Here is a 1,153,433-nt window from a genome sequence, read left to right on the forward strand (position 1 = left end):
GAGGCTGGGGGTGCTCGGCACCTGGCGGGGGAGAGCCATCGACACTTCTTACTCCCATTGACCTGCCAAGTGGTCCGTTCACCTCCTGGGTGGAGGGTGGTGCCGGGATGTCGGGCCTGGCCAGGCCCAGGGTTGGGGTCGGGCTGAGGCCGCGCGGCCGCGTGGTGCCGTGTCCAAGATGGCGGCTGGGCCGGGCAATGGTGCTGACGGTGGCCCGGGCCCTGTCCTGCGGGGAGGGAGCGAGCCCTTCATGAGGGCTGTAAAGTGGACTTTCATAAAGTTGTGTTTGCCCTGCCTGAAGTCCTAAAACAAGGTAATTATTTTGCTCTCCCACTTCTGCCATGCAGTAATTAGCATTTAAATAGGTGTGACTGAGTTGAGAACTTGCTCCCAGGAGCAAACAATAGGCTGACCTGACTGGGCGAAGATGACCCATCTGAACCTGACCGAATATGCAGGGTATGGTTTTGAGGATCCTTTTTTAAATTAAATAGCCAAATCCAGCTTGAATGTTGCATCCTGCTTGACAGGTCTGAGGACACCTCGGGCACAATTCAAAGAGGTCTTCCCTATCATAGGTGAATGTTAACTGGCACCTGGTCATTGGTCTTCTTTTGTTCCTCCAGCCAGAGAGGCTCCAATCACAGTAGGTCTTTTTCTTTACATTGCAGTGTCAAAGCCTGTTTGACAAGTTTGGTGGGTTTACAAATAACATTTAGGGTGCACTTCAAAGAAGGGAAACAGAGTGCCAAAGCAATTTGTGTTTATCACTGTCTGGTTGATGAAAATCCAGCTTTGTTCTACCAGGCTTCTATCTCTGAGGTTGGTCAAGGTACAGAACCTGCATCAAACTATATTTTATTGGTTAATGTGGGAGAACACTGGAATTGCTACAGTACATTCCCCACACACACCCCCAGCCCTCAGAGCCCAAGTTTATTGTGGACAAAGACTTCCGCTATCTGGAAGCTTGTACCCCATTGGTTAGGGCATCACCAAGGGTCTTTCCCACTTACTGGCTCATGACAGGCATTAATGTGACATCTCCGGGTACTCACTTCAGAACACTCCTTGACATGTGAAAGATCAGAAGAGGACTGAACCCGCAGTCTGAAACCTGAGTAGAGTCCAGAAGACTTGAACTGCTGCCCCTCTTGCACCCAGGACAAGAAAAGGTCTCCAAGCAGTGCCTAATTTGAGCTAATGGTTACCTGTGGGGTCCCTGGCACTCATTTCTGAGAGCTGCGCTTATTTTTCCTCATCAGATATTTACCAAGAGCAACGGAAGGAAAACACACAAAGGGGAAAGGAGGAAGAAAAGAAATATAGAAAAACTGTAACAAAGAGTGAAAACAGGTGAAAGAGGTGTCTGGTAGTTGATTAAAGAGGCATGAGGTGGATTGATGTCTACGCAGCCTTATTTTGTGGAACCCTGGCAATTAAATAGTGCAGGCCATGGGCTTCTGAGCAGAGCTTGGGCACTGAAACTCATTCTTTTACAAATTAAGTACTGACTCCAAGAATCATAAGGCTGACCTACTGTTAAAGTTACAGGGATACAACAAGCTCCAATAGGCCTTTCTTGCAATGGTGCACCTGATCAGTGAACTGGACTCTACTTGACACCCTGTGAGTCTCTGTGTGTTTCCCTTGAGGTCATGGGGGCTTTACTGGTGTGGTGGTTTGGACTTAAATAACTAAAGTCAGAAGGTAAAATCTTTTGTCCGGGATGAACCTGGTTGGAGTATCTGACTCATGCTCCATCATAGTGAGTCTGAAATTGGTAGTAGGTCCCGGTCTGCCATGACTATTGACCATTATTGGCACTTTTTAATTAAATTTTACTCTATTGTTCTAATTTATTTTGGACTGTGTATTGCTCTGTGTTTTGACTTTATTTCTATTTTAGTACTGCATAAATACTTTACACTTTGCCTCTAAGTTAAGCCTGTCTACTCTGTGGGATAACTCCCGGGGGTTTCAACTAAGGTTAGATTGGTGACTTTAAGGCTTCACCCTGACAAGGATTGTTGTTATTGCCTAAGGTACTTACCTCCCTCAACTAATAACCCACTTTGCTATGATTTCTACCTTATGTTTTAGTTGGGGTCTTTTTGGTTTTACTCCTCTTTATGATCTTGTGGAGTTGCATTGTATCCCTGGTGAATAGCTAATAATGCTGCATTGGTTTTAACGTTACCGAGAACATACTCAGCTACTGTGCTTATATTACCTATAAGCCTTATTCCAAAATTTACCACACGTATGACTACATACTCTTCTTATATTTATTTTTAAACATCTGGCAACACCACTATTATTGGTATGTGATGTGCAGTTGGGTACAGTGTAGCAAATATGTTTCCTCATGACCCAAATTGTTGTTGAATTTGTACCATCCTCATCGGTAGTCATGTATTTAAAATCCGGTGTTTATCCTAGTCAGTAAAATGAGGAAATACCGCTTGTAATTGATAGGTTGTCAGAGAACATATTTTATATCTGCTTGAAATAACACATGGGAAATCATCTTTATTCCTGCTTAAAGTGCTACCAACCAAAGGCTTTTCATTACTGCACATTAACAAGCTCATTAATCGTATAGTTATTCTTTATTTCATTGTTGTGCATTGCATATTTAGCCTGACTGCTCAAGTAAGTGTAGCCTTGTTCTGAATTTGGCATAGACAAGCAAGAACTAGAGATTTTCTGGAGTCAGCTTTCTACTATACCCCACAATACATTCCCCTCGAAGCCAATTCACATTCTTCCAACGGAAACAGCTAAGCACCTGCTCGTTAGTGTCTATCATTAGTCGTGGTTTTATCACATGTTCCTTCCTCCACTATCTGCATTGAAGACAATGTATAAAAGGGGAAACATCACTTACAACGCAACTTTTACCACGCGATGCTTTTACATCGCAACTTTTACAATGCAAACCATTACAACGCATTGCGCTGGGGGGCGCTCTAGGAAAGGGAATATATTTAATTTACTATCCAACACCTTCCCTACTATCCACGGGGACTGGAGTGGGAATAGTAAATTAAATAATTCACTATCCAGCGCCCCAAAGCACTATGCGTTGTAATGGTATGCGTTGTAAAACTTGCGATGTAAAAGCATGCGTGGTAAAAGCATGCGTTGTAATGTCGTACATCCGTATAAAAGCAGTGCGAAAATGTACAGAACTTCACACTCTAATCTAGTGGTCGAGGCAGAGAAGCGCTGGTCCTCTGACATTGTGAATTGCACTTGAAATATTTTTGCTGATTCCTATATTTTTGGCACATGTGTTAGATTTCTCTGAGCGTTCCCATGTGTTTTCTTTCACACTTCCTAAATAAGCAAAATGGTGACTAATTTCATTTACTTGGTCAACTCCCATGCCTGCATTTATATTTTGTGGATTGTTGGTGGTGGTCTGTGTGTGTGCAGGTGTTTTGTTCCTCCTGATACTTCAGTGCCTCAGTGTTGCAGTGTACTCTCCCTTTTTCTCTGTAGTGTATGACTTCTGCATACATTCTTCATGCATTTATAGTTTGTGGTTTGTTGTTGGTAGTTTGTGTCTGTGCTGGTGTTTGTGTTCCTCCTGCTGCTTCAGCGCCCCTGTGTTGCAGTGCACACTCTCAGTTGTCCCTGTAGTGTATGACTTCTGCATACATTCTTCATGCATTTATAGTTTGTGGATTATTGGTGGTAGTCTGTGTCTGTGCTGGTGTTTGTGTTCCTCCTGCTGCTTCAGTGCCCCTGTGTTGCAGTGTACAGTCTCAGTTGTCCCTGTAGTGTATGACTTCTGATACATTCTTCATGCATTTATAATTTGTGGATTGTTGGTGGCAGTCTGTGTCTGTGCAGGTGCTTGTGTTCCTCCTGATACTTCAGTACCCCCGTGTTGTGATGTACACTTTCAGTTGTCTCTGTAGTGTATGCATACAGTCTTCGTGCATTTATAGTTTGTGGATTGTTGGTGGTAGTCCATGTCTGTGCAGGTGCTTGCGTTCCTTCTGATACTTCTGTGCCTCGTTGTTCTGGTGTACACTCTCAGTTGTCCCTGTAGTGTATGATTTCTGCATACATTCTTCATGCATTTATAGTTTGTGGATTGTTGGTGGTAGTCTGTGTCTGTGCAGGTGTTTGCATTCCTCCTGATGCTTCAGTGCCTCGGTGTCCTGGTGTACACTCTCAGTTGTCTCTGTAGTGTGTGACTTCTGCATACATTCTCCATGCATTTATAGTTTGTGGATTGCTGGTGGTAGTCTGTGTCTGTGCAGGTGCTTGTGTTCCTCCTGATACTTCAGTGCCTCGGTGTTCTGGTGTACACTCTCATTTGTCCCTGTAGTGTATGACTTCTGCATACATTCTTCATGCATTTACAGTTTGTGGATTGTTGGTGGCAGTGTGTGTCTGTGCAGGTGCTTGTGTTCCTCCTGCTGCTTCAGCGCCCCTGTGTTGCTGCTTCAGTGCACATGTGTTGCAGTGTACACTCTCAGTTGTCACTGTAGTGTATGACTTCTGCATACATTCTTCATTCATTTATAGTTTGTGGATTGTTGGTTGTAGTCTGTGTCTGAGCAGTGCTTGTGTTCCTCCTGCTGCTTCAGTACCCCTGTGTTTCAGTTTACACTCTCAGTTGTCTCTGCAGTGTATGACTTCTGAATACATTCTTCATGCATTTGAAGTTTGTGGATTGTTGTTGGTAGTCTGTGTCTGTGCAGGTGTTTGCATTCCTCCTGATACTTCAGTGCTTGTGTTTTGCAGTATACACTGTCTCTGTTCTGTGTGACTTCTGCTAGCATCCCACTAGTCTCCGCTAAGGGAAGCCAATCCTGGCCAGGATGTGGTGAATATGTACCTAATGCTAAATTCTTGCCTGGTTTATATGTGACATGTATATATTACCAGGAGAGTCCTTCCACACACAACAGGATGGGAATACACCCTGCATGGCATAGAGGTGTGTTCCCTGCCCTGCTGTGTGCCAGACTGGTTATTAGAGAGCATCATGTGGCTAGGGGCATGGGGCAATTAACATAAGGCACCACAAAAAAACAGCTGACTTACTGCCAGTGGACTGGCAGTAAACAAAACTAAAGTTAGGATTTTGACTCAGTTAAACTTAAGTTTTGGTCTTAAGTTTAATCAAACTTAAGTTTAACTAAAGTTTAACTAAGATAAAATCCTATCTTTAGGACTTTCGGTTTTCACAAAGGGCATTTAGGAGTAGTGAAGTTAGGATTCCTAACTTTACTACTCCTAAATGCCCTCTGTTAATACTGAAAGTCGTAAAGTTAGGATTTTGTCTCACATTACTTTTGTGAATCGGGCCCACAGTTCCTAACACAGTAGCCTTCACAGAGGCACTCTTCCTGGCACTAAGTCTTCCCAGGCACCACCTGTTCCTAACATAACAGCTTTCCCAGCAGCACTGTTCCTAGTACCTCAGCCTTCCCAGAGACACTGTTCCTAGTACCACAGCCTTCCCAAGGGCACTGTTCCTAGCACCACAGCCTTCCCAGGGGCACTGTTCCTAGCACCACAGCCTTCCTAGGGGCACTGTTCCTAGCACTGCAGCCTTCCCAGGGGCACTGTTACTAGCACTGCAGCCTTCCCAGGGGCACTGTTCCTAGCACCACAGCCTTCCCAAGGGCACTGTTCCTAGCACCACAGCCTTCCCAAGGGCACTGTTCCTAGCACCACAGCCTTCCCAAGGGCACTGTTCCTAGCACTGCAGCCTTCCCAGGGGAACTGTTCCTAGTACCACAGCCTTCCTAAGGGAACTGTTCCTAGCACAACAGCCTTCCTAGGGGAACTGTTCGTAGTACCGCAGCTTTCCCAGGGGCACTGTTCCTAGCACCGCAGCCTTCTCAGGGACACTATTCCTAGCACCGCAGCCTTCCCAGGGGTACTGTTTCTAGCACCTCAGCCTTCCTAGGGGCACTGTGCCTAATACCGCAGCCTTTCCAGCGTCATGGTTCCTAGCATTGTAGCCTTCCCAGGGGCACTGTTCATAGCATTGCAGACTTCCCAGGGGGACTGTTCCTAGCACCAACACCTTCCTAGGGGTATTGTGCCTAGCACTGCAGCCCTTCCAGGGGCATAGTTCCTAGCATTGTTGACTTCCCAGGGGCACTATTCCTAGCACCGCAGACTTCCTATGGGCATTGTTCCTAGCACCAGAGTCGTCCCATGGACACTGTTTCTGGCACCCCAGCCTTCTGATTGGCACTGTTCCTATCATGGCAACCTTCCCAAGGGCACTGTTCCTAGCACTGTAGCCTCCCCAGGGACACTGTTTCTGGCATTACAGCCTTCCCAGAGGCACTGTTCCTAGCACCACAGCCTTACCAGGGCCATGGTTCCTAGCATTGTAGCCTTCCCAGGGGCACTGTTCCTAGCACCACAGTCTTCCCAGGGACACTGTTTCTGGCACCGCAGCCTTCCGAGGGGCAGATGAAGGTGCCTTGTCCCACATTTTGAGAGGAGGTGAAGGGAAGGAGAAGGCTCGCCCTCTTGTGGTGTAATGGTAATCAGTTATGGATACCGTGCTCATCCCAACAGAGCTCAGCCAAGTGGAAGTACGTATAGTAAGCCACCCCTCCAGTGGTGTGCTGGACATGATTGTGGGGAGTCACAAACAATACCAAGGTTCTAACCTCACCCTGCAGAGATATCTTCGAAATACAGACTTGTACTGTATCTTCCATCCAACTTTAAATAATACAATTTAAAATATTTCAAAAATCAATGGAACACTCAACACTGTTAGTAGTATTCATTTATTAATTCATCATAATATAAAATTAATTGCAGTACAAATTGATGAAAGTAGTGTTTCGTTATAAAGTGTGCAATCTAACATATACAGCAGCACTTGTCCAAGTGCAAGTTCAGCTTCATCCCGCCCAGAGAACCCTGCACCTCTGAAAAATTGAAAAAGTCCCATTCTGTGTTGGGACTTACAAAATCTTCAGCAAGAAATCTCCAAACCTCCAACGTACAAGTGGGAATAACCAGGTTTAGGTATCTGGCCTTCGGTTCCATGATGGCAGGTGCAATTACTGTGGCCTAAAACTAGGGGAACATTTTTCTGTCAGAAAGTGACAAAGTTCCTTTCTGAAGTGGGACTCTAAATCTTTTTTAAATGGAGTTCTAGACTTTCACCAGGGGCAAACCATTTGGTGTATCCGACCTGGTCTCTATCGCAGTCACCCTGAAACCGCGCCTCGGTCCCAGTCTACTGCTCCCATAGACTATCATGGGTGCGTAGCGCTTTTTGCCACTATTTTTACTTAAAGCTTTAAAAATGCAAATCTCTGGTTCCCCTTATTGGATGTTTGTTGTTTTGGTGTTAGAGGGTGAGCTCAGTTTAATTTAGTGACTTTGGTGTTGACCCTAAGAAGTAAGGCTGAGATTTACAAAAAAAGTCATTGAACGCAGCGCAGCAGCCAAAAATGCTGCTCTGCGTTGCGCATGACACAGAGGAAGCAGGAAAGTGCCATATTCATAGGTAGATGGCTCTCTCCTGTCTTCTTCCTAGCGCCAGTGCTGATTTTAGCTGCAATGAGCCAGCGACACACCTTAGCACCATAGTGCGAGGGTGCGTGCCTGAATCTACCATAGTTTTTGTACTGGAAGGTTACACTTCCCTTAGAAAATACGATACATAGACACACTTTAAAACTTTTCCTACTTTGCATGTGAGCTGCCCAGTGCAGCGCGCATGCAAAGGCAGAAACGAAAGGAGCAATAAAAACATTTCTTCTCTAGGTAGCTCTACCTTTTACATGGTGTTAGCTTTTGGTGCTAAACCCTATCTACTATTGTTTATAGATAGGGTTTTGCATCAAAAGGCATGGTGGTAACATGAGAACGTCCATATACCTCCCATGTAACGCCCCTTGGCGCTAAGTAACACAAAGCAGTGCTTTGCACTGCTTGTGTTACTTTCAGGCTACTTTCTTGCACCAAACAAGTTTTGCACTGGGAAGTAAATTAGGAAAAAAAACTTTTGTGCTCGTTAGCGTTAAGTTTTGTGGTGGTAAAACAGTGCAAAATGTTAGTAAATCTACCCTTAATTGTCCTTGAGGTGGGCAACTGCCCACTCAAATAATTATCCACATTTTTTACAGGATGACAAGGAGGATCCAGAACCCTTGAAATAAGGAGAACGTAATATTTTTCTAAGATCTGAGTTTTGTACAAAATATCCAGTAGTGACAAAAAATTCTGTTGTTACGTAGATTTTGTAGAATGCTTGTATATCAATAAGTGTTTCAAGGCACTAGCTGAATTGGTAAAATAGTAACCAATTTCTAGTATGAATACAAATTTTAGAACAGCTGACTCTTTAGCTAGAGGCCTTTGCAATACTTTTGAAAACGAGGGGAATTACACATCACTGCACCAAGGCAGCAATGTTATGTTATGTTAAAATGAATTTGTAAAGAGCACGTACACCGGGGTGATTTCATGGCGCTACTTTTATTGATACCCAAGTCCTGGAAAGTTATTAAAAAAACATGCCGGAATAGCCAAGTCTTAAGGAGGCTCCTAAAAGCAAGGAGATTGGCGCAGAAGCAAATTTCAGAGGGAAGGGAGTTCCAAAACATGGGGGTCAAAATAGCAAACCTGGCACCACCAGTGCGCTTCAATTTAAAAGAGGGGATAGGCAGAAGATTGCGTGTGGGGCTACTTGTCAATCAAATTGTTCACAAATTTAGGGCTTCTTCCTTTGAGTGATTTAAAGGTAATACACCCAACCTTGAAGGCACAGTGTTGAACAACCGGAAGCCAATGTCATTTCCTTAGAAGAGGAGTGACATGGTAGTGCCTAGGTTGATGAAGAACCAGATGTGCGGCCTGATTTTGTACCATCTGCAGACGTTTGGATAGGTAAAGGGCGGTGCCAAAGTATAGCGAATTGGCATAGTCGACATGGGACATGACCATGGCGATAATCAACAGAATCCGAGCTTCATGGGTAAAAAATCCTCAGATCTTTTTTATTTTTCTGAGTTGGAAAAACAGGTGGAGATCACAGGGGAAACACCCGTTACAGTGGAAGCACTGCATCGCGTTGCTATCGCAACGCGACTATTACATCGCAGATGGCTGCACACCGCATGCTACCGCGCCGCATGCTAAGACGTCGCAATGACTTCTAAAGCGCTAGCCACTACATCGCATTACAGTGCAAAAGCCATTACATCGCTGTTTCACCACACGGCAAAATGCACGCACGATATAATAGGAACAAAGCGGAAAGTAAACTAAAAAGCATCAAATGGAACTGAAAAGCATAAACTAACGGAAATTAAACGCATGCACGATATAATAGGAACAAAACGGAAAGTAAACTAAAATGCATCTAAGTGAAATGAAAAGCATAAACTAACGGCAATTACACAAAAATTGAGCCTTACAGTGCACGTCAGAATACGAAAAATGCAAGTGCTGTTTCACACAAAAGTGCTGTTTCACCCGATGTGCTGAAAGCATAAACTAACGGAAATAAAACACAAATTGAGCATTACAGTGCACTAAAACGCATCTCAGAAACATATTCAACACAACGAAAAGTAAAGTAACGGAAATTAAACAAAAAATGATCTCAGACACGATGTTAAATACATGGGCGAGGACCCCAAATACTAGAAATGATTTACGCACACATAACGGAATACGATGTGGTCTGAGGGCAATGCTGCCAACTTTGGTGCTGGGAACTAATGTTCGAACCTCCTGTCACGTCTCCAATAAAAAAAAAAAAAACACCATGTACATTTTGTTTTGGTGGGAAACATTCCAAAAATATATTAATTTTGATACACTGCGTGCAAGAATCCAAAATATACCCTTACTAAATTCTAAGTGTTTTTGTAACACTGTGGGTGAGTGGGTGGATGGAAAAAAAACCACACTATATATATTTTGTTTTTGTGGGGAACAATCGTAAAATATATTAATGGATGGATGGGTGGGTGGGTGGATGGATGCGTGGATGGGTGGGTGGGTGGATGGATGCGTGGATGGGTGGGTGGGTGGATGCGTGGATGGGTTTGTGGATGCGTGGATGGGCGGGTGGATGGGTGGTTGGGTGGGTGGGTGGATGGATGGGTGGGTGGGTGGATGGGTGGATGGGTGGGTGGATGGATGGGTGGGTGGATGGATGGGTGGGTGGTTGGGTGGATGGATGGTGGATGCATGGGTGGGTGGATGGATGCGTGGATGGGTGGGTGGGTGGATGCGTGGATGGGTGGGTGGATGGATGCGTGGAAGCATGGGTGGGTGGATGCGTGGATGGGTGGGTCGGGGGATGCGTGGATGGGTGGGTGGATGGGTGTTTTGTGGATGGATGCGTGGATGGGTGGGTGGGTGGGTGGGTGGATGCGTGGATTGGTGGGTGGATGGATGCGTGGATGGGTGGATGGAAGGGTGGGTGGGTGAATGGATGGAGGGGTGACTGGATGGTGGACTGTGTGAGTGGTGGGTGAGCAGTATCAGACTGCCTGCACAATTTCAGGGTGACTGTGCGCAGTAAATGGTGGGTGAGTGTGCAGGGTGAGCGGTGTTTGAGAATAGGTGAAAGGTATGCAAGTGTTATGCAGCAGAATACATTTTCATAATACGGAACGATGACCTCTTTCAAGAAAATCTAATCAAAACAATGCACCATTTTCCCTCCAACTCACCCTATCGAATTTCCAAGCTTATAAAATTGTGAAACATGCACTTTATTAAAAGCAAAAAACTGGGAGGATTCTTTGCTTCTGTTTGGTGAATATTGAACCAGCTGCGAGACTTTCTCCTTTGTTGTTGTAGAACATCAATTATTTTCATTAATTTTGATATTTCAGGAAATCTTTTCTTTTGGGAAACAATGAACACTCTGCATAAATGACTTCTGGCTGTATGCGAAATGTTCTCTAACTTTTTTTTTTTAATTTCAAAAGATTTTATTGTTATAAACAAGCAAATGAAGATACAGAGTATAAATAAAGTGATACATTTGAGAGCAAATAAAAAGACCATTAGAGGATGAAATCCAAAAATGATTCATATGAAATGCATCCATAAATAATAAATAATAGTATTGTGCCAGAAATAGAAATATGCATTCATGAAGGCCAAGCAGTTAGCTTATGCGTAATCCAACCACAAAAGTATCACTATCAGCTGGTAGAGTCAGAGGAAGAGAGAAGAAGAAAAAGAAGGAAGAAAAAAGAGTATAAGAGGATACAGAGAAGAAAGAGGGGAGAAAGGAAAGAAGGATTTTCCAATGAATAAACCCGAAAAACAATGAATAACCCCGAACAAACAAGACACCATTCAACCAGACACACGAAAGGGATATTGGTCAACCAACCCCTGTGATGACAGATCCATGTAGTTGTCTAGAGCGGTCCAAACCCCACTAGCAATCGACGGAGAGAGATGAGCATGATCGACCGAGGTATGAGCACTGCGTAAGAAGGAAACCCAAGCCCACCAAGTATGATACGAAACAGAGGAGAAGGATTTCCAGTCCATAAGAATTACTTTCACAGCAACGGTCAATAGAAGATCTAATAATTGTAACTCCATGGGATTCAGGGGGAGAGGAGTTGGAGCAGCGAGAGGACCTAATAGAATTATTGGGAGAGAAAGTTGGAATTGAATATCAAAAATGAGCATAATATGTTTATGAATGAGGTCCCAAAAGGGTTGGAGTAGAGAGCAGTCAAAAAACATATGTGAGAAATCCCCTGGCGATAAGCCACAACTCCAGCATAGATTATCTTCTTTGAGATTGAGCGAATGTAAGCGAACAGGCGTCCAATGAAGAAGATTGATAGAGAAAAATTTAGATTGCATTAACGATGGGGCGATTTTATTACGAAGAGAAAGTTTACCAATCATCTGCCAGGTATCTGAAGAAATATGCTCGATGACACTATGCTCAAAATGACGTAACCATTTTTGTTGAGCAACCGTATGAGGGGAAGGTGAAGTCGTAGATAGAAATTTATAAATTTTCGAGGCTACATGACCAGATTTAGTCCAAATTTGAAAAAGAGTAATCGTAGAAGAATTAGGATGAAGACGTACTTTAGCAAGTGCCACTTTAATTTTGAGAAAAGTATAAAAATCTAAATTAGTTAAGGAGAATTGCTGTGCTAAAGAGGAAAAGGGTAAAGGTTCATCATTAGGACCATAAAGATGTTTAACCAACGATATCCCCTTAGCAGCCCAGTAGGAAATCAGGGAAGGATCAATATTAATTTTAATTTTAGAGTTCCGCCAAATAGACGACCATCTAGATTTATGAAGTGGAAGCGCCACCAACTTGTCCACCTTCCGAACCGCAGTCAGAGTGTCTAGTATAATAGAGTGGGAGAATGGGATAGATAGGGTAGACGCAGTGCAAAAAGATGCAGTCGGTAATGGAGAAGCCAATTCCTGCTCTATTAACAGCCAGGAAGAAACATGACTAACGGGATAAGAAAACCAGAGAGCACCTTGGGAAGCCAAAAAGGCAGTTTGGTATTTGTCCCAGTCAGGCAAATTAACCCCTCCCATTACATAAGGCTTTCGCAAAAATGTATAAGCAATTCTCGCTCGTTTATCATTCCATAAAAATTTAGACGTCAAAACATCAACTTCATGAAAAAAAGAATCTGAAAGTTTCACCGGAAGCGTAGAGGATACGAAGTTAATAATAGGTGTAATCATCATTTTGAGAGTCTGAAGACGACCCCACCATGAAATGTGTTTCGGAGACCAAGTGTCCAAAAGGCGGCGAATTTTAAGAATAGTCTGGGCTTCATTATAGGCAATTGTATCATATAAAGTAGAACAGAAATAAATACCCAAATATTTTAAGTGTTTAGACTGCCATTTGAAACCAGCAGAACCCATATGTGTGGAGAAACAATAGGCATTCAAGGGAAACAACTCCGTCTTATCCTTATTTAAGGTGTATCCTGAAACCTTTGAAAAAAGGGCAATCGTATCCGAGATAGCAGGTATAGCCAAGGCGATATCATCTGAAAAAATAAGGACATCATCCGCGTACGCCGCAGTTTTAATGCGGTGAGGACCAAAAGAAAACCCTTTAATGTCCGGATTTAGCTCAATCAATCTAAGGAGAGGGTCAATGGATACCAAGAATAAGAGAGGGGATAAGGGACAACCCTGTCTGGTACCCTGGCGAAGATTAAAAAAGGATGACGTAGCACCATTAACTCGTATGTTAGCTCTGGGCTGGGCGTATAAGGACATGACCATGTTAATAAAGGAGTCACCCAAATTATGTGCATATAAGACAGCCCGCAGAAATGGCCAAGAAACCTTATCAAAGGCCTTTTCAGCATCAAGCGCCAAGGCGGCAGCTGGGAGATGAGAACGTTTAGCAGCTCCAAGAATGTGACAAAACGTGCGAATATTGTCACGCGCAAGACGGCCTTTTACAAAACCGGTTTGAGAGGAATGTACCAATGTAGGAATGAAGGATTCTAATCTCTTGGCCAAAATGTTAGCAAAGATCTTAGCCTCCATGTTCAAAAGGGAAATGGGGCAAACATTTTTGGGATCTGAATGATCCTTTCCCTCTTTAGGGATCACTACAATTGTAGCATCCGCCGCCGTACCAGAAACAGATCCATTCTGAATAAAAGCATCAAACACAGACTGAAGCTTGGGAACAATCACAGGAAGAAAGGTTTTATAAAATAGAATAGGGTAACCATCAGGCCCTGGAGCTTTCCCCGAACGAGTAGCCTTAATTGCGGCGGCAATTTCGTCAGTAGTAATAGGGCCACCTAAAAAAGTATTATCTTCCAGAGAAACCGATTTCACTGGTACAGATTTTAAGAACTCTTGACATTGTTCAAAAGAGGCCTGATCAGAAGGTGAGTACAGGTTATTGTAAAAATCACGAAAAAATTCAAGAATTTCCCCCGTCTGAAATTTTTTAACACCAAGATGATCAGTAATAGAAGAAATTTGGGAAGACTTAAAGGAAGAATCTTGGGATTTCAACGTAGCTGCGAGCATCTTCCCAGCTCGATTTTTTAACAATAGCCTTTTGGATTTCTGAGCTTGAACCCCAATATAGGCTCTCTTGGTAACTATAGTGTTGTATTTGTATTTTAGGTGCTTGATTGACTGTAGGCAAGATTTATCTTTAGAGTGTCAAAAGGAAGATTCCAGATTTTTAATGTTATTAGCGAGATCCGCAAGTTCTTTTTTAATATCAGCATTCCTTTTAGACATACATTTAATAGCCTGGCCCCGGAAAGTACATTTAAACGAGTCCCAGAGGACAATCGGGGAGGAAACTGATCCTTCATTCTCCAGAAAAAAAGTGTCAATCGCACTAGAAAACTCATCAACTTGAGCAGTGTCATATAAAAGTTCTGTGTTTAATCTCCAGGATCTAGATTTTGATTTGGGAGCAAAGGACAACAGAGTGAAAGTATCATGATCAGAAATCAAAATAGGATGAATAATCGGAGAGGAGGAAGCAGGAACAAGGGAAGAATGAACCAATAAGTAATCAATACGAGAAAAGGTAGAGTGAGGTGAAGAAAAGAAGGAAAAATCACTACCAGTAGGGTTATGAAGGCGCCATATGTCTTGCAGATGAGAAAGGGAACACATATTAAGCATTTGTTTATGGGATTTTGGAGTACGAAATTGAAAAGCTGAATTCCTATCAAGAATGGGATCCATCAACAAATTAAAATCCCCACCAACAACAAGATTACCAGAATGAGGCGTATCATTCAAGTTTTTGGCAATTGATTTCCAAAAGGACGGGTCATCCTTATTAGGGGCGTAGATGTTCATAACATAAAGATCAGAAGAACCATCAGACACTTTAGTTAATAACCACCGACCTTCAGTATCGTGATCAGAAGAAACTATGGACAGCCCTGAATTCTTGGAAACTAAAGTAACAACCCCATTTCTTTTGCCACACGCATCAGAGCAAACAACATCTGAAACCCATTCTTTTTTCAAGAATAATGCCTCTTTGGTAGAGACTTTTGTTTCCTGAAATAGGACTAAATCTGAAGAGAGAGATTTGAAATAATCTAAGATCTTGGATCGTTTCACAGGATGATTTAAGCCCTTAACATTAAGGGACAACACATTCAAACCCGGCATAGACTAGTATAGAAAACAATAACATAAGCTCTAAATAATAGACAGCAAGCAACCAACATGAAGCCAAACATCCAAACAATCAACAACAATGTCCAAAAAGGAAAATCAATTGGGGAAATCGAGAGGAAAAAAGAGAAAAGGAAAAAGAAGAAAGAAGAAAGAGAAGAACCAGCAGAGGGGTCTGAAAAAGACCAAATTCATACTAGGGGGAACGTGGGACGACAAACAAGGGAGCCGTCATAAGGAGCAAATATAATAAAAATCAACAATCTACAACCCCAATGTATAGCAGGACTAAGTATAATTAAATAGGGAAGAGAGACAACTGAACTATGGAATAGAGTTAAGTAGAGTATTAGAAAATAAATTGACATGAAAATCTATGAGAACAACCTGCGTGCAACATGCGTGTATCAATGTAATGGACAGGTAGAAAGACATGTTAAGAGTAAATAAAGCACATCCAGAAGAAACAATATAATTATCAGGGAAGAATAAATAGAAGGAGTTATATCATATAAGCAACATGCAAAAAGCGAGAGAAAAGCAATTAATCAATCGATTGACGTAAAATATGTAGAGCTGGTTGTGTGTAAGTTAGGAACTCATGTAAGAGCATGGCAAATATATCTGAAAATACAGTAAAAGACTAGGGAACTATAAACTGCACTATTGACATAATCATGAAATCTAGTAGAGTGATACAGTAAGGAAAGAAATAAGCACTCAATCAATGAACAAGCATGAAATAAATAAGTGAATTAAACAAGTAGTAGAAGCTTAACTCTAGATACATAACTGGAAATAATAGGTATCAATGAAGCAATTACTATATCAATCCATAAGACAGTACCTGATATGAAATAAATGATGGAAGAGTCGAAATACAGAACAGCAGGATACACCCAAACATATAACAATCAAAGTCAAATTAAATGGAGTGAAGGGAAAGAAAGGTCAAATACGGAAGTGAAGACAAAGACATATCATGGAGACTACAGAGAATGAATGAACCGAGGTATAAATGAAGATAAGAAAGAAAAATAAAGCTGAATTAGACCAGTGGTAACCAAAGAGAAAGAAAAACATGTAAACACTAACAGGACAGACAGATTGAAATGCATCCTAGAAAAACATGCAGTACCACAAAAGAATCGGAAAGGCATAAAGAAGGTACACCAGACACATTGACAGCCTACACCATAAAGGGGACAGGGGAACAGATAAGAAAAACGAAGAAAAAGAAGAAGAAACACACCACCGTATTAAGTTACAACGTCGTACAGAAACTAAGTGACAAAAAATAAAGAACAATAATCATGTACGCTAATACCACCACGCCGATGAAAGAGACAAACCAAACAGATCGTAAAAAGAGCAAACACATTACGTGGATATGCACTGTCTCAGGTACAAAGGCGCCAGGAGTAAACGAAGCCTCCAGGTGCAGAACCGTCCGCAGCAAGAAAAAAGACAGGCATAGAACTAACAAACAAAATAGAAGCAAGATAGAAAAACAAGCAACCCACAAAAGAGCAGAGAGAATATTGAGAGAATATCTCAAACGTGGTGGCGAATGAAACATAAGAAAGGGAAGAGGATCAGAGAGAATGAAGGAAGAGAACATATCACACAGTTAAATGGCAACGTCAAACAGAAAACATCAGAAAACATAAAAACAGTAAGAACGGTGGACCATCATGCCACCACCCAGACCTAAAAAAGATAAACTTAAGAGATCTGAGAGAGAACAAACACATTACAGGCATGTAAATCCATCTCAAGTTCCGGAAGTACTGGGATTACGCGACGCTTTCATTTGAAGATCTATGTGTAGCTCCATCTGATTGTCCAAAAATGAGGCCAGGTCAGCAGGCTCATCGAAGATTCTAGAACGGCCTTTGAAGGTAATTCGAAATTTTGAAGGACCAGAGAAGGAAAAGGGGATATTCATCTCAGATAAACGCTTCCGTAGGTTTAGAAAACCTTTCCTTCTTATCACCGTGTCTCTGGCAAAGTCTTGGGAAATGGAAATACGATGGCCATTCCAGGAAACATTCTTAACCTTCCTCATGTGCGCCAAAATTTGCTCCGTATGTTGATGACGCAGTGGCTTAAAAATTATAGCCCTAGGTTGTGTGGCCGATTTGGAGCGGAAGGTGGGGACACGATGTGCCCGTTCTATCTCAAAATCTCTTTGGAAAGAAATTTGCAACGTAGCAGGAAGCCAATTAGATAAAAAATCAATCATAGAGAGAGCCTCCTTCTCAACTTCCTCAGGAAGGCCAAAAATGCGTAGATTGGATCTGCGATTGCGATCCTCTTGCTCAGTGAGGTCTCTCCTCAATGCCGCCATTGAACGTTCTAGTTGGCCCAGAGATCTAGATTGTTTCTGCACAACATCTTCTGCACCACTAATACGTGTCTCTGTGGCGGTGACACGAAGGGAGAGAGCCTTAAAATCATTTCTGATGGCAGACACCTCGACTTGCAACATATCCGTGTTCGTTTTGGTAGACTGAGCAATGTCGTGAACATCATTTAACCGCATCAGAATAGTCTCTAGCGTTGACGCAGTGTCCTTCTGAGAAGACTCAGGCATGGGAGATGGTTGTTTTAATCTCTTTAAAGAGGCTTTAGCATCTTTTGTATTTGAGGGCAAGCCCATATTCTCAGCCATATAGGTAACGTCCCAAAAGCGACAAAGCAACAAGCACTGCAGGTATTTAAGAGCAGCAAAAGATTAAGGAGAGTGGGAGGGAGCCCACGACATGCGAATAAATTATCAGTCAAAAACAATAGCAAAGTGCCTCCACAACCAACAGGGCAGAGCAAAATATATTGCCAAACTCATGCGAGGAAAAAAAGATAGAACATAACTCCTCAAAGATAAGCCACTGCGTATTAAAATAAAGCGCTGTCACAATGCAGCAGTTAAAAGGTAAAAAATCATTGAACAGATGAGAAACATTGTAAAAACAATGAAAAGAGTCATGAATAACCAACCAGTATCTGTTCAGACGTATCTCTGGCAAGTTCGTGACAAGCGCGCTGTCAGCTGAGGAGAAATTCCGATCTCCGTCACAGGAATGCAAGATGGCGGCCGCTCGTAAGAAATACCGAGCAGTGCTAACAGCCGGAAAAAAACATCGCTCCACCAGCTGTCTAGGACAGAGAAAGTCCGTAAGCTGCACACGACGTGTTCATGCAGGCAGAGAAGTCTCTCTTGGAAGATGGGGCTCCTGAAATCCGCATAAAAAGCTCCGACGGACCCTGTTCGTCGCGGAGCTCAAGCGCAACCCGCCATGTCAACGCGGCGCGCAAGCCACGCCCCCCGAAATGTTCTCTAACTTTGAAAAATGTATAGATTTTCTAGTTCACCCATGGATTTCACCACAAACTGCAAGTAGTTTGAAACTGCAAAATAGGACTACCAGTTAGAACAATGCCAAAAAACTTTGTTACAAAATGGTTTTCTTTTAGGGAAAGAAAGATAATTTCTTGCACAACGCTCTTTGACCATTTTTTCTACAAAAATCGAAAATTAACATTTTGCTATATTTTGTCTATTTTTCGGATTCCCTCCAGGAGACTCCACAAGCATTCGTACCTTTAAAATTCCCGGGTGTGGCAAAAACAGAACGCACATTTGGCCTTTGATACCTTTTGTGGAAGACAATTAGGTAGGCCTAAAAGGGACGTGTCTCAAACATCAACAAAAGAGCTCAGCACTGGTTATGGTATAGAAAAGCCTCAGTAGATAGGGTGTTAAGAAGACAATTTCCATACAAATTCCACAAAGAAATTATTAATGTAACAACGCTGTATGTGTACTAGTGGCTGAGTAAAGTGTGCATAGCTTTACGTGTACAAAGCTAAAGAAGGAACACTGGGAAAAATCCCATTTTAGGCTGAGAGCATTCCAAGGTTCTTATATATATACAGTCTATATCTCTAACCAAGCTGAAGCATCTGAGAAGATGTTCTCGATCATTCTACGGGTAGCACGAAGGCAATAATTGTGAAGTGTACAAATATTTCTCAAAACCGAATATATGTAACAGGCCCCTGTACGGTAACTCGTACCCTGAGACTTAAAGCATAATCATCATATAACAGGCAAAGTGCTAGCTGCTGGGATGAGGAATGAACATACCGCTGAACTAGGTTAAAAGAATCATTTACTCCGTGCCACACTCACGTTAGAATAGTAGCCTGACTTCTGCTTACGTGCAGTATTTAGTGGAAAAAAAATGTGGGGAAATAGAAATACAAGATTTAGCGCCTTGGGGCGAAGGGAGGGGGCAATGGGGGCCAAGGGTTTGGGGCGGGTACATGTATTAGAACATGGAGAATGCAAAGCACGCGTTGTGGTGACGTGCGATATTGCAGACTTGGTAATAGGAATGCACGCATTCACGTTGTAAAGGTGTGCGATATAACAGAGGGCGAAGTGTTGCTCTGTGCCAGAGGGCGAAGTGTTGCTCTGTGCGATGTCTTAGCCGCGTTGTTAAATCCCGCGATGTGTTGGTGCGTGATGTAGGATCATACATCCATATCACAGACCCAATCTGAGGCTTCATAGTGAGGTCCTGACTAATTATTACCCCATGTGTCCAAATTTGTTGTGCCTGCAACAAAAAAACCTTATGATGCCACGGATGCACCGTTGTTACAATACAGGGCCACATGGTGCAAGGTCCCAAGGATGCATCAGAAATTCTGACTCATCTGTGGGTAGGATGCCGCAAGGCATCCAGCCCAAAAGTGGTGCCATGCTGTAGTGGGTCATAAGACTGACACAACTTCAGCAATACATCAGGAATCAGAGGCGATTGGTCGGTTATGACTGACGCAAGTAGCCTCATGTGTGGGAACCAATGTTTCAGAGTGTGAAAAGGTGAAAAACTCACCTTGTACATTGGTCCTGGATGCCACGCATACAAGTGGGCATACTTATGTGTACCACTATGCCTATGTATGTGTGACATATTATGTACAATGTGAGTGCATACAAATTCTGTGATGGTGTGTGATGTGATATTTGCTGTGTTACCTACCTTATGTGTGCACTTACCTTGGATGAGACTTGATTGCAGATTAATCTGTTTCAAGTCACTTCAGCTGGTCAGATACCTATGCCACAGTCAATGTGTCATTCCTATGCCTGGGTTTTAGAGGCATAGGCATTTTGACGCATCTCAACCTCAGCGTCCCACTTCCCATAGATGTGTCACTTTTGCAAAATGTCATAAATACCACTGCATCAGTTTTAATGGTGGTTTTAGGTGGGAACACCTAACTCGCATATATTAAAACTAACACAACGCAGCCCCCTGATACAGCCAATTCCGATGCATTGAAAAACAGATGCAGGCCAATGAAAAGTGATGCATCTGCCTAGATGCATCTCCTTGTAAATATTGAGCAAAGAAAGCACTCCCACTGCATTAAAAGAAATTACACAGTGGCGGTGCAAGCTCCCTGTAAATATGCCCCGAGGAATCTTTAGCAAGACTTGATCACGGAAACAGATTCTGCATTCACAGAGAGATTCTTCTGCCACAAGGTGTGGACGTTGCTACAGATGGCATAATGGACATAGCTTAAAGCACATCCCAGCTGCTATCGGTGACCGGTTCAGAGAGTATAACAGGGAGATGATCATGTGAAATCTGTGCACTCTAGGTAATATTTGCGATGGCACATTTTGATGAACCTAAGTCCCCCAACTAACCACTTTGATAATGAGCCAGATTAGCTAAGGGTTTTCACTGGCACTTGTATGACTTAAAGTGCTGAGAAGCTTTTCCAAGCACTGCAAACAGTAGTAATGGATCAATTCAGGTGCAAAACCTATTTAGTGCTAAAAGGTGACTAATACACTGTGCCTAACCCACTTTGTCCCATCGTCCTGCTAATGTATGCATGATGTTCTGTCTGAGGCATTCCAGTGCAAAAACCATGGGGCAGATTTACAAGGAAGTGCCACAGCGGGGCAACGCAAGCCCTTTGACTGTGCCAAACTGCAGCACAGGAATGCAACAAATTTACAGTAATATGTTGCATTCCTGTGCTCTCCCTCGTGCTGGCGCTCAAACTGCTGCCATGCACCCGCACAGGCAGGGATGTGCGGGCAGGTATGCCTGCATCATGAGGAGATCATTTTTGTGCAGGATGGGGCACCTTCCTGCACAAAAACAATCACTACAGGCATTTTCCTCTTTCAATACGTGCTGTAGAATGCAGCACGCATTGAAAGAGACAAAAACAAGGAGAAATGAAAAACATTCTCCTCGTTGCGCCTCCCTACACCTTCCCAGGGGAGGTGTAGAATTCACACGCATTTCTAGATTTACAAATCCTCATAAATCTGGAAATGTTTCTGGTTCCATGGGTGTTGCGTGGGAACACCAACAGCAACACCCATGGAATGCCCCTTCCACGCAAAGTGCTGCATGTAAAAGGGCCGTATTTACAAAGACAGGAAAAGCCATGCAGGGTGTCTTTTCCTTTCCTTGTAAATATGGAGCAGTGAAATGCGCCACCAGTACGTCACAAAAAGTGACGTATTGGTGGCGCAGGGCGCTTAGAAAATCTGCCCCTTTTGAGTTTTATTATATAGACAGCTTTCCAAAAATACCCTGATAAGGTTTTGCTGTAAACCCTAATCCCAAACAGTAGCAGACACAACCCAGGTGTGCAGAGGTCTGTAGCCTCTAATACCTACATGTAATATGTGTGGGTCTATAAATCGCACATCCTTTGTGCTGAAATCTGCACCTACAAGGCTGTACTGTAAGGTGTAATTCCAGTTAAAGTCTACAGTAGGCAGTATTAACACTTTTTCAGCCATTGAGGGAGGCTATGTGTGACGTATAACATCTACATGTAGCACGCGCCCTGCCGATGATATCAAATGCAGGTGACTTTAACTAAACCTGGTGCTGCCCTCTTTTCTGCCCATTGCAATTTACAATTTTTCATGGAGCACTCCCTTGCATGAAGGGTAGTATATCTGTGCCTTAGTTGCAATCAGACCCCTTTTTCTGGAGCCCTCTCTCTCTGGAGTTTCCGCAAGCTTTTATAAACATGGCTTTTCACTAATTCTCAGCTCTGTTCTCTATGTTTCTTTAGCTCTTACATGGCTTTAAATTGGCCCCAGGCGTAATGGCACCGAAGAATTTAAAAATAACTTTAAGCTGATGAAAACACTCTGAAATTGTGAAATATGATGGCCCACGACTTGGTATACTTACAAAAACTTTTTTCAAGTTTCTAAAATAAACAGCCAGCTTTGTGGTCCCTCGTGGTAGGAGGGAAGAGTTCCCACTCAGAGCAGCTGCTTGGCAGGTGTGTTCACCCACTACCCGTTGCCTGAAGTCCCACCCTACAGGAATTGCAGCACATCATTGCCGAAAGGCAGATGTGTTTACTTGCTCCAGCTCAGTTCTAAAGGAAAACCAGTGAGAAGCAAAACAAGGGGTGAGAAAATTTAGGGTACAAGAGTCTCCATGAAAAATGCCCTGACGACTGAACCCTTCTACGTTCATAACTATTACATAATGTTCAATAGAATCCTAGTAATTGACCCTAATGTACAATGATCTTTTGCGTTATTGAATATGGTCCTTACGGATAGGGTTCTTTGGATTGGATGATATCTGTATATATTTTGTTATTTTGAAATATTATAATTGAGAGACTTTTTATACTAAGTAAACACAAAGAGATGATGGACGGAGCTCTGAAACTTTTCAGACACTCATCCCCAGTCACAGATCTGGGTTGAATCCATCAGCTCCCTTCGCCACCCCAGTTCAGACTCAGCTATATGCAAATCAGTCTTGACCCTGTGCCTCATGGGAACAGTAACTTCAAAGCCAGGTCTTCCCTGAACCGGAAACAAGCATATTGGGACCGGTTTCGGTATACCACCCCTCATCAGCCAGGCTAGCTTGAATCCAGTGGCAAAATGAGCAAAGGACCCACGTCTGGGCATACCCTGCCAACTTAGTGCGAACAAAGCAAACACAAGGAGATGATGAACGGAGCACTGAAACTTTTCAGACACTCACCCCCAGTCACAGATCTGGGTTGAATCCATTATCCTTCTCTAGCTTACTTCGCCACCCCAGTTCAGACCCAGCTATATGCAAATCGACTGGGGGTGAGTGTCTGAAACGTTTCAGCACTCCCTCCATCAACTCTTAGTGTTTGCTGTGGACTTTTTATACTGCCATCTGTGAGGGGCCAAAAGTGTTGATTTTTACAATACTGAAGCAATTGTATTTGACTTTGTACCTTAGGGTCCATTACTAAGATTCTATATAAAGAGGAGGTGCTCAGGTCACTAGGACGGTACAGCTGCCCTACTAAGAAGTGCTGGCACTGACTGATTAAATTCAGTGCAACCCTTTTGATAAGTGTTCATACTGTCCCATTAAAGGTAAACAGACCCTAATGAGAGCAGCTAATGCAGCCCTTTAATCCTATTGCGGGCCTGCAGGCAGCGCTAAAGCTGTCCCATTACAAGTGGTAGCCCACCTCCAATAAAAGAGTTGCACCCTGGGGAGAAGTGGGTGTACTGTCCCTTTATTAATCCATGACTCCTGGTGGGAAAAGGGCCGGTGGTATAAGCTTATATGCGTCTCTGGGTAGGGGTAGCAGTCCTGACAGACATGTTCATGCACTTTCCTTAAAGATGTGGCGGGCTTGCTCAAACGTGCTAATGCTCGACCTTTAAAAGTGCAGCAGCCCTGCTGGACCGTGCTGACGCTGTCCAAATAACCAGTTCTGTTTGCAGATGCCAAAGGTAGGGCCTCGCTGGAAAGATGCGAAAGTATTGTATCACCAAAGCTCAGTCCTTGTAGTGCCGCCCTCCAAAAGCGCTATATTCCTGGTGAGAAGAGCCGGACTCACTAAATGTATATCAGCCCTGGTAAGAAGGGCCAGCACTCTCTTACTATCAGTTTAGGAGCCGAGCTGAGAAATGCTACTTATGCCCAACAAACGTGTAAAGAGTTCGTGAAAAAAGCAGGTGCTGTTTCACTAAAAGTGTGGCAGGCCTCCTGGGAAGCGCTCTTTCCCTCCTTCAAGGCATAAAGGCGCGTGAACGCTCGGGCACCTGTCCTGGTGCACCTGTATCCATGGGATGTACCTGGGCAGCGTGGCTGTGCGTGAGCTGCTAGGGTGCGTGCGTCTTCTGCTGCCGGCCCCTGTCCATGGTGCTGAAACTGCTCTGAGGTTTGCAGCGCTGCGCCGCCAGGGGTGGGTGTCTGGGCTCTACCCCACGGGTCCATGGAGAGAGAGAGAGAGAGGCCGGGGTGGAGGACGGACACAGCCCATGCCACACCCCCTGGCTGCCACCCCTTCACCAACCACACGCAGGACACCTGTGCCTCCTGCCGCTCTGTCACACCAGGAGCCCCGGGAGGAGCGGAGTCACGGCGATGAAGTTTGCAGAACACTTGGCGGTTCACCTCACCCCTGAGTGGAGGAAGCAGTACATCTGTTATGAGGTAACCTGAGGGGGGCACGGCTGGTGAGGGGGAGGGCGTGCGCAGGTGTGAAAATGGAAATGCACAATCTGTATAAAGTGCGCTGTGCCGTTCCGAGGCAGAAGTCAGGTTGCGCACTGGCCGAGATACTGGGGGGGAAACGGATTTGCCCAGGATCACACAGTCATGGCTGAGCGGGAAAGTAGGTATTTGAGCATTTGCAGGAAACATTGATTTTCCCTTTTGCCCCAGGACGGCAAATATAAATGCGCACAATTTATGATGTTGCAACACGTGGTTTATGTTTAAATTTCATTCTGAGATTGAAAGAATGTTCACGCTACTTTTCTGCTTAGCAAACAAACGAACACATTTCCAGATAACTTTTGCGGGTAGGGGAGACTGGAGGGGTACTTTTGAAAGCTGGGATCAACAAGTTAAAACGTATTATTTCATTAGCTGTGTGTTAAATCGACTGTCGATAGAAACTGCATTTCATATTGACAGAAATATGTCTCGCCAGTGGATTACTGGCTGGACTCTCCTCCCAGAGAAGCACTGGGAAGATTGGAAGCATCTGAGTGAGCCAGCCCGAAAAGAAACTGACTCTGGCCTGCCCAACCGTGCTGCTAACTCCATTTCGTGTCTTAGCGTAAAACTGCTCCCTCGACTGCCACTTTTGTGGACTCACATCGACATTTATATTCTCATTATTTTGATGATTGTTTTACATTTTCTTTTCAAAATTATATTTTCTGACTCCATTATCCAGTTGTTTTGTTTTTCTAGTCTTTTTTTTACAATTGCATTTCTCTTCTCTTTTTTTACTTTTTATTTTATTTTTTTACAAAATTTGTTTGGGAATCCTATTGTTTTGCTTCCTTGTATGATGTTTTGGTGCTGCTCAAATTATTAACTCACATTTGTTTGTAGGAATGACTGTTTCTGAGTGTCATTGCTCCCGTAGGCTAAGCCCAATTTTTTATATTGAAACTGTGTTTTACCTAACAAGGCACTGGGGAGCATATGTACAAGCCTCTATCGCCACAGGAAAGTCACTTTTTGTGACATTCCCGCGATAGGAGTCTTGCCTTATTTACAAGGCAGCGTTAAGCCACTTAACGTGGCTTATCGCTGCCTTGTACATAAGGCACCCTTTCACGCTATGTTTAGCGTGAAAGGGGCATGCAGTGGGGCGTGCATTGGGTGTTGTGGTGGGCGTTCCACCGCAACACCCATTGTATTTACCGCTGCACCCTATATACAAGGGTGGCGTACATAGGAGGCAGCGCCAAATTTAAGACCAGGAAAACCCTGGTCTTAAGGTGGCGAAACAAGGAGAAATGCATTATTTCTCCTCGTTTTTGCTTTTTCCATGTGTGCTGCTGAGAGAGCGCAAACTGATATAAATGTATGAGTACATCACACTTACCTATAGTAAGCACCAGTCATGAAGAGAAATGCCATGAGTGCTAATAGTATCTGAAATTATATTCTAAATGTATAGCTAATATAGAGATTTAAGTAGAAGTGGAACTAATACAGAAATGTGTGACATTATATGATTTATTAGACGTGATTATTTTGAATCTATGTCGTGTAGCTGTTAACATATAAGATGGTCTGTGGTAAAACGCAGAACGTGGTAGGTCTCAGGGCCAGAGCTGGAGCTAAAAGGGAAGGTGTTTCTTTTCACGACACAGATTGTTTAACGTTTTGGTCATTGCATTAATGGGCCATGATTTAGAGTAATGTTTTCCAAATAATAGAATAAGAGTTTTAACATGCTTTAATTAAATGAAGAAATAGAATGCTATAATCATAATGTGAAATATTGTAGGCCTGAAATGTTTTAGCATTGATTTACACGTACATGTCTGGGCTGAGAAATGTTGCAGGCCTTTTTAGAAGTCTATGAGAGTTGGGTTCTTGGCGGCAGATATCTGTCTGCAACAGGAAAGGGGGGATCCAATTATAAGTGAATGAATAGAGGTCTGTTCAGTAGACGGCCCAGACATGGAGGAGGGTTCTGGAATGTTTAAGGGGTATCAGCGGGCCGGAGAAGAGACTGAGAAGCAAGGTCAACTCTAACGTCTGAGGCCCAATACAAAGCATCATGGAAAAAGCCTGAAGTTGCACCACGTGAGAGGCGTTTCGCAAGGGGCGTCTCAAATGTTGTTGACTGTTTTGTATTAGGGACAGCACCCCTGGGTGGAGTTAGAGCAGAGACCTGAGGACCCTTTAGAGAGCGGATGGGTAGGCAGTGAGGGGTCATGACTGGAGAACTTTAGGTTTTCACCAAGAGACTTAGAGTGGGTGACTTCCCTTGGGGGTCATTCATTGCTGACACCTTTGTTAGGTTGGGATTTGGTTAAGTAGGGATACCATCTAGAACAGGGTAGGGACGCCTAACCTGTGTTTGTTTTCCTCCAACCTAAATGAAGGAGAGATATGCGTCTATGCTGATAGCTTTGCTATTTTTAGAACTTGTGTTAGTGATTTCTGTTGCTCGTCTGAGGGCTTTTCGAGAGCACATGTATGTAATTGGACCTGTGTATCTCGTGAATCTCATTCTGAGATGCTTGTATTTGCAGCTCATTATATCTTTACAATAAACTTTTGAAACCTAGAAGTTGTCCGTGATCTTTGAGAGTAGAGTCCTTTCTTGGGTGAACTAATTTGCAGATAGGTGTACTGTTTCCTTCCAAGACAGGCAATAAAGGTTCAGTCGACCAGATCGAGGTTTGGATCAATAGATATAAGGTATCGATCAAAATCTCGCCCTTTCAGTTGGTAGCTATAGAGGATGGTTGCCTTCTTGAGGACGGTGACCTAGGCCAGGTTAGCTTACCCCAAGGCCCCTAGAAATCGATGATCGGAAGAACAGCCCGCAGATGAAGATCCGGATGACGTGAGACAGAAAAAGCAGCAGTATCAGAGAGAGTGAGTATAAAGGGTTATGCGTGTTAGATTGCGGTGTTTTTGTATTGTATCTATGTTGTAATGTCTGGCGGAGTTGAATGTCTGTAGAGTGACTGTGGAACAGGTTGTGAGCGCGCGCAACCGGTGGAAATCTTAAGTTCAAGGAGAGCTTAAGTGGTTCGGGTGTATCGGACACCCAGAGTAATTGTCAACTAGTGTGAAGGGGGTCATGAGGTACCATTGATCACCCGAGAGACCGAGATAGGGGGAACGTAAGAGTGAGTGCGTGAGTAACGGACGCTGGTCGGAAGTTACTGTGTGTGTAAGTAACCTATCAGAGAGACGATAGACATCTCGTCAGTTGTGTTGACAATTACAGATAGACTGTGGACGTACAGTCGAGAGAAGTGACCGCTTGGTCGGAAGTAGTCATTTTTCAGTGTATGAATGGGACGCATGCATAACCGGGAGACGAGTTGAGAAAGGAGGGGTGCTGCTGCGAAGCGGAGAAAAGAGACGTCAGGTGGTGTCGCGCAGTGATTGGCTGACCGGAGAAAGACCGCGCTGTGATAGGCCAGCTAGCGAACACGTCATACAGGGTCGCGACGTGATTGGCCAACAGGAGAAAGACCGCGCTGTGATAGGCCAAGCTAGCAAAGCCGCGACAGGATTGGTGGATTGTCATCAGGAAGTAAACAGAGTAGCGAGGCTGAATTTTGTGCGCATAATTATGAAGTGTTTTAAATGGTTGAAAGCGCTGTTTAAGAAAGAGAGGCGAGGATCGTATGAAGGGGAAGAAGCCCCGCCGGAGGGTACGCCAGCTCGTTATATGGCAGTAAATGTTGGGTTGCATACGATCCTTTGGATATCAGAGTGGAGTAAGATTACTGAAGGAAACGAGGAACTGACGTTCCCGAAGTACGGGACGTTCAGATTAGAGGTGTTACATCGATTGAAATCAGTCATGACCTCAAAGAGACCCTTGCCTAGACCAACCCAGTTTGAAGCCCTTGAAGCATGGCTTAGGGCAGCGCATGAAAGGAATATGAACAGACGGCAAGAAAGGGTGAAACGCTCGGTAAGGGCAGTACAGGATGCCAGGTGGGATGCGGATGCTAAAAGATGGAGAGTGCATAATTTGGAAATAAATAAACTGTACCCAGTGTTAGAGGCGCCAGTAAATAAAAGCCCCCTAGAAGAAGATGACGAGAGTGAAACAGAGGACAGCCTGATAAACAGATTACTGACAGACAGGCCACCCCCGTATAATAGAGCAGGGGGAGAGGTCGAGAATACTGAAGGAGAAAAGGGGGGCAATGCAGGAGAGCATAGACCGCTTCCCAGTTCAGAGTGGGATCCTGAGCCAAAGAAAGAGTTGCTCCAGCCTAGTCAGGTGCAACAGGTGGTCGGTAGGTTTGTGGTACAAAGAGCGCCGGAAACGGAAAGCGCCACATCCTACCCATTACCAGATGCACTACAGGTACCTGTTACCATAGGTCCTATAATATCGATATATGACCAAGAGAGAGCAAGAGGGGAAGAACGGAAACGGAAAGACAGAGAAAGAGCAGAGCAGGCAAGGAGGAACGATACCACTAATTCCCCAAGTCAGATGCCGATACCCAGAGAGTGGAGCACCCCGATGCACACAGCAGGGGACCCAGGAGGAGATCCTGGGGGCCCTAGATGGCCAATGGATCTGAGGGGATCTGGACGAAAATCCTTTCAAGAGCTAAATGAGTACATGAAGCAGTGGGATGAGGCAGTGAAGGCTCAAAAGTGCATCAATGCTGCAGAAGCAGAAAGGGAAAGTCAGGACAGCAGAGCACGAACTCACTGCGGGACTGGGGAGAGTAGCCCGGAGTGGGACTGTAGAGGGAGTAGGGGAGTCACCCATTGGGCCCGGAATGGAGGTAGAACAGACCTGGAAAACGGGGGCCCCGGGAGTGAAGGGGTGGCGTGCCCAATACTCAGTGAAGGGGAGAGGAGAGCGCAAGAGTACAGGAACAGCTTTAAGTGTCCACACTGTGTGCCTGGCACCAGAGAACAGAATGGGAGTTGTGAGAGGTCGCACCATAGTCCCTGTGATGACAGAAATGAGCGCAGCCCAGGGAATATGGGGAACCAGGAAGGATCGTATCGGATACTGAGCGATACGAGGCAAAGGGAGTGTAGCGACCAGAGGGAAAATAACAGAGAGATGTGCGGTGAGAGGAGAGAAGAAGACGAGAGTGGGCAGAGAGAGAGTAGGGATAAAAGGCCCGTGTTCCATCACCTTCCAAGATTGGATGGCCGAGCATGGGACCTGGAGAGATGGGAGCAAGGGAGGCCACCCATTAATTCTCCTGAGCCCAAACGCAGAGCTCGAAGTTGGGATGGTAGGGAGACCAGTGAGCCCCCTTCAAAAGACATATTGCGAGCTGAGATAAAAGCCAAGAGACTTGATGTCTCCAGCTTAAGGTCAGATCTGGATGACATGGTAGATGGTACCCTGCCTTTAGAAAGAATGGAAATGTATGAACAGGATGAAATACTGTATATGGCAAAGGACATCACACGAAAGGCGAGAGCAGTTCATGAGAAGTTAGTCGAACTAGCAGGCAAATATATGGTGGACTTGTCAAGAACCAAAGCATTACAGGGTAACCACAGGCTACATTACTCAGATCGAGATCTAGATGAGAGGAGAACGATTGGGCTGAAAACACACATAAGGGAACTGATTACTGGAATAAGGACATGGAGGGCACTAGATAAATGGGAAGAGAGGTGGTCCAAGAAAGGGACCGGCAGAAGAAGCATGATTGGTATAACACCAGGACAGCAGGGAATAGAAGCTTACCCTTTGCGTGAAGTTGCCAATGGGAGCTATGTACATGTCCCTTGGAGTAGGGGAGATTTAGCTGCTTTTACCACATCTTTCCCCAAGTTACGAGAGAGCCCCGTGGAGTGGTACAAGCAAGTCGAGAGGTTTGTAAAGATCTCAAAAGTCCTATGGATAGATCTGAACACGCTGTTTGACATTGTAGTACCAGGAGATCTGTGGACAGCATGCAAGGTTAGCGCTGAGTGGCCCACAACGGAGCCAGAGAGAGATGCTAGGACTAATGGCCCGTCCGAGATCGTGATGGCAAAATTCGAGAGAGTGATGACTTGGCTGAAAGAAAAAGTGCCAATGCAAGACATAGATTGGGTCAGAATAGACAGAACGAGACAGGAACCCAAAGAGACAGTCCATGAATATTACGAGAGATTGCTGAAGGCGTTTAAACAGTATAGCGGCTTGGATGTAATGGATCCAAAGGACATAGGGCAATTCGTGTCCAAGTTCGTCCTGGGACTGAGACCGGATATTAGTTTAATGATTCAGCAACACTCGATTTGTTGGCAAAGTAGACCCCTAGATGAAATACTGAGATATGCCAGGTACTGCTGTGATGAGGTAGACTCCAAGGCTAAGAAACTAAAAGAGAAGCTGATGGTGGTACAATTGCAGGCAGCAGGAAAGGGGGGACCGCAACAACAGCAGCAAGGGACAGGTACAGGAGGTAAGAAGCAGTACAGTCAGAACAAGGGTAATGAGGAGAGTACTACCTTCAGACCCAGAGTAGACATAGCTACCTTGAAGAAAACGACAAGGTGCCACCAGTGCAACGAGTTGGGGCATTGGAAACGCGAGTGCCCTTACAATGTAGAGATCGGAGAGCAAGAGATAGAGGAGGAAGAGGTCCAGAGCGCACCTATGAGAGGGGCGACGCCATACCAAGGAAAGGTGCTCAAAGGGGGGGGGGCTCCTCCCCGAGCCCAGTTCCCGCAACCTCCTCGAGTAGGGAGTATGGGTAAGACCTATAGACAAATGCCCCTGTTTGTGGAAGGAGAAGAGTGCTATTATGTGGACCCATTAACCGGACAGAGAGTGGAAAGAGAAGACTGCACCCTTGGGGCAGCCTTAGAGGTAGATCAGAGGGGACCCTATGTTGAAGCAGAAGTAGCAGGGTGCCCTACGACATTTCTGGTGGACACAGGAGCCACTAGATCCACGATCAGATCAGCTGCAGTTCCAGACCTGCCCATGTCTGGAGAGACCATACAGGTGGTAGGGGTCGCAAACAGGAGAATAACCAGCCAATTGACAGAACCGGTACAGGTGAAAATAGGGAAGTACAGCGATGAGCACCAATTTGTGGTTTGCGATTCAAGCCCTGTGTGTCTGCTAGGAAGAGACCTGTTGTGCAAATTGAATTGTACTATATATTGTACACCTCAGGGAGTGGAGGTATTGACTAATGATGATGATGCAGATTTCAAAGTTGCAAACTCAAGAATATGTGTGGAGCTGTACCCTACTTTGACAGTGGACGAGCTTCCCTGGGATTTGAGAGAGACAGTGGCATCAGAGGTATGGGATTTCACGGGGGAAGAGATTGGATTGGTCAAAGGGGTGGACCCAGTGAAAATTGTAGTGAAACCGCATGCTGAGTTCCCAAGAACACCCCAGTATAAATTGACTCCAGAAACGATTGCAGGCATAAAACCCGTGATCGAGTCCATGATTAAACAGGGAATACTGAAAGAAATCGTGGGTAGTCCATGTAACTCCCCGATTATGGGTCTGCAGAAACCAAATGGGAAATTTCGGATAGTGCAGGACCTTCGAAAGATTAATAACATAGTCGTTTCATGTTGTCCAGTGGTACCGAATCCATCAGTGATACTGTTTCAGATTCCATTCCAAGCTGAGTGGTTCACTGTGATAGATCTTTGTCAGGCTTTCTTTTCGATCCCTTTGGACGAAGATAGCCATTTTCTTTTCGCATTTAAGCTGGAAAATCGCGTCCTAACATGGTGTCGTATCCCTCAGGGGTATACAGAGAGTCCATCGATCTTTAACCAGCTTCTGAAGAAAAATCTTGAAAGTCTAGTGCTGCCCCAGAAGTCAGTTCTGGTCCAGTACATAGACGACCTCCTTGTGGCGTCAGAAACAGAAGAAGCTTGCAGGGAAGATTCCATTGCTTTGTTAAATCACCTAGCTGCCAATGGGCATAAGGTGTCCCCGGGAAAATTGCAGTACTGCCTGACAGAAGTACAGTACTTGGGACACAGAATTGAGAAAGGCAAACGAAAGGTGTCACCAGACAGGATAGAGGCGATCATGAAAATGAATGCGCCTCAGACACAGAGAGAGGTCAGGATGTTCCTAGGGATGGTGGGTTATTGCCGACAGTGGATCGTGAACTTTTCACTGAAAGCAAAGCCCTTGCAAAAACTGACGCACAAAGAGGTGAGTGATCCGGTACCATGGGACAAAGACTGTTTGATGGCATTCTTACAGCTGAGAGAGGACCTGTGTCGTGCTCCGGCATTGGGAATGCCTGATTACAATAAACAATTCTTTCTTTACTGTTGTGAGAGAGAAGGTTGTGCGTTGTCTGTGTTGGTCCAAATCCATGGGAATGCCCGTAGACCAGTTGCTTATTTCTCAGCTACTTTAGACCCAGTAGCCGCAGCGTTGCCCGGATGTCTCAAATCCGTTGCTGCAACGGGTGTCAGCATTGAGAGATGTGAAAATATCGTCATGGGGCACCCGTTAGAGGTGTGCGTGCCACATTCTGTTGAACTGTTGATGACCAGGACCAAAACACAGCATCTGACCAATAGCAGGCTCACGCGCTATGAGCAAGTTATTCTTGCTGCAGAGAACGTGACCCTCAAGAGATGCTCTGTTTTGAACCCTGCTACCTTAATGCCACTTCCAAATGATATTGATGATGATGATGAATATACAGACCATGACTGTCTCGATGTGACTGAACTATGCACCAAACCCAGACCCGACATCGTAGATGAGCCACTGACCGACCCAGACGAAGTTTTCTTTGTCGATGGCTCATGTGTAAGAGACGAAGTTGGGCAGTTGAGAGCAGCTTATGCTGTTTGTACAATTGAAGGAGTTGTGGAAGCAGGGTGCCTGGAAGGAGTAAACTCCGCTCAGGTAGCCGAGATTATTGCCCTAACACGTGCTTGCTTAGCAGGCAATCAAATTCGAGTCACCATCTACACCGACAGCCAATACGGGTTTGGGGTAGTTCATGATTACGGGCAGTTATGGTCTCAAAGAGGGTTCATGACTTCTTCAGGCTCTCCCATTCGCAATGGAGAGTTTGTGCGCTTGTTGTTAGAAGCATTGCAATGTCCAGCAAGTATCGCAGTTGTAAAGTGCATCGCACATACCAAAAATGAGGACTTTGTTTCGAAAGGCAATAGATATGCTGATGAAGTTGCGCGGTATTGCGCAGAACAAGGTTACTCTTTCACAGAGGTGGATGTGGGTGGAATAAATGTAAGAACTGAATTAGCCATGATACTGGAAACTGTTGATACTTGGGATGAATTGTCAACCATGCAAGAAAATGCTCCTGATTCAGAAAAGGAAACATGGGTAAAGGCAGGATGTGTAATGGGTGAGACTCATTTTTGGGTCTCAGCAGACGGCAGAGCAGTGTTGCCCAATGAGAGGGTGAGTCCAATGGCTAGACTCATACATGGTCCCGTACACTTAGGGAGAGATGCTATGCTGAGAGTGTTTAGACAGACTTGGTACAATCCTAAGTTTAGAATAGCAGCAGAAGCAGTGTGCCAGCGTTGTGTGACCTGCCAGCAGCTGAACGTAGGAAAAAGAACACCAGTTGCACTAAGTCACATAGGAAGGTCTGGAGGTCCATTCAATAGAATGCAGATAGATTTCATTGAAATGCCAAGATGCAACCGCCTCCGCTATGTCCTGGTGGTTGTTTGTGTGTTCTCCAGATGGGTTGAGGCATACCCTACACGTAGGTGCGACACCCTCACAGTGGCTAAGTTACTGCTTAGAGAACTTATCCCTCGGTTCGGGGTGCCGGCCTTTTTGGAATCAGACAGGGGAACACATTTTAACAGCGAGCTTGTGAAGATGATCTGTGTTGCACTGAATATAGACCAAAAACTCCATTGCAGTTACCGACCAGAAGCCTCAGGAATTGTGGAACAAATTAATGGCACGATCAAGTCCAGAATAGCGAAAGTTTGCTCCTCAACGACCCTGAGTTGGCCTGATGCCCTACCATTGGTACTCATGAGCCTTCGTAGTACCCCAGACAGAAGAACAGGGTTGTCACCACATGAGGTGTTAATGGGGAGAGCAATGAGACTGCCATCTATTCCAGCTACTGCACTGTTAAATATCACAGATGATATGATCCTGGACTATTGTAAGGGGCTGTCTGACGCCATGCGTTCTGTGTCCCTTCAGGTGCAGGCTGCAGAGGTTCCAGCGTGCCAGGGCCCTTGCCATGACCTGTATCCTGGGGACTGGGTCCTGGTGAAGAAACATGTGAGAAGAAGCTGCTTGGATATTCGTTGGCGTGGGCCCTACCAGGTCATCCTGATCACAAGTACAGCTGTAAAGGTGGGAGGCCTGCCCAACTGGATACACGCGTCGCATACGAAAAGGGTTCCAGCACCTCTGGAAACAGCTCCTCTCTCGGATGGACGTCCAGCTGGGGACCAAGAAGCCATAGAGGGGGCTAGCCAAGCTGTAGAGGTGCCAGTGGAAGCAGGGAACGAGTCTGACCAAGCTGAGGACGGTCAGTACAACAGCGAAACAGAAGACGCTACAGAAGGAGAAGACAGCTGGGAGTACGAGTCTGACCCTGACAGGTCTGAAAGAGAGCGAGAACAGACCAGAAGGAGAAGGAGTAGAAGGGCACGTGGAGAAGCAAATTGGCCGCAAAGAAGAAGTTCTAGCCTGAGGTCAACTCCAGAAGCAACCCTTCCTCCGATATCAGAAGACTCAGACCCAGAAGAAGGTGCTCAGGGCGCTGAAGCACCCGACCGAAGAAGGTCAAGAAGAGTGCGTGTGCCTAACAGAAGATACTCCACACCTGAGTGGACATATCTGGCGACAAATGTCTGTGAAACCGGAGACAGGGAGGATCCGAGCGGTGGTGGTGTCCAGTTCTGAGCCCATTATCACCGTGGAAATACAACTGTTGGTACCCGGTGTCGAACAAGAAGGGTCACTAACATTCGTGCTCCCCAGACCTCCCCGCCTCAGCAAGTTAAAACACATGTTTCTTACAGAATTGAAATTCCCCGACTTTGGTACCACGATAACAGCACATGAAGAGCATACTCTTCGCATGGAAATATTGAACTATGCTATTGAAGCTGCAACCACAAATCTAATAGTCGATTGTTAAAGGACTTTGTAAATAAAGCAAGCAGAAGAAAAGAAGATTACCTAGCGCCCAGGAAGCAGAGAATTTTAGGGAACCCCTTGAGTGGATGGAGAAGGGCTAGGGTTGTCTTTTTGAACTGTGAAAGGACTTTTGCGAAAAAGGCTGTCAGCCTCCAGCTGTGTGGATTCTAAAGACAAAAAAAGGATTGAAAGAGACTGTAAAGGAACGAGAGGAAAAGAACTTTTTTTGCAAAGAGAAAGGGAAAAGCTAGATTGTCTGACGAAATGGAGGCCGGCACCCCGAACCGCAGAGCTAAATGTATAATAGGTACACTAATAGTAGGAGTGATAATATTAATAGCTTTAGTGGTAACAATTTCTTATGTAAAGGGACATGAGGAAGAGGTAAAGGTAACTGATGCGAATTCTGTAGTAACACTTACACCCACTGTTGCAGGTGAGAAAAGGGAAAACACTCAAGAGAAAGCGTTATTGGCTGCAGAAGCCCGCAGGTTACATGTGGACGAGTCCCAAGGAGACTTTAGGTCAAATGCTTATGCTAAACTTTTGTATGAATACGTGGATGCCATGGAGGTTAAGGATTGCTACGTCTGCATGCAGTTGCCTGCGTCTGTAGATGAAGGAATTCGATATCATCACCTCCCTCTGACATATGGCATTACATGTAGCTTATTGCTTAGTATATTTTATGAGAGAGATAGTTTTGAATACTATTTCTCCAATTATGATTCTGTGTTGCCAGAAGTCCCGAATTATAAGCAGATGAATAAATGGGATTACTGGAAGAGTGAAGACAGATTGGCCAAGTTCTTCATTCCTTGGATTACCTTAGATACTTCACATGCCCGTAGAAATAATCTGACATGCAAGGTGTCAGAAGTCGAGAAAAAGTTCATAGGGCAGGTGGATGATCGTTACAGGAGACAAAAGATTTTGAAAAAATCAGGACAAGGGAAATTAGATTGGACCGAGGAAGAGAAGTCACACAAGAGAAAGGGTAGTAGTGGTCCAATAGCTTTAGATAAAGCGCAGAGAGGAAAGTTATGTCTTCACCGAGCCAAAACGTATTATGAAAATGTATACGTGGGTGAAGTTGATTGTGAACATGCTTTTAATTTAGAGTACTACACTAAGGATTTCCTGAAGGGAATGCAAGTGATTCCAAATGTGTATTTTGTATGTGGAAGAAATGCTTACGTGAGACTACCTGACAACTGGTATGGATCATGTTACTTGGCAATTGTCTTCCCCAAAATATATCATGCACAAGACTTATTGATCATTGAGGGCCAGACATCATCGAGGGGAAGGAGAGATTTAGGCGATGCAGAAATGGTTGGAGATGTCTTTGGAGCTATGTTCCCTCTTTTGGGAATAATCCTTAATGATGTTAAAATTAGACGACTGGCAACAGTTGTCGACAGGTTGTCTGCCAGCACTGCTCAGTCCTTAATGCTGGTAGAAGGAGAGATGCAATCGATAAGGGCTATGGTTCTTCAAAATCGGCTTGCATTAGATGTCTTATTAGCAAAAGAGGGCGGAGTCTGTAAGGCTTTGAAGGTTCAGGAATGTTGCACTTACATTCCAGACCTTTCAAAGCCCCTTGAGAAAGTTATTAAGAACATAACTAATATACACAAAGAGATCGAAGACTTGAGTAGAGAAAATGTCTGGGAAAAGGTGGGCCACGGAATGAGTACAGTTGGAGGGTGGTTTTCCACCTTAGGCAAAAGCTTTATTTGGTATATCCTAAAGCCTATCATCATAATATTGATCTGTGGGATAATATTGTGGGGATTGGTGAGGGTATTCAAATGGTACAGAGCAAAAAGGTTAGAAAGGGCCCAAAGAGAACAGTTGCAGAGATTGGCTGCCATACAAGATAATCAGTACAGGAGCCTGAGAGCTCTGGAAGCGCAGAGAATGCCAGCAATAACTGCAGTTTAAATGTTAGTGATGACCCCGAGAGGTCATCAAAGGGGGGAACTGAGAGAGCGCAAACTGATATAAATGTATGAGTACATCACACTTACCTATAGTAAGCACCAGTCATGAAGAGAAATGCCATGAGTGCTAATAGTATCTGAAATTATATTCTAAATGTATAGCTAATATAGAGATTTAAGTAGAAGTGGAACTAATACAGAAATGTGTGACATTATATGATTTATTAGACGTGATTATTTTGAATCTATGTCGTGTAGCTGTTAACATATAAGATGGTCTGTGGTAAAACGCAGAACGTGGTAGGTCTCAGGGCCAGAGCTGGAGCTAAAAGGGAAGGTGTTTCTTTTCACGACACAGATTGTTTAACGTTTTGGTCATTGCATTAATGGGCCATGATTTAGAGTAATGTTTTCCAAATAATAGAATAAGAGTTTTAACATGCTTTAATTAAATGAAGAAATAGAATGCTATAATCATAATGTGAAATATTGTAGGCCTGAAATGTTTTAGCATTGATTTACACGTACATGTCTGGGCTGAGAAATGTTGCAGGCCTTTTTAGAAGTCTATGAGAGTTGGGTTCTTGGCGGCAGATATCTGTCTGCAACAGGAAAGGGGGGATCCAATTATAAGTGAATGAATAGAGGTCTGTTCAGTAGACGGCCCAGACATGGAGGAGGGTTCTGGAATGTTTAAGGGGTATCAGCGGGCCGGAGAAGAGACTGAGAAGCAAGGTCAACTCTAACGTCTGAGGCCCAATACAAAGCATCATGGAAAAAGCCTGAAGTTGCACCACGTGAGAGGCGTTTCGCAAGGGGCGTCTCAAATGTTGTTGACTGTTTTGTATTAGGGACAGCACCCCTGGGTGGAGTTAGAGCAGAGACCTGAGGACCCTTTAGAGAGCGGATGGGTAGGCAGTGAGGGGTCATGACTGGAGAACTTTAGGTTTTCACCAAGAGACTTAGAGTGGGTGACTTCCCTTGGGGGTCATTCATTGCTGACACCTTTGTTAGGTTGGGATTTGGTTAAGTAGGGATACCATCTAGAACAGGGTAGGGACGCCTAACCTGTGTTTGTTTTCCTCCAACCTAAATGAAGGAGAGATATGCGTCTATGCTGATAGCTTTGCTATTTTTAGAACTTGTGTTAGTGATTTCTGTTGCTCGTCTGAGGGCTTTTCGAGAGCACATGTATGTAATTGGACCTGTGTATCTCGTGAATCTCATTCTGAGATGCTTGTATTTGCAGCTCATTATATCTTTACAATAAACTTTTGAAACCTAGAAGTTGTCCGTGATCTTTGAGAGTAGAGTCCTTTCTTGGGTGAACTAATTTGCAGATAGGTGTACTGTTTCCTTCCAAGACAGGCAATAAAGGTTCAGTCGACCAGATCGAGGTTTGGATCAATAGATATAAGGTATCGATCAAAATCTCGCCCTTTCACTGCCTTGTGCAGCACACATGGAAAAAGCAAAATGCCATGGTTTGTTTATGTACAGGAAGTGTCCCTTCCTGCACATTAACACACCTTTTTAAAAATGCCAATTTGCAACTTTCATGTGTGCTGCATGAAGCAGCACACATGACAGTTACAAAATGGCATTTTAGGATTGTTTACGTGAAGGAAGGGACACTTTCCTACACATAACCAATCCTCCCCTGCAGTTGTGAAACTTAGCGCCATCACAGGGGGAAACGCAATGCTGCACCATATCCTTGTAAATATGGTGCCGCCTTACGTTTCCGAAGTGGCGGAGCATGTCGTTACTCCCAGGAGGCTAACGACACGCTCTGCCACTTCTTCGTACATATGGCCCTTGGTTCCTAGTTTGGTGGTAGCCTTTACCCAACTAAGGGCCATATTAGTTACAAAATGTCATTTTAAAAAGGTTTGTTTATGTACAGGAAGGGACACTTCCTGTACATAAACAAACCATGGCATTTTGCTTTTCCCATGTGTGCTGCACAAGGCAGTACACATGGAAAAAGCAAAAACGAGGAGAAATAATGCATTTCTCCTCATTTTGTCACCTTAAGACCAGGGTTTTCCTGGTCTTAAATTTGGCGCTGCCTCCTATTTACGCCACACTTGTACATAGGTGCAGCATCAAATACAATGGGTATTGCAGTGGAAAGCCCACCACAACACCCACTGCATGCCCCATTCATGCTAAACATAGCGTGAAATGGTGCCTTATGTACAAGGCAGCGTTGAGCCACGTTAAGTGGCTTAACACTGCCTTGTACATAAGGCAAGGCCCCTATCGCCACAGGAACGTCACAAAAAAAGCGGTTCCTGTGGCGATAGGGGCTTGTACATATGCCCCTAATAGTCTAGGAAATAGCAGTGTGTAAAAAATCTAGACACGGGCAAATTTAAATACAGCTGACAAAATGACTGAATTCCCAATATTTCTATTATGCCAAATTCAGAACATTTCTCACAATGACACAATACTAGATTTTATTAAACTCTTTTTAAAAAAGTATATATTTTTATTGAACAATCAAAGAAGTGGTCATTGCATACAAATAACAGTACGAATATCTGTGTTACATTATCATCGTCAGACAGAAGTGTAATACATTATGATTTTGAACAACCCTGGGGTAACCTCAGTCTACTCACATATATAAATCATGGTGTTGGTGGTTCGTCAAGGGAGGGGACAAGTGGGGGTTCGCACACATTCCCTCGATACTCATTCCATTTGGTCCAGAGCGCTATCCATTTCCGGGGACAGCCTGGAGCTACATACATTGTTTTCTCATGTGTCATACACTAATCCATGTCATCTCTCCATGCGCTGAGTGTTGGTGGCATTGCCGCTCACCAGAGGCGAGCGAGGTTTCTCTTGGCTAACATTTGTCCCAACGTTAACCAGGTTTTGCCCTTCGCATTAAGTCCATGGGTTCCCAAATATTCAGGAGACATTTTTTTATCTCAAGTCGAAGTTCCACCCCGCATACCGTGCTCATACATCCATGGACTTTTTTCCAGTAATGTTGGATTAGTGGACACTCCCAGTGTATGTGCAAGAAAGTCCCCTCAAGTCCACATTGCCTCCTACACATCCCATCTGTGCTCCTGCCTATCAACACCAGTCTGCGCCCAGAAAGATACACCCGATGTAGGATCTTTAACAGGATCAGCATTAGCTTCTCGGAGATGGCTACTTCCTTAGGGGAAGAGAGTGCTTCCTGCCACACCTCATCGTCTATTTCTAGACTGTCCCTCCCCCATTTTTCCCTCAGAGTCATAAGGGGATCAGGAGTGTGATGTATGAGCTTTTTATATTTAAGCACTAAAAACAATTATCCTTTTGGGCTCTGTTTTTATACATACATCGAATTAGTAATAGGATGGGTGCACAGCTTATTAATGAAGATTAATCCAGTTGGGTTCACCTAGGGTGGCGTAGATACCCCTAAAAACGCCAATAGTAAGTACATAGAGTGTGATTCCAGAAAGACACTGGGACCATCCCCTTGGGAACACCTTATTTTCCTCTTGTCAACAGAGGATTCCACAATGTTAAATGTTTCAAGTTTCTTTTTATTCATCAAAGTTCATCAAATATTGGTTCAAAGCATATTCGTTAATCAATGTTTTCACTCATTGGTAAGCATGAGTGACATGTTGATTCATGAGACATCATTATAGTTCAGAGTGTCCAATGCATTTCGGGCTATAGAATGAGCCCTTCATCAGGGAATAATGCTGTAACAAGAAAACCATAATATATCACCACTTTCCATGTAACCTTACATGATTCATTCAAATAAGCATCTTATATTTTCAAAAAAATATGTCTGTCCTGTTGTACAACAAACATTAATTGAAATGTAAATCAAAATACAGATGAAACTATAGATCAGTAACTCACATGTCTGTTGAGTATTTTTGGTGACTGTTCGACCAATGTAGTAACGCTGTTGCAAAAAAGAGAAACGCGGGTTGTGTTAAAATGCTTAAACGCGGTATGTGAAATGCAGCGTAACGGCTTCGTTTTAGTGGATCCACTAACCTGATGCTCGGTGAAACCGGTGTAATCAGAGGTGAGAGTGCCCGCTCTTCAGAGGGTCAGTGCTCACGACAAGTTTGAGATTTATCACTGCAACATTGTTGCTGTTAGGTTCGTTACTTGAAACGCGATCCCGATCACGTGGTTACTGGGGTTGAAGAAAAGACTATCGGGCTGTGGTGAACGGGGGTAGTTACACATGCTGTTGTTTATACGTAACAGAAACGAGTACAGGCTTAAAATAAACGTCAGAAAATGTAGATGAAAGCGGTTGAAATTAAATGTGTGACAAAACGAAAAAAATAAAAATGAGACGGAAAAGTAAATGATGGTGGTTTCGAACCGGTATGCATGGAGAAGTTGTCTCCAAAGGCGTGCTCCAGTGTGTTGTGCTGTTAAAGAGCTGAGTTGAAATGAACGCTATCATGGGTGTGGTAAGTGCTAAACAGGAGAACCAAACTTGAAAACACAAGGGCAAATTTACAGTTTACATAAAGATTCATAAGTAACATGAGAATTCACTTCTTTCATTCAAACCAAATGGCTTATGCGTGCACAATTTAAAAATCCAATAGTTCTCTCTTTGAAGAATGTATTTTGCATTGTCTCTTCCTTCTATTTTGTTGATGGTCTCTAGGATCATAAACTTAAGTTGGGCAATGCTGTGTTTGGCTTCCATGAAATGCATTGCAACAGTTGATTTTACGTTCTTTAACCGTACATTAGATTTGTGCTCTGTGAGTCTTATTTTCATCTTGCGTTCGGTCTTCCCGATATATAACTTACCGCACGGGCACTTGAGGGCATATATGATGTTAGACGAGTCACAAGTAGCATTGACTCTTAGCTTGATTTCTTGTCCTTTCATTGGATGATTGATTCTGTTTCCTTTTATTGCATTATTGCAGTGTCCGCAATTGTAGCATGGTCTAGTTCCATGATAGATTTCAGAGATAGAGGTTCTGGGTTGAATCATTTCCCCTAGATTTCTTGATCTCGTGAACGCAAATAGAGGAGGTTCTTTAAAGCTCTGGTTGAAATCAGGTTCTAGCGTGAGCATTTGCCAGTGTTTGAGAATGGTCTTTTTGTATTTATAACTCGTTGTTGAAAATTTGGAGATGGCAACTATTCTTGTTTGCTCATTCTTTTGACTAGGTTGTAGAAGTGTGCTTCTGTCTTTTAGATCAATTTTACGTTTTGATTCCTCCAAGATGTGTTGTGGATATCCTCTTTGCTTGAATTTGTCTTCCATCTCTTTTAATCTTTTTTGTAACGTGTTGGGTTCTGACGTTATCCTTTTGATTCTAGCCATCTGAGAGAAAGGTAAGAATTTCTTTAAATTGTGCTCATGGAAACTGCTATAATGGAGCATGTTGTTGCGATCTGTGCTCTTGGTATGTAGATCAGTTTCAAGGCCCTTGTCTGTACGAATGATTTTCACGTCTAGGAATGAAATGGTAGTATCTGACATTTCCCAGGTTAATTGTATTCTCTCATCTATTTGATTGAATTGTGTGAGAGCCTCATGTAATTCATCTTTCATACTAGACCATAGAATGAAAATGTCGTCTATGTATCGGATAAAGGTTTTTAAGTTCCTGATCCATTGTTCATTACGCAGTATATGCTTTTCTTCGTAAAACTTCATGAAGAGATTTGCATAGACCGGCGCGGCCGAATTGCCCATTGCTGTCCCAACCAGTTGTAAATACCATTGGTCATTGTGTTTAAAGTAACTTTGATAAAGAGAGAAAAGCATCAGTTCCATCAGAAATGTTTGAAAATTCACATCAAGATCTGTGTTCGTTAGTGCGTTCTCTATGGCTTCTATGCCCATTGAATGTGGTATGCTGGTGTATAGTGACTTTACATCCGCTGTGCATAAGATTATGTTTTCTTCAGGATCCAATCTGATGGTCTCAAGTTTTGTTATGAACTCTGTGGTATCCTTTACATATGTTGCCATGGTTTTTACTACAGGCTGTAGATATTTGTCCAGTAATTGACCCACTGGTTCATGCATGCTGTTGCGGGTGGACACACTTGGTCTTAGTGGAGGATCTAGTAGGTTTTTATGAATTTTAGGGACCATGTTTAAAGTAGGACTTTTAGGGTTCTCTTTCAGCAGAAATTTTTTTGTTCTGTCATTTATTGTTCCCATTTCATGTGCTCTTTCCACGATTTCTTTCAAGTTTTGTGAAAATTCCATGGTTGGATTTTGTTCAAGTCTCATGTAAGTATTTGTGTCATTTACATGTTCCATAACTTTTGATTCATGTTGTTCCCGATCCATTATCACGATTGCACCGCCTTTGTCTGCTTTAGTGCAAATTATTTTGTCATTGTGTGATAACTTTTTCAGGGTATCCAGATCCTTTTGAGTGATGTTCCTGTTTGTATGTCGTTGGTATTTCAATTTATTGAGGTCCTGTTTCACCATTTTCTCAAACATATCAATCGTTTTGTGACTGATGGGAGCTTGAAAAGAACTGCTTGGTCTTAGTCCTAGTAGCTGATCCTTCTCTTGCATAGTCGGTTTGGGCAAAACGTTATCAAAAAAATGGCGTAGCCGAAGTTTACGCATGAGCTTGTAGAAGCTCACCTCTACTTCCAACTGATCCGTTGTGTAGGTAGGTAACCTACCACCAACCCACCATCATTTACTTTTCCGTCTCATTTTTATTTTTTTCGTTTTGTCACACATTTAATTTCAACCGCCTTCATCTACATTTTCTGACGTTTATTTTAAGCCTGTACTCGTTTCTGTTACGTATAAACAACAGCATGTGTAACTACCCCCGTTCACCACAGCCCGATAGTCTTTTCTTCAACCCCAGTAACCACGTGATCGGGATCGCGTTTCAAGTAACGAACCTAACAGCAACAATGTTGCAGTGATAAATCTCAAACTTGTCGTGAGCACTGACCCTCTGAAGAGCGGGCACTCTCACCTCTGATTACACCGGTTTCACCGAGCATCAGGTTAGTGGATCCACTAAAACGAAGCCGTTACGCTGCATTTCACATACCGCGTTTAAGCATTTTAACACAACCCGCGTTTCTCTTTTTTGCAACAGCGTTACTACATTGGTCGAACAGTCACCAAAAATACTCAACAGACATGTGAGTTACTGATCTATAGTTTCATCTGTATTTTGATTTACATTTCAATTAATGTTTGTTGTACAACAGGACAGACATATTTTTTTGAAAATATAAGATGCTTATTTGAATGAATCATGTAAGGTTACATGGAAAGTGGTGATATATTATGGTTTTCTTGTTACAGCATTATTCCCTGATGAAGGGCTCATTCTATAGCCCGAAATGCATTGGACACTCTGAACTATAATGATGTCTCATGAATCAACATGTCACTCATGCTTACCAATGAGTGAAATCATTGATTAACGAATATGCTTTGAACCAATATTTGATGAACTTTGATGAATAAAAAGAAACTTGAAACATTTAACATTGTGGAATCCTCTGTTGACAAGAGGAAAATAAGGTGTTCCCAAGGGGATGGTCCCAGTGTCTTTCTGGAATCACACTCTATGTACTTACTATTGGCGTTTTTAGGGGTATCTACGCCACCCTAGGTGAACCCAACTGGATTAATCTTCATTAATAAGCTGTGCACCCATCCTATTACTAATTTCTGTTTACAAAATTTCAAACCTCACTTGGAAGGATAGCACGCACAAAACAATCAACTAACGTCACACTCAAAGCACCATGAGCAATTATGAGGAAATTTCTCGGAGCACGGAGGCCAGGGCCTCTACTTTTGCTTTCAAACCAGAGGAGGCAGACAGAATATATGGTCTCATTAGGGAGGAATTATCACAGGAGTCCAACATACGCACTAAGGAGCAAAACATAAGACAATTAATATATCTATTCAAACGCAAGATAAATCAACAAATGCATGCAAGCACATTGGTAAAATACCATAAGAATCAACGTATACCCCGCGGTCTCAGGATTGCCCTCAAACCGTCTCTCTGTAAGAACTCCAAAAAATTCCAAAACAGATGGTATGAAATATTAAACAAATGTTCGCTCGATCTTATCCTGTTGATTATTGAGGAATTATCAGAAATTTTGGATGAATTGACCAAAGAAATAGTTGAAACTCAAAATGAACTATCTACACTATTAACTGAAGAAGAACTGACTACAATATTGGATGACATACACATTCAAATGGAGAAACACACTAAAGATCTGAATGAAAGAAAAATTCGAAAGTATAAAAGGGATACATTGGACTATCGCCTAGGGGAAGTGTACACCTGGGCCGAAATCTATTCAAGGAAAAGAGCCAACAAACCCTATACATCACAAACCGAAACATCTTCTTCGGACAGCGATTCAACCCAGAGAGCGAGACAACAACGAACAACAACTAAAACATTCGAACCACCAACCACTGGTGATGTACAACAAGCTACCGACTCTGAACCTAATATACAACCGGCCACCCGTGTTCAAACACAACAGAGTCATTTTTTAGACCAGGGCCAATCTCAAAAAGGAGACCCAGGAGAGGCCAGAACAAAAGAGCCAGAAAGAGAGAAAGAGAAAGAAGTACCAGCAACAAGGAGCACCACGGGCACCAAGAAAGAACCGAAGAAAACTCTAAAGACCAATTAGTGATCAACATCAGCCAGCATCAGTTAAACCAGTATGAAATGCGATTGCTACAGAAAGGCACATCCTTTGTACCTACCTACACAACGGATCAGTTGGAAGTAGAGGTGAGCTTCTACAAGCTCATGCGTAAACTTCGGCTACGCCATTTTTTTGATAACGTTTTGCCCAAACCGACTATGCAAGAGAAGGATCAGCTACTAGAACTAAGACCAAGCAGTTCTTTTCAAGCTCCCATCAGTCACAAAACGATTGATATGTTTGAGAAAATGGTGAAACAGGACCTCAATAAATTGAAATACCAACGACATACAAACAGGAACATCACTCAAAAGGATCTGGATACCCTGAAAAAGTTATCACACAATGACAAAATAATTTGCACTAAAGCAGACAAAGGCGGTGCAATCGTGATAATGGATCGGGAACAACATGAATCAAAAGTTATAGAACATGTAAATGACACAAATACTTACATGAGACTTGAACAAAATCCAACCATGGAATTTTCACAAAACTTGAAAGAAATCGTGGAAAGAGCACATGAAATGGGAACAATAAATGACAGAACAAAAAAATTTCTGCTGAAAGAGAACCCTAAAAGTCCTACTTTAAACATGGTCGCTAAAATTCATAAAAACCTACTAGATCCTCCACTAAGACCAATTGTGTCCACCCGCAACAGCATGCATGAACCAGTGGGTCAATTACTGGACAAATATCTACAGCCTGTAGTAAAAACCATGGCAACATATGTAAAGGATACCACAGAGTTCATAACAAAACTTGAGACCATCAGATTGGATCCTGAAGAAAACATAATCTTATGCACAGCGGATGTAAAGTCACTATACACCAGCATACCACATTCAATGGGCATAGAAGCCATAGAGAACGCACTAACGAACACAGATCTTGATGTGAATTTTCAAACATTTCTGATGGAACTGATGCTTTTCTCTCTTTATCAAAGTTACTTTAAACACAATGACCAATGGTATTTACAACTGGTTGGGACAGCAATGGGCAATTCGGCCGCGCCGGTCTATGCAAATCTCTTCATGAAGTTTTACGAAGAAAAGCATATACTGCGTAATGAACAATGGATCAGGAACTTAAAAACCTTTATCCGATACATGGACGACATTTTCATTCTATGGTCTAGTACGAAAGATGAATTACATGAGGCTCTCCCACAATTCAATCAAATAGATGAGAGAATACAATTAACCTGGGAAATGTCAGATACTACCATTTCATTCCTAGACGTGAAAATCATTCGTACAGACAAGGGCCTTGAAACTGATCTACATACCAAGAGCACAGATCGCAACAACATGCTCCATTATAGCAGTTTCCATGAGCACAATTTAAAGAAATTCTTACCTTTCTCTCAGATGGCTAGAATCAAAAGGATAACGTCAGAACCCAACACGTTACAAAAAAGATTAAAAGAGATGGAAGACAAATTCAAGCAAAGAGGATATCCACAACACATCTTGGAGGAATCAAAACGTAAAATTGATCTAAAAGACAGAAGCACACTTCTACAACCTAGTCAAAAGAATGAGCAAACAAGAATAGTTGCCATCTCCAAATTTTCAACAACGAGTTATAAATACAAAAAGACCATTCTCAAACACTGGCAAATGCTCACGCTAGAACCTGATTTCAACCAGAGCTTTAAAGAACCTCCTCTATTTGCGTTCACGAGATCAAGAAATCTAGGGGAAATGATTCAACCCAGAACCTCTATCTCTGAAATCTATCATGGAACTAGACCATGCTACAATTGCGGACACTGCAATAATGTAATAAAAGGAAACAGAATCAATCATCCAATGAAAGGACAAGAAATCAAGCTAAGAGTCAATGCTACTTGTGACTCGTCTAACATCATATATGCCCTCAAGTGCCCGTGCGGTAAGTTATATATCGGGAAGACCGAACGCAAGATGAAAATAAGACTCACAGAGCACAAATCTAATGTACGGTTAAAGAACGTAAAATCAACTGTTGCAATGCATTTCATGGAAGCCAAACACAGCATTGCCCAACTTAAGTTTATGATCCTAGAGACCATCAACAAAATAGAAGGAAGAGACAATGCAAAATACATTCTTCAAAGAGAGAACTATTGGATTTTTAAATTGTGCACGCATAAGCCATTTGGTTTGAATGAAAGAAGTGAATTCTCATGTTACTTATGAATCTTTATGTAAACTGTAAATTTGCCCTTGTGTTTTCAAGTTTGGTTCTCCTGTTTAGCACTTACCACACCCATGATAGCGTTCATTTCAACTCAGCTCTTTAACAGCACAACACACTGGAGCACGCCTTTGGAGACAACTTCTCCATGCATACCGGTTCGAAACCACCATCATTTACTTTTCCGTCTCATTTTTATTTTTTTCGTTTTGTCACACATTTAATTTCAACCGCCTTCATCTACATTTTCTGACGTTTATTTTAAGCCTGTACTCGTTTCTGTTACGTATAAACAACAGCATGTGTAACTACCCCCGTTCACCACAGCCCGATAGTCTTTTCTTCAACCCCAGTAACCACGTGATCGGGATCGCGTTTCAAGTAACGAACCTAACAGCAACAATGTTGCAGTGATAAATCTCAAACTTGTCGTGAGCACTGACCCTCTGAAGAGCGGGCACTCTCACCTCTGATTACACCGGTTTCACCGAGCATCAGGTTAGTGGATCCACTAAAACGAAGCCGTTACGCTGCATTTCACATACCGCGTTTAAGCATTTTAACACAACCCGCGTTTCTCTTTTTTGCAACAGCGTTACTACATTGGTCGAACAGTCACCAAAAATACTCAACAGACATGTGAGTTACTGATCTATAGCTTCATCTGTATTTTGATTTACATTTCAATTAATGTTTGTTGTACAACAGGACAGACATATTTTTTTGAAAATATAAGATGCTTATTTGAATGAATCATGTAAGGTTACATGGAAAGTGGTGATATATTATGGTTTTCTTGTTACAGCATTATTCCCTGATGAAGGGCTCATTCTATAGCCCGAAATGCATTGGACACTCTGAACTATAATGATGTCTCATGAATCAACATGTCACTCATGCTTACCAATGAGTGAAAACATTGATTAACGAATATGCTTTGAACCAATATTTGATGAACTTTGATGAATAAAAAGAAACTTGAAACATTTAACATTGTGGAATCCTCTGTTGACAAGAGGAAAATAAGGTGTTCCCAAGGGGATGGTCCCAGTGTCTTTCTGGAATCACACTCTATGTACTTTATACATACATCGCACACATACTCCTTCCAATCCGAACTCACTCTAATAGCACCAATTAGAACCCAAGAACATAATATAGAAAAATCATGAATCTATTATTATTCACTGTATTGTTTTATTTAAAAAATCATTGTTGTTTTTTAAAAGCTTGTCTCATAGGAGATCTTATAGCAAAACATAAAAAACTTTTTAAATTTTATTTATATTTAAAAAAATAAACAACATCCATTGCCGCCACGGAAAGGCATGCGGTCTTCACTTCGTGGCCCCCCTGCGGACCCCCGAAGTGAAGGCGAGGTGGGGGGTGCACATGGGGGGTACCTGTGGTACCCCCCAGCATTTGCATACACAATGCGGCAGGCACCGCGCGGTGCCTGCCGCTTTGTGTATGCAAATGCATACATGCATTTTTTGCATTGTGGCGGGCGGTGCTGAGAGCACCACCCGCCACAATGTTAAAAATGCAGGATGCGCCCGCCACTGTGGCGGGCGCATCCTAATACCCCCACGGGACCCCCGCCCTTATGGCGGGTGGTCCTGAATTCCTAGAGGATGGCGAGCGGACTAAGTCCGCCCGTCATCCTAATGACCCCCAAGGTATGAATCTCTGCATCGGCTCAACATCCTGCGATTTTGGGCAAATCATTTAACCTGTCCGTGCCTATAAAAATGAATTTGGTGCTCATTTAAAGCGCACCAATACCTTTGGGTCGAGTATGTGCTTTGTAATTAGTGCAGAAAATTGCACAGCGAGAGAAACACAAAGCTTTAACATGTAGTGGCTGATTTGTACAAAGTGAAATCAGAAAACGTATATGAAATTGCTGCTTCCCAGCTTAAATTGTGTGATATTAAGGAAATATCACCAGAACTCCTTTTGCTGCATTATTGCTTTTGAAATCACTTTCAAATATGTCAGTTCAGAATACTAGTTGTACAAAAACTTATTGTGTCGGATTTAACAGATTGTAATGTTGGACTGGACTGTGCCAGGATGTGATGTGGATGCTGGGACCGCCTGTCCTCCGGGGTTCAAAATGCGTCATAAGCCCAGATCGAGTGGAGGGGGGGGCGGGGGGGGAGGGGGGTAATTTTCAGAGACACCATTGACCTGAATGTCATTAGTATGGAAGAGTGTAATGGCTGCGAATTATTCGCTTTCTCTATCAAGAACGCACAGAGGCCTGTCTTAACGTGTATCATCTGCTATAGACCTCCGGGGGCCTTTACGTATGCCCAGCAGCAGGAATTACTGGAATTATTTTCCAATATGGCAGTTATGCATAGCCACCTGATGATCCTTGGGGACTTTAACTTGTGGATGAACGGCACTTTGAATACAGGCTTCCTTAACATGATTTACTCGTGTGAGGCTCTTGGTCTTTCCCAGCGAATTTCTCAGGCTACTCACACAGGAGGTCACCGGCTGGATCTGATCTTTTCCGAGCCTAATCTTCTTACGGTTGGAGATCTGCTTCCCATGGCATGAACGGATCACTCGTTAATTAAACCTTTTGTAAAGACAGGCCTACCCGCAGTAGAGACATCTGGGCCAGTAAGGGAGTATGTTAGCAGGGACTGGAAGTCCCTGGCCCGGAAAAAAGGTGCGTCACCTACATTCATGGTTGAGCAATGTTTCACCTCGGCCTCAGACACGGAGGTGAATTACGCTGCCCTCTGCTCGAAGATTATCTCGGTGCTGGACACTTCTGCTCCTCTTAAACACCATATGAGTAGGGGGAGGCCCTCCGCACCCTGGTTCTCAGACAGCCTCAAAAATCTGAGACTGGAATGTAAACAAACAGAAAGAAGGTGGAGGCATGCATATCTGGACAGGGACAAGCTAGCTTGAAAAGCCAAGAGAGGGGCCTATAAGAAGGAGATTCACACAGCGAAGGTAGAACACTTCGCACGGGTGATTCTCAACGCACCAAGCAGTTCTCGTAGTATATTTAACATCTTGAACAGTCTCACTAGCCCAGAGTGTGTCAAGAACGACTTCCCCCCCCCTCTCAGCAAATCTGTGACAACCTAGCAAGGTTTTTCCAGGAGAAAATCAGGTTGATTATTGATGACCTGGGGGTGGAGCAGCAACAATCTTTGGAAAAAATTGATTGTGATAGCCTGCCGACTCCCGGCGCTGCCTATGTACTGGAAGGAGTTGAACCTCTCACAGTCTTTCCTCAGTTGTCTGTAGAGGAGTTCAGGGAAGCAGCCTCTGGCATTACATCCGGGTCCCCGCTTGACCCGCTACCTTTAAAAATCTGGAAGGAGTATGAGTCTGAGCTCTTCCCTGCGCTGCGGCAGGTGTGCAACCAGGCGCTTGCTACGGGTGCGGTTCCACATCAGTGGAAACAAGCGGTGGTTACCCCCCCTATTAAAAAAGCCCTCCCTTGATCCGGATTGCCTAAAGAATTTTAGGCCAATCTCGCTCCTACCATATCCTGCAAAAATTGTAGAGCGGGTGGTGGCAGGTACCCTTTCTAGGCATCTTGAACATCATAAGCTCTTGGAGGACGTTCAATTTGGCTTCCATCCAGCTCACGGCACCGAGACGGCCCTTGTGACCGTGTTGGATGAACTACGCTGGCAGGCAGACAGGGGACAGGCGGGGGTTCTGATCCTGCTTGACATGTCTGCCGCCTTTGATACGGTGAACCACAACATTTTGCTGGACAGGCTGAGAGAGGTGGGAGTTGCAGGGAAAGCCCTTGGATGGTTTGAGTCCTTCCTCCAGGGTAGGGAACAGGCTGTGTCTCTCCCTCCCTTTCAATCCGCCTTCTCTACCATCTCGCATGGAGTCCCTCAAGGATCGTCTGTCAGTCCAATTCTCTTTAATGTTTATATAAAGCCCCTAATAGCGATCATCAAGCAGTTCACAATCAAAACTGTTAACTATGGGGACGACACGCAGTTGATCCTGTCATGGGAGGGGAATGACTCCACCTCCTGGGAGGAATTCCATAACTGTATGAGAGCCACTGCGGAATGGCTGAAAGCCAATTCCCTGCAATTTAATACAGGGAAGACTGAAGTGCTTTATTGCCCTAGGCCTAGGATACATTCTCCTCTACCTAGTACTTTCTGGCCGAAGGATTTCTCACCCCAGATCCAGCCTGTGAAGGTAGTCCGGAATCTGGGTGTGATGTTCAACAGTGACCTTTTCTTGGAGGCTCAGGTTTCTAAGGTGGTAGCCAGTTGTATGGCTATCCTCCGCCTCTTGAAAAAAATCTTACCCCTGCTACAGTCCCTGGCAAGGATAGAGGTGGTGCGTTGCACTGCGCTCAGTAGGATAGACTACTGTAACGCCCTGCTGCTGGAGTCCCCCAGCTATCTCCTGGACAGACTCCAGAGACTCCAATCGGCAGCTGCCAAACTCGCCTTAGATTGGCCAACCAGATCCTCCTCTTCGGGGGCCCTGGCTCAGTTGCACTGGCTCCCTCTGAGACAACGCGTGATGTTTGGGTCGCTTTGTTTGACCTTTAAATCCCTACATGGGTTAGGCCCGGCTTGCCTTCAAAGGAAATTCTCATGGCATGTGCCGGTCCGCAAGCTATGCTCCGCGTCGGCTAGGATGGTGACTGTTCCGAGATTTAGAAGATCCAGAGCAGGTGGCAGGTCGTTTAGCGTGGCTGTGGCCAAGCTCTGGAACTCGCTGCCTATTGATTTGAGGAAGACCAACTGCCTTCTCACCTTCAGAAGACAGTTAAAAACCTTGCTCTTTCCCACCAGGGCTTAATCTGTAGTCTGCAACTAATCACACCTTTCCCTTGGGTTCTCCAGCGCCAGGATGCCTCTCGAGGTGGTAGTGTGCTTTATAAGTATAATAAACAAATAAATAATAAATAAATAAATGTTGCTCCATTTCTGGGCCACCTACAGGGTTGATATGACAACTGTCTTGCCTCTTAGTTCATCAATGGTTCAATCAATCAATCAGGGATTTGTGAACTGCACTACTCACCCGTGAGGGTCTCAAGGTGCTAGGTGGTGGGGGGCTTCGAGCCTCCCCATCTCATCCGAAGAGCCAGGTCTCGAGGCTCTTCCTGATGCTTGCAGTCTGGGGGCTTGTCTGATGCTGAGGGGGAGTTCTTTCCAGGTCTTGGCTGCGATGTAGAAGAAGGTTCTTCCTCCCGTTCTGGTTCTGCAGATGTGAGGGATTTTGGCAAGGGCAAGGTCAGCAGAGCAGAGGTTTCTCTTGGGGGTGTAGAAAGAGATTCTTTCATTAATGAGTCCTTCCGGTGTTGTGGAGGGATTTGTAGGCATGTGTGAGCAGCTTGGAAGTCACTCTCTCTTCGACGGGGAGCCAGTGGAGGTCTCATAGGTGCTAGGTGATGTGGTCTTGTCAAGGGATGCAGAGGATGTGTCTGGCTGCAGCGTCCTGGATGCTCTGGAGTTTGAGGAGTACAGTTTTGTTGATTCCCGCATAGAGGACTTTCCCATAGTCCAGTCTGCTGGTTCTGAGTGCCTGGGTGACATTCTTTTTGGATTCGAGGGGATCCATTTGAAGGTCCTGTGGAGAATGCAGGGGGGTTGAAGCATGTGGAAGATACGGCCTTGATCTGACAGTTCATGGTGAGGGAGGAGTCGAGTATGATACCGAGGTTGCGGGTGGGGTCTGTGGGTGTGGGAGGGTTACCGAGGGGGGTGGGCCACCAGGTGTTGTCCCACGTAGAGGGGATGGATCCAAGGACAAGGACTTCCGTTTTCTCCAAGTTGATCTTCAGGAAGCTGCCTGCTCATCCAGGATGCGATGTTCATCATTCCTTCCTGGAAACTATGTCTGGTGATGTCGGGTTCCTTGGTGAGGGAGAGGATGAACTGGGTGTCATCAGCGTAGCATACGATGTGTTTTCTGACAATGGTAGCGAGCGGGGCCATGTAGATGTTGAAGAGAGTGGGGCTGAGTGAGGAGCCTTGGGCCAATCTGCAACTGATCTCTGTGTGTTTGGAGAAGAAGGGCGGGAGTTTGAGTCTTTGAGTTCGGGCGGTGAGGAAGGAGCGAATCCAGTCCAGGGCAGTTCCCTGTATGCGGGCATCGTGGAGTCTGGCAGCTAGTGTGCAGTGGGAGACGGTGTCAAAGGCTGCTGAGAGGTCTAGTAGAATGAGGGCTGCTATGTGGCCTTGTTCGAGAAGGGTGCAGATGTCGTCCGTGGTGGCTAGGAGGATGGTCTGGGTGCTGTGGTTGCTGAGTATTCCGGATTGGGAAGTGTTGAGGACCGAGTTGGATACTATGAAGTTCATGAACTGGTTGTTGATGACCTTCTTCGTGACTTTGGTGGTGAAAGGGAGGAGAGAGTTGGGTCTGTAGTTTTTGAGCTCCGTTTGGCCTGAGGAGGGCTTCTTGAGGAGGGGTTTGACTTCTGTGAGTTTCCAGATGATGAACAGATAGCTTTTTTGGTGCATTGTCTGTCGGAGTTCTGGAGGGGGCAAGCGTGTTTGTGCAGTCGTGATCCATCTGTGGAGTTTGTTGGTTGCAGAGTTGGCGTTGGTCATGGTGGGTGGAGGAGTGCGGTTGAGGGCAAAGTTGAGGTGCTCTTGCTCAAATTTGTGCGCAGGGGACGAGGTGTGGGCTTGTGTGCAGTGGGTTTTGAGAAGGAGAAGTGGATGTAGTGGTGGTCCGTCCAGAAAGGTTGCGTGGTGTGGCTGAAGCGAATGTTGTTTTTTTCTGCAACGATGGGGTCACTCATGTGTCTTGCCTTGTGTGTGGGGGTGGTGGCAAGCTGCTTCAGTCCGAGGTTGATAAGGTTGAGGAGAAGTGTGGCTCAATGGTTAGAGCGGCAGACCCTGATGCAGAGGTCTAGCCCGGGACCAGGGTTCAATTCCCCGTCTCGGCTGGTTTTGGGCTCAAAATTCCACGGACCTGATAATTCTCGCTTCGGTGCCTATTCCAATCATGGAGTCCCACTCTGCAACTCTGGGCAATAGCTTGCTTAATCTCCACAACAGCCCCCACAATGCTAAGGATGCCTGGCCTCCACCTTGGGGGTGCCCAGTAGTGGACACCTCGCAGGGAAAGCCAGGATGGGTTCCATAGCGGTATTCATACAAGCGCCTTCAGACCCTTGCGGGTGAGTAGTGCGCTATACAAGTATCAATTTACATTTTCCAATTTTGTCCAGGACGGCAGTGGAGTAGGAGTCGCTGAGGTTGGAGTGGTGGAAATTGAGGTCTCCGAGCAGTGTGTTGTCCGTGGAGGCGAGGGTGTTGGGAACAATGAGGTCTGCAATGGTAGTGGTGAATGGGGTGCGCGGTCCGGGAGGACTTTAGGTGAGGTTTCTGCATAGAGTCGTTCTGGGGATGATCTGGAAGTGGAGGTGTTCCATGGGGAGCGAGGAGTCTTTCGAGCTGGCTGCTGTCAGTCGGAGGGAGTTTTTGTGTACGATGGCGAGTTCACCTCCAGAGTGGTTGGGGCGGTCTTGCCTCTGGATCTTGTACCCGTCGAGGATGTCAGTTGCGATGTCAGGCGTGGAGCTGGCGTTGGTCCAGGTCTCCATGAGAAAGGCGTCATCATGTGAGAGGGTGGTTAGGAGGTCCCAGATTTTGACTGTGTGTCTGTGCATGGAGTGTACGTTGAGGAGGATGCACCTCAGGGGTTTGGATGCACTGGTGTCCGGTGGGGTCGCGGTGGTTGTCGGGGTCCAGAGGTGTGTGAAGATGTGGCGGAAGTGTTGGCAAGAGAACAGGTCTTGGGTGATGCTCGGCATCGAGGGCTGCTAGTTGTTGATGCGTCCAGGGTTGAGTGCGTGGATGGTAGCTGGTTCATAGTGGCGGGGGTCAGAGAACCAGGATCCCTAGCGTTGGTCGCGGTCGGGTTGCGGCAGGCACAGACAGGCTTGCCTTTTGCGTGCCAGTGACCACCATTAAGAAGGGGGAGGGGAGCCGCTGGGAAGCAGGAGCAGGAACACGCAGGAGGGACGGGCCATGGGGGCAGCATCGGTGGGAAAAGGGAGCGAAAGCCAAAACGGGGAAAAAAGAAAAATGAGATGAAAATATAAACAGTGAAAGCAGCAAACAAAAATAATGGCAGAGGCTCGTGAATTGGATTTGGACGACTATAAGATCACCGTTCCGCCGTTTGGATAGAGGCGTCCAGAATATGGAATAAACTGACGTTGGATGTATACCAACTGGGATGCTTGGAGAATGTGGTGGTTTTATTTAACCCCTCACTGAACATTGGATTACTCGCCAATGAAGACAGAATGTCAAGAACCTCTGAATAAATACCGAATATTGGACGACAGATTACTCGCACACAGGATCGTGGAATTAGGTACTCAACCTTTAGCCTGGATGAAGCCCCTGTGGGTGAAACGCGTTGGTTGTGTGGTTCCAGAAATAAGAATAAAGAAGATTTTCTACAAATTTAAGTCTCCCAAAAAATATTGTCGTCATATGTGTGCATACCACATGCTGTTTAATGTGTGCCTCCCTTAGCCAGTATAGCAGAAAAAAAAGCAGCAGACAGACAAAGGCACAAATAGACAAAAAGCAGAGACAAACAGAAAACAAACAGAAAGGCTGGCAGAGCAGACCAGCAGAATAGCAAAGCTCTCCCACTGGACCACCAGGGATGAGGCGCAGGGGAGGAGGACCTGGAACACCTACCTGGAACCAGAGAGGTGCAGGGGGCGGAGATGCAATGACAGAGTTGCGCAAGGGGAGAGCAGGTTCCCTGACCAGGAGGTCAGAGGTCTTGGATCATGTTTAAAAATGATCACCTTTAATAAGTACTTCACAGTGCAGTGTTATAAGGTGCTATTGTAATGTCCAAGCTTCCACTTGTTAAAGAAATACAGTCTATCTTATTTTTACATGATGTTTGTTGTATGATTTACATAGCAAACATTTTCATGGCTTGGCTCGTGCAAGGGCTCTAAGGGCCAAGCCCGACGTTTGACTCGGCTCCGAATCAGCTCTTCCTGTTAATATGTTGGCTTGTCCACCTCTCCTTAACCTTATTGTTATTTTTTCTTTATGGAGCTCTCATAATGCTGGCTTTTGTAGGTAATCAGTCTCTATGTTGGCAGGTAATGCATCCGAGCACAGGTAACATACCTTGATGAAGGTCACACAATATTGTCAAGTTAGGAAGCATAGACATGGACCCTGATGTCAAGGTTTATCCACCATACGGCAATCTCCTTCCCATCGCCATCAACTCTTGATCCTCTTTGGGGAGTGAGGGGGGACACATGGTGCAGTATTGCTGCATGGTAAATGAAATAAATCAATACAGTTCAATTAGCATTAAATTGTGTCTAAAACTGAAAGAACCTTCATTAAACAATATCAGGTTATCAGAGATCCCATTATGATACCTTAAGTGGATGGCAGAATGAGTACAGCAATGATGACAAAGTGCATCAGCTCTCAAAGTACTTCTGAGCTGACCCTTTCTTCCTGGCCGGTACCTTGTTCAGCTAATTAAAGGACCTCTGTGCTCTGAAGGCCAATGTGTGCTTCCAGCGGTGTCCAGTGTTTGTCCAGAGACTAAGGGCCAGATGTAGGTAATTCCTATTTACCGACTCTTAAATACCGACTCATACCGAATCGGTATTTAAGAGTCGGTAAATAGGAAGGAGGCAGATGCAGGTAAAAAATTACCGATTCTGTAAGAGTCGGTATTTACCGAATCTGTAAATACCGATTCGGTATTTCACATTGATTCCTATGGGCCTTGAAGCCCATAGGAATCAATGTGAAATACCGAATCGGTATTTACAGATTCGGTAAATACCGAATCCTGCAAGGGTGCAGGGGGTGTCACTTTGACACCCTCTAGCACCCCAAGTACAGGCATGTGTGCCATGTGGCAAACATACATGCCCTAAGGGCATATCTGTGTGTCACATGGCACAGGTGTGCATGCACATATGTGCATGCACACCTGAATTTGGTATTTTACCACCCAATAGGATTGGGTGGTAAAATACCGAATCTTAAGGGCCTGTGGCACTCTTAGGAGTGTCACCTACATATGGATTTACAGAATCGGTATATTTACCGATTTGGTAAAATACCGAAGTGGTAAATTTACCGAATCGGTAAATATACCGATTTTGTAAATTCAGACCCACCTACATCTCAAAAGCCAAATACCGGTCAGTAACGGCCGAAATCGGCCGTTACCAACCAGTATTTGGCGACCTACATCTGGCCCTAAATCATGACAGATTTTCAGAATAGCCACATAGGATACATTTGCCTACAGTAAATCTATAAAGGAGTCATTTACATAGTCACTAGGTACTCCGAATAGCTGGCATGGATCTGGCCCTCACAAACCAGTGTTCCATTTTAGATGTGGTGATACACCCATTCAAAGGTTAACATCATCTACAACACACATCACAAAGTGTACAATGGGAGCTCTGGATCTGGGTTGTACTTTGTGCAAACTAATTTTCAGCTCAGAAGCTGCATCGTACTAAGGGGCTTATTTATTAGCCCTTGCATCACTTTTGCGCCACCGGTGCGTCACTTTTTGTGACTCACCAGTGGCGTAAAAAATTAGCTTTATTGCACCATATATACAAAGTGACGCATCTAGGTAGATGCATCACTTGCTAAACCCCTGTGCCACATTATACCTGTGCCAGGTATAATGCAATCATGGGGGGCGTTCCAACGCAAGACATGGTCATAGAAGTGGCGCAGTGAAATCTATAAGATTTCACTGTGCCACTTCTAGGACACAAATGCGTCAATATCTTACGCCTGCCTCATGGCAGGCACAAGACTGGCGCAGGCCCTTTCACATGGGACTTGCCCAAGTGTAATGACCCATTGCTGAAGTTACATCACTTTTGTGACACACTCCAGCAAGGCGTCATTTTTGCGCCTACAGATACGTCAGAAATACTGACGTATCTGTAACTCCTTGCAACATGATGCATCATACCTTAAATATGACGCATCATTGGTGTCGCAAGGAGGGTGCAGTGAAATGTGAGCATCGCCGTTTTCACGCAGAAATGTGTCACTTTTCATAAATGAGGCCCTTAGTTTTTTCTCATAGTTATTTTTCAGTGGGGCTACTTAGGTTAATTTTTATGTTGAATTGCTCTTGAAATGTTTTACATTTGCTTGGAGTTGATTTCAGTACTCTTGTGTTTCTGTTATATTAGCGAATGTTTAGTGTGCACATAGAAGAAGTAATGAGGGTGGGTCTCACTGAACCTCTCTTAACTGGCCGAGATTGGAGGTCAGGCTCAGGGAGATAAAGGGGTCTGGGCTGCCTCACACTCATGGGAAGCTGACGGCAGGATTTATTTAGCCAACAATGTCGACAACACACCACAACTTCTTCTGCAATCACTCTGAGTGAGATCAGCTTATGTCAAAGTCTGTACTTTTACTGCTCAAGTTAGTGGAGATAAACAATATTCTTGAAACAGTTCTAACACTGAATAAAGTACATATGAGCAGGGCCACTAGCGCGTGCGATGATGCGGTCTTGGAATTTTCTACAAAATATTGCCTTGCCACATTTGCCACTGTTCCACAAACGGCTGCATTGCTTGCAGATTTCAGCAACAAACTCATTTGTTTTTAGCTCAAACTGAAGTTGCTAGAGCAGCCATGCCACGTATGGTGCAGACACTTTGCATAGGTTAATTGATCACCTTTCAGTTGCTGATTGCTGAATACAGGCGTTACTGATGAGATGAAACTGCTGCCAGGAGGTATTGTTTCCCAAATTGCTGGACGAGGGAATTGTTTTTTTAATCATTATATATTTCAATGTCATTTGAACAGGGGCGAAATAATTATTTCTTCTTTGTCATGGAAATGTTTGCTTTACCATTGGTGCATCTGGTGAATGTGCGTATTTTACTTTCTTACGGTAACTCTGTATGTTGTGTAGCATTGGGCATCCTTTTTGTATTAATGTGTGTTAAAAGGACAGAATAGCGAGAGAGTAAAATTTCTTGTCACAAAATGTTGTCAACCATGCTGCAAATTTTAGTTTTTCAATGACATATATTTCCGGTGATCCTGTAACTTTGAAAACGTCGAAAGAATAATACTAACAAAATAGAAAAAGTTCAAAAACACACAAGAGGCATAGCTCCAAGCCTCCACCATTTCCCTGAATAACCACTAGCATCAGCACGTGTGCAAGAGCCTGCTGTGTGCCCTCCTCTCCTGCTTCTCTCATTGTTAATATTTGCACTACGGAGTATTGTTTCATAAATGAAATGCTGCCAAACTGTACTGTTGTCTTTCTCCTACCACCTGCCCCCAATTCCATCCTGCGCATTCATTCCTTATTCATTCTGTGGGGGGATACGTCAAACACAGGAAGAGGTAGTCGAAAAAGCAATAATGAACCTGCTGAAGATGGAATTATTGAAGAGTCTACAAGTGAATTGCCTCTCCCATCGAAATAACTACCAAAACACATGGCACTATCCGCTTCTGGATAGACTTCCGGAAACGTAATAAATCTCCAAAATTATCCTTTGTCCAGAGCCTTTGTTGAAGATTTGAATATATGGTCTGATGATGCTTTCTATACGCACCTCTGAGACATACAAAAGGGTATTAGTAATTTGCCATGAGAGAAAGTTGGCTATTGCTTGCCCCGAAGATGTGCTCCAGTTTAAAGTATTGCCTTCAGACATACACATAACCTAGGCTAGCTTTCAGAAACTTTACAAACAATGTGCAGGAATTTATCTGGATGGTGTGGCAATGGAGGACCACAAGAAACACTTGCAGGTGGTGTGCTTATTCTTACAACTTGGAGGATGCACAGCCAATATTAAGAAATTTTACTCTTCCAGAAAATCCTGCAAATATAAGGCACAGTTATGTCAAGTCCCAACAAATGAAGGTGGTGTGTGGATGTAGCAGAATCCTGCCAACAATCCAAGGTCCGAGCATTTCAGTACTCCAATGCCTAAAAGTTAGGGAGTGAAAGAATTCCCCCAGAATTTTCCAATCAAGCTTCTTCTCTCCCTATTCACCTCCAAAAGAAAGGATGAGTCGCTGATGTGTATGTATCTTTCATGCTCTGGACTTTGAAAGCCTCTTTATTCTCAGGATGAGCTCCACTTACTCAGGATTTGCGGCTTTAATATCTGAATCCTTTAAAGGGATGGTTCTTTCCTATGCAGCACTTCCTGCAGCTCTTTAGTGTGCACTTTCTGTGTTCATTCATTCATTGTGCTGCAATTCTTGCAAACATTCTCCTTGATTCTCTTCCTGTGCCCCTTAACTGTGCTGAACTTCCTGTGGCTCGCTCTTGTGCTTCACTTCCTGTGTCGTTTCACTGAGTTGCACTTCTTGTAAGCTTTCTTATTGAGTCTCTTCCCGTGACCCTTAACCTTGCTGCACCTCCTGTGGCTCTTCAGTGTGCTATACTCCCTATTGTCCCTCCCTGTGCTGCACTGACAGGTACTCCTTCACTGTGCTGCCCTTCTTGTAACTCTTCTCACTCCTTCCCTTCCAGTGACCCTTCACTCTGCTGACCTTCCTGTGGCTCTTCAGTGTGCTTTCTGCCTCCTCAATGTGCTCCACTTCCTTCTGTTCTTTAGTGTGCTGCACGTCTTATGTTCTTTCACTGCACTGCTTAAAACCCTTCCCTGGGATTCTCTTCCTGTATTACTTTTACGTGATTTCATTCCTGCGACCTTCACTCGTAGCACTTTCTGTGGCACTTTACTGTGTTGTACTTACCGTGTGCTGTGCTTTCTCTCACTTCGCTGTGCTGCACTACCTGTCTCTCTTTCCTGTGCTACACTACCTGTCACTCTTTACTGTGCTGTATTTCTTGTATTCTTTACTGCATTGCACTTCTTGTAACCCTTCCTTGTAATTTCCTTCCTGCTTTCCTTCACTCGCTGCTCTTTCTGTGGCTCTTCACTGTGCTGTACTGCCTGTGTGCTGCTTTTTCTCTTGCTTTGCTGTGCCCCACTTCCTGTCTCCCTTTCCTGTGCTACACTACATCACTGTTTACTGTACAACCCTTCACTGTGTTGCACGCCATGTGGCTCTTCGATGTACTGCACTTCCTGTCACTCTTTCCGGTGCTGCCTTTCCAGCACTTCTTTACAGTGTTGCACTTCTTGTTACCAGTCTCTGTAATTCCCTTCATGTGGCCCTTCACTGAGTTGCACTCACCGTGGCTCTTCAGTGCACTGCACTTCCTGTCACCCTTCTTGCTATGCACTTCCAGTGCTCCTTCACTGTGATGCACTTCTTGATACTGTGAGAAAGTCATCCTTTTGGACCTGATCGACACCACTTTCGGATTGACTCTGATTTTCCCTGGGCTCTGCTTACCAGATCTGCTTTAAAGGTATATGGTTGTTAGATATAATAACAATGGGCCATGACAGACCCCTGTAAGTCCCTAGTAGATAATAAGGCAAGGGGTGATTCAAACTACCTATAAGTCCCTAGTATATAACATGGCAGGGAGGTTTAGAGGTATAAGAAATAGAGGGTAACCCTTGAACCAAAAGGCAACTGGGTAAGTCACAACATAAAAACAAAAGTGTTCCCTTGGTGATTTTTCATTTATCTGTTCTCACAGTATTTTATTCAGTCTATTCATTTACACTTCATGGACCAGTCTCTTCTAATTGGATCTCATCCTCACCATGTTACAACATTTACTCGCCACATAGATATAAGTAGAACCACAAAGAGGTACTTAAATCAATAGAAATATTCAACCTCGCAAATTCAAATGTACATTCTATTTCAATTTATTAAAACAAATTAAAACATCATATTTTCAGTTTATCAGAAAGTGAGTTTTGTAAGAAATCTTCCACTGTCTGCAAATGTTTAACACATATACTGGCATACTATATTTTACAATGTATGGTGCCAATATTCAACATGACAATAAAAACATATACATAAACAATATTCATAAAACCACAGAGGTTTGTTGTCGACGCGTTTCGGTGGATTCTGCTATGCGATCCAATTAGAAGAGACTGGTCCGTGAAGTGTAAATTATTAGACTGAATAAAATACTGTGAGAACAGATAAATGAAAAATCAACAAGGGAACACTTTTATTTTTATGTAGGGAGGTTTAGAGGCACAGTAGATTTCCTGCACTGGAGTGTGCACTGCTGGTGCAACAGAATGTCAGGGGCTAAAAATATTCAAAGAACAAGGCTGTATATTCTTGATTCCACGCCATGCCTCTTTCATTCACCACCAGACACTCCCTGCCTCCTTACCTCACTCCTGCATATTCCTTTCTTTCCCGCTTTGTTTCTTTGTCACTGTGTTCTGTATTTCTCTTCCTCTTTCTTTACCCTTTTCCTATTTATCACTCTCTTGCTTTTGGTGGAAATCTGATGAGGACAAATACTTGCGGTCCCCAAAAATGAATGCTAATAGGCCCTACTTGCATACACTGGCTCAAATTAAGCACTGCTACCCTCACATACACACCAGTTTGATTTTGCCTCTTTCAGCTCTGGGATCGATATGGCCGTCAACAGCTTGATAATTTAATTAAAACCCACATTAATGCCTGCTGTGTACCGGCACACTAGACGCATTTATAATATTACATCTATTTAGGTGTACACTGTCTGGGGGCGGGATCGCCTGTCAGACAGAGTTGGCGAGTTCAATATCGAGTAAAAAATATTTTATTGCGTCTCATATTTACCTATTGATACGTTAGTGCTTTTGAGCCCACAGTGCTCCTTCTTGCATGGCAGTGGAAAATGTGTGAACATAATGTGACTTTTTATTATATACTTCCACATAGATTTTCTGTAGTGTACAGCAGTTCCAGATGACTAAATAGGCAAAGAAGGAACCAGCCTATAGAGCCGCTCCTTTTAGGGACCCTGCAACAACAGATCAAAATAATATTGATTTGATCTTGAAAAGAAAATTACAATCAAGTTTTCTTAAATATTGTTTCCAAAAGATAGGAAAAAATGAATCAACTCAAAGAAATAAAAAGTTTACGTTAAAACTCTCTAGAGAAAATACTGTATTAATGTAATGTACCCATTATCAGCTTAAAGTACATAAACCAGAGACATCAGATTCACTATACAGTTTGTCTCTTAAAAGCTAATCTTCTGGCAGCTGTCAGTCTGAAAACAATCCGGTGCATTGGGTATTAGGAGATAATTTGTGAGTGGGTCCCGAAATTTCGGGTGCCTAGTGGCCTCCACACTCCACAGGGCTTAATCTGGCACTGGTGTACTGTGGCGTCACACAAAATGATGTCCCCCCCCCCCCCGCCTGCAGAATGTGATGAGAAGTCCCTGTATCTCCAATATCTCACAAATATTCATTGGCCTTGGACTAAAGGGGGACCCCTGAATGCTCGGGCACCCTCTGAAGGGATGGGGCTCCACTGCGCTTCAGGGGCACGCGTGCCACGTCCCAGGTACTTGGATTTGTTCTAATTGATTCATTTAGATGCTACCAGGTGGTTTAGGTGGCCCGTGCATGATGGTAAGTGTAAGGGTTTTCATAGTAACTTGTGACTGATGAGCGAAGGGACACAGCAATAGAAGAAGAAAGACAGAAGCAGCAGAACTGAAACTACGTTAATTAAATAAAACACTGCGCTATTTCTTCGTTCACCTCTGTTGGTGTATAAAAAAGTGAGATATGACTTGTACTCTTTATATAGTTGTTTTAGGCGACAGAACTACTCAGCAAATATTTTCTGTATGGCAAATCGTTAAGCAAATTATTGAAATGGTAAAAAAATGCTGGCAACAGGCATATTTTAAACAAAAATCCAAATCGATTTACAACATGCACTGGCAAAGCCAATAGTCCTGACATTTTGTTAGAAGTGTGTGATAATTGCTCAGGGACTTTGAATGTGGTCCTCCCATATGTCCTAGAAAGAAAATACCACAGTGAAGCAAAATACTGGGTAAGAAAAATATGGAACCAGTGAATAGGCCCTCTTTATTGAAAATACTACATTAGCCCAAGTTATGCTATAATACGTAAGAAGAGTCATATGAAAAGGAGTCCGAAGATGAAGTTTGCAGTGTAAGATGTGAACATAAAAGGCATACAACGGGATGTACTGCATTGTAGATACGTTTTTAAAATCTTGTGTTGTTCCTAGGAGTCCAGAAAAATACCAATATATCCTTTGGTTGGCAAATACTGAGAGAACTCTTACTCATTCACTTGCCTTAATCACACAATACAATCATGGGGGAAAGAGTACCAATTGAAAAAGCAGTGTGCCAGTACACAAGAACAATACAAGAAACGTTATGCTTCAACTTTTTAAAAGCATATAAAACAATTGTAGCAAATTAAAAAACAGTTAATCATACATAGTATATTTATGTTCAAAATCAAAAAACATCACACTATAAATAAACAAATGAACAGACTCAATAACAAAGACAATTAGATGAGTGTATTAAAAAGACACTACACTTTGCCATAAAGGGACCATATCTGTTTGAGGTAACGTTGGGGCTGGACCCTGATGTATAAAAAACAATCAATATCTAGTGTGGCAGTCCACTGTGCTGATTATGGTTCTATTGCGTTGACGTGTTTCGATGGTATTATCTTGATTTAAACCATCTTTTTCAAGACTAAAGATATTACTCTGTGGTGGTGACATCTTAAATAGTAGCTTGACCAAAGTGCATAAGTCACTTCTATCCTGAAACTCCTTGATGGGGAATACAAAATATTCTTTTTTAAAAACCTTGTATAAGGATCAATACGAAATGTAGATTTGAACAACAGCTAGCCTCACTGTCCTTTCGTCGTGGAATGTCCAGCACCATTAGGGAATAACCTCCAATGTTGGTATAATACTGCCTACTTAGGCTGAAAGATATATCACAAGGCTCCTATATGCCCTTCATCTGATAAAGTCTTAAATCCTTTAGTATGGTAGCGCCATTCTGCACCCGTCCGCTGTTGTTTCTCAATAATTTTATTTTATTTGACTTTATTGAGAAACAACATTTTCTTTAGAAGAGAGAGCTTTAACAATGGCGTCTTTGTTTTTATGACAATGTGTTCCTTGAGGGTGAGGTTGGTGACCAGGGTGAATGCAAGTGACTTGGCATTTGGTGAAAGTTAGCGTTTAAAGCCATCAAGGGTCATGTCATTCAGTCAGGTTTGTACTGTATTTTGTTTGTTGTTCTTGACTAATAACAGGAATTCTGTCTTGGTTTGGTTGAGCTTCAGGACAGTCTTGATGATGTGCAGGTAGTGTTTGAGAAGTTGGATGTCTAAAGGAGAAGAGACTTACAAGTAGAGATGTGTATCATTGGCATATTTGCAAATCTTGATGCTGTAAATTGTGAGTAGAGTACCAATGAAATGTGAGGTAGTTACTCAAGAATGAAAATAAATCACAAACACTCTGACTGTCCATTATACTAATGAAAGCAATTATTTTCTCAACAGGCTCTCAAAGACATGCTGTATTCAGCTCATGGCACAACCCCTGCAGCAGAAGGTAAGATAGCTTCCATGTGAGTGTCTAAGATTAACCGTTTTAATTGTACCCATACTAGATAGAGAGTTGTACCGAAGTGTCCCAGGTCTAAAAACCTGCCAGTTGCCTGCAGAGGCACTCAGATGATGTCTACACGTGTGCCATAGTGTGGTGAACTCTTACAGAGACGACGACTTCTGGTACCTTGTATGATCCTGAGTGTAACTATTCTCTGGATGTCTGAGGTAGTGTCTGGAGTGCTGAGAGTGAATGAAGTAATATAATGTTAGTGTGGAGTGGAACCTAGGAGAAAGGGACAGGTGAAGGGAGGATGGAGCACTGAAGGTATCTACCTACTGTTGCTTTAACCTAAGGGCCTATCATGACATTAATAACTTACCTCCAACCAGAGTGGCTCCAGACTCTTGTATGAAGACCCAACACCCTACCTTCAACATACCTCTTCGAGGATGGGCCACCTGCAAGGGTCACAAGGGCAGACGTCTATGAGCCAAGCATGAGGGATACTGAAGGCAATGCTCTGGGCTTCTACACTCATTCCAACACCTGCTTATTATCAGGTGTCAGTAGCGCCTATTGTAAGAGGGGCAAGTGGGGTATAAAGGAGTTGTCTACGTTCCAGATCGATGAACCTTTAGTTATACCACCTAACATTTGACCGGCATTGCTCCGTACATCCCATTCCTTAGTCAAATGTCTCAACAGTAGCAATACAAACTGTACTGTTAGATTGTTCTCTGCAATGATCTTCCCAAAATATTGCCATTGAAACTGCATCCATATGAACTAACCTGTGGAACCTCAAGTAAATAAGGTTACTGTATGATTCCTTGTGATCCGGGAGACCACATCAGTCCAATTTTTCCATCTATGAGCCTTTGTAATCTAGATCCTTAGTTTAACCATGAGTGAGTGGAAAAAAGACTAGAACTCCCAAAATGTATGGCTGCTAAATAAATACTCAGAATTCAAACATGGTGTCATCTGATTACTAGCACCAGAAAAATAAGCTTCACCCTACTGAGTATTATAACAATTTCACCAGCTCCTAATTAGTGATAGGATTACATTTAGGATACTTACTTTGCTCAAGAACAAAATGTGTGGTGGACCCTACAACCCAGAATACACCCTTAGAGCTTGGGAATTTGACTTTCTCATTGTCTAAAGAGCAACCAGAGAAATAAGCTGTTCCCTGCAATGCTCTCATTGGGAACTCCTGCCAGCTGATCTAGGATGGTCCTTAAGTCTCCATGTTTTCAGAGAACCACTGAATACCAGGGTTTCTCAGCTATGTTTTCAAGCCTAGGAGCTTCAAACTTTACCTCTGCTTCCCTTTGCGCAACAGTTTAAACCAACTTACTGTTTTCAACATTGCTGACCAGTCTTTCAATGCTACACCGCATCATCAACCACTTCACAAAGCTAAGAGTTCTCAACATTTAGATTACTCATGTAGGTCCTGGCGGCTGCCAAGAAGATGGGGACTAGAAGCTCTGCTACTGCCGGTCCTGCTACCACTCCTGCTTTATAGTCCCTGCCAAACGGAACACTTTCAACAAAACTGAAATGCCGGCAGCATTGCCTGAAATTGCCACCTGGTTGCCATTTTCAAAAACAAACCCTCTAAAGGAGATTTTATTTCTGTAAAAACAAAAACAATGTAATTGAAGGATGCGGGACATTGTTGCTTTTTGCATGCCTGTTTGTGGTTAGGCATAAATAGCATCAGAAGGCCAACCTTATATAGAGTTGAGTTTTTGATGCTTTTAAGCTAGTGGTTATGTAGTAGCTAGCCTGCTGACTCCACAACCTGAAGGTAAGGGGCTATTGCACCAATAAAAGAATAAACTAGGTGCCTTATTATGACTACTGCAGTCCATGGGACTGTTGTAGTTGTGGTGGTGGTCTAAACACAGTCACACTGCGTGATCGCCCACAGTATTATAAGTGTGGCGTCGGACAGCCACTGATCCAATGCTACCCCCATGGATCTAGATCCTGCGGCGGTCTGGCAGTCTGGCGGTCTGGCAGCAGTTTGAGGCCAAAATATGATGGCAGTGCTGCAGCTGCATTGCCAAGCATATTTGGTTGCCTCACCATCACCCTTTTGAGGGCAGTTGCTCCGCCATGAAAAGGTTGGAGGTGAGGCAACAAAGGGGGCCCTACAGAGCCCCCTTGTCCCTCTGTACTCAGGGTACATGCAGGGGAGCACATGTTGTGCCCCCTATAGTTTTGCACCCCCAGTTCCTACATGGTAAGGAATGCACGACATGGCGCATTCCTTCCTGTGCAGAAACGTTCACTGGGAGTCCTGCGATGATGTTGTTTACGGTTCACAATGAGACTTTAAATAGCTCTACCGTGGACCGCCTCGCCGCCTGCTTGCCAGACCACATAATTACTAATAATTTAGCAGGCAGGTGGTGGTGAATTTTGGCAGTCCAGGAGAGGAGTGGTGGCCTGCAGTCCGCTCCAGGCCTGTCGAAATTCATAAGGCCTTAATAGTAGGAAGGTTGAAACATCACATAGATTTTCTGTACCTATGCTGTTACCTTGTAAATAAGGCCTTTTATCTGTGTCCAAATTTGGTCCTCCAACTTGGTCCTACTGGAGGAGGACCAAAACTGATTTGCCTATGGCTGATTTCTACCTGGAGTTACACAGTCAGTGAAAATGGTTAACTGAAAGGCAGCTACAAGTACGTCAGTGGCTGAGATTAATTGCAGTTCTTTAATCAGCTAGGAGCTTATTTACAGGAAACTGTTGCATCGGCATAGAGGTGACAGTCTCCCTGCACCTGTGTGCGAAACCCTTGCGCCACCATGGATGTGCTGTATTTACAATACGGCGCACCATTTCGCAAGAAAATCTGATGCATCTGTCTTGCATTGCTGGAGTCGTTTCGCAAGCACGACTCAACTCCAGTCAATGCATAGAAAGACCTATTCTTAATACACTGAGTCACTCTTTACTCCTGCTCCAAGGCATAGGGTTTTGACACAGTGGCGTCCTAGAAGTGGCACAATGAAATCTTGTATATTTCATTGCGTCACTTCTACAAGGCTTTCCCCCGTAGGAACAACCACCCTACATACATTATACCTGATGCAGGTGACGCATCACATTGTAAACAAGCCGCTAATCATTTGTGCTGTTTCTAAACTGAAATAGACATATATATTTTGGGGGGGGACAGGGATACAAACATATCAGAGATCAAGACCAATTCTGCTAATGCATCTTTCCTGTTGTTAGTGATGTTAATGGGTAACCAGATCACTGCTTTTCCGGCTAAGGGCAGGTTCTATAAAATTCTTGCTGGGATTTCCCCTGGGCTATCAGCATACAAAAGATTACAAGCCATGCCCATGTGATGGTATTAGTAAACAGAATGATTTGCACTTTCTATTCTTCTGTAAATTTTATCTATAATATATCAATTGGTTTTTAACTCCGTATTTTAGGCAACACAGACCCCTTTAGTTAGGGGAATCTTATGCAATGTTATTGTCCCTGGACACAGATGAACTAATTTTCCGCACTAGCACTTTTTTGAGAATTATAACATGTGCACGCAAAACGATGGAAAGCCCTTGAAAATTGTCTTATGAGAAATGCTTCGATTTTTTAACAATTTATGAATTTTTATTGTGGTACTTTTATGAATTTTATGAAATTCGAATAAAGGTCTTTTGAACTTGAACTTGGGTAACTAGCAGAATGTTGAGGCATGGTTCGTGCTGCTGAGTTATTGGGTAAAGATTTTGAATTGCCCATGTACTAGCTGCAGATTAGATAACGTTTTACTGTGATCAGGGTTCAACGTGCAGTAAATGGATTCATCTGACTATTGTAATCAAGCACTCCATGGCCCCTCATAATTAGTGCCCTCCCTGTTCTGCAGCAGTGATCACTGACTCCCTGTGGTAGCACCAGAGTGATGTTAGTTCTCGTTGGTGAATAAGTGCCAGAGGCAGGGAATATCAGAGGACACAGGCTCAGCACTGGGCTAGTGGCTCTCTGCCGACCTCCTGTGGGGCAGAATTTTAACACAGATGACAGACTGTCACCTATTAAAATTACTGATCAGCATTTTGTGATTAGTGACGTTTTCTAGTGCAATTTTATTTTGTGATTGAGCTTGAAAATGTGCACAAATATTTCCTATATTAAATTGAACCAAAGAAAAGAGGGAAATAGCCTCAGGGGCTGTATTACACAGGTGTCCTGGGGTGCAACGGGTGTGTGTGTGTACTTTCTGCACCCTAGGTGGTGTTGTGTCCTGTGTATATGCGTAGGAGACCTACAGTGGTCCAGAGCAGACTCCTTACTCCTCACGCAGTGTGTTCAGTTAATGGTTGCATGCCGAAGAATAAAGACGTGTAATCCAGCCATCCGTGTGAAGCGTGGCATGTTATGTACTCCAATGGTGAGGATGATGCTACAGGTGGTACTTTGGTATTACAGAAGGGCCACAAATGCTTGTGAGGTCCTTTCTTAAAACAGATTATGCCAGTGCACATATAGTGTACGCCTCATAGGGCATTCGATCATTTGCATGGGGGGTAGCCGAGGCAACATTTTGCCTTTGCACCTGTGCCATATTATGGACACTGATGCAGAGGCAAAAAGGCCACTAGAAGGTGCACTAACTATGAGCCACAAAGAAAGTCAGTTCTTCCCACCCCCATGGTGACCCATACAAGAGGGGAAAGGTGGTGCCCTGTATTCCCCAGATATCCCTCTACAGGCGGGTGCAGTCACTCACTCTACAGGGGGATTTTTTTTTACTTTGTAAAGCCAAGAGATACAACCTGCACTCTAAAGGATGGAGCAACTGCTTGAACCAGATGCTGTGCATTTCACTAATGTGCTTTTCTCATGGCAGACGCGCATTTGCACCTGTCCTGGTGGGAGTGCAGATCTGTCATAGAGCACATTATCTCAGCTTGTGCCTGGCACACTTAGTTAAAAGTGAGGCATGGCACAAACAGGGACCGTAATCCCTTTACATAATACAGCCCCATAAGTGCTAACAAAAGAACCACCAGGGTCACATCCAGTTTGCACAGAAGGCATGTTTTAGAGGTAGCAAAAACATTTGAAAATAAGGGACTTGGGAGCCTTGTTGCTTCAGCCTGTGTCAATGTTGACAAAGGTTGAAGCAACAGCCAAAACACGTTCCTAGTTTATACAAGTGCTGCCTCTGAAAATATGGATTACCTCAGATATTTGAGTGCAGGCCTTTCTTGACAGAGAGAAGAATTCTTTGAATTTTAAAGGGCAAGTTGTGGCATCGCCTCAAAAACCGGCACCACTGGCGTTTTGGCAGCTATTCAGAATACCACAAAACCCTTATTGTATATATATATATATAAGCTCTGTGTGATCTGCAGAGAGGTCAAGGATTGGATAAGCATGTAATCCGAATACCTTTATGACATATTAGAACATTGGAATGTTGGGAGCTCCATTGCAGACAATGGAGTGCTCCCTGCTTCTACGGGCCGGTACAGGCCAGCAGAGCAATATTCTATTATTTTTTAAAGGCTTCTCGAAGCTCGAGGGGATTTATATCCCCTCGAGCTTCGAGAACCCTTTGTTTAATTTGTTAGAACATTCTGCCCTCCAGTGGCAGAATGTTCTAATAGCCTTATAGCCCTTCGTAGCAGGGCTAAACCGGCAATTAAAGTCCCGCTGTCTCGTTAAAGTCCCTCGCCTTCGGCTCGGGCCTTTAACGCTTCAGCGGGCCTTTACTAGCCGGTATAGCCCGCTACGGCGGGCTATAAGGCTATATTAATAGGCACTGGGAAAAAACTTGTACTGCCTTCAGCCTCTTCACCAAAGCTCTCACTCATGGCTTTTTATAAACTCACAACTGCAACAAGAAGTCACACAACACGCAGAGGACATTTCACAGCATGTACTATAGGAGAGTAATCTATTGCATTAAAAAATTACAAAAACACAACGTTGTGGAAAAAACAAACATTTTTATGGAATGCAAGATTAGGTAAAGCATTAAATGTAACCAGAAGCTACATAGCCGACATGGATTATCTTAACAGTCTTTACAGTCATTGTTTAGAAATTGATCAAAGTTTTTGTCTGTTAAGAGCATGAATATACGTCCTCATATCGACCTGTTTTAATGTCAGTTTTTAATTACGGTTGGGTCGGAGATCTGGAGGGACCCGCCCCACTTAAAGCCATGAAACCACTCACATGTAGTTTCTGGTAAATGAATTGCCAGCACCTCCATAAAGCACAGTAAGGCAACAGCCTTAAGGAACCATCCATTGGTAATGCCAAATTACAAGACAAAGCCCCCAAATCGCTTTTTGTGATCAATTTATGGGGCGCACACAAGCAGCGCAATTGCTATTTGCAAGGACACTCTTTTGCCTGGAGCACTGAAAATCCTTGCAAAGTTCCTGGGCAGGTGAGCAAGTTGTCGGCCCATGAAGCTATAATCACATCTAGCTTTCAAATATGTATTGCTTATCTAAGTTAACATTTATTTTAAATTGTTTTTTAATGTTTAATGAAGGATATTGCTTGGGCATGAAATGAAAAGTGGTTGTGAGCCAGGGTAAAATTGCTGACTCTGGTTATCAGATGTTCAAATTGTGTGCTTTTATAAATGGTAGAGTCAGTAAAATGTAATATAATTGTTTATGGATATGCTTTAGAGGAGTAATGTTGCACTTAAGAACATGTTTGTCAGTTTATTTTCAATAATTCGTTTTTAAAGTTCAGAACATAGACATTTTAGAAATATTAATCTTTTGTTAAGAGCATTTACAAATAATTGCTTTTTTGTGCAATATTTCATGATTTTATTTTTATTTAGAATAGCACATAATGTACTTCTCACCTATTTTCTAAAACAGGATAACGTGATGTCTAAATACTCGGCACTGCAACATTCACAATATTGAGGGGGAGCCAGTCACATATTTGACTTTGCTATATTTCACAAAAATGTAATGACCATGTAAAGAAAAGGGGGTGCCTTTGAACTTGTTGGCAAAACATTGCTACAACCCAAAAGTTTAGGCTAATTAAATTATTTCTTCATGGGATATTACATTTCAATATGTATATTCTGAAGGACTGAATGGAGAAAAGAAAAGCGGCAGCACAACTACAAATGAAATCAAGAACCGCACACCGAACAATGTCTCAACAGTCAAATGAAATTTATAGGAACCAACCTGTACTGAAAATAAGGATAAATATGTTTAATATTACAGCCTACAAAGGTTTCAGGAAACACTGCATCATTTGTCTGTTGTAGAATATTAGATTCTAAAAATGTTGTATAAATCAAACAAAAACTGTAACACACAATTAAAACTAATGCAATTTGAGTTAGCAATCAGATATTTTGAGTTGTGGAGTGTGGTACCCATTGGACCTTTTCCTAAGGCACAGTTGGATATTGTTTCTGCCACTTCATTTTTCTAACTTCACACTGGATTCTGGGAAGATTTTGTTTGAAGATAAGCTGAATTTTGGGAGCTAGGATAGGAGAGGTGGGGTTGAACTCATGAGTAGGTGTTATTGAAAGGGAAAGATGAAAGGCAAAAAAAGATGGAATACTTTGAAGAAAGCCGCGGTGTAAAAACATTGACAGAGGAAATGCCAGAGTCCAATGTTTTGCTCACAAGGCCACAGCTGGAACGTCAGGATGCTAAATACAAAGGCTTCACACTCTTGGTTCCACCTCCTGCCCTTGTAATCCCCACCAGACACTCCGTGCCCATTTATTCTACTCTTTCAGGTTCTTTTTCATCACTGCTTTCTTTTTTCACTGTTTTCTATCTTGCTCTTCCTCCTTCTTTCCCTATGCGTGTTTTTCTCTCTCCTGCTCTGTGTCAAACTCTGATGAGAAAAATAAGTGCTGGTCCACAACAAATAGTGCAGGTGGGTCCACTGGCATCTCTGGAAAGGGCCAGATGTGGCCCTTGCCCAAGCTCACATGTTTTGGTCGAAGCCTAGCGTGATCTGCGCACATGCGCAGTCTCGCTTGTTTCTCTTGCCACTGTATTGACCTCACCAGCAACCCACCACTGGCTCAAATGAAGTTCCGCAGGAAATGGAATGAAAATACAATAGTCTGTGTGCAGCAATGAAGGCATGGCAAAGTACTCAAATGAGGAAGGAGTGAGGAAGGAGTGAGGAAGGCTGGTAGGGGATGTATGCTGGAATCCGGCATGCATTTCCCATACATTCCTTTACATCGCAGTCAGTACACCAACTGCAATGTTACCACGGGTTCTTTTACCACTCAAGTCATTACCGTGGCTTGCCTTGGGGGAGCACTGGACTTTGGAAAAGTATAAATTACTACTCCAGGTCTAGTCAGTGTATCAGTAGTGAAGGTGTTGGACTGAAAATCCAACACAAGTCCAACAACGGGACCTCTAAAGCAAGTGATTATAACGAATTGCGTGGTAAAGGAACGCGCTGCAATGTGGCAGCCGGGGTAGTGACTGCTGTGTAAAGGCTCATTGTGGTATTAACTGTGGTGTAAAGGATTTTCCCCTGGTAGATCTTATGGCACCAGTATGGATGGATAAAAGACGGAATCAGGTGAAATTGGCAGGAATTAATCCATTGAGATTTTGGATCCCATCCTTGCCACCACTGTAGAAAGTTGAAAGTGGAAGACATAGAAGGTTTAAGAGATTAGGGGCCCGATGTAGGTAGCCAAATACCGGTCGGTAACGGACAATTTCGGCCGTTACCGACCGGTATTTGAAGATGGAGATGTAGGGGCATGTTAAAATACAGAATCGGTAATTTGACCGATTCTGTAAAATTCCGAATCGGTGAAATTACCGATTCTGTATTTTGACATGTAGGTAGCACTTAAATCAGTGCTACAGGGGTTTAAGAAGTCGTTATTTACCACCAACTAGAAGTTGGTGGTAAATAATGAAAACCCTTTCAAAAGCATTTTTTTTGCTTTTAAAACGGTGCCATGTTGCAGACATACATGCCCTAAGGGCATGTATGTCTGCAACATGTGCACCCATGCACAATTGAGGGGTGCAACAGGGTGTCAAAGTGACACCCTGCCACCCTTCAATGTTTCCCCCATTAACCGAATCGGTATTGACATTCATTCCTATGGGCCTGGGGCCCATAGGAATGAATGGCAATTACCGAATCGGTAAATACCGATTCGGTAATTACCGAATCTTACCGATTCTGTAATGAATTCGGTAAAATTACCTAAAACCCGATAGCCAGTTCTTAAATACCGAATCGGTATGATTCGGTATTTAAGAATCGGTAATCTGGGATTACCTACATCGGGCCCTTTATCACTTGTGTAATTTATACAGAGCCTCTTCCAGCAGATGCAGAAGGTGAAACCACGTACAGGCCAATAATATAATTTAGCCATACACATTCTAACAGAGAACATTGCGGCAATTTGCTCTCTCTATCATCTTGGCAATAACAACATAAAGTCCTTCCCTGTTCTTATTTCATTGAACTAGAACATCTGTAGTGAGGAGCTCTTGGGTAAGACTAAAGACAGGTGCCCCATCTGTTCTCTGCTTTGTTTCCTGCCTAATTTATAGTGCTGGAGAATATGAGCCTCTAAGTGCCACCATCAGCTCTGCCACCGAGAACGCTACTGTAGCAAACCCAACAGCAGTGGACATGGTGCTAGATGAGTCACCCACTTAAGTGTGGCTGCTCTAATGCCATTTGAACTGCAATCCTCTCTGTATGAAACCACCAAGTAAAACACAGCAGCAGCCCCGGGCAGGAAAAATGTCCATCACTTGTTCAGAGAAGATTCCCCGCGTTTGGGGGTCTTAGTTATGTCATCGCCACGGATAGTTGTCTGGTAAGGGAGATGTTTGGAGAAAATCCAGGAGATGTCAATGATTTGTTGGCATGCATTGGTGCCAAGGTGTTGGAATGGAGAAAGTTTAAAAATCAAACAGTTCATGGAAAAAAGTGAAAGGCTGTCTATACTGAATTGCTGAGTAAAGAGGGCCAAAGGCAGCAGCATGTACAGGCACTTATCTAGATCCATAAGAAGGAAGCAGTGCCTCTCTTAATCCCAAAATCTTCATCAATGTGCTTCCCACTTAGAACAGAAGAGAATGGGAGTGGGTCTTTCCTTGAAGCAATGTGGAATTCTCCAAATGACATGGGTTTCAGGATAGGTGGTCATCTTTGAGACACGTAATACCCAATCAGAGACAATGACTAGGGGGCTCCTACCTTTTCTGTCCTGTGGTATACTTCTACAGACAAGGCCTAGATTAGGGGCCAGATATACGTCCATAGGATTTAGCGCCTCTCAATTTAAGACAAATTGCGAGGCGCTAAATCCAATGTACAAGAGTGTCTCAGACAATGTTTGCGATACCCAATGGGGTCGCAAATTGCGAGGCTCATGAATATTAATGAGCCACTCGCAATTTGCGAGCCCACTGGGAATGGCTGGCCCTCCCAGGGATGATGGCCTGGTGAACTTAGCAGGCCACCATGTTTGGGAATGCTTTTCAACAAAGCAGGTTGTTTTTTTAAATGCAAAACAGGATGCATTTAAAAAAAAAAGAATGAAACGTTTTTGTTTAATTTTTTAAGGACAGGTGGTGGTCCCTGGGACCACTGGCTGCCCTTAAAAATATTTTTAGAGCTAGTCACAAAGGACAAGGGGTCCCCTGGGGATCTCTTCGAATTTGCGACTGCATTACCACCCTCTTGAATAGCGAGTCGCAATACACTATTTTGCGAGTCGCAAACTATTTGCGAGTTGCAAAAAGGTGTAAGTACATGGCCCAGACTAAAATTGCCTGCGCAAACGGGTCGCAAACCCGTTTGCGCATGCAATTTTAAGTCGTCCATCTGGCCCTAGGTGTTTTAGAGAGTTTGGTGTCAAGATGCCGGTGGAACTGGACTGTTTGTATTTGGACTTTGGTTGACATTTTGTCTATAATTCCATTCGAAGTCGGCTGCCCATGTCACATGCATTACTATTTTTAATTACAAAATGAAATTTCAGTTTCACGATTTTCTTTTTGTAAATAAAAAAGAATACTGTTTGATACAAGGCTGTGTGCTGTGCAGCCCTGTAGCAAAGAGTAAAATGCATTGACAGGAGTTGGTTGTTCCTGCCAATGCTTTTATAAATAACCGCCTTTTTGGTGGTCATTATAAATTTGGTGAGTGGTCCCGCCATCATGGGTATGGAGCGTCAGGTCGAGCCTAGACAGCACTTGGGCTGTCTCTTCGAGACATGCTGTACCCAGTTTTGGGGGATTATAGCTTGCCCACTGCTTCTCATTGGTTGATTCAGTGCCCTTTAAAAATCCTTGCTTTCAACTGGGTATTTGCTCGCAGTTGTCCCACCTTTTCCTTGTATGTTCTCTCCCATGGAGTATTCTCCCCAGGACTTGTAGCCTTCCACTTGTGTGCATTTAGGGTGCTGCTGCCTGCTACTTTGTTTTCCTTTTGTTTCTGCAAGCTGTATGGGAATGTCTCTCTGGTCACACATCTGCTCTCCCTGTGTGATTGAAAACAGGTTTTTCATGTTCCCTTATCCTGTTGGGAGCTCTGCTTCAATCTGAACACAGTTTTTTTTATCATACCATCCCGCTTTTATCATTGGCTGCGCACTGGGAAGGGCGAGGGCAACGGATCACATTGGCAGCTGAGAAGCAACACCAAAATAAAACAGGGAGTGCCTTATCCGCTTCCCCCAGAACCCTGGTCTCTCTTCGCTCATCATGTTCGGGGCAAGCCCTGGGATCTTAGGAAGGATTCCAGGAAGTAGCTTTACGTTAAGGCCGATGTGGCCGTTAGCTTCCCGTTGTTAATTACCCCTGTTGTTGGTGTTGGCTTTAGCCCCTCCCTCCTGTATTTTACGCCTCGTCCTTTCATACCGCTCAGTTGTTGTAAATGCCTGCTGTGTAGAACCAACAGTTGTGTGAATCAGACAAGCTCCACTGTGCAAGCAGCAAGCGTGCTTGAAGATGCGATGGTGAATGACGTAATGTGTAATGGCCATATGGGCTAGGATCACTGCCCCACCACTGGATGGGTTACATTGGGTGAGGTTTTCTGTCATTCCGGTTGAGGCGCACCCGATAATGCCCCGAAAGTGTTAATAATGTCCAGGACCAGATGCCTGCACTGACGATACCAGCCCCAAAGATCATTATTTTAAGCACTTGTGTGTGTTTTAAAACTGCGCCCTTGCTTTTATGCGCTGGGGCAATGCAGGGGGACGGGCGTGTGGCCACAAGTTGAACGTGGCACTTTACCCACCCTGGTACAACATTCTGTTTCTGATTTCAAGGGGAATTAAGTTACGGGACGTGTTCTGGTTGTGGCTCCACACAAGTGTTATTATTCAAGACTTCAGACGTGCAGAGTTAGTGGGAAATGGGTCCGGAGCGCAACAGCGATAATCTGCAGTCTTTTTCAAGGAATGTCTGACAGAATATCGACAGAGAGAAAATCGACCTACAAAAATATCGACACAGAAATATCGACATCAAAAATATCGAAGTCCTATCTACATAATGGTAAGTACAACATTTTCGAGAAAAAACATATTGTTGCCAAAAATATCGATGTAAAAAATATCGTTTTCTAAAATGTTTTAATAATAATGTAAAAAAAGTAAAAAATACATATAATTAAAAAATGTAAAGATATAAACATTAAAAAATATTTAAAAAAAAATAACGAATACATATAATTTTAAAATTAATTAAACATCTACATATGAATTAATATATATATATATATGTATTTATTCCACATATTGCGACAGAAGGGAAAGCGTTGGATAGCGTAGGGGTAAAAATTACTATTCCCACTCCAGTGAGTCCAACCGTAGGGAAAGCGTTGGATAGCGTAGGGGTAAAAATTACCATTCCAACTCCAGAGAGTGCAACAGTAGGGAAAGCGCTGGATAGCGTAGGGGTAAAAATTACTATTCCCACTCCAGAGAGTGCAACAGTAGGGAAAGCGCCGGATAGCGTAGGGGTAAAAATTACTATTCCCACTCCAGTGAATGCAACAGTAGGGAAAGCGTTAGATAGCGTAGGGGTAAAAATCACTATTCCCACTCCAGAAAGTGCAACAGTAGGGAAAGCGCTGGTTAGCGTAGGGGTAAGAATTACTATTCCCACTTCAGTGAGTGCAACAGTAGGGAAAGCGCAGGATAGGGTAGGGGTTAAATTAACATACTTATCAATTACATAATTTTTTATTTAAAAAAAACATATTAATAATTAATTTACAAAAAAACTATTAATAAATACCAATAAATAAAAATTTATAGTTACTCAATTAACAATAAATTACATCCAACACTATTCTCCCTTTAACACACAACACAGTACACAAATAAAAAACACAATTAATGTAACTATGAATTAATCAATTAATAACAATTAATAATAAATTAATAAAATTCTAAAATAACTAATTAATAAATATGAATTACCAATTAATAATTAATCACCAATTAATAATTAATTAACAATACATTAATTAACAATAACAATAAAGAAAACTATTAGTACATTATTTATCATTAATATAGTTAACTAATTAATACAAATTATTGACCAATTAACAATTAATCAATAATAAATAAAAACAATATCATTAATTAATTTAATATAATTATGTCCCACCCTATTCCCCTATAAACCCACAACCCACTACACATAAAAAAATCCCATAATTAATTTAATTATCAATTAATTAATTAATACAAATTAAACACCAATTAATTATTAGTTAACAATACATTAATTAACAATAACAAAAATAAAAGTGAATACATTAATTCTAATTAATATAATTAACTAAATAATAACAATTAATTGCCAATTAATAATTAATTAACAATTAATTAATAATCAATACCAATTAATTAAAACATATTGATTAATTATTTATAATTAAATTACTTCTCACCCTATTCCCCCATAAACCCACAGCCCGTTTTGATACTAAAACGCATAATTTACTTTACCAAAATTACTAATTTCTAAACATTTATTTTAAAATTTCATAAAAATACATTAAAAAAATGTTTAACATACATATAAAATACATGATAAAATACATAACACAAAAAAAATTAGATATCATTAACAACGATATTTTTGCTTATGATATTACTTACTTCGATATTACTAACTTCTATATTTAAAAAAACGATATTACTTACGCTGGGGTCGATATTCTGGTCAAAGATATTCTTGACTTCGATATTCTGTCCCTACGATATTAAAAACTCGATATTAATGTAGGTCGATATTTAAAATTGGATATTTTGACTTCCCACCTTTTTCAAGTGGTAAAGATGTTAACACAGGCTTTGAATACGGGCTGAATTTTGGAGATTTCTCGGGGGAGGGGGTAGATTAATAAGCACAATAATTCCTCACAAAGACAACATATTTAGCAAGAGGTGCTCTGGCTAAGGTGCAAGATGGCGACTCCTTCTCTGATGCGCAGACCTTCTTCGTAGTACAGGTACATTCTCTCTCACACAGGTGCAGACTGTCTCTGGGGTGCAGGGCACATGCCCTCTCTTTGCGATGCAGGCTTCTGGCAGCGCTTGTTACCACGTTAAGTATAAAGCGCCGAAAAACTTAGATGGTTGTGGGACTGCCGAAGTCTGCCTCATTAACAGCATTCAAATTCATTAAGTAGACCCTGCACAACAAGGCCCGAGTCTGCCTTTTTTTATTTTTAAATCGTGTCTCATGAATATGGCTACCAGTGTTTAGTCTGGCACCTTTACTTCATTTTGAAAATGCACTTGGAGGAGAGCAGTTTGTTTGGAAGACTATTGGGGATATTCACAAGGCAGTGGCGGAGAGAGGCGTCAGCCTGCTTGGCTTAACGCCTCTCTCCGCCACTTCGGAGAAGCAAGGCTGCATAATATTCACAAGGACATGGTGCAGCCTTGCTTTTCTCCCTACAATGGGCTATGTTTCATGACTTAGCGCTAACGCAGGCAGCCTTGCACCAGAGTGCAAGGGTGTCTGCATGCAGGGAGGTTTGTTTATATACAGGAAGGTGTCCCTTCCTGCACATAAACAAAGCTAAACTGCCAGTTTGTAACTTACATGTGTGCTGCTTCATGCAGCACACATGTAAGTTACAAAACATCATTTTTAAAACAAGCATTTGCAATGCAATAGGTCTCGCATTACTGAAAGTTTGAGCTATTGACGTTGCATTATAAGCTGCAACGCCAGTAGCTCAAAAGTTCACTACTGCGAGACCTATTGCATTGCAAATGCTTGTTTGAGTTTGGAAGCCAGATATTTCGGTTTGTTGGTGTGTATTCTTCATGTTTGCAAACAAGCTCTCTCTCTTACATATGAAAGAGCTACGCACCAACGTTTTAAGGGGGTTTAGGGAAAAGTGATGGTGGGACCATATATTATATGAGATAAAGTACCCCCAGTGGTACATGATAAGGATATTGAAGGCACCTCAGAATTCCATAACCTTACAAAGGAACTGGTCCTTCAGCCTCGTTACTCTATATGGTTATGGTACCCCTCTGTGAGTTGCAATATTCCTAAAATGTAAAGCCGGGGGTACTTTATCCCTTATATTATAACATTTATTATTTTTGCTAACTCTCTAAAAGGCAGAATTTGTCAGCTAAAAGTACCTAGGCTGTCATTTATGAGCTGTCTGTAATAATGCTGTATTAGTATTGCTTCGAAGCACTGTGCCTCTCGGAACTCTATAGGGTGAGCTTGTACCAGTGCCACTGGAATTGTGCGAATCTGCGACAGGGGCGGTTTTCGCCTAATTATGTATTTGCTGCATTTACCACATATTCCATCATCTCTGTCATATAATCAGCAGATTTTAACAAAATGTTGTTTCTAGCTGAAACGGTTCAAAAGTTACACACAAAAGAATTTGGTGGAAACTCGGGTTCCTGAGCACTGGAAGGATTTTTACAAAGGTTGGCTGTATTTGGGTGCTAAATTGGCACTAATAAGGTGAACTATTTTCCTAGATACCAGGTGTAAAAATGACAAAACAATGAAGTAACACTATCACAGAATGTGCTGCATTGTGCTGCAGAATTCCAGTGGCCCTGCTGGTAACTCAACCGCTTACCGAGAGCGACAGACTGGGCGGTGGGTTTGGTGAACACTCCCAGGCTTTCACGTAAACAGAGCGCGGTTGCTATGGATTTCAAAGGTACTACTCTAATGGGAACTAATTGCTTGCAAAGCGGAACCTTCAGCTGTGGCTCCTGTTTCCGGGCAGACCGGAAGTGCACTCATCTTTTGCGCGCGCAGTATTCTAGGGACAGTGCAGTCTCCCGGTCTCCGTCTGTGGAAGAAAAGGCGACCCGTTAAATGGGAGAGAGGGGTATTGTTAGGTATGTATTGCAAACAACCGGAGAGCAGCCAGCATTGAGCAGTGGGGGGCGGTGAGACGAAGCGGGGGCACCTCGGAGTCAAATAAATGTAGCACGTCGCGCCTTTGCACCTTAATTTGTATGGAAGCAAAGTACTTTTACTGTTTACAATGTACCTAGATGACAATAAACGTAAGCCATGAAATGCATCTTGTAAATTAAGGGCAAATTAAAAACAAGGGAGGCAGCCGGGTTGGCGCGCAGTGCACGCGCGTGAGCATGGCTGCGTGATTTCACTATAAACTGCGTTTAAAGTGAAAGCATGCTGTGTTTAGAATGAAAGCAGGCAAGATGGCGGCGGACTGTCCACTGTCCTTACATGCACGCGCATGCTGTTAGGTTTGGACAAATGGCGAGAGCAGCCATCTTTGTCCATCCCTACATGTGCATGTAAGGCTTTGAGAGAATCGATTGCAAAAGGTCCTTTCCATGGCGAGGGCAGCGCATGCGCTGCTTTCGCCAGGCGAGACCCAAAAAGGTTTGTTTATGTACTGGAAGGGACACATTGCTGTACATAAACAAACCATGGCATTGTGCATTTTCCATGTGTAATACACAAGGCAGCCCACATGGAAAATGCAAAAATGAGGAGAAATAAAGCAGTTCTCCTCGTATCGCCAACTTAAGACCAAGGTTTTCCTGATCATAAGTTTAGCGTTAGCTCCTATTTACGCTGCCCTTGTAAATAGGGTGCAGCGTAAATATCAATGGGTGTTGCGGTGGAATGCCCATCAAAACACCCACTGCACGCCCCTTTCACACTAAACACAGTGTGAAAAGGGGCCTATTCACAAGGCAGCGTTATGCCACTTAACGTTGCTTAATGCTGCCTTGTGAATAAGGCGAGGCCCCTATCACCACGACAACGTCACTAAAAGTGACGTTGTGGTGGCGATAGGGGCTTGTGAATATGCCCCTATGTGTGTGTTAGGCTCACAGTCTTGCATTTCAACATTCACTGGAGGCCCTTCTTCTCCCACATAGGTTTGAAGTCCTAAACCTATATAGTAAGACACACACTGCTCGAACTTGCAAAATTCACCTGGGGCCCTTCACTTGGAATCCTGTTTGAAGTACTCCCACAGTGTGAGGAACAGAGCTCAACTGTTCAATAGTCTCAAGTGCATGCCTACCCTTCCTCAGCCCGGGTTGAACTTGCTAGTCATTGCTTTGTGAGTTCACACCTCAACATGTCAACATTCTCTGATGATGGACTTATTTTCCATGGTTAATGTCCCTAGCTCATTATGGTGCTCTAGTCTCAGAGCTCAACATTTCAACATTCTCTGATGATGGATTTCCTTTCCATGGTTCATGTCCCCAAATCCGTCCTTCATGAGTCTCACAGCTCAACATTTCAACTTTCACCAAGCAGGCCCTCTCTTCCCACCCTTTCATAAAGCGCCTGCTGACTGTGCACAAGCCAGCAGCCGTGCTATTTCATAGCAATGTAAATAACAAGTGCTACTCTTACCCTTTTTAATGATACTCTGAATGTTACCCATGAAGGGATAAAAGGCTCGCACTGCAGAGTTACACTCAATAAGTGCTTAACTCACTGTTTTATTTGGATGGCGAGTTGTTCCTTATTTTCCAGATTTAGCGCTTCAAATAATAAATGTTTTAATTGCCCATAAGCAAAATATGGCTGTGCATGTCACCATGGCACATACAATACTTTCCGTGAAATAGCCCAGAAACTGCCATCTGAGACCTTTGTGTGTTTAACTTGGCAAGGCCTATCTGACCTGCTTTGCCAATAAAATATCACCAGGTTGTCATTGGCATTCCTCTCTGTGCACAAGAACATTCTTATTGTCCTGTTACCAATGGGTCCATTTGTGGCACGTGGTCTTTACAGCATTTACTTATGAGCTGTCAGACAGCTGAGGGCGGGACATTCAAATCTTAGTGGTTGCAATCAATAGACACTATTGGTTAGCAGATAATGACAATAAATAGCACCAGAAACTAGGCCTAAGATGGCTATGTATTTCCCACCGTGGTAGTCGACCACTATTAGTTCTTGTATGTGACCTCACTTTCGCACTTTGACGTCCTTAGAAGAATGAAACTTGAACTAGGAATGATACAGTGATCGGGCTGGAATAGAGGGCAGGTAAATTAGTTTTATGGGAAATATAAAGCACTTTCTTGATCAGCTGCTATGTTCTGATTTTTGTATAGCTCCAGAGGGGCGGGGAAGATGTTGCAACCATACACCTGACTGGCTGCTGTACATGCGAACTATAGGTTGTAAGATAGTACCTTATGGCATGCTACAGACGAAAGTACATTAGTTTCGCAAATCGCATTATGTGCCACATGTGAGGCACATACCTTACACATTGTGACTGAAAAAATGTGGGCAAAAGTTAGAGAACTGAAACAAACCCAACATCATTTATTAGCTCAGACGAGTGTACCAACACCTCAACTTTCCAGCACCTTACTGGTGCAACAAGTACGGCTCTGTCACAGTGCACGTGTGGGATTTGTGACATGTGGAAAGCTGTACTGCTGATTTCACCTGTCTGTAAGTGATATAAAACTGGTTTTACTTTTGAAAAGTAGTGGTCACGGGGCCACGCGGAGAGCGTGCAAATTCTGGACATACAATTCAGTTGAATGGTCTACTCCCAGGATTTAGCAATATTATTCACACTTATGAAGTGCAGACTATGGTTATTTTGGATGAATGGATGGAGGCTATTCGTTTCTAGGGGGAGACCCAAAGTGAGTGGTCACCAGGGATGGCGTGCTTGCCAAACTACTCTATCTACAGTTCATTCACCACTTCACACACAAACTACCTATCCCTCTCAATCTTACTTTCTAACTATGTTTTACAGCTCTCACCCCAATCTATTCACCACACCACATAATTCCACTGCACAAATACACTACATGCCACACAATTTCACCCACACAATTCCGCATCAAACAATTCCTATTCAAACCACATTGTTCCACAACACGCAAAATACATCCACTCCAGTACAACCAGTAGAACCAAAAACAACATAAGTAAAAAACAATATAATCTACAATGCATATAGCTCCAACTTTCACAAATGCAAGATTGATTGCATTGCAAATGCTTGTTTTACCTGTCCCCATGGAAGAACGGCAGGCCGTCCACCTAAATATAAATCGGCCCCTTAGTTTGAAACTAAAAGAGATAAACAATTAGTTTGGCAGCATTACCTAAAACTCCAATTTAAATTTAAAGTAACCTGATTTTTCAACCAAATGAGACTTTTTTAGGTCAAGCCTAGCAGCAGCGCATAAGCGCTGCTCGCTCTGTGAGACTGCAGTAGTAGATAGAGTATGGGAGAGAAGCTGCACCCACTCTCCTCCCATATTTTTGATTTGCTTGAATCTTTGTCTTTCGTAATTGCTGCCTTCGGATTTAATAATAGGCTTGTTAGTCCCCTCAGTACGGCCTTGTCTTCATTTGTACCCTCCCATGGCTACTGGCCCCTTTACTTCGGTTGTTACACAGGACCTGTTATTTAGTAAGGGTGGGTGGAAAACTCCACTCCGCCCACGGAATGTGCAGAGTTTTGCCTGTTTCACGTTCTGCGAAGTAGGTGGAGCAGGCAAACCTCCGGACACTTTTTTCTAAAGTTGCTGAAAATTGTTAATAGCGTGGGTGGGACGCGGGTGGGACGCGGGTGGGACACGGGTGGGACGCGGGTGGGACGCGGGTGGGACGCGGGTGGGACGCGGATGGGAGGTGGGTGTCACGTAGCTGAGCTACACGGAGTGTGCAGAGATTGTTTTCATCTCCATGGTACTCTGCGTAGCCCCGCTACGCCCACTACACCCAGGCCTAATTTTTAGTCTGTAAGCACTATTTACTCTATTGAGTTTCTCTGCAGGCCGGACATGTGCTGCTTCAGCTGAAACCGCTTGTGTTTTTTTAAGCAGTATGGCCACCTCCATAACACGGGCGCCCACTTTCAATCACTTTAACCCAGCATTATCTCTTTTCTGTTTCAATTCCAGGTAGCACATAATCAACTTTAATTGTGTGCTAATGGGCTGAAGCTAACAAGAGCACATCTGTGTTACATGTCATCTGTACTAAAGCCATCTGATGGGTTGTTTTCAAAAACCTGTTTTATTAACAACATCACCACCACCAATACCACCACCACCAATACCACAACCATCAATACCACCACCTCCACAAATACCACCTCCACAAATACCACCACCACCAATACCACCACCAATACCACTACCACCACCAACACCACCAATACCGCTACCAATCCCACCACCACCACCAATCCCACCACCACGAATACCCCCACCACCAACACCAACACCACCACAACCACCAATACAACCACCACCACCAGTACTACCAACAGCACCAGAAATACCACCACCAACAATACCATCACCAATACCACCACCAATACCACCGCCAACATCAACACCACCAATACCACTAGCACCACCACCACCAATCACACCATCACCAATACCACCATCACCAAAACCACCACCACCAATACGACCACCAATACCACCACCACCAATACCTCCACCACCATCAATATCACCACCACCACCACCAATATCACCACCACCATCAATACCACCACCTCCTCCACCACCAATATGACCACCAATACCACCACCACCAATACCACCACCACCACCACCAAAGCCATCACCTCCACCAATACCACTATCACCACCGTTACCAATACGACCACCACCAACACAACCAACACCACCAATACCACCACCATCAATACCACCAGTTCCATCAATATCACCACCTCCATCAATACCACCACCTCCACCAATACCACCAATACCATCACCACCAATACCACCACCACCTCCAACACTACCACCATCAACACCACCAATCCCACCACCAAATCACTATCACCACCACCAACACCAATACAATCACCACCACCACCACCAATACCACCACCAACACCACCACCATCAACACCACTAACATCACCACCAATACCACCACTAATACCACCACCAATGCCACCAATCCCACCACTACCAATATCCCCACCACTAATACCACCACCAATGCCACCAATCCCACCACCACCAATATCACCACCACGAATACCACCACCTCCACACCACCAATACCACCACCACCACCAATACCACCACCACCATCAACACCACCAATACCAACACCATCAATACCACCAACTCAACACAACCAATACTATCCCCAATAGCACCAACACCACCATCAATACCACCACCAACATCAACACCACCAAACCACCACCAATACCACCACCACAAATATCACCACCAGCAACACCAACACCATGACCAATACCACCGCCACACCAATACCACCACCACCAATACCACTACCACCAATTCAACCACCAATACCACCACCAATACCACCAACACCACCACCAATACCACCATGACCATGAACACCACCAATCCTACCACCAATACCACTACCACCAGCACCAATACCACCACCAACAATACCACCACCACCACCACCAATACCACCACACCAATACCACCACCACCAATACCATTACCACTAATACCACCACCACCAATACACCCACCAATACCACCATAAATACCACCACCACCATCAATACCACCACCTCCACCACCACGAATAACACCACCAATACCACAAACAATACAACAACATTACCACCACCAACAATATTACCAATACCACCCCCAGCACCGATAATACCACCACCAATACCACCAATACCGCTACCACCAATACCACCACCACTAATGCTACCAATACCACCACTAATACTACCAACACCAATATCACCACCACCAATACCACCACCGCCAATATCACCACCACCAATACCACCACCTCCACACCACCAATACCACCACCTCCACATCACCAATACCACCACCAAAACCACCACCACCAATACCACTACCACCACCACCAATATCACCACCACCAATACCACCACCTCCACCACCAGGAATACCACCACCAATACCACCAACAATACAACAACATTACCACCACCACCAATATCACCAATACCACCACCAGCACCGCTAATACCACCACCAACACCAATACCACCACCACCAATGCCACCACCTCTAATGCTACCAATACCACCACCAATCCCACCAATCCCACCACCACCAATATCACCACCACCAATGTCACCAATATCACCAAGACCACCACCTCCACACTACCAATACCACTACCAAAACCCCCACCACCAACATCACCACCCCCAATACCACAACCAATACCACAACAAATACAACCACCAATATCACCACCACCAATACCACCAATATCACCACCAAGACCTCCACCTCCACACCACCAATACCACCACTACCAGTACTACCATCAACACCACCACCAATACCACTACCACCACCACCACACCAATACCAATATTATTACCATCACCACCAATACCACTATCACCAATACCACCACTAATACCACCACCACCAATACCACAGCCACCACCAATACCACCAATACCACAGCCACCACCAATACCACCACCACCACACCAAAACCAATATTATTACCACCACCACCAATACCACTACTACCAATACCACCACCACTACCACCACCACCACCAATACCACCACCACCACACCAATACCAATATTATTACCACCACCACCAATACCACTACCACCAATACCACCACCCCTACCACCACCACCAATACCACCACCAACACTACCACCATCAATATCACCACCTCCACACCACCAATATCAACACCAATATCACCACCACTACCAATACCACACCACCATCAACACCACCGATCGTACCACCAATACCACTACCACCAGCACCAATACCACCACCAACAATACCACCCCCACCAATACCACCACCACCACACCAATACCACCACCACCAATACCATTACCACTAATATCACCACCACCAATACCACTACCACCAATACCACCACCACCATCAATATCACCACCTCCACCACCACGAATACCACCACCAATACCACCAACAATACAACAACATTACCAACACCACCAATATCACCAATACCACCACCAGCACCGCTAATACCACCACCAATACCACCGCCACCAATGCCACCACCTCTAATGCTACCAATTCCACCACTAATACCACCACCAATCCCACCACCACCACCAGTACCATCACCACCACAGCAATACCACCACCACCAATACCATTACCACTAATATGACCACCACCAATACCACTACCACCAATATCACCACCAATGCCACCACCTCCATCAATACCACCACCTCCACCACCAGGAATACCACCGCCAATACCACCAACAATACAACAACATTACCACCACCACCAATATCACCAATACCACGACCAGCACCGCTAATACCACCACCAACACCAATACCACCAATATCACCACCACCAATGTCACCAATATCACCACCACCTCCACACTACCAATACCACCACCAAAACCACCACCACCAACATCACCACCACCAATACCACAACCAATACCACAACCATTACCACCACCAATATCACCACCACCAATACCACCAATATCACCACCGAGACCACCACCTCCACACCACCAATACCACCACTACCAATACCACCATGAACACCACCACCAATACCACTACCACCACCACCAATACTACCACCACCACACCAATACCAATATTATTACCACCACCACCAATACAACTACCACCAATACCACCACCACCAATACCACAGCCACCACCAATACCACCACCACCATCAATACCACCTCCTCCACCACCACCACCACCACCAATACCACCACCAATACACCACCATTACCACCAATATCATCAATACCAGCACCACAACTCCTAATACCAACACCACCAATATCACCACCACCTATACTACCACCACCAATACCACCACCACAACCACCATAAATACCACCAGTAATACCACTGCCACCACTACCAATACCATTACCAATACCACCACCAATACCACCATCAATACCACCACCACGAATACCATAACAATACCACCACCACCAATACCAACACCGCCAATACCACCTCCAATGCCAGCAGCAATACTACTACCACCATCAATACCACCACCAATACTACCACCCTCACCAATACCACCACCACCAATACTACCACCATCAATACCACCACCACCACCAATACCACCACCAATACTAACACAACCAATACCACCATCACCAGTACCACCGCCAATACTACCACCAATACCACCATCATCACCAATACCAGCAATACCACCACCACCAATCCAATACCACCACCAATACCACCACCACCAATAACATCATCACCATTACTACCACCAATACCACTAATATCATCACCACCACCAATACCACCACCATCAATAGCACCACCATCAATACCACCACCAATACCACCACCACCAATACCACCATCACCAACAATCCCACCACCAATACCACCACCACCAATACCACCATAACCACCACTACCAATACCACCACCACCAATACTACCACAACCACCACTACCATCACCAATACCACCACCACCAAAGCTACTACCACCAATACAACCAATACCACCACCACCTCTACAACCACACCACGAATACCACCACTAGCAATACCACCACCATCACCAATACCACCACCAATGCCACCACCACCAATACCAGTACCTCCACCACCAATACGAATACCTCCACCACACCAATACCACCAATACCAACACCACCACCACCACCAATACTAATACTGCCAACACCAATACCAACACCACCAATACAAGCACCACCAATACCACTATTACCAATACTACCACCACCACCAATAACACCACCTTAGCGCCTCTCGCTCACTAGTAATATCAGGGGCACTGCACGAGTCCAGAGCTGCAGCCAAGACCATCCCTCCCTCCATGCCTCCCATAAAGCAGAGCCCGCCCTGCACCAGGAGGTGAAGCCAGGGCCCTACTACAGATAGACTGTTTTTTATTAGGCCAAAGATACCAATGACATTATGCAATGCCAAACTGCACACTCAAATCACGGGGAGGGCAGGAAATAGCTCCCCCTCCCACTCTTCCACCTGAGCTGCGACAGTGTAATCAAGGAGCGAAAGGTGTTGGAGCGCTTTGTTAGTCTTTGAAGCTCGGATCATATGTAACTCTCACTTCACATTTTGTGTCTGTATAATTTACAACACTTACACATATTCTTCACTGCACTATTTATCGCTACTTTGAAGACATCACAGGCCGGTCTCTTACTCTGATATTTACAATCTATCAAGTGTTCGAGAAGGCCCTTTATTGCAATGCAATAGGTCTCGCATTTGCAAGACTTTAAGCTATTAGTATTGTAAACGGCAAATGCCTATTATTTATGTTTTAAGCCCCAAATCATTTACAATGCCAATAGCTCAAACTCTTGTGAATGTGAGACCTATTGCATTGCAGATGCTTGTTTTGTATTTCGTAGAGAGTATAGCTAGGTAACTTGCCGAGGCTTCTTTATACTGCATCTCCGCAATTCTAGCAGGCAATAAACATGGCTGACTCTCTATGTTTCTATGTTTAGAAATAAAGTCAATATATGGGTCTGCCAACTCTAACTGAAACATTCTGTAAGCGATTTGACAACCCCAGTTGGAAATTCTCTCTGCCCTGATGCTGTGCTCGAGCCCGCCCGCACACCTGTGTCACATGCCTGGGGAGCAGGGAAATCCCTTACCATTATGGCCGTCAACATATAGGTTACGCTTGCATTCATGCTGGTTGCTCTGCTCTTTGGGGCCCTCTAGGGAGGAGAGTGAAGAAGAATCAAGAGCAGAGACTTCTCCCCCCCAAGCTTTTTGCAGCATGTATCATTGCTGAGTGGGAGCGGCCGCATGGGGCTGCAGGGGAGCACTCAGTCCTATCCGCTCGCCCATCAGCGCAGCCAATACCCTGCTTTCACTGCCAGTAGCGTCAAAGCCGTCACTGCGCCTGGCCCTGTCGCAGAGGTGGTTGGGTTCAGGTGTACGGCAGGGTGGAAAGGTGCTTATCACCAGGTGCTTTGTTTGGGTGGGTTGGACCTGTGTAACCCGGGTTGCATCAGATGCCAGGGATGTTCTATAAGACGGAAACTGGAGGGGAAATCGACCTGGTAAAGATTCTTGGACCCAGTCCAGAGCACAGACATTGTCTAGAGGTGGTTTGCTTTCGGGTATCCAAGATTGGTGGGGTGGAGGCAGCAGCAGGTCCTCGTGACCAGGGGTGGAGGTAAGTGTTCTGGTAATTATTTTCATCCCTGCAAAATCTATTTTCGTCTTATTTTGATCCCTTTTTGACTCCTTTTTGGGCCGACACTGTCAGAGTGACTTTTTCGTCTTCTAAACTTTACTTTACCTTAACTCGCACAAGGCATGGTCAAACACAAGTTGCCAAATGGGAGGGATATTGCTATAATCAGCCACAAAATGGGCACCACCTTGTACTCGTTTGTGGCGCGGGCTATCAGCTTGGTGTCCAAGGAGATTGAGCCCGATGAGAGACGGCTATCCCTTGGGCAGGGGTTGGGCCAATCCCTGCTGTCGTACGGCTGAGTTCTTCACTACCTGCCAAATCTCCCCGCCGAGACAGATCCTGGAAGTAAATTGCCCCCCATGGCGCATGGGTCAGGGTGAGCCGGTAAGAGAATCAGTATCAATCCTATCCATCCCGTCTAGTCCAATGATAGCTACATCTGATTCCGGGGCTGGCCATAACCCCAGCCTTAGCGATAGCCCATGTGAAAAGGAAAATTAAACCAGGTCTACACCCAGCCGGCAGCCTGAAGCCAAGCCCCAAAACCAAAACTGCTTGGCAAATCCCGCAAAAACCTAAAACCCCCCAAAACCCGGATCAGCCGCCCCATCCAATTTCTCCTGCAGTTGTGATACAACATTGGCCGCTGGTCAGAATCGTTTGGGTTAAAGTTAGTAAATAACATTAAGGGGCACCTGATTTCTGTCATTGCACCATTACTGGAAAGAATAAATGCCCTGGAAGGTATGATTAAAGACTTAGGAGATTATTAGGATGGCGGACGCACTGGAGTCGGTCCGCCATCCGGGTGCAAACCGGGACTGTCCGCCACACATGTGGCGGTCCCGCACCACGAACCAGGATGCGACCGCCACCATGGTGGTCACATCCTGCATCTTTAACATTGTGGCGGGTGCTGCTGACAGCACCACCCGTCGCAATGTCAAAAATGCATGTTCTGCATTTGAGTGCACTATGTGGCAGGCACCATAGGGTGCCTGCCACTTGATGCACTGAAATGTTGGGGGGTACCATGGGTACCCCCACTACACATACATGCCCCCCAACACTCTGGTAGCCCGCACGAACCCCCAAAAAGAACCTCCGCCAGCCTTTTCATGACGGAATTGCCGTCATGGAAAGGCTGGCTCAAGGGCTGCATCATAATATGGTGGACGGTGCCTGCTAGGCACCACCACCATTGATGACTCAATGGCCGTCCGTCGGGCAATCGCACTGATTGCCTGTGGTGGTTCAGTGGCGGACGGTCTTTGCGTCCGCCACTGTCCCTGTCTGGATTCCACCACCATCGTAATGTGGAGGGGGCAAAATCCACTTTGGATGACGGACGGGTCGCCACCACGCGGCTTGTGGTGGCAGTCCTCCCGCAATCCTAATATCCCCCCAAGTCCCCAAGACTACTTCAGCCTCCTACGCACTCCCATGACTCAATAAACCTTTCCGGTGGGTGCAATGAGCACCTTTGGGGGAGACTGGAAACTAGCCTCAGAACTTATCCAATGAAAGGACCCCACCACCTCTCCTGAAATCACTGCTTCTGCTACAGTAAAGCGGTGGCATGACATAGCACGGAAGGACCGCCAGGTTCATGCTGATTCCAGAGGAGAAGGGCCCAACAAAGGTCCACCAGCCATTACTGACCGTTCCTACCAGCATTGCCATCTACACCCACACCAGGTCTTACATTTGTCACCAGACTGCTGCCCCTTTGTGGCAGTTCTGGGGGGGTGCCCCCTGCTCTATTGCACACAGATGAAAATTACACGCCCCTAAAAAAAAAAGTTTTCCACTGGCTTGTGAGAAATTCTGCCCTGACTAACTGGGAGTTTGTTGATATACTCATGGTTAGGAGACTCGGGTGGATTGGGCCTTCACCAAAAGCACTGGAGGGAGACTGCATAGTGGTCAGCTGTAGATTTCCAGAGCCTGATCGAATCTGGCAGCAGGAGCGGGGCTGAGGGCCTTCCTGATTTGCTGTCTATTGTCCCACTGGGGTATTTCTATTGCTTCTTCACACCAGATGGCCAGAGGAAAAGGGTCATTTCTATGCCCTTCCTCATGCAAAATCCTGGAGAGTTTATGGGATCCCGACTCTCCGAGCTGGATCTAAATGAAGGACTTGATTTACGGGCTATTCATTTTAAGGGGCAATACTCACAGAGAGAGGGTTTGGTTAGATTTGAGCCAAACACAGTGCTCGCCCCTATAAGGTCCACTGGCCACCCAAATGAAGGCAGGACTTGGTTCCAAGAGGATGGTTTGCCAGGTCTTAGTAATACAAAATAGCCACTGGTACCCATGATTAGCCCATGTGACCTCTCCCTGAACACTTTGAATCAAAACCAGAAGGAATCTGTTCCAATTAAAGATACCGCTCCCACACAGTGCACAAAGGGTCAACGTTCCTTTCATGGAATGTGGCAGGGATTCGACAAAATATCTCTGACAATGAATGGCTTAGTTTTATTGAGGCTTTTGACGTCATATACTGTCAGGAGACATAAGCCTATGACCACATTTCAATAAATGGACGTAGGCCCTTTTGTTCACCTGCAATCCCCTCACCTGCTGAAAGGAGGAGGGGTGGGCTTTTAGTCCTTGTGTCATTCGCGGTTAGGAACATCCAAGTCAAGGACCTCTTTTCTAAAGCTCATTTCAAAATAGTGAAGATATTCTGCCCTAAAGAGTTTAATATAATTGTAATATATTTTTACTATAATTATTTTGTACTTTGTACTTCAAATGATGAGGATTGTTGAGGATCTCGAGCTCATACTTTTGCCCCAAATAGATAAGAAACCAAATGGGGTGTCCCTCCTATGGGCGGGTGATTTCGACATGGGCAAATGCACCTTTAGTGGGAGCTCCATCTGTGCAATTAACAAGGGGCTGGGTGAACCTGCTGGACACTTCACACACTTCGTAAATGGAGAAGCACGATTAATATTTTAATTTTCTTTTGCAATGGATGTAATGGCTGAACATCCTGTTGATATGCCAAACATCGTGGGGAGAGGCAAAGGAAGTATCATCAACCAAATCCTAGTGTCAGATGGCCTGGTTCTGTTGTTGAGAACCTGCAAGGTCTGCCCCTCCCCTTTTAGTGGTCATCAGTCTATGACTGTCACTCTTGCTCGCGCACTCCTAGTGCTCCCTATGCCTGCTAAATCCCAGCCCAGGACTAACTCTAAAATCAAGGAGGTCTGCAGAAAATGGCAATTTGTTGGTCCCCAGTAAAAAGTTTGCAGAAGTGGTGAGCACCAATTATATGGCAATCCAAGCCTGTTTGGGAGACAATTGTGTACCAGCAAGGATACGCCAAACGTTTCTACGATTTGTGAATCCATTTTTGGCCTTTTGTTGATTAAGAAGCACCAGTTGGTACGCCCAGTCTGCTCATGCTTTAACCCAGAATGCACAAACCCTTAGAAAGTCTTAAAAAAGTGTAACCCATCAGCAGCCTGCAGGGCACAGAGGGAGGCTCTGTTACTAGCGGAGGGCCGGAGGCTAACGTTTTGGCCCTGGAGCTTCACAGTAGAGGTGATAGGGGGATCGGGACCGGCTGATGCAACAGAACTGCCGCTCTTCTGTTGGATGAGGCCCGCTTAGCCTGGCTGGCAATGCGCAGTAGGGTGTATCAGTGGGGAGATAAGTCTAGTGAGATGCTTCATCGGTTGTGTCAGGGGATGTTTCACTCCCTGGCCCTTCCCCGCAATGCAGGCCCAAATGGAGTGCCCCTTATCGACTCCTCAGACATTGCAGAAAGCTTCTCTACATACTTCATGGAGCTATATGCCCCCAAGGAATGTCTCCACGAAGACCTCCCACCTCGAGCACTGTCAGATGAGGCGAGCGTGGAACTGGCCTTACCTCTCACGGTGGAGGAAGTGGGGGCAGCGATGGGGGATCTTAATTCTGGTAAGGCCCCGGGGCTGAACGACTCAACATAATATTCGACGGGCACAAGTTGCTGTAACGACCATTTGGGGGCTAGGTGACAGGGCGGTGCTACTGCTGGCTGATATGGACAGGGCATTTGACTCCCTTAGATGGGTGTACCTATTTTCGCTTCTTGTACTACCAGGCCCTACTGTATACTGATCTTACAGCATCTGTATGGGATGCCGACTCTACCTCCTCCACCTTTTCCATTGGTCGGGGCAAACGACAGGGTTGCCCTCTGTCTCCCTATTTTTATGCACTGGCTGTTGAACCCCTGGCCACCTGGGTGTGTCTGGATGCGCAGGTAACTGGCTTTGAAAGGGCATCCGGATTATCGGATCGTATTGCATTGTACGCTGACGACGTTTTATTCTTTCGTACGGATGTGGATAGGACGGGCCGAGGCTGCTCCGTATTATGCAGATCTTTGGGGAATCGTCCGGTCTTTACCTGAATCCTTGCAAGTCTACCCTATGTGTTCTTGGGGATGTGTCATCTCTGGGCTTTGTCGGTTCGAGTAGTTACTGGTGGGATGTAGTATCTGAGGGGTTTTCTGTTGGACTTCCCTGCAGCGTCATGGGAAAGGAATCTGGTCCCGGTTTGGGAACGTGTGCGGGAGGATCTGGACAGGGCATTTGACTCCCTTAGATGGGTGTACCTATTTGCGCTTCTTGTACTACCAGGCCCTACTATATACTGATCTTACAGCATCTGTATGGGATGCCGGCTCTACCTCCTCCACCTTTTCCATTGGTCGGGGCAAACGACAGGGTTGCCCTCTGTCTCCCTATTTTTATGCACTGGCTGTTGAACCCCTGGCCGCCTGGGTGTGTCTGGATGCGCAGGTAACTGGCTTTGAAAGGGCATCCGGATTATCGGATCGTATTGCATTGTACGCTGACGACGTTTTATTCTTTCATACGGATGTGGATAGGACGGGCCGAGGCTGCTCCGTATTATGCAGATCTTTGGGGAATCGTCCGGTCTTTACCTGAATCCTTGCAAGTCTACCCTATGTGTTCTTGGGGATGTGTCATCTCTGGGCTTTGTCGGTTCGAGTAGTTACTGGCGGGATGTAGTATCTGAGGGGTTTTCTGTTGGACTTCCCTGCAGCGTCATGGGAAAGGAATCTGGTCCCGGTTTGGGAACGTGTGCGGGAGGATCTCAAGACTTGGTCTCACATGCCACTGTCCATATACGGTAAATCGGCCATCTTTAAGATGGTCTTGCTCCCCTGCTTATTGTACCAATTGCAGAATCACCCCTATCCAATTTCTCCAGATGGTTCAGGCAGGTTAATGCTGCCTTGTGTCAATTTCCATTGGCCGGGGGAGCAGCAAGGGTTGCCTTATGGACGTGCTTCCTCTCTACGCTTTGTGGTGGGCTGGCGACTTCCAACATATTATCATACTATATGGCCTCACACCTGCTTGTTTTGAATGAATGGTGGTATGGGGACAGAGATGAAGGTCTCTAGTGGAGAAGTGTGGCTCAATGGTTAGAGCGGCAGACCCTGATACAGAGGTCTAGCCTGGGACCAGGGTTCAATTCCCGCCTCGGCGGGTCTTGGGCTCAATTTCCTCGGACCTGATAATTCTCGCCTCGGTGCCTATTCTAATCATGGGTCCCACTCTGCAACCCTGGGCAATAGCTTGCTTAATTTTCACAACGGCCCCAACAACGCTAGGATGCCTGGCTTCACCTTGGGGGTGCCCAGAAGTGGGCACTTCACAGGGAAAAGCCAGCAAGGGTTCCACAGCGGTATTCGAACAAGCGCCGAGTTACCCCAGCTAGGGTCGATTCGTGCGCTATACAAGTACACTACATTTACATTTACAAGGTAGTTTTCCAATTTTGGCGGCAGACCTTGCGCAGGATGGGGTGGTGGAACACACTGATGAGGGAGGCCCTATTATGGAATAATGGGTGTCTGCCACAATTAGCTACTCTGTCAGGGTTTCGAGGATGGGATAGCATTGTGTCTCTACCCTGGGGAACGAAATGTGTGGGCCGGTCCTGAAGTCCTTTCAGGATTTACAAAAAGACTTCCACATGCCGAGAACCCAATTCTCAAAATATCTCCAGTTCCGGCATGCCCTCTCCCCTAGTCTCGAGGGCTTGGAGTCACCGGCAGAGTTCAGTCTGATAGAAGCAAAGGTGTTCATGGGGGACCTTCAGGACCATAAGATCTCTAAGATTTACCAATCTCTGGTTAATCACTGCTCTCCCACACTGCAGAGGCTTAGGGGGGCCTGGGAGGGATTATAGGGGTCCACTTGATGAATAGGACTGGACGGAGGCCCTGGCCTCCCCGCGTGGGGTGGCTATAGCAGTGGTATGCAGACAAAATATCGATATTTAAATATCGATATACAATTATATCGAAGTTTAAATATCGAAGGGACATAATATAGAAGGTAAGTAATATCGATAGATTTAATATCGATATTAGTAATATCGAATTTTGAAATATCGATGTCAGTAATATCGATGTTAATAATTTGATGTTACTAATATCGATTTTTTAATTATTTTTGTGTATATTATTATGTATTTATTATGTTTTTAATTTATTTTTATGTAATTTAATTAAATTTGGTATTTTAGTACTGTAGCGGGTTGTGGGTTTATAGGGGAATAGGGTGGGAAGTAATTTAATTATGTTAAATTAATTATTAATTAGTAGGAATTATAAATTAATTTTAATTAATTGGTAATTATTTTTAATTAATTGGTAATTAATTTTAATTAATTGATTAATTGATAATTATGTTCTGTAGCGGGTTGTGGGTTTATAGGGAAATAGGGTGGGAAGTAATTTAAATGTAATTAAGTAATAATGTTCTTTAATTAATTGTTTTGTTAATTATATAATTGTTAATTAATTATTAATTGGTGATTAAATATTATTATCTGTTATTTTTTATAAATTATTTTGGTTAAAAATAATTTGCTAATCATGTTTTTAATAATTATGTATTGGTATTTGTAAATGGTTTATATTTATTTAATAGTTAATATTTTTATTATTTAAATAAATACATTTATTTATAAGTTTGTTATTTTTACCCCTACGCTATCCAACACTTTCCCTACTGTTGCACTCTCTGGAGTTGGAATAGTAATTGTTACCCCTATGCTATCCAACACTTTCCCTACTGTTGCACTCTCTGGAGTTTGAATAGTAATTGTAACCCCTACGCTATCCAATACTTTCCCTACTGTTGCACTCTCTGGAGTGGGAATAGTAATTTTTACCCCTACGCTATCCAACACATTCCCTACTGTTGCACTCTCTGGAGTGGGAATAGTAAATTTTACCCCTACGCTATCCAACACTTTCCCTACTGTTGCACTCTCTGGAGTTGGAATAGTAATTGTTACCCCTACGCTATCCAACACTTTCCTTACTGTTGCACTCTCTGGAGTGGGAATAGTAATTTTTACCCCTACGCTATCCAACACTTTCCCTACTGTTGCACTCTCTGGAGTTGGAATAGTAATTTTTACCCCTACGCTATCCAACACTTTCCCTACTGTTGCACTCTCTGGAGTGGGAATATTAATTGTTACCCCTACGCTATCCAACACTTTCCCTACTGTTGCACTCTCTGGAGTGGGAATAGTAATTTTTACCCCTACGCTATCCAACACTTTCCCTACTGTTGCACTTTCTGGAGTGGGAATAGTAATTGTTACCCCTACGCTATCCAACACTTTCCCTACTGTTGCACTCTCTGGAGTGGGAATAGTAATTTTTACCCGTACGCTATCCAAAATGTATTGAATTTTTTAAATTAGTTTTACATTGTTATTAATTGTTATTTATATTATTATTTTATGCATATAAATGTTTTTGTAATTTATTATATTTTCATGTATTTATAAGTTATTAAAATAATTATTTTAGAGTTATTATTAATTAAGTATATACTATGTAATATATCTTTATTAATATTAGTTTTTATTACATTATTTATTAAGTTTAAATATTATAATATATTTTTAACTATGTTTATTACATTTATAACTATTATTTTGTTAATATTACATTGTTTTTTAATTAAAATAAAACAACATTTTCTAAAAAACTATATTTTTGACATCAATATATTTTTTTCGATATTTTTGTACTTACCTTGTTAGAGATAGGATCTCGATATTATTGTCATCTATATTTTTGCTGCGATATTTTGGTAGGTAGATATTTTTGTAGTCGATATTTTCTCATAGATTCATAGCAGTACGGTTGAACCTCGTCCAGTTCAAATATCTGCATTCAATGGGTTTCGATAAGTGGGATATGATCAGCATTTCTACACTTGGTGACATGATTCATAAGGGTAAACTCTTGACGTTCACTGAGCTTCAGAAGAAGTATGCTCTAGCCCAATCTGAGGCCTTCTGCTATCTCCAAATCAGGCATGCTATACTCACTAGTGTCCCTGATCTCTCCTCTCTCCCACAATCCTCATCCCTTGAAGACAGACTACTTTCAGAACCCCTCCCGACCAAAGCGCTATCCCTCACTTACCCCAAGCTAACCAACAATATGCCTAACTCCTTTTAGGTTCTGAGGGACAGGTGGCAAGGTAACATTGGGCCCTTAGATGATGAAGAATGGCAGATGGCACTGATGTCCCCGCGTGAATCAGCGATCAATCACAGGTTCAGAATAATACAATTGAAAATACTGCATAGAACATACATGTCTGCTTCCCTCTTAGTAAAAATTGGTAGGCGCACGTCTGAGCTCTGTCTCCGTAACCGTGGGCTTATAGGTGCTTTCTACCATGGTATTTGGGACTGCCCAGTGATACAAGACCTATGGGTGCTTGCGACCCAGAAGATGACCGATGCCCTGGGGAAGTCTGTCCCTCTATCTCCGAAAACTGGACTCCTGAATATGTGGGACCCCACGGATCTCACTGGCCCAGAGCAACAATGGGTGGCTTTAGGTTTTCTCTTATTAAAACATGAGATAGCAATGCACTGGGGCTCACCACAACGATCGCTTTTGGTGAGATGTGTTGCTGCGATGGATACATGTATGTTGTCGGAGAAAACTATATATAAGGTATGGGGTTGCCCAAAGAAATGGGATAAGTAATGGGGTCATTGGAATGTTTATAGAGGCGAGCTCTGTAGCTCCCCTACAGCTGATATGGCAATGGCCAGGACTGGTCCTTCCCACAATCAAATCTAACAATGTGCTGATGTAATGTATGACCTCAATGTCGATTTTGTATTTTAATGATGGCTATTGTTCAATTACTCTGCTCTTGTTCAATAAAAAAAATGTATAAAAAAAATATATCTGCATCAAGTCTACTTTACACAGGCTTGTTTGTGGAGGGCGGGGCTGGTGGCCTCCCCTGTGTGTCTCAGGTGTGAACGGGAGGAGGGGACACTGATGCACACAGTTTGGCACTGTCTTTCCCTGACTCAGTTCTGGAAAGGGGTTGTGACCTGCCTCTCTGAGGTGTTGGGCTGAGACCTACCCTGCTCGCCGAAGCTGGTGCTCCTGCATGTCATGGAGGGGATAGGGGGCAATATCTTCCTCTCATGTTGCTTAGGTTTACCCTGGTGAAGAGAGACATTGCTAGGGCATGGAAAGCACCGGCACCACCCTCGGTGTCGGCATGGAAGAGAGGTCTGGACTTCTGCATCGGTTTGGATCTCCCCATCTTTACTGCAAGAGGGTGTCCTCATAAACATTTCAAGGTTTGGAAGCATTGGGAGGACTACCGAGGCCTGCAACTGGAGCCGGTCCATGCAGCGGGGTCCCTCAATCCAGCTTAATTCTACCCTACTGATGCAAACTGTGGATTATTGTTTATTTGTACACTGCAGTGATGTGCTGTAGTGCTTATTCGATTGCTGTGCTGCTCCCGAGAGGCTGTTAGTGCGACAGGGGGGAAGGGGGGATGTTGGGTTGGAATTTTCAGTTGGTTTTATTCATCTATATTGCTTTTCCTTTTTTGCTTGATTTTCTCACGAAAATGTCAAAGTCATGATGATATACATTTATTGTGCAGAAGTCTCTAGGCTACAGAGCCCTGCTTTATATGTGCCTTTTGACGAATGAAATTTGTTTTTAAAAAATATTGTATAACCCATAATTTCACCTGGGATGCAATGGCAGTAAGAACAGCTAGAAGGAACTATTTTTTTGCCATAGAAAAAGGGAAGGCCGAAATAGAAATGAAGGCTTGGGATGATTTGGAACAAGCAGCGGCTATGAAAGACAACAGAGCCTTTTGGGAAATTTTAAACAGGTCCTTCTTCACCTACAAATCGCAGTCGGGTCTAGACTGCCACATAATGGAGCGTGAATGGGTTTCTCATTTTGGAAATATATTTAACCCTGAATTGCCTGATAATATCATAAGCTCCTCTGCTGCTCCTGCTATAACCTCTGTGGCCCTAGCTGAATTTAGTAAGACCATCTCAGTCGTGGCAGTACACAACACAAGTTGTATGAGCGGGTGCTGCACTCTAGATAATCAAACTCAAATTTATATTAACCGATGTATGTGCTGTGTTTGGATTAGTGCCTGCACACTGTGACTATAAACTGTATGTGGCCTGGTGCCAAAAGGCCACCAGGACTCCAACACGCACAAAAAAGTTAAGTACTCCTTTTGTCGAAATACAATACACTTTATCTGGTATGCATCATCAAAAAAGTTCATATCATCTCAATCATCATATGCTATTGAACGATAAATCATAGATATTCATCAAAATTTGCATTTACATCGCAAAGATTTGCAAAAAGTTATACAAAATCATACAATAACACCCGATGCATTTCGGGGCCAAGCCCCTTCGTCAGGGGTCTATTAGAGAAAGGAGAAAAGAGAAAAAGAAAAAAGGAAACCTTATTACTCTTAATGTCCAGGAGAATAAGTCTTTATATGCCATGTCTCTTAATAGCGCGTGGCTTACCTAGTTATTATGGTTTGTTACTAAATGATATAGTACATCTGTCTGGTATTCTCTTCTGTATTCTACGTCTGTAAATAATGATGGAGATTACTCACTTTGAAATTATCGAATGATTTCAGTGAATCACGATAACCTGAATTGATATATGAGGCTCACCTGTGTTTGTAGCCTTAATCCATCCGATCTAGAAATGCGTAAATAAGCTGGCTTTAGTAACTCATGTTAAAGGTTTGCAAAAAAACGGTGTTTGTATCTATATAAAAAAAAAAAAATAAAAAAAAGGGAGAGCTATTATTTTCCTGTAGGGTATATCATTATTACTTGACCCCACTCTCTCGCTCCTTGTACTGCGCTGCCTGTAAAACATTGGAATCAAGAGTGTGGACTTTAGTTGATTCGCAGGAAGAAACTGCCTGCATTACTAACTAGGTAAAGCGCATCCGCTTACCTGCGGGATCAAAAGTTGAATCAGTCCCGCTTGGCGTTTCCAATAATGATGGCTCTGCGTGAAAAAGAGCGAGTATTAAACACGCTATCTGGACGGACGAGAGACCTCGTCATTGAGTGTTAAAAAACGGAGTTTAGGTCTCTTACCGATTACAGGCTCTGTTGCTCGAGAAGAGAAGCTCACGCGTCCGCGTTTCATTCGAGCTCTGTTGTTGACATAGTCCCTTTTCACTGTTCTCTTGTTTGCTTAACAAGAAAAAAGGACTGAAGGAAAGTGTGTCGGCAATTTATGAGTGGTGTTTTTTTGCGTTAAGAAGAGGTAGAAGTGCTATACCTATTAAAACGAAACGTTTTAAATGTCAATGATGTTTTGAAAAAATATATTTAAGAAAAAGGTTCAAAGAAGGAGAGAAGAAAATGAAAATAAATATGGGAGTTGTATTTAACGATAGATACAAAACATTGTCTGCCTATTTACAAACTAAACATTGTTATCTTCAAGGTTACTCCTGTGAATACCGCTGTGATAGCGAACTGAAGGTATATCTAACATATTAGTATGTGTGTGTAACACGGTGTGAGAGTGTCCCATGGGTTATCATGTTTCAAGGACTTATTGTCTGTATGTTTTATCATATTACAGAAAACATGCCATGTCCATTTTATCATTTAACCTAGTGGGGGTCAAAGACTGTAATTTTCGAATCCAGAAAGCCTCTCTTTGAAGTAGGATTTTGGAGTTATCCAAACCTAGTCGTTGTGGAAGTAATTCAATCACCTGAAATCTCAACTGTGCGATGGTGTGGCCAGCTTCCCACCAATGTTTTGCAAGTGGTAATGTTAAGTTCTTGTTCCGAATGCGGCTTTTGTGCTCCGACAGTCGCAGTTTCAACTTCCGTTCTGTCTTTCCGACATATATCATGCCACATGGGCATTTGATTGAATACACCACATATTCAGAATTGCAGGTTGTATTGTGTCTCAACTGAATTTTTTCCCCTGTCCGTGGGTGCAGTAGAATGTTTCCTGGTATTACGTTGTTGCAATTTTTGCAGTTATAGCAGCGTGTAGTGCCTTTGTATTCTTCAGGTTGTTGATTGGTGCCAATATTCCGTCTGGGTTTATTCAATAGTTCTTTTAAGTTTTGGGCTCTTCTGTATGCGAACATAGGTTTCTCACTGAATAGGGTACCGAAGTCTTTCTCTATTTGTATGATCTCCCACCTCTTTAGAATGATGCGTTTTATGTCTCTAGATGCAGTGGAATATTTCGACACAAATACCATCCTTTTGTTTTCAGTCTTTATTCTTTTCTTCAAAAGATCTGCCCTTGGCATTGCCTTAATCTTGTCCACATGTGCTTCCAGTAATTTACGTGGATATCCTCTATCCAAGTAACGCTGTTTTTGTGCTTCAATGTGCTTGTCGCAACTTGCCTTATCAGAAGATATTCTTTTGATCCTCATGAATTGTGAAACCGGTAGGTTATTAATGAGATTCGAAGGGTGAAAACTTCCATACAGAAGTGCAGTATTCCTGTCAGTGGGCTTTTTATAAAGAGTTGTGTTGATAGAGTTCCCTTCTAGTTCAACCCAAACGTCCAAAAAAGGTAGAGCCTCTTTGCTGATGTTGTGTGTAAATTGAATTCTTGGGTTAGCAAGATTCAGACTTTTAATATTTTGAATTAAATCAGCAATTGGCCGTTTCCATATCAGGAAGACATCGTCTATGTATCTCGTGTAGTACACTAGACCATTTTGCCAAGTGTAATCTTCCAAAATGTAATCCAGTTCGAACTTGGCCATAAAAATTTTCGCATACACGCAGGCCCCCGGAAAACCCATGGCTGTCCCCGTGAGCTGCATGTAATATTCATTCTCCCATGTGAAATAGCTGTTTTCTAAACAGAATTCCAGCAACTGTAATATTAGACACTTTAATTCGTCTGGTTTGTCGTCTCGAAGTAAGGCCCACTCAATTGCTACTAGACCTTGTCTGTGAGGGATAGATGTGTACAATGCTGTCACATCAATTGTACATAAAGTCCAATCCGTTGCTTCTGTGGTATCAATGGTTGATAGACTTCGTAAGAAGTCGGAAGTGTCTTCCAAATAGGTTGGCCAGTTTCGGATAAAAGATTGCATGTGGGCGTCGATAAAGATGCCCAAGTTCTCGAAAATGGATGAACAACCCGACACTATCGGCCTGAACGGGGGATTTTTGAGATCCTTGCGCACTTTTGGCAAGAAATATATCCTGGGTCTTCTCGGGTAAATTTGCCTCAAATAACGCTTAGTTGTGGTATTTAGCCAACCCAGTTCCTCTGCCTTGTCCAGAATCGCATCGAGATCTTTGGTAATAGCATTCGTTGGGTCTCCGTCCAATTTGGCATATGTGTTTGCATCCTGAACGTGTTCAAATCCTTTCCTTACATAAAAGACCGAGTCCATTATAACAAGGCCTCCTCCTTTATCGGCTTTTTGCATTGTGATCTCTTTGTTGTTGATCAGTGCATGGAGGGTACTATACTCTGCTCTTGTTAAGTTGTTGATTCTTCTCTTGTATCGAATTTTACTCAAGTCAGTTTTGACAAGCACCTCAAACGTATCCAGACTTTTGTGGGAGATTGGAGCCATGAAGGTACTTTTAGGCTTGAATTTAACGGAAGTGCTGTCTTCATTCTCGATGGGGTTGAGAACCGTAAAAAAATGTCTCAGTCTTAGAACCCTCATGAACTTAAAAAGAGCTATTTCTGTCTCAAGTTGATTAGTATGGTAGGTACGAACAAAAGTTGTTCCTTTATTGAGCAATTGTTCCTCCGATTTAGTCAGTCGATAGTTAGAGATATTAATCACAAGGTTTTGGTCTGACTCCTTAGACCCGATTTTTTCTTCTCCACTTCCTTTTCCTTTTCCCTTTCCTTGTCCTCGTCGCGTTTTTTGTCGCTCACTGAAGGTAGTTTGTCTGGAGGTTTGTGTTGAGCATGGTCCTTCTCTAAAAAAAAGTCAGATGTTGAAGCTGATGTATCTGCAACCACTGCAGTCGAATCTTGTTGTTTAGATTTAGGCGAGTGTTGCTTATTCATGGGCTGTCTGGTGGCACTGGTGTCACTATCCGACACTCCACTCTCTTCCGATGATGCTGTTTGCTGTTTCTTGCTCGTATATTGCCTTTTCGCATATATTTCAGCCCAAGTATACGCTTCATTCAACTTGTAGTCTATTGTGTCACGCTTGAATTTGCGTAGTTTGGTCTCTTGCAGTTCCTTCCCATATTTATCAAGTTTAATTTCAAGTTCTTCCAGAAATTTGCTCCATGGTTCCATGGTTCTTCCTCAATTCTCTTTGAACTTGAAATTAAACAGTTGAGATTTCAGGTGATTGAATTACTTCCACAACGACTAGGTTTGGATAACTCCAAAATCCTACTTCAAAGAGAGGCTTTCTGGATTCGAAAATTACAGTCTTTGACCCCCACTGGGTTAAATGATAAAATGGACATGGCATGTTTTCTGTAATATGATAAAACATACAGACAATAAGTCCTTGAAACATGATAACCCATGGGACACTCTCACACCGTGTTACACACACATACTAATATGTTAGATATACCTTCAGTTCGCTATCACAGTGGTATTCACAGGAGTAACCTTGAAGATAACAATGTTTAGTTTGTAAATAGGCAGACAATGTTTTGTATCTATTGTTAAATACAACTCCCATATTTATTTTCATTTTCTTCTCTCCTTCTTTGAACCTTTTTCTTAAATATATTTTTTCAAAACATCATTGACATTTAAAACGTTTCGTTTTAATAGGTATAGCACTTCTACCTCTTCTTAACGCAAAAAAACACCACTCATAAATGGCCGACACACTTTCCTTCAGTCCTTTTTTCTTGTTAAGCAAACAAGAGAACAGTGATAAGGGACTATGTCAACAACAGAGCTCGAATGAAACGCGGACGCGTGAGCTTCTCTTCTCGAGCAACAGAGCCTGTAATCGGTAAGAGACCTAAACTCCGTTTTTTAACACTCAATGACGAGGTCTCTCGTCCGTCCAGATAGCGTGTTTAATACTCGCTTTTTTTCACGCAGAGCCATCATTATTGGAAACGCCAAGCGGGACTGATTCAACTTTTGATCCCGCAGGTAAGCGGATGCGCTTTACCTAGTTAGTAATGCAGGCAGTTTCTTCCTGCGAATCAACTAAAGTCCACACTCTTGATTCCAATGTTTTACAGGCAGCGCAGTACAAGGAGCGAGAGAGTGGGGTCAAGTAATAATGATATACCCTACAGGTAAATAATAGCTCTCCCTTTTTTTTATTTTTTTTTTATATAGATACAAACACCGTTTTTTTGCAAACCTTTAACATGAGTTACTAAAGCCAGCTTATTTACGCATTTCTAGATCGGATGGATTAAGGCTACAAACACAGGTGAGCCTCATATATCAATTCAGGTTATCGTGATTCACTGAAATCATTCGATAATTTCAAAGTGAGTAATCTCCATCATTATTTACAGACGTAGAATACAGAAGAGAATACCAGACAGATGTACTATATCATTTAGTAACAAACCATAATAACTAGGTAAGCCACGCGCTATTAAGAGACATGGCATATAAAGACTTATTCTCCTGGATATTAAGAGTAATAAGGTTTCCTTTTTTCTTTTTCTCTTTTCTCCTTTCTCTAATAGACCCCTGACGAAGGGGCTTGGCCCCGAAATGCATTGGGTGTTATTGTATGATTTTGTATAACTTTTTGCAAATTTCATATGTTTTGTCTTTGCGATGTAAATGCAAATTTTGATGAATATCTATGATTTATCGTTCAATAGCATATGATGATTGAGATGATATGAACTTTTTTGATGATGCATACCAGATAAAGTGTATTGTATTTCGACAAAAGGAGTACTTAAATTTTTTGTGCGTGTTGGAGTCCTGGTGGCCTTTTGGCACCAGGCCACATACAGTTTATAGTACACAACACAAGGCCATACTCCATTAAGCAATGGGGAAACTTAGATTTCTGGGCATTGCTGCTTACAAATGTTTTTACATCCATAATAAGTGGGGTGACAATCGAGTCGTTGAGGCAGTCAGTCACAGTCCCCATTTACAAAAATGGAGCTAAGAATGTCCCCAAAAACTATCAGCCGATTGCACTGCTTGACTCCTCTGGGAAAATCTTTAGTAGTGTTATCTTGAGGAAGCTGGAAGCATGGGTGAATGAAAAGTCCTTTTTCACAAAAGTGCTATATGGGTTCCGCCCCATAGCGGGCACTACTGAGCAAGCTCTGAATCTTTCCCTATTTTCGGGTAAATACAACAGGGCCAGGAGAGTAGCCATGCATATGGCTTTCATGGACCTCTCCTGTGCCTTTGACCTAGTGAACAGAAATAAACTTGGGACCTCATGAGACATTCGGGAGGGGATTTACCTTTATTGAGTGTTTTAAAAAGTCTCCACCAAGACACGAACATGACAGTTCGTTACTCCCAGGTGGGAGAACAAACTTCCTCTCTCCAAGTCAAACGCGGGGTGAGACAAGGCTGCATTTTGGCCCCTTCTTTATTTCCTTTCTTATATTAATGCCCTCTATTTTAACTAATTGCACTCCTTACGTCTTGAAAATTGGTTAACGTTTAGAACCTATGCTACTGTACTTGGGCAATGCTGTCCTTTTGGTTCGCACTGCAAAAGGCCAGCAGGCACTTTTAGATGGGTTTTATGCAGGGGCTGAATTCTAAGGTTAACAGCTAGAAATCTTACATCTTAACATGTGGACCAAAGACAACCCGCCCAAAGAATTTGTTTTGTGGAAATACACCCATTTCGAAAACAATGAATTTTAGTGCCTGGTTATTTTATTTAGAGCCGACCTGAGATGTAACCGTCTAATTCTCTGGTAAAAATCTCTGGTAAAAAATTTGGGAGTATGGTTGGACTCTGCGCTGTGTTACCAGATGCATACCAAAAAAGTAGCAGCTACATGCACTGGGCTGCTGAGAAGCCTCAACCCCATTCTAGGCTTCTTTGACCCCAAAACACGGCAGCTCATTGTCCAATCCACCATCCTTGCCCGATTGGACTATGCGAGCGTCCTACTATTAGGCGCTAATAAAGCCGAGACAATAAGGTTGCAGCGCATCCAGAACTCAGCGGCCAGGGCAATTGTAGGTCTTCCCAGAAGATGCTCGGCTAGAGCCACCATACAGAGACTCCACTGGCTGCCTATGGAAGCTCGTATTCAGTTCAAGGCCCTTACCACTGCTTTCAAAATCTTAAAAACTGATGGCCCCGAACTACTTCGACCGCTGCTAACACCATACACCCCCCAACGCAATCTTCGCTCCATGGGGCAACAACTGGTAGTGGTCCCGCGCACGAAGCTCTGCCGTATTGGGGGTCGCTCCTTCAGACTATTGGGAGCAAAATTATGGAACTCTCTGCCCCTTCACATCCGCTGCCTCGACAACCTGTCCGCTTTCCGAAAGGCAATTAAAACTCACCTCTTTCCACCTCTGTAGCCTCTACTCTCTCTACCCCTCTCCCCAGTAGGTTGTGCTAGGGTTCTTAGCGCCGGGACGCCCCGTTGCTGGGGCAGCTGTCGCGCTCAACAAAACACATAACATAACATAACATAATTACCCAAAAATCCCCCTCAATGGAGGTAGTATGTGAATCTCTAATTAGATTTTCAAAAAACTTGGCACATAAAACCTCCCAATGAACTGACCATGCTTTATAAAAGCAATTTTTGTCTTTGGGCACATACAGTGCTGGAGTGTGGGGGCACATTCCTGCAAAGTCCCTTCGGGCAGTAAAAAATATACGTTTTTAACTAGGGTTTTAGGAGTATCCAGATCTAGATTGATCTTTATAACTCATAACGAAATAGGTCTAGATTTTTTAGAAGAGAGGGTGGGCTTGGCATCGATCTTGCTATGGATTCAAATTTGGTCCACTCCAGAGCTCGGTATTACTTGTGAAATTGTGGAGGATTTTCTGAAGCAGTCTAGCAAGCTAGCTAGCCCACGGATTAAGGGGCAGATGTATCAAGCGTTTTTTTGTCGCAAACGCTGCGAATCGCAAAATAGCAGCGTTTGCGACAAAAAAAACAGGAAATGTTATGTATCATGCAAAAAACCTCGCAATATTAAGGAATCGCAAATTTTGCGATTCCTTAATATTGCGTAAGCACTTAAGAAATCGCAAATTGCGATTTCTTAAATGCTATGTATTAGGCATTTCAGTTCTGCGAATTTAGGCTAAGAAATCGCAAATTACCACTAACTTGTAGTTGGTGGTAATTTGCGAATTCTTTTACAAATGCACTTTTTGCAATTTGTAAAGGTGCCATGTGATGCTGATACATGCCCTTGGGGCATGTATGTGCGCCATATGTGCACACATGTCAATTTCAGGGGTGCAGCAGGGTGTCCTTGAGACACCCTTGAAAATATTCTCAATTTGCGATTTGCAAATTGCGAATCGCAAATTGAGAATTTTTTCACATTCATTCCTATGGCCCTCCTGGCCCATAGAAATGAATGGGAAATTATTCCTTAATTGCGATTAGCAATTTGCTAATCGCAATTAAGGAATTTTACGAAATCGCTAAAAAACTGCGAATTTCTACTTTACATACCATTTTGCAATTCTCAAATAGCGATTCCTTAAAAATCGCTAATTGAGAATCGCAAAAGGGTATCTTGATACATCTGCCCCGTATTAATTTTAAAAAAATCTCTTCAATACCTAGGATTATCCAGTCTCTTTGAGAATACCAACGATATAACCACACTCATGAAGACCTTGGTAAAGGACACATATTGCATCCACAGAGATAAGATGAGACATGAGTTTTAGATATGGTCACTATTTACTTGTACACCCCATTGTCAAACTGCAAAGGCATGGAACCCTATCTATTTTGGATAAAGGCCTGAGTCCACAAACACTATCTAACTCATCTTCGAGTAAACACGATCCACTTCTTAGTGGCCTTTCCCCTTACTGGGACTTGGTTTGATTATTTACCCTGTGGTCCATGCGATGGTGGGCTAAGCCCTTTATGCTATTCTGCACCTTATACTCTGAGTTTAGAGCTTTTTGTTTACATCCTATTTTATCGGGAAAAGTTCTCGCAAAACACCAAGAAAGTCTAATGATTCTACGTCTCGAGAATCCAACAACCTGCTTCTGCAGCGCTAAATTGTATTACTCAGGCAATAAGTCTAAGGAAAAATATGCAGCATGATTTTAGTTTTACTTATATGGAAGGCCAATGATGAGATATATTTGTATTTTAAACTGTGATATTGATTTATATGACATTTGTGTTGGTTTTTAATATGTGCGTTTATGGTCATATTGCTGACTAAATAAAGATCATTTGAACTTGAATTTCATACTGCAGTAAAGGTTTTTGTTTGACTAGATTCAGGGGAGCTCCCAAGTCCTAGTCTGTCTTATTCTACCTTCTTATTGCCTCTATATACCAGTGTCACAGCTCAGTAGTTACATCCCATGATTTGTTTTCTTGTGTTATCTTTAACTGACTCTGACATGTTACAAAGAACTGACAAACTCATCTCAATTGCATACAGTACTTCAGATCACTCCCTCCAACCAGAACGTATTTATTTTATTTATGGAGCATGTATATAGAATGCACAAGGCTCAAGAGCAAAGGAGCCTTGAGTTTGGTTACAGAAAATATATACCTTGCAAAATACTTGAAAACAAAACCAATATAGAACAGAATTAATAAAATAAAATGCCTTACAAATAGGGGACAGCAGTGAGCCATAAAACTGTATAAGAGTACAGATTTGTCCCAGTTGGCATTCACATTTATGGTAATTGAGGTTTTTATTGTGTCTATAAACTGCAGATCTACCAGCAGGCGTTGATCAAAAGCAGTGGTCGAAGTGCATTACAAAACAATGGGAACTGTGATCCAATGTGGGCAGGGGCAGTGAGCATGGGGGTAGGAACAAAGGCGTGGCTAAAAAGAACAAAATATTCTGTAACTATTTTGTTGGTCTTTCACCTTAAAGAATCTGCATATACAATAACACACACCTTAAATAAAATATAATTCCAACTTTTTTTGTTGTGAAACCTATATTGGTTAATGTGGTCACTGCAGATATCTGTGGGTGTAGCCAGAGGGTCACAGCATTGAATTCTGGTTGGTACTTTGGGGAATAGTGACTTGATAGTTTTTAGTGTTACTGTGTCTCAGCCTGTGACTAAAAGCACTATGAAAATGTACAGCATTACACACAGTATAAGACAGGCTGCCACAAAGTGCTCGAACAGATTTAGGTTTCACATAAGAAAAATATAGATCTCACTAGTTTGCAGACTGTATTTAGTGCAAAAAATATTCGAACTGTCCCCTAAAAGCACCCTCCCCACAGCTCATCAGGTCACCTTACAATACCTTTGAAAAAGAATACTCTTCAAGTGAATCCATCAATTAAAGCCAACACCATCTCCCAAGCAGCCTTTGCATTTGCATATTAACCAAATGTTCACATTAACATTTCTTTCAGGCAGCAGACACCCTGGCAAGAAGGCTTATTTCTTGTTTAGCTCTCTGCTTCACTGCACAGGAGACTCTCTCCCTTCCACTTCAGTTGAGGCATTTCAAATGTTGGCATTCACCATCTCGGTAGGGTTGCCTTTTAATATAAGGGATGGGAACTGTCTTTTGACGAATTAAAAAAATATGGGCCCCTCAGATCCCACCCACTTCGACCTCTGATCAAAAGTCTGCCTGCACTTTTCTTGCTCCCTTTGAGACGTATTCTTCAGTCTGGACTACAGCCTGGTGGGTTCAGCAGTCGGTAGACTTCTGTGTCCTTGCACTGCTTAAAGTGGATTAAAAGAGGGAAAGGTAGAAGTTGGGAGGTGCAGAGTAAATAAGTAAACCCTCTCTCTCCCAGGTGCTGTTTACTCAGAAGTATATAAAATAATAAACATTTCCATTATAGGTTTTTGCTCCAGAGTCAAAGTTGCCATCTGCATCGTAGAGACTGGCTGTGGGTCAGTAAATGTATTGAAGCCCTGGCAAAGTATAAGGGCCCGCAAGATGCCTTAATTAGAAAGTGATATTGTCTCTTTAAGTGATTGAGGGTAAAATAGGAACTTAATTAATACATCTCTCTCTCCGCTCCATGAAACATACACCCATTAATCCATCCATCCATCCATCCACCCACACATGCATCCATCCACCCACACATGCATCCATCCACCCACACATGCATCCATCCACCCACACATGCATCCATCCACCCACACATGCATACATCCACCCACACATGTATCCATCCACCCATACATGCATACATCCACCCACACATGCATACATCCACCCACACATGCATCCATCCACCCATACATGCATACATCCACCCACACATGCATACATCCACCCACACATGTATCCATCCACCCATACATGCATACATCCACCCACACATGCATACATCCACCCACACATGCATCCATCCACCCACACATGCATTCATCCACCCACACCTGCATCCATCCACCCACACATGTATACTTCCACCCACACATGCATCCATCCACCCACACATGCATCCATCCACCCACACATGCATGCATCCATCCATCCATCTCTTTAAAGAGTCTACTTTGTGATCCTGATTCACTATGTAAAGAGTTCTCCAGAGTATCCACAGTGCTTGAGACAACTAATGAACTAAAGAAGTAGCAATGAAGAGATATAATCCTCGTGCAATATGAATGGAAAATCTTCTACAAGCAGTTGTTAAGAATAGTAAAAAAGAAATCACATTTCCAAACAATTAAACTCGGATGAATCCTAGAAAGAGAAGAATCACTGATCAGCAGGACAACCTAGTCTGGCGCGTGCGTCTGTTAAAAAACAATTTGGAATTCTTTTCCACCTCTCCAATTCATGAAAGGGAGTCTGATGTGTCCTGCACTTAATAGGAGCTTACTACCAGGCCACTAGAATTACGCAGCAATGGTGGACTAAATCATGCAGGGCAATCTGTGATGGCATTATTTCGTTATTTTGGAAATGTTCATCTATTAATACCATCTGTGCAAAATTGCACCTCGTTAGTAGCGGCTTGACACCTAAATACAATAATCAGGAGCTGGAAGGTCATCAGTTATCCTTTACAAAGTGTCTGCCATTGCGTGGAGCACCGCTGGCACTCTATTCTGTAACTTTTGATCCGTTTGTGTGAGAATATCCACCAGATGGTGGATTATGTGGGAAACACAGCATTTCTTGGAGCAATTCAAGGTACGGAGCTCTACCCTTGAAACTGCTAACTTTCCAAATTTCAGGGTTTGAACATGACAATCAGTTAAAGAGGATTTTCAGTACATTTTTAAAGTACATGTGTTTTATCAAAAAAACGGACGAAGAGCAGATTGAGGGCAATTCATATCGTCTGAGAGCAAAATAAAATGTGCCATTTTCAGTCAGAAGCTACCAATGGCACATTGTGTTTGCACATTTTATAAGCCAGCAGGTATTTGCAAGAATCGTTTACTATAGTTAAGAAAATGATCATGTTTGCCCATACGTGGACATTTTTGCCTTCATCGCAGGCCCTTGATTGTCATTTGGGGGCCCGGTGGACCATAAGGGAGGCATTTCTTATAATCTCAAAGCAATGGTTTGGCTAGGCTAGCTAACATCTACACATGGCTCACTGAGTCTGGTAAATTGTAAATAACTGCATTCACTAAAGTGATGGAAAGGACAAAAGGCCTATGTTTTAGTCTGAAAAAGATTGCAACCTCTGGCTGAATAGAAAATAACAGAATCCCTACTACTAAAGAAGTACATTTTTTACTAAGATTCACTGATCTATCACCTGCCTCACCTAAGGAAACCCTGTTCGTTTTTAATCTAACTCAGAGCATCACCTCGGTCCTCGTCGTCACCACATCACAACTTGAAGAGTATAGTGCTATATACGCAGGGCTCCTCGCCGAAAGCATCGGCCTAAGATCGCTACACTGGCTACTCATTAAAATGAGATTCCAATTTTAAATCCTAAGGAGTTCTCCTTCCTGCACAAAAACAATCCTGCATGCAACACAGGCACATGGGGCACGGGTGCCTGCATTGGCGCTAGGCTGGCAAAAGGGCACCAGAGCTGTGGAAAGGACAGGAATGTGCCGTATTGACCTAAATATGGCGTATTCCTGCCTTTTACCTGTCATGAAGTGAGCGCAGCAGGAGAAATGCTTCACCACTTGCTCATAAATGAGCTCCTTTATATTTTGGGACTCGTTCTTGCGCTTTGTAAGTAGCAAGCATGCACTCAAGGAAACCAGCTAGCAAAGTGCTGCTGACCAAAAATCCAGAATTTGTTGAAGGTGTCACAATTGATAAGGAACCAGTTGGCAGGTTGGTCCAATCCTGCTACTGGAACATCAACCAGGTGGCAAGAAGAGTGCCACCAACTTCAATGCAGGCAAAGAACATGGGCCCCCTGCATCCCCGTTGTCTTGGGCAGCTGCCAGCTGTGACTGAAGCAGTTGCTGTAGCTGGCCCCTCAGGTAGGAGGGGCAGCTGTGCCACTGCACCTGCTCCACCAATGATATTGTCACCCATGAATCTCTCTTAATGTTGTCCTATAGCTCCATGTTGCCAAGAGACAATGGTCCCAATTTTGTTCCAATGTGGGAAATCTGTGCCTAAAGACTTCTGCTCAAGCAGGGGGACAGAGTTCCAGTTCTTTGGAAAATGCAAAATATTTACAGATTTTCAGGTGTGCTTCTGGAAGTCTGGATTTCATCACTTTTGCAAGCGAAAATATAAACATGTACATTTTATTTTTTATCTTTACCATGTTTGACATTGGAAAAACTGCTTTCTTTAACTCCCCACATTTAGGGAAGATGATGGGAGAGTTGGTGGAGGTTGCCAAACCAGAAAGAGATTTTAAGCTTCCTCCTAAAGATCTGCCTTTTTACAAAGTGGGATGGATTTTAAGACAAGTTTGTAAATACAAATGTGTGAGTTTGCAGGTATTCACCCGCTACATGTACATTGCTGGCCTGCCCTGGCCGACACATTTCATCACATGAAAATTTCTGTCTGAGTAAATAACTGTATTGCCGACCTCTAATACTAGCAAAGGCTGTTTAGCACTCCTAAAAAGTCTGTTCGCAAGTGTAAGTCATGTGCAAATAGTGTTGGGAATCGAGTCCAATATTTCCAGTTCTGATTTCTTTTGTTAAGTGTGTTAAATGTGTCATTCCAGTTGATTCAATGGAAACACGTCAACACAAGATTACCCAGAACACCAGTAGACACTTTCACTTTCATAAGTCTTTATTTCGATTTAGAAATCATGAAAGACAGCAAAAAAGACTATACATTTACATATTTAAAAGGTAAATCAGTAACATATCAGGCAGCAGTTTATCATAATACCATATATCGTTAGGAAATTAAGTCAAATTATAAGCCGTCCGACCAGTAAATAGAACAATAAGTTAAGTACATTAAATAAATGATGTCATATATTATAGCAGGCAATGACTAAATGTCCCTTGATAACCATAAAGTTATATGTACATACTTGGACAACAACAAACTATAAGCACCCAAAAAGACAGTAATTAAATCAAATCCATATTCATTGTGTCAGCTAACACCAAAGTAATAACCACGTATTCAAAAGACAAGTTTGGTAAAAACAAGAGTTATCTTGACATTTATTTGTAGAAATACAGAATTAAAAACAATTTATTCTTAAAAGAGCAAAAACAATTTTTTAACAATTAAAATACAATTCGTTACAGAAAACAGAAGTCGACGCAGCGTTTCGGTGAAATTTGATTGATAGATCACCTTCCTCAGGACAGTTTTCTAGACAGTAAGAAATACATGTGTTATTATTTCATCTAACGTGTAGCTGACACATCTCATCACAGTTAAAAACAAATCGTCAAATTTAATGCAGTCGTGTATCAAATACATTTCAACATACACAGGAACAGAAACATAGGGTGCTGATCTTTACTTAATAGGCCTTGAAGGAAATTTAAACCTATCACTCAAATGGACTTACATAACAATGTTTCACAAATTTATTCCCCAACTCTCTGTCATTGAGCGGTAACACGGATAGACAGAGATATTACCAATGAAAAAAGTAAAGTGTCCATCCTCATTTGTACAATTTATTATATTTTTTGGTCATTTTGACACAAGTAAATCAATCATACCTCGCTGTGTTATCAAAATCTATAAGCAGCGTATCTGTGTGGAACTCCTTTTAAAAAGTAACAGGGTTACTCACACTAGGTATCTGTGGGCGATAAAGAGTTCTTGCATATTAATTCTTAAGTGTTGATTAATGTAACATCTCATGTCTCCTTACATGATGTTAAGGATACGTACCAGTTATATTTATCTTTCTGGCTGGGGACTTTGGATGTAGCCACCGTCACGTAAAGTAATTATTTATTTTAAGTAGTAATCTGAAAGAACCAACCCGGGCACAAATTAGGGATATTGGTGTCAATTTTAAAAAAGAAAGCATTTGTTCGACCAGACGTCTGAGGGAAACTACTTGCCTCAAAGCACGGTCGGTGTTCCAAGAGCCTGATGGGGTCTAATGGACAGTCGCGGTCAGATGCCTCCAACAATCGAGACGACACACCGGGTTTGATTAGACTCGACCTAGTTAGCAAGAATAAAATAGTGGATTCTCTAGTTTGGATTCGGAGTTCTATATGAATTTGCTTAGTAATCCTGTACCATGATTAATGTATTGATACCTGTTTGAAGTCTCTTAATCGTTATCTTCAGTTGGTCTTGCTATGTTTTTCTTCTTCTCGCTTTTTTAGTTGGTCATTTCAGCAGTGCCTGTCAATATATTAGTATATGTACTTAAGCAATCATATGAGAGCAATACTTATTGTACTGGTATGCCCCTCTCCTTAGTTATTTAGTACTTATTAGAAAAACAGAGCCTTCCTTCTTTATATATTTATATCCTCCTCGTGATAACCGCAAAACTACTCTTGGCTCCTAGCTTACTCTGGTAGCCTGCGCACCCCCGTTAGTAAAGCCTTAACATCTTTGCTTTCACTTGGGTATTCTCTCTTAAAGTATTATCCCCTTCCGATAGCTGGCGTAACTTCTATCGTTTCCTGTCATGAAACCCCACTGGACGGCTTACCTTCTATTCAGCTTGCGGCCTCCCTGCATCCATCCAGAGTCCCGATTTCGTCTGTTGGCGGCATGTTTTTGACAGCCGGAATTTATATCCGGGGTCAATTGTGAGGGGCGTTCCTGATTGATTTAATTTTGCCGCGTTTATTATATATATCTTTATTTCAAGTTTTAAATGCGGTGTCTGTTCAGGAATTATACAGCTAACATATATTATATAAAACTATGTTGAACTGAAGGAATGTAAGTCTACCTTTCTTGTAGGCGAGTAGGAAATGAGATATTTGCAAAAGGCAAAGGTGCGAATATGCGGCGGCCATTTTAGACTAGTCACTTTGTCTAGCCTATTGCATAGTCCGGGATTTATTCGTCTATTCAGTTTTGCGTATAAATCAAAATAGAATATTAAAAGTTAAAACCACAAGTGTACCCTTCTTGTGGACGAATAGAAAATGACCTATAATATAAAAAACAAAGGTCCGGATATTTGGCGGCCATCTTAAGCTAGTCACTATGTCTAATTTAGTGCATAGTTGCTCATACTATGATCCACCACCTATTGTTATATATTTGGCCGATCGACGGTGTATTGTACCGTGTCCTTTGTGTGTCGATATAGTTATCTTGAACTCCTATCTAAGATTAATTCAACCGTATGCGGGTGCTTCAGCCTCACATATAGTGCATATTTGTTAATTCATTTTATCACTATCTTTCGATCTATATTTTTACTCCCATTATTTGTAAAATTCAAGTTGTAGCTCATAGGGGGTTATGTCGTATATCTACTAGATAAGTTTAACAATAATGAATGCTCCTTTGCCATTTTACAGTTTAGGGCATACAAAGTGCCTGCATTAAATGAGTTTCTCCCAGTCTTCTCTGCTATTTAATCCTATTTTCACAGTGTTAAATAGGCACATGTAATACTGTTCGCGTTTTTTTCTTTTTATGAAGTCATTACCACCTCTCATGTTAGTTATCATGACTTCAATCCCGCACCATTTTAAATCTTCAATAGTGTGTTTCTGTTGTATCCAATGATCCACTAATGGAGCATTTTTCTTTTTGGTTCTTATGACCGATTTGTGTTCTGTTATCCTGATTTTGATTTCTCTAGCTGTTTCACCTATATAGCCCAACAGGCATGGGCATGTAATTAAGTACACCAGATTTTTTGTGTGGCAGTTAATAAAGTTCCTCACGTTATGTGTTACCTTGTTGATCTCAATTTGGGGTCCAAGGACACCAGCACTAAATAGATCAGGGTTGAAAACCAAAATCTCACTGGACTCCAGCTATCACGCAAGTTAACAAAGACATTGAAGCTTTTGAGCGATGTGTCAGTAAAAGTATAGAAGATCTCCTGAACAAAAAAATATGGCAAGATAAAAACCTGACAAAAAATGAACATCAGGCTCTTAAATCTCTAGAACAGGATATGTCCCTTACCATTAAACCAGCTGATAAGGGTGGGAGCATTGTCATTATGGACACATCAGACTATAACAAGAGAATGCATGAAATGCTAAAAGATGAAAATCACTATTGCCCCTCAAGCAGGTCTGAATGGACAACACTGACAAATAAGATTAAAGAAGTGTTGCTGTATGCTAGAGAGGATTAAGTCATCTGCAATGACGAATTCAATTATTTGCTCAATGAACACCCGGTGATCCCTGCACTATATGGACTCCCCAAAGTACACAAGGGCATAAAAAATCCACCAATGCGATCCATAGTATCCAGCATTAATTCTCTGACAGAGCCACTAAGCCAATATGTGGATCATTTTCTACAAGACTTGGTGAAGCTACAAAAATCATATATCAAAGATACAACCGCTATTATTAACAAAATAGAGAATCTAGCATTTTGCCCAGATACTCAATGCCTAGTTACACTTGATATCGAGGCATTGTATACTAACATCCCACAGAACAACACAATTGAAATGATAAGAACACTATTCTCACATGAAGGTCAAGATTTGTCTGCACATGCAGCATTCATTGTTGAGTGTGTTAGCCTGGTGCTAAAAAATAACATCTTCATATTCAATAATGAGTTCTTCAAGCAAATCAAAGGGACCAGCATGGGGGCTACCTGTGCCCCTAGCCTGGCATGTTTATACGTGGCAGAATTTGAGAAAACGCATATATATAACGAGGTGGCACCATTCTATGAAAACATCTCTGAATGGTCTCGTTATATAGATGACGTTTTTTTCATATGGACAGGAACACACGATTTGTTAATGGAGTTTATTGAATGGCTGAATATGAGGGATGTAAATCTTAAGTTCACCTCTAACTTTAGCCACAAAGAGTGCGAATTCCTGGACATCCGTATTAAGAATGTGGATGGACTCCTAAATGTTGAATTATTTACAAAGAGCACCGACAGAAATACAATGCTCCATTATGGGAGCAATCATCCAGCAAGCCAGAGGGACAACATCCCTTATGGCCAATTTCTGAGACTAAAACGTAACTGTACGAGTATGAATGATTACAACAAACATGCAGATCTTTTGACCCAAAAATTCTTAGATCATGGGTACCCTAAAAGATTAGTAAAAAGAGCATATAAAAGAGCAAAATACTTCAACAGAGACAGTTTCTTTGAAGAAAAAATTAAAAAAACAGAAGAGAACAAACCTATTATATTTGTTACAAATTTCAACAGTATAAGCAACAAGATCAAGAACATTATCAATAGGAACTGGCATCTGGTAACAACCAAAGAGCGAAGGGCTCTCCCAAAACCAATGATTGCGTTCAGAAGGAACCGCACGATACGAAATTGCCTTGTAAAGACGTATAGAGAGGCAAAAGTGGACAACCAGGCCTTGATACCTAATTGTAGTTTACCAACAGGTACCTTTGCATGCTGTAACTGTAAAAATTGCTCCAATATCCTGAAGGGACCCCAAATTGAGATCAACAAGGTAACACATAACGTGAGGAACTTTATTAACTGCCACACCAAAAATCTGGTGTACTTAATTACATGCCCATGCCTGTTGGGCTATATAGGTGAAACAGCTAGAGAAATCAAAATCAGGATAACAGAACACAAATCGGCCATAAGAACCAAAAAGAAAAATGCTCCATTAGTGGATCATTGGATACAACAGAAACACACTATTGAAGATTTAAAATGGTGCGGGATTGAAGTCATGATAACTAACATGAGAGGTGGTAATGACTCCATGAAAAGAAAAAAACGCGAACAGTATTACATGTGCCTATTTAACACTGTGAAAATAGGATTAAATAGCAGAGAAGACTGGGAGAAACTCATTTAATGCAGGCACTTTGTATGCCCTAAACTGTAAAATGGCAAAGGAGCATTCATTATTGTTAAACTTATCTAGTAGATATACGACATAACCCCCTATGATCTACAACTTGAATTTTACAAATAATGGGAGTAAAAATATAGATCGAAAGATAGTGATAAAATGAATTAACAAATATGCACTATATGTGAGGCTGAAGCACCCGCATACGGTTGAATTAATCTCAGATAGGAGTTCAAGATAACTATATCGACACACAAAGGACACGGTACAATACACCGTCGATCGGCCAAATATATAACAATAGGTGGTGGATCATAGTATGAGCAACTATGCACTAAATTAGACATAGTGACTAGCTTAAGATGGCCGCCAAATATCCAGACCTTTGTTTTTTATATTATAGGTCATTTCCTATTCGTCCACAAGAAGGGTACACTTGTGGTTTTAACTTTTAATAATCTATTTTGATTTATACGCAAAACTGAATAGACGAATAAATCCTGGACTATGCAATAGGCTAGACAAAGTGACTAGTCTAAAATGGCCGCCGCATATTCGCACCTTTGCCTTTTGCAAATATCTCATTTCCTACTCGCCTACAAGAAAGGTAGACTTACATTCCTTCAGTTCAACATAGTTTTATATAATATATGTTAGCTGTATAATTCCTGAACAGACACCGCATTTAAAACTTGAAATAAAGATATATATAATAAACGCGGCAAAATTAAATCAATCAGGAACGCCCCTCACAATTGACCCCGGATATAAATTCCGGCTGTCAAAAACATGCCGCCAACAGACGAAATCGGGACTCTGGATGGATGCAGGGAGGCCGCAAGCTGAATAGAAGGTAAGCCGTCCAGTGGGGTTTCATGACAGGAAACGATAGAAGTTACGCCAGCTATCGGAAGGGGATAATACTTTAAGAGAGAATACCCAAGTGAAAGCAAAGATGTTAAGGCTTTACTAACGGGGGTGCGCAGGCTACCAGAGTAAGCTAGGAGCCAAGAGTAGTTTTGCGGTTATCACGAGGAGGATATAAATATATAAAGAAGGAAGGCTCTGTTTTTCTAATAAGTACTAAATAACTAAGGAGAGGGGCATACCAGTACAATAAGTATTGCTCTCATATGATTGCTTAAGTACATATACTAATATATTGACAGGCACTGCTGAAATGACCAACTAAAAAAGCGAGAAGAAGAAAAACATAGCAAGACCAACTGAAGCTAACGATTAAGAGACTTCAAACAGGTATCAATACATTAATCATGGTACAGGATTACTAAGCAAATTCATATAGAACTCCGAATCCAAACGAGAGAATCCACTATTTTATTCTTGCTAACTAGGTCGAGTCTAATCAAACCCGGTGTGTCGTCTCGATTGTTGGAGGCATCTGACCGCGACTGTCCATTAGACCCCATCAGGCTCTTGGAACACCGACCGTGCTTTGAGGCAAGTAGTTTCCCTCAGACGTCTGGTCGAACAAATGCTTTCTTTTTTAAAATTGACACCAATATCCCTAATTTGCGCCCGGTTGGTTCTTTCAGATTACTACTTAAAATAAATAATTACTTTACTTGACGGTGGCTACATCCAAAGTCCCCAGCCAGAAAGATAAATATAACTGGTACGTATCCTTAACATCATGTAAGGAGACATGAGATGTTACATTAATCAACACTTAAGAATTAATATGCAAGAACTCTTTATCGCCCACAGATACCTAGTGTGAGTAACCCTGTTACTTTGAAAAGGAGTTCCACACAGATACGCTGCTTATAGATTTTGATAACACAGCGAGGTATGATTGATTTACTTGTGTCAAAATGACCAAAAAATATAATAAATTGTACAAATAAGGATGGACACTTTACTTTTTTCATTGGTAATATCTCTGTCTATCCGTGTTACCGCTCAATGACAGAGAGTTGGGGAATACATTTGTGAAACATTGTTATGTAAGTCCATTTGAGTGATAGGTTTAAATTTCCTTCAAGGCCTATTAAGTAAAGATCAGCACCCTTTGTTTCTGTTCCTGTGTATGTTGAAATGTATTTGATACACGACTGTATTAAATTTGACGATTTGTTTTTAACTGTGATGAGAGGTGTCAGCTACACGTTAGATGAAATAATAACACATGTATTTCTTACTGTCTAGAAAACTGTCCTGAGGAAGGTGATCTATCAATCAAATTTCACCGAAACGCTGCGTCGACTTCTGTTTTCTGTAACGAATTGTATTTTAATTGTTAAAAAATTGTTTTTGCTCTTTTAAGAATAAATTGTTTTTAATTCTGTATTTCTACAAATAAATGTCAAGATAACTCTTGTTTTTACCAAACTTGTCTTTTGAATACGTGGTTATTACTTTGGTGTTAGCTGACACAATGAATATGGATTTGATTTAATTACTGTCTTTTTGGGTGCTTATAGTTTGTTGTTGTCCAAGTATGTACATATAACTTTATGGTTATCAAGGGACATTTAGTCATTGCCTGTTTCTAACCCGGTCCCTATTGGAATTAGTAGGGTTTCTCCCCCCTTTTTTTAAATATATTATAGCATCCATTTAAAACACATACAATTGATTATACAAATTTTAAAAGTTTAAAAAAATAGAAGATACAATTTCAAAAGATTACACTTACAACATATAGTAGTCAAATAAAAGTCAAGGACTGGAAAAACTTGACAATATGGAGCTAAGAGATAGCTTTTTCATACAGACACAGACCTGAACAAGCACCCCCTTTGTTAGGGTATGTAATGTCTTGTAAGTATGAATAGCGAGGCCCTTCTGGTCACTGATGGACTCCGTAGGGGAATGACGTAATTGTTTGGGTGTGTCTGGGTGTGGTTAATAAAGTTGATGATGAGGAGCGAGTTAGTTAACAGTTGCACTCTGAAGAATAAAGACGTGCACTACAGAGCTCTTCGTGCGGCGTGGTCATTTGCATGCCCCCGGGCTGGGGAGAACACTGCCGGGTACATGAGAGGGGTTAGAAAATGACCCGGAGGTATCTTTTTAGGGAGTAATGTTTCTTAATGACATTGGCATTTGGAGCATGTAGGAGGATTCAGTTGTGCCAATGTCTGCGCCTTCTAAAAACCTGGGACTCCACTGGCTAATGAAGTGGTGCAGTCACGTTTGCTAGTGCCTGCTCTGCAGTGTAATTAATAGACTCAAGATTAAACATGAAATCCTTTCCAGCCATTAATAATTGAGCTGCAGCGCCAGCATCATTAACGTCCCACTTCGTATTCTCCTCAAGTCTGCTGGAAGAAACACTCTGGGAAGAATTAGGTGCTTTTTATCAATCTCCCTTTAAAGTGAAAGCTGGCCAACACTAACTAAATATCATCCAAAGAAGATTATTAAGCAAACTGCTTCATTGTCACCGACTTCTCCTCCTCCATCTCCCCACCAATGTTTTTTCAGGACACTTGTCCCTGCTCTAGCTATGAAATAGATATATTGGACCATAGGCTAGAGCTTCAGTGAGGTGGTTAGGTCTGATGAGCACTCACCAACATGCGAGGCTTATATCTGACATATGACCAACCATGCCCAGGCAAACAGGCTTCAACTATAAAGCCTTTTTGAGAAGTCTTATGAAGTTCCTCTTGACCATTCTGTCTCCAAGGCCATATGCCCAGTGGTAAAATGGTTTGGTACCAGAATATCGTAGCATAAATATCGGCAGACAGAAATGTTTTGTCCGGAATACTGGCACAGTCTACCAGGCCATGAATTACTTTAAGTGCAAACCCAACAACGCTTTGAGATTCAGCTCTGGTTAGAAATGTGCTGTACCCAAATCCCACATAACTTGAATGCAGTCAGCATTGCCAGATGATGGAGCAATGTTAGACTTGGTATCTTTGGCGTGATTTCCCCTGACTTTTTGCCTCTACTTCCAGTATTTTTGATGTTGTGCTGGATTTAGTTTTTAAGCTAGTTTTTGCTGGCTTAGATGCTTTGGGCACTTTGCCACTGCGGATCCCTGTCAAAGTGCAAGTGGTCCCTGTGTAAATTGTTATTACAATTGCTTCTCCATAATTGGCATATTTGATTTATTAGTAAATCCCTAGTAAAGTGCACTGAGTATGCCAGGGCCTGTAAATCAAATACTACTAGTGGGCCTGGAGCACTGATTGTGCCATCCACATGAGTAGCCCTGAAAAAGTTATCTCAGACCTGCCACTGCAGTGTCTGTGTGTAGTTTTAAACTGCCATGTTGACCTGGCAAGTGCACCCACTTGCCAGGCCCTAACCTTCCTTTTTCTTACATGTAAGACACCCCTTAGGTAGGCCCGAGGTACCCCCATGGGCAGGGTGCAGTGTTTGTGAAAGGTAGGACATGTACTGGAGAGTGTGACATGTCCTGATTGTGAAATACTGCCAATGTCGTTTTTCACTATTGGAAGACTATCTGTCCCATAAGATAGCATGGGAGATACTTACAAGTATAGTTGCACAGTGGAACAAGATAGAGGAATAACGTTTTTTTTTTTTTTTTGTAAAACAATTTTTATTGCAGAGTTACACACGTCATAAATCAGACCACTTACAACCAGTTTGTCCAGAGACTTTTCAGGTTCGTTCCCAACTATAGTATTGTACACAGCCAATGAGCCCACATCCCGGAGGTCGGGCGGCGGTACTTGTGGTCATGTTTTTGCTTCTAGGTGTTCCGGCTCGTGTGGGGAGTGATCGGTACTTCCGCCCTCTGCTTTACATCATTTTCTCCCCCCCCACCCCAAATATCGAACATCTAGCGATATTAATGCTCCTGCTGTTCTACTGTCCCCCCCCTCCCCCCCATGTGTCTACGCCTATTCTTGGTGCTGGAACGTGTTGGACTAAGGAGTATTATGTACTTCTGTGTGTGTGTGTGTCCGGTGCTAGTGCTGGGACAACAGTGGGTGTCATTGGGGTTAGTGAGTCCTCATTCTCCTCTCCCTCTAGTTCCTCCAGTGCGCTGTCCCTCAGGGCCTGGACCAATATTTCCCACGCCATAGCAGCGTCCTGCGCTTTCTCATCCGCACTTCGGCGAGCTAGTTGGTATCTAATCGTGCTCTCAGCCTTTGCCCACTTCAAAAATTCGTTCAGCCATCTCTTGTGCGTGGGCCCCGATTTCGATTTCCACCCCTTGGTCAGTTCCCGTTTGGCTATGAGCAGGCCCATATCTATGAATCGGCTTGTAAGCTTGTTTTTGCATGTGTGTGGGAACCAGTGTAGAATCGTGACCGCACTGTCGTACTGTAGGTCCCTGTCCGCCACTGTATTCAACGTGTCTCCTATCTCCCTCCAATATTCCTGTAAGTGGGGGCAATCCCTCAGCATATGGAGTAGGTCCGCCTCTATTAAGTTGCATCTGGGGCATGCTGCATCTGTCACTCCGAAATATGATGTTATTTTGCTCGGGTGAGGTAGGCTCTGTGGAGGATGTACAGGTGGATGAGCTGGAATCGCGCACTCCTGGTGCACTTCCTAGGTCGTCGCACCAATTGGGACCACACTGTGTCAGGGATTTCCTTCTGCAGGTCCGCTTCCCACTTCGACTTAAGTGATGTGAGGGGTGGTATGTTTTCGGACGACATTCTGGAGTAGAGGCACGTGACCGCTTTGAACGTCCCCGCCGCCATCATCGTATATTGGCAAGCCAGAGACGTCCGTGGTTCGACCAGCCCCTCCCCCCAGTGCGCTTGTATGGCTCTCACCACTGCCGCATGTAGTAAGTAACCGCCCCTTGGGAGGCCGTAGCATTCCTGAAGGGTCTGGTACGGTACTAGCACTCCGTCCTCGTAGAGGTCTCCTACCATTTGCAGTCCTGCTTCCTCCCAACTCTGTAGCCCCGACCAGTCCCCACCATGTGGTAGAGCCGTCACCATACCCAATGGGATTTCAGGCGCATACGGGTGCGTGGGCCCAGCTCGCTTTTGTGCTCGGTTCCAGCACAATCTAAGCGTCCTTTCTTCCAGTGTTAGCCCTCTGAGTACCAGTTTTTGCTGCAGAGTAATGTATGCCAGGACATGGCGAGGAATGCCACTCTCCCTCTCCTGGTCCGGGCCTCGGTAGGCTCTCGCAACCTCCTGCGTGAAGTACTGTAGCTGGGCAGCCAAGTAGTACAATTCAAAGTCCGGAACCGCTAGTCCCCCCTCGTCTTTCGAGCGGGTTAGCGTCGCCAATGCAATTCTACGCCTGCCCGTTCCCCACAAGAAGGACACCACTAGTGACTTCAGCCGTTTAAAGATTGTTACGGGTATCCATACCGGGAGGGTCCGGAAGAAGTACAACAGCCGTGGTAGGGCTATCATTTTCAGCAGCGATACTCGGCCCGTCATGGACAGGGGCAGGGTCGCCCAGAAGGTCATACTGCCCTGCAAGGCGCGGATGCAGCGTCCGACGTTGCCGTCTAGCAGGTCAGCAGGCTCGTGGTATATGTGTACTCCCAGGTAACTTAGGCAGTCAGGTTCCCATCTCATCGTCGAGCGGGTTGGGGGGCGCGCCTCATTCCTCCGCAGAGGGAAGAGGCAGGTCTTGGTCCAGTTCACCCGTAAGCCAGAGATGTCGCCAAAGCGTGCCAGCAGTCTCTCAGCTCCTTCTACTGCCTCCTCAGCATTCTCCAGGAAGAGGAGTAGGTCGTCTGCGTACAAGGAGATAAAGTGGCGGGTGCCTCCGGAATCCAGTCCGCTGCAGTGTTCACCCTGCTTAGCCTTTGCAGCTAGGGGTTCCACCGTGAGTGCAAATAGTAGGGGAGAAAGTGCACATCCCTGTCTGGTTCCCCGGGCCACATCATATCGGTCTGACACTAAGGGTCCGACCCGCACTCTGGCCGTCGCTGACGCGTACAGCACCTTTGTCCATCCGATATACCCCTCTCCTAAACCAAAAGTCCTCATTACTCTATAGAGATAATCCCATTCCAGGCTATCGAGTGCCTCAGGCGGAGGGTCGTCTATCAGTCTGAGTAGCCTGCGGATGTTGTGCGTTGTGTTTCTAGTGGGGATAAATCCTGATTGGTCTTTATGGACCAAGCCTGTCATGTGGGTCAACAATCTGGTGGCTAGTATTGTACTCAGGATCTTATAATCCGTTGTCAACATAGACAGCGGCCGGTAGGACGCTGGGTCTGTGCTTTCTCTTCGTGGTTTTAAGAGGGGAATCATTATGGCTTCGGCATTGAGCAGGGAAGTCTGCCCGTTTCCTGAGCCTCGTTATATATTAGTCGAAGTCGTGGGGCCAGCTGATCAAGGTATTTTATATAGAATTCGATGGGCAGTCCATCCATTCCCGGCGTTTTATTATGCGCCATGCGTTTTATCGCTCCCTTTATTTCAGACAGTTCTATCGGGCTGCCCAGCGAATCCGCGTCTTCCTGTTCCAGTTGGGGCAAATTTAGGTCAGCTAAAAAGGCCTCCGTCGCCGCGCCCCGATCCACTAGCCCGCTCTGATATAGTTTCCCATAATAGGACCTGAAACAGTCCAGTATATCCGGCTGTGTCTGATACATGGCGCCTCCACTGCCCTTGAGGGACATAATCGGCTGACTGTTTCGGCTGGGATTCGCCAGCCAGGCCAGTAGTGTGCCGGTCTTGTCCCCCTCCGCCAGGGTTCTTGCTAGGTATGTTTTATAATCAAAGCTGCGGAGGCGCTCCACTTCCACTGCCATCGCCTCTCGTGCCTCGCAGACCTTGCCCTGAAGCTCTGGGTGGTTGGGGCGCTCTCGCTCCGCTTCTCTTAGACGCTGCTCGGCTTTATCTAAATCATCTAGTAGCGTCTTACGCGCCCCCGCAAATTTTCCTGTACAGTGTCCCCTCACCACTACCTTAAACGTATCCCACTCCACAGCTCTAGATGAGGCAGTACCCTCGTTTTCGCCAAAGTACTGTGTGATCCTCTCTCCCAATGCCTCGCGAAATGGTGGGTCGTCTAACGTATCCGGCCTTGTCGGGATACGTGCGATTTCGTTCATCCAGTCTAGCGTTAGGAGTAGGGGGTTGTGATCAGAGATCGTTCGCGCTAGGTATTCTGTCCGGGCTATCATCGGGAGTACCGTCTGAGAGCATAGGAAGGCGTCGAGGCGGACATGGAGGTCATGGATGCCGGAGTAGAACGAGTAGTCCCGCTCCCTTGGATGTTGTATCCTCCAGACATCCGACAAGTCCCATTTCGCCTGCCAGTCCGCTCTGTGCCTTGCTAGCCTATGCACTGGGGATGCTTGCAGTGGTGGGTGTGATCTGTCTAGGACTGTGTCTACGATTGAGTTGAAATCCCCCCCGATCAGCACGGGACTAGTGAAGTAACTGGCGAGTGTTCTAGAGAGTTTCGCAAAATACGCTGCCTGGTCTACATTCGGCGCATAAATACTGGTGAGCGCTATGTGTCGGCCTCTCAGCAGGCCCTCAACCGCTACATATCTCCCCTCTGGGTCTACAGTGTGCCGCGTGACCTGGAAAGGGATGCCCGCTCTTATCCAGATCAGTACCCCCCTAGCGAAGGCAGAGTATGTGGTGTAATATAGGTGGCCCCTCCACCTACGCTGCAGCGCCACCCCCTCCTTCCGTGTTAAGTGAGTTTCCTGAAGGAATGCTATGTGCACTCCCCTGCGGACGAAATAGGAGTGAATTTTGTGTCTCCTAGTCATCGTATTTAGCCCCGCACATTCCAGGACACACATTTCAATGATCCCACATTAGCCATTGTCCCATTGCGTGCGATCCAGTCCAAACATGAGGAGCATCCAAACAGTAGGTTCGACAACATTCCCACCCCCCCCCAACATTCCCTCCATTCCCCCCCCCTGAACAGTGCCCTGGGTTCCCCCAACTACGCCAGGCTCCCACCCCCCCCAGAACAGGACCTAGCTGCGGTAGAGTTGTTCCCATCCAAACAAGTGAGCAACCGTGTTCTAACCGTCTACGTAATCCGTGGCTAGTACCACGGAAGCCTTATGGGCTCTGGGAAGCGTGAGCAAGCTACTGGTGCTTTCCAATGCCGTCCCCCTAGTCCCATCCCGCCAAATACAGTGCAACTTACAACATTTCAGTCTGTTAGTGTTCTGCTCAGGTGTTCATAGAGGCCGTCCGGCGAGCCGTCGCCAGCATCAAGGGGCTGCGTCCAAGATTTTTAACTTCCAATTATCACGCCCGATGTCTGCGGCGTGATTCTCGGGCCTCCTGCTTTCCCCATTTCCGACAATTCAGTCTCCGATCCAGACCCCCGCTCCTCCGAACCCGAGTCTTTCTCCGATCGGAGCAGTGCTGACCCCGAGACCTCCTTCACTGCTTGCAGTGCTGCTTTCCGCTCGCCATCCGTTTGAGATTGCGTTGGTTTCGCGGTTCTCCGTCTTCGGAGCCTTCTCGATTTCCTCACCGGTTGGTTCTGGCGCTCCTCCTCGGCCCTATATCGCGCACTATCCGTGCCTGCCTTGTAGGTGTCCCACCAGGTCCATGCCTCCGCCGCCGTCGTGAAGAATTGAGCTTTTTCATCCACTACTATGCGGAGCCTGGCCGGGAACAGCAGAGAGTATTGTATGCCCTCCGCGCGTAGTTCTTTTTTGATGGAGAGGAAAGAGGCGCGCATTTTTTGTGTTTTAAACGTATAGTCCGGAAACAGGGTCACAGTGCTGTTGTCCACTTGGAAGGGACCCGCATCCCTGGCCCGCTGCAACAACCAGTCTCTGTCTTTGTAGTGCAGCAGCTTAATAACCACCGGGTGAGGCGGGAGTCCCGGTTTCGGGGGTCTGGATGGGACCCGGTGCGCTCTCTCCAGCGTGAAGAAGGGGGAAAGGCCCTCAGGGGCTACTACAGTCCTCAGCCAGTTATCCAGGTAATTCACCATGTCCGTACCTTCTTTTTTCTCCGGAAGGCCTACGAGGCGTACGTTGTTCCTGCGGCTGCGGTTTTCAGCGTCCTCCGCCCGCCTTTCCAAGGCCTGTATGCGGTCCAGTGCGTCCGTGAGTCGACCCTCCATCGATTTCTGCGCCGGCACCATGATCGTTATGGCATCCTCCGTCTCCTTGACTCTATCCGTTAGTTTTGCGTGATCTGCTCGGAGGAGTCCCAGTCCCATTGACACTTGCGCAATGTCGTGGTGCAAGGCATCTTTCGTGGCTGCAATCGCTTGAAGGATCTTATCCTGCATTTGCAGTAGATCTGTTGCTGGTGGAAGGGCATCCTCCGGTGTGTCTGTAGTGGGGCTGGCATCTCCTCGTACTCCTTTTGTTTTCCCCATTGCAGTGACTTCGGTGGATCGAGGTATCGGTGAAGGAACGAGGCTGCCCCGCAGGGAACACCTCCTACAGGACGTTTGCGTGCACGAGGTCCAGCATGGGCCACCAGGCCTCCGATCGGGTGTTCCAAGCCACCCCTCAGGGCCCCCAGCAGATGTTGGCCCCAGCGAGGTCGGAGCGTCGGACCCCCAGGCGCAGCCCTCTTAAGTACGTAGGGCCGGAGTCCATCCGCACCCTCTCGGGCTTCGGGGCGCCGGATCTAAGGCCTCTCCCCGTCGCCTTGTCTCTTCGGCCCTGCGAGGATGTTCTTCGGGCCCTGCCCACCACTTGGCCGCAGTGGGGGGTTTCAGTGCAGTTGGGGCCCCAAGTCCCGTCCCCTAGGTAGGGTAGAGCTGCCCCGGAACGCAGGGCTCGTCGCACAACTCACAGTGGCACTCCCCCGGGTTAGATCTGGGCCGGGCGGTCTCTCCCTGGGCCACTCACCGGCAAGCGTCGTCACTGCGTGGCCGCAGCGGGTGGAGCGCCGCAGTCCGGCTCCAGGGACGGGGCCGCGGCCGGTCGCCTCAACGGGCAGTAGGGGCACCACCAGCACGTCTCTCCTATTGCTGGGCGTCCGCCCCACAGCGTTGTTCAGCGGGCGCCGTTCTCCCCGTGGATCTGGGGGCCAAGTCCTGCAGCAGGCACACATCCACCGGTCCGATCGCTCCGGAGGCACCCGGTGTAGGATACCAGGCTCGGATGGGCATCCTGGGCCCGCTCTCCCTCACCCTCCGGAGGCAGTAGGCCCCACCGAAGCCGGGGCCTCGATTTTCGCTTCCCGGGAGGGAGGAGTCACACCGGAGCTGGTGGGGCGCCGAGCGCGGCCCTCCCGCGCGACCACAGGAAGTCCGGGGGGTCTCAGGGTTCCGCCGCCGGGGCCGCCACTCCACAGGGCTCTCGGGCAGCGCACTGGCCGTTACAGGCGGGTCTCGGGGTCCGCGCCGCGGGGACTAGAGGAATAACGTTTATGCTCTCTGAACTCAGAATTTAATAACAGATCTTTTAATAAAGATGTTTTTTTAATTGTTTGTTTGAAAATGCCACTTTTAGAAAGTATGTATTGTCTTGTGTAACCATTCTGTGTGCCTCTGCCTGGTTGTGGATTGACTGTCTGGTTCAGGAGTGACAGGGGCTGGGGGTGTGCATTCACTGTACACAGCCACTGGGGGGGTTGAGGTGTGCCTGGTCCTTCCTAGATGACTCAGATCTTAGCTGAATAGAACTTGGCTGCATTTAGAGTAGTGGGAAGAGCTTTCCATGCACCCGAATAGGGATTGTCTACCTTGCTCGATGCTGTATGCATCCCCTGTGGTCATACTGCACCAGTGAGGACAGAACTGGTTTGGACTGGACTCAAAGACCTTTGTACAAAGAAGAATGAAGACAACATGGGGTAGAAGTAGTGGAACTTAAACCCCAGAACTTTGGATCATTTCTTGACTCAAGGGGAACCTTTGCCAAGGAGAAGAACTGGAGAGCTGTGAGGAGGAGTGATGCCCCTTTGCTGTGTGCTGTGTAGGGTTGTCATGCAGTTGCTGCTTCTGCCAAGGAAAGGACAAAGACTGGAACTTTGCTGAGAAACCTGCTTGAAGAAGAATCTCCAAGGGATTGTGTGTGCTGGCATCCTGTTCTGAAGTCTCAGGGACACAGTAACTTCACTCCCAGATCCCCTGAATTTTACTGCTGAGAGTTCTGACCTACTAGGAGGTGTCTCTTCCAGTTTTGGGCCTCTGGAGGTTGTTCCTACTGTTGGGTGCTGGAAGAAACCTAAGAGTAGAAAAGCAATACCCAAGGCTGTCAGCGAAGCCGCCGTGACGCCGCAGTGATGCCGCAACCTGCACCGAGGCCTGGGGCACCGCTCTTGAAGTTCATGACGCACTGCCCAACCTGTGCTGCAGCTCCGACGCCCTTTGATGTCTGCTGATGCCTGCAGTTATTGTAATTTCCGACGCCAGCGCTCACACTGACTGCATCATTGCCAGCTCCTGCATCCTATTATCGTGGTGCGGATAAATGCAGGGGGTGACTCCACGATGTTGCCGACGTTGCATTGCATCGCCTCAACAAAACCAACACCTCACCACAGATGCAACCGACTTCCCCTGTCCTGGATTCGACATGTTAGCTCCATGTGGACATGGTGCCTCGCATCCCCCGTGGCACCCAGGTAGCAGGCGTCGACCTCAGCACCAACTCCTCACCTCCACGACACTGTGCAGTTCTAACAAGCAAGCTTTATAAAATGCCATGTGGCTGCTGGGCAAATAGGTGGGCCCCTGGCAGGCATAGATAGGAAAAGCTGGATCGAACGCAGAGACAAATGGTACATGTGTAAGCACTATACATTGGTCAAAACATGGTTGAGCCTAGTAGCTAAATTATAGAGGTGTGCATTTTACCCGTATTAGTCTCATGATATAAACATACCACTTAAATTGGGAGTCCAAGTTCTTGCAGAGACTTTTCTGAGAATGGATTGGAAATGGAATCAAACTACATGAAAAGTTCTGCATCTTTTGAAGGAAATATGTGCCTCGTGTTTGGGTTGTTATTAGTGGTTCATCGTGGAATCTCTTAAAAACTTTTTTAACAAAGGGTTGTATACAAAAACAATTTGTCATGGTATAGTGACCACAACATGAACATGACATGCAAAGTAAATCTATTTTAAGCACAGTACATAAACCATGATTTCTGCAGCTTTACTTCAACATAGTTTACTAAAGGAATAATGCATGTTGCGACCACACCATTACCTGAACAATGCTTCCCAAAGCCTCTCTACTATAAAGTACCCATCAGAAGCACTGCTGGCCTACCATTCCCTTATGAATACTACAGCATAATTTGAACAATCTGGAGTAATACTGTGTCTTTTTGCCAGTGCATCCAAGGACTTCTAGGTTCACCTTTCATACTGCGTGCAGGGCATTAAAAAGGGTAGTGTGCAAAGTGGTATTCACTAAAAACAAAGGTGTCACATTTGCAATATAAATGGAGGAAAAGATGTTGTAACCGATTTGAATTAGGTCACTTCTGCACCACACACATAAATGTCTCATATAGGTGTTGTCTACTAAGAAAAATCAAGAGAATAAAATGGGGGAAATGTAATTTCCCCTTTACTTGCATTTAAGTTAAGGAAGTTTAAACAGGGAGAAAATTAAAACCTTATCTTTTTAAGTAAAAAGAATCTCAAGACTCCGCGCCTAAATTGGGAGTGTTGTCATATGTGAGCCATATCAAAGCAAGAGCGAAAAAAAGCAATACAAATAGGGACATGTAATCAGATTATGAAAATCCTAGATACTTGCATGCCCCCTCCCCAAAATAATAATCTAAATGTATACACCCAACTAATTGATTTTGGAAAAGGGGGGTGGTGATGGACAGAGTTTCTGAATGATGCAGAATACTCTTACCAAGTCAAGAGATCATGGTTTTAATCCATCACCGTTTTTTAGCTCACTGCACCATCCCAGCTCAGAACCTGGCTATATGCAAATTAGTCTGTTCCTGTCCCAGTGCATGATGGGAACAGGGCAAACCAAACTACCAAGCCAATTCTTATACTGGGAAGGAAACAAGCTTCACAGATGCTCTCACTGAAATATTCATGTATTAAATACTGAAATAGCAAACACAAAAAGATGATGGACGGAGTGTTGAAACTTTTCAACCATTCACCCTGAGTTAAGAGATCTAGGTTTAATCCATCATTCTTTTGCTCACTATGCTGCCCCAGTTTGGACCCAGCTGTATGCAAATCAGTCTTGACCTTGCTCCTCATGGGAAAATTCCAGCCTGAACTGCCATGCCAGGTCCTCCCTGGACCGGAAACAAGCATCCTTGGACCGGTTTCAGGGTATCAGCCCTCATCAGCCAGGCTAGCTTATATCCTGTGGCACAGCCAGCAAGTGACCCACATCTGCACGTACCCATGGCCACTTAAGGCGAACATAGCAAACACTATAAGATGATGAACAGAGTGCTGAAACTTTTCAAACACTCACCCCCAGTCAAGAGATAGATCTGGGTTTAATCCACCATTCTTTTGCACGCTATGCCACCCTAGATTGGACCCAGCCATATGCAACTCAGTCTTTACCCTGCTCCTCATGGGAAAACTTCAGACTGAACTGTCAGGCCAGGTCCTGCCTGGACCTGAAATAAGCGTCCTGGGACTGGTTTTGGGTACCACCCCTCATCAGCTGGACCTAGCCAGGCAGTTCGCGCTGGACTGTTTCCATGAGGAGCAGGGTAAAGCCTAATTTGAATATGGCTGGATCCAAAGTGGAGTGGCATATGAGCAAAAGAATGATGTATTTAACCCAGATCTGTGACTGGGGGTGAGTGTTTAAAAGGTTTCATCACTCCATGCATAATCGTGTTGTGCTGCAAAGTGCTGAAATGATATAAGGAATAAAGTTCACACACATTTTAAGAAAATCAGAAACAAATGTCAGTGGAGCAGCTGTGGAGCTTTCCAGCCCACCGGTTTTTGACAATGCTTTTTGGAAAGTGGAAAAGTGAAAGTGAACAAGCCAGGGTTCTGCAGAGCTCGATTCAGTGATATATTTGTTCTTTTATGATACATTTCTCTGACAGGGTAATTTTATATGTTTTGATCTCTTCACTTCTTAGTCTAGAAATTAATCACAGACTAGCAAAGGCATGGGTGGAGGAAAGTAACCCATTTGCCCCCCACTATAATATCTCTGCTTTTACATTACAAGTAAGTCTTTAAACCCTACTTTTCTATCAGCCCTTGCAGAGGGTTCATGGTTCCTTGACTATGTCTTAGTTACCTCCAGATAGCTCTAGAAAACCATAATCTCAACCTCAGAGGCCTTTGGGTATGTCACAGGCACACCCGAATGATCTTGCAAAATCACATGGCCCGCAACCTCAAAACCCCTTGGTGTGTCTTCTGATTCCCCAGAACGCTTTTAGAGATTGCTCAGCCATATCCCATAGACCCTTCATACAGATTTAGATGCCCAAAGCCAACTCACAGACAGTTCTTGCCTATCCTCAGACATTACATACCAGCATTGTGAGCTCCTTGCATTGCCCTCAGTGACGGTATTGCTCAGTCGGCCTTCAGACAATTCCGTCTGGTCAATAGGTGGCTCAGCCAGTCCTAAATCCACTTTCAAACACTCCCAGATACTCTTTAGACACCACCTGATGTCTCTCAAAAACTCAGCTTACCTTCAAACACAATGGCAGGCCCTCAAAGAACCTACAGCCGGCCCTACCACCCATATTCTCCTTTCTTTTCATCTTCAATGCACTCTCGACATCATCAGCAGGTCCTTAGAGAATGTCTCCTGGCATTCTGACAACCCAGTTGATTCATAAATACCCCAGTCGGCTGTGCCAACACGTGCAACCACTCTTCAACCTTGTGATTTATTTATAGCGACTGTACTCATGGCATGTATCTACCATAATGCATTTGGTTGATCTAGTGTTTGTTTTGCCGAGCAGTGTGCTCTCCTTCCCCATTGACTATAACTCCAGCGGAACCACCGCCTGACTTTGAGTACCCTAAGCTAGTCCTAAGTACTGCTCAGAGACTGCTGACCAACATTCAGACCAGAGGCATTATGCAAAATGATGGGGCCACCCTACAGCATGTAACGAAGGGCCCCGAAGCCTCCCATATCTCACAGATATTAATTAGTCTTGGACTGAATGGGGTACCCCTGGAGGGTAGCCCCCATGCCAAAGGGGCAGTGGAGACCTGTCCTTTGCCCTGCTTCAGACATTCCCAGCAGACACTTTTAGATGCTCTTTTGGATCGTTGAGACTCTGCCTGATTGTAAGTACCCTCGCCTTGCCCTTCAACAGCTCTTTTCAGCCATCAAAGACCTTCAGTATGTCGTGTGATAAAAATTACTATGCACTCAATCTATTTAAAAAATATCTCTTGCCTCCCCTCAGATTACCATGGTGTGCTTCCAGAGCCCTCCGTCATGCTCCCAGAAAATCCCAAAATGTCCTCAGAAGTCCTTAACTAGCCATTAGTCACCACCAGCTGGTCCTTCCTCTCCTTCTACCTGGCCACTGGCCGCCAAGAACATGCTCTCAACAACCTTCACAATGTCTCAGAAACCCTCAGATTGCCTTCAGACACCCCTGGCGAGTGTCAGAGACCATCTGCTTATCTTCAGACACAACTAGCTAGTCATTAGACATCCTCATTCTGCCATCAGAGAAGTTTTAGAAACCCTCCAAACATTACCGGGTCACCTGCCAATAGCACTCTTAGACAGTCATCCTATTTTTAGTAGACTACAGTTTTCTATCCAGCTGCCCACACCACCACCATATGGTGCCTACAGACACTTGCCCCACCATCAAACAGGTCATCAAAACATCCAGCCTGCATTGAGACACCGCAGTCTACTTTTAAACACCTCTAGTATTGCTCCAAACTCCCTAGACTCGCCCTCAGAGAATCTCAGCATACCCTCAGAGACCTTACAGCTCAGCCGGCCATTAAACACCTCTCTTTGGTCCTTATTTACCTCTGCCAGTCCATATTCTGACACCTGCACTGGGCATTAGATCCCACTGATGTCCAACACAGACCCTAAACCTTTAGCCAGACATCTTCAACAGAACCTCAGAGAGATTTGGTCAGCTCCTAAACACCATCACTTTCTTTTCAGATATCTCAGGCCCACACTTAGAAACCCCAATGAGACCTTAGAGACCCCGGCAAGCACCACTCAGCCTGCCTCTTAGACACCTCAAATTGACTCTAGGACAAACTCAGCCTCTCGCAGCTTCGACAAGACAGATACTTGGAGTGTCTCCAGCTGCTCCGGCATGCCCTCAGAATCCATGAGCATGCTTTCGAAGACACTCAGACTGCTGTCACCCTCTGCTGGTCCTCACACACTCCTGATGGACCCTCAGATGCCTTTGGTGTGCCATCAAGCATGTCCAGCATACCCCAAGAGACCCTCAGCCTGTCCTCCAAACCCCCCAGCAGGCCCTCAAAAGGTCATCTTTGCAGTGTCACAGATCCTCACCTGCCTTCCCCTGCCTCTTCAGGGTCTCTATAGACCCAATGGAGGTGGCAGAAAGGAGATGATACTGTGCCTGCACCAGCCACCTTCTCCCCTGTCAGCACGGTCTCTTCTGAAGATGTTTGCTGACAGGAGGAACCATCCTACGTTTACAAGCAGCTCTCACAGAATGCAAGAGCAGAGAGAGCTGCTTTAGGCTGAGAGTGGGTGGGATACCCAATGCTATATGTGTGCCAGTGGTTTCAGATGGGGCCCACCAGCCTCATTCTTGGGGACTGACACTTTTTTACCCATCAGACTTAGACCCAGAGCAGGAAAGTGGGAAAGGTCTGCGTTTCATCTACCAATTGACTGTGGAACTCGTGGCCAATAGAGCTTTATTGCCTGCTGAGAAGTGTAGAGGGGAAAAACAAATCATTAAACAGGATTGCAATTTACAAGGACTGTGACTCTGAAGAACCACAGACTCTGGAATCCAATTTAGTGGGTATATTACAAAGCCAAAAACAACTGAATGTACAAGCACCTCATTACGGGATTGTGGAAATACATGGGAACTAATACAAATCCAAACCTACGGGCTAACCTTATGCGGTGGATCATAAACAGAATGACAATCTCCAGAAGCAGAACACAGGCAATGATTGCCTCCACATCCAGTTCGGTCTTCACCTGGCAGGAATGAATAAAAAGCATTAGTCTGTCCCTACACTACCACTATCGTGACATCCCTACTTAGCAGTTCCCCGGCATGATCAGGAAAAAGGTGCCAGTGCGTGAAGACTTCCTAAGAAATACACTCACGTTGTATGGGTCAAGCAGACAAAGCTACGGAGCTCATTCTAAGATGCTCCTTCTGTCTCCTTCGATCTCCTCACCCCTTCTCCCTGTCTCCACTCCGGGACACTATCCCTTATACAAAACATGAAAAGACAAAACACGCCCACAAATCACCTCATCTCACTGGACACTTCCCATAGGTGATTTCCATATGTTGTCGATGCTCCCAGCTCCTGGCTCGATGACCTTGATTCTCAAGCCTCCCTCAATGAGAAAGAACACTGGCTTCTGATTATCAGCTCTCCTCAGCAGAATGTATAACATCCTCCTGAGCCTAACTCTCCTAAACAAAAGGCGTTATTCTAACTAACAAAGATGACTTTCTCCACCTGCAACAGAAACATGAGAACAGAACAACTCCAACATGTACATGAATTTTACCAACTGCACAAAGAGCCTTCCAGGGAAAATACATTTCAGGCCTACAAAACTCGGCTAACATAAGAATGAAATACATATGCCTTTTAAATACACACGTAAGTGAACATTTCATTTAGGCCTTTCTACCCCATTACATTTCAAAGCACATCAATGCATGTTATTGCGAGCAGTATACAAAATCTACACGTTGTATGCAATTAATCACGTCCATGTGCAACTTTAATATGGTGCATGTTTAAATCATACACATCACATTACATGTAAGCAAATTTGTTAAACAGATGACATTGACTACAATGAATTACAATGTTATAACATGAAGAATATGTTGTCTTTCTACATAACACAACACTTTTCCTAACATTTGCACTTTCACATGTTATTACTGTACACTTTCTAATGCTCAAATGTTATCACAACAAAGGAATAAATACGGGTGCAGACTATGATGGTTATGATGCACATCTACAATATTCAGAACCCCATCGCGCTCCATCAGTTCCTCCCTTCTGATGACAAGTTTCATCACAACAATCACAATTCCCTGGAGAAGGAACCGACCTAAACAGAAGTTGTTGCCTGTCTTCCTTGTCGGAACTTCTCTAAGCTTTTGAGATTCTCATAGTGACTGTCCTACAGTCTCTCCATTCTCCTCTCTCGTACCCTAAGAGATCTCTCAGCTTGTCCTGCCTTATGCCATTTTTATGTTTTCACAGCTCCCAATACTAGGATCACACAAACCACAACTAAAATAATGAGCTTCAAGATATAACCAAGTATTCCCTTGCCAAGTTTAGCAAACCAATTTCCAACTTTCTGAAAACCTTTTCCAACTTTATCCCAAACATCTTCAGTAGCCAAATCATGTATCTCACTATGAATCTCAGTGATGTTACTTATATACTTCTTCAGATCTTTGCTGTTATCAGGTATATAAGTACCGCACTGTTGAACCCTCAACATTTTACAGACTCCACCTTCTTTTGCTAGTAAAACATCTAAAGCAAGGCGAATCTGCATCACCATAGCCCTTATCGACACCATCTCTCCATCTACAAGCAACAACGACTGAGCTGTATTCGCTGACAACTTATCCACAATCATTGACAACCTCCTAATTTTAACATCATTGAGAACCACTCCTAAGCTAGGTATCATTGCTCCAAACACATCTCCAACTATCTATCCTGCACTAGTACCTCTTTTCTCCCAATGATGCACTCCACCTCCTAAGGGTTTTAGATCCTCAACATGATAGATCTTGGGGAATACCACAGCAACATAACATGTACCATACTAATTCAATGGCATTCGCACATAAGCATTTTTCCCACACACGAAATACACATTCGGCACCAATTGCATCGTATCCTGCAAGAACTTCTTCGCAGTTGCTTCACTCGTGAAGATATGATCACATACACTCTGTCCCACGTAGATATTGTCATAGTTTGTCTGTATCTGTCAAAACATAACTTCCCTCTCTGTTCAAAATCTAAAGCTATTGGACCAGAACTCCCTCTCGCCTTGTGAGCCAATTCCTCCTTGGTCGATGCAGTTTTCCCCTCTCTAGGGTTAGTCCTTGTAGACGACTGTCTATGTCTATCTTCTACTTGATCTACAAATTTCTTCTCTATGTCAGTTAACATACAAGTCAAATTGTGACGATGTGCATAAGCTGTATCTAAGGTGGCGGTAGGTATGAAATACTTTCCCACTCTATCTTCCGGCTTGTAATAATCATACTTATTCAGGTGCTTATAAGCTGGAACTTCTGAAAGCACTAATGAGTAGTTAGAAAAGTAATACTCATAGTGACCCTACCGTAAAACATACTACGCAACAGACTACATGTAATCCCATCTGTCAAAGGAAGATGGTCATAATGAATACCTTCCTCCACAGACGCAGGTGACTGCATACACACATAGCATTCTCTCACATCCATAGTATTCACATACTCATATAGCAGCTTTGTATAAGCATTAAGTGTGCAATCACCTTTAGACAAATCTATGTGTAACATACGACTAGTCTGATCTAGCATAGCCTTTTCAGCTCCTACGATACCCTCTTTTTTGCTAGAAGTAACAGGTATGGTTGTTCCCTTCACGTCCACCCCTTCAACTTCAGCATCATGTGAATTTTTTCCAGAAACAATACCTACTGCTATTACTATTATCACCCCTTCTATGACACACTTAGACCTACGATTCGAATTTCCAGACTCCATTTTCAATTGTTGGCTTAGCACAACAAGAAGATTTGCACAAAGTCTCTTTCTCCGCTTCTTATTTCCGCTATTCAGTTCAATGCAATTCTTTAACGTCCTGGATATGAATTCACAGTTTGTTCCTTCTTTTACCCACACAATTCAAAAGACTTCCCTAGCCCTCTTTCTTCTTCTACGGAAAGATCCCAAATTTGTTCTTCTTCCCCTCTGGCCTAGATTATCTTCATTAAAGCAAAGTATTTATAGTTTGCAGTTCATTCAACAGTCTCTTATAAGCACAGAACCAATTTCATTTATGAGGCGTTGCAAAATTTCCTGACAAACAGCTGCAATTTCTTGAGCTGATGACTAAAATCCAAAAGTTGGAAAGGACAAATCTTGTAGAATCAAAACTCGTACTTTGCTCAAAATCAGAGGTTGTGGTAATGTCACTGTCAACACCCCTCTATTTTCAGTCCAGGAACTATCAGTTCAACATCAATTTTCAGTTTTGCGGTCCTGTTGACCACTCGTGAAGACCTCAGCCTCCCGGTCCCCACTACCCCTGGCATCGGCAGCTACATAAGTCCATCTGGAGCGGTCCATCTCTGATAAGGCACCCTCGCCCTTCTCGACCTTCTCAGATTCCCCTGTGTTTCTTCTGCATTGCTTAGCTCCGACTCAGATACACAGGAGCAAGATCTCTTTCAGATACCGATCTCACATGTATCCTTCCTTGTCTCTAAGGCCACATTTCCTAGGCAAGTTCTGCCCTTCTTCTTTGCATCCGACCACCTTGTGCACCAGTTCTTTTGGCTGAGTCTGACTCTATATCGCTTACAACGTTAACATATCCCTCAGAGTCAATACCTGGGCCTTGTGCTATACAAGGCCCAGGTATTGACTCTGAGGTATATGTTAAAGCTTGCTCCAGTGGGCAACCAACTTCGTCAGCAATGCTCACAGCTTTGCCTGTCCTCCCCTGTGGCCTCACAACCACAGTTGGATTTTCTTCCTGGAGAGGAGCTGTTTCTTCCGAGGGTTCTGACACTCTGCGGGTTTGGGAGGCGTGTATCAGATTCAGAAAGCCTTCGCAATTCACGTATTTGTCACCAAAATCACTTGATATGAACCTCTCCAATGTGCGTTGAGACAAGTCTTCCTCACATGCTTGCGAACGAGCACCCAGTCACCCGGACACAGATTGTGGCACAGGTCCTTCGAGGTTGGGGCAGTCACAGCTTTAACCAGTTGAGACACAGACAGACTACGTCAACCGGTCCTTTGCAATAATCAAGTATCAAATCGTAGGTGATATTTATCAAAGCTGTGGACGGCACCACTGGCAAGAGCATCACCCTCCCCATCAGGATCTCATGGGGCGAGAGACCTGTCCTCCTGTCGGGGATACTACGGATATTCATCAGCACCAAGGGCAACGCATCAGGTCATTTTTAAAGATATGTATGAACACACTTTTGCCATTCTCATCTTGCGAGTTCCATTGATTTTGTCCACAATTCCAGATGCCTCGAGCCTGTAGCTACAATGCAGTCTCTGATCAACTTGTAAGGCAGCGCAAAGCATCCTCATAATCTCACCATGGAAGTGAGTTCCTCTATCCAACTCCAATGAGGTTGGAAATCCGAACGTGTTATGAGCTCCCTAAGCAATACCTTTACTACCGTCAGACTATCACACCTCCTCGTCGGATAAGTTTCCACCCACTGTGAGAAAACACACACCACAACCAAGATGTACCTCAATCCATTGCACCTAGGCATCTCTATGAAGTCAAGTTGGATCCTATTAAAGGGTCCCCCTGACCTCCCAATATGACTCAATGCAACCACAGTCTTCTTTCTAGCATTCATCTATTGACAAGTTACACATCAATAACACACTGCTTCAGCAAATTCACAAAACCGTGGATTGAACCACGTCTGACTGAACACTCACACCATGGCATCCCTTCCAATGTGAACTGCTCCGTGAATCTGTCTTGCCATAGGGCTCAATAAATCATCGGATAACACTGCACGACCATCAGCTGAAACCCAAATGCCATCATCTCTTTTCCCACATCCTGCTTTAATCCATCCAGCTTCTTCCTGTCCTGATACTTCTCCCTGCAGGCGCCTGAGCTCATCCCAAGTGTCTGCGATGGCTAACATCATGTTGAGCTCAGTTCCTTCTGGGCTCTCTCCAGTTTATTCTCCTGTGAAAATGCACCCTTGTTCAGCACAGAAACTGGCAACTTCGTCAACATACCTATTTCCAAGTGTAACAAAGTCTGCCCACCTCCCGTGGGCGGCACATTTGACCACAGCAATTTCCTTGGGACGTTGTAAAGCCTCAAACAACTGCCTCGCATATTTCCCATTCCTGATTGGAGATCCTGATGATGTTAAAAATCCCCTCTGTGACCATAGCTGTCCGAAGTCATGAACCACACTGAAACCGTACTGGCTATCAGGGTAGATTGTGACTCGGATTTGCTCGGCAACCAAGCAAGCACAAGTTGAGGCAATGATCTCAGCCACTTGTGCGGAGTAGACTCGCTGTAAACAAGGCGTTTCCATAACTTCAGAAATGGCGCACACAGCAAACGCTGCACTTAAATGGCCCACATTGTCTCTTAAGCATAAACCGTCCACAAAGAAGATTTCATCAGATTGAAGTAGGGGTTCATTGACAATGTCGGGTCGCTGTTTGGTGCACAGTTCAGTCACATCGAGACTGTCATGGTCCTCACAATCTTCATCATCCACATTGGGCAAAGGCATCAAAGTAGCAGGATTTAACAGAACATCGTTTCAGTTCACGTTTTCAGAAGCAAGTATGACCTGCTCATAGGCGTGTGAGTATATTATTCGTAAGGTACTGAGTTTTGGTTCTCGTCATCAGGAATGCAACTGAGTGTAGAACGTACACAGTTAAAGAAAGACCCATGATTATGTTTTCATACCTTTCAATGCTGACACCCTTTGCAGCATCCCATTGTGCATCCTGAAACACCCTTAGTGACTTTTCATTCTTTCCTGACTTTGGTCCCTTTACCTCAAATGTGCTTCCCTTATCCATGCATCTAAAGCTTCAATCTGTGTTGATCTGGGTGGAGGTCGCAATGAAGCCATCACTGCCCTCAACTGGTACAATATATCCAATCTAAATGAGCCATAATGTGGAAAAGCCAACTCTCTCTCTTTTTCAGTAACTTTCTGTCAATTTTGAAGCCAAACTATGGTATGAAGTCCTACATTTGTGGCCATGTAATGTGCTGGTGTGTCCTCAGGTGGTGCTTCTTCACCCACTCGAGTTACTACTCCTCTATCTTCCCTAAAAAGATCACGTAACACCCTAAAACATTTCATGATTGGATCAACTCTTATCCCCACAAGATGTTGTCATTTTTACTTCCTGAAGGCAATCCACCAATCCCAGCGCGACTTTACACCAACCGACCTATCACAGCGAGACACATTCCAACGTCACTTCTCCTTCCTCAGCTCAGTTCAGGAATTCACCCCTTTACAACTTCTTCCTTGCACATTCATGCACTTCATTCATAGAATCAAGTAACTGTCTGTCCACCAAACAACCGGACAGTCACTTAACCGACTGTCTGTCCACTAAATGACCGTACAGTCTCACAAGTAATTGTCTGCCTCACCTCTGGCAACTGTCTGTCCGCAAAACCACCGAACAGTCACCTCAACCGTCTGCCCACGAAAGGCCAGTCATATAACTAGTTGATAGGATCCATTCGCTCAGGTTCATTCACACACACAGTGACCCACGACCTGCGCTGGTCACTCAAATCACTGTGATCCGCCCTGAACGCTAGCTTCCCACACGACTCTCTCAAGCTCTCTCTCATACATTCCCTATCACTCAGTGGGTTTTGTCGATGATGTCTCACGACTCCCACAATCACTCATCAGACAACTACAGCTCTGGTGTCTTCTACACCAGTGTTTCCCAAACTGTGGTCCGCGGACCCCCAGGGGTCCGTGACACATTCCCAGGGGGTCCATAGGCAGCAGTTTTAAAAGCACAGAAAAGTTTCTTGTGTAATTAGCAGCTTTCCAGGAACAATAAAAGTGTCAAGATAATGCCAGTGATTAATGTACCTGCTGGAGAGTGAGGCGAGTTTTGTTCAGTGGCAGCTTTGACTTAACAAATGTAGCACAGAGGGTTAATGTATCTACTGCAAAGAACGTGTAACATGCATTTTAGAAAAGCAGTATTTTATGTGCATAGGTTTGTGGTTACTGCTTTTGTCACAGAGATTAATTTGTTACTGTGCACTTCATAAGTGGCAATCGTAATCTAGCAGAGGGACCTATAAACTGCCATCATAGAGCTGCTTGCAAACTGCATGGTACCAGTTAGTAACTTATGTTTTTTCCAATTATTTATTATCCTGATGCTGCTTGGTCGGAAATCCATTTTTAATGTTACTAGCCACTGTGTTATGTTCTGAATCCTGAGTTTGTGCTTTTCCAGACCAAGCACTCTTTGAAAATGTCTACCAGTATGAATGACATGTGAACCTTGTAGTCACCTTTACCTTATGTAACTTACATGTATGATTCAATGTCTCTATATGTGTGTGATTTAAAGTGCTCTGACATCCTACAATGGTATGAGAGATGCTATAAAACAAATGAAATACATGTGACAGAGGGGCTGTTCCTTCAATATAAAATACTACGGGCCAGATGTGCGATTCGTTTTTATATGCGCGAATGGGTTCGTGAACCCATTTGCGCATGCAAAAACCTATTGGGCCATGTACATAGCCTATTTCGCGAGTCACAATTTGATTGCGACTCGCTAAATAGGTTTTGCAACTTGCTATTTGGATGGAGCATTCCCTTCCAAATAGCGAGTCTCAACCATGTACAAATGTTTTTCGGTCGCAAAACACTTGCAAGGCGCTAAATGAAATGGTCGTACATCTGGCCCCAAAATCCTTAGTACTTTGAGTATTTGTTTTGTGTGAACACGTGTGTGTTTTTTTTTATTACTGTTTTAATATTTGAAATTGTATTCATACAAATTGCTTGGGGGTCCCTGGCTTCCAGTGGTGACTCAATGGGGGTCCTCAGGAGTCAAAAGTTTGGGAACCACTGTTCTACACCACAAATCTATCCCGGGATCTTAGGCTACTCATCGAGCCTGACATCAAAAAGCAAAACAAATAACATGGATTGCGTGCTTTCGGCCCAAAACCACAATCACTCCCCTCTCAACCCAACTCCGCAAGACATCACACAATCAAATCATCACCGCAATCTAACACACACATCCCTACTCATACTCACTCCACCGTGAACTGCTGCACCGTCACTCTCTGTCAGTTTCCGCCAAAGTCCGTCGTCCTCCGCCTTCAATCCTCTGACCTCTCATTCTCTGTGCTTTTTGGGACTCTATGACTTACTTTCCCTAGCTTCTCCCCTCACTGGAGAGGCAACCGTCCTCTTGCTACAAACTGAAAAGGTCCAAATTCCTCTACCGATTCACTGTGCAACTCACAGCCAATGGGCCTTTATTGCCTGCTGAGAAGTGTAGAGGGGAGAAACAAATCATTAAACAGGATTGCAATTTACAAGGACTGTGACTCTGAAGAACCACATACTCTGGATTCCAATTTAGTGGGTTTATTACAAAGCCAAAAACAACTGAATGTATAAGCACCACATTAAGAGGTTGTAGAAATACATGGGAACTAATACAAATCCAAACCTACTGGCTAACTTTATGCGGTGGAATATAAAAGGACTGACAATCTCCAGAAGCAGAACACAGGTAATGATTACCCCCACATCAAGTTTGTTCATCATCTGGCGGGAATGAATAAAAAGCATTAGTCTGTCCCTACTCTACTACTAGCATGACATCCCTACTTAGCATTTCCAAGGCAAGATCAGGAAAAAGATGTCAGTATGGGTCAAGTAGCCAAAGCTATGGAGCTCGTTCTAAGATGCTCCTTCCGTCTCCTTCGATCTCCTCACCCCTTCTCCCTGTCTCCACCCCGGGACACTATCCCTAATACAAAACATGAAAAGGCAAAACACGCCTACAAATCACCTCATCTCACTGGACACTTTCCATAGGTGATTTTCCACGCGGTGTCGATGTTCCCAACTCCTTGCTCGATAACCTTGATTCCCAAGCCTCCCTCAATGAGAAGAACACCGGCTCCTGATTATCAGCTCTCCTTAGCAGAATGTATCACATCCTCCTGAGTCTCTCTCTCCTAAACAAAAGACGTTATTCTAACTAATAAAGACGACGTTCTCCACCTGTAACAGAAGCGTGAGAACAGAACAAATCCAACATGTACATGAATTTTACCAACTGCACAAAGAGCCCTCCAAGAAAAATACATTTCAGGCCTACAAAACTCGGCTAACATATGAACTAAATACATAGGCCTTCAAATACACACGTAAGTGAACATTTCATTTAGACCTTTCTACCCCATTACATTACAAAGCACATCAATGCTTTATTGCGAGCAGTATACAAAATCTACACGTTATATGCAATTAGTCACATCTATGCACAATTTTAAAATAGCGCATGTTCAAATCATACACATCACATTACTTGTAAGCAAATTCGTTAAACAGATGACATTGAATACTATGAATTACAATGTTTTAACATGAAGAATACATTGTCTCTGTACATAACACAACCCTTTTCCTAACATTTGCACTTTCACGTAATATTACTGAACACTTTCTACTGCTCAAATGTTATCACAACAAAGGAATATATGTGGGTGTGGACTATCCATGGTTATGATGCAGCCCTACAATTTTCAGAACCCCTTTATGCTCCATCAAAAGCGACAAAACCAAATGGGGGCGAGAAAGTAAAAGATGGAAAACTTTTACAAAGGTAGAGAGCAGGGATGAAAAGGAGCATGCAAGAAGGAGATAATTTGTGTGAAATGTCTGGTGGATAAAAGAGGCATCAGGTGGAATTAAGACTAACCACCCTTGGTATTCAGCTGACATTTGATAGGCTGACTGAAATCTGAGCAAAACTTTGGGTCCCAGCCCTCATTAATTTACCAATTAAGCACTATACCCCTGAGGGGGATGAGGGTGCGTGGCAGGGGGCCAGAGGTTTTTTCTTTCAATTTGGGAAAGGCCGGTATATATCATGGGTGGTAACGGTGGATGGCTGGAATCCAGGTATGTTTATTTAATCTTATATTTGGGCTGGGTTTGAGGAATTTTCAAAGAGTGGTGAGGGTGGGTGGCAGGACGTACTGTGGTTATTTTTCACTTTGGTAGTGAGGGAGGGCATATGTTAATAGTAGTGCGGGAGGATGGTAGGAGGCAGTGCTTCATTTGTAAAAGATAAGTGCCAGGGCCCTCGTCAGGTGCCACCTCAGCTTGCACCACCCACTGCCACTCCCAGCGGCTGGCAATGACTGTACCAGCACAAGTACTAACCATCACACTCCTACAAGTGTGACAGTTCAGTCTAGTCCAGGCTCCCAAAGCTATAAGAATGGCTTGGGAGGAAGGTATTCGATGTTATCAATGTATATTGAATAAATACACAACTGTTGTTCTGTTCATCTCTAAATTACACAAACAGGGCCACCATGTGGCAGCTCTCATATGTGCCAGTGTTAACAATGAATTGCCAGTGCCGAGTACCAGACACCACTGGCTCAAATTAAGCACTGGTAGGAGGCAAAGTTTATCTGAAAGCATTTTGATGGCAGGCAGTGTTATATGTGTATCTTTCATTTCTTATATTCATCTACGCCGAAAACAGTCCGACCTATGGCGTAAACTTGCCCAATGCCAGACTTAAGGTACACGATTTATCTGTAGTTATCTCGATTTTCGCTGTGAAATGCAGACTTTGCAGCTATGAAATATAAAGCAAAGCATACATCAATCACATACCTACAGGCGCAGTTGCTTTAAATGTATCTGAAAGATATTCAGTAATTACAGACATCTTTTGGCTTGTTCACAGACATAATTTGGTCTGTTCAGAACTTGTTATTTGATGTGGTTGGCACGCGTTGACAATAATGAACCTCAAAGTACGTAGGCATACCCTTAAGACAAACCCACACATTTGTATGGCATAGAAAGATTAGCAATAAAAAAAATCCAGGCTTTTTTAAGACCATTGTAGAATTAAAGGTCCAACTATCGTCCAACGTTGACCCAAGAGGGCCTCAGCCCTGCCAAGTATCACGCATCAGGCGTGATACTAACGCATTTTTGTGCAGTGATCCGCATCACCGCACGAAAATGTAAAGTCACGCATTTGTATTGCCTCCTTGACACCACCGGCGGTGCAAAGGAAATCGTTATCCTGGCCAAACAGTGCACTCCCGATGAGCACGCGTATACTGCTCTGGCAGAGTGTGTGATTGTAGTAGTGTGAAAGTCTGCTCAGGTCAGGAGCATCGCGCCGAACTGGTGGCTCATTGCTGTTCTGTCTGCAGCAATGAGCCTTCATAATTAGCCCAGCTGCTGCCGCCGGCCGGGGTTACCACGGCAATCACGTGACATGGTGAGGTCACGTGATTGCAACAGACACTGTATTCGTAACTCTCGGAGAGCGCGGCAGGGTGAGTGTAGTAGTTTTTTCTTTCATTATTTTGTCAATGGTGCCCCCTCAATCATGCACACCGGCGTTCACTGGAAAGATCACTCATGACAAGAGGCAGGAGCAGATTATTATTATAAAGATCATCCTGAGCAGCTGAGGAGAGGAGCACGCCAGCGCTCGCACCACCACCAGCCTGCCTCAGCCTCTCTGAAGCTCACCGACCCTCCTACGTTGCCTGCTGCTGACCCGCTGTTGTGAGCCTGCTGCCGCCCTTAATCACTGCAGAGAATATTGTTCACCAGTGCATTTTCGGCCTGCTGCTCAGTGCGCAATGCGTAGTGTGGTATATATTCATGATCCTGCCGTATTAGGGGTCAGTGACTCGGGCCGAGCTGCTGCCTGCAACTGTGAGATCATGTACCAGCCTGCCTCAAATCCAAGTAAGCAAGTGCAACATTAAACATTACTTATAAAATGTTAACTCGTAAAACGACCAGTTCAGTGCTCTTAATAAAATGTAACGTTTGTCAGAGCTGAAGAAATTAAGAGGAACACCTGCTCAAAATTTCGGTAGTGGAGTCTGCGCCTCGGATACATTCAGTACCCCAGCGACCGATGATGTATGATTTCAAGTGATGAGACCCAATCTGGAAAACAGTCTTCATCGCCTTCTTTTCTCCCCCTTATAGCAGTAATTGTGTTATTCTGCACATGAGGTGAGCAAGTGGCACATTGCGCCGGTTTTGCAACACATAATCTGACCCTACTACAATAACTCCTGTTGCTAAAATTTAGAGAAACCTTCTTTTGTTTGCAGTGGTGCGGCGCGCACTGCCAATGAGTGGTGCATATCTGAGTCCTCGTTTTGTTTAACAGTATGGTCAGATTAGAAGGGCACTTGGTGCTTCAGTTTCTGATTATTTCGAACAGTTTAAACATCTTCTTAGAGAGTGTTGTTGCTCAAATGGGTGCAATTGCTGTTATTTATATGTTTTCCTAGTCTTCCTTGCTTGATTTTGTTTGCGATAAAGTGTCACACATAGTCATTGAAATGTCACTCATAATTTCACTGGAATTATGAAAATGTCACACATAGCAATCTGAAACCTTGGCAGCTATGGGTGCTCTATGCATAGTGTTATAATTATGGTCCCGTGGCCTAGGGGTTAACCGACCCGGGCCGGGCTGCTGCCTGTAGCTGTGACAGTGTGTAGCAGCCTGGGGGGAAGGCGCCTGTTGCTGCCGGACCGTCTCCACTCGTCACCTGCCTCAAGAAGTAAGTGTAAAATAAAACATAACACCGTTAGACAATCGGTACTCTTAATAAAAGTGATGTCGCTTTGCTTTTTAGATTTACAGCAGCCTAGTATCAAGAAAGGTAATGCTTTTTTTAGGTTTGTCAGAGCGGAAGAAATTAAAGCTTAACACCTGCTCAAAATTTCTGTAGTGGCAAGCACACTTCGCCGGTTTCTCATCAGATAAACTGACCTTACAACAATAACTGACTTTGCTGAAATCCACAGAAGCATTCTTTTGTTCACAGTGGCGTGGTGTACACTCTCAATGAGAGTGGTGCAGATCACAGTGAGTCCTCGTTTTGTTTAATAATCAGCTTAGCAGGGCACTCGGTGCTTCAGTTTCTGGTGTTCTCCAGCAGTTGTAACATCTTCTTAGAGCGTCTCGTTGCTCAAATGGATACAATTCTTGATATTTATATGTTTTTCTGGTCTTCATTGCTTGATTTTGCGTGCGAGAAAGTGTCACTCATAGTCGTTGAAATGTCACTCATAATGACACTGAAATTATGAAAATGTCACACTTTGCAATCTGAAACCTTGGCAGCTATGGGGCCTGGATCATTAAATAGTTTCTTCATAACCACTATGCAAGCGATTTTTATTTAGATTCACTGCATCCATTTTTTTTATCACGAAAATCTAGATATGACCCTTCTGCGCCTGGGGTGGACACTTCAATCCCCTGCATCTCTGTATCCCCACAGAACATGATACAGGGAACGTTTAAAACGCGCTTTCACAGCTTCCTGCGCTGAAGGAGCAGCAGTCTTTGATGCAGAGTTGAAAGGCGCACCTGTAGCAAAACCCAGGTTTTGCATAAGCCCTAATGTTCCACTAAAACTGTCTCTGGCTATGTTCTGTGTGTCTGCAAAAGCTCTTTCATCTGTTCTCACTTTCAGTGAGAAAACAAACTCACATTCTCTTCAGAGTTGACAATGCGGAGCCGTTTGACACAAAACAATAGGGCGGTCATGAATAATAGTGAAAAAAAGCGGTTGTTTGTTTACAACAAAAAGATGCTAATTAATATGTAAAAATAGGTCTTGCAAATTGAAGATTACCGATTGGACATGGGGAAACTGCTTTTATGTTTAATTTCCCGAGCTCATCCGCCGCTGCGCAAATCAAAGGCGACGGAATAAAAAAAAATGTGTGCATACGTGAGTTTATTAATGCAGGAGAGAGGCCGTCGCGGTTTCCTTAGAGCACAGAGTGTTCAGAAATGGATGCGCGCGGCGCGCGCGCGGGTGACAGCGAGAACAGCGCGCGATGATCTACGGCCGCGCCGCCTCGCGGTGCCTCGTTTCATAAAGCATATTGAATAAAACACCAGGGTGGCATGTCTGAAAGTGCCAGGGAAATTTCACCTGCTGCAGTTTTATTGCCCAAAAACGGAGCCCTGAAGAAATAGAGAGGCGGGCTTCTGTAAAACTGACAGGAAAATGCCTATGGCGGCGATATGCGCAGCTTAAAGGCCTCTTTTATGCACCATAAACGTAATGTATTCCTGCGCCGGCTGCAGCTCCGGCGTGGCTGTGAACTGCGCTCCGCCGTTTTATGTCGCCTTACGCGACTGCGGCGAGGCATTAAACAAGAAATGCATTTTGCTCTCTTTTCATTTAAAATCAAGGGCCATTTGTTACTCCCAAATGAAGCTGTTACCCTCGTCTGCTAGAAAGTAGTCTCCTGGCTGATGGAGGGTTTAAATGTGCCCACAGGAAACTGCATAATGGCGCCTCCACAAAAAATGCTCTTTACAGCCCAGCGTCCCGGAAGCGCCTGCCAGAAACAATAAACAGCGCATTGATATTTTTAGGTCGAGCATTCGAGACCTCTTGTATATACTTTAGTATATACTTATATGTGTATGAACTTTGTGGGCTCTGGAGATCAGCCCTAAGACTTGTCTGCTTCCGCTTAAAGACTTTTTTTCTGTTCAACAGCCTCTATTTAACTGTCTTGATGGAAAACGACCAGGAGAGGTCAGTAAAATACCAGAATTGCGTTCTGCATGTTCAGCGGCCTTTATTTAACTTTCTTGATAGAAAACGAACAACAGAGGTCAGTAAAATAACAGAATCACTTTAGCATTCTCTAGATTCCAGGCCATAGAAATTGTCTTCCGCATGCACCTGTAGACAATAATATTTTTTCAAATCTTGTATTTTCAGTGATATGACCACCGAAGGCCCTTACTTTATTTTAAAAACAGAGCTTTGGACTATACCATTTCCAGCTGAAAGGTAATATTTCTTTCCCTGTGTTCCCAAACCTGGCTTGTCACGCAGTTTGGTGCTTACTTTCCCTCCATGTTAAAGAGCAGTAGATGTGTCACCACCCAGGCGAATGTGCTGCATAGCTAAATACATATAAGGACCCAAAGGCGAGACCAATTGCATTGCAAATGCTTGTTTTAAATGTAAACCTGCACGGTGAGGCCGCTTTAAGTTCCCCTGAGTTCATTGGAGACGTGTGAGCTGATGCACATTTATGAATGTGGACAACCTTCTCCAATAAGGCGACTCTTTCAGCACCCGCACCCAGTGCCACGTCATGAGTAAGGAATAAGGCAGGGTAGTACACAGCCGCCCCCACTCTCACCTCTGCCCACCTGTTCAAGGAATGTGAACGCAATCATGCGTTTCTAAGCACTGTAAATAACAGATGTCATTATCACTCAATGTATGGCACTCAGTTTACTTGCTCAGATGGATGAAAGGCTGAGCCTGCGTTGCCAGGTTTCAACCTCATGACTTTATGTTATCTTCTCCAAATATTATTTTTCAGATATTTGATCAAACTCCTGTAAGACCCGCAGCATTTGGCATAATGTTTCTGTAAGAAAGTCCATAATGATTTGGGGTGAACAGGTGCCCACTTCAAAGAATATTAACACTAACTTGTCAGGGTGATCCCCAAAGTCACTTAAGTACCAGAGCTCAATCCCTAGGTAGCTATGGCACAGAGCAGAAATGCTTAACGAAGGGCAATGGGTAAAAAACGTATACAGTACCTAAACAGTTGTAAAGTAAAGCGTGATGCAATAAAAATCCAAATAGTGCCAAAAAGCACTAAGCGACAATGATAGTCTGTGGAAGAGTAGATTTGCACCTTGGTTGGATTTCAAGCTGACCGGCAGGGAGTAGGCGTTACATGCACCAAGCATCTTTGTCTCAGTCAAAGATTTTATCTTCTGACTTAGTCTCTTTTATGGAGCTCAAAACCTCCAGTGGCTCAAGCCTGAAGCTGTATCCAAGGGAGGTGCATCAAAATCAGACACATTTTCCGCTAAGTCCCCTTATGGCTCCTTAAGTTTTGGAAATCAGAAAAGTCCCAATATTCTAGGGTTTTGGAGCCGCACCTCTTGGTCTTTTCTAAGGCTTACCGAACTTAGGCTCAACACTTAGGGGTCAGGACCTGCTCCATCAGAGGGGACTAGAAAGGTCCAGTCTAGGTCCATTTGGTATTCATCAACTGATCACTTTAGAAGAAAAGGCCTCTTGCAACTTGTTATGTCTTGTAGCCGCACGGGAGGTCAGCCAACTGACCCTTGGGATCCTCTTCTTTGTCATGGGTACAAGAGAGAGCAGGCCTAGTTCTTCAGTGTTTCTCAGGTCAGAGACACCATGTTAAGTTCTCTTCTGATTTTCTGCAGGTCCATTAGTGCTCTGAGGAGTCTGCCTTAGGATGTCAAATTCCTAACCAAGGGGGTAGAAGTTCTACAGGGCAAAGCCACCCACTTTTTCAGCTGCTCCTGTTTGCCCTACTGCAAACAATCTGACAGTGCCTACACACCTAAAATCCTTGATGGGAAAACCCTTCCTCCCTTGTGCAGAGTTCTTGTGTCCACACAAAGGTGTGGCCAGGGACATAAGCAGACCCCTCGCCTGTGTCCACTCCAAACCAATTCTGGTCGTAGCTTCCATTTCACTGGGTTCGGGCCAACCTGGCTTTAAGAGGCCTTAGAACAAAGGCTTTTCCTTCTTCAGGTCTCCTGTTCACTAAAATATGAATGTCATATTAATTAATTTCCGAGGTCCACTCCAACTTTCCTTCCTGGGCTGACAAGGACCAAAGCTCCTAAACCTTTTCCATCCTGCCACTAGATCTAAGCCATTGTTCTGCTCTGGGAGCAGTTTTTGCACCTCATTAAGGTCAAGCACGGACTGGGCTGCTGCTAGCAGACTAATGCAAAATAGCCTCGAGGAGTTTCGGGCAATGAAAAGATAACTCTCACCTACTTACTTTTCCTAAATTTTTATCAGAAATCCAAATGCACAAATGAATTGGACTTTTATTAAACATGAAAAATAGTCTTTGAATTACTATTTTAGTCATAAAGGAAGGAAGATGGCGGGTTGACCCCTCCACAGAGAGCACCTTCCATGGCCTTCCTCGCCTCAGTGGCTCTCTCCCCCCATCTCCGCAGCATTTATGAAATGGACTATAGCACAACTAAAGCAGTGAAGGCTAAAGGAATTCTGCTGTCTTACTGATCTTCTTCAAGCACGGATGTGCTGGCATTGCTCCATCGCAGCCCGTGGCCATCTTCAGCTGAGCAGGAAAGCGTGGTGGTTCGCTGCTGCATCTTGCATTCTGTCAGGCTCTGACTCTGGCATCAGTAGGGTCTCGGCAGGCCTCTGCATGGCTCCACAGCGACTTGCCATTCAGAGGGGACGTGGCCACACTAACGAGCCACTAATACTGAGTCAGAGAATACCGGCTGTTGCGGGTGCTGCTGCAGAATCGGCAAGGGAGCCAGCACCTCCCCTACAGACCGGTTGGGCGTCTGACGTTGAGGCTGCCTCCGGCTCTCTGCTAGGTAAGCCGATACTCCAGCTGTTGCGCTCTGGGAGGTCAGCTGGCTTGTTTCAATCTTATGGTTCAGAAAACTCCATTCCGGCCTTGGAGATGGCTGATGTCTTGCTGGCAGCAGTGCAGGAGGGCTCGGTGAATAATCCTGTACCCCAGTCCCCCGTCATTACTGGAGGAGGTGATTTGACTATTGATCATCAGGGGGTTGACGGGGGAGCTAGTCTTAGCGATACTAACACTACTCTACAGAATGTGGGTCACCCTGAGTCCAAGATGGTGACCGTCACAAACTCTATTAATGGTGGCTATAGCACCCCTTCTCCTTTACTTTTACATCAGCAAGTGGGTTGTGGAAAGAGGGGTGCAACGCTACACCCCAATGCGGACACTAACCTTCAAGATGTCTCCTTAGTTGTGTCAGAGTTACAGAGCTCAGGAGGGGTTGAAGCTACCCCGGAAAAAGGATCAACAAGTCAAGTCAAGTCAAGTCAAAGAATTTATATAGCGCACTACATACCCAGAGGGTCTCAAGGCGCTTAGGGAGGGGAGGGGGATTACTTGTCAAATATCCACGTTTTAAGTTGCTTTCTGAATGCTAGGTGGTTCTGGGTAAGGCGAAGGTAAGTGGGGAGTGAGTTCCATGTTTTAGCTGCCAGGTATGAGAAGGATCTGCCTCCCATGGTGGTCTTGTTGATGCGAGGTACAGTGGCGAGGGCTTGGCTGGAAGAACGTAGTTGGCGGGAGGGGGTGTAGAAGGACAGTCGTGAGTTGAGGCATTCTGGTCCGATGTTGTAGAGTGATTTGTGTGCGTGTGTTAGCAGTCGGAAAGTGATCCTCTTATTGACGGGTAGCCAATGGAGGTCTTTCAGGTGACCAGAGATGTGTTTGTTACGCGGGATGTCTAATATGATCCTGGCTGAGGCGTTTTGGATTCGTTGGAGTTTCTTCTGGAGTTTAGCGGTAGTGCCTGCGTAGAGGGTGTTTCCGTAGTCCAGTCGACTCGTTACCAGAGCATGGGTGACTGTTTTTCTGGTTTCGGTGGGGATCCAGCGAAATGTTTTTTTGAGCATGCGAAGAATGTTGAAGCAGGATGAGGATACGGCGCTGACTTGTCTGTTCATTGAAAGTGAGGAATCCAGGATAACGCCTAGGTTCCGTGCGTGGTCTGTCGGGATGGGTGCTTTTCCAAGGGCTTCCGGCCACCAAGAGTCGTCCCATGCAGAGGGGGATGTACCTAAGATGAGGACTTCTGTTTTGTCTGAGTTCAGTTTCAGACGGCTGTGTTTCATCCATTCGGCAACTTCTTTCATTCCTTCGTGTAGGTTAGTTTTGGCGGTGCTGGGGTCATTGGTGAGAGAGAGGATCAGTTGAGTGTCATCCGCGTAAGAGATGATGTTGAGGTTGTGTTGGCGGGCGATGGCCACGAGGGGGCTCATGTATACGTTGAAGAGGGTGGGACTGAGTGATGATCCTTGTGGTACGCCACAGATGACTTCAGTGGCCTCGGACTTGAATGGTGGAAGGCGGACTCTCTGGGTTCTTCCGGTGAGGAACGAGGTGATCCATTCAAGTGCTTTTCCTTGTATTCCGATGTTTCTGAGGCGTTGTAAAAGGGTGCTGTGGCAGACTGTGTCGAAGGCTGCAGAGAGGTCGAGGAGGATGAGGGCGACTGTGTCTCCATTGTCCAGTAGAGTTCGAATGTCGTCTGTTGCTGCGATGAGGGCGGTCTCAGTGCTGTGTTTGGCTCGGAATCCGGACTGTGAGGAGTCGAGGGATTTGTTGGCTTCGAGGAAAGCGGCGAGCTGGTTGTTGACAGCTTTCTCGATGACTTTGGCCGGGAAGGGAAGGAGAGATATGGGGCGGTAATTTTTGAGTTCGGTGGGGTCCGCTGTGGGTTTTTTCAGAAGGGCGGTGAGTTCAGCGTGTTTCCAGCTTTCCGGGAAGGTGGCGGAGTTGAAGGAGCAGTTGATGACGTCTCGGAGGTGCGGTGCTATGATGGAGTCTGCTTTGTTGAAGATGTGGTGAGGGCATGGGTCTGTGGGGGATCCTGAGTGGATGGAGTTCATCAGGCGGATAGTGTCCTCAGTGGAGATTGGGTTCCAGTCGTTAAGGGTGTTCAAGGGGGGAGAATGTTCAGCATATGGTTGGGTGGGTTGGTCTCCGGGTTGGTTGTCGAAGCTGTTGTGGATGTCTGCAATTTTGTTGTGGAAGAATAAAGCCAGGGAGTCGCAGAGGGCTTGAGAGGGGGTGATGTCATTGGAGTTGGCCGAGGGGTTGGTAAATTCCTTGACGATGTTGAAAAGTTCCTTGCTGTTGTGGGCGTTGTTGTCTAGTCGATCCTTGAATGCTGTTTTCTTGGCCTTTCGGATTAGTTGGTGGTGTATGCGGGTGGCGTTTTTGAAGGCGTCCTTGGTGCTAGTGGTTGGGTCTTTTTTTCAGGCCTTTTCAAGGGAGCGGCAGAGTTTCTTGGACTTCTTAAGATCATCGTTGAACCATGAGGCCTTCTTGCTGCCAGGTTTGCTTTGACGTTTTTTCAGTGGTGCTAGGATGTCGGCGGTGTTGGATAACCATAGGGTGAAGTTGGCGGCGGCTTGGTCTGGGTTAGAAGATTGGGCTGGGGTGTTTAGAAGGAGCGATGAGGAGATCTGGTCGAAGGCGGTTTTGTTCCAGTTTCTTTGCAGAGTTGGTTGGGGGTGGTTGATGGGTTTCGGCTTGTTGTAGGTGAAGTGAACGCAGCTGTGGTCAGTCCAGAGGAGATCCGTAGTGTGGCTGAAGGAGACATGATTGCTGGAGGTGAAGATGGGGTCGAGTGTGTGACCTGCGATGTGGGTGGGGGAAGTGACCAGTTGTTTAAGTCCGAGGTTGGCGAGGTTGTCCAAGAGGGTGGTGGTGTTGCGGTCGTTGTTCTTTTCAAGGTGAAAGTTGAGGTCTCCCAGAAGGATGTAATCTTTGGAGGGGAGCGCGTGTGGAGAGATGAAGTCCGTGATGTCTTCACTGAATTTTGCGCGGGGTCCTGGTGGTCTGTAGAGGAGGGTGCCTCTGAGTGTGGTCTTGGGGTCGATGTGGATTTGGAAGTGAAGGTGTTCAGAGTTGGCGAGGTTGACGTCAGAGCTGGTTGAGATGTGGATTGATTTTTTATGGACGATAGCGATTCCTCCTCCTGTGTGGGCGGTACGGTCCTTGCGTGTGATCTTATAATCTTCAGGGATGGCAATGGTGATGTCTGGGGCAGAGGAAGCGTTCATCCATGTTTCTGTTAGGAAGGCGACGTCTGGAGAGATGGTGTCTAGTAGATTCCATAGGTCGATGGCGTGTCTGTGGACCGATCGGGTGTTGAGAAGGATGCATTGTAGGTGGTTGGGGTCGGGAATCTGTGGTGAGGTCGTAGCGGAGATGTTGTCGGTGCCGATGAATTTGCAGGAGTAGCAAGAGAAAGGTCCATGGGTGTGTCCAGGAGACGCTTGTACGCAGTTGGGGGCGCGACCGGGGTTAAGGGCTAGGAGAGTGGCGGTATCGTAGGTAATGCGGGAGGGCTGGGCAGCGCGAGGGGCAGGGGGTCTGGTGCTGGGCGCAGTCCAGGCGTGGACGGGCGTAGACGGGCTTACCTTTGGCGCACCTTCGGCGCGGCCGCAGCGCGTGAACGCTGCGCGTTGGAGCATCTGGCATTTGAAGTATAGTGGAGGGGGCGGAGCGTGGGAGGGGGAGCAGGGAGGCGTGGGCGTAGGGGGAGGGACGGGCTGCAGGCACAACAAAATGGTGTCCAAACAACAACAAGGAAGGACAGCACTACGCTATGGGCGCAATCAGGCAATCATGGGGCAGTGCGGGAAGAGCGGGCTAGCAGTGGAATGAAGGAACAATCATAAAATGAACTTTGAACAATAATAAAACTTTAAATAAGCACACAAAGCGTTGCGGAGCACTACGCCACCGATCGGGAGAGGAGAGGAGCAGCGCGACGCACACAGCCACGATCTAGACGGAATATGCAGAGCAAGCAGGGCGGAGCACTACGTTAAGCCTCGAAAGCTAGAGCAATTCAAATGATCAATAATGCTGTGAGAAGCAGCGTAACGACACCACAGCAGCGCTATGATGTCGGGAGGAAGGCTGGAGCGACCGCTTTCAATGGAGTCAAGCAAGTCACAGGGAATCCTCAGCTTGGCTGTTCCTAGTGATTCGTGGGTGGGAGGGGGAGCAGGGAGGCGTGGGCGTAGGGGGAGGGACGGGCTGCAGGCACAACAAAATGGTGTCCAAACAACAACAAGGAAGGACAGCACTACGCTATGGGCGCAATCAGGCAATCAGGGGGCAGTGCGGGAAGAGCGGGCTAGCAGTGGAATGAAGGAACAATCATAAAATGAACTTTGAACAATAATAAAACTTTAAATAAGCACACAAAGCGTTGCGGAGCACTACGCCACCGATCGGGAGAGGAGAGGAGCAGCGCGACGCACACAGCCACGATCTAGACGGAATATGCAGAGCAAGCAGGGCGGAGCGCTACGTTAAGCCTCGAAAGCTAGAGCAATTCAAATGATCAATAATGCTGTGAGAAGCAGCGTAACGATACCACAGCAGCGCTATGATGTCGGGAGGAAGGCTGGAGCGACCGCTTTCAATGGAGTCAAGCAAGTCACTCAGGGTGAGCAAGGGCTCACCCTGCACCTCTGGCAGCTCCTTGTTCTATACCAGGGGTTTCCAACCTTTTCTGCAGTGAGAGCTACTTCTGATTAGTGAAAATCATCGTGAGCTACTAAGGGCCAAGCAACTCGCACATTTTTCTGAGAAACTCCCTCACGCGCAGCTTCATTGACTTTAAGGCAAGCCTAATTGCTTCATACTGTGGTTTGAACAAAATACTTGAGTTCCCTAGAAACACTGACTTCATCTGAACTAATCAGCGCATTGGTTGGCCTCGCCGTGCTCCTCAACATGACGTCCTTCCCATTATCCATGTTGGTGAACCCTTTAATTAGTTGTAATGGAATCAAATTTAAACAGATGGTAACCATGGGTGGAGGGGAGGAAATTAACCCTTAATCTTCATGCTGATGATCTCTGACCTTCACCCGTAGGCCACACATGACTCCCTTACTGCTTCCCATAAGACCACTTCCCATCAAGGCGAGCTGCCTTCCTCTCCTGCCCTGACTGCAAATATGTCCCCCGGTGGAAGTGTTATAAGCCAGGCCAAAAGCAGAAATAGGAACATCCTATGGATTTTTGGGGCCTGGGGCCAAAGGTATCTTGGAGGCCCCTGTTTGGAACAGCTTTCAATTTATGTTCCATTCTCAGCTCTTCCATGCCCTCTTTGGCCAGGTCACTGACAGTGCACAGGTACACTTGTCCAAATTCTAAAGCTGTTACATTTGATATATTCAGGGATAGTGAGGTGTGTTTTAGATGTCGTAATGCAGCAGCGCACTAATATTACTGCAAATAATCCATGTGACACCCTCCTATTTCTCATATAGGAGGTCTTGTTTTGATCTAATAAGAACTTTATTTATGGATGTTGCATGAAACATAAACACAACATCTCTCTGCAAAAAAAGTCTGTAATAGACTTTCACAGACATTAAAAAGAAATTAAAGGGAAACAATAAAACAATATGTTGAAGAATTATTCACGGTTATAAGGGCAAGACTCTGTGAAGACCAGAGCTTGCTCTATCAGGGCCCCCTGGAAGGCTGAGGCCTTGGGCCAGAGTCCACTTTGCCCACTCATAAAACATCTCTGAGGAGAGGTATTTATTTTATTTATTTATAAAGTTTTATATGCGCAAACAAGATCCCGAAGGATATCAGAGCGCTTTAAAAAGGAAGGAAGGAAGGAAATGAATCCAATTTCGCCAACAGGAAAATATTACACAACAGGAATACATGCATAAGTACAGACAAATAATCGCAAAAATCCCAAACAAATGAATCAATAACTTCCAAGCTGGCATCCATTCACACCCACTATACTTGAATGCATAAATCAGGGGATCTGTAGTGCAAGATCCCCCTGCAAATCATTTTGTTTTTAGATATTTCATATACTAAGCCAGCAATCTATATCATGATGAAAATGCAGTTTGCTGTGAAACCTCTACTGTCTTGCTAATTCTTTTTGCTGCATGCCACGGATGTTGTTTGCAGAACTTGTTTAGATTTAAGTCCTTGCCATGCTTACTCACTCCAAAAGTTTGCCATTCAGTTAGGCATGGTGGCACGCGATGCATATTCTTGACCTCTAAGTGTAATTTTCACCAAACACCAAGGGTCAATTTTCAGCTTTTTAAAGGCTTAAAACAACAGGAAATGGCAACTGTAGTTTTATTTTCCATTAGGGGATGCTATCTCTGGGAATCAACATGTTGCAGAAAATATTGTAATTTCACAATTTCATTTTAAATTAGTGAATTTTGCTACGATCACTTTAGGTTTGTTTCACTGCCATTAATATGAAGTACATTTTTACATCCTTATTTCAATGGTTAGCATCACAGATCTCTTCTCCCCCTCCCCCTCCTCATTCTCTTCACGCCCTCCATACTCTTCACTGACTGTGGTTCTGGGCAAGAATATTTTTGATGCCTGGGGCTGAGAAAGTCTAATGCTAGGGTACGGGCGCACAATTATGCTGCAACTAATTCTGGCAAGAGATTTTGTAGGCTGCAAACGCACAACACTGAACGTGCACAGTGCCATGATGAAACAAAAAGCGGGCTGATCAAAATCTACGAATGAATTATAGGAAACGCCCTGTTGCATAGACAGCTTACAACTATGCAGCAACAACAACTAATTCAGGCCAGGGCTTACCAATCAATCTGCTGCTTCACACGCAGATCAAAAAAGCGGTGCCAGCCTGGAAAATGCAAGTGGCACGTGTACTGGTAGGGTAGCAGTTCAATACTGCCTCTGCCACACCACTTGCACACTAACAAGCTCTCCAGCCCATGCTGGTGGTACCAGGCTGCGAAAGTCAGGTGGCGCGGATATGACACTGATGACGATCAAAGTCGTCCTCTTCAGCCTGCCCCACCAGCCCCAGCTAAGCTTAATTGAGCTTATCAGAGCAGCAGGTTTTGAGGGCGTGCAAAGGCTACGGAAAAAAGGCTGAAAAACAATAAGGACAATAAAGGTCTACAAAATAAAAATGCTGGCGCGAGCTACTCACAGGGTCATAGCGAGCTACCGGTAGCTTGCGATCAACCGGTTGGAGACCAAGTATTCCAGCTAGTGTGAAAGTAGGGGGTACTGATCAGAGTATGGAGTCAACAGAATCGGTGGAAGTTTTATGGCTCATTGAAATAAGGGGAAGTACCCCGCCTGGGGTTAAGCCATCAAGAGTTAGAGGAGCTAATGAACTAGAGGAACCAAAGGAGGAAAGTACGAGAAAGCCCCAAGCCCCCCTTTGCTGACTTAGTTGACCCAATTAAAAACCCTGTCTCAACCTGCTCAAAGGTTGGATGCACGAAGTCACGCTCGGCGCAAGTGTCGGAACTAGAAAGGGTACATAGTCGCACCGGGGCCCCTAGGATCTGGAGACAGATAAAGGCAGCCAGAGCACAGCTTGCGGGCCTAGATCTAGATCGCACAGAATATGCAGCCTTATGCTTACGACATACATATTATGTGGGAGGCGATAAAACCGGGCGCCTGTTGGAGAGCAAGCTCAGGACCCAGGTACATAGGTCTAAGATTTCCGCTATTCAAGGCCAGGGAGGGCAAACACTTCATGAGGATGAGAAAATAGCAGAAGCATTTCGGGCAATCTATGCCGCGCTCTACACTGCGGATCCATCTCTAGACTCAAAGGGGGGGACGCTTACCTCAACGAGGCAGCGGTCACAGCACTTAATATGGCAGGAGTGACTTCCTTAGACGCCCCGATATTAACGGAGGAGGTGGTCTCCGCGATAGCGTGCCTCAAGCCTCTGAAAGCACCGGGGCTCGACGGTTTCTTTGCCGGCTTTTCAAGGCCTTCTGCCCACTGTTGGCGCCTCTCCTCATCAGGCTATTTCACTCCTTTCAGGGGCCAGGCTCAAACCCTCCCGACATGCTTGCTGCAGATATCATAGTATTGCCCAAACCTGGCAAGGACGCCACACAATGCCCTGCCTACAGACCCATTTTCTTGCTCAATTTAGATCTTAAACTCTTCACAGGGATTCTGGTGGCCAGGCTAGGGCCATGCTTACCAGGCATCATAGAGCCCGACCAATCGGGTTTCATTCCCAATAGGCAGTGCAGTGACAATACCAAGCGTCTTTTACATGTCATCGATAACGCTCACTTTAACTACTCTGACACTGCTCTCCTCTCTGTTGACGCTGAGAAAGCATTTGACAGGGTGGACTGGGACTTCTTGGACAAGACTCTGGCGGGCTTCAGTATCGGGGAGCGCTTCCGAGCTTGGGTCACCAGTTGCTACGACACACCCCAGGCAACGATCTGTAGTGTAGTTCCTATCTTCCCAATAGGCTCTGCGCATTGGAATAATACCTACAGCAGTAAAGGCCTAGGCCAGACGTTAACTAGGTCTACTACTGTCGATACTAGACTTAAGTTTTGGGTTTGCCAGCGTAGCTCAGAGTTCGCTAGAAACTTTCTCGAATGTTCAGGAAAGAATTATCTCCCCTGATTAGACAAGAAGGGATTTAGTTTCTGACAACCATAGAACATGACAACTTTGCTCTCCCCTAATCAAGAGTGTATCTCCAGAGTCGTGTGAGCACAAGGCAATTATTTTACTCAGTCAGTACGTGCATTCTTAGTCTCATCAGATTGTAGAGAAAAGGAAGAGACGGGCGTGTTCAATAAAAAGGTGTTATTTATTGATCAGTCTCTTTTCTCGTACAAGAGAAATGGATCGATATTATTGCAATACTTATAGTTAAGTAAAGTGCATACATTAAAAGCAATAGTATAAAATAATACTGTAAAAACATTGATATGGTTTCTGAGCCATATGATGTTTAAAATGATTAAAATATATTTACATACACATATACATTTGACTAAACGTACTCAACTGGTGTTTCTAAATACGCCTACCCCGTGTACCTGACCTAAGTCTAATGCGTGGGCGGGAATAGAAAGTTACAGTTTAAGTTAAGTTTGTTTTTGCCAAGTGAATAACTAAAGAATTCTCTGTGAGGGGTTATTCAGTTCTGTACCTGGAAGTTAGGATGAATGAGGAATGGTATCTCTTTCTCTGCTCTCGATATTCCAGGCTGCCTGCGAGGGCTGCCCGAAAGTGCCGGTGCTGGGTCTCTCGGTAGGAGATAGCAGCGCGTCTCTCAGCGCGTCAGGAAGGCGGGGCTGCTGCCAGCGGGGTCTGCTCTGCTTCTGGGCTTCGGCAAGTATGGCTGCTCCGTCTCGTCACCACGCGTGTGTTTGCATAGGGCAAGATCGGCAATATTTATACCTTAAAGGTGCCGAGATTGACGTAAGGATGGACATAGATACGTCAATAAAGATGTCATACGACTTGCTCGTTAGCACATTCTTTTACTGAAGTTCTCTGTGAAATCAAAACAATGGCCGCACGGATTTTCCAGGTTGTCATAGGTTTGATTTGTTATGAGAACGTCGTATGCCTTATCAGGGGCTGGAGGAATGTCGCTTGTCTAATTAGATCTCAAGCATTATGACCTAATCAGATAACACGTTCCTGTGCCGTAGTGTGACTGCGTCAGATAACGGTATCTGCATCATGGGGGCTTTTCTTGCCTCATGGGCTGACTGTTAGTTAACTTGATAGTTAGTTTAACCAGAATAGGGTCAGGAATAGGGGGATCGATTCAGAACCTATAGGAATACATGACACCCACTCCACGCTAACTATGGTCATATTTACTAATCTATGCATAGTATAACATAGTACAACATACTATAGAGTATAGTGTATACCTCACCACCCCAAAATACATAAATGCATTTTGAAATTTTCAAATATACTGAAAAATTGCAGTCATATATATTGTATGCACTTAAGCTATGAATTAAACGCTAAAGTAAACACGCATTTGTAGACATTATTGCTTATTTGGTATATGAGAAATACACATGAAATGGCTCTTAATATGGCTATACAGAAAGAAAGTTCGAGACCATTTCATCACATAATAAAATATTTGTGAACATACCAGCGGGCAACTAAAGTTTATAAAGTATCTAAAAATAGAAATCTTAGTTCTCTAGGAATAGTTTCTTACTTTAAGCAGAAGATAAGTGTCCCGAAAATTTCGTAAAAAATAATTTGGGGCTGCTAAAAAATTGTTGTCCGTGAACTGGTGGGAAAAATTGTTCATGTGACTTTATTTTTAAAGTTGAAGGCCGAATTCAGGGAACGCCGTGTGCGAGCTTGCTCAAAAGTCTCTATTTCTGTTCTGGAGAGAACATCATATCATTAAGGCTTTCGAAAAAACTGTCAACAGCTTCATGGGAAAGTTCCACTAAGTCGGAAATAGGTGTAACCATGCATTCGTGCGCACGATTGCCTCCATTGACATTCTGATTCGCATTGCTGACAGAAGGTCGTACCTGATCGATGCTGCTTTCATCTTGAACTTCACTACTCTTCAATCGTAGTGGTGAAGATTCCACGAATGCCGTCATCAGGATTGGCAGCCTTTGAGGGCAGCACAAAGCGTGAACCTTGGTAGGAACCAACAATGTATCTGCATCCACTGGCGCATCCGATTGTAGCGTCAGACAGGTGTCTAACACGCATTCTTCTCCGCATAGCAGACACCTCAATACAGGTAAAACACATCTTTGCCACATTGGTCGAAATGATAGAAACCAAGTCATGTTCAGGTCTCTAAGCCGGGAGAGTCCCAGGATTTTTGATATCCGGTCCCGGTATCCAATGGCTAGGATTGTATCTTCCATTGTCGCGAGAGTTTGATCTGTGACATGGGTTGCCATAACGAAAAATAAGGACTAAGAATAGGATTCCTGCAATTAGTCCCAGGATCAGGGGAAGTCCGCCAAAAATCGAATGGACGAAATCTGGAAAAATACCCAGTATGGCTTTGAATGGTGTTAATGCCATCGAAAATACTGTCTTAAATACCTTTGAGACCCCTGTGGTATCAGAAATATTTAAGATTTCGTTCAGGATTTCCGCGAAATGTACGGGGGAATTAGTCGATAATAATGTATGTATCTCTGCAGTCGTCCTTGCGACTTGTAGATCATACGTTTCTTTTGATGACGTGAGCCTTGTAGGCGTCTGAAGAAGCACTGTTTTCATTCTGCTTAAAGTATCTATTCGAATAGAAGTAATTTTCAAACTGGGCCATGCCCTTGCCTCCCTGTCTGGAAAGGAGCTGGGGAACAAAGAACGTCCACAGCACTTGACCTTCGCAGTCGTAGTGACTAGATAAGGAGTCCCGGGCATAAGACTACAACATTTGCGGTCTACAATAAGAATGTAACTCCCATTATAGAGTCTTTGAAAGAATGGTTCTATTTCAGTTGCAGGTGCGCCTTGCTGGTGACATGAAAGGTTGTATGAATTCCCTTCACAGGCTCCATGCAAACTAATTCCGTTACACAGAAGCGTGCCGCTTAGTGACATGGCACAATTGTTGCCACTAAGAAACACTTTCTGTCCTTTATTACTGACACATGCATGTGAATAGGGCAGGTTCCAAGTTGTTTTAAGGTACCCCTTCCCCAATTTCTCGTACATGCCAGCCTGTATATATTTTTGGCAGTATTGAAACCTGAAGGTTGAGATTGGAATATTTATGATTCCGTGGATTATCCATTCACTGACAGGTCGTTCTGACATTGTCATTGGTAATCTTTCTAGTTTTTCAATGCTCAAGATTGTATAATCAGCACCCTTTTGCGCCATACCGATTTGTCTATCAGTAAGGTTAAAGATTTGGAATAGTGACGTTGTGTTGATTAAACGCCAAGGCACATAGCCTGAACGCAGATTTTGTAACGTCCAGCCAAGCTGTACAATAGAACGCAATTGTGACTGACCATGTTGTAATAACAGTAAGTCTTGCGATAATATATCGATTGCTGAAGACACAATGCTGTCCAATGAAAAAATTCTGGAGGACAGAGTCATTAACCCATTGTCCACTACAGAAAGTGATTTTTCCAAATTAATACGGTCAATTTCCCGTATTCTCTCTGCTGTTTCAATTTGATTAACCTTCCAGGCCTCATTGTATGCTGCATATACAGAGGCTGCTATGAAACGCTTTTGACGCTGTTTGCGTGGTCCCATTATGAAATCACGCAAGTCAGCACCATCAGTAAGTAAAGTGAGGTGTTGCTTAATTTCAGGCAGTGTGGAAGTTTGTAGCCACTGAAGGCATAATTTGCCCACACTGTAGGTTGTTATTATCCCTGGGTGATGTCTTTGGGGATATCTAGGGTCTGGCCTGGTCATTTTGAACCCCTGTGTTTTATTCAGGAATCTGTCTTGACAGTTATTTGTATCTGTGGGCCAGATCAACCATTGTTTCCAATCAGGATGTGTTCTGTTTTGGTTTAATATATGGTTTACGTCTATCTCTTCATCCGTATCAGAGCTATTGCTAAACATTGTTGGCTTTGGAATAGACGGTTTATTTAAATCTTTGATTTTGGCTAGGCCAAGACAGGTGGTTTGTTGAACAGTGTCATTTAAAAATATCATTTGTTCTGGGATCATGCAAGCTCTAAACAAAGCTTCTAAACCCTGTACTTGCCATTCTTTTGTACCCCAAACACTTTTCAAATCAACATTTTTGTCCCAATAATCAAATCCAAAAGTATTCATTTCTTCGAAGAATGAATCTGAATATATCAACTTTGTGTTGGTTATCATGGTTTTCATCCCTGTCTTGTTTGACAATTTAAAATAAAATGTTTCAGCATTACTTGTGTTAAAACCTGAAAAATATGAATATTTGTCGTAAACGGTTCTTGAGCTCCCTTTTGGAGGTGTTGCACAATGTTCCCATTGATTATAATTTAAAACATTTCTAGGTTGTGCAGATTTATGTAAAAAGTGATTACCATAGTGGTTATAGCAATACATACTGTCATAATTTGTAGAACCTTGCAAATAATCATGTTTTGTAAATTTAGCAGACATTACTAAATCAGACATCATGTTATTAATGCTTTCGAAGTCCCAATCATCAGCAAATGAGTTTGGTTTTGCAAAGTCACTCAAGGAGATCTTGATTTGGTGTGGATATTTCAGGATCTCGACCGGACCATAAATTTCATAGTCAGTGTTGTCCCAGGCTATCCCACCAGGTATAGGATTGGCTGTGAAGTTGGCTGAAGAAAGTTCTCTTTTCTCGACGTGTGAAGATGTGTGTGGTCTGAGGACCAAGTTGATGTTCTGACTTGCTGTGTCCATTTTAGCATATTTTCCCTCAATGAAGCGTCCCAAAGTTAATATCATGATGAGCCAAAGTATGAGGATAAATGCACCAAAACCCACCCAAAATTCAATCCATGGAGAAATCAGATATGTTTCTTTCAGTTGGTTCAAAAGTTCCTTAGCTTTGTCTTTAAAGGATTTTGATGATGGCTGTGTCTTTGATTCACTGAGGCTTTCAGAGGAATCATCGAAGTTGATGAAGTAGCCGGATGCAGTTCTGTCAATTGTTCCAATTGCTTCGGGATTTTTGTTGCTTGCATTTTCACTTGGTACTTCATTATAGATTGGTGTGTCTCTGCTAAATGTTTTTATTTGGGTTTTCAGAGGTCTGAGTTCTATTGCATTGTTGCATAATCCTTGTTGTTCTTCTATAGGCGTTTCGAATGTGATGAGCCTCTTTGTTAGGACCTCTGTACTGGTAGCAAACCTTGGTGTTCTGCTACTTATTGGGAGTCCACTTGGCCTACTGTTTGTTATCGGCCACATGTTGTGGTTTTACCAGGTCGATGGATACAACTCGGTTCTCCTTTTTACCAGCAAGTGGCGGTAGTACAACTGATCTTGTCCCGTTGACAGACAAGACAGGAACTGCTTTTCTGTAAGAAGGCCCAAATTCCTTCTTTACCGCGATCTTCTCCCTGACTAGATCCCCGACTTTTGGAATCCAGACAGGTCTTGCTGGGACAGGTGGTGATTCTTCAGTGGTTGTTGGCTGTTGTTTCAACTGTATGTTGCTCAGGTATTTTCTTGTTTTGTTTAAGTCCTGCAAAATAGCCAAACGGTCTTTGACATCAAAGCTTTTTTCTTTAACCACTGAAGTCTGACTGTCGAGGTCAGAGATAATCATTCTAGTTCCAAATAATAATTCGTACGGACTGAATCCCTTCAGAGAATTTCTTGGCAAGTTATTTAGACTACGTTGGACACTTATTAGATGTTTGACCCACCCAGCTCCCGAGCCTAATACCTTTGCCGTTATAGATTGCTTTATGTCACGGTTTTTTCTTTCAACAATTCCGTTCCCCTCAGGGTGAAATGGACAAGAGTACCGCAATTGCACGCCCATACTGACCATGACCTCCTTATAAGCCCGAGAGCTAAAAGCAGGACCATTGTCCGAATGCAGCATGCCAATTGCGTATGTGCCGATAAAGACTCGCAAATCTTTTATAACAGTTCTGGCGTCAGCCGAGTGCTGGTGATCTACATTATAAGTGGAAACTAGCCTGTATATGTTAATCGCAAGCCCTGCTTTTTATTGGTCATATTATCTGCCTTGATACGACGAGGTATTAAACTGTTTCTCTCCCTACTGCGATCTCTGTTGCAGTTTGGGCAGTTTTTTACAAACATGGTGTGATGCAGGCTCATGCCTGGCCACCAGTACCGTGATTGTAATTCTTCCAGAGAATCTTTTATTTTAAGGTGTCTGAGACCCTCGCCCATGTGTGCGTCTGCGATTAACAAGCTTCTCCTGTCCATGTTTGGAATCACTCTATCCCCCACTCCAGGGATTCGAGCAAAAGGGACGGAGTTTGCATCGATTATGTATGTATAATTGAGTGGATAGTTGATCGGTAACGCTGAGCAGTCGCCTTTTGATGACGTTTTCACTGCCAGCACTGTTTCACCGTCAATGTATTTTAATGTACGCTTTTTTCGATCTACGGGAGCCGGTTTAGTGGCTGCCGCTGTGGCTGTCTCAGCCAATGAATTCCCTACAACGTGAACGCCATCACGCTGATGACTCAGTGAGTGAGTCACGTGAGTCTTTGGTAGTTCTTTTTGTAAAAGAGCTATTTGTTCCCAGAGCAGTTTCTGCTTTATTGTTTCATCTGTGTCATCTTTGTAATCGTTCTGAATCCATGTCTGCAAATCCTTGTTATATGATTTGACGCAGTAATATGAATCTGACACTATAAGTGTCGGGAATTTGCGATCCGCATTATCTAGCGCCATTTTTAAAGCTAAAATTTCAGTTTGTTGTTCTGAATTACTTTCTACTGAGTGTGTCTTTGTTAATAGAGTTTTTAGTTTACCTCCGCACCACACTTCTTTTGTAATCTCACATGTGGGGTTGTATGCTTGTTCTCCCCAAACGGAGGGTTGAGCATGTCCGTCTGTATAGATTACACAGGCGTAATGTCGTAGAGGCAGAATGTCGATTGGCAGAGGATACGTCTTTTCATATTTTAGATTTTTTAATTCTTCTAGTTCTGGATCAAAGTAGTAGTATACTTTGTCCGTTGTGATTGAATTCACCCATTGTATCCATTCCGGATTCAATGTTGTTGTTGGTAAATTACACGGTGTTGTCAGTGCCTCAAAGGCTGATTCTGCTGTTCTGACTGTGATATGTCTACCGTCAGCTATGTCTTTTTCTCTAGCTATTGCGGTTTGAACTGCACGAATGATTTTTTCTGTATTACTGAATTTCTGTTCAGCTTCTGTGTACAAGTGTGATTTGAATGCAATTGGTACCTTTTCTCCCTCATTAGAGGTTAGGTATGTGAATCCGCATCTCCCTGGGATGACTCGAATCACAAGATTGCGTGTGTTATCACGTGTTTCTAATTTTGTTTTATTTAGCATGTCTGTTTGTAAGGATCTCAAAATCTCTGTGTGTGTTTGAGTCCAATTGGATCTTTTAAAGTCTGGTTTAATTAGATCATAAAGGGGTTTGACCCTTTCTGCGTAATTTGTAATGTATGTTCTTCCGAAATTTAGGAAGCCTAGAATTGACTGTAGGTTTTTTAGTGTTTTAGGAGCTTGGATTACGGCACATTTCTCTAGGAAATTGTCTGCCAGGCTTTTACCTTCACTTGATAACTCATATCCTAAGAACAGGACTGTCAGATGGGCAATTCTGGACTTTTTAAAGTTGAATTTGTAACCCTCTGCTGCGAACCCAAGTATTATGGTGTTCACTCTTTTCAAGTGAGTATCCAAGTCATCGTCTGTTAAGTAAATGTCATCGACATAAGATAATGCTTCATCATCATATAGATGTAGTAATTCTGTTACTCTCGCTGAGAATACCCCCGGGCTGTTCTTGTACCCCTGGGCTAACCGACAGAATTGCTTTTGAGTGCCATTTACTGAGAATGCAGTTAAATATCTGCTCTCTGGTGCTATGTTTTGACAAAAGAATCCATTGGAGATGTCCAAGGTTGTTTTGTATTTTTTGCGCACTATGTTATTCATTAGTGCAGCACTGTGTGAGTTTTGCACTGCAAAGGTTTTGCAACATGTGTTAAGGTGTCGGTAATCCAAAACTAGACGATATGAATTGTCTGGTTTGGAGACCGGAAACAAAGGATTGTTCATTTGTGAGGTGCAAGTTTCAATCACCCCCTGGTATTCTAGCTGATCTAGTATTTCATTTACCTGTTTTTTAGCTTCTTGCTTAATTGGGTACTGCCTTTGTGCAGTAGGTTGTGATTTTAACTGGATTTTGTGAGGAGGAGAATCCTCATCCCATCCTACATGATTTTTATATAAAGCAGGTGCTAAGGCCACTGCCCACTTTCTAGCAAGTGTGTATTTTTTATGAATCGGGATTTGATTTGAGAAGGCAGGCATAATTACTTCTTCGCCATGAGGGCACTCCCTGACAAACTCTGGTGGCCAGTCTTTTTCAGCTAGAAGGATGTCATAACCCTTGGAGAGGTTATCCCAAAATAGTCCCCTTATTTTCCTAGTCTTATCTCCCTCTATACGTAATGTTATCTCGTATATCTTGTGGGGTTTGCTAACTCTGGTGTCTGCAGTTTCCACTTGAAGATATTCATTCGTGTCCACTGTCTCCAGATGATTCATAAGGACTTTGCGAGCTATGCTCACTTCTGCTGCGCTGTCTAGCATTGTCTGAGCCCACTCTCCGTTTTTCAGTTGTGTCCTCAGTATTCTCGGCATTGTTAACTACCTTGATACTGGCTACCTTCTTTTTTGGAAATTGTAATTTCTTTTTTTGTTGAGCAGGTTCCTTGTCTTTGGACTTGGCGTGCTCTTCTCTTTGTTCTGATCGTCCTCTTCTTTCCGATTTCTGCGAGGAAGTCTGAAAAGATTGAGAGGGACGTGTATCAATGTCTTGATATCTATCAGGTTTTTTAATATTATCCCTATTTCTAAGGTTATATCTTTTCCCAGAGGGGTCACTCTGGGGTGACCTGTGTCTCTGGTTCGGAGATTTCTCCCTTCGCCTAGGAGACCTTCCTCGGGACTGGAATTTCTTTTCTTTTGGATTGGATTGTTTGTTTCCATCCCAGTTCTTTTTTGGTGAATTATTATTAAAAAATATTTTTTCTGGACTTTCAGTCAGTTGCGGTTTTACTGGTATTCCACCTAAACTATCTCTACCTAGTTCTTCATAGGATTTTTCTATGATTCTGGCAATTTCAGCTGGTTGGTCTGCTATATCTGTCTCTTTTAACCTCTGGCGGATCGCCACGTTTGCTGCTTCACCTTTTATATTGGCTAATAATATAGCCGAGACCTGCTTGAAGTCTTTCAGTAATTTCATACCAAGAGTTAAAGCTGGTTCTGGACCGTATTCATCTTGAATTTGTTTTAGCACATCTGGTATTACCGAAATGGATGGAACACCGTGCGTTTTTGTGTAGATTGAAGCAAAGACTGTACCCCAAGTGTCACAGTCCTCTATGTGTGGTGCGATTCCCATTGGGAGACATATAGTCAGAATCCTGTGTTTTTCTAGCGGGGTGGTGTCAGGAAACACCGCCTCTATTTGGGTGATTTTCTGTGCCAACCAGAATGGTATTTGTTCTCGTTTAGCCGGAACTTTACCTAGGCAGGATTGGATGTTCTGTGGTGTGATTTTATTTGTGTTCCCCTGGTGAGGGGTCAGCTGTGGAAGTTTAATCGCTGGCTGAATTGTTGAAGTCCGCATTACATACTGGACTAATTGTCTATGAATTTTTAGTAATTGTTTTAGCTGTATTAACAGCTCTCCAGTAGACATTCCTTCGATGTCTGGGTGTGGTGTGTATCCGGCTAAGACCGGCCACGTTGCTCCTGGTCTACCTAAAGGACCGAGCCTGGTGATGTGATTATTATGTATTAGGGCGCCATCAAATAAGAGCAAATGCTCTTGGAATTTGAGTGGTACTTCCACCTCCTCGAAAGGAGTGTAAATGTCGGGTGGAACCTCTATTTTGTAATAGTGGAAGTACTTTGTTACAGCATTTGCTGCTGGAAAATGTATCCATGTATAGTATACCTCTGTCTGCCGATATTCGTGTGCCTCAATTACGAATATGACTGTGCCACCTCTAGGTGTCAGTCCATTTTCTATAAGTTTTAAGGTTATAGATTTCCTTTTGGCGACCGGGATGAGTATTATATCCCCGTCCGCATCTAGTGCTGCAGTATCAGCTGCTACTATTTCAGCTGCTAATCTAACTGCCTCTCTTTCTTCATCACTGTCTCCCATTTTACCGACAGGATGGTATTATGTTTGTTTGCAGATCAGGTTTCTTATGGAACAAAGATTAGATGCACAATATTTTGGAACAGTTTATCCTTCAACGTTGACTATACCAAGAACCTTACATAGGAGTTCCCTCCTGCGAGGTTTTGGAGGATATTACCTTTCACCCACTCCAGACGTCTTTGGAGTATTTGGGAAAAGGGGTCTGAGTGAGAAAGCACGACTGAGTTACTCTAAATGTCTTACGTTAGTTTTATCGCCCTTTCCAAACGCGTTGGGCGCCATGTAGTGTAGTTCCTATCTTCCCAATAGGCTCTGCGCATTGGAATAATACCTACAGCAGTAAAGGCCTAGGCCAGACGTTAACTAGGTCTACTACTGTCGATACTAGACTTAAGTTTTGGGTTTGCCAGCGTAGCTCAGAGTTCGCTAGAAACTTTCTCGAATGTTCAGGAAAGAATTATCTCCCCTGATTAGACAAGAAGGGATTTAGTTTCTGACAACCATAGAACATGACAACTTTGCTCTCCCCTAATCAAGAGTGTATCTCCAGAGTTGTGTGAGCACAAGGCAATTATTTTACTCAGTCAGTACGTGCATTCTTAGTCTCATCAGATTGTAGAGAAAAGGAAGAGACGGGCGTGTTCAATAAAAAGGTGTTATTTATTGATCAGTCTCTTTTCTCGTACAAGAGAAATGGATCGATATTATTGCAATACTTATAGTTAAGTAAAGTGCATACATTAAAAGCAATAGTATAAAATAATACTGTAAAAACATTGATATGGTTTCTGAGCCATATGATGTTTAAAATGATTAAAATATATTTACATACACATATACATTTGACTAAACGTACTCAACTGGTGTTTCTAAATACGCCTACCCCGTGTACCTGACCTAAGTCTAATGCGTGGGCGGGAATAGAAAGTTACAGTTTAAGTTAAGTTTGTTTTTGCCAAGTGAATAACTAAAGAATTCTCTGTGAGGGGTTATTCAGTTCTGTACCTGGAAGTTAGGATGAATGAGGAATGGTATCTCTTTCTCTGCTCTTGATATTCCAGGCTGCCTGCGAGGGCTGCCCGAAAGCGCCGGTGCTGGGTCTCTCGGTAGGAGATAGCAGCGCGTCTCTCAGCGCGTCAGGAAGGCGGGGCTGCTGCCAGCGGGGTCTGCTCTGCTTCTGGGCTTCGGCAAGTATGGCTGCTCCGTCTCGTCACCACGCGTGTGTTTGCATAGGGCAAGATCGGCAATATCTATACCTTAAAGGTGCCGAGATTGACGTAAGGATGGACATAGATACGTCAATAAAGATGTCATACGACTTGCTCGTTAGCACATTCTTTTACTGAAGTTCTCTGTGAAATCAAAACAATGGCCGCACGGATTTTCCAGGTTGTCATAGGTTTGATTTGTTATGAGAACGTCGTATGCCTTATCAGGGGCTGGAGGAATGTCGCTTGTCTAATTAGATCTCAAGCGTTATGACCTAATCAGATAACACGTTCCTGTGCCGTAGTGTGACTGCGTCAGATAACGGTATCTGCATCATGGGGGCTTTTCTTGCCTCATGGGCTGACTGTTAGTTAACTTGATAGTTAGTTTAACCAGAATAGGGTCAGGAATAGGGGGATCGATTCAGAACCTATAGGAATACATGACAGATCCACGTTAATAATGGCAGTGGCTCACAACCCTTTGATATCCGGCGGGGCACCAGGCAAGGGTGCCCGCTTTCGCCCTTACTTTTTGCGCTCTACATAGAGCCGTTCGCGCAAAGAATTTAGGGACCACCCGGATATAACCGGTATCACCTTCCGCGGTGAGCCACATACCATCAGCCTATACACCGATTACATTTTGGTGGCAGTAGACAACCCCACACGGTCCGTGCCAGCTTTCCTGACTGATATGGAAGCCTTCGGGAAGATCTCAGGGTTCAAAAAGAATATAGGGAAATCCATGATCCTCCCACTGGGCCGTAACGCCCGTAAGTCCGCTGGCGGCCTTAGGGCATTCGGGGGACTGTCCTCGCACACGTCTCTGACATATTTGGGTATCACCATGACACCAAGCACAACGCAGACGGTCGATCAGAATTACGCGGCCTTGTTTGCCCAAATTCATGGGGACCTGAAGAGATAGCGGTAACAACCACTCTCCTGGTTGGGGCAGGTGGCGGTGGCCAAAATGTCCCTGCTACCCAAAGTCCTGTATGTGTCCCAAACCATCCCAGTGACTCCACTGTTAGGAATGCTACAGAAACTACAAGATGCGATACAGCAGTTTGTATGGGCTGGGAAGCGCCTGCGGATCCGTAGAGACCTGGCTCGACGTGCTCCATTGGAGGGGGGTTTGGGTATCCCCGACCTTCTGAGATACTTCCAAGCAACGCAGCTCCGCTACCTCCTGGAATGGAACCGGCCAGAGTCAGAAAAGAGGTGGTTTTTCCAGGACAGAGCGATGGCCCAAATGTCGCTATGGAAGGTCCCCTTTTTGAAGCGTTCAGATAGACCGGCATACCTCAAGAAGTCGCCCATCACCCGTACGATACTCCAAGTGTGGTACGTGGTGGCAGTCAGCAGGGGCCTCACCACTTTCCCCTCGCCTATTACGCTGCTGTTCGACAACCCTCCCTTTCCCCCGGGGATGGAGCCACAGGCATTTAGCCAGTGGAGAAACTCAGAATGCAGGTCCGGGGACAAATGTTTGACTTCGGCAGCTTTATCCAGCTGGACGCCCTAATGGAGATATATACTTTAACAGCATCGCGGCGGTTCCAATATTTCCAGACTAGCCATTGGCAGACACAACAGAATATGCAGCCTTTAGTGGGCCGACGTCTCACGACCTTTAAGAAATGGCTCATCACGAAAAAGACGGACAGACAAGCGATTACGGACCTCTATAAAATGCTCAGCCCATCCTCACCCCTTTCGTGCTCTGCTGGTCAGAAACGCTGGGAATCTGATCTCGGGAGAACCTTTTCATACAAAGAGTGGCATGATATATATCATAGGGCCCACCATACAGCCAGGAATGTGGCAAGTAGAGAGTCTACAGTTAAGATTGCGTATTACTGGTACTTGACGCCGGCTCGGCTGCATAAGAGTAATCCGAACCGCAGCCCCACATGCTGGAGGAGGTGCGGCAAGATAGGGACCTTGACCCACCTGCTGTGGGAATGCGAGCAGGTGACGGACTATTGGAAGGTAGTGCTAGATGACGTCAACACACAATTCGATATGGAGATTCCCCGCTTCCCTGCCTACACACTACTAGGCCTCCCAAATGCACTCACTTTTCCACTAAAATCGTTTAGGGGGAAACAACTGGGGTTAGCAGTGGGTGCGGAAGCGCAACATATCCTCTCACTTTGAGGCACCACGAGAAGACCTACTCACACAGGCTGGCTACATAGACTCTGGTATATATTGGTTATGGAGCGGATTCAGGTGAGTCTCACGAGGGCCACTGACTCATTTAACACCATCTGGCAATCCTTCCTTACTCTGCTAGCTGGGGAATTTAACGAGCTTACTTGCCCGAGATGCCTTAGATTGCTATGGGTCACTGACGCATCATCCAGAGGGGCCACTTCCACCTGATAGGGACAAAGCTGGCGAGCCATCTGTGTGACTCCACGGAACGTAAAAGCGACACACCTGAGGGGGGAGGTGGGATGAGGTGGGGGGAGTTGGGCGTCATAGGAGACGGGGGGTTTGTTCAGTTAAGTGGTGCTTAGATGCGCAGAATGTTGAAGACTACCCACAACTTGCTCTCATGGACACACTATGCCCTCCTTCAACCTGCGCTGATATACATTTGTTGTTCAGGGGAGGTAAAGCGCTTGAGCGTGGGAGTTCGCTCAGGGACTGTGTTTGCTGTATTGTCATATGCCTGATGCACCTAAAAATTAATAAAACAAAGTTAAACAAAAGGTTGGATGCAATGCTAGTCCCTTACGTAGATGTGTGACATCAAAGGGGGAGGTCAAAGCCATTATCTCTAGACTGTCTAACTCCAGAAAAGCATAACCTTCAGAACATTCTCTTGGGGGGCTGCAAACTCTGTGTATCTTGCTCAGGACACTTTAGCTTAAAGCCCAGATCAAATGGGCAATTTAGAAGGAATATTGGACTCGTCGGGCCACCCACCTTCATCGCTAGATTTATCTGGCCCTTCGGGAGGGGTACCAGCTCGAAGTTGGATCTCTACTGACTTCATGGAGCCCTCTCGTTCCACAATTCTCACAGTGCTGACCACTCAAAGAACAGAGGTCCAAGAGTACTATGTACAAGCTAAGGCTGATAGCCTGGAGATCAAACAGGCACTAGCGGATGTTACCACGAACGTTGCCTCACTCTCCTTGGATGTTTCCGAACTGCAATAGCGGGTCGTGGCAGTAGAAGAAGTTAGCACTTTGGCCACGAGATCCATTAAAGTGCAAGACACACAGATAATGCAGCTGCAGGCGAAAATTGAGGGCCTTGAAAATTGACAAGGCTGCAATAACTTGAGGGTCTTTGGTATTCCTGAAAGAAGGGAAGGCTCGGATCCTAGGGTTTACATGGTCAGCTTATTGCAGCAGGCGTTTCCGGAGCTTTCCAATTGGGACATGGACTCACAGGTTTAGCGGGCACATCGACTACAAATATTTATAGCACAAGGGAACCAAGGTAAGCCATCCCATCCTCGTCCAATACTTGTGTTTATCGGCAATTTCCTGCTTCGACAAGGCATTAATGCCAAAGCCCATCCAACAACTCTTGTAAAAGTGGACTTGATCTCTATATTTGTAAGGCCAGATCTGTGCAAAGCTACAATGGACAGAAGGTGGAAGCTCCACCAGCTAATTGACCCTCTTAAAGCAGTCTGCTTCCAAGTCTTCGTGCAGGAGCCTGCTCGGCTGAAGATATCCAAAGATTGTCGCCCGCAATTTTTCTATACAGAGACTGATGCTAAACAAGCCCTCGCTAGATCGCAGTCTGACACCACTTAAAAAAAAAAGGGGGGATAATTTATAAGGAGAGTAAAGTGGAGTTTCTGGTCTTTTTTTAAATTCTTTGCGTACACATTGTCAAAGGTGGGGCGGTGCTGCTGGAGCCAGGGGGGGCACCGGGTGGGTGCTCTCTGAAGGCTGTCAGTCAGCGACAGCAGGGTAAGGGGATGATTCCTTTTTCTAGGCAAGGGGGTGGGCAGTGCAGGGTTGAGCTGGGGTCTGGTGTAATTGGAGGGCAGTTCTCCATTAATCTATTGGCAAACTGGGGTTGGGAATCGGTGGGGTAAAGGGGGTTAAGTAGTCAGTTAATTTATGGATGATTTACAAACAAAAGGGTCTAGGATGTGACACCGCACTTATTTATATAATGGGACATTTTGTAACTATGTGGTGCGTTGACAAAAGGTAACCGGACCCTTTTAGTTTCCTATGTCGTGAAAACTTTCACAATAGATAATTACATGAAATGTTTTGATCCGCACACACTACAACAAATAAGTCAGTTCCACCAGGTAAGATAGTTCACAAAAATCTTTATTCTTTGACTCTTTCTTTTCTTTCCTTTTCTTCACAGTAGCCAATGCATTTCATCCTATTAAAGGACTTCTTCAGGGCCACAAGACATAGACAATATACAAAAAGTTATTTTAAATTATTTTAAAAACGTATTTATAAAAACATTTACTTATACATAGCTCCTCTATTTACATTTACATTATTGTTCAATGAACTAAACAGTTTACTAAATATGAGGCCATGATCTGTCTACAAGTACAACTGTAGAGTTCATTTATACATTATCTAGCGGTGTTGTAACAATTAATTTATGTTCGTTCTAGACATTTCACACATAATTAGTGCCAACCAGACAGTATGGGAAACTTATTATCTAGGTACTGTCTTTTGCTTCTGACATAATCTGTCTATAAACTCAATTTTGAAATTCAATATTCATTATGAGAGGAAATTCAGCAATTCTTACTTACAATATTAAGTCATACCACATGAAATTCCTAGCAAGAAGACAGGTAGGGATACTTATTATATAAGTCCTGTCTTACAATGGCGATATAAAGGTATACCTTCTTCCTATAAGCACATATACATATATACTTAATGGTAAATGTCTAATAGAATCAGAAAGGTTCTTACACTACTGATCATAATAACAAAAAACCTTAATGTGATTATGAAAAATAATGATGGAAAAAAGGCGTGTCGCTACAGGCCTCTGTAACTATCTAATTAAGTGCAGCCATATATACCAGCTTGGTTTAAATCACAAGCTAACTTCAATACCCAGGATGGCATACCTTAATAAAGTTAAAGTTATATCAACTTAGTCATGGCATTATGTAATTACCTCATCAATAAACAGTCATGTTCCAATGAGTGTTCCCTCTTCTCAGGTTGAGCAGACCATACGGTCCTTCTTCTAGCAAACAATAGAATATTATAATCACTGGGCTGACACTATATTGGTCGCTATTCCCAAACTTCCAGGTATCATATGTTATGTGGCCATACCAGTATCACTACAATATTGTGATCTTCCGGTTAAGGACGCACTGATCTTTTGGCTCCTATGAGATTCCGTTCCTAATAGGGCAGATATAACACTGCATGGAAAAGCATTTGCTTCAGTCGCTGCGGCTAGAGAACAAAAAATACTAGCACATGGATAGGCATGAAAAGCTAGACATATTCAGTTTGCCATGATCATACTCGATTCCAAATATTTATACATATCGTCCATGTCTTGAATATTACAAGACAAACAACCAGCTCCTTTATGGACATGCTATTGTGTTTAGATTTCACTATTATCAATCTGTTACACTATAGAGTTCCATGTGTTACATGGAAGAGTTCAAAATACCACTATGTGCCATCTTATGATTTTCTATACTAATTTCTGCAGTACCTCAGGGGCAATGGAATTTGGTATACTGGAATAATGCTCAGGCAATGGCAGTCTATGCCAGGCTTTCCTAGAGACAGCAGAGTCCCAGTGTTTGCCCCTCAGCACCTCGGATAAGGGCTTCTCCCTTAAACCCCCATGTACTTTAACAAGCCCAAGGTTTGATAAAAGGAAAGGATCTGCAACCCGCAGTCCCCTATTTCTCCTTCCCTCCACGCAAAGCCTGAGCTCTGCAGGTAAACCTATAATATATTGAGAGCAATCTGCAGGTCTGAAGGTAAATGTGTCATCTATTGAGAGAAATATTTACCATTACATTGCATGCATTTACAACACATGCGATTACAATGCGGTTGTTACAACGACCGTGTTGTTACATCACAGTACATTACAACGCAAGGCATTACAATGACTTGCTCTAGGTGGCGCGCTGGACTTAGGAATAGTATAATTCACTATTCCAACTCCAGTGTGTGCAACAGTAGGGAAGGTGTTGGAATAGTAAATTATACTATTCCTTAGTTTAGAGCGCCATCTAGAGCAAATCCACCCCAGGATCGCCCATGAGTCAACCCACTATATTATTGCCTAATTCATGGTGAAAAATAAACCTGCAACACCTGCCTATTCACTTATTGGGTCTGGTTTGTTATGATATGCATGTGTGGTTGAGGGCTAATGTATATCGGCACTATGAAGGTAAAGTAGCGTCTAATGAGAGCAGCTCTGAAGGTAAACAGATCATCTGTTGAGGGCAAGCTGCTGGCCTGAAGATAAACGTATCATCTGTTGAGGGCAAGCTGCAGCTCTGAAGGTAAACGTGTCATCTGTTGAGGGTAAGTTGCAGCTCTGAAGGTAAACATAATCATCTGTTGATGGCCAGCTGCAGCTCTGAAGGTAAACGTATCATCTAATGAGGGCAAGCTGCAACTCTGAAGGTTAACATATCATCTGTTGAGGGCAAGCTGCAGCTCTGAAGGTACACGCATCATCGGTTAAGGGTAAACTGCAGCTCTGAAGGTAAACATATCATCATCTGTTGAGGGCAAGCTGCAGCTCTGAAGGTAAACATATCATCTTTTGAGGGTAATTTGCAGCTCTGAAGCTAAAGGTATCATCTGTTGAGGGCAAGCTGCAGCTCTGAAGGTACACGTAACATATCATCTGTTGAGGGTAATCTACTGCTTTGAAGGTAAACATATCATCTGTCGTGGGCAAGCTGCAGCTCTGAAGGTACACGCATCATCTGTTGAGGGCAAGCTGCTGCTCTGAAGGTAAACGTATCATCGGTTGAGTGCAAGCTCCAGCTCTGAAGGTAAACGTATCATCTGTTGTGGGCCAGTTGCAAGGATCTGGCATTGGTCTTGCCAGGCAGAGTTCTTAGAACACACCAGCACCAAGACATGGCATGTGGTGACAGTGACACTAAGTCACCCACTGGGGCAGAGACGCAGTGGTGCCCACCTCTGGCCGGCAAGTCAAGCCCAGTGATTGCATCTGTTGAGGGCAAGCTGTAGCTCTGAAGGTAAATGCATCATCTGTTGCGGGCAAGCTTCCGCTCTGAAGATAAACGTATCATTGTTGAGGGCAAGCTGCAACTCTGAAGGTAAAAGTGTCATCTGTTGAAGGCAAGCTGCAGCTCTGAAGGTTAACATATCATCTGTTCAATCAATCAGGGGTTTGGTAAAGCGCGACTACTCACCCGTAAGGGTCTAAAGGCGCTAGGGGTGGGGGGTTGCAGGTTCCATTCCATCAAGGAGGGGGTCTGTCGAAGAGCCAGGTTTTGAGGTTTCTTGCGAAGATGGGGAGCGATGTTGTCTGTCTGAGGTGGAGCAGAAGGGCGTTCCATGCTTTGGCCGAGAGGAAGGAGAAGGAGCGGCCTCCCGATCTGGTCTTTCTGGTGCGGGGGACCACGGCGTAGGAGAGCTGGGCTGATCGTAGGGTCCTTTGGGGTGCGTGGAATTTGAGTCGGCTGTTCAGGTATGCTGGTCCGGTGCCGTGCAGGGCCTTGTGTGCGTGGGTGAGCATCTTAAAGGTGATTCTCGCCTCGAAGGGGAGCCAGTGGAGTGTGCACAGGTGCTGGGAGATGTGGCAGTGTTTTGGCAGGTTGAGGACCAGTCTTGCGGCGGCATTCTGGATGTTCTGTAGCTTGCGGATGAGGTTTTTGTTTATTCCGGCGTAGAGTGCGTTGCCGTAGTTGAGTCTGCTGGTGACCAGGGCGTGAGTGACTGTCTTTTGGTGTTCGAGGGGGATCCATTTGAAGGTCTTACGAAGGAGGCAGAGGGTGTGGAAGCAGGAAGATGAGACAGAGTTGATCTGGCGGTCCATTTTGAGCTCGGAGTCCAGGATAATTCCCAGGTTGTGTGCGTGGTCTGTGGGGGTTGGCGGGTTTCCGAGGGCGGTAGGCCACCAGGTGTCGCTCCAGGCGTCGGGGTTTGGGCCCATGATGAGTACTTCTGTTTTGTAGGTGTTTAGTTGTAGGCAGCTGTTTTTCATCCATTTGGCGACGGCTTCCATGCCTTCTCGAAAGTTGCGTCTAGCGGTGTTGGCCTCGTTGGATAGGGAGAGGATGAGCTGGGTGTCGTCTGCGTATGACACGATGTTGAGTCCGTAGGTTCTGACGATGGGGGCAAGTGGAGCCATGTAGACATTGAAGAGCGTCGGGCTGAGGGAGGAGCCCTGGGGGACTCCGCAGGTGGTAGGTGTGGGGTCCGAGAGAAAAGGGGGGAGTCTGACCCGCTGCGTCCTGCCGGAGAGGAAGGAGCAGATCCAGTCGAGGGCCTTGTCCTGGATTCCTGCGTCGTAGAGTCTGCGTATTAGGGTGCGGTGGGAGACTGTGTCGAACGCCGCTGATAGGTCGAGGAGGATGAGGGCTACTGTTCCTCCTTTGTCCAGTAGGGTGCGGATGTCGTCTGTTGCGGCGAGGAGGGCGGTTTCCGTACTGTGGTTTTTTCTGAAGCCGGATTGGGAGGAGTCGAGGATGTTGTGTTCTTCAATGAATGTGGCGAGTTGGCTGTTGATGGCTTTCTCGATGACTTTCGCTGGGAACGGGAGCAGGGAGATGGGTCTGTAGTTTTTGAGGTCGGTGGGGTCCGCTGAGGGTTTCTTTAGGGCAAGCTGCAGCTCTGAAGGTAAACTTATCATCTTTTGAGGGCAAGCTGCCGCTCTGAAGGTAAACGTGTCATCAAATGAGGGCAAGCGGCAGCTCTGAAGGTTAACATATCATCTGTTCTGGGCAAGCTGCAGCTCTGAAGGTAAACGTATCATCTTTTGAGGGCAAGATGCAACTCTGAAGGTAAACGTGTCATTGTTGAGGGCAAGATGCAGCTCTGAAGGTAAATGTGTCATCTGTTGAGGGCAAGCTCCAACTCTGAAGGTAAACGTATCATTGTTGAGGCCAAGCTGCAACTCTGAAGGTAAACGTATCATTTTTGAGGGCAAGCTGCAACTCTGAAGGTAAACGTATCATTGTTGAGGGCAAGCTGCAGCTCTGAAGGTAAATGTGTCATCTGTTGAGGGCAAGCTGCAACTCTGAAGGTAAACGTATCATTGTTGAGGCCAAGCTGCAACTCTGAAGGTAAACGTATCATTGTTGAGGGCAAGCTGCAGCTCTGAAGGTAAACGTATCATCTTTTGAGGCCAAGCTGCAACTCTGAAGGTAAACGTATCATTGTTGAGGGCAAGCTGCAACTCTGAAGGTAAACATATCATCTGTTGAGGGAAAGCTGCTGCTCTAAAGGTAAACGTAACATATCATCTGTTGAGGGCAAGCTGCAGCTCTGAAGGTTAACGTATCATCTGTTGGGGCAAGCTGCAACTCTGAAGGTAAACGTATCATCTGTTGAGTGCAAGCTGGAACTCTGAAGGTAAACGTATCATCTGTTGAGTGCAAGCTGCAACTCTGAAGGTAAATGCATTATCGGTTGAGGGCAAGCTTCAGCTCTGAAGGTACACGCATCATCTGATGAGGGCAAGCTGCAACTCTGAAGGTAAACGTATCATTGTTGAGGGCAAGCTGCAACTCTGAAGGTAAACGTATCATCTGTTGAGTGCAAGCTGCAACTCTGAAGGTAAATGCATTATCGGTTGAGGGCAAGCTTCAGCTCTGAAGGTACACGCATCATCTGATGAGGGCAAGCTGCAACTCTGAAGGTAAACGTATCATTGTTGAGGGCAAGCTGCTGCTCTGAAGGTAAACGTATCATTGTTGAGGGCAAGCTGCAGCTCTGAAGGTAAATGTGTCATCTGTTGAGGGCAAGCTGCAACTCTGAAGGTAAACGTATCATTGTTGAGGGCAAGCTGCTGCTCTGAAGGTAAGCGTAACGTATCATCAGTTGAGGGCAAGCTGCGTGGATCTGGCCTTGTTCTTGTCAGGCAGAGTTCTTAGAACACAGCACCAAGACATGGCATGCGGTGACAGTGACACCACGCCACCCACTGGGGCAGAGACGCAGTGGCGCCCAAATCTGGCCTGCAAGTCAAGCCCACTGACTGCACTCACAACAAAGTTCAAGGGTACAAGACCCGAAGCAGACACAGTCCCAGTCTGGGTACTGAAACACCCAACTTGAAACTTATGCAAGCAACCCCTTCATGCCCCTTGTCCTGTGACCATCCCCTTCCAGAGGTGGATGCAGTGACACGTTAACAACATTACTTCATTATTTCATATTACTGTCCTACGACAGATTCTTATAAATATGTGAGTTTATTTAATCTGTGGGATTAGCAAGGCAAGCATAATCAACAAACAATGCAATCAGAGTCAAAGAAGAATGCGTTTCCATGTAAGCATCACATCAGGGCTGTATTTTAGCCCAGGGGCCATTGCAGGAAGCCCTCCTGCCTCCCTGCTCCAGAGCTCTCCTTGTTCACAGGCTCTGTTTATGAACTGCCTGTGATACCTCGTGTGCACTTCCAGTATCAGGAGGCCCAGGCGCAGAGACTGCCAAGTGCATTAAATTTAATATCTCTTCCTCGTAATGCTCCCATGCGCTATAATGTCTAGTATGCCTTAAAAATTAATTGCATCACCTCCTGAAGCTGCTTTAACTGCTCGTGGGATTAAACCACGCTAATAATCATAACTTCAGAGTGAACTGCTTGTTAGACAACAGTGTTCGGCCACATTTCATTTCGTGGGGCATCATTTTGCCAAGGCTTAAACAAATCTTGTAGTATACATTCCAGTCCTTCACATAGGTGTCCAACAACATACAGCTATATATGTTAAACTGAAGAACAGGTAAATACAACAGGATGTCCTTTCGAGCTTTCAGCCTGATTCATCATTCTCCCGTTTTGCGAGCCCCTAATAGCGATTCAGAAGGAATCGCTATTAAGGACTTGCAAAACGGGATTCATGTAGAAATTGCATGAAGAAATGCGATTCCTACACATTCCTTATTTGCGATTAGCAAATTGCTAATCGCAAATAAGGAATAACTCCCCAATCATTCCTATGGGCCAAAAGGCCCATAGGAATGAATGGGGAGTATTCCTTATTTGCGATTAGCAATTAGTTAATCGCAAATAAGATAGCGATTTAAAGGGTGCCAGGGGTGTCCAAAGGACACCCTGTAGCACCCCTTAAATGCAAATTGAAACAGGTGTTGCGCACACACATGTCCAAAGGATATGTGTGTGCAACATGCAACTTAGAAAAATGATTTTAAAATCATTTTTTTAAGTTTTCGCTATTTACCACGAGGTTTGACCTCGCGGTAATTAGCGGGCCGAAATTGCAAATTCGCAATTTTTAAATGGATGATAAATTGCATTTAAGGAATCTCAAATAGAGATTCCTTAAATGTAATTCCTCGCAAAATAGCGAAATCGCTATTACCGATTTTTGCATTTGGGATGATGAATCCCAAATGCAAAAATAGCGCTCGCAAAGGGCCAGATTCTCAGAATCTGGCCCTTTGCAAGCCGATTTCGGCTTGATGAATCAGGCTGTTAGTGCTTATGATGGGGTCATATGTTTAACATTGTTTGAAAATAAATATCTGCTTGTGTGTTATTATGGTTAACCTATTTATTTGATGGTTAAAGTTTTTCAATGGCCAATTCTATTCAGAAAGGTTCTCGTCAGTGGTGAGCACAGAAATGCACATTCAAAAGATGCGAGCAAACCAGTGGCGGCTGGCATATATTTAGGGTGGTGAGGCGGGCAACATACGGGTGGCATTAAGATGATTTTTTTAAAAAGGCACTTACATTTCAGACTTCTCACGCGACGTCTTCCTCGCTCGAGTCTCTTCATTCCTGGACGCTCCAGAGCAGTAAACTGCACTTTCAGCATGAAATACACATCAGGATTGGAGGAAGAGGCCTCTTGCAGCGGTCCTAAGAGCACTGGAGGCCTGCGCTTTCTCTAACCTAGCTGCCTAAGATATCTACATTACAGAAGTTTAAAATGCGCATGTCTGGCTGTCCGTCGCAATATGGCTAGTCAAAGAGACATGCGCACTTTAAACATTAGTGCACAGCTCCCTGCTGGCACAGCAGGTCTGGCCCTGCCCCATCCCGACACACGGTTGAGGATGGGTTGCTTCAAAATAAAATGGTAATAAATAAACTTTATTACCATTTTATTTTTTAGCTGCCCAGGGGCATTTTTTAGGGGCGGGCGATGCTCCTACGCTCTGAAGGAGGAGCCACTCCTTGAGAGAAGTGAAAAACGATGATACATACGTGACACACAACATTATTGTATAGAAGGCATTCATCCATTCTTACAGCCCTATGGCTCTTTAACCAGTCTGATGACTTTCTGCATTGTTCCAGGATACCCTCTACAGGGGGTAGTCAGATGCACTACGAGAATCTCTTCTGGTTGAATTCTTGATTAGATGCGTATGCCTTATTAATTTACCCAAGGGTGTTTGATTTTGGTGTGTAAGGGTTAACACCTGCTGGAATGAACAGAGATTTGCAGTGGTGGGCCGTCTGCCATTGAATGCCCCGGGGAACACCCTTTTGTAAAATGATGACCCTGCCGCACTTTCTATATATTTTTTCAAATTTTCCACTCCCGATCCCTAGGAAATGGTTCCAGGAGCTAGATTCAAGGGTTGCCGCCTTTCTTTGGGTGGGCGGCCTCCCACGTGTGACCTTTGTTAATGGTCTACACTCCCCATATAATGAAGGACTGGGTATGGCGAACCGTTATGGCTACTACTTAGATGCCTTAAATCAAAGAGGGGGGCGGAAGAGCAAACCTTTAGAGAGGTCCTACTCCTGAGCTCCTCCAGGGACTAACATCAGGATTATCAAGTGTGAGGGGTAGTTCCTCTGCCAGCCAGACGCACATATTGGTGCTATTTGGCAGGAGTATGTGTCGCTCGGAGATCTGTAATTCCCTCACTCACCTGTTGGGGTGTCATGCTTCATCATTGCAAAAAACACAGTTGATGGACAGAATGTAGAACAATGTCATACATTCACCCCAGTACAAGGATCTGGGCCTAAATCCATCGTTTTTTTGCACTCCACACCACCCTGGGTTAGACAATGGCTATGTGCAAATCAGCTCTGACCCTGTGCCTCATGGGAACAGTCCAGTCCGAACTACCAAGCCATGTCTTACCCAGACCGGAATCAAGCATCCAAGGACCGGTTTCTGGCTATCAGCCTTCATCAGCCTGGATAGCTTGACTCCAGTGGTGTGGAGAGCCTGGGACTCACGTCTGAGCATACCCAGCCCATTCGGGGTAAAAATTGCAAAAAACACAGTTGATGGACAGAATGTAGAACAATGTCATACATTCACCCCAGTACAAGGATCTGGGCCTAAATCCATCGTTTTTTTGCACTCCACACCACCCTGGGTTAGACAATGGCTATGTGCAAATCAGCTCTGACCCTGTGCCTCATGGGAACAGTCCAGTCCGAACTACCAAGCCATGTCTTACCCAGACCGGAATCAAGCATCCAAGGACCGGTTTCTGGCTATCAGCCTTCATCAGCCTGGATAGCTTGACTCCAGTGGTGTGGAGAGCCTGGGACTCACGTCTGAGCATACCCAGCCCATTCGGGGTAAAAATTGCAAAAAACACAGTTGATGGACAGAATGTAGAACAATGTCATACATTCACCCCAGTACAAGGATCTGGGCCTAAATCCATCGTTTTTTTGCACTCCACACCACCCTGGGTTAGACAATGGCTATGTGCAAATCAGCTCTGACCCTGTGCCTCATGGGAACAGTCCAGTCCGAACTACCAAGCCATGTCTTACCCAGACCTGAATCAAGCATCCAAGGACCGGTTTCTGGCTATCAGCCTTCATCAGCCTGGATAGCTTGACTCCAGTGGTGTGGAGAGCCTGGGACTCACGTCTGAGCATACCCAGCCCATTCGGGGTAAAAATTGCAAAAAACACAGTTGATGGACAGAATGTAGAACAATGTCATACATTCACCCCAGTACAAGGATCTGGGCCTAAATCCATCGTTTTTTTGCACTCCACACCACCCTGGGTTAGACAAAGGCTATGTGCAAATCAGCTCTGACCCTGTGCCTCATGGGAACAGTCCAGTCCGAACTACCAAGCCATGTCTTACCCAGACCGGAATCAAGCATCCAAGGACCGGTTTCTGGCTATCAGCCTTCATCAGCCTGGATAGCTTGACTCCAGTGGTGTGGAGAGCCTGGGACTCACGTCTGAGCATACCCAGCCCATTCGGGGTAAAAATTGCAAAAAACACAGTTGATGGACAGAATGTAGAACAATGTCATACATTCACCCCAGTACAAGGATCTGGGCCTAAATCCATCGTTTTTTTGCACTCCACACCACCCTGGGTTAGACAATGGCTATGTGCAAATCAGCTCTGACCCTGTGCCTCATGGGAACAGTCCAGTCCGAACTACCAAGCCATGTCTTACCCAGACCGGAATCAAGCATCCAAGGACCGGTTTCTGGCTATCAGCCTTCATCAGCCTGGATAGCTTGACTCCAGTGGTGTGGAGAGCCTGGGACTCACGTCTGAGCATACCCAGCCCATTCGGGGTAAAAATTGCAAAAAACACAGTTGATGGACAGAATGTAGAACAATGTCATACATTCACCCCAGTACAAGGATCTGGGCCTAAATCCATCGTTTTTTTGCACTCCACACCACCCTGGGTTAGACAATGGCTATGTGCAAATCAGCTCTGACCCTGTGCCTCATGGGAACAGTCCAGTCCGAACTACCAAGCCATGTCTTACCCAGACCGGAATCAAGCATCCAAGGACCGGTTTCTGGCTATCAGCCTTCATCAGCCTGGATAGCTTGACTCCAGTGGTGTGGAGAGCCTGGGACTCACGTCTGAGCATACCCAGCCCATTCGGGGTAAAAATTGCAAAAAACACAGTTGATGGACAGAATGTAGAACAATGTCATACATTCACCCCAGTACAAGGATCTGGGCCTAAATCCATCGTTTTTTTGCACTCCACACCACCCTGGGTTAGACAATGGCTATGTGCAAATCAGCTCTGACCCTGTGCCTCATGGGAACAGTCCAGTCCGAACTACCAAGCCATGTCTTACCCAGACCGGAATCAAGCATCCAAGGACCGGTTTCTGGCTATCAGCCTTCATCAGCCTGGATAGCTTGACTCCGTTCTGGGAAGGACATGGCTTTTGTAGTTCGGACTGGACTGTTCCCATGGGGCACAGGGTCAGCGCTGATTTGCATATCGCCATTGTCTAACCCAGGGTGGTGTGGAGTGGAAAAACGATGGATTTGGGCCCAGATCTTTGACTGGGGTGAATGTGTGACATTGATCCACATTCTGTCCATCATTGTTGTTTTTGCAGTAACCGCTCTAAGTGTACTGGGGATGCTCAGACGTGAGTCCCAGGCACTCCACACCACTGGAAGCAAGCTAGCCGGGCTGATGAGAGGTGTTACCTCGAAACCGGGCCGGTCCTCGGATGCTTGTTTCCGTTCTGGGAAGGACATGGCTTTTGTAGTTCGGACTGGACTGTTCCCATGGGGCACAGGGTCAGCGCTGATTTGCATATCGCCATTGTCTAACCCAGGGTGGTGTGGAGTGGAAAAACAATGGATTTGGGCCCAGATCTTTTGACTGGGGTGAATGTGTGACATTGATCCACATTCTGTCCATCATTGTTGTTTTTGCAGTAACCGCTCTAAGTGTACTGGGGATGCTCAGACATGAGTCCCAGGCACTCCACACCACTGGAAGCAAGCTAGCCGGGCTGATGAGAGGTGTTACCTCGAAACCGGGCCGGTCCTCGGATGCTTGTTTCCGTTCTGGGAAGGACATGGCTTTTGTAGTTCGGACTGGACTGTTCCCATGGGGCACAGGGTCAGCGCTGATTTGCATATCGCCATTGTCTAACCCAGGGTGGTGTGGAGTGGAAAAACGATGGATTTGGGCCCAGATCTTTTGACTGGGGTGAATGTGTGACATTGATCCACATTCTGTTCATCATTGTTGTTTTTGCAGTAACCGCTCTAAGTGTACTGGGGATGCTCAGACGTGAGTCCCAGGCACTCCACACCACTGGAAGCAAGCTAGCCGGGCTGATGAGAGGTGTTACCTCGAAACCGGGCCGGTCCTCGGATGCTTGTTTCCGTTCTGGGAAGGACATGGCTTTTGTAGTTCGGACTGGACTGTTCCCATGGGGCACAGGGTCAGCGCTGATTTGCATATCGCCATTGTCTAACCCAGGGTGGTGTGGAGTGGAAAAACGATGGATTTGGGCCCAGATCTTTTGACTGGGGTGAATGTTTGACATTGATCCACATTCTGTCCATCATTGTTGTTTTTGCAGTAACCGCTCTAAGTGTACTGGGGATGCTCAGACGTGAGTCCCAGGCACTCCACACCACTGGAAGCAAGCTAGCCGGGCTGATGAGAGGTGTTACCTCGAAACCGGGCCGGTCCTCGGATGCTTGTTTCCGTTCTGGGAAGGACATGGCTTTTGTAGTTCGGACTGGACTGTTCCCATGGAGCACAGGGTCAGCGCTGATTTACATATCGCCATTGTCTAACCCAGGGTGGTGTGGAGTGGAAAAATGATGGATTTGGGCCCAGATCTTTTGACTGGGGTGAATGTGTGACATTGATCCACATTCTGTCCATCATTGTTGTTTTTGCAGTAACCGCTCTAAGTGTACTGGGGATGCTCAGACGTGAGTCCCAGGCACTCCACACCACTGGAAGCAAGCTAGCCGGGCTGATGAGAGGTGTTACCTCGAAACCGGGCCGGTCCTCGGATGCTTGTTTCCATTCTGGGAAGGACATGGCTTTTGTAGTTCGGACTGGACTGTTCCCATGGGGCACAGGGTCAGCGCTGATTTGCATATCGCCATTGTCTAACCCAGGGTGGTGTGGAGTGGAAAAACGATGGATTTGGGCCCAGATCTTTTGACTGGGGTGAATGTGTGACATTGATCCACATTCTGTCCATCATTGTTGTTTTTGCAGTAAATGCTTCATCATTGTGCGCTACTTGTCAGGTTGGCACTGCTCTAACTGAGTTCTTTTGATCTGAGGACACCATATATGATGAGTGCAAGTGGGCAGTATGAGCGGTCAATCAGGTGTAAAAAGGTGATTTAAAATAGGCACAGGAGCCCATAGACAAACTATTTAATCAGATATGGGCTCCAGGACTAGGTAAAATCAGTGGTGCTATCTGTTGGTCGTTAGGTCCCAGGATAGGGTTAATAGCCGGTGGTCAACCTGTTTAATGCCTCTATGCCCGACGGTGGGGCTGCACTTCTTCAGGACCTTGGTGATCAGTGATGCTCCCTATTGGGGCTAGAGGTCTACCCGTTACATGGGGATGACCTGCTTATGTGTGCCGGTGGCCTATATTTGGGAGCTGATGTGGTTTTCCACGTAAGAAAATCGGCGAAAAATGGTGGAAAAACAAACAAACACGCAACATGAGGACTCGGTATTTCACAGTGAGCGCAAGCAGCAATAAAATGTGTGTGGTAGACAGTATAAGTTTGTAAGGTTCAGGGGAGCTGCAGGACGATCTGACTCATCCTGCTCCTGTCTTAAAACGCCCTTGGCATAAGTTAGACTCGGGTTGTTTTTCTGCATGGCTGTCTAGCCATAGGGCCCAGCTGCCGACGGATATGGAGGCGGCAAACTCCTGCTTTAACGAGTGGGTAACGCTAGGCCTGGATAGGTGTATCCCGGCCAGGCTGGGAGGCAAATCCCGCAGGCCATCCAACCCTTGGTTTAGTGACTCATTAGTCACAGCCAAAAAATGCTGCAAGCAGCTGGAACGTGCGTGGAGACGCTCCTATGACAGGGTGGCTAAAAGTGAATATCGAGCCACCATTAAACAGTACCATAAGCTTATTCAGCGAGCTCGAGCGGAGTTTGTGGCCAATAAAATTCTGACCAGTACCAACCCCGCCAAGACGATCTTCTCCGTGCTGAAGGGCATGAAGAGTGGTGGCACTACGGGGACCTCATTGATCTCCTCTGATCAGCAGTGTAATGAGTTGGCTCAGTACCTTGTGAACAAGGTTGATAAGATTTACCTTGATTTACCCACCCCGACCTTGCCTCCGGAGGTGGGGGATTTGCGGCCACGTGTTCCATAGGGGAAAATATCCTGTCTTCCTGTCCTTCATTGTCACAGATGGAGTTTGAGGCCCTCTGTTTGAAGATCAAATCGGGTTTGCCAGCCGATCCGTTGACTCCTGCTCACTTCCGCAAGTTCCAAACTTTCCTCTCCCTGCTGGATATTGACTTGGTCAATCTTTCATTGCCATCAGCTTCCGTGCCGAGGGCCTGGAAACATGCTAAGGTCATTCCAATGCTCAAGAAACCTTCCTTGGACCCCGCGGAGTCAGCCAATTATCGCCCTATTTCCCAATTGCCGTTTTTGGCGAAGGTGGCAGAATTGCATGTAAATTCCATTCTTTCCAAGTTTTCTGAGCAGAATGCCATCCTTGACCCATCTCAGCATGGTTTCTGTGCCCGCCATACTACTGAGTCTGCTTTGCTGGTAGTTACGGAGGCATTCGGACGAACTTGGATGACAGAGATTCAGCGGCTTTGGTCCTTCTGGACCTAAGTGCCGCTTCTGATACCGTCTCCCATGCTATCCTCTTAAGATGCCTGCAGGAAATAGGCATTAGGGATGCGGCCCTGAATTGGCTTCAGTCTTTTTTGGGGGGGAGGTCCTTTTAAGTTCAGGTGCCTCCTTTGCACTCCCAAAAGTTTGCTTTGCATTAGGGGGTGCCGCAGGGCTCAGTGTTAAGCCCCCTACTGTTCAACATCTACGTCCGGCCTCTGGCCATGTTGGCGAAGGGAAGGGGCTTGTCACTGGTATCGTACGCTGACGACACCCAGTTGGTGATCGAGTTTTCCTGAAAAAGGTGCACCAACCTGACCAAGTTCAAAGAGGATCTCTTAGCTATTGCGGACTGGATGGTGTTGCACTGTTTGCAGCTCAACACCAGTAAGTCTGAGATCCTACTGTTTGGGAAGGATCGGGGGTTGTGGTCCGAGCAATGTTGGCCGGACCGCCTGAAACCTGACCCCCTGCCCAAGGAGACAGTGAAAAACCTAGGCATTTGGTTTGATAGTGGCCTGACGTTTGACGCCCAATCTAAGGCAGTGACTGGGGCTTGTTTTGGGCTTCTGCGTGGCCTGAAGCCACTGCTGGGTTTTTTTCCTCCAAAAGTACGCCAAACCATTATTCAGGCTACAATTCTATCTAGATTGGATCATGGTACCTGCCTATACTTGGGCGCGAACAAGGCTAGTGTTAAGCATCTCCAGAGAGCACAGAATGCAGCTGCTCGCATTCTGATGGCCCTTCCTAAATCATGCTCTCTTTCTCACGTACTTCGTAAACTCCATTGGTTGCCTGTGGAGAAGCGCATTCAATTTAAGGCTCTCTATTTGGCGCATAAGATCTTGTCCCTTCAGGCACCCTTGGGGTTGGCTGGTCTGCTAGAGTTCTATGTGCCACGGTGTCCTTTGAGATCCGCCAACTCAGCACTGGTTTCCACCCCGCGTGTTTTGAAAGGCAGAGCGGGTGGTCGTTCCTTTCGCAGTCTGGCCGCGCAACTCTGGAACTCGCTTCCTGTTTCCATCACAGTTATCCAGAATCATCTTGCATTCCGGAAGGCCATAAAGACCTGACTCTTCCCTGGATAATCCACCTGCTCTCCGGTTCTTGTCTTGGAGTCTGTGGTTTGTGCTGGGACGCCCCGTCGCTGGGGCAGCTATGCGCATTACAAATTCGACAAATAAAAGAAAATGAAATTGTTTGTTAGGTCACAGGATAGGGTTAATAGCCGGTGGTCAACATGTTTCATGCCATCTATGCCCGACGGTGGGGCGGCACTTCTTCAGGACCTTGGTGATCAGTGATGCTCCCTATTGGGGCTAGTGGTCTACCCGTTACATGGGGATGACCTGCTTATGTGTGCCGGTGTCCTATATTTGGGAGCCGATGTGGTTTTCCACCTAAGAAAATCAGAGAAAAAGGGTGGAAAAACAAACAAACACGCAACATGAGGACTCCGTATTTCACAGTGAGCGCAAGCAGCAATAACATGTGTGTGGTAGACAGGATAGATTTGTAAGGTTCAGGGGAGCTGCCAGCCAAAGCGGATAAAACAAACCCCTTTACCCCACGGATACTATCAATGTCACAAATGTGATATAAATTACTTGACAAAGGGCTGAGTAACAGTCAAGGTGGGATTAAAAAATTAACTCATTAAGAATTAATAAAAGATAAAGCTAGCGTGCATCTAATATTCATGGTACTGATTGAATCAATGTAGGACAAGTGTATACCTTGTCCTGTTGGTAATGCCGGGGCGGAGTCCCCTAGCCCTTGTGGGGCTTACTTCAAGTTGAGGAGTCTAGTTCTTCATAGAAGGAGTGTCCCGAACACGCTGGGGGACAACTTCAAGGAAACATAACAAGGGTGGGGCCAAATGGCTTGGTCCCTTAGTGCACGGCAACCGGGTACATACTGGTTAAAGGACACAGGCTATAAACCCAATAACATGCTAGGAAGATGCTTACCAATCGGCGAGCACCCTGTATGGTTTTAAGAGTACCTGTGTGGTAAACAGACCCCGTCATGCAAGAACTCTACTGCGCGAGTGCAAGTGCGTTACCAGGTTGAGTCTCGTGTCTTATTTAGCCAAGCTATACCGTGAGCTGTAGGCGTCACTGGGTGCTTGGATCCAGGCGTCATTACTGCTTGAATGTGAGTGATTGCGGTCTAAAAAAGCGCATTCAGTGTGATATGATCAAAGTGCCCATTCACACTGGTATCTTGATTGTTTGTGCTGCCGGTCGTCTGCTGGAAAGCGTGTGATCATGATCTAGAGGGCCTATACATAGGCCCCTGCCAGATGCTTGAGTTGTGAGCCGAAAGCCGGTAAAATACAACTGAATGTTGGACAGTGGCTGTTTAATAAACAATAGTGGGTCCCTAATGTGTCTTGTCTAAGCGGCTTGTGTGGCGGGGCCCATAATTAGAGACATAAACAGGTTGTCCCTCAATATGTCTGTTTCACTTACTTGGTATGTAGATCGGACACTGCTGTCTCACCTACCCCACTCCATCCAGCCTGAATGTTACCGGTAAAGCGGCCATAGTTGAGACTAATTAGTCTGGGTCACAGTCCATCATTTCCTTGTTTTTGGTTTGTTCGCACTAAGTTGGCAGGGTATGCCCAGACGTGGGTCCCTTGCTCACTTTGCCACTGGATTCAAGCTAGCCTGGCTGATCAGGAGTGTTACCCTGAAACCGGTCCCAGGATGCTTGTTTCCAGTCCAGTGAAGACCTGGCTTGGCAGTTCGGGCTGGACTGTTCCCATGAAGCACAGAGTCAAGAGCGATTTGCACATTACTGGGTCTGAACCGGACTGGCAAAGAGAGCTAAAGACGATGATGGATTCAACCCAGATCTGTGGCTTGGGCTCAGTATCTGAAAAGTTTCAGCGCTCCTTCCATGATCACCATGTGTTTGATTTGTTTCCCTGAGTTGGCAGGGTATTCCCAGATGTGGGTTCCTTGCTCACTCTGCTACTGAATTTAAGCAAGCCTGGCTGATGAGGGGTCTTACCTCGAAAACAGTCCCAGGATGCTTGTTTAGGGTCCAGTGAAGACCTGGCTTAGCAGTTTGGGCTGGACTGTTGAGGTGCATGGTCTAGGCTGATTTGCATATGGCTGGGTCTTAACTGGGGTGGCGAAGTGAGCTAAAGAATGATGATGGATTAAACCCAGATATGTGACTGGGGGTGAGTGTCTGAAAATTTCAGAGCACCGTCCATCATCTCCTTGTGTTTTCTGTGTTTGCCCTAAGTTGGCAGGGTATGCGCAGACATGGGTCCCTTGTTTTCTTTGCCACTTGATTCAAGCTAGCATGGCTGATGAGGGGTGTTGCCCCGAAACTGGTGCCAGGATGTTTGTTTCTGGTCCAGCGAAGACCTGGCTTGGCAGTTCGGGCTGGTCTGTTCACCATGAGGCACAGGGTCAAGATTGGTTTGCATATGTCTGGGCCTGACCTGGTGTGGCCCAGTAAGCCAAAGAACGATGATGGATTCAACCCAGATTTGTGACTGGGGTGAGTGTCTGAAAAGTTTCTGCGCTCCGTCCATCATCTCCTTGTGTTTGTTGTGCTGGAGGGCAGCATTCCGATTTATCAGCTGGGAGTGCAAACTCAACGGGCTGACCCCTCTGTGGCAGGGGGTCATGGATGGTTACATCACACCCCCGGGCTGCAGGGATTTGTGAGGTAGGACAGGATAGGTATCACACTTCTTGGGGATGGATGGCACGGTGATGGTGTAAAGACATTCCAGGAAATGCAGGAGCAATACCAGCTCTCCCATTACCTGCAGTTGTGTCATGCCTTGTTAGCTAATAATACCCCTGGTACAAATGTCCCAGATTTCAACCCCATTAAGGCCAATATCTTCATGGGGGACTGGGCAAGGGAATCCTCTGGATTTATTGACCTCTCATTTTAATGCTCCAGACTTCTTCCCTGGGTTGTGTGAGCGGTGGGAGGCCTGAGTGGGCGAGCTCGAGGATGACGAATGGAGTGAGCCACATTGGCCCCAGAAAAATGTCTGTCTCTGCGTGCCGCCAAATGGTCCATCTTAACTATTTGCACCTTGTGTACTATGACTCCCCAGTGGCTCTACCGATCTGGCAGGGCCTCCCAAACCCAGTGCGCCTGCTGTTCCTTAGCAGAAGCAGACTTCTTCGGCTTGGTCTGGGCATTTCCACAACTGATCCCCTTCTGGGAGGAAATTGAAGGGGAGCTCTCTGCGATTCTTGGCCGCCAGATTGACCTCACTCGCTCTGTTGGGGCTCTTGGACAAGGTGGGGTAGATATGTGTGCCCAGTAGGAAAGGGCCTATTTATGAAGCGAGTGGTTGCCTCCGCAAGCATGGGACGATCTCAGGCAGGTTGTGGGATTATCATGGACTGGGTGTGGAAATGTAATGATTGCACTTCTGCACTGTACTTACTGTGTCGACATATGAACAAGGATCATATTGTTCATTGTTGTTGTGGCTAAAATCAATAAAAATTGGTTATAAAAAAGGATTAACACCAGAGAGCTTTGCCATTTGGCTATGCATTTTGGTGGATAGAGATGGCCATTGCACCAAGGATGGAGATGTGTTCATATGCTGCTCAGTAATGGAAGGTGAGGTTCTGTGAGAATCATTACGACGTTTTGGGCATGCTCGGATATGGACGAGTTTGGTATCTATGAACCGTAAATGATGAGATTAGTAGGTGTACGCGTTTTCGCTACACTACCCAGAAGGGTTCGTCTCATTTACGAGTTTTTCCATCTGAACCCTCGGGTTCCATTTTAGATACGGCATCCATTTTGTTTCTTGCCCTCACGTAGCCAGCGAAGGGACAATGTCCGCTTCGTGACCCTGGGATTCCCAAGCTCTGGCGGAAGATGAATATTCTTTGGGGTCGTCTTTACGACCGGGGGAATGACACGGCAAAGGCAGATGGCTCAGCTTGAGGCTTATTCTGCCGTGTTGGTCTATTGTTTCAGCTTTACATATGTTAGGTTTGAGTCCTTTGATCCTGTGATCACGCTTCCGATATTGCCCCCACACTCTTCTGTTACGGTTGTCTGTCTTTCTTGCACCTGTTCTTGTCTCTTTCTTTCGCCTATTTTACAACTAGAGTGGAATGTGCCTTATGGCGAGATGATGTGCTTCTACAGTTGGGAACCGGCAAATGTTACTGTAATCATGTTCCGGGCTTCTGTGAACATGAATGCAATCCTTTTGAAGTTTACTGTGGGAACTGAGTTGTAACCTTTTGTTCGTTATGTCGAGCAATGACGAAAATGTGTATAAAAGGAGCGATTCCACATATGCAATTTGAAGCAGACTCTCAGAACCTACACTATGTTGTACTTCTTGCAATTTCTGTATCCCTGCAGTAATAAACGCTGATCTTTGACGCCGAAGGAAGTGTCCCGTGTCTCTGTCACTTGTACGCCAGAGCAGGTAACCCACGAAGGTTTTAGGTGTTGTTCCCTGGCACCGCTGGGCCTTAAAGAACCCAGTCCTTCAGTTGGCGCCCAACGTGGGGCGACATCAGCGGTACCGGTCCAAAACCTGACGATCGTAAGGAACTTCGTGTGAAATCTCCGAGGAAAGGTGCACCCCGCTTCATCGATCCTGTTGTCGAAATAAGTGGTCCGAAGACTTTTCCTGAGAAGCTCCCCGCCTCCTGACGGTTGCGACGGACCGATGCTCTGACTGTCGACCTGTTTTGGCGCCTGGCGTAGTCCATTGTACGGCGAGACGATAGACGGGCCTTCCTGGTGACGCCATTGAGCTCTCAGTTAAGTATTTGTGGGTCGCTCCCAGTATCCTTGGTTGTTGTTGGTGCTTAGTCGTTCTGCATGGTTCCATTGCATTTGTGGTTCTTAGTTGTTGGTTCTTAGTTGTTATTTGACAGTTGCAATTGCCAAAAACCGAGGGTTTTGTATTTCACGAAGATTTTGTACTTCGATAACCCTTGAAGTTTGATACTAGGTTAGCGTGCAAGATGCCTGGCCATAGTGGTTTCCTTGGTTTCTTTAAATGTTACAGTATGGATTCCCGGTTGGAGGACTCGTGTCCGATACCTCCAGTTGGAACTCCGATATATGAGCTCTATAGTCGACATGGTGTGGGCCCTATTATATATAATGAATATTGGATTTGTTATACGAAAAATGACGGTGACCTTAGTTGGCCACCACATGGAAGTTTCGACACTAAAATTTTAGATAATCTCGAAGCGAAACTGTTTAAAAGAAAATCTAGGCCGGCTATGTTCGATTCCTTTCGGTTATGGCGCAAAGAGGCCAGGCAGAAAGAAATCAAACAGCTTAAGAAAGATAAGAAAGAAAGTAGTATCATTACGATAATGCAAGATGCAGAACGTCACCATCAAGATAAAGCAGATAAAGAAACGGAAGTTTCAGTTAGACTGCATCACATGTGGGCGGATAAATGTTATCCGGTGTTATCGTCAAATCTTGATAAAAAGGAAGAAGACTCGAAAGAGGATTCTTTGTTAGCATATTTAATGAAATCACCACCTCCTTATGCACAGGGTGCTACAGCTCCTGTAGTTCCTCCTGTTCCCCCTCCTGTTGTTTTGGCGGCTGCTGGACAGCCTGTTGTTGGTCCTCTACCTGCTCCTCTTCCTACTGTTTCTTTGCCTGTACCTTCTCAGTCTATTGTTCCTGCTACCCCCACTGATCCTACAACCACTTCTAATGCTGTTGCTCCTGTTCTTTTTTCCTCTTCTCCTTCCATTCGTAATCGTATCCCTAACTCTGTTGCTACCCTCTACTCCCCACTTTCCGGATCGTTACTTCGATCCGATGTCTCTGAAACTCCCCAGAGACGAAGTCAAATCCCTGGTGGAAGGGAGAGAGCGACGTTAGAAACTATGGCGCGTAGATGGATTAGACACCCTGCTAAATACACTCCACGCATAGTTTTCGATACATTTTCTCAGTTCAATGAGCCGACACAGAGATTCGTGTTTGAAGAAATGTGCAACTCCTTGAGAGAAGAGTGGGATAATGATAACTTAGATGATGTACCGCCCGAGATGACCGAACTTCAGAGTCGTTTTTTAAATGGTATGATCGTAGGTGAAGATGTACGACGTGCATTAGAGCGATTATTAGCCTTTAGGTCCACAGTGCCTTCTCGAGTGTCGTTTTATGACGATTCCGATACTCCAAAAGCGAACTCCGGTCAATATCCCATGAGAGAGGTTCCGCCAGTTTGGATGCCAGGGGATGCAAACGCTAATCCTGTGGTTCTGCCGTATTTCCAAAGGGTTTGGATACACCTCCCATGGAAGCGATCAGAAGTCTTACAGGTGAAGCAATCCTTGCCTGATCCACGTAAAAATCCGGCAGGTTATTATAAGGAGTTATCCCAACTGGTGGATGCTTCTATTATGAACCTTGCTGACATCGACATGTTGTTTGGTAATATTGTACCGCAACCGATTTGGGCAAAAATCCGCCAAGAGAATCATTTAGCTGAGTTGGGTGGTGATTGGGCTACGCTATTAGCGGCTGATGGTCGACAAATTGGTGGGGCTAAGCCCGAGCAGTTAATTACGGATTTGCCCCAAAGAATCATTACGCTCATGAAAACGCTTATGCCAGCGATGAGGGTGAATTGGGACAAATTGTCGGCTTGTAGGCAAAAGAAAGACGAGAGTGTCTCCGATTTCTTTACTAGATTTGAGGAAGCATTCATTGATCATAGTGGTCAGGACATGAGTACGGAGGGAGGACAGCGGTTATTTGTTGATAAGTTTGTGTTAAATTTGTTGCCTGAACTATGTAACAAATTGAAAAATTCAGAAAGTGCATGGGCCGTTTCAACCACTGCTCAAATACTAGCGACGGCTCAATACTACGAAAATAGGGAAAAAGAAGAAAGTGATCGTTCAGATAAGAAAACGAAGGAGCTTAAAACGAAGGTTTTGTTGCAACAAGCGTATCCTCCGCGTTCGAATCAAAATGATTCGCAACAACAGTATCGGCCACAGGCACAGTCTTCCAGGATGCAGTCACGCTCTGACTCCTCTGACTTTAGATCTATGCTCTGATATAATCAGTGTGCATATTGTAGAGGAGAGGGACATATCAAATGTAATTGTCCCGCTTTGCGTGATCGCTATAATCATGTTTTGGCTCGAGGGGGACGTGGTCCCCAACAGGCATTTCGAGGTAGAGGTCGTGGTAACTCTAAAAGTCAGAATGAGCGCTCTCCTACTTCGTTGGATGCGAATAATTGTTTTGATCAGCGGAATGTGAGGTCCGATAGATCGGCACAGTACCATGTGGACGATTATTACGTTGGACATGAGATTGAAGCAGGTGATCGTTACTAGGACAGCCACCGACAAAGAGAGGGAGTAGTGTCAGTTCCGGTTGATCAGAGAGTGCCTTACGTCGCAGTTGCTACATCTGGCGTAGTTGAGCCTTTTCTGTTGGACACTGGTGCAGCAAAAAGTTCCATCATGCATTCAAAACTCCCTGGCGCACCTTTGTCTGGCTTAACGAATGTTTCCATTGGATTCTCTGGCGCCCCTGTTAGCAATCCTGTCTCCAGCCTTTTGTCCCTTACAATTGGTCCTCGTGAGCTGGAGGCTCCATTGATTCTATCCACTGGTTGTGGCGAGAATCTTTTGGGTTTGGATTTATTAAAACGGTTATATGCGACTTTGTACTGCTCTCCTGCGGGAGTGGAGCTTACATTAGGTCAGAGAATAATCTCTCCTATGTACTTATCGATCGATAAGTTCCCACCGGAACTGAGTTCCCTTCCTGCGTCACTATGGGCCACGGGCCCCAATGATGTGGGTCTGTTGGACATTCCACCTTATGTGGTCCAGTTGAAATCAAATGTGTGATTACCGCGTATACCTCAGTATCGTATTTCTCTTGATGGTGAGCGAGCGCTATTAGCGATCGTTTATGACCTGATCGAAAAGGATGTCATTGAAGAAACTTGGGGAAATGTGTGTAATAGTCCTGTGTTACCCATCCTGAAACGAACTGATCCATCTAAACCTCCTGTGTACCGTTTTGTAATTGATTTAAGGGAGGTGAATAAGATCGTGGTCCCACAATTTCCTGTGGTGCCAGATATCACGGCCTTGTTGACCTTAATTCCAGCTTCTGCCTCCTGGTTCACGGTGATTGACCTAAAGAATGCTTTCTTTAGTATTCCGATCGTTGAGAAAAGCAGAGATCTATTCGGATTCTCATTAGGTGGTCGCAGTTTTAGATTTAAACGCGCACCACAGGGCTATTGTGAGAGTCCATCGATCTACAGTCAAGCCCTTAAAAGTCAACTGGATGCATTTGTATTACCGACGGGTGCAGCTTTGATTCAGTACGTTGATGACTTATTAGTGGCTGCTGATACCGAGGTTATTTGCAGAACTACCACAGTAACGTTGTTGCAGCATTTATGTGACTTACATCACAAGGTGTCACCTTCTAAGCTGCAATATTGTTGTCAAGAAGTAACCTATTTGGGTCACTTATTGTCAAAAGAAGGGAGAAGGTTGACCCCAGAAAGAATTGCAGCGATTGCGCGAATGACTGTGCCAAAAACTCAGAGAGATGTCCGTGCCTTTCTAGGTATTACGTCATACTGCAGACAATGGATTCCAAATTTTTCATTATTAGCGAAGCCATTGTTAGCTCTCACGTGCAAGGATGTTTCGACTCCTTTGCCTTGGACTGAAGAATGTCAGCAAAGTTTTTCGGAATTACGTGATGCGTTGTGTTCGGCTCCTGTGTTAGGTACTCCCGATTACAGTAAGCCGTTCACACTGTACGTTCACGAGAGGGATGGTTGTGCGTTGAGCGTCCTGACGCAACAATTTGGCGACAAACAACACCCATGTGCGTATTTTTCCACAACCTTAGACCCAGTAGCTAGAGCATTACCGAGTTGTTTGAAAGCAACAGCGGCAGCTGCGGTGTCCATTCGACAGTCCGCAGGTTTGGTCATGGATAATATGCTTACGGTTATGGTTCCGCATGCAGTTGACACTCTTCTGAACCGAACAAAAACTCAACACCTGACAAGCGCAAGGTTGTCTGGTTATGAGCTGACACTGTTGGCAAGTCATATACGGATAAAGCGTTGTAATGTGTTGAACCCAGCAACATTGTTGCCGATCAACATGGAATCAGATGATGTAGCACCACATGATTGTTACTTAAGAACTGAAGAAGAGACGAAGGGTCGCATTGACCTGAAAAACACTCCATTGGTAGATCCCGATGGTACTTTGTATGTTGATGGCTCGTGCTTCAAGTTGCCGAATGGTGATACGACGACTGCGTATGCTGTAGTGACGTTAAGTACGGTTGTGGAAACTGCGAGATTGAGTCAGAATTCGGCCCAAGCAGCTGAATTGATCGCGTTGACGAGAGCGTGTGTGTTGTCTAGAGGAAAGCGGGTGAATGTGTTAACGATAGTCAGTATGCATTTGGCGTAGCGCACAGTTTTGGTCGATTGTGGAGAGAACGTGGGTTCTTTACGTCGCATGGCACGAAGATACAGCATGGACAGCTTGTGAATGACCTTTTGGATGCCCTTACATTGCCTAAACAGGTGGCAATAATCAAATGCAGTGCGCATCGGAAAGTGACAGATGATGTTGGCCGCGGTAATGCGTTTGCGGATGAGATTGCTAAGGAGACAGCTAGAGATCTGACAAATCGAATGTACGTTACGAGTTCAGTAAGATGGCCAGCGGAGACTGGTATGTGTGAAGACACAGTTGAAAGTGTGAAAGAGATACAGAATGAGGCTACCAAGATGGAAAAGACTCAGTGGAAAGAAAGCACGGGGAAGTTAGATGAGAATGGATGTTGGGTTGATTTGTCAGAAAGGCAGAGATGTATGTTACCGGATGCATATGTGCTTGCCGTTGTTACCATGGCTCATGGCACGTCACATATTAGCGCAAAAGGCATATGTAAGTTGTTGTCCCCAGTATGGAAGAATGAGGGAATTACTAAGTGTGCGGAGAGAGTGGTTAAGAATTGCATGATATGTTTGATGTACAATCCTGGCAAGGGCACTCCTACTCCACCTGGTCATTTTGCCCCTCCTACATGTCCCTTTGAAATTATTCAGTTGGATTTCATCCACATGGAGAGATGCAACAACCTGAAGTATGTCTTGGTTGTAGTTTGTGCATTCTCTAGATGGATTGAGGCTTACCCCCTTAAAGATAATACAGCCCTATCTACAGCAAAAGTGTTGCTCAAAGAGTATTTCCCTAGGTATGGCATGCCACGGATTGTATGGTCGGATAACGGAAGTGAGTTTGTGGGAAGTGTGATGAAAAGTGTATGCAGTGGCCTTGGTATTCATCAAAAATACCATAGTGCTAATCATCCTCAGTCGGCGGGTTTGGTGGAAGGATACAATGGTACCCTGAAACTGAAACTTGCCAAAATCCAGACCACGACTGGTTTATCATGGCCAGATGCTTTGCCTCTATCCCTCTTATCGACCAGGGCGACTGTGCACTCTTGAGTAGGGCTTAGCCCATATGAGATTGTGTTCGGCCGTCCTGCGAACATTTGGGGAGTTCCAAGGCCTAAGGAATTTAACAGACTTGAATATTCAATGTTAATTGACTATCTTCATGATCTGACTGCTAAATTGAGTTTGATTCACCAACAGGTTTACGAGGCTCTACCGGCACAAACAGAAGGTCCTGGTCATCGGCTCCAACCTGGCGATTGGGTCGTTACCCGAAATTTTGGACGAAAACGCAATCTTGAGCCAAGATTCGTGGGACCCCACCAGGTGTTATTGGCGACGAGGACTGCAGTTCGACTGGAAGGAAGAAAGCACTGGGTGCATGCCACCCACACCAAGAAGGTTCCGCTCCCTTTGCCAGTAGATACATGGATAAAGAAAGGAGTCGCCTCGACTGAAACAAAGAACCCCTTGCGCTATGTCCCATTTAGTGATGCCCAGCCTGTAGGGAACGATTTAGTTCAGTCAGACATCCCTGTTGAATCATCGAAAGCGATACCGTTGTCATCTGCATTGAAGAGTTCAAGTTCTGAACTGTTACCTGAACAATCGAACACTGTTTTGCCATTGGAACCGTTATTTGAAGAGCAAACTCGACCTGGAAGATATCGTTACTTTCTTCGAGCACGAAATAAAGACTAATGCATTTTTTTTTTTAAATTCACGTTACCCCTTACAGTTGCCATGAATGTTATGATTTTGCATATTGTGTGTGTACTTTTTTTCCCTTGCAGCTAGGAGACTTATGTTAATTAAAAGATAAATTGATTGGACCTACCATCTGGGTTGGCCGTAGGGCCGTGCGGGTACCTCCTTCTGTTTAGCAGGTTTCTGACACTAGGTCGATTGCCTTTTGTCAATTTCTGGGAACTCCTGGGAATTGATAATCGCTACTCAGAACGAAGTGCGTCAAGAACGTCACGGACGGTTTTAGAGGATGGAGAAAATTGCGGTGCAAAGATCCAAATTGCATAAGATGTTTCGAACAAAACGTTTTCTGTTTCAGGTTTTTATGTTGTTCCTGACTGTTTCTATGCTACTAGTGGGTGGAGTGTACTTTGGGATTAAATTATTATTGCCTTCCATTTCACCCATTTCCTTTCCACTTGATCTAAATTCGGTTTCCACTATTTCACCACATTCCTTTCATCTTCTGCCTCAACATGAACAGGCCAGACGTGCGGAATTTATGAACAATTCCTTTGTCCAACTCCTGCATCAGCATCAGTTGGTGATGAATACCACCAATTGTTGGGTGTGTGGGTTAATGCCACATACCATGGATAAGGGTATTCCGTATTTGGTTCTTCCTTACAGCTCCCAGGGGTCAGCTCGAGCATTCCAAACTATGTTCCGTAGTGCACTAGATTCCTACCCTTGTCGAGAGCCTCGCTCCACAGACCTTAGTCCCGGCCCGTACCACAAGCCTTTGGCGATAGCGATTGCTGATTTAGATAAATATATTTTTGATGCAACAATTATCCCAGAGGAGGAGGTGCGAGCTTACAAAGATCTGAGTGAGGTTGAGTATAGTATGTCAGTAAGTGATAGACAGCTTAAAAGCTCATCTCCGATTTGGATCGTACCTCATCTCGGCCATTTCTGTCTGCAAGGCCTCGGTCGAAATCCAAGAGCTCAGCTTGGGAAGAGTGCTTGTACTGAGACGTATGTTTTACCGATGCTCTCTTCCCCTGTCTTCCTGTCTGCCAAGGGTACTTATTTTGTGTGTTACGATCGTGCTTATACATGGTTGCCTCGTGACTTTTCAGGCACCTGCTATATCGCGAATCTTTTATCACCGACCTTTACGGTTGCCTCAAACTATCACAAGACCAGAGTTGTGAGAGGCGTCGTTAGTAAAGAGGACACTACTAGTCAAGAGGCAGGAGACTTCTTTAAGGGTTTCCTACCGTTTTGGGGTCCTATGGTTAATAGTAGAAACTTGAGACAGTTGACTCGTGTGGTGGAATTGACTGCTAATATCACTGCAAGTGCCCTTGGTAACCTGACAGCAGAGCTTCAAGCGGATAGACTTATGACGCTACAGAACCGTATGGTTCTAGACGTTGTACTTGCAGATAGGGGTAGTGTGTGCCAGGTAATCCATTCGAGCTGCTGCATTTTCATCCCTGATAACGCTCCAACTGTTTATCAAGCCATCTCAAAGTTGCATAAAATCTCGGAGTCCATACACGTGGACGAGGGAGATTGGACGCTTCTAGGATGGTTTTGGGGTCTGATGTCGACTTGGGGTTGGAAACTTCTGATGATCATAGGGGTCGTTATAACGTTTCTGTTCACGTGTTGTCTTTGTGTGCAGTGTGGTCCTGCCTTATGTGGCCTTTGTGCTACAACGTGTATAAGAAGGCCATCTGTTACCAAAGAGACATTGATGGATAGGATGATGTTCCAACAACACCTGAATGATCTGATGAATATCGAAATTGATTCTGATTTCGACTAGTGCTTGCCTACCTGAGGGCAAAAGGAGCGTCTGAGGTTCTGTGAGAATCATTACGACGTTTTGGGCCTGCTCGGATATGGACGAGTTTGGTATCTATGAACCGTAAATGATGAGATTAGTAGGTGTACGCGTTTTCGCTACACTACCCAGAAGGGTTCGTCTCATTTACGGGTTTTTCCATCTGAACCCTCGGGTTCCATTTTAGATACGGCATCCATTTTGTTTCTTGCCCTCACCTAGCCAGCGAAGGGACAATGTCCGCTTCGTGACCCTGGGATTCCCAAGCTCTGGCGGAAGATGAATATTCTTTGGGGTCGTCTTTACGACCGGGGGAATGACACGGCAAAGGCAGATGGCTCAGCTTGAGGCTTATTCTGCCGTGTTGGTCTATTGTTTCAGCTTTACATATGTTAGGTTTGAGTCCTTTGATCCTGTGATCACGCTTCCAATATTGCCCCCACACTCTTCTGTTACGGTTGTCTGTCTTTCTTGCACCTGTTCTTGTCTCTTTCTTTCGCCTATTTTACAACTAGAGTGGAATGTGCCTTATGGCGAGATGATGTGCTTTTACAGTTGGGAACCGGCAAATGTTACTGTAATCATGTTCCGGGCTTCTGTGAACATGAATGCAATCCTTTTGAAGTTTACTGTGGGAACTGAGTTGTAACCTTTTGTTCGTTATGTCGAGCAATGACGAAAATGTGTATAAAAGGAGCGATTCCACATATGCAATTTGAAGCAGACTCTCAGAACCTACACTATGTTGTACTTCTTGCGATTTCTGTATCCCTGCAGTAATAAACGCTGATCTTTGACGCCGAAGGAAGTGTCCCGTGTCTCTGTCACTTGTACGCCAGACCAGGTAACCCACGAAGGTTTTAGGTGTTGTTCCCTGGCACCGCTGGGCCTTAAAGAACCCAGTCCTTCAAAGGGCTGTTGGGTACCACTGATAGCAAGCATGGCGTAGGACGCACCAGTTGTTTACTAGGAATGGTATTGAAGGTGTTCTGCCAGATGCCAGTTTGTGTCCTCCTGTCGTGGAAGATGGTGTTGTGTGCATGGTGATTGACAACTATTGGCATATGTTTCTCTACTTCTTTGGATGCATGCAATATATTCTGTCTAATGTTTATTATGGGTTGTTTGTGATGATTCTCAGTGGTTACTGTTGTTTGTGAGTCATATCACAGCTATATGCATGGCATAATTCTATGCCATTTGTGTGGATGACGTGATATTTAATAAAGGGCTGTTTTTGAAGCATCACAGGAAATGTATCAGATGTCCCTCCCTGGGACTGCCAAGCCAGCTATGCCAAGCATGGTGGCTGTGTTAATGGAAATATACCAGTTCCTGTGACATGAAGAAAAAAAAAACGAAATGCTTGTCAAGGCCATTAATTTTGTGTCTTCAAGAAATAAACTTAGAAATGGAAAGCCTTTGCCAACTGGGGGCAACAAACATGGCACCCACTCAGCAAAAACAGGACTTTCAATGGAGCTGCTGGTGCTCCATTCCATTTACAGAGATCCTTGATTGCCTTCTCAGGATGTCTAAACTTGATGGGAGTCCTCTTCCAAGGAGCAAGGACCAAATTCTCTGCTGACCACTGTGCTAGCATTCGAAAAGTACAATATTCCCAGAAAAAATCTGAACATGCCAGTTTGAAGTTTCTGAAAACTAATTGAGAGAGTAAGCAAAGAAATCATGATAGATATTACAATGGTGAGTAATATCTTGCCAACTGCAGATGGGCTAGGGAGGACTTAGCCATATTGTACTAACAATGTGAGGGGCATATTACCAACAAGTAACGATATTTATCGCTAAATAGGCTTAGCGACGATTCTTTTATCGCTGAGCATCGCCGGAATTTATCGCTGAGATAACGTGCTATTAGCAACGTTTATCTCCAAAGCGATACATTTTCCGGCGATAGCGGCGAAATGCGTGAATATCGCTGAGAATACAGCGATATTCACGCATTAGCGACAAAATGCTCTTAGCCATGTTATCCACCTCCCATTGGATAACATGGCTAAGAACTGGTCTGGGCAGGTGTTAGTAGTTGGAGATATTCGCGCTTAGCGCAAATATTTCCATCGCTACGCCTGCCTTGCTAATAGGCGATAGCGATGTTAGCGTCGTTTTCAGTCGCTAACAGTTTGGGTACGCCCACTTTGCATGTCATTAGCGATAAATATCGCTAACATGCAAAGCGGGCCCCAAACCGCTCGCTATCACCTAAAAGCTGTCGCTAACTGCTGTTAGCGACAGCTTGCTAATAGGGCGATAGAATTATCGCTGCTTAGCGGCCAAAAACGGCTGCTAAAGCGGCAAAAATTCCCTATCGCCACCCTTGATAATATGCCCCTTTGTGTGGAAAAAACTGTGAATAAACCATTGGGCTTCATGGCTCCACCTACTAAACAATGGCTGCTGTTTTTTCTGGGGCAATTCCACCATTGTGACTGTGCTCAATTGTTTTCCCCTCTACGTAAGATGGGAGCGCGCTATCATTGATAGAACAACCGTATGATAGCACTTCTGGATGTGGAGGCCAAACAATATGCTAGCCTACTCCTAAATTATATAAAACCATGGCTTGAGGAAAAAGGTGGGATCAAGTGGAGTCAAACAGATTTCAGAGATAATTAAGGGATCATAAGAGAACATCATGACACTGTCCATACTTGTACAAAAGCATTTAGCACCTTCGACCGCAGACCTCTTGCCTGCTTCATTGATCAGAGCATGGCATTCAACATTGTCAAGGACTGCACAAGGACAAAAGTTCCATGTTCGGGTTCTGGTCAGTCCGATGTAAGGATGATTCATCTTGAAGCTATATATATATATATATATATATATATATATATATAAACGCACGTTTCTGTGTCCAATCTTATGGGTTGCAGAAATAAGAAGGCAGGCACACTGGTATCCGGTTTCAAAATTTAATAGCACCAACCCCCCTCACCCCTTACAGACGCGTTTCGCCTTCGCAGGCTTCGTCAGTGTAACACAGTGTATGGTTAAAGTCACCATTTATAAAGCCAATTGTCCTATTCACATTAATAAACATAAAAGAAGGACAACAACTCTGCAAAATTACAGTGGCCATCTTGTAACGTGCAAATTGCATTCACATTGTCGGCTTGAAAGTGGCGAGTGCAGTGAAAAGTGCATAGTGCGTGATTAAAAACATATGGATTAACCATTCTATGTACAAGAATTCATTTTGTTGATATACACAGCGAGAATAACTTTTTGCTATATTGAGTTTAGTCGCACTAAGAGGATATATTTCTTTCATTTTCGATTTTTTCCTCATTCATTAAAGTGCAGCAGTGTCTTTGTCACGCCCTGAATGGGCAATTCAATAAGCAATACAGACAGTTCTAGTAAGGACAAATTCGCTTCTGTTTGAAAACACTTTTTCTCTATATACAGATTGGCAAAGCGAGTAGATGTTTTTCACTGATACCTGAAGTACCGGACTTACAAGTGGACCCAAAGTTCTTCATTGTTATTTAGCCCCCAAGGAGTCATGGTTTTAAGACTGATAATATACTTTGACTCTAGTACTCGAAGGGATTTTTCCCTGTCCCCTCCTCGTTCTAATTTGGGTACCTGGTCCATGCAATAAAAACTAAGTTTTTCCCATTTACTTTGATGGTGCTCAGCAAAGTGGCGGGCAACGGGGTAAGACTTATCTTTATTTGTAATAGCCCGCATATGCTCAAGAATTCTTAGTTTTGCTGGTTTTATTGTGCTGCCGATGTATCGCAGCTTGCAGGGACAGGTTAGGCAATATACAGTATACTCAGAGTTACAATTGAGCAACTGTTTGATTTTGATGTTGGGTCTTTTCTCCCCTGTTCTATTGGGATACTCCTGTGCTTTGCTACTGAATTTGCAAGCCTTACATTTAAGACACGGAAAGAAACCAACTATGTTTGTCACCTTGATGGGTTGGACCGATGATTTAAAGTGGCTGTGGACCAGGTGGTCTGCCAACGAAGGACACCTCCTGTAAGTTATCAGGGGTCTCTTTGGCAGACTGTTTTTCAGCGTTTTGTCAGCAGATAGTATGTGCCAGTGTTTTTGGAAGATGTTAACCACATCTGACGATTTGGTGCTGAATTCTGTAATCATTCGCACCTCGTCGGGTGCCTTCTCTTTCACCTTCGGAGTTAGGAGATCCCTCCTATTGACCCCAGAGGCTTTAGTTTTTGCTTGTTTGAGGAGTTCCTTGTTGTACCCTCTATCCTCAAACCTCTCTTGTGCTTCCCTTATGGCGAGGCTATAATCACGGTCCAGAGAACAATTTCTCTTTAGACGTAGGAACTCGCCATAAGGTACGTTTCTCACTAGACTTTTGGGGTGATAAGAGTTGGCGTGTAGGACAGCATTCCCCGCCGTAGGTTTTCTATACAGGCGGGTCTGCAGGATGTTATTATGTACAAACACCTCCAAATCCAGATAGTTAATACTGGTGGCGCTGATGGTACTGGTAAACCTTAAATTGAGGGTGTTCGTATTTAAGATTGTGATGTACTCTTCTGCTGACTGACGATCACCCTGCCATATTATGAACAGGTCATCTATGTACCTAGTCCACATCAAGATTTTTTCGGTCCATTTTTGATTAGAGTCCCTCCAAGCCTCGTGCCTCTCCCACCAGCCTACGAATAAATTCGCGTAGCTGGGGGAGAAACACGAACCCATGGAGGTACCTCTCTTCTGATTGTACATTATCCCATCAAATAAAAAATTATTGTTGAACAGACAGAATCTAATCATAGACAATATCATGGAACTATGGTTCATAAATTGTTCAGGTTTGAGATCCAAGAACCATTTGATGGCAACCAGACCCTGTTCGTGGTCGATACATGTGTAAAGGTTGACCACATCAAGTGTGATCAACAACATTCCAGGGTCCCAGGTGATACTGTCCATGACACTCAAAAAATCTTGAGTATCTTTGAGGTAAGATGAAAGGTCTTTAACAAAGGGTGCCAGGTATGAGTCTATAAACCTGGACGTATTTTCAAGAAGACTGCCAATGCTGGACACTATTGGGCGTCCGGGAGGTCTTTTCGCATGTTTATGTACCTTTGGCAGGTGATAGAATGTTGGTACAATTGGCACTTCACATCTCAGGAATAAGTACTCACCCATTGTGAGCATACCTTCTTTCTGCCAGTTTTCTAACATAGTATGGAAAGACACGATGCTTTTATTATACTCCGCTCTTTGTATGGGGGCGTAGCAAACCCTGTCTTTCAGTTGTCTATGTGCTTCCATTAGGTAATGCTCACGATCAAAAATAACCACATTGCCTCCTTTGTCCGAAGGTTTAATTTCGATTGTTGTATCTTCCTTCAAGGACCTAATGGCTTGCCATTCTTTTTTTGAAATGTTCGATGTTCTTTGACTTATTTTATTTCTTGTCTCCGATGAAATCTTGTCAAGATCTTCCAGAACTGCTTCATTGAAGAGATCAATAGCATCGTAGTTCGTAATGGGCAGCTTTTTTGATTTGTTTTTCATGGCGCTGGGGTTACGTTTCTGTGTGATGATGGTCTGTGATGGTATCTCGGCATTGGGCATACTACCAAGTGGTTCTTGAGTAGGTGTTAAGAGTAGTTCTGCCAGTACTTCGCATGTTTGAGTTTCAGTTTGACTTGCGCTAGAAACATCAGAGTTCACTGAAATGATATTATTTTTCCCAGATTGAAGGAAAATTTTCTTGAACTTGAGTTTCCTAATGTACTTGAATAAGTCGATTCGCACTTTCACAGGGTCAAAGTCACTGGCTGGACAAAAGCTTAGGCCTTTTTTCAAAATAGACATTTCTTCCTCAGTTAGTATTCTCTGAGAAAGATTAATGATGTTATTTTCTTGTTTGTCTATTGTCTCTTGCGGTTCAATCCGCTCCTGTTGACTCTCGGGGAGCTCATTGCTTGTTGTCCCGCACCTCTTGCTCCTCTTGCCCCTCCGCGTCCTCCTCTTTGATTTTGCTGTGGCGCCGGAGGGTGATTCCTCTGTTGGGGGCGTAGACGAGTCTCCTTGATAACCTCGAACTCGTCGAAAAAAGGGACCTCAGCTGCCTTTGTTTTTTCTTTTGTGCCTTCGGCTTGCTCACCTTCAGAAACTTCAGATTCCTCGGTGTCCTGTTCCACAGATGTTACATTTATTTGGGCCATGCGTTTTCTTGTGGCCTCAAATTTTCTGGCGAATGTTAATATTCTCCCTGTGAGGTAATCTTGCTCGTCTCTGAGGAATTTTGATTGTTTTCTCTTCCTGATTGTCAGTTCGTAATCTTTAATTCTTCTGTTCATGGTATCTCTTAGGTCATCCCTGTCTTTGGAGTCTTTTTCTTTGGCTATTTGTTCTTCCAGGTCCGTTATTTCTTTCAGACTCTTATCTCTATCGCTCCATGCATACTTTATTAGCATGCGCACCATTCCTTTCGCTGACTCTGCCGTATATTCAGCCCAGTCTTTCAGTAATTCCGGATCTGGGTTCTCATAAGAAGGTACTGTGTAAATGCGTAGACCTCTTGGTATTCTGCCACACTCAATGTATCTTTCTAATGAGGTGGCCTCCCACCATTTCCGTACTTCGCGTTCTTGTGCCTTTTCAAGTTTGGTAAATAGTACCTTCAAAGTGCTTGCAGGGGCATTGCGAGTTGCTGATTTGGTAGGTTGCGTTGCTCTCGTTGCGGAGCTTTTAAACATAAAATTAGCCGCCGACTCTCTCTCTCCCGTGATACCATCTGGGTTGGCCATTACTGTGTCTGAACTGTTCATTTAGCTGTGTACATCAATTTACTAACAAGGGTGGTGACGTAGTCACTAAGGTTGGGGGTCAGGTGCTTGAGTTACGGAACCTTCGGGGATGAGGCTAAGCGTTTTTGTAAAGTTTTACATTCAGCGTTCACTATATCTATATATATTATATGTGAAAGACAGGTGTCCGCAGCTAGGGTTGCACACTGGAGGAGAAGCCAATGGCACAAAACCTCAAGGAAGTTGGGAAGGGAAGCTATAGGAGATACGCATCCTTGAAGTTAGCAAAGAGAAATGTAGCCGGGTGACCAGACTGAGAGGGTTATATGCTAACTTAGCAATGTCGATAATGACCCCAGGCGGCACATAACAAGAGTTAAGTCAATTCTTCAAGGAAAAAATAGGAACAAGGAAATAGGACTTTAAGGAGATAGAACCAGCTGAAAAGCTCTACAGCTTCATTGCGATGCATTGAAAAGGAAGCAAGACTGTCCTTAAATGGTGCATAGATAGGAAATGATGCAACACATCACATGAGCCCAGCTATAGCAGAGTGGGAAAAAGGGAAAATGAAAGCAGTACACCTCTGTAAGAAATTGGGTTGAGGGGGGTGAAATCCCCCTCAAGCAGCATCACAACTCTTGTCAGGGGGAAGTCCCGAGCAAACCCTAAACTAACCTGTACTAAACATTTGGAAGCTTGGAACAGAGCAGTCAGGCTTAACTCAGAGGTAATGTGTAAAGCATTTGTGCAACCTTCAAACAGTAATAAACTGAAAACACACCACAAAAAGGATTCCCACACCAGATTAGAAAAATAAAGTCATTTTTAATAATTAAAACAAGACAAACATGACAAAAGTCCATCCAGTAAAGCAGAGATATGCAATTTTTAATATTTTATTGGCAATAGCGACAAAAAGTGCAAAGGCTATCTGTGGTTATCTGGTCACCCTGGACTTGGACAAAGTCACAAGTTATGGCTGACTGCGATGGAACGTGGGTCGGCTACACGGGCCAAGTGAGGCCCACTGAACAAAGTACCTTAAATCCTGGTGCATGGTATTCGTCAGTTCCTGTGAGCAGTGGGGCAAAGCAGGGTGGGGCTTTACATCATTTCGCATCAGTTTCGATGGAGCTGGCAGCTGTGCGGTGAGGTTTTGGGGGACTTGGCGTGGCTCTTAATCGATTCTGATGAGGCTGGCAGCTGTGCACCGAGGCTTTGTTGGGCTTCACATCGCTTTGCATCTGGTCCGATGGGGACTACAGGTGGGCTGGCAGAGCACCTTCAGGCCCACTTCCATGGGTCCAGGTTGGGTGGCACAACTTGGGAGGGCAGGGCTTATAGATGGCATAGTCCAGGTGCTGGGGGTACAAGGTGGAAGGAAGCCTGTTATGTCACTAAGGTTTCTGAACAGGAGGCCAGCCACCTAGCCCATCCAGGCACACCTAAGCTTCTGTGTGGTTATCTGGGAGGAATACACAAAGCCCAACTGTCAACTACACCCAGTCATGTGACCCAGAGATAGGCCGCAAGCTCTACGTGGCTATGGCAGGAAAATGACAACTTTCTAAAAATGGCATTTTCAAAATTGTAGCTTAAAAGCTAACTTTACTATAAGGTAGGATTTTTCATTACATTTCCCACGACACTAAACATGCCTTGGTTACCTGTACCCATTTGGAAGTTATCACTTATTAAATTGAATAAGGTATTAATTTATAGAAGAGGCAGGCCTTGCAGTAGTAAAAAATGAATTTAAGAGTTTTTCACTATTAGAACATGTAAAACGTAAAAGACATATCCTACTATTTAAATACATTGTACGTTTCCCTGGGGCTGTTTGAGACCATATGTATTAAAAGGAAGGTTTGGGCCTGGCAAAAGGTTTATTTTGCCAGGTTGAAATGGGCGTTTAAAACCGCACATACAGGCTGCAATGGCAGGCATGATACATGTTTAAAGGGCTACTGAAGTGGGTGGAATAATCAGTGCTGCAGCCCTACTAGTAAAAAGAACAAATGCAAATAAAACAAATGATGGATGGAATGCTGAACAATGCAAATATTCACCCCAGTCACTAGTAGTATTTAATTTACAGGCCCTGGGTATCCAAGTACCACTACTCTAGGGACTTTTAAGTAAATTAAATATTTCAATTAGGAATAATCCATGTTTTCATGTGTTTAACGAGTGATCACAGGCCCTTTAATACTGGTTAGCAGTGGTAAAGCACAGAGTCCTAAGTGTAGCATAAAAAAGATCAGCAAAAATAGTGGAGGGAGGCAAAAGGTTTGAGGAAGGGCCACCCTAAGGCTGACAGGTCTAACAACCTCCATCTTGAAGTTAGAAGGCAGAACATAAAAACCTGGACTGGATTTAAGTCTTTAAAAGGCTTCTATGGTCCTCCTCCACCATGATGGCCATGAAAATGCTGGTGAATATCTGCCTACATTTCTCCACCTTCCAGAGAAGCTAAGTTCCAAGAGGGAATTTACTGAAGGAACTCCCAAAGAAGTGGAGCAGTATCTGGCTCCCTTGGGCTGCAGGTAAGTGTTTACCCCAAATGCTGTCAAATCCTGTGGGAGCAGTCTTGCCAAAGAGATGCCACCTGTGAGTGGCCAAGAGCGTGTGTTGAGTTATAAAAGGTTATTGCCTGTATTGATTTCAGTTTTGAGTATGTTTTGAATCTGTTTTTTTAATAAGGCAGCCACCTATTCTAATAGAGGTAAACTTTAGGCCATCAGTCACATAACATCTCTTTGCTCTTTGGTAGGGTAACTTTCATTGTGCTGCATTTCCTTTTGAAGTATTTAGCTCATGGTTGGAGTTTAAAGCTTTGGATTCCAACACAGTAAATTGTCATACAATTCTGGCTTATTATCAACAGTTCCAAGACTTAGAAGTCCGTTCAAATATCAAGAACATCTAGCATGGTTTGGTGGTCAACTATCTCAAGTAGTTTAGAATGTTAGACAAGGTCCAGTGATCAATGAAGGGGCTACTTGGCCACTCCTGGCTGGGTATACACTATATTCTAAAACAGTGAACTTGGCAACTGCAGAGGTAAGACATTTACTGAAACAGATGGCGGCCATCTATGAGTGAGCTTGACAGTATGTTCTACTATCGACTGGTACAGGAGTATTTGTCCCAGCTGCACATCAGGCACATCCTGGTATTCTGGCCTCAAAACAGCACTTTCTGTCATTCAAGTATACTACTTTTAAACATTCCTAAAAATACTTGGGGAATTTACATCTTTCCCCAAAATATTCCAGGACTTGAGTTGGAAAACTTAATAAGCCTCCTAGAATTTTTGGGGGAAAGTTGTTCACCATATATTCTAGGACTCGAGTTTTAATAGTAATTTTGACCTTCCAATGTCCGCCACGCCCACTGCTGCCCTGAGGGTGCAGGTAAGGGCAAACAACACAAACAATTACACATCCTATGGTGCAGGCAATTAGTCCACAGACTGTTAATGCCATTATGGCACGATTCCTTTTTAGAGTGCTCTAAAACAGCCCAGCCAGTAGTGGTCTATCCTCACACAACACTCCAGGATGGAAATAAGATGTTATCTATGTGTGTTCCATTTGGAATAGTATCACCTGTAGAAGAGTGTACTTCTTGGGGAAGAATATTTGATTTAAGGAAAGTTGGTCATTACAAACTTTGAAATTGAATAAAGTGCCATGGCAACTGAAAGCTGAGCCCACTGTTTAGTCTCTAGAATTTGACTTTGAAACAAGTAACTACAGTGGCGTCACTGGGGTTGGTGTCACCCGGTGCGGTAACTCATGGTGTCACCCCCTCACGACTTACCACATGGTCGGAAATGTACGGCGATAGGAACTGTCTTACTCCCTCTAGCTCCCTCTCTCTGTCTAGCTCCCTCTAGCTCCCTCTCTCTGTCTTACTCCCTCTCTTACTCCCTCTAGCTCCCTCTGGTTCCCTCTCTCTCTGTCTTACTCCCTCTAGCTCCCTCTGCCTCTGTCTCTGTCTTACTCCCTCTAGCTCCCTCTCCCTCTGTCTTACTCCCTCTAGCTCCCTCTCTCTGTCTAGCTCTCTCTAGCTCCCTCTCTTACTCCTTCTAGCTCCCTCTCTCTCTGTCTTACTCCCTCTAGCTCCCTCTCTCTCTGTCTTACTCCCTCTAGCTCCCTGTCTTACTCCCTCTAGCTCCCGCTCTCTCTCTTACTCCCTCTAGCTCCCTCTCTCTCTCTTACTCCCTCTAGCTCCCTCTCTCTCTGTCTTGCTCCCTCTAGCTCCCTCTCTCTGTTTTACTCCCTCTAGCTCCCTCTCTCTATCTGTCTTGCTCCCTCTAGCTCCCTCTCTCTGTCTTACTCCCTCTAGCTTCCTCTCTCTCTGTCTTACTCCCTCTAGCTCCCTCTCTCTCTGTCTTACTCCCTCTAGCTCCCTCTCTCTCTGTCTTACTCCCTCTAGCTCCCTCTCTCTTTCTCCCTCTAGCTCCCTCTCTGTCTTGCTCCCGCTAGCTCCTTCTCTCTCTGTCTTGCTCCGTCTAGCTCCCTCTCTCTCTGTCTTACTCCCTCTAGCTCCCTCTCTCTCTGTCTTAGTCCCTCTAGCTCCCTCCATCTGTCTTGCTCCCTCTAGCTACCTCTCTCTCTTACTCCCTCTAGCACCCTCTCTCTCTGTCTTGCTCGCACTAGCTCACTCTCTCTCTATCTTACTCCCTCTATCTCCCTCTCTCTCTGTCTTGCTCGCTCTAGCTCCCTCTCTCTCTATCTTACTCCCTCTAGCTCCCTCTCTCTGTCTAGCTCCCTCTCTCTCTCTTACTCCCTCTAGCTCCCTCTCTCTCTGTCTTGCTCGCTCTAGCTCCCTCTCTCTCTATCTTACTCCCTCTAGCTCCCTCTAGCTCTCTCGCTCTTTGTCTTACTCTTACTAGCTCCCTCTCTCTCTGTCTTACTCCCTCTAGCTCCCTCTCTCTGTCTAGCTCCCTCTCTCTTGCTCCCTCTAGCTCCCTCTGTCTCCCTCTCTCTCTGTCTTACTCCCTCTAGCTCCCTCTCTCTCTGTCTTACTCCCTCTAGCTCCCTCTCTCTCTGTCTTACTCCCTCTAGCTCCCTCTCTCTCTGTCTTACTCCCTCTAGCTCCCTCTCTCTTTCTCCCTCTAGCTCCCTCTCTGTCTTGGTCCCTCTAGCTCCTTCTCTCTCTGTCTTGCTCCGTCTAGCTCCCCCTCTCTCTGTCTTACTCCCTCTAGCTCCCTCTCTCTCTGTCTTAGTCCCTCTAGCTCCCTCCATCTGTCTTGCTCCCTCTAGCTACCTCTCTCTCTTACTCCCTCTAGCACCCTCTCTCTCTGTCTTGCTCGCTCTAGCTCCCTCTCTCTATCTTACTCCCTCTATCTCCCTCTCTCTCTGTCTTGCTCGCTCTAGCTCCCTCTCTCTCTACCTTACTCCCTCTAGCTCCCTCTCTCTGTCTAGCTCCCTCTCTCTCTCTTACTCCCTCTAGCTCCCTCTCTCTCTGTCTTGCTCGCTCTAGCTCCCTCTCTCTCTATCTTACTCCCTCTAGCTCCCTCTAGCTCTCTCGCTCTCTGTCTTACTCTCTCTAGCTCCCTCTCTCTCTGTCTTACTCCCTCTAGCTCCCTCTCTCTGTCTAGCTCCCTCTAGCTCCCTCTCTCTTGCTCCCTCTAGCTCCCTCTGTCTCCCTCTCTCTCTGTCTTACTCCCTCTAGCTCCCTCTAGCTCCCTCTCTCTTACTCCCTCTAACTCCCTCTCACTCTGTCTTCCTCCCTCTAGCTCCTTCTCTCGCTCTTACTCCCTCTAGCTCCCTCTCTCTGTCTAGCGACCTCTAGCTCACTCTCTCTCTGTCTTACTCCCTCTAGCTCCCTCTCTCTGTCTAGCTCCCTCTCTCTATGTCTTGCTCCCTCTAGCTCCCTCTGTCTCCCTCTCTCTGTCTTACTCCCTCTAGCACCCTCTCTCTCTGTCTTACTCCCTCTAGCTCCCTCTCTCTCTGTCTTACTCCCTCTAGCTCCCTCTGTCTGTCTCTGTCTAGCTCCCTCTAGCTCCCTCTGTCTCTCTCTTACTCCCTCTAGCTCCCTCTCCCTCTGTCTTGCTCCCTCTAGCTCCCTCTCTCTCTATCCTAATCCCTCTAGCTCCCTCTCTCTGTCTAGCTCCCTCTCTCCCTGTCTTACTCCCTCTAGCTCCCTCTGTCTCCTTCTCTGTCTTACTCCCTCTATCTCCCTCTCTCTCTTACTCCCTCTAGCTCCCTCTCTCTGTCTTACTCCCTCTAGCTCCCTCTCTCTCTGTCTTACTCCCTCTAGCTCCCTCTCTCTCTGTCTTACTCCCTCTAGCTCCCTCTAGCTCCCTCTCTCTTTCTCCCTCTAGCTCCCTCTCTGTCTTGCTCCCGCTAGCTCCTTCTCTCTCTGTCTTGCTCCGTCTAGCTCCCTCTCTCTCTGTCTTACTCCCTCTAGCTCCCTCTCTCTCTGTCTTAGTCCCTCTAGCTCCCTCCATCTGTCTTGCTCCCTCTAGCTACCTCTCTCTCTTACTCCCTCTAGCACCCTCTCTCTCTGTCTTGCTCGCTCTAGCTCCCTCTCTCTCTATCTTACTCCCTCTATCTCCCTCTCTCTCTGTCTTGCTCGCTCTAGCTCCCTCTCTCTCTATCTTACTCCCTCTAGCTCCCTCTCTCTGTCTAGCTCCCTCTCTCTCTCTTACACCCTCTAGCTCCCTCTCTCTCTGTCTTGCTCGCTCTAGCTCCCTCTCTCTCTATCTTACTCCCTCTAGCTCCCTCTAGCTCTCTTGCTCTCTGTCTTACTCTCTCTAGCTCCCTCTCTCTCTGTCTTACTCCCTCTAGCTCCCTCTCTCTGTCTAGCTCCCTCTAGCTCCCTCTCTCTTGCTCCCTCTAGCTCCCTCTCTCTCTGTCTTACTCCCTCTAGCTCCCTCTCTCTCTGTCTTACTCCCTCTAGCTCCCTCTCTCTCTGTCTTACTCCCTCTAGCTCCCTCTCTCTTTCTCCCTCTAGCTCCCTCTCTGTCTTGCTCCCTCTAGCTCCTTCTCTCTCTGTCTTAGTCCCTCTAGCTCCCGCCATCTGTCTTGCTCCCTCTAGCTACCTCTCTCACTTACTCCCTCTAGCACCCTCTCTCTCTGTCTTGCTCGCTCTAGCTCCCTCTCTCTATCTTACTCCCTCTATCTCCCTCTCTCTCTGTCTTCCTCGCTCTAGCTCCATCTCTCTCTACCTTACTCCCTCTAGCTCCCTCTCTCTGTCTAGCTCCCTCCCTCTCTCTTACTCCCTCTAGCTCCCTCTCTCTCTGTCTTGCTCGCTCTAGCTCCCTCTCTCTCTATCTTACTCCCTCTAGCTCCCGCTAGCTCTCTCGCTCTCTGTCTTACTCTCTTTAGCTCCCTCTCTCTCTGTCCTACTCCCTCTAGCTCCCTCTCTCTGTCTAGCTCCCTCTAGCTCCCTCTCTCTTGCTCCCTCTAGCTCCCTCTGTCTCCCTCTCTCTCTGTCTTACTCCCTCTAGCTCCCTCTCTCTCTGTCTTACTCCCTCTAGCTTCCTCTCTCTGTGTCATACTCCCTCTAGCTCCCTCTCTCTCTGTCTTCCTCCCTCTAGCTCCCTCTCTCTCTTACTCCCTCTAGCTCCCTCTCTCTCTGTCTTCCTCCCTCTAGCTCCCTCTCTCTCTGTCGTCCTCCCTCTAGCTCCCTCTCTCCGTCTAGCTCACTCTCTCTCTGTCTTGCTCCCTCTAGCTCCCTCTGTCTCCCTCTCTCTCTGTCTTACTCCCTCTAGCTCCCTCTCACTGTCTAGCTCCCTCTAGCTCCCTCTCTCTCTGGCTTGCTCTCTCTAGCTCCCTCTCTCTGTCTTACTCCCTCTAGCTCCCTCTCTCTCTCTGTCTTGCTCCCTCTAGCTCCTTCTCTCTTATTTCCTCTAGCTCCCTCTCTCTCTGTGTTGCTCCCTCTAGCTCCCTCTCTCTCTATCTTACTCCCTCTAGCTCCCTCCCTCTCTCTCTGTCTTTCTCACTCTAGCTCCCTCTCTCTCTGTCTTTCTCACTCCAGCTCTCTCTCTCTCTGTCGTACTCCCTCTAGCTCCCTCTCTCTCTCTGTCTTACTCCCTTTATCTCCCTGTCTCTCTGTCTTACTCCCTCTAGCTCCCTCTCTCTCTGTCTTACTCCCTCTAGCTCCCTCTCTCTTTCTCCCTCTAGCTCCCTCTCTGTCTTGCTCCCTCTAGCTCCTTCTCTCTCTGTCTTGCTCCGTCTAGCTCCCCCTCTCTCTGTCTTACTCCCTCTAGCTCCCTCTCTCTCTGTCTTAGTCCCTCTAGCTCCCTCCATCTGTCTTGCTCCCTCTAGCTACCTCTCTCTCTTACTCCCTCTAGCACCCTCTCTCTCTGTCTTGCTCGCTCTAGCTCCCTCTCTCTATCTTACTCCCTCTATCTCCCTCTCTCTCTGTCTTGCTCGCTCTAGCTCCCTCTCTCTCTACCTTACTCCCTCTAGCTCCCTCTCTCTGTCTAGCTCCCTCTCTCTCTCTTACTCCCTCTAGCTCCCTCTCTCTCTGTCTTGCTCGCTCTAGCTCCCTCTCTCTCTATCTTACTCCCTCTAGCTCCCTCTAGCTCTCTCGCTCTCTGTCTTACTCTCTCTAGCTCCCTCTCTCTCTGTCTTACTCCCTCTAGCTCCCTCTCTCTGTCTAGCTCCCTCTAGCTCCCTCTCTCTTGCTCCCTCTAGCTCCCTCTGTCTCCCTCTCTCTCTGTCTTACTCCCTCTAGCTCCCTCTAGCTCCCTCTCTCTTACTCCCTCTAACTCCCTCTCACTCTGTCTTCCTCCCTCTAGCTCCTTCTCTCGCTCTTACTCCCTCTAGCTCCCTCTCTCTGTCTAGCGACCTCTAGCCCACTCTCTCTCTGTCTTACTCCCTCTAGCTCCCTCTCTCTGTCTAGCTCCCTCTCTCTATGTCTTGCTCCCTCTAGCTCCCTCTGTCTCCCTCTCTCTGTCTTACTCCCTCTAGCACCCTCTCTCTCTGTCTTACTCCCTCTAGCTCCCTCTCTCTCTGTCTTACTCCCTCTAGCTCCCTCTGTCTGTCTCTGTCTAGCTCCCTCTAGCTCCCTCTGTCTCTCTCTTACTCCCTCTAGCTCCCTCTCCCTCTGTCTTGCTCCCTCTAGCTCCCTCTCTCTCTATCCTAATCCCTCTAGCTCCCTCTCTCTGTCTAGCTCCCTCTCTCCCTGTCTTACTCCCTCTAGCTCCCTCTGTCTCCTTCTCTGTCTTACTCCCTCTATCTCCCTCTCTCTCTTACTCCCTCTAGCTCCCTCTCTCTGTCTTACTCCCTCTAGCTCCCTCTCTCTCTGTCTTACTCCCTCTAGCTCCCTCTCTCTCTGTCTTACTCCCTCTAGCTCCCTCTAGCTCCCTCTCTCTTTCTCCCTCTAGCTCCCTCTCTGTCTTGCTCCCGCTAGCTCCTTCTCTCTCTGTCTTGCTCCGTCTAGCTCCCTCTCTCTCTGTCTTACTCCCTCTAGCTCCCTCTCTCTCTGTCTTAGTCCCTCTAGCTCCCTCCATCTGTCTTGCTCCCTCTAGCTACCTCTCTCTCTTACTCCCTCTAGCACCCTCTCTCTCTGTCTTGCTCGCTCTAGCTCCCTCTCTCTCTATCTTACTCCCTCTATCTCCCTCTCTCTCTGTCTTGCTCGCTCTAGCTCCCTCTCTCTCTATCTTACTCCCTCTAGCTCCCTCTCTCTGTCTAGCTCCCTCTCTCTCTCTTACTCCCTCTAGCTCCCTCTCTCTCTGTCTTGCTCGCTCTAGCTCCCTCTCTCTCTATCTTACTCCCTCTAGCTCCCTCTAGCTCTCTTGCTCTCTGTCTTACTCTCTCTAGCTCCCTCTCTCTCTGTCTTACTCCCTCTAGCTCCCTCTCTCTGTCTAGCTCCCTCTAGCTCCCTCTCTCTTGCTCCCTCTAGCTCCCTCTCTCTCTGTCTTACTCCCTCTAGCTCCCTCTCTCTCTGTCTTACTCCCTCTAGCTCCCTCTCTTTCTGTCTTACTCCCTCTAGCTCCCTCTCTCTTTCTCCCTCTAGCTCCCTCTCTGTCTTGCTCCCTCTAGCTCCTTCTCTCTCTGTCTTAGTCCCTCTAGCTCCCGCCATCTGTCTTGCTCCCTCTAGCTACCTCTCTCTCTTACTCCCTCTAGCACCCTCTCTCTCTGTCTTGCTCGCTCTAGCTCCCTCTCTCTATCTTACTCCCTCTATCTCCCTCTCTCTCTGTCTTGCTCGCTCTAGCTCCATCTCTCTCTACCTTACTCCCTCTAGCTCCCTCTCTCTGTCTAGCTCCCTCCCTCTCTCTTACTCCCTCTAGCTCCCTCTCTCTCTGTCTTGCTCGCTCTAGCTCCCTCTCTCTCTATCTTACTCCCTCTAGCTCCCTCTAGCTCTCTCGCTCTCTGTCTTACTCTCTTTAGCTCCCTCTCTCTCTGTCTTACTCCCTCTAGCTCCCTCTCTCTGTCTAGCTCCCTCTAGCTCCCTCTCTCTTGCTCCCTCTAGCTCCCTCTGTCTCCCTCTCTCTCTGTCTTACTCCCTCTAGCTCCCTCTCTCTCTGTCTTACTCCCTCTAGCTTCCTCTCTCTGTGTCATACTCCCTCTAGCTCCCTCTCTCTCTGTCTTCCTCCCTCTAGCTCCCTCTCTCTCTTACTCCCTCTAGCTCCCTCTCTCTCTGTCTTCCTCCCTCTAGCTCCCTCTCTCTCTGTCGTCCTCCCTCTAGCTCCCTCTCTCCGTCTAGCTCACTCTCTCTCTGTCTTGCTCCCTCTAGCTCCCTCTGTCTCCCTCTCTCTCTGTCTTACTCCCTCTAGCTCCCTCTCACTGTCTAGCTCCCTCTAGCTCCCTCTCTCTCTGGCTTGCTCTCTCTAGCTCCCTCTCTCTGTCTTACTCCCTCTAGCTCCCTCTCTCTCTCTGTCTTGCTCCCTCTAGCTCCTTCTCTCTTATTTCCTCTAGCTCCCTCTCTCTCTGTGTTGCTCCCTCTAGCTCCCTCTCTCTCTATCTTACTCCCTCTAGCTCCCTCCCTCTCTCTCTGTCTTTCTCACTCTAGCTCCCTCTCTCTCTGTCTTTCTCACTCCAGCTCTCTCTCTCTCTGTCGTACTCCCTCTAGCTCCCTCTCTCTCTCTGTCTTACTCCCTTTATCTCCCTGTCTCTCTGTCTTACTCTCTCTAGCTCCCTCTCTCCCTTTGTTATTCCCTCTTGCTCTCTCTCTCTCTGTCTTGCTCTCTCTAGCTCCCTTTCTCTGTATTACTCCCTCTAGCTCCCTCTGTCTCCCTCTCTCTCTTACTCCATCTGTCTTCCCTGGATTTGTATAAACAAGAGTGCGAGCAACAGGTGGCACTGTAGTGAAGAGCAAGCTGAAATTTGAAACTGGTTCACTGGAAAACTGAAGACTGCAAGATACTGAAAAATAGGAAACCATGCACCCTCAGGTGAGCTAGGCTGCTATGGAGTTGCTTTGTGATCAAAGAAAATAGCAGTCAAGCATTGCAGATCTCCTGTGAGACGCTGGCGAGTATGAACAGCATGAGGAACAAGCTTGCACAGGGAGCGACAGTAAAGGTGAGAGCAGATGTGAGGCTGCAGTTCAGATTGGTGTCACCCCATGTGTTGGTGTCACCCGGTGCGGGCCGCACCCCCCGCACCCCCCTAGTGACGCCACTGAGTAACTATCACTGAAAAAGAAGCATAATGGAATTTTAACAATAAAGCAGATAGAGAGCATCATGCTCCCACATCTTATGTGGCTCTTGTCTGGGCTAATATCCATGCTAATTACAACCTTTCGTTTTTATAATTGTCAGAAACATTAATTCTCAGGTTGGTATGAAAAACATACACAATCCTTTTTTTAGCAAGGACATTCCATTTTGAGTTCAATTGTTAGTCAAAAGACAATCCTGCATTGTTTAGCACATTTGCATGTTATGTTAAATGTTATGTTAAAAAATGTTATACCGCGCTCGGTCACCAAAACGGTTTCATGGCGCTCATAACAAATGCGGGGGGGCAGAGGCGAGAGTTACTCAAAGGCTGACTGGAAAAGATAAGTTTTTAACATCCTACGAAAACAATCGTAGGTGGGACAGTGTCGGAGAGCGGACGGGAGGGAATTCCAGGTATTAGGGGCCAAGAAAGAAAAACAGGAGCCGCCGTGTTTTTTCCGTTTAATTTTAGGGGTAACCAGCAGGTTGTGGCCGGAGGAACGGAGGTCTCTGGGAGGAACATAGCGCTTCAGTTTAGAAGAAATAAAGGCCGGGGCAAGATCAGACAGAGCTTTAAAGATCGTACAGCCCAGTTTGAAAGTACAGCGCTTAGCCACTGGGAGCCAATGAAGGCTCCGCAGTCACGGCGAGACGTGCTGGCGCTTAAGTTGATGGTAAACCAGGCGTGCTGCCTGATTTTGCACCAGTTGCAACCTGTGGAGAAGGTATGCAGGAATACCTGCATACAGAGTGTTGGCGTAGTCAAATCTCGACGTGACCAGGGCCATGATGACAAGGATAAGTGCGTCTCTGGTAAGAAATCTACAGATTTTGCGTATCCTGCGTAGATGGAGAAAGCAGGATGACGTAACCGCACTGATCTGGGGCCTCATAGATAAGTCACTGGAGATGACAAAGCCAAGACTCTTCACAGAGTTGACGGGGCGGGGAGGGAGCCCTAGTGAGGGAGGCCAAACGCTGTCGTTCCATGGATTGGCTATTCCACCCACCAGAACAAGCTCAGTCTTGGTAGGGTTCAATTTAAGCTGGCTATGGTACATCCATTCCGAGATCTCAAGCATGGTAGACTGAAAACTGGTGCGAGAGGAAAGGGAAGTGTCAATGGGAAAAATTAATTGTAAATCATCCGTGTAATTAAAGATAGTAGCTGCGGATTTGCGGAGGGAAGCAATCAAAGGTTGCATGTACAAATTAAATAATAAAGGAGATAGAGCGGAGCCCTGAAGGACACCGCAGGATAGGGGAGAGTAGAAGCAGAGAAGGTGGACAGGTGCACTGCCTGGAAGCGTCTGTCCAAAAAGGATCTGACCCACTCGAGAGCTATGCCCTGAATACCGGCGTTTTTGACACGGTCGATCAGAATTGCATGATCGACCGTGTCAAAAGCCGCCGATAAGTCCAACAAGACAAGAGCTTGGGAGATGTTAATATCGGCGCCCTTTCTTAGGGTGTCCATAACAGCCACGATGACCGACTCGGTGGAATGGAGAGGGTGGAAACCAGCTTGTTGGGCCTCCAAGAAGGACGAAGTCTCAATGAAAGCGCTCAGGCAGCGAGTGACATAAGTCTCCAAAATTTTCCCCAAATAGGGGAGAAGGGAGATGGGCCTATAATTGCTCAAGACCGTAGGGTCGGCATTGGTCTTTTTTAGGATCGGTATCACCACTGCCTGTTTGAAGGAATCCGAGACCACCCCCGTCGCCAACGAGTTGTTGAGTAGGGCCAGGGGAGGGTCGGGGCAGGCCAAAAAGATTTCCCTAAGGACCTGGGGAGGGCAGCAATCATTGGGGGAGCCAGAGCTCACTTTATGCAACAGTGAACAGAACTCCGAGAGGGAGATCGGGGGAAAAACATCCAAGCAGCAAAAATTTCTGGGAGGTAAAGAAGGGGGGGAGGGGGATCAGGGCAAAGGAATATTGTTCTTAATAGTGGTAATTTCGTCCATAAAAAAGCATTAAGTGAATCACACAAGGACTGTGAAGGTTGGGGTTGAGGGGTAACTCGGTCTGGCAAGGAGAGCTCATTCACAATGGAGAAGATATCCTTTGCCTTAGAGGCGGACTCCATGATTTTTTGGGAGAAATACGTTGTTTTAGCCAATAAGATGGATTTTTTGTAGGCTCTCAAACGGTCCACAAATTCAATTTTCAACTGGTGGTCATAGTGCATTTGCATGAACTAACTCACTAGGACACTAACTCCTCAGTGATTTTATCCCTTTGCACATGGTTTGTAACTCTTTGAAAACCGGCCTTCTGATTTCATAACAGGAAATTAATCATCGTTTGTTATATGGAGTGAACCTGAACAGGACAGATTATTTTCCTGATCACAGTCTTGGTGGACAGGGTATCTCTGTCACAATTTTTTTTTCAATTTTTTTATTGAAGCCGGACATTTTTACCAAAAAACATAGAAACATTTGCATCCTTACACCAAGTTCATAATTCGCAAATAATACAATCATAGTACACAGCACAAGGATAAAAATAAATGTATTTGTACAATAAGAAACACATAAAATTTCAATAGACAACACCCATTTTATAAATAAATCATAAAAAGACAGTTACCCCCTTCTGCCATTTAATCAAAATAGCTGCCCCATATCTTATTAAATTTCTTAATACTTCCCCTTCGAAGTGCAAAAGTGCGTTCACTTTTCTTTACTAGTGTCATCTTGTGGCCCCACTCCAAAACCGAGGGAATCAAGTCAGTTGGCCATTTTTGCAGTAAGAGCGACCTAGCTACTACAATTGCTATATATAAGAATTTTATCATCGGGTCCACAAAAGACAGATCAGGATCGAATCCGAAAAGAACTAATTTATCATTCACAGCCAATTGGATGTTACATTCATATCCCAAATAACTAAATAAATCTGCCCAATACTTATGAATTTAGGAATAGCTCAACATGATATGAGACCAATTGGCAAATGAATGATTTGTGCAGCGAAAACATTGAGAGGACTGGTTAGGATATATTTTAGATAAAAAATGGGGAGTGCGATATAATAACCATTTACTAAAAAACAACATCCTACGCCAATTTGCCCCCCTCGATGTACTGAAATTAAGTTTATTAATAGTTGACCATATATGGGATGACATCTAAACGTTTTCGTGATCCGACCATTTTTTAATGGCTTTTAGCTCAAGAACAGCTCCCTTAATTGAAGCTAAATATTTGTTCCAGGCACCCGGGGGCAGATTTATGAAGGCCTTGCGCCGCCGGTGCGTCACTTTATTTGACGCAACGGCGGCGCAAATAATGCGCCCTATTTACAACGTGACGCATCTAGGAGATGCGTCACATTGTAAAGCCCTGCGCCATAAGGAGGCGTTCCTGCGCAGGGGGGGGCGTTCCTGCGCAGGAACGCCTCCTAAAAGTGGCTGAGTGAAATCTATGAGATTTCACTCAGTCACTTTCAGGACAATGCTGCGTCAAAATCCTGCGCCTGCTTGAAGCAGGCGTAGGTCTTGACGCAGCATTGTGGAGCTGGGGCACCCCCGAGCCTTGCTGGAGCTGCGTCGCGCTTGCGACGCAGCTCCAGCAATGCGCCACCTTTACGGCACAGATGCGTCACGCATCTGTACCGTTTTTGCCCCATGGTGCGCCGCATTGTAAATGCGGCGCACCATGGGTGGCGGAGCAGCGGCGCAGGATGACTGGTGCATCCCTGGGGATGCGCCAGTCATCATAAATCTGCCCCCCGGTTTCTTATCCGATGCCCTCACTAGTAATTCATCTAACAACTTACTTTGTTCAATTAAAAGAGAAGCATCAATTTCCATAAGATATTTATACAAAGTGCCATAAGCGTTAGCTAAAATAAAATCATTCGGGACTAATTGTACCATCTCAGCTACCGTGACCCATTTACCATTTTGCAAGAAGTCCAACACTCTAATAAATCCGGCCGCCCCCCATTTTGAGGCCAGATGAAGAGAATCTCTTACCCCCACCAGAGGAAGGATTTCTTCTAGCAGTGTGGCTGAATTGATTGCTGGGAGAGAGTACTTTTTGAACAAAGCCTGTTGTTTTTAAAAAAAACAGAGAAGGCACTTATAACAAACTAGTTTCGGGGATCTAAAAATGAGCAAGGGGGAATGGATTTGACTGTCTTTACAAAATAAGTACATGAAATCATTACAAAAAAGTTTGGGATGTGGCGAAGCCTTAAATCTAGATAAATACTGTACAAAATATGCATAATAGTACTCCCTAAGGTTGGGTAGAGCTAACCCTCCCTGATCCACATCTTCATATAAAGTGCTCAGTGCTATGCGTGGAGTTTTTTTTGCCCAGAGAACGGCTGTAAACATGGACTCTACCTGAGAAAAAAAAGAACCAGATAAAGTGCATGGTATAGTAGAAAAAAGAAAATTAAATAAAGGAAGGAAGAACAGACATTTTGATTAAGGCCACTCGCCCGAGGATGGAGAGGGGTAGCATTCTCCATCGAGTAAACAAGCCCTGAACCTTCTTGAGGAGAGGGGCATAATTCAAATGATAAAGATCATTAACCGATTGTGAAAAAAATACCCCTAGATATCTCTTTGGATTTGTATTGACAGAGGCAAGGATATCGGAATGCAAATCTAACGATACCCTCCCATACTGCAAAACTTCGGTCTTCCCTTTGTTAATACGATAGCCGCCTAAGGCCTCAAAGTCTTCAAACAGCTCGAAGACTTTGGCTTGAACCTCAATTCTAGGTGTTATTATGAGCATGATGTCATCTGTATACAATTTTAATTTTGGCATTGACGGAATTGGTGGGCAAATCTCAGCACAGTTCCGAATGGCTATCGCTAAGGGCTCAATAAAAAAAGCAAACAGAACTGGCGATAGAGGGCACCCTTGCCTTGTGCCTTGCTTTATTACCAACGACCCTGCCACAGCTGTGTTAATAACTACATTGGCAACTGCATTGGCATACAGATTATGGATCAAACATATAATCTGGGATGGAATGCCAAAATGCTGTAAGATTGTGAACAGTGTCTCCCAAACCACAAGGTCAAAAGCCTTTTCGGCATCTAATAGTAGAACCAGGGCTGGAATCCTCTGTGTGTCAAAATAATCCAGAGCCTCTGTCAAAAAGTGAGTGTTAGTAGCGAGTTGTCTGCCCGCAATAAAACCATTTTGATCTGAATGGATCAAGTTTGCCACGTACTTATTAAACCTCAGTGACAGAAGTCTTGTGACGATCTTATAGTCCGAGTTAAGCAGTGTTATTTGGTGATAAGAATTGGGATCACAGCTGTTCTTACCCTTCTTTACAAAGCTGACTATATTCCCCTGTCTGAAAGATTCTGGGACTACCCCCCCTTCTAACATAGCATTAATTAATTGAAGAAAAAAATCAGAACCTCCCCCCCAAAAACTTTATACAATTCAGAGGGGAGACCATCTGGGCCACAGGCCTTACCACTAGGTAGGCTTTGGACAACTTCCTCCAACTCTTTCAGAGAAAAAGAATTGATCATAGATAATTTCTCTGTTTCCGGGAGTATTGGTGGCGGATTATCCTGGAGAAACTTTTCCAATAAATGATCATCCACCGTCTGAAGCCTGCCATAAATAGAAGAGTAATGATTAAACATTATATCCCCGATCCTCACCGGGTCCTCTGTACACAAGGCAGTGTGGGGGCAAATTAATTCTTTAATATGATTTGCTGCCGCCTGCTCTCTGGCCTGCCACGCCAGGAGCCTGCCCGTGAAATTACTCTCCTCATACGTCTTCTGACAATACTGTTGATGGATGGTCTCACTTTGGGTATAGTAAATGGAACTAAGTTCCTGTTTGGCCTGATCAAGCTGGGTTTTAATTAGGGGAGAGGGATTATGCAAAAATGCCTCGTGGAGTACCTGGATCTTATCTTCCAATTTCTCCGGAACACCACGCCTCCGAGTAGCCACAGGTGCTCCTAGCCCCGCCCCAAGCAATGGCGAGTTGTTCCTAGGCCTTCGTGGCATGCAGGGCTCTTTCTCTCTCCTGCGTACTGTAGAAAACATCGTGGCATTTTTTGGATCCATTTCTCTGCTAAACGGCTCGAGGTTGTGAAGCAGAGCAGTCTACGGCTTCGGGGCAGTCCCTGCGGTGTTTTTCTCCCTCCCTGCTCGGATACTTGAGAGTTGCCTTCTGCGGCACCTGCATGTTCTATGCAGGCTCCTGAGCCAGTCACAGTGGCAGTGGCAGGTGAGAGGGGAGAAGCGGAAAAAGAGAGGCTGGTGCTGCGACTACTGCAAATTTTTGTTCTGGAGTGAGACCAGCGGGAGGCAAGGCTGAGAGAGAGAGACACAGCCACAGACAGCAGTATTTTGGTGGCCAGCTGAGCAGTTAAAGGGCAAGAAATCGATCACTATTATTTTCTGCTCAGAGACTGTTGCAATAGAAGAGACATAACCCCTTAATCGCCGTTTGGGCGTTTGTTCGTCGCATTTAAAAGGCTCCCCCATAGGGTCGAATTGCATTCTGGGAGATTGAGTCCAAGGTGCAGTAGCTCGAAATGGGGAAAATACTTAATACCGGCCGCCCACAGTTAAAACCCGGCGACTTCTAGCTAAAGAAGTGAAGGAGGCAAAAGAGGCTGCCCGCCTAGCTGGTATGGGAAATTCTCCCCCCTTACATGGCCTGGATTCCACTTTTGAGAGCACAGAGGGGGAGGATGGGAACTCCTCGGTTGCAGGGGCAGTCGCAGAGCAATCGGCCCAGGCAGAGGGAGTGACCGGGAAGGATGGAGTCGCCATGAGTCCTCTACTGAGGCTGCAAGAAGAAGGTGTACCTGCTTTGAAAAAAGTGCTAGCGCCTCAAAAGAGATCGAACAATTTTCATTGTTTATTAAAAAACCTATACTTCCAACATCCTCACCGGGTTGTAGTTTGAACATAACAGGCACTAAGGAACCATCCTGCTATTATATGACCAACAGGATCAATAGTTGGGATTGATGCACCGGAATTGGGGGGCGAAGTTGTCAATCCGGATAATGTACAAGGATCATTAAATACTGTCCCTGCTACCATTGACCCCACTACTGGTATGGAGCACTGGTCGGCTGCAATTCTCCAGCATAAGGAAGAAACTGCTCTGTCAACTATCCAGAGTGGGAATTCTGTAGAAAAATTGGCAACTCCAGGTAATAAGCTAGCTGGCGATCAGGCGGAAGATCTCGCTAAGCGTCGACACAGTACTTCATCACCCTTGGTCACAACTTTGGCTCTGCCCACTGACTCGCAACAGGAGGAGTCGGTGAAAGGAACTTTATTTTCGGTTGTAAATTTTGTTAGCCCCAATCCTAACCTCAACTCTACTCTTAACCCCCACCAAATTCCTAATTCGGGAGGGGACTTCCAAATGAGTATCAAAGATATACTTAATCTGATTCTAGAGGAGGTTCGAGACCTGAAGAAAACCCAGAAAGCGGAACTGGCCTCTCTTAATTCACATCTACGGAAAATCGAAATTACAATGGGGAGCTTCCCAGTTAAGCTTCAGGAGGCTGAGGAGAGGATATCAGACCTGGAAGACCAGTTATCATCGGTCGTGCAGGAGGTTAAAGCAGTAGTCAAAAGCAAGCACGGTTTGGAAAACAAGGTAGAAGAATTGGAGAATCACTCCCGAAGATCGAATCTCCGCATAGTAGGTGTTCCAGAGCGACTGGAAGGGTCCCAAATGGTGCAATGGGTGAACACTTTTCTGAAACAAAAAGTCATCCCAGAATTCCAAAGTGATGTCACAATCACAAGGGCTCATCGTGTTCCGGCTCACCCATTCCCCAACTCTACACTGCCACATACTATATTGGTAAACTTTGCTGACTTTCGCATAACAGAAACTATCCTAACAAAAGCTATTCAACAGCGGCAATTTGCAGTGAACGAGACAGCTAAGTGTCGAATTTTTTCAGACATGTCAGCCGCAGCAGCCCGTTGCAGGAAGGAGTTTGTGAAAATTCTTCACTTGTTTAAGGCAAATGGGGCGCTGGCTTCTATTGCCCAGCAATCAAAGCTGAGAGTATTGGTGAAGGGCACATTTTTCATGTTCACCGATGTAGATGAAGCCCAGGAATTTTTAAAAGAGATTTCCAATTCTCCAAAGGGTTGAGGAAAAGTTATATATATTCTGTTTGATTATTGTTGTCAGGGCATCGATTATGATTGTTTAGACGGCCAAATAGGGGGCCAAACAGAATGCTAGTATGAAGCTTGGAACGCTCACTAAAGGTCACATTGCTGGGTGGGGGGGTTTGGGAGCATCAGGGTGTAATTACATGACACCCGAGTATAATAGGGGGAGGGGAAAGTGGGGAGTGTGCTGGAGGGAGGAAGGCCCACTTTACGGGGGGTGGGGGCACGGTATGAAAAATGGAAAAGTGAAGCTGGTTAGTTTTCAGGTCTGTGTCGATTACTTGCATCTACTACCAAATGACTCTCGGCATGATGGTGGGGCTGTAGAAATTTTAGTTTGGTTTTTGATATGGCTAATAGGTTAATGTTAAAAGTCGTTTTGTTTAATGTCAATGGTTTGAATAATAGTAGGAAAATGCGGGCAATTGAAATGTGGCTAAAAACTGAAAATCCGGGGGATATTCTACTACAAGAAACCCATATTCCAATTATGAAACTTCCAGAATTTTCAATGTTTAGATCTTGTGCAGCTTATAGGGGGTTTTCCTCGTCCACAGCCTCTCATAGAGGGACTGCCATATTTTTGAGTAAAAATCTACATGCTGAGTATGTTAATACTGGTAAGGACCAACAGGGACTTTGGTGTTGGGTGACCTGTTCATTTAGAGAAAGACTCAGACCTTTGACGTATATGAGGAGTTGTGTCAATCACTGTTACAGGTTCCAGGGGGACAAAAAAGTAGGGGGGATTTCAATATGTTAATGATCCCCCACTTAGATTCCTCAGTGCCGGGGAAAAAACAAACCAAATCTAAGTCTTTTTAGGTCTTGCAGAATTATGCTACAATGTTAGATCTAGGAGATCCTTGGCGAGAAGCATTCCCTTCTAAAACTAAATACACTTGTTGGTCAGGGCGGTTCTGTTCCTCATCTCGGATTGATTTTTTTCTGATTTCACATTGTTTAGACTTTTTCCAGCAAAAATGTTTTCATAACGGTTTTTCTGATCACGCAATGCTGGCGCTGGAAATCAATTTCGGCACAAGGGCAAAACTCCCTAAGCGCTGGACTTTAAATAAACAATACCTCAATGATGAGGATTGGGTGAAGTCAATTGGGTCCGAGATTAAAGAGTTTTTAGTCCAAAATATTCAGTCAGCCGCCATAAATATATTCTGGGACTCACTCAAGGCTTATGTACGGGGTTTAATAATTGGAAGGGATGCAATATTCTAATGTTATCTCTGTCACAAACATGATGGATATCTCGTCAGCCAAATTACAATTAAATTATGTCCTTTGGAAATTTAAATACAGCAGACGGAATATCCGGGAGTATCCTATTCACCAAGATCAGAATAAGGCCCTTAGTCTTTTTTTGATCCTTTTTTAAATGGACTTTTCTATTTGTCCAGGTTTTGTAATAGCTCAGAAAATACGATATAATAGCCTATTTTATTCATTTATCGTTGCACATAGATATACAATATATATGTATGTATATATTACCTACTGGCGGTCGCCAGTAGGTATATATAGTTAGGATTTTTTCTCTATGGGATTTTTGAAAATTCTATGTCTAATAACTTTGGCGTTTGTGGACGGAATTGGCTGAAATTTTCAGGAAAATGGCACATTCTGTTTCTGAGCAGCCCTTAAAAATTTGGGGGGGGTCGTCAAGGGGGGGCCGAGAAAAAAGGGGGGTCCCAAAACGTGTTTTTAACATTGAGTTTTCCATAGGGCGGTTGGCCTCACTTTTAGCCCGAACGGCTGAATGGATTTGCACGAAACTTGGCAAAATTGTAGGGACTGGTAGCCCGATGTGCCTTTTGTAGGTCTCAATATATGTGCTCCAGTGGATTTTGAGAAATTAACGTTCAAAAAAAGATATATATCTGTAACAGCGGACCGGGCAGCGCTCCGGTTCGCGGACTTTTCGCGTTACGGAGCTTTGTGAAGCGAAGCTGATTGGTTCTCCGGCGTCTGTAAACATTCCAAACAGTCCGTAGCGGCCGCCATCTTGTCTCTCGGTAGGATCGAGAGACAAGAGGAGGCCAAAGCGAAGGGGCAAATGACCATAAGGGGGCATAGTAGATCCTCCCTGACCCCCTAGGTTTGATGTGGAGGTTTTAAAAGGGCCCCGCGGGGCAAAAAAAAATAAAAATAATAATAATCGAACGGCTGAATGGATTTGCACGAAACTTGGGGAAATTGTAGGTACTGGTAGCCCGATGTGCCTTTGCTAGGTCTCAATATATGTGCTCCAGTGGATTTTGAGAAATTAACGTTCAAAAAAAGATATATATCTGTAACAGCGCTCCGGTTCGCGGACTTTTCGCGTTACGGAGCTTTGTGAAGCGAAGCTGATTGGTTCTCCGGCGTCTGTAAACATTCCAAACAGTCCGTAGCGGCCGCCATCTTGTCTCTCGGTAGGATCGAGAGACCAGAGGAGGCCAAAGCGAAGGGGCAAATGACCATAAGGGGGCATAGTAGATCCTCCCTGACCCCCTAGGTTTGATGTGGAGGCTTTAAAAGGGCCTCGCAGGGCAACAAAAAAAAATATTGTTTTTTTAGTTCTTTTGCGTGGGGAGCGCCCGGTTCGCGAACCGGGAAGCGTTCTGGGGAGCGTACTTTCTTGAAAATTAGTGAAAAAAGTTAGAGTAAAATAATAATTGTGAGTGATCAGATGTAGGGTAGCTCTGAGAAGAGCTTTTGGGTTTATGGTACATTTAGGTACTTATAAGTAGGTACCAATGCACAGTCTTAAATTCAGAATGAAAATTCTGTTGCCCTCATCTGAGAAGTGAACTCCATCTCTGTAGATATCTTGCATGTAGTAACGCAAGTTATTGTTGTACAGGGAGCCCATTCCATGGTCTCTCATGTAAGCTGAAACAGATTTGTTTACATGCTTCCTCGACTTCTCAATTTGTGGACAAAATTGGTTCGACCACCTCCATTTCTGTCTTTGGCATATATTTGAATATACCAAGGCAGTCTGAGGAAAAAGTGCCATCAATTGCTCAAAGGTGTCCTTTAAAAGCATTTCCAGACCTACCCCAGTCAAAGTGCCCAAGTCATTACCTCCACAGTGCACAATTAACAGGTCAGGTTTTGGCAAATGCATAAAGGTTTTCACCAATGGTATCAATTGGTGACATTTTAATCCTCTTTGGCCAAACCACTTAATTTCCACATCTTGTAAATTGAGGTTAGGTAAATTCCTGTTTTCAGCGTACCTCTGAGCCCAATAGATGTAACTATGTCCAACAATCCAGACAGAAATCATGGCGAGAGAAGGTTCTGCTGCAGTCAGATGAAGTGTGGCAATGAAATGGCAGTTGAAAAAATAAGAGTTTAAAGTGAAAAAAACTGTGGAGTTTCTGTGTTAATGAAGCAGTAACAGTGATTGGTGGATTTTGATTGCTGAAAACAGAAAGTTAGGGTGCATGGATGAGTTCGTTGAAAGATGTATTTTGAGTGGCGAAGAAAAAATCATTAAATGGAAGAATGCACTGGATATGCAGGTGCACTGAGAGTTCAGAGTTCAATTGCAACATTGTTGTGTGAACTTGCAAACACTAGAGGTCTTGCAAGAGGTGGTTGCTATGCAAAAAAGCAGAGAGGGCAGAGGGGGGAAGGGTTTTGATTTGAAAAAAAGTGAGGGAAGAGTTTTGATTGGGTGACATGAGAGATATGTGTGAAGAATTACAGCATTTCTGTGCTTTTGATAGCTGCAGACTCTGGAGTGCATACCTTTTGCTCTGCTGAAGACAAATTGGTGTGTTTCTGAGACTGTTTTGAAACTCAAAGTATTTGCTAAGGTGAGAAAATATTTCTTTAATTTAGATAGAAAATAGTGTGCTTTAAGGAGAAAATTATGAAGAAAGTTGTGTTTTTCAAATGTTGCTTTGTCTCAAGTGTTTTACAAATAGATTTTGTTTCTTTGAGAAATTGTAATTGGAGAAAATGTGAAGTATTAGTACTGACAGGGTTTTTATGTGCATAGGAGCTGTGGAGTGTTTTCAAATTATGATTTGTAAATCGTTTTTGAGGAAAAGGAATGGTTTTAATACTTATGACAAGGACATAATGGTGTATGCTTCTTTATAAGGCAATTGAGTGTCTCTGATGTTATTTTTCCCATTTTAATGTAAGACGTTTCCCTGTGGAGCAAATTGCTTGTAAATATGCTCCCACCTGTGCATGGCAAATTTAGATTTTGAATGTTTGCGTTACATAGGCATGTTAAAGGTGACCGAAACATGCTGCAAAGGCAATCAAAAAACGCTTTCATGTGTCTTAAGGACATTTTAAGTCATTTCCCCATGTGGAGTGTTTTCAAATTATGAGTTGAAAATCGTTTTTGAGGTAAAGGAATGTTTTCAAAATTTATGTGCGCCATATGCCCCCAAATTTCTTTTTCAGGGGTGCAGCAGGGTGTTCTTGAGACACCCCTGCACCCTCGGAAAAATTCGTAATTTGCGATGAGGTAATTGCTAATCGCAAATTGCACCTTCATTCGTATGGGCCTCCTGCTCCATGGAAATGAATGGGTAATTTGTAATTAGCAAATAGCTCATCGCAAACTAGGAATGGTAAAGAATCGCTATTTATTCCTTAAAGTTCGCTATTTAGGAAATGCAAAAAACTTTGATGATACATATGGCGGTTCATCTCTAACAAGATAAGAAGCATAGGGATAGATTTATGATGACTGGCGCATCACCAGGGATGTGTTAGTCATCCTGTGCCGCTGTTCCGCCACCTATGGTGTGCTGCATTTACAATGCGGCGCATCATGGGGCAAAAACAACACAGATGCGTGACGTATCTGTGCCGTAAAGGTGGCGCATTGCTGGAGTTGTATCGCAAGTGTGATGAAGCTCCAGCAAGGCTCAGGGGTGCCCCTGTCGCAGGGTTTCTGTTCTCACACAGAACTGTGCACAGAGGATTGGAACCTCGGCGAATTAGGGTGTTCCAAAACTCACCTTAGTAATCAAAAACCCCTTAGCAAGCTAGGTACAGTGTCACATTGGATATAACAAACTCTCAATGTTTAGACAATCCAGAATATGAACTTATAGTACCTCAGGATACGTGGAACTCATGAACACTCGGTCGTTATATATTTCTTAGAAACCAGAACATGGAGTTAAGAAGAACACATGTGTATTTGAAATGTTTATTTACTAATGCCGTCTTCTCAGGCGTAGTATCTTAGATAATACAAGTACACATATTATCAGTAGCAAAATTACCAGCATAGTTACTAGTACATAAAAAGCGAATGGTGACAGTATGTTAACATGCTGTAAATGAATAAGAGTTAGCAACACTTATAAGCAGCCGCGGGCCGTGGAGGGAGTTACGGTGGGGCAGGGAGGCGGGGAGGGGGAGGGGCAGGGTGGAGAGGGCTCCACCCTGCCCCTCCCCCTCCCCGCCTCCCTGCCCCACCGTAACTCCCTCCACGGCCCGCGGCTGCTTATATCTCACCCTCCCTAATACACATATTATATTATTTGCTAAGAAGGTCTCTTTGTGTTGCTTTAGGGCGTGCCCATACTTTAGTGTCTTAGATTTGAAGGAATCACATCAGCATACACCAGCTCTCTCTTCATGTGAACCGCATCAAGTGTTGTGTATGTGTGTTCGGCAAAGCAATATAAAACCCGCCTCATGCCCAGAATTGGCAGAAGCTGCACTTATGTTATGAGTATGAAGTCGTGGAGATCAGAACTCATAACAATTCTGTATCGTGTTGTTCTTGAATCTTCAGCACTCGCTGTACAGATATAGTTTAACAAGCAAAGCAGATAGTAGAGCAATAACATATTGTTCTCATGTAAACCACGATGAACTACTAGGTTGAAAGCTAAAGCAACAACTAAGTGTCGTGTGCAGAAGTTGCAAAAAAGGAAAAATGGCGTTTAAACCGGTAATGAGCCCATGCTAACTTAACACGGTGTAAAGATATCCAGGATCTAGATGACACCTCCCCATGATCCGGAAACGAACTGAATAAGATAATAGAAGTGCCATCTCATGAGAGCAGATTGCAACTTTATATGTGGACGGTCCGCAAGGTAAAACATTAAAAACTAGGAAAATTTAATGCTAAAGAAAAATAAAACAGCCAACTACTTTATCGAGGCTTAAGCCAATAGGCAAGCTAAATAATAAAAACTTGACAAATAAGTCAATGAATTGTCAATGAAATGCTAGTACTCAGCATATCAAACATGAAAAATGTCTATGACATAACTGTGTATGCAAAATAAGCTGCAACAGCCTCCAATAGGAAGTCACCGTCTTCATCCGAAAAGAGTTCAGCCATCCAATTTAAAAGCGGAAAAGAACATACGTGCTCTCCCAGCACCGGATCCTCTATCACCATCAGAGGACAGCTCGGTGGGTTTTCAAGAAAGCTCTGTTCCAAGAAAGACTGTGTTGCCGCCAGTAAATTCCAGGGACCAATTAGTCCATGCATCAATGCCACAGCCATAATCCTTTCGCCAGGACAAACCAACTCGTGAGTAATGATAGGACTCATCAGCTGATTAAAGTCGACGTCAGGAGAAACCGGTCCGCAGAGACACAAATCAATGGCCCAATCGAAATCACAGGTCAGGCAGTGAAATACAGGCTGGACACAGGTGAAGTAGGAGAATCGAAAAGATAATCCATATGCCGTGCTTAATATCGCCAACGGCATTGTGCCATAATATTCAAGCATGCGATTGCGGAACAGCGTCAGCAGCTGCAGGGCGGGAGCTTGCACAGGAGGGACATCCATATTTAAAAATGTAAAAAAGCACAAGAGCGTCCGCTGCTAATGCAAGTAAAAATGGGAATCCACCAAGCACAGTGGAAAAAATAGAATGAAAGAAAGCAGGGATGACTCCAAAGATTTTCTCAAATGAAGTCACGAGACCACTGGTAACAACTTTAAAAAAGTGCGCAAGGCCCTTTGTGGAGGACGCGTTAAAGATAGTCCGAACCATCTCGCTGAAATGCAAAGGCGAATCAGTATTTAAAAGGGTCTGCACCTCTGTACGGGTGTTCGCTATGTGAAGCACGAAAGTTTCACGGGCCGAACTCAAGGCCACCTCTCTCTGAGACAAAAGAGCTCTTATTCTTGCCATGCCGTTGAAATCTGCTCCCAAGGTTGGTATTTGTGGCCAGATTGAAAACTCCCTATGTTCATGTGTGGGAGGAAATAGAACATTTCTGCAGCAAATAACCCGTTCACTTACTGTTACGATAAAAGGAATACTTTTAATTAACCCAGAACAATCTTCATTATTGAACATCAAATAACTACCATTTTCCAACAACTTGAACGTGGGGATGATAGCAGGAACTGGCGTGCCTTGCAACACGCAAGCCATATTTGGTCGGTCTTTGTTGCATGAACCGTGTAACTGTATGTGCCTACACATTAGTGAATGATCTGGCGTCTCAGTGCATTCCTCTCCATTCAGATAAACTTCTTGATCATCTTTGAAACATCTGTATGTGTATGGAAGCGACCAGACCTCATGAAGAAAACCACTACCTAAAGGTTCATAACGACCTATTGGTATATATTTCATACAATTTGAAAACTTATATAAAGCAAAAGGCAGCGTTATTAAACCGTGGATAAGGCACGTTGCCAAAGCAGCCAACCTTTTGGATTTATACTGGAAATGTTAAAGGAAGAATTACGGAGTAGGGCCTGTAAATCTTTAATGGACAACTGAGTAAAATTACTCCAACCATCATATTCCTCTAACTCCGGGATAGTAGGGGTGTTTAATTTTTTAGAAGTAGCCAATCCAAAGCATTTGGTCTGGGAAATTGTTTCATTCACAAACAACATATGATTTGGGATGAGACATGCACGGTGCAAAGCCTCAGTGCCTTGTACCTGCCAGGTTCGTGAACCCCAAACTGATGTAGATCCTGGATATCTTTACACTGTGTTAAGTTAGCATGGCTCATTACTGGTTTAAACGCCATTTTTCCTTTTTTGCAACTTCTGCACACGACACTTAGTTGTTGCTTTAGCTTTCAGCCTACCTGCGTCAAGATCTATGCCTGCTTCAAGCAGGTGCAGGGTTTTGATGCAGCTTTGTCCTATCTGATTGTAAATGCGGCACACCGTGGGTGGCAGAGCAGCGGTGCACGTTAACTGGTACATCCCTGGGGATGTGCTAGTTAATATAAATCTGCCCCTTTACATTTAATTATGTGCAGGGGACACAGAGTCGGTGAGGTTTATCCAAGGTTAAGAAGAGATGAGTCCTGTTCAGTGAAAAATTGGAGATAGGCTTCACCTCCTCACAGCCGCGGGCCGTGGAGGGAGTTACGGTGGGGCAGGGAGGCGGGGAGGGGGAGGGGCAGGGTGGAGGGACCTAAAAACTGGCATATGGATAATTGCAGGTAAGTACATAATTTAATTATTTAAACGAAATTCGTAGCGCGCACAGCATCGCATTTTGCGAGGATGAAGAAGAACGTGATGAGGATGCAGATTTGTCAGAATTGTATGACATAGGATGGGAAGCTGAGGTGCTTGAGCCTATGGAACTATAAACATTTATTTTATAAATTTATAATAAATAAAAAGTAAATATTTAAACCGTTTAATTTAAAAATAAAGACACCTTAAAAAACAGGTTATGTGTAGTGTCTTCAATAAAATATTAAAATATGGTCATAAAATTAGATCAGATTCATATATAAAACAGCACAGGTAAAATGAATATAAATTCCATTTCTTTTCTGCTATTTCTGTATTCTAAATTTGCCATGTACAAAAAAATGTTCTATGTAAAAATGTTAAGTAATGTGTTAAGTTTTTGATGACTGTTATTAATTTACTGTTGGGTAATAGTGGTTAATAACATTTTTTATTATATTTTACCACAGATTCAACTGCAGATCATTTCAAGATTTCAGCATGCCAACCAAAGAAAGAGTGAGAAAGGCTGCAAAACGTCAAAGACAGCAGGTGAATGAAAAAAAGCAGCAGTCCTCTAACAAAAAGATTTGTCAAGTCACCAAGAAAGCACCGGGTAAGAGTACAAAAACATTCATAAGAAATATCTGTAGTAAAAAAAATATTACTACAGAAAATGTTTCAGTCCAGAAAAGGAGAAGCAATTCAAACGGTAAGGAAAGGCCAATGAAAAATGTTACTGCTAGAGTAAGAGATAACTCTATGCATGAAAGTAGAAGGAAACAACAGTTTAGGGACATTCGTAAACGAATGTTCCGCAACAGGATAATTGGCAATTTGTTAAAAAATATTAAGAAAGGTCAACAGAAAGTGGTTTTTTATAAGAGAAAAAAAATAGTTGAGAAAGTTATTGATCAGGCATTTGAAATTAAACGTAAGTTATTTATTTTGACAATCAATAGAATTAGGAAGCTAAACAAGGCAATTTATGATTTCAAAAGAAATAGTAGATGGAAGAGAATAGTTAATCGTAGTAATTTTTGTGAAGTTTTTTCTGGAGAATGGATGCATAGTTCAAGCTCTGAGGCATTTTTTAATGAGGAGAGTTATTTCCAGGATAATGATTTGGTGCATGCAGTTGACACCAGTGGTCGAGCTTATGAAGTGAAAGATGGTTTTCCAGTTGAAAAAGAAAAACTTGTGACAACAGAGATAGAAGAGGTGTTAGGTAATGAGGTTTTAGGGAGACGTCCTAAGGGTCCTGTGTACACCTGGAAGTGTAGTAGTATTTGCAGTGTACGACAGGATTCCATCAATTTGCTTTGTGATTTTATACGGTCATTTAATAAGAAAAGTTTGAAGCAGAAAATGAAGTTGTTGCAAGAATTAGATCCTTGCAGAGTGAGAGAAGTGATAGGTTTGCATGGTCATTCAGTGGCTTGTCTTTCCAGGAGAGTATGTCAGAGTGTTTTTCATCATTTCAGGATGCTAGCAGTGCATCATAATAAAGTGAGGAAATTAGTTAGAATGTTGTATTATGCTAAGAGTCCAGCAATTATGCTTAAACAATTATGCGCTGCTCTTTTGTATGGTTCTGAAATAGATGTGAAGAATATATGTGAAGATATTGAGTTTTGTTACTTTGGAAGTAAAGAGGAGAATGTTGAAATTGACCAAGAAGAAGAGAGTAATGTGGAAGATAGTGTACAGGTTTCCAGTACAGATAATTTCCAGAGGGAAATTGCGACGTTTGAGGTGAAATCAAGTGAGAGGCCAAATTTCACTTGTGTGTGTTGTCGACGCACTTATTATAAGAATCAGACTAAGTTAGTGGATTTATATGGAAAAAGTGAAAGGGAAAATAATAGTGAATGGAAGGATTTTACAACATACTTGATGGTAGAAAATTGTTTTGATTTGGGATTGGATCAACGTGTGTGTACTTATTGTTGTAACAAATTAATGGATTTATATGGAAAAAGTGAAAGGGAAAATAATAGTGAATGGAAGGATTTTACAACATACTTGATGGTAGAAAATTGTTTTGATTTGGGATTGGATCAACGTGTGTGTACTTATTGTTGTAACAAATTAAATCAAAACCAGATGCCTGCTAGAGCAGTTCATAATAATCTGGAATTGGTTGAGATTCCTTCTGAATTGAAGGATTTAAATACTTATGAATCTATTTTGATTCAAAGTATCCATCCCTTTCAGGCTATTGTAAGAATGGAGCCAAAGACAGGGAAATTGCCTCCATCAGATTTACAGAGAGGATTAAAGGGAAGAGTTGTTTATTTGCCTCTAGATTTGAAGAAAAACATTAACACAATTGGAGTAGAAAAAGTGGAAGAGGAACCTCTTGTTATCTTAGTTAATGGGGTTCCGACAAAGAATAAGAAAATATGGCAAGATTTAGTAGATGTTAGGAAAGTCAAAAGGGCAACATTGTATTTGAAAAAATATAATAAATACTATAAAAATGTATATGTTGCAGAAGAGGAAGTAAGTGAGGAAGAGGATAGCGATTTGTGTGCTGGTCAAATTGAGAAAGTAGAACCCTGTACTAGTGAAGAAATATATGAACATTATAGTGTTCATCCTTTGCATTCCAAGGAAGTCATGGGGAATGCTATTGAGTTGTTTCAAATGAAACAAGCGAAAGGGAGTCCCATTAGTGTTTGGGAGGAAAGTTTGGAAGCTCGGTGTTTCCCACAGCTTTTTCCAACAGGTCAGGGAGGAAGATATGATGAGCGACCTCATCAAATTCCTGCTTCTGAATACCGGACTTTGCGATTGTATGCAGGAGATCCTAGGTTTCGACAATGCATTCCTTATTTGTTTCATCTCCTGTTTGAAAGCGATCTGTCTGGACTGTCATATGCAGTGAACCACATCTTGAAAAGTGGTATACACATGCAAAACATCTCGGCAAGTGACTTTATGGATAAAGTCAATGTCCAAGACAGTATTTTGGATTCTCACCTGATTAATCTCATGGCGTGTCAGCGTGGTACTAATGAGTACTGGTACCGTCGTCATGGTGATTTAAAATGTATGCTGAGAAACTTAGGAACTCCCACATGGTTCCTCACTTTGAGCTGTGCTGAGTATGGCTGGGAAGACTTACTTGAATTTCTACGAGAGGCAAATGCTAACGTAAAAAACATCGAATTCAAGACACCCGGAGAACTGTGCTCTTTGGATCCAGTCAATGTATGTAGGTACTTCAATCATAGATTTGAAGGTATGATGTCTTTCATCATGAATAAGAAGAATCCACCTCTTGGAGAGGTGTTGGATTTCTTCTGGAGGAAGGAGTACCAAGCAAGAGGTGCTCCTCATATACATATGTTGCTGTGGATCAAGGATGCACCTAAATTTGGAACTCAGTGATGAGTTTCAAAGAACAGTATTCTACGTGTGCTGTTCCAAACGCAAAGGAGAAAAAAAGCCTAAGAGAAAAAGTTCTACGTTTCCAAAGCCATCGATGTGGAAAGTACTGTCGTCGTAAATTCCGGAACAAAGACAAGTTCTACACCAAATGTCGTTTCGGCTTTCCACGACCGGTGATTTCTAAAGGAAGAGTGAACAGTTTGATGTCTTCGCTGCGACATAATGTGATGAAGAAATCACCTAAAAACACATACAATTTGAAGAGGAACGAAGAGTCTAAGTACATCAACGACTACAACCCGGTGATTTTGTCCATGTGGAATGCTAACATGGATATACAGTTTGTGGCTGATAACTGTATGGCTGTGGCTCGGTATGTGACATCTTACATCACCAAAAAAGAGAAGACAGAATTGAAGGATATGTGGGAGGACATTTCCCATGAAAAGAGCCTCAGCAAGAAGTTGTACAGTTTCAGTCTGAAGATGTTGTCGCATCGAGAAATCGGAGCTTACGAATGTTCTGACCGGTTGTCTTCAGCAAGTCTCTATGCCAAGTCCAGGAGTATCGTTTGGGCGAGTGTTGGTCTTGCTGCAACGCGTAATCGAGTTCTCAAACCTGTGCGGGAAATGGAGTATTTGGCGGAAAAGGAGCCAAACAGTACCGACATTTTGAAGACCAACATGTTGGATACATATTATCCAAATCGAAGCAGTCACCTCGAGAATGTTTGTCTGTATGAGGTTCTGCAAAATTACATATTCAAGAGGAACATCAAAGAAGATACTGAGAAAGGAGTGTATGCTGTAATAGGAAGTGAGGGATGTCTGGTCAAGCAAAGAAAATGCCACTTGATAAACCATCGAAAATTGAGTGGCGAATCTCCTGAAAAAAAGGAGTTTTTCTATTTAGCACTTTTGCAACTTTTTAAGCCTTGGCGTGCAGAAGAGGAACTGCTTGGAGATTTCCTTTGTTACGAAGACTCTTTCAATGCTGCCAAGGAGACCATAGAATGTCCTGCTTTTCCCAAATATGTAGAAATGTTGAATGTGGAAATTGAGCAGGAAGCAACGATTGCAGCCGAGATTGCCAGAGACAGTTCTCAGGAGAGTCAGAGTTCTGCTTCATTGAGTCAGGATCCACTAGGAGGACCTCTTATCGAAAATGAAGCTGCCACTGCTATGAATGAAGTGGAAAGAGCCATGGCACATGCTCAGGAGGATGCGGTTAACTTAGAAGAGTTGGAAAGACAACTCAACGTTGAGCAGAGGAAAATATATGACGAACTTACCATGCAAATTGATCATGGATTAAGTCATGACAAGAAAGAGTGCTCATGTATGTCGTTGAAGCCTGTCCGACTGTACGTGAGTGGAGAAGCGGGAACTGGAAAAAGTTTCCTTATTAAAGCAATTTCATGTTATTTGCAGGAAAGGACAGAGTCATCGCTGTCTTGTGTTGTCACCGCTCCAACTGGACTGGCAGCACATAACATTAAAGGGATTACTTTACATCGTTTACTGATGCTGCCAGTGGAGCATGACAACAAATTAGAATATCACAAGCTATCTGGAGATGCTTGTTTTGAAGTTTCAAGAGTCTTGAGGAAAATGAAACTTCTTATCATTGACGAAGTAAGCATGGTTTCCAATGTCATGCTTGCCTTTGTGCATTTGAGAATGCAAGAAGTTCTCAAAACAGAGTATGATGTGTTATTTGGTGGCAAACACATCATTGTTTTCGGAGATCTTCTGCAGCTGACACCAGTGAAAGGGCAACCTGTGTTCAAAATGCTCACGCATGAAGATACCAGGAAGTGCTTAGGGAGCATTGGCAACGTCAATATATGGTTAAACTTCAATTATGCTGAACTGCATGAAAATATGCGTCAGGCAAAGGATGAAGTTTACAAGACTATTCTACAAGATGTTAGAATTGGAAAAGTGACCGAGCATGGGAAAGAAGCTTTACATGCACGATTACTGACAAATTTATATCCAGACGAAGATGTTGTGCCTGAGAATATTTTTCAGAAAATTACTGAGAAAAAATCTGGAATATGTTTGATGCCAACTCTTGCAGAATGTGCCAAATTCAACAACAAAATGTTGCATTTAGAAAAGCAAGAGATTGTGAAACTGGAAGCTATTGACAGAGTAGAGCATATGGGATCAACAATTATTTTGTCTGAGAATCTGAAAACAAAATTGGATTCATTAGAGAAGAGTATATCTAAAACTGCAGGTTTTGAAAAGACTCTGAATGTGTGCTTGAACTGCCGTATAATTTTAAGAAGGAATTTACATGTTGAAAGAGGTCTGGTAAATGGATCAATGGGTATTGTTGTTGATTTTGTGAAATACAGAAATAGAGATGGAATTGAATTTTTAAAAATTAAATTTGATGGCATTGAGGAAGTACAGCTAATTGGTCGTTGTTCTGCTAGATTTTTGCTTGTAAAAGACTTATATGTTCGTCGTAAGCAGTTTCCTGTTTGCTTGGCATATGCGGTGACAATCCATAAATCGCAAGGTTTAAGTGTAGACTGTGCATTGGTGAATATTGGCAGTTCTGTGTTCAAGGAGGGTATGGCATATGTGGCATTGTCACGAGTTAGAACTTTATCGGGATTGTACTTGATTGAGTGTGATGTCACAAACATTTGTGCGGATCTAGATTGTGTTAAGGAATACAATAGGTTAAGAAGAGAGTATGCGCCACATTTGCCTCAGTATCCTTTGTTTGAGAAACGTGTGGTAGGCCGGAAACGAAGAAATGTGACCAATACTGGGGAGGTTGTAGCAAAAAGACGAAAAGTCGATGAACCTGAAATTATAAGCAGAAACAAAAAGGATTCTGTTGAAGATGTTGTTGGTTTTCAATTTGAAAACAGTTCTGGTGTCAACTGCTATGCTAATGTAGTGGTTAATGTTTTGTTTTCTCTAGAAAATGTAAAAGAAGAGATTGTGGTCAATTCTGATCAAAGATTTTGCAGTTTGTTAAATTCTGTGTTAGAGAAATGTAGCACTGATAGAACAAACATAGAAAGTGTGTCTGAAATTCGAAATCTGTTAGACAGATGTTCAGGCCAAACACAATTCTCTCAAAATAGTCAGCAAGATTGTCAGGAGTTTTTAATGTATATGCTTGATGTATTGCATGATGAAGGTGTAGATGTAGATCACCTGTTTGGGCTTTCTTATCAATGGCAGCATGACTGCGAGAACTGTAGGGTATCAAGTACTACTAGTGTAGACTCAGAAAGATTTATATATTTAACTTTGCCAGACAGTAAATCAGTCTCTTTTAATAAGCTAGTAAAAGCAGCTGATCACAACATGGAGTGTAGCCAATGTAAATCTGAAATGATGTCCACATTATTTATACGAACATATGGCCAGTATGTCATTTTAATGTTCCAACGATGTAGGCCTGATGGAACAAAATTGACAACTTTAATTAAAAATTTTGTGGCTTCACAGTTGTCAATATCAGGAAGGACTTTTGTAACTGTAGCAATTATATATCATGATGGTCCTTCAATAACATCAGGACATTACACAGCTTATTTAAAGTGTAGAAATGGCTGGTCATTCTGCAATGATTCTGTTTTAATTTTCAAAAAAAAATTGCCGTATGACCTTAAAAACTCTTACCTGGTGTTCTTAAAACCAAAATTTTAGGGAAAGAATCTCGGGATGTGCTCTGAGGAATTTCAAGAAGTTCTAATGGCTCCTACACGATTTGGCCTTGAGGATAAGTGTAGTACAGAGACATAACTTCTTACCATAACACTGGACGTCATGGAGAAATACGTGCACTTTGAATGAGTTCAGAAAAACTGTTTCTTTTTATAAGCTAATTGAAGCAGCCAATCAAAACATGGAGTAGAGGGAATGTAAGTCTGCAATGCTGTCTACTGTCTTACATTGCTTTGTGATTAAAAGTGATGTAGAGAATTAAATAATTGTACTAGTCATAAAGGTAGTGTAAGTCTGCTTCATAGTAAGCAGTATCAGTGTGATAGGAAATGTAGAACATGATTGAGCAAGAAGGGGAAGATATTACTAGTCCAGGATTGTGAAAATGATCTTCAACATTTTAATTGTGAAAGTTGCGGAAATACAACATGACGGGATTGGCTTAAAAGAATTCTAAGAGTTATAAATGGCTCAGACACGATTTGGCCTTGTGGCAACGTGTGAGAAGTCATTTATTGTATGTAACATGTTTTTGAAAACGATGGAGGTTTTCTTTCAGAAAGTGGGGGTTGAAAGTAATAACAGCACAACAGAGTGTAAGCTGTTTATAGGACATCCTTGGCCGTCATGGAAAGTAAGTTAACTTTAAGGAGTTCTGAATTCTGATTTGTTATGTTGTATGGGTTTTTTAAACACAATCATTTTGATTGTGTTTTTTTTCCCCGCTGTTATATGATGAATACCTTCAAGTCACTGTTTTAGTGAAATTTGATACATTCTGAGAACAGCAAAAATAAACCATTTAACATGTATAATTAATTCTGTTCTGTTTGCATTTATGATGTACATGTAGAACTGTGTAGGAGGCATGGAGAAGGTGAGGCTTCTGTAAGTGTCAAAGTTGTTGCATACAGTGCTTATATTCTACGTAGTCTTTTATATTTCATTACTTTCACTGTTTCTGACTGATCTAAAAAATTTTTTTTTAAAAAGAACAGTTAGTATAAGGGAAGGAAACAGACAGTTATGTTAAAAGAAAGACAGCTATAGGGAATAAACTAGGGATACTGTTACCCGCAATCCTCTGCTGATGATTTCACTGAGCATGTCATGAATGATGTAATATGTGACATCATCAGCAGTGGATTACGGGTAATAGTATCTCTAGTTTACTCCCCTATAGCTGTCTTTCTTTTAACATAACTGTCTGTTTCCTTCCCTTATACTTACTGTTCTATTTAAAAAAAAAAAATTTTTGGTTCGCTTCCGGTTCGCGTACCGGCGAGCGAACTGGGAAGCGAACTAAGAGAAATAGAGGTTGGCACAGTTCCAAATATTGTACCAATTTTTTAATAACGGGGAGGTAGTTCTGAAAAGAACTTTTTTTTTATTGTTTTTGTTGTTTTATATTTTTTTTATTATTTTTCTGAACATTTTTTTACTTTTTTTGAATTTTTCTGAACAGTTTTATATTTTTTTGGGGTTTTTTTCGGAGGGGGCAACGAAAACGATTCATTGTAAAGGGCTCAACAGGAGCAACAAAAAAAAAAAAGAATTTATTATTTGGGGCGTTTCGTACAAACTTGCATATGATAGTCAATAGCTCTGTTGATCAGAGTGATGCTACTTTCTCTGTAGCAAATGAATCCACTGCAATGTACGCAGACTTGTTTTACTTCACCAAATCTCATTTGTATATTTGGCACCATCTCCCTGCCCTCTGGTCCCGTTACTTCCGGTACAACAGATCTTCTGGCCATAATAGGGAGATTATCTAGGTCGTTACGAAACTGTGCAGCACTGTAGTTGTTAGGATGCCACCTAGTCATATGGCGATGCATTGTGTAGTTTCCGAAACTGTATTTTTTGTCGGTCCCTCTGGACAGTCTATCTTGACATATAAGGCAAGTTACGTATCTTGCATTTACTTTTTTCTGACCTTTGGGAATTTTAAAAAATTGCCAAATGAAGTTTTCTTTCCGGTGAGACGTCCTGGGCTCCTCAGGCAAAAACTGCCTCTCTTCGTGCTCTTCCTCCTGTTCCTCTTCTTCCTCTTCTTGCTGAATTATAACTTCAGCAGGTGGTCCAGTCTTCCTTGGATGTGGTGGAGGTGGTGGGGAAGCACCAGCTGAAGCTACTAAAGAAGCCATTGCTCACTGGTAACAAAGGGTCTTTCTCTCACAATGATGAAAGTCAGAGTGAGGAAAGAAGGAGGGATTTTCATCATTTGGGAAAAACAATAGTTCTCATCCAATGAAAAGTGTTCATTTTAGATTATATGACCTAGTCTTACATCATTAGGAAACCAAAAGTGAAATGAACCAATGAAAAGTGTTATTACCAAGTCACATGACCTGCTGTGTTTACGTTACGCGCTTTGCACCGCCTCCCGGTTTGCTTCCAGAAACCTGCGCTTTGCGCCTCGGTAAGCGTACCAGTTTGCTAACGTAGCACGTCATATGACGTATCACGCGACAACGCGAAACGTCATGCGGACGGGAGGCGTCACGATGTTGTTTTCTAACGCGGCAGTTGCGGTAAAGGAACGTTTACCCGCTCGCGGTCTATTTTGCGGCATCAAGGTCAGCTAACGGGAAGCTTCCCGATTCGCGAAGCGGGAACGAAGAAAAAAAAATATTTAAATTTTTTTTTATTAATAAACATATAAAATATATTTTGGATTTAAAGAAGAATACATTTTACAGCTACAGATATTAGCTGTTAAAAAACCAATGAAATTCACTGAAAAAACCATAGGTTATAGACCATATATAGTTAGGAATTAGCATTTACAAAACCTTGAAAATTCACTGAAAAAACCATAGGTTATAGACCATATATAGTTAGGAATTAGCATTTAAAAAACCTTATTTTACTCACACAAAACCATTGAAATTCCATATATAGTTAGTTGCACTAACTATATATCGCGCACCCGCAATCCACTGCTGATGATGTCACATATTACATCATTCATGACATGGTCAGTGACATCACTGATGACATCACTGATGACATCTCAAATGACATCACTGATGACATCACTGATGACATCTCAAATGACATCACTGATGACATCATGACACACCAATACCAGTTACTACATACGCACTCACTGATTCCTACGTCTACACACACATTCACTCATTCACCCATACAATCACTCATACATACAGTCACTCATTATTACAACACTATCATATGCACTCATACACCTATGCAGACAGTCACACACTGCCACTCATCCATGGAGTTACTCACACACCAAGTCAGTCCTGTAAAGAATCAATCACACTTCCATTTCCTCATCTATACAGTTAAACACAGAACACCATACTTCAGTGACATCACTGATGACATCACTGATGACATCTCAAATGACATCACTGATGACATCTCAAATGACATCACTGATGACATCTCAAATGACATCACTGATGACATCATGACACACCAATACCAGTTACTACATACGCACTCACTGATTCCTACGTCTACACACACATTCACTCATTCACCCATACAATCACTCATACATACAGTCACTCATTATTACAACACTATCATATGCACTCATACACCTAGTCAGTCCTGTGAAGAATCAATCACACTTCGATTTCCTCATCTATAGTTAAACACAGAACACCATACTTTTCACACATATACTAACACATACTTACTCTCTTATACAATCACTGATACAAGTACACATTGATATGCACAGAGTCACACACCTCCAAGCCAGCCACACACACACTCAGTCTTCCATACATCCACTCATTCTTCAATATGTAAAACGTATTTAAACTTTACAAAAACACACAGACACTAGATGATGTCATCAGTGATGTCACTGACCATGTCATGAATGATGTAATATGTGACATCATCAGCAGTGGATTGCGGGTGCGCGATATATAGTTAGTGCAACTAACTATATATGGAATTTCAATGGTTTTGTGTGAGTAAAATAAGGTTTTTTAAATGCTAATTCCTAACTATATATGGTCTATAACCTATGGTTTTTTCAGTGAATATATATATATATATATATATATATATATTTATTTATATACACACACACACATAATATACTCACACATGTAAATATATATATCTTCAAAATTGTATAAGCATTTGTGAACCCAAACATATAGTAATTTGGCCCAGTCTGCTTTAATGTTGTGGTTTTGATTACAGGTTGTGACTAATGCTAATAAACGTTTTAGGTTTGGGACTAATCTTGTCTTAGATGTTGCTGAGGGATCAGCATCAGGGTAGTAATCTTTCAAATAGCAATATTTGTTTTGCATCTGGCTCTTTTGTATTTGTGTGCTTTGGAAATGGTTTTATTAAGTGGAATACTAACATACTTTGTGGAAGTGCATGTTGAGGCTGGCTGATTTTAAAATGGATTTACAGATTAGTCCTAATTATCAGTGCTGTGTCGAAGAAGGTTTCATGTTGCTTTGCCTTGAAGTTTGGCAGAAGCAAGTTACCATCAAAGATAGAGTTGGGTAGAGCTGCTTGTTTTTGATAGTCAACATTCATTATCTGAATTGGAGATGTTTTGTTTATGTGCTGTTCATGCTGAGTCACTTTGATCCCCTTCCTGGCCCTGCTTAACCGGGATGGCTCCAGACAGTTTGTTAGTTTTTCTTCCTTTGGATTTGAAAAGGTCGATAACCTGTGACACACCCGTTAATGCAACATCCCCCCGGATTCAAGGTACACGCAAGATCCGTGTGTACTGAAAGGTCCACAAGGGTCGTGCTACAGATTTCAATATTCATTGTATTACTGCATTTTTTAAATACTTGTGCCTACTACCCTGTCAATCTAAATAAGCATATTTTTTCATGAAATATATTTCCTTCTTTGAATTTTATTAATTGGTTGTGACTTTCCCCCTCTGAGCTCTTATTCACTTTCATACAGGCCTTTTATTTCTTAAGCCATCTTTCCTCTCCATTTCTTAAGCCCTCTCTATTTGCTCTGCCCATCACCTTTTCCATGTCCACAGCTCTTCCTTGTTCTTCTCTTTTCTCCTTTGTTGCTTTCTCTCCTATTTAGGTCTTGCCTACTAAGAGCTTTTAGCTGTGTGCTGTTTGCTCTCAAAGACCTATTGTGTACAATACACATTGTTACAGTGTACTTTCGGTCAGTCCATTACTTATAGTTGGTTGGCTTCCTTCTCAGTCTAATGTTAGTGCTTCTAATCCAATAGCTTTCTTTTCTCTTCTACTGTTTGTCTCTTCCCTGGAGGATAGCTTCCTATACCTTCAGTGCACATGTTGGTTATTCTCCCCTCCTTCTTGACTGGGAGCTGTCCTCCACTTCACATCCCTGACTCCACACTCTCAATTTCGCTCAACCACCCCACCCCCACCAGCTGATCTGTTGCTTACCACACCTCTTTGCTTATTACCAGCTCTATTTCTCCCTCACCTCTCCCTGCTCGCCATTATGTTGACTTTATTCCACACACCTCTGCTCCTCCATTGCTCCCTGCCCCGTTTCTCTGCATCAGTTTCATTTGAATTAAATAAGTTGTTTTCTCTCTTTTTGAGGGCTTGGCAGCCGCAGTTCACCCCTTGGCTGCTCCTTTATCAAAATGCACTTCTACGCACTTTTTTATTTTTTGTTTTACTTCTCCAAGATCGGCACCTAACATCTGGGAACATGACATATGTGCAACCATGTGTGATAATGCACATCCATTATCACACAGAGGCAGCAGTAGCATCATGCTGTGTATGTGCACACGTGTGGTAATGCATTTGCTTATGTACATCATTGCTGCTTTTTTCTGTTTTGCTGATACTTTACATTATCAGCAAAACTTTTTTTTTTTTGTCTATGATGAACAGTATCAGCAGAAAGCATTAGCAAAACCAAAAGGTGGGGGCTGGTATCTTTGCCAATGCTTGTTTTGCTGTGTATCCACTTTTTCCCTGATCTTGTAAACCCCATTGCATTGACTGAACTCCCTTGCACCCAATTTGTTCCTTTAAGGCTCTTTGTTTCTCTTTTATCCATTCTGCCTGTCTTTTTAATCACCCTAGTGTTGTTCACTCTTTCACTCTTCCTTTTCTGTGTGCTCCCTCTTTCACAACACCCCATGTACTCTCTTTCCCTTTCTTTTCACCCTGACATTCAGTGCTCCAAGCCCCCTTCAGCAGTTCGCATCCTTCATTAATCCATTGAGGCCTCTGAGGCTCTTTACTATGCTCCCTTGTCTAGATATCTTCTCCCTTTGTTCTCTTTACTCATGTCTTACATTTACTGACTCAAAGTATCTTTGCATGTTCTTCTTTTTTCCTGTTACTTAATATGTTGTCCTTTGTTGCTGGAAAAATGTGGTTGCAACTCTTATTTTGTAAAACAAAAAAAAATAAGTGCTGTGACCCACAGTTGTTAATAGGAGCCCGTTACCAGCAATGTCAAATGCAGGGGTGCCCAAACACAAAGCTGTATACCCTTAATTCCATCTCGAGTCTCCTGCCAACTCTTTATCTTACTCATACGGGTCCTCTTTCATTCCTGTTTTCCTCTCTTTTACAGTGTGCCAATGAGCACCACTGGTACCCATTGACACCAATTAAGACCTGGAGAGCTGCCATCTTTTTTGGATTGCCCTCCCAGTGCATATTTTCCCTGCTTGGGCCCACCAGCAGAAGATCTCTAAACAAGGCCCCCTGGAGGCTAGATGGGTGGGGGGTCGGTTTTGTAGCAGTACAGTAGTTTTAAAAGCACTGCAAAGTTCCTTGTATATAGACCAGTTTTCCAGCAACAATAATAGTGTCAAGTTAACCTCTGGTGATTAATGTACCTGCTGGAGAGAGATGGGAGTTTTGGCTGGTGGCAGTTTTGAGTCACCAAAGGTAGCACAGAGGGTATTATGCCTGCTTCAAAGAACGTATACCATGCATATAAAGAAGAATATTTCATGTGCATAGTTAAGTGGGTTACTGTATTTGTCACAGAGATTATTTTGTTACTGTGCAGTTCATAAGTTACAATTGTAATCTAGCACAGTGAGCTATGGACTGCCATCAAAAAGCTGCATGCAACCTGCATGGTAAAGGTTAGAAAGTTAGGTTTTTTTCCCAGCCTTTCATTTTCCTTATGTTGCTAATAAGGTTTGTTTGGGTAGAAATACATTTTTATTATTAAAGTCGACCCTAACCACTGTGTTATGTTCTGAATCCTGAGTGTGGGCTTCTTCAGACCAAGCACTCTTGAAAAGTGCCTACCAGCATGGATCACATGTGAATCCTACACCTTGTAGTACCCTTTGCCTCAAGTAATATTTTCTATAAGCTGATTTACACATCTATGATTGGTTATGTCTATATGTGTGTGTGATGTAATGTGCTCCGACACCCTACACTGATATGAGAGGTGCTATAAAACAAATAAAATACATGTGAGGCAGGGCCTATGGAGGGATGAGAGGCACTGTTGGAGGGTGATAGTGAGGGAATCATTGAAGAGCGGCAACAAAGATTGTCGCATTCCGGTGCGCTGTAAGGTCGTCATTTACTATGCTTTAAAAGCTAATAAAATTAAATATATAATGACAAATGTGTTGTAGAATGCACCATTTTCTTCCAAATTTTCTTGAGAGGAGAAAACCCCCAAATTCCCCTTTGCAGTGGTCAAGCTCGCACCCTGCACTCACTATGCACCGTACGGGGGCTGGTCTGACAAAATTTGCCTGGGCTGCTTTGGGTTCCCAGTATGGCTCGGTCTCTAAGTATAGTGGGCAGTGTTCCACCAGAGGTAGGGTCTAGGTACTCTGCTAATGTGGGGGATCCTCTGATACAGTCCTGTGATGCTTTGACAATCTATGGGAATTTAGGAAGGATCTAGGGGCCCGATGTAGGTCGGTCGGTAACGGCCGAAAATCGGTATTTTCGGCCGTTACCGACCGGTATTTACAAATCGGTATGTAGGGCCACATATTTTACAGATTCTGTAAATTTACCGATCGGTAAATTTACCGAATCTGTAAAATACAGAATCGGTATTCATACCTATTCGGTATTTTTGCTATGTAGGTGGGACTCTTCTGAGTCCCACAACCCTTACCGATTCGGTATTTTACCATCAAATATATTTGATGGTAAAATACCGATTCCGGTGTGCATGCACATGTGTGCATGCACACCTGTGCCATATGACAGGCAGACCTGCCCTTAGGGCAGGTATGCCTGCCACATGGCCCCCGAATCTTTTTTGGGGGTGCTAGAGGGTGTCAAAGTGACACCCCCTGCACCCTTGTCAAAATCTGTATTTACCGATTCGGTAAATACCGACCGGTAATGCCCCATTCATTCCTATGGGCTTCAAAGCCCATAGGAATGAATGGGGCATTACCGGTCGGTATTTACCGAATCGGTAAATACAGATTTTTACCGATTCGGTAAAAGGAACATCTGGATGTTCCTACATCTCCACCCCTTAGATTTACCGATTTTTAATTACCGAATCGGTATGATTCGGTAATTAAAAATCGGTAAATCTATTTTACCTACATCAGGCCCTAGGTACCTTCTGCTCGTCTATGGGATGTCTCTTTGAAAGCACAGAGGGGCAGATTTACAAGCCCCTTGCGCCTCATTTGCACCGCCGCTGCGTCAGTTCTGTGATGCAGCGGCGGCGTAAAACATGCACCACGTTGCGCCCTATTTATAACGTGATGCATCTAGGGAGAAGCTTCACGTTGTAAAGCCCTGTGCCACATGAAACCTGCGTCAGGTTTCATGTGGGCATGCCAGCGCAGGGATGGGGGGGGGGGCGTTCCATCGCAGGAACGCCTCTAAAAAGTGCCTAAGTGAAATCTACAAGATTTCACTCAGTCACTTTTCCGATGCCACTGCGTCAAAACTTTCCGCCTGCTTGAAGCAGGCGTAAGGCTTGACGCACCATGTTGGACATAGGCAGGGTTGGAACAGTGCTGGAGTTGCGTCGCACCCGCGATACTACTCCAGCACTGCGCCAAACTTACTCTAGCAGATGCAACATGCATCTGTTTACCCTTGCGTCATGATGCGCCACATTGTAAATGCGCTGCATCTGTGGTGGCGCAAGGGTAAACTTGCGTGACGCATCTTTCCTGGCGCATCCCTGCTGATTTGCAGGGAGGCGCCAGGAAACATAAATCTGCCCCATAGTTGTTGCTTGCCCTAGTTGTACGGTGGGTGTCACATAGAAAGGTGGCCAATCAGTTCAGGGCTCTCATCTTCAGTTATCAAAGGGTTTAAGCATCCCACGAGGATCCTTGCATTGCTTTGGCATAGGAAGCCAGATTTATTTCAGAATAAATGAAGCCTTGGACTTGGCTGGCACTTACCTCTGGGACAAAAACACAAGAAGCAGCTATTTTATGAGGACAAACTGATTAAATGCAAGAGGGATCTGGGACACGCTGTGCACTGCAGCAGCTCGATGCGGATAGGACACACCAGGACGCTGCATGGGAGGAAAAGCGACCGCCTCAGCTGGAAATGTCTTGTCCCAGTGGGTACCGCTGCTTGGATTCATCCACAAACGCTCAACTAATCAGACAAAAGAGAACACGCACGGAGCCGAGAGAACAGCACTGTGCACAATGTACGATTAGTCTATAAAAAGAAAGAGTTTTGATGTAAATTTGTTCTGCCTGCCTAAGAAGATCAGATTCCCTGTTCCCTGCCCTTCTCAATCTGTTACTTAGCAGACCTCGGTTTGCTGTCTTCAGACACATCAGTTGTCTTGTTACAAATGAGGCACAGTGATGTGGACCAAACAGATGTATGTGCAGCTGGCTTTGTCAGGCTTGCCAAATGTTGAAACAAGCATTGTGCAGTGCTTAATTTGTAAAATAAAAAAGCCAGGGCACTTCTCAGGAGGCTACTGCAGCCTGCACCACCCATTGCCCCTGCCAACGCTGCCAATGCCAGTACAAGCACAACTAATAGCCGTCGCACTCCCACAAGTGTGACAATTCAGATTAATTGCTAATCTCAAGATTAGATTGATAGCTCCACCCTGTGATGGACTGTCACTAGAGCCAGTGCTGACAATTAAGGGGCAGATTTACAAGCCCCTTGCGCCTCTTTTACGCCGCCGTTGCATCACTTTTGTGATGCAGCGGCGGCGCAAAAGATGCGCCATGCTGCGGGATATTTACAATGTGACGCATCTGAGAGATGCGTCACGTTGTAAAGCCCTGCGCCAGAAGTAGGCATTCCTGCACAGAGGGGGGGGGGGGCGTTCTGGCGCAGGAACGCCTCCTAAAAGTGGCTGAGTGAAATCTACAAGATTTCCCTTAGTCACTTTTGGGCCCATGCTGCATCAAAACCCTGCGCCTGCTTCAAGCAGGCGTAAGGATTGATGCAGCATTGGAAGAATAAGCCCCCCAGAGAGCATTGCTGGAGCTGTGTCGCGGTTGTGACGCAACTCCAGCAATGCGCCGCCTTTATGGCACAGATGCGTCACGCATCTGTGCCGTTTTTGACCCATGGTGCGCCGCATTGTAAATGTGGTGCATCCATAGTGGCAGAGGCATGGTGCACAATAACTGGCACATCCCTGCTGATATGCAGGGATGCGCCAGTTATTGTAAATCTGCCCCTAAGTTCTGCGGCCGAGAACCAGAATCCACCAGCTCAAATTAAGACTGCCTTTGTGACCTATTGGCTGTTTCAATTGTGTTCAGCTGCACAGCCTCTCTGTGGCTGTGCAGTGTGGCTAAAGTTTAAAAAAAAGTCTTAGATGTGGCTGTCCGTATTATTTTGTGGGTTTACATACAACACCTGCAAAATGACGTTGGCTTTTTTCCCCCTTTTAAGTTACAAATCTGAGTTTGAACGGGTAGAGAGGGAGGGAAGCGTAAGCAACATGGTGGCAGGAAGGAGGGAGGCGAAGCAACAGTGGGGTCGGAAAAGCAACACAAAGGGAGCAACGAACAACAGGGAGAAAGAATGGGGCGAGGAGTGGGAAAGCAACACAGAGGGCATGGGAGGAGGCAATGAGAAGACGCACATGGGTGAGTGCAATATGTAGCCAGATGGGGAGAAGCACTCGGGTGGCAGAGAACTACACAAGCGCTGGGGTGAGATGTTGCATTCAACTTGAAAGCACATTCACTCTGATGAAGTGCTTATCACAAAAGAAAACAGCAGAAGCTGAAATGGCATTTAATCAAAGAGACGGTAAACAGCCAATGCTCCATAGGGGGGACAAACAGAAGATTGACACTCTGGCACACGAATAACATGCCGTTAAATGAGGAAAGCTAACCAATGGTAAGCACAGATCTGAATTCAGGTCCCTCTACGTTCTTGGTAAGCCACATTGCAATAGACAGCTCGACCTAAAAATCTCACAGTGAAAGATGGGGAAGGGTGGAGTGGGCGGAGTCTGGTGAGGGGGGTATAGGCTTGAGCCCATTGCTCTCACCATCCGTGAGGGTACTTTGGAGGGGGGGGGGCAGACTCAAGAGTCATTCCACCCTCCCTCGCCTCTGCAACATAGCTTCCAAGGCTGCCACTGATGCCCTGGGGAGGTTGCTGTCCCCATGTACACAAGCTCTGCACAGCCTCCACAAAATAGCTGGAAACCCACTCTGAGCAGGGGTTTCCAGCTCAAATTGACTCCCATTGTGTGGAAGATCATGTGAACAGAGCTGATATTGTGATTGGTTGATTGAGCTTGTTTGTAAAGCGCAAAGAGTACCTCAGAAAGAAGTGTCTGAGCGCTTGTGAGGTAAGAACCCAAACTAGGTCACCCTACTTACAAGGAGAGGGGAAGCGAAAACAAAGAGGGGAGACTAGCCACAGTTTGAATTGTATGTAAACTGGAAAGTATTGAGATTCATTCTAAAAGTGAAAGATTGTTTGGGAGCGGGGATGGAGCAGCCTTGGCTATTACCACCACTAATGAAGGGCTTCCCAATCTGGACTTTCTGAAACTTTTGAATCAACGATATGTACTTAGACCCTGGATTCCATGAGGGTTTGTGCCAGGAAAAAAAGACACTGGAATCAAGCTACCCTGGCTGAAGAGGGGTGAAACCCCGAAACCGGTCCTAGGATGCTTGTTTCTGGTCCAAGGAGGGCCTGGCTTGGCAGTTCGGGCTGAACTGTTCCAAGGAGGCACAGGATCAAGACTGATTTGCATATGGCCAGGTCTAAACTGGGGTGGCAAAGTGAGCAAAAGAATGATGGATTTAACCCAGATCTCTTGACTGGGGGTGAATGTTTTCAGTTGTTCTGCATTCCGTCCATCAATTGTGTGTCTTTAGGAAAAAAAGAGATGCCATGTGAATTCCTGGCAAGCCTTGTTACCCCAATGGCAGAGGCTCAGGGCCTTAAAATAGCATCTCTTGTTCAGTGGCAGCCAATGAAGCTTTTGTGGATGGTGGGAGAGGGTCGCAAATCTTTTTAGTCCCAGAATCAATCTCACAGCCACCTATTGAAGAAGCTATAGTTTTTGAATAAGATGTTTAGGAAGGTCAACTAATAGGACCTTACAATAGTCCACTCTAGACAGGATGAGCGCCTACGGTCACACCATGCCAGGGTTGTGGCATTCCACACGCATTCCTAGGACCCTGGGGTCCAGGTGTTGCTGCCCTGGTTGAACCATGCCTAGGTCAGTGCTGGAAATAGCCAAATGAGTCCACGGGTGAAGGCTGTGCTTGCTTTAAGTTGTGACAACAGGATTGCAGAAAGTACTGACTGTAGATGTGGGAGGGTTGGTGGGCTGGTGAGGGTCAGAGCTTTTGCATGGAATCTGTATGTTTAAATGCCCAATGGTTGGTCCCCAACCTTGTATTCAGAAAAGAGGCCAACCGCGCCCTCCACTCCACTCTTTGATTAGACTGATTATACTCTGTAGGGGTGAATAGCATTGGCCCAGGAGCGCCAGATTCCGGTAAGATTTTCTGAAAAACGACTGACTACTTAGCTGATTTACATGTTGGTTCATTGTATTTAATTAGGAGATGTCAATATCGTGACAATCTGTCACAAGACCACCTTCCTAAACCTACATCGTCTTCCCTTAGCACGAGGTTGCATTTCACAGTCAGCAGTAGGGGGGCATGCCTATGATGGTCAATGCCAAGGGACATTAATACTTGCAGCACTCATTTTCCAAAATGTGTTCACAAGCTGGGGCCTTATTACATATAGAGCGCACTTTCTCTGTTTGCGCCACGGCGCACCTTCAGACAGGTGCACCGTGCGCAAGCAGAGAAAATTAGCCCTATTAGGTTGAACGCGCTACCTTCAGGGCAGCTGCGAACTTTCGCTGAACTGGGGGCGGTGCATTCAAGTGAAATACAGAGCGGTTGCTGAAAAGCCACTCCTTGTTATACAGTGCAGGCGGCACCCGCCTGCCCTTTAAAGAAGGGTAGAGAGATCCCCTTGTAAGCGGGTGCAGTGAGTGAGTGCACCCACCTGTGAGGGAATGTTTGGGTGGTCCATAGGGCCCCCTTGACCCTCTCCAGAGGGCTGCCTTTAGGGGGCACTGAAAGTGCATCACATTTTTGTGGCGCCCTCTTAGGGCGCCTCCTGACAGCTTCTTTACCTCTGCGCCAGCATCCATAATACAGGACAGGCACAGAGGTAAAGACATTCCCTCATTTGCATGGGGCCACGCCACATGCAAACGAGGGAATGCCCTCTTGAGATAGCGCCAGCGCAACATATACGCTATCTGTATTACAAAAGGGGCTGCACAAGAATCTGAGGCCCATTCTAGTATACCAAAGTATACAACAGACACGCCAGACTCTATGTCTCTTTAATCCCTCACGTTACATGACTGCGTGCGGAGAGAGGCCGCCACACACAACTCTTATTGCCATGATTCCCCTCAGTCATGTGAACGCATGGGTGGGCACGCCTTTACCTACCACGTGACAAAGTGCACACTAATGCTTTTATGGCTCTCCTTTTTAGGTCTCGCGTCAGCGAAAGACCTATTGCTGCCCACCTAGCTCGGAAGGGACCACAGACCGGGGCACGAGCGCCGATTGCACCTCGTGGACGCGCATGCCCCGCCTCCCGAGCCGTGCACATCTCAGAGTCAGCCATGCCTCTCAGTCGCGCGCGCACACACACACACATGCACGCACACACAACCACACGCGCACACACACACACGTCCCAAGCCCCACTTACCGTATCAGTGGCCTCAGCCGCCACTCCTTCTGCTGCCACCGGTCCTCTGCCATCCACTCCGTGGGCGCGGGTTCTCCGAAAGACAAAAGTCCCGCCCCACGACAGCCGTGAGCGTGCACATCTCGAAACCGGAAGTTCGGGAATGTTCCCGAAACCGGAAGTTCGGGTGCGTGCACGCTCACGACTTGTTCTTCATATCCGGTACCACACGCAGCATTCAGAGGCTTAAACTTAGATCTGCTTCCCATATTCCATCACTCCTGATATGGTGAATGAACATTGGGTCGCTCATTGGAGAGCGGAAGGAGCTTACCTTGGGCTGAGTCTGGGCGCTTTAAAGGGTGTCTTGGACTAACGGGACGTACACTGAACTCGGGAGTACAGCGTCAGAGTTCTTTCGGCTTGTTTTTCTCAGTGGTGAGTTTCTTGGAGCTGATTTACAGTGTTTAGAGAGAGGAACTCCATCGGTGCCCTCGCTGGCGAGTAACAGAAAAATGCACTTCACATTCCTATGCATTTATGGGACATTTTTTGCGCATGGAAAGTTTAACACTTCACAGAGGTAGGCTTTTTGCATTTATCTTCTGGTGGTAATGTTTGAGCGTTGTTGATTTGTTTGTGCTCTTAATTGCTCCCTGCTGCTCCGAATTGTCTTTAATGGATAATATAGGATGTAGCCAAGGCACAGAGTAAACATTATTGTTGACATAGCTAATGTAGTCCACCCAAGCTCACAGTCTGCCAAGCATATTGTCTCAATTCTTTTTTTTTTTTAATTTTTTTTTTTTATAATCAGAAACTGAAAATGCTTGTCCGGTTGCGTAAGGGGTTTTTATTTTCCGTGGAAAATTTGCGTTGTACGGAAACAATTCTTTTCCAGCAGCAAACAATGCGCAAACTTATTTGAAAGGTTTAAATGAGAAAGAACTGTTGCCAGGCACCATGCAGTGCTTAGAAAGATTGAAATCCAGTAACCGTGTTCTTTACCGCAAGTAAGCAAGCGTGAATCGACTCTTAAGAAACAAATATAGTCTTGCAAATTTGATATTCGGGAGAACTGGAGTTTAGAAATTATACGGTGGCAGTGCAATGTTCATATCTAAACTAGGTCCGGGTGAAATTTCATTCACATTGGTGTCATTTTGCATAATTTCCAGCAGTTTGCATTAGGACTGTTACGCAAAATGCCGGAGTTCATGTCGAGTAAATGAGATCTCGTTCGGGTAAAAATCCTTTTGTGGAAGCATGAGAAGAACATAACGAATCTACCCTTTTAAGTACGAAGTGTCCTCGCGACAAACATTTACGCGAGGACCCTTTTTTAAAAACATAGTGCAAAATGCTAAAGCCAGCATTTCATGTGATGACGTCATTTCATATAATTTGAGAACTATTTTTTTTAATTTCTGCAAAGGAAATCTGGCCCTAAACTAAACATCTCTCAAAAAAATAAGTGAGGTGGGATCATCTAGGTCATGGTATGCATCAAAAATATATCACAAGCATTGGCATTGCCAATAGGTCTCGCTTGTGGGACCTTATAAGTATTTAGTTTTGCAGCACAATATGATGAGTGGCGTTGCGTGTGTGAGTGGCGTTGCGTGTGTGAGTGGCGTTGCGTGTGTGAGTGGCGTTGCGTGTGTGAGTGGCATTGCGTGTGTGAGTGGCGTTGCGTGTGTGAGTGGCGTTGCGTGGATGAGTGGGGTTGCGTGGATGAGTTGCGTGTGAGTGGCGTTGCGTGTGAGTGGCGTTGCGTGTGTGAGTGGCGTTGCGTGTGTGAGTGGCGTTGCGTGTGTGAGTGGTGTTGCGTGTGTGAGTGGCATTGCATGTGTGAGTGGCGTTGCGTGGATGAGTGGCGTTGCGTGGATGAGTGGGGTTGCGTGGATGAGTTGCGTTGCGTGGATGAGTGGGGTTGCGTGGATGAGTTGCGTATGTGAGTGGCGTTGCGTGTGAGTGGCATGTGTGAGTGGCGTTGCGTGTGTGAGTGGTGTTGCGTGTGTGAGTGGCGTTGCGTGTGTGAGTGGCGTTGTGTGTGTGAGTGGCGTTGCGTGTGTGAGTGGCGTTGCGTGGATGAGTGGGGTTGCGTGAGTGGCGTTGCATGTGTGAGTGGCGTTGCGTGGATGAGTGGGGTTGCGTGAGTGGCGTTGCGTGTGTGAGTGCATGTGTGAGTGGCGTTGCGTGGATGAGTGGGGTTGCGTGGATGAGTGGGGTTGCGTGAGTGGCGTTGCATGTGTGAGTGGCATTGCGTGGATGAGTGGGGTTGCGTGAGTGGCGTTGCGTGTGTGAGTGGCGTTGCGTGTGTGAGTGGCGTTGCGTGTGTGAGTGGCGTTGCGTGTGTGAGTGGCGTTGCGTGGATGAGTGGGGTTGCGTGGATGAGTTGCGTTGCGTGTGTGAGTGGTGTTGTTTGGGTGAGTGGCGTTGCGTGGGTGAGTGTGGTGTTGCGTGGATGATAGCGGGCTTGCGTGGGTGTGAGTGGCGTTGCGTGTCTGTAAGTGTTGCTGTGTGGGTGAAAGTGGCACAGAGCCTTTGATGTGGCCACTTACTGATTAGCATTATTAAAATCTGCATGAAAATGTATTTTATTATTACTATTTATTCTTTGCCAAGCACTCATCACTGTTCTGGACATAAGTTGTTGGCATAAGGCTTCAGTTTCATGGTTGACTGCGAAATGCATTTCCTTAAAAAAAACAATTGAATATTTGAATTGACAGACTTGAGATGCGTGTTGCGCCTTTAAGTACAAAACATTTTACAGTGTAGAGCAAATAGCGCTTTGAACAAGGATTAAAACAGTTAATAAACATGCCATCAGCTCACAAAGCCAACAAGAGCGGCCGGGAAGCGGCCGGGAAACACAAGTACGGCCGGCCACATAATTAGGGGAGGAGAAGCCGCACAGCACACACTGGGAGAAGCCCTTTGATGTGCTGTGCGGCCGCGATGCGCGCTCTGTGCTGGGGGAGGGCCATTAGCCTGAACTCGCGGCAAGATCAAACGAAGGGTGGGAGGGACATTGAGGAACAGATGGCCATGAAAGTGTATGGGCCAAAAGTGCGTGCCCGTGGCCACGTGCACTTGAAGAAAACGCCACAAAAAAAAGCGGTGGTTTCACGATCAGTTCGAGCACTTGAATTCTCGCCATTTCCCATTCCTTCGGAATGGTAAAGGCGAGACCTAAAAAACCAGGTTTCAGAAATATCCCAAACACTCTGGGCCTGATTATGACCCTGGCGGTACGAGAACCGACGCCGCTTTCTGGCGGTCCGACTGACTGCATACCTGGCATCTGAGTGCCGGATTATCACGTGGGCGGGGAGACCGCATCCAGGCCTACGCCAAGATCTGAGCTCCCGAAGCAGCGGGGGAGGGCAACGGTGGTCAATGGTGGTGGCACAGGCATGTGTATTAAGACCTGCCTGTCCGCTAGCCTTTTAATGGGGGAACATCTCCATGAGAAAGTTGGTGAAAAGACAGGTAAAGGCCCACAGAAAAAGGTGCAGGGCAAATAAGCCCATGTAGTTTGTGGCCGGGCCCATGTTGTGCCCCCCTATGCTACCCATATCAGTGCGCTTCCTGTTTCCTATGCATGACATGGCGCATGGCAACAGTGCGCCCAACTTGCTGGAGGCGAAGCGGTGTGGCCGGCATTGGCTCCAGGCTCTCTCCTAGAGCCAAAGCATGCTGCCGCCTTGGCTGCGCCAAAACCAATAAAGGACACTGTTCCAGAGGCAGGGTCCATATAGTCACCCATACACTTTCAAAATAAAAGAAGAGATGAAAAGGAGTATTAAAGGGGAACGGGGTCCACCTATCAGGGGGAAAGAACATGTCTTGCCCCCTGTTGCCATCACACACCCAGAGGGGTGTCATGCTTCATCATCGGGGCATATGCTCCTTGTTGGGCCGGCGCTGCAATTCCCAACAGGTCCCCAGAAGGGTCACTTTTTCGGAGATCTTTTAAGGCATGCTGGATGGTGCATGAGGGTGTGTGGGGGTCCTATCTGAGGGGAACAAGTGCGTGCATAGTGATAAAAACTGACACAGGGTGACCTTAAAAAGGTTATCAATGTAACAGCACTCCTGATAGAATACCAACTCATAAATTGAGTCTAATCCCAAAAGGCACATAATGCCTTGATATTATAAAATGGTCAACATGTTTCTCGCCTCTGTTGCCGCAAGGGTCTTTGGCGCTTCTTCAGGACCAGGATTCAGAAATAGTGAAGTGCACGTGAATAAAGTACAAAAAGTAAATACCCTTCATATATATGAAGAAAAACACAATTGTGTATTAAACTAGCTTAATGGAACGTAGTGTGCTATGTTGCATTAAGCTAGTCTAATGCACATTCTTTGTATTTTTCTTTTCCTTTCTGTCCTAGGTTTTGATCAGGAGCAGTACAACCGCTCGTACTGACATATATGAAGGGTATTTACTTTTTATACTTTATTCACGTGCACTTCACTATTTCTGAATCCTGGTCCTGAAGAAGTGCCAAAGACCCTTGCGGCAACAGAGGCACGAAACATGTTGACCGTTTTTTAATATCCAGGCATTATGTGCCTTTTGGGATTAGACTCAATTTATGAGTTTTTATTCTGTCAGGGGTGCTGTTACATTGAGAACCTTTTTAAGGTCAGCCTGTGTCAGTTTTTAGGTCGAGCTGGTAAACTGCATCCAAAGGATGCAGGTGTCCAGCTGGAGACCTAATGTTGTCTGTCTCGGGGGGAGGAAGGACAAGAGGGTGTTACGAGCTTGAAAGCGGCCGGATTTGGGTGCGCGAACGCGCACGTCGCCTCCGTCCACGCGGGCGCACACATCCAGCCACCACACAGACTGAAACACACGCGCGCTGTTTACTTTCACTTTACATCCCCCCACCAGTCATCGGATCTTTTTACACACGCACGCATGCATGCATACATACACACACACACACAGACATACGCGCACACACAGGCACACACGCAGACACAGGCACACACGCAGACACAGACACACTCGCGCAGGCAGACACACACACACACACACACACGCAGGCACACAGACATACAGACATACAGGCAAACACCACCCCCCCCTTACCAGGCTCGCACCACTGTGGCCAGCGTGTCCAGGTCTTCCAGCCGGCCGACCGCCGCCGCCGCCGCGCACCACTGATAATAATAATGAACTCCTAAACACCACTGTGAGCCGCGGCAGAAGTTGAAGGCGATAGCCTTGAGGGCAGGAGCTGCGCATTACGTTGTTATGGGATGACAAGGTCGTGAGGATGGCCCTTTTACCCCCCGACCCCCACCCCATCCTGTTAGGTCGCACACTAACGGTCCCCTAAGGGGCTCTCCGTGTATTTCCCTTCGGCTCCGGCCACTACATGATAGCCACGCTCCGACACTTCCGGCGCTTTGTCCCTCCTTCCGGACGTGGCTCTGACACACTCTATCCAATCAGCCTGCCCGCGGGGAGCGAGGAAGCCAGCTGAGGACTGTTGGAGGGGGAAGATGCAGCATGGCGGGCTGCAGCAGGGCAGCTCCCGCCACGGCCATGCAGCCACCAACATCCTGCTGTTGGGCGCCCTCAGCTCCTGCACCGACTCCGCCAAACAGGGGCACAGCAGCAAGGTCAGAGCGCAGGGTACGTCCGTGTGCTCGTGTTTTCCAGTCCATTTGCTAATTCAGTCCTCTTACACCTCCTTGTCTGCTTCCCCCTCTCACCTTACACCCCTTCGTGTCCTCCTTTCTCCTCCGTCTCTTCCACCCCTTCCAGCACATTTCCCCTCTCGTCCGTTATCATCTTTATTGGCCTTTTAACCCCCCCCCGCCTCCTAAGCAATATAAAGGGACTAGCTGTTATTTTTCTAGCATTAACAAAACCAACACATGCACACGCGTCCTCCCCTGCCTCCTCTCCCCACCCATGCACTTGTTTATTTTAATGTTTAAATCCCCCGCTGCTGCCACACACCGCCTGCGCTCCACCTGCCCCACCACTGAACATCAGATTTCAGTGTCTTAAGGTATCTAGTCCCAAAGATGAGGCAGTGCATCAGGTGCGGATGAATGTGACAAATGAGCGAGCAAATGCCATGGGGGCATGAGGATCTTGCATGTCCTAGAAAGAACATTTGGACTTGCCCTTCTTACATTACCCAAAATAAAGCAGCCCTACCAAGTAAAACACACAGCGTCTCATCTGCACACCCCCAAACCCTCACACCCCCTCACCCTCACACCCCCTCACCCTCACACCCCCTCACCCTCTGTGCAACCATTCAACAACTGGTTCAAATATGTTCTGTCAATGTTTCAAGCTTTATTACAAATGTAACAAAAAGATGTTAAATTTTCACTTCTGTTCTTGGATTTTCGTCACAATAAAATACTCTGAACATAATCTTCACAAAAGTTTTTTACAAAAGTTTAAGCTATTGCCATTATAAATTACAATAACTTATTTAAGTATTAATTATTTGTAAAAATTAACAGCCATTGTTATTTGTAATATCAATACATCTAAGTCGCGTAAATACAACACATATTGCATTAGAAATGCTATAGGTGTCGCATTTGCGAAAGGTATAACTATTAGCATTGTAAATGACATAGCTATTAATTTAGCTATTTTCAAAAACAAAACATAAATAAAAAATGTGTCATTTACAATACCAATAGCTCAAACTTTCCTAATGCGAGACCTATTGCATTGTAAATGCTTGTTCTACTGGCGTCTCCCTTCCCATCATATCGTTGGAAGGAGATGGACGGTGAAGTAGATACGAAAGCAGGGTGTAATTTTGACATGTCGAATGGAGTATTACTTATCATGGGCTTTCCACCATTTTCTGTAAAATGCACAATTTATAGTGCTTTTTAAATGGTTTCAATATTTAAGTGTTAGACTACAAAGCCACCCTTATCGATCTCCATGAGGCCTTCTGCTAGTTTAGTTTAGAGTACATGAAGAAACCTTTGTTGAGATATTGTCTGCAGGTCTGTTTGGGCTTACCACCCACACAAATTGTTCACTGACCTGCACTGTACCATGAAGTGTTCACTGACGTTCTCTCATAGATGTCCTTTTCACAAATTTGCTTTGAACTACAACAAAAAATACCACAATGTGCAGCATGATTCTTTACCGTCAACTGAAATCCAGACGTTTTTTGGGGCCACTGCCTCCTTATGACATTTCTTTTGTTTATTGATTAAAAATTGCCTTTAGTCTTTTTGTTTATTTGTAATCATGGGATCTCCCAAAGACCCACTGATGAAGCGTTCCCTTCCATTTAGCTGGAAAAAAGGAAAGATATACCAAATGTAATTGTGTGAGAGTATACCTGTTGTTTGTGTAAAGTGGTGAATACTAGTAGCCTAGGGATGGAGTGATCCTCGGTCCTGAAGAAAGCCATTGACCCTTATGGGGCCAAAGGCTGAAACATGTTGACCCACAGATGCAGAATTAATTATGACTCAGAGACATTGATGTGGCTTTTCACCATTGTTTTCCTACAGAACAGAATACAGGAATTTCCTGACTGAAGGCGCCAAAATCTTATAATCCTGGATCCCTACCCCCATCCTTCATCCATAAGTGCTCCCTATAGTCCCATAGGTGAGCCAGGCCCGGCACTAGACAAATGTCTTGGCGAGCAAGTATGGCCGATGATGAAGCATACAAAAGGGGGTGGTGATGGACAGAGCATCTGAACCAATCAAACACTCACACCCAGTCGAGAGATCTGGGTTTACTCCATCACCGTTCTTTAGCCCACTCTGCCACCCCAGTTCTGACATGGCCATATGCAAATCAGTCTGACCCTGTGCCTCATGGGAGCAGTCCAGCCCGAACTGCCAAGCCATGCCTTCCCTGGACCGGAAACAAGCTTCCGAGGACCGGTTTCTGCCATTACAGCCGTCTTCAGCCAGGCTTGCTTGAATCCAGTGGCAAAGTGAACCGATGATGAAGCATGGCACCCAAATGATGTGTGAGGCCATACCTTTAAAAACATTTTATGAATTCTCAGAGCACAATGTGAAGATCAATATGTTTAGGGTCCTATATTGACAAAAATAAGAAAAACTACTGCTTGGTTTTCATAAAAAAGGAAAAAATCCTGGTATTGACCTCACTGTGTCTCATTTGCCCTACAGTGTTTGTCTAATTCGTTCAGCCCCTGTGCATCCAAAGTGCTGAGCACAGGGTTCAATGAAAGTAAAGCTCACAAGGGAAATGGCGCTTGATTGTTGGCTCAAGCCTGCACGTGCGGTTGGTCTCCTGCTTGGTTTGGACTGCTGTCTGTTTACGGCTGAAGCTGCTGCTGCCTGGACACCGTCCCTACAGCGGTTTACCTGAGGTCCTGCCTTTTCAAGAGCCTCTGTTTGCAGAAGATAAACTAATCTAAGATCAACCTGCTATGCACAAGCAGGAGGCCGGCACCTATCTCTGAGCTCGAGACTCCTGTTCAGCGAATTGTTTTCAGTAATTTGCTTTACGGCTCATCAGCGACGCGTCATAAATCCGATCAGGGTGATGGGAGGAAGAACAGCACTGTGGAAGCCATCCCAAGAGGTCAGCCATACTGATAACATTTTAAATAGGTAATGCCTGCCTCCTGGACCAGGCAGCTCCTGATAGTTTCTATGATGAATGTTTGCTTTTAAACAAGTAGAGGTTGATTATTAATGCATTAAATACCAGTTACAGGAAATAATAAAAACCAGGTTTTCATTTTGATCTCCAGCATGAAATCTGATGTATGGTTTAATGGGGAAATGCACACACCTGCTGCAGGTATGCTGATTCAATTACCAATCTGTCACGCTTGGCTGGTTATGTAGAAGAGTGTGCCATCTCTGCAAAATATGCGGGTGCAGGAGCATTGTAGCACAACTCAAGAAAGCCATGAGGACTGCAAGAGCAGAAGATGCATTGTAATAGTTGTATGACAACACATCCAGGTCAACGTGCAGGGCGTTATACCGGGGCGGGGATGTCAGGCGGGGGAGGGTCAGGGTAGGGGGGTTGTAAAATGCGGGATATGGACCATTACAGGTAAGTACCGTAAAAACTAAATAAAATAAATTTCGTTACCTGTGCTGCATCGCCAAATGTGATGCAGCGCGGGCAAAAAGTTATTATTATTATTTTTTTCGGTACTTACCTGTAATGGTCCATATCCCGCATTTTACAACCCCCCGCCCTGACCCTCCCCCGCCTAACGTCACCGCCCCGGTATAACGCCCGGCACAGGCCGTGCCTGATGTATTGGTCTACAATAATATTGCATCCAGTACAACGCCTTCTTCTCCATTGCCAAGCACAGGGTCTAATTAAAAGTGGCCTGTTCAATTGCACTCCTTGTGCAGATGATCGATGGGCCTCATGGTCGATGGAAAAGACCTGGGAACAATCGCACTCGCCAGACTATAGATCTATTTGGATAGACCATTCATTTATTAATTTTGTAAGGGGCCAATCAACCAGTCCTGGATGGTCCTGGTATCCAGTACCCTCCAGGATACATGGAGAGTAGGATGAAAGCTTTAAAAAAGTGGGGGACTTAATTAGCATCAGGGTCGGACTGAGAACCCAAGGCAGTCCTTGCAAATGTTGTCAGCCCTGTACAGTGCGTAGCGAGTGCAGGGAGTGACCCTGAACACTAGAAAAGGGGTTTTGGGGGGAATCCCCTGCCAAGAAAAACTAAACAAATTGGGGGAAAATGGTGCATTCTACAACACATTTGTCATTATGTTTTCAATTCTATTAGCTTTTAAAGCACAGTAAATGATGACCCTACTGTGTACCAGGGTTCAACAATCTTTGTTGGAGCTCTTCAATGATTCCCTCACTATCACCCTCCATAGCCGCTCTGTCACTTGTATTTAATTTGTTTCATAGCACCTCTCATATCAGTGTAGGGTGTCAGTGCACTTTCCATCACACACACATACAGAGGCAGTGAATCATACGTGTGTAAAGCAATGTATATAAAATGTTACATAAGGCAAAGGGGACTACAAGGTGTAGGATTCATGTCATCCATACTGGTAGGCACTTTTCAAGAGTGCTTGGTCTAGAGAAGCACAAACTCAAGATTCAGAACATAACACAGTGGTTGATTTTAATAATAATAATGTTTTTCTCCTCAAGTAAACCTTTTTTGGCGACAACTGGATAATAAAAGACTTGGGTAAAAAACATAACTTTCTGACTTGTACATACAGTTTGATGGCAGTTCATAGCTCACTCTGCTAGATTACTATTGTAACTTATGAACTGCCCAGTAAGAAAAGAATGTGTACCAAACGCAGTAACACACTGCCCTACGGACATAAAATATTGTTCTTTGACATGCATGGTACACATTCTATGCAGCAGGCATATTAACCCTCTGTGCTACCCTAGATGAGTCAAAACTGCCACAAGACAAAACTCCCATCTCTCTCCAGCAGCTACATTAATCATCATAATTATGTTGGCACTTTTATCTTTGCCTGAAAACTGCTGGATATACAAGTAACTTTGCAGTGCTTTTAAAACTGCTGTACTGCTACAGCGTCCCCCCCCTCCACTCCCCCCTCCCTCCTCCCCCCTTCCCTCCAGCTTCCCGGGGAAATGCCTGGTGTCCGGTACGACCAGCCGCGGCCCATGCATGATAAGAGTGGTGGTGTGGTAGGGCCGTTTGAGGGGGGATTCCGAGAGACGACCACGAGAGAAAATTAAATAAATAACTAATTTTCTCTCGTGGTCATCTCTTGAAATACCCCCACCCGCCCCACCGGTCTTTCCTGCACAGGCCACGGCTGAGTACGACGTTGATTAGCATATACAGGGATGTGGCCTAATCATCGGAAGTAAGGGCTGTCACAGACTTATCAAGGCCTTCTTAGCAGTCAAAGAGGAGGTACAAACTTTGCTCTGTATATTATCAAATGCACGTAAATATACGACATACAGTGTGTGCTCTTATATATAAACTGCACATTCAAATCTGTCTGTATGCCACAGCAAAGTAGTGAATGTACTGCGGCCTATATATGGGCATACATTAAAATGCAATAAAAAACAAACTGTGGAATGTACATTTTGCTTTATGGAGCCATGCACTGTTCCTATCTTTTAGATTTAGCTGTCATCAGCTTAATACCAGTGATGACGCATTATGTCAAATACACTTATTTCTGATAGATTACAGAAAGTGTGCCATGAGACTTGAGTGCAGTTTTACTTGTGGGCATCAGAGAGATTATTAATCATTTTATGTTTTTATTAGTACACCCACGCACGGCTGCCGAGAAACCTGTCCCAATGCGAAGGAGTATTTTCCAACTTCCCCAGCCGGTGCACTTAAGCTCCTACCAGCACTAACTTTTATTTCACTATAAAGTGCTAAAAATTCTCCATAAAAATTATTGTGGTGGGAAATGACCACACACCAATGTTTTACTCATGTCCTACTGTTTAATAATACTCTCACTGTAGATCTGATTGACGCTGCTGACAGCACATGAAAGGTGTGCTGATCACCGCCGAATAGGAGGAACAAACACGTGGTGTGCCAATCACCTTTGGCACAGATCACAAATATGCCTGGAAAAACATGGCAGACAATGTGGATAAATGTATTGCAATAGTCCTAAAATGGTGCTATGATTGCTGCCACTGTCAAAAAGAAAAGCCCACACTGATGGCTATTGCTGAATAATTCGAGCTGCCCCAACTAAAATGGCTGCCGGATTGGAGAAATTCACCTTGCAGGTACAGGGCTGCCTCCACCCAAGATGGCCACTGTAAATGAATGCCAAAAACGGGATGTGAGGTGCAGACTCCTGGGGCCTCATTTATGAAAAGTGGCGCATCGCTGCGTGAAAACAGCGATGCGTCACTTTTCACTGCGCTCTCCCTGCGACATGATTGATGCGTCAGATTTATAATATGACGCATCATGTCGCAAGGAGTTACAGATACGTCAGTATTTCTGACGTATCTGTAGGCGCAAAAGTGACCCATTGCTGGAGTGTGTCACAAAAGTGACGCAACTCCAGCAATGCGCCCTTTCACATGAGGAAAGCCCCATGTGAAAGGGCTTGCATCAGTCTTACGCCTGCTGTGAGGCAGGCGCAAGATTTTGACGCAACAGCATCCTAAAAGTGACGCAGTGAAATCTCATAGATTTCACTGCGTCACTATTACGAGGCTTTTTGCGGGTGAACGCCCCCTCTGCATACATTATACCTGACGCAGGTATAATGTAGCGCAGGGGTTTACAAAGTGACGCATCTGCTTAGATGCGTCACTTTGTAAATAGTGCGCATTAGGATGCATGTTTTACGCCGCCGATGCGTCACAAAAAGTGACGCATCGGAAGCGCAAAACTCACACAAGGCCTCATAAATGAGGCAGCAGGTTTCCTGTTGATACGCACATGCTGAGGAAAGAACACGCACCCAAGGAGGAATGCGCACCAGGTGCTCGCCTTGAAGATCGCGTTGTACAGGAACGTGCGCACAGGAGCTCACAGCAAAGTTTGTGTACTGGAACAGTGGCCCAAAATCCTCAGAAATGAAGAAACAGCCAGTCCACCTCAGGGCCCACAGCATTCCCCACGACAGAGGTGAAGAAAACAGTACCTGGGAACAATAAATTGCTGCCCCTAATCAGTACTTATGATTAACCCTGGGCACCGAACTACGCTCCGTTGGCGGAGTTTGCGGAATTTTGCGCGAAGTTCCTGCAAAACTTTTTACTCCACAAAGGGGCAGAGTCCAGCCCTAGACCCTCCCACCTCCCACCCCCCCGCAATAAATATTTTTTGTAATAAATTGTACAATTAAAGTAAAATAAAAGCGCACTTACCTTATCGTGGCGTCCCGGGCTGTCCTTGCCGTAATCCCCTACGTCAGACATACATCAAGGTAGGACTGCGCATGCGCGCACAGTCCTACAATGACCTCGGGGATTATGGAGAGGAGAAGGAGGGCAGCCCGGGACGCTGCAAAATCTTTACTGCGGGGGTGGGAGGCAGAGCTCCACTGAGTTTTTGGCCAACTCCGTAGAGCTCCGCGTAGAGCAACTCCGCCTTCTCTGCCCAGGCCTGCTTGTGATGCAGCACCAAAACCTGGAATGCTGTGTACGAACTGGATCATCACCACTGAAAAGAAGATGCAGCAATGGTATATGCCAATAAGTTTATTACACCATCAGCACGGAGAGTGTGCCAGCAATTGTCAGTCTCGGAATCCCACATTACATTCTCCCCTTAAGAGCTTTTCCAATCCTGGAGACAAGAGGATTGGAATGAAAACCCCCAACACCTTCTCTAGCTGCATAATTTACTCAACTCCGATGCATACATTGGAACTCTCCTGCAGCATAATTCTAGAGGCCCTGACTAAGACCGTGAGTGGCATGGGGTTGGCTGCCAGGCTACTGCGGCCAACCCCTGCAAGAAGCCAAACTCCACACCACGCTTTGACTTAGCACAGCCCCTTCCCCTAGCCACTTCGGTCCCCAGGTATTCCATCCCGAGGCCTCTTTTTAAGGGGCGGGGGAGCGAGGCATTCCTCCCTGGACTACAAAAGGCCCTGGGGACCCCAATCTCTGGAGCATATAAGGGTTAAGGGCCCATTAGTGGACCTAGAGACCACATACTCTGGGACTGTTAACAACTATAAGGGAGGGGCGCACAACTCCCCTTATCGAGCCTTAATAGGCTCTGGGGACATCATCCACTGGGACCCATTGCCATAAGGTCCCCCACTGCTCGCGTAGCACTGTAACAAAAATGACAATAACAGAAGTTATTTCTGTTATTATCCTTAATTTGTTTCGACCAGGTTGGGCGGGGCTGAGATTCCTGTGACATCCGGGAGGAGGAGGAGTTGCTGTACTCCAAAGTGGGCATGACTGGTTGGCCGGCCCTCTTGGGCACGCCAACCAGTCATGCGTACGTTGCATGTTCCCCAAGAGGCTGCATTACACAGCCTGGTGGGGAACATGCCCAGCCTCCCATTCCCTGTCTGGGAGCCGAGCTACAACGCTTACACCAATCACAAAGCTGCATTACAGCTTTGTGATTGGGTTAGGGGAGGGAGCTTGTGTGTTTCCTGGTTCTGGCGGAGACACGATAAGGGATGACGGAAGAGGTACGGCTTAGGACTCAAGAGGCGGCAAGGAGGTAAGTGTTTTCTTTTTATTTTGTAGTCCCCCGTGACCCCCACCTGCCCCTCTTTTGTTCCATGCCAGCTGCTACTGGGGGGGGGGGCTGCGTGTCTGCAGTCGCGGCTGCTCCCACGAAGCAGTAGTGAGTGGGGACAGGAGGAAGGAGGGTAGGGTAGGGTAAAAAATAAATTGAAAAAATTACTTACCTGCTGTAATGAGGTCTGGGTGGAGAACATGCTTAGTGTGCATGAATATTTGGCAGGCCAAACATTCAGGCACACTTAGGATGTCATCAGTGATGTCATCAGTGATGTCATTTGAGATGTCATCAGTGATGTCATCAGTGATGTCACTGACCATGTCATGAATGATGTAATATGTGACATCATCAGCAGTGGATTGCGGGCGCGCGAGTTATAGTGAGTCCAACTAACTATAACGTGGGAATTTCAATGGTTTTGAATGAGAAAAATGTTCAGCTATCTATAACTGGTGTGAAACCTATGGTTTTTTCAGTGAATTTCAAAGGTTTTTTAAATGCTAATTCCTAACTATGACGAGTGTGAAACCTATGGTTTTTTCAGTGAATTTCAAAGGTTTTTTAAATGCTAATTCCTAACTATAACGATTGTGAAACCAATGTTTTTTTTTAGTGAATATATATATATATATATCAGTGAGCAAGGACGTGAAGTCCGAAACGTGTCTGATGGCTTGCACCGAAATAAATATTTAAAACTACAACGGAAGACTGACTTTGGCTTATTTTTGTAGTCTGAGTACCTGCTGGTGCGGAGAAGCACAATTGCGGCAAGTCGGAGTTTCATATATATATATATATATATATAGACGAGCAAACGCACAAGTGCTTTCAGAGAGGCTCACCATCGGCACTCCTACCATCCGGCTTTGCTTGGCCCCCATGCAGCTTCACAAGCATGAAGCTGCATGGGGGCCAAGCAAAGCCGGATGGTAGGAGTGCCGATGGTGAGCCTCTCTGAAAGCACTTGTGCGTTTGCTCGTCTATAAAATACACGGCTTGCTAAGACCGTGGGAGGGAGCTCCGCTTCTGCACGGAGTAACCTGGCTGTCAGCATGCTCTTCGTGGGAGAAGACTGTGGCGAGACTACCCTTTCTTGCCTACACAGCGCGACACTCCATGTGAAAGAGCGGCTTCTAAACCTGCTTTCATCGCCTACTCAAGGTGTTTAATGTACATTGACAAACGGTGACATGAGGCATGTTACCTACTCAAGGTTTTAATGCTCACTCGCTCTCTTGGACTACAACTACCAGCAATCCTGGCAGTGCAAACATAATGAAGCCACACCCATTTAGGGCGGACCAGTTCAAAAGGAAATAAAATGTTTTGAACAATGAAAGCGAGCCTTACCTGCCTCTATGTCAGTCCATGAGGAAGGGGCGCTTTGGCCCCGAAACGCGTCGGACTTTGTTTTAAGAAATCAGATGGGAGGTTGTGAAGCTGCATGGGGGCTAAGCAAAGCCGGATGGTAGGAGTGCCGATGGTGAGCCTCTCTGAAAGCACTTGTGCGTTTGCTCGTCTATAAAATACACGGCTTGCTAAGACCGTGGGAGGGAGCTCCGCTTCTGCACGGAGTAACCTGGCTGTCAGCATGCTCTTCGTGGGAGAAGACTGTGGCGAGACTACCCTTTCTTGCCTACACAGCGCGACACTCCATGTGAAAGAGCGGCTTCTAAACCTGCTTTCATCGCCTACTCAAGGTGTTTAATGTACATTGACAAACGGTGACATGAGGCATGTTACCTACTCAAGGTTTTAATGCTCACTCGCTCTCTTGGACTACAACTACCAGCAATCCTGGCAGTGCAAACATAATGAAGCCACACCCATTTAGGGCGGACCAGTTCAAAAGGAAATAAAATGTTTTGAACAATGAAAGCGAGCCTTACCTGCCTCTATGTCAGTCCATGAGGAAGGGGCGCTTTGGCCCCGAAACGCGTCGGACTTTGTTTTAAGAAATCAGATGGGAGGTTGTGAAGCTGCATGGGGGCCAAGCAAAGCCGGATGGTAGGAGTGCCGATGGTGAGCCTCTCTGAAAGCACTTGTGCGTTTGCTCGTCTATAAAATACACGGCTTGCTAAGACCGTGGGAGGGAGCTCCGCTTCTGCACGGAGTAACCTGGCTGTCAGCATGCTCTTCGTGGGAGAAGACTGTGGCGAGACTACCCTTTCTTGCCTACACAGCGCGACACTCCATGTGAAAGAGCGGCTTCTAAACCTGCTTTCATCGCCTACTCAAGGTGTTTAATGTACATTGACAAACGGTGACATGAGGCATGTTACCTACTCAAGGTTTTAATGCTCACTCGCTCTCTTGGACTACAACTACCAGCAATCCTGGCAGTGCAAACATAATGAAGCCACACCCATTTAGGGCGGACCAGTTCAAAAGGAAATAAAATGTTTTGAACAATGAAAGCGAGCCTTACCTGCCTCTATGTCAGTCCATGAGGAAGGGGCGCTTTGGCCACGAAACGCGTCGGACTTTGTTTTAAGAAATCAGATGGGAGGTTGTGAAGCTGCATGGGGGCCAAGCAAAGCCGGATGGTAGGAGTGCCGATGGTGAGCCTCTCTGAAAGCACTTGTGCGTTTGCTCGTCTATAAAATACACGGCTTGCTAAGACCGTGGGAGGGAGCTCCGCTTCTGCACGGAGTAACCTGGCTGTCAGCATGCTCTTCGTGGGAGAAGACTGTGGCGAGACTACCCTTTCTTGCCTACACAGCGCGACACTCCATGTGAAAGAGCGGCTTCTAAACCTGCTTTCATCGCCTACTCAAGGTGTTTAATGTACATTGACAAACGGTGACATGAGGCATGTTACCTACTCAAGGTTTTAATGCTCACTCGCTCTCTTGGACTACAACTACCAGCAATCCTGGCAGTGCAAACATAATGAAGCCACACCCATTTAGGGCGGACCAGTTCAAAAGGAAATAAAATGTTTTGAACAATGAAAGCGAGCCTTACCTGCCTCTATGTCAGTCCATGAGGAAGGGGCGCTTTGGCCCCGAAACGCGTCGGACTTTGTTTTAAGAAATCAGATGGGAGGTTGTGAAGCTGCATGGGGGCCAAGCAAAGCCGGATGGTAGGAGTGCCGATGGTGAGCCTCTCTGAAAGCACTTGTGCGTTTGCTCGTCTATATATATATATATATATATATTCATGCAATGGTGGTAAGAACTGGAGCGCTCAACAGCGGGTGCATGCGAAGGATCAACCACAGATCCAGTAATCTTTTTTCCACAAAAATAAGTCGCAGCACTCAGGAATCATAAATGACTGATTTATTTAGCAAACTCCCACAACCAGTCTGTGACACCGACGCGTTTCGGGCACACGCCCTTTCTCACGGTGGGTGGCACTACTTTTGCCTCTGTTTTTAAAGGGCTATGCATACTCAGATACTGTCCCATAGAAATCTGGGATAAGTAGTTCCAATACATGTGTATCTACACAGTGACACCTTACGTGACAGAAAACATAATTATTGTTAAGCATAATTCAGACACTTATTGCAAACGTACTGCATTTTATATCTATTGTGTTTAAATGCCAAATTATAGGTATAGTACCAATTTTGAAAAAAATTATGACATCCGAAACATTAATGCAGAGAATTGCAAACATATTGCCTTCGTCACTTCTTATGACACTTAAAAAATAACAATTGTTAATAATATTCGCTCTTAGGTATAGTACCGGTTGTCAAATCATATTTATAACATATGTGTGTCTTTGATCATGTTCAAACCTGTAGCCCAACAGTACTTTGTGTATGTGTTACTGGTCATATTTGTGACTCAAGACACAGCGAAAAACAGAGTGTTTCTATTTCGGTTCTCAGTTTATAAATGTACAAAAAGTTCTTCATCCAGGTTCATCCCTTTCGGGGTCTTCGTTTTCATACGGATAATGTACTTTGACTCTAGTTGACGTAGTTTTAGTTTTCGATCGCCCAGTCTTTCATTGGCTTCCATATTGTCTATTCCAAAAAAGCACATCTTTTTCCAATCTCCTCCTTGACAATCAAGCATGTGCTTAGCTGTGGCGTATGTCAGATCTCTGTTTTTCACCGCTCTTATGTGCTCAAGCATCCTTTTCTTTAGGGCACAAATTGTGCTCCCTATGTACATATGTCCGCAGTCACATTGAATTACATATACTACATATTGGGTAGTACAAGTTATTTTTGTCTTTATCTCCACCAATCGTCCTTCCGGGTCTCTGAAGGATTTGACATTTTTACCAATTTTGCAAGCTTTACACCGTCCGCATTTATTAAAACCATTTTGTTGTTTCCCAAGCCAATTGTTGGATTTATTGCTTGGGCTTTCAAAATGGCTTCTCACGAGCATGTCTTTCAAAGAGGGTACTCTTCTGAATGATAATTTTGGTTCATTTCCTAGTACTTTCTTTAGATCTGCATCCTGATGTAGTAGCGGCCAGTATTTTTGTATGCAACCTCGTATTTTGTGTGCCTCTTTGCTGTAGTTCAAGATCAGCCTTGGTGTTTCAACTTTGTTTATGTTTATAGCTTGAGGTCTCTGTATTAGGATTTCTGACCTTGTTTTCTGCTTGATTTATTCCATATTCTTTTGCAGAACTTCTTTTCTGTACCCCCTAGCCTCCAATCTGGATGCACATTTGGTAATCTGAGAGTTGGCTTCTTCTGCCTTGGAGCAGTTTCTCTTCATCCTTATAAATTCTCCAAAGGGAATATTGTTTATTACAGATTTTGGATGAAAACTTCCGGCATGTAGGATGCTGTTTGTTGCCGTGCTTTTTCTAAAAAGTGTTGTGTTGATCTGGTTGTTTTCAATGTAAACTGTAATATCCAAGTAGTCAATCCTGCTTCTACTCGTGTTGCAAGTGAAAGATAATCCTACATCATTATTGTTCAATTTGTGGAAGAATTTCTTGAAATCTGCTTTTGTTCCATTCCATATCAGGAAGAGGTCGTCGATGTATCTCGCCCAAAGCATTATTTTTTCCAGCTCTTCTTGGTTATCAGGTCCCCATGCTATCTCCTTCTCCCACCAACCCATGGTAAGGTTTGCATAGTTTGGGGAGAAGGAGACGCCCATTGCACATCCACATAGTTGTTGATAAATGTTGTGATTGAAGAAGAAGATGTTATTGTTCAGACATGTGTTGATCAAGGTTAATAACATGGCTGAATGTTCTAGTTGTGAGATGTTCCTCTGTTTCAGGAAGTAGGCACAGGCATTTAGTCCTATTGTGTGTTGAATCGATGTGTATAATGACACCACATCTATTGTCACTAATAAGAAGTCTGGGTTCCAAGTAATGTCTGAAAATATACGCAAAAAATCCCCAGTATCCTGGACATATGAGGGTAGATTTCTTACCATTGGAGCTAAATACTGATCCACATAATGAGAGACATTTTCATAGATTGAGTCACATGAGGATACTATCGGCCTACCCGGCGGGTCAATTAGAGTCTTGTGCACCTTTGGCAAGAAGTATATTGTCGGCATAGTTGGATTTTCTTTCCAAAGATATTTTCTTTCCTCTTTATCCAACAACTTCTGATCATGCCATTCGTCCAACATATTTCTCAGTTCTTTCCGCATAGTATTCATTGGATTGGACGTCAACTTTTTATATTTAGTCTCGTCTTCAAGCTGACGGTGCGCCTCCTTTATATAATCTTGGGTATTTTGAATAACGATGTTTCCACCCTTATCCGCCGGTTTGATTATTATTCCCGGATTTTTGGCAAGTGCTTGTATGGCTTCATGCTCCTTTTTTGTGACATTTTCTGTTTTTTTGTTGTTATTGCGTTGTTTTTCTAGGTTCTCAAGTTCTGTCATCACAGCTTCTGAAAACAGATCAATTTTATTGCCTGGATATAGTTGTGGGCAATATGTTGATTTAGATCGAAGGATGTTGGCTTGATGTCTTTGGGTGTCCAGTCCCATTTCTTGTAACATCGTCATTTCTGATATCTGATCATTTTCATATTCATTAGCAAGATCCTATAATACTTTCAAATGTGGTATGAGCTCAATAGTTAATTCTGATTCCACTCCATTTGTTTCATTAGTTGGTTCCCCATCGTCCTCAGTTTGTCGTGAACTCATCTCTTCTTTATTTGCATAGATTTTTGCCAGTTTTATTTTGCGGACAAACTTGTATATGTCAATTTTGGTGTCCGTGTAATTGAAATGCTTTTGTGGACAGAAACTCAATCCCTCGTTTAAGATCTGTCTTTCCACCTATGTGAGTATGTGGTCTGATAGGTTTATTATTGGATTTTCTTCTGCTATTCGTTTTGTTTTCTGTTTCTCAGAGGGTATTGTCTCTTTGCAACTGCTGCCGTTGTTTTTTGACCTCCTGGTTCTTCGGCGGCTTTTGAAGACTTTGTAATACCTCTTCCAAATCCGCTGCCTCTGCCTCTTCCCCTCGCTTGGCTCTGTGTTTGTGACAGATTTTGGTCGAGGTTCACTAGGCTCATTTCCTCTAAAAAAGACACATTTGTTTGTTGTTTGAACCCTTTAGTTGTGGTGCTCTCACTGATACTGACATCGGATTCGCTGCCTGATCCACTTATAGATAATTGCGTTTTCTTTGTAACATTTAATTTCAGGGTATCATAACGCTTTGCAAAAGTCAGAATGCGTCCATATTTATAATCCGCCTCGTCTCTTTGAAACTTTCTATGTTTCCTTTGTTTAATTTCGTCCTCATATTTTTTGAGGCGGTCCTCCATCTCCTTTCACATTTTTTCTGATTCTTTTTTGTCTTTCCCAGAGATTTTGTGCTCCAGTTCTTTTATTATATCGTGTATTTCCTCCAAGTCTTTGTCAGCGAATGTGATCAGAATACGCATCATATTTTTACTGCACTGCATATTGTTTTCACCCCATTCTAAGAACATTTCAGTTTTTGTATCCGGATAAGTGGGCATTGTAAAAATACGAAGTCCACGTGGGACCCTATCTGCTTCCAAGTATTTTTGAAGAGTGATTGATTCCCAGCTTTTATTAATTTCACGTCTGTATTGTTTTTCCAATTGGAAAAATAGTTGTTTCAAGGGTGTTTCCGGATTTGATGTTTCAGCATTTTCATTAGCGGTTCTGGCGAAGACACGATAAGGGATGACGGAAGAGGTACGGCTTAGGACTCGAGAGGCGGCAAGGAGGTAAGTGTTTTCTTTTTATTTTGTAGTCCCCCGTGACCCCCACCTGCCCCTCTTTTGTTCAATGCAAGCCGCTACTGGGGGGGGGGGGGCTGCGTGTCTGCAGTCGCGGCTGCTCCCACGAAGCTGTAGTGAGTGGGGACAGGAGGAAGGAGGGTAGGGTAAAAAATAAATTGAAAAAATTACTTACCTGCTGTAATGAGGCCTGGGTGGAGAACATGCTTAGTGTGCATGAATATTTGGCAGGCCAAACATTCAGGCACACTTAGGATGTCATCAGTGATGTCATCAGTGATGTCATTTGAGATGTCATCAGTGATGTCATCAGTGATGTCACTGACCATGTCATGAATGATGTAATATGTGACATCATCAGCAGTGGATTGCGGGCGAGCGAGTTATAGTGAGTCCAACTAACTATAACGTGGGAATTTCAATGGTTTTGAATGAGAAAAATGTTCAGCTAACTATAACTGGTGTGAAACCTATGTTTTTTTTAGTGAATTTCAAAGGTTTTTTAAATACTAATTCCTAACTATGACGAGTGTGAAACCTATGGTTTTTTCAGTGAATTTCAAAGGTTTTTTAAATGCTATTTCCTAACTATAACGTTTGTGAAACCTATGGTTTATTCAGTGAATTTCATAGTTTTTTAAAAAGCTAATTCCTTTGTATATCGACTTTGTAACCTATGATTTTAAAAAAAAAATTTAGTAGCTGTTTTTTATAACTATTAATTATATATATATTTTAAAAAAAAATTATTTGTTCAATGTATATATATTTTTTTATAATTTTTTCCTGGTGCGCTCAAGGTGCGTGCACTGGTAAGCTCACCCGTATCATTTTGTCTTGGAGCACTCAGGGTGCGTGCACCGGTAAGCTCTCCCGAGAGTAGCGAGAGCGCTAATTCTGTGTTCGTAAAAAAAAATATGTATGAAAACTAAATACTAATGCAAGACATTCAGTACCATACTTATAAAAGCAGTATTTTTGATTTTCCGAATGGAAATGATTTTGCATTTCCGTAAAGCTACCAAAACGTCACTCAGGCGCGCCGCATAAGCGCCCCCGGAAGCGCCTACGTTTGCGCCGCGTAAGAGCCCCCGGAAGCTCTCCGGTGCGCGCAGCATAAGCGTGTCAAGTCATGTGACCTTAAAATAACACTTTTCATTGGTTGCTAACAGTTTTTTTTACAAAGAATGAAATCCCCACCCATTTCCTTCACTTCTTCTTTCACTTTTGTGACTGCAAGACCTGTCTTTTTCCTGCTTAATCTTTTTTGGATTATCATGGCTGCTAGACCCACCAGTAGCAGTGGAAGTTTTTTTCCATTCCAGATGATAAAAAAAAGTAAATGCTCCAAAGGTGGAGTGCCGAATTTGTCACACTGTCCTGTCACGGGGTGACCCTACCAGAAAATATTCATTTGGAAATTCGACCATGATTCAGCACGTCCAGAGGAGGCACCCTCAGAATTATGCCCGGGAGAGTGTCAGGGCTCTGGCACGAGAGGCTCCAGGGGATGGTGCTTCTACTTCAACTGGAGGAGCAACTGCCTCGGTGAGGGGGCGACCAGAACAGCTGATCCCAAATATTCAGCCTGTTTTTAATGAGGCCACAATCAAATGCAAACATTGTGATGCACTACTTTGTTACGGGGAACAAAGTATTATGTTATTGTTCGAGCAATAGAGAACCACCGCTGCCGTCCCCAGCCCTAATTTTGATTATTTTTTTTTGCTCCTGTTGAGCAGTTTCCCATTTCCTGTTTTTGTTTTTGTTGAGAAAAAAACGAAAAAAGAAGAAAAAAAAGTTCTTTTTAGAACTACCTCCAATTCTCAAAAAAGAGCTGTATTCTTAAAAAAATTAAAAAGAGTAACTGAAGTGGAGTGCAGTGAGAGAGGAGAGGAAAATGAGTGAGAAAGCAAAGAAAGGGACGAGAGGGGAAGGGAAGTGAAGTAGGGGGACTGAAAGAAGGTGAGTGTGGGGAAGGAGAGTGAGGAGAAGGAGAGTGAACATGGGGAATGAGGATAAGTGAAGAAAATGTAGTAAAGGAACGGGGGTGTGGAAGGGTAAGAAAAGAGCAGTGATGTTTAGGAAAGAGTGGAGATACAGACTGGATAAAGGCAAGTGAGTGTGAGACAAGGTGAGTAAGGGAGTGAAGAGACAGAGAAAGTGAAAGAAAAAGTGAGAGTAGAAGACTGAGGGCCTCGTTTATGAGGCCATGCGTCACTTTTACGCCGCCGGTGCGTCACTTTTTGTGACGCACCAGTGGTGTAAAAAATGCACCTTGTTGAGTCATATTTACAAAGTGACGCATCTAGGTAGATGTGTCACTTTGTAAACCCCTGCGCCACATTATACCTGCGCCAGGTATAATGTATGCAAAGGGAGTGTATTGACGCAAGGAAGGGTCGTAGAAGTGACGCAGTGAAATCTATGAGATTTCACTGCGTCACTTTTAGGACACGGTTGCGTCAAAATCTTGCACCTGCTTCACAGCAGGCGTAAGACTGACACAGGCCCTTTCACATGGGGCTTGCCCCATGTGAAAGGATGTATTGCTGGAGCTGCATCACTTTTGTGACACACTCCAGCAATGCGTCACTTTTGCGCTTACAGATACGTCAGAAATACTGACGTATCTGTAATTCCTTGCGATATGATGCGTCATACATTAAATATAACGCATCAGGAATGTCGCAAGGAGAGCGCACTGAGAAGGGACGCATCGCTGCTTTCACGCAGCGATGCGTCATTTCTCATAAATGAGGCCCTGAGTGAGGGAGGAAAGAAACATAAGTGAGGAAGTGTGGCTGTGTTATAGGGAGTGACCGTGATAGAAGAGGAGTGACAGACTAAGGGGTCAGAGAGAATGAGGCTAACAGAGAGAGAAAGAGGGAAGGGGAGTGTAGAACTAAGAGGACAGAGGGAGTAAGAGAAGGAATTAGTGAAGTGGAGTAAGGAGAGTAAGGGAAGAGAAAAGAGTGAAGGAGCAAAAGAAGGAAAGAGACAGGAAATAAAGTAAAGGTTAAGGTCTGAAAGAAGGTGAGTGTGGGAGTATGGCTGAGTTATAGGGAGTGAGCATGACAGAAGAGGAGTGAGAGACTAAAGGTACAGAGACAATGAGGCTAACAGAGAGAGAATGAGGGAAGGGGAGTGTAGAAGTAAGAGGACAGACGGAGTAAGATAAGGAATTAGTGAAGTGGAGTAAGGAGAGTAAGGGAAGGGAAAACAGTGAAGGTGTAAAGAAAGAGAAGTGAGAGGAAGGAAAGTGAAGGAGAAGGTTTCAAAGAAGGTGAGTGTGGGAGTATAACTGAGTTATAGGGAGTGAGCGTGACAGAAGAGGAGTGAGAGACTAAAGGGACGGAGAGAATGAGGCTAACAGAGAGAGAATGAGGTAAGGGGAGTGTAGAAGTAAGAGGACAGACGGAGTAGAGAAGGAGTCAATGAAGTGGAGTAAGGAGAGTAAGGGAAGGGAAAACAGTGAAGGAGTGAAGGAAGGGAAGAGAGAGGAAAGAAAGTAAAGGAGAAGGTCTGAAAGAAGAAGTGAGTGTGGGAGTATGGCTCAGTTATAGGGAGTGAGTGTGATAGAAGAGGAGTGAGAGACTAAGAGGACGGAGAGAATGGGGGTAACAGAGAGAGAGTGAGAGAAGGGGAGTGAGTAAGTTAGAGGACAGAGGTATTGAGAGAAGGAGTTACTGAAATGGAGTAAGGGGAGTAAGGGAAGGGAAAAGAGTGAAGGAGCGAAGGATGGGAAGACAGAGGAAGGAAAGTAAAGGAAAAGGTCTGAAAGAAGGTGAGTGTAGGAGTATGGCTGAGTTATAGGGAGTGAGCGTGATAGAAAAGGAGTGAGAGACTAAGGGGACGGAGAGAATGAGGCTAACAGAGAGAGCATGAAGGAAGGGGAGTGTAGAAATAAGAGGACAGAAGGAGTAAGAGAAGGAGTTAATGAAGTGGAGTAAGAAACTGCACATTTTAATTGGTTGTACTTTTGAAAGTCACATAACATTCACCCATCCCCCCAGTGCGCATTCCCCTGTTACCATGGTAACTCCCTCCTCACCCAGCACACAGTTCAGAAGTTCATCATACTATGTTGCAAAAAAAAGGAGCAAGGGTGTTTGACCACTCAGTGTACCAGCTAATCATGTGCAATGTTTCTTGAAATGACTTTTCCTCAACCATTGAAATGACTTCTTTAAAAAAACAAAAGCATGCACCCTAGTTTTCAGTGGAGAATGTTAAGAAAGCACCAATCATTTTTTGTTTTTCAAGTGCACTGAATCTCAACCACATTTTTACATAACTCCTACTTTCAAACTGCCATTTCATTTCCACAACTCATCTGAATACAAGCACATCTACCTTCAAGATGCCAAATGTCTGGTTTGTGGGTCATAGCTTTGTCCACTGGAGTCAAAAATACGCAGCTAACAGAGGTATTTACAACCTTGATTTACCAAATGTGGACATTGTATGAATTGGACAGAGAGGATTGAGAAGTCACCAATTGATACCATTGGTAAAATCCTTTATGCATCTACCACACCCTGACCTCATAATTGTGCACTGTGGTGGCAATGACCTGGGCACTTTGACTGGGGTAGGTCTGGAAATGCTTTTAAAGGACATCTTTGGGCAATTGATGTCACTTTTTCCAAAAACTGCCTTGGTATTTTCTAATATATGCCAAAGGCAAAAATGGAACTGGTCCAACCAATTTTGTCCACAGATTGAGAAAGCAAGGACACATGTGAATAAATCTATTTCTGCTTTCCTCAGAGACTATGGTATGGGTTCCATTTACCACAACAACTTGCGTTACAACATGCAAGACATCTATAGGAGAGATGGTGTGCATTTTACAGATGAGAAGAATAGAGTTTTCCTCTTGAATATAAGACTCTGCATTGGTACCTACTTGTAGGTACAAAAAACACCCACATAACACAACAGCTTTTTTCAGAGCTACCCTACTTCTAAGCACTCTAAATTTTTTTTTTTACTATAATTTTTTACACTGTTTTTCCCTGTGGTGCGCTCAGGGTGCGCGTACCAGAGCGCGCACCCTGGGAACGCACCCAGCGCTTACCCCGTGAAAATTAAAAAATAAATAATAATTTTTTGCCCTTCAGGGTCCTTCTAGGCCCCCCTCAGAAAACCTAGGGGGTCAGGGGGTGTCTACTCTGCCCCCTTTTATTTATTTCCCCCTTTCTTTTTCACCTCTTGTGTCTCGATTCTACCGAGACACAAGATGGCGGACTCTCCGGACTGTTTAGAATGTTGACAGACACCCGACAGCCAATCAGGTTTCCACTCGCGCACTCCCGTAGCGCGCCAGGTGCGCTCCCCGGTACGCGTACCAGTGAGCGCTCGGAGCGCGCCTATAGATATATATGTGTTTTTGAAGTTAATTTTTAAAAAAACCACTGGAGCGATTTTCATCAAATATAGCAAAGGCACATCTGCGTACCAGTCCCTACAATTTTGCCAAGTTTGGCGTAATTCCGTTCAGCGGTTCGGGCTGTAGACTTGTCAGACCGTCCTATGGAAATTAACATGGGGAAAACTCGTTTTGGGACCCCCCTTTTTTCTCAGCCCCCACCTAACGAATCCCCCCGAAACTTCCAGGGAAGGAGCGGAGCGGAGCTGGCCGAAATTTTGGAAAATTACACACAAATTCCTCAACCGGCGCCAGAGTTATTCCCAATAGAATGTTGCGGATTTCCTATGGTAGCCAATCCTAACTATAACCACCTACTGGCGACTGCCAGTAGGTAATATATATATATATATATATATATATATATATATATATATATATATATATATATATATATATATATATATATTTCAGCTTCCGAACACCCAGCCGGTACACTCGCAGACGAGTGCTGTAATCGCAAGGGTGGACCGCGAAAGATCTCAGCTTCCTGTTTTCCAAAGGGTTACTATACCCATAATGAAAAAGCACTCTCGGGGTCAATTCCAACAATTTATGCAACCGTAATCAGGCACAAACAGACGCGTTTTGGCTACTGCCTTGCTTATATATGTAACGACAATACCCTTCGCCACATAAATTATGAGTAGTTCCCAACTTTAAGTGGAGCCCAGCTCCTTTAAATGGAGCACCCTACAACACTGCAGGCACTCTGAATAGCAGAATTTTTAAGCATAGGGTTAGCACAGTGCCATCCACGCCAAGCTAAAAAGTGCCAAAGCCTTTTGCCATTTTTACATCAAAATCCCCATGCCAAGTTGAAGAATGACAAAAGTATTTTACCACTGTGGGCACAGTAGGAGAGCTTTGGATTGGTAAAATACCATCCAAGCCAACCTGAAATAAATAAGCAATCAGGGTCAGGCCTGGTGGCCAAACCCCCAACTCCCCAGCCCCACAAACCCCCCGCGTGGCTGTGCGCATCGTGGGGTGGATTCCTGCAGGGGTTGAATGCAGGGCCTGGCTAGCATGACAGCTTTGAGAGGGGTAATGAATTATTGTGGGGCTCCTGCTAATGTTACTTTACCAAAGTCAATCAAGACAAATACTGAATGAACTGCTGTATTTTGCAAGATTGGGGGGATGGAGATTGTTATTTTTTTTCAAGGAGTAGGGATGGGTGTTGACTATCAAGTTGTTGATTTGGGGATTAGTGTGAGGTTCGAGTCCAAGATGAAGCCAGGGAATTTGACTGCAGGTGTTATGGGAGGCTCTTAAATCCAGAGATTCATGGAGAGTGGTATTGAGTTTGCAGGGTGGGGGTAGTAAACTCTGGCATACAGCAGAGCGGAGTTAAGTAAATAAATAAGTAAATAAATAAAACAAATAACATTGCTCGCGTTGCATTGCTTAACTTAAAGGCAATGTTTAAAGTATTTATGCAGCATTTAAAACAGTAATAAAGTGAAAACATCACGCATGAAAAATCCTACACCAGTTTAAAAAAATGGAGTAAAATAAAGTAATATATTATTTGAGACCAAAACGAAAGAAATCCAATCAATAAAACCGCAAATATGCAATTTTAAAGATCTACGTGAAAACAATGTCTAGAAGCACAAAGTGCCGGCTGTGATTATCTGGTAGTGCTGCAACGGAACAAAGCCACAAGTTTAGGTCGACTGCCATGGAGTGCGGGCCGGATACAAGGACCAAGTTAGGCCCACTGAATAAAGTGCCTTGAATTTTGCTTGCGAAGCGTTGCAGTAACCTGCTTTGAAGAAACGTCATGCAGAGGTGGATCTGAGGAGCTGCAAAGCTGTGATGCAGAGTCCTCCATCATTTTGCGAATGCCGGGAACGATGGGCTTGTGATGTGAATTCCTGAAATGAAGATGCATTGCGCACAGCGGTTCTGGAGAAGCTGCAGGGCTGTGATTTGAAGTCCTGCAACTTCGGCAAGAATGCCATTGATAATGAGCTTGCGATGCCAAGGCCTGTATCGAGGATGCAGCATGCAGCAGTGGTTCCAATGAGACTGCATTCTGTGATGCGAGGTTCGGCATCAGGGATGCGGTATGCTGCGGCAGTTCCGAAGCAGCTGCGAGAAGATGAGTTGCGCTGCATTGGTTCTGCACACAGGACCACAGCTGTGCTGGCAGAGCACCTTCAGACCCACTCGGGGGCTCGACTTATAGCACGTGGAGTCCAGCTGTTAGGTTTAGAATGGTTGGAACCTTTTTTGCCCTGGAGGCCAGCCAACTGGCCCTTGGAGTCACTCTGGAGGTCTATGGTTCAAGATGCAGCTCCAGTCCTTTCACTCAGTCAGCAAGGCAACAGAGTAGCTGTCCTTCTTGCGCAGCAGCACAGTAGTCTTTCAGAGTCTTCCACAGGTCCACAAGTGTGCTGAAGAGTTTGGTATGAGTGTTCATTATTTATAACTGGAGCCAGCTTTGAAGTAGAAGAAGGTGTTAGTGATATCAATCCCCAGAGGTGTTTTGGATTTCCTGCCTCCCTGCCCTGGCCCCAACTTGACTGGGGGCACAAAAGACTAGTGTCAAACCCTTTCTGAGTGTGACCAAACACAGCCTTTGTGGTGTGCTAGCGTGGTCGGTGATGGCCTTTCTTGCTAACACCTATTGCCCTTTGTCTCTCTGTCTGGAAGCAATACACAATGACCAAGAACCAACAACACAGAGTCATGTGACCCAGGAAACAGGCTGCATACACCAAATATTTGGGACAAGAAAATGTCAACTTTCTAAAAGTTTTACAACCAAATAATGTTGATACCACCAAAAAACTACACACACAGTTATAATGAGCACTCTGTTTAATAATAGTGATTATCAAAGTTTTACATTGTTTTTTGTCATTTCTAATGTCTGTCATGTACAAAAGATTATTTCCACCAAGGAATATGTCAAAACATTACATACACCCAACCACCTACTTCATCCTTGCTGATTTGTTCAACTTTCTAAAAGTGAAATTTTCAGAATTGTGACTTAAATCCACCTTTACCATTAAAGAATACTTTAAATTACAATTCTTTAGACACCAAACTCGAAATTCCTACCTGCACCCAATTTAAAGGTATCACTTATCAAATGTAATAAGGTAACCCAGTGTTATCCTATGAGAGAGGTAGACCTTGCAGTAGTGAAAAACGTATTTAAGAGTTTAAAAGTACATGTCTAACTTTTTAAACCCTGTGCTTCCTGTCCTGTGGACTGTCCAGGGCGTACCCAAGGGATCATCTATCTGTATTAAAAAAGATGGTTTTGGCCTGCCAAAAGATTAATTTTGCCAGATCGAAGTGGCAGTTTATAACTGCACACACAGGCTGCAATGGCAGGCCTGACACATGTTTAAAGGGCTACTTAAGTGGATGGCACAATTAATGCTGCAGGCCCAATAGTGCAAAAACAACAAATGATGGACAGAATGCTGACATATGCAAACATTCACCCCCAGTCACAAAGATTTGGGTTTAATCCATTGTTTTTTGCTCATCACGCCACCCCAATTTGGATACAGCCGTATGCAAATCAGTCTTAACCCTGCTCTTCATGGAAGCAGTCCAGCCTGAACTGCAAAGTCAGGTGCTCCCTGGACCGGCAATAAGTATCCTGGGACTGGTTTTAGAGTGCCTCTCCTCATCAGCCAGGCTAGCTTGAATCCAGTGGCTTAGTGAGCACTGGACCCACGTCTGGGCATACCGTTCCCACTTAGGGCAACAAAAGCAAAAAGAACACAGGATGGACAGAATGCTGAACAATGCAAACATTCATTCCCAGTCACAAAGATCTGTGTTTAACCTGTTTTTTTGCTCACCATGCCACCTCAGTTTGAACTCTGCCAAACACAAATCAGCCTGGACCTCATGGGAGCAGTCCAGCCAAAACTGCCAAGCCAGGTCCTCCCTGGACCGGAAACAAGCATCCTGGGACCAGCTTCGGGGTATCCCCCCTGCAATGGCAGGTCTGACACATATTTAAAGGGCTACTTAAGTGGGTGGCACAATTAGTGCTGCAGGGCCACTAGTCGCATTTAATCTACAGCCCCTGGGTACCTGTAGTACAACTTTAATGGGGACTTATAAGTAAATTATATGTACCAATTGGGTGTAAGCCAGTTCTTTCATGTTTTAAAGAGAGAGCAGAAGCACTAGAGCACTGGTTAGCATTGGTAAAGTGTGCAGTGTCATACAAGCCCCCCCAAAAAACGGATCCAGGAAACAGGATTGTGAGGGTAAAATGTTTGGGGTTGACCCTGCTGAAAGAGCCAAGTCCAACAGCTGGCTACTGTTTTTTATAAGGCTTTCCCAAGCCGCGGTATATTTTATTGCACACTGTAACCTAATACTTGGATATGGTCTAGTTTAGGCTGCATGCAGACAATTTTAGCTGAGGATATGGCAAGTTTGTTATTCTTTTCTTACTTTACTTGGCTTAGTTAGTGACTGGGCCTGTTTAAAATATGTCCATTCATTTCATGCTTTCCCAACACTTGCTTCATACTTTGGCTAGGAATTCCAAAAAAGAAATTTGCTCTATTGCAAGAAATTATGAGTTTTTCATAGCAATATCATTGGCAGCAGCTATTATGATTTTCACATATTCACACGTAGAGACTTTGATGCTCCTGTTATGGTTAAAATGTTCAAGTGTAGGAGAGAGAGAGACTCTTGAAGGGCAGCATGGGTAATCTTTCTCAGCGGGCAGGCGAGTCTTTTGGATTTTCCAGGCTTGCCTGAGTTATGATGGAGTTCATGTAAGTTTGAAAAAAAATAGGGCGGTTGTCAGATCAGATAACATCAAAAGGGAAAAAGGAGCAGACAGTATCAGAGTCAATAACTATGAAGTATAGTACTTTGCCTTAATAGTGGGTTGTATCACCAATTGCCTCAAGTTGTGTAATGAATTTAGGCCACATGGATCAAGCTTTTTTGGGTCGCAAATGGTTTGCAAACAGAAAAAAAGCATTTTGGGATGCATCAGACCCAAACTGCGAATCGGTAGCATGCTACCAAATTGCAATTTTTTGGTTTGCGACCAAATATCAATTTAGTATTCAGAAGGGGTGTTCCTTCCAAATATCGAATCGGAATGGTATGTATCAATGTATTGTGACTACCATAGTGTAGTGGTAATGCATTTGTGAATTGTTCCCTCAGGACCCCTTTCCATTTGTGAATGAAAAAAGTTTGTTTACTAAAAGGCAGTGGTGCACAGGACCACTGAGTCTTCTTAAACAAACAAAAAATGACAAAAAAAATACACTTTTATTTTTAAACACATCCCATTTTCCTTTAAGGAAAATGGGTTGCATTTAAAAAAAGACTGCTTTATTTAAAAGACATGGTGGTCTGCTGACCTGTGATGGCACTGAATCCTAACGGGTCGCAATATTCATGAGGTAGGTCAATTTGCGACTCAGTAGAATTTGCTAAATTAAACTTTATGAGTTTTTCATACATTAGGAATAGTGATTTCCTAATTGCTATATGCAGAAAATCACAGTTAGGTAAATATTGATACATCTGGCCAAACAATTTTTCAGTGTTACAAAATGTTTGTTGTTCACATCAATGTTGAGATCGCCTAGAAATATGATATTTGACGAGAGCATGCCATGTAGCTTTTCTGTTATAAAATCACATGAATTTTCAATGAATTTGCAGTTGTTTTTTTGGTGGATGGTAGATTCTATGTGTACATCATTTAACAATGCATTCCTTCACAGATGCTGAGCCAGCTGTATCCCAGCGGCAGTATGCTTCCTTTGAAGAAAAGTTCTTCCAGACGTGTGAAAAAGAACTTACAAAAGTCAATAATTTTTATGCAGGTTAGTGCATTTGTTACCTATTTCTTGTAAAATATTCTGGTCTGGATTGGACATAAAATTGGCAAATGTGATCACAAGGGGGCCTATTCATGAAGCTAAACTTGCACATGAGTAAATCTGCATGTGTAATGTTACTGTACACTTTTTGTAACTTTACTACTTTTGGCTATTCATCATTTACAAGTGTAAATGTACTCCAAAGTATAGACTTACATGATCTGGAGCTAAATTTATGAGTGTAAAGTTACAACCAAGAAGGAGCAGTAGTAGGTTCAGGGCCACACATACCAATCCACTGATACACCTTCTCATAGCGAATAATAGAGGCAGAGACTTAAAATAGAAACCCATAGGAAATAATGAATTCACTGCTTTACACACACACATGCGCACACACACACACATGCACACGCACACACACAAACACACACATCTGTATATATATAAATTGTATTTAATGTTAAACATGTTATATATAATTTAAAAATAAATATTGTTTTATGATAAAATATGTTAGTAACCTTTTTCATTCGAAATTAAATGTACATTTAATATATAAAAAACAAATTAAATTAATTTTATGTATAACATTGTGTAATCTTTAGAACATGATATATGAATGTAATTTTTTTACTTTAAATTAGATTTTTAAATAATTGTTTAAAATGTCAATTTAATAGTTACATTAATTCAAAATAATAGAAAAATTAATTCAGAGTTAAGTTAATAGTTCAGTTTTTTTATTTTGCTCTTCATTCAAAAGAAATACATAACATCAATTTACATTAACATTTAACATAAATACTAATTTTTTTCAAGTTTAAAAAACGTTTTCAATTTTCCCAACACATTACCGTAGCGATATCGGTGCTCCATTGGCAGACGTACATCAACTTTGACATGATAAAAGAAAATGTTTAAAAAATGCATGAACTCTACCTCAAATAATTAATTTTTCTCAAAAGAAAATGCATTTCTGTGCCCACCATCAGAGAAGCAGTAAATACAAGCTGTTAATAAACCATCTCTTCACTCTACACATTCACATTTAATTCATAGATCTTGCAAGTTTCATGCTAGTGAAATCAGTCTTAAAGATAAACAAAATAATTACAAGACTGATATCTTATTGTAACGCTTATTTCTCGAAAACTTCTAAATGAATTTATATTGATGATAGCAGACAAAACGTTCATATGAAATGGCAGGCAAAATAGGGAAATATTTGGGTTTCATGTGTGGTGTTCCTGATTTCACAGTAATTCACAATTCATGGGGAAACCCTCATCCATATATGTGTGCGTGTGTGTCCACCATTGCTTTGACTAATCCAGATTAATTCATCAACTAATTCTTATCCAACTATCAATCAATCCATCCATCCTCTATCCATTGAGACACCCACTCATTTACCCCTTCAGACTTACCCCCAACTGAATCCACAAAGATATTCACACTAAAACAATCCATCCTTCCAGACACATCACATCCATCCATTCAGCCATCTGTGAATAATCTTGAAATGTATTCTTCCATTTAAGAGCTTGTGTACCTCTCACCATTGTCGTTTCATTTACTTACATCTTTTAGTAGAGGTTGATGGACAAGTACTCCATCAAAATCATGGCAGATGTCTGGTTCCTCATATCACAAGTACTTTATAGTCAATGGCACACTATGCCTGATGGGATATTCATCAAATTGTGGACAGGTCCCCTGTGCACCAAACTCTAAAGAAGTCCTAAGTGTGTTGCTGCTGCAAGCAAGGCCCTGAAGCGTTAGTACCTCACCACTGAAGCCATGCTGATGCAATAAGATGCTGATGAGGATAGTGTTGAGTGGTGCAACCTTTGTGAGGGTGGGCATGCTGTGAGGAGGGTGCAGGGGGTTCAGCTCTATTGCTGAGGGAGAGAATAAGGATTTCAAGATCTCACTCAATCACTGGTTTGTGTATTTTCTTCACATGTAAAGAAAAGCTGGCGGAAGCTCAGCGGCGGCTGACAACTCTTGAGACAGAGCTGGAACTGGTCTCTGAAGCACCCCATGAAGATGCCAGCGGCCTCGGCAAGCAGAAGAGACTACTGCGCAGACGCTCCAGCCATCGAGCCCAACACAAAACCATGTGCGACCTCAAGCTGGCCTTCAGTGAGCTATACCTCAGTCTGGTGCTGCTGCAGAACTACCAGGTGAAGAGGGGTGTGAGTCCTGAGAGGACTGACAGACCAAAGGCTGTACAGGGTATGCCGAGCTAGTCCTCCTCCACCTCTACCTGCTTCTCCTCCATGCAGACCATGGTCTGTTCACTCGATAACTCAAACAATGTTCCTATATTAACTCCCTGAAAAACGTACATTTCTCTATTCCAAGATTTTTCTGTGGAAACAGGGGAAGGAGAAGTGTGTACTGTTGTCAGTATGCCCAAGAACTCCTACTGAAGCTCCTTAGCTCTAACAATTCATCAGGCACATGCATCAAGCCAGGATTTTGCAAGTCCTTAATTGCGATTATTAAGGAATCACAATTAATGACTCGCCAAAGCCTATGCATGTAGGAATCGCTATAAAAATAGCGATTCCTACACACTCCTTATTTGCGAGTCGCAAATTGCAATTCGCAAATAAGGAATGGCTTCCTATTCATAAATGGGAAATTGCATGCGCAATTTGCAAGTTCCTATTGGTACTCGCAAATTGCGCATGCAATTTCAAAGGTGTCAAAAGGACACCCTGTTGCACCCCTGAAATTGATCTGTGCACAAATGTTGCGCACACACATGTCCCAAGGACATGTGTGTGTGTAACCTACAACTTTGGTGCATTTTTCAAAGTTTTTGCAAATTACCATGAAGTTCAACTTCATGGTAATTTGCGACCCCTAGTAGCGAAATCGCTACTTCAAAGTGGTACTAGCATTGCATTTAAAGATTCGCAAAATGCGATTCCTCTAAATGCAATCGCAATTTGAGAACTCACATTTTATTGCGATTTCTCAAATTGTGATGGCCTTGACCCTTGATGCATCGCAAAAGCTAATTTTGCGATGGCAAACGGCCGATTTTTGCGAATTGCACCGTTTGCGAAATCAAAAAGCTTTGATGCATATGCCTGCATATTTCTTCACACCCGCTTCCAACAGAAGGTACCTGTTGTATAAATCTTTATAATTCTTGGCCAGTTTTTGAAGAAGGTAAAGTTGAGGGTCAGGAATCCTGCTCAGATAGTATTCATCGGTTTTTCCTATCATCTCTAAGAAATGTGCTGCCCTTCTTCAAGGGAGAACTGCACAGATCCACTTTGTACCGTGACACCCAGGTGGGAGGATTTGGTGAAACAGTGGTCAGTGAGGGGAAGAAAGAAAATGTGGTAATAGTAGTGTAGTGTAAGCATGCTGATAAGCATGCAACATTTTAAAAACTACTACTAAACAGATTAGAAGGCAAAAGCCATTTTTAATTCACAACACTGTGTGCTAATAAAAGCACAAAAAATCATAGCACATTATTGGGACAGTACTCACAACATCGAAATCAATGTGTCAATTGCAGTGTAAAAAGAATCAGTAGCTGAGCGCCTTCTTTCCTCCTGCACCAATACCCCAATGGTGCATCAAACAGTGTTCATAGTATCCTGAGGGATGTTGTTCTGAAATTATTAGTCCTACTAAATTACTCTTCCATTCCAACCAGATTCTTTATTTGTTTAAATTAAATTCTTCCACTACTTCGTTACAATCCCACAAAATTACTATATGTACAGCCAATATGTGCTTCGAGGATTCTCCTCTTTATTAAGGCTGTAGTTAGACCTAAAAGATGAGAGAAACTCTTATACGTGTTTTGTAATCACCTATCATCTAAATAAACGTAAGATAAACAAGAAGACAACGAGAGCAACACTTTTCACGATTATCTAATTCTCTGAGTCTATTTCGTGGTCCTAAAACCTTTGAAAATGCACCAAACCACTAGGTAGGGACTCTACGTACAAGAAAAATGTGGACTCTGTCATTGATTTATAATTTAATTTAATCTAATGATATTATATGCAATTTGGGATACTCATATGAATTAAAAACAATGCAACGGTTTCGCCTTTGCAAAAGTTAGAGCTATTGGCATTTTAAATGACAATATTTTTATTTATGTGTTGGTTTTAAAAACAGATAAATAAATGGCATTGTCATTTACAATGCCAATACCTTAATCTCTTGCAAATGCCACCCACACCCACAGAGAGCCCCCCACACAGAGCCCCCCACACACACACACACAGAGCCCCCCCACACACACACACACCCACACAGAGCCCCCCCACACAGAGCCCCCCACACACCCACACAGAGCCCCCCCACACACCCACACAGAGCCCCCAACACACTGTGAGCCCCCCACACACCCACACAGAGCCCCCCACACACACTGCGAGCCCCCCCCCACACCAGATGTGCTGGCTGAGTACTACCTATGCAGACATTTAAGCTACGTGCATTTCTTGTAAATAGTTTAACGTGCTTATAAAGACTATTGGAACTGAAAGATAAGCATACAGATATAAAATGTTATTTTGTATACGTAAGCAAGATAGAAAAGCTAAACAAAAGTGTTTTCCCGGGCATAAGTAATGCATTCTGATGGCTTGCACTATGATGTCAGGTCAGTTGAGAAGCCCCTTTTTAACAAGGGATGAGTAACATCTCTTCTCCGAAGACGGTCAGTAGTAGTCGGGTTCCTTTTCTCTTTGATCTCCATAATTTCGTGATCTTCGAGTGAAGAATGTCTAGGGAGGGTGAGGACTTCAGCCAGTAGTAGAAGGGTTGACAACTGCATCATCCTTTATGCTTAAGGAGAGTGTGTGTCAGTGGTCACATCGGGGCAACAACAATAGTTCCTCGATGTGGGGAGGTATCGGTAACCTTTCATCCAATAGTTTTCTGTGGACTCCCCCCTCCAGGAGTGTCACCCTCTCTTTGTACTGCTAATGGTCGACCATCCTCTTGGAGGTGTATGCAGCCCGCTTCCTTTCTGTAAAGGTGGTCTCTGTTACCTCGTCCCAATTTATGAGATAATATCTTCTTAGGATATAGTTTCTTCGCTCCTAGTAAGAGGAGCTAGTCACCCTCCTTCTCCCTTGAGTTAAGGAAATATCGATAACCCTCTCTGCGGGGTGCGAGTAACCTCTGGTTCCTCCTAGTTGTCATTAGCTTCTTCCCCTCTGTTTGGGCTGGTCACGTCAGAGAACTACCCGCCCTCTGAGGTGTCAGTTAGAAGTAGAGGAGTGTCACCAGTAGCATTATCCTCTTTCCGGGAAAGTAGAGAGCCAACTACCCAATGATTACTTAAAGATGCATCTACATTTCTATCACATCAGCACCCGTCCACCCTGCCGCCCCCAACCACACTCACAGGCAGCACGCTCATCCGGATAGGAGTCTCCAGGAGACACGCCATCTTGGTGCTCCCCCTCCCCGCCCGCATAGTCCGCCATGGAAACAAAAAAAGGACTGCAACAGTGGGGTTCGCTACAGTGGGACATGGAACAGTCCGGCTGCCATCTTGTAAGGGAAGGTTTGAGTTTTCCCTCTGCATGAGCCAGCCCTATAACACCATACACTACGTGATGTTTAAATCTTTGTATTTTTACTATTATTCACAACACATTGTTTCAAAAACCATCCAAACACGTTTGTGGGGAACAAATAGCTTTCAGGTATATTGTATAGTTAATGACATATAGTTGGGATATGCTGACATGAGTTAAGAATGCTGCGAGGTCATGCCTGGGATCTTATGTGATCTCTAAGATCGCATGTATTTACTGACGACGTTTTAAAATGACCGTCCGTTAACACACACATGGAGTCAGCACACAGGTTGGCACATGGGCAGTCTTTTTCTATGTCTATGACACCCAGCTGGAAGCGTGAATCATCGCACCGTGCCCCTGTACGCCTCTCACGCTGGAAGCGTGAACCATCGCACCGTGCCCCTGTACGCCTCTCACGCTGGAAGCGTGAACAATTGAACTGTGCCCTGTACGCTGCGAACGTACGCCTGAAGCGTACGCCGGCGCCCGCAAGACATAGACAGGGGAAGAAAGACACGAACAGCGGGAGGGAGGGCGGACAGCAGAATACAACAACGCCGGACGGGGACGAAGTTGGAAATGACGAAAAACATCCGTGAAAATAAATAAATAAATAAACGCCCACCGCCGCATGACGATCGCAAAGGGGCGGAACGCCCACGAATCTGCTCCAGCAATGACGGACAGATCTCTCTTCCAATGGCTAGCCTCCATTTATGGAGCTAGCCAATGGAAGAGAAGGCGGGACAAAGCCCCATACTGTTAAAGACATAAGATTTCGCCTGTGCGGACGCTGCTGCTCAGCGGACGCCAGGCGAAACCTAAAAAACAGGTAACTAATGGATTTTGCAATTCTGGAACTACACACCTGTGAGTCCACATGTTTCTTGTAAGAATTCATACTTTATATTTTGATATATTTTTCATTTCATGGGTTATCAAACTCGCGATATTAATTGTTTTAATCAAATGAAATTCGATATATTTTGACATTTTGGGAACCAGATATAAGTGCATCTTGAAAATTAGGAATTGTATCATTGTGATACTATGTATTTCTGACCCTCACATGATTCCATACCACTTACTCTAACCCACAATTAAAATCTGATGTGTAGGCAGGGAATATTGAATCCAAAATATCGACAGGTCTGAGTATCGTGACCACAATATCAAGGGACAAACTATCGAAAGGCAAGTTTCCATACATGTTCTATACCTAACTGTACATATACACACCTGGGTGACATAAATATATCTTCAAGGTACGTAAATATGAAGTTAGGATTAGTAAATCATTACCTCCCACTGTGCACTTATCATTTCGATGTTTTGTCCTTCGATATTGTGGTCATCATATTGTGACCCATCGATATTTGTAATTCGATATTCCCCACTAAAATCAAATCTGAGGTTCTGCTCTATCCTGTTCCTTCTGAATTCAAAATTGTTTCAGTTGACAAGAGGTGAAAGAGACGAGAATACATTTAGGCACAGGAAAGATGGCCTGAGATATTACCATAAAGCTTTTGACTTAAAACAAAAATTTAAATTAGCAAATAATTTGCAGAAAATGAGAACAAAAAACAAAGGAAACGAGAAGGAGATCCTGGAGTAATGCGGGTGGTGACAATGATTTGACTGAAGCTCATTAAAATTATTTAGCAGCAAGGATATGCAAAAAAAAGAAGCTAAGGGAATTTATGTTTTTTTGCCAACTTTAAAATAAAAAACAATGACTTTCCAAGACAGTAATCCAACACTGCAATAATATGAAATATATCTAGATATTTTACCAAGATATGTAATGTAACGTAGTTGAAAAACACATCTCGTTGTAGCTAGGTTTACTGCATAGGATGCACATATCGTCAGACGAGTGAAATAACTGGTAGGAGGGCACTTATCCAGAATAGAGGCCTCAGCAGTTCAAAGCATAAATTGCAAAAGTTGTTTTTGTGGCTGAAGGTCATCAGCCTGAATCTTGGCAGAACTTTTATCATTCTGAGGTGAGTAAAGTGAGTAGGATTGAAGTCGAAAGTAGCCATGTGTGCTACAAAACTAGTGATTTCTGGTACATTAAAAGAAGTAATAATAATATTATTAATAATAATATTACTACTACTAATAAGAATACTTTTCAAGTTGACAAGTCTATGAAACTATAGGGTACAAAAGATAGGAGTTCTGCAGATGTAAAGGTGCTTGGACATTAGATGTGTACATTGTACCTAAGAACTCTCTGATTGGGATGAACACAGAAATATTGAAATGATTCCCTCCTTATATTGTGAGCATTGAGATCTCTAAGTCTGTCATGATATAAATCCTGATTTGTCTGTTGTATGCATAATGACAATTGTCATTGTAAATATCAGTTTACATAAATATAGTCTTCCCTTATTATGGGTTACAAAGATATCATCGTATTGGGTGTAGATATTCTATTATTATCTCTAACGGGGTGACTTTTTTTTATAAACAATATTTAGGGCAGAGTATTTCCAGCTGAAGATGTTCTGGTGCCATACCTTTTAGGTGTAGGTTTGTCTATAGTCCCCTATTTAGTTTGGTTTATCGCTAGTTGTAAAGCCAAGTTAGACTGCATTGATTTGTTTTATACCTATACATACTTGGTTTCCTAAAACACATAAATTATGCATTCTCTTAGAATCTGAACTCCATGGGATTTCACAAAATAACTAAGAAGCACGACAAGCTGTTTGGGACGTACCGTGGATCTGAGTGGACAATGGTGCATGTGGACACCTCACCTTTCCATACAAGCAAGAAGAATGACCAGCTCATCCGCGACGTGGAGGTGAGGCAGCCTGGATGCAGCTATAGGGGCAGAATGCGGGGGATTCATGCCTAGGACACCTAAATGATAATGGACTATTAAAAAAAGTTGGGCACTTTTCCATCACTATATAATTTGCAATCAGAAATGCGCAATAAACATAAGGGTCTCAAACCAGCTGTCAAAAGATGTTTGAGTCAACATGTTAATGTGTTTTAGTCTAGACCAGTTGTTGACTCACTTGATCTTGCTGGTTAAATTCCATTTAAATGACATTGTCCACATTTACAAACCTTAGTATTTATGCAGAAAATGTATTTGTTTCAGGAAGACTATTGATAAGTTCCAATAGTTCCCTGGGTCAAAGCATCTTGAAGTGATACATAAAGTATTTGAAAAGAATGAAATGGAAAACATACGGATTAACCATGAAATAATGGCATTGAATTATTAATTCTACCATGGCATTATCCAGTTAGTGAGATAATGCACTTAATCTTGGAAAATACCTTGGAGACTTCTAATTCCAAAACAGGGTGTAGTAATGTAGTAAATAGTTCCAGGTCACTTCAACTAACTAGAAAACTCCTATTGGGAAGGAACAAGGGGAGAAACCACTACCAGAGGGGGGAAACATCCTTTACGACGCAACTTTTACCACGCAGTGCCTTTACAACGCAGGTTTTTCAACGCAAGTCATTACAACGAATTGCGCTGGGGGGCGCTCTAGGATAGGTAATAGTTTAATTTACTATCCAACACCTTCCCTACTATTCACGGGGACTGGAGTTGGAATAGTAAATTAAACTATTCACTATCCAGCACCCCCAACGCAAGTTGTTGTAACGACTTGCGTTGAAAAACCTGCGTTGTAAAGGCATGCGTAGTAAAAGCATGCGTTGTAACAACGTACATCCCCAGAGGGAGATGAGTTTTAACAAACATGAGTTGTTTAAGGATTTTCAATGGTATTGGCAAAATAGGATTTTTGACCCCTTAAGGGAGGCTGAGTCACCTGCGCACCAGTGTGGTGGGGGCCATGACATTCTCTGGGGAATGAGAGTCCACCATCATTTCCGATTCCTGTGTGGATTTCACTGCCTGCAGCGCTTCAGCCGGTGAGGGGATTATTTGGCAGCAAAGCAGTATGCTGAGCAGGTGCCATGTTTTTTGGCCATGCACAACATACTCTCTTACTACACTCAAACAAATTTCAAATCAAGAGATGCCTTTAGTAAAGCAAAAAATGGAATGGCCCTGATGCACAGGAAGGCTTTCCTGCCTGGGCCCACCATACCTCTCAAGTTTGACCCAGACAGGAATAATCAGTGATTAGTGACAGTCACATGACCCTCTATAAGTCTGGCTGACCGACACTGTGGCCTTGCAACACAGTGGCAGATGCTCTATCATATCAAGATTTGCCACTTCCGGAGCCACTTGGCACTCCACCAATAGAAACTCTGTTGTTCCATCACCTGTAAATTGGGTGGGTGAACCACTAGGTTGGTGGACTGATCATCAGCCATTTTTGGCAGATGCCCCACATCCACAAACCTGTAAAAGATGCTCTAGAGGTGAAAGGTCTGCCAGCCCCTCCTTCATTGGTCGCTACCTTCTTCCAGGTCAAGCGAGTTCTCGGATACCTCCGTGCACCACGCACCCAGGTCTGTCCATGGACACCACTGGCTTTCCATGAAGTCTTGAAATCCTTTTGGTGCTGAATAGGGATTAAGGCCAAATCGCCATACTGGCATATATTCCTTGCTGCACACTTCCTTCTTTCACATTCATTGATCTCCAGAATGGCCTTGTTGCCACCCAGGAGCAGGTGGTCAAGCAGACCTGCTGCAAAACCATCCTCAGTCAATCTCAGCAGATGGGAGCTGACTTTAATCACCGCAGTTCTAAATCCTTCAGGGTGTTTCTAAAGTTTTTCTTCTTCAGCCAGCACCTCTCTCTCTCACAATCGCCACACAACTGTCATTGTCTCGCTAATACCTTTCCATGTCCATTTTGCCTGCTGTATTCTTATTTTCCCTCTCTCCGACTGTCTCCGAGCATTCTTCATCTTTAACTTAAGTTTCTATATCTCTATAGGCCAGAGACGGGAACCAGTGGTTTCAGGTGATTTTAATTCTGGAATGTTATGGGATCCTTCCCTTTGGCAGCAGAACATCATTAAGAGTCATGAAATGTGGGACCTCTAGTTAGTTTTATGTTCTGCTTGCGTGACCTGTTCTCAGGACACCCCCGTGCCGCACGGCCACCAGCTGCGTGTGTACCCCTTGCCCCTCGCTGCTGCTCGCAGCCTCGTTGAACTGTCTGCCTTGCCGCCCTAGCTGCCTACCTCGCTGTTCCCTGCCCTGCAGTGCCGCCGTTTTTGTGTAGTACATTGTTGTCTATGTTGTATTTGTATTTCCTTTTAGCATAATCTCTGTAGCTGTCCCCCTGTGCCTGTTCTGCCGTTTTTGCACAGTATATTGTTGTTTCTGCTGTATTTGTATTTGTATTTCCTGTAGCATAATCTTTGTTGTCCCCCTGTGCCTTGCCCGCCCGCTCCCCGCTTCCCGCCGCCGTCCACGCCCCCTTTTTGTTCTGTGCCCTCCCCGCTCCCGCCTCCCAGCTGCTCCTCCCTCCCACTTAGCCTTAAATGGCGACCGAGCGGACGCGCCGATTGTGCGCCGAAGGCGCGCCAAAGGCAAGCCCGTCTGCGCCCGTCCGCGCCTGGAACACGCCCAACGCCAAGACCCCTGGCCCCCACCGCTACGAGACCACCCGACAGACCTACAATGCCGCCGCCCTCAACGCACTCAATGCCGGCCGGAATCCCACCTGCTGCCGGGCCGCCCCGAAACGCATTCACGGACCCTTCACCTGCAGAACCTGCAAGTTCACCTGCCTCCGAACCCGCACCGCGCCCACCAAGCCAAACACCAGCAGCAACCTCAAGTGCATTCTACTCAACACCCGCTCCGTCCACAGAAACGCCGGTGAACTCTGGAACCTCCTCGACACCACTTCACCAGACATCGCCTTCCTCACGGAAACCTGGATGAACGCCTCCTCAGCCCCCGACATCGCCATCGCCATCCCGGACGGGTACAAGATCATCAGGAGGGACCGCGGCAACCAGACCGGAGGAGGCATCGCCATCGTCCACAAAAACACCATCCGCATCACGACCGACTTCAACGCCGCCGAGCTCCTCCACTTCCAGATTCACACCGACCCGAAGACGACCCTCAGAGGCACCCTCGTCTACAGACCCCCGGGACCACGCACACAATTCAGCGAAGACATCACGGACTTCATCAGCCCACACGCCCTCCCCTCTGCCGACTACATCCTCCTGGGGGACCTCAACTTCCACCTGGAGAACATCAAGGACCGCAACACCGTCGCCCTGCTGGACAACCTCGCCAACCTTGGACTCAAGCAACTGGTCAACACCCCCACCCACTACGCCGGCCACACACTTGATCCCGTCTTCTCATCCAGCAAGCACATCACCTTCAGCCACTCCACCGGACTCCACTGGACCGACCACAGCTGCGTCCACTTCAGCTTCAGAAAAACCACAACCCACCACCACCCGCAACAGGTCCCTCACAGAAGCTGGAGCAAGATCACCACCGACCAGCTCACCACCTCCCTCAGCCAGAGCCCACCCGCCAGCACAACGGACCCCAACGAAGCAGCCCGCAACTTCACGCAGTGGCTGACCGCCTGCGCCAACGACCTCGCACCACTGAAGAACCCTCCCAGCAGGCCCAGGAGCAAGAAGGCCCCCTGGTTCACCGACGAACTCAAAGACTCCAAGAAGAACTGCCGCACCCTCGAAAAAGCCTGGCTCCTCAACCAGACCGCTGACAACATGACCCCCCTCAAACACGCCACCCGCAAGCACCACCAGCTCATCCGCACCACCAAGAAGAAATCACTGAAGGAACGACTGGACTTCAACGCCCACGACAGCAAGGAACTCTTCAGCATCGTCAAGGAGTTCTCCAACCCCAGCACCGGCAACAACAACATCACTCCCTCACAGGAGCTCTGCGACTCCCTCGCCTCGTTCTTCCACCGCAAGATTGCCGACATCCACAACAGTTTCGGCGCACCATCCACGCACCCAACCGTCGAACCAACGCACCCCACCGCCACCCTCAGCACCTGGACCACGGTGACCACCGAAGACACAGCCCGCACGTAGAACACCATCCACTCCGGATCTCCAACCGACCCCTGCCCCCACCACATCTTCAACAAGGCCGACTCCACCATCGCACCCCAACTCCGGAACGTCATCAACACCTCCTTCAACACCGCCACCTTCCCGGAGAGCTGGAAGCATGCCGAGCTCAGAGCCCTACTGAAGAAACCAACAGCAGACCCCACCGACCTCAAAAACTTCCGCCCCATCTCGCTTCTTCCTTTTCCTGCCAAAGTCATCGAGAAGATAGTCAACAGACAGCTTGCCGCCTTCCTCGAGACGAATGTATTCCTCGACCCCTCGCAGTCCGGTTTCAGAGCCAACCACAGCACCGAGACCGCCCTCATCGCCGCCACCGACGACATCCGAGCCCTGCTCGACAACGGGGAAACAGCGGCACTCATCCTCCTGGACCTCTCCGCAGCGTTCGACACTGTCTGCCACCGCACCCTAGTCCAACGCCTCAGCAACATCGGCATCCAAGAGAAGGCACTGGAATGGATCATCTCGTTCCTCGCCGGAAGAACACCGAGAGTCCGCCTCCCCCCGTTTCGTTCCGAGGCCACCGAAGTCATCTGCGGCGTCCCGCAAAGATCATCACTCAGCCCCACCCTCTTCAACATCTACATGAGACCCCTTGCTACCATCGCACGCCAACACAACCTCAAAATCATCTCCTACGCCGATGACACCCAGCTGATCCTCTCCCTCACCAGAGACCCCGACACCGCCAGAACCAGCCTACACGAAAAGATGAAAGACGTCGCCGAGTGGATGAAGAACAGCCGCCTGAAACTGAACTCAGACAAGACGGAAGTCCTCATCCTGGGACTATCACCCTCCGCATGGGACGACTCCTGGTGGCCCCCAGCCCTGGGCACCGCCCCCAAGCCAACAGACCACGCACGCAACCTGGGCTTCATCCTGGACTCCTCCCTCTCGATGCCCAGACAAGTCAACGCCGTCTCCTCATCATGCTTTCACACCCTCCGCATGCTTCGCAAGATCTTCCGATGGATCCCGACAGAAACCAGGAAGACGGTCACCCAGGCCCTCGTCACCAGCCGACTGGACTACGGAAACACCCTCTACGCCGGAACCACAGCCAAGCTACAGAAAAGACTCCAACACATCCAGAACGCCTCCGCCCGACTCATCCTGGACATCCCCCGACGCAGCCACATCTCCAGCCACCTGAGGGACCTGCACTGGCTCCCCGTCAACAAGAGGATCACGTTCAGGCTCCTCACCCACGCACACAAGTCTCTCCACGACCTGGGCCCCAAGTACCTCAACGACCGCCTGACCTTCTACACGCCCACCCGCCAGCTACGGTCTACCAGCCTCGCCCTCGCCGCCGTACCACGCATCCGAAGAGCCACCGCCGGAGGCAGATCCTTCTCCTACCTGGCGGCCAAGACATGGAACTCCCTGCCCATCCACCTTCGGCTGACCCAGGACCACCTCGACTTCAGGAGACAACTCAAGACCTGGTTGTTCGAGCAGTAGCGTACCCCTTCCCCCAGGAGCCTTGAGACCCTTCCGGGTGAGTAGTGCGCTATACAAGTGGTTTGATTGATTGATTGATTGGATGTTCTCTTATGATTCTTTGTAAAGAGCCATGTCTTCAGTTTGTTGCAGAACTCAAAGACTGAGAAGGCAGTTCTGATGTGCAGGGGGATGTCGTTCCAGGCTTTGGGGGCGAGTTAAGCGAAAGCACGATTGCCGACTCAGGCTCTGCGGATGAGTGTGATCAGGAGGCCAAACAAGTGGCTTTCTTATGTATGACAAACTGTTATGTTATCTTCAGTGATTGAAATGGAAAAATAGAAGTGCATGTATTTTGTACCAGAGTACCTGCTTGTTTCTGGGAAATGCAGGTACTTTCCAATTAAAAGTATTACGTCCCTCTTGAGAAGTGTTGGTACTCTCCCTCTCAAAATAAAAAAGTGCTGGTACTCCATACCAGACAGGACCGGTCCATTTAAAGCACTGGTTATAGTGATTAGCATTGCTCTCTAATCACCCGAGAGGGTATCGAGGCACTTCGGCAAGTGTGTAGGTTTGTGGTCCCCAAGGTGCTTGTACAAAGAGCCAGGTCTTCAGCTTCTTGGGGAAATCAAATAGTGAGGAAAAGGCGCTGATACGTTTTGGTAGGTCGTTCCATGTCTTGGGTGCGATGTAGGAGAATGAGCGGCCTCCAGTTTTCTTTTTGTGGAATCGTGACGTGTGCGAGTGACAGTGAGGCAGAGCGTAGATGTCTGGTGGGTTGGTGAAAGTGCATGCGGCTGTTCATGTATTCTGCTCCTGTGTTGTGTAGGGCGTTGTATGTTTGTGAGAAGTTTGAACTGGCTGTGCTTGTGAATGGTTGAGCCAGTGAAGCCTCCTGAAGTGCCGTGTGATGCGGGTGCGGCGTGCGAGGTTGAGTGTGAGTCTTACAGCGGTGGTCTGGTGAAAAGAATTGCCGTTCTGTAGTATCTGGAGCTGATACCGTTGTACCATGTAAAGGGAACGTGGAGGGGAAGTCTAGGTGAAAGCTCCCAGTTGTCAGGCAGGTCAGCCTCTCTGTTGGATTAAAGAGGGATACCTGCACCAGTTTTTACCCGTTGTTAGAAATGTTAGTTTGTTCACCATGGAAAAAGTGACCACTTAGCAGCAGACGTTCTTTGTGACGTTGTTGGTTATTGGGGATTCTAAAAATGCAGGGCCTCATTTATGAAAAGTGACGCATCACTGCGAGAAAACAGCGTTGCGTCACTTTTCATTGCGCCCTCCTTGCGACACCAATGACGCGTCATATTTACAGTATGACGCATCATGTCGCAAGGAGTTACAGATAGGTCAGTATTTCTGACGTATCTGTAGGCGCAAAATGACGCATTGCTGGCGTGTGTCACAAAAGTGACGCAACTCTAGCAATGGGTCATTACATGTGGGCAAGTCCCATGTGAAATGTGCCTGCGTCAGTCTTACGACTGCCATGAGGCAGGCGTAAGATATTGACGCATTTGTGTCCTAAAAGGGGTGCAGTGAAATCTTATAGATTTCACTGCGTCACTTCTACGGCCCTTTCTTGCGTAGGAACGCCCCCCTTGCATACATTATACCTGGCGCAGGTATAATGTGGCGCAGTGGTTTACAAAGTGACGCATCTAGGTAGATGCGTCACTTTGTAAATATGGGGCAACAAAGCTCATTTTTTACGCCACTAGTGCGATACAAAAAGTGACGCACCGGCGGTGCAAAAGTGGCGCAAGGGTCCATAAATAAGCCCCGCAATGCGGGGCTGTCAGGAAATGTAAATCCGACAGCAATATACTTCCACAACTAGATCAACAAATGTTGCATGCGCGCGCTCCAGTCCAGGGTGCGCCTCATACCCTACAGAAACTTAACTCAGAGAAGAACATTCAGGGAAGTTTGCTCAGGGTGGCACTAGTCTGGCTGCCAATGGATGGCACGGGCGGCATGCACCAGAGGCGGCCCATAGCTCATGTTCCTACCGAAACCCATCCGAGGTCGTTTGTCATTAAGAGACGCCGCTCTTTTTTCGGGACGGGACAAAACACATTTGGCCTCGTTCGGTTCCTTTCGCCGCTGCGGATCATGTCTGCTCGGTAATTGATGCAGCCTCTAATCAAATTGATTTCCATTGCAATGCATCCTCCCCTCCCTCCCCCCGCCGCAGTGATGTCAGTGTCAGCCCGGGCCGAGCCGCGCGCAGACGTGTAATCAAAGGACGAGATGCAGATCGCTCTGTGTTACTTTTCGCTGAATCAAATTGAAGCTGAATTGCAGACGCTTTAAAGGTACATCCCGCCCTTATTTCGTTCCCTCTCCAGCGGGCGGTGTGAGCCCAGGCAAGGCGATCGCATCGCCCCCAGAATTAATCTGCCTTTTAGCAAACAGCACGACTCTAGATTCTGTGCGCTCCTATGCGTCAGCTGCTCTGATTTCAATTTCCAGTCTGAAGCAAAAAAACACATTTTTGTTCGGAATGTGAATGCTGTAGCAGTCTGCCAGGGCCTGCCTTACTGCGGCTATTAGCATGTATCCAGGTCAGTTTAGACTCTTTCTTCTCCGGAATTTACACATCAAAAGTGTTCTCCTTGGGCAGGGAAGGAAGTTTCACCGCAGAGTATTGTGTGAATTAACTGTGGAGAATTAGCACTCTCTTGTGTTAAAAATAGAAGAGCAGAAGTGGTGTGTCTGTTGCAGTGAAACCTTGCCACTCCCATAGACAACCATCGGTGGGATATGAGGGGGTGGGGGGCAGAAGGGGGGCTAAAGTTAAATCAGATCATTTGATAACTCTGAAGCAAGGAATCCTCCAATGTGTGTGTGCAACGAATTAAAATGCGCCTTCGTATCTATTAATACTAATATTCGCCTTAAACATTGTTCAAATGATTATGTGAGGAATATTTAGCATCTAGCTAAGAAAACTGGAGAGAATGTTAGAAAACAAATTATTGTGTAGTAAATGTGTGTAGGTACTGAGAAGTCACAAAGCACTATAGGGCCTCACAGCACACTCTTGGTGTAATCAGAGGAACACCAACTTGACATAAGTACATCATGTGCCAGATTTTTTTAAAATGAATGTAACGCAACGCAGCACCCAAAGAGTCTGCGTTGCATGACAGGGAGAGAGCAGGAAAATGCCATATCTACAGAACTATGGTTCTCTCCACCCCTCTCCCTAGCGCCGGTGCTGATTTCAGCTGACGAACGCCATGCACATACCCTGGCGCCATAGCGCTAGGGTATGTGTGCGAGTCTAGTATAGGCTTTGTATAGGATGGGCACCCTTCCTGTACAAAATAGGGTGGTACCCTTGGACAGAGAGCATTTTGGGATCAGCACGCAGAACGATCAAAAGACTTTGGTTTGTGAAAATATAGGGTTTGGTGCCTCTCTGTTGCTTTGTAGGTCCACTGTCCAAAGCGTAAGTGTATCAACATACCTAGACAAGTTTAAAAGCTTTTTCCCACAGTCAGAAAAGAAACAAAAAAGTAAAAAAAATGCTCCTGTTAGCGCCTTCTTTGAAGTGGTGTTAACTTTTGGCGCTAAACCCTGTCTACAATTCTTTGTAGACAGGATTATGTGTCAAAAAATGTGGGTGGTTTCATGGAAACACCCATGTACCAACCTTGTAACGCCCCCTTGGTGATAAATATCTCAAAGCAGTGCTTTTGCACTACTTTTAGGGTACTTACCAGTGAAAAAAAAGTTTTGCACTGGAAAGTAAATTCCCCCCAAAAACATTTTATCCAGAGCAAAATGTTTGAAAATCTACCCTCTAGTAAATTAACTAATGTAAGGCTCCATTATGCATAGGTTTATAAGTGTGGATGGCATAAATTCGGAATCCGAGCACCCCTGTCGAATCCTAGGATGTCACATCATTCCTCTACCCCTGTCCCAACCCTCCTGCGCAGCATCCTGGAACAATCCAAAATATCGCTGTCAAGTTGTCTCGGAGCAGAACGTCTCTTAGGACCTCAGCTCTACCCCTAGCTGAAATCATTCCCATGGCCCTTCCCACCCAAACTTCAACAGGGAGCCCCCTAAACTTCTGGTTCAACATGTTGGGCTTCCTCCTTTGTTCAGTGAGCCTGGTCTGACCCACCCAGGTGCAGTGGGACAGCAGATTATCAGATGCAGATTCTCCTCTCCACCTCTTCCTTCTCAGGAACTAGACCAATCACTAATAATTGCCCTTTCCTGTGGGGAGGCCTGTGTTACCTCTGCTGGGCAGCCCTATTAATTAAGTTGTCCCAGCAGATGAGACAAAGGCCTGGAATCTGATTCTAGATTGAGTTAGAGAAATATGACAATTCTTGATGATTCATAAGATATATGTACGTGGTGCTGGAACTTGAAAAATTAAGCTCAGCATACATTGTTTACTCCAGTTTGACATGCTTCTGGACTGTGTAGGCCTAAGTCGAGTGAAACTGCACTTTAAGGCAGATTTCACCTATATGCATAATACAGTGAAGGCACTACAGATTTTGCAGTAATCCCTGCTGACAACTTGTGAGAAAGTCATACTTTTTGCCCTGATCACCCCCATTTTCTTGACTGATACTGGTGGTAACTGACTCTGATTGTGCATTGGGCTCTGCGAACCAGACCCCGGGCCAGTGCTCTGTGTAAAAGGTATATGGTAATTTGGTGTAATTACAATTGGTATGACAACCTACCTGTAAGCCCCTGGTACATAGTAGGGCATGTAGGTTTAAAGGCCTGCTGTGTTGCCTGCTGTCATTTTAAAGGCAGCTCTGCTTTGCAGGCTGATTTTAAAATTAAATTACATGCAAATTTGACTTGGGAATTAAAGGTACTTTATAAGTCCTAAACTAGCTTATTTTTACATTTAACCACTTGGCTGCTAAGGCACCTGATGAGCTTCCATTGACTTTCCATTGAAATCAATGGAAAGTCCATGACGAGTTACCCTTGTCATTAGCGCTGAAGTGGTTAAGTACACCCTAATGTCTCCCCTAGGTGCCCCATGGGTAGGGTGCCTTGCAAATATTTGCAGGGACATTTTAAAAAATGTTTCATGGGGCGTGGCCAAGAATGCGACCTGAGCGGCAGCCAGATCTTGAGGCTCCCCGCTCCGGGTCCCCTATCCCGGCTTTTTCTTCACACCAATACCCCCGTTTTGTGAGGTTCAGGGCCGGTAGCAACGGAGAGACGAGGTGTTCAGCTGAGGCACAGCCTGGGGCACAGAGAGACATTGTGCAGCCGGCGTTACGGTCTGAGGTCTGCTGCCGCGACATGGCGGCTGCAGGAGTCGCACGCTGTGAAATGGGCACCCAAGCCCCACAAGAGCCCTCTGACCTGGTATTAGCTCACCGTCACCTGCCGACTGCCGTCCTGGAGGAGCCAGAGGTGAGCGGCCGGAGCGAAAGCGAGAGCAGTGGCTGGTGACGGGAGCGGCTGGCTGCTGCTGCGGGACTCCCCTTGCGGGTGTCGAGAAATTCGAGAAACGGGCCCCTGGGCCTGCCGAGCTGGGGTAGGCCGCCGATTCCATTGTGTGCGCCCGGACAAAGGCAAGCATCCACCGCCACTGAACACACTTGGGAGCGGAGGTGAGGCGCAGCCCCTCGAGGCGGGAAAGGGAGTGGCGACAAGCGGAGAGGAGCCGGTGGTTGTCCCCCATATCCCTGGCGAGACGGGGGGCCTGGGCTACACCCCTGGTGGATGACAATGTACCAGCACCAGCCCGGATTCACAAGGAGGGCCGAGGAAATACCGGGGGCTGCTCCCCCTCGCCATCTCCACCTGCAGTGCCTCAGACCCCGGTCAGTGAACAGGTCCTCCCCTGGCACAAGAGCTTCTGAGGGCCCCAGCATTTTTGAAAGGGTACACTACGGGTGATCGACGGAGAAAATGGCCACCGCAGGGAGAGGAGGTGGGCGCACGCTTACCGACATGCTCATCAAGGGCCCTCCCAAGGGTGACAAGAATCCCCCCACTCCACCAGCTAAGCAATCCGCAGACCAGGGGGACGGGGTAGTACCCATAACCAAATCCTTTCTCGAAACTCTATTCAACTCCTTGCGTGAGGACTTTCAAACATTGAAGCAGGAAATGGCCGGTGAGCATCGAGAACTTCACCGAGACGTTGATGGCTTAGGCGAGCGGGTGGCGGCTGTCGAAGAGGCGGAATAGTCTATGGACGAAGAAGTGAAACAACTCCAACAGGAACTCATCCGCCTCCGTGATCAACAATTATACCTGCAGGCTCATGCAGAGGACCTCGAAAACAGATCCAGACAGAACAACATCAGGGTTCGCGGTGTAAATGTAAATGTAAATGTGGGTTTACTTGTAAAGCGCACTGTCACCCTACTCAGGGTATTCTGGCGCTGTATACCGCTGTGGAACCCTTCCTGGTTTTCCCTGTGAAATGCCCCCTACTGGGCACCCCCAAGGTGGAACCAGGCATCCCAGCGCCACTGGGGCGGTTGTGGAGATTAAGCAAGCTATTGCCCAGAGTTGCAGAGTGGGACCCATGATTAGAGTAGGCGCCAATGCGAGAATTGTCGAGTCTGCGGACATTGAGCCCGGTACCTTGCCGCATCGGGAATTGAACCCTGGTCCCGGGCCAGACCTCTGCATCAGGGTCTGCCGCCTCTAACCAGTGAGCCACACTTCTCTACTTCTCTGGGTGTGCCATCTAAAGCAGAGGGGGCAAGTGTTGTGGGCTTCTTACAGGACATGTTTCGGGAGATTCTGGGGGAGGCAAAGGACTTTGACATTCGTATAGACAGAGCCCACAGAGTCGGCCTGGCGTGCCGTGTACCTGCCCCCCCACCTGACATACTGGCCTTCCTGCCTGACTTTCATTTAAAGAAGAGAATCCTTCGGGAGGCGCAACAGAAACAACATCTCAAGTACCAGGGGCAGCCAGTGGCACTTTATCAGGATCTCTCAGCCATCACTCTACACAAACGGAAAGTATTTAAAGTAGTCACAACGTTCGTGCGCGATAAGGGAGTCCCCTACTCATGGGGTCATCCCTTCAGACTGATCTTTAAGTGGAATGGGACCCTGCATCAGATGAGATCCCTACAAGACACCTGCGCCCTGCTAGGTATTGAGCTCAACGAGGAAATCCCCTCTCAAGATGCCTCGCAACGACCGTCACAAAAACTATCACAGAGCCCATCACAGAGTGGGTGGCAGAGGGTTGGTCACAGACACTCACCTAGAGCTTCCATGAAACCGGATCCCGACACCGTGGCCCAGGAACAGGCCTTGGCCATCCAAGAGGTGTCCAGAGACACATTGGCATTGGACTGACCTTGCTGGGCGAGGGGTCTCTTTCGCATCATATCCATGCAGGTCGGGGAGTGAGGTGGACGGGGGGCCAGATAGGTCGCCAATGCCACACGTTCCCTCACATAACTTCACCACTGGCCTGTGTTGTAAGTTAACTGGCCTGGGACTATGACACGACATTGGGGTTTCTATGTTGGGGTTAGGGTGGGGGGTGTTGGGGTTAGGGTAGGGGAGGAGGGACAACACCCAACAGGCCGAGGAACATTCATCAGTTGGCTTGTTGGGGAGGGGGAGGCGGGACGGCACGTGGTCAGGTTGGGGTGCGAGAGTTGGGGGAGTTGCGCAGCAGGGAGGGGTCGGAGGGAACCAGTGTACCGACAGGGGTTGAGGCCCGTACGCAGGGTACAAGGCAAAAGGCGGACAGTAGGCTGTGCAAGAATTACATCCTTGTAATGAGATGTCTGAAGCCACATTGAAAGTCCTTACATTGAACGTGAAGGGGCTCAACAACCCCATTAAGCGGCGTGCCGTCCTGTCATACTTAGAAAATTCAGGCGCCGAGATCTGCTTACTCCAAGAAACCCACTTACTCTCTAAAGATTGGCATAGGATAAGATCCCGTGCATTCCCTCAACAGTTCTTCTCCTCAACTCTCGACAAAAAGGTGGGGATCGCGCTTTTGGTTGCCAAACACTTTCATGGTCAGGTTGGAGATAAAGTTGGGGAGATCAAGGTCAGACTCCTTGCTCACGGCTTCACGGTGGGAGGCATGACGTTGACGGTAGGCTCCCTTTATGCCCCTGATACGAGTCAGGAACCCTTTATCAAAAATGCTCTGGCTAAGGCCCTACGTTCCCCAGACTCTATCCTACTTATGGGGGGAGACCTCAACTTTGTGATGGACAAGGAAACGGAAAGATCTGGCCACCGTTTTGGCAATGCAGGTGCCATATCGGAGGCCGGGAAAGAGTGGCTGACACAGAGATAGGTTGAGGGACCTGTGGCGCATTAAACACCCCTAGACCTCGCACTACACTTTTTATTCTCATGTGCACCACACATACGCCAGACTATACCATTTCATAGGCTCTGAATTGGAGAATAGGGTGGTGGATGTGGATATCATCCCAGCTGCCATTTCCGATCATGAGGCCGTAGAGATAACGTTTAGAGTTCCATGCATCAAGCGACCACCCGCTCGATGGAGGTTGAGTGAGCCTCTCCTACAACGTAAGGAGTTGGTCCAACAACTCCGCAAATGCATTACTGACTATATCGAACTTAATGACCGGCCGGACACACCTGTGGCGGCGGTGTGGGGTCGTTGAAAGTGGTGGTGAGGGGCGAACTAATAGCCATATAGGCAGCGGAGGTCAAAGACCGCAAAACAAAACGGGAATCCCTAGCGGCCAAAGTGGTCGAACTGGAAAGGGTGCATAGTCAAACGAGGGCTCCAAGAATTTGGAAGAAGCTAAAAATCACCAGAGCTCAATTGGCTAGTTTGGATACAGACCGGGCCAAATACGCTGCTCTTAGACTGCGACACACATACTACGTGGGAGGGAACAAAACGGGACGCCTCGTAGCGAGCGCACTTCGGGCTAAGGTCTAGCGCTCAAAAATTTTAACTTTACACAACAAGAAAGGGGAGGAGATCCATGACGAGGCACAAATAGCGGGGGCATTCAGGGAATATTATGCATCTCTGTATAAGGCGGACCCCACACCAGTAGAGAGTGCCGACACTTACCTACAGGGCGCAACCACCACTGCGCTGAATGCAACTAATGTGGGGTCCTTGGACGCACCTATCAGAATTGAGGAGGTGATTAGTGCCATCTCCCGCCTCAAACCCCTGAAATCGCCAGGCCCTGATGGCTTCTCCTCCGGTTTTTACAAAACGTTCTCTCCGATACTCGCTCCGATTCTTACTAAACTTTTTAATTCATTCCAGGGCCCCGGTTCCATTCCAACTGACATGCTAGAGGCCCACATTATAGTGCTGCATAAGCTGGGCAAGGATACCACCCAGTGCTCTGCTTACCGGCCAATTTCCTTACTTAACCTGAATCTCAAACTTTTCACGGGGGTACTAGCCTTGATGCTGGGACCTTGTTTACCGGGGATCATAGACCCGGACCAGTCAGGCTTCGTCCCCGGTCAACAATGCAGCGACAACACCAAACGTATCCTCCACTTGATTGACAAAGCCCATTTCCAACAATTAGATTCCATGCTCCTGGTCATAGACGTTGAGAAAGCGCTCAATCGCGTCGATTGGGGTTTTCTCGAGAATGTTCTTATACACTTTGATGTTGGGGAACGCTTTCGAGGGTGGGTTGCAAGTACCATCACCCACAGGCGAGGATCCGTATCAAAGGACTGAGCTCATGCCCCTTCGAAATCCAACAAGGCACCAGGCAGGGGTACCCACTCTCACCCCTCCTATTTGCACTCTATATCGAACCGCTAGCACCGAGGGTGTGCAATAACCCTAAAATCCACGGCATAACCTTTGGCGGAGAGCCACAACCAATTGGCCTTTACGCAGATGACATATTGGCAGTGCTTGACAATCCTATGCGATCGGTACCGGCCTTTCTAGAAGAGGTGGAGGCCTTCGGCGCGGTGTCGGGCCTCAAGATGAATAGAGAGAAGTTGTTGCTCTTGCCACTGGGTAACAACGCCCACATACAGCACGGAGCACCCGCAAATGGAGGGGGACTACTAGTTCAGGGGCAACTTTCTTACCTAGGTATTGTCCTCACGCCGTCCACGGAACAAACGGTGGCCCTAAACTACGCCACACTAATATCACGGCTATGTAGCGACCTTAGACGATGGCAGAAACTACCATTGTCCTTGCTGGGGAGGAACGCGGCTGTACAAATGTCGGCACTTCCCAAGATACTTTATATCTTTCAGACTATTCCAGTGCTACCTCCAGACGGGACTATCAAGACACTGCAAGAGGCAATTCAGCACTTCATCTGGGTGGGGAAAAGGCCGAGAATACATAGACAATTAGCTTTCCGGGGATGGATGAGGGGGGCCTGGGGATTCCAAATTTGCAACAATACTTTCAAGCGGCACAGTTAAGATATTTGGAAGAGTGGTACAGGCCTGAATCAGAGAAGAGGTGGCTCTTCCAGGATAGGGCAATGGCCCAGACATCCTTATAGAAAATACCATTCCTACGTCGCGCACACAGACCGCGCTATCTCCAGAAATCGCCCATAACACGTACAATATTGGGGGGGGTGGGACTTGGTGGCTACCAAGCCGGCACTCACATCATTCCCGTCCCCACTAACTCCTATATTGGATAACCCAGACTTCCCTCCAGGTACCGATGGCCACATCTTTCCTCAATGGCGAGGCTCCAACTGCAGATTGGTGGGACATCTTTTTGACTTAAAGGGCTCCCTACCACTCTCCACACTGTCACAGTTCTATGATGTCAAATCACCACAGCTCTTTCAATAGTTCCAACTCAGGCATTGGCTCACACAGCCCGAGATCAGCCCCTTAGTTAGTAGGCAAATGACAAGTTTTGAAAAATGGCTAGTTACAAAAGAATCGGACCCTGGCTTGATTACGGATCTTTATAAGATGCTTTTTCCTTCCTCCGTGACACACCGATTGGCCGGTCAGAAGCGCTGGGAACAGGAACTAGGGAGAATGATCCCGACCCGGGAGTGGCAGTTCATCTACTACAGGGCCAACCATACAGCTAGGAACACAGCGGGTAGGGAATCGGACATGAAACTGGCCACATATTGGTACCTAACCCCAGCTAGGTTACATAGGGGCAACCCGTCTCGCAGTTCATACTGTTGGAGGGGGTGTGGGTAACAGGGCACTCCGACGCACCTTCTGTGGGACTGCAAAGAGGTCAAAGCATGCTGGACATCTGTCCTCAAAGACATGGACACATCCCTTGACACTGAAATCCCTCGGTGTCCAACCTACACCATTCTAGGCCTTCCGAACGTGCTCACTTTTCCGCTGAAATCAATTAGAGGACGACAAATGGGTCTGGCATTGCAGGCAGCCTCCCTACACATCCTGTTCCTTTGGGGGCGAACACGTGACCCACTCACACAGGTTGGCTGCACAAACTTTGGTACACACTGGGGATGGAGCGCATTCGGCCACTTTCCACACAATCTGGCAACCACTGTTAGCACTTTTATCACAGGAATACAATGAAATAACGTGCCCGAGATACCTTCGCCTACTACGCCTAACAGATGCAAATAATACCACTGCGGAACCCGAAAAGGAAGCGCAGTGAGCGCTCCACACATACACCCTATCACAATCACACACATTGGCACACTGGTTGGGGTGGGGGTGGGGGGTTGGGGGTGAGGGTTTTTTTTTTGGCTTGGTTACTCTTTGTCTGGGTTCATAGGAGATCATTGTCTAGATCTGAACGTCATTACGGTGACTCCACCCGAGGACAATGGTGGGGCCTGACAGCCCCTGTAGGTTTCGTACATCTTTATGCAAGGTGGCTGCTTCAGTCTGTTATCTGCATTATCTCGTGGACTCAACATCGCAAGGCACTGTATTTGTGTTTTTCTGAAACCAATAAAACAAATTTAAACCAAAAAAAGGTTTTATATTCCCTGGTGAGGGAAAACCTGACAAGTTAATTTTTCCCCATTGTAGCACATTGGCTCCATAGTCTAACATGGGAATGAAGTATAATTATTGACAGGAGTGAGCTAAACGTATTAAAATAATAGAATAAATCCAACAAGTTGCCAAAGTTAGATTTATTTTAACTATCATATAAAATAAGTTAAAGAACTTGCTTTTCTGATGAACCAAAATCCAACCTTTCAGCAGTCTCTCCTGATCTTCCAGCCTATGACAGACTGAGCCAAACTGCTCTGATCAGGTGTTCAGTGGCCTGCATAGAGACAAAGGAAATCTGGGGGGAGGAGATCTGCAGCTGCAGAGCAATAGGTAGGATGGGGCTGGGGTAGACAAAGTGGTCCTCAAAGAGGGAATGACAGTTATGACAGGACACATGCTCAACCCCACATACTGCACCACCAGCTAGGAAGGAGTCCCAATAATCTAATTAGCAGAGGGTCTGGAAGGAAAATGTTAGAGAAACTTAGCCATGCCAGTGGGTTGTCTTAGCCAGATCTTAACCTCCAGGAGAGAGTTTCTCCAGCTTGGATTTTAAAAGAACTGTACTTTCTGGGACAAGAATATGCCACACTTTAGAGGACGTTGTCATACTTCTGGGTGGCACCCTGCACCCCATTGGTCAGGGGTGCCCTCCTCCTTGTCACACAAGAATATTGGATAAATATTGGCGAGCTGCCAGCAACTCAGATCCCTGCCTAAAACTGCAAGAAGAAGGAATGCCCTGCTGGAATCCTGACTTGCAACAAAAAGACTGCACTCTGAACTAATGCACTTTGGAACTACAGCCCTAAGGACTTTGCCTTGTTTTGAAAAGTGAATGAGTGGACTCCCTAAAAGCAACAGGTTAAAAGAGTTCCACCAGCATCCTCTCCAGCAAGAAGAAACCAGCTGACCACCTCCAGCTACACTTCAAAGGATTTGGACAGGTGCATTGTGGAAGACATAGTCCCAACATCTCAAGGAGCAACTCAGAGCTTCTGGAACCTTGGATTGGTGTTGTGAACCCTTTGGAACCCCAAAATGACCTTCTGGAAGAAGATACAGAAGTTTGAGAAGATTGGAAAAAGTTTCTCAAAAAGCTCCATAAGCTGACGACTCGTCGTTGAGAGTCACGCCAGCGACACTGACCCCTGACTCGGCCTTAAATTCAGATTTCCCACCTGATGCTCCGGAGCTTTTCATCTTTAATGAGACTCCCCGGAGTTGACAAGGTATTGCGAAGAGCCAAACTACAGTCGGTGAACCCAAAGACGGCCTGATGAGGAGTCTCGCTCAACATCGAGAGAAAAAGCTCCAAAAGAGTAACGAATTCAGAAGGTAAAAACTTCACTGAGCCCTGCCACTAAGTGTATCCTACACACGCTCCATCGAGGTCGGACTGAATCTTTGACTTTGTCCCAGTCAAGCGTAACCAGATGTCCCAAAGGGGCGCTTTGGTCATTTAGGCAATACAAAGTGTTTATTCTTCAAAAAATCATATCTCCGGTTTTCTAAATTGGATTTTTGTCCTTTTATGTGTCATATTAATCATAAAAATATTTCCTATTTTTCATAAATTGGTGTTGGATTTTTATTGTGTGTTGTGTCTTACTTATTTAATATACTGGTGTTTTTAATGCTTTACACACCTGTCTCCTAAGTTAAGCCTGCCTGCTCGCGGCCAGCTACCAAGGGAATAATTTAGCGAGACCTTGACTGGGCCTCATATTGTGACTAGGGCCTTATTACAAGTGGTAGGTACCTACTTATCCCTAATAATAAACCACATTTCACCACATATATATGAATGCCGACAAATATTATAAGGCCCACCCCGAGTCAGCACCTACCCTTGCAGAGTCCCTCCTGCACCAGGCTACTTCTGTACAAATACAGAGAAGTTCATGACCGCAGTTTGACCCATGCTACCCACACATGTGTGCACACATGAGCACACGTTTTCATGTGTAACCAAACCAGGGACCCTTTCCCTAGCTGCACAGCAGCAGCCTTATCTTAAAAGACAGAAACTAGCAGTAAACACGCCCAATTACTGTGAAATTAATACGAGTGAAACGCAAGTAGTGAGATTCACCCACAGAAAAAGTCCAAAAACTGGGTGAGCAAAAAGCAAAAAATCCTGGTGAACTAAGTTGGTGGAACTCATTTGCAACAGATGCCATTGCCTCGGTTGCAAATGACCACCATAGACCACCATGTCTGTGATTGGTTCTTAAATACATATATGTTTTAAATGAAGTTCATTATCATACCAATGGCAGGCAACGTCTGTGCAAATGCCACTGACACCTACACCTACACTTTTGTAATTGTGTGTGCGGTATTGTCGGTAAAGTGTTGTGAGCTTCATGGGGCTACAAACTAACTGCTGCAATATGCAAGATATGAAAATGTAAAATGAAAATGTGTTATATCTGTTTTAGACAAGGTTATGACTATCTAGTCAAGGCTGGAATAAAATGTTGAATGGGTAACTGAGATGCACTTTGGAGTGGTTACTTTGGATCTCAGTGGAAACTGATTTATGGTGCTTGGCCTAAGGGTTGCACGGGTCCATGTTACTGATTAAAGAAGACTGGAAAGAAAACTGGCTCCATTGTCCATATCGCTACAATAATTGGCAACAATTTGCCCATCAGTGCAACAAGGCTGCATGTTCGCAGAAAGGCAACCTCATGCATACATCGCTTTGTAGGTATTATCTTTTTAATTCGCACTTGAACCACTGAACATGGTATCAGACATGGTCACCGCTTAAAATGACATCTGCTACCCTGCCGCATACATTTTCATGTACTTATGGGCGATTTATTCAATTTCATTTTCAAGTAGCCAGCCAGATGCGAGTAGCAAAGCGCAGCCAGGCTCAAGTAGACAGCGCACTTCCAATCGTTCATGCACAGCACTTTATTTGAGGCTCTGCTTGCCGCTGGGGATCACTGGCACTCTTTTTGGGTACCTGCACTCATTTTTCCTCATCAGACATTTCCCAAGAGCAAGAGAGGGAAAATGCACAAAGTGGAAAGAAGGAGAAAGAGGAAGAAGAAAATAGCCGCAAGGTGGATTACAGCCTACACACCTTTGGGATTTGGCCCACCAGCCTCGGACTTCCGAACAGATCTTTGGGCACCGCCACTTATTCGTCTACAAATTAAACACTGTCCATGCAATTTCTTTGCTGTAGGAAATAAAACTTAGCAATATAGTGAGAAATGTACCTACTGCAAAGGTAATGGTCAGTTTAATTATCAAATATTTTTGGTAAACTGCGTTTTGCTTTCCCATTTATAAGGGCTGTTGACATGTCACTCATTTTATCAACGCTGGAAGAATGAAAGTTGTACACTTTACCTGCAAAGTCAGAAAAGATCACATAGGAGAGACATAGGTGACCAAGGGGCATATTATCAAGAAACTGCGTTAAAATTATCGCAGCTTTCGCTGCAGGAAACCACCGCTAAAGCGGTGATAATGGGCTTGATAATATTCCCTTGTAAATTCCCATAGAAGCCCATGTTCTGGTGTGAACATGGGCTTCTATTGGAAATCGCAAGGGCATATTATCTATCCCATTATCGCAGCTTTACCGGCAGTTTCCTGCAGCTAAAGCAGAGATAATTTTAACGCCCTTCTTGATAATATGCCCCTAAGAACCTTAGTTGGAGTCTGGGTGGAGAAGGAGCACTGCTGTAAATCAGTGGTGCTCGCGTCTCACCAAGCGCCCAGATCTCCTGCTCTGTTTAGAGACAGGGACATGCTGTGTTCTCACCATCATAGGCTCTGCTCAATGTGCTGGCTCCACCAGTGATGGCCCATCCACAAGGGGCCATAAAATCACCGTGACGGTCATCTCATCTTATTGAGGATGAGCTAAAATAGCTCCTTTTCCCTCCAGTGTATCTGCTATGTGAGGAAAAATGTATAATAGAGCTCAGGTTCAGGGTGGTGACTCATTCTACATAGTGTGACATTTGTATTTTGTTTGTGGAAAAGAAAGTCATATTTTGTGAGTTTTTCCTGCCAACAATAATGTTTTTTGAGCACTGCTTTAAACATGGTGCCTGGTCTGCAAACCTTAATCGATGTGCAGGAAGCTGCCATAGAAACAGTCTTAACGATCGCAATGGTCTAAATAACCCTCATTGTTGCCATACTTTTTTGTACTTCATCTGAGGAGAGATGTAATCCACTCCACCACAGTGCTATTTGGTGCATGGCTGTGGCAATGCACCACATGTTTGCATGCAGTCAGATGTTGCACCATGGAAGAGGGAGAACCTACGACAGGGAATTTAATGGGGAGTTTCCACATACGCGTGCCATCCAGGAGACATTCTGGCAGCTGAACAGCTCCTGTTTATGTGATGTCCCTCAGGGCTGCCATTAGATCTGAGCAGAAGTGGGTAAACAGCCATTACTCGCTTGGCAGCTAGGCACTGTTGAATCCTAAGCTGTGAGACTTCTGGCGGTAGAGAATTACAGTGCACAGCTGACAAATGGGGGGGGGGATTTCTCTGTGTCTGCTCATTTCCTTGAGTGGTAGCTTAGACGGTTTCCGGCTTCTGCCGTTTGCAGTTTAACCCCTTGGACGCTGGTGACGGAACCACTCCGTCACCACCCACCGGTGGGCTGTGCTAATGACGGAGTGGTTCCATCTCGGCCCCGCCGCCGCGCCTGCGCGGCATTAATCCCGCGCCTGCGCTGAGCGTTCCATTGAGCGGGCGGGGCCGTGATGGAACCACTCCGTCACAAGCACAGCGCTCCCGTGACTGGTGACGGAGTGGTTCCGTCACCAGCATGGCGGCACCCTGCGGCTCCCCCTCCCCCCCAGCGCCGCAGCAGAATTACCGCCGCGGCCAAGGGGTTAAGCTACAGTCTTTGTCTCCCGTTTCCTTTTTTAACTTCACCAGCCTATTGGTTTGCAAAGCTGGTGAATTTTGAAATAAAAATGCTAAGTTACAAGAAGCAACCCTTTTTTATCTTTCTACACCCATACAAGAACCAGAGTACTCTGGTTTGGACCACCTCATAGTCACAGTCACTGTGTATATTTATGTCCATAATTAGTCTCTCTATAGTGCCAACTTAGCCAAAAGGCAGCAAAGTGCTGTACATGGTCAAAGACAAGCATAAAGTCAACGAGTGATAGGAGAGGAAGCCAGGCTGCGGACAGTTAATGCATTCAAAGGTCTGTCCTTTGAGTCCTCTTCCACTACTATCCAGAGTCTAAGCCCTCCTGCTCTGCATTGGGCTGTGGTATTCAGTCGACAGATGTTCTCCGGGCATCTGATGCACATGACAATATTCGGTTTGAGCAAAGCTGGGAGATTTCAACAGCCTTCAAGAAGGACAAAGTTTTCGGACTTCGGATTAAACCCTCACACAACCCTTCTCATCACACCAGGGACAGGCTGCCCAGTATTAGACCAATGCCATAAATTAGGTACATACACCATACACAGCGATGAATGCCATATAACGGTATATTACGGGACTCAAAACAACATGCTTCCCTAATAAGTCGTGTGCATAACATCCCATATTACAATTCGGACACAACACTGCACACTCATCCAGTACTGCAGAGACATTCCATACTTTTCAGTGCCACAATGCTGGCGCTCATAATGCTCTATTGTCAACAGTATTTCTACCACTAATATATGTGAAAACAATGTAGTTACTTAGAATGGGTTTTGTGTCAACCCATGCCGAGGCTGTGGTGTGTTGATGGCAAATGATTTGAACAGGAGCCAAACTCCAGTGTTGCTGCAAAGGACAATATTCCTGGACTTCCAGTTCAAAACACCTCAGCATGGTTGATTTGCCAAATTATTTCCAGAAGCAAGGATGGTGAAACTGGAAGAACATGTTCCATGCATTCTCAAAAACAAGACTGCCCCCACATTCTACACACTAACATACAACTGAAGACCAGTGCCAGCTTTGGAACAGTGCAACCATTGGCTTCAATCAGGGAAAAAAATTAAGGGGCACCCTCTGCATGACAGGCAGAACTGAGATAAGAGTAGTCTGCAGAGATCTTTGTGTGCACATCATTTTTCAGGGGCTATTACAAAGGTATGGTAACTCTGGTGGTTAATGCACTTGGGGTAAAGATCTGCACTTTGTCTACTCACCGCTTTGACACTTATCCACATAAAGGGTAAATGTTCCTGCTGAAAAGCTCAATGTGTGACATTCAGATCACACATCAGTATTTTATGTTGAGATTTTAGTGGATTCCTGCTTTTGTCAATTCTGTGAGTTAATAAGTAAAAATCGTTGGAAATATAGCACATTGAGCTAAGAATTGACATCAGATTGCTGCCTGAAAATTGAAATGCATAGGTTTAAAACTAGGCATGGATGGAACTCGACGAGGTTTGCTCCGCGGAATTCCACTGAGTTCTTAAAAACTCTGCCAACAAGTGGAATGAAGCTCAGCTGCCCGTTTTTGTGTCAGTAGCGTGTTCCATGCTGAATATCAGAGTGAACGGCACCACACGGTCTGCATGGGTGCGGCCATTTTGTTTTACCTGCTTCTTGTTCTGTGCATGGTGCTGGGCCTGATTTTTCTATCCATCTGAAATCTTTTCAATACTCCCCCTGTCCCACGCATCCACCCCTCATTTACCTTTATTTTATCAGTGTGCATCTTTGTATTCGGGTATTTTATGGGGGGTTTTTCCTTGACTTTTTTTTACTTTTTGTTTTTTCCTTTTCTTCCTTCCTACTTTTCTTATTTCTTTTTTTCCCCACCCAGCACCATGGTAGAGAAGGGTGAGATAGGAAGCGGCAGCGCCAGTGCGGCTGCTAGCCGCACACGTTGCAGGTGCCAGCACCGCTTAGGGGTGCAGTCCCACCCCATTTATTCGGAGGTGGCAGCACTGATTAGCACCAACTCCCTTCCATGCTGGCAGCAGCCAGCAGGTCTGGGAGTGGGAGTGCCCTATTAAGGCATCTGCTGCTGCAGGGGAGGTTTTGCCAGTGCGTGCTCAGAAGCAGTGGGGTCCAGCACACTCAGCAGCAGTTGACACAATGCTGGGCTGACATACATGACCAGGAGCAGGACCTGCTCGACCTGCTGGGTGTCCAGGTTGTGGGGCTCGGTGAGTATTTATTTATTTGTTGTGTTCAACAATACTGATACCTGTTTTTCAAATAACATACTGCTCACACTCAAAGGTGAGTCAAGTTTATATTATGAATATTATGTGATCCAGTATGAGCTAGCCAGGTGCTCAGTGCTACCTAATCATACTGGTGCTACATATTGGTGCTAGCGTGGGCTGATTATTTAACCCCTTCAGTGCTGCGCAAATTTCGCTGCAGTGCTGAAGGGTCATAAATCACATTGACTCATGACGGAAATGTTCCGTCATCAGCACCGGAGCACCGACGCTGATGACGGAACCGTTCCGTCATGAGCATGGAAGGGGTTAAGAAGTCATTCAGACTCCTATGTCCTGTCACTAAGATAGTGGTAATAGTAATATCAGTGAGTTAGCATTCTCTGTGCCTTTCTTTATGTAGCTTGTGCAGTCCTAAGTAATCTTCCAGTCATGTGAGCATGCACCTATGCATTGAAATGGAAGCCTGAGTTGGCCCATCAAAGGGGGTTGAGATGAGAAACAAAAATCATTCTTTGCAATGCATTAGTTGCTTCAAATGTAGTTTACGAGCGTTGTATTTGGGCTATGGTTTAAGAAATTAGGACTAGATCAACTCGAGTCAATACTTGTAATATAGGTGATCTGATTTAGAAAAGTGCAATGTTATTTCATTTGCCTTTGCCTTTGCCTGCCAAAATATTTTTAGGGAGATTAACTGTACCACTGATCTATTGGAGGTGGGTCAGGGAGCTGGGGTTACCGCCACCAGTGCAGCAGTGGGTGGAAGAGTGCTACCACCACCACCAGCAGTGTGGCTGATAGATCTGCTGGCCCCAATAAGTCCTCCTGTTAATATTGTATTATGTTTTTAATATTGTGACTGTCTCCTTTTTTTCAACTCCTCTTCATTCTATCTAATGTTTCTTACATTCTTGTTATCCATGTATCATCCTTTTTTCTATATTTCGTGTTTCTGTGGCTTACTTCCTCAGTACCAGTCTGTAGCTTTCTTCTGCTTTGCTAGTAAGCTTTCCCTCAGGTTACCAGGAGTGTTATGGAGCTTTCGTCTTTTATGCAGGAGAAGAGTAAGGTATGCTGATTGTAAAACAGAAATTATATTTTAGATTCAAGGAGAAGGACAGAAGGTAAGCTTCATGAGGAGGTACTAAGAGGCAGAGCAAGAGAATATGCTGCTGCAATCATTCAATTTATGACTCATGAGCAATTAATTAACTGAGAAGTGAGAGCAATTTTACAACCAATCATGGGCACTTAGTTGCATATACCAGACTGATCAATCTCACAACTGTCATCATACCTTTTAGCTGAGTGTGTGCATCATGTTATGATGATGCGACATTACATGTCTGTCTCTTGTTACAACAACAGCCCCCCAACCATAACCACATAATGGAGAAGTTTCAAATTTGAGCCAGCACACACATTCAGCAGCATTTGCCAAATCAATGCACCGCTCTCTCCAGTCCACAGAGCTGAGTATGCCTCTTAGAGTTATCATCATGTTGGTTTACCTAAAGTCGATAACTTCCTTCTTCTGGCTGTTGTTGAGCTAGTCCCACCCCAAGTCCTTTCATCATCCTGACTTCGAGTAATAACTCAATCTGACTCCATCCCAACCCAAATGCGAGGGATCGTGCTTTAGTGCACTCACGATGATGAACAGGAAGAGAAAGATTTCTTGAGTAATGTATTTTTGTCTATATTTGTGTTTGTTAAAACTAAACTGACTGGTCTGGTCTCTAAAGATTGAGAACCAGAAAAAAGGAGTGGACCCTACAACTAAATCTCACTAAGTGTGAAAGGGCCAATCACCTTCAGGAGAAATTATCACCCATCAGGCCCTAAACAATGCAAATCATCAAAATCAAGTTTACAATTTAGTTGAACACCCTCCCTCGCTGTCTGCCACCACATGAATCATCAATCATCACTCACAATCACTCGATAATATTGTACTCATTGGTGCAAAAGTTACCTGTTCTAATCCAAGGATGGTGCTACACAATTGTATCTCCTCTTTGAGGCAAGCAACACACATTGGGTAGTGTTGCAAATCAAATGATCTGGGGTAGCCCTGTTGGGGAAGGAAAATAGGATAGGCATGGGACAGAGACATGCATTGTCTCCAATGTCTTCATAGGGTACGCGGAGGCTTCTTTACTGCACACTGGTCCAACTTCAATCCAGCCAGACATGTGCCTAAAAATAATGGGGCTGCATAAGTCAGTCAGACACAAATAAAATATATAAAACTCCTCTAGCTATATATATATTTTATTTTGGCAAAGCAGTTTGAAAACAATAAAAATGTTCTATGGTAGCCTACTCTCGGTCAAAGAAGTAGTGTTTGTCCTCCAACTCAGGTTGGTCACCCAGAAGTTGGTCAGCTAACACACTTGAGTCTGACCAATCACCCTTATCCTCCTGATGTATTTCAGGAACAGTGCAATTGTGTGGTATGAAGTGTTAGATTATTTTGATCATAGCCAATCTCTCAATGTTTTGAGGTGAGAACTGGTCCTTTTCACTGTGCCAACTGCACCAGCTGCACTGAACACACACTTAGCAGACCCACTGGCTACTGGACAAGCCAGATAATTTATTGCCAGCCTGCTGAGCTCTGGCCAGTGGCGCATCTTCCCATACCAATACCCCAATGGGTTGTGCTCCACATAGACCACTCTTGGGTCTCCCATATAGTCCTGGAACATCCTCTGAATGTTCATCAGTGCTGCCACTTGCTCAACCTCTTTTGCTTTCACCACTGCACTGGACTTAAGACCTGTCACTTGAAATGTAGCTAATGCAGAGGTTGGGGTCAATTCTTCTGTTCCTATTGTTGTTGTTGCCACCGGTGTTCTTATTGCTGGTGTTGGCTGCTGTGAGACAACAGGACTGCCCTCTCTGGAAGTTAAAGCTGGCACCACAGAACTTCTGCCTGGGAGTGGGACTCTGATGTCCAGCCATTCTTCTTCCAGGTCTCTGGTTCGCTCAACAATTCACATCTTGTATTGTGAAACATCACCTTCTGAAAAAGGATTGAAAGGGACCAGTATTTTTTTGTACCGTGGATCAAGTATTTTTGGTTCAGATATACTCTTTGGACAACACAATTTCCCCTTACAGCCTTGTATTATCACCAAAGTGAAGGATTAAGCTTTGAAACAAGTTGTGTACATCTTCATTTTTGTTCACACCTGCAAGCCTTTCATACACCTTTTTTAACTGGTCCTGTAGCAGATACAACTGTACTGTCCTCATTGCTGACTTCCCGTGTGAAAACCTAAAAATGAAGTAGAATCTCTGTCATGCATTTGAGTAGCCTCCATTTGTCCATTCCAATGGTCATGCTTTTCCCAATGGTATCCCCTCCTCTTTGAATGACATACTCATTGATCAGTTTGTACTGCTTAAACAGATGTGGCAACATGTAAAAGGTTGAGTTCAAACTTATTGGTACCTCCTATATGAGGGCTTTAACTGGTACTCTATTACCATGCTGAATATCCTCAACTGCTTCCGTGCTTTAAAAGAATGACTGAAATGAGTGCAGATTCTTCTGCAGATGGTCAAAAAGTTGCTTAATAGATCTTTTGTTAGAAAGTCCGGCAATCTTGATGCAAAGCGCCACACACAGGACTTTGAAATAGCCACCATCTGCCATGGCCTTAACTATACTACTGCCATTGTCTGTGGCAACAAATCCGATTCTGAGACCTCAGAGTCACAATCATTCAAACACCTTGATGTTAAAGTCTTCCAAGATGTATGCAGCTGTACGGAATTTCTCCATTGCGAAAATGGCTACTGTTGCATGCTGCCGAACACCCTTAAAAGTTCCTTAAGTACCGAGACCTGCAGATAGCTGTTGCCTAACCCCCACAGAAGAGATCCATTGTGCAGTGAAACACATGTAATTAGTGGCTTGACAACTGGTCCGGTCCATATGTCTGTAGTCAGGTGGATAGGGTGAACAGCACTCTGCTGCAAAGCTTGTCCAACGAATTGCAGCACATCGTAAAGAAGTGCCGGAACAGCAACTCAGGCAATATGTCCAGCTGGGAACCTTTTTTCAGACAGATGGCTGCCACAAATTCTAAGAAACCCACTGCTTCCACAAAAGAATAAGGGAGGAGGTCCAGCGCTAACATTTTAGCTAGCTTCTCATTGTATAAACATGCTGTTGGGTGGCTGCATTTGTACACCCCCTCCTGACTCAACATGTCCGTAATAGTAGCCTAGATTCTTTCTTCTCTGGTGCCACTGACGCAGGCGACATTTGGAGAGAAGAAGAACCAGCATGTGGTAAACTCAATGTGCGTCTTGTTGGGGCAGTCAGTGTATGCTGCTGTGTTGTCTGCATCTGACTTTTGTGACATTGTGAGGTTGCTGAAACAGGAGATACAGGCCCACTGCTTTCAGTTAAGATTACACCCTCTACTACCTTATCACCTTCGAATTCCCCTCTCTAATAATTTGTACCACCACCACCTGTAGCAATTTGTTTAAGGTAAGCCTTCCAGTGGATTGCGTGATGGTTTTTCATATGGTTCGTTTGGCCTCCAGTGCAATAGTGTGAACCAGACTTAAATCGAAGAACAGTCGTGTGGCAAATGGAGCATATTGCAATGTTATCCTCCTGCTTGCTATTCGTAAAGAAGTCCCAAACTGGGAAGGTGCACTTTTTCAGAGGGCCACTGTTGCCACTGCCAATGCACAAAGGACTGGAAGTAGGTGGGCGTGTCGACAAGTGCCTATCTGCAGCATGTACTTCTACTGAGGTAATGACGGATGCAGGTCTGAGCCGGGGCCTTACAAACATGGGAGCTGGCACTGGCCGTGGTGGTGGTATCAGTGCCACATCCCTCAGAGCAGATATAATAGGAGGGGTAATATCGGTCTCCTCTCGGCCTGCTTCTATGACAAGGACTGGCTCATCATCCTCATCCTGTTCCATATTTGTAAGGCTTTCTGGAACTTTCCTTTTCCCTTGCCTTTCCTGGCGTGTCTAAGACTCAGCCGGAGTCTAATCCATGCCCAGGTTATCAAAGGGGAACTTGTAAAAGATGGTGGAATACTTTTCCTCTTTCTTGCTGAATTCTGGTAGCCAAGGGTTCTAAAAGAGGAGGTTTTGGCTCAGCAGAAAGCTCAACCTCCTCTTCTGCTCCTACTTCAGAAAGATTTACTATTGCTGGCTGTGGCTGTTGTCCACTCTGCTCAGTTCCCTGTAACGATTGGGTACTACTTTGCAAAAGAGACATATTCAATTGAATGTCACTGTTCATCGGCATAGCCATGATTGCAGTTTACTCCCGGCTGTCCTCCCTCAAAGTCACTCCCTTCTCCTACAATATACATAAAAGCCTATCCAAACACCGATTTTTCTGTTGAAGATTTTGAGCAAAAATCAAAATGTTGTCCTGAAAAAAAAAAGCATTGTCACTCTTAAACGCTATGACCATTGGGGACAGCCATTCCGAGCTTTCAATGGGCTTGATTACATCTAAACTGCAAAGCTTATCTAGTTCCTTGTGCAGATTGCTTCTTAACAACAACGGTACCTTGCTCACAGTGTGATCTACAGGGACAGAACCCGTTCTCAATGTTATTTTGTGCTTGAATCCAGACAATTTACCCAATTGCTTGATAAATACTTTGGAAAACTTTTTAACCCAAACGTTGACAGAAAACGCACTCATACAAATCAGCATCAAATTGGACTTTGACCTCACATAATTAGGATAATTGGGGTCCAGAATGATGTCTGATTCTCCTTGATCATGCCATCACAATAGATATGAACCCTCCTTTGCCACAAACAATACCATGCGAGCTGTTGTTTCTTCAAATTCTAACAGGCTATCAAATTGGCCCTCAAATTCAATCCTTTTCCCACCATAAGAACACATTTGCACCTTGGATGGTTACAATTCTTATGGCTTCAACTTAGAGAAGACATAAGGGACAGTTAACGTAAAAGGTGACCCTGAATCTGCATTTAGGCATACATTGACACAATTTATCCTCACATTCCAAAATGGCTGTTTCCTGTATGCAAGTTTCAACTCTCCTCATCAGCTTCAACCAATTCATTACCAGCAACACATACCTCCTTATTACATGCTGTGAATGTGGTTTCATCCACATGAGATACCAATGTTTTGCTTGTGTTTCTGCAAACTCCCACAAAATCCCCTTATGATTGCATTTAAAACATGTGACAGATAATGGCGGGCAGTTGTTTGCCAAATGCAACACAAAAAAGATGATAGACGGAATGTTAAGCATTGTCAAACATTCACCCCCGTCATAGATCTGGTTTTAATCCATTGTTATTTTGCTTGCCACGTCATTCCAGTTTGGACCCAGCCATATACAAATCACCCTGCTCCCCAAGGAAACAGTCAAGCCCGGACTGCCAGGCCAGGTCCTCCCTGGACTGGAAACAAGCATCTTAGGACCAGTTTCGGGGCATCACCCCACATCAGCCAGGCTAGCTTAAAACCAGTGGCGTAGTGAGCATGGGACCCACATCCGGGCATACCCTTCCCACTGATGTTCAGGTGCAGTGGCAGCTGACACAATTAAGAGGTGGCAGGGTGGGGGGAGGGGGAGCGCATGCTGGGGGTAATAATTAAAACAGAGAAAGAACAAACACACTTACCTTACCTGCTGGCTGCCTCCAGCCTTGAGTCACACCTTAGTGAACTTCTATGTCCCAGCAGGTACTGGGGCATCATCACAGACTCCCATCCAATCCCCCACGCTGCAGTGCAGTATTGGCTCAGAAGACGCTCTGCTCATGTTAGGGTGTCTGTGGGGGTTCTCCAGTCGGATTGGAGAAACCTAAGTGGCTATGTGTATTTGGCCACTATGGTGCAAGGGTGCCTGCTTGGCGCTATGCAGCTAAATCTAGCACCAGGGGGGGCGTGGCTAGCAGCCAACGATGGCGGCCGCAGTTTAGGAGAGCTCCCACAGTAAGGCGGCATCCCGCATTAATCCGTCAACATTATCCGCTAAATTTGTCAATCTGCCGGGGCGGACTGGCTTGGGCGACCGAGCGGCATTCACCGCAGCAGTTTCGGGACAGCGGCGGCCCGGCAACCGGAGTACTCGGAAAGTGAGAGGAGGGGCCTTCTGTCCTCGTCGGAGCAGCGGAGTGGCCGGCGGACTATACCCGGGCGGAAGTGAAGCACCGGCGGGCGTTGACAACCGGAAGTACCGGACCTCCGTCCGCATCGCTTACAAGGACCGGAACCGCCGCCGCAGACTGCGGAAAGATCAGCAGAGGACTATCGAAGACGGTGCGGCCACGAGCAACGAGTACAAGGAGCTGCGGGCGGCGCCGCGGCTGGAGGGACGGAGCCGCCATCTTGGGCCACGGCTCGGTCCTGAGAGCGACAGGCTCAAGTGTCAGGCACAGGATGGCAGTGCAGGTACGACTGTGGCGATGGGGAGGAGGACATCGGGGGTGTGGGGGCCAACAGTGATCCCAGCAGGCCCTTTGGGAATACCTTCAGCGGGGCGTGAGGAACTCCGGACCATGCACCGCAAGGGGCTACAAACCCCCCCCCCCCCCCCCCCCCTCCCCATCCCATCGCTGAAGGAGTGACTAATCCTGGCAACTTGTGAAGCACAAAGTGGACTTGAGAGGCAGGCTCTGGAACAGTGGTACGCATACACGCCGGGCAGCTCCGGCAGCAGACACCAGGTACCCTATTTACACTAACCATTAATTTGTGTGTCATCGCATGGTCCGGGGGAGTACACGCTGCGACGAGGCCCAGGAGTGGCGGCGAAGAGTGCATAGCACTACACTTACTGTCTGGAAGAGGGCGGGGGAGAAACCCCAGTCGCCAACGGACTACACAAAAGCCTGATCGAACCGGTGCAGCTCCTGGCTGATGCAAAGGGTAGCCTATATCACGCGCAGCGTAGTACGACACAGTTCCCGCATAAGAATCGCGAGTGATACTCCTTCATTGGCCGGGTGGCACGCCCCCGGTGATAACACAGCATGAACGCGGGGGATACATCATGTCGAATAGAGGCATCAGACACGGCTCAACACAGGCTAAGTTGGACAAATTCGCCTTTGAAAAACAAACTCCCCCCCAAGAACAGCGCAAGCCTACGGGTAAGATGGCGGATACTGAAGGATCGAGAGGGCTACCCTGGACGATGTTCTAGCAGCATTGGCTCGGGTGCAGGAAACAGTAGGGACGACGGCAACTGAAGTCACTCTGATACGTGCGGACCTCCAGAAGATGAATGAGAGGGTGAAGCAAGTTGAAGTGGTGACCAAGTCCTTGGTCGAGGACGTATCGGAGCTACAAATCGCAATGGGTAAATTACAAACGGATAATAAACTACTTAGAGAAAAGCTGGACAACCAGGAAGGACGCTCCCGGAGGAACAACGTCCGAATTGGGGTGCCGGAGTCAGACACTACAGGGGCGATGGACCTCTATGTGGAGGATCTGATCAAGAACCATCTTCAGCCAAAAGGACTTTCGCATTTCTTTTCTGTGGAAAGGGCTCACAGGGTGCCAGGGGGAAAGCCAAGGACTGGAGGCCCACCGAGACCGATACTAGCAAGACTTTTCAACTTCAGAGACCGGGACGCCATTTTACAGGCGGCCAGAGTTGCTCCAGCCATCCAGATTCAGAATTCCAGAGTGTCCTTCTTCCCAGACTACACGGCGGAGGTCTAGCGGAGAAGGAGAACCTTTCTTGAGGTGAAAAAAACGCTAAGAGAAAAAGAACTGCCTTATTCAATGCTCTTCCCCGCCCGGCTCCGAGTAGTGGCTGATAAAAAGGTATGGTTCTTCGATTCCCCGGATGCGGCAAGAGACTGGCTTGAGGGCTGGCACACTACAGACCGGCCTCGAAAAACTCACAGATTGAATCACGGATGCCGAGAAGACAGTCAGACGGGGTCGCAAACATCTGACAGAGGAGGAGCAGGAGGCTCGCCGACCCTAGGACTCACGGAGACGGGTGGAGCACAATGACCGGGAATAGACTGGGCGAGTGTGGTCGCTGTCTCTTATCAATGGACCTAATGTTCTACTGCTGCAGTTGGACGCTGGCCTGATCAGCCCCGGTGACGAGCAGGGATGCCGCCTGCTCGGGGAGACGCTCTCCCCCCTACGCGCAAGTACTCTGGTTTTGGGATGGGATAAGCACTCTGCTCAGTTGGGGAGGCGGGCAGTTGGAAGTGCGTTAAGCAGGGAGGCAGGGAGGGGGGATATGGGGGGGGATTGTTTTGAAGTTGTTTGGAACACACAGGTTTGGTCGAGGAAAATTGTGATACACGTGGGCGGTTTAACAACGATTGGATATTCACGAAGAAGGTCTAGCTCCTCTATGAGGATCCTATGCAATTTACTGTATGGCTGTATAGATAGCTTTTGTGCTCTGTCTCAGGTTGGTTACACCAGCACTCTCATACCCACGAATGGCAGAAGACACACCACCCAATACAGGAGGGGCTGACCCGGGCCCGCGAGACCTGTCCCTAAAAATACTGACATGGAATGTGCGAGGGTTGGGTGATAAGGTGAAAAGGGGACTATTGCTTACCGCGCTGAAAAGGCAAAAACCCACGATAGCATTACTACAAGAGACGCACTTAACAGGGGGGCTTCCAAGGCAATGGATAGGAAAGGGTATAAAATGGTAATACACTCCGAATTTACATCCGGTTCTAGGGGAACGGGTATCCTAATCCAAAAGTCCTCCAAGTTCATTCCATTGCAAACTAAGACTGATGACCTGGGATGCTTCACTGCACTGCAGGGACAGTGGAAGGGTAGGCTCCTTAATTTGGTTTCTGTATACATTCCCCCCGCACTCCACTCAGTGCAACTACCGAAACTAGCAGATTTTTTATTGACCCTTCCTGAGGGGGATGTTATTCTTGGGGGAGACTTTAATGCCATCATAGATACTCAATTAGATAGGTTCCCGGCGACGCCTCCTGCAGGGGGGCCCTCCCGCTTCCAGCGCTTTCTGACGGCTATGGGCCTAATCGATATATGGAGACACACCCACCCTCAGGCTAAGCAGTACACCTTTCACTCTGCGGTGCACGGCAGCATGTCGAGAATTGACCACCTCCTGGCCCTAGGAAATGGTGTCCAACATATAGACACCATAGAAATTCACCCCAGGGGCATCTCGGACCACTCCCCGATCACACTGACAATATCCACACAAGAGAAGGCACGTACACGGGTGTACCCCATACAAGCTTCATACCTCAAGATTCCCCAAGTCCGTAAGGCACTCAAAAAGATGACGGCACTGTATTTCACTGAAAACACGGGTTCGGTACGCTCCTCAGAAACCATATGGGAGGCATACAAGACAGTGTTAAGGGGCCAAGCCATGAACTCAATTACAGGCTACAAACGGGAACAAGCTCAAGAACTGACCAAATTGGAATTAACACTACGGGAATTGACAACAGCACATGAATTGCACCCCACCCCGACCTCGTCTCACACACTTAACCTCCAACAGCAGCTTTACACAGACCATTTGCGGACCCAGGTTAAGGGGCATATAGCTGACACCCAGAATAGGATTTACGAGGTTGGGGACAAGGCGGGCAAGATACTGGCGTGGCTCGATAACAGAGGAGGCAGCTCTAGAGGAATCCAACAAGTGAGGGATAGCCGGGGAGTGTTACACACGAACCCAGAACAAATAGTGGAAACGCTCGCGACCCACTTCGAAGGGGTCTACACCCCTGAGCAAGTAATAACACCTGAGACGGCCAGAGCAGCGTTAGAGCGAATTGAGGTCCAGACACTATCCCCGGAGGTGGCAACAGAATTAGAGGCATTGAACCCGGGCAAGGCGCTCGGACCGAACGGCATACCTATAGAATGGTATCAATCGGCACCGGAGAGCCTAAGTACACATCTACTAGCAATGTACAAGGAATGTTTAGAGAAGGGGATACTTCCACCAGATCAGAGATTGGCCACGATCGTAGCTATCCCCAAGCCGGGGAAACCACCAGAGGAATGCTCCTCATACCGGCCCATCTCGTTGCTTAATGCAGAAACCAAAATCCTCGCCAAACTCTTGGTGACCAGAATGCTGCCGCATCTGCCTGACCTCATACATCCGGACCAATCCGGCTTTATGCCACACGGACCAATCCGGCTTTATGCCACACAGAAATACAGCGCTGAATCTGCGCAGACAACATGGGGCACTGGCTAGGGCGGACTCGTTATCAACACAAGCGGTAATCTTGAACCTGGACGCCAGAATGGCCTTTGACCTCGTACAGTGGAATTACTTGTTTGAGGTCCTGTCTCGTTTGGGGTTCGGCCCCAAGTTCATTGCTTGGATTAAGTTGTTATATGCAGACCCGGCAGCGCAGGTGGTGGCGAATGGCCATATCTCACGATCGTTCCCTCTGGGGAGAGGCACTCGACAGGGCTGCCCCCTCTCGCCGTTGCTCTTTGCAATTTCCCTGGAACCACTAGCCACCTTAATAAGGACCTCCCCGCTACTGACGGGGATACGTTGGGAGGAGGGCTGGGAGGACCGGCTTTCCCTCTATGCAGATGACATGCTAGTATACTTAACGGACCTGGAACAGGGGATACCGGCGCTCCTACATCTCTGTGACAGCCATGGTACAGTGTCGGCGTATACGCTAAACTGGAGCAAGTCAGAGATGTATGTCCTGAAGGGTCCGGCTCCAACGCTACCGTTGGAATGCCCCCTAAGGGCTGCTGGATCCTCATTTAAATACTTAGGTATCCATGTTACGAAGGACCCAGCGGAATTTATGGATAAAAATCTGGGACCTCCTATGACGCGACTTAAACAAGATGTTCAGTTTTGGGCGGGACTGCCCCTAACGCTACTGGGGAGGGCGGCATTATACAAAATGATGTCCCTGCCCCGGTTTTTGTATATACTTGAGAATACTCCCTACCCGGTGACTCCGAGATTCTTTCAGAAAGTCGCAGCATTGGTTTCGACCCTGCTATTGGGGAACCTCCCGGCACGCATCGCGCAAGCCAAGCTGCATAGGGGCTGGTATGATGGTGGAATCGCGTTGCCTAATTTGAAACTGTATTATTGGGCGGCGCAACTGAAACCCATTAACCATTGGTTGCATACCCCGCAAAATGAACCGGCGTTTCGAGCTGACAGGGCACAACTGGGTACAGTTAGTCTACTGGCTCCATTGTACGACCAAAGCAAACTACGCAAATTGGTGGGGCCCACTAGACTAACTGCGACGCTGTGGCATACGGCGACAGAGGCACTAGGATGGAAGGGGAGACTGACCAAACTTACTCCACTGTGGGACTCTCGAGCCCTGGGTAAGAGCCCTGGTTAACATGAGAAACAGCAGGGGTTTCTCACACTGGGACTCCATAGGGATATCCACGGTGGGGGACCTCTGGGAAAGGGGAGGTGTGATACCTTTTGATAGGTTGAGGGAGTTATACGACATGGGAGAGAGGGAATTGTACAGGTACATACAGATACAACATGCATTGCTCGCAGTCCTGCCCCCGACACTGAGTTGCCAGAATCCTCCCCGCTCGAAGACCGCCTTCTCACTGAGTTTAAGACCGAACGTGCGACATCACTTACATACCGTAAACTACTTAACAACCTACCGGACCCAATGACCTTACTGAAGGAGAAATGGGAGGGTGACACCTGTGAGATGGACGAACAGGAATGGAACGAGGCGATGGCATCGCCCAAGGAAGTAGGCATCTCCGCAAGATTGAGGCTAGTGCAATTAAAAGTTTTACATAGGATATATTACACTAGGACAATGTTACACCGCATTAATAGAGCACAACACCCTTACTGCCTTCGTGGGTGCGGGGAGGAGGGCACATTTTACCACACTATATGGGACTGCCCTCTTATCCAGGAGTTCTGGAGGCAAATAATGCGTACGCTGTCACAAGCACTGGAGATCTCATTGCTACCCGAACCACGAAGGTGCCTATTAAACATTTGGGAACCTACTGACTTGTCCAGGCACGGTCGAATTTGGGTCACAGTGGGCTTGATTATAGCGAAACGAGAAATAGCACAGAAATGGGGGGCGGCAGACGTACCAACAAAGACACAATGGTACCTTAACATGGACAGAGTAATGGTGACAGAGAGAGCGGTATACTCTGGCAGAGCGTGTCCGGGGAAGTGGGATAAAATCTGGACCAAGTGGAACAAATATAGGGGGGAGATTTGTGATCCCCTACCAGTAGATGATCAGGACTTGTCGGATGAGGAAGAGGGGGAGGAGGTGTAGCACACAACTCGGATACAAAAGGGCAGGGGGACCACGGAAATTAGCTACACCAGATACTATAGGATAGGTTTGAGGGTTGGTAAGTAGGGAACCAGGAGAACTGCGTCCGATGGAACCTGACTATTCCCATGAGCACGCTCCACTGGGGGGGTGGTGGGACCAGGTGGTAGGGACTCTGGGGAGCGACCTCTGCACTTAGTTGATGCGACCGATTTGACAAAATGCTTGACCATAATGTGATTCCTCGAGTTTTTTTGTTTGTGTTTTTGTTGTTTACTAATAGAAAACCAAGAACATGTGCTTATAGGCAGAATATTGACTGTACTGTACCTTATAATTGATGCTGTTAAGTGGCGGTGCATGAAATATCTTGCAGATCCCAGTCTGATTTCACCGCATGTTGACGGCAAGAATGTGATGGCGTACAACCTGTGGGTTGTAGGCCTACAGCTGTGTGAACTTGAAGTTGCAATAAAAGTCTTTGGACAAAAAAAAAAAAAAAAATCTAGCGCTAGGGAAAATGCAGGGGTGTGCCATATTATGGTAAATGTGTTGCATCCCTGCGTTTTCAGTATGTAAGAACGCGGCGTTACCAATTGTGATGTAACACCGTGCTCCGCCATTCTGTTGTAAATATGCCCCAAAATGTTCTCCTAGTGCTTTCACCGATTTTGTATTTGTTAACATTGACATTGTGCATCTTTTATCAAGGTTTGTGAATTAAAGGGGCTAAAAAGCTATTTGTTTTCGGTGGGCTTAGTGTACAGATCACAAACCCAAACAGGTTACAGCCATGAACGTCAATGTAAATCTGTTGACACAAACGTGTTGTGGCCCCTCAGGACACAGGTGCATCATCCATGAAATTCGACTTTAAGGCACTCATCTATGCTAGTTTATATCAGAAACAAGCATTGACAAAGCCAATAGCTCTAACTTTTCAGCCACTGAGCTATCGGCTTTGCCACTGCGTGTTGCCATATTTCATTATAAATTGCCATATCCGCGATAGCCCATGCTTTGGTTCGAATATGTCAGCCATCTTAGACAGGAAACTAATGATAAAAGATTGGAAAATAGTTCAGATATTACCTTCCTTTGGTGAGCATGCGCAAGTGGCCGCCTAAGAATATTTTTGTCAACTTTAATATTTTTTTTACCATTCAAAGATGATTTACAGATTTCAAACCAATGCACAGGCCAGCGTGTAATGTAGAGAATGAAATCAAAAATTCAAATATAACGCTAATGCAGGGTCACCACAAGATGCGGGTTCCGTTTAACAGTAGTAAGCATCCTGCTAGCAGCTTATGGGGAGCTGATGATCCCTTAGAAAATACAAAAAATTAAATTAAAACTTATAATGTGAACAATCTATTTTTTTCACAGGACCATTGGACTTTTAGACATATCACTATAGGGGATGACCTTTATGGCAGGTATGCAAATTCTGCACAAGAAAAATACAATCAGTCACAGTGAGGGGAGCCATTGGTCAAAGCGGGCTGGCCCATTGCCAAATGCTGCATGCTGTGGTGGGCGAAAACAAGCTATTAGTGGCAATGTAATTGATCACTGGAATAAGACTCTTCAATCAATCAATCAGTCAGGGGGGTTAAGCGCGCTACTCACATGTGAGGGTCTCAAGGCACTGGGGGAGGGGGTACAGCTCCGGTCAGCCAAGCACCAGGTCTTGAGGCTCTTCCTAAAGGTGTGCAGAGTAGGGGAGAGTCTGATGTTGACTGGAGCTCATTCCAGGTTTTGGCTACAGAGTAGGAGAAGGCTCTTCCCCCAGTTCTGGTTCTGTGGATGCGAAGAGTTTCTGCCAGGTAGAGGTCGGCGGAGCGGAAGTTCCTTTTGGGTGCGTGGAATGAGACTCTATCGTTGAGGTATGTGGGTCCGGTGTTTTGGAGGGATTTGTCGGTGTGGGTGAGTAGTTTGAAGGTTACTCTCTTCTCGACGGGGAGCCAGTGGAGGTCTGCAGGTGATGGGTGATGTGCTCATGTCATGGGATACCGAGGACGAGTCTGGCCGCCGTGTTCTGGATGGTCGGGAGTTTGTGTAGCAGGGATTTGTTGATTCCAGTATAGAGGGTGTTTCCGTAGTCCAGTCTGCTTGTTATGAGTGCGTGGATGACGGTCTTTCTGGCTTCGGGGGGTTGCACTTGAAGGTCTTGCGGAGGATGCGGAAGGTTTGAAGCAGGTGGAGGCGACGGCATTGATCTGCCAGGTCCTAGTGAGAGATGAGTTGAGTATAATGCCGAGGTTCTGGGTGTGGTCCATGGGGGTGGGAGGGGTGCCGAGGGTAGAGGGACACCAGGAGTTATCCTACACAGAGGGAGAGGGTCCGAGGACTAGGACTTCTGTCTTCTCTGAGTTGAGTTTCAGACAGCTGCTGCTCATCCAAGATGCAGCATCTTTCATTCCATCTTAGAAGCTGAGTCTGGTGGTTTCGGGGTCCTTATTGAGGGAGAGGATGAGCTGGGTGTCCTTGGCATAGGATACAATGCTGAGTCCATGCTGTCTGACGATGGCGGCGAGAGGGGCAATGTAGATGTTGAAGAGCATGGGACTGATTGATGATCCTTGTGATACTCCGCAGTTGATTTCTGTGGGTTTGGAGAGAAAAGACGAGAGTCTGATCCTTTTTGTTCTGCCGGCGAGGAAGTAGTGGAGTCAGTCGAGGGCGGTTTCCTGGATTCCAGCGTCATGGAGTCTGGCTGCAAGGGTGAGGTGGGAGACGGTGTTGAAGGCCGCAGAAAGGTCGAGCAGGATGAGGGCTGCGGTGTGGCCTTGGTCGAGAAGCGTGCAGATGTCATCTGTGGCGGTGAGGAGGGCGGTCTCGGTGCTGTAGTTGCTGCGGAATCCGGATTGGAAGGGGTTGAGGATGGCATTCTCTTCAAAGAAGTTTGTCAACTGGGCGTTGACGATCTTCTCAACGACTTTGGCTGCGAAGGGAAAGAGAGAGATGGGTTGGTAGTTCTTCAGGTCTGTCGGGTCTGCAGAGGGTTTTTTGAGGAGGGGCTTGATTTCTCTGCATTTCCAGTCAACAGGGAAGGTGCCAAACTCGAAGGTAGCGTTGTTGGTGCGACATAGCGATGGCGGCGGCAGCTCTGTGGAAGATGTGCGGATGGCAGGGGTTCATGGGGGGTCTTGAGTGGGTGCCCTTCATGATCATGGTGGTGTCTTTGGTGGTGGCCGGTGTCCAGCCTGTGATGGTTGGCCAGCTGTCGTACCTGGATGGAAGGGTGGTTTCTGGAGTATGCTCACTGAAGTTGTCCTGGCTTAAAGTTTGCCCACATATAAATACTTTATAATAGTTTTTTTTTTTTATAAAACAATAGTCTGATGTGTCAGAAAGGGCAGATTTAAACATTGTGTTAAATGTGTGGTAAGTGGATTGCTAAGCATTGACATTTTTGTAATTAGAGAAAAAGCGAAATGTTCACATCAGGAAATTCTGCAACATCACTTCATTGCATGGAATAGCCATTTTAAGGCGGCACCTGTAAATAAAGAAAAGGAACCAAAAACAACACCAGCCTTTCATTAGTCCCCATTTAAAACTACGTTTTCGTATAATGCACAATTATTCGTTGCAGTAACACAGTCGCAAAATTATGGCATTTCCGCAAATGGCCCAACCTTTTCTCAGTGAGGGCCTAAATTACTCCGTTTGCTATTGGATATAGCCACATTCACCACATATTCAGGTATGCATACTTTCACCAGTGTAGTACGGGTGGGAAAAACACGCAGTACACAGGGAGTACTCGAAGTCTGTCAAACGTTTTAAAAGAGATGCGAGAAAAAAGAGATTTCCATAGTCACTGAGCAAGATTATGCACGAGGCTGAGTATGGATGCAGTATGCATGAAGCAGATTTGCTGCACAACTGAACCTGATGGAAGTAATCAAAACAGCTAGATTGGAATCTCTGCATTAAAAATATCTGATTCAGCATTCATCGAAGCATTGAGAAGGCAGGAGCTGAAAGACATCCCTGGGCTTGGATTGAAATGTGTAACTGCCGTGGTGGTGATTCGGGGAGTGATCTGGACAACTCACTGAGCTATCTGGGGGAACATCCTTTACAACGCAACTTTTACCACGCACTACCATTACGACGCAACTTTTACAACGCAAGTTATTACAACGCATTGCGCCGGGGGGCGCTCTAGGATAGGGAATAGTTTAATTTACTATCCCACACCTTCCCTACTATCCACGGGGACTGGAGTTGGAATAGTAAATTACTGTGAAACTATTCACTATCCAGCGCCCCCCAACGCAAGTCGTTCTAACGACTTGCGTTGTAAAACCTGTGTTGTAAAGGCATGCGTGGTAAAAGCATGCGTTGTAACGTCATACATCCGCTATCTGATGTTTAAACAATCATGCAGGAAATATTTGCAACTTCAGAAGCAGTCATGGTTTTAGGCTGTTAAATCTGTTAATCTGTTAATCTGAGAGATAGCTCTGCTGACAAGGTCAATGCCTGTAGTTTGGCTTTGTAGTTTAGCCTAAAGTTTGTGTAACCTTAGGGACAGCTCAATCCTGAAAGGCCTCACGAAGGAGATAGATGGAGACCAAGGATGACATGAGGGGGTGATTATGACCCACTTACCATATTTAGAAGGGAGGGGACGATGCTTTTATAACGCCACTCAGCTAGACCCAACTCAGTGCAACACAAATATGCCACATAATTGTGGGCCACTACGCACACAACAGCACAGAAAAAATGTCACTTCACACAGTAATGTACAACATAACACATTAGAAAGAAATATTAACATCCCTTCAATATAGTAATAACTTGGTCCCAAAAGCTCATAACTACAGGACACACAAGCATCCAACGGTACTTCCAAGACTCAACTTTTTACCACTCACCCAACAGAGCCCAGAGCCGTGCAGAGCCAGTTCAGAGGGCCACGTGCAGTGGGGACTGACTGCCCAATGGGTGTGGAGTTGGGGCCTAGGCACAGGTCAGGCCTACGACAATCCTAAATTGTGAGCAGGGGAGGGGGGCATCCACCTTCTGGTGTGAGCACAGAGCCTAAACAACAAGCCAAGCCCTACTGCCATCCCCTGACGTAAACAGAACAGGGCAAGACAGTTGGATGGGTGAAAGTTCCTGGCCACAAGCCAGCCGTGACCTGTGGCCAACCCCTGTTGCCCTTGGCTGGAGCGCATGCGCAATGGAGGGGTGGCAGCACTGTAAGTTGGGAGCATGGTCTGGATGCAGTTCAGGCCCTGCATCCACAGCTACTACTTTTGGCCAAAAGCCACTGCGATGAGGATTGGCAAAAGTGGTTTCAGTGTAGGGCCTCTTTTTCACTTATTCCATGGCTACCTGTGTGCGGGGGGGCATTCCTTGTCACGAGCACAAAGTGCCTCCCAAACAAGTGATTACAGAAACTTTTCCACTGATGGGCAATCCTGACCTGACCTTTTTACCCTGTTGCACTTTTCTTTCTTCATACGCTGTTAGATGGTATTGCCATGGCAACCTATTGTAGCAACTCGATAAACAGCATCTACATATATATATCACACAATCTTAAACATAAACGAACCCATCATTTCCATCTAATTCTCAACCCAGGCTGCATTTTAGGGCTAAAATCAGAAGTTTGTGGAAACAACCAACCGCATACAGTGTGTTTTGCAGATATAAGTTGTGCTAACAATTCTTGATTCTTGGGCTTTAAAGACAAAAACAACAGATTATCCTTTCAGTGTGTGCTGTTATAGATTTATCAAATGTAGATACTGTCTTACCCAACACTTTAAATGTCTTTGTTATAAAATGAGTGCAAACCATTAACACTCTGTTTCTCTCTGTGTGAAGTCTCTAGTCACCACCCAGCTGGAAGGAGGAGACAGACAGAAAGCTATGAAAAGACTCAGGGTCCCACCGCTTGGAGCAGCCCAGGTAGTTTCCTTTAAGATGAACTGAGAAGATTGGCCTCCAATGGTTGTTTTTCATGTTTAGTCCCACGGTAGTCACGGAATTGCCGCCGCCATATTGGGGAAGGCAGGAGAGCGGTCCAGCTCTTGGACGATTCCCACCCTCCTCGCCATGTATAAAAACAAACGGACCTCCCGTCCGCGCAGCGGGCGGGCGCAGCGGGCGCGCCGATGGCGCGCCGAAGGCGCGCCTAAGGCAAGCCCGTCTGCGCCCGTCCGCGCCTGGCCCGGGCCCAGGGCCTGTCCCCCTGCCCATTTGATTAATACCGGCCGAATAAGTTGGACCAGAGAACAGCTTTTACAACTGAGATCTGGTTCCTGTGTTTTATCTGTTCGCTGTCCACCTAGTAATTTAGACGGCCGCTCCTTCCGTTGTACGCATTGCAGCATGATTATCCCACCCTGGAATGAAGGTATCTGTCCTTCTGACACTACCTCTCGTACCCCATTATACATTAAGGCCGGATTGGTAAACTGCCGATCACTCCCTCGTCATGTTAGCGAAATCTGGACCACGCTTGTCTCACATGAATGTGACATACTGTTCCTCACCGAATCTTGGGTGAAAGACACTTCAAACCCGGACATCCATTTAGCCACCCCTCCTGATTACCGCTTTGTGGGTATTAACCGCGAAGGAAAAACGGGGGGCGGCCTTGCTATCATTTTTAAAACCCACCTCCAACTGACCATTAAAAAACTCACAAATATTGGGCTGATTGAAGCCATGCACTTTTCTATCTCAGACGCTGCAGCAGTCTTTCTGACTGGCATTCTGGTTTATAACCCGCCTAGGGCATCTGCCTCATCACTAACGCAGCTGACCCATCTGATTGCGGACCTATCTCTTAAGCACCCACACTTCATTGTATTGGGTGATTTTAACCTTCATGTGGGAGCTACTTCATGTACTCAGGCTAACCGATTTGTGGACACCCTACAGAGTCTAGGTTTGCCGCAACTGATCCAGGGCCCGACGCATTCTGCGGGCCACACCTTGGATCTAATTTTTTCTAATCTCTCAGACATTACTACTCACTTTCCTCTACCCCTTACCTGGTCCGATCACTATCTCCTCATGTTTGATATTCGGTTGACATCTTCACCGAACCTGGTGGAACTAAAAAAGGACCACAGGAGAAAATGGCATAAAGTCACTTGTTCAGCCATTGAGCCTGTCTTTCGATGCCCCTGGGACCCCCATATAGGAGATATTGACACTTGCGTCAAAACGTTTAATACTGCCTTAGTGTCGGCCATCGATATCACTGCACCGTCGTTACCTGTTTCATCTGCAAGATCCCGCCCCTCAGCCCCGTGGTTCTCGGCAGCCCTGCGTGAGGAAAAAAGCCGATGCAAAAAACTTGAGCGTAGCTGGCGACTATCTTATGATCTAGAAGCTAAAAGCACTTACAGAATGGCTTTAAAGAAATTTATCAAACTAAAAAAATCGGCAATGAAAGAATTTTTTGCCCTACAAATCAAAAACTCAGACAACTCGGCAAAAACCCTATTTAACATAGTCAAAGATTTTGTTAAGCCTCCCGCTATGACCTCTAATAATATCTCCAGTCAGACCCTATGCAACGGCCTATCAGAGTATTTTCAAGAAAAAATTGAAAAAATTTCTTCCTCCTTTCCAGTGGTCCCTTTACCAGCACAACCCCTCTTTCTCTGTTAAAAATAAGAATGATAAAGGACCTGCTTTGATAGCCTTTAAGGAACTTGCTGCGGACTCAGCACTTAAATTGTTTATTCAATGCAAATCGGGCTCTCCTTTAGACCCAGCTCCCCCTAAGGTTATGAGTGACCTAGCTACCCTCCTGATAGAGCCTCTTGTCTCTATCTGGAATGCCTCATTACAGCTAGGCCAATTCCCTTCTGTCTGGAAAGAAGCCATGCTAGTCCCCATCTTGAAAAAGACAAATGCTGACCCCTTGCAATTCTGCAACTATCGCCCCATTTCCCTCCTCCCTAAACCAGCTAAGGTTTTAGAAAAGGCCGTTCAACTTCAGCTTGCGGAATATCTGGAGAATAATGTCATACTTCATGATTCCCAGTCAGGATTCCGCACTGGCTTTAGTACTGAAACGGCACTCCTGGAAGTCTCAGAGACCATTCGAGAGTGTGTGGATAGGGGAGAGGAGGCCATGTTGGTCCTCCTCGACCTATCCGCCGCTTTCAATACGTTATCCCATAAGATACTTCTAGATCGACTGGAGCAGATTGGACTGGGTGGTTCGGCTCTATCGTGGATCAGCTCCTTTCTTCAAGGTCGAACGCAGAGGGTCCTTCTTAGACCTTTCCAATCGGAATGTAAACCCCTTGTCTGTGGAGTGCCGCAGGGCTCTGCCCTGAGCCCATTGTTTTTCAATGTGTATCTGGCCCCCTGGCGAAGGTGGTCGAGTCACTTGGGGTCAGAGTGATCTCTTATGCTGATGACACACAGCTTATGTTTTCTTTTAGAGATCACTCTGACTCCAGTCTCGCCAGTTTTCGCCACTGTCTGAGTGAAGTATGTTCCTGGATGGCATCCAACCATCTACGACTTAACACTGACAAGACGGAGGTCTTGTTTTTTAAGCAAAAAATTACCATTTCCTCTACCTTGTGGTGGCCGACTGTGCTGAATCCTCCCCCCATTCCTGTTCACACTGCTCGCAATCTGGGTTTTCAGTTCGATGATACTCTGTCGTGCAATCCCCAAATTAATAAGGTCACTGCTGCCTGTTTTGGGAAACTGCGGATGATGCGAAAGATCTTTCCTTTTTTGCCATTAGACGCTCGCAGAACGGTCACGCAGGCCTTAATAACATCACATCTGGATTACGCCAACAGCCTCTATGCCGGGGCCCCCCAATATCAAATTGAACGCCTACAGATTGTTCAGAACGCGGCAGCGAGGCTGATTGGCAACATCCCTGTACGACACTCAGTTGCAGCCTACCGTAAAGAACTCCACTGGCTTCCAATCGCGAGTCGTATTAAGTTCAAAATGCTAACTCTTGCTTTTCGGGCCCTCAATGGAACGGGACCGGACTATTTACGCAAGAGACTAACACTATCTCAGTCAGTGCGATCTTTGCGATCTAACAATCTGCGCCTCATTGTTGTCCCTCGATTTCGCCGCTCCAGAACGGGCGGCAGAGCCTTTGCAGTTATGACGGCTAAACTATGGAATAGTCTCCCCTTAGATCTTTGATTTGTTTCCTCTGAAACACTCTTCCGTAGCCGTCTTAAAACCTGGCTATTCTCATTGTTATAGGCTCTACTCTCTTTTAGCTCACAGTCTAAGCGCCGGGACACCCCCGTTGGGGGTAGCCGCGCGCTCTACAAGCTTCAAAATAATAAAATAATAATAATAAAAGGAATTCTGCATGGTGTTGCTCATCACTGATTACCAATGAATAAGGGGCTTAAAGAGAATGCCAAATCGCAATTGTCCACCATAGGACACCAGGAGCTGGGCGCATGCCAGCACTGCCCAGTCCTGTGGACCAAGGTTGGACAACGCTTCAAATTAGCATCTTTGTATGTAATGGGTACCAGAATTTGTAACAAGCATCAGAGGTCTACAGATCCCAGTGGATTCATCATTCATTCAGCGTAGTCATCATTCATGGACTGCCCGCTGTACTGACTAAAGGCATGTTTGGACAACAGAACAAGGGGCTGAGGGCCTGCATGAATATGGGTGATTTTAAAGCATCATTGTTTTTTGCAGAATCACCTGTAGAGAAGCTAAAGACAATGGGAATTCTAAATGGCTTTGCTATTAAAATGCTTGATGAAATGCAATTTTTGCTTACTGAGGAGTGGAAAATACATATTCTGGTAACTCTGGCATACCTTTCAAAATGGCCAATACCAGCAATTTGAAAGTCAATATGTTGAGGCGAATGCACAGCTGTTTTACAAATAGTATCCTCGATGTTTTTGAATGGCTACGGGTGCTCCATAGGTGACTTCCAGCGTCCCAGGAAGTCCAATATTGATGAACACTTGTGTTTCTAGTGAACCACTTGACCCATCCCTATGGGCACACCATCTTCCCTCAGTTTAAAAAAATGAGGGTTCCAACACAAATTTTCGTAATTCAATCCTTTGTTGATTTTATTCTTTACACTTTCGGTAATCTGTTTTTCATTTCATTTCATCAGAATTTCTTGATCATTGTACATTTAACATGTGACATTGTTATAATCAATCCAATGCATTTCGGGCATTCATCTCAGCCCTTCATCAGGAAATAACAATGCCGTTTCCTATCATAATCTCATCTGCCTCGGAGTACGTAAGCTTGTCAGTAGACTCATCAGGTCTGCTCAATGTCTCCGCTGCACAACAGTTCTATCCAAACGCCGGTAGCGTCTAAAATACCAGCAATTTAACAGGTTAAAGCTAATTTAATATAAAACCATAATCAGTATTACTTGAGGTATTTGTCTCTTAGGGCCCGATTTTATACATTGGCGGAAAGTGTACTCCATCTTGACGAAGTAGCCTTTTGCCAACATAATGTTCTGCCTGCCCGATTTAAATGCGGGCAGACCTTTGGTGTAATCATGGTGGAGATTACACCATTTCCACCATGGTTAAACATCTCCAACTGCCCGATGGAGTATGGGCGGTCGGAGGCTGACCTTAATGTTCATCCACCTAATTTAGATTAGCAGACATAGAGGTCAGTTTTTACTGACTCTCTCCACCATGAAAACCCCAGCGGTAAGGGGCAGTGAAAAATGCAAAATGCCCCTCTCACCATGGGAGATAACTCCCATGGTGAAGGGCATTGTTTGTTTTTATTTTCAAAAACAACATCCCACTCTGGGGTTTGGTTCTTGAAAATAAAAAACAAACTTGAAAGTCTGATGAATGGCTCCATCATGTTGAAGGGGTTGTCTTTCCGTACAAATGCTAGATATGTCTATTGGCTCGACGTACATATCTAAATATGGCAGGCAGATTACCCTCGGCATGGCAGTCATAAACTACTCTGGAATGCTGACGGATAATACTCCATCCACCAAAAATATAATTCGGGTCTTTAGTGTCTTAGGGCCTGTTTCAAAGAACTAACTTAAGACAAAATTCTAAACTTACTACCATTTTGGTATTCACACAAGGCACTTACTCATTTTGGTATTCACAGAAGGCACTTACTTACTCATTTTGTGTAACTTACTCATTTTATGTAACTTACACATTTTGTGTAACTTACTCATTTTGCGTAACATTCATTTTGTGTAACTTACACATTTACCAAAATGGTAGTGAGTTTAGGATTTTGTCTTAAATTAGTTCTGTGAATCGGGCCCTGAAGGTAGAAGCAAATCCTCCTTGTCCAAGAACCAGGCTTCTCCCAGGGGTATACAGCTGGAATATCGACGTGAAAATATCGACTAACAGAAATATCGAGGTAAGAATATCGACTTTGTTAAATATCGTCAAAATAAATATCGATGTAGTAAATATCGAATTTTTAGAATAGCAGAAATATCGACATTTAGAAATATCGTTGTATAGAATATAGATGAGAAATATCGATGTATATAATATCGATATAATACTTTGTTGTGTTATATTTGTTTATTAAAATGTAAATAATATGTAAAATTTATTGTAACATAATGTTTTTTGTTATTATTTTTTGAATAAATTAAATATATTTAATTAAAATTTAGTACATTTTTTAGGAGCGGGTTATTGGTTTTATAGGGGATAAGGGTGGGTAGTATTTTAAAAATTTTGTGTACAAATTTGTGTTTATATGAAAAATCTAAGGAAAGAAAATAATTAATTTAGAAAATAGAAAATGAAAAGTGAAAATAATTAAGATATTTAAACAAATATATTTAAAATAATTATGTGAAAGATTTAGTAGCGGGTTGTTGGTTATATAGGGGATAAGGGTGGGTAGTAATTTTAAAATATTTTGTTTAATTATTAATAATAAAAAAAAAAAATCGAATTTCGAAATTTGAAATTTGAAATTTAAAAATGTTAAAATTGATTTAGTAGTGGGTTGTTGGTTATATAGGGGATAAGGGTGAGTAGTAATTTTAAAATATTTGGTTTATTTATTAATATTTTAAAACATTTAAAAATTCAAAATTAGAAATTTGAATTTTGAAATTTGAATTTTTAAATTTTTATAATTGATTTAGTAGTGGGTTGTTAGTTATGTAGGGGATAGGGGTGGGTAGTAATTTTAAAAATGTTTGTTTTTGTAATATTAAATAACAAATTAAAAAAAATTGAAATTTGAAATTTGAAATTTGATATATATAAATTTTATAATTCAAATTAATTTAAGAGTTTGATTTTTTTATTAGTGGGTTGTAGGTTAAATAGGTGCTAAGGTTGGGTAATAAATTAAAATACTGAGTGTAAATATTTTTACAAAATTTATATTGACATTAAAACAAAATATGAATCTACATTTTAATTTTTAGTTTCCAAATACTTTTAGAAATGTCCATTTTATTTTAAAATTAAGTGTGTGAATGTTTTAATAGTGGGTAATTTGGATTATAATGGATAAGGGTGGGTAGTAATAGTACAAATGTGTGTAAATTTATTATTTTAATAAATATTTTAGGGGAAATAAATCTAAATTTTAAAAACAAATTTAAATTTGAAAATAATTAATATTTAGATTATTTTAATGTAAATATTTTTGTAGGAGTTTTACATTGAGTTTATAGGGGTAAGGGTGAGTAAGATTAATACATTATTGTGATTTACTGTCCTGCACTTTCCTACAGTTATGTTGGATTTGGAGTTAGAATAGTAAATTATTCTGGTTTACTGTCCACCACTTTCCCTGAGTTATGTTGGATTTGGAGTTAGAATAGTAAATTATTATGGTTTACTGTCCAGCACTTTCCCTGAGTTATGTTGGATTTGGAGTTAGAATAGTAAATTATTATGGTTTACTGTCCAGCACTTTCCCTGATTTATGTTGGATTTGGAGTTAGAATAGTAAATTATTATGGTTTACTGTCCAGCACTTTCCCTGACTTATGTTGGATTGGAGTTAGAATAGATTATTATTATGGTTTATTTAACAGCACTTTCCCTGAGTTATGTTGGATTTGGAGTTAGAATAGTAAATTATTATGGTTTATTGTCCAGCACATTCCCTGAGTTATGTTGGATTGGAGTTGGAATAGTAAATTATTATGGTTTACTGTCCAGCACTTTCCCAGAGTTATGTTGGATTTGGAGTTAGAATAGTAAATTATTATGGTTTAGTGTCCAGCACTTTCCCTGAGTTATGTTGGATTTGGAGTTAGACTAGTAAATTATTATGCTTTATTGTCAAGCATTTTCCCTGAGTTATGTTGGATTTGGAGTTACAATAATAAATTGTTAATAGTTTTAAAAAAAATTATGAAATTAAAAAAAATTCTTTGTTAATAATATTTGTAATTATTATTACAGTTATATATTTAATAAAAATTTTATTTAAAAAAATGATATCTTGTTTGTAACATTTCAACATTTATATCACAAGTTTATACAATTATAAATTAAAGTAGTAATATAGTCTTGTGAAAAAAACAGTTTTTATTGTTACATTTGTTTGTAGATGGAAACATTTAAATATTTCGAAAACAATTTCTTTAACATTTTTTCAAATTTTAGATTGCAGTATTTGTAACATATACATAGTAAATTTTTATTAATTAGCATATTAAATTTTATTATTTTACAATAAAATTTAATATGTTAATTAATTCACATATAATTTGCATTTTCAAAAGTATATACATAAAATTGTTCACATTTGTATATTATAAATAAAAACATTATGTTATTAATAAATATATTTTTAATATACAATAATTTTTATATATATTTTTATATTAAAAAATTGTTGTATATTTTACATTTTCATATGTTTAGTGTAAACATTTAGAAAATTATAACAATTTATGAAAAATAATTAGCAATTTTTTAAACATTTTTCCATTCATTAATATGGAGATTAAGTCCTATTTTAGTTTTTATTATGCTGCCATTTTGTTTTGAGTTGTTCACTTTTTAGTCTATCTACATCGTTGTTTGGGTCATTTCTGAAGACGGAACCTCGTGGTTGGGAGCTGCTTCATGTTTGTTAAAGTAAGTTTAAGTTTCATTAATTATTAGTTAATTTAAAGAATTTATTTAGCTAGTTTTAGTGTGTATGTGTTGCTATGTGTCTTATTTAACTGTTTATGTGAAAAGTACGTGTTATTGAAGAACGTTAGTTATAGCGTATTTAGTTTGCTATTTAATATGGATGGAATGTTAATGTTTTGTATTAAAGTATTATTTTATGTATTTTATTACCTTTTATATGTTATTTCTTGGCTTTGTGGGTTTAGTATTTATTGCGGGTGGGTTTTGTTTGTGCTTTATTTATTGGTGTTCGTTTTGGTGACCAGATGGATTTGATCTCGTTTTTTTTTTACATACAGGGAAATGTTTATATACATTTCCTTATTTTTCGGGATTTACGAGCGTTTTTTATCGTGATTTATTTTCGGGTTTGTTATGGTTCCTTTATCCAGAGGATTGCTACGTTGGAATCTTTTTTGCATTTTGTGGGGATTATTTTGACGATGTGGATTGCTTTTGCTTGGATTCGTTTTGAAACCATCTATTTTTAACACATTCTACAGCTGCAGAACCGTAAGTTATTAAGTATTTATTTTTTGGGGTGGATTATGTTTATTGGTGAATTTGTTTTTTAATTAGTTATATTATGTCTTGTGATAATTATTTTCATGTAATTTTACTTGACATAATTTAACTAATGTAAAAAAAAAATTGTATATGTTTCTTATTGTTTGATGGTTTGCCATTTGTATTTTGGTAAAGGATAGATTTTGCAATTAGGTCTAAGTATTCTAGACCTTGGATACTTGGGTACATTCTTGTTTTTTGTTGTAGGTATTCGTACATATTTAATGTTTGTTTACTTAGTTTTGGACCTATTTTTGATAGAGATTGCTCGATTCTTAGTTCTAGGTAGCTTTGCTCTTTTTTGATGCTTTGGATTAGTTTATGAAGTGTTGGTTGTGTTCTTCCTATTGTGGCTTGGAAGGCATTATGCCATCCTTCTACTGCGTTGTTGGTTTTGGCTTTCTGTGCTATAGTGCTAGCGTACACATTCCACCATGGAATTTGGAACTTAGGTTGTCTGCGGTGACCAGAACGATGTAATCTTCCTACCCAGGTGTCTTCAAAGTAGTCTAAGAAGGGAGTTAATTTTGTCTCATTACTGCGGTAGAAAGGGCTGTCAATTGATAAATTGTAATAATTAGCCACTTCTGTTGTTGGGACATATGCCAGTGCTATTATTTTTTTAATTTGGTAAGCAAAGTTACTGTTTGTAGAATAATCTATGCTTAAAGTGGATTTTTGTAAGTGTCTCCATATACTTTGGTTGTAGTGATAATAACACCCTTGTATTGCAGTGTGTGGATATATTTTAAGTATAGCTTGAATCATAGCTATTTCAAAGTCTATTATGATTCTTTGTGGGTAGTAATTATCTGTAAAATCTTTGATTGTTGTTAAGATTTCTATGTAGGTTGTATTTGTTTTATTTGGCAGCAGTGTATAAATTAAGGGTATATTAGTTTCCTGGTATTCACCGTGGATGGTGTAAAGTTGATAGAAAGGTTTGGGACACACTTTAAAAGTTCCGTCCATCATCCATGTTTCACACGATTTTAGTTTTTGTAAATTGCTATTTGTTGCAAAAAGTAAAATTCTTTTATCATGACTTTGGTTATCATACATTAAGAATTTATCTTCATTATGAGTAATAGTATATTCTGGGTATATTTTAATCTCTTCAAAAGTGTTAGGTGCTGGTGGAGTTGGATCAGAAGCTCTCTTAGTTTTAGCTATTAATCTTTTCAAGTTGGGGATTGAAGGTAACTGTCCAGTTACGTGTTCTGGGACTTTGGACAAAACATTTTTCAAAATAGTGGTGCTTGTTTCTTGGGAGCCTGTACTAGCTTCTCTAAGTGTCTCTAATGCTTCTCTTACTTCGACTTCTGTTACATTGGGTGGGTGGTTATGCTCACGTACATTTACAACATTGTTATCGACAGTAGTTGCTCTACCATAGCATGCGGTTGAATAATATTTACTACATTTCCAATGGGTTTTATTCTCTTTGACTTTTTCTTGGGTGTAGGTATAACCCATGTAGCTGAGCATTATTTTCCCTTTTTGAGATGTAATAAAAGTAGTTCCTTCTGCCATTTCTAAGGGTGATCTGTGAAGACATATATATGTGTTTTTAGTGAAAGTGTTAAACATTTATTTTAATGTGTTGGTTAAAATATGACATTAAAATGTACTTACAATGTTGTTTTTTAAGCTATTCTGATGTTTTCTGTTCTTATATTCTGAGTTTCACTGTTGAATGTCCTGTAGTTGTGGTAGAGAACAGTAGTCATTAATAATATAGTTTGATAATTGTTTGTTTCTCTTTTCTGATTATTAATTGCCACAGTGGGTATACTTACTTAATTTAGTTGAAGCTGTTGTTTGTGTAGATGCAGATTGGTAGATGAAGTTTGTCAAATCTGAAAAAATAAGTGTTACTATTAGTAATTTATTATAATTGGATATATTTATAGCTCATACCATATCAAGTCATTTCTAAATTCTGTTTGCTATATTTTTATTTATTTACAAAATTTCTATGTAGGCATTGATAAGGCTTTTCATATATTAGTTTATTTATTTATTGTGGCTGTTGTTGATAGGGTTTTTTAGTTCAATTTAAAAAAAAAGAGAGAGCATTTCCTTAGTAAAGGGAGTTTAGCTAAGTTTCTTGACGTTTTTATAGTACATAAAATGGGAGTTCACTTACTTGAGTTGTAGTAGACTGTGTTGTAGTAGTTGTTGTAGGTGTGTATTCTCTTCTCTTCAGTAAAGTAACCGTTTTTCTCAAAGTTTTGGCCCAAAAAGGTAATTTAAGTTAAGTATGTAATTGTTTTTATAGTACTGAGTTAAGTAATTCTTCATTTTGATTGGTTTAATTATATGTAATTTAAATTCATTGGATGAGAACCTTAGTTTGAATTTGAAAACCGTTATTTTTAAATGAGGCAGTTTTATTAGTAATTTAGTTGTAGTATATATGTAAATATGTTTTGTATGTGTTTCATATTTATAGTATTTAATTTAAAAAATGTATAAATATGTGAAGTCTTAATAATACCATTTGAAAATGAGTATAATAGAATTATTAAGTAAGTTTATAATAATTAGTGTATTTAAATTATTTATATATATATTTATGAAATATATAGTATATATTTATATGTATTTAAAGCATTATTTTCAGTTGATAATTTTAATATATTAAATTTGTTGAGGGTATTGTGTATTTAAGGTTATAGAAAAAAAGTAGATATTTTTAGTATATTGTATTAAGTAGTAAGTAAGTCGATATTTGTGTTATCGATATTTGTGTAGATGGTAATGTTATTTCAAGGATAGTCGATAATGTAGTAGTCGATATTTATGTATTCGATATAATTGTTAACGATATTAAAATAGTCGATAAAAAAATATCGATATTAGTGTAAAATCTTGTTTAAGTATACAGTGACGATATTTTAGTAGACGATGTTTTTGCGACGATATTTATGTAGGTCGGTGTTTTTGTAAACGATATTTCATCATGGAACCCTCCCAGGCATATCAAAATATTACTACCCTGTCTGGTAAAATCGATAGAGAGAGAAAGGTTTGCGATCACCATGTTTTTTTGTAGGAGAATGAGCTACTCTGCCAATTGTTTGGTAGTAAAAACAGTAGGCATCATCCAAAAGATGTGAATAATACTTAAATTGCAAAAATAGTAAATAATTTATGAAGCATCTAGGCAGTATGAGGCTACTTGCAATGAGAAGGAAAAGACAACTTACATGGGTGTTTCTGAATTTGTAATTTTTTGGGAATGTGTGCTGACAATGTGTGCACTTTAAGTTCTCCATGTGATACGGGCTGAAGGCACATCTCCCGACCTAAAACTACAGCTGCCCGGTCAGACAAACTGATACATCTAGAAACCTATCAGAGGAAGTTTTAAGCAACAGAGAGGTTCAAATAGTAAAATGTGCATACATTTCATGATATACTATGAGAGAGAGAGAGAGAGAGAGAGAGAGGAGAGAGAGAGAGAGAGAGAGAGAGAGAGAGAGAGAGAGAGAGAGAGAGAAGAGCGAGGGAGCAAGAGAGAGAGAGTGAGCGAGAGAGACTCAGGACTGACAGGGTGTCCAAATAAACATACACGCTGTTGCAGAGAAAATTGGATAATAATGAATGCTTCACAATGCATCAACCAGCCCAACTGTCAGGGTGATTACAGTGAAAGGTATGGGTGAGGCAGAGATTCTGATGCTCTTCGACCAATCCTCCACTCTCTGAAACCAAACCACCCAGACGGCAAACTTCCATCAATCACTCAATCAATATGGATTTGTAAAGCGGGTCTTATTACCCGTGAGGGTGTCCAGGCACTGAAAGCATTGCTGAAGAGAGGCTCAGTTGAGTATCCAGATCTCAATTCATTTTCTGAATTCCAGTAGAGATGATGAGGTCTGGAGGTGAAGTGGGTGGTTGTTCCCGGACTTCAGGGTGATTTACGAAAAGGAGCGTCCTCCACTGTTGCTGTGGTGGATGCAGGTGTGTGGGCGACGCAGAGGGAGGCAGTGCGCAGGTGTCTGGAGGGAAGGTGGAAGTTCAGTCAGAGGTTGATGTATGTTGGTCCCTGGTTGTGAAGGGCTTTGAAGGTGTGCGTCAACATCTTGAACTGACATCTCTTCTGGATGGGGAGCCAGTGGAGTCTCCTGAGGTGGCGGGGGGGTCTGCTTGGGGAGGTCCAGGATGAGTTTAGCCTCTGAGTTCTGCATGGTTTGTAGTCTCTTGAGGAGGTGCAAGGTGATTCCTATGTAGAGTGTATTGCTGTAGTCCAGTCTGCTGGTGGCAAGGGCTTGGGTAAGTCTGGTGTCAAAGGGGAGCCACTTGAAGACCTTGTGGTGCATGCAAAGGGCGAGGAAGCAGGCAGATGAGACAATGCTGATTTGTGTTGTCATGGTGAGCTTGCTGTCCAGAAGGAGGCCCAGGTTGCGAGCATGCTTGGTCAGCGTGGGTGAGTGTCCTTATTAAGGGGGGCCACCAGGTGTCATTTATGGGGAGGTGTTGTTCCCAAAGATCAGCACTTCTACCTAGTTTGATGCAGTTGTCTCTCATCCAGTCGATGATGCCCGTCATGAACCTGCAGAAGTTTATCAGTGTAGCAGAGGGGTCTTCTGATAGCGAGAGGATAAGCTGGCTATCGTCGGTATAGGAAATGTTGCTCACTCCATGTGATCTGACGATGTTGGCCAAGGGAGTCATGTAGGTGTGGAACAGAGTGGGGCTGAGGGATGAACCTTGCGATACGCCATTGATGGTGTACATGGGTTTGAAAGTAAAAGGAGGAAGGTTGATTCTCTGGGTTTTTCCAGTGAGGAAGGAGGTGATCCATTTGCGGGCATCTCCCTGGATTTCAATGTGGTGAAGCCTTTTGATCAGAGTTTGGTGTGACACGGTGTCGAACGTTGCTGAGAGGTCACGGAGGATCGGGCCACCACTTTTCCTTAGTCCAGGAGTGATCTGATGTCGTCTGAGGCTGCAATCAGGGTGGGTTCGGTGCTGTGGTTGGTGTGGAATCCAGATTGGGAGGTGTCTGTCAGATTGTTTTTCTCCAGATTTTCTGTGAATTGCCAATTGATCGCTTTCTCGAGGACTTTGGCGTGAAATGGTACCACCAAGATAGAGCGGTAGTCCATAATAAGGGTTGTGATATTCCCAGAAAAAAATGAAGTGAGGAGAAACACAGAAAGACACACAGCACAAGAAAGTGCTGTCTTCTAACAGTATGGGATGATCAGATTAGGTTTATGGTAGAGCACAGTGTAGGAAATCCAGGTATTTTCTGCGTGGTCACCCTGGATTTTTCACCTTTGGCTGGACTATATAGTTTTGCTGGCTTTAAAATGTAACCCTGCTAACCAGTAGTAAAGTGCCTGTGCTCCCGAGAGGCATGATGTAAAATTATGGGGATGTCCCACAGAATATGAAAAGGGGCCCTGAGTCTCCCATATCTCATAGATGTACATTGGCCTTGTACAGCCACCCTGAAGGTTTGGGGCCCATTGAAGGGTTGGGGCCCCACTGCCCCGCAGGGGATGCATAGCCCTATTATTACACCCCTGCTGCTCCCCCTTTTAACATGGTAGACACGGAAGCACCCAAGTCTGGGTTTTTGAACAGACATCTGAAAGAGGGCATTTTTAAAGTTCTGCATAAAGTCCAGAAGAACACTTTGGGGGAGAACCAGAGTTTGCATGCTGATTTAGGAATCCAACAACAGACATTTCTCTTAGAGAATCTTTACTTTAATGGCAGTGTCACAGACTAAGAGAGAGAGTTAATTCCTTCCACTTCTTTCTTTTTGACTCCAGTCAGTGCCGGTCTGGACTACCTTCCGCGTTGGTGTATACTGTGGTATGATCGCCGCTTTCATGGTACTGATTGTCTTCACAGGTAAGTGCCCCAGAAGCACAAGGCATGTTACTAGGAGAGCTTTCTTTGATTCTTTCTGTGTTTTCTTCACTGATTTTTGTTAATGGACCATAGGTTGTTAATTTTGTTTGTATACATTGAAAAGTGCCAGGAAGACAATTTTACAACCCTAAAAGCTCCCTGTCTGCCTTGACACCTAGATGAGCTCTGATATAAAAACTGCTAAATGCCCGCAAACTACCCCCAAAGCATAGCTTGTGGTAGAACACTTCTGGTGCAGAACAGTCTTTTGTGTTCCATTTCCTTACAGACCTCGCCGCAGGGAATGCCTTGAAAGGAGGGCTACAAGGTACATGAACTGTTAGAAAGTAGCTTGGCTCTGACCATCCCATCTTTGAGGGTAAATGGATCAAAAATATTTTTACTGCTGTGGAAAATGTTTTTAACACAAAACAGAAAAAGATTATTTTTAGCAAGCCATGAAAATGAGAGAGCAAAACTGGTTTATTTGAAGAAAGCTTGAATATGTGTATGGGAGCCCGAGGCAGAAGCTGTTTGGGATGGCCCCAGTGATGAAGCATGTCACCTAGGGGCAACCCTGGGTGAGTGAGGGGACTCAAGAAAAGAATGTTCTTTTCTTTGGATAGGGGTTTTGTTTTTTCGTGCATTCAGCGGAATCCCTGTTTCGTGAGTTAAGCCCCAAGCAGCAGCTGTTTGGGATGGCCCCAAGGATGACGCATGTCACCTAGGGGCAACCCTGGGTGAGTGAGGGGACTCAAGAAAAGAATTTTCTATTCTTTGGGGTCTTGATTTTTTGCACATTCAGCGGAATCCCCATTCCATGGGTTAGGTTTTTTTTAATCTGATATTTACAGATTTTCTGTGAACTATGGGAGGTTATCTGCAGAGTTGTAGCTTTGTACTTTATTGTTTTTTTGATTACATGACTAGAGCATAATGAGTCCCATGTGCTCAGAGCATTAGTCCTTGTCAGGATTTGGGGGGAACATAATCTGTATTAATCTATGGGAAAATAAAGAACCAAGAAACCCATTACCAATCAATCCATTACCTTTACCCCACTAGCAATTCCCACAATTAGTTTTTATCATTTTCATTGCCCTAGCTCCTTATATTTGGGGGTAATTTCTCCTGAAGCCACCACTCAGCCTCCCACCTTCCTGTGAAGGTCACCTCCTGTCCACCACCCCCAAAAATGTTGTTTGGGTTTTCTTGCTAATTTTATTTTGGTGATGGGTTTCTTGATTATGTGTTTTGGGTTCTTCCATAATCCTGATCTGTGTGGCCTCTTGCATTCATCTGTGCTCTTCAAGTCCACTCACACGGGTTTCTCCTCCTGCTTACAGTCTTCCACCAGTCCAAGGATCACATCGCCTGGCCACTGCTCAGGTTGTACAGAGGCGGGTTCCTGATCATTGAGTCGCTCTTCTTGCTTGGGATCAACAACTATGGATGGAGGAAAGCGGGAGTCAATCATATACTGATCTTCGAACTTGATCCCCGGAACCATCTGTCATTCCAGCACCTGTTTGAAGTACATTTATTATTACTAACCAAAATATCTTTAATGTAATCTACACTAGACATTTGCAATATACATAACATACAAAAAGTAAAAAGGTTCATATAAGAAAAATATATCTTACCATTCCCAATTCATTACCTGCTCCTATAAAAAATACATTTCATTGTCTTGCTCCATTAATGTATTTATCAAGATTATCCACAGCATAGTGATGTCACTATATAATTTATAAAAAGAAACTTTGCAGACAACGTGCCAGAGAAGGCAAGGGAAAATGAAAATGTTTATGAACCCATATAGTGCGGCAAACAGCTTGGTATAGACTCACATTTATTCTCTTTAGATTCTGATATGAAATATCTTACTGTGCACATAATTATGCCAATTCACAAACTGCATTTTGTAGTACGTTTAGTACTGCTACTATAGCACTACTAAACGTACAACAAAATGTGATTCACAAACCTACAAATGCAAGTCTCCTCTTCCACCTCTCCTATCTTTTCTATGTGGGGATCATGCACATGTAATTCTACTACTTAAATAGTAAATATGTAAGGGACCAAGGGAGTGGCTGGAAAAAGAGGTATACTTTCTTCTAAATGAGAGGGGTTAAGCAGGAATAGAGAGGTGTTTATGGAAGGTTGGAAGGTGTTAGGGAGGGGCATGCACCCACCCATAGAAGAGTAAGCCTATTGCTACTCACAAACTGCACTTCTGAAGTTACTAAAGCCTAAAAGGAACCAAAGCAGTAGTAAATTATTCCACCTCAGAGTTGGAGTATGTCTAGTCCCATATATGGCACTGCAATACATTCCCACTGAATATAATGGAGGTAGGGACTTAAAATAAACACCCATAGGAAATTAAGTTAAAATAAATATTCACTATAAATACGAATAAATATAATGTAATGATTGCAAAAAAAGACATTTAAAACGTATTTATTATTTCATTATAAAATATTGTAAGAAAGGTTTTGAGTGTAGAAATTGATGTAATATGAATTATATGAAAATATAATGTATAATCAAAATATAACTTAACTACTTTCAACTAATTGTACACATTGCTTTTGATAAATATTATTGCACAATAAAAATATATAACATGCAAATTTTACTTTAGTTTGGAATTTCTTTTTTAATTTAAACTTCAGAATATTAAGGTTTATTTGATTTGATATATTTAAGTTAATTAAAGCTTTATTTCAAAATTAAGTAACTAGTGCTGCAGCAATAAATATATAAACTTAGTGTACATTGATATTTAACATTAACATGTTTTTACAAGTTGTTTTGGAACCTAACAAACTTTTTTACATTTCCCCAAACTTTTACCAGAGGGGGAGACAACATTCAGGGTGGAGATCTCTCTATGGTAAATCAAAGGGAACATTAAAAACATTATTGAACTTCATAATAAATTAGCAAAAATACTTTTTATAAATATTATTGGAAATTAATGTTATATATTTATTTTAAATGTAGAATGAAAGAAAAAGGCTACAGCACTCGTAACTTAATTATGGTTTAAATCTTTCATTCATTTAAATTTCTGATGTTTAAATAAAAAAATAAGTGGCTAAACAAGGTACAAAAATGTAATATTTTATTATGCATTCATAATTACTAACAGTGATGTACAGAACTAATTGACTGTAGTTTAATTAGATGGCATTAAAAATTAATGTTGCGTCAGTTTATAAATATACCAAAGTTGTTTAATATTTTATAATTATATAATCAATATGTTTATTTTTATATTTTTTAGCATTAAAATATATTCATTTATATTTTGAATAGTTTAGTTTAATTGAACAGTATTTCCTATGGGGTTTTATATTACATCTCCATTACTTTTCTTAACCAAATGCTCTCTCAAGGAACTTTTCCAACATTGTGGAAACAGGCTTGTATACTGCCATTACTAAAAAAGGCCAACCTTGATGTAACGATCCGGCCAATTATAGGCCGATCGCAAGACTACCGCTGCCCGCAAAAATATTTGAGAAAATCGTCAATATGGAACTTTCTACACACATTCTAGACAATAATGTCTAAGACCATAGCCAATTTGGCTTCCGTTCATGCCATAGTACTGGGACAGCGTTAATTATGACCACAGAGGAGATCCGCACTGCACTAGATGGCGGCGGATCAGCAGCTCTGATCTTCCTTGATCTGTCCGCGGCATTTGATACTGTGGACCACAACCTACTGACAGATCGGCTGAAAACCATTGGACTAGGAGGAAAGACCTTGTCGCGTTTAACATCTTTTTTAACAGATAGGTCGCAGACAGTGCAATTGGGAAATTTTCAATCTTCACCTTTTACATTGCCTTGCGGGGTGCGCAGTGCTCTTCCATGAGCCCTACGCTTTTAATATATACGTGTCCGAATTAGCACCCTTGATCAGAAGTTTTAATCTTAACCTGACCCCGTATGCTGACGATACTCAACTGGTCATCTCGACCATAGACCAGGAGTTCGATCACTCTAATAAATTGTATGAGTGCATGCTCTCCGTGAGTACTTGGATGGGCAAGCATTCCTTAAAGCTTAACTCGAGCAAACCCGAGGTGGTGCTTTTTGGTAAGCTGGCCCCCCCTTTGGTCACCAGCTTGGTGGCCAAGCACTTTGGGCCCCCTTCCTACCCGATAGTGAAAGTTAAACAACTGGGTGTCATAATAGATGAGAAGCTTTTAAAGCACAGGTTTCTAAGGTGGTGTCCTCTGCATTGTGAGAGGGGACAGAACAGTGTGTAAAATTCTACCATTTATTCTGAGAAACACAAGAAAGACTGTTCTAACTTCCCTAGTTTTATCCAAATTGGACTACTGCAATACTCTATATATGAACTTACATTCCAAACAACTTAGAAGACTGCAGTCGGCACAGAAGGCCGATGCCAGATTGGTGCTAGATGTCCCTAAACATCAGTCCATTAGGGCCGGGATACAAAAGCTGCACTGGTTGCCAGTCGCTCAACGCGTGGAATTTAAGGCACTGTGTATAGCACACAAGGCACTGCACAGAGTAGGTCCACGATTTCTTTGGCATACTTTTAATTGGTACTCCCCTAGTAGACAACTGCGATCGTCAAATGCCTTCTTATTGCCCACTTTTAGAGTCAGGACAGCAAATTGGGGGGAGAGGAGTTTCAGTCATAGCAGCATTAGGCTGTGGAACTCCCTTCCACTTGATCTCAGGAAGATACCCTCTCTGATTGAGTCCAGGAAATACCTTAATACCTGGCTTTTCAAAAACTTTGGCATAGATTCATCAAGCGAAATTGCGATCGCAATAGCTGCGAAACAGCAATTGCAATTGCAATTTCCGCTTCCGCAATTCATCAACAACAAAAGCATTAAATAGCGAATTCGCAAAACAAAAAAATCGCAAAACCCATGTGGAACCCCCATTGCGAATCCTTAACAGTGATTATCCACATTTTCTGCGAATTCAAATGCGAATTCGCAAATATATTGCGAATTCGCAAATAAATCACAAATCCAATTCATCATAAATCGCAAATAGCGAAAAACACCAAAATCGCAAAAAAAGAGTCGCAATTTAAGGAGAAGCTAAACCAGGTGGTAACCATGAAGTCCAATTGTGAAAAAAAATTGCAAACAAGAAACAGGTGTAGGGTAAAGCAAACACACTTAAGGAGACTCTGTAGAAGCATGAGGAAAGTCACGATGCCAAGTCTCTACATCGTGGCAAGGCGCAGCCCAGAACCGACGCAGGATCCAGAAGCGCATCTTCCGGCTGCGGATTACACTCCTGGGACAGACTGAAGAGGAGATCTACTCAAAATACAGGCTCAATGGGGCAATGATAACTAAGATCATCAGAGACCTTGACCCCCTGATGCAGCACCCAACACAGAGGACCAATGCCGTGCCCACCCATGTCCAGGTCCTGTGCTGCCTGCACCTCCGGGCCTCCAGAAGCTTCCATGGGATAGTTGCATATGCAGGGGGTATATCACAGAGTACCCTGTCATGCTGCCTACGGAGTTTCCTGGACGACATGCTGAGCCATATCCATCACTACATAACCTTCCCATCAACCCAACAGGACTTAACGCAAACTAAACTGGACTTCTATCACACCGCCCATTTCCCCCATGTAATTGGCTGCATTGACTGCACCCACATTCACATCTGTCCACCCACTGAAGCCAAATACATGTACCGGAACCGCAAGTCATACCACTCCCTCAACATCCAGATGGTCTTCAATGCGAAAACCATCCTCACAGACATTGTGGCACAATACCCGGGGAGCACGCATGATTCGTTCATCTTCCGGCACAGCGGCATACACACACGCTTGGCCAGGGGTGACTTTGGCGAAGGACTTCTCCTAGGTAAGTACACATGCCCACATACAGTATGTAAAGACCATGTAGCTGCGCATAACAGGCACTGACCCTCTGCTCCTGTCCTTCAGGTGACAGCGCCTACGGCCTCTGTGAATACCTTCTCACCCCATACCTCAACCCTGCTACACCACAGGAACGGCGTTACAATGCTGCGCACATACACACAAGAAATGTCATTGAGCGGACATTTGGGATGTTAAAGAGTCGATTTTGCATCCTCCACAAGACTGGAGGGGCCCTCAAATACCAGACTGAGGTCTGCTGCCGCATCGTGGCCATGTGTGCCATACCCCACAATATTGCCACCAAGCGGAGGTTACCTGTGGAGGTGTCTGGTAGTGAGTCGGAGGGGGATGACCTGCCACCTGCACATGTGCATCATGCACGCGGGGAGAATCCTGCTGAAGGACACAGGCGCCGTAACAACATTACACTGAACTACTTCTAGTGCACCCATACCACTCACACAACACTGCGCTCATGCATGCCACATTAATTAATGACATGAGGAAGTTTTGTGTTCAAAATAAAATCTTATTTTTATGTTCAACAAGCTCTAGATGTGCTTAAATTTCAAATAAATATTAAAACTGTATTGCGTCATACAGGCTCTTGTACCCAGAGCAGGCGTGCGTGGTTACATCACCATGGCATTGCCAGTAATGTTCAGTCAGTCACTGGCGCCTCCTGCCGGACGCACCCTGTCACCTCTCCGACTCCACGTTGGAAGTGTCCTGCCGTGATGCAGCACTGGGCCTGGAACTGCGGCGCCTTTCTGGTAGCACCTGCACAGACAGGCTGCTCAGGCTCGATGTGCCCTCACTGGCATCATCACCCCCCCTTGCATGGCCATGGCCACACACCTGTTGATTCTCAACGGCTGTGGTAACCTGCTCCAGGGCCCTTGCTACATCTTGGCAGCACTGTACCATCTGTAGCTGCATGGCCAGTGACCTGCACGACAGTTGTGATGTTGCGTTCCCAATCAGGTGGTTCGACCGGGTATAGGCAGATAGCCGGGTCAGCAGCTGGAGGTGGCGTCGGCGGGTAATGTCCTGCTGCGCCACCATCAGTTGGTTGCTTTTTTTCACTGCAGCCGTTAGCTCCTGCACACTTTCTGTCAGCTGGTTTATATTGTGTGCAGTTTTGTACAGCTGCAGCTGCATGGCTGCAATGTGCTGTGCCTGCTTGCAGTGCACAGCTAGCATCCGGGCTTCAAATCCTAGCCCTAGATTTTGGGCCTGTTGCTCCCTGTGTGGTCGTGTGGCCACGGTACGCTGCTGCCTCAACCAGCCGCTTGCCTGGGACCGCACAGTGGCTGTGCAGCGTGTCTGCCTCCTGGGTGGTGGTGGGGTCTGATCCATTGCCATGCGTGACGCCTGGGATGGTTGAACTCCTCCTGTGGCTGCAGGGGTGGCCCTGTGCATTTAGGAAGGTGCTGGTACTGGTGCAGGTGCAGGTGCATGTGACGGTCCGGGTGCTGGGGCTGTATGGCTCTCTCCCTCCGTCTCATCTGGAGTCTCCACGATATGGAGTGCCTCGCTATCTGAGGTCTCAGCATCTGCAGCACCTGTGATGTGAATGAGTGCATGATTAATGATATGATTCTGACACCTGGGATGTAGCTAAATGCATGCAGGCTTGCATTCCCTGACTGGCTTTAGGGGTATGTTTCACTTGACTGTTCTGGCTGTGTGTGGCTATCAGGGCACATTGTCACACTACAGGTACTACAATGCAATTGGGCGTTTCTGATGGGCAGGGACTGCATTACTGGGTTTACCAAACGGCTAGCTATGGGGGCATAGGCATTGTTAGGGGACGGGGTCGCAGTTGCATCGCTCTTACTTTGTGATTGGTGCATGGCTCGGGAGGTATCCAGCTGAGTGAACCCCACGCAGGCTGCAGGGTTGATGGTGTCCTCAACCAAGTCCTCCAGTGGTGTGTTAGCGGGAACTGTGGAGTCTCCTCCTCCCGTGGCCAGTCTCTCCCCCAGCCTCTCCGCAATGCGTTCTTTGGCACAGCCTCTGAGGTTATACCACCTCTTCTTGAGGTCATCGATTGACCGCTGCGCCACTCCTACGGCGTTGACCTTCGCCCTGATGCACAGCCAGATGCGCCTTTTGTCAGCCTCGGGCACCTTCCTGAAAGCTTTCCAAAAAGCTTGTCATGGTCCCTGCTGACTCCCTCGATCAAGTACTCCAGCTCTTGTTCAGGGGAACTTGATTTTCCTCTTCCTGCCAGTTTCACTGGATCCTGCTGCATTCTGGGACATTGTGGTTCAAATGAGTGTCCTGTCTTGGGACTGCAGGGTGTGTCTCCTGGAGCTCAGTGCTGTGCCTCCTCCTCTATCCAGCTCTGTGTTCCAAATGAGTCATGGAGCTGCCTACTTCCTGGTTGTGATGTCATCATTCTGCTCAATATGCGACTTCCCGTTTTTGCGATCTCGCAATATGCGAGAACGCTATTTGCGATTTCGGTATTTGCCAAATCGCAATTTGGGGTTGGGAAACAGCTGATTCTGTGATTTAATAGAGATTTTGGGAAATTCGCATACCGCGATTGCGGGCGATTGCGATTCGCACTTGATTAGTGATTTTGATGATGCATCCCATTCTGCGAATTCTAGTTAGCGATTCGGTATTTTTCGCTATTTAGAATTCGCAGAGTGGGTGCTTGATGCATCTGGGGGTATGCTCCCTGTACAGTTTGCTGTCCGTACGCGCTTAGACACCTAAGGGTAGTAGCGCGCTATAGAAGTTGTGATAACATAACATAATATAACTTTCTCTTGGAGGGTATTGCAGTATAAGTGGTTAGCCATGGGTGGTGCTGGACTTACTACAGTTTCTTTTTGCAGTAGTAACACCAGTAAATTTAGCTCCATCCCATTTTTCATGGCTTCTAGATGGATATTTCTACAGTCCTGAGTAACTATACACACACATTTTGTAAACAGCCAAAAATAGTAAAGTTACTCAAAAGAGTAAGAGTAAATTACATGTGTAATTTACTTACAGGTGTGAACTAACTTTGTGTATATCCACAAATATTTTGGGGAAACAGCCTGCTAATTTTCAAAATAATTTGCCATTGTATATACTGAAAAGGTGTGTAGGAAATTGCAAAGACGTTTGCTCCCAAAGTGCTGGTAATTCTGGGCAATACAATGATTCCATGATTATTATATGTAGTTTACAAAGTTTTTGATTGTGCATTTCTCATAATATTATTAGGGTGTTGGTGCACCTTTCAAATTGAGGAATCAAAGAAGGCCACCTTTCACACATTTTTAAAGGTGAAGAAAGTGGCTTTAAATTTAACTTGTAAAATAACTCCAGGTCTGTTTTCAGCGCTAGCAAACAGATGCAAGAAAGTATTGCCAGTTTGCAGGAAAACAATACCATGATGTACGAAACTATGTGGAAAATATGTAGGCTGAAAATCGGACTATGTGCAAGACTCTGCTCACAAAAAAAAATCTCACACACCTAAAACCCAATTCACAAAGGTAAACTTAGACCTGGAGTCTAAGGGGCATATTTACAAGAAACCTGCACCGACGCTGCGTCACTTTTTATGACGGGGCGCAGAGTGCAGACCACACAATGCACTTTACATGGCTTTTCATGGCCTCATAGAAATGGAGTAAGGCGAAGCAGCGCAAGTCACTGCGTTGCTTACTCTGCATCAAAGAGGCATTCCACGGGCATTGCAGTGGGTGTGCCCACGCATCACCCATGGATTTAGATGTATTCCCAGAACTACAAGGACTTGTAAACCTGGGAATGCGTCAAAAGCCTATTCCTCCCTGGGGAGGCATAACGAGGAGAAATATTTTATTTTTCCTTGCTTTTTCCTCTTTCTGTGTGTTCAACATTCTGCGGCACACAAAGAAGGAGGAAAACACTACCGCTGATGGTTTTTGTGCAGGAAGGTGTCTTTTCCTGCACAAAAACAATCATTCCTACATCGTAGACACCCTTGCACCATGGGGCAAAGGGGCTTGCATTGGCGCTAGGCAACTATTTGTGCACCAGTGCAGTGTAAGAGGGCAGGAATGTGCTGTATCTCATAGATACGATGCATTTCTGCTCTTTTCTTTTGATGCAAGACAGCGCAGCAAGAAGCCTTGTGGCACTTCCCTGTAAGGCCCACAGGTTAGACTTGAACTCTACGGGGCAGATTTACAAGCCCCTTGCGCCACTTTTGCGTCACTTTTTACATGGGAAAAGTGATGCAAAAGTGGTGCAAGGGGCTTGTAAATCTGCCCCTAAGTTTAGACCTCAAAACTAAGGGCCCAACTCACAAAGCTAACCTTAGAACTGAAGTCTAAGCTTACCTTTGTGAATCGGGCCCTTAGATTTCAGGTGTACACTTAGACTTCAGGTCTAACTTTACCTTTGTGAATCGGGTCCTTAGACTTCAGGTCTAAGTTTACTTTTGGGAATCAGGCCCTTAGACTTCAGGGCTAAGTTTTCCTTCGTGGATTGGGCCATTAAACTTTAGGTCTAAACTTAGACTTCAGGTCTAAGTTTACCTTTGTGAATCTGGCCTTTAGACTTCAGGTCTAAACTTAGACTTAATATTAAAATGTACTTTTGGGAATATGGCCCATATCATTGAACTTTACTTGTGCCAGGGGGACTAACCAATTCTCATTCAAAATCATGTAGAAAGCCCTAATTTCCAAAGCTGTTGAGCACAATCAATGAAAAATATTTCTTATCCATGATGTGTATGATATTAGACAGAGTTGTAAAGGATTCATATGTTTTGGGGTATGGCCAAGGTTTGATCATGGTTTATTTCAATTCTCTTTTTCAATAAAATATTAAGCTTGCATAATACACAGCCCTCTCAATGCAATTTGCCAATACATTCAACTCCTTTAAACAATAGTACATGGCACACATACTATCCAAATATTAAAACCCTTGCGGGTCCTCCTTTAGATTCAGACAAGTCATAAACAATTACAACTGTTTCAAGATCCGGTAACACAAGGTTAACTTTTAGTGGACAACATATCACTATATTATGCACATTACGCAACTGATTAGTTTTAGATTTCATGCTGTTGATAAAATAATCCAACGGCTGCCAGTTGAACTGTTAAGTAAAATAACAACAATATATGTCTATAATTTACGACTACATTTTACAACTTAGGGCCTCATTACGATGTAGGAAAGCCTCCACCCAACAGTCGGAACCCTTCCAACCGACTAGGTTGGTTTACAATCTGCCCGACCGATTCCGATGTTCGCGTCGGATTGTAAACCTTGCGGTCCTTCTGAATCGGTTTCGACTGGCTCTCGGAGAAGTCATGTCAGCCGGAACGGCATCGTACAGCTCTACAGACAGCGTTTCCGACCAACCGATTATGATATGTCTATTTTCAACAGCCTTTCCGAGTCCGATACGAAAAAGCTGTAGGAAAGTGACTTTGGGGCCACCTAGCAGGGCCCCCTTCATCTTACGGCATCCGGTTGGGAGCTGAGGGGGTCCCTAAGGGACCCCCTGTAAAAACTTGCACTGTGTGGTTGGCACATGGGGAGTCTGCCACAGGGTGAAGAGTTTTACACATACACCCCATTTCCCCATTGGAGCCTGTGTTGGAGTCAGCCTGTTCCCGAAGCCGCTAAGGTCTCGGCCGGAAACTTTCCACTCGACATCGTAATCGTCCCTTTAGACTTTTCACAAAAGCATTTCTAAATTATAAGGATAGCTGAAACTACAATTACAATTTTGAAATGTCATAGTTTTACAAAATGTCTATGCTGCCTTAGCACCACAACTTACAAACTTTGCAAAAAATGTTTGATTAACATTCATTTGTAGTGCGAGTACTGTTGATGACATCATAGATGGGTAGCTCTTGCTGAAGCTAGTTCTGCACTATTTTGTCCTTTGCGCAGTGCCCAGGTACAGTTTTTCCCAATGCACCCCATTGAGTGGAGGATAGGAAATCTGGGCCATGATAATTTATCACCAAGATTGTTTACAGCTGTCAACTACTTCAAAAGTATCTTGGTTCTGTTAAACTATACTGTTTTGCTTAGTGCACTGCAGTATGGATGGATGGATTTGTCCAAATATTGAACTAGGGCAAATGTGTAGTTAAGAAGTTAAGAAGCGGAAGAGGGCGAGATAGAATGTGAGAGAGCATAAGGGACAGAAAGAAAATTAGGGCGATGATGAAAAGTAAGTAAGAAAGAAAAAACAAAAGAAAGAAAGAGAGAGAGAAATGAAGAATGGAAGGGAGAAAGAAAGAAAGAAAAAAGAAACCGAGAAAGAAAGAAAGAAAGGAAGGAAGAAAGAAAGAAAGAAAGAAAAAAGAAGAAAGGAAGAAAGAAAGAAAGGAGGAAAGAAAGAACGAAAAGTACAGAGGTGAGAGAAGATAAAGCAAATGAAAACAATAAGTATCAATTTATTTTAAAAGTATCAGTCTAAATTTTTAGACACTTGCGGAGCAAGGGGACCGATGCTTCATCCTAGGTTTAGGTGAGACGAATTCTCAAAAATGCCAAATTGGGATGTCTAAATGTACTTGCCGTACCTGTCTCCTTACATCCCTGCAGCTGGCTGGAGTCCTTGGCGTAGCCTGGTGTGTGAGCGTCTTAAGCTGCCTCAACCGGGATTGGCTGCCCATACCCCTACAGCTGAACCCACTTGCCTTTTACCTGTTTATGGTTTTCCTGCTCATCAACCCAACAAAGACCTTCTATTACAAGTCCAGGATGTGGCTGATAAACCTGATGGTGAGTGACTACTGAAATGCAGGGCAATCAAAACATCTTTCCACAGAAGATTACATTATTAGAATGATAAGCGTTTTCAACTTCTGAACTGATAAGGATTTATTTCTATTATCATGGGTCTCCCTCAATAAATAAGGCCACCTCCTCTACACACACAAACACCATTAGGGACGCTCAGATGGGAGTGACCCTGCACAGAGGTAACACAAGAGCTCTAAAGTAGTACCAACCAGAGGATAATAGTTGGGCCACCAGCTCATCTATATTATTATGTCATTAATATAAATTATTGCACATGCCCCTCACACACACAGGTCCTGATGGTTATGTTAGTTGGAAAGTCTCCAACCGCTGGTCGGAGGCTTTCCGACCGACATCAACAGTTTCAATTCCGACCGCCTAATTTCAATGTAGGTTGGCGGAATTGAAACCGGACGGTCATTCCGGATGGCTTCCGATGGATTCAAGGAGCCCTTTGACAGTCAGAACTGGCATGTAATCCCAATACAATTACGATGCTCGGTTTCCAACAGGCTTTCCTTGTCTGGCTTTCCGACATGGAAAGCCTGTCGGAAAGTGACTTTGGGGGCCCCTAGCAGGGCCCGATTCTCCCTGTGGCCTCCGGTCGGGGGCAAAGGGGTTACCTATGGTGCGCCCGCAAATCCCTGCACTGTGTGGCAAGCACCTTGAGGTGCAGGAAATAACAGAAAACTTAGGGCCAGATGTAGGTAATTTTATTTTACCACCTCTTAAATACCGAATCATACCGATTCGGTATTTAAGAAGTGGTAAAATAGAAGTACCGAGATGTAGGTAAATACAGATGTGCATTTACCGAATCGGTAAAATTCGGTATTTACCGATTCGGTAAATACCGACCGGTAATGCCCATTCATTCCTATGGGCTTTAAAGCCCATAGGAATGAATGGGCATTACCGATTCGGTAATTACCGAATCGGTAAATACCGAATTTCACAAGGGTGCAGGGGGTGTCACTTTGACACCCTCTAGCACCCCCAAAATGGGTTCGGGTGCCATGTGGCAGGCATACCTGCCCTAAGGGCAGGTCTGCCTGTCATATGGCACAGGTGTGCATGCACACATGTGCATGCACACCGGAATCGGTATTTTACCATCAAATAGGATTTGATGGTAAAATACCGATTTTTTAATGCTTGTGGGACTCAGAAGAGTCCCACCTACATATCAATTTTACCGAATCGGTAAAAATACCGACTCGGTATTTTACAGAATCGGTAAATTTACCGATCGGTAAATTTACCGATTCTGTAAAATACAGGGCCCTACATCTCAAATTGCATTTACCGGTCGGTAACGGCCGAATTCGGCCGTTACCGACCGGTAAATGCCTACCTATATCTGGCCCTATGTGTGGTAAATACCTCCTCTTCCATGTTTACAACTGAATAATAAAGTAGAACATGCATAATTGTTTTTAACACATTGAATCCCGCATGGTTTACCTTTTTTCCAGACCCTTTCCACTGAGAAATATTGGCAAGTTCGTCCTGGCTGAATTTATCAGGGGAAAACTGTAAGGGTGTGATAATTATCACACAACTCGTAATTCTGGTCCCTGTTTAATGGAAATTAGCCCTTAAGTCATAGTGAGGGCTTAGGTAACAGTGAGCATCTGAATCAATGGGAGAACATAACAAAATCACATTGGAATTGAATTGTCCTATGGCCTTGGAAGGGGGAATCTGGGCGGATGGGCAAGATGGCGGTCTGTTCTTAGACCGAGCAGCAGCATAGTGTGTGAGCTCCGCTCCACTCCGCTTTAGAAAACCGGCGCACGGAAGGGATTACGGAGGGTTTGATGCTTCGCACCTACGGACCTACGCCTGATTACCCAGTCTAGCGCTGATCGCTTTTCAGTCAGAAGCTCTATTAGCTTTCGGCGTCTATGCTTACTTTTGAGAATTACGGAGATTTTGAGCGGCTTTCTTCTCCCTTAGTGCCGGAAGCTTCACTCGGCATCACTGCAACGCCGCGATCCTTCTTTCTGGTTCTCCCTCCCACAGCTGCCGTTTGTTCCTCGAGCGCGGAGCTGCAGGGCGGGGGTTTTACTCAGGGATCGAGTCTAACTAAAGAGCAGCAACAATGTCTCAGCGTGTGCGGTAACACTGTATCGAGCCCTGCTACATACAGCGAGAGTAGAACAGCGAAAGCTAACCCTGGTGGGCTTTCCACAGTGCAATTCGTCAAAGTACAGAGGGTGAAGGAAATCGACCTGCGGTCATTAACAGAAATGCCAGCAAAATCATCGGCGTCAGCTGCAGCAACCAGAGCAAGGGTAGCCAAAGCCGCTAGAATTTTACGCAAAGAGGCTGAGCGACAACAACATGAGCAACATGAACAGCCAGAGGAACCTGACAGAAGAACACGCTTACTGTCTAACATGGATAAAACTAAGACAAGAAGCCAACAGGCAATATCGGATTCTACAGCAAGACAGGAGCTCCACGCTGCCCGCAGGAAACTAAACTCAACTGGGGATACAGTTCTCGATTTATTTCTCAAAAAGGGACTCCTCAGTGGCTCTAACAAACTAGCTCCAATGAATGAGACCTTCCCTCTATCTCCTACTACTATCAACAACATTGATGTGGAGTCAGGACAGCCAATTACAGAGACATGTACTACACCTGAGCTACAACATCTTGCTGTAAACATCGAAACTGTAAGTAACATTAATGAACCTGCTCAGACCTCTGTTCTACATGTTTCTGAGGTCCCGACTAGCGCAAGCCACGCCTCAGCGCCTGCACGACAAACTATGTCTTTTTCTGGAATAGGGGGAAACATTTTGGGGGTGCAAATAGATTCAGCCTCTCCTTTACTTGGCACAGCTCAATCTAGCCAGGTGACCCCTAGTGAACTCTTAACTACTCTAACTGAGTTCTCAAAAACAGCTACTCCCCCATACAACAAACAGGTGCCTCTAAGGACTCAGATTTGGTAGAAGAGAGTCATATGTTGACTCAAACACTGACTCAAACAACGGCAGGGAAAGGCCTATCAAAGAATCAGGCTTCTGTGGAGAAGGAGAAGGAATCTAGCGAATTTTATTCATTCTCTGATGAAAATGGTCCAAATGTATTGGCGGAGTGGTCGGACGATACTGACTCGTTGGAGGGTTTTGAGGTTTCTGAACTACAACTTAGTTCATATGACGAAAGTTCAGAAGAGCAAGATACTAATGTTAATACTATTAGAGCCAAATCTAAAATTACTACCAGAATACATGAAAAGGGCGCCAAGGATATACAGACAGCTCCTGATTTATCTCCTGATTTATCTCCGCTGCCAGCTACTACATCCAATCTCCCAGTAAGCTCAGAGATTTCTCATTCAGCTGTAGAGACAATCTTACAAGCTATAGCGGCTCATAGAGAAAAGGCTGCACAAGACAGTAAAAAATCAAGAGCTGCACTTCGAAAAATGCAAGGAGTAGTCAGAAAACTATCTCAATCCTGCAACCTAATAGGTGAAAGAGTCACCGAGATGGAAGCTAGGGTTATATCCAATGAAAAAGAAATCACGTTGAATGCTGAACGCGCTAAGCTTCAAGATGCTGAATTAACTGATATTAAATGGAAGCTTGAGGAATTTGAAAACCGGCAACGTCGGAACAATCTCCGCATTTTAGGTGTTCCAGAGAAACTTGAAGAGGGTGTGTGGGCTTGTGGGCAGGGCGGACCGGAATAACAGGCGTGGAGGACGAATATAGTGAGCTATGTTCGTGAAGTTTATTGGTAGGTACAGTACAAGGTCCGTATCAACAGCGGGGAATGAGGGAGTCCAGGCGGGATGTGCAGGGCTGAGGTGGTTCGTAGGTAGGGAAGGCTCCGGGGTTGTAGTCCTCTGCTGGGCTGAAGTCGTCACGGTGAGAGCCGGACACTGGTACTCCTCGGAGGTATACAAGGGAGAGAGAAGACAGGGGTTAGTCCAGTTCAGCTCCGGACTGTTGAGTGCTTCCACCAGCACCGGGGAGTGAGGGAGTCGGAAAACGAGCGTGGGGAAGGCGGTATGGGTAAGAGGGGAAAGGACTTAGCAGGATCAGGAAAGGGAAAAGAGTGCTGGTTGTGGCAGGGTCAGTGCGCGGGTGTATATACAGTGCCAGTGACTTCTATACTCTATTGCTAGTGAGGGGGGTGCTCGTGGTCCTTACACACTCTATACAGTAATCTACAAAGGTACACGGAGAAAAAGGATAGTGGTCACTCACGTGCCCCGCCGTAACTCTCATCCGAGTTACGGCCGCTCTCCAGCCACCTCCGGAGGTCGCCACCAGTCCTCCGACCACACGTCGTCTTCCTCTTCCTCCTCTCCTCGCTCCGTCTCCGCTCCGCTCTCCGTCAGGGGTTCCACGCCTACCGCTGTCTCCTGCCACGAGTCCGCCGGTGGGAACCTCTCTCCTCCTTTCCAGTCGGCTTTTCTCTGTTCCGGTCTGTTTTCGCTGGCAGTGCTTCCGGGGTCAGTATTGGTGGTTTCCGGGTCATCGACCGATGCCTGACTTCCGGTTGCGGGCACTTCCGGTCCGATGGTCGGGGTGAGGGTTGCCGAGTCCTGGGGGCAGAGAGAGAGAGAGGAAGTCCGAGGGGTAAGTGAGGCAGCGTACCGCGTTGTGGGGAGGGACCCGTGTCGGGAATTCCGCCCCGACGGGGTAGGTACGATGGCCTCTCCACATCCCCTTTCCCTAGCTGTCCTACTAGTAGGGTCTGAATGAGGTGGATAACGAGAGAGGTAATCCGCATTGCCCTGTTCTAACCCCTTCCGGTGTAGTGTTTTGAACCGAAAGGGCTGTAGAGAGAGAAACCACCGAAGGACTCGGTCATTGTGGCCCCGATTGCGAGCCATCCATTCAAGGGGGGCGTGATCCGTATACAAGAGGAACTCACGTCCCTCTAAGTAGTACCGTAGACTGTCCACGGCCCATTTAATCGCCAGGGCCTCCTTCTCGACAACGGCGTAGTTCATTTCACGTGGGAAGAGCTTCCGGCTGAGGTACAGGATCGGTTTCTCGACCCCTGCCGGATCTTTCTGTGACAGGACTGCCCCCAAACCCTGATCGGAGGCATCTGTCTGCAGGATGAAGGGTTGTGTATAATCAGGGCTGATCAGGACTGGTTCGGACAGCAGGGACTGTTTGAGTAGGTCGAAGGCTTTTAACATCACGGGAGTGGGATGCATAAACTTTTCCTCGGTTCTAGTGGTCTTTTTCAGCAGATCGGTCAAGGGGGCTGCGGTTTGGGAAAAGTTGGGGATAAATCTCCGGTAGTATCCCAGTAAACCTAGGAAGGCACGAAGTTCCTTCTTGGTGTGGGGGAAGGGTATGGCTTGGATGGCCTTGATCTTGTTGTCTTGGGGACGGATGACCCCTTCCCCCAACAGATACCCCAAGTATTTCACGCTTTGGGCCGCCAAAGTGGTCTTGGTGGGGTTGATGGTGAAACCGTGTGTCCCCAGCGAGTGTACCACCGAGTGCAAATGCTGCAGATGTTGTTTCCAACTGTCGCTGTAGATGACTATATCGTCAAGATATGCCCCGGCATACTGGGAATGGGGTCGCAATACCAGGTTCATAGCCCTTTGGAATGTTGCCCGGGCTCCATGGAGCCCGAAGGGCATAACCTTAAATTGGAACAACCCCTCAGGGGTTGAAAACGCAGTTTTTGGCTTGTCTTCGGGCTTTAAGGGGATCTGCCAATAGCCCTTGCACAAGTCCAGGGTACTAATATACTGTGCTTTCCCTATGCGCTCCACCATCTCGTCTACGCAAGGTAAAGGATAGGAATCGAAAGCCGAGATCTTGTTCACCTCTCGGAAGTCGATCAGAAACGGGTGGAACCATCGGGTTTGGGGACTAGAACTATGGGAGAATTCCAGCTTCTGCTGGAGGATTCTATGATACCCATCTTCAACATCTGGTTTGTTTCTTCTTTTATCACCGCTCGTCGCGCTTCTGGGATACGATACGGTCTCTGTCTCACGGTTTTTCCTGGGTCTGTGTGGATTGCATGTTCCACTATGGTTGTGTGGCCCGGCAGGGACGAAAACACGGACTGTACCGAGGACAAAACATGTCTGAGGTCCTTTTTGTTGCTGTCAGGGAGATCTGGGTCCAGGCACTTCTCAAAAGGAAGTGAGGAGCTATTTATCAGGACAGGGCGGGGGCCTTCCCATTTCTTCAGAAGATTTATATGGTAGATCTGTGTGATCCCTCGGGCGGAGTCCGTTTCAACGTCGTAGGTGACGGGAGTCACCTGTTTTAGGATGGTGAACGGGCCCTGCCACTGCCCTAACAGCTTGTGATCCGAAGAGGGGAGGAGTAACAACACCAGGTCCCCAGGGTTAAAGGAGCGGGCTTTGGTCCCTTTGTCATATTGTTGTTTCTGGGTGCCTTGGGACGCTACCATGTTCTGTCGTACGATCTCCCTGATTTGTCCTAAATGGGTTCGGAGGTTGTCGACATACTCAGGGAGGGGACGGGTTCGGTCAGGTTCGGCTTCCCAGGCCTCGCGAGCCATATCCAATAGGGTCCTGGGGGCTCGTCCATATAACAGTTCATAAGGGGAGTACCCGGTACTGCTTTGTACCTTACAGCGGATGGCGAAAAGGGCCAGGGGAAGCATCTCTTCCCACCTTTTGCTTTCGAGGCCCAGGAGTTTCTTAAGGGTGGATTTCAGGGTGGCATTATATCGCTCCACCAACCCGTCTGTCTGGGGGTGGTAGGCGGACGTTCTGATCTGCTTGATACCCAGATGGGCGCATACTTGGCGCATGAGGGCAGACACAAAAGGCGTCCCTTGATCGGTTAGGATCTCACGAGGGAACCCTACCCTGCTGAAGATGGAGATGAGGGCTTTAGCTATGTTTTGGGTTGTGGGTTGTTTCAAGGGGACTGCTTTGGGGAACCGGGTGGCATAGTCCACTAACACCAGTGCGTATCTGCACCCGCTCCTAGAGGGTAGTAAGGGACCTATCAGGTCCATCCCCACTCTGGAAAAGGGGACATCGATGAGAGGGAGGGGTTGGAGAGGAACCCTGGGGGGACGATACCGACTGGTTCTCTGACAAACCGGGCACTCCCTGCAATACCGTTTTATTTGTCCGTGTACACCCGGCCAATAGAACTTCTCGAGGACGGTTTGTCCGTTTTTTTCGTCACTGAATTGTCCTCCCAGTAGGTGGCTGTGGGCTAGAAACAGTACCTTGTCCCTAAACAACCCAGGGATAACTAGCTGGGGTGGAAGCTGCGGCCCCCCTTTTCTGTACAGGAGTCCATTCTTTCTGAAAAAGTAAGGACCTACTTTCAGGGGGTCCTCGTTGTCCAGGGCACTGTTCCAGGCTTCGTGTAATACTGGATCTTCTTGCTGGGTTGCGCGAAATTCCCTATCGGCTTCCCACGGATGGTTCTCTACTTGAGCCGGGTATGCACTGGTAAAGTCCCTCTTTTCTCTTTTCTTTTGCTTCTTGGTCTTTCCGGGTTTTGACGAGGAGTCCACAGAAGGAAGCACATGAGGAAAAGGGGCTTCTGCCCACCATTTCTTTAGGGAGTCGGTAGTGTCCTGGAGGAGGTGGGGAAGACCACTGTAGTCACTACCCAGAATAGCTTGTTCAGGGAGAGTGGGTATCAATCCGACGGTTAGCATACTTCCTTCATCTGAGGGGTGTTGTACCCGAACTCTGGTTGTCGGATAACTCTTGGTGTCGCCGTGGACACATTTGATAGCGACAGTTCCGGTCACTGCACCGACCGGTTGGGGTAGTTCCTGGGGTCGTATGACGCTCTGTCTACAACCCGTATCAGCCAGTGCCAACATGCGGTGACCTTCGATCCGTACCGGACAGTGGAAAGGCGGTGGGGTGGCATCAGCATTGAGACAGACGTAGTTTCGGGCCATTCCTATGTCCATAGGCTTTTCCTTTTGAGGACACATACGTGCTATGTGTCCGTACCCACCACAGTGATAACACTGAGGTCCAGGAGGGTTGGGCCGAGGCATAACCGGGTAGGGGAACAAAGGGACCGGGTCCGTTCTTCTGGTAGCGATAGGCGGTCTTTGGGGTCGGGAATGACTGCCGTGTGGAGCACGCGGATGCGGTTCCTCCTTGATTCGTTGTGATTCCTGGGCTCGGCTGTAGGCACTGGCAATCTCCACAGCGCTATCAAGAGCTAGGCGGGCGTGTTGTCGAACCCATTTTTGGGTGGTTGGATGTAGGGACGCTAAGTACTGCTCGAGGTATATCTTGGACATGATGTCCTCCTTGGGAGCTGTGGCCGGTTTTAGCCACCGATTAGCCAGGTCCTGTATACGGAATGAGAGAGCTCGAGGCGTTTCCTGGGGTCCTTCCTTAGCCTGACGTAGACGCACCCTGTAGTTCTCATCGTCAATCCCCAGACGCTCCAGAATGCATGTTTTGATGTCGTTGTAGGGGGTCTGTCCCTGTATATTGGCCTGTTGGTAGGCCGCCTGGAGCTCACCAGTTAACAGGGGACCCAGGTAGTGGCCCCAGCGGTCAACAGGCCAGGCGGCCGCCTGGGCAAGGCGCTCGAAATTAGTAAAAAAATAGTCAGGGTCTTCCCCAGGTACATATTTTTGTAGGACCACTGAGGGCAAGGATGTTACAGGTCTTTGTTGCCCCATGACAGTGGTCAGTTTCTCTAGTGCTTGATCCTGTGAAATCCCCTGTCCTTTCAGGACATCATGGAGTTGTCCTCTGTCGTCCTCTGCGGTTTTGAGGAACCGTTCCATCATTTTACCGAGTTCCTCCTGGGTCTCCGCGAGCTTCTTTACTGCGGCCTCCATGCCTCCGGTTGATCCCACTTCTGACACCACCTGTGGGCTTGTGGGCAGGGCGGACCGGAATAACAGGCGTGGAGGACGAATATAGTGAGCTATGTTCGTGAAGTTTATTGGTAGGTACAGTACAAGGTCCGTATCAACAGCGGGGAATGAGGGAGTCCAGGCGGGATGTGCAGGGCTGAGGGGGTTCGTAGGTAGGGAAGGCTCCGGGGTTGTAGTCCTCTGCTGGGCTGAGGTCGTCACGGTGAGAGCCGGACACTGGTACTCCTCGGAGGTATACAAGGGAGAGAGAAGACAGGGGTTAGTCCAGTTCAGCTCCGGACTGTTGAGTGCTTCCACCAGCACCGGGGAGTGAGGGAGTCGGAAAACGAGCGTGGGGAAGGCGGTAGGGGTAAGAGGGGAAAGGACTTAGCAGGATCAGGAAAGGGAAAAGAGTGCTGGTTGTGGCAGGGTCAGTGCGCGGGTGTATATACAGTGCCAGTGACTTCTATACTCTATTGCTAGTGAGGGGGGTGCTCGTGGTCTTTACACACTATATACAGTAATCTACAAAGGTACACGGAGAAAAAGGATAGTGGTCACTCACGTGCCCCGCCGTAACTCTCATCCGAGTTACGGCCGCTCTCCAGCCACCTCCTGAGGTCGCCACCAGTCCTCCGACCACACGTCGTCTTCCTCTTCCTCCTCTCCTCGCTCCGTCTCCGCTCCGCTCTCCGTCAGGGGTTCCACGCCTACCGCTGTCTCCTGCCACGAGTCCGCCGGTGGGAACCTCTCTCCTCCTTTCCAGTCGGCTTTTCTCTGTTCCGGTCTGTTTTCGCTGGCAGTGCTTCCGGGGTCAGTATTGGTGGTTTCCGGGTCATCGACCGATGCCTGACTTCCGGTTGCGGGCACTTCTGGTCCGATGGTCGGGGTGAGGGTTGCCGAGTCCTGGGGGCAGAGAGAGAGAGAGAGGAAGTCCGAGGGGTAAGTGAGGCAGCGTACCGCGTTGTGGGGAGGGACCCTTGTCGGGAATGCCGCCCCGACGGGGTAGGGACGATGGCCTCTCCACAGGGTGATACTAGAGCATTCGTGGTTAAGCTACTAGAAGACTCTATCCCTGCACTCAAAGACTGGAACCTGAATGTAGAGGTTCAACGAGCTCACCGGATGCCATTTAATATTCCAAAAAAACCTAGCATATACCCTAGAGACATTTTGGTTTATTTTGGTAATTTCTTAGTGAGACAGATTGTAGCTGAGAAGGCTAGGCCTGACCACAAGGTTCAATATAACGATTTTGCATACTTTTCAAGACCAGATTTCTGTCATGTAACGGTGGAAAGACGTTGGCAATTAAGATCTCTGATCAAACCATTTCAGGACAAGGGTGCACAGGCATATCTTAATAACCCTGCAAAGTTAAAAATTGTACATGGTGGTCTTACTAAATTTTTCGTGTCAGAGATCAAAGCAAAAGCTTATCTAGATCAGATGTCGTAATATGCTGATTAGATTGTGAATGAAACTGGAAAACTGTTTTGCTTAATTAATGGCTTTATGCTCCCATATATATTTAAGTGATACGTCATATTTGGCATTATTTGTACTATCATTATTATGGGAGTATTTCAAGCTCTATATACTATATTGCACTGATATTGACTAGAGGTTTTTTCTATTCTTGACTTTTCCTTTATCAATCCTGTTTGTTTCACTCATTAGTTCTTTTCTTTTATTCTCTTTTTATTCCTTCTTATCCTTCCTATCTAATGTTTATTTTCTTGAAGCGGTTGCTCATACACATTGCTGCAATCACATCAATCAGACTCTGGTTGAGTCTGGCTGCCCACTGAATTGGGGGGGGCTCAAGGGGGAGGGGGGCTGGGCGGACGGGGTGGGTAAGGGTAAGGGTAAGGGTGGGTCACCTAGGGGGGTGAAAACTAAAAAGGAAAAAAATGAACCAGCTTTTTTTGCAGAGGAAATACGTAAAAAGAGATTAAACAGTATATTAACTGAATTAACTGAATTAGAATATTATTTGCTTGAGGCACTGCGACAATCATTTTCTATTAACAATGGGTAGGTTAAAGGTCCAGACTTGGAATGTCGGAGGTTTATTAACTGGAGATAAACGAAGACGAATGACTGAATTGCTTAAATTAGCTCCAGTAGACATACTCTGTCTTCAAGAAACGCATCTGCCACTCTGTCTTCAAGAAACGCATCTGCCATGGGACAAAAAATCATGGTTGAATATTAATGGGTATAATTTATTGGCAGTCTCCACACAGACTTCAAATGTAAGGGGGGGGTCGCAATACTTGGGAAAAAAAATCTAAGTTTAAGTGTACGACATTTATCAGATCCCCATGGCAGATGGGCTATTGCTAAACTCGCCTGTGGTATAAATATCTGTACAGTTTATGGCTCAAATCTAGACGATTCCACAATTTTTGAAGAACTAGAGATTGAGTTGCCTATATGGCAGGGCCCGCTAATCCTATGTGGAGATTTTAACATCTCATTAATACCAACGTTGTCCAATGTTCCCTCAAAAACAAAATACAAAGGACGCAAACCTAAAGTTTTTAAAACCCTCAACAGATTTATCAGCAATCTTGGATTAACAGATTTGTGGCTACATAACAATCCACGTGATCAAGGTTCAACTTATTTCTCTCATCCCCATCAAAAGCACGTTCGCATTGATTATATTTTTGTAACCGCAGACCTTATTCCACTCTCAACCATAAAAAAATTCCCAGAATAATCTAAGATCATAATGCATTAATATGTGCAATTACATTTAATCCTTTTACTACTCAATTTAGGTCTTGGTCATTTGACCGGAAGTTACTATCCAATACTGAATTTATTTTGCATATTAAAAAATGGTCTGAGGAGTTTTTTAACATTAATCGCTTTAGCGCTTCTAGAAATATAGTCTGGGATTCATATAAATCTGCTTTAAGAGGTGAGATCTCTAGTTTTCAACATGCAGCATGAATCAAAGTTAGAAAACTTTACGAAATAAAGTTAAATGATTTAACGAAAGCTGAAATAGAACATACTTGTTTAATAGAACAGAATAAAGGATCCCATGATCAATGGCTTCGGGTGGCGCTCTTGAAAGCTGAGCTTAATACTGAATTAAGCCAAAAAGCTGCCCAAACTTATAGAGCTTATAGGAAGAAGGTTTACGAGACGGGTGAAAAAATAGGCAAACAACTGGCCCTGCGCACACGTCAAAAAAATGTGCATAATAATATTACTTCTATTGTAGATGGTGGTCGTACTTACGTTCAAACTAAAGATATTATTACCCAATTTCAACGGTATTATCAAAAACTATATTCTGAAGAAGGGATATTGATATGTTTTTGGCTGGTTTCCTTAACAATACGGCAGCTACTAACTTGCTGGATGATGAGATGAGAGAAACACTTGAAGCTGAGATTACTATTGCTGAAGTTGTAGAAGCTTTATCACTTTTATCTTCGGGCAAAGCAGCAGGCCCGGATAAATTGCCAATTGAGATTTATAAGATCTTTAGCCCCCTATTAAGCCCTCTATTACTGGACTTATTTCTCGGCGTACAGTATAATGGCATTCCCCCACCTTCTTGGGATGAGGCTAGCATTATAGTATTTCCCAAGAAGGGAAAATCGCCCGAACAGTTGACATCGTATCGACCCATTTCACTGATAAATTCGGACTCCAAATTATATGCCAAAGTGATGGCTCTCAGACTCAGCAGGGTCATCGGGCATCTGGTTTCTCCGTGGCAGCATGGCTTCGTTCCGGGTAACGGGACAACGGATCATATTCGCCGTGCTATCGCTCTATTCGATGCCATGTCGGTCACGGGGGATCAGATGTCTATGATCCTGCTTGACGCTGAGAAAGCCTTTGACCGTGTCTCATGGAGTTTTTTGTGGGTTGCCATGACACGTCTTAATTTCGGCCCCAAATTTCTTAAATGTATAAAATCTATGTACCACCAACCTAAAGCAAAAGTCTCAATTTCAGGATTGGAATCAAATTTTATCAATATAACAAGAGGCACAAGACAAGGTTGTCCCTGCTCTCCTTTACTTTTCGCCCTTTATATTAATCCCCTTATCTTAAAACTATTAGAAAATAATAACATAAAGCCAATTGTATATAACCAATATGAAACTAAAGTTCTAGCCTATGCTGATGACATCGCGGTATTAACATCTCACCCGATCGAAGCCTTACATGAAATCGAACTACTCTCTCTCCAATATGGTAAATATTCGGGTTATTCTCTGAATAGGGGAAAGACCATTGTACTGTGCACAGACAACACTATATGCTCAGACTCAAGAAGAGCAAAAACTGCGACATATCTGGGTGTGATTTTATCCGCCGATATAAAAATACTAGTTTAAAATAATTTTGACCCACTAATAGATAAAATTAAGATCGATTTGGATAGGGTAAATGGTCTGCATCTTTCCATTATAGGCAGAGTGAATTATTTAAAGATGAATATACTACCGAAATGTCTGTATCTCTTTCGTTCTATCCCTTTATTTATTGATTCTAAGATAATTAATTTAATGAATAAACTTACCTCCAAATTTGTTTGGCAAAATGGGAAGATCAGACGATCTCTACTTTATCTATCCACTCCGCTCAATAGAGGTGGGCTTACTGCTCCGAATATTATTCTATACCATTGGGCAGCCTTTTTAAAACACCTAAAACCAATGATTCTAGAAACACCCTTAGCCTTGGACACTATCAACCTCACTATTCCCAAAATCTATGAACTAACGCTAGGGCATGAAGCGAATGGTATGTTATTAAGAAAAACTGAAAAAGCCCATTATAAGCAAATTAAGGGTGAAATCATTAAAAGTGTCTGGCTGATCTGGAATCAGATACTTAAACATACACAGATTGGCAAACTCAACCGATATACGCCCTTATACCATTCGACCTTTACTTCTGATCTTGATTTTGAATATACAGCTAAGAAATGGTATAGCCTAGGCATAAAAACAATAAACGAAGTTTGGATAAATGGCCCACAAACTACATTTCAAGATGTTAAAATAAAATTTGGTCTCCCAGAAGGGGATTTTCTTAAATTTGCACAACTGCATGCAAAATTAAAAGCTAAAAAAGATTTATTTAATCTTCAGAAGAATGATTTAATAGAAGCTTGCTATCTAGCAAAAACTAGGATAGGAACGCTATATAATATTCTACTAACTAATGTTAACGATGATATCGAGAAAACAGAAACTAAATGGACGGTAAAATTAAACAATCCCGATATCGATATAGATAAAACACTCGAAATGAGCAATAATTTATTTATGGCTAGCAATTTAAAGGCACAACTTTATAAAACCATTTATGATTTATATTTTACCCCTGCCAAACTTTTTGCATGGGGGAAAAGGGAAAACGACCTATGCCCACGTTGCTCACAAGGCCCAGCGACGTTAATTCACCTGTTTAGCAGTTGCCCTGAGCTACGTATATTAAAAAATATGATTGCCACATTTTGGGAGAATGTTTTTCATCACAAACTTCCACAGTCCGATACTTTGTATGTGTTGGGATATGACAGCTCGTTAAAATTAAGTAAATCTGAACAAAAACTTTTATTTATTGGTACAGCTGTATTGAGATTAATCTTGTCTGCGCGCTGGAAGGATAGTCTTCCTCCTACCTTCCAAATGTGGCTAGCTCGCTTTCTTGCAATTTTTTATTTTGAATCTGCAATATATGCGACCAGGGGAATCAAAACAAAACTACGTGGTAAAGAACTGTGGCACCCTATATCAATATGGAAAAAAGGGCTCTGTCCTAGTGGAATTGGTTAAAGCAATTGTGAAGTTTTATTTGCACTTTTTGCTAATTGTTCTTTTCTTCCGAATTTAAATGTAAATAATGAATGTATTTCATTGAATGTGTATTATCCTCTGCTAATCACTGGTTCTAATAAAAAAAAAAAATAGAATTGTCCTTTGTTACACTCATCTTACTCCTTCCACAAGTCCATTAGCCCCTCCCACATGGCAAGTCCTACAGTGTTTGGTTACCTAACAGGCATCCCTTATTCAGATTAGGTTGGGAAGCTGACACAACATTGACCATCTCTGGCTTGCCCTCCTGCAGGTGATTTGTTTATAGTGCTCACCTTGTATCTCATTGACAATATTTACCTCCACTGCTTCTTTTCGTACAGTGCAAAGTCTTCACCGCACCTTTCCACAAGGTGGGTTTTGCAGATTTCTGGCTGGCCGATCAGCTGAACAGCCTCACCGCTGTCTTCGTAGACACCTGGATGTTGTCCTGCTTTTATTTCCATGACGTTAACTGGCGAAATCCGAAAGGACTCTTCCAGTCACCTGCAGGTAATCTCAGGTGAATTTACAGAAGGCTATCCATTTTTTTAGTTCAATTGTGCAAGGAATTTCACCTGGCTGCAAATCACTGATAATTTTTTTTACAGCTTCTTTCATAGGAACAGGCTTCTAATGTCATGAGCAACTCGCGTCCTGTAGTAACAAACAGGTAGCCATATAGTAGCTCAGTCAACAGAAATATAAAGAAAGGAGTATTTTTACGTTTTTGTGCTATTCGCATTCCCGGAAGTGTGCCTGGAAAACGAACTTGGACAAAGTGTCCAGGTACCTCTGGAAACAACATGAGACTGTTCACAAGGCTCCTACTCCCACTGAGTGGCGTTCTCCATATCAAAGCACTCAATGTAGGGGGAATTGAGCCTCCTTTTACAATTGCATGCTTTTTACTCTGTATGGAAGAACATGTTCAGATAGAGAAAAGTTTCCCCCACACACATCTTGCAAATCTGAGTGTGATCTGTTTTCCTTCCCATCCTGGAATGGCAGTTACGTCAGTCCTCAGCTGGAGTAAATCTAAGTCAATTTCTAGAGTGACAGGGGTCAGAAAGGAGTTTGGAAACAAACATAAACATATTTCCCCGCCATGCATGGGATTCACTACTGCTGTGATTACTTACTGGTAATCTTCATTACTCTTGGTCCTACTCGTCCTCGACCCAGTCATAACTATTGAGGTATATTCCACTGACAGGAAACAAAACTGGAAACACTTTTAGGCTCCACCCACCCTCCTGCCAGGGGCTATCATTACATAGCCAGCAGAAAGCACTTCCTGACATACCAAGCACAAACGGCCTGAAACAGGGAGGATGGGTGGGAAGTATGACTGGGTCGAGGACTAATAAGACTAAGAGTAATGATGATTACCAGTAAGCAATCAGAGCATTACCTCTACATCCCTCGTCCTCGACCCATTCATAACTAATGAGGCATACCAAAGCAACAAACACATGAAGGCCTTTGGCACTCCAGCAAAAAGCAGACTGCACACAGGTGTGAAGTGCACCAAAGGGAAATGTTTAATAGCATAATAGAATCAAGTGGGAGCAACAGGCCCCACAGCACGTAAAACACCACAACCAAAATTCACACGGTCATCCACGGCACAGTTCAAACAGTAATGCTTCACAATAGTAGAGTCAGAAGCCCAAGTCCCAGCACAAAAGATCTCATCCAGAGGCACCCCATGAAAGGCTGCCCACAAAGCTGAGACACCCCTCATAGACCGGGCCTGTACCCCAGAAGGACAAGGCAAATCAGAGCCCTGATAATGCAAAGAAAAGACAGACTTGATCCAATGACCCAGTGTAAGGCAGGAAGAGAAGCCTTCTCACGACCAGCCTGCCCAAACGTCACAAACAGGGAGTCAGAAGAGCGAAAAACTACCAATCGGTCCACATACACGGTCAAAGTGTGCTTAACATCAAGAGTGTGCAACAACTGATCAGCAGAAGAAGGAGAAGGGTAGAAAGAAGGCAGGATCAACTCCTGAGAAGAATAAAACTTAGAACGTATTTTAGTCAGAAAACCAGGATCTATACAGATGATCAAAGAGTCGTCCACAGAAGAACGAACAGCAGGAGAGGAGAGAGAGAAACTCTGGAACAACTGAGACACCAACAACCTATCCGAAGAGGGCAGGGAAACTGGATCCTGGAAAGCCCGAATAGTAGCCCACTAGCCCTTCAGCGTAGACAAAGCATAATGTTTTTAGAACCCGTCCAAAAACAATTGCAGAATATTAGCGTCAGGGCAAGTGGTAGAAGAGAAACCAAGCGCAGATCACCAAGAGGTGAAAGAAGCCCAAACGCTTAGAATAAGAAGATTAAGTTAACCTCCTACGGGAGGTCCTGCATCACAGTAATAATGTGGTCAGGCAAACCCCAGCTCCCTAGAGACAGCCATTCAACCTCCAGACCGCCAAGGTGAGAGGGACCAGGAGAGAAAGAGTGGCAAACGTCAGGGGAGATGAGCAGCGAGGCAAGATCCAAGGAGGAACCACCGCCAGACTCAGTAACAACAGGAACCAAGACCTCCAGGGCCAGTGAGGTAATACAGCCACCACCTGTGCCCCCACCCTCTGAACTTTCAGTAGAAATGCAGGGATGAGAGGAAAAGGAGGAAAGGCATACAGTAACCAAGGGGGCCACTGGAGAGACAAGGTCTCCACCCCCCAAACTTCCCTGTTCTGGAGTCCAGGAACAAAAGCGGGGAAGCATAGAATTGGCCGTGGAAGCAAATAAATCCATCACAGGAGTCCCAAACCTCCAGCAGATTAACCGGACTATCCTGGGAGACAGGCACAAAGTCAGGGATGATGGAAATCTGTGCCACAACATTGTCCAAACCCCGGATGTGCTGAGCAGAAATGGTTAGAAGATGAAGCTCCACCCAACTCACAATCGCACAGCCCACCAGATTTAAGGAAGGACTGTGAGTACTGCCCTGATGATTGATGTAAGCCACAGTCACAGTGTTGTCGGACCCCACCAGAACATTGCAATCCAGTGGATGACCCTGAAAGAACAAGAGAGCTCGCTCCACAGCAGACAGTTCCTTCCAGTTGGAGGACCGGCGGGACTCCGAGCCCTGCCAATAAGACTGAACAGTCTGGAGAGACTGGCAGAATGCATCCACCACTGTAGAGCAGTAACATTCTCCAGACACACAGAAACAGGCACGGAGAAGTACTGTACGGGGAAATGCCAGTGGTGAAGATGCCACAGCAACGGACGAAGATGCAATCTGGCCCATGGAACTGTAAACACTGTTGCAGCCATGTGACCCTGAACTTCCAGCCATTGAAGCAGGGGCGCTGAAGACCAAGACAAAAGCTTCCTCAACAGCGACTGCTGACGCAGAATCCAGAATGGAGGAAGGATCACCTTGCCCAGAACAGAATCGAAGTACACTCCAATGAAGGATCTCCAGGTGGCAGAAAGAAGATGGCACTTCGCAAAGTTCAGGAGAAACCCATTGCTTTCTAGCATACGAATGGTAATAGTCAGATGTTGAGACATTACCAAGGACAAAGGGGCCTGCAGAAGTCAATCATCCAGGTAGGGAAACACAGACACTCCCAGGAGGTGAATATGGGCCAATTGAGGGGCTACCACTTTGGATAAGACTTTGGGAGAGGACCGCAGGCCAAACAGTAGGACACAGAATGGCCAATGCTGACCTTTCAGGCAAAACCTCAGAAACTGCTGACACTCCTGAGACACCGGCACATGAAGGTATGCATTGTGACGATCCAGGGTAGACATTACCCAACCAGCATGAATCAATGTAATCACACGCTGCAGGGTCTCTATCTTGAATGGATCTTCTGGACAAACTTGTTTAAAGGCCGGAGATTTCTCAAAATCCGAAAGCCCCCCATTACCTTCAGAACAAGAAAGATGACAGAATAAGTCCCCTGACCCCATTCTGACTGGAGAACAGGCACAATCGCCTTCTTCAGAAACAGAGACTGAACTCCATCCAACAGAGCCTGGCGTGTAGGGGACCACAATTCGATCCGGTAACCCCGCTTCAGAACATGAAGGATTCACTGGTTGGACATTGAGAGCCGCCAATCTGCCCGGAAAAGGCTCAACCTCCTACCAACCTCTGGCAGTACTCCAGATGAAATGATCTGGGAGTCAGCATAGTCAGGAAAGCTGATTATCAGGTCCCGCCTCAGGAGGGGGTTTCTACTGACACCATCATTGGAACCCCTTCCCAGCGCTCTTTTAGTTCCGGAGCATAGACTTTTGCAGACGGAAAAGGCTGACAGAAAGATTTAGCATTTGCATAGAACGATTCCTTACAATGCGGCTGATGCTGGAAGGACAAGGAATTAATCTGTTCTTTGAAAACCTTGTGCTGTTTCTCTTCAAGGACTTTCCCAAAAAGCAGAGGACCAGTGAACGGTAAAAGCAAAGCAATGGATCAGTGTTCCATCCCTTAGCAATTAGTTCCACTTGGCAGCAATGGACGCACCACATGACATGGCTGAAGCACACACAGAGTCAAAGGCAATGTCTGACAGGAACTCAGCCTGACGTTCCATGGATTCTAACAAGTCAGGACAACTGCTACCTTCCTGCATGGTGGCAAATAAGGTCTCAAAGTTGGACAACAAAGAGTGAACGACATAAGCCCCATACAACCCCAGACCGGATGGCGAGATGTGATGCAGCGTAGGCCTTCTTCAAAGAAGAGTTAATCTTCTTATCCACACCATCTCTGAGGACATTATCATCAGCCATGGAAGGATGTCTCACCAAACTGGCCACAATTGAATCAACCTTCTCAGAAATGGTATCCTCCATGTCCTGCAAGGGGTAGAGTTTTGACAGGAAGCGAGGCATCCTAATGTGATCAAGATCCTTCCACTCCTTCAAGAGGACTTCCATCACAAAAGGATGAGTAGGTAGAATCTTAGTTGCCTGCTCTGACACAGTGGCAACACTGCATCTCTGGAAGTGCTGGCAACCTCCTCATCTGGGAAACCCAAATTTTCACTGACATGGGACAGAATGTCGGGCAACATACCCTTGGAAATATATTTCCCCTTAAGGTCCATTACACCCATAAGGAACCATCAGAAGACACAGATATGTAAATATCAGAGTAGAGGTCATGACCCCCATCAGAACGTACACCATCAGACTTCTTGGAGGACTTGAAATCAGACATAGTCTCCAAAATCAGCCTTTTCAAACAAGCGTCATCATCCAGCCAGGCCTGCTTCACAGGAGGGGCGGAATCCACACTGTCCCCTGAAGAGGATGGAGAAGACACAGGAGAAACATGCCTGCGAATCGGATGACGTTTCCCATAATGCCAAACAGCAACCGAGTCAGTAGCAACAATATTTAAAGTTTTCCCACCTTATATGCAAATGAATGTGTAGATGCAGTCTACACCAGTTCCAGCAAGCGTAATGACAGGCCCTGAACTGTATCACAGAAGGAACACGGATCTCACTGCCGTAAAGAGCAGCGGGAGCCAAAACCACCCATCACACAGTAGCAGCGGGTCTCAATCCCCACCACTCCCAGCCACAGCAGAGTGTAAGGGGAACATGCATGAAATCACTCCCTTTTCTGAAAAACAGCGGGAGGAATATAAAACCGTACCACGTCACTAATGCGGTCAGTTATACAGACTTCCCAGAGTGTCAGCAGGGATCTGTGGACAAACAACCACCAAGAAATGAAATGAGAAGAAGCCGAATACAAACGGGGCCTGATAAGCCCAGCAAGTCAGGTGACCGGTATCACATACGGAGTCCAGTAGGCCATGCTTCCTGACTCCAGCTGCTCTCTCCAAGGCCCAAAAGCACCCCAGAGCCCAGCAAAGGAAGAAACTAAAGGGCGTCCAGCAATAAGGTAAGTGCCCAGCAAATACCACAGCGCCCCCGTCAAGTCCACCGACAGGAAACAAAACAGGATGTGCCTTCTGCTGGCTATGTAATTATAACCCCTGGCGGGAGGGTGGGTGGAGCCTGAAAGCGTTTCCGTTCAATGGAATATACCTCATTAGTTATGACTCGGTCGAGGACGAGAGACGTAGAGGTAATGCGGATCTCTCGCACTTAATGCAGAGAAACCCTGTCTAGTAAATATAGTTATGCCTGCCAGGAATCCCTTTTTGAATTCCTGGAAGACATAAACATTTTTAATCCTGTAGCAAACTAATATTTACAACTACTTTGCCTGAATCGTATGTCCCATTGCCTTTCCATCCTCCTTTTTTTAGGAATGTACACGTGTGTGTGTGTGTGTGTGTGTAATGTAAGGTAATGACATCATTCTGGTGCAGCAAGATTTTTACTTTTTATAGCCATTTATTTAACAGTTTTGGTGGTTTTTATTTTGTATCTTTACTTGATGCTCTCTTCGAAGCTGATTGTTTCTCTTGTGCTCTTGGTGAGCACCTTATTTACAGTGTTGACCAGCCAGCTCAGCATCTTCCTGTACCCCACCTCCCTCACACCTGAAGGTTTTACTGCCTTCCTTTAACAGTTCAGACTCTATTGTCACAAAAGTCAATGGATACACCGTCGCGAAAAGTGTCTTAATCATCTGTATCCCACTAATGTGATATATAAACTTGTAGGTACCCCATCTAGCAGCCTCCACCCTAGAGAAAGCGTGTGCCCGATTCACAGAACTAACTTAAGACAAAATCCTAAACGTACTACTATTTTGGTATTCAGGGAAGGCACTTACTCATTTCGGTATTCACAGAATCACTTGCTCATTGATAAGTAAGTGCCTTCTGTGAATACCAAAATGAGTAAGTGCCTTCTGTGATAGCAAAATGAGTAAGTGCTTTCTGTGAATACCAAAATGAGTAAGTGCCTTCTGTGATAGCAAAATGAGTAAATGGTAGTAAGTTTAGGATTGTTTCTTAAGTTAGTTCTGTGAATCGGGCCCCCAATGTATGTAATTACTACATGTGCTGGTGTTTCATACTGCCACCATTATGAGTGGCCCTTTATCTCCCCCTTTAAAAAACTGGGACCTCTGGTGACGGTAATTTTGATGGGTGGAAAGTCCTGGGATTATAAAGGACATCTCGTAAAGAGGGTAGTAGTGAGCTGTAGTAAGCTGCCCCATGTTGCTACCACAAGAGACCACAAAATGGCTTTAGATTGCCACAAATAAGTGTTTTTTTTTCTTACTAGAGAAGGGGAAACACCCAAATAGCAAAATGTAATTTTGCTGGACCTCCTACCATTCTCGCACTGAAGCAGCTACCTACCTACCTTCAAATCTGGGTCTTCAGTAGCCTTCCTGAGCTCTTAATTTGTGCCCGGGTTTGCAGGTCGGTGGGGAACAGCCGTCACGTTTGTATATTGTGGCTCAGTCTTTGCCATCAGGCGTGACCACAACAACAGAGAGAAAGGCAGAAAAGGAAGCATTTAAAAGTTGGAAAACAGTGGAAAAGCATGAAAGCAGTGATTAAAACAAACCTGCAATAGTGAGAAAAAGTCACAGGAAGTACGGTGGTGTAAGAAAGAGGCAAGACGTGGAATTAAAACAAGACAAGCTTGGTGTTCAGCAGACCAGGCATGTGGTAGCACCAGCGGTGGGCTCCCAAGAACAATTTTGGGCAACTGAAATTACTATTACTATTATTATTTAAGCACTTGTGCTGCATGACACCTAAGATAGGCCTCCATATTGTTGACGTAATAAAGGCCATTAATCTTTTTTGTTGTTCGCACTGGTACTGACAAGGAGTGTATTGAATTGTGTTCACATCACCACAACAAGCTGCTCCATTTCAGCAGGTGGCCTTCCTGTGCCTCTCAGCTTCAAACCTAAATCCCCTCTCTATCCGTTTTCTTCATTCGACAACATTGAAAAGGGACACAATAATCAGACAAAGCACCAGGGGAAGCGATTCCTGCAAACATAAAGTCGCAAAGAAAGAAGATATTGATACCCACTGCCCCCAGGTGCGGTAGCATTGATCAGAGGGAAAAAAACCAGAAATGTAGTGCAGGATGACAACATATTTTCCAGGGACTAAATGCATAGCTTAAAATTTAGAGACTATCAGAATTTCATCGCAGGAGTCTTTCTTTTGCGTGATTGAAGATACATTTATTTTTCTGAGTATCTCCATTAAGCATGAGCACAAAATCCGTTCCGCTTGTGATTTTGCGGATTTTCGGTAAATTCGCAATCCGCGAACTCCCGCGAATTTACAGAAAATCCGCAAATCCGCGAGCGGCGGATCTGGGGGGCAAAAGTTCAAGCCTTCAAGCTTGAAGTTGTTGTAACTATTTTAGGATGGCGCCGGCAAGCTGCCAGCGCCATCCTAAAATAGTTACTAAGTTAGCTTCAACAGGAAGCACTAATAGATAAAATAAAGCAGGTGTTTATTTGATCTATTTGTGATTCCTGTTGAAGCTAATTTAGTAACTATTTTAGGATGGCGCTGGCAGCTTGCCGGCGCCATCCTAAAATAGTTACAGGATGATGGACAGCTCACTCAAGGGACCCCTGTGCACATCGGTGCGATTGCATAGTAACACACACATGGTTGCTGGAACTAGTTGAAGCTCAAATTCAGTGACTCATTCATCAGACCAAAAACAATCGTGAGCGTCGTCGAGGCTGGGCAGGTGTGCCTTCTTCCCAAATCTACCGTCGAAAATCAGCTGTGATGCTGGATAGAGGCCTTTGTATCCTTGACTTTCACGAGCGCAATCCTCGTGCTGAAACACAAGAGGCACTTGAACTCGCACAGAACCCCCCCCCCCCGAGTGGGGCAGAGGGCTGAAGACCACAAAAACGAGTTGGGCAGAGGGCAGAAACGAGTGGGGCAGAGGGCAGAAGACCACAAAAACGAGTTGGACAGAGGGCAGAAGAGCACAAAAACGAGTGGGACAGAGGGCAGAAACGAGTGGGGCAGAGGGCAGAAGAGCACAAAAACGAGTGGGACAGAGGGCAGAAACGAGTGGGGCAGAGGGCAGAAGACCACAAAAACGAGTTGGGCAGAGGGCAGAAGAGCACAAAAACGAGTGGGACAGAGGGCAGAAACGAGTGGGGCAGAGGGCAGAAGACCACAAAAACGAGTTGGGCAGAGGGCAGAAGACCACAAAAACGAGTGGGGCAGAGGGCAAAAGGGCACAAACACGAGTGGGGCAGAGGGCAGAAAGGCACAAAAACGAGTGGTACAGAGGGCAGAAGGGCATAAAAAACGAGAGGGTGGCAGTGATGAACCAGAGGGCGCATCATGGTCTCGCCCAAAAAAAAAAAACGCGAACACGCAAAGCGCCCCGCGAACATGCCAAAACGCCCCGCGAACACGCAAAGCGCCCCGCGAACGCGCAAAAATATAAAAATCCACAAATTTGCACAAATTCGCGAATTTTGCAGATCGCGAATTCGCAAATCCGCAAATTCGCGAATTCGCAAAATTCGCCCATGCTTAATCTCCATCTAAATCAAAGGTGTAATATGAGGCAGGATCCGTGCCAGATAAATCTATGGCTTATATTCCATGTGCAGAGGCTGAAAATGGATCTCTGGACCGGCCTTTGTCGAACCATCAGTGGACACCCCTGATCCGAAGCTGAATGTGTCATGAAGGCCATAAGGTTGTGGGCATCAAAGAATAGTTTTAGACACTTTTGATAAACCCTTTCACATGTGCTTGCCTAATTCTCTGGCGTCTTAAATGGTCTGACAAGCTCTTCATAAATCACAAACAAATAAAATACATAAACAAAAAAATAACAAGTACCTATGAAAGAAACAAATTAATAACCTATATCAAGGGTTGCTGCTGATGCTGACAAAGTTAGTAGGTATGTAACATGCTAGCACCAAGACACCTCTAGGTAATCGCTGTGCTTTAAAAAATAAATTAACATAATATAACATCTCCACGCAGCACAATGTGCAATGCATAGCGGATGGGTGGACATTTGGACGGCATCGATGTTTTAAAGATGGGTAAAGAAGGCAGTTGCCCAGGGCCCCCACATTTCAAGTGGACCCTGATAAAATGATCAGGAAAGAGAGGAAAACAAGAGTCACCCTCGTTAGCAGCTGCACACAAAGGGGTTTTCCTCTGTCCCATTGACATTCTGTAACATCAATTGAAACAATTTCCTTTGTCTTTTAGTGGAAATTGGACGATCATATGAACTATGCAAGAGCAGTGAATGACAGATTTGATTTCTTGCGGGCATAGGTGTTCCAAACAAGCCAAACACAGTGACCAAACAAAGTAACGGAGCAAGAGAATGCAGGAGAAATAATGTAAGTTAGACGGTAAAACCGGAGTGGGAGGAGCAAATGAAGAGAAAGTGTGAGAGAAAGAAAAAGAGAAGAGATGAAACGAAAGAAGAAGAGAAAACAAAAGGAAACGTAAAGAAAGAGGAAAAATCTGCAAAGAGATAGAAACAAAAAAGAACTGAGGAAAGATGGGTGTGAGAAAGATGGAAGAAGGAAAGGCCGTACTAAGGAAAGAAGCTAAGAAATAAGTAAAGGGAACAAAATGGAAATATGGAAGGAATCCTATGAAGAAAATGGAAACAAAGAACAAAATAAAGAAACAGAGAATGAAATGTATAAATAAAAATTGTAGCACAGATTGGTTGAAAGTTAGAAAGGTGAACAAATAAAGGAGTAAAGCAAGGGGACGAGTAGGAAATACAATGTGACAGAAAGAAGCAAGGCAGAAGCAAAGAATGACTACTAAGGCCTGTAGTGATCACGTCTCTGTCATTTTGCCCTGTCACTCAGTAGCATTCAGGATATGGGTCAAGAAGGGGTGGCGGATTTTATTTATATGGCTTCTACCTGTTCAGGCCTTTCAACGTAATAACAGTGTGCATAAAAAACAGGCCCTTATTGTAATCTAGCCAACTGTTTCACAGCACCAGGATGATGACTGGGATGGTGGACCTGCATGTACACTTCTAGTGTGGTTTGCATACGTAGGTACCCAGTCTAACAGCAAGTGACATTTAGCAGAAGGCTTGCAGCAGAACTCTAGTGGTTCAGTGTCAGCCTGTGGTGCCTCCTGCAGGCACGGCCCGTGCAGGGTGTTATATCGGGGCGGTGACGTCAGGCGGGGGAGGGTCATGGTGGGGGGTTGTAAAATGCGGGATATGGACCATTACAGGTAAGTACCGGGAAAAAAAAAAACTCATTTTGTTGCCCGCGCTGCATCACATTTGGCAATGCAGTGCAGGCAACGAAATGCGTTTTTTTTTTTTGGTACTTACCTGTAATGGTCCATAGCCCGCATTATACAACCACCCCACCATGACCCTCCCCCGCCTGACATCACCGCCCCGGTATAACGCCCTGCACGGGCCGTGCCTGGCCTCCTGTATTTGGTAGTGTGTGCGTTGCACGTGGTTCCTCTTGCAGTGTTTCGGGTCTGCTCATGTTGCCTCATACAGTGTGTGTGTGTGGTGCCCTGTGCAGTGTTTTCTGTCTGCACGTGGTGACTCATGCAGTGTTTCAGTGTCTGCTCCTGGTGCTTCTTGCTGTGTTTCAGTGTCGGCGTGCGGTGCCTCATGCAGTGTTTCAGTGTTTGCGTGTGGTGCCATGTGCATTGTTACACCGCCACATGGCAGGTTATGGTTAGGCGCGGGCGGAGAACTCCGCTCCGCTAGCGGGGTGTGCAGAGATTTCCCTACTCCGCACTCCGCTGGAAATGCGGAGAAGGGAGAAAACTCTGACTCCGCAGCGGAGCGGAGTTAGCCAGCCCCCCACCTCTAAATTGGCTTCCCGCCTCCACCCCCTTAATAAAATATTAGTTACAACATAATTTAAAGGAATACAAAATCACTTACCTGTATTGCGGCGTCCCCGGGCTGCCTTCCTCCTTTTCGCCGTACATCTTGCATGAACTGCGTATGCACGCTCATGCGCATTTCTTTGTGAGAAATGTGCATGCACACGCGTGCATGCGCAGTTCATGCCAGATGTACGGCGAAAAGGAGGAGGGCAGCCCGGGGACGCCACAATACAGGTAAGTAATTTTTTATTCCTTTAAATTATGTTGTAAATTATATTTTATTAAGGAGGGTGGAGGCGGGTGGCGGAGCAGAGTTCCACGGAGTGTTTCCCCAACTCCGTGGACCTCCACATAGTTGCACTCCGCCAGCTCCGCCCAGGGTTAGTTATGGTCTGTCAGTTCTGATGCAAAGAGAACATGCCATTAAACTTCCTATCAGGGTGGATTTCTGCTGAAAATAGATGGTTAAAAGTTTCAGTAAGAGCAGGAGATATTCTTCTGTCGATCCACTGACTATACATATAGGTAGTCATAGATAGGTATCCATAGGAAAAGTAATTTTTGACTTGGCTATAGCTTTGGTGTTGTTTGACCAATCTTCATGAAATTCCCTGAAAAAAGTGTCCAGGTAGGTTCTGTGTGTCATGGAAAGTTTGGGGGTGATCTGTGTAGTGGGAACCAAGATATTGGGGCGCAAAATAGGGTGCATTTGTAATGTTAATTCCCATAGGAAGCTACTGCTACAGCCCTAACTGCTGAACGGACTTACACCGAATTTGGCAAGGAGGTAGATGTTGTTTCAAGGAAGTGCCTTTTGCTTATTTGGTGTATATCCGTTCATCAGTTGTTGAGAAATGTAAGTTGAAAATTACAGTGATATTTCTGGTTGCGAAGCCTTCGCGAATAAAGACGAGTTTGTGCAGGGAAATGCACTGCTCTGATTGGCAGCCAACACTTCAACCAGGAAGTGCTGGCAGCCATCTTGGGACTGGGCTTCACTGAATCCCCCAACAAATAAGTGAAAATAAAGAAAAGAGGCCAGGGTAGGAATACTCTGATTCCCAAGTCATGGTCTTGGGGCCCTCCTGTGACCCCGCCATGGCATAAAAGCATTTTTTTAATAAAAAAAAGCAATTGCTGTGAAATCGCAATATTTGCGAATTAGCGGCAAAAAATAAAAAAGCAAGCATGGGCTCCCATGCTTGCTTTTAAATAACCCCCGGGTGGGCAACGTCCAGAGGCATGTAATAAATATAGGCGGAGGAGGGCAGGGCTTATCAAAGCCCAGGGGACCGCCACCTCCCTGGGGCACTTTTCATTATTCGATGCGGGCGGGTCCACGTGATCTGCCCACATCCCTGGGGACCGCCACTTCCCAGGTGCTATTTCCAATTATGTTGGGGAGCCTCGAAGCCCCCACTACTCCAGGGACCACCACCTTCAACAGGGCTATTTAAAACAATATGGAGGGCCTCGCGGACCCGCTTGGCCCTGGGTACCACCACCTCCCCGGGGCTATAATAAAAACCAATGCGTGGGGGCTCCTGTCCCCCCTTGCAGCCCCAGGGCTTACCACCTTCATGGGGAAATTTAAATAGGGGGAGTGGGGCTACCTGGCCCCCCTCCAGGAGCCCTACATGGCCCTGGGGGGTGGAGTTCCCCAGGGTTGGCTCCAGCAATGTCCTGGGGTGCCCACCCCCGGGACATTGCAGTTTGCTATGGCATGGCGGCACTGCTAATGCCATAGCAAACAGTGTGCTCAGCTTTGAGCAAGTAAGAGCATTTTGCTCTCGCTTGCTTAAAAAGAAGCACACTTTGCTTTTACACACAGGGAGCTGCATGTTAGCATCTCCCTGGGTGTAAAAGCAATGCTGGTTCTTGCAGGAGGTGGGGAGTCGGCCGGAACCACAAGGGCCTTCAGGTTCCCCCGCGGTCCCCAATGAAGAGGTCTAGCCCTGGGTGCTTGTGTCCCCAGGGCCAAAATCAGCCTCGGTAGGGGATCACGCGGTTCCTTTCCTATTACATTTTTAAAAAAAGTTTAATAAAAGGGGCAAGCTGCGGGAGATGGGGTCCCCAGGGCCAAGAAAGGCCCTGGAGGGGGGCCACTTGGCCCCCTCCCTTTGACTATTAAAAGTAAATAATAAATGCCATGCCCCAGGGGATGGGATCCCTGGGGCTGAAATAAGCCCGGGAGATGTGCCGAGCGCCCCCCCTCCGGTTTTATTTTATTAAGAAAATAAAAAATGGGTCAGGCCCCAGGAGATGGGGTCCCAAAATGGTCCAGAGAAGGGGGGGCCACATGGCCCCCTTCATAAAAAAAAAGTAAGAAAGCTGCACCGCCAACCTGCCAGAGGCCCCGCCCTCTTTCTCCACTACCCTGCAAACGCACCGCCTGGCATGCTCCAGGTTGGGGGATGAAGTCCCCTTGGCTGATGAGGGTCCTTAGTGGCCAAGAAGACCTCCTGTTAACTTCAGTATGCCCCACACAGTAGAATTGCTGAGAGGTGGTCGGAGGCCACGCACCCTTTCTCCACCACCTAGCAAACGTGCCTCCTGGAGCACTGCTTGTGGAAGGGTGAGGACGGTGAGTGAATGGATGTGTCAGTGGTATATGGGTGAGTAACTGCATATGTGAAAGGTAGTATAGGTGAGTGTAGGTGAGGGTTGGGAATATATGAGTGACTGTATGTGTGACTGAGTGTGGCCGTATGGGTGAGTGAGTATGTGTTACTAACTGTATGAATAAGTGAGTAGGTGTGTGTATAACTGTATAGGTGAATAAGTGGCTGTGTAATTGACTTTATGGGTGAGTGAGTAGGTTTGTGAGTAGCTCTATGGGTGACGCACATTGTGTAATAATTAGTGAACTATAAGTGTGTATGTTCCTAATTAGTAATTCGAACACGTAGTCTTATCGCCCCATTGGCGTTTTAGTGAAGACTTTCTATGTTAGGTGACATTGCCTCATGAGCTTTTGCGCTTTGTTGGGGGTTTCATCATGCTGAGTTCAGCAATGATTTTACAGGAGACGATCTGCCCTCTTCGCCTAAGCGCTGCACTAATTTTTGTATAATACACTTTAATATAAAAAAAATTCTTGTGAGTAAGGTGGGATAAACTTGTGCAAATCCCGTCCTGAAGAAGGAGTTCTGTACTCCGAAACATGACTCATGTCGACGCACTTTAGAGGTTATTGTACATAATACTACAACATTAACCTCACACTGCACCCCTTTTAACAATACCAGCCGGGGCCTAATTAAAAGTTTTTTTCTCCCCACGAGCCAGGTATTTTTTAACTATCACCATCACCACTCCACCACTCACATATAATACCCCACACACTTTAACACATAGTTCATAGGAAGGGCTCCCACGTAGCCGTAGGTCGCAGCACGCCGCATCCCGTAGAGGGGTGCGAAGACCCCAATGATGAAGCATGACACCAAGGGGCCTGTTGGTGTGTGAGGGGTATTTAAACAACACGGTGTGCTCTCCACCACAGTAGGGACCGCCACTAACCCCCAAGAGGATTCCAATTTGTTTATTTGTAAACGCCCAGGGAGACTGAATCCACTGTTGCTCTCCCTCCCTCCTTTGTTATATAGTCATCACGGGTGTTCCACATGTTCTCTCTCCTGGCTCGTCTCCCAACCCATGGCTTAGCTTCCGTCCCGTGCAAGAAACTGAGATAATCACATTGATCTCCTCCTCCAAACCCTCAGCACATGTCCTAGACCCCATTCCTCCTCTACTGATCAAAAAAAGGAAGTATGCCTTTGCACCGCTCTGGAGCAAAATCATAAATAGCTCCCTAAAAGACAGAGTGGTTCCTGATTGCCTTAAAATTGGGCAAGTCACCCCCCTGCTGAAAAAACCTGGCCTAGATCAGATAGATCCAAACAATTTTAGACCTGTGTCAAACCTCCCCTTGCTCTCAAAAACACTAGAAAGATGCGTACTTCATCAACTAACTCAGCACCTGGATAACATCAACCTATTGGACTCCCACCAGTCTGGCTTTAGAAAAGGCTGCAGCACAGAAACTGCGATTCTGAACATTATAGACGATATACATGGATCACTAGACTCTGACAAATGCTGCCTCCTCATTCTCCTTGACCTCTCTGCAGCATTTGATACGGTGGACCACAAACTCCTCATAAGGGCTCTCCAAGAAAGAGCTGGTCTTGGCGAGGTAGTTCTTAAATGGTTCTCCTCCTTTATACACAACCGCACGCAAAAAATCAAAATCAAAAACTTCACCTCTGAAACCCAACAAGTCAACAAGGGCGTTTCCCAAGGATCGGTGCTCTCTCCACAACTCTTTAACATCTACATGGAACCTCTTTCCAAACCACTCAGAAAAGCCAACATCCGCTTCCACCTTTATGCGGATGATACGCAGATCTATCTGGAAACTACCTCTCTCAAAGACATTCAAAGACTAAATGATGTCCTGAAAGATGTTCAAGACTGGCTGACAAGCAACCACTTGAAACTAAATCCAGACAAGACCGAGACACTCCTCATCTCGAACAAGGAGGATAACCCCCAAATCACCGAATGGTTAAAGGCTATCGATGCGCTCAAAGGGAATCTCACTCTAGCAGATTCTGTCAAATCTCTAGGCTTCACCTTAGACCCAAAACTGAACATGATGAGACACATTAAGAACTCGGCCAAAAGTGTGTTCCTTAACCTCCGACTTCTGAACAAAATCAAACCCTACATTCCAACCAAGGACCTTAAACTGGCCACCCAATCGCTGGTACTATCAAGACTGGACTATGGGAACGCAGTCCTAACAGGAATCCCTAAATCGTACTTGGCACCCATCAAAACAACATTACATGCGGCAGCTAGAATGATCACCGGCATTAAAAAATCTGATCATATCTCTCCTGCACTCAAAGAACTCAAATGGCTTCCAGTTGAAATGCGAAGTAGCTTCAGAACAGGCTGCCTAACACATAAAGCCCTCCACACTGGCAAACCCGAGTACCTGGCGAAAAAACTCAGGAAAGCAGGACAATCCAGGAATCTGAGAAGTTCCAACTCCCTCCTTCTCATCCCACCTAAAACCAGAAGGAAAAGAACAGCTGAATGCTCTTTCACTGGAAGCGCCCCCAAAATTTGGAATTCCATCCCCCCACACATCAGAACCATGACTTCCTTTGTGGAATTCAAAAGACAACTCAAATCCTTGTTCCTTAACCACTCCCTAGGAAGTGGATAATCTGGGACAGACAGCAATCATCGAGAGATGCTCCAACCCTAAGACATGAAGAATCTTGAAGTCATAAAGGCTTTACATTACAATATGCTACTCTTTACTCAGACACTCGTTTGTTGTTATATCGCTCTTATGTCATGTATCTGATGATTATTTGCTATGCTTCCACTGTAAAGCGCTCCGATACCGGTGGGTCTGGACAGCGCTATAGAAAACTTCTTAAATAAAAAAAAAAATAAATAAAAACCACTCAAATGTGTGATCACAACGAAATAGACAACAGGGAAGGGTTCAGGAAGGTTATTTTTCAATCCTGGTGGCACCAGAATATCTGTTTGCTATGCTCCACATTCGAGTCAATGAGCAGTCTTCTTGCAGTTTTTGCGATCTAGTGTGCCCAATGTCCATGACCGTGGTACACTGCTCAGCAAGTCTTATGCTGGAGGATAACCCCAAGTGATTTATCTTGCTTACAGGTACAGGAAGAGTGGGCTCTCATTCTTCAGGGATGATCGGCTTGATCCAGTGCATTCCACCCTGGCTGCGCTTTGCCCAGTGCATGAGAAGATACCATGACAGTGGGAGTCGATTCCCGCATCTGGCCAATGCTGCGAAATACGCCACAGTTTTCATCATGGTCGCTCTGGCCATCCTGTGCTCCGGTGACCAAGGTAAACCTGGGTGGACTGAAGGGATAGTATACCGACCTAGTCATACTGGCGCTTGACAGGTATCCATCAATCAATCAGTATTTGTACAGCTCAGCTGACACCCCTAAGGTTATCTGGGTGCTGAGGGTGCCCTGTCTCCGTCGAATAACCAGGTCTTGAGTTTCCATCTGAAGTCCATCAGGGAGGGGGCCGTTTGGAGGTGGGTGGGCAGCAATGTAGGAGAAGGAGTGGCCCTGCAGTGGCTGCAATGGATGTGGGGTGTGTGTGTGCGGGGGGGGAGCGAGGCTGAGTGCTGGCGTATTGCGGGTAGGTGGAAACTTAGTTGATGGTCGATGTAGGATGGTCCTTAGTTGTCAGAGGTATTGCTTGCAGATGTCTACTACCAGAAGAATGTTGTCCTATTTTTATGTTTGTAGATCCATCTTTCCTATAGACATGTTTGGGTGTGTATCTGAGAGATAGAGGACAGAAGCAGACGCATTGCTAGTAAGGTAAGACTTATGTTTGTAGGCCTTGACAGCTGTAATGAATCCCTTCCAAGGCAGATGATGTTAGAGCTGATGAGGTAATGAGTTCTTGAATGTCTGAGGACCAAGGTGTCATCTGATTGGCTGGCTATTTGTGCATGGGACTCTACCACATAATGGAACCTTCAAGTAGAAGTGGGGACCTGGGAAATTCTACAGAGGTGGGGTTTAACAATCTGCCTCAAATATGACTGCAAAACACACTCATTTACGCAGGTGTGCCGGCTCACGCAGACACCACGCTGTCAAAAGTTCACTGTCACCGTTCTTACTCCATTTCATCACCCATCCCAATTTGCCTGGTGGGTGGTGGCAGTGATTCCTTTTCTAGAGATTCTTTGACTCCCATCTCAGGTCCTTCCTGGTGGCATCACGGGCAGGAGATGGTGCTTCAGGTGCATGTGATAGGAGGAGGGAGCTGCAGCAATGCCAGAGCTGCAGGCTTCAGTTCCCCAGCCACGCGGTACTGTCATTCCCCAGGGTTTGTGCAAGAGGGGCCTGCCTCATAAGCCCTGAAAAGACCAAGCATCAACACTACATTAGACCAAGTGTCGGGTAGAACTTGAGGCTCAGAGGGCAGGTCGGGCATGAGGAAGACATAGATACAAGGATGCATGCACCCAAAATTACTGCTCTATTTACCTGCCAGATCCCACCTCCTCCACTCAATGGCTATCTGAAATGTCAGACAAAGAGAAGAAGAAGTGGGTACCTGGAAGGCTGCCTCAGCGCACGTTAGGCCTTCCAGGAGCCCTGGAAATAGTTCTGGCTTTGAGAGCTCGTTTGCCTTATCGCTGCGTCTCAGATGCCTACTGCTCATGCGAATTTCAGGTGGAATCGGAGCTGCCCCTTTGCATGCTTAGCCTGTTGCTGACTGTTGATTGCTCTGCTGCCTTTCTACTGCCAAGACTTGGAGGACCAGCCAGACAGCCTTCTGGTGCCACCAACGGGCAGATTCCCTGAAGATCTGATTGTCCAGGAGCCCATCTTTATTAAGCACAAGAAGGAGCAGAGCAGAGAGTGGAGTCACAGAAGCTGAACACACAGTTCCTTCTGTAGAGAGTGAGTGGTTGACTTGCAAGGGGTGACTGACCACTGAAGTCTACTAATCCCCTGGGTAAGTTATTGGGCACTGGCAGGGCAGGAAAGTGAGATTCCTAAGAGGGTTTCTTTCTTCGTCGAGTCATTGCTACATGTCCTGTGTTTCTCGGTTGAGAAGCATAGGGAAAACACAATATTTTGTTGTACCTCAGTGGAACATACGTGGGATTAACCTGACACCTGTTAGCACAATTAGTTGCTGACTCACTATTTTTGCAATACCACTCAGAGTAGATTTATAAAACGTCTGGGAACGATACTCAAATCAGGAATGAATGGGGTGACCCCCTCTGGAAGGGAGCTTCAAGTGGAGGGGTTACCTTACTGATATGGTTGTGAACCACTAGTGTGAACCACTAGAATGGAGATAACAAAGGACAGGATGAGTATGGATTTGTACCCTGAATATGTGCTGTACTCAACATTCTGGGGGTCCATAGCTGCCCTCCTCACATTTTAACCCGCTGAGTAAGAGACCTTGTAAGTAGGCTTTAGGGGGCATGGCACCCTGCCACCTTGTGAGTGTAATTCTTTTGAACTAATGCATGGCAGAGACCTGCAAGCAGAATGGAAGCCCCTGGATCTTACCTGAACCTATCACACTGGCTATGAAGTGCCCTTGCTGATATACAGGTCAGCACCCGCTGGACACACACGCAGTGTGGAGTGCCACCTGAAGGGGTATGGAATGCATTGGCTGGGAAACAGAAGCAACATGTTCATGGATGACTGACTGAATTATTTTTAAGCGCTCTTATGCCGAGGCGTCTTGGCGCTGTAGAAAGGAAGGGAGTGTAGAGGTGGTTAGGAGATAGTGAAAAGCCAGGTTTTTAGCGCCCTCCTGAAGCCGGCTCTATTTCTTTGGATGAGCCACTTTTATCTACAACTCACCAATAGTGAATTGTAACTGATCATGGTTTGACCATGTGGTTAAACAAGCAAGTCCAGTTGCTCAGGAAGAAATTGTTCACTGGAGACACGGAATAAGAAGAAGAACTTATGCAGCAGAGTGGAGTAGAATTTATAGGGAATTATTGTCTATGAAAAATACTATTAGACTCCCAGGATGAGTTTCTCAGTGATATCTGAGGTGGCCTGAAGAACACGGTTAACCCTAGTATTACCTTCCATGGTGTGTAAAAAGGCTCCTTATGTCATCTCATGAGCCTCCCATGTAAGAAAACCTGAGGCATCATCCTTATCTTCAAGGATGCAGAAGTGACAGAAGCATCTTCTCCTGCCCAGGACTCAGGAAGTTACATGAGATTTCTCCCAATTTTCCCCCGACCTGGAAAAAGTATTATTGTTTTTATTGAGATGAGCCGAGCCTCTGGTCTAGAGCTTCTCAACAGCTGCTGGTGACAGATGTGTGGGGACCAGAGGTTGGAAGGCAGATATCTCCATGTCATTGGTGATACCGAACTCCAGTCCAGGAATTCCTTCCAGCAACCACTGGAATCAGCAAAGTTATTCCATTTGGATTCAATGATGTCAATCAAGACTACAATTCCCAGGATAGACTAGGCTACGTAAATGAAAACTTAGTTCTAGAGCACTATCCCCGAGATATTTAACCTTTGTATAACACTAAACTACAGGAAAAGATAAGAGAGTATTGGACCTGTGTCTGTACCCCCTAACCTCTCACCCATCCACCCCTTGGCAGTATGAAATCCTATGACACAATCGCCATCCCTCCTGTCACTGATTATTTTAGCATAGCATGTCACCTCTGCATCACCCAGCTGGCAGTGCATGAACGTCCCACAAGCCGTAGAACGGCTAATGGATCTGGTTTCTGCTGGGCTGAACTTGTCAATTCTCCAATAGCTACATTGATGATACATGACAAAACAAATCCTATCTCCCTAGAATACCCAGACATTATCTTCCTAGTGGACCAGGGTATCACCAATCATATTGACGACGAATACCGTTCACTGTGCAACATATAAACATTACTTCATGGTGGTATTAGCGCATCATTAGTGATATTGTCAAATCAGACCTGTCACAGTACAAATTTAGATATTATATCCTGAGGAGACCTAGGCATTTGTTTAGTGTTATTGTCCAGTAAAACCCACCCCTGTGCACTACCTTGACAGACACTCTTTTGTGGTACCCAGGCAGCAGCCGTGATATTGTCTTTCTTTTTTGTTTTATTAATTTTTATTACATTTTTCTCAAAAGTCAGAGCGAGCAATACATGAATTCTTGACGGATATTTATAGAACATCATCATATATGTACACACTAAAAGAATAAAAGGAAAAAGGTATAGGAAAAACGAAGAATAAGAAGCAAGAAATGTTTATAGAAGAGAACAAAAAGAAACAAAAATCGAAAAAAAGAGATTAAGAAGGATAGATTCAAAAGCTAGGCTAAGTCAGTTAAATTCTCATTCCGAAATAAAGGTTCAATACAGCTGTCAATATCCAGTACAAATGAGACCAAATCTTTTCCACCTTTGTGATTGATCGGCGTCCCCTGGCCTTGGAAACTGCAGTTTCACATTCATAAGTTTAAGGAAGCATAGCCCAGAATTCAGTTATTCTGGGCGGTGTGGAATCAATCCATACCCTGGCAATACATAAGCGTGCACTATCTAATATAATTGAAATTAGAGAATTGAGACTGGGATCCCCACTAGGCTTATAGCCTATCAGTATTTCCTTGCTATTCAAGCAGAATTCAAGCCCCAGTTGTACTGATATCAGTTGAAATAGGTTATCACAGAATTCTTTGCGCCCAGGACGCTCAGCAAACATATGGACTATGTTTGCCGCATGAGGACTATGTTTGCCGCATGAAGGCGACACTTGCGACAGAATGACCCCACAGGGGTTCTAGATGATATGCCCACTTTGAAATGCGCTCAGGTCTATGATAGAGAAATATACCAGCATTTATAAAGTGCACAGCTTCCTCCGGAGAGGTGTCCCGGGGCTGGGGGCCATTGGGAAGATTAAGCGAGCTATTGCCCAGAGTCACATGGTGCTGAGCTGAGCTGCCGCTGGTGCCGGGGAATGAACCATGAACCCCGTGGTCCAGAGCCAGGCACCCTGGCCGTTGCACCACACCTCTTCCACTAGAGCATACAAACTGTCCTAACTTGCTGCAGCTTAAGGTTGACAGAGACTGATGACTGATCTAGCAGTTTGAAGGCATCCTGTATTTTGGTAACTGTCACTACAGTCGCAAGGGGCCAACTCCACCTTAATGCCAATTGCACACTATTGTCCTGGGCATAAGACATAAACTCCTGGTACATTATGTTTATATTGAATTGGCCTGACTCCCTTAGAGGTTGATACAGATATGCAAGAATTTCAGTCGTTTCTTGATCAATATTGTATTCTCACCTGTGTAAGAGATAATCCCTCACCTGCAGATACTTGAAAAAATTATGTTGCGGAAGCCCATATGTCTCCTATATATAGCTCGCCCAAATTATGTAAGGCCAGATTCCCCCATGCTTGCCCTATGCTGTCATGAAATATGTCAGAGAATGATAGATTGCCCCACAATGAAGTAAAAAAGTGGACTGCTGGTATGGAAATATTTGTACGAATTTCAAGCTAGATCCGAACCACATGTCTTATCACCTTAAATCTAACCCTCTTAAAATAGTTAGGCTCTACTAACGTGTGCAGCATGTACCTAATGTCGAAATCCAGTGCCAGTTGGTACCCAAGTGCAATCATCCCAGGTTTATTCTCAATCAATAAACTTTGGATCCGACCAATAAGTGAAGCCCAAAAGTATAGCTTAAAATCCGGTAGCTTGAATCCTCCCTGTATATAAGCCAGTTTCATAAACCGGGTAGCCATAAGAAACTAATGACTACACCTTCAAGACGTTTGAAAAAGAGATCAGGAACCCACAATGGTATAGATAGAAATAAGTAAAGACATTTTGGAAAAATATTCATTGTAATGATATAACAGCGCCCATGATACTTAGGGGGAGCCAATGCCATTGCCACAATTTAGCAATCACTGTTTTTAGGAGGGGCTCGGAATTAAGAGCAATAATATTTTATACATGGCTGCCCAGCCGAATGCCAAGATAGATGGCTGTATCAGTAGCTCCTATTAGTGGGGTAGGTGTTTTAAAATTAAGGATTATCTTTGTTGAGTTTCTAACCAGAAAATGCATCCAATTGTTTTGCCTCCTTAGATATAAGATCGATGGCTACACTCAGGTTAGTAACAAAGAATGCGTTATCATCTGCATACACAGTTATTTTCAGCTCATTACTGTTTAATCTTACTGGCTGTATGCCCCTGTTCCGTGGTAGATGTCTTAAATAACATTCTATATTGAGAAGGAACAACAAGGGGGAGAGTGGACAACGCTGGTGCGTACCCCTATATATTGAAAATAAGGTAAAGTACTTACCACTCGTCAGGTCTTTAGCCCCCGAATTCTTACATAGCGTCTGCACAGGTGCTATAAATCTATCACCTAGCCCAAATGCACCTGTGGTCATCGACAATCATTCCCCGGTGACCCGGTCAAAAGCCTTCTCAACATCCAGCATTATCATGCCGATCCGATCTTCAGTTTTATAGGCAACATCAAATGCTGCAGTAGTGGTATTAATATGATCCGGAGTATCCCTACCCGGCACAAAACCTCGCTGTTGTTCTGAAACCAAATCGTGCATGAAAGGGGCGAGGCGTGTAGCTAGGATTTTGAAGTAAACCTCAGCATCTGCATTTATCAAGGACATTGGGCGATAAGAGCCCCTGTTCTCTGACAGCTTATTCTTTTTAAGAAAAACACTATATTAGTCAACCCCATGAGACTAGGGCTTCTCCTCCACTGCAGATATAAGTTATCAATTCTATGAATTCTGGGGCGAGAATATCCATAAACCCTTTAAAAACTTCAAGAGGTATTGTGTCCTCTCCGGCAGTTTTCCCAGATGGTAATGCACAAATAGCTGCCTCAACCTCCCCTAACCCGATATCCCCTTGTAGCACAGAGTTCTGCCGAGAATCAAGCCAGCGGATCCTACCATCCCAGAGGTTGTTTGCGAGGTTCTGCGGATCTGTGCTATCTGGCTTAGTATTCACCCTTTAATAAAAGGAGGCAAATTGCTTGACTATTAATTGAGGACGAGTATAATCACCCCCATCATCCCCCACAATACGATTTATAGCACAGCTAGCCTTTTTTATCAGATATCTGATGTGTGAGAAGGTGTCCCTCTTTTTCACCATATTCATACTGGAATGTCTCATCTTCTGATAGCTAGCAGCCATCCTCTCAGTTACCCACCGGTTAAGCATTTGCCATCTCTCATTCAGCTTAAAATTTATGGACCGCTCCCTAGGGTTGCTGTAGAGAATTGCCTAAGCATGTTGCAACTCTAAATCCAGAGAGCCCTGCCGTCATTGAACCAGTTCAAGTTGCCTGCGTTTATTTTGATTTCTTATGAACTAGAGTGTTAGCCCCCTAATGTATACCTTTTTGCAATCCCATACAGTTGCAACTGATGAGGTTCCTTTATTAATATGTATAAATTCTACCATTAATCTTTTAAAATACTGGTGATACTCCACATTGGTGAAGAGATGGCGAGGAAATTAGAATGGCCATCGGCTTTCCATCCCTTCTTGCGGAATCTGCATAGTTAGTCTGATAGCAATATGATCAGAAGTAATCTTAGGACATATCTCAATATTCGCTCCTTATAACATCTGCCCTTTTGCCAATTTCATATCAATTCACGAATATTGCCTGTGGGGAGAGGAATACTAGGTGTAACCTGGCTATAGAGGGAACAGAGTTCCCCATGCATCCTCTAGCCTGTGCAACCTCTTCAGTTCCAAGATTACAGCCCGAGTTCTAGATATCCTAATATTTGCTTGATGGTTAGAAGAGTCAATATTTTACTCCACAACACAGAGAAAATCACCCATTACATCCAAATCTCCAGACCAATCCAGCAATTCTATAGTTAAAAAATCAAATACATCTGGGTCATTCAGATTGGGGAAATAAACAACACAAATAGTATGTTTATGGCCATTAATTGCTAGTTGAACTAAAACCCACCTTCTCCTGCTATCTGCGGAGGTTCTGATAATTCTAACTGCCAAGCACTTAGACTTCATTATAGCCACACCATGCATGGTCACTATTTGAGATGAACAAATTATACTGTCATACTCCAATTGATTTAAAACGTGCTGGTCTTTGTACATCAAGTGGGCTTCAGTTATGCCCAATATGTGTCGTTTATAAACTGTAAGTTCCTCCCGCACTAACTGCAACTTGCGAGCTTGGTTAAACACAGTGACGCTCCAACACGTACAAGATACTTCCCTATTTTGGGTATCAAATTATCTCCCTGGCACCAAATTTATATTATATTCTACATGCCGTTGCCACTTATTCTGACTCTTAAAAGCACCCCAAACCTACCCTCCCCTTGATGTTTAATAGTGTTAACACTAAAGACTCCCATACCTCCTGTAACCCCCAGACCCTCGCCCCCTAATAATAATAATAGTAATCCACATTTGTAAAGCGCACAATCACCCGTAAGGGTCTCTAGGCGCTGGGGGCCATCGGGAAGATTAAGCAAGCTATTGCCCAGAGTCACATGGTGCTGGGCTAATCTGCCGCCAGTGTCGGGGATCGAACCGTGATCCCCAGATTCCGGAGTCAGTCGCCCTAGCCGTGGCGCCACACCTCTTCCTCAAGGACCGCCCCACCCTCCCGAGCCTGGAAAAGGAATCAGCCATCCTTTTCACTGTTAGCTGGATTTACAACCATCTGGGAGAACACCTCCGCAACCCCCCCCAGCCCCACACGCACCTCAGTAGAGATATTAAATAGTCCCACTAGTTCTACCATATAGGACCTTAAAAGTTAATGTTCTAAATATTTTCTCATTAAATGACAAACAAAAAAAAGTTATATTAATAGTTTGAAGTCCTATCCAAGGAGCAAATAACCCTAACACCACTGACTCAGAGCTTTAGAATCTTCCGACTCCAAATGGAATACTTGTAGGCGTCCATCTTTAATACCCTTAAGACATGCTGGTTCTGTAGAAACACGTGTGCCCCAACAGCCCTTAGCAGATCTATTAGCTGATGCATCTTCCAGCGTTGATCCATTTTAGCTTTGCATAAGTCTGATCGAACAAAAATGGAGATTGAATCAACTGTTAGAGGTGCCGCAGGGCAGGCTTTAAAATAGATAGTTTGTCTCAACAGAAAGTTTCCAACGAAGATAAGGATAGGACGGGGGTGCGAGAATTGTTACTGAGCCGCTTGCTTCATAAGTAAAGGTAATCTATGAGCCCACTGACTCTGAGAGTCCATATTCTAGTCTGAAAGCTTTGGAAATGCCTTCTGAAGTAATTTGATAACAAAAGCTCTGGGATGGCTGCCTTCTTTCCCCTCAGGTATGCCAAAAAGCCATACTTTTTTTGCCTTTGTCTATTTTCTAAATCTTCAATTTTGCTCTGAACAGACGCCATTTGACTCTCCTGCTCCTTGATTGTTTTGACAGTTACTGATCCGACTTCTTCTGCCCCCGCCACCCATTACTGAAGCCCTGCTGGTGACTTCCGAGAGAGCCTGATGCATAGCTACATTGTCCGCCTTAACCTGTGCGTAGTGGTCCAGTGCCGCTGTCCTTTGGATCTGGAGAAATTGAAGAATTGTTAATAGACAGAGTTTTTTTGCACCTTACTCAGCATAGTTAGTGTGAACAAAAGTGTTTGCACCAGATGCGGCCGCACAATCGAAAGCGTTAGCACCAGATGTGGCCGCACAGGATCTGTGAAATTGTATAACAAAAATAATCACTATAAAGTACCCAGGCATCTTCAGCGACATTGTCAAACAAAACCCATCCCTGTGCACTTTGCAGACATTCTCTCCCATGTGGTTGCCAGGCATCATCAGCGATATTGTCAGACAAAACCCATCACTCTGTGCTCTGCAGATATCCTCTACCTTGTGGTGTCCAGTCATAATTAGCAATATTGTCAAACACAACCCTTTACTGTGAAGTAGCCAAACACCGTCTCCCTTGTGGTGACCAGACATCATCAGTAATATTGTCAAAAATATCACTGTGAAATACCTACAAATCCACTCCCTTGTGGGAATTTGACATTATTGGTGATATTGGCTAACAAAAACACATCACTGTGATGGTCCAAACATTCTCTCCCTTCTGGTGCCCAAGCATCATCAGTGATATTGTCAATAAAAACTCATCACTGTATTACACCTATATATTCTGTCCCTAGTAGGAATTTGGCATGATTGGTGATATTATCCGTCAAACCATTACTTTGAAGTACCCAGACATCCTCTCCTTTGTGGTACACCGGCATCATCCGTCACATGGTCAAACAAAACTCATCCTCGTTTGGTTCTAAACACCATCTCCCTGTAAACCCGGGCATTGTCAGTGATGTTGTCGAAACAGCCTATCACTTTTCAAAACTCTCACAACATCTTCCTTAATGAGGCCAGGACATTATTAGCATACAGTTCTCAAACAAAGCCCTTCACTCTTTCAATACTCAGGCAATCTCTACCTTTGGCAGACCTGGCCATCACCAGGGATTTTGTCAAACTTTCGCACACTGGAGCTTTGATGCCAATATGAGCCGCCAGATCAGGAAAGGGGACTTTTCTAGTTTGCATTGCTCATTTTTGTGTATGATGTACAGCGCCATACATCACCTTATCGCTCCATTGCCTCTTGGCTCTGCTGCCTATTAGAAAATGTTTGTTGTAAATGCTGTTCATAAATAAGAAAAGCCGGGGAGAGCTCCAGGAGCAGAGGCCGGGACGCTTCCTTGACGGTTGATTTATGGCACCTCTCAATATTCCTTCCTGAAGCGCACCCCATTTGTTATTCCTGACCTGTTGCCAATACAGAGCTCAGAGAGACGCCAGCGGGAACTTGCGTCGCTTGTTGATGATGTCATCTCTTGCAGATGATGCCTCCGACGGGGCCACAGTGTGTTTCTACCTGTGGGTCGCGGCTGCGTGCGCGAGCACGGTACTCACGACCACCTGGGACCTGAGGATGGACTGGGGACTGCTGGACCGGAGCTGCCACGAGAACCGCTTCCTCAGGGAAGAGACAGTTTACCCCAAGAAAGTAAGTCACCTTGATAATATCAAAGAGACACTTGTGTAAGCTGTGAGATGTTTGTTGATGTACAATTACATTTAGTGTGCTGCTATATTAAGGAAAAAGTCCATCTATCTTCGTTCGTTCTATCCCAAAATTATGTTCAGTTGGCAAATCACAGAGCCAAAGCTGCATCGAATGCCCAAGATCAGACAGCGAGTCACTTTAACTTTTTAACACCCATTATTTCAGACATGCATTATAACTCGTTTCTACTAATGATGTATGTACGAACTACACTATATACACCTTGTAAACAACTCCACAGTTGTATGGGATATGCAAATTCATATTTCAGCCAACAGGATTAGGAGTTTGTGTAAGTAGCCAAGAGTTTATATTATTAATGTCCAAAATGTTTATGCAGTCTGTGGTCATTATTCCACATAATGATTTTTGCAAATTGTCATCTGTTCCTGAAATTATGTAACTATGCAAATACAGCATAAATGCCGCATTTGAATCTAACTGACCATGGACTGATCAGTATCAAAAATATATTTTCCCTCACATTGCAATAAAGAAGAGTGGAGTGAAGTTTTTTATACCTCTCCCAAGCATAAAAAGTGCATCAAACTCAGACACCCGTGGAGTTGTGTTACTGTTAAGTGTTTTTTATGTGAATGTTTCACACTGCAGCCTCCCAAGGATGTCAAATGAGGCATTATCTGGCCCATTGATAACTGTTCTCTCCCACCTTCTGCTGTGTGGGGGAGGCCTGTGAGTGACCATGGGAGGCTCTAGAGTAGCAGGAGAAAATGTTCTGAGCAAATCAGAGACTGAGGATTGAATCAGACATCAAGATGTCTGTTGTGATGGATGCAGCTTCCTCTTTGGAAATCAATAGAAAATTATTTAAAGGTTCAGGGAAATGGGGCGTCTTATAAAAACCAGCAAATATCCCACCGGACAACCATGTGCTGCAGGTCATTGGGTTCCATACATGCAACCGCAGTGCAACTCACGGCTGCTGCATGGCGGCCTTGGACAGGGAAAGCGCAGTGGCCCTGACTCACTTTGAGAAAAACCCCTCTGCATCAGGACTATCTGCTTGTCCAAACAAACTCCTCCACCAGCATTCACTGGAGGCACAGAGGTCCTCACCAGTCAAGTGGATATCCCATTTTATTTTATATTATTTATTTATTTAAAGTTTTATAGAGCACAAACCAGACCCGTGAGGGTATCAGAGCGCTTTACAAGATAGATAGTAGGTAGACAAGGGACTTTATGGGGGGAGGATACCGTTGGGATAAAACCAGGGAGATACATTGTACAAAGAGGCAGGCAGTTTCAATCCCAGGATACCTGTGGGACAAAAGACAGGAGGAAACATTTAAAACAAGAGTCTCGGTGTGGGTGAGTATCATCCAAAAAGACCATGGATACTGCCGCGATAGGGGGTGGAACCGGGACTCTGAGGTGCAAGTAATGCAGAGTTAGGGGAGGAATTTGCCCATGAGGAAAGTTTTGGCCTCTTTTTTGAAGCGAGCCAGAGAGGGAAGTTTTCTGATGGCGGGCGGGAGAGAGTTCCAGATTCTGGGAGCGGCCCCGGAGAAAGCCCGATTGTAAGTTTTTTTCCCCGCAGGCGTGCCAGTTGGAGCAAAAGGTCTCTAGACAGGGGGTCTTTGCTATGGGGGTGGGAGTCAGGGCCTCCGCTCAACTGGAGGGCCACCCACCAGGGTCCAAATTAACAAATTGTGGAAGTTAAGCTTGCTATGTCACTGGGACTCCAGGTGGAAAAGGTGGCTGAGCGATGGTTTTGGCTTGTTTTAAAGATGCTTCCATTGCACGAGCCCAGTGCCTTCCTTTCACAGCAGAGTGCAACACTGGAAGGTCGTGGCTACTTAAGCAGCCTGTGCCAAGACTCCTAAAGAGGCTTCAAAGGAAAACTAAAGAGCTGGCTTTTGAATCCCTAATGTGTAGAGACATTTTCTGTGTCTGCTGGCCCTTTTCCACCTTACATTATTTATTAGGCATGGAGCTTAAACAAGCTGACATCAACCACCCACGATAAGGGCCTTGAGACACTTTTTTCAATACTGCACACAACATAAATTAGTCCCTCACTCACTCAAAATGACAGCCCAGTGGGCATGCAGGGTGCATGATTATCTAAGTGGCATTTGAGCCCTTTATAAATTGACATGCAGCAATTAAGCACAGCAGAGCACAATGAAACCAAACCTCCACCCGAATTGCATTGCACTGAATAGTAAAGATTGCAGTTTGATTTTATGGGTGAGCGTGTCTTAGTCTTTAGCGTTTTTTTCTTGGGCTCAACAGTGGTGTGTGGAGATATACTTATGTGATTGTTCAGAAACAACTGTGATGGGCATTTTTGGCGCTTCAGTCTCAGCAGGGACTGCATATTTCTAAACAGGCCAAACCACTACAGTAAGAGTGAAGAACACATGCTGCCGCCTACCTCTAAAACATCGCCTGTGACATACTTTCCCATGAGCCCCTGCTGCATACTTTTTCTAGTTTAATACAGTGTACCAATCTAACATCACCTTAACCACATGCGTGCAGCGGTTATTTTTGCGCTGTGCGGCTTTTTTCAAAAACCGCGTTACATCACGAGCTGAGCTCGTCATGAGCATGCGAGCGGCGCAACTCACGACCAGCTCAGCTCGTCATGAGCACGGAAGTGGTTAAATCCGTAACATATACAAGGAAAATACTTTGGGCCTGATTCCCAAAGATAAACTTAGACCTGAAATTAAAATTTTGACCTGAAGCCTAATTTTAGACTTCAGGTCTAAACTTCGGGCCTGATGGTAACTTTGGCACTGTAGCCGCGGGCCACCACTCCAGCGCCTCGCTGCCACACCGCCAAAGTCATACTGACACTGCCAGCCAGAAAACCCGCCTGACAGAAAACTCCTGGTTTGGCAGGCAGTGCTTCGGTGGCCAACTGTGGCGAGCTTTAGAAAGGCATCGCAATAGGAACGCGATGGCCAGTTCTTGCATGGCATGGCTGTTAAGTCCATGCTGTGCAGGAATTGGGCATGCACGCAGATAGGGGGCATGTCATATGCCCCCTGCATGCATCCCCATGGCCCAGAATCATCGGGGGCCCTGCAAGGCCAACTTAGTTTCATCACCTCCACAGTTTTCATTGCGGGTTCACTGCCATGAAAACTGTTGCAGTGAGGAAACTGGTAATATGCCTGGCGGTGCTACAGTGGCACCACCAGCATATTGCTTTGCTCCAACCACTGCAAGGCCACCAGGGATCGTGGATCCCTGGCAGTAACAGCACTCCTATAGCGGTCCGACTGCCCAACTCCTAATAGGGCGGTTGGACCGGCGGTGCCCGCACGGCCGGCCGCACCACCTGCACCGCCTGCCTTGTCATAATCAGGCCCTTAGACTTCAGGTACAAAGTTAAACTTCTTGTCAAAATTTAGACCTCGGGTCTAAAGTTAGACTTCATGTCTAAACTTAAACTTCAGGGCTAAACTTAAACTTCAGTGCTAAACTTAAACTTCAGGGGTAAACTTAGGGCCCAAATCACAACAGTAAGCCTAGACCTGAAGTCTAAGTTTAGGCCTGAAGTCAAACTTTAGACCTGAAGTCTAAACTTAGACAGGTCTACGTTTACCTTTGTGAATTGGGCCCTGAAAAACTAAATTTAGAAGGTAGAGGTAATGTGTGCAGAAAAGGCCAGTGGTGAAATTAAATTAGTTTTAACTGGTAGCTTTGAATCAGTTATGATAGGAGGAATATATTCCGCCTCAGGCAATCAGAGCTGCATTCTAAAAGGCATATTGATTTTTGTATGTGCTCCCACCCCAATTGCACGTTTGTGAACCTCTGCTAAATGCTCCTTCAAGATGACTGGTCACACAATGCTCAGGATGGCATTGGGGACCGCTGGAGTCTGCCATGTGAAACATCTGAGTTTTTAAAATTTCCAAATACCCTTTTTCTTTCAGAGAATGGAACAGGTGACCTATTGGATACAGGAGGAAAATTCCTTTAGGTCTAATGGAATGTCAAGGGTGGAGGTGGGAGGCAAGAGAGGACTCCCCAGCTGAGACAGGACTTCATCATTTAAGATTGTTGATCGATGTAACTGTGTGATACTTTTGTTGCCACAAAGCACACAAGCAGGTCATGAACTGCATCACATCACTGCAAAACTGCCAGTGTGGAGCCACAAAAAAACCAAAAAAAAACCAAAAGCTGCCTTCTATTCGAATACGATCAAAAGCAGTCCCAACCCATCTAAAACCATCTTCTCAATAATTAAAGACATGACTAAAGTAACAGCGGGTTCAAATAGTACTATTACCTCAAACTCTCAATGTGAAGATTTGGCCTGCTTCTTTATCAATAAAGTTGAGAGGATCTATAATCTACAGAACACTAGTAGACCCTCCCTGTCACCCGACCTACTCTCCGGCCCTGATCAGCCGGACACCTGTCACTCCCTTTCAACTTTCCCACCCCTGACTAAGAAAGATCTCGAGTTCCTGGCCGTAAAAGTAAAATCTGGGTCTCCTGATGACCCTGTCAAACCCGAAACTTTCAGGGAATTCCAGGACCCCATCCTGCACGAGGGCTGGGAACTGATTAACAGATCCCTATCGTCCTCCACAGTCCCCAGAACATGGAAACATGCTAAAGTCATCCCCCTGTTGAAAAAACCCACTCTGGACCCCCCCTCCCTGAAAACTTCAGACCCATCTCCCTTCTTCCGTACCTGGCCAAGGTTATGGAGGCTCATGTGAACTCCACCCTGATCAGCCACCTGGAGGCACATGGGATCCTGGATGAGTCACAGAACGGCTTCCGGGCAAACCATAGCACGGAGTCCACACTCCTAGCGGTCACGGAGCAACTCAGAATATTACAGGACCTTGGACATACCTCAGTGATCCTGCTCGACCTGAGCGTGGCGTTCGACACGGTCTCCCTCGAGATATTACTCAGACGTCTCGGGGAGATCGGGGTCAGGGACAAGGCTCTGGCCTGGTTTACACCATTCCTGTCTGAACGCTCCTTTCAGATACATGCCCCACCCTATTCATCCAGCAAGTTCCCTTTGAAATGTGGCGTCCCCCAGGGTTCTGCTCTCAGCCCTACGCTGTTTAACGTGTATGTGCGCCTGGCCTGGCCATGCTAGCTAAAGAACGTAGGATGAAACTGATCTCGTACGCGGACGATACGCAGCTTATCTTCACCTTCTCCAACAATACCACATCGGACCAGGCAAAATTTCAGGAAGATATTACTGCCATCTCGAGCTGGATGACGGAGAACTGCCTCCAACTCAATGCCTCAAAAACGAAGGTACTCCTAATTGGCCGGGACTCTCAGAAACGGGGCGACCAGTGGTGGCCTTCGACGTTGGGCTCTCCCCCGACGCCTAAGAAGGGAGTTAAGAATCTAGGAGTCTTAATGGATAACTCTCTTTCCTTCGAGTCGCATACAAAAAAGGTGGCTGGTACCTGCTTCGGACGCCTATGCACCCTTAAGCCCATTCTTGGCCTCTTTGATCCGTCCACCAGACAAGTAATAGTCCAGTCTTTGGTACTATCCCACCTGGACTATTGCAACAGTCTGTGTCATGGTGCCAACCTAACAACCATAAATAGACTCCAAAGGGCTTAAAACGCTGCGGCCCTCACTCTCCTTGCCCTTCCCAGACGCTGTCACACTTCCCACATCCTTCGTCACCTTCACTGGCTGCCGGTGAAACAGAGAATTCAGTTCAAAACACTCTGTCTAACTCATAGGATACTACACGGCCAAGCCCCCCAAATTCTTCAGTGTCTCTGCTCTTTCCAAGTCCCCCCACGTGCTCTTCGCTCCGCCGACCTACACCTCGCCCGCACCATTAGGATGCGCAAGAGTAGAGCAGGCGGATGATCCTTCCAATTCCTGGCCTCGGCCCTCTGGAATTCCATCCCCCATGAGGCACGCGCCACGCAAGACCACTGTCTCTTTCGGAAAAAAATAAAAACCTGGCTGTTCACCTCCATTTAGCACCAATTACCTAGCTGAGCCTGCTAATCTGGCACTCTTCACAGTATCCTCCACAGCTCTCTGTTGGTTGACCCGTCTGCAAGCGCTGGGACGCCCTATTGCTGGGGCAGCCATGCGCTATACAAACACAACTAACATAACATAACATCATTTTAGTGAGATTAGCTCGACCTCGTCACTAATGGCTTACTGATTTACTTATAAAAATACCCTGTTTGACTCTCTCCAAAGAAAGAATCTGCCTGGACCTCAAGAGAAAAGATGCCCCTGCTGGGAAACTGTCGAACACCACCGCGGTCTTAATCACACGTGTTCCGACCACGCATGCTCGACCACGCTTGCCTTAACCACGCACATGTATGGTTAAGGCAGTGCGCGGTCTAGCTTCTGGCTGTTGAAGGCTGCAGGGATGGAAGCAGGAAGACCTCACCATGAAGAGAGCCGCGGTGAGGTAAATGGGGCTGGGCTGGGTAGTTTTCTGGGCTGAGGGTAGTTTCCTGGGCTGGTGGGTCGGAGGTAGCTTTCTGGGCTGGGGTGTCGGGGTAGTTTTTTTGAGCTGGGGGTGTCTTGGGTAGTTTTCCAGGCTAGGGTTCGTGGATAGTTTTCTGGGCTGCGGGGGTCGGGAATTTTTCTGGGCTGGGGGTCAGGGTAGTTTTCTGGGGTTGGGGTAGTTTTCTGGGATGAGGGTCGGGGTCGTTTTTTGGACTTGGGGTTCGAGGGTAGTTTTCTGGGCAATGGAGTTTGGGGGTAGTTTTCTGGGCTGGGATATTCAGGGGTAGTTTTCTGGGCTAGTGGGGTTCGGGGTAGTTTTCTGGGCTGGGAGATTCGGGGGTAGTTTACTGGGCTGGTGGGTTGATGGTAGATTTCTGGGCTGGAGGAGTTCAGGGCTAATTTTCAGGGCTGGGAGGTTTGGAGATAGTTTTCAGGGCTGGGGGGTAGTAGGTAGTTTTCAGGGCTGGGGGGTAGTAGGTCGTTTTCAGGGCTGGGGGTCGGGGGTCGTTTTCAGGGCTGGGGGGTCGGGGGTAGTTTCCAGGTTGGGGTATTGTTCAGGGCTGGGGGAGGGTCGATCATTTTTTTTAATTAGAGGTTAGGGTATTAGGCCTAAATGCAGTTGAAGGGGTTGTGGTAGTTTTAGGGTCAGTGCGGGGGGAGGGAGGGGGGAGGGAGGGGGGAGGGATATTGGTTGTTAAGGGACAGGGTTTTAGGCCTCAGGGCAGGGGGAGGAGAATGGGGAGTCGGGTAGTTTTTAGGTCTATGGGGAGGGCGGGCTAGTTTTTAGGGCTCGGGGAGTCGGTCAGGGTAGTTTTTTAAAATAGGGGTTTAGGTTTTAGGCCTAGGGGAAGTGGAAGGGGTTGGGGTAGTTTTAGGGACAGTGCAAGGGGGTGGTAGGGGGTCGAGGTAGTGTTTGTTAGGGTTAGGGACAGTGTGGGGTTGGGGTATTTGGACCTCAGGGTGGACAGGGGTGTAGGAGGAGTTTGTAGCTTAGGGCAGGGGGAGGGCGGGGTCGTAACCATAGCCACGCATATCCCTTTACCATTCATGCCTTTTCCACAAAATGACATGGTAAAGGCATGCGTGGTAAAGGAATGCGTGGTAATGGAATTCCTTGTTAAGACGCATTCGTGATTTAGGCGTTTAGGCTGAGTTGTAGAGGCATGCGCGGTATAGCCACGCGTGCCTCTATCATACAACCACCGCTGCCCGCTGGCTTGAATAATTCCTGCCTGCCTCTTTGAGTATCTGAGAGAGCTCTCTCCAGCTGTCTCTAACCATAGCGTTTATATCTGTAGAGTACAATATTCACTCCCAAGGTGTTCTCTTGGTGCTGGTCATCGATATTAGATGTTTATTGGTACCCAAAATAACGGTACTCATATTATCAACCTAGGAAGAATGAAAGACTGAATGAACCTGGCACTATGTGAATCTGTGAACATAGGGTCAAACACAAACCCCAGGAGTGGATGCATTAGTCCATTGAGTCACCAGCCCTTGAAATTCTGCTCCACTATTTTGCTCCAGGCTATGGTTTTTCTTGTTTCTTGCTGGCCTACCACAGTAAAGGGACTCGAGGGCCTGTTAGTGAAACCTACTTATCCTAAAGAAGTTCCGTCTTGATGGCAAATAGTGCAAAAAAATAATTTTACACATTCAAATGATGTAAAAGGGCTGTATTAAAATACACAGAACGTCCATTTCAATCTTGTGCCATTGATTTTGAGCACTAGGCATGGCCTTCTCTTTATTAAGACAATACTAGGCAGTTGCCTAGCGTGTCAAGAAAAGGGCACTTTGTGGTGACCCAGTTTTTAATCCACCCTGCTTAGTTTGGTGAAATTAGGGCATTTTATACTTCATGAAAGAGAGTGAAGGATTCAAGTCTATATGACATAGCTTATTTAAAAAACATGCCCTGTCCCTGCAGCCCGATGTCCCTGCACAAGTGATCGAGAGATAATGGCTGCAGGGATTGTCTTCAGCGGTGGTTCCTCCTTTATGGCGGAGGAGCGTCCCCCCACTGCTTCAGCAGCATAAAACCTGTAAAATATAATAATAATAAAGCAGTTTAAAATATCATCATCATCATCATAGTTTTATTGTATGATTATTTAAAATCTTTACAATCTTTGCAGGCAATAAAAAATACAATAAGTTTACAAGTTAAAAAGTATATCATTAAGTCTGAAGGTTAAGTATCAATTGTCTTTACGGTTATCATGATCCTCATACACAGCATGTTAGGTCCATTTGTTTCACTTTAGTTATTATGTGGTCATAAAGTTTGTTCCTTTTCTAGTATCTGCTTTAATGCCATGTTCATGAATTTTATTCCCCGACATGAAAGTATGGGGGAGACACCACTTAGCCACCGTATGACTGCCTGTCTGCATGTGCGGATTTTCAGTGTGTTGAAAATTGCCCGGAGATAATTTCTTCTTAAGGCTAGAAGCGCTGGACATGCACAAAGTATGTGCGCCACTGTTTCATTCTTGAATCCGCATAGTCTGCAGTTTGCACTTTCTGTTTTTCGTTTCCAGGAAGGCATTAGGTCTTTTGTAGAATGCATGCCAAGACGATACGCTATTAGAGTTTTTTTTAGATGTTGACAGTAGTGTTGGGCTAAATAGGTTTGCGGTTTTTGGGTGGAGTATGTGTTGACTACTGTCCAAGCGTGTCTCCGTTTGCTTAGGATTTTTTTATCTGTGAGCAAGGAGATCTTTTTTGCCGATCCGTTTGCTATTTTGCAGAACTGCTTGTGGTCAATGTTTTTGTTCCACACTTCGTGGAGTCCAAGGGTTGTCAAACTCTGGTTAAGGAATTCTCCCCAATGGGTGGTATTTGGCTTATTTGTTAAGAAGTTTATTTCCTCCCAGCACATGTTGTCCCAAGAATCACTGGATGCAAGTCGGAGCTTGTGGCAAAATTTCACGAATGTGGAGTTTGACCTAGTGTCTTGATTTTGTAAACCAAATTCTAGTCGAACTTGGGCTGCCGATGCTGATTTTGGCAACTCAAACACCACTTTATATATTTTGTTTTGTAGGCTGTTTAAAATTTTTGATTCGCTTCCGAGCCATCCGATTAGTCCATAAGACAGGGTAGGAATAATTTGGGCAGCCATGACTTTTAGTAAGTGGGTGTAGTTTGGACCACCCACTATCTTGTACAGTTGTCTATATGCATATATTAGTGATTGCGCTTTCCCTCGTAGTACCTGGATATGCTTCTTTTTTGTGTTTCCGCGCTCGATGGTCATCCCCAGGTATTTGTACGAGTCCTGTTCTTCGAGGAGAGATTTGTTGATTGTCCATGTGTATTTCAGTTTCTTTCACTCCGTGATTCGAAGCACTTTAGTTTTATTTTTATTCAGCTCCAGGTTTTCCTCTGTTAGGTACGAAACCAGCGTGTTCACTAGGCGTTGCAGCCCGACTGGTGTTTTACTAAGTAAAACTATGTCGTCGGCGTACTGCATTATGGGTACGGGAGTGTTGCCTAATTTCGGTGCGTGGCTTTCTATTGCGTCTATTTTTTTTCCAATGTCAGCAAGGTATAAATTAAACAGGCTGGGAGCGAGGACGCAGCCTTGTTTAAGTCCGTCCTGTGTTTCGATTTTGTTGGTCAGGCTGCTACCATTTCCTTGTTTGACCCTGGCCCATGTCTCGCTGTATAGTTTTGATATTGCATTTGTTAGATATTCCGGCGTCCTCCACACTCTTAACTTGCTCCACAGCCTAGGCCTGCTTACATGGTCGAAAGCCGATTTTATATCGACGAAACAGGCGTATAGATTGTGTTTTCTTTTTTTGGCATTGTCTGTTAGTAAGCACAGGGTGGCCAGGTTGGTAGTTGTCCCCATCCCCGTTCTGAATCCGGTTTGAAACCTAGGGATTATTTTTCGTGTGGTTTCCCAATCCTGCAGCTCTTTCAAAAGGCACGAGGCATACAACTTGGCTTCTACATCTATTAAGGAAATTAAGCGGTAATTTCCGGGCTCTTTCCGGTCCCCTTTCTTATAAATTGGGTGGATGATGTTTAAAATATCATTTTACTTTCCATGACCTAAGCCGAGCCGGAGTTGAGCCAAGTCTTCGGGGCGGGGCCAAGGCAAGAATGGAGGGCACTTGCAGTGGTGGGCATTGCTAGTGCGCATGACGGTTTGGCCGGCTGTTTTAGGACGGCCAAACCATCATGCGCACTTGGATGTCTCCAACAATAGCACTTAGATGTCTCCGGGCTATTACTGGAGGACCGCAGGCACAGGCTCCCAGTCCCTCTGGGACCATAAAATCAGCCCGCTCCACCCAATCCCAGTGCTGCTCTCATAGTCGGCAACAGTATTAGCAGCATGAGAGCAGCATCTGGTTTGGATCAGGAGAGTTTGGAGCCTGAGATCTGGAGAAGAGCACCAAGGCGGCAGGCAGTAAAGCAGCCGGTAAGTTTGAATTTCAATTTGTTTTCCCCCTGTGTTGTCCCACCACTTTTCCCTCCTGGCAGCTGCCACTGTTTGTATTTCGTGCTGTAATATGAGGGGCAGTGGGGAATCATAATGGCAGCTGCTAGATCTCGTTAACCTCTGGTTCAGATCTATGAAACTCCACCCTGGGACTTCTGTGATTGGGGAATGAAGAAGGAGCACTGAATAGCACACAGGCGCCACAAAGCTTGTACAACCCACATTTGCAAATAACCCTATGCAGACCTGAAGACTTCAACATTTGGAAAGATCTGCACAGGATGGGCAAAGTCATCTTTGCACTTGCAAGCTACTGCACAGTTCTTTGTGATTTTGGTTTAGCATCTGAATATGTAACATTGTAGAGAAGAAATATACAAATCCTTTCTATTGGGAAGTAAGTGATACCTACCACAGAAATACTATTCTGACCAATGGCGCTGTGATCATTATTAGAGTTTAGTACTTGGCAAAGAATACCTGTCCTGATTTCCTATGTTTAATCCAGGTTTGGAATAGAAGAAATGGCAAATCTGTCTCTTAAAATATGGTCAGGTCTACTGCCTGGAAAAAAATATTCGAATTTATTTGTATTTTGTAATTTTGTATGAGTATTATCAATGCAGTCGACATTGTAACCTGACTGATTAAACTCTTGTTTACTAGTCACAATTTACCGGAATTGATTTACATGGACTATGTCTACACTCCCTCAAAGGAGGCAGTGGCTCCTCCCATAAAAAAATTTGCAAAGGGAAAGTTGCTCATAGTACCTTTTCACATTTTGGTGGAGTTTTCCACCACTGGGGTGGAAATATCCCCATGGTAAAATATAGGGAATATTAGTAAATGCTATTTTTCTTTAACGTATTTTAATGTATAATATAAATGTAAATCAATTTAAACTATTTATCATTAGCCTAGCACGAATAACATTAATTTAACAGCACATTAATGCATCAACGTAAATGTGTATTACATAATTAATTTAAATACATTCATGTACTACATAATAATAACTTTGAAAAATAATTTTAAAAAATCCGACCCTTATTAAAATAAATTAATTTCATTTTTAGTAAATTTTATTAAAAGTGATGTATTGTAATAATTTAAATTACATTTAACTTTTTAAATAATCTGTTTTAACAAAAATTGTGCTTTTAGAAATCCTGCCCACCTACTTGCACTATAAACTGTGCCCTCACCGCGGTTTCAGCGGGTCCTCTCCAGCGCGTTTTCGCGCTCTCCTCGAACATCGACGCCATCTTGGGGGTAGGTAGGGGACGCTGTTAGGACGACAGCCCAGCTAGCGCTCTAGCAGTCAGGCAGACTCGCTAGAGCCCTTTAAAGGCTCAACATGCAAGCGCGCAGCGTGTGCGCGCGGCGTGTGGGCCGCAGTACCGCCGGAGTCACGCCAGAGTCCAGCCCGTCTGCGCCCGTCCGCGCTAAGGACGGGCTGGATGGCTGGGAGACAGGTTGTACCAACGGTGAGTCGGTAGGGTTTACATACTCTCTGCAGGACCTAAACAGTCTTAGGCCCTCTAAGCTGTTATGTCATCATAGCCATCCCCCGGAGCTTTTTCTGCTCTCTACTGGCTACCATTGCTCCTGCTTCAACTCCACAGGGCCGCCTCCGGTCTCGATGACTACACTCGTGGGTCCTAACGCTAAAACAGTTACCCCTAGGCCGAGTGATAAGGGGTTCCTTTTGAATGCAAGATCTTTGGTTAAGAACAATCTTGCTTTCAAGGACTTTGTTTTGGCCAGAAACCCAGCCTGGGTCTTCATCACGGAGACGTGGGCCAAGGACTCCTCGGGCCCAGACCTGGTTGAAGCGGTACCCGAAGGCTATACGCTGGTGAGGGAGGATAGAGTGGGACGTATTGGAGGAGGGCTTGGTATCCTCCATAAGGACGGCCTCTCCTGCCGCATTACGCCTCTTTCCGATTTCCCAGACGCCTTCCAGGCCCTGCAGTTCTCAATAAACGGAGCATACTCAGCACCGTTTAAGGGCTTTCTTATCTACAGGCCCCCTGGAAATAGAACAGATTTTGGCCTTCATATGCTCAACATGTTGGAGCCACATTTTGGCTGCGAGCACCTCACTGTCCTGGGGGATCTGAATTTCCACTTAGAAAATCGGGATTCTAAGGAAACCCTATCACTACTAGATATTTTCTCTGGCTGTGGCATGCAACAGCTAGTTAAAGGTCCCACCCATCAGGCAGGCCATACGCTGGACGGGGTCTTTTCAAATGACCCTAGGTTGACCACTGAGCCTCCCATACCTCTTTCCTGGTCGGATCACTATGCCATCCCCATTGAGTTAATTACCACTACTGGTAACAGCAAGGAAAGTGATCCTAGTAAAAGGGAACTGAGGCGTAAGCTCAGAAGTGTTACCAACAAGAGGCTTGCTCCCAGACTGCCAAGCGGGGCGATCTCCTCAGAGGAGGACGTCAGCTCTGCGGTCGAGAGGTTCGACACCGCCATTAAAATAGCCATTGAAGACCTTGCCCCTGCCTCACTGTGTTATTCCGCGAGGAAAAGTCCACCGGCACCGTGGTTTTGTGAATCATTAAGACTTCTCAGGCAGGGTGTACGAAGACAGGAGCGCCTCTGGAGGGCGTGCGGGGATTTGAGAGAAAGGGAGAGACATAAAATCCTCCTAAAGAAATATAAGATGGAAGTGATTAGTATCAAACAGGAGTATTTTGCCTCTCTAACCACCTCACTCTCCTCGCCGAAAGAGCTGTTTAAGATAGTAGACACGCTCACATCACTGAAGGTTCCAGACCCCGTGGTGAGTTCACAGCAGCTCTGTAATGACATAGCACAATTCTTTGAATCCAAAATTGTGGATATATACACGGCCTTAGAGTTTCAGAGGATGGCCCTGTCGCCTATACCGTGTTTATCTGTCCCCTCTATAACCTCTTCCAATGAGCTGCTGCAGGGATGCCTGTCCAGCTTTCCACCCCTCTCCCTTCAGGAACTTGATATACTTCTGTTAAAAACCAGGTCGGGCTCCCCCCTAGACCCGTGCCCCTTGAAGGTTCTCAAGCAATGCAAGGAGTCTCTCCTGCCCACCTATTTAGAATTCATGAATCAGGCAATGAAGGACGGTATTTTCCCCCAACAATGGAAAAGAGCGGTGGTGAAACCTCTACTAAAAAAGCCCACTTTAGATCCGGGTGTTCTTAAAAATTTTCGCCCCATTTCGCTGCTTCCAGCCCCCGCAAAGATGCTGGAAACTCATCTAAACCAGCATCTCTCAACTTTCTTGGAAACCTCTGGCCTCCTAGATCACTCGCAGCATGGTTTTCGGAGAGAGCATAGTACTGAGTCGGCCCTCACCATCGTGCTTGACAACATCCGCACAAATGTGGATAAGGGCCTGACGTCCCTCCTCATCCTGCTAGATCTCACGGCTGCGTTTGATACCCTGTCTCCCTCAGTGCTAACATCCCGTCTGAGGGAGTCAGGGGTCGTGGGGTCAGCCCTTAGTTTGCTGACCTCGTTCCTTGGCCAGAGAGAACAGAGAGTCATGTTGGGGGAGTTCCTATCTCCATCCCACCCTGTGCAGTGTGGGGTCCCCCAGGGGTCGGCTTTAAGCCCGACCCTCTTTAACATCTATGTGACCCCACTTGCCAGGCTGATCAGATCTTTTGGGATGGAGGTAGTATCCTACGCTGATGACACGCAGATCCTGATGTCTCTCGCCCAACCCTCCATCTCGGCTGCCTCCAACTTCAGACATTGCATGGAGGCAGTGGCGCAATGGATGATTTGCAATTCATTGAAGCTCAATGGCGAGAAAACAGAGATTCTGGTGTTCGGAGGCAAGAAGGACATCTGGTCGGCGGAATGGTGGCCACCATCTTTGGGCCAGTGCCCTACACCCACCGCCCTGGCCAGGAATCTAGGAGTCATGATCGATCCTACCCTGGGGATGAGTCATCAAGTAAATAGGACCATCTCTACCTGCTGGGGCATAATAAACATCCTGCGGAAGATAAAATTCTATCTTTCCCCTCAAGCCAGGAAGCAAGTGGTAGTTGCCCTAATAGGATCGAGACTAGACTATTGCAATGCCCTACTTCTGGGTATCAACAAGGGCCTCATAAGGAGACTCCAAATGGTACAGAATGCTGCAGCAAAATTTGTACTAGATCTACCCAAGCGAGCTTCGGCTACGGCTGCAAGGAAAAGTTTGCACTGGCTCCCGATAGAGTCCAGGATTGCCTTTAAGTCCCTCTGCTTGATCTATGGGGCTTTGGCCTCAAAGGGGGCTAGAGGCCTGAGGGAACTGTTGGTTCCCTATTCCCCTGCCAGAACTCTGCGTTCAGCTAACAAGTCCCTGCTGGCTTGTCCCCGTGTCCGCAGAGCCAAATGGGGTGGTAGAGCCTTCTCAACTTTGGCCCCTAAGTTGTGGAATGCGCTGCCTACTGAGATTAAATCCCTCCCCACTAAGCAAGCCTTCAGGAAGATGCTCAAAACGTGGCTATTTGCCAAAGCCTACCCCTAGCTCTGGATTTGCCTTTTTTGATTTTCTTTGGTTAGGCGCCTTGACGCCTCCGGGCTAAGTTTGCGCGTTTATAAATCGCATTTCATTCATTCATTCATTCAAAAGACTTTTAATTAAATGTATTATTACATTTTAAAATAATGTGATTATTTAATTGTATAGGATTGTTTAACACACATATATCATATTCACACCCACTCAAAGTTATATATATATATATAAATATATATTCCAAGCAACACGATGGGTCCTTCCGGGATCCTTACTCCCTAGTCAGGTGACGCATAGATTCAGCGGACCTCTCCAAGCCGAATAATGTTCAATAATCCACAGTTTGCTTCAAAGCATGATGCGCACTCAGGAAGTTACAGCAAAAAAGATGTTATTCTTAGTTACACGCTACGCGTTTCGACACTCCTTGTGTCTTGATCACACGTGAACCACTCTGTCTAGGAGGGCATGTTATATACAACAGTAAACATAAATGAGGTAGTAGGTGAAGTCATGTGACTTCGCAAGAAAACAAAAACGCCATCTTTGAACGTGGTAAGTATTATAAGCAAATTATAGTTTTCAACATTTTTACATTTCAAACATTATACTTATAACTTTAAACTTATCAATGCCCACTTACTGTGTTGTACATTCTTAGGAAAACAACTGCCCCAGTTTTACATGACACCTAGGTTGTACATTGGGTGTCTGTTGTAGGTAAACAGAAATGAAAACGAAAACGAGGTAGACAGTGAAGACATGTGACTTCATCTGTACAATGGTTCCGCCATCTTTAAACGGAATCATTATTGCCAATGTGTAATAAGTTCAATTTATTCCAATCCCCTTTCCCCTCTTTCCTTATAACTCATAAGTTGCTGGGAATCTGGCTGTGCCATTAGTTAGCATTCTGCATATAATGTCTTAGTAAAAGGTCTAGTGCCCGTTATATGTCAGAACTATTTTAATCCTCATGGCCTTCATGGGTGTATACCGGCAAGTGCACAGACTACTCCCTGGGTATAATTCTCGGTCTAGTGCCCCAAAAGTACCCAGAATAGGACGATTTCTCCTTTCCCACTGATTCTAACTAGATCTCGTTTTCTACAGACAGGATTTCCACAGTTTAACATGGCAGTATTTGAACCCCGATACCTAAAAAAAAAACAATACTAAGGCAATCGACATGCCCCCCATGATCAGATAGAAGTGCAAAATTACCAAGTGAAGATCTACTTTTCATATAAGTGAAAGTGTCTTTCATCCAAGTGACAGGAATTTAATAGGGAAACCATGAAGTAACCGTGACAGAAGTGACTTCTCCCTTCCATTTCTCCTACAAAAGACATATAAACATACATTAAAAAAATTGTTTCAATTACATGAACTTAAAAAGACTTAAAACACTTATCGGGGGGGGGGGTGTTCTCTATACACAGATCGCACGGTACATGAAACTTCTTACTCATTATCGACCACATTATTTGCATTATTTACATAGGACTTCTTTCTAAGCAGGGGTCCCTTAGTTTGCATGTAAATGTGTTGCGAGTTCCCCATCTAAATTGTGCCCCCCAGGGAACATCGTTTCGAGCTCCATTATCCACCTTGATTCTCTCTTTCTGAAGGCCAATTCTCTATTTCCACCTCTTCTACCTATGTTAACTTGTTCTACTGCAAAGTATTTGAGAAGGGAATTATTGGATTGGTGATGCTCGTGGAAATGTCTTGCAATCGGATATCGGCTATCCACATGTGTGATTGCTCTCAGGTGTTCTTGTATACGTTTTTTAACCATACATGTGGTACTGCCTACGTACCTCTGTTTACAGGGACATTCTAACACGTAGATGACATAATTAGTGTTACATGTAAGAAATTGCTTGATGATTTTGCGTTCTTCTCTTCCAGGGATTTCTACTTCTTTCACCATAACACTGGCTTTACAGGCCTTACAATGGCCACAGGGGTAAAAGCCTTTAAGGCCTTGTATATGTTGTTTTTTATTTTCAGTGATGTCTCCCTTTATCAACATATCTCTTAAGTTCCTACCCCTTCTGTAGGTGATTTGAGGTATTTCCTTTAATAGTGGGCCCACTATGTTATCAGCTTTGAGAATTTTCCAATTGTTGGCAAGGATCTTTTGAACCTTCCTTGATTTTTGGTTAAAGGTAGTGATGATACGTGTCACATTATTGTCACCCAGAGTTGTGGATCTGGGTGTAAGGGTGTCTGTTCGTCTTACAGCTGCAACCTTGTTTACTGCTTTCCTGAGAACCCCCTCGGGGTACCCCCTTTCACTGAATCTACACAGCATGATCTCCTGTTCAGCAGCAAATCCTTCATCACTGCTGCAGTTTCTCCTTGCCCTCAGTAGATCTCCATATGGAATACTCCACTTCAGTGGGTCGGGATGAGCACTAAGGGCATGGAGTAAACTGTTGCCAGCCGTGTCCTTCCTGTGTAATTTTGAGACAAGCTTACCATTGACTACTTCAATTTCTGTATCTAGAAATTCTACACAGTTGGTACTGATGTTATAAGTTAAGTGTATATTGTAATCATTAGTATTCAGTTTCTCAATGAATCTTATCGCTTCCTCTTCAGTACCATGCCATACTAGGAAAAGATCATCTATGTATCTCATCCAAGCTGTAACCTTATTAAGATCTTCTGTGAGATTGACATCATTCCTGATCTCTTCTTCCCACTTCCCTAGAAACAGGTTAGCAAAGCTTGGAGCAAATGCTGAACCCATAGCCGCTCCACGCACCTGTGTATACATGTGTATACATGGCACCATCGAACATAAAGATATTATTCCTCAAGCATATCTTCATCATTTCGATGATCATGCGTGTGTGGTCCTGAAAGCAAATATCCCTATTTCTAAGGAATGATAGCTCGCCTCCATGCCCTGGACATGATCTATGATCGTGTACAGGGCACTAACGTCAATTGGAAAATTTTCAAAGCTGATAATATAGTGGGCCCACTATTAAAGGAAAGACCTCAAATCACCTACAAAAGGGGTAGGAAGTTAAAAGATATGCTGATAAAGGAAGACATCACTGAAAATAAAAAAATAACATATACAAGGCCTTAAAGGCTTTTACCCCTGTGGCCATTGTAAGGCCTGTAAAGCCAGTGTTATGGTGAAAGAAGTAGAAATCCCTGGAAGAGAAGAACGCAAAATCATCAAGCAATTTCTGACATGTAACACTAATTATGTCATCTACGTGTTAGAATGTCCCTGTAAACAGAGGTACGTAGGCAGTACCACATGTATGGTTAAAAAACGTATACAAGAACACCTGAGAGCAATCACACATGTGGATAGCCGATATCCGATTGCGAGACATTTCCACGAGCATCACCAATCCAATAATTCCTTTCTCAAATACTTTGCAGTAGAACAAGTTAACATAGGGAGAAGAGGTGGAAATAGAGAATTGGCCCTCAGAAAGAGAAAATCAAGGTGGATAATGGAGCTGGAATCGAAGTTCCCTGGGGGTCACAATTTAGATGAGGAACTCGCAACACATGTACATGCAAACTAAGGGACCCCTGCTTAGAAAGACGTCCTATGTAATTAATGCAAATAATGTGGTCGATATTGAGTAAGAAGTTTCCTGTACCGTGCGATCTGTGTATAGAGAAACCCCCCCCCCAATAAGTGTTTTAAGTCTTTTTAAGTTCACAAATTAATTGAAACAATTTTATAAATGTATGTTTATATGTCTTTTGTAGGAGAAATGGAAGGGAGAAGTCACTTCTGTCACGGTTACTTCATGGTTTCCCTATCAAATTCCTGTCACTTGGATGAAAGACATTTTCACTTATATGAAAAGTAGATCTTCACTTGGTAATTTTGCACTTGTATCTGATCATGGGGGGCATGTCGATTGCCTTAGTATTGTTTTTTTTTGAGGTATCGGGGTTCAAATACTGCCATGCTAAACTGTGGAAATCCTGTCTGTAGAAAACGGGGTCTAGTTAGAATCAGTGGGAAAGGAGAAATCGTCCTATTCTGGGTACTTTTGGGGCACTAGACCGAGAATTATACCCAGGGAGTAGTCTGTGCACTTGCCGGCATACACCCATGAAGGCCATGAGGATTAAAATAGTTCTGACATATAACGGGCACTAGACCTTTTACTAAGACATTATATGCAGAATGCTAACTAATGGCACCACCAGATTCCCAGCAACTTATGAGTTATAAGGAAAGAGGGGAAAGGGGATTGGAATAAGTTGAACTTATTACACATTGGCAATAATGATTCCGTTTAAAGATGGCGAAACCATTGTACAGATGAAGTCACATGTCTTCACTGTCTACCTCGTTTTTGTTTTCATTCCTGTTTACCTACAACAGACACCCAATGTACAACCTAGGTGTCATGTAAAACTGGGGCAGTTGTTTTCCTAAGAATGTACAACACAGCAAGTGGGCATTGATAAGTTTAAAGTTAACGTTTGAAATGTAAAAATTTTGAAAACTACCATTTGCTTATAATACTTACCACGTTCAAAGATGGCGTTTTTGTTTTCTTGCAAAGTCACATGACTTCACCCACTACCTCATTTATGTTTACTGTTGTATATAACATGCCCTTCTAGACAGAGTGGTTCACGTGTGATCAAGACACAAATGTCAAATGTCAAAGGCTTTTATATAGGGCAACAAATCACCACAGGAGGTCTCAGGGCGCTAGGCAAACAAGAGGCTACAACCCTGAGGGAATAAAGACCGTGACAGAATCATTAATTAGGGAAGAGCCAGGTCTTCAAACTCCTACGGAAAGCTTGGTGATTGGGAAGAGACCAGAGATGCGCAGGTAACTTATTCCACAATTGCGGAGCTAAGTACGAAAAAGCCCTGCAACCATTTCTGGAAGTGCGAGCTTTAGGCTGGAAAAGTAGAGACTTCGAGCTGGAGCACAAGGTTCTGGCGGGTCTGTACCAGACTAGTTTTTTAGCAAGGTACAAAGGGCCTGTGCCATGAAGAAGTTTATGAGTGAGGCTCAAGATCTTAAATTGGCATCTCTGGCTCACAGGAAGCCAGTGCAATTTTTTGAGCGATGGAATAGATGCAGAGCGTGGAGGTAGACCCAATACCAGTCTTGCAGCCGTGTTCTGAACAATTTGTAATTTGGTCAATAGGCCCTCATTAATCGAAACGACCATAGCGTTTCCCATTGTCTAAACGACTAATGATAAACCCCTGAACCAGAGGCTTTCTTGCCTCTAAAGGAAGCCATTTAAAGATTTTGCGTAACTGTCTAAGAATTCCATAACAGATTCCAGAGACTTGATTGACATGAGCTTTCATGGAGAGAGCACTGTCAAGCATTATGCCCAAGTCGCGTACCACTTCTTTAGGTTCTGGGATCGGGCCCAGTTCATGAGGCCACCATTCTTGAGATCAGATAGTTTGGGCCTCACCAAATAGCAGAATTTCGGTCTTGCTGTAATTGAGTTGGAGCTTATTATCACTCATCCAATTGCTAATGTGAATCATGCATTGCTTGAATCTTTCACAGGTGTCAAGAAACTGAGAACTGCAGGTGATTAGCACCTGCGTATCATCAGCGTATGACACTGTGGAAAAGCCATAAGATTTTATAATGTTGGCTAAAGGGGTCAGATACAGGTTGAACAGCAGGGGACTGAGGATCGACCCCTGAGGCACCCCCACGGTAAGAGGGATGTTTTTGGATGCAAGGGTGTTCATCTTGAGATAGGTGTAGCGTCCAGTGAGATAATCCCTGAACCAGGCTAGGGCGTTACCCCTGACACCAATCTCCCACAGCCGATGTATCAGGATGCTGTGGGAGATGGTGTCAAAGGCCTCCGATAGATCCAACAGGACCAAAATGGCAGACTCCCCTCTATCCAGGGAGAGTCGGATGTTAACAACTACCTCAATTACTGCGGTCTACGTTCCATTGGCGGCCCGAAACCCCGACTGTGAAGAATCAAACAGTGCATGTGTTTCAACATAGGTGGAGACTCGTTTGCTTACTAGATGTTCAAGTACTTTCCCAAAATAGGGTAAAAGAGATATGGGTCTGTAATTGGATGGGATAGATGGATCACTGTTGGGCTTTTTAAGGATAGGTTTAACCTGGCCCAGCATCCAGCTACTAGGAATGGAAGCACTCTCAAAAGAATAGTTAAAGATGTTAGTCAGTGTGTCCACCAATAGCGGGAGTATCACACTACATCTACGAGGGGACAGTGAATCGGTGGGGGAACCTGATTTAATTTTCTTAAGGAGTGTCAAAACGCGTAGCGTGTAACTAAGAATAAAATCTTTTTTGCTGTAACTTCCTGAGTGCGCATCATGCTTTGAAGCAAACTGTGGATTATATAAATATATATATTTTTTATATATATATATATATATCTATATATATATATCGCCACAAAAAAGGTTGCCCCAAATGAAGACACTGCCACGGGGAGTTAAACCACCTTTTAATTGAGGACCTTACAGAGCAACAAAGTAGCAGTCTCTTCTTCCAGCAATAAAAAGCCCTACGTGTTTCAAACATCCTGTGTTCTTGTTCACGGGCTATGCACAAAGGAAGTAGCGGTCAGTCTTTTAGAAACACCTGAAGATTTCAAGAACCGCCTCAGTGGGCGTATGCAGCTAGGCATGCTGGTACTTGCGGTTTCTTGACGTCTTCCCCAGTGGGTGCTGCTATGTCCCTTATATTGATGCCAAGTACTACCCCAGTGGGTGAGACGGTAGCTGCCAACTCCGTCAGGCTGTTGTTTACGAAATGTCTCTCAACGTGCCTCCCCGCTCCACTGCAAGTGGTGATACCACTCGCTGGATGTGCATGCTTTGCAGCGGGCGTCTTCACGGCTGAGCAAGCCGCTAAAGCCCAGAAAAAAGGTTGCCCCAAATGAAGACGCCACCACAGGGAGTTAAACCACCTTTTAATTGAGGACCTCACAGAGCAACAAATTAGCAGTCTCTTCTTCCAGCAATAAAAAGCCCTACGCGTTTTAAACATCCAGTGTTCTTGTTCACAGGCTATGCACAAAGGAAGTAGCGGTCAGTCTTTAAGAAACACCTGATAATTTCAAGACCCGCCTCAGTGGGCGTATGCAGCTAGGCATGCTGGTACTTGCGGTTTCTAGACATCTTCCCCAGTGGGCGCCGCTACGTCCCTTATATTTATAATGAAGACGCCGCCACGGGGAGTTAAACCACCTTTTAATTGAGGACCTCACAGAGCAACAAATTAGCAGTCTCTTCTTCCAGCAATACAAATTCCTATGCTTTTCAAATATCCAGTGTTCTTGTTCACGGGCTATGCACAAAGGAAGTAACGGTCAGTCTTTAAGAAACACCTGATCAAAACCTAAACCTAAAATCACCACTTGCATTGGAGCAGGGAGGCACATTGAGAGACCAGCATGCCTAGCTGCATATGCCCACTGAGGCTTTTCTTGAAATTATAAGGTGTTTCCTAAAGACTGACCACTACTTCCTATTTTCTTTGTGTGTCTGTGTGTGTTGCAGTACCTGTGAGTGGCCATGTGTGGTGCTTTATTTACACAGAGCCTGGATTGAGTACATTTACAACCGTTTTAATACGTCTGAGACAGTTTTAACTCTGGAAGTGTAGTTTGTGAATTACAATGGTAATACTCTTTTGGCGGCATGTGTTTCCATTCGGTTGCCCCTCCCTAAACCCCTCCTTAATTTTCCATATACTCCTCCCATGTAGAAACAGATAACCCCCATTTTTCCATCACTCTCCCGGTCCCTCACTTAATTACTACTGGTACACTTACATGTGCAGAGATCTCTGCCAGCTTGGCAAAGAGCTGAGTGCAGAAAAGATAGGAGATGTGGAATTGGATGCCTCCAGCTGTAGGTTTTTAAATACCATTTTATTATGTGTGAGTAGTACTGCTCTAATACTACTTGACGTACTACAAAATGCAGTTTGTGAATACTCCCCTTCATTTGTTTAAAATGTTTTCTTTATCCAATTTTCTTTTTTACATTCTGGTAAATTAAAATTCATGTGAAGAATAAGAGTTGTTTAACTTACAGCACAATTTTGCACTCTCCAAAAATGCAAGTATCTGCTTGCGGCAGTACACATTGCCAGTCTTTACAGCATATTCATTAAGCCATATCCAATAATGCAAGATATCCTTCAAAATCACTATAGAGTCTTTCAACCTGATTGTGAGATGAAGGATGATAAATGTACTGCAGTATTATTGTTTGCTGCACCTCGCCCCAATGCCTACAAAGAATGCTGGTTTTAGCATTTCTATGTGTTAATGTACACTTTACCACTCCAGAACTGATCGCAGCAAAAAAGACAGTAATTAACCTGTGCACTCTTTTCCTACTGCGTTATTCATTTCACTTTGTATGTGGCTGCATTTCAAGCCCTGACTAAGGGCCAGATGTAGGTGGCCCAATACCGGTCGGTAACGGCCGAATTCGGCCGTTACCGACCGGTATGTGGAGATCGGCATGTAGGTGACAGAAAATAGGTCGAATCGGTAAATTTCCCGAATCGGTAAAATTACCGATCGGTAAAATACAGATTTGTGAAAGTTACCGATCGGTAAAGTTACCGATCGGTAAAGTTACCTATCGGTAAAGTTACCGATCGGTAAAGTTACCGATCGGTAAAGTTACCGATTGGTAAAGTTACCGATCGGTAAAGTTACCGATCGGCAAAATACCGATTCGGTAATTAAGAATAGGTAATAATGAAGTTTGAGATGTAGGGAGGCTCAGAAATACCGATTTTGGGCCAAAATCGGTATTTAAGAGTCGGTATTTACCATTGATTCAAATCAGGTGTAAACCAGGTACAGCCTATAAAAATGGACCCAAAATGCAATTCTGTTTGCAAAATGGCGTCATTCTATGTAATTGCAAGACGGCTACGGCTACAGGAGGAAGGAGAGAGGGAATGGCTGCGACAGGAGCAGATCTACAGGCAGAGGGTGACCCTGTTCATGCTCACAGAGGAAGAGATTTTGCAAAGGTACAGGTTGGCTCCAGACACCATCATGGAGCTCATCAGGGACCTCAAACCTCTGTTGGAGCACCCCACCCCAAGGGCACATGCAATACCAGCACATGTACAGGTGCTGTGCAGCATCCACCTGCTGGCGTCAGGGAGCTACCAGAGCGTGGTTGCTGCGGTGGGAGGGGTGACCCAGAGCAGCCTCTCAAGGTTTTTTCACAAATTCCTTGACGCCATGTTGCACAGGATGGACCATTACATTTCTTTTCCATCCACCCATGCAGAACTGGTACAAACCAAATCGGACTTCTACCAGATGGCAGGATTTCCCCATATCATCGGATGCATTGATGGCACACACATCCCCATTTGTCCCCCTGCTGCCACAGAATACATTTACCGCAATAGGAAATCAACCCACACCATCAACGTGCAGGTGATCTGCAATGCTAAGCACTACATCACAGACCTTGTAGCAAAATTCCCGGGAAGTACCCATGATTCATATATATTTCAGAACAGTGGCATCTATGAACGGCTGACTGCAGGGGAATTTGGTGAAGGCTACCTCCTAGGTAAGACACAGTGTGCAACACCTATTAGACCTATTGCAATTAGCAGTACATGTATCCATGTGAGTAAATTATTCCCTTTTCTTTCCAGGAGACAGTGCATATGCCCTTCGCTCATTCATACTAACCCCCTACTTCAACCCCTCAACACCCAGCCAAAGGAGATACAACCGGGCACACAAGCGCACACGCAATGTTGTTGAGAGAACATTTGGAATTTGGAAGAGCAGGTTTAGATGCCTGCACAAGAGTGGAGGTGCAAGGCAGTATACCCCCATCACATGCTGTAAGATCATTGCTGCCTGTGCCATGTTGCACAATCTGGCTGTTAAGAAGGGGACTGAGGTGGAGTTAACTGACTATGAGGATCACGACGACGACAATGCTGTGCCTGAAAGACATCCTGCAGGAGTGTCAACACCAAGTGATGGCAGATATAGACGTGAGGAGATTACACGCAACTATTTCTGAGTAAGTGAAGACACTGAGCTATAGTCAAAGCACAAGCTTCTGTTTATTTAGAGTTCATGAACAGATGGTAAAGAAAAAAAGAGCAACAGTAAGCATTTGACATCAATGCTCACAGTGAGCAAACACACTCAGACAGGTCTTGAATCCACCCACCGTAGTTGCATTTTGTCACTAGGCTTGTTTAAATGGCACAAATGTGCAAATGTAACTTTAACAAATAAAGAAACTAATGTCCACAGGCAGTAGGCCATAGTAAAAACTCTTCATTTTCGGCCACGCTTTGCACTGCCAGGTGTTTGTGGCTCAGCCTGTTCACTGGGCGTTTGGCCTGTAGCCTCACCCTGTCGCCTGCTGCTCCTCCTTGGCTCAACACCATGTGGGCTAGCTGTGCTGCTCCTACTGGTGCTAGGTTCACTGTCCGGCACGTCAAGAGCAGAATTTCGTGCACTTTGTGCATTGAGTAGGGCCTCCAGCGCACCAGTCATTCCAGCTATGCCCCTTGTCAACTGGTTGGTATTATTAGTCAGGACTTCCTGACTAATGATGCTACGCCTGCATAGCAGGGATGTGGCTGTTGCCAGGCGGTGTAAGGATTTCTCTGCTCTCTGTGCGCGCTGCTTGTCCCTGCGCCTTGCAGCAATTTCTGAGTCAAGTTTAGTGCACAGTTGCTGTATGCCTATTGCCATGCACTTGTTCACTTCCACAAGCTCTTGTATGCCCTTGCCAATGTCCTGAATGTTATTGTTCATGTTTCTCATTTGTCTCTGACAGGCCATGATGCCCTTGCCCTGCATCCTCTGTATCCTGACCATCGATCCCTCCAGGCCTTGGAAGACACTGGACCCCTCCCCACGTGCACCTACACCCCTTCCTTGGACTGTGCGCCTTCTAGTGGTAGGTGGTACAGGCTCTGTGCCGGGCTGCAGTGTGGCAGTGATGTCAGCCTCAGACAAGTCATGTGACTCTACACCCACCATTTCCTCAGCACCTATCTCCATTTGCAGCAGTGGGGAAACAACATGCCTCCTGCTAGGGTGTGCAACAGGTGTTATCAATTCAAGGGATGCAGGCATTTCTGGAGATGAGACCAATAGTGGTGATTGTGAGGGAATTGGGGATCCATGCATTTCCTCACTGATGTCTGTTTGTTGGGAGGGTGGCTGCCCACTCGGAACCCCTGTGTCCTGGGATGCACTGGGCCCTGGATCCTGACTGTCATCCCTCTGGGGTGCCGTGCCTTCTGCCTCCTCGGACTGCCTTCTGGATGTGTGACCTGTGGACATATGGGCACATATCAGCTAGGTGCAAATGTGTCACAGCCACTACAATTAAACATATCAATTTGCACTTTGAACATGCTGCCTGCCCTTCATTTTGTTTGCAAAGATTTAAATTTATTGTTGGTTACATATGTCACATGTTCTTTCAAACACTGACTACATGTACCATGATGCATTGCTACAGTTTTGCACACACACCATGGGACTGGGGTAACTGAGCTGCAAGAGGTGAGGGATGGATGGGGGTGGGAGGGGGATTGCTGTGCATGCATCTTACCTTTTGTTTTTGCAGATTTAGCCGAGCTGTCCACTTCTCCCAGTCCATGGACACTTTCAGACTCCAGGGTTGTGGCTACCAGCTCCTCAAGCTCGGTGAGTGGGGGTGCAGTGTTCTTTCCTCCACCTGTTTTCTGTGACTGCTTGTGGCGATCAGCCAATTTTTTCTTTGTGAGGCTCCTTAGGTCATAGAACCTCTTCTTTAAGTCTTCAGTCACTCTGGTGGTCACTCCCACAGTAATAACTTTAGCAAGGATGTCCAGCCATAATTTCCTTTTTGTTGATTCTGCCACAGTGAGGGACAGTTTTCCAAAAAGTCTGTGGTGTACCTTGACCACCTCCTCAACAAGCACCTGTAATTCAGTACTACTGAACTTAAGTTTCCTTTTTCTTTCTGCCTGCTCACTTTCCCTGCTGCTTTCCATTTTAAAGTGTTCTCAATTCACAAGCTCTGCCTGCTGCTGCTGCTGCTCCCAGTCTCTCTGCTCCAACTGCCTTTCCAGAACCTTCTAATTAGTTGCAGCTGCCTGTGTGCACACTTCCCGCAGGAAGGGGGAGGGTGGTTGCACCTGATTGGCTGTTGTGTTGAGTTTCACTTTTGTTTGCTGGCCGTCGCGGGAAATACCGATCGTTAATTACCGGTCGGTAATTACCGATCGGTAACTACCGATCGGTAACTACTGATCGGTATTTCCAATGCTTTCCTATGGGACTTTTGCCCCATAGGAATGCATTGGCCATACCGATCGGTAATTACCGATCGGTAGTTACCGATTCAATATTTACCGATTCTTATTTACCGATTCTTACCGAATCGGTAATTGGAACATCTGGATGTTCCTACATACCCCCCCTTCTTATTTACCGATTCTTATTTACCGATTCGGTAAAATTCGGTAATTAAGGAACGGTAAATATTTTTTACCTACATCTGGCCCTTAACTATTAAATAAAGCCTGCTACAGAGATCAAAAGCAACAATGTAGAGGAATTTATATAGCGCAAATCACCGAGAGGTTTCTAAGCGCTTGCTTAGGGAACCTGTCCTGGTATTCCCCTGTGAGATAATCCCAGCAGGGTATCCGCAAGGTGAAAGCCAGGCATCCCGCCACGAGGGGCCGTTGTGGAGATTAAGCAAGCTATTGCCCAGAGTCGCAGAGTGTGAACCTGTGAATCGAGTAGGCACCGGAGCGAGAATTGTCGAGTCCATGGACATTTTAGGACTCAAGACCCCGCCGAGCTGGGAATTGAACCCTGGTCCCGGGCTGACTTCTGCTTCCAGGTCTGCCTCCTCTAACCAGTGAGCCACACTTCTCCACGTATAGTTGTTTTTTGTATAAAATCTGTATATTAGATAAAGAGCTTCATGAGTAATTTTTCAGAGTACTTTTGCGATGTAAGATTATCCCTCCTGCATTGCAATGGAAGCTCAACTTAGGTGGCGAAATTATACACCATACAGCAAGCAGTATATGGTGAGAATAAAATGCCTCTCTGAGCCATGCCAACTCTTATTTTGCTGCACATTAACTCATTAAATTACATTTGAATTCAATATATAAATATTTTAAATGTATTAATACATTTACAAATATTAATTTTAAATAATAGTTTTAAAAACACTACTCACCCCACTCCCATTTTCATTTTTATTTCATATTTATTTAAAGTTAAATATTTAATTCATGTAAAAACTGTTCTACTTTTTAGAGGATGTGGCAAAATGGCTAGAGCTGCTGGCTTTGGAACTGGAGAACCAGTTTCACGTTCCCACGTTTGTTTAACATCCTGAAATTCTGGGCAAATCACTAAATATATATATATATATATATATATATATATATATATATATATATATATATATATATATATATATATATATATTCACTCCCAAATTGCCCAAAAGCTCGGAGGAGCACACAGCAGCGCCTCCACCATCCGGTGCTAGTCGTTCAACCACCAACAGGAGACCTTGTCTTTGTGTTTGCCTGATGCGTTTCAGGGTAATAAACCCCTTCCTCAGAAGCTGCTGTGTTAAAATCATGGCGTGACAACGTTCATGTGTTTCGTGATCCTTTATTTATTAAGTACTAGAACCCCGTCCCGACGTTGTCCGGGTATGAAAAGCTGCCGGCCAGTAGTATATTGTTTCGTAGGATTTCGTTTTGATAGCATTTCTTATCTGTGACAGGCCTGTGAAACGCTCCGATTCACAGTGCACTGCTGATGCACTTAAGAGTGCGCGTTCAGTAGTGTGTGAACTTGAGTTTCCATACTTTATTTTTCCTTGCAATATTATATAGTGCGAACTCGACAACATGGCATGAGCACAATTTACATCACAGAAGAACACATTCATTTGTGGTAGGCACGGGGAGACAAAGCGATTTGCCTGGAATCACAGGATGTTGAGCTGATGCCGAGATTCAAACGTAGCTCCCCAGCTCTAAAGTTCGCAATTCTAGAACTTGTGGCGGGAGGTGTGTCTAAAAGTGTATGTCAGTGATGGCCATCAATGAAAGAGACCTGTTCATTTTTCAAATCGGTGGTGAAAAAATATGAGTATGTTGCTGGAGATGTGGGCCGCCGTGCCACCAATGTACTTACCGGGGGAGGGTAAACACCCATTATTCCGCAACTTTCTTTCCGCATACCATCACTCCGCATACTTTCATTACGAAAGTACCATGACTCCGCAGTGCCATTATAACGCATGGCATTACATTTTATATGCTTTACCACGCATACATTTACAACGAAATTCGTATTTTTTTATGTTTGGATAAGGTAAGTATGGGTATAGGGGTATATGTTTTGGGGTACTGAGGTATATGTTTTGGGGTGTTTGGGTATTTTAAGGGTTCAGATATAGTTTTGGGTTGTGGGGTACAGGGGTAGTTTTAGGGTTCAGGGATAGGTATGGGTTTTGGGGTACAGGAGTATTTTTAGGGTTCAGGGCTAGGTTTGGGTTTTGGGGTATAGGGGTATGTTTAGGGTTCAAGGGTAGGTTTGGGTTTTGGGGTACAGGGGTATTTTAAGGGTTCAGGGCTAGGTTTGGGTTTTGGGGTACAGGGGTATTTTGGGGTTCAGGGCTAGGTTAGGGGTTTTGGGGTACAGGGGTATTTTAGGGTTCAGGGGTAGGTTTGGGTTTTAGGGTACAGGGCTATTTTTATGGTTCAGGGCTAGGTTTGGGGTACAGGGGTATTTTTAGGGTTCAGGGGTAGGTTTGGGTTTTGGGGTACAGGGGTATTTTAAGGGTTCAGGGCTAGGTTTGTGTTTTGGGGTACAGGGGTATTTTAGGGTTCAGGGGTAGGTTTGGGTTTTGGAGTACAGGGGTATTTTTAGGGTTCAGGGCTAGGTTTGGGTTTTGGGGTACAGGGGTATTTTTAGGGTTCAGGGGTAGGTTTGGGTTTTGTGGTACAGGGGTATTTATAGGGTTCAGGGCTAGGTTTGGGTTTTGGGGTACAGGGGTATTTTTAGGGTTCAGGGGTAGGTTTGGGTTTTGGGTACAGGGTATATTTATAGGGTTAAAATGGGTTAGTGTTTAAGGGTGTTGGGGTATTTTAAGGAGTAAGGGTGGGTTATGATTATGGGGTGAAGTGGTATTTAAAGGGAGCAGGGTGGATACCCGGAGCTGGAATGTACAGAACCTGGGAAGAAAAAACAATGAAATATTGGGCACAAAGCTCGCTTTTTTTCCGTAATCCCGAGCCACGCCCACGCCCCAGCACACGCCCACAGCACACGATATGAGACATGGCATGAAGGGCAGAACGTACCACACGCCCCCAGCGTTTGTCACGCCCCAACACACGCCCACAGCACAACGCAGACACGCCCACAAGGGACTACTTTGCTGGCATGATTCTTTTACCTTTTAAATGTATATGGTGGGCGTCTGCATAGCCTATGTCCTTCTGCTGCAACTGCCCTTTCCAACGCTGTATTGGGTGTTGTGATTAGTGCTGTGGTTCCTGAGATTACCCGCCTCAAAGGTTTGGGCTCTCTCTTTATTATATTAGTATAGATTGGCCCCACGTGACTTTAGGAGGCCCTGCTGAGTGCAGTTACATGCCCGGTGCATTGTGGGGCATGCAGTTTATCTGAAACACCGCGCCATGATCTGCTGTCTTAACATCGTTACATGTCTCTTGTAGATTGCAGAAACCTGAAGGTGAGTGGACTCGATGATTTGCTATGCTTTTCAGTATCGGAAAAGTTCCATCCTTTAGCCTCTCTATGTGGTTATTCAGAGATGGTGCTTCCTCCCACGGCAGGACGACCGTGTTTAAAATTCACTCCCAAATTGCCCAAAAGCTCAGAGGAGCACACAGCAGCGCCTCTACCATCCGGTGCTAGTCGTTCAACCACCAACAGGAGACCTTTTCTTTGTGTTTGCCTGACGCGTTTCAGGGTAATAAACCCCTTCCTCAGAGGCTGCTGTGTTAAAATCATGGCGTGACAACGTTCATGTGTTTCGTGATCCTTTATTTATTAAGTATTGGCCCCACGTGACTTTAGGAGGCCCTGCTGAGTGCAGTTACATGCCCGGTGCATTGTGGGTCATGCAGTTTATCCGAAACACCGCGCCATGATCTGCTGTCTTAACATCGTTACATGTCTCTAGTAGATTGCAGAAACCTGAAGGTGAGTGGACTCGATGATTTGCTGTGCTTTTCAGTATCTGAAAAGTTCCTTCCTTTAGCCTCTCTATGTGGTTATTCAGAGATGGTGCTTCCTCCCACGGCAGGACGGCCGTGTTTAAAATTCACTCCCAAATTGCCCAAAAGCTCGGAGGAGCACACAGCAGCGCCTCCACCATCCGGTGCTAGTCGTTCAACCACCAACAGGAGACCTTTTCTTTGTGTTTGCCTGACGCGTTTTAGGGTAATAAACCCCTTCCTCAGAGGCTGCTGTGTTAAAATCATGGCGTGACAACGTTCATGTGTTTCGTGATCCTTTATTTATTAAGTATAACTCTTTTTGCACAGAGAGAACTGGCAGCGAGCGCGGGTGTAGCCGGGAAGAAATGGAGCCTGTATAGATTGTGCCAGCAGTGGACATTGTTTCATTTGCTAGTTGCAAATAATGTTCCATGACAATACGGAAACGACACCAGCTACACCCCAAATAAGAAATCAAATAAAAGGCATAGCTCGGCTCACATGCTCACGCGGACGGCGTGAACACAGTATGAGGATATCTTCACTGTCACTTTCATTGACAGCACCTTTCCAGTGCAACCTGGGAAATTAATTTTTGTATAACAATGGCAGAACGTAGGAATCAGAGAGCAAGTGAATCACTGAATGATGAGAATATAGTGTCATCCCACAATCCAGAGAAGCGGGTTGAGGACAAAAATGGAAATGCAAATACAATTATAAAAGAACTGAAGAGAGCCCGGATAATTGAATTAAACAAGTGGTGGGAAATGACATCTCTGAGGAAATATATTAAAATATACATATAAAAGGATTCCAAGAAGATTAAAAATGTTGATCCTGCCCACTCTCAATGTTCTAGATGATGATCTTATCAAAACATGGCAGGAAGACACAAATGAATGTTCATTTAAACTTATGCGGACACTAATCATTCATGCGGAGAGGAAAGTGAAAGTACTAATAGAGAAAATTAAAGAATTGGAGAATGAGCTAGACAAATATCCCATCAATGAAGACATCACAAAGTCATTGGAACAAATAGAAAGGAGAATAGAAAAACATGAAGCTGATATAGAGAAGAGGGGAGAAAGTTAAATCGGGACCGAATAGACTACCAATTTGGCCATATCTACACATTTGCTCGCAAGTATGATGGCATACAGAATAGAGCATTGATGGGTAAAGCAACAGTCTCGAAAGAAGCTTCCGATCTGACAGCTGACAGCTCGGACTTGAGCTCAACAGATGAGGAGTCAAAGCAAGGAAAGCTGGATTTTTCCAGGGAGCTACGACTGGTTCAAATGAAGATGCGACAGAGAGGAAGAGGGGGAGGGAAGACATCAACAGAAAAACAAAAGCCAAAATCAAAAAAGCATTGATTCAAGAAAACCTGGTAGTTAATCTGTCAAAAAAAGAACTGACAGCAGATCAAATAAAAATCCTCAATGAGGGTCTTTCCTTCTGCCCGGACACGGAATTTGACATCACAAACTTAAGAATTGATTTATATAAATTTTTGAGGAAACTAAAATTAAAGAAATACTTCGAGACAATTCCCCCCCAATGAGACCCCCATCAATCCTAGGGGAGGTTGTTCCTCTCTAACATGTAAGGATATTCCTTGCCGCAGAGCAATAATGGACCTGGAATTGGATTTAAATGAGGAAACAATAAAAGTTCAAACAGCTGAATTGATGGTTACACCGGTCTACAAAGAGCAAAATTTAGATACTGGAGAAACAGGAGCTAGTGGATTAAAATTAAGGTCTAGATTTTGTCCTCCACTACCACCAGCAAAACAAAATCGACCCATTTCAAGAACTGGTAATTGAATAAAATGACAAAAACCAAAAAAGCAAAAAGGAGCAGAAGCAATATCCACACTCCGGAGAGATTAGCTCTTAAAAAACTCAGAGATGACACTGAAATCATTATTAAGCCTTCAGATAAGGGCGGCAACATTGTGGACCGGGAGGAATATCAAATGGAAGCTGACAGACAATTAGGGAATAGACAACATTCTACATAGATAAAAACTGAACCTTCATAGAAAATCAGTACAGAATATCATTAAAAAAATGAAATCATGGAATCAGCAACAGTTAATTGATGATGATGAATATAAATACCTTAAAACTCTATATCCGATCATACCCACAATTTATTTTCTCCCGGAGATCCACAAGAGCCTAATCAGTCCACCAGGTTGCCCAATAGTTAGTTATGTGAACTTTTTTATTAGAAAATACTTTGCGATATATCAACCTCTTTCTAGCACCTTATGTGAGAGCACTGCCCTCGTACCTCAGAGCCTCCATGGATTTCCTGAACAAAATTCAACACATACCATGGAAGAGGGCTATGATAGATGTCGTATCTTTGTACACATCCATCAGACACGAGGATGGGATAAAAGCTGTCAAACACTTCCCACGTGTCAGACCAATTAGTTATCTTGAACATTTCAATAAAATTATAGAAATGTTGGAATTCTGCCTGACTCCTAACATCTTCATGTTCAATGGATGTTATTATTGGCAACAACAGGGACCAACGATGGGTACATCTTTTGCCTCAACTTACGCAAATCTTTTGATGGGGTTTTGGGAGACTGAGATTGTTTGGACAGAAAGTAACATGGAGAAATTTGAGAAAGTAGTCCTAGGGTCACGATTCATCGGCGACCTCTTTGTCATTTGGGAGGGTAAAGGCAGAGAACTGGAAGAGTTCATACCAAATCTCAACAATAACAATTTGAACTTGACCTTTACACACACAACAAGTACAGACTGCATTACCTTCCTGGACAAAGAAGTGTCAATAAGAAACATGAATATTTGCACTAAATGGCACAGAAAAGAGACTACGTGAAATAGCATCTTGGATGGGAACAGTGGTCACCTGGAGAAACTACGATGGAGTATCCCCTATGGGAACTGTTGAGAGCTCATAGAATCTGTTCTGAGGAAAGTGACTTCAGAAATGAAATCATGGATATGAAAAATCAATTCCTCGTGAGGTGATATCCACTGGCAGTGATTGAAGAAGCCATAAACCAGGTATCGACTAAACCTAGAAGTGAATTGTTAGTTCTTAAGGAGGCATTCGTGAACAGTGATGAAGGGAACATTCAACTAATCATTGATTATAATCAACAACATAAGAAATCAGAAAGGTAATACAAAAGCACTGGAATATCCTGAAATTAGATCGAGCTTTGAATGTAACTCTACAGGACCAACCCAGTATAACATATAGAAAAACTGCCTCCTTAGCAGATGTTTTGACCAGAAGTCATTTCGCCCCTAAGAAAAGTATCAAGACAAGCTGGGTCAACCAAACCGGTTTTAGTAAATGTGCCAAGTGCAAGGCCTGTGAACATGGGGTGAACAAAAAGGACTATAGATTACAAAATGGGAGATCAGAAAAGATAAAAGAACATATCACCTGTAATACTGATTTTGTAATCTATGTCCTACAATGCCCATGCAAAAAACAATATGTTGGCAGTACTGTCAATAAGGTAAAATTAAGAATATTACACAACCTGAGAGCAATGGCTCGACCCTGGGGTATCAGAGCGCTTTACATGAGTAAATAACATTATAGGAAAAAGAACGGTTGAACAATAGCAAAAAACATTAAGAACGGGAAGATTAAAACAAATTAATTAACAAAAGGGCACATGACAAATATACATGAGAAGGATCTACCTTCAACGGGTAGCCAATTAAGGACTTTAAGAGCTGGGGAGATGTGGTCAAAACATTTACAGTCAGTGGTTAGCCTGGCCGCTAGGTTGAGCACAGATCTGGGGGGGTAGGTATACTTTAGGGGTTCCTGTGAGGATGGAATTACCATAGTCAATTTTTGAGAGGACTAGTGATTGAACAACCCATTAGAGGTCATCAGCTGGAATGAAGGGATTAATTTTCTTGAGGTGACGGAGAGTGAAGAGAGCTCTTTTAGCTGAGTTCTTTATGTGGTTTTCAAGAGTTAGGTTTTTATCAATGGTGATACCAAGAGATTTCACTGAATTAGATAAGGAGAGAGAACAATTGAGGGCATTGAGGTCAGAGATCTAAGGTTCGATGGGGAGCCGGTTGAAAAATACAAAATACCTTCAGTACTTAGAGATCAAGCAAATCAACAGGAACGAGCGAGGAGGTGAAAGGTAATTACAGTTGAGAAGAATGGAATCAAGACTTATCCAGCCAATAGGGACTGAAATAGCAATGGGACACAATTTGGATGCAGAATTACAAGTACACCTATGAACTCCAGTGATTTGTCCCTTTCACCCCTCCCCTCCTGCCCAGGTGACTCGAAAGCTCTGCAATCAGATTATTTCCAAATGCGTATAGCAGACACATTTTTCCACCTCTCAAATCATGTAAAATGTACTAAGTGTACAGGAATTAGTCTTAATTGGTTAATTAATAATGCATTAGCACTTTAGATAAATGTCCTAACCTCACCTTTTGCACTCCAGCACTTTATAGACTACTTAATATTGGATGTTTTAACTAATAGATGAGCCTTCCCAGTATTATATATTCATACATTAGCACTTTAAATGGACTAGCACTTTTAGATACATTTTAACGAGCCCGCCCACACAGCCACGGGGACCACCACCTCCCCGGGGCTTTAGTATTGTTGGAGGGGTGCCACGCAGCCCCCCTCATGGAGCCGTAAATGGCCCTGGGGACAGCCACCCCCCCACCCCCGGCTCCAGCAATGTGCTGGGGGGTCTTGAGGCTCCCCCCGCATTTCCCAAGGACGTGGCCATGACACGTGGGCCGAAAATGGCCCAGGTAGGGGGGCCGCAAAGACCCCCCTACCCATTTATTTATTTTAAATTAAAGGATGTGGCCATGCCCCGGGTGATGGGGTCCCCGGGCCATATCGGCCCCAGGAGGGGGGGGGGGGGGGGCAGTGCGGCCCTTTCTCCAAAAATGAAAATAAAGTGATGTCATCAGTGTTGTTACTGACCATGTCATGATTGATGTAAAATTTGAGGTCATAAGCACTGCATTGCAGGGGCGTGAGGTATAGTTAGCTCAGCTATAACGGCTGAATTTCTCTGGTTTTGTACGAGGGAAATGTCAGCCTAACTATAACGTCCCTGTAACCTTTCTTTTTGTGTGTGTATATATATATATATCTTTAAATATATATAGATATATATATATATATATATATAATTTCATATGTTGAACTCATTTATTTGATGTAACATTAATTCCTGTGGAGTGTTATTTTAATTCTCTTCCTTCAACTTTTTTGTGGTGGTGCTGCAATACCTGTGGCATGCTATGTGCGGTGATTGGCTTATGACATTCAAGCCTTTTGTGACACATTAGTACTATAGTAAGTTTAGAATTGTATTTTTAGAATTGTATGTATGTTTTTATTTATGTATGTATGAATGTAGGTATATGGTATTTCTATAGTGCAGACCTAGCCAAAAGGCAGTGGAGCAATGTACATGGTCATAGACAAGAACAGATTCAGTGCGTCAGAGGAGAGGAAGCTGAGTTGTGGACGGTTAATCATTGTGATGTGTTGTTTTTAAAGACATGAGTCTTCAACTCTTTCCTAAACTGGAGGAATGTTGGATTGGTCCTGATGGATATTGCATGTTGTTCCAGATCCAGGGTGCATAGATGAGAAAGGTCTTCTGCCTAGTTTTTTCATTTTTACACTTTTTTATCTGTAGTCTGATGGTGCCCTGGCTGTGAGTGTGCCAAGATCCACCAGAGATGGTGTGCTTGTCTGCAAGATAAGCAGCGGTGCTGGTCGTGATAGCCTTGTAAATGATGCAGCTGGTTTTGAAGATGGTGTGGGTCAGCAAGAGGAGCCAATGGAGTTCCATCATAATGGTGCCAGATTAGAGTCTGAGAGGTCATGGAGTAGAGCATTACCCCCATCTAGATGCAAGAGTACAAGGCCTTGAACAGTAATTCTGAAGTCACTTTGTTGAAGAAACTTCGAAGAGAGAGCTGGTACCAGGCCATCTTTGTGTTTTTTAACAGTGTGTTCCTTGAGTGAGGATGGTGTCCAGGGTGAATCCAAGTGACTTGGCAGTTTGTGAAAGTTGGGGTTCGAATCTGTGAAGGGTTCTATCACTCAGCCAGGTTTGTACTGGTTCTTGTTTATAGTTTTTGGCAAATACCATAAATTCTGTCTTGGTTGGTCTGGATGATGTGCAAACAGTGTTTGAGGCATTGGATGTCTGAAACAGAGGAGGCTTTCAAGAAGAGTTTTGCACTTGTCTTACTTGTGTGTGAGTGGGTTTTTGTCCCTCCCAATTCCATTTTTAAATATCCCAAGCCTCTCACATTTTCGAGGGGTCATTTCCTATTTTCCCACAATGCCCTGTCCCTCCCGCATATACTACTAATTCATATACCTGACATTGTGGCCGCGATCTCGGCACTTGAAAGATAGTAGAAGCAGAGGTCTTAGGTTTATGAATTGTATTTTGTGGTATGTAAATAGTACTATTGTAGTACTACTCTATGTACTACAAAATGCAGTTTGTTCAACCTCTGACATCTCTATATGGGCACCTGCTTAACCACCCATGGAGTGGGGAATACAGTTTAGAGTATTTTTCGCATATGCTGAAGTTCTGTTGGGTGAGGAGTGTTCTGCACAAAAGAAACTGTCCCTTTTTACAGCACTCTTTAGGGGAAGAAGGGATCAGGTACCTTAAGCACCTTCCAATATCAGTAGCATCAGGAGAGCTAGCAGTTTTTTCATATGCATGCTCAAGCCAGTGGTTTGCTTTATGGTAAAAAAAATTGAATTCTGTAAATATCAAAATTTTATTTGTGCCAACAAAGTAATGAGAAAGAACAGTTTACCATGCTGCCACTTTGAGGTCACTTGCTGTGATATGTGGCTTTGAGAGCATTTGTAATGAGCAAGTATTAAGGTTCAAGAAAGGCTGTAGGTAGATGTGCATCTTATGATGAGGGATACTACAAATATAGCAAAGGGAGTTGATCAGTCTGGACAGAGTTTACAACATATAACGTGCTAGCTGCATTAATAGCATTAATAGCTACAAATGTAAGACAAGCGGTGATTATGGGAGCGAAGAAAGGAGGCACATTAGTTTTGCTATGCCCTATAGGAATCGATGTTGTTATCCCGCATTCTTTTTCCCCGCAGGGAATCACAACGCGGTCGTTACGACTGCGTTGTGATTCCGCATACCATTACTCCGCAAGTCAGAACAACACCTTGTGGAGGGGGGGAGTGGGGGGCGCTGGTTGTTGTAATAGTATAATTTACTATTCCAACTCCAGTCTGTGCGGACACTAGGGAAGGTGTTGGATTTTAAATCCAACACCTCCATCCCTTCCACAAGTCGCTGTTCCGACTTGCAGAGTAATGGTATGCGGAATCACAACGCGGTCATTGTAACAACCATGTTGTGATTCCCTGCGGGGAAAAAGTTTTGTGGTAAACGGTGTTTACCACCCTATAGGTGTGGCAGTAAAAACACGCCTGCCGTATTTTAAAGTGGACTACTAGCGCTAGAAAAGGGAACAGTTTAACAGACGTTTTAGGATTTCTGTTAGAGGAAAAGTAAATCTAAACAATGCGGAATGTGAAGATAATGCCTTCGGGCTCAATCCTATTGTAGTTTTAAGTATAGGTGCAGGAGAAGGAAAACATAGAGGCCTTCCAAGAGGCAGCATAAAGGTAAAAGGAAGTAGAGGTGATGGTAAATTCATGCTTATGGCTTACTATTCTGAGAAAAGCTTTAGTAAACACATTTTGTGCCAATATTAACCCATTTACCGCGGCGCAAATTCCGCCACGGTGCTGGCGTTCTATTAGGTGGGCGTGGCTGCGTCGGTCAACGGTCGTGCGTAGCACCAGGAAGGTAGTGCTCGCGCCGGCCAAGGGCACGGAACGGGTTAATTTATACTAAAGTATACCAAAAGTAATGGCTGGAATGCTTGAATTAATCTCAGCCTTTGACCATCACTTGGGCTGCATCCCAGTCCTTCCTTGTTTGTTTGCACACCATGTCATCTGAGTTTGGACCCAGCTATATGCATGTCAGTCATTAAGATTGAGAGGATGAATGTGAAGTGGGGTACACTATGGAGGATGTGGTGTATAAAAAAAGAAAGATATTCCCATTCTGTTAAGACTGAGGAAGTATGGGATCAGGGAATGGGTGTAGATACTGCCCTTCCTTCTTGGTTCGGATGGGTTACCACTGGTTGGTAGGTGAAAATAAACTGTGTTCTATAAAGCGGAAAACATTCCGGCAAGAGCAGACAAAAATACAGCTGCTGTTATTTGAAAGAGTCAAAATTGTGAACCAGTGCCAGAAACCAAAAGAGGCTCTATGAACTATTTGGGGGAGTTGAAAAGATGCCTTCACCTCATGAGGTACAAGTGTTCAGAAATAAGACCTCTGCATGGACCCGGACCCAGCTTCTGGGCCTCCTTCAGGCCAGGATTCAAAACAATGCTTAGGTCCCTGTCCAGCCCGAATCCATGTGTCCAGCAGTATCATAAAAGGCAAGCACCTGAATCCAACTTACCCAGAGACCCCTACCCAAAAACAAATTAAGTGAACCACCTGGGCAATCAACCAGTCCCTTAGCGCTAGAAATAAACTGTAATCTTCTAAACTGTACAAAGGCCACAAAAATATAAAGGAAAGTTGATGTTTTGCCCCCCGAAGACTCGCCTGAACACATACCTTTTGGGCAGCTGCTTTTTTGTGTGTGTATGTGTGTAGGGGGTGCGGGGGTATCTGTCCGAAAACAAACCGTTTCCGCATACGGCCCGATGCACAAGTATCAATGAAAAACATCACCACATGACCACTTAGAGGAGTAGTGCACTCAGGGGCCTATTTATGAAATTGTAATGCAATGCTGTTCAGCAAGTCCCCTTGCTGCGCTGCATTACAGGGAAAGGACTGGAATGCAATGTATTAATTACAGTATGGTGCATTCCTGTCCTTTGCCAAGCGCTGGCATGCAATGGACTCCCTAGCACCATTGCAGGCACCCTGATGCAAGGGTGCCTGCAATGCATGCAGTATTGATTTTGTTTACGTAGGGGCACCACCCGGCGCAAAAACAAACCAGAGGGGCACAGTCCTCTACGTTTGTTGCAGAATGCAGTTCACATAGAAAGAGGAAGTAACAAGGAGAATAAAGATATTTCTCCTCGTTATGTCTCCCCTGAGAAGGTATAATTGCTGTGATGGTAAATCTGGCAATGCATCAAAATCCATGGGAGATGCATGGGAACACATATGCAATGCCCATGGAATGCCTTCCAGGGCAGATTTTCACTGTGTTGCGTTACTCCAGATTTATGAGGCCAATCTCACTCAAGGTGGCCTTGCGTGGCTTCATAAATTGCACGTTATGGTTGCACCACGTTACATGATGTAATAGCGATGCTACTCCCCTTGTAAATATGTCCCACATTGCTTTGCTTTTTTTTCTATATAATTTTTATTATTTTTTCCCAGCTCATAGTATAAAACAAATAAATATAAGTAATTCATACAGAATGAACATTGAATACAAGAAACAGCCAAAGTAAAAAAACTAATTACAAATAATTATTAATTAATCGATTAGCCAAGATTATATTATACTAAAAGTGAATTACACACACATATTTCCCCCTTTTTTCCCCAAAACACTTTTCCCCAATATAAATTAATCATGATCAGCATTGATGAAATCCCAACAATTTTTTTTCCTAATCTTAGTAAACTTTAGCAGCAAGGACATGCCCTTTGCTTTGGCCAAAGTAAGTTCCAATTCATATATCTGATTGATAAGGGAACACCATTCCGTATCTCTACGGTTGCTCCCTTAGACCCATGCCCTAGCAATGCAAAGTCAGGAAGATGCCGGCATAATCATATTAATGTGTTAACTAGAACTAACGGTCTAGACACAATGGGCCCGAATCACAGAACAAACTTAAGACAAAATCCTAAACTTACTACCATTTTGGTATTCACAGAAGGCACTTACTCGTTTCGGTATTCACAGAAGTTAGGAGTCCTAACTTTAGGACTCCTAAATGTCTTCTGTGAATACCGAAAGTCTTAAAGTTAGGAATATTCTCAGTTTAGGAGTCCTAACTTTACTACTCCTAAACTGAGAAAAATCCTAACTTTGAGACTTTCGGTATTCACAGAAGGCATTTAGGAGTCCTAAAGTTAGGAGTCCTAACTTTACTACTCCTACACTGAGAAAAATCCTAACTTAGAGAATTTTGGTATTCACAGAAGGCATTTAGGAGTCCTTCAGTTAGGACTCCTAACTTCTGTGAATACCGAAATGAGTACGTGGCTTCTGTGAATACCAAAATGGTAGTAAGTTTAGGATTTTGTCTTAAGTTTGTTTTGTGATTCGGGCCCATTGTGTCTAGACCGTTGGTTCTAGTTAACACATTAATTTATATGCTTGGGGTCAGGGTGGTACCCCTTCCCAGAGTGCACGCGAAGACTTAAAAAACTTAAAAAATATATTTTTTACTCTATTCAAGAAAAGAGTCAGATTTGAGTGCAATAGAACCTACTAAGTCTCCATGTAACTTAGTCAAGTCATTAAGAGAAGCCCTAGATCTAAACTTGCGAGGAGCAGCACAGCGATTAGTGGAATCAATACTGTACTCCATTGCACAGTTAAAATTGCCCATTATAATCAGTTCTCCTGCCCAGTCCAATAACTCCAATGATAGTGTGTTAAATATTTCGGGATCGTTACTGTTTGGTCCGTAGACAACACACAGCTCAAACTTAAATAAATATCAATTCAGTTGTACTAATACCCACCTCCTCCTAGAATCAGCTGCAGTTTTTAACACCTGGCCCTGTAATTTTCTAGAGGAGACCATCGCCACCCGACAAACTGACATAGTTTGAGTTGTACAGGCAACTATATTATAGCCCAGCTGCTTAAGGAGAGACCTATCTTTATATGCCAAGTGAGTCTCGGCTAGAGCCACCAAATGAGGTTTATAGTGCTCAATCTACTCCCGAACGATTTGTCGCTTAGACCGAGCATTAATCCCTGACACATTCCAACACTTACATTGAATCTTAGCCATCTATACAATATGAAAAAAAAACTAAACTCCCATACTTTGACATTCCAATATAAACTTAGCATACGCATTAGGACACTTAGGGGCCCATTCTGATCACGCTCTGAAGTGCACCGAACGCGATCCGGATGGAAAAAGTACGAGCCGTACACGTTTTCCGCCCGACCTGTACAGCTGTACGTGCGAGCAAGTACGATGCAAGCAATATGGAATTCACCGACCAAGTCGTTTCCGGGTCCGAACCGCTCCATACGTCTCGTCCGTAAGTAAACCGTGTCGTGCAATGGATGCAATTTACAACCGAGCCAGTACAATGCGCGCATCGGGCAACCGGTGTGAGCTGAAGTTTCCGGCTTGCAAAAGGTCTGGGAAGTTACCTTTGGGGGTGCGCATCGGACCCCCTGTCACCCGCAGCCTTATGACTCGGACACAGGGGGAGACCCACGGGTCTCCCCAACACAGGCATGTACTGTGCGGATGGCACCGACGCGTACCAACTGTAGAGGGCGCCCTTGTGCGAGACGTACCAATTCAGTCAATGGGAGCCCATGTACGTGCCGTACGACCGGCTCCAATTGACTTCTATGGGAGTCCGACCGAACCGAGTCCGGCAGCATGCGGCTGCATCGTACTCGCTCGGTCGGTCTGCAGGACTCCGGCTCGGTCGGAAAACACTCCGGATCAGGCTCGGTCGGAGAGCTTTCCGACCCAGATCGGCATCGGCCCCAAAATGTCTGTGACCTGTTTTCCCCCCACCCTCTATGTGTGGGCCAGGTTGCATGCAGAAGGCCGACAGCAAATTCCGTCTTTGTGCCAATGCCCACACCTCTCACCAGCACCCACAACCCTACCTTGTTCTGAAAAAGGAATCACCCCACCCTGAAACCGTTGCTGGAAATATGCCAAGAGAGCCCCGAACCTATCCACCCTTCATCCCTAAGCACCGACCATCGACCAAACTTACAGAAGAAAAAAAGAAAGAAAAAAGATAAAGCCTAGACCGAGTCAGAGTAAAAGAAAAGGCACACTATTTCAGCTTATCATTTAACCCCTTTCCGATCCAGCAGAATAAAAGCATATCATTATTTTGTTTCCTATGCTATTAGGTGTTATTATTCACCCCTCCCTTAGTCGAGCCACAGCCTGCACAGCATCTTGCCCAGAAAAGCACATCTGAGACAGCCCATCCTTAATAATTTGAGACGAGCAGGTTCCTGTCGGAAAGCTTGTGCCCCGGCGGTATTCAACAGGTCGATAAATTGACGTAGCTTCCATCTCCAGTCCATTGTGGATCTACATAGACAACCGACAGTTTGTAAATTAAGACCCAGGATGTTGGTTGGGTTGTAAGAGAGACAGCCTGTCTCAGAAGAAAGTTCCCAATATATATCAGTATATATATCAGCATATGCCGAGGTTGTTTCAAATTGGTGATGGAGGCATTGCGATCGAGGGGAAGCCGATGATCATATGTATTCGTGAGTCCCAATTCCAGTCACTCAAATCTGGAAAAGTTCTCCTAAGCAGTTGCACCATATACTGTTGGGGTCTGCCATTGCCTGAGTGTAGTAGACCTGTGCCTCGGCTTGTTGGGCATGTAGAGCCAGGAAAATTGTTCTTAATGATGGTTCTTGTGTAATCCCCTCTATCTCCTCATATGCTCCTCCTTGGCCATGAGTGGGGGCACTCAGGTGCACATGTCTACCTCTCCCACCAGCAATTGACATTTTCCTTTTTCTAATTCACCATAAACATAACTATACACCTCAGGCATGAAATTTCAAGAAGCAATTACTTAACAGTTTCCACCTAACTACAATCTTTCCACACCAGTGACTCTCCCTGGTCACTTCACTCTCCAATAAGCAGCTGCACTGGCTCCTGCCTGCCCAATAAGTTGTCATTTGTTGTTTCAAGCAAACCACTCTGCTGCCCAGCAGCCCCTGCTCAGTCATTCACTAGGTGCCATCCTGCTCCAGATATTGACTAGTTTATCTCACCTCCAGAAACACTACCTGGGAGAGTCAGGATTATAGGATCCGCATGCATAGAAATTCTGAACATCCATCGCAAAAGCCACAAGAGGGTTCTTCATTCTGTAGATCCACCCCCTTGCTCATGCTCCCTCCTAACCAAAATTTTGTAAATAATGTCTGTTTGCAACCACATTCCAAACATTGATGCTACAATAACTTCCACTAACTTTTAATCACATTTTCTTGTGTCTGGTCTGTGTGGGTAATGAATATTTACAACAGTGCAGAGGTAATGTGATTAATTAATGGCCTTGATTAATGAAGAATGTCGAGCAGCTCTCTGCTTTAATGCCTGGGTGCTCTGGGGAGCAGCCAGGTCTGCCAATGAATTTTGGTAACCCATTTGCAGTGTGCTGTATAACATCATGATCCGCCTTTTATCATTCTCCCAGTGCACCTTTGTTCGTGTGTTCGTGTGTGTGTGTGTGTGTCTGTCTGTGTCTGTCTTTCTCTCTCTCTCTCTCTGTATATATATATATATATCTCCTCACCAAATCGCCCTTTGCATTGGAGAAGCTCACACGATGTTCTGCCATCCAGCCTGTGTTTCATGCAGCCAGCCTTTTGAAATGCGTGTTCTTTTGCATGCTGCCTAGGCGTTTCAGGGCCTCAAGCCCCTTCTTCCTGGGCAAAAAACGACACACCTGAAACCTGCACAATACATTTCCGGTATTTATTAGACATGCCCGCCTCCCAAGGGCGTGTTGTTGTTGCACTTTCCGCAGATGCATTGTGGGGCATGCAGTCCTATGTGCAGGTAAATTAATCTGCTTTAAGTAAGTTCAAGTGTTCGTTTGCGATTATTTTTCATTATTAACTCTAAGTGAGCCACAAATTCCAAGAGCCAGCTCTATTTGCATCTCTGAGCATCGTGCCGATTAAAATCCTGATAAGTTCAAAATTTACGGCTTCAAGCAGCTGGGAAAGGCATTTTGTCCCGACCGATGACGGAGCCTCCTCCCACGGCCGGGCATCCGCGTATGTAATCTCCTCACCAAATCGCCCTTTGCATTGTTTTTTGCCCAGGAAGAAGTTTTTCAGTTCTGAGGGGTCTGCTGTGGGTTTCTTCAGAAGGGTGCTGAGTTCGGCGTGTTTCCAGCTTTCTGGAAAGGTGGCAGAGTTGAAAGCGCAGTTGATGACATCACGGAGTTGGGGTGCGATGATGGAGTCAGCTTTGTTGAAGATGTGGTGGGGACAGGGGTCAGAAGGCGAGCCAGAGTGGATTGAATTCATGAAGTGAGTGGTGTCTTCAGTGTTGATTGAGTTCCAGGCGCTGAGGTAGTTAGTTGGAGGAATAGGATCTGAGGGGGGTGGGGCGGGTTGATCGCTGGGAGAATTCTCGAAGCTGTTGTGGATGTCGGCGACTTTGTTGTAAAAAAAGGAGGATAGCGCATCGCAGAGGTCTTGGGAGGGAGTGATGTCGTTAGAAGCTGCGGTGGGATTGGTGAATTCTTTGACGATATTGAAGAGTTCCTTGCTGTTATGAGTGTTATTGTCGAGACGATCCTTAAATGCTGATATCTTGGCGGAACGAATCAGTTGGTGGTGTTTGCGGGTGACTGTCTTGAGGGAGGCCATGTTGTCTGAGGTTGGGTTTTTTCTCCAATTCTTCTCCATGGTGCGGCATAGCTTCTTGGATTTTTTAAGTTCATAATTGAACCAGGGAGCCTTTTTGATGGTTGATTTCATCTGGTGCTTTTTCAGGGGTTCTAATTCGTCCGCACTGTGGGTAATCCATTGCCTGAGGTTGGTGGCTGCTTGGTCTTGGTCCAATGAGAGGGTGGGAGGGTTTTGGTTGAGTGATGTGAAGAGTTGGTCGGTTGTGATTTTGTTCCAGTTTCTCCGAGGAATAGGTAGTGGACGGTTGTGGGTCAGGGTGGTTTTGTAGCTGAAGTGAACACAACTGTGATCCGTCCAGTGGAGAGCTGTAGTGCGATCGAAGGAGATGTGCTTGCTGGAGGTGAAGATAGGGTCGAGCGTGTGTCCGGCTGTGTGAGTGGGGGTGTCAACAAGTTGTTTGAGTCCGAGATTGGCCAGGTTATCCAGAAGGGTGGTGGTGTTGCTGTCGTGTTTGTTATCAAGGTGGTAGGTGGTCTCCTAGAAGAATGTAGTTCTCGGAGGCGAGGGCGTGTGGGCTGACGAAGTCCGTGATGTCATCGCTGAATTGAGTGCGGGTACCTGGGGGCCTGTAGATGAGGGTGCCTCTGAGTGTGGTCCTGGGGTCGGTGTGGATCTGGAAGTGGAGATGTTTGGCGGTTTTAAGATTGTCGTCGGAGCTGGTTGTGATTTTGATGGTGTTTCTGTGGACGATGGCGATGCCTCCTCCTTTTTGATTGGTGCGGTCTTTACGGATAATCTTGTAAGCGTCCGGTATGGCTATGGCGATGTCGGGGGCTGATGATGTGTTCATCCATGTTTCAGTAAGGAAGGCGATGTCAGGTGACGTAGTGTCGATTATGTCCCAGAGTTCTGTTGCGTGTCTGTGGATCGAGCGGGTGTTGAACAGGATGCAATTTAGGTGGCTAGAGTTGGAGTTGTGTTTGGAGGACGTGGATTTGGTGAGTGTTCTGAAGCAGTTGAACTTGCAAGGGAGGCAGGCGAATGGGCCGTGGGTGCGTCCTGGAGTAGCTTCGCAGCATAGTGGTGTACGTCCGGGGTTGAGGGCGAGGAGAGTAGCGGCATCATATGTGACTCTAGTGGGCTGGGTATGGCGGGGACCAGGGGGTCTGGCGCTGGATGCGGTCCAGGCGCGGACAGGCGCAGACGGGATTACCTTTGGCGCACCTTCGGCGCGCATGGGGCGCAACCGCTGCGCGTGAACGCTGCACGGAAGTGCATCAGTCATAAACAGATAGTGGGGGGAGTGGTGAGGGCGGAGCAGCTGGGAGGCGGGGTGGATATCCGGGGAGGGGAGGCTAAACAACAACAAGGTAGTATACAAGATGGCAGTCGGGGCACAGACTTACAATCACACGCTAAGAAACTACTATTTGGGCACAGAGAGATACAATGGTGAAAGCAAGGCAGCACAGACAGAGCTCAGCGTTACAGCGCGCTATGCTAGTATGCTAATTAGTCCGATATGGACTAGCGCTACTCTGCTAAAATAAGCTGCTCAGACGAACTGCACAACAGCTAATTTGAAGGAGCGCTATGTAATGAAAGAAGTAATCAAATTGGGCGCAGCACAAAGCAGCAAAGCAGCTGAATGAACGATACCGCAGTGAGGTCGGGGAGGCAGCGTGAGGAGGAGCGACCGCTTCTGACGAGTCAGGACGGTCACAGAGGTCTCGTGGACAGACCGAGCCTGATGAACTGTGGGAGGGCGGAGCAGCTGGGAGGCGGGGTGGATATCCGGGGAGGGGAGGCTAAACAACAACAAGGTAGTATACAAGATGGCAGTCGGGGCACAGACTTACAATCACACGCTAAGAAACTACTATTTGGGCACAGGGAGATACAATGGTGAAAGCAAGGCAGCACACACAGAGCTCAGCGTTACAGCGCGCTATGCTAGTATGCTAATTAGTCCGATATGGACTAGCGCTACTCTGCTAAAATAAGCTGCTCAGACGAACTGCACAACAGCTAATTTGAAGGAGCGCTATGTAATGAAATAAGTAATCAAATTGGGCGCAGCACAAAGCAGCAAAGCAGCTGAATGAACGATACCGCAGTGAGGTCGGGGAGGCAGCGTGAGGAGGAGCGACCGCTTCTGACGAGTCAGGACGGTCACAGAGGTCTCGTGGACAGACCGAGCCTGATGAACTGTGGGAGGGCGGAGCAGCTGGGAGGCGGGGTGGATATCCGGGAAGGGGAGGCTAAACAACAACAAGGTAGTATACAAGATGGCAGTCGGGGCACAGACTTACAATCACACGCTAAGAAACTACTATTTGGGCACAGGGAGATACAATGGTGAAAGCAAGGCAGCACACACAGAGCTCAGCGTTACAGCGCGCTATGCTAGTATGCTAATTAGTCCGATATGGACTAGCGCTACTCTGCTAAAATAAGCTGCTCAGACGAACTGCACAACAGCTAATTTGAAGGAGCGCTATGTAATGAAAGAAGTAATCACATTGGGCGCAGCACAAAGCAGCAAAGCAGCTGAATGAACGATACCGCAGTGAGGTCGGGGAGGCAGCGTGAGGAGGAGCGACCGCTTCTGACGAGTCAGGACGGTCGTGTGAGCTTCTCCAATGCAAAGGGCGATTTGGTGAGGAGAATATATATATATATATGACAAAAATGCGTAAACATGAACTTAGGAACCACCGCTTGATAGTCGAAACACGTCATGTTAAGGATTTATGATGGAATATATCTGGTGTATTGAACATCCCTGTCTGTCATTCCTGAGAGCACATTTACGCATTTTTGTCATTTGGATTATTACTGGCTGCTCCGCCGACCCATGGGCTTACTTTGGAGATATATATATATATATGTATATATATATATATATGTATCAATACCCGGCAAATTCAAAAACAAAAAGCAACAGTATCTTGGAATGTGTAGAAACATGCAGAAAGATTCTAGATTTCTCTAAGGAGTGCAATAAAATAAATATTTTCTCTCTGCAAGTCATTGTAAGCCATTAAAATAGAGCTGAAGAAAGAAAAGCAACATTATGTTTGTTGCTGTAAACAGCTGCTTCAATTATGCTAGGTGACCTAACCTGCTTTTCACCTCAACTGCTGGCTCTGGCAGCAGGCATTGTGACATCAGAACTCAACTGTAATAACTCTATAACAATTCACTGATTAAAAAGAAATGTGTGACTGCCATTTATACAGGAATTACAGAAGTATATATATGTACACATATATATATATATATATATATATATATATATATATATATATATATATATATATATATATATATATATATATATATATATATATATATATATATATATATATACATATATATATATATATATATATTCCCAAGGCTTCCTCCTCAGCTGAAGAAGAACGAGGTGGCACAGCGGGGCTCGTGAAGCACCATGATTTATTTAAAACATTGGGCATGACGCGTTTCGGAGGGTTCCTTTTTCAAATGCCCTTCTGTTAAAATTTGCCTCTGTTGCTCATAGTCCCCATTAGTAGTCTTTTATCAGTGTCAGTTCCTAAACACTAAAGTAGTGTAGGCTACCTGGAATATGCGGCACGGAGTCATCTCTGCTTCCACAGGTGGACTGCAATTCCCAGCATGCAGTGTTTCTCACTTGCTGGCGATGGTTCCGTTTGTCAGCGTTTTCTTCTCTCCTCATTGAGCGGCTGACATGCAACATTTCCAGGTGAAGACTGCAGCAATTGTTCTGGGCTTCAGATGGTGTTTGTATTCTTCACGTCCCACACTCCCTGCCTCGCATATCGGCTTGTCCCAGAGTCAGGAACACTCATGAAATAGGAGCATATCCCCATGCAGGTATGGACTGCAGTTTGCAGCTTGAGCTCCGTAACAGGCTTCATGCGGGGCGGTCGGGGAGTCTACTTCCATGCTGGCGACTCCCATGACGCTTGCGGGAGGGCCATCCTCGCGTGCTGGCCAGACACGCAAATATTCCCAAGGCTTCCTCCTCAGCTGAAGAAGAACGAGGCGGCACAGCGGGGCTCGTGAAGCACCATGATTTATTTAAAACATTGGGCATGACGCGTTTCGGAGGGTTCCTTTTTCAAATGCCCTTCTGTTAAAATTTGCCTCTGTTGCTCATAGTCCCCATTAGTAGTCTTTTATCAGTGTCAGTTCCTAAACACTAAAGTAGTGTAGGCTACCTGGAATATGCGGCACGGAGTCATCTCTGCTTCCACAGGTGGACTGCAATTCCCAGCATGCAGTGTTTCTCACTTGCTGGCGATGGTTCCGTTTGTCAGCGTTTTCTTCTCTCCTCATTGAGCGGCTGACATGCAACATTTCCAGGTGAAGACTGCAGCAATTGTTCTGGGCTTCAGATGGTGTTTGTATTCTTCACGTCCCACACTCCCTGCCTCGCATATCGGCTTGTCCCAGAGTCAGGAACACTCATGAAATAGGAGCATATCCCCATGCAGGTATGGACTGCAGTTTGCAGCTTGAGCTCCGTAACAGGCTTCATGCGGGGCGGTCGGGGAGTCTACTTCCATGCTGGCGACTCCCATGACGCTTGCGGGAGGGCCATCCTCGCGTGCTGGCCAGACACGCAAATATTCCCAAGGCTTCCTCCTCAGCTGAAGAAGAACGAGGCGGCACAGCGGGGCTCGTGAAGCACCATGATTTATTTAAAACATTGGGCATGACGCGTTTCGGAGGGTTCCTTTTTCAAATGCCCTTCTGTTAAAATTTGCCTCTGTTGCTCATAGTCCCCATTAGTAGTCTTTTATCAGTGTCAGTTCCTAAACACTAAAGTAGTGTAGGCTACCTGGAATATGCGGCACAGAGTCATCTCTGCTTCCACAGGTGGACTGCATTTCCCAGCATGCAGTGTTTCTCACTTGCTGGCGATGGTTCCGTTTGTCAGCGTTTTCTTCTCTCCTCATTGAGCGGCTGACATGCAACATTTCCAGGTGAAGACTGCAGCAATTGTTCTGGGCTTCAGATGGTGTTTGTATTCTTCACGTCCCACACTCCCTGCCTCGGGATATATATATTTTTTTTTTCACGAAAATCCTTGGAAAAGGAGGACGACTCCATGTGCAATTAAACTTGACTTATTTGTCGAGTCGCCATCGGACGTGTTCCGTCTGATCGCAGCCTATATAATTTAGGTTCTGTAATCCCTGTATAAATGGCATTCACTCATTTCTTTGTAATACGTCACTTGCTATATACATTTGATGGATAGACGGATAGACAGATAGATAGACGGACAGACAGACGGAGAGACGGACGGAGAGACGGACAGACCGACCTCTCTTCAGGTGCCTTACTTCTTGATTCTGACTATCAATACTCCTGCAGTTCTAGATGAGTGAACCACACACAACTCTGCCAATGCATCTTATCATCAATGTGCAGAGACCCTTGCAGTTCTAGCACTGGGGGCACCTGGCTCTCCCAATGCACCTCCCCATGACCTGCAGAACCACTTGTTATTCTAGTACTGAACTAGGCAGACAATTCACTCAATGCTCGTCAAACCTGCACTGGAGGAACCCTGTATCTACAGTCCTGCATGTCAAACACAGATAGGTCAATGTACCGTAAAATGTATTTCTGTCACCCTGCTAACACACTGCACACCTCTCTGCCAATGCGCCATAGTTCCTCAGTTCCATACAAGGCACATTCTGCAATCCCAGTACTTGGATCCAGGCAGTTTTTTCAGTGCAGCTTCAGTCTACTCTGCAGAGCTTGTTGGTATCCTAGTAATGGGACAGACGCACAGATCTGCACATATTTCATCCCTGAACTGCAGCACCCCCTGCTGTTCCATTGAAGCATAGCAGTATCCTACCCCATTCCAGTAATGAACACTTATATGACAACTGCATCCATGCAGCTCTATCAGGCAAAGTACTCTTGTATTGCAATATTTTGATACAGCGTTTCAATGCACCTCACTTTGGTGCTGCAGAGTCTTTCCTAATTTGTGTGTGTGCTGCACAATGTAGCAAATAGCAAAGCGAGAAAAACGAGGAGAAACGAAAACATTTCTTTTTAATACCCCTGCCTTGGAGAGGCACAGGGTTTTGACGCAAATCCCTGTCTTCAGTTCTTTGTAGATAAGAATTTGCATCAAAACCCATGAGTGGTTTTATAAGAATGCCCATGCAACCACCATGAAATGCCCCCTTGAGGCAAAGTAACGCAAGGCAGCAAATTGTGCAACTTTGTGTTACTTTAGGTTACAATCCACCAGACAAATTGCGATTTACGTTGGATTGTAAATCGCACCTGAACACTTTGTGTTGGGTTTGCTTTAGAAAAGTAAAGCAAAGCATTTGTGAATCTGGGCCTGGGTGTGCTCGCCTTGAGCGTTAACTAGGTTTTGAGGATTGCACTGCTCGCTATGAGCTTGTGAGAATTAGTAGTTGAAAGGTTGTTAATATTTCCAAGACACACCAGGAACTGAAAATCTTGAAGTTTGCACACTTGGTACACTCAGATCTGCAATACTGGCAGGATGTTCCACGTCTCGCCAGAGCTGAAAATGCTAGGATCCTGCAAAGAATGCGACTGATTTGTAAGGCTTGGTAGGATGTTCATTTTTTGTTGGGTGCTTGTGATCCTGTACCGAGGTTGTTAGGCACATGCTATGGGTCACACTGCTTGGCAGAGACTCGCACCAGGAAACATGTAGGTTTGACATGGTGACTGCTCCTGCTTAAGGGAGTATTCTTTGTTGAAAACCCGTCCATAATGGAGTGTGAACCCAACCCTACAGCCCCTAGAGAGAGAGAGGGGCTCTTGCATATTAACATCATTCGTGAAACGTTGCCGTCGAAATCTTAGTGCGGGTCACACTTGCTCAGTTCAGTTCCAGCGAGACTTGACCATAAAATGCCTTTCAGGTCTGTGCCCAGACTTCTTACAGACAAAATAGAACCTTGTGCATTCATCCGTTCATGCACTCAGGTTCCTCCAAGTCATATTAGCCTTGAAAAGGAAGACACGTGTCATAGCAGTCATCCTACAGATGTGGACCTTACTTCCACTAATGCTACAAACATCTGCACTTGAGGGGGCCGTTCAGAGCCAGCTAGATCTAACGTCCCTCTTCCTATGTCACTAGGTCTGGGAGAGACTGCACCAGGGGCCGGATTATACAAAGTGCATCAGTGCAAGGAGAGAGCAGTACAGCGCCACATCTTTGTAGCTATGGCGCTGTTCTGCTGCCTCTCTTTTGCGCAACGCAGCAACTTTACTTGTTGCCCTGCATGGCATGACTGCTATTGAAAATTGGGCCTAAGTCCTACATAAGCATTGCCTGCGCCTCGTGTGCTCTGAAGCTTTCAGCAAGCCTGTGTAATCGAATAGCAATCCTTTTAAGCTCCTCGTCAACCTCCCTAGCTCATAGCACTCTACCAAGCCTTACATGTTCAGGTTTAGCCTTGTCACATCTTGCCAGCTTTGCAACCTCTACTAAACATTGCAGGCTCCTAGTAAATTCTGCAAGACCCTAGCATGCCATGTGGACCAAGCCTTTAAACCAATAGCTATCATTTCAACCCTTTAGAAAGCATTGCTACCTCCAACTAGCCTTGCAAGGTCCAAGAAAGGCTTGCACCTGCAAATCGAACATTTTGAGCTCTTAGAAAGCATGCCAATTTCTAACAGAGGGCTGCAGATACCATCAAACATTGCTAGCATATAGCTCAAACCACACACTATATACCCCTATAAATGTTGAGACTTCAAGGGCTTCACAAGCAATTTTGGTACATGTCCTGGTACCTGCAGACACAGCACAAGGCAGCATCCTACTTGAAACAGATGTCGATATGTTCAGCACACAGCAGTAAATATTCTAAAGAACGTCTAAACTGTGATAATAATGCAGCAGGGCCAGGTGCATTGATGGTATGTTCCTGCTCCCTCTCAATCACTCTTTCTTCTCACAGGTCTATTACTACTTTGCTATATTGGGTGATGTCTTACTGCGCATCTCCTGGGTCATCAATATTTTTTTGTCACAAGACCGACACTCCGCGGCTGTGGAATGGACAACCTGCATGTTTACAGCTTTGGAAGTCTTCAGGTAAGATTTGCTATCCAAAAGAATATTTCTAAATATGCATGAACTTCATGATGTAGTTGGGTATTTAAGTAATGACATTAATTGTCTTCCTCCAAGAGCAATCCCCCTACGTGGGGCAACAACCTGAACGCAAGCTGGCAGCTTACACGCTTACAAGTGGCATAACAAGGGACATCCTTAGTGACCTCACAAGAGATATCCATGACTGTTTCTGTTTTGCCCACTTTTGGCAATGACTCCAATCTGGGTGTAAAAGAATCCGAATTAAAATAAAGCTTATTGGCAGTGCCTCCATCCAAGGTACAGTGACGAACCAGAATTTATTATGGAAAAGAAACATATTCTATAGTCTATGATCAATTGTGTCCTCATACAACAAAGGGCTTTCTTACTAGGAGTTCCAAGAAAGAACCACTCTTTGGACATCCCTACACAGGTACAATTGAGGGTAGGCCTCGGTCACTTCAAGACTTCCATCCACCCAAAACAGAAAACCCGGAAGAGCCTCAATCAGCTCATTAAGAATCATGTTACAATGTATCCAGCAACACAATAGGAAACATACGCAACACCTGTAGCCCCCTTCTTGCTGGTCGATTTACTATGGGCCCGATTCACAGAACTAACTTAAGACAAAATCCTAAACTTACTACCATTTTGATATTAATAGAAGGCACTTACTCATTTTGGTATTCACATAAGTCACTTTCTCTTTGATCAGTAAGTGCCTTGTGAATACCAAAATGAGTAACTTACTCATGTTGAGTAACTTACTCATTTTGAGTAACTTACTCATTTTGGTATTCACAGAAGCACTTACTCAAATGAAGGCATGTGGGAGCCTTGGGTGGGCACGGCACCAGGGAACTTACGACCCACTTTGGACTCAAAATGCCAGTCCCCTCTGGGATCTGGTATTGGTGCTGTCTGAGGAGCTGGCTGGGGTTGCAGAGCTCTCCCCGTTGCCCAATACAATTTTGGTGATGTGGGTGCCCTGGGTGTACACGGGGGCACCCACTTTGAAAACCAAAACCAAATTCACATTTCACATCACTCAAGACATGTTCTATGACATCATTGATAACATCACTACAACTTCTGAAATGGCATCATTGAGAAAGTTACTCAAAATGAGTAAATTACTAATTTTGGTATTCACAGAAAGCACTTACTCATCAAAGAGTAAGTGCCTTCTGTGAATACCAAAAGGAGTAGGGGCCTTCTGTGAATACCAAAATGAGTAAGTGCCTTCTGTGAATACCAAAATGGTAGTAAGTTTAGGATTTTGTCTTAGGTTAGTTCTGGGAATCTCCGTCTGGGGTCAGTCACCTCCTACAACGTATCTATCCCCAGTAGTGGTGTCGTGCCTCCGTAATGATATTCTGCACATGTTGTTTGCTCCATCCCAGTTGATTAATCCAGTTAAATTACAGAAGTATGCTCAGGTCAGGCAACAGCACACAAAATGAAAAGGGCAACACTTATGGGGTCAGAAAGACTGTGATGAGCAGGACTGACCATATGGTTAGAGCAGCCTCTACCAGATCAGAAGTATCCAGGTGCCCTTTTCTAAATTTGCCCTCAGCGTTGGAGTTTTTTGGTCACTAAAGTACCTTCTGTACCCACTGCAGTAACTGCTTCTGAGACAAAAAAACTAAGAGGATCAATTCCCTACACATGGTGGGGGAATAAGATGGCATAGGAAGAGTTGCCATAAACAGGACAACCCTTCACTCACTATGTACACTGGCCATTGTCCCACTAAATATTTTTTCACCTCTATATGACGCGGAGGATGTAAGAGGTGCTTGAGCACGTTAGCCACCAACATTTGGATGACTTACTTTACCACGCACTTCTAAATTAAGCCCTTCCTCTACAAGCTAAGTAACCCGAAAGTGCAACTTACAGGACATTTCCTTATTTTCTGACCCAACCTGGGCTCTCTCTGGTGAGAGAATGCGAACGAGGTGCAAGTAACGCTTAAGACTGTGTCACTCGAACTCTCCTTCCTTTTATACTCTTCTATCATGGCATCTGGTGGAACTATTCAAAAGCTTTTTTTGTTAAAAAAGTTTAGTAATGAGATATTGAAGTTTCTACAAATTAAGGCATCTACCTCGGCCACGATTCTGCACTAAGGTCTGCTCTCCTGCTCCTCTGCTGTTAAGATTATTCCATGTAACCTGTGATGCTGAACACTGAAATCGTAATGTGACATTTTTGCTCCAGTATTCCTATTTTTAAAGGTGCCTGGTATGTTTTAGCATCAAACACTCCAACTGTGAACATCACCAAATAGCTGTACATAGCAGTTACATTGTTATAGCTTTAGAAATAACCACACTAGAAAGCTTCAAGGCTTGATACCGTTTCGTATGCAGTCATCCAAGATATAATTATGTGGAAGGCTCTCTCATTGAGGTATGTCTAAAAAATTAGGACAGTTATATCAACCTACACAAATTGTGTGACCTAACTATTGAATACCAAGGTATCATGAATGCAAGTATATATAGGTAAATATTTATTTACTTTAATTCCACAAACATATAATCTGAAGATAAATGTTTTGTCAAGGTACACCATATGTGGAGTTAGGTATATAGTAAACCCATATATATATATATATATGCATATATATATATATATATATATATATATATATCTCCAAACAGCACCTTCGTGAAAAAAGCGCAGAAGCCTCAGTTGGGGACATCAAGGGGGTCATTTATTTTCACGGAATTCGGCGAATGCATTTCGGCATAACAATGCCTTCCTCAGCGCCACAAGAATTCAGGAGGTATTTCATCGAGGCGCTACCAGTTCCTGCTGCCTATATTGGCCCTGTGACCCAGGCTCCGCCCACAATGTAATCAGCCCACCTGTTGCACTTCTTGGCGTAGTCCTTGACTGCAACTCCCAGGATGCAACATCGAGCTCCCAGGTGGGTGCTGGCGTGGAATATCAACCCAGTGGTCGGGCGGGTGGCAGGAGTAGCCCAAGATGAATTCTGTATCCCCTGCTTGAAGTAAAAACAATATATATATATATATATATATGTATGTGTGTGTGTGTGTGTGTGTGTGTGTGTGTGTGTGTTTGTATATTCACAGATTTGGGTTTTTTTTCAACTTAGAAATTCAGTGACAAAATCAAAGGTTAACGGCATGTTATAGTTAGGTGATGAAAGTGTCAGTTAAAACATATAGTTTTCAATTAACAAAACCAGAGAATGTTATCTCAAGTAACTATAACTCATGCCCGAAAGTAACTATAACGTGCACCCCAACAATGCACAGTGTTGTCATCAATGATGCCATTTAAGAAGTTGTAGTGATGTTCTCAATGATGTCATACAACATGTTTTGAGTGATGTGATATGTGAATTAGATTTTGGTTTTCAAAGTGGCTGCCCCATTGCACACCCGGGGCACCCACATCACCAAAATTGTGTTGGGCAGCGGGGAGAGCTCTGCAGGCCCAGCCAGCTCCTCAGACAGCACCAATACCAGATGCCAGTAGGAACTGGCATTTTAGGAAAGGATAGGATAAGATGTTATAAAGCGCTCGATTGCCGTGGCGTCTTGGCGCTGATGTGTGTAAGCAGAAACCAAAACTACAACTTCAGCTGTTTAATTGACAAAAAGAAACGTCTTAAGATTCTTCCTAAAAAACTTCCTATCAGCTTGGAATCTCATAGCCAAAGGTAGTCTATTCCACAGATGCACTGCCCCGTTGGAAAGTGTCCTACCTCTCCATCTGGCCCGCTTAAGTAGACCGGGGTTAGTGGATCTTAGAAGGCGTGTGGGGTATAGGGCGTGAATAATTTGGAGACCGCGTCGGCGCCACCTCCGTAAAGCGCCTTATGAACCAGACACAAGGCCTTGAAATCAACACGCTGCTCCACTGGAAGCCAATGCAATGATTTAATGCCCGCTGAGGTTGAGCAACCCCTGGGAATGTTCAGAAGCAACCTTGCTGCTGCATTCTGAAGGGACTGGAGCTTTCCCATCTGCGTTTTATCTATACCCATAAAAAGGGCGTTACAGTAATCTAATTTGGATAGAAAGAGACTCAACATTACTGTCTTCTGAAGCTCATGTGAAATAAATGGGAAAATCTTTCTCAGTGTTTTTAGGAGAAAAAGACAGGAGGATATCAGACTATTGACCTGGGCGGAAAAATTTAACTTGTCATCAAAGATGACCCCCAGGTTCCTAACCTTAGAGACGGGAGACGGGCTCTTCCCAGCCTCTACTGGCCACCATGAGTCATTCCATACGGGGGATCCCCCTTCAAATTCTATCACCTCTGTTTTATCTGTGTTGATCTTCAAAAAATTGTGGTTCATCCAGGTGATGATTTCGGATAGGCATGCATGAAATTTAGCGGCTGCGACCGCAGGCTGAAACGTGAAGCCATAACTTCTGATGAGCCTAGCCAACGGGGTGACGTAGATATTAAACAGTGTGGGGGATAGTGCTGATCCCTGCGGAACTCCGCATGGAAGATAGAAGCTCTTAGATTCCAGTCCATCCCAAACCAGATTTTGTTCCCTATCCTCCAGAAAGGAGGAGAGCAGGGCATGGGCAGTATCCTCAACCCCTAGATCCTTTAGCCGCTGCACTAACAGCGTGTGATTCACGGTGTCAAATGCTGCTGATAGGTCTAGGAGAAGAAGGACCGCCCAGCCCCCATCATCAACAACCCTCCGTATTTCCTCAGTTGCAACAATCAAGGCCGATTCGGTAGAGTGGCAGGCACGAAAGCCATGTTGTGTTGGGTCTAGAAAGTTGTGAGAATTTAAATAATCACTCAACACTTTATTTAACGATTTCTCAATGTCCTTCGCCACCATGGGTAGTCCCGCAATCGGACTGTAGTTCTTTAATACTTGAGGATCCAGGCTGGGTTTTTTAAGCAAGGGTCTAATGGCCACTTGTTTCCACAAAGCAGGATATAAACCAGTCTCCAACACTTGATTAATGAGGGGCGTCAGCCTCTCACAAATCTTCTTGGAGGCCAGATGCATAATGGCAGGGGGGCATGGGTCCCTAGGAGAACCTGATTTTATAGAAAGGAGCAGCTTTTGCACCTCCTCATTTTCCATTACTGGAAAGCAAGACAGCCTGCACTGCGTTAGCGACCGATCCTCTTATGGGTATGCATTAGCATCACAGGATCCCTGCATGTTTAAAAGGTCCTCATGTATTACTTGGACCTTATTTTGAAAGAAAAGTGCCAGATTGTTGCAGATCTCCTGACCTACCTTAAAAGCATTTTCCTGTAGTGGTTTTGCCAGTAGATTAACCACTCTAAAAAGTTCCTTATTAGAGTTAGCCGCATCTCTAATTTTACTAGTAAAATAGTGCCCTTTGGCCACTGTTATCTCGTTCTTGTATCTCTGCAATGCGTGATTATAAATTGCTTTCCTACTCTCACTGTAGTCTCGTCTCCATAGGTTCTCTGCTCTCCTGCATTCAACCTTTAGAGCTTTGAGCTGAGGGGTGTACCAAGGGGAGGATATCCTTGGCCTCCTTACAATTGGCAATTTCTCAGGGGCTACCTGCCTGCCTGCCCCCTCAATCCATTCATTAAACAGGAATTCAGCAGCATTATTGTCCGATGAAAGCAATTTAGGACCAGCATCCAGCGCCTCCTCAAAGTCCCTACCCTGAACCTTATTCCAGCCCCGGACCTTTACTTTACCAGGTTTTGAGTCCAAAGTGGGTGGTAAGTGCCCTGGTGCCGTGCCCACCCAAGGGTCCCACATGCCTTCATTTGATTGGGGGTGTGGGGGGTGTGTCTAGGCTCCAGTGGGCCATGCCAGCTTACCTGGGGGGAGCACGCAACCTTTTTACAACCACATGCCACCTATTTTTGGGGACTGTACGGGAATTTCCAAGGCACTGTGGACCATGCCGGCCCCCTAGCCAGCACCAGAAGTGGTTCGGCGGGAGCCAGCTCACTAACTTTGCTCCCACCCAGGAGGGAGCACCATTTGTACCTGTTCCCACCAAGGTGAGAGCAAAGTTGTGTTCCCTCCCTGGAAGAGACCTGGACACCCTCCCGTTAATATTAATGTACTGGGAGATGGGGTGCCCTGGCCTCATAAAGATTCGGGTAAAGGGATCCCATTCCCCCTCTCCAAAAACAGGTATGTGCTGCTCTAGGTCCAGGCCCAGCCCAGGGGGTATATAGAAAATAGGCAGGAGACAGATGTGGAACCTCTGTGGCGTGATATATGCATACATTTCAGACCCTAATTTCTTAAAACCCACTGAACATATTTATACCAAATCACAATATGCACACTCTCTGGATCAAGAAAAATGAATGGTGTAAACCTTTTTTGGGAGTCCCCTTTTTCTCAGACCCCTTACAGATCACTGCAAAACTTTCTAGGAAGTAGCTGAGGCAGATGCCCCTACCTACTCCCGACTAGGCTGTCAACATCATTCTCATGGGGACTCTTTCCCCTTTGTCAATCAGTTATCACCCCGATTGAGGATAGATTACCTACTAATGGTTTATGATCGCAATTGCAGTTGTAAACCAATGATTCATTCCTTTCCAAATCAGAAATAGAACCAGGACTCCCATTCACAACCCTTCCTATTTGCAATTCTGAAAGGATTGCTAAAGTCTTTTTAATATTTGGAAAGACTTTTCTATCATGTAAAAGGGATTTTGTACATAAAGAAATGCCCCTTTGTGGTTAAAAAACATGTACATTTGGGAATCACAGGGTTTGTGATTGAAAAAGGGCTTTGAACATGAAGCCCAGATGCTGTTTCCATTATAGATGCATATCACTATTTACATTGTAGATGTTAACTAAAAGCATTCCTTACACAGAATAGTATTTTGCTGTCTGTCTACGTTATGGGTGTAGGAAACCCGGAGTATTAGTTGAAGGGGTGAGAATCCCCTTCAAATGATAATCACAATCCTTGTCCAGGTCAACAACTAAAGTCAATAAATATATCTGTCCTTTACCCTCTGGTGGTTTGGCACAAAGCAGTCAGGCTTCACTTAGAGACAATATGTAAAATATGTATGCAGCACTCAAACAGTAGCAAAGTGAAAATGCAATACAAGAGAAGTCCCATACCAATGTAGCAAAATAGAGAATACTATAATAAGTAAAATCATCAAAAACAACTAAAACCCAAACTAAAACCCAATAAGTAGAAACGGAGATATGAGTGTTTAAAGTTTGAATTAAAAATAGTACAAAAGGCACAAGTTGCCAACCACTAGAATCAGCACGCGCTAGACCGGTTCAAACCAAGAGCTAAAGCAGGCCATAATGGATTGGTGATCGGATACAGGGACCAAGTTTGTCTAATAGATAGTTTACCTTCTGACTTAGAAACTTTTATGAAGAAAAAGTCGTCATTGGTGAGTCGTTAATGGGCAAGCTACAAGCTTGATCTGCAGTGGGGCTCGATGACAGCGGGTTGCTGAAGAGCAGTCACTGATGTGGGTGGGAAAGCTCCAAGCAGGGGATGTCTGTGCCTGTGAAGACCGTGACATCGATCGGACGCTGCTCAGCATCAGTCCTGGTGAAGTCCTCTATGTTCGGACTTATAGAATGTTTTCTGAAAGTCAAATCTCTTGCAACAGGGAATCCTCTAAGTTGAAGCCGCCCAGCAGTTCAATATCGACAGCTGCGGCTTCAACGGCAACCTCAGTCTCTGTCAGTTTTCCAGTTAGAAATTGGGCAAAAAATTAGAAATCACTATTCTTGCAGTTTGGGGCCCAGAGGAGTACACCTTAATTCCGGCCAGACCTGGTGGCACCACTAGAGGGTTAGGGCACACTCCAACAGAGCCCAGCAGCAGGGTCAAGGGCAGGTCCATTTAGAATTGTTCAGCTGGTTAAGTACAGGGAGCGAGACATTTCTTACCTGTTGCTCAAACCAGAGGTCTGTCAAATGACCCTTTGAGGCACTTCTAGGGTCTTGGGTTCAAGGCAAGGAGCTCCAGTCTTTCTTTGAGTTTTTCAAACAGCAGTGCATGCCTTCTTTTGATTTTAAACAGGTCCATGAGTGTTCTGAGGAAAGTTCTATGGGGTCCACATTCATGCCCAGTGCTAGCCTGTGGGTGGGGGGCAATCCTTTGTCTGGCCCCAAAACCAGTTCTGGTCTGCCCCCCCACACCCCGTCAATGGGTTTGGAGCCAGCCTGGATAAAGAGACAAAAGGGAGGAAGGCACAGGTTTAGGCTTCATCTGCCAGAAACAGGGCAGGCAACATTTGAAGCTCAGAAGAGGCTGGACACAAGCCTCAGGCTATCCTACCCAGGTCCCTTTCTCCACAGTATGCGAGCAATACACATCTCACCGCAGCAGAGCCATCAAGGGTCAGCTGACAGCTAGACACTAGCATGAAAGCCTTTAGGTTTTAGGCAGGAAAACAACAACTTTCTAGAAGTGTCACTTCTAAACTATTAATTTAAATCTAACCTATTGATTATGTGGTGGGATTTTAAATTACTAATAAAATGAGCCCTTTACATATATTTTAGCTATGCCCACACTGAATTTAGCAGGTATAAACTGTAATGCTGTTAACCAGTGTTAACCCATGGAAGAGCTAGCTTTGCTACAGTGAAAAACAACTTTGGAGGTTTTTCACTGCTAGGACATGTAAAACTTTAAATATACATACCCTACATTTAAATAACATACATCCTGCCTATCTGCTTTTAAGACCTACCTTAGGGGTGACTTATCATTATTAAAAAGAAAGCCTATCAAAAGTTGTTTTTTTGCCAGGTCGAGACGGCAGTTTAGAACTGTACACTCAGGCTGCAGTAACAAGCCTGTAGACAGATTTTAAAGGGCCCTGGGAACAGGTAGTACCATATACTAAGGACTTATCAGTAAACAAAATTTGCCAATAAGCTGTCTGTCAAACAAAGCAGGGTTAAATTGCACAGAGGTCTATGTCCAACCAAAAAACAGGTGCATAAACAGAAGGCAAACATTTGGGGGAATACTGTGCAAAAGATTATCATTTCCAATAATGGGTTTGTTTAGCATCACTCCTGGATGGACATTCGAATAAATGTAACTAACACTGATGTATACATAATGGTCAGTGTTATGAGGTGCTTCCTGCCTCTCGGAAATGTACTCGTCTGATCTAATATTGGTTATTACTCTGCTGCTCCAGGTGAACTCGATATTGTATTCTCTGGTGGCTTGACAGTGCCTTCAAAGGCGGTCCTTTGGCACTCTTGGATGAACTACAGATAGTGCTTGCTCACGAGTTGCTAAACAGTAGCATCAGTGCCATGGCTTTTGTTGCTCCTTGTGGTCTTCATTTATTATTCTCCAATTGCCTAATAGTGCCTCCAGGGGCTTGGCCTATGTCACTTTGGGGGAGACTCTGTATAGTAGTTTGTGGTCCATAATAGTGCCACCTGGGACTGGGAGTATGTTGCTCCTGAGTAAACCCCTTATAGTATTCTCTGGTCACTTAATAACGCCTGCAGGATTCATGCTTATCTCACTTTTGAGTCGTGCATTATAGCATGTTACTGTGGGCCGTCTGATTACATAAATGGCATCCTGAATGAATGAACCCACAATTGCCTGGATGGCACTTGGTAACTGGTTCCAACCCTTTGAGGCTTGAACTGAAAAAGGCTTTCCTCCTAGCCGGGCTTTTTTGAAATGAAGAACAATTATCCTAGCACAACCAAGAGCTTATTTGGTAATTTAGGCCTTGAAAGCTAGGGCACCAGTACCATTTTTTGCTTGATTGGCCACACATAGCGCTTTGAAACATCCCCTTTACTCAACTGGAAGCCAGTCCAGTTTTACACCAGGCATCAGCAATATTCTCAATTAGCATATTCACAGAGCTAGCCTCATGGTGCAATCTGTATCAGTATCAGTTGAACACAAAATGTAGGCAAGCTCAGATAGCAGGCACTCACATAGTTTATCCTGGAAAAGATGAATGCCCAAACTCAGATAGGAAGACCCTGAGACTTTTCCAGATGAATTGTATTTGGAGAAGGGAGAAACTACAATGTTAATTTGTGTCAAGGTCAGGTCTTTCTCAATTTTCAGGCCTCCATTTTTTACCACACTATTCCGATTAGAAAGAGACCCTGGGCCTTATTTATGAAGGCCTTGTGCCGCCGGTGCGTCACTTTTAAAATGGCAAAAAGTGACGCACCGGTAGCGCAAGGCCTTCATAAATAAGGCCCCCTGAGTTTACAGTCCAGAAATTGTCATAGCATAAGGAACAAGGAACATGTGTTAAAGTTTCTATTTTGTCCACATTAATTTTTAACAAGATTTAGCTCATCCGGGCGTGGATAAAAGTGCAGGGCTTAGGAAACTGTTAAATCACTTCATTAGAACAGTCAAAGCAAAACAGCTAAGTATCATCAGCATATGACATGCAGTACAGGCCAAAGGAATCAATGAGAAGAATCAAAGGTCAAACATAAGGGTTAAACAATGAGAAGCCTTGGGCATAAAGTTAATTTTACCTGATTTACTTTGGACCACAAAGTATTCATTGTTAATGAATAACTCACTTGTCAAAAATGAAGAGAACCAATCATGGACAGACCCTGAAAGACTTGTCTCTGCTAAACGGTCAATCATGAAAGGATGATTGACCGTGTCAAATGCTGCTAATAGTCTAAAAGCATTAGACCTGTCAAAAATCCACTTTCCAGAGTCCACTATAATTCATACCAGATGGACACCAGAGCAGTTTCGGTCCCCACCATAAGGTGAAACCCAGTTTGAGCTACAATCAGTTGATTATGTGTCTTGAAAGCAAGATACGTTTAGTTTATTTTTTGGATCAAATGGAGGAATGATGTACACCACTGTGTGTCAATACAGTCCACCCAAACATTATAAGTATCCATATATGTGACTTCATTTATTCTTGCACTCTCCACAATGCTTCATGCTTAATTGCAGCAAAGCCACCATATCATATTTAGAGGACATCTCCAAACCTCCTATACTTCACCCAACATCCAATTCAGAGGCCAAACTATGAGCAACACCCTTTTAAACAATGCATGTGAAAGCTTGCCCAGGAACCAAATGCAAATCTGACTACTTCACAGCTTCATCAGGGGTATAAATAACTATACATTTGCTGCAATACAGAAGAAAAGTAGATAGTGCATGGTGTTGTGCAAGTGGATGCTTGCCAACCTAAAGGACTAAATGACCGAATTGAATACAGCTGTTTTCTCTAAATATGATACTTATCACTGGACACACTCAAAACCATATGATGGATAAATTAGCATATATATTTTTTTGGGTTTTTGCACTTCATTGGTTGATATGCACTTATTGATTGTTTATCATACCTGGTTATACTTTATAGACCTATTGGTTCCTTTATATCACATGTTTTTACATAGTCTTATTAACGCCCAGTCTACATTTTTGTAAACCATTTTTCCTTGTTGAGTTGACATCACTTCAAATACACCTTCAATTTTACGTACATAACACATGAACCAACATTTGTAGGCAATTGCTCATAGAATGGTTCGAAATACTTTTTGTTATACAATATTGGCACCTTGTTTACATTACAAGATGGCCCCCGCATTTTACTCGTGGGTTTGAATAGGTTCACACATATAACACTTCTGTAAGATGGCCGCTACATGGAGTGGTCCATCCTCGAGCTTTAACACAGCTTCATATACATGGGATAACTGATGAAAAACGTTACTGTTTCAAGATGGCCGCCACGAATAAGTCCATCTTGAAGCTTCATTACAGTGCATATACACATGGTTGAACCGACCAAGCTCACTCGATTTGTATTTGATCTTCTCGTTGATGGTAACACACGCGGGAGAGCACATTGACACGCCGTCATGCCGACCTATGCGGTAAGATTTGTAACACTTTATTTACTCGCATTCCCTGAACGGCACCGCCCTGTTTAAAGCCCTTCGACTCGAGCTAACCAGTGCTGGCCGGATTAATATCACTTGACCGTTACACATTGTATTCGACAAGGATCCACTTGGGCACTTGTAATGTTTTCCTGTTTTTTTCGGCAGCAATAGAACGTTTCACGGCATCATATTGTTCACTGCTTTCAGGCACAAGAGCACGCGTCTGTTTGGGTTTGCTTAATGCTTCACGCCCCGTGAGTTTCATATTTTAATGTTTCTTTTGGCACCATCTGAGCGTCTCATTACAAGTATAGTTTACCTTGAGAGTATCCGTCACTCTGTTATTTTCATCCATTCGTCCACCAACAGCCACAGTGTGTTTTTAGTTTATTCCCCAGCATGCTCACTTTACACTAGGGCTCTTTTGTAGGAAGAGTTACCACTCCTGTAAAGTACACTAAAACTGAACCTCTTTAATTTCAAATTGTATACTAATCCCCTGATGAAGGGCATGGGTCCCGAAATGCATAGGGATACATACATCGCAATTTGAGTTGGAATCAAATGAAGGAGCGATTTTTATATGTTTATTGAAAATTGATTTGCTATGCGACAGATTTGAACGCTACAAGGAAATGATTCAAAAAAGGTTGAAATAAACTTATTATTGCTTTGATCAACAACGAGTGGTCACAGATTACTTTATTCATAGAAACGGATTACACCGCAATCAATCACAGAGACTACGTCTCACAAGGAGTGCCCGTGGGCACAGTGCCATTTGGTTGGTGCTGCACTTTCTGTGTGTTTACAAATCATTTCCCTGACACAGCCACTTCCTTTTTAGTGATGCTCAATGTTCCTGGCTTGATTTAAAGAGGATATAGAACAGTGTTGGTGATAGAGTCTTTATAAATAGGTTTGATGGTCCATACTTAACCCTACCTTAGATGCTAAACTGGTATTATTAGAGTTAACTAAAGACAGAGCAGTAACATCAAGATCCCTTGTTCAAATATACAGTAGGAATTTTAGAAGGAATCCACGGAGAGCTCTCTGTAAGTTAACAATATTTTAACTTTTTCTGTGTATCATGTTTAGTAAATGGTTCCTTCTTCTCTTTTGTTCACAAGTAGACGATTCATCTGGAACTTCTTCCGACTGGAGAATGAGCATCTAAACAACTGTGGGCAGTTTAGAGCGGTGAGGGATATCTCCATCGCCCCGCTCCACATCGACAACCAGACTGCACTGGAGCAGATTATGGACCAGGAGGATGAAGTGAGAAATCACGGGAAAGTACAGGGCAGCAGGAGGAGAAATAAGTTCTCAATGAAGCGATCTAGGTGATCCCAGTTGGATATCATCCCGCACAGTTTCATAACCACCTCCGGAACATTCAGGTGTATATTGTGATGACTTTGTTGTTAAATCTACATGAATAACTGCCTATTTGGCTCACTCATCGTTGTGTGTAAGAACAAAAAGCTACATCCTTATGGTGCAGGTAACTCCACTGATGGATTTCCCCCTGATTTCAGCATTCCTGCAGAATTTGGAGGATTTTCTATTACCACCGAAATCAACATCAGGATGTAATATGGATTCAGAAGCAGATTAATTTAAACACGGTCAGCAATGTGTTACTTAAACTACCAACTACCCACTGACCCTTATCAGACATTGAGGCACCATAAACCTCAGAAATGTATGGGAAAACATTCAGAAAATTCAGATTCATCAGAAAATATCCATATGCCTCATTTTCTTTTGCAAAAAATATAAATCTCTGTAGACCAACAGATTTGTCAAATGTTTGTCAGTGATGTGGGTTCTGAGTAAATTTGAAACTATTCATGATTAGAAAGTCCAAGCATGAAATGATTGTTTATCAAAAAATGTAATCTGAATTCATTTATAACTGTTTTTCTGAAATCCTACAAGATGTAGCTTTTCAACAAGACAGAATATGGCTAAAATTTACTCTACTCAAAACCAAATCTCATTCCTGTCAGTTCTGAAGAGTAATATATAAGTAATTCAATGTTTGTGATTTACTTGGGCTGCTTTTTTGTGGTTAGCATAACCCATAACACTACAGAGGCAGGGCCTTGAAAATTCCCAGACACCTGGAAAAGCTGCACTGAACACTGTGGCCACCACTAGACCTTTTCAGGTTCAGAAAGGAACTGAAAGCCCTTCTCTTAGTTCAAATATTTAAGACCATCTAAATGCGACATGGCCGAGCGTTTTAAGAAATGATGGGTGTCATTTAAATTGGTCATGGCCAAGTCTAAAGTTGGATTTGTCTGCTTCTTTTGTGGACATGTTTCAACCCAGATGACTCCCAAATACATTACAGGAGCCTTTGTTGGGAGAGTTGAGGCGGAGTTTACCAGTGGCAGCAGATACAAGGTGCTAAAATAGCAGACCTATCATCAAATATTATTTCTCAAGACTACCCCCAAAGCAGGGCTCCTTTCTTAATAAAGATGTGTTAGTATTGACCCTCTCGCATTGGTTGTTACCTCCCAGTTAGTGAATAAGTCTTGCCATTTCTCTCTCTCACCGCCATGGTTTTATGATAAAATCAACATTTGCGTGAATGGAGATATCGCAGCACCTCCAATGCAATTCCCAACAGCATCTGATATGCTCAAAGTGTTTTCCAGATGAATACACTGACGGTGATTTCACCATTTGGAAACTCCACTGAGGCAGGTGAACCCGAGAACAGGCCATACTGGCTAATTGACAATTTTCTCTGTACCTGCTACACTCACTACTTACCTATATGATGCAGTTAGTGAACCCCATCAGTGAATAAATAAAGACTTAAATGCATTTCTTTGCAAAGGGTTACAATAATAAGTCCAATAAAATAGGAAATCAAAGAAATCTCTAAAGAGATTATCTAAATTTTTAGGCGATCATCTACACGGATCTATGACAGAATATCAACAGACAAAATATCGACCTACAGAAACATCGACACTGGAATATCGAAGGCAAGTATATCGACATCCTATCTACAACATGGTAAGTACAAAAATATCGAAACAAAAATATCGATGTTAAAAATATCGTAATTAAATATATCGTTTTATATCTGTTAAAATGTAATGTGTAAAATAAAGTAAATAATACTTATAAATAAAATAAACATTGTTAAAAATATTTAGTAATGTTTAAAATTAATAAAAAATAGATATATAATAATATAACATTAATTAAACACATATGTAAAATATATATTATATATTTACTTAATAATAAATTTGAATAATTACTTTAATTACTTATAAATTATTAAAAAATATTATAAATTACAAATAGATCTCCACACATAAAATAATTACATAAAAAAATTAAATAATTATTTTTAATAAATTAAAAAAATTAAATATACTTTCAATATTTTAAAATTAATAACATAATACATTATCTAAATTCATTATAAATAATAAATAAAACTACTATTTAAAGTCCAAAAAACTACAGTATTAAAAACATTGGATAGCGTAAAACGTAAAATTAGTATTCCCACTCCAGAAAATGCAAAATAGGGAAACATTGTATAGCATAGAGATAAAAATTACTATTACCACTCCAGAGAGTGAAACAGTAAAGAAAACATCGGATAGCGTAGGGGTACAAATTACTATTCCAACACCAGTTAGTGCAACAGTAGGGAAAGCGCTGGATAGCGTAGGGGTAAAAATTACTATTCCAACTCAACAGAGTGAAACAGTAGGGAAAGCGCTGGATAGCGTAGGGGTAAAAATTACTATTCCAACTCCAGAGAGTGCAACTGTAGGGAAACCGTTGGATAGCGGGTGGGTAAAAAATACTATTCCCACTCCAGAGAGTGCAACAGTAGGCAAAGCGTTGGATAGCGTAGGGGTAAAAATTACTATTCCACTCCAGAGAGTGCAACAGTAGGGAAAGCGTTGGATAGCGGGTGGGTAAAAATTACTATTCCCACTCCAGAGAGTGCAACAGTAGGGAAAGCGTTGGATACCATAAAAATTAAATATAACATACTTAGAAATAATTTTTATATTTAAATGTATTAATATTTTGATTATTAAATAACTAAACATCATTTCAAAATACCCACTAATATAAAAAAGATTTGAATAAATAATTAACAATAAATTAACAATAAATATCAATTAATAAATAATAGTTACCAAATAATAAATATTAAGCAATAAAATACTGTAAAAACAACAAAAAATATTATTAATAATTGATTACCAATTAAAAAACACTAAACAATAAAATTATTTGTATACCAAAAAATACTTTTTATAACACATTATTTATCAATTATTTACAAATAATTTCCAAGACATTTTTTTTAATTACCAATTAAATAAATGAATTACCAATTACAAAAATTAATTACAAATTAAATACATTAATTACCAATTACAAACATTAACTACCAATTACAAACATTACTTACCAATTACAAACATTAATTACCAATTAAATAAATTAATTACAAATATTAATTACCAATTAAACAATTAATTAACAATTTTAATTAATTGCCAATTAATAATTAATTAAAAATACATAAATTATCGATACCAATAAATAAAAATAAATCATTACTTAATTACAATTAAAATACTTCCCACCCAATTTCCCTATAAACCCGCTACAGAACTTAATTGCAAAAATTAATTAAAATTAATTTATAATTCCTAAAAAGTAATAATTAATTTAATATAATTAAATTACTTCCCACCCTATTCCCCTATAAACCCACAACCCGCTCAAGTACTAAAACATAAAATTGACTTAAAAATAACATTATAAATATATGAAAGTAGTTCACATATAACTTAAAACAAGTAAAATACTTAACAAAAAACATATAACACATACATATTAAATACATACTAAAATACATAACAATAGTACTAATATCGATATTAGTAATATCGAAATTACTAACATCGATATATTTGATATCGATATTACTGACTTCGATATTACTTACATCGATATAAAGAAAATCGATATTACTTACCTTAGTGTCGATATTCTGTCCAACGATATTCTTGACATCGATATTCTTTACCTTCGATATTTCTAACTCGATATTTGTGTAGGTCGATATTTACAACTCGATATTTTGACTGTGTACCCATCTCCACCAATGGATCTCAAAACCTTTGTGATGCACCTCCAAATTTACAAGAAAAAAATGTCATAATGAGTCTCAATGTTTATGCATACATTTCCCTGTTTTGTTGTGTTTTTTGTTGCTAGTTGATAACTTTTTTGATTTTGTGGGCTTTTTGCTATTGCTGTATTTATGGTTTTACATTCGCTTGAGGTGCCTTTCTTGTATATGTATCAGTGATAATCATGTTCTCTGGTGGATAACGAGCAGGTGTAAAGGAACCCCAAACCAAAGGAATAGTTTAGTTTTATTCAGTAGTAGCAGCAAATTGACAGATGTTTATATCATGTACAAAGAGTATGATGCTGTGCTCTGTCTATGTGTCCTGTCATGATGTCTGTCCATTGTCCAGAGAGTATTTTCTTGGGTCTACCTGCCTCAACTCTGGTAGGAGCCCATGGATGTCTAGTGTGGGAGTGTTCCAGTAGTGTCAGGGGTGGGACTCTCTGTGACCAGAGGGCTTAGTTGTGAAGAAAGGTAAACTTAAACTGGATGCCACATGCACACTGGCCATGCCTAATGTCTGTAACCAGGCCCTGAGAGCACTTTGAGTAAAACGTAAGCTAACATCACCCATCAGTGTGTAGACTCATTTACTAGTGTGCACCCTACAAATGTCACACTGGAGATGACATAAACTGGACTTAAAGAGAGGCAGTGGGGTAGCACTCCAGCACCCCACCTGCATGCACGCAAGACTGCTCTCCAAACCTTCCAGCTGAAGACATTAAAACAAATGATGCTGACAGACTGTGACCTGTGCATTTGAGGCACACTGTGTGCATGAAAGTGAAAGGCGTTAGGATGTCCTACAGTGGTGTAAGCCACCCATGGCTTGCACATCTGGGAGGAGCATAGTTCATTTGCACTTCCACTGCACAGGCACACACAATGCACTGCTCCAGTGTGTGTCACTGAGGTTTGTGCCTGAAGGAAGTCCATCTTTCTGCGATTACTCATCTGTGTTGCTTTCTTTTGTACTCTGGATAGCTAGTGTTTTTTTATTTTAAAATTCTGTTAAAGAGGTCCGAATCTGTGCATGCCAGTGGTGGAGTTAATAGGACGGCGAGAGGTCCCACTGGCCCACTGGCTTGCTCTCATGTTCCTGAAGGAACCCCAGTCGAGCACCTGATACGATCAGGGCATTGCTTACAATTTGCAATTCAAATGTAAGCAGTTTGCTTGCTTAAGCAACATACAAAATGCTTATTTTTTAATGAGTTGTTTGCATTTCAGAAGTAAAATGCACCACATAAGCTGCCTGACTTGACAGCTGAGACCAAGGTCTGGATTAATATTTGAGACACATCAAAACGAACCACTCTTATGGCAATTGTGGATTACTAGAGCATTCCGGAAATAGAAACAAGTTTGCGGCCCAGCCTGGAGGAAAAAAGGGCCTCGGAAGTTCAGCTTCAACTTATAAATCACAGTCCTTGCTGTGGTGTGCGCAGACCAGACACTTCTTTTACATTGTGTAAACTGTTAGTGCAACTAATTAAGATGCTGGGCACTATTAATGCAGTTTCATTATTTTTAAAGGGCATGTCCGCATCCTTTGCATGCACTTTCATGGTTAAAATGGGGAGTTCATTCTAGGAGGGAGCTAAATTCAATCTGTGCCATGTCAAGTGCAAGGGCTTCTGTAAGTCCTTGCGTCACAACACACTCGCTGATTTGCTTTCTGTGACTTGTACTCCTGCATTTCCAATGGGAAATGATGGACTGCAAGAATGAACATGAACAGCAATATGAGCATAACAAAACCTTCCTCACTAAAACACCCACAAAACTCAGCTCCCTGATGCACTATTATTTCACCGTCCTTATTGTACTAATAGAGGGCCTCATTACAATGTCGGTCAGAAAAAAGTCTTCAAGCGGCAGTCAGAATCTCCTAAACCATGTCGGACCCTATGTTTCTGACTGTCTTGGAAACATTTCCAAGTGACCGATTCCGATGGAAAGGTAACTGTATGGTCATTCCGAATCAGTTCCGACCGGCATTCGGAGACTTTGAGTTGGTCGGAGCCGAATCGTACAGCTCTATGGACAGCCTTTCTGAATGGGTCTGTCCAACACGGAACGGCTGTCGAAACTGACTTTGGGGGCTGGTAGGAGGCCCCCGTTCACCCTGCGGCCTCTGGTTTGGGCCTATGGGGGTACCCATGGGACCCCCTGTAAAACCATGCACCGTGGGGAAGGCACCATGGGGTGACTGCAACAGGGTGCAAGGTTTGCCGCAACCACCCCTTTTTTCAATGGGAGCCTGTGTTGTTGGTCGGAACAGATTGAAGTAAATGAGAGACCTTCAGAACAGTGTTAGGAACCATTGTAATCGGTCGGAATCGATTTTGACAAGGAGTCGGCCGGATTGCTTTCCGACCAACATCGTAATGAGGCCCAAAGTGTTTTATGTCCAGGAAATCGGAACACTGGTAGGTTATTACCCAACCCACTGGTGCTCTCAGTATCTGCATTAAAGACTGTCTTTAAAGTATCACTTCCTTGTACTGTGCCCTGTATTGTGCAATCACATTAGTATCACGTGAACCTCAACAGCACCAGGTAAAGTAAAGGGTTATTTCAAAATGACCTGCTTATAGTTGGGCCTCCTCTGAATTTGGTTGTGATGTGCCAGGGTCATGGACTGTGCATGAGGCCATAAGAGGTCCCAAAGCCAAGTATAGGTAGAGAGCTTAACAAATACAATTCATAGGAAGCAGCTGCATTTACAAGCAAGTGTCCTGAAATGTACATAAACACTGCACCATTCTCATCTGCTCTCTATACTGTGCAGTGATACCAACTGGGGTGCATGCACACAGGGAGGCACAACATGGGCCCCATTGCATGCACCACATGGATCTGATTCAACAGGGGTCCAGTAAGGCCCCGTTTGTTTCCTCCCCCGCCACAGTTTTTATGGCGGGTTAATGCCCATTAAAACCGTGGTAGAGAGAAAGCTTGTAATATGCTTGGCAATGCCGCAGCAGCACTGCCAAGCCTATTGTGGCCTCAAGACCGCTGCAAAACCATTGCGGCGGTTCCATGGTTCCAGCCGACCGGACAATGGTGGCCGGACCACCTCCGCTGCGCCACCGTGAGCTTGCCGGACCGCATACCGCCAAACTCATAATTAGGCCCTATGTGACAATGCCTGAATAACAGCACTAATTCGCTTGCCTTGACCTTAACCCCCACTCACGTTCCCTCCCAGCCACTGTTTGCTCACATATGCATTAACGGCAACCAAGTGCATATCATGGCAAATGACAGGCAGTTACTATATCACAGACAGCAACTGAATGAATATTGACACTTACATGATGTATGTTATGACTTTTATTGACTAACCACTCTTGCAGTTACTGACTGCCTCTCAGAATATTTGACTAATGTTTGCTGTGTACCACAGCCATTTACTACACTTTGGAGGTAATGACATACTCAGTCATCAACTGATTCTCAGACACATCAGTTTGTCCTCATTTATTCTCACAGCCACCTATTAACCACCTCTGATGAGAGTTAATTCACAAAAGTAGTAGCAACTACTGAAAGACTGTCAGAGACGTTGACTGGCTGTGCCAGACTCCAGCCACCATAGAAGCCACTCACTGCCTCACACAGAATGACTTGGACACTGACTACTATTGACCAGTTTATTCTAATACAGTACATGATTGCCACTCACAGCTGTCAACAGCCACTCGCAGCATCAGATAAAGTATCTGACATAGGTTTCATGTCTCATGTGCTAACACATTCTCAGTGCCTCTGGCAAGCACCGATTGTCTGATAAATTACACATTCTCATAGACACAAACTTCCCTTGATTGCATGACTGACTATCACTAACAAAAATATCGCAATACAGTATATCGACAAAATAATATCAAGGTCACAAATATCAACTTTACATACTTGTATGTGAACAATAAAAATATAAACTACAAAAATATGGAAGAGCAAAACAATGTCATAAAATAGGTTAGGAAAATGAATTTTAAATACTATACATTATATCACCTTTAAAAAATATAGGGGCTCATTATGATGGTGGAAGGCCCGCCCCTGCCAGCTGCGCGGTGGCGGGCCTTCCGCCATCGGGCCTCGATTTTCCCCCACCATATTACTATGGCGGGGGGATCCAGACTGCAACTGTGGCTGACGCAAAGACCGTTCGCCATGGAACCACCACAGGCAACCGTTCTGATTGCCTGGCAGTCGTTCCAGATAGGCTAAAATGGTGGCAGTGCCTAGCAGGCACCGTCGGCCAAATTAGGATACTGGCTACAGCCAGCATTTCCATGGCAGCGAAACCGCCATGGAAAGGCTGGCGGGGATTTGTTTCGGGGCCCTTTGCGGGTCCCTCTTATGTGTAGGGGAGGTGTGGGTGCACTTGCTCCCTACAATTCACAGTACTAAGTGGCAGGCACCATATGGTGCCTGCCACGTAGTGCAGTGAAATGCACAACCTGCTTTTTTGGAACCGCGGCAGTTGCTGGAGTCTGCAGCACCCGCCGTAATGTTTAATGGCACTACAAATTAGGATGCGACCACCATAGTGACGGTCGCATCCTAATTTGTAGTGTGGGACTGCCGCATGCATGCCAGGCGGTTCGGATCCCCACCACGATGGCGTGCGCCATCGTAATGACCCCCATAGTCTTTAAAAATTATAACATTAAAAAAATTATATATATAATATACAAATATTTTTGTATATAACTTACAAACTTATAAAATAAAAACTAATACATTAAAAAATGCTAAATAATACACATAATATTTAACCCCTTCACTGGTGAGGCGTTTATTATTATTTTATTTTATTTTATAGCACTTATAAGGCGCACAGCTACCCACAAAGGGTTTCCCGGCGCCGAACCAGCAACACACAAAACACGTCTGGAGAGAGAGCAGTCAAGCACTTATTTGTCGAACAACCAGGTTTTTACGCTTTTTCTGAATTTCAAATAGCTTTCCTCCTTGCGTATATGAATGGGCAGTGTGTTCCACAAGGTTGGGCCCAGATAGGAGAAAGATCTCCCGCCCATTCTGGCCCGTTTAACCCTTGGAACCGTAAAATTCGCAGCTGTACATGAACGAAGGCTGCGACTGGGGAGGTAGGGCTTAGCAAGGTCCTGTAGGTATTTGGGGGCAGTGCGAGCTTTGATTTTAAATAGATAGTTCAGGGTTTTAAAACGAATCCGGTTTTCAACCCTGAGCCAATGCAGGTCCCTAAGGTGTTTAGTGATCCTAGCGGATCTCGGGATTCTGCAAAGCAGTCTGGCAGCAGCATTTTGCACCAGTTGCAGACGTTTTATTACTGCTTTGTTTGAGCCCAGGTACAAGATGTTACCGTAATCAAGCCGAGATGTCACTAAGGCATTGACTACGGTCTTCTGGGTAGATGATGGTAACATCCAGACGATTTTGCGTAGCCATTTAAGAATGGCAAAACATATGCCTGCCACCTTATTGGCTTGCTGAGTCATAGATAAACGGTCATCTATGATGACCCCAAGGTTTCTAACCTGAGAGGCTGGAGGTGGAAGTTTACCTAGTGATGATGGCCAGTGGGGATCACTCCAGAGGTCTTTGCTGTTCCCTAAAAGAAGGACCTCTGTTTTCTCCCATTTAATTTAAGTTGATTGGCTGACATCCAACTAAATATTTCCTGAAGGCCTATTTTTAATGCAGATGGAGCAGATGACGCAGATTTGGTGAGTGAAAACAGAATCTGCGAATCATCTGCGTAGGTCATCAAAATAAGACCAACATTTTCTGCCAGATTTGCCAACGGTCGCAGGTACAAATTAAAAAACAAAGGGCTCAGGATCGATCCCTGTGGCACACCATGAGGAGAAAAGAATACCTCAGAGCATGCCGGAGCAGGCGTTTCAACCTTAGTGTTGATCCCTCTTTGGCTATTTAGGGTACTTCACGCTTAAGCCACCATAATGTTTTCACATAAGGTATTGGCGCCAAATTTGTATCCATTTTCCCAACATGATGGGGATTCTAAAGCTACCCAGGAGTTTCGGGTTCCACTGTAAGGAACTGAGAAATTTGCCAAAATATAGCTACATTTTGTGTTTTTTAGGCAAAGAGACAAGACAGTGCTGCAAAAGAAAGACTCAATGAAAGATTTCCTGTGCTACAATTGCCATTTTCTCTGCTTTCCAGGACAAAGCGAGCTGAATGAAAAAACATTATTTTATAACAGTTTGGGCATTTTTCTAAGGAGTGGCCAATTTTTCGGAATTTTTGTGCAATTAACCTACTTCCAGTTTGTGGTGGAAACAGTTCTGAAACCCACGGATGATCCCGAAAGGTTATACATTTCTAAAACAAAGAAAAAATACAGATTTCAACAAGGAGTCATTGGTGTAGGTCCTTCAAAATTTTCCCAAACAAACTAAGGTGCTGAATACGATGGCGGTCAGACGAGCGTCCGACCGCCATCATTGCGGGAACAGGAACTGCCGACAGATAGTCAGCGGTCCCGCCCACCAAATTACGATGCATCTTGCCATTTTTGCTTTTGCTGCGGCCTTGAAAAGGCGGTCAGACCCTCATGGAAGCGCTGTAGGAAAGTGACATTGTAAACTCTACGGTGGAGCAGGCACTGCCCCTCTTGTAGAGACTACGTTCCAACTGACGGTCCCGTCGGAAGCCCTGGTCAGTCCTTCCGACCAATGCTGTCGGACCGGCTGGATCATAATGCAGCAGTCTGACTACTCTGGTGGATGTCGGTGAGACCGCCACCAACGGCCTGTCAGTGGTGGCCCACCAACATCGTAATCAGCCCATAACTGTTGAAATAAAAACAATATTGAAATAAGTAGGAAATCTATAACTTCTTGTCACAATGGCTAATTTACAAAGGCAGTACAAGGATATGCCTGACAGATCTTCCTGTTTGCTGCAATATATTGTGTTCGTGGGTTTTCAAAGAACACACGATACCCAGAGCCAATAAATGAGCTGCACCTTATGGTGATTTTTCATGGTGTTCAGACTATTCAGCAATTCACATGGCAAAATATAAAGAATTCATGGGAACAAAGTATTTCTGAAATGTACACTAGATACTGAGTTTAGGAACAATGGTCATTTGCACACCTCTGAGTATGGGTTTACCCACATAACCATGATATTCAGATGACATTTTGCAAACTATCTTCTTTCTTTCACACTGACTCAAACAGGGAAGCCATAAATGAAGAGAAATAACATAGGTAATAACTAATATTATACTGTTCTGTGTTCCTACACATCTCCTACTAAAAACTGCACCCACACTTGTGTGGCTGGGCCTAGTGCCCACAGCATAAAATATTCCAGAACCCAAACTGGAATTACCTGGTTCAGCCGGCACCCTGGTGAACCCACCAAACCCTCACATTTCTCAAAACCTTATACCTGGGGGAGTCCAGAGTGGCATGACTTGTGTGGCTCTTGCCAGGTTTTCTTATGCAGAAACCCTTGCAAACATCAAACGGTGGCTAAAAACACACAATATACTCATGTTTCTGTGAAGGGAATCTTCTGGAATCTGTGGGGAGCCACAGACTTCCTACCACTCACTATTCTCCCATGTCTCCGGATAAAAATGGTACCTCACTTGTGTGGGTGGGCCTAGAGCCTGCACCCTGAAAGGGCCCAAATACAACCCAGACACATCAATTTTTCAACACATTAGTTTATTTCATTTTTGGTAGCTGTGGATTTTGGGCCCTAGCTCAGACAGCACTTTTGGAAACCTACTAAACCTAGATATATCTGAAAACTAGACACCTGTGGAGTTCAAGATGGTGTGCCTCACATGGATTCTATGCTGTTTTCTTACCAACAGTGCCCTGCAAACCTCAGACCTTGGCCAAAAACACACATTTTCCTCGCATTTCTATGCAGGAAAATTACAGAATGCAATGGTAGCCCACTTGTGTGGGCGGGCCATGAGATCACGATAAGAATGGCCCTAAAACCGCTACATGGTTTCTTATCCACAATGTCATGCAAATCTCAAACTTTTCCTAAAATCGCCATTTTCCTTGCATTTCTGAGGCATAAGCTTTCCAGAACCTGCAGGGATCCAAAGAAACCCTACCACCCAGCCTGCTTCCACTGGTCTCGATAAAAATGCTATCCCATTGGAGTGGCTGGGCCTAGTGCCCACAATATCAATGGATCAAACCACGGTCAATAGGTGTCCCTCTGCTGGGACGCTCGGTGATAGTAATGTTTTAGATGACTGCATATGCCGGAAGTTCACATCACAAAAATGCAAGGAAAATTCATGATTTTGTACGTTTAGAGTTTCCAGGGGACTTTTTTGTTCCTCTCAGGGTACGGCTATGGCCAATGCCAACGTGGAACACCTGCACCCCTTTCTTTCCCCCAAAAAACAACATCCCTGGTGAACATTGGGCTTTCTGCCACCCGGTGGGCCAGATTGTAAGCAAACCCCCAATCTGCTACCCCAGGGGGGCAAAAAGACTGTCCTGACTTCTTTTGGGGTGGGGTAATGGTCCAGTGTTTTTTTAAACTATTAATCCTTGGTGTCTAGTGGGCTTCCTGCCCGCCCCCCAGTGAAGGCATATTGGAGCAAACCTCTCATATACCTCCATGGGGGGCAGAAAGACACCCATTTGCCTATGGGGCATGTCCATGGTGGACAGACCCACCCCTTAGTTTTAATTTTTTGCACTCTTTGGAATCTAGTGGGCTTTCTGGGGCAAGACTGGGCCAAATCTTTTCATCTGTTTAGGGGAGGTAGAAAGAATATGTTACCTTTTTTGAGGTGTAGGTTGTGGTGTACATGGATAGCAGCCTCCACACTTTTGTTTTATTGTTTTCTGTTCATCCATGGTGTCTATTGGGCTTTCTGCCCACATGGGGGAGGCAGGTTAGGGCGAACTTCCAATATCCACGGGTAGAGGAGAAAGACTGTTGCAGCCTCATGTTGGGCAGCCTCAACCCCTTAGTTTTAGTTATTTTCTGACTCATTGGTGTCTAAATGACTTTATGCCATCCAGGGACACACCTTGGGCAAATCCCCTAATCTGCCACCTCAGGGATGGCAGAAAGACTGTACTGCCTTTTAATGAGGTGGAGGCATGGCCATGTCCATTGTGGGCACCCCTATCCCTTAATTGTTTTTGACACCCTGTTATCAAGTGCCCTTTCTGTACTCCCAGGGGCTAGACTGGGGCAAATACCCGAATATGTCACCTCAAAAGGGCAGAAAGCCTGTACCAATGTTTTATGTGGTGGGGGCATAACCTTTCAATGGAGGACAGCCGCTTCCCCTTTGTTTTACTTTTTTCTCTTTATCCGTGGTGTCCATTGATAACCTCCAATCTGCCCCCTCCTCCGGGGGTCAAAAAGACTGTTTCACCCATCCTTTCTCTATTGAATATATTATCCCTGATGTCTAGTGGGTTTTTTGCCCCTCTCGGGGGCATATTGGGACTAATCACCCCCACCTTCCTCCTGGGGTACTAGCTTTGGGGGAAGCACAAGCCTTTGCCTCTATGACTGTTCCGCTTTCCAAAAATCCCTGGTATCTGGTGGTTGGGTCACTACCTGGGGATTAATTGACTGCAGGAATCCCCAATCAGGGATCCACTGGGCAGTGGAGAGTCTCTCCTTTCCAATGATAACTCCCTCAACTCAATAAGTGCGCAGGGGGATGAGAAAGACGTGATTACCCAAAGGAAACAAAAAATAGCCTGGGCTGCTCAGGAAGCTGTTCCAGAGCAGCCAAAGCTGAAATAAAGAAGAAGAAAAAAGAATCCCTCTGTTTCAAGTACCAGACGGTCCTTTAAAGCATCCCCAGCTTCCGTCAATGGCCGACAGACACACTGGTGAGGTTATGTGCACTGATGCGGTGAATAAATAAAGTAATTAAATAAACATAAGTGATCAGATAAAAAAAAAATTATAATTAAAATAATTACAAACATTAGATATTAAACATTATAAACACCTATATAAGAAAAGTAAACAGATTAAAAAATAATAAAAATAACAAATTAAAATAGCGTCATCATTTATGTATAAATATGTAGATATTTAAAATATATATTCAAAAAATGTAAAAAAACACAATACACATAAATAAATTAGACTTTGAGGGGTCAAATTAACTTACCCCACTGCAATCTGACCAACAGTAGGGTGTTGGACTTTGGGGAGGCAGACGTACTAGTCCCACTTCAACATAAGCAACTGTCCAGGATGTGTTTTACTTGGTGTTTAGACAAAATATTGTTTTAAAAATATTTGGAGACAGAAATATCAGGAAATTACATGGCACACAAATATCATAATGCAGAAATGTCATTGACAAGAATATAATTTTTTGAGTTAAGTTTTATCGCTGTAAATAATATTGATGTTTTTAATATAATTTTTACTAATATAGTGGTTACAAATATTGTTTTTTTAATGATTTTGATGTGTTTAGTTGAAAAATGTATTTCTTGTGTTACTATTGTCTATATAAATGTTATCCATGGTTTTTAAAATATAGTTATAATTTTATGTGATTTAGAAGGTTGTATTAGTTCTTAATAGTCATTTATAGTGTCATTGAGGGTTGTTGGGTTTGTAAGGGGATAGGATGGGAAGTTAATTACGTAATACATAAATAAGAATTATTTAATCAATTTTATTAAATTATATAATTAATATTTATTATGCAATTAATGGAATACTGATTAATTTTCATTATATGTTATTTGCGGGCTATTAGGTTTGCAGGGGTATAGGATGGAAAGATAATTAAGTATTAATTAATAAACAATTCATTATTAATTGTTCATTATTATTTAAATGATGTTTAATTATGTAAAATATGGAATACTGATTTATTGTATTTATACTTTAGTTGCGGGACGCTAGGTGTGTAGTGTTATAGGTTGAGAAGTTAATGAATAATTAATGAACTATTAATTAATTGTAAATTAATTTTTTATTGAATTTTAAATATGTAAATTGTGGAATGCTTATTTAATTTGATTTCATTCTGGTTGTGGGATGCTAGGTTTGTAGGGGTCTAGGGAGGGAAGTTACGTAATAACTAATTAACAATGAATTATTAGTTGTTAATTAATTATTTAATTTATTTTAAATATGTAAGTTATGAAATAGTTATTTTTTATTGTATTTTAGGTGCATTTTAGGTGCGTATTACCAGATGTATAGGGATACAAGTTTGGAAGTTAATTAGTTAACTGAATACCAATTATTTATTAATTGATAATTATATTTTTATTGGATAGTAAACATTTAATTTATTAATGGTTTTTAGTTTTTTAAATACATATATGTTTATGTTAACCAATACTTTTTTTTTTAGTTTAATGTTTTTTTCTACATTCATGAGGTTACACATGTAATGTGTTTGAAGTGAAGTATTTTCTCTACTCTTGCTTAGACTGCAGTAGGAATAGTAAAATTTACATCTCCACATTTCTACATTATCCCTACTTTTGCACTGTTTGGAGTGGTAATAGTACATTCACACCTTGAAATCTAAAGCTTTCCCTACTGTGGCACATACTGGAGTAGGAGCAGTAAATGTTACCACTCCAAAGTCAAATACTTTCCTTACTGTTGCGCTTGCTGAACGGGGTGGGAATAAAAAATGTCACCCCCTCCAAAATCCCTTGCTTTCCCTAATGTTGCACAGACTGGAGTGGGAATAGCAAATGTTACCCCTCCAAAATCTGACATTTCCCATACTGTTGCACTGTTTGGAGTGGTAATAGTACATGTTCCCCCATTAGAAATGCAATGCTTTCCCTACTTTTGCCATATTTGGAATGAGAATATTACATTTTACTCCTCTGAAATTTGTTGCACATATTGAAGTGATAATAAGAAATGTTACCCCTCAAAAATCTAGCACTTTTCCTACTGTTGCATTGTTTGGAGTGGGAATAGTACATTTAACCCCTCCAAAGTCCAACACTTTCCCCTACTGTTGTGTAGACTGGAGTGGGGATAGTAAATGTCACCCCTCCAAAGTCCAACACATTCCCTACAGTAGGAATAATAAAAAGAGTGAACGAGTGTCCTAGAGTGCCTCCGTCTCACAGCAGGATAGGAACCATGGCAGTGGGACAAACCTGTAAAATGGAGAAGGGTGGGTCACTCTGGTTACAGTCCGTAGCGAAGTTGGGGAGCGCAAACAGAGCCATGAAGATTGCAAGCGGGGATAGGCGCACCTGTTCAGCTCCATGCTGAAGATGACACTGGCCACAAGGCCATTTATTAAACTCTAAATGCCTATTAGACTCAACTTGCAGGGTCCAGGGAGAATGGGTTATGCTACACTTACAGCAGAGTACATGGACCGACAGAAGACAGCACGACTCCAAAGCCTTACCACTTTATAATTGCCTTTGTCAAGTGCTCCAGGATGAAAAAAACTGCCTTTACCTACCAGCCACCAAGTGCAACAGAAAGTACAGTGCTTAGGACATTTAGCATTCCGAAATCACCGACAAGTGAAGTGTCGGTAATACTGGGTGTGGAATTACAACACTGGTGTTGCTGCATCACTTCAGACAGAGGCCTAAGTATTCCATTCCCAATGGTTATGGTGATGTGCTTTTGATGGTCCAGCAGCAAATCTATCAATTGGGTTGTCAACCGTGTGGCGGGTGCCCAGGCCTGGTGGGAAACGCAAATTTTCCCCACCCAGGTAGGCCACTGTGAGGAGTTATCTTATCAGTCCATGAGGAAGCAGCGTCTATGACCTTCACCATAGCCTGCATGTGAGCCCCACAGACTTCAACCATCACCTGCCAGCAGATTGCCGGGACACATGGCAGTGCAGACCAATTACCCAGGGCCACTGGAATTATGTGATTCTGCCACTGCTCCTTTTTTTCGCATAATTATGGATCTGCCGCTTTTGGCACACACATCATCATCTGCTGCACAGTCTGCAGATTTTAACAACAACAAAATTACTTCTATCTCAGAAGATCAAGAGGTATTAAAAACGTGCCCACATGTGTTTGCTTGAAGTGGAAGGCCCTTAGAAAAGATTAACTGGCCATCTTTCAGTTGCTTATTTATGTTTTCAATTAATCAATCAATATTTTGTTGTTTTTTTGTCCTCATTAGCCTCAGATTTGCCATCCACAACACCTCCATCTGAAACCGCCCTTTCCACGTGCCGGGACAGAGGCTTCTGATACTGCCTTACTTATCCAAATGCACTTTAGAAGCCATTTTTTCCTTGCTTTCGACTCTCCCAACAGTGTGCGACTCCTAAAGGGATATCAACAAGAAGAGATACAACATTTTTGGGAATGGCATGTGCTTGATACTGAGGTCTGGTTCGGCATAATCATTGGACAGTCCCTTCCTATCTATATCCCTTTCCTACTTCTCCAGCCATTCCATAACCCAAAGCCTAAAGGCATACCTTCTCCTTTCCAGGGAGATTACATCCAAACTAAAAGTATATTGCATGGATGAATTCCACTCTATGTACATAGGAGGACTAGGACTAATCCACCTTGTACACAGTTCTCTTCGTGCCAACAGCAAAGCATAGAAAATAAATGTTTGCGTATCTCCTTCTTGTTCGTTAGCTCCATTATCTACACCAAAGAAAACAAGCAGAGGGCTTACCTGAATCTGTGTTTTCAAAATATCAGCCAAAGCCTTGCTTACTTCTCCCCAAAATACCTGAATATTTCGGCACCTCAGAAACATATGGAGGTCCTCTGCCCTCTTCAAACCGCATTTAGGATACACCACCTCTCGTCTGTTCCCAACTTTCGACAGCTTATATGAAGTCCAATACACTCTGTGGATAAAGAAAAGGTGGTTTCTCCTTAAATAGGCGGGATTAATCACTTTGTAAAGTGTAGAAAAGGATACTTGCCACAATGTATCCACCGTTGCTCCTGGTAAGTCAGTCCCCCACAGCTCCTGTGGCAAAGTGAGCTCTCCCTCCACCTCTTCCGTCATCCACCAGTACCAATAGGATGTTTCTTTCTTCTTTGGACCATTTGAATACAAAGATTCTTCTAACTCATTGAAATCACATATCTTATTTTCTAAGGACTGAAACCAAATCTGGATTTGAAGGTATTTAAACTTGGAGACTTGATTGTTTGTTTTAGTTCGAAGTCCTTCCCATGAAATCAGCAGTTTTCCCCCTAAAAGATCCTCCCATCTTTATATTCCATCCGTCCTTAGTGGTCCTGCTCATTTAACCTTCGTCCAATTCAGTGATCCAGGTGAGTCCCAAATAGGGGCCATGTTGCTATAATACGGCCATTTCAGACTCCTTCTAATCTTGTACCAAGTTTCTGCCACACCTCTAGGGATCTTCAATCTAACCTTTTAAAAAATCTTGGATCTGCATATTTCGTCATGAAACCCAAAGCCCCTCCTTCTACTCCTTTTAGCAATCCAGTAAACAGCTTCCCAATTTCTGAATCTGAAGTTTTGTCCAGAAGCATCCTGCTATTTTTAAGCTGGATAGCCCATGAATATAGTTGCAGGTCTGGAATGAAACAGTAGTGTATAGCGCAGCTTATCATCCCGGGAGTCTCCAGGCGATAGGGTTCTGTGAGCCTTGGTCAAAAATCAATGTCTTGAGCTTCTTCCTGAAGTCTTCCAGCGAGGGGGCTGTTCGTAGGTGGAGGGGGAGGTGGTTGGTCCAAGACTTGGTGGCGAGGTAGAAGAAGGAATGGCATCTGTTGTTGAACTGGTAGTAGTGATGCAAAATCTTAGCCCTAACAGTATTACCATGTGTAAACTTTGCAAAATAATTAAGTAATAATATGAAAAATGTGCCTCAGTTTCTGGCATAATGTGCGTTTTCTTGACACATAATTTAGTCAACCCTGCAACATAATTTTGTATTCTCCCGCTGCATAATTCCAATGGCCCTGCATATACCCTACTCAGCAATACATAAATAAAAGAGAAGTAGGATACAGACAACCTAAGCCACAGACCAGAGAGAGAATGAGAGGGTAACAGTACTGCTTCGAGTGCTTTGCAGACTCTTGGATCAGAGCTTAACTTGTGAAAAAATAATAATAAATGCAGGGGCCTAAAGTATGTTTTAGGAGCTGGTCGAATATGGGTGTTCTGCATTCCACAGTTGCCTAGTCGTCATTCCACCTCATGCCGCTTTGTTCCTCCACTTTACACTTCCTGTCTCTTTATCTCATGCTTGTAGGTTCTTTCTCATACCTACTTTCTCCTGTTGTCTCTGTTTTCTCTTCCCCTCGCTTTCGTTCTTTCTTCATTTATCTTGTTTGGTCTGAGTCAAAGTCTGATGGTTAAAAATATGTCCTGGTACTGCAGAACTGCATAGCAGTGCCCTCCACCGGCAACCACCGGCACAAATGAATCACTTCCCTTGAGTATTGTATGACACCAGAAATAAGAGCCAGAAAGGAAGTAATCACTTCCCAAAAAATTACGCATGAACTTATGCTAAACACTCTTGGTGCATTAAAGATTTGCTTCGTTTGAACAGAGAAAAATACACAAGAACCTGGGTAAATGCACAACAAGCCACCAAAGAACTACTTCTAACCAGAAAGAAAACATTCCAAAATCCATTTGCTCAAAAAGTGACTACCTTGTTAAATGGACCCTCAAATGCCTCATTAAAAGAGAGTATTCTTTCTTATTTCAATGTTTTCATGTAGAATGCATCTGAGTTGCACCTTACAAGCTGCTGGAACTTTACTATGGCCATGACATGCCTCCCCCAGCCTTTGGAAATGCTGATGTGTGTTCTGTGCTAGCTTCTTTCATGGAGCCACCTCACCGTGTGGGGCAGGTGGGGCGGGGAGGTGTTTACGGGATGTAGGTCTTTGGGCGTGGATATTACCCCACAATCATTTTCTTGATCTGGCTAGTATCCACCTATTAAAACCCCTTTTAAACATCTTTTAAAGATCCTTAATCAAAGGTTTTCGCAACGTTGTTTGTGTCTATCTGTGATAGGTGAAATATTTTGAGAACGTGTGTGGCATTTGTCCAATTGCAGTTACTGTGTTATCGGAGGCAACACTTGGCGGTGTAATGGATGAGGAAGTACATAGCTAGATGCACATTTTGTAGCTTGTGATCTGCTGACATCTCTGATTGACGAGTTCAGCAGTTCCCTTTAATCTGTTGATATTTGGTCGACCAATCATGTGGATCGGGGGGAGGGGGGCGAGGTGGGTTCAACAGATGTGGAGCAAGAGTGAGGGGGAATCAGACACCGGCCAGGAGATTGCATTACAGTGCTCCTTTATATGGCTGCCATTATGAGACGTCAAGTAATGAGATTTGTCAAGGTTCGCTGTGTAATATTCATAATTTTGACCATTGAGATTATAGGATGTCGGTGCTAAGAGAATGTGGCTATTTGGACCCTGGACTATGTAAGAATCATCTAGTGACCAGCCGTATGTGGCCATCCTCTCCTTTCTTCGCGGTCCTGTCTGGCTTGTATTTCAAGGTTAGTTGAGAGGCTGGTGTAGTCTGTTCTTTGCCGTCCAGTTGCTACCACCGTTCCAGAGGTCCTCTCACACAGATGTCCTGTAGCAGGGTTTCCGTTCTCCCACAGAACTGTGCATAGAGATATGGAACCTCGGCGAATTAGGGTGACCCAAAACTCACCTCAGTACCCAAAATCCCCTTACCAGGCTAGCTACAGTGTCTCCTTGGTCATAACAAACTCCCAATGTTTAGACAAACCAGAACTTGAACTTACGATACCTCAGGTCACATGGAACACATGAACACTCTTTCGTTATACAATCATTTCAAACCAGAACGTGGAGTAAATGAGGACACGTGCACATTTGAAATATTTATTTACTAATGCCGTTTTCTCAAACGCAGTATCTTAGATAATACAAGGAAACATATTATCAGAAGCAAAGTTATCAGCATAGTTACTAGTCCATAAAAAGCAAATGGTGACAGCATACTAAGATGCTGTAATGAATAAGGGTTAACACCACCTAATTCTCACCCTCCCTACTAGCATATTATATTAATATCTAAGAAGGTCTCTTTGGGTTTTAGCAGGGCGGGCCCATACCTCAAGATCCTAGTATGAAGAGATCACATCAGCTTCCACCAGCTCTCTCTGCATGCGAACCACATCAAGTGTGTGTCTGTGTTCTAAGCAAAGCAATATAAAACCCGCCTAAAGCCTAAATTTGGCAGAAGCTGCACTTATGTTATGTCTATGAAGGTGCGGAGATCAGACCTCATAACAATTCTGTATTGTGTTAACCTTGAAGCTTCAGCACTCTCTGTACAGACATAGTTTATTAAGCAAAGCTGATATCAGAGCAATAACATATTATTCTCATGTAAATCATAACGGACTTCTAGGTTGAAAGCTAAATCAACAATTAAGTGTCGTGTGCAGAAGCAGCAAAAGGAAAAATGGCGTTTAAACATTTAATAAGCCTATGCTAACTTAACACATTATAAAGATAAACAGTAGCTATATGACACCCCCCCATGATCCGAGCACGGACAAGATAAGATAAGATAAGATAAGGGCATCTTCATGAAAGCAGAGTTCAAGAATGATGAGCAATGTTATAAATTTAATAATTGATGGAGAAAAAAAAATTCCACGAACCAATTAAAAAAAATAAAAATGTCAATACTGTGTTCATCAGCACTCAAGTCAATAGGTCTGGGAGGTGAAAAAATGCAAAGAAAAAGGTGGCATGATCAGAAACCAAGAAATTGTTCAGGGCAAGACCGAATATGCAAAATATGCAGCAACAGCCTCCAACATGAAATCACCGTCTTCATCCGAAAACAGTTCAGCCATCCAATTCAAAAGTGGGAAAGAACATCCGTGCTCTTCTAGGACCGGAGCCTCTATCACCATCAGAGGACAACTTGGTGAGTTTTCAAGAAAGCCCTGTGCCAAGAAATCTTGCGCTGCTGCGAGTATGTTCCAAGGACCCATTAGTCCATGCATCAATGCCAAGGCCATAATCCTATCGCCAGAACAAATCAACTCGTGAGCCACGACGGGACACATCAGCTGATTAAAATCGACGTCAGGAGAAACCGTCTTGCAGAGACACAAATCAATGGCCCAGTCAAAATCACAGCTCAGGCAATGAAATACAGGCTGGACACAGGTGAAATAGGAAAATCGAAACGATAATCCAAACGCCGTGCTTAAAGTCGCAAGCGGCAGTGTGCCATAATATTCAAGCATCCTGTTGCGAAACAGTGCCAGGAGGGGCTGCGCGGCTTCTTGCACATGAAGGGCATCCATATTTAATGAAACAAAAAATCCCCAGAACGCCTGCCGCTAGTGCCAGTAAAACCGGGAATCCACCAAACAGACTTGAAAAAATGGAATGAAAGAAAGCAGGAATGACTCCAAATATTTTCTCAAATGAAGTCACGAGACCGCTTCTAACTATTTTAAAAAAGTGCGCCAGCCCCGTCGTCGAGGACGCGTTAAAGATTGAATGAACCAGTTCGCTGAAATGCAACGGTAAATCTGTATTTAAAAGGGCCTGAACATCTGTACGGGTGTTAGCTATGTGAAGCACGAATGTTTCTCGAGCCGAACTCAAGGCCACTTCTTTTTGGGACAATAGAGCTCTTATTCTGCTCATGCCATTGAACTCCGCTTTCAAGGTTGGGATGCGCGGCCAGATGGAAACATCCCCATTCCCATGCGTGGGTGGGTACAGCACATTTTTGCAGCAAACTACACGTTCAGTAAGGTAAAAGTCGGGATGATTGCTGGAACTGGAGTCCCTTTTAAAACACAGGCTAAGTTAGGCCGGTCCTGGTTACAAGAACCGTGCAATTGTATGTGCCTACACATTAATGAGTGATCTGGTGTTTCTGTACACTCCTCCCCATTCAGATAAACCTCCTGTCCGTCTTTCAAACATCTATAAGTGAAAGGAAGGGACCAGACTTCATGGAGAAACGCACTACCTAATGGTTCATATCGACCTATGGCAACATATCGCATACAATTTGTAAATTTATACAAAGCAAAAGGTAATGTTATCAAACCGTGGATAAGCCACGTTGCAGCGGTGGCCTCTGCCACAGAAAAAGGCAAGGACTCTAATCTCTCAATATGTAACATTGAAAAGGATGCATCTCGCATGGAAAGCAAGCGCTGCTTGTCAGTTAAATTAAAGGGGGTGAAGAGAGAGGAGACATTCATGTAGGTCCATGGCACCTTGCCAGACTTAAGTGTTTGTAGGGTCCACGCAAATTGCATGATAGAACGCAATTGATTTTGACCATGGTACAATACAGATACTTCATCCTGCACAATATCCACTACAGAAGATACAATATTATCCAACGTGTAAATGCGGGAAGAAAGCATGTTAATACTATTGTCCACCACAGCAAGCACTTTTTCTAGATTGGCTTGATCTATAGCTCTAAGGCGTGTCGCCGCCTCAATCTGTGATGTCTTCCAGATTTCATTGTAAATAGCATATATGCATCTTTTTGATCTACCACTAGCCGGGCCTTTTATGAAATCATTTAAATCTACATCATCATTCAGCTACGCAATTTAACTGCAGACAATTTAGAATGTTTCAGCCAATTTTGACATAATTTGCCCACTGAGTAAGTCGTGACAGAATGTTCAGTTTCAAAACGTGGATCAGGTCTGACCTGTGTAAAGCCACCGGACAAACCCAGAAAACGGTGCTGGCATGAATCAGCACTTCTGTGCCTCATCAGCCAACCATTTGGATCCATATTGGATATGTCAAAGGATGAATTCAGCAATAGGGTCTGTAAGTCCCTAATCGAAAACTGAGAATAATTACTCCAGCCAGAATATTCTTCTAACTCAGGGATGGTTGGAGTATTCAATTTTTTAGAAGTAGCCAATCCAAAGCATGTTGTCTGTGAAATAGAGGAATTCAAAAACAACATTTGATTCGGGATGAGACAAGCATGGTGCAAAGCCTCAGTGCCTTGTACCTGCCAGCTTTTAGAACCCCAAACTGATTTTAGGTCAATAGTTTCCTTCCACAATTCATAGCCGCCAACAGCCAGCTGATCAAGAAAGGACTTCGAGTACAATAATTTGGTATCGGTAAGTCTAACCTTGGACATAGGCTTCTGTGTCATTTTGAAAAAAAAAGGACTCGGGATTAGACTGATTGAAGTCAGTAAAATAAGTGTACTTTTTCAAAAAAGTACTTGAACTGCCTTGTTTAGGAGCGGGGCAATGCTCCCATTGTGTATAATTAACAGTATTCCTTCTAGAAGTAGTTTTATGTAAGAAGTGATTGCCAAAATGTTGAAAGCAAAACAAATCACCATAATTAGCAGATTCTAAGTTCAAATCTTCCACATCAAAGGCAAAATAGTATTTCAAATCAGAAAACAAAGACTCTATGGCCTGAACATCCCAATCATCAGAACGTATGTTTTGTTTCACTACATCCCCCATATTAACTCCAAGCACATTAGGGACATTAACAACCTCAGTAGGGCCATGAATTTGAAATCTAACGGCATTCCCACACTATCCCATCAAGGACAGGCCAAGCAGTGATGTTAACAAATGTCAAGTCTCTTTTCAGTCTGTGTGCAGAATGCGATGAGGAAAGGGGGGCCAAAGTTCCATTGAGATGTCGAATGCATGTCCTATCCTCGACATAGTGTCCATTTACAATCCGGAAAAAATAAAACACAAACCCAATTGACAAGGTAAATTGAAAAAAAGCACCAGCCAAATATATGTCCAAGGGGGAATTAAAAAATGTTTCTTAAATAAGCTGGCATAAACTGCAAAACGTGAGGGTTTCTTCGAGGCATTGGAAACAGTGTCAAACGAAAATCTGGATTCTGTGGCCAAACGTGCTTGCAGGTCAGGCATGGATAAGTCAGTGGGGTAAGTGTAGTCTATGTCATCATGGTCAGTACCAGGCAAAGTACATAATAAAGGACTGGAAATTGCAGGCAATTCGATGGCCACTTCAGTTTCAGGATTAGAAGCAGTGGCCAAAACTGAATTTCTCACAATGGAAGGACAGGAGACTGCCGGTGTCATACTAAGAAGAATCGGCCACTCTGGGTATCTTGACATTGTCAATTGAGATAAACCTGTTTTCCTTACGACCAGGAAGCGGTGGTAAAATGACTGTTCTTGTGCCCTTCACTCCAACGACGGGAACCGGAGCTCGATAGGAAGGACCAAATTCTTTCTTGTTATCGATCTTTTCTCGAACCAGTTCTCCAACTTGGGGTAGCCAGCCGACTACCGGGATCTGCAACGCAACATCCGATGTGGAGGGCAAATGTTCCTTTGCAAGACTGTCTCTGGTCTTTTGTAGATCCTGTAAAACAGTGCAATGTTAATCTACGTCAAAGGTTGTGGCGAGAGCCACGCAGTCTAGACCGTCAAGGTCAGGCACGTACATCTTGATGCCAAAGAGCATTTCGTATGGGGTCCGCCCACCCAAAGACCTTCTAGGGGGATTATTAAGAGCACGCTGCACGCCATTGAGGTGGTCCAGCCAGTTTCTGCCAGTGCCTATAACTCGAGCTGTCAAAGATTGCTTTAAGTCACGGTTCATTCGCTCCACTACACTATTACCCTCAGGTCTGTAGGGAGACGAAAACTTGACTTGGACCCCCATCGAAGTCATGGCATCCTTATACGCCTTAGAGGCGAAAGCCGGACCCTGATCCGAATGGAAAGTACCACAGGCAAAAATCCCTACAAAGACACGCAAATCTCTAATGACAGTCCGTGAATCAGCGCTGCGATGGGGCCAAACCCACACAAAGCGTGTGCATGAATCAACTGCTACTAAGATGTACTTATACGCAGTATCAGAGGAAAAAGGACCGCAGTGATCTAAATAAACACAACCTAGTGGTTTATTAGATATGTACAACTGTGTCTGTGGCGGACGCGCAGCAGTCGAAGGTTTAATCTGCTGACAAATGTCACATTGAAGGACATAATCTCGCGTCTGTTTGTACAGTCCCCGCCACCAGAAACGTTGTTGTAATTGAGCTACAGTGGCCGAGACGCCCACATGCGCAGACGCCACACCTTCATGCGCCGCTGTAATCAAGCTAGCCCTGCGATCCGAGTTGGGAATTAAACGTTCTCCAACATCAGGAATTTTCACAAAAGGAACCTTATCGGGACTTAAGTGGTATGTGTACTTCAAAGGGAATCCCGTAGGATGTTTACCTTCCTTCTCAGTGACAGCAACAGCCGCCAAGATGTCATCATCAATCTTACTTTTGGACCGAGTAACTGCTGCAACTAAGTATGTAGACACCGCTGATTTCGCTGCTTCATCAGAAAGCGAGTTACCGACAGCGTGGACTCCCACACGCTGATGGCCGAGAGTATGAATTACAAAAACGAGTGGCAGTGTAGCCTTAAGCTCAGCCACTCGAACCCAGATCATCTTGTGGTTTATTGTGCTACCCTTGGAATCACGAAAATCATTCTGAATCCAAAAGAACAAGTTTTCATTGTAAGACTGTACACAGTAGTAAGAATCACTCACAATAAGAGTAGTCACACTAGGATCAGCGTACTCCAACGCTAGTAAGAGAGCACGAAGCTCTGCTAATTGTGCGGTGCAGTCCCCTAGAGTCTGCGTGTGCACCACTCTGGACTTGAACTCATCGTTCACCATGGCACCGACCACAATGGCGCAAGCAGAAACGTAGGCGTGTTTAGAGCCATGCGCAACCTGCGCCGAACCATCAGTGTAAATGATGCAATGGAAGTCCTCCAAAGGTCGCATAGCCAGAGGAGCAGGATAAACAAATTCATACTGCAAGTACTCTTGCGACCGTAATGAGGCATCAAAAATAAACGTGACATCCGGGGACCTCAAGGAAGCAGCCCATTGAATCCACCGAGGGTGCAAAGCTTTAGAATTCGGTACACTGGCTTTCGTAACCGCCTCCAAATGAGGACAGGGTGTAACTACCAACATGCGTTTTCCCTGTGACAGAGCACGTTCCTTAAGAATCGCCATCTGCACAGCCGTCAAAACTTTCTCCACAGTGGAAAACCGCATTTCAGCCGAAGTGTACAAGTGTGACTTGTAAGCAATAGGTACTGTGTCTCCTTCATTAAAAGTGAGGTACGTGAAACCCACTGTCCCAGGAATAATTCTTATCACCAGGTTGGTGTGGTTATCACGAGTCAGTAAAAATTTTGAAGCGAGCAGATCAGCCTGCAAGGATTGCAAGACGGCTGAGTGCTCAGGCAGCCAGCATGACTTGGAAAAAGTTGGTTGTATCAAAGCATACAAAGGCTTGATACGCTGGGCATATTCCGGAATGTATGTCCTCCCGAAATTTAAAAAGCCCAGTAAAGACTGTAATTTTTTCAGTGTTTTTGGAGCGCGCAACTGTGCGCATTTCTCCAAGAAGTGAGGAGCCAAACCTCTACCTTCATTGTTGAGTTCATAGCCCAGGAACAACACTGTGTACTCCGCAATGTGCGATTTTGCAAAGTTAAATTTGTAACCCATGTCTGCAAAGGTACAAATTATGGAATTTACTCCACACAGATGCTCCCAAATTTCGTTGTCTGTCAGATATATGTCATCTACATACGAGCAAGCATCTGGGTCGATCCTCTCCAAAAGAGAGACTATGCGTGCGGTAAATATACCAGGACTATACTTATAGCCCATTGGGAGACGCCGGAATTGTTTTTGGACCCCAGCGCATGTAAAACTGGTCCATTGGGAGCTAAAGCTATCCAATCTGTGGGCATAAAAACCGTTGGAAATGTCAAGCGTTGTTTTAAAACGCTTACGCACCAGACTATCCACTAGGGCAGAGCCGTGAGTATTCTGTACTGCACAGTTACGGCAATGCGAGTTTAAATGCCGGTAATCCAATACCAAACGATACGATCCGTCAGGCTTGGTCACAGTAAAAAGAGGGTTATTCATCGGTGACACACATGTTTCAATAACTCCCTGATATTCCAATTGTTCAAGGATTGTCGCGACGGAAGCCTTGGCTTCACGTCGAATGGGATTTTGAGGTTGAGGCTGCGGCTGAGACCGCAATGGAATCTCGTGGCATGGGGACAATTTATCCCAACCACATTGGTTGCGGTACAGAGCCGGCGCTAGAGCCCTAGCCCACTCTTCTGCAAAGTGCTGCGCATGCTCTTTCGAGACAGTGTTCGCGAAACTCGGGAGGATTACCTCCTCCCCTCGCGGCGCCGCGAGCACAAAAGGTGGTGGCCAGTCAGCCTCCGAAAGCAAAATGTCATACGTAGACGAAAGATTTTCCCAAAATACCCCTTTGATGGTACGTTGTATGTCACCTTCTATTAACAGGACAATTTCATAAAGTCTATCAGGGGGAGAAGTCTTGTATCGGCTGTTTCTATCACAACGTAAACATCAGTCGCTGTCACCCTCAGTAGTGGACTCAGGGCCTCTATCACAATGGTAATCTCCGCCGTGCTGTCCAGCAAGGTCAGAGCCCACGTCAGATTCCGAAGCCGCGTTCTCACTATCTGTGGCATATCGATGCGCTGTTAAAGCTGCGACTTTCTTTTTGGCAAACTGCGGTCTCTTCGGTGTTGAGCCGTCCTGCTGACCTGTGCCGTCTGTCTTGCGGGGCTGGTCACGTCCTTGCTGACCACCCCGGCCCCTTCCGCATCCTCCACCACCGGTCTTCGGGCCGATGAGTCCTGAAAGGAACGAGGAGAGCGTTGATCAGAAACCTGAAATCGATCAGGTGATTTAATCGTCGCGCGATCGCGCAAATCATAAACTCGTTCAGTCGGCGCAGGCACCTGAGCCGCAGGAAAAGATTCTTGAGTCTGCTGTTTCTGCTACCCCTGACTCTGTTTCTTAGGCCAATTTTGTTTTTTGGACTTAGGCTGGACATCTGCCTGAGCAGACGGCCCCTGCGGTTGTTTTTTCTCTTTGTCAGAAAAATACTTTAGACCCTTACTTGTGCGACCCACTGTTTTATAAGCAGCCACTACAATCTTCGCTAACTGGCGGGGTTTTTCGGCATCGGGAATAGCTGCCAATGCGTTAAACACCTGAAAGTTCACAGCGTCCCCCTTGACATTAGCAAGCACGAGATCGCAAACTATTTCAAAGGAGCCACACAGGCGCATACCCAATTCAACCGCTGCTTCCGGTCCGTGATCGTCCTGAACACGTTTAATGATCGTAGGGAGTACAGCCATAGACGGGGTGCCGAAACACCTCGCATAAACAGCCGCAAAAGTTCTCCCCCAGCTCTCACAGTCAACGAGTTCGGGAGCTAAATCTTTAGGTAAACTAATCGTCAAGATTCTATGTTTTTCACCAGGAGTCGTGTTAGGAAATACTGCTTCCAGTTGGTCAAATTTCTCGGCAAGCCAAAAAGGAAAGTCATCCTTATCCTCCGGTCGCTTACCAAACACTGCATTGACCATAACCGGATTGAGCTTCTATCCGCCATGTTCCGCTGGAAGAGCTGGACCCCCTGGGGGTCCACCCGGGAGATGACGACCTATGTATTGCACTAATGCACAAATCGCGGCAATGGAGACAACATGTAGCCTACGTACCTCCGCTAGGGTACAATTGCCGTGTTGAGGATGAGGGGTAAATCCAGCCAAAACAGGCCAATTTGCGCCTGGAATGGACAAAGGACCTAACCTCGGAGTGGTCAACGAATGGGGTAGGGCGCAACCAAACCAAACGCGATGCTGCCAATGATCTATAGGTACTTCCAGTGCCCTGTACGGAGTATATTCATTCGGCACAGGTGAGGGAGTGTAAGTGTGGAACACATCAGAGTTTGCGTCCACAGCCGGAAACGTCACCCACGAATAAAAGAGTTCGTAAGGGTAAGCTGCATCAGCACTCACCACTAAAACCACAGCTAAGCCTTCTAAAGGGACTTGGTAAGTCTGCATATGATTGCGCACCGCAATGCGACTATGCTGCGGAATGTCCACAGGCTGGGCCATGACTGCACAGGAAGTTAGAAAAACAAAGGAAACTTTGTAGCACAACTGGGTAGTAATTCAAGGAAACCGTTTTTAGAAAGATTCAAGCTTGAAAGGACCTATTTCAAAAATATGTAGGTTTTTCCGACACCACCGTTTTCCGGAAACGACAGTGAAGGGATTAAGGTTTGAATGATATACTACTCGAGTGTCATGATATAAGACCACCAACGTATGGGCGCCATGTAGCAGGGTTTCCGTTCTCCCACAGAACTGTGTATAGAGATATGGAACCTCGGCGAATTAGGGTGACCCAAAACTCACCTCGGTACCCAAAATCCCCTTACCAGGCTAGCTACAGTGTCTCATTGGTCATAACAAACTCCCAATGTTTAGACAAACCAGAACATGAACTTACGATACCTCAGGTCACGTGGAACACATGAACACTCTTTCGTTATACAATCATTTCAAACCAGAACGTGGAGTAAATGAGGACACGTGCACATTTGAAATATTTATTTACTAATGCCGTTTTCTCAAACGCAGTATCTTAGATAATACAAGGAAACATATTATCAGAAGCAGAGTTATTAGCATAGTTACTAGTCCATAAAAAGTAAATGGTGACAGCATACTAAGATGCTGTAATGAATAAGGGTTAACACCGCCTATTTCTCACCCTCCCTACTAGCATATTATATTAATATCTAAGAAGGTCTCTTTGGGTTTTAGCAGGGCGGGCCCATACCTCAAGATCCTAGTATGAAGAGATCACATCAGCTTCCACCAGCTCTCTCTGCATGCGAACCGCATCAAGTGTGTGTCTGTGTTCTAAGCAAAGCAATGTAAAACCCGCCTAAAGCCTAAATTTGGCAGAAGCTGCACTTATGTTATGTCTATGAAGGTGCGGAGATCAGACCTCATAACAATTCTGTATCATGTTATCCTTCAAGCTTCAGTACTCTCTGTACAGACATAGTTTATTAAGCAAAGCTGATATCAGAGCAATAACATGTAAATCATAACGGACTTCTAGGTTGAAAGCTAAATCAACAATTAAGTGTCGTGTGCAGAAGCAGCAAAAGGAAAAATGGCGTTTAAACATTTAATAAGCCTATGCTAACTTAACACATTATAAAGATAAACAGTAGCTATATGACTGTCCCGTTAATGAGGGATCATCTAGTGACATGGTATATGATATCATATAGTGACACAGATTATATTAGATTGAGACCAGGTGGACTAGCACAAAGACTAGTGTTATTGTCCTACATTTTGCGTCTAATGCACTTGAGTGCCAAGAGATAGGGCATTGGAAGATTGAGCCTGGATTCTATGAATGTGATAACTTGTGGATTCTGTTGGTTTCAAAGGTATGGGAAGATGAGTGACAATGTTTTTATAGAGTAGGAGGTGGTCCGTATGACTTAATTAGCAGGCGGTATCATGGTTAGTTCTGGATCCAGGTTTCTTACCTGTGTAATGATGCATTTAACTTCTTGGCCATATGATCAAATGCTTGTTGGTGCTTTTTCCTACCGGTCATTGTCTTTGTCCTTGTGGTGTTGAGCTTTAGGCGGTCACTAATTATCCATGTCTATGTGGCACTGCCATCATGCCTTGACTTGTCCACGTCGCCTGGGCCTTTAAACCTCAGAGGAGGTAAGGCACAGTCTTCAGCTTCTACCCTGTGGTGCCAGCAAATGAAGTAAAAAGCCCAAAATGCAATTTTTTTCACAGTGTACTGGGACAGCTGTTGCGGGTAATATTATATTTTGGCTAAAGTGCTGAAAATCATTGCACCCTTCCAGAGCACACCACAATGTCAGACAAAATACCTGGCGTTGTTTAGCTGCATATTGTCAACCAGTCAGCCGTGGCCCATGCAGAAAAGAGCAGTGGGGCCGGGTGGTGGGGGATTTTGATGAACGATGACGAGGTAAAATTAAGTAAATAAATAATTTCCCCGTGGAAAAAATAAATAAATAATTAATTTCCCCTAGGAAAATGAAATAAACAATTAATTTTCCCTTGTCATGAAATTCATATTCCAGGTAAAAAAGTGAAAAAATGTAGCTCCAAAGTTACCATAACTGTATGACTTTTCATCAATGTGAGCGATCTGTTGACAACACAAGCGCCTAACAGTAGTCTAAGTCCCACATAAATGTAAATATACCCCCAGAGGTTTACAACCTGGTCCAAGTGTAGCTTTGTGTAATTCACACGGTTACTTTCAAAAACCTGAACTCATCGTCCTCCGTGAATACCCACCAATGCAAACATTTGTGAGTGCGCAAGCTATCTTGGCATGCCAGACCTGAAAGACCTCATCCGACTCATTTCCCACACCTGGGAGTAGATCTACTCACACAAACGTGTTTGTGTGAGTAAATACATCTCCAAGTGCAAATCTAACTTTTATGGTTTCCAAAAGTAGTTTTTCACTCACATAGTTGCCAATTTACAAATGTAAATAGCATTGCGAATTAGGCCCAGGAAACTTACGAAGTCATCATTTTCCCTGGAGTCCGTGTTGGGCTTTGGGGTACCAGGAACGCGTCACAGATCCTTGGAGCGCCCATATGTAATTCTGCGCCTTTGACATGCTTGATCTTTCTATGACTGGGCATCAGAGTCTTGCACAGTTACAACTAGAACGTGGGTATCTTTGCAACGGTGCCAACTCCTGCTTTATGTTAAAACTGATGGCAAGAACTTCTCCAAGAGCGACCGCCCACCCGTGTGTGCCCCTGACAAACACAGCAGAGCTCCTCTCTGCCAAGAATGGAGTGTTTACATTAAGACTCTAAGAATAGCGCGCAGCCTTGCTGCCCAGGTGGCAGAACCACCCAGAGAAGGCTGCCAAACTCTGCTGTGAAAGACGCCGCGCAGGCAGCTGCAGAACATGGCTCACAGGAGTTTTCTAGGGAAACTGTAAGTCGCAGGAGTAGTTCTGTTATTAGTTTTGTGAATTTCAAGTTACTCACACCCTGAGGCACAGCTGCATGTGTAACGTTACACGTACATTTGCTCTTGCCTATGTACCCTGCAATATTGCATTCCATTCCAACAGTTTTCACAGGGAACTCATTCAATTGGAGGTGGTGGCAAACTTCCCAAAGCATTCTGGGGAGCAGTTTTACCCTCTTTTGCCAGTATGCCTTAAAACATTTTTATAAGATTTTAAATTCAGGCTTTGTGAATCTCAAACGTGGATTTACACTCGTACAACCGGCCATCGCACACTTGAGTAGCATGCACCCAATGGCTTTGAAAACCTGTACCTCCCTCACCGCGATGCAGTTGTGACTGATTGGTGAACCCTGGGGACTTTTTAACTTGGCTTCTGTGTCTTAATGGAAGCTAGAGGCCATTACTTATTGCACATTTGCTTTGGGATGTCACCTCGGGTGATCGCCAGTGGTAAGATAAAGTGCAAGCATTCCTCCTATCACCTTTTGTGTGTGTCATGTACCGCCCTAAGTGGCAAGAGTATGACCAAATGTGGGTCCCGTGTTCATTGTGTCACTAAAACTAAGCTGTACCTGACTGATGAGCCCTTACCAGGGCGAAAACGGTCCTAAGTTGCTTGTGTTCCGGTGCAGTGAGGGCCTGGACTGTTTCCATGAGGAGCAGGGTCAAGGCGGATTTGCATATGGCTGGGTCCAAACTGAGGTGGCAAGGTGGGCAAAAGAACCATGGGTTGGGTGGTACCCCGAGTGATTGCCACGGGTTAGACAAATTGCAAGTATTGCCCTATCACCTTTTGTGTGTGTCACACTCACAGATTTCCCTGACTCATGGCAATTCTTGAAATTTTGTAAGTTCAGTATAACTTAAGAAAGGATAAAAGCAAAGAGTGTGTCAAAGCCCTTGTTTCATTCATTTTCGTAGCTGTACAATATGTAGTGAAATTATAGCTGTGCATTACATTTTGTTACTGGTCACTGATTAGCCATCAGTTTGCAGATTGTGCTGTAAAAATGCCCTTGAAACCCACAAAACCTAATGATTCCTGCAGAGTGTATTGCATCTGTGAAGCCAAACATATTTTGTAAGACAAAATATAGCAGACAAACATCGTCAAGACAAAAAAATTGAAGACCCCAACATTTTCCAAAATAGATAAATATAGCGAATGTTAACTATTATACAATATTTTATTAATTTTACAAATATTACATTTGAAAATATGTACTTATAAAATAAAATGGCATAGACATAAAATAAAAATATATACTGTAAAATAATTGCAAAGACTAAAAAACATAATAAAAAATGAAAATGCTATGTGAACTACAATCATACAAATACTAATAACAAATGATTATAATTACAAACACCAGATATTAATTATGTTTACAAAAAGAATACAATAACATTTAAATAGAAAATAATTAACTGAAAAAATATTACTTCACAAAATAAAAAATAATGATGTACATTAAACTACCTATTAAATATAAAAACAAAAATATGTATTGCTTTAAAAAAAAATAAAAAAAATGATTGGAGGTGTCAAATTCACTACTCCCACCAACAATAGAGTACGTGATTGATTCTGAAGGGGTCAGAACTACTATGGACCCTTGGAAGCTGTTCCTTGCTCAAACTCACCCGGATTGCGTAGGAGTGTGGACTCTCTGCTGCCCTTTGCGGGAAACGGACCTTCATCACCTCCCGACCAGCATCTCGCCGGACCCGCTTCGCGGGTCCCGCAGCGCGCCATCTGCTGCTGGTGACTGCTGTTTGCTGAGGAGGAGCGCGGGGAAAGGCAAGTCGACCAGCGGGGCTGCGAGCACAGGCAGGGACTCCAGCATCCAGGAGCCCCTGCGCGCCCAACCTGCAACACCTGGGCTGCTCTCCCCGCTGGCCACGCCCCCCGCCAACAGAGTGAAAACCGGGCTTCACTCTCGCCCCTGTGGGACCCTTGGAAGCTGTTCCTTGCTCAAACTCACCCGGATTGCGTAGGAGTGTGGACTCTCTGCTGCCCTTTGCGGGAAACGGACCTTCATCACCTCCCGACCAGCATCTCGCCGGACCCGCTTCGCGGGTCCCGCAGCGCGCCATCTGCTGCTGGTGACTGCTGTTTGCTGAGGAGGAGCGCGGGGAAAGGCAAGTCGACCAGCGGGGCTGCGAGCACAGGCAGGGACTCCAGCATCCAGGAGCCCCTGCGCGCCCAACCTGCAACACCTGGGCTGCTCTCCCCGCTGGCCACGCCCCCCGCCTATCACCTCACGTACTAACAGTCGCTGACTCAAAAGGAGGGAGCCGCCCCCGCTACGCGGGAGCGTGCGGGAGCGCGCCGGGAGAAGCCCGGGACAAGGGCGGGACCGTCTGTGGCCGGGCTGGGCTACATCCCCTGGTCCCTTAAAACGGATATACAGCCACCAGGACTATGGCTTCAGGTACTCGATCCTGTAAGACAAAGAAATCTGCTGGAGACGTTGTTTTAGGTACTATGGACCAGTTCATAACCCGAGCAGTTTCCATAGTTGAGAAGGAGATAATCTTGGCAGAACGAAGGTTATCTCGGGATTCTTTGAGTTTGTCTAACAAGCGCTCATCTCTGGGCGCCATCGCCCTAGCTGACAGCCCTGGTTATATTCCTCTAACTCCATTGTTGATAGTTGATTCTCCAACTGTAGACGAGAGAGTGAGTCGGATTAGGGCCAGTTTAGATAGGGTAACCACCACAGCACCAAGTATTGTACTTGACCCGACACACTCCCTTTCCTCCGCTCCTAGTATCCCATCTCCAGGGGGTCAGGTTTCAGATAGCAATCCCGAAATTTTTGACGTCCCCAGCCCCCCTGTGCTTATTAGCGAAGCTGTGAATTCCCCATCCACTACAGGACATACTGTTATTAACACTCTTAGAGTAGTAACTTCTCATACTGCACCTGTAGGGAACCCAGCCCTAGGCATAGTCGCACAAAAGAAGAGAAAGCGTCCCGCTAGCCCCCGCAGGGGAGGATCTCTAAAACCTTATAGTAAAGTAAGTAGGAACATTCCATCAAAAGGGGGTACTACTCCGAATCAGGTTCCTTACCTAAAACCTCACGCACCCCTGACCGGAGACTCCGCCTTGGAGGGTATTCCTGGCCAAATGGCTCCTATAGATACTAGCATTTTCCCTCAAGTAGAGAGCATCATTAAGTCCGTGGTGATGCCTCTCGTAGACAAGATTGACGGTCTCACTCGCAAATTAGCCTCACTTGAGCAGTCAATGCTGGACAACTTTTATGCAGTGAAATCGTTAGTTAAATTTCACGCTAAGTCCCAGGTTGAAGAAATTGGAGGGCCAAGGAGGGGTGCTGTGACATTAGTTTCCTCTATTTCTACAGCCCCCCCTGAGCCCACAACTTGCCAAAAAACACCCGCCATGGAAAAGGTTCCCCAATCGAAGCAATGCAACACTGGAACCATACCCCCCCCCTCCTACTTCTACTCCTGAGTCTAGTTTGGCCCGTCCAATGAACAAATCTAGTACCCAGGCTCCCAAGGCACCTAAGGTCAAACTTGTTGCAAATCCCAAGCCTATAGTCCCTAACACTAAGGTAATTGGTGACATAATGACCGTAAGTAAGGGTGTTACAACCCCATCTACTCCAACTCCTGTTACACAGGCTGTGCCCAATCCTCCATTGAAAACCACGGTAAAATCCCCGGCTAAAGACAGGGTAAAGCGGCACACGCCAAATGCTAGCCTTCCCCCTGGCTGTAAGCCTTATGTGGTAATTTTAACAGGGGTCCCCGAGCTCGAAGAGGGTTCTTGTGAGTCCTACTCTGACCTTAAACACAAGACGCTCTCCTGGCTAAAAGCTAATAGACCCCTCCCAGGGCACATTGATGGTAGAATAGCCTTCGTCCGACGCGTGGGTTGGATTGGCAACAGACGTAAGGCTATTACCGGGGACTGTGTGTTGATCAACTTCAATGATCCGAGAGCAGCTGGTATGATCTGTAGCCAGCAGTCGTATCACAATTTCTGTGACATACAGACCAGGGATTTGGGGTACTTTTATCACCCCCCCCCTTGATGGGGCTAAACAAGTCCCTTCAAGATGGGGGTAGAGGAGCATGGCTCCCTCATTATCCATCCATGGACCCCAGAGCAAGGGTATGGACCCCTATTCAACCAGCCATTCCTCAGGGCTGGGGTTGGTGACTTGACAATTCAGCGGCTATTAATGTCTCCCCCCCCAGGGTCAATAAAATAAGCATAGCTGGGGAGGTACCCTTGTTCATTAACGTTGTACCCCAATCCCCGCCTACCGTTCCCTTAGGTGACGGGACAGATAAAATTGAGATAGTGGTAGGAACTCAAACCCCAGGTCCACAGGGGGGGAATGGTGGTTGCAATGAGCCCCAGCGTCATACATTCCTGAAAACCATTAGTTGGAATGTGGCAGGCTTAAACAGCAAGCTAGATGTCCCGGACTGGGTGGCGCTCATCGAACCCCACTCAGTCTGTGCATTCCAAGAGACGTGGTGTGTAGAACCAAGGTACCGAGTGGGTCATGCTACCTTCTTTGTCCCGGCAGAAATTCCAACTTCGGGAAGAGGTCGCCCCTATGGAGGTCTCTTGGTTTGGGTAGACATCTCTTTGGGATGGAGGGTACACCACCACCCCCAAAAATCTCCAGATTTGATGCGTCTCACTGTAACTTGTCCGAGGAGAGCTGAAAAGCTGGAGATTATTAACATCTACACACGAGGGGCCTCTGGGAGAGCCTTGTCACCAACGCTCTCGGACCTGGAGGTAACCCTGGGCGAGTGTAGCAGTGACTCTTTAATTTTGGTCATGGGGGACTTTAATTGTACATACGAGCCTTTGTTGCCCGATGAACCCCTGGATTTATATGATGAAGATTCTAGGAGAGGTGTCCCATCACTTGACCTTCCCATCATAAACAGTTGGACCCCCAGAATCATCCAGCTAAATTCCCTCACTCTGGAGCACGGCTTAAGAGCAGCCAATGGGAGGACACCATCAGACTTAGTGGGGGCCCACACATATAATAGGGTCGGCCACTCATCCCGGATTGATTACATCCTTTTAAACTTTTCCTTGTGGGCACATATGAAGGATATGGTAGTCTTACCTTCCCTGGATAGTGACCATAATGCTCTTTCTTTGACCCTATCAAACTGGTGGAAAGAGATTACCCAAGCAAGTGGAATCCATGATACACTAGCAATAGGGCCATTGGGAGGGGTGGTTGCATCAAACTGCTTAAGACGTCTGAAATGGGACAAAGTGGCAATAGATGAGGTGAAATTGGCATGTATCAGAGCCGTTACTTCCACAGCCTGTGCCATTTTGGAAAGTGAGCCTGTTTGCCCAAATCAGATTACAGCGTTGTTTTGCGAAGTCTCGCTGTCAATTGGGGACCTTTTCAAGGCTAAAGTAAAAAATGGAAAGTCTAATCGTGATAACCGGCATGGCAAGCCAGGATGGTACTCGAAGGAGTGTCGTGCCTTGAAGAGAGCTCTGATAGCGGCTGTAAAAAGTGGAGATGCTACCCTAATAGCATCCAGTCGGAAGAGCTATAAAACGGAGCTTAAAACAGCAAGGAGAGACTGGGAAGACAAATTTTGGCAGGATCTCCGAATTGCCAGCACCGGAAAAAACGCAAAAGGTTTTTGGGACTTAGTGCACAAGAAAAACAGACCCCTTGATACAGTCATAACCTGTAACATAACCGAGGAACTATGGTACTCACATTTTTCGAATTTGTACACAGCAACCGCAGCTGAAGCGACGGATTTCGTAGTACCACAGCCCTCACGAGTGGAGGAGAGACCCGAGGAAAGCCTGTTCTCTAAGAAAGAAGCGGAGGGTGCAATAAAATCTCTCGTCCCGCGTAAGGCGGCTGGTCCTGATGGTCTTCCGGGTGACCTGCTCCGTGTTGACCTAGATGATTGGAGTACGCTGATTTCATCTGTATTGAACGCTGCCATGGCGGGTGCTCCTCTGCCTGCTTCCTGGATGGCCGCTGAAGTGGTCCCCCTGCACAAAAAAGGTTCAAGAGAAGACCCAGGGAATTACAGGCCAATTAGCCTGATAGACTGCTCACAAAAAGTAGCAGGCAAGGTCCTTTTAACTAGAATACAGCAATGGGCAGATGAAAACAGGGTACTTTCGGATCTCCAGGCAGGGTTCCGTACTGGCACAGGAACAATTGAACAATCGTTAAGGCTATTTATGATTTATTGGAAGGTCGTTACGATTGGGAAGGGCTCATTATATCTTGCTTTTATTGACCTCCGAACGGCCTTCGATTTGGTCCCCAGAAATAACTTATGGAAGGTTCTTAATGACCTTGGCCTGCCACCCTACCTGCTTCATCTGATCATGAAGTTTCATGAAAATAACTATGCCCAAATCCGCTGGGGTCCTAATGGTCAAAAGTCTCGAAGAATAGATGTGAACAGAGGAGTGCGGCAAGGGTGTGTTCTTGCCCCAACACTCTTTTCGCTCTATGTCAACGGGGTGGTGGACCACCTGTCAAGGATACCAGCAGATGCCCCTCGCCTGGCAGGTCGTTCTATTCCCACCCTGCTTTTTGCGGACGACACTTTGCTCTTGTCAAAATCGCCAATGGGCCTACAAAAGCTTCTTTCGGGCTTTGACGATTTTTGTAAACAAAGAGGACTCTGTATAAACACAGATAAAACAAAGTATCTCATTTTGAACCCTCCGCAAAAGCTTGGCCCTCCGCCAACATTGGGCTCTGTGGCACTGGACAGGACTAAGACCTTCGATTATCTGGGTGTCAGACTAATGGATACTATGAAATGGGACCAGCATTTGACTAAAATGCTGTTAAACCTAAAAAGAGTAACCGGGACCTTGCTGAAAGAGCAGAGAGCAGCTTCAACCAAACCCATAGCTGCAGTTATGGACATCTATGTGGCTAGAGGAGTAAGTGCCGCTTTGTACGGGGCGGAACTATGGGGAATGTCGAACTTGAAAGACCTCACTCGAGCTGAGAACATCTTCTTGAGAAGCCTGATGTCCCTTGGCCCCTCTGTCCCCATCTTGCCACTGCAATTGGATATGGGCTGTCGGGCGATTGAAGATCTAGCAAAATTACGCCCTTTGCTTCTGTGGGCCCGCATCTGGAGAGTCCCCGAACTCTCAAGTTATGCGGATGGACTGCGGGAGATATTAAGATCGACAGGTTGGGCGAAAATAAAGTGGCTAACGGACATTAAAGCACTACTCACCAACCTGGGGCTGGAAGAAGCATGGTTCCAACAGACAGCCCCGCCCAAATCAATAATAAAACAACTTTATTGGAACTGGGTGACAAATAGAAGGAATTCTTCCACCTCGATTTGCAAGTCGACCAGAAATTTCATGGAGTCTAAAGATACTCCTTTTAGAGAACTGTATTTGGACATAATCTCAGCACCTTGGGATAGGTCCCTGTATTTTAAATTTAGAATTGGCCTCCTCCCCGTAATGGAATTTACTAGTCATTGGAAAATCCCATACCAGACTGCTCCGTGGTGTCCTTTCTGCCCACAGCGCCAAGAATCCGTCCCCCACCTTTTATTTGAGTGTCCTGCATACAAAGTCCCACGGTCAAAATGGTTAAAACCCATGTGTCGCACATTGGGTACTAGGCATTGTAACGTGGCCTTAAGGATTCTTCTTTCAGACACTCGTACCTTTTACGCATGTGCCACCTCGAAGTACCTTGGGTGGGCATGGCGAATTCGGTCAAAAAGACTCAGACAAATTGTTTAATTATGTTTTTTATCAGGGTGTATCTAAATCTGCGGTTTTTATCTCTAAATGCATTGAAATGAATTTTATTGTATGTATGCTTTTTAAGATATTTTCATATGTCGAAATAAAGCCTTTTTGACTTGACTTGACTTGACTATTCTGCCTCCAATGTAAGCAACAGTAGAGAAAATGTTGAACTGACTTAATTTCCCCAATACTAAATTAATACAAAATAAATTACATATATATAAAATAAATACATATTACATATATTTCCACAAACATATAAAAACATATTTTTAACATTATATCTGTAATGGTAAATTATATAAAAAACTAAATCAATAAGAAAATGTTAAAATTAGATTTAATAACAATAATCTTTATTTGGATATAAAATAACATCCTTAAAAGAAGCACCGACAGTAATACATATGATAAAACAAAAACTGGCGTAAATGGTCAAATTTAAGTGGATACAAAGTTCCCGGAATAACATTTTGCAGCTCCCTATTGAACAGTCCGGATAGCATTAAAAATAACTTTTGTTATACAGTGAGTTACAATGTTAAACTTTTAAAATAACCCACCATTATTAAATAATTACAAATGTTAAAAAAGAGATCAGATAAAATAGCAACAACAGCTCAGTAGCAGCAAGTCATAATAGTGCAAAAATGAATAAAGAACTTTAAAAAAAAAATGTTTTATCAAGTTGCTAATAACATGATTTGTTTTTAGGCTGTTCCCAACGCGAGGGGGGCTTTTAGAAAGTTGCGGTATGCAAGGCGTATAAACAATGTAAGGCCAATATTTAAAGCTGTATTTTCTGGGCAAAGGCCGCTATGATTGCCTGTCTACAGGACCGGATTCCCAGCCTATTCCACTCCACTTTCAGTTTGCGTCTAAGCTGTGCCATATGTGCTGGGCAAAGACATACCACGTGCTCCAAAGTTTCGGCCGTCCTGCCACACCCTCTGCACCCTGTTCCGTCTAGCGTACGACGCCAGCCTGGCAGGTCTTTTAAAAATTGCCAGTCACTGAGTCTAATGGCCATAAAACTGAGTTTTAGGTGCGAGGGGTAGGTACAGGCCAGATAGGTTGCGGGAGCTAGTCGCCCGTCCGAGTTCATAATGGGCCATGCGTGGCTACGTTTTTCAAGAAGGTTTTTATCCATGAGGAGGGAACTTATTAGAACGCTTTTCTTAATAATGGATTTAAATACTGTCATACTGGGGTTGAGGCCCCATAGGTCACTTGCGGAGAGTTCTTAAATGGACTCCTTGAAAAGGCGACCATACGTGCCCCCTGGATTTTTCTCGGTGATATCTTTTCAGACTAACGACTCCAATGAGCCTATGTCTGCTTGTCTGAGTTTATGGCAGAGATTTAGGAATGTGCCAATGCTGGCGACTTCATAGTTTAGTAGGCCAAGTTCTAGCCTAATCTCTTGCAGCGGAGGCTTTTTTGGGCAAACAAAGAACTTTTTTATAAATTTTGGTCACGTGTTGGTTTAAATTCGTATTCAGTTTACCCCAGAAAATCTCATTGCCATATGACAGTGTCGGACCAATTTTTGCTCTCATCACCTCTAGTAAAGGGATTAAACTTGGGCCAGTCAGTTTTTTTGAGAGCTTGGAAAAGGTCACCTGGAGGGTCACAGCTTTGGCGGATATCTCCTTGCGTTGTTTCGCAAGGTTGCCCCCTGAGTCTAGATTGACCCCTAGGTATTTGTATACACTTCCTACTGCAATGGTCATGTTGTTATACGACCATCCTCCCCCGACTTTTCTTTTTTTTCCAAAGGTAACCACTTGGGTTTTCTTTAGGTTAACCTCTAGCTGGTTTGCTGCGGTATAATTGGGTAGTTTTACCAGGAGCCTTTGTAAACCAACCCTTGTTAGGCTGAAGAGGACTAAGTCATCAGCGTAAAGTAAGTTACTTATGGGAACACCCCCAATCTTTGGAGGGTGACTATTAGTTTCATCTAAAGTTGTCATCAAATCAGCAATAAACCGATTAAATAGTAGTGGGGCCAGCACACAGCCCTGTTTGACCTCCCTGGTTGTCATGATTTTCCGAGAGAGATGTGTGTCGGACCCCAACTTCACCTGCACCCATGTATCTGAATATAACTGAATAATTGCCTCCAGAAGTTTTCGAGGGATTCCCCACCCCCTTAGCTTTTCCCATAAAGCTGCCCTGGGGACCCTATCGAAGGCGGCTTTAAAATCAACAAAGCAACAAAAAACAGCCCTAGATGTTAAACAAGCTTTATCAACAATGATGGCTAATGTCAGTAAGTTGGTCATGGTCCCAGATTTGGCGGTGAAGCCTGTTTGGTTCATTGGTATCAAATTATTCTCGTCCACCCATACTCTCAGCTCATTCAGGAGAATGCTCGCATACTGTTTAGCCTCAATATCCAAAAGGGCTATCAATCTGTAGTTATTTGGTGATGAGTGAAGACCTGATTTGTAGATTGGGTGGATTATTGCTCCCCGCCAAGAGTCCGGTATGGTTGAGGTTCTGAGGGAGTAATTGAAAAGGTTAGTTAGATGACCCGACCAGAGGGGTATATTAGATTTAAATAAGTCCATTGGGACCCGGTGCTCCGTCCGCTCTTGCTTTTAGCAGGACTTTAGTAACCCTTTCTTGAGTTGTCTGAAGATCATCGGTGATGGGATCAAAGCTACCAATAGACCTACTCCCATTCTTGTTCGGACTTGTCGGCGTCAACCTGGGCGTACATGCATCTATTGGCACTGTTCCTTCTGGAGACTTAAAGTGATCCGTCAAAAAAGCGAACCAACTGGCTTCTTGGATATTTGCTGACCCAGAGCTGGGCTTGCCCGAGGTTTGCCGGTTAATTAGGGCCCAGAATTTCCTTGCATTGTGATTTTTGCTCTCCCAGAATAATTTGCACCAGAATTCGTCTTCCTGGAGTTGCTTTTCTTTTTGTACTGCCTGCCTGAAAGATTTTAGAGCAAGTTTATATGCCTTAAAGAGCTCGTTATCTCCTGGGGATTTCATCAAGGACCGCAAGGTGCTGTTTCTGTGTGTCTTCAGTGCCCTTGTCTCTCGTGAAATTGAGCTCTGGTGTGTTACGAAGCCTGTCTGAGGGTACTGTTTGGATGGGAATAGCAATATAAGATGTAAACAGAAAGTAGTCCATGCAGCAGCTGGAAGAAACCCCAGGTCGGAGCGGTCTGGAATGAGGGCCAAGCTTGCCTCCGTAACAAGGGGTATTATTTTGTCACTCCATCTTAGGCGTTTCAGGTTATCACAGTGCATTCCAGTAAATGTAATTGGAGCAGATTTATGGAGCTCTGGCTTTATTTTAAGGGTTCAAAGTTGGGGGCGATGGTCGCTTTCGGTTCGCGGTTGGATACAGAAGTTGCCCAGATGTTTCAGCAGAGTCAAATTGCAAATAGAATAGTCTAAGTAGGAGTGCTTGCGGCCATTCGACCAAGACCAGTTTGGTGGAGAATCATTGGTGGACCTTCCATTTATTATCAAAAATCCTGCACTGTGAAGTTGCAACACACAGAGTTCTCCCAGGCTACAGTGTGCTTGATTTGGTTGTTTGTATTGCGCCTCTACCTCTGCAGTTCCAAGAGGGTTTAGCCCTTCATGATCTTCCGTGTTGTCCTGGAAGAGATTGGTGTTAAAATCCCCTGTGATTATACAGTCGGCATTCTGTTGGTCCACAGCCAGACCCCTCACAATTTTCAAAGGGATGTTAAGTGTTTCTTTTTAGTATAGGTACTGGGGTTTGTCAGGCTCCACCGTTCGATCCTCAGGATGGTGCAGATGTAGTTTAAGAAGCCCACCTCTAGATTGCCCCAAATCTGGCTCGTGAACCAACACAGACTTAGAGGGAATCAAGCGAGGGGCGCGGGGAGGGAAGGGGACAGCGGGGAGGGAGATCTTGTGGGAGACAAAAGAATGAAACAAACGTAAATACCACTCCACTAAGTACAGTATATACAATTATAGTGTTACCACAATTTATTCCTTCCCCTCATCTGAAAAGCAAAATACGTTGTGCTTTAACCATAGAAGAGAGAAGAGGGCAGTATAAGGCCGCTACACACACTATGGAGGCAACACAAAAGACAAGGAACACAATGTTACCCTCAGCTAACTATACATGCATCACGCTTCAAGAATATCATAAGGGGTGTGTGCATACCATAGTAACAGTGGTGCGGAGCTTAACCTTATCACTCCGTGAGTACTGGCCCCCCCTACTCTCTCCTGTAATATATAAAAAAAGAAAATGTTGAAATCTTGTATCCCAAGAACACAAAGGTCAACACGAAGAAAGGAGTTCCAAAACAAGTGCACATCCAGTTGTAATCACATAGGCACGTATTACAGTTTTCGTGTGTTGACACAGTTCGTAACCAAAATGACAACCAATAGTTATGGCCTTAGCCCAGTGTGAAAGATTTCACTGGAAAGCCTTTGAAGCAAATACCTCTTTGCTTAGTAACCTTTCAATCAGCTTCTCTGCACGAGACTGAGTTTCTGGTCTCATCCAACAGAGGAGTCTGATTCGTGAACAGAGTCCCAGACCCGGTTCAACTCTGCATGAGACCGTTGGAAATCACGGTCTCCTCCAACAGAGGAAGTGGTCTGGACTCGAAGATAGCCACAGTCACAAAACACCGCTCTCTGAATACTCAGAGCGGACAAGGAAACACCGAGTGATATCACCCGTCAGGAAGCGATCTTTTGGGTTGGTGCAGGTGCACCCCTACCGCCTCTCCGTGGTTCAACGATAGAGCCGCTGGCCGGAAACCGCCAGCAACACAGGTCTCCAGAGAATTATCGGCACTCTCCTCTCCGGTCGGCCCCATGATATTGCGGCCGCGGAGATGATGCCGCTCACGTGCTGCGTGCCCCTCAAGGAGCCTGGGAATTGTAGTTCTGCCTGTTCCCGTAATCCGACGGCAGACAGTGATTGCCAGTGACCGAAACATGACAGAACATCCCTCTTCCGATATTCACTCTCTGCCAGAAGGCTTGTCATGGTGCAAGTGATAGAATCTAGCCAGAAAACGGGGAGCGTGAATAGCAGCCCGGGGCACCCAAGAGTCCTCCTCCGGCCCGTAGCCTTTCCAAGACACCAGGTACCAAACCTTCCCCCTCACCCTTTTGGAATCCAGGATCTCTTTCACCTCGTATTCACGTTCATGCTGCACCCAGATAGGAACAGGGACTTTTTTCACAGGACGAGTAGAGGGTTTTAGCAGTGACACATGGAACACAGGATGTATTCTGAAATGGGCAGGCAATCGCAGTTTGACTGAGACAGGGTTGACTTGTTTTACCACTCTGTAGGGGCCAATGTACTTGGGGTTGAACACACTGTGTTTCTTAAACCTAATGTTTCTCGTGGACAACCACACCCAATCCCCCTGTTGGTATCCTTCCCCAGGCCTACGATGTTTGTCAGCCTGTGCTTTGTAGCCTGCCTTATCCAGATTCCTACGAGCCTCAGTAAAGGTTTTGCGCATCAACAGCAACCTGTTGCGCAATTCCTGAAGCCTGGTCACAGAGGAAGGTAGAAGAAAAGGAAGGAAACGTGGGTGGAAACCATAAGTGCAATAAAAAGGCGTGAGTTTAGTAGAGGTGTGGATCGCGTTGTTATAGGCTATCTCAGCTGTCCATAACCAATCAACCCACGCATCAGTGTTGGTGTCCACAAAACATCTCAAGTATTGTTTGAGAGTTTGGTTCAACCTCTCGGTCTGACCATCAGTTTGAGGATGGAAGCTTGTAGAGAGGGAAGTAGTGATCTGGAGTTTAGCGCACCAAGCCCTCCAAAACCCCGCAGTAAACTGAGCGCCCCTATCCGAAACGATGACTTTAGGGAGGCCATGGAGCCTAACAACATGGGTTAGTAGTATGTGTGCCAACTGGACGGAGGAAGGGGCATGTTTACATGCAACGAAATGGCCCATCTTAGTCAGATTGTCTATAACCACTATGATAGCGGTCTTCCCTTGATCCTTAGGAAGCCCTACACCAAAATCCACAGAAAATCTTTCCCACAGCAATTCAGGAGTAGGCATGGTTTGTAACAGTCCCTGTGGCAGTCTATGGCCGGTTTTCATCTGCATGCAGGTGGTACAGTCTTTTACCCAAGTGGATACGTCCAAACGTATAGATGGCCACCAAAATTGTCTCAGCATGGTTTCCAGTGTCTTTGTGGTTCCCATATGGCCTGCACACGGAAGTGCATGACACCAGGTGAATGCTTGTTTCCTTAGGGCGTTATTGGCTAGAAGCACCTGTTTGCCTCTTGTGGGAATGCCCCGATGGATGCGCCACTCCGGATGTCTCTTGAACCATTGTTTCCATTGGAAGGTTTCTATCCCTTTCTGTATCTTCCGAAGAAAGTCTTCGGTTTGGATCACTCCTAGTACTTTGCTGGGTTCAATGATGGCCCTCTCTGTAGGTATTCCGCAAGAAGCCCCCTGCTCCTGGCGCGTGAGTGTGTCCGCTTTTTTATTATCCGTTCCCGGACGAAAGGTGATAACAAAGCGGTATTCCGCGAAGAACAACATCCATCTTAGCTGCCTCGGGGTTAGGTGTCGGGCTGCTCTCATATACTGAAGATTACGGTGGTCCGTAAATACTGTGACTGGGTGCGACGCCCCCATAAGCCAATGTCTCCATTCCAGGAAGGAATCCCTAATCGCCAATAGCTCCTTTTCAGCTATGGTATAATGTTGTTCTGATGTGTTCAACTTCCGGGACATAAAAGCGATAGGATGGAGATATCCTGTGGTAGCATGACGTTGGGAAAGTACAGCCCCTAATGCGATGTCGGAGGCATCCGCTTCCACGACGAATGGCAACATAGGATTGGCATATACCAGGACAAGTGCGGTGGTGAAGGCTTCTTTTAGCTGTTCATAAGCTTCCTGTACTTCCGTTGTCCATACAAAAGGAGTGTTCTTCCTGGTTAACTGGGTGAGAGGAGCTACAAGGTTGGAGAAATGTCCTATAAACTGCCGATAGAAATTGGCAAAGCCCAACAGGCTTTGGATGTCCTTGACAGTTTTGGGGCGAGGCCAGTCCAAGATTGCTTGCACCTTCCTCTCGGCCATGACTTGACCTGTGGGGGTGAGCATCACTCCTAGGAACTCTACCGTTTGGACATGGAACTCGCACTTCGTGAGCTTGCAGAATAGATGGTGTTCTTGTAGGGCCTGCAAGATTCTCCTTACATGCGGAATATGGTCTTCTAAGGAGTCCGAGTAGATAAGAATGTCGTCTATGTATACGACTACGAAGATGTCCGGGAAGTCACGCAGCACTTCATTTAGAAAGAATTGAAAAGATGCTGGGGCATTACACAGCCCAAAGGGCATCACTAGATATTCGAACAGCCCATACCGCGTCTTGAAGACCGTCTTCCATTCATCCCCCTTTAGCATGCGGGCGAGGTGGTAGGCCCCTCTAAGGTCAAGTTTGGTGGAAATGCATGCGTGCCGCACTTGTTCCAGTAACACAGGAATTAAGGGGAGCGGGTATTGGTTCTTGATAGTAATCGTATTCAATGCCCTAAAATTGATGCAGCACCTCAATTCACCATTAGCCTTTGGGATGAAAAAGAGGGGCGATTCTGCGGGAGATCTTGACGGGCGTATGAACCCCAACTCTAGGAGCTTGTCTAAGTAGATACGTAGATGTTGGTTCTCTGGTTGGGTCAAAGCGTATATCCTTCCGCAGGGTACCACCGCTCCCCGTACTAGGTCAATGCGGCAGTCATATTCTCTATGAGGCGGAAGCACCTCTGCCTGGGTTTCGTTGAACACATTGTTAAAGCTGTGGTAGTGGGCTGGAAGTTCTACCTCCTTTTCTGCGGCCGTGGCTATGTGCAATCTCGTAGCTAACACTACCGATGGTTGTATTGTTTCCATATTACAGTTTGACTGGCAATAGCTCGACTGTAACTGCGGAGAGTGATCAGTCCAGTTGATCTCCGGTTCGTGTTTTTTCAGCCAAGGCAGTCCTAAAATAACTCCATATAGAGGGGCTTGGATGATGTTAAATGAGAGAATTTCTCGGTGGTATCCTTCATAAATCAGATTGTACTCCTGGGTATGTTGACGGATGGGACCAGATTCCAACTCATGCCCATCGACAGCAAACACCTGTTCAGGTGTTGATTTACACCGCAAACGTACCCCCAAACGTAAAGCTTCTTTATTGTCCATGAAACAGCCCGTAGCCCCTGAATCCACCATGGCTTGGAGACTCTTAGTTTCTTGGTTGATGCAGATCTCCATCGAGATGAAGAAATGATCAGGGTCCTGGAATTCTTTGGTGTCTACAGAAGGGATGATGCAAGTGCTTGAGCTGTTCCCTTCAATCATGCTCAAGCGTTGCAGTTTTCCGCCCCCTTCTCGACTACAGCCATCTGGCCGGGACGGAATCGTCCGGTTTTCGGTTTCACTGGGCATTCCTTGAGAAAATGGCCTTTTTTGCCACAGTATAAACACAGTCCCTGTTTTCTCCGGTGGTCTCTTTCGCTTAACGTGAGAGAAGCCCGAACCGTTCCTACCTCCATGGGTTCGGGTCTTCCATCCAATTTCTCTACTACATGTCCCTTATCGATAAAGGAGGGCTCGTTTCTTTTATGATCCCCTTTCCGTTCCCTGATTCGATGGTCCAGACGGAGAGCTAGGTCAATGAGGGCCGCACACGTCTGTGGCTGAGGGTCTACTTGCGCCAGGACATCTTTCATGTCTTCCGTAAGACCCTGGTAAAACATCACGGATTGTTTAGCTTCAGGCCAATCCGTTTCGGCGACCAAACTCCGGAAATGGTTCAGGTAGGTAACCAAGTCATTAGAATCTTGTCTGAGTTTTAACAGATCCTTGTCAGCAGAGAAGGTTTCGGCCCGACGATCAAAAGTCTTTTCAAAGGCAGCAAGAAAGGTATCCCAGTCAAAGAGCATGGCGTCCTCTCCCCTAACAATAGGAACCGCCCATTGCGCTGCCTCACCACCCAGATATGAAATAAGGAAGGCCACTCGGGCCTGGTTAGTGAGAAAGAGTTTGGGTTTACACATAAAGTGGAGCATGATTTGTGTCATGAATACTTGTACTTTCTTCTTATCCCCGTAAAACCGTTCTGGAGGGGCTAGAGGTACTTGGACAGGCATTTCCACAACCACTGATGCCGGGGGAGGGGGTGTGCCTGCATCAAAAGGGTTACGTTGCATCAAATCTACCCTTGTCTGCAGAACTGCGGTTTCCTGGCGGGAGGCTGCTAATTCTGTCTGTACCAATACCAAAGCTGCTAACACATCATCTAGGGTAGCCATCCTTAATATCACCACCACCGGGAGGAAATACTTTTCGTGGGCCGATAATTCTGTCAGGCTCCACCGTTCGATCCTCAGGATGGTGCAGATGTAGTTTAAGAAGCCCACCTCTAGATTGCCCCAAATGTGGCTCGTGAACCAACACAGGCTTAGAGGGAATCAAGCGAGGGGCGCGGGGAGGGAAGGGGACAGCGGGGAGGGAGATCTTGTGGGAGACAAAAGAATGAAACAAACGTAAATACCACTCCACTAAGTACAGTATATACAATTATAGTGTTACCACGATTTATTCCTTCCCCTCATCTGAAAAGCAAAATACGTTGTGCTTTAACCATAGAAGAGAGAAGAGGGCAGTATAAGGCCTCTACACACACTATGGAGGCAACACAAAAGACAAGGAACACAATGTTACCCTCAGCTAACTATACATGCATCACGCTTCAAGAATATCATAAGGGGTGTGTGCATACCATAGTAACAGTGGTGCGGAGCTTAACCTTATCACTCCGTGAGTACTGGCCCCCCTACTCTCTCCTGTAATGTATAAACAAAGAAAATGTTGAAATCTTGTATCCCAAGAACACAAAGATCAACACGAAGAAAGGAGTTCCAAAACAAGTGCCCATCCAGTTGTAATCACATAGGCACGTATTACAGTTTTCGTGTGTTGACACAGTTCGTAACCAAAATGACAACCAATAGTTATCGCCTTAGCCCAGTGTGAAAGATTTCACTGGAAAGCCTTTGAAGCAAATACCTCTTTGCTTAGTAACCTTTCAATCAGCTTCTCTGCACGGGACCGAGTTTCTGGTCTCATCCAACAGAGGAGTCTGATTCGTGAACAGAGTCCCAGACCCGGTTCAACTCTGCATGAGACCGTTGGAAATCACGGTTTCCTCCAACAGAGGAAGTGGTCTGGACTCGAAGATAGCCACAGTCACAAAACACCGCTCTCTGAATACTCAGAGCGGACAAGGAAACACCGAGTGATATCACCCGTCAGGAAGCGATCTTTTGGGTTGGTACAGATGCACCCTTACCGCCTCTCCGTGGTTCAACGATAGAGCCGCTGGCCGGAAACCGCCAGCAACACAGGTCTCCAGAGAATTATCGGCACTCTCCTCTCCGGTCGCCGCCATGATATTGCGGCCGTGGAGATGACGCCGCTCACGTGCTGCGTGCCCCGCAAGGAGCCTGGGAAATGTAGTTCTGCCTGTTCCCGTAATCCGACGGCAGACAGTGATTGCCGGTGACCGAAACATGACAGGGGTTAATGTAAATGTTAAGCAGTAGAAGGGGGCGATGGTTACTCCATGAGTTGATTTTAACTCCCAAGATCCAGTCTTCATCGATGTTTAGTGGCACAATCAGGCCTTTTTTTTTAATGTTAGATACATAAATCGACAGGTCCCCTTTTGGGTGGCCGGAGAGATAGTCTCTGACTGCTGGTTTCCGAAATTCAATGAAGCCGGTCACTGGGGTGGATTGAGTGGCCCATGTCTCTTGTAGTGCTATTGCAGTGTGCCCGAATATGAAAGAGTGTGTGTCCGAATTGGTGATTTTGTTTTGGAGGCCACTAATGTTCCATGAGCACAGAGTAAACGAGGGTGTTCGTTCCAGAGTTAAAGGTTCTGCAGATGGAAGTACTTGAGATGCCATTTGAACAGAGGCCTTACAATTTGAGAGTTGGAGATGAGGCCCCCTTGGTCAGGCCATTTTATTACAAGCCAAGGCAGCTGGAAGCCACCCTCAGTCTTGAAAGTTGTCCGAAATAGAATTTCTGTTCAGGGGAGTTGGATTCCCCTCTGTTGTGCCTAAGGCATTTTTTAGGATTGAGTAAGGCCTACTTTTAGTTCCTGATGTGGAACTTTCAACTTTTTGCTGGGAGTCCTGGTGGTTTAGTAGTAGCGATGGATAACCTGGTGGGTTGTGCGGGTAGATGTTAATGCCCCATTCCCGGAAGATAGCCCTTTGCTCGATAAATACTCGCGCCCAGGTGGGCGATTTGAATGACACCAGGGTTACCTCTGATGGTTGTGAGCCTCTTGGTGGAAGAAATTCGATAGAGTCAATGTCTTCAGTTGTAAGGGCCTCGAATCCCGGTACACCATTCGCTAGTTTTATTATATTTGACCTATTCAGGGTGTCGTGCCGGCCCTTAGAGATGTATTCCGGGGCGAGGAGTATTTTAGCAACCTCTGTGCTACTTTTTACACCCTTACTACTGGGACTTGCGCTGGTATGGGGAATTCTTTCGGTTAGACAGCCTGCGGCTGACCCAATCGAGACTGAAGAGAAGTTGATGGGCCTGTGCCTAATGTCTCAGAATTAAGAGGTAAATTTGATTTATTGATATGTTTTTTTTCCCGCATGATTAGGTCCAGAAGTTAGATTTGGCTGAGTTAGTTCGTTATTGTAAATAACTTTTACAAAGATATGCCCAGTGGTTTGGTTAGCCTGGGTGGATGAACTAGATGAGTGGGTAGGCTGAGATTGGTTTCTTGTGTCTATGCTCATTGGCTGGATAGGGTCACTAGGGTTGACCCTTAGTGGTTCTATTATTGGTTGACACTCAGTTGCTGCTGGTTTTGGAGATGTTGTAATATGGTCCTGTTTGCAGCCCAGGGTTTGTTGACTGACACTTGGGGCTGAATCGGCCCTAAGTATACTTTGACTGGTGTTTAGTGTCATGGGTGATGTCTGAGGGGTATTTTTTATTGTTTTTATTTTTAGCGTTTAAAAATAGTGAAAATATTTGGGGAGGGTCAGTTGTTGGATTTAGTCTAATTTTATTTCTCTGTTTGCGCTGACGTTTGCGCTCCCTCTTACTAATGTGAGGGGGAGGAGCAAAGGCTGTGTCTGAAGAAGAAATAGCCACAATGTCCCCGGTGGCTGTACTCACTGGCACCGTCTCCCCATTGTCGTTGGTTGAGTGCGACTCCCCGTTTGCTGGGCCGATGTTTGTGACTGATGGCATAAGCGGCACCGCTGCCGAGGAGAGGTCTTTGGAGTAACAGTGCCCATCTCGCGGGGCGTTCTCAGTTGCCAAGGGGTCTGACCCCTCACTCTGGTGTGCCTGACCTTTGGCCCATTCACAGGGTTAAATCGTTCTGGGGTCACAATCAAGGACTTTCGATTGGGCTGAAGCAAACATTCGGGTTGATTACCTCCCTTCAGTTGCTTAACCTCGCTTATGACAGTGGATAGAAAGGCCGGGAGCGAGGACAACGAATCAATAATGGGCTAGCAGCAGCAAACAGATTGCACTAGTTTAGCGGATGATTGCGCTCCTATGATTAAGTTATTTAATTTGTCTAATTTGTTGTCGATCCCTGCTGTAAACAGTGCTAAAGTGTTTAGCAGGTCGACCTGAGTGTCCAGTTTATACGAATGATAATTTAAAGTGGTGACTGTTGATTGGAAGGTTAGTAATATTTGGGGCCAAATACTCGAGTTGGAGGGGGCATCCGGATGAGACTCTATTTTTGGTGTTAGGTTAGGCGGGTTCTGAGGATCTTTAAAGAAAAATGACAGGTCCGCTAGCAGTTGGTCATTAGGGTCTGTTTTCTGGGAGAGTTTTGTAAGAGCTGTTATTTCCACTGGTATTGTGCAAAAAGGGCGTTGAGAATTTATCGGATGTATGCTTCCCTCTAATGGACTTAGGGGATGGGAAATTGGGAAACTGAATAGATCAGAATTAAATGCCGAACCCTTTTGTGCATGTATTTGTGGAAAAATTAGCTGAGAGTGGGCCACTGAAGGGCTCTCCCTAGAAACTCTGTGAGTTTGTGGTAAACAGACGAAAGGTTTCTCTGGTTGCTGAGGATGCCGTGTTTGGGTGCTTTGGTTAGGAATTAAAGACAAGGGGGATAGTTGACTGGGGCAGGCCTCTTGCTTGCAAGGTCCAGAATGTGAAGGAGACTGGATTGGAACGGGGTAAGGACTTGATTGTACATTTTGAGGGTCTCTTCCCATGCGGGACGGAGATGGTGGTTGGCTTAGGCAAGCCTCTTGATTAGAAAGATCGTTTTGAGAGCGAGGAAAACTAGCTACCAATTGAGGACTTGAAGATGGGTTTTTGAAGTCTCTCTGTGCTAGGACCTCTGAGGCGATGTTCTGCTCGACAAGCTGAGAGCCAAAGATGTAGGTGGCCATGACGGGAACAGCCTTGTTGGTTATTGATGATTGAGGCAAATGCGTGTTTGGGGCTGCGGCTCGCTCAGAGTCACAGGACTTGTTTGCCTCCAAAGAATGATGAAGGGAAGAGGACTTGACCCCCCCGGTGATTTTTAAAAGTAGTCCAAAAGAGTGAGGGCTTTTAAGCCATTCGAGGATGAGCCACATGGGGGGACCACGCTCGCATTATAGGAATATTGCCATCCGGTTTGTGGGGGGTTAGGTGTCTCCAGTGTAGCCTACAGGATTACTGAGCTCACAGGATCAGCAGAAGGACAGGAGTTTCCTTATTTTCCCTGATCTCATCCCCTTGATAGTGGATGGCTGAGTCGAAGTGCTCTGAAGAGGCTAAAGAGTAGCTTCAAGACGGGATGCTGAGCTGCTAGACTGGTGGGCTGCCGGGCTCCTGTGCGGCTATGCTGGGTTGTCTTATCTTAGGAGTGTGCTGTCGCAGACCTAGCCAACCCCGTTACATTACGTGGCGGGGAGTTGGGGTTGGAGCGTAAGCCACCCCCCGCACTCTAGATCCCTTCCCTTTTCCCCTGCCTGCGAGCACCTATCTGATGGTCTGTTGCCAACTCGCCGCAGGCCACGCAGGGTGCCTCCCCCCCCCAATGCAGTCCAACCGCCAATGGGATCGCACGGTAGGGGAAAGAGCCGTCACAGACCTGCTGCAGCAGGGCCCAGGCACCGGTGATGGGGGCAGGCAGCGGGTGGGGGGCGGGGGGAGCAGGACCAAGACCTGAGAAGACTTTCGTAAGGGAAGTCGCTGGGCGCTCACACTGCAGAGGAGGGAGGTGGAGCAGTAGGGGAGGGGGGGACAGGCGAAACCAAACAGAGACCGGGGACTGTGGCAACCGGGGGCTGTGGCGTAAGGGACCAGGCTCAAATGAGAACCGAGGCACGGATACTGGGTAGAGCGTAACGGGCAACACCTTAAGGGTACCTGCGCCTCTCCCAGAGCGAGGAAGCAGGGACCAAGCAGTGAGGGACCTGCTGGGCAATCTTTTTGCGGCAAAGTAGTGGGGGTGGGAGTTTGCCATGGGGCTCTCTAATGTACTCAGACAAGCGGACGCCACCTCCGCTCCACTCCCTCCCTGCTTAAAGGACGGGGGGGACAATTGGCCCCCGCCTTACCATCTATGCCGTATGCCGTAGATGCCTCCAGAGGCCTCACCACTCGTCCGCCTCTTCCACAACCCCAACCTCGACCTCACGCAGCCGCCCTGCAGCGCCACAGTAGCTCTTAGTGCGAACTCGAACTTGAACTTGAGCTCAAAGCCGAGCCGCGTTCCGAGCTGCCCACTGCTCACCGCTCACCGCACCGCTCTCAGCTCCGCCCCTCGACCGCCACCTCTTGTCTGCACGCGTCTGTGTCCACGTCTCGCGGCAACTCCCAAACTCCACCTCCGGCAATCAGTGTCCGCGGCCTCTCTCCTTTGGACTTCCTTGGTTGCAGACACCATTAGATTTGCACATCGCATTACCCTAAAATCCCAACTACTGCAACAGAATTAATTTGACAAGAGAAAAAACAAAACAACATTATTTTAAATAATATGTAAAAATATAAAACCAAGGGCTCTATTACGATGTTGGACGGACTTGAGTCCACCCAACACCATTTCGGTGTGGGAACCGACTGGCCATAGGTTGGTGGTTCCACACACCGTAATATGAAGCAGCCAACTCCCATTTCTCTATGAGAGCTTGTGCTGGGGGCAGTTTCCACCCCCAGCACAAGCTCCCATAGAGAAATGGTAGCTTGTGTAAAACCCTGCCACATGGTGCCTGCCACGTGGTGAAGTAATTTCCATAATCGCGCCTGGCATGACTCGCTGGTGGGGGCCGGGGGTCGTGTGGGGAGGGGGTGTGTTAATTTAATAAAATGAATTTAATTAAAAAAATACCTTCGCCTCCGGTCCCAGACTCCCGCGTCACCTCTCCTGCTCTCTCTCTGCTCACAGGCAGCAGGCAGCCTCGCTCTCCTCCCATAAGCCAATCACAACATTGCATTGGCAGCGTTGTGATTGACTAGGACGCCGTCCGTACAGGCATCTATGGAGAGGCCGTTTTCTCCATGCAGGCTGCATGCAGCCTACATGGAGAAAACAGAGAATGCTCATGACTGGTTTGGTCGGCCCTGGGGCCGACCAAACAGTCAGCACCCATTTAATTGGGCTATTATCTCACAAACAAATTAACAAATAAAAGTCTGTTTTAAAACAATATATATTCAATAACTAAAAAAAATTCAAAGTAACACATTAAAACCCATACAAATAGATAATCAATTTAAAAATACATATTTTAAAAAGCTTCCCACCCTATTCCCGTTTAAACCCAACAACCTGCCAAAATTGCCATCAAATAAAAACCACTTTAAAAATATGATTACATAAAAAAATAAAACCACACTAAAACATAATTAAACATTCTTAATATTAAAATATTAACAACTTATAAAACAAAAACGAATAAAACTCAACAAAACAATAAAACATTGATATTAAGTACTATGATATTTAAAAGATGATATTCTTACCTTCTATGTTTTGTCCCATAATATTTTTGACACAATATTTGTTTCTCACAATATTTTTCAAACTATATTATGGCAGCTTACCAAACCCTACTCTGCATGTGAAATCCCTCATAGGGCTGATTTAAATGTTTCTCTTTTTGCAGAAATATTATCTCCACACTAAAGAAAAAGCACATTTGAGGTCAGTAATTTTGTCATGTTAGTGTAGACCAGAGGTCTTCAAACTTTTTGATGTCGAGACACTCTTCTCAAAAGTTTATAGGTGTAAGAAACCCCTCTAGACGAAAAATTCTAGAACCTCTTACTCTTCATAAATAACCATAAACACCCTCAATTCGCATGGCAAATCATTTTTACGGTGGGGCAATAATGTTGAAAATAGTGTATTCGGTAAGATTTTTAGGTCTTTCACTGCCAGGTAGCTAGGTATAAAATAATAAGTAGTTTAAATGAAAAATAAATTAAAAACGTTGTTACTCAGTGGGAAATGCACAATAGTACATTATGAAATATTTATTAGTTAAAGCACTGCAGAGGTCTGTGTGTAATCAGAGAGCCACAGAATTCAGGGGGTTATTAGGATGTCCATCCGCCATCCTGTGGTAAACCGGGACCTTCCTCGATACATGCGGCGGTCCCGCATACTGAATTAGGATGTGACGCCACCCTGGCGGTTGCATTTTGGTTATTAACATTGCGGCGGGTTCTGCTCACAGCAGCACCCGCCACAAAGTGAACAAATATGTTGTGCATTTCACTGCACTACGTGGCAGGCACCACACAGTGCCTGCCAAGTAGTGCTGTGAAATGTAGGGAGTACCATGGGTACCCCCCAAGTGCACCCTCACCTCCCCCAAAACATGGGGGCCTGCAACGGGCCCCCCCTAAGTAATCCCCACGTGCCTTTCCATGACGGCATCGTCCATCATCATAATTTGGTGGACGGTGCCTGCTAGGCACAGCCACCATTTTATGGTCCCTGGACCATCTGCCAGGCAATCTGAATGATTGCTTCTAGAGGACAAGTGGTGGATGGTCTTTCCATCCGCCGCTGTCAGGAGATGATTCCCCCCGCCATACTGATTTGGCAAGGGGAACTCGCGGTTGGTGGACGGAAGGACCGCCACCACATGGGTGGTGGTGGCGGTCCTTCCACCATCCTAATCGACCCCTCCATTCGGTTGGTGTAGTGGAGAATAGTGACATATGTATTTTTAGTGCTAGAAGGTCACAGCTTGTGACAGAAAGCACTGTGAATATGTAAGTCATTATTTAAATCTTGTCTTTTAGTAATACCCATATTGCAAGCAATATATATTTTTTTTTTACCAAACTGGCCTTCAACGCCTCCTGGGGCAGTAAGCGCTATACAAATACAATTAGAAGCACACACTTCACAGTTCAATTGTTACCTCTTTGCATTACCACTCAAAAGGAATGCATTTTTGTCTTCACAAAGCTTTGAGTGATTCGATCAATTAAAACCAGTACCTGCTTCCAAGCACCCTTTATTTACATGTGCAGATTAACTTGTTGCTCACATTTGCATTTCTTTCAGGCAAGCTGGCAGTTACCGGCCTGCCCAATTTCAGTTTCACAGCACGACGCTCCTTAAATGACACTCCAGCTATCAGAATTAACCGTCCCAGGAAGGTTGTATTTTTCCAAAAAGTGGGAGAACGGCTATTTATAAATATATATAAATATGTTTGCGAGTGCTTTCGCTATGGAAACTATCTTCATTACACGAAGGGTTGTGCAATTGCACTTTACAAATATCATATTTAGCAAAATGATACCTCAATGAGAGGAAGGAATAACATATTTAAAGTTAATATAAATAAATATTCAAAATAATCTGCAAATGTATTTAAAAGGGAATATAGATATTCTAGCAACACATGTCAATACCTTTCTAGTACAAAGGTTTTATTTATACACCACAATAAAAAATCATAAAAGTAAAACCACTTCTAAATACGCAAGTCCTTTACAGTATGCAAATTTTGTGTAGTCTAGGTGACAAAAGCAGGAACAATGACAAATGGCAAAAGGTAAGGAAAGTTCATGGCTGGGTGGTTTAGGCCTGTGACTTCCACCCCATTTTCCCCTTTGAGAGAACGGCCCCCTCCAACCTTCAAGCCCAGCTCGCACCTTCCCTTGTGGACGCAGTACATTAACAGGCATGCTGGGCTCAATTAAGCTGGTACTTGCCTCCCGCAGCAAGACCCATCCTCCTTCATCAGCTGGTGAAGAGTGTGCACAATAGGTTTGCTTCTCAGAGCAGCTCCCAGTGCAAGGCTTTGTCCGGTACAACCACTGGGCGCTGATGCCATTCAATAATCCTTGCGTGACGACAATAAGGCTGGGGATTGCACGCCCCCCCCTGCCTATGACTCCACGGCCCCCCTGGGGGTCGCGCCCCAAAGATTAAAGGACTCTGGTGTAGGCCCAATATAGGGCATTGATACTTTTATTATACCTGTTTAAGTTGCTTCTAGACATATTGGGCCTGATTACGATGTCGGTCGGAGTTGCCTCCGACGGACCGTTTCGGTGGAGGAACCGCCCAAACATAGGCCGGCAGTTCTGCACGCCGAATTATGATCCGACCGCACTTAGGGGCTGATTACGACGTAGGTCGGAAACTTTTTGCCCGACTCGAAATCGAGACCAACTGACTCACGGTCGCTGATTCCGCCCTCCTGATTACGATGTGACCATCCACTGTTTGGTCAAATTCCCATTGTTTCCTATGAGTGCTTGTGTTCCGCCCAACAACACAGGCTCCTATGGGGGAATGGGGTGTGTTTATAAAACCTTGAACCCTGTTGCGGGCACCCCACGGGCCTGCCACACAGAGCAGGGTTTTACAGGGGGATCCTTTAGGTACCCCATCAGCCTCCAACCGGAGGCCGCAGGATGAAGGGGGCCCTGCCAGGGGCCCCCAAAGTCACTTTTTGACAGCATTTTTGTGTCAGAAAGGCTGACGCAGAAAATCTGCTGGAAATCTACATCGTAATCTCAGTGTTGAAAACGCTGTCCATTGGGGTGTATGATGCGGTTCTGACCGACACAAATACTCCGACAGCTTGTCGGAAATGATTCATAATGACCAAGAGGTTTAACTTCCAACTGCGAACATTGTAATCGGTCGGGCAGATTGTAAACCGATTGAGTCTGTCGGAAGGGCTCCAACAAGGTCGAGGAGATTCCGACTGTTGGAAGGAGGCTTTATGCCCATCTTCGCACTCTGCCCACAGTGCGTCGGAAACTCCCATTTCTCAATCAGAGCTTGTGCGGCAGGCAGAGACCGCCCACAGCACAAGCTCCCATTGAGAAATGGGAATTTGTGAACATCCATGCACCTTGTGGCAGGCACCTCACAGTGCCTGCCACATGGTGCAGAGATGTTCAGGGGGGCACCATAAGTCCTCCCCAATCCTGGATGTGGAGGGCCAGGGGGGAAGGGGGCCCTGCCGGGGCCCCCAATCTCACTTTCCAACAGTTTTTCCATGTCAGAAAGGCTGACATGGAAAGGCTGTCGGAAACCGACATCATAATCCAGATGGCAGAAACGCTGCCCTTAAGGGATTATGGTGAGTTTCCGACCACCCGACAGACTATATGAGCCTGTCAGAAAGGGTTGGTAAGTCCCTCTGACTGCTGCCTCCGACCGCACTCATCGTAATCCCTCGGTCGGACCACAGTGTGAGATGCGGTTTGGACAGCAACCGACAAGCCGTCGGTTGCAGCTAGCTTTCTCCTATCCTGGCTTGTGGTTCTTCTTTTCTGTTGGTGGCATCTTCCTGCATAGTCCCCCTTCCAGCAGTCAGTATAGCACCCTCCTGCTGATGCTCCCAAGCATGATGCCTGGATATATTGCAGGGCACTTGGGGTGGCAGCAAAGTCCAGATATCCCCACAGCTGGTGCTCAGGGGCATAAATGAGTCGGTCCCCTGTCGCTGAAGAGACCCATTTACACCGGGGGTCAGCTTTCAGCAAAGTCCCTAGCAGGGTACCAGGCGGCTTCTCCTTGCAGTATCCACCATTCTACTGTTGCCACTTCCCAGGGTCTTCTTCATTGAATCTCCCTTGTGCAGGGATTTATAAGAGAAGGTGGAAAGTTATAGATTCCAGGCACCACTGGACAATCCTAGGATGGCACATCCTCTCTTCTACCCTGTTGCAAACCTCCTGCACAACATTTTGGGACAATCCAATATGGGTATGTCAAGTTTTCTATGTGAAGAGCTACTTTGAGGGCCACACATCAACCCCTAGCTGACGTCACCACCAGCTACCTTCCCTCCATAACTTCAAAGTGGATCCCTTTTTGTTTTGGCTCCAAGTGGCTTCCTCCTTTGTTCAGTGGGCCTGGGCTGTGTAGAGTGACAGCTAATTACCAGATACAGATTTTCCTCTACACCCCTTCCTTCTCATGAACTGATTCAATCATTGATGATTACCCCCTTTGTGTGATGAGTCCTGTATTTCCTCTGCTGGGTGCAGAGTCATTAACTTGACCCATTAGGGGGACAAAAATGCCTAGAATCTGCTTATAAGCTAAGCCAGAGACATATGACAATTCTTGACGACCCCTAAGATGTGCACCTATGTGATTGGGACCCACGTATTCAAATTCAACATGCATGTTTCACCCCAGTTTGGCACAGTGTTAGACTGTGTAGGCTAAGTGGAGAAAAACTGAACTTTAAGTGAGGCGATATGTTATTTTCTCCTCACTACTTCCTATTTCTATGCATCATGCATTCATCCTCTTTTGATTGTTTTTGTGCAGGAAGGTGTCTTGCATAAAACCCTAATAATCCTGCCTGTATCGTCGGCATCCTTGCACCACGGTGCATAGTTGCTTGTGTTGGTAATAGAGAGCCCCAAGTGTACCAGTGCAGGTAGAGCTGAAGTGTGTCATATCTTAGTTAAGGCTGGACGGAGCTGGCGTAGGTGCACTATGCGGAGGTCCACAAAGTTGGGGACCAACTCCGTGGAAACTGCGCTCCGCCGCCCGCCTCCACCCACCCTAGGAAGAATTACATTAAATATACATTAAAGGTAAAAACACTTACCTTGACTGCGGCGTTCCTGGGCTGCTGTCTTCCTCTTCCTTGGTTTCATGATGATCTGCGCATGCTCGCACGCCTGCGCATTCCTTGTGAGAAATGCGCTGGCGCATGTGAATGCACAGATCATCGTGAAACTGTGGAAGAGGAGGACGGCAGCCCGGGGAAGCCGCAGTCAAGGTAAGTGTTTATTTTTTTAACCTTTAATGTGTATTTAATGTAATTATTCCTGGGGGGTTTGAGGAGGGAGCTGAGCAACTCTGCTCCGCTGCGGTGTGTGCCGAGTTGTGCCTACTCCGCGTTCTCCACGGAACACGGAGTAGGCACAACTCCACACACTCCACGGACGGAGAGGAGCTCTCCGCCAACGGTTAATCTTAGTAGATATGGTGTTGTTCAACTCTATCCCATTCACGCAACACAGCGCAGCAATTTTGCTGACTACCCTGCGCTGTGTCAAGTTTAGTAAATATCCCTCCCTGTTTTAGTGGTAGTTTGACACAATATTGTCATTCAGACTATCTTTTAAGTCCATTTCCTGCTGGAACTGGTGTTCTTTCAGTCAGGGGGATGACCATGTGCCCCACTGCATGCGTCCCCTGGGGCAGATGCAACAGGCATACTTTGTTTCCTCTCCGCAACACTTTTCATGCTGGGCTCACCACCATGAAAAACCATGGTGGAAAGTAAACTGGTAATATACTTGACAAGCATATTGTGGTCTCAAGACTGCCGTAACACTACCAGGGATCTCTGATCCCTGACGGTTGCGGTTGTGCCAATTGGGTGCAACCACCCAACACGTAATGGGGCGGGCGATCGATGGTGCCCGCATTGCCACCATGGATACTGTGGTTCCAAGGACCGCTGTAGTCATACTAAGGCCCTAAGACTTTGCCATTGCTTTTTTATTTCCACTAATGGTCCATTTTAGTCATCCTGTGTGTGTGTGTTGTAACTATGTATTCAGGTTACAGTAATTCAAATGTTCAATGTAAGTGTATGGGCAGAGCACCGTGTTTAGGTGATGGCATTTTTTTTTTTATTTTCCTTTCGTGACATATGTTTACAAATAAAATGTCCAACGTACCAGTTTACTGATTACAGATATATTGGTTTTGACAATGCTTGTTTCTATTGTTACCCTTCTCAGATTTCATTTGTGCTCTCTAGCAGTCAGAGGGAGAGAGCCTAGCTCGGATATGTGTTTTTGCACCTGTCACCACCCAGAGTATATTTAGGGTTGGTGACAGCCTGCCTTACTTCTCTGAGTAGGTTAGAAGTAGCACAAACAGTGGCTGGCCCAGCACTGAATGGGACCTTCTTCCATCCCAAGACCAGATACTGTATTTGGAGCATTCACAATGAGTGCGGGTTAGGCAGGTGCTTCTCTGTGGATACAGGTAAATGTCCCTTGTGTTCATGTTTGTGGAGGCATGTGTGTGTGTGAGTGTGTGCTTGTCTGTTTATGTGTGTTTGTGTATACACGTTTTGCAGCTGTGTTTCTGTATGTTTGTGTGAGTATGTGTACTCTAAGAGCAAGTATCCATGTTCATCTGCCTGTTCATCTTGGTGTGTAAGTTTGTGTATGTTTTTCTGTGTATTCTCTGTCAGTGAATACGTGTCCCTCTTTGCTGGTGTTCCTCTGTGCGTAAGTCTGTGCATGCGTACTTATCGACTTCTGTTTGTTTGTTCCTGTATGTGTGTGTGGCTTTGGTTCTGTTGTCTAGGTTTTTCTCCAATCTTTGTAGTGACATGAGCAACCTAGCAATATAAAAGCTAAGACTGCACACATTCTCCATTAACAAGGACACCTGGTATTTGGTTGGCATTGGACAGCAGATCTTCCAGTCCTCCTTGCCTCTCTTGGAAACTTAGATGAGAAGCCAAGGTCTGGCTCAAAGGAGGTGGTGTGAAGCTTGAGCCTTGATACATTACAAGACAGTTATGACAGTTACAATAAAATAGAATCTTCAGCCATAGTTTTTGAGTAAACGAACATGTCTTTAATAATGCCTCACAATATATATATAAATAGGTGGAAAGGAACAGTAGTAACCAGAAAAGAAAAGGAAAATCACACAAACAAACTGGGCACTGAAATAACACAATGAAATATAGTTGCAGCACTAAGAACTCAATCAACAGACAAAATGATCCCAAACCAAAGCACAGCATAGAACACACCACAAAATCGACTATAACCCTAAATAAATGATTCATCATGTATGATAGGATAACAAGATTTTAACACAGTGAAATCCAGTATCTCAGTACTTACAGTGAAGAGGTATGAGACAGGACAATCTGCTCAACTCTGTAGTATAGGTTTGGCCAGTACCATGAAATATGTATATTTCCTGACCTGGGAGTCCGAACAACTTAGAATCATGGCTCCCTGTCTAGCCCCTTCGGTGTGCATGACGACTTCCGGCCGTCATGCGTCACGGTGCGCTTGTGTGGAGGACAGCCAGGGGCCGTCCGAATCCCGGCTACTATGTATATGTTATGTTATGTTATATATGTGCGCAGCGCCAGAGGGGTTAAGGTAAAGGATTTTTCAGCAGGTACAAGGGCACCCACTATGACCTTGCAGGACCTCTGCGACCTTGCTGGATCTGGTTAACATAAAGTACATCTGAGTGCTGTACCTCTAATGCTGCACCTCTACAGTGCAGGGAAAGGTTGGGGGACCCACATGTGTGGCCCAGTCATGCTTGTACAACACCTAGGTACCTTAGGCTGATGAAGAGCCTGTGTTCACACCGTTCCAGCTGGAGGCTAGTAGGTGCAGAGAAAGACAACTGAAAGTCCCATGGAGGTGAAATAAAAGCAACAGGTAAGGACAGGCACATGGAGGCAATGCACTGGCTCTGCAGTGTCAATATTAAGCTCACATGTACTTGAAGATAGACGTTTTTTGGGCAGTTCACTTCCAATTTCCTGTGAGGAGGAGAGGAATTCTAGGTTCTCTGGGGCATATTTACAAGAACTGATGCATCTGCATCGATTCGCCAGATTTCTTGTGCCTGCCTCAAATGCCCTAATGACGCCATGGATGAACTTTATGTGCAATACAGTGCTCCGTGGAACAAGGATACACAGATGCGTCAGAAATTGTAATACATCTTTTAGTGCTGAAGTGATGCATTGCAGTGGTTGGTTGTAAGACTGTCCCATGTTAAAAGCTCTGCATCAATCCTTACGGCTATTTTGAAAAGGCGTGACTCAATCAAGTCGTAGAGTGACGCAGTGAAAGGTTGTAAATTTCACTGCTTCAGTTCTACATGGCTTTTAACGTGGAAACACCTACCCTGCATACATTATACCTGGTGCAAATATAATGTGACGCAGGCCTCTACAACTGACGTATTGGGCCCACTGCGTCAGTTTCTAAATATGTTGCAGTGTGGAGCACTGATTGCACCACTGCTTCGTCAAAGCAAATTATGCTGCGATGACTCTAGCCCCACAGCGTCTACCCCTCTGGATTTCTTGGTCTTACTGGAGGTTTTCAACAAGGCAAGGGAACCAACAGAACTTTTCCACATTCCAGCCAAATCTTGAGGAAACTGGCAACACAGAGCTCCACGTCCCAGGAGTCCGTGCATGAAAAGGGTGATGAAGAGGCAACCGAGGGGACCCTAGCAGGGCCCCTTCCACTTCTGGGCCTGGGGATGCATGCAGGGAGGCACATGCTGTGCCTCCCTGGAATTACACCCCTGTTCCTGCATGGTATAGCATGCATGACGTGGTGCATGCCACACCATTCAAAAACATGCTGCAGGCGCTGTCACAGTGGTGGTCTGTTGTTAAGGCTCTCCTACGAGCCTTAAACAGCCAATGCCGTGGGACTGCTGCAGCACTGCTCGCCCACCATGGATCGAAGGCATAATTCAGTGGGAGGGCCCACCACAGGTTTGGAAATACTCCAGCGGTCACAGCAGTAGCAGGCCCACAGGAGTACCGCCAAACTCATAATCAGGCCCTTAATGTAAACAGGAAGACAAATAGAGATCAGCTACTGCACCCCAAAAACTCTAATATGCCACCAGCATGGACCTTGGCAAAAGAGTAGAGGTACTTCCCTTAACACTATGACAACATAGGAGGATGTTATTAATATTATTATTACTTTTAGTAGTAGTAGTAGTAGTAGTAGTAGTAGTGGTAGTAGTAGTGAGAATAAGTCCTTGTGCTTATGTTTTTACAAAGTAAGCACTAAAAGTTGGGCACTAATAGTCTTTTTGCCCCCATGCTGCTGTGCATAAACAACTGCCGATTGTTCTACTCCTATAGTTCCCATGCCTTCAGCTTGGGCTCCTTATTGCAATGCAAAAATGCAACATAAGTTTACGTGCTCAAGAGAGGGTGGCAAGGCAAACTGTGTTAATCCTCAGAGCAGAGGGCAATAACACTCCCCGGATGCAAGATTGTAAAATGGAATATTTACTAGATAATGCCAAATAATGTATAATTAGTTAATACTAAATACTCCAGATGGTCAAAATCTACAGCTGAAACCTAATGTCTGATTTCAAAATCCTACATATGGTAAGAAAAAAGCAATACAGAACATATGTTTTTTTTAACTTCAAGATGCCAGTGATTGTCACCATCGAAGGCCTGCAATGTTTTACACTGCATATGTTTAGAGTGATACATTAAAAAAGCATTGCTGTAATCTAGTTTAGACAGTTTTTTGGAGGAAAGGCTCTCATGCACAGCTACAATGTAGGGTCGGTGCCTACGCTAAGGCGGAGGAGCATCACCACACTGCTTTAAGTTGCACTGTAGCTAGCCAGGTTGTTAGGGCTGGGCGGGGCCGGGCTCCCCTGATGTCGAGGGAGGAGGAGTGCTGGCTGCACCTTCAGTGTGCCTGACGGTTTGACTGGCGTCTTGGGTTGGCCAAACCATCATGCCCACTTTGCATGTTCTCCACAGATTGTATTGTACAGCCTGGGTGGGGAACATGTACAGCCTCCCAGTTTCTCTCTGAGCGCCGAACCACTTCGCTCAGACCAATCCCAACATGTTGTGATTGATCAGGGGATTCTGGGAAGCTGCGTGCTTCCTGGTTCTTGCAGGAGTATAGGCGTAGGCTGGCGACCCACATGTAACTTTTTTTCTTACACTGGTCTCGCACTAAGTGGTGCCCACACTCACCGACTCCCTCTGACCTCTTCTCCTATGAACAACCTACATACCCAGGAATATCGGAGGAGCATGTTTTCTCATCTGTCCAGCGTCCACAGATGAGCATCGGTCCAAGGATCATGACAAATACCCCCTACATGCATCATTTACCCGCACATCATAAGGGCAACCAGTTATGTCTACTAACCTCACCAAGCCTCAGTTTTACCAGTTTAAGGAGTTTCAACCTTTCTCCCTCAACTCCTTGGTGTTCTCAGACACTCATCCTGCTTCTCTGGACTTTGCTGCGGGCTTCCCATGAACAGCTCTGAAGCAGTTTCTGGCATCTGCTCTCCCTGACGGACCACTGTCCCAGTGCTCTATCTTCAAATCCAAGTCAGCTTCCCTGAATGCACACATAGCACACATGGTGTGGAACAGAATGCCCTTCATGAGCAAGACACGTTTGCATTACAGTGGACTTGATGGGAGCAGCTGGTTAGCCATAAGGTTCCAAAGAACATGTTATCATTCATGCCTTGAGCTATGCTTTACTAATGCTCTAGATAAACCAACAAGGCACAGAATAGACTTCAAACATCACTGTCTTTACCCACTGGGAAAAAGGTGATACGCCATAAAATAAACGAAACAATATTATTGGTCAATAATATTGTGGAAATAATTTAGTGATATCAGCAATATCATTGGATGCAATATTGCGGCTAAGAACATCATTTTCATGTGTCACATATATTATTTTGATGAAAATATTGTTTACTTTAATATAGATGTAAATATTTTTTTTCTTGTGTTAGAATATATATTTTAACTTGCCTATCATATTATGATGTTTTTTAATTATGATTTTTGGTATCTTTTTATATTATTGTAAGATGTGGTCATTTATTATGTTTTGTTAGGACTGTTAGATTTCTAGGTGACTGGGTGGGGTGGGGTGTTTCTTAAACTACATGTGTTATTGGGGGAAGAAAATTATTATAGGTTAGTAATTTATTTTGGTTGATTAATTAATTCATCATATTTAATTATCACATTTTACAATTAATCAGTCAATTGATTTTCATTAGAATTTCTAATTACAATGTTTTTGCTGGCATGAGCTGGTGTATTTTAATGTTTAACTTTTATGTTGCGGGGTTTATAAGTGCATGGGTTGGAATCTGTTTCACAGTATTTATTTTATTATTATGCAAAGGGGTTAATTGAATAAATATTTAATTATATTAATTAATTTATGAATATACTCAATATTTTTTCATTTATTTTGGGAATTAGTTGGTTTATTTATAATATAATATTTAATGTTATTGAATCTTGTTCTATTTCATACATTTATGTTATTTTGGGGTTCCTGGTTTTATGGTGAAGTGGTTTTGGAATTTATTTTTAAATTATTCAAAATAAATGATTTAGTTCCAGCATAATTACTTTCTTACATGTCTTTAGTTAATATGTAAAATGTAATAATCTGTAGTAGAAAAAATTGCACAAATAAGCTTTAGATTTAACATTTCATTATTTAAATGGTGTGTAAATAATTACAAATGTATACAATTTAATTATTATATGGGCGATTTGCTGGTGATACTAATTATCATTTATTAATATTATTACTAAATGAAATAGGTTTGTTATCCTCTTACGTTTCATTGAGAATGAATATTGTTGCATCGAAGTGTACATTTACTTTTCGTACCTATATAAGTATGTGTATATATATATATATATATATATACATATATATATATATATATACATATATATATATATATATATATAAAAATAGGTTTTTTTTTACATGAAAAAAACTTATAGTTACATTTTATAGTTAGGTAGGGTAATAAGATCTTATTTTAAGTGAAAAAGAAACCTAAGAAATTCATCAAAACTAAATGATTAAAGTGAGGTTATAGTTAGGTATGGTAATAGGATTTTAGCTAGAGTTTGAAAAACCCTAATATTCACGGGAAAAAACAAAGATGGATGTGACAGTATAGTTAGGTGTTGAAATAACACAAAAACAAATGTTTAAAAACTAAAAAACGCAAACTCACCAGCTATAGTTTACTGCGATAACTATAACTTGCATCCCCACCATGTTTATGACCTTACATATTACATCACTCATGACATATTAAATGACATAATTGTTGACATCATTGATGACATCTCACATGACATCATGGATGAACTCATACAGTCAATGTCTAGTAGGGTTTCAGGACTTGAGGTAATTCAACATGCTGCACCTGTGGACAATTTTAATTTTAGGCCGTGCCCAGTGTGAGTTGGTCTTGGGGCCTGATCTCTCACTAAGCCTTGGCGGGGTTTGGCACGGGCAGCCAATATCCGCAGTGCACTTCCTTTGGACATGCATGGCTTGCGATTGACCGCAGGTCCTGGGCTAATGCCCTGTGGGCTGGGAAACCCCCACCGCACATGGCTACTGGTCAATGTGGATGAATTTGGAGTGGGAACAGTTAATCTGATCCCTCATTTGCGGTGGAGTGGAATGCGAGGAGCTGGGAAACATTGTAGATGGTCATCGATGTAGCGCGAAGAGCAGGCCTGATGTTGTGGACAGCCATTGCTCAAGTTAAAAAATCCTGTGGTCTTCACAAACAGTTGGGCTGGAGCTTCGCAATGGCATTCCCGCAAGCAATCAATGCTGTAGTGCGAAGGGTCAGGTTGATGGAACTTCGGATTGGTGGGCAGTGTGAGCAACAAGGTTTTAGTACTAAGAGGCCCCTACACAGTTGCAAACAGACCATAAACTTCAATTCTACTCCACCAAGGCCACACCAAATATCCAGGACCTGAGGGGCACCACTTTGGGGTCAGGGGCTTGATCCAGCTAGATCTGGTTTGCTGGTTCAGGTGGTTGGGAGGATGCTATGTCCCCGTCGCTCCAAACAGTAGGCCAGCAGACTTGACCTTGGAGTCATTTTGGGAATCCTGGGTTCAGGTGCATGTTCAGTCTCTCTGTCTCAGGCAGCAGGGCAGCAATACAGCAAGGCAGCAGTCCAGCAAGGCAGTAGCCCAGAAGACCAGCGGTCCAGCAGAGTGGCAGTCCTTTCAGCAGCACAGCAGTCCTTCTTCCTGGCAGAGTCCCCACAGGTCCAGAAGTATACTGAAGAGTTTGTGCCTGAGGTCCAATATTTATAACCTCACTCATTTGAAGTTGGAGAAGCTTCTAGAGGTTTCCCTTTGAAGTGCACAGGTTTCCTGCCTCCCTTGCCCTAGCTCCAGACTAACTACAGGGGGTATGCAGCCTTTTGTGGAGGAAGGACATGGACTATTTCAGTGTAAGTAGGGCTGTGCCTAGCTCTGTCCTCCCATCCTGCCAGTGATGGCCCATCCAGCACACCTAAGCCTTCTCTTGTGTGTGGCTGTCTAGGAAGAATACACAAAGCCTAACTGTCAGCTACACTCATCCATGTGGCACAGAGACAGGCTGCAGGCTCTAAATAGCTATGGCAAGAAAATGCCAACTTCCTAAAAGTAGTGCACAACAGTATACCTGGCTACTCCTTGGTTTAACTGCTTCCCAATTGAAGCAAAAGATCACTGGAATCAATCCAACTAGATCTGGGTATTTATTTAACCTTTCAACATCTCATTTTATGAATATTTTTCTTTTTTTCAGATAGTCTGGTATGAGACTTACACTTGTTCATTCAAAAAAGTGAATCTACAATACAAATACAAACAACATGTATATACATTTAACATTCCTACATGTGAAACAAAACAGTTTTCTATACACCAATCTAAATTCATGAAGAGGGCAAACCCTTGAAATTACATTCCTTTCATCATAGAAGGAGGATGCCCGACATTAGGAACATTACTGATAACAACCGGGATTAAAATGACTTTATGGTTCCCCCTGACTGTGAGTAGCCACCACATGGCTCTTCCTCAATGTAATTCCAAAATACATTTTGGAATTACATTGAGGAAGAGCCATATGGTGGCTACTCACAGTCAGGGGATTCATTCTAGTGATCTTTTTTTTCAATTGGGAAGCAGTTAAATCAAGGAGTAGCCAGGTGTACTGTTGTGCACTACTTATTTCGGCCCTACCAGGCTACGGTGAGTTTCTTTAATTTTGACTCCATCTTACATTTGTCATTAATTTGTGTTGCCTTTACACAGGCTGCTCTATTCATGAAGTGTCTCTGCCCTTTGGACTGCAATGTGTTGAACCCCCCCCCCCCTCTGTCCTTGCTTTGAAATCAATCACAGACACCAGCTGGCCTAACTGCATACAGACATGTTCTGCCATTACTAATTGACCTATAGGTGCTGTAATTAATTTACTTGTGGGTTGGAGAGAAACACGACGTAAAGGGGACGTTCTGGTTATATGATGCTTTTTTTTTTTTAATGTTCTCCTATTGGCTAATATTTTGCAGATCTTGTATGTCCATATTAGGTATTTTGCATGCTTGCAAAAGCTAGGACTGCCCCTTTCTTTTGTGCTGAGTTTGTAACCCTAAGCCTATAAAAGGCCTCTGTGTTTTATACTCTTTAGACTGCCTCATTCAGTTGCTAAAGGCTTCTGTGTGACATAGTCTCACTTAATTAAGTTTAATAAAGATGTATTTTTATATTCCAGCTTCTGTGTCAGATTCTTCTTTTGTATTAGTGAGACCCCTGAGAATGAAGATTACAGTTCTTCAACGGTTTCCTGAGCCAAACTCCACTTTTTGTTCTTTACCTTCCTAAAAGTGTAATTTCCAAAATTGTAACCTAACATCCGACTGTACCGTAAGAGAGGAGTTTTCATTACAATTCCAAAGACACCAAACATGAACTGACTATCTGTTCCCATTTGTAAGTTACAGGATGTGATATGTAATAAGGCAATTCCAATGTTATCTATGGGAGAGGTAGGCCTTCCAGTAGTGAAAGATTTTATAAGAAAATATCCAACTTTTTAAATAGACTGCACAATGCCCCGTGGCTGTCCAGGGCGTACCCTATTGGTGAATTATATGTCTTAAAGGGGAAGGTTTGGGCCCGGCAAAATGTTTATTTTGCCAGGTCAAAATACTGTTTAAAATTGCACACAGAGACACCAATCGCAGGCCTGAGACATCTTTGAATGCACTACTTATGTGACTGGAACAATCAGTGCAGCAGGCCCACTAGTAGAATTTGATTAACAGGTGCTGAGTATACAAAGTACCAGTTTACTAGGGACTTGCAAGAAAATAAAAAATGTAAATTGGGTATAAGTCAATTTTACTATGTTTTAAGGAGAGAGCACTAGCACTTTAGCACTGGTTAGCATTAACAAAAAGTATAAATTGTTATACTGTGTGTTTGACATTGTTTAGGGCCGATTATGTTGCAGTCGGAAACGGCTCCGACCAACGTTCCCACCGCATCGCAATCAACCGGTCGGATTACTTTCTGACCGACCCATTATGATGGAGTCAGTTGGAAAGGAATGCGACCGGTCATTCCGAATGGCTTACGACAGGCTCTGTAAGCCCGTCTGCCAGTCGGATTGCTTTCAGTAATCACTTAGGGTGGCTCTTTCTGCCTGAGGGATTATGATGTCGGGTGGAGACAGCCTTTCTGTGCCAGCCTTTCTGACACAGAAAGGCTGTCAAAACTCGACTTTAGGCTACACCAGGGCCCCCTTTGCTGCACAGCCTCTGGTTGGAGGCTGAGGATACACCTATGGTGCTCCCATGTTGATCCCTGCACCTTGTAGCAAGCACCTTGAGGTGCCTGCCATTGGGTGCAGGGATGAAGTGCAACCAAACAGTGTTTGGCCGCATCCTAATTAGTCTGTCAGGACCGTCTTGATTGAGATGATGTGGGGCAGAGGAAACTCCACCGACATTGTAATTAGTTTCTTTGTTGTTGATGCTATGTGGTTTTCTATATTCTTTATGTAGATATGTTTAAGTTGATGTTACAGTATTTTTTGATCAGTGTATAGAAAGTCGATAAACAGTGTTCTCTATATTTTTGCAAAAATATTTTTGTATCCAAATATTTTTGTGATAGATACCTGGCATATCTCTGGATTAGAGGGTACACTGCTCTGGAGAAGCTTGGTAGTGGTGAGATTATGCTAAGGCAGGGAGCACACCACGATGGCTCAGCTGTGTGCTTGCTTACTGCAACACATACCACACACCAGCATGCGCTATACTCTGCCGCATCATTACATTTGGAGTGGCCATCATATCAATCCCCAGTGGACCAGTTTACTGTGTACCAGCCCAGCTGCTGCTGATGGAGCACATGCTGTTTCTGCTTATTCAGCAGGCAACAACCAATTCGGCTGTTGGAGCTTGCAGTCCACAGCAAAGGGTTCTGGGGAAGATGGACAGCAGGAGGTCGGGTCTCATCTTGGGCAGTGTGCAGTAACAATGCACCTCCATTGCAGATCATGTGAAAATCTTGGAATTGGTTCTGGGGGTGGGATGGTCAAAGTACAATCAAGAGTTCATGGGATCCAAAGGTGACAGCTGATATATTTTACCTCTGCTATCATGGCGCCTACTTACTACTGGACCCAAACTAAGCACCATGTACACCCCATAGCACTTGACCACGAGACCATCGAGGCAGAGCAACCCAAGGCTTAATCACAGAAGAACCGTGGCTTAGAAACTCAAAACTCCACAAAGCACACAGTGCCACTTCTTAAATCAATATCCAGACAGTGCATTTATGTTTAAAAATGTAAAAAAATACTTTCATTCCTAAGCAACTAAACAATAAATATACAAATATAAATTAATAATATCTTTAGTATTGGTGAGCAATGGAACTATTACCAACTGGGACTACCACAACTGCTTCACAATCAAATGCAAGCACTTGGGATGGAATGGTTCCACTGCATGGATCTAATGAGCAGGTGACCCTGCCTCCTTTACTCAAAGTGAGTTCTTTAGGTTTTTTACTTTTTTCCTCAATACAAAGGATAATCACGCATGTGTGCTGGCAGCTTCCTGTATCATTGATTGTGACCCAGAATTAGGCTTTCTAGCCTAGAGGGACACACAATGTACACCCTCCTTTTAGGTGAGCATGACTACCATCAGCTCACTGGGATGCTGAGAACCGATAGTGGGGCAGCATCAAGGTTATGGTGGCGGACAGACTTTTTACCTGTAGTATGCAGGGAGAGTTGCCAACAGGCCTCCGCTGTCTTTTAAAATTGGTGTGCTGGTCCCCTGCCAAAGTGCCATCACTCCTTCATTTATGAAATGAGTGACACGTGTTTTGTCTGCTCTATTTCGGTATGTAGAGTTTGAGCATGGGATGAGACTGCTAAATGTAGCTGTGGTCCCACAGGAATCCATTTTGTTTTCCTGAATCGCAATGGTACCTAAGAGGCTATTTTAATTTGTTTGTTACAAAACCTGTGGAGATACATCTGGACATTTTATGCATCGTAAGGAGAGATTTAAACCTCTACCATGACATGATGTATGCCCCTCGTCCATGAGTTTGCAATTGTCTCCATGAACTTGGTCATACGTTTTTAGCAGATGCTTCATTTTGAGTTATTTGGTACTAAACATAAAAACTAGAAATGCCTAGTGTCAGAGTCTAAAAATGCTTAGAGTACTGTGCAAATGGAAGATAGGGAAACCAACACTCATGGAATGACACAAAGTCTTAAAATAATGTAAACAAACACTTCCCACATTAGGGGAGCACAAGGAGTGGCACCCCACAATGTTTGAACCTGATGATTTGATATTTAGGGCCGGATTACAAGTTTGGCGGTGTGGCAGCGGGCCGCTACGTCAGTGCCCAGCTGCCACACCACAAAACCGTGGTGTGACCACCCGCCATAATCTAACTGGAATACAGGTCAGGCGGTACTGTGGGGCGGTGTCTTTCTAAGGCTTATAAGAGAGCCTTAGAAAGGTATTTTGTCATGCAGGTGCTGCAGCCCATTCCTGCACGGCATGGACAGTAAATTCCATTCCATGCAGGAACTGGTGGTGCATGCATACAAGGGACAAACCATGTTCCCCCCTGCATGTATCCCTTGGCACAGAGGCAACACCACTTTTCATGGCAGGTTAACTGCTGAGGAAACTCCTAATATACTTTGCGGTGCTACAGCAGCACCACCAGCATATTGGAGCCAGTGCCCACTGCAAGACCGCTAGGGAATGGCGGTTCCCCGGCAATAGCAGCGGTTCTATGGTGGTCCAACATCCCAAATTGTAATACGGCGTTCGGACCGCCAGTGTGGCAGTTGCCACACAGCAATACAGCCAAACTCAGAGTCAGGCCCTTAGTTTTTCTGCTTACAGCACATGAAATAATGTATATCCAAGTCTTTGGTATATTTCTAATCAATGATTGATAGCAGTTGAAACAATTCTATACTAAATCTAGCATAAGGTAAAAGAAAACTTACTATAGTGTATCAATAGAAAGATTTGTGTAACACATTGTTGGACTTGGCCCATTTCCCCCCAAAATTTTTTGCCTTTCACCCCCCTATTTTAGGATGTCTCCCCCATGGTAGAAAGTTGTATAGGCCATGTGTGGTATGAGATGCCCTGTTTAATGTGAAAATGTCACACAATGGTGTGTGCACTTATTAACCCCCATTGTAGAAATGCACCTTACTGAAATGTCGCATTTAAAATGGATGCCATGGCTATGTTTTGTGCCACCTGACTGTGGTAGGTTACCGGTTTAGATGTTCGGTACCCAGCAACCCCAGCATTTGGAGGGAAAGCCTGGCACCCAGGGTGCTCTACTCTTCCCCCTGAGCCAGTTAGAACTATTCGCCTGAGAATTCTAGAATACTCTGGCACTGCCTGGAAGGTGGTGTGAGGGGCATATAAATAAGGGGGATGTGCCACCATGTGCTGATACAGAGCAGGGACAGGAACGTGATGGGACCTGCTACCAGGGGATACCGCCACTTGGGCCGGTGTGCTGGACCCTGCAACCATCTAGAACCCCTCTGCTGTCCCCAGGGCTAGTGGAAGCCCCACTTCAGGAGTTCAGGCTGCTGTGTAGGAGGAGGGCCATGCTACAGTGGAAGATGGTGAAAGCCTACCACCCTGTTTTGATGAGTCCCCACTAACTGCTGATCTGGCCCAGTAGTGCCTGCTGCTCGGTTCCCTGGCCCCTGCAGAAGTAAGGAGGGTCAACCTCGGTCCCTGAGGCCGCTGGGACCTGGCGCCACGCAAGCGCTGCGCCTAAAAGCGCACGGAAAGGAAGGAGCACCTTGGACTGGACCCCCCAGGAGGTGAGAAGCGTTATCCTGGGGCCCCTGGGGCTCGCTGCTGGGACTGTCCACCCCCTTGCTCTGTGCTGCTGGAAGCGCTGTGCCCCTTAAAGCTGTGCTCCAAGCGCTACTCTGACCAGTTATATTGATAAGGATACTGTCCCCTGTTTTAGCCTTTCCACTAGGGAACCTAGCTCATGGCTGATGCCCGGTACTAGTGTAAGTGTGTAGCTATGCCCATGGTGTTGTGTCTACTGTGATTCAGGCCTGTTGCTAATGTTGTTGATGTCATGTTTTTGCGCACAGTGTTGCTAGCCTAAGGAGTTTATGCATAATGGCCTTCCATGCCTAGTGTTTCTGTCCCTCACATTGATATTGCTGATGTTTCATGTCCTGTGATAATGCCTGGTGTTTATTTCAGCCCTGGAAACTAACTGACTTACCTTTTTATTCTTTTTCTGATTTCCCCTGTAAATAATCCCCCCTGGTAGACATTGCCCTAGCGCCAGTTGGCGCCCCACTGTGATTACTGTGTCTTACTTTTGCAGGTTGGAGACAATACATGAGTTATTCTTTTTCTCATCCAAAGGGGTGTTGTGTCTCTTTTGTGGTGTGCCGTCTGTGGGTACTGCGTGGATGCTTCACACATGTCCTCAGGAGTTTGGCCTGCCCGCTCTGCTCCATGCTACCCCCCGTAGAATTGGTAACCCCATTTCTAACAAACATACAGGTTGCAAAGCACTTTGTCCGATTTGTAGTGATCTCTAATTGACCACTCTGCTTAACCTACAGTTCCCTAATATCGCCTTCGGCTGTTATGAGTACCATCTCCATAAACACAAATAAACCTGCTTGATATGCATGGCCTTATATGACCCCTGAAATTTGTGGTCATCTTACTACTTCCAACCTATATTCCCTCCATTCACATCAAGTTTTGGAATCAGCATTGAATCAGGGACTATAGGAAACCAAGCCGTCTCCATCATCACCTTCTACGTCTCCTCTTTCCACCCACAATCTTGATTGAGCATTGGATGAGAGTCATGAGCTGCAGAGCATTCTCCCTCCAACCTTTTCTATCCTCCCACTCACTGCTCCACACCCAATCTTTGAATCAGCATTGGATCAGCGACTATGGGCAGTAGATCAGTCACCCACAGCCCCTTTCTACCCTCTCCCTGCTCCACACTCAAACTTTGAATCAACGTTGGATCAGAGACTATGGTTAGAATGTCTGTCACCCACCATCCCTTTCTACCCTATCCCGGTTCCCCACCCAATTTTTGCATCAGCATTGGATCAGAAACTATAGGCAGTAGATCAGTCACCCACCACCCCTTTCTACCCTCTCCCTGCTCTACACACAATCTTTGAATCAGTGTTGGATCGCAGACTGCTGGCCACAAAGCCTCCCCCATCCACCCCCTTCTAGTCTCTCCTGGATCCTCATTCAATGCTTGAATCAGTATTAGATTTGAGATTACAAGCAACATGGTGGATCACCGCAGGAAACTTACACCATTCTAAGACTGTATTTCCACTTATACATCTCTGGAAAGGATGTTCCACTATATCAAATCAATGTTGTGTACATTACAGAGAGAAGGACGTGGGTTAGAGAGCCCCCCCCCCACCATTCTCTCCTTCCCCCCATTCACACCCAATCTTTGACCTAACATTGGATCCGAGAGTGTAACTACCATCCTGCACTTACACTTCCAAGGATAAATTGTTTTTCCATTGTGTGTGGCCCCCGTGTACATCACAGAGGACAGGACATGGGTTCCGATGTCCTCCCTCACCTCCTCAACAGCCACTGCCCCCTCCACATTCAATGTTTGACCTAGTAGTGGGTTAGAGACTGTAACGAACAAATGTTCAACACTTCCCTGGAAAGAATGCTTCAGTGCTGTCTGCGGCCCTGTGTACATTGTAGAGAACAAGACATGGGGCGCATTCTGCTCTACATCCCTTAACAGCCGCCCACCCGCCCCCCAACATACTAACCTCTGAGCTTGCAGGGGAATCAGAGATTGTGGCTGGTATATTTTCACTTAGACGACCATGAAAATAATGCTTGAACAATGCGTGTGGCCCTCGTGTACATTGCAGAGAAGAAGGCATGGGTACCAGAGGCTCCACCCTCTCTCCCCTAACACCAAATCCCCTCAACTTTCAATGTTTGACCTAGTATGGGGTAAGAAAGTGTAACTAACATATTTTCACTCACACTTCCATAGAAAGAATGCTTCAACAATGTGTGTGGCCCCTTGTACAGTGTAGAAAACGAGGCATGGGTTCCAGAGTCTCCACCCTCTCTTCCCTAACACCACCTCCCCTCCACATCCAATGTTTGAACTAGTATTGGGAAAGAAAGTATAACTAAGATAGTTTCACTCACACTTCCATGGAAAGAATGCTTCAACAATGTGTGTGGCCTTGTGTATATTGTAGAGAATAAGACATGGGGCACGGTCTCCTCTTCATCCCTTAACACCAGCCCACCCCCCAACATCCGAATCTTTGAGCTAGTAGGCGGATCAGAAATTGTAGTTAGTATATTTTCATTCACACTTCCATGGAACGAATGGTAGAGCAATATGTGTGGCCTTGTGTACAGTGCAGAGAAGAAGGCATGGGTACCAGAGTCTCCACCCTCTCTCCCCTAACACCAACACCCCATAACTTTCAATGTTTGACCTAGTATGGGGTAAGAGAGTGTAACTAACATATTGTCACTCACACTTCTATAGAAAGAATGCTTCAACAATGTGTGTGGCCCCTGTGTACATTGCAGAGAAGAAGGCATGGGTTCCAGAATCTCCACCCTCTCTTCCTTAACACCCACTCCCCTCCACTTTCAATGTTTGACTTAGTGTAGGGTAAGAGAGTGTAACTGATATATTTTCACTCACACTTCCATGGAAAGAATGCTTGAACAATGTGTGTGGCCCTGAGTACATTGCAGAGAAGAAGACATGGGTTCCAGAGTCTCCACTCTCTCTCCGCTAACACCACCTCCCCTCAACGTTCAATTTTTGACCTAGTATTGGGTGAGAGAGTGTAACTCAAATAGTTCCACTCACACTTCTATAGAAATAGTGCTTCAACAATGTGTGTGGCCCCCTTGTACATAGCAGAGAAGATGGTATGGGTGCCAGAGACTCCACCCTCTCTTCCCTAACACCAACTAACTCCCCTCCACTTTAAATGTTTGGCCTGGTTTTGGGTGAGAGAGCATAACTAAGATAGTTCCACTCACACTTCCATGGAAAGAATGCTTCAACAATGTGTGTGGCCCTCGTGTACATTGCACAGAAGAGGCCAGGGCCTGCTTTCTCTCTTCCTCCCTCCCAGGATGCTCCGGTTGAATTTGGCCCCAGCACCGCCGCATCCCGGGGCGGCCGCAGCCCGCCATCCCGCCCGCCATTAGAGCTGTCCGTCGCTGCACCTATTAGCTTATAGGGGGTGAGTCAGCATCAATCTCCTTCAGAGACAATATGTTCTTTCAGGCACAGGCGGATTAATCAGGGCATTACGGAGCTCAAATGCTTCCTCTGCATGAAAAGTTCCGGGCAGGAGGAAGAAAAATGACTTCTGGACGCCTGACAGCACTTTGTAAGCAAGACTCGGGCCAAGATCCTGCGGAACGCCATCACAGCGCGTACTTTCGGCTCGGCCCTGTTCGACTGCAGTGACGTTAGCTGGCTGGTTGCATGCGGAGCCCAGGGAGCCTTGAAGACTGCAAGTATGGCGCTGCATTGGCCTTGGGTGAGAAAATGAGAGCTACTGATGCACACAAGTGTCCCATCATGTCCATCATATGACGACAGGTCGACAGGAAAACCACCAGAAACGCTTGGATATGCAACTTCAGTAGAAAATCAACCTCAGTCTACACCACAATGTTCTACTGACAAGGTAGCTCAGTTGGTTGGGCTCCCTCTGCAGATGGGTGTATTTAACAAATAAATCACACCTCTATATTTTGGTAGTGCCAACTGAGCCATCATGATTTAAGATGTCAATAAAATGAGTATTAGCAAACTGGAAAATAAATTAACGTCTATGCAAAGACCAAGGGAAATATTTACTGGAAGTTATCGGAGCGCAGAGCTGCGCCAAGTTTAGCAGCACCGCACTCAAGACATTATCAAAACTTAGGAATGCGGCGTATTTTACTACAATAAATCGCACCCTTGTGTTTTTCCTAGCGCTAAAATGTAGCTGCCTACTGCCAACGCAGGCACACTTGGACTATGATGCAAGGGTGCCAGCGTTTCAGGGTATGATTATTTATCTGCATTAAGGTGTCCCTACACATAAACAATCTATAATGGCCATGTGTTACTTCTCTCTGTGCTTCATTCTGCAGCACACATAGAAGTAGCAAATCCCCATTATTTAACCTCTTCGGTGCTCAGGACGGCCCCCGGCTGTCCGACGTCACAGTGGGCGTGTGCTAAGAACGGCCGGGGGCCATCCGAATTCCACTCACTTATTAATTCTCCCGCACTGCGCAGCGTCGAAGGGGTTAATGAGTGTTTATGTGCAGGAAGGGACATCTTGTTGCACATAAACAATCATAAATGGCTTTTTGCTCTTTCTATGTGTGCTGCAGAATGCAATAGCTGATATCAAACAGGGGGAAGAGGGGTGGACGATTTGTGGGGGGGGGGTCCAATGTACTCGTCCTGAACAGCAGCAACCAACAGTTTTGTACAGAGTTCCCCAGGGGAGAATCAAGAAAAAACTTTTTTTCTTTATTTCTCAGCCTCTCTTTTCTCTCACTCAAATAAAAAATGGGGGTTTAGTGCATGAGTGTAGACCCTCTTCAGAATGTAAGGATACCTCACACAGGCTCACGGCAGGACCACAACTGTTGTCCCAGCCGATGACCGTCCAGCGTCATCATTGGTATCCTGCTCCTACGGCAGGCTGGCGGTGCAATGCCCGTCGGGCAGCGAGTGAAGCTGCACTTTAGCGGAGATCTTCAATTCCGAGGCCAACGGGTGTGTGGGTGTGAGGGGCCTATATTAAAAAATAATAAAGCAGTGAGCCTGACCATTAAAACCTTCTCCACTTAGGACTCCACTGACTTTTTTTTAAGAACACCCCACTACGCTCACTATTGCACCCCTTATAGGCCCCTCACACCCACACACCCGTTGGCCTCGGAATTGAAGATCTCCGCTAAAGTGCAGCTTCACTCGCTGCCCGACGGGCATTGCACCGCCAGCCTGCCGTAGGAGCAGGATACCAATGATGACGCTGGACGGTCATCGGCTGGGACAACAGTTGTGGTCCTGCCGTGAGCCTGTGTGAGGTATCCTTACATTCTGAAGAGGGTCTACACTCATGCACTAAACCCCCATTTTTTATTTGAGTGAGAGAAAAGAGAGGCTGAGAAATAAAGAAAAAAAGTTTTTTCTTGATTCTCCCCTGGGGAACTCTGTACAAAACTGTTGGTTGCTGCAGAATGCAATACACATAGAGAAAGCAAAAAAGAGGAGACATATGCACCATTCTAATGCCTGCTCTTGAATGGTGTTAGTTGTTGGCACTGCCACAGATTTACACTCCCTTGTACATCTGGGGCAGCGTCAAAAATAAGTGGGTGTTGCGGTGGAACGCCCACAGCAATACCCACTGTATACCCTTTTTCATCAGAGGACTTTAGCGGTAAGGGTCATATTTACAAGGTGGCGTTAAGCCACGCTAAGTGGCTTAGCGCCACTTTGTAAATATGGGGAATGGTGCAACGCATCAAAAAAAGGGAAGCCTGGTGACGTTAGTAGCTTGCAAATAAGTACCCAAATTTGTAATTGTCTCCATACATTCTATGGTGAAGTGCAGCACGTAGTGCATTGCTTCAGCTTCTGGTGATTTTTGCAAAGCTTGTATCTGTCACCAGCCATCACGGGAGCCATTGCGGGACTCAGGTTCATAGACCCTCATCATCTTCAGGGTCAATCTCAACGTCTTCTTCAAAGTTGTGTTGCTCACTGCTTGTCGTTGACTTTGTTATAGTGGCCTCTCCATCTGCACCTTTCACTGCTTGTTCTTTAGTTGCCGTCCCTCCCAGGTGACCCATTGAGACAGATATTTTTTATGGGAAACAGCAATTACAACGCGGTTTGAACTGAGCATGCAATTACAACGAAAGCTTAACAATGCACGTATATTTCCAACATAGTTTTTTACCACAACCTGCCTTCACAACGCATGCCATTACCACGCAAAATGTAAGTATAAAGGTAAGTGTGATATATATGTGTGTATATACATATATACACACGTTAGGAGAAGGGCATTGTTGGGGTGGGTGGTAATTTTTAAGTTTTAGGGTTGGTATGTGTTTTTGGGTGGTAAGGGAATGTTTAGGGTAGGTGGTTTTTTTTAGAGTTTAGGGTGGGTATGGTTTTTTTTGGGTGGTAGTGGAATTTTTAGGGTTTAGGGTGGGTATGTGTTTTTGGGTGGCAAGAGAATTTTTAGGGTGGTCATGGGATTTTGGTTAGCAAGGGAATTTTTAGTGTTTAGGATGGGTATGGGTTTTTGGGTGTGAAGGTGTTTTTTAGATTTTAGGGTGGATATGGGCTTTTGGGTGACAAGGAAATTTTAAGTTTTAGGGTAGGTATGGGTTTTTGGGTGGCAAGGGAATTTTTAAGGTTTATGGCGAGCATGGATTTTTGGGTGGAAGGGAATTTTTAGGGTTTAGGGTGGGTATGGGTTTTTGGGTGGGAAGGGATAATTTAGGATTTAGGCTGGGTAGGGATTTTTGGGGGTTTAGGGTGAGTATTGTTTTTTTTGGTGGCAAACTATTCTTTAGGGTTTAGGGTGGGTATGGTTTTTTTGGTTGGAAAGGGATTTTTAGGGTGTGTATTGCTTTTTCGGGGTGGTAAGGGATTTTTAGGCTATAGGGTGGCTATGGGTTTTTGGGGGCAAAGGAATGTTTAGGGTGGGTATGGGTTTTTGGTGGCAAGGACATTTTTAGGGTTTAGGGTAGGTATGAGTTTTTGGGTGGCAAGGGAATTCCTAGGGTGGGTATAGGTTTTTGGGTGGCATTGAATTTTTAGGGTGGTCATAGGCTTTTGGTTAGCAATGGAATTTTTAGTGTTTAGGGTGGGTATGGGTTTTTGGGTGGGGAGAGATTTTTGGAGGATTGAGGGTGAGTATGGGTTTTTTGGTGGCAAAGTCATCTTTAGGGTTTAGGGTGGGTATGGTTTTTTGGGTGGAAAGAGATTTCTAGGGTGTTTATAGGTTTTTCTGGGTGGTAAGGGATTTTTAGGATATGGGGTGGGTATGGGTTTTTGGGGGCAAAGGAATGTTTAGGGTTTAGACTACGTATGGGTTTTTGGTGGCAAGGGAATAGTTAGGGTGGTCATGGGCTTTTGGTTAGCAAGGGAATTTTTAGTGTTTTGGGTGGGTATGGGGTTTTGGGTGGGAAGTGATTTTTTGGAGGATTTAGAGTGGAAATGGGATCCAGGCTTGAGGGTTGTGAAGGGCAAAAAAGATATGTGTATTTTTGTAGATGTAATACATATAAATATATGTATATATAACAAAAAGTATGTATTTCACCCACATATATATGTAAAAGTAAAAATATATACACACATAGAAACGTATACGTATAAAAATACATATATATAGTCCTGTGGGATAAGTACATACTACACAGGCTCTCATTTACCCATACACATATATCCCATTCATAAGCACGGATGTTCGTACATCCCCGAAGACCACGCTCTCACTGACAAACATGGCAGCCCTGCCTTCCTCTCCAGTTGGCAAAGGGCAAGTTTTTGTAATTTTAGTTCAGGGGAGAACCAGCTCTGTGCATCAAGACGGCGAGCCAGTTTTATTTTTTTGAGTGGAGCATGTTTATTACTGGCTGCTAATAACCAAGCTGAGATCGTTTCCTCATAACGATTAATATTGGAATCGGTGGTTGGGGCTGTGTTGGCCAGTGTATCATGGAATTCTTTTTTATCAGTAGTGTTCCATTTCCTAGCCAATACACCCTTAGTCGTGGGGGTTTTACCTGGCGTGAGGTTCATAATCATGACGTTTATTAGGTAGTGGTCCGACTATATGCATGGTAGGATCGAGAGTGCGGACACCGTCAAGTTAGTGGTCCATACTAGATCCAATATGTGCCCTTTAATGTGTGTGGCCGAAGATACCTGCTGAGCAAAATTATTTAAATTGGTAAGTAAGTCTGTTAGCTCAGCGGGGTGGGGCCCACCTCATATGTCATTAGATCAATAGTTAAAGTCTCCTACTAGCAGGATTTAGAGTGATAGTGACCAAATTGGCAACTTGTTCGCCCAAGGAATGTGGAAAGAGGGGCATATGCTGTGGGGCCTGTAGAGTAAAATGCAGATAAGTGGAGCAGAGTCAGATTCCAATTTAATTACAACATTGTCTACCGCGGGGAGACAGAGTGAAGTGTGTAAATGTGACACTTTGAAATGGGAGAAAATTAAAGTGAAGAGTTAACTTTATATTTATAAGGATTCCATTAAACTCACCATTTAAATTTTCTGTCATTTCCAAGTGCCACATTTACATACAGCAGGCAACTTGCACCCAGTGGCCTGTAGACACAGTGCCATATTTATTACAGAAAAATACTGTCATTTGTTTAAATGGGAGTAACTTAATGTGAGGACACATGCTTCATGAAATATTAAGACACCATTGGCTTAACTGGAAGTGGAGAAAAAGATTGACTTAATGTTCCATAGAAATATTTATCTTAACTTTAAATTTCTCCCGTTTAAAAAAATGACTGTATTGGTCAGTTTTATATATGGCACAGTTACTACTGCCATTGGGAGCAAGAGGCCTGCTGTTTGTGAATGGTACTCTTTTAAATGGGAGAAAATGTAAGTGAAGAGTTAACTTAATTATTAAGATAACTTTTCCTTTAAAATGTATCCCATTTCAAAGCATCCGGAAAGAATATTTTGTTCTCACACTCCAATATTGAGTTGACAAGGACTTTTATTTAAGATTTAAATACCTCAGGGCTTCATTTATTCACCTCTGTGTCCTGAGTCATAACTCTGACTCCAGCACTGCTCATTATTACACATGGCAATCTGCAGCCTGAAGATAATAATGTATAATAAACACAGACTTCCCCTAAGTTTAAAAGGAAAATGTGACCTTGTGCTTATTTATAATGAACTGTGAGCTACTCTGAAGGAGTCTGTGAGCTACTGGTAGCTCGCGATTGACTGGTTGGAGACACTTGTTCTAACCTTTGGTTTTTTAGTGAATTCCTAAGTTTAAAAAAAATTCTATTTCCTAACTATATCATCCCTGTAACTTTTGTCTTTCTTCAGTAAATTTCTATTGTTTCTTTATTACCTTACATTAATCCAACCCCGGATAGACATCCAACCCCCATAGACACCGAACGCCATGCCACACATAGCCTTCGGCCAGGCCCTGCGCCCAACCCCCCATAGGTACTCAACCCTACACTGTAGGAATCTGGATCTCTAAATAGTGTACTAAAACAAAGTACACTGTACAGAGAGTCCAGTGAATCCCCTACTGGTGAACAGAGGTTAAAGTAGATAATATGAGTGCTATATTTGTGGTAGTTTGGGCGAGCAGTTAGGCTTATCAGAGGGTAGTGCTAAGTATCTGTTGTACTCACAGAGGCCATAAATGAGACACACATTCAAGAATAAATCTGAGTCCAATTTATAAAAACAATATTGATTTTTATGTTTTTTTTAAGTCCTAGAACTTCGATCTAAAGTAATTAATTTAGGAGTTACTATTTTTGAGAGTTCAGAAAATATATCACTTTTGTGTGCAATTATGCACCATTGATATCAATGGGGATATGCAGAAAAATGCACATAAATTCAGGGAAAGCTTTCACAAAGTTTACCTTCGCATTTCAGGTCGATAGCAGGACCAGGTCCAAAGTTCCAGCAGCAGATGATTTGAATCGTCCCAGATGCAGCCGGGACCAGGGTGCTGAAGGTGACGGTAACTGGTATGAAGAAGGGGGCCACCTGGAAAGACACTGCACAGGCAGAATTAGAGGTACGTCTGGTCTGTCCCACTGGAGGGAAGAGGTCGCAAGGGTCGCAGGACCATAAAAGCATGGTTCGTTCTTTGCTATTAGGGCCAGTGGAGCCAGGTGCTGTGGAGATAGGTCAGCCGGGCGTCGTGTGTCGAGAAGCCCTCGTGGTCAGGAGCAGGAAACTTGGAGAGGAGATTTTGGGATGGCTGGGCCAATCAGGACATGGGTCTTAGGGGTCTTGACATCTCTCGATGGGTGCGTGCTTCTGGGTTAGTTGGGGTCCGGCTCCGACTCTTTACCTTGCTGTTTGCTGTAGGGGTTCGGTACCCCCGGTATTAGTATGGCGCAGCTCTGGTAGGTCCTGGTGTCTCCAATCTTGGTGGGGAGACAGAGCTGACCCCCCAGAGCTGTTGTACCTCTTTTGGCATGAGTGCCTCGTTGAACTTGTCGGGGAGCAGCAGGTCAACAAACCAGACTCAGCAAGATCGGTGCCTGCAGTGTGCAGAGGAGTGATACCTACACTCAAAGGGAGGTTCTTGATGATTTCTCAAAGTCTGGAGGAGCTCCAGGATCCCCAGAGCCATAATAGGCCCAGGAGGAGGGTCCTTGCAGCCCCCCTCCCCTGTATTACTTTTGGGCATCCCTCCTCCTCTTCGTTTAAGGTTGGCCTGGCCCCAGGGAGATGGTGATCCCTGGACCCCATAGTGGCTACGGGGAAGGGGGATGCTTGCGTCCCCTCCTTGAAATAAATAAATATATATGCCCCTAGGACCTGGCTCACCCAGGGGCTCAACTATAAAAAAGCGTAGGAGACCCCGCTTGTTGTATTTGAAAATGTTTTCCGAGATTTAGGGATCCTCCACATTTTGTGTGGGAACATTTTTAAAACAATGCATTTTTGGCTTTGGCAGTTTCCCTGTGGGACCCCGCCACCAGGCTTAGAGGGTTAGGATATTACTACCCTGCCACTTCTCTTTTTGTAACTTTTTTTTCTTCGAACTCTGCAGTGTCTGAGTTAAGCATGGGCGGAAAATCCGTTACGCTCGCGGATTTTGCGAATTTTCGGTAAATTCGCGATCCGCGAACTCCCGCGAATTTACCGCGAATTCGCAAATCCGCGAGCGGCGGATTCCGGGGGCAAAAGTTCAAGCCTTGCTGGCCTGTTGTAACTATTTTACGATGGCGCTGGCAAGCTGCCAGCGCCATCCTAAAATAGTTACTAAGTTAGCTTCAACAGGAAGCTCTAATAGATCAAATAAAGCAGGTGCTCGAGCACCTGCTTTATTTGATTTATTAGAGCTTCCTGTTGAAGCTAATTTAGTAACTATTTTAGGATGGCGCTGGCAGCTTGCCGGCGCCATCGTAAAATAGTTACAACAGGCCAGGAAGGTGTGGCGTCTTCTTGAATAAATATGAAGGGCAGGGTTCATTCTGGCACGATGGTCCTGGCACAACAATTAAACCTCAACCGGAGGCACTTACAGATATCAATTTAGCATGTGCCCTAGTTGAAGCTTAAATTCAGTGACTCATTCATCAGCCCAAAAACAATCGTGAACGTTGTCAAGGCTGGGCAGATGTGCCTTCTTCCCAAATATACCATCGAAAATCAGCTGTGATGCTGGACAGAGGCCTTTGCATCCTTGACTTTCACGAGCGCAATCCTCGTGCTGTTCCTGTGGCCAGGAGCTTCTGTATCTTCATCTGCTGCTCTGATCGGTCTCTGACCTTTTATACACACAAGAGGCATGTGCACTCGCATGGAAGCCCCGTCCGTTTGGCCCCGCCCACACACTCGTGGTGTGCACCGACTTCCCGCCATTTACCCACTATGATGGACAGCTCACTCAAGGGACCCCTGCGCCCTTCGGCGCGATTGCATAGTAACACACACCTGGTCGCTGTAGACAACTCTCTGGCACTTTAGGCAGCTGTAGTGTAGTAAAAGCACTATACATCTACCCAACGAGGTAGCACTTACTGATTATCCAGTAGAAAGTACTCCAGTTGACTAGAGGTATGGCACAAAACGGTGGCGTCTTCTTGAATAAATATGAAGGGCAGGGTTCATTCTGGCACTATGGTCCTGGCACAAAAATTAAACCTCAACCGGAGGCACTTACAGATATCAATTAAGCCTGTGCCCTAGTTGAAGCTTAAATTCAGTGACTCATTCATCAGCCCAAAAACAATCGTGAGTTTTGTCAAGGCTGGGCAGATGTGCCTTCTTCCCAAATATACCATCGAAAATCAGCTGTGACGCTGGCCAGAGGCCTTAGCATCCTTGACTTTCACGAGCGCAATCCTCGTGCTGTTCCTGTGGCCAGGAGCTTCTGTATCTTCATCTGCTGCTCTGAACGGTCTCTGACCTTTTATACACACAAGAGGCATGTGCACTCGCATGGAAGCCCCGCCCCAAATCCGCGGATCCGCAAATCCGCAAAATCCGCGGATTTTGCGGATCCACGATCCGTAAATCCGCAAATCGTGGATCCGCAAAATCCGCCCATGCTTAGTCTGAGTCCCAAAATGACTGACTGCTTAAAGTTTTGACAGCCAATCAGATCTCAGCATGAGATCTCTTGCATCCACGGAGAGTTTGCATCCCTAGATATCTATATTTATTTTTTCTTTAATAACTCCAAAACTACTGAACAGGGTTACAGCAAATTACAATAAGGGATCTTTCTGGACCAAAAGCTAGTTTTCTGCCAAATTTGGGGTAATTCCGTACAGTTGTTCAGGCTGTAGACGTGTTCAAAATCCCTATGAGATCTGACCTGGGGAGAACGCATTTTGGGACCCCCATATTTTTTACCCTCCGCTAGACAGATCAACCCAAGACTTTCAAAACTATTATGCACCTGAGTTCAGGTGCTGTCTGGAAACATTCGTGGAGCTTCGTGATTCGGCGCCAAAGGTATTGGCAAAACAAAAAACACTTTTCCTATGGAAACTAAGTCCTAACTATAACTACTGACAGGCGACCACCAGTAGGTAATAGATGTATGTATATATTCACTGAAAAACACCAAAAGTTACAGAGATGTTACAGTTAGGCTCAGATGTAACTCGTACAAAATACACAATAGACCCCTGTGGCACCCTTTGTGAGTCCTTGACAAGTGCATGTCTGCTCCTCCTCCTTATCTATTCAGCCCATCCTGCCAACACAAATTCCCCCTTTGTCTGACTGTCTGGGAGTAATACACAAAAACCAACTGCCAGCTAGACAAAGTCGTGTGACCCAGAATACAGGCTGCAGGCACCAAATGGTTGGGGGCAAAAAATGCCAACTTTCTAAAAGTGGACTTTGCAGAATTGTGACTTAAAATCCGACTTTACTATGAAAAAGGGGTTTAAATTACAATTCGTTAGACACCAAACTCGACCTCCTTAACTGCTACTAACTGAATGTTACCACTTATTAAATGTAATAAAGTACCCCAGTGTCATCCTATGGAAGAGGAAGGCCTTGCAGTAGTGAAAACCAATTTAAATATTTTTCGCTACCTGACCATGTAAAACTTAAGAATTCAGCTCCAACTTTTTAACTTTTTACACTGCACCCTGGTCTCTGGGATGTGTTTAGGGCCTAGCCTCGGGTGACCTATATGTATTAAAAACATAGGTGTAGGCCTAGCAAAAGGTTTATTTTGGCAGGTCGAGATGGCAGTTTAAAACTGCACACACATGCTGCAAGGGCAAGCCTCAGAAATGTACTAAATTACTATTTAGATGAGTTGCACATTAAGTGCTGCAAGCCCACTAGTTACATTTAATTGACAGGCCCTGGATACAAGTAGTACCACTTAACTAGGGACTTACAAGTAAATTAAATGTGTCAATGGGTGTAAGCCAGTTTTAAAGGAGAGAGCAGAAGCCCTTAAAAAACAGTCCTACTACAAGAAATTCAGGAAAACAGGAGGAGTGAGGCAAAACGTTTGAGGGAAGACCACCCAAGGATTGACAGGTTTAACAATGCAGAATTACAATCGAAACATAAACCTACACTTAGCGCTAATTTCTTGGTACAGAATGCACTCTTGCATTCAAAATGGATGAAAGGATGCATTTTCCGCTAATAAAATGGTGGTAATGCAACAGAACACAACAGAAGCAGCTGCTCGCACCCTGTCTCTGTGCTCAAATGAATCTAAATTAAGTGAGTGGGGGTAGTCATGTGATTTTTTGCAATTATCTGTTACAAGAGTAACACAAAACTACTCTGATTACTCTGACATACTTAAAAATGTTCCGAGGTCCAACCTCTATGTAGTGATGAGGGTTTCCCCAGAATACTGGGTGTGAAAACCATTATGAAATATTCAGTGTTTTAAATCAAATTTTTTTTTTGCTGGTGTGCTGACTTAGATCTGATCTGCAATCATGACATGAGTAAGCTGGAGCTCCGTATCCCACTAACATATATGGGTGGTGTATTTTCATAACTTGTGTATTTACTCAATTCTAGAAGATTGTACTCTTTTAAACCTTTCTTTGATGCTTTTGAAGACTTGTTAATAATGATGCTAATTTGTAAACCTTTGTCCTGGGTAAACTGGAATGAATAAAAATGTAATGCAAACATATTCCTGAATACCTATTCTCAAACTTTGATTTACCTTTAAAGCATTTTTACAAGGCAGTGACCCAAGCAGAGAAAGGACCTACAATATATCCCTGATAATCATTGCTTTAATGGCTTCCTGCCAGCATGATGGTCTGGGCTAGTGACCTCCCTGGAATACAGCCACCAAAGCCTGGTCATGATTTATTGAATGGGAACAGAGTGATTTAGAGATCAATATACCGCATACGCACTACTGTGACTCCTTCAATCAGCCATAAGGAAAGGCGAGCAACTACGTATCAACCTTAAATCAATATGTGACTTTATGATAGCCATCATTCTACGCAGGTCCTAGCACGTGGTGCTTCCCTCAGAGATGTGACCAACAAGAAAGAGGAGAGAATGAAGAGGCTTGTTCGTCTCCCCTGATGCTTGCTCCCCAAACAACGGGAACAAGCTCGAATTTATCTTGAACAGACTAATGGTTGTGGTTATCCAAAGTGTCTCCCTTACAGAAAATCCATTAGGTTTATAAAGGAACCCTCACCCACCAACCTAGTTGGTGGCATGCTTCATCACAGGGTATCCACCCAGGGGGCTACGTGCCTCTTGGGTGTGCTTCAAACCTGATTATAGTGGAGCGGCTTTGTTTTGATGTGAAAAAGTGAGTAACCTGAAAGTGAAAGTTTAAAACTACCTCCAGGATACCAGATTTATTTATTGTGCATTTCCTGGGGTAGGATTAAAAAGACTTATTGGACGTCAGTGAGGTGAAATGATCTTGCCTGCCCCCTAAAAGAGTGAAGGTGGTCAAGTAAAATGGTCTACATGTTTCAGAAAACCTGTTCCAATTTTATTGGCTTTCTTCAGTACCAGTGGCTCTGGGTGAATTTTGCCTAGAGCTGCTGTGATCAAGGGCCATATGTATCAACATCCTCATTTGCGATTCTCAAATAGCGATTTTTTAGAAATCTCTATTTGATAATTGCAAAAAGGGTTGTATGTAAAAATGTCGCAATTTTTTAGCGATTTCTTAATATTCCTTAATTGCGATTAGCAAATTGTGAAATCACAATTAAGGAATACTTTCCCATTCATTTCAATGGGCCAGGAGGCCCATAGGAATGAATGGGAAGTTATTCTCAATTTGTGATTCGCAATTTGAGAATCGGAAATTGAGAATAAATTCAAGTGTGCAAGGGTGTCATGAGGACACCCTGATGCACCCCTGAAATTTACATGCTTGTGCATATGGCACACATTCATGCCCTAATGGCACCTTCACAAATGGCAAAAAATGCATTTATGACAGAAATCGCAAATTACCACCAACTTGAAGTTGGTGGTAATTTGCGATTTCTTAAGGAGAAATCGCAAGACTTCAGTGGTTGCTGCATAGCATTTAAGGAATCGCACTTTGCGATTCCTTAAATGCTTATGTAAAGTTAAGGAATCGCAAATTTTGCAATTCCTTCAATTTGCATTGCGATTATCCTCATACATACCGTTTTCTGAATTTTGAGTTGCAAACGCTGTTTTTTTGCGATTCGCCGTGTTTGCGAATCAAAATTTAGTTGATACATATGCCCCTTAGGCACACAAGCTAAGGTGTGCTTAACCGTAGGGAATGCGTAACTCACAAATTTTCGCCGTCTGTTTAAAATCTATTCTACAAGGGAAAAGGAGACATATGAGGATTAAAAACATACAAGAGCTAGAGGTGGTGGTGCCAAATCTGCCATTCATGCAACTCCTTCCTCGTGCTATTAATCTACAAACTTAAGCAACTGTGAGTCTTGTGATCGCTTTGTTTGACAAGCAATATATCTTGTCTAAAATAAGGGTGCATCCTATATGAAGTAAATCAAATTCTCCCAGAGCCACTGGTCCTGAAGAAAGCCAATAAAATAGGAACAGATTGGCAGAAACATGTAGACCATTTTACTTTGAGCACCTTCACTCCAATAAGTCTTTTTAATCCTACCCCAGGAACTGCACAATAAACTAATCTGATATCCTGGAGGTAGTTTTAAACGTTCACGTTACTCACTTTTTGACATCAAAACAAACCTGCACTGCTGTAATCAGGTGTCGAAGCACACCCGTGGGGCACTCGGCCCCCTGGGTGGTAACCCTATGATGAAGCATGCCACCAACTAGGTTGGTGGTTGAAGGTTCTTTTATAAACCTAATGAGTTTTCTGTAGGGGAGACACTTTGGAAAACCAAAATCGTTAGTCTATTCAAGCTAAGTTCGAGCTCGTTCTCCCTCAGAGATATGACATCCCATTCGCGGAGAAACTGAAATTCTCTTAAATTCTCCTGGCCTTTCCAGAGAAAACCAGTCACCACTGACAAGCCAACCAATCAAGGGAAACAGAGAGGCAAGACAGGAGACCCACCATAAGTTGCTATTAGATTCACTAATTCACATTACCTGCAACATTGTCTGATTGGCTAAAAGTGGTTGGGGCTATGTTCAGGGCACAAGTCCTAAAAAAAGAAGTGGGGGGACGCTGACGTCACAACAGAAGTGACGTCACGAAAGGTGGCTTGCACTGGGTTGAAGTTTTTAGTTACCGAGCTGCCGGTAAAATAAGCGGGGGGACGCCGTCCACCCGCGTGGTACCCCGACTCGAGCCCTGGCTATGTTCTCTGATTGAATATCGGGTGCTGGAGGAGTGCTGGATACGCGATCCCAGGTACATTCAAGAATTGGCTATCAAGGTCAAAGGCAAACCGCCCACCGGGATACAACCTTTTTCCCTATTTATATTCTGATGGAGGCTATAAATGTCACATATATATTGGTGTTGGCTATGTGGCTGAGAAGTGGTGTTGGTGGAAGCTCCTGTGTTAATATTGATCAGTTTAGAGAATGTCATGGGGTTTTTATTTGGCTAGGTATGCTCTTAAAAACAATCAGTGTGTATTTCACTATGCAGGGAAAGCAAAGAAGTCGAAGGAGATGAGGGTCAGATCCCAGCTGAGGCGATCAGGACTCCAGAATTGCCTCAGCATCCAACAGATGCTTCTGACAAAAAGATTGAGAGTGCCTTAAAGAGGGTTTTTTTCATCAAAAATATTTCTCTGAGATCCTCCACTTAAGCAGACTAATCAGCAGAATAATTGGAGAAAGATTTTGATGGCTTGGCAGCTACTATTCAAAATGGCTCAGATTGTTCTGATCTTCTTTTGGCTATAAAACAGCAGGCAAAGTATGGAGCCAGCATCTTTTCAGATATCCTCAGAACAGCCTCCTTCGCTATAGGGGCTAGACGGAATCTTTGGAAACATGACTGGAGAACAGAAGGCGTCATTATTGGAAAATTCCCTTTGATGGCGGGAAACTGTTCAGTGAGAAGCTAGAGGAAACAATCACAAAGGCATTTAGAGATAGAAGGCATACCCTTCCTTATAAGAGTAAACCTTCTTTATCCACATTTTCTCACATGTCATGGGGGGTCGTTCTTCTCATTCTTTCCCCAAGAGACACTACAGATCCTATGATTGCAAAAAGAGATTTCAACCCAGGAAGCAGTACAAGAAATATTATATCATAGATCAGCCCTGAACATCTAAGAAAAAATCCCAAATATTCTGAGGTGTCAAAGGCAACAGAACCTGTTGGGGTTCAGACTCCATCTTTTTGCAGACACTTGGGATCAGGATGTCAGGGACACATGCTGATTCTATTGATACCTGTTTTACCTATGTGTGTTGTCAGGTCAAAATGTTCTTGAAAGACACTTAACAGAAGCAAAACGAAGTCACCGGCTCGTGTTATTGTTTGACTTTGGTATGGTTGTGTTTTCAAGTCAGTTAATTGAGTCATCATCATCAACAAAGCTTAATTCGATTAGTCATAGACAATCATTAAAGCACAATTAATAGAATGAAATATATAGAAACATAAGTTAAAAAAGAATAGGAACAAAATCTGTCCAATCAATAACTAAAAAAGCAATGATTTGCAAAGGCATATGGCAGACTTTAAAAAGCATCCAACAGATATACAGATTAATAGATTTAAATATCATTCTTAAAAACAAACACGCTAGTGTACATTTAAAAAGTCATATTTTTTAACAATGGGTAACAAATACCATCATGTAATTGGTTTATAAAATCTACAAAAAAGACAAAGTGCATCAGGATCTATGCTGGAAGTTCATCATGGGGCAGATACGTGCTGTTGACTTATCGATTCGCCCTAATGGGAAGTGAAGATGACTCCCAATACGCCCTAGACGAAAACTAGCTAATAACAATCTTCCAAAGGGCTTATTGGCCCACATTAGGTAGTACTACCTCCAGCGTAGATTGTATAATGGCATAGATTGTCAGAGCATCAGTTTCCTCAATTCTTACACCTCTCTAATTACAATGGTTGATAACTTGGAATGATTTTTGACCCTCAAAATTTCCACCTTAATGAGTTGATGAAGCGAGGTGTATAATTCAGGTCTACCAAGAAAGTAAGTGGCCTGCTTAATATGCCTCAGCTAGAGAATGTTATGCTCTTGATCACATATCATGCAATCCTCTGTTATTTCCCAGTGAAAGGGGCCCATTTGTTACATTAAACTGAGAGCCAAAGGAGCACTGGGGCTCACTTGATTTGATCTGCCAGATAACCAAGGCCTAAATCCTCATGAAGGTAATACTGATGGCTGCAGGGGGAAAAGACCTAACAAACACCAGCAGAATCTATTTTCTTCAATGTACATCTTTAATTTTCACAATAGTCCCAGACAGGTGACCCATAAGCCAAGACTGGCAGGCATTTGCACTTGTTTATTTCCAGTAAAGGCCCTAAAGGTGTATTTCCAACACTCTTGGTAAAACTGAATAGAACCTCTACCGACTGTTTAAACTTCAAACATCTGTTGGAAAGACAGGGGGTCCAGATGTTTAAAGATCTAGGACCAGATTTATCAAGATTTGACCATCTCAATGCAGCAAGACAACTTGTTGCCCTGCATCATCTCCAACAAAGCACCGACACCAACAAAGGCACCATTGCGCCATGGTGCAAGGGTGCTTGCATTACATCCAGAATATAAAATTACGTTTCACACCCCGTCACCTAAGCCTCATCCCATTATCCTTCTGGGGAATTTGTGGAGTGCATGGCTACCGGGAGGCTTCCAAGCGCTGACCCTAAACCAGCGGAACTTAGAACTGACCCCCCCCTGAGTGCTGACGAGTGGAGAGAGAGAGACGAGAGTCTTTCTATTCAAGATAGATGGATCAAACCCTCATCAGGAATGGGGCACAGGTAGGAGGTATATTAGTAATAAATCATTAAGATTGTAATGTCTATAACTGCTTGTCTTGGTTCCTCCAGGCTGAATAAAAATATGCATGGACCATGAAATAAATATTCCATAATAGTTCCTTGCCCCCAACAGGTGAAGTAGCAATTTGCTTGTCAATTCCACCCTAAACTTTCAACACAATTACGTAGGTCAAAGCTCAATAAATGTTTGAGGAGATTGTCCCCCCGTTATCCATTTTAGACTGATGTGGCACAATTACCCCTGGCTCATACGGAGTAGAGACAGTGGATCTAACTCCTATCTATGCATTACAATCGTTCCTTATGATTATTTTACAACTTTTTCAAAATCGAAAATGACCTACATCCAAACACCTCTGTGGCAGAGAATAAGGTGTCCATATTGCAGGTCTTTTTATGTGGGTTTACAACATTGTAGAAGTTAGTTAAAAAGAACTGTAAATGGATAGAGTGAAAAACCCAGAACATGTGGATCCCATGGTGCAGAATTGGAATGTGCACAATTTCTAGCTCTAACAAGACTGAAAAAATTACAAGCCATTCCTTTGGTCCTTCCACTGAGATGAAACTGAGATATCCCTCCCACGTGATATCCTCAGTGGCTAAAGATTCCTGACACATATTAATATCATATGCTTTACATCAGTTGGCTATTGCTCAATAGTTAACTTCAGAGTTATACTGGAAATATTCCAGGAGAGCTGAATTAGATATCTTACTTGAAACATTAACATTGGTAATGTAATGTAAATTGATACTTGTATAGCGCACTACTCACCCGCAAGGGTCTCAAGGCGCTTGTACGAATACCGCTGTGGAAGCCCTCCTGGCTTTCCCTGTGAGGTGTCCACTCCTGGGCACCCCCAAGGTGGAGGCCAGGCATCCTTAGCGTTGTGGGGGCCGTTGTGGAGATTAAGCAAGCTATTGCCCAGAGTTGCAGAGTGGGACTCCATGATTGGAATAGGCACCGAGGCGAGAATTATCAGGTCCGTGGAATTTTTTGAGCTCAAGACCCGCCGAGGCGGGGAATTGAACCCTGGTCTCGGGCTAGACATCTGCATCAGGGTCTGCCGCTCTAACCATTGAGCCACACTTCTCCACAGCCTTCTGGTAGCCTTGTACAAGATGTGCAAGTGCAAGAGGTGTGGCGCAGTGGCCAGAGTGCCTGACTCCAGACCACGGGGTTAACGGTTCGATCCCCGGTGCCGGTGGCAGGCTAGCCCAGCACCATGTGACTCTGGGCAATGGCATTGCTTAATCTTCCTGACGGCCCCAGTGCCTTGACTCCCTCGGGTAATTGTGCACTTTGCAAATACTGGATTTCATGTCATTGCATTTCCAGTGGTTGGACAGACATTCTCAACACATAGAGTACCCTGCCCTATTTGTCATTCTAAATTCCTAATCTAGACAGTGGAGCAAACGATTGTAAATTGGTAACAGGCCAAATACACATGATTAGAAATTGGTTTGGTGACCGAGATGCTGTTTTACCAGCCAACAATACAGATGTTTATTAAAAAATCAGAGGTAAAAGACTAATATGTTTCTCGTTCCTATGATCTAAGTAATTCTAAGACGATGTTTTGCTAAAACTGGATATTTACAATTAATAACTACAAACTCTCAGGTAAAGGATTTCCGGAAAGGACCTATCTCAAACACCAGTCTAATAAACAAAATATTATCATAATTAATAATGGTAAAATTGACATGTTTTGAAAGCCAATGTCACACCTTATTCTTCCACTGTATAGTAGATTCTGTTTTCCTTGGCTCCATGATTGGTACATTCCCTATAACAATGACCTAGGGACGTGCATCGGGTGGAAGATTAAATCGATGATTAGGAGGTCACTGATCATGTTTAGCGGGACCTTGAGGACCAGGAGCCTGTGTTCTCTCATTCGTGGAGCTCTATGATTATCTAGACATTCAGGCATGTCCAATGATGAAGGTAGTGTGTTCGAGCAGGCTTCCAGGGGCGGCTCCCACAAATGGGAATGTTGCGACTGGGGATCCAAAATCACTGTGGGTGATGGATGAATCGTGCTCCCAACTCCGCATTCATGCGTTTAGTTTCGCAATTTTATTTTCCAAAAAATGCAGACACTCCCCCAATGGGCAGATACAAGACTCTAAATCTTTACCAAAGAAAATATCCCAGTCAGGACCTCCACTCCCTTCCCCGGGAGCTCGCATCGACCTCAACTCGATGAGGACCAGGATGGTGGTCACCCAAAGTTTCAGGCTAAAGCACAGATCTCTTGGCCCTATTTTTCCATTGCACTACGGGTCCAAAATTGCGGGGAACGATCAAGAGCTGCCGGGTCACACTGAGATGGTATTGTTACTGTACGGACTTCCTCTGATGACTGCTTATAATCCTCTCCTGTGGAGGGAATGGGAATAGAATCACAATGATCTAATGAGACTCGCCACTCTGCGAGGGTCATTTCCCACCTTCTCCTCCACCCTCGCAAGGCAAGACAGAATTCTGGGTGATGGAGTCCTTTGGGCAGCCCAAACAGCAACAGCATATCTCCTGACTGGTTGCTTCTCCTGTGAGTATGCATGTTTTTGAATTTAGGTTATGTTCTCAGTTAAGCGTGAAGTCAATAAATGCTTTAAAAAATGAACGTTCTACAGAGAGAACCTGTGGTGTCATCATGGATAGTTGGGCTAATCTGATTGAAAGCTGAGTGTGTGTGTGCTGTTAGAACAAGGAAGGAAGAGCAGCAATGAGCTTTTCCATCAGGTTTCCTGAGAAGCCCTCTTTCATATGATGTCCAGGGAGGTTAACATGAACATACAAACCCAATCACCTGTGTAAACACTTCCAGATGCAGCAGTACAAGGCTACCTGTCACTAGAAACATTTCCAGACACTTGAGCAATACAAGCCCTATTGACCTAAGAAACAAGCAACAAGTCTCACGAGAATCTATGTAAAACTCAAGGGCAGCCATCTTGACATGCAGACTATAAAAGCTCAGTTCAAATGATCCACCAACGGTTTCCAATTTCTCAACGTCAAGCACAAGACATGAATGTCACTTTAAAATGCAGATGAAAATTGTCCGATTGACCTTGTTAACCTGAAATGGGCAAGCTTTGAGACAGAAAGTTCTAACTGCACAAAAACAATTTAGTGCCCTACTATTTTTTACATTTTGGCATTCTTGGTGTGTCTACCTTCCCACATTTACTATGTGAGCATGAGCCTAAAGACATGACTGTGTGTTCATAATTGACTTGCACAAGAGAGGCAGAAGACATAAGGGGTACCCCCAGTTCATTATATCTTGGACGAGCAACCCTGCATATCTGTCCATGCAAAGGCCACATGGATAAAAGCGGAATGAATCTAGTTTTTAGAATACAAACTGTCACCTGTACACAGGTGACATGCCTACCAGCATTTCCTTTTAAAAGAAATTGAGAAGCTCCTACATCCGGACGTTGCCTCCCAATGGGAAGCAAGTGGTGAATTATTGAATGTAATATAGGGACGGAAGGTGAGCATTAGGTGGCTTGCCTGGCGGGATTGCCACACGCTCTCTCCCCCCTGCCCCCATCCAAACACAGCTGGCAGTGGCAGTCCATGATTGACAATTGTCTCTACAACACTCCCTAAAATTCTGACAGCCCAATTGAGTTTGGACTCCCGTCACCTCCTGTAAAAACCTATTAGTAAGACACACATCAGAATGCACTCACCCACAGAGTCTTGCCAGTGCTGTGTGCCCCCAAATATACCTATGATTGTTTGCCAGCACGTGGTTCACCCTAATGCTGATGTCCCATGGATTTCTCAAGCAAAACTGAATCAACATAAAAACTTAAGCGTAAAAGCTGCTGGCATGTATAGTTTCATTCAGTCTGAGAAGCGGTCCAATGTCTGTCTAGTCCACTTAAGCTTTCTAAAAGTTTATGTTGACCCAGATGTCAGTTTTGCCTTGAGAAAGTCATAGCTAAATCAGCGAAAGGGCAAAGTACGTGCTGGGAAACAAACATATGTATATCCTGAGCAGGTGCACCCCGCAACTAGAGAAGGGGTGGCCTTAGTCACACCATGGGCTGGAGCCCTGGCTGGCACAGGAAGTGGAGCCGCCTGGTGAGAATATCAAGAGGCACAACAAAGCCTTGGGACTATTTAAGCCAGCATGCCACATAGAGCTTCCTCTTCTTCACACCTGGCGCAGTCCAGGATTAGCCGTGGCTCATCAACAACCCACCCACCCCTGAGCTGGCAGTGTCCCTGGCAGAAAATATGGGGGATACAGAAGAATTCTGATTCTGGGACTGAGTTGCCCCTTGGCGGAGTATGATTTGTGTGGGCACAAGGCAGGCGAGAGGTGGGGACTGACCTGCTGGTGGTCCCTGGACTCTCCTGCCCTACCTCGCGATGCTGGGTTTTGGAACTTTTGAGGATTACGCCTGTGTTCAGGTACCCCGGTGGGCCAATGAGCGATGCGGTGACCTGTTTTTAAGTGTTTGGTTCTTCTCTGGGGTTTAAGGAGATGGAGATGTGTTGAAGTTGTCCCAAATATTTTCCTGTAAATTCCCTTTATGAAGGGTGCGTGGATATCCTGGGTGGAACCTGGGGTGCTGCTGCAAGGTGGGGCCTGCTGGCACACTGCACATGGAGTCTCTCAGGACAGTTTGTGCTGGATGCTCCTGGAACGTGAAATATGATATTTGACTTGTGTATTTTGTAGGTAGAGGTGTGGCGTAGCGGACAGGGCAACTGACTCTGGAACCCGGGGGTTCACGGTTCGATCCCTGGTGCTGGCGGCAGAACAGCCCAGCACCATGCGACTCTTGGCAATAGCTTGCTTAATTGTCCTGACGACCCCCAGCGCCTTGACACCTTCGGTTAATTGTTCGCACTTTACAAATACTGGATATTTATTCATCTTCCATCTTCATTTGATATCTATGAAATTAATGTTTTCTTGATGCATACCTGTTGTTTGACGAACTTCTCTAACAAGCAATTTTAAATGTTGATATGAATAAAAAAGGGTGCGCCGTGGAAACCACAAACTGGTTCTAATCTCTGTTCTTGAGCATTGCAGTGAGAGAACGTAGGGCGAGGCGCAAGCATGCGCATACCATGCTGGATTAATCAATGATACATCCCTACTTGCTGAAATATGCAATGGAAAGTAACCACGAGTATCAAGAAAATAACCATAAGTATCAGGGAAGTAACCATAAGTATCAGGGAAGTAACCGTAAGTAACAAGGAAGTAGCTATACATATGAGGGAAGTAACCATCAGGGAGATATGAGAAGATAGTAATGAATGACCTATATGAATTCAAGTAACAGAGTAAGAAATAAAACAGAAAAATATTACTGTTTTCTGAAGACCTTCTTTGTAGACTGCTTTTGTTGAAGGAGATTGCCCTAACAACGCAATTGTGGAGCGTACACCATGTGCGTATTAGTGAACTTTGAGAAACACTTTTCACTGAATAAGGGTGTGGCCGAGTGGGTGTTTTTTCTCTGCAAAGGCACCCCGAGTCGGAGCCCCTGGCACGCAAATTGTCAATTTTGCCGGAGAGCTCAACAACGTAGGCCTCAGAGGCAGTTCACTCAGAAAAAGAGCACTAGCAAAGCTACTAGGTCTGGCCTTGTCAAGCATATAAGATATTAATGTATTTTTTCTGCTAAAATATGCAATATGCATTACAAGTTTAAAAGCAAAACACATGTAAAAATGCCCCTTAGAAAAATGGCATGCATGTGTTTGCCAAAAAACAAGTAAGCATGAGCCTTGGCAAAAGTAAATACAATAAAAAACGTTAAAGAAAAGCAGTAATGGCACCCACTTGATTGACCCACCAGCCTTGGTACTGAAGTGAACTACTTTTAAGGTTGATGTGCACACGTGCTGCGGCTCTTACGCCATCACTCACAGTGTTGAGAGCCCATGGCCGAAGTGGGCTGACCCACTGCCCCAGGCTGTACCTCTGATAGGCAGAAGCAAACCGTGAATTATGACAGTAAACCCGGCCAGTGAGCATGAAGAGGGCTGACCAATAGCCCATGGATTCATATATCTAGCCTAACTTTGCTATTATTTTTCAGAAAACATAAAGTTATCACTAAGTCAAGTCTAAAAAATGCAATAGAACCTATAACAAGTTTCCAGATTGAAAACACCCTCTGCTTATGATGCTAATAACTTCAGAAGCCTCAGCAACACCATATGATGTGACACCCTCCCTTGAGCTGAGTGGTACAAAAGGGGGTGGTGATGGATGGAGCATCTGAACCAATCAAACACTCACACCCAGTCAAAAGATCTGGGTTTAATCCATCACCGTTCTTTAGCCCACTCTGCCACCCCAGTTCAGACATGGCCATATGCGAATCAGTCTGACCCTGTGCCTCATGGGAACAGTCCAGCCCGAAAGAAAAGGGGGGGCCAATCGGCCCCCACGCAGGCATGGCGGGGCCCGGCCCCTCCCATATCCCGGTCCCTTTTGTTGTGGCTCGCCCCCCGCCCTCGCCCCGGAAGTAGTTGTGCATTTCCGGGGCGAGGGGGCGGGGCCGCGACGGCAAAAGGGTTAAAAGCCTGGGGAGCGCGGGAAGCGGCCTCTTTGTGCCCGCGCTCCCAGGCCCGCTCCTCGCCCCACCGTGGGGCTGTGTAATTTTTCTCAATTTTTCTTTTAGGTCTGCCTCGGGGAGTAGCAGCAAGACCGGAGCTGACGTGGGTTCGTGGTGGAGCGGTAGCTGCAAGGGACCGGAGATCGGGCGTAGCGGAGGAATCCTGTGGATCCAGCGAGGCGGCCGGGGAGAGCGCACCGCCGAGCGGCAGGTCCAGGACACCTAAAGGAACCCTTGCGTACAGAGACAAAAGGTATTTTGCGGAACGGGCGGGGCTCGGCAGCGAGTCTGAAGCACCGGCCACAACGAGCGGGGATAAGCGGCTTTGAGCGCTGCTACCCAGCTCACGATGAAATATTTAAAACGCAAAATAAGTGAGTAGTGTGCGCTATCCGTTGGGGAGGGGAAGATTGAGAGCCGTTTGTTTCCCATAATTTGCCTTCAACGAACTTGGGGCGGGCTCGGCTCCTCCTTTCTCTTTACCGGGCAAGTTTTTTGCAAAAGTTAAGCAGGGACAGCTAGGGCAGAGAGCGGATGGGAGACCAGAGAAGGTTTCCTTCGTGTAAAAATGTTTTGAGAAGCCGTGTCTTCATGTAAGGCAACTGGTGCTATGTAAAGTGCTCTGATAACTTAAAATGAGTATGTGATCAGTGGGGTGTTGCACAAACAGCGAATTTATGTCAGCAAAAATGTTAATGTTGTTTTAATTCTATAAGGGCTCTGCTTTATAAAGTAATTAATGAGGTGAACGTGCCTTCATGTAAGGCAACTGGTGCTATGTAAAGGGCTCTGATACCTTAAAATGAGTATATGAACGGTTGGGTGTTGCACAAACAGCGAATTTATGTAATCAAAATTTTTTAAGGTTGTTTTAAATTCTATAGGGGCTCTGCTTTATTGCAGGCTACCGGGTGAGCATGGGCTGTACGTCGGGAGTGTCTAAATATACATTTGAGGGTATTTTATGATTACTGACTATGGTGAAGAGCGTTATTTCCTTATGAATTTCAACAGTGTTTGGGCAGTCAAGTAAATAAGTCAATTAGAGCACTACTGGAAATTTAACGTATTTTCTATTTCAGGGGGGCAAAGTCGAGGATCTCTGTCTTGTGGATCTCAGCGCGGCGCCTTTCAACTGGGTCAGGTACGGAGCACGGTGTGCTCATAAGTGAAATTTTGCGCGGCCCTAAGGGAAGAGCATTATGTCTGCAAGACGGGGGCACGGGAATGCGAATGTGGGTTTAATGTTTCAAAAAATGATGCGCAGAATGTCTGCAATGGATAAGCGACTGGGGAAGTTTGACAAGTTGGGTAAGACCGTGGCGGAATTGGGAGCGCGGGTAGATGCTCAGGCCGGCCCATCTGGAAGACCTAGGCGGACGATAGTGCCTCCCAAACCAAGGGGCGTATTTGTGACACCACCCAAGCGGGCAAGAACTAAGAGGGTGGGGGGTCGTCCACTGAGCCCAACTCCCAATGTACCCCCAGCTGCACCTATCCCGCCACCTCAGGCCCCTTTGGGCGTCCCGGCGCCTGTACCTCAGCTGCCAGTGGCGGTGCCAGTAGTGCCGGCCATTCCAGTAGCGGCACCGGTAGCGCCAGTGGCGCCACCGCCCACCCCGGTTCCCGTGGCGGGCCCGGTACCGAGTGCGGTCCCTAATTCTCTGCCCGCGTCGGGTCCAGTGCCTACAGAACTGGCAGCCCAGATAGCAGCAGTCCTGCCCTGGTTAGGTGGGGGAGCGCTGCCGGCCAACACGAACCTCACAGCAGAACAACAAACATTGGTTACGCAGATATTGTTGGCTAGTGGTCGGGGCAGCACACCACCTGCACCAGTTTCTCCCCAAACAGGTCCAGCGAACAATGGAGGTCCAGCAAAGAACGTGGAAGCGACGTTACTCAACGGCGATGGTAGGGGAATTGCACTGCCACTGCTGGGCGAGGGCGCGATGCCCTCCAGGGGGGAATGTCTAGCGCAACATGTGTCACAAAGCGTGAAAGAGATGATTTGGGCTGACAAATACGTTAATATTTTCTCATTACTGATAGACAACAGGGAATGGGAATATGCAAAATCACAGAAGGATATGATGTTGCCTAGTGAATGGAGAACAAAATTGTACAAATTTAGGGTGGAAGAAAACATCATCAATTGGGTAAGGGCCTTTGCGCTGTACAGTGCAGTAATTGGTGAACGTTTTCCAGGAATGCAATCTGTTATGAGCTGCTATCAGAGTAGGATCACAATGTACCATGAGAACCATGTGGGGGATGTTTGGAAAGAATATGATATAGCTTTCAGAAAATCTAGGGAGCACAATAAGTCTTTGGCATGGGACAAGGTGGATTCTATTTCTTGGAATTCGCAATTTGAGAAGGGGCAGGGCGCGAGCACTAGCACTGCCTGGAGCAAATGTTATTCTCCCAGGCCACAACAGCCATTCCAGCAGCCCTTTCGAGCAGCGCAGGGTGGTGAGACAAGCCAAAAAACCAGAGGAAATGGAGGTACAAAAGGGGTATGCTGGGACTTCAACAGAAAGACATGCAACAGGGCACCGGGCACTTGTAAGTTCAGGCACGCGTGCAATCTATGCGGACACCCTTCCCACCCAGAGGCGACATGCCGGAATAAAGGGAATGGGTCTGGTAATAGGGGAAGGAGGAAACCAGAATAACAAGATCCATCCCATTATAGCACATTCACCTATTCTCTTGTCGGCGATGATCCCCTGGCTTAACAGGTACCCTAACCACACTTCTGCGAGACTGTTGCAAGAGGGTTTCACCCATGGTTTCCGAATTCCAGCTGGGGGTTATGTCGGGAAACCACAGTGCAGAAATCAGCTGTCAGTACTTTCCAATCCCACGCTGGTGGCGACCAAAATAGAAAAAGAGTTGCGTTTAGGTAGGGTAGCAGGACCTTTTCATACCATTCCTACTCAGAATTTTGTATGCTCGCCCTTGGAGGTGGTACCAAAGAAGGAGAAGGGGGAGTATAGGCTCATCCACAACCTGTCTGCACCGAAGGGCCTATCCTTGAATGATGCTATTGATGAATCAATTTGCAGCGTTAAATATGCATCTTTTGATCAGGCGGCGGACATGCTGAGGGGCTTGGGCGCGGGGGCACTGATGGCCAAATCAGATATTGAGTCAGCCTTTAGACTGCTCCCTGTTCACCCGGAAGACCAGCGCCTTTTAGGTTTCTCCTTTGAAGGGAAATACTACATGGACAAGTGTATGCCCATGGGCTGCTCCATTTCATGTGCATATTTCGAACAGTTCAGTTCTTTCCTGGAATGGGCTCTGAGGCAATGTACGGGTCACCAGTGGTTAATGCACTACCTGGACGATTTTCTTTTCCTGGGTCCGGCGGGCTCACGGGAGTGTGCATCAGCATTGCAGGAATTTTGCGTGCTCATGCGCTCTTTCGGGGTCCCTTTGGCGCAGGGAAAGACGGTGGGGCCTGTAACATGCTTAGAATTTTTAGGAATTGAACTGGATTCAGTGGAGGGATGTTTCAGACTACCAAGGGAGAAGATACAAAAATTCAAGAATACCCTAGGACTATGCATACAGGCTAAGAAAGTTACTCTACAAATGTTGCAACAGACAGTGGGTCAGTTAAACTTTACATTGCGGGTAATACCCATGGCACGCCCTTTTTCACGCTCAATTGCACAGGCCATGAGGGGTCTTCGGGAAAAACATCACCAGACACGGCTATCTGCTGAGGTTCGCCAGGATATGCGCATATGGATCGCATTCCTGGAGGACTTCAATGGCAGAGTGCTGTGGGGTGCACCCACGCTGTCCTCGGAAGATCTGGGCTTATGGACTGATGCGGCGGGCAGTGTAGGGTTTGGTGCAATCCTTGGTAAAAAATGGGTGGCACGGAAGTGGCCCGCCTGGTGGGAGGAGAGCGGGCTGACGATAAACATTGGTTTCCTCGAGCTCTTCCCAATCTGGGTGGCATTGAAAGTGTGGCCCGAGGATTTGGCCAACCGATCTGTAATCTTCTGGTCAGATAATATGACAGTGGCGGAATGTATCAACAAACAGGCTGCAAGGTGTCCATTCATACTGCGCCTGATGAAAGAGATTGTGTTGTGTTGCATGTCATTGAATATACTTTTCAGGGCGAAACATGTCCCAGGGGTGTTGAACAATGCAGCTGATGCCCTTTCTCGTTTTAAGATGCAGGTGTTCAGGGATCACTTGCCGGAGGCGGAGGCGGAGGCAGCCCCGGCCCATTTCCCGCCGAGTCTCTGGCAGATTGGTGCCCCCAACTACATGACCTCGTGGCAGCCAGCCTAGCACCCAAGACAAGGACAGCTTACGAAGGGGCGTTCAGGTCTTACTGTCACTTTCTGGGCCAGGACTGGGAGAGTGGGTGGACTAGGGAAGCTAGCTTCAATAAGTACATGAGCGCCTTACACAAAGAAGGGCGCACGGCGGCAACAGCCAGCAGGCACAAGGCGGCAATCTCCTTTTTCGCACGTGCAAAAGGGGTGAGGGATCCTACAAACAGCTTCCTAGCTCAAAAAGCGTTGAAGGGATGGCGGCGCCTGCAGGCACCTTCCACAGATTCTAGGAAACCAATAGGTTTTGAACGCTTGTCTGCAGTTCTCCTCGCTCTGCCTGACACATGTAGCTCTGCGTCCGAGGTGGGCCTCTTTAAAGCGGCATTCTCGTTAGCCTTTTATGGGGCCTTCAGGGTAAGCGAACTGGTGGCGGCCAACAAATGTGATAGGGTAGGCGGCCTCCAGCTGCATGATGTCAGCATAAGGAGTGACACAATGTGGTTTATTATCAGGAAATCAAAAACTGACCAGGAAGCTAGGGGTCAAAGCTTGGTGTTACACCGGGCACAGAGCAATCCCTGCTGTCCGGTGACACATGTGGAGGAACTGATAAGACAGCGGCCACAAGAGTGTAGGGGGCCTTTACTGATGCATAGGGATGGTACACCTTTGACCAGATTTCAGTTCCAGAGGGTGCTAGCCATGAGTATGGCCAGGGCTGGTTATAACCACAAAGAGTTTGGTACGAACTCCTTCCGGATAGGGGCAGCCACAGAAGCAACGGCCAGGGGGTTGAACACAACTAGTGTGCAAAAGATTGGGAGGTGGTCCTCTAATGCCTATAAACGGTACGTGCGGTTGCACATGTTGTGAGCGCTGTCGCCATTTGGAGTCTTTCTAACACCTGCCGTTTTTTGTCTGGTTATTTACAGTTTCTCGGGCCTGCGACGCAGGACGGAAACTAGCCATGGATCATCACATCAACTCAACAACACCACGGAAGTGCCAGGAGGACAACCAGAAGACAGTGGTAGTGTGGGTTGTGGGACATTCGTATGTCAAGCGTGCTAATCCTATTTTCCTTGCAGGATCGGGTAGACGGAGGGTGGAGAGCAGGGGGTGCACGGTCTCCTTCCATGGCAGGGGGGGGGCTTCGCCTCAGCCAGTTCAGGGAATATATGTCGGATTTATTAAGAAGACATACTGCACCTCCTTTGGCGGTGATCCTTCATCTGGGGGGGAATGATTTGACAGGTCTGGGTAGAAGGGTCCTCCTGGAAGAGATCATATCAGCAGCAGGCTGGCTGGCCAAGCGGTTACCGGGGAGCGTGATAGTATGGTCACAGCTGATACCGAGAATACAATGGAGAGGAGGGGACTCAGTCAGCGCGTTCAATAACTCGGTAAAGAGGATCAACAACAAGCTGGACAAGTTATTTAGAACTCCGGTCCTACAGACCATACCTCACGGTTGCATCTGGGGAGAGCGCTTCTACCTGCGGGACGGGGTCCATTTAACAGAGGCAGGGAATGCCCTTTTTATAAGGAATATCTTGGCATGGGTTGAGGTCTTTGCAGGGAGGTTATGACCTTTCTACAGGATGGTTCAGGGGGAGGCCAGATAGTTGGTCAACTACACTGGCCTGTGGCGGTAAGGTCATAATCGGTGAGCAGCATTTTTAAGGTCCTTAGGGGGGGCGGGCCCATTCACGAAAGGAGGGGGGTGGCCGGTAGTCCCAGACCATGAGAAAAGGGGGGGCCAATCGGCCCCCACGCAGGCATGGCGGGGCCCGTCCCCTCCCATATCCCGGTCCCTTTCGTTGTGGCTCGCCCCCCGCCCTTCCCCCCGGAAGTAGTTGTGCATTTCCGGGGCGAGGGGGCGGGGCCGCGACGGCGAAAGGGTTAAAAGCCTGGGGAGCACGGGAAGCGGCCTCTTTGTGCCCGCGCTCCCAGGCCCGCTCCTCGCCCCACCGTGGGGCTGTGTAATTTTTCCCCACCCTCCATCCCCTTGATTAGCGGAACTTGGGTACAGTCAATGGTAGGTATACTGCTAGCGATGTGCAGGGTCATAGGAATAATATGCTTGCTTCATTAGGCCTTTTTTCCCGTTTACAGGAGGAATGTACAGATGTAGATGTGTTGTGCTTTGCTGTGGTTTTTAACTGATTTTCTCCTTAGGCCTTTTTCCCCGTTACAGGAAAATGTACATATGTATATGTTTTTGTGCTTTACTGTGTGTTAACTAATTTTTTCTCCTTAGGCCTTTTTTCCCTCTTAGTATAGCAATGTCGTATTTATTATGTGGGTCTGGCGGTAAGGTCATAATCGGTGAGCAGCATTTTTAAGGTCCTTAGGGGGGGGCGGGCCCATTCACGAAAGGGGCCGCCCGTCGGGAGGGGCCATTGGTCTCTCCCAGAACTTCAGGGGCAGGATATGATATCCATTACTTAGAAGGGTGCGGGGGAGGGAGTCTACGCTTTCCTCAGGCTGGTAGCCACCCCTCACAGACACTATGACGTAATCAAGGTGCGCAAGTGTCAGGGCCCTCCTGTTATGGTTAAATGGAGTTCAGGGAGCGCACGTGGGTGAAACGTGCCCTGGGTTGCGCATGCGCATCTCGAACGTGAGAGCGTAGCTGTAAAAGGATCTGACACCGGTTAGCGACCTTGCCGTACGACTTAATTATTAGAATGCATTTTAATTTTCAGGATGTTAGATTCAGTTAGGAAACACGCTGTACTAGATATTTGTTAAGGTTAGCCCATCATACCATGTCAAAATGGATGTTAATCTAATGTTCTGAAATGTGCATTTAATAATTGTCAAAATGTTTATTTTATTAAAATTTTAATTTTGTTTTCATATTTTAATAAATACGGCCAGGGGGGGCCCTGACCCCCTGACTTCCAAAGACCCATTTGTTGAATGGTTGATTTAAGTAATGCAGTCAGTGTGTTAAGGAGGGGGGTGGCCGGTAGTCCCAGGCCATGCTGCCAAGCCATGCCTTCCCTAGACCGGAAACAAGCTTCGAGGACCGGTTTCTGGCATTTCAGCCGTCTTCAGCCCGGCATCCCTTGAGCCCCTGCTGAGAAGGCAGCCCCCCACCGTCCCCAATGCCCAGTGCCCACCCCCAACCGCCTACAATGCCTTTGGCACAGTGTTTGCACGGACTTGAGCTGGGCCTTTTCAATTTACTTCCACATCAGCCCTATGCAGCAGAATCCATCTGCACTGTTTGTATAATAGTTGTACATTACAGTGAAACATCGCATGCCTTGAAAGGCCCCGATTTCTCACCACATTACAGAGTAATAACTTTTGCAACCCTAATAACTCATGTATCTTTCCATGCACTCTGCAGGCACATGATACATAAAGCCCTACAAAGCTGCACAACAAAGAACTAATTTTAGAAATGGTGTTTATAAGCAATCATTTTGAGATGTAGCAAGCTCCCTGATTGCTTGCAAAATACTGACGTTTGCAAGAAAGCTGCTGTTTAAAGGGAAATTATTACAAGCGCTCGTTTAGAATAAATAAGAATTGGAATGGGTTTGAAGGGATGCAGAGAAACGAGCAAAGGAGGGGATGCCAAGACGCGCAGAGGCGTCAGGGGGACATTTACTGCGCAAATAGAGATGCAAGTAGCGCCATAAAGCAGCCTTTAGTGACATTAGGCGCCATACACTCCGGAAGAATGCAGTCTATCGTTTACACGTGATCTGGTGCAGAGGGGCAGGCTCACTTTTCTGCTCTCCTCATACAATTGGCCTGGTCCTTCCATCTGTAGCATTCGGCCAGGACACCTGAAATGGTACTCACATAGGACTCTCTAAGAAAACCATATCCAAGCCCCAAAGGAATCCAAGTAGAAACGGTGCAAGGGTTTTCTACAACCCAAGCAAAATGAATGTTACCTTTGGAGCGCTCCCAGTCCCTTACAATGAGACCATTTTAAGTGCCTATGTTGTGCTAGGGTGTCACAAAGTTCTGGCATTTAAAGGCAGTAGTATTACCTTGACCTCTTGAAGCTCCATCCCTGAGTCCACGATGGTCCCTGCACTTTGACCCTATCACTCCCCGCTCTGAAGTCCCTCCGCTGTCTAGATTATCCATAGATTGCAAATTAACGCTGTGCCCTATTCACAAGGCCATTCTCCAATCTGTATATTCAAAATCTTGCAGCCACGTCAGCCATCCAGACCCCTTGGGTTGGCAGCTGACTGACTGGTATTACCAGGCACAAAAGCGTGTACCGGGATCCGTAAAAATCAATGCTTTTAAATGTATGTATGTTGTGTGCGTGCTTACAATTTTGAGTGTGTTTATGTAAGAGAGTGTGTGCATTTGTGTGACTGTGTGTGCATGTGTACGGAGAGTGCGAGTATGTGTGAATGCGAGTGTATGTATAAGCATATTGTATTGTAGTGCAATTGCATTTATATAGCGCTTACTACCCCTGATTAGGCGTCAAAGCACTTTTTCACCGAGTAGCACGCTACTCCGAAACCCATAAAGGTTTAGTGTTGAATTAGTATATTGAAATATGAAAGTAATTTGAGTGGTGGATATGTTAGTCAGTTATTTGGATTCAGAAGTATAGCGGAGGGATAGAAGAGGGGAAAAGGTTTGCATTTAATAGCACGTGTTACCCCTGGTGGGGTGTTGAAGCATTTCTTGGGTGAGTCGTACACTACTCAGGAACCCATAAAGGATTAGTGGTGAATTAGTAGAGTGAAATATGAAAGTCATTTGAGTGGTGGATATTAGTCAGGTATTTGGATTGAGAAGGTTAGCGGAGGGACAGAAGAGGGAAAAAAGGTTTCCATTTATATTGTGCTTGCTACCCCTGATGCTGTTTTGAAGCGTTTGTTAGGCAAGTAGCACGCTACTCTGGAACCCATAAAGGATTAGTGGTGAGTTAGTATAGTGGAATATGAAAGTAATTTGAGTGGTGGATATTAGTCAGTTACTTGGATTGAGAAGGGTAGTGGAGGGATAGCAGAGGGAAAAGGTTTGCATTTATATAGCGCTTGCTACCCCTGATGTGGTTTTGAAGCGTTTTTTCGGCAAGTAGCACGCTACTATGGAACCTATAAAGGATTAGTATAGTGGAATATGAGTGGACATGTTAGTTTGTTATTTGGATTGAAAAGGATAGTGGAGGGATAGAAGAGGAAAGGATTTAGAATTTATTTGGGGGATGTCATAGCAGTAGGAGGAGGAATCGGATGAGTAAAAGGGATGTAGAGGGGAAGAGTCAGACGGAAGGGTTTAGAAAGGCTTGTTTTGGGGGATTGGTATAATAAAGGAGGTATGAGATGATGCAAGGAGGAGTAGAAAGGGTTATTCTGGGGATCATAGTAGTGGTATGGGGTTTGAGAAGAATGAGAGTGGAGGTAGAGGATATATTGATAGAGGTATAGAGTGAGAAATAGGGTAGTTTTTGAAAATGGCCCTTTTTGAAGTGTTATCTCCAAACGTTTTGTTTCTTCCTCCTTTGTATTCCCTGACCTGTGGTTGTTGGCTATAGAACTCTGGGCACTTTACCACTGCTGATCAGTGCTAAAGTGCTTATGCTCTCTGTGTAAATTGTTATTGTAATTGGTTATCCATGATTGGTATATTTGTTTTTCCAGTAGGTCCCTAGTAAAGTGCACTGAGTGTGCTAGGGCTGGTAATTCAAATACTACAAGTGGGCTTGCAGCACTGATTGTGACGCCCTCATGAGTAGCGCTGAAAATAAGTCTCAGGCCTGCCACCGCAGTGCCTGTGCACAGTTTGTTAACTGCCCTGTTGACCTGGCCAGTGTAACCACTTGCCAGGCCTTACCCTTCCCTTTTCTTACACATTGGACACCCCTATGTTAGGCCCACGTTACCCTCCCTCGGCAGGGTGCAGTGTATGTGAAAGGTAGGACATGTACTAGTGTGGGTAACATGTCCTGATAGTGAAATACTGCCAATTTCGTTTTTCACTATTGAAAGGCTAACTTGCCCATAGGACAGAATGGGGAATGCTGTCTGACATGTTTACCTGCATATCTTCCCATAGGAGTGAGATTGAAACTTGGGGTCTGGTATCCCTGAACTCAGAATTTAATAACACATCTTTTAGGAAGGATGTTTTTTAAATCCTGTGTTTCAAAATAGCACTTTTAGAAAGTGACTAATTTCTGTTCAACCTTTCTGTGTGCCTCTGCCTGTTTGTGGAATGAGTGTCTGGTTTGAAAATGACAGGGGCTGGGGTGGCTGCAGGGGTCTGGGTGAGTCAGCACTAGGCTGAATAGGCCGATCTGCATTCGGAGTGGTGGGAGGAGCAGCACCTGAGCCTGAATAGGGCTGTGCCTACCCTCCACAATGCTGGATCCACCTCCTGTGATGTGTCTGATGACCCTGGCCCACACTGACAAAGGAAGAAGTTGTGCACTGGCAAAGTGCACCCAGAACTGGTTTGGACTGGGTCCAAGACCCCTCACACATAGAGAACAAAGACTTTTGGGGTATAAATGTAAGAGCTGAAACCCCTGAAAGTCAGACTATTTTGGAACCAAGGAGGAACATTTGCTGAGGAGAAAAGCTGAAGAGCTGAAGGAGAAGTACTGCCCTTGCTGTGGGTCTGGGTTTGGCCTGCAGGTGCTATTTCTGCCACAGGAAGAACAAGGTACTTTGCTGTGTCCCACTGCTTGACAAGAACTTTGCTGTGTGCTGTGCCCTGAAAAGAAAGTCTCCAAGGGCCTAAGAAGAGCTGGCCTCCTGTTGTGGAAACCCAGGGATATAAACGTTTCCAAGACTACTTCGTGATCAAGCGGAATCCCTGCCAAAGAAGATCAGCTGAAGAGACTGAGGAGAAGTACTGCCCTTGCTGTGTTTCGGAGTTGGCCTGCAGTTTGCTGTTTCTACTTAGCAGAGGACCAAGGGACTTTGCTGTGAGCTGTGTCCCCTGCTAGAAGATTCTCTTTGATGTGTCCATCTGAAGAAAGGCTCCAAGGGCCTGAGAAGAGCTGGCCTCCTGTTTCTTAAGTCCCTGGCACAAAAGGACTTCATCCCAGCTTCCCTGAACTTCCTTGCTGGGAGTTCCAGTCTGCCAGGAGGGCCTGTAACTGTGTATGAGGCCTTTTTGCTGTGGGGAGCTGGAAGCACGACGCAACGAGAGAGAATTATGAAGCGTGTCGCCGCAACCGAGGGTGTCGTTGCATCACCAGAGAAGCGTTTCGCAGGGCCTGTCGCGGCTCAGAAAACCACTGCGTTCGCCGCACAGCCGTGGGGCATGCACGAATCGCCTCTACATTGTCGCATCGCAACAGAGATGCCACTTGGTCGCATTGCACCAGATCGTCGCAACACTTTGAGGTGCCATCTTTTCACATCGGAACCGGAGCGCAGGAAGAATCGGCGCATCACCTTATCTGCTCCCCTGTTTGTTTGTTTTGCGTTACGCATCCCAGGTACTTTGAGACATTCATCATCTACAAGTTTATTTTTGCAACAACCTTTTTAAAAAGACATTCTACTAAGTAACTGTATGTTGGATTGTTGTTGTTTTGGTCTTGTTTAGTTTAGATAAAGATTTTTTTTTCTAAACTTGTGTGGTGTCCATTTGTGATGTTTTCACTCTGTTACTGTGAGTGTTGGTACAAATACTTTACACGTTGCCTTTGGGATAAGCCTGTCTGCTCGTGCCAAGCTACCAAGGGGGTGAGCAGGGGTTATGTAAAGTGTGTATCCCCCTTACCATGACTAGAAGCAAGGGTCCCTATTTGGTCAAAGGTACCTACCTCTGCCAACTAGAGACCACCAGTTGTAACAGGAGTGAATTGGAAAGAGTAGTAGAAAGAGGTTTGAGGTGAGTCAGAGTTGAGGTAGAAGATATATTGAGAGGGGTGTAGGGTGAGAAATAGGGTGGTGCATTGGATATGCTGAATTAGAAGAAATGTACTAAATATATAGATCCAGAAGTACATGGAAAGTCTATAGATGCATAAAGGAAGTAAGTATATGTAGATTAAAGATATTGATAGAAGTAAAGGGTGAGAAATATGTTAGTGCATTGGAAAGAGTAGTAGAAAGAGGTTTGAGATGGGTCAGAGAGTTGAGGTAGAGGATATATTGAGAGAGGTATAGGGTGAGAAATAGGGAAGTGCATTGGATATGCTCAATTAGCAGAAAAGTAATAAATATATAGATCCAAGTACATGAAAGGTATCTAGATGCATAAAGTAAGTGCGTATATGTAGATTAAAGATGCATTAAATAAATTCTAGCTTTCAAGTGTTATTGTACTTAAAAATTAATTATATTAATTTGTTTTAAAACATAATTATTCTACACGTTTACACAAAGCAATACACATATATAGGTGCATATGTATAGTACAAATAAATGCTTATATACAGAGGGATATGCTGTATATTTCTGTATGCGTACGGTGCCTATGTGGGGAAGAGCCAATTCTTAAGTAGTTTTCTGAGGATAAGGTGGTTGTCCGTGGATCTTATGTTAGGGGGTAAAGAGTTCCATAGTTTGGCTGCTTGAACAGAGAAGGATGTGCCATCCATGTTTTTTTTGTATCTTGGGATTTTGAGGCGAGGCACCAATCTAGAGAAAAAGTTCCTCTATTGAATGTGTTTGGTGATTTTATTCCTGATGAAGAATGGTCCCATTCCATGCATCGCTTTGTGAGTGACACAAAGCAGCTTGAACATGGATCTTCTGGCAACCGGTAACCAATGCAGAGCTTTCAAAGCAGTGGAGATGTGGTCTCGCGGTTTGATTTGTAGGAGTAGTCTGGCAGCCGAGTTCTGATCGGTTGTAGTCTTTTTATGATCGTTAAAGTTGATCCGTGGTAGAGGCTATTGGCGTAATCAAGTTTGGACAGAACAAGGGAGACAGTAGCTTGGACCTTTTGTGGAAATCCGAAATGGGGGAAGATTAGTTGCAGAGTTTTTATAGTAACAAAGCTTTTTTTTTTTTCAGTTTAGTAAAGTTTTATTGAGCATAAAAGAAATGATACATCATAATATAACAACATGAGATAGAGCAAAATCAATAGGAGATACTCATGAGAGATAATTGGAAATCGAAGAGAAAAAGAAAGAAGATAAAAGAGAAGGGAAAAAGAGGAAAATAGAAAGAGAAAGGAAAGAAGGGGTGTTAAGGAGGGGGAGAAGAAAATAAGAAGTTAGAGAAAGGTAGCCAGGTAAGATCAGACTTAATTTTTAAGGTGACAGATGAAGAAGAAGCAATTGCAATTCTATGCTCATCACAAACAAAATTCCACCATGTCTGCACAGACAATTTAGAGTTATCCTTCCAGCAAGACAAGATTACTTTGAATGCAGTTGCAATAAATAGATCAAACAATTTAGCGTTATAGGAATGTAAATCCAAAACATCAGATAGAGAACCTAAAAAAATATGCAACGGTGAAAATGGTTCAGAAAAATGAAAAATACGCATGCAATATTTCCAAACTGAGGACCAAAAAGTAAGAACTGGAGGGCAATCAAATAGGAGATGTATAAGTGTGCCTGGATTAGAGGAACATGACCAACAAAGGGGTGAGGAGGAAGGGGAGAATTTTGTAATGCTTACAGGGGTAAAAAGAGCTCTATGATAAAGAAAAAAAAGTGACTGAGTAATACGGGCCGAAACTGAAGTCTGAAACAGTTTGGACCATAATCGGTCCCAAATATCAACAGATAACGAGAAAGATAAATCAGTTTCCCAAGCAACTTCAGTAACAGTTTTAGGTCTAAGACCAACATTCTCTAATAACATTTTATAAATCAGAGCAGCTTTGGGTATTTGTTGAGTGAACATAGGGTATAGAGGGGTGGAAGGAGTAAGGGAAGGAAGGATATCAAACGTAGGGAAGGTAGATAGGTGAGACACAATGGCAGCGGTAATAATGTCAAATTCTTTGCGATACTGTAAAGGTAAATCAAACTTAGTTTGCATTTCATCAAATGAAATAATGGTTGAATCAGAAAAAAATTGATAGACAAACAAAATATCCTTTTCTTTCCAATACTTGAAGTAGAAAGATTTACCCTTGTACTTAAGATATTTGTTATACCATATACTGGAGGAAAGAAATGTTTGTAGGGGAGATGAGTCTTTTGAAAAGATATTATGTAGCAGTGTATGAGAGTATTTCAAAACAGGGTGATTTGTCAAAAATGAACAGTTTGACATAAAAAGAGATTGTTGAAAAGTAAAATCCTTTAACAAAGATCGTTCAACTGCGATCCATCTGGGTAAGGGGATATCAGTAAAATCAAACGCTAATGAAAAGGCTTGTTTTATTAAGAAGGCAGAATGGTACGATCGGAAATCAGGGAAGCGTACTCCCCCTTCAGATTTAGGGCGTATAAGTTTTTGTAGGGAAATGCGGGGTCGCTTATTGTTCCACAAGAATTTAGAGCAGATAGAGTTTAGCCTATTAAAATACAATTTAGGGATTTTTACAGGCAGCATGGAAACAGTATATAAAATATGTGGGGAAATCATCATTTTGATGGTGTCTAAGCGACCCCACCATGAAAGGAAAAGAGGAGACCATGTCTGAAGGAGTGATTGAATTTTTTGAGTAAGGGAGGTAAAGGTCAGTTTGAGTGTGTCACGCAGAGTAGAGGAAAACCAAATACCCAGGTATTTGATCTTGGAGGGACACCAAGCAAAGTCGGTTGAAGCAAACATATATTGGTAACAGGATGAGTTAAGGGGTAGGACCTCTGTCTTGGAGAGATTAAGTTTATAACCAGAAACAGATGAATATAAGTGGACTTCTTCTAAAAATGGGGGAAGGGAGGAGACAGGGTTAGCCATGTAGACCAGAACATCATCAGCATAAGCTGATATTTTTGTCTCAATCGATGATTGTTTGAATCCCTGAATGAGGGGGTTAGAGCGAATTTTAATAAGGAAGGGTTCAAGGCAAAGAATAAAGAGTAAGGGGGAGAGAGGACAACCTTGTCTTGTTCCTCTGGATAAGGGGAAAAAGTTGGAGAATTGATTATTAACAAAAACACTGGCGCGGGGAGCAGAGTAAAGGAGTCTAATCAGGGAAATGAAGTGGGGACCAAACCCAAACCAATGCAATGCCTTAAACATGAATTTCCAATTAATTCGATCAAACGCTTTCTCAGCGTCTAGTGAAAGGGCAGCTAGAGGGGCCTTGAATCGATTACTGTGGGAAATAATATTGGCAAAAACACGGGCATTGTCTGCTGCAAGTCTACCTTTCACAAAGCCAACTTGATCGGTTGTGATTAACAGAGGAATAAGGGAATCTAAGCGAGCTGCTAAAATTTTGGCAAAAATTTTACAGTCGTAATTAATAAGGGATATGGGACGATAATTTTTGCACAGGGAGTGGTCTTTGTCAGGTTTGGGGATTATGATTATGAGGGCGTCCAAAAATGAGCCAGATGCTTTAGCATTTGCAATAAAGGAATTAAAAAGTTGTAAAAGGTGAGGAACAAAAATGGAGTGCATGTTAGCGTAAAATTCAATTGGGAGACCATCTGGACCAGGGGCTTTCGCTTTCTTAAGGGAGGTAATAGCCTTGAGGATTTCCTGAGGGGTAATGTCAGATTCTAATTGATGGAATTCTGTAGGAAGAGAAGGGGGAGGAGGAAGGTCTTCGAAGAAACGGGAAAGATCATCATCCCCAGGATGTGTATCATCTGTATACAGGAGTTTATAATAATTATGGAAGACCTGTGCAATATCCTCATCAGAGGAAACCTTTGAATTAGTTTCTTCATTGAGAATAGAGCCAATTGATTTTCGCTCAGATTTAATTTTAAGATAATTTGCTAGCATTTTCCCCGCTTTATTTTGACCTCCATGAAATTTAGATTTCACCTTCAAAAGGGTGTTGCAAGCTTCAACTGTGGCAATTTGATTAAGTTCAGATTTGGCTTTAATAAGTTGGAGGAGAGCATCCGGATTCTTGGAAGAAAAGTAAGAGTGTTCTAGGGTCTTAATGTTGGAGAGTTGGGCGGTGTATTTGTCCCTGTTGAGTTTCTTTTCCTAGACACATAAGAGATTGTGAAACCTCGCAATGCAGCTTTAAAAGCATCCCAATTGTTTGAAACTGATGTGTCTTGGGGTAAATTGAGGGAGAAGTATTCAGAGATGAAACTTTTAACTTTAGACATAAAAACAGAATCAGAGAGAAGGAAAGTATTGAATTTCCAACGATTGAAAGAGGTGGCGGTGTGGGTCAGGTCAAAAGTGGCATATACAGGTGCATGGTCCGAAAGGAAAATGGAGCCAATTTCAGAATGCTGAATCGCAGGGAGAAGGGATTTGCTGACAAGAATATAATCAATTCTGGACCTGGTGTGGTGAACATTAGAGTAGAATGTGTATTCGAGTGAGTCCGGATTACAAGTTTTCCACACGTCAAAAAGGGGACGGGAGGCAATTGCTGATTGGAATGATTTATGTGTCTTATCCGGCTGGAATTTGGAGGAGGATAATCTATCCGAAAATGGGTCTAACCATTGGTTAAGGTCGCCAGCAAGGACCACGTTAGGGCAGTCAATAGATGAAATGAGGATTTTAATATCATTCCAAAATTTAGGGTCAGGACGGACAGGACCATAGATATTTAGGAGCACCATAGTTTTATTTTGTATAGACACTTTTGACATAACCCATCGACCCTCAGCATCCGATTGAGAAGATAAAATTTGAACATCCAAACCTTTACGAAATAAAATAGCAACACCACCTTTTTTATCAATCGCAGGAGAAAATACCACTTGACCCACCCATGCCCTCTTAAGCTTCAGCGATTCGACATCTGTACAATGCGTTTCTTGGAGAAAAGCAATCTGAGCATTTAACTTGGATAAATGGGACAATACCTTTTGACGTTTAACTGGGTTGCCGAGACCACGAACATTCCACGTTACAAAGTTACACATGATGGGAGGTAAGGGAGGAGGGTAACAACTGGGTCCAATACACTGCAGGTAGGAAGCTAAGGGGAGAAACAAGGAAGACAAACATGTTAGCAATACAAATCGGGTAAATATAGGAAAACAATATAAGGAGGAGCATCACAATCAATAAAAAGAGTAAGTAGTAACAATGAGGAGCACTAGAGACCACAAGAAGAAAGACAAGACGGGATACAAGGAAGATAACGGAACATGAATGAGCAAGGAATATGCAACAATGGCCTGTGAAAAAGAGGAGAAAGAAAAAGGAGAGAAAAAGAAGGAAATAGATAAGAAACAGGTCAAGGCAAAGATGCCAGACTTGAGAGAAAAGATAAGAGCTAAGTAAAAGAAGCATGGAGACGCCAACGCGGGCGCCTATCCAACAGAGCGAGGAAAACGCGGGAATATAGGTAGGATATAATCAATAAGAAGTAAAGTTATAGCAAGACATGACAAGAAAGAAACCGGGACAAGGCCACAACAGTCGTCAAGACAATAGAAAAATGATTGCAAAAAAATAGAAGAAAGTTAGTTTCAGTCATTGGTGTCCATCGTGGGTGAAGAGACGGTGAGAAGATACTCTCGAAGCTTCTGCGGATCATCAAAGGTACGAGAACGGCCATTGTGGGTTATTTTGCAGAGACAAGGATGAAGGATTCCATATTGGATGTTTAGTTCCCTCATGCGTGGACGCAGATTGAGGAATTCCTTGCGACGAGCATTCGTAGCATTCGACAAGTCCTGGGCTATGAAGATGGTGTGGCCCGACCAAATGAGGCGACGTTTTGCTCTTGCAGCTTTAAGAACAGTCATCAATTCGGTAAATTCCAGAAAGAGCAGGATGATACCTCTGGGTTTGGCCGGGTTGGACGTTGGTCGACCCAGACGGTGTGCACGCTGTATGTTTAGTGGGATAGATTCTGGTTGGAGACCCAAAAGCTCGTAGAGGAGTTTGCGGACGAAGGTCACCATGTCACCCTCCCCAAGGGACTCCGGAACACCATAAATACGGAGGTTATTCCGCCTGTTACGGTTTTCAAGGTCCTCAGTGTGAAGTTTCAACTGCTGTATCTCCTTTTCAAGAGTAGGAATTTTTGTAGAAATATCCTGGACGTCACTAATGCGTTGTTCTAGTTGCAGGACTTTGTTTTCCATGACTACCCATCTGTCTTCAATCTGCTTGAGCTTCTCATTAGTTGCCACCATGAAAGGTTGTAGGCCACGAACCTCTTCCAAAATGGAGTCCAGCACCGGGTTGTGAGAGGTGCGAATTGGGGACGGAGGGTCATTCTTGAGGCGTTTTGGGTTTGTTCCGGTGACAGACGCTCTCGTATGTCCTACGTTCTGAGACATGATGCCAACAGAGGGGCAGACTAGGAGGACCACAAGAATAGAAGCCAAACCAAATAATAAAAGTTGTGAGACCCTGAAAGGAAATGTGTAGATAGAACTTGATGGAAGAGGTCATGGACAAGATGACAGGCAGCACTGGAGAAGCACTAATTCCAACCTACAAGACAGGTGTCGAGAGGCAGCAAAAATCAGGAATGCACAGCCATAGAACCATCCAGGAATAAAGTGAGGAAGAAAACAGCATAGCGTCCATGGGTAATGGGAACCATGAGATTAGTTCGATGAGCCACGGAGGGTTAGTGGTGACAGAAAGGTAGGAATATAACAACTGCGCAGATATCCCCTCAAAATGGCCGCCGATATGAAGTACTAGTAGCAATAGGTAAGCTAAGGAGAGCTCTGGCGCCAATAGTCACAAAGATGCAGAGGAAGCATGATGCGCAGAATTTATGACATACCTTGTCTGAATGTGATCTGAGAATGCAGCATACGAGTAGATACAGCGTTGGAAACGCCAGGAAAATGGGACGCGAGCGCGGTGACACAAAATGGCGGCCGCCCGCGTCCCGGTATTCGGAACAGAAGCTGCGGTGAAAAAATATGTTAAAGCGGCAATTTCAGACGCCGCTGTCGGTCGCAAAGCACGAGGACCATGTTCCGCCAATCAAAAACAACTTTTCCCGGCGTCCGTAAGATGAAAGGACAGCAATATATAGGAAGAACTCCCGCGTCGTCACGGAGCTCAGCCGGGCAGCGCCATCACACGCCGGCGCGTAAGCCACGCCCCCCTAGTAACAAAGCTTGATCTTGCTGGTTTATCCACTTCATCGATAGCTTGGATTCCATGGTCATTCTGAGGTTTCTTACTTCCATCGATACTTTAGGCGGTGATCCCAGGTTATCATATGGGTCATAATGTTTCCAATTGTTTCCAATTGCCACAAGTGAGTATTTCCTTTTTGGAAGCATTCAGTTTGGGATGGCTCCACGTCATCTATTGATCCACAGCTCTGACTGAAAATTCACAAGTTTCCAATCTCTTTAGGGCACTTTAGTTGAAGGAGTATTTATGTGTCATCTGCATAGTTATAGCACGTGAGGTGTAAGTTAAAGTGAAGGTCAAGGGGCATGTAAAGTCACTTCTGCTACCCCTGGCATATTGGTGAATTGACGTCCATTGTATCCTACAGCAGGGAGGTGGAGAGCAACAGAACATCAGGACCAGGTCTGTCCAAATCCCACCCAACCCATAAAGGGGCAATCAACCTGTAGGTATGAGTCAGCAGGTGTAGCCAAGGTGGTGGTGGCAGGGTGGAGGGCAGTTAGGATGGTGGTGAGGAGGGTAGAGAGTGAAGTGGGCACCCAGACTTATTGTTTTGCCTCTGGGTGGGTACCTTACAGCAGGCAAGAAGCTGCTTCCCAGCAGTGGGGTCCCACACTCTCCCTCGCACTGCCTTCTGGGGTAACAAGTGCTATTAAATGCAACCCTTTCCCCTCTTCTATCCCTCCGCTATACTTCTGAATCCAAATAACTGACTAACATATCCACCACTCAAATTACTTTCATATTTCAATATACTAATTCAACACTAAACCTTTATGGGTTTCGGAGTAGCGTGCTATTCGGCGAAAAAGTGCTTTGACACCTCATCAGGGGTTGTAAGCGCTATATAAATGCAATTACACTACAATACAATATGCTTATACATACACTCGCATTCACACATACTCGCACTCTCCGTACACATGCACACACAGTCACACATATACACACATTCGCTTACATAAACACACTCAAAACTGTAAGCACGCACACAACACATACATTTAAAAGCATTGATTTTTACTAACCTCAGCTGCCATTTACACGCAGTGAAGTCAGCGATGGCTGGGCATAGCTGAAAATGGTGTAGAGAACAATAGTTACATGTAAATGGCACAACAACAGATCAATAGATAACGAGTGCTGTCTGAAATCACTTCTAAGTAGTTATACATCTTTTCAGAATAATCAAAAGGTCACGGCTAAAGCCAAACCTAAAAACGCAATGTTAACTTTTTACAAAAAGATGTGCGTATCTTTGCGAAGGCATGATTATTTAACACACACGAGTGTTTTTTATAATTGTGTCATGGTACCTAAGCACAGTGAAATCAGACACCACGATTGCCTATTACCAAGGGTACGCCTTTTATCAAGTGATAAGAATGAAAGTCTGAACCAGCACTTCTGGAAGACTGCAAACATATATACGTTTAACGCAGATGTCTGGAGTGGGCTCTTTTGCTGATTCAGCAATGTTTTCCTTCTTCCGGGGTAAACTGAAGTTCACTTGTACGTTGTTAATGGGAATCTAAGATAAGACCCCACCAAACTCCGCAGTGGCGAACACTTACTTACTCCAGCACGCGACGGGTTAAAATAACAAACCGGCACCGCTTTTCTCATCTCTCAAATTCCAGCTTCTCAGCAATTTTAAGGCTCTTCAGATAAAGGAAGGCGCACAAAAAATGCAGACAACAGAATAATTATTGTCCTCAGAAACCTGCCATGCCAACACTTCTCTTTGGTTCGGAATAATTTGGGATAAAGGAGGCGCGCTCTGGAGCCGCAACCAATTATTCTCCCCTGGCGGCGTTTGAGGCAGAGGAACAGAGGATGCGAGCAAAGCTCTCCTGTCGACAGACAAGAAAGGACCATAGAGACGAGCGGGAGAGGCAAGTGTCCAGATCGGAGCCCATCACAGGGCGCTCTGGGCACTACAATACAGGAATCTGCGGATCACACACTTAAGAGACCACAACACGCAAGAGTGCTGTATTTGGAGGGGTTGACAAAAATCTACAGGAGGAGCAGACAGATTTTACTAAAACAGTACACTTCCGCGAGCACTTGCGCGAGGAATGTCCCTAGTTTTGTTGACATCTGGATCAGGACACTGGCACTTTGTCAGCAACAGCCAGAAACCGGTTCTAGGATGCTCGATTCTGGTCCAGGGAAGACATGGCTTGGCAGTATAGGCTGGACTGTTCCCATGAGGCATAAGCTCAAGGCTGATTTGCATATGGCCATGTCTGAACTGGGGTGGTGTGGAGTGCAAAATAACGATGGATTTAGGCCCAGATCTCTGTACTGTGATGAATGTACGACATTGTTCTGCATTCTGTCCATCAACTGTTGTTTTTGCATTTGTCACCCCGAATGGGACGGGTATGCTCAGACGTGAGTCCCCTGCTCTCCACACCACTGTAGTCACACTATCCAGGCTGATGACCGCTGATAGCCAGAAACAGGTCCTAGGATGCTTTATTCCAGTCCAGGGAAGACATGGCTTGGCAGTTTGGGCTGGACTGTTCCCATGAGGCACAGGGTCAAGGCTGATTAGCATATGGCCATGTCTGAACTGGGGTGGTGTGGAGTGCAAAAAAAAGATGGATTTAGGCCCAGATCTCTGTACTGGTATGAATGTATGACATTGATCTGCATTCTGTCCATCAACTGTTGTTTTTGCATATATCTTGAGTGGACAGAAGCTTAATGTCTAAAGCCAGAGCTCTTGAACTGTGCTGGGATGCATGGTGGCTAAACAAAACATTGCTAGAACATAGAGGGGAGGGGTTGATTTGAAACACACTGATTGGGAGTCCAACATAGATTGGTGTATGCAAGCAGAGAGGGTGCTATATGAAAGCAGAGGTTACCCGGGTAAATGGACAAAAATATGGGCCCCCTGGAATGAAAGTAGGGGTTGGTTGTGTGCCCCTTTGAAGATGCTTCTCCATTTGTAGTCGATAATGAGTCACTATAATCTTGGGTCACTGGAATCGCTTGCTTGCATGAGAACATGATATAACCTTCAGCACAATGAGCTCCAATGTTATGATTTGTGTTTGACTATCCTCTTATTTTATGAATATTGCTTATCTTGATGGCTGCTTTATTTATTATTTGTATTGGTTTGCGTTGTATAATTTTGTTTGTTTTCTTTTAATAAAAAGATTAGTAAAAAAACAATTATGAATGTTGATGAAAAGCAATGTCGATTCGACAAGTTGTATAAAGTTAACATGCCATATTGAGGAATGGCAGATGGATAAAGTTTTATAATTTTGAATTGAGGAGGGAACCAAGTACTTTACTAAAAAAGTGCTTTGTTCATGTTTATTGGAGTATGTTGTGTGTGATGTAGTATAAAAGTTGCTGATTGACAAAAACGGGTTATGTGAACAAGACCGTCAAGTCGAAATGCGTCTGCTTCTGTTGCCAAATAAATATCCGATACTATACTATACTGCTACGTTGGAGCGGCTGCTTTCTTTTGTGCGCGCTTGACGAGGATTTCCATTGGAATATATGTATATGCTGGGTGCTCTCCCAATAAAAAGCAAAACAAACTTTCCTGTGAGCGCGCTGCTCATTCCGGTGCTGCAGGGACAGGCTTTGCAAATGTTGACTGGCGTGGTTCTGCCGGGGAAGAAACACACCACCAACATTGAGAGCACTATTCTCGCCCAATCGGAACCAACACTGCCAATTATATATATACGTAGCGGCATCTACGAGTGAATCCCCGTCCTCACCTATACATAAACCAAGCTGCTGTTCACGTGCTACTCAAAGGTGGACACCTTCGAGCATTGATTTATATGCGGCCGTCCAGCCGCGAAGTATGCACCACCCCGGTACCCTGGGGGTCACTAAAGTGAAGCAGCAGTCGTACTTGGAATTGAGGACGGGCCCACTTGTGAAGTCCATACAGGACTTGATTGTGTGCTTCCCGGACCACACTTCCCAGAATGCACAGTCTCATTTGAGCCTCCCATCGGCGGGTGTGTTATTTATAAAATGGGGATGTGGGTCGGCGGTTGCGCACACAGCTTCCGTTAAAGCCACTGAAGAGAAGCATATGGAGCTTCGAAACGCGTCGGGCAGATCCCGTACGTAGGGGCGTCTACGAGTGGATCCCCGTCCTCACCAATACATAAACCAAGCTGCTGTTCGCGTGCTACTCAAAGGTGGACACCTTCGAGCATTGATTTATACGCGGCCGTCCAGCCGCGGAGTATGCACCACCCCGGTACCCTGGGGGTCACTAAAGTGAAGCAGCAGTCGTACTTGGAATCGAGGACGGGCCCACTTGTGAAGTCCATACAGGACTTGATTGTGTGCTTCCCGGACCAAACTTCCCAGAATGCACAGTCTCATTTGAGCCTTCCTTCGGTGGGTGTGTTATATATGAAATGGGGAAGTGGGTCGGCGGTTGCGCACACCGCTTCCGTTAAAGCCCCTGAAGAGAAGCATATGGAGCTTCGAAACGCGTCGGGCAGATCCTGTACGTAGCGGCGTCTACGAGTGGATCCCCGTCCTCACCTATACATAACCCAAGCTGCTGTTCGCGTGCTACTCAAAGGTGGACACCTTCGAGCATTGATTTATACGCGGCTGTCCAGCCGGAGAGTATGCACCACCCCGGTACCCTGGGGGTCACTAAAGTGAAGCAGCAGTCGTACTTAGAATCGAGGACGGGCCCACTTGTGAAGTCCATACAGGACTTGATTGTGTGCTTCCCGGACCACACGTCCCAGAATGCACAGTCTCATTTGAGCCTCCCATCGGTGGGTGTGTTATATATAAAATGGGGAAGTGGGTCGGCGATTGCGCACACCGCTTCCGTTAAAGCCCCTGAAGAGAAGCATCTGGAGCTTCGAAACGCGTCGGGCAGATCCCGTACGTAGCGGCGTCTATGACTGGATCCCTGTCCTCACCTATACATAAACCAAGCTGCTGTTCGCGTGCTACTCAAAGGTGGACACCTTCGAGCATTGATTTATACGCGGCCGTCCAGCCGCGGAGTATGCACCGCCCCGGTACCTGGGGGTCACTAAAGTGAAGCAGCAGTCGTACTTGGAATCGAGGACGGGCCCACTTGTGAAGTCCATAGAGGACTTGATTGTGTGCTTCCGGGACCACACTTCCCAGAATGCACAGTCTCATTTGAGCCTCCCATCGGTGGGTGTGTTATATAAAAATTGGGGAAGTGGGTCGGCGGTTGCGCACACCGCTTCCGTTAAAGCCCCTGAAGAGAAGCATATGGAGCTTCGAAACGCGTCGGGCAGATCCCGTACGTAGCGGCGTCTACGAGTGGATCCCCGTCCTCACCTATACATAAACCAAGCTGCTGTTCGCCTGCTACTCAAAGGTGGACACTTTCGAGCATTGATTTATACGTGGCCGTCCAGCCGCTGAGTATGCACCACCCCGGTACCCTGGGGTTCACTAAAGTGAAGCAGCAGTCGTACTTTGAATCGAGGACGGGCCCACTTGTGAAGTCCATACAGGGCTTGATTGTGTGCTTCCCGGACCACACTTCCCAGAATGCACAGTCTCATTTGAGCCTCCCATCGGTGGGTCTGTTATGTATAAAATGGGGAAGTGGGTCGGCGGTTGCGCACACCGCTTCCGTTAAAGCCCCTGAAGAGAAGCATATGGAGCTTCGAAACGCGTCGGGCAGATCCCGTACGTAGTGGCGTCTACGAGTGGATCCCCGTCCTCACCTATACATAAACCAAGCTGCTGTTCGCGTGCTACTCAAAGGTAGACACCTTCGAGCATTGATTTATACGCGGCCGTCCAGCCGCGGAGTATCAACCACCCCGGTACCCTGGGGGTCACTAAAGTGAAGCAGCAGTCGTACTTGGAATCGAGGACGGGCCCACTTGTGAAGTCCATACAGGACTTGATTGTGTGCTTCCCGGACCACACTTCCCAGAATGCACAGTCTCATTTGAGCCTCCCATCGGTGGGTGTGTTATATATAAAATGGGGAAGTGGGTCGGCGGTTGCGCACACCGCTTCCGTTAAAGCCCCTGAAGAGAAGCATATGGAGCTTCGAAACGCGTCGGGCAGATCCCGTACGTAGCGGCGTCTACGAGTTGATCCCCGTCCTCACCTATACATAAACCAAGCTGCTGTTCGTGTGCTACTCAAAGGTGGACACCTTCGAGCATTAATTTATACGCGGCCGTCCAGCCGCGGAGTATGCACCACCCCGGTACCCTGGGGGTCACTAAAGTGAAGCAGCAGTCGTACTTGGAATCGAGGACGGGCCTACTTGTGAAGTCCATACAGGACTTGATTGTGTGCTTCCCGGACCACACTTCCCAGAATGCACAGTCTCATTTGAGCCTCCCATTGGTGGGTGTGTTATATATAAAATGGGGAAGTGGGTCGTCGGTTGCGCACACCGCTTCCGTTAAAGCCCCTGAAAAGAAGCATATGGAGCTTCGAAACGCGTCGGGCAGATCCCGTACGTAGCGGCGTCTACGAGTGGATCCCCGTCCTCACCTATACATAAACCAAACTGCTGTTCGTGTGCTACTCAAAGGTGGACACCTTCGAGCATTGATTTATACGCGGCCATCCAGCCGCGGAGTATGCACCACCCCGGTACCCTGGGGGTCACTAAAGTGAAGCAGCAGTCGTACTTGGAATCGAGGACGGGCCCACTTGTGAAGTCCATACAGGACTTGATTTTGTGCTTCCCGGACCACACTTCCCAGAATGCACAGTCTCATTAGAGCCTCCCATCGGTGGGTGTGTTATATATAAAATGGGGAAGTGGGTCGGTGGTTGCGCACACCGCTTCCGTTAAATCCCCTGAAGAGAAGCATATGGAGCTTCGAAACGCATCGGGCAGATCCCGTACGTAGCGGCGTCTACGAGTCTATCCCCGTCCTCACCTATACATAAACCAAGCTGCTGTTCACGTGCTACTCAAAGGTGGACACCTTCGAGCATTGATTTATACGCGGCCGTCCAGCCGCGGAGTATGCACCACCCCGGTACCCTGGGGGTCACTAAAGTGAAGCAGCAGTCGTACTTGGAATCGAGGACGGGCCCACTTGTGAAGTTCATACAGGACTTGATTGTGTGCTTCCCGGACCACACTTCCCAGAATGCAAAGTCTCATTTGAGCCTCCCATCGGTGGGTGTGTTATATATAAAATGGGAAAGTGGGTTGGCGGTTGCGCACACCGCTTCCGTTAAAGCCCCTGAAGAGAAGCATTTGGAGCTTCGAAACGAGTCGGGCAGATCCCGTACGTAGCGGCGTCTACGAGTTGATCCCCGTCCTCACCTGTACATAAACCAAGCTGCTGTTTGCGTGCTACTCAAAGGTGGACACCTTCGAGCATTGATTTATACGCGGCCGTCCAGCCTTTGGAGTATGACCCACCCCGGTACCCTGGGGGTCACTAAAGTGAAGCAGCAGTCGTACTTGGAATCGAGGACGGGCCCACTTGTGAAATCCATACAGGACTTGATTGTGTGCTTCCCGGACCACACTTCCCAGAATGCACAGTCTCATTTGAGCCTGCCATCGGTAGGTGTGTTATATATAAAATGGGGAAGTGGGTCGGCGGTTGCGCACACCGCTTCCGTTAAAGCCCCTGAAGAGAAGCATATGGAGCTTCCAAACGCGTCGGGCAGATCCCGTACGTAGCGGCGTCTACGAGTGGATCCCCGTCCTCACCTATACATAAACCAAGCTGCTGTTCGTGTGCTACTCAAAGGTGGACACCTTCGAGCATTAATTTATACGCGGCCGTCCAGCCGCGGAGTATGCACCACCCCGGTACCCTGGGGGTCACTAAAGTGAAGCAGCAGTCGTACTTGGAATCGAGGACGGGCCCACTTGTGAAGTCCATACAGGACTTGATTGTGTGCTTCCCGGACCACACTTCCCAGAATGCACAGTCTCATTTGAGCCTCCCATTGGTGGGTGTGTTATATATAAAATGGGGAAGTGGGTCGTCGGTTGCGCACACCGCTTCCGTTAAAGCCCCTGAAAAGAAGCATATGGAGCTTCGAAACGCATCGGGCAGATCCCGTACGTAGCGGCGTCTACGAGTGGATCCCCGTCCTCACCTATACATAAACCAAGCTGCTGTTCGTGTGCTACTCAAAGGTGGACACCTTCGAGCATTGATTTATACGCGGCCATCCAGCCGCGGAGTATGCACCACCCCGGTACCCTGGGGGTCACTAAAGTGAAGCAGCAGTCGTACTTGGAATCGAGGACGGGCCCACTTGTGAAGTCCATACAGGACTTGATTGTGTGCTTCCCGGACCACACTTCCCAGAATGCACAGTCTCATTAGAGCCTCCCATCGGTGGGTGTGTTATATATAAAATGGGGAAGTGGGTCGGTGGTTGCGCACACCGCTTCCGTTAAATCCCCTGAAGAGAAGCATATGGAGCTTCGAAACGCATCGGGCAGATCCCGTACGTAGCGGCGTCTACGAGTCTATCCCCGTCCTCACCTATACATAAACCAAGCTGCTGTTCACGTGCTACTCAAAGGTGGACACCTTCGAGCATTGATTTATACGCGGCCGTCCAGCCGCGGAGTATGCACCACCCCGGTACCCTGGGGGTCACTAAAGTGAAGCAGCAGTCGTACTTGGAATCGAGGACGGGCCCACTTGTGAAGTTCATACAGGACTTGATTGTGTGCTTCCCGGACCACACTTCCCAGAATGCAAAGTCTCATTTGAGCCTCCCATCGGTGGGTGTGTTATATATAAAATGGGAAAGTGGGTTGGCGGTTGCGCACACCGCTTCCGTTAAAGCCCCTGAAGAGAAGCATTTGGAGCTTCGAAACGCGTCGGGCAGATCCCGTACGTAGCGGCGTCTACGAGTTGATCCCCGTCCTCACCTGTACATAAACCAAGCTGCTGTTCGCGTGCTACTCAAAGGTGGACACCTTCGAGCATTGATTTATACGCGGCCGTCCAGCCTTTGGAGTATGCCCCACCCCGGTACCCTGGGGGTCACTAAAGTGAAGCAGCAGTCGTACTTGGAATCGAGGACGGGCCCACTTGTGAAATCCATACAGGACTTGATTGTGTGCTTCCCGGACCACACTTCCCAGAATGCACAGTCTCATTTGAGCCTGCCATCGGTAGGTGTGTTATATATAAAATGGGGAAGTGGGTCGGCGGTTGCGCACACCGCTTCCGTTAAAGCCCCTGAAGAGAAGCATATGGAGCTTCGAAACGCGTCGGGCAGATCCCGTACGTAGTGGCGTCTACGAGTGGATCCCCGTCCTCACCTATACATAAACCAAGCTGCTGTTCGCGTGCTACTCAAAGGTAGACACCTTCGAGCATTGATTTATACGCGGCCGTCCAGCCGCGGAGTATCAACCACCCCGGTACCCTGGGGGTCACTAAAGTGAAGCAGCAGTCGTACTTGGAATCGAGGACGGGCCCACTTGTGAAGTCCATACAGGACTTGATTGTGTGCTTCCCGGACCACACTTCCCAGAATGCACAGTCTCATTTGAGCCTCCCATCGGTGGGTGTGTTATATATAAAATGGGGAAGTGGGTCGGCGGTTGCGCACACCGCTTCCGTTAAAGCCCCTGAAGAGAAGCATATGGAGCTTCGAAACGCGTCGGGCAGATCCCGTACGTAGCGGCGTCTACGAGTGGATCCCCGTCCTCACCTATACATAAACCAAGCTGCTGTTCGTGTGCTACTCAAAGGTGGACACCTTCGAGCATTAATTTATACGCGGCCGTCCAGCCGCGGAGTATGCACCACCCCGGTACCCTGGGGGTCACTAAAGTGAAGCAGCAGTCGTACTTGGAATCGAGGACGGGCCTACTTGTGAAGTCCATACAGGACTTGATTGTGTGCTTCCCGGACCACACTTCCCAGAATGCACAGTCTCATTTGAGCCTCCCATTGGTGGGTGTGTTATATATAAAATGGGGAAGTGGGTCGTCGGTTGCGCACACCGCTTCCGTTAAAGCCCCTGAAAAGAAGCATATGGAGCTTCGAAACGCGTCGGGCAGATCCCGTACGTAGCGGCGTCTACGAGTGGATCCCCGTCCTCACCTATACATAAACCAAGCTGCTGTTCGTGTGCTACTCAAAGGTGGACACCTTCGAGCATTGATTTATACGCGGCCATCCAGCCGCGGAGTATGCACCACCCCGGTACCCTGGGGGTCACTAAAGTGAAGCAGCAGTCGTACTTGGAATCGAGGACGGGCCCACTTGTGAAGTCCATACAGGACTTGATTGTGTGCTTCCCGGACCACACTTCCCAGAATGCACAGTCTCATTAGAGCCTCCCATCGGTGGGTGTGTTATATATAAAATGGGGAAGTGGGTCGGTGGTTGCGCACACCGCTTCCGTTAAATCCCCTGAAGAGAAGCATATGGAGCTTCGAAACGCATCGGGCAGATCCCGTACGTAGCGGCGTCTACGAGTCTATCCCCGTCCTCACCTATACATAAACCAAGCTGCTGTTCACGTGCTACTCAAAGGTGGACACCTTCGAGCATTGATTTATACGCGGCCGTCCAGCCGCGGAGTATGCACCACCCCGGTACCCTGGGGGTCACTAAAGTGAAGCAGCAGTCGTACTTGGAATCGAGGACGGGCCCACTTGTGAAGTTCATACAGGACTTGATTGTGTGCTTCCCGGACCACACTTCCCAGAATGCAAAGTCTCATTTGAGCCTCCCATCGGTGGGTGTGTTATATATAAAATGGGAAAGTGGGTTGGCGGTTGCGCACACCGCTTCCGTTAAAGCCCCTGAAGAGAAGCATTTGGAGCTTCGAAACGAGTCGGGCAGATCCCGTACGTAGCGGCGTTTACGAGTTGATCCCCGTCCTCACCTGTACATAAACCAAGCTGCTGTTTGCGTGCTACTCAAAGGTGGACACCTTCGAGCATTGATTTATACGCGGCCGTCCAGCCTTTGGAGTATGACCCACCCCGGTACCCTGGGGGTCACTAAAGTGAAGCAGCAGTCGTACTTGGAATCGAGGACGGGCCCACTTGTGAAATCCATACAGGACTTGATTGTGTGCTTCCCGGACCACACTTCCCAGAATGCACAGTCTCATTTGAGCCTGCCATCGGTAGGTGTGTTATATATAAAATGGGGAAGTGGGTCGGCGGTTGCGCACACCGCTTCCGTTAAAGCCCCTGAAGAGAAGCATATGGAGCTTCCAAACGCGTCGGGCAGATCCCGTACGTAGCGGCGTCTACGAGTGGATCCCCGTCCTCACCTATACATAAACCAAGCTGCTGTTCGTGTGCTACTCAAAGGTGGACACCTTCGAGCATTAATTTATACGCGGCCGTCCAGCCGCGGAGTATGTACCACCCCGGTACCCTGGGGGTCACTAAAGTGAAGCAGCAGTCGTACTTGGAATCGAGGACGGGCCCACTTGTGAAGTCCATACAGGACTTGATTGTGTGCTTCCCGGACCACACTTCCCAGAATGCACAGTCTCATTTGAGCCTCCCATTGGTGGGTGTGTTATATATAAAATGGGGAAGTGGGTCGTCGGTTGCGCACACCGCTTCCGTTAAAGCCCCTGAAAAGAAGCATATGGAGCTTCGAAACGCATCGGGCAGATCCCGTACGTAGCGGCGTCTACGAGTGGATCCCCGTCCTCACCTATACATAAACCAAGCTGCTGTTCGTGTGCTACTCAAAGGTGGACACCTTCGAGCATTGATTTATACGCGGCCATCCAGCCGCGGAGTATGCACCACCCCGGTACCCTGGGGGTCACTAAAGTGAAGCAGCAGTCGTACTTGGAATCGAGGACGGGCCCACTTGTGAAGTCCATACAGGACTTGATTGTGTGCTTCCCGGACCACACTTCCCAGAATGCACAGTCTCATTAGAGCCTCCCATCGGTGGGTGTGTTATATATAAAATGGGGAAGTGGGTCGGTGGTTGCGCACACCGCTTCCGTTAAATCCCCTGAAGAGAAGCATATGGAGCTTCGAAACGCATCGGGCAGATCCCGTACGTAGCGGCGTCTACGAGTCTATCCCCGTCCTCACCTATACATAAACCAAGCTGCTGTTCACGTGCTACTCAAAGGTGGACACCTTCGAGCATTGATTTATACGCGGCCGTCCAGCCGCGGAGTATGCACCACCCCGGTACCCTGGGGGTCACTAAAGTGAAGCAGCAGTCGTACTTGGAATCGAGGACGGGCCCACTTGTGAAGTTCATACAGGACTTGATTGTGTGCTTCCCGGACCACACTTCCCAGAATGCAAAGTCTCATTTGAGCCTCCCATCGGTGGGTGTGTTATATATAAAATGGGAAAGTGGGTTGGCGGTTGCGCACACCGCTTCCGTTAAAGCCCCTGAAGAGAAGCATTTGGAGCTTCGAAACGCGTCGGGCAGATCCCGTACGTAGCGGCGTCTACGAGTTGATCCCCGTCCTCACCTGTACATAAACCAAGCTGCTGTTCGCGTGCTACTCAAAGGTGGACACCTTCGAGCATTGATTTATACGCGGCCGTCCAGCCTTTGGAGTATGCCCCACCCCGGTACCCTGGGGGTCACTAAAGTGAAGCAGCAGTCGTACTTGGAATCGAGGACGGGCCCACTTGTGAAATCCATACAGGACTTGATTGTGTGCTTCCCGGACCACACTTCCCAGAATGCACAGTCTCATTTGAGCCTGCCATCGGTAGGTGTGTTATATATAAAATGGGGAAGTGGGTCGGCGGTTGCGCACACCGCTTCCGTTAAAGCCCCTGAAGAGAAGCATATGGAGCTTCGAAACGCGTCGGGCAGATCCCGTATGTAGCGGCGTCTACGAGTGGATCCCCGTCCTCACCTATACATAAACCAAGCTGCTGTTCGCGTGCTACTCAAAGGTGGACACCTTTGAGCATTGATTTATACGCGGCTGTCCAGCCGCGGAGTATGCACCACCCCGGTACCCTGAGGTCACTAAAGTGAAGCAGCAGTCGTACTTGGAATCGAGGACGGGCCCACTTGTGAAGTCCATACAGGACTTGATTGTGTGCTTCCCGGACCACACTTCCCAGAATGCACAGTCTCATTTGAGCCTCCCATCGGTGGGTGTGTTATATATAAAATGGGGAAGTGGGTCGGCGGTTGCGCACACCGCTTCCGTTAAAGCACCTGAAGAGAAGCATATGGGGCTTCGAAACGCGTCGGGCAGATCCCGTACGTAGCGGCGTCTACGAGTGGATCCCCGTCCCCACCTATACATAAACCAAGCTGCTGTTCGCGTGCTACTCAAAGGTGGACACCTTCGAGCATTAATTTATACGCGGCCGTCCAGCCGCGGAGTATGCACCACCCCGGTACCCTGGGGGTCACTAAAGTGAAGCAGCAGCTGTACTTGGAATCGAGGACGGGCCCACTTGTGAAGTCCATACAGGACTTGATTGTGTGCTTCCCGGACCACACTTCCCAGAATGCACAGTCTCATTTGAGCCTCCCATTGGTGGGTGTGTTATATATAAAATGGGGAAGTGGGTCGGCGGTTGCGCACACCGCTTCCGTTAAAGCCTCTGAAGAGAAGCATATGGAGCTACGAAACGCGTCGGGCAGATCCCGTACGTAGCGGCGTCTACGAGTGGATCCCCGTCCTCACCTATACATAAACCAAGCTGCTGTTCGCGTGCTACTCAAAGGTGGACACCTTCGAGCATTGATTTATACGCGGCCGTCCAGCCGCGGAGTATGCACCACCCCGGTACCCTGGGGGTCACTAAAGTGAAGCAGCAGTCGTACTTGGAATTGAGGACGGGCCCACTTGTGAAGTCCATACAGGACTTGAATGTGTGCTTCCCGGACCACACTTCCCAGAATGCACAGTCTCATTTGAGCCTCCCATCGGTGGGTGTGTTATATATAAAATGGGGAAGTGGGTCGGCGGTTGCGCACACCGCTTCCGTTAAAGCCCCTGAAGAGAAGCATATGGAGCTTCGAAACGCGTCGGGCAGATCCCATACGTAGCGGCGTCTACGAGTTGATCCCCGTCCTCACCTATACATAAACCAAGCTGCTGTTTACGTGCTACTCAAAGGTGGACACCTTCGAGCATTGATTTATACGCGGCCGTCCAGCCGCGGAGTATGCACCACCCCGGTACCCTGGGGGTCACTAAAGTGAAGCAGCAGTCGTAGTTGGAATCGAGGACGGGCCCACTTGTGAAGTTCATACAGGACTTGATTGTGTGCTTCCCGGACCACACTTCCCAGAATGCATAGTCTCATTTGAGCCTCCCATTGGTGGGTGTGTTATATATAAAATGGGGAAGTGGGTCGGCGGTTGCGCACACCGCTTCCGTTAAAGCCCCTGAAGAGAAGCATATGGAGCTTCAAAATGCGTCGGGCAGATCCCGTATGTAGCAGCGTCTACGAGTGGATCCCTGTCCTCACCTATACATAAACCAAGCTGCTGTTCGCGTGCTACTCAAAGGTGGACACCTTCGAGCATTGATTTATACGCGGCCGTCCAGCCTTTGGAGTATGCACCACTCCGGTACCCTGGGGGTCACTAAAGTGAAGCAGCAGTCGTACTTGGAATCGAGGACGTGCCCACTTGTGAAGTCCATACAGGACTTGATTGTGTGCTTCCCGGACCACACTTCCCAGAATGCACAGTCTCATTTGAGCCTCCCATCGGTGGGTGTGTTATATATAAAATGGGGAAGTAGGTCGGCGGTTGCGCACACCGCTTCCGTTAAAGCCCCTGAAGAGAAGCATATGGAGCTTCGAAACGCGTCGGGCAGATCCCGTACGTAGCGGCGTATACGAGTGGATCCCCGTCCTCACCTATACATAAACCAAGCTGCTGTTCGCGTACTACTCAAAGGTGGACACCTTCGAGCATTGATATGTATATATATATATCCGGCTCGCAATTCCTCTCTCACAAAAGGAAAAGAATGGCACTCACGAGGCTTTGTTAGTTCGGCAGCAGTTTATTAGACAGACGCGTTTCGGATTATATCCTTCGTCAGTGCGTCTGTCTAATAAACTGCTGCCGAACTAACGAAGCCTCGTGAGTGCCATTCTTTTCCTTTTGTGAGAGAGGAATTGCGAGCCGGATATTGATCGCGGAACGCCACCGCGAATGTGGCACCCGACCATGAAGTGCCCTGCTGATGGCGGAAAAGGGAGCAAGATATATATATATATATTAAAGCTCAAAAACCATTTCTTTCTTTCAGGAAATGTGAAGCGCACTCCAGGGGTAAAGCGGCAAAGTTTTATTTTTCAGCCCACAAACAACTCGTGCAACAGACGCGTTTCGGACGCCAAGTCCTTTGTCAGTGTTTACACCATCAACCGTCTGGCAGCAACATTTAAGGTTTGCCAACGAACTGAAAAACGGACAATACTTTCCAGTGCATGAAAATGCAGCGGCCATTTCAAAGTGGGTTAAATAACACAATAGACATTTAAAGTATATACATATCAAAGAAAATGTCGTAAAGGCCACTATGGCCCAAGAGTCGTATTTATAATGCCGTGTATCGGCAATGCACTGCATTGCTGGGCACTATCAGAGCCGTCCGTTTAAACAGTATAGGGGCACACACATTTACACATATATATATGTATGAATACATGCACCAATCACATCCGTGATTCTGGTGATTATTAAACCAATTATCTGTGCATGTTATAATTAGTACCTCAAATCAAGGCTGATAAAAAATAAAATTAAAGAATTAATTAAGATAAAGCCGTGTATCGGCTTATCACCACTCCTTGCCATCATAAAGGTGAGTTCAACAAGAATTCTTCGTACAATGTCCAAATTCATACTCGTATTCGTGATCACATTTCAAATTAACAGAACCACATAACTATGTTTATGAGGAGATAACCCGTTGTCTCATCATCGGGATCTTGTACGAGTCACCCACATAAGCAAGTTTGCAATATATCAATGGTTACAAAATTGCGTCATATTCAAATTCAAAATCACATTTACAGATACTAGAAGATGGTATTTTCTCATCACATTTGAATATACATTCGACAAATTGCATCCATCATCTTCCCAAGTGCACAGTTAATTCCTCTCCACTATTGAGACCCAATGGGTGTTTAGTTTGCATGTCAATGATGTAACGTGACTCAAGTCTACGAAAACTAAGTAGTCGGTCCCCCCCTCTAGGATTTAAGGGTATGTGGTCCAAACCGAAGTACTGTAACAGCTCCCTGTTACTTTGGTGCACCTCTGCGAAGTGTCGAGCTACAGGATATACCATGTCTTTGTTCATTATAGCTCTTTGATGTTCTAAAATTCGCATTTTCACATTTTTTATCGTACTTCCAATGTATTGGAGTCCACAGGGGCAGATAAGACAGTAGACAACATAAGGAGTCGTACACGTGATAAACTGCTTAATAGGTTTCAGTTGGGACATCCCTGGAATCTTGTATGAGAGGACCCGTTTACTCTTTTCACATGCTCGGCATTTCCCGCATGGGAAAAATCCTTTCATGTCTTTAAGAGTTGCACTTACTTTAGGCTTTACTGGTGTCAGGTGACTGTTAACGATTTTGTCTTTAATGGAGCTTAGTTTTCTGAAGGTTATCAGGGGTTTGAGAGGGACATCCTTCCCTATTACAGGGTCTGTATGAAGGATATGCCAGTCCTTCGTAATTATCCCTCTCAAGGTATTCGCCTGGTCAGAGAAAGTCGTGATCAAGCGAAAAGTGTTAGTCATGTCAGTGGATAGATCTTTCTTCTCCTTATTCTCAAGCAAATGTTTCCTGGGAATCCTGACTACCTTTTTATAGATCTTATCCAATTCTGCCTGATCATAACCTCTTATAAGGAACCTCGTGACGCATTCATCTGCTGCTTTTATGAAATCAATGTCCTGCGAGCAATTGCGCCTCAACCTGAGCAGTTCCCCATAGGGGATACTCCGAATGAGACTGGGAGGATGGCTACTTGAGGCATGGAGTATACTATTCCCAGCCGTGGGTTTCCTATATAGGACTGTCTCTAACTTATCCCTGTTCACAAAAACTCTCAAGTCCAGATAATGTACCTCCGATGTGCTAATATCAGCTGTGAATCTCAAATTAAGATTATTCTTATTCAAGTCCTCAATGAATATTTCAGCTTGTGTGGTGGAGCCCCGCCACACAAGAAATAGATCGTCGATATATCGACGCCATACAACTATATGTTCTGCCCACTTGTTGTTGGTCCCTGCTAGGGCTACCTGCTCCTCCCACCAGCCAACGAAAAGATTCGCGTAGCTGGGGGCGAAGCAGGTTCCCATCGCAGTTCCTGAGAACTGTTACAGACCCTGTAATAGGGAAGGATGTCCCTCTCAAACCCCTGATAACCTTCAGAAAACTAAGATCCATTAAAGACAAAATCGTTAACAGTCACCTGACACCAGTAAAGCCTAAAGTAAGTGCAACTCTTAAAGACATGAAAGGATTTTTCCCATGCGGGAAATGCAGAGCATGTGAAAAGAGTAAACGGGTCCTCTCATACAAGATTCCAGGGATGTCCCAACTGAAACCTATTAAGCAGTTTATCACGTGTACGACTCCTTATGTTGTCTACTGTCTTATCTGCCCCTGTGGACTCCAATACATTGGAAGTACGATTAAAAATGTGAAAATGCGAATTTTAGAACATCAAAGAGCTATAATGAACAAAGACATGGTATATCCTGTAGCTCGGCACTTCGCAGAGGTGCACCAAAGTAACAGGGAGCTGTTACAGTACTTCGGTTTGGACCACATACCCTTAAATCCTAGAGGGGGGGACCGACTACTTAGTCTTCATAGACTTGAGTCACGTTACATCATTGACATGCAAACTAAACACCCATTGGGTCTCAATAGTGGAGAGGAATGAACTGTGCACTTGGGAAGATGATGGATGCAATTTGTGGAATGTATATTCAAATGTGATGAGAAAATATCATCTTCTAGTATCTGTAAATGAGATTTTGAATTTGAATATGACGCAATTTTGTAACCATTGATATATTGCAAACTTGCTTATGTGGGTGACTGGTACAAGATCCCGATGATGAGACAACGGGTTATCTCCTCATAAACATAGTTATGTGGTTCTGTTAATTTGAAATGTGATCACGAATACGAGTATGAATTTGGACATTGTACGAAGAATTCTTGTTGAACTCACCTTTATGATGGCAAGGAGTGGTGATAAGCCGATACACGGCTTTATCTTAATTAATTCTTTAATTTTATTTTTTATCAGCCTTGATTTGAGGTACTAATTATAACATGCACAGATAATTGGTTTAATAATCACCAGAATCACGGATGTGATTGGTGCATGTATTCATACATATATATATATGTGTAAATGTGTGTGCCCCTATACTGTTTAAACGGACGGCTCTGATAGTGCCCAGCAATTCAGTGCATTGCCGATACACGGCATTATAAATACGACTCTTGGGCCATAGTGGCCTTTACGACATTTTCTTTGATATGTATATACTTTAAATGTCTATTGTGTTATTTAACCCACTTTGAAATGGCCGCTGCATTTTCATGCACTGGAAAGTATTGTCCGTTTTTCAGTTCATTGGCAAACCTTAAATGTTGCTGCCAGACGGTTGATGGTGTAAACACTGACGAAGGACTTGGCGTCCGAAACGCGTCTGTTGCACGAGTTGTTTGTGGGCTGAAAAATAAAACTTTGCCGCTTTACCCATGGAGTGCGCTTCACATTTCCTGAAAGAAAGAAATGGTTTTTGAGCTTTAATATTTACTGCGAGTATCGGCGCGGAGCTTGCACCCGCTATTGAGTGCCTTGGGACTGCCGGTGCACTTTGGAGCTTTAATATATATATATATATATATATATATATATATATATATATATCCACACAAAATTGCCTCGCAACTGAATCGGAACCTTGAAGGGCGGCCAGTGTTACTGCTGCGGGGCTTTCAGTATAATATACCACAAAACCCTCCTTGAAAAACAAAGAGGAACACCAACTCTGGCTGAATTACTGAATATTCATTTATTCGTGGAAATAGCACGAAGGCAGAATGGCTTCCTTTCCCAACGTTTCTGCTTCTGCAAGCCTTGATCACGGGAGAAGTCTCTGACTGTTTGAATTGCCCACGTGGTTCATTTAAAACACTGCAGGCCGTATTCTCTTGCCGAGTGCGCAGGGGGAAAAAAGACTATTGACTTAAAATGAAAGCGCTGTGATTTGCGTGTAATCTTTTCATTGTACCTGTCACTTCCCCAGCGCAAAAGTTCAAGGCTTGCAGAAGCAGAAACGTTGGGAAAGGAAGCCATTCTGCCTTCGTGCTATTTCCACGAATAAATGAATATTCAGTAATTCAGCCAGAGTTGGTGTTCCTCTTTGTTTTTCAAGGAGGGTTTTGTGGTATATTATACTGAAAGCCCCGCAGCAGTAACACTGGCCGCCCTTCAAGGTTCCGATTCAGTTGCAAGGCAATTTTGTGTGGAACTATTTTGTTAGAACGGGACCTGCTTGCCCTGTGAGAAAACGGTTTCCAGGCTGTGGCGAGTTGGGAGCTTATGGACAAAAATCCTGAGGCTACGAGCTGATGCTGCATTTCGAAAAATAGTGGAAAATATGACAACACGAACTGTGCTTTTTGGCTGACTGAACTTTTGCGCTGGGGAAGTGACAGGTACAATGAAAGATTACACGCAAATCACAGCGCTTTCATTTTAAGTCAATAGTCTTTTTTCCCCCTGCGCACTCGGCAAGAGAATACGGCCTGCAGTGTTTTAAATGAACCACGTGGGCAATTCAAACAGTCAGAGACTTCTCCCGTGATCAAGGCTTGCAGAAGCAGAAACGTTGGGAAAGGAAGCCATTCTGCCTTCGTGCTATTTCCACGAATAAATGAATATTCAGTAATTCAGCCAGAGTTGGTGTTCCTCTTTGTTTTTCAAGGAGGGTTTTGTGGTATATATATATATATATATATATATATATATATATATATATATATATATATATATATATATACAGGAAGTGGAGACAGGGATGCAATATGAGCAATTCAGTAATCAAACAATAATAAACCTGACCAATGTTGATTAAATAAGGCAGAAAATAGCTTCTATAAACATCATACATAAACGGGCTGCACACCTCTGCTTTTTTGACAACTTTCTCTATAATTTTTTAATTTTTTAAGTTTTTTAAACAGGTGAGGGGGGAATGGCTGCTTGATGGGAGGGGCTGAAGTGAACGATTAAAAGACACGAGGTCGGAAAGGGAAAGGGAGACGTCTGTTTGGAAGGAGGGTGGATGATCGCTTGCTAGCAGGTACGATAAACTCATATGAAATTAAAAAAATGGGAGATGAGCTTGTTTTGATGAAGGACAAACAGATTATAGCTCCAGGGTGGAAGGAAGAGAGTATCGTGTTTATGAAAAATAGGGGCTAAAGGAAAAATAATCACGAAACTTTTTGGTGAAAAGATGAAATGGGACTGTCAAGCAGTGGGGGTCATAGTATGGTCATTTATTACCGAGTGTCAGGAAAACATGATTGTTACTTTTGGAGAGATGAGTTGTAGTATGGTTGAGACTCCAAGGGGAGGTTTTGATAAATTATGCATTTATAATTACCATTTGAAGGGTTGGTGAGATTTATAAAAGATAAGTTGTTTTATGTGTGTACGGAAGGGCGGATGGATAATAAAAGCATGTCTAATTGTCGTTTTCAGTTTTCCCTGATGAAGGGCCCCAGAGGCCTGAAATGCATTGGATATTAAATAAACTGCTACTGATGAATATGGCTCTAGTCGTGTTCTTGATGAAAGGCTCGGATGGCCAAACATGAGCATTAGAAACCTGGAAAATGGTGGTTCCTTGCATGAGGATGAGAATGTTTACAAGCAAGAAAGGATTAAATTTAAGCAAAAAGAGGCTTGCAAAAATCTGTCAAAAAATTGTGGAGAAAGTTATATGGTGAAAGAAAATGATGCAAATGCAAATGAAAATGCTGTGCCAATGGCTAGGCGCAGAAAGTTGCACATAAATTTGTTGTTGTTTAGAAAATAGCTTCTATCATTAGGACTGTCTTACTGTCCTGAGAGTCCATTCAACTATGCGGCCACTAGAATGGATATCTACAAAAGCGTTCGAAAACTTAAATTAAATAAATATTTGCTGCAACAAAATAATGTAAGAACTGATGCAACAGATAATCAAGATCAACAACAGATAGACAGTCCTTCCCAGTTCAATCTAGCTGCGTCAGACATGTCAGTGTTACGAGACATGCAGGATATAACTAATGATAATAGAGCCCTAAGTCAAAGCATTGAGGATGCAGAGCACATAAGCAGTACGGCCAAGCAACAGACAAAAGTGACACCTTTTAAGCCCCGTTCTACTTTTAATCCCATCATGTTAAAAGACACTATTGACATTTTTCACGAACAAGTCGTAACAGGCATCAAGCATCTCAACCACAAAGTACAAAACACCATCAAGCGCAAGACTAACAAACAAGAATTGCAATATCATTTACTAATGGCCAAAATTAAAGCCAACAATGAAATAGTCATCCGCAATGCCAACACAGGGGGAAATTTAGTACTGTGGAACAAAAACGAATATGTCGAAGAAGCCATGAGCCAACTGAGGGACACAGGTTGTTACCCCCAGATCGACCAGTTAACCCTGAGAACTGTATACAATGAACACAAAATGAAATTGGCAGCATGGAAAAACGTAGGACTGTTAACTTTTGACGAATACAAGTTCCTGGAGAATGACAACCCGGTAACACCGATTTTGTATTTTATACCCAAAATACATTAAAAAAAACAACAACCTTCAGAAAGGCCAATCATTTCAGCCCGCAACAGTCTACTCGAGAAAACATCTAGATATGTAGACTTTTTTCTGCAAGAACATGTGCAACAACTCGCCTCTTACATCAGAGACACAGGTAACTTTTTATCAAAAATGCTGAACTTCAACTGGCGAATATGACTATCTTGTCATCACCTTAGACGTGACTTCGTTATATACGTCCATCAATCATCAGGATGGACTAAGGGCATTACAATACTATCTAGCGCGAAGAGGAGCAGATTGTGTACAATATAACACCATGCGGATGAATATGGTTGAGTTTTGCCTATGTAATAACATATTCATGTTTCAAAACACTCTTTACCAACAGCTAAGAGGCGTGGCAATGGGGGCCACTTCTCCCCCAGTTATACCTGACTCCACATGGGGTCGTGGGAGAAGCTGATCCTACTCGAAGAGCATACAACATATGTTAAAAATAACATCAAAGTATGGTGGAGGTTCATAGACGATCTTTTCCTTATCTAGCAAGGAACAATAGCAGACGCAGAGAAATTAATTGAAGGACTTAATGTCAATCAACTCAATTTGCACTTCACAGCGTCAGTAAGCACAGAGTGCCTAAACTTTCTAGATGTACAGGTCTATATTAGGGATGGCAGACTGGAAACTAAACTCCATAGAAAACCAACTGCTGGCAATGCAGTGTTGCATGCTGGGAGTTCGCATCCCCACCATCTAATTCGGAGTATTCCCTACGGGGAGATGCTCCGCTTAAAGCATATCTGTAGCTGTGAAGAGGATTTAAGGGCAGCCCAAATAAGCAGTAAGATCAGATTCTTAGAAAGGGGCTACACGACTAGCTGCATAGATGCAGCCATCAGGAAAAGTACTATAGTCCCCAGGGAGACCCTCCTCAAGAAGCACATAGAAGTAGAGAAATCTAAGGTACAGGATACAGAACCCTTTAGGTTCATTCTAAGATACAATAAATAAGAAAAGTCTATCAGAAACGTTTTAAAGAGAAACTGGCCCTTAATCCTAGGAGACCCAGTCATCGGCCATCTACTTCCCAACAGGCCAGACATAACTTACAGCAGGGCACCCTCTATGAAGGACGTCTTGGTCCAAAACGATCCCGGTGGCCAATCTAGGGGCACATGGCTTAGCGAAAGAAAGGGGTTCCACAGATGCAATGTGTACCAGGCTTGCAAATTCTGGGCCAGCAGACCCTCTTACAAAACACCTTTTGGTGAACAAGAGAGGCCCATCCACAAGGCCCTAACATGCAAATTGGACTATGTGGTCTACTTGCTAGAGTGCCCTTGGGGCCTAGGATATGTAGGCAGTATAACACTGCAGGGCACAAGAGGGTACTCCAGCACATAAGGGCAATCAAGAACAGGGACGAATCTTCCGACATTTCGGTGAAGTACATGATGGAGATCCTTAAGACCTGAAATACTTCCTGATAGACTCCATCGCTCCCAACAAAAGAGAAGGGGATAGGGAAAAGGCTCTTAGACAACTGGAAAAACTTTACATTCGGGGCCTGAACGCCACAGAGGGATTATACACATGTCTGTAGCATATCATAGAAGGAAGATAACAAATAGGGGCAAACATAATTGTACATCATCAAACACTAAGATATCAGTAACTGAGGGGTTTCCAAGTAGCTGCCAGAAAATCCCACTTTTTAGATTATACACGGGTTAGATAGGTTTTAACACATTTTTAACACTTGAGGTTTCTGCACATAGCACTTTATAAATGCAATCTGCACTAGAACAGGTCACTCTCAGTCGTAAGGTTTACAAATCTGATGTTTAAACTATGAGTACTGTATATGCATTAGCACTTTTCTACCTGCTATAAGTTAATGAGATTTATGTCATGAATAGCTGGGGTATTTAAACGTGGACGACCTTGACAGGTAGCAACTAGGATGACATCTTTTTTTACTACAAATTTGACTTTTTATTTGCTTTTAAATATTCAACACAGTACTGTATTGGTTTTATGGTTTTAGAACTATTGGTTTTTAGGTTTATTATTAATACATTATTTCAGTATTTATACCCGTATTGTTTATGTATTTTTAAACCTGTAGCCAAGTTTCCATGCGAACCATGAACTCTGTTGTCTATGTCTATTCTTTAACCTTACTGGTACATGTCACTTTAAAAAAAACAAGATTTTTTTTTTAATGGTTTAAAAGGAACCTACCTACCGTGATGCATGTCATGTAATCAAGACCCTTGGTGGGTCGAAACGCACCATGACTGATGAGGTCTGTAAGTGCTGAAATAAAAATTATGGATTCTGCACCGAATTGTGGTCCGTGCTCCATTTCCTGGATAAAACTATCAAGACAAAGGTGGAGTGCTGCATATATATATATATATATATATATATATATATATATATATTCACTGAAAAAACCATAGGTTATAGACCATATATAGTTAGGAATTAGCATTTACAAAACCTTATTTTACTCACACAAAACCATTGAAATTCCATATATAGTTAGTTGCACTAACTATATATCGCGCACCCGCAATCCACTGCTGCTGATGTCACATATTACATCATTCATGACATGGTCAGTGACATCACTGATGACATCACTGATGACATCTCAAATGACATCACTGATGACATCACTGATGACATCTCAAATGACATCACTGATGACATCACTGATGACATCTCATTTGACATTACTGATCACATCACTGATGACATCATTCATGTGATAATACGATGAACTTCTTCAGACTCTAATATAACCTTAGATACACTCAGTGTAAACAGACACTCACAGACTGTCACTCATCCATGAAGTTACACACACACCTAGTCAGTCATGCAAAGAATCAACAATCACACCTCCATTTTCTCAACTATACAGTTATACACACCTTACTTATTCAAACACATACTAACACATATTTACTCTCTTATACAATTCCGGATACAAGTTCACAATGATCCATACAGCCACTCACACATTCACTGGCTCTTATGCACAGTTATTTATATATGTCAACTCTCACATGTACTGTGTTTTACATATGTACTTACTTTGACATGTAGCACTGAGATATCCATTCACTCACCAATACACTCATGCACACAGTCAACCGCCCATACAGCTGTTTCCACATGCACTTTTGAACCCATACATCTAGTGAATCAACTGCTCACACATCTATGCACAGAGTCATACACCTCCCAGACACCCACACACACACTCAGTCTCCCATACAAATACATGGGCAACCAATCAATAACCCATATATTATTATTATTATTATTATATGAAATTTGTAGCGCGCTCAGTTACCCAGGGGCATCCCGGCGCAGAACAGAACAAGGAAGGGAAAGCTCAGACTCAGTCACTACACAGGAAACAAATACGTCTTCAGGAGTTTCCTAAAGTGCAGAATGTTAGGCTCCGAACGAATCTTAAAGGGCAGGGAGTTCCACAGTGCCGCCACTTGCACTGAAAAACGCCGGCCCCCAGAGCGAGCTCTCTTTACTCTGGTTAACTGCAGAAGACATCCTTGGTCCGATCGCAGTGGCCGTGTGGGTTTATAGGGGCGTGCCATATTGGACAAGATAGAAGGGCCCCTACCATGCAAGATTTTATGGGCCGTGCATAACGCTTTAAATTTCACCTGCTCCTTAACCGGGAGCCAGTGAAGCGTTTTCAGGGCCAGAGCAGCTGAGTGTCTTCTAGGAACCTCCATCAGCAGTCTAGCGGCTGCATTCTGCACCTGTTGAAGGGTCCTAAAGGTCGCTTCCGGAGCGCCAAGGAACAGTGCGTTCCCATAGTCAAGTCTCGACAAGATTAAACCACGAATCAGAAGCTTCCTGGATGGATTGGGGAGCAGTGGTAGCACCTTGCGCGCTGACCGCAAGAGGCCAAAACACACCCCTGCGATCTTCCTGGCATGTGTCCTAAAGGACAGGTCTTACTCCAGCCATACTCCTAGGCTCTTAATCTCCTTCTAAGGAGATGGTGGGTCACCCAGAGACTGAGGCCAGCAACTGGCGATAAGCGAAGGCCTAGATTTGCCTAGCAACATAAGCTCAGTTTTCTCTCCGTTGAGCTTAAGGGCAGAGTGGGACATCCAACGATGAACGTTGGCAAGGCAGTCATGAAGAACCTCTGGCTGTTCCGCCAGCTGGGTAAGGCCTACAACCAGCTGAGTATCATCAGCATAGCTGATGATCTTCACTCCTGAAGGGGAGACCACTCTCTCAAGTGGAGTCATATAGACGTTAAATAAGGTAGGGCTCAATGATGAGCCCTGCGGGACTCCACATTGAAGAGGGAACAGGGTCGACTGCTCTGCCCCTTCCCAGACTTGATAGAAGCGGTCAGAAAGGAATGACTCAAGCCATTTGAGGGCCATCCCCGTGACACCCACCTCTGACAGTCGTTGGAGGAGCACCTGATGACTCACGGTGTCGAAGGCAGCACTCAGGTCCAGGAGGATCACTGCCACTGACCCCCCCGTATCAAGAATGCTCCTTGCTTCCTCCACCACTGCCAATAAGGCCGTGTCCGTCCCCTGACCAGGGCGAAAGCCCGTCTGGGAGTCTCCCAGCAAATGATGGGATTCTAGGTGGTACGAGAGCTTGCGATTAACCATTTTTTCTGCGATTTTTGAGAAGCCGGGCAAAAGAGAAATAGGCCTAAAATTGGCCAGATTCGAGGGATCTAAGCCAGGTTTTTTCAGCAGTGCTTTAACAACTGCTTTTTTCCATCTCTGCGGCACCGTGCCCTGGGAGAGGGAAAGGTTGATAAGATCTGTAAGCGGGGCAGAAAGAGTATTTGCCACTTGTTTGAGCCATTTCATGGGCACCGGGTCACTCGGAGACCCACTCTTCATCCCTTTCAGAACTTTTTTGACCTCCTCCTCCGAAAAAGGGCCAAAAGAGGACAACTCAAAGGGACATATTCCTGGGCTAGAGTCCATCTCCAGATTCTGAGATGTCGCAGGCAATGAAGACAGAATCTTCTCTATTTTGGAATGAAAGAAGTCTGCCAGCTCTTCACATTTTTCTTGGGGGTTGTCGTGCACGACTGGAGGAACCGGAGACTTTAGCAGTTCCTTAAAAATCTTAAAAGATTCCCCTGATGAGTTACTCGCCCTATCAATCCTATCACTGAAATAGCTTCTCTTGGCATCTTTCAAGGCAGCTTTATACTTCCTCATCGATGCCTTGTAGTGTTCTCGACTTTCTTCCGTCAGCTTTCTCCTCCATGCCCTTTCTAATCTTTTACAGGGTGTTCTGAGCTCCCTAAGTTCAGGGGTGTACCAGGGAGCGGAACCGGCTCTTCTTTCCCTAATGGGCCTTTTCTTTTCCGGAATTAACAAGTCAAGGGAATTGATCAGCCAATTTCCCACATGCTGATCAGCAGTGATAGGGTCAGAGACCAAAGGAGGACAGGTTCTCGCTAACTCAGCCGCCCAGTTATCCACCGGCAGCCTAGACCAGAGCCGTTCAACTGAATACCGTCTTGGTACAGGATCTCTCCCCTTCCCCAACTGCCATATGAGGGGGACTAGACAATGGTCTGTCCAGGGAAGAGGTAGAGGCTGAAGGGCTTGAAGATTCTCTGAATTTGTGAAAGCCACATCCAGCTGATGACCTTTAATATGGGTAGCTCCGACGTTAACAAGATGCAAATCAAGTGCACCCAACATACTTTGTAGCTCTCTCGCCACTGTATCACAGGGATCATCGAAATGCAGGTTGAGATCCCCCAACACTATAAATTTGGAGGAGGCGGCAGCTAGTTGTATCACCACCTGAAGGAAGGAGTCTATGAAATTTCCTATCGCTGCAGGAGGCCGATAGACGAGAAGGCCCGAGATTGAGATGGTGGACGATATGCGTAGCGAGAATTGACAGCCTTCAGAGTTATCAATACCGCAATCTACCGCTTTGCATACATATTTGTCTCTGTACAAAATGGCCACTCCTCCCCCTCTCCCCTCCGGCCTATCTAGATGAAACATGAGATATCCCGGAGGGAGGGCTTTAACAATATCAGGTCCTGAGCAAGAGGTGAGCCAAGTTTCCGTAAGGAGGAGGGCATCCAAACTATGGTCTACAATCAACGAGTTTATTTCAGTGGCATGACAAGGTAATGACCTGCAATTAAGCAAAGCCATAGAAATCTGGAATCGATCTGTGGGTGGGCTACCAGAGCCACATAGAAGGCAGTGTTTATAAGAGGTACCTTCTGCCCATTGGTAGATACAACTAGGATGTCTGGGTGCGCGTAGCGACAATAAAGTATCACTAGAGTACCTGCAAGTTGAATCCGTAAGTCCAGCAGGGTTGGGCAGAGTGACATGCCCTGTGCCCGTCTGGCGAAACTCCGGCGACGTTCCGGCGACGACGCTGCGTGATGACGCTGCGCGTCAGCATAGCTGGCTTAATGTTCGCCCAGCGTCTGCAAACTAGAGCGCTAACCGCGCCGCCGGCAGTGTACCCCCTCCCAAAATGGCCACCACAACTAGACAGTGGACAGGGACCCGCGATAACGCGGTGCTCTTAACAATTAGAGTGAGGGTAAGATGGCAGCAGTGCAAGTCTGCGAGTGGCCTGTAATAAAAGCAAGGAAAAAAGAGTAAATAAAAAGATAAATTAAATCGGCAAAACGGGACGATTTAAAAGCGCATTAAACAAAGCAGCTTGCAATAGAATAGCTGTGAATCAAAGTCTTTCCTGGCGTTCTGAAATTAGGATGTTAAGGTTACTCATATAGCTACTGATCAACACATGCAGCAGTTTACAGAACAAAAGATATAATGATGCACAAATTAAGACAGTTTAGTCACTAACCCATGCACTCAGTGAGACACATTTAATCACTCACTCATACAGTCAGTCATGCACCTACTAAATCCTTCATCCAGACACTTATAAATCCACTCATTCTTCAATATGCAAGACATATTTTAACTTTACAGAAACATACAGTCACTGGATGTTGTTATCAGTGATGTCATCAGTGATGTCATTTGAGATGTCATCAGTGATGTCATCAGTGATGTCATTTGAGATGTCATCAGTGATGTCATCAGTGATGTCACTGACCATGTCATGAATGATTTAATATGTGACATCATCAGCAGTGGATTGCGGGTGCGCGATATATAGTTAGTGCAACTAACTATATATGGAATTTCAATGGTTTTGTGTGAGTAAAATAAGGTTTTGTAAATGCTAATTCCTAACTATATATGGTCTATAACCTATGGTTTTTTCAGTGAATTTTCAAGGTTTTGTAAATGCGAATTCCTAACTATATATGGTCTATAACCTATGGTTTTTTCAGTGAATTACAATGGTTTTTTAAAAGCTAATATCTATATCTGTAAAATATATTCTTTATTACGTGACGTATCACGTAGCCACGTGAGACGCCTCATGACGCGTCGCATAATCGTGACGTATCGGCTCTGCAGCGCAAACAAAACCCGTAACGTAAGCGCGCCGGAGCACGCTTACAGATATATATATTTTTTTTAACCTTAATTAGACAAAATCCACACGTGCACATATCTTGAGGCCTTGCAAAGGCACATCAAACAAACAGTCCCTACAATTTTTCAGAATTTTCTTGATAATCTATTCCATTAATTTTTTTTTTTACTGTTTCTCTTGTTACGCTTACCGGGACGCTACCCAGTACGCGAACCGGACGCTCCAAAAACACAAGATGGCGGACTCCCGTTACGCTGCCAGTTAGCTGCCCGGTTCGGGTACCGGGACGCGCCTCTATGGCGAAAAATCGCAAAAAAAAATTTTTGCCCGGTTAATATCCCCCTCATCAATCCTAGGGGGTCCGGAGGGGTCTACCTTGCCCCCTTTCCTTCATTTCCCCCTTCGTTTTTCACCGCATCTTGTCTCTCGATCCTACCGAGAGACAAGATGGCGGCCGCTCTGGACTGTTTAGAATGTTGACAGACACCAGAGAGCCAATCAGCTTCGCTTCGCGAAGTTCCGTTACGCGTCAGGTACGCGAACCGGGGCGCTGCCTGGAGCGCGCTTACAGATATATATATTTTTTTGAACGTTAATTTCTCAAAATCCACTGGAACACATATATTGAGACCTAGCAAAGGCACATCGGGCTACCAGTCCCTACAATTTTGCCAAGTTTCGTGGAAATCCATTCAGCCGTTCGAACTAAAAGTGAGGCCAACCGCCCTATGGAAAATTGCATGGGAAAAACGCGTTTTGGGACCCCCCTTTTTTCTTGGCCCCCCCTTGACGAAACCCCCCCATATTTTCAGGGGCTGCTCAGAAACACATTGTGCCATTTTCCTGACAATTTCAGCCAATTCCGTCCTCAAACGCCAAAGTTATTCGACATAGAATTTTCAAAAATCCCATAGAGAAAAAATCCTAACTATATATACCTACTGGCGACCGCCAGTAGGTAATATATATATATATATATATATATATATATATATGTATATATATATATATATATACATATATATATATATATACATATATATATATATATATATACATATATATATATATATATATCCTACTGGCGGTCGCCAGTAGGTAGTTATTGTTAGGACCTAGTTTACATAGGAAATACAAAACATTCTATTTGGAATAACTTTGCCGCCAGTAGACGAATCTTTGTGAATTTCCCCAAGAAAATGGGCTGCTCGGTTCTGCTCCTTCCCTGAAAGTTTGGCGTGATTCATAAAGTGGGGGCTGAGAAAAAAGGGGGGTCCCAAAACGTGTTTTCCCCATGCAATTTTCCATAGGGACCTTTAGCCAGGGCTACAGCCCGAACGGCTGAACGGAATTACACGAAATTTGGCAGAGAGGTAGAGTTCAGTTCGCAGATTGTGATTTTTGTTAAATGGTGTAAATCTGTTCAGTAGTTTCTGAGAAAATTGCAAGTAAAATCATAGCGATATCTAGAGTCTGAGTTCAGTACGCGTACTGAAATCTGTTCAATTAGGAGCACGAGCTGCATGCTGATTGGCTGTGAACTGTCTGTCAACACTCAAAACCAGGAAGTGTTGGCGGCCATCTTGTGCCTCGCTAGAACCGAGTCACAAGAAAACAGTAAAACAAAGTTGAGAAATAAGGGAAGGGGGTAGGGTAGAGACATTTTGACCCTCTAGGCTTGCTCAAGGGGTCGTACATGGATGTTTAGGCTCTATTTTTTATTTTGTTTTTTTTAAAAGAAAATCGCGGCGTACGCGTATGTAAATACCTACAATTACGAGCAGGAGCTGCATGCTGATTGGCTTTCAATACTCCAAACCAGGAAGTGTTGGCAGCCATGTTGTTTGTCGGGAGAGCAGAGTCACAAGAAAACAGTAAAACAAAGTTGAGAAATAAGGAAAGGGGGCAGGGTAGAAACATTCAGAGCCTATAGTCTTGGTCAGGGGGTGGTACATGGATCTTTAGGCTCAATTTTCATTTTTTTTAAAATAAAAAATAGCGGGGTACTTGTGCAGTACTTGTAAGCGGTGGAAAAGGTGAAAAAAAACTAGAAGTCCATTTCATTCATTAGGTCCCGCGGGGGCAAATTACGGGGTACATTTTTCTGCATAATGGGGGCTTGTAAGGTGCCCCGAGCACTGGGGAAGGGCACTCCTCTGGTTTTATTTTGAAGTATGTGGGGGGTTACGGTCCTACTCCCCGCAGTCTCGGTGAGCGGCACCCCTGGGGTCTTTTTAAAAATATATATGTTTTGAGCTCTCTCTCCCTCTCCCCGTACACGTCGCGGGAAACGCCACCTTTCTGGGGCAGTGATATGTAAAATGACCTTCCAGCTCCGGGTACCTGCATTGTCTGGAGTTTTTTATTAATGTAGGGAGGGTGGACTTGATAATTCGTCCTTGTAAATTCCCATAGAAGCCTATGTTCTGGTGTTAACATGGGCTTCTATGGGAAATAACAAGGCCGTATTATGAAGCTCATTATCACCGTTTTATCGGCAGTTTCTTGCCAATGAAACTGCGATAATTTTAACACCGGTGGTTGCTGATATGCAGCTAAGTTTACTGGTCAAAAAAAAGAGGAATGGGCCATATTATCAAGAAAAGGTGATACATTATCGCTGTTTTTATCGGAAGGAAACTGTCGATAAAGCGGTGATAATGAGCTTGATGATATATCCTTGTGAATTGCCATAGAAGCTCATGTTGACACTAGAACCTGGGCTGCTAAGGGAATTTACAAGGGCCTATTATCAAGCCCATTATCGGCGCTTTAGCGGCAGTTTTCTTCTGATAAAAGCGGCGATAATGTATCGCCCTTTTGTGATGATATGGCGCTGACGGGCGTATTATCAAGGACCGGTGTTAAAATTATCGTTGTTTTATGGGCATGAAAGTGGCGATGAAACGGCGAAAATGGTCTTGATAATATGCCTTTGTTAATTCTCATAGAAGCCCATGTTCTGGTGTTAACATGGGCTTCTATGGGAATTAACAAGGGCCTATTATGAAGCTCGTTATCGCCGGTTTATCGGCAGTTACTGGTGATAAAAGCGGTGGTAATGTATCGCTTTTTGTTGATAATATGCCCCTTCATTTTTATGATAGTATGTAAAACTTTCCTTTTTATGTTTAGCAGTTGCTTAAGGGCAGAGTGGGACATCCAACGATGAACGTTGGCAAGGCAGTCATGAAGAACCTCTGGCTGTTCCGCCAGCTGGGTAAGGCCTACAACCAGCTGAGTATCATCAGCATAGCTGATGATCTTCACTCCTGAAGGGGAGACCACTCTCTCAAGTGGAGTCATATAGACGTTAAATAAGGTAGGGCTCAATGATGAGCCCTGCGGGACTCCACATTGAAGAGGGAACAGGGTCGACTGCTCTGCCCCTTCCCAGACTTGATAGAAGCGGTCAGAAAGGAATGACTCAAGCCATTTGAGGGCCATCCCCGTGACACCCACCTCTGACAGTCGTTGGAGGAGCACCTGATGACTCACGGTGTCGAAGGCAGCACTCAGGTCCAGGAGGATCACTGCCACTGACCCCCCCGTATCAAGAATGCTCCTTGCTTCCTCCACCACTGCCAATAAGGCCGTGTCCGTCCCCTGACCAGGGCAAAAGCCCGTCTGGGAGTCTCCCAGCAAATGATGGGATTCTAGGTGGTACGAGAGCTTGCGATTAACCATTTTTTCTGCGATTTTTGAGAAGCCGGGCAAAAGAGAAATAGGCCTAAAATTGGCCAGATTCGAGGGATCTAAGCCAGGTTTTTTCAGCAGTGCTTTAACAACTGCTTTTTTCCATCTCTGCGGCACCGTGCCCTGGGAGAGGGAAAGGTTGATAAGATCTGTAAGCGGGGCAGAAAGAGTATTTGCCACTTGTTTGAGCCATTTCATGGGCACCGGGTCACTCGGAGACCCACTCTTCATCCCTTTCAGAACTTTTACGACCTCCTCCTCCGAAAAAGGGCCAAAAGAGGACAACTCAAAGGGACATATTCCTGGGCTAGAGTCCATCTCCAGATTCTGAGATGTCGCAGGCAATGAAGACAGAATCTTCTCTATTTTGGAATGAAAGAAGTCTGCCAGCTCTTCACATTTTTCTTGGGGGTTGTCGTGCACGACTGGAGGAACCGGAGACTTTAGCAGTTCCTTAAAAATCTTAAAAGATTCCCCTGATGAGTTACTCGCCCTATCAATCCTATCACTGAAATAGCTTCTCTTGGCATCTTTCAAGGCAGCTTTATACTTCCTCATCGATGCCTTGTAGTGTTCTCGACTTTCTTCCGTCAGCTTTCTCCTCCATGCCCTTTCTAATCTTTTACAGGGTGTTCTGAGCTCCCTAAGTTCAGGGGTGTACCAGGGAGCGGAACCGGCTCTTCTTTCCCTAATGGGCCTTTTCTTTTCCGGAATTAACAAGTCAAGGGAATTGATCAGCCAATTTCCCACATGCTGATCAGCAGTGATAGGGTCAGAGACCAAAGGAGGACAGGTTCTCGCTAACTCAGCCGCCCAGTTATCCACCGGCAGCCTAGACCAGAGCCGTTCAACTGAATACCGTCTTGGTACAGGATCTCTCCCCTTCCCCAACTGCCATATGAGGGGGACTAGACAATGGTCTGTCCAGGGAAGAGGTAGAGGCTGAAGGGCTTGAAGATTCTCTGAATTTGTGAAAGCAACATCCAGCTGATGACCTTTAATATGGGTAGCTCCGACGTTAACAAGATGCAAATCAAGTGCACCCAACATACTTTGTAGCTCTCTCGCCACTGTATCACAGGGATCATCGAAATGCAGGTTGAGATCCCCCAACACTATAAATTTGGAGGAGGCGGCAGCTAGTTGTATCACCACCTGAAGGAAGGAGTCTATGAAATTTCCTATCGCTGCAGGAGGCCGATAGACGAGAAGGCCCGAGATTGAGATGGTGGACGATATGCGTAGCGAGAATTGACAGCCTTCAGAGTTATCAATACCGCAATCTACCGCTTTGCATACATATTTGTCTCTGTACAAAATGGCCACTCCTCCCCCTCTCCCCTCCGGCCTATCTAGATGAAACATGAGATATCCCGGAGGGAGGGCTTTAACAATATCAGGTCCTGAGCAAGAGGTCAGCCAAGTTTCCGTAAGGAGGAGGGCATCCAAACTATGGTCTACAATCAACGAGTTTATTTCAGTGGCATGACAAGGTAATGACCTGCAATTAAGCAAAGCCATAGAAATCTGGAATCGATCTGTGGGTGGGCTACCAGAGCCACATAGAAGGCAGTGTTTATAAGAGGTACCTTCTGCCCATTGGTAGATACAACTAGGATGTCTGGGTGCGCGTAGCGACAATAAAGTATCACTAGAGTACCTGCAAGTTGAATCCGTAAGTCCAGCAGGGTTGGGCAGAGTGACATGCCCTGTGCCCGTCTGGCGAAACTCCGGCGACGTTCCGGCGACGACGCTGCGTGATGACGCTGCGCGTCAGCATAGCTGGCTTAATGTTCGCCCAGCGTCTGCAAACTAGAGCGCTAACCGCGCCGCCGGCAGTGTACCCCCTCCCAAAATGGCCACCACAACTAGACAGTGGACAGGGACCCGCGATAACGCGGTGCTCTTAACAATTAGAGTGAGGGTAAGATGGCAGCAGTGCAAGTCTGCGAGTGGCCTGTAATAAAAGCAAGGAAAAAAGAGTAAATAAAAAGATAAATTAAATCGGCAAAACGGGACGATTTAAAAGCGCATTAAACAAAGCAGCTTGCAATAGAATAGCTGTGAATCAAAGTCTTTCCTGGCGTTCTGAAATTAGGATGTTAAGGTTACTCATATAGCTACTGATCAACACATGCAGCAGTTTACAGAACAAAAGATATAATGATGCACAAATTAAGACAGTTTAGTCACTAACCCATGCACTCAGTGAGACACATTTAATCACTCACTCATACAGTCAGTCATGCACCTACTAAATCCTTCATCCAGACACTTATAAATCCACTCATTCTTCAATATGCAAGACATATTTTAACTTTACAGAAACATACAGTCACTGGATGTTGTTATCAGTGATGTCATCAGTGATGTCATTTGAGATGTCATCAGTGATGTCATCAGTGATGTCATTTGAGATGTCATCAGTGATGTCATCAGTGATGTCACTGACCATGTCATGAATGATTTAATATGTGACATCATCAGCAGTGGATTGCGGGTGCGCGATATATAGTTAGTGCAACTAACTATATATGGAATTTCAATGGTTTTGTGTGAGTAAAATAAGGTTTTGTAAATGCTAATTCCTAACTATATATGGTCTATAACCTATGGTTTTTTCAGTGAATTTTCAAGGTTTTGTAAATGCTAATATCTATATCTGTAAAATATATTCTTTATTACGTGACGTATCACGTAGCCACGTGAGACGCCTCATGACGCGTCGCATAACCGTGACGTATCGGCTCTGCAGCGCAAACAAAACCCGTAACGTAAGCGCGCCGGAGCACGCTTACAGATATATATATTTTTTTTAACCTTAATTAGACAAAATCCACATGTGCACATATCTTGAGGCCTTGCAAAGGCACATCAAACAAACAGTCCCTACAATTTTTCAGAATTTTCTTGATAATCTATTCCATAAATTTATTTTTTTACTGTTTCCCTTGTTACGCTTACCGGGACGCTACCCAGTACGCGAACCGGACGCTCCAAAAACACAAGATGGCGGACTCCCGTTACGCTGCCAGTTAGCTGCCCGGTTCGGGTACCGGGACGCGCCTCTATGGCGAAAAATCGCAAAAAATTTTTTTGCCCCGTTAATATCCCCCTCATCAATCCTAGGGGGTCAGGAGGGGTCTACCTTGCCCCCTTTCCTTCATTTCCCCCTTTGTTTTTCACCGCATCTTGTCTCTCGATCCTACCGAGAGACAAGATGGCGGCCGCTCTGGACTGTTTAGAATGTTGAAAGACACCAGAGAGCCAATCAGCTTCGCTTCGCGCAGTTCCGTTACGCGTCAGGTACGCGAACCGGGGCGCTGCCCGGAGCGCGCTTACAGATATATATATTTTTTTGAACGTTAATTTCTCAAAATCCACTGGAACACATATATTGAGACCTAGCAAAGGCACATCGGGCTACCAGTCCCTACAATTTTGCCAAGTTTCGTGGAAATCCATTCAGCCGTTCGAACTAAAAGTGAGGCCAACCGCCCTATGGAAAATTGCATGGGAAAAATGCGTTTTGGGACCCCCCTTTTTTCTTGGCCCCCCCTTGACGAAACCCCCCCCAAATTTTCAGGGGCTGCTCAGAAACACATTGTGCCATTTTCCTGAAAATTTCAGCCAATTCCGTCCTCAAACGCCAAAGTTATTCGACATAGAATTTTCAAAAATCCCATAGAGAAAAAATCCTAACTATATATACCTACTGGCGACCGCCAGTAGGTAATATATATATATATATATATATATATATATATATATATATATATATATATATATATATATATATATATATATATATATATATATATATATATATATATATATATATATATATATATATATACATATATATATATATATACATATATATATATATATATATATATCCTACTGGCGGTCGCCAGTAGGTAGTTATAGTTAGGACCTAGTTTACATAGGAAATACAAAACATTCTATTTGGAATAACTTTGCCGCCAGTAGACGAATCTTTGTGAATTTCCCCAAGAAAATGGGCTGCTCGGTTCTGCTCCTTCCCTGAAAGTTTGGCGTGATTCATAAAGTGGGGGCTGAGAAAAAAGGGGGGTCCCAAAACGTGTTTTCCCCATGCAATTTTCCATAGGGACCTTTAGCCAGGGCTACAGCCCGAACGGCTGAACGGAATTACACGAAATTTGGCAGAGAGGTAGAGTTCAGTTCGCAGATTGTGATTTTTGTTAAATGGTGTAAATCTGTTCAGTAGTTTCTGAGAAAATTGCAAGTAAAATCATAGCGATATCTAGAGTCTGAGTTCAGTACGCGTACTGAAATCTGTTCAATTAGGAGCACGAGCTGCATGCTGATTGGCTGTGAACTGTCTGTCAACACTCAAAACCAGGAAGTGTTGGCGGCCATCTTGTGCCTCGCTAGAACCGAGTCACAAGAAAACAGTAAAACAAAGTTGAGAAATAAGGGAAGGGGGTAGGGTAGAGACATTTTGACCCTCTAGGCTTGCTCAAGGGGTTGTACATGGATGTTTAGGCTCTATTTTTTATTTTGTTTTTTTTAAAGAAAATCGCGGCGTACGCGTATGTAAATACCTACAATTACGAGCAGGAGCTGCATGCTGATTGGCTTTCAATACTCCAAACCAGGAAGTGTTGGCAGCCATGTTGTTTGTCGGGAGAGCAGAGTCACAAGAAAACAGTAAAACAAAGTTGAGAAATAAGGAAAGGGGGCAGGGTAGAAACATTCAGAGCCTATAGTCTTGGTCAGGGGGTTGTACATGGATCTTTAGGCTCAATTTTCATTTTTTTTAAAATAAAAAATAGCGGGGTACTTGTGCAGTACTTGTAAGCGGTGGAAAAGGTGAAAAAAAACTAGAAGTCCATTTCATTCATTAGGTCCCGCGGGGGCAAATTACGGGGTACATTTTTCTGCATAATGGGGGCTTGTAAGGTGCCCCGAGCACTGGGGAAGGGCACTCCTCTGGTTTTATTTTGAAGTATGTGGGGGGTTACGGTCCTACTCCCCGCAGTCTCGGTGAGCGGCACCCCTGGGGTCTTTTTAAAAATATATATGTTTTGAGCTCTCTCTCCCTCTCCCCGTACACGTCGCGGGAAACGCCACCTTTCTGGGGCAGTGATATGTAAAATGACCTTCCAGCTCCGGGTACCTGCATTGTCTGGAGTTTTTTATTAATGTAGGGAGGGTGGACTTGATAATTCGTCCTTGTAAATTCCCATAGAAGCCTATGTTCTGGTGTTAACATGGGCTTCTATGGGAAATAACAAGGCCGTATTATGAAGCTCATTATCACCGTTTTATCGGCAGTTTCTTGCCAATGAAACTGCGATAATTTTAACACCGGTGGTTGCTGATATGCAGCTAAGTTTACTGGTCAAAAAAAAGAGGAATGGGCCATATTATCAAGAAAAGGTGATACATTATCGCTGTTTTTATCGGAAGGAAACTGTCGATAAAGCGGTGATAATGAGCTTGATAATATATCCTTGTGAATTGCCATAGAAGCTCATGTTGACACTAGAACCTGGGCTGCTAAGGGAATTTACAAGGGCCTATTATCAAGCCCATTATCGGCGCTTTAGCGGCAGTTTTCTTCTGATAAAAGCGGCGATAATGTATCGCCCTTTTGTGATGATATGGCGCTGACGGGCGTATTATCAAGGACCGGTGTTAAAATTATCGTTGTTTTATGGGCATGAAAGTGGCGATGAAACGGCGAAAATGGTCTTGATAATATGCCTTTGTTAATTCTCATAGAAGCCCATGTTCTGGTGTTAACATGGGCTTCTATGGGAATTAACAAGGGCCTATTATGAAGCTCGTTATCGCCGGTTTATCGGCAGTTACTGGTGATAAAAGCGGTGGTAATGTATCGCTTTTTGTTGATAATATGCCCCTTAATTTTTATGATAGTATGTAAAACTTTCCTTTTTATGTTTAGCAGTTGTACTCTCTACGCATGCGAAGCCCACGTTTTTTCTTTTTCTTCAAGTTCAACAAACAAAGCTTTCTTTATTTCAGGTATTACATTTGGCGCTTTGTTTTCCAGGGTCGTGTGTGTCATCCGCTGCTGTACTTTTGTAATATATTAATAAGCGTATTTTATCTACATTTATTTGGAACGTAGTGCCGAGGCGCCAAACATTGATCACGTACTCCGTCCAGCGCCATTTTAGTAGTTTTTCACCGTTGTTTTTATTACATCTGTTACTTTCATTTTATCGTCCCCCTATTGTCTTTGTGATCGACGAGATTTCGAGGCACAGACACCACGGTGTTTGTCCTTAAACTCTGATGTTATCAGACTTGGTCACATGTATACCTAAAAACGAATTTGAAGGACGTAAGTCACAGGCATTGCAACGCGTGTTTGTCAACAGAAAGACATTATTAAGAATATCACCGGTTTTATCGGCAGGAAAACTGCTGATAAAGCGGCGATAAAGGGCTTGATAATAGGCCGTTGTGAATTCCCATAACAGCCCAAGTTAACACCAGAACCTGGGCTGCTATGGGAATTTCCAAGGCCCTATTATCAAGCCCATTATCGCCGTTTTATCAGAATTTTTGCTGCCGATAAAAGCGGCGATAATGTATCGCCTTTTGTTGATAATATGCGACTTTGTTCCGTGTCCTGCATCGCATTTTGCGATGCAGGGCGCAGGATACGAAATTCATTTTATTAATTTAATTGTTTACTTACCTGCAATCATCCAGATTCCGCTGTTTATAACCCCCACCCTGCCCCTCCCCCGCCCCATTTGCCTACCTCACCACAACTCCCTCCACGGGCCGCGGCTGAGTCAGTTACTTGTACTTACCTTAAGCATAATAAATAATAAAAAAGTATATATTGTAAAATTGTCACCTGTGGAAGATACAAAAAAACACAGTTACAAGATATATTTTACAACACAAAATAATTTGTAAAACATTTCATTTGCCTTTTTTGCTGTTCTCAGAATATATTGAATTTCACTACAAACAGTGAGTTCAATAGTACTCATCACATAACAGCGGGCAAAAAAAAGACAATCCATAAGGATATCTTAAAAAAACAGTCAACATTATCATTAACAATATAAAAAATAGAAATAAAACATATCTTAAATGTTTTTTTCTAAGAGCAAGTTCTTACGTAAATATAAGATATCTCAAGCAATCATAAAATAACAATATATTCTGATTAATTTTCTTACACTGTAAATAATGTTACTTACAAGTAGATGCTGAAACAATACACAGCAAAAAGTCCTTTATGGTTTCGCACACTTTTCCTTACGGCCAAATAGTATGCATCAAGTCCTTTGTTTGGAAGTTGTTTAATAGTAATCCTGAACGTTCTCCTCCCAGCCTTCTGTTCCAAAACCATCAACATCATCTACGGGTCTCCCAGGACTCATCCATCAATCCGACGCTGTTCATCATCTACATGGCCACCCTAACACAAGTAGGCCACCATCACAACTTCAACAATATCTATTACACAAAGAACACCCAGCGCATCCTCTTCGTCACCAAGAAGCCACATACCACCAAAAGGAACCTCCACGACACAATGAAGGACGTTACCAACTCCATAAAGAGCAGCACTGTAAACACAAACTGGCAGAAGATGAAGGTACTCATCCTCAGACCCACTCCATCAGCCTCAGACACCTCCTGCTACCTGACTACAGTGTGAAGAGTACCAACACCTACTAACCATGTGCACAACATAGGATTCAACCTCAACTGCTCCCTCTCCATGTGTAGGCAAGTCTACACCGTGTCCCCGTACTGCTATAACACCCTCCACATGCTCCGCAACATTTACAAGTGGATTCTAACCAAAAGAAGAACAGTGACACAGACCCTCATCAGCAGAAGACTACACTGTGGAAAAAAACTCTACACATGAGTTCTAGCCAAATACCTACAACAACTACAAAAAATCCAAAAGACCCTACCTGACTGATCATCAATGTTCCCGGCTGTACCCACATCTTCCACCACCTGATACACCTACACTGCCTCAATATCAACAAAAGGATCACCTTTAAGCTCCTCACTCTCACTTACAAAATACTCTACAACACCAGACTAATCTACCTTAACAGCACTAATCCTAAAGGGCAAATTTTGATCTTAAAATGTTGTCTTTCAAAATATTAGGTAAGAATTTGGTAACTCTTTGGGCAAACGTTGCTTAAAAACTAATTGAGTATCATTACACTGTATCCAACCTTTCATACATTTTAAATACACAATGTAATGTCCAGATGTGGTAGAAGGTCCATCATGAAAAATAATAGCAACAGCTATAAAAGTTCTTCCTGATATTGAACATTGACCAGCTACAAAAATTTTAATTAAAGTTTTCCATTTTTTTCCATCAGTTCTACAACGTTGCAGCATTAAAATAACATACTGTCCATATCTTTGTATAAATAATGTTGATGACATTTCTGATTTACATTGGCTACACTCCATGTTTTGACTTGCTCCTCTAATTAGATTGTTAAAAGACACTGATTCACAGTCAGGTAAAGTCAAATATATGAATCTCTCAGTGTCTATGTCAGTGCTGCATGTAAACAAACAATTTCAACAGTCATGATGCCATTTATAAGAAAGGCCAAAAAGGTTTTCAACATCTATAGCTTCATCTTCCAGTACAACAAGCATAAACATAAAAAATTCCTGACAATCTTGCTGAATATTCTGCGTAAATTGAGTAGAACCAGAATATATGTCCAAAACATTTCGAATATCAGAAACACTTTGTATTTTACTTTTATCACTAGTACATTTCTCATAAACAGAATTGAACAATGAACAGAATCTTTTGTCCCGATTTTCTACAATTTGCTGTTGGAAACTTTGAAGTAAAAACAACATTAACAACTACATTAGCATAGCAGTTGACACCAGAACTATTTTCAAATCGATAACCAACATTCTCTTCAACACTGTCCTTTGTCTTTTTGCTTGGAGGCGCAACTTCATCTTGTTTTTTTTCTTTCTCTACAGTTTCAGAACCGATATTCTCAAATCTTCTTTTTGAACCTTACACACGCTTTTCAATCACTGGATATTGACCTAAATTGGATGCATATTCTCTTCTTAACCTATTATACTCTTTCACACAGTTTGTATCTGCAGAAACCTTTGTCTCATCAAAATCAATCAAGTACAATCCAGATAAAGTTCTGACTCGAGACAAAGCAACATATGCCATGCCGTCTTTAAACACGGTACTTCCAATATTCACTAAAGCACAATCTATACTTAAACCTTGAGATTTATGAATGGTCACCGCATATGCCAAACAAACAGGAAACTGTTTTCTGCAGACATACACATCTTTTACAAGCAAAAAACGAGCTGCACAACGACTAACTTGTTGTACTTCAGCAATTTCATCAAATTTGATTTTCAAAAATTCAATGCCAGCTCTGTTTACATAATTAACAAAATCAACAGTTTTACCCATTGCTCCATTTACTAAACCTTTTTGCACATCCAAATTACGTCGCAAAATTACTCTACAATTTACACATGCAAACAAATTATTTTCTAAACCAGCAGTTTTACTTATCGATTTCTCTAAACAATCCAATTTCCTCTTGAAAGTTTTCACTCAAAATAATACTGATTCTCTCATGTTCCATTTTATCAATTGCTTCCAATTTTATAATTTCTTCATTTTCCAACTTTAATATTTCTTCATTGAATATAGAACATTTACGCAGTGTTGGCATTAAGCAGATTACATATTTGTTTTCTGAAATTCTCATGTATATTTTTTATGGGACAATATTTGCATTTGGAAACATATTGGAAAGTAATCGTGTCTGTAAAGCTTGTTTTCCATGTTCGGTCAATTTTCCAATTCTTATATCTTGAAGAATAGTTCCATAATCAACATTATTTGCTTGTCGCATATTTGTAGTAAGTTCCTTATACTGAAAATATTACCAAATGTTTACATTGCCAATACTCCCCAAAGACTTTCTAGTATCTTCATGCACGAGTGTTTTAAACACTGGCTGTCCTTTTACAGGAGTAAGTTGTAGAAGATCTCCAAAAACTATGACGTGTTTTCCTCCGAATAATACGTCATACTCTGTTTTAAGAATTTGCTGCATACTTAAATGCACAAAGGTAAGCATTAAGTTTGGGACCATGCTTACCTCATCAATAATGAGAAGCTTCATTTTCTTCAACACTCCTAAAACTTCATAAGAAGCATCTCCAGATAGCTTGTGGTATTGTAATTTGTTGTCATGCTCTACTGGTAGCATTAATAAACGATGTAAAGTAATTCCGTTAATATTGTGTGCCGCCAACCCAGTTGGAGCAGTGACAACACAAGACAAATGCGACTCAGTTCTTTTCTGTAGAAAACTTGTGATTACTTTAATTAAAAAAACTTTTTTCCTGTTCCAGCTTGTCCACTCACATACATACGGATAGGTTCAAATGATGAGCAACAGCACTCTTTCTTCTCATGAAGAAATCCATGGTCAATCTGTTCTTTCACTTGCTCATATATTTCTTTCTGCTCAAGATTTAGTTGTTCTTCTAAGGTTGCTAAGTTTTTACATGTTCTTGACCTTGATACATTACTGTTTCTACGTCTTCCATAGCAGTTGCTGCTTCATTTAGAACAATTGGTTCTCCTAGTGGGTCCTGACTCAACGGAGCAGAAGTTTGACTGTCTTGAGAACTATCTCTAGTAATCTCAGCTGCAATTGTAGCTTCTTGCTCAATTTCGTCATTCAACATTGTGACATAATTAGCAAAAACTGGACATTCTATGGTATCTTTAGTTGCATTGAAGGAATCTTCCTAGCTCTCAAAATCTCCAAGTAATTCCAATTCTGAACGCCATGGCTTGAAAAGTTGCAAAAGAGCTAAATAGTAAAATTTCCTTTTGTCAGGTGTTTCGCAACTCAGTTTACGGTAATTAATCAAATGCCCTTTTCTTTGTTTCACCAGACATCCTTTAGAACCAATAATATATACCATTATTAATGTTTTCGGTAATATTCTGTTTAAAAATATAGTTTTGCAGCACTTCATAGAGACAAATGTTCTCAAGATGATGACTGGATAATATGTATCCAACATATTTGTTTTCAGAATATCAGCACTTTCTGGCTCTTTTTCAGCTAAATATTCAATTTCTTGTACAGATTTAAGAACTCGGTTTCGTGTTGCAGCAAGACCTAAACTCACCCAAATGATTCTTCTGGATTTAGAGTACAGACTTGCAGATGATAAGCGATCCGAGCATTCATACGCTCCAATTTCTCAATGAGATAACTTCTTCAAACTGTAACTGTATAATTTCTTACTTAGACTCTTCTCATGGGAAATCTCTTCCCACATTTCTTTCAATTCCGTCTTTTCTGACTTTGTTATGTACGATGTCACATATCGAGCAACAGCAATGGAATGTCTGCAACATATTGAATATCCATATTAGTATTCCACATAGACAAAATGACTGAGTTATAGTCAATCAATCAATCAATCAGTACATTTGTATAGCGCGCTACTCACCCGTGAGGGTCTCAAGGTGCCTGGGAGCGAAGGGGGGGTGCTTCTACTGCTCGAATAGCCATGTCTTGAGTTGTTTCCTGAAGGTGAGATGGTCATGGGTCAGTCGAAGGTGTGTGGGGAGGGAGTTCCATGTCTTGGCTGCCAGGTAGGAGAAGGATCTTCCTCCGGTGGTGGTTCTGCGAATCCGTGGGACGGCAGCGAGGACGAGGCTGGTGGAGCGGAGCTGGCGAGAGGGAGTGTAGAACGAGAGGGGGTTGTTGAGGTATTCGGGGCCCTTGTTGTGGAGTGCTTTGTGTGTGTGGGTGAGCAGACTGAACGTGATCCTCTTGCTGACGGGGAGCCAGTGCAGGTTTCGCAGGTGGGCGGATATGTGGCTGTGGCGAGGGATGTCGAGAATGAGTCATGCGGAGGCGTTCTGTATGCGTTGAAGGCGCTTCTGAAGTTTGGCTGTGGTTCCTGCGTATAGGGCGTTCCCGTAGTCCAGTCGGCTGGTGACGAGGGCCTAGGTCACCGTCTTTCTGGATTGGGTGGGGATCTTTCGGAGCATGCGCAGGGTGTTGAAACATGAGGACGAGACTGCGTTGACTTGCTTGGTCATCGTGAGGGAGGAGTCCAGGATGAATCCCAGGTTGCGTGCGTCGTCCGTGGGTGTCAGTGCGGTGCCCAGCGTCTTGGGCCACCAGGAGTCGTCCCAGGCGGACGGGGATTGTCCGAGGATGAGGACCTCCGTCTTGTCCGAGTTGAGCTTCAGACGGCTGTGCTTCATCCATTCTGCGACTTCTTTCATTCCGTCTTGGAAGTTGGCTTTGGTGGTGAGAGGGTCTTTGGTGAGGGAGAGTATCAGTTGGGTGTCGTCGGCGTAGGAGATGATGTTGATGTTGTGTGTGAATGTATGCTAAGTTCCTTAGCATACATTTGAGTTCTCCGTGACAACGGTACCAGTACTCAGTAGTACCACGCTGACATGCCATCAGATTAATCAGCTGAGTTTCCAACACATTATCTTTCTGCTGTACTTTATCCATAAATTCCCCTGCTGAAACATTTTGCAGATGTACACCTGTTTTCAATATGTGGTTTACTGCATAAGAAAGTCCAGACAAATCACTCTCAAACAAAAGATGAAACAAATATGGAATACATTGTCGAAATCTTGCATCTTCTGCATATAATCTTGATGTCCGGAATTCAGATGCAGGAATCTGCACAGGTCGTTCATCATATCGTCCTCCTTTTCCTGTAGGAAACAACTGAGGGAAACAACGAGCTTCCAAGCTTTTTTCCCATACACTAATGGGACTTCCTTTTGCTTCTTTCATTTGAAATAACTCTATAGCATTCCCCATCATTTCTTTGTAATGCAATGGATGAACACTGTAATGTTCGTAGATTTCTTCAGTTCTGGACACATCCACTTTTTCAATTTGTCCAGATGGCAAGTCAGTATCTTCTTGTACAGATATTTCTTCTTCTCCCACATACACATTTTTGTAATATTGATTATTTTTTACCAGATACAGCGTTGCCTTTTTCACTTTCCTAACATCCACTAACTCTTGCCAGATTTTCTTACTCTTAGTAGGAACGCCATTAACAAGAATAACTAAAGGTACATCCTCTACATTTTCTACACCAATAGTTTCAATATTTTTCTTTAAATCTAGAGGCAAATATACAACTCTTCCCTTTAATCCTCTCTGTAAATCAGAAGGAGGCAATTTTCCTGTCTTAAGCTCCATACGAACAATAGCCTGAAATGGATGCACACATTGAATAAGAATAGACTCATAGGTATTTAAATCAATCAGTTCAGAAGGAATATTTACCAACTCAAGATTATTATGCACAGCTCTAGCAGGCATTTTGTTCTCTTCTAATTCGTTATAACAATATTTACAAATACGCTGATCAGAACCCAAATCAAAACAATTCTCTACCAACAAATAAATTGTAAAATCCTTCCACTCATTATTATTTTCCTTTTCACTTTTTAAATTCAGATCAACAGTCCTGGTCTTATTTTTATAATGAATTCGTCGACAACAGATACAAGAATAATTTGGCCTTTCACCTGAAATCACCTTAAACTGTATAATTTCTTGTTAAAAATTTTCTACACTGCACTGTCCTACATTCTCTTCCACGTTTTCTTCTATTAATCTCTCACTGTCTGCACTGTCTTCCTGAGACCAAAATAACTAATCTCAATTTCATCACAAACATTTTTTACGTCTGATACAGATCCACGCAAAAGAGCACTGTTCAACTTTTTTAACATTAGTGCTAGACTTTTCGCGTAATACAATGTTCTGACTAATTTCCTCATCTGAGTATGATGAACTGCTAACATCCTGAAATGGTGGAAAACACTTCGGCATACTTTTTTAGAAACACAAGGTAGAGAATGACCTTGTAAATCAGTATTTTCTCTCACTCTGCAAGGGTCTAGTCCTTGTAACATCTTAATCTTTTGTTTAACACTTTTCTTGGTGTAATTACGTAAGAAATTGCGTATAAAATCAATAGATTCTTGCCGGACAATGCAAATACTACTACAATTCTAAGTGTACACTGGAGCTTTAGGACGTCTCCCTAAAACTTCAGCAGCTAACACCTCTTCTGCATTTCTAGGAACAATTTTCTCTTTCTCAATAGGACAACCATTTCTAACCTCATAAGCACGACCAGTAGTGTCAACTGCATGCAACAAATCATTACTCTTAAGATAACTTTCTTCATTAAAAAAAGGCTCAGAAGTTGAAGTATGTTTCCATTCACCCAAGAAAAACTCACAAAAATTACTTCTGTTAATTAGACTTCTCCACCTACTTTTGCTCTTCATTAAATGGATTGGTTTATCTAGTGATCTAATTCTATTGATTACTAAAATAAACAGCTTTCTTTTCAATTCCAAAGCTTTCTCAACTACATTTTCTATGCTTTCTTCTTCTTATAAAATACAGTTTTTTCTTATATACTTTAATTTCTTTCATTAAATTTGATACCAATCTATTATAAAACATTTTTTTCCTAGTTTCTATGAATTGATTTTTACTCCTGCACTTGATTTTCCATTATTCTTTTGTTTATTAGTAGGTTTTTTTTCCGGTGCAGATACACTAAGGAAATTTTTTTGTTTCTGAACACAACTCTTAGGGGCTCATTATGATGGTGGGCGGATTGCCCCCGCCAGCTGGCGGTGGCCACCGCCAGCCTGGCGGGGGCAATACGCCCGCCACCCACTCACGTTTTCCCCCCCACCATATTAGTATGGCGGGGGGGACCTCGGCGGACGGAAAGACCGTCCGCCGCTTTTCCGCCCCGGTCGCCTTGCGGCCGGGGCGGAAAAGGAATAATATGGTGGCGGTGTCTATCAGACACCGCCAGTCATATTATCATGGGCATTTTTCAAAGGCAGGCGGACTTCACTCTGGGGGTCCCCTGCGGGCACCCAGAGTGAAGGAGAGTAGGGGGTATACACGGGGGGTACCTGTGGTACCCCCCTGCATTTGCATAATCAAAGCGGCAGGCACCGCGCGGTGCCTGCCGCTTTGAATATGCAAATGTAAAAGTGCTTTTTAAGCATTGTGGCGGGCGTTGCTGAGAGCACCCCCCGCCACAATGCTTAACATGCAGGATGTGCCCGCCACTGTGGTGGGCACTTCCTAATACCATCCCCGGGACCCCCGCCCTTATGGTGGGCGGTCCCGCATACTGACAGGATGGCGGACGGACAAAGTCCGCCCGTCATCCTAATGACCCCCTTAGTCTTTAGTATATTCCTCAAAAAGTGCTCCTGCTCTTACCGGGAGTTTCTTTTTGTTTGTTAAGACATCTCTCTTCATGTAAATCTTCTTGGTGAGTTCTCTTCAAATACACACTTTTCTTTCGTTGCTTCGTCTGTTGGTACTTCGTTGGCATGATGCAGTACTTTTAGTATCGATAAACACAACCTATAATAAAAAAAGTATATGTAACATTACAAAAAAAAAAATATATCAAATATTCTATTATTTATTTATTTTATTAAACTTTATTTTATTAAACTTGTAAGGCGCACAGCTACCCGCAGTGGGTTTCCCGGTACCAGGGACAGACTCAAGAAGAAAAAGACTAGCAGACTGGACTTTTTGGACAAAAACCTTCTACTCACTGCTGAAAGAGCCAAGTTTTGAGTCCCTTACGGAAACGAAGAAGAGAGGTCTCCGTCTTTAGGGACACGGGAAGAACGTTCCAAATTTTTGGGCCCAAATGAGAAAAGGAACGACCACCCATTTTCACTAGCCTGAACCTGGGGACCACAAAGTCACCACTTCCGGAGGATCTCAAATTACGGGTTGGCTTATATGACTGTATTAAGCCCTGAAGGTATTTCGGAGCTGAGCCTAGTTTAATCCTGAAAACATGGCAAAGGACTTTAAATTTAATTCGATTCGAGATCCTGAGCCAATGAAGGTCTCGAAGAGCAAAGGAAGCAGATGTTCTTCGCGGAACATTACAAAGGAGCCGAGCAGCCGCGTTCTGGACCACTTGGAGCCTGTTTATCGTTACGGAATCTGCTCCAAGATAGAGAACGTTGCCGTAGTCCAGGCGGGAAACAACCAATGCCTGCACTACGGTTCTCTGTGTGGAAAGAGGCAGCATTCACAAAATTTTCTGAAGCCATCTCAAGGTGGCAAAACAGATGGACGCCACCTTGGCTGCCTGTTGCCTCATAGTAGGATTTTCGTCTATGAGGAATCCGAGGTTCCGAACTTGGATGACGGGATGAGGGGTTGGTCCCATATACGTAGGCCCATGGTGGGGGCCCCACAGATCTTTGTTCCTTGCCCAGTATCACCACCTCGGTTTTTGTCCCCGTTCAATTTAAGAAAATTACTTTTCATCCATTGGGACACACGCGTCAGACCTGATTTCAGCGTTGAGATTTTATTGCACTCCTTGTTGGAAAGAGAAAAAATAATCTGAGTGTCATCAGCGTAAGAGTATAACGTAAGACCGGCTTCCTCCACAATAGTGGCCAGGGGTCTAACGTAGATGTTAAATAGCAATGGGCTAAGTATAGACCCCTGGGGAACGCCGTACGCATATGGACAAACTGTAGAGGAGGCTTTAGCAGAGAAGACCTGAAAAGTGCGGTCACTTAAGAAGGAAGCTATCCAGGTCAAAGCAGGGCCCTCCACTCCCAGGGACCGAAGAGTCTCAAGAAGGATGGAATGAGACACGGTATTGAACGCCGCACTCAAATCAAGTAAGATGAGTGCCGATGTTTCTCCGCGGTTGATACCGTGTCGCAAACTCTCGGTAACTCCTAGGAGTGTGGTTTCGGTTGAATGATGCACCCTGAAACCTGACTGGGATGGATGTAAAAATCCCAGACTCTCAACAAGATGAGTTAGTTGAGTATTAATATGCCTTTCCAGGATCTTAGAAAGGACGGGGAGCAACGAAATAGATCTAAAATTAGATAAATTTGTCACGTCAGCTCCGACCTTTTTCAATAAGGGAATGACCATCGCGAATTTCCAATCCTGTGGGACATGGGACTCAGACAGAGAAGAGTTGAGAAGCTTCATTAGGACACGGCGAGAGCTCAGGTCCAATTGTTTTAAGATTTTAGCCGGTACCGGATCGCGTGGAGAGCCAGATTTGATGCTGTTCAAACAGGAAGCAAAGGAGGCATCATCAAATGGTGTCCAGTTAGTGAATTTGGTTGTCAAGGAGGGCAAATTGACTAGAACTAAAACTGGCCCCGGCGAAGGCTCAATATTGAGAGTGGAAGGACTCAGTGAGTCGTAAATGCGTTCCACCTTCGCTATAAAAAATGTTGCTATGGAATTGCATTGAGCCTCGCCCAGGGTAGGGGGGGGCGGAATTGAATCTGCTCCTGTTAGTTTTCTCACTACTGAAAAAAGAGTACGAGGGCAATTCTGAGCTTTCGTAACAGTGTTAGCGACATAAGTCGCTCTTGCCATTTTGCATTGTTTGTGATAGTCTCTTAAAGCTTCCTTATAGGCTGTTTTTCGAGAGACGGAGTACGAACGTCTCCACTTTCTCTCAAGGGCTCTGCAGTTGGACCTAATATGCTTTAAGTTGTCCGAAAACCAGGACGCAGGTGGGCGATGGGACGGAGAACCCTTTGGTGTTAGGGGGAGAAGTTCCTCAACGGTGATACTCAGCCATTTAAAAACTGCAGTATTCAGGACAGACAGCGGTACGTTGGGGTCCGGTTGAGTGTCCAACAAATGCGAATTGAAATTGGTAATATCAAGTTTGCTCCACCTGCGTATATATTCCACCTTTCCCCCACTACTACTAGCCATAATCTTCGTATGGGACAAAGAGAAACATACAGCATAATGGTCAGACCAATCCAAGGGACGAGCACTCAATAAACATTCATAAGGAAGATTTGAAAGAACAGGGTCCAATAAGTGCCCTGCAGAGTGAGTTGGTCCTGAGTTACATAATGAAATATTCAAAGCTTCTAAATCAGATACAAAAAGTTTACTGGCAGGGCATTGCGAGTCCTCAAAATGGAGATTTAAGTCGCCGAGGATGGTAAAATTGGCAGCCCTCAAGAGTAGAGGGGCAATAGTTTCTGAAAAGGACGACATCCATGCATTTAGGATTCCCAGGAGGGCGATAAATCAGGAGTCCCGATAAAGTGAACTGAGGACTAATTGCTAGTTTAAAATGTGCAGCTACACAGCCTGGCAGAGAAGAGGCTTCAAACTTACAACTGTACTTAGATTTAAAAACAATTGCGATGCCACCTCCTTTACCGGTATCTCTATCCTTTCAGACCATAACATAGTCATTAGGAATAGCCATGGCAATGTCAGGGCCTGAGCTCTCATGGAGCCAGGTCTCAGTTAGGAACAATGCGTCAGGTTTTTCGTCCATTAGAAAGTCATAAATGTTGTTTTTATGCTTTGGGAAAGATCTGCAGTTTATGCTCCAAAACTGGAGTCTAGCACAAATATGGGGCAATCTAATGATCTTAGATTTCCCGTAATTCCGCGGGGGTTTCATTGATTTACATTTAGTCATCCGACCCATAGAGTAACCGCAATGAGTACAATTAAAATTGTGAGCTGCCAGAATGCAAACGGTACAATTTGCGGATGTAGTGTTACGATATATCAATTCCTCACCAGTATAAACGATGGCAATTCCGGAGGGAACAAAGGTAGCTGGCATAGGAGCAGATTTAATAGCCCCCTGCCCGTCCTGGCCCGTCCTGGCCCGTCCTGGCCCGTCCTGGCGGGACGGGCGTAGACGGGCTTACCTCTGGCGCACCTCCGGCGCGCCATTGGCGCCCACGCTGCGCGCAAATGCTACGCGCCTGCATTCAGGCCCTTTTAAGTCGAGAATGGTGAATGACCCAGCAACACTAGCACGCTACCCAAGATGGAGTCTTGGGAGCGTGTCAGGTCCCTGATACCCATACCCAAGATGGCGGTCGGGGGAAACAGTGCGCGAGGCTCACCAAAGTGGTGAGTGATGATGACAATTATAATGCAGGCAATGCGGACGACTTCACACAAAGCAGGGACAAATAACGATATTGTATTACTTACAAGAAGAGAGGGAGGAGAATGAGGACAAAGCTCGGAGTATAAAAATAAGAGAACTTACAACAAAAGAACAAGGAATATGAAGCAAGGAAAATTTAATAAAAAATGAGAGTATAAAAAGACAGTACAATATAACGGAATATAGAAACAGCCGCGGCCCGTGGAGGGAGTTGCAAGGGGGGGAGGCAGGTGGGGCGGAGGAGGGGCAGGGTGAGGAGTGATAAACAACGGAATCTGGGGGCATATTACCAACAAGTAGCGATATTTATCGCTAAATAGGGTTAGCGACGATTTTTTTTATCGCTGCCTATCGCTGGATATGTTAGCGGAGAAAACATGCTATTAGCAAAGTTGTTCTCCATTGTGGTAAAATATCCAGCGTTAGCGGCGAAATGCGTGAATATCGTTGAAAATACAGCGATATTCACGCATTAAAGACGAAATGGTCTTAGCCATGTTATCCACTTGCCATTGGATAACATGGCTAAGAACTGGTCTGGGCAGGTGTTAGTATTTGGAGATAATCGCGGTTAGCGTGAATATTTCCAATTGTACGCCTGCCTTGCTAATAGGCGAAAGCTACGTTAGCGACTGCTTTCAGTCGCTAACTGGTTGGGTATGCCCTCTTTGAACGTCATTAGCGCTAAACATCGCTGACATGCAAAGCGGGCCCCAAACTGCTCGCTGTCGCATAAAAGTTGTCGCTAAGATCAGTTAGCGACAGGTTGCTAATAGGACGATAGAATTGTCACCGCTTAGCGGCCGAAAACGGACGGTAAATCGATGATAATTGCCTATCGCCCCCCCTGGTAATATGCCACCTCAATCATTGCAGGTAAGTAAACAATTAAATTAATAAATTGAATTTTGGGACATATTATCAACAAAAGGCGATAGATTATTGTCGTTTTAATCGCAGGAAAATGCCGATAAAGCAATGATAATGAGCTTGATAATATGTCCTTGAGAATTCTCATACCAGCCCAGGTTAACACTAGAACTTGGGCTTCTATAGCAATTTACAAGAAGTTATTATCAAGCCCATTTTCGCTGTTTTATCGGCAGTTTACTGTCCATAAAACGTCGATAATTTTAACACTGGTTCTTAACAATATGCCCGTCAGTGCCATATTATCAGTGAAGGCCGATACATTATCGCCGCTTTTACAGGCAGGAAACTGGCACTAAAGCGGCGATAATGGTCTCGATAGTATATCCTTGTGAATTTCCATAGAAGCCCAGGTTACCACCATAACCTGGGTTTCTATGGGAATTCACAAGGATATATTATTGAGAGCATTATCACTGCTTTACCGGCAGTTTCCTGTCTATAAAAGCGGCGATAATGTATCGTCCTTTATTGATAATATGGCCCATAATCCCTTAATGTACAGAGGCACAAAATGATATTAAAGAAAAAAACATAACAGCATGCATTATATCAAAACACATTTACTACTATAAAACGTTTAACAACGGACGAATATAGGAGCATATTATCAATGAAGGCGATAACATTATGAACACTTTATCGGCAGTTTCCTGCCGATAAAGTGATGATAAATGTATCGCCGAGTCTTGATAATATACCTTATAATTCGTTAATGTACAAAGATACACCGCACAGACGCACTCCCACACAACTTTTCAACTCACCTTTCAAATTGAATTCTAGATTAACAGGAATACCACTCACACAGTGGATATTCTTCTACAAAATCTCTGGAGTTCAGTGTTAGCAGCACAACCGTCAAATGGAACATTTTCCCTCTCATTTCACGTTTACATACTTATAAATAACCAATTAAAATCGTGTTCACATTAATTCAAAAGAAAACACACATTTCGATTGGTTTAACATTCCAAAGCTTTCGAACTAATAGAACTTTCAACCTTTCCCCTGTTCCACAATCTGCCGGTTACCATAGAAACACTTCAGGGAACACCTAACTCAGCACACAGGTGAAAAGTTCATCATACATTGTTGCAAATTTAAAACAGCAAGTGTGCTTGACTGGAGAATATACCAGCTAATCTTATGTAACGTTCTTTTCTATCACTTTTTCTTAACCAATAAAAATATGGCTTTTAAAAAAGAGGAACATGGAACCTAGTTTTCTGTAAAATGTTGTCAAACAACCAATCATGTCTTTTCTTTTTTCAAAACTGCATGTTGTCCACCATTTTAGAAAAATCTTACTTTTGAAACTAGCATTTCATTTACAGACGCTATCAGAGTGCATCCAGACCTCTCTTCAAAATGCTTACACTGTGGATTGTGGGACACAGCTATATTTTCTGGAGTCAAAGGTACGCACAACAGAAAAGAATTCACAAGGACCTACGTTTACCAAATGTAGACATTAAATGGATTGGACAGAGAGGATTAAAGTTGCACCAATTGACGCCATTGGTGAAATCCTTTATGCATCTCCAACACCCTGACCTCATAATTGTGCACTGTGGTGGCAATGACCTAGGCACTTTGACTGGGGTAGCTCTGGAAATGCTCATGAAGGACACCTTTGCCCAATTGATGACACTGTTCTCGAAAACTGTCTTTGTGTATTCTAATATATGCCAAAGGCAGAGATGGAAGCGGTCCAACCACTATTATTCACAGTTTGATAAAGCTAAGAAACATGTGAATAAATCTGTTTCTGCCTTTCTCCGAGACTACCGAATGGGGTCCGTTTACAACAATAATCTGCGTTTCAATATGCATGGCATCTATAGGAGAGATGGTGTACATTTTACAGATGAGGGGAACAGAGTGTTCCTCATAAACTTAAGACTCTGCATTGGTACTTACTTGTAGGTACTAAAATCTCGCAATAAACACAACGGCTCTTTTTAGAGCCACACAACACAAACAAATCCTCCTTATAAATATCCAAAATTATTTTTAGTTTTCTTGGTTATGTACGCGTACGTTATGACTTTCAACATTACAGCTGCACGTCGTCCATACGTGGTTGGTACACGTACAATAAATCTACCACCCCCTGAGCAACACTATAGGTTGAGAATGTTTCTATCGTGCTCCCTTTCCTTACTTGTCAACTTTGTTTTACTGTTTCCTCGTGACTCGGCTGCCGTGACAAATAAGATTGCTTGCAACACTTCCTGGTTTGGAGTATTGACAGCCAATCAGCTGGGGAGAGGAGTTGGCCTAACGGCTAGGGGCGCTCGACCTCGGACCTGGGGATCTGGGTTCGAGTCTCAGTAACGACGCCAAAAACCTCCTGTGATTCTGGGCAAATCACTTAATCTCCCCGTGCCTAAAATGAAAGTGTGCCTAAAATGAAAGTGCGTCCTCATGCAACGTAACTGGAAAATATGTAAAGCGCTCTGATACCTGATTCGGTTCGGGTCTAGTTCGCGCTATATAAAACTCTGCAAAAAAAAAAGAAATCAGCATGCAGCTCCTGCTCGTAATTGTACATATTTCTGTACGCGTACTTTGCGATTTAAAAAAAAAAATAGAGCCTAAACATGCATCTACGACCCCCTAACCACGCGTGATCGTCACCACGAAGCCATTAGCATTTATTTCGGGTCACATTGTCAACAAAACGAGAAGGATTATCGCCGCTTTATCTGGACTTTCTTGCTGATAAAAGCGGGGATAACGTGTCGTCTTTTGTTGATATCGCGTTTTGTTGATAATATGGCCCGAAATTAGTTTTATTAATGTAATTGTTTATTTACCTGCAATCAACCAGATTCTGTTGTTTATCACCTCCCCCCCTGCCCCTTCCCCGCCCGCCCTGCATGTCCCACCGCAACTCCCTCCACGGGCCGCGGCTGAAAGACGCGGTATCGATCTAGTCATTTACCACAGAGTTGTGGGGAATCCTTGGTGAGGCACGCACTCACTAACGAGTGCGCACTTCACCGAGGATGTTCCGGAATTCAGACCCATTTTCAATTACTCCTTAGATATTCCTGAAGAGAAAGTGAAAATATTTCTGTGAGAGTTAAAGATCGTTGTTTGAAAAGTTAGTAAGTAAGTAAACTTACCTGACATTATAGACAATATTGAATGTAGTCAGTCGATGTTTTTTCTCTAACTTAAAAGAAGAATCGATAAAATTCGTGATAAGCAAGGTCTTAAGGGAAAAGAACACATTGAGTTAGGAATAGAACTAAGACTTTTGAATTAAGAAGGAACATTAATGAAAAACACAAGATATTGAAGGATTGACAGAATAGATAACAAGCAACTGCATAAAGAAAAGTTAGTAGAAGAACACAAGGAAATTTATAATATGAAAATTAGACAATAAAGTGAGAGGCCTAGGTTAATGAATGTTAGGTAATTATAGGTTAAAAGCAGTGAGAAAAATAAAGAACCGTAAGCTACAAGGTTGCAGATAAATACTAGAGGAGAGGCTAGTTCGAAATTGGAAGCGGTAGGTAATTAGTAGGGTTAGACTAAGTTATAGATGAGGAATAGAGATAGAGTAAACACATGAAGTATTCAAAAAGTAGCGTGATAATGATGTCTAAATATACACAGATACACAGTGTTGTTCACGACAATGAATACTATATTTTCCATTATAGTAAAACACATTTACTATTTTGGAAAGGGTAAGATGAATAGACATATTCTACATTTTTTAGTAGTGTATTTTACTATACCAGCCTGAGTCTTTTCCTATAGTCATAAGGAGTGATTGCTTTCAAAATTTAAGAAAAAACTAAGAACAGGATATCCTTATAAGTAATTATAGTTGTATAATCTTGCAAAGGAGTACAACTGTACTAATGGAATGTTATTAGATAATTGTATTTATATAGTATTTTTTGTAGGCCAAAATAGGTGAAAACTGTAGTTTTATTATTTTGTATTATTATTTTGAGTTTTATATAGCGCGCAGTTACCCTAGAGCATCCCAGCGCTTAATTCCAGATCAACACAGAGGTGCCAGTTAAGCGTGCTCAAAGGCATTAGTTAGGGAAGAGATATGTTTTGAGGAGTTTGCGAAACCTAAGAAGACAGGTCTCTAAACGCAACTCCAGGGGAAGTGTGTTCCAGAGAGTCGCTATATTCACAGAAAATCTTCTCCCCCCGGTTCGGGCTTGTTTGACTCTAGGGGTTCTAAGCAGATGTTTCTGGTCTGAACGCAAGGCTCTGTTTGCTTTATAAGGTACAACCAAATTCTTCAGGATGGGAGGTCCCTTGTCCTGAAGAATTTTATGCGCAATGCAGAGGGACTTAAATTTAACCCTTTCGCGCACTGGAAGCCAATGCAGCTCCTTCAGCGCCGGTTTAGCTGACTGCCTCATTGGGATGTTCTTTAGAAGTCGTGCTGCAGCATTTTGAATTTGCTGGAGTTTATTCAGCGTTGCTTCAGGCGCACCTAGAAAAATAGCATTGCTATAATCTAGCCTTGAAACAATCAGCCCCTGAACGAGCAGCTTTCTCGATTGCGGTGGAAGGAGGGGCAAGTCTTTCCGAACTGAACGGAGGAGACCGAAGCAAACTCACGACGTTTTTTTTGCCTGGGTCCTGAAAGAGAGATCTTGCTCCAGCCAGACCCCCAGACTCTTAATCTCCTCCTTCGGGTTCGGGAGTTCGCCCAAACAGCTGGGCCAGCAAGTCGGAGAAAGTAAGGCTCCTTTATGCCCTAAGAGCATTATCTCGGTCTTTGAGCCATTAAGCTTCAAAGCCGATTGACACATCCAGGTATGAACTTTAGACAAGCAGGAGTGCAGCGTGTCCGGATTTTTTCCAAGCTGGGAAAGGCCAACCACCAGCTGAGTGTCATCAGCGTAGCTCACGATTTTGATGCCAAATGGGGCAACCACATCCTCCAAGGGGGCCATATACACATTGAACAATGTGGGGCTTAGGGCTGAGCCTTGTGGCACACCACTGTGGAGGGGGATTGCTGCTGATCGTGCGCTGCCCTCCCATACTTGGTAAGTCCGGTCAGTGAGGAATGACTTGAGCCATTTCAGGGCCGTTCCTTTTACCCCGACCTCTGACAACCGTTGTGTCAACACTTGATGGTTAACAGTGTCGAAAGCCGCACTGAGATCCAGGAGGATCACTGCCACTGATCCTCCCGAATCTAAAATGCTTCTGGCTTCCTCGACAACTGCCAAAAGAGCAGTGTCAGTGCCCTGACCAGGCCGAAAGCCTGTTTGCGAGTTTCTCAATAAACCATTTGACTCAAGAAAGTGTGACAGATGTAAATTCACCAACCTTTCCGCGATTTTGCTGAGTCCCGGCAACAGAGAAATAGGCCTGTAATTCGCTAGATCCGATGGATCTAGTTGAGACTTTTTCAGAAGGGCTTTTACGACAGCTCCCTTCCAACTCGGTGGCACCAGCCCGCAGGCGAAGGATGCGTTGATTAAATCGGTGACAGGGTTAGCAATGATGGTTCCTACCTGCTTCAGGATCCTCATAGGGACCGGATCACTGGGAGAGCCACTTTTAATAGTGGCCAGCACTTTAAGGACCTCTTCAACTGTTATTGGTCCGAAGGATTCCAGGTGTGAGGGGGTTCCAATTGGCTCACGACTAGCCTCTGTTATCTGGTCACTATGGGGCAAGGCACTTAAAATATTCTCTATTTTCGTATGAAAGTAGTTTGCCAGATCGTTACATTTCTTTCCTGGATTCTCATGGGCCGAGGGGGGCTCGGGAACTCTCAGTAGTTCCTTAACCACTAGGAAAGTTTCTCTTGCGGAATTCGAGGAATTTTTAATTCTTTCCTCGAGGAATTGTGCTTTAGTACACCGGAGAGCCCTTTTATATGCCCTTATCGCAGAGCGATATTCAGTTCTATTAGACTCCCCCAATCTTTCCTCCAAATGCGCTCCTGCTTCTTGCAGACCTTCCTCAGGATTCTCAACTCAGGCGTATACCAAGAAGCAGAGCCTCTTCTCTTCTGCCTTTTTGCGACTGATCTTTTAGGAAGAATAGAATCAAGTGTGCTGGACAGCCAGTAGCCAAGATTTGCATCTGCCAGTACCGGATCGGGGACTCGAGCGGGGCGCGCTGCTTGGAGTTTAGTGACCCAGTTCTCAACCGACAGTCTAGACCAAGCTCTTTCCAAAGTGCGGACAATAGGAGGAAGAACTACAATTGTAGCCTCCATTTGCCACGTAAAAGGAACCAGAAAGTGGTCTGACCACGGGAGAGGGAAGGAAGGCATAGCCTTACAGTGAGGCACATTAGAAAAAATTGGATCAAGCAAGTGTCCCTTAATGTGAGTTGCTCCAGAATTGATCAGGCTTACTCATAGGCCTTAAGATCGCATTGTAGGTCTATCGCTACCGCGTCCGCCGGGTCGTTGAAGTGGAGGTTAAAATCTCCCAGCATCATAAAATTAGTCGCAGTGGAAGACAGAACCGTAACGGTTTCCATTAAAGAGCTGGCAAAATTTCCGGTGCAGCCTGGTGGGCGATACACCAGTAAACCTGATACGGAGATCGTGGGTGAGATCTGCAAAGAGAACTAACAGCTCTCACAATCTGACACCCCACTATTCTGTGCCCTACATACAAATGAATCCCTATATAATATGGCAATGCCCCCTCCTCGCCCCACTGGCCTGTTCTGAGTTTTGTATTATATATTACGAAAAGTGATAAAATTAACTGTTTATATTTTTATACAAGGAGCAAGAACATAAAGGAAAAATTATGGAAAGAGAACAGCCTCATACTCAGGAGATTTTGGATATTATTTTGAGTATAATTGAAGAACTAATCGTATCTGTCACAGGCAATGAGAGTGAAGAAGGGGAAATTAGTGCTGCAGACATCAATTGTGATTTTGAAGACGAAAGCTGTGATGCAGATTTCGTTGATGTTTTAAATTATGTTGAAATTTTAGAACACTTTAAATCAGAACCTGCCGAAGAGAAAATGGTTCTGAATGACATATCTGATGAAGTTGTATTTGAATGTCTGTTAAATTATGAGATGTTATAAGAATAAATGTATTGTTGAAAAATAATAAAGGTTTGAGCACTATCTACTAATGTATTTGTTGTAGTAAAAGTGAAGCAGTTATAGATTCAGTTATATATTCTTTATATGTTTGTATTGATTTAAAATATGCAAAGTGAGTTTGAGGGTATCGATTGCTTAAAATCCGTATGGAGTATAGATGTAGTCTTGTATGCAGGTGCAAACTTGTGTTTTATGCCTTCAAGTCCCCAGTCTGTATCCTTAGACTTCCACCAAACACCCTGACACTGCTGTTTTAGTATTGTAGTGAGCCACTCAGCAGTATGTTCTTTTTGATTGTACAGGGGTAAAACTAAAGCTGTAATAAATTTAGTGAGGGACTTTCTGTGCAGAAGTGTAATAAAGCAGTCAGTATCTAGATACTCATGGATTAAAAGAGGCCTTAGTGCATAGGTTGTGTCAAAGCTCTATGGACTGTGGATGTACTGTTCTATGTACCAGAAAACATATGTTTTATACGTTCAATTCCACAATGTGTATCCTAATACTTCCAACAAACATTCTCACACTACTGTTTCACTATTGTAGTGAGCCATTCAGCAGTATGTGTTTATCTGTATACTGTGGTACAACCGAGGCTGTTATAAATTCAATCAGGTTCTTTCCTTGCAGTTTTGTAATCATCCACTCACTATCTAAGTACTCATGCTTTAAAATAGGCTTTAGGGCATAGACTGCTTCAAAACCCTTATAGACGATGTATGTAGTCTTCTATGTACTTGCAAATTTGTGTTTTATACGTTCAATTTACTAGTTTGTATAGTTACACTTCCAGCAAACACTCTGTCACTGTTGTTTTAGTTTTGTAGTGACTCTTTCATTGGTATGTAGTAATCCTATCACTACATTAAAACACTAATGGGCACATATACAATAACTGGCATATCCCCAGGAATATGTCTGTTATTGTGCTCCATGACACCACCACCATGGATGTGCCGTATTTACAATGCGGTGTACCATGGGACAAAAATGGCACATATATGTGATGTATCTGTGCTATAAAGGTGGAGCAATGGTCTGGGTGCCCTATGCTCAGACTGCTGTGTCAATCTTTACACCTGCTTCAAGGTAGTGCAGGGTTATGACACAGCATTAGCGCAAAAGTGACAAAGTGAAATTTTGTAGATTGTAGTCAGCCACTTTTAGGAGGTGTTTCTGCGCAGGAACGCCCCCCCCACCCCAATGTAGGAATGTGTTCTTCTGGTACAGGGATTTATAATGTGACGTACTTCCCAGATACGTCACATTGTAAATACCACATATCGTGGTGCATCTTTTGCACCAGTGTTTCATCAGAAAAGTGATGCAATGGTGGTGTGAAAGAGGCACAAGGGTGTTGTAAATCTGCCCCTGACAAACACTTACAAATTCACCGAGGCAGTTTCACTAGCAGTGCATTGTTTTTGAATTTACTTTTGTTATTATTTTACATTAAAAATATGAAATGTAACTTTAAAAATAAAATAAATATAAGTATTTCCTAATAAAAATGTAGGAAATTACTATAAAAAGAAAGAAATATAATAATTAGTATATTTCAAAATTATCATTTACAAACCTTTGAAATTCACTGATAAAACCATAGGTTTCACACACGTTATAGTTAGGAATTAGCATTTAAAAAACCTTAGAAATTCACTGAAAAAACCATAGGTTTATAGTTATAGTATATAGTGTATAGTTATAGTTAGCTGGACATTTCTCTCATACAAAACCATTGAAATTCCCTCCTTATAGTTGGTTCAGCTAACTATAACTCGCGCGCCCGCAATGCACTGCTAATGACATCACATACTACATCACTCATGACATGGTCAGTGACATCACTCATGATATCACTGATGACATCTCAAATGACATCATTCATAACATCACTGATTACATCATCCTTGCGAAAGAGTGGCACACCTCCTCTTACCCTAATATAATCTTTGATACACACATTCAAAAATAGAAACTAAAATGTTCAAAATAATGGAGATAACAATACTAGTTAGAACAACCTATTCAGTAATTCCAAAATCTACATACACATCCACTCATTCACCAACAGTTCTATATAGTCACTCATACATGTACTCGCTCATCATATGTACTCATACACCTCTACATCCTGTTACACACCTACACTCATACATAGAGTTACTGACACACATACTCACACATGCAAATAAACTTTCAAACATCCATTTGCTTGCATATATAGTTATACACATACCACTACACTTATTTGTACAGAAATGTACATATACTTACTCTCTTAAACAATCACTTATAGAAACACATACTTAGTTATACAGGAACTCTTTGAATCTCTGACCCTTATATATACTTACTTATATACACCAATACTCACATATAGTAGTTTAAAGCATATGTACTTAGTCATAAAGACAGTATTGAGACAGTCATTCACTCACTAACACACCTATACACACTATGCACACACTCATCCACCCATACAGTCCTGCACACATGCTGTCTTCAAAACACATACAAACAGTGAGTCACTCATTCATGCATCTATGCGCTAAGTAATATCCCCCACCGAACCATATAGACACTCAGACACTCATACTGATACTCAAAAAAACAACTAATAACTAACCCTGGGCGCCCGATTCGGCTACGCCCACGGAGTAGGCGTAGTGTTGCCTTCTACGCATTTTGCGTAGACAGCATAGCCGGCAACACTACGCCCACTCCGTGTGCGTAGCCGAGTCGGCCGCCACCCGCCTCCCTCCCGCCCTCCCCTAGATACATTATTTGAGCAATTAGCCTTATTAAAACAATATTAAAGCACTTACCTTGTCCGGGGCTCGTCCGGGGCTCCCTCTTGAATAGCGTCCTTTTCCTGGATACCAATGCGCATGCACGGGCGGCCGCGCATGCGCATTTCTCGGGAGAATAAGGCTAATTGCTTAAATAATGTATGCGGGGGAGACGGGAGGGAGGTGCGTAGTGGGGCTAGGCGGAGTGCGGGAGTGGGCGTAGCTTCTCGCCCTCTCCGCGTAGCTCCGTGGAGCCCCACTACGCCCACCCTTACTAATAACCTATACAGACACTCATGTAGCTACTCACCAACCCATGCAGCCACTTATTCAAATAATGTGTGAGACTGATACAGATATTTACATATTTAAACATTACTCACTAACCCATGTATTCACTAAAATACACTTAATCAGTCAGTTATACAATCAATTTTACAAAACAAATCATCCATTTAGACACTTATGTACCAATCTATTCTTCCATCGACCTTGAGATACATATATAAAACATAATTAATTTTCAGAAAAACACACATTCACTGGATGATGTCATCAGTGATGTCATTTGAGATGTAGTCAGTGATGTCATGAGTGATGTCACTAACCATGTCATGAGTGATGTAGTATGTGACAGTAGTCATTAAAGGAGGGGAGGGTGATCAATCGATCAACGGGGCACTCTTTACCACTTAGCAAAGTGGAAGGTCCAGTATCAGCTAGTGCCCACCGCAGGTACCTGGGAACAAAATAGGTTGCTGAACTGTTCCTGAGTGAAGAAATTATATGTATTTGGCGTGACCGGGGGTGTAAATATGGCACCCTTGGGTATCCATTTTGTTGGATATATTTGCCTCACACACCCGAATGGGTGTCATGCTTCATCATCGGCGTTGCTCCTCGTCGGGGAGGCGGTGCAATTCCCGACGGGCTCACCTCAAAGAGGGGCTCTTTAGCGGAGATCTTTTAAATCCAACTGCCTTATGGTGAAGTGCGGGTATGTGGGAAAAAGGGCAGGTAGCCTAGAGAGTGATTAAAATGTAGTAGGGAGTACCAAAGACACTCCTTTATTCTGGGGGTCTCCTGCTACGGTTAAAAACGTGGATCCAACTCACTGGGTGTCACTATGTTAAGTACAGTGGCCCTAGATGAGATTGGAAAAGAGATTGGTCAACATGTTTCTCGCATCAGGAGATTCCCCGCAATTCATCAGGACCTATCAGGTGTGGAGATTCTAAAAATTGCAGTCTTCCAACAGCATGCTAGTGTCCTACCCATCGCCGCTGAGCTCGGATAGATGTAGTATGTGACGTCATCAGCAGTGCATTGCGGGCGCGCAAGTTATAGTTAGCTGAACTAACTATAACGAGGGAATTTCAATGGTTTTGTATGAGAGAAATGTCCAGCTAACTATAACATGGGTGAAACCTATTGTTTTTTCAGTGAATATATATACACACACACACACACACACACAAAAAGGTGGAGTGGTGCAGATATATATATGTATATATATATATATATACAACGAAATGTGCGCTCCCGCAACCTCCAGGCGGCAAAGAAGGAGAGATGGACCACTCGAATCTCAGGCAAGATGTTATTTATTGACCATTCTTCTCAGCAAATATATATACACACAAAGGTGGAGTGCTGCATATATATATTATATTATATATATATATATACATTGAGGCACAATAAAAGGTGTAGGAGGAAATTTATTGGTAAGGCCCTTAATGAATCGTAATACAATAGGAGATTTAAACTTTTATAGTAATAACTAATGAATTACATTTAAAAAATATATAAAATATATATATTTAATAATTGTGTTACTTTAAATATATATGCATATATGTATGTGTGTTCATATAAGCATATATTTATATTTAGGATTAAATATGTGTGAGATTTATTTAATTAACATTATATTACTGGTATATACTAAAATATTTAAAGATATACTACATTAAATTATGTAATATGTATATATATTAAGAAACAATATATTTGTATGTTTTGTAATGATATTAATGTCAAACTATATATATTATCACATTTTTTGTACTTACCATTGAAAGGATAGGAAATCAATATTTGTGTAACCAATATTTTTGACACAATGTATCTGTTTTATTAAACTATCTAGTTTTATCACCTGCCCCACTTACCACACATTCTAATTGTCGAATCTCGGGCACTAACCTGTGCTTTTTATCCACTGAGATGCTTCGCTGCCCTCTCCACCACTTCCCTAGACCAGCCTCGTGTAACAACATGTTAAGTCGGTACTAGGAATGTAGGGGAAAATGGGTAAGAAAACCAGAAGAAAGGAGAAGAACAAAGAGCACAGAGAACTGATTTTCCAGTATATAGGACATAGGATGAGGTATCATCTCCACTGGGAGTTGCTGCAGAATTTCTGTAATTTAGAAGAAAAGGTCAATACCTGAACCCTTGTGGTGGGTGTCCCACAACCAACTATTTCTGAGCAACTATTCCTATTTATAGACCCACCTTGCAATCCTTCTTTGCCCGCATTAACTTCTGATGGCTGTTTGATCCTGTACTCGGTTTGTTCTGAAAAAGATCACAAAACAATTCAGAACTGCCACTAAATCTCCCTATAGGTCAAAGTAGGTGATTCCTCATGTCTCACTGTGCAATCTCAGATACCGGTTACTCTTCAAGGGAGTTTTAAGTACAATCCTTGCAGTGTTATGTCACACCTTAGTTTTTAGGCAGTTCTTGGGCAGCTTGCATGCTGAACGACCGAGCACGTCCCTGTACAAACCACATTACCTGTGTAGCACAGGTAACCTGTAATACTCTTCAGGGGAGATTTGCCAAATCTCCACACAAAGCAGCGCAGCCTTCCACAAGGCAGTGCTGCATTGTGCGGCATGGAAGGAGCAGGAGAGCGATATATTTTCAAAGATATGGCTCTCTCCTCCCCTTTCTCTTGCGCGGCCCTGATTACAGCTCTTGAGCACTATGCACCACCTTAGCACCATAGCGCTAGGGTGTGTGTGTGAGTCTAGCATAGGTTTTTTACAGGAAGGGTGCCCTTCCTGGACAAAATACTATGCCTAGACACGAGGGAAAGCTTTTCCCACTTTGCATACGTGCTTCAAGTGCAGCATGCATGCAAAGTCAGAAAAGGAAGAGAAAATGAAAGCATTTCTCCTTCTTTGCGCCTACTTGAAAAGGGCGGAGTTTTCTGATGCTAAACCCTGTCTACTTTGTTCAACAAATTGGGTTTAGCTTGAGAAATCGTGGGTAGCTGCATGGGAACGCCCTGCACCACCCATTGTACGCCCCTATAGTGCAAAGTTATGCGAAGCAGTGCTATGCGCTGCTGCTGCTGCGCATTAATTTTACATTATTTCCAGCGCTAAACAAGTTTAGCGCTGGAAAGTAAATAAGGCAAAAAAGATTTTGCACCATTTTGCGTCACTTTTGTAACACAAACATGGCGCAAAATCTTAGTAAATCTCCCCCTACATTTCCTCCAGTGGCGTAAGGAAACTTGAGGGCCCACCTCTGCAAGGTACATGACGGGATCCCCTTTCGGACCTAATCAGGAGTTCTCAGATCAGGATACTGTGCTGAGGGAGCTCCCAGGGTCTGCAGGGGACTCCGTTACGCCACTGGATTCCTCACTGTCACACTTGACTTTTAATCCTTAGCCATTTTTTTTCTTTACACTGGGCTCCTGGACTCCATTACCCCTTCAGAGAGGAATCAGGGTAAGCTGACGCGTTTAGTAGCACGTTAGCATGCAAATAGACGCCTGTACCTTACCTTCTACAAGTGGTAAAAAGTTCTTATTGTTTCTTTTCTTTTTTATAGGTTATTCAACCTGATCATCCGAGGAGAAGCCAGCATCTGCAAACAAAACAGGTGAGCGACACAGTGAAACATTTCTGGCAAGCACCATGTTTGGAGCCAGTATAATTTTGACATGGAGCTCCTGCGAATACTTCCGGATAACGAGCACTGTGGTGAGTTGGGTGTGGCCATTGATAGCTTAGGCATGCCCAAAATGGCTGCCCGTCACATGCTTGCAGTAACTTCTCATAAGACTGTTGAGCTTGTTCTAAGCGCTGCACTAAGCACACGGTGCTAGCAAGCACTGACAGCGCTTGGGCCAGCTCATAAATGGTGAGTGTATGGAGGGATGTTGTGAGCTCTCACCTAGATGTCTTCTGTCTGTTGGCATCCCGACACTCATATTAATTAGATGCAGAAAAAACACTGTGACACACCATCCATCCATTCCACCTCAACCCTCTACAGGTAATGAAATAGGATTGTTTCCATGTAATTTGAGAGTTTGCACACCTCTTAAATATGGTTCTTTCTGGATATACCCCAACAAGCTCTTTGAGCGAATTAACAGCATTGTTGCAAGAAAAAGAAATTTGGAAAATGCAAACTCTCTTCCATTCCTCGAGGGCAATGGTATGATTCACAAGTTGATGTGATAACAGGACAACTGGTAATCCAAAACTGCTACACATTGGAAGGATCTTTGTGACAAATGATGCTCTTCCATTCATAGAATTATTAACTGCACTAATTCTACTACACTCACTGATAAATGTCACTCGCCCCTCTCTCAAAAAATACTTGTAGTCGCATACTGCCAGTTTCAGCTTCTGACCTAGGTAGATTCACTCTTTCATTACTTTGCATGCTTCAAAAACTTTCCTATCGCTTCCTGTCTTGACTAATGTTCATTGGTTATTGAGAGCTGTGTGGCATACACAATTGTTTACACTTCTCTTTGTCCGCTCAACATGCTTACTTCTTCATAAATTCAATTTTTTCCTGTTTCTATTGACTGTGGATTTCTAAAGCGCTAGAATCGACTCCCGAAGGAGTATCTCTGCGCTGTAGACCGCTGGGGAACCCGTCCTGGCTTTCCCTGTGAGATGGTCCCTACTGGGTATCTCCAAGGTGAAACCAGGCATCCCCGGCGTATGTGGGGGACCGTTGTGGAGATGAGGCAAGCTAATGCCCAGAGTTGCCGAGTGTGATCCCTAGTTAGAGTAGGCACCGAGGCGAGAATTATCGAGTCCGTTGACCCTGGTCCAAGACCCTGCCGCGTCGGGGATTGAACCCTGGTCCCGGGCCGTCCTCTGCTCCCGGGTCTGCCGCCTCTAACCAGTGAGCCACACCACTTCTATAACACCAAAGGTGTCAGTATGCTTTACAGCACACAACGGTAGACTAGGGTAGTTTTACAATTCACCCACAATTGTGGAATAAAATAGTAGGAGTCAGAAAATGTGCCTTTTGTGATTTGATGTGAATTTGTTTAATAGTTTTTGGGAAATTAAGGTTCACGGTTTATAAATATCCGGACTATTGGACTGAAATTCAAAAACTCAAGCTTTCTCAGTGGCTGATGGTGCTTTTTTCAAAGCGAGCGCTCCGACTGGCTGGCCATGGCATGAAAAGAAATGTTGTTCAGCCATTGCAGCACTCGATGACGTGGTCCCCTGTCCTAAAAAGGTTTTTGAAAAAGGGCATGGGGGCAGGGGAGGGATAACCCGACTATCTTTTTGGAGGGGTTGCAGAGGGACCTTCCCCAGTCTGGATTTCTTTTATATTTTTTTAATTTGTTGCGCGCCTCATGGGAACTGGCTGCCAAAATAAAGAAAAATGTGGTCACAACATTTTGCTTTCTATACCACCAGGCTGGGCCAGGGCCCGGGGTTCGACGCATCTATATTTTTTATAATAATGATTGGGAGAAGGCACGTGTTGGCCCAACTCCGCAAGCCAACGTTTGGTCCAGGGACGCCATCCTCCAGAGCCCAAAGAATTACTGTACCAAGGATCCCATCCCCAGGACAGAGTGTAGTTTGTTTTCTGCCAGTAGACCTGCATTACTTAAAATGACACCCCTTTTATATTGTGATAATTGCTCCCTTTGGCTGGCTATGCAATGTGGGGTGAGTGGAAATTTACTTTGGGTACCCCTCGTTGGAGTTGGGTGCAAGGCTTTTCGGCCACAGGCCAGTGGAGTTATAGTTAGGTCATAGTTATGGCTATAAGATCATACTTTGGGACCGATTATGATGCTGTACGGAAAGGCTTCGAACGGGATTCGAATTTGGCGAATCGATTCAGAACCTATGTTTCTAACCGATTTGGACACATTTCCGAACAACCGATTACGGTGAAAGGAAACCATTCGGGCTGTCCAGATTGGTTCCAAATTGGATTTGACTGCCCGAGTCGTTCGGAGCCGAATCGTATAGCTCTATGGACACATTTTCCAAATGAGCGATTACGATGGCCGATTCGGACAGCCGTTCCAAATCGTCCTGTCGGACACGAAACGGCTGTCGGAATATGACTTTGAGGGCCTGTAGCAGGTCCCCTTTCACCCAGAGGCCTCAGTTTGAGGCCCGTGGGGGTACCCATGGGTCACCTCTTTACCACCATGCACATTGTGGCTGGGACCATAGGGTGCCCGTCACAGGGTGCATGGTTTTCCCCAACAACCCCTTTTTTCAATGGGAGCCTGTGTTCTCGCTCGGAACACAGGATCCCATTGAAGTCAATGGGAGTCCGACCGAACGATGTACGGAAGCATGATAATTGCTCAGTCAGACTCGCAGAATCCGAGTCAGTCTGAAACGGTTCCAAAACCGATTCATTCGGAAGACACCCTAGAAATCAATTGGGAAAAAAAAACAAATGTTAAATCGACATTATAGTTAGGTAGGGTAATACGATCTTATTTTATATTACAAAAACCTGAGAAATTCACAGAAAAAATAGAGGTTAAAGTTACGTTATAGTTAAGAGTGCTTATGTTTGCGGGATTGTCGCTGCTGCCTACAAAATGTAAACTCACTACATTGTGTGACACCCACATATGTGATTCTGTGCTTAGGTCATATATAAATATGCATCAGAAACCAACTACATTTTGAAATCCTACATCAGAGGAACAATACATGAAACATGATGATGAAACTGAAAGAAGTGAAGTGGAAGAATTTAATACCACTGCAAGGTTTTTACCCATTTACTGAATAAAAGAGTATCTAATATTTGCTGTCATTAAAAATCTTAATGAAGAACAGATCGTATAATTTAAAGGTGAGTATTTATCAAAAAAGCGGTGCACTCCTAAGTGTTCAAATATACATCTGAACCATAAATGACATATCTCACTACAGTGCACTCTATACACCATCCTCCATAGTAAAAAGTCTCTTAAAGGGCCAGGCAGTGGGTGGTTACTTGACCAACACTATGTAATAACACAAAGGGAGGTTCCCTAATGTACAACAGGGACAGGGTGATCACAGTGCGAAAATCAGAAAGTCCCTAATAAGCAGCACAGTTAAAATAGAAACTATGCTTAGCCCAGGTTAAGGGGAGTCGCAACTTAGCTCTAAAAAGACATGACAACAAATCAGCATTAAAATATCACAGTACGCCAGCAGAGCATTGTAAATAAATTTGAAAAATAGTTCCATTAAAATGTATTCTAAGCAGTTATACAGTGCAAAAGTTATACAAAAAAGATTTTTTCATATACAAGTTAAAAACAGTACACAATACATTTTAGAAAATGAAAGTCGATGCAGCGTTTCGGTGAATGGTCAATTGATCACCTTCTTCAGGACAATACTTAACGTTCTATTTCCTAAAGACAGCAAATATGTATGTCTTAGACGATAGGGATCTTGATCTTGTCCCTCAAATTAGAACCTTAATGTCAAAACAGAAAGGATGTATGTTGTACACGTTGGAGGCCACCGTTTAGTAATAGTTCATTTATAGCGAGCGAACAACAATTTTAATAAAAGACAACTAAGTCCAAGCCAAATGATGTGTCGTGACTGGAGGTGAACACCGCTTAATATAGTCAGGAGTGGGATATTCACACATTGAATTGGTTGGTAAATGTATTTTGGCCAGAAATAAGTTCATGGGCTTGAAATTAAAATCGTGGGATCCCTGCGTCCAACGGTACAGCTTTAGGATCAAGAACGTTAAGTATTGTCCTGACATTATAGAAAACTGTCCAGAAGAAGATGATCAATTGACCATTCACCGAAACACTGCATTGACTTTCGTTTTCTAAAATGTATTGTACTATTTCATTTTTTATTTTTTATTTAATGTGCTCTGCTGACGTACTGTAATATTTTAATGCTGATTTGTTTTCATGTCTTTTTAGCGCTAAGTTGCGACTGCCCATAACGTGGGCTAAGCATAGTTTCTATTTTAACTGTGCCGCTTATTAGGGTCTTGACCAACACTACGACATTATGTCCAATTGGAAACAGTCATATTGACCATAGTCCCCATACCAATAGGCATGCATTTCTCTTTTTTTCATGTTCTCTGTACTTTTGTGAGACAAATTTAAACATTTTCTCAATTTCTTTATTGCATTTTCTTGCAGTTTACAGTTTGTTCTGTTTTGTTCTTAATGTTTAGCAGTCAGATGCTTGCAGACTCAGTTTAGTCCATGGAATCAATCAATCAATCCATCAGGGGATTTTAAAGCATGATACTCACCCGTGAGGGTCCCAAGGCGCTGGCGGGAGGGGCGGGGTTGCAGCTCCGGGTCAGCCGAAAAGCCAGGTCTTGAGGCTCTTCCTGAAGGTGTGCAGAGTAGGGGAGTGTCTGATGTCGACTGGAAGCTTGTTCCAGGCCTTGGCAGCAACGTAGGAGAAGGCTCTCCCCCCTGCTCTGGTTGTACGGATGCATGGGGCTTCTGCTAGGGAGAGGTCAGCGGAGCGGAAGTTTCTTTTGGGTACATGGGAAGAGACTCTTTTGTTGAGGCATTTGGGTCCCATGTGGTGGAGTGATTTGTAGGCGTTTCCTTAGTCCAGTCTGCTGGTTATGAGTACGGGGTTGACGGTCTTTCTGGCTTCGGTGGTAATCCACTTGAAGGTTTTGCAAAGGATGCCGAGGGAGTTGAAGCAGGTGGAGGCGACGGCGTTGATCTGGCGCTTCTTGGTGAGGGTGGAGCCGCGGATGATGCCGAGGTTCTGGGTGTGGTCCGTAGGGGTGAGTGGGTTTCCGAGGGCGGGGGGAAACCATGCGTTGTCCTATGCAGTTGGGGAGGGTCCAAGGATGAGGACCTCTGTCTTCTCCGAGTTGAGCTTCAGGCAGCTATTTTTCATCCAGTCTGCGGTGTCCTTCATTCCTTCCTGGAAGCTGAGTCTGCTGTCTTCGGGGTTCTTTATGAGGGAGCGGATGAACTGGGTGTCGTCGGCGTAGGAAACTATGCTGAGTCTGTGCTGTCTGACGATGGCAGCAAGGGGGGCGGTGTAGATGTTGAAGAGCGTGGGGCTGAGTGATGATCCTTGGGGTATTCCGCAGTTGATCTCTTTGGGTTTGGAGAGGAAGGGTGGGAGTCTGATCCTTTGGGTTTGGGTTCTGCTGACGAGAAAGGAGCATATCCAGTCGAGAATGGTTCCCCATGTGCCGGCGTCATGAAGTCTGGCTGCTAGAGTGCAGTGGGAGACGGTGTCGAAGGCTGCGGAGAAGTCCACCAGGATGAGGGCCGCGGTGTGGCCCTGGTCGAGGAGCGTGCAGATGTTAGTGGTGGCGGAAAGGAGGGCGGTCTCGGTGCTGTGGTTACTGCGGAATCGGGCCTGGGGAGAGTTGAGGATGGTGTTCTCTTCGATAAAGGTAATCAGTTGGGCATTGACGATTTTCTCTGTGTCCTTGGCTGCAAAGGCAAGGAGGGAGATGGGACAGTAGTTCTTCAGGTCCATAGGGTCAGCCGAGGGTTTCTTGAGGAGGGGCTTGACCTCTGCCTGCTTCCAGTCGTCAATGAAAATACCGGATTCAAAGGTGGCGTTGATGGTACAGTGTAGCTTGGGGGCTACGGCGGCGGTGGCTCTATGGAAGATGTGCTGCGGGCATGGGTCTGTGGGGGCTACAGAGTGGGTGCTCTTCATGGTAGTGGTGGTATCTTCTATGGTGACCGGGGTCCAGGTGGTGATGGTGGGCTGGCTGTCATCACTAGAGGGAATGGTGGTTTCTGGAGTCTGTTCGCTGAAGTTGTCCTAGAGTGCCTTGATCTTCAGGAGGAAGTAGAAGCCAAGCTTGTTGCAGAGGTCCTGGGAGGGTGTGACGTCTGTGGCTTTGCTGGGGGATTTGGTGAATTGCTGAATGATGTTGAGGAGTTCCTTCCAGTTGCTGGAGTTGGTGAGGATTTTGTTCCGAATGAAGGCCCTCTTGGTGGATCTTATGAGTTGGTGGTACTCTGTCATGGCGTTCTTGTAGGTGCTCTGGTCTTTGGTGGTTTTGCTGTTTTTCCATCGCTTTTTGAGACGTCTTTAGGAGTGTCTGGCTGGTGAACCAGGTGGCCTTCAGGGGGCGCTGTCTGTTCAGGTTGCGGAGGGGTGTGAGCTTGTCTGCACAACTGGTGATCCAGCAGTGTAGTTCCTTGACTGCGGAGTTGGCGTCGGTCGTGGCGGAGGGGGGGTCATGGATGAGGGTGGAGTTGAGGTGCTCATCTGTGACATTGCTCCAATTCCTTCGTGGTGGGCACAGAGTGGGCTTGTGAGCGGTGTTGGTGTTGAAAGAGAAGTGTACGCAATGGTGGTCAGTCCAGGGGGGCAGCGAGGTGTGGCTGAAGCAGATGTTGGTCCCTTTTGTGAAGATGGGGTTGAGGGTGTTTCCTGCCTTGTGGGTGGGGGTGGTGATGAGCTGCTTCAGTCAGAGGTTGGCAAAGTTGTCCAGGAGGGCGGTGGAGTCAGGGTCGCTGCAGTTGTCGAGGTGAAAGTTCAGGCCTCCAATGAGTATGTAGTCCGTGGAGGTGATGGCGTGGGGTACGATGCGGTCAGCAATGGTAGTGGTGAAAGAAGTGCGAGGCCCGGGGGGTCTGTAGGCAAAGGTGCTGTGAAGCATGGCTCGGTTCAGGGGCTGGGCTGGATCTGGAAGTGGAGGTGTTCGGTTTTGGAGAGGGGGTTGCTCATGCTGGAGGTGGAGAGTAAGAGGGAGCTCTTGTGTGCGATGACAAGTCCTTCTCCTGTGCGGTGGCTTAGGTTCTACCTCTGGATCTTGTATCCATCAGGAATGTCGGTGGTGACGTCGGGGGCGGAGGAGGCGTTGGTCCAGGTTTCCGTGAAGAAGGCAACATGTGGCGAGAGGGTGTCGAGGAGGTCCCAGATCTCTACTGCATGTCTGTGCAGGGAGTGCACGTTGAGGAGGATGCACTTCAGGGCTTCAGTGGTGCTGGTGTCTGGTGTGGCTGTGGTGCTCGTGGGGGTGCTGTGGATGTTGAAGGATTGTTGGCAGTGTAGGCAGGAGAACTGGCTGTGGGTGGTGTTCGGCGTAGAAAGCTGGCAGTTGTTGTTCCTTCTGGGGTTGAGTGCAAGGAGGGCAGCAGAATCGTAACAGTGGGAGGTCGGAGATCCAGCATCCCTGGCGCTGGTTGCGGATAGGCGCAGACAGGCTTGCCTTTGGCACACCAGCAGCATGCCCGCTGCGTGCATCTGGTGCACGGACGCCAATAAATAGGGAAGGGGAAGCGCAGCTGGGAGGCAGGAGCGGGAAACCGACAGGGGAGGAGCCATGGGGGCAACAGCGGCAGGAAAGAACCGGGCACGGAGGATGCAAACAGGAACAACAGGAAAGAAAGAAGAAGCAGGCAAAGGGGCACAAAGTGAAAAAAAGCACAAGACACCAGGGGCATAATAAACAAACAACTAACATGGACAGAATAAAACAAAACGGGTACAAGTACAGGGACAGAGGGCCTCGAACACCTAGGAGCAGAGGTGAAGCGGGGTCAGCGGCAGTGGCACACCAGAGGAGCTTCTGGGGGAGAGAGCAGATCTCTAACCAAGAGGTCAGAGGTCAGAGGTCTAGCTGACACACCCTCGCAGGGGCCGCCATTAAATAGGGAAGGGGGAGGGAAGTGCAGCTGGCAGGCGGGGCAGAAAAATGGCAGGTGGGAGGGGCCGCGGGGGTAGCAGCGGTGGTAAAGAACTCGGCATGGAGGACACAAACAGGAAAAACAGGAAAGACAGAAGAAATAGGCAAAGGGGCAGAAAGTGAAAAAAAAGCACAAGAAGAAGACACCAGGGGCACAATAAACAAACAACTAACAAGGACAGATCAAAACAAAACGGGCACAAGTACAGAGACAGAGGGCCTTGAACACCTAGGAGCAGAGGTGAAGCGGGGTCAGCGGCAGTGGCACACCAGCAGAGCTGCTGGGGGAGAGAGCAGGTCTCTGACCAGGAGGTCAGAGAATCACCAGTTATATATTATTATACCTAAAGAACAATCTATCTTGAACAATGTATCAGTTTAATTACAGGGCCACACATAAACCTTCAATTAAGGAATGAGACGAAATAAGTCCTAGATATTCATGAACCAAAAAACACATAGCCAAACAGATATTATCAAAAGGAAACATGAAACTGCATCAACGGTGAACTCTGTACTCACTGAATTCTGATCAAAGGCGCATTTATGTTATTGAGGCTTGATGAATATTAAAAACAAGCATTGCCAACGCCAATAAGTATGGCTTTTTGTAAACTTAGGGAGGCTTTGTGTATGTTGTCACCAGGTTTCCTGCACAGAAAATTCCCTAATTAATTAGGATCGGGGGCTACAACAATATGCAAGCAGATAGTAGGGCCCTGTAGTAAAGAAGAAGGTCCATTCCAAGTAGAATCTTTAAGTATATTTATTCAAGTTAAGATCTTGAGCAGAGCCCCACCAGGAGCAGCCTTCCTGCGGCCCAGTCCATCCACAACTGACATTCTCACTCATCCAATATTCCACTCATCAACATTCTCACAAGACAGACACACTGGCTGAGCAGCAGGTATAGCACATCTCCCTTTTATACATAAATGAGAATCAACTTCAAATGAATCACAAAATTAATGGTGCATGCAAACGATGTCAATAAAATAATTAACATGCAACACAGGGGCATAAAGGCAATGTAATACATGTGTTACAATGTAATACATGTACTGATGGGAGTGATGGAAATATACATGTATGAAAGATAACAAAGGATAAATAAATGTAATATGTATTAAGAAAGGGAGATGTGTTGTACCTGCTGCTCAGCCTGTGGAGTGGAAAGTTGGTGTGAGAGCTGGTTGTTGAATGTTGGATGAGAGAGAGTGTTAGTTGGAGGAAGGAGTTCAGATGAACTTTTATGATTTAAGTAACTGAGCATTGCTCCACGTGTCCTACGAGCATTAAATAAAATATGCAGGGCTGTCTTTACTGTGCGTCAGTCTACTGATGCCCGTGCTCCTCTCACAGTGAGTACGTGTGGTGCGGTTTGTAGTTAATTCCGAATTGCCTTACGTAACGAAATTGTTCCTTTTCCCCACGATCATAAAGAGCTGTTATTTATACATGCCACATTGATTTTTAGGCACTCAATAGCGAAACATTTAAGTAATGAGTGAAGTGTTATATTTGAAATTAGTTCACTGATATCAACGCTACCATTGAAATCCCTCGTTAAGAATAGCGAGCGATCCTGTGGAAAAGAGCACACGCTTTTAGTCGACACTGTTAAGGAGTTCAGATGAACTTTTATGATTTGTTAGGGAGTTTGGATGAGCTTCTTATGATTTAAGTTTAACCGAGCATTGCTCCGCGTGACCTACGAGCATTAAATAAAATATGCAGGGCTGCGCCTTTTTTCGAGTACGTTATTATGAGATTTTCCTGCTTTAAAACTCGTGTTTCTGGTGAACAAGTTACATATTGTTGAGCTTAGATGGGGGTGTAATTAATATTGTGTTTTGTTTTAATCCACGCACCGATGACAAAAGTCACGGAGCAGGTAATCGGCCGCCCTATTACCCAGCATGACTACATGCCCTTTGCTGATTTACCTATTTATTGGTGTTGAGCTCATTATTGCGGATTTAAGTTTTAACTTAGCAATGCTCCACATGTCCTACGAGCAGTAAATAAAATATGCGGGGCTGCACCTTTTTTCGGAGGTACACGATTATGAATTTTCCTGCTGTTCTTTTAAGACTCGTGTTATGATGAACAAGTTACATATGTGCACCTACTGCATTATTATTATAGTCGGATGTTATGTTTTAGCAAGAATAGGATGCGTTAAAAATGGTGCTTGAAAATAAGGAAGCCGGCAGGATGCCAGTCTGTTGAATTCGTTCACTTGGGGAATTGACAACAATTAATTGAAATATTAACACCATGGGATAAATTCCACCTATTTATCAGTCTGCATAGCATTGGTACCGTGAGAGCTTAAGGTAGTGGTACAGTTCTTAGGCAATGAATACATGCACGTTGGTACATGGTACATGCAGCTTTAATCCATGCCAAATTATACAACGTAGCGATTTCGCTATAGCCAAAAACGGGCACTGCCGCGTATTTTCAAATGTATCATTAAGGGAGAGGATCGGGCTTTCATTCGGCGGAATTGTCTGCGAATGCATTCCATTGTTGTATAGGCAGTATCGCTCTGGGCTGCCTTTGGCAAGCGTCGGTTCGGGAAGGGCTAGCGGTTCCATGGTAGAGTACTACTTGCGTAAGCGCTTCAATGCCTAGTCAAGAAACATAAGCGCTATGTAAGCGCAAAAAATTGCGTCACAAGCGGCGGTCTCTCTACTTGATGCATTGCAGATCTCCGCGTTGGCACCGTTTCCGTCACCCTCTTCTCCTTCCTTATTCGGAAAAGGGACATCATTTTGCCGGTGGAACTGCTTTTAAAAATTTAATTATTACATAACGTAATGAAGACCTTGTTGTGGTGCCTTTACATTGCAGCTGTAGCCGGTTATTTTATAGTTATTTCTGAGTGCATAGGTATCTGCAGAGCCTTTCGCGGTCATTAGCAATGCATCTTCACATTGATGTTGCAGCCATCAAAGGTCGCCAAATTTGAAACAAACTGTCTTGGGTTTAGGGGACGGGGAGTGCCCAAGAGGCGCCGCGTTTGTAGGCAAGGCGAGTCCCCGGGATCTCCGACAGCCGGAGCCTGGTCACAGTGCCATTGTCCGTGCCCTAAGGCAGTAATATTTCGACGCCAAAACGTGAACTCTCCGGGGCGGTGCCAGCTTCCAACGATTTCTTTTGGTCCCTTTCCCGATGCTTCTTATTTATAGCCAAACGTATTACCACAAGAGGTGAGATCATCATATTTTAGCTGTACGTGGTGCATTGTTTGTAGAAATGTTTTAGCAATTAAGCTAAAAAAAAAAAAATAATAATAATTTCATCATGCTAAACGCAAACCTTTCATAACTCAACTAAACATGGAAACGACAGCACAATTGCTAAAGATTAGTTAGCCATAATTAATTGCAAGATCGGAGCCATAGAATAACACCATATTCTTTTTCCTGCTGATAGAATTCTTTTCTAATATAATAGATAGCTCATTAAAGAGGCTGTCTGAGTGACACCCAGTTTAGAAAGTTTTCCTGCTTTACAGGTGGACTGCACAAAATGGATGTAAGATGCTACCTTTATAATTAAATAAATGTAAGATGCTACCTTTAAACTTATCGAGGCCCTTTAGCAAGCAACATGGCAGAACGAGGTGCTATACTGTGTCTATTGGACAAATGTGCGATTATCTTAAAATACACTTGCATTAAATTCTTTCAAGCCTAAAGCCCCTATCTGTTGTACAGTAGCATGAGGTGTTGTAAGTAGAAGCAGTCGAACCGTGGAACCTTCATTGGCTAATGCTCATTTACATACATATCCAAATTGCGCGATAGGGACCATAACTGGCACTTGGGCAAGTATCAAAGGCAAGCAACATGTGAGAAGTAGCAAACAGTGTGTTACAAGAGAAAAGTGGCGTGGGCAGGTTAAAAAGGAGTACGAAACGCAGGTACAAAGATAATACTGCAATAAATGGCAAACACTCCGCAGGGACTTAAGAGAGGCATGCCTTTGACTTTGTTCACTCTACATATAAGTGCAGGCACTGTAAGACTGCCGGAGGTCTTTGCCTTTCCCGGTACTTACAGTGTTCAACCAGGACATGCACTGTCATAATTGTTTCGGCTACTGTGTTCACGCAGCAAGTAATTAATCCTGATCTCAGGGTGACTTCCATAATGCTTTCGCTTTGCTTGGTCACATATCACGGGTTTTTCAGCGCCAGACACAGTAAGGCAAATAGTCACTGGCCGAAAACAGCAAACGCTTGCTCATTAAGCAGATAGTAAGAAAGGTACATTAATATGACATTTTGAATTTGGCCGAAAGCAGCATACGCTTGCTCATTAAGCAGATAGTAAGAAATGTGTACTAATATGACATCTTGAAATAACACCCTTAAGTTCCCCGAGGGGAAGGATAGAGCCTGAAAGAGAGGTCATGGCACCTGAAAGGCCTCTAGCAATTAACGTATTTACAACATCAAACGGGAAGGACGTTTGACGGTAAATCCATTGTCATAATGGCTACTATGCCGTGCCCGCATTACGGTTACATGTTACAAAAGAGTACTTAACACAGGTACAAGGATAATACTGCAGCAAAATGGCAGGGACTTAGGAGAGACATGCCTTGACTTTGTTCAACATACATATAAGTACAGGCACTGTAAGATTGCCAGATGTCTTCTCTGTCCTTGTACTTACCCAAATAACGTTTGATGAAGCACTATTCATTCCTTATAGCACTACTCTTCCCATTGCAGGATGGTAGAGCGCTTTTAGTAACATGCATATTATACATGTACAATACATTGCATAAGTGGGTAATAACAGCAGTATACATAGTGTTTCATGTGACGGCGGAGTCACAAGGTACAGGAGTCCCATATCCTTCATAGTCCACGGTGGTACGTTGAAGGATTCTAGCTTTATGAGCTGCAAGTAACAAGCTATAACAAATACTAATCAGTCATCTGCATGATACATGATGGCTTTCCACTGCAGGCATTAACGTTATGCCTGCCATACCCATCTCTTTTGGTTCCTGGGACCAATATCACCGGTCTTCCATCAGCATCCAATAAAATGTTGCAAATAACATGCATAATGCAACAGAGAAGCAGGGACCAAGCGAGGATGTGCGGCTCCTATTGTAGATGTTGACAGGTAATGGCGAACAGCTTAATTCAAACTGCCGGATTCACAAGAGGTGGAGGGCCCTGGGCCAGGTACACTATTAAGCGGGCGCCCTGAGTCAGTGAATTATGGGTTATTCAGGTCCCAAGGTGTCAAGATCAATGTTGTGGTAACTAGTCCTGTGAGAGTGGGACCTGCCCTTGGAGCAGAATAAAGTGCGTGCAGGTTCAGATGGGGCGTTACCATGCAATAACCGGGTATCCATTATGTAATAAAGCACTTTGGGGCTAAAACCAGAACAGCACCCTGTGTACAAAGGTGTCTTTTACCTAAGGGCGTGGCCTAAGAACAGTATCTACGCAATCCCCATTAGAGGTGCGGCTTATGTAACTAAGGGCGTGTTTACGCAATCCTCATTAGAGGTGCGGCTTATGTAACTAAGGGCGTGTCCTAAGAACGGTTTTAAGATATCTCCATAGTGGTGTGGCTAAGGGGACTATGATAGAGGTGCACGAAACAGCGTCAGAAAGTTGCTAGGTGGGTGGGGGGCTCTGTCATCGACGGGGGCCTCCTCCAGAGCTGTGGCGGAGTACAGGGCGATCTGGAAGCAGATGGACAGTAGGGGTACCTCTGCGGCAGAAGGATACAGTCTAAATACCTCTGCCTGGCACAGTAAGGGTGCCTGAGCCAAGAACCTGGAGCCGAGGGGGTTCCAGGAAACAGCGTCGGCGCCCCGTTAGTCCTTCGGGCGGTCGGGGGGCCTGAACCGACCGGGGGTGTGCCTCATCGCTCCGCCCTGACAGGGGGGGCGGGGTGTAACGAAATAAAATGGTAATTTACTGCACCGTCTGAGCATCGACTCGCCGTGCAAGATGGCTCCTTAGGCATGCGGGTCAGCGAGGGGCTGCCGCATTGGATCGCCTGTAAGATTACCCACCTTATGCTACCTGTTGTACGAAATAAACCTGCAACAGTGCTTTCCCACAAATATGTCTCGTGAGTTTTCCTTGGTATATAAGTATTAATGTGCGCAGAGCGGAGCGAGCACTGGCGGTGTGGGCACTATGCCGCTGCCGCGCGACACGCAGGGGAGCATGGGCGGGACAGCGCCCTAGTCCCACACGACGGGTGAGCAGAGCTCGTAGCGCGTCATCCCCTTGAGCCGCCCTCCTCGCCAACAGCCAATAGGGAGGGCTCGCCTGGGGAAAGGGGAGTTCCTTTGAGTATAAATCAGGCCCAGCAACTTTGCTCGGCCTCTTTTCCCGCGCCTGGGTCCCTAGGCTCTGCGCTGATCCCACCCTGAACCCTGACCCAGCTGCAGAGCGGCGGGCTAAAGTTGTGAATTTGTTAATGGTCATGTTTTGTGTTGCAGGCGGAGTCACAGGGCGATCTGGAAGCAGATGGACAGTAGGGGTACCTCTGCGGCAGAAGGATGCAGTCTAAATACCTCTGCCTGGCACAGTAAGGGTGCCTGAGCCAAGAACCTGGAGCCGAGGGGGTTCCAGGAAACAGCGTCGGCGCCCCGTTAGTCCTTCGGGCGGTCGGGGGGCCTGAACCGACCGGGGGTGTGCCTCATCGCTCCGCCCTGACAGGGGGGGCGGGGTGTAACGAAATAAAATGGTAATTTACTGCACCGTCAGAGCATCGACTCGCCGTGCAAGATGGCTCCTTAGGCATGCGGGTCAGCGAGGGGCTGCCGCATTGGATCGCCTGTAAGATGACCCACCTTATGCTACCTGTTGTACGAAATAAACCTGCAACAGTGCTTTCCCACAAATATGTCTCGTGAGTTTTCCTTGGTATATAAGTATTAATGTGCGCAGAGCGGAGCGAGCACTAGCGGTGTGGGCACTATGCCGCTGCCGCGCGACACGCAGGGGAGCATGGGCGGGACAGCGCCCTAGTCCCACACGACGGGTGAGCAGAGCTCGTAGCGCGTCATCCCCTTGAGCCGCCCTCCTCGCCAACAGCCAATAGGGAGGGCTCGCCTGGGGAAAGGGGAGTTCCTTTGAGTATAAATCAGGCCCAGCAACTTTGCTCGGCCTCTTTTCCCGCGCCTGGGTCCCTAGGCTCTGCGCTGATCCCACCCTGAACCCTGACCCAGCTGCAGAGCGGCGGGCTAAAGTTGTGAATTTGTTAATGGTCATGTTTTGTGTTGCAGGCGGAGTCACAGGGCGATCTGGAAGCAGATGGACAGTAGGGGTACCTCTGCGGCAGAAGGATGCAGTCTAAATACCTCTGCCTGGCACAGTAAGGGTGCCTGAGCCAAGAACCTGGAGCCGAGGGGGTTCCAGGAAACAGCGTCGGCGCCCCGTTAGTCCTTCGGGCGGTCGGGGGGCCTGAACCGACCGGGGGTGTGCCTCATCGCTCCGCCCTGACAGGGGGGGCGGGGTGTAACGAAATAAAATGGTAATTTACTGCACCGTCTGAGCATCGACTCGCCGTGCAAGATGGCTCCTTAGGCATGCGGGTCAGCGAGGGGCTGCCGCATTGGATCGCCTGTAAGAGGACCCACCTTATGCTACCTGTTGTACGAAATAAACCTGCAACAGTGCTTTCCCACAAATATGTCTCGTGAGTTTTCCTTGGTATATAAGTATTAATGTGCGCAGAGCGGAGCGAGCACTGGCGGTGTGGGCACTATGCGGCCCAGTCCATCCACAACTGACATTCTCACTCATCCAATATTCCACTCATCAACATTCTCACAAGACAGACACACTGGCTGAGCAGCAGGTATAGCACATCTCCCTTTTATACATAAATGAGAATCAACTTCAAATGAATCTCAAAATTAATGGTGCATGCAAACGATGTCAATAAAATAATTAACATGCAACACAGGGGCATAAAGGCAATGTAATACATGTGTTACAATGTAATACATGTACTGATGGCAGTGATGGAAATATATATGTATGAAAGATAACAAAGGATAAATAAATGGAATATGTATTAAGAAAGGGAGATGTGTTGTACCTGCTGCTCAGCCTGTGGAGTGGAAAGTTGGTGTGAGAGCTGGTTGTTGAATGTTGGCTGAGAGAGAGTGTTAGTTGGAGGAAGGGCTGAGCAGCAGGGAGACTGCTCCTGGTGGGGCTCTGCATAAGATCTTAACTTGGAATAAATCTACATAAAGACACTACATGGAATGGACCTACTTATTTACAGCAGGCCCCTTTGTTGAACAGACTGCATTAGGACAGTTAAGCTGTAACCACAATTAAAAGTGCTATGAAAAGGAGTTAGAGGATGAACATTGCAGTGTGTAAGTGTTGATCGTAAACGTCATGCATTACAAATTATTGCATAGTAGACACTTTTGACAAAGGGTTAATATCGTTTGTTACGTGTTTAAAAAACTATATTTATGCATGTCTTATCTCTGAGAACAAGAAAAGTTGTAGATCCAGCATGATATTATGACAGAAAAAAAACAATGTACAAGGTCAATTGTTGAATAGCACTGTGGCTTTATGAAAGGCTGAGGCATCCAAAGAGCACACAGTTCCTAAACAAAAAGCCAATGAGAAACTAACAAGCCTTCGTGCCAGTAAAGTAAATGCAACAAAAAGCATACACAGGCTATTAATTGCAAGTTGCATGTCATGTCGTATCTGCAGTCTAACAAAAGGATGTGTGATACCCATCACCAAAACCTAATTGGCATTCAAATAGAACAATAAAGCCACCCATGAAATTGCAAGCCCCTGAAGGACCACCCATCCAGGTAACAACAAAACATGAAAATCCTGTGAAAAACAATGTTTGAACCAAGATGTCCTAAAACCCACATTTTTTCTGCATTTCTTTTAGCACTTTTTGAAGAATTGATGACAAAAGCGATTCCAGACAGCTAAATGTGTTAGCAGCCAGCCCTAACGAAATATTTTGGCTAATCCCAGGGTCGCTGTAAACATACAAGAATAAAAAGGCAAAAGTGTTGTCCCATAGGTTATGAACATCACAGGTTCTACCTATGCCCATGCTTTATAGGTAGTTTGTAGTTCTTATAAGAACCCTGACTTTTTGCCCCATGAGCCAGATTGTGATCAACACTGTGATTATGGTTTGTTGCCAAAAACTCTTCATGAGGGTGTCCTCAATGCTGTATACTCTCTCCACCCACAGAACACATCATCTCAACATCCTGTGGGTGAGTGTATATCTTCACTCATGGCTGGACAAGCACAAATACAGTGTGTGTGTTTGTGTGTGTGTGTGTGTGTGTGTGTGTGCGCGCGTGTGTGTGTGCGTGTGCGTGTCCACATCAAGTCACACGTGCATAACGAGCATTGACATGACCTGGGGCTCGGACATGCAGACAGTTGCTGTATTCCTGACCTTGTCCATAAAATTATGGGATGTGTTACATTATATGGCCAATGCCATAAACGAAGTTATAGAGACAACCTTTCAGCTGGAGTACACGCCAAGCGAGATAAAAAAAAGAATATTGTGAAATAACACTTGGGTTATTGCTCTTAAACCATCTGTTTAACAAATTAATAAATTAAGTGGGAACTGAATAGACGGACCATAGGTCACATTGTAAATATAAAATATAACGCCCTGCTTGAGTTTACTTCTAGATGGAAGTGAGACCTCTTATTTCAGGCATGTGCACTATTTAATGCTTCTTAGCTGTAGCGCTTCCTTTATTTAAGTTTGACATTTGTTAAATCCCTAGGGTGGTATTACAGCAAAAACAACCACTGGCAAAGCCAAAAGATCTTCCTTCTGCAAGCGCACAATATTTTGGAACCATATTCGATATACATTAGAATAGTAAATGTAAAAAGGTAGAGGTGACGGTCGCATGCTTTCCAAGAAAAAAAAAACTTATAAAGTGAATCGTGGTAGGGCTTGGCCCACCAATGATGGCACTGAAACGCACAACTTTTTTGACAGTGGGCACATGTGATCATGCTAAGTGCCATCCCTTTCAATGCAGTAGTAGACTGACCCACTAGTCCATGCTATATGCTAAATGTCAATGACACTTAAATAGCCCATTGGGTGAAGAGAACTGATTGAAAGCCCATCTATGTATTTTATATGTATATATATATATATATATATATATATATATATATATATACATATATATATATATATAAATATACATATATATATACATACATATATATATATATATATATATATATATATATATATATATATATATATATATATATATATATATATATATATATATATATATATATATATATATTACCTACTGGCGGTCGCCAGTAGGTATATATAGTTAGGATTTTTTCTCTATGGGTTTTTTGAAAATTCTATGTCTAATAACTTTGGCGTTTGTGGACGGAATTGGCTGAAATTTTCAGGAAAATGGCACATTTTGTTTCTGAGCAGCCCTTGAAAATTTGGGGGGGGTTCGTCCGGTGGGGGCCGAGAAAAAAGGGGGGTCCCAAAACGTGTTTTTAACATTGAGTTTTCCATAGGGCGGTTGGCCTCACTTTTAGCCCGAACGGCTGAATGGATTTGCACGAAACTTGGCAAAATTGTAGGGACTGGTAGCCCGATGTGCCTTTTGTAGGTCTCAATATATGTGCTCCAGTGGATTTTGAGAAATTAACGTTTAAAAAAAGATATATATCTGTAACAGCGGACCAGTTAGCGCACTGGTTCGCGGACTTTTCGCGCAACGGAGCTTTGTGAAGCGAAGCTGATTGGTTCTCTGGCGTCTGTCAACATTCCAAAAAGTCCGTAGCGGCCGCCATCTTGTCTCTCGGTAGGATCGAGAGACAAGAGGAGGCCAAAGCGAAGGGGCAAATGACCATAAGGGGGAATAGTAGATCCTCGCTGACCCCCTAGGTTTGATGTGGAGGTTTTAAAAGGGCCCCGCGGGGCAAAAAAAAAAAATTATAATAATAATCTTACGGCTGAATGGATTTGCACGAAACTTGGCAAAATTGTAGGGACTGGTAGCCCGATGTGCCTTTGCTAGGTCTCAATATATGTGCTTCAGTGGATTTTGAGAAATTAACGTTCAAAAAAAGATATATATCTGTAACAGCGGACCGCTTCGCGTACTTTTCGCGTTACGGAGCTTTGCGAAGCGAAGCTGATTGGCTCTCCGGTGTCTGTAAACATTCCAAACAGTCCGTAGCGGCCGCCATCTTGTCTCTCGGTAGGATCGAGAGACAAGAGGAGGCCAAAGCGAAGGGGCAAATGACCATAAGGGGGCATAGTAGATCCTCGCTGATCCCCTAGGTTTGATGTGGAGGTTTTAAAAGGGCCCCGCGGGGCAAAAAAAATAAATAATAATAATAATCGAACGGCTGAATGGATTTGCACGAAACTTGGTAAAATATTAGGGACTGGTAGCCCGATGTGCCTTTGCTAGGTCTCAATATATGTGCTTCAGTGCATTTTGAGAAATTAACGTTCAAAAACAAGATATATATCTGTAACAGCGCTCCGCTTCGCGGAGATAAAATTATATCTGTATTACCTAGCTGTTGCTAACACCAGTTAGCGACGGCTAGTAGGAGATAGCGACCATCTTGGGCCCCACTTTGCATGTGAGTGATATTTATCACTAATGACATGCAAAGTGGGCATGCCAAGATGTTAGCGACTGGAAACAGTCGCTAACATCGCTATCTCCTATTATCAACTTTTGGAAATATTCGAGATAAGCGCGAATATCTCCAAAAAGTAACAGCTGCCCTGAGCAGTTCTTAGCCATGTTATCCTATGGGAGGTGGATAACATGGCTAAGAGGATTAGCTCGGTAATGCATGAATATCGCTGAGTTTTCAGCGATATTAATGCATTGCGGTCGGTTTTTATCGTATTTGAGATAAACTTTGATAATAGCAACGTTTATCTGCAATAATTTCTGACGGTAAAAAAATCTTTGCAATGCATCGTTAGGGATAAATATCGCTTAACTTTGGTAATATGCCCCAACGTCTGTTAACGTTCGATTCGAAGGAAATCAGGAAGTGTTGAAAAACATTGTCTGCGCCATCTTGTCTTTTTTCAAATGCCACACTTTTGTCGTGCACGGCAGCCATTTTAGATGCCTTGACCAGACCCACTCTGTGCACGCTGTCGATCCTTAGCATGGCTCCCCACCCTCGCAAGCATCTCCCCCAGGCAGTGGTCACCCCCGCTCTCTGTCTTATGCATGGGTAATAAACCTCCCCCCATCTGCGCTGCTCTTTCCTGAGAATCACACCCTGTGCCCGCCCGACACCTCCCTTTCGCCCTATTCACTACTGCACCCTCTGACACTCCTTTTCCTCTGTGTCCGATTGTCCAGGCTGGTCCTAGGGTATCAGCTAGCCCTGCAGATGTAGTTTATGGCCACAGCTGTAAAGATTCACCCCTCTTCAAAGGAGTTATAGTAGATCAAGGCCCACACTCGATGAGATCCGTCACAGCAGAAGCGTTGCTATTATCTGAAAACCATCCTGTATTGTGATTGGGGAGGGGACCGAGCGTGAAGCGGAAGATTCCAGGGATGACTCTTTGTACATCAAAGTTTTTACAATTATGTGTCACATTAAAAATATATAGCACTCCGACAAAGTAGTAAGATTATAAAACTTTAATAATTTATAAATATATACAAGAAAACAAAAATAGTAATAACATATAAACATTTTTAGGGAAAAACAACGAAGTAGCGGTCGGCTGTGCAAATAGTCCCAACGCAGCACAACGTCCAGATTTCCGGCGTGGGGCGGGTCATCAGTAGCAAACTGTTGTGCGAATAGTTCCAAGGCAGCAGAACGCGCTGAAATCTACATGACACGAAAGTGATGTCTAGTAAGTTGCCACCCAGCAAATAACGGCGTGGGGCGTCGCGGGGGGTGGGTCTTCAGTAGCAAACTGTTGTGCGAATAGTTCCAAGGCAGCAGAACGATGGCACCAAGGTGATGTCCAGTAAGTTGCCGCACTGGTTTTGGTATCCTACAATGCTGCTCCGAATAACGGCGTGGAGCGCCCCGGGGGAGGCGGCGTGAACGGGCCTCTCCAGGTGGAGTGTCATCTGTTGTAGTGGGGCGCCCCTTTACCGTTTCAGTTGCCATTCCGTCCGTTTTTGGTCCACTGTGTCAAAAGCCGCAATTCAGCTGAGTTGCGCCCACTCTTGCGGTGCAGCGATAGTCGGCTGCCACAGGACTCTCAAAATGGCGGCAGGCTCTTTCCTTTTTGGGCCTGGTCCACTGAAATGGCCCTGGGACACCTTGGAAATCGGACGCTTGTCTGCTAGGTCTTGGACCCCATTCTCGAAAGCGTCCCCTCCGCTTTGAGAATTCATCAAAAGTTTTGGGGGCCCCGACTCCTGCAGGCTTCTGGTGGGGAGCGGCTGCCATGATTGCTCGCGGAATGACCACGACTGAGCTACGAGATGGTGGTGCTTTCATGCTGACGCCAGCTTCAGTCTGAAACATCCAGAAACAAGGTGGGGCTTTCATCGTTTGGAAAAAAAAAAAAGTTTTCATCCAATGAAAAGTGTTGTTTTTAGGTCATATGATCAAGCCTTCCATCATTAGGAAACCAAAAGTAAAATGAACCAATGAAAAGTTTTATAAACAAGTCACATGACCTGTTATGCGGCATAGGGTATAAAATGCGGAGAAAATACGTTGGCACGTGAGGCGGCGTCAGTAGCGGACCGATGTGCGAATAGGCCGAAGGCAACACAGCGCGCCAAGATCCGGATGGCACCGAGGTGGTGTCCAGCAAGTTGCAGCACTGGTGTGGCCATCCTACAATGTTGAAAGTCGGCGTGGGGCGCCCCGTTGGCCTGTGAGTTTGCGTCAGTAGCGGACCGATGTGCGAATAGGCCGAAGGCAGCACAACGCGCCAAGATCCGGATGGCACCGAGGTGGTGTCTAGTAAGTTGCCGCACTGGTGTGGCCATCCTACAATGCTGAAAGTCGGCGTGGGGCGCCCTGTTGGCCTGTGAGATGGTGTCAGTAGCGGACTGATGTGCGAATGGGGCCAAAGGCAGCGCAACAATATTTTCTGACGAGAAGACACCACAAGGCGCTGAGATGCCAAGATCCGGATGGCACCGAGGTGATGTCTAAGTTGCGGACTGATGTGCGAATGGGGCCAAAGGTAGCGTAACAATATTTTCTGTATGGAAGATACCACTAGGCGTTGAGATGCCAAGATTCGGATGGCACCGAGGTGATGTCTAGCAAGTTGCTGCACTGGTGTGGTCATCCTACAATGCTGAAACTCGGCGTGGGTCGCCCCATTAGCCTGTGAGATGGCGTCAGTAGCGGACCGATGTGCGAATAGGCCGAAGGCAGCACAACGCGCCAAGATCCGGATGTCACAGTGGTGGTTTCATAGTTGAGAGGCACTTCATCTGCAGTGGGGCGCCGAGATCCGGATGGCACCGAGGTGATGTCTAGCAAGTTGCTGTACTGGTGTGGTCATCCTACAATGCTGAAACTCGGCGTGGGTCGCCCCATTAGCCTGTGAGATGGCGTCAGTAGCGGACCGATGTGCGAATAGGCCGAAGGCAGCACAACGCGCCAAGATCCGGATGGCACCGAGGTGGTGTCCAGCAACTTGCCGCACTGGTGTGGCCATCCTACAATGCTGCGCCGAAAGTCGGCGTGGGGCGCCCCGTTGGCCTGTGAGTTCGCGTCAGTCAGTGGGGGCTGTTTGAGGATCTGACTGCATTGGAAAGCAATGTGATGCTGTGCGTCGCCCCCAAGATGGAGGTTCCTCGGCTGCAGTGGGGCGCCCCTTGGTGTTTCACTCGCTATGCAGCTGAGTTGCGTGCGCACTTGTGGCGAATAGGCCGAAGGCAGCACAACGCGCCGAGATCTGGATGGCACCGAGGTGGTGTCCAGCAATTTGCCGCACTGGTGTGGCCATCCTACAATGCTGCGCCGAAAGTCGGCGTGGGGTGCCCCGTTGGCCTGTGAGGTGGCGTCAGTAGCGGACCGATGTGTGAATAGGCCGGAACCAGCACAAGGCGCCAAGATCCGGATGGCACCGAGGTGGTGTCATAGTTGAGAGTTCTGAGCAGCGCTTGTAACACTGTCTGAAGCTTATTTGCACCTGCTGCAGCTTCACTATTGCCCTGGTGTGGCCTAAGATCGGCCATGACATAGGCGGCCACCTCCCGGGGTCCGGCGGAACTTTTTTCCTTTTCCTTTCTGCATCTTGTCCCAAATTCGTTTGACCTGAAGACACGACCAGGTCCCTGAATGTGTGCAGGGGGACGCTATTGATTGAATCAAAATGGCGGCTTCACACAAAGCTGACTCAAGCGTTTTCTGGTGGTTTCATAGTTGAGAGGCACTTCATCTGCAGTGGGGCGCCGAGATCCGGATGGCACCGAGGTGATGTCTAGCAAGTTGCTGTACTTGTGTGGTCATCCTACAATGCTGAAACTCGGCGTGGGTCGCCCCATTAGCCTGTGAGATAGCTGTTCTTTGGATTTGGGCCTGGTCCACTAAAATGGCCCTGGGACACCTAAGAACTCGAACGCTCGATTTTTTTTTCCTTTCCTGTACATGCAAAAAAAGGTAAATGCCCGGTATGTTACACGCTTCATCTGCCACGATGAACTCTCCAGAGGAACCGAAAAAATATATAGTTGTGGTAACTATACCATGCATCGTCATATGGAGAGGTGGTACCAATTAATTATAGTGCTGCATAAAAGAGAGATTTGGAGGAGAACCCCTGACCTGCTAGTACATTCATCAAAGAAGTGGCACTGAGAGCTTCAGAGGCAAAGGAAACGGTCCCAAATATTTAGAAGAACTTTGGAAAGATTAAAATGACATGTTTAGATTGTGGTAAATTAATTTCATGTGGGCAGATGAGTGTTACTCTAATAAATACAGCATATGAACATCATCATAGTCGATGGTTGGTAGAGACATTTTGACTATATCCTGGACCTGCCCGTCCTCGCCCAAAATGGCGCCGGAATAAATGGGACTCGTAACTCCTTGTTGTGTACTGGTTGCAGAACCTTGAAATCACGAGATACGTATGCAGTTTTGAAGCACATGGCGGGCGGGGACGAGAATTGATTGAATATTTCGACATCCCTATTGATATTAAGTTCTGATGTGTTATTGATTACTGTACTGTTGAAAGTTCGAATTAACGTCACCCATGGTACTTGCCCGCAAATGTATATCTAGATAATTTTATTGTAACTGGCCCTGTCGTATTTTAATTATAAAATGTACGTCCACCGATTCCGTAACTGTTAGACACCTTAGTTCTTGCAACCTAATGGCCCGCCCGTTACGTTCCTCTACAGTGTAAATGTCTACTCATCACATACGATTACAGTTTGCTCCGTGGCCGGCCCACGTGGTTATAGGCTCGTATTTGTATAATGAAATTTTCACAATAAAGGTTTTTAAAAGAAAACATGGTAGTAGTATATACATTGGTAAAGTTTGTAATAATAGTCACTGTTTTAGAATCATTAAAAGGCAAGTGAAATAAAGCAGACCAATTACATGAAGGGTAAAAGGTATAATACGAAGGAACGCAGTAAAGATAAATGGTCAAGGGCTGTTGTGTTTTCTATTCCTGCAACATAAAGTGATCGATAAGAATCTCATATTCAGGCGTATCGGCGACTAAGACAGCAGGTCGACCCTCTTTTGCTCAACGGCTCCATCATGGGACGAAGAAACGCTCTTTTTCTCGAAAAAAGAATATATTTTACTTGCAGGACAGTTGTAAAATTTCCGGGAAAGTACATTAGCCTGGAACATTATAACATATATTTAAGAAAAAATAATGTTCGGAAGTAATGAAAAGCGTAATTTTTAGGTCATATGAGCAAGCCTTTCATCATTACAATAAGAAAAGTAAAATGAAGCAATGAAAAGTTTTATTAACAAGTCACATGACTTGTTATGCTTACGTTACGCGCTGCGCGCCCCGGATGCGCTAACGCGGCGCGTCATATGACGCATTACGCGACAACGCAGGTCCAGAATATAGTCAAAATGTCTCCACCAACCAGCGGTCGGAACACAACCCCTTTCAGCAGGCTAAATAGTTCTGTTAAATGAGAACAGAAGGGACAGGCAACAAGAACCATCAGTGAAAGAGGGGAGGGCTAGTTCTTCTCTACCGGGTTACATTGGGGCGCTACCGGAACTGATCGAATTGGTAGTCTACAGTGTTTCTGGATGTTTCAGACTGAAGCTGGGGTTAGCATGAGAGCAGCATCATTTCGTAGCTCCGTCGTGGCCATTCCGCAACCAATCATGGCAGCCGCTCTTTATCGTTATTTTGGGCGGGGTGGGTGGCGGAGCCGAGCTGTTTTGCAGCCATCATTGTGTGGAGTTCAGTTCATCTCACTAGTTTTGTATTTGTCATGAGGGGTTGTTCCTAATGTTTCTATTTTAGCGAGGTCAAAAAGAGATCCCATTAGTGGCCTACTGATTTTGCTCGATTCCTTTACTTTTTTTTTACACGATTTTTCGTTATCTGCAAAGACTAAACAGAGTATTGCGACTCTGTGTTTGTTTGTAAATAGAGAATGAACCAAAGAGAACTAATTCTAAAACAGTAAATACTTGGATAACAATCAATCAAATGGAGAGAGAAGCAGGCACGACGGATTACAACGGGGGCAAAGGCCTGCGTTAACTACCTTTCACTATCTGCAAAGAGAGAGTACTCCTAATAGAAATGAGGGGGGGGGGGCACCATTCAAAGCAGATCAGTGTGCATAAACACGAAAATGTTTTCACTTACCACGTACTTGACATTCGACAGCTTATGATATTTGCTATTAAAAAACCATTGAAATTCACTGAAAAAACCATAGGTTATAGACCATATATAGTTAGGAATTAGCATTTACAAAACCTTGAAAATTCACTGAAAAAACCATAGGTTATAGACCATATATAGTTAGGAATTAGCATTTAAAAAACCTTATTTTACTCACACAAAACCATTGAAATTCCATATATAGTTAGTTGCACTAACTATATATCGCGCACCTGCAATCCACTGCTGATGATGTCACATATTACATCATTCATGACATGGTCAGTGACATCACTGATGACATCACTGATGACATCTCAAATGACATCACTGATGACATCACTGATGACAACATCCAGTGACTGTATGTTTCTGTAAAGTTAAAATATATCTTACATATTGAAGAATGAGTGGATGTATAAGTGTCTGGATGAAGGATTTAGTAGGTGCGTGACTGACTGTATGAGTGAGTGATTAAATGTGTCTCACTGAATGCATGGGTTAGTGACTAAACTGTCTTAATTTGTGCATCATTATGTCTGTTGTTCTGTAAACTGCTGCATGTGTTGATCATTAGCTATACGAGAGGCTATATGTGTTATTAATTGCTTGCCCAAGTATTTCTATGGGAGATTGAGTTTGTGTGGGGGTGGCTGGAAGGTGTGTGACTCTATGCATAGATGTGTGAACAGTTTATTCACTAGGTGTATGAGTTCAAGAGTGCATGTGGAAACAGCTACATGGGCAGTTGACTGTGTGCATGAGTGTATTGATGAGTGAATGGATATCTCAATGCTACATGTCATAGTAAGTACATATGTAAAACACAGTACATGTGAGAGTTGGCATATATAAATAACTGTGCATGAGAGCCACCGAATGAGTGAGTGGTTGTATCGATCATTGTGAACTTGTATCAGGGATTGTATAAGAGAGTAAATATGTGTTAGTATATGTTTCAATAAGTAAGGTGTGTTTAACTGTATAGTTGAAGAAATGGAGATGAGATTGTTTCTTTGCATGACTGACTGGGTGTGTGAGTAACTCCATGGATGAGTGGAAGTGTGTGTGTCTGTATACACTGAGTGTATCTAAGGTTATATTAGAGTCTGAAGAGGTTTATCGTATTAGCACAAGAATGATGTCAAATGAGATGTCATCAGTGATGTCATCAGTGATGTCATTTGAGATGTCATCAGTGATGTCATCAGTGATGTCACTGACCATGTCATGAATGATGTAATATGTGACATGATCAGCAGTGGATTGCAGGTGCGCGATATATAGTTAGTGCAACTAACTATATATGGAATTTCAATGGTTTTGTGTGAGTAAAATAAGGTTTTTTAAATGCTAATTCCTAACTATATATGGTCTATAACCTATGGTTTTTTCAGTGAATATATATATATATATATATATATATATATATATTTAATTAATTTTATTACAAGAGGATGTTCCTTCGTCAGACCTAACATTGGTCTAATTGGGTTAAAACTGACGAATGTGGCCACACTTGCACTGATGGGTTTGCGATACTCTATGGTACAATTTTTTTTTTTTATACTTTAAATCGGACAGTATTGAGCAGCGCAAGGCCATATCTTTTATATAAACTTTTTTAAATGCTTGCGGGTCATAAACGACTCTATATCAGGTTTACGTTATTTCATGCATCAATATACCACGCTGCACTTAATAATATTGTTCATCTTCAATTGTAAAAAAAAAAAAAATACAACTGATTTAATTTTATCTGTGCTTTTCTTTCAAATATATTACTTTGCGTATTAAAATGGTATGTTCTCATATCTAAGCAATTACCATCTTTCATCATCAGTAATTAAGAGAATCTGTTTTGTCAAGCAGGCCCCCCCTTACTAATCTCTTCTTTTATTGTAACAGTTCTTTTATTTGTAACTCCTTCCATGAATGGTAACACGTTAATTCACATGTTAAGCTCACAAGAAAAACGTATCACTCTATACAAACTTTGAAAGCATTTCTTGAAGGAAGGATGACCCCTGTGTGTTTGCCACCAAAATTAACACAATAATTTTGACAATAGTCGAATACATCTATTTATCGTTGCGTTTTGCAAGCAAACTTTCTACTAGTAAGTCATTCTGTAGACTTCCACACGTTTTCTAATTTGTAGCAGCTTGATGGTATTGTATACCTCTTCTAGACACTGCAATGATGGAAAGAGAGTATCCGTGTCTATAAATATATTTTGCAAGGGTCTGTAGGGGACACTTCTATTGCAAGAATTTACAAGCTCGTGAACCTTTCAGAACCTTTGGATGCAACTCAAATGAAAAGATACAAAACTCCCTTCGACTTTGGCCAGGATAAATATTGTTTGTTTTACAACTAATTTAGCTAAACAGGTAAACGTATCAAATCCCTTACAATTTTTAAATAAGTCTCTTATTACGAGTCAACCGGAGCAGAATACTTTGGCTTTCTTGTACGGTTGCACCCAGTTTTCAAGGTGCTGCAACCAGGACACGATTTGAGTTACATCCCCTGGTACCTCGTGACCTTTTTTTTAACTATTCTAACAATTCCTACCTTCCCTCCCACTCCACACAGAAGCAGGTGGAAAATGTGTGTTTTAAATCACTTGACATAGGGAAACCCGTGCAGATTACCAGAAAGTAAGTACTGTGTTGGCCTAAGTATTCTGAGGAGTTTAACTTGTAATAGGTAAATCCCACGCGGAGATACTACTGACTGGTATCTGTAGTTGTGGCACTTGGAAATCTCCAAATGGAATTCCAGGGCGTTCTCCAACTGAAGCAATGTACTGCCCCCTTCTGGCGGGAATGAGCGCTGCTTCATGAGCAAATTCTAAATCTCAGCTCGTCCCCAGTAGATGTGATTTATGTGCATATATTTGTAGACCATCTTTCTGCTTTATGAATTGGCACAAAGTGCTCATTTGAAAAAGATGAAATCCATGCTCTTTTTTCTGGCTGCTTCATCTTCCTAGTTCCCAGTTAAACTGTGAATGACAAAACGCCAGTCCGTAAATATTGTCTGTCCGCGAATGTATGCACGGTATTTCCATCAGCAAGGAGACTTTAAATGAGGTGGCTGATTTTGGAGACAGGTGCAGATAAGTTATACATTTCACCTGCAAGGATAAGAAAAGCATACATATTTAAAAGAGACTAAGAGGCCGATTAGGATGGCGGACGGACCTGCGTCCGTCCGCCACCCCAGAGGTGGGACCGTCTGCAGGGGCAGCGGCAGTCCCTCCGTGCAAATTAGAATGTGACCGCCACCCTGGCGGTCATATCCTGTATGTTTAACATTGCGGCGGGTGCTGCTTGAAGCAGCACCCGCCGCAATGTTAAAACTGCATGTTTTACATTTACATGCACAAAGCGGCAGGCACCGCGTGGTGCCTGCCGCTTTGGCGCGCGCGGTGCCTGCCGCTTTGTGCATGTAAATGTTGGGAGGTACCATATGTACCCCCCATGTGCACCCCCACCCCTTCAACACCCCTGGGGGCCCGCAACGGGCCCCCAAACACCAATGTCCACATGCTTTTCTACGGCGGAAAACCCGCCGTGGAAAAGCATGTCTCCGCCGGCGTCCTAATATGGCTGGCGCTGTCTGATAGACACCGCCACCATATTAGAGCTTCTCCGCCGCGGTCGGAAGGCGACCGCGACGGAAAAGCAGCGGACGGAAACATGACCTCCCCAGCCATCCTAATCTGGAGGTTGGTCTTTTCTGTGTCCGCAGCGGTGAATCCGCATCCTCCAGGCCGGCGGTGGCTTCCACCGGCCTGGAGGATGCGGATTCACCGCGATCCTAATCGGGCCCTAAATACAAACAGCTCTGTTTGATATATCTGTGCCATGGGCACAAGCAGGAAATTGTATTCTTGACTATGCTTGCATTCATATTCCTGCTGCCTGGATGCCTCTCCCTTATAGCTTATTTACAAATCAGCCCAGATACTCCTCAGCCCTGGCAGGTTACAACACTGCGGATCATGGCATAGTGCTGACTCAGCAGTTTCAAATAATGCCCCGTAGCGTCTGCATCCACACTGGAGTGGGTCCATTCCCTCTTTTCAAACACTGCACAAGGTGACATGCAGGCTGCCACATATGTCATCGATATTGTGCAGCACAGTTTTTAATGTGTACGTTCAACCTCTGGCATAATTCCTACAGTGGTGTTAGGCGTGTCCTAACAACATCCAGCTCCATGTGCAGTTTGAAAACAGGCCAGTGAAACTCTCCAAAATAACCACGTTATTCCCGCCCGCCCTCAACTAGGGGCCGGAAGTAGACTATGGACCCCCCTAGATACTCCCTTGCTATCTATCCCCAGTAGCAGAAGTGATATTTTTTTCCACTTTATTTGTTTAGGGTGGCGACTTTTCTGCCACCTACTCCTTATTGAAGAGCAACAAATGGGGGCATTGTCTGCACCCTCCCCCCCTCTCCTGGCCATAGAAGTAAGTGGGTAGGTTTTTATATACTCTCACCTTGTCCAAGGGCAGAGGGTTATGCAGTCCCCACTATATGTCCTCCCCGTCTTGCCCAATCGTGGGTGGTTTATTTGTCAAGCCCTGCTATACAAAAGGATAGGGAGGGGGGCATTTGCCACTAGCCGCGGCCCATACAGGTAAGAGCAGTGGGGCAGGGTGGGGGTTGAGGGGGGTGTTTCGACGGACGATGACGAGGGTAAATAAAATAAATAAATAATTTTCCCTCGTGGTCATCTGTCGAAATCCCCCCCACCCCTCCCCCTCCACCAGGCCCACAGCTCTTACCTGCACGGGCTGCGACTGTTTGCCACATTTTGCTGCACCTTGCCCAGTGGCAAGTGGTTGTTATTTTAAACACCTCGCCACTGCACACAAAGATGAGGGTGGTATTAGCTTCCCAGAATTGTCCAAGGATTGTAAATGGGTTTTTCACCCACCTGCCTTGCCCAAGGCTAAGTCCCCACCTTGTATAAGGGTGGGGATGTTAACTAGTCCCCAATTTTACCAAAATTAATTATATAGGGGGCATATTTTTTCCATCCTGCCTTGCTCAGTGATGGGCGAATGCAGGCCATCACGTGATCCAGTAAAAGAAAAAGTGAGCTAGTGCTCTTTCATTGTGAAAGCTGTACCTTTTCAACTGAAATCCAATTTTGTTGAAAAGGTAATACATTTAGCGACCCCTGCAGTATGCTTAATTGCAGGGTACATAGGGACTTACATTCCGTTATCCTTTTTTCCCTAGGCCACTGACGAGAGGGGCTTAATTCTTTATTTGTATCTTCATGATATATGCAAACAGGGAAGGTTTGAAAATAAAGGCTACTTTTTTAATCCACCAACCTCCTTGCTAAATGACAGGGTGGTAGGCATCTCAGCCTTTTATCCCCTGCCTTGATCAAAGAAAGGGGCACACACTTTTCCCATCCCTTCCTTGCCCAGGGAGGTGTGTGATGTATGTTCATTTCACTGCCATGTCCAAGTGTGTCAGGGATTAAAAAAAGCAAGAGAAAGACGGTCAGGTCAAATGATAATCTGCATGCTTTTTCATGGTCCACAGTATTTTGCAGCCACAGAGTAGTGCAGTATCTAAAAGCTGTCCATGCACTCTGTTTCCTTCTGTGAAAAGGGTGGCAGGCCAGCCGAGAGTGGCCCCACTCCTGGCATTTTATCTGGCCCCCTTCGCACCTTTTGCTCCATTTGAGCAATCTGCACCAAATATAGCACACTAAAACTGTGCCTATAGAATGCCGTTTCCTACAAATTTGTGAAAATTGCTCAAGGTGGAGTACAGGGGAGTAATTAAGAGCACAAAATTGGTGCTTCCTACTGTGAGTTGTCAATCAAAACTACAGATGCCCAGCTGCACCTCTGTAATACATTTATAAAATAGTATTGTGGCTTGTAGTAAAAGTAGTTTTTTCCAGTTTAAGATCCAATGGGTATTTTTGCTTCCTGCCACAGCTACAAATACTGAATGGAACGGGTCATTTTGTGGTATGGTGTAAATTCGTTGAGCAGTTTTCGCGATATTTGCATTACAAATTAAATGTATGTATGTAAGTATGATATGTGTATGTATATGTATATGTAATTTTTAATTATTTTGAGTACTTCTAGGTCTAAGTAGCATTATAACTCTTTACGTAGAGCAGTACAATATCAAGCCTTAATTTCTCTGTACCTGAGTTATAAACAGATAAGGTATGGAAGCAGTGGTATACAACTGATATTATCCAGTATTACTGAAAGTGGAATTAGAGTTAAATACCAATATCATAGATGTTGTTACTATGTGGCTGGAAGACATTGGAGAAATAAAATGTATTGAAGTATCACAGTTAGTTGAATGGTGTTCATTTTAGAAAGAAAATGTGAAGGTGTTAAAAGCCTTTAGCATTGTAAATGGCTGGTATTTAGATATATTTATAGTAGTGATCCATAGACATGCCTCACTCTTACATGAGATTAGTATAAACCCATTAACCATTTGACATTTTTAATAAGGCAGGCAATTGCCCTCCCCATTGTGACTGTGCTTGACCGATTGACCTCCAGCCTGGTGCTTCTATTTCATGTAGCACAGTTTATGTCCCAACTGAAAAAAAGAAAATGAGCATTGGGAGAGTACTTAATCTGGGACCCAAAATCAGACCCTTCACTTCCATTCTTTTTTGTACACAAAAACAGTGGGAGGTTGTGCTCTTGCATAGACTATAGCGTTGCCAATACAATCATGGTGAAAAAATACACATCCTCTTCCTCTTAATCAGCGTTAATGTACTGAGTTAAGGAAGTGATCACTTATACCAAACAATTCGCCTAGTTTTTTTTTTATCTTGTGAGAGCCAATCTGGGATTTGGCACCTCTACTCCAGTCTGTGTCTTTTTTCTGAGTCCTGTGGTTAACAAGTTAAATGGCATACATCACATTTACTCTTGTCCCAGAGGTGCCCAGCACCCACTGATCACAGCTCTACCTGCATAAAATTCTTTATTAAAGGCCCTGGAGCAGTCTGGGATCCTGACTTTTACACACCTAACCTCCGGCAGCGAACGCAAGTCCTCTGAAATACTAGGAGACACAATTGGCCTGTTGTATACTCAGCGGCACTATACACAACTACATCATTGCCTGCTGAGAAAACTGGTTACCCAACCATGGACCATCACTTGTTCCCCTGTGCTCTCTTCTGTTAATACTTTGGCTCAGTTTAATGGTATGATGTCTGGATTCTCTATTCTCCTGATTCCCCACCTATACTCCCAGCCACAATTGGCTAGCCCCTGGATGTCCTGGCAAGTGAGATATGATGAGGAGGATTCGGCAGAACATTTGGAGTCCCAGGAATGGGGAATCAGGGAGGCACGGATGAAGCTCAGTCTTTTTTAAATCCTTCTGGGCTGGCAATAGACAGCAGGATGGCTTCAGGTTGAAGGGTTGCTCCCTCACTCTGCCTGCTGGTGATGCAATCAAGCACACTATGATATTGTTCATATCTTACTGGATTATCCATTCATCCTACTGGACAACAGTGGGCTCTACGCTCCGGCAACCTATGGATTTGCCCTCACCATTCCCGGACCCCTTAATTCGCCTCCATCACTTATCAGATCTTTCCACTCTTTCAGACCTGCCATGCTCATCATTTGCTCGTCACTGCCCTGGCAGCTGCAAAGATCTGTATTCTGCGACACTGGCATTCTCCATAATTCCCTTTGCATGAAGAATGGCTGGCGGAGATGTAAACACCTGTGTCCTACTAAACCGGCATGGAATAACCTGCCAGTTGCAGGACTTTAATCCAACCCACCACTGTAAGTCTATGTTAGCTACATACTATGAATGATTCTTTAAACCTCACAACTACAATCGGATATGTTTGGGATGATAGTAACAAAGTACTTCTCAGCAGATCTCTCCACCATTTCTCTCTTTAACCCATGCCTGCTCAGGACCATAAACTTTAAAACAAATATCTAAGAATGGACAACCCAGTGCAGTAACCAGCTAAGTGGACTGTGATCATAATAAATCCCATAAACGCAGCAGCACCAGGGCCATCTGAGCCCGGCGCTCCAGAGGAAGTAACCGCTTAGGGGGACTTCATATTCACATTTTCAGAGAGCCAATTAACCTGGCTTCACATTTAACTCTGCCTCCCCATAAATATCTTTCTCATATAGATATGTTCTTAATTAGTAATTTAGTGATCTCGCTCTTGAAGATCTCACTTAATCCAAAATTCATATCTGACGAAAAGTCCTTGTGATTGTTCATAAAATCAAGTGGCCTTATTTCGCCTTCCAGGCTGCAGGTATGGACATTCAATCCACATGAATGCTCTCATATGGGTGTACCTAGAGGTTAATGCAGGATCGACAGCCAGTGCAATTATCTCGGACACACTTCAATCTTTCTGTCAGGGCAAACGCTGCAATTTGAGGCTCATCAGCGGAGGGTGGCTATAGCGCTGGATACCGAATCCCACTTAATTCTTAGGACTTTGGAGTCTACTCTTGGGCAAAATATAATTGCTATGGAAGGGCCATCGATGGAACTTCTTGCTGAGCAGGTGGCTGTTCTGAAGGCTTCACTTAGGAAGAGTATCTGAGATCAAGTGTCTAAGAAGTTCTGAGTCCGGCAATTATTACGTTTTGAAAACAACAGAGAGATGGGTCAGTTGCTTTCCTTTAGAGTTAAGGACACTGCCAGTATAAATACCATCCAGCAGATTAGGAATTAAAAGGGGGAGCTACTTGTAGATCCAGCGGGTATTAGAGAGGTCTTTTGGCAGCATTATCAGAACCTCTACCGTAAGGATTGTTTTGCCTCCACTGAGGCAATGTTTCAATTTATTGGGTGGCATTCCCATCATAAGCTGAATCACGGCCAGCAGGCTAACTTAGAAAATAAATGAAAACAGGATTTGTAGAGCGCATACCCAGTGTCTAGGCACTAATCTCAGTGAAGATAAAATGCTGATGGGGACAAGGATTGTAATCGGGTGAAAAGCCAAGTTTGTAGGTATTTTCTGAAAGCCAACAGATCTGGGGGTTTTCAGTTCCAAGGGGAGAGAGTTCCAGAGTCTGGTTGTGCCCACAGCAAAGTTTCTTCTGCCCCTGCAGTACTTTTTGAATTTAGGAGGAATGAGATTGTTAGCCGAGGCAAGATGAAGTGGTCTGGAGGGCATGTACTATTGGAAGCTTTGGCTGAAAAAGCCAGGGCCAGTGCTGGGGAGTGCCCTAAAGGCGATGCATAGGGCTTTAAAATCTATGCGCTTCTTGACTGGAAGCCAATGAAGAAGATTCAGCCTAGAGGAGACAGACTCATATCTGGGAATGCCTAAAAGTATGCGGGAAGCGGCACTCTGTAGGATCAGGATTTTGTTGAGGCTTTTTTCTGGATGTTGACAAATAGGGCATTACAGTAGTCAACTTTAGATAGTACAAGAGCTGAAGACAGTTTCCTGCAAGTTAGGTGGAATAAAAGGAAAGATTTTTCTGAGGAGTATCAAAGTATAGAATGTGGCGAAGTGATAGTGTTGATGTGGCCCTCAAAGGAGAGGTTGCGGTTACAAACTACACCTATCACAGCCCATTACTTTCACCTACGTAGAGGCTGCTATTTGCTCCCTAGCCAATTGTGGAAAAGTAAATTTTGCCATGTTGTATGTGCCTACGTGTTCCCCATTTTATGTCATATGTGCATGATCAATATGCATGTATTCCCCTCTGATCGATTAAAGACGCAATTACAGTTGTGTCCATCTCTAGTATGCCAGTTTCCAGTTTTCATGAATATAACGAATATCAGGCCTATGTAAACCTACGTTGCCACATTTTACAGTGTGCACGTTAATTCATTGAATTATCCCCGTTTCTAGGCCTCAAAAGGGCCCGGACTCAGATTCAGCTCCTGTCTCCTGAACACTCTCCGAGGAGCGATACAGCCCCCACCTATATCCCTGACCCTTAGCTTACTTTATGCCTCGCAGTGCCCGGCCCGGCCTGGCTCTGCCTCCCAGTCTGCCAAGAGTATGTTATGTTTCTAGTTATCAGTCCAGCCCTCCTTCTCTGCATTCCTAAGCTACTGAATCGCATCAATAGTTTCCGTCATGGTCTAGCCTTTATGTCTCCATGTAAGAGAAATACTGTATTAATATTCATAGAATATTCCTCGCACATGCAATACATTTAGAATAATGCATGCACCAGTCTTAGTGTCTGTTAGCCTTTACCCTGATAACTTTTGGATTCTATCAACATGTACTATAAACACCAGATATCAGATATGTTTTAGGTACATGTCGCTCTGACCCTCCAGACTTTCGTCTCCTCTTCTAGTGCAGAAGTCATAGCCCCCAGTTCTCCCTGGTAACACGTCATTGCCCATTTGCGCGCACCACTAGGTTAGAGGTCCCAGCTGCTCAGGTAGCCCCCTCCATGTTTCCGCCCCGTTTATGACATATTCTGTTACGTTTGCATCACATGTCCATGTATACGCCCTGTACACACCTCTTGTTACACCCACTTTATGCCTTATCTTTCGCGACTGCTACAAACTCCGCCTACTGCTACGCCTACTGTATTGAATGCAATGTATTTGTTTAACTATAAATATTGTGCACTGTTATTAAAAAGTTAGCCTTCCCCCTTATGCTCCCAGATCCTGCCCCCGGCAGCTGCCATCCTATTCCCATGCAGGCTGTCCTGTTCCTGTCCTTTCATGCCTGATTAAAGCCTGTACACTCCAGCTACCTCGAATCTTGACTCTTATTTATTGAGCTATCTGTTTATAGAGTATCCTGAAAAATAGAACCGGTAATTAATTATTTATTTACCACATAATGGCGCCCGAATAGGGACTTGCCCTTTCCCCACGCGCCGGAGAAGCCACGCAGGCCCCCTGATCCTCTGCAGCCGTGACGGAACCATACCGTGCACGTGCAGATATTTCTGCTTCAAGTATCCCTCAGGCCCACGGAGGAGACGGAGGTTGCGGTCCAGCGTCCAGACGAGGCGGTGGAGGAACGCGGCGAGTCCCGACCAGAGCCCAAGCCGAGAGTCCAAGGTCCGAGGTATCCGGAGGCCCACCTGTAACTGAAGTCCGAAGTTCGTCCGTCCGTCGTCGTAGCAGTCCAGTCCAGTCCGAGGCCTTCCGTTCTTGCTGCCCGGTGAGTACCGTTGCTGGGGTAGTATCTAGACAGGGTCAATTAATTTGTCTCTGGTCCGTGGGTTTGGGTACACAGATCCAACACGAAGTGTCCACCTAGGTAGATGCGGGTCCTGACGTGTCTCTTTATGAGACCGGTAAGTTTCGTACTGTTTTAGCAGTGCATCTAGTCATTCCAGTAAGTTCTGTTCTGTTCTCGAGAAATTCATGTGTTTCTGTTTTCAGTATTCCAGGTAGTATTCTGTCCGAACTGTTATTTTAAATGTTATTTCATGTGTTTTCAATGTTGTGGTATGAGTGATTTGTTTTCAAGTTATTATTGTGTTTATCGTGTATTGTATTTGTGTCCAGATTCCAGTCTAAGTCATGCCTCTGTTCTCGAAGTTACGTCAGTTAAAAACCAGAAAAGGTCTGCTCGAAGAAGCAGTTCCTGTCCCGCCTAGGGACAGTCCAGGTCATTTTATGTATCATAAACATGGCATAAGTGCCATATTATATCTAGACTTATGGGTCGAGTATACTAAAGATCTAGAAGAGAAATATAGATGGCCTGTATCAGGTACATGGGATGCCGAGTGCATCATGCGAGTAGAAGAAGCATTATGGAAAAAGAAATCCAGACAGTCCCAGAAAGATGCCATCGAGTTATGGCGCAAAGAATCTCATAAAAGAACAGAAAAAGAAATCAGAAAGTCAGAATTAAGTAGGGAATCCTCAGAAAGAGCCCAAGAAAGGGAATTAATCGAAGTAGGTGAACGAGTTAAAGCCGAACAGTCAGACAGACAGAGAAATGCCCTTATTAAGGGTATGTATCCTCTTCTTGCCGAGGGCTTGCCGAAAGCAACCCCGGAAGCACCATGTAATTTTCCGCCGCCATTAGTTCCGATTAAACTACGTCACAAACCGACCGCAGCTGATATTTTTCTCTCGTCCTATTTGGACGACACAGTCCCAGAATATGCAAATCCTGTTCCGCCAGCTCTCGTAAATAATGTAATTCCTGTTCCTCCAGCCACCGGGGCACCCGTTACAGCACCTGTTACGGTACCCCCGGTCCAGCCTACAGTACATGTACCCGCTACATCAGTCACTCTGCCAGCACGTACAATACCCGTCGACGATTCCAGTTTAGGGGCCTCGGGGGGAAGTCCTCCTGGAACCCCGCCTCAACACAGACGTGTGACATTACTCGAGCTACATGCCCGAGCGTTACAGCGGTCACCCAAAAATCAGTCAGTTGCAGATATCAAACGAGCTCTTACAGAATGCCGTTATGATCCAGTCCCAGGCGATGATGGTATGGTCCTGTATTCATTGCGTGTAAGACGGGTGACCGAATATTTGGACACCCTACCGAATATGAAAGAATATCTAGACAGAATATATCGTTTTATCCGTACCGGAGTAGATCCAGAAAGTATTGGCGAGGCCATGTCTCAAAGAAAAGTCGAGATTCAACTCATGCTTTTAAAGTTTCTAATTAATTGTTTGATAAGAGAACAAGATTATCCGGATAAAGATCCGGAAGAAATGAAAGTCCTGACCAGGTGGAGTGACCACATAGCCGAGGGAAGACACAAGACACAGAACTGTATAGACAGTATGTACAAGAAAATCCGTAGGGAAATAATAAAGTTACACGAGAAACGAAAAGCAGCACAAGTAAGCGAGAAAGAAGACAACTCTTCTACTGAAGAGGTAGACGACGAGAATCCCACCAGAATAGCGTATGTAGGTAGAATTAGACTTCCCGACCGACATTCACGCCTAGAACACAAGAAAGTTTTTCCTCCTCCAGCACCAGAACAAGGTTCTCTCGAGCAAGTATTTCAAGCTACCGATCACATTCTGAAATCACGAATCGGTTATAGTGAACTTAGTACCATGCATGAACAAGAACTAGCCCGATCAGCAGTCCGATGGACTACTGATTCTACCACTTTTCCAGATGAAATAGTGGCACAAATGTTTCTGAAACTGCCCCCAGCCGAGCAGCGACTGGTGGGTATGTATATGATCCAGCACCTCATTACACTGTATGAGGGACAACATTCTGATCCAGGTCCGTTACATGATGTTCTGAACGAGTTGCTCCAGTATAGATGGAAAGGTCTAGGTACTGATTTAATTAGTATCATTCTAGAACAGCGCCACAAATATAGAACGTTTCTGAATCCGCATTTTGTTCATGTCTCACCCCCAGAAAGTAAATCATTTTACATAGATAGACAGCATCCGTTACGAGAAGTACACCCAGTTAGGACAGCGGGTGGTGAAATGCAACGAGTATTTGTTTACACCCCTATCACCAAGATGGAACTCTTAGAGATGAAAAAGCTAATTCCCTGTCACGACAAAGATCCAGCAGGGTTCCATCGCGAATTAAAAGACATGCTCCGTATGGGAGAATACACGTATCCAGATATCATTAAAATGCTAAAAGTCCTGTTGCCCGCAGGGGTATATGAAAAACTCAAGGAAAAAGAATGGGAGGTGGGAGAGAAAAAGATAGATTGGACAGCTCTAGAAGCTGAAGATAAAATACGAGTACCAGGTACTGGTCTTGGGGACAAATGTAAAGAATTGCCCGAGTTATTGATACAAGTTTTGCCAAGGTTATTATCCACGAAAAAGGAAGATTGGGATGCAATCTCAGCATGCAAACAGAAACTAGACGAAGACACTAGTGATTTTTATAATTAACAGTGGTTTGAAGACAGGTAGTGAGTCATACCCTCATCTTTTTGTTACCAAACTAGTCGAGAATTCAAGTCCACAAGTTAAAAATCGAGTATTGAAAGTCGAAAGTACTTGGCAAGCTAATACCCCGTCACAAATGCTCCAGATGCTCCAGTATCACCAGAATAGAATCAGGGAAGAGCAAGAACACGAAAGGAGACGTATGAAAGACACGAAAATGAAAGTACTAGTTGCACAATCTGTTCCACAAGACAGTCAGAAGAGGGGTCCGAATCAAGCCAGTCATCCTGCAGCTCCCGTTAAAGGGACATGCAATTATTGTAAACAGCCAGGTCATTTTATAAACGAGTGTGCAGTTCTGAAACACAACATAGCTACTGGTAAGACTAAAGAAAGACCACGTCCGCCTAGACAAGAACAAGTTTCACAGACTTCACCGTCATCACAGAATGCACAACAGCCAGTTCCAGCACCGCAGCCTATCGCTGCAACACAGCATGTTACACAGCAAATGTACCAGTATGCCCAGTCAGAGTATCCAGAGTATCAACAGTATTCATGAAACAGCCTAGAGAGGGAGGTAGGCTTGCCTCTCATCGAGATACCTGTAGATCAAGAGGGTCCCTATGTACACAGTCAAGTATTAGGGAAAGACAGAGAGTTTCTGATTGATACAGGGGCAAGTAGGACTACTATCAGTCATGACGAGGTTCCAGGGGCTCCGCTCTCAGGCTCTAGAAATGTTTCCCTTGGATTTTCAGGAAAGTCAATTGTTAACGAGATTTCAAAGCCAGTTACTCTAGAAGTTGGTCCATTGTCCCGAACTACTGATTTGTTACTTACGAAATCATGTCCAGAAAATTTGTTAGGTATTAAAACATTGAAAGAATTAGGTGCAGTAATTTGCTGCTCCCCAGAAGGAGTCCGATTGTTTTTACGTGACTTCAAAGGTCACTATGTATTACGCGATTTTGATCCAAGATTATCCAATGTACCGCAGCATTTATGGGCGCAAGGTCCAACTGATGTAGGTTTTATGCAAATCACACCCCATCGTGTGACCCTCAAGCAAGGTATGGTCATGCCACGAATCAGGCAGTACAGATTGCCACCTGAGGCTGTAGCAGCCTTATCCAAAATTATTGACGAACTTATTGCTCAAGGAGTGGTTGTAGAAACTGATTCCAATGTATGTAATTCTCCTATCATTCCAGTCATGAAACGTACTGATCCAAATGCACCTCCAGTATATCGATTAGTGATTGACCTTCGAGAACTTAATAAATGTATCATACCCCAGTATCCAGTAGTCCCAGATATTTCATCCCTATTAACAGCCATTGATTCTGAAGCTACATTTTTCACTGTCATCGACCTCAAGAATGCATTTTTCAGTGTCCCCATTCATCCAGACAGCCAGTACCTTTTCGGTTTTTGTTTAAATGGAAGGAGCTATAAATTCACACGAGCTCCTCAAGGTTTCACAGAAAGTCCTAGTATTTACAGTCAAGCACTTAAAAGACAACTAGACAATATTCACATGCCAACTGACACTGCCCTGCTCCAGTATGTCGATGATCTACTGATCACAGCCCGTTCTGAACGTGACTGCGAGCGTGCGTCACTTACGGTTCTGTATTTCCTGGCCGAGATGGGGCACAAGGTGTCCCCTTCAAAGCTCCAGTTCTGTGTCCAGCAAGTGATCTACTTAGGCCACTTGCTGTCCAAGTGGGGTAGGCAGTTGACACCAGACCGTATCCAGTTGATAGCGAGTCTTCCACAGCCCAAGACACAGAAGGAGGTACGTGCTTTTATTGGCCTCACTTCTTACTGCAGACAATGGATTCCTCAGTATGCATTTCTAGCCAAGCCACTGATACAGTTAACGACACAGGAGGCAGCCGTATCGACTGTCCTCCCTTGGACATCTGAACATACACTTAGTTTTAATGAATTAAAGAAAGCCTTATGCCAAGCACCTGTTCTAGCTACACCGAACTACAGTAAGCCTTTTACACTTTTTGTCACAGAACGTGATGGTACTGCATTATCTGTTCTCACACAAGATCAAGCAGGTCAGTACAAACCCTGTGCTTATTTTTCGAGCACATTAGATCCAGTAGCCCAGGCTCTGCCTGCGTGCCTCAAGTCAGTTGCAGCCACAGCTCTAGCTATCAGACAAAGTGATTCCATAGTATTAGGACACTCCTTGACAGTACAGGTTCCACACTCCGTGGGAGTTCTTTTAAACCGAACACAGACTCAACACTTGACAATTGCACGTTTAACAGGTTATGAACTGACACTGTTACAGCCACACATAGAAATCAGACGCTGCAACGTTTTAAATCCTGCTACACTGTTACCGTCAGTTACTTCAAATCCTACCACGCATGACTGTGTGGAAGTTGTTAACACTATGACAAAGCCAAGACAAGATCTGACAGACATTGCATTACCTAATCCCAACCTGACACTTTATGTGGATGGTTCATGTATGAGAACTAGTACAGGAGAACTAGTAGCCGCGTATGCAGTGACTACTGACACCGAAGTTATTGAAACACACCGTATTGACACCCTGTCTGCTCAAGCAGCAGAGCTAGTTGCTCTGACCCAAGCCTGCATACGTGCCAAGAACCTGAAAGTAAACATATATACAGATTCACGTTACGCATTCGGAGTTGTACACGACTTCGGAGTACTCTGGCAGGAGAGAGGTTTCATGACTTCTCATGGAACCAAGATTCAGCATGGTCTCCTCATTCAAGCTCTGTTAGATGCAATACATTTACCGACAGCTATCGCTATCATGAAGTGCAAGGCACATACGAAAGTTACTGATATCATTTCCCAAGGTAACGATCTAGCAGATCGAACAGCCAAGCTTACAGCTCAGACTCCAGACATTCCAGTTAACACGACACAGACACTCACTTCAGATCCGACTACTTGTATGACAGTCAAGGACCCTAGACAAGATGTCATAGACATACAGTTACATGCTACTCCCGAAGAAATCATGAAATGGTCCGAACAAGGAGGGGTCCAGACAGATCAAGGATGGGTGACGAAGGGAAAAACCACATGGTTTCTCCCCGACTCTATGGTTCAAGTCATTATTTATACCGCACATAGTCCAGCACATTTAGGAGAAAAAGCTATGTTAGACAGTATACAGAACCTTTGGTTCAACAAGCACTTACGAGCTGCAGCCAAGCAGAAAGTCCGTACCTGTATGATATGTTGTCAGTTCAATCCAGGTAAAAGTGTCCCGGTGGAACAAGGTGGATTCCAACCTCCTGACCACCCTTTTGAAGTCCTCCAGATGGATTATATTCAGATGGAGCGATGTCGAGGTTTCAAGTATGTCCTCGTAGTTGTATGCGCTTTGTCCAGGTGGACAGAAGCATATCCAGTTCCAGATTATACAGCAGCGACCACTGCCAAGCAGTTGGTTCGTGAATTCTTCCCCCGTTATGGACTCCCTAGGGTCGTGTATTCTGATAACGGCCAGCCATTCTCATCCGAGTTAATGAAACATGTTTCCCTTTTGTTAGGGTACCAGTGGAAGTTCCATTGTGTGCTCCATCCTGAAGCAGCCGGTCTCGTAGAGAGACATAATCAAACCCTGAAAATCCGTATTGCTAAGACATGTAAAGAGAAAGGTGTAGACTGGCTAGTTGCCCTGCAAGTTGCTTTATTCTACATGAGAATGGTCGCACATTCCAGATCAGGTCTGTCCCCTTATGAGGTCGTATTCGGCCGCCCCCCAAAAATGTGGGGTACACCTAGACCCCGCAGTATTACAGATGTTTCCAGCAATATGTTGACAGATTACCTAGCTTCCTTGATGTCTGCCCTACACTCTTGTCGTTCACAGGTTGCCGCTGCATTTCCAGACAATACCGAGGTGAAACCGCATGAAATCGTTCCAGGAAACCTCGTATTGGTCCGAAATTTTGATCGTTCAAGTCCGCTGGAGCCTCGTTGGAAGGAGCCACGACTTGTCCTCTTGACCACCCGCACGGCCGTGAAGTTGGAAGGCCGCAAGGGTTGGGTCCATCTGTCTCATCTAAAGAAATTCCATGGAGTCCGATCCAAGACATTTTTAAAGGACACTTCTAAATAATATCCACATTTGTAAAGCGCACAATCACCCGTTAGGGTCTCTAGGCGCTGGGGGCCGTCGGGAAGATTAAGCAAGCTATTGCCCAGAGTCGCATGGTGCTGGGCTAACCTGCCGCCGGAGCCGGGGATCGAACCCTGATCCCCAGATTCCGGAGTCAGTCGCCCTGGCCGCGGCGCCACACTGTTCCATTTCTAAAGACTGCCTAAAAACAAACTCTGAACTCAAGCCTCCCCTGTTAGAGGAAACTCCGCAACAGGAGTATAAATTAAAACTCCGGTCTAGTAAAATAAGTCAGCCAGTTTAATTGTCTAAGTCCCTCTCGGGTGAAACGGTTAGACAGGTATCTGACATGTATGAGATAGACCCCCATAGTGAGAGAGTTAGTCAAAACTCTATACGATGTATCGTCATTTTAAGTTTCTTATTGTTTCTAAGTTTGATGGTTACCTGCACAAGTTATGCATTGCATTTATGTTTTCCAATTCCTCATGTAAATAAGTTTGCTAATGCTACAGTAGAGCACACATTTAGTGATCTGCCTCCTCACGAGCTATCCTATCGTCTTGCTATGCGTAATAATACATTCATCCGAATGTTACACTATTCACACCAGACCAGCAATGCCACTAATTGTTGGGTGTGTGGTCGACTCCCCCCTTTCCAGACACCGAAGGGAGTTCTGCCACTTTTTCCTTATCCGTTTTCACATAATGGTTCGTGTGGAGCATGGTCCATGTTAACGTCATCTTCAAATGATATGTCCCTTCTGAATAGAACATGTTTTCCAGACAAGCAAGGTCTCCCCCATAGAACAGGGTTAGATCTAGAAAATGAAGTATATAATTTAGGTAATTATTCTTCGAATTTTATGGTATTGAATGTTCAGTCTGATACTACTCCAGACTTACCTGCTATTTCAGTACTACCAGTTAAAGGCGAATTATGTGTCAGAAAGAATGGTTCCGCACATGTAGGACATAGTGATTGTACTACTATTGTCAAGTATAGTGACAGTGGGAAATCTATTTTCAAAGCCTCACGTCATTCTTATTTTGTTTGTGGTCAGACCGCATATGTTCGTCTGCCCCTTGATTGGGATGGAACATGTTACATTGCCTTCCTACTGCCACCAGTTTTTCTAGCCCCATCTGATTATCACAGAAACACACATCTAGTACACGTCAGACATAGAAGGGAGATCGAGTCTCCGATTGTCGATCAAACTGAAACTACTCTAGAACAATATCAAGATTTCAATAAAGGTTTCTTCTTCTTTATAGGCCCTGTCCAGAATAGTAAGTTAATACGTAGACTAACCAGAACCCTTGAAGCAGTAGTGAATGAGACTACTTCTGCTCTAGGTAACTTAACCGAAGAGCAATCTGCTATGAGATTTGTCGTGCTCCAAAATCGTCTCGTTCTTGACGTCATACTGGCCGATAGAGGAGGAGCATGTAGAGTCATCGGATCTAGTTGTTGCATTTTCATTCCTAATAACGCGCCGTCTGTTTATTCAGCTATAACCAGACTTCATAAAATTGCCCATCAGTTACACCAGAATCCAGGCACCTGGACATGGTCCGGTTGGCTCTGGAGTATCATATCTGCCTGGGGATGGAAAGTATTGTCATTCCTAGGTATTGCAGTAATGATCATATTCAGTTGTTGCCTCTGTATACAATGTGGCCCTGCGATTTGCGGCATTTGTGCTACCTCTTGTATTCCTAGTCCTAAGTCCCGTTCCAAGACAATTCGAGACGAGCAAATGATGCTATATGAAATGATAGATGGTATCATGAATATAGATGTTTCCTGATGGAAACGTAGGGCACAAGGAGGGAATGTGGAAAAGTAAATTTTGCCATGTTGTATGTGCCTACGTGTTCCCCATTTTATGTCATATGTGCATGATCAATATGCATGTATTCCCCTCTGATCGATTAAAGACGCAATTACAGTTGTGTCCATCTCTAGTATGCCAGTTTCCAGTTTTCGTGAATATAACGAATATCAGGCCTATGTAAACCTATGTTGCCACATTTTACAGTGTGCACGTTAATTCATTGAATTATCCCCGTTTCTAGGCCTCAAAAGGGCCCGGACTCAGATTCAGCTCCTGTCTCCTGAACACTCTCCGAGGAGCGATACAGCCCCCACCTATATCCCTGACCCTTAGCTTACTTTATGCCTCGCAGTGCCCGGCCCGGCCTGGCTCTGCCTCCCAGTCTGCCAAGAGTATGTTATGTTTCTAGTTATCAGTCCAGCCCTCCTTCTCTGCATTCCTAAGCTACTGAATCGCATCAATAGTTTCCGTCATGGTCTAGCCTTTATGTCTCCATGTAAGAGAAATACTGTATTAATATTCATAGAATATTCCTCGCACATGCAATACATTTAGAATAATGCATGCACCAGTCTTAGTGTCTGTTAGCCTTTACCCTGATAACTTTTGGATTCTATCAACATGTACTATAAACACCAGATATCAGATATGTTTTAGGTACATGTCGCTCTGACCCTCCAGACTTTCGTCTCCTCTTCTAGTGCAGAAGTCATAGCCCCCAGTTCTCCCTGGTAACACGTCATTGCCCATTTGCGCGCACCACTAGGTTAGAGGTCCCAGCTGCTCAGGTAGCCCCCTCCATGTTTCCGCCCCGTTTATGACATATTCTGTTACGTTTGCATCACATGTCCATGTATACGCCCTGTACACACCTCTTGTTACACCCACTTTATGCCTTATCTTTCGCGACTGCTACAAACTCCGCCTACTGCTACGCCTACTGTATTGAATGCAATGTATTTGTTTAACTATAAATATTGTGCACTGTTATTAAAAAGTTAGCCTTCCCCCTTATGCTCCCAGATCCTGCCCCCGGCAGCTGCCATCCTATTCCCATGCAGGCTGTCCTGTTCCTGTCCTTTTATGCCTGATTAAAGCCTGTACACTCCAGCTACCTCGAATCTTGACTCTTATTTATTGAGCTATCTGTTTATAGAGTATCCTGAAAAATAGAACCGGTAATTAATTATTTATTTACCACACAATGGTAAGGCATCCGGTCCCGATCACATTCCTCTGGAATTTGATCGTTTTTTTTGCACGTCTTGGCTCTAGTCCTATGCGATTTGTTTAATTATTTTAACATGCTTGGACATGTTACCGGGTCTGGGGTGAGACCAATAACATGATCTTCCCTCAAAAAGGGTAAGGCCCTACTCTCTGTGGCTTCTATCGCCTAATCTCTTTAATCAATGCCGACTCTAAGATCTCTACCCGCATCTTGGCTAACCGACTTTCAGCAGGAATCTCGTTACTAGTAGATTAGAACCAGCAGGGAATCAATCCTGGACGCGATACAAGTCCACATGTCAACACAGCCATTACAGCGTTGGAGGCTGCCTCTGCTAACGGGGGCTCAGTCGGTATGATTATGCTTGATGTAAGAAGGCCTTCGATAGAGTTTCTTGGCCTTTTCTCTGGGTGGTCATGGAGTCTACGGGATTTGGCACTTGCTTTAAATCTAGAGTCTGCCAACTATATGTTGGCCTGAAAGTAAGGATCCGCTGCTCGAGGTCTCTTTCCGACCCCATTGACATCTCTCAGGGCACAAGGCAGGGCTGTCCTCTCTTCTCTCAGTTGTTTGCTCTGTATATCGATCCCTATATCCAAGTTCTTAAAGTGGCGAGGGATATCCATCCCTTGCGTATACATTGACTTGAGTAGAAGGTTCTAGCATATGCAGACAATGTGTCAGCCTTAACACCCTCCCCGGCCAGGGCTACAAGGGCAGTAGAGGAGGTCACAGAGGTGTATGGCAAAGCCTCAGGATTCAAGATAAACCTTAATAATATGCAGCTTTTATCTAATGTATTCCCCCTTCTCCAGGACAGGTGTTGGATACACTCAGCCACTTATCTGGGGGTAGAACTGTCGGTCCAAATGGAAGGTATCATTGAATATAATTAAGGGAAACTTTTTTAATGGACAGTTACTGTTTTTAATAAGTGGAATCAATTGCACCGCGGCCTGATTGGAAGGTGTAATCTTATTAAAATGATTATCCTCCCCAGGTATCTGTATTTTTCATGATGTATCCCTCCTTTACACTTTATGGTTTTCTTTAACAAGATAGAGTCTTGTTGGAAGGAGTTTCTTTGGAGGTATAAGAAGCCTCACAAACAGTTCCTGCAGCTGTCCAAGGATAAAGTTGGAATTTCCCTCCCTGTTCTGCAGTTCTACTATCTTGCTTCTTTATGGTCTCGAATCCCTCTGGTTTTGGGCTGGGGGTTGTAGGAGCAGGGCCGCATGTTTACGGACTATCTGCCACTAGGGGACTCAATTGTCCCATGTTGTAGCATGATCAATACCATCTATTTTAAAAGGACTCTGTTTAAGACTCTAAAAGTGTTCAATTTTATCTGGAGTTTTCTTAGAAAAGTCATTCTGATCATTACCTCTTTTAATCAATACATGTATATAGGATTTAACTCCAACTTACCTCTTTGGACCCACCATAGCTCTTGGGAGAGCTGGGTGGTGGCTGAACCTTTTACTCTGAGACAGTTGTTCGAGGGAGATTTTTTTTCTTTCTTTTGAGACCAGTCAACAGCAGTTTTCCCTTCCCCGTATGGGCTTCTTCCAGTATTTGCAAATTCATCTATTCATCTCCAGTCTCACTAGAGACGAGATGAACTGTTCCCAAAACACTCTATTAGATTTGGTGGTGAGTGCTCCTGGGAAGGGGAATATCAGGTTGGTCTATAAATTTATGTTTGCAGCTGAACTGGATCACTGGGTAGATCCTTTTCAAATGAGGGCAGAGAGATTAAGTAAGCTCTTGGGCAAAGCAGTAACGGTTGAGGAAAAAAGGCTCAGTAATCATCTTGCACAGAGCGCCTTAAATGTATCACGTATCATGGTCCATCATTTTAAATGTATTGATGATTTTTATTAAACTCCCCATCGTCTCCAGGTCATGAAGCTTAGAGAGAATGACGGTTCTTTCCATCTTGGGGCAGAGGGGGCCAATTCCGTCCATGTTTTTGCTACGTGCCCTGTTCTACATGAATAATGGGCTTTTGGCTTCTGGAAAATCAGCAGTATCTTGCATCTATAAGTAGTGTGGTACCTGACATTTTTAATGCCGGAGCATTAACCGGCTATTCCTCAAAATGTAATAGGTCTTAATTGTTTTTCAATTTCTTTGGCCAGACTGGTGGTGGCATGCTCTTCAATTCAATTCAATTCAATTCAATTCAATTAATTTATATAGCGCGCTACATACCCAGAGGGCAGTGGCGGCCAGTGACTTTTAAAAGTGGTGAGGCGTAAATGTATTGTGTGACATGCCCGCATTCGAACTACCTTTGCATTAACCATGGTGGGACAACACAATAACACCCTGCTCACTGCTGTCATGTTTTCTTTGCCCCAAACTTAACCTGCACCAGGCATCATCACAGGGTGAATTGTTTGTATAGCGCTCTATTGCCTGAATGGGCCATGTTTGGTTTGTAAGTACACAGAGTATATGGCAACTTCAGACTGTCTATAAACAAGTAAACAAGAATATAGTTGCTGTCACATCCGTCCTTGAGGACAAGTCTATTGTGTGCATGTTATGTGCTATGCTTTGCATCAGGCGCATTGACCCTCTGTGCTTGCTGAGTCAAACCTGTGATCATGCTGCGCACAAATCACCCTAGCAAGTGCACAAACCAACATCAATTCACTGCCATTATACACTGGGACTACTGGGGTGTAAAATGTGCCCTTCAGCGGGTGCATTACCCTCATAAAATATTTTACTAAGCAATCTGTCTGTAAATAAGCCAGAACAGCTTTGCTGTTACATTTGTCAGTAGGGACAAAGTTTGTAAAAAAAGAAATGCATAAACAAACAGTCAGTCTCTGCATTTCCTGCACTGCTTCCGAGCATGTTCTGCAGCTCTAAAATGTAAGCATCATATATTCAGAGGTGAGACCAGAACTCTTAGAAATTAATCTTTTACACTGACATTAGAAGTGCAAGTCAGTGCACACTATAGTAGGTGCAGCGTGTACTTCCAACCCCACAGATGTGCCGGTACAGTATGCGTCATAGTAACCATACCCTTGGATCCTCAAACACGCGGAATAGCCCAACAGCAAGTGAAGCCACTTCAACAGACCGAAAACTCTTGAAGAGCCGGCCTTTGACCTGAATGCTAAACCACATGTAAGCAATTAACAATAAGGCACGGAGTGGCGTGCTTCCACGGCCGAGAGGCCTGACAAACTTTAATACTACGGGCATATAGTTCCTTTGCATTATACACACACAAAGGTGTTCTAACACTCTTATGATGCACCGCACAGCTGCTTTATAGCTCATAACCATACATTACAGGCATTCCAAGTCACTCACCATTATGCTTCCCAAGCAGATTATGGCCTCTAAATGTTCTTATTTTCTCTACTGAAATACCTCGGACACAAATTCATTTAATCATCGTTCCAGCATACATACAGTTAATTATTACACTTTCATCGAGCCCCACGTTAAGATAACTCCCTCAGAGGCGTGAGGACATCGCAGTGACGCATCAAAATATGATTCCTTTCAATAGTGACCATTTACCCAGGCATAATAGAGGATGGCCAGAGCCAAGATTGCTGCGCACAGTGACAAACTGTGAAAAATATCTGTTTCTGCAGCCAGTGTTAAATAGCGCTAATTTGCGCTGAATGCATTGAAACGTTTTGCCCCAGGTACCTTACAAACAGGAAAGGACGGTCACATTTTTGTTTGTTAGCCTCCAGCATTAAGTGATTTGCGCAGATTCACAGGATGTTGTGAAACGTCAAGAGTGAGACTGCTATCCCCTGCCCTCCGCCGTCACGAAGTTGCACCAGTCTCTGCCCAGTCAGGTTAGTTCAACCTCTGGAATCACGCGGGTGTGGGGGCCGAGGGGGTAGTTTTAAAATAAAATAAATCTATCCTACCTACGCAGGTCGTCTTGGGTCCCTTCGTTGGCGCCTAACACCCGGATCACTGGCAAGTGGCAACTCCTCTCAACCCCTCTCAGCCAATCCCGGCGCTGCTCCAGCGCCAGGATTGACTTAGAGCAGGGTTACGCTCTGCCCGCCTGCCCATTAGGAGATTGACCCTCGCACTCCCAATGAGCATGCGCAAGACACTAGTGCGCATGCGTGGGCACGGAGGAAAAATTCGCCTCCTTTCCCACTTATGCGCACTTGTGCTGCTGCTGCATGCTACCCCTGTTCTGACTATCGTGATGATGTCACTCAACATGACGCTGGACCGCCCACCCCCTTCAGAGTCTGAAGGGGGTGAGCGTTCCAGAGTCATGCTGACTGTCTGACATGATTGACAGACTAAGTTCTCCCTCGCATCTCTGAACTTAAGTAAACTGAGAGTTTACTTAAGTAAGTTCAGAGACGCTGAGGGAGCTGCGGGCGTGGATGGCTTGTGGGGCAACGCCCCAACGCCCTCAATGGACGAACCGCCACTGCCAGAGGGTCTCAAGGCGCTTGGAGAAGGGTGGGGGATTACTTGTCGAATATCCAGGTTTTAAGTTGCTTTCTGAATGCTAGGTGGTTCTGAGTGAGGCGAAGGTGAATGGGAAGTGAGTTCCAGGTTTTAGCCGCCAGGTAGGAGAAGGATCTTCCTCCCATGGTGGTTTTGTTGATGCGAGGTACAGCAGCAAGGGCTTGGTTGGAGGAGCGTAGCTGGCGGGAGGGTGTGTAGAAGGAAAGTCGTGTGTTGAGGCATTCGGGTCCAAGTTCGTAAAGTGCTTTGTGTGCGTGGGTTAGGAGGCGGAATGTTATCCTCTTATTGACGGGGAGCCAGTGGAGGTTTTTCAGGTGATCAGAAATGTGGGATGTCTAGTATGAGTCTGGCTGATGCGTTCTGGATGCGTTGGAGTTTTTTCTGAAGTTTTGCGGTGGTACCGGCGTATAGGGTGTTTCCGTAGTCTAGGCGGCTTGTAACCAGTGCGTGGGTGACCGTTTTTTTAGTTTCGGTGGGGATCCAGCGAAATGTTTTTTTGAGCATGCGAAGAATGTTGAAGCAAGATGAAGAAATGGCGTTGACTTGTCTGGTCATCGAGAGTGAGGAGTCCAGAATGACGCCCAGGTTCCGTGCGTGGTCTGTCGGGATGGGTGCTTTTCCAAGGGACTCTGGCCACCAAGAGTCGTCCCAGGCAGAGGGGGAGGTACCTAAGATAAGGACTTCTGTTTTGTCGGAATTCAGTTTCAGACGGCGGTGCTTCATCCACTCGGCTACTTCTTTCATTCCTTCATGTAGGTTAGTTTTGGCGGTGTGAGGGTCTTTGGTGAGTGAGAGGATAAGTTGAGTGTCATCAGCGTAGGAGATGATGTTGAGGTTGTGTTGGCGTGCGATGGCCGCGAGGGGGCTCATGTATACGTTGAAGAGGGTGGGACTGAGTGAGGATCCTTGTGGCACGCCGCAAATGACTTCAGTGGCCTCTGACTTGAATGGTGGGAGGCGGACTCTCTGGGTTCTTCCGGCAAGGAACGAGGTGATCCATTCCAGTGCTTTTCCCTGGATTCCGATGTTTCTGAGGCGTTGTATCAGGGTGCTATGACAGACTGTGTCGAAGGCTGCGGAGAGGTCGAGGAGGATGAGGGCGACTGTGTCTCCATTGTCCAGTAGAGTTCGAATGTCGTCTGTTGCTGCGATGAGTGCGGTCTCAGTGCTGTGTTTGGCTCGGAAGCCGGACTGTGAGGAGTCGAGGGATTTGTTTGTTTCGAGGAAGGCGGCGAGTTGGTTGTTGACAGCTTTCTTGATGACTTTGGCCGGGAATGGAAGGAGCGAGATGGGGCGGTAGTTTTTGAGTTCGGTGGGGTCAGCTGTGGGTTTTTTCAGAAGGGCGCTGAGTTCGGCGTGTTTCCAGCTTTCCGGGAAGGTGGCGGAGTTGAGAGAGCAGTTGATGACGTCTCGGAGGTGTGGTGCTATGATGGAATCTGCTTTGTTGAAGATGTGGTGAGGGCATGGGTCTGTGGGGGATCCTGAGTGGATGGAGTTCTTCAGGCGGATGGTGTCCTCAGTGGAGATTGGGTTCCATTCATTAAGGATGTTCAAGGGGGGTGAAGGTACTGCAGAAGGATGGGTGGGTTGGTCTCCGGGTTGGTTGTCGAAGCTGTTGTGGATGTCTGCGATTTTGTCGTGGAAGAACGAAGCTAGGGAGTCGCAAAGGGTTTGAGAGGGAGTGATGTCGTTGGAGTTGGCAGTGGGGTTGGTAAACTCTTTGATGATGTTGAATAATTCCTTGCTGTTGTGGGCGTTGTTGTCTAGTCGGTCTTTGAATGCGGCTTTCTTGGCAGTCCATGTCAGTTGGTGGTGTATGCGGGTGGCGTTTTTGAAGGCGTCCCTGGTGCTGGTGTTTGGGTCTTTTTTCCAGGCCTTCTCAAGGGAGCGACAGAGTTTCTTGGATTTCTTAAGATCATCGTTGAACCAGGGGACGTTTTTGTTGCCTAGTTTGATTTGACGTTTTTTCAGGGGTGCTAGGTTGTCGGCGCTGTTGGTTAGCCATTGAGTGAGGTTAATGGCTGCTTGGTTGGGGTTCGAAGAGTGGGCAGGGGGGGTTTGAAGAAGCGATGAGGAGATCTGGTCGACGGTGATTTTGTTCCAGTTTCTTCGCAGAGTAGGTTGAGGAGGTTGTGGGTTGTGGTCTTATTGTAGATAAAGTGAACGCAGCTGTGGTCCGTCCAATGGAGAGCTGTGGTGTGACTGAAGGAGATATGTTTGCTGGAGGTGAAGATAGGGTCGAGTGTGTGACCTGCGTGGTGAGTGGGGGTATTAACAAGTTGTTTGAGTCCGAGGTTGGCGAGATTGTCCAGAAGGGCGGTGGTGTTGCTGTCGTTGCTTTTTTCCAGGTGAAAATTGAGGTCTCCCAATAGAATGTAGTCCTCGGAGGGAAGGGCGTGTGGGGTGATAAAGTCAGTGATGTCTTCACTGAATTGTGCACGGGGACCTGGTGGCCTGTAGAGCAGGGTGCCTCTGAGTGTAGTCTTGGGGTCGGTGTGGATCTGGAAGTGAAGGTGTTCGGTGCTAGCGAGGTTGACGTCTGAGCTGGTTGAGATGCGGATGGAATTCTTGTGGACGATAGCGATGCCTCCTCCTGTTTGCTTGTAGCGGTCTTTTCGGATGATCTTGTAGCCTTCCGGGATGGCAATGGTGATGTCTGGGGCTGAGGAGGCGTTCATCCATGTTTCAGTTAGGAAGGCGACGTCCGTAGAGATGGTGTCTAGTAGATTCCAGAGGTCGATGGCGTGTCTGTGGACTGAGCAGGTGTTGAGCAGGATGCATTTTAGGTGGTTGGGTCTTGAGTTCAGCCCATGAGGTGGTGGGAATTTCTGAATACCTGTGTTTTGGAAATAGCTTTGCTAGAGAATGATGTTCGTAGATGAAGGTTGAGTAAGATCTGGGATCCAGTTAGGCCATGGGTGGGCGAGACACTGACTGGCCAAGACAATGGGTTTTTTCTCTGAATGTTATTTCCACGATTCTTCTCCTATTTCGATGGACATGATGGTATTCCGTTACATTTTTCTCTTTGTTTGCTCCCTGTTTTCATGGTGTTATCAATCTTACGTTTTCCTGTTCTCTTGTATGGAAGTTGTTCTTCAGTTTTAAGAAAAAACTTTTTTTTTTTTTAAACAGAAATCCCATAAAGGGCTCTGTAGAGCTGCTCAAAGCTGCCAATTTACTGAAGACCATATACTGCATGCCAATCACTCCCACTTTTTCATTCACCATGCTGCCAATCAATGCATCCCATAATACGATAACTGCCCCTCAGTGGTCATCACAAACAATATGGATGCACACAACCTACATGGAGTAGCTTGCAGGCGGTTCATTGCCCCACATAGGTGTAGCAAGTGCGATATTAATATTCAACTACAATGCATACAGTTATTAAATAAAGCAAAAACTCTCGAATATAGCATCCCTGATGCCTTGGACTCACCTGGTGTTGTTCGTCATATCATGCATGACCTTGACATGTTCATATCCTCTCCAGCCCCTCCTCTGGACCGGTTTCTTGTCTTGCATTTCTTCTCTGTATGTATTTATATTTGTCTGCTTGTGAGAGGGCGTCGTTGCTAGCTGTGAACATATGGATATGAGCTGCTCCTGCTGCTGGGACTATGAGTGTTTGCTGTACAGTGAAAAGAGAGCACATTTGCATTAAGTGCCAGACAGGCTTCATCATGCTAAAAATGGTCTGCAGCGCGCGACTGCTTCACTCCCAACACCTTAAAATAAACCGACTGCTCACAAGGAAGAAGCGCCATTTTCTTTCCAGTTTTAAATAATGCAAACTCGACCCGAAGGTATCAGCGCTTTACAAGAGCGCCTCTTGCATTACACATTTATATGTTTTTTAAGGCATATGGAGATTAAGTGATTTGTCCAGAATCACAGGATGCTTGAGCCTCTCGCAAGGCTCGAACTTGGCTCCCAAGTCGGCCGCTCTGACCGTTAGGCCACACCAACACGCAAATCATTGCAATATTATTTGATTTTAATCTTTATGTACCTCGTAGTGCAACACAACCGTACTGTGATAATAAGACAACACAATTTACAGGACTGGGGTGACTCACCTGTCTAAATGCCAAGCAATGCCATTACGGCATTTTGTCCCAGTCTAGGCAATGCCAAGTGCGTGATGACGTCACCACGGCGTACCTGATTCGAGTACACGTGCAGAGAACGACACAGCCGCGTCGGTAGTAGGAGTTTCTGAAGGGCGGTGACAACGACATCCAAAATGTGTGAATATGTATTCGTTTTCCATTCGATTCGAATACTTTGGGGCCAGATTAAAACTTTCTATAATTCTTTGGAGTCTGGCAGTCTTGTTACTAGACATTTAGCCAGCTCTGGTGCATTACATGCATTTCCTAGATGTTTTTGGAAGCCGGCAGAAATAATACTAGAAGGTCAGAAGCCAGTATGGTACACCTCTAAGAAATTGTAAAACTTGTCCTTGCCAGCATTTTGCTCCTAGCGGCAACGTGCAGTAATTACGTCCAGAAAGGAGGATTTCGACAGTTACACCCTACAAGGCCCAGATATGTTCCAAATATTGAGGAACTGGCTGCTGTTAATGGTATCACTGGAACCACCGTGTCCGCAATATTTTTTGGGCAAGTACTAAATTCATAACTTTTTATTTAAAAAAAAACTTTTTTCCACCGCATGGTGTGGACAAAAGCTTTTCCCTTAAATCACTACACTGTTGGCACACTTACTCCAACTGTTTTACGAAGAACATTTTGTGAATTCTACATAAAAACCTATTGGCAACGCTATGACGATGTGTATTTTCACTTCGTAATGTACACTAGCAAGAGGATTTATAATAAGGTCCAGCATACTTTGCGATGGGACACATCAAACATAACTCAAGTGAAGAGTTCTGGGAGACCTGGACATCATGGTCATGAAGTTCGTGGTTTATCATCCTCTTCAGCGACATTATGTCTTAGTCCAGGCTGCAAGAAAAGCCTGTTCTGTGACTTACCTAGAGCAACAGCTTGGTTTAACACATCACAACCGGACAACCAAATCTTTAAAGATGATGCAACAATGCTTTAGGCTATGTCCAGATTCCTGTTAAAGATTGCCTGGAGTCTCACAGTGTATGCATGAACAATATTCGAAGGGCCTGTGCTTGGATGAGGGAAGGATCACAGATTTCCCCGAAAAACATAAAAGCCCCAAGTCAAAGGTGCGCCTCTACACCAAGTTAGAGGTAATCAAAATGCTTAGCAGCCTGGGCTTCAAAACCCAGAGCTACTGATTTAAAGATGCTTTTGCTTTGCAGGCAGACAGGACTAAAGGGAAGTGCTCCATGAAGTCAAATGCCGCATTTTGAATATAACCCAATCGATGTGGAAACAAACGGACTGTAACAACATAGTACAGTACCTCAAACAAGAAGACAATGGACTTTTCTCTTATTTGGGAATACAAGTCCGAGCCCTATTTTGGAAGACCAATATTTTGGAGGAGGAAGCTTCACACACAGTTTGTCTCATGCATTATCATGGGCAACCTTTCCCCACCCTGGTAGACAATACCACTAGGGCGTACTCAACCTCCTAGTGGTCCCAAACAGAGGACGGATGTCTTAGATACAGATCTGCTGGACAAATGGCAAGATCCAGACAAATTGGGCTACCCGGGTATATCACCTTTAATATTGGAGACCTCAGGTATATCTAAAAACACGAAAGAGATGGTACTTGGTAACAATCGCTCCAAACATCTCCCTAAGCCAACATGTTTCTGCCCCAGTGTTTAGCCTATATAGGTCATTGGGCATTCTTCAGGGCTCAAGGTCCCTAATGGAATGGCCTAATCGGCAGATACAAATTACATTCCCCGCACCCGGAACTAACTTTCTGAAGAATTGTTGCTGCGAGATGCCGCAGCCACCTGCTATAGAGTTAAATACCTGGATCACGGACTACCCTCCGTTCAGAAAATACTCGCGTCACACCATTCACTGGATCACCGTTACTTGTGGTGTATCCTCATATTTCTATCCGTCACTACTGCTTCACTAATTAAGTGACGTACACCTTGACCAGCCGGGTTGGACTTATCACCGGCGGAGAGAATAATAATAATTCTCACGTTCTCATTCAGCCCTTAGGAAGTCGCAGGAGTAATTCCAGTAGTGACGAAACACGTGTTGGCTGGTTTTCTCTTGCTTATTTTTTTTAAAGAATGAAAGAAAAATAATCTATTTCACCTGTGATGAACATTGACATTCTTTCGAAATCCATTTGAATTGAACTATACTTTTGTTTCAATACGACTTTATGTGTGCCCATGACTTAGCTTCATACAAATTACATTAAACCCAAAGTACCCAGGTGAATACATTACACCCTAGTTAAGGGGATACCAGCTGCCTGGTCTTGGAGGGGACAATGTCCTCTGTACATATCTGAAAGATATTAAATATGTACTATGCCTCCTGCGAGACAGGGACCAATCCTCCCGGACCGCACATTGTCTCAGGCATTGGTTCAGTTTTAGAACCCCTCTCTAGGTTTGTGGCTGCCTTTCTCTGACCAATTGGGCAGGGTACCAGTACATATCTGAAAGATACTATAGATGTGCCATACCTCCTGCAACCCAACATCCCACCTACTAATGGGATTAGACATAGAAAGTCTCTACACCAGCCTCCCACAATTGAAAACACTGAATGTAGTGGAGGAGGTGCTCTTTAAAGTAGAGTGGGATTACCATACCCCACGGAATTTGGTCATGAAGTGCTGCAAAATCTGGCATTATCTAGGAATTTCTTTGAATTTGAGGGGTCGTTTTTACAGAAACGCAGGACGAGCACGGCGAGTACTTTTGCCCCAAGTATAGGTGGTCTGTACGTACATCACCTCGAGACACATAAGATTCTGTGCTCACACAACCCCTTTCTTGACAACATTAATATCCGGATGATACGCACTCACTGCAAGACACAGCATTTAAAAGCCCAGCAAATGGGCTCCCACAGTTAACATGCAGGTACCGGAGACAGGGTTCTAGGTTATTAAACTAGGCGAGACCTTGATGAAGTAAGTACGGCACAGCCAGATCATGCATATTTATACTTAATAACTAATTTACCTACCTCTGTATGCGCAGTGTGACAACAGTCTCTCCTTGTCACCATGGGACCCATGAAGCACCATTAGTGTTTCTTTATGTATGTAGTGTTTTCTTTATCTATGTACTGTCCACTATGCAGGTAGTATGTTTAATGTGAATGTTCAATCACGGAGGTCATGTCCAGAGAGTGTATTAGATGTGTTTACATATTTTCTTAATTTCATACAGGATTGGGGATGGTCTTCTTTTAGGTGCATGGGCAAATCCCACGATAGGGTGAATTTTAATACAAGCGGCGTTTATAATTGTTACACCGCTGCTGGACGCACAGACCGTACATAGTGTTCTCTACCATGGCATACTAACTCTCCTTTTTCATATTTCGGAACAAACACTGGGTAGGTGTATTTTATATTTGCACGTAGAGTTTGTTATGTTACAGCACTTTACGCTTATATTAATGCAAGAATAATGAGTGGCCTCAGGGATTGAGATTCATGGTGCTGATGACAGCCACAGGAAAGGGTGGCAGAAACATGTCGAGCAAGTTTTAGGAAAGAAAGCAGGGTAACTAAACCCAAGGACACATTCTACCTTTTCTTCCCATATTTTAATCGCACTGCCTGAAGGTCTGCACAAAACATAGTTTTTCCTACCAGACAAGTATTTTTAACTTGACTAGAATCCCTCCAACTCCTATCATCCATCATTTTGTGGTTAGATAGGACACGGTGCTCCCGTGTAGCACACAGGTAGCAGCACGCCCCGTGCCGCGGTGGAACAGGAAGATCCCAATGATGAAGCATGACTTCAAGGGCAACACTGGTGGGTGAGGGTTGCACAAAAAAAAGCTTTTTGCTTTTTGTAAAGATCCCACACGTCTGACTATGGTTCTTGTTTGTTGCAGTACTTTCATAGGAGGATGAGCCCTCCTCTATTATGCCTCTTATCTCCCCCCTGTTTCTGGTACCAGTGATTGGCCATGTGTGGATCTGGAATTACTCTAGGTCTGAGCTGAAGTGCATTTACTACTGTTTTTGGATTGTTTAGCTGTAATAGTTTTAGATTTGCAGTTTGTAAACAGGAGTGGGCTAATTGATTTTGTGGGTGAGTACAGGCCCCTCCCTAAACCTCTCCTTAGCCATTCCCAAATCCCTCCTTAACCCTCCCCGAACCCCTGTTTTTTCTTACTTTCTCCACTTCCGTTTTGTTGGAAGTATTCCCCATTTTCCAGCCACTCCCCCTGTTCTTCTCACATTTACTACTAAATCATAGACTTAAGTGTGCGGAGATTTCCGCACAGAAATGATAGGCGTGGTGGAGTTCTACTCATGCAGGTTTGTGAATAGCATTTTGTAGTGCATGAGTAGTACCACTGTAGTACTACTACATGCACTGCAAAAAACAGTTTGTGAATAGGCCCCTATGTCTTTAAAATGTGACCAACATGAGTGAAACAAGACCGAAAATCTTTCTTTATGAATCCAAAAAGATGCTGCATTTGCAAATCGACCATGTTTCTGACTGAATTTTAAAATGGGTATATGTAAACATATCTGACAACGTTTATATGATTTATTCTAAATGTGAGTAAACTTAATATTAAACAAAGAAATGTTTTAGTTGAAGAACAGCAATTTATATTCATAAAATCCACATTCATCTAGGGGCATATGTATCAAAAAAGACTTTTGCGATTCTCAAATTACGATTTTTAGAGAATTGCAATTAGAGAATCGCAAAATACAATGTATGTAGGATTCACTAAATATTTTGCGAATCCTACATATTCTTTATTTGCAAATCGCAAATTGAGATTCGCAAATAAGAAATACCTTACCATTCATTCCTATGGGCTAGGAGGCCCATAGGAATGGATGGGAAGACCTTCTCATTTTGCGATTACCAATTAGAAAATCGCAAATTGAGAATGCAATTTCAAGGTTGCAAGGGTGCCAAAAGGACATCCTGTTGCACCCCTGAAATATGTAGGTGTACATATGTGGCGCACATACATGCCCTTAGGGCATGTACGTGCCCCACTTGGCACTTTGGAAAATGCTCAAAAGTGCATTTTTCAAAGAAATCGCAAATTACCACCAGCTTCAAGTTGGTGGTAATTTTCGATTCCTTAAGGCCAAATCGCAATTTTTCTGTGCTTCCTACATTGCATTTAAGGAATCGCAATTTGAGATTCCTTAAATGCAATCGCAAAATAGAGAATCGCAAATTTTGCGATTCTCTAATTTGCGATGCCCTTTTGGGATGATACATCCCAAAAGGCCTTTTCCCGTTCGCAAACGGGAAAAGGGCTTGATACATATGCCCCTAAATTCTCAGATTCAGTAGTAGTGGAATAATACTTTTATAAAGTGCACTTACCAATGCAGTGAGTATGGCAGTATGGTAGATAAGCACCATTTGCTTTGTTTTAGTGGTTAATTGTGGAGGCTCTAATAAAAGAGAATGACAAATTACAGTTAGCAATTTACAGATGTTTTCTCATCTCCGAAGCGCACAGATATTTACTCCAGTAATAGTCAGAACTAAATGCCTTTGCAAAGCGGGAAAGGGAATAGAACACCCACATTGTTAAAACAGGTGTAAATAAAGAGGTTTCTCTACAGGAGAAAAAAGTTGCATGTGTTGATACACATTTCTGCTTCATATATTCATGTGGAATGCTCCAACTAGTGGAAATCCTGCAAGTGTAAATTTAGCACATTGGAGTCTAGTACCAGTCTAGAAAGCAACCAGTCTAGGTTTTCAAAAGTGCTTCTAGAATTTTTTGCATATCTTATACAACTCATTAACCTGCAGCAAACTTAGGAGTAAATCTACAGGAGTAGATTTACATCTTTTAATCCCTGGGTCCAAAGTACGGATATCTAGAAGCCATACTACCCCTTAGGCTTCCTGAAAACCCAGAATCCCTAAAGGGTGAAACAACCTTTCACAGTACATCTCCCAAACAATGCATGGTGGTTTTGCAGAAAAGCCTCAGTGGCAAAAATCAGACAAACAAGGACACACTTCGCAAATACATTTGGTTAACTGTGACAAACAATCACCATTGTTAATAAAGTACATAGTGGAAGTAGCAAAAGGTAGAATTTTCGTTTGTTTCCTCGATTCTTAGCAATGTCCTAAGGACAACCGCCCAAATATCGGCTCTGGGCTAACTGTGCCATAAAAATCAAGTTGCACCCTACTGATGAGGCCCAAATAGGCTGAAACTGGTCTGGAGTTGTGCTCCCATTCAGCAGGGACGTGGCCTGGCAGATCGGGCTGGACTGTTCCTATTGGAGCAGGATCAAGGCTCCTTGCACATGGCTGGGTCCTGTCTAAGGTAGCATGGTAGGAAAACAAACCTGATGGACTGGAATGTAGCCCAGAGTAATTGCCAGTGGCTGAGATTATTCGAGCAACACACCTATTATTTTTCAGTTCTTTGGAGTAAGCAGGCATTGGAGTTGGTTGGATTGGTCAGTAACAGGGGTAAGAAAAATATGTAAGCTGGGTACCTAGCTTACAAGATGAACCTAGAGAAAGAAACAACTAGAAATGTGATGGATAAAAAAGTGCTCTCCTGGCACATGGTTCTTACGGCCACATGCATCAAGGTAAATTGCATTCGCAAACGGTGCGAATCGCAAAATTCGTCCGTTTGCGAATGCAATTTCCTTTTTTGGGATGCATCATGTTTTTTGATTTTTTCGCAATTTAAGGAATCGCAATTATGTTGCGATTTCTTAAATTGCGATTGCATTTAAGAAATCGCAATTTTTGATTTCTTAAATGCAATGCATCACACTTTAGAAATTGCGAATTCGCAAATAGAGAGAGGTAAATTACCATGAAGTTCACCTTCATGGTAATTTGCGAAAACTTTGAAAAATGCACAAAAGTGCATTTTTCAAAGTTTCATTTTACAGACACATTTACACACACACATGCCCTTGGGGCATGTGTGTGTGAAAAATGTTCTTAAAGTTAAATTTCAGGGGTGCAGGGGGGGTCCTTTGGACCCCCCCTGCACCCTTGAAATAGCATTCTCATTTTGCGATTCCTTAAATGCGAATCGCAAAATGAGAATGGCTTCCCATTCATTCCTATGGGCCTCTAGGCCCATAGGAATCAATGGGAAGGGATTCCTTAATTGCGATTCGCAAATTGTGAATCGCAATTAAGGAAATTTAAGAAATCGCAAAAAAAATGCGATTTCTTGATGCATAGCCGTTTGCGATTTCTTAATTGCGATTCCTTAATTTTTGCAATTAAGAAATCGCAAACGGCAACAATGATGCATGTGGCCGATAGTGTATTTTAAGTGTGCAAAGGAGTTATATCATAGTAGGAGAAGGCATGCACGAGGGCCATGGCTATAGTTCTGATTACATTACTTATTAATTGCAATGTTTACTACAGGTTTTTTGGCGCTAACTGCAAAAACTAGATTTGCTGTTTGTCATTAGAGTTAGTGGTTAAAAGGTAAGTCTTGAAGACTGGACCAACTCCAAATCGGCTGCCCTTCTTCACAACTTCAGGAACCTGGGATTAACACAACATGTCAAGGAGCCCATTCACACTGCTGGACCCATTCTAGACCTTGTGTACACATTTTTTACAAGATTATGATCAATACCCCTAGACCTGTCACCTGGACAGACCACACCATAGTCAGTTTTACAATCAATATCCATGCACACAGAAGAGCCCCCACAGCAGGCACAGCACGCCAACACTAGAACAACCGAACAGAGGCAGATTGGACAACCACCATACACAACAGCAAACGGGAACCCACAGGCATCCTGGCATGCGACATCGAGAACTTCAACAAGTGGATCGGATCACCAACTGCGCCAACACTCTGACCCCCATGAAACTGAACTGAAGACAAGGCAGCTGGTACACAGAAGACCTCAAAATGACCAAGCAACCCTGCAAACAATTGGAATGGAAATGGAGAACCAGCAAAGGGGAAGTGGAAAAATATACATTCAAAGCTGCTCAGAGGAGGTATTACCAACCCATCATAGAAACCAAGAGAAAAGCCTTAGTTGAACGAATAAAGGTTAGTTCGGACATCAGCAAAGAAATCTTCCCAATCGTCAAATACTTCACTGCTCCACAGCTGTCACTGGAAACATCAATCCAAAACAAGATCTGTGCAACAACCTCTCAAACTTCTGTTGCAGCAAAACCACACAACCATATATAGCAACTTCCTCCTACAACCAGACCCCTGGCCTTCTTCCGAAGTCCCCCAGTGATGAAGGAAGTCCACACAATCACCACATGGGACTTCATTAGCACTCAGGAAACCACAACAATCATGAAGGCAATTCACTCTGGGGCCCCAGCTGACTCCTGCTCCCACCACGCCTTCGACAAAGGACCAATCCCTATCAGCGAGGCACTCACACTTATCCTCAACTCCTCCATCCGTACAGTCACTTTCCCAGAAGCATGGAAACACAGAGCCCTCAACACAAACTTCAAGAAACTCTTGGTTGACACGACCAAAACCAGCCAATTACTGACAAAAATTCCTCCTTCCCTACCCTGCCGCAGTCCTTAAAAAAGCTATCAACAAACGCGTCTACGAACACTTTGCTAAAAAACAGCTTCTCAATACCACAAACTCAGGATTCAGACCCAACCACAGCCCTTATAGCAGCAACAGATGATATCCAGATGATCCTCAATGGGGGAGGGGACCACAGTTCTCATCCTTTTAGACCTATCAGCAGCCTTCCACACAGTCCTCGACCCCACTCTAATGAAATGACTTCACAAAGCAAGCATCTAGGGAGTTGCCCTGGAATGTATCTGCTCCTTCCTCATCAGAAGAACCCAAACCTTCAACATGCCCCCCTATGCCTCTGAAGCATGATATATTATTTGTGAAGTCCCACAGGGCTCCTCACTGAGCCCAATGCCCTCAAAAGTTACATGAGCCCACTGACTGGTGTAATACGAACTCACAACATAAACATGTTCACTTATGCCAAGGACACGCAAGTCATACTGTCCCTATTGGACAAAACACCCAACACCAAGAACAAATTCATCACGAGTGACAGAAATACCCACCTGGATGAAATCCAAATTGCCTCGAGTTGAACTCTGAAAACACTGAGGTGGTGGTCTTCGGGAAGAATGCCTCCCATGGGACTCCATCTACCTGGTGGCCCCCAGACTTTGGACCCACCCCCATGACCTGATCGCAAACGAGAGACCTCAGAATCGTCATTGATGACAAACTGGACATGACCGCCCAAGTCAAGACAGTGGTCTCTGCATGCTTTCTCATTAGGAATGCTGAAGAAAATCTTCAAGTGGCCACCCGACAACACCAGGAAAAGGATCACCCAAGCCCTCATCACTCTTAGACAAGATTATGATAATATTCTTTATGCAGGGATTACCAACCAGCTCACAAGAAGACTGCAGATGATCCAAAACACAACAGCCAGACAAGTCCTCAGCCTCCCACACCAAGCCCACATCACACCACACCTTAGGGATCACTATTGGCTCCCCATACACAGGCAGGCACACTTTAAACTCCTTATCTACACCCACAAAGCTCTCCACAACACTGGCCCATTCTGCCTGAACAGCTGCAATCACTTCCACCGACTTTTCAGACACCTCTGTTCTGCTGATCTCTCACTAGCACACACTCCATGCATACACAAAGCAGAGTAGGGGGGCCGCACCTTCTCATACCTGGCCCCTAAAGCCTGGAACGACCTCCCACAACACATCAGAGCCTCTTCCTCTCTTCTTGACTTTAGCAAGAAGCTGAAGACCTGGCTATTTGAGTAAGCCCCCCAGGGCTGAGCTCACATCTGTTACAGAGCCCCTGGATACTCTCACCGGTGAATAGCAAGCTATACAATCAATGATAACATAAGAAGGACTTTCTAAAATATAAAAATAGACACAGAAGTTTGCTTATGGAGTAAAGGGTAGTGCATGCTAGTATTTAGCAGCCACAATAGAGATTGATTATAGCCTTATGTAGCGGTCCGAACTTTTGGAAATTTGTAAAATAAGCTGTTGATCTGGTCGTCGGTGTCTAGTAGGTTAATATCATAATTATTTCTTTGCCATAATTTCAGGGGTACTGGAGAAGATGGCTTTACAAATAATAGTTCATGCCTTGAAGATGATCCTTTTAGGAACTCGTAGCCATTGAAGATTTCTTCTGGCTAATGTAACTGAATCAATTTTATTTTTAACTTGCAGAGAAAGAAGTCATATGTTTGCATTCTGGACTTACTGAAGACATGAAACAGGTTTCTTGGGAGCAGTTAATAATATAGAGTTGACATAATTGATTTTATTCTGGATGACAACATTTACTACTGGCTCTCTCCTACAACTTGGCAAGATAGTTTAAGTAGTTTAAGTTTGTAGAAACAGGTTACAGTTACATTTGCTATTTGGGTTGCCTGACCTGAGTTACCGGCTATGTCAGACCACAGTAGTTCAGAGACTCCGGTCCTTCTCTTTCCCCAGCATGTCACTCCCACAGTGCACCCTATTCAAAAGATTACCCATTCTCAGGATCATGAGAGCAATTCAGTCAGTCTAGTTCAGAGAATATTCAAATTGGCTCAGAAATCTGTATGAACTTTAGATGAAGCCGAAGGATCCTGTAGACTGGAGGCATGAACTTGCAGGAGAGATCCACCCCCTGATGGAAAGTGCACTTGTTGAAAGGTACCTTCACAGAAGCACCTATCACTGATCCCTCAGAGCATAATATCCTCATGTTCGTTTAGCCTGGTGTTTGCCAATTTAGTAGCTACAGATTTCCAAATCTATGTATGTACGCGGCATCGGAATAGTGCAAACCTAGTCGAAAAGCATTAGAGTGTTGTACAGGGTCAACACACAGGTCAACAGCCTGCTGGGTAGTTATACTCTGATTTAAATGAGTGTGGAGGTACTAGGACTCAACACCAACTAACAAGTAGCATTCAGTCAGAAACCTGCTCATATATGAGGGTTGAAAGATTGCGTGTGCAGGTTGCGAAATCGATAATGGGACACCCTCAAGATAGTCACAGTGTTCCCATCAGAGTTCCATCCTGTACCGCCCTACATCATTTGGGAAAGCCACCATAAGTACACAGGGAAGAGCCCAATGTACGATTTGGCACAGCGTGGTGGAGATCAATACCCAATGAACTTGTGACAAGTAGGTGTCATAAATAATGAAAATAAAAGAATTTTTCAAAAATGTGGTGATGTTAAAAAGGGGTAGACGAAGGAAAATAGATTTATTAGCAACCTTCAACTCCCACTATCTAAAAACAGTGCAACAAGGTAGTGTCAGCAAATTACTACCTCGACAGTTTATATAGCATTCTTGGTCATTAAACTTTCCCTCTGACCCTCCCTAGTGAAGTTGGTACTAGGACTTCCACCAATATACCGGAGTGAGGAAAGGTGACTATCCTAATGGTGGAACCGCCGCAGGCTCCGCCATCGTGAGGAACCAGATGCCCAATGTGAACTTGCTAATCCATCACCTTAAGCAATACCTCCCCACACTGTGGCATTGGGTACCTTGCTAGTATTTTATTGAGCTGCACACTCCCAGCATGTCAGGGTATCCAATCGAGTGGTTGCTATTAATGTTCCCCTACTATGAAGGCACATTTTAATTTCCCACATATGACTGCGGCAGTTCTACATCTAACATGGGCATGATAAAATGGCAGCCGCAGAGATGACCTAAGGAGGCTGCTTCTAGCATGCAGCAGATGCTGAGATAGCCCAAGGAGGCTGCTTCTAGCATGCAGCAGATGCTTCCTTCAAGGAGAAACAGCCATTACCATGGCAGCAATCGTTAAGTGAAGTTGGAATGAAAAGGATGGGACTGAGGGACCAGCGCCATTTTGGGTCTCATTAATGAAGTCCTTTGAGTGTAGTAAGGAGTCTTGACTTTGGGACTCTGCAGTACAATCTCTCAGAGTGACACAGCAGCATTCTGCACAGCATTCTACTCATGATGCAAGCAGGAACACACAGAACACAGATAAAGCAAGAAGTAACAGCCCAGCAAACCAAGAGACACTCCTTTCTCCCCTCTAATTTAGTACCTATACTGAGACCACATTGGACTTGCGCTGGGGCTTTAAGCTCAATTTTTAACGCAAACATCTATGTGTGCCATCGGATGCCAGCACCAATCCTCCTTGTCCAAAGCTTTAGCCAACCCTCTGTACTGAAGAACAAGTAGTTTTTGCTCTTTGAAAAGGAATCGCAATAAGACTGGCACTTCTCCCTTGGCCAATACTGTGTAAGAGGTTGTAAGAAATCTGAATGTGCATCTCAGCTTCAAACACAAAAAGTTAACATTCAAATAAATCTGTTGCCTTGAGTGCTGACATTAATTTCATCTGGAAGAGATGCAGTTGTTGAAAGAGATTCTAATAAAGCCCTTTATACTTGCCTCCAGCACACCAATGCAAATGGCCACAGAGTGTTAAAAATATGGCAGGCCATTTGCTTTTTGGCCAAAAAAAACATTAAGGGCTTTATTACGAGTCTGGCGGTCCATGTACAGCCAGACTCGCAGGGGCGGAGCAGTGGCGATCTCCTGATTGCCCCATTATGACCAAGGTGGTCGGGCCGACCAGGGACTACCACAACCACCAGGGATCTGAGCTCCCCGACAGTGGTGCAGCTGTATTGGCGGGTTGCTGCGGCCCCGCCAAGCATATTATGAGTTTCCACGCTGCCACACTTTTCATGGCTGCGCGACCGCCATGAAAAGTGTGGTGGTGAGGAAACAAAGAGGATCCTACGGGGCCCCCTTGTGCCACTCGCCATGTGGATGCACACAGGGGGGGCACAACATGTACCCCCCTGTGTGCATGCACACCAGTACCTGCATGGCATGGACTGCAGCAGTCTATGCCATGCAGGTACTGCCTATGACATTCTCATTGCAGTGCCTATTTCATAGGCATCGCCCGGGGAACGCCAAAGAGCCGCCTGCCAGGCAGGAGAAAATTCCTGATCTGGCGGCCAATGTGTACATGGGTTTAGCGGTGCAGTCCCGCAATCTTCAACACTTAATAATACCCTTAATCCGTGGCAGCTGTTTGAATTCAGTATCCTGGCTCCCTGAGGGCAGAAGGGTGAGATTTAATTCTTGGTTTGACACCTCTCTATGCCTGAGAAGGGTGAGAGTTTGTGTTTCGCTTGCATAGGTCTACATGGCTTTGCTCCTTCTATTCCTGCAACTAATGGTCTGATTTAGAGCTTGGCGGATGGGTTACTCCATCACAAACGTAATGGATGTACTGACCCCCGGTTAAGAGTCCAATGGTCTATAATGCATTTGTAATACCTTCCAGTTATTGTGCCTTTATTCCGGAATAACTCCGCAAATGGACAGAAAAAGTTTAAAATCTCTCTAAAAATATATTTGTTTTAACATGATTCTAAATTTATTCTCTGTGAACTAGACAAGAAATGGTAAATTGCAGTTTATCGAAGGGGGGGGTGGCCGAGGAGGGGACCAAGATGGCCGCCTCTTACTGAAGCTCCGCCGAATCGGGGAACCGACGCTTGTGAAATGCAGTAACCCGCGACTCTAACCAGCACCCAAACCTACGATCCTGCTCTACATCCTGTGCAGCCCGACGGGTGAAAATTTGAAGGCGGTGGCGGCAGCGGATCCGGAGATACGGCGACGTGACCGGCAGCCGGGTCAAGAAGGAGAGGCCTCGGAGCCGCGGAGTAGAGGCAGGGAGCGCTGCGCTTGGGGCGCCCTGGCGGCCGGCGGGGTCTAACCGCGGTGATTTCCGCGCTCTAGGGGCTGGGGGCTCGGCTCCGCGGCTGGCCTATTGGAACCCGGCTCCCCTTGTGCGGCGCTGTGCGCTAGACACGCACTTGGGCCTTGGGGCCTGGCGTGGTGGGCTGAAGCCGGGAGCTCCATTTTGGCCGCGGCGAGGGCGCGGGCGCGGCTCTGGGGGCGGATTGCTGTGAGGCTGGCCCGGGGGCCGCACTGGGCGTTACTGGTGCCGGCGCTGCTCTGCTTCGCGCCTGCGGCGCTTCTGGCCTCTCCCTGCTCCACGGTGCACCAGCGAGGGGAGAATCTACACCCCGCCTGACCTGCCGGACCGCGGAGGTACCCGAGCGGACTGCCACGTGGTCGCCTGGCCCACTGTACGTTGGGCGATCCCCCTTGCTGATTGGGGATCCGGACTGGGCTGAGACCCGAGCTGCTCCCCCGGGGGTGTAAGATCATTGCCCTGCTACAGCCCCACTGTCATTTTGGGGTGTTCAGGAGTGAATTAGCACGTCATCGCGGAAGATAAAGAGGCCTAGACCCGGTGGCCCTGCTGCACTACCACGATGGGTAAACGCGACCTTAATCAGCGCAAATTTAACTTTGCTGGGGCTTCCCTCCCCGTCGCTGATCCCCCCACAAGAGGCCCGGACTGAGGCGGCGGGAGGTGCGGACCCGGAGGATGCCACTTCCCTCATGACTGCCATGATGACCGAGATGAGGGCTGGTTTTAAGGCGCTAGATGGGCGGTTTGACACGCTGGAGCGCCGCATGGCAGATATGGGCTCCAAAATTCAGGCGCACGACCGAAGGCTGGACCTAGTGGAATCCAGAATTTCTGATGTAGAAGATGGCGCAACGAAATCCCTGAAGAGACTGGAGAGGGTGGAGAGAATCCTCAAGGAAGTCGCCATTAAAAATGAGGACCTTGAGGCCCGGGGGAGAAGAAACAACGTGTGCATCACCGGCGTAGCAGAGACGACACAAACTGGCCGGATGGACACTTTTGTTGAGCAGTTGCTAATTGACCTGTTTGGCTTCACTCAGGGGTTCGTGGTGGAGCGTGCCCACAGATCGCTAGGCCCCCGGCCCAGAACCTGTCTCCCGCCACGACCAATTATTGCTCGCCTTATGAACTTCAGGGATCGGGATGCTGTCCTCCGGGCGGCTCGGGACCGTGGTGTGGTGACATGGCAAGGCAGCACTCTATCCTTCTTTCCGGATTTCACCTTCACTGTCCAGGAAGCACGCAAGAAATTTACTGGGGTTAAAGCTACACTCCGAAATCTCGGCCTTCGATATGGAATGCTCTACCCCGCTAGACTTAAGGTGGACATTGATGGCAGGCCCTGCATCTTTGAGACACCGACGGAAGTACAGGAATTCTGCCAACGTTACAGGCGGCGAGACAAAAGCCCGGCCCGGTCTGATGCACAGCCTCCGGCTTCTCCGGTCAGAAATGCCTCGCAGGCCAGCGCCGATCTATTTGCTGAGACAGGCAATGGCTGACGATCATGACCAGACACTTGGGGCTTCAGGTCTGCTTTAGATGCTCCACATGCACCCAGTTCGTTGTGGTTCCACAAGCTCCGACTTTCCAGTATTGTCTACTCCCCGACCGGCGTGGCGTTGCCACTCCCCATGGCGGATGCCACTGTTGACTTACTACTTATTTTCTTCCTGCAGTTGTACTACAGTTTGACATTGTACTTTGTAACTCAATGTTTTGTTCGGTTCGCTGCATGGTTAATGGGGATATGCCTCCCTGGGCTGTTTGGAGGCTGGGTGGGGGGGGGGGGTAGGGAGGGGATTTTATTTAGTTTGATATCAATCCGCACTCAGATAGCAGGCACACACCACATCGCATTACACGTTACATTTGAGTTTGGCACACTCTGGACTGGACACGCAAGCTCGTACACTAATGGCTAGACTGACTACGCAGGATGACTCCTCCCTGATCTCCCTGATGTCCTGGAATGTCAGGGGTCTGAATGACACGAGGAAACGCAGGCAGGTCTTTAACTATCTGGGCAGACATAACATTGACATTGTGTTTCTGCAGGAAACGCACTTGGGCCATGCAGGGTCCCAGCTCCTTGCCAGAAGCTGGGGTTCACACCGCTTCTTCTCTGACTATAGCAGATATTCAAGGGGGGTAGCCATCATGGTGCATAAACGAATACCCTTCGTACTACACTCCACTATAGGGGACCCGGAAGGTCGATACTTTGTGGTAACCGGCTCCCTATTCCATCAGACTGTTACCCTGGTAAACATATATGGCCCTAATACTGACACCCCTGCCTTCTTTCAGGACCTTCAGGCGAAACTACTCACAATAGCCACAGGCCAGTTGCTTGTCGGTGGGGATTTTAATTTACTCCTTAACCCATCACGGGACGGGACTTCAACTGCAGCGGACACCAGGAAACACTCCAGACCAGTCCTAGTTGACATTTGCGATCACTATTCCCTCATTGACATCGAGGCTAGGCTGCACGGGGGGGCCCCGGAATACACACACCATTCCAGCTTCCATAACACGTGGACGAGACTAGATTACTGGCTACTCTCCCCTGGGGTGGCTGGGTGGGTAACATCACATGCTACACTCCCACGTACGCTGTCAGACCACTCCCCGGTGGCATTACGCCTGGGTATTCCCAGACCGGGCGGGTTTGAAAGACAGTGGCGATTCCCCGGAAAGGCCCTAGCTGACACGGTGTTCGCCGAAACACTCCGGACTGCCATCACCGACTACTTTGAGCTCAACACAGGGTCAGTGGAGACTCACGCAACCTTGTGGGAGGGATTTAAAGCCACTATCAGAGGGGTATGCATTGCTACACATGTGGGAGTCCTACGCTCTATCAGATCCACCCTCACTCGCATTGAGAACGATATCCGAACAGTGGAAGAGGACTTGCTCCGAAATCCCTCTGAGGCAAACGAGACGCATCGTCTTACACTACTGTTAGAGTTTCGGGAAGAGGCGGATAGGGAACTGCGCTTCCTAACCACACAACACTCAGCGTGGCAATACGGGGAGGGAGACAGACCCGGGAGGCTACTTGCACACCTACTCCGCCCTCCGCATCAAACACAATACATAACGGGAATAACTGCCCCGGATGGTAGACTGCTACACACCACCCCTGAAGTCTGCCACACCTTCTTGTCATACTATACTGATCTCTATACCTCGTCCATTGCCACTGATCTACGAGATCAATGCTCTTACTTAGATGAAATTGCATTGGTCTTCTTGGAAAAACACATGCAGGAGTTTCTCGCCCACCCAATAACGGTTAACTCAGTAGTGGAGGCCATTGACGCCCTACGGGGCTCAGCTGCTCCTGGCTTGGATGGCTTCTCGGCCGATTTTTATAAGGCGTACAAAGAAGAACTAGTTCCAGTGCTGATAGAGGTCTATGCGGAGGCTTTGGAGAGGGGTAGCTTGCCCCCCACGTTTAGGGAAGCAGTGATCATATTGCTCCCGAAACCCGGAAAAGACCCGACCCTTTGTGGCTCCTACAGGCCTCTCTCGCTGTTGAACACAGACTATAAAATCTTGGCTAAAATAGTGGCCACACGGCTAGCCCTCTTAATGGAATTCATCATATCCCCTGCTCAATCCGGGTTTGTGCCACACCGGTCTACCTCATTAAATCTGCGAACATTATTCGCAGTGATTCACCGGGTAGACCCCAGCACCCCGGCGGCCGCCGTGCTTTTGGACACAGAAAAAGCGTTTGATTCCCTTGAGTGGCCCTTTTTTCTATTAATTATGAGACGCATGGGTATGCCAGAGTGTTTTGTCTCCACGGTGGCATTGTTATATACTAAACCCACGGCCCGAATTCGCTTAAATGGCACCATCACAGAGGCGTTTTCCCTGTCCAGGGGCGTCCATTATCCCCATTGTTATTCATTTTAGCGATGGACCCACTGGTCCGACACTTTCAGGAAAAACACATCTTTCGGGGCCTGCAATTCCGCACTGGTCCTCTACTGGCATCGCTATACGCAGATGATTTAATACTCTATGTCCGAGCACCTTCCCTCAACCTGGCACCGCTGCTGGCGGAAATTACGCGGTTTGGCACTTTCTCTGGGCTGCGCATGAATTGGCACAAATCCCTCATTTTCCCGCTGACCCCCGCCACTACGCCATGGGACTGCGAGTACCCGCTGGAGTGGTGTTCGGAATCGGTTAAATACTTAGGTATACACGTCCGTCTTAACTCTGTAGACATTGTTCGGCTCAACTATGGGAGAGCACTGGATTTTCTGGAAGATAGCATTGACAGATGGCTGCGATTGCCGCTATCTATGGTGGGACGCATTGCCATAGTGAAAATGGTGGTTCTGCCCCGGTTTTTGTATTTATTTAACAACATTCCAATCCCCTTGACTAAGATATTTTTTACACAGCTGCGAACGTTGCTGCTACGGTTGATATGGGGAAACAAGACTCCTCGGGTCACTTGGCACACACTGACCCTGCCCTATGAGAGAGGCGGCCTGGGGGTACCTGATTTTTATCTATATTTTTTGGCAGCACAGTGTTCCTTTGCATATCCCTGGTTCCACCCAGATGCCCGCATACTGTACCTGAAACCGGAGGCGGACTTGGTACTACCGCATTCATTAGCTACGCTACTCCCGAAGGGATTCCCGCGAGACCCCCAAGATATACAGACAGTGTCTTCCACATGCTGGGCGTGGGAGAAACTCCGGAGGCTACTGAAGCTAGATGTCCTTTATTCTCCACTCCTTCCACTCCCCAATGCACATTGGCTCCCTATCACTGGTGAAACGGTGGTACGTACTACACTCTCCAAATTCGGCTTGAATACATTGGGCGACCTCTTCCCAGACGGACATGCCTTTAGTCTGACCGAGGACCCTGTTTCCTGGGTCGCAGCTTTATGGACTCCTTTTTACTGTCCAGACTTTGATCCATGCTGCGGGCTACATTTCCCACCTTCCCGCTGGCTCCAGAGGAGGCACTACCTCTGACGACTGTCATCCAACATCCCTCAGGGGCACATATGGTTACTAAACTTTACAGACTTAGCATTGCAGCCACTCCCGCAGCTGATGTGAAGGTCCGACTGGCGTGGGAAAAAGATCTAGGGAAACCCATAACCGATGCAGAGTGGGCACAATGCTGCGCAGTAACCAAAAAGGTGTCACTCAACAGCAGGCACAAACTCATTCACTTTAAATTCTTGAGGCGTTTGTATCACACCCCTGCATTGGCTCATAAGATAGACCCGTCTCGCTCTTCTAACTGCCCGAAATGCAAGGCCGTGGACGCTGATTTTGCACATTTATCGTGGACATGCCCCCGACTAAGTGACTACTGGCTACAGATACACACCACATTTGGTAAGATACTGGGCGTCCCCCTGGTTCCCTCCCCTGAAATTGCCTTGTTGGGCTATGTGACAAAATTTCCACAGGCAGTCCGCAGACTCGCAGCGCTGGGCTTTTTGTTAGCCAAGAGGGAGGTGGCCCTGCTTTGGTGCTCCAAAAGAAGTCCAAGTGTGAAGTCCTGGCTAAAAAGCTTGGCCTCTTGCAATGTTAACTGTGTTGAATACTCTTCCACCATTCCCACTTCATCTCGACCCTTGGACATATGGGGACCATACCGCACTTATATTGCCAAACTCACGGCGGAGCGTCAGGCACAATTGGACAATCAGCTGTACCCAGAAGGGGTGGGTTAGCCCACGATGTTACCAATCTCTGTACAATGTTACCGATTACTAAATGCATGTGACATGTAGGAACGTTATTGAGACTGGGGCTATTTGGTGTCTGTGAATCATTGCGATGGATGCCCCCCTCCCTTTTTAACAGTTGCTGCTGTGCTATGGTCTGTCGGATTTGGTGTACTGCATTATATGATGGTGTGTGCTTTTTACATTGCTGATGGTTTATGTGCAATGCTTGTGAAAATGACAAATAAAGTTTAAAAAAAAATTAAACATTTTTTGTAGTTTATCGTTTGTTGCGGTGCCTGCCACCATACAATTGAGGTTGTAGGGTTTTGTGATAGGTATTTATAAAGCGCGAGGATCCTGAAGCGTCAGGGCACTAAAAGCTCTGACTCACACTGATGAGATTGTGGAATTTATGGAGGAGGACATTATGCTATCATTTTAGTTATAGTAATTACTGGTTTATTTGTCACTCTGGTGATACTGCAACCGGTACATAATGGCCTACTATTTAATCATCATTGTACATATATGTCTTGTTATCTTTGCATCATCTACCTATTGGCTATTGCATTCCTCTGTTATACTCTCCTATACTCATCTTGCATTGTGGAGGTTAGGTCAATGCTGTGCGTGCAATATAATTATCATGCCCTGTATTACATGTAATATAGTGGGGCCGAACCCATAATAATTCATGAATATGTTGCACCTAAGATGATATCTGGGGTGAATAACTTTCACTTTCTAAGGAGAAATCTGCTAAGACACCAACGAAGTTGTTCAACTACACAAGGTGCAACCCTCAAAGGTATTTGTGCGCATAGGTTTTACTTTATAACGAGACAGACTCTTTATATTCCAGTGGGTTTGTTTTGGGTAGTGCTGTATCTTTGTGATTTCCATGCAGACGGGTCCAGTCATGGTCTCTTCCACAAGTGTGAGCAGGGAGGTGGGGGGGGGGGGGGGAACCATTGGAGTGGGTGGGCCACATTCTAAATGCAAGCCAGTGTGGCCATGGCCACGTGCACCACACATTATCAACACAAACTTGTGGCTGACATTTATACAAACACTCACTCGTTCGTCTGGTACACAGATGGGCAAAGGACATAGGTGTAAGGACTGTCAAACAACTGAAAAAATGATGGGAGATGCTAAAAGGCCTCTCCAAAGTGGGCAACAGGTAAAATGACCTGCACTGCTTTCTTAAAATAGGCATAGTTGGCACCTCGGATGGTTCTCTGCAGCCCAGTAAGAGGACTGTAGTCGCACCCATGAAAGGGGGCTGCACATAGCGTGTCCATCTGTCCTCAGAGTCCGACTCTGGGACCCATCCCTTGTCATAGCATACCTCTGCACACAAGCATGTTCACAGTGTACGGAGATGGAGGTAAAAACACCATCTTTCCACTGTGAACTCCGGGCACAGTCGCACGCTCTCCGGAACATAAAAGTGTATAATTGTAAAGCACACATTCACCCAGAAGGGTATCTTGGTGATGAATAACAGATGTTTATTGTTACTCAATTCGATGCTGCTCATTTCATCGACCAAAGAAGGATGAATGGCTAAGTGGACCCCAGGGATTTCAACCTGTGACCATGATGTCAAACACAGGCCCCTACAGTGGACGCATTAGTCCACTAAGCCACTGAAACCATGCAGTGGGACCCTTTTTTTTTGTTTTTTGCATATTTATATAGCGCGCAAACTCGACCCGAAGGTATTGGAGCGCTTTACACGAGCACCGTATTTACATTACACATGCAGGCACGGGGAGATTAAGGGATTTGCCCAGAATCACAGGATGTGGAGGTGACCCCGAGTCTCGAACCCTGGTTTCCAGCACCAAAGTTGGCAATCTAGCCAAGGGACCACATCCTCTCCCCCTTCTCCTCCCTTCTCCATCCTTGCAGATGTTCTCAATAGTTAGCCTCAGTTATCTCATTTTCCATGATAGATCAGCATAATCAGGCAGCAAATCGAGGTGAACACTGATTTTGATTTCTATTTTTTACTGCACACTGCAGGAGGAGCAGTGGGTCCTTCGACTATCTTTATCCATCTCACACATCACTACACAGTTGCTCACTTAGGAGCTTTTGTTCCCATTACACGTTCCCAAGTACTTTTTCACACCACTGGCTGAGTGTTGATGAGGAAAGACAATAATAAACCTGCTGCTGTCTTGAGAAAACCCAGAATGCATCACCTAAACACAGAAGCAGCACTGCTCGTGCCTAGTTGCATCCATCCACTGTCTCTCTGAAGCAGAACATGGCACCCAGATTCTGTCCAAGGCTGCCTGAAAGGGCTTAGCTTCTGCTTAGCAAAACCATTCAGACAAAAGTGCTTGTTTGGCTAAGGCCAAACAGGAAGTCCTGCCACAGTGTGTAATCTGACTCCTCATCGTAAAAGTATGTCAATTTGGGGCACATGGTGGCCACAGGTCACTGCATCTGGCATGATTCTTACTAGGCCCAGACCAAATTCATGTAATTTCGCATTACGTTTCTTATGCAAAATCTCTGAAATTTCATCATTTCGCCAGCGGAGTAATTACACCAGCGTTTTCTGAAAATGATAGCACAGGAGGGCGGGAACACCACAAACAAGCAGAACACACACAAGCAGCTGTTGTTCACGGAAATGTGTTTTTGCAATATTTTTTAGCACAAAATGCGTCTTGTTGCATAATTTTCCTGAAATTTCACGTGAAAGCAAATTACGCAGATTTCACACACTCCTAAATCTTAGAAATTAATAAGTAAAAGCATAACAAGCACTGGCAAAACCAAACCTACAGAATGCCACAAAAATAGGAAAAAATAAACCTATAGCCACCTAAACATGCCAGCCATTACAACTATAAAGGTGCTTTTTAGTAGGTTGGCATACTTAGGATAGGTTAGAACAATTTTCGTTGTAATACACAATACAGGAAAACAGGATTCTTACTGGTGTAAATTAAAGGTATTATTGGCTTTATAACTTAAAGATATAATTTAAACACAAAAGGATATCTACATAAACAGATACGAATGACAAAGTAAAAACAGAATGGCAAAGTAAAGCATTGGCCCCAGCCCAGCCACTGAAGTGCACTGCTGAGTCATTGCCCTATGCTGTATTCTGTGTTGGGTGGAGACAAACGTGAATGACAGTTGAATACACCAATGGATGTGGCTGACTGACCCAGAACCCTTCTATGTGTGCATATATGTATTTATTATGATTACATGAGGCTAGAGAAATATTAACGCCAGCTCTAGCAAGAACCTAAAAATTTCATAAACCGACGTTGCAGAAAATTAAGCCAACACTAAACGACACTCACTGAGACATTAACAGACCTTCAAAAGTGGCGAGAAATGCAGTATTATATTTTTAGTGTCTGTGATAAGTAGACATGAGATGGTTTTATTCTCTGGCAGTTTATGCACACTGTCAGACACGGGTATTCATGCGCATGGTAACAAACAAAACAATTATCACACTGCCCTCTGCGCCACCCTGTACACTTTACACATCTGGAGTGAGTTTCTTTCATGGGTACAACACTGCCATGTAAATCTAGTATACTTTAAACTTGTCTTGTCAGCATTTTTCCAATATTTTGTATCTATGTGTGTGGCATGCTCAATGAAGTCCTGTTTTGCCTTAAAAGGAAGAGGCATGTCCGAACGCACCCTGCAATGGCTGGCACTGGTGCCAGGGACGCAACAGAGGTGTGGCATCTGTGTACAACTGTTGGACCCAAGGTGCCCCCCCTTGTGCATGGTAGGAGGCAGGTTCTTTCTTTTTGGTCCAACGTCACCTGTTTCACTTTATTCTATGCCCTTATTCCCTGGCTGGCCCAAAGTTCAGACCATGCCAGTGTCTGGAATACTTTGCATGAAATCATTATGTTGCATTTTAAATGGTATACACCCGTTACAACGGATCTTTTACTCCGCACTACCATTACAACGCGACCATTACTCCGCATACCATTACAACGCATTGCGCTGGGGGGCGCTCTAGGATAGGGAATAAGTATAATTTACTATCCAACACCTTCCCTAGGGTCCACGGGGACTGGAGTTAGAATAGTAAATTATACTTACCACTAGCCAGCGCCCCAAGGCGCTATGCGTTGTAACGGTATGCGGAGTAAAAGTCGCGTTGTAATGGTCTGCGGAGTAAAAGTATGCGTTATAATGTCATACATCCATTTTAAATATCGTAAGCGACTTTTCATGTGGAAGTATTAGACTATACCAACCAATATGATACCACTATTCTTTCTTTTTGGACCTATTTCCAATCACACCTTAACACCCCCTTCCCAAGCCATCTGGTGCACATTTCAGTATATTGTTCCAAAGCATCCCTCCCCCAATTCTTCTTGTATCCTTCCCTCAGCAAATACAGACATAGCAAGATGGTGAGAGCATAGGCACATCCAGCCGTCTGTTCCCCAACTTTATAAGACCTCAAGCCAAGCTAGAGTTTGAGCCACCGGTTCAGCTCTGTGCTTAATTTTAAACAGAGGAACCCAGGGCAGCTTGGCACAGCCATTACCCCTGCCTGCGCTACCACCTGCCAGGACCAGTGCTCCCTACTAACCATCACGCCTCTACAAATGTGACAGCTTGGACTATTCTGAAGCTTCAATGCTACGAGGGCGGCCTGGATGCAATGGTGCTGTGTGTTTTTTAATGTGCACTAAATTGTTAAACACTCTGCTGTGTTTTGCTTATAGGGTGTCTCCAGGTGGTGGGCGCTCAGAACTTAGCATCCGTGTTAAGAAACAAGTGTCAATGTCAAGCACTGGCACAAATTAAGCACTGATTCAACTACAGTGCCAAACCCATTGTTCCCATTCAGAATTTCCTGAACATCCATTACCAGAATATTTGCTACTTTGTACTAGAATTCCCAAGAGATGGCTCAAAGGCTCCACAGATTAATCCAAATAAAGGTGCAGGATGTCAATCACACCTTCATTTTATGAGCACTTTTCACCACTGTTCCAATCACAGACATGTCAGAAACCTGTCGTTACTTTCGGGTGAGTAGTATTGGTAACACTCCGGAAGATGCCGCCCCTGGTTCTACTGCAACAGTCTCAGTGTTGCTCACATTCTCCATATGAAGTGGTTTGTCCAGCAGAATTTAGAATCTGGTTAAAATGCACCGTCACACAGTGATGGCCAACCAGCAGAGACAATTATTCGGGGTACAAACTTCAGCCAACACTTCAACCACACAACAGGACTTTCCTTTCCACTAGTTACAAGATTTGAATACTAGTTGGTTTTAAAAAAAGGAGATTTATTATTTTTTTTCAGTTCACCTTCAAGGATGAGGTTGTTTAAAAAACAAACACCAAAATCCACTTCGTGGGCATAGTAAAAGAAGCGTGAATAACGTGTTTTAACACGGGAAAGCCAGTCACGATCAGGCATCTAAGGAATGCCGGAACACCCATTCGGTTGAAAGCAGCGTTGTTTTATTTCTTTTCTAAATGTATTCTTTGGGATAGGATTGCAAAAGGAAGGATTGCAAAAGGAAGGGTCACAAATCAGTCTAGGAAGCAAAGTATATACATCTTCTACAAAGGTGGCAACAGGACCGCGCTTTGGACAGCGCCACCATTGTCTTGGGAGTCTCCCTGAAATGATTGCTCTTAACCAATCCAGGGTTTGGTTTAAAAGCACAACTCATTATGCTTATACATGTTTTCTGCAGCCAATTGAGTCTAAGGTTGCTCACAGATCTGAAAGCATCCGCACCAAGATTATGCCACCAAGTTGTTGAGAATTTTACACAGTTTCAGATTCTTCTTCTTGGGGTGTGGATAAACCAGGCTGAGCTGCATCCAGAATGCTCTAAAAGTTTATCAATGTTAAATGCTGCTCTTACATCAGAGTGGGAGAAGTTGGCAAGACCTGATGAGGAGAGATTAATTTGGAAGCCCATTGTTTTGGCTGGCGCAATGTGTCAGAAAGGCCTGTCAGTTAGTTTGCAATCTCTGCTCTCGTCTATGTTCACATCTGTTGCTTACCCCTCTGCCCTCATCTGGCCAGCTCTTTGAAATAACCTAAAAATAGTATTAAGCCCTATATGAAGACAAAATATACATATTGTTAGAATATTGTCATCAATACATTTAACAAGAAGTAAATGGAGTGAATAAAGCTAGATCTCAAATTCGAGGTAAACACAATACTTCTGAATAATCTTGAGCTCTTCCTTCACAGAAAAAATCAACTAATGGATTGAGCTTGGAGGTGGAAATTATTACCAGACAGAAATCAAACTGAATTCTAACATCAAGGATTGCCCAAAAAGGTCTACTAATATTGACTTCCAAGTAATGAGTCACCGAAATTCTAAAAACACAAACATGGGACTTAAAGATATTTGGAAATGTTTTAAAAACGAATATGGGGAAAACTGTGTGTCCTTATGCCATACAGTAATTTATAAATTATGTGACATCATTTATGAATATATGTGATTGTTAGAGAATTACCTTTCTTTCCCAGACTGTCCAATGATTATATCCTAGCTTTCTTCCTTTTCTAAATTTCACAAAGATATTGTAATAGGTTGTGTGAATTCAGATGTTCAGTGCAATACAAGTAATCAGTTTAGATTTAATATAAAATATTTCAATTTGTTTTTAAAGCATCATCATACAATGTAATAGGTACCGATTATACAATTTATATTAAAATGTAATAAGTGGCAGATGGAGGACAAAGCTTCAATTCAGATGTTATGGGAAGGGCCTGTGGAAAAAAAGACAATTATAGAAGTTCCCAAATGAATTACTCGATTCTAGGTAGGTAGATTCTGAAATTATATAATTTTCTTTAAAACATATTCAATAGTATGATGAACTGATGCCTCCAAATAATAACCAAGACAAATGCTAAGTGACAATAAATGCAGTTGACATGATCTACTGTTGATAATCGCTCTCAGTGGTACGGTACCACTGTGTGAAGAAATAAAGTGTTGACTGAAGAAACATATATCATTAAACTGGAGCAAGGAGAGTATAGATCACCAGACCGCAATGGGTTTATCCCATTGCACCAATTGATAGGGAATTATGATAAAAAGGCAGCGGTGTAACAATAGCCCCCACATTGCAGGGGGCTCGAGCTTCAGGAAGCCCCCTTCGGCACCATGCATGGGCGGTGGCCCTCTAAGAGCTCCTGACGGGGTCCGGAGTATAAGGGGGCTCCCTCAAGTTTTGCTACACCACAGTGAGATGGGCATATAGAAGAACACTGTCAAACAAATCAGTTCTGGGTTCCTAAATTCGGCTGGCACAATTCAGATCTGAGGTTCTTGTCCGCTCATCAAAGGCTCCTGTGATGGACCTTTTTATGAGAAGCGGCAACACAATGACACACCGTGATCCGGTTTTTGTGCAGGGAACAAAACATACTGAAATCATCTAAAAACCTCAACTTTTATTAGCAAACCTTCCCGTCTGAACCGCGCCAAGAAGCTTTGCAATCATACGCTAAACAAACCAACATAACAAACGCAACCATGCATGCTTAGATACTCCTTTCTGCACAGAAATTAAAATGAGCAATCATCTAAGAGCAACTCAGGGATTTTACTGTGCCAACTCAGTGTTCTCTTGGCCAAAACCTTGCTCCTCAGCAAGATGTTGGATCCTCTGGCTCTTGCTAGTATCAGCATTAAAGAGATTTGTGTCTAGAATTCAAACTCAATGAGCAAGCATTTAAGATGGAAGGAGTAGTTTCTTACCTGTAACTCCAGTTCTGTAGTAGGGGATCTCTGTGTATAGTCATAATCTAGTGAATAGTCCCGCCCATGTGCGTGGACACCGGAGCAATCAAAAATAATCTCTTAAATTGTCCTCAGTGCAGACCTGCATAGACACTTAAGAGAACATTAAAGACAATAATGCAACCTATACCTGCAAGGCTACACTGTCCAGTACTTCAACTAGAAATGCAAAGGATAATCCACCAACATCACATTTAACACAGTCTGCTAAGTTTCATCCATAGAGAAACTTCCCCTTCATAAAATCCTTGGAATGATAGAGGAAGGGATGGACAGACATGCCCCCAAAGGCTGCCATTATGTGTCTGGAAAAGGGATACCGTGCCTTTAAGGAACTCTCCAGAGACCCTCGGTATCCCATGATGCACAGCAAACTCCTTTTACTTTCAGTTCTTTTTGAAGGTGTATAAAGAAAGGCCTGTAACATACATTACAGTACCATTTTCTCCACCGGGGAGGAGGATGGGCGCTTATGACTATAACAGAGATACCCCTACTACAGAACTGGAGTTACAGGTAAGAAACTACTCCTTCTGTAGTAGGGGATCTCTGTGTATAGTCATAATCTAGTGAATAGAATGGCAAGCCCATCCCAACAATCTAACCGGCGGTGTAGAAAAAGGTAACACCAGAGGCCGACGCACGGGCAGGCGACGAAGTCCCTCCATGCCCAGACCCACCTTGCTCCTGCTGTCTCCTGAGCTCCAGTCCTTGGAGCCGGATCTTCTCTCTATCCTTCAGGGTCCTCCTGGAGAATTGTTGGCAAATCTCACAGTCTTCAGGAACATGAGAGGATGGGAGACAGAGGATACACACCCTGTGAGGGTCTGACTTTGCCTTCTTCCTGGTACACTCAGGACACTTGTCGAACAGGGCAGGCATATTCGACAAAAGAGTGGGCAAAACTGGCCAAAAACTCCAGAAACAGGTAGAAGAAGCAGTCAGATGTCGAGTGAAACACTCTAAACACTTTAAAAGTGCCAAACAATTGAAAAACACCCAAAAAGGGAGAGCTCAATGCTCCAGGGTCCTGCTAGCAGGAGACAGAAAAAAGAACTGAAAGTAAAAGGACTTTGCTGTGCATCATGGGATACCGAGGGTCTCTGGAGGGTTCCTTAAAGGCACGGTATCCCTTTTCCAGACACATAATGGCAGCCTATGGGGGCTTGTCTGTCCATCCCTTCCTCTCTATCATTCCAAGGATTTTATGAAGAGGAAGTTTCTCTATGGGTGAAACTTAGCAGACTGTGTTAAATGTGATGTTGGTGGATTATCCTTTGCATTTCTAGTTGAAGTACTGGACAATGTAGCCTTGCAGGTATAGGTTGCATTATTGTCTTTAATTTTCTCTTAAGTGTCTATGCAGGTCTGCACTGAGGACAATTTAAGAGATTATTTTTGATTGCTCCGGGGTCCACGCACATGGGCGGGACTATTCACTAGATTATGACTATACACAGAGATCCCCTACTACAGAACCATACTGCCTTCTGAATCAGACTAAGAAAAATTGGCACATGTCAACATCTGTTCTTGGAATTACAGTCTGACATTGAATTTGAATCTTTTCCAGAGCAAGGTTCTTTAAAAAGGGGTATGTTGATATATTTGTGACACAATGACATGTTATTGTCTTATTTTTGTAAGTTATGTGGTACATAGAGTTTAGGGGCCTCTGTTTACCAACCATCATGTAGGTGGAAGGATCATTATAGTAAAACAAGCTGAAAAGCAATGTCATTAATTTTATCTTATGGTACAAGTTCCTTAACAAAATAATGCCACCAAAACAGGAGTTCCAAAAAGGTTCCGGAAATCTTGAAAATTTAGAAAATAAATACTGGGTAAATATCACTTAAGGAAAATCCATAGAAAAAACCTACATATTCCAGGCGTCCTTTTGGCAGAACTCAATTGCAGAATTGTATTGCAGGGTTTTACGTTAAGATTTGATGAAGGGCCAAATAACCCAAGGGGCGTTCAGGCACTAGATGGGAAATAAATCAACAAGACTCAGGGAAAACAGAATTCAAGAGAACAGCCAGGTGTTTATTTAATTTTTTTACAAAATCGGCTGCAGTCAGGTGTGTTTAAATACAAGCAGTAAGCAGTTCCAAAGCTGAGAAGAGAGGTATAAGAAGACAGCCACTGATCCGGGTCTTTTGATGGCAGGAACCACAATCAATTGGGAAGAGGCTGAGTGCAGCATGTTGGTAGAAGACAGAACCTACATTTATTTCCAAGATAGATAGGGTCTGTAAACAGCTCTATGTGAAAGATACAAGGCTTTGGTTTGACAGCGCTTTCTGATGGGAAGACATTGCAAATTATTGGGATGTGTAGGGACAGGATGAGGTGGAGAGGATACGGAGGTTAAGCCTTGTGGCAGAGTTTGGAATAATTTGTACCCAATAAGCAACATTTGCAGGCAGACCCAGAAAGATTCCATTGCCACAAAGAGGCTATTAGAGTGCACTATGGTTTTGTGGTTTGTGGAAGGATTTTCTAGGAACTGAGAGGTGTCAAAAGCAGGTCTTGGAAAACTGGCAACATTGTTACAGAAAAGAGATATTGAAATCAAAGGGGATGCCAAGGCTTTTTACTTTATTGCAGTGGTAGGTGGAGATCAAAGTTAATCTCAATCTTTTCACTGCTGGGCTTGAGGCAGTTTGCTCTCATTCAAGAGGCAACCAGACTCATGCAAGAAGGAAAGTTAGACTACATCAGATCCACATTGTTAGGCATAGAAATGATAATCTAAGTGTGTGTGTTGGTGTAAGAGACAACCTCAAAGCCAAAGGATTGTATGAGGAAAGCTAGAGGGAAGATATAGACATTAGAAAACATTAGATTTGGAAGATGGATATGGCATCAGGTCACAGGGGCTGCAACAGGTTTGAAAGGAGGAATAGAAACCTACTGAATTATTGCAGAAAGAAAAATGGCAAGGCTCCTAAGTGCATTTTTAAGTTTCCCTTGTTTAGCATTTTTCTGGGGCCGTCCATCACCCATACCAAGGCTATCTCTATACTATATAACGGATGGAAAGTCAATTGTTATGGTACAACAATAGATTGTTTTCAAGGTAGTCATGCGGCTGAGAAATTACAGCATTTTCCAAGATCTTAGCAGCTAGGGGAAGCAGGGAGATGGAGTGTTAGTTATTCAAGATTGTAGGGCCTGAATTAGATTTTTTAGTAAGGCTATAAAATAGGCATTTTGCCAAGAATCTGAAACAGAAATGGTGCTAACACACAAATTGCAAAGGTTAGTTAACACGGGTCACAGAATGTCAGAGGCAAGTGCCATGATGTAGGGGTGTGGCCCAGAAAAGGACAGCCTGATTTTTGGATCAAAAAGTATTCTGGATTCAAGGCATAGTACTGATGATCTCCTGTGTTGCAGTGTCGCGGCTGGAGTGGGGGGGGGGCCTGGGGTGGATTCTGGGATGGGGGATAGGGGACTACGCATTCTGTGTTGGAACGTAAATGGGTTGGGAGACAGAATTAAACGGGGGGTGGTTTTACAGTTGCTACGACGCTTGTCTCCTGATGTGGTTTTGCTTCAAGAAACACACTTGCTGGGTAATACGTGCCACGCCATGAATAGGCGTGGATACCTTCTCATGGCCCACTCGGGTTTCACTTCCGGCTCCAGAGGGGTGGGCATTCTGGTTCGGACCTCCCTCCCCCTTGCTATTGGCGACGTTATACTTGATGATAGGGGGCGTTATGCCGCTATTGTAGGGCGCTGGGAAGGGAGGGTGATTACTTTACTCTCGGTTTACATACCCCCAGGCCTTCAAACTACGACCTATGCTGATTTGGGAAAAGTGATCCTGGGAGTGCCCGAGGGTGTACTTGTAGTAGGGGGGGATTTCAACTCAGTAGTGTCTGGAATGTATGATCGTCACCCTCCCCGTGTCCTCGCTAAATCTCAATCCTGGCTGGGGGACTTCCTGGAGGCAATGGGGCTAACCGATTGCTGGCGTTTACATCATCCTGGGCAACGGCAGTATACTTTTCACTCCGGGGCCCATGGCAGCCTTTCGAGATTAGATTATGTTTTGATGCCCTCCTCCCAGGCTTCCCTCATAGGGGAGGTGAAACATCTTGCCAGGGGTATTTCGGATCACTCCCCGCTGTGGTTAGTTGTGAACGCTCGTCTGGGGTCGGGAGGTCGGATTGCCCCGATTAACCCATGGTACCTCCGTGATCCTAAGATTAGAGTGGAATTACTTAAAGCGATCAATCGTTACTTTGCTGAAAATGTGGGTTCAGTGTCCTCTTCTGTCTCCTTGTGGGAGGCGTATAAAACTGTCATTCGGGGACAAGCCCTCTCATCGATTGGCAATGTTAAGAGGTGTAAGCGGGAAGAGGTTGTCCGTCTTGAGACTGAACTTACCATCCTTGAGGGAGAGTTGGACTCTGGAGCCTCCCCTGAGAAGCTGCACTTGTTAGACCTAAAACAGCACGAATATAGAGCACTTGTGACTGACGCTGCGAAAGAGATGGGTCGTGAACAGCAGGGGCGTCTGTATGATGTGGGAGATAAGGCTGGGAAGTTGCTTGCTTGGTTGGATAGGAGAGAATGCGCGAGTCAAGTTATCCCTGTCATAGTTGATGTGAATGGTGAAAGTATCACTGACCCTGCTGGGATCGTTGCGCGGTTCGCCGATTATTTTCGGGTAGTGTACTCCCCTGTGTCCGATCGACCAGAGCAGGACTCCTGCTTGCTTCTACACGATATCTCGCTGCCATGCTTGTCTGACCCGGAGCGGGACCTACTGGAAGCTCCGCTCACGGTTGATGAAATTGCGACCGCTATCCGATCGATTCGCTCCGGGAAGGCCTCGGGCTCTAATGGACTCCCCATCGAGCTTTACAAGCTCCGTCCCGACGTACTGGCGCCGTATTTGCGATCGATGTTCTTGGAATCCCTAGAGAAAGGGTCTCTTCCTCCTGATCAAAGGCTGGCCTCCATAGTGGTTATCCATAAGGAGGGAAAGTCGCGTGACCGCTGCGAATCTTTCAGACCTATTTCCCTGATCAATGTTGAACCTAAAATCCTGGCCAAAGTTCTTGCTACTCGTTTGATATCTGTTATAGGAGATCTTGTTCACCCGGACCAATCCGGCTTTATACCACATCGCAATACGGCACTTAATCTTCGGCGCCTCCATGGAGTCCTAGCGCGAGCCGGGACTCTGCGGGAGTCGGCCATCTTGGCGTCCCTAGACGCCACTATGGCGTTTGATACGCTTGAGTGGCCTTATCTTTGGGCGGTCCTTTCTAAGGGGGTCATTAGGATCGCGGTTTTTCCGCATCCTCGGGGCCGGCGGAAGGCACCACCGGCCCAGAGGATGCGGAAAAACCTCAGCGGACTGACCAAAGACCCACCGCCACATTAGGATGGCTGGTGGGTCCTGGTTTCCGTCCGCAGCTTTTCCGCCGCGGCTGGCTTACAACCGCGGCGGAAAAGCTCTAATATGGTGATGGTGTCTGTCAGACACCGTCCACCATATTAGGATGGCCTGTAAAGTATGCTTTTCCGCGGCGGCTTTTCCGCCGTGGAAAAACATACGGAACTTCACTGCGGGGGCCCGTTGCGGGCCCCCTAGGTGAAGGGGGGGTGGGGGGTGCACATGGGGGGTACCTATGGTACCCCCCTGCATTTGCATGCAGAAAGCGGCAGGCACCGCGCGGTGCCTGCCTCTTACTGCATGCAAATGCAATGCGTGCATTTTTAACATTGCGGCGGGTGCAGCTTGAAGCTCCACCCGCCGCAATGTTAAAAATAGAGGATGTGACCGCAACCCTTGCGGTCACATCCTAATTGCACAGGAGGGAACTCCGCATGCCATGCGGAGGTTCCCTCCTGCTCTGGGGTCGCGGACGGACGCAAGTCCGTCCGCGATCCTAATCGACCCCTATATTCGGTTTTGGGCCCGCCTTCATCCGTTGGGTGCAGCTGCTTTATGCTGGCCCTTTAGCCCAGGTAGTGGTGAATGGGCGTGTTTCGGCCTCCTTTGCGCTTGGTAGGGGTACGCGACAGGGTTGTCCTCTGTCCCCACTTCTGTTTGCTCTTGCCTTAGAGCCATTGGCGGCTTGGTTGAGATGGGAACCATCCTTGAAGGGTATTAGATGGTCTCCGGAATTTGAAGACCGTATATCTCAAAGTCAAAAGTTTATTTGTTCTGGTACTCAACAGAGGACCACAAAATATATTATACAAATTACATGTAAAAAGAAATTCAATTTTGTCAATACAAAGATAAAAACGTTTTTAGAAATTTATACAAGTTAAAACAAACAAATTCATTCGGAGGTTGCTTGCAAAGAGCGATAAGTTCTCTCACTGTCGTGATTCTACATGAGCAATATATTGGTGCTAAAAATCTAGTGCGGGCAGAAACTACGATCTGGTTCGGACATACAGATAGAACATGTTCCAGAGTCTGATCACCCCCCGCACACAATGTACATAAAGCAGATTCCCCCGAAAACCATCTTGAGGTAAATGAAAGTAAGGGAAGGATGCCCAGTCGAAGCATAGCAATTGTTCTCCTTGCACCATGTGTTAAAGTTAGCCCAATATAAGGCCGACTCTGTTTAAATTCTAAGGAATCAATAAATGGTTTATAAGTAGATAATTTGGTGCAGTGTCGAGAGTCCGTTTCGTAACTGAGCTTTGGGGTGAAGCATTTTAAAAATAGTCTTAATTGTGCTGGTGACCAATTTAGCAGCATTTCAACGGTAATATTTGCTACACGAAATGCTTCAACCATGTTCTTTCTGAAAACTTGCTTTTTAGCATCATACTCAAAGGTTTCTTTTTTCAACAGTGCTCTTAATGTGTTCTCTTTTGCGTGCAATAAGTTGTAGGCCCACCTTATTACATTTGCAATTGCTACTGCATAGGAACTTGTCACTGATAGTTCTAGTCTCAGTGCTTGGACAGGAACTGCATCTGATAGTTTCACAATTTTTCTTAAGATCTTCCCCTCTTTTCGATCCATAAAAGCCCATTGTTTTATGGGGATGTACTCCGTCGCGTAAGAAAGTACAGGAGATATTTTTACTTTATATAGGTTTATCAGAGAGGAGAAGTGTCTATTCCCTGTTGCGCTATAAAGTCTCAGAAGGGCCGCGACATGTATATCTGATTTCCTTGACAAATTGTTCAGTTGCACGTTGTTAGATAAGTTTTTTGAAAGGATCCTGCCAAGGTAAGGATAATCCTTAACTTCTTCTATCTTTTCCCCTCCTAATCTCCAGGAAAATTTTGCGCTTTGTTTCCTCCCCGAGAAAGCCAGCACTTTTGTTTTTTGAATGTTTGGGACTAGATAGTTTTCTTTAGAGTATTTGTGCAGAATGTCAAGTGACGTTTGTAGTCCAAAGGGGGTAAGATCCAACAACACTATGTCGTCGGCATACAGTAAAGCAATTATTTTTTGGTCAGCAATTTTTGGAGGCAGATTGGAGCCCAATTGCAGGTAATGGCACAGGTCACTTAGGTAGAGGGAGAATAATATTGGGGCTAGGAGGCACCCTTGCTTTAGTCCATTTTCAGTTTTAATTTTTTCAGTGTAACCTCTTTCTCCCCCCATTTGAACTTGACACCAAGTATTGGTGTGTAAGCTAATTATAGATTGTAGTAGTTGTTCGTTTATGCCAAGTTTCCTCAATTTTTCCCACAATGTTGGTCGGTCTACCCGGTCAAACGCTGTAGAATAATCTATAAAAGCAGCGTATACAACCTGATTTTTTTGTGTTATATATTTGTCCATGATGGTTTGGATAACTGCGATGTTGTCAGTTACCGAATGTTTAGGTCTGAAACCTGCTTGAAACATCGGTATCTGGCCAGTCGTGAAGGCCCATTCTTTTAGACGGTGTAAGATTTCTGCTGCGAATACCTTGCCCACGGAGTCCATAAGTGCTATTTGACGGAAATTACTTGCCCGGGTTTTACTTCCCTTTTTATGGATCGGAATGATTATACTTCCCTGCCATGATTTTGGAACTTGGCCAGTATCTAAGATGTAATTAAAAAGGGGATATAGCAACTGACTCCATTCCTTTGGGGCGATTTTTAGTGCTTTGATCGGTATCTGATCAGGGCCAGACGCTCCTGTTGATCTTGCTTTACGTATGTTTAGTTCGACAGATGTTGCGGTGATTTTACTTAATGGAAGTTTATCTTTTTCTTTATTGTAGACCCCACTACTTTCCGATGGAACTATTACGTTTGGTCTGTAAAGATTTGTCAGAAAACTTTCCCAGGCATCCGGAGGGACCGGTATTGATTGTAATTTCTTTTTGGATCCCGTAAGTTTTCCTATTAGATACCAATATTTGCGCTGGTCATTCTTGTTTGCCGCAGTCTGAATATCTACCCAATTACGATCGTGTAGGGTTTTTTTATATCTCAGGTTCTCGCGTCTTAATTGATTTTTGATTTTATTTATGACCTTTTTTATTTCTGGAGTGGGATTCATATATTGGGCGCGTATGTATTTGTTTAGTTTTTTCTTCACTTCAGAGTTCTTAAAGGTGCGCTGATTTTTATCTTTCTTCTTACCGTTGCCTGCTGAATCCTTCGCTGTCATATTAAGGATGAGAGATCTGAACTCTTTTATAATGGATTCAAAATTTTCAATGGGATTCTCTGAGTATATTCTCGTTAAAAGTTGTGAATGGTCAATCAGAGACGTAATTTTGTCGATGGTATGAGAGTTCCAGAATATGCGTCTCTTTTCATTGTTTACCACTACATTGCTTTTTTGATATATTATGTGACAGTCTGCAGAAGATTTAGGTAACCAGTCTGTTGTCAGGTGCATCATGGTATGATCGCTTTCTTGACAGAACTGGTTGAACAGATATGTGATTGTTTCTAGCAAATCATTACTTGTAATTATATAATCAATTATAGATAATGTCCCATTTCCCTGTCTGGTATAATTTGCAGGGATGTCCCCTTCCATGCTACCATTCAATATTACTCCATTTATGTTTGTTAATGCTGATAATAACAGTTTCCCTCTTTTATCAGTCAATATGCCCTCCGGGAATTGTGGAGCTATGATGTCCAGACCTTCTTCTGAGTGTTGTTTTGCCCATTTATTAATTTCAAAATTAGAAATTTTACTATTGAAGTCGCCGACAATTAAAAAGGATGAGAGAGGATCCTTTTCTGTTATGATCTCAATCCTTTCCATGATATTTAAGAATATTGTATCATGCTTTTTACCTGGAGGAGCGTATACATTAAAGAGGAGAATTGTTTTAGGGTGAGCTGTACTACAGGTTTTAGCGGAGATTTTGATGCACTGTAGGTTTTCTAAGTTGGTATCTAATAGTTTCTGGGTCCACAGATGTTCTTCACTTAATAGAATAGCTAAACCGCCTTTAGCATGACCTCGATGAGTGTTTATTGCTGGAATTTCATAGACAAAATAGTTTTGAACAGTAATAGGTTCGGTTGCCCATGTTTCTTGTAAAAACAAGATATCCGGCCGATTTCTGGTAGCCGTGGACAGTTTGTTCTTAGTTCCACCTGCGATGTTCCAGGAGGTTATTTTTATGCCAGTGCTAAACAGATTGTTGTTGAGATCTCTTGGGTTTGTTACTATTTAGAGTCTCTGAAACCCAAGCCCAAGATTTTGTGCTATTATCGTTCACAGGTATCTTAGGAGCTTGATACCAGACGGCCCGTTGACCTTTGTTTACCAGAATTTTTAGTTTTTCTTGCCCTGCAGAATAAGTATCTGAGTGCATGATTGCTTGATCTTCCAGCGCTTCATCATATCCTGGAAATTGTTTCCTGTATGAATTGGCGAGTGCACTGATCTGGGCATCATACCCAATTGGAACTGTTCTGATCATTGATTCTTTTCTTTCCACAACATCATAGCCTTGTTTGTAAAGTATCTCTTTATCATTCAGGATGATTTCTGGGATAACAGACGACCAAAATGTTACCCTAGCTAATTTAGTATTATCTTTAATGGGAAAAGTTACTAAATCAAGTTCGTTACTACTCAATGATTGTAGAGGCTTAATATGGCGTAGTAGATGTATTATCCTTCTTCTGTTGAGTGGGGATGAATCACTAGGAAAAAGTTCTTCGAATTGTATAATTTTAGGAGAAGTCACTTTTTCTCTTTGTTTTTTCCTATCTAGATGCTCCATGATTTTATTATTATTAATTTGAGTTGGTTCCTCTAGAAGTCTGAGAGAGACGAATTCTTGCGCTCTTGGGTCTAGTTGTGACGACTTCTCTTCAAAGTTTTTCCTAATTGCTGATTTTGCAATACTTTCAGATGCTATTATTTTTCCAATTTGTTCCTCTTCAGAGTTTTGTTTCATAACTGACTGTCGAAATTTTAGTTTGTGAGCTTTCTTTTTTTGAATCCTCCTAATTGGTTTTTTTCTCCTTTTTTTCCTTCCTTCTATGTCATTTTCCAGATTCTTTTTATCTGTAGGTTTTCCGTTATCTTGTACTGATATATTAGACATATGTAATTCCTGGTTATCTGATGCGGAATTATTTATCAGTGTAGTTGTTTCGCTTCTTTTTTTGAATATTGGGAAATTGTTGATTTTTTGCTGATGTTCTTCTTTGAAAAGTTTTTTCAAGGAATATATTGTTATGTCATTTGGATGTTCCTTCTTTTGTTTTTGCTGTGTTTTAGTCTTAGAAGTTTGAGTACCGAAATCACATGTATTTTTTTTCTGTTCATTATTGTGATCTTTCGATATATCATTTTGCTCAGGTTTTATTTTCGTTGGTAAATTGTTTGCCTCTACTAAGAGGAGGTCTTTTTTCTTTTTTTTATTAACTAGATGTTTTAATATCCCTATGTGGACATCCAGGGTTTGATCAGAGTTGTCAAGAATATTTCTCAGAAAAGAGAGAACCGATTCTAGAATCTCTTGCAGCGAAAACAGGGCTTTTGATATAGGCAATGTTGTGTTAATAATATTATTACTTGATTTGAAATTGATATTAAAAGGATCAGATGAGAGATCAGTTAAGGTAATTGGAAGAGATGTTTTATCTTTATTATTCTGGCTTGCTGCATGTTCCAAGTTTTGCAGTCCTAACACTGATTTATTGGTATTTGAATTGTCAAATAGCGCTGAACTCCCTCCATTTTTAATAGGAGTAGAAGTTTTTTGAGTAGTTTGTTCTTGTTGAGAGTTTAATAAATCAGCTGGGATGCAAGGTGATTTACGACTTAGATCGGTGGCCAGAAGACACAGTTTTGATTGTTGATTAGGTATCGTTGGAGTGCTTTCTAATTCCCTTAGGATTACGGAAACGTTGGGAGAGGCTTCTCTGACAGATGTATTCAATTCTTGAGTGTCTTTAGTTGTAAGCGAAATGAAATATTTGCTAATTGCTGGTGTTAGCGTTATCCGACCAGGTTTGATTGACTTGTCGGTAGATTTCCGAACAGCATTTTCTGTCCCCATTCTTTTCATGAATATCGTGCGGGAACGTAATTTTTTGAAACCCATTTATTTACCTACTGCTTTGGATTATTGTAGGTTGTGGGTTCTCAGGTAGTGACACCGATGTGAGCTCTAATATGGGCTGCTAGTTGACTTACCAAGTGCGGTGTTCTCTGTAGTAATAGCCGGGATGGAAGGGGGGGGGGCCCGGCCCGTCCTCAGATGTCCCCGGACGGCCACAGACGGCCCGCCCTTTGCCCGGGCTTTTCCCCGCGCTTGGTCCCGCGCGCGTCCCGCGTCGCGGGGAGCGGGATGTTATTTATATACGTTTCGTTGGGGGCGTGTCCGTGGGCGGGTCGCCTGGGGGAAGAGGAACCAGGTGATCTCCGCTAAGGTTTCTGGTCCTCGCAGTCCCCCAGGCTAGGTGCACCCACTGTTTGCACCCTGGCCTCAACCCCTCTGACTCCAGCTGGGAGCGACAGACAGAGCGTGCCGAGTGCAGCTCACGCTCACACCAGCGAGTCAGGGGGAGGCAGCACCACGATACGGTGAGCAATCAGCGTCAGGTCCAGACAGCCAGCACAGGTTGTAGACGGTGAAACTGGTTTTCTTGCAGAGCAGGATTGGAAACAAACGATCAGCAGCAATTTTGAGCTTCAGTGAGTGGCGCCCGCGAAGCGGGTGTCACGAATATTTGACCAGCTCGTTGGGGGCGTGTCCGTGGGCGGGTCGCCTGGGGGAAGAGGAACCAGGTGATCTCCGCTAAGGTTTCTGGTCCTCGCAGTCCCCCAGGCTAGGTGCACCCACTGTTTGCACCCTGGCCTCAACCTCTCTGACTCCAGCTGGGAGCGACAGACAGAGCGTGCCGAGTGCAGCTCACGCTCACACCAGCGAGTCAGGGGGAGGCAGCACCACGATACGGTGAGCAATCAGCGTCAGGTCCAGACAGCCAGCACAGGTTGTAGACGGTGAAACTGGTTTTCTTGCAGAGCAGGATTGGAAACAAACGATCAGCAGCAATTTTGAGCTCCAGTGAGTGGCGCCCGCGAAGCGGGTGTCACGAATATTTGACCAGCTCGTTGGGGGCGTGTCCGTGGGCGGGTCGCCTGGGGGAAGAGGAACCAGGTGATCTCCGCTAAGGTTTCTGGTCCTCGCAGTCCCCCAGGCTAGGTGCACCCACTGTTTGCACCCTGGCCTCAACCCCTCTGACTCCAGCTGGGAGTGACAGACAGAGCGTGCCGAGTGCAGCTCACGCTCACACCAGCGAGTCAGGGGGAGGCAGCACCACGATACGGTGAGCAATCAGCGTCAGGTCCAGACAGCCAGCACAGGTTGTAGACGGTGAAACTGGTTTTCTTGCAGAGCAGGATTGGAAACAAACGATCAGCAGCAATTTTGAGCTCCAGTGAGTGGCGCCCGCGAAGCGGGTGTCACGAATATTTGACCAGCTCGTTGGGGGCGTGTCCGTGGGCGGGTCGCCTGGGGGAAGAGGAACCAGGTGATCTCCGCTAAGGTTTCTGGTCCTCGCAGTCCCCCAGGCTAGGTGCACCCACTGTTTGCACCCTGGCCTCAACCCCTCTGACTCCAGCTGGGAGCGACAGACAGAGCGTGCCGAGTGCAGCTCACGCTCACACCAGCGAGTCAGGGGGAGGCAGCACCACGATACGGTGAGCAATCAGCGTCAGGTCCAGACAGCCAGCACAGGTTGTAGACGGTGAAACTGGTTTTCTTGCAGAGCAGGATTGGAAACGATCAGCAGCAATTTTGAGCTCCAGTGAGTGGCCGTGACCGTATATCTCTGTACGCGGATGATATACTCTTATACCTTACGTCGCCCCGGAAGTCGTTGATCGTCCTTTTCGACGTTTTGACTTCTTTCAGTAAAAATTCCGGTCTAGTCATCAATTGGTCAAAATCTTGCGTTTATGTTCTTTCCGGCGATGCTCCCCTCTTGCCACGTGGATGTCCTATTTTGGTGGTGCTCGAGGGATTCAAATATCTGGGAATCTTTGTTACCCTAGACCCTACGCTTCGTTACGAGCGCAATTTGTTGCCCCCTCTCCGACGTCTTCGGGCGGATATAGAAACGTGGAACAGACTCCCTCTCTCTCCCCTGGGACGAGCGGCGTTGTTTAAGATGATGTCGCTCCCCCGATTTCTTTATGCGCTTCAAAACACGCTTGACGTAGTACCAGCCGGGTATTTCCGGGAGATTGAATGTCTACAGCGACAGTTGATATGGGGGGGCCGTTCTCGTATTGCCCTTTTGAAGCTCACGCTCCCTTGGTATGATGGCGGCATCGCACTCCCGGACATCCGTCGCTATTATTGGGCCTCTCAGTTAGGGGCCATCAACCACGGCACCTATGCTCATTCACTAAACCCGGCCTTTGCGATGGATAAATGGTTGGAACCCGGCGGCGATTACAACAGGGCTTTATACGCGACGTCAGCCGGTGGATCTCTTACGGGTCCCACTAAAACAGCGGTGCAGGTGTGGTATCGGGCTACGGCGGCCACGGGATGGGCTGACAGACCGACCCGGGCTACTCCACTCTATGCCTCGGATAAACTTGGCTCCCTTTGGCAATCGAAGGGATTCGATCGGTGGGACATGATCGGGATCAGCAGGGTCGATGATGTGTGGATCAAGGGTAGGATCAAAACTTTTGAGGAATTGAAAGTTGAATATGGATTGAATGATAGGGAATCCTTTCGGTATGCGCAAGTCCGGCACGCAATCTTGTCTGTCTTTCCCCGAGGCTCGGACGTGCCGGAAGCATCCCCGCTTGAAGATAGGATACTAGACGGGCATGTCCCTGATAGCACTATCTCGCTCATTTATAAAAAACTGATTAATACTAGGATTGACTTATTGGAAGGCCTCCGAGGGTTGTGGACCAGTGATGGTCTGGAGCTCGATGATGAAGACTGGCAGGCCGCGATCTCTTCCCCGAAAGAGGTGGCTATCCCGGCACGCCTTCGGTTTGTCCAACTCAAAATTCTGCATAGGGTGTATGTGACTGGTCCGCGTCTGGTGCGAATGGGATTCTCGACGGATGGATTGTGCAGGCGTGGATGCGGCATGGTGGCCACGTTTCTCCATATGATTTGGGAATGTCCGGCTGTGCTGAGCTATTGGAATCGCGTGCATGCGGTAATGAGTGAGGTTATGGGTGTACGGCTGATGCCTGAAGCGCGGAGGTGCTTGCTGAACGTCTGGGAGCCGAATGATTACAATCTGGCACAGCTTCGATGGGCGACCTTGGGTAACATGATCGCCAAGCGTGACATTGCCCAGCTATGGGGCGCCCAGAGGCCTCCGACAGTCCTAGTGTGGAAACAAAACATGGATTGGTGCATGTTTCGAGAAAAAACGGTTTATGTTTCCCGTGGCACACCTGGCAAATGGGGGAAAATCTGGACTCAGTGGAACACATACCGTGGTGATATATGTGCTCCCCCCATATCGGAATGTGATATTGACTTGTCTTCCTCCCAACCTGATGTTTCCTCCGCAGGATTATAGATGTTTTGTATACTTCTGGTCTCTTTCCCCCCTCCCCCCCTCCCCCCGATTTACTGGTTGCAACGATATCTGATTTACGTTTGTATCCCCCCCACGAGCCGAATGGTGACACAATTCTATTGTAATGCCTTGCCATGTTTTGTTTTTCTGTTTTCTTGTTTTTACTTTCAATAAAAAGTTTCAACAAAAAAAAAAAAAGTATTCTGGGCCTCCTCAGAACAGAGATGCTCAAAGGTGGAAAGAGAACTGTCCCCATTAGGATCTTAGTAGCCAATGACTCAGAGCCCTGAGCTGAGATTGGTTTCGGTTTTAAGTATGCTTGGATGGTAGTAATTTTATTGCAGAAGAAGGTAGGGAGTTTGAAGCACAGCCTCTGTGAAAGGCTCGATGGAATTGTTGCACGCTGGAGGGTGTAGAAGATCTTTAGCAGTGGCTGGTAAATATCTCACAAGAGAAATTACCAGTGGATTCTATTTACTGGCATGATAGCTAGTGCAAACTGGGTGGCCAATAGTTGATAGGCCTTTATTGCAGCTCTACAGGATGCTTCAGCATCATAGGAGAGGCACCAGAGGCATTCCAGAGTTTGAGAGCTTTGTTTTTCTCTTCGGCGGTCATGAGAGTACTAGGTATGACAATTTTCATGCTCTAATATAAATAGTCTGCAGGTTTGTACCAACCTGGGAACCCAGATCCAACAGGAGCAATGCTAATAATCACACTTCCCTGAATCCACTGACAACCATGCAAAGGATACTTATGTCGGTCAGCAGTAGACCCGCGGAAAGAGGAATGGCACAAGAGATAGACATTGGATACCTTCTGTTCTTACATCTGGGATCAACCTGCACTCCAGAAGCGCTGATTTCTTGCGTCAATCTATATAGAATGTCTAATTTTGGTTGAAGTTGTATGAGATTAGTAGCTACAGTGATTTGTAAATCAAGCTAAGTGATATGAATGATTCTTAATGTAACATGTTGATTATCTTAATACTATATGTGACTCAAAAGTGCAATAAACAAGTAAGTTGCTATAGAGTTTGTAATGCTCGGAAAGGATGACTCCAGTACGCACGTGCATATCAAAGTCTTGATCGCTAGCATTATGCCAGAATACTTCTATCTATCCAGTAGTCTAGCACTAGACAAAAATGGGTGAGTTACATTCGCCTTGCAACAACTTTCCAGCTGCATCAACGAGGAATCTTGTTTTCCTAACAAGAAATACTGTGGAACATGAACTTATGCTCTAGGAATTTAAGATGACCACTGGCCACACAAGTCTCGTGAGAGTCCCATTGCACTCTGGGCATGCACTGCAAGAATCGCAGCCGACAAGCCTCACTCCAAGACGCAGCACATCCTGCATGTAACGCTGACCTCCTCTGCAATAGAAGACTTGAGCATCCATAAAAGAGTGGAGGAGCATGTCTCTTAGCCCACCAGACATACAAGGGTTAGAGTGGGCTGCAGATCAGGACACAGTCTTGCCGGTAACTAGTTTCAAGCTCATGCTAATGGTGTTACATGGTTGCTGGCGATTGTACCTCTGTCCTGTATCAATAATGTCCTTTGCCCAGGTTTTTGTATCCTGAGTGTGACAAGAGACTCACAAGAATATCGACACTCATCCACAAACCGTAGAGAGAATTCTGAATGAGAGGGCTGTAAGTAAATAATAGTCAGGGAAGTTCATACAGAAATTACAATTGATTTTTGATGATGTTCTGTGTAGGGCAGTGGACTCTGAAGAGGTATCAACGCAATTTATGACGCTAATCGAGTTTTCTTTTTCACAGTGGTAAAGCACCCACACCACTAGTGAACATGTCATCATAAAGGCCATAATTCAGGCATTGTTTGATAGCACTGTAATTTCCCTGCTGTGACGAGATACAGTCTGTAAATGGCATGGGCTCCTACGCTTGCTTGGCAATAGGTCTACACACCTCCCTCCCACTCCCAGTGCATAGGTGACAAGAATGGAATTCAGTTATGGATGAACACTTGTTAAAATAGATGTTTCCTACAAGTAAATTGCAACTTTTGCTCCCCAGTATATTTCTATGAGGGATTCTGCAACTTCCACACTATAAATGCAAACTAATCTCTTTGAGTGTTTTAAAGTCGTCTGTTTTTTTCTAAATTGGCTTGACCGATAGCAAGGCAGGGGTGAAGTAAGGTTTTCATGGCTGGAGCCTGCTGCTAGTAAGACCTTCATGGAGGGTTGATCAGGTCCTTGCTTGGACACCAGTTTACAAACATCTACAAGGTCATTTAAAAGTATATTCTGTTAAAAAAAAAAAATGAGGCTAATACATCTTTCCCAGATGACTGTGGCATTTAAAAGCCAACCTGTAAAGATTCTATGAGCAAAGACTACCTGATACGTTGTTAGCATTACTATTGTGGAAACAATTTCATCATGATGGTGGTTTTCCAGAATCCGATGTGTTGCATGCAATGATAAAGTGGAAATGTACATGAAAATATTTTGATGCATGAAACTTGCTGCATGATCAATCGCTTTCGACCAGATTTCCCCTTGTAAATACGGCCAAGATAGGCTTTCACAGCCCCCTCACAAGCGCAGACATGAACCACCTTGCCAAATGAGCAGGAAAGACAGATGAGCTGTGGCCCGCTCGTCTTTATGACTTAAGTGGAGATAATGCATATTGGATAATGAAGATTTCCAGTGGCGGCCGATACAAATAAGAAGTGGTGTGTGGGTGGAGGGGGCATGGGGCAGCGTGGGGGGAGAGGGTTTAAAAATAAATAAAGGACTTACCCAATTCTGCTGTCCTCCTCGTTCCTCGATGCTCCTCTGCTCCCAGCAGTCCTTGGGATACATCACAGACTCCTCATCCAGTCCAGATGGTGCTCCCATGCTATACCCAGCCTGAGAGCAGAATGAGGATTGGCCTGAGTGGGCTGGTTTGACGCTCGCTCAGGGAGGCTGTGCTGTTTCTCCACCCAGCTGTGGAATACAGCTGGGTTGGATAAACCAAAGTGCGCATGTCTGTTTGGCTAGCCTAAGATGGCCGGCCAAGCAGGCATGCGCACTTCTAGCAGTGCGTACCACTCCTCCTCCTAGCCTCCCAGTGTCAATCAGGATGGCCCGGACTAGCCCACCCCGTCTCGGAATACTGGGCATAGCTAGGATAAATAAAATATGTTTTATTATCATTGTATTTTTTCTTTATTCACTGTTCAGAAAGCAGTGGGGCTGAGCTCTTCCGCATTAACGGAGGAGCCGACACTGATGATTCCTTTCAGAGACTGCAGGATTATATTTATTAGCGAGCTCTAGAACTGACGTGGCCAAATGAAGGATACCAACAAGAAATCCGCCCTAAGCATATTTTAAAAGGCTTTATTTAATATTAAAGCCCTTTTCTAGTGCAGATTAAATGAATGAGCTTTACTGCAGAAATTAATGGCGAACAGGGAAAATACAAGAAAGGTAAATATGAGAAGGACTGGCAACATTTTAGATGGTGATCATTGATGGACTCAATCTAGCTTGGCATTCCTGCCTGAGTGGCTAGACAAGGGTTTTCAGGAGAATATGGCAGAGCAGAAGATCTGGAACAACGCGAGAAGATTAGCAGGATAGTTCCTAGAAAGGCAATCACCAATTGTCCAAACTAGCAAAACAGATTACTTTACCAGCAATAGATTTCCACTGAGGAGTAATCTTCACTGTTCGAAGTTGGATAATTGTCCCCTCCTTGGGGTTGTTCATTTAAAAGAGTTGTGAACATGAAGCATTCCCATGCAAATGCACCACAAACATGAATACTTTCAGCATTGTGCAAAACAAACTTATTCAAGATGTATTCACTGGGTCTGTATTTTAAGCAGTTTTTCTAAAAGTCATGCATGAGTTCTAAAAAAAAAAAAAATATCAAAAAGAATAAGTCTTAAGTTCTGAATATTTTACAAGAAAAGGTATTAGAAGACAGATCCTAAATTTCTTTCCAAGATAGATAGGGTCTGTAAACAGCTCTATTATAAAGATACAAGGCTTTGATTTGACAGCACTTTCTGATGGGTAGACAGTGCAAATTATTGGGATGTATAAGGACAGGATGAGGAGGAGAGGATATTGAGGATAAGCCTTGTAGCAGAGTATTGAATAATTTGTACCCAATAAGCAACATTTGCAGGCAGACCCAGAAAGATTCCATTGCCACAAAGAGGCTATTAGAGTGCACTATGGTTTTGTGGCTTGTGGAAGGATTTTCTAGGAACTGAGAGGTGTCAAAAGCAGGTCTTGGAAAACTGGCAACATTGTTACAGAAAAGAGATATTGAAATCAAAGAGGATGCCAAGGCTTTTTAAGCACAAACATTTCCTTCTGTCTCCAAATGTTCATTGGATTACCCCAAAACCTTACCAGAGATTCTTCCAATGGGGCTAGAAACAATGATTCCTAAAGCAGTTCAGCAGTCTCAGTATCCACTTCTTTACCGCCTTGATTCTGGAATGGTCTCCTTGTTTCCATCTTAAGCTGACACGAATGTCCAGCACTCATTCATACAAACACAGACCATAGGAGAGAGGCACAGACCCATTTTATTGTCTTGGAACCATAATGACCACAGGGACTTCCAAAGTATCATGGGACTTGCAAATCTCACAAGGTTACTGCACCACTCTTGTTGAACAGAACAAATACCAAACTCCTAAAGCTGCAGTGATTTCTCAGCATCATTATGGGATAAACAGTCCATGATGATGTCCGATGTGAAAAAGAAACGTGCAAATTACTTCTACAGCTATGTAAATATTCACAAAATATTAATGCGCCATCAACCTATATTAAAGCATCACATTATACAATGAGTATATATACTTCTACATATACATGACCTAGTGGCGGTTGCCGCTGGGTTGTTATAGTTAGGATTGTGTTTCCTTAGGAAAAGCATTTTTTGGTTTGCTTATAATTTTAGCTCCTTTTCACAATTTTTCACAAGACTTTCCCAAACAAATAAAAGTCTCATCCACCTCTGCACTTTCCTGGAAAGTTTCGGGATAATCCATCAAGTGGAAACCAAGAAAAAAGGGGGTCCTATAACACATTTTCCCCATTCGGTTTTTCCGTAGGAAATTTGACGGCTACAGCCCAAAAAGCTGAAAGGAATCACATCAAATTTGGCAGAAAGCTAGCTCTTAGTACGGAAAAAGTGCATTTTGCAATTTGATGTAAATCCGCTCAGTAGTTTTTGTGAAATTAAGGGGTACCCTGCTCCTATAGAATAAGGTGTACCATGCCCCCGGGAGGTCCCTGGGGCCCAAACATTTTTTATAAAGTGTTTCCGCAAAATCATGGTGTATCCACAAATCAGCGATAACATTATTTAAAAAAGCACAACCTCCTGTTGTTTACAAAAATAAATCCCCGGGGTGGGCCAGGGGCCGGAAGAGTATGGTGATGGAGGAATGCAGCACCATCCTAGAGCCTCCATGAGTTCCTAGGGGATCCGTCCCCTAGGGCTGACACAAATTTAAAGATGATGGGGTGCACAGCGCCCCTCTTGAACCTTGAGGTTCCGTCCCCGGAGCGATGCATACAATTAAGGGTGTGAGTGTGTGGAGTCTTTCTCCGAGCCTTTAAAGACCCCCGCATGGCCAGAGTAAAAAAAAATACTTACTCTTATCGGGCAGGAGCAAAACTGGCTCCCGCTGCACCCAGGATGGGTGCATGCATTGGAAGCTGAAAGGGCCAAAGTGGCCCTGGGGAGCCCCCTAGGACCCCAATGTTGTGTGTTGTGGGTGCCCTAGGTGGGCACTGAGACACCTACCTTAGGTCCCAGGGGATGGGTTCCCCGGGGTGAGTATTGGCTCAGGGAGGTGGACAGCACGCCCGCCTTCCCTTTAAATGGAATTCACCACTCCAATATTAAAAGAGAAATAAAAATAAAAATTGCTCTCTTTAGTAGGCACCTAGGAAGGGTGCTGGCAGGGAAATTAGCAGGGCCCCAGAGCCCCTGCAACTGTCTCACATCCCCTCACAAAAAACTGTGGTGGATGCCCCAGGTGGACAATGGGCACCCTCAATAAAAAACAAGCATTAGAAATGCAATCGGGCTCGGATTTATTTGAGTTTGAGCTAATGGCATTGTAAATGCCAATGTATTGTTGCTATGTGTTATGGAGTGTGTTCATGTGGTGTGTACTGCCAGTGATCTCCTTGCGAGTGTGCGAATATTGCACCGTTACTGCCTGTGATGTCCTTCTTGTGAGTGTGAGAAGCTTGCACCTCTGCTGCCTGTGGTCTCCTTGTGAGTGTAAGAAGCTTGCACTGCTGCTGCCTGTGATGTCGTTCTTGTGAGTGGGAGAAGATTGCACCTCAGCTGCCTGTGATCTCCTTGTGAGTGTATGCACTGTCATCGCTAGCCTGTAGATATGCACTGTCATCGCTAGCCTGTAGATATGCATTGGCGTCACTAGCCTGTAGGTATGCACCGTCATCGCTAGCCTGTAGATATGCACTGTCATCGCTAGCCTGTAGATATGCGCTGTCATTGCTATCCTGTAGATATGCATTATCATCGCTAGCCTGTAGATATGCACTGTCATCGCTAGCCTGTAGATATGCTCTGTCATCGCTAGCCTGTAGATATGCATTGGCTTCACTAGCCTGTAGATATGCACCGTCATCGCTAGCCTGTAGATATGCACTGTCATCGCTAGCCTGTAGATATGCATTTGCTTCACTAGCCTGTAGCTATGCACTGTCATCGCTAGCCTGTAGATATGCGCTGTCATCGCTAGCCTGTAGATATGCTCTGTCATCGCTAGCCTGTAGATATGCACTGTCATCGCTAGCCTGTAGATATGCATTGGCTTCACTAGCCTGTAGGTATGCACCGTCATCGCTAGCCTGTAGATATGCACTGTCATCGCTAGCCTGTAGATATGCGCTGTCATTGCTATCCTGTAGATATGCGCTGTCGTCGCTAGCCTGTAGATATGCATTATCATCGCTAGCCTGTAGATATGCACTGTCATCGCTAGCCTGTAGATATGCTCTGTCATCGCTAGCATGTAGATATTATTATTATTATTAAAAAAAATTATAAAGCGCGTAGTCACCCGTAGGTATCCCAGCGCTAAGATCCATGCACCTGTGAGTCAGAGGGGGCAGCGGGGGGGGGGGGAGGACAGATTAGGGAAGTCAGAATTAGGGGAATGCACTGATATGCACTGTTATCGCTAGCCTGTAGATATGCATTGGCTTCACTAGCCTGTAGATATGCACTGTCATCGCTAGCCTGTAGATATGCATTGCAGTGCACTACCACTCTGCACTGCCACTCTGCACTACGCACTGCCACTCTGCACTCTGCACTGCCACTCTGCACTGCCACTCTGCACTGCCACTCTGCACTGCCACTCTGCACTGCCACTCTGCACTACGCACTACCATTACGCACTGCCACTCTGCACTACGCACTACCATTACGCACTGCCACTCTGCACTACGCACTACCACTCTGCACTGCCACTCTGCACTACGCACTACCACTCTGCACTACGCACTACCACTCTGCACTGCCACTCTGCACTACGCACTGCCACTCTGCACTGCAACTCTGCACTACGCACTGCCACTCTGCACTCTGCACTGCCACTCTGCACTCTGCACTGCCACTCTGCACTCTGCACTGCCACTCTGCACTACGCCTCTGCACTACGCACTACGCCTCTGCACTACGCACTACGCCTCTGCACTACGCACTACGCCTCTGCACTACGCACTACGCCTCTGCACTACGCCTCTGCACTACACACTACGCCTCTGCACTACGCACTCTGCACTACGCACTACGCCTCTGCACTACGCACTATGCCTCTGCACTACGCACTACGCCTCTGCACTACGCACTACGCCTCTGCACTACGCCTCTGCACTATGCACCACGCCTCTGCACTATGCACTACACCTCTGCACTATGCACTACGCCTCTGCACTACGCCTCTGCACTACGCACTACGCCTCTGCACTACGCACTACGCCTCTGCACTACGCCTCTGCACTACGCACTGCGCCTCTGCACTACGCACTGCGCCTCTGCACTACGCACTACGCCTCTGCACTACGCACTACGCCTCTGCACTACGCCTCTGCACTACCACTCCGCACTACGCCTCTGCACTACGCACTACCACTCTGCACTACCACTCTGCACTACGCACTACGCCTCTGCACTACGCACTACCACTCTGCACTACGCACTACGCCTCTGCACTACGCACTACGCCTCTGCACTACGCACTACGCCTCTGCACTACGCACTACGCCTCTGCACTACGCACTACACCTCTGCACTACGCACTACGCCTCTGCACTACGCACTAGACACTACGCCTCTGCACTACGCACTAGACACTACGCCTCTGCACTACGCCTCTGCACTACGCCTCTGCACTACGCCTCTGCACTACGCCTCTGCACTACGCCTCTGCACTACGCCTCTGCACTACGCACTAGACACTACGCCTCTGCACTACGCACTAGACACTACGCCTCTGCACTACGCCTCTGCACTACGCCTCTGCACTACGCCTCTGCACTACGCCTCTGCACTACGCCTCTGCACTACGCACTACGCCTCTGCACTACGCCTCTTCACTCTGCACTACGCCTCTTCACTCTGCACTACGCCTCTTCACTCTGCACTACGCCTCTTCACTCTGCACTACGCCTCTGCACTCTGCACTACGCCTCTGCACTCTGCACTACGCACTATGCCTCTGCATTACGCCTCTGCACTACGCCTCTGCACTCTGCACTACGCCTCTGCATACTGCACTATGTCTCTGCACTACGCACTACGCCTCTGCACTACAAACTACGCACTACGCCTCTGCACTACGCACTATGCCTCTGCACTCTGCACTACGCCTCTGCACTACGCCTCTGCACTACGCCTCTGCACTATGCACTACGCCTCTGCACTACGCACTACGCCTCTGCACTACGCACTACGCCTCTGCACTATGCACTATGCCTCTGCACTACGCACTATGCCTCTGCACTACGCCTCTGCACTACGCACCACGCCTCTGCACTACGCCTCTGCACTACGCCTCTGCACTACGCCTCTGCACTACGCCTCTGCACTACGCACTACGCCCTATGCCTCTGCACTACGCACTATGCCTCTGCACTCTGCACTACGCACTACGCCTCATCACTACGCACTACGCCTCTGCACTACGCCTCTGCACTACGCCTCTGCACTACGCACTACACACTACGCCTCTGCACTACGCACTACGCCTCTGCACTACGCCTCTGCACTACGCACTACGCCTCTGCACTATGCACTACGCCTCTGCACTACGCACTACGCCTCTGCACTACGCACTACGCCTCTGCACTACGCACTACGCCTCTGCACTACGCCTCTGCACTCTGCACTACGCCTCTGCACTACGCACTACACCTCTGCACTACGCACTATGCCTCTGCACTACGCACTACGCCTCTGCACTCTGCACTCTGCACTACGCCTCTGCACTACGCCTCTGCACTACGCCTCTGCACTACGCACTATGCCTCTGCACTACGCACTACGCCTCTGCACTACGCCTCTGCACTACGCCCTCTGCACTACGCCTCTGCACTACGCACTACGCCTCTGCACTACGCACTACGCCTCTGCACTATGCCTCTGCACTACGCACTACGCCTCTGCACTACGCACTCTGCACTACGCCTCTGCACTACGCACCACGCCTCTGCACTACGCACTACGCCTTTGCACTACGCACTACGCCTCTGCACTACGCACTATGCCTCTGCACTACGCACTACGCCTCTGCACTACGCACTACGCCTCTGCACTACGCACTACGCCCTATGCCTCTGCACTATGCACTACGCCTCTGCACTCTGCACTACGCCTCTGCACTACGCACTACGCCTCTGCACTACGAACTACGCACTACGCCTCTGCACTACGCCTCTGCACTACGCACTACGCCTCTGCACTACGCACTACGCCTCTGCACTACGCCTCTGCACTACGCACTATGCCTCTGCACTACGCACTACGCCTCTGCACTACGCCCTCTGCACTACGCCTCTGCACTACGCACTACGCCTCTGCACTACGCACTACGCCTCTGCACTACGCACTACGCCTCTGCACTCTGCACTACGCCTCTGCACTCTGCACTACGCCTCTGCACTACGCACTACACCTCTGCACTATGCCTCTGCACTCTGCACTACGCACTACGCCTCTGCACTACACACTACGCCTCTGCACTATGCCTCTGCACTACGCACTACGCCTCTGCACTACGCACTACGCACTACGCCTCTGCACTACGCACTCTGCACTCTGCACTCTGCACTACGCCTCTGCACTACGCCTCTGCACTACGCCTCTGCACTACGCACTACGCCTCTGCACTACGCCTCTGCACTACGCACCACGCCTCTGCACTACCCACTACGCCTCTGCACTACGCCTCTGCACTACGCACTACGCCTCTGCACTACGCACTACGCCTCTGCACTACGCACTACGCCTCTGCACTACGCACTACGCCTCTGCACTACGCACTACGCCTCTGCACTACGCCTCTGCACCACGCCTCTGCACCACGCCTCTGCACTACGCACTACGCCTCTGCACTACGCACTACGCCTCTGCACTACGCACTACGCCTCTGCACTACGCACTACGCCTCTGCACTACGCCTCTGCACTACGCATCACGCCTCTGCACTACGCACTACGCCTCTGCACTACGCCTCTGCACTACGCCTCTGCACTACGCCTCTGCACTACGCCTCTGCCCTCTGCACTACGCACTACGCCTCTGCACTACGCACTACGCCTCTGCACTACGCCTCTGTACTACGCACTACGCCTCTGCACTACGCACTCTGCACTACGCCTCTGCACTACGCCTCTGCACTACGCACCACGCCTCTGCACTACGCACTACGCCTTTGCACTACGCACTACGCCTCTGCACTACGCACTACGCCTCTGCACTACGCACTATGCCTCTGCACTACGCACTACGCCCTACGCCTCTGCACTACGCCTCTGCACTCTGCACTACGCACTACGCCCTACGCCTCTGCACTACGCCTCTGCACTCTGCACTACGCACTACGCCTCTGCACTACGCACTACGCCTCTGCACTACGCCTCTGCACTACGCCTCTGCACTACGCACTACGCCTCTGCACTACGCACTACGCCTCTGCACTACGCCTCTGCACTACACACTACGCCTCTGCACTACGCACTACGTCTCTGCACTACGCCTCTGCACTACGCACTACGCCTCTGCACTCTGCACTACGCCTCTGCACTCTGCACTACGCCTCTGCACTCTGCACTACGCACTACGCCTCTGCACTACGCCTCTGCACTATGCACTACGCCTCTGCACTACGCACTACGCCTCTGCACTACGCACTACGCCTCTGCACTACGCACTACGCCTCTGCACTACGCCTCTGCACTACGCACTATGCCTCTGCACTACGCACTCTGCACTACGCACTACGCCTCTGCACTACGCCTCTGCACTATGCACTACGCCTCTGCACTACGCCTCTGCACTACGCACCACGCCTCTGCACTACGCACTACGCCTCTGCACTACGCCTCTGCACTACGCACCACGCCTCTGCACTACGCACTACGCCTCTGCACTACGCCTCTGCACTACGCACTACACCTCTGCACTACGCACTACGCCTCTGCACTACGCTCCACGCCTCTGCACTACGCACTACGCCTCTGCACTACGCACTACGCCTCTGCACTACGCCTCTGCACCACGCCTCTGCACTACGCACTACGCACTACGCCTCTGCACTATGCCTCTGCACTACGCACTACGCCTCTGCACTACGCACTACGCCTCTGCACTACGCACTACGCCCTACGCCTCTGCACTACGCCTCTGCACTACGCCTCTGCACTACGCACTACGCACTATGCCTCTGCACTACGCACTACGCCTCTGCACTACGCCTCTGCACTACGCACTACGCCTCTGCACTACGCACTATGCCTCTGCACTACACCTCTGCACTACGCACTACGCCTCTGCACTACGCCTCTGCACTACGCACTACGCCTCTGCACTCTGCACTCTGCACTACGCCTCTGCACTCTGCACTACGCCTCTGCACTCTGCACTACGCCTCTGCACTACGCCTCTGCACTACGCACTACGCCTCTGCACTACGCACTACGCCTCTGCACTACGCACTACGCCTCTGCACTACGCACTACGCCCTACGCCTCTGCACTACGCCTCTGCACTCTGCACTACGCACTACGCCCTACGCCTCTGCACTACGCCTCTGCACTCTGCACTACGCACTACGCCTCTGCACTACGCACTACGCCTCTGCACTACGCCTCTGCACTACGCCTCTGCACTACGCACTACGCCTCTGCACTACGCACTACGCCTCTGCACTACGCCTCTGCACTACACACTACGCCTCTGCACTACGCACTACGTCTCTGCACTACGCCTCTGCACTACGCACTACGCCTCTGCACTCTGCACTACGCCTCTGCACTCTGCACTACGCCTCTGCACTCTGCACTACGCACTACGCCTCTGCACTACGCCTCTGCACTATGCACTACGCCTCTGCACTACGCACTACGCCTCTGCACTACGCACTACGCCTCTGCACTACGCACTACGCCTCTGCACTACGCCTCTGCACTACGCACTACGCCTCTGCACTACGCACTCTGCACTACGCACTACGCCTCTGCACTACGCCTCTGCACTACGCCTCTGCACTACGCCTCTGCACTACGCACCACGCCTCTGCACTACGCACTACGCCTCTGCACTACGCCTCTGCACTACGCACCACGCCTCTGCACTACGCACTACGCCTCTGCACTACGCCTCTGCACTATGCACTACACCTCTGCACTACGCACTACGCCTCTGCACTACGCTCCACGCCTCTGCACTACGCACTACGCCTCTGCACTACGCACTACGCCTCTGCACTACGCCTCTGCACCACGCCTCTGCACTACGCACTACGCACTACGCCTCTGCACTATGCCTCTGCACTACGCACTACGCCTCTGCACTACGCACTACGCCTCTGCACTACGCACTACGCCCTACGCCTCTGCACTACGCCTCTGCACTACGCCTCTGCACTACGCACTACACACTATGCCTCTGCACTACGCACTACGCCTCTGCACTACGCCTCTGCACTACGCACTACGCCTCTGCACTACGCACTATGCCTCTGCACTACACCTCTGCACTACGCACTACGCCTCTGCACTACGCCTCTGCACTACGCACTACGCCTCTGCACTCTGCACTCTGCACTACGCCTCTGCACTCTGCACTACGCCTCTGCACTCTGCACTACGCCTCTGCACTACGCCTCTGCACTACGCACTACGCCTCTGCACTACGCACTACGCCTCTGCACTACGCACTACGCCTCTGCACTACGCACTACGCCTCTGCACTACGCCTCTGCACTACGCCTCTGCACTACGCACTACGCCTCTGCACTACGCCTCTGCACTACGCACTACGCACTCTGCACTACGCACTCTGCACTACGCACTATGCACAACGCCTCTGCACTATGCACTACGCCTCTGCACTACGCCTCTGCACTACGCACCACGCCTCTGCACTACGCACCACGCCTCTGCACTACGCCTCTGCACTACGCACTACGCCTCTGCACTACGCACTACGCCTCTGCACTACGCACTACGCCTCTGCACTACACACTACGCCTCTGCACTACGCCTCTGCACTCTGCACTACGCCTCTGCACTACGCACTACGCCTCTGCACTACGCCTCTGCACTCTGCACTACGCACTACGCCTCTGCACTACGCACTATGCCTCTGCACTACGCACTACGCCTCTGCACTACGCACTACGCCTCTGCACTACGCACTACGCCTCTGCACTACGCCTCTGCACTACGTGCCAGATCTGATGCATGTGATTCTCTACATTGCTGCCCGGCTGTTCATGCGCGCGCCCAGAGCTGAAGGGGAAAAAAACACAGCAGTGCACACGCTCCCACCCCCATCTGCCTTCAATTACCGGCACCTCGGACAGCTGGTAATTGAGGATTTATGTATTCTTCTGCGCGTTTCCGAACACTTTATGCAGCACTCGAACCATCTGGATTGCATTACACGGCCACTCTGACAGCTCCTAATTAAGATTAATCACTCTGCCGTGCTCGTTCTCGCACAGAATATGCCACATCGGGCACGCGTAAATTACTTATAGCCTATCACGTCAACGCTACTAAATACACAGCACAGCGAAGACGAATCACTAGGCAGATGCCATAAAAAACTAAGGAATGTGCCAGCCTGGACCCCTTTCTGCATTGAACACATAAGAGCTCGCAAGCTCCGCCTCCCACTTCGTGGAGGCGTAGGCCCGAGCCCTAAAAAGGGGGGAATGAATAATAAATGAGAGGAAGAGACACCATTTGTTATTCACTGCTCCTAGCAAGGAGTGTCCCATTATGGGTTTTTTCAAGAAAACATTTTCTTGCTGGTGGTGCCCCTAGACTAGAAGAGGCAGTGGCACTACCAAACATTTTTTTTAATGTTGTGAGGGCTGCAGGGTGTGCAACAGGCCCCCAAGCAACATGAAAAAATAGTAAGTCTCCACGTTCATTAAATCCATGACATTAAATCTAGACTCACTGTTACTTGCTCTGCCTCCTGATGCACACACTGGGAACGTGGAATCTGTTGCTCTCATGCCCGCCCGGTACAGAAGAGTTCACTGGCAGGGTGTAGCCAGCACATGAAAGAAGTGATTATTTTAAAGAGACAGTTGTCCTCCCCCAAGCATGCTAAACTCCAAACGGAGCTTCTGAGTTGGGGATGGTGGGGCCAGCACCTCAGTGAGAGTTTTGTGTTGCACTAAGCCCCCGGGCTTAACGTGCTGCAACTGTGACTGGTCCCCATAAGGAGCTTGGCACGCAGCAGTGTAATCACGCAGCCTCTGGGGGACATAGCTGGCGAAACAAACTTCACTGGTTATGAGGGTGACTGAAGAGGGTGCAAGGAAAGCCCCCAGCTAAACGAGTCTATACTGTGAGGAAAGCGCACCAAGGTGGAAAAGGGTGGACTCAGCGTTTTAGCGACTTCTGAGCAAATAAGGATTTTTAAAAGTGTTTAATATACCTCACTTTAGAGGGTGTTTTGGGACCTTATCTAAGAGTGGCAAACTTGAGGGCCTCTTCTGCTAAAGAGTGGGTGGTTTGGTCTACAACTCAAAAAAGAGAGAGCAGTAGCATTCCTGGAAAATGTATCCCTAGAATAAAACGTATGGCACTGGCGAGAGATAGAACGTGCCAAGGATTTAGTAGCCATCTACAGAAGGGAGAAACTACTACAGCAGAAAATAAGACCCACAAAGAGAATCAGGTGGTGCAAAAGGATGAAGGAAGGAGGTCTGCTTGAAGTGTACAGAAGCACGATCACCATAAAATCCCCTCACCGAGTGAGACTGGTGGGTCGTCAGTTACTAAATCAATTAAGGACTTTGTGGCAAAACACTTTTTTCAAAGGAAAGGTCAACCAGAGGCTCTAGTTCCTACAGAAAGGACACCAAGTGGTATGGGGAATAATAGCTTTTGGACGTAAGTCTACCATCCATAAACAAGCCTGAAACTCTGAAGAGTAACAAGTTTACATAAGAACCAAGGTTGCCTTCATCACCCCGGCTTATCTTCCTATTAGATAGTGGGGTGAAGCAAGCACGGTGGGGGCAGAAAGTGGGTTGGACGAAGGGAAAGATAAAGGGACTGCAAAAGGAAGTAGGAGGGAGATTAACTACATATAAGAGCAGCTCATGCCAGCAGTAAATGAAGAAACAGGTGGATCTGTGCAAAATGTAATCCCAAATCTGGAGAACTCAGCGTCGGCATTAGCTTCAATGCGGAATATAATGCTGAACCTTCAGAAAAACTTGCAAGGGTTACTAGAGGTGACAGTGATGAACAATGATATTTTAAATCACAAAAAGCAAAATTACCAATCATGGCAGGGGAACTAAAACAAATAAAGGTCCATAAACCGACCTTAGTAAGGCCTGTGGATGAAAATAAGCAAGCCTTGGGTAATGAAGATCGTAGGGAGGCATAAGGGGCTGTGTCCCAGGTGGATGGTGCTCCCGGTGTTTATATATCCAAGCACCTAATGTTAATAAAGAAGCAGTGTGAAGCAACTAGGTATAGACAGCATACCTAAAGGGCAAAAATAAAAAGAAACACCACAGAATCACACCTAATGGTTCTAATAATGTGTACAAAAAAGATGAGGTTGGATGGGGAAACACGGGGAATGTAAAGTGAAATGTTGTATGACAGAGGCACGCATGGCTAAACCACGCATGCCTCTACCAAACAGCCCGAACCACGAAGGAGTCTTAACCACGCATTCCTTTACCACGCAATTTTGTGGAAAAGGCATGAGTGGTAGGGGGTATGCGTGGTTAAGATAGCCTCTAGCCCGAATCCCCATCCCTAAAATTCAATTCCCCTACTTCGTCCCTCTGCCCCAGGACTAAAGCCTGCCCTTAAAACTACCTCTTCCCCTCCCCCTGGCCCGAGGCCTAAAACCTTGCCCGCACCATTTCTTTCTTAGAGTTTTATATAGCGCAAACTAGACCAGATATATCGGGTATCAGAGCGATTTACATGAGCACCAGTTTCGTTACAGATGAACACATTCATTTTTGTTAGGCACTGGGAAATTAAGCGGTTTGCCCAGAATCACTGGATGATATGAGTCCTTGCCAAGACTCGAACCCGGTTCCTCAGCTTCGAGGTCGGCTGTTCTTGTGATCTCAGCCCCCCACCCTGAGCCCTAAAACGTACCAGTGCCCTAAGGCCTAAAACCTTGCCACAAAAAACAAGCATTGGAAATGCAATAGGTCTTGCATTAGGAAAGTTTGAGCTATTGGTCTTATAAATGATTTTTTTTAAATGTATGTGTTGTTTTTTTAAAATAGCTAAATTAATAGCTTTGTCATTTACAATGCTAAATGTGACACTTATAGCACTTGTAATGCAACATGTCTTGTATTTACGTGACTTAGATATATTGATATTAAAAATAACAATTGCTTTTAATTTTTTTAAATAATTAATACCTAAATAATTTATTTAATTTGTAATGCCAATAGCTTAAACTTTTGTAAATAACTTTTGTGAAGATTATGTTCAGTGTTTTTTATTGTGATGAAAATTGAAGAACAGGATTCAAGCTTGCCTAGGCAAGATGGCCGCTGGTGGGTTGTGGTGAGCAGTCGCATATACCCTAGCTCCCACCTAGACCCAAGGATGCGGTAACAGAGGATTATGTTCCAGACCGTTCTCCCTGATGGCCTTGCAGAAATGGCTACATAACGAACTTGCAGATACTACTATCCTAAGCTGCATTGCTAACTGTGTAGAAAGGTTTCTTCGAGACTGCAGCAGGTTAAAGGGGAGATTCAGAATCCGGATGAACGCCTACGGGCTCAGGAAAAAGCAGCAGCAGCAACACCCGATTAAAATGCCCATACGCAACGGAAAGCTGGAGAAGAGGCAGGAGAGTGTGAAGGCACCGGCGAAGGACACAGCGCTGGTAGTAGCACCACCTGGAGACAGCACGAACGCGGCCGGGCCGACAGCAAGATCCCTGGGCGCTATACGCAAAACGATGGCCCCTCAATTAAGAAAGAAAGCAGATCCACGGGGGAAAATAGCTGGAATCGCTGGGACACCGCAAGAGAACCTTATTGACAGCCGAGCCTTAAGTACGGGCAAAATGGGGAAAGTCAGTGAAAGATCGAAAAACAAAGAGAACTCTCTCCGGCAACCCACCTTAACGGAGGCATTTTCAGCAAAACCCTCGGGCTTTCCAGCTGTAAATGCCAACTTCATTCCAGGAATGGTGACTCAGAGGAGCGTCCTCGAGGACGCTGGAAATGCCGGGAGCGCCGAAGACGCCAAATCTCCGGTTGCTAGGCAACGGCCCACTGCAGTCAGCAACACCGCCGCTTCTGCCGAAATTCCTAATGCAGCTCAACTCTTCACAGCAAAATCTACAGGTTGCAGTGATAGAGGAGTACTGGAGCAAGTGGAGGGCACGGTAAGCGATGCGGCGCCGGCGGGTGAGATTGGGAAAGCAGACATGTTGGGAGCTATAATGTTGCTCGAAGCAGAGCTTAAAACCCCGCCCTCAAAAAACACATGGGGCAGTTGTGCGAGCTTGACTAGTCTGACAAACCAGAAGGATCTGGGGGTAGACTCGGTGCCTGAAGGGCTGGCAAGGGCTGAAGGCCCTTCAATTGAGGGGGAATGCTTTTATTCTCTTACCGAGGACTCTGATTCTGAGAGTGTAACAGAAGCAAGCTCGGCTGAGCATTCAGACGCAGGGTCCAGCATATCAGACATATCAGACATATCAGGCAAAGGTACCACTCAGAGGAAAAAATCTACAAAAAAGAGAAAGCAGATTGATGAGTCATCGGGAGGCACGGAGAGAAAGCTGGTATGGGACTATGCGGCTACCTCACAGACATACCAAGAAGATGACAACACTCTAGAAGCATCTCCGGAGCCCACAGCACAACAGGCCCCTTTTGAACTTATCTTTACTATACTCAGGCAAATGCAGGCAGAAGCCAGATCAGAAAGCCGCAGAGCAAGAAAGTCCTCGAAAAAAATTCAGAATACTATGAGGAAAGTCAATAAATTGTACGACGAAATGGCGGACAGAGTAACAGAAGTGGAGGAGCGGACAGACAAGCTGGAGGATGAGGTTACCAATTGGCAAACATCCATGACAGCACAGGAAAAACTCTCTCAAGATCTTCAGTGGAAAATGGAAGATTGTGAAAATCGCCAGAGGCGGAATAACATTAGACTTCTGGGTGTGGCAGAAGGGCAGGAAGGGCAAGATATCATGCGTTTTGTGGTGAATTTACTGAAGGGGGCTTTTCCAGAATCTTAGTGGCAGTGGGAGAAGGAGATACAACGGGCACATAAGTTTCCCTTTACGCAGAAGAAAGGACAAGGAGCAGGTGCGGGTGGCCAGGGGTCTTTTCCCAGGGCTATCCTTGTGAATGTGGGGAACTTTCTACTGAGAGAAGAAACTATCCAGAAGGCTAGACCGGATTCTAAGCGAACATTTGAGGGTATCACCTTCTTCGCCAGACCAGACTTCTGCCATGTCACGGTGGAGAGAAGGTGGAGACTTAGGCAGATGATTTCTCCATTTCAGGCGGTGGGCTCAGAAGCGTATCTATTATTTCCTGCTAGACTAAAGGTGGTCACTAAAGGGGGAGTTAGAATGTTCTTGTCAGAAGTCAAAGCCCAACAATACTTAGAAGAGCTCAAGAGACAGAAGGGAGGTTAACATCACTATGGTTCGGTGTGAGTCTCCAGTGCACTAGAAGGGGGAACATCAGGGTTTGGGATATTTAGTAATACAGTAGAAGGGTAGGTGGGGGTGGGGGTGCGATGATCACGACCCTTAAAGCAGCCACACATAGGTCATTCTTGACCTATTTGCCAGTAGTGGGGGGGGCAGCAGAGGGGGGGCGATGGGGCTGCAGGGGGGAGAGGGGGTAACGCAGCACGAATAATTAGTCTTTTTGTCTATTTCAGCACATTGTAAAATGGTTTAGAACACATAGTATACGTATAAAATGGTTTGCCGACTTCAAAGTTCACTTATATATTTGGTTCTATGCTACAAGGTCTCCAATTTTATATCTATGGCATGCAGGATAGCCTCAATTAATGTATGTGGTCTCAATGAGGTAAATAAGAGGATGAGAGTGGCGGCATATCTTAAAACCTTGCACCTAGACCTGATATGTCTACAAGAGACCCACATATAAGGGAGCAATGTATATCTTCTGGAGCAATTAGGGTTCACTGTTTTAGCAAGTACTAAACAGGGGACCAGAACTAGAGGGGTAGCAGTTTTGGGTAAAGGCAGGGATGTGGTAGTAGGGAGGAAAAAGGAAGACCAATGGGGCAGGTGGGTGATCTTGGAAGTAAATCTTAAGGGTCAGAAATTAACACTTGCTACAATCTATGGTTCAACAGATGATGATCCAGATGTCTTCCAATTCCTCGACTCGAGGTTCGCTCACTGTCCTGAGCCTATTGTTTGTTGTGGGGATTTTAATATACATGATTTAAAGAGCACATTCGCACAGACAGGTGGGATATATCAGGGAAGGAACAAAAAGGTGTACAGGGCACTAGCTTCCATGGTGTCCCATAATGCTTTGGTGGATCCTTGGGTAAAGTTACATCCATATCTTGACGGGAGTACTTTTTTCTCTGCCCCTCATAAAATCATGGTCAAGCTAGATTATTTTTTAATTTCTAATTCCCTGTTCTCTGGGTCTCAGATAGAGAAACATCCTCGGAATATATCCGATCACAGCCCGCTGATTTTAACACTTAAAATCGGTCAGGCCCAAAGAATGTACTCGCAGTGGTCTTTTGAGCGGGCCCTGTTAAACGACCCCGCATATAGGGAACATATGACAACATGGATCCAATACTTTTGGGATATTAATAGAGGGACAGCAGCTCCGGGGGTCGTATGGGACACTTTCAAGGCAGGGACAAGGGAGAGACAATGAGTTTCGTGCTAGCTAGACAAAAAAGGGAAAGGGATAAGAGAGAGGTAGTCCAACAGAGATTATTAAGAGAGGAAGAAGGCTTGACTTTTGCAATTTCACGAAATTTACCTATCGAAGAATATCTCTTTAGAATGATAGCTTTGAAAGCTGAAGCTATGGAAGGTCTGGCCAGGAAAGCAGCAGATAATTACCTAACGAAAAAGGAAAGAACATATGAGTTCAGTGAGAGAGTAGGGCAGGTCTTGGCCATTAGAACTAGGCAGAGAACAGCTGCAGCCGAAATTAAAGAAATTAGGAATCCACACGGTAATTGGATTTCAGATCCCAATTCAATAAGGGAAGTGTTCAGGAGTTTCTACACAGATTTATACATCCCCGAGACTTCAGGGAGGTTGGTAGATATAGAAACTTTTCTTGGGAATATACCTCCTCCCAATATGTCTGAAGAAGACCGGGAGACCCCTGGAGAGACCTTTGCGGTTGGAGGAATTCATAGCAGCTCTCAGTAGTCTACCAGCAAGAAAAGCAGCTGGGCCGGACCAAATCCCGGTCGAATTTTATCAAGTATTTAAAGATGTACTTTTGGTAGATATGTTCAACATAATGTTACAAGCGCAATCAGGGGAATCCAGCCCGGACCCATGGGGGGAGCTGATATTGTTGTAATTTTAAAAAAGGGGAAGCCACCAGAGGTACCTGGCTCTTACAGACCAATCACTCTGATGAACTCAGACGTTAAAATATACTCTAAAATGCTGGCAAAAAGATTGGCAGGGATTATCGAGCAACTGGTAAGCCCAGCACAGCATGGGTTCATACCTGGTAAAGGGACAACGCAGCATGTTAGGACAGTGGTTACGATGTTTGATTCAGCAGGTGTCCTAGGAGACCCCATCGCAGCTCTCTTTCTAGACGCAGAGAAAGTGTTTGACAGGGTCTCCTGGGACTACCTATGGCTGGTCATGAGGTGGTGTGGGATAGGGGAGGTGTTCTTAAATGCTATACAGGCCCTTTATAAAGACCCTACCGCAAGGATCAGAGTTAATGGAGGGTTGTCAGCTGCAGTAAAAATTGCTAGGGGGACCAGGCAGGGGTGCCCTTCCTCACCTCTGCTCTTTGCGCTGTATTTGGAGCCATTACTGAGGCGACTTGAAAGTAACCCTGAGATTCCACCGATGAGGGCAAATAATAGTATAGTGAAGACTCTGGCCTACGCAGATGATGTAGCCATATTGACCTTGAATCCTTCCCAAGCTATAAAGGAGGTGGAAGCGGAGGCCCAGGTGTTTGGGCAGTTGTCTGGGTATAGTCTGAACAGATCAAAGACCCAGATAATAAAGAATATACACACTGTCTGTGATGATAGGAGGGTGGTTAGCTCTGCGGTATACCTTGGGGTGTCACTATCTGCTGATTTGGATGAGGTGGTCGGGAATAATCTGAGCCCACTAATTTCTAGGGTAAAGAGAGATTTGGAAAGGATGAACAATCTCCACCTCTCCCTCATGGGCTGCACCAACGTGATTAAAATGTTGATTCTGCCTAAATTTCTTAATTTTTTTAGAACCATCTCCTTAGTTTTTGAAGCTAAATGGTTTAATATAATAGAGGGAGTATTGAATAGGTTTATTTGGGCCCATGGGAAAACTTGGCGGGCTTACAGATTCATGTCTCTCCCTAGAGAAAGAGGGGGTTGGGGGGCTCCTGACTTTAGGCTCTATCAAAGGGCAGCTGCATTACAATACATGCAGGGATTAATTGGGGGAGGAGGCTTCGAGCAAAGAGTTACGAGCATGTCCACGGAGGTATACTCAGTAGTCTTGGGGGCTGAGGCTGAAAACTGTTCTTTAAATAGAATGGAATTTTGGTATTATAAAAGGACAAAATTTAAGACTGTTACGGCAGCAGTGAAAATCTAGAATGCTCTATTAAAAAGGGCAGGACTAGGAAGATATAACAGGTACGTCCGGCTGTATAAGAACAGATCCTTCCCTGCGGCAGTGTTTGCTGATTTAACAATGGCTGGCTGGGCACAAAAAGGGATCATACAGATTGGGGACTTAATGGATGAAGAGGGGATAGTTCAGTTTTCAGCCCTTACCTCCAAGTACGGCATTGATGAAAGGGACTTTTTTAAATTTCTGCAGGTAAGGAGCTTCCTCAGTAACAAACAGGGTGGGACAGCCGGGTTTGGTAGGAATGAGATATTGGAGAAGATAAAACTAGGTGGGGATTGTACGATCAGATCTTTTTACGCATGCCTCGCAATAGGAAAAAGCGATGATATTGACAAATTTAGCAACAAGTGGGCTGAAAAACAGGGCAGAGAGCCCGAATGTTTTCAGGAATCGCTGGACCTGGGACGTACCATCTTGTGCTCAGCTCCCCTTCAGTCTCAGCACTATAAAACTCTGTTTTCATTATACCAAACTCCAGACAGGATAGTTAAGTGGGGAGGAACCACTGGTATCACTTGTCCTCGATGCAATTCAGCAGAGGCAGATATTGTGCATATGTTTGCTCTTTGCCCACAACTATTTACTTTGATTAAAGATTTGGAGGACTTCTTTGGTAGGACATTACGGTTACAAGTATGTTTGACACCTATACTGATAATGTTGGGGAGAGTTTCAGAGGGAGATTTTGAACAAAATGAATTCATGTTTATGGCTATGGCAGTGTTTAGGATGACAATAGCAAGAGCATGGTTGGATAAGAATCCCCCGGTTATGCAAACCTGGCTGGCGAATTTATTAGCTACGTATAACCTTGAGAAGGCAATTTATGCACAAAAGGGAAAAAGGGGAAGAAGGCTAGGCTTAAAAATTTGGGAACCAATAGCGAAATGGAAGGAGACCTTGGCAATATAGGGTACGTTATAGGGTAGTTTATGTGAAACGCAACATGAATTACAAGGTATACGAAGGATACGAAAATGTTGGTAGTTCCAAAAGGTTAGAGTTTGTGAAAAGTCGACAAACCGGATATTGTAATACATAAATGTAAATAATCAAATGTATAATATATACAATTTGTGTACTTGGGAAAAATAAAAATATATTTAAATTAAATAAATAAATAAATAAATAAATAAATAAAAGAAAAGGAAAAAAAAAGAAAATTGAAGAACAGAAGTGAAATATTAACATATTTTTGTAATAAAGCTTGAAAGCTTGAAAACAGCTTAAAACATTGAAAGAACATATGTGAACCAGTGATGCTGTGGTGGTGCTGAGTGATGCTGTTGTTGCGCTGAGTGATGCTGTGGTTGCGCTGAGTGATGCTGTGGTTGCGCTGAGTGATGCTGTGGTGGTGCCAAGTGATGCTGGGGTGGCACTGAGTGATGCTGGGGTGGCGCTGAGTGATGCTGGGGTGGCGCTGAGTGATGCTGGGGTGGCGCTGAGTGAAGCTGGGGTGGTGCTGAGTGATAATGTGGTGGTGCTGAATGATGCTGGGTTAGCGCTGAGTGATGTGGTGATGCAGAGTGGTGCTGAGTGATGCTGGGGTGATGCTGAGTGATGATGTGGTGATGGCGAGTGGTGCTGAGTGATGCTGGGGTGGTGTTGAGTGATGCTGTGGTGTTGCTGAGTGATGCGGTGGTGGTGCTGAGTGGTGCTGTTGTGGTGCTGAGTGGTGCTGTGGTGGTTCTGTGATGGCGCTGAGTGGTGCTGTGGTGGTGCTGAGTGATGCTGTGGTGGTGCTGAGTGATGCTGTGGTGGTGCTGAGTGATGCTCTGGTGATGCTGAGTGATGCTGTGGTGGTGCTGTGGTGGTGCTGAGCAGGTGCTGAGTGATGCTGTGGTGGTGCTGAGTGATGCTGTGGTGGTGCTGAGTGGGAGATGGGGAGAGGGAGAAAAATGAGAGCAGGGAGAGGGAGAGGGTAAAGGGAGGGAGAGAGGAGAGAGGGGGAGAGAGGAGAGAGAGAGGGGGAGAGAGGAGAGAGAGACGGGGACGGGGAGAGAGGAGAGGGAAGAGAGGGAAAGGGAGAGAGGGAGAGGGAAGTGAGGGAAAGGGAGAGAGGGTAGAGCAGAGGTCTTCAAACTTTGTGATGCAGAGACCCCCTTGTAAAACCTTTTTAGGCGTAAGGACCCCCTTCCAACAAAAGTTTCTAGAAACTGGTACTCCTCATCATCAACTTTTGACAACCATAAATGCGCCTGTTAGACCTCATCATATCCGTCGATCATTCATCCATCCACACTTTCACACATCCATCCATCCACCCTTTCATCCTTCCATCCATACATCCATCCTTCATCCATCCACCCTTTCATCCTTCCATCCATCCTTTACCCATCCACCCTTCCATCCATTCACCCATCATTCCTCCAGCCACCTTTTCACACATCCATCCATGCAACCTTTTATCCATCCATACATCCATCCACCCTTTCATCCTCCCATCCATACATCCATCCTTCATCCATCCACCCTTTCATCCATACATCCATCCATCCATCCACCCTTTCATCCATCATTCATCCCCCCACTTTTTCACACATCCATCCATGCATCATTCATCTATGCAACCTTTTATCCATCCATACACCCATCCATACATCCATCCACCCTTTCATCCATCCATCCTTCATCCGTCCACCCTTTCATCCTTCCATCCATACATCTATCCTTCATCCATCTATCCTTCATCCATCCACCCTTTCATCCTTCCATCCATACATACATCATTCATCCATCCACCCTTTCATCCATCCATCCACCCATCATTCATCCATGCAACCTTTTATCCATCCATACATCCTTCATCCATCTACCCTTACATCCATCCACCCTTTCATCCATCCATCCTTTCATCCATCCACCCTTTCATCCTTCAATCCATACATCTATCCTTCATCCATCTACCCATCACCCATCCACCCTTTCATCCTTCCATCCATACATCCATCCATCCTTTCATCCTCCCATCCATACATCCATCCTTCATCCATCCACCCTTTCATCCATACATCATCCATCCACCCATCATTCATCCACCCATCTTTTTACACATCCATCCACCCATCATTCATCCATGCAACCTTTTATCCATCCATACATCCTTCATCCATCTACCCTTTTATCCTTTCATCCATCCACCCATTCATCCATCCATCCACCCTTTCATCCATCCATCCACTCTTTCATCCATCCATCCACCCTTTCATCCATCCATCCTTCATCCGTCCACCCTTTCATCCTTCCATTCATACATCTATCCTTCATCCATCTATCCATCACCCATCCACACTTTCATTCTTCCATCCATACATCCATCCTTCATCCATCCACCCTTTATCCATCCATTCACCCATCAATCATCCACCCATCGTTTCACACATCCATGCAACCTTTTATTTATTTATTTATATTTATTTATTGAAGTTTTGTATAGCGCTAGCTGGACCCGAGGGTATCAGAGCGCTTCACAGCAAATAGAGAAATGCAACAGGAAAAATAAACATAGAAAAACTGGAATCAGGAACAACAGGTAGGGAATAGAGTCTGTAAAACAACAACTTGGGCGCAAAATGGGACGGAGTTCAAGAGCGAAACAATTGGCTCTGGATCAAGAGAGATATCGGACTTCACCAACAGGCATGGAGTTCTCGTTAAGCAGTGGATTAAGTTGGAGTAAGTTTATCCATCCATACATCCTTCATCAGGGTCGGATTGGGAATGAAAATCGTCCCGGGCACATAAAAAAAAACGGCCCCCATTTGCATAATGCCTTTCGTCAAGTCATTGCTTCAGTGTAATTGCATTAAAAAGGAGGAGGGGGGGGCTTAAAACATGCACGCATTAGTTTACACTAGTGATACACACCTGAAAACAAGTGAGGCCACTTCTACTCAGGCCCCCTGCCCCCGCTCAGTATGTGCACACATTAATGGGCCGGTACGAGAGACAAAGGGAGTGATACCTCTGCCTGTTGCTAAACCGGGGGTGGGGGACCGGCGGTGTTGGTGGGTGGGTGGGGGGTGGTAATGAGCACCCATCTGCCTGCAGAAAGGCCACTCAGACACCCACTGGGCTCCTGGCTGTATTCCAACAATAGACACAGCGCCCAAATGACCCCCCAGACTGCTAAAAAAAAAGCAGCCCCCAGCAGGAACTCAGACACCGGCCCCTCGGGCATTACCCGAATGCCCGCTTTACCAATCCGAGGCTGTCCTTCATCCATCTACCCTTTCATCCTTCCATCCATCCACCCTTCCATCCATTCACCCTTTCATCCACCCACCTTTTCACACATCCATCCATCCATCCTTCATCCTTACATCCATCCATCCACCCATCATTCATCCACCCACCTTTTCTATGCCTCTCTCATGGGGGGTGGGGGTGTCAGTATCTCTCTGCGTCTTCTTTCTTCTTCTTTCCCGCTCATGGGAGGGCACCTCTGTGCCTCCCTGCTGGGCGGGTGTCACGTGTCACGGGACCCACAGCTCCAGGAACGCAACATCCATTGAACTCAAAGGGCTCCACTACAGCCTGCTCCCCCAGCCCCCCCCCCCCTCAATTTGTAGTCCATTCATTTTTTCTATGAAATTACGTACTATTGTTATTATCTACCAGACGTGCTGCAAAATAGACTTACTTAGAATATCCGTGTTCCTTTTCAGATCACACATTCATTGATTTTTTTTAGTTACCCTGTGACATTACTATAACTTTAAATATGCTACAATGCAAGAATTTTCAGCAATCAAGGAAAAATTCTGTTTTGCCACTGAAAACCTTTTAATACACAGAAAATGTGTTTGTATTTTCTTGGGACTTTTGCTGTTATTTGGCACCACCACTAGATAGTGCCTGTAGTCTGCTGCCTTACCACGCTATATTGAGCCCCAACCCTGGTTATGTGGAGGAAGAGTGACTAATTGAACAATTCAGTAATTCAGCACAGAAGAATAAAGATTATCCCAAACTGTTAAAGCTTACCTTTAATATCAGGATAATTCTTTGCATGATGAACACTACAGCCTGCTCCCCCAGCTCCCCCCCCCCCCACTCCTGCCCATCTCGTGTATGTGAGCCCGGCTGAAACAACTTCAGGGACACACACACAGCCACACCCGAGTACTTGACAGGTCTTTAAAAGACCTTTTACTTGTTAATGAGGCTTTGATGTTTTTCACACCTCGGTGTGAATTAGGCCTCCGCCGTGAGCACCCTCGATCAGCCCGACGCCAGGAACTGCACTCTGAAAGAATCTGCGACCCCCTTTCAAGGACTCCACGACCCCCTGGGGGTCGCGCCCCACAGATTAAAGACCTCTGGGGTGGAGAGAGAGAGGGAGGGTAAGAAGAGAGGGGGAGGACGTGAGCGAAGGACGGAGGGGAGAGAGAGGGGAGGGAGATAGGAGGGAGAGAGGAGAGCAGGCAGAGGGGGAGATGGGTAGAGGGAGACAATGGCTGGGACAGCCAGTTCGGTGATCATATATAGTTTAATGCTCATATCAATAGTAAAAAATCCTCACTTTAATCTATTGTAAAGAATGATATTGGGTTTATATTTCCTGCAGTTCCTGACAAGTAAGCTCCAGAACGTGGATGTTTCTACTTAAAAAAACATAGGATTTGTGATCGTTTCGGGTGTTGGTAGAAAAATAACTTTCCACTTTTAAGGTAGCTGAATTCCGGTTATTGTTAAATGCAGGTTTCATATGAAAAATGTATTTCCCCCACCTCATCTTTATTGTTTTGAGAAATACATGCTGTAACAAAGGAACAATCAAAGTAAGATTTAAAAAAACTAAAACTAAAATTCATTCATTAATGCTCTTTAAAACAGTATTCTTATTTTTTTCAAACTAAGCCATGCAGCCCAAATAAAGCTTGCGACAGACATAATAATCCTAAAATTACCTTTTCTGTTACAAAGGGCCAGTGCATTAATATAAGTTGTTACAAAAACAAGGTGACTCTGGCGTATGACCCAAGTGAAATAGACCGAGTCTGCTGTGTGGAACGAAAGACTGATCTCGGTGAGGTAACCGGTGATGAAAACAAGGTAAAAGCTGGACAAACGCGCCGGGTAACCTTACCGCAGCGTGAGTGAGGCACGGGCAACTCTGTAGGTTATGCTTCGGGTCGGCATCTTAGTGAAGCGCCAGCAACAGTGCAGGCATTATGAACGCGCTGTTAGTAAAGATCAAAAGAGGACTGTGTACGCGAGTGCTCGTGGTGTAAAGCAGCGGATGCTGGCTGTAGCAGGAACAAGCGGAGGATAATAAAGTTACATGCAGGAAAAAAACAGAAATCGCACAAAGTGGGATAGTGTTAATCTGTGAACTGGAGTGTTCATTGGCGAGAACACCAGAAAGTGACTGGTAGCAAAAAAAAATAGCTGACTGAAGAGTGTCACACTAGAGTGGAATAACGTAAATGTGCAGAAAATCAAAAAGTAAAGCAAACGGAAACAAAATGGGGGCACCCAAACGTTGGGAAACCCGAAGACCAGGTGTATCATGGATCGTGCTGCGGCGTCAGTGCTCTAAATAGAATGGAGTGCACTACAAATTACATACGAGGAGAAGCAAGGTGACTCTGGCGTATGACCCAAGTGAAATAGACCGAGTCTTCGGTGTGGAACGAAAGACGGATCTCGGTGAGGTAACCGGTGATGAAAACAAGGTAAAAGCTGGACAAACGCGCCGGGTAACCTTACCGCAGCGTGAGTGCGGCACGGGCAACTCTGTAGGTTATGCTTTGGGCCGGCATCTTAGTGAAACGCAAGCAACAGTGCGGGCGTTATGAACGCGCTGTTAGTAAAGATCAAAAGAGGACTGTGTACGCGAGTGCTCGAGGTGTAAAGCAGCGGATGCTGGCTGTAGCAGGAACAAGCGGAGGATAATAAAGTTACATGCAGGAAAAAAACAAAAATCTCACAAAGTGGGATAGTGTTAATCTGTGTCCAAAGGATACAAAACGTGTGGGAAGGTAATAATGAATGGCGAGGAAATGAAACCACCATCTAAATAAAATGGAAATAAGATTAGCAAAACCAGAACAAGTACGTGGATCCTGCGTAAAAATCACTGTGGGTGGGAAGAAAATGCAGGGAGGGAAGTTGCTAGGGGGGAATAAAATAAAACAAGCAATGAGAAAACGAGTCTAATAGGGGCAGAAAGGCACAACAAGTTAAAACGAGACACGGCCTTGCGGCCGTGAAAGTACGGCAGAGTGAATAATTAGGGGCGGAGTGCACCAAGCTGGGGAACAGATGGCTGGCTTTGATGTGCACGCGCTTTTAGCTCAATGCACTTGCGCATTGAGCTGGCTTTTCACGGGCACGGCATCAAATCGCTGTTTTGGTTAAGCTCTCGATAAGCCCCTATATCTCTCGCCAGCTCAATGCGCAAGTGCATTGACAGGCGAGACCTAAAAACACCCCTACCCCTACCCCCACCGCCCTGAGCCCTAAAACCGCCCCTCACTCCTAAAAACTCCTCCCCCAAACCCAGCCCATAAAACTACCCTATCCTAACCCCTCTCCCCGCCCTGAGATCTAAAAGGAAACCTCCACCCCTAAAAACCACCACCCCCCACCCCCTAGGCTGGCCCCAGCCCCACTTACCTGTCCGTGTCCAAGCTTTCTATTCAAACGCTTCCCATTCTTCTCTACACCCATACTGAACACTAGATCGCTATCTGTTGTAACCACGCATTAGCAAGGTTAAGGCAGGTCCGTGGTTCAGGCAAGCGTAGTTACGCTTGCAGGGAAATGGCACGTGTGGCTCTGCCCATGCTGTTACAGCCATTTCCCAAAGTTGAGTAATCTCCAAACTTTAAGTAATTAGGAACATAGAAATGTCAAAAAGGGGGCGATTAGTGGAGGAAATGTGGTGAATCAAGGCGGGGAAGTAATGCATCAAAAATAAAAAGGGGTACTAGTAGGGCGAAGCGCAAACGAGAGAACCATAGTATCAAAGGGACAAGAAGCAAACAAGCTGTGGATTTAGCTCGAACCCATACAAAGAGGTAAAAAAGAAATGAGAGTAAGAAGCTAACCCCCCTCAGTTATAATACTCCTACTCAAATTCCCCCAGCCTAAAAGCTATAGGGTCAAAAGACTTCAGACAAGTAGGGTCTTCTAACAATAACAAAGGGAACGAAGCAACAAAGGTATTACTGCACTCGGGTTTGGTTAAAACAGCACTCGAAAAGGCAGAAAGCGAGGTGCTAAACAAAGGGATTAAATTTGTACTAGAAACAGAAATATCAGAAGAATAAACCCTTTCCGAGGTATCATGTAGAGTTAGAACCAAGGCAGGTTACGCTGATTGAACAAGAGTATATAAAGAAGGAATACCTAAAAATAAAGGTCCCACACTCCAGCTCAGAAGGAATTTGGGGAGTCAGTAGATGTGATCATACATATGTGGTACATTCTTCACCAGCTTATAGCGACGACGGGTGGCTAAGCGATATCAACAAGGATAAAGGGTGGTGGCACAGCCTGGGGTCCTATCATGGAACATTAGCGGGTTTTCAAAAACATCACGCTCAGAAAGCTTAAAAGAGGTAACGGATCAATATGATATTGTATGTTTACAGGAAACCTGGCTGTGCGATGAAACACCGACAAATTTATGGGTTTGTGCATGTAAATAGAACAGCAAAGAAGAGACAGCAGGGGCGTCCATCCGCGGCGATACTCATTTTTGCATCTACCAAGATTGCAAAAAAGGTATCACCTATATAAGTAAAATGGAATTAGATGGTGGCCTGCAGAGTGCAGCTTTATAAACCAGACAAGAGCTATGACTGTATGCTAATAAATCATGTTTATATACAGGCGGGGAGTGCGGAAGAGTTCAGGTCTGAACTTAGGAATTTCAATGAGGATGTGGAATAAACATGTACAAATTTTCATAAACGTTTGTAAAGACATGATTATATTGTTGGGACATTTTAACCATACATTAGACACAGGAAAGTCAGATCCCTTGTTTAAGGAGATATTGTCATCCTACAATATCAATGCTGCCAGTTTCCCAGCTAGTACATTAGCTATGCGTGAGATCGCATTAGGAAAATTCTTGGACTCCAAGAGCTTATTTTGTGTGAATGAGCACAGGGAACCCAACCGGCCTGCTTGCCAGACATTAAAAATAGGTTGCCTCTTTGCCCAACTGATTATAGTTATATGCATGCCTGGTTCTTCGATAAAAACTGGAGTTTCCAGGTATTGCATGTAGAATGAAGCAACCATTACCCCCTGCAACTGGAAATAAACATGGGGGGTAAAAGGGATTAGAGAAACAGTTTTACCTCTACACATAGATTACCCCTAGTGCCTCACTACCAGAATCTCGGAGGAAAGTCTGGTGAAATTAGTTAACTTCCAGCAGAGCCAAGAGCTGTCACAAGCCCATGTAAATTGTATAAAATGGTATGAAAACACAATTAATCAGGTTGTTCATTTCCCAAGAGTACCTTTAAATGATAACAAGAAGTTTAAGAAATGGACTAAGGCCGACAATAGGAAAGCTAATGATTGGCTTGATGGAGTGTTAAAAGTTAAAAGCCCAGCTCAGGAAAAGGATAAAAAAACTTTAGAACAAAGTTTGACCTTGACATCTATGTCAGCCTCCAGAACAGCAAGAGAGAATATAAAAAACTGGTCGGAGATCAGAAAAGAGCATACAAGGAGAGCTGCTGTGATAATTTGCTAGAAGACATAGAAACTAAAAATGTAAAAAAAGTTTGGGAAGCTTGTGCAGCTGGGCAAAAGCAAGGAGATGGGGCATTGAAATGTGAGGTGGAAGCAGCAGCATGGATTGAATATTTAAAAATAATATATGGGCCTTGCACAAGATCAATAGAATGAACTGGGCTGGATGAGGATATTAGATCCCAGTTCTCGTCGGCCAACACTAAAAACACCATTTCGACACTGGTGCGGACTAGAGTGGCGAGTCCAGAAAACCTCCCTGCCATTATAATCAAAATCAGGGCCTGCTGGTGGGCAAAAATCTTCCATCAGATGTTCCAAAGAATTCTAGCCACAGGCCACTTTTTTTTTTTTTAGATAACTGGAAAGGGACTATTATTAGGCCGATACACAAAACGGGTGATGTAAAGGGATCAGAAAAATACTGGAGGATATATGTAGGGTAATGTGTCTTAGGATGGGCTCCCAGAATCTGCATATTGAAATTAGGAAGGGCGAACTCTACATCTTAAAGGAAACTGCCAAAGAATACGATAGGCAGTACTTAAAGGGGAAGCCTTCAGCCCGTTTATGCTCAACTCATGGCAAAATGAGGAGTGGGTCCCTTATGTGCATTCATTGCCTTGGCTAAGATATGAATTAAGGCTGAGAATCGGTATTAATCCACGTTATAGCAGTGACAAGGTAAAAATGGTAATGATAGATGTATCTGGTTAATGTATCTGTGGCTGGAGTGTAAAATACAATAATCTACATATTCTCTTGGATTGTTTAAAAGTCAAGCCCCTTCAGAAAACAATTTTAAGACCGTTTAAAAAAAAATACAGTACCATTATTCATGCGCAAGCAGGGGCACCTTTAACAGTCATGTGTTATCTGGATGTTTCTTGTGCCCTAACACCTATAAGAGCTGCTTGACTGCCACTATGTATCTACATTGTGGCAGTCAAGCGGCTCATTAGATTATAAGGTCTGCCAATTTTAAGCTGGTTTTAATTTATTTATGTGGAAATGTCAGTGTTTGTGAAGTATGGTTATGATGAGATCTTATTTACAAATATTTTATGATATTCAAGTTTTTTATGAATTTTACAAGAATATTGTAATGGTCTATATGTGTTTTTATGATGTCTAATTGTACATACATGTAGTAGGACGTCCAGGTTTTTTGAAGATTTTATGCTCTTTAAAGACGTATGGTCTAAATAAACATTCTTTTGACGGGCTGCCTGGTATTAAATCCATGACTCCAGGAGGTCTTACCATATCTTTTAAACCACTCCAAGCTGCAGCTGTATGCTCTTCAACTGCAATGCGGAGCCCTCTGGTGGTTCGATGGTTGCCCTTTGTGCCTTGAAAAACGTTAAAAGAAAGACCCAAAGACATTTTAAAGTCTTTATTCAAAATTATTTATGTAAGTCATTTTTATTAAACCACTGCAATGTTTGAATGTATTAAATATGCATTTGATCATTGTTATTGGTGACTTTTTGACAAAACCAGTATGTTTTCACCTTCCTTAAAATGACACCCTTTATAGTGTTGCACATAGTCAGCTATGCATGGCCAACCCCTGAAGCACATGGGAAAAGGCTGTGTGCTGCAGGGGTAGGTCACCCGCAGGGGTTGGTGGGGCGCAGGGATGGCCATAGGCAAGACCACTTGTCCAACTATATGCCGCGTATGGCAATGGACATCTTACTTGAATTTTTTTTTGTTTAAACAAAAAAACTGAAATGTACCAGAAAAAAAGTTTTAAGTAGATTTAAAGATAGGTATTGTAATAATATCTTACACTGCCTTAAAAAAGACTTTTTTTAACATAGAAATTCACTGAAAAAATAAAGGTTAAAGGGATGTTATAGTTAAGTGAAAATGTCAGTTAAAACATACCATTTTATATGAACAAAACCACTATAATTCAGCAGTTATAGGTATCTCAAGTAAATCTAACTAATTCACTAAATTAACTATAACTTGTGCTGTCGCCATTCACTGCTTAATACCCTTCATATTACATTGCTCATGACATGTTCTATGACATCATTGATAATATCATTGCCAACAACTGAAATTACATTATTCATGACAACACTTTGCATGGCGGGGGAGCAAGTTATATTTACTTTTGGCTGGGAGTTATACAATAGAGCAATTTCTATTTCTTTTGGAGAGCAACCCAGCCTGGAGTAATTTCCTGACTAGGCATTCTCAGCTAATTGTGGATCACACAGCGGGGAGAGGTAATCCTTGAAGTGGGATGCTCAACGAGATACTTTTCTGTATCAAGTGCTTTTCATTATCATTGATCCTTCACAAACTGTGTCCTGCATAGGCTTAGGTTTTTACCTCGCGATTGATTTCTCAGCACCCAGTCACCTTACTCTATGTCGGAGACCCATTCATGTCTCGACGAGTTGGCATACTGCTTCCTCTTCTCCGTGGATTGACTGTCTTTTCTGCGCAGCACTTCAGCTTGTTTGGTGTTTGACGTGTGGAAAAGACAGGTGATGCTAGCTTGGTACTCCAGCTCGAACCTCACCAAAGATCAGGAGTGCTTGTGAGCATAGACTGGTGATGCTGTCCGGTGTAATTCGGTATGCTCTCGTTTGTTGACATGCATAGCTCTACCATGCATTTAGCTTGCGGCCACACAGGAATTACCCTTCTGTGATTGAAGTTAAGGTGTGTTTGGAATTTAGCCAAAATCTGACTGTTTAGCAGAGGGCCATTGTCCGTCTTTATAACTTCTGGAATTCCCTACACTGCAAACATTTCATCAAGGGCTGGAGCTACTGATGTTGAATTGATCAATGATGGTGGTGTCGTAAGTGGGAATTGTAACAATCTATTACAATAAGTATGTATTTTCATGACTGAAGCAATCAAAAGCAGTCAATTGTTACGTAATGCCCCTTTGGAAGCAGAGACATTTGCAGAGCGACAAGTCGGTCTGCTCGACTGACAGTCCGCCATTGATGACAAGTACTTTTTCCACCATTGGATATAGCTTTGGAAAGCAGACTAGATCTAGTACGGCTCTCGAGTGCCATTAGTTATTGATGTCGTTCTTGGACAAGATAAATGACCATCTTTCTTAGTGTGGCAATGACAATTCTCCAGACCCGCAGTAGGATGCAACAGATCTTAAAGGTAGCTCCCCCCGCATGGGGTGCTGGAAAGCCCTCAGTTCCTACATGGCTAATCCAGTTGAAGTAGGCGTGTCATCTAGATGATGATATTTAGCTTCTTCTACTTTTCTCTCGACTTCGGTTCTGCCAGAGTCATGTGACTGGCATCAAAAACACTATTGAGGTTAACGGATGCTGCTGCTTTTTGGTCCATGAGCAAATTTATGAACTCTTCTGCAGAAGGGGCTCTTTATTTTGGGTGCTGTCAAGGCATGACAAGACATAAAAGCTGTTGTCCTTTACCAGTTTATATTCTAAGGTATATAGGTACTCCTGCACCTGGTCGGCAGTGCCTGATGATCTGTCACCTTGGTGAAATGTTTGCCATAAATTAAGATATGATAGTTCTCACCCATGTTACTGCTAGGCTTTTTGATGGTCAACAGTATGCCCTTGGTGTCTTTTGCTAGTGTAAGACACTGCGAACTTCTATTGCACCAAGTGGCTCCCAAGCTAATGAAACTGAAATTTATGGTGATCTCATGGTCCTAGTTGGGATCATAGAAGGTCATGTTGGTAGCGGTGCTAATTTTTCTGCTTGATTTTTTGGGAGGCCTGTTCACACTTTTGTGTCCACTGAAACAGGTGTCTTTGCTTAGTCAGCTCCCAAAGAGTGTTGCTTATGGAGATGTAGTCCTTGCTATATCTTGCACCATAACTATCTATTTCCAGCTATGATAGGACATCAGTGACCTTCTTTGGTGCTGGGGTCTCATTCAAGGCTTTGATCTGGTTTCAATCAAGGCGCATGCCTTCGACTCAAATATTGTGTTTTTAAACCTTGATTCTTGTGAAATTCACACTTGGTGGCATGTAGGGTCAGGTTTGCCTTTTTAAGTGCTAGACACATTTTTTCCAGTGCAGCACATTGTTCCAAATATGTTACATTCAAGAGAATTTCCTCACTCTAGTTCAGCGCATTGACAATGGGTCTGATAACCCACCGGATACCTTCTTGGAATACCTCCCCTGTTGACGACACTCAGTTCAGTTACTTTTAATGAAATAGTCAAAGGTGTGTGGTGAACATTGGGATGTATCTCGTATGTATGAAACATCAGCTGATGAGGCTATTCTTTATTGAGATCATGTAAGGAGAATATCTTGTATGCTCATCATTGCAATCATGTCATTTTTGCATGTCCGTGGCGTTGCTCTCGTTCGTTGGCTGTCACACACCCCCATATAGACACTCCTTCCAATCCTGGTTTCATATGAGTGCTACCATCATAGGCGAGTCCTCTAGATTCCTCTATGGTGTCTCCTGCTAATAGCTGGTAGTTCACGTTCCGCTGCTTTCTGTAGATGAAACTGCATCTTCAGGTGGTGCTGAGTTATGGGATTTACGTTCTGCCTTATGTGAAGGTGTACTTCAAAGGCTGGGATTTTCCCTAACCCAGTGAATAGCGTCGGGTGTTGTTGTGCAATAGGTGGGTCTTTGTCCATTGTGTACCAGATGGCGCCTACCTAGTTTTTCAGCTGTGGATAAGCTAATGACAATTCATGACATAAATGCCCGTTTCCACTGAGTTTCTCTTGAGTGGGTATTGAAGCAGTCTAGGCATGTTACAGGTTCTTGGCCCATCCAGATGGACACACTAACATCGGTATCTTTAAGGTATGACTGGGATGTCATATTTTTCTATTGTTGAACACAGTTGTAGTTTGGTGATGCTCCACTGTCTATTAGAAAGCAGACAGCATGTCTTCCCATTATGAGATACTTTCTCTTTGCAGTCTTTTCATCAGACACCAGTGGAAGGGGTGTGGCGCAGCAGCCAGGGCGCCTGACTCCAAAACACAGGGGCTCACGTTCGATCCCCTGTGCCGGCGGCAGGTAAGCCCAGCACCATGTGACTCTGGGCAATAGCTCGCTTAATCTTCCAGACGGCCCCCAGCGCCTTGACACCCTCAGATAATTGTTCGCGCTTTACAAACACTGGATTTCATTTACATGTATCCAGCACCTCCTCTGGTATATGAAGAGTTTGTGCTTTTCTGCGGTTTGCAGGATGAGGATATTGTGCATGATGTCGGGTGAGATTGAGATGAGTTGCTGCTTGCCTCTAACTGCTCTTGCAAAGTGGTGTCGAGGCTTGGTGTTGTCCTGTTTTTGTGGCGGTTTGCCCATCTTTTTATGATGAGGGTAACATTCTTGTCGCTAAGTGGGGAAGTGCATTTATGCGGGCACTCTTGTCCACAGCAATAGCATTTTTGAGTCTCTTCTCGATGCACGTGATTTCTTTTCTTGCTCATCTATCAAATTTGTTTAACCTTATCGGTCAACCATGCCCCAGGTGGTGTTTCATCAAAGATTGATTGTGCAGCAATAAATCATGTTCCTTCTGTCATTCTTCCCGGATTCAAACTCTCGGTCTGAGGCTTCAGCTTGGTTATTGGTTCCTCTGTTTGACAGTTGCTCTTTAGCATATTTTTGTGGACCTTCTTGTGCTCATATTAGTGTCTTTGCAGTCTGTAGTCTGAGGCAGAGCCTGTTTCTCAAATCAAGTCTGCCTGACCCCAAAATGGCATCGGTTTGGGTGGACTTGGCAGCCTTATTAAGGTAATGGAGAAACGCTGAACTCCAGAATCCAGGCACCTTGCGTTCTTTAGTGCTCAACATGGCCCTACTTTTCTTTATCTTTAAGGTTATGGTCCACATGATTGAGTTACTGTTGCTCTACTGGCATTTTCCACTGCATACCCTTTGCTTTTTTGTGCCTTTGATTGCGGTGCACAATGCTTTCACTGCTGCTACCTACATCAGTGTTGCTCTCCTAGTGAAAAGGAGGAGAGTCACTTTGGTGTTGCCTGGGTGGTTATTCAGCAGAGCACAGCGAAATCTCTGCCGATGCACCCTGTGATAGCTTTGGGTCAAGAGCAGCAGCTTTAATGACCGAGTGGGAGACCCCCTTGAGCTGTACTTTAAGCATTCCTCTTGGATTTACTGGTCACCCACCCAGACTGGGTGGGTCACACAGAAGTTTAGGCACCGGCATCCCACTAGGTTACTCAGTCATCTTCAAAGTTTTTGGATGCCACTATGTGGGGGCAATGGTGGTTGCCTACATCACCAGTTGTTGTGTTCCCATCAAAGAATGAGAAGCTGCACCAGTGTGAGAGTGATTCATCTTTATTTGTTCTACATTAGTGTTCATGCAAATATCTTACCTGGAGGAGCGGTCAGCTCTCGCATGCATTTCTTCCCAGTTCCTCGACTGCCTCTACTCAGGCTAGCTCCCTTCAGTCCTTTTGTCCCACTGGAAGGGGTGTTGGGTTAGCTGCTAGTGTGCTGACCAGCCTACCTTTCCACTGCATTCAGTGAGGACCTGGCAGTGAGCTGTTACTTTGTGAGCCGTGCTTGGATGTGCTTTCATGGTGATCTTGATGATTGCCTTCCAGTCTTGGCGTTTCGCGACCTTTCAACTGGATTTCTTATTCTTGGCTAGGTGTGGGTCCATATAACATGTTCTTCTGTTTTCTTTGGGGCTGCTCTTGGACCAGCATTCCTTGTAACCAACACTTAGTCCACTTGTAGGTTGCTGAGGAGTTGTTGTTGGCTGCTGCTGGACTTTCTCTTTGTACTCCCGGGTGTGCCTGGTGGTCTCGGAATGTGCTCGGTTAGTGTAAGAATTGATGTACAGGTATTTTACTTTCGCATATATGTGGATGTTCTGTTTTGAGAAGTTACTGCAGTGCTTCTCTGACATGGCTAAGTGTGAAGTCAGTAGTATCTGCAAACTACATGTGTATCTTTCTCCAGTGTCATGGGGCTCTGGGTGTATCCAAGCACTGAGAGGTAGGAGCAGGCACTTCTGCTGTGTTTCTGGGCTGTAGTTGGTGAGTGCTGGATATTCATCAGTATCTTCATTCATTTTTCTGTTTTTCAGGTTGTGGAGTTGTTGTATTTCTATCTAGGACCCTAATCAATATTCCTAATGTATGCCCTTGTATGGCTATAATAAATAATATCCTTATAAAGGCATAAGATTCATATCCATATTTAGTAATAGCTCATACATCCAAATACGGCAAGGCTACTTCCCTAGACTCCTAGAAAGTACAACACGTTCTTTAAACAAACCAAACCTCCAGCAACCTGGGAATTGCCCTTGCTTTTGTTTTGATTTGTCCAAGAACTTCTGTGAGCACTGAAAGAACAGCCAGTTCTTAGTGACATCTTTATTGACGTCTTATGTCCAACCTTACGTCAAACCCGGCACCTTTCAGGTATAAATATACCAACGTTGCCTTAAGCAAACACACGATGGTTTGGAGCAGAGCGGCTATCTACTTGCCCGAGAGCCCAGCTTATGTGAGAGCCCACGGATGCCGCCCCTCCCTTTTGACGCACTGAGAAAGACGCTGTCTCTTTCTCCAGCCGAGAAAATCCAGCTCCGGTGTTTTCAGCCGCCCTTGCGGGTTGCTGGGATATCGAGTCCTGAGAGAGAGATACCAGACCTCCTGCTTTCTATTACCCAGGTACGGAGCTGACTAAACCCTTAAAGAGAATTCTTGATTCAGATTCTTGGCAAAACCAACTTAACTTAAACTGCTACTTACTTACTTACTCCTTCCCACGTATTAGGCTTAGGTCAGGTACACCGGGGTAGGCGTACTTAGAAGCACCAGTTGAGTACGTTAGCCAATGTATTTATGTATGTATATATTTGATCTATTTTAAAGTATCATATGGCTAAGAAATCATATCAATGCTTTTACAGTATTATTTTATAATACTTCTTTTACTGTACGCACTTTACTTTATACTAAGTCTTGCAATTGTGGCAATTCATTTCTCTTGCATGAGAAAGAAGACTGCTCAATAAATAACACTTTTTATTGAAAACGCCCGTCTCTCTATTCTCTGCACTCTGGTGAAACTAAGTATGCACGATTGACTGAGTAAAATAGCTATCTATTGTTTTCACACAACTCTAGAGATACACTCTTATTCTGAGGGAGCACAGTTGTTATGTTTATGGTTGTCAGAAGCTAATCCCTTCTTGTCTATCCAGGGAAGTTAAACTCCTCCTTGTTTATTCGAGAAAGTTTCTAGTGACCTCTGAGCTAGCTGGCGAAACTAATTAAGTCTAATATAGTCAGTAGAGACCTACTCGACCTCAGGCCTACGTCTACACTGCTGTTTATATTATTCCAATGCGCATAGCCTATTGGGAATATAGGAACTACACTACATGGCGCCCAACGTTTGGTAAGGCGATAATCTAACGCAAGACACTAGAGTAACTCAGTCGTGCTTTTTCACACAGACCCCTTTTTCCCGTAAATACTCCAAAAGACGTCTGGAGTGGGTAAAAGGTTAAAATCCGCCGGAACTTAGCAGTTTGAGAATCCTATGTATAGTTTTTGGTTTAGTCAACGTTGAAGGATACAGTCTTCCAAAATATTGTGCACCTAATCTTTGTTTTCCTTGAAACTTGATCTGCAACAAAAAGCTTTCGGTTAGTAAAAATGACGGAAAGTGAAGACGAAAGGGAGACAGCTAGAATAGCTGCTCAACTCCTAGCGGATGACACAAGTCTCCAAGAAAATAACCCGAATGTTATAATCATTCCGGTAAATGTAAGAAAAACTATAACTATTAAACTTATAGAAAATTGACTGACATCACGAGGTGGTACAGTCATATTCGTGGTAGAGGCCCATGAATATCGGCAGACAGAGGTATTCTACTCATGGATAAACTTTCCAGCAGCAAACGCTGTAACACACGAATTCCATTATTACAAAATAGAGGAACCTCCGGATGAATACACTCCTTTCGAGGAGGTTGAAATCCCACTAAATTACCAAGAGCACCTGCTCTGGTTTAAAGGCGCCCTAAAACATAAAAATCACATCACCAGGTTCGGTCCACTAGGTAGACCAGGAGCCACGTGGCCGGTTCTAGCCAGCTTCACACCACATCCCGACATTGAAACAATGACAGACCGGGAACTTTTAGCTCAGCTAAAACAGCTAATTAAAATACATAGACAATTAGTCCAATATGTAATGCGGACTTCAACGGTCCAACCAGCAATCAACATTCCACAGCTGACCCCTCATCAGGGGAACACAAACAAAATTACACCACAGAACATGCAATCATGTCTTGGTAAAGTACCTACAAAACGGGAACAAATTCCATTCTGGTTAGCTCAGAAAATCACTCAAATAGAGACAGTATTTTTTGATACTACGCCTACTGAGAAACACAGAATTCTGACTATCTGTCTTCCAATGGTGATTGCACCACATGTGGAGGACTGTGACACTTGGGGCACAGTCTTTGCTTCAATTTACACAAAAACATATGGTGTTCCGTCTTATGGCGGTAATACCAGAAGTGCTAAGACAGATTCAAAATGAATACGGTCCAGAACCTGCTTTAACTCTGGGTATGAAATTACTGAAAGACTTCAAGCAGGTCTCAGCTCTATTGTTAGCCAACATAAAAGGAGAAGCAGCATCTGTGGCGATCCGCCAGAAATTGAAAGAAACAGATATAGCAGAACAACCATTTGAACTTGCCAGAATCATAGAAAAATCCCATAAAGAACTAGGTAGAGATAGTTTGGGTGGGAAACCAGTAAAACCCCAACTACTTGAAAATCCTGAAAAAACATTTATTAAAAATAATTTAAACACTCCAAAAAAGAGTTGGGATGGAAATAAACAATCCAGTCCCAGAGAAAAACGATTCCAGTCTCCTCTACGGAGAGAAAGATCTCTAGAACGAGGTGACAAGTCTCCCCAGAGGGAGCCCTCTGAGAAAAGATACAACCTTAGGGATAAATTGAGAAAACCTGACAGATATGAAGATATTGATACACGTCCCTCTCGATCTTTTCAGACTTCCACACAGAAATCGGAAAAAATAGGACGGTCAGAACACAAAGAAGAGCACGTCAAGTCCAAAGACAAGGAACCTGCTCATCAAAGTAAAAAATTACAATTTCCAAGGAAGAAGGTAGCCAGTATTAAAATAATAAAACATGCCGAGGATACTGAGGACACAACTGAAAAATGGAGAGTGGGCCCAGACAATGCTAGACAGCGCAGCAGAAGTGACCATAGCTTGCAAGATCCTGATGAATTTTCTGGAGACAGTGGTCACCAATGAATACATTCAAGTGGAAACTGCAGATACCAGAGTTAGCAAACCTCATAAAATATACGAAATAACATTACGTATAGAGGGGGACAAGACTAGGAAAGTAAGGGGTCTCTTTTGGGATAACCTTTCGAAAGGCTATGACATCCTGTTAGCTGAGAAAGACTGGCCACCAGAGTTTGTCAGGGAGTGCCCTCATGGCGAAGAAATGATTATGCCTGCCTTCTCAAATCATATTTCAACTCATAAAAAATGTACACTTGCAAGAAAATGGTCAGTGGTCCAAGCCCCTGCATTATATAAAAATCATGTAGGATGGGATGAGGACTCTCCTCCTCACAAAATCCAGTTAAAATGTCAACCCAATGCACAAAGGCAGTACCCAGTTAAACAAGAAGCTAAAAAGCAAGTCAGGGAGATCTTAGATCAACTTGAATACCAGGGGGTGATTGAAACATGCACCTCACAAATGAACAATCCTTTGTTTCCTGTCTCCAAGCCAGACGATTCATATCGTCTAGTTTTGGACTACAGACACCTAAACTCATGTTGCAAAACATTTGCAGTACAAAACTCACACAGTGCAGCACTAATGAATAACATCATGCACAAAAAATATAAAACGATATTAGACATCTCTAATGGATTCTTTTGTCAAAACATTGCACCTGAAAGCAGGTATTTGACCGCTTTCTCAATAATGGGGTCGCAAAAACACTTCTGTCGACTCCCAAAGGGATTCAAGAATAGCCCAGGATTATTCTCAGCAAGAGTAACAGAGTTACTACAAATATATGATGATGAGGCATTATCCTATGTCGATGACATCTATCTCACAGATGATGACCTGGATACTCACTTGAAAAGAGTGAACACCATAATACTTGGGTTCGCAGCTGAGGGTTACAAATTCAACTTTAAAAAGTCACGAATTGCCCATCTAACAGTCCTGTTTTTAGGATATGAATTATCAAGTGAAGGCAAAAGCCTAGCAGACAACTTCTTAGAGAAGTGCGCTGTACTCCAAGCACCAAAAACGCTGAAGAACTTACAATCAATACTAGGTTTCCTGAATTTCGGAAGAACATACATTCTATATTATGCAGAGAGGGTTAAACCCCTCTATGAATTAATAAAACCTGATTTCAAACCAATAAATTGGACTCAGAAACACACAGAAATTTTAAGATCATTGCAAACAGACATGTTAGCTAAAACAAAATTGCAAACATGTGAAAACATACGCAACCTTGTAATCCGAGTCATCCCAGGAATATGCGGATTCACGTACCTGACCTCTAATGAGGGAGAAACGGTACCAATAGCTTACAAATCACACTTGTACACACAAGCTGAAATGAAATTCAGTTCCACTGAAAAAATTCTAACTGCGGTTCAGACTGCTGTAGCAAAAGAAAGAGCCCTAGCACAAGGTAAACGAATATTAATCGTTACCCCAGTACCTGCTCTAGAAGCAGTAACAAAAGCAAGCATTCCAAATGCAAAAGCACTACATCCGAGATGGATACAATGGGTTAATTCTCTTGCTGCAACAGACGTAGTATACGAATTTGATCCTAATTTAAAAACACAAGAATTTCTCCAATATGAATATGAATGTTCTCTGCCGACCGAAATCCTGCCTCTGGAACATTACGGCTGTATAATATATACAGACGGATCAGCACAACCCGCAGTTGGGGGTAAACAAGCTTACAGTGCTGCGTGCGCGGTTGTTAAATGTCGTTGGCACGAAGGGAAATTGAAACCACTTGTCTCTATAACTCAACCTCCAAGAGATTGTTCGGCTCAGCGAGCTGAACTACATGCGTTTAAGATGGCGCTTGATATTGCCGATCGCGAATTCCCCACACTAATAGTGTGCGATTCGCATTACTGCGTCAGGTCTTACAATAATGACTTGCAGAACTGGGTTCAAAACGATTACAAAGATGACACAGGTGCCACAATAAAGCATAAAAAGCTTTGGGAACAGGTAGTTCTTTTACAGAAAGAACTACAAAAGACTCACGTGATGCATACACTGAGTCATCAATGTGATGCCGTTCACGTTGCAGGGAATTCATTCGCTCACAGAGCCACAGCGGAAGCAGCTCAACCGGCTTCCGTACCCACAAAAAAGCGTTCAGATAAATACATAGACGGAGAAACTATGCTGGCGGTAAAAGCGTCTTTAAAAGGCGACTATGCAGCATTACCTCTGAACTATCCACTCACTTATACATACATAATTGATGCAAACTCCGTTCCTTTTGCTCAAATCCCTGGAGTGGGGGATAGAGTAATTCCAAACACGAACAGGAGAGTTTTTTTAATAGCAGACGCACACATGGGATTAGGTCTAAGGCATCAAGAGATCAGGGAATCTCTGAAAGAATTACAATCAGAATACTGGTGGCCGGGGATGAACCTGCAATTTTACAAATTTGCAATGGGCTGTCGAAACTGCAACAGAGATCGCAGTCGCGAACCGACCGTGGTAATGCCAGGACCCTTCTATTAGAAAGCATAAGGCTATCTATAGGCAAAAATGCATCCCATTAATATTTATGTAAATTGATACTTGTATAGCGCACTACTCACCCGCAAGGGTCTCAAGGCGCTTGTACGAATACCGCTGTGGAACCCATCCTGGCTTTCCCTGTGAGGTGTCCACTCCTGGGCACCCCCAAGGTTGGAGGCCAGGCATCCTTAGCGTTGTGGGGGCCGTGGTGGAGATTAAGCAAGCTATTGCCCAGAGTTGCAGAGTGGGACTCCATGATTGGAATAGGCACTGAGGCGAGAATTATCAGGTCCGTGGAATTTTGAGCCCAAGATCCGCCGAGGCGGGGAATTGAACCCTGGTCCCGGGCTAGACCTCTGCATCAGGGTCTGCCGCTCTAACCATTGAGCCACACTTCTCCACTAGATTCACTTACAATGAAGACACCAGCGCTCGGCTGACGCCAGAACTGTTATAAAAGATTTGCGAGTCTTTATCGGCACATATGCAATTGGCATGCTACATTCTGACCAGGGTCCTGCTTTTAGCTCTCGAGCTTATAAGGAGGCCATGACCAGCATGGGCATTGCATTGCGGTACTCTTGTCCATTCCATCCTGAGGGAAATGCGGTAGTGGAAAGAAAAAAACGGGACATAAAAAAACCGGGACATAAAGCAATCTATAACGGCGTGGGTATTAGGTTCGGGTGATGGGTGGGTCCAACATTTAACAAGTGTCCAACGTAGTCTTAATAATCTGCCAAGAAATTCTCTAAAAGGTCTCAGTCTGTACGAACTATTGTTTGGTATAGAATGCACATTCAGGACCTTGATAGTCGTACTTCAGTGGTAGAAGAAAAATGCTTTGATATCAAAGACCGTTTGGCTGTTTTACAGGACTTAAATGAAACAAGACAAAACCTGAGCAACATAAAGTTAAAGCAACAGCCAACAGCCACTGAAGAAAAACCACCTGTCCCAGCAAGACCTGTCTGGATTCCAAAGATTGGAGATCTGGTCAGAGAGAAGATCGCGATAAAGAAGGAATTTGGGCCTTCTTACAGAAAAGCAGTACCTGTCTTAGCTGTCAGCGGAACAAGATCAGTTGTACTACCGCCCCTTGCTGGTAAAAAGGAGAACCGAGTTGTATCCATCGACCTGGTAAAAACACAATCATGTGGCCAATAATAAGTAGTAGGCCCAGTGGACTCCCAAGAAATAGCAGAACACCAAAATTTGCTGCAATACAAGAGGTTCAAACAGAGACTAATCACTTTTGATAAACCTGCAGTTAATAAAAAATGACTATGCAATAAAGCCATGGAACTTGTGCCTCTTGAAACCCAAATTGCAACAGTTCGTCTAGAAACACCAGTCTACAACGATGTAGCCTCAGACTATGCTAATGAAACAAAGAAAAATCCAAAAGCAAATGAAAATCCGGAAGCAATTCCTACAATTGACAGAACTGCATCTGGCTACTTCATCAATTTCGATGACTTTTCTGAAGATCCAAGCGAACCTGAAGAAACGCCATCAACAAAAACTTTCAAAGACAAAGTAACTGAACTCTTTCATCAACTCAAAGAAACCTATCTCATTTCTCCATGGATTGAATTTTGGATTGTGTTAGGTGTACTTTTCCTCTTGCTTTGGCTCATCATGGTTCTTTGTTTGGGAAAATTAATTGAAGGAAAATACAGTACAATGGACACAGCAAGTCAGAACATCAACTTGGTCCTAAAGCCTCACAAGTCATCCCACATCGAGAAAAGAGAACTATCAACAGTGAACCTCACAGCCAATCCAATACCCGGTGGGGTAGCATGGGACAGAACGGAATTTGACATTTTTGGCACGATTGAGCTCTTGAAATATCCACATCAGTTCAAGGTTTCATTAAGTGACTTTGTAAAACCAAGTGCTTTTTCTGATGATTGGGACTTTGAAAATATAAATAATATGATGTCAGATTTAGTAATGTCAGCAAAATTCACAGAACATGATTATTTACAGGGTTCATCAAATTATGGAGAAATGTATTGCTCAATCATTTTGGTCATCACTATTTGCATACATCTGCACAGCCTAGAAATGTTTTTAGTTACAATCAATGGGAACATTGTGCAACACCACCGAAAAGCAGCTCAAAAACATTTTATGAAAAATTCCCATACTTCTCAGGGTTTAACACAAGTGATGCAGAAACGTTTTATTTTAAAATGTTAAACAAGACAGGAATGAAAACAATGCTGACAAATACTAAATTGATCTATTCTGAAACATTTTATGAAAAAATTATTACATTTGGTTTTGAATTCTGGAAAAACAACATTGAAACAAAAACCATCTGGGGTACAAAAGAATGGCAGGTCCAAGGTTTAGAAGCATTGTTTAGAGCCTGCATGATCCCAGAACAAATAATATTCTTGAATGACACCATTCAACAGACAACCTGTCTTGGCCTAGCCAAAATTAAAGACTTAAACAAACCGTCTATTCCAAAGCCCATACCTGATAGTAATAGCACTACTGATATGGAGATAGACGTATCCCATATTTTATACCAAAACAGAACACATCCTGATTGGAAGAAATGGTTGATCTGGCCCACAGACACAAATAACTGTCAAGATAGATTCCTGAACAAAATACAGGGGTTCAAAATGACCAGGCCAGACCCAAGATACTCACAGAGACAACATCCAGGGATAGTTACAACACACAGTGTAGGGAAACTCTGCCTTGAATGGCTACAGAAATCCACACTGGCAGAAATTAAGCAACACTTGACTTTACTTAAAGACGGTACTGACTTGCGTGATTTCATTCTGGGACTACGCAAACAGCGTCAAAAACGTTTCATAGCGGCCGGTGTATACGCTGCATACAACAAAGCAGCTTGGAAAGTAATACAAATTGAAACAGCAGAAAAAATATGAGAAATTGATCGTATTAATTTGGAAAAATCACTTTCTGTTGTGGACAATGGGTTAACGACTCTGTCCTCCAGAATATATTCACTGGACAGTATCGTATCATCTGCTATTGATATAATAGAGCAGGACTTACTAATTTTACAACATGGTCAGTCCCAATTACGTTCTATTGTACAGCTTGGCTGGACGTTGCAAAATCTGCGTTCAGGCTACGTACCATGGCGTTTAATCAACACAACGTCATTATTCTCTATCTTTAACCTTACTGATAAACAAATGAGTTTGGCACAAAAAGGAGCAGACTATACGATTCTGAGCATTGAAAAACTGGAGAGATTACCATTGACAATGTCAGAGAGACCTGTCATTGAATGGATAATACACGGAATAATTACAATCCCGATAACAACTTTCCAATTTAAATATTGCCAAGAATATATACCAGCGGGCCAGTATGAAAGGTTGGGTAAAGGGTACATCAAGTCAACATGGAAATTACCTTATGCACACAAATGTTACAGTGAAAAGAAAAAGGATGTATTTCTTAGTGGCAAAAATTGTAAAAGATCACTAAGTGTCAAGGCATTAACCTGCATGGAGCCTGCGAAGGGTCTTCGAATAACCTTTCATGTCACCTGCACGGCACTCCTGCAACACAGATAGAGCCATTCTTTAGACAGCTTTCAAACGGGAGCTATATTCTAATAAATGACCACAGCTGTTGTGGCATGGTGCCAGGGAAAGCCTATCTCGTAAGCGTTAGTTCCATGGTCACTTGCTGTATGCAAGTATTGTATCCAAACAGCACTCCAGACATGGAGGCGGCAATTTGGCCTTATTTGAATATCTCTTCTATTCGAATTGATACTTTAAGCAGAATGAAGTCTATTCTTTTACAGACAACTGTGCCTTTGACCTCGTCCAAAGAAACGTATGATCTGCAAGTTGCAAGGACAACGGCAGAGATACATTCCCTTTTATCAACAAATTGCCCCGCGCATTTCGTAGAAATGCTAAGCCAAATCCTAAACATGTCAGATACTAGTGGCATCGCACATGTATTTAAGACAATTTTTTCGGGACTGTTAACACCCTTCGAAACAGTTCTGGGCATTTTTCCCAATTTTGTCCATTCTGTCTTTGGCGGCCTACCTCTACTTTTGGGACTCATAGCAGGAATTTTATTTTTGATTCTTCTGCTCCGATATGGCAAGCCAAGCCGCAGACAAGACCCCAGCAACGATGGAAGAAACGATCCTAGCAATGAGCTACCGGGACCGCATAACTAAAGTCCTTGGATTAGCCCGGCTAAGAGATCTGAATATGACCTGGTTTCTTTCATTCAGACCAATCTGGCAAAATTGCATCTTACCTGTGCTTCGATGTATGCTATGCGGAGAAGAATGCGTGTTGGACGTCTGTCTTACACTACCATCAGCAGTACCAATGGATACAGATACCTTGCTAAGTCCTGTAACTGCTCATGCATCGTGTTGTCCCCAGCGGCTACCTATTCTGATGACGGCATTCGTTGAGACTTCACCACTACGAGTATGTGGCAGTGGAGTACCAGATGAGAGCAGCATCACCCAGGTACAACCTCCTGTGAGCATTGCTGATCCTGACATCGATGATAGCAATCATTCTTACACATGCACTCTTTCGGCATTTTCAAACTTGGTCGAACTTTCACTTGATGTCGTACACCAATTTTTTGCGAGTCTGTCTGAAATGATGTTCTCCCCTGAACAGAAAGATTAACTTTTAAGCAACAAGCACACAGCGTTCCCTGAACTCTGAATTCGGCCTTCAGCTTTGAAAAACAAAAGCTACTGAAAACAATTGGAACTATTTTTCCCCTTGAGAGCGAAATTATTATTTTTTTTCACTTCCAAAATATTTACCTTTTTCTGGCACATGTACTCTGCTTAAAGTAGAACTATTCTTCGAGAACAGAGCTTCTATTTTTAGGAACTCTAGAGACAATAATTTACCTCAGCCTCTAGCACATGTACACAAAAACAAGTTCCCAACAGGTATTATTGAGAGACAATTTCAATTATGTATGCTTAAAGACATTACTGAGAACAGAGACAAGGAGTCAAAATGGATTTTGAAGAAAAGGTGGTATTATTCACCAAGGACAAGGGGTATTAGGTGTACATTTACAGTTAGGAACAGCACTGTAAAGATTAGATCTTCTGACAACCCAGTGGCACTTGGTGCAAGGTGCTATATACAATTTAAAGTGAAATAAAAAGGTGCAAGTGCTTAAAAAACAGCATTTGGTGGCGCATAGAGTATATAGTGTACATCAATTACAGCTTCAATTACAATACAAGTTACAATCACTTGGAAAGGGTTAGTTTCTTGTAAGAGCTGAATGTGTCATATGCGTCTTTTAATTCAAGCTGTGTGGTCGACGGCGTTTCGATCCCCATTGGTCGGGATCGTCATCAGGACGGGGTTGTCGATAAATACAGTGCTGTGGAAGGAGGAAGGCTAGAATGAATAGGGTTCGTCTGGGGAGCGGGAAGTGAGGGTGCAGCAGCATTCAAGGGGGCTAACTCGTAAAGGTATAATGTGTTTAGGGAATGGGGGTGGTGGTGGCCAGACAGGGAAAAAGAGTGATATTTGAGGTGCCTATTGTGCAGGTTGGGAAAATGTCTAGGTGGGAAAGTGTTCCACAATAAAATGATTGGATGAACACTTACAGGAAGCCTTGCAGGGATGCGTGGCTTGTGGCATTCGGGGGAACTTTGCGCCGATAGCTAGAGGAAAAAGGGAAGGTGTAAATATAGGCACGATTGTGTGCGAATAATGTGCCCTCAATTCTTCAGGTAAGCGCCTCTCTCCTGAACAGAGACTACGCCCTTAGCGCGGTCTGCTCAAATGCACGCCTGTTTCACAATCTGTGGCATTTCTCCCGATTGACCACACGCTATCTGTCTCCCTTCCCACAGACGCTGCCCAACTACGTGAGCAGACCCAGGACCTCACCGCGACCAGGTAGTAACTCCCCCGGCGGCCTTGGTTATTCGCACACAATCGTGCCTATATTTACACCTTCCCTTTTTCCTCTAGCTATCGGCGCAAAGTTCCCCCGAATGCCACAAGCCACGCATCCCTGCAAGGCTTCCTGTAAGTGTTCATCCAATCATTTTATTGTGGAACACTTTCCCACCTAGACATTTTCCCAACCTGCACAATAGGCACCTCAAATATCACTCTTTTTCCCTGTCTGGCCACCACCACCCCCATTCCCTAAACACATTATACCTTTACGAGTTAGCCCCCTTGAATGCTGCTGCACCCTCACTTCCCGCTCCCCAGACGAACCCTATTCATTCTAGCCTTCCTCCTTCCACAGCACTGTATTTATCGACAACCCCGTCCTGATGACGATCCCGACCAATGGGGATCGAAACGCCGTCGACCACACAGCTTGAATTAAAAGACGCATATGACACATTCAGCTCTTACAAGAAACTAACCCTTTCCAAGTGATTGTAACTTGTATTGTAATTGAAGCTGTAATTGATGTACACTATATACTCTATGCGCCACCAAATGCTGTTTTTTAAGCACTTGCACCTTTTTATTTCACTTTAAATTGTATATAGCACCTTGCACCAAGTGCCACTGGGTTGTCAGAAGATCTAATCTTTACAGTGCTGTTCCTAACTGTAAATGTACACCTAATACCCCTTGTCCTTGGTGAATAATACCACCTTTTCTTCAAAATCCATTTTGACTCCTTGTCTCTGTTCTCAGTAATGTCTTTAAGCATACATAATTGAAATTGTCTCTCAATAATACCTGTTGGGAACTTGTTTTTGTTTACACAACATACCCATCCCAACGTGGTTTATGGGTTTCCTCCTGTTCTTCCTATAACTAAATAAATATCTAGCACATGTACAGCATTTGTATAAATATGTGATGGAATGGTCTCGACCTTCTTTTCTGTATTCAGAGCCATTTCATGTGTAATTTTCGTAATTCATTCAGCTGATATATGTATGCATTTTTTAACTGAATGATACCACTGCTTGAAAAGCGTACAGTACCAATACTCATTCAAATGGAAAAATATGTATTTTGGGGTGGGTTGGAAAACATGCACCATTATATGTTTACTATTGCTTATTTTTAGTAATGAGGGACATTAGATCGTGGAGTGGGTGTTGTATTTCTATCTAGGACCCTAATCAATATTCCTAATTTATGCCCTTGTATGGCTATAATGAATAACATCCTTATAAAGGCATAAGAATCATATCCATATTTAGTAATAGCCCATGCAGTCCAAATACAGCAAGGATACTTCCCTAGACTCCTAGAAAGTACAACGCGTTCTTTAAACAAACCAAACCTCCAGCAACCTGGGAATTCCCCTTGCTTTTGTTTTGATTTGTCCAAGAACTCCTGTGAGCACTGAAAGAACAGCCAGTTCTTAGTGACATCTTTATTGACGTCTTATGTCCAACCTTACGTCAAACCCGGCACCTTTCAGGTATAAATATACCAACGTTGCCTTAAGCAAACACACGGTGGTTTGGAGCAGAGCGGCTATCTACTTGCCCGAGAGCCCAGCTGATGCGAGAGCCCACGGACGCCGACCCTCCCTTTTGTTGCACTGAGAAAGACGCTGTATTTTTCTCCAGCAGAGAAAATCCAGCTCCGGTGTGTTCATCCGCCCTTGCGGGTTGCTGGGATATCGAGTCCTGAGAGAGAGATACCAGACCTCCTGCTTTCTATTACCCAGGTACGGAGCTGACTAAACCCTTAAAGAGAATTCTTGATTCAGATTCTTGGCAAAAGCAACTTAACTTAAACTGTTACTTACTTACTCCTTCCCACGTATTAGGCTTAGGTCAGGTACACCGGGGTAGGCGTATTTAGAAGCACCAGTTGAGTACGTTAGTCAATGTATTTATGTATGTATATATTTGATCTATTTTAAAGTATCATATGGCTAAGAAACCATATCAATGCTTTTACAGTATTATTTTACAATACTCCTTTTAGTGTACGCACTTTACTTTATACTAAGTATTGCAATTGTGGCAATTCATTTCTCTTGCATAAGAAAGAAGACTGCTCAATAAATAACACCTTTTATTGAAAACGCCCGTCTCTCTATTCTCTGCACTCTGGTGAAACTTAGTATGCATGATTGACTGAGTAAAATAGCGGTCTATTGTTTTCACACGACTCTAGAGATACACTCTTATTCTGAGGGAGCAAAGTTGTCATGTTTATGGTCGTCAGAAGCTAATCCCTTCTTGTCTATCCAGGAAAGTTAAACTCCTCCTTGTTTATTCGAGAAAGTTTCTAGTGACCTCTGAGCTAGCTGGCAAAACTAATTAAGTCTAATATAGTCAGTAGAGACCTAGTCGACCTCAGTCCTACGTCTACACTGCTGTTTATATTATTCCAATGCGCAGAGCCTATTGGGAATATAGGAACTACACTACAGAGTTTGTTGACGTTCTTAGTTTCTGCGGAGTGGAGTCCCTGTGCCACAACAGACAGAGGAAGCAGATCTTCAGCCTTTAACTGGGAGGCAGGAGCTGGCCCTACTGGCCCCCTTACTGGGCATGAACCTTGTTACATATTACTTGGTGGAAATGCGAGAACTGGGATCCAGAGTTGGGAACCACACCCTCTAGCTAGTAGGTACTAGTTTATCCACAGGTTTTTCTCGTCATCCTTTCCTTTGTAGTGTAGTTCCCATATTCCCAATAGGCTCTGCGCATTGAAATAACAAACGATAGTTTAGACGTAGGACTGAGGTCGACTAGGTCTCTATTGAATATGTTAGACTTAATTAAGAACTCGCAGTTCTCTCAGGACTCCAGGAGTTCTTGGACAAATCAAAACAGAAGCAGGGGGAATTCCCGGGCTGCTGGAGGGTTTGGTTTGTTTTAAGAACGCGTTGTACTTTCTAGGAGTCTATGGGAGTAGCCTTGCCATATTTGGACTGCATTGGCTATGACTAAATATGGATATGATTATTATGCCTTTATAAGGATATGATTTGTTATAACCACATAAGGGCATAAATCGGGAATATTTAAATAGGGTCCTAGATACGTTCACAACACCCACTCCACATATAATGTCCATCATTACTGAATACTAAGCAATTCTAAACATATGAATATGCATGTGTTTTCCATCCCACCCCAAAATACATGAAATGCATTTGAAATGGCATATACACGAAAAAATGAGTAATATACTGTCAGTTTTTAAGCAGTGGTATCATTCAGAAAATGCAAATATAGTACGTTCAAATATTGACTGAATGAATCACAAAAATTACATTCATGAAATGGCTCTTAATACAGAAGAGAAGGTTGAGACCATTTCATCACATATTTATACAAGATTGTACATGTGCTAGAGGCTGAATCAAAATATTGTCTCTAGAGTTTCAAAATAGAAATCTTGTTCTCTAAGAATAGTTTTACTTTAAGCAGAGTATTGTGTGCCAAAACAAAGTAAATATTTTGGGAACGGGGAAAAATAATTTCGGTTTCAGGGCAAAAAATAGTTCCACAGATTTTTAGAAGCTCTGTTTTAAAAATTGAAGGTCGAATTCAGTGTTCAGGAAAGTTACTACTGGTCGAAGCAATCTGAAATATGGGCCAATAGCATTTTTCTCAAGGCTGGAGAAAGTAAGATAAAAGTTATCAATGTGAAGCCAGTCAAGCAGCATATTTGGGCAAAGCAGTTTATATGGATTTGAGAAGCTCTTTAGAAATCAGGTTTGTAACAAAAGTAATGTGTGACATATTTAAAACAAATATAAGGTTACAAAATCATTTTAGTTTTCCTTATTCATAAAATGTTTAACAAAAAATTGTGCTCCTAGTCATTTCATGCCAAGATTAGTAGAAAACATGCTTTTAAGACAATGGATGATCTAGATTCAAAGAAAGCATGGCCAAGATGAGGGGCTTCCTTTTAAACATGTAAATTGGCACATATTACATGTTTTAAATCTGAAGATTACTCCGCTCAGCCTTGCTGCTATAAACTGACACACAATGTTGGATTTATTATTTTAATACTAAAACCGGTTCCTTTGATATTTCAAACCTCTAGCCTGGCACGCGTTGTGTCATGGTCATTTTTCAGCCTACGGACTGGGGTTAAGTTCCACATATGGGTGGGAAACCTTGTGTGGCGGTTCAGAAGGAGGGAGGGACTCGGAAAACAGAGCTAGGTAAATGGGGTTTTATTTTTATGAACGTTTTTTTCTTTCTCTGAGTGTGTCTTTCACGAGCTAAGGTTGCAGGGTTCAAGGTGTCAGCGAGGGCGCGGTATCTTCGGGGACTGGTCCGCCTTCTCTCCTCCTCTGGTGATTCCAGTTCTCTCTCTGGCCGGGTTCCAGCACCACATGCGGGAGAGAAAGAGAAGGCTTTAGCACTTTGATCTATGAACTTAGGATTCCCCTCTGGACGCCCGGGAAGTGCGGACACCTGTGGTTTGTGCTCTGTACAGTATTTTTAGTGTAGGACAGGTGAAGGAAATCGTGGTGAGGATAGGAGGTGGGGGGGGTTTGGGAGTGATTGGAGCGGAAAGACAGGACGTTATTTACACTAATTACACGGTGTTGCCACGCCGTCCCAGCCAACCCAATACTCGGTCACGCACCTGAGTGAGCCACACTCCTCCGTGGGTGTGGCTGGGCGGTGCTTGGGAACGTTGGCCTCCAGGCACTGCTACTCCAGTTCTCCGCAACGTCCTCACTCGATCCTTCTCCGTCCTCCACAGTCTCCCGTCGCTCTCCTCTCTTCCTCCAGGTGTCGAGACACCCCAATTCTTCCGCTTCCTGCTTTTTGACCACTCCTTGAGTCGGCTCGTCATTGTCCGGCGTACATTGTTCCTCCAGTCTATTCGCTCGGCACAGCAGCCCGTCATAGGTAGGTGTGTCTTCTCCTGCAAACACGGCCCCTTTAAAGGTACATTCCTCATTTCTTGATGGTAGCTTATTCCACCACGCTTCGTACTCCGTTTCTCAGGTGTCCTGAAGCGGTGAAAGAGAGGGGTTATCAGGTTTGTCGGTCGACCACCAGTCACTCTCAGTAGCGTTCCCCGCCAAACTTTGCTATTGGATAATTCGAATGAACGCCAATGAAGTTAACCAAAACGGTTAACAGAAAAGGCACATGTAACGACAGTTGGTTAGCAGCCTCTCACTGTCCAGAGGTCCCACATTTAAATAAAAAGCAAAATGTTCCTACTCAGCGTTCCCAGCCACCCCGCTACACTCCTCCCCCCTTAGATTCTCCCGATCGGGGAGAGTACATAGTCTAGAAAGAAAATCGGCATTGCCATGGTCTCTGCCCCTCTTATGTTGTATGGTAAAAGAGTAGGGTTGTAAAAAGAGGAACCACCTCAGGACCCTCTGATTTTGGGACTTCTGTCGGTACATCCACTGTAGTGGGGCATGGTCCGTAAATAGGGTGAAGTGTTTTCCCTCGAGCTAGTATTTGAGTTTTTCTACTGCCCAGCGAATCGCTAAACATTCCCTTTCTATTGTTGGGTATTTCGTTTCTCGTGGGTGTAGTTTCCTGCTTATATATGGAAGGGGGTGCTCAAGACCATCGTTTCCTATCTGGGAGAGGACCGCCCTGATCCCAGAGTCGGAAGCGTCTGTCGCTACCAGAAAGGGCTTGTCAAAATCTGGGGCTATTAAGATGGGGCTGGTGGTAAGGGCTTCTTTCAGCTTCTGGAATGCCTTCTTAGCTTCCTCAGGGGGACACTATCTGTTTTGGGCTTACCCCCTTCTGGAGGAGATTAGTCAGGGGAGTTGCCATCTCCGCAAATTTGGCAAGGAATCTTCGATAGTAGCCGATGAGGCCTAGGAAAGCCCTCAGTTCTTTTTTTGTGCTGGGAAAGGGCGTGTCTCTTATGGCTTTCACCTTCTCCTCCTGTGGCGCTATAGCCCCTTCACCTAACATGTACCCCAGATATTTGACATTTGAATACGCGGCTCTGGACTTCTCGGCATTTATGTGTAACCCGGCGTCCCTCAATGCTAGCAGTATGGTCTGAAGGTGTTTCAGGTGGATCTGCCAGGAGTCACTGAAAATGACGATGTTGTCTAAATACACAGAGCAGAAGACTCGTAAAGGAAGGAAAATCTTGTGCATTAACCTCTGAAATGTGGCTGGCGCACCGTGTAAACCGAATGGTAACACGTTAAATTCAAAAAGTCCTTCGTCCGTAGAGAAGGCCGTTTTGTGTCTGTCCACCTCCCGTAGAGGCACTTGCCAGTAGCCCTTCGTTAGATCTAATGTTGTTAAGAAACGGGCTTCGCCGATGCGCTCAATTAACTCATCTACCCTTGGTATGGGATTCGCATCAAATGAGGAAATAGAATCGAGTGCTCTAAAGTCCATACCGAACCTCGTGGTTCCGTCTGGCTTAGGCACCATTACAATCGGTGATGACCAGCTGCTGCGTGACGGCCTGATTACCCCTAGGCGTAACATGTCTTGTACCGCTTTCCTTACGGATTCCCGTCTAGCGGCTGGAATCCTATAGGGTCGCATTTTCACGGTCTTCCCTGGCTCTGTGTCTATTCTATGTTCGATCATCAAGGTACAACCTGGTTGATCCGAAAATAGATCAGCGAAGGGTTTGAGGGTGTCGTCTATTTCCTGCTTCATGTTGGCACTGATCTCCTTGTTAATAGGGAGTGCTGCAAGGGTGGTGGCATCTATAGTGGATGGTAAACTGAACTGGGCGTTCCTGGGTATAGGTCCAAGCCACTTCTTTAGCATGTTTATATGGAAGCATTGTGTTCTGGCGGGAGATATCTGGAGTCTGTAGGTTGTTGTCCCGATTACTTCAACAACCTGATATGGTCCCTTCCATTCCCTCTGAAATTTGTGGGCTGTGGTTGGCATTAGGACCAAAGTCCAATCCCCTGAATTTAGCGTTCTCTACCTTTTTCCTCGGTCATATGCTTTTTTTTGTCGTAGCTGGCTGCGTTCGATGTTAGAGTAAGCAAGGTCTCTTAATTTCCCTATCTTGCTGCGCAGTAGCTGCGTGTATTCTAGAAGTGACCGAGATTCCTCATGTTCTTCTCTTTCCCAGGCATCTCGTGTAATTTCAAGCAGTGATCTCGGTAGTCTTCCGTAGAGCAGTTCAAATGCAGAATAGCCCGTGGAACTCTGCACTTGTGCCCGCAAGACATACAGGGCCAAAGGGAGTAGGCGGTCCCAATCTTGGTTTTCTAGGGACAGCATTTTCCTCAAGGTGGTTTTGAGTGACCGGTTGTAACGCTCAACCAAGCCGTCTGTCTGCGGGTGATAGGCAGACGCGCGGATTTGATGGATATTCAACAAATTAGTGACCTCCTTCATCAGCTTGGAAACGAAGGGGGTCCCCTGGTCGGTTACAACCTCTTTGGGGAACCCTACTCGAGCAAACAGTTCTAAGAACTTTTCTGCTACGTTCTTTGTGGTAGGAGATTTTAGAGCGAAAGCCTCTGGGAAGCGTGTAGCGTAGTCTACGATCACTAGCGCGTAGGTATTCCCTTTTGAAGAACGCGGCAGAGGTCCAATGATGTCCATACCCACCCTCTCAAATGGTTGGCCTATTATCGGCATTGGCTGTAAGGGAACAGCTGGGGGTCTCTGTAGGTTTTTCCTCTGACAAACCTCACAGGTCCTACAAAAAGCTGTTGCTTCCTTGTAGAGGCCAGGCCAAAAGAACCACTTTAGAATATTCTGTAGAGTTTTCTCCTCCCCAATGTGACCAGCAGTCAAATGTGTATGTGCATAGTATAGGACCTGTTCCCTGAACTCTTTAGGTACTATCAACTGTTTGGGATCCCCCTCTTTTCCCACCCGCTAAAGTAACTCCTTTTCTATGATGAACCTGGGGTATGGTGTATGGGGGTTTCCCTGACCTGAGTGGGCCGCCTCCCAGGCATTGAACAGTGTGGCGTTGTTTGCTTGTGCAAATCTAAAGTTGCGGTCTAGTGCCCACGGTTCTGCCGTTAAGGGCGTGTTTGATGCCGCTTTCTGTGTCTGTTTTGTAAACATATCTACAAAGTCCGGGTTGTCAACCCCCAGGATCAGGTCTTCAGGAAGTGACTCTACAGCTCCTACCTTAACCTTACAGGGGTTCTTAGCCATGGGCTGTATCAGGATCTCGGCCATGGTATAGGGTTTCACATCCCCGTGGACACATCGGATAAACACCTGGGGACCGGGCATGAGCTGTTGGGGTAGTACCAGTGACTTTTGTATAACCGACTGTCGGCAACCTGAATCTAGCAATGCCCTAACCCACCTCTGGTTAACCATGACTCTTACGTAAAAGGAAGGGCCCATTTTGGCTGTATACATGACGGCTCTAGGAGCATAGCCCACTTCCATGGGTTCTTTGCTTGGTTTTTTTCTTGGGCACATTCGGGCTATGTGGCCCCATTCTCCGCAGTCGTAACACTGGGGCCCCCTCATCACAGGATATTCAACTCGAGGAGGTTTTTGCTTGAGGGGCTCCAGACCAGGCTTCCCTTTTTTCTCTATTTTGTTAGTCATTTGTGTTTTAGGTTTTTCGGTTTCCCAGGGGTAACTTTTCAGTTGTGTCCTAGTAGAAGTAGAGACCATTTCAATCGCCTGAGCCGGTGTTAACCCTGCATGCTGTCTTAACCACCTCTGGGTAGCGTATGGTAATGCCTCCATAAACTGTTCAAGATATATGCAGTCCATAATCTCTTCCTTGGTTTTGCTCTCGGGCTGAATCCACTTATCAGCCGCATTTTTCAAGCGAAAAACAATGTTTTAGGGTTTTCGCCTGTCAAACCCTTTTCCTTGCGGAAGCAGAGTCGGTAGGCTTCTGAGTCCATGCCCAGCTGATCCAAAATTATATTCTTTATCTGGGCATATGGTGTCATTCCGGTAGAGTTCGCTACTTGGTACGCCGCCTGTGCTTCTCCGGATAGTAGAGGAGCCAAGAAGAATGGCCATTTGTCTTCCGGCCATCCACAGGCTCTGGCTGCTCTCTCGAAGTTTGTCAAGAAGGCGTCCGGGTCCTCACCAGGACTGTATTTCTGTAGTGATACCCCTGAGGGATGTGGGACCAGAGCTCTTCGTTCTACCATAGGGGCGCTACCGGGTTCTTTCAATGCTCTCTGTAGTCCCTCCATCTGGGCAGCCATAGCTGCCTTGAACATTTCTCTATCAGCCTGTGGTGACGTCATCTGGCGTTCGACCGCCCATTCTAGCTTCTCTTGACCCTTAACAATGTGTTGTATCAACTGATCCATCTCTGCAGACGGGATGGAAGGCTCAAATCCCACTTCTGACACCAGTTGTGGCGGTTCAGAAGGAGGGACTCGGACAACAGAGCTAGGTCAATGGGGTTTTATTTTTATGAAAGTTTTTTTCTTTCTCTGAGTGTGTCTTTCACGAGCTAAGGTTGCGGGGTCCAAGGTGTCAGCGAGGGCGTGGAATCTTCGGGGACTGGTCCGCCTTCTCTCCTCCTCTGGTGATTACAGTTCTCTCTCTCTGGCTGGGTTTCAGCGCCACATGCGGGAGAGAAAAAGAGGGCTTTAGCGCTTTGATCTATGAACTTTAGATTCCCCTCGGGACGCCCGGAAAGTGCGGACACCAGTGGTTTGTGCTCTGTACAGTATTTTTAGTGTAGGACAGGTGAAGGAAATCATGGTGAGGATAGGAGGTAGGGGGGGGGGTTCTTGGGAGTGATTGGGGCGGAAAGACAGGACGTTATTTACACTAATTACACGGCGTTGCCACGCCGTCCCAGCCAACCCGATACTCGGTCACGCATCTGAGTGAGCCACACTCCTCCGTGGGTGTGGCTGGGCGGTGCTTGGGAACGTTGGCCTCCAGGCACTGCTACTCCCGTTCTCCGCTCCTCCGCAACGTCCTCACTCAATTCTTCTCCGTCCTCCACAGTCTCCCGTCGCTCTCCTCTCTTCCTCCAGGTGTCGAGACACCCCGATTCTTCCGCTTCCTGCTTTTTGACCACTCCTCGAGTCGGCTCGTCATTGTCGGGCGTACATTGTTCCTCCAGTCTATTCGCTCGGCACAGCAGCGCGTCATAGGTAGGTGTGTCTTCTCCTGCAAACACGGCCCCTTTAAAGGTACATTCCTCATTTCTTGATGGTAGCTTATTCCACCACGCTTCGGACTCCGTTTCCCAGGTGTCCTGAAGCGGTGAAAGAGAGGGGTTATCAGGTTTGTCGGTCGACCACCAGTCACTCTCAGTAGCGTTCCCCGCCAAACTCTGCTATTGGATAATTCGAAGGAACACCAATGAAGTTAACCAAAACGGTTAACAGAAAAGGCACATGTAACGACAGTTGGTTAGCAGCCTCTCACTGTCCAGAGGTCCCACATTTAAATAAAAAGCAAAATGTTCCTACTCTGTGTCTAAACCCTTGCCCGGTGCATAACAAAGATATCTGGGAGACTGCGAAGTCATTAACAAGTTGAATATCAACCAATGGGGCAGATTAAATTGTAATTAGGTATGTTGGATGCAGGCTCTTAGATGTATGAGAACCAATAGATCAAAAGCAATAACCTACTAGCAAAACCGCTAACACACCACCCAAAACAACTGCAAACATGAATAATGAAAGACACTGAATACACTGCATTTCAAGGAGATTTGCATGCATGTCAAATGTGTTTCAGGTCACACTAGGTTGATTCTTTATATGTTTTGTTGAGAAAGAGGAAGAATAAAATATTTATGTACATATACATTCTCAAAAATTGAAAGCAATAAGCTTATCCGAGTGTACTTAGCAGCTAGTGTGGTTAAAGCATTTTCACCGAACATACCGTGGTCATGAAGTTGGAGATTACTAATCTAATGTATGAATATGTAAATCATCGCACACGTCAAAAACAAGTGCACAATAGGGTTTAGTTTGAATTTAATTTATTTTGTAAATGTGAATTTTACAAAGCATCTTACAATGACTGATCACATCTTGAATGTTTTTAATGATATGAAAAAAAAACAACTAGGAGCTCTCAATGGTTGGGATTTTTTAGTTGCTGATATATTGTGACAGCCATGGCTACAAAATAAGTCTTAACTATACATAGTAACAGCACATAAATATCAGTGGATGATGCACAATGGGAACACAAAAAAAGCGAGCATCTTTCGTGTTGGAAACATAGCTCCGTGGTGCTGCCCGGTCTGCGCGACAGCACACAAAAAAAGGTTAACAGTCGTGAGTTACAGTACTACTTCACACTCTAAACAGACTGGTTAAAACAACCTTGTACTTCTTAAAGTCTCTCATTTTCAAACATTTAATCCAAAGGATTAATGTTCTATTTGAATCAAGTGCCATCCAAATGTTCAAGACAAAAATATTTATACTTGCGTCTCTTTTTAGTCTGCTAAAAATAGTATTGCGTATTTTGGCTTTTTTCTTTACATAAAAATCACCATCATGTGCAAAATGCTTTAAATGGAAGAGATTGATCTAAACACTTTATTTCCCCATTTTAGAGTGCTTTAGACTTCATTCTTTCCTTCTTTTTAAGAAGGGAACCATTTAATTGTTTTTGGAATATATGTTTTAGGGTGATCCACCTCTCTGTTGACCTCGGCAAATCATATTTGAACAAAAGCTCCAATGGGAGCCCAGAAATACTTTCAAGTAAATTTTGAAGCGGAAAAATGGCAATAAGGTTCAAGTTTACAGTCACAGGAAGCACAAAGCGGAGCCTCACTTTAGGATTGGTAGTGGGTCAATGGTCCTTCTTCACTTGTAGTTAAGCTACCTAACATAAAAGTAGTGTGTGTGTTTCATCAATTATCTGTTACACATTGAATGAGGTGTGTTCAAGCTCTCCCTAAGAAGACTCAATTTGCAAGTTTTCGATACCACGATAAATAGCCTGAAGGGCCGGTCTACTGCCAGTCATTCATAGTTCGGCTTACCATGTGACTTTATATCACCATGAACATTCTGACCCTTCTCGGGCTGTCGATTAAAATCTAAGGCCTTAAACTAAAAACTCCTCAGTAACACCTGGTACTACAGTCCACAGTGTGTAGAAGACTCTCTGAAAAATGACTTTAACCACGTTGAACTCACCATACTGTAATTTCTTGGATGTTATGTGACAGAGAGAATACTGAACAGAGGAAGGGCCACGTGCGGACGGAGCAGTGGTCCAAGCAAATTGCCAGGCGGCATGGTGGGCGGCATTAAAGCTGCATGCCATTTCACCTTATACTTGGCAATGGTACTGGTGGGTGTTTGCCATTGGTAAATAAGCAGAACAAAAGGGCACAAATAGTGGGCATCAGACAGGAGATGCACTGTAACAATTATCTGCCCCAAAAAGGTGCAACAATGCGATACTTTGCGAAGTTTTCCAATAGTGCATTCTGAAATCTCCATCTTCTCCAACAACAACGCTGGGTGATCCAACATGAGGTTTAGTTCTGTAGTTCAGACACTGTTGTAAAAGCACAAAGAAGCATAGTTCTCAGAGTCCATTTTAGTGTTTTATCCCATTAAAATCTAGGTCTCTCCTGTAACCACACTTTAACATGCTATCACTTTTGAACCAGAACGTCTGTCACCTAGCAAAATTCTTGGCTCAGCAGTCTGCACCTCCTACTATTAAATAGTGGACAAGCAAACATGAATTTGAGCCAAAAATATATGGAAGAATATGAAGGACCTTGACTTGCTTCCTCCCTTTTAACGTAAAGTTCTGGCAGGGACAAGAATGTTTTCCTGGCTAATACTGTAGACAGAAGAGGGGGAGGAAATAGTGGACAAAAATAATCTATCTACAGGAATCCGAGGACACAAAGAAAAGAGAAGAAATCTGCACTGCTCTACATTAATAAGGGGGAGTTGCAGGGTGCCGGTTCTTATCAAAAACAGACAGTAATATCCTATAATATAATTAATTTGAATAACAATTTGGTGTTAATTTTGTGTTTTTATTTCCAGGAGCAAATCAAAACTTGGGTGTCCAATTTTGGGGAAAAGGAGCTGGATCCACACCACATTTTACGCACAACCATTGCTCTATATAAATCATTCCTATTTATGTCAACTGCATGTTAATTAATCCCATGTGGCTATTTTTAAAAATCAGTCATGGATCCAGGCCTACCGAACCATTGTTGGACATCTCTAATTTAAATTTAAATTAAAGATAGACACCGTGGCACATTTTGTACCTGTCAAATAATTTTTATTTACTGTAACAAAATATGCATAGTAAGAGATTTCAAATTGACCATTTATTAGGGCACCCTCAGTGTCATGAATATGAGTAAGAGAAGGGAGGAGTATATGTGTACAAATACGTACATTAAAACTTTTTCGCTTAAGGCAGTCATTTTGCCTTCATGAAAAGTAGGTTTCAAATAAACAGAGAGCTTCTCATTCCACTGGATATAATACATTCACATAAAAAATAAACATACCCAAGTTGGAACGTCTGGGTAACGTAAAGGCTTTTCATTGAATTAAGTGAAATTTAACCTAATTAAATACCCCACCTTCTTTTACCAAGAGGAGACACCAGCTGCAATCTCAATATCTGAGAACCTGTGAAGAAGCGCAGGCGTGGCAGAGTGCTATACCCGCGGAATTTGATAAAGTTTGTTCACAAACCTGTAGCTCACAATATGCGACACTCCTGGGTGGCTCATAAAGTGCACGTGCATTCACGCCTTTGTGAAGGGAGGCAGTTTTGGAAGCTTGCAGAGTCACGTCTCCGTACAGATCTGAAATCTTTGGGCAACCAGGTCCACCACTGTACTACATACAGTGCTATACGACGTATTATCGCCTCTCTTGGAATAATGTGGTTCCTCCAGGTAGCGAAAATGTGCCCCCACATGAGGTGGCAGTGCAATTCTGGTCACTGTGATTATGTTAATCTAACTAATATCATGAAAGATGTAGTGATATGGGACTTGTTAATAAAAAGGAAATCACACTTTTCCTTTCACTCTTAATCTCCATTTGATCACAATTTGAGATGCCTTGACAGGTACCATCTATATTTTCACATTTTAACATATGGTTTTCAATAATGAAAGACTACTTTCCAAATTGCCCTAGTAACCAAAATATCTGTAACCCTGGAACATAGTTTGGTGTTCATGGTATTCTTGAGATTTCTTTTGATAATTTTTCTTGACACTTGATATGTCTTGCTATATAGCCACATTTAACAACCTATGCTGGACCTTTGGCTGTATTGAGAGGAGATGAAAGATTTCAGAAACTTTTAGCATCAATTTCTTCTAAGTTCAACAGCAGACAAAGAACAAAACATTTGTTTCACCCTTCCTGTTGATAAAATTGTTTAAATTTTTGGTGTTTTTGTGAATTTCAAAAGGGGGTAGAGGCATCACATTATGATGCCAGGGCAACAACTATTATATTGTCTGTGGTATCCCCCCCTCTCCAAAAAATATATATCTTGTGGATGAAGGGGATCTAAGTAACATTGATAGAATTTAAATATACTCCTATCAGTTTCAAACATAGAAGTTGGACTGTGTTTGCCATATCCTTCAGTTTAATAATTAGTCTAAGCACAGTACTATAAATTGGGAGAGTACAGAAAAGACCACGCTGCCCTCACCAAAGAAACGCGGCTCCAGTGCAAATCGGAGTACTGCGCATTGACGTACGTTTTGTGGTTCAGTTACAAGGAAAAGAGAAGACGTCATCACCCTCCTCTAATAATAATGTAATTTTCAAGCTCAATTTCTGCTTAGACTTTCAAAAGGTGCTTCTTCGAACATACATATTTGCTGACATCAAGCATGAGCATAAGGTGCAATCACATAGAAACTAATACACACAATACTTTGCTGCCAGACCTCAAATGAATGCAGTCCCTCCTTCATTCACATTGTACAGCAGATCAAATATTTGAATTAAATATAGTTGTAAACAACGAAATTATACTTTTCGTAATCGGTTCTCACTGGAAAATGATCAAAAAATTCTAAGGCACTCAGGAAAGCCTCATACAATCAACAGACTGCTTCTTGTTTCACCTTACATTCGGCATTTTGGGGAACACACTGCCCCCCTATGCAAATGTGCATAATTGTCGTTCCGGTACATTATTAAACAGGTCATCATTATGCCTCTAAACATAGGAAACATTAGTGCAAATTGCTCTACCTCATCTAACTGATAAGGAAAAGCCCTCATACCATTCACATTTTTAAAGTTCACCTACAAACCTTGCCTTCCTAGTCCAACAAATAAAAGTAAGAAAAAAGGGGAGAGGGAAACCATACCTAGGAAGTCATGTAATGTATAAAAAATATAATCTATGATCACCGTGCAAAGGGACTGTCTTCTTCTATGATCTGTCATTAGCCATATCAAATAATTTAAACAAAAATGCCATGCCATCCTTTCCACGGCCCGCCACTTCTGAAGGACGACATGTGACAACTTATCAATCCGTTTCCTTTCTTACTTCAGAAATCGTATTCTCTTTACCATTAAAGCAGATTGGTCCAATGAGATCTGATAAAGTGCTTTACACAGCCATATCCCAAAAATTTAGCAAAAGATGTGATAAAAAAGCCTCGGGTCCTAGCAGATGTTATCACACTAATTTACGCACAAAATTACTACCACACCACTTTCGTAAGGCCTCTTTTTAGTTTCCGCCAAACACATTTTGTGTTCTGCCCTTACCTACCAATACATTTCGAGGGTACGTAAAAGACAGAAGATGTTCGTTCCTTTGAGTTTTTTCTGGGTCTTAGTCACAAAGAGTTGTTCAATCATAAGTTTGAGTTACTCTGGACTTACATGTGGTTGACCCATGAATTGTTACAGGAAACAAGCTTTGTGAATTGGCTCTTTAAATCTAAACAGCTGCCAGCCAGCACTGTATTTCGCCAATCGATCCCAGCAAACTCTATAATGCATGCCTTGTCATATTAGACTTGCATCCATTCCATTTCTTTTAATCTTCTCTGTTCTACTAATGAGTTGACACACATTTTGCCAGGTCGCAGGTCGCTAATACTTTCAACTCTGACCATGTTAAGTCCACCATTTTGGTCCCTACAGACATTGGACAAGATTCAATTACTCACTGTGTTTTGCTCAGGGCAATACAACTTGAACGTTCCAACACAAAAAAACAAATCTCTCACAAGGTGCACATATTTTCTATAGATTCTCTCTGCGTTCTTTTCTACAGTAAAGCTCTGAGCAAAGGCACTTTTTAAGGAATTCTAGCTAGCGCCATCTACTTAGTTCTACCTTGCATTTGTTTAGGAATAGAAAAAAATTCTCAAGCTAGTAAGGCAATACTTTTGCCCAGTACTTTGTCTTCTGAATGGAATACTATCCAGAAGTGGTTTCAATTCACACAAAATAATATAACGCATAAGCGGCACCACTGCCTCCATGGTGACCACCAACGACTGGCTTCTTTCTGCTTGTAAGCACAATGCAATCTCTTAAGGAACAAAACAGCAGAACACAACGCAAGTCTGCAGGGTAACCGTACTTTCTCATTCATACTTCTCTCCAAGTGCCACAAGGTGAATACTAAGCATTGGTAAAGCGCATGATTGACAAGCAGTGTGTAGTGCAACAAACACTTCATGCACAGATCATACAGAATGCATTATCCTAGGAAAGACGTGCTGTCTTGAGGTTGAGAAGGCTTTTGTACAGTAGACTGACATTTCCTCGGTGGATCTTTCTACGGCTTCTTGCTTGGTGTCACACCACACGCTCGGTTTCTTTGTACAAAGACTTCGAAGGTTAGTTCTAGCATTAGTTACTCACCAACCAGCCACCACCTAACTGATGAGGTCTGCCCTCGAGAGACACTCACAAAATACAATGCCTGATGCATCACACCACCTGGACCAATGACGAGCAGGGGGAAAATGTCTCTGACATTCAAGGCATCTTTGGCAATACATCACTTACCCATCCATTTTATGGACACCATCTCTGGCCACTTTGAACAAGCACTAAACCACCCCAGGAAAGAACTCACTTTGTGCTACAGAAAAACAATGTATCCCATCAGTTGATTTCTTCCTGAAGGAAACAGCAGAGAACAGGACTTTCCTAATAAGTTATTTTTGTTCCCAGCGCCATGTGGGTGAAACAATTAAACTTGTTCCGCTGCAAAGGTGAATTAAAAAGAAGAGCGGTCGTTTGTTCATCAATAACATTTTTGCTCAAACTAAAGAAAGTTTCTTTCTTTGTAAGCGACAATTAAACTTATTGTATATAAAGCGGCTATTAAACCATAGCTTTTTAAGCTACTGCGCGTGGTGTGGTGGTGGTGTTTGCAGTGACGGTGGAGGTGAAGTAGCCTTCATCTTATAGACTAACTTAAGTATATCAAAAAGAAGCCCATTTACTTTTTTTAAATAGGTCTTAGATGACCTAATCATTTACAATATAATGAATGCAATCATTTCCTTCATAAATTTTAAATACAAGCAGAATAAAAATCACATTGTTGTCAGGCAACGGTAGCAGTTCAGTAGGTAAGTGGCTTGATCACATTATTGTATTAGTAATGCATGCAAGCAGCTTCAGTATTACAGATCCCTTTTAGGTGACAAACATGGGTTTCTCCTCCTCTTCCTTTATAAAGTCCCTCCGTAAGCACCATCTTGTCTCCTCGCTGGTGTTTCTGGTCTGCTAGCAGAGCCAGATTCTTGTTCGAAAGGTGGCGGAGTGCTTTGGGGGTCCGAAGCCGGTGGGTCGGTGCCGGGTGCCTCTTGTATAACAGAGCCAGCTCCTTCCGCCTCCTCGCTCTGCTCAAAAGACTGGTTTGAGCCATTGCTCAGATCCACATTTGCCGAATTAGTTCTCATCGGCACTATAGTTCCGGAATCATTTCTTCTTTCTGCATAGATGCGCTGCTCAAAGACCTGAGCAGGTGTGGGCAAGAAGCCAGACTCCAACGGGATGCCGGTGGCAGTGGAGCCCATGACTGTGCGGTACATCTCCACCCCATCTGGTAACATGGATTTGATCTTCGGAAGCCAACGCTTACGGACTCGGCGGGCGTTGGTACACATGTCTGCCGCAATCACATTCATCTCACTCTCCTTAAAGCTTGGTGCAAAATTTTGACAATATACTGCAAAAAGAAAAGATTTTAGAAAATGACTTATTGTTCCCAAACCAGTCCATGACATAGAGATATCTAAACAACACAGTTACAAATGCCAATTTACTTGATTTAAAATATATGTGTGTATACATACACACACATCTATATAGGTACACATGTGACCAAGGGGCAGATGTATCATTACCATCATTTGCGATTCCCAAATAGCGATTTTTTAGAAATCGCTATTTGGGAATTGCAAATTGGGATGTATGTAGAAATTCGCTATTTTTTAGCGATTCCTTAAAATTCCTTAATTGCCATTAGCAAATTGCTAATCGCAATTAGGGAATAATTTCCCATTCATTTCTATGGGCCATGAGGCCCATAGGAATGAATGGGAAGTTATTCTCAATTTGCGATTCGCAATTTGCTATACGCAAATTGTGAATAATTTCAAGGGTGCAGGGGTGTCCAAAGGACACCCTGTTGCACCCCTGAAATATGCATGGGTACACATGAGGCGCACATACATGCCCTAATGGCATGTATGTGCATCACATGGCACTTTGAAAAATGCAAAAATGTGCATTTTTCAAGAAATTCACAACTTACCACCAACTAGAAGTTTGTGGTAATTTGCGATTCCTTAAGGGCATTTTGCTAATTTGTTTGGCTACATACATTAAGGAAACGCAAAATTTGTGAATCCTTAAATGCAATTGCAAAATAAGGAATTGCAAATTTTGCGATTCCTTAATTTGCACCAGATTTTGCTTCATACATTCCATTTAGCAAATTCGCATTCGCAAAGGCTTTTGCGAATGCGAATTTGCTTGATACATCTGGCTACTACACAACAAGACCTAGACTATTGAAGCACTTGAAAAAATTCCCCCTTCTTTAGGATATTTCGTTTGTTGCTTTCTATTTGCAGACCTTGCTCCCCTTCCTAAGTATTAAATGGGGTAGCCGAAATACCTGAGGGTAGTGCTATATTTAAACAGTTGCCCGATTCTCATACGCTAGTAAAATACAGTTGTGAGACCAATCATGCCACACTTAATCTCGTGTCCAACATATACAGTGCTAAACCGAAAAAAAGTGTGAAAGAGCGAGATGGCACCTCACGGGCGCACCACCAAACGGGGACCTGACTGGTACTCGCCAGGACAGCCCTGTTGTCATCATCGGTACCATCAAGCTCGAAACAGAGAATAGTGTCCAAATACACAAAAGATTTGTGAAAAAAATGCAGTGAACATAAAGCAAAAAAGTGACCAATACAGTGTCAGTCAAAACATTAAAACACTCATACCACAACACAGACAGTACAATTTTATTCAGTTTCTTGTGTTGTGTATGGAAGAATAAAAGGAAAAAAGTAGATGTGGTTATCACCTATTTAACCACTCATACTTTTACTTGCCGACATGTTTCATTGCCTTTTGGGTTTTAGGCAATTTCATCAGGGCGTCATATGTATTAAAGCCACTACGGACGGTAGAGAGATGGGCCCATGGGCTGAGATACGGCGGCCGCTTCTCTACCGTCCGTAGTTCGAAGGGGAGGAGTGAATAATCGACTTTTGGCGATTTTCCTGTCTTTTTAAATAACAACCATGTTCCATCCGGCTGGTAGGAGCACCAATGGCCAAATGAGGTTGTGAAGACGTGTGGGTCCATTTGCAGTGGCTTTAATACATATGACGCCCTGATGAAATTGCCTAAAACCCAAAAGGCAATGAAACATGTCGGCAAGTAAAAGTATGAGTGGTTAAATAGGTGATAACCACATCTACTTTTTTCCTTTTATTCTTCCATACACAACACAAGAAGCTGAATAAAATTGTACTGTCTGTGTTGTGGTATGAGTGTTTTAATGTTTTGACTGACACTGTATTGGTCACTTTTTTGCTTTATGTTCACTGCATTTTTTTCACAAATCTTTTGTGTATTTGGACACTATTCTCTGTTTCGAGCTTGATGGTACCGATGATGACAACAGGGCTGTCCTGGCGAGTACCAGTCAGGTCCCCGTTTGGTGGTGCGCCCGTGAGGTGCCATCTCGCTCTTTCACACTTTTTTTCGGTTTAGCACTGTATATGCTGGACACGAGATTAAGTGTGGCATGATTGGTCTCACAACTGTATTTTACTAGCGTATGAGAATCGGGCAACTGTTTAAATATAGCACTACCCTCAGGTATTTCGGCTACCCCATTTAATACTTAGGAAGGGGAGCAAGGTCTGCAAATAGAAAGCAACAAACGAAATAGCCTAAAGAAGGGGGAATTTTTTCAAGTGCTTCAATAGTCTAGGTCTTGTTGTGTAGTAGTTGTACATTGAGTGGAGGGCGACCTATTGACTAGCTTTACCCTCTAAGCTCCTTTTGTTTTTTGATTGATACATCTGGCCCCAAGACCCTGTGTGAAGTCGAAACGCCTCTTTTGTGACTGCTAAAATAAACACTTGTTGCAATTTTGCACCGGAGCAGCAAGATTTTTCTTGCATATATATATATATATTTACACACGCACAGTGACCTTGTCAAATCTGAAAGCATTCATTACAAGCCCAAATACTTTGCATTTTATGTTATAGAAATTTATCTGTGCTAAGTTTCACAAGATTTAACACCAACTTTTCATGGCACCCCGGCGTTTATCTCGGTCTATACCAGTATCACCTATCGCCTGCCCATTATGGGAGGTCGAAGCGGATCAATGGAGCTCAATTCCAAAGAGAATGTATTGGATTCAAACATTCCCGGTGTTGCATCTAAAGTCTCCAAAATGTGCTAGTGGTAAACAGAAGTTACATTTACAATAACGGATCCCTAGGATATCAGACTTTCCATGTTACCAGGAGAACAAGGACTAGCAGCCTACAGCACCAGATGTTAGAGAATGCAAGGTCAACCTGAGGTCCAAGTGTGGCAGAATAGGGATAGGCAGGGGAGCCCCTCCTTTGTAACTAGAAGAGGACCCTCTATGTGCCCTTTGCTCTTGCATGACTTTTGGTCCAATAATAATAAGTTGGATAATAATTAACACGTTGTCAGTGCTTTGTGCACACAAATGGTAGAGTGTACTATAGGAGTGTAATAGTTAATAAGTAAATTGTAATTACTAAGTGGACTTATGTAGTTTATATGTCTGGTGATTTGACTCAAGGACACTCCCAGTGTAAACATTAGAATCATCATCGCTCAGAGGGAAAATGGGGAGCAGGGGGGCATCTGGGAGTGTTGTTTCAGTTCAGCGCAATAGCTCTTTTGGACAATAGGACAGAGACATCTTGGAATTTTGATTCACCTATCCGAGTCAGCATTTAGAAACTCTATTACATTAAACTGAACGTATCAGAATCACACGTTACAGTAAACAACAGGGCTATTCCAATATTTTGGCCCATTCTGTGTCATTGAAGGTCCCTCTCGTGCTTCATTCTACCTAATTTAATTCCAGTATGAGCCTGAATACCCAATACTGAGCCAGCTAGTGTACACAGATTGGTCCAGGGAGTATGTGGGAGGTCAGTGTCAGTAATAGCCCAGAGTGTCCACAGAGCTGCTCCCAGTTTCATATATCCCAGGACCTGACCCGAATGCAAGCTGTATTGTTCCACGAGCACTGTGAAGGGGAATTAAAGATCCCTCCTGGACCTAGCTTTAATCCTTCGTCTCTTGGTTAAAAAATTCCCTTCACGACTCCTGGGTTGCAATTCTTGAGTTAAAAAGATTCTCAGCCCTTTTGTGGCCATGGTCATGTTGATTGGGGTTATCCGTGCAATTCATTTAACTGGAGTTAAATTCATTACCATTACTGTTCTTGTGTATTAAAAAGTATCATACAAGAATCCGTAGGGGAAGAGCGGCAAAAAACTGATTTGAATTTGCCTCCTTCCAGACTATTTTGCTGCTCAGAGAGCGTTGAACTTCCTGAAATGATTTTTTAAAATGTTTTTATATTTATATTTTTTTACAGTTTTATATACTCGATACACATACTGGGTCCACCTTTATGGAGCGAAGGAGCGCTTTACACCTAACATTTGTTTAGTAACAGAAGCAGCTCAGCATTACAAAGTGATGTCAGTGGTCTAGCTGAGACAGGATGAGAGCCACCGTAATGTGGCATTGGATGGGAAGGGAAGACTCACAGCAACATGTATTTGCGATAATGTTGCACAGGGCGCACTAAAAACACACTGTTACTGCAGGCATAACACAAACGTATGGCTCCGTGGTCTAAATCAGGAGAAATCCATCTCCACATTTTCTTTAAAATAAATACTTGTGAAGATAACACTACTTTATAACACACAAAAATCTTCAATCCTACAAATTTACCTTTTTTTAAATGTACTTTTAAAGTCTTCCTGTTAGTGCTTAATTTGAGCCGGTGCTTTCCGGTGCTCAGCACCGGCACTTAATTGTCAGCACCGGTGCGTGTGGCAGCCTACAACAATGTGCCGCTGTCTGGCTAATTTAGAGAGGACCACAACACCAGCTAATTATTTATGCAAATTACTTCTAAAAGGACTATTTCCTCCCGCCCAAGACATTATTATAGCTTTGGGGGCTTGAAGTAGTCCGAATTGTCCCACTTGTAGGACTGTGATGATTAGAAGTTGTGGTGTTACTATCATTGCAGCATGGCAGGAGCAATGAGTAGTGCAGTCCTGTCATCCATCCAACTATTGTTGAAGATCAAGGTCGTCATATATTTATCAATAGGTCCAATTCCTGAAAGGCTTAAATGTTTAAAAATCTCACTGGGCCCATTTCCCTGCCCTAGAGAGAGGCATTTTCAGCCAGCACAGAACTCTGTTCATTTTGTCACCCCTCCTATGTTGCCATTCTCTTCCAACCTCTTTCAGTATTGTTTGTATACTTTAGCAAGTGTGAAAAGAAAAAAATACAGATGAACAAGTTACTTACTTTCGGTAACTCCCTTTCTGGTTGATTCTCGAACAGCAGAATCATCACCTTCTAGTACTCCCTATGAGCCAGGCGGGATCCAGAAACGTTATTCAGAAATGTTCTGCACACTGCTAGGTAGTGCCCTGCGGGTCCACACCGTCCCAGAAGTCATGGGAGTGGATCAACATAGAATAGTTACCCCTGAGTGCTGACGTACATTTCTTGCTTATCTCTTTCTACGCTCTCATATGCTTGTTGGTAACCAGTGTGCAGAAACTTGGGACTTTTTATGGTTCAAATCGGTTTATTAAAAATAGGTAATTTAACTCATACTCACAAGCAAAGGCCAGTAGGAAAGACGAGAAAAACATAAGGAGGGACACGAAGTAGGGGAAAGGAGAAGAGATGAAAACGTGTTGGAGAAAGAGGGAAGGAGGATTGATCTGGGGGTGAGGAGCGACCTTCCTCCAGAGTTCAGATATGAAGAGTGAAGAATGATGGGGGTGTTCTGTTTATACCATGACTTGTAGCCATGTTTTCTAGCTTTATGAGTTGAAAGAGGTGTTGCTGACCATTGAGCCCCTCTCAGGTTCAAGGCTCCATCTGACAGTCATATGAGTCGTAGAACTCTCAAGTACACAGGACATGCAAGTTCCCTAAAATCTAGAGACAGGAATTTTAAGAATGCACTCCACACTTTGTTGAATGAACTTTGCTAATTTTCTTGGTTAGCTGCTATCTTCTCCATGCTGAGGAGATCCCAAAGTCTACGCTGTAACGCTGTGCGGTCTGGGATCTTCTCTGTACCCCGATTTGCGTAATGACTTGCCTGGGTGCGCACGGGCAAGTGGGATAGATAACTTTACCTCTGTAAGAGTGTCATGGCTAGGATTGGATATTTCTTTGGGACCTCTTAAATGTTAAAAAGAGACAACTCCACAGAGTGGGGAGGTTGGAGAGTAGTGAGGAGTTTGTGGTTAGATAGAGTATCCAAAAGAAAGATAATTACAGAAGGCAAGTAACTTGTTCTTCTAATGGATACTTCTAACTACAGAATCCTCACCTTAGAATAGATACCAAAGGAGAACCTCTCCAAGGTAGAGGTCTGTGGATTGGGCTCAGACAAAAGTCTTGCAGGACTGAATGGGTGAAATGGATAGGACTGTCAAGGCAGTACTGCCTGAACACGAGGACTGACGCAGACTTTGCAGGCTGGCAGATGTCAAGGCTCTGCGTGCCAACAAAGTGGTAGCAACCTGGCCCCTCTCAGACATTCTGAAGGCTGCTTCTTGACAAGTGAGTAGCAGATCTTGAGGCAGAGGACAATCAACCTCAACAGGGCCCCCTTCTGGACAGTCTTTCCATTCTTTTCTTCGCTGCACCATTCAAAAAGCTGATCGCTCACAGGGAGTTCCTTATTACAATTAAAGTGAATGGGAAAGGCCTTCTGGGGTTCAACCGATAAAGCCTCTCCTCTTTTTTTGAGGGGGAGGGGGCAAAGAATGTATACAGGGTGATAAGAATTGCCATTGTGGAAAGGAGTCACAACTTTAGGCAAGAATGCCGCTTGGGTTCCGAACACTAATTTATGTGGAAAAAATGTGGTGCAGGAAGGTTGAACCAACAGTGCCTGAAGCCCACTCATATGACAAGCTGAAGTAATCATAAGAAAGATAGTCTTCTAAGGCAAGAGAGACAGCAAGAAGTTATGCTTCAGCTCATATGGCGTGCACACGAGAAACATTAAGACCAAATTAAGGTCCTACTAGGGTATCAAATGGTTTGGGAGGAAACGTGTGTCAAAACCTTTATAAACTTCACCACAATAGGTGACTTTAAGAAGGATGGTTGGTCTGGAAAATAAAGACAGGCCAAGAGGGCCAACAAATAGTTTATAGTGCGCACTGGAAAGCCTTGGTGGGCCCAAGACAAAAATGAAAGCACGTCTGACAGACTGACCAGCACAAGAGTCAACTTTGCAGATACGATATTAGGCCACAAATTTGTCGCGGAAACCAACATAAAAGGCCTTTATGGCCAAGGAAAGTTGCATCCACCACTTCAGGAAGTAGATTAAATGCAGTCAACTGCTGACACTATCTCCACGCGTGGAGATTAGACTATGATGATTAGGGTGAAGGACCCAGTCTTGCAGCTGTGACAAAAAAATACTTTTAAAGAGGAAGTCTGATTGGAAGACCCATGCTCAAGTTCAGAACTTTCAGGTACCACACCCTCCTTGACCTGTCTGAAGTCACTAGGAGGACTTGGGCGCAACAGGGTCCAGATCTTTTACAAAATTCATTGAAGGAATGGCAGGGGAGGTATGAGGTATAGGAGTCAATTGTTCAGTTCCAACAGGAATGCTTCTCCTAGTGAGCATCTTCATGGAAAATCTAACATACAAATCTGTTGACACCGCACATTCTTGACAGTGGTGCAAAGCTCAAGCCAGTGTTCTCCCAGCGGTCAGAAGATGCCCTGTAGTACCTCGAGAAGTAGACGCCATTCATGATCTGCCTGATGCCACCTGCTTAGCTCATCCATTATGGCGGTCAAGGATCCCGCCAGGTGGTTCACAATTTAGGAAAATCCTCTAACACTCAAACCAACTGTAGCTACTCGGAGTCTCCAGGCACAGGACCCCGCTTTATGCAATACCATATGGAGGTGGGGTTGTCCATTAGGACCTGCACCAGCCTCCCCTTGACGGATGGCAGCAAGGCCTTCAGTACCAAAAAGAATGTCCTGCAACTCCAACAGATTTATCTAGGCTTAGGTTGGAGACAGAGTACTCTGATTTCCAGCTCCCCAATGCAGTTGTGATGCATACGTCATCACTACCAGCTCTGGGTGGGGTAGGAAGAGAGGCGTGCAGCTGGGCCAAGTGCTTTAGAGCAGCCACCACTGCAAATCGAGAGCCATTTCTTCAGAGGTCCAGATGGCATACGATAGATTTCCTCAATGCTGGGCCCACTGGAACTTCAGAGTCTATTGCAGAGCCTGCACGTGCCACTTGAATGTCGACCAGGAAGATGTGGGAGGCTAAGCGGCCAAGAGGCCCCAGAGCTGCTCTCACAGTGATCCAGAACAGAGGATGAAACATGGGAATCATAGCCTAGAAGTCCAGGACTTCTTGAGGTGAAGAGAAGGCCTTGAACCTACATTGTTCAGGATAGGAGTCACATGCGACTTCGGGTCATTGACCGCGACTCCCAAAGATTTCAAGAAGTTCACCGTAGACTGTGAGGTGGGCTACAACTGCCTGTGAAAAGTGTACCGACAACAGCCAGTCGCTGAGGTGAGGTAGGGGAAACATGGTATTCCCAACCCCTCAAGGTGTGCTGTGACCTCAGCAATGCTGGTTAGACCAAAGGGGAGCAATGCAAACTGAAAATGATCCTGGCTGCCTCTACCTTCAACAACTGTGGTACTGCAGGACAGGTGTATGAAAACAAGCATCCTGCCCGATCCAAGGACACCATCCAGTCCTCCATGTCCACAGGAGCCTAGATCGGAGCAAGCGGAAGCAGTTTGAATTAATCCTTCTGCAGAAGGCATCCAAAGGTCAAAGGTCCAAAATAGGCCAGAGGTGTCGACCCTCAAGAGAAACAGCTCTTTCCTCTTTCTCAGTGCAGACCCCTTTGGAATGTGGGAGAAAGATTTGGCACAGCTAAAAGAAAGGGAAGGACAAAGCCATGATGAACGACCCATCTGTTGGACGTGATGGATCACTGCTTAGGGAGGAAGAACGGAATCCTGCTCCAACAAGATGGGTGTGCTCCTCTAAGGGTAAACGAAAGCAGCTCAGTGGCTGCTTCTGCAAGGGATGTATGACGTTATAACGCATACTTTTACTCCGCAGACCATTACAACGCGACTTTTACTCCGCATACCGTTACAACGCATAGCGCCTTGGGGCGCTGGATAGTGGTAAGTATAATTTACTATTCTAACTCCAGTCCCCGTGGACCCTAGGGAAGGTGTTGGATAGTAAATTATACTTATTCCCTATCCTAGAGCGCCCCCCAGCGCAATGCGTTGTAATGGTATGCGGAGTAATGGTCGCGTTGTAATGGGTCTGCGGAGTAAAAGATCCGTTGTAACGGGTGTATACCTTCTGCAAGGGAAGAGGAAGAGCACCAAGAGGACTGGTGCTCCTGCTGGCCTGTATGTTGCCTGCCAGACCCCTGTCCCCATCCTTAAAAGTACAGGTGTGGCTGCAGTAATGTTTGGGGTCAATGGCATGGCTATACACCAGAACCCTGCAGTAACTTTGGAATTTTCTAAACTGACACACAAACTGGCAGGGATCGAAAGGCCCAAGGAGCGCACCCCGGCTCTACTGTCCTTAAAACACTCCAGGCAGAATCTGCTTTCTCTGCAAAAAGATATGACTAATCAAAGGACATTTCCATGAGACAGGATTGTACATCTCCAGAAAATCCTGTGGAATGCACCTTTGCATGGTGGTGGACCACAATACTGGTGCCAATCAGTACCACTTTAGCCAATCTCAGGGACAGGCTAGCCAAAGAGAACACAAATTTATCGCACGTCTCAGTCCTCTTTGACTCTCTCTCCTGAGGAGTCTTGTGTAATGAATTGCTGGTTGAAGTCTGAAACACCAGAAGCCCTGAGGTAGGATGGTTAATGAGAAAATCAGGAATGTTAGGCCCCGGTGTGAAGATGCCTGTCCATCTGCCTATTCACTGGTGGACTAGAACAGGGCTTTGACCAAATGCCCCTCAAGGTATCAGAAAGGGCGTTGTTAAAGGGGAGCAAGGGCTGAGACGGGGAAGACCCAGGGCAGACCCAGGCTACAAAGGTTCAATAAGAATGCTAGTCTTGGTCTCGACTGAAGGCAGCTGCAATTGCAGGACTTCAGAATCCCATTGGCCCACTATTGAAACTCTTCTGTATGTAGTCCACGTGGCAAGTTAAACTCTGTATCAGGGGAGGTACTGGGAATACTGGCCTGTTGTAAGTCCATGCAAAAATGATCAGCGTCATAATGAGGAGGGAGACCAACATCCTCCTCCCCACAATCATCCTCCCCTTCTGGTGGTGTGCTCAGAATCAGAGCCAGGTGCTTCTGCTCTAGTAGAGGCATTGGTACGGAGTCCGACTGTATGACGACCGTCTGCACTATCGCAATTTTGTAGTTTAACAGAGGTTGAAATCAGACTGAAGAAGGTTTGGTGTCAGACATGAAAATCTGCATTATATTCTTTTCGAGTTCCAGTGGCTATAGTACCGGCACAGGTCCTGGAGCCGGAGTAGATGTATGTACCAGAATCGATACGGAACTTGGAACAGGTTCGAAGGGTTCAGGCAGCGTCCGGGACAGACCCACTGGCAGGTACCCAACTGGAGGCCCAGTGGGTCCTTGGGGCCCAAAGGTGTATGCCGGGCGGGAGCCAGTAGTGTACTGAAAATCTGCAGCATGGCCTCATAGAAGGCCTAAATCAGCTGCAGCATCAATAACTTGGGAAATTGTGGCCATATGGGATTAGTTGGGGAATCATCTCCACAACCGATGGCCCCAAAGCACACGGACTGACAATGTAAAGCCATTTCCTTAGATATAGAGTGGTGGGATGGGGTTGAGTCCCACTTCGCTTTTTTCTGTTTCGATTTAGACTTACCGAATGACTCCAACCATAAGGTTGGGGAGCGAGAACAAGTCCACACCCTGGAGCAGGACTTATGGGAGTGCTTCAACTTCTTATGTTCAGCAACATACAGCTTCACTTCTTGATCTCAGATTGTCTGAGTGCATAATTGACACACTTATCACATGACTCAGAGGTGTGTCCTGAGCGCAAACACCAGGGACACACTTCATGCAGATCCATGACCAACATCTGTTTTCTATAGTCACTGTTGCTTAAAACCTGCAGTTTTAGGAGAAGACCCAGTTTCCCATCGGACAGTATTTCATGTTTTAGAAGCCGTCATAGGCTGATGAATTTGGGAGTGGAGCTCCAGATCCACGATGGAAGATGCAGAAAGAAAGGAACTGACATCAGCATGCAGGTGCGGCGTTTATGTCTGGTATGGTATAGAGCCAGGGTGGGGCTGCACCGTGTGACCCAGTGGTGCACGGAAGCATAGCTGGAAAAAGTTTCCAGATCCAAACTGTTGCCTGGGGGAAATTCTAAGGTGAAGAATCTGCAGGTAGAAATTTCCATCAGAAGTGCCCATACGCTCAAGTGCAAGAAAGAGCACAAGGGATGAAATAGAAGTATAATTAAAGGGGTTAGGGTGAAAAGTTAATTAGGAGGTAATTTCTGTGCCATCAAGTACTTTTCCACTAGTGGACAAGATATCTACTTTATAATGACTCAAACTCTCCTTATCAAAGGCTGGTTCTTTGCCAGTCACCCAGCACATTTCCTGTAGCCAACAGGCAGTGTGGAACTTTTGTCTCCTTCCAGCGTATGGCTATCCGGCGGCATGCAACATATGCTGCTACAGAACTCAACCACTGAGCTGCCAAAGTGTTGGTCTGAGACTCAGGCTCCATTCTTCAAACCGCCCTCTCTGATGTCCATAGAAATGTTATCACCATGCTGGGCGTGACCAGCAATCTGGGCAGTACACTTTCAATCATAAATTGGTCCTATAAGTAATAGGGAAGTGATCCAACTTTGCATAGATCATTTGTTAATGGGGCACTTTATTCATCGGGTTATATAGATGATGTCTAATTTTCTGGTGGAATTTGTTCTGCCCATGTCCAATGGAGTCTATAAAGCCTAGTGACTAAGATAGCCTCTCCTCATCTGCAGTACAGGGACTTTTGGATTCCCCATACAACTGTATCTAGGGTAGCCGTTGGGTATCCCAAATGTCAACTAACTTCCTGTCACTTTTGTCCTGTATTAACTTCAGTTACATCTTTTGAAGAAGTATGAATCAAACTTGACCAAAGCCCAATTTATTTATTTATAAAGTTTTATATAGCGCGAACAAGATCCCAAAGGATATCAGCCAATGGGTGAATCCAATAGCACTACCTCCTCCAAAATTTCTAACTATGTCCTGATATCTTTATTGGAGGCAATATCTTCTAAACTCAGGCATAGGGAGATAACAAAACAATATTCTCTTGTGCCAAATAAAGTTATCCAGTCTTCCCTGAAGAGTTTTAAAAAAGTGGCAAATGTAGTTATATTGGGAGATGCTGGAAGGAGACAGTATTTTGGATTACCCTACCCTTTAATAGATCTAGCCAGAGTCGGATCTAATGGTACTGGATTTTTTTAACAATTTAGTGTGGTGATTAACATTCCTTTCAAATCCGAAGGACAACTACCCCAAATATCTGACTCTAACAGTAACACAGATGATCTGCCCCCACCAGCTTACGGTTTAAGATGATGCTAGTTATGCATTCATGTCAACTAGATGAAATAAGCATGTTAACTAGAAGAACTGTCCAAGTACACTACATGATGCAAACCTGAATTGGCATTTACTGGCTGTATAATATGCCAAGCAGGTATCAGAATTCCACCCATCAAGGAATCATTAAACTGAAGAGCGAGTAGGCAACAATTACAACAAACAACTGAGGCAGTATGCAAGACGTTGAACAGTTGTAAATAAGAGATCCTTACACTTCACTGCATTGAGTACCCGGCTGTCCAGTGGTTTGCGACTGGGGTCACTGGTGGACGATCGGATTCCGGTCCCACAGCTGTTTGCAAGCGTGTTCCTGCGAAAGACACAAAATCTCATTTAACAATTAGGCTTCACTAAAGACAAATGACACACCTTCATAGAAACTGTGCCCCTTGTCAAATCTATCTGCTCTATATGTGTATCATTTTTTGTGTGAACAATTCTGTTTCTAAGACAAGTGAGCTATTGTCTGGCAGGGGGAGAGGGGTGGGCAGAACATTTTAATTTCACCAATTCACCCCAGCCCTTTTACACTAAAATATCTACGAAGAGTGGGTCCTTAAATATGTATTTAATAATTTAATAATTTTATTTAGCATTGTCCAGGCAACAAAACCTTAGAGCGCTGTAAGCAGAGAAACATACAATAGAAAAGTAGGTTGAAAAGGAGTATATAATGTATTTTAGGGGTGCGGTACAAGGTGAAGCTAGAAGGTGACACTCGTTTCGTAAAAACAAGCAGGATCAAGGGTTTAAGCACAAAATAAGAGATTTAAACACAATATCAGGAGATTTCAACACAATATCAGGAGATTCTAAAACGGCAGAAGAAGGTTCCAACACAATAAAAGGGCATCACAGACACGTCTGGGTTTGAAAGGGGGCACCTAAATACAAGAGAAGAAGCCTATGTAGAGACAAAGGAAGAGTAGGAGGAGGTATGTATTTTGGCATAAAAGTCAGAGACTAGGAATATAAAGAGACACAGAAACTGACCAAAACCCCTTTTGAAATCTGACAAACATATAGTGCGAGGTGATTGGGACTCAAGTAATTAAGAAATATTCTTGGAATGAGAGGAGAGGGGGGACATCAAGAGAACAGCAACAATTGTAGTCTTTGTTTTAAAGTCTGGGAGAATGAGTTGGGGGGAATTCCATATTTTGTGGGTGTACATCCTGTTCCTGTTTCAGTGAAGGAACAGGTTAGTGTCCAAGAGAGTTGAATGACTTGCCACAGATCATCTATTTGCTCTTTCCCGGTAAATATTTGGTAAGCAACAGCAGCCACACATTATTGATTCTAAGACTACTCCCTGCGCCCGACATCTCCAGCACTCTTTTTGAAATTCCCTGAAATTGCCCAGGTATTTAAGAGGAGGTAAGACATTTTTCCCCACTTATAAGTCCTTTTTTTCCAAATACATTTTATTGAGGTTTCATTAACTATCAAATACATTGGTATTTACATCTTAAAAATACACTATTACAGTAGGCATACAAGAGGGTCGCCTTACGCCCAATCACGTCTCAATCTCTGAAGCCCCCGGGGGAAGGAAGCTGGAGTATCTCAATTCCATCCTGTACCAATTGTACCAGTCTTAATAAGGGGGGGGCGAGTGGAGAGATATGCTCACATCCCGCCCCCTCTCGCTGGTTTTATGTCGCCCGCTCCATCCCCATTTTTGGTCCCTCGGAGCACCGCAGGGCTAGTAATCCCAGAAGACCAACACCTCTGAAAGGTAGCGGTGTAAAGCCAAATGGTTGTGGGTATGTCCCTTCTGTTTTTCAGTTGTGTAGTGTGCTATTCATCCTACCTCACTGCTGGAGCTTTGGCTCCATGTATGGAGCCTGGGATTTCCCTCCTCTACGCCCTTGAGGGCCGGCAGCAAGTCCTCCCAAACCCTAACAAAGTCAGGGGGCCTTATTCCTCGTTTATCTGTACCTAATGAGCACTGGAGAGATCTGACTACTGTGCAGACTGACAGACCAGCACCTATTTACAGGATCTTTTTGCTATTTTGCTGCCCCACTGCAGTGTTGTAGCAACTGGTATCAATATGAGTGAGCTATGTTGAGTTCCACATTACTTACTCAAATAGGTCATATTTACTCCTCAGGCAAACACACATGTCCGTTAATGCGTGTGCAAATATCTGCTATTAAACGCATACGAAATATAGTGATTCCAAATGATGGCCAACCAGCTGCTATTGTCAAGCTTAGTGTATTGCATGAGCATCCTGAGCATGAAGGACACTTTGCTGTTAATGAATACTACCTGGGAGCAGGAGAGCTGGACTGTCATCAGAGTTTATACACTGGGACAGGCCGCCGCCATTGAGAGCGGGTGCAAGAAACTGGAGCGGATCTGTTCATGTGAGGCTGGAGGTTGAATTAAGGAGCAGAGAGTGAACGTGTTTGAGCACTAAGGGTCTTGGGGGCCAGGTGAGTGAGAGGCTGCTGACTGGTGCTTCTTGATACCAGTCAACACAACCCTGTGTACATATGATGTGCTGGGGGGGATAAATGGTCCTTGCTCGATGGGTGACGGCAGCCTGCCAGCTGTCGCCAGGCATGGATGGATTCTCTAAATAAATCAACAGCCTGGGTCCTTAATGCCCCTTCTCCCCAGTAGTTGTTTCAAGAGTAAGAAGTGCCCATTGTTGAATGAATGTATTTATCTATTCATTTGTAGAGCGCATGGTTACACCACCGGTGTGTCCCCTGTACATCAGATGTCTTCAGCCATGGCCTCAATAAAAGCGGGATGGAAGAGAAGACCCTAAATACAGGTGCCACTCTCACACCCATCACAGACCAGCAGTCATGCACTACCATCAGGACTATCACATACCTAAGAGTACCAGTCACACTCCACCTGAAGCATTGTGTAAGGATCTCACATTACTAACACTCCAAACCAGTCAGAGAAGCAGTCACATATTACCAGAAGCACTCTCATACCCATCACAGACTAGCAGTCAGGCATTACCAGCAGGAATATATCATACCTAAGAGTACCAGTCACACTTCACCTGAAGCATTGTTTAGCACTTGCAACCCTCACAGGGAGCAGTCTGACACTACCGCCAGCACACAGTAGCAGTCGCATATGCTACACAGACTAGCAGTAACACACTACCCACAGCACTCTTGCACCTCTCACAGGGTAGGAGTTGTCAAGTCATTGACAACACTCACAGACTAGCAGTTTATCACTAACGGAAGTACTATCACACCCCTCAAAGGCTAGCCATCACACACTGTCGGAAGCATGCCCACATTAGCAGCAAAGCCAATAATTTTGCTGATACCTGTAAGTGTCTCTTCACTGACTGGTGAGTGTGATATTGAGGATGGATGAGTGGATGAATGCTAGGATGAGTAAATCAGAGGATGAGCCCCTAAATACAGAAGCGCAAGGCTGAGCGACTAAGTACATGGACAATGAATGACTAAGTGCATGAATGTATGGATGAGTGACTGTGGATGAATGACTTATAAGCCAGACATGGTGGTTTTGCCAATGCTTGTTTTGTGTAATCTTGGCTCAGAAATACAAGAGTTTACATGAATGCAAAAGGTAACATGTATGTAAATGAGTAACAAGTGTGGAATCAGCAAGATTAAGGTTCAGTGTAAGACCGAGGAGTGTTAAGGATGGTCACAGTGGTGTTAATGGCAATCCAGAAGAGGGCATTGAGGGGTGCAATGTGCACACAATGGGTATAGGAAAGAGGCACAAAAACTCAGGGATACTGCTGTACTGACTTGTAGACACAATGGTTGATAGACAGACAGACAGACAGACAGACAGACACACAGACACACAGACAGACAGACAGACAAAAACACAGAGACACACAGACAGACAGACACACAGACACACAGACAGACAGACAGACAAAAACACAGAGACACACAGACAGACAGACACACAGACAGACACACAGCCAAACACACAGACAGACACATAGATAGACAGACAGACAGCCACACACACTACTTGCTGAGCTGCAGAAATAATGCTCCTGGGCAAGGAGGCAGACCCTAAGTATTGGAATATTTCATGAATTCCTTTCCAGGACAGCTTGTACAGCAGATGATTTTCACCCAGCATACTTGGAATACCTACCGATCAAAGAAGGTGGCCAGAAGCCGCCGCAGAAGGACCTTATGTTTGACGCCGGCACAAAGGTGACAGTTCATGAGCTGCCCGCGAGTGATGTAAACGGCCGAACCTGGAAGAGACAATAACAAATGTTAGCATTCAATCGCTGTGGCCCTGCACCCTGATGTCTGGTCCAAGGTCTGAGCCACTGAAAGGAAGCATGGCCTAATACAAGGGACATGTAATGCAGGAGAAGCTTCATAGAGTGATGACAATTGCTGCCACTAGGGGGCAGTGTGTAGTGCCTGAGATTAACCCCTTCCGTGCGGGGGTAATTCCCCCGCTGTGCTGGGGTGCGGGGGGCGCGCACAGCACCCCCATGCTTACGACGAGCTCAGCTCGTCATGAGGCACAGCGCTCGTGTGCACATGAAGAGCTGAGCTCGTCATGACCACACCCGTTCCCGTGGAACGCTCAGCACAGCAGGGGAATTATCCCTGCGTGTGAGCGTCCCACGCCTCATGACGAGCTGAGCTTGTCATGAGCACCGGAGCGCCGTGCCTCAGCTCGTCATGAGCATGGATGAGGTTAACTCTTCTATGTTCACCTCGTTTGAAAGCAGGGATGAGTCTTTTGCTAGTGTTGGGAGCAGGATACTTATGCCTACTGCCAATTGCTGGTTCTCTAACAGTTCAAGCCTCAAGTTTAAAGGGATCAAAGGCCATATGATAGCCCTTCCAGTAATGCCATCAGAGGGCAATAGGCCAGTGACGTCACTTCCTCAATTCATTTTCATGCAACCAAGTCTTTACATTAGTGAGGCTTCTCAAAACATTCCAGATGTTGTCTGTACAAAATAATACTAAAACCACCAGCCTGGGCAGAAAACTGTATACATATCCCCTAGCAGTGCGCTGCAGAAGGAGCGAAGGTCCTAGTAAAATGTATAGCTTTGGGCATTCGGTAATGAATTAATAATACAGTAACATTTTCTTGTTAATAAACGCGGAGCATTTTTCATGAACTTGCATTTATTATAATTAGATCTGGCGTCTTTGAGTGCGATCCAAACACGACTCCATTTCCTGGCACCTTTGTCAAAATACCCCCATTACACATCATCCGGGAGCTCCCGGAGAGAGCCGGAAGAGACCTGGTGATTTAAACAGGTGCTGTAAAATTGATCGCTGCTGCTGAACTTCCAGTCACACCAATTTTTCTCTGCCTCCCAGCAGCGCAGAGCCATTTGAGGATGTACTCTGGCAAAGGACAGCTGATGAATAGTTAAACAAAATGTTCTAATTCTATATAATGAAAGAGGGAGGGGGCAAATTGATTTCTCTAAGTGCAAGAAACACTTTGTGTGTTCCTTGCTTTCAATTAGTCGAGGTTTCTGGTTCCACTACAAGAACAGAAGCAGGGACGGCACCAGAGAAGGCAACAGTCTTTCTGCTTCCGGGAGAGACAGTGGGGGGCAGGAAGCCCACGAGAACACCCGGGAATGTTTTATTTAAAGTTTTGAGGGTGGAAAATGCCCCCTTCCCTCAGCATGCCCCATGGAGCGACAGAAGTGTTGTTTACACCCAATCTATCCACCATGACGGGCTCGGGGCAGAAAGACCACTAGTTTATTAAGGGGTGTCTTTATTTGCTGTCTGGGGATGGGCAGCAACAAAAGGGTCTGTACTCCCTCCCACCAGGCACAACCATCTTTCCTTCCTCAAGGGGCAGATAGTGAAAGTTTAACCCCAACCTATCTCGCATGGGGGGAGCAGAAAGTCCACTAGACACCAGGGTAAAAGATGAAAAGAAGGGTTGAGGCTGGCCCGCCCTAGGATGGTCCCAACAGTCTTTCTGCCCTCACTTGGGGTAGAAAGAGACGTTTACCACAATTCTGTCCTCAATGGTTCAGAAAGCCCACTAGACAACAGAGAGATATGTTTTTAGGGAAACAATAAAGGATGTGGGGAGGCTGCATTGGTACTGGACCAACCACCTATCCCTACAGTCTTTCGGCCCACCGAGCATCCCAATCCCCACGGGATGCAAGAGGAAATTTGGATCATTTGCGTGCAGTTTTGACATGTGGACTGGCAGAGTGGGGTGAATCCACATTTTTGATATGCTGAATGGCTGCAGTGTTCGGACTCTGCCACCACAGATATCCAGGCAGTCCAGGGTGGTGTAGCTTGCATGGATCTCACTTTAGCTTTTTACCCAGAATGCCCTGTAGACCCCAAACTTTGGTTAAAAGCACACATTTTACCCACATTTCTGTGAGGTACACTTCCGGCATCTTTACGTATCCACACAATTCTACCGCCCAACATTCCCACACTTCTCCCAATAAACATGGTACCCCACTTGTGTGAGATGACCCTCCACCCCTGCAGTGGCTCCTGACAACTGAAATCTGGATGAGGGAGGGACAGAAGTCTGCTGCAGGTAAGACTGACATTTGTCTATCACCCCAGAAAATCCTGAACCGTTTCTTGCTAGAAGTGGATGGAGTTGGAGAGGCAGCCCTGGTGCTGGGCCCACTAAATCCAGATGTTCCTTAGCAAGGCATGCACGTCGTTATCTTGTTTTCAGGAATGTATGTAGGACAGAACCACACATGACTTAACGCAGTCTTAACCACGTGTTAGTCTTTACAACGTATTTCTTTACCACGGAAAAGGTTACCATGCATATACCTTTACCACGCATGCCTTTACAAAGCAAATGTAAGTATTTTGCAGGTAAGTATAAAGCCTTTTTATATTCAACCACATCACATGTCATCTGATCAAGACCTCAGTGTGGTCGAAACGCATTATACTTTGTTTTCCCCCCAAATAAATATCGACTGAAGTGGATCGTTTTTCCAGTGTGAATGTGAACTGGTGGTTCGTCGATGCAATTGCTAGCAGTGATGCCTGCACGACCCCCAATATATTATATATATATATATATATATATATATATATATATATATATATATATATATATATATATATATATATATATATATATATATATATATATATATATATCCCAACCCACAACCTTACCTGCCCTAAACCCTAAGAATACCCTTGCCACCCAAATACCCCTACCCACTCTAAACATAGCCTTACACAAGTATATGTAGACATGCGTGGTAAAGGTATATGCATGGTAACATTTTGATTGGTAAAGACATGCATTGTAAAGAATAATGCATGGTGAAAGGTAATGTGTTGTAATGGCCGCTGTGAAGGCGGTTTTCCCTCAGGACTAGGAAGATGCACGAGGCAAGGATCCCAAGAAGCCTTCGCGCAATCCTCACCTCAGAACCAGGTTAAGCCAAAAACATCAGGATCATATCCTTAAAGTCCTGGACAGAAAGCGGTGGTGGAAAGGCCTTGGACTACACCACATTCAGGAAAGCCCCAAAAAAGAAATCCTCTGCATGGTGCACTGGTGGGACTTCGGCTAGATGGTAAAAATCCTTAAAGCGGTTGTCTGGAGGTGGTCTATGACGGACTATGGCAAGCCCGCCATGAGCAGCCAGTCATAGTACAGGAGCACATGTATCCCCAAACCGCGAAAGTGAGCAACGATGACTGCTATCACTTTTATTAACCATCCATGGGGCTGAGTTATGGCCGACGGGCAACAAAGAAAAGAGTGTTCTGACCCTAGCGTGAACTACAGAGAATGCCAGTCAGTCTGCAGGATGAGTATATGGAAAAACACGACTCAAGTCCAGGGACGCACCACGGTCTCTGGGGTCCAGAGAAGAAACTGGGCCAGAGGCAGCATCCTGAATTTTTCTTTCTGCAGAAAGGTCTTTAGTGGCTAAAGGTCCAATATAGGACCGAGACCTCCTTTTTTCTTTGGCAGAAGGAATAGCAGCACCCGTTTATCTCACAAGCTAGCACCCGCTTCATTGCACAATTTGCCTGCAGAAGGTTGGCTTTCATGCAGCATGATTGTGGCATGAGAGACAGTCTGAAGTAGGTGTAAAATGAACCAGGGAGGAAATGAAAGGCAAGGAAAAGCCCATTTGAATGATCGGTAACACCCAGCTTTGTGATGTGACAGTTGTCCAATGAGGGAGGAAATGCTCTGCCCTGCCTTCTACCAACTGAGCATTAACCTGCAATGACAAGTTAAGCAGAGGACTAACAGAGGAGACCGGCCCCTTTGGGTGTCTACGGCCTCGGCTACTACCAAGATCTATGCCTGCATTACGGATGTTGGATCTGGCCCTTCTTGCAGTGTTATCCCTAAACATTTTGCCTTCCTCCTGTATTTTTACAGACATGTTTTAGTACGCTTTAGTACTCTGGGCACTTAACCACTGCTATTCAGTGTTAAAGTGCATGTGCTCTCTCCTTTAAACTTGTTATGATTAGCTTACACCTGTTTAGTATATTTAATTAACCTGCAAGTCCCCTGTACAATGGTATCCCATATACTCAGGGCCTGTATATTAAATGCTACTTGTGGGCTTGCAGCTCTGCTTGCGCCACCCATAGAAGTAGCCTTTCAAACCCGTCTCAGACCGGCCACTGCAGGACCTGCATGCTCAGATTACTGCCACATTGACTTGGTAGTTAAAGCTACTTGCCAAGCCTGGCACTCCCCTTTTACTACATATAGGCCACCCCTAAGGTAGGCACTAGGTAGCCCTTTGGCCAGGATGTCGTGTTGGTAAAAGGTAGGACATGTGCCTTTATTGTGTGGCATGTCCTGGTAGTGACAAACACCCTATTTCGTTTTTCACTACTGTGATAGCTGCTCCTCTCATAGGTTAGCATTAGGAGTAGTGTTGCCATGTTTGGAATAGTGGCGATGAATCCTGCTTGTTGATGCAGGTGTTTTAGAAAGAGGGCATTTATATGTGCTTGACTCTTTGTGCTTTGCAGCATGACCACAATCCACATCTGGAGAAGAGTGACAGCTAGGCTTTGTGCATACTTTCCAGACCACCATCACACAGGGAGGTTGGGCCGGTAACAGTAATGGGGTTACATATGCATACTGAATGGTCTTCCTGGCCTGGGAGAGGAGGAGGCGGGGCACACTTACATTTGTATAGGCTGTGTCGTGCCCTCACACAGAGGGCATGTTTTCCCCCTACTGATGTCTGGAGCCAGGGTTGGGGTTGAAAGGGGGTGTTGTGCATTAAGGTTCTTTTGAAGTTACCTTCACATTAAGGACATTTTGAGTACAGGGGCTCAGACCCCATGATTTTAGACACTGCATGGGACTTGTAATCAGAGACTGCTGGCTCTACTTGCTGCACATTACTAGGAACTACTGTGCTGCCAGGACGGACCACTATTGGGACTGTGTGCTTGTAGTGCTGGCTGCCTGCCTGGTAGGCTGCTGGAGGGAATCCCACCTCGCAAATCCCTTTTGTGCTGGCCTGCCTGCTGGAGAGAATGCCACCTCGCAAATCACTTCTTTGTGCTGGCCTACTGCCAGCGACCTTCTTGTGCCCCCAGTGCTGCTCAGGGAAGGGTTGGCTTGCCCCCTCACTGTTCCTGTAGGATCTAGTTGGATTCCTCTCAGCAAAGGACCTGCCAACAAGGTCAACAACCTGCTTTTAGCTGTGCAGCGCTGCCATAGTGCTGTGGGTTCAGCGTGCTGCAAAGATCCCTGTGACCACTGCCGCTGTAACCAGAGCAGACCCACCAGGACTCCACCACACCACATGCTGGAGAGAAGGTAGTCCCCTTTCCAGAAGCTAGCACGCCGACTCAGGGATCCTTTGGTAATTCTGAGACTGCTGAGGCATGCTTAACTAAGTGAAGGAAGTCCAGCATGGCCCGTCTGTTCCCCAATGAGTCAGCAGGCAAGAAGAGGTACTCAGGCGCCAATCTGGAGGCACAGTCATCCCACTCTGTAGTATGGGCGGCAAAGCCTCCTTTTTCAGTATTGTGGAAAGCTGAGCTTGTTTAGCAGCTGCACTTCGCAATTGTGCAAAGCTGCCTTTCCCTGTTTGGTGCGGGGGACACAGCGGGGTCTCCCCGTGGCGCCCTGAGGTGTGTTTCCAACATTAGCACATACCTTGGGGCAGTGGTTCTGTGTTGGTGACACTACAGGGAGAGTCCTCGGCGGAGGTCTGCCGATCAGGAACTTATTACAGAGAGTTAAAAAGAATTAGCGTATAAAAGATGGTAGACACACAGGTGTTTCAGAGCATCGCAGGTTCCCTGAAATGACCATATTTACTGTAGTAGGTGTGCAGGTGTTCCTGTAACCTATGCTTGGTGCTGCCCAATATATAAAAGCTCCTAAAAACCTTCCTTTTCCCCAAGTGACCTCTTGTCTTTCACTTCCCCTTTTGAGCCCGATTCAAGTGCAGCGCTGGGATGCTTCCGGGTAACCATGCGCTTTATAAAACTGCTTACATTACATTACATTACATAATAGAGGTGTTGGTGCACTGGACCTATTTATTTATGATGGTATTTTGTAAACCAGGTGTTACTTATGATGTGTAATGACCATAGTTGGTGAATTAAGTATTTAGAGTGATATATATGATTCATATGTTTCTTGCTCTAACCTAACTGTTGCATTTCATGCCCTGATGTTTACTAATGTATGTTGTTTTGATCTTTGCTCTGTCACTATAACAAGTACTATCACAGGATTTCATAAGATGCAGAGAATATCTAATTTATGTAGTTTTGGTCTACGATTTATGTTCAACAGATGTTCTATATTTATATAATCCTGTGTGGAGTCTCTTTTGTGGAGAGTTCATTGTGTTACTGGTGTGAGTGTGCTGCGCAAAGCCTTTACACATTGCCTTTGGGGATAAGCCTGATTTCTCTGTGCCAAGCTACCGGGGGTGTGCACAGGTTATCTTTGGTGTGTAACTTACTTGCCCTGACGAGAGTGGTGGGTTCTGCCCGGCTTAGGTGCATACCCTTGCCAACCAGAAACCCCATTTCTAACTTGTTTAGTGGGAGACTAGTCCTAATGATCATGCCAGAGCTCCAATGTTGTCAACTTGGTCATGCACAGAATCAGCCTTCTCGCCAGACAATCCAGAGCCAAGCATCCAAGAGCATGTCCATGATGGATGACAGTACATTCTCTGAGAATCCAGTTGACCGCATCCAATTGTGGCCTTCCAAGGTCTACACTGGTGCCAATAACCCTGCCCACACAGTCCATGGTGCACAAACCAGCATGTAAGACATACTTCGCTGAGTCCTGGACATCATTTGAGCCAGCGAGGCACTGATGTCTTGTGGGATGGCCAACAAGACTACCCTGGGTATACCATAAAATATGGGTGCATATGACCGTAAAGCACACCACGCTCATGAATCTCAAGGCCAAACTTTACTCAGCATAAAGTGCCTTGTCAGAAAATGAGGATGTCCAGGGGCAGGCTTATGCCACCTAGCAACAGCTTGACTGACCAGAGGGCCTGAGCATGACTTGGGCTAAGTGACTTGAAGGAGGTCTGTAAGAGTCCCATTTAACTGCAATAGTGGCTAAGAAGAAACTGGACCTAGTTGAAGGATCTCAGTTAACTGCTTTTCCTTAGTTTAAACAGTAGGGCACTCTAAGTCTGGTACATCTGTAATTGTAATTGTAAGATAGTTTTTATAGAGCGCATACTATCGCTCCAAGGAGCATCTTGGCGCAGTGATTCCGTAGCCTAGAATGGTGGGCCGGAGATACTACTCACATCAATTTCAAAGTACCTGAAGGTTTATTTGAGCCTAGACTAACTGTTTACTAACCGTGTCTGGTAGATTAAAAATCCAGGTTTTCAGGGCTTTCCTGAATTCGATTTCAGTGGGGGTTCGCCGTAGGCTTTGTGGGAGTTTATTCCAGGCTTTAGTACCAAGGACGGCAAGAGATCTTCCTCCTTTTGTGGCTAGTCTAAATCTGGGGACTGTTAGGAGACACATGTCTGATGACCTCAAGCTCCGACTAGGTATGTACGGCTTGAACCGTGGGAGCAGATATTTAGGCCCTTTTTTGTAGTATGCTCTAAAGGTAATTACCAGTATCTTAAAGAGCACTCGCTTATGTATGGGGAGCCAGTGTAACTGTTTTAAGGCAGCAGAAGCAGAAGACCTCCTTGGAAGATTAAGCACCAGGCGTGCCGCAGCATTTTGGACAACCTGCAACCTGTGCAGGGTAGATCTATTCACTCCTGCGTATATGCTGTTGCAGTAGTCTAAACGTGATAAAATTAGTGCCACTGCAACTGTCTTTTTTGCTTCCAAAGGGATAAAGTTGAAAAACTTTCGAAGACCGCGTATGATGTTGAAACAGGATCCTGCCACTGCATTCACTTGTTGTTTAAAACAGAGTTTTTCATCAAATCTGACTCCCAGGTTACGTGCGGATAGTACTGTTTTTGGCGGAATTTCCTCATTAGGGGGCCACCATAGCTGGGGGGAAAACAGATTTTGGGGACCCACAGGGAGAATTTCAGTCTTGCCCGTGTTACATTTCAGATGGTTAGTCTTCATCCAGTTAAAGATTGCGGTGAGGCATTTTCCAAGATTCTCCTCCGCTCTTGTAGATTTGCTGTCTAAAACTAAGATGAGCTGAGTATCATCTGCGTATGATACTGTATTGATGTTAAATGATGTTATTAGCTCAACTAGAGGTGTCATGTATAGATTAAACAGCACCGGGCTTAGCCTTGATCCCTGGGGTACACCTGTTGGATTAGATTTTTTTGCTGATAGATACTGTCCCAGGACAGTAGTCTGTTTCCTGTCTGCAAGGAGATTTTCCATCCATGCCAAGGCCGTGCCCCCTATGCCCACCGTAACCAAACGGTTGATCAGTATCTCATGCGAGATCGTGTCGAAGGCCGCCGACAGATCCAGGAGAACAAGGACTGCCCTGTCCCCCTGGTCCATGGCGGCCCTCAGTGTCTCCGTTGTGTAGAGGAGAGCTGATTCCGTTGAGTGGGCGGCTCTGAAACCCGATTGGTTGTGGTGTAACAGATCCTCATCCTCCAGAAATTTGGTCAGTTGTTTGTTTACAACTGCCTCGGTGAGTTTGAAGAGAAACGGTAGTAATGAGATTGGCCGTAAGTTTGATAAGGTGGTGGGATCGGCCATCGCTTTCTTCTGTAGGGGTTTGACCGCCGCTAACTTCCATTCCTGAGGGATTTTAGCTGATGTAAGAGAGGAGTTTATTATGTTATTTATAATCGGGTTCACTAGATCAATCAAAGAGTGTAGTATCTTGGGGGGGCATGGATCAAAAGGTGAACCGGATCTTCCAGTCAAGATTGCCTGGCGGCTGTCTTCCAGACTAATTGGCAGAAATTCATTCAGCCCCGCCTTTCTGGTATCTGGATCTGATGTTCCTATTTTATATCCCAACAATGGTGTGGGGAAGGCTTTTGTGAGGTCCTGGACCTTTGCTTCAAAATAGATCGCAATGGAGTCACAGAGGGTCTGAGAGGGGGGGATTTCTTGTCTGGTAATCTTTGGATTCAGGAAGTCATCCACTATTTTAAAGATCTCCTTCTGCTTATTTTCTGCCGACGAAATTGCCTCAGAGAAGAATGCTTTTTTGGCACATGATACTGATTTCTTGCTTCTTTGTAAATTTGTCGTTCTTCTATTGTGTATGAGTGTCTCCATTTCCTCTCCAATAGTCTGACCTCAACACGCTTCTCTCTAAGAGATTGTGAGAACCAGGGTGCTATTTTTTTCTTTTTCTTAGACATGTTCTTAGATCCTTTAGTGCTAATTTGTTCTAGGCTGGTCGTAATCCAGTGATTAAAGGTCTCATTGTCTACCTCAGTGTCCCCCGTCAAGGTCGGTTTGCCCTGTTTCATAAGATCCCGAAAGTCTGGGTCCTGACTAATTTTGCTCCAGTCGTATTTATTTTGGGGAGGTACAGTTAGCTGCCTTTTATTCGCTGGTTCCTTTGCTATAGTTAGTTCCAAGGGAATCAGCGAGTGGTCAGTCCATGTCTGGGGGCATGGTTTATTTGCCTTAAGGGTCATTAGATTTGTACAGATACAGTCTAACATATGACCAGCTTCATGAGTAGGGTCTCTGTTTAATAACGATAGCCCCCACATATTGAGAAGTTCTAGAAACTCCCTAGTATTAGGGTCGGTAATTGTGTCCAAGTGAAAGTTTATATCACCCAGAATAGTGAAATTTGCATATTTGGGGATGATATTACTGAATGTTTCGGTAAAACTCTCCAGAAACTCCTTATGAGAGCCGGGAGGGCGATATATCAGAGCTCCGGAGAAGATATTAGATTCATGTGTGTGAAGGCAGAAACCTAGGCACTCTGATCCTTTTACGTCAGGGAGGTCGAAGGTGGGACACTTTATGGAATCTCGGTGCACAATAGCAATTCCTCCTCCTTGTTTAATGTGCCTGTCAGAGCGTTGGATATGATAACCCTGTGGTAAGGCGTTAACCACATCGGGGGTGCACCAATCCTTCAGCCACGTTTCTGTGATGAAGAGCCAATCGAGGTCATTCTCTTCGATCATATTGTGGATATGTGCGGCATGTTTACACATGGATCTAACATTGATTAAGCCTCCCTTCATAGTTTTGGAAGGTCGGGAAGTGGTTTTACAGTTATCAGGGATTATAAGCGGGCCGCAGTAACTACAGAGAATCGAACCCTGACAGTTAGCAACATTTATGGTATTTAGACATTTCTCATTGGTAATGTTTAATGAGAGTAGCTCCTCTCTTGTGTATGGAGTTGTAGGAACATTTTGACCAGGGGGAGGGGCCCTGTGCCCGGCCGTGACACGGACGGGCACAGACGGGCTTACCTCTGGCGCACCTCCGGCGCGAATGAGGCGCGCCCGCTGAACGCGTCCGCTGCGCGGAGCCATGGCCTTTTGATTATATACCGGTGACTCACCCAAGATGGCCGCCGTAGTCACTTCCACCCGAGTCCCTGGAATCCCAGCCCTAAAATCGGCTGAAAATTCGGGGGGGAGGCAGCGCTTGCTAGGTATTACAAACTAAAGTGCAAATGTGCTTTTAAAATTGTCATCTACACCCTTACTTCGGTGCGATTTCAGCGTAGCAATTAAATCGGCGCGCTGGTGCTGGGGAGGGGAGCGGACACACAGGGCAAGTGCTAAAATTACAGGAAAGGTTTTAGGTTAAAAGAGAACTGCCCGGCTCAAGCCTCAGGCAAAACATTATGCTGTAGTCTCGAGAACTGAGCTCCTGCTTTACTTATATACCGGTGACTCACCCAAGATGGCCGCCGTAGTCACTTCCAACCCGAGTCCCTGGAATCCCAGCCCTAAAATCGGCTGGAAATTCGGGGGGGAGGCAGCGCTTGCTAGGTATTACAAACTAAAGTGCAAATGTGCTTTTAAAATTGTCATCTACACCCTTACTTCGGTGCGATTTCAGCGTCGCAATTAAATCGGCGCGCTGGTGCTGGGGAGGGGAGCGGACACACAGGGCAAGTGCTAAAATTACAGGAAAGGTTTTAGGTTAAAAGAGAACTGCCCGGCTCAAGCCTCAGGCGAAAAATTATGCATTAGTCTCGAGAACTGAGCTCCTGCTTTACTTATATACCGGTGACTCACCCAAGATGGCCGCCGTAGTCACTTCCACCCGAGTCCCTGGAATCCCAGCCCTAAAATCTGATGCCCTTTTCTGTCCCTACAGCTAAAGATGCAAGTCTAGCTCAGTCTCTGGAGAAGAATCAAGCCCCCTGGTACTTTGTAAATCAAAGTACAGCCCATCATCAGTATGGTATAGTGTGTAAGGAACAGGTTGTTCAACCTACTCATTGTCAATGTTGAGAGAAACATTTTGCTTTCACTGAACCACCTTAGAGCCTGATCCTAATAAGGTGTCCAGCATCTGATTTTACGGTCACTGAAGCAGAGGTCAAGGATTAAAGTCTGGTTGCAAATTGGCGCGTTGCATCTTTGTGCTCTCGTAGCGTGTCATAGGTATGGGCCACGGTATAAGATTGGAAGCACGAATTGGAGCCGTAAGGGTCCAGGCACGATTTCCAGGAGGCTGGTTGGCGTGAGCATTTGTATGGCATGCTCTATAATCTGACAGAGCGCTTTCCTAATCCGGCACCCTTTTTCTACACTTCTGTGATGGGTTTTGTTTTGTTGGTTATGTATGGGTGTTTGGCTGTTGGTAGAGATTTGGTAAGAATGGAGTTAACTTATTGTTTGTGTTGGTTAATGTGAAAGTAAAATAAGTTCAGTCCAGATCTTTGCTGTGTATAGTGTGTGAATTGAAATGACCTTACCCCTCTTTGTGGGGATACATGATTTGTTTATCCTTGGCATGGCTTGACCAGCTGTTTTGTAAAAGTATTGTTAGCCAGGTACATGACAATAATACAATTCTGTCCGCATCAAGGTGTTGTATGGTGAAGCTAACTTTATGTGAATGCTGTAGACATTTGTGGGGAGTAAAGATGTTACTGTAGGCCAACTATGTAGCTTTGATGTGGTTTTGCAACAGGAGGGGACCATGGTCCTAGTATGAATCTATAATTTTGTTTTCTTTGGAAACCCACAATTATGAGAATGAAGCAAGAACTTACTAGGGGATAAGAGCATTCATGGAGATTGGTGAGGGAGAGGGATGTTAAGGTGCCCAATAAACCCAACTTCAATGTTAATCACTGACACCCCTAACCTTAACCACTACTACTTCCAGCCCCCTCACAAATAGCAATGCTGCAAGAACCAGACACCAGTATTTGAGTATTCCCAGGGTTATGCGACCCGCACACCAACAACTACACATGGTGCATCAATGTCAAAACAATGGGGTAATGGAGATATGAGAAAAGACAAGTAATGCCTAGAACATACAACACAATTGGAAGGTAAATGATGTATGTGAAGCATGTGAGGCTATGAAACTACAAACAGGATTGTGTAGAGAAGATGGAACTATGTAGTGTCTTTGTGACAAATGAAGATCAGGATGGGCGACTGGATGGACCGCTCTGTTCTAAGATCTGACCGGCATTGCTTAGACGTCAGAGTATACAAAGTGGGAAGAAGAAAGTTAACTCAGTCCATTTATTCTGGCCATTTTTCTACTGTTGTAGGACCTGCAAGAACTTCTTAGGGCCTCCTTTGAAGTTTGGCAGTGCAGGAGCTCAGACACAAATTGGCGGATTTTCCTCCCTGCCAAGTCATGGTTTCCCACCTCATTTAGAGATGGGGGAATTGCTGGGTTTCTGACAGCAGAGCCGCAGTAGGCTCTCTAGCTGGAAATCCACCAGATGCCACCCTGTCTGCTACAGGACTGCCAGGCCACAGTGCGGTGAGCCTCCTGTTCAGGACTGGGCTCCCATCACGGATTGCTCCTGCCCAGGGCCACCAAGCAAAACATGGCAGACTGAGGCAAGATCTACAAATTTAAATGTTATTAATTTTCATGCTGAGCACACTTTACATCTGAAAACACAAGAGCTATTTTGTGGAAAACCTTAAGTGACCTGCATCTAAACTGTGCACCCTTCCTGCCTAGCCTCCCAGTTAAGTAATGCACATTACTGTAACCCTTTTCACAAAAACTAGAATTCATAAGTTTGTCACTGTCGACGCACGCAAAGTAACTGAGCCTGGCAACACGTTAGACCGATCATTCACTTGTAAGGCCAACTCCCCTCTGGATACGTTTTACAAGACTGCTCTCAAATGGAGCTGAAATCTTGAATGCCTGTTGGGTGAAAACTTAAGTCCCGGGAACTCCTCGCAGGTGGCTATCTCAGATCAGGGTAGTTGTTATGGGATACGGGGCTCGACTATGGATATTACGTGGCCAGTGGTCAGGAACACAGGAGCACCTGGAGATGAAGCTCGATCGTTATAACCATACCACTGAGTTTTTTAGCAAGCCAGGTGGAAGTTTCGGTATAAAATCTCTTTAACAGGAGCTGCATTCATTGAAATGTGACTCTTCTGCCACACCAAAATCCAATGCTTCTCTTGATTTTAAGAGAAGCCTACACCTCACCTTGATAATGTAGGAAAAGGCATGATTCTTCCAAGCACAAATTTGCTAATCAAGAGTTAGGAGCAAGGGTTTGTGGCTCATGCAGTGAAATCCTTTACCAGCAGTCTTATTGTGAACTACTGAGTCACACATGTGTTCGCTGGCTCACTTGTGGTCATCAACAATAGCCACTCAATATAGCACTCGTCAGACGGTTACACAAAGAAGGTTGTTATAAGCGACATATGAAATGAAGTAAATGCAATGGAATGCCACTCAAAGCCTCCGCTCTTCACAATAAGCAAGGACTGTTTCTGACCGACCACAGCAAACCTATAAATCTGTAAAAGATTACCCAAATAGCTTGCAGAGAACATGGTACATACAAAATGTGTGTGTATGAAAAAAACTAGTGGCTCAATCAGGCAAGGATTTTACAGCAGGCGGAGTTCGACCTAACCAATTTCTCCATATTAATCATGTTTTTCCTAGTTCTAGTTAGATCAACTTAAGCATTATGACTATATAGTGCTGTTCTGCCTTTTGGATGCTCGAAAGCACTTGTGGAGATAACTGGAAAAGTACTGAAGCAAGACGATTGGAGGAATGGAAGCAGTGTCTAGACTAGATCAGTGGAACAGGATTGTCGGCAGATCTTTACGGTCTGGTTCTCCAGTCTCGCTCGAGCTGAAGAGGTAAAACGTTCATGTTCCAGAGGGATGAGCCTTAATGCAGGGACTGCCACAACCGCTGGCATCTTGCTGGGAGAAGAGGGCTCTAGGACCCTGTTTGGGGGAATAGGAGCATTAACTGTTAAAGGCTAAGCAGACATGCAGAGCCTCATGGACAAGACGAAGTTGCAAATTTGTTTCTTCCATCACAGGTAATTTGCCTAGGCTCCACCTCTCCTTTATAGTCTCTACATGGGAAAACAAAGATGAAGAAAACTGCTATGTATCCAAGATCACAGAGTGTTTTCAAACGCTTTGACAGGGATGGAACCCTATTACTAGCACAATCCTGTGTGTTAGCCAACAGATCAGATGCCTCTATGGCAACTCCCATTAAACCAGCCAGGTCAATGATTTTTATTGAATGCATAAAGAAACAGTATAACCTAATATTTATTTAGGAGGACCACAAGGTCATATCACTGTGAAATTAGGCACTAACTAAAACACAGGAAGACAATTCCGACTTTACACAATTTCACACAAGATGGGTGAAGACAGTTTCTTGGCCATTTTAGATACTCCACTATGCAAGTACCCCTGGTGGACAAGATAACTGCTAACTGAGACACAACCTCTTACAAAAAGCACATATTGTATGTTGCTGTACGTCGCAGGCAGATTAATGTTGATAAAGTCTTTAGCTGAAGATACATAATAATAGCACCGTGCCAACCTTTGTAAAGTAGTGCCGGTGTAGATTTACCTGGACTAGTGCTCTGAATTTCAGCACCTAAATGAAACTTGCCGCTGGACATTCAAGGTCACATGGCATACTCCTAGACTGAAAGGAATTTGTGGTTCAATCTTCATATGTACCAAGGGCCATAAGTATGAAGCCAATTTGCGGTCGCAAACGCTGAACTTCGCCGAATTTCAGTGTTTGCGTTTGCAAATTAGCAGTGTGCAATGTAGCACACAAACCCCCCCCCCTTGCAAAATAAGGAATCGCAAATTCTGCGATTCTCTATTTTGCGATTGCATTTAAGGAATCGCAAATTGCGATTCCTTAAATTCAATGTAAGAAGCACAAAAGAAAGTGCGATTTGGCCTTAAGGAATCGCAAATTACCACCGACTTCAAGTTGGTGGTAAATTGCGATTTCACTTAAAAAAAGCACAATTTAGGATTTTTTAAAGTGCCATGTGGCGCACATACATGCCCTTAGGGCATGTATGTTTGCCACATGTGCACACATGCACATTTCAGGGGTGTAACAGGGTGTCCTTTTCACACCCTGGCACCCTTGAAACTGCATTGTCAATTTGCGATTCTCTAATTGGTAATCGCAAATTGAGAATGCCTTCCCATTCATTCCTATGGGCGAATGTCAATTTGTGATTCGCAAATAAGGAATATGTGGGATTCACAAAATCATTAGCAAATCCCACATACATTGCATTTTGCGATTCTCAAATTGAGATTCGCTGAAAATCGCATTTGAGAATCGCAAAACTCTATTTTGGTACATATGGCCAAATATGGCTATTGCCTGCCATACAGATGCCAACCACACTTCCTCTGCATACTCTCCCTAGGAGCTACCAGCAGGGTTCAATAGAGCATGAGATGCAAACAGACTATTCTCTGCAGATGATAGACAGATCTTCACTACTGCATAGGTCGTGCCACCCACCCCTGTGCCACAGTACTCATGTAAGGATCAATTCATGAGTACATTGAAAATGTACACTAGTTTCCTCTGGTGAGGGGCACTTTTTGTATGTTGCACAGGCTACATTGCATTCTAAGGAGCATATTACTATGGGATCAGTACTTTCTACACAAACTTGCCATCACAGACAGTTGCAGTCAGGGACCAGGCAGTGAGCGGATAGCAGAAGTGCATCTAATAGGTGGGCGAGCCACACCATACAGTACAGAAGAAAGGTGCTCTGGCTCCCAAAGCTGCCGCCATGCTTAAAGATTAAGCGAGACATGCTGTGATGATCGAGGGAATTGCAAGAACGCTTGTGAAGTCCCTGAGCCTCTAACTAAAATGGGACAAGTGGAAGGCTACAAGTAATGGAGGCCTGCTCAATGGGAGCAAACAAACAACAAAAAAGAGGGACAAATAGGAACAGGACAAATAGAAGCAAACAACTTGAAACTTTAAATGACACTGAAACAAACAAATTAAAAAAAATAAGCGGGCTGCAAGCCCACAAAGTATACACAGCATGTCTCAAAGAAATAGCGTAAACGCTGTATAAGCTAGACTTTAAAAATTCGATTTTGCCGTAATTCGCTCAACAGAAGAGCAACTGTGCACAATTTCACGTGTCCTTTGGGAAAATAAATCCACCAATTGCATGTTTTTCCAACTTTCCCACCTCATCTCAGGTTTCTGACAGGTACTTACGGGACAAATAGCTGCTTTAAGCAATATGGTAACTGGCCAAACACAGATGTGTCCATCAAATGCAATGGCTTCGAACTGCATGCGGGAAGCAAATGATGGCCTTCAGCGGAATATTAGTTCTTGTGCAGAGATCAGAGTATGGCTGCAGGGTTCTGCAAGACATGGTATTAAATGTTCATGGCCCAGCCAAAGCGGGCATAAAATAATTATTTTTGATCCAATTATGGCTCTAGCCATGGTTGCCCTATATTCCTTTGAGAGCAAAGTTGTAATTGTACTCTGTAAACATCCATAAGCAAAGTGAAAACAATGTAACAACCTACATTGTTTTCACTTTGCTTTGGACGAGTTCAACTATACTCACAAGGGAGGTACTATAAGTACAGGCCTACTTCCTTGCGCAGCCATGGTGCCTGGTTGTCAGAAATTTACTTTTGCAGAATTTAAACTCAGCCAGTTTATTTCCATGTAGGTGTGAGTGGTGGAAAACACCTGTTATCTTGGGTGTCACCAGTTCAATATTACGCTAGTTATAAAGTTTGGTCACCAGGATATAGTCCAATGAATGGGAGCAACTAATGGAAGGACTCGGAAACGAACAATGCTCAATCTAGCCAGGAGTCAACTTACGGGTAGCAGACTGCCACGGTCCTCTACAGAGGGCTATATATTATTTATATAAATAAGATCAAAACAATTTATTAGGGAATGATGAAAACGTAGTCTAGATGAGAACCCACAATCAGCTCACAGCATTGCAGAACACCTACCAGCAAGAGAACACACCAACATCATGTAGGGGAACCTCAAACTAAAGAAGCAACAACCAAGTACCTCAAAACAAGCCTGCAACTAGAAAATACATAAAAAATTATTTTGAAGAGCCTAGACTTGCTAGAGGACTGATATCCAGAGTAGCCTTCAGACTGTGCCCTAAGAAGCAAATACATTATGTATTGTGCTACGTTTTTCTCCAGCTAACCTAGCTAAAAATATTTTGCATTTGCATGACCACCTATTCTTTGTTCAGGTCTAAGCTACTCAAATATGGTTCCTTCAGGGATAAACCTGGCCTTTGGGAAGAATCAAAATATTGTTCTTTAGAACAATGCTGTTGAACTGTTTCTACCCACCTGGTCAATGATTGTGTCCTTACGTATCACTTATTTTTGCACCATGGACATGGGAACCAAAGTAACAGAGCATCTCCAAAGCCAGCAAAAGAAGAGACAACAGCATCAGCATGACTCAATAATTGGAGCAGTTAATTAAACAATAGATGTTGCTGGCCCAAAATTCTGATACACTAAGTGAAATCTGCTCTCCTGCGGTCAAAATTCATTCATAGCTAACAAAATCTAAAAGCACTACACAGCATCATATTAAACACCCAGAGTGACCGATAGCTACACGGGTAAAATCTGCATCAAGGTCCAATCCTTTTCTCATCATGGAGCACAAACTATGAGCTAAAAAGACATAAGAAAAGAACATGTGCAATGAAAGGGCTGAGGGCACAGCACTTGACACCTTTACCTCATCTGCACTGCTTCCTAAACAGCAGAAGGCATTGTGCTGGTTATTTTGGCTGGATCGACGTGCTTTCCCCAGCACACAAGGGTTATTGGTTTTTGCAATACACTGGCATATGTTCCTGGGAAAAAGGGAAACAACTCATAAAGGGTTTATTGGCAGAAACATCTGCTGAAGTAAAAATGAATTTGAGCATCAGCAGCGAAGCCAGCCGCTGAATAGCCATCGTCCTGCCAGTGTCGGTGGCACTGGAGAGAGGGAAGGTGGATTATTTATGCGGTCTCAGAGCCGCGGGCATCAATAAGTAGTAACAAGGGCTAGCAAATGGGCTCACGCAGACAGCTCTTCTAATACAAAATGTATGAAAGCAAAAAAGGTGAATTTAGAGTGTAAAAAGGTAACAAGGACACAACATCCTCAGACAGTGTTTCAAAACATTGCCACCAACCACTTTCTTAACTCCTGGTCATTTGGATAAACAAGGTTACTGGTGGCAGGTATATAATATCAATCAGGTTTGTTTGACGTCTGGTCACGTTTATTCCCAGCTTTTGCTCACGCCCTTTGTTTTCGGACATATCTAGTTTTTTTAACTTAAGCATCATTTCTGTTTTGTCTTTCTGAGAATGTATCTCAATTCCCAAATTCAAGCTGTATGGCATTGATCACAATTTTCTATCTATGCTTTTTCGAAGGTCTCGTAGGGTTTAAATGCAGGGCTGTGCAAGGGAGGTAGAGGAGGGCCGGATCTATGCCAGAACTTTAGGATAACCTCTAAGTAATTTTTATAGCCATTGTGTGTTATGCCAATATACTGGAAATTTGGAATGACTATGCCTCCTGGACCAACATTGGTACATCACAAGCTAAAAATAGCATATCCCTGTCTTTTTTCCCATTTCCACAGTTGATGGATGGTATGTGGCTAAAGCGAACGGCTCACAGCGGGGTTAGTTTTCCTGCTAGTGTTCTGGCCTCACCTTAGTCTTAAGTGACAGCAGTTAAACACCACTGCTTGGCAACCTCACCTCTGTCACCGCCCTAGAAAGCCGGGACTTACGGAAGCATGGAATCAGAGTGAGCAGTTATTGAGCAGCGGAGGTCTTCTCACTACAGCGAATGGGACTGAGCGGCAGCTGAAAACAATTCCACCTCCCGCAAGTATCCGCCAAAGGGGCAATTGTTTTACATTTTGCTAACTCCGCGCTTCATTAAACTTGGAAGAGTTCAAATCATCTTTGAACATTCCTGCTCGAAAGCAACTGCAATAATCTGTGCTCATCATCTGGAACCATCCATTTCCATGCTCCGGATGTCCAGATCCAAGAGTTACAAACACTCTGTACTTATACCGACCTGGAAGCATCTTTGAAAGGGGTCAAGTGTGTTTTGTCCTGAAAAAGGTTAGAGCTGGACTTGTACTGCTTGTCCCAGGGATTCAACAAGGTAGGACAATAAGCTAATAGGTCGAAGTAGCTAGGTCGGTAGGGTCCAAAGAGCAATGTTAGAGAAATAAAACCACCACTATAGATTTGGCATCTGTGGGAACCTTGCCGGTCATCAAAAATGTGTTCAACAAATGAAGATTAAAGCGGCTCATCAGATATTATGAACTTTTCAGTGACGTGGCCAGGGACTGGCCTGTGGAGCACCAGTAGAGAACAATGGTTGGCACAAAGTGTGGATGGATGGAGACAATTTACAGATGCGCAGTTTGCTAAATCATTAGGAAATTCCAGTATTCTGGTTCTATTTCAACCCTTACCATAACTTCTGTTCAAAAGTAGTAAGAGCAATTATGGACTACATTAATGAGGATTTAAAACACAAGGGAATTGACAAAGGGAAAAAAGGTCCAGTTTGATGGAATATCTTTTATTCATATCAAGATATCAAGATGTTGCCAACCATCTGCAGGTAAGAGAGGTCTATTTGTTCAACTTTGAGGTCTGGTGCAAACAATATAAATTGTTGGTGATGATTTTTTGTGACCATTTCATCCTGATTTCATCCAAGGCGTGATTAAAAGTAGAGTTTAACATTTCATAAAGATCTGAGGGGTCACAGACAAGACACTCTGATGATTTACTCGCCAAATGGATTGCCAGTATAGAAGAACAAGCATTAGCAGAGCCAATAGGTTCGCCTATGTGAAATCTATTAGCTTTGTTAATGTTTTTACTACTTGTTGCACTGCTGAATAACATGCCTTAAAGTAAAAAAAAAAAAACAAGAACTATGATGTGGCCTGCATTGATTGCATCATTGCGCTTTTTTATTTTTTTATTTTAAGTCCTGTTGCATAGCAGCCCACGCTGCTGTGCAACGTGTGAAATACAGCGGGGTTGGATGGGTCAAACAACATGAGGGAGGAGGGAGGGAAAGACATCAAAGAGTAAGTAGAAGGAGCGCATGAGGGTTGTGTGAAACCACGGGAAGGGTGTAAAACATAAAAAAGAACATCGGGGAGGTTGGTAGTGTTAAGCATTAGGAGGGAGTAGGGGGTTGGTATTAAATCAATGATGAAGTAAAAGTACTTCCTTTAAAAAATAAAAAAAATGAAGTACCTAATAAAATTACAAATGGGAGAACTCATTGCTTAAAGCCATTTTACATGAATATCTTTACGTTTTTCCTCAAATTAAGAGGATAGCTGTTAGGTAAGCTTCTGTTAGGAGGGAATTCTGTGCTCTAGACTCTGCCTCGGAAAGCATAATAAACTATTGGGGAGAGGATGTAGTGTAATGGACAGAGTGGCTGACTTTGGAGCTGTGGAACCAGGTTTCGGTCTCTGCGTTGGCTTGACATCCTGGGATTCTGGCCAAACCTCTTAATCACGCCTCGCCGACAAAAAAACGAATGTGTCTTTATATAATGTAACTGGTGCTCATGTAAAGCACTCCAATACCGTCGGGTGGAATTCAAGTTATATAAAACTACAAAAGAAGCACATTTGACTAAAATGCAAGCATATCATTATTATGTATTGTCATCCTTACATTAGGGGTGGGCGGAATTTGCATAATCGCGTTACGCAAATCTCCGTGAAACAGTAAAAAAATCTCCGCGAACAAGCAGCAATTCCGCGAACACGAGGAATTGCTTGTTCGCGATACTTTTTTCCTGTTCGCAATTGCTGTTTGCATGCTCGGGGGGAATATCTCGCAAACAAGCATTTTGAGAACACGCAAAAATTTCGCGAAGTCGCGGAACGCAGATTTTTGGGCAATTTTCTGTTCTCCGCGGAACGCGAAATTATCTAAATTCCGCGAGCAGAACGGAATTTACCGCCCAGGCCTATCTTACATGACTGTCTGCCTCCACCAAATCTTCAGGCCTCCATACATCAAGAGCAGTATATGGGACCAACTCATTTCCAGCCTCTACACTCCTATTGCCACAAAAGAACCACTCTCTTGAACCTTGCTGGCCAGCCCTTGAAAGGGTCACTGGATACATGAAAGCTAAAAAAAATAAGGCACCTCTATTTGATCTTTTGGTGTGTTCTTGTACTGCCCATTGAGACAACTCAGGGACATATGGTGTAAAATAAAAGGCAAATCACAGTGCTGACATGTAACCACCAAGCAGCTGATGGCTTGCGTTCAAGGATCAACTCACCTAGATGTTTAATTATTGGTCTGGTGTGAGGCAAGAGCCTTTAAAACAATCTGTAAGAACTTTCAGGGATTCCCTGTGCAGATTAACAAACATGTTTGTAAATGTAAAAACATGTATTTTCAGTATACAGTGTCAGGACAGGGCTGCACCAAGTTGCCTTCGGGTCTAGTTTGGGCTATATAAAAGTGAAGGGGGGAGGGGGTAGTGATTTTTCCACTTGAGGGGGGTGATGCTTGGGAGGTGCAGGAGGGTTGACACCATGGAGAGAGTGAAAAATCAGCACAGTGACGGTTCAATAAAAAAGAATTATGTTCTGAAACTGCATAGCTACAAAAATACATGGACTCAAAAAAAGAGTTAGATTAAAAAAGTAGTTCCAACAACAAAACGTGTGTGGCAACAGGACGAGATTTACAAAATGTAAAAGCACGCTGTAAATGTGTGCAGCAAGATGTTGGCGAGAGACAAAGAGATTGAGGTGCACCTGTGACTGTCAAAAGCAATAAGAATGAGGGAACTGATGGTTTTGCTTGTCCCATCCGATGCATGTGTAAATGTTTCGGTGACGAATGAATAAATGAGCAATGCTTTAAATGGCTTGCAGTAATAGTTCTCCTTTTGAATAACGGATCTCTCTGCATTGTGATCTTAACTGCATTTAGACCGAGAAGTACAATAAGTGATCATAATAAAATAACATGTCTAAAGGGGGAATCAAGCAGCTACTTCCGTGAGCAGTCCATAGATTCAGCCCAGCATTCTTTGTTGCTTTTTTTAAAAAGGTGATCCCACGACAACCAATCCCATGTCTGAACATATTCTGTGTCATCTGCGAGCAGGCGGGGCTCGTAATTCATAAGGCAGCCTAAGATAGGACAATTGGCATCACCTCAACAAATCCTACTCTGTTGCCTAGAATTCAAAGGGGGTGATTGGCTGAAAGTGTTGGTGTTCCTTAATGTGAGTCAGTCACAGGCATGGCAACTGAAACTTAAGTCTGGATGTGACAGCAGCTCTTGGCACGGCTCTGCCAGTGTGCAGGCAAAAGTAGACCAACACAGCACAAGTGCTCTGCAGGGGAGATGATGTCTCTGCTCCTTGCTTTCCTCTCTATGGTGTGCAGACGGTCAAACCCCCCAGCCCCCCCAAAAAAAACTGAGCCGGCAAGCACGCTTGAAATGGGTGCAGCCAGGGGGAGAATGATTAAGTAGACAAGCACAGCACTCAGGAGGTATTTTGTAAACAAGCACTGCACTTGTGTACAAAACATTAGAAGGCAAAATATTAAAAAATTGCCCCAAAAGCGGATGGAAACAGTACTTCGGGGTATGGGACAATGCTAAGAGAAGCTCAGGCGGAACGACACAAGGAACAACAGGAAACAGTATGTTGCAGCCAATTGAAATGGAGGAAAAGTAAGTGGCCATCACAAGAACCAATGAAAAGCAAGGGGGATGGATGTAAGCCCTTTTTAAGACTTATATTGAATACAATACATTTCACAAGCACATCGCAAGCTGTGTGCTGCCGAAACCTAAAAAGCAAGAGATACTGCTTCCCTTAGCTGAGGTTTACCACTAGTTTAACCAATCTAGATCTAGGCATCAATATCGACTTTGGTTGACAGAAAGAACATTGCACCATCCAACACCATCCAACTGATCCAATCTGCAGTATGTATCCAGATTCCTTCTCTCTACAGGGAAGGATCAGAGCAGGTACGTAGCATGGATGCCGGCTCAGAGTATCGACGAGGGTGCAGAGAGCTGCCAAGATACAGATGGCACTTTAGAATGTGCAGAAGGTATCCATGGCTTAGTGTGCATAGGGCATGGCAAAAGATGCTTAAACAATACATTCATTAATACGCATTACGGAGGGTGCTGAGAGATAACTGCACAATGCTGAGGTTGGACATTGCTGAGGCAGTACAGCACAAGGAGGGAAGCGTGTAGAGTCAGAAGGAATATTTGCCGGGCACTGCTGAAGATGTGCAGTCAGAGTGCGTAAGTGTATTACGATAATTGCTATGGTATTCATTGCATGGTTCATAAACAGAATTAGGCCCACCTTCTAGCACCATGATACTGATGCAAGATTTGGAGAAACAGAGGAAAGGAGCAGTATGCAGTTGAGCAACTAAAGGATCTAAGGATTGAGGAAGACTTTACCTCAAACTAAAGGGCGGTCCATCCTCTGCATTAGGTGAGGGCAATTAGCTGGGATCCACAAGCTGGATCCAAAAATAAGATCCCAAATTGTCCTGCAGCACATGTGCAAAAAAAATAAAAAAATCCTTCGTCCTAGCTAGGCATAGGTTTGGTAGATTCAAACACATGGCACAGGCACTTTATCAAACAATATCAATGTTTTGTGATATAACGCCACAAAAAAAAGCAGTAATGTATTATGCGATAAAAAAAAAAAAGACTATAAATGTCAGAAAACTGAGGTCCTGGTAATAATTTGAAATACAGGACCAGCTACAAACGTTAATTATACCTCTGACTTTCTATGGCTTGGCATAGGAATTTCTATGATAAAAGTAAGAGCTCAGTTCAAAAGAGGACATCCCTTCAAAGCTAAGGTCCAAAAAATACATATGAAACATTAATTAGATTATGCATAGGGTTCCGTGTTCAATCCCGAACATGTAATTAGAAGTAAGGCATTTAAATAGCATAGTCACCTGTGATTTGGTTTTAAATCAAGCCTGCAACAAGGGACCGGAAGACACCAGAAAAACACCCGTATTACTTTACTGTTGTAGGCAATAGAAAAGGTCCCCATGACTTCCACATATATATAGTCAAACCCCCAACTAGTCTGCCATGGACCACTTTAATATATGCCCACTAGAATCACACTGCTAAGAAAACCTTTAAGTTCAGACATTCAAGGGCCAGGGGAAAGGCTGTGACATGCAGGACCAGGATATGCCAGGAGGGAGAGGGAAGAACTTAATTAAATCTTATGCCCGTCTTGCTTTTTTCCTGAACTGCCATAGATATCTTCTGTCTATGGCAGTCTCTCAGCACAATGCCCGTCCAAGCTATGTTACTTGCAGAATTCGAGAAAAGCCATCTCTGGAGGGGTTAGCCATACTGTGGTTTAGCTGGACTAGCTGGTAAATGTTCATTTTCTTGGCTTAATTTTACTTATCTTGTTCCTGCCTTAGTTAAAAGGGACTATCTAATTAAGAGAGGCATACACAGTGCTACTGCCCAAGGCTTTAGCATGATATGAAGGAATTCTATAATGCATCTTTGTTTGCTGACATCTGAATAGAGATAATTGGAGTGGGACATATTTTCACTTTAGAGGAGGGACAAATGGAGAATGTTTTTGCACTTGGGTGAGGAACAGACTGAAAACCCACCACAATCCCTTGGAGCATGTTACACTGAGAGGCAGAAAAATTGGTTAATATTGGGTCTGAGCAAGAGGAGTGGACTGAAGGGGACAGCAAATTCCAAAGTTAAGGTATCACCTAAACCTTAGCTATCGCCCAAGCCATTACCCTTGAAAAGTGAAAAGTAGAGGTGAAAAACACCGAGTGAGTAGACTGATAGGTAAGAGCTTGTAATGTGTAAAGTAAGGGTCAATGAGACTAAGTGGGTACGCTGAAGGTTGTGTAAGAATTTGTAAGGCGGAAAGAAGACGTGAGTGAGTAGGTTGATGGGTATGTGTAGGTTTGTAAAATAGAAGTTAGAGGTGAATGAGACTGAGTGGGTATGTTAATGGGCGTGTTCGAGTTTATGCAGTAGTTTAAGTAGGAAGGGTAAATTTGAATGTCAATATTCATTGCACAATAAATTGCTATTTTGAAAGAAGCAAGCATCAATGTAGGCATGACTAGTCAGTTTGTTATTGTCATGATGTAATATCCTCTATTACATACTTATTATATGCTAATGTAGGACAGCACTTCGGGTATTTATATTGTGGTGTTATACGTTTGTCACAGAAAAGTTGGATTCCATGCATGAATAACTGGTATAGATTTAATTTTTGACATTGTGTATTGTAAATGTGGAAACATTTTTAACGTTGTGAAATGCACATGATGGCGGCGAGACCGACAGCTGAATCTTCACTGTGGACTGCTGTTTGTTTGCCAGTGTTTCCACTACTAAGTCTTGAGAAACATTAGCTACGCCCAGCATTAGTTGTTTTCCAGGGAATTTCTTGTGGTGAACAACATTCTGGTCTTTTGTTTTGCTCATACTCCTCTTCATGCATGATTAATCTCATTTCTATTCTTAATTACTCATATACAGTACTTGCAAACATCATATTGAGTGGCACATCTTAGGAGATGAGACACTATTGTGGTGTGCTCCAATCAAATTTCACTAAAATATGTTTATATTTGGTTCCAGGAAGGCACCTTCATTTTGGATTGGTTCGTCTATGTGGTAGGAGCTGCAAATGGAACTGCCAGGGAGTGGGTGAAACATTACAGAAAAACACTTTCTGGGCTTTGCCCAAGGTAACATTCACAACTTATTTGGTTTTATTTTTAGGTATGTTTATTCAGTTTCATTTTTGACCCAGTTATAACTTGCGCCATGTATTAATGTGATGGGTGTGACACTAGGACGCAATAGGGTGTGAGCTTTGCCCACACTGGTGTTGGAGATGTTTGTTGGTTGAAGTCGGAGAGCATTTGTTTATGTTTTGCTTTAGACCTTACCAAGTTGTGGACTGTATGTGATAGTTGGGTCCTCAGAGGGTGGGACTTTGCCCAAGGCCTCTTTGATCTATTCATGTGCTAATTAACAATGTGCCTATGTAAACTGATACCCACAAACAATTGTATTTTATTTATTTAATACAATAATAGTTAGTAAAAAGTAACAGTAAATGAAGCATTGTGAGTAAACCCTTACAGGTACCTGCAACGAGCTCCAGCTTCTCCCCGGGGTCCCCCTCGGAGTAGAGCTTGGGATGACACCGGTAGCCGATCTGACTGATGAGACTTGCAGGCAATGCCACCAAGTCACGCCGAATCAACACGCAGGACCGACTCTCCATGGATCCTGGAACTGGGTCTGGCTTCTCTTGAACAACTGGAGAGAGAACGAAAGAGGGTAGTGAGGGGAGGCTCGCTTCAAAGGCACGCGTCGCTTAAAGGGAAGCGACTCCTGAATACGTTAGATAGAAAAGAGAAGCAACACAAAGTTGTGCTACCCACAAGAAGCATGTTTACAAGTTTCTGGGAACATTGAAAAGTATTGTGCAGTTGAGGCACAAGGGAATCCCATGACATACAGACCTCTCACTTCACAGCTCATAAGCCTGCATTAGGAACAAAAGCGGGGTCCTTAAACTAAACCATCAATGGTAATCGGTCTGGATTATACATGAAAGTGCCTCTTCAGACATTGATGGATTTAGGCAGTCAATAAGACATCATAAATGTCCCCTGTAAGTCATTCTTGCACTGATGCAGCTGCCTCACTGACTCAATCTTGCATTCATTCACTTCTACAACACTCACTCAACAACATATGCATGGTGGGCATATGTTCCAATCACAAATACAATTATACACAGTAGCAGATAATGGTATTGTATTTAAAGTATGAATGTTTTTAAGTTCCAGCATAACCTCCAGGTTTAGAAACAATGTCTTGGTATAGTAAAATAAAGATACACTAGTGACAATGCCATTCTTAGTTGGTCGCCTAATTTGGAGGCAGCAGCCACATACAATGCGACGAATAGAGGCAAGCAGCCCATCAGGGGAGCTGTAGAATGCTCTAAAAAATGAAGTGAAGTGGAACTTCTAAAAAGAGAAAATGCAAAACTAACAGACTGGCCCACCAGCCCTGGTACTGAAGAGCCTCTTTTGCAGGCAAGTGTGCATGTGATTGGACAAATGCTGTCACTCACAGGGTACGAGAGGGGCTGGCCTATTTCCCCAAGCTGTATCCTGTCACAGATGGAAGCAGAGCGTGAGTGATACTTCTACAGACCAATGGCAGAATAGGGCTGATCAAAATATTCTCTATTTAAGTATAAGTTTATGTAGTTTCATGTATATGTTGGCAGATATTTTAGTTTCAAGTATCAAAATATGTGTCTGCAGGCTTTAACAGATTGCAATAACAAACAATTTTTAACAGGAGTGTGTCTTAATAAACCAGACCTACAGCCTCGGACATAATTTTTCATAATACACACATCACACAAGTGGCATCTGAAATAACTTCCTGATAAAACAATCCTCAGGTTTAAGCCCTTATTGTTGGGTCATCCCCTGTTGAGCATAAGCTTTACCACAAGGCAACCATCAGGAGTACTCCTATAGAATTTTAATTATTTTACGTTACCGACTGTAATTTGAAACATATGATCTCTCCTAAAAGGGAGAAACAAGGATTATCAAAGTGAAAGTCTTCTATTCACATGCATTGTAAGATGAGGTGTCAAACACCAAAACCATCGCCTTATGGTAATCTGTGAGATTCCATGCAAACAATACCTCTGCATGCTTGAATACAGAGATAGCAAACCACTCTTAAATGCCTACTGGCTTGAACATGTGCTTTTCACAATATATAATAATAATAATGGAGCTTGCAAAGTGCATAGCTACTTTGGAATCAATCAATCAGGGATTTGTATAGTGCGGTACTCACCCGTAAGTGTCTCAAGGCACAGGTAAGGTAAGGTGTTCCAGGTCTTGGCGGCGAGGTAGGAGAACGACCTTCCTCTGGTTCTGCTCTTGTGGATCCTGGGGACGGAGGCATGGGCGAGTTGGAAGGATCGGAGTTGTCCGGCGGGTACGTGGAAAGTGAGGCGGTGGTTCAGGTATGGTGGTCCTTCGTCGTATAGAGCTTTGTAGGGATGAGTGAGGAGCTTGGAAGTAATTCTCTTGTTGACTGGGAGCCAGTGGAGTTGTCGGAGGTGTTCAGTGATGTGGCTGCGGCGAGAGATGTCGAGTACCAGTCTGGCTGCAGCGTTTTGGACATTTCTGTAGTTTCTTGAGCTGTTGTTGGGTGAAGCCGGCGAGAGTGCGTTGCCGTATTAGAGTCTGCTTGTGTTGAGTGCATGGGTGACAATCTTTCTGGATTCTGTGAGGATCCATCTGAATGTCTTTCATAGCAGGCGGAGTGTGTAGGAGCAGGCTGAGGGAACTGCATTGATTTGGCGGTTCATGGTGAGCCATGAGTCCAGTATGATGCGGAGGTTGCATGTATGCTCCATCGGGGGTGGGGGGTCTAGGGAATTCCAGAGCAGCTGGCCACCAGGAGTTGTTATAAGTTGAAGGGGTGGGACCCAGGATGAGTATGTCAGTCTTGCAACGAGTTGAGCTTCAGGCAGCTGTCTTTCATCCAGGTAGCAATGGACTTCATTCCACTGTGGAAGTTGGTTCTGGCAGTTTTGGGTTAATTGGTGAGAGAGAGGATCAGCTGGGCGTCGTCGTCATTTGAGACAATTTGAGTCTGTGGCTTCTGACTATGGTTGCGAGGGTGGCCATTTAGACGCTGAAGAGGGTGGGGCTCAGTGACAAACCCTGGAGCACTAAACAGCTGATCTCTGCTGGTTCCTGAGAAGAACAGTGGTAGTCTGACTTGCTGGGTCTGGCTGGTGAGGAAGGAATTGATCCAGTCCACAGCCTTGTCATGGATGCCGGCATTGAGGAGTCTCGTGATTAGGGTGCGGTGGGAGACGGTATCAAAGGCGACCGAGAGGTCTAGAAGTATGAGGGCTGCGGTCTCACCCCAGTCGAGGAAGGAGCATATGTCATTGGTAGCGGCAAGGAGGGCAGTCTCCATGCTGTGGTTGCTTCGTATGCCCTATTGGGAGGTGTTCAGGACGTGGTTCACTTTGATGAACAGGAACAGTTGAGCATTAATGGCATTCTCGATGACCTTGGCTGGGAAGGGGAGGAGGGATATGGGTCTTAAGTTCTTAAGGTCTGTTGGGTCAGAGAATGGCTTCTTCAGCAGCATGTTGATCTCTGCATGTTTCCAGTTGTTGGGGAAGGTGGCGGTTTCAATGGTGCGGCGAAGGTGGGGAGTATGGCGGTGGCTGCTCTGTGAAAGATGTGATACGGGCAGGGATCGGTCAGGGTTCCTGAGTGGATCCACTTCGTGGTCTGGAGCAAGTCCTCTGTTGTAAGTGGGGTCCAACAGAGCAGTATGTTGGGGTGCGGCTTGGTTGTGTGCGATGGTGGCAGGCGTAGTGGCCAGGTCGAGGGAGTCGAAGCCTGATCTTGTGGTGGAAAATGGTGCAGATGTTGTTGCAGAGGTCTTGGGAGTGGGGGGACATCTGTAGTCTCGCTGTTGAGTCTGGTAAACACCTTGACAATGGCGAAGAGTTCCTTGCTGTTGTGTGCCTTGGTGTTGATTGGGTCTTGGAGGGCCATTTTCTTTGTGGTGAGGTGGTGTGCGTTGATGACGGATTTGAAGGTTGCGTGAATATCCAGGGTCTTTTTCCTCCATCTCTTCTCGAGTCGTCTGCAGGTGCGTCTGGATTCATGGAGGGTGGAAGTGAATCAGCTGACCTTTGAGTGTGGCTTGCCTGGTCTTTTGAGGGGTGCCAGGGTGTCGGCGCAGTTGGCGATCCAACGGTGGGGGTTGCGTGCTGCAGTTGCAGCTGGTTGGTTGTGCTGAAGGAGTTGACGAGAAGTTCTTTGGTGGCCTTGATCCAGCTGCGACGTGTGTGGGGGGCGTGATGGTGTACGGTGGGCGTGGCGAAGGAGAGATGCACGCAGTGATGGTCTGTCCAGGAGAGTTTGGGGGTGTGGCTGATGTTCCCACTGGCGGCGAGGACGGGCTCGAGCGTGTGTCCAGCTGTGTGGGTCAGTGCGTGACTAGCTGCTTGAGTCCAATGTTGTTTAGGTTCTCCAGAAGGGAGACGGTGTTCTGGTCACTGGGCTTGTCCATGTGGAAGTGGAGGTCTCCGAGTAGGATGTAGTCAGTTGATGCGAGAGATCCTGGGGTGCCATGTGGTCTATGATGATGTTGGTGAAGGGGTGTCGGTGGCTGGGGGGCCTGTAGACAAGGGTGCCGCAGAGGGTGGTGTTTTTCCGGATCTGGAAGTGGAGGTGGAGTTGTTCCATGGTCGTCGTTGGGTCACTGGAGTGCGTGTTCAGTCGAAGTCTGCTATTGTAGACAATGACGATGCCTCCTTCTGGGCGGTCGGGTCAGTACTTGTGGGTGATTTTGAGACCGTCTGGGATGGCGATGTTCGGTCCAGAGCAGGTGTTTGTCCAGATTTCCATGAGAAAAGTGATGTCAGGAGAGGAAGTGTCGAGAAGGTTACATATTTCTGTGGTATGTTTGTTTAGGGACCACATGCGGAGGAGGATGCAGTTGCGCCAGATAGGTGTGCTTTTAGTCGGCGAAAGAAGCTGGCGTGGCTGAAGGTGCTGTTGCAGTTCCGGTAGTGAAGGGTCCAATGGTCTTCTTCGGTGATGCTAGATGGCAGGCGGTGTGGCTTATCGGGTTGAGGGCAAGGAGGGTGCTGTCATCATAGCGGTGGGACCTCCGGTTCAGTCGCAGTAGCAGATAGGGACAGCAGCAGCAGCTACCAGACAGTGCTGCGTAGTGGAAGGAGCAAGTCCACTAATGGATAGTGGCCTGCACTTTCCACAGCAGCTGCCTTGAAGTGGCAGATGTACTGTCGAGCCAGACCTAAAACCTGTATATGAGGAACTAAGTAATGTAGTACCGCTTGTGCAAACACACACCAACAACAGACTTAAAGGATGCGTTACTTTAAAAAAATTAAAAAAACATTTAACTCTCTGCTGAGCACACCCTCAGAGAATTTCAAAGGAGTAAAATGATTTTGATACTACATTTTCTATTTAATAAGACAAATGATATAGGTCAGCAATCATAAGGCAATTATTCTTTCCTTCCATAAAAGCAAAGCAGCTTGGTGCAAATCAGTCTTGTGCAAATTTAATAATATGGGCGTTTCATTGGCAGTACACAGAGTAATGTAGCATATAACCACTTGGCTTGCCTTATCGACTAGTACAACACCAAATAAAGCAAATGGGTTCCTTGAATGCCAGTAAACACCTGTGACATGCACATCAATAGTCTAATGCTTTCATTGTCTGAATAACATGGCTGACACCAAACCACTATTTTGTGCAAAGTATGTGCAAAGTATGCACTGAAGAAACTTTCTTGTAAAAAGATAAACCTAAACAGTGATAGAAAAGATATGGATTATGTACAAGATATATGGCTGCTGAAGGGCTTTGGATCAGTCAATGTTTTTAGACAAAGGAGGGGTATCTAGTGGTGTACCTTGAGGGCCAGAGCAAAGCCAAAATCTTAGGATATCCACACCAGATACATTTACGCACAAGTAATCTAATTGGGAAACATTAGTGTCAGTGATAAATTTTAAAACCAGGCGCATCTGTGGCCCTCAAGCACTAAGTCTGGGTACTTGTGAAAGAACAAAATCATAAGTTATACTTTCTGTGCCACATGCCTCAGCCTGCAAATAAACTCTATACCTGCTTAAGGTGATGAGACACCATCCTAACACTGCAGGGACAGAGAGCCCATGCAGTCTGAGGTACTCTCCCATGCAGTGCTATTGCATTTTGTTCTAGGTGGTTAGGATCCCATCTGTAACGTCATTATTAGTGAGTGAACATGATTAAAGAGTGTCACAAGTGGGCTCCAATGCGTAGACATCTCTGCTTGCAAGCAACATGAGAACTAGGCTGATCATGCATTTTAGACCTCAAATTCCATTTACAGGCCCCAAACATCATGTATACAATCTGACTGCTTTTTTACACCTCTCCTAGATACTCAGATTATGGGATAATAAAAAAAATGCCATTCCCAACAGATCTCTCCACTTCTCTCTCCATCAACCATGCCGGGTCAAAACCACAACTGCAAACAAAATTTCAATTTGGACAATCCAGTGCAGTAGCCAGCTAAGCAGACTATATCATATGAAATATCATAAATGGACCTGCAGAGCTGGTCAAAGGTTGCACCATATTGAAAACCAAAAAACTGCTCGTCTGTCTGTTCACTTCATCATCCAACACACTGCTCCGTACTGCCTCCCATAGCACGATGAGTGAACCTTGGTGGTCATCATGCATGACATGGAAACAATTACCACATAGCACATACGATCAAAACAAAAACATCCTTCCAACCACACCCCACTTGGTGTAGCATGCTACTCGCGTAGGCAAGCGCTTCAGCACACCACATAGGGGTCGTTAGCACTAAAGAAATGCTGCAATACAGTACAATACGTATGCATAGTGGGAGGGTGAAGTGCAGGTGTTGCTTCTGTTGAATAATAGTTCCAAACTTTGACAAAATGCAACCTTAACCATCTCGTAAATTCCAGGGGTAAACTGTATGCCCCTTGCATTTGAACTACTACAAAGAGCTACATGTGCGCATATGCAACTCAGATGTCTACAAAGACTACACAAAATAGGATGGAATGAGTGTTGGACTGAAACGAAGCAGGATATTTGGCCCTCAGAACATGGCTATCTCCAAAGAAAGAAAATTGGGGGAAAAAAAAAAAAAAAAAAAAAGAATATTCCTAGAATTCATTTCTGGACGGGGGTAGCCAAAGCAGAGGCACTTCTGGTGGTTCAGACAGGCCTGGAACTGCAAAGGTACACTTCAGTCATTAACTTCTTAAGGCCATTAACAGCAAGAAGGGACACTATGGCCGGGTGACAAGACCCCCCATCCACCAATTAGAGCAGATCAATTCTGGAATGAACAAGTACATCCATTTGGAAAAAAGTGAATACAAATTAGAATACTCACCCATACATGAAGTGGTATCTGAGCACACATTCTCTACTTAGGCGCACCTGGAGACAGGAGTTGATGAGGAACGCGAACGGAAAGGGGCGTGAAAGTTATTCTGCTGTAAAATGTGGTTGAGCACTCAAAGTGCCCTTGGCAGAGGAATGTCTGATGGAGAATGTAACTATGCAAGCAACAAAATTCCATAAAGTGAAGTACAAGGATATTGAGACAGAATCTGAAACTGTTGCATTACTGTTCAGTACCAGGAGCTGCAAACCTTAGTCATGGGTGACCAGGGGTGGGGGCGCAGATGTGTGTGAGTGGGATGGTGAGGACTATTTTACAGAAATACTAGTGCATTTATCTTTGGGATCGTATGGAAAAATTAAGCAATGTGCATGACATCCCGGGTGTTGTTGAATGGAACGTCAGCATTAAAGGGCTATTACACATCAAGCAATGTAAGAAACCCCCCTAATTGTAACTTTTGAAATTTCAAGCTACTAATGTATTTACTTTGACTCTCCCACAAACACATGTTAACACTTCTTTATCCGTTCCTGTGGAATTTGCTTAAGCATCAGAAGCTTCCGCCTCGAGTAAAATGTCTGCAAAGCATTGTGGGCAAGAGTATTAGGCGAACGGGAAACGGCCACTACAACGAGGCCGTTTCAACGAAAACCATAACCACGCATGCATTACAACGCATGCGTGGTTACAACGACTGCCTTTACCACGCATACTTTTACTACGATGTACGTAGTGAAGGCATGTGTGGTAAAGGGTAAAAATAAAAAAGGGGGGCTTGGGGGGGCTTGCCCCCCCGAAAATAAACCACTAACCTTTAGAGGAGTTGTGCAGGAAATCGGCGGCGCAGGAGAAGGAAACGGCCGTTTTTTTCCTTCTATTTATGACGTCACCACGGAAAAAACGTGGAGAAGGAAAAGCGTGAATATAGTATTCCGTTGTAACGCATGCGTGGTAAAGGCATGCGTTACAACGGAGTTCGTTGTAAGATCATACAACCTAGGCGAACATCCCCTCTTCCATTCCTACACAATGGCTTTCATTGTGGTCCCTCAGAGCAGTTGCTGTGAGCGTCTTTCGTTCACAACACTAAGGCCAAGAACAAATTCCAGATCTTTCAATACAAACAGGAACTACCTGGCTGAAATAAAGCTCAAAAGTTTTTAAGCTTATAGTTTGTCTTAAGGTACAGTGTTCAAACGTTCCAATGCATACGTTGCAAAGTTTTACATCTGTACTGCAATATCATTCAGGCAGGTCCACCTTGCACCAAATTCATTTTAATTCAGCAAGACTATGGACAAAATTAAAATTGAAATGTGGGTTTGATGGTACCAAGTATGTATCAATTGAGATTTTTGACCTCTGTTTTAATGAGAAGCCCCCACGCTCAGCCCAGGAGAGTCCCACTCACACAAGACCCCACTCAAGTTGAAGCTGTAGGTTGTACCGGGGTGAGAGGTAGTTCAGGTTTCAATTGCAAAGTAAGAGTGTTTGTAAATACTATGGGCTACTCAATCGACTGTCACAAGGAACAGCAAACAGACCATGCTGGGCTTGAACTAGCAGCGACGCATTCAGAAACTATAGCAGAGGGGAGTAGAGTCACAGAAAACATGGCCGCTCCAATGCATAGCTCTTGCTGCCTGGGCGACTATTTTTCTTTGGTGATGGCGGCTGACCCAACCACGACAGATCACACCAGGAGCCAAATGTGAGAGATAAAGTACTCAGGCACCACGCAAATTAGTAAACCCGTGGGACTGCAAAGCGAAGGCTGGAAGAAAGGTTACTAGACTCGAGGTAAAATGGTGGTTCAGCAAAAGCGCCTGCATGTTTAATCCCAGGAGTGGACAGAGGACTTCACCTATTCCTGTCCCTGGGATACTAAACACGTTTAACCAGAGGGAAGAGCCCCACCTTTCCCCCAGGTGCTGATCACCAGCGTTGGCCAGAGTAGATGGAGTGGTCATTGCACTGCAGAAGATTAAGAATACGGTGTTGAGGAGCCAAGCTCGCGTCCGAGATGGCCGCGTTTTAGCTCGGCTCCGTTCACTCTCCTGTCTGTAACGAATATCCTGTACTTTATCCTGCCCCGGGAAGTATTCCACGACGTGCAGTGGAACGACGATAACTCACAGGCACTTACCGTTTGCTCCGGTGATTCCTGGGTGTCACGGATCCTGAGTTACACCCCTGTCTGCTTCGGGGCCTCCGGAGCGGCCGGGCCTGGCACTCCCTGGCGACGCCCGGGCTGGACGGGGCGCGGTGTCCGGCCCTTGGTGGTGGTGTGGAGTCGGTCGGAGGGGCCGATGTGCTAATAGACCGATTGCGGCCTCCCGGGCCTGGTCCGGCGGTCCTGCAGCCTGGTGTTGGGGCGCTGACTTCCATGGACGGGGTTAACCGTACATCTGGCTCGTCTCCCCTTTGTTCTCCGGCCCGGCCATTTTGAGTTCCTCCGCCCGGACTCGGAGAACGGTGCCGGCGGCGTGTGGGGTGCCGGCGCATCGCCTTCTTCTGGTGGCTTCCTCTCCTGCCCTGGAGGCACCTCCGCTGGTGGTTGCCGGTGTCCTGTTTTGCCCCGCTGATATCCGGGCGGGGGTCAGTGTTCGCAGCGGCCCCGCCGGGCTTCTAAGATGGCGGCCGGCCCCATGACTTTCGGCCTTGCTGGGACCGGCGATGCGGGTCCGCCGCACGGCACGTTTGCTGAATACTGTAAAGGTGAGCCTACGCTTGGCGACATCCTCGCCGCCCTGCGCTCCTGGGGGGCGCCCATGACCGCACCGATCGCTATCCTGGAGAGGGGTCCCTTGGCTGGGCCTGCCGGACCCCCCTCGGTTTGTGCGGCGTCATCTCTGTTGTGTGCTGCCGGAACTTTCCTTGGGGTCGTGGACCTGGAGGCTGCTGTTGGTATCAATGTCCGGGGGTCCGCTCCCCTTCTTCATCCTGTGCCCCCTTTTGCTCTGGAGGTTCGCCGGCCGGATCCCGTATTGACCGACCTCGATGGGTCCCCTTTTCCTCCTTTGCCTCACATGGCCGAACGAAGATCCTGTGACTGCGCCGCTGGACCGGCTTTCTTCGTCTTCCCATCGGAACTGTGCCTGCTTTGCTTGAAGTGGTTGAAGTACTTTCTGGATCATCCGGGTCCCGATCGCTATAACTTGAGTGTTTTTTTGATTCGAATCCCTGTTCTTCACCTCCGGTTCAATGCGATCTGGTTCGTTGGACTACTACGGTTGGCGAAAAACGAGGACAGGGTTGAGCTGATCTTGCCTATGTGGACTGTTATTTTGTGGTATGGTTGGGTGATCCGTTCATAATTGTATGATTGTGTTCGATACTTCTTTACGTTCCTGGAGCTTATCCGTGTGTTTACTATCTTCCCGTGGGCTCTGAGTATTTTTGGGCGGGAAGGTGGGAGCTGAAGGGGTTTTGATTATGTGGCTCCTCTCCCGCTGCTTTTTCCCTGTTTTCCCTTCCCCCTTTTTAATCTACGTGATTCTTCCTTTCTATATTCTTCTATATTTCAGGTTCTAATTAGGGCGACAGGCACGCTGCTGGTTAATCTACGTGATTCTTCCTTTCTATATTCTTCTATATTTCGGGTTCTAATTAGGGCGACAGGCACGCTGCTGGGGGGTAGGCCATAGCCTTCTGCAGGGGTGCAGGGTGGGCTGTGCGGGGTGGTGGGGGGGTCTGTTTTCTTGTATCTTCCCTTGTTCCTCTTTTTGGTTCTATGGCTCTCATGTATCCCCTACTTTCGTGGCGCGGTGTCGGCGCGTAGCCCCCCGGGGTGTTTGTGCTGGCATGGCCCTTTTGGTATGTCTGCTGTCACGGTTTACTACGCATTCATTTCTCCTGTTGCCACTAGTTCCATGTGCCGAATTAGTATTGGGTGCTTTGTTGGCCGTGGGGGACGTACACTGATGCTGCACCCTTACTTTCCCCCTCCCTTTTTTCGATATCCTCTTCCTTCCTTATTTTCCCTTTCCCCCCCCCCCCCATTTTCTTTTTCTCCCTTGGGTTGTTGTAACGGAGGGCTTTTAGTTTTGTAACCGTATTTTTCGCAGTTTTATTATTATGTGTCCTGGTAGTGGTGGGAGGGTGTTGAGCAGCGATTATGATTGTTCTTGATGTGGGACTCACGTTTTGCCTTTGCCAAAATATACTGTTCTCTTGGTCTTTTCCTGTGTTCGAGACCTCGGCTTGCTCACGGCTCACCACGGCCCTCTGGACTTTACAGACTGTCATTATCCTGCTACACCCTATTTTCAATTATAAAATTAACCTACTCTTATCCTGTCCGTGATGGCGACTCGAAGACTTGTTACCTTTGCCTTTCATATGAGCTCTTTAGAAATCCTGTTGTCTCTCCTGTATTGCTTCGTATGTCACTCTATTGTGGTGGCCGGCCCGGTGGGTTGTAGGCCCGTATCTGTGAGCGCCTTCTGTACAATAAAGGTTTAAAAAAAAAAAACAAAAAAAAAAATACGGTGTCATTGTGAAGAACGATTCAAGACATTGCGTATTTTACAGACCAATGTGAACCTTGAAGTTAAACTACATATCAATGAAACCTGATGGGCTTCTGAATCCAGAGCATCTGCTAGATAAGCTTTTAGATAGGCCCAGATTTACAAAGGAATACAGTCAGGAGCTTCTTCCAGATTGACCACACTTGAATATGTAAGCCAAGAATGTCAAAATAGGTAAACAAGCAGGCTCGCATGAGCATCTGGGGGACAGAAAGAAGGAATAACAACAAGTCTGTCAACAAAGTAATCAACAAGCAGGCTCCACATGAGCGAAAAAGGAAGCAATATAACAGCCACCAGCGAGGAAATAAGGCATTCTTTCACAGGTCTCAAGGCTATAGATAAGAGTTTTGCCTGGTTTTATTTTTTTTAAACCAGCAGGAAGTATTAAAGAAAATAGTTACTGCAAGGCTGACTGCTTAAATAAATTAAATTACTGGGCAATGCAGAGGCCGAAACTCCACACAAAAACAATGGCTCAGACATCACCAAAGAATTCGGATGGGACCTAGATCGCACAGGAACAAAAAACTACCAGGAAAGAGAGAGACTTAAAATGCCCACTAGGTGTAGGCTATCTTTTCATCATTATAGTATTCAGTCTGAATTTCATTTACTAAACAGATGAAGTAGGCGGAGGATAATTGGAAGATATTCAATTAGTTAGTGAAAACTTTAGCTGTAACTATTTTTTATTTTCTCACAATGTTTTTCTGTATTAACTTTGAGTCTATTAAAGAAACACGTGAAGTGCTGTCTGAATTGTCACAGTAGCATAACACTGCTCACTAAGGAGCTTTGCTCTTCTGTACTATATTTTTTTTTTTTTTTTTTTTTAATTTCAAATTTTTTTATTGAATTGAATAAGTTTCACATGTACATTGTATACAGTTGACTTTCTTGGGCTGCTTTACATGTATGCTGCTCAGTGGTAGCAAAGAGAGAGAGAAAGAAAGAAGAAAAGAGGGGGGGGGGGGTTGTTGTGGGGGGGGGATTATTGCGTCAGATACTCGTCTAGGGCTGTCCACATGTCGTCTTTGGCTGTGTGGTTCGCCGTCTTGTGTTTGGCGGTTATGTTGTCTGCCGCTCGAAGGAATGTTACCCAGTTGAACCAGCGCTTGAAAGTGGCTTTGCTGGAGTTCTTCCAGTACCCCAGAATATTTTTAACAGCTGCCGCTAGGAGCATGTCTACCAAATCTCGTATTTCTTTGGATTGGAGTTGTGGCTCTAGGAATCCGGTGATTATCCCTGCTAGCCCTCGTTGTATCTGGCAGCCCGTGATCGAGTCTATTAGGTTATATACTTTGCTCCAGAACGCTCTGACTTTGGGGCAGTCGTATATCATGTGGGCTAGGTCTCCCCTTGCTTTGTGGCAGTTCCAGCACTCGCTGTTGTCGGTAGCCCCCACTCTCTCTAGTTTCGCCGGTGTCCAGTGTAGTCTGTGTAGTATCCAGTATTTTGTTTGTGCTAGCTGTGGTGTGATCTTGTTTTTGGACGCAGATGTCCATAGTCTGGCCTTCTCTTCTTCACTTATCCGTCTGTGGATGGTCTCTTCCCAGAAGGCTATTGTTTTGTCATTAAGTGTGGTGGTGCGTGGTATGATTATTTTGTAGATCTGCGCTGTTTGGTGACCTGTTGTGTTAAGGCTCTGTGCGTATTGTATGATGGTTGGTTTGTGTTTGGAGAGGTTCGCTTTGGTGATGGCTGCTTTGATTCTTAGGAACTCGTAGAATTCCTTGTCTGGTAGGCCAGTTGTTTGTTGGATCATTTTGTAGGTGAGTGGGTTGTCCCCTGCCTCTAGTTGTGCCGGTGTTGTTATACCCCTGATGAGCCATTCTTTGCTGTCTAGCGTTTTCCCTTTGTATGTGATTTTGGAGTTGTACCATAATGACTCCCATTTGGTGCCTCTGATGCTTACTTCTAGCTCTTTATCTAATCTCAGTAGTGCTATTTTTGTGTTCCGTATTATTGAGTTTTTGGCTTCTGGGTGTCTGTTTGCCGTGAGGGCCATGATTGGATCTGCTCCTCCTAAAATGCTCCTTTCTAGCTCCAGCCATACTGGCATATATTCTGGTGTTGGTGCTAACCAGTGTAGCCCTTGTTTGGCAAGGCATGCCGTCTGGAAGGCCTTATAGTTTGTGAGGTTCAGTCCCCCCTGCTCTTTTTTCAGCCTTAGCTTTGCTAGACTTATTCTAGGTTTTTTACCCCCCCATAGGAACAAGTTAATGGCTTTGTCGATTTGTTTGTGGAAGTCTGTCGTTAGTGATAGCGGTAGCATGGACAGCAAGTAGTTGAGCATTGGGGTGATCATCATCTTAACTGTCTCTACTCTGCCCCACCAGCTGACGAATTTGGGTCCCCATGTGTCTAGCTTCGTTTTGATCTTTTTCAGCATTGCTTCCTCGTTGTGCTCTAGTGTTGATCTAAGGTCCTTCCCAAAGAGGAGTCCCAGATATTTTAGGGGTTTCGTTTGCCACGCCAGGCCTGACTTGCCTAGTACTGCTCTGGTGGTGTGGCAGTTCATTGGTTTGCATTCTGATTTATCCCTGTTGAGTTTATACCCTGAGACGTGTGCATATTCCTCTATTGTTTGTACCAGTGCCTCGATTGACTCCCGTGGGTTGCTTGTGGTGATCAGGATGTCATCCGCATAGGCCGCGAGTTTGAAGGCTTGACCCTCCACTTTCACACCTGCGATCTGCGTGTTAGTTCTGATCATGTGGAGAAGGGGTTCTATTGCCAGCAGGAATAGTCCTGGCGACAGGGGGCAGCCTTGTCTTGTCCCTCTACTTAGGGTGAAGGTTTCTGATGTTGCTGCGTTCACTACCACTCGAGCTCGGGGGTTTTTGTATAGGGACATTATCCTTCCTCTGTATCTATCTCCAAATCCGAATTTGCGCATGCATTCGTTTAGGAATGGCCATGAGACTCTGTCGAAGGCTTTTTCTGCGTCTAGTGCGATCATTACTGCCTTCTCTGTGCTGTTTGCCGTGCGGTTTATTAGGTGGCAGAGCAGTCTTGTGTTATCCTGTGAGAGCCTATTTCTCAGGTATCCCACTTGTGTTTTGTGTATGAGGGTGGGTAGGTATGTGTTTATTCTGGCTGCCATTACTTTAGCGTAGATTTTACAGTCTACGTTTATTAAGGATATTGGCCTATAGTTTTGTGGGAATTGTGGGTCCTTCCCTTCTTTGGGGATGACAATACTGTTTGCCTCTGCCATTGAGTCTGTCATGCTTCCTTTCTCTGCACACGTCTGGAATACTCTCACTAATATGTCCTTAAGCTGTGTTTGGAACTTTTTGTAAAAGGTCACTGTAAATCCGTCCGGCCCCGGGGCTTTGTTGGGTTTAAGTGTGTCTATGGCCCTCCCTACCTCTACTTTTGTTATGTTTTGGTCTAGCGCCTCACTTTGTTCGCGGCTTAGTTTGGGTAGGTCAAGTTTCTCGAGAAGGTTCGCCCCTCCATCCGCTTTTAGTGCTGTGTCTGCGGTGTATAGGTCTTTGTAAAACCTCCTGAAGGTTTCGAGGATTTGTTTGTTCCCTGTGTGCGTTATGTTGTCTGTGTCGGTGATCGCTGCGACCGAGTGTTGTCTCTGTTTGGCTTTTAGGTACCCTGCAAGTGCCCTTCCTGCTTTGTTTGCTGAGCATAAGTTTATGGATTTGTATTTGTTTATCCATGTCGTTGCTCTCTCGCTTAATAGTCTGTTGAGTTCATACTTTTTCTTTGTTAGTGCCGTGAGTGTATTCCTGTCTAGTATGTTTGCGATGTGGTTGTTCTCTAGTTCTTTTATCTGTTCTTCCAGTTCTTTAATGTGTTTGTTCCTTTTTTTGTTCATTCTTGCCTTAATACTTATAAGTTTCCCCCTTATTGTGGCTTTGAGCACGTCCCACAGTGTCCCCTCCTCTGTGTCTTTTGTGTCATTAAATAAGAGATATTCTTTGATCGCCTCCTCAATCTCCCCGGTGTTGGCGGGATCCTCAAGTATATCGCTATTGAGGCGCCACCCCCTGCTCGGTAGCTCATTTTGTTTCCCGCTAATGGAGAGGGAGATGTGGGCATGGTCTGAAACTGTTATCGACCCTATTTCCGTTCTGTCCGTCAAGTGTGTGTGTGAGCTTGACATGAGGATGTAGTCTATTCTGCTGTATGAGTTGTGTGGTGCTGAATAGAATGAGTATTCCCTGGCACTGGGGTGTTGTAGTCTCCATGGGTCCGCTAGTGCGAGCTTGGTGCAGAGGTTTTTGAGTATGTTCTGTTCTTGTGTGGCATGGCTCGGCCTGTGCGGGTGCCTGTCTGTGGCATTATCCATCGCCTCGTTCATGTCCCCTGCCATTATCACCAGTTCTCCCAGTGGTATCCTGCTGAGCTCGCTCTCTACCTCCTCCCAGAACTTTTTTTTTGAGGCATTCGGCCCATAGATGTTAGCTATGTGCATTACTTCCTCTCCTCTTTTGATGCTTGTGACTAGTCTCCTGCCTTCCGTGTCTGCTGTACTGCCCAGAGTCTTGAATTTCCCTTTCTTGCTTGCTTCTGTATTATATTTTTACTTTAAAACTGAAACCTAGTCGAGATTCCATGGCCACTCCTCTCTTGCGAGGGCTGCAAATCCAACATGGCAAAAGGAGCAAATAATCTCGGCAGCTCGAAGCCAATCAGAATCAAGTGAGTCTTTAGTCAAAGTGTGCGTGTCGGTGTACCAAAAATTACTTGAATGTATAGGTTTACATCGAGTCTGCGGTACAGGTATATATTATCAAATCTCTTAAAACACATCTACGGCTAATAGGCAAATCAGCAGCGACCTCAGAAAAAGCAACAGATGAAAGCCTTAATAAATGAAGACTATTGCTCATTGAATGTTTATCAAATGAACTCATCCAAGGAGAATTGAGGATATAAAAAAAAATCTTTAGTTTTAAGTATTCAATGTTGTAATACAAATCTGTAATGTAAAATATTAGTTAGCTTATTTCATGGTCTTTCCCTTATTCATACTAGGTCACGTAATAACACAAAAGGCGCATACACAAGGTAAGAGAGAGGGAATTAGCAGAAAAAATAGGTTTTAAGTAAGAAAAACCCAGTTAAATACTTGCCAAATAAGACAATTATTTATAAATGCAATAATTTCTAAAAAGGTTTTCCAGGTGACTTAACAGATATATTAATAGAAGGATTAAATATTCTGCCATGCTCGACTCATGACCACACATGATCTAGCAGGCAACATCCTCAATGACATCACATATCCGATCACCAATAACATTACAGAATATTTGCAACTTACATTTTCTTAGATATCAAGGAAAGCATCACACATGGTAATATTTCTAAAGGAGTAAATTAAATGAATCCGAGTGAGGTCCTCCAGACTGACCCTCTTCATTCATACAATGCATGGAACACAGATCTCAAAGGGCTGCTGGGGCGACTTCAAAACACCCACTCAGTCTGAAATATCCTTTCCTGCGGTCAGCAGTGCCATTACATGCGTAAATGTGACATTTGCTTACCCATGAAGTCCCATAATATACTAGAAATGTGAAGTTAGATTACCAAAAAGTAGCATTGTATGACCATAATATGTGGTCATATGCACAAAAGTCATTGTACGCCAAGGCATGCCATTATATGCCCAAAAACATGGCACCCTATGTCCCAAATATAGCACGAAAGTTATATAGCAGTACCAATTCTATGCCCGAGAACGGTCACCATGTGTACAAATATACCACCATAAGCCGAAAGAGTGCCATCATATTCAAGAGGACCACCTTCTGAAGCTCAGAAGTGTCAAAGAGCCCTCATGTCAAGGAGGGGCCACTGCAGAGATGTTGACGGAAGCATCACAAGGAAGCCAAAAGTTTGGGTCGCACAGCCTAAATTCAAGCTCACTCACAACGGGCTTCAAACACCTACGCACATCCACTTGCTCGCTCACACTGCTCACTAAGCACATTCATGCTGGAGTAAGCGCGTGTGTGAGTGATGCTTAAGAGTCTCTTCTGCACAAGTTTGCTGGCCTCATGTGTGAATCTTATTGTGTGCAAGTGTGCATACAGGATTCTAGGTGTGTCAATTGTGCTGGGTGAATGAAACAGAGACTCCAAGATAGAAAAGGAGAGGGGTGGCATTTTTGTTTGTTTCTTTAGAGGGGGGTTCTAGTCAGAGCTGGCAAGGTACAATTTTGAAGGGTGAAATGTAGGTGAAGGGACCTACACTCCTCCAAAGTGAGGAGGGAGGAGTGGGGCAAACAGTATCACCACCAGAAGAGGAGGCGAGTGAAGGTGGAAGTGAGAGGAACTTGTGAGCCCACAGCAGACGGTGAGCAGGACAGCAGGATTCCCAGCAGCCTGATGTTGCTTCTGTATAATTCCCGAGCAGGAATCCACTCTCAGCTTCATAAGAAAGCAAGGACCACTCACTGGGAGAATTGGTGATTGACACTTGTGGAAGTTGCCTTCTGTCTCTGATCTGAAAGTCTGGAGAAACAGTTTCCTTACTTATCGGTCCCCTCTTTAGAACTTGAAAGGAAGGTGCACACACTACACAACATGGTACAAAGGTTTGAATATAAGCAGATGTCTTACTCATGTAATTATGCTACATCCTGATGTATACAGGACATAGAAGAATACAGATTATGCGATCTGAACATATGCAATGCGTGTTCTTCATATACTGGCTACTGTCTGGATTTAGGCAAGATGACAAACCCACAGGGGCTGGATGTTCTGAAGAACAGGTGGATGGAGGCTGGGCGAAGAACACTAGACTACTAACTCTCTTTGCCTCTCATGCACTGATTTCCTCACTTAGGGTCATTTCTAGACCATGGGGGTAGAGCCCTATTTAGTTATCTTTGGAATTCAGTCCTGTGCCTGGCGTAGTGTTGCCTGGTTGCATTAGCTTTTTATTTTCAGACTCTAGGTTTTGGCATCCATTTATTGTTTGTTGTTTTCCCCTTTAGGGTTACCGCGTTCCTTTGGTCTTATCCCATCCTTGTGTTGCTGGTCGTGCTATCTCATACCCCATTTCTCGCAACGCTTTACCAGTGTGTGCTCAGCAAACATCCGAGGCCTAGACTGGATTTCAGGTTGGCTCCGGGCTAGTCTTAGCACCATTCGCTGCTGAAACCAGAAAGCCTTGTTTCAGTTATGTGTTCCTGCCATCCAGCTGGTATATTAGACTTACGGAATGCCCCTGTCTTCCAGACGGTCAGATCACTACCTAACATAACAGACAGACAGATTGATGCCATCCCTTGAAACAGACGAAACCGCCAAAAGTGAGCTCCAGTCCAAATATCCTCTCACTCCGTTCACTGTTTCTCCCCCTAGTTTCTGTGTCTGGTGGTACGTTCCACCTAGTTCACAGCAAGGCACAGGTGGGGCTTTCAGCGGGAAACAAGTCTGGAACTGGACCGAATAAAAAGTTACATTTGAACAAGGGGTGACTTATAGTAATCCCCCTATGTCTTCTCATCTCCATCGCAAAGACCAAATATGATTACAGCATTGCTTCTCGGTGTGGTCTAAACTCTTTTTACAATTTCATCATTTCAGCTTCCCAAAACATATTTCCATGTGAAGGGAAAAGGCCCTCTATCCGAAGTTTATATAATTTCTACTCTTATGGAAAAATAAAATCCAAACACCTTGGTATCACATTATCAGGGACGATAATTATCATATCCAATATATGGCCACCAATAAAGGGGACCAAAGATTTGATAAGGGTGTATTTAGGTAGGGCACCCTTCTCGCTGCCCTATTTCCGTAATCCATAACTCCCCCCTCACCCATTCTTGCTTTCCTCAAGTACAAATCTCAGGGAGTTTTAAGGTATCTGGGATCAGTGCAAAACCCTTTACATCACATTTTCAACCCCAGAGGGCCCACGCAGCATTTCATCTGTGTGTGATCTGTAAAATTCTATTGAAAGGGGAGTGTGCTGTATCACCTTTCATATGCAATACTGTGATGCTAACTGTGAAGGTCAGTAGTACAGTAATACAATAATTTGTTTATTGTTTTCACAGCCTGTACGTGACCTGTTTCTGGAAGGAACTCAATAGCACTCAGAATTCAGGGATGGCCTCCAAATGAACAGGATCATGAAAAATTGGATGCATTAAATTGAATTGACCACCCTTAATATGAAATAATGTGAATCTATCTTGATATCAGAGGTGACCCGTAGGAGAGGACGCTGGTTTACCGAAACAAACTAAATATGGTTCCGCCGTTGCAGAGTGGATGACCACAAACTGCCTTCAGCTGAATGCAAATAAAATGGAGGTATTGCTGGTGGGGAAGGATAGAAGTCTCTGGAGTGAGCAATGGTGGCCAACTGTTCTTGGTAGTGCTCCCACCCCTAAGTCGGTCGTTAAGAACCTGGGGGTATGGAAAGACTCTACCCTCAGTTTTGAAGATCATACTAAAAAATGTTGCTGCCACGTGTTTTGGTCTTCTTCGGGGACTTAAGCCGCTGCTGAGGTTCTTTGATCCTCCTACGCACCAGCTGATTATTCGATAAGCTATCCTAGCAAGACTAGAAAATGCTAGTTCACTCCTTCTGGGGGCTAATCAGGCTGAGGTCATGCGATTGCAGCGTGTCCAAAACGCTGCCGCTAGAGCCCTGTTGGGGCTTCCGCGTAATTGTCCCTCCACTGGTGCCTTCCGGAGGCTTCATTGGCTACCCATGGCCAAGCAGATCCAATTTAAGGCTCTCTGTTCGTCTTTTAAGATCCTGAAGTTTGCTTCGCCCGGCCTCCTAGCCAACCTGCTAACCCCGTATGTTCCGACTCGCCAGTTGTGCTCCCTGGGACAGCACCTGGTTAGAGTCGCCCGAGTGAAGCGTCTTCGGGCCGGGGGGTCGATCCTTCCGCTGCTTCGCTGCTAAGCAATGGAATTCCTTGCCTTCCCAGATCCTTAGCCTGGATCGCCTGCTGGACTTCAGGAAAGCTATCAAAACTTTTCTCTTCCCCTCTGCTTAGCCGTCTACCGTCCTTCTGTATGTTCCTTGCGCCCACCTATTTTGTTCCTTAGCCTTTTGGTCCTTTCTGACGCTGGCAGCGCCGGGACGCCTCTTTGCTGAGGCAGCTGTGCGCTATATAAACTCAGGTAACATAACATTGTAAACAAACTTTGACAACTTAGGTGAGGCATGTGATCACAGTACAAATTTACAGAAAAGGAACTGGAAGACACTATCTTTATGGACAGTGCACATTCCAAGCAAATAGGACTCAAGGCAGTAAAGAAAATGCCCAAATTGTGCCTGTGGGGTGAATAGAAAAGAAGATACAACTCTACAGCTATACAGAGACTGGGTCTGCCAGAAGGGTAAAGGTTACAAATGCCAGAAGTCAACTTAAAAAGGTACTGACAGAGGCATTTCTTTAAAATAAATTCTATAGCACATCACCAGAAAATCTGCTGAAAACGGACACAGTGACCTAATTTTTTAGGAGTACCATAGTCTGACAATTAACCTATACACTGCCAGACACTTCACTTTTCTAGAATTTTCTGTTCAACGGAACGAAACGAGGATTCATAGTTTTTCTTACGGCACCAGACTTTAGCCGAATGTCGCTGTGCATCAAACAATGGGACGGGGTAACATGGTTACAATACAGGGCTGAGAGAAGGCTGACAAACTTTATCAACTGAAAATTTTCCAAAAACTGGGACCGGCCCCACATCTAAGCTGCAGAGAGGAGGACTGGAACAAGAAACACTATTGGTAACACCATCACTCAAAACAGGATGCTGTCCATTACTGGGTCAAAGTGTGTGGAAAAAATGGATACATTTTAATCCGGGAAGTAAGTAAGCCACCATTATTGGGCATGCTACGTGATTTCTTACCTGTCCAAGTCTCGCTCACATAAACCGGAGAAATATTAGTACAGTGATGTAACCCCACACTCTAGTAATAAACTTTGACCCGAAATATAAGACATGGATGGAAGTGAAGATCAAAGTGTTCTCGTGAGACAGAATTCATTAAGACCTATGAATGGAACTGAAGACAGATGAAGAACCACTGTGCTAAACTAAAAGGGACAGGTGAACAGGGCTTCCCATTTATGGGAAGCGCATCAAGGGAAAAGGTGCACAAGTGCAATAGTTGGTGAATTGCTGTCCTTGAGAGCCAATTGATTCCATCTGGTTTTTAGTTTTCACCGATTGCAAAATGAGGGTACTCTACCAGAGGGATAATCGATGCACAGTGTAAATGACCTTTGCAGGAAGTGATACGTTGCACATCAATATGAAAGACTTGTGTGTACAAAGTAGCTCAATTCACAATTTATTCGACAGCATAGAATTAGTCACTGATAAACAGATTATAAAAACGTCGAGCTTATTACCTGGTGCAACAACAAATATTTGTATCCAGGATCCCTGACATGTGATATAGGGGTCCCTGCCCTGGTGTAAAGAGTCTTGGTTGGTCAGTTTCATCCCCACTACAACTATACTGCCAACACACGTTTAATAGTATTTGAACAATAGATGACTTCTCAGCAAATCACAAAATGCTGTATTGGGGACAATCAAATTAGTTTCTTGTATTATTGCAGAAATTGGCAAAGTAAACTGATCATGCCATGTGAAGGCACCTACACCACCTTACCAGATCGACTATGTAAATGCATTCATCATACACCCCACTAAATGCTTTAAATGGGCAAATATATTTCTGTACCAGCAATTCTAACTACTGGTGCTTTGCTTCTAATGGGAAAGTCCTAGCAAGTTTTATTACAAAACATACTACGGGACAATGAGAACATACATTTCTAGACTTTCGTTTATGAATAGCCAACGGAGCCTGTCAAACATCATCAGATGCCTTCAACAGGTTCTTCAATAGTTACAAGATTCCTCAATAGATGACATACTGTGTTCCATTGCATGAATAGAGTCAAATTTGAGATTCTCATAACTGGGGTAGGTGGTCACCTCATGATCGCTTAAACTGGGAACCATAGCTGCAAACTGAAAGAATGCAAACATCTGAGAATCATTTCTACACCGACCTCTCACTTGTTCCTAAAATCAATCCTGTGGTCTCCAGAGTCGACCTACAACTTTCCAAGTTTGGAGACCATTCTGACTCCTACAAACTTTTGACAGGAAGGAGCTGACAAGAGGCCTGGTAATGGCCCACTTCGATTAAGGACGTACACACAGCTGCTGAAACAGCTCACGACAAGTTGTCGAGACTCCAAAATCAGGCTGGCATGGCTGGCATGTCAACTAGAGATTGTGCACAAGGTCTACTGAAACAATGGACGGACTATCTGCAAAGGATGGCATCCCCACGGTACCCCTGCTAGAGCTCTCTGTTCATCTAGTACATCCAGCAATCTACATTCAAAAGCCTAAACTCTGATCAATGTCTAGGGGTACATGGTCACAACCGTGAATCTCCATGAATCCAGACTCAAGGGAAGAACCTAACTTCACTGCAATAAAAAATTGAATTTCAGAGATGTAGTGCTCTGGCAATAGCAGACTGTGCGCTACATTATTAATAATATTAACAATTCACTCAGCTAAAACCTTGCCCATAGTAGCATTTCAAAATAAAATATGCAAGAGCTTACTTGCATCCACCATGACTCAGTGCCATTGAACTTTGTACCTTGAAGCAGCTCGAAGACAATGTGTGATACTACATAATGCTCCTAACTAAACACTGACGAGGAACTTTCTCATGTACAAATATTGTGCAGGAGAGTACACCATTCGCCCTGTAAAATGGTATGTATGTATGCAAATTAAATGAGCTTTTTGTTAAAAACATGAAAGAGGACTATAGTGACAAAACAGAACTGGGAAAAGAGCATCGGCCACGGGGTCAAGTTCCACACCTTTGCGTAACATTTGAAATAAAAGATGGTTTTCCAGCTCTTTGGTGGAATACACTTTTTTCAGAAAGTTCTAAACGAGGCTCAGTGGTGCCCCTCAAATGTAGGCCCACAGAAAGAGAGACACCAGGTAGTTGTCTGGAAACTAATGTCTACCACGAGCCTAAGAACTAGGCTTCAGACCCATTCTTACCCAGGAAGAAGCCCCAGGAGGATTGCAGGAGGAGGTGCGTAGCCGGCAGGAAGTCGGAGCATGACCAGTAAGAAGAAAGGAAACTAGTGACATGGAACCCAACTCATGCTAAGTAATGGAGGTGAGTAATAGAAGGGCTCCAAGCCCGTTGTTAAGCTTTTTTTTCTTCTTAGCAGCTTTTGCTGACCATCCATGCTTAAGCGTAACCTAAAATGCGAGTCCTCTCTTCTTTAACAACTTAGACACTCGTGAAAAAAACTGAAGCCTTGAAATATGGCAACTTCTGGACCACATTTTCTACAAAAGATCCTGCTGGGCACATTCTCAACCACATCAAACATTTAGTTTCACTTTTGTACATTAGTCAAATGGAATTAAGGTCTCCTTTTATTTTTATGGTCATTTAAGTATCTTTTTACTTTTATTAACTGCATTTCTAAGATCCACTTTTATGTATCTTCTCTCTGAAGCACATTTGTTTAAAAACTGTACATCCTGTCTGTTTCTTAAAGTCCACAGCACAGTTAGGTATACTTTCTCACATTAGCATAATGTTTAAGGCCTCCTTTTATCTTTCTTAAAAATGCTGCATATTTATCAATATTTTATTGCGCCTTAAAATCCCACGTTTTTAAAAAGATCCTTTTTTGGTTGCTTGACTTTCTAATTTGGGAAAACAGCTTCATACTTCAAACAAAGAGTAGCCTACACTCTAATATAATTTTTTCTTACAATTATTTCCTTTTGCATTGTTTTTCTTTTTGTTTTAACATTTTTAAAGTATACTTATTTAATTTTATTTTACACACATACCTAGTCACCTTCTGAAGTTGGGAAACACATTTAGAAATATTCGAGTCAAAGTAAAATTAAAAAACAAAGTTGAGCAGTACCATGCCAATACAGGCAGAAGAAGCTTGTTCAAACCAAGCTCAGAACACGTATGCAACTGTACATGTTTATACAACTGAAGACCACGCTCAAAGAGCCAGCAGAGGGGTATTTTGGCGAAACTTTTAAGGCTCCAGGTTCTAGCAGAATCCCAGCTTTTCAGCACAATAAATTCCTTGCACTATTTCAAGAACTACCCAGTACCACCAGCCCACCCCTCAGCAACACACGCAAGAGGATTTTAAAAGACTGAATTGTTTACAAACAATAAGTGCCATTCTAACTCTACTACGCAAATGGCGATGCTGGCGACGATGTTGGCAAGCACGGGGTATTGTGGTGTTGCCAATATAAGGAAGTTTTAAATTGTACATGTATGCAGAGTACCTCAGATGGGAGCATTACAGAGTTCCATACACTCAGATGTAAATCCCCATTCTGGTCAAAACATATTAAGACAACCCAATCTGAAATGATTGTTCTTTATGGATTCCTCCATGCCAGTGAGGAATCCATGAAGAACAATGATCACACTGCATCATAAATGCAAGGTGCCATCAGAAGGAAAAGGGATAATCAAATAATCAGGCCTGCTTACTCTCTGCATGTACTGAGCATTCGAGGCAGGGGCAAGAGAGAGATCGCCTGGGCATGGGAAAGCGGACAGACATTTCCTCTCTATGCTAACTAATTTCAATGACAGAAACAAATGTAGACATAAATCCATGCACATCCAACAATACACAAGCATAAGAAAGTGCTGCCAGTAGGGTCAATGGGCTGCTACTAAACAAACATTCCTAGACACATGAAGGTGCACTAGGCTACTTTATCCCAAATCTAACCAAACCCACCCATATTTTGCACTGCCTACAATAAAGGAAGGGGACAGGCATTTATTTAGAGTCACTCCAAAGAAACGCTCTACCACAGATTTTGCTCATCTACTTTTGTTGTGTACATCTGCACACTTATGAAAAGCACATGCTACTTTTGTAACCACACAGGCACCGAGCTGCAACTCTACCACACATTCGGTCTGTCACTCTGAAGGTTTGGAGCGATGCAGCAACATCTTGCAGGAGCTGGCATGACAGACCCCAACATATGACCGCAACATCTGCAAATGTGGTGGACTAGCAACCCATTACTCATATGTAGTTTGCACTGTTTGGGGTGGGGGGGGGAGCTGGACTAGGACTGCACACAGCATTCCTAAAGCTGATCCTCCAACATCTCAAGAGCCAGCCAGCCAATGGAAGGATTCAATGGTCCCACTTCCCAACAGTCAGCCATCCAATTGCAGGGCTCAGCGGTCACATGTGCAATGTGAGTGAAAGTGCAGGTCCGAATCATGGGAAATGGCCGTGCGGCTATTGGTGCAGGATGATCGGCTGTTCTGCAGACCCGTGCAGGTGGCCAATAATATAAGCCCTGCAGTTATAAACCTGTACTGGTCAACTCTCAATGTTAAAAAATCAGCAGTCCTCTAGGGCACGCGTGCACTAAACTTTATCTGGAATGCAGACTCCTTCCATTTACCCAAAACTGTTACCCACTGAAATTCTATAAATGTAGGCACAATTTTGGGAAAGGTATAATAATCCTTTTTAGTACTAAATAAATTTAGAGAGCTTGTGCATCCGATCTCCTCTTAGCAACTTTTTATAAATAAAAGTTACACTTATTTTGTCAGGTGACCCGGAATATCGATGTTCCCACTGTGCTTTCGTAGGCTTTGACTATGGAAATTTTTGTTGTGGGTCTAAGGTCCATGCGCAAAGTCCCATGCTGGAGAATAGCTAGTTCTACCAGACAACTCCACATCAGCTGCTCCTATTCCTAGGCTTGTTCTTTCAAAGCTTTCCCATCAGAGTTTACAGTGATTAAGTTGTGCTGGTAGCTGTAGGTAGAGGGCATTGGTGTAAGAAGCATCCAATCGCCCCCAACATTGCTGTATTTCTATGCCCTGAAATGGAAAGGAATAAAATGCCCCCAAATATTCGAGGAAAGAATGGGTTACTAGTCATCGACCAAAATTATTTGGGGAAAGTATTTTTGTGAGCCGAGTTCTTCTTTTGCCAAACAGTAAGATGAAAAATACAAGCATGTAATTAAACATGTATTACATATAAACACGCACCCCAGAGGCAGTGGGGCATTGGCGGGTGAGGGGGGGGAGCTTTAACAGATGGCACACCCATTTCTGGCAAAAGGCACTGATTTATCATCATCAAACTTCGACCCTGCAGGGGGCTCCTAAGCACAGCTTTGGGCTGGGGCACTCATTTGTTGCAGAACATTCAAGGGCTGGACACATGGTATGGTGCTCAGATAGGGAAAACCAGCAAACATAGGGGCAAATGAATTAAAATAACTACGTCAAAAGCCAATTTTTCATTTGTGTTTTTTTGGCATCTTAGTGTGTTTAAACTACATCTTCAGGTTACAGTAATTCAAAATCAAAAGTAAGGGTTCTTTACCCCATTGATAATCGCATTTCCCCGTGATGTGCATTAAAACTACAAAGGTTTTCAATGCCTGTTCTTAAATTCACTTACCTGCTAGGAAGCACTCATCATATTCTATTACAGGGAATTACAGAATACACAATCAAACCTATTCTATATTTTTCGCATTATATACATTGTTGTCTTTGGGGTCACATTTCCATATCGTTGATCAACTGCAATTAATGAGATTTATTTCACACATGTGATGAGTAATAATTGATGGACGGGGTGTTACTTGTGTCAATTATGCGTTTGAAAGCCACTAGGATAAAAGAAGTACAATACATGTCATGCAGTGATGTTTGGTACCCTACGACAGTCACTACATCAATTTTCAATCAGTCAGCCATTTAATAAACCACTACATGTTATAAGGTGAGAATTCAGGATCTAAACATGGAGGCATAAATACAAAGGAAGAGTGCAGTCAGGGCACACAGGGAAAGGATCCCTGCCACAGGCATGAAGAGCACGCAAACTGCACGACTGGCGAAAGGGTGCAGTGGCATAGAGAGAGGCGTGCAACAAGGAAGCACGAGGGGACAAGGGTCGTCTCAGGACATGAATGAAGAGGAGAAGAGGTACAATATTTGAGCACGGGGACAAGGATACATTCTTGGGGCATCAAAAGAGCGGACGTGCAATATGGAGGCGGGACGGGGTACATTGTGGAGGCATTCACAGAGACAATATGAAAGTCCTTCCGTTCCCGTACAATATGAAAGTCCTCTCCGTTCCCATCTCAAGTATTGCAAACTGCTGAAAACGTGCCTCTTTGTCTCTGAAATAGTTTTTTCTCCGCTCCTGGCGATCCACAATGCTGATAATCATCTGGCAGGATTCAACTGAAAATTGCATACATTACCCACAAAGCTCTGCACTTCAACACCCCACGCTACCTCGATCAGAAACTTCAGCTTTCAGGTGGCTCCGGATCTTCTAGAAGCTCCAGCACCCTACTGCTGAAACCACAGACTCTTCAAAAAGAAAACTTACAACAGAGCCTGTCTGTGCCCCGAGAATTTGGAACTCCCTCCCCCTGAAATCAGACAATCCTTCAATTGCATCTTTCAAGAAAGAAGTCAAACTACTTTTTATGTACAGATTTTTTCCCTAGACCCTAGGACCTCCTCTCTCAGAGTATATCATTGTTCTACAACACCACTCTTGACTACTGCTCGCTTCTTATGCTAATGTCTTTTTTTTATCCATCTGTCTTAACATTTAGGTGACACCGCCCTCATCTAGGGGAATTTCCTTATCCTGTACCTTTCTTGATTACGAACTTATTGGTTCTCTATGTCTCTGCTCCTTAAGCATTTGTAAAGCGCTCTGATAGTTGCGAGGGCCATGCACGCGCTATAGAAAACTATCAAGATAAAATAAATAAATAAATAGAAAGCTTTCCCTCAAACTGTGCATAGTGGGAAACTCTGGAGAGTTGGTGTCACTCGCAGTGAAGCAGCCTTAATTCAGCAGAGAGCCAGCCATGAAGCCCTTGACGCTGTGGGCGGCCATTTGCCGCTGGTCTCAGGAAACCTAATTGGCTGCTCTGGTTGGTGAAAGGGTGCAGGGGAAGCTCAGGATGTCTGCCAATAAGGCTATCCATTGAAACTATCGGAAGAATGTAAGAAGCAAGCTTCAAGCATGCCTTTTGCCTCTCTTTTGGTGGTCTCCCACTTCTAACCACTCGCTCACCACCATTCCCACCATCACCACACTGGTAGACCCTCAGTGGATAATGACAAGCTTCTTTGCAACCAACGCAATGCACCATGTCTATGGGAACACACATCGTGCTGAGCTCTCACTGCCTACCAAGGGCTGAATGTGGCTGCCTGCGTTTTATCATTTGCTGGTCATGTGCAGCTTAATTGCATTTTTGTATACAGTGTTTTCTACCATAGATTTAGCCATTTGGCAGCCCACTAAATGCCAAATATTCCTTCAGCTGAACTTAACTTTATATTTCTTATCGACCTCAGGAGGATGCAAGGCTTGGTAATCCCTGCTAAGATTCGAATTTGTGACCTGCAGGTCAAACATCCCAGCAATGTGCTTTTAAAGCACTCCGCTATGTCCGTGACCATAGTACATGCACACCCTCCACAGCATCCTGGGACGTTTCCAAACTAGCCACGTGGCCTGTTGCGGGTGTGCGTGGTATGCGTGTTAACTTTACACCGTGAACATGGAGAACACAGGGGATTCTAGGACTTCTCTGGCTTAGAGTTCTTCACCCAATGCCAACCAAGGTTCATGGGACCCTCAGATCTTCAATTCCCAAAGGAACATGATGCTTAAAAACAACATATGAGGGAACAGGTTCCACAGGGCGTGGCCTTCAGCACTTCCCAAGTTTGTCTGAATATTTGTGTTCAGTAGACCTAGTGTACAGAATTAAAACTACTGGGCTGATAATGTGTAATAATAAAACTAAAAGAACATAGAGTCGTGCTTTGAAAAACGGAAAAACCAAGGTGCAACAAATGCATTTATTCACAAAATTCCAACACATTACGGGACCTAGCTAACTCCCCATGTCAAATAGAATAAACAAGGCTCACAACTGTTACAACAAAACTAAATAATGAAACATGCACAAGAGAAGGACAAATGTACAGTTACAAGGAAAGAGCCAGAAACCGAGGTGTGAACGCTGTCTGGACTACCAAGACGTGCAGGAAAACTACAGATAAACAGTATTTTCGAGATCCATACAGCAACTTTTCACTACGAAAAAGAAGACCATTTGAGGATTGAATGACGTAAGGAAAGGAAAAAAAATCTGCAGAGCGGTCCTAACCCGATCTAAGCTTTTCCCCCTTACCCGACCAGCCATGTCCTTCCATCTCCCACTCTTCCTACTTCTATTACGGTCTCTGTTTTTGCTTCCAGACTTCATTACATCTCCTTCCACGCCTCTAGATCACATCCAACTGTATTTACTGTTCCTTCTTGATTCATCTCTTTCATCTTTGCCCATCATTGGCTCATATCTTCTCTGTTAGACTGGCATGCCAGCCTCCACTACTCAACTTTCTCATCTCCTGCTTCCGCTTTACAACTCTAGCCCGCTCCCTTTATGCATGCTGTGTTCTCACTACAACCCGCCCCGTACCACCCCGCCCCAACCCCAACCCCAACCCACCCTCTCGGACACCATGCGCAGCAAATTAAATACATCTTGAATACTGTTGGTTTCTCAGCCTTTTCACTCCTTACGGTGCCACCCACTCTGGCTTTCTTTTTCATTTTTATTTAAACTTTGAGAACTCCGAGCTGCTTTCAGGCTGGTCTGGAGACTTACTCCCTAATGTGATGCCTCTGCACCACACAACACTGCTGTGTGAGTGGAGAAGTGTGGCTCAATGGTTAGAGCATATAAACAAAAGGAGGTCTCCTTAAAAATCCATCAAGGGACAAGGAGAAAACAGTGTAAGAAATAAACAAACGTCGCTAGGGCCCAGGGTTGGGGAGAGGACTGGCAGCTGATCAGCTGCCAGTCCTCTCCCCAACCCTGGGCCCTAGGGACGTTTGTTTATTTCTTTCAATGGTTAGAGCGGCAGACCCTGATGCAGAGTTCTGGCCAGGGACCAGGGTTCAATTCCCGCCTCGGAGGGTCTTGAGCTAAAAAATTCCACGGACCTGATAATTCTCGCCTCGGTGCCTATTCCAATCATGGAGTCCCACTCTGCAACTCTGGGCACTAGCTTGCTTAATCTCCACAACGGCCCCCACAACGCTAAGGATGCCTGGCCTCCACCTTTGGGGGTGCCCAGGAGTGGACACCTCACAGGGAAAGCCAGGATGGGTTCCACAGCGGTATTCGTACAAGCGCCTTGAGACCCTTGCGGGTGAGTAGTGTGCTCTACAAGTATCAATTTACATTTTTTACATTTTGTGACTCCCCCCTGCACCCTCCAACATTCTCACAGAACTCTCAAAGTATGAAACTGTACCCACATAAATCACATACGCTTTCTTACAATGTTACACATTTACTTTGAAAGACTAAACATTTGGTTTAGGAAAAAAATAAATTTTTTATGACAGTGACAAATTCATGGCTCAAACAGTAATGAATTTCAAGTCAAAGGGTGGAAATTATTTCTATTTCTCGGAGACTAAATGCTTTTTTGAAAATTGTAAGGCACTGTAACCCCGTCGCTGTTATGGGTCATTCCACACAACGCAGTAAGGTATTTTAACCTCATCACTTACACTATTCTGTCATGTGCCCTAGACTTGACCTCAAACTCCAAAGGGCCATGACCAACCCACTCTCGACCCAATGCACTTACCCTAATTCTGAGTCACACCTTTAACGTCACCTTAACAATAACCCTATTCCTAGACTGGGACCTCAAATTAAGCCTAATAGTATCTATAACCTTTGCCCTAAAGTTTACCATGGGCCCAATGTGCACCCTTACACCAAAGGCAAGTGTATCATTTACCTAGAATATAATCCTAAACCTCTCTGTAACCCTTGCCTTTATGTTTGCGAACTGAGATTAGACCCTTCGCTGCCAGGTGTCTGCGGACTCCAGTGTCACACATGTAACCAGTGTTTGCCCAGATGTTACTCAAACACTGGAGGGGCACTTCCCTTAAGATCTGTGACTGATGCCAAAATAAGTATGTACACAAGTCACACTGTACTGTCGTGCTGGATACACCTCTATAGGACACAAATGCACATAAGGCAGTCCTTGGTGTAAATATCCTATAACATTTTCAATTTTTTGGGGGGGTGGGTTTTGGGGAACAGCTGGTTTCTATCCCAAACTATTCACTATTGGAAGTATTGTTTTTTCAAACTTAATGCTTATATCTTTTTCTCGGTTTGATTCATGCCTTTGAGCCATATTTTCCGTACATCCACATAAGACATCTTTTATATAGTCCACGACCGCGCTGAAAATTTGTTGTGGATCCTGGCCTCCCTGAGCCTATGTTGGACACCTGACCAACACATCACAACAATGCCAGCCTTTTCTCTCTTGAAAACTCTGTAAAACTGATCAACCACTGGACACACGCATTCCTCATATATAGTGTTATTTTATGCATATTCCATTCTGTGTCATATGTTTCATGTTCTTCGCTTGCAAGAAGCCACAATACCAATGAAGAATTGGGGATGTGCATTACCTGAGTATCCACCGGTTGACTTGATGTACATCTGACCGTACTGCTCTTCCACCATGGTGTCATACGCCTCATCGTCCTCCTCGTCCTCTTCGTTGTGGTACGAAGTGGGACTATCAGTAGTGGGAATGCTGCTTGCTCCTGGGCTGGTGCGCTCCCCCTGGGAATACTGCACCTGCTGTATGTTTGGGATCAGTGTCGCTAAGCTTGGCATTCCGTAATAGGAGAACCGCGATAGCTTGAGGGGGGCTGTGGCCCCAATGTTCCCTCCTGCAGTGTCCCTTGAGGAAGGTTCTAGAGGCCGCTTCGTTGGAAGGCCCGCTGGCTGCAACTCGAGGTTCTCGTGTTTTATCCTGGTCAGAAGTGGGATGGGCAGCGTCGGGGAGGCGGCGTAACGCACAGACACGGGCTGCAACTGGTTGCATGGGCTTTGCGGCTCTGAATTGCCATCTTCGATCATGGTGGTCTGCGAGTCGCAATGCGGGGAGCTTACTTTGAACATCAAGTCCGTGCCTCGTTCCACAATGTGCTGGATCTGCAGGAACCCAGCCGTGTACATCACCACCAGCTGCTCGCTGGCAGCCATGGTGAGCTTTCCAGTGTAACAAAATGAGAGGATCTGCTGGAAGCATGCCGGGGGCACAGTCGCGGGCAGCTCAAACGCACTCTTGCTGTTGCCGCTAAACAAGTCCCGGAAGTACAAGCTACTGGCCGCCAGGACCGCCCGGTGAGCCTTGAACGCTTGCCCCTTGACCACGATGGAAACGTCACAATAAAGTCCCTGGATCCGCTGCTCATTCAGACAGCCCAAAACAGTGTTCCCAAAATTGGGAATCTCTATGTGCAACATCTGGGACATGACTGGAGCTCCTCTAGGCCTTCAGTGCAGCTGAATTCGGAGAAGGAGACATCTGGAAAAGGAAACAGCAAACAGTCAGGTATAAGATAAAGACCACAAATGAGCAGTAAATAAGATGAGCTGGATAAAAAAGCATACAACACACTACCGCAAGACAGATGTGGCTCAAGGGCTAGACAGCTAAACTTAAAACCAGGACATCATTGTTTGAACCCAATTTTACTCACTTGACGAGATGGTGTGATCCTGGGCAAACAGTGCTATCTCGTTGTGTGCCAATTCACCTAACTGCCCAATTTGAATCAATCCTCTACAACCAGGCTTGATACCAATAATACATTAAAAATCAATTTAAAATATACACTTTTAAATTACAAAAAGTCCCCTGAATGCTTACAAAAAAAAGCTGTAGTGAGTGAATCCTAGAATTTAATGTTGTTCAACCTCTGAAATGATGATACAGGTGCTGCCGTCCACCAGCATCTGAACTTCTCAATATCTGAAGGATATATATATATATATATATATATATATATATATATATATATATGTATATATATATATATATATATATATATATACACATATATATATATATATACACATATATATACACATGGCCCAATGCCAGCTTCAAATTAAGAACATCCGAGAAAAAAGGGGTCTCTCTGATGCATTTATACACCTAAAAGGAAATATGACTACATCCATACATCTGTATCCATCTATATATATCTATACATATGCATACATATATATACAATGTGTCTCGGTTTTGTTGTTTTACAAAAATCGTTATCTCTACAGATCTGCTTCAAACACCCCCCCGGCCGCATTGGTTCCGTCATGCTGGGGTCACCTCGGGTAATGCCTCGCCTCTGGCGGCCTCAGACTGAACGTGCAGACTAATGCTCACCGTGTATGCATTAGAATATTCCACTGCCGAGAATGGGGGACAACAGGCAGGTGGGTGAGACCTGCGATTCTTCCGGCGAGACTCGGCGGGCACCAAACGAGAGAGGCTGGCAGGTGGCAGCAGAGGCGAGCGGTCGGACGGTGGCACGGCGGGGGCACTGGGCTCTGAAAGTTGCACGCAGCTTCGGTGTGTGCGTGGTCTATACCGGGAGCCTTGCTGCAGTGCACGCACACACCCCGTCTGGCGCACGGTAGCACAGACCGATGCTGCGTGTATAAACAATGCACGGCGTCTGGAGCGCAGACCGCGCCATCGCTGTGCAGACGAGGCTGGCAAGACCCCCGGAGCCCCCGTCTCGACAAGAAAGGCTGAGTTGACAAAGTGCAAGGCTAGCTCGCCAAGTCAGACAGCGCCCCCTCCCCCTCGGTGTCTGGGTTGATCTCAGGCAATGCTGCTGCTGCTGAGGACAGAGTCGAGCCCAGCTCAGGTGAACGTCGATCTGTTCCACCCTGAGGGGCGTTCAGTGCATCAAACCTTTGAGCACGTAGGGGGTGAGCAGCCACTGCTGGTGCACGCAGGCTGTCTGGAGGAGAAAATTAAGCAATACCAGCCCCTCCCGCCCCCGTTCAAGTACTGAGCATCCCAGAACACATCCCTGCCTTAAGAGAAAAGCTACAAGAAACTCAAATAAAACAGGTTTAGATGCAGCTTGGGTGCAAAGGTATTTAAATCAAACACGCGGCAAACAGCAAGGGTACCAAGGTCTGTACCCCAACGTGTTTACAGATAGCAAGGATTTTAAATCAAACATGTTTACAGACAGCAAGGATTTTAAATCAAACACGCTGCAAACAGCAAGGGTGCCAAGGTATGTACTCAAAAGTGTTTACATGGGTACCCAGGACTTTAAATCACACATGTTTACTGGCAGCAAGGATACCCATGTCTTTAAATCAAACATGTTACAGGCAGCAAGGGTACCCATGTCTTTAAATCAAACATGTTACAGGCAGCAAGGGTACCCATGTCTTTAAATCAAACATGTTACAGGCAGCAAGGGTACCCATGTCTTTAAATCAAACATGTTACATGCAGCAAGGGTACCCATGTCTTTAAATCAAACATGTTACAGGCAGCAAGGGTACCCATGTCTTTAAATCAAACATGTTACTGGCAGCAAGGATACCCATGTCTTTAAATCAAACATGTTACTGGCAGCAAGGATACCCATGTCTTTAAATCAAACATGTTACAGGCAGCAAGGGTACCCATGTCTTTAAATCAAACATGTTACAGGCAGCAAGGGTACCCATGTCTTTAAATCAAACATGTTACAGGCAGCAAGAATAGCCATGTCTTTAAATCAAACATGTTACAGGCAGCAAGGGTACCCATGTCTTTAAATCAAACATGTTACAGGCAGCAAGAATAGCCATGTCTTTAAATCAAACATGTTTACAGGCAGCAAGGGTACCCATGTCTTTAAATCAAACGTGTTACAGGCAGCAAGAATACCCATGTCTTTAAATCAAACGTGTTATAGGCAGCAAGAATACCCATGTCTTTAAATCAAATATGTTACAGGCAGCAAGAATACCCATGTCTTTAAATCAAACGTGTTACAGGCAGCAAGGGTACCCATGTCTTTAAATCAAACGTGTTACAGGCAGCAAGAATAGCCATGTCTTTAAATCAAACGTGTTACAGGCAGCAAGGGTACCCATATCTTTAAATCAAACATGTTACAGGCAGCAAGGGTACCCATGTCTTTAAATCAAACATCTTACAATGGTACCCATGTCTGTAACCAAACATATTTGGAGCCATGAAGGGTACCAGTGTCCCTGCAGGGCGTGTCTAATACCACAGAAGGCTATTTAGAAGGGTCTAAAGTGCGGGTGCATCGTGGCAAGGAAACCCCTCCGTGCCCACAGGGAGGCTTCCTGAAATAACTACATTCCAGAAAGTTGAAAAGCAAAAGCATGAACCGTCCGGCCAGTGGCAGAGAGAGGGAGGGGCAAAGGGCGCAGAAGTTGGCATGTGTGGAATAAACTATTTGTCTGGACCGCGGAAACAGTGAATCTCTCTGATTTGGGTCAAACAACCTGCTAAACAACGCATCGCCTGCTGTATATCCGGCAGCCGGACCAGTAACGCCCGTTCACCGCTTGCATCCAGACCAGTGTGGCCAATGGGATCATCTCTGCAGAGTTTGAATAAAGAGGGTCCCTTACAGAACTTCGAAGACCCCTCCCCACTTACCTTACCAGAGCAGAGCAGGTTCAGAACAGGACGCTTCAGCGCCAGACTCCAGCTCAGCATCCGGGCTGAAATGCAGAGGACCACACAAAAAAAAAAAAAAAAAACCAGAAGAGTTGCAAAAAAAAAAAAAAAAAGCCCTGTGCTTGTGTGTGCTGGAGCCGCCGAAGCTTTCCTTCAAGTCGGAGCTCCGGTGCAGCGCTGCGCATCTCAATGAGAGGCCGGACCCAGATTAACATTCAGCCCGCTCGGCGCGATGAATAGAGCCCTTTCATTCGGAGCCCAGCAAATGCCAGCTTTCAAAAGCCAGGCTTGGAAAGGGAGGAGAAAAAGTGCGCGGTGCCCGGGTGCCAGAGGAATGCTGCGAGCGCCGGGCCCGGACGGGCGCTGATGAGTCACCGCAGTGCACAGAGGCTGGCAGCGGCGGCGGCGGGCGCAGGGGTGCGCGCCCAGGAAGCGCTGCGCGGTGCCACGGCAACTGCCAAGGCGCCGCGCATGGATGGCGCACTTTTACATATGCATGACGCCGTAAAGTGCCTCCGCTGCCGCTCAGAGTGTCCAGGCATCTAAACTATTCCAAACAGTCTGCAGAGCTGGCGGGGACGGCGCGCAACTCCTCCGGTGGAAGTGGGGGGGAGCTGCTGGCTGTGGTGCATGCCCACCCCGAGTCTGGCAAGCCCCCCGGCCCCCGCCTCTGCCCCTCCCGCCGCCCCAGGGATCATTACAGGGTATTTAAATATTAAAAGGCGCAGTTCAGAAGTGCAGACGCAATGCCTGATGGCTGCAGCAGCCGCCGCCGCGCAGAGAACATCGAGGCGCAGAATGGAGGCTGCATGTACCTGTCTCAGGCGCGCGTGGGCGGCTGGAGTGTCTTTCTACACCGCATTAACAAGTTTGCTTCTTGAAACGTTTCAATACCATCCGCCGAGAGCCTCTTAAAGATGCAGGAGGCTTTAAAAAGTTCACCCACCATAAAAGTTCACAGGCGCTTCTTTCTGGGCGGCTGGCCAACACGCCCCCGCGAGGACCTCTTCATTCCATCCCCTGGTTAATCAGTAGCCCTAAGACCACCCTCTGGAACATTTGTGATGAGACATCAATAATCATGCACCGATCAATAAAACACGCTCCAGACACAAACACATCCACAATGCCTTCTTTAAAATTAGCCGGAGTGAGTAGCGCCTCTTTCATGTTAGCACCTAGCAAGCAAGTAGTGCCTGCTGCCACCACTTCACTTCTTCATCAAGCAATAATCCACATTAAAACAGGGCTAGATCAGGGGAGAACAAGCATTGGCAAAGGCAACTTGTCTCAGCAAAGCGACCACTATTAGTTTTGTCAATGCGTTTCAGTATGGCATGGCCAGATGTTAAGTGTTCCTCAGGCAGATGCAGCACCCAAGTGCCCGCAGAGAATGCGCCGTTACTCATTTATGTAACTACGGGCATATACAAACTAAGCATCCCAAATTAAAATTTCCATTTGATAGAGGGCAAAACACAATATGAAATGTGGCTCTTCCCTTTAACCAGTGTGGCCAAAATGACCTAGTAAAATCATGATACTTATTTTGTTCACTTCTCAAGAATAGAAGGTACCATCTGCCTTAGTGCAGTTCATACTTGCGACTTGCATGTTGCATACACATGCCTGCTGCAGGCACCCGACCCACTAAGCTATCAGAACGGCTGGCTTTGACTGATCATTTGCTTTTAACCTGTAATTCTGCACCATGACAAACCATGTGCTTGCTTATGTACTGTGCGCCAGGATGTCAAGAACTACTGCCTAAAGTCTACCTATTACTCATATGATGGTCAGTTTATTTTTGAGGGAAGGGTAATATGAACAGCTGCTGCCTGGTACCCCAGCCTCATTTCATATTATGAGCAACAGGATCGAGAACACTTTTCTCCTTATGGATGTGAACCAAGGTACAAGTTCAATGTAGAAATAAAAGTTAAAGCCACGCCATTTGTCCACTATGCAGGGATACGCCAAGATTCAGCATCAGAGCGTCTTGGTTTAAAGCTACACTATTTTGGCAGCCCCTCTCAGTCCAACAGTCTTTTTTTATTTCAGTAGATTTTTATTGAAAATTATATTGAAAATTATATTTACATGGTGCAGAGGATATACATGGGAGATAACTGAGGACAAGCAGTCTTAAGGCCGAATTTGGCCTTGAAGTGGGTTAGACCTCAGCACGCCAGGAATACGAGTTTCAAAATGCAAAGAAAACTCCTGGAATCGAGAAGCAAGTCATACATGAACTTTGAAAACTAGGATACCAGCTATACAGATAATTGGGCTAGTTTTAAGTGATCTTTTTTGGTGTGGGGGTACAAATCCCAGTATGATTAGTTGTTGACTGAAAATGCTTCAGCGCGGACAGAGGCGCCCTCATGAAGTGGGATATTTTGACCGGAAAATGCACTAGTTCATGCTACTTACCACAGGCAGAGCCAATGACTTGCACTCTTCTGTGCACCGCCTACCTCCCCCACCCACCCCCACCCGATGTAGCCACAGAAGGCACCAGTCTGAAGACCTCAATGCAGTCTAGACTGCTCCAACACAATACTACTACAGTTGTGCAATGTTGTGATGTGAGTCACTAATGGAACCAAAGCAGCCCTGAGGATCACCCCAAGATCCCCCATGTCTGCAACCAGCTGCCACAAGCCATATCTCCTACTACAAAATTCAACCTATTTCTCTCTCTCGTCAAACACAAAAAGCGTAGGCAAAACAAAAGCAAGCAGTACCTGCAACACCGGGGCACAACCTCCTTCCCCCATCCAAAAATAAACACACACACACAGAATTGCTGCTCTAATGTACCGGACTACCATCACTGGTGTGGTATCTTCCACGATGAGCAGTATTTTGTAAACTTTGCGTATGGATAAAACTTTAAAACGTGTGTTTTCTGTGTTTCTATTCCATTTTCGCATTAATAATGCTTGCACATTAACTGGAGGCGTTTTCAGAGGTGCTACGCAAGAACATGTAAATATCTAATACTATGCTTGTTTCCACAGCACTCCCCTTCCACCCTCCCCCACCCAAAAAAACCTTTCAAGTGCTACTAATTTACTAACAGCAGTTGACCAGGAAGCCACATTAGGAACCAATACGTATTTGACTGTAAACAAGTTGGCCACTAGGTGGTGCCAGAGCGCAATACATTTCCCACAAACTAGTCTATCAGATACAGCAAAGAGTAGAAAACACACTGATACATATTAATATCAGAGAATCAATGAGTTCAAAATATATACGTGGTTTAATATGAAAATACCCTATTAATAAGCAGGCGGGGGTAGTTTCAGTCCAGACCTCCTTCAAATATATATATATTTTTTACAGCGAGTGTTGCTTATGGAACGCAATTAAAATGAAGTTGCTTAAAATAAGTGAGTTTTCGACGCGCTTACGTTGGATGGAATAAAGACTTATTTGCAGGACTGCCTGGCGGGGCGGGATTAAAATCATCTGCTAGGTGGGGTCCAGTTAGGGCAAAATGTTTAACTAGTCTTCTCCCGCTCCAAGGGGTAATCTCCCACCGCGGGTTGCAATTTACATTAAGAAACATTACCCTCCCGAGTCCCCACCTCAATCAAACCACATGCACAAAGAACAAGCAACACCGGGTCATTAAGTAAACAGGTGCCCCTAAAAAACAGCATCTGTCATTTGATCTCGATCTTTGAATGCTCAGCAAAAGTGACTAGTTAAGATTTACAGGCCTGTTTACAAAAACGGAGTGGAGCTGGCAGCGGTTGAAAACAAGCTTGCTCGTATGAATTGCTTTTCAAGAAAGAAAAAAGTAGTTCTTAACAGATGCTAAAACGGTGACCAGTGAATTGATATAGTACTTGGTCCCTGCTCTCAGGGAGGGCTAAACACAGGAAGAGGCATGACACATGCGTGCCATGGACAAATGGGGATTAAGAATAAGAGAGCAACGATGAAGCCAGCAAATGGGAAGCCTAAGGGAGGGCTGAGCCCGCAAAATGTATAAAACATGTCTCGAAGCAGCAGCGCAATCGCGGTCTAGCTGGGACCTAAAAACTGCCAGGAGAGAGGCAACGTTCAGTAGGCCGCCTGCCTTGTTGAAGGAGCCAACTATGTTACTAGCAAGAGCACAATGATGCTCCCTGCTGGTGTTACTTAAAATGTCACCTACAAAAGCTAGTCCAGCCTCTGATTACCTCCGGGATCACTGCTGCCACTGCTGTTCACATTAATGCAGCCTCCAAACGTTCGAAGATTCCAAACCCACCCATCCTATGTGCCAACACTGGAAGCTTTTAGAAAATAAATGACAACCCTCCAATAAAAACACATTGAATTTAGTGTTCAACCATAAAGCACTACGAGAGAACTCATTATGCAACAGCAATGCATTCCTTATGTCTGTATCCTTTCCCCGTTTACTTCTGGCTGTAAATACATCTCTTAACCCCCCCACCACCCCTTCCTGGGTTAACTAGGGCTTGTTGACTCATTCCGATTCACATTTCTAATAAAAAAATAATAATAATGATGCACAGATTTGTGATATTGGTAATATTCGTGCATATCCCTTTACCATTTTCATTAACATTTTGGCAAATGAATAATCTAAATGTATGTAGCCCTTTGTAATTTTATTCCTCAAATCCACAAGTCTATGCTAGTAAGAGTGCTGCAAATATATTCTTGTGTATATTGCAAAGCCCCTCTGGAAACACTAGCCCCTCCCTTATGAAAATTCCATCACTGTAATGAAGGTAGGAAACATTAGGGTCTTGCTCATGTTTTCCTACATCCGAGCTATGTGTTCCTTGTGGCTGTTGTGTTGTTCATATTTTAACACATACCTTTAAAACGTCCAATAAATGTTAGTTTTGTGGCAAACTGATGCACACTTGTGCCGAAAATTCACAAAGTATTTAAGCCAAATCTGTTTTTAGATTTGGTGTACCAGGTGTTGCAACTAGACGATTCGGTAACCTTTTGTAAAATGTAACACATACACAGTGTCAGACAACCAAAAATGATACCCCTCTTTCTTGCTAATCACATTTCTGGGACCTCTAAAATACCACAACATAAGTGACAACGTATTTGCCACCACTGATGCTTTTGAAAATAGAATGAATGGCCTTCTATAATGCGGTCAAAAGACGGCAATTTAAATGCGGTTTCTGGGAGCCAAAGGACACTTTATGCATGATGAACAAAACACTGTGATGTAGAACAGTTTGAGGATTGTAAGATAATGATTATTAAAGCACTGTGAATACAGCAATATCACACTGGGTGGCCTACATTATATTAACATTGTAAACGGGTGTCTGGCCACACCAATTTTGGCATTTTGCTCAGATTTATGCACATTTAAGTGGCCCTTTTACTTTACTTGCAATTAACATTGGGGCCAGTAATGTAGGTGGTATATTGACTTAAACTAGATATTCTTTATGTAGTCATTAAAGTTCATTATTTTCCTCGGAAGAATCAGCATTGTCAGTATTTTGTACACAACTGGTGTTCTTTCAGATAAATCCGCACTACAAAACCACCCATCCTCCCCAGCTTTCGGATGAAAAGTTAATATCTTCACACTGCAAACCAAATTTCCTTTCTCAACTGTTTTTATGGCATATAATCACCCGTTTTGCTAGTAGATGGCCGCTTCCAGTACTGGGACCTCTTAAAGCCATGCTTATTTAACCACATGCTTGTCACTCTGCACAACACAGTTTCTGTAATATCTTTTATCATTATGTGTATTTAACCATAAGCTTGTTATTCCTGGCAAACCACAGTTTCAAGTAGCTTCAAAACTTTGATCAGTGTTCTCCCTCAGTTTTCATATTAATGAAAAAATACAATTTCCAACCGAAAGTTTCTTTTGATGATCAAAACACCTCCTAAATTCTATGCTAGTTAGTTGTCTACTTTTGATCACTGCCATGTTGCACGGACAAAGCACATTGTTATTTTTGTCCCACTAACTGCTGCTTCAGTTTAATGCTGTGAGTTTGCAACATGAAAGCCCTTGATTAAACTTTGAAGAATGTATCCACAATCCCGCATGGCAAAGAAGCATTGTAATCTTGAGAGTGACTTTTACTGAGATTTATAAACTGCTGTTCTCAACAATTGGGGAATCCTCGTAATTCCCTCATCAGTCACCCAAGCATGCTAATAGAGGGTAATTCACAAAATAAAATCAGCAAAAGTTTATGCGAGGGTTGATTAATATTGACAACTATTAAACAAGAGGATATTTTCAACTGTAGAAAAGATGATTAAATAAGAATTAGTTGGTTAAACCGGTAGTATGCCATTATTTCTGTTTGGAACCGAGCCACCTAATCATTGGTGTGCACATGGCACCCACGGAAAATATCAAACTATCTCACTCAACATTCTGAAATCTTATGATGTGTGGCTAATACTACCCTTAGTTCATCAAGAAAATTTGTGCCAGGCTGGTGCGCCTTCAGGCAGTTGCATTCTCTACGTATCTGCACTTTTCTCTGCATCTGCAGTCAAAAGTTCTTGAACAAGTTTATTACTTCTCCTGCAGGTGTAACTGTAGACAAACAAACGTCTGTTTGTTACATTATTACGGTCAACTTGCTCCAACATCATCATATTGTGGTAAATAAATAAATAATACCCTATTTTTGAATGCATAAATGAATAACAGATAGCTCAATAAATAAGAGTCAAGATTCGAGGTAGTAGGAGTTTGCAGGTTTATTACAGCATAAAGGAATAGGATGGCAAGGCCCAGCAGCGCTGCCGGGGTCAGGATCGGGACAAGGGGAACAACTTTTTAATAACAGTGCATGAGCATATATACATAACGCAAACACATAGCATTACATTGCAATAGGCATAGCAGTGGGTGGAGCAAAAGGCGTGACGCGTAGCAGTCGCGAAAGATAAGGATGAAAAGAGGTGTAACAGGGCGTATACTTAGACATGTGATGCAAACGTAACAGAATATGTCATGAATGGGGCGGAAACCATGGAGGGGGCTACCTGAGGAGCCGGGACCTCTAACCTGATGGTGCGCGCAAACTGGCAATGACGTGTTACTAGGAGAAGCTGGGGGCTATGAACTCTGTGCTAGGAGCAGAGACTGAAGTCTGGAGAGTCAGTGCGACATGTACCTAAACAGTATCTAGTATCTGATGTTTAGAGAACATGTTGATATAAACTAGAAGTCAGGAGGGGAAAGGCTAACTTGATTCTAAGACTGGACCATGCATTATTCTACATGTAGTGCGTGATGAAGAATATTAAATGACCATTAAATGCAGTATTTCTCTAACGTGGAGACGTGAAGGCTAGACAATGACGGAAACTACCGATGCGATTCAGTAGCTTTAGGAATGCAGAGAAGGAGGACTGAACTGATAACTGGAATCATAACATATTCTTGGCAGACTCAGAGGCAGAGCCAGGGTGAGCCGGGCACTGCGAGGCAGGAAGTAAGTGAAGGGTCGAGGATACAGGTGGGGGCTGTATCGCTCCTCAGCGAGGCTTCAGGAGACAGGAGCTGAATCTGGTGTCCGGGCCCTTTTGAGGCCTAGAAACGGGGACTTTTCAATAGAATAACGTGCACACTGAGAAACGTGGCAACGTAGCTTTACATAGGCCTGATATTCGTAGTATTCACGAGAACTGGAAACTGGCATACTAGAGGTGGACACAACTGTAATTGCGTCATTAATCGAACATAGGGAATGCATATGCATATTTAATCATGCACACATAACATATGATGGATGACACGTAGGGACACAGAACATGGCAAAATTTACTTTTCCACATTCCCTCCTTGTCACTACGTTTCCATCAGGAAACATCAATATTCATGATACCATCTATCATTTCATACAGTATCATTTGCTCGTCTCGAATTATCCTGGAACGGGATTTAGAACGGGGCTTGGGACTAGGAATACAAGAGGTAGCACAAATGCCGCAAATCGCAGGGCCACATTGTATACAGAGGCAGCAGCTGAATATGATCGCTACTGCAATACCTAGAAAGGACAAGACTTTCCATCCCCAGGCGGAAATTATATTCCAGAACCAACCGGACCATGTCCAGGTGCCTGGATCTTGGTGTAACAGATGGGCAATTTTATGGAGTCTGGTTATAGCTGAATAAACAGACGGCGCGTTATTTGGAATGAAAATGCAGCAACTAGATCCGATGACTCTACAGGCCCCGCCCCTATCGGCCAGTATGACGTCAAGGACGAGACGATTCTGTAAAACGACAAATCTCATAGCAGATTGCTCTTCGGTTAAGTTACCTAGAGCAGAGGCAGTCTCATTTACTACAGCTTCGAGGGTTCTGGTTAACCTACGGATTAGCCTACTATTCTGGATAGGTCCTATAAAGAAAAAGAAACCTCTGTTGAAATCTGTATACTGTTCTAGAGCAGTTTCAGTATAATCGACAATTGGGGACTCCCTTCTATGTCTAATGTGTACTAGATGTGTGTTTCTATGATAATCAGGTGGGGCTAGGAAAACTGGTGGCAGTAGGAAGGCAATGTAACAGGTTCCCTCCCAATCGAGGGGCAGACGAACATATGCAGTTTGACCACAAATAAAATAAGAATGACGTGAAGCTTTGAAAATGGATTTCCCACTGTCACTATACTTGACAATAGTAGTACAATCACTATGTCCTACATGTACGGAACCATTATTTCGGACACATAATTCGCCTTTAACTGGTAATACTGAAATAGCAGGTAAGTCTGGAGTAGTATCAGACTGAACATTCAGGACCATGAAATTCGAAGAATAGTTACCTAAATTATACACTTCATTTTCTAGATCTAACCCGGTTCTGTGGGGAAGACCTTGCTTGTCTGGAAAACATGTACTGTTAAGAAAAGACATATCTGTTGAGGATGACGTTAACGTAGACCATGCTCCACACGAACCATTATGTGAAAATGGATAAGGAAAAAGTGGCAGAACTCCCTTCGGTATCTGGAAAGGGGGGAGTCGACCACACACCCAACAATTAGTGGCATTGCTGGTCTGATGTGAGTAATGTAACATGCGGATGAAAGAATTATTTTTCATAGCGAGGCGGTAAGAGAGTTCATGAGGAGGCAGATCACTAAACGTGTGCTCTACTGTAGCATTAGCAGACTTATTTACATGAAGAACTGGGAAATACAAGAAAAATGCATAACTGGTGCAGGAAATCATAATGCTGAGAAATAATATGAAACATAGAAAAACGATACATCGAATTGAGTTTTGACTAACTCTCTCACTATGGGGGTCTATTTTATACATGTCAGAAACAGTCTAACCGTTTCACCTAGGGGAGGACTTAGACAATCAAACTGGCTGACTTATTTTACTAGACCGGAGTTTCAACTTATACTCCTGTTGCGGAGTATTCTCTAACAGGGGAGGGTTCGTAGCAATGTCTTTTGCGGGACAGTCCTTGAGAACAATATTTTGGCAATCCTTCAAATCCTGGGAAATGTTCTTTGAGACGGGTTTCAGTCCATAAAACTTCTTTACATGCGAAAGGTGCACCCAGCCTTTGCGACCCTCCAACTTCACGGCTGTACGGGTGGCGAGGAGGACCTGTCGGGGCTCCTTCCAGCGTGGCTCCAGCGGACTTGAGCGGTCAAAATTGCGGACAAGAACCATGGATCCTGGAACAATTTCATGCGGTGCCACCTCGGTATTGTCTGGAAATGCGGCGGCAACCTGTGAACGACAAGAGTTGAGGGCAGACATCAAGGAAGCTAGGTAATCTGTCAGCATATTACTTGAAACATCGGTAATACTTCGGGGTCTAGGAGTACCCCACATGTTAGGGGGGCGGCCGAAAACGACCTCATACGGGGACAGACCTGATCTGGAATGTGCGACCATGCGCATATAAAATAAAGCGACTGGCAGAGCTACTAGCCAGTCCACACCTTTCTCTTTACACACTTTTGCAATACGGATTTTCAGAGTCTGGTTATGTCTCTCTACGAGACCGGCTGCTTCAGGATGGCGTACACAATGAAACTTCCACTGGTACCCTAACAACAGGGAAACATGCTTCATCAACTCAGATGAGAATGGCTGGCCGTTGTCAGAATATACGACTCTAGGGAGTCCATAACGGGGGAAGAACTCACGAACCAACTGCTTGGCAGTGGTCGCGGCGGTGTAATCTGGGACTGGATATGCTTCTGTCCACCTGGACAAAGCGCATACAACTACAAGGACATACTTGAAACCTCGACATCGCTCCATCTGAATATAATCCATCTGGAGGACTTCAAAAGGGTGGTCAGGGGGCTGGAATCCACCTTGTTCCACCGGGACACTTTTACCTGGATTAAACTGACAACATATCATACAGGTACGGACTTTCTGCTTGGCTGCAGCTCGTAAATGCTTGTTGAACCAAATGTTCTGGATACTGTCTAACATAGCTTTTTCTCCTAAATGTGCTGGACTATGTGCGGTATTAATAATGACTTGAACCATAGAGTCGGGGAGAAACCATGTGGCTCTACCCTTCGTTAACCATCCTTGATCTGTCTGGACCCCTCCTTGTTCGGACCATTTCTTGATTTCTTCGGGAGTAGCATGTAACTGGATATCTATGACATCTTGTGTAGGGTCCTTAACTGTCATGCATGTAGTCGGATCTGGAGTGTGTGTCATGTTAACTGGAATGTCTAGAGTCTGTGCTGTAAGCTTGGCTGTGTGATCTGCTAGATCGTTACCTTGAGAAATAATGTCAGTAACTTTCGTATGTGCTTTGCACTTCATGATAGCGATAGATGTCGGTAAATGTATGGCTTCTAACAGAGCTTGAATAAGGAGACCATGCTGAATCTTGGTTCCATGAGAAGTCATGAAACCTCTCTCCTGCCAGAGCACTCCGAAGTCGTGTACAACTCCAAATGCGTAGCGTGAATCTGTGTAAACATTGACTTTCAAGTTCTTGGCGTGTATGCAGGCTTGTGTCAGAGCAACTAGCTCTGCTGCTTGAGCAGACAGGGTGTCAATACGGTGTGTTTCAATAACTTCAGTGTCAGTAGTCACTGCATATGCGGCGACTAGTTCTCCTGTACTTGTTCTCATACATGAACCATCCACATAAAGTGTCAGGTCGGGGTCTGGTAACGGAATATCTGTCAGATCTTGTCTTGGCTTGGTCATAATGTTAACTACTTCCACACAGTCATGTGTGGTAAAATTCGAAGTAACTGATGGTAACAGTGTAGCAGGATTCAGGATGTTGCAGCGTCTGATTTCTATGTGTGGCTGGAACAGTGTCAATTCATAACCTGTTAAACGTGCAATTGTCAAGTGCTGAGTTTGTGTTCGGTTTAAAAGAACTTCCACGGAATGTGGAACTTGTACTGTCAAGGTATGTCCTAAGACTATGGAATCACTTTGTCTGATAGCTAGTGCTGTGGCTGCAACTGACTTGAGGCACGCAGGCAGAGCCTGGGCTACAGGATCTAATGTGCTCGAAAAATAAGCACAGGGCTTGTATTGTCCTGCTTGATCTTGTGTGAGAACAGATAATGCTGTACCTTCGCGTTCAGTGACGAAAAGTGTAAAAGGCTTACTGTAGTTCGGTGTAGCTAGAACTGGAGCTTGGCATAGGGCTTTCTTTAACTCATTGAAACTAAGTGTATGTTCAGATGTCCAAGGGAGGACAGTCGATACGGCTGCCTCCTGTGTCGTTAACTGTATCAGTGGCTTGGCTAGAAATGCATACTGAGGAATCCATTGTCTGCAGTAAGAAGTAAGGCCGATAAAAGCACGTACCTCCTTCTGGGTCTTGGGCTGAGGAAGACTCGCTATTAACTGGATACGGTCTGGTGTCAACTGCCTACCCCTCTTGGACAGTAAGTGTCCTAAGTAGACCACTTGCTGGACACAGAATTGAAGCTTAGAAGGGGACACCTTGTGCCCCATCTCGGCTAGGAAATACAAGACTGTAAGGGATGCTCGCTCGCAAGCACGTTCAGAACGGGCTGTGACCAGTAGATCATCGACATACTGGAGCAGGGCAGTGTCAGTTGGCATGTGAATGTTGTCTAGTTGTCTTTTAAGTGCTTGACTGTAAATGCTAGGGCTTTCTGTGAAACCTTGAGGAGCTCGTGTGAACATATAGCTCCTTCCATTTAAACAAAATCCGAAAAGGAACTGGCTGTCTGGATGAATAGGGACACTGAAAAACGCGTTCTTGAGGTCGATTACAGTAAAGAACGTGGCTTCGGAGTCAATGGCTGTCAATAGGGAAGAGATATCTGGAACGACTGGGTACTGAGGAATAATACACTTATTAAGTTCTCGTAGGTCAATCACTAATCGATATACTGGGGGTGCATTTGGATCAGTACGTTTCATGACTGGAATGATCGGAGAATTGCATACATTGGAGTCAGTTTCTACAACCACTCCTTGAGCCATGAGCTCGTCAATAATTTTGGATAAGGCTGCTACAGCCTCAGGTGGCAATCTGTACTGTCTGATTCGTGGTAACACTACACCTGGCTTGAGAGTCACACGATAGGGTGTGATTTGCATATAACCTACATCAGTTGGACCTTGCGCCCATAGATGCTGCGGAACATTAGACAATCTGGGATCAAAATCTCGTAATACATAGTGACCCTTAAAGTCACGTAGGAACAATCGTATTCCCTCTGGGGAACAGCATATAACTGCACCTAACTCTTTCAGTGTTTTAATACCTAATAGGTTTTCTGGACATGACTTAGTAAGTAACAGATCAGTAGTGCGGGACAATGGACCTACTTCTAGAGTAACTGGCTTTGATATTTCATTTACAATGGGTTTTCCTGAAAATCCAAGGGAAACATTTCTTGAGCCTGAGAGCGGAGCCCCTGGAACTTCGGCGTGACTAATTGTGGTCCTACTTGCCCCTGTATCAATCAAAAACTTTCTGTCTTTCCCTAATACTTGACTGTGAACATAGGGACCTTCTTGATCTACAGGTATCTCGATGAGAGGCAAGCCTACCTCCCTCTCTAGGCTGTTTCATGAATACTGCTGGTACTCTGGATACTCAGACTGTGCATACTGGTACATCTGCTGTGTAACGTGCTGTGTTGCAGCGATAGGCTGCGGTGCGGTAACTGTCTGTGGTGCATTCTGTGGCTGAGGAATCTGTGAAACTTGTTCTTGTCTAGGCGGACGTGGTCTTTCTTTAGTTTTACCAGTAGCTATGTTATGTTTCAGAACTGCACACTCGTTTATAAAATGACCTGGCTGTTTACAATAATTGCAGTTCCCTTTAACGGGAGCTGCAGGATGACTGGCTTGATTCGGACCCCTCTTCTGACTGTCTTGAGGAACGGATTGTGCAACTAGTACTTTCATTTTCGTGTCTTTCATACGTTTTCTCTCGTGTTCTTGTTCTTCCCTGATCCTATTCTGGTGGTATTGGAGCATCTGCAACATCTGGGACGGGGTATTAGCTTGCCAGGTACTTTCGACTTTCAAAACTCGATTTTTAATTTGTGGACTGGAATTCTCGACTAATTTAGTAACAAAAAGGTGAGGGTATGACTCACTACTTGTCTTGAGGCCACTGTTGATGCTAAAACATTTCTCAAATCTAGAATAAAAATCACTAATATCTTCGTCTTGTTTCTGTTTACAGGCTGAGATTGCATCCCAGTCTTCTTTTCTAGTTGTCAATAATCTGGGTAAAACTTGTATTAATAATTCTGGTAATTCTTTACATTTCGCTCCAAGACCGGTACCTGGTACTCGTGCCTTGTCTTCAGCTTCTAGAACTGCCCAATCGATCTTTTTCTCTCCCACCTCCCATTCTTTTTCCTTGAGCTTTTCATACACCCCTGCGGGCAGCAGAACCTTTAACATTTTAATTATATCTGGATACGTGTATTCTCCCATACGGAGCATGTCTTTTAATTCTCTATGGAACCCTGCTGGATCTTTATCATGACAGGGAATTAATTTCTTCATCTCTAGGAGTTCCATCTTTGTAATCGGAGTGTAAACAAACACTCGTTCTAGTTCGCCACCCGTTCCTCTAACTGGGTGGACTTCTCGTAACGGATTCTGTCGCTCTATGTAAAATGGTTTACTTTCTGGGGGTGAGACATGAACAAAATGCGGGTTCAGAAACGTTCTATATTTGTGACGCTGTTCTAGAATGACACTAATTAAGTCGGTACCTAAACCTTTCCATCTATACTGGAGTAACTCGTTCAGGATATCGTGTAACGGACCTGGATCAGAGTGCTGACCCTCATACAATGTAATGAGGTGCTGAATCATATACATACCCGCCAGTCGTTGTTCGGCTGGGGGCATTTTCAGAAACATTTGTGCCACTATTTCATCTGGAAAAGTGGTAGAATCAGTAATCCATCGGACTGCTGATCGGGCTAGTTCTTGTTCATGCATGGTACTTAACTCACTGTAACCGATTCGTGATTTCAGAATGTGATCGGTAGCTTGAAACACTTGTTCTAGAGAACCTTGTTCTGGTGCTGGATGATGGAAAATAGACTTGTGTTCTAGGCGTAAATGGCGATCTGGAAATCTAGATTTTCCTACATACGCTATTCTGTCAGGATTCTCGTCGTCTAACTCTTCAGGATCAGAGTTACTTTCTTTCTCGCTTACTTGTGCTGCTTTACGCTGTTCGTGTAACTTTATTATTTCTTTACGGATTTTCTTGTACATACTCTCCATAGCACCGACGGTCTTGTGCTTACCCTCGGCTATATTATCACTCCACCTTGTCAGGGTTTTCATTTCAGCCGGATCTTTAGACGGGTAATCTTGTTCTCTTATTAGACAATTGATCAGAAACTTTAATATCATGAGCTGGGTCTCAGCTTTCCTTTGAGACATGGCCTCGCCAATGCTTTCTGGATCATCCCCTGTACGGATGAAACGATATATTCTGTCTAGATCTTCTTTCATATTCGGTAAGGTGACTAGATACTCGGCCACCTTTCTTACGTGGAATGAATATAAAACCATATTATCCTCGCCTGGGACTGGATCATAGCCGCATTCGGCAAGGGATTTTCTTATTTCTGCTACAGTCTGATGTCTGGGCGTACGCTGTGATGCTTGTATATGTAATTCGGCTGTCGTTAAACGCTTGTGTGGCGGCGGGGTTTGAGGAGTACCTCCCCCTGCGGCCCCTAAACTAGAGTCGTCTACTGAGGCTCTTCGTCCTGGCAGAGTGGGAAATGGAAATGTAGGCTGGACTTGTATGGCGGGCTGGACCGGGGGTACCGTAACAGGTACTCCGGTGTCTGGAGGAACGGGAAGTGCCTGATTTACAGGGACTGGCGGAGCGCGAACAGGATTTGCATATTCTGGGACTGTGTCGTCCAAATAGGACGAAATAAAAATATCAGCTGCGGTCGGTTTGTGACGTAGCTTGGTCGGAACTAATGGTGGCGGGAAATTACTGGATGCCTCTGGGGTCGCTTTTGGCAAGCCCTCGGCAAGGAGAGGATACATACCCCTAATAAGGGCATGCCTCTGTCTGTCTGACTGTTCGGCTTTGACTTGTTCACCTATCTCGATTAATTCTTTTTCATGGGCTCGTTCCAAGGATTCTCTACTTAATTCTGACTTTCTGATTTCTTTTTCAGTTCTTTTATGAGCTTCTTTGCGCCATAACTCGATGGCATCTTTCTGTGACTGTCTGGCTTTCTTTTTCCATAATGCTTCTTCTACTCGCATGATGCACTCGGCATCCCATGTACCCGATACGGGCCATCTATACTTTTCTTCTAACTGTTTGGTATAATCTACCCATAAGTCTAGATACAATATGGCGCTTATGCCATGCTTCTGATACATAAAATGACCTGGACTGTCCCTAGGCGGGACAGGAACTGCTGCTTCCAGCAGACCCTTTCTAGTTTTTAACTGTCGTAACTTAGAAAACAAGGGCATGACTGGACTGCAATCTAGACACAATACAATACACAATAAACACGATACTTATTCCCCATTCATACCACGACATTAAAATACATGAAGAACATTTAAAAATAACAGTTCGAACAGAATACTACCTGGAATACGGAACACAGAATACATGAATTTTCTCGAGAACAGAACTGACTAGAACAGGAACTAGATGCACTGCTGAAACAGTACGAAACTTACCGGTCTCAAAAAGAGACACGTCAGGACCCGCATCCACCGAAGTGGACACTTCGTTTGTGGGTCTGTGTACCACCAACCCACGGACCAGAGTCAATTAAATTGACCCTGTCTAGATACTACCCCAGTAATGGTACTCACCGGGCAGCAAGAACGGAAGGCCTCAGACTGGACTGGATTGCCTCGACGTCGGACGGACGAACTTCGGACTTCTGTTACGGGTGGGCCTCCGGATACCTCGGACCTTGAACTCTCGGCTTGGGCTCTGGTCGGGACTCGCCGCGTTCCTCCACCGTCTCGTCTGGATGCTGGACCGCCTCCTCCGTCTCCTCCGTGGGCCTGAGGGATACTTGAAGCAGAAATATCTGCCGGTGCGCAGAAGAGTTCCGTCACGACTGCAGAGGGTCAGGGGGTCGGCGTGGCTTCACCGACGCGTGGGGAAAGGGCAAGTCCCTATTCGGGCGCCATTATGTGGTAAATAAATAAATAATACCCTATTTTTGAATGCATAAATGAATAACAGATAGCTCAATAAATAAGAGTCAAGATTCGAGGTAGTAGGAGTTTGCAGGTTTATTACAGCATAAAGGAATAGGATGGCAAGGCCCAGCAGCGCTGCCGGGGTCAGGATCGGGACAAGGGGAACAACTTTTTAATAACAGTGCATGAGCATATATACATAACGCAAACACATAGCATTACATTGCAATAGGCATAGCAGTGGGTGGAGCAAAAGGCGTGACGCGTAGCAGTCGCGAAAGATAAGGATGAAAAGAGGTGTAACAGGGCGTATACTTAGACATGTGATGCAAACGTAACAGAATATGTCATGAATGGGGCGGAAACCATGGAGGGGGCTACCTGAGGAGCCGGGACCTCTAACCTGATGGTGCGCGCAAACTGGCAATGACGTGTTACTAGGAGAAGCTGGGGGCTATGAACTCTGTGCTAGGAGCAGAGACTGAAGTCTGGAGAGTCAGTGCGACATGTACCTAAACAGTATCTAGTATCTGATGTTTAGAGAACATGTTGATATAAACTAGAAGTCAGGAGGGGAAAGGCTAACTTGATTCTAAGACTGGACCATGCATTATTCTACATGTAGTGCGTGATGAAGAATATTAAATGACCATTAAATGCAGTATTTCTCTAACGTGGAGACGTGAAGGCTAGACAATGACGGAAACTACCGATGCGATTCAGTAGCTTTAGGAATGCAGAGAAGGAGGACTGAACTGATAACTGGAATCATAACATATTCTTGGCAGACTCAGAGGCAGAGCCAGGGTGAGCCGGGCACTGCGAGGCAGGAAGTAAGTGAAGGGTCGAGGATACAGGTGGGGGCTGTATCGCTCCTCAGCGAGGCTTCAGGAGACAGGAGCTGAATCTGGTGTCCGGGCCCTTTTGAGGCCTAGAAACGGGGACTTTTCAATAGAATAACGTGCACACTGAGAAACGTGGCAACGTAGCTTTACATAGGCCTGATATTCGTAGTATTCACGAGAACTGGAAACTGGCATACTAGAGGTGGACACAACTGTAATTGCGTCATTAATCGAACATAGGGAATGCATATGCATATTTAATCATGCACACATAACATATGATGGATGACACGTAGGGACACAGAACATGGCAAAATTTACTTTTCCACAATATCAAGAGGAAAATAATCCCCTCCAACCATGGCAGTCACATGGAATTGCTGTAGATCAACGAGTTGGTGCATGCTCCTGCTTATGACACTACGCACAACTTCGCCTGTGAGATCACAAAACGTACAAGAATGCTCTACTGGAGATCCTGCATAACAATGCAGTTTATAAATACATTTGTTTAGCTTTTATGTAAAGAAATGATTACAAGTGTGACAAGAAGCATTGGATCTTACCATGAACGAGGGGGCAGGGGACTTTAGAAGGGATGGACAGTAGGAGATATAGAGGGGCACTGCTTGGGAGAAGAAGGCGGAGCACACTGATGTATACATTTACGGCCAAAGGGCGGGATTTTGTAAAGGCCTCTATTCCAAGTAAAAAGCAGTATTTATGGTTACGATTGGAGAATCTAGTAATTAAATTAGAAGGGTTAAAATGGGGTAAATTAAAACATATTTACGGATAAAACAAATATATACACCGCATAGTAAAAGGCAGTTCATGGGCACTGCCAAAAGCAAACTAATGAATTCTTGTCTAAATAAAGAAGTTAAACAGATGAGTGATCTAAAACAAGATTTTTGATCAGCGGATGTTGGTTTGGTGGCAATACTAAATAACTAACATTAAACAGGAGGTACTTATTTTAATTCAGTCTCCAAGTATCCCCCATCACACAAGGAGTAAAAATCATAATCCTAACTTCTCAAAAAATAACTTTCTCCTATTTAAACCCTAACTCCACTGAGCTAGTCAAATCATTCCGCTGGCTTTTTTAAAAAATGTTGTTAGTCACAGGATATTTTAACGACCCAAAAATGAGCACATATACAATGAAAAAATTGAGATTTATTCGATATTTTATTAAATAAATCCATTAAAAACAAACTCAGGCGAGGCTTAAACAGTGATGACAGCAGTGCACGTTAGTAACGTCTCACTGAGTACCACCAAGTAGGATGTTGGGTGGGCGATCCCGCAATAATTTCCTAGTGTCCCTAAACTTTTCTGCCCCTGCATTTGTCCTACTTTGAGCAATTCCATTCTTTGACTATAGAACATTTTGAACTGTGCTATCTTTTCAATTCAAGATGGCACTCCCCAATAGTTAGGGAATGTTCCGTCTTTTGGGCATCATCAAACACTCAATTAGCATATCTTTACAAAAAAAAAAAAAAACACCAATAAACCGGATCAGATCTAGCCCTGCAATATATCGGATCGAGTGACACCAAGCAACAGTCTGATAGGGAAAACTCAATTTTTCAGCAGTTTCATACAATACGCACCAGGGCTACATTCATCCTGCCAAGCAGCACGAGACAGGATGTTAACATGTAATGCTATCAAAAAAAATAACTTGAATTTGCCTCTAAATGACAGCAGCTAAATAAAGCTCCGACGATTAAAGAGAGAAGCATTTAAAAAAAAAAAAAAGAGCAGTGTTTCTGTTCCAAAATGCGAGGGGACACATTAAACACGCCATGCATCGCTAGGTAACGTGAAGTTGAGAGAGGTTTCTTTTGAAAGAGACTTTTTTTAAAAATTAAAGTGCAATGTGCGGTCTTCCTGCTCCCCATCATGTGCTCTGTATGTCAATGCCAAGTCTGAAGCGATGCAGCCACTAACTCTAGAGCTGCATCAGCATCATTTACCCAGATGATGCAGGTTTGCCCTCCATCGATACCTAGGTGTTGGGAAAAGGCAGATTGCTCTTGAGTAAAGCTCCAAGGCAGTGTGAAGGAACTGGAACTGAAAGGTAGTCTGACCGCTCCTTGTAAAAAGCCTCCACTGTCCACCAGTTGGAGGCTATCAAAAGTATAAACACTGATTTCAGTCCAGTTCAATCAGGGGATACTCTCGACAGCAAGCAGCAGTTTCACGAATACAATATTTCGTAGCTGTCTTTCGGTACAATGCGAAATTCTATGGGGGAATTAATGGTTCCCTTAGCGCCATTGATCTAAGCGTTCGTCTCGTCCAAAGCGACGTCTTGGTTGGGTCTTCATCAGAAAGGGTTTCAAGGTTCTACGAGTGCAAAATAACGATTACCACTGAGACAATGGGCTCACATAGGTTTAAATGACATAGTTCCAATAGGAGTCCTACTTCCTTTGAAGGCTGTGCTACCCAACTTAGTGTAAAAGAGAGGGAAAGTGCTTCAACATGAAGTGCTGGTGTGGAGGAGACTTCAGTTAGCGTGCACTGTCCTACACTACATTCTTGTATGCACTAGCATTTGCAGGAAAAATACTGCTGGTGGGAATCAATCGTAGGCTAAATATTGTTGCCATGCAGGTGGAATGAACAGTTGAAGTTTGAAGAAAGGTTAAGCGAAGTACCCAGTCGTATGGTCACCTGAGTGTTGTGCCAATGATTGTCTCTCTGCTGGCCATGTGAGTGCAAACTTACCTCTGGACCTTCAATCCTTAGGTCTCCGATACAGTAATGAACCGCTGTATTTGTAGCACTCTGGTGTCTCGTGTGGAAGTACTTCGAGTGGGTCCTGATCTTCCGTATGGCATACTGCAGCCTGTCCGGAGTAAGAGTGGGACGTAACACGCAGGATGTCATAGCATCCCATTGGGATGATGGCCGTTGTAGTTGGTACGAGTGTGTTGTAGTTGTTACTTCGATACTGTACTCATTTCTGGGGGACTGTGACATCTTTCGGAAGTTGCAACTAATGTTTGTGGCCCTCAGCCATGCAGGGCATGGTAAAATCTATTTTTCGGGCAATGTACAAGGGTTGACTGAAAAGGAAATCTATATATGCTTCCATATTTCAAGACTTCCTTGTTACCATGGATAGATAGGCACTGTACAACACAAATCACGGATTAGTCCTAAAGATAATGGGGCTTTAGTGAGAAAAATGGGGAATACCACACAGCATATCTTCGCACTTCATCCTTAAATTGGCTAAAATCCCTCCGAACAAATACTTTTTCACCTTCAAAGAAAACTTTAACTTCCAAACAAAAGGAGAAAAAATAAAGGATGCTTCTTTGCTGCAGAAAAAGAACATTTAATCATAGGAGAATTTGACAATAAATGCATATGCAATGAGAGCCTTTTTGTAAACCAAATAAAATGTGTTGTTATTGTTGGGGGGGGGGGGATTGGTAGAAGAATTGAATAACTATCAATGGAGCAACAGAGGCCTACTGAACACTCAATTCACAATCAACTTCAGGAATGAAAAACATCAATTTTCTTGACGAGCAATAAGGACAAATCTATTTCAGACTGGTTCATAACCAAACAGATAGGAATACAATTTTACATTTCAAAAGTAATCGACGAAAAAGAAAAAACATAAGCCCGCTGAAAAACTGAGTGACAGACTAAAGCACAAGGATACCCCAGAGACGTTTTTCTAGGAGAAAAAAAAACGTATAGTCTGATAAACTTCCGGGAAGCTCTCACTGAACCAAAACAGTGCACTCGTAACGGAACAAGTTGTGCCACCACCTTCGGAGAGCATCTAACATAAAACATATAAACTATATATAGCTACTGGCACACACTAGAAGCATTAGAAAGTCCCTTACCGCAGCCAGTGTTTTTTAATTCACCAACAAAATCTACAAGATCAACAGGGAAGAGAAAAAGAAAGCAACCGGAAGACCAGCCTCAACAATCTACATAACATGCAGAGTTTGCCACCTGTGACAGGACACCATAAATACGGATCCTATTTCTACACTGTATGTAACCAAACAACTGAAGGGAAGGGATTTGAGATAAAATACATACAATGTAGGCCATCTCCTGCCCTTGTAACCTTATTCACATTGGCAAAACAGACCAAAAATTAAGATAAAGTCTAGATCAAGGGTAACGTGCAAAAACCCAAAAGCATGCCTAGCTGTGGCTGTCCCAGGAAGGAATCAAAATGTCCCTGACGTAAAGGTTAAATACTCTTTTTACTTTCAAAACCCCCCCACCTCTGAGTGTTGGTAATAAAAAGAAAAAACCAAGCGGAATATATCAACATGGCGTCCTTCTTAGTACTTGAGCAATCATGGAAGTATATTTGCTACACAAGCAAGTGCAGTTTCATCACAAAGGTACCCACCAGGCAGGGTGGGATATCTCAATAGGGGCTGGACCTTTGCTGGGTGAGGTCTGACTCAGCGGGAAAGCCGCTGCTTGCCAAGGGATGTCCTTAGCATTTGTAGGTTCAGAAGTTACACCATCTTCTTGGGTTGGCCTGTATCTGGATTTTTTGAAGACACTGAAGAGAGGTTAGAACAACAGCTGTGGACAGCCGGAGAGAAGGTTGTGGTGCACTGAGACTGACCATCCAGACTCTTCACACGCTACCCATGAGGTGGCAAACTACTCTTCTCTCTGCACGTGTAGAAGACACTAGCTAGTCAGGGTCCATTAACAGATAAAGATAGGAGCACCCGCTGGAGCATTCTATCTGCAGGAATAAGGTGATAGGATCTAAAAATATCAACCAAGTCCCCACTACTCGTCTCCTCTGCAGGTAGTACTTTTACAAATGTGACTCACACACAACATGTCTTAAATCATCGGTAACTGCTTGGAGGTCCACTGATGGCGGCAGAAAGAGGATTCTTGCTCTTCTCAAAACCTGCAACTGTTGGTTGAGGGCTCCCCTCTGATTTGGCTCGCAGGACGATTAATTTTCGTTTTTGGAAGTGTTTGGAACCAGCAAATGTATCCCCATACACTTCAATACTGAAGAAGGTATCCAAAACACAAAGAAAGTGATGCATTGGGCCGTAGTCTATGTACCTGGTGGATGTTTCTGATGTGTCACACATGATGTATGTGGGCATTCCCACTGGGTATTAGTTTGTTGTTCACCCAATGCCAAAATTGATGATGAAGTGTCTATTAGGCTTGGAAAAAATAAATACAGGCCTTGTCTGCAGTCTTGTCCAAAGTTCCAGGAACATATTTTAATCTTAACCACTTATACTGTTTGTAAATAGCTAGTTTCTGCTGCCTGAACCTTGTGCCAATTCTTCACCAAGGGGACCAGACCTTATGGAGCCAGTCCTTGGGTTAAGCCATGGGGCCTAGATCAATGCTTCAAACTCCAGGAAAGAGACCAAGTCCGAAGGCAGCTTTGTCAACTCACATAACACTACATGTTACAAGGCATTTGTAGGTTGGCCATATTCTGGCCCAGTCCCTGCGGAAAACTCCCATAGAAACTGATATTTTACTCTTTTCCGCAGACCTGTGCTGAGTTCCATCGACAGTAGTTCCCACTCGATTACAATAGAATGGGTACACTTTCCCATTCCTACTTTGCTTTGAATTTTTTTAGGAAACCACACAACACATTTGCATGTTTACAAGGTTTGCATTTTACATTCTTAGCTACTTTAGTGCCGATGCCTCTGTTTCACAGGCACAGATGTACTACGTGCAGTGCTGCTTTGCTCTTCTCTTAGCAGCTAAATGATCAAGATACCGGTTATTTGATTAGCCTTTTTTAGGGGCATTTTAAGTGTGATAAAGGCAATGTTATTCTAAACCATTAACACTAAATTCTACTTAGATTTTATGTCCTGGCTTTTGTGATTGTATTGCATTACATTATATCACGTTTTTAGGACAGGTCTGTTTTTATGTCTTTTGTGCCTGGTGTACATTTTATTTTTATTGCTGCATTAAAAAAAAAAAGTATTTTTTTTATTAATCTATGTGTGTTTTAAATCATGTATGTCTTTTAGGATCATTTGGGAAATGATCTAATAAAGATCATTTGGTTGACTGATTGAAGTGCTGATGCTTTTAAGAGTTGTTGATCCTTCTGCCCCAAACAAACACTAGATGTGAAACTTGTGCTCAAGTGTAGCTACTAAAAGTGGACAAAAGAATACTTTGAGTCTTTAACTTGCCTTTGTTAAATCTACCAGCAAAGGGTTTAGGGAAGCTTCACAGCAGGACTAAAAAAGCTTGCCCACAACGCTCCCTAAACCTGCGGAGTCATTTCTCACAAAATTCATTATTACTATTTTTATTAGCATTGTTTGTACTTTTTAAAAAACTTCTAATACTGTTTTTTTAAATGCTCATCCTGGTCCTCCTTCTCATCACCAGCCCCTCCCCAAGAGCATCTCTTAGTCTTACTCCCATGCTACTAAAGTGTGGCTATAGTGTTACAGGAGCTTCCTTTGAAACATACCTAGCACTCAGGAAAATCTCATCTCGTACCCAGTGTAACAGGGGATTTCTTAGTGGTGTTTGGGCCCAATAAGCCCCACTCTGTGTTGCTTGGTTCTGATGCAACTATTTTGAGTTTGTTCAAGCACTTCTATGCAGGCTTACTCGCAGAGAGTTAATTAAAAAAAGCAAGTCAAGGCAATATGTGCCAAATGAATAAATTCTCGACTTCAGACAACAATCAAACATGTGGTTGCATCAATAATGCAGGAAATGTATCATGCCAGCCGGTGTCGACACAGTGGAGACGTAATGCCAGCATACCTGCCAACTCACACATTGCCACAGTGCGACACACAATATCGGCTCCCACCACACGGTCACCCGGTGAGTAGTCGAAATCACATGGTGTCAGGGAAAGCCAGCTGAAAACCACTCAAACTCTTAAAGGCTCTGAACTACCGAAATCCATTAAGGGGTCTAGGGGTTTGATGGGGTATGCACAGTTGGGGGAAGATATTTGAAATAAGGCACACTAAAAGATAGTTAAAAAGGCTGTATGGGAGAAGGGAGAATAAACTGAAGAGCAGATGAACTTTTCAAAGAAGCACCACATATTTTGTGCAAGGAATCATAAGACTGTGTGCTCAGCCTTCAGACGGGGAAAGATAAGAACAGGACAAAAGAACAGAAAAATATTACCATTGAAACATGAGACCCATGCAACCTGGCCTAAAAACCTGGAAAGACTTCAATAAAAAGTATTCAGTCAAATAGAAGTATGGAATGATTCTCCAGAAACAAGCATGCCGCTAAAAAGATTCACACTGGCAGAGGTCAATATGAAGAAGTGTGTGTGTGGGGGGAGGGGGTGGGGGGCGGGGGGGGGAGGAATTCTGCTCTGCTTGCAGACTTTTACCCACTTTGCTTGGAGCGAGGAATTCTGGCAAAACTCTGCCACCCGCCGAATGGCAGTTTTTTCTCACATGCGGTTTGGCAGCGTTAAGTTGGTGGTCAAGAATTTCTGTTCCCCAGTGCGATTTTTGATCACTAGAACGCCTTGGAGAGATTTCTCAATGCGGGCGGTCGCAGCAGGTCGCTACAGTTCGCATTGAGAAAGCTGCAGCTGAAGCAGAAAATTCTACTCAAGCGGTAGCAAAGAAGCCGCGCCCTCTGGAGCGCCGCATCGGGCAGTTTGCACTGATTTTGCATAGCGGAACAAGCGCCGGTGCTAAAAATCAGCACAAACAACACGATGCGTCAAAATTCAGCGAAACTCCATGGAATCTTGTGGACTTTGGAGGCAACTCCGTGGAATTCCGCGGAGTGAATTTCCACGAGTTCCGCCCACCATTAATTATGACAGAGAGAGGAAATACCACAGGGTCTCTTAAATCACCATCAAGCTGAGATTAAGAATACATTGTCAACAATCGCAAAAGATCCACGTTTGAGTTTCTCCCCTCTTATTCATCCTCTCTCAATCACTGTATACTTTGTGCAAACCTCCACCCTTTCTAAGGCCCTTACGGGGTCACACCTTTCCACCTTGCCTCTGCCCGAGTCCCTACCTAATTCATCCCTTGCCTCTTAGTCAACAACATGGATCTGTATGGCAGAACACCTTGTTGTAGTGTAATGTCATCAGCACATGCAGGTTATTGAAGCAGAACAAAGCAGGCTTCAGTACACACAAGTCATGCTTGCTATTACCTACGACTCGAAAGGTTCATGAGGGCACCAGGCTAAGACCAAGCATAGATGGCATTTTATTGATGTATTGTAATGATATACTTTATCGAGTTATTCTCTGTTTCGATGGACTCTATATTAAGTATATTTATTATTTCCTCCTGTGGAGTTTACACAGCGTTTTATGTGAAGCGCTTTGATGCTTTCATACCTTGTATATGCTAAATAATCATTGCAAATAAAATAAATAAAACCTGTCTTCGAACATACTCATTTATCTTTTGCAACCAGCTATTTAATCTTTACTGGCCTCAAGCGAGACTTCAGAAGCCGCTCTAGGCTATTTCTAGTGAGCGCAAATATAAGATTCTATTCTAGAAAAGTTGGTTCCTGTGTCCACAAGAGTGTTTGGCCAATGTACTCAAGAGAGACTCTGAAGCTGAACTCTGCCACCACTCATATCATTTAACAATCATCACTTTCTCGGATTAAACATCATTATATTGAGTTTAAGTGACAAACAATGAGGAGACCATGAGGAAAACTCACATCCAAATGTTTGTCTGCTGTAGGAGAAGCCACTCACAGGTGAGTTTAACCCAATGGTTTCTTTTATTGCAGGCAGCAGCTCGAACAACAGCTTACAGCCCACGCAGTAAAATGTCCAGCTCACCCGACGCGTTTCATGTTTGCACATTTCCTCAGGGGTTCTGGGCTGAAAACAGTCAATAGGGGGACATTTTTGGCGGCATCTCAAATATCGGATCACCCCGCCTCCGTGGGCGTGGTCACAACAGTGGCCTTCTGGGAATCGTAGTGCTCGTCATATTTCTCAAGTGAGCAGCCTCCCCTATCGCTGTGAATCTGTTCTATAATATCCAAGTGGATTGCAGGCCGACACACAGTCATAAAAGCTGCTGGCTTCCTGGAATACATGGCACCTGTGCCTTCAACGGGTTCACCGGTTGATGAACCTGCAGGGATGCTGGAACGGCATCAGGGCACTCTTCCGCGGCTCAGACAACAAGCCGCAAATTACCACTGCAAACACTACAAGATCCAGGAGGCCACAGTGTGGCCACGCCCTAGGGGTCGGGACTTTTCAATTTTAAAAGGTGACTTGTTTATTGCCAAACCTTGCTTCACTTTCCACGCCTGCAGCTCCTGATGAAATGTTATCCAGCATGAAACGCGTCGGGCTTTTACATGACTTGATTTTTTGCGAAGCATGTGTGCTGTTTACAGAATGCTGTTCCTCCAGTGAATTAAAAGGTTACTTTTCATCACTCGTGTGGGCTCACTCATACCAGGCAAACCTCAATTGGATTTTGAAGCGGCGCAGTCTGAGCGGCGAGTTGAGCCTCGCTGCACGGTGGTGCAGCCCCGCTGGGACGCCACAGCATTGGGTCGAGTGACACCTACTGAAGGAAGTGAATGGTGTGTGTGAGCAACGCACAAATGCTATCGCTACCCACTTGGGTGTTATTTTGGGACACTAGAAGCTTGGCATTGGCAAACTCACATGAGAACACTGCAAACACTACAAGAAACAGGAGGCCACAGTGTGGCCACGCCCTAGGGGGCGGGACTTTTCAATTTTAAAAGGTGACTTGTTTATTGCCAAACCTTGCTTCACTTTCCACACCTGCAGCTCCTGATTAAATGCTATCCAGCATGAAACGCGTCAGGCTTTTACAGGACTCGATTTTTTGCAAAGCATGTGTGCTGTTTACAGAATGCTGTTCCTCCAGTGAATTAAAAGGTTACTTTTCATGCCAGGCAAACCTTGATTGGAGAATATATATATATATATATATATATATATATATATATATATATATATATATATGTATATATATATATATATATATATATATATATATATATATATATATATATATATATATATATATATATTTATCCCAAAAAGTAAACGCCGCACTCAGGAACTGTAAATTACTGATTTATTAGGCAAACTCCACAGGCAGTCTGATATATATATGTATATGTATATATATATATATATATATATAATTTCCTTATCTGCAATCAAGCTGTGCAAACCCCAATCACCCACATCAACTCCCCCATTCAACAGCCAATCTGGCACCCCAGTATGAATGCCAGCATGGACTAGGTATACCACTACGTCGACCTTCATAGACTAAGCATCTCACCACGCTGACCTCCACAGATGGATATTACCATAGTCAGACACTAACCCCTGCACTTTATCCACCACCCCTCCAGAACGGGGACATGATTGCTACCCTTCCCTTTAGCCATCATCAAGTTCAATCTGTATAGGGCATATATGAATTTGGGGAGCTCAAGGTCATGATGTGTACCCAAAATAGCCATCAAAGAGTCAGGGTTGCCCAGAGTTCAGAGAGTACTGTTCAAGCGCTCCTACTACCTAGGTCCTGTCTCTCTTGGCCAACACATCCATCACTAATCACCAACTTGCATACTGGGAAGTGAGGAACAAACCCTGCTGGCAGTCCCATGAGCCAAAATGAAACCTAGGGGGCATAGCCTTTTCTGTGGTCGGGCCGATCGTCTGGAACTTGCTCTCCTCCAACTCAGGGACATGTTCACATTTTCAAGATTTAAGGTAGCTCTTTAAACCTACTTCTTTTAGACATTTTAGATGATAAGTGCCAGTAGACCATGCATAAGGTGGTAGGCACCTTATACATGTGCTAAAGCATTCATTCATTCACACTAATTACCAAAATGAGAAAAGTGCAAAATACCCTCCGATGGTGTTATAAAAAGTCCTGTCCTCAACAAGGCAGTGATCACAAGCAGTTTGAGTGCTCTGCACTGTCACGAACAGGCTGGATCTGCAATGACAGGCTCTAGGAAGTATTTTAATCTTCACTAACCACACTGTAGATTGGATGGCCATTCCCTGTGCAAAGGAGGGCACCATTTGAGTGGCTGTCTGTCCCTCAGGTCTTAAAAGGTTGTGTACTAAGACAACAACATTGGATCCTGGAGACTGCATCAGCAGCCACTTCTGTCATAAGACGTTGCACTGCTTTAGGAAAACAAAACATGCATAACACATAAGAACAAAACACATCAAACAATCTAGCTGGCTTGCCATACAAACAAGGCAAACTGAAACCATTGGGGCATAGCCCAACCCAAGACTCATCGAAGTACATATTTATTGGTTTTGCAAACAACTAAGTATTGCTCTGCAGCTGCCTTAGGCAACTTTGTGAGGTCGAGAGTGAAGAGTATGAGCGAAGAGTCTAGCAGGTGGAGGCAGTCGCGAATGGGGCATTGCTAAATAATTCAACAGAGTTAACAATGATTCTCTTGCCATGCCCTTTCCTAGGTCCTGTGGCACCTTTGTAAACACAAGCAATGGGGATCACTAAGGAAATGTCAAGAAAAGTCAAAACAGTATATAAGAGCCCTGATTTCTTACCAGGTTCCTTTTGAGCCCTACAGCAGCAAAAAGGAAGGGATAGGTAGAAGGCAAGTGACATTATGTCCGTCGGCTAAACTGGAACCCTTGCGACACGAACAAAAGGACAGTGTCAGCAAGTCCATGTAAATGCGGGCACTTTGTGCTTGCTGCATGGCTGCTGCCTGATGGTCTGTGATGGTTTTGTAGTAAACGGCTTGTTATGTCAGAGGTCCATTTATTGGACAGGTCAGGACAGCTAGGAGTCTGTACGTGGCATGAAAAAAAGTGTCTTTGCCTCTTTGTGGAATCTCAAAAGTCTGTTTCAAACCGTATGTGCTGGGGGAGAATGCGCCAGAAGGTCAACCCTTGAACATGTAGTGGATATGCAGAGATCTTCCTCCATATTATAAGTATCCACCTGCATAAGTGGAGAGGAAGTTAAAGGACGGAGGCCTTTAAATACAGGGAACAGAAAAGGCTGAAAAACCTGGAAGAGCTAACCTCTGGTGCCGCAATATAAGGATTTCAATGCATGGGGTCCTACTAGAAATGTTTCTTTGATTGGCAGCCAGTGGTGGACCAGCAGGGTAGGTATGCATCAAGGTGTGCATTTCCTATAGTGAGGAAGGCCGGAAGGGTTCCAGTCAGGGGATCTGATCCATCAGGAGCAAGAGCCCTCACACACCCCAAGGGGTGTCCTGCCTCAATCAGGCAGCAGCTCCTCATTGAGCCAGCGCTGCAATGCCCAATGGGCCTGCAGGGGGGACATTTAACTGAGTTCTCTTAAGCTGCAGTAGTTAAGTAAGAGGTGTAATGTGAGGGTGTGGTGAGTGAGTAGAGTGGTGGGTTAAAATAAAACTCGATGGGTAATCAAGTCAATTTTTAATGTGTGGAACCCTTGGTTATATTAAAAACAAATATAGGCCAGAGTGGATATAATGGTCCACATTAGCTCTGAGCAAAAGTGTTGGTCAACATGTTTCTTGCCCGTAATGTCACAAAAGATCGAGGCAATTCGTCAGGACCATGAAATGTCAAACTAAACTACTCAAAAGGAGGACTGTCAGAGGTACATGCGTCACCCAGTGCCGTGCCATTCCCAGTGAATGAGGTTATGTAATATACCCAAGTACAATTGATAAGTCAATCGACTACTAATGGAAGGAGATTAAGGCTCCATGAGCAAAGGCGGAGTCGTGCTAGAAAACATCACCCCGCGGTTCAAGATCTCTGCGGACAGCGTGCTACCTACCCCTGGCTCGGCTAATGCTAATCTGCCAGCAGGGTAGGCATATTGATGGTGGTAGGCCACATGTAAGTTTTGCAGCAAGGGCTGCTAGGGTTTTGTTATTATTGGGAGACACATTGATAGCATTTAAAGACATCAAGTGGGGATTTTAGGTTTACAAAGATTACCAAGATTTCTGGATTTAAAGTAACAGAAGAATAGGTTAGGACACTTTAATGGGTACTGAACTCATCTGTGGGGGGAACACGAGGTCATTACTGAACGATGTCCAAGGGTAAACATAATATAATGAGTACGGTTTTGGTGAAAAGAGTTGAAGCAAGTTAGGACTAGCATAAGACATTAGGATGTTGCACAGCCCAAACCTGTACCTAGCTTGAGGTCTTGAAAAAGCCCTCACAGTTTACCCACATAGGGCCAAGAAATTCAACTCAGGATGGAAGATATTGGGGTTTGTGGTGCCAGCACAGCCATCGCACCCCATCTCCGGAAAGGTAAAAACATCTCCTTCGAGACAGCAACCTTCCCAGAAAGCTGGAAGCACGCCAAAATCAACGCCTTACTCAAGAAACCCAAGGCAGACCCCAAGGATCTCAAGAACTTCCGGCCGATCTCCCTGCTCCCGTTCCTGGCGAAGGTCATCGATAAACCATCAACAAACAAATGACTCTCTACCTCGAGGAGAACAGCATCCTGGACCCTTCCCAGTCCGGGTTCCGCTGCAACCACAGCACCGAAACCACCCTCACCGCCGCCACCGATGACATCAGGACCCTGCTAGACAATGGAGATACAGCGACCCTCATCCTCCTGGATCTATCAGCCACCTTCAACACGGTCTGCCACCGCACACTACGATCACGCCTCCACGACGCCGGGATCCAAGAGAAGGCCCTGGACTGGACCACATCCTTCCTCTTCGGCAGAACACAAAGCGTCCGCCTATCCCCTTTCTGCTCCGATGCACCGAGATAATCTGCGGCGTACCCCAGGGCTCAGCCCAACGCTGTTCAACATATACATGGTACCCTCACCCACGTCGCCCGACAGCACAACCTCAACATCATCTGCTACGCCGATGACACCCAGCTGATCCTCTCCCTCACTAAAGACCCCCACACCGCCAAAACCAACCTCCACGAAGGAATGAAGGCCGTCGCCGAATGGATGAGGAACAGCTGACTGAAGCTGAACTCGGACAAGATGGAGGTCCTCATCCTCGGATCCACCCCTTAGGCCTGGGACAACTCATGGTGGCTGACCGCACTGGGAACAGCCCCAACACCCACCGACCACGCACGCAACCTAGGGGTCATCCTCGACTCCACCCTCTTCCTGGCTAAACAGATCAACGCAGTCTCCTCCTCCCGCTTCAACACCCTCCGCATGCTCTGCAGGATCTACAAGTGGATCCCCACCAAAACGAGAAGAACGGTCAACCAGGCCCTCGTCAGCAGCAGGTTGAACTATGGAAACGCACTCTACGCAGGAGCTTTGGCCCAAACTCCTGAGACGGCTGCAACACATCCTTTGCACGTCTGATCCTCGACATCCCCCGCCGCAGCCACATCACAGCCCGCCTGAAAGACCTGCACTGGCTCCCCGTCAACAAGAGGATCACCTTCAAGCTCCTCAACCATGCACATAAAGCACTCCACAACACCGGGCCAGCGTACCTCAACAGACGGCTCAGCTTCTACACCCCCACCCGCCAGCTCTGCTCCGCCGGCCTTGCCCTCACCGCAGTCCCCCGCATCCAAAGAGCAACTTCCAGTGGAAGATTTTTCTCCCACCTCGCCGCCAAGACCTGGAACACCCTCCCCACCCACCTATGGCTGACCAAGACCTACTGACCTTCAGAAGACTCCTCAAGATCTTCGAGCAGTAGCAGCACCCCCCATCCCCAGTGTCTTGAAACCCTCACGGGTAAGTAGTGCGCTTTACAAATGATATGATGTGATTGATTGATTGATAAACTGTACCCTTAGTCACTGGCAGCCTCAGACAGATAAGTGGGTACCTTATTCAGATAGAAAGTTAGGATTTCAGTTACCTAAGAAGCATTACACACTGAGTTAGTTGTGAGTAAGCATGGGCGGATTTTGCGGATCCACGATTCACGGATTTGCGTATTCACGGATCGTGGATCCGCAAAATTTGTGGGTCGGCGGATTTGGGGCGGGGCTTCCATGCCGGAGGCGGGTTCCGCGGAGCAGCGTTGTCCACCCTCGGTGCGCTGGAAGAGAAAACACAAGGACGCTCGTGAGAGACTGGACCCAGCACAGCTGGTGATCACTTTCAAGGCAGAAATACAGTCACGGCGCGTTAATGGTACCCGGGACTCCCTCCCCCTGTCACAGCGCTGGTCTGAGCAGCGGGGGCGCAGCTATCCACGGTGCAGCAGGTGCAGTGGCACCAGGGCCCTGGAGTGTGAGGGTCTGACAGTGCTTTTTTAATGTAAACAGTGCATGGGGGCAACCCCACTGCTTGCATCAGGGCCCACAGTGCACTCGCTATGCCACAGGTGTGCATGATTTACTATACTGAACAATGCACTACGACTCAGCAAAGTCACCTGGGCTAATTATGGCCCGCGCCTCAACAGGAACGTGAGATAATAGTGAAAGTGTGTGAGATGCATCGCATTGTGCTACAGCCCCAGCATAAGGTCACCTCATATATAGTATTGATGCAAACCACCTGTTCCCATCTCCCAGCCATGATGTCATTTTCTAAATCCGCCCTAAGATAATATCTGAAATAAATATTATCCTGTCACTCATTTGTACAACGTAACCTTCCTTTACCGCTCTTTTGCTGTAATTATGCGGCTGGCTCTATTTCACTGCAGGGTTTCCATGAATGCCGACTATAATAAACCAGCGGGCATCGCGGCTCTACAGGGGTTCGACGTGGGGGGCACTCACAGCACTGCTGAGGACACGTCACCACACACACAACACGTCAGACGTCCAGAACCAGCAGCGACGTCTACACAAAGTCCTGCAATCTAATGCTAAATGGGTTAATTGCAGAAACACATTCAAATACAAATACACAGATAAAAGAAGAAAACTAGGCCAAAAGGGAATAAAGCAAGTACTATAATAAATGTGCACATTGAAATACAAAACGCATTCTCTCAGACAGGCGCGCGCACACCATACAAATGACCACGCGTGTACCTTCCTGGGAGTACAGTTGGATTTCATTATTCACGGAGTATCTGTGGCGCCCCAGGCCTGTCCCCGAAACAGAGCCCTGCCCTGGAGTCACCGTGAGTGGGGCCAAACGGACGGGGCTTCCATGCGAGTGCACATGCCTCTTGTGTGCATTAAAGGTCAGAGACCGATCAGAGCAGCAGATGAAGATACAGAAGCTCCTGGCCACAGGAACAGCACGAGGATTGCGCTCGTGAAAGTCATTGGATGCAAAGGCCTCTGTCCAGCATCACAGCTGATTTTCGATGGTATATTTGGGAAGAGGGCACAGCTGCCCAGCCTTGACAACGCTCACGATTGATTTTTGGGCCGATGAATGAGTCACTGAATTTAAGCTACAACTAGGGCACATGCTTGCTTGATATCTGTAAGTGCTTCCGGTTGAGGTTTAATTTTTGTGCCAGGACCGTCGTGCCAGAATGGACCCTGCCCTTCATATTTATTCAAGAAGACGCCACCGTTTTGTGCCTGTTGTAACTATTTTACGATGGCGCCGGCAAGCTGCCAGCGCCATCCTAAAATAGTTACTAAATTAGCTTCAACAGGAAGCTCGAATAGATAAAATAAAGCAGATGCACGAGCGCCTGCTTGATTTTATCTATTCGAGCTTCCTGTTGAAGCTAATTTAGTAACTATTTTACGATGGCGCTGGCAGCTTGCCGGCGCCATCGTAAAATAGTTACAACAACAGACCAGCAAGGCTTGAATTTTTGGCCTCGGAATCCGCCGCTCGCGGATTGCGAATTTTCGGTAAATTCGCGAGAGTTCGCGGATCGCGAATTTACCAAAAATTCGCAAAATCCGCGAGCGTAACGGATTTTGCGCTCATACCTAGTTGTGAGCGAAAATGGCTTCATAGCTACATTTACACTACTATGCTGGGCTCAGGGCACTGCACACCAGGGGATGCTAAATGCGTAGCCTAGAAAAAGCTTAAATATAAAAGGATGCTTGGATGTCTAGAGATGGAGCATTTACCTATACATATTACACAAGGGTGCTGTCACAATGAGTTTGAAGACCAGCCAGTCATCGATGTGCAAGCACTTGTTAACTAAGGTTTCCAGTGATTAACCAATGCAAGAACATGGCCACAATATGATATAGGTGGCCAAGATCAAGGAGTGTATTATTTTTAGCAGAGTAACAACTGCATGTTTCAGCTTTGGATAGACTACACTGGTTGTCAGATGTTTTCACTGGTGATGAAGGACTCCAGCGTGAGCAGTATGAGGTTTAGTGCCCTTGATCTGCAGATGTCCTTTCTGGACAATAATGTCTTAAAAGATTAGTCGATCTAGGTGACAATGTGCCTGATGGACTTGATGAAAGGTGAAAAGCATGCTTTTTCTGTTATTGTTAATTTAATGTTGTAAGGAGCACAGCTACCCAAGGGTTTCCCGTCGCAGCCCATCAGAACAGAGAGAAGAAAGGAGCAAATGAGATTCTAAATATTAAACAGCCAGGTTTTTAAACACTTGCAATAATACTCATAAATGGTTTCAGTCTGGAGTGCTATCAGAAGGGAGTTCCACAAACAGGGGCCACGATAAGAGAAGGACTGACCGCCCATGCACGACAGCCTGGTCCTAGGCACCCTTAAACTTCGGCTGAGTGGCAGAACTTAAGGATCGTGAGGGAAGGTAAAGGTGAACTAAAGCATTCAGATATTGAGGCGCTTTACCAATTTTGATTTTGAACATATAGCTCAGGGCTTTGAACTTTATACGGTTCTCAACCATGAGTCAATGAAGATCTCAGAGGTCACCTGAAATGGAAGCTGTTTTAGGGACTTTACAGAGCAACCTGGCCGCCGCATTTTGTACCAGCTGTAACTTTCGTACCACATCCTTATTGGCTCCTAGAAACAGAATGTTGCCATCGTCCAGCTTTGAAGTAACGAGAGCATGGAAACAGCCCTCATCGCTGCCACAGACGACATCAGGCGCCAACTAGACAATGGCGAAACATCAGCCCTCATCCTCCTGGACCTGTCAGCCTCCTTCGACACGGTCTGAAACCGCACTCTAAAGACACCTCTTAGAAGCCGGAATCCAAGAGAAGGCTCTTGACTGGACCACGTCCTTCCTCTCCCGAAGAACCCAGACCGTCCGCCTCCCACCCTACCGTTCCGAAGCCATCGACATCATCTGCGGCGTCCCCCAGGGATCATCCCTCAGCCCGACGCTGTTCAGCGTCTACATGGCCCCCCCTTGCACAAGTGGCCCGCCATCACGACCTCAACATCATCTCCTACGCCGACGACACCCAGCTCATATTCTCCCTCACCAAGGACCCACACACCGCAAAATCCAACCTCCACAAGGGAATGAAGGCCGTCGCCGACTGGATGAGGAGCAGCCGCCTGAAGCTGAACTCGGACAAGACGGAGGTCCTCATCCTCGGACCCACCCCCTCAGCCTGGGACGACTCCTCGTGGCCGACCACTCTGGGAACAGCATCAACACCCACGACCATGAACGCAATCTAGGATTCATCCTCGACTCTTCCCTCTCCATGTCAACGCAGGTAAACGCCGTCTCCTCCTCCTGCTACAACACCCTCCGCATGCTCCGCAGGATCTACAAGTGGACCCCCACCGATACAAGAAGAACGATGACACAGGCCCTCGTCAGCAGCAGACTGGACTACGGCAACACACTCTACGCAGGAATCCCAGCCAAACACCTACGACGACTACAACGCATCCAAAACGCCTCCGCCCGACTGATCGTCAACGCCCCCCCGCCGCAGCCACATCAACCCCCACCTGAGAGACCTACACTGGCTCCCCATCGACAAGAGGATCACCTTCAAGCTCCTCACCCACGCACACAAAGCACTCCACAACGCCGGACCAGCCTACCTGAACAGCAGACTGAGCTTCCACACCCCCACCCGCCTGCTCCGCCAGCCTCGCCCTCGCATCCAACGATCGACCTCCGGCAGAAGATCCTTCTCCCACCTCGCCGCCAAGACCAGGAACACCCTCCCTACCCACATACGGCAAACCCAAGACCTTCTCGCCTTCAGAAGGCTCCTCAAGACCTGGCTCTTCGAGCAGTAGCATCATCCCCCCTCGTCCCCCCAGCGCCTTGGGACCCTCACGGATAAGTAGCGTGCTTTACAAGTATGCTGATTGATTGAACCACAGTACGTTGTGTAGCCAAAGGCAGCATCCAGAGGATTTTCCTGAGCGATTGAAGGATAATAAACCAAAATAGGCGACACTTTCACTGCTTGTTGCCTCACTGAAATTTGGTCATCGATTAGGACACCCTAGTTCCGGACCTGTTGATTAGGTTGGGGCAAGGAACCCATTTCAGGTGGCCAATGTTGAGGGCCCCATAGATCTTTATTCTTGCCCACTATCATCACCTCCGTCTTTTCGGCATTGAGTTTAAGCAGGTTGGCTTGCATCCATCCTGCAACATTCCTCAACCCAGATTGAAGAGAGGATGATTTGGACGCCCTGTCAGCAGATGATTTGAACGCCCTGTCAGCAGATAAGCAAAAGACAATCTGGGTGTCCTCGGCGTAGGAAAAGAGAGACAACCCCGAATCTTCGGCAATCAACGCCAGAGCCCTAACATTCTGTGAATGGATCAAAACTGTTGAGAGTACAGAATCATAGAACGTTAGCCTAAATTGTGTAGACTGTTGTGCAAATTGCGACAGGGAGCTGTGGCAGATTGTGCTTATTGAGTAGTCACCAGTTGAAAATATTTAAAAGATCAATGTTGAATATTCTACATCCGTGAGTTAGACTAGAAGGGAGCTTTTTTAGCTCTAGCACGGCGCTGTTTTATGTCCACCGTTGCAAACCATAAGCTCAGTAGCATCTTCAATTTTCCCTCCAGCACTCTTCCCTGATGTTCCATTACGTGGAAATGATCTGTGAACCATCTGGTACCAAATTTCTTCGATGGGCTGGGAGATGCGCTCTATCAAGAACACCAGTCACTGAGCCTTTGCTGTGAGCTACATCCAGGGGGTCAGAGACCTCGTCCTAGGATTATAGTGTTTGTTCAATACCTCTGAGTGAGTTCTAATAAGGGACTTGGGGGAGGCTCCCAATTCCATCTGTAACTTGCTTTAGGATACTGCAGAGCTTGTCTGGAAAGGCAATGATGCTGAGATGGGGGGCGGGGGGGGGGGGGGATCTGTGCATGATCGTGGCATGTATCCTTGCTAGGTTATACGATGTTGTCATCAGTGTAAATATATTTTTTCCCATGATAAAAGCCTTCTTTGAGATGGAGTTGGAATTTGACAAAACTGATGCTACTCCTCTGTGCCCTCCCCAAACCCTGTTCTTTATTGGAAAATGAGTTTCTTGGGAAGATGTCAGGTAGGTGTGTGTCAGGGCAATACGACGTATTATAGTAAATTCTGCCCTGAGGAGCGCACACGCACAGAAAAGGTATTGTGGTGTCTGTGACTCCAGTGGTTTCTTGCTCGGATGAGATTCGATGGACGGATTTGTGCAGATTAAATAGGAGGTTCCCAGCTGTTGGGCTGACATCGAAATGCACTGAAGGGATAAAGAAGAACTGCTTTGGAATGGTCCCTCAATGCAGTTTTCTTAAAACGCTTCCAAAGGCGCCGTAACATAGGCGAGTGTGGATTACAGCGAAAGTAAAATTAACAGTGCTTTGTGGATGTCCCTGAAGATGTAAAAGTAGGCAAACCATCAGAATCTGTGATTTGTAGGGGGGAGGGAGTGTAGGGGGAGTCTGGGGACGCTCAATGGCAGGAAAGTGTGTGTGGGGGACAATTCAATTCTTCTACCTACCACAAGTGGGGGCAGCCCTGCAGCACAGACCTCTTCCTTGCAGCTTTGAGTGTGGTGGAATGTTTGAGATGATTTCTTCCCTGCTCTGTAGGAAGAAGAGTGTCTCCCCTTGTATTGGAAGCACCCCACCATGCACAAGGTTGATGGCATGAGTTAGAATTCCCAACCCATGAGGCATGGGAGTTGCCGACTTTGGAACTGGGGTTCAGGTTCCAGTTTCTACGTCGGCTCAACATCCTGTGATTCTGGGCAAATCACTTAATCTCCCCGTACCTACCAAAAAATGTATATATCCTTGTGCAACAAACCTGGTGCTCATATAACGCGCTCCAATACCTTCGGGTGGAGTTTGCACTCTATAAAACTGCAAAATAAACAAAAGAAGTGGGTTTGATAGTGTAGGTGGGAAATAAAGGCAGGCCATAAGAAAGATAATCAGATCAGGAATTGTGGACAATTCCGAAAACCAGCAGAGCCCTTTGGCAGGTGGACAGCATGTGCTTTCTGTCTTTCCCCTACCCTTGTTGTCTTAAGTCTGTGAGCTGTCTCAGAGAGGAGGAATACCCACAGCTTTTCTGCATTTATAAAAACATTCTAGACATAATGAACGTCTTACCAGGCAAGAAAGTTAATATAAATGACTGCTAAGGCTGAAATACTGTCCCTAGTGGTAGCAAAGTGGTGTTTTTTTTTAGATTGTAGGTGACCAAGGGTTAGAGCACACCATGTTACCTGTACTCTAAATTAACCTTGCAAGCGAAGTGCATTCCTCAGATCCAACGCTAAACACCCACCCTCCCCTTACAGCAGGAGAACATGATGTACAACTGTACAATGCACGAGTTAGGTCACTTCCACCTCATCTGCATTCCGTTCATCCCCCCCACAGATGTTTATGCTCTCTCTGGAGGATTCCGAAGGGCAATGCAATAACCCGCGACCCAGCTCCTGACCGGTTTTCACACACCCGCTCAACCTCGTCTTCTCCAGTCCGACCCCCTTTCATTGGTGCATCATCGAGTGAAGGTGCAGTCCCATCTAAAACAAGCAGCGTATGAAGAAACCCAACCTGGATCACCTGATGCCAAGAAGTTATTGAGGCCATAGATGGCTGCCCTGCCATTGGCTACTCTACTGTATTAACTACGATGGTCATTTGTCAGCTTCTAGCCACCTTCATACCCTAACCCCCCCAAGCAATTGGCTTCTCAACTAAGGCCTGAGACCTCCAAGTTTGTGTTCCATATTTTTCTTAATAGGCGTATTGGTTAGGTAGACCTGTTGGGCTTCGATGGAGCGCCTGACACAGGAGGTCATCGTCTTTGGATCTACCAGGTGAAGACCATGGCAGGGTTCTCTGCCTCTTCTCGTGACTGGCTTGCTTCACTTTTACATCAGTGATGATGATCAGTTAAAATGGACCAATTCTAAGTTGGACAACGCTGATAACGTCTTGCAAACATTTGCACCCGATGCACTTCTTGCTGTTCTGGCCCCCACAGTACATCTCCTATGTTTTTATGGACCGCTATCACACCTAAAGCATTGGGGCGAACAGCAGAAAAAAGGAAGACACGGGGAAATGGTGCGAAGGCATACAGGAGGGGCTGAGAGGACACATATGGAAAGTAAAGCAGAAGGAATGGATTGGAAGAGGCTGCGGTTTAGGGCAACAGAAGATACTGATAAATGGATGCATGAAGAGGGGACACGCAACCACTACTGACCCAACTACAAATTAAGAGAGCAGTTTGGCAGCTATTTCTTAAAATAAAACAGTTGTGCTTTGAAAAAGCAAGTACCGCCAGGTACCATTGGAAGACATGGCTATGACGACAGAGGGAGCAACAAAGCATTGCCAAAAGAAGCAAAAAATGACTGCAACGGGTAATGCCAAACCCTCTGCAAATTAGCAGCGATTATGTGGCAGGATGCCCCAAAAAATTAATAAGTCAGAACAGAAACAGCACAAGGTGGTTCATTACATTGAATTCACATCTTTGGTATGTGCCACAGAGACCTCCGCATGGAGAACACACCTAAAAACACAAATAGCTATCAGAACTCTATCGATGGTATTACTTCTATGAAACAGAAGTATTATGGAAAACTGTGCCATCAGATCAGACAGAACTGTATTCCTCAGCAATGATGTAAACCCTATTCGAATTGAAGATCTTTTACCAAGTCTGATGAAACTACAACATTTTGTGCTAGACAAACATTTGAACATATGTTTTCTTCATGGATACATACATCTATCTATAGATCTAGACAGATTTCAATGAGACAATGAGTTCTAGACAAGCTGGTTCACGTTGCTGCATTATAGAAATTCTCAGCATTACTTTAATTCTTCCATAACCTGAAATAACATAGGCTGGATGGGATGTGCCTTGTGTCAACTCAGATGCTAACACTGCAATAGCCTTGCCACTCCTATAACCAGCACTACACCCTTATCATCCCCGAGTGATACTAGGGGGAATGGTAGGCAGGATTTGAAAAGGGAAGTGGAGGAAGGACTGGTGAGAGATAAGGGCATGCTGGGTCAGGGCACGAGAGGTGCAGGCTGGCTAGAGACAAGATGCTGCAATACAGAGGGGGAGAATGAGTCTGGGCAGAGAGCGTGGGGCACCGCAGAAGACAGACAGACACCGCACCGAGCCATGTGTAATACCCTGTACATCACTATTCCCTGTATATCTGAGCTGATGTCTGGAATGCTGGGAGAGAATTAGGATGTAACAGTAAGTGTGCAGAGTGGAAGCCTGAATTGAGTTAAAGTTGATGCACGGATAAAGCCATGGCTAGAGTTAGTTACAGAATGCTGGACCCGGGGACCTAAAATGTGATGAAGAGTCCATCCTCTACCTGACTGGCTTTTGACCCATCCTGGAAGAATCTTCCTCAGGACTTGACAGCACCTCAGTGGTGCCAAGGGAGTTAGCCCTGGAAAGCAACAGGATACAAGATGGAAAGAAGCATTATTGCTTCAACAAACATGCAAGTGCTTAAGATACAGAACTAGTACAGAGGAAGTGCAAACAGGCTGTTTCCCTTCTCCACTTTTGCATCCTTATCTGGAATGACATCCTCGCCTCAATGAGTATCACCCCAATCTCCCTCTAAACAGCTTATGACACCTCTTTAAATCAAGCATTTGCAATGCAATCAGTCTTGCCTTTGGGACCTTATATGTATTTAGCTATGCAGCACATTATCCTGAGTGCTGAAACATCTACTTATCTTTAACATGGAGGGAAAGTAAGCACCAAACTGCGTGACACACTAGGTATGGAAACACATGGAGCGAAATATTGCCTTTCAGCGGGAAATTGTATAGTCCTTCGGTGGTCATATCACAGAAAATACAAGATTTGAAAAAAAATATTGTCTCCGGGTGCTCGTGGGAGACAATTTCTATGGACTGGAATCTAGAGAATTCTAAAGTGATTCTGGTATTTTACTGACCTCTGCTGGTCGTTTTCTATCAAGAAAGTTAAATAGAGGCAGTTGCCAGAACAAAAGTCCCAAAGCGGAAGCAGACAACTCCTAGGGCTGTTCTCCACATACAAGTATATACTAAAGTATATACAAGAGGTCTCGAATGCTCAACTTAAAAATACTATGGGCCTGATTCTCAAAGTGCACTCTGTAGTACATTTGGAAGGACTACAAAACATAACTACAAAATATGCATTTTGCCTACACTGATATGTGCGTAAATCTCTGCCCCGATTGTGGAGCCTCCACACATTTAAGTATACATATTAGTAATACATGTGAGAGAGACACGGGGGAGGGAGTGGGAAAAGGGTCAAACTTGCAACTAACATGGGTGGGATTAAAGAGGAGTAAGAGGGGTTTAGGGAGGGTCTGTGGGGAGTTTAGGGAGGAACGCCACCCACCTACACAGAAGTAAGTCCATTGCATTATTCTGTGGGCGACGACATGGAACTTCCACTTTTGTAATTATTTTACACTCCAAGTCTGTGATTACGGAAAGCAGTAAAAGTATTACAAAGTGTAAACTTACTAAAAACGTGCCACGTACCTTTTTGAATCAGCCCTATATATTCTAGTCACTCACAGAGTTTTGCTATCCTTCCAATCACCCAGTGGCTGAACCTTTGCCTTTGGCCACGCAAAGTGCTCTTCTGCCTTTCGGCTAGGTTCATGCTATACAAATACTACATAAATAAGCACAAACATATACAATTACAAACCAACCCTAAAATAACCCAGCACAGCTTCTACAACAAAGTGGCAACACTAAACTCGTCCTCAACAGCTGGCTTTAGGCTTCAAAAATCTGAAAGGCTACTCCTCTTGAAATCTAGAATGGCAAAGGTATTGGCTTGGGAGTTCTGCATATGGATTTTCTTCTCTTCTGGTGTATGTTCTCCCTCCTAGTTACTTGAGGGGAGCCAGACAAAAGGGGAGTCCCCTCTCCGACCCAGGAGCCGACAAACAATTCACCTATCAGGCAATTCGAGGTAAAGACCCGTACTCTGCAGGACCACGTTTGAAAATTCCGATTAACTCATCCTAGGACGACCAACTAACACACCCACACCTAAGTTTAACTCAAGCACAAAGATGAGAACATGTAGTACAGCTGCCTCATGGGAACAGTCCAGTCCGAACTTCCAAGCCATGTCTTCCCTGGCGCGGAAACAAGCATCCTGGGACTAAAGAATGATGATGATTGAACCAAGATCAATTGACTGGGGGTGAGTGCTTGCATTGTTCAACACTCCGTCCATCACCCCCTTTGGTTTTGCTTTGTCTGCCCTAAGCTGGCAGTGTATGCCCAGACGTGGGTCCCTTGCTCACTTTGCCACTGGATTCAAGCTAGCCTGGCTGATGACGTCTGATTAGCCAGAAACCAGTCCCAGGATGCTTGTTTCCAGTCCAGGGAAGACATGGCTTGGCAGTTCGGGCTGGACTGTCCCATGAGGCACAAGGTCAGACTGATTTGCATATGGCCATGTCTGAACTGGGGTGGTGGAGTGAGCTAAAGAATGATGATGGATTAAACCCAGATCAGGTAACTGCGGGTGAGTGCTTGCATTGTTCAACACTCCGTCCATCATCATCTTTGGTTTTGCTTTATTCAGATATATGATACAACAAGTAACATCATACCTACAACAAGTCAGGACTATTGGCGTTGTCAATGGTTGTTAATTGCATAAGATAAATAAGCAGCAACTATGGCTTGTTGTATAAAATATTAAAAAAGCTTCCACTTAAAGCCCTGGGGACACCACCATGATTCTGCTCCCGAGTCTCAAAAAGAGAAGGGAAATCCAGAGAGAAATTAACTCTTTAAAGGATTTCCCTTCCCCCTACAACGCTCACCTGGCCGTAACTTCTCCACTAGTGAGAAGTGAGAAGTGAGCATGTGCCTGCTATCACTGCGGTCTGGGAAAAAAGGGACTGCCTGTGCCAGGGCACAAAACCGAGCCCGATAGAGACCCGCTTCGAGGCCCCTTTTAAAAAACTACCGGTACTCAGCATGGTGAGACCCGGCCCACTTAAAGCCCTGGGCTGCTTTATAGATACTCTCCTACCTGTTTGTCTTGCTCTCCGATGTCCATTCCCATAATGCACGGGGTGGGGAACCAGATATTAACAGATCCAGGAGATGGACTAGAGAAGGTTAGCACAACATGCCCCTAGCCAGAGTAGAGGCTCCCATTTTAGAAATGTTGAAATGACCTGCAGAGGCTTTTAACCCCCCACCATGCCGACACACACCTTCCAACCACCAACTCTCCCTCCCCCTTCCCTGACTACCTCTCAGCAGGCAGCGCAGTCTTGCTCCTAGCTGAGTTATTGAGTTCTGAGCAGATGAAAGTGTTTGCCCAGGGTCACACGTTGTGGCGAAGCTGTGGCGAAGCTGGAAAACAGATTAGTAATGTTTTAACCCAAGATTAGCGACCCAGTCCCCAGATCTTATCTCCTCCTTCTGTACCACTTTGATGGCTCGTGGCTGAATAACACAACTTGCCTTTATTCAGTTGTTTGCCATGCATGTAAATCAAACCAACACACTATAATCAGTGCTGTGCGACCCTGTCAAGGTACTGAAACTCTGCACGAATGTTGCAATACAACACATCGATATACACAACTATAGGTTATTTATGCGTACATGTATGTACTGCACTGCAGTTTCCATTGTTAAAGTGCCTTGGAAAAGTGCAAGCACTTCGATGCGCTGTACTAATATTTGTAAAGAGAGGTCTAGGATTTCATCAAGTCATGCTATTTGTGATGTATTTTCCAAAGGTGCATAAACAGTAAATGCATGTATTGTGTACATCCATATCATGGTCTTGCTAACGATATTTTTTCGCAGAATCTGTGGGTCAAATTTTTGTTAATTATGTTGATAGTTCAGTGAGTTACTGCACATGTTGCAGAGCGTTGTCTATAAACTGGAGAACAAAGGATCACAAGCATTTGCAATGCACTAGGTCTCGCATTTGTGAGAGTTTGAGCTCTAGGCATTGTAAATGACAATGCCTTTTATTTATAGGTTTTGAAAACCTGCAAGCGGATCGTAAACACACACTTAGTACGAATAGTCTGTGCTTATGAAAAACTAGTCTGTCAGTAAAAGAAGCAGTTACTGCTAGCCTTGGCTCTCGTAAGCAAAGACTGTAAGTACAAATTGTGTGTTTACAATCCGCTTACAGGTTTTCAAAACACATAAATAAAAGGCATTGTCATTTACAATGCCAAGAACTCTTGCACATGCGAGACCTAGTGCATTGCAAATGCTTGTTCTGTTATATATCTTGTGTGTGTATAGATGTGTGAGTATATATATATATATATAAATAACCAGAACCAAATATATGCATTCAAGCAGAAATCTTGCCAAGAATTTCACTAGTTTTATAAATTATTTATAAAATAATGTATTAATAACATGTAAATAAGGGTGTATTTATTTATATATTTATACATTTATTTAAAATTTATACACAGTTCTGACAACACAGTGAGATTTTAGAAATGTTAATTGTGCATTTTCTTGTATGATCGACAAAATGAATATGAAGAGTCTGATGGTTTTTAGGTCGAGCAGACCTGCATTCAATGCGAAGCATTGATTGCTGTCTGCTTCGACAACTATTGTCAGCCATTTTTGGGAATGTAGACACGAGTCAGACGCGCGCTTTTGCAGTCTCAGTTTTGACCACAGGAGCGCGCTTCTGAGACGCCCTTGCGCAGACGAACACACAGCCCCTGCTTTCGCTTGGCTCGCATGCACTAACGGCGCACACACACACAGACACAGCCAGCCCCCACCCCGCTGCACACACACATACACACACACACACACAGGAGCACGCACACATACACACGCTGCCGCCCCCCACCCCTCTGCACACACACAGACACGCACGCATACACACGCCGCCGCCCTCTACCCCCCCACACACACACCCCGCCCCCCTTACAACTAAGTCCCCCTCACCGCATATCGCTGCCACTCATGACTTCTGCAGCCACCGCGGGGCATCAACTCAGTGGGCGCGGGCTTTGCGGAAAACGGAAGTCCCGCCCCACGACAGGCGTGACGCTCCCGAACTTCCGTTTTCAGGATGCGCACGCTCGCGGCTTGTTCATATATGGTGTGCAATGCAAAGTGGAATAATTAAAGAGCCCGCTGGATGTCCAAGCCACTCTGGGGTTGCATCAGTCAGGTAATTGTGCTTTTTATTCATCATATGCTGCTGGGAAAGTTGGGCTTTATCATAGCTTACCAAGCGGTGTTTATACTAATGGCTAAGCAGATGGCTGCTCACGCAAGGACCCGCCGGGCGTGTATAACGTGCGGCGGGTGCTTCGCACGGGGCATTGTTACGCACTGTATGTGCCGAGCCTCCGAGGAGAGAGCGTGTGCCTCAGTGCATTGTGGAGCGTGCTGTGTGGGGATAATGTGCTTACAATACAATGCGCCTTCATGGGAGCCGCGGATAGCAGAGTCATGTTTCCAGGAGCGCCGGAGCAATGCGATTTGTTGCATCCTTGGGGCATCAGCAGATTGAAGCATGCGCTATTTTCTCGCATGTATGGTTTTATTATTGCAAACGCAACGGAAGAAACGGCTCTCCAGTGCAAGTTAATGGCATTCAGCGGCGTTCGCCTGGTTACCCTGATATCACGGGTGTTTGCTAATTCTCAGCACTAGTGTAAGCCGTCAAGCAGTCTCTCTGTTGTGCCCCCCTTGTTTAGTTCTGTCACCAAAGCCGGTGCTCGCCAAGCATCCTCTGTAATTGTATGTTATGTGTCTGAAGCGAAGGAATATGCCGCGGAGCTACCACTCACAGGGAATTATGCGTCATGCCAACAATCATGTGTGCAGAAAGGTGCCTCTCCCCTCCCCCTTTCTCAGAACGCACCTCGGTTCTGGCTGACGCGCAAACACCGTTCCTCTTAATTGTATTTTGAATGTGTCTGACGGGAAGCAGCAGCCCTGTCTTAATGCCGAACCATTTTCTATCCATATTTGGCAACTTTACCTACAACTTAAAGAAAATAACTTTTTGCACAGCACTTACAAAGTGTGGCCTATAATATATTCCCGAAAATATTTTCTCCTCCTGTGCCATGACAGATGGTGTCTATATGTGCATATTGTGTCCAGCATGGATGCTCAAACCAAATCAGTTAATTCGCAAAACGAGCAGTGTGAGTGCTGTTTGCATTTTTAACAGATTTAAAACCCTGGTGTAAAATGTGAGCTCAGATGCATGTCAAGCAGTGTGGCTGGTGCACATCTTGCTGCATTCCTTTTTCACAAAGGAACCCAGCAAGATTTGGCCTGCCACACAACCACCACCACCTGTGCGCCTGCCTAGTGTAGGCTGGCTCAGAGAAATCACATACTTGACAGGGGAGAGAAACATCTACTGCTCGTATTGCAAGCCCCATGCGGGAAACGGCCACTACAACGAGGCCGTTTTTAACGAAAACCTTAACCACGCATGCATTACAACGCATGCGTGGTTACAACGACGGCCTTTACTACGCATACTTTTACTACGAGGTACGTAGTAAAGGCATGTGTGGTAAAGGGTACATATAAAAAAGGGGGTTTGGGGGGAGTTTCCCCCCCAAAAAATAACACTAACCTTTAGACAAGATATCAGGCAATCGGCATCGCAGAGGAAGAAAACGGCCGTTTTTTTTCCTCCTATGTATGACGTCACCACGCAAAAATACGTGGAGAAAGATAGGCGTGTAAATAGCATTCCGTGGTAACGCATGCGTGGTAAAGGCATGCGTTACAACGGAGTTCGTTGAAAAAACATACAACCGCCCTATGCACTTCGCTGCTCTGGTATGCCACGAGCAGTGGAGCATAGAGTTACATTTCTACCCTGACTTTAGAGACAAAAATGTAATTCAGTAAATTTGCAAATAATTGCTCTTCGATGGTCGTACCGATAATCTTTGAGGGGCACTACTGAACGCCACAGCATCACTCGGTGCCACCACAATATCAATCTGTGCAACCATTCAAAAACAACTGGTTCAAATATGTTCTCTCAATGTTTCAAGCTTTATTACAAATGTCACAAAAAGATGTTAATATTTCACTTCTGTTATTCGATTTTCGTCACAATAAAATACACTGAACATAATCTTCACAAAAGTTATCTACAAAAGTTTAAGCTATTGCCATTATAAATTACAATAACTTTTATTAAAGTATTAATTAGTTAAAAAAATTAAAAGCCATTGTTATTTGTAATATCAATACATCTAAGTCACATAAATACAACACATATTGCATTACAAATGCTATAAGTGTCACATTTGCGAAAATTATAACCATTGGCATTGTAAATAACAAAGCTATTAATTTCGCTATTTTCAAAACCAACACATAAATAACAAATTTGTCATTTACAATATCAATAGCTCAAACTTTCCTAATGCGAGACCTATTGCATTGCAAATGCTTGGTAATATAATTATTATGAATTTATTATATTCTGAGGCCGTGTTATATAATAATCTAATCATGTTTTAAAATTCAATCAGGTTTTAAAAAATCCAGGTGCAAAACGAAAGTCAGCAATCGGCGATAAGAAAACAGACTATTTATTGTGCATGTACACATTTTGTTTATGTCTATATACCACGTGACACATGGGAGGTGATGTAAAAAAATATAAAATGTAGAAGCGGACTGCGTTTCCGCATGTGATCAAGGAAATAGTGTTGTCCGAAACACTTCGAAACAGCTTTTTTCATCAAATAAAAACCTTTTTGCCACTTAATTCTGAAGTCCGGATCTCTCTCATCGCCGGAAGGAAATTAGGAGATCGAAAGTTGCTCTTATATATACATATATATATAATATTCAAAGACAATCTCTCTGCACCAGCTGAAATGGATTCCTAGTTTATACAATTGCTGCCTTTGAAATAAATGGATTACTTCAGATATTTGAGTGCAGGCCCTTTCTTGAAAGAGATGAAGTCTTTGAATTTTAAGGGGCGTTTTGTGGCATCGCCACTAAAACCTGCACCACCGGCAACTACGTGGTCTTCATCCAGGACCCGTTGTACCACGGCACAAACTCCTCAAACACTATCACTCGTGAGTTGTAAACTTTTTTCTTTATTTTTCTGATCCGTCACCAATCCATGTGTTCCCAACGAGTAACAATAATTCTTTAAAGTGCAATAAAAACAGAAAGCTGCATTATTCTCCCAGGCCGACGCGTTTCGGCTACTGCCCTCTACTGGGCCGTGAGCTCTTCAGTACCCTTGCATTTGCTCAGTGTTGTTCCATCCACAAACTCCCGTGGGTTGTGTTTGAGATGTGAAGGATAATTTGAGCCTTTTACTGTTTTACAATGCTGTAAAACCCAATCTGCACAGGTATTGACCCCTGAACATTGTCCTGCACTCTTTTTTAGGTCCTGCTTGACCGCACTGCTATGTGAATACTGATTGTTGCCAAAGCTTTATAATATACTTAGGATGAGCTTTGGATCCCACTATGGAAGGTTATTCTCTCACCTCATGCTGGTGGTGGTTTGGTGTATAATTCTGCTACCTATGGAGTGTGCCTGGTTGGTGGGTTGGTGAGCTACCCATAGCGACTACCAGTGGTTTAGACTATTTGTAAGCATTTGTTCCACCACCTTTTGTTGGTCTCTCTTCAGGGTGGAAGGCAGGATTTATAGTAGTACAACGGCTGCTACTCCCAGAATGCTTTTTTTTTATTCATATGTATGTTTTTATCAAATCATTGTTGGATTTTTTATTAAACAATCACATAAGTGCTTTGACATCCTGAGGTAGTGTATTCCCTTGAGGTGTGGGTGACTGTATAGGACAATAACGGATATTTGCATATGAGAGTATGGTCGATGAAGTATCTCAAAAGGAAGAATTGATTTCTTTTTTACTTTTGTCTGTTGGTGCCCTGTCCCTTTTGAGTGGGAGTGGGGGGCCCCCCTCCTTGCTTTTCAAGGTCTTGAGTAAATTAGTACCGCCCCAGCGGGAAAAGTCCATACTGAGCTGCCACGCATGCTCACTCCAGGCGAGAACACAAGCAACCCCAGTCTGGTTTCCGCCTTATTAGACCTTGTCAGTGAGGGATGGCTCGGGTCCCATAGCACAGTGAGCAAGGGACTCAAGTTTGGGCAAACTCTTGGTCACACATGGTGTTACTTCAAACACACAAAAGGCGACGAGAGGGCTGCTTGCAAATTGTGTAAACTACTAGCAAATGCTCTTGGTATGGTTTCACTATCACTTTAAGCACACTGTGCCTCTCTAAACAGAGGCTCTTATGCAAATAAGTACTTACCCTGCTCCTCATTGGAACAGTCCATCCCAAACTGCCAGGAAAGGCCCACTCCAGATGAGAACACAAGCAAACCCAAACAGTTCTGGCCTTGTTACTTCTCATCAGTGCAACAGGACTCAAACTGTACTTCACTTACAGTATCTCCATAGGCCAGAAGAGATCATGGGTTGATTGTGTTCCCTTTGTGAGGGGACCTGGCCTGGCAGTGGGGACTGGGCAGAGCCTTCTGCAGAAGGACCAAGAATGTTTTGCATACCACTGATTCAGTCTGACGTGGCATGGTAGGCAAAACATTGACGGACTGGTTTGCTACCCTGATTAATTACCAATGGCTCAGATTAATTTAAGCATTCCACCCATCATTTTTTTTCCTGAGTACAAAGCCCTAAGTGCAAAATGTATGGCCCGTCGTGGGTACGTTGTTCATTGTGCCACAGGACTCCAGCTATATGGCAAGGCCCATTTAGGCTGAACCCAGTCCGAGGTGGATTGTGTGCAAGTTCCGATGGCACCTGCTTTAGCAGTTCTGACAGGATGGTTCCTATTGGAGCACGACCAAAGCTGATTTGCATATGGCTGGTTCCTGTGAGAGGTGGCATGGTGGGCAAAAAAAAAAAGATGGACTAGGATGCGAATCCAAGTTATTAACAGTGGCTAAGACTAAATCAGGCACTCCTCCCATCATTCTCGTGCTTTCTTCAGTGTAATGGGTGTTCCGACACTCTGGTTCCATGCTCACTGTGCCACAGGACTCAAGCAATACCTCACTAATGAGGCCTACCTAGGCCAAACCCAGTCTGTTTGCTGGCACTCTTGTCCAGAGATGTGGCTTGATGGTTCAGGCTGGACGGTTCCTATTGAAGCAGGACCAAGGCTGATTTGCATACAGCCGATTCTATGCAGTGGTGGGCAAGAATATGGGCTAGTATGCAGCCCCGAGTAATTACCAGTGATTGAGATTAAAGAATTCTACCCAGCACTTTGTTTTCCTGGGTGCGATGCATTCGGAGCAAAGGGTGTGCCCAGTACATGGGTGCCATGCTCACTGTGCCACAGAACTTAAACAATACCTAATGGGCGTGGCCTACAGGGGCGGCTCCAGGCTCATGGCGGCCCTGGGCAGGGAGCTTAGGTAGGGGGCCCCGGAAGAGGGGGTCCAGGTGGGGCGGAGCCCCCCGGAGCTCAGGAAGGGGGGTCAGGGTGTTTGGAAGTGGAACAGAACAGGAGGCCGCCAAATCCCTGCCACTGGGGCCGCCACGCAAATACGTATCAATCCTCAGAGGATTATTATATTAAGGATATATATTGGCGTGGTGGCCCTGTGCAGGTGCACAGCTTGCACATGCGTAAGGCCGGCCCTGTGGCCTAACTAGGCTGAAACTAGCCTAGGGTTGCTTGCGTTCCCCCTAAGAAGGGAGCCAGGCCAGGCAGTTCGATTGGACTGTTCCTGTCAGCGCAGAGCCCAGGTTGACACATATGCCCGGCTCCTCTCTGAAGTGGCACGGTGGGCAACAAAACGATGCACTGAGATTGTAGCCTGAGTAATTTCCAGTGGCTGAGATTAATCAAATAATCCACCCTGGACTGGTTTGTTTTACACATCACAGATAACGTCATAAACACAAGACTATTCAAACAAGGACACCTTATACGAAGGCTAGAGAGGTTTGCTTTTCATAAAGAAATACATTTTCAACTGAGAAACAAACTCGGTCAGTAAGAAAGCAAGAGATTTTAATTACATCTTCATCACGCTCCTGCCACCGACTACAAACATTATCACAACGAGAAAACAAGCAGCAACCAGCAGTCAATCGCGGGGCTTTTCAGAGTCTCGTGTGAAAGAGGTGTAAAAAGGAGGCAGAAAGGAGGGCGGGAGAGGCCATGATTGAAATGCAATTATTTCCGTAAAATGTAATTTTACCAATCTAATAAAAGCTTCTCAGTTGAAGGCTGGCTGAGAGCTAGGAGAGAAACACTCCAGGCGCAATGGCTGCAGACGCCATTAGCGCGGTCTGTTTGGGTGGAAAACGTGTTAGCGCGAAATTCAATTACGGACATGAAGTCATATCCGTTACGCACCAAAACAGACACGTTGAAGCTTTTACGCCTCTTGCAAAAAGCACTTTCTTTCCCCCCGCATCGCGTCACGTGCGTGGCTCCGTGATCACCGCACCTAGAGTACGTGCATGAGTGAATGCACTAAAGGTCATCGAACAGCGCTTCGGAGACATCCGAGGCGTCGCGGCGCCCTGCGCTGGCTCATTGCCCAGTACGGAGGAGCTGGCGGTGCCTGCCGTCTTTTCTGGGGCACGTGAGTCAGCATTACGCACGAGAGTCAGGAATACTGACGGAACCCGAGATCTGACGCAAGAGGCATCAACACGGGCCTTCATTCCACGCAAAGTCTGTGTCTGAACTGTCTGAGCATGCAATCTCTGCAAAAGCTGCGGATCCTGAAGTGTGGCCCAGGCCACATGTCGTAGGAGGGGCCTAGACACCCCCTCGTCACAACTATTGAGTTTTGTCGGCATTCCTGCACCGGGCCACTAAGAGGATGCCCAGATGGCTCTAGCTCCTAGAAGTGCTCCCCGTGAAAATCCGAGGAGAGGCCTAGGTATACCATCACCAATATTTGAGAACAGGATTATTATTTGGTGTCCTTACGCCACTTCTTGAATATTTAGAAAAGGATATTTTCAAATACTTTGTGTTTGACTCCGCAAGCAGGGAGGCTGCGCCTGCTGTTGGTGCAAGGTCACACGAGGCGTATGCCACGGAACGGCAGGTGGCTTTTTATGTATTTATTTATGCGATTTTATATAGCGCGAACTTTACCCGAAGGTGTCCGAGCGCTTTACACAAGAACCAGTTGAAAAACATAAGGACTTAGGATTACATGCATTACATAAAGGATACAAACAGAAAAAATTGCAAATGTACAAGATGTAAAGTCACACAAGGAGGAGATACAAATGGAAATACTCTAAGGGTCACATAGGAATGGTAGAGAGCAAAGCGGTCTACTGCATATACTAGTGGTTAGAGTTATCTCTATATACATAGGGAGGGGATATGACTGGATATACTCTAAAAGTCACGTAGGAATGGTAGATATACAAAGGTCTACTGCATATACTAGTGATTAGAGTTATCTCTATATACATAGGGAAGGGATACAAATGGATATACTCTAAGAGTCACATAGGAATGGTAGATATACAAAGGTCTACTGCATATACTAGTGATTAGAGTTATCTCTATATACAGAAAAGCACAGTTCCATGAAGTGGGGTCGGAGGGGGGATGAAGTCACAGCACCCGGGTGGGAGGGGGACAGAGAAAGGCAGTAAAGTGAGACAAACGAGAGAGGGAAGCAGATAGTAATGAGTGAGACAGTGAGGAGTGTGTCAGAAGCAACAGGAGAGACAATAGAAAGATCGCAAGGACAGAGGGGGGAGGTCAGAGATCACTAAAATGGCGGAGGAGAAAGGTAGAAGAAGAAGCGAGTCATAAAAGAAAATGGCGGGGAGCACAAAGGTCCAAGTCCAAAAGTCCAGGAAGAGGTGTGGAAAAGTAAATGTTGCCATGTTCTGTGTCCCTACGAGTCCTCCATCATAAGTTATCTGTGCATGATTAATATGCATATGTATTCCCTATGTTCGATTAAAGACGCAATTACAGTTGTGTCTAAATCTAGTATGTCAGTTTCCAGTTCTCGTGAATACTACGAATATCAGGCCTATGTAAAGTTACGTTGCCACGTTTCTCAGTGTGCACGTTATTCCATTGTAAAGTCCCCGTTTCTAGGCCTCAGAAGGGCCTGGACACCAGATTCAGCTCCTGTCTCCTGTCTCCTGAAGCCTCGCTGAGGAGCGATACAGCCCCCACCTGTATCCTCGACCCTTCACTTACTTCCTGCCTCGCAGTGCCCGGCTCAGCCTGGCTCTGCCTCTGAGTCTGCCAAGAGTATGTTATGATTCCAGTTATCAGTTCAGTCCTCCTTCTCTGCATTCCTAAAGCTACTGAATCGCATCAATAGTTTCCGTCATTGTCTAGCCTTTACGTCTCCATGTAAGAGAAATACTGCATTTAATGGTCATTTAATATTCTTCATCACGCACTACATATAGAATAATGCATGCTCCAGTCTTAGAATCCGTTAGCCTCTCCCCTCCTGACTCTTAGTTCATATCAACATGTTCCCTAAACATCAGATACTAGATACTGCTTAGGTACATGTCGCCCTGACTCTCCAGACTTCAGTCTCTGCTCCTAGCACAGAGTTCGAAGCCCCCAGCTTCTCCTAGTAATACGTCATTGCCAGTTTGCGCGCACCATCAGGTTAGAGGTCCCGGCTCCTCAGGTAGCCCCCTCCATGGTTTCCGCCCCATTCATGACATATTCTTGACATATTCTGTTACGTTTGCATCACATGTCTATGTATACGCCTCTGTTACACCCACTTTCACCCTTATCTTTCGCGACTGCTATTGACCACACCCACTGCTCCGCCTATCGTATGTATTGTAATGCAACTGTTTTAGTATATATGATCGTGTATTGTTATTAAATGGAAGCGCGCTCATCCCAGATCCAGCCCCAGCAGCTGCTGGGCCCGGCCATCCTATTCCTATGCAGGTTGTCCTGTTCCTGTCCTTATGCTGTATTAAACCTGCAAAACTCCTACTACCTCGAATCTTGACTCTTATTTATTGAGCTATCTGTTATTCATTTATTCATCCAAAAATAGAGGTATTATTTATTTATTTACCACATAATGGCGCCCGAACAGGGACTTGCCCTTTCCCCACGCGCCGGTGAAGCCACGCCGGCCCCCTGACCCTCTGCAGCCGTGACGGAACCATACCGTGCACGTGCAGATATTTCTGCTTCAAGTATCCCTCAGGCCCACGGAGGAGACGGAGGAGGCGGTCCAGCATCCAGACGAGGCGGTGGAGGAACGCGGCGAGTCCCGACCAGAGCCCAAGCCGAGAGTCCAAGGTCCGAGGTATCCGGAGGCCCACCCGTAACAGAAGTCCGAAGTTCGTCCGTCCGACGTCGAAGCAGTCCAGTCCAGTCCGAGGCCTTCCGTTCTTGCTGCCCGGTGAGTACCGTTACTGGGGTAGTATCTAGACAGGGTCAATCTGATTGACTCTGGTCCGTGGGTTGGTGGTACACAGACCCACAAACGAAGTGTCCACTTCGGTGGATGCGGGTCCTGACGTGTCTCTGTATGAGACCGGTAAGTTTCGTACTGTTTCAGCAGTGCATCTAGTTTCTGTTCCAGTCAGTTCTGTTCCCGAGAAAATTCATGTATTCTGTGTCCCGTATTCCAGGTAGTATTCTGTCCGAACTGTTATTTTAAATGTTCTTCATATATTTCAATGTCGTGGTATGAATGGGGAATAAGTATCGTGTTCATTGTGTATTGTATTGTGTCTAGATTACAGTCCAGTCATGCCCTTGTTTTCTAAGTTACGTCAGTTAAGAACTAGAAAGGGTCTGCTGGAAGCAGCAGTTCCAGTTCCGCCTAGGGACAGTCCAGGTCATTTTATGTATCAGAAGCATGGCATAAGTGCCATATTATATCTAGATTTATGGGTAGAGTATACCAAACAGTTAGAAGAAAAGTATAGATGGCCCGTATCGGGTACATGGGATGCCGAGTGCATCATGCGAGTAGAAGAAGCATTATGGAAAAAGAAAGCCAGACAGTCACAGAAAGATGCCATCGAGTTATGGCGCAAAGAAGCTCATAAAAGAACCGAAAAAGAAATCAGAAAGTCAGAATTAAGTAGAGAATCCTTGGAACGAGCCCAAGAAAGGGAATTAATCGAGATTGGTGAACGAGTTAAAACCGAACAGTCAGACAGACAGAGGCATGCTCTTATTAAGGGTATGTATCCTCTTCTTGCCGAGGGCCTGCCAAAAGCGACCCCGGAGGCATCCAGTAATTTCCCGCCACCATTAGTTCCGACCAAGCTACGTCACAAACCGACCGCAGCTGATATTTTTATTTCGTCCTATTTGGACGACACAGTCCCAGAATATGCAAATCCTGTTCGCGCTCCGCCAGTCCCTGTAAATCAGGCACTTCCCGTTCCTCCAGACACCGGGGTACCCCTTGCAGTACCTGTTACGGTCCCCCCGGTCCAGCCCGCCATACCAGTTCAGCCCGCATTTCAATTCCCTGCCACACTAGTACGAAGAGGATCAGTCGACGATTCTAGTTTAGGGGCCGCAGGAGGAGGTCCTCCTCAAACCCCGCCGCCACACAAGCGTTTAACGTCAGCCGAATTACATGCACAAGCGTCACAGCGTACGCCCAGGTATCAGTCTGTTGCAGAAATAAGAAAAGCCCTTACCGAATGTGGCTATGATCCAGTCCCAGGCGAGGATAGTATGGTTTTGTATTCATTACGCGTAAGAAAGGTGACCGAGTATCTAGTCACCCTACCAGATATGAAAGAAGATCTAGACAGAATATATCGTTTCATCCGTACCGGGAATGATCCAGAAAGTATTAGTGATGTCATGTGTCAAAGAAAAGCTGAAGTCCAGCTCATGCTATTAAAGTTTCTGATTAATTGTCTAATACGAGAACAAGATTATCCGACCAAAGATCAAGCCGAAATGAGAACCCTGACAAAGTGGAGTGATAATATAGCCGAGGGTAAGCACAAGACTATCGGTGCTATAGAGAGTATGTACAAGAAAATCCGTAAAGAAATAATAAAGTTACACGAACAGCGTAAAGCAGCACAAGTAAGCGAGAAAGAAAGTAACTCTGATACTGAAGAGGTAGACGACGAGAATCCCGACAGAATAGCGTATGTAGGAAAATCTAGATTTCCAGATCGCCATTTACGCCTAGAGCACAAGTCAATTTTCCATCATCCAGCACCAGAACAAGGTTCTCTAGAACAAATATTCCAAGCTACCGATCACATTCTGAAATCACGAATCGGTTATAGCGAGTTAAGTACCATGCATAAACAAGAACTAGTCCGATCAGCAGTCCGATGGACTACTGATTCTACCACTTTTCCAGACGAAATAGTGGCACAAATGTTTCTGAAATTGCCCCCAGCCGAGCAACGACTGGCGGGTATGTATATGATTCAGCACCTCATTACATTGTATGAGGGTCAGCACTCTGATCCAGGCCCGTTACATGATATCCTGAACGAGTTACTCCAGTATAGATGGAAAGGTTTAGGTACCGATTTAATTAGTGTCATTCTAGAACAGCGCCACAAATATAGAACGTTTTTGAACCCGTATTTTGTTCATGTCTCACCCCCAGAAAGTAAACCATTTTACATGGACAGACAGAATCCGTTACGAGAAGTCCACCCAGTTAGAGGAACGGGTGGCGAACTAGAACGAGTGTTTGTTTACACTCCGATTACAAAGATGGAACTCCTAGAGATGAAAAAATTAATCCCCTGTCATGATAAAGATCCAGCAGGGTTCCATCGAGAAGTAAAAGACATGCTCCGTATGGGAGAATACACGTATCCAGATATAATTAAAATGTTAAAGGTTCTGTTGCCCGCAGGGGTGTATGAAAAGCTCAAGGAAAAAGAATGGGAGGTGGGAGAGAAAAAGATCGATTGGGCAGTTCTAGAAGCTGAAGATAAGGCACGAGTACCAGGTACCGGTCTTGGAGCAAAATGTAAAGAATTACCTGAATTATTGATTCAAGTTTTACCCAGATTGTTAACAACGAGAAAGGAAGACTGGGATGCAATCTCAGCCTGTAAACAGAAACAAGACGAAGACATTAGTGATTTTTATTCTAGATTTGAGAAATGTTTTAGCATCAACAGTGGCCTCAAGACAAGTAGTGAGTCATACCCTCACCTTTTTGTTACTAAATTAGTCGAGAATTCAAGCCCACAAATTAAAAATCGAGTTTTGAAAGTCGAAAGTACCTGGCAAGCTAATACCCCGTCCCAGATGTTACAGATGCTCCAATACCACCAGAATAGAATCAGGGAAGAACAAGAACACGAGAGAAAGCGTATGAAAGACACGAAAATGAAAGTACTAGTTGCACAATCTATTCCACAAGACAGTCAGAAGAGGGGTCCGAATCAAGCCAGTCATCCTGCAGCTCCCGTTAAAGGAAACTGCAATTATTGTAAACAGCCAGGTCATTTTATAAACGAGTGTGCAGTTCTGAAACACAACATAGCTACCGGTAAGACTAAAGAAAGACCACGTCCGCCTAGACAAGAACAAGTTTCACAGATTCCTCAGCCACAGAATGCACAACAGACAGTTACAGCACCACAGCCCATCGCTGCAACACAGCATGTTACACAGCAGATGTACCAGTATGCACAGTCCGAGTATCCAGAGTATCAGCCATATTCATGAAACAGCCTAGAGAGGGAGGTAGGCTTGCCTCTCATCGAGATACCTGTAGATCAAGAAGGTCCCTATGTTCACAGTCAAGTATTAGGGAAAGACAGAAAGTTTTTGATTGATACAGGGGCAAGTAGGACCACAATTAGCCACGCCGAAGTTCCAGGGGCTCCGCTCTCAGGCTCAAGAAATGTTTCCCTTGGATTTTCAGGAAAACCCATTGTAAATGAAATATCAAAGCCAGTTACTCTGGAAGTAGGTCCATTGTCCCGCACTACTGATCTGTTACTTACTAAGTCATGTCCAGAAAATCTGTTAGGCATTAAAACACTGAAAGAATTAGGTGCAGTTATATGCTGTTCCCCAGAGGGAATACGATTGTTCCTACGTGACTTCAAGGGTCACTATGTATTACGAGATTTTGATCCCAGATTGTCTAATGTTCCGCAGCATCTATGGGCACAAGGTCCAACTCATGTTGGTTATATGCAAATCACACCCCATCGTGTGACTCTCAAGCCAGGTGTAGTGTTACCACGAATCAGACAGTACAGATTGCCACCTGAGGCTGTAGCAGCCTTATCCAAAATTATTGACGAACTCATCGCTCAAGGAGTGGTTGTAGAAACTGACTCCAATGTATGCAATTCTCCGATCATTCCAGTTATGAAACGTACTGATCCAAATGCACCCCCAGTATATCGATTAGTGATTGACCTACGAGAACTTAATAAATGTATTATTCCTCAGTACCCAGTTGTCCCAGACATCTCTTCCCTATTGACAGCCATCGATTCCGAAGCCACGTTCTTTACTGTAATTGACCTCAAGAACGCGTTTTTCAGTGTTCCCATTCATCCAGACAGCCAGTTTCTTTTCGGATTTTGTTTAAATGGAAGGAGCTATATGTTCACACGAGCTCCTCAGGGTTTCACAGAAAGTCCTAGTATTTACAGTCAAGCACTTAAGAGACAACTAGACAACATTCACATGCCAACTGACACTGCCCTGCTCCAGTATGTCGATGATCTACTGATCACAGCCCGTTCTGAACGTGCTTGCGAGCGAGCATCCCTTACAGTCTTGTATTTCCTAGCCGAGATGGGACACAAGGTGTCCCCTTCGAAGCTTCAATTCTGTGTCCAGCAAGTGGTCTACTTAGGACACTTACTGTCCAAGAGGGGTAGGCAGTTGACACCTGACCGTATTCAATTAATAGCGAGTCTTCCTCAGCCCAAGACCCAGAAGGAGGTACGTGCTTTTATTGGCCTTACTTCTTATTGCAGACAATGGATTCCTCAGTATGCATTTCTAGCCAAGCCACTGATACAGTTAACGACACAGGAGGCAGCCGTATCGACTGTTCTCCCTTGGACATCTGAACATACACTCAGTTTCAATGAGTTAAAGAAAGCCCTATGTCAAGCTCCAGTTCTAGCTACACCGAACTACAGTAAGTCTTTTACACTTTTCGTCACTGAACGCGAAGGTACAGCATTATCTGTTCTCACACAAGATCAAGCAGGACAATACAAGCCCTGTGCTTATTTTTCGAGCACATTAGATCCTGTAGCCCAGGCTCTGCCTGTGTGCCTCAAGTCAGTTGCAGCCACAGCACTAGCTATCAGACAAAGTGATTCCATAGTATTAGGACACTCCCTGACAGTACAAGTTCCACACTCCGTGGAAGTTCTTTTAAACCGAACACAGACTCAGCACTTGACAATTGCACGTTTAACAGGTTATGAATTGACACTGTTTCAGCCACACATAGAAATCAGACGCTGCAATATTTTAAATCCTGCTACACTGTTACCATCAGTTACTTCGAATTCTGCCACACACGACTGTGTGGAAATAGTTAACATCATGACAAAGCCAAGACAAGATTTGACAGATATTCCATTTCCAGATCCAGACCTGACACTTTATGTGGATGGTTCATGTACGAGAACAAGTACAGGAGAACTAGTCGCCGCGTATGCAGTGACTACTGACACTGAAGTTATTGAAACACACCGTATTGACACCCTGTCCGCTCAAGCAGCAGAGCTAGTTGCTCTGACTCAAGCCTGCATACACGCCAAGAACTTGAAAGTTAATATTTACACCGATTCACGTTACGCATTTGGAGTTGTACACGACTTTGGAATGCTCTGGCAAGAGAGAGGTTTCATGACTTCTCATGGAACCAAGATTCAGCATGGTCTCCTTATTCAAGCTCTGTTAGATGCAATACATTTACCGACATCCATTGCTATCATGAAATGCAAAGCACATACGAAAGTTACTGACACCATTTCCCAAGGTAATGATCTAGCAGATCGCACAGCCAAGCTTACAGCACAGACTCCAGACATTCCAGTAAATAAGACACCGACACACACTCCAGATCCGACTACATGTATGACAGTTAAAGACCCTACTCAAGAAGTCATAGATATCCAGTTACATGCTACTCCCGAAGAAATCAAGAAATGGTCTGAACAAGGAGGGGTACAGACAGATCAGGGATGGGTGACGAAGGGAAAAGCCACATGGTTTCTCCCCGACTCTATGGTTCAAGTCATTATCAATACCGCACATAGTCCAGCACATTTAGGAGAAAAAGCTATGATAGACAGTATCCAGAACATTTGGTTCAACAAGCATTTACGAGCTGCAGCCAAGCAGAAAGTCCGTACCTGTATGATATGTTGCCAGTTTAATCCAGGTAAAAGTGTCCCGGTGGAACAAGGGGGATTCCAACCTCCTGACCACCCTTTTGAAGTCCTCCAGATGGATTATATTCAGATGGAGCGATGTCGAGGTTTCAAGTATGTCCTTGTAGTTGTATGCGCTTTGTCCAGATGGACAGAAGCATATCCAGTTCCAGATTACACAGCCGCGACCACTGCCAAGCAGTTGGTTCGTGAGTTCTTCCCCCGTTATGGACTCCCTAGGGTCGTATATTCTGATAACGGCCAGCCATTCTCCTCAGAGTTAATGAAACATGTTTCCCTTTTGTTAGGGTACCAGTGGAAGTTCCATTGTGTACGCCATCCTGAAGCAGCCGGTCTCGTAGAGAGACATAACCAGACTTTGAAAATCCGTATCGCAAAAGTTTGTCAAGAGAAAGGTGTAGACTGGCTAGTAGCTCTGCCAGTTGCTCTGTTCTACATGCGCATGGTCGCACATTCCAGATCAGGTCTGTCCCCGTATGAGGTCGTATTCGGCCGCCCCCCTAACATGTGGGGTACACCCAGACCCCGAAGTATTACCGATGTTTCAAGTAATATGCTGACAGATTACCTAGCTTCCTTGATGTCTGCCCTCAACTCTTGTCGTTCACAGGTTGCCGCCGCATTTCCAGACAATACCGAGGTGGCACCGCATGAAATCGTTCCAGGATCCATGGTCCTGGTTCGCAATTTTGACCGCTCAAGTCCGCTAGAGCCTCGCTGGAAGGAGCCCCGACAGGTCCTCCTCGCCACCCGTACAGCCGTGAAGTTGGAGGGACGCAAAGGCTGGGTGCACCTTTCGCATGTAAAGAAATTTTATGGACTGAAACCCGTCTCAAAGAACATTTCCCAGGATTTGAAGGATTGCCAAAGTACTATTCTCAAGGACTGTCCCGCAAAGAACAATGATACTGCACCCTCCCCGTTAGAGAAAACTCCGCAACAGGAGTATAAGTTGAAACTCCGGTCTAGTAAAATAAGTCAGCCAGTTGGTCAGCCAGTTTGATTGTCTAAGTCCTCCCCTAGGTGAAACGGTTAGACTGTTTCTGACATGTATAAAATAGACCCCCATAGTGAGAGAGTTAGTCAAAACTCAATCCGATGTATCGTTTTTCTATGTTTCATATTATTTCTCAGCATTATGATTTCCTGCACCAGTTATGCATTTTATCTGTATTTTTCAGTTTCTCATGTAAATAAGTCTGCTAATGCTACAGTAGAACACACGTTTAGTGATCTGCCTCCTCATGAACTCTCTTACCGCCTCGCTATGCGAAATAATTCTTTCATCCGCATGTTACATTATTCACACCAGACCAGCAATGCCACAAATTGTTGGGTGTGTGGTCGACTCCCCCCTTTCCAGACACCGAAGGGAGTTCTGCCACTCTTTCCTTATCCATTTTCACATAATGGTTCGTGTGGAGCATGGTCCACGTTAACGTCATCCTCAACAGATATGTCTTTTCTTAACAGTACATGTTTCTCAGACAAGCAAGGTCTTCCCCACAGAACAGGGTTAGATCTAGAAAATGAAGTATACAATTTAGGTAATTATTCTTCGAATTTCATGGTCCTGAATGTTCAGTCTGATACTACTCCAGACTTACCTGCTATTTCAGTACTACCAGTCAAAGGCGAATTATGTGTTAGAAATAATGGTTCCGTACATGTAGGACATAGCGATTGTACTACTATTGTCAAGTATAGTGACAGTGGGAAATCTATTTTCAAAGCTTCACGCCATTCTTATTTTATTTGTGGTCAAACTGCATATATTCGTCTGCCCCTCGATTGGGAGGGAACCTGTTACATTGCCTTCCTACTGCCACCAGTTTTCCTAGCCCCATCTGATTATCATAGAAATACACATCTAGTACACATTAGACATAGAAGGGAGTCCCCCATTGTCGATTATACTGAAACTGCCCTAGAACAGTATACAGATTTCAACAGAGGTTTCTTTTTCTTTATAGGACCTATCCAGAATAGTGAGCTAATCCGTAGGTTAACCAGAACCCTTGAAGCTGTAGTCAATGAGACTGCCTCTGCTCTAGGTAACTTAACCGAAGAGCAATCTGCTATGAGATTTGTCGTTTTACAGAATCGTCTCGTCCTTGACGTCATATTGGCCGATAGGGGCGGGGCCTGTAGAGTCATCGGATCTAGTTGCTGCATTTTCATTCCAAATAACGCGCTGTCTGTTTATTCAGCTATAACCAGACTCCATAAAATTGCCCATCTGTTACACCAAGATCCAGGCACCTGGACATGGTCCGGTTGGTTCTGGAATATAATTTCCGCCTGGGGATGGAAAGTCTTGTCCTTTCTAGGTATTGCAGTAGCGATCATATTCAGCTGCTGCCTCTGTATACAATGTGGCCCTGCGATTTGCGGCATTTGTGCTACATCATGTATTCCTAGTCCCAAGCCTCGTTCTAGATCCCGTTCCAGGATAATTCGAGATGAGCAAATGATACTGTATGAAATGATAGATGGTATCATGAATATTGATGTTTCCTGATGGAAACGTAGTGACAAGGAGGGAATGTGGAAAAGTAAATTTTGCCATGTTCTGTGTCCCTACGAGTCCTCCATCATAAGTTATCTGTGCATGATTAATATGCATATGTATTCCCTATGTTCGATTAAAGACGCAATTACAGTTGTGTCTAAATCTAGTATGTCAGTTTCCAGTTCTCGTGAATACTACGAATATCAGGCCTATGTAAAGTTACGTTGCCACGTTTCTCAGTGTGCACGTTATTCCATTGTAAAGTCCCCGTTTCTAGGCCTCAGAAGGGCCTGGACACCAGATTCAGCTCCTGTCTCCTGTCTCCTGAAGCCTCGCTGAGGAGCGATACAGCCCCCACCTGTATCCTCGACCCTTCACTTACTTCCTGCCTCGCAGTGCCCGGCTCAGCCTGGCTCTGCCTCTGAGTCTGCCAAGAGTATGTTATGATTCCAGTTATCAGTTCAGTCCTCCTTCTCTGCATTCCTAAAGCTACTGAATCGCATCAATAGTTTCCGTCATTGTCTAGCCTTTACGTCTCCATGTAAGAGAAATACTGCATTTAATGGTCATTTAATATTCTTCATCACGCACTACATATAGAATAATGCATGCTCCAGTCTTAGAATCCGTTAGCCTCTCCCCTCCTGACTCTTAGTTCATATCAACATGTTCCCTAAACATCAGATACTAGATACTGCTTAGGTACATGTCGCCCTGACTCTCCAGACTTCAGTCTCTGCTCCTAGCACAGAGTTCGAAGCCCCCAGCTTCTCCTAGTAATACGTCATTGCCAGTTTGCGCGCACCATCAGGTTAGAGGTCCCGGCTCCTCAGGTAGCCCCCTCCATGGTTTCCGCCCCATTCATGACATATTCTTGACATATTCTGTTACGTTTGCATCACATGTCTATGTATACGCCTCTGTTACACCCACTTTCACCCTTATCTTTCGCGACTGCTATTGACCACACCCACTGCTCCGCCTATCGTATGTATTGTAATGCAACTGTTTTAGTATATATGATCGTGTATTGTTATTAAATGGAAGCGCGCTCATCCCAGATCCAGCCCCAGCAGCTGCTGGGCCCGGCCATCCTATTCCTATGCAGGTTGTCCTGTTCCTGTCCTTATGCTGTATTAAACCTGCAAAACTCCTACTACCTCGAATCTTGACTCTTATTTATTGAGCTATCTGTTATTCATTTATTCATCCAAAAATAGAGGTATTATTTATTTATTTACCACAGAGGGCTGCCATAGCCAGCAAGTCCGGGGGTGGGGGAGAAAGGCAGTCCGCAGTAAAGTCACAGCCTCATCATCCATGAGGAGCTGGGGCAGAGGAGATCAATCCGGAGACCAGGGGTCAGGGAAGAAAGACCTGAGCTCCGATGTCTGGGAGAGCGGGGGGGGGTCATGCCTCGGGCCTCCGATCCTGAGCTCCGATGTCTGGGAGGGCTGGGGGTCCTGGGCTAGGGCAGGGCACAGGGGAGCATGGTGTGCAAGATGTCTGTCCCTTCCAGGATTAGGCCGCAGCACAAGACCCCCCCAGTCGAAGCAACAGTCGTAACAGCACACTTGATGAGCAGGCAGGGACAGCGGTAGCTGTGTATTGTAGGCGCCATCTTAGAATCAGGCATGGGTTCCGTGTGACAGAGCCATATGACGAGCTCACAGCAGCAAGCAGGGGCGTGTGGTGGAAGTCGCGCTGTCACCCCCAGGGCCCTCCACACAACACCAGGTCCCAGGAGTCCACACAGTGAGCAGCGAGAATTATCAGCGCTGCTGGGAAACAGGCGCCACCATTGCAGAGTGAGGCAACCACATGGCACCCCCGTCGGACGAGCCCCTCGCAGCAAATTAGGTAGCGCCTCTCGATGTTCCCTCTGGAGATCAGCTCACCTCGGGTGCGGGAGTCGATGATGGGGAACCCAGGGCCTGGAAGCGTCGCCCTCCACGGAGCCGATGTTCAAAGGCGATCATCAGCTGCTATTTTCAATCGCGGGCCGAGAGAGTCGGCGAGGAAGTTCCCGCAGGTGCCAGGGCAGGTAAGTCCTCCCAAGTTACACCCTACATACTGCGCTGAGCCTTGCAACCAATTTCAGCCCCCGGTGCTCTGGGGAACCAACGCTAGATGCTCCAGAAGTGCACGCGGACCGGGAGCCGAGCCGGAGCACAGTCGCCAGGCTCCCGGCTCCTCCCTACTTCAACATACAGATCGCTTCAACATACAGATCGCTTCCCTCCTTTCAGCAGCACGGGTGAGATCCCACCTGCAAGTTAAGGGGTGAGCTCTATAGGGGGCAGGACGCTGGGGCAGCAGTATAACAGTTGTTTGGTAGATAAGAGACCGTTGAACTGCATTATTGTGAGGTAACTGCATAGTCTAAATCTGTAGGAAAGGTGCTATCCCTAGTTCATTTATTTATTTGCAAGCTTATACCGCGCTGGGAATCGACTCCCTGGGGAGTATCTCCGCGCCTTTGGCAACATCAGAAAGGAAATAGCCCTGTCATGTGTTAATAAAGTACCACAGTATCAATAGTTAAATAAAAAAGGTTTTAACTTTTTCCTGAAAGGAAAATGTTCCCTGCAAGCTCTGATTTCCAATGGAAGTTCATTCCAAAGTTTAGGGCCTGCCACTGATAGAGCCCTACCACCTTGACGCGTTTTCCAAAATCTGGGGACACATAAAAGTTCATGGTCTCCAGATCTCAGAGTTCTGGCGGGAATATATGGAATGAATTTCTTAGTTAAGACCTCCGGGCCGCTACCAGACAGGCACTTGTGGATAGTGCAACAGATTTTAAACAGCACTCTCTGTTTTATGGTGAGCCAGTGGAGTTTTTTAAGAAGTGGTTTTGAGGGGGTCCTGGCCGGGGCATTAAGAACAAGGCGGGCAGCCGTGTTCTGCACGACTTGAAGTCTAGCGATGACCCCTTCATTGGCGGCTAGCAGCAGACCGTTGCAGTAGTCCAGTCTACTCAACACGAGTGACTGAACTAAAGTTTTTCTGGTGGAGTCAGGTAGCATGGGGAACACCCTACGGAGAAGACCAATAACATGAAAACAGGAGCCTACAACATGAGTAGCGTGATGTTTTAAGGTAAGCTCCTGATCCAGTTTGACTCCCAGATCTTTCACTACCATTTTTGGCTCTGGGACTGGGCCGAGATCAGAGGGCCACCAGTCCGGAGTCCACAGTCGCTTTGCTTCCCCAAAGAGCATCACCTCCGTCTTGGAGACGTTGCACTGAAGGAGATTTGCTGCCATCCAGTGTGCCACTTCTTTCATCCCTTGGGCAAAGGAGTGGCGCACTTCAGGAGTCAAAATTTTAAAGGGAAAGAGGAGTTGTGTATCGTCTGCATAGGATACAGGGATGAACCCGTGGGATCTAACGATGTTAGCTAGGGGTGCCACGTAGATATTAAATAACGTAGGGCTCAAGCAGGAGCCCTGTGGCACCCCCTTTGAGATCTCCACCTCCTCTGACTGGTAGGAGCCCAGTATTACTCTCTGAGTGCGATTGCCGAAAAAACTCCTCAGCCAAGCCAGCGCCTTGCCACCCAGACCGATGTTAACTAGTCTGGAGGTCATGATCTCGTGTGACACCGTGTCAAACGCCGCTGACAAATCTAATAGCACCAGGATAACGGAAAACCCCTTATCCTGTAGCATGCAAAGATTGTCAGTGACGGACAGCAAGGCGGTCTCGGTGCTGTGCCTAGGCCTGAAACCCGATTGAGAGGGATCTAATTCCCCTACACTCTCAATGTAGTTGGATAAATGCCGGTTGACAAACTTCTCGGCAAGCTTCCCTAAAAAAGGGAGAAGAGAGATGGGTCTCAGGTTCGTGAGGTCAGTCCATGGGATGGAGTTGTTCTTACGTAGCGGCCTAACCAGAGCACGCTTCCAGTTGAGGGGAACATCACCCAATGCTAAGGATAGATTAAGCACCTGCTGAATCCCTACTCCTAGATCATCCCTTAAAAGAGACATGATCCGAGCTGGAACAATATCTAACGGGCAGCCACTCTTAGTTTGATTAATTAGAGTGCCGATTTCCTCGATAGATATAGGGGGGAATTCAACAAGTTTATTAGCATTGACTTCTGTTGTGCAGGGGTACAGTGGAGCCATACTATCCACAGTTCTCAAGATGCTAGTAGAGGAGTTCGAGGCTAAGATCTTTGCATAAATGCCTTCTATTTTCCTCACAAAAAACTGCGAGATGTTGTTACAAAGTGCTTGGGACTCAATGCCCTCGGTCTCACAGGCTGCAGGCTTGACAAAGGACTGTAAGATCTGGTAAAGGACTTTCACATTTTTACCTGCCGCTGTTATTTGGTCTGCTATATGATGTTTGCGAGCAGATCGAATAGCTTTATGGTAATTTTTCTGGGCAGTCCTATAAGTGACTTTATCCTCAGCCTTATGAGTGGCTCTCCATTGTTTTTCCGATTTCCGTGCGATTATTTTTAGTTGCCTAAGATCTTCTGTGTACCAGACTTCTTGTCTTGGGGCAGGACGGGGTTTGTATGTTCTGAAAGGAACAACATGATTAATGGAGGTAGCTACTGCTTCATTGAGAGCAGTTAGTGCCGCATTAACATTATCGCAAACACAACAATGATGGACAGAATGTGGATCAATGTCACACATTCACCCCAGTCCAAAGATCTGGGCCCAAATCCATCGTTTTTCCACTCCACACCACCCTGGGTTAGACAATGGCGATATGCAAATCAGCGCTGACCCTGTGCCCCATGGGAACAGTCCAGTCCGAACTACAAAAGCCATGTCCTTCCCAGAACGGAAACAAGCATCCGAGGACCGGCCCGGTTTCGAGGTAACACCTCTCATCAGCCCGGCTAGCTTGATTCCAGTGGTGTGGAGTGCCTGGGACTCACGTCTGAGCATCCCCAGTACACTTAGAGCGGTAATTGCAAACACAACAATGATGGACAGAATGTGGATCAATGTCACACATTCACCCCAGTCCAAAGATCTGGGCCCAAATCCATCGTTTTTCCACTCCACACCACCCTGGGTTAGACAATGGTGATATGCAAATCAGCGCTGACCCTGTGCCCCATGGGAACAGTCCAGTCCGAACTACAAAAGCCATGTCCTTCCCAGAACGGAAACAAGCATCCGAGGACCGGCCCGGTTTCGAGGTAACACCTCTCATCAGCCCGGCTAGCTTGATTCCAGTGGTGTGGAGTGCCTGGGACTCACGTCTGAGCATCCCCAGTACACTTAGAGCGGTAATTGCAAACACAACAATGATGGACAGAATGTGGATCAATGTCACACATTCACCCCAGTCCAAAGATCTGGTCCCAAATCCATAGTTTTTCCACTCCACACCACCCTGGGTTAGACAATGGCGATATGCAAATCAGCGCTGACCCTGTGCCCCATGGGAACAGTCCAGTCCAAACTACAAAAGCCATGTCCTTCCCAGAACGGAAACAAGCATCCGAGGACCGGCCCGGTTTCGAGGTAACACCTCTCATCAGCCCGGCTAGCTTGATTCCAGTGGTGTGGAGTGCCTGGGACTCACGTCTGAGCATCCCCAGTACACTTAGAGCGGTAATTGCAAACACAACAATGATGGACAGAATGTGGATCAATGTCACACATTCACCCCAGTCCAAAGATCTGGGCCCAAATCCATCGTTTTTCCACTCCACCCTGGGTTAGACAATGGCGATATGCAAATCAGCGCTGACCCTGTGCCCCATGGGAACAGTCCAGTCCGAACTACAAAAGCCATGTCCTTCCCAGAACAGAAACAAGCATCCGAGGACCGGCCCGGTTTCGAGGTAACACCTCTCATCAGCCCGGCTAGCTTGATTCCAGTGGTGTGGAGTGCCTGGGACTCACGTCTGAGCATCCCCAGTACACTTAGAGCGGTAATTGCAAACACAACAATGATGGACAGAATGTGGATCAATGTCACACATTCACCCCAGTCCAAAGATCTGGGCCCAAATCCATCGTTTTTCCACTCCACACCACCCTGGGTTAGACAATGGCGATATGCAAATCAGCGCTGACCCTGTGCCCCATGGGAACAGTCCAGTCCGAACTACAAAAGCCATGTCCTTCCCAGAACGGAAACAAGCATCCGAGGACCGGCCCGGTTTCGAGGTAACACCTCTCATCAGCCCGGCTAGCTTGATTCCAGTGGTGTGGAGTGCCTGGGACTCACGTCTGAGCATCCCCAGTACACTTAGAGCGGTAATTGCAAACACAACAATGATGGACAGAATGTGGATCAATGTCACACATTCACCCCAGTCCAAAGATCTGGGCCCAAATCCATCAATTTTCCACTCCACACCACCCTGGGTTAGACAATGGCGATATGCAAATCAGCGCTGACCCTGTGCCCCATGGGAACAGTCCAGTCCGAACTACAAAAGCCATGTCCTTCCCAGATCGGAAACAAGCATCCGAGGACCGGCCCGGTTTCGAGGTAACACCTCTCATCAGCCCGGCTAGCTTGATTCCAGTGGTGTGGAGTGCCTGGGACTCACGTCTGAGCATCCCCAGTACACTTAGAGCGGTAATTGCAAACACAACAATGCTGGACAGAATGTGGATCAATGTCACACATTCACCCCAGTCCAAAGATCTGGGCCCAAATCCATCGTTTTTCCACTCCACACCACCCTGGGTTAGACAATGGCGATATGCAAATCAGCGCTGACCCTGTGCCCCATGGGAACAGTCCAGTCCGAACTACAAAAGCCATGTCCTTCCCAGAACGGAAACAAGCATCCTAGGGTGGTGTGGAGTGGAAAAACAATGGATTTGGGCCCAGATCTTTTGACTGGGGTGAATGTGTGACATTGATCCACATTCTGTCCATCATTGTTGTGTTTGCAGTAACCGCTCTAAATGTACTGGGGATGCTCAGACGTGAGTCCCAGGCACTCCACACCACTGGAAGCAAGCTAGCCGGGCTGATGAGAGGTGTTACCTCGAAACCGGGCCGGTCCTCGGATGCTTGTTTCCGTTCTGGGAAGGACATGGCTTTTGTAGTTCGGACTGGACTGTTCCCATGGGGCACAGGGTCAGCGCTGATTTGCATATCGCCATTGTCTAACCCAGGGTGGTGTGGAGTGGAAAAACGATGGATTTGGGCCCAGATCTTTTGACTGGGGTGAATGTGTGACATTGATCCACATTCTGTCCATCATTGTTGTGTTTGCATTAACATTATCGCCATAATCGGCCCAATTAGGTTCGACAAAGTTCACCCTGAAGCTCTCAGGCGTTAGTTTATTCCAGGGTCTTCTAACATCAGCCAATATTTTCTGTGCTCCCTTAGGCACATGAATAAGTCTGGTGTAGACCTCAAGAATGGAGTGGTCAGTCCAATCCACTTGGCAGGGAGGTAGACACTTTATAAAAGCGGAATTATATAACACAAGGTCCAAAGTGTGACCGGCTGAGTGCGTGGGTCCCTGATTAACTTGGTGCAGTCCTAAGGTGGTTAGATCTGCCAAGAGTGTCTGAGCCTCCACACAGGAGGAAAGTTCACTGTGGACATTGAAATCCCCTACCAGGATAAAATCAGAATCTATCTGTATGTGTGGGGCCAGTGTTTCGACAAGTTGGAGAGAAAAATTCCCGAGTGGACCCGGGGGTCGATAGGCTAATGCTCCCTTCCTTGTATTTTTAGAGTTAGGGTTTACAGTGAAGATGAGGAGCTCCATTTGCGAATTACACACGGTCTCAGTGACCACTACCTCAATTTCTTGCTTGAAAACAATAGCTAATCCCCCACCAGTTTTAATGGGTCTGTCCATCCGTACTAATTTGTATCCTTGTGGTACCCCCATAGTAATAGCCGGAACAGAATGAGGCTTCAGCCATGTCTCTGTTAAAAAACATAAATGAGGCTTTTCAGATGTAATCAGATCCCAGACCTGGGTAGAGTGGGCAGCTAAAGAGCGAACATTGCACAGTAGGTTCTTGCAAGACAAAGTTAAATCATTAGAACTGTCAAGCAAATTTTGCTGACAGTTGGCAGATTGTAGCTGGCAGGGAGTAATTACAGTATCGCTGGTGAATTGAGTATGGCAAATCATGCAAGAAAACGGTACCTCTAAAGTACCTAATACCTTATGTGAGCAGAGAGTGACAGCGTACCTGTTTAAGGCAATTAGGGATTGACTGGTGTAGGTAGGACCATGCCGAGGGCGCGGCACGAGGACGTGTACGAAATCCGCCATAGTCCCCTGCCCCTAGCCCCGTCCTGTCGCGGACGGGCGCAGACGGGCTGGTCTTAGGCTCGTCTTCGGCGCAGGAAGAGGCGCCACACTGCGCGTCAACACTGCGCGTTGATACCGACGAGTTACTTTATAGCCTTGAGCCTGGGAGAGCTAGAGCGCGAAGCGCTCGCCTCCCCGGATGTTCCTGGCTCTGCCCCGCCTTCCGCGCCCGTGATAGGCTGGAGGGTCGGACTGGGCGGGCAGGCACAGATCTAACAACACGGAAGCAGGTCCCTCAAGTGCGTGTGGGTATGCGATTGTTTTCACAGAGCCCCACATGAACGCTGAATGAACATTAACGCACTGGAAGGTTTTGATGAGCCCCTGCAAGGACAGAAGAGAAAGAAACAGAGGGTCTTTTATAAAAAAAACTAAAAAGTTCGTAGGCTAAGTAGAGAAGATGACTAGAAAACACGCATTGACAAAGCCAAAGGTCTAGAATTGACAGCCAGCCTGTTGGCTTTGCCAATGCTTGTTTTGCAGAATGTTATTGTTAGGGGAGCTGGTGCATCTCTGCCAATACACACATTCATCTAAAAAAGCACACATTGTAATAGTATCCACCTGGCGTGCAGGGAACTACTTTGTGTGAGGATGTTCCCTTTGTGACATGGCAGAATGCCATCACTCACAGTCAAGTAAGTTAACCAATGGCTGAAATGGGCGGGCCCATTGCTGTAGTGGGCAGAAGAAAAATGTGAATGAGGATCGAATAGTGGACGAGGGCTGCCTTAAAGCCTCATATAGTCAGATACTTAGAAACATATGCTGGTAATATGAAAATGTTTTAGAACAGCAGAAATCTAAGACGGAGACCCTTTTCCCTCAGGAACATAGGTGGTAGCGCATTTCAGTGACTGATAGTACATTCAAAGACACTAAAGCATGAAACATTGCTTTCAAAAACATAGATTTTCAAATATGCACTAGTCAAGGTGGAGAATTGTTTGGAACAACAAGAACCCTTTCACACAGCGACATTTCCTTTCAGACCCTAGAAAAGTTCTCTGGGGCCGACAACCAAGGGTACTTGTAGCCTCAGGGCCCTGCTGAGCCAGGAGCTCAAGTTAAGTTTCATAGTATGGACATAAGTAATGCACTATGCAAACCAAACTTACGCAAACACGGATAGCAAGACAACAAGGATAGGGAAGGACAGGCGTGTAAAAATAGTGCTGGATATTGGGGGCGATTAGCATGAAGTGGTCTTAACAAATGTAGAATTCAATAGGACTTAATCGAAGTATTCATCACCTAAAATCACTGGGGATATTGTGGAGTCAGTGGAGTTCTCCACCACCACCATCTCTATTTAGAGGAGTCCTGTGCCTTTAACAAACATTTATGAAGGTTGGTCTGGGGATTGTCACTAAAGTTGCACTTACAATTAGACAGTAAATATTTATTTAACATTTTTGGAGCCAGACTGGTTAAGGCTCCACACAGGGATAAATTTGTCTTTTGATCACAACACAAAAATTTTTCTAATTTAAGACGGATTAATGTTTCCTTGGTGTCTGCCAAACGTCACCTAGAAATATGAGCCAGATTCAAGGCTACTCTCCTTAACAGCATGCAGCACATGGAACATGAAAGAGGATTCCCCGAGACGGACTGAAAATTTGCTCTTTTAGTAACTTAGGACCAGGGGTTTCCTCAAATATAGTTTAGACATTTTACACTTACTCACCTGGAGGCCGAGTGACTGGACAGCATAGCATGTTGTAGTGATGGGAAACAACAAATACCACAACCGCCGAACAACGCGTTGGGCGGTCGGAACGACGAATGCGTCTGAACCACGCATTCAATTTACAATGCATGTTGTTCCAACAACATGCATTAGGTAAAGCGGCGTTGGACTTTAAAGTCTAACGCTTTCACTACTGTTGCGGGGACTGGAGTTGGAATAGTAAATTATACTATTCCAAAATCCAGCGCCCCCAAAGGCAAGTCTTTGTAACGACTTGCTTTGTAAATGGAATGCGTGGTTCAGACGCATTCATTGCTCCGCCAGCGTTAAGGAACGCGTGGGCAAGGAAAGCGTGGTTGTATGATACAACCTGTGGTGATATTAAGAGTTGTCTTAGACAAAGATCTAAGCCAAAGTACTGTGTTCTTCCTCCATTGCTTTACCTCCTGCAAATGGTGTTCTCCTGCTGTAAAGTAGTCCTCACATTGTGGTCACTGCATGCACCACATAACAGAATGACGCGCTTTTTTTTATGCCAATGCCCAGCAACTATGTTGGAACAGGTTCCAATGCATCTTACCTCACCAGAAAACAACGCTTTTAACAAGGTTTAATTTAGATATAGAAACTGCTCTTGTTTGACATGTTATATTCTTTCCATAGTTGGTCCTTTCAACTTATATTTTGAAGGAAGAGGAGATGATGAGGAGTTTTGTTGCTATTGGAATGTTCTTAGAGATTCTGTATTCTCTATTCTAAGATCCTGTTTTTCTTGCTGCTGAGTGGTGGCAATAAAGGATTTATTGCATAATATTAGTCTCAGTGTCCTTAATTAAATCCAGATTGTTAGCCCACCAAAATCAACATTTTAATGCTTATGCTACTTTTGTAGACAGTTAAAGTCCTTTTGTATGCTGGCCTGGTTTCGGGTCTCTTCACAACACTTCTTTCTTTATTTGTAGCGAATATTATCTCCTCGTCCCGCTCGCTTATCTCCATCACATTATAGACCCTGTGCCTCGTAGATACACAGTCTACCAATATAAGAAGTGTCCACACCCCACACCTCCTGTTCCTGTAGACACTATGGGTGGGTGCCCAGCGAGGATTGGGTTTATTTCTTTTTTTTTTTGACCCGGTGCAGGCGAGTGGTTGGAGGTTTTCTGCACAGAAGGGGCAGAGAATTTGCTCCACATGGCTCAGCGGCTTCCCTTTCATCGCGCAGTGCCGGTGAGCCTGGGGGCGGCGGGATGGTGTTGGTTCCGGGCACGTCTAATGCGGTAAGTCCTGGGACCAGCAGGGAAGCAGCTTCTACATGGGGTGAGGCAAATTTTTCCTTTGCATGTATGACATTGTTCTGCATTCTGTCCATCAACTGTTTTAGATTTTTCCTTTGCTCCATGGCGGTTTCTTCTCATGACCAGATGTCTTCTCTGCGTTCCTCCGGAAGGAGGGAGCATGGTCTGTTTGCGGAGAAGTTCACTCGGCGAGAGTTTGCTGTGCCTTCCTCCAGTCGAGGTCTCGTTGCTGGGTTGCCGGGTGGCCAGCTGCCTTGCGTTCTTCATTTCGGCATGGAGAAAGTTTGCATGTCTTTAGTTCTTCTCAGTGCTTAATTTGTATAAAAAAAAAATTAAGTGCCAGGGCCCTCATCAGGAGGCAGTTGCAGCCTACACCACCCATTGCCCCTGCTAGCGCTGCCAATGACAGTACTAAACCGGCTACTAACCATCACATTCCTACAAGTGACACAATTTAGACTACTCCAGGCCCCCAAAGCTATTAGATTAGTAAGTGTCTGTAACAAACAACGATGTCTCAAACAAGGGTATTATTTTAGGGTCAAGTACATGTGGCGCAATTAGTCACGGTGGATTAAATCTACAGGGGGAGAAAACCAGGGGGAGATTTTCATGCAAAGGTAAATTGTATTTCAATCGATAAGCATATTGGACATATTAAACTTCATATGTACAAGCACATGGGATGCTAGCACTGCGTTACATTAAATGACATGTAACCTACAAAATACTGTGCACAAGTGCTCGTGAAGTTTTGTGACGGCGCAAGTGACATGCGACGTGGTATATACAGCGATGGTGATGGGCGCGACAAGAGACAAGTGGGATTTAAAATTCTTTACATATTTGGGATATCCAGGCAGTTAACGATACATAAATAAAAAAAGAAGTGGGGTATCCGTAAAAGGGGGCGCCAGGAGTTCTGCTGTGGATTAGCAAGGGCGGCAGGTAATAGTAATTTTTAATGTATATTGAATTAGTAAATTTAAATGTAAATGTGGGATACTTGTAAAGCGCACTGTTACTCTACCCGAGTGTCCTGGCGCTGTAGACCGCTGGGGAACCCGTCCTGGTTTTCCCTGTGAGATGGTCCCTTTCTGGGTATCTCCAGGGTGAAACCAGGCATCCCCGGCGAATGCGGGGGGCCGTTGTAGAGATGAGGCAAGCTAATGCCCAGAGTTACCGAGTGTGTTCCCTGGTTAGAGTAGGCACTGAGGCGAGAATTATCGAGTCCGTTGACCCTGGTCCAAGACCCTGCTGCGTCGGGAATTGAACCCTGGTCCCGGGCCGTTCTCTGCTTACAGGTCTGCTGCCTCTAACCAGTGAGCCACAGTTAGTAAACAACTGTTGTTGTGCTCGTTCTAAATCAAACAGCCCACCAGTTGATAAACTGTCATAAGTGCCAGTGCTGCTAATTAAGTGCACATTCTGAGCAATGGAAACCGCCAGCTCAAATTGAGCACTGGTTCTGCTCTTTTGATTTCCACACGATCTTTGCCAGTTTTTTTGTATTCTGGCTCAGCACCTGCATTGCTGTGCATGCAGGCCAGGAGCTGCTTTTTTTGGTGGCATCCCCCCAGGCCTGCTGGACACCTGTGGATGTCATAATGGTATGATGTACATGATAAGGCGAGTCGGACCTCCCCTGTGTTGCAGCACTATGGCATTGTTTCTTCCAGGTGAGCGCAGCAGGGTTTCAGGTGAGCGGTGGGTGTCCCCGAGGGGAGTTAGACCCCTGCTGGGGACACTATGCGACTATTAATGAGCTAGCCCCTATTTCAGTGTAGTGGTAGGTAATCTGTGCATATCGCGCGGTGCGCCGCGCGATACGCACGCAATATTATTCTGCATGATGTGATTGTTCAAATGTATGACCCGCGCGCATTGTAGCTGTTCGATGGAGGTCTCTAACGTTGTTGACAGTCACCGTTGAGGTATACCATTGAGCAGACGCATCGCGCGTTGGGTGGAGTTTACTTCTTGGAATAAACTACTTAAAGGATCATTTGGAGATTGTGGATTCTTTCTTTCTACATTCAGCATGTCAGTCTCGTAGGACTAAACCAACAGCACCTTTATTCACGGAGGTCCTCAGATCTAGTAAAAAAACTATGTAAACATCTTGAAAGGAAATGGGAGGCTTAACTACAGCTTAGACGATAAAATGACCGATAAGCTAGCATGGAAGGACTGTTTCTCAAAGATGCATTTAGCCCAAAAAGTCTTCTTTGAAAAGAAGATTGCCGAAGCGGGTAATAAATCAAAGTACATTTTTAAAATCGTGTAATCCTTTTTTAGCCATCTATGGCCATTCCCTGAGCTGGTGTGTAACTTTGGGGTTTTACATCTGGTTTTGCGGGCTCTGTAGTTTTCTCCCATTTGTGTGTCGGTCATCGGAGGGGTTACTCCTTCTGACTTGGTAGATTTTTTTTCTGGTGGCAGTAATGTCTGCTCACCAGCTGGGAAGCTCAACTCCTTGTCTTGTCTGTCTCCATTGGTTTGTGTTTTTGGGGTCAGGTTTTGGTTCCCAAGTACGTGGGTCAGGACCGAGGCACCGACGGAGAGGGCGGGGTCTCCTATATACCCGAGTGGTTACCAGGTGAGGTGAGGCAAATACCTCATAAAGGACAGGTGTGAAGATCACCCTGCCTATATGGAGGTATTTGTTTAATCATGTTTCATTATTTTAAGTTTATTCACAAATTTGCAGTAGCTTGAATATGACACGGTCCTGAAGAAAGCCAGGGCGAGTGGCCCTCTGTGGCTGAAACTAGTAGACCAGTTAGAACAGCGGCATATTTGATCGAAGCCGTTCCTGCACTCTTATTAGGTTTGGAAACAATACGTGAATAAAGGTGTTTGTTTGTTTCCATATCCTTTTTAATCTTCACTTTTTTTGCACTACATCCTTCTCTTTTCATTGACTACTTTGAACGTACGTTAGTAGGTGTTTTCATCTCTGGTTTGATTTATTTGGTTACTGCTGTCGGACTAGTATGTCATCTTATCCGCAGTGGCACCCCTCTTGGTTATGAGGTGCAGTGGTAGACATGCAGGAATTCCAGATGATGACACTGGCCACGAAGAGCAGTTGATGGAAATCCTATAGACTTTTTGCTGTGACGTAATGAGTTCATGAGTATGAGTAGCTACTGGAGACGACACATTCATTGTGACTTTAGATACAGAATTTGCATAGGTATTTATAAGCAGATACTTGCACAGTTCTGCTAGTCTTTTTTGGCTTGGTACGTAATGGAGATAAGTGAGAGGGATGAGGAGCTAATGCTTCTATTGCTTACCAGTAACTGCATTACTCCGTGTCCTACTCTGGCTCATCTTCATTACGGCCCTCCCTCTCGGTTGTCAGACCAACTGCGTCGAAGGCGGCTTGGAACGTACAGGAGGTGTGGTGGGCATGGACGCTTTTTATATTGGTAAGGGTGTGTCTACGAAGCATAGGGGCCTCATTTTGTAATGGAGATAAGTAAGAGTAGGGCACTGAGTAATGCAATTACTGTTGAGTTACAGAAGCAGCAACAGTTGGTCTTTTGCTGGTGTAATAACGGGGGCATGAGTCTCCACGTACCCGATTTGCCAGCAGCACTCCATGGAACACCAGGGCTCACATACAGCCATGGACATGCTCCGTGGTCTGGGTTTCTTAAAATAAAAAACCTACATATTTTACAAACTCACAGAACGGCACAATTTCCACACACAAATCACTTGGAAATCACAAAAGTCTGCTGATTCTGCATATCCAGAACATATTCTACAAAACTACAAATCTCTCAAAACTTTTCCTTATTTCCTCATATTTTAACAAATCCAAATATTTGACTTAACCTCCATGTACATCTTTCTTACTTCATACATTTACTTCCTATTGACAAGTTACTTACCTTCAGTAACGCCTTATCTGGGAGAGACTATCCAGCTGCAGGTCCCTTACCTTGAATTATCCCCAGGTGTCAGACTGGACCTAGAATTTTCATGAGCAGTATCCCTGTGCATGGGTCACTTCCAGCGCAGACTACACGACGATGCCATACAGAGCCGATCGACGCCACCTTCCGGCGCACAGGGGTACTACTTCCAAAAATGTTCAGTATCCAGTTGGACGTCTGGGGCTAACTCTAACGTAAGGAATCTGCAGCTAGAAGTCTCTATCAGATACTGATTCCATTACAGCCTATACTGATCCAATTACAAAAATAATAAACAATTCGATCTCCAAAGAAGATTTAGTTTTGTGAATGCTTGTTTCTTGAGTGACTAAACCAGTTTCCTTGAGAGCCTTTTCACCACTTATCTGAGGAAATGAGGTGAGCCAGCAGTTACACCCTTCGGGACAGTTCTACTATGCCAGCAGTCTTAAGGCACTTGGGAGGACTACCAGGACAGGGTCAAATCATTGCTAGCAGGCCCCAAAATGGCCCACTTTGCCCACTCCGCTCCTGGGTCATCTCCTTTTGGGTGTGCAAGAAGCCAGCTTCTCCAGCCTCCCAGCAGCATTTTGAGACAGGCAAATGCAAGGTAAAGGATGAATCTGCACTTCTCAATCTTTTACCAGGTAAAGGAGGATTCCTACAAGTAGTTCACCTTTTCTCTACTCAGTCTAGTTTATCTGTCTCTCTTGGGAGCAGTTGAGCCGTCCTTATAGAATGAACTTAACTGTGATGGGCAAATTTCCCTCAAGAAATAAAGCTTAAGTCCCTGCACATTCTTCTTCAGATAATATACATCATGACAAAGTCTCTTTTTTCTCAAAGCCTACTTACTGCTAAGCCAAGGCCACAAATCTCTGTTCACCAGTGATTTATGGAGGTAGAACTTAGTCTTGTCCCGCACTCACTCCCTCCCTATTTCTCTCGCCTCTTTCCAAAGCAAGCCCAGTTGGTCCCCATAGGATCAAAGAAAAATCCTATCTCTTCTTGGTACATTTCTCTCAAGCTGGCTTCTCCTCATAAGTCTTGCTTCTCTTCTTCAGGCAGATGGAGGTCAGGCATCTTTTAGCAGGCAGATGAGATTGGGCCGTGTTAGAAATTAGATTTCTGGTTAGCAGCGTTATGCACCCTGTCTAAGCAGGAACCAAAATCCTCATCAGGGTTAGCGTAGTACATACTAAACGTTTACCTGTGCTCACCTTTGGGTAGCTTGGCACAGAGAAGTCAGGCTAAACTAAAGAGGCAATGTCCAAAGTATTTGTGCACACACGTACAGTAACCGTGAAAACACAGGAAAGGACTCCATACTACTTTAGAAAAATAGCCAATATTTATCGGAGTAACACAATCAAAACGATAAAAATCCAACATACAAAAGTCAAGTAATGAATGTTGCAAGATTAAGTCAAAATGCAGTGCTTCAAAATCAGTAACTCCAACTGGGGCTATCTGGTTGCTCTTCCGGGCCGCCCAAAATTCAGTCCAACTGTGATGGGGCATGAACTGGATATGCGAGTCAAGTAGACCGGCTCAAAGTACCTTGCATCCGTCAGAGATTGCAGACGATGCGTTGTGTAAAGGAGGGGATGCATCACTGTAGATTGCGATGCATAGTTTCCAAAGTCAGGCAACGTCACGGTAAAGTGCGATGTGCATCAGGACGATGTGTCGATGTAGACTTGCTGGGGTAGTGTCAGGAGAGAGCGCGTTGCAGACGTCGGCGATGTGGTGTTGTGGGCCCGGGCAGCAGCGGTGATGGAGGCCCAGCATCAGCAAAGTTGGGGCTGCATTGTTAGTCGTGTTCACTGCGTCTCGCACTCTGAGTGGTGTCCCGTTTTGGTGCAGGCAGCTGCGATGCGTCAATAAAGCAGAGAAAGGAACCGGTCCCGATCTACGCATCAGTGTCCATCAATTGGTTTCTTGGGTTGCATCACCAAACACTCACTTCCAAGGGCCCAGGACCGGATTTGGCATCACTTGGCAGAGCAGGACTCACAGCAGAGGAGCCCAAGTGCTGGTAGCAAGATGCAGGTGAAGTCTTTGATATCCCTGAGACTTCAAAAAAAGGAGGCAAGCCCAACAAGCCCCTGGAGTAACCATTAGACATGCAGATGTAGAGTCAAGTCCAGTCCTCTCACTCCCAGGCTAGAAGCAGCAGACAAACACGGCAAAGCACGCAGCAAAGTGACAGTCCCTCCAGGCAGCACAACAGCTCCTCTTCCTTGCAGAATGTCCTCAGTTCCAGAAGTGTTCTGAATATTTGGTGTCAGAGGTCCAGTACTTATACCCATTGTTGCCTTTAAAGTTGGGAGACTTCAAATACAGATCTTTGTAGTGCACAAGATGCCCGTTCCCGCCATGGCTCCAGACTCACTACAGGGAGGTATGCAACCCTTATGTTTGGAACAGGCACAGCCCTATTCAGTCACAAGTGTCAGCTCATCTCTCTCACTCTAGCTCATGAAGACCCATCAGCCTGGTGATGAGCCATCTGGATGTGAGTGGCTTACCTCAGCTCCCTTTGTGAGTGACAATTAAGAGAGAATGCACAAAGCTCAGCTGTCACCCAACCCAGACATGTATTCCAGAGACAGGCAGAAGGCACAGAATGGTAAGAAAATGCCAACTTTCTACGAGGGGGCCTGGTCAGCCATGTAATTTAAAAAACAACTTCACTAAAAGATGTATTTTTAAATTAAGAGTCCAGAGACACCAAACTCCAAATTTCTATCTTTTCACAAACGGAAAGCTACACTTGAAAAATGTTACAAGGCAGCTCCACTATTAACCTATGGAAGAGATATGCCTTGCAGGAGTGAAACAGATTTAACAGGATTTCACAACCAGGACATATAAAACTGAAAAGTACATGTCCTACCTTATATGTACCCTGCACCCTGCTCATGAGCGGTCCAGGGCTTACTCGAGGGGTGACCTATGTGTAATAAAAAGGAAGGTTTGTGCCTGACCAGTAGGTAAATTATTATGTCGAAAAGGCAGTTTAAACGGCAACACACAGGCTCTGCTGTGGCAGGCCTGAGACATGTTTAAGGGCTACTCATGTGGGTGGTACAATCAGTGCTGCAGGCCCACTAGTAGTATTAGATTTACAGGCCCAGTGCACAAGTAGTGCACTGTGCTAAGGACTTATCAGTAAATCAAATATGCAGATCATGGAGAAACCAAATGCTATGTCAGCAGTGAAAAAGTGCACAGTCCTAAAGCCAGCAAAATCTTAGTTCAGCACACAGTCAAAAGAGGAGGTCCAAAACCAAAAAGTCAGGGGAAAGCATGCCAAAAGATGAGGTTAACGGGATGGGACAGGAAAACGTTTCGTCATAGAAGGCTTCCATAAGCATTCCTTAGTCACATTTTCTAGGAGAGGCGTGAACATCTGTAATTACCTGTGATTAACTGAAGGGAAAAGATTAAAGACATCAGCACAGAATGTCAGGTTTCCTGTCTTTAAAGTAAGCAATTTACAAATTCACCATGGCACCGTATTTAATATCAATCTCCTGTGACTAAGTAATTTCTTATTAACTAGCTTTAGGCTGTGAGAATGTTATTTCTACCTGTGTGTAAGAGAAGTTAAACAAAGATAGATTTCAGAAAACTGCAGGCTTAAAACTGTTTACAGCTGCTTGCTGTCGTCTAAAGAGCATTGAAAGGTTCAGACGGCCTTTGCCAGTCAGACACCATTTGCAATGTGAACCCTGTCTGAGTGGCAGCTTCAATTATATGACTGACAGCGGTTGGCATGGGAGGGGGAGGGGTTGCGGGGGGAGTAGGCAGTAGTTCCATGGACTCCTGCATTGTTCATTCGATGTTCTTTTTGCAAAGCACTGCTTTTCTGTCTCTGCCACTCCTGTCCCATTGAGGAACAGGGGTTCAGTTACAGCACTGCCTGAATGAGATTACAGAGATGGAGGTCTGATGCCCCTTGAAAGCACAGGCATCTGGTTACAAGGATTCACAAAAGGAAACCTGACTCATGAATGATGACCAGGCAGGATTTCTGTGCATCCTTTTGAGCAGAGTCTGAGCTGCGCCAGCACAGGACATGGGACCGGTACAGTCGCATTGCAGACACTGTGCTAACACAGCGATACAACCTGGATAGTAATATATGTGGCCCATGGCCCTTTTTAAGCCCACGGTTTGCAGATTTTAGGTAATTTGTCATGTTGCAGATTTTAGGTAATTTGTCATGCCTGCAAACAGTGCCCTGGTAATCCAGTGCCCTGGTAACTTCCACAGCCATGACCCAGCACTTTTAAATGAAAAATGGAAATGTGTTGCTTTCTATTCATGCAACTAAAATAGCTGACATTGAACCAAGCAACCAAAGCTTGTGACACTGGGTGAAGTCTAACCATAAGCGATTCTCCCAAAAATATACCTCCTTCCCTGAATTTACTTTGGGTGAATGGGATTGCATTTGGGGCTGAAATACTCCGTAGCCCTGGGCCAGGAGCACGAAGGACCCATCTATCGATGTGCTCAATTGCACTAGGACTTCCAAAAATTCCCATTTCTTTGAATTTAACATATCATGTTAATAATGTCAGGCACACCACTCAATCTCAGCTCCCCCTTACAACTGTTATAAGGTAGAAAACACAAAAATATGATGGAAGGCGTGGACCCGGCCTGGCAGTTAGTGTTGGACTTTTCCAATGAGGAGTAGCGTCGAGAATAATTTGCATTTGGCTGGGGGCAAACTGGGGTGGCGAAGTGAGTAAAAGAACGATGGATTAAACCCAGATCTCTTGAATGGGGTGAGTGGTTGAAAAGTTTTAGCACTCCGTCCATCATCTTGTTGTGTTTGCAACTGTTATAAGGTCCTATAACTGTGTCCGTGGTCCTGATTTGGAGAACCTTAACTCAACCCTAATGCTTTGGCTTGTAGAAAAGCCATACGTTCAAATTATTTTGGACCACATTTTTGTATTTTTAAAAAACGTTAAAAAAAATTATAGTTTAGAAATGGTGTGCCATTGACACACTACATGCAACAAAATCAGTGAAGTGTCGAGTTTGACAAGAAAATTACATCAAAGAAAAAAACCTAAGAGATATCAGAGCTAACTCAAGAAAAAGACAACAACTACTTTGCAACTGATCGGCCTACGGGCATCGCAAAAAAACTTAACTCCATATATTCTGGCTGGGTTGTGCATATTCATTGCAAAAATGCCGGATTGCAAAAATGGAGAAAGCCACATTGCTGCAAACAAAGCCCCAGTGTAATATACACTTCACACTAGTCACACTCACGTACACTTCACACAAATCACACATTTATACTAATCTGCAATATAGAACATAGTACATACACGTTATCTATATAATCTGGTGCTTAGTTCCTGGTTAGTACAAGCTGTGCTGTAATCATAAGAATGTAGTAGGTAGAGTTAGTATATATAGTGAGGTAAGAGAACGTAGACGCGGAGTTGGAGGACTGACTTTGTTGGAGACACTTGACTATGTGCAAGTGCTGTCCTTATCTGAGGAGGTTCTTATTAATAAAAGGAAAACCCTTCCTCATCACGACTGGCTGCCGTGACTACTCCACAACACCCAGGTAGTCCACAGTGATGATTCCCAACAGATAGTACATCATTTCATAAGAAGTGAGCGGGCCGCACTACAGACATCTTTTCAGAAATGTACTCTTTGTAAGGGTCCTCTTCTGTTTGCAGTGAGTTTTCATCTCCCTTGAGATGCACACACAGCCAACCGAGTACACCTACAAATCCATGATGGAGATTTCCATACCCGAGCCTATGGCATCATATTTGCATATAACTACCAAAAAAGATCCCGACACCCCCCTTAGCAATGCCAGGCACACAACTCTTATCGTAACTGTGGCAGCAGAAATCCCAGGCAACTAAGTATGTACATTACAGATCTGCACATACCCCTAAAAAAACATTTAAAATGTATCATTTATTTTTATTAAACACTGTTACAAACAGAGCCTTGAATATTACTCAAAGCTATGACCTTCCTTTGCATAACGTAAATGGTATTTCATGGTAGGATGTGAAAAAGGATCACAAATTTTCATTGCATTGATCAACAAGCATTACCAAAAGGAAGGTCTTGATCTTTATTATTGCTAAGGGTGACCGTATGTAAGCGGCGTCACCTCCCTTATGTGAGTTATTGATAACGAGAAGTGGCATATAATTGGAGAAAAGATTCCTCACCTGCCATCCTTATTGATAATGGCCATCTCTTCATACATTCTTTGCTGTGGCACACCGTTTCAATCCAAGGGATTCAAGGAGCGTCAAAGGGCAGGGTCTTCAGGCCCCACTTGTCTCCTCTAAACTTTGCCCCAGCCATGGTTCTCTTCTCCTAACTGGTCCTTCTTGGAGATGAACCTGAGCTGGACTCTCAATCTACACCTATATCAGCATTTATAAATACCCTCCTCTGAAGGCATTTATGAGCCACTGATGAGGTCACAATCCAACTGGAATGTACAGGCACAGCAGCTTCCACCAGAGAAATGGGCCAGTGCACATGGACAGCATTCACAAAGATGGAGGGTGATACACAGAAAATATTTGAATAAGACCCTGGTTATTTTCAACTATATCTACACATATATTTACCTGAAGGGGATGGTCTGTGGCTAAATTGCTGGCTTTTTGAATCTGGGGTCTTGTTTCTAATCGTAACAGTGTGTGTTTTGTTGTATATTGATTCTTCTTGTAATATGGCTGACAGTAGTCATTAGCCCCTCCTTAGTGTTTTCACCTTCTCAGTCTCCCAGAATACCTGTGAGTGTTCTAACTTGTACCAGAGTGTTCTACCTTTGTCAGTTGAAGGTCTGGTCAGCTGGCGAGGTTTGTACTCAGCTGTGTCTTGGAATAAATCTACATGTAATCAACGAGAAGTATCCTGTCATCTATCACCATCTTATTTACAACATGTTTGAGAGCAAATCACTTAACCTCCTTGTACGTTATATTTTAAATCTATGCAATGTCACATAATTATGCATAATTGGGTGATGGAAATGTGAGCATTGCTCAAACCCCAACGTGGGGATCACATGCGCAAAGCAGCTAATAAATTGTGGATGCAGTTCATGTTTCTCTTTGTACTTGGAATTATGGGCCTTGTAGTTTGTCCATTTTTGATCATCATGGTAAAATACCATTCATGCAATGCCTCATCTGCATTCGAAACTGCTCCTCAGAGTGAGATAGCAAAAGAGAAAGGTGTTGTATTCTCTTCACTTATGTTATGCTGTATCACTTTAAGTTCAACATTCCATTTCCTTGATGTCATTATTCACTGTGTTCTTCCCAATCAGTTAGCTCTCTGCTTTCTGATGGGATCACCAGCTTTTCTCTGTAGTGCATAATAAATGCTTTATAATCTTTTATGATCTCTCCATCTTCATTTACATCACATGGCGACGATGGGCAGAGAAGCTAAACAACTACAGAGAGAGTGAAACTCTACTGGTGAGAAAAGAACCACGCGAAAATCTAATTTGTTGTAGACTGAAGAGAAATTCAAATTAAAGAAGAGAAATTCAGATTGAAGAAGAGAAATTCAGATTGAAGAAGAAAACCCATTCTGGAAGAAACTAAGAATAACCAAGATACTAAAGTAATAATTTACAGCTACTAGAATTTCAAGTAACCTGTAACCGTTGGAACCCTACTCCTCACAGCCTGAAACAAAGAACTACATCTCTGTGTGCAAACCCTGATTTCACAATTCAAGTGCAAGCCAACTCGACTTTTAAAGAAACTAAAGAAGTCATCACCCTGCTTAAACACGCGGTGAGTGCATCAGTAAGACTTTGTTTAAGCTAATCTGTTCGTCAAATGAGTAAACCTCTATTTTTATTTAAATCACCGATCGATCGTTCGCTTGTGATCGATTTTTGGGACTTTGTATTTGTGGTAAACTTGACTCAGGAACTCGTCGCATTCTCCTAACAAGCGCAGAGCATTTTTCGAAAATCTGCACAAGCGCCAAGCATTTTTTGAAACCTGCACGAGCAGGTCAACACGAGCTGCATTGTCAAGACTTACTGCACAACGTTCTTCTTTGCCGAACAGACCACGTCACAAGAAGGAAGCCCCAAGCTGTGCTGAACAGAATCTTTATCAGAGCTTTCACCACGTCACAGGAAGGTGAGCAAGCACAAAGCGCCAGGCAACGTCAATAGAACAAACGGAAGCGGAGATGACGCAATGACGCTACGCATCCAGACGCCATCTCGAATCCATCGCTGGTTACCTAGCAACGCCGGTAACACGCTCTGAGACAACGCTAGCGCTAACGCTGACTACACTTTCAAAGGGATTACCGCGTTTTAAGTCAGCGCTACACGCCCTCAACGCTCTGCGTTACTCTGTGCTTCCAGATTGAATACATAACTGCACCAGTTCAAATGAAGGTGAAACGGTAAGCAGTGCCTAGCGCAAGTGACTAATGCAATTGACATTTTGTTTGTTCTCAAAAGATAAGAGGCACAAAGATTAAAGTATAATTGATATCATTATTAAGACGCCGTGAGGAGCAATCCAGTAGAACTACTGTTATCTTGAGGCTGTATCCATATTTATATTATAGTACACACAAGAGAAGGTACTACCAATTAAAGTAAAATGGAGAATATAAATGTTATAGCACCTCCCATGTTTCTACAAACAACAGGGGATCCACCCATTGAGTGGGATGAATGGATAGACATTTTTGAGAACTACTTAGAAGCACTTGATGGAAAGGATTTTAGTGCAATCAGAAAAAAAGCCTTGTTGTTAAGCGCTCTAGGCAAGGAAGGCCAACGTTCCTTTAAATATCTTCCAGTAGGATTAAATCAAGATGGGAGAGCAATAACCAATGTTTATTCTGAAGCAAAAGCTCGCATGAAGAAGCAGTATGCAAAGGAAGTGAATATTGTTATGGCCAGGCATAAATTCTACACTCAACCCCAGAGGAACGAAGAATCAGTAGACCAATTTGTAGCTAGGTTACGAGAACTGTCCATCAAATGTAGTTTCGGAGAGATAAGAGATGAAATGATACGTGACCAACTGATAGTGCAATGTCGTAACAAAAAGATGCAAGAAAAACTGTGGGCAGCAAAAAAATCCGACCCTACAAATGGCCATTGATATAGCGAAAGTAGTCGAAGAATCGAATGCATGTATGAGAGAGATGGAGAAGAGAGGTAATGGAAAGGAAAATGTTCAAGGGGATGATGTTTCTTGTGTAGAACAAGATGAAGTTGCCGCTGTGAACATGAAAAGTGTAGATTTGAGCGAAAGAGGTCCAAAGAAATACAACAATGGGTTTCCAGGAAGTGACAGGAACAGATATCAAGGAAGGATGTGTAGTAGGTGTGGGAGCACTTTTCATAACTCAGATTTTAGGAAATGCTTTGCTATTGACAAGGTCTGTAGGAAGTGTGGGAGGAAGGGACATTTCTCCAAGATGTGCAGGGGAGGTAATGCAAATAAAGTAGCTGTTGTAGAAAACAGGGAAATAGTGAAAGACGTTGTTGGTGTTGAAGGTACCAACAAAATTTTGTGCTTGGGTGAGGATGGTGTCAGCGAAAGTGAACCCGGTAGAAGGTTCAGACCCAAAGCTCAATTCCTTATCAATGAGATCGAGACCCAGCTGATGGTCGATCCAGGATCATTGTGGACTATCATTCCAAAGGATATGTATTTAGAAAATTGGAAAAATGTGCAACTATTACCCAGTGATATTAGTCCCTGTGGTTACCAAGGTGAGAGTATAGATGTAATTGGGTTCATGGTATGTGTGATATCATTTAAAGATCGTTCCGTCAAAGGGAAGGTGTATGTGTCCAGATCAGGCCCAGCAATTTTGGGATGGGGGCAACAGTATGACCTTGGTATAATCATCAATCCCAGGGCAACACAACAGGTAATGGTTGTTGATAGCATAACTACAGATTCAATTGTTGAAGGGATGCAATGTTTATTTGATGAACACATTGGGGAGTTGAGAGGTTATGTGCATAAGATTGTATTGCGCGAACATGCCATGCCTATGCAACACAGGGTGAGGAAGGTTCCATTTATTGCACGTGAGGAAGTGAACAAAATATTGAAAGAAATGTTAGACCAGGGAGTGATAGAACAAATAGAAACATCACCCTGGATTTCTCCCGTAGTTATTACAACCAAATCTGATGGAAAATTTTGTTTCTGTGTGGACCTTCGCACCCTGAACCAGAACATTGTAGTAGATAACTTCCCGTTACCAAACATCAACGAGTTGGTTCTGTCACTAAAAGGGGGGAAGTACTTCTCTAAGCTGGATCTTCGCAGCGCTTATCACCAAATAAAATTACATCAAGACTCCAAGGCTTTGACAGCTTTTATAACAACCGAGGGGATTTATCAATTCACACGTATGCCTTTCGGGCTTGCCTCTGCAGCCGGAGTGTTTCAAAGAATGATGGGGGCCGTACTGAAGGGTGTGAACAACGTAGTGTATTTCCAAGACGATGTTCTAATTTTTGGTGAGACCGTAGAGGAACACAATCTGATCTTAAAAACTGTTCTAGAAAGGATGGAACAAGCTGGATTAACTCTTAAGAAAGAGAAATGCAAATTTGCAGTAGAAGAAGTTGAATACCTAGGTTATACCCTATCAGTCGATGGTGTGAAACCCAAGCGAGATTTATTAGACTCTATCAGGAATGCACCAGCTCCGAGCGACAAAGATCAGTTGAGGTCGTTTCTCGGCCTCATTGAGTACTATGCAAAATTCGTAAGAGACTTTGCAGAGAAGACAGAAAAAATTAAGGTGTTGTTGAGGAAAGGATGCAAGTTTGTATGGGGTGTGGAGCAAGAAGAATGTTTTAAAAAAATCAAAGATGAAATTTGTGATGCAGCCATCCTGACACCATTTGATACCAACCGTAAGTCAGTCTTGACTGTGGATGCCAGCGCTGTGGGTGTTGGTGCGGTTTTGGCTCAAGTACACGAGTGTGGGATCAAGACTGTGGCTTTCGCTTCTAGGACGCTCACTACAGCTGAGAGGAATTACTCAATTATCGAACGTGAAGCCTTAGCCGCAGCGTGGGGTTGCGAGTATTACAGGATGTATTTGTGGGGGTTCAAATTCACGCTCTTGACAGACCACAAACCCTTGGTTAAAATTCTGTCACCTGGTGGAGCTGGCAAGGGTTCTGCGAGGTTAGCTAGACTCGCTGCTAGGATTCAAGAATATCTGTATACAATTGAGTACATCCCAGGTTGGAGGAATTGCCAAGCCGATGGACTCTCTAGACTACCACTACCTTGGGAGTCGGTAGACAAGCTGGGTGTTGAATCATCCAATTCCGAAGGGTCTGTAGCTGCAGTGGATGAAGTAGTAGATATCTGTGCCGGGGCAATTGGCAAGAGTTTGTGGAATACATCCATGGCAAAGGATGTGGTATTGAGAGAAGTCAAGGACATGATTGTTAAGGGTCCGAGGAGAGAGAGTTGCCTATCCCCGGCAGTTCGCCCATATTTGAAAGTACTTGATCAGCTGTCTCTCTTGGACAAGGATGGCTTCTTGATTTTAATGGAAGATAAGTTTATTCCCCCACAAGACGTGAGGTTTACTATATTTAAACTAGCCCACGAAGGCCATCTGGGTCAGTCCCTCACCAAGAGGAGAGTTAGGGAGAATTTTTGGTGGCCCGGCATGGACTTGGAAATCTCTCAGTGGGTAGAAAAATGTACGGACTGTTTAGAGAGTGAAAAAAGGCTTAAAGTTGGTAGTCATACTGGTTGTGGATCAATAGGTGACCCAGGGAGCCCATGGCACACTATATGCCTTGATTTCATTGGCCCGTTCTACCAGTTGAGTCAAGATATGAGGTTTGGGTTGGTGGTAGTTGACATTTCCTCAAAGTGGTTAGTAGTTAAGTTCATGAAGGAAATCACTACCAATAACACTATTACTGTGTTGAACAACATTTTTAGAGAAGAAGGTTTTCCTACTAAAATTGTCACCGACAATGGAACCCAGTTGACTTCCTTGGAGATGACCAATTTCTTAAAAACATGTGGAATTGCACATTCTAGAACCTCACTTTACAATCCCCAGGGGAATGGAATAGTCGAGAGAGCGAACCGGATGGTTAAAGGTGCGATTCAGATGGCAATCTCGTCAAGAACAGATGTGAGAGAATTAGTAAATGACCTGGTTTGGGCATACAGAACCACTGAGAATGGTGTGACTGGAATGATTCCTTTTAACATCATGAGGGGGCGTTCAGCTGGCACAAAGCTTGTTGCCGCCTGGATGAAAGAATTGATAAATGTTGGTCCTGACAATCCCGGCACTGTGTGTGAACCAGATGACAGTTGTAAGATTGCGGTGAATGATTGGGTGAAGGTCAAGCCTGGTCGAGTTGGGGTCGGGTTGACCAAATTCAGGGGCCCATTCAAGGTCAAGTCTGTTCATAGAAGGTTCATTACTCTATTCAACGGCGAAAGTTGGAACTTGAGGCGTGTAGCACTGTACAAAAAAGCTGAATGTAAATATGATGTTCCTTCTAAGGAGAGCAATATTAGTAGAGTTCAGAGAACTAGAAGACCTCCAGGTTACTTACATGATTTTGTTTGCCAATAAGGACTCTCTCTGTAATGATAAGCATGAACTCGTATTTTGTTTTTTATATGAAGGGAAGAGGATATGTTGTATTCTCTTCACTTATGTTATGCTGTATCACTTTAAGTTCAACATTCCATTTCCTTGATGTCATTATTCACTGTGTTCTTCCCAATCAGTTAGCTCTCTGCTTTCTGATGGGATCACCAGCTTTTCTCTGTAGTGCATAATAAATGCTTTATAATCTTTTATGATCTCTCCATCTTCATTTACATCAAAAGGCAGGTCTGAAGACAGTTCAACTGGACAGCAGGATATCTCAGTAGCTGTTTAATAACAGTCTCTCTGAGTGGGATTCAGTCCCACTGCTGAACAGCTCCCGGCTTCAGAAAGCACGACTAACCAACCAAACAGGAGAAAAAGGGATCGTACTCCAACAAAACGGATAACTTTTTGCAGGTGCACCTGATGTTTCTCTTCATGCTTAAAAGTTCATTTTCGCATCTAACTGCACAAATGTCATGTCCCATAATGCCAAGCGCAAAGAGAAACAGAAGCAAACAGCTCACTTTGAAGTGGTCTTCTAGATGAAGTGGGAACTGGTGTGAGATTGAGAGGTGTCGAATTGAAGCTTCAGTGACCTTCTTGCATTGTCTCCAATTATCATCCAGTAGGCAACACTCAGTCTTTTTTCAAAAACAAATGAGACTCCAAGAGAACAATGCATAGCATTCTTGGATTACTTCTGCCACCCCCGAGCAGCGCAAGAAGAACGGTAACCGAGGCCCTCACCACCAGCCAACTGGAATACTGCAACAACACTATGTCTGCCACCACTCGGCTGAGCAGAAGACTTCAGGTCATGCAAAAGGCAGTAGCCAGACTCACACTCCGGCTCAGGATCCCACCGCATGCACTAGACACCTTGCACTTCAAAGAGTCCCTTCACAAATGCGCAATCTTCAGGCTCCTCACACACCTGTACAAAGCTCTGCACAATCTAGGGCCCTTATACCTCAGCAGCTGCATCAATTTCCACTCCAGACAAGAAACCTCCTCTCAGGTGGCCTCTTGGTTTCACACCTCCCCCGCATCTGCTGAGCCACCGGTTTCACTTTCTCGTTTCTCGCTCCCAAAGCTTGGAATGACACCCACACGGCCCCCAGGGCGGCGCCCTATTGCTTGAAGCGAATTTGCCTTCACCGTATGGAGTGCAGTGCAAGGGGCTGTACATGTCCTCTTCCACTAACAGTTCTTATAGAGGCTGTGGCTGAAGAGCAGGTGGGGCAATCACAACTTGAGTCTGGCCCCTGGAATGGAAGCAGAAGTCTCCTATCTTGTAGGTCATCCTCCTGAGGAAGGTCATTCTGTGAGTGCAAAAGATCCCATAGTTGACACTGGAAAACGTTTGTGTCGGACACAAGAATATACAGATGTATATAGACATCAGGGTCATGGACACAGTACAGTAGGTATTGTGTAATTATGTACAAAGAAGTGCTCTTTTAAACCTACAAAATGCAGTGAGAAACTCTACAATAGCTGTGTGAAGTCTCCTGCTGCCTACTTCAACATCTTCACAACACTGTGCTCGTGTGAAACAATTAGAAGTGCCATAGAAAATCAAGTACAAGGTGTTGTTCTCTGTTGCTCGCAATAAGTAAAGCGCGGGGCACTACACTCACTGTTGCCTTAGAAACACTAGTGAAGTCAGTTTGATATTCTATTAAATCATAAGCTTGCAATGCAACAGGTTTTGCCAATATCTGTGCTTCTAAATGTTACTAGTAAATGAACTACAAAATCTAAACTATGACACTAGTGCTTGAAATGGTCCTACATATGAAAAAACTTTCAGTCAGATCAGAAACTGGCACTTCAAGCATTGTTTGCAACATGAATTTTCAAGGTCTTTTGAAGTTTCATCAACCTGAAGGAGAAAACGGGGACCCGTGCTGGGCCTCCATTTTTCGGCCAGGGTGTGCAACTCAGGGTCATAAGATTACTGAGACTATGGGTCTGATAGCAGAGTTGTGGGATTGGCGTGGCCCTCACAGAGTTTCACAATGGGATCTGGGTGTGTTATGAGTGGCCTGCATGGTTGGGCAGTGCTGGAGTTCACTAATGGAAGCAATCTCCATCAGGTGCAACTAGAGAAGCTTTACAGGTGGCAACACTTTGGAGTCAACATGAGCCATGAAGGAGTACTCAGCAGTCGACCGAAACGCCTATACTCAATGGGATTCAGTGGGGGGTGAAAAAAACAGGTGGAGGACAAGCCAGATGGTGATTCTTCACCTGAGGTTTGTGGACATCATCTCTAGAACATCATGGGAAAATTGTTTCAGTTTGATCAACTCACTGAGAATTGGACCGTCTTTTTGCCTTAAACTGGCTGCCTCAGCGTTATGGTTATTAGCGTCATGACAGCTAAGTATGGAATGATGATTTCTTTACTCTTAAAAAGTCAGCACTGAAGCCTTTTGAGGAAGATGCAATGGGGGATACTGTTCAAGGACTGTAGCGATCGGTAGAACAGGACCTCATGCGGTCAAGTTTTGGCCATGCACACAGACCTTGAGGATAAAACGGATGGTGGCCACCACTGTGGGGAGTACGGAGAAGGATTTGGAAACCTTAATGGGTAGGATGCTGAGAGCTAAGACAAGCTAGATGCGATGAAGTACAGGACCAAAGTTCTGGTGAGTCACAAGACTGAAATGGAGCTGGTGAGTCATAGTCCTCCAGGGATAGTACTGTGGCTGCGATGATAAAACTGGAAGAGAGACTGAAAACGCTAGACCATCTAAAAGGAACAACACTCGCCTGTGATTATTTGTTTTTCCTCGGATGTGACCTTGGAGACATTATATACCATCTGTGTTTGCCGCACTGTTGCAAATCTCGCCTGCAGAGGTATCTATAATGATTAATAGGGTCCCTCGGCTTACACTTAAATTGATAAAGCAGACTCTGGTGGCACTGTGCTATTGGTGAACATGGTGCATTGAGGGATCACATCTTTACAGGCCTTCAAGCACAAAGAAATTAAAATAGTGAAGCAATGACGGCTACTTTTTTCCTAATCTGCAGTCACCTACCTTGGTGAAAATGATGGCCATGGGGAACATCAAACGGGACTTGGAGGCAAAGGGTCTTATTTCTTCAATGGGATTCCATTCATGGCTACGAGTGGATCACAGGAGGAACAAAAATGTAATTTCTCATGTGAGTCCACACAGGCATTTCAGGACATGTTGAACGGTGACAGTGTCTGATATAGGTAGGAGGGTTACGGGTGCAGCCCTGAGGGAGATCCAGGGTTGACTCATTAGCAGTTGATTTCCGTTAACTTTTTTTGCTTAACTTATGTTCTCCGGTAGTCACAGAGTTTGGTATTGATATATACTAAGTGGAGATATGCTTATTCCTAATTATTGGCACGGTATGATTTATTTAGTACCTGTTTAACTGCTGGCCCAGAGGGGATGGATACGGTTTTATACAGTGACTGCCTAATAAACACAATTAAACCAAAAGGACTGTATTCCCTCAACAAAGACTCAGCTAAATAAGTAAAACAATCAGCATCATGCTCTTACAGGCATGGCTTCCAAACTTCCAATGTTTGTTCTACTGCAGGTGGGACTTTATGTACCAATAACCATTTGAGTATAGATAATAGCTCAAAAGAACAACTCCCAAACGACTTTTCCAACTCTGGCATCAGTCAGGTAAAACACTAAACATTTCAACTCACCAAAATTGTGAGTTCATGACCATTTAAGCATCAAGAAACTTTCTTATACGAGGGGCATGTCCAAATTGGCGGCTAAAACAGTCGCCAGCAGCTGAGCTCCTCGCGGGGCCTATGAAAACATTCTGCCTCATCCAAGTCATGCCCGCTCCACCTATGAGCACAAACACCCTAGCGACTAGGGGCGGCCAGGAGAATAGGGGGCTAGGCGGGTGAGGTTTGCAGTGGTGTAGAGACTTACGACAACTGTGCGGCAGAACCCAGTGGGGCTTGCCAGGCCGAGAAGAAGGCTGCATGCTTAAGATGGCCGGACCAGGTGTAACGGATGTGCGGCGGCAACAGTTTCTGTGAGTAGTGAGGTAGCTTAGTGTTTGAATTGTGCAAAACGCGATACCAAAATGAAAATTTGCACATGGCTTAAAAATAAGGTAAAAAATTGAGTGAGGATATAGACCCCAAAAAATCGTATGGGTACTTTGCCCGTACAACGTCTTAAAAGAAAATGGCTGCTGCTATTATTCGTATACCAATTATGAATCTAATGTTAGGCATCCATCACATCATTTCACACATTTTTCTGGTCAGGAATGCCAATAATGGTAAAAATTCTGCTTTTTAGTTGACCCCTGAAAGAGTAGGAGAAATGTTTAGTAGATCCAGTAAGTAAATACCTTATGATGTAAATAAAAAAGTAAGTTGCACTGCCCATGTAAGCTAACACATTTTTTGTTATTGCAGGTTTCTGAAATTGTGAAAAGATTATCTACTGTCAATGAATAAAAAGGTTTACCAAAAGATGTGAATTTGTAAATTAATTAAGGGTTTATATCTAGTACTCAAAATATTGGAACAGAGATTGATTGGGACCTGCGTGTATATTATCAAGATTTACCAGAAGTTTTAGTGTGTCCATCTAATAGTAACTATTCTGATAACTGAATTAGGTACAAACGTTTCCCAATCAATCATGACAAAATTGTTAAAAAAATCATGATTTACTTGAAATGTTAAATGAAAACTGTGGAAAATTCCATAAAATGTGTAGAAATACATTTGACAAACACAAACTTGCAAAGTTATTTAAAAAACAAAACTAGTTCAAGAAAGCTTTCAAGAGAGTACTTCAAGGTGTACGTATGCTTCATTTATAGTTGGTAAATTGAAAGATAAGTGTTTCTTATGTGATGAAGAGTAAAAGCCATAGCTTATAAATGTGCATACACTTGAATTGAGTAATCAAGTTTGAGATGCTGCAGTTGCATTAAGTGACTCAAAAGTACTCGCCAAGCTAAGTGGTGGTGATATGGTTGTGACCGAAGTGAAGTACCACAAAAAGTGCCTTGTTAGTTTTTATAAACGGCTTCGGCAAATACAAGACAAAGAAAAAAGCGAAGACAACAAATTGACATTCATCTATGGCATGGTATGGTATTAGGTGAAATTTTTAATCTCGAAGATACAATTCAAAATTCTGAAGGATCACCAGTATTTACTTTATCTAACATCAAATCACTCTTACTTAGTCATATGACAGAATTAAGTGTAGAAAATGCAGACAAATATGTACACAGCACACGATTAAAAGAAAAGATTCTTGAGTTCATCCTAGAACTTACAGCTGAACTAAAAGGTAGAGATATTCTTCTAATATGAAAAAACTATTAAGGACAAAATATATTCAATATATGTAAACAAAATGCTCTTCAGGATGGTGTCTGCCTAACCAATAAAGCTGCTATTATTCGAAAAGAAATGTTTCAAATTGAAGTAAATGTATTTAGTGGATAGTTTGAGCAAAGCTGCCAAGAAAAGTCAGTAGGGACTGCTATGCTAAATCTAATATGAAGGATTATGGAAGGTTGCAACACCTCAAATGACAGCACAGTAAATGATAAGAGGAGTGCAACTTTGTCAGTCTCACAGCTTGTTCATGTAAGAACGCAAATCCTAAAGGAAACATCCACCACAAAAAGATAATAAAACTCCACTACCTCTTTATATTGGATTAATGGTGCATACTAAAACTTGAATACTCGAATTAGTTCACAAACTGCACAAATTTGGTGTATGCGAGTCATATGAGCGTGTTCGAGAAGTGTCTACAACAATAACTAACAATGTAAGCAATTCTGCAATGACAGGGTTGTGTGTCTAACAGACCTTCAACTCTCCACTTTCACTTGTGCTGCAATAGACAATATTGATAACAATTCCTTGTCATCTTCATCCACGTGGTAGTTTCACGGAACAGCCATGTCTGACACAGAGAAAATCAGATGCATAGGGTACATCATCCTTCTTTAAAATCAATCAATCAATCAATCAATCAAAGCATTTATATAGCGCACTACTCACCCGAACAGCCAGGTCTTGAGTTGCTTCCTGAAGGCGAGGTGGTCCTGGGTCAGGCGGAGGTGGGTCGGGAGGCAGTTCCATGTCTTGGCGGCGAGGTAGGAGAAGGACCGTCCCCCTGTGGTGGCTCTTCGGATGCGGGGGACAGCAGCGAGGGCGTGGCCAGTCGATCGGAGCTGGCGTTTGGGAGCGTAGAAGTTGAGGCGACTGTTGAGGTACCCTGGGCCTTGGTTGTGTAGGGCTTTGTGTGCGTGGGTGAGGAGACGGAAGGTGATTCTCTTGTTGACCGGGAGCCAGTGCAGGTCTCTCAGGTGTCCGGAGATATGGCTGCGACGGGGGATGTCCAGGATGAGTCGTGCTGAGGCGTTCTGGGTCCGCTGGAGTCTCTTCTGGAGTTTGGCGGTGGTTCCGGCGTAGAGGGAGTTGCCGTAGTCCAGGCGGCTGGTGACGAGGGCCTGGATGACCGTCTTCCTGGTCTCGGTGGTGATCCACCGGGAGATCTTACGTAGCATGCGCAGGATGTTGAAGCACGACGAGGAGACGGCGTTGACTTGTCTGGTCATGGAGAGGGAGGAGTCCAGGATGAATCCCAGGTTGCGTGCGTGGTCTGTTGGTTTGGGTGCGCTGCCCAGGGCGGGGGGCCACCAGGAGTCGTCCCAGGCGGATGGTGAGGATCCCAGGATGAGGACTTCCGTCTTGTCCGAGTTCAGTTTCAGGCGGCTGTTCTTCATCCATTCGGCTACCTCTTTCATCCCTTCGTGAAGGTTGGCTCTGGCGGTGGCGGGGTCGTTGGTGAGGGAGAGGATCAGCTGGGTGTCATCGGCGTAGGAGATGATGTTGAGGTTGTGCTGGCGTGCGATGGCTGCGAGGGGGCTCGTGTAGACGTTGAAGAGGGTAGGGCTGAGCGAGGAGCCTTGGGGAACGCCGCAGATTACTTCGGTGGCTTCAGATCTGAACGGTGGGAGGCGGACTCTCTGTGTCCTTCCGGCGAGGAAGGAGGTGATCCACTCCAGTGCCTTCTCCTGGATTCCGACGTTGCTGAGACGCTGTACTAGTGTACGGTGGCAGACAGTGTCGAATGCCGCGGAGAGGTCCAGGAGGATGAGGGCCGCTGTTTCTCCGTTGTCGAGCAGTGCTCGGATGTCATCGGTGGCTGCGATCAGGGCGGTCTCGGTGCTGTGGTTGGTCCTGAAGCCGGACTGCGAGAGGTCGAGGGATCCGTTCGTCTCGAGGAAGGCGGCCAGCTGCTTGTTGACGGTCTTCTCGATGACTTTTGCAGGGAACGGGAGCAGCGAGATGGGGCGGTAGTTCTTGAGGTCGGTGGGGTCGGCTGATGGCTTCTTGAGAAGAGTGCGGAGTTCGGCGTGCTTCCAGCTCTCCGGGAAGGTAGCGGTGTCGAAGGAGGTGTTGATGATGTCCCGCAGGTGGGGTGCGATGACAGCGTCGGCCTTGTTGAAGACGTGGTGGGGGCAGGGGTCGGTCGGAGATCCGGAGTGGATGGAGTTCATCGTGCGGACGGTGTCTTCGGTGCTGATCGGGGTCCAGGCGCGGAGGGTGGTGGTGGGGGGCGGTGGTTCGGTCATGGCGTGCGTTGGTTGAGTGCTGAAGCTGTTGTGTATGTCCGCGATCTTGTTGTGGAAGTAGGTGGCGAGGGAGTTGCAGAGGTCTTGCGAAGGGGTGATGTCGTTGTTTCCGGCGTTGGGGTTGGAGAGCTCTTTAACGATGTTGAAGAGTTCCTTGCTGTTGTGTGCGTTGTAGTCCAGTCGTTCCTTGAAAGCAGTTTTCTTGGTGGCACGGATGAGTTGGTGGTGTTTTCGGGTGGCGAGCTTGAGGGCAGTCATGTTGTCCGGTGTTGGGTCTCTGTGCCAGGTTCTCTCGAGGTCTCGGCAGTTCTTCTTGGAGCTCTTGAGTTCGTCGGTGAACCATGGGGCTTTCTTGCTGCCGGGTCTGCATGGCGGGGTCCTCAGGGGGGCGAGGTCATCTGCGCAGTCGCTGATCCACTTGGTGAGGTTGGTGGCCGCTTGGCTGGGGTTCGTTGCGCTGGTGGGTGGGTTCTTGCTCAGGGAAGACGTGAGCTGGTCGGCTGTGATCTTGTTCCAGCTTCTGCGTGGGACCTGTTGTTGGTGGTGGATCGTGGTCCTTTTGAAGCTGAAGTGGACGCAGCTGTGGTCCGTCCAGTGTAGTCCGGTGGCGTGGCTGAAGGTGATGTCCTTGCTGGATGACAAGACGGGGTCGAGTGTGTGTCCGGCGTAGTGGGTGGGGGTGGTCACCAGTTGCTTAAGTCCGAGGTTAGCGAGGTTGTCCAGCAGGGTGGTGGTGTTGCGGTCGTTGTTGTTCTCTAGGTGGAAGTTGAGGTCCCCGAGGAGGATGTAGTCAGCGGAGAGAAGGGCGTGTGGGCTGATGAAGTCGGCGATGTCCTCGCTGAATTGTGTGCGTGGTCCCGGGGGTCTGTAGATGAGGGTGCCTCTGAGGGTGGTCTTGGGGTTGATGTGGACCTGGAAGTGCAGGTGTTCGGCGGGTGCGAGGGAGTCGTCGTTGTTGGTCGTGATGCGGATCGTGTTCTTGTGGATGATGGCGATGCCTCCTCCGGTCTGGTTGATACGGTCCCTACGGATGATCTTGTAGCCGTCTGGGATGGCGATGGCGATGGCGATGTCGGGCGCTGAAGAGGCATTCATCCAGGTTTCCGTGAGGAAGGCGACGTCTGGTGAAGTTGTGTCGAGCAGGTTCCGGAGCTCGACGGCGTGTCTGTGGACGGAGCGGGTGTTGAGCAGGATGCATTTCAGGAGGCTGCTGCTGTTGCTCGTCTTGGTCATGGTTGGTGCAGGAGAATTGATGGTCCGGATGCAGGTGAAATTGCAGACGTTGCAGCTGAAGGGTCCGTGGGTGCGTCTCGGGGTGGCTCGGTAGCATCCTGGGAGTCGTCCGGCGTTGAGTGCGTTGAGGGTGGCGGCGTCGTACGTCCGGCGGGTGGGCTGGGGTCTGCAGGGGCCAATATGAGTGGATCAAGAAATGTATTTCATCCCCACAAGAGTGTTATTTGCAGTTACCATGTACAACGACAAAAAAAACAGCCAAATGTACCTGTAAGCAATATCAATGTCTTCCAGCCTCCTCCTATTCATAATGAACCTATGTGAGACCAATGGCTGCAAACGATTTAAACTCAATCACCATAATTTAATCAATATAAACCACACAAGTTGGGCTGCCTTCCACTCCAATAGAAGTGGTTAAGTCATATATAAGTCGTAGTGTAGTGCTATCTTTATTAAATGAGTCAATAAATTATCCTTCTATGGTACGCCACAGCTTTAATATACTAATGCATACACTGGCCACAATTAATCCTAATCAGACTCCGGTGGTGACGTGATCAACCAGTCTATGCAACAGTTATGACAGCGGTTACTTCCAGAATTTTTGGGGGAAGACAAAATGGTAGTCATGATGGGAGCATTACACATTGAAATGTCATTCCTTGCAGGCTTAGACGATTAGCTTGATGGTAGTGGCTGGGCTGATATTTATGTTGAAGCCAATGTTAATAGTGAGGGTAACGTTGTACAGTGTCTAAAAGGGTCTCATGTAAGACGAGCCCACTACATAAGCGAAGTTAGTGTTGCATCAATGTATATACTTTTGAAGAAGGCTTATGATGTATCTACTTATGATGTATCCCTCGCGGCGGGATGCCTGGCTTTCACCTTGTGGATACCCTTCCGGGGTATCTCACAGGGGAATACCAGGACGGGTTCCCTAAGCAAGCGCCTTGATACCTTCGGGTGATACGTGCGCTATATAAGTCGCAATACATTTACATTTACATTTACATGGGCAAATATCCATAAAAGAATGGATTACAGAAAGAGTTGCAGAGTCTGTTCATTTCAAATAGTGGTATATTACACGTTAACTCTAATTACTGCTATTCCAATTTCTTGATACCATTCGATCAGCAAATTTTGAGAAGTTTACAGTAACCCTGCAAGTGATCTGCCCTTGAATGTTTGCTATGGACCACACCCACTATGCCAGGTGGATGCCAGAGTTCATTAAAACGCTTGTCGAGCTGAAAACAAGAATTCCAGATGTTTACGAATAATTTTCAGACTGATATTTGGTTACTTGTAAAAGTGGTAGACCTTATTCCTGCATATCTCATGATCAGAAGCAAGAGCAGTGTAACAAGAATATAAAATCAGACGGCGGGACAGTTTGTATTCTGATAACCCTAGTGCAATGATTAAATGAATGGTTTCTGGACCTCAAATTGCCAACTTACTTGGACAATTCGATGAAGAAATGGGATACAGTGAAAACAAAAATAATTGTTTACCATGAAGACAACATCTCTTGCAACACTTTTAAAATGATAAGGAACTTACACAAGTGTTTTTGCATGATAACAGAAATCCTTATGCCTGTGGTATTGGCAAAAATCTTATGAATATTTCATCCAGCCTAATCACGAGTGATAGTGCAAATAAATCTGTGTGCATTGCTGAGGGGAGAACTCAATATGAAATGTTTGTTCAAGAACGCCTGATACGCTACGAAAAATCTATTTTTAACATATTCCTAGAAACAAGCTCTGTTTAATTCATAGGGTAGTCTCAAAATCAGTGAACCACAAAGAATCCATCTAAAAAGCGACTTCTCACCTTTTACAAGCCTTTATATTGCTTGTAAAGATATAGAAGGAGATTTAAAGAATGTATTCGCCCATCAGAATCTTGATTATCCCCCATCACTTTCTGAGGGAGGATTGCTAAGAAAAGGGACAAAGTCTGACATAATCTCTTATTTGGAAAAGCTTAATGGTGTTGTAGATACCTTGAATATCATTCCAGACCCTGCAAGTTGTTTATGATGGCTGGATCGGCATTAATCCATTTCTTAAAACATAACTTTGTACGCAATTTTGAAGAGTACAGCACATTCCAGCCTTATGTAATGAACATACTTAACAAATCAAAACGAGTAGACATAGTATTTGACCATTACATAGAGGGGTCTCTAAAAAAGGAAGAAATAAATAGGAGAGGTTTTGGTCCTGCTATTGTATAAAAGGCTGTACCAAAAAAACTGGGCAACATTTTTTCAAAATGAATGATTTGTTCCAATTATTGGCTTCTAACTCCTTTAATCTTGAGATCCCAGAGGGTAAAACTGTAGCACTAACACAGGATGATTACATGGTGAATATTCCCCAAAAATCTGAATGCACATTCACTCTGACCATGTTATCAAGAAGAAGCTAATACCAGAATACCATTACTTGCAACATATGCTAGTGAAAGTGGCCAGAAGTCTATAACTATACGAACTGTTGATTCCGATGCAGCAGTTATTGCTCTTTATGCATTGAGCAGCTTAAATCTTTCAAATTTGTGAATTGATTTTGGTTTAGGGAAACATTAAAGGCAATTGCGTATCCATGAGTATGCTAATAAACTTGGCAAAATTGTTTGTGATGGCATTTTATTTTTCCATGCATTTACAGTTTGTGACACTATCTGCATTTGCAGGTCATGGCAAGAAAACTTGTTGGGAAACCTGGCAATATTTTTAGGCTGTCACAAACATTTGTTGAGCTCTTCCATTGCCCACCAGGTATGTCAAATAACAGTTTCAGTCAGCCTCAGTGATTTGTAATTCGATTATACAATAAGAGCATTAAAACGGATTCTGTTAACGAGTGTCGAAGAATGATGGTGACCAAACTTAATCGCTCTTTAGAAAATATGCCACCAAGTTAGGCTCTTTTATGGCACAGCAAGAGAGCTATTTTCCGAGCAGGTTATGTGTGGTCTCAGTGGTGGAATGTGTATCCTGATAGATCTGATCCAGCTCAGTGGGCATGACAGAGGAAAAATTCTGGATATGAACCTCTGCGGTCACTTTTGCCTGATGCTTCAAATTACTGCAAGGAACTTGTTAAGTGTGAATGTAAACATCTTGTACCCATGCTTGTAAATTGTCTTCCATGCACTAGTCTTTGTATTTGTGATGGACAATGCCATCAGGAGGACCGGTTTTAGATGACTAACCAAATTGTAACCTTTAAAAAACCTGTTGACTAAAGTAACAATAAACATTAGTAATCATTTGTAGCTTTATTCTTTTTCAATGATTTTTTAAAATGTTTAAATGTTACAAAATCCGTTCTTATATTATAACAAAAAATATAGCAAAAATATGTTGGGTGTCATTTAAACATCTGTAACAGACTTTTGGTACACCCTGTATATGGGGCGCAAGTGGCCCTAAAATAGTAACAATTTATTTGCCCTACTGCAAGATGCACCCAAGTGAAACTACATTGTAAACGAACTATAATGATTTTGATGAACTCGTGCAATTATCGCTTCTCAATCGGAATCGCATCAGGACTGTTGCTTTTAGCCGTTTATTCTTTCCAACACTTGGAGTACTACATTATGGGATCTACTAGTTGACAACGTTTATATTTGTTTACCATAATGGGCAACTGCATTAATATTAATTGTTGTTGAAGCACAGTGATTTACATCCACAGGGTGGGCGGGGTATAGTTGTATCACTTTTAATAATTTATGTCAAAGGCAATTGTTTGTAGAAACCTCGAAACATTGCGCTGAGGGGTATTGTGGGGCTTGTAGTTTTCAGGGCTCACTAGATTCACACAGAATGACCGTGATAGGCGCAGTTTGCAGCTGGAGGGAGGGGTTAAACCTTGAGTATCAATTTAAAGACAGGCTGTTAGCACGGGGAAAGGGAACCATCTGGACGAGATTTACTTGATCACAAGACGCGAAGGTACGAGTGCATGCAGTATGAAGCCGGGATGTTTAGACCGGGGTCACGGTTCAGAGAAGTCCGTTGGTGGGAAGATGGGAGAAAGTTGATGCGGAGGTGCTAACAATGTAGATTTTATATCGATTCGATAATGCTTTATTCGATTTTGTTTTAAAATCATAAAAGCGTACATATAAAACAATCTTAAAAAATGAATACATACATACAATGACAATATGGCTACAAGTTAAAAGACATATGCCCAACCTCAGGGTTCCATAATAAGACATGTTAGTCATACAGTTAATCATTATCGACTATGGTAATACATAGAGCACTCAAAAATTGCGACAATTGTGTAATGGTTCGAATCTATTGGGAGCGGAGAAACTAATACCACTGGATACACGAACCCCCCTTCCCAGCGGATGGTGATGCTCTACTGTTGGTCTAGGCAGGGGGATGTTTGGTGTACAAGGATAAAAATCAAGTAGGTCACAAGTGCATATAGGGCCATCTCCTTCTTGGGGCGGGCAAGATCTTAGGAACGGGATGATGTTCCTATTCCTGAATTTAACCAGTACCAAGTCCCCGGGAATGTTTTTAGGTGATGAGCCCAGCCAGCTCACCCTTCTAACGCTCAGGATTCCGCCATCTTGGTCCGGTGGTAGCGGTCTATTTTTCCCCAACCAGAATATGACCTTATTTAATAGGTCCTGCTGTCTTTCAGCTTTCCCGAGGGCGAGTGCTGGTACTCCTGAGAGAACGGACACATATGGCACGGCTTCTGGAGGAAGGTGTATACGTGGTGGTTTGTTTAATTCTGTTCTAACCCCTATAAACCTTGATGAAATGGGTTTGAAGGGGGTTTTGGGTGCAATTGGGGCTGGGATATTGGGCGGTTGTGATGTAGGTTGGGCGTTTGTACATATAGGGGTTGGCTTAGGTGTTGCCAAGGTTGTAAGTGCCTGGGAACGGTTAGATGTTACCATATTATTGATAGGTGTCAGAATGGTCATGATTGTATTCTCTAGACCCGAGAGCCTTTCCCCTATGGAATTGATTTTTTCAACTAGTGGAGAAATGATGGCTTTGACAAGATGCTCGATCTGGGTCAATAGAGACAACTGGGGGTAGAGTATTGTATCGTCTGATTTATCTGCAGACTCCATGGTAGTAGGCAGGTTGTTGACAGGTAAAGTAGGACTTACGGATAGTTTTTGTGATTTGGAATGATTCCCTTCGGAATTGTCCTCGTAGTGCTTCCTTTTAGTGGGTAGAGGCCGGGGAAGGGCTAGATCTTGGATATTGTCTTTCATAGGTGAACAAGATGGATACCGTAGACTACCGTTAGTACATGAAGAGCTGGTGCCTTTAACAGGAGAAGGTGAATCCACTACGGCGTACTTGGTGTTGCATAGGATGTTTAATTCGTCCCACAAAGACAGATTTTGCACTCTTACTGGAGTTTGTAAGGGAGATTGCATACTGGGTAGAGAGTGGCAAGGAGAGTTGTAGTCTATCTCACGCAGTGTGCTGGCGCTATTCATGTGATGCTCTTGTATCCCTTGGCACGGGCCCCTCTCAGAAGCAGTGTTTGTACCCCCCTTGCGTGACATTAATAAAGTAGGATAAATCAAACCACAAAGGTAGTCAATTAATAAATGGAGTCACTCTACCTCTTCTCACAGTACAGTCAAGGGAGTGGGCCCGTCCCGACCCCTTCAAACCTCGGAGGGCCACAGAGAGCCCGCCCTAGATTATATATCATCAATAGGCATGTTGAATTGAGTGGTTTGAGGCCACTTATTAGTTATGATGTTTTTTTCGATTTTAGTTAGCCCCTGAGGAAGGGCTCATGATTAGAGCCCGAAATGCATTGGGTAACAGCAATTTCGCTAATGAAGTTGGTTTAGGTTTATTCTAAACGTGTCCAGAAAAAGGCTCGGATGGGCATATCTGGCCATGAGAAGTTGTAAAAATAAACATGCTGCACGAGTGATTTAAATTACAAAATAAAGAAGACTACAATAAAACTTTGGACTACCAGGAACTATTTTGTTGAAACCGAGTAATTGTTGATATTACTTCATGATCACTGCTCATAACGCTGTGCACTGGACCTGGATGGAATCCCCCCTCCATCTTCCCTAAAATAGTAACAACATAAACTAGACATTTTTTGATGACGAGGAATTCTTTTTGCAGCACTCTGGGTCCTGCAAAGGACAGCTGGGCTTAGGGAAGGTTCAGCAGCGCGGATCTTGCCCCAGATGGGCCATGTTGCTGCAGTCAACTACCAGAGTGGCTTTGTATGTGGACGGCGCCTCAAATGGAACCGCTGACCAAGGGGTGCCTGGCAATCAGAGGGCCCTCAAACCAGAGATGGAAAGAGTAGCCTGCACAGAAGGCAACTGTGACAGAGGCCGTGACAGAGGCCGATCTTGGAGAGATGGAGTGTGGCCCGGAGGACCAGCCTTAATCGCGCGACCCTCCTGCATATGTCACTCTCCTCATTCGGACTACAGGGAGAGCGAGGGAGCTCCTTGTTGGAAAGAGGACTGACCTCCCTACCTCTCATCATCCGCCTACCCCACTACACTGAAGCCTTGCACCCCTAAGAGCTTTGCATAGGATCCCCAGCAATGACAGATGCAGGCCCAGCCCTAGGCATTTTAGCACAGTCAGAGTTGACAGAAACCTGTGGAGCTTGCTCTGATGGAGCAGTCATAGAGGAGTGCTCCCTAGTGGCACCTCTGAGGAGCCCCATGGGAGGATGGCTTTGCTCGTGCACCTGAACCTCATACCCAGCGCCTGTAGGTGGCCCTGGAATCTACTATCCACTATACTTCTGCACGCCTGGGAGTGAGGGCAACGCTTTAGGCCCAGATTGTGGTCTACCCTACCCACAAAAATAGTGAAGCACAAACATTGCAAGTTGCTGCCTCTGCGCATTGGGACATTATGGACCTCCTGGTCCCACAGACACCCTCTGCCAGCGGGCTCCTGAGCTCACTTGAATCCCCTCTGGCCAGCCATTCTACACATTTTGAGAAGACCTTGCAAGCAGTCCTACATACATGAGCCTCTCTCGAGTTCAAAATGTATGCGGTTAACATGAAGGTGAACCTCCTCCAGACTGATCAAAGAAAATTAGTAGGGCGAGTGGATGAGACAGAATCGCCACCACCGGTGATCCTGCTAATATTCCAGGAGATGCAATCACAGCTTCATCTTTTGTGTACAGAGGTGTTGCAGTTTAATCCTGGGCTGAAGGCGCACAGGGTTGGTCTCCTGGATTTTCTTGTATGACCCGAGGGGCCCACCATGGAGCTGTTTCTAGAGGGCCGGTTGGCGGACACAGTGCAGGAGGGCCACCTCCCCAAATTCTTCCCAGGTAACCCTCTGCTTCCTGGATCGGGACCTCGCCCAGTGATCTCCAGACTGCTTAACTACAGGGAAAGATTTAATTTTACAGCTCTCAAGGACCTGTGGCACTACGAAGGCACGGTCATTACGTCTTTGCTTTGACTATACGGCAAAGGCCGAACACGTAATCCCTACATGGCGGTGAAGCACCAACTGTGCACAATGGGCATGAAATATGATTGGCTCTTCCCAATTGCGTGTGGTGGATGGCGAAGTAGCTCACTTCTTCCAAAACCTGGAGGATGCTTGGGTGTGGCTACAACAGAAGGGCGTTCCACTCCAGGTGGGTGAGTGGATGATCAGGCTGTGTGGGGGTGTGCCCGTCAAAGACATCTTTCCAACGATATAACAGGCAGCAGAGGAGCAAGCACAGGTGGTTGCGGAGGTGCTCCAACATAGTCGCAACCCTTTCGCTGTGTTGTACAATCTCTGTACTTTGGCTTGAAATCGGACACTGGGACGCATATATCAGATGGCTCGCAGCGGAACGGGCTGACCCTCACCCCAGGTTTGCTGATGATATCCTCTGATAAAGGCTCCGTTGTACTTTTCAGTTGTACATGTTCTCCTCGACCAGGGTTTGGAACGCCCTACTGTTGATGCTGTCAAGGGGAGGTGGGCGGGTGGCCTTAATGGTTGTCCACGGTCTTAGCTACTGAACGGAGGCAGCAACACCCCTTACACCTCAAAGGACACAGGACTGCCTTTTTTCAAAAGGTTTTGCCATTTCATGTGTTTGTCATATGGCATGGGATATGTACAGCGATATGTCTGTGTGGGAATTCAAGTGAGATTGAGTTTTAGAGTTTGTTTTGTTTATAGTGCATCATGCAGAGGTTATCTTCCAGACAACCTGTCGTTTGCAAGGTCCTGGGGATGGCAGGTCATATAGGGGCATGGCCTCACACTCCCACACGGAGTCACAGAGGACTGCATCTTTATCTGGTAGGGCGACTGTGCGACCCTGGGCACTTCCTCTGGGATAATCCATCATGGCAGACTACAGCGCTCTCATGCCTGACAACATGACCACACAGACACCTAGACATAACCTCTTGACATGGAACATGCAAGGCATGGTCACCCCTGTGGAAGAGGTGTGGTGCCGCGGCCAGGGCAACTGACGCCGCACATCACGATTCGATCCCTGGCTCCGGCAGCAGGGTCTGCCCAGCACCATGCAACTCTGGGAAATAGCTCGTTTAACCTTCCCAACAGCCCCCAGCGCCGAGATACCCCTTTGACGGTGATTCGTGCGCTATACAAGTACTGGATTTACATTTTACATTTACATGGCCACCCCTGCAAGTGGCATGCAGGAATTGGCAAAGCTGCACAAAGGGTGGGGTGGGGTTCATATATATGGCACCTGTTACTCTTCCTACGCCAGGGGCACAATTATATGGCTGGCCCCAGGGATTCCCCTGCAGGTAATCACCAGCAGGGTAGACTAGGAGGGGTGGTATATCATCCTCAGGGGTCAGCTGGATAGGAGCTCCCGGAATACATTGTCCTTCTATGCACCTAACACAGACCTACCTGACTTTCTGAAACGAACAACCCCATTGCTGTTGTATGATCCACTAAGGACTTGCGTATGGGGGAGACTTCAACTGCATCTTGGTTACGGATATGGACTGCTTGACATTCCGCTCCATGAGCTGCTTGTGCGGCAATTTGGACTAGCTTTCAGCGCTGGGTGCAGGATATACAGGTCCAGGAAGTTTGGCAGATGCTGAATCAGTCAGGTAAGGAGTATTCCTTCTAATCCCCAGTGCACCAGTTGCACACATGATTGGGTTTGTTTCACTGTACTGGCGAGCTGGTGGCAAAGGTCACCGATATGAACTACCTGCCCGACGCGGTCTCATACCACAATCCTATCAAGTGGATGTTACACTGGGGTGGGAGCAGGGCTAAAATCCCTATGTGAAGGTTTCTACCAGATGCACTCCAAGATGTGCCATTCAGGAACATGGCTGGTGCTCAAATTGCAGACTTTTTTGTGGTCGAGGGGTCGCCCCAGTCCCGCTTGGAATGGGAGGCCTTCAAAGTAGTGAATAGGGGAAAATGGATAGCCACTTCGTAGGGGGTGTTATAGACCTTGCAAATGGGCATCACACACTGAAAATGACACGCAACAGCTGGAAACTGCCTTGCCCTCAAAACCGGACAGAACTGCAGAGCTGAGCACACTGCGCAGTGGACATGTGGAAGTGTTGTCCTGTTTAGGGTTGCTATACTACAGGGCCTACATAACCAGGGAGCATAGTAAAGGCAATCCTGCTGGGAGGGTGCAGGCATGGCTGTCGGGACCACACAGCCCTATGGGGGTTATAACTCTGCCTTGGACGGGACTGTGGTCACATCCCAGGTAGATGTGAATACAGCCCTCACCTAATATTATACCAGGCTATGGTTACCGACCCCCGAGTGGGCTGCCGACCACCTGCAGGCCTAACTCAATGATTTACCACTGCCCAACATTAACCTGTTGCAGCTCAGCGAGTTAGATGATCCACTCCAGACAGACGAAATCCTGGGGTTATACAACAGATGGAACGCAACAAGATACCAGTAATGGCTGTGCTGCTGGTGGAATTTTATTCAGTCTATAGTGCTCACGTGTGTCCCAAACTGCTGCAGGTATACAACACCACACCAGAGTCTGAAACGCTTCCGGAATCCCTACGGGAAACCCTAATTGTAGTGCTGCCTGAACCTTGTTGTGAGCCCACACACGTTAAATCATATAGATCTCTCTCTATCCTAAACCTGGACTGTAAGATTGTGGGGAAGGTCCTCGTAAATCGAATGCTGCCATTATTGGGGGTTCTGGTCCACTTGGACCAGAATGGGTTAATTCCTGACAGGAGCACATTCTTAAACATCAGGCGCTTAGAGGGCTAATGGGAGATGCCACCGGTCTTCAGTCGAACTCCTTGGCTGTGTCGCTCGACATCGAGAAGGCTTTCAATATGCTGGGGTGGCCCTTTTTCATGGCAGTCCTAGCAAAAATTGGGGTGGGTTTCTGGGCTGGATCTAGACCCTTTATAATCACCCATAGGCCAAGGCCAAGGTCAAGACAGGTGGGCCACATCAGACCGATTACCCATCAGCTGGGGCACCCGGCAGTGCTGCCCGCTCTCCCCATTCGCATTGGCCATGGAGCCCCTGGCGTGCTTGCTCCATATCATAGCGGCCACGAGGTGGATTCGAGCGCTGGGTTGCTAGCACGTGATCTCCCCATATGCCGATGATGCCTTTGTGTACCTCCGGGATGCAGAAGCGAAATTGTCTCTGCTATTTAGGGGTTCTCGGACCATTGGCCCAAGTCCTGCTTGTTCCCCTTAAGGTGGGCACTGCCCGCCTGACGAACTGAGGTTCCCTTCCCCCTGGCTAGGCTCAGCTAGCAATATGACTTGTTTAAGTACCTGAGGGTGCAGGTGTACCATGCGTAGACTGTCTTGCTTGAGAGTAACCTGGGCAAGGCCCTGAGCTCCATTCACTCCTTATTGCCGTTCTGAGTATCCCAACCTTTTTACCCCCAGTAATGAGGGTTGGATTGAAAAAGTGCTGATCCAACCGCGACTGCTATACTTCTTCACAGCGTTGCTGGTGGTCATCCAATTTGGGTGTGTTACTCAACCTCAAAGACAATGTACTCCGATGTGACATTTTACATATATGTTTAACTTTCAACAAGTTATCTAAAGAAGTTTACAGAGCTTAATATTGGGGGGGGAATCTAAATCCTCCTAAGATGACTTCTGAATGCAACATTTTATAGAAATCCTTAAATAAAAAGATTCTTCGAACAAAAGAAGCATTACTATTGATATGGAATACCTCCACTGAGACAGGTGTTGCTCTCCCAGTGAGCTTGACACCATACAATGTTAGGCTTGTGCTCTTGACTTAACTGCATCATTTAAAGTTACTCTTACTAGTCCATTGATCTTCAACCAACATGCAAATGCTTTCTTAAATTTATCTTCCGGAGTATTAACCTTTTATATACAGACTCTAGTCTTTGTTCCTTAGTTTTTCAGATTAGCTAACAACCTCCCCCCCCCCTTAATGGTCACTTCTAAATCAACCTACTCTGTTAAGCAAAGGGGTGACTACGCTTCTTTTTGTTGGAAGTATATTTTAATATGCTATCACAACTTGGAAACAAACCTAATATCTTTCAAAAGGTGCCGACCAAGGATGTCTTACGGGCTCCCTTAACTTCTCCCAAGCTAAGATTTAAGTTTACAGTAACTAAAATTTCTGCAATCAACACCACTCTTATTAACTAATCAGATTAACATATACACACAGTACAGGACTAAGTCCTTTGAACAGGGGAGTATGAAGAGTAATCACATTTTGGAAGATGTTAAAACCTCCACACATAATTAGTTGTGCTGTACAAGTCCATACGCAAAGATGAATTAAAATCCACACAAGTGATCAAATTCCCCGATTAAAAGCAAACAGGGTTATTCAATCCTTCACATTACACATGAATAATCACAGTATAGAAGACAGGTAGTCAAAATGCAGAGTGCCACCTCTGGGTTTCCATCTTCTGAGCTAAATTACTATGCAGCACCATATTCGATGTAAAGGAATCCTTCAACCCTCTTTGGGTCAAAATGGGCCTATATACCAGAGCTGGCCAATCAGCTCTCCAACTTTGAATTCTTCGAATCAGAGAATAAGGGATACCTCACTACCAGCACCTGTAGGGATCATGGAAAATAGGAACCTCTCCTGGACACATTTTAACAGGCTGAGGTAGAATTTCTATTGCACCAGAGAGCCGGCAGTATTTCTTTCAGAGATGCTAACTGAGGAAGTAAGAGTGGAGAAGCTGGGAATGCTCTAGCTGAAACATTACAGCAACTATAAAGGGCTGATGGCCTGAAGCCACCACCCACAGTATACTAGGGTGAAGTGGAGCAGCCCCATGACTTCAAAACATAGCTTTAGGTTCCCAAGTCAGTGGAAAAGGGGGAATCCTCAAAGAGCTGACTTAATTGTTGAGTTTAGCACTAAAAATGGAGGGCAGGGAATCATTGCTGTCATGGGACACGCAGAGGACTTTCAGTCCCAACAAGGAGTAATTGTATGGGGACCAAAAGGGTGTCCCCATACAAATGATGCCAGTAAATAGTGGACACCCAGGTCCGATGTGCCAATTACCTACTCAATATTTATTACAACAGTTGGACCACATATAAGAAAGGCATGTTTGCAATTGGGTGGGTATAAATTGTGCTACATCTGGTGTCCTGTACTTTTTTGAATGACTTAAATAAGACATTTGTTTAATGTTCTTCCCTACTGAAGGTTCCACCCTACATACCACAAAAGTATTTTTATACTAAGACAAACAACTCAAAAATAATCATCATCTTTATAAGTTTATTATCACAAGAAAAAAACTCTTACAAATAATATGTAGAATGTTTGTTACCAGTAAAACTTTTAAGAGCTATGGATCCTTCCCCTCTTTATGCTAAATACCTTGCTTTGATATTTCCCAGCCATTTTCACACATCACTAGTGCAAGAAATTGGGATGTTAGCCGGGGGATTGAAGGGAGGGGGTGGAGCCCAAAGGAGTACCCACTTCAAATAAGAACAGTCCTTATCTGGGTGAATCATTGGAGACACTAATTCGACCTGAGCTCAACCCCCTTGGAAGCTATGGTATAGAGCAGACAGGCTAAACTTTAAGTATTGCTTAAATACTTTTCACATTGCCTCTAACCACGATAAAGTCAAAACACAAAAAATTCCCAAACCAATTTAAGAAAATTAGAGTACATTTTAATAAATAAAATGATATAAAAACAACAAAAATTCAATAACGGGAACCAGAGTTCTGATTTTTTAAATGTTGAGGTTCAAAATAGTGCCAAAAAAGTGTTAAGCTCCATCTGCAATCACCTGGTTACATTTGACAGGGGAAATGTATGGTTTAAGGCTGACCTCGATGGAGCGCAGGTCAGATACAAGGACCAGGTTCATCCCAGTGAAAAGTTTTACGTCCGGACTTAGTCTCTAGAATGAAAGTAAAAAATTCTCAGAGGGGCAAGTCAGAAGCCTGTAGCCGAAGTAGGGTCGACATTATCAGATAGCCACTGGACAAGGTCTCAAAGTCAATGGCATTTGGTTGGAAAGCTCAGAGTTGGAGAAATTAGAATTTCTCGCCCAGAAAAGTTGCCAGTCAGATACTTTTCATGCTTTCACCCAATGAATAGTTCGATCTACGGAATTAGTCACTTTTTTAGAGCTTGTATTCTTCCAGAAGGGCAAGGCTGAGAGCTTTAGCCAAAAAGAGCTCCTCTCGGCTGGGTACCTTCTCCACAAAGTCCCACTGAATCAGATTTGCTGCTGCAGAGAAGAACGTAGCTGGAACAAAGTGGATTTTGAGTCCAACAGCAATGCACCATTGTCCGTTCCGCTTGGCAGGTTGGTCTTGGACCCCCACCAGTTTTCAGGGCAAAAAGTTTAAAAGTCTTAGATTTCTGGATTTGACTGAAGTACACTATGACAACAGCCAAGGGTTTAGGACTTTGGGGACAACACTTGGGGATCAAGACTCACTCCAGCAGCAGGATCCAGGGATAGTCCAAATGGAACGGATTCGCTGGAAATGCAGGAAAAGGGCCTCTTCAAGCTTGTGTCCCTGTAGCCCAAACAGAAAGTCAGCCTTATGACCTTAGAGTTCTCTTCTTTGTCCTGGGTAGACAGAGAGCAGGCCCAGACTTCAGGACCCTTCTAAGGTCACATGTAGCAAGTCCAGTCTTCTTCCTGAGGTCCACACAGGGTCTGAGGAGGGTACTGTGGGTGCCATATTTATGCATGGCACCAGCCTGTAAGTCTGGCAACTCCAGGTCACTCCCTAAACATTGGAGAAAACATTCCCTGGAATAATCTACACACTTTTGCAACTCTTCCTGTGTGCCCTACTGCAAACAATCCCACAATGTCCCTCTATGGCCAAGCCATCATGGCAGAACCCTGTGCGGAGCTTCAGTGCCAACACCAGAGGTGAAGTCAGCGACATGATCAACCACCTCCTCTTTGGTCACTCAAAACTGGTCCTGAGGGTTGCTCTTCTTCCATAGGCAACTGGCTTAAAGGTCAAAGGAAGGGGACAGGCCCTGGTATTAGCTACATCTGCCGGTGACAGAGTAAGCCAACTTTGAAGCCGATTAAGATCCTGGGCATGGTCCAAAGCCTGACAAAGAACCAGAATACCACCCCACAGCCAAGGCATTATCTCAGCTCTGGGAGCAAGTTCATACCTCAAAGGGGCTATTCAGTTCCTAGGTGACAATTTGAAGCTCATGTAAATGGGCGTGTCGAGATCATGCAAATGGGAGTCCAGAGGTTTCAGATACTAAACAGACCACAGTGTAAAATTACCTGTTCTATAAGCTTTATTAAAATCAGACTTTACAATGACTTTACCAATTAAATGGGTTTGTAATAAATATTTTTAAAAGTCCAAGAATTAACTCTGTAGCTCTTTAGAGTAGAGATAGCAATATTAAATTTAAAATTGTATCCCAATGCTTTCCTATGGAACAGCCAACCTTGCTCCAGTGAAAATAGCTTTTTGGGCATTTGCACTGTAAGGACATGATTAAAAGTAAACATTTACTTGTCCTACTTTTAAATACTATGCACATGACTCATGGGCATTAAGTACTACTTGGCTGTGACTTATTCATATTTAAAGGGATGGGTTAGAACTATCAAATGGGGTTATTTTGACACACCAAATTTGTAGTTTCAATCTAACCCACTGTGCTACACAGGATACACTGCAGTCATGTTTCCTCTGTCACTGAAGTGGGTGACGCAATGTGTACTGCTGTCCGCTGTTTTCAGTTCAGTTTATTTTTATTTGCATAGTTACTAAAAACCACATCAGTGCATTAAAACAATCAGTAAAACCATTGATACACATCTAAAACCAATAATACACCTCATGAAATGCCTTGCCACGCATACATGTCTGGTGATAGCCTCTGGCAGGTATCAAGTGAGTAAAATTTGGTATGTCTTAAAGCGTTCTTTTGTTATTGCGGAGATATAAATGAGGAAGAGGCAGCGTTGTCAGATTAAGAAAGTATTTCTTCGTGCTCGACTTGATACCCGCAATAAGGTATACATATTTAAAGGTTAAAACTCACAGGCGTGGGGCAGCCAGGATATAGCGAATTGTGACATTTTATTGTTGCAGAGAAATAGTATTAAGAGGAGAAAATGTTTTGTTTGAAAAGCCGGGATCAGCCCATTCAGCCTGATGCCAGGTCGTTAGCCTAGTGCCCACAGTTCAAGAAAAAGAGAGGGAGCACGTTTGCATCCCCGTTACGCTCTACTGTAAGGCCAGTCAGGCTTCCGCTGTTTAGATTATTTGTCGAAGCGCCACGTATGGATTTAATGTTATACGCATAACGATTTTCCTTTGCTTCCCGCAGAGAACATGCAACTTACAAGCCCGGAGTACACTTTGGGTACCATATACAAGGGACTCATATGAAGGTTAAAGGAAAAGTTACTTACCTTCTGTAACGCCGTATCTGATAGAAACAGGGTCTAGGCTCAGAGTCATTACCTTTGAATTTCCCAGCCATCAGATTGGATTCACATGATTTTTCTTACCCCTGCGTGTCGGTAGGTGGCATTGTCCAGCTTTGCTTGACGTCGTCTGCATCATCTCAACCGTTATGATGCCTGTGTCACCTCTATAGGCGTCAACTATTGGTGTGTTTTGAACAACTACAGCCCTGAAAGGGAACAGCCCAGACTCTACAAACCTCTGCACAGTGTAGGCAGGATGGATGGGTCATAAGTAATCTGTGGCTAGATCTGGTCTCTACAAGATAAGGTGATACCAAAGGTAAGTAACTTGTCCATCTAATAGAGATGTCTAGCCGCAGATTCCTTACCTTTGAATAGATACCCAAGTAAGACCGTCACCAGTGGAGAGACTGAAGAGACGTCAGACCAGGAAGTTCTGCAGGAAAGAGCAATGAAAAAGGCAGTCCCTGCGGACTTGACTGTCCAGGCAGTAGTGCTCAGTAAACGTGTGTAGGGATGCCCATGTAGCTGCCTGACAAATGTCGAGGGCTGGAACTCCACATTGCAATGCCATGGTAGCAACCTTAGCTCTGGTGGAATGAGCCCTTAAGCCTTCAGGAAGCTAGTTTTTGAGCAGAGCGTAGCACATTTTGATGCAGAGGACGTCCCATTGCGAGACAGTCCTCTTCTGCACTGCACAACTTTTCTTTGATCCAAAGTACCCCACGAAGAGTTGGTAATCCACCCGGAACTCTTTAGTGCGGTCAAGGTAGAAAGACAACACTTTTTTTGGGTCCAGACAGTTGAGTTGCTCCCCTTCCTCAGAGGGGTGTGGAGGAGCGTAAAAAAGTGGGCAAGAGGACAGATTGGCCCATGTGGAATGTGTTACCACTTTCGGTAAGAAAGAGGCCCTACTGGAAAGCACCAACGTTTCCGAGAGGATGGTCAGGTAAGGAGGCGTGGATGATGGAGCCTGCAAATCACTCACCCTCTTGGCAAAAGTTATTTGCACTTAAAAGGCTGTTTTGATGGTAAGCAGCCGGGGAGGGGGGTTGGGAGTTGTGTAGAGGTTCGAATGGAGCACACATGAGGAAGGTGAGTACCAAATTAAGGTCTGACTAAGGCATGATGAAAAGGGCAGGAGGAAACATATGTACAAACCCCTTAAGAAATCTATTTATAGTAGGGGATTTAAATAATAATGGTTGGTCTGGCAGCATCAAAAAGACAGACCAGGCCAACAAGTGCTCTTTGAGAGCACCCAGAGCAGAGACCTGCTAGGCAAAGTAAAAAAAAAAGTAGAACTTTAGGGAGGGAAGCACAAAGAAGATCAATAGATCTTTCTTTACAAATTGCGTTCACCTGCAAGCGTACATGGTCCTAGTGGAGGCCTGCCTGGCCGCCAAAATAACATTGCAAACTTCGGGAGGAAGATTGAATGCTATTAACTGACGCCTCTCAATCTCCATGCAAGAAGGTGTAGAGTTGACAGGTTTGGGTGGCGAACCGTCCCCTGCTGCTGTGACAGAAAATCCTCCTGAAGGGGCAGCCTGGTCAGAGGATTGATGCTCAACTGGAGAAGCTTGGGATACCAGAGTCTCCATGCTCAGTCCGGAGCTACAAGAATGACTTGTGCCCAGTCACTCCTGATCTTCTTGAACACTCTGGGCAGGGGTGGTATAGGCGGAAAGGCTTACAGGAGGCCTGAGCGCCACTCAGGACTAAAAGAGTCTCCGAGCGAGAGCTGCCTTGGAAACTCCCGCGTGCAAAACGGCTGACATAACGCGTTCTTGACAGAGGCTAACCGATCTAACAAAGGCTCTCTCCACTGTTGAGAAAGTGATCACTAGGCATTGACTGCAGAACCTGTCCACCCTGGTGTTCAGAGAACCTACCAGGTGTTGAACCACCAGGGATATGCCCTGCTGTTCCAGCCATGTCCAGAGACATGACAAAGGGTCCACAACCCCACCCATCCCCTCTTGTTGCAGTACCACATTGCAGTGGTGTTGTCTGTGAAAACTTGAACCAGCGTTCTCTAGATTGAAGGAAGAAAGGCTTTCAATGGCAAGCGAATCACTCAGAGCTCCAGCAAGCTGATGTGGAGTCCGTATGCCGCCAGAGACCAGAGACTTCGGATCGCCACCACTTACAGATGGCCGTCCCATCCCAGAAGTGACATATCTGTCACTGTGTGATCTGGTTGGGGAAGGGAGAGGGGGTCTTCCTGTGACCCAATCGCGGTTGGTCAGCCACCACTTCAGGTCCTGCGCAGTTGCCTCTGAGATCTGGGCCATGTCGGAGAGATTCCCTGGTGCTGTGCCCACTGGAACTTCAGGTCTCACTGCAGAGCCCACATATGCCATCTGGCATGTGTCGCAAGCAGGATGCAGGTGGCCTTGTGGCCCAGCAGCCGCAGAGTCACTAACATTGAAATCCAGGATAGAGGCTAAAACATAAGCATCATAGCCTGAATATCCTGGACTCGCTGTTTGGGAGGATAGGCCCGAAACTGCACTGTGTCCAGAACAGCTCAGATTAAAAGGAGCATCTGAGAGGGAGTCAGGTGTGACTTCGATACGTTGATAGTGAACGCCAGTGAACGGAGGAGGTCTACTGTAGTCTGCTGCGGAAAGACGAGAATGGACGTCAGCATGCAGAGGTGATGCCTCTTATATAGGTGACGAGGACGTCACAGCAGCGGAGAAGATGGTGCCTATGTCAAACGGAGCTGACCAACCACACCTACCGGGGTATTGCTCGAATAAAAATCTTCCAGATCCAGTCTGACACCTGAGAAATTCAAAGGGAAGGAATCTGCAGCTAGATGTCGATCTGATCATGCCAATTAGGGCTATACCAATGCCTTAATGTGGAAAGGGGAAGGACAAACACTTTACCACTGGTTAGCAGGGGTAAAGAGCACATAGTTAAGCAGTCAGCAAAAACAGTCAAGGCAACAATCTGGGGCCGCAGCACGCAAAAGGTGATTCAACTACTATCTTTTAAAGCATGACATAATATGTTTGAAATTTATAGTGTATTGTACTTGTCTTCCTGGTCTCCCTTCTTTTAAGAATTTGATTTAAGAAATGATCTATGTTCTATGCCACATTGTAGGAGTGATGGCAATCAATAGACTGTACAGAAATATTTCACATATCACCCAACTCTTGTACATGAATATTCACAGCATCACAGAGTAAAGTAGCATAAAGTATATTGCTTTCTTTGATAGTGTGCATTTTGCCTGGCAAGAAGGTTACCTACATCTAGGCACCAGCGTATTTGCCCAGTATTAACAGGGCCGGACTGGGAACCATAACTGGCCAGGCGAGAGGTTAGGGGTGAGGCCGAGCTGTTTGTCAGGGCCGTTTTCGGCCAATTTTGTTACAGGGGCTAATTTTGCAGCTATGCTGCAAAACGTCCCTGTAACAAAAACGGCTCCCAGGGGCCAAAACCGGCCCCCACCCTGGCGGCCCACCGGGGAAATGCCCGGTGCCCGCTACGGCCAGTCCGGCCCTGAGTATTAATCTGTAAAAACTGCTCTAAAGCATTTATCTTTTGAGAAGATTCTCACTAAAAGAAAAATGATTTTGGTGAGCTCTTGCAGTCTAAAGACACATGCCTTTCATTTTTTTATTTTTTTTTAGTGCTTTGGAACGGCCTTGACACATTTTTAGGTGTTCAAACACATTTTAGTCATGACTTGGCAAGTGCAAAAAACTGTCAAACTTTCAGAGTCAATCTGGATTCTTTTTTTTATTATTATTGAACTTATATCCAATTAAAAAGCAGTCAAGAGCTCTGACCATTGATCAACTCTACAGATGAGTCAACGTTCAGTTAAAAAAGCTTTTAGTTATAGCCTTGAAGACCTAAAAGCAATCTTTCAATCTGCGGCCTATTTCCTCCCAAGTTTCTTGACTATGCAGGTCTTCAAACCAGGTTTTCATTGCTAGAAGTGTTTTGTTTTTCTGTTGTGTATAGATCAATTGCACAAACTTGCAATTAAAGTTATTTTTTTTCATTCTATTAGGTCGTATTTACTGTGTGATTTAATTTCAAGGTGTTTATCCATCACTTAAATTTCAACTGGGATACAAACGTTTGAAAACCATTTCATATGGTTCCAAAAACAAGTCCTTAATATCATACTGCATCATAAAATTAAATAACATCGCCCATGGCCATTTATGGTCTCCGTGGTATTTTAATTAATAATTAATTCATTGCAGTTTTTGCGACCAACACAAGCAAGTTAACACAACCAAATGTGTTTAGTTGCTTAATGTTAGGATTTTTAAATAGGTTTGTATTGTCCGGTGTTTATTTGGTCTAATGTTCACTCTTACAGCTCTTAGATTTATGGTTTCCCCTCCTTCCCGGAGAAAAACCTGCAATGGCCAGGGGTCTGCATGTGATCCTTGCTCCATTGATTGAGAACCATTACAGGCGTGGTGCAGAGTAAAGGGTGCTGTTTGCACCATTCGAATATAAAATAATGAAGTTGATATCTGGAAGGGGCCACAAGGCCCTCCCAGTCTTAAGCCTTCTTTTTATTTTCTTGGTCCACAAAGTCTCCAGCATCACAAATCACTTTCCAACACTCCTGTTCCCCTGTATCTCAAAGATTATGCAAAGGTTAAACATACACGGGTAAATGTAAATCGCAAACAGACTACATTTTCAATTACGTTATTCAAATGTATACCAACCAGCCAAATAAACTTGTAACATGAGTAATAAAGGTAGTATGCGTCCTTTTTAACATTCACATAAAACACATTTGGAAATGTGACAATTGGTTTGATAATACACATTCTCGGGATTCATTTTAAGATGATCACTCTTTTGGGCATGGCCGTCTATCAAGCCATGTAAAACGTTAGTCATTTTTTATTAGGGTGCACGTTCGCGACATTGACAAAATCGATAATCCATGGGTAAGAACAGACGAGACGACTGCATCGGACATAAATCGGAGTTAAATTATTATAAGAATATGTTTTCTATTTATTTATTTATAAAGTTTTATATAGTGCCAACAGTTAGTTATTAGATCTCTAAATGTGTTTTTATATGAACTTGAAAAAAGGATATAAGCAAAATCTACTGAATATATCAGAAGTTTATATGGTTTGTATAAACTACACAACATATTTTAAAAAGTAAATATAAGTAAAAGTAAAACCAAACCTCTAATTAAAGAAAAATAGTTCAAGCTCATGAGGAAGCTTCATTTTCAAATGGGCAAATTCTTTTCATAGGTACATCTTTGTTTCTTTGATATAGATATATATATATATATATATATATATATATCTATATATATATTACCTACTGGCGATAGCCAGTAGGTATATATAGTTAGGATTGGCTACCATAGGAAATCCGCAACATTCTATTGGGAATAACTTTGGCGCCGGTTGAGGAATTTGCGTGTAATTTTCCAAACTTTTGGCCAGCTCCGCTGCGCTCCTTCCCTGAAAGTTTCGGGAAGGGGGGGGGGGGATTCGTGAAGTGGGGGCTGAGAAAAAATGGGGGTCCCAAAACGTGTTTTCCCCATGTTAATTTCCATAGGACGTTCTGACAAGTCTACAGCCCGAACCTCTGAACGGAATTACACCAAACTTGGCAAAATTGTAGGGACTGGTACGCAGAAGTGCCTTTGCTATATTTGGTGAAAATTGCTCCAGTGGTTTTTATGAAAATTAACTTCAAAAACACATATATATCTGGGCGGAGCCTAACCACACATCTCATCGTGAGATCTGATTGGCTGTCAGCACTTCATCCTAGAAGTGTTGGCAGCCATCTTGGGACCAATATACATGATAGCACCTCATTAAAAAGCATTTTAGTTAACAGAGGGTTTTAGGACGTTAGTTACATTATAAATCATTTGTTGATGGTACCATACTCATTTTAGGAATTGTGGTGTGTTCAAAGGTGATTTTACCATGTGAAAAAGCCTTCTGCTGGGATATCATGAATCATGTTTGAAAGAAAACTATTATCTCATGCTTTTCCCACAGTGGTTTGGAAGGGGATCTATAAGCTAAACTGAAAGCATATTTTCTGTAAATTCACATTATCTTTCTCTGTCATGTGAGAATGAAGTCTGACATTCTCAGTAAAACATGAACATCCAACAAGAGCAGAGACTGACAGTTGATTCCTTTGTGTTCTACTGCAGCTTCCCAGAGTGTTCTAAAGAACAACTAGAGTGCTAACAGCCCTACTTATTACAAAGGTATGGCACACCTGAAGCCATCTTGATTGGAATAAAGTGGTAACTCTTAAAACATGCAATTTTAAAAGGAACAAAATGAGGGGGTTCATTTTGCCATAGAAAGTATGATTAGTGCTTCAAAAAGAAAAATTAGGACACATTGAGTGACTTCTCAAATCATCTTCTATTTCATTAAAACAATTCTGACATGCAGACTGAAACATGCACTTTGAATACCAGCAGCAGACTTCCCTGGTGAGCAGTAGCTTTACTACAGTGATCTAATGATTCACTAGAGTGCTAACATTCAGAATTTATGGCAAATTTGTGACACATCTGAATGCCTTCTTGATGGAACCAAAGTAAACAAGCATTGAAAATGCAATAGATCTCGCCCTCGTTTAAGTTAAAGCCATTCTGTTTGTAATGAAGTGGCTTTTTAGCTTTGCTTTTATTAGTGTTTTTAAAACTTTCATGTAAATAACATGCATATGTATGCATATTTGTATATGTATACATGCATTTATATTTGTATTTATATAGATATGTTCCAGAGAGGTGTAAAAAGGGGCATAGCCTCATTACACCTCTGTGCAATGCAGCCCCGTAGCGCATACTGGAGGTTCCCGGTGGGCTAGTTGGCCCCCAGGGACCCCTAGTATTCAAGGGAAATTAGTTCCCCCTCTTCAAACATGCACGGGGGCTGCGTTGCACAGAGGTGTAAACAAGCATTTACAATGCAACGGTTTCGCCTTTGTAAAAGTTAGAGCTATTGGCATTGTAAATGACAAATTTTGTATTTATGTGTTGGTTTTGAAAACAGATAAATAAATGGCATTGTCATTTACAATGCCAATAGCTTAATCTCTCACTAATGCGAGACCTATTGCATTTGCACACACACACAGAGCACAAACACACACACAGAGCCACACACACACACGCGCGCGCAGGAGGCAAGAATGACTGACAACATGGGCGCGCAGGAGGCAAGCATGACTGACAACATGGGCGCGCAGGAGGCAAGCATGGCTGAAACATGGGCACGCAGGGGGCAAGCATGACTGAAACATGGGCGCGCAGGGGGCAAGCATGACAGACAACATGGGCGCGCAGGGGGCAAGCATGACAGACAACATGGGCGCGCAGGAGGCAAGCATGACCGACAACATGGGCACGCAGGGGGCAAGCATGACTGACAACATGGGCGCGCAGGAGGCAAGCATGGCTGAAACATGGGCACGCAGGGGGCAAGCATGACTGAAACATGGGCGCGCAGGGGGCAAGCATGACAGACAACATGGGCGCGCAGGGGGCAAGCATGACAAACAACATGGGCGCGCAGGGGGCAAGCATGACAGACAACATGGGCGCGCAGGGGGCAAGCATGTCAGACAACATGGGCGCGCAGGGGGCATGCATGACAGACAACATGGGCGCGCAGGGGGCAAGCATGAGACAACATGGGCGCGCAGGAGGCACGCAGGACTGACAACATGGGCAGGCAGGGGGCACAAAGGAGGCAAGCATGACTGACAACAGGGGCGCGCAGGGGGCGCGCTCGGCATCACACGTCAATCACCACAAACTGTTACCACGTACAGGCGGCCGGAGTACCAGATCAATCAAAGGCGAAGAAACCATATTTAAAGACCGCAGAGATCAGACCACTGTGCGGGCACACCCAAATACAGATACGTTTACCCCGTACACCCAGGTAGCATTATAGGAGCTATAACGTGCACACGCAGCGCTACAAAACAGGGGATTACTATTAAACGAGGAGGCACTGCTGAGATGGGGCAGCAGAAGTGGCGGGGGGGGTGGTAAGCACACGGCACGAGGCTGAGGACAGCGGTCAGAGGTGAAAGGGCACCCAGTTTTGAAGAAGGGCAAGGGTGCGAGGTCCAAGAGTGAAGGGTGAAGAGAGAGTGGGTAGGCCACGTTAGAGAGACTACAGCACAAGCAGGGTGGGGTGGACTCGTCAGTGAGACAGCAGGACGACGCAAGTAAACAAGATGCATTTCCAAAGGGAGAGGGGCTGGAAAACAGGCCGGTTGCTTTCCAAACCAGGGCCCTGGATGAAAGCGTGTCAACAGGCCCTGCAGAGCTTAAGAGAGAAGCTAAGGCCATTGGACTAGTCCATCATGCAATGAGCAGGTCAGTCGCTCTTAACCCCATCCAAATGGACACAACGTAAGATTTGATGACATATTAGGGCCGCTAGGCCCACCTACACTTTCCCACCGCCCAAACTAAATCACACAGTGCCCAAGCTTTAACTTCTCTCCCTCGTGTCTGCTTAGAAGCTTTAGAAACCCACGCAGAATGAGTGTTATTACAGTGTTTACTACAGGAGTTAAATATCACGTACTGGTCACTTCAAAGCACTTGGCATATAGGGAGTAATGAATGCACAGGGAACCATTTCTGACAGCGGAATAAAGAGGTAGGGATTTGGTGTGGGTGGAGGATAGGTTTTCCGGTCTGCGATGAAAGATATTGCGCGCACAAAATCGTCTGAGCCGTCTTCAGCATCAGAGTTTAAAATGAGGATAGGAAAGAAACGTTCAACAACAAAAACGCAAATCCGCAAAAAAGCCATCTTTTCAATGCCATAATCACCCCCATCTTTCAATCCCATAATTGTGTAGTCCTGCAACAGGAATCCGATTCCACAATGTAAGACCCAAAATAAAGAACATTCATAGCTGCCCCCTCCCCCGACCTCCTGCTTTTGTCCGAATCCTCATTAAACAAGACTTTCAGGTATCGGAGAAAAGCAGGAATAAATAGTACAAGAGGAAGGTGCTCGTCCTATCAGGCTGTGCTAAATATTGATTATTCAATGCCCATATATACAACCTGTCCTCGCCGCGTTTCTTTCCCGAGAACAGTGTAAACAGGACCAGTGTGATTGCGATTGTCATTTCTGTTCAAGTAGAAGTCTCGAGGTGTGCCAAGCCACACTGTTGCAGGCTGCCTGTGAAGACAGGACATGGCAGGGGCTGTGGGCAACCAATGGAACACTGGGGACACTTTAATGAGCACAGCTCGTGGTTCACGGTGGGTGTCCCTTCCGAAAGAAAAGTACCAACTCCTGGGCAGGGCCACCGCCCTTCATTTCCCCCAGAGAAGAAACTGTTGTGCTCTCCTTGTTGCACAAGTGGTGTCTAGGCCACCAGCATACAATAGGGGGGGGGGGGCGGGAAAGGAGTCACGGTTAGCGGGAGGGGGGGGCGGGAAAGGAGAAACGGTCAGCGGGAGTGGGGGGCAGGAAAGGAGACACGGTCAGCAGGAGGGGGGGCGGGAAAGGAGACGCGGGAAAGGAGACACGGTCAGCCGGAGGGGGGGCGGGAAAGGACACACGGTCAGCGGGAGGGGGGCGGGAAAGGAGACACGGACAGCGGGAGGGGGGCGTGAAAGGAGACACGGACAGCGGGAGGGGGGGGAAGGAGACACGGATGCTGATATTCCATTCTCTGCTTAGGAACGGACAGCGGGAGGGGGGAGGGAACGGCAAGAAAGGCACTCACCTGGACTTCCTCCGGCGGCGGTCGGACGGGGAATGACCAAGGGAAACCTCGACGAGCAAAAAAAATAAACCCCGCCCACCGCCACACTGACGCACGAAAATGGGCGGGATGAGTAAAAATCGTGGGAACGCCCACGAATCTGCTCGGGGAATGAGTGACGCATCTCTGTTCCAATGGCTAGCCTCCATTTATGGAGCTAGCCAATGGGACAGAGAGGCGGAACGAAGCCCCATATTTGTTTACAAAAGTTTTCGCCTGCGCGATACTGCTTGCGCAGTAAACGCCAGGAGAAACCTAAAAAGGGTGTGGCCTCATTACACCTCTCTGCAATGCAGCCCCCTGGCGCATACTGGAGGCTCCAGGTGGGCTAGTTGGCCCCCAGGGACCCCCAGTATGCAAGGGGAATTAGTTCCCCCTCTGCAAACGCGGCAGGGGGCTGCGTTGCAGAGAGGTGTAACAAGGGGCATAGCCTCATTACACCTCTCTGCAATGCAGTTCCCCTGGCGCATACTGGAGATTCCTGGTGGGCTTTCAGGCCTTATATAGTTAGGAATTAGCATTTAAAAAACCTTGCAAATTCACTGAAAAAACCATAGGCTTCAGGCCTTATATAGTTAGGAATTCGCATTTAAAAAACTTTTGAAATTCACTGAAAAAACCATAGGTTTCAGGCCTTATATAGTTAGGAATTAGCATTTAAAAAACCTTTAAAATTCACTCAAAAAACTAAGTTTTAGGGTTGTTCTAGTTAGCTGGACATTTCACTCATACAAAACCATTGAAATTGCTCCTATATAGTTAGTTGTACTAACTATATTTCGCGCACCCGCAATCCACTGCTGATGATGTCACATATTACATCATTCATGACATGGTCAGTGACATCACTGATGACATCTCAAATGACATCACTGATGACATCACTGATGACATCATCCACGTGACAATCACATACACCTTTTCATACACTAGTAAAATCTTTCATCACTCTTTGTAAAATACAGAGTATCATATTTGAATCCATTGTTACAGCAATACAAGTATCTAAAAACCCACTCAGTGATTCATAGATGTATACACACATCTAATCACTAACCTGTAGATTCACTCATACATGCTGTCAATGAACAATAGAACACTTTCAAAAATACTTATACACCTAAATCGACATTACACACCAGCACACATCCTATTCACATATGAAGTCATCCTACTAACTTATGCAAACAATGGATCATACTTACATATTTACTTAGCTACACACTTATACAAACACAACTTCATCTATTCATTTAGATAGTAAGTCATACTTAGTGAATTATAAAATCATTATTACAAGTATAAAGTTATCCATACAGTCACTCACACAATCATGGAGTCTTATGTATACTTATTTATATACAACAACACATACACTGCCTTTTATATTTGTAGTTTGTTGGACATGTCCCATTGAGAAATATATTTGCTCATCACCACACCCATAAAGATATTCACTCACCCAAACAAGTGTTAGAACATGTAGTTTTAACTTCATATATCTAGTGAATCAACTATTCACACATCTTTGGGCAGTCACACACCCCCCACCGAACCACACACACATTCACTCTCCCATACAAATACTCAGTTAACTCATCAATAACTAATATAGACTTTCACATAGCTAGTAACCAACTGGAGAACTAGTTTACACAACAACTGACAAAGTGATACAGATATTCAAACAGTTTAGTCACTATCCACTATATTTAGTGAGACACTATAAAGTGGTCAAGTAACAGTCAATTACACTGATACTAAATCCTCCATCCAAATATTTATTTTTATATATCCACTCATTCTTCAATGCAAATTGCTACATATCTAATGCATATTTAAATAAGGAAGCAAACCACATTCACTGGATGATGTCATCAGTGATGTCATCAGTGGTGTCATTTGAGATGTCATCAGTGATGTCACTGACCATATATATATATATATATATATATATATATATATATATATATATATATATATATATATATATTTAAACCTTGATATCTGACGACATTAGGTCATAAGGGGACCAGTTAATATTGATTTAAGGGACGGTGTTAGGATGGAGCTAGGCAGTATTGCATTGTATTCTATACTTTGCTTCACTGAGCCTTTGTCAAATTTTACTCTCCATATGCAGATTCTAGGGTTTTGACCGTATAGTTCCCTATTAAAAAAAAGGTCTCATTTTGGAGGTAAGCCAGTGTTGCTTTCCTGATTCCTAGAAGGCAGGCTCATTCTGATTGATTACATTCTCTACTCTTTGAATAATCTGCACATTCTATTTGAGATTATGTCTGATGCAGCATCTATTAACTTAAATATCATCCCGATCTAGTTATGGCAACTGGTGTCTGTAATTTTGTTCACCCCATGCTAACTCGCTACATTTTATTTATTACGCAATCTGACTGATTTTGAGACTAATCATATTTTGCCATCATTAATGAACTTTAATAATTTATTTAACCTTCATGGTGTCTTTTACTTGACTCAAAAAGGCTTATATAACCGATTAAACTACTTGCTTTGCTTTCTAAATATAATCTAGAAGGTGCTCATTTCCTCATTTGTCCATTTTTTTTAAAAACTGTTTTTATTTGGAACATAAATGCATCGGTGCATAGCATTGTACAATCGTATTGGCATATACAAAACAAAACATTGACATTGTCCCACTCCATACATTGAACAGAGAGTACACCGCCTACTTGTCCCTGGAAGACGCCACCCCCCCCCCCTACGTGATACATCACTTACCCAGAATAATTAATACAGTGATACGATCAACTGACAGTCAGACAGACACAATTGTTCTAGCTTGCCAGTGGGGAGGCTCCAATAGTATCTGCTAACTGGGCCATCCGTGTTTGTCTCTCTCACCACAATTCCACATTAGGGGAAATACAGATGTCACCCCTGTATTTGCTCCACTTTCCCCATTCATGGTCCCATTTCTTGGGCCATCCCCATCCCTTGAATACTGTTTTTTCTGTGATCATTGCGCTATCCAGGTCCTTCGCCCAGTCACTTAACAGTCGGATCGTGGCCGCCCCCCATTTGTGCGATTTTGCGCTTTGCGATAATCCAACCCATCGAGGCCTGCTCCGCCTGTGAGAGGTCAGTGGCCTCCCATATATTGAGGAGGCCGAGTTTGGAAGAGGGCCTCATAGGTTTGTCACATGTCCTTGCAAGTAGGCGGGTTACCTTTTCCCAATAATACTGTATGTATGGGCATTCCCAGAGTATATGTGTAAAGGTGCCGGTTTGGTTACACTGTTGGAGGCAGAGTGGATCAGGTCTCCTACCCAACCTATTCAGTAGTTTGACATCAAAATAGACCCGGTGAAAGATTTTGAGTTGGACAAGTCGGAGTCGCATAGGGATTGCTACCTCTCTGGTAGAGGCCAGTGCGTCTCTCCAGTCCTCGTAGTTTATATCTCCCATGCCAGTCCCCCATCGCGACTAATTTCTGCATCGGATCAGCCCGATTATTCACAAGTTTCTTATAGGTGAGTGAGATGGCTTTGCGGTCCATTGGATCTAATAGCAGTCGATCCTCTAGAGGGGAAGAGTCGGGGAGGGGGTTCCCTTTGGTAGGGCAGTGGAAATGGCGTGTCTAACTTGGAAATATCAAAAGGTCTCCGAAGGTGTAAGTTGGTACTTAGTCTGGAGGTCTTCAAATATGTCCAATTTCCGTTTCGCCCACATGACTCCCACCGTGGAGATTCCTATTGTGTCCCATTTGTCAAAACTCGAGCAGTTGCTGAGTCGACCCACTATGTCAGGTTCCCAAAGAAGAGTTGCTTTAGTGAGACGGTTGTGCCACCACAGCTTTCTCGTGACTCCATGCCACACCTCAATCGTACGGGCCGTGGGGCCAGTCAAGTGAAGTTTGCGGTGATTGGTATACAGTGCCCTATTATAACCACCCTGCCCATAAGCCAAAGTCTGTGCGGAAATTGGGATAGTCAAGTGGGCCAACCACCCATGTATTGATAGCCGTCAGTTGTGAAGCCTTATAATAGAGTCGTATGTCTGGAAACCGTATACCCGCGTCATACCATCCCATGGTTAGTTTGTTTATAGCATCCTCATTTGTTCCCGATTCTCCGTAGACACGTAATTTGATAAGATAGCATCATCAGAGATATGCTTATTGATCAAACAGAAAGGTTTTTTAAGCCTTTATAAACATAAGATGGTGAGCATGTTTCAGAAGATGTTTTGGAAAAGAATTCCAGCTTTTGAATGTACCACAAATAAAAGCTCTGTCTCCATATATATCTCCAGCTTCAAATTTGAAGTACTTGGAAGGAGGAATTGTTGATAGGATCCAGGATTTCATTGTGTGACACCAATCAAACTTTCCTTGCCAAACAGGCTTTTGAAGATCCATTATGCTCATACACCTTGGCTTATTCATTACAAATAAATATACTGGGAGCAAATTTAGAGGCTACCAGGCCATTTTTATTGAATCATGTAGTTTTAGTACACATATAAGATATCTGCAGCATTTTAAAGTAATTCAAGTTGGACTACCGGTTACTTAAAAGTTCGGAGGAGAAACATTTTGCCATAATTGACGCTAGTTTATATGATGGCAGTAACAATAGGTAGTCTTACTTGGAAAAGTAAAAAAAAAAAAAGAAAAAAAAAAAAAAAAAAAAAAAAAAAGAGTAGAGGGGGGAATCTTTTCCCTAGACCTAATTCAATGTGAATACCGAGAATAAGCGCAGATTTCGCAGGAAGAGGTGTGGCCATGCAGAGGGGTCAATAGAGGTCCTTCATTTTGCTATTTATATAAATAGAAGCAGACATTCTGCCTTACTTGGAATTAACTTCAAGTAGTTAGAGGACATCCCCCATACATGAGTTGTAAGGCTTTTAGATCGATTAAACAGAGTGTGTGGGAGTTTTGGTACCTTGAGGCTCATATACACATACATGAAAAATTCAACTCTCATACTGCAGAAGAGCTGTGTGACATGATGCGTGACACATGTAGATAATAAAAAGGAGTGCGAATAGATGAGACTCCTGAGGTTCCCCAAATGTTATTGTTTTTAGACGAAAATGGAGATAGAATTACGGTTTGTGTTCTACTGGTTAGAAAGCATTTCGGGCACACTTGTACCAGTTCTATCATAGGTGTACCAATCTAGAGAGAGTAGAATATCATGATCATCAGCATCAAGTGCAGATGAAAGGTCCAGGGCACCAAGGTCCCGATACCTCAAGATTCCGTCCTTTTTCTGAGGTTGTGTAATACCGAGACGAACACCAGTATCATACCTGGACCCTAGGAGAAAGTCGGCTTAATGGTTGTGATTTGACTCCATATGCTCTTGTATTCGAACAAACATTGTTTTCTCAAGCAGGTTAGATAGGAAAGGCAGAAATTAAATCGGATTATAGTTTCCATGTTCCAAATGGTCTACAGAAGATTTTGTTTCAAGAGTAGACAAACTATTGCTTCCTTCCAGCCTGAGGGAACTAGGCAAGTACTGTAGCCACATTAGGCAGAAGTTGTTGCAAATGTTGGGCAGGGCAGGGATAGGATGACAAACCTGAAGAGCGACTTTATATAATTAATGTAGTGAAGTTCACTTCTTGTATCATTTTCTCTCTTCAAGGCAATTACGTGTTTTGTGCAAGTCTATCTATCCAACTCGGTGGTTAAAATCTTCATTTACACTTCCCCTTGACAAATGCTCCCAAAGATCGAAAGGTAGGATTATATCAGTTTTAGTTGCCAGGGGGGGTCTTGTTACTCATTTGCAATTTGGAATAATTCTTTAGATTAATTTGAGGCTGTCGTTAGGTTTTTTACTTTATTTATTATTTTTCAAAAAAAATGCATGACAGATATACCAAGTCGTGGAAACAATATTCATAAACACATAAATCTAATTCAAGCAACGATGACATTTGTCTTGAAAAGGGAAGAGATTGAGGACAGTGGAGAAAATACAGGAAATTAAATCAATACCCATTACATTTAATTAAAAAAGGAGGGCAAAATAAGAGCGAAAACAAATACTTCTGAGCATAGACCACTGCTCAAAGGGGGCCCAAATCTTAGAGGACAACTGACTCCTCCTTTTCCCCCTTAAAAAATACACAGAATACTCCAAATTATGCCAGGCTAACATCCTAGCTCTCCAATTGAAGAAGGTAGGAGCCTCCGGACGTAGCCACTGTGAGGTTATACATAGCCGTATCATTGCCATAGCTGATGATTTTTTTTCCTGATGTACTTTCACTAGAGGCTCACAGGAATTACGCCAATGTCTTACTCACTCTTCTAAAGATCATCGAAGAACGATTGATTTATTTTCTTATGTATGGATTTAAGAGGTCATAAGTCATCAAAAGACTGAATAATAGAACTATTAAGGCAACTGAGTGTCAAACTAAGTTTTAAAAACTTACAATCAAAAAAATTGAGTATCCCAAAGGTATTTTTTCCAATGGAATGCAGGCAGAAGGCTTTCCATTTGCACCCTTAATCGAGCTATTACTACACATTGTAATAACTAAGGGTCTCTCTGGAAAACAGAATGGGTTTGTAAAATGAGCAGCTTAACTTGGAGGCAGGGGGTTTTGGACTTCAAGTGAGTCCCAATTAGAGAAAATAGGGTTAGGTAAGCAACGGACAAATGGGTGGCAGAAGTTGAAAAGCGGTCATCTTTTTGACGCTTTTACGAAAGAGTTAAAGTCACCTAGTACTATTAGATTATTTCTATCAAGACATAAAATATTTCTTCTAGAAAATTCTTTAGGATTGAAGAAGACTATTGAGGGTAGGTTAATAAATTAACAGAAAAGTTAAACGACTCATTTAACCCCTTCCACGCTCATGACGAGCTGGGCTCGTCATGCAGTAGCCTCCTGCTACGCTGATGACGAGCCCAGCTCGTCATGAATAATGGTGTTTGTAAAGTTCCAGCACAGGAGAAAAATCCCCATAGCGTTCAAGGTGTTAATATGAATACAAAATATAAACAAAAAGTTTAAAGGTCCAAAGTGAAGTCAGGAAATGTTCAACGGATAAAGGTTTAATTGATGCGGTTTATTTTGGCGCCAGGTCAAGATGTGGGTGTGTTGTATGGAATATTTTCATCGATTTGTGCTACACTGGGGGTGTATTAATGACGCGTATTTGTAAAACACAAAGGCCTTTGGCATAGCGTTCCTCGAATCATTCATTGCCTGGAAATCACCTTGCTCAAAAAAGCAGAATATTCGAAGTGTGAACCATTTCTATAATCAATACAATCAGAAGAGCTACAACTGAAACTAATGGTCTTCCTTGGGTAGTGAAGAATTTGGAAATACTTCAGCATTTAGCGCCTGGTGCCACCCTCCGACTAGAGCGTATCGGTGGTGAAAGTGGGATATTCACTACATTCAGATACTACACATGGGATTAACATTCTATAGGAGCATGCAGGCCGAACAAACTTGTTGGGTTACTTTACTTTTTTCAAGAGCAACGGTATCAGTCTATTATCAACAGAGAAATGTCAACACTTTGGGACAATGCCGCCAAGGCAGCAGCGTTTGCATAGCTGCGCTACAGTAAATACGCTATCACTGTTTGCAAGGCGCCTTGATAAAGCCCGATTTGTTTCGATTGCACAAGAACTTGGCATAAACTTGCGCTAGAGTATGCTCTCTGCCGATGTGTGCCTGTCTTCATGCCAACAGTTTGTGTTCAGAGTACTCAAAGCGTTGGAATTTCTGTTCCAAACTAGCTGGGTCTCCTGGTAACCTGTGAATCCTGAATAACTGCACTGACACATACTGAATTAAAGCACCTTAGGTGGCTGCATTGTGTATTCCATAACCCCGATACAGGGCATTCAATGGAAGTCATAATATATTAGAAACGTATATTTAAAGGACCACTGTCAGCATCCAACAAAAAAATAAATAACAAAAATGTAATAGGTTGTGATCTATAGTGACACCAAAAATAGAAATAAGGCGCTTTCAGACGCTCAACCGCAACCGAAAAGTTCAGGGATTATCGCAAGCACTAGTGGAGAATTAATTGATCTGTGAGATTTGTTTTGATTTTTTAAGTGGGAGACCTTTAAAAGAAAAAACACATTTGCCGTAGATTTTGCCATTGCACAATCTTTAAAGTGAACCAATGCCTACACCCTACCCACTTGAGCCCTGCCTCCTGCACAAAGACCCAGAGGGGTGTTGCACATTCTTCGGGGGCAGTTCCTATATTGTGGTATCAAGCCTGCCTACCACGCCGCCTACTACATCCTCAATATAAAGGAAAGTGGAACTCTTGCCTGGGAGACAAACCACAAAAGAGGATCACTAAACTCCTGTCTCAGCTTGTGTTTTTTAGACCTTACAAGCTACAATGAGTTGTGTTTCTTGATATTTATGCGGACTAAAAAATGACCTACGATGGTGGATGAGGCCTACCCTTCAAGGAAATGTTCTTTAAAGGTCTGGAACACAACGATTTGCTATAATTCTGTGGCATGGTGTGTACGTAAATATTTGAACCCTGTCTTCATTGGTGTATTTAGATGTAGACTTTTCGTATCAGGGGGATGGGTTCTTCTTTCTTTGGGGCGGCCTAATGATTAAGCATTATACCCTGCTATACAGTGCAATAATGATTATTTGAAGCCCCAAACCAGAGTTCTAGTTTGAAGCCGCAGACAAGGCCTACCAGGTTTAAATCCTTTAACAACCGGTATTGCCTCACCAGGAAGAGCTATAATGCTGTTAGAGCAGTCCATTCTCTTAGGGTAGAAATTCTAACATAAATAGAGAGAAACAAAGACAAGCCTTTGCATCTTGGAGGAGGTGGTCTGTAACAGCCACTACTGACCCAGAGCACTTCACTGTCTTCAACCGAGCTCCCAATTTCAATGTTTTAATTGATATTAGGGCCATAGATGGACACTTGAGTTCTTAATGAAATGCCGAAGCTGGGTTACTTGACAAGCAGAGATCTGGCTGGTCTTTGATACCCTTGAAGATGGCTCCTCTGGTGTATGTGTGTATGTATATCGTATTTCTACAGTGCAAACCTAGCCAAAAGGCTTTAATGCGTCGCTGCCTGGCCCTAGTCACAGAAAGGTTAATGCCACTACATAAGGCCACTCTTACAACCACAGAGAGTCCATAAAAACATAAGAGTAACCGGAGAAGCAAACTAGAGAGAGTGCACTAATGTGCGACAGAGAGGAAGAGCGAGGTAGAGAAAACGTGAGTATGAGTGCACGTTTCACAGACCGAGCTACAGGAATAGTCAGGTTATGAAGGCTATGGAGCAAGGGTCCGAGTGCTGCAGAGTCATGCTAAGAAACGAGATCAGTTCTAAAATGTAATCTAATTCAGAAACCCAAAACACAGCGATGAAACCTGCGAAATCGTAGTAGTATCCTTTTAAGGAAGGAGCATGCAGTAAATGTGCAATATTGCAACTAAGAGTCTAATGCTTCGGCAGCAAGTAGTAGATAGTAATTAAAAGACTTCTACTGTAAATTATGGGACATAAATCCCGCTAAAATGCACCTAGATTGGAGTGGGCAGACATCTGAATCCTAAAAGTTGAGGGCTGCAATTACGGGGGCACCCTGAATGGAGGAGTGGGCACGCATCAGAATCCGCCTAGGCGAAGTGCTTACAGCAGAGCACACCTGACCATCTGGCTTGGCAGTAAAGCGGCTTGCCCCTTTAGAGCTATAGCAGGTTTAAGAACCTTTGACTTGGTTGTGAGATTGAAAAGAGAGTCCTTCAGTCTAATGTCGCAATTGTGGTCTGTGAGCTACACGTGCATAGGTTTGTAGGTGAAGCAGAGAGTCAGTTATGACATCAGCAGAATTATTGGAGAGAGAAAGATTCAGCTCCAGGGTTTATGTCTAGGTGTCATCCTGACTGCCATTTCCGGGCCCCATGGAGTGGGAATTTTTGAGTGACTTGAAAAATGTCAGAGTAGAGCCCCTTCGTCACTTCTCTCTCGAGAAGAAGATATCGTAAGAGAAGTAGTCGGTTTTCCTGACAGTAGAATGAGCTACACACACATTTGAGACCAGGTACAAGAGGAGTTTTTAGTCGAAGGTAACTCCCACTCACTTTCCCTCTGCCTAATAATAATAATAATAATACACATTTGTAAAGCGCGAACACTCACCCGTTAGGGTCTCTAGGCGCTGGGGGCCGTCGGGAAGATTAAGCAAGCTATTGCCCAGAGTCTCATGGTGCTGGTCTAATCTGCCGCCGGCGATCGAACCGTGATCCCCAGATTCCAGCGTCAGTCGCCCTGGCCGCGGCGTCACACCTCTTCCCTAGTCATTTTCGGTCTTCTCTTGCTTCGGGCGCCTTACTGTCCTGGTTCTGTGGTATATAAATAAATAATACCGGATCTAGGTTTGACTGGACATAGTAATAACAGATAGCTCAATAAATAAGAGTCAAGATTCGAGGTAGTAGGAGTTTGCAGGTTTTAATACAGCATAAAGGACAGGAACAGGACAACCTGCACAGGAATAGGATGGCAGCGCTGCCTGGGACAGGATTGGACTGGCGTATAGGCGTAACATTTAATAACAGTACACAAGCATATATACTAAAACTGTTGCATTACAGTGAATACAGTAGGCGGAGCAGTGGGTGTGGTCAATAGCAGTCGCGAAAGATAAGGGTGAAAGTGGGTGTAACAAGAGGCGTATACATTGACATGTGATGTAAACGTAACAGAATATGTCATAAATGGGGCGGAAACATGGAGGGGGCTACCTAAGGAGCCGGGACCTCTAACCTAATGGTGCGCGCAAACTGACAATGACGTGTTACTAGGAGAAGCTGGGGGCTATGACTTCTGCGCTAGGAGCAGAGACTGAAGTCTGGAGAGTCAGGGCGACATGTACCTAAACCCTATCTAGTATCTAATGTTTAGAGGACATGTTGATATAAACTAAGAGTCAGGAGGGGAGAGGCTAACAGACTCTAAGACTGGAGCATGCATTATTCTACATGTAGTGCGTGTTGAGGAATATTAAATGACCATTAATACAGTATTTCTCCTACATGGAGACGTAAAGGCTAGACAATGACGGAAACTATTGATGCGATTCAGTAGCTTAGGAATGCAGAGAAGGAGGGCTGGACTGATAACTAGAATCATAACATACTCTTGGCAGACTCGTAGGCAGAGCCAGGCCGAGCCGGGCACTGCGAGGCAGGAAGTAAGTGAAGGGTCGAGGATACAGGTGGGGGCTGTATCGCTCCTCAGCGAGGGTTCAGGAGACTGGAGCTGAATCTGGTGTCCGGGCCCTTTTGAGGCCTAGAAACGGGGACTTTTCAATGAAATAACGTGCACACTGAGAAACGTGGCAACGTAACTTTACATAGGCCTAATACTCGTAGCTTTCACGAGAACTGGAAACTAGCATACTAGAGATGGACACAACTGTAATTGCGTCTTTAATCGAACATGGGGGATGCATATGCATATTAATCATGCACACATAACATAAGATGGGGGACACGTAGGGACAAAGAACATGGCAAAATTTACTTTTCCACATTCCCTCCTTGTCACTACGTTTCCATCAGGAAACATCAATATTCATGATACCATCTATCATTTCATACAGTATCATTTGCTCGTCTCGAATTTTCTTGGAACTGGATTTAGAACGGGACTTGGGGCTAGGAATACAAGAGGTAGCACAAATGCCGCAAATCGCAGGGCCACATTGTATACAGAGGCAGCAACTGAATATGATCGCTACTGCAATACCTAGAAAGGACAATACTTTCCATCCCCAGGCGGAAATTATATTCCAGAACCAACCGGACCATGTCCAGGTGCCTGGATCTTGGTGTAACATATGGGCAATTCTATGGAGTCTGGTAATAGCTGAATAAACAGACGGTGCGTTATTAGGAATGAAAATGCAGCAACTAGATCCGATGACTCTACATGCCCCGCCCCTATCGGCCAGTATGACGTCAAGGACGAGACGATTCTGGAGCACGACAATTCTCATAAAGGATTGCTCTTCGGTTAAGTTACCTAGAGCGGAAGTAGTCTCAATCACTACTGCTTCAAGGGTTCTCGTTAATCTACGTATCAGTTTACTATTCACGACAGTACCTAAATAGGGGAAGACACCTTTATTGATATCTATGTATTGTTCTAGAGCAGTTTCAGTATAATCGACAATCGGGAGGTCTCTCTTGTGTCTAGTATGTACTAGGTGAGAATTCCTATGATAGTCAGGTGGGGCTAGAAAAACTGGTGGCAGTAGGAAGGCAATGTAACAGGTTCCCTCCCAATCGAGGGGCAGACGAACATATGCGGTCTGACCACAAACAAAATAAGAATGACGTGAAGCTTGGAAAATAGATTTCCTGCTGTCACTATACTTGACAATAGTAGTACAATCACTATGGCCTACATGTACGGAACCATTCTTTCTGACACATAATTCACCTTTAACTGGTAATACTGACATAGCAGGTAAGTCTGGAGTAGTATCAGACTGAACATTCAGGACCATAAAATTCGGAGAATAATTACCCAAATTATAAACTTCATTTTCTAGATCTAGCCCTGTTCTGTGGGGCAGACCTTGCTTGCCTGGGAAACATGTACTGTTAAGAAAAGACATATCTGTTGAGGATGACGTTAACGTGGACCATGCTCCACACGAACCGTTATGTGAAAATGGATAAGGAAAGAGTGGCAGAACTCCCTTCGGTGTCTGGAAAGGGGGGAGTCGACCACACACCCAACAATTAGTGGCATTGCTGGTCTGGTGTGAATAATGTAACATGCGGATAAAGGAATTATTACGCATAGCAAGACGATATGAGAGTTCATGAGGAGGTAGATCACTAAACGTGTGCTCTACTGTAGCATTAGCAGACTCATTTACATTAGAAACTGGAAAACACAAATAAAATGCATAACTTGTGCAGGTAATCATAAGGCTGAAATATAGCAGAAAACATAAAATAATAGTGCAACTTTTAGAGTTCTCACTAACTCTCTCTCTGTGGGGGTCTATTATATACATGTCAGAAACCGGTCTAACCGTTTCACCTAGGGGAGGACTTAGACAATCAAACTGGCTGACTTATTTTACTAGACCTTAATTTTAGCTTGTACTCCTGCTGCGGAGTTTTCTCTAACAGGGAGGAATCTGTATCATTGTCTTTTGCGGGACAGTCCTTAAGAATAGTACTTTGGCAATCCTTAAAATCCTCGGAAATGTTCTTGGAAACAGTCTTTAGTCCGTAACATTTTTTCACATGAGACAGGTGGACCCAGCCCTTCCTGCCTTCCAGCTTGACGGCAGTACGGGTGGCCAGGAGGACCTGCTTGGGCTCCTTCCAGCGGGGCTCCAGCGGACTTGAACGATCAAAGTTCCTTACAAGAACCATGCATCCGGGAACGATTTCATGCGGTGCCACCTCGGTATTGTCTGGAAATGCGGCGGCAACCTGTGAACGACAAGAGTGTAGGGCAGACATCAAGGAAGCTAGGTAATCTGTCAGCATATTACTTGAAACATCGGTAATACTTCGGGGTCTAGGTGTACCCCACATGTTAGGGGGGCGGCCGAATACGACCTCGTACGGGGACAGACCTGATCTGGAATGCGCGACCATGCGCATATAAAACAAAGCGACTGGCAGAGCTACTAGCCAGTCCACACCTTTCTCTTTACATACTTTAGCAATACGGATTTCCAGGGTCTGGTTATGTCTCTCTACGAGACCGGCTGCTTCAGGATGGCGCACACAATGGAACTTCCACTGGTACCCTAACAAAAGGGAGATATGTTTCATGAGCTCAGATGAGAATGGCTGGCCGTTGTCAGAATATACGACTCTAGGGAGTCCATAACGGGGGAAGAATTCACGAACCAACTGCTTGGCAGTGGTCGTGGCTGTGTAATCTGGGACTGGATATGCTTCTGTCCATCTGGACAAAGCGCATACAACTACAAGGACATACTTGAAACCTCGACATCGCTCCATCTGAATATAATCCATTTGGAGGACTTGAAAAGGGTGGTCAGGGGGCTGGAATCCACCTTGTTCCACCGGGACACTTTTACCTGGATTAAACTGGCAACATATCATACAGGTACGGACCTTCTGCTTGGCTGCAGCTCGTAAATGCTTGTTGAACCAAATGTTCTGGATACTAACTATCATAGCTTTTTCTCCTAAATGTGCTGGACTATGTGCAGTATTGATAATGACTTGAACCATAGAGTCGGGGAGAAACCATGTGGCTTTTCCCTTCGTCACCCATCCCTGATCTGTCTGGACCCCTCCTTGTTCGGACCATTTCTTGATTTCATCGGGAGTAGCATGTAACTGGATATCTATGACATCTTGAGTGGGGTCCTTAACTGTCATACAGGTAGTCAGATCTGAAGTATGTGTCTGTGTCGGATTAACTGACATGTCTGGAGTCTGTGCTGTAAGCTTGGCTGTGCGATCTGCTAGATCATTACCTTGAGAAATAATGTCTGTAACTTTCGTATGTGCTTTGCATTTCATGATAGCAATAGATGTCGGTAAGTGTATGGCATCTAACAGAGCTTGAATAAGGAGACCATGCTGAATCTTGGTTCCATGAGAAGTCATGAAACCTCTCGCCTGCCAGAGCACTCCGAAGTCGTGTACAACTCCGAATGCGTAGCGTGAATCTGTGTAAACATTAACTTTCAGGTTCTTAGCGTGTATGCAGGCTTGGGTCAGAGCAACTAGCTCTGCTGCTTGAGCAGACAGGGTGTCAATACGATGTGTCTCTATAACTTCAGTGTCAGTAGTCACTGCATACGCGGCTACTAATTCTCCTGTACTTGTTCTCATACATGAACCATCCACATAAAGTGTCAGGTCAGGATCTGGTAATGGAATATCTGTCAGATCTTGTCTTGGCTTAGTCATAGTATTAACTACTTCCACACAGTCGTGTGTGGCAGGATTCGAATTAACTGACGGTAACAGTGTAGCAGGATTTAGAACGTTGCAGCGTCTGATTTCTATGTGTGGCTGGAACAGTGTCAGTTCATAACCTGTTAGACGTGCAATTGTCAAGTGCTGAGTCTGTGTTCGGTTTAAAAGAACTTCCACGGAGTGTGGAACTTGTACTGTCAAGGAATGTCCTAATACTATGGAATCGCTTTGTCTGATAGCTAGTGCTGTGGCTGCAACTGACTTGAGGCAAGCAGGCAGCGCCTGGGCTACAGGATCTAGTGTGCTCGAAAAATAAGCACAGGGCTTGTACTGTCCTGCTTGATCTTGTGTGAGAACAGATAATGCTGTACCTTCACGTTCTGTGACGAAAAGTGTAAAAGGCTTACTGTAGTTCGGTGTAGCTAGAACTGGAGCTTGGCATAAAGCTTACTTTAACTCATTGAAACTAAGTGTATGTTCAGATGTCCAAGGGAGAACAGTCGATACGGCTGCCTCCTGTGTCGTTAACTGTATCAGTGGCTTGGCTAGAAATGCATACTGAGGAATCCATTGTCTGCAATAGGAAGTAAGGCCGATAAAAGCACGTACCTCCTTCTGGGTCTTGGGCTGAGGAAGACTCGCTATTAACTGGATACGGTCTGGTGTCAACTGCCTACCCCTCTTGGACAGTAAGTGGCCTAAATAGATCACTTGCTGGACACAGAATTGAAGCTTCGAAGGGGACACCTTGTGCCCCATCTCGGCAAGGAAATACAAGACTGTAAGGGATGCTCGCTCGCAAGCACGTTCAGAACGGGCTGTGATCAGTAGATCATCGACATACTGGAGCAGGGCAGTGTCAGTTGGCATGTGAATATTGTCTAGTTGTCTCTTAAGTGCTTGACTGTAAATACTAGGACTCTCTGTGAAACCTTGAGGAGCTCGTGTAAATTGGTAGCTCCTTCCATTTAAACAAAATCCGAAAAGAAACTGGCTGTCTGGATGAATGGGGACACTGAAAAACGCGTTCTTGAGGTCTATGACTGTAAAAAATGAGGCTTCGGAATCAATGGCTGTCAATAGGGAAGAGATATCTGGGACAACTGGGTACTGGGGAATAATACATTTGTTGAGTTCTCGAAGGTCAATCACTAATCGATATACTGGGGGTGCATTTGGATCAGTACGTTTCATGACTGGAATGATCGGAGAATTACATACATTGGAGTCAGTTTCTACAACTACTCCTTGAGCGATGAGCTCGTCAATAATTTTGGATAAGGCTGTTACAGCCTCAGGTGGCAATCTGTACTGCCTGATTCGTGGTAACACTACACCTGGTTTGAGAGTCACACGATGGGGTGTGATTTGCATATAACCTACATCAGTTGGACCTTGCGCCCATAAATGCTGTGGAACATTGGACAATCTCGGATCAAAATCTCGTAATACATAGTGACCCTTGAAGTCAAGTAGAAACAGTCGTATTCCCTCTGGGGAGCAACATATGACTGCACCTAATTCTTTCAGTGTTTTAATACCTAACAGATTTTCTGGACATGACTTCGTAAGTAACAGATCAGTAGTGCGGGACAATGGACCTACTTCTAGAGTGACTGGCTTAGATATCTCGTTTACAATAGGCTTTCCTGAAAATCCAAGGGAAACATTTCTAGAGCCTGAGAGCGGAGCCCCTGGAACTTCGGCGTGACTGATGGTCGTCCTACTTGCCCCTGTATCAATCAGAAACTTTCTGTCTTTCCCTAATACTTGACTGTGAACATAGGGACCTTCTTGATCTACAGGTATCTCGATGAGAGGCAAGCCTACCTCCCTCTCTAGGCTGTTTCATGAATATGGCTGATACTCTGGATACTCGGACTGTGCATACTGGTACATCTGCTGTGTAACATGCTGTGTTGCAGCAATAGGCTGCGGTGCTGGAACTGTCTGTGGTGCATTCTGTGGCTGAGAAGCCTGTGGAACTTGTTCTTGTCTAGGCGGACGTAGTCTTTCTTTAGTCTTACCGGTAGCTATGTTGTGTTTCAGAACTGCACACTCGTTTATATAGTGACCTGGCTGTTTACAATAATTGCATGTCACTTTAACGGGAACTGCAGGATGACTGACTTGATTCGTACCCTTCTTCTGACTGTCTTGAGGAACAGATTGTGCAACTAGTACTTTCATTTTCGTGTCTTTCATACGTTTTCTTTCATGATCTTGCTCTTCTCTGATTCTATTCTGGTGATACTGAAGCATCTGTAACATTTGGGACGGGGTATTAGCTTGCCAGGTACTTTCGACTTTCAAAACTCAATTCTTAACTTGTGGACTTGAATTCTCGACTAATTTAGTAACAAAAAGATGAGGGTATGACTCGCTACTTGTCTTGAGGCCACTGTTTATACTAAAGCATTTTTCAAATCTAGAATAAAAATCACTAGTGTCTTCGTCTTGTTTCTGTTTACAGGCTGAGATTGCATCCCAGTCTTCCTTTTTAGTGGCTAATAATCTTGGCAAAACTTGTATTAACAGTTCTGGTAATTCTTTACATTTCTCTCCAAGACCGGTACCTGGTACTCGTATCTTATCTTCAGCTTCTAGAACTGCCCAATCGATCTTTTTCTCTCCCACCTCCCATTCCTTTTCCTTGAGTTTTTCATATACCCCTGCGGGCAACAGGACTTTTAACATTTTAATTATATCTGGATACGTGTATTCTCCCATACGGAGCATGTCTTTTAATTCTCGGTGGAACCCTGCTGGATCTTTGTCATGACAGGGAATTAATTTCTTCATCTCTAAGAGTTCCATCTTTGTAATTGGGGTGTAAACAAATACTCGTTGCATTTCACCATCTGCTGTCCTGACTGGGTGTACTTCTCGTAACGGATTCTGTCTGTCTATGTAAGAGGGTTTACTTTCTGGGGGTGAGACATGAACAAAATGCGGGTTCAAAAACGTTCTATATTTGTGGCGCTGTTCTAGAATGACACTAATTAAATCGGTACCTAGACCTTTCCATCTATACTGGAGCAACTCGTTCAGGACATCGTGTAACGGACCTGGATCAGAATGTTGACCCTCATACAGAGTAATGAGGTGCTGAATCATATACATACCCACCAGTCGTTGCTCGGCTGGGGGCAGTTTCAGAAACATTTGTGCCACTATTTCGTCTGGAAAAGTGGTAGAATCAGTAATCCATCGGACTGCTGATCGGGCTAGTTCTTGTTCATGCATAGTACTTAACTCACTGTAACCGATTCGTGATTTCAGAATATGATCGGTAACTTGAAATACTTGTTCTAGAGAACCTTGCTCTGGTGCTGGATGAGGAACAGTTTTCTTGTAGTCTAGACGTGAATGTCGGTCGGAAAGTCTAGTTCTACCTACATACGCTATTCTAGCGGGATTCTCGTCGTCTACCTCTTCGGTAGAAGAGTCATTCTCTTGCTCGCTTCCTTGTGCTTCTTTGCGTTTCTCGTGTAACCTTATTATTTCTTTACGAATTTTCTTGTACATAGTCTCTATACTACTGATGGTTCTGTGCTTACCCTCGGCTATATTATCACTCCACCTTGTCAGGATTCTCATTTCGGCCGGATCTTTAGTCGGAGAATCTTGTTCTCTTATTAAACAATTAATCAGAAACTTTAATAACATGAGCTGGATCTCAGCTTTCCTTTGAGACATGGCTTCGCCAATACTTTCTGGATCATCCCCTGTACGGATGAAACGATAAATTCTGTCTAGATCTTCTTTCATATTCGGTAGGGTGTCCAAATACCCGGTCACCCGTCTTACACGGATGGAATATATAACTGTACTATCATCACCTGCAACTGGATCATAGCGGCATTCAGTAAGGGCTCGTCGGATTTCTGCAACGGACTTATATTTGGGCGTACGCTGTAACGCACGTTCATGTAACTCGACTAACGTTACACGTTGGTGTGGCGGCGGGGTACCAGGAGGACCTCCTCCTGCGGCCCCTAAACTAGAATCGTCGACTGATACTCTTCGTGCTGACAGAGTGGCTGATGTGGCGGGAAGTTGTACTACGGGCTGGACCGGGGGTACCGTGGCAGGTACTCCGGTGACTGGAGGAGCAGGATTTACATTATTTACAGGAGCTGGCGGAACAGGATTTGTATATTCTGGGACTGTGTCGTCCAAATAGGACGAAATAAAAATATCAGCTGCGGTCGGTTTGTGACGTAGCTTGATCGGAACTAATGGTGGCGGAAAATTACTGGATGCCTCCGGGGTCGCTTTTGGCAAGCCCTCGGCAAGAAGAGGATACATACCCTTAATGAGGGCATGCCTCTGTCTGTCTGACTGTTCGGTTTTGACTCGTTCACCTATCTCGATTAGTTCCCTTTCTTGGGCTCGTTCTAAGGATTCTCTACTTAGTTCTGACTTTCTGATTTCTTTTTCGGTTCTTTTATGAGATTCTTTGCGCCATAACTCGATGGCATCTTTCTGTGACTGTCTGGCTTTCTTTTTCCATAATGCTTCTTCTACTCGCATGATGCACTCGGCATCCCATGTACCCGATACGGGCCAGCTATACTTTTCTTCTAACTCTTTGGTGTACTCCACCCATAAATCTAGATATAATATGGCACTTATGCCATGCTTCTGATACATAAAATGACCTGGACTGTCCCTAGGCGGGACAGGAACTGCTGCTTCTAACAGACCTTTTCTAGTTCTTAACTGACGTAATTTAGAGAACAACGGCATGACGGAACTGTAATCTAGACACAATACAATACACAATGAACACGATAATTACACCACTTTCATACCACGACATTAAAAATACATGAAGAACATTTAAAATAACAGTTCGAACAGAATACTACCTGGAATACTGAAAACAGAATACATGAATTTCTCGAGAACAGAACTGACTAGAACAGAAACTAGATGCACTGCTGAAACAGTACGAAACTTACCGGTCTCATAAAGAGACACGTCAGGACCCGCATCCACCGAAGTGGACACTTCGTTTGGGTCTGTGTACCACCAAAACCCACGGACCAGAGTCAATTAGATTGACCCTGTCTAGATACTACCCCAGCAACGGTACTCACCGGGCAGCAAGAACGGAAGGCCTCGGACTGGACTGGACTGCTTTGACGCCGGACGGACGGACTTCGGACTTCTGTTACGGGTGGGCCTCCGGATACCTCGGACCTTGGACTCTCGGCTTGGGCTCTGGTCGGGACTCGCCGCGTTCCTCCACCGCCTCGTCTGGATGCTGGACCGCCGCCTCCGTCTCCTCCGTGGGCCTGAGGGATACTTGAAGCAGAAATATCTGCCGGTGCACGGTATGGTTCCGTCACGGCTGCAGAGGGTCAGGGGGCCGGCGTGGCTTCACCGGCGCGTGGGGAAAGGGCAAGTCCCTGTTCGGGCGCCATTATGTGGTATATAAATAAATAATACCGGATCTAGGTTTGACTGGACATAGTAATAACAGATAGCTCAATAAATAAGAGTCAAGATTCGAGGTAGTAGGAGTTTGCAGGTTTTAATACAGCATAAAGGACAGGAACAGGACAACCTGCACAGGAATAGGATGGCAGTGCTGCCTGGGACAGGATTGGACTGGCGTATAGGCGTAACATTTAATAACAGTACACAAGCATATATACTAAAACTGTTGCATTACAGTGAATACAGTAGGCGGAGCAGTGGGTGCGGTCAATAGCAGTCGCGAAAGATAAGGGTGAAAGTGGGTGTAACAAGAGGCGTATACATTGACATGTGATGTAAACGTAACAGAATATGTCATAAATGGGGCGGAAACATGGAGGGGGCTACCTAAGGAGCCGGGACCTCTAACCTAATGGTGCGCGCAAACTGACAATGACGTGTTACTAGGAGAAGCTGGGGGCTATGACTTCTGCGCTAGGAGCAGAGACTGAAGTCTGGAGAGTCAGGGCGACATGTACCTAAACCCTATCTAGTATCTAATGTTTAGAGGACATGTTGATATAAACTAAGAGTCAGGAGGGGAGAGGCTAACAGACTCTAAGACTGGAGCATGCATTATTCTACATGTAGTGCGTGTTGAGGAATATTAAATGACCATTAATACAGTATTTCTCCTACATGGAGACGTAAAGGCTAGACAATGACGGAAACTATTGATGCGATTCAGTAGCTTAGGAATGCAGAGAAGGAGGGCTGGACTGATAACTAGAATCATAACATACTCTTGGCAGACTCGTAGGCAGAGCCAGGCCGAGCCGGGCACTGCGAGGCAGGAAGTAAGTGAAGGGTCGAGGATACAGGTGGGGGCTGTATCGCTCCTCAGCGAGGGTTCAGGAGACTGGAGCTGAATCTGGTGTCCGGGCCCTTTTGAGGCCTAGAAACGGGGACTTTTCAATGAAATAACGTGCACACTGAGAAACGTGGCAACGTAACTTTACATAGGCCTAATACTTGTAGCTTTCACGAGAACTGGAAACTAGCATACTAGAGATGGACACAACTGTAATTGCGTCTTTAATCGAACATGGGGGATGCATATGCATATTAATCATGCACACATAACATAAGATGGGGGACACGTAGGGACACAGAACATGGCAAAATTTACTTTTCCACAGTTCTTTGTCCCGATTTTCTGGTGCTGGCATCGCCGGGACGCCTCTTTGCTGGGGCAGCTGTGCGCTATACAAATCCAGATAACATAACATCTCAGCTTGTTACTAGGTGCGACTATGAGGGCCAGTTGTACACACATTAGGAATACCGATTTCCTAATTTCGAATAGTTTCAAATCACAATTAGGAAACTGGCATTCCTAATGTACGAAACAATTTTATTCCCAAATAGTGATTCCTAGTAGGTTGTAAATCAACCCACTTCATGAATATTAATGGGATAGGTCACAATCTGTTACCCAGATGGTGGCCTGCTGTAGTCAGTAATCTATGTCGGCGATTGCTTTTTAAGATATATATATATATATATATATATATATATATATATATATATGGGATTTTATCCTGAAACGCGTTTGTTCGAATAAAGCCCTTTGATGATATGCTGCGATTTGCGTGAGTGCTGTTTCCTTAAACCCGGCTGGATTTTTGAGGAATTTGGAGTATATATATATATATATATATATATATATATATATATATATATATATATATATATATATATATATATATATATATATATATATATATATATATATATATATATATATGAAACGCGTCTGGAAGTGATTGAAAGTTGCCGCCCTGTGTTAAATAAAGAGCTCTGCTTTCCTCGATGTCGGGCCTTGGCATCATTTGTGTACTGGTGTGTCATAAGCAGGATGCTCTGTTCCTGCACTGCCGAGGCCGCCCTGTCAGGGTCGGTGGCCCCTAAGCACAGAGAAAAACGCTATATCTATATCTATATATATATATATTAATCCACAAAAGACGCGGCACTCCAGATTAGGTTGCTTATGGTATTATTTATTCATACCAAACACCAACTCAACCAACGCGTTTCAGCCTGACTGGCTTTTTTAACGGTTTTTCACGGTTTCACGGACCGTGAAAAAAGCCAGTCAGGCTGAAACGCGTTGGTTGAGTTGGTGTTTGATATGAATAAATAATACCATAAGCAACCTAATCTGGAGTGCCGCGTCTTTTGTGGATTAATTAAAATTGATGGCCAGGATCCGGCCACAACGCGGAGCACCCGCTGTGGAGCGCTAAGCTGGTGATATATATATATATATATATATATCTATATATATATCTATAGATATATCTATAGATATAGATATAGTTTAAAAAGAAACTTTGAAGTTTCATCTTTTAAAGATAGATGGTGGTCCGTGGGAAATATTTTTTAACATTCTGAAAACAGGAAGTGGTGCCGAGCGGGGCCCCTTTCCCTTTGTGAATGGGCTACCATCACTTTCAAACTGGTGATAAAAGCATTACTGTTTTGCTACTGTAATTAAGTTGCAAAACAGTAATTCATAGTCATTTGGCATTTGACAGTGACGCCCAAAACAAGGCCCTTCCAAATGGAGAATCCCAAATGCAAATAGCGATCCTGTAACAAGTTATAGTATCGCATTTTGCACATTTGAAAAAGCATTTTGCTAATCGCGCCATTTGAGGCTGCAAAAATGCTTTGTACATCTGGATACAGCTAATGCATGCTGTGTTTTAATACAGAGGAGGCTAGTGGTTTGAATAGTATTAAGTAGCATTAGTTCATTCTTACTCTTTTATCCTTTTAAAACATTGAATAACAAAATTTAGAGCAGAAAAGAACAGATGATGACAAAACCAGCGGAACTGATCAATAAAGCTTCAGGGACGAGTTCTAGCTGCAGTTAGAGAGATGGACAAGACCCAAGGAAGGAAAAAAATCTAGATCAGTTTAGTGCAGACAAAGTTTTTCATATCTCGGACAATGTAATCTATAATCACCAGATATTAAAAATCTATTTTTGACATAGATGAGATCCCCAAAAATATTTTTAACAGTACTGGGGTCACTATGCAAGGCAAGTAGCGTGTACCAGGAAAATACACAGGAAATCGCGCCTGTGAAAAAAAGAGAAACAACAGACTTTTTGAAGAAATATAATCATGGACCTATAACCATTGCTAAAACAGTGTGCACAACAAAGCAAACTATTTGCCCTTCTACTTATAGCAGAATTCAACCTCAGAGAACCCATAACACTACTAACAACGCAAACACAGACAAAAGATGGGTCCTCTCCTTATGAATGTAAGGAAGAGAGAACATGGAGGGGTCTGCAGGTCAACATCCCTCGTAGCACCCAACAGCGACCAAGTTAAAGGGTTGTTTGGCCGCAAATCCAAAACTGTTGTCCACATCACCCACTGCAAGAGATCCCAATACGGGAGATGTACGAGTGGCCCAAAAATCCCAATAAGGTAGCATCGCGACTGAATAACGGAAAATACATGAACCTCACAATGGTGCGCAACTGGAAACCATTTCTCAGTAGAGTACATAGTTTGGCAGAGTTTTATGTGGTAACTTGAAACACTTATGTGAACTAAAGAAGAGTGTCACTCCTTCACCCATGAATTAATTCCTGCACCAGCAATCAACAACAACTGTTAATAACCCTTCCTGAAGTTATGGGCCCTAGACGCAGATGACGGCGCTTAACGGGATAAGGGGGGTAATTAATAGCTATTATTGTCCTTCATGCAATGGCAACAAGACTGTTATGCTTCCCTACCACCGATAGGGAGCACTGCAGGAACTACTGGTCATCTGAAATGGCTTCCTCAGCTATTTCCCTCTAAGGCAGCTGGTTTAGACAAGACTGTCTGGTCTCTGCCCATTGCGTCTGCAGAAAGGTAAGCCCAACCAGCCAAAGAAAATGTTTTGAAGGTAGACACATTGAGTTTGCCATGCAGACAGATATCCCTCTTTCTCCCTAGCGTTTGCTCGTAGGATGGGGGAGCCTGGGACCCAATCACAGTGCACATGGGGTCAGGAGGTCGGCAGCACAGAATGGTTCCTTTGCGGCCCTACATAAGTGACTATGCACCACAAAAGGGGCATTCTCATTGGCTGAAAACCCTATTGAGGGTGAGAATTTTGATTAGGTCTTAACATGTCGCGTTGTATACAGAAGAGGACCAGCTGTTTGACTTTTATTTTAAACAATCTAATAAGAGATCACAGACTTGAAAACTTTGCACACAAGAAACACCATCTCATTCTCTTACACGTTTCCTTTCTAGTCATACAGTAATAAAACAACAACATACCAACAACAGAAATCTTCCACAAACCTATTAGACTATTGTATGGGTAAAAAGGTCACTGATCTATTACTCACACTCGCCCACACGTCTGCGTTAACCAGTGACTGAAACAATATCATTCTTCAAATCCTCTTGTCTTCGACGCATTGCTGCCAGCCTGCCCATGTCATGAAGGGGACATTCAAACACTTCTGGTTTTACTCCCAACAGCCCCAAAGTATACTAGGGCTTGAAGGTTCACTTTTCCAATAAAACCAGAAGTTAACAGAAAATTATGCATTAAAACAAGTGAAGCTAAAACGTTTTCCAGGGGCATTTGGGTAAAAAAAGCCTCACTTGCGAATTACAGCTCAGTCTGTGGAATTTTACATTCTGGCCTGCATTAAAATGAAGATTATATTTGTGGGAAAAGCTATTTCTGGGGAAATATTTATTTATAACAAAATCATGTACTTAAAATACAACTTAAACATGGATGCCTGAAAAAAACAGTCCCGGCTCAAATTTGCCTTAATAACAAGGGGTCCATTCACAGGAATATCCCCTTGATGGCAAAAGCAGCAAACCATTGTCTGGTGGCTCAGTGGACTAATGCGTCCACTACAGGGGCCTGTGTTTGACCTCCTGGTCACATGTTCAAATCCCGGCAGGGACAATCAGTCTTTCATCCATCTGAGGTCAATAAAATGAGCACTATTGAGTTGGGTAACAATAAACATCTGTTATTCAGCGCCAAGAGACCTCCTTGGGGTGAACGTGCGCTTTACAAATACACGTTATGTTCCTGTTAATTCACTTAATACGAGGAAAGGCCTGAAAACATAGGTAATATATCTGAAACAGCAATGTATTACTGGAGATCATCCAATGAAAGGCTTCATAGACTTTGCTAAATATCTCTCTTTCCACAACCAGCACACCCTGGTCTCAATGTCCATTTCCTGCACCAGCAGGCATGAAGGAATCCTACTACATGGAACTGAACATTATGTGCTGTATGCTCTTGGTTCGCGATGCCAAGCTCGGATCTCACCTCCACTGGCCCTGAGCCAAGCAAATTAAAGGCACCCCACATACACTAAGTCTGATAAAAGCAGCTCGCACTGGGCTCAGTGGCACAAACATGCACAGCACATGGCTTTCAACAGTGCAGTAAGTGTAGTGGCACCACGTCCCAGAGATCTGAGGGAACCCAATGATAGCTGCTTTTACTACCTAACCAGGACACCGTACTAATTTTCTTGCCTGCATTGGGGTTCTTGGCCCCTTCTTACAGATGGGTATTAATGTATTCCACCAGACATCTAATTAACAAGACACGCCTTAAAACAGCCTGTGTAATAGTTTTATAGGATCTGCTGCCTCAAACATCACCCTGGCAGCAGCCCAGCTTGTTACCCAAAGAGACAGATCTGTGTAAAAACACACCATCAAACAGTGTCCACACTTCATGCCACTGAGCGCACTGCAGTAAAAATTACAGGAGTGTGACCCATATACCAAATCAGGACTGGGTAAGGAAGGTGCATCCAAGAAACAATGTCCCGATAGGTAATGATGTACAGTCAATTAATTATGCATGCACATTGCATTGCTAGCAAGGAAAAAGGAGAACACTCTTTGAATTGAAACAAGATAGTTAATCATCTTATTTTATGATGCAAGTTCATGGTCAGTAGTATACAGTTTTGAGCAGCACTGCATAAAATCAATTTGGTGACAACCATATAAAACTTGGTGCTCTAAAAGGTGACTGTAGTGAAGGTGGCGACGCAAGTGAAAGAGTGAACAGCATGGACGGCGCACTGTGAACAAAGTGCAAGTAATTACAGTGGGTGGCTCAGATCATGTGACACAGTGATAACACAGATTAAAGATTTCTTTCAATTGTTTGAACCACATTGAAGAAGTACGCCTATTAATAAGCTGTTAAGTAGACGGCATTTCGATCCACATTAGTTAGGATCGTCATCAGGACTTGGTTGTCTGAGTCGGGGCGTGCTGAGAAGGAAATTAATTGGTGCGATCAGAGAGGATCATCTGGGAATAATTCTTGAGCCTGCATGGGGGCATGGCAAGGATACGCTGGGCGGCCGTCTGCGATCCGCCGATGGCCGAGCACGAGTCCTTACGGATCTTCGTGCCGGGGCTGGACTGAATCCTGAGGATTCAGTCCATCCGCCGATGGCCGAGCACGAGTCCTTACGGATCTTCGTGCCGGGACGGGACTGAATCCTCAGGATTCAGTCCCGCCCCGGCACGAAGATCCGTAAGGACTCGTGCTCGGCCATCGGCGGATCGCAGACGGCCGCCCAGCGCATCCTTGCCATGCCCTCATGCAGGCTCAAGAATTATTCCCAGATGATCCTCTCTGATCGCACCAATTAATTTCCTTCCCAGCACGCCCCGACTCAGACAACCAAGTCCTGATGACGATCCTAACTAATGTGGATCGAAACGCCGTCTACTTAACAGCTTATTAATAGGCGTACTTCTTCAATGTGGTTCAAACAATTGAAAGAAATCTTTAATCTGTTATCACTGTGTCACATGATCTGAGCCACCCACTGTAGATTACTTGCACTTTGTTCACAGTGCGCCGTCCATGCTGTTCACTCTTTCACTTGCGTCGCCACCTTCACTACAGTCACCTTTTAGAGCACCAAGTTTTATATGGTTGTCACCAAATTGATTTTATGCAGTGCTGCTCAAAACTGTATACTACTGACCATGAACTTGCATCATAAAATAAGATGATTAACTATCTTGTTTCAATTCAAAGAGTGTTCTCCTTTTTCCTTGCTAGCAATGCAATGTGCATGCATAATTAATTGACTGTACATCATTACCTATCGGGACATTGTTTCTTGGATGCACTGAGCGCACTGCAGCAGCAACTAATTTAAGCTATGGCACCCAACCTAGAAATACTTAAGAGTTAAGTGGAAGAGCCACCTTGGTGTTTCATTCAATCTAATTAACAGACTCACATGTCCCCCGCTCAAATTAATTTAATATTTCCATCTACTAATTCACCACTAATCCTTTTTGGGTTTCGGAGTAGCATGCTATATGCAGAGAAGCGCTTTGACGCCTCGTCAGGGGTAGTAAGCGCTATATAATATGCAATTACAACCAGCGTCGGATTGGTAACACGGGCACTCGGGCAATGCCCGAGGGGCAGGTATCTGTAATCCAGCTGTGGGCTGGTTTTTTAAGCAGTCTGGGGGGGCGATTTGGGTGATTGCTGCCTTGTTCCATGCCGCCAGTGGGTGCCTGAGTGGTCTTTCTGGGGGCAGACGGGCGTCCATTACCTCCCCTTATCAAGGGGAGAGGTGTCACTCCCTTTCTCTCGCTGGGCCGGTCAATTAACATGCATATAGAGCGTGGGGCAGAGCAAAAGTGGCCTCATTTGTTTTCAGGTGTGTTTCACGAGTGTAAACTAATTTGTGCATTTTTTGAACCCCCCCTTTTTTTTATAAAATGTCCCCAAAGCGGTGTTTTGCCGAAAGGCAATATGCAAATGTGGCCCACTTTTTTTTAGCGTGCCCGGGCCGATTTTTAATCCCAATCCAACCCTGATTACAACACATATAATGTGCATGTGAAAAGCCCCCCCTTTATTCTCCCGGCACATAGTTAAAAAGTTAAAGGCCCACAGCAGGAGTTTCTCGAGGCAGGGACTCCGCTGTGACCGTCTCCGAGATGCTGACAGTGGCATTCGCCACGCGCAGCCAGACAGATACACCAGCACGTGACACCTGCACGGGCTCCCACGGTGGGCCTTACTGTAACCAGAGCTGCAGAGGAAGCCCTTCCCGGGCATATCTCGGATGTGTGGGAGGAAAGTGCCAGCGCAGCAGTGACCTTGCGGAAAGTCAGCATTTAAACATTCCAAATATGCAGGAGATGGCTCACAAGAGAAGGCCATTGTCAAAAGCGCAATGAATAAAAACATTCAAGTACAAAATAACGTCCAGTGAATTATATTCAGGGCATTTATATTGTTGGGAAATAAAAATATAATCTGGAGGAAGCGGACTAACCAATCAGGAGGCAGCATTCTCTCGACACACAGCTGGAAAAGTATGTAAAACAATTATTTCTGGATTCAACCACTAGATTGCGGAAAAATGCACAGCATATGGATCTGACATTTGCTACTTTCCAAATGACCATTACTCACTAACGACTGTCTGAAACAGTCTCTGATTTAAAATGCACTGTCATATTTAAATTGATTAGCGCCGTATCCCCCCCCCCCCAGTGATGAAATTCAAAAACAATACCCAATTTATTTCCCAGTTTCAAACTTGTGCCTTAACGAGGACAGGGTTTCTCTAATCAAGTACTCTACTCTGGCACTCCATAACCTTGGCTCTTCAGCACTCTCCTTCCTTAGAAGTTTGTTAAACAGCTCTAAAGACTGGTTTGTAATATAGCCTTATAGCATGCCGTAGCGGGCTGTACTGGCTATTAAAGGTCCGCCGAGGGACTGGGACTTTAATAGCTGGTATAGCCCTGCTACACAGGGCTATAAGGCTATTAGAACATTCTGCCACTAGAGGGTAGAATGTTCTAACAAATAAAACAAAGGATCTTCGAAGCTCGAAGGGATTTAAATCTCCTTGAGCTCCCAGAGGCCTTTGCAAAACATTGTTATGTTGCTCTGCGGGCCTTTACCGGCCCGTAAAAGCACAGTGCACTTCATTGTCTTCAATGGAGCTCCCAACATTTCCAATGTTCTAATAGACGTTAATAGACTCTGCTAAAGTGGATGTCTATTGAATGCAGTCACCCAGCCACAGCTCACCACCCTGACCAGGGACCCTGCTTCCGTGACCTGGCATGGAGGGAGAGAGAAAACAGTGCTCTCCATTCTGCTATCCAGAACCAGGCATTTCTGGAGCCACCTGTCTCAGAGGACCGTTACTGCAACACTGCAAGCTCATGAGACAGGCGAGATCTTCCTTATCCCCCCTCCTGTTCAATCTTTACATGCAACCCCTGATCGCAGCTTTGAGGGAGATGAATGTCTTGGTGTTCAATTATGCAGACGATCTGCAACTAATTTTTAATTTACATCCTACATGTTCATCTGGAAGTCACCTGCGTGATATAATGACCTTTATCAGCAATTGGATGAACCTGAACCAGCTTAAATTAAACCCAAACAAAACGGAGCTGATCCTGGCAGGTGGGAACGCCAACCCTTGGAACTCTAACTTTTGTCCGACTTCCTTGGGACCCCCTCCTGCTCCTGCCGCAACGGCGAAGAGCTTGGGTATTACTATAAGCAAGGACTTATCCATGTACCCACAAATCAACTCAGTGGTCTCGGTCTGTTTCTTTATGTTAAGAAAAATAAAGAAGATAATAAGATTTCTTTCTAAAGAAGCATCCATTCTGGTTGTTCAGGCACTAATTATTTCCAGACTGGATTTCGCAAATTCACTTTATGCTGGCATCCCAGCCTACCAAGTGCAACGACTGCAACTGATACAGAATCATGCAGCTAGGCTTATTTTCTCACTTTCTTCCCGTCATCATGTCAAACCCCTGTTGAAGCAGCTTCACTGGCTCCCTGTGAGGCAACACAGTGCATTTAAATTGGGTTGTATTGTACATAAAGCTTTGATGGACTCCGGTCCGGAGTTCATTTCTAACAAGATCAAGAAATACATTCCTTCCCGCAATCTCCGGTCATCTTGCCAACGTCTCTTGAGCACTCCCAAGATTCAAACGAATCAAACACGGTGGGTTGTGCTTCACGACTTTGGCTCCCAAACTGTGGAACTCGCTCCCCCTCCCTATTCGACTCATTGATCGTCATCTCCAATTTAGGAAACCGCTTAAAACATGGCTATTCACGTCTGCCTACCTCACCTAATTCATCCTTTTCGTAGTGCCCCGCTCCCTAGCGCCAAGAAACCTATCCAGTGTATGTTGCGCTTTTATAAATGATTCATAACATAACATAACATCGACTTCCCTTCAGAGTTTCAAATTACACTGGTAAATGTCTTCTCCCTCCTATGGACCTTGATGCATCTATCAGGCCTGTGGGCAAGAAGTCAGGCCCCTACCCTACTGAGACACTGTAGCAGAAAGTGCACCTAATACTACTGGTCTGGAAGGTGACACAACCGAGGAGTAGAAGATGGGCCATCGCAGGACACTTAATTCTCCTGAAACTCCTGCCCCCTCTCTCTTATTTCCCTCCCCAAGTTATCCATCAATGTGCTAAATCTAAACCTACTTCTCGATCTAATCTGCACTTTTTTTCATTCCTCCCAACATGTTTTTTTTTTTTTTAGCGGCTCATTCCATGAAGACACCTCTTCATTCTATCCACAATTTTCTTATTGGGCATGTTAAAACACACATACGCAAACACACAAGTGTCATCTCACTCCTTCTCTGGTCCATCATGCCAAAAGCAGCAGACAGAGAAGCTATGCTTTTACTTCAATTGGTTTCTGATTCGCTATCCTTTCCGAGTCCACAGGACTCTCTCTCCAGCTGCTTCTATTCAATCTTCTTGCTCATCTTCCCTTCCCACCAGATCTCGCCCCGAGGGGTTGGATCTCATGTCAACTTTACTCCTTTTATATGTTCTCGTCTGGTGGCCTGACTTTACTTCTGGTTTTACTATCATCTCTTTGCTGATGACGTGCATACTACTTCCCTGCCAATTTTCACTTACATGTATACCCCGGCCTGTCCACCTTGTCTCAGAGGCATTCTTTTTGCTTTTTCTTCATAACCTCTATAAAATAAAGAATGTTATCTTGTCTTATTTCTGCTCTTTCTTCCGTGCCCACTTCTACCTCTTTCCCCCACTTGCAATTCTCATGTCATCTGCTCACACCTTTAGTGTTCAAATTCATTATTCACTATGCTTTTTGCACACATTTCCTGCCTTTTTTGCTTCTAGGGCCATCAAACGCTTAATTGTCATCACATTTGCCTCCCACAAATCATAAATGCACAAAACATCACATTTAATGTTTCCACTCGCTCACACTTTGATTATCTTTTTGGACGTCCTGCTTCCTCCAGCACTCCTCTTCCAGTTATTTTGATCTCCACTTCCTACTTTATCTACAATCTTTCTTCCTTTCATAATCTCTACTTCTCCATCAACTCCACTGGCTCCTGTATCCTCTTGAAATTTCTTTTCATTTCCTATCCATCTTTTATGCTACCAGTCCCTACCTCTCAAACCCGGCACCTTCCAACTCTTCCAACTCCAGCCACTGATCCTGCTACCACGCCTTCTCCATCTATAGTACTGCCTTACACCTCCTTCCCTCTCCAATCTGGATACCACACCACTGGACATCCATTTTTCAGCTATATCATCATCTTCCAACTCAAAAATGTAAAACCCATCTTTCCACCTTCACGTAACACCTTCTGTAATCAGGCTCACACTATTACCTTCCTGCCTCCACTTTGCTACATTTTCTTTTGGGTCTTTATTGCCTTTGCTGGCATGTAAATACCTTTTAATAAAGGAATAATGAAATTAAAATAAAGGCACTTAGTACCGACAAAAAAAGTGCTACATTCACTAGCAGCAGTAGCATGGACATATTCCAACAGGTAGTGGAAAAGTACATTGAGTCAGAGACCCAGAAAAATTACAAATATCTTGAAATCATTTTTAATGTTAAATAATATGATAAGATTTGTTAAAGTGCTTAGCTTCTTTTAACTATATAGCCTTTTACTCATAGATTAACCTCTTACTTCACTGGTGATAAAGTTTACCTGTGCTATTGTAGAAATGCTTAGATTTAATAAGTACATACTACTGATTTTTAAGCAGAAGTCCAACTAATGAGTCACAGTATAAATTTATTTCATCAATGAGCATGCACTCGACGTGTAGAATGTAAAAAATAAAACATCAATCCTAGCGGAAATTAAACATTTCCTTACTTTTACACAATCCTGCACCACGGTCAATACATATTTCAGAGTGCCCTTTTGATTGATTAGGTCTGGTCCGAATCGGAAAGCTATTGTGACATTTACACAGGATGAGTCCTACTGTGACATCATTCAATGGACAACACCTATTATATCATCATTCACAGGATGAAAGCTGTGGTGAATATATCATGATATCAATCACTGGATGAGACCTATTGCAGCCTCATACATTTGAGATCTGTACCCAAGACAAAGTATAGCATTATTCAAAGGATGAGCTCCATTGAGACCTCACTCACTGCACAAGGAATACTGTAATCACATACACTGAGTGACATCACTCACTGCATGAGACAGAGAAAGATTTCATTCCCTCGATGAAACATTCTGACATCATTCATTGTAGGGTCCCTGTAAACGATCAGAGAGCCACAATTGTCACCAAACTGCCCAAACAGACCATGTTATGAGCACGGCTACTTCTTAGAAGGTTTAACAATATAAGCACTAAAAAAACAAGACGAGGTAAAGCCCATAGGTCTGGTGTTAGCTGCTGCCCTCGACTTTGCTTCTTGGTTCATTAATGTTTTTGTATGAAGGCGGACATATATATGTAATGTAAAAATGCACATTGCACCAGTACTCCCTGGCAATGAAGGGGACTACTTATTGTGCTTATGTGCGCACTGTGTAAAGGATGGATGTGGTAACTCATTAAGGTAAGCCACTGGCTGAAGTGGGCTGACTTTGTGGTGGGCAGAAACAAAACATGAATTACACTACAGCAAACGAATGGACGAAGAGGCATTACTGAAATCCCTTTCAAGTAACCATGTGTATTATACATATATTTTATATATATACATACATACAAACACACACACACACACACATATATTTATTTATTTATTTTTAAATACCAACTTTAGGGCAGCAACACAATGGAGTCAAAAGTTCATTTCATAAGCTACCAAGTTCAAAACAAATCTTAAGAGCTTAGTAAAGGTCATTACACGGTAAACAACCTTTACAACGCAACTTTTACATCGCAGAGCCTTTACAACGCAACCATTACAACACAAACTATTACAACGCATTGCTCTGGGGGAGCGCTCTAGGATAGTGAATAGGTTAATTTACTATCCAATAACCTTCTCTAGTGTCCATGGGGACTGGAGTTGGAATAGTAAATTAAACTATTCACTATCCAGCACCCCAAAGCACTATGCGTTGTAATGGACTGCGTTGTAATACTTGCGTTGTAAAGGCATGTGATGTAAAAGCATGCGTTGTAATGTCATACATCCTCATTACACACAACATATGACGCTGACTGAATGTGATAAAGTGACAACTATACCAGTACACCTCGTCAAGGGTAGTAAGCGCTATATAAATGCGATTACAACACAATAAATACTAAACACCAAGAGTTGAGAAGAAGGAAGAGATGACGATTAACACAAAGCTGGTAACACATGGGATAGCTGCGCTCAAAGTCAGTTTTCAGAAACGCTGCATACAGAAGTGATGGATGGACGAGCGCTGCTCGACAGCCGCAGACAGGCTGCAGAGCTGACGCTGCAGGGCCCAGAGAAGCAGTGAACCTCAGTATACCCGATGTCAAAGGCAAATGTTTACGCTACAACAAGTACAGACTTGGATGCCTCTCAGGACTTACCTTGGAAACATATAAAGTGTCACTTAAGCTGTTATGGAGGAGGCTTACCTGGCGGATTAGCTCGGCTCTGTCAGCCCTGTGTGGCTCTGGCACCCGCAGGTTCAAAAAGACAAACAGAGCTGGGTGTGGACTGGGAGGGACGAGAAATGCAGACTTCACCAGCCTGTTGTAAACAGCATGAGTTCAGCTGCGGGAGCTTTGCATAGTGACACAGGAGAGACTTGTGCCCCGAGCACGCACAGGAGGTGGGACAAGGCGGCCAGGGACAGAGGAGAGGTACAGATCCTTGCAGAGGTCGGTGAGGCGGAATCACGCACAGATTGAGTATCTCACTCCTGCAAAGCCTTGTCGTGCACTAAGCCAGCCAAAGATAGTGAGACAAAGAGCGGAGAACTTTGTATTCCATGTAAGACGTCGCTTTATTAGACCAGAAGCATCACACGTGGCGTCATTAGACATTCTCCTATACACAGAGCCAGATTAAAACAGAACTGGATACACAGCATTACATTTTGAATTCCCACTTGTTCCTATTGACACTTCTGTTCCAGGGCGGGCACAGAAAGACATTAAATATATCCATAGGAAAGTATAATAGAATGTGAGCATCATAGAACAGATGAATCACATATTTACAAAACTAGCAAACAGGGAACAGCTTAATGCACTGTCCCCACTTGGGGCACACATGACCCAGACAAGCCAGTCACACCCCTTCAAAATATAAATCCATTGGCAACACAGGGAAAGGGCTAAAAGGCCTGAACCACCACTAGGACAGACCTTCTCAATTGTTCATAACATAAAACAGAAGGCAATACTGAGGTAGGGCTGGAAGACATGGACCACCTGCAAGAAACCCCTCTTAACTAACACAACACCATCCTGAAACAGAAGGCAATACTGAGGTAGGGCTGGAAGGCATGGACCGCCTGCAAGAAACCCCTCTTAACCAGCACAAAACAACCCTGAAACATAAAACAGAAGGCAATACTGAGATAAGGATGGACGGCATGGCCCCCCTGCAAGACAGCCCTCTTAACCAATGCCACACCATCCAGAAACAACATAAAACAGGAGGCCTCCCTGAGGAATGCCTAGAAGTCCTGGACCTCCAGCAGATTAGCCCTCCTTCTAACCAGCCAAGCAATAAACAATACTCAGCCCTGCGATGCAAAAATCAGTATTTTCGTTGCCACCCTAGGGTTAGGAGTAAGGGTAGGTATGTTATGTTATGTTATGGAAATTTGTTTCGCGCACAGCTGCTCCAGCAAAGGAGCGTCCTGGCGCTTGACAGGGTAACCAACAACACAACTAGGAAGGCAGCAAACTAAAAAACTAACAAACTTAAGGAAATAAAAAGGTCTTAATGGCCCTACGGAATAAAAGGAGATCATCCAGCGCACGTATCTTTAAAGGTAGAGAGTTCCACAGGGCCGCAGCCCGAACTCGGAATGAGCGGCCTCCAGCTCGGCTGAGCTTAAACCGTGGGACCACTGCTAGATCATGGCCTAAGGATCTTAAAGGACGGGCAGGGACATACGGAGACAAAAGATTCATAAGAATCGGGGCAGAAGAGCCTTTAAGAATTTTGTAGGACAGACAGAGCACTTTAAATTGAATCCTCTGCTTGACTGGTAGCCAGTGAAGGGAACGCAGAGTGTTGGCAGCGGAACAAAACCTAGGCAGACCCACCACTGCTCTGGCTGCCGCGTTCTGAACACGTTGTAAACGTGCAATTGTGGCCTGATTCACCCCTACCAGGAGGGAACTAGCGTAGTCAAGCCTGGAGACCACCGTCGCCTGCAACACAAGCTGCCTGGTCGAGGCATCGAAGAATTTCAAGGCTGGTCTTAAACCTCGCAAAATTCCAAAACAGCATGCAGCAGTTCTCTTAGTGTGGGAGACAAAACTAAGGGCAGGATCTAACCACACCTCGAGATTTTTTATCTCCGTTACCGGGATCGGGGTGGTCCCAAGTTCCGGAGGCCACCAAATGTCGCCCCATAGTTCCACCTGCTTGCCGATGATCATTATCTCAGTTTTTTTTGCGTTCAGCTGGAGGCAGTTGGAGTTCATCCAGCTGGCAAGCGCCCTCAGTCCGTTCTGGAACCTAGGGGCATCCAAGTCAGAGTCCCCGCTGAGCGTGACCGCGAGCTGAGTGTCGTCAGCATATGAGACCATAGTCATGCCCCACTGCTTGACGACATCAGCCAACGGCCTCACGTAAAGATTGAACAACGTGGGGCTCAGCGAGGAACCCTGGGGAACCCCATGGCCCAGGGGATGGGATTTGGACTGATGGGGCGGAATAGCCAAGCAAAAAGATCGATCGGCAAGAAAAGAGCGGAACCACTGGAGGGCAATCCCTATGATGCCCGCTTCTTCCAGGCGCTGGAGAAGAATCTTATGAGAGAAGGTGTCAAAGGCGGCGCTAATATCTAATAAAACGAGCGCCGCCGTTTGACCCGAATCTAACACCATGCGCAGATGTTCCACCATGGAAAGAAGGGCTGTCTCCGTGCTGTGGTCAGCACGGAAACCATTCTGCGTAGGGTCCAGAATATTTGCCCGCGAAAGATGGTCGGAAAGGGTCCTGTTCACATGTGCCTCTGCTACTTTCGCCGGCCACGGGAGAAGCGATATCGGGCGGTGGTTCTCAGGTTTAAGAGGATCTAAACCAGGCTTCTTCAAGATGGGCGTCACCACCGCATGCTTCCACTTGGCGGGAACCATGCCAGTAGCAAGCGAAAGATTAATCAGAGAGCACACCGGAATAAAGTCAAAGAATGACGGGTCCCTGAACAGAGCCGGTCTCAACGGATCTGCCGGAGAGCCAGACTTAGTATACTGGGCCAGTTGATTAAAACTCTCAGGCAGTAAGCAAGGAAAGGAATGCAAGACAATATGCTTCTCGGGACTGAGAGACGGTCCGGTGTACAATGTAGGAGTAGGGAAGGCTCGGTGGATGGCTTGGACCTTCGAGAAAGAAGCTCGCCAAGGCATCACAGTGTGGAATAGAACAGATATCGCTAGTTAGGGTCTTTTTTGCCATCAGATCTTTAAGAGCCTTAAAGATGGTTTTAGAGGGGTTAGAGCTGGTGCGGAACTCAAGAGAGTAAAATGCCGCACGAGCTCTGCAGACAGCGCGGTGATAGGTTTTAATAGTGGCAAGGTATGACGCTTTTTTACTAATGTCATAGGCTTTCCGCCAATCTCTTTCAGCGCGTCTGCACGTACTTTTTAATGTACGTAAGGAATCATCGTAACAGGGACTGGGATCCCTTGAGCCACATTTGCTCAGAGTCACCGGAATGAGGGAGTCCAGAGCTCGGGTAATCCACTCGCAAAAGAGGTTGTAGCCCATTTCCACTTTGTCAAACGGGCCGAGTGGGTCCTCAGACAGAGTACGATACAGATCCTCTAATCTGAGTTTATTCCAGGGTCGTCTAGGAATGACTCTGGCCATGGGTTTAGAGGGGGACTCATACAGTGGGCACTGGATTGTCACTAAGAAATGATCAGTCCAGGCAAGAGGGGTAGATGTTAGAACCCTTGCCTCTGTAAGGTTCGTAAAGAAAGGGTCCAAGGTATGTCCCCCCACATGAGTGGGGTAGGTGACCAGTTGATGCAATTGAAAGGCCTCCAGGTCGGCCAAAGTACTACTAACAGCAGGGGCGGTCAAGCTCTCAAAGTGGAGATTCAAGTCCCCTAGAATGGAAAAATTAGCACATCCTACAGCCCGCATACTTATAGCATCTGGAAGAGCCTCCCTAAACGCCACATCACTACCCGGTGGGCGGTAAATCAACATGCCAGAGAAGGAAAACTGGGGGCTGATTGAAATCTGGAAAGAGGCACATTCACAGCCCGCAATTTTTAAGCCTCTCCAGTCACAGGGGTAGCAGGACCTAACAGCAAGCGCTATTCCCCCACCTCTAGTGGGGCGATTAAGCGTGTATACCGAATACTCCGGCGGAAAAGCCAGGTTGAGGATAGCTGTATCAGCCTCCTGCAGCCAAGTCTCGGTAATACAAAAAATATCAGGTGACTCATCCTTAATAAGGTCATAGATAGCTTGGTAATGATTCACCAGCGACCTGACATTCAGGTTCCAAATACTAAGCTTGCGTGAGGAGCGTTTATTCCTCGGTGCTGACGACTTACCCATAGAGCGGGAGTACAGAGCGACCACCTACCGCATACACACTGGTAGGGGCCACACAGAGGACTCACAGGAGCCACATCACAGCTGAAGACCTGCTGTCTAAAGGACAGTAAGTCATCTCTCGAATAGCTGATCAACGCACTCACCGCAATACTGTCAGCGCGAGATCCTGTCATGACCGGCGAGTCCGGCGCGTCCTGACGCGGATGGGCGCAGACGGGCAGGACTCTGGCAAGACTCAGGCTAAGCGAAGGCGCGCCCGCTGCGCGATACCGCTGCGCTCAGAAGTGAGCATTAAGTAGGTGTCCCTCTATAAATCCTGCGCACTAGAGCGCTCGCAGGTGATGGCGCCTAAACAAACGACACCACTCAAAGATGGCGGCTGAAAAATAACCCCACCCGAGGAACCGGACCCACTCAAAACAGCGGTGAGTCCCAATTACAGTGCGAGTGAAGGGCCAAAGAATCCCTAGTTTAAAAACAGGGTAGAATAACAAAAATACAAATAGCAAAACAGGTTATATTAAAAACAGCAATTCAGCAAAGGAAGCGCGAAGCGCTAGGCGGCGGTTAGCTACCTTGTCAGGGCAGACCCCAAGGCAGATCGCCTTAAGTAGGTGTCCCTCTATAGATCCTGCGCACTAGAGCGCTCGCAGGTGATGGCGCCTAAACAAACGACACCACTCAAAGATGGCGGCTGAAAAATAACCCCACCCGAGGAACCGGACCCGCTCAAAACAGCGGTGAGTCCCAATTACAGTGCGAGTGAAGGGCCAAAGAATCCCTAGTTTAAAAACAGGGTAGAATAACAAAAATAATACAAATAGCAAAACAGGTTATATTAAAAACAGCAATTCAGCAAAGGAAGCGCGAAGTGCTAGGCGGCGGTTAGCTACCTTGTTGTGTGTAGGGAGCTCTATTATGCTCCAACACAATATTTGTTTTCTTTCCAAACTGCTTTTCCAGTATCCTCGCGGTGATAGAAAATTCCAACCCTGTCTCTGCCAGATTCCTCAAGTTTGAAGACCGTCTGATCCCAAACCACTGAACTGGGTAACCCCCATCTGCAACCCTCGTTTAAATATTCTGTAAGATTTTTCAATAGCTCTTCAAGTATTCCCAGGTTTCTCTAGACGAATACCTTGTGGCACACCATTGCAGGTACCCAGTGGAATGCGGGTACCACTAAGCATTCCTTTCCCAGATACTTGCTAATGCCCCAGTAAGGCGACAAAAGTGCGAGGTGTATCATTTACTGAGGCTGTTGCATGACCTGTGGAAAGAATACCTTCTAGAATATACCACGCCTCTGCATTACATGCCCATCAGAGAAAGGTCACAGTTCAAAGTTCCGCAAGTCAACTGACCAAAACACTTTAAGCAACTTTTCCAATGCCTACCAGAAAACAGGCAGAGAGCCCCACAAAACAGCCCCACAGTACGAAGAATGGCAATAGCCATCCAGCCCAGAGCACTGCTTTTGCACTGTGGTAAGAGGAAGACTTCGGTCTAACTCTTTCAAGTTCAAGATTCGGTGCTAACGGGAAACACTGAACCTCATTATCTCCCTCACGGCCCTGCTTCTGGTGTAAAATGTCGCAGCCACTGTCCAGTCCATACTGAAAACTGGGGAAAAGAAGCAAAATGATGCCAAAGGAAATGGTGCACTCAAACAAGGATTTAAATCAGTGGGTGAAAAATAGTACACTGACACTGAAAATGAGTAAACTTCACTGAGGCTACTTCAAATCTTTAAACGTGATGATCGACACCGAGTATCTGTCAAGTCCATCATCTATTGGAAATGTGTCAGTTCGGCCACAGCTACTGAACATTTCTCAAGTGTACTTAGAGCACCTAACTCCATCTTAAAGGATGCCCCCCGGGGATCGGGATGTATTCTATGGGAGAGAAGATTTTCACAGTCAAATGAATAGGTCAGATTTTGTTTAAGGTAAGATGTTCTAGGCATGAGCAAAGAATAAGGAAATGTGGTTTTGTGGCTCAACTGACAGATTCTTAGTCAGATGTTCCATTTGATTGCATTGTGTGATCTTGGTCAAACATGTGACTCTGTTAGTATTCACAATAAAAGCAGGCTTATCGGCACCATAAAAAACCACAAACATTTCTGGGTACATCACATACTAAACTAACTGGATCAGATCATTTGAAAGTTGTCCATCGCCCTTAAGACTAGATCAGTATAATTTAATTGACTGGACCCCAAGCTATGCAACACAGGACTTTATGAAATAAAGTGTCAGGTAGGTAGGTCATGAAATAAAAGGGCATATTCACTTACTCTGCTCCGAGAAGAGCACTGTGGCTTAAGAAAACTATTTCATTTCACCTTTCCCCTTCGCCCATCCTCTGGAGCCAGCTATACCCTGATTTTTGGTGCTCTGGTTCCGCCGTTCCACAAGCCCACTGATTTTTGGTGCCCTAGTTCCACGAGCCCACTGATTTTTGGTGCCCTAGTTCCACGAGCCTACTGATTTCTGGTGGCTCGGTTCCACGAGCCCACTGATTTTTGGTGGCTCGGTTCCACGAGCCCACTGATTTTTGGTGGATCGGTTCCACAAGCCCACTGATTTTTGGTGGCTCGGTTCCACGAGTCGACTGATTTTAGGTGGCTCGGTTCCACGAGCCCACTGATTTTTGGTGGCTCGGTTCCACGAGCCCACTGATTTTTGGTGGCTCGGTTCCACGAGCCCACTGATTTTTGGTGGCTCGGTTCCACAAGCCCACTGATTTTTGGTGGCTCGGTTCCACGAGCCCACTGATTTTAGGTGGCTCGGTTCCACGAGCCCACTGATTATTGGTGCTATGATTCCGCAGTTCCACAAGCCCACTGATTTTTGGTGCCCTAGTTCCACAAGCCCACTGATTTTTGGTGCTATGATTCCGCAGTTCCACAAGCCCACTGATTTTTGGTGCCCTAGTTCCACAAGCCCACTGATTTTTGGTGCTCTGGTTCCACAAGCCCACTGATTTTTGGTGCCATAGTTCCACAAGCCCACTGATTGTTGGTGCCATAGTTCCACAAGCCCACTGATTTTAGGTGGCTCGGTTCCACGAGCCCACTGATTTTTGGTGCTGATTTCGCAGTTCCGCAAGCCCACTGATTTTTGGTGCCATAGTTCCACAAGCCCACTGATTTTTGGTGCTCTGGTTCCGCAAGCCCACTGATTTTTGGTGCCATAGTTCCACAAGCCCACTGATTTTTGGTGCCCTAGTTCCACAAGCCCACTGGTTTTTGATGGTATGGTTCTGCAGTTCCACAAGCCCACTGATTTTTGGTGCTCTGGTTCCGCAAGCCCACTGATTTTTGGTGCCATAGTTCCACAAGCCCACTGATTTTTGGTGCCATAGTTCCGCAAGCCCACTGATTTTTGGTGCCATAGTTCCACAAGCCCACTGATTTTTGGTGCCCTAGTTCCACGAGCCCACTCATTTTTGGTGGTTTGGTTCCAAGAGCCCACTAATTTTTGGTGCTCTGATTCCGCAGTTCCAGAAGCCCACTGATTTTTGGTGCCATAGTTCCACAAGCCCACTGGTTTTTGATGGTATGGTTCTGCAGTTCCACAAGCCCACTGGTTTTTGGTGCCCTAGTTCCACGAGCCTACTGATTTCTGGTGGCTCGGTTCCACGAGCCCACTGATTTTTGGTGGCTCGGTTCCACGAGCCCACTGATTTTTGGTGGCTCGGTTCCACGAGCCCACTGATTTTTGGTGGCTCGGTTCCACGAGCCCACTGATTTTTGGTGGCTCGGTTCCACGAGCCCACTGATTTTTGGTGGCTCGGTTCCACGAGCCCACTGATTTTTGGTGGCTCAGTTCCACGAGCCCACTGATTTTTGGTGGCTCGGTTCCACGAGCCCACTGATTTTTGGTCGCTCGGTTCCACTGATTTTAGGTGGCTCGGTTCCAGGAGCCCACTGATTATTGGTGCTATGATTCCGCAGTTCCACAAGCCCACTGATTTTTGGTGCCATAGTTCCACAAGCCCACTGATTTTTGGTGCTCTGGTTCCGCAAGCCCACTGATTTTTGGTGCCATAGTTCCACAAGCCCACTGATTTTTGGTGCCCTAGTTCCACAAGCCCACTGGTTTTTGATGGTATGGTTCTGCAGTTCCACAAGCCCACTGGTTTTTTGTGCTCTGATTCCGCAGTTCCAGAAGCCCACTGATTTTTGGTGCTCTGGTTCCGCAAGCCCACTGATTTTTGGTGCCATAGTTCCACAAGCCCACTGATTTTTGGTGCTCTGGTTCCGCAAGCCCACTGATTTTTGGTGCCATAGTTCCACAAGCCCACTGATTTTTGGTGCCCTAGTTCCACGCGCCCACTCATTTTTGGTGGTTTGGTTCCAAGAGCCCACTAATTTTTGGTGCTCTGATTCCGCAGTTCCAGAAGCCCACTGATTTTTGGTGCCATAGTTCCACAAGCCCACTGATTTTTGGTGCTCTAGTTCCGCAAGCCCACTGATTTTTGGTGCCATAGTTCCACAAGCCCACTGATTTTTGGTGTCCTAGTTCCACAAGCCCACTGGTTTTTGATGGTATGGTTCTGCAGTTCCACAAGCCCACTGGTTTTTGGTGCTCTGATTCCGCAGTTCCAGAAGCCCACTGATTTTTGGTGCTCTGGTTCCGCAAGCCCACTGATTTTTGGTGCCATAGTTCCACAAGCCCACTGATTTTTGGTGCTCTGGTTCCGCAAGCCCACTGATTTTTGGTGCCATAGTTCCACAAGCCCACTGATTTTTGGTGCCCTAGTTCCACGAGCCCACTCATTTTTGGTGGGTTGGATCCAAGAGCCCACTAATTTTTGGTGCCATAGTTTCACAAGCCCACTGATTTTTGGTGCTCTGGTTCCGCAAGCCCACTGATTTTTGGTGCCATAGTTCCACAAGCCCACTGATTTTTGGTGCCCTAGTTCCACGAGCCCACTCATTTTTGGTGGTTTGGTTCCAAGAGCCCACTCATTTTTGGCGCTCTGTTTCCGCAGTTCCACAAGCCCACTAGTTTTTGATGGTACGTTTCTACAGTTCCAGAAGCCCACTCATTTTTGGTGCTCTGATTCCGCAGTTCCACAAGCCCACTGGTTTTTGGTGCTATGGTTCTGCAGTTCCCGAAGCCCACTGGTTTTTGGTGCTATGGTTCTGCAGTTCCCGAAGCCCACTGGTTTTTGGTGCCCTAGGTCCACAAGTCCACTGGTTTTTGGTGCTATGGTTTTGCGGTCCCACGAGACCACGGGTTATTGGTGCCTTGGTTCCACAAGCCCTCCAGCAGCCCCATACCTCCTTTGACTCCGCAGCAGGGCAGGAGACTCGCCGCCTTCATAAGGTGATCAGCGTCCAATCTCCTTCCAGTTAATAAAACCTGCATTTAACAAGAAGTGAAAGCAAACGGTTGAGTGTGTGCAAAGCTCTTTCTCCTGCTCATGTGTTCTTTGGCACTCTGCCCGGCACTATTTTTAAGACCATTTACTAGAAATCCCGCAAATTAACGGAAATACAGATAATGTTGTAAGAATCCTCTGGGCCGAATAAAAGCTACGCTTTATTTTCCTTCTGCACCGATGCAAGAGCCGTAACCGCACCGGGCGGATTTCAACAAGCCTCTTTTGCAACGCAGAGGCGACTGTTTTTGTAAACTTGCCATGAATCATATCGCTGGATTAGACCGGAATAAAAAAGCTCTGATAGCTGTGTGTGGACAGGCTTTGAAGGAAGTCCAATGTAGCGAGTAACTGTGAGGTGAGAAGAATCCTCTTATAGGGAACATCCACTGAGAAGGGGAGAATAAACACATCTTATGACCCAATCTTACATCAACAACACATGTTCCAAAACAATGGTTGTTTGGTTTGCAAAACCTACTGTATCGTTGACTAGCTGGTCCCTTTAGCTGGTACTGCCTAGCTCGATGACTTGCACAGCAAGGAACTTTTAACCCCTTGGCTGCGGCGATAATTCCGCCGCGGTGCTAGGTGGGAGGGTTAGGAGGGGGAGGGGAGCGCGGCGCCGCCATGCTCGTGACGGAACCACTCCCTCACAAGCCGCGGTGGCGCTGTGCTTGTGATGGAATGGTTCCGTCACGGCCCCGCCCGCCTAATAGAACGTTCAGCGCAGGCGCGAAATCTGTGACGGAACCATTCCGTCACCAGCACAGCGCCACCGTGGCTCGTGGCGGAATGGTTCCGTCACGAGCATGCAAGGGGTTTAATGCTTCCTGTTTTTCTCTGCTTTAAATGGTCTGGCTTATGTGAGAATCACCAGGAGAGGGCCTTTGGCAACGCCCACATGTGGGGAGCCGAGAGTACAGCTTTTGATTGGGCAGGAGTGGTGTGCTTCCACAAAAGCATGCTTGCCCTCCACACAGCTGCGACCATTTTGTTTATTTATCTAGCTGCCTGAGCTTGAACTTTTAGAAGGCTCATACATGAGACTTTGATGCTATTTAAGTGTCTTGGAATACTTAGATAATTCATGGTGTTTTCTTCTGGCAGCAGTAGAGATGGGAGTGGGCCGTCATTAACCTACATGGATGTATTGGTCTGGTTTCACCATGGAACTGTCACCTGACCATTTAACCTACACCAATGTTATTCTACAGTTCTTTGCTTCCTACATAGATACATATACATTCCTATGCTATTTACCTGCAATGCTTCACATTACCATACAACATTCCATTAAAACTTGACCTACTGGCATTGCGATTGCTTGCTCAGAGAGGTATGGTATTAATAGGACTGGGAAAACACGGGCCCTTTAAACAGAAGAGGCGTGGCAAAGCCGGGATCTATTTATTTTGATGTTTAATATCAAGCCCATGTGCCTCTATTTGCCCATTTTAGAGAGTTTTGGATAAGGTGAACAAAGGTAGTAGCCTTTGTGTTTAGCTGATTATATGCCAGTTGTGAGGTTTTTATAGGGGAAACAGCCTTTACAACAAGGTTTTTACCACGTTGTGCCTTTACCATGAATGTTTTTAGACATGCCTTTATCATGCATTGAAGGTAAGTTGGTGGGTGTGGAGGGTTTCCCCCTCACAAAGACATTGTGTGTGTATACACACATACATACATATATATATATATATATATATGCATATTTTTGATTTTTCTATTCACTGAAAAAACCATAGGTTTCAGGGGCGTTATAGTCAGTTGGACATTTCACTCGTACAAAACCATAGAAATTCCCTGGTTATAGTTAGTTCAGCTAACTATAACTTGCGCGCCTGCAATGCACTTCTGATGACGTCACATATTACATCACTCATGACATGGTCAGTGACATCACTCATGACATCACTGATGACATCTCAAATGCCATCACTGATGACATCACCCAGTGAATGTGTGTTTTTCTAAAAATTAAAGATGTGTTTATATATGTATATCTCATGGTTGATGGAACAATAAATGGGTATACAAGTGTCTAAATGGCGGATTTCTTTTGTTGTAAAATTGATTGTATAACAGACTGATTAAGCGTATCTTAGTAAATACATGGGTTAGTGACTAATGTTTAAATATGTAAATATCTGTATCAGTCTCTCACTTTATGTATAAGTGACTGCATGGGTTGGTAAGTAGCTACATGCGAGTCTATATAAGTTATTACTTGTTTTTTGAGTATGAGTGTCTGAGTGTCTGTATGGTTCAGTGGGGGGTATTACTTAGTGCATAGATGCATGAATGAGTGAATCACTGTTTTTATGTGTTGAAGACAGCATGTGTGCAGGACTGTATGGGTGGATGAGTGTGTGTATGGGTGTGTTAGTGAGTGAATGACTGTCTCAATAGTGTCTTTATAAGTAACTACATATGTTTTAAACTAGTATATGTGAGTATTCATGTATATAAGTGAGTAAATGTGAGAGTGAGAGATTGGAAGAGTTCCTGTATGAATAAGTATGTGTTTCTTTAAGTGATTGTTTAAAAAAGTAAGTATGTGTACGTTTCTGTAGAACTAAGTGTGGTAGTGTGTGTATAACTATATGCAAGTAAATGGATGTTTGATACTCTGTTAGCATGTGTGACTGTGTGTGAGTAACTCTATGGATGAGTGTCGGTGTGTAAAAGGATGTATATGTGTATCAGTACATATGATGAGTGAGTACATGTATGAGTGACTGTATAGGACTGTTAGTGAATGAGATGGATGTGTATGTAGATCTTGGAATTACTGAATAGGTTGTTGTACGTGGTATTGGTATGTCCATTTAAAAAAAAAAATGTAGTTTCTATTTTTGAGTGTGTGTATCAAAGGTTATATTAGGGTGAGAGGAGGTCTGCCACTCTCCACAAGGATGATGTCATGAGTGATGTCATGAGTGATGTAATATGCGACACCATCAGCAGTGCATTGCGGGCGCGTGAGTTATAGTTAGCTGAACTAACTATAAGGGGGGAATTTCTATGGTTTTGTACGAGTGAAATGTCCAACTGACTGAAAAGCCCCTGAAACCTATGTTTTTTTCAGTGAATTTCTAAGGTTTTTTAAATGCTAATTTCTAACTATAACGTGCCTGAAACCTATGGTTTTTTCAGTGAATTTCAAAGGTTTTTAAAATGCTAACTATGCCTACAGAGGTAGGACATGTGAGGAAAGAAGAAAAAACGCACAGAAGGAAAAAAAGAAATGCAGAAAGAAGCAACAGAAGTCCTCAGAGACAAAGAAAAGTGCAGGAAGAAGGAAGACGTGCATAAAGAACAAACGAGGAGCAGAAAGAGGCCTTGTTGCAAAATCAACTTGTACCCTCAACTTTTTCAGATGGGTACTGGTGGTAACTGACTGACAAACCATTCCTAGAGCCAGTGCTATGCGAAAAGACACTTAGAATACAGTGAAAACACCTTCATCCACTAGGGAACACTATGCGTTGGGGTACCCCTGTAATTACCATGGCCTCCTCTGTAAGACCCTAGTACATAATAGGGCAGGGGGATTAAAACTACCTCTTAAAACGCACCACAGGGCACGTTTGCACACTGGTGAAGGGAGGGAGGGGCCTGAGGTGACATGTGAGCAAACATGCCCTGTGGCCGTTTTAATTTGGGGGATAAAGTCTCCTTGAATCCTGAGTGTCCCTTGGGTCCAACTAGCCCACCAGGTATCTCCAGTTAGCGCCACAGAGCTGCGTTGCAGAGAGGTATAAAAAAGGGGCACGGCCTGGACCACCTCTCTGCAACGCAGCGCAGTGGCGCTTACAGGAAGCACCTGGTGGGCTAGTTGGACCCCAGAGGCCCTCAGGATTGAAGGGGAATTATTTCCCCAACTTAAAACACACCACAGGGCGTGTTTGCACACGTCACCTCAGGCCCCATCCCCTGCCCTTCACCACTGTGTAAACGCGCCCTGTGGGCGTTTTAAGATGGGAGATTAAGTCCCCTTGAATCCTGAGGGTCCCTAGGGTCAAAGTAGCCCACTAGGTACCTCCAGTAAGCGCTACAGAGCTGCGTTGCAGAGAGGTGTAAAAAGGGGCGTGGCCTCTGAACACCTCTCTGCAGCGCAGCTCCCTGGCGCATACTGGAGGTACCGGGTGGGCATGCAATGCAAAAACATGCATTCTACAAAAATGTGGGGTAAAACATGCATTGTAAAGTCATGCAAATTACTTCCCTGAGCCATCATAGAACCTTTTATAGTAACTGAAGCAGTTGGTATGAACACCAAAAATCAGCCAAAGCATCTACACAACTTTGTACCAATTTCAAGATCTGTTAACAGTGGGGGCACAAGGGGTATGTTCAGATGATAGGTGGCCATGGTCTAAAGTAGTGCTTGAAGTGGAAACACAAAAGTGCTGGTACTCACTATCCTACAGTACGAGTTTGCCAGTACTCTCCCATTACAAGTACTGTACCCCTGCTGAGAAGTCCAGGCACTCTCCTCTTTGAATTAAGCGCAGGTACTCAGACTAGTGCGTTAATGGACAGATACTGCAGGTACTAAGGGGCAGCTTGCCTACATGGGACTTTGGACGGTGTCACCCCCCATACATTTCCCATTCATTGCAAGAATTGGGGAGAGGAGTTGGCCTAACGGCTACGGAGGTCGACCTCGAATCTGGTGAAATGGGTTTGAGTCTCGGCAACGACGCTGAACATCCAGTGATTCTGCGCAAATCACGTAATCTCCCCGTGCCTAACAAAAAAAAGAAAATGAATGTGTCCTCATGTAACGCAACTGTTACTATGTAAAGCGCTCTGATACTCGATACCTTCGGGTCAAGATTGCGCTATATAAAACTCTGTAAAAAAACAAAAAATTTGCATAGGCCCAGATTCTTGGAAAGGGAAAGAAAAATCAAACTAAGCTTAACAGGGCCGGCGGACTATAATCGAGTGATCTCAAGAGTGCACAGTTTGTGCAATTTAGAGTGCGGCTGCCCTAGTGCTCTCATAAAGAGCTGGGGTCTGGAATGGTATCCCCAGCTCTTGAGTAAAGGGCTGCAAGGCAGTGCACTCACGCCAATACTCCAAGGCCCTGTGTCACATTAACAGTGTAACTGACTGCGCAGGGATTATAAGGCATCCAAATGACCATGCAACAGCCCTACAAGCTCGCACAGTAACACCTGCGTCCCAGAATATCGGCTCCCTTCACTCAGTCACCCAGTGATGAGCTGATATCACACAGTGTTGGGGAGGGTGAGCTGGAACCCCATGAGTGTGTTCCCAGCTCAGGAGGTTCTAAGCAGCCAATGACCATTAAAAGTCGTGAAAGCACCCCAGCACATGGGCAGCATCCTTGCCAAGCAGAAAGGGGTGAGCAGAACTGCTTTTCAGGTAGTTCTCGGCTTAAAGCCAGCCCCCTCCTGACACAACAACATTTCTTAGAAGTTGGGAGGTCTGATGCAGCTTTAGTAGGAGTTGTTGGCTTCGTTACAGTTCCTGCTTGTAAATCACATGGTTACTGTGATGCAGGCCCTGCCATGCTTCGAACAGCAGAAACCCGGATCTGAGGGAAAGAGCCTGAAGTCAGTGAAGCCCAGGTGACAGAGCCAGAAGGAGACGTCACATGGGAAGAGAAAACATCTTAATTACTGGTGCAGGTGATGTGCATTCACCTCTTGTACAGTATCAGATGTCATAATGGTGGCAATTCTTGGCATTCGTTGCATGATAGTGCACATCTTTGCTATAATGCTAGTCCTAGCCCAACAGTGGTAACATTTGCCTCAATGTAGATACCCACAGCAACCCCTTGATGCATGCTGACTTTGGCAGAGTGGGCTAAAGAACGGTGATGGATTAAACCCAGATCTGTTGACTGGATGTGAGTGTTTGATTAGTTCAGATGCTCCGTCCATCACCACCCCCTTTTTGAACGACTTTGGTATAAGGGCAGCATTTCCTGACATACTCTAGGGCCCTGTGGTGCACACTCCTGGCCTACAAATGACCTCAGCAAAATGGTAACTATTCCTGGCATACTGTAGACATTCATGGCATGATGGTAACCACCTCTGAAATAATGCCGGCTCTGGAGGAATATTGAAAATTCTAGGATTAGTCTGAGCATTCAGTGCAACATCCTGGCTAGGAATGGTACAATCCCAGGGACAACAGTGGTCATTCTTGAACTTTGGTGGGCATTCCTGGCATGACAGGATTGTAAAATGGGCTTTCAAGAGAATGCACCTAGGCCGGACAGCAACACATGTGAGTACATAAAGAACGTGACAAGCTTGTATTTAGGCAACACACGTCTACTAAAAAGCAATGAAGGTTGATAGCAAAAAGTATTTTCATACACTGACAAGCTCATGTTTGGGGACAAAATGACTGCCGTGGTCTAAGAAGCCTGTCTATGAAATAGGTATAACTTGTCTGATGTCTGAACCTCTAAGCACTTTAACAGGCGGGAAGTCTGGAAAGTCAGTGTAGCTCATTAGTCTGCAGCCAGAGTGTGAGATGTGTGCACTTTTATTAGGTCGAGCATTCAAGACTTCTTGTATATACTTTAGTATATACTTATTATTATATACTTATAGGTGTGTGTACTTTGTGGGCTCTGGAGATCAGCCCTAGGACTTGTCTGCTTCCGCTTAGGGACTTTTTTCTGTTAAACTGCCTCTATTTAACTGTCTTGATAGAAAACGACCAGCAGAGGTCAGTAAAATACCAGAATTGCTTTCTGCTGAGAGACTTTGTTTTTTTTTCTTTTTCTAGCAACTGCCTCTATTTAACTTTCTTGATAGAAAACGACTGGCAAAGAGGTCAGTAAAATACCAGAATCACATTAGCAATCTCTAGATTCCAGTCCATAGATATGGTCTTCCACGAGCACCCGTAGACAATATTTTTTTCAAATCTTGTATTTTCAGTGTTAGAACCACCGAAGACCCTAATTTAATATTAAAAACAGAGTTTTGGACTATACCATTTCCCGCTGAAATGCAATATTTCGCTCCATGTGTTCCCATACCTGGTGTGCCACGCAGTTTGGTGCTTACTTTCCCTCCGTGTTAAAGAACAGTAGATGTTTCTGCACCCAGGCTAATGTGCTGCATAGCTAAATACATATAAGCTCCCACAGGAGAGACCAATTGCATTGCAAATGCTTGTTTTTCTACATTGACCCCCTCCAAGGAGCTTCTCAGTCATAATATATTAATACGAAACTACTTGAAAGAGACAGGATGCAAACATGAAAGGAAATTAAATGTTCACTTGTAGAAAAACTATCACAATCATGAGCAATGTAAAATTGTGTTTTCAGACTGTTCTTCATCGAGCACAGATATTTCTGTTTTTATAGAATTTATACTGAAAAAAAAAATCACAATTTTCTTAATGATTTCTTACCATCGATGACCAACACCTGCGGGAGGGTAGAGGCTCAAGGATGTATGGAAGATTTCACGAGTGCCACTTTGTTAACTTACATTTTTGAACGACCTGTAGGACATACTGTGTTGGAAAACGCACCATATAGCAAGATGTTTGACAATTTATTTGAGAAGTCGGCTTGCTTGTTTTGCCCATTGCGACGTGGGCTGGTTTTTAAGATCCACCAGTCTACACTGCAGTTTGTGATCTTCACAGCAGCTATCTGGTCATCAACTGTTACTCACTCCTGTGGCTGCAGGTCTCGGTTCTCGGTCATATGATTAGTTGAGTAGCTCACTATGGAGCGGCTTCCAAAATATAAGCTAGATTGGCTGTGCCCTAATGGGTAAACAGGCTATATAACGTGGCTGTCACACAATTCCATTATTGCAGCAACCCGTTTTACCGCACAGTGGAAGGCCCTATGCAAAGGTTGACTGGTCACCTTTCAGTTGCTTAGAACTGTATTTGGATGTTAAATTGATACTAATGAGGGGAAACATTTGCCCTTACAGTGGTAACAGGAAAAAAAAGAAAGTTACAAAATTACATTAGGTAGCATAATTTGTCTTTTCTTGCTGCATAATTTAGTCAACCTTGCTGCATAATTTGGGCTCTCCCAGCTGCATAATTTCAATGGCCCTGCCAACAGGGCATTATAGATGAACCTGGGTCAGAAAACAAGGAGATCTTCGGAGTTAATTGCGAGCTATTAAAATATTCTGGAAGCAGACAAAAATGGTGGCTTATTAGAAGTGGAAGACTGAAATCCTGGCGAACATTTCAAGGCCCATAAGAGGGAGATTCAAAGCAGCACAGTCCACCTGTACCCTTAAGAATGCAAACAAAATCTCCCATGAGCTGAAAATAGCATGGGTTAGCTTTGGTCTAATAATGGACACATTTCAAACCCACTGTTTGAAGCGCCTGCTGCAGTAAATTATTTGCTTCATCAAACAGTGACTGGAAAAAGGAGAAATCATGGAGAAATAAAACTTTTTAACAATCATAATAAAGACTGAAAATTTTAACTTCTCTATACATATAACGAGAAAAAATCCAAAGAATAATGGAATTAGTAAAAAAAAAAAAAAGAAAAGGAAGAAGAAAGAATATTGCTTCTGCAAAACTTTTTAACTTTTAAACTCCTTTCCAAGAAAATATATAGGAATCTGGAGCATGGAGTTCTAAATAGGTACCCACCACCAAGACAACAGGTAGTGGATCACTGAGGCGAGCAGGTTGGCTGAATGAACAGGGGTGGTGGAGAGGAACTCCATAAAGTAATACTCTAGTCTAATCTTGCGATATGCTTCTATCAAGACCAGTTTTAGCCCTACAGAACAAGTCTACACCAAAGTGAGACCACAAGGTTGTTTGAACACCCCCCTCCCCACCGCCCCCGACCCGAAGTGTCCAAAGGCCTTAAAAGGTCTACATTTTCTGGCCCCATCCATCCCACCACCACAAATATAACCATCACAGAAAGGGTCTTAGTCATGGCAACAACACTATGGGAGGTTCTTGAGGTGGTCCTCTGAAACCTCCTCCGTCAGCTACTGAACATTTGGGGCTATAGTTTCCTGCCATCAATGAATTTCTAGCGCTCCGCCGCCATTCTCAAACATAGAACAGAAGCACATGAAATAGTCACCTAGAACGGTCTTGACAAAGTGTGGTTCAGACTCAATACAATGTGGTGGCATTAAAACACAAACAAGCATTAAAAAAATTAGCAAACTATTGTAAAGAAGTTACTTTCCCAGCCAGGATAAAATCAAAGTCCGTCCCTTTTAATTGTGTAGATTTAAGCAGCTCCTGGTTCGGCTATTTTCTGCCTTTTGTCAGCACCCCCTTGTGATTTGACCCATGCATGCAGTTTCTCTGCAAGTCTGGATATTAAAGTGCAGGTACACATCTCTCAAGCACAGACTCATGAAACAGAAGCCGAGGAGAACCTGATCTGCCAATGGCAATGTCCTTGTAGTCTATAAATATCTGTTCTAGGTACAAGAAGAATGCCACCTCTGCACTAAAGGATCTCTCTTGCATTGTAAGAACATCCTTGGCAGAGGATGCAGGGCTGCATCCCTTGCAAAGGTTTTCCAAAGAGGAGACCAAAGAACGGAGATATGCTGTATTATTTAACATTCACTAAACACGAAGGAGAATGAAGGACAGAACACTGGACGAAATAATATATGGCTAGACAAATGGGCAAAGCACATTACAGTCATCTTTTATTTTTAAGACATATTTGGCCAAAACCAATGAAAAATGGTGACACTTTCCAAAACACATCCACCGGGCAAGCAAAGAATAAAAGATGTAAGAGAACAACTCTGGAACCACGAGTAGTGGGGCTCTTGAGATCATAAGAAGGATGCACCGTGCAGAATAGTGCTTTTGAAGAGGTTTCTTACTCTGGGAACAGCATTAAAGCAGGTCTGCTCCTGAGAAGATGGGTGTGAGACCTGTGGTTGCACCAGCAATGACTGTGTGTGGACACCAAGGTACATCATTGCATTTCATAATGAACGAATGTGGTTTGCGTGTCCTGGGACGCGTAGACATGCATAACTTTACAGGTTGTAAGGCCTAACACACAGAACGCTAACACGCACTGCAGGCCCCTGGAGATCGTGGGGAGTGGAAGTAATCAGCACAAAGACCAGTGTTCTGCCTATTCGGAGTCTTGCTCCTCAAGAGGTGCCACTCCAGTCATGGGCCTCTGGAAGTGGGCCTCGAGGTGCTCTGTCAGCACAGCTGTGGTCCAAGCATTACAGAAGTAGAGCGACACATCGCATCACAGCGGAACCGCCACTGCGTGGCACATCCCCGACACAGGACCTCACGGCTCCTAGGAGCAGCCACTGCGCGACGCATCCTCAACGCAGGACCTCACATTGCAAACCCGCAGCTCCATCGCAGTTGCCCTGAACTTGTGGCTTTGTCTTGGTCCAGTGCAACCAGATAACCACAGATGGCACTTTGTGCTTTTAGGCACCATTTCTGCTTACATTTTAAAAAATTGCATCTTGTAATATTGGTGTCAAATAATTTATTAAATTTGACTATTTTTCAAAATTGGTGTGGGATTTTTCTTGTGTTGACCTTTCACTTTATTACTGTTTGTCTGCAGTATAAGTACTTTCCAAATCGCCTCTAAGGTAAGCTTGACTGCTTCTGCGCCAAGCTACCAGAGGTTTAAGGACCGGTTAATTGGGGGTTTGCTGGTGTTTCAGCCCGCCAGGAACTGTGGTTGCTTCTTTAATAGAGTTTCACCCCCTCAACCAGTAACCCAATTTCCTACGGAAAGGGACACTATAGTTATTATTGAGTGCAGAAGAAAGTATAAAGTGTTGATTAAAATGGTGTATATATAGCAATAATATTTGGACACAATTTTTGGCACAAAGTGAGGCAAAGAAATTCTGCACATGTGTGTGGCTCAGGGTTATAGGACATCGCATCTCTTTGGATAAGTGGTGTTATCCCTAGTGTGTGTCATTTACTTTCCAGTAATATTTTCATAACAAGACAGATGTCTTATAAAATCACAACTGCAAAATTGTAGTGTAAATGGCAACACAGGATGGAAGCTAGGGAAGGAAGGGCATATCGCTCGCCCCAAAGCATAGTGGCCCTCTTCCTCGGCTGAGATGAAAACGTGGGCCACCGCAGGTGTACATATACAGGATCAAGAGCAGCTATTGCTGCACTTTTATCAATTCTATGATTTTTTCTGATTTGAATTCAACAGTGGCTCTATAGAATCTACTTCTCTGTTTTAGGAGCATCTTCAATGCACTCCTAAACAGAAGATTTAGATCCACCCAGCTTTAAATACAATCAATCAATCAACCATTTGTAGAGCGCGCTACATACTCGTGAGGCTCTCAAGGCGCTGGGGAGGGGGGCCTCTACTGATCTAACAGCCAGGTCTTGAGAAGTCTCCTGAAGGTCAGCAGGTCTTGGGTCTGTCGTAGGCTCAGTGGGAGGGTATTCCAGGTCTTGGCGGCGAGGTGGGAGAAGGATCTCCCGCCAGAGGTTGTTCTTCGGATGCGCGGGACGGTGGCGAGTGCGAGGTTGGCGGAGCGGAGCTGGCGGTTAGGGATGTAGAAGAAAAGTCGTCTGTTGTGGTAGGCTGGGCCGGTCTCGTGGAGTGCCTTGTGTGTGTGGATGAGGAGCTTGAAGGATATCCTCTTGTTGAAGGGCAGCCAGTGCAGGTTTCTCAGGTGGGGGGTGATGTGACCGTGGCGTGGGACATCGAGGATCAGTCGTGCTGAGGCGTTTTGGATGCATTGCAGTCGTTTGATGAGCTTGGTCGGGGCTCCTGCGTAGAGGGCGTTTGCGTAGTCGAGTCTGCTTCTGACGAGGGCCTGGGTGACTGTTCTTCTTGTATCTGTCGGGATCCACCTGTAGATCTTGCGGAGCATGCGAAGGGTATTGAAGCAGGAGGAGGAGACGGCGTTGACTTGCTTGGTCATGGAGAGAGGTGAGTCGAGGATGATTCCCAGGTTGCGTGCGTGGTCGGTGCGTGTCGGGGCTGCCCCCAGTGCCGTCGGCCACCAGGAGTCGTCCCAGGCTGATGGGTTGGAGCAGAGGATGAGGACCTCCGTTTTGTCAGAATTCAGCTTCAGTCGGCTGATCTTCATCCAGTCGGCGACTGCCTTCAATCCTTCGTGGAGGTTGGCTATGGCGGTAATGGGGTCCTTGGTGAGTGAGAGGATCAGTTGAGTGTCGTAGGAGATTATGTTGAGGTTGCGCTGTTGGGCGACGTGTGTGAGCGGGGCCATGTAAATGTTAAACAGTGTCGGGCTGAGGGAGGATCCCTGAGGTACGCCCCAGATGATCTCGGAGGCTTTGGATCGGAAAGGGGGGAGGCGGACGGTCTGGGTTCTGCCGGAGAGGAAGGAGGTGGTCCATTCCAGGGCTTTGTCTTGGATCCCTACTGCGTGGAGGCGTGCGCGTAATGTGCGGTGGCAGACGGTGTCGAAGGCGGCGGAGAGGTCCAGAAGGATGAGGGCTGCGGTCTCACCATTGTCCAGCATGGTCCTGATGTCGTCAGTGGCGGCGATAAGGGCTGTTTCAGTGCTGTGGTTGCTGCGGAACCCTGACTGGGAAGGGTCCAGGATTCCGTTTTCTTCGAGGTATCGGGTTAGCTGTCTGTTGACGAACTTCTCAATGACCTTGGCCGGGAACGGGAGCAAAGAGATGGACCGGAAGTTCTTGAGGTCTCTAGGGTCTGCCTTGGGTTTTTTGAGTAGGGCGTTGATCTCGGTGAGTTTCTAGCTCTCTGGGAAGGTCGCAGTCTTGAGGGAGAGATTGATGACGTTGCGCAGGTGGGGTGCGATGGAGCTGCTGGCTTTGTTCAAGATGTGGTGCGGGAATGGGTCTGACGGGGAGCCGGAGTGGACTGTGCTCATGGTATTGATGGTGTCATCGATGCTCACGCTGGCCCAGGCTAGCTGGGGGTCATGGTCGATGGTGTGCGGAGAGTCTGTTGTGTTGCTGTCTGTTGGGGCTGTCTGGGTGATGAAGCAGTCGTGGATGTCTGCTATCTTGCGGTGGAAAAAAAGTGGCGAGGGAGTCGCACAGGGCTTGCAACGGCGGGATGTTGTTGGTGTTGGAACTGGGGTTGGAGAGTTCTTTCACGATTTTGAAGAGCTACTTGCTGTTGTGTGCGTGGATGTCGAGGCGGTCTTGGAAGGAGGTCCTCTTGGCAGTCCTGATGAGGTGATGGTGGTTGCGGATGGCGTCCTTGTGGGCTGCATGGCTGTCCGGAGTCTGTTCGCTGTGCCATTTCTTCTCTAGTTTCCGGCAGGCTCGCTTGGGGGCTAGGAGTTCTGGGGTGAACCAGCTGGCCCTCTTGCTGGGGTCTCGGTGGGGGGGGCTTTCTTCAGTGGGGCGAGGGTGTTGGCGCAGTCATCGATCCAGCGTGTGAGGCTGTGGGCAGCATCGTCGTCGTTGGAGGGTTCGGTGCGTGGCCTGAGAGCGAGGTTTGCATGTAGTTGGTCTTCAGTGATTTTTCTCCAGGAGCGGCGAGGGATCTGTTGAGTGTAGTGGTGTGTGGTGGGTTTCTGGAAGGAGAAGTGGATGCAGCGGTGGTCAGTCCAGAGGAGTTCGGTGGTGTGGCTGAAGAAGACGTGGGGGCTAGCGGAGAAGATGGGGTCAAGCGTGTGGCCAGCGGAGTGGGTAGGTGTTGTGACTAGTTGCCTCAGTCCGAGGTTGGCAAGATTATCGATCAGGGTTGTCGAGTTGCTGTCATTGTTGTTCTCAAGGTGAAAGTTCAGGTCTCTGAGGAGAATGTAGTCGGTGGAGGTCAGGGCGTGTGTACTGACGAAGTCGGCGATGGAGTCGCTGAACTGGGGTCGGAGTCCGGGGGGTCTGTAGACGAGGGTGCCTCTGAGGGTAGAGTTGGGGTCTGCGTAGATCTGGAAATGCATGTGTTCGGCGGTGCCGAGTGTGTCCTCAATGCTGGTCGAGACGCTGATACTGTTCTTGTGGACGATAGCGATTCCTCCTCCGACTCCGTTGGTGCAGTCTCTGCGGGTGACCTTGTAGCCGTCTAGGATGGCTATGGCAATGTCGTGCGCGGAGGAGTCGTTCATCCAGGTCTCTGTCAGGAAGGCGAAGTACGGGGATGATGTATCGAGCATGTCCCAAAGCTTGACGGCGTGTTTGCGTGCGGAGCAGGTGTTCAGTAGGATGCATCGGAGGTGGTTGAGGTCTTTCTTGGAGGGTTGTTTGGCTGCTCTGAGGCTGGTGTAGCTGCAGTTCCGGCAGGTGAAGGGGCCATGCGTGCGTTTCGGGGCGGCCTTGAGGCAGGTTTGGGTCCGTCCAGGGTTGAGAGCATGGAGTGTGCTGGCATCGTAGTGGTGGTGGTCATCGTGGCGGGTGCGGGGACCAGGGTTTTTGGCGCTGAGCGCGGTCCGGGCGCGGATGGGAGCAGACGGGCTTGCCTTAGGCCATGCAGCAGCACCCATATATGGGGATGTGGGAGGTAAGAGCAGCTGGGAGGCGGGAGGGAGGGGCAGCAAATGGGCAGTGAGGGGGGCGGGGACGCAGCTGCGGGAACGGTAGCGGCAAGGGCACCAAGGCAGTCGGGCACAATCAGGGGCAGCGAGGGGGAGCGGAAGGCAAGAAAACAAGCACAATCAGGGGAGCAGAAGACGAAGAAAACGAGCGCAATCAGGGGAGCAGAAGGCAAGAAAAACGAGTGCAATCAGGGGAGCAGAAGGCAAGAAAAACGAGTGCAATCAGGGGAGCAGAAGGCAAGAGAACGGGCACAGATAAGAATGCAGGCACAGGAGGTAGACAGGCAACAGCGGTCACAGACACTAGAAGACAGTATGGGCAGTATAGGGAAGACAGACAACGACCGTGATACAAACCTAAGGCCTACCACTGGCTACCAGGGATGAGGCGCAGGTGGTAGCCTTGCGGGTGGAAGAGGGCCTCAACTTCTACAGCAGCGGCAGCTGGGGCTGGGTCAGGACACACAGGCGGAGCTGTGTGGTGGGGTAGCGACCTACCAGCAAGGTCAAGGGTCGCTCCACCACAAGACAATATAAAAATACAAGGAGAGTCCCTGTAACCTGCAGTGCTGACAGAAACACACAACAAAGATCGGATCAGCTAACACTGAAGTGTTTAGTCTACAAATACAAATAGTTCTCATGCTGGCTGGAGAAATCATTAGCAAATCTTCACCTTTTTTGTCTCCAACATAGATCACCAAGTGTTCTCTTCATGAACCGTTTAACTAAATATTTTAAGGAATGGTTAATCCTCCCACCGGGCCTTCTCTGCTGGAAACAGGCACTGGTCATAAACACCGAGTGAAAATCCATGTATGTGCTTTTTACTGCAGAACATGTTGTGTCCACAGAAGAATGTGTTCTGTTCATGGCTGGGGAATTAGTTACAGAGTGACTAACCCTGGGTGCAAATAGCCTCTAAAAGCTTAGCTGTTTTACCTTTTCCATATCCTCTGAACAAATCCAGGACTGAAATGACAGCCATCAAAGAACCAACTTATTACCACAGCAGTAATGTCTGTGGTCGCAGCCACAAAACTGAAATAGGTGGGTGTCCTAGTGATTCAAGGGGTAAGGTAGCATTTAACCAACGAGGGGCATAAGTTGGCACAGCTAGGTCTGTTTAGCATTTGTATCAAGGACATGGCAAGATAACTCAGTAGGTGAAACGTGCGCTGCAGCGGTATGGATGTATCCTGCGGTCCACACACTTATAATGGGATAGGGCTAATTCATAACTCAGTGGTACTATGTCAGAAGAATGTGTACTACTGCGATGAGTATACGTAATTTTGAAACTCTGAGATACCTGGATGAACAAATTAAGCACCTAGATAGCCATAAAACACACTGTTGGACTTGGCTGTCTCTGCAGGGTCACCCCCAACATATTTTCCTTCTCCATCCTGTTTTCGGAACCTGTTTTTGATAGCTTTAGAACTCGATGCACTTTACCATTGCTCACCAATGCCAAGTTGCTTGTGCTCCCTCCCCTTACACATGGTAAAATTGGCTTACACCCAATTGCTCCATTTAATTTACTTGTAACTCCCTAGTTAAGTGATATTACATGTACCCAGTGCCTATAAATTAAATGCTACCAGCAGGCCTGCAGCAGTGTTTGTGCCACCCACTTGAGTAACCCTCTAAACATGTCTCAGGCCTGTCATTTGACATGGCAAAATATACCTTTAGCTAGGCCTAAACCTTCCTTTTTAGGTTTCGCCCTGCAATCGATCGCGAAGCGATCGTCGCAGCGAAACCTATTGTGATCATTTCGCCTTTCAATGAGTCAAGGGAGACAGGAGACAAGTGATGTGCACGAGCAACCTTCCGAACTGGGATCAGGTCGCGCGCGCTTCCTGTCTCCCATGGCTCCTTGGAAGCAGGCACACACATGCACTCACATACACACATACAGACCCCCCCACCCCCCCACTGCCGTGCATACACACAGTCACACACACATAGAAATACCCCCCCCCCCCCCCTGCCGCCGCCGCCGCTCTCACACACACACATCCCATACCTGGGCTCTGCGTATCTTCCGGCGTGTCTTCTCCTCACAGCTAGCGCAGGGACAGCCAACGTGCACGAGCACGGCGACGGCGTCTCCCTGCGCTACAACCGTGGTTTCGGTTTCGCGGCCGAACCTTTTGTTAACTAACTTTCGACACTTGCTTCTCTCGTTAAAATTCAATATCTTAGGTCGGTCATTAACACCGGCCCTGCTGGCGCGTGTGTGTACCCTGCGCCATCACCCAGCGCACGCCCAGCCGAGGCGGCCGCCGATGCCAGCTGGAGAGGCGCATCCTTGGGAGGCAGGAGGACTGCACGCGGGAAGGAAGGTGTGCGCGGCAAGAAGCAAGGTGTGAGGACAGGATGCGGCAAGAAGCAAGGTGTGAGGACAGGATGCGGCAAGAAGCAAGGTGTGAGGACGGGAAGAAACAAGGTGTGAGGAAGGATAGGAATCTCCGCCTGACGAAAGGTGCGTGAATGTAAGAATCTCATCCAGCGGAAGGGTGCGTTTCTTGCGTGGACAGTAGCAATCTCCGGGAGAGGAAAGGTGTGCGGAGCGAGACTCCACAAGAGTGGTCAGATGGGGCTAGAGAAGGATTTCACGCACGTGGAAAGCGTGCAGACAGCATAATTTGAAGCAAGCAGAGAGGTGTGCAGACATTAACCTTTCTTGCAAGAGAGACGCCAAGAAATCAACATTTGCTGCGAGCAGAACGTCGTGTTGGCGGTAAGATTTTCCAGAAGTGAAAGGTGCTCAGACATCAGCGTTCTCCACAAGTGCAGAAGTGTGCGGAGGGAACGCCTGCAGTGCTTAATTTGTGCCGGTGCTTAGCACCGGCACTTAATTATTAGGGCCGGGTCTACAGGCATGTCACAAATTGCACGATGATAGATATATATATATTTAATTTACCCTGTACTGTACGGTGCAGCCCCAGCGTGTTTTTCACATCTCTGTCTCCAATCTCCCGAGTGAGTCACGGACCAGTGCTTAACAGTGCAACTTGGGACTGTGACCCTTCTCAGTCACTGTGACTTAGCCTTAGCCTGCCCTGATCTGCGAGTGAGCCCCCAAATCAGGGGAGATTCAGGCAGCGTAGGCAGATTTATTTCACATTGCCACACCCCAGGGCCCAGCATAACCACTGCAGCAGCGCAGCACGAGCCATCGTCGTTCGTTCAGCCCCACCCCGCCCGAGGACGACGTGGTTGAGCCTGAGGGCAGGGTCAGGACAGCGCAGCCTGAGCCTGGGCAGGCATAGACCAGCCAGAATAAGAATTGGAAGTAAGTTAAAAAGCCCTGCCCGCCCAGGCCAGCCCATGGCTCTCTGAGACTCTGCATTGACTTTTCCAAACATGGTGCACCCCCGCGCACAAATTAATTAATTTATTTCAGAAGCATATGGCATTATAATGCTAGTCTGCCTTTTTTATGTTGAAAACCTTATTATTAAGTTTTAACTTGGCATTTTTTCAGTCTGGTTAAAATGAAGTGTTCGTCTGACAGAGCCAAAAATTATTTGCTGATGCACACTTAATAAATTAGCATGACACAAGATCTGTGGCTGAAAATGTTGTCATCAAAACAAATGTAAGCCTGTTTCAATTTTTTCAACGGCGTTCATAGCAAACCATCAAAATGGTATTTTCATATTAATTTACTTAGTGTTGCAAACATTCAAAGCCTTCTGAACCTTGTTGAAAGCAGCCATGCAAAAAGGTTTTACTTACCATTGAGATATTTATTAGGAGAATAGCCATCATAAATGTTCTTGCCTTCAGGGATTCAAAGGGAGTACTGCAACTGGGTGCTCTCTGTCTGTCCAAACCTCCAAGTCAGTATCCCCAACAATTTTACCACTTTCAAAGCATCGCTGAGGGTCTCACTTACAGTTATCGTCAAGGTACAACACCATAGTCCTTTTGGGCTCAGGGTAGAGAATCTAGCAGACAATGCCCAGGACTGCAGGGAGAGCAAACCACCGAGCCCCCACTCAGCAGCCTCCAAGCTACTTTAGTTTGCCCTTAGTGTATATGTTACAAGGACATTCTTTGATGATTGAATAATGTATTGTTTAGTGATTGTTATTTTACATGATTTTGAGTTTATTAGTACGAATGCTAGTAGTTAATTTGAGAAGATTTTACAATTGTTTGTGAGGGCAACAGTGCACAGAGGCCAGTCTGAAAAACTTAAATTTATTTTATTTTATTTTATTTGTGCGTTTTTATATAGCGCACACTTTACCCGAAGGTGTCAGAGCGCTTCAAAATAGGAACAGAACTGATACATGAGAACATTACAAGTGAACAAAATACAAAAGCAAACGTTACATTAAATGAAGCAATAATGACAATCGTGAGCCAACAAAATACAAGAGGTAGCAAACGGTGCATTACAAAAGTGACAATCGTGAACCAACAAAATACTAGAGCTAGCAAACGGTGCATTACAAAAGTGACAATCGTGAACCAACAAAATACTAGAGCTAGCAAACGGTGCATTACAAAAGTGACAATCGTGAACCAACAAAATACTAGAGCTAGCAAACGGTGCATTACAAAAGTGACAATCGTGAACCAACAAAATACTAGAGCTAGCAAACGGTGCATTACAAAAGTGACAATCGTGAACCAACAAAATACTAGAGCTAGCAAACGGTGCATTACAAAAGTGACAATCGTGAACCAACAAAATACTAGAGCTAGCAAACGGTGCATTACAAAAGTGACAATCGTGAACCAACAAAATACTAGAGCTAGCAAACGGTGCATTACAAAAGTGACAATCGTGAACCAACAAAATACTAGAGGTAGCAAACGGTGCATTACAAAAGTGACAATCGTGAACCAACAAAATACTAGAGCTAGCAAACGGTGCATTACAAAAGTGACAATCGTGAACCAACAAAATACTAGAGCTAGCAAACGGTGCATTACAGGAGGAAAAAATGACGTGTGCATTGCATTGGGGATTGACGCATGCATTGGGGATTCTGAATAGCATCCTATAATACCCAGGCCCAGCCCTCCTGACTGGCCATATTCCAAGTACTGCATATTACAGATTGAATCCTCAGGCTCACTGGCAGTGGCTCAGGCTTTAAAGTTGAAACCTTTTGCATGCACGACGACGCAGTCCGTTCTAAAACCACTTCTTGCAAAAAAAAGTTTGCAAGCATGCGACTTAGCATGGATGGAATATCTATGTTTATGCATGCAGCACAGAAACAGTACTGGTGCAACAGCAACTGTTGTTCCTTTGAGTTTCTTTCTGTATGAAGATCCAGGAGAATGCATTCTGTGGCTACATGTCTGTCTTTGCAGTGGAGCTCATAGCCTCTTTTGACAAGCTGCAGGCCATACTCCAGTACATGCTCACTTCTCGGCCACAGACCGCAGTTCAGGTGTCACGAGACCTAAGCAGGCAGCGGCTAAATCGTGGGGCCAAATTACATCGATTTGAGGCAGTAATGGCAATTGTGCAGCACAATTTGCAACAATTCAAAAGTGCATTAAAAGACATTTTCACCAACCGACTGCTACAAAAAGAAATATCCCTCTGGCTCTGTCCGATCTGTTGAAATGCAAATCCTAAATTGCCTATCACTGCTGGTGCACATTAATGCAATCTGCTGCCTCTGGCCTGTGCCTATGAACAATTGAATAACTGAATGGAAAGCCTTGGGATGGGAAGGAATGTATTATCTGACTGGATCAGTCAGTCTACTGATCAGGTTTCCTTTTCAGAATGATGTTTCGCCTACATAATAAGTTCACAGACACGACGCGTCACGCCGGCATCCTGGGCCAGTGACATAATCCTGTCTTGCTGCTCTGGATGGCACAGACAGGAAATTAGAACCTCCTACTGTGGGTGATGATGATGCATGATCATCCCTTGCTGAAATTCAGATCAATCGAGTATTACATCTGACATTTAGCCGTGCCAGTTGAGGATGTGGGTGGAGCCAGTGGAGGGGGTGGGGCCAGTGGAGGAAATGGGTGGAGCCGAAAAAAGTAGGTGTGCCCTCCAACAAACATTTGAGCACCTGTACTTCATATTTTACAAATTAAGCGGCAGGACGCGGGGGCACTCTGCTCGAAGGGAAAAGTGCATGCGAGTGTGACAGAACACAATTGTACGCAGCTGAGAGATACGCGGAATGCAGGATTTATGGCATGAAAAACATCTGTGGGATCGAAGCGAAGCTGTAACATCCGAGGACTGTCGGATTTACCACAAATGGTAGGATTTGCTGCAAGTGACGAGAGTCACGGAGAAGATATATTTCAAGAGTGGGTTTGTCGAGAAAGTAGGACTCACCTCGAGCATAAAGGTCTGCAACAAGTAGGATTTTTCACAAGCGAAAACGTTTGGAACTGTGGAATGCGGAAAGATTAGCAGAAGGTAGGATTAATTGCAAACAAAAATGTGTGTAGGGTTGAAGTTATTGAGGGTGTGTGGGTACTAGGATTCATTGCAAGTGAAATGGTGTCAAGTGAGGTCTGTAACCAACAAAGTAACTGTGGAATTGCAATAAGCCGAAATGTGTGCAGTGGGCAGGAGTGACTGGAAGCAGGATGTGTTGCTGAACTGGACTAAGCAAAAATATTGGTGACCAGAACGACTGGCCACAAATGAAAAGGTGTGTCGATGCCAGGATTCACCATAGTCGCAAACATTTTTGGACTATAGATTTTGCAAAAATCATTAGGGTGTCTTGGCAACAGAATTAGCAGTCCTCAGAAAGGTGCGTATGACAGGATTTGCCTCATTTCAGAAGATCAGTGGACAACAGAATTGATCATATCCATAGTGGCTTTTGAACGACTCAATTCACCATAACTGAGCAGGTGCATGGATATCAAATTCACAAGAAAAGGTGAGAGTAAGATCATTTGTCACCATTGAAAAGGTGATAAAAATACACAATTCACCTAAATCTAATAGTTGGGTGTATAACACAGTTTGTTCACCTCAAAAGAAAAGAGGAGTCACAACAAAAAGGTCTTAAGAGAGCACAGCAGATCTTTACTTGAAACGTGTACCGACAACAGAAAAAGAGTGTGGACAAACCAAGATGGAAAAGTTGTGCCATCTGTATTAAAAAATTGATTGGAACACCAAGTTCGAAACAATAAAGGCGTGCGCACCCCTAAAGGTATTTGGGACAATTCAATGGAAAGATTGTTTTGGAGATGACCTGCCCACTGGATATGGTCTTGGTTCGACTTGTGCTACGTACGAGCCACCAGAGGCCGTGAGTAGTGAACCTGGGCCTTACACACAGCAAGAACTGGAAGCAGGTGTGGCAGACGGCAATCTGGTGAACCGACCGCAGGAGACGAAGTAGGTACAGGAGCTCTCTTTTTGAGAGAAAAAGTACGGAAGGGAGTGTACATGTTGTCTTTAAGTGATGTTTCACTTTTCACTGCGATCTTATTATGTTAGGTTGGTTATGTGTACTGCACAGTATGGGCATACAAAGATAGGAAGCGTAAACTGGAATGAGAGCAAAGAGTGCTGCGGATGGAGTGGTCTTTTCTGAAATGGTAGTATTTCACCAAGAGTCTATGTGCTACTGGGGTATGACAAAAGAGGTTGAAGTAGGTGTGTGGAAGTGAGGGGTGATAGTGCGAAGAATCATGCTTGGCAGAGAGTTTCGTCACAGAGAGGTACCAGGGTGGATCACAATTATGTATTTTTTGCAATTTATATTAATTTTTACAATTTATTATACATACACTGATGTCAGGTGCTGTCAAGCTCTTGTGTGCTGTGCAGGATGAGCTGCTAATCTTCTCACAGGGTTGCAATACTATAAATGACCATGTGTCGAGACCCCACGCACCACACCCAACTCTTCCAACACAAGACCTTCTATAACAAGAAATACAGATCCAGAGTTCTGCCTGCACCCACTCGGGACACTTTGAATGCTACAATGCCACAAGAGGGGTACTGAGAGCTACACAAATGCTATATTGCATAATATCACGTGAACAGCCAGTAGTGACAATTTGCTACAGCACTACTCTCCCTTATTGTCATATCAGACAAGCACTTCTTAACACCTTCGGTGCGGGGCTGTTCCCCCCGCTGTGTTGTGGGGCGGGCGCGTACAGTGCCCCGGTGCTCATGACGAAGTCAGCTCGTCATGAGCCACGGCTACGCCCATGTTGTCAGTCATGCTTGCCTCCTACGCGCCCATGTTGTCAGTCCTGCTTGCCTCCTGCGTGCCCATGTTGTCAGTCATGCTTGCCTCCTGCGCGCCCATGTTGTCAGTCATGCTTGCCTCCTGCGCGTGTGTGTATGTGTGTGTGTGTGCAAATGCAATAGGTCTCGCATTTGTGAGAGATTAAGCTATTGGCATTGTAAATGACAATGCCATTTATTTATCTGTTTTCAAAACCAACACATAAATACAAAATTTGTCATTTACAATGCCAATAGCTCTAACTTTTACAAAGGCGAAACCGTTGCATTGTAAATGCTTGTTAATATACAACGGCCACGCCTAGGGTAAGCCCTAAACAGCTCGGAGGGCAGGGGGCAGTGTATTTAAAATGTTGGACACGTTCTTTTAACTCTTACACTTCCTGGTAGTGAAAAACTCTTAAATAATTTGTTCACTACTGCTAGGCCTAACTCTTCCATAGGATAAACTTCTGTTACCTTATTACATTTAATAAGTTTCAACTTTCAGAAAGGAATCTCGAGTTTGGCGCTTTGGGAATTGCAATTTAAAAACACTCTTTGATGATTTTAAGTCACATTTCTGAAAATGGCACTTTTAAAAAGTTCTATTAGCAACGAAGAGTTGGCTCTAATCAGTCAGGTTGAGCACTTATATCTAAACAACAAGGGGAATACCTAACTGATGCACTTAATTACATGTAAATTAAACTAGAGAAAGAAATGATATTTCCAACCTAGATTTTGCTAATTAATAGCTTTTTATTTTTTCATTTTTTAAGGACAAAAGCTTTTTGAAAAAGTTAATACATATTATATACACAATTGGACACTACACCGTTAAACTAAACAAAATTAAGGATATTCATTCATACTGTCAGACATGTCACAATCATTCAAAATTACAACCAACCATTCTTACACACTCTGATAAAGGGTGGGGAAAAGAGAGACTGAAGTTGCTCAATAAATCAAAACATCAGATATGATACATAAATACATATCAACCTGGAGAACAAAAAGTACACTTGAGATTCAAATATATTGAATTATATAATAAAACACTTTTTTTATCAATGTGTACACAGCTAAAGTGCAGCAGTTGTCAACACTTAAGTGATACGAGAAAAGAGCAACGTGCGGTACAAGGGCCTACGCGTTTCGAATCCCACAAACACTCAACGGGGGATTCTCCTCAGGGCCAATGGAAGTATCTAAAAGAAAATAAATATAACGTAAGGGATTGAATGCTAGATGAAAGATTACAAAAGTGACCCAGCGTCCACTCGAACAGCTTACCCTACTGGTCTGCGAGGCAACTTAAAAGGTGGAGTGGTGCATATGTTTCTGCAAGGGAAAGGAAGTATATGTCAGGCGGTGGACCTACCGAGGATACACTGCGGGTGTGTGCAAAAGGTAGAAAAAACCCGCTGTACCTGTCTGAAAGCTGCAACAGGGCGGTCAGATTAAACGAGTTGGATGGTGGCAGGCGCAGGCGGACGGTCTCACTAGATTAAAAAATGATATTCAGATATTCAGATGTTGACAACTGCTGCACTTTAGCTGTGTACACATTGATAAAAAAAGTGTTTTATTATATAATTCAATATATTTGAATCTCAAGTGTACTTTTTGTTCTCCAGGTTGATATGTATTTATGTATCATATCTGATGTTTTGATTTATTGAGCAACTTCAGTCTCTCTTTTCCCCACCCTTTATCAGAGTGTGTAAGAATGGTTGGTTGTAATTTTGAATGATTGTGACATGTCTGACAGTATGAATGAATATCCTTAATTTTGTTTAGTTTAACGGTGTAGTGTCCAATTGTGTATATAATATGTATTAACTTTTTCAAAAAGCTTTTGTCCTTAAAAAATGAAAAAATAAAAAGCTATTAATTAGCAAAATCTAGGTTGGAAATATCATTTCTTTCTCTAGTTTAATTTACATGTAATTACTTTTAAAAAGTTGGCATTTTCTTGCCCTAACCATTTGGTGCCTGCAGCCTGGGTCACATGACTTGCTGTAGCTGGCAGTTGATCCTTGTGAATTACTCCCAGACAGTGAGACAAACAGGGAATAGGTGTTAGCAGGATGGGCCATCTCTGACTTGATAGAGGGGGATGGGGGCGGGGGGGGAGCTGTCACCTACCACACTTAAACTTCACAAAGGTTCTGGCTCAGCGCACTCACTGATGGTTTGACACTAGTCATTAGTGGACCTAGGCATGCTGGAACCGAGGCAGGAAATTCCAAACACCTTTGGGGGTGGAAATTTTAAGAACCATATCCTACTTCAAAGCTGTCACCAAGTATGAATAATGGACCCTCAGACCCAACTACTCAGGAAGCTCCTGGACCCGTGGATAATCCCGAAGGATGAAGCCCAGTTGCCCTGCTGCTTGAAGTGTGCCCTGTTTGCTGAGAAGGTAGACTGTACCACACTCTTCATCCCATGCTGAAGTAACAGTAAGGGTCAGCTGACTGATCGCCTGGTCTGAGCTACTGGGACACAACAAATTCTAGAGGTCTCCTTGCAACTGCCAAGCTGCACTAGCCCGGGTTGGACTTGCAATTGGACTTGCCGGAGCCCTGCTGGCCTTCGTTGCTGTGAGTTTCTGATTTCAAAGAGGTGCCCCTCAGGTCCTGGACCCTTGTTGTGGCATCAGTTAAACTCCTGCTTGAAGAAAAGGAGGAATCCTCACATTTTGGGCTTTTCGTGCTCACAAACAGGCCAGTTTGCATTAAGATTTTGCTGCCCGCATTGCGAGAAGTTCCAGTGAATCCAACTTTTCGCACTATAACGACATTGCAAATCTCCATGAACGACCATCCACAATGCTCATCAGGATCTTCGCACTACAGTGACAGTCTGCAACGCCCGGCCTGGTCTTCGCACTACAGCTATGAACATCCTCAACACTCTCCCTGCTCCCCCCGTTCGTGGTGGAGGAGACCACAATTCTTTGGGCTGGACTTCAGAAGGTAATATTTTCAGTTCGACTAACATGGTACCAGTACCAGCCCGGGCTCCACCGTAGCCAGCCTGGACTTATGACTTTCTCACAGTCTCCCATAACCAAACAGGTGGTGTTTTGTGGTTTTAGGCGCTTTTCTTACCTTGAATCTTTGAACTGCATATCTCTGGTTCTAGTGATTGTTTTTTTTGTTGTTTTGGCCCCGAATGATTTATTACATTTTACTCTATTTTTCTAAATTCTTGTAGGACTTTAACTCGCTTTATTACTGTTTAAAGTGCTTTATAAATACTTTACACATTGCCTCCAAGTTAAACCTGCATGCTTTTGTGCCAAGCTACCAGAGGGTTAAGCACAAGGTAATTTGGGGTTGATTTTGACTTCACCCCAACAGGAATCGTAGCTGCTGCTTGAGTAGGGTTACACCCCCTTTAACCAATAACCCAATTTCCTACAGTGGATTATTCATTTATAACAAACTAAACAGCCGGTGTAGGTTAGAGCAGTGGGGCGGGGAGTCTACATACGACAACGAGGGAGAATAAAATAAAATTAAGAAAACCACTTACCTTGCCCTCGCCGCATTGGCGATGCGGCTGATCTGCACCACCCGCGGTTTAAACTAAAGGGTTTTCTTTTGGAAGTAGGACGTTGCAAATTATTTGCCCTGGAGCGGAGGGCGAAGCACATAGGTGAAACTGCAATGCGAGGAATAAGCATACAAGGGAGCTACAGAGAGGGCAAGGGAGAAGAACACGAGCAGCAAAAGAGCAACATGAGTGAGCGCCAGGGCCGGACTGGGAACCGAAACCGGCCCTGGCAAAGTTCTCAGCCGGCCCCCCCTCCCCCCGGGGGGTTTGGGGGTGCGACCGTGCTCTTTGCCAGGGCCGGTTTTCAGGCGATTTTGTTACAGGGCCGTTTTTGCAGCTATGCTGCAAAAAACAGCCCTGTAACAAAACCGGCCCCCACCCATGCGGCCGACCGGGGGATTGCCCGGTGCCCGCAACGGCCAGTCCGGGCCTGGTGAGCGCAACTACATGAGGGTGGGAAGCTGGAAAGTAGAGTTGTAGAGTGCATAAAGAAAAAGAAAAAAGCGTGTAAAAAGAGAGCAGTGGAAGGACACAAGTAATGGGTCTCTGCTCCAGACTAGGGACAAACAGAACAGCAAGGAAAGACACACACATACTAACAAATAAGAAGCAAGTAAGTGCAAGGACGGCTCTATGCCCACCATAAAGTAACAATACGTCTCTCAATAGGCAGTCCATGCGCGGTTTATTAGGTGAGACATACAGTCCACACAGATTCCACCAGACACTACAACTCAAAGTCAAAATGCTTTCCTTGTATGTGGTGCGATACATACATTTCAAATGATGCAGGGTGTAAGCTTAACAATAAATATCCTTCTTTTGCTTACATTCTACTTTATTGAACCATCTAAAGGCCGAAACCATCTTTGCGATAGTTCAAGGAAGCAGGGAAGTAGAGGTATTCAGCCAATAGGTCTACTAAGCATAATTACACTTTTTTCTCAGAATTTGGTTTACATTCTGAGCAGATCACTGCTTAATGTTAAGAGTGATTATACCACTACCTAATCTTTTTAGGTTTTGTTAGAGAGGACTTTAGTTCTTCAACCTAATTGATCATGCTAACATTTGAAAATATATAGTCAGGTGATGTATCAGAAAGGAAGTGAAATCATCATGCTGGCCACATACAACAAACATACAATGTCAGCGCTGCATTGCTGTTTAAAGGACGGTGTCAACTTTTATTTCAAATACAATTTTTCATTTTGTAAAATTGTACATATGATAAAACACTTCAGTATTCTACATCATTGCTAACTAGGACACGTGAAACATGATTTAGGACGTCATCTATGGACAGCATGCAATTACGGCTGGTGCCTTGGGTCAGTAAACAACTGTACAAAGACAGGAAAATGTTTTAGTTTTCTGGGTTTGCATCGTTCGTATTTGTGACATCGGCTGTTAACTTTAATGAATGTAAAGAAACACAAAGACGCTTCTTAGGCTAACGCCAGCGTGTTTAGTGGGACAATGGTGCCACCTGTTAGTGCATTTCAATGTTTATAATGAGGCAGTAAATACTCTTATCGTGGACATCCAGTTCTTTAAATGCTTTTAATGATGCAATGCTAATAATTCGCATACCTCATTGCTTACAATGGTATGTAGCACAGGCATCGATGAGAAGAGTTCGCTTTTAATGGTTCAGTACTGGTACTACTGATAATAACGATGCTTAGAGTGTTAGGACCAACACTTTTAAGATATCTTAACTAACATTAATAGGACAACACAGAATATTTAGGGTAATATCAAAGCTTTTAAAGAGCGAGTGCTGGAATGTCCTAGTTCTATGGATTTCAAACGGTGGTGCTCGCCCCTGAACGTGGTGCTGTTTGAAGAGGACACTATGTCCAGGGGTACAACATCGTTTTTTTTTTTTTCTCAAGTGGCTCGGGAGCAAGCACAGTAAAAGCCAAAAGAAACCTAACCCTTCTAATGGGTTATCGCCATCATTGTGCTGATTAGACTGGTTTCAGACTTCTTTTTATGGGCAGTTGTGCTTGATCTGAGGAAAAATATTCTCTGTTTTAACCCCTTCCATGCTGATGACGGCCCCCGGCCGTCATGCATCACAGTGGGCGTGTGCTGACGGCTGGGGGTCGTCATGAACCCGCCCACTCAATAAAACTGCTGCACAGGCGCAGAATCGCGGCCGCGCCCAAAGGTTTAAGAGACTGCTCTCGAGCTGAGCCCAGGTATGGCTTGAAGAATGTTAGGGCACAAACCAATTGCAGGAAGGCAGCTGAAATAATGGTAGAGAGAGTTACTGAGTGAAAAGAGAGTTCTAAGGGAGTAATCAGTACCTTGGGTGACCAGCGGATCTAAGAAAGAGTCAGTCACATGCTAGATCATCCCTACCACAGCACTACCAACCTTTCAGAGGAATCACAAGAGGCTGTAACAAGGAAGATGGTGTGGAAGGATTGCCAGGGAGTTAAAGGAGCAGGACAATCGCAGGTGACCAAGACTGTAGAGGAGAGGTGGGCAGTAAAATGTGCTCGGCAAGCAATCTGAAGAGATCCATGGATGTATGCAACTGCCCACACGTGAGGTTTTGTAAGCTAGAGAACAACCATGTGGTACAGAGTTGATGGCCCTTTAATGATTTTCAGAAATGCATATAGTACATGCATACAACATGAAAAACCTCATCTCATCATAATATATTAACATAAGGACTAGGTGGCTATCCCTGCTTCACTGCCACTTTAACAATCCTCCCGGCTGTACTGAATTTATCTGCATGCCAAACCCAAACTCACAAAAATAGGGAATCCTTTGGGTGGCCTGCACCACTCTGGTCATCAACTACCACTGACAATTCCCACAGCCACCCTGTCGCCTCTGATAAACAACAGCTGCTGATCACAACGGGTCCAATCTCTCAATCTCTAGGACAGTCCTGCCCCCAGGGCAAACCTCGGTGTCAGGCAATGCCGCTACTCCTAGGCCCACTTTCTAAGGACCAATGCTGAGCAGTCGCAATAGCTGCATCCTCTACTCGCCCTCCAAAATCCAAAGCACATTATCAGAAAAACAAACCGACACCTATATCCACACATTTTTTTTGTCTTTCAAAAACTGTAAATAGAACTTTTCTTCATGCTCAAAATCAAAAAGATTTTCTCTATAACCTAAAATTCCATATCTAGTGCCTTTTTCTAAGTTTGTTACAACAGTGAATGAAAACTGGCTTTTCTGTGCTGCTTACTGCCATACTATTAGGGCTGCCAACATGAACCCAACCACCCGAGACCTGATGTTTCGGAAGGAGCGAGAATAAAAGTTGAACACCTATCCTTTTATTATTTTTAAAACTACGCACATTTTGTAAACAGAACAGGTTTTGAAAAAGATGAGAAGAAATCCCGGAGGAAAAAAAAATATATGCAGCTGCGAAGCAGAGCCAAGAAACGAACCATTTCATTTTTTGACCATTTTTGGTTCTTCGGCTTCGAGTTTCTATTTCATTGTTTTTGTTCTGCAGCTTTCAACGATGCCACTGTTGAACGTTTTACACCTTGAACGCGTTTCTCCTGCTTGTCTGTCACCCGTAGATCTGGTCCGAATAGCAATTAAGGAAAATAAAAGTTGCCCAGAGACTTGACAACCGCCGTAAATGTTGTGACCTGTCAGTCCCACTAGCTTGCCTATCCTGCAGCGACGGTACAGGAGCACGACTTGATTATTATAATGACCCTTTTCATTGGACTCAAAAAGCTAATTTACTCACATGAGAAAAGACCTGTTTCTCTTTGAAGAGCATCAACCTTTCACTTGCACATCCAGAGAGTCGGATAGCAAGGGATTTCTCTGCAAAGCTTGCACGAAGCAAGTTTCTTGTAATCTATAAATGAGGCCAATTGTGTCATTTATAAGGTATAAGCCTGTTCCATGACAGAAAATAGGGTGCGTTTCAGAGGAGGAGGACCAGGCAATTTATATACTTTTTTTTTTTTAACACAGGATTAAGCTATTTTGAATAGGGGTGGGCGGAATTTGCGTAATCGCGTTACGCAAATCTCTGCGAAACGGTAAAAATCTCAGCGAACACGTCGAAATTCCGCGAACACACGGAATTGCTTGTTCGCTATGCTTTTTTACTGTTCGCAATCGCTGTTTGCGTGCTCGCAGAGAAATATTTTGGGCAATTTCGCGTTCTACGCTGAAAGCGAAATTATCCAAATTCCGCGAACAGAACGGAATCTACCGCCCAGGCCTAATTTTGAACTTCCAATTTTGCTAAAGATCTTAAACGTTACCCTCAAGAGCCAAATACATGCCAGGGATTAAGGGTCTTCACACAAGCTATATTTGCATACTAGGTAGCTACATGGTCAGTGATTGTCCTGTAAAACTGGCACACAGGTAAACACAAATGATGCAAAGAAATGTTGTAATAGTTTGAACTGTCAGAATTGTGCTGTAAAGCGCTTGGTTCAAGCTCGTATTCTGACTTTGATGATGTCACAAATGGAATGGTTAACAAGGCCATCATTGATCACCATAGCCAATGACGGACACTGCAGACATCTAGAGTTAAGCAACCAAGGGTGTAACTTGCACCATTAAGAAAATGTGAGCAGTGGTACCATGCAAAATCATGACCCTGCTTGTAAAATGTAGCAAGGAGCCCCTTCGACTTATGGATCTCATACCCTAGCCACAGCCCGCATGAGCGATATCTTAAGACCCTGAATTGCGGAGACATTTTTTGCATTACCATGGGACATCACTTTTCCATTCCTGGTCTTTGCTTTTACATTTCAGTGCATTCTGGGGGCTGTAGTCTGGTTTCATTTTAATTGAGCCAATTGGACCAACCCACCGGATAATGCTATGGAAAAACAAAGTTTAGTAATGGAAAAGCTTCACCGGTGACATGGAGCCACCAAGTTACCCTGCAGCTAAAGTGTGTGGGACCCTGATACTCTAAGTTATAAGGTATGAATGATGCATCAACACAACTTCTCTACATTGCACTAGTCAGGCTAAAATAGAAACATATTTTTATCAGTATTTATCGGTTTTTGTCTCCATGAATTGGTACAATTTTTATTAAAATATGTCACTTATTTGGAGTGGGTTGAGACAGGCACCCAATGTTGTGTGTTTACTCTAAAACGCCAGAAAACCCCATACAAACCAGGGCCAGTTCTAGGGTTTGTGCTGTGCCTCGGGCAGAATCGGAAAAGATGACAAAATAATGAGGTAATACCATCACAAAATGTGTCACATTATGGTACATTATTTGCCTTGTCTTGCTACATAAATTAGTAAATCCTGGTACCTAATTTGGTCCTTTCCTGCCACATAAATTCTAGTGGCCATGCTCTTAGTTCACTATCAGTGTTGTGTAAAGGTCTGGAGTAGGGGGACATCTCTCGGGCTGCCCATTTAGAGACTTCTGGATGCCCATTGTCAGCACTTTAGCCCACGCAAAACTCTCAGCCCCCAAGCAAATCTCACATCTTGAGACCTAAATGGACTGTAAAAGAGGTGCTTGAGGGTGGCTGAGAGGAGGAGCTGCGACCCAGGTAAAGTCTGCACAAAGCAGCTTCCCTCCCCTCAGCCCAGAAGGTGTCACTTATGTAAATTTCAGGGGCCTCGCATATTCCCTTTTGCGCAGTGCCCAGAAAATCCTAGAACCGGCCTGTGTGGATAAACCAAGGCTTAGCCTCAGAGCCTAGACTTAATGTTCACCGTTGACTCAAGGGCAGCACATTAAGACCCGAGATGTGTTCACCTCTGGGACTGTAATCCTCAAAGCCTGTGTTGTGTGTTTTCCTTTCCTGCTTGGTGGCAAGCGTTGACTTGGAGATGACGTCTTCACAACCGGCTCCTCGTGACGTAACAGGAAGAGCGCCGGAAAAACCCAGCTGCCGTCGGTGGAGCCAGCTCTGCAGCACACTTTCAATGGCAGTTATAAACGTGATCTCAACAAGAGGAAGGGCAGAACAGGCAATCCTCGTGTGAAAACGTAAAACATGTGAGAGAAAAAAAGTCTTTACTATCCAATTCAATTCAAAATATCTTTATTTCGGTAGAATTTTACCATAAAAGACGTTTATAACATACATTTTAAAACTGAATTTGATAAAAAGTTTACAGCAAGTTGTAAAATTAATAAAATCAGCCTTTTTCATTTTTAAAAAAAGAAAAAGAAAATAAAGAAAAAAAAACAAGTTGCACTGGTATAACCCGTATGCAGGTAAGTCAGTTACTGGCCCTGAGACATTTCCTTCTGATGGACCATAAAGCACCTAGGTACTTCGCCACCGCAAACACAATGTAGTCGGTCAAGTCAGTTTTTAAGACCCTAAAAGCGGCCATACACTTTGCAAGGCCCAAATTCCTACACAAGGGAACAATCCAATACTTGAAGATATCTCGGTAGGCAGGGCAAAGAAAAAGGATGTGAAGTTCAGTTTCTTCCGAGGTTCTACATGCAGGGCAGGTACTACTTACATCGTCACTCCATTTAGTAGTAAATGTTCTGATAGGGAGGGACCCATGTCTCCACTGTAGGTATAGTTTCCTAAGTAGAGAAGGGTAGACTTTATCCAGAATCGGTTCAAAGTTATAATTGGCTTTGAAGGACATGAAGGAGTCTGTCAGAGTCCCAGGTTTACGCTGTTTGAAAAGCAGGGACAGTTTGCTATCACGGTATGTCTTGGCTAGCTCTTTTTTGGAAATGAGTTGACACGTGGGCAAGGGATCAGACCACATTTTAGAGAGTCCTAGCCCCTCCAATTCCAATTTGATAAAATTTAGCCATTTGATTTTTCCAGCACCCGGAATAGCAAGGACCTCCTGTAGTCCTTGTCTGTAGCTGGCCAATTCTGGAGTTGTCCATAGTCTGCGCCAGAAGGCCAGCGGGCGGAGGGCCAGATCTTCATCAAGTGGGCATAAGCCTAGGTCCATCCTAAGGGGGACGAGAGGAGTACTAGGTGGTAGACCAACAAGATTACGGATGAATTTGTTTTCCACCTTCAGGAGGACTGATGTTCCAACATGGCCCCAGAGTTCAGACCCATAGATGGCAGCCCCCTTAGCCTGAGATTTGTAAATCTGCATTGGAGGACCGATGGGCCTGATTGTGGATTTATTGTTCGCCATAAGCTTCATAATGCCCCCCGAATGTTGGGTCAGTTTAAGTAGGACCTTCTCCAGGTGCGTATTCCAGGTAAGTTTGTCGTTTAGCACGATGCCCAGATATTCGAAGGTCTTCACTCTCTCAAGCCTATTGTGTGCAATGCTGGGGCTGAAATGGAATTTCTGTGGGGGATTAAGGACCATGAATTTTGTTTTGATGGCATTCATTTCCAATCCATGGGCCTCACAGAATTCCACAAAGCCGTCTAGGGTGCGCTGGATACCCGTTGCCGACTTTGATAGCAACAAAGTGTCGTCGGCAAACATGATGGCTGGGACCCTTTCGGCGGCTAGTTTTGGGGCATCAGAGTTGGGTACCCCCTCTAAGTGGGAGATAACCCCGTTGACATAGAGGCAAAACAGGGTCGGTGCAAGCACACATCCCTGTCTTACCCCCCTGCCAACGGGGAACCTCTCGGACAGTGCACCCATTCTGCCACATCTCACCTGGGCGAAGTTATTAGTGTGAAGGCGGATTAGCATTTTCAACAAACCTTCAGGGACCCCCAGTCTATCCACTGACTTGCGGATTTAGCTGCAGTGGAAATCATTAAGGGTTCCAAAAACGCAAAAACTCATTTTGAGCCATAGAATGTTATGACTTCCTCTTCCATCGAGTGGCAAAACCTGCATCTCACTTTAATGAGCAGAGCCAGCGAATGCAGAAGCCCATAGAACGCTTATTCAAAGCTAATGCATGATGTTTTTCCTTTTTTCAAGTTACAATACTTTCAAGAAATATTCATCCACAAATATGCGGCTGTAAATAAATGTTCTGCTTAGAAAACAGAACGATATTTTGCTTTTGTAGGATTGTGCTAAGGCTTCAAGTATATTACCATAAATTGTGTTAGTTTGTGTGGCGCAATGGATTCGACAACTTGATGGTAACAATTGTAGTTATTAAATCCGGCATACTTTATACTTATATACCGGTGACAGAGATACCACAAGTCAGTACGGAGTTTTGTCTGCACACACAAGCGGTGACCGCAAGGTGAGTCACTGTCACACAGCACAGACGAAGTAGCAGTCTACGGTGGAACTGAAGGAGTCACTGTCTTCTTGTCACGTGACCCTGGTGTGGTTGGTAAGTGAAGCTCGTATCAGACCCTACCATCAAACAACCCTCTCTTGCCAGTTTGTTCCACAGTTCCAGCCTGCATGTGAGCATGTCTGACTTTGGTGGATTTCTGTAGGGTCCCACTCGCACTCCACCATGCACCATGCACCTCATGCTAAGTACAGAATAGCTCGACAACCCATGGGGCACAGGAGCCACTGAGCCCACCCGTGGGTGTTGGGGTCTTTTACTTCTGATGTCCCGGGGCCCGACTTACTATGGATTCTGAGCACCTAGGCAGAGTACCCCTTCAGTACTTCAGTCTCATGAATAGCATGGTCAGAGCAGTCAACGGCTTCCTCAAGGGGAATTGTGTACAGGTTCGGTGGACACAGGCTCGCAACTCAAAGCACACTCCGTAGCAGTTTTAGAACGATAAGTCTTCTGCATGTCTCTGGAGAGAGTGCTCCCCCTTACCTTATGCTGATCTCCAGGCAGGTCACTTAAAAACTACTGTATGGTTTCTAGATCCCTACCTCAGTGAGCATGACAATCATACATGTCCCACTGAGGGTCTCCCTGTTTACATGGACCCCGTTTACATGGATTGAGACCCTTGAGCTAGGCTCTGAGGTCGAGGGGGCATGCCTAGTGCATTCCTATTTTTCAGAGAGTGGGTATTGCCCTCTCTACCCAGCAGGCTGTAGTAGGCTGACAGAGGTGGAAGCAATAAATCTATAGTCAGGAGGGGCGAGTTGCAAGCCACCCTCCTGAGCAAGTTTGTGCAGTCTCCCCCTTGCCTGGGGTACTGTTGCCCGAGGCCCCAGGACACCAGTGTGAAACACTCCAGTTGATGCAATTGGAGTGCAGGAACCCCAGAGTGCCCTGGTGCCCAGGAAGCTGGGTCTAACAAGCAGCAATAACTTATTGTCCAGCCCCCCTTCCCCAGAGTGCCCTGTCCCCCTTCCTTGTGATCTCTCTCTTAATCAGAGAGCACCCTTTGAATTGTACGGGGTAAGCCTGGCTTACCCCTCCCTAGTGTGAGACCATCAGCTAAACAGGAATGCAGCAATACACAAATCTGCCTGAGGGGTTTCCTCTACCGCCTCTCCATGTTCACTATGCAGCCCAGGGTCTCCCACAATGGAACCCATAATCAGCCATGGTTTGTACCATTTACAGACATACATACACCAAAGTACATACACTCAACATGCACGCACTGCACAGTAGGCACTCGCCCTGTATTTTATTCTTCCCAGGCACACATACTCCCAGCAAAGATGCATCACTCCTGCACAGCAAAGCACATCAATCCGATGTAGACCAAGGGGTGAGTTAAGCACACATCAGCAACAACTTGAAGGAAATTAACCTGTAGCCTCACTCCTTTGACAGGTTAAAAATGACCTATTCACTCCTACTCATCACTACACAGTACACTGCCGCCACTGTGCTTGTGCTGCTTAACTCCTTGTAAAGGCAGTAGTCTTCCACCACAATTAGGGTATCCAACAAGACACCAATCCATGTAACAGGCCCATGTCATGGCACACAAATGATCCGTCTTTGCCTATGACAACAAAAATCATTAGGCATCCAGACATCAGTATAGTTGGGGAAGTCCGTGCAGGGGTGCACATCTGTTACCCTGTGGAGGACTTTTTCATCCTAACACCAAACGGACATCGAGGACTGAAGAGATTCCCAGTAGTGCCACATGCATGTATTCTGCAACTTACATTAGTAGTATACCATCAAGGTAAGTGAGCTAAAGTTTTACAGTGGCAGGTGGCAATGCCATTGTTTTCCAATGCTCCCATAATTCCTTATTGAAGTTTCTCAAATATGGCTGTCGTTTCAAAGTGAACTAATGCCAGTTTAGTCAATTTTGCATGACCAACTATAGTACAGAGGCAATTCTAAAGAGATTTACAGATTTAAAAATCACGAAAGCTCTGAAATGATTTCAAAGGGTAAATAAATTCAACTCTACTTGAAATGGATCTACTCCAACAATTTCGTCGAGGTTGAAATCATCTAGCCCTGTCTATGCAATGAAACAAAGTGAAATAATGGGCATTAAAGAGCTTAACCTTTCTTAAGAATCATGGGCACAGAAGGAAGTGAATTTGCCTGCAGAGAAATTTAGCTTAGACAGCCATGTCCTCCTATCACCAGAGGATGGCTTCATGAGAGAAATGCTAAGGGATCATTAGGATGTGATTCCACTTATTAGCTGAACAGCACTTCAGTAAAAAGGTAATGCTGCAAACACCCTGTTGCATTCCACAGTTCAAGTTAAGTGTGATATGATGTCATATGAATTAATAAACCATTAAAACATCCAATGTGGTAGCTGAGCGACCAGTTCTGAAAAGTGCAATAGAACATCTGGAATGATTAAAGATTGCACCTTGCAGAGATGCAAGGGCACTTTTCCTCCACAAAGACTTAAGGCTAGGTTAGTAGAGCAAGTGATGTGCTGCCTGGCCTTTTTTGGCTCAAGGAAGTAGTTTGAGTGTGATGCTGCTTCCAGGAGCCGCGTGAAGGGAGGAGTGGGTGAGTGATGGGGTCCACAGTCATCCACAGTGGTTCAGAGGCCAAATTTCTACAGACGATCCATTATATGGCCTTCACCTAGGCCAATGACTTGAATCTCAGTTTTACCATTAATTTAACACCTGGAAGCATATTATAGCTGCCAAGGCTCATGCAGTGCATAAACATTGATATACAGAGTAGGCCATGCAGGCAGAGGAAGTTTCCACATTGCCTTCACAGCAACTTTCTTTGTGCAAGACGCGGATTCGACTATGCAAGGGAACATTTGGGATGCCGTCTTATGTCAGACAAAGGACAGACATCACCAAATAGTGGTCTAAAACGCCCAAAAAGGAAAAAAAAGTAAATTCCAGGCCCAACAACTAGATGGCGGGATCACACACAGCATAATGAATCCAGAAAACATAACATGTATTTGTAAAGCGCACATTCACTCATGAGCATCTTGGCGCTGAGTAACAGATGTTTAGTGTTACCCAACTCAATGGTACTCCTTTTATCGATCTCAGGAGGATAAAAGGCTGAGTGAACAGACTGGGATTTGAAACTGTGAGCATGAAGTCAAACACAGGCATCTACAGTGGACACATTAGTCCACCAAGCCACCAAACCCTGTGCAAAACTGGCTAGATCGACCAAGCAGATCAGAGAAAAAGATTGATGCATCAGGCCCTCCGCGTTCTGTGGGCAGCGCTTCGACTGTTTCAGTATGGGAGTTTCACAGAAACAAGTCAGACTTGTGCCGCTTCCTAAGGCATCCAGGTTGGACTGTGTGTTTTAAATCTTCCTACAGCCTCTTCCAGATGTACAAGACTACATTCCAGAAGGATCTAATTCAGCAGAGTAGATTCAAGGGCCTTGTCTGCAGGAACCCATAATGTAAAAGAAGGGACTTCAAATATTGAACCAATCTCATATTTTTGAATTAGACTATCTGGGCCACGCACTTCCTGTGCCAGTCTTCATTATTAGCAAAACCTGATCAGCTATTATTTCCTGAAAGAAAGTGGCCAGTCACATTTAAGATATTGTGCATCTAAAGCTGTAACTAAAATGAGAAAGCACATTAGAGTCCTAAAATCGTTTGTTGGTATAAGCATAGCCCCCCACAGAGGGTCAAAAGGGATTTCTGCATTGTAAGATGTATCAAAGAAGCATGGGCAAACCCAACAGCGCTCACCTATATGAATTATTAGCTTTGCCAATGTCTTTTAGGGACGTTGTACAGCAGCGTGGGTGTTGATCAGCATGGCTAAATGCTAATGGAGTGACTTACAGTAGAGTGACTTAGAGTGGAGCGGCTTAAAGTAGAGTACAGTGGTGTATAGTAGAGTGACTTATAGTAGAGTGGCGTAGAGTGACAGAGTAGAGAGCAGAGTGGCATAGAGTAGAGTGGTGTAGTGTAAATGGCTGTAGAGTCGCATCGTGCGGAGTGGAGGAGAGTGGTATGCTATGGGGTAGGGTGGAATGGAGTAGATTGGAGTGCGGTAGAGTGAAGTGGCGTAGCGTGAAGTGGCACAGAGTAGAACGGAATAACGGAGAGTGGAGAGGAGTAGAGTGAAGTTGAGTAGAATAGTACAGTTGTGGGTGTAAATAACTACAGTGTCAATAGAGACAGAATATAGGGAGAAAGTATCATAAATAAGAAGCTGTATGCCTGTATAAAAAAATAGGAAAACCCATTGCACGACCAGGAATAATACCATGACGCTTATATATTTTAAAAAAAGAGTACTGCAAAAAGACGAGGAAGAACAAAGATGAGGAAGACCGCATGTATGTGGTATGCTTAGGGCGGGTCGTAAGCCCACTGAATTGTAAACACGTCTTGCAGGGCATGCGCTGTTTATTCAAGACTTAAAAAGAAAGAATGCACAATAACCCAAGATATTACAGCTTGACCATATTACTAGTGTGTGCACCTAAACGGTGCTACAGCATGAAGACGGACATCTGTTAAACACTGCACATATGGACCAAATAACAAATACAACCTTTCTACAATTTAACTTCAAAATATATTTTAATTTTGTGGTTAGTTTATCCAATATTTCGACATTTTTTCCCATAAAAGTAATACATTAATTGACCTTTTGCTTTTGCATTTCAACAGCTCAATAAGTTGGAAAAAATGGCCAATATCTCGTTAAAGGATGGTGGTAGAGTAAGTGCTGTTATTAAGGTCTAGATAGACTACAGGTAACTCCTATTCCCTAAGCTACAGAGAGACAGTGTCTCTTGGGTCAACTATAACAACTGTTCTTAACAATATCCATTTTGAGGTAAAACAAGTTAGATAGGAAGAATAGTCTTCAATCCCCTAACTAATTGTGATGCATTTCTGTAATTATTTTACCTATCAATTATACTCACACTTCTGGGTTAAATTTGTTAAGAATTCAGGTTATATATTTTTGCCAACAAGATTTAGAATTTGTTTCATTTATAGGTATTATACCATTTCCTCCTTTTCCCCTTCTTACATACTTCTGACTTATTTTACTCTTTTGTTAATCAATTTTTGTAAAAAGAAATGCTTGCCTTCTCATGTTAGGTTATATTTTATTTGTCACAAACATTTCTACCAGTTTCTTGGTGCCATCGAAACAGGTAAGGCAGGAAGAAAATGTAAATACAGATAGACTGTCAAACAAAAATACAATGCAAAAAACTCATGAAGCAGTGCAGCAGTTAAAAAAGGGTCTTACGTTTATTGCGGAGGGTAGCGATTATAGGTCTGTTTCAACCCCGCATTACAGTGACGGAGAACGCTCTATCGCTGAACGTCATGGTATTTGACTCCGGAATGTCCAATGACAGGTCTTTGATGTTAAAGCGGGGAGCAAGAATAAATTGTGTGATAAGCAATAACCAAGGCTTTGAAAATGATTCCATTTGTGATCGGTACCATCGTAAAGATCTAGGGGCCAGATGTACGACACACAAATTTGCGAGACGCAAATTGCTTCGCATTTGTGACTGGCACATTGGGATGTACAACATTGCAATTCCCAATGGGGTTGCAAATTGCATACTTCATGCATATTAAGGAGGCTGTCGCAATTCGCGACCCCATCTGGAATGGCTGGCACTCCCAGGGATGGTGGCCTGCTAGGGCAGCACACCACCATGCCTGGGACTGCTTTTTTATAAAACATTTTTTTTAAGGAATCCCATTTTCCTTAAAGGAAAATGGGATGCATTTAAAAAATAAAAATCAAACTTTTCCGTTTCATTTTTTAAGGGCAGGCAGTGGTCCCTGGGACCATTGCCTGCCATTAAAAAATATTTTGAGAGCCACTCACAGAGGGGAAAGGGTAACCAGGGGACCCCTTCCCGTTTGCGAGTGGTTTACCACCCTTCTGTGAAGGGTGGTACACTGCGACTGTTTTGTGACCGCAATTGCGGTCGCAAAACAGTCATACATAGCTTCAGAAATCGCTATTAGGAAGGGACGCCCTTATAACGCCCCTTGCTAATAGCGAGTCGCTAATCCTATTTTGCGAGTTGCAAACTGATTTGCAACTCACAAAATAGGATTAGTAAATGGGCCATGCGTTTTTTGCAGTCGCAAATGGGTCTAAAACCCATTTGCGCCCGCATAAAACGTAAGTACATCTAGCCCTAAGTATCTGAGAGATGTGATTTCAATGCCTCACTCAGGTCAGAAGTCAGGCAGTGGCACTCTAGGCCTCCTGGAGCCACTGAAGCAGTATATCTGATACATCTACGGTAGTATGACCATAATAAAAACAACTGAATAAATTCCATAATAACTGTGATATGAATATCTAAATCTACGTATGGTAGAATAGATTTAAACTTTTGAGCTGCCAGAAACAACTGCTGGTGGTTTTAGAGAGCTGGAATTCTAAGAAAAGATCCGAATCATCAATGATCCCAAGATTGCGTATCACCTAGTCCATTAATTCTGGTCAAATATTCGGGCACTATTCATTAACATTATATTTTATAATCAGCAACAAGTTCTTACTGTTGGTGATCAGGTCTGTTAATTCATCAGTAGTAACTTCTTTGATAATTGTTAAAGACTTAAAAGACCTCCAAAGGAAGGGAGGACTTTGCAGAGATCTGTCAGTGTTATGACATAAGGGATCAGAAAAGGAATGGTCCACTTCTGCAGCCTTTGAGACAGCGTAAGATCGAATGATTTCAGTTTTTGGGGTGAACAAGTCTGAGTAGATTGCAAAATGATTGCGAAGGTTGCATGACTGAGCATGGCACTCTGGTGGTGGAAAGATCTTTGATCAACCTAAATCGTTCTTGTTTCTTATTAGAGAGAATAAATAAGAACAGCTAGTGTTTTTAACGCATCTCAATCTCCAATGTCTTTCCGCCCTTTGAATCTCCGATTTTAATGCTGCTAAACTAGGATTACACCACAGATTGTGTTTTAAAGGAAGGTTAATGGCAGATGTTTAAGCTTTTTGGGGGAAGTACAGAGAAAACTTGTCACATCATGAATAAAGTCATCAAGGGCTCATTCAACATATTGACTAGGATCAAGTACCTCGTGAGACTGGGAAAAGGAAATAGCAATGGTCAAGGCTTCGGAGGCATTCAGGGATCACCAGAAATGTGGTTAATAAGATCTTCTTACAGCTTATTTTATGCGGTTTAGATACTGAAATAATGAAGGGAACTTCCAGGTCGTCTGAGCAAGCTAAGGAAATAGGTTGATAAGCTCTGCAGATAATGGAAGGGGAGGCCAAGATGGCATCATGGTGGCATCCTAATTTGTGTGTGGCCGATTCATTTATTATGTTAGGATTGTAAATTTCCAGATCTTTAAGGATGTTGACGGCAGGATCCTGCTTTTGTTCTGGCCAAAAGTTGAAATTTCCAGCAATTAGGATATCTATGTTATTTAAAAAGAAAATGGTCAATATCCTCCAAGAGGAGGGAATCATCATTAGCCTTGGTTTGCGGAGAGGTGATAAAGTAAGACGTTAACTTTCATGGAACATTTTAAATTCTGAGGCTAGTATTTCACAGGAAACTGAGTTCTAATGAGTAAGTTTCCTTGAAACAAGCAGAGAATCGCTAGGTCTCCCTCTGGTTCACCATAGCAGTCTGATGTGACAGAGTTAAAGGAAGAAGTTTGCCTATTAGGTAATGAATATAGTAATTTCGCCGGAAGTCACTGAGACAACAAAACGTAAGATCGTATGACTCACAGAGACCAACTATCTTAAGGCGATGTTTGTGAACCGACTAAACACTGTAGGGCATAGCTTTGAGCTTGTAATTTAGGCATGCATAACCTTTTGGCAAACACCAGTGAGAATAGACTTTGTACAATGGCACATAATGAAGTAAAATCTATAGTTGGTGAGGTTTGGGGTTTCTCCGATGGGGAATAACTTGGGGAGAACACTCTTAGTGGCTGTAGGTGGCAGAAAACGTCTAGCAAAAGAAAGGCAGCATGGCCGTCAGTTCATGTGCAGATGGGAGCAGATAGGCATGACTTAGTTGCTGCACAGCAAGCGCAGTTGTAGGACACCAAACATTCTGTTTTGAGACATGATACAAATGCAAAAACACTTGGGACGGAATGTTGCGCAATGGCAAAACATTAAACCCCAGTCACAGATCTGGGTTTAACCCATCATTATTTTGCTAACCACGCCACCCCAGTTCAGACATGGCCATATGCAAATCAGTCTTGACCCTGTGCCTCATGGGAACAGTCCAGCCCAAACTGCCAAGTCATGTCTTCCCTGGACCGGAATCAAGCATCCTAGGACCCCTCCCCCCCAAAAAAAAGTATCTGAATCGGGCTCCATCATGTTTGATGGAGTCGTATGGCTCCATCATGTTTGATGGAGTCGTATGGCTCCATCATGTTTGATGGAGTCGTATGGCAAACTTACAATGCATTGGCAGGAACCGTCATCATCATGGTTCCTGTCAATGCTTGAAATATCTGCTAGGCCAGCAGACATTTCAAAATTAGGCTGACAGCACATCCGTCAAGGCAACGGAGTAATTTACTCAGTCACCAGAACAGCAGTTGTGAAGCTAAAGTGTAAATAAGGCTCCCTGATTTCCGTTTTTACTGATTTTTACAGATCATGGAAGAAAAAAACACATTTGTTTTCCTGCCTGTATTTCTTTTAAATGTGGATAAAACCAGAAATCGACAGCATTTAAAATCAGACAAAAAGAATCTAGTCATGACTGCTTGACAAATAGCTGTGCGGATTGACCGGTATGGGGTTAAAAAAAGAAAGGAATTTTAGTACAGAGGCTTTAACAACAGTAGCTATGCACAACCTTGATAATAAAATGTTCATGTTTTCATACACTTGCAATGATTTATCATCTGTGGGTGTTCATATCGTATAAACCTATCATTCGTTTAAGCATGAACATATTTATCGATTACATAAATGTAGAAATATACTAGTTTCAACTTAATTTTACACAAATCCCAAAATAAGTAAGGATAAGTACAGGTAATATTAGCAAAACTAAATCTTTTATAGCATGAACCATGCCTTGCGGAGCAGTGGATCACTGCAATACAACAAACACAACCAATGATTGAATGTTAAGTTTCCCTTGGGACTAGTGGCAGAAGGTGGAAACCTTCACATAGCAGACTCCACAGAGACTTCACGCACATTAAAAAGCATGAGTAAAAGGACAACCATTGGTGAACTATAGTATAGCATTTTTAGGCATTATGCAAGCCCTATCCAGAAGGTACATTTATACAATGGTGTCCATTTTCCATTAAATAAATCACACTTCCAAGAATCTACTTTATGAATTCCATCAACTATTTTAAAGCATCGAGAAGCATCCAGTGTGGACATCATGTCACAAAAAACAACAAATCTATTAGCAGAAGACGTGATGCTCACTTTCCCGTCCATGTCATATAGCATGCAGAGTAAATCAGAGGGGTTTAACATGTTATTTTTAGGAAAATTATCTGGTTTGAAGCCATACAAAAAGGGAAGTGTTGGCCAAGTTATGTGTCTATTTAATCACAATAAGAGATACAAATTTAAACTGCCAAGAACATTGTTCAATTCAGGAGGTCACAAGCAGACTGTTCCATCTTGAAGATGAGAAGAAAACTGTTCCCTCGTAAAGGTCATACAAAAAACAGTTCTAATTTGAAGGTCCCAAGACTGTTTCATCAAGACGGTCACAAAAAGACTATTCCATACAGACGAGGCAGCCACTAGCAAAGGTTGTTTTGAGGAGCTGACTAGTTGCAAACCAACGTATGTCAGAATAGGCTTTGTCATGGTGGATCAGATATAGATCTCCCAGGTGTTTCAAGTAGGTAAAATGAGACCGCTTATATGCATATACAAGGAAAGTAATATTTACTGTCCCATTTCTCACATGTAATTGCACAAGTTTGGAAATGCAATATAAAAGAAATATAGAACATTGAAAAGTTTCAATAAGCAAAAAAAAAAGTGCATCTCTATTCAAGACTCAAAACAAAAATACGATATTCTTTACACAGTATACTAGAACAACTTTCTAAAACGGTCGAGAGAAGTTTCTGTCCTGAAGATCAAAAGAAGACTGCTCCATCCTGAAGGTCACAGGAAGACCCCTCCTTGGACATCACAAGAGGACTGTTACATCCTGAAAGTCATAAAAAACGGTTCGATTTTGAAGGTCACAGAAAAGACTGTTCCATGTGGCAGCCACCCAAAATGATGTTTTGAGGAGTTATTTTTGAGGAGTTTCTTAGACATCAGCAACAGTAAGACAGAGCATGCTTAATAATGGTGCTCTGTTCCTGGTCAATTATAGATAAACAGGTCAGAAAGGTAATCTGAAGGCAAAATGGATCACACGGTAAGCAAGCAAAGTAGTCTTTAAGGGCCAGATTCTCAAAGGTATTGGGGTACTTTTGTTCCAAATCAGTACTAAAATTCTTTTATTTCGCAGTGCAAGTCTGCTTTACTCATTCACAGACTGTAACCTTTCAATCTGCTCACAGAGGCAGGTTTGTGGGTTGTTCAGGATGGAGACACGTGCAAAAGGTGCTCTAACAGCAACATATTCACACGTATGTAAGGTTTGTATTTACGAAAACGTTGACGGTTTCAGGAGGTAAACTACACAGATATGTACTACATGCAAAAGGAAAGAGTTAATCAATTTTCAGGCTGGGAATAGCAAGGAGAGATGCCCAAAATTTGCAAAGGGGTTTCGCCAGGGAGAAAGATTGTAAATTGAACAAATGTAACCGAGCGTGAGGAATCCACCGGCGAGTATAGAAATCTGTAGCTTACGCAGTTCACCAGAAGGAATACTGGAATGGATTGTGAATTACGCAAAGTCATACATTTGCTACAAAAACACCGGTACGCCTAGCTGAGTAATCTTACCTATTTGTGTGTGAATAAAGGCCCAAAGTGAAATCTACTTCATCACTTTTCAATGTATTAGAAAGGGAAGCAAGACCATACTCTTGTCAACCATTCCATATTTATGACTTTTTATGGCAGTGCTATTCGGTGGTAGCATGGTCAACCGGAAAGGACCTGACGGTCAACCGGAAAGGACCTGATGATTTTAAAGTACTATGTGTTAAAAGAAAAAACCCTGCCTCAACTTTTTGCCCCTGCAGAAGTAACTCCTTTAGAGAGAGCCCGTTGAAGGCAGCATGGAAACAAAGGAGAATACTGCAGATGTTCTTTTATCGTGTTCCCCAAAAACCTACGTGCACTCCATTTAAGGGCCCAAAACTAATTTTCATTCCTATTATCCTAAATAAAATAAAAAATGTAAAATGATAAAATAAGATCTCAACACGATTTATAACAAAAAAAATATGCAGCATTTTCGCCCCTCTCCTACAAGTGCTCTTACATCCTGGTCTTTCAAACGTATTTCATTATTCCGAGCTGGAGCACGCCTTTCCTCCGATAATAGCTGGTGAAAGAGAGAATGTAGAATAGAAAGTCATTGGTGTTAAGAGGGAATCTGTTTACAATTAGTGTGGCTGGTCGTTGTCTAGTTTCAGTGATGCGTAATCTGGTCTGACTACTCACCCTTCCCGCAAGCATCCACCACCACCAAATTGGCACTGGAAAATGCAGAAGCAAAAGTGATTTGTCAGAGGTTTAGTTATTCGGCACTTCAAATAATCTTTTATGGGTCCTCCTGGCCAGTTTGCCATTGTGAAATTTAGGAAACTCTGCAGCACAATCATCTTATCCTTGGGAGGTCGCCAATGAAAACGAAGAGGTTCAGCCTTTGACAAAACACAACTACTCCTCATCAGAACTGTTGCTAAGATTGGAAAGAATGTTTAAATAGGAAGCGAGTGCCAGCGATTCACATGTCGAAAATCCCTTTTCATTAATTAAAAATGAACTTTTATCTGGCATATTTGTGGTTTCCCAGACACCACTCCTGTGGCACGTTGGAGACCTTAACATCTGCAACAACGTAACATAAAAACTTTTTTTTATCCTAATCAGGAAGTAGAAGCAGCTTCACAATACCCAGAGTCACTGTAATTCCACAATTCAGCAACATTTCCTGCATAGTTCTAGGTTTGCCAAGCTTGACACATAATTCCTCACCAGCTGAGTAATTTGTCGACTACAACAAAAAATGTGTTTTTGCTCAAAAGGATCAACATTTAATAAAGGTTGCACAAGAATGAAACATAGTTCCAAACACTTTGCGAGTGTTTCTGGTCTGCTTTCACCTCTTTACTGTGGTAGTGATAAAGTAAAGTATGCCCTAATAGCATAACTGTCCCCAAACGATTGTGTTGTCAAAGGTGTATTTGCTTCATGAGAGCTCTAGGGGTTAAGAAGCATTACAGCCATTCGGGTTGTCTAAATCTTCAATTGCTTCTTATCGTGACACTTAAGTAAAAGAACTATGTAATGTCCAAACAGTTATGCAGGGTGGTGGCTTCTTGTTGGAAAGAGGTGCTTGAGTACAGAGTGTTTTAGTCTGGAGGCAGGAAGGACAAATATGAAATGGCATTCGAATGCATTTCTGCGAATCAAATTCATGAACTGTTGACTAACATGTTAATAGCATTCTGCAGAATTTGTAGCTACTGGAGCATCGGGATCACTTTTGTATCCATGTGACTTAAAATGTCACGAAAGCTAGTGAACGAAAAATCTCTCTCGAGTCCACTTGAAGTCTAAAACAGGTTTATTGAAAAAATAAATAAGTAAAATTAAAGTGATACCGCTACTCAGAGAAACAGAGCTTCTACTCACCAAGATGCCCAGGTTTCTCTTCTCGTGAGAAGAACAAAAGGGGACCTTGAAAAGAGAAAGAAAAGCAGGGACCTTAGACACGAGCAAGCTTGAGAATACTCTAATTGTTTAAAAAAATATATATATATATATATATATATATATATATATATATATATATATACATACATACACACACACATACACACACATGTATACACACATACATAAGTAAAATTAATCTTAAGTACAAAAACAATTGAAAGCCAGAGTTTATTTAATGTATCTTTAATCTACATATATTTACTTCCTTTATGCATCTATACAAGTTCCATGTACTTATGGATCTATATAGGTTTTACTTTTCTTTGAATTCAGCACTTCCAATACACTACCCTATTTCTCACCCTATACCTCTCTCATTATAGCCTCTGCCTCCGCTCTCTCATTCATCCCATACCACTACTAAGATCCCCAAAATAACTCTTTCTAAACTCTTCCCTACTCTACCCCTCCTTGCATCATCGGACACCTCTTTTACTATTCCGAACCCCCAAAACAAACCTTTCTAAACCTTTCCCTCTGACTCTTCCCCCTCCATACCCCTTTTACTCATCACAAGCCTCCTCATACTGCTTTTACCTCCAAAACAAAAATACAATTCTAAATCCTTCCCTCTTCTTTCCCTCCACTATACTTTTCAATCCACATAACAGACTAACATGTCCACCTCTTAAATGAATTCCATATTTCACTATACAAATTCACCACTTATCATTCATGGGTTCCACAGTAGTGTGCTACTCGCCGAAAAAGAGCTTCAAAACCTCATCAGGTGTAGCACGCGCTATATAAATGCAAACCTTTTTCCATCACTCAACTATCCTTCTGAATCCAAATAACTGACTAACAAATCCACCACTCAAATTACTTTCATATTTACGAAAGGTAACCTCGACCTGGAGAGGGGGGCCCTAACTGGTAACTTAAGTAGGACCATAGATCAGGTGGCTCCGGCACAAAAGGAGAGAGTTAGAGAGAAGGGCAAGGGAGCCCCCTGATTTAACGAGGACCTGCGGAGAAGGAAGCAAACCCTTCATCAAGCTGAGAGGCTATGGCGAAAATTATAACTTCCAGCCGTGCTTGCTAGTTATAAAGCCAAGCTAATCCTATACAAAAAGGCCATTACGGCCAGATAGGCTGAATATTAGGAGGCAAGAATCACAGATGCTACAAAGGAAAACGTTCAGAATCCTTAAAGAGCTTAGCCAGGAGTCAGAACAGAAATTGGCACCTGAGCCGGAGGACTGCAACAAATTCCAGGATTTCTTTCTTCAGAAAGTTAGGGGCATTCTCACCGAGATAGATAACAATCCAGCAAATCAGATCGCCCCGGACCAGACTCTAGCCACCCCATATCCCAGGTGAGCAGCTCACTGTCTTTCCTAACTTAGATCTAGCACGCCGATCATGCCTGATAAATCGCGTCAAATCAGGCTCCCCTGTAGATCCCTGTCCTCCAAGGGTCTTTTGCATGGCCCTTCCTGGGCTAGAAAGAGAGTTTCTCTCTCTACTTAATCACTCCCTGGAGACAGACAACTTGCCCACCACTATGAAGGAAGCAGGGTTACTCCCTTGTTGAAAAAGCCAGGTGTAGATGTGGCCAATTTTAAAAACTATAGGCCCATTTCTCATCTTCCTTTTCTAGCAAAAGTACTGGAGCAACATGTCCTCACAACACTTACTTTCATATTTTATAGAGGAACACCACCACTCCAGGTGAGGCAGGCCGGCTTTAGGGCTCACCATAGCACCGAACTGGTGATGTTGGCCATGCATGATGAGCTCAGAGTTAGGGCCGATAACAAAGATGCAAGCGCCCTGATTCTGTTAGATCTGTCAGCGGCATTAGATACGGTCAATCACGCACAGCTACTGTTACGAGTTGCTAATCTGGGCTTCTGCGGGGTGGCCCGCCAGTGGCTCGAGTCCTTTTTGCTAGAGCGGTCCCAAAGGGTTCAACTGGGTGAACAGATGTCAAATAGTGGTGCTCTTACCCGTGGGGACCCCTAGGGTTCAGCTCTATCCCCTTTCCTCTTTAATGTGTATCTCCAGACATTAGTGGCAGCCTTAGCCGGTATGAACTGTCAAGTTTTTAATTATGCGGATGATACCCAACTGATTCTGCAGATTAAAAACTCTCCGCAGGCCCACACTCACGTACAAAACATCCTTAGATACACTGTGACTTGGATGACAGCCAATTCACTAGAAATCAATCCGGATAAAACAGAGGTCCTTGTAATCTCCTCTAAAGGTAACCCCTGGAATTACCTTTTTTGGCCTCAAGAGCTCAGCACTGCCCTCACGCCAGTTCCCGTTGTAAAGAGCCTGGGCATTAAGATCGAAGCCAACCTCTCCCTGACCAATCAAGTTGCCTCTGTGGCCGGCACCTGCCGCACCTAATGCGACAGCTGCGGAAACTTGACCCTTGGCTCTTGCCCACTACTCTACAGATGATTGTGTCGGCCACGATTGTATCCAGGTTGGACTATGGCAATCTCCTGGCACTACTGATAGGTACTCATCAGTGTGTTCCACTTATCATCATTGGTAACCTTTCCACTAAGATCCAAATAAATATGAGGATAATGTGCCCAACTCAATTAGTGCACCTATCAGTAGTTCCCTGGCGGTTGTTTCTGTGAGGTACCTTCCCACTTTTCACACACTTTTTAGGGTGATTGGGTGTTAGGAACTTGTGATAGACACAGATGACAGTGTTTAGGAAAGGGATAAGAACACCCTGGAAGTACAGCAGAGTGTCGCTAGTACTGGAAGTATCCTCACCAGTAAGGGAGTTAGGGGATGTTCAGGAGACTTTATCTGCAAGATATAGAGCAGGTTTTTTGTGATTAATAATTGTGAGTGTAGGGCAACCTGCGTCTTTTCCCTCTGAGCTCCTGTTTGTAATGGACTATGGCAATGCCTTGTACATTGGCCTCCCTGAGAAACTAATCAGCAAGCTGCAGGTGACCATGAACGACGCAGCTAGGCTGATTTTTAGGCTCCCTAGAAGGGCCCAAGCCACACCTCGGCTGCATAAGTTGCATTGGCTCCCGGTCAAGCAGAGAGCAAAGTTCAAGAGCCTCTGCATTGCCCACAAACCCATCTATGGCCAGGCTCCTGGCTATTTCAAGGAGCGCCTGGTGAAGTATGCACCGGGACACATACGTTACTCGTCCGAGGCAGGTCTTCTGGCTCACTCTCGGGACAAAATTGTGTCTAAAGGTGGCAGAGCCTTCTCTGTCCTAATTCCTCAACTCTGGACCTAACTACCTGAGAACATCCGTAAGGAACCCGCCCTCCTCCCCTTCAGGAAACGCCTCAAACCGCTTCTGTTTAGGGAGGCTCTGGACACAGTTTAACACATCTGTTTGGTGCTCATTAGGGATGGTAGAGAGTATCTGAGCTCTCTCTCCAGGCACTAAGAGACCTGCAGGTGATTACGCGCTATATAAACTATAGTTAACATAACATATTTCACTCTACTAATACACCACTAATCCTTTATGGGTTCCGGAGTAGCATGCTACTCGCCGAAAAAGCTCTTTGATGCCTAGTCAGGGGTAGTAAGCGCTATATAAATACAATTACAATACAATACGCATAGGGCCAAGCTTGGAAACAAGACTGAGTATTTCAGAGGCAAGATAACTCCTGCACAGCAGTATAACATAGGTACACAAAATGTCTGCCGGTTACTCAATAATGGAGGTTAGCAAATGTGTTATTAAATCAGCAAAATGAGTTAACAATTATGACATAGAATAGGATACATACATTGCCATTATTCTGAAAAATGGCCATGATTTACTTTGTCACCAAGCATTATACTATGGTCCTCCACTACGGCAGGATTCCAGTGGCTATGAAAATTCCCAAATACTGCTCCAATGACAGATGACGGAGGAGAGGAAGGCCGAGGCAGAGCTAGAGACATAGGCAAGCTTCCATTTTCGCAATGGAACACATATAAGTAGGCCAAATAACTGCATTTTTACTTTGTTTCATGGGAAAGATAGTGGCTCAATAAAACATATACACATTACCAAATACACTTCTATATACAAAAAAAGGAAATAGCCGTGACAATGTGGGCTGAGCCAAGCGGAACAACCCACGCAGCTGCCTAAGCCATGCAGCTGCCTAAACCACGAAGCTGCCTAAGCCACGCAGCTGCCTAAACCACGAAGCTGCCTAAACCACGAAGCTGCCTAAGCCACGCAGCTGCCTAAGCCACGCAGCTGCCTAAGCCACGCAGCTGCCTAAGCCACGCAGCTGCCTAAGCCACGCAGCTGCCTAAGCCACGCAGCTGCCTAAGCCACGCAGCTGCGTGGTTAAGGCACCCAGCGGTCTAGATGATCGGATGGGCGGGAAAGGAACAGGAAGGATCGGGAGAGAAACTATGGGACATTGCCTGGTAAGTGGGTCTAGAGCAAAGTTTGAGGGAGGCGGTATTAGTGCTCAGGGTGGGCGGGCAGTTTTAGGGCTCAGGACAGGGGGGCAATTTTAGGGCTCAGGGGGGAAGGAATAGTTTTTTGGCAGGGTTTTAGGGCTCAGGGTGAGGGTGTAAGCGTAGTTTTAAAGGCTGGGTGCGGGTTTTAGGGTTTATGGTGGCGGGGAGGGGCAATTTTCAGGGGGTGGGGTCAGTTTCAGGGCTCGGGGCTGGGGTCAGGGTTGTTTTTAGGCAAGGGCAGAGTTTTAGGGCCAGGCTGAGGACCTCCTCGTCCTGTGCTCTTACACCCGATCCCTCCCGTAGTTTTATGGGCAGGGGCAAAGGTGGAATGCAGGGCTAAGGTATTGGGTGTTAGGTCACAGGGTGGGGGCTGCATAGTTGTGCAATTTACCACGAATATCCCTTTAGCAATCATGCCTTTACAACGTAATTTGTTGTACAGGCATGCGTGGTAAAGACGCAGTCGTTGTCTGACCGAGTTGTTTAGGCATTCGTGGTTATATCATACAACAACAAAAAAGTCTGCATTGTCCACAATATGAGATACAACCATTTCATATACTGCGTAAAGTCCACCCAAAGCACTTTGCACATCCCACACTAGCAGAACAGCTGCAGACCCATTGGCATTTTCTCAATTAGAGAATAAGCGCTCTATCCACAGTGGAGTACATTTTGAGAACTTGAGATGACCACGTTACTCCATAAGTGAGGACATGTTGTAAAGTGTGTGATGCGGTTGCCACATCAAAGTGGAATAGCTCGCCTCCTGACTGCACCAAACAAGTAATGCTTGGAGGTGCATGCATTAGTTGGTTAATTATCATGGGTGCATTCCATTTCCATTGTGTTTTGCTGGTCTGTGCGGTTAAAGGCGACAATCGGGCACATGCTAATCAGTCATTGTCTCACCACGAAAAGACTAGTCTGGCCGAGACAGCGAGGCTATACGCTCTCTGAAAGGCAACACAAGCAGGGATGCTTCAGCCTTATTGGGTTCAACAAATGGGGTGTGGCTTGAGTTCTTATGATACAGTGAGGTCACGATCTGGTCATAGTGCGTTTCGCCCTCTAGAGACCAGCATCTATCAATATGCGAATCAGCCTCGGCTCTGCCTCTAATGGGTCTGCATAACCTAACCACTTCTCTGAACGCAAGCAACTCCAGATGGACTCAGCCGCCCCTCCCAGGCAACATGATAATATTAAGGGGGGACATCCCATCAGCTATCAATCGAATATGTCACTTTACACTGCATGCGGTTTTAATGAATGCCATTACAACGCGGTCATTACAACGACCGCGTTATTACATCGCAGACCATTACAAGGCAAGTCATTACAACGACTTGCTGTAGGGGGGTTGCTTGATGTTGGAATAGTATAATTTACTATTCCAACTCCAGTTTGTGCAACAGTAGGGAAGGTTTTGGATTTAAAATCCAACACCTTCTGCCCCCTACAGCAAGTCGGTGTAATGGTTTGCGTTGTGATGGCATGCGATGTAAAAACGTGGTAATGACCGCGTTGTAATGGCATGCACCATGTAAACATTGTTGTAAACGATGTTTACCCTATCAAACAAGATAAGCCACTTAACTACATGGTGATGCAGAAAGAGAAAAAAGCATCCACCAAAGTCATTTTTTAGATCGCGTTGGATTAGGGAAAGAAGGAGTTTATTTAATTCCATGCTACTTTCCTCCAAAATATGAACGTTTTTCTTAATTCAGGTTAAGGGACACTGAACATACAACTAGCCACTGTTTCTTCGAATTTGTAGTTCGTGCTAAGTTTTTCGCTCAGTAATCAGCTCTTGCAATGACCTCAGTATTGGCTCATGAGAAAGAATCCGGCCATGGCTTCCTGCTGCTGGGAAAGTTTTCTTGACTATTTAGTGAACAGTAAAAAGTCTGACATTGGAGCCTGTTGAAGATGTCGTAGAAGTTAAAACCAGTGATGGAGTAATCCGAGCTGCTGGCCTTTGCAGACTGAATGACCCATTCAGACAGGCATTTTGGAGTACATAAAATGCATGCCTTTGTGAAATAGCACCAAAACATATAAAAAGCAAATACTCATATGCAACTAGTACAAGGAGAAAGGACAGTGTCCTCTGTACACTTTTACTAACAGTGAGTTGTACGTTTCAGGCAATGCAAGCATACGCAAAACACAACTCCTGTAGTACTGCTTCACTCATGCTTTGTGCATAGGCTCCACTGTGCCAAACTGGTAAAAATGAAAAAAAAAGTGCAGCTGACCTAAGTTTTTCTTAGAATTGCCAAAGCACAAGTTTAATACAAAGTCATGCCTCCATCTTCCACCATCCAACACTTATTTCTTTAGCTTTATTCACACTTGCAAGTTCTTTTTCGCCCTTTTCCACCATTTTCATATCTTTCTAACACTTCATCTAACTCCATATTCTGCCTCTCTCTCCCCTGCCCAGGGTCAAATCTTAAGATTAAAATAAGTTCAGTATACCTAGTACGATAAATGGAAAATTAGAAGTGCAGGTACTCATTATATAGAGTGCCAGTTAGCTCCAGAGAAGTGCTGGTACTCTCTCATTAAATGCATTGCAGGAGTGCTGCGAAGTGCAAGTGCTTTCCCTCTTAAGTTAAAGAAGTGCCTGCCCATTTAAAGCATTCAATGGCTCTCTGGCGCGAAAAAAACATCGCGAACTCAAAGGTGTTCACATTTAAACTCCAAGTCAGAGTCCCCTCTCAAGATATTTAATGCCCCTCCAGGGGCACTTGAGCGAATGCTGTTAATGTAGCCTCCATCATAGAAATGCAAGCTACATTAGTTCAGACTAACACGGCGTAAACCTAATCAAGCGGCTCAGAATATTCCAGCCTCAGCGAACAGAAGCGCAAAATTCTTGGGCGAGAAGATAATTCAGCGTAAGGAAAACACGCACTTCAAGCTGCGTCCTCGGGTAAAAGAGGATACAGGAGACATAACGCATCCACCTGCAGCTCACCCACTACCGAGCACGGCTAAGAATGAAGCAATGGTTCTACACTGTCGCTGCGCATCTACTCATTTCACAAAGGTACCCCACCCTCCCGGAAGATGGTTATTCATTAATAGGGCTCCCGGTTTTAAGGTATTTATTTTTATGACATTTCCGTCTGTATGTATCCATATTTATTTTTGGTTCATTTTATCTGTGTTTATCCATATTTATTTTGGATTTGGTAGAAAAATTAGTATATTTCCACATTTATTTAA

At 44.8% G+C, this 1,153,433-nt stretch overlaps 2 protein-coding genes across 8 annotated transcripts in view; one reads left to right on the forward strand and one right to left on the reverse strand.

Moving 5' to 3' along the window:
• The first annotated feature begins 24,608 nt into the window (after positions 1-24,608).
• Positions 24,609-492,522, forward strand: LOC144752416 (solute carrier family 53 member 1-like). The gene is made up of 15 exons (XM_078640349.1): positions 24,609-24,677; positions 67,141-67,192; positions 153,049-153,071; positions 301,112-301,190; positions 303,162-303,376; positions 309,444-309,593; positions 353,557-353,640; positions 368,204-368,285; positions 369,632-369,819; positions 380,789-380,968; positions 396,012-396,180; positions 413,170-413,364; positions 423,976-424,142; positions 478,649-478,785; positions 491,833-492,522. The coding sequence occupies exons 1-15, from the start codon at positions 24,609-24,611 to the stop codon at positions 492,044-492,046; spliced, it is 2,004 nt and encodes a 667-aa protein (XP_078496475.1). The 3' UTR covers positions 492,047-492,522.
• A 348,578-nt stretch (positions 492,523-841,100) lies between these two features.
• NACC2 (NACC family member 2) overlaps positions 841,101-1,153,433 on the reverse strand; it is a 448,494-nt gene continuing 136,161 nt past the window's right edge. For 2 of the 7 annotated variants that reach the window (XM_078641889.1, XM_078641887.1), the window contains 7 exons: positions 1,145,696-1,145,740; positions 1,064,597-1,064,799; positions 923,944-924,851; positions 891,853-892,026; positions 864,777-864,882; positions 860,855-860,952; positions 841,101-848,331 (listed from right to left, as the gene is read on the reverse strand). In XM_078641889.1, the coding sequence (XP_078498015.1) occupies positions 847,832-848,331; positions 860,855-860,952; positions 864,777-864,882; positions 891,853-892,026; positions 923,944-924,799 (1,734 nt within the window). In that variant the 5' untranslated portion in view covers positions 924,800-924,851; positions 1,064,597-1,064,799; positions 1,145,696-1,145,740 and the 3' untranslated portion in view covers positions 841,101-847,831. Of the gene's footprint in view, positions 848,332-860,854; positions 860,953-864,776; positions 864,883-891,852; positions 892,027-923,943; positions 924,852-927,977; positions 928,073-1,064,596; positions 1,064,800-1,145,695; positions 1,145,741-1,153,433 lie in introns of those variants that run through there. The other 5 variants (XM_078641886.1, XM_078641885.1, XM_078641890.1 and 2 more) reach the window with 3 other exon arrangements.

This window comes from Lissotriton helveticus, chromosome 5_1, assembly GCF_964261635.1.
Source record: "Lissotriton helveticus chromosome 5_1, aLisHel1.1, whole genome shotgun sequence".
NCBI lineage: Eukaryota > Metazoa > Chordata > Amphibia > Caudata > Salamandridae > Lissotriton > Lissotriton helveticus.

Coding starts and splice junctions, on each gene's coding strand:
- LOC144752416 (XM_078640349.1), top strand. CDS start 24,609: ATGAAGTTTGCAGAACACTTGGCGGTTCACCTCACCCCTGAGTGGAGG. Junction 301,191..303,161: donor AGTCAATAATTTTTATGCAG/GTTAGTGCATTT, acceptor TCACATGTAAAG/AAAAGCTGGCGGAAGCTCAG. Junction 478,786..491,832: donor ACAGCTTTGGAAGTCTTCAG/GTAAGATTTGCT, acceptor GTTCACAAGTAG/ACGATTCATCTGGAACTTCT.